Here is an 814,924-nt window from a genome sequence, read left to right on the forward strand (position 1 = left end):
GGGGGGGTTGTGCTGGTGTGTGTGTGGGGGGGTTGTGCAGGTGTGTGTGGGGGGGGTTGTGCAGGTGTGTGTGTGGGGGGGTTGTGCAGGTGTGTGTGGGGGGGTTGTGCAGGTGTGTGTGTGGGGGGGTTGTGCTGGTGTGTGTGTGGGGGGGTGAGCAGGTGTGTGTGCGGGTGGGTTTGTGCAGGTGTGTGTGTGGGGGGGGGTTGTGCAGGTGTGTGTGTGGGGGGTGAGCAGGTGTGTGTGCGGGTGAGTTTGTGCAGGTGTGTGCGGGGGGGTTGTGCAGGTGTGTGTGCGGGTGAGTTTGTGCAGGTGTGTGTGTGGGGGGGTGAGCAAGTGTGTGTGCGGGTGAGTTTGTGCAGGTGTGTGTGGGGGGGGTGAGCAGGTGTGTGTGGGGGGGATCTGCAGGTGTGTGTGGGGGGTGAGCAGGTGTGTGTGGGGGGGTTGTGCAGGTGTGTGTGTGGGGGGGTTGTGCTGGTGTGTGTGTGGGGGGTGAGCAGGTGTGTGTGGGGGGGTTGTGCAGGTGTGTGTGGGGGGTGAGCAGGTGTGTGTGTGTGGGGGGGGTGAGCAGGTGTGTGTGTGTGTGGGGGTGTTGTACAGGTGTGTGTGGGGGGGGTTGTGCAGGTGTGTGTGGGGGGGGTTGTACAGGTGTGTGTGTGGGGGGGTTGTGCAGGTGTGTGTGTGGGGGGGTTGTGCAGGTGTGTGTGTGGGGGGGTTGTGCAGGTGTGTGTGTGGGGGGGGTTGTGCAGGTGTGTGTGGGGGGGGTTGTGCAGGTGTGTGTGTGGGGGGGTTGTGCAGGTGTGTGTGGGGGGGTTGTGCAGGTGTGTGTGTGGGGGGGGTTGTGCAGGTGTGTGTGTGGGGGGGTTGTGCAGGTGTGTGTGGGGGGGTTGTGCAGGTGTGTGTGGGGGGGTTGTGCAGGTGTGTGTGTGGGGGGGTTGTGCAGGTGTGTGGGGGGGGTGAGCAGGTGTGTGTGTGGGGGGTGAGCAGGTGTGTGTGCGGGTGAGTTTGTGCAGGTGTGTGTGTGGGGGGGTTGTGCAGGTGTGTGTGTGGGGGGTGAGCAGGTGTGTGTGGGGGGGTTGTGCAGGTGTGTGTGTGGGGGGGGTTGTGCAGGTGTGTGTGCGGGTGAGTTTGTGCAGGTGTGTGTGGGGGAGGGTTGTGCAGGTGTGTGTGTGGGGGGGGGTTGTGCAGGTGTGTGTGTGGGGGGGGTTGTGCAGGTGTGTGTGTGGGGGGGTGAGCAGGTGTGTGTGCGGGTGAGTTTGTGCAGGTGTGTGTGGGGGGGTTGTGCAGGTGTGTGTGTGGGGGGGTTGTACAGGTGTGTGTGCGGGTGAGTTTGTGCAGGTGTGTGTGGGGAGGGTTGTGCAGGTGTGTGTGTGGGGGGTGAGCAGGTGTGTGTGTGGGGGAGGGTTGTGCAGGTGTGTGTGCGGGTGAGTTTGTGCAGGTGTGTGTGGGGGGTGAGCAGGTGTGTGTGGGGGAGGGTTGTGCAGGTGTGTGTGTGGGGGTGTTGTGCAGGTGTGTGTGTGGGGGGGTTGTGCAGGTGTGTGTGCGGGTGAGTTTGTGCAGGTGTGTGTGGGGGGTGAGCAGGTGTGTGTGGGGGAGGGTTGTGCAGGTGTGTGTGTGGGGGGGTGAGCAGGTATGTGCGGGGGGGTTGTGCAGGTGTGTGTGTGGGGGGGGTGAGCAGGTGTGTGTGCGGGGGGGGTTCTGCAGGTGTGTGTGGGGGGGGTTGTGCAGGTGTGTGTGTGGGGGGGGGGGTTGTGCAGGTGTGTGTGTGGGGGGGGTTGTGCAGGTGTGTGTGTGGGGGGTGAGCAGGTGTGTGTGGGGGGGTTGTGCAGGTGTGTGTGTGGGGGGGGGTTGTGCAGGTGTGTGTGTGGGGGGTGAGCAGGTGTATGTGGGGGGGTTGTGCAGGTGTGTGTGTGGGGGGGGGGTTGTGCAGGTGTGTGTGTGGGGGGTGAGCAGGTGTGTGTGGGGGGGTTGTGCAGGTGTGTGTGTGGGGGGGTTGTGCAGGTGTGTGTGTGGGGGGTGAGCAGGTGTGTGCGGGGGGTGTTGTGCAGGTGTGTGTGTGGGGGGGGTTGTGCAGGTGTGTGGGGGGGTTGTGCAGGTGTGTGTGTGGGTGGTGAGCAGGTGTGTGCGGGGGGGGGTTGTGCAGGTTTGTGTGTGTGGGGGGGGTTGTGCAGGTGTGTGTGGGGGCAGGGTGGGGGGCTTGTGCAGGTGTGTGTGGGGGGGGTTGGGCGATGGGTTGTGTGGCTGAGTCTGGGTGGGGGTTGGGTGGTGGATGGGGGAGCGGGGTAGGGAGGGGGGGGGGGTATGTGTGTCCTGGACAATTTCGATAATCAGCCTCAAATCCCAGACGGAAACTGAATATTGACACAAAACTACTGGAACTGGGAGATTGTGATCAACTTTCCCCTTGGATCCACACCTCATCCACTCACGCCCCCCCCCCCCCCCACACCCCATCCAATCACCCACCCCCACACCTCATCCACTCAATCCCCCCAAACACACACCCACTCACCCCCTCACATACACCCCACCCACTCACCCCCCACCCCAAACACACACCAACCCACTCACCCCCTCACACACACTCACACACTCTCCCCACCACACACAAACCCCACCCACTCACCCCCCATGAACACACACCCACTCACCCCACCCTCACACACTCACACCCACCCACCCCCCTGACACCCACCCACCTCCTCACACCCACCCCCCTGACACCCACCCACCCCCTCACACCCACCCGCCTCACACCCACCCACCCCCTCACACCCACCCCCCTCACACACACCCCACTCACCCCCTCACACCCACCCCCCTCACACCCACTCACCCTACTCACACACACCCCCACACCCACCCACCCACTCACCCCCTCACACCCACCCACCCCCCTCACCCCCTCACACCCACCCACCCACTCACCCCCTCACACCCACCCACCCACTCACCCCCCTCACACACACACACCCACTCACCCCCTCACACCCACCCACTCACCCCCCTCACACCCACTCACCCCCCCTCACACACAGCCCACTCACTCACCCCCATCACACCCACCCACCCCCTCACATCCACCCACCCACTCACCCCCCTCACACCCACCCACCCCCTACACACACACCCACCCACTCACCCCCTCACACCCACCCACCCACTCACCCCCTCACTCCCACCCACCCACTCACCCCCTCACTCCCGCCCCACCCACCCACTCACCCCCCTCACCCCCACGCACCCACTCACCCCCCTTACACCCACTCACCCCCCTTACACCCACTCACCCCCACCCACCTCACACCCACCGACCCACTCAGCCCCCTCACACACACCCCATCCACTCACTCACCCTCCCCCACCGCACACATGCACCACTCCATCTCCCCACCACACAGACACACCACCCACCCACGTACACATACCCGTGCACACACATCCCCCCTCCCCCCCACACACAACCCCCCACACATCCCCAAACCCTCACCCCCATACACACATAAGCAAGACCATTAAGGAGAGTCAGTGTCTATCCATCTGTGTGAGGGAGTCAATGGCTGACAGATTTTCTGTGGGTTGGGGCAATTTCCCCTCCATTGTGTCATATCCTCAGATTGGTTTGCCATATTCTCCTGAAGGAGGCCAATGAAATAAAGGTTACAATCCCTAGTTGTTAATTAAAAAAAAGTTTATTTAAATGTTTCTCTGATGACAATTTCGTTTCGGCAATCCTGGGCAATATGGGCCGGTTAATCATGCCTAAAACTATTAAACGTGTTGAACATTTAGTTGGCACCTTCGACTCGGGGCTTTTCACAGTAACTTCATTGAAGCCTACTTGTGACAATAAGTGATTTTCATTTCATTTTAATTTCACTTGGCGGATCAAAGACATGGATTGTGCAGTCTGAAAAAACTTCACTGAGAACACATCAGACCTCCAATTGTACAGGCGGGACTTCACCGTGACAATCTCTCCCCCCGAGCCGATTAAACAAACCAAACGGGTGAATCAGATTCCCAGGTATAGGAATGAGAACGGATCTGATATTCTTACAAAACCTTTTCATGTTTAATGTGGTTGGCTGGGGAAAGCAGCGAGTTCCTGTCTCTCCACGACCAGGATAAGAAAACTTTGCATGAAAACAGCTGCTGATTTTTGTTTTAAAACTTACCCTGACCAACAGACAGGTCAAACTGATAAATTGCGTGCTTTAAATTATGGACGGTTAGTATTTTGTATCAATATGCTGACGAGAACTTTCTTTTCCTCCAGGTGCTAAATAATCTGGTGTGGATCCACACATCAAGTCACTTTAAGGATTTCCAGTTCTCCTTCACTTCTGTCTACTTATTTGTAGATTTAGGTTTATTGTCACATGTACGGAGGTAAAGTGAAAAGTATTGTTCCCCGTACAATCCAAACAATGCCACAACTGTAGCGAGGATGCGTAGATAGATCAGTTCAGTTCATAAGAGGGCCATTCAGGAGTCTGGTCACAGCGGGGAAGAAGCTGTTTTTGAATCTGTTCGTGCCTGTCCTCAGCCTTTGTATCTCCTGCCCGATGGAAGAGGTTGGAAGAGTGAATAAGGGGGAGGGGGTCTTTGATTGTGCTGCCCGCTTTCCCCAGTTAGCAGGAGGTGCAGACAGAGTTAATGGATGTGAGGTGCAGACAGAGTCAATGGATGGGAGGCAGGTTCACGTGATGGACTGGGTGGTTGCCATACCAGGCTGTGATGCAGCCTGATGGGATGCTTTCTATGGTGCATCTGTAAATATTGGTAAGAGTCAATGTGGACATGCTGAATTTCCTTAGTTTCCTGAGTGTTTTCTTGGTCGTAGCATCAACTTGTGTGGAGCAGGACAGATTTTTGGTGATGTGCACCCCTAGGAATTTGAAGCTGCTAACCATCTCCACCTCGGCTCCATTGATGCTGACAGGGGTGTTGCTTCCTGAAGTCAATGTCCAGCTCTTTAGTTTTGCTGGCATTGAGAGAGAGATTGTTGTCGCTACACCACTCCACTAGGTTCTCTATCTCCCTCCTGTATTCTGACTCATCGGTGTTCGAGATCCGACCCACTACGGTCGTGTCGTCAGCAAACTTGTAGATGGAGTTGGATCCAAATGTTGCCACACAGTCATGTGTGTATAGGGAGTATAATAGGGAGTTCTGGCAAAGCTTCTTTGCCCAGAGAGTGGAGGGCTTATGAAATCTGCTATCACCCATAAGAATTGAGGTGAAAGGTACTGACGCATTCAATTGAAAGGTATAAACTAACAAGGGAGAAAGGAATAAGCCAATGGATGGAAGGGGTTAGATCAGGTAGGGTTTATTTTTTTATTCGTGTAGGGGATATGGGCATCGCTGGCTGCGTCAGCATTTATTGCCCATCCCAGAGGGCATTTAAAAGTCAACCACATTGCTGTGGGTCTGGAGTCACATGTAGGCCAGACCGGGTAAGGACGGCAGATTTCCTTCCCTGAAGGACATTAGTGAAACAGATGGGTTTTTACGACAATCGGCAATGGTTTCACGGTCATCCTTAAACTTTTATTGAATTTAAAATTCACCATTTGTCATGGTGGGATTTGAACCCAGGTCATATCATAGAATTTACAGTGCAGAAGGAGGCCATTCGGCCCATTGAGTCTGCACCGACTCTTGGAAAGAGCACCTTACCCAAGGTCAACATCGCCACCCCATCCCCATAACCCAGTAACCCCACCCAACACTAAGGGCAATTTTGGACACTAAGGGCAATTTAACATGGCCAATCCACCTAACCTGCACATCTTTGGACTGTGGGAGGAAACCGGAGCACCCGGAGGAAACCCACGCACACACGGGGAGGATGTGCAGACTCCGCACAGCCAGTGACCCAAGCCGGAATCGAACCTGGAGCTGTGAAGCTATCCACAATGCTATCGTGCTAGGTCCCTAGAGCATTACCCTGGGTCTCTGGATTACTAGCCCAATGACAATAGCACTGCGAGGACATGTTGCTGGGGTGTGATCAATCACTGGTGGGCTAATCCCAGTGACAATGTGGGATGTAATTTTAACAGGTAGAAATAGGGAAATTATTCAAGCTGCATTTTGGGAACGCTGGTTTATTTATGAAATGCTTTCTCAGCTCTGCGCACGTGGACTAGGAGACAGATTTAGAATCAATCTAACTTCAGCGTCTTCGTCACTGACTGCTGTTAAATTGGAGAGTTGGAACTGCGCACAGTTGAGCGTATATACTTCCAAATTCTGACAATATTCTCCTGAAAAAGGCCAATGAAATAAATGTCATTGGGGCCTGCAAGTCTCTCTGAACGAGGGACTGCCCTTAAAGGTGGGCTGTGGTCTAATCTGTTGTTGAATGGAACTTCCCATCAGCGTTGGGAAGCCTGCAGTTGCTATCCGTGAAATGACACAAATTGCAATAAAGGAGAGCTGGGCTCAACTGTCCACTGGTCCAACTCTCCCGTTTAACAGCAATCAGTGGTGACTGAAGTTAAATTGACTCTTGTCTCCGAGTCCACATGCGCAGAGCTGAGAAAGCATTTCATAAATAAACCAGCCTTCTGAAAATGTATTCACGCAGCTTGAATCGTTTCCGTATTTCCACTTGTTTAATTACATCCCACGTTGTCACTGGGATTAGGCAGCACTTTCTCCAGCGGTCGATCAAACCGCCAGCAACATGTGCTCCAGGCTTGAGAGGCCGTGACCTGCCATCATGAAGTGAGAAATCAGAGGCTCAGGAGGAAATCTCGAGGATAAATAACATGAAATGTGAGCAGCAGTATGTACACAATGGGCCGAGGTCGCATTCCAGTTTATTAGTGCTTCAGCTGATCCACTGCCACACATCTGCAATTCAGTCACATCCTCCCTCCAGTGACCCTTTCTCTGCTCGTTACCTCTCTCTCTTCCCCAAGGTGTTCCTCTCCGCTGCTCAATGTACTTCAGCCCTACTTTCATTAGTAACCAACCATATAAAGCCACAGGCGGCAGAGCTAATGCCTTTAAACAGTAATTGTCTGCAGAATGACTCATTGAAATCCATTACTGCACCAGCCCGCCCGCTTGCTCACAAATGGGCCATTCCTTCATGCCTCAGTTATTTCTGTGTATTTCAGGCAGTTCCCACAATCAGCAGGATTGTCAATGTTGCTAATAATGAAATAAACCAAAGCTGAAGTAGGCTTGTCAAGGCCTTTCAGCGGATAAAACAGCTGTCAGGAGTACAGAGGGGAACACGCGTTGTGTGCTGCCCTGACACCGCGCGTTTGAGCGCGGTCCACAATCAAAATCTTGCTCATGATGTTTTGCAGTGAAGTGTACATGGGAACCTTTGCTGTCACAATCCCGATTCAGCTCGGACCCCATCTGGACGGTGAAGGATGTACACGGTATTGAAGCTTCAGTCATTGAAGATAACAGCCCCACTTGCAGTTCCGATTCAGGCACTGCTTGATTTATCAGTCGGAACTGGGACAGCAATTATCGCTACATTGACTACATCCATCACAGTGGCTGGCATCAACTCGAAGTGTTCAGAATAGCCGGGGTAGAACCAGGTTTTTGAAAGAGAGCTGAAAGGAGATAAATGGGAGTTAGGGCAGGAGAAGGACAATCCTTTCTTAGATTTTACCTGAGAGATACTAGCTTCAAAAAGGGAGTCACTCCCCAACTCTGTCACTATTTACAGGGAAATAATTACATAGTCCTTTCAACATCTATTAGAGAAATTCAGAGAAAGATTCTTCGACATCTCCATTGCAAATGGTTTAATTCTTTAAAAATTTTTTTTAGAATACCCAATTCTTTTTTTTCCCAATTGAGGGGCAATTTAGCCTGGCCAATCCATCTACCCTGCACATCTTTCGGTTGTGGGCGTGAGACCCACGCAGACACAGGGAGAATGTGCAAACTCCACACGGCAGGGATCGAACCCTGGTTCTCGACGCCGTGAGGCAGCAGTGCTAACCACTGTGCCACCCTGCCGCCCACAAATTGTTTAATCCAAATGTGGTTTATGGACTGACTGAGGGAGAGTGAGGAGCACAGGAAAGTTGCACAATGATCATCGGGGTGACAAAATGGGCAGAACAGTGGCACAGTGGTTAGCACTGTTGCCTCACAGCGCCAGGGACCCGGGTTCAGTTCCAGCCTCGGGTGACTGTCTGTGTGGAGTTTGCACTTTCTCCTCGTGTCTGCGTGGGTTTCCTCCGGGTGCTCCGGTTTCCTCCCACAGTCCAAAGATGTGCAGGTTAGGTGGATTGGTCACGCTAAGTTGCCCTTAGTGTCCAAAGGTTGCCTAAATTGTCCAAAGGTTAGATGGGGATACAGTGATAGGGCAGAGGAGTGGGCCTAGGTGGGGTACTCTTTCAGAGGGTCGGTGTGACTCTGCACTGTAGGGATTTTATGATCTATCCTTTATAATGAATCCAATATTTCCAAAGGTGCACAGTGAGGATTATTTGAGTTATAGCCATGTAGTATTTGTTGGTATTGTATATGCAGCCTGTATACAGCTGGCTTATCAAACAGTCTCAGATTGATTCACCGTAACACGCATTTGGAACAAAAGGGGGTGATTTTTGACCGACACTCTCTGTCCGTGAGACAATCGGTGCAGGCTCAAAATCTGGAGAGAATTGAAAAACGCGCGATTCTTTCCGGCGTAATTGGGTTTTGGCCCCTCCGCCCCCCACCCCCAGTGGACTGGCGCAAATTACGCTGCGGGAGCCCAGGCACCTCACATTAATATATTAGCATGTCATTACCATGTCATTAGCAATCCCTCTTTCCAGACCTTCGCTCCTAATGGAATACTCACCAGGCGACAGCGTGATGTCACGCTAGTGTTATTTACCTGGCAGCCTCACCTCTGAGGGGGATATCAGTTGTGAGTGCTCAGGCAGCAATGATTATCCAGGCTCGTCACTACTTAGAATACACCGGAGAGCACGTGCGGAACACAGGTAAGTTCAGTCACTCAATCCCAAGGGAAGGGGTCGTAACAGGCCTTACTTTCCATTCACTTTGGGGTGTCCCTTGCTTTAAGGGGGTTTGGCGGCTGGCATGCAGGAGTCGCTTCCCATTTCCCCTTGCCCGGGCTTGTGACCAAATCACCGCTGAGGGAGGACCAGTCCTTAGTAGGAGCTGGAATGCGGGTGGGGGGGGGGGGGGGGAGGTGAATACTGAGGGGCAGCACGGGGGCCCACTGTGAGATTCCTGGGTGGGGTCCCATGAGAGGCCAGACTGCAAAGGCAGAGTGGGGTTCTCAGGAATGGAATGCATTCCTGCCTCATGAGGAATGAAGATCCTCTCACTTGGGGAAGCAGGACTGAATTGTGAGTAGAACCCTCACTCTCAGGCAAAACTCTGAGGACCAAGGACGTAAGCTCTATTAAAATCAGCTCCAAAGTTTGCTTCTCAGGAAGAAGTATGTAGGGCTGTGAAATGGGAGAGTGAGGGTGCCCTCTCGATATGTGCTTGTCATGCTAATTGCAGGCTTCACTCGGATCTGCTGCCACAAGGGGAATTTAATTCCTTGATATGCAATTTCACCCTTCATTGACAAGTCAATTGTGACAATGAAAGCTGCAGAGCTCAACTCCACTGCCACTGATTTGAGTTCCCAGCAACCACCATGCCCAGTGAGCACCGCATGGTCGGGGATTGCTTTTTCAACCCTATTAATCACATTTTAGTTTGATGTTTTAAGTTTAATTTGCTCTTTGTTTAAGGCAGGATCCATTTAAGGGATGCCACCCCTTTTACTTTGTCCCTCAGTTAATTTAATTGAGTTTAAATAGTTGAATCCCAAGCATTGAGCTCCAATGCTCATACAAGAATTTACGTCACTGTTAAAACACGCGCAAGGATTACGGGGACGGATCAATTAACCTCCCATGAGCATTGTGGAATACGAGCGTCCCCGCTGAGGGTGGGGCCCATCGCGGAGTGAATGGACTCGAGCAATAAGAGACGGCCCAGATGAGAGTCGAGTATGTGTAGACCCGGCCGGGACCTGAAGAATACTCTGTGAATAGATTACTTTACAAATAATCAGTTTTCTTTACGCCTCTCATTTGGACACCTCTGTGGCCACTAAATTGGCAGCGACAGTAAAAGTGGAGCTACAGTCAGCGCTACTAGCTATTGGACAAAAGGTCATCTCCCTCCGCACTTCCAGAATAAGGTTTGCATTGTTTAAAAATGCCGCTCTTTGGGAGACTGAGTGTGTTGGATGCAGGCGTGGAGGGTTGGACGCAATATGCAGAGCATATGCGATACTTTTTCAGAACTAATGCTGTAAGTAATGATGAGCGACAGACAGTAATACAAATTTTTAAAATAAATTGAAGTGTAGCCAGTTCACTTTTTTTTCCAATTAAGTGGCAATTTAGCGTGGCCAATCCACCTACCCTGCACATGGGGTGCAGGCATGCACAGACACAGGGAGAATGTGAAAACGTGATAGTAATACTCTTGACTGCCTGTGGAGCCCCCACCTTCAGCATGATAAAAAACCTCACGTGTCCTGCTGCCCTGGACTCCAAGGCCTTTGAAGAGTTGATACCACTAGTGACAGACCATTACGACTCCATGCCGTAGGTCATCGTTCAATGTTACAGTTTAACATGGCTGAGAGGCAGGGGTGTCTGTTACCGAGTTCTTCACACGTTTTAGGAAACTAACCAAATTTTGTGACTATGACCCTTCCCTTTCTGAGATGTCGTTTGGTTTGTGCCGTCAATAATATGGTGACCCAACGGAAGTTAGTGACTGGGCCATCATTAGACTTTAAGAAGGCCGCCAAAATTTCATTCTCGAGAGAATGCAGAAAAGGGAAGTGCAGGAACTCCAAAGGTTGGAAGTGAACAGTTGGGCGTACTCCCTTCTGGCATTCAGCGTTCCCCAGGTTAGGAACACTCGGATCCCCGCCGAGGGGCGAACACCGCCGAGGCTAGGGCTGCGGAACAAGACTACACTGACTAGGCCAGATGTGCCCCCCAAACCTGTAGAAAGAGATCTCAAACGATGTGAGGCCAGAGAAGTCGCAGGAAGCGAAAGCCGCAGGGTGGCTAGCAAACCCGCCATCCCGCTAGGGAGAGGCGTCCACCCAGAGCCCGCATATTCCATTTGGAACAGGCTGACGGTGAAGCCATGTAGCTGAACTGCATTGCGGCACCCAAAGCTGCCCCCGTTAGGTTGTCCAAGTCAACGGGCCCCCGTTAGGTTGTCCAAGTCAACGGGCCCCCGTTAGGTTGTCCAAGTCAACGGGCACCCGCTCGAAATAGAATTGGACACGGGAGCCGCCGTCTTGGTCGTAGGTAAACTAACGTTTGATGCGACCATCAATTCACACAAGACGGAGAGTTGAAGTGAACAGTGGTTTCAATCACCTAGAACTGTGCCCGCCTGCGACTGTGCTATACTGAGTGCTGCCTACAGGCTGCAGATCTATACACCTCCCCCGAGGGGACGGAGCCAGAGGCGGAGTCCACAACGGCACCAACATAATACAATGTAATGTAATACAATGGTGGGCCATAGGCGGAGTCCACAAGGGCACCAACATAATACAATACAATGTAATGCAATTACAATGGTGAATGGTAGCAGTAATATATTCACCACATTCACTCCCTGTTAAAAATTGAAGTCCAGTGGGGGTGAAGTGGGTTCACAGATTGAGTCTGTCCGACGCCTTGATCGTTCGCTGCGATCGCCTGAGTTCTGGTTTCGCTGCGGGCACGGGTGTTGAACTCATCGCCGCGGGCACGGGTGTTGAACTCGTCGCTGTGGGCATGGGTGTTGACTCCGGGAGCGTGTCTTCTGGAGCTTCATCCCTGTAGGTCAGCGATGGGGGGCTGGGGTGGTGTTCGGTGTAGGGTGGGAGGGTGGTAGGTGATGGTCGCAAGGGAACCGCCGGGTGCCAGGTCCCGGAGGGAGACCGTATCTTGTCGGCTGTCGTGGTGCACCACGTGGGCATACTGGGGGTTGGCGTGAAGGAGCTGGACCCTCTCGACCAGGGGGTCAGACTTATGGCTCCTCACGTGCTTTCGGAGGAGGACAGGCCCCAGTGTTGTCAGCCAAGATGGAAGCGAGACCCCAGAGGTGAATTTCCTGGGGAAGACAAATAGGCGGTCATGAGGGGTCTCGTTCGTGGCTGTGCAAAGGAGTGACCTAATGGAGTGGAGCGCGTCAGGGAGGACCTCCTGCCAGCGGGAAACTAGGAGACTCCTAGACCGTAGGGCCAGAAGGACGGCTTCCATACCGTCGCGTTCTCCCTCTCCACCTGTCCGTTTCCCCAGGTGTTGTAACTGGTAGTCCTGCTCGAGGCGATGCCCTTACTGAGCAGGTACTGACGCAACTCATCGCTCATAAACGAGGAGCCCCGGTCACTGTGGACGTAAGTGGGGAAACCGAACAGGGTGAAGATTCTATGCAGGGCCTTAATGACAGTGGCCGCGGTCATGTCAAAGGGAATAGTATGGCAAAGGGGAACGGGAGTACTCGTCAACGACATTAAGAAAATACGCGTTGCGGTCAGTGGAGGGGAGGGGCCCTTTGAAATCGATGCTGAGGCGCCCAAAGGGCCGGGATGCCTTCACCAGGTGGGCCTTGTCTGGCCGATAGAAGTGCGGCTTACACTCCGCGCAGACTTGGCAGTCCCTGGTCAAGGCCCTGACCTCCTCGGTGGAGTAGGGCAGGTTGCGGGCCTTGATGAAGTAGAGAAGCCAGGTGATCCCCGGGTGACAGAGGTCATTGTGGATGGCCCGGAGTCGGTCATCTTGCGCGCTGGCGCATGTGCCGCGGGGCAGGGCATCTGGGGGCTCGTTGAGCTTCCCTGGATGATACACAATATCGTAATTATAGGTGGAGAGTTCGATCCTCCACCTCAAGATTTTATCATTCTTGATCTTGCCCCGCCTGTTGAACATGAAGGCTACCGACCGTTGGTCGGTGACGAGGGTGAACCTCCTACCAGCGAGGTAGTGCCTCCAATGCCGCACAGCTTCCACAATGGCTTGAGCTTCTTTTTCGACTGAGGAGTGTCGAATCTCGGAGGTGCTGAGGGTGCGGGAAAAAAAGGCTACGGGCCTGCCTGGTTAAGGGTAGCGGCGAGGGCGACATCTGACACGTCGCTCTCCAGCTGGAAGGGGATGGACTCGTCCACCACGCGCATCGCGGCTTTGGTAATATCTGCCTTGATGCGGCTGAAGGCCAGGCGGGCCTCAGTCATCAGGGGGAAGATGGTGGCTTTGATAAGTGGGCGGGCTTTGTCCGCATAGTTGGGGACCCACTGGGCATAATACGAAAAGAACCCAAAGCATCTTTTTGGGGCATTGGGGGAGGGGGAGTTGCAGGAGGGGTCGGGCCCTAGGACTCCATTTTCCACGACATAGCCGAGGATGGCCAGTCAGGTTGTGCGGAAAACGCATTTCTCCTTGTTATAGGTGAGATTGAGGGCTTGGCCGGTTTGGAGAAACTTCTGAAGGTTGGCGTCGTGGTCCTGCAGATCATGGCCGCAGATGGTGACATTGTCCAAGTATGGAAATGTGGCCCACAGCCCGTACTGGCCTACCATTCGGTCCATTGTTCATTGTTGGTGACGCTGAAGGGGACCCGGAGGAAGTGGAAGAGGCGGCCGTCTGCCTCAAAGGCCGTGTAGTGGCGATCTTCCCGGTGGATTAGAAGCTGGTGGTATGCGGACTTCAGATCTACCGTGGAGAACACCCGGTAGTGTGCAATCTGATTTACCATGTCCGCTATCCGGGGAAGGGGGTACGCATCGAGTGGCATGTACCGGTTTATGGTCTGGCTGTAGTCTACAACCATCTGGTTCTTTTCCCCGGTCCTGGCGATCACCACTTGGGCTCTCCAGGGGCTATTACTGGCCTTGATGATCTCCTCCCTCAGGAGCTGCTGGACCTCTGACTTGATAAAAGTCCTGTCCTGGGCACTGTACCGCCTGCTCCTGGTGGCGACGGATTTACAGTCGGCGGTGAGGTTCGCGAAGAGCGGGGGAGGAGCAACCTTACGAGTCGCGAGGCTACATATGGTGAGAGAGGGTAGAGGCCCGCCGAACTTCAGGGTCAGGCTCCTGAGGTTGCACTGGAAGTCCAGTCCTAACAGGAGATGAGCGCAGAGGTCGGGGAGGACATATAGTTTGAAATTGGCGTACTCGGCGCCCTGTATCGCGAGGTTCATGACACAGTACCCCCGGATCTGCACCGAATGTGATCCCGAAGTGAGGGAGATTGTTTGGAATGCGGAGGAAATTTGGAGAGAACAGCGCCTTACCGTGTCTGGATGTACAAATCTCTCCGTGCTCCCAGAGTCAAACAGGCAGGGCGTTTTGTGCCCATTGACCCAGACGGTCATCATCGAGTTCCTGAGGTGCTTGGGCCGTGACTGGTCAAGGGTGACAGCGCTGAGCTGCGGGTAGCCGGTGTGGTCGGAGGTGGTGGGGCGGTCCCAAGATGGCGGCCCCGTCGGTCGCATGTGTCGGGTGGCGTTGGAGATGGCAGCCAAGATGGCGCCCCCCATGAGTTGCACGTGTTGGGTAGGGTTAAAGATGGCTGCCCCCACGGACAGCAAGAGGCTGATGATGCGTCCGAAGGGGGCGGTACCGGCAGGCACGCAGCCAGACTGCGAGGTCTGCGGGCCTGTGAGTCTGAAAGTCGGGCCTGTGATTTAGAAGATTTGGATCTGGCCAGGCAGACTTTGGCAAAGTGTCCTTTATTGCTGCAGTCACTACAGGTCGCGTTCCGAGCCGGGCAACGCTGCCTGAGGTGCTGGTTCTGGCCACAGAAATAGCAGGGCAGGCCCCCGAGTTGGGCAGGCAGCCGCGCGGCACAGGCCTGGGACACCCTCTGGTTGGGTGTCCACGAGGGGATTGCGTGGTCGGAGGGGAAAGCATTGAGGCTCTGAAACGCTACTTCTAAGGAGGTGTATTGTTTTACCGTCTCTTCTAGGTCGAGGGCGCCTTTTTCGAGCAGGCGCCATCTGACGTAGTTGGACCGGACTCCAGCCACATAGGTGCCCCGGATGGCGAGTTCCATATGCTGCGAGGCCGTGACGTCCTTATAATTGCAGTTTCGAGCGAGTACCTTCAGGTATACCTCCAGCGCTTCCCCGGGGCGTTGACGATGAGTGGTGAGGAGATGCTGCGTGAACACTTTGTTCACCGGCCTCACGTAGTGCCTTTTCAGGATCACGACCGCGTCTGCGTACGTGGTCACTTCCTCGATCTGCACGGAGATTCTGTGACTCACCCGGGCATGGAGGAGTCTCAGTTTCCGTTCCTCGGTGACGGTGGGCGAGGAGGAGGCGGCGAGGTAGGCCTCAAAACAGCGGAGACTGTGCGACAAAATTCCTTTGGCTTCTGCTGCCTGAGGGTCGAGTTCCAGTCGATCAGGTTTGAGGGCTGCTTCCATAGCGATATTGTAGTTGTTTAAATTGATGCGGCCATCAATTCACACGAGAGGGAGAGTTGAAGTGGTTTTAATCAGCTAGAACTATGCCTGCCTGCGACTGCTCTGTATTGAGTGCCGCCTACAGGCTGCAGATCTATATACCTCCCCCGAGGGGGCGGAGCCAGAGGCGGAGCCCACAAGGGCACCAACATAATACAATGTAATGTAATACAATGGTGAATGGTTGCAGTAATACATTCACGACAACGATTGAAAAAATTCAGTCAGAAGTACAACAATTGCTTTTGCCTGACACGGGCAAGATTGCCCACTTACACGGCGGAACCGCTTGCCATAGCTGGGACCACGATGACCCCAGTGATTTACAGGCAGTAATCTGTAAGACTGTCATTGATTGGGGTGAAAGGTCAAGTTCCTAATCTGTCATGCCATGATTGGCTGTAACGCCTTTGCCCAGATCGGCAGTATATTTTCCAGATGAATGCTGGGGGCCTTTATAAGGTGTTGGGGAAATACCCCGAAGTTTATCAAACCACGCTGGGGAAAATAAAAGGAGCCATGGCAAAAATGCATGTCGACCCTGAGGCACAGCCTAAATATTTTTGGGCCCGCCCAGTCCCCTATGTGCTATTAGCAAAAGTTGAGAGCTCTGCTGACCTGAGGGCCTCGGGATCATTTGGGCTGGTAAAAGTCGCCAATTGGGCAGCACCAGTAGTCCCAGTCCTCAAACCAGATAAAGCTGTTCAGCTTTGTAGCAATTATAAATTAACGATAAATAGGGCCTCCCAATTGGAGATATCGATGCCACGCATTGAGGACTTGGATGCGAAACTGACTCAGGGTCATCCATTTACAAAGCTTGACATTAGTCATGCCTGTCTTCAGCTGGAGTTAGATCCAGTGTCGAGACAGTACGTGACCATAAACACACAGAGGGTCCTTTATGAGTACACTAGATCTCACAACGCCGAGGTCCCAGGTTCGATCTCGGCTCTGGGTCACTGTCCGTGTGGAGTTTGCACATTCTCCCCGTGTTTGCGTGGGTTTCGCCCTCACAACCTAAAAGATGTGCATGGTAGGTGGATTGGCCTCGCTAAATTGCCCCTTAAAATGAGTACACTAGATTGCCCTTTGGTGTATCATCAGCCTGTGCCAATTTCCAGCGCGTCATGGAAATCATCTTCAGCGGCCCACCACATGTGGCGGTTTATTTGGTTGGCATATTGGCCACGGGACGATGGAGCGAGAACACTTGAACAATCTGGACGAGGCACTCTGCCGCTTTCAGAGTCGGCCGTTTGTCTAAAAAAGGAGGAGCGCATTTTCCTCACCAGGGAGATAATTTACTTTGGCTACTGCTTGCACCGGGATGGATTACACCTGGTGGAAGAGAAGATGAAGCGATCCAACAGGCCCCCATTCCAGAGAACACAACTGCACTGCGCTCGATCCTCGGGCTCGTGAATTACTATGGAAAATTAATCTCTGGACTGGTTCGTGCCATCAGGAAGACCTTCCCTCCAGCTTCATATCAAGGTCAGTGTTTTTAAAAATTGAACCTCCCTCTCTGATGGTGACCTCCAGTACTCCCTATTAGGAAATACTGGCTGAACCACGGGGAGCTAGGTCAAATGTCTACTTTGATCGGTACTAAGAGATTCTGCAGAGGATCCTTGTGCAGGGAGCAAGTTCCTCATTAATAGTACAAGGGACCCAATGCCTGCTTAGGGCAGCAGTCTGTGATTCTGCCAAACCTGGCCCCTAAAGGCAGATCAGGTACAGAACATTGTGACCCGCAATGTGTCCTTTTTTGGCCTCCATTTTCCACCTGAGAAAGGGGTGCATTGAGGACAAATTTCGACCCCTCACCATGTGGGATAAGACCTGACAATTGAACTTTAAGTAAAGACACCGGAAGGCAAACAGTGGCAACAGGAAGTCATGGAATCCCTACAGTGCAGAAGGAGGCCATTCGGCCCATCAAGTCTGTATCGGCCCTCCGAAGGAGCACTCTCCCCATGTCCCCTCCTCCATCCCCACTGCCCTATCCCTGTAACGCAAAGGGGCAATTTATCATGGCTAAGCCACCTAACATGCACATCTTTGGACTGTGGGGAGAAAATTGGAGCATCCGGAGGAAACCGACGCAGACACAAGGAGAATATGCAAACTCCACACAGACAGTCACGCGAGGCAAGAATTGAACCCCGGTCCCTGATGCTGTGAGGCAGCGGTGCTAACCACTGTGCCACCGTGCCGCCCTAGGTTGATCTAGAAAGAGACAGCAAGGAACGAATGCAATGGGCTGAATGGCTGAGTTGTAAATCTGGATGATTCTATAAGGGAATAGTGATGGAAATAAAAGATCTGGCAAGTATTTGGAAGTGAGTTAAAGGCAGTAATTTCATTTTAGGGTCCAGATGAGGTTTGAAAGCACTCGATCTTTATTTCATTGGTACAATGTCACTTCAGCCCCTTAAATAAAATTTACTGCCTTGTAACCCCATTGAGCAGCATGATTTTCTGTCTACAGATTTCTACATTTGAACAATGAGTCCTCACCAGAAAGTCAAAATAACGTATATTCCTATCGAAAGCAAAATTGCTTTAAATTCTTTAAAAACTTTTAAAATAAACCTTAACCCAACTTATGCTGCAATAGCTGTCATCATTGATTGATTAAATTGTTTTAAAATACAGGATGAATTCTGATAAGTGAAGAGAAAGCTGAGAAAATTTGATTTTGCAATGTAAGAGAGAGCCTGTAATAAGCCATTAGAAAGGATTTCTGAGTCTCGCGGCTCAGTGACAGACAGAACTAGGTTGCAAGACTCTGTATGATGTTTTCTTTCCTGAGCGCTCATTATACCAGCTTCTGTTTAGATTCAGAGATAAAGAGCAGGTAGGATTTTATTTTTCACAGCACATTAGGAAATTGGGCGTGTGCACAGTGGGTTATTATTTTACAGAACCACAAAGGCTGGCTGTGTTTTATTCATTAACCAGTAGGCAGTCCAAATATTATCACAAGTGCTCTCACTCTCGAATAATCATCGGCAATATTTTCCTAAAGAGGTGAAATCCAAACTGCCTTCATTTTTTTTTAAGGTAAGGATCCTTTTCAGTGGCTGTCGGGCACGGCCGTGAAATTTCTGCTTGAGCCCCTTGCGACCATGGCGGAGAATTTCGAAGAGATGAATGATCGAATGCCGTCCGTCCAACTCCTTCATCAATACTAACTGAAGGGCGATCTGATTCACAGGTGCAGAATGTTAGGATATGGCGCAGAACATCAATAGGGTGGTATGGGGGTGAGGGGGGGGGGGGGTCTAGAACGAGGGTTCATAATCTTAAAATTAGAACTCAGCCATTCAGGAAGGAAACCCGGAGGTACTTCCTCACCCAGAAGGAAGTGAAAATCTGCAGATCTCACCCCACCAAAGGAACGTGGGTGCTGGGGGAACAATTGGAGCTTCCAAGACTGATATCGATGGATTGAGTCAATAGACAGAAGAGCTAAGGAGGGTGAGTCGAGGTGCAGATCGGTCATGGTCCATTTGAACGATGGATCAGTCACGAGGGGCTGAATGGTCTGTCCCTGTTCTGACTACAACGCCACTTTCACACATCTGCCGTTTGGAATTTGACTGAATCCAGCCTCTCGAGCCTGCTCCACCATTCAGTAGGTTCGCTGAATTGTTTCTGTTGAATTCCACATTCCCCCATCTACCCCCAATAACCTTTCATTCCCTCGCCCAACAGTACAAGTGATCCCGCTTCCACCGCCTTCCCAGGCAGAGGACCAAAGTTGCACAGCCTTCAGAGAGAAAATATCTCTCCTCACCTCTGTCCTGATTTTTAAAAAGTGCCCTCTAATTCTGAGCTCAAGAGGAAACCTCTTTTCGACGTCCATTTGGTCAATACCATTCCGGATCTTATACATTTCAATCAAGTCACCCCTCACTTTTCTAAACTCCAGTGGAAACAAACCCCGTCTGTCCAACTTTTCCTCATACGACAACCTGCTCATTCCAGGTATCAATCTAGAACAAACAAAGAACAAAGAAATGTACAGCACAGGAACAGGCCCTTCGGCCCTCCAAGCCCGTGCCGACCATGCTGCCCGACTAAACTACAATCTTCTACACTTCCTGGGTCCGTATCCCTCTATCCATCCCCGTATCCATCTTCAATGCATTTACATGCTTCCTTAAACAAGGAGACCACAGTTGAACCGTAGCAGTATTAAAGGAACAATGATGTATGTCCAAGTTATGACGGTGTGTGGGACGGAGGGGATTTCGGAGGTGATGGTGTTTCATGTAACTAACGTCTCTAACCTTCTAGCTGTTGGAATTCCTGAGTTTGGGAGCTGGTTCTGAGGAAGCCTTGGCAAGTTGCTGTAATGCTTCCTGTGACAGGGTGGGTGTTTAGGCTAGTGGACGAGCTGGCCTGGCCTACATGTGACCCTTACCTGGCCTGGCCTACATGTGACTCCAGGCCCACACAACAATGCGGTTGTCTCTTAACAGCCCGCCACGGAGCAATCCACTCAGTTAAGGGCAATTAAGGGTGGGCAACAAATGCTGGTCCAACACCCCCTTTAGGTGTAAAGTATGGAGAATAATCTTTATTAGTGTCACAAGTTGGCTTACATTAACACTGCAATGAAATACCCTGCTAGGGTACACTGAGGGAGAGTGCAGAATGTCCAATTCACCTAACAAGCACATCTTCTGGGAATTGTGGGAGGAAACCGGAGCACCCGGAGGTAACCCACGCAGACACGGGGAGAATGTGCGGATTCCGCACAGACAGTTACCCAAGCCGGGAATCGAACCTGTGTCCCTGGTGCTGTGAAGCCACAGTGCTAACCACTGTGCTGCCGTGCCGCCCGCACGGGCAGAGGAATCAGAAAAGTGAGCCTCCCATTGTCTTTGATTCAGGGCATTGTCCTGTACAGTATCGGTATTAAACCCTCATTGTATCTCCTTAGTGTGAGCAGATGTTAATGGAATCAAGCCCGTTGTCCTTTGGTTTATTTCCAGCAGAAACCGTTCAAGACTGTTTGCTCTCGGATGTTGTGTAAACTTCTTGCAGCGAGTTTAGCACAAACAAAGTGTCCTCTACGTTCTTGCGTGTTGATGTGCATTTGGTAAATCTGTGGTTTGTGACGTTTTTCTCTTGTCCAACATAATTGCAAAAGATGAAATTGAAAAAGTGTTTCTTCTGAAAACATCAACCGTTTTGCGTGGGGGTTCCTGCTGTGTGCTGAGAGATTGTGATGGCAAAAATGATGGTTGGATCAGAAAGAACGGTTTCTGATGTTTGTCGAATGCCTTTGTACACTGTGGAGTTGTCACATGACAGTATTCTCAACTGTGTTATCTTAGACGTGTTTTGAAAAGGTAGCAACAATATAGAATGTGTCTTTTGATGGATATAGCTGAATGCCCATTATTTTTGCTCATCATAGAGTATCATAGAATTTACAGTGCAGAAGGAGGCCATTCGGCCCATCGAGTCTGCACCGGCTCTCAAACAAAGAACAAAGAAAAGTACAGCACAGGAACAGGCCCTTCGGCCCTCCAAGCCCGTGCCGACCATGCTGCCCGACTAAACTACAATCTTCTACACTTCCTGGGTCTGTATCCCTCTATTCCCATCCTATTCATGTATTTGTAAAGATGCCCCTTAAATGTCACTATCGTCCCTGCTTCCACCACCTCCTCCGGCAGCGAGTTCCAGGCACCCACTACCCTCTGTGGAAAAAAAACTTGCCTCGTACATCTACTCTGAACCTTGCCCCTCGCACCTTAAACCTATGCCCCCTAATAACTGACCCCTCTACCCTGGGGAAAAGCCTCTGACTATCCACTCTGTCTATGCCCCCCATAATTTTGTAGACCTCTATCAGGTCGCCCCTCAACCTCCATCGTTCCAGTGAGAACAAACCGAGTTCAACTGCTCCTCATAGCTAATGCCCTCCATACCAGGCAACATTCTGGTAAATCTCTTCTGCGCCCTCTCTAAAGCCTCCACATCCTTCTGGTAGTGTGGCAACCAAAATTGAACACTATACTCCAAGTGTGGCCTAACTAAGGTTCTATACAGCTGCAACATGACTTGCCAACTCTTATACTCAATGCCCCGGCCAATGAAGGCAAGCATGGCGTATGCCTTCTTGACTACCTTCTCCACCTGTGTTGCCCCTTTCAGTGACCTGTGGACCTGTACACCTAGATCTCTCTGACTTTCAATACTCTTGAGGGTTCTCCCATTCACTGTATATTCCCTACCTGCATTAGACCATCCAAATGCATTACCTCATGTTTGTCCGGATTAAACTCCATCTGCCATCTCTCCGCCCAAGTCTCCCAACAATCTAAATCCTGCTGTATCCTCTGACAGTCCTCATCACTATCCGCAATTCCACCAACCTTTGTGTCGTCTGCAAACTTACTAATCAGACCAGTTACATTTTCCTCAATCATTTATATAAACAAACAGCAAAGGTCCCAGCACTGATCCCTGCGGAACACCACTAGTCACAGCCCTCCAATTAGAAAAGCATCCCTCCATTGCTACTCTCTGCCTTCTATGACCTAGCCAGTTCTGTATCCACCTTGCCAGCTCACCCCTGATCCCGTGTGACTTCACCTTTTGTACTAGTCTACCATGAGGGACCTTATCAAAGGCCTTACTGAAGTCTATATAGACAACATCCAGTGCCCTACCTGCATCGATCATCTTTGTGACCTCCTCAAAAAACTCTATCAAGTTAGTGAGACACGACCACCCCTTCACAAAACCATGCTGCCTCTCACTAATACATCCATTTATTTTAAATACAAATGGGAGTAGATCCTGTCTCGAAGAATTCTCTCCAGTAATTTCCCTACCACTGACGTAAGGCTCACCGGCCTGTAGTTCCCTGTAGCTCTCTCGTTCTCTCCCTGCAGATTAAAAGTTACAGGCCAGAAGAAAGAGAGAGAACAAAACAGTAGGGAAAAAGCACCTTCTCCCACTCTGCACCGAATTACCTCACTCCACCAAATTACCAAGTTCCAAATTCCCACTCTGGATGTGTCTCACTCCGGCTGAGTCTCTTTGACCTGTGTAATAATTAAGCATTAAGGGAGAAAATAAGCATCTTGGCTTGCTGTGGATCAGCTGTTGGTCGAGCATCTATCCTTGACCCTCTCCATTTTTCTCAACTAAGCGGCTGCGTTGTCATCCCACTATTACTAGGCCAGCAATCCAGAGACCCAGGGTAATACTCTGGGGACCTAGGTTCAAACCCCACCACGTCAGATGGAGGAATTTGAATTGAATTTGAAAAAAATCTGAATCCATTGTTGCAAAACCCTTCTGGTCCATTAATTCCCTTTGGGGGAATGGAATCTGCCATCTTTACCTGGTCCAAATCTACAGCAATCTGGCTGACTCTTAAATGCCCCCTCAAGGGCAATTGGGGGAGGGGGTAATAAATGCTGGCCCAGCCCACATGAAGAAAATGCTGCCCCTCGGCAACATCTCTGAAAAAACAGCATCAATTTCCATGTGTGTGCCGATGACAGCCTCACCACCTCGTTGTCTCTCAATTGCCCAATATCTCGTCCTGAATTAAATATTGGGAAGATATTTTGCCATTACTCTTGGTTCCCATTTGAGGGGAAATCGCAAGAGCTGCCACATGTACAGATGCGACCAGAGTATGATGCATGTGTGTGAATCAATCACCCCACATATATTAGCACAGCTGCCTCACAGCGCCAGGAACCGAGGTTCAGTTGCAGCCTTGGGTGTCTGTCTGTCTGTGCCGAGTTTCTCCCCGTGTCTGCGTGGGTTTCCTCCCGGCGCTCCGGTTTCTTCCCACAGTCCAAAGGTCTGCAGGTTAGGTGGGGTTCTCCCTGTATTTGCGTGGGTCTCACCCCCACAACTTTAAAAGATTTGGACTGCAGGTGGATTGGCCACGCTAAATTGCTTCTTAATTGGAAAAAAAAACAATTGGGTGCTCTAAATTTGCAACAAAAAAAAAATGTTAGGTGGGGCTATGGGTTATGGGGATAGAACGGGAGAGTGGGTCCACGTAGGGCGCTCTTTCGGAGAGTCGGTGCAGCCCCGATGGGCTGAATGGTCCCCCTCTGCACTGTAGGGATTCTAAGGATATCTCCTATCCTCTCGTTCTGAAAATAAGGCGGTTTTGGAAATCTGCAAACAGTCCAAATATTTTCCAGCACATAAATTAATTTGCAAGTTGAAAAGGAGGACATTTAGTTCCTGAATAACGTTGTCAAGGGGGTTTAAGTGCTTTAACTTCTATCTACCCAGTACCTTGAGCTGAGTGTAGCCAAGTCAGTCCTTCCCACGTTGCATAATTGAAACTCAGCAATATATATTGAATGATGATAATAGTCAAATCACAATGCATTTACTTAGCAGCATGAGCAACAACATTAAAAAAAAACATGTTTTAAGGACATGGTGATCTGAAATATATATCTGGGTCTATCAGTCTTCCTCGGGAAGCTTCATTGCTACATTTTGTTAACCTTCCTTTGTTTGGTTAATAACGTTAGGAACACCTCCGCCTTATAAACACTAGTGAGGAGTTAGTTAACGAAGACAATTAGTGGCGTTGGACACCATTTGCACAATTACAGACATGACTCTGATTTGATTCTTGCTCGGGGAGTGGTTCATTGTGCTTTATCATTGAATAAGTCAGGGTGGCACGATGGTTAGCACTGCTGCCTCACGGCGCCGAGGTCCCAGGTTCGATCCCGGCTCCGGGTCACTGTCCGTGGCGAGCGCGCACATTCTCCCCGTGTCTGCGTGGGTCTCACCCCCACAACCCAAAGATGCGCAGGGTAGGTGGATTGGCCACGCTAAATTGCCCCTTAAATTGGGGGAAAAAGTAATTAAAAATCATCGAATACGTCCAGTGCAGAAGGAGACCATTCAGCCTGGGGTGCCTTTGGTATGCTCTGCAAGGCACCAGTATTATCAGGGTCAAAACAGGGATGGTGTTTCAGTGGTGTAGCTGTGATTGACAATGACAAAGTAGATGTCTCTGCTAACAAAGGGGGGGGGGAGCAAAGCGACATAAATAAACCATTTCACTGCGAGCCACACAGGAAGGGGGAGGAATAAAATAGCTGCTCTGAGAATGGAGAGGCAGCAATAATATGAACAGTGTAAGAATGTTTCGATCTTGATAAAACTTGCAATCATCCCCAACAACCTCACCAGAAACGGGCTACAAAGAACAATACCGCACAGGAACAGGCCCTTCGGCCCTCCAAGCCTGTACCGGTCATGATACCATCTTTGGCCAAAACCCTCAGCACTTCCTCGTGCCGTAACCCTCTATACCCACCCTATCCAGGTGTTTGTCTTTTGAACACCGATAATGTATCTGCTTCCACAACCTCCCCTGGCAACGCGTACCAGGCACTCACCACCCTCTGCGTAAAAAACAGACTCGCACATCTGCTCTAAATGTTGCCCCAAGGACTTTAAACCTATGCCCCGCTGGTGACTGACCCCTCCATCCTGGGAAAGAGTATCTGCCCATCCATTCTATCCATGCCCCTCATAATCTTGAAGGCCTCTATCAGGTTACCCCTCAATCTCCGTCTTTCTAATGAAAAACATACCGAGTCTATTCAGCTTCACCACATAGCTAACACCCTCCAGATCTGGCAACATCCTGGTAAATCTCCTCTGCACCCTCTCCGAAGCCTCCACATCCTTCTGATAGTGTGGTGACCAGAATTGTGCGCAATATTCCAAGTGCGGCCTTACCAAGGTTCTATACAACTGCAGCATGACTTGCCAGTTTTTATACTCGATTCAATGAAGGCAAGCATTCCGTATGTTTTCTTGAATTGGAAAGGTTGAGGACAATGCTTGAGAAATAACTGGGAGCTATTACTGCCATTTGCTACCTTTGTGAGGGCCACGAAGAATCCAGCACGAGTTGAAGGATAGAAAGAAATAACATTTCTTTACAATAACATATATATACACAGCAGCAGCAGCAACTCCCTTGCTGCTCACTCCTCTCTAGCTGGTTCCAAACTGGTCAGCTTTATTTATGCAGGGAATCTGCTAATGATTTCTCCCTCCCCCCCTCATTGGGGACGCTCATACTCCCTAAGGATTGTGGGATTGCCATTAGCCCCCAGCCAGTGGTAAGCAGGCAGGTTGTACCAGCTACCAATGTCGATTTTGCAACTTTGGTAAGATTATTTAGGTGTTTTAAAATGCCGAGTAAAGCCAGATGAATTTTTCAGAAAAGAAAAGCCAGGAAAAGGAGCAGAGTTTATAAATAAAATGTAAACGAAACTTGAAAGAAACGCAGTATTTTGTGACAGGAACAAAGTGGGTACCAGAGTCTCCTTGCGAGGGAACATAAACCCTTCTTTAAAATGTATCCTGCTTCAGGACATCCCACCCAAATCTTCAATAACTTGGGTTTGGTCCATCAGTGGCGAGGAGTTTGATCTGAAGGTGGAGCTGGAACTTTATTTTTAAGTCTGAATCACGAGCTGTGAATCATCATATTTATTATGTCGTGAAAGTGCTGCAATATTGGTACAATATTTCCCCATCTTCTTTGGATTTTGTTCAGTTTTTGACACTACACAAGGGGTGATATTTAAAGCTATCTACCGCAGCATGTCCATTAAAGACTGATTAGGAGAAGGCGCTCTGCATAATACTAATATGTTACAGACTCAACTACTTGACATTGTTCTCAAAGAGATCCTAATGGCTCTCCAAAAAATTTCCAAACATAAGAGGCGGGATTTTCCGACCCCCCACCGGGTCGGAGACTCGCCAGGGGCAGCGCGAATCCCGCCCCGCCGCTCCGGCGCCGGCTGCCGTATTCTCCGGTGCCGGTTTGCGGGTGGGGGCGGGGATCACGCCACGCCGGTCGGGGGCCGATGGCAGCGGCCCCCCCTGCAATTCTCCGGGCCCCGATCGGCCGATCGGCCGTCGGTTTCTGGCCAGTCCCGCCGGCGTGAATTGGACATTGTCCCTCACGGCGGGACCTGGCTGGTAGGCTGGATGGTGCGGTCCTCGGGGGGGGGGGGGGGGGGGGGGGGGCGGCGCGGGGGGATCCGGCCCCGGGCGGGGCCCCCACGGTGGCCTAGCCCGCGATCGGGGCCCACCGACCTGCAGGCGAGCCTGTGCCGTGGGGGCACTTCTTCCTTCCGCGCCGGCCCCTGTAGGGTTCCGCCATGGCCAGCGCAGAGAAGACACCCCCCCCTGCGCATGCGCGGGATCACGCCGGCGGTTCTGCGTAAGTGCTAATTCGCGCCGGCCCTTCGGCGCCGGCTGGCGCGGCGCCAACTCCTCCGGCGCCAGCCTAGCCCCCGGAGGATTCCGCAACTTCCGGTCGGCCCGACGCCGGAGTGGTTCGCGCCGTTTTTTACGCTGCCGGCGGGCCATCGCGCGGATTGGGGAGAATCCCACCCAAGACCTCAGTCGGACCCTCTTGTGACGTTAAACAGTTCAGTAAATAATCCGAGATTCACATCAGTTTCTCTACCCTTATCTGTCACATGAAGGTCACTCCGAGATGAACTGTATTCGTGAGTTCACTTTCTCAGCATCAGCCAAATAATCTTAATTCTGACATCACCAAAATAATGGTTGCACCATAAAGGCTCAGCCTCCCAATTTATACCAGTTTTCTTTTTTTTAAATAGAGTTAGTGTACGCAATAATTTTTTTTCAATTAAGGGGCAATTTAGTGTGGTCAAACCACCTACCCTGCACATCTTTCGGGTTGTGGGGGTGAAACCCACGCAGGCACGGGAGAATGTGCAAACTCCACACGGACAGTGACCCAGAGCCGGGATCGAACCTGGGACCTCGGCGCCGTGAGACAGCTGTGCTAATCGCTGCTCCACCGTGCCGCCCATTTACCATGTTTCTAAGTCTACTTGACACACCCTGGGCGGAATTCTCCCACCCCACGCCGGGTGGGAGAATCGCCCGGGCGCTGCCCGAGTCCCGCCACGCCGCCCCGACGCCCGCACGCGAATCTCCCCCCCCCCCCCCAAACCGGCGTGGCGCGAATCACGGCTGGCCACTGGGAGAATCGGCGCTTGCCGTTGGTAATGGGCGGGCGCCGATTCTCCGGCCCGGATGGGCCGAGCGGCCCGCCCAACACGATAGGTTCCCGCCGGCGCCATCCACACCTGGTCGCTGCTGGCGGGAACAGCGCGGGAACGCTGGGGGGGCGAGGGGGGTTCCTGCACCGGGGGGGGGGGGCTCAAAAGGGGTCTGGCCCGCGATCGGTGCCCACCAATCGGCGGTCCAGCCTCTCTGAAGGAGGACCTCCTTTCCTCTGCTGCCCCGCAAGATCCATCGGACATCTTCTTGCGGGGCAGCATCGGGGCTTAACACCTCCTCCTTATGAACCTCAAGCCCTTCTAGTCTAGTAGCCTGAATCTCAGTATTCTCCTCGACATCATTGTCTTTTTCCTGTGTGAATACTGACAAAAAATATTCATTTAGCACCTCTCCTATCTCCTCGGACTCCACGCACAACTTCCCACTACTGTCCTTGACTGGCCCTACTCTTACCCTAGTCATTCTTTTATTCCTGACATACCTATAGATAATTAGGGATGGGCAACAAATGCTGGCCCAGCCGGTGACGCCCTCATCCCAAGCAAGAATTAAAAAAACACAGATACACAAACAGAAACACAAAGGGTTAGGATGTGTAGTGGTTATGTTGAGAAATTGCTATCTGCTGTTTGGGGAGAGCAACATCTATCCACTGATCGTCTCCTGTAGTCAGTCTGGAGCGACAGAGAGTAAAGACCCTTATCCCAGACATACTGACCTCCTCCTTAGGCAGTCCCTCGGGATCAAGAATGATTTGCCTCCACTCTGATTCGCTGGCTTCTGAGATGGCTGAGGAGTCCGGCGTGAAGTCTGTAGAATCTGCCACCTGTGGGACAGGTGACGTTCGAAACGTTGTGTTGATGAATTTTCTGGAAGTTTGTTCACTCCCTCCAATGTTTCAACTTCGGATCTGCATATTCCTGACTATGCCCACGATCTACAGGGTGCATCCCTCCGGAAGGGGGGCATGAAATGGCTGGTAGATGGCGGGAGAGGCCTCCCCCAGCCTTCCCAACAGCCGGTACGCTTAGCAACACCTAACTAGATCTCGTGAGGCATCGCAATCAGGATCCTGTCATGATATTCAGGTAAACATCATGGTGCAAACATACATACACACTGATGGACAGATCAACGGACCAATCAATACACACAAGCCCAACATTGAAAGCTTTAGGGTTATCCTTGATCCTATCTGTCAAAGACTTCTCATGTCCCCTCCTGGCTCTTCTTAGCTCTCCCTTTAGGTCCTTCCTAGCTAACTTGTAACTCTCGAGCGCCCTAACTGAACTTTCACGTTTCATCTTTACATAAGCCTCCTTCTTCCTCTTGACAAGTGATTCAACTACTTTAGTAAACCACGGTTCCCTCGCTCGACCACTTCCTCCCTGCCTGACAGGTACATACTTATCAAGGACACGAAGTAGCTGTTCCTTGAACAAGCGCCACATTTCCATTGTGCCCATCCCCTGCAGTTTTCCTCTCCATCCGATGCATCCTAAGTCTTGCCTCATCGCATCATAATTGCCTTTCCCCCAGCTATAACTCTTGCCCTGTGGTATATACCTATCCCTTTCCATCGCTAAAGTAAACGTAACCGAATTGTGGTCACTATTACCAAAGTGCTCACCTACCTCCAAATCTAACACCTGTCCTGGTTCATTACACAGTACCAAATCCAATGTGGCCTCGCCTTTTGTTGGCCTATCTACATACTGTGTCAGGAAACCCTCCTGCACACATTGGACAAAAACGGACCCATCTAAAGTACTCGAACTATCGCGTTTCCAGTCAATATTTGGAAAGTTAAAGTCCCCCATAACAACTTCCCTGTTACTTTCGCTCCTATCCAGAATCATCTTTGCAATCCTTTCCTCTACATCTCTGGAAATTTTCGGAGGCCTATAGAAAACTCCCAACAGGGTGACCTCTCCTTTCCTGTTTCTAACCTCAGCCCATACTACCTCAGTGGACGAGTCCTCATCAAAGGTCCTTTCTGCCACCGTAATACTGTCCTTGACTAACAATGCCACCCCTCCCCCTCTTTTACCACCTTCCCTGAGCTTACTGAAATATCTTAAACCCCGGAACCTGCAACAACCATTCCTGTCCCTGCTCTATCCATGTCTCCGAAATGGCCACAACATCGAAGTCCCAGGTACCAACACATGCTGCAAGTTCACCCACCCAGGACGGCAGATTTCCTTCCCACAGAGGGCAGTTTTTATCACAATCGACAATGGTTTCATGGTCATCATTAGATTTTGTGTGTGTGTGTGCGCGCGCGCGCGTACACACAGGTGCAGTGTGGGTGTGGAGGGAGGGGATGGTGCTGTTGGAGCTCCAGACACAGGTTTTCAAGGTAAATCTATATTGACAAGTTACCTTCAGCTGGTACTTGTTAATCTATTTCAATTAGGCGGTGATCTCGGACATGGTTCAGCGCAAGCGATGGTCTAATTTCAGGGGGAGGGCGGGGGGGTTCTGTCCAGGGACAGGTGTATTGGGACAGGCACGAGGAAGCTCTAAAGAAAGGCAGTGAACAAATAGCCCTCCCCTGAGGAGAGAAACTGTCTTTTTTTTTGCAGTGCGCAGTATTTCAATCATAATTGGCAGCATTTTGAACCTTTGCCATTCTTGGCCACAGATTTCACCAAACCCATTGTTTCCCCTCATAGCATAAACCCTATCCTGCAGGAAAGAAAAACGCAGTCCCTTATTAATATGTTCAATGGTGGGAATTAATCACAATTCTGGATTATGGACATAAACTGGATTCAGGGTAGATCCTGCAGTGGATTTACTTTCCACTGTTACATATAATGAGATGTCCAATATATTCAAATAAAGTCTGCAAACCACCAGTCTGCATTGCAGCAGTAACCAGGACAAGTAAATCTGTCTGCACTGAACCTAGAGGAATCTGATTTTATGCTATTGTTTGTACGGGTGTGTGTGTGTGTGTGTGTGCGCGTGTGTGTGCACGCGCGTGGGGTGTGCTCTGTCTGTTTATGAGAATGTGTGTGTCTGTATAGGTATGTGTACCTGTGTGATTGAGTCTGTGTGTGTCTGTATGTGTGCCTCTGTCAGTGTGTGAGTTTAAATTTCTGTATCTCTGTGTGAGTTTGAGTATGTGTCTGCGTTCGGGAGTTTGAATTTGTTTGCCTTTGTGTGTGTGTCCATTATATGTGTGTCTGTATATATGTGGGTGTGACAGTTTGACGTGTGTGCGCCTGTGAGCTTGAATTTGTGTGTTTGTGCCTGTCTGTTTGTGCCTATCTATTGCCTATGTGTGTGTCTGTCTTTGTGTGTCTGTCTGTGTGTGTCTGTCTGTGTGCCTTTGTGTATGTCTGTCTAATATACCATCAATTGACTGCGAGACTGTGAGAACGAGTGAACATAAGGCTTTATTATCCAGGAACCTGCCTGCCAGTGTCTGCTGTACAAATGAGTGCCGCCCACAGGTGGCCAGTCTATATATCGCCCCGGGGAGGGCGGAGCCAGAGGCGGAGCCCACCGGGGTTCCAGTACAGTACCTGGAAGTAGATCGTATTATCATTTCCTGGTCATAGGTCACAGTACTATACAGACAGTTCATTTTCAGGTGAATACATTCACCACACTGTCCATGTGCATCTGTGTGTGTGTGTCTCTGTGTCTGTGTGTGTGGCTCTGTGTCTGTGCAATTCTCCCAAAACATTTTGAAGTGTGGTCTCCGGCAGATCACAATCCACCCACATTTGGAAATTCTTTTGGAGGTTGAGGTGATTTTTAAAGTGTATCCCGATCTTAAGACAGTCCTACAAACCCCCACCCCCCTCCCAATCGCCAGCAAAGAACCACACACACACAATTGCTGTCATCATGCTCCCCACCCCCTAAATGAGCGACACCCCATTACAGAGTCGCTTCAGCCCCCCCCTTCAGGCCCATCCCTTCAGCCCCAAACCCCCCCCCCCCCTTTCAGGCCCTGCCCCATGGCAATGCCAACCTGGCATTCCCGGTTGACACTGCCCAGTTGGCACTCCCTGGGGCACAGCCAGGGCACTCTCCAGCCATGTACCCGACCACCGGGGGCTCCAGTAGCCTCCGAGCTCCCCAGCATGGTCATCACGCCTGGCTACCGTTTTTGGAGACCAGCAGTTATTCTCGATGACACAACGTTGCACAGGCAGGTGGGAGAATTACAGGAGCCGGGTGAATTTGGCTCAATGCTGATTATAAGTCCATAAGAAATAGGAACAGGAATAAGCCCTTCGGCCCTTCGAGCCTTCTCCGCCATTCAGTAGAATCATGGCTGATCTCACGTCCACTTTCCTGCCCTTTCCCCGTAACCCTTGATTCCTTCACTAATCAAGAATCTATCTCAGCCTTAAATATCCGCAAGGACTCTGCCCCCCCCCACACAGCTCTCTGTGACAAGGCGTTCCAAAGACTCACAGCCCCCTGAGAGAACAAATTCCTCCTCCTCTCAATCTTAATCGGCACTCCCTTATTCTGAGACTCTGCCCTCTCCCATGAGAGAAACATTCTCTCAGCATGTCCCCTGTCAGGCCTCTTAAGAATCCTATGGGTGCGATTTAACCAAATAATTTCTAAGTGTCATTTGTGTGAGTTTGGTGGGGTGTTTCCTGCCGGCTTGTGGGGTGAGGTCCACTCCAATATTCACCCACAATTAGTTTTTTGGGGCCTTGGGGAGTTTCTCCCTGGTCCAGCCCACATTTAGAAACGTTTTCATCACTGGGGAGCTGAACCTGCCGGCGAGACCGGCTCCTCAGATATCGGCCCATCATTTTGAAAGGGTATCCTGATCTCCAAGTGACCTTGGGGTTCCCCCCACCCACGGGCAATGTCACACCCTGCACACCAGTGAGGATACCCCTCTGTGGGAGCGCTGAGGCCTCCCCACCCTCCCTTTGCCCCCCCCCCCCACTTTTCAGGACCCCCACTTTTTACCCCTCCAACCTTTATGAGGCCCCTTCATACCTGCCTTTCAGCCCCCCCAACCACCATTCATATCCCCCCTTTTATGGGTTTGGCCCCCCCTCAGGTCCCGGCACCTGGCAGTGCCACTCTGGCACCTGGGCACCCTGGTACTGCCACCCTGACAGTGCCCCTGCCAGCCTATCAGTGCCATCCAGACACCTTGGCCCTGCTAGGGTATCACCCTGCCCTGCCCCCGACCACCCAGCGGCCTCCAATGGCCTGGGAAACCCCTCAGGTGGCATTCCACCTGGTTCACGTTAGGTGTGGACCAGCACTAAACGGCGCACTGTCGAGGCCTCGCTGGGGAGCCCGTTAATCCCGGGAGCCCCGAGAATCTGACGCATGCAAAATGAAATGAGCCTAATAGTTGGAGGATAAGAGCTAAGCCTTTTAGGACTGAGATGAGGAGAAATCTGTTCACCCAGAGAGTGGTGAATTTGTGGAATTCACTACCACAAAAAGTAGTTGGGGCCTAAACGTTGCGTAATTTCAAGAAGGAATTAGATTTTGGGAGCGACTCAACAAATTGGGAATGAAGTCCCATAGTGAGTGTGTTTAGCTGGGCGTTTCCCGGTGCTTGCAGTGCCAAGAAACATGTGGCTATGCAACACGACTTGTGTTGTACAAGGGGCCTCAGTGGGGAATGTGCGGCCGAGGCCGCACAGAGCCCCGTTTTGTACTGGCGAGTGGAACTCCCCAGTGTAGCAAGAGATCATGCCACCATTTCTTAATGCCGTCCCAATCTCTGAGGCCCCTGAAGTGACTCTCAACTCCCCCAGCCTGAATGCTGTATGCCCTTTGGGCAGGGTGGTGCCCTGGCACTGCTGGTGCCACCTGGGCACCCTGGCAGTGCCAGCCTGACACCTTAGAGTGCCAGCCTGGCACCCTGTCAGTGCCACAGGTACTGCCAAGGTGCCAGGTTGGCACTGCCAAGGTGCCAGGTTGGCACTGCCAAGGTGCCAGGTTGGCACTGCCCAGGTGCCATGTTGGCACTGCCCAGGTGCCAGGTTGGCACTGCCCAGGTGCCAGGTTGGCACTGCCCAGGTGCCAGGTTGGCACTGCCCAGGTGCCAGGTTGGCACTGCCCAGGTGCCAGGTTGGCACTGCCCAGGTGCCAGGTTGACTTTCTTGCAGGCACGCGATCGGGTCGGGGGTGCCCTGCGTGGGTGCTGGAGAGGGGTGCGGAAGGGCCGGGGACCCTCCCATGGTGTGTGCAGGCTGGGGGATGGGTCGGGGGTCACTTCGGGGCCTCGGAGATCGGGGCGCCATTTATAAATGGCTGCGAGCGCCGGGAAACATGCGGCTAAACATGCTCGCTATGGGACTTTGTTCCCAATTAGTTTAATCCCACCCAAAGTGTGGGATATTCCAGTGAAAAACCCTCCAAACTCAAAGAAAATGACTACGTGTGGGTGAATACCTGTCTGGATCGCGCCCAAACCCCCAATGCAAATCACCCCGCTAAACTTGCACTAAATGACACTAGTCATTTTGGGGAGAATCGCGCCCAATATCTTTCCTTAAATAAGGGAGCCAAAACTGCTCAAATTACTCCAGATATAGTCTCACCCCAGTACCTTGTACAGTTGCAGCTTCCCGACTCTTATACTCCAACCCCCTTGAAATAAGGGTCAACATTTCATTCACCTTCCTGATTACCTGCTGCCCCTGTGCGTCGTGCACAAGTCACCCAAGTCCATCTCTGATGCAGCTTTCTGCAGTTTCTCTCCATTTGAATAATACTCTGTTCTTTTGTTCTCCCTTCCAAAACGAACTACTTCACATTTTCCCACATTGACCTCCATTTGTAAACTTTTTGTCCACTTACTTAACCTCTCAATGTCTCTTGGCGAACTGTTTGCATCCCTCTTGCATCTTGCCTTTCCACCTATTTTTGTATCTGCGAATTTGGCTGCAGTACATTCCCTTCCTTCCTCCAAGTCATTGATATAAATTGTAAACAGTTGCAGTCCCAGCATTGATCCCTGTGGAACGTCAGTGGCTGCAGGTCGCCAACCTGAAAAAGAACCCCTTATCTACACTCGCTTTTTCCTGCCTATTAACCAGTTCTCTATCCATGCCAGTACACTACCTCCAACACCATGGGTTCTTAACTTATGGCTTAACCTTTGCCATAGAACCCCCACAGTGCAGAAGGAGGCCTTTTGGTCGCCCAAGGCTGGAATCGAAGCTGAGTCCTGGTGCTGTGATGCTGCAGTGCTAGCCACTGAGAGATGCCTTGTCGAACGCCTTCTGGAGGTCCAAATGTAACACATCTACTAGTTCCCCTCTATCCATTCTGGGCGAGACTTCCTCTAAACACGCAAATAAATTAGTCAGACACGATTTCCCCTTCATAAAGCCATTGTGGCTCTCTTGATTAGACTCTGATTTTCCAAATGTGCTTCCTTAATAATTGATTCCAACATTTTTCCAACAATAGATGTTAGGCTAATCGGCATATAGTTACCCGCTTTTTGCCTCCTCCCCTTTTAGACTAGGGTTGGCACATTTGGCAGTTTTCCAATCCTTTGGTACTTCTCCAGAATCCAAGGATTTGGGGACAATTACAACCAATGTATCCACTATCCCGGGACAGGTGAGTGGACCTAGGTAGGGTGCTCTTTTGAAGGGTCAGTGCAGACTCGATGGGCCGAATGACCTCCTTCTGCACTTGTAGGGATTCTATGATCTCTGTCGCTGCTTCTTCTAGGATCTTAGGGTGCAAGCCATCAGGGTAAGGAACCGTATCTGCCTTTAACCTTATTTGTTTGTCTGACACTACTTTCTAGTGATGGTGATGGTATTTAATTCCTCCCCATATTATTTAGTATTAATGAGATGTTCAAAGTATCTTCCACAGTAAAGTATCTGTTTAACTCCTCTGCTATTTCCTTGTTCCCCATAATCATCTCCCCACATTCATTTTCCAAAGGGCCTATGTTCACTTTGACTTCCCTCTTCCATTTTATATATTTAAAGTAGCTCTTATTGTCAGTTTTTAGAATTTAAAATTTCTATATGCTAATCTGGTTCACGGCCAGCCGGCGGAACTCGCATTATCTCCCTCTCGCAAGAATCTCCGGCCATGACGTGATAAGAATATAATAATCGCTTATTGTCACATGTAGACTTCAATGAAGTTACTGTGAAAAGCCCCTAGTCGCCACATTCTGGCGCCTGTTCGGGGAGGCCGGTACGATTTGCCCCTGTGCGAGCGGGATGGAGAATTGCCCCCTGTGTTTCTGTGTATTTTGTGTCCATAATTGTGTCTCTGTACCTGTGTCTTTGTGTGTGTGTGGATGCGTGTTTCTCTGTGCCTGTGTGTCTGTGTGTTTTTCTGTGCCTGTGTCTTTGTGTGTGTGTGGATGCATGTTTCTCTGTGCCTGTGTGTCTGTGTGTTTTTCTGTGCCTGTGTGACTGTGTGTGTCTCTGTGCCTGTGTCTTTGTGTGTGTGTGGATGCATGTTTCTCTGTGCCTGTGTGTCTGTGTGTTTTTCTGTGCCTGTGTGACTGTGTGTGTCTCTGTGCCTGTGTCTTTGTGTGTGTGTGGATGCATGTTTCTCTGTGCCTGTGTGTCTGTGTGTTTTTCTGTGACTGTGTGTGTCTCTGTGCTTGTGTCTCTGTGTGTGTGTGTCTGAGTGTTTCTCTGTGCCTGTGTGTCTGTGTGTGTTTTTCTGTGCCTGTGTGACTGTGTGTGTCTCTGTGCTTGTGTGACTGTGTGTCTGTGTGTTTTTCTGTGCCTGTGTGACTGTGTGTGTCTCTGTGCCTGTGTCTTTGTGTGTGTGTGGATGCATGTTTCTCTGTGCCTGTGTGTCTGTGTGTTTTTCTGTGACTGTGTGTGTCTCTGTGCTTGTGTCTCTGTGTGTGTGTGTCTGAGTGTTTCTCTGTGCCTGTGTGTCTGTGTGTGTTTTTCTGTGCCTGTGTGACTGTGTGTGTCTCTGTGCTTGTGTGACTGTGTGTGTCTCTGTGCCTGTGTCTCTGTGTGTGTCTCTGTGCTTGTGTCTCTGTGTGTGTGTCTGCGTGTTTTTTCTGTGTCTGTGTGTTTTTCTGTGCCTGTGTGACTGTGTGTGTCTCTGTGCTTTTGTCTCTGTGTGTGTCTCTGTGCTTGTGTCTCTGCGTGTGTGTGTCTGTGTGTTTCTCTGTGCCTGTGTGTCTCTGTGCTTGTATCTCTGTGTGTGTCTCTGTGCTTGTGTCTCTGTGTCTGTGTCTCTGTGCTTGTGTCTGTGTCTGTCTGTGACTCTGTGTCTCTGCGTCTGTGTCTCTGCGTCTGTGTCTCTGTGCTTGTGTCTGTGTCTGTCTGTGTCCCTGCGTCTGTGTCTCTGTGTCTGTGACTCTGTGTCTCTGTGTCTGTGCCTCTGTTCTTGAGTGTGTGTTTCTGTGTCTGTGTCTGTCTGTGTCTCTGCATCTGTGTGTCTGTGTATGTCTCTGTGTGTGTCTCTGTGTCTGTGTGTGTGTGTCTCTGTGTTTGTGTGTGTCTGTCTGTGTCTCTGCATCTGTGTGTGTCTGTGTGTGTGCCTCTGTGTCTGTGTGTGTGTCTCTGTGTCTGTCTGTGTCTCTGTGCCTGTGTGTTGCAATTCTCTGAGAGATTCAACACAGTCATTTAAATTCGAGTCTGACGCCCCAATGTCAGAGCCTCGGGTAGAAGCTGCTGCTGCAGACTCTCCAGTATTTAATAAAATATGAAGAAATGACTGGCCTAGATAGCTGCTCTCGCCGGGGTGCTACGAAATACACAGGCTGGCACAGGAGAATTGCTCCTGCTGTTTGCAAACCTCCCCCATTACCCCCGGAGACTGCGCTCTGATAACCTGGTCTATATCATCTGTGACAGGTTATTTCCCGTCCCCCACACTTTCTGTAAATCACCCAGAAATTGATCTCCGAAGGATAGAGCCGGAGCTGGCAGCAAAACCTGGGTTTTAATTCTGTTGTCATCACAGCTGCATTTCCTTGTGCTCCCCCCCAGCTGTCACATACACATCGCCAGACCACCAGCCGGGTTGGGGGGGGGGGGCAAATACTGGGGAAAAAGGGGGGGCAAATACTGGGGAGAGAGGGGGGTGGGAGAGAGGGGGGAGAGGGGGAGTGGGGATCTGGGAGAGAGGGGGAGAGGAGTGTGGAGGAGGCGAGGGGTTGCAGGGGAGAGGGGGGAGTGGTGGGGTGGAAGAGAGGGGGAAGAGGGGTGTGGAGGAGGAGGGGGTTGCAGGGGAGAGGGGGGAAGAGAGGGGAGTGTGGTGGAGAGGGGGAGTGTGGGGAGAGGGGGTTGTGGGAGAGGGCGTGCAGGGGTGAGGGGGGTGTGGGGAGGGGGACGCAGGGGAGGGGGGAATGTGGGAGAGGGGGAGTGTGGGGGAGGGGGATGTGGGGTAGAGGGGGAGTGTGGGGAGGGGGGAGTGCGGGGGAGGGTGATGCGGGTAGAGGGTGGAGTGCGGGGGAGGTGGTGCAGAGGAGAGGGGGTGCGGGGAGAACGGGATGTGGGGGAGTGCGGGGGGGGGAAAGGGGGGGTGGGGGAGCGGGGAGTGCGGGGGAAAGGGGGGAGTGGGGGGGGAGAGGCGGGGGATGTGGGGGAGAGGGGGGAGTGCAGGGGGGAGTGCAGTGCGGGGCAGAGGGGGGAGTATGGCGGGTGCAAGGGATGGAGGTGTGGGTGGGGGTAGTGCGGGGAGAGGGAGGAGTGTGGGTGGGGGCTGCTTTGCTCTCCTAACATTTCAGAATTAATTTATGAGCTTTCTGAGCAGCTACCATTACTTTAATAATAAAATAATCTGAGTTTGCCTTTAATCCCCTCAGTGCTCCTGCAGGAACCCACTGCCCGGTGCTTGAGTCATTTATTGGAATTGAAAACCTATGACCGATTTATTCTTCAATTCACCAAAAGCTTCACAAACACTGAACCGACTTGTGATTCAAATCCCACTGTGCCAGGCATGGGCTAACGTCACTGGACGATTAACCAGAGGCCCAGACTAATGTTTTGGGGGCACAGCTTCAAATCCTGAATTTAAATTCAATTAACAAATATAAAGCTAGTCTCAATTGTCAGAGAAACCCCATCTGTTCGGGAAGGAAATCTGCCACCCTGACCTGGTCTGGCCTACATGTGACTCCTGGCCCGCAGCAGTGTGGTCGACTCTTGCCTGTCCTCTGAAATGGTCCAGCTCAAGGACAATTAGGGATGGGTAACAAATACTGGCCCTGTCAGCGATGATAGAATCCCACCAGTGCCGAAGGAGGCTGTTCGGCCCATCGAGTCTGCTTGGAAAGAGAACCTTACCTAGGGCAACGCCCCCATAACCCGGTAACCCCACTGAACCGTTTGGATACCAAGGGGCAATTTAGCGCGGCTAATCCACCTAACTTCGGACTGTGGGAGGAAACCAGAGCACCTGGAGGAAACCGCCGCAGACACGGAGAGAAAGGGCAAACTCCACACAGACCGTGACCTGAGGCCGGAATTGAACCCGCGTCCCTGGCGCTGTGAGGCAGCAGTGCTAACCACTGTGCCGCCCCATGAAAGAATGACAAAAAATGCTCCTGGGCGCAGAGCTCAAATAAAAAATTAAAAAATCACATTCCAAACTTAACAGCGTTGCCAAGCGCCAGGGCTTCCCTGCGGGTAAGTGAGGAGAAGCCCTCCCCACCATCCCCAGGGCAGAAGTGTGGCTTCTGATGGTGCCATAGCCAGTGACTGATGCTGGCTGCCCCACTCTCACCCCAGGCGGATGCGTGCCCCAAGCTCTGCTCGCACTTCCTCCGTGTCCTTTTCCAGTTTCTATTCCCAGTATCGGGCAGGGATGGCGTCCCCTTACCCTGTTGAAGAAGGCCAGCCCTTCCTCCATTGGTAGTGCAGCTGCGCACCACCCATGAAAGCCCAAAGATTTCCAACTCTGCCATCGAGACCCACCGCTTCCAAGTCTGCTTTCCGTCCGGAGGTTGCCCTGCAAAAACCCAGGCATTTGCAACATTTTCATGATGAACAATCAATAGAAATAACACAGCAATAAATCACCAAGAAAGCAGATGACAGGTGGCCAAATGTTTCATAAATCCCCTAAACACAAGGGGATATCATCTTAAAGACCTGTAAAGCAGCCAGGTGCTGAGAGAGCAGCTGTGTTGTTCGATCCGCTCACTCCTTTCAACTGAAGGGGTGGGAACTGGGTAGGCCTCCATCTGTCTGCTGGCTGGAGGCTTCTGGCGCACCTAAAGATTCCATTGTACCGCTCGTCGCCTCGGCAACAGGTCCTCCCTTGGCCAGGCACGGGTCACTAAACATTTATCCCATTGTTCCTTGTGAGATCTTGCTATGTACTGAATGTCTCTGCTCACAGGCCAGCAGTCTTTGTACTTTGAAGTGTTTAATTGGGTGCGATGCGTGACAGCGATTTGATGCGGCAAGACAGGAATTCATATCTTTCTTCTTTCAGAAGGAAACCTGACCCAGATTCTTAAACCAGTTCCTCGTACTGTGAGGATATATTTGATGACTGGCTCCCTTTCCTCTTTCTGCTTTATTCAGTCTTATAAAGGTGGGGGTGCGGGGGTGGGGGGGGGGGGGGGGGGGGGAGTGGATGTTGAGAGATCAGATAATGCTGAGTCCCAATCGGAAAACATTGTCCTTCACAATTTCAAATGCTGTGAAACGCATTGTGCGTTTCCGACCTTTATCCTAATTCCGCTTCTTGACTCCCAAGATGAATAATTGCAGGAAATTAAATAATCCCTTGCATGCCATACCTATTTTAAGGGATTTGTTCCATTATAACTGCCAGGGGAAGGGCTAGGGCCCAGCAATAGCATTACTGCCTGCAAATAAAATTTTATACAGGTGCCACAGAAAGTGGTGAATATTTGATCAAATAACACTGGCAGAGAGCTTGGATGAAAATCTAAATTAATCTTTTATTGTCCAAGTGGGCTTACATTAACACTGCAATGAAGTTACTGTGAAAAGCCCCTAGTCGCCACACTCCGGCGCCCGTTCGGGTACACAGAGGGAGAATTCAGAATGTCCAATTCACCTAACAAGCCGTCTTTCGGGACTTGTGGGAGGAAACCGGAGCACCCGGAGGAAACCCACACAGACACGGGGAGGACGTGCAGACTCCGCACAGACAGTGACCCAAGGCGGGAATCGAACCTGAGACCCTGGAGCTGTGAAGCAACAGATGAATGGTTGAACAGCAGGGCTCAAATTTGCAAGTTGGGTGGAGAGAAAGAGTCAGGGAGGTCCACTCGGGCGTCCCCGGGTCCGGGTCAGAGAATCGCCGGGCCGGGCGCAATTCACGCGACGCTGCCCCGAGGCTGGTCCAACTCTGGGGGGGGGCGGCCTCCACCGTGGCCTGGTCTGCGATCGGGGCCTACCGATCGGCAGGCCGGCTTCTCCTGGTGGGGGCCTCTTTTACTCTGTGCCGGCCCCTGTAGCTCTCCACTATGTTGCGTCGGGGCCGGTGCGGAGAAGGAAGCTAGCGCGCATGCGCGAGTTCGCGCCGGTCGCAGCGTGCATGTGTAAATTCGCGCCGGCCACAGCGCGCATGCGCAGACCCGCGGCCACCGTTTGACGCCGGTATCCACAGCTGTAGCTGCGTGAGTTGCTCCTGTGTTGTGCTGGTCCCCTGTAGGGCGCAGGATCGCTGCTCCTGGGGGCCTGTTGATGCTGTCGTAAAACGCGACAGCCTTTAAGACCGGCGTCAACACTTAGCCTCAGGATCAGAGAATCCCGCCCCTTTTTCCTATGGCATCTGTTCAGTTTCTACCTCAATTCCAAGAGAAAAAAACAGTTTCTTAAATACAAAAGGTCCTGCCTCCTGGTCCTCTTTCTCTCTCCAACTGACCAGTGACCCAAATATGGTTATGGCGAGTGGATACCAAGTGCATGATTTCAACGTGATTAGGTTATGGCTGGATGAATTCCTTCCTCGGCCAGAGACCTTCACCTGATCTAATGGCTCCTTCGCCACCCAGGTGCTGTCTGGAGGTTCTGCAAAGGAATCAGATGATGTGGCTCATTCACATTCGTCTTAACAGATTATCTTTGGGGTCCTGCAGATAGGTTGATTCCAGTTTAATGGCTTTGGAATGTGCATAAAGTATATTGTGAATGTTCTGCCATCTTAGAAATTGCTGTTTCGGTCTTTTTAAAACTTAATCAGTGATGTCCAGCCAGTCATTTTTGATACAATGCATGACTTTTATTACACCGTGAGTGCCCCCAAAGTTCCTTCAATGATATTGTGACATGCACTGCACAGCAGAACTGCCTGTGTACAGCAATACTGTACAAATATTCTGCCCAGAAAGTCCGAACTTATCACCATAAGGGCATAGCGATGCAAAGTCTGGAGGGTTTCAGGAATGATGCATTCACGCTGCAAAGTAACAAGCTGTGTGCAGCACTGCTGAAGACGGGAGGGCTACAGGCTGCATTTGATCATTTCAGGGGACAGTGCCAGCCTCTGTTTACTGGTGAGCGCCGCCTTGGTAATTAGGTTTGCGTGCACACCAAGTAAAATCAAAGTCTGGAACATTCCATCGTTCTTTGCCGTATTGAATTATCACAAAACTGCTGGAAATGATTCTTCAGACAAAAGCAGGAGCTGTTAGAAACACAGAGTGCATCAGCGACAGTTTTGCCCGTCAGCCTCACTGGAATGGATGGCAGCTCGGAATGCAGTCGCTGTTTTTCCTCAGTCTAACACAGTACTGGATGTTTACTCTTCCACTGCTCACTCTGGCTGGCCAGCCTGGCTGTCAATCAATAAGAAAAAAACGAGTGCTTTAAAGACATATCCCAATATTCTGATTGGACGGGCAGTTTCTTTATTTCTCCGCATTGCAGCTTTCGAACAAGGATTCGGGGAAATAAACATTGACAAAACACCTGCCGCTATAATCACTTGCGCTATTAAATAAATGAGCCTCTCTGGGGCCTCTACTGTTTTTGAGGGGCGATGGTTTCAGTTTTAAAAGTCAGGGCAGCACGGTGGGGCAGTGGGTTAGCACTGCTGCCTCACGGCGCTGTGGTCCCAGGTTTGATCCCGGCCCTGGGTCACTGTCCGTGTGGAGTTTGCACATTCTCCCTGTGTTTGTGTGGGTTTCGCCCCCACAACCTCAAGATGTGCAGTGTAGGTGGATTGGTCACGCTAAGTTGCCCCGTAATTGGAAAAAATTGAATTGGGTACTCTAAATTTATATTTTAAAAACGTCCTGCACCAAAGCCCCCGCCGCCTAACTCCCTGCTCTGGTCCCTGGTTCCCTTCCTTTGAGCTCCTGACTGCACCCTGAACTCTTTCCACCCCACTGTGATGTGTTGGGTGTTCTGGATCACAAACAGGTCACCAACACTGGAAGTGGTGCAACTCTATTTTATTATAAGGTTAACTATATTAACATACTTGAACTGTGGGTAAATGCAATACCAGCTTTAACTGTTGACCCTTGCCTAGTCCTAACCAGGTGATGCACTCAGCACATGGTGAATGTCTGTGTTGCAGGCTGTGAGCTCTGTGCTCCGAGCTGGCTGCTACGAGAATGAGCGGGAACTCTCCTTCCCCTGTCTTCATAGTGCGTGTGCTCTCACTGGTGATTGGCTGTGGTGTTGTGTGTGCTGATTGGTCCCACTGCATGCCCATCAGTGTGCGTGTGTGTGTCTGCACCATGATATACTCGTGTATATTATGACATCCCCCTTTTTATATAAAGAATATGTGCCTGCATGACAATAAACATCGTGTAGTGAATGTACCTGACTATGTGTGTGCGTGTTATTTACATGACTATGTACATGAGGCTAATCTATTTACACGGGAAGGTGCCTGGTGCCAAGAAATAGGGTGTCACATCAACAACGAAATGAACACTATATACAAACTACTGGAACAATGCAACAGGATAACCGAACAGATCAAAGAGTCCAACATTGTAAAACTCATAAGTCAAGTCTCTGAGGTGGGTGACGAATTCTGGTTGACTGCCTCAAGGGTGGGTCAGGAGCCACCAGCTGAGGAACGGGCTGGGCCACGGCAGAGTGAGGAGGATGCAGAGTATTCGGAATCTCCACATAGTCCAGGTTGGGGACAACAGGAGGGCGTGGCACCGGTGGAGGATAACGTGGCGAGCGTGGAACGAGACGAAAGGCACGCCGATTGCGGCGGCAAATGGAACCATCTGGCAGACTAACCAGGAACGAGCGGGGAGACACCTGCCGAAGAACCACAGCAGTTGCAGACCAGCCACCCTCCGGAAGATGGATGCGGATGTTGTCATCTGGTGCCAGAGCAGGGAGATCAGTCGCCCGAGCGTCATGCGCCGCCTTCTGTTGTGCACGAGACTGTTGCATCCGCTGAAGGACCGGAATGTGGTCGAGGTCTGGGACGTGAATGAACGGCACAGTGGTCCTGAGGGTGCAACCCATGAGCAGCTGGCCTGGCGACAGGCCCGTGGAGAGTGGGGCCGAACGATATGCCAGCAAGGCGAGGTAGAAGTCGGATCCTGCATCGGCAGCCTTGGAGAGGAGCCGTTTGACGATGTGGACACCCTTTTCCGCTTTGCCATTGGATTGGGGGTGCAGGGGACTGGATGTCACATGCACAAAGTTGTACCTGCTGGCAAAGTTGGACCATTCCTGGCTCACGAAGCAGGGGCCATTGTCCGACATCACAGTGAGTGGGATGCCGTGATGAGCAAAGGTCTCCTTGCAGGCACGGATGACCACCGATGATGTGATGTCGTGCAGGCGTACAACCTCCGGGTAGTTCGAAAAATAGTCTACAATCAGAACATAGTCCCTGCCAAGCGCATGGAACAAGTCAACGCCTATGTTAGACCAAGGGGACGTGACCAACTCATGGGGCTGTAGGGTCTCACGTGGTTGGGCCGGCTGGAACCGTTGACAGGTGGGCCAGTTGAGCTCTGTCTTTTCAGGATCGGCCAGGTCTTCTAGTTTGGCTGCCAGCAGGAAGATTTCAAACATTTGCCGGAATGCCCGCCAGTTTTCGCGGAGATCGCCGTGGCACTGGAGCTGCTGCGGAACCCGGATCTTGAACATCTTGCCTGGGTATCGTTGCTGGTTGTCACTGTACGCTGAGGTGCCGGTGATGCGGAGCGGCGGCGGCGGGTTGATGTTCTCCATACTTCAGGATGCCGGAATGCTGATTTAGTTGCAGGTGGGTCTCAGAAGTGCTAGTATGCAACCACTCCTTGTACCATGATGTGTTGGGTGTTCTGGATCACAAACAGGTCACCAACACTGGAAGTGGTGCAACTCTATTTTATTATAAGGTTAACTATATTAACATACTTGAACTGTGGGTAAATGCAATACCAGCTTTAACTGTTGACCCTTGCCTAGTCCTAACCAGGTGATGCACTCAGCACATGGTGAATGTCTGTCTTGCAGGCTGTGAGCTCTGTGCTCTGAGCTGGCTGATACTAGAAAAAGCGGGAACTCTCCCGTCCCCTGTGTTTATAGTGCGTGTGCTCTCACTGGTGATTGACTGCGGTGTTGTGAATGCTGATTGGTCACACTGCATGTCCATCAGTGTGTGTGTGCCTGCACCATGATATACTGGTTATATTATGACACACTGTACTGCAGTCCTGGCCCTCAGTGCCTCACTTGATTCCCAAGACCATACCCTGCCCACCCTCCAGGCCAGAATGAAACCCGTCTAAGCCGCACCTCTGCCCTTTGGTGCCAGACTGTGAGCTGCTCCAAAAGGTGGAATAGCATGTAGAAACGAAACACGTTGCTATGTGCTGCAAAAACTGTTGCAATTTCCCCCATGTGATTTTTAATACAATGGTTAATATGCTCTTTAAAATAATTCACTGATGAATTTAATTCCCCAGTTTCCATGGGTATTCAGATGCTCTGAACATATTGAGGATGTTCTGCCAACAGTTATGTTAATTGTATATCAATTGGATGTTTAATTGTATTCAGGTGGTGGATATTAACTGGGGATTCACCTGTCCTCACATACACAGGTTCATCAAGTCCCAAGGTGCCTGTGGAACACATTTATGTGAGTTGTAATAGACTGCACTCCCTTTTTAGTTTTCTAACAAACCTTTTGTTGAAGTTTTGTTTGCACTTCAGCCCCACACTCCTGATCTACGGTCACCCGGGGCGGGGAAGGCGGAGGACCTCCTCGTGAACCTGCTCCTAGGTCTGATGAAACTCGCCACTTCCAAGTCCAGGCAGGACCGACCGAGGAGTCGTCTGCCTGGACTGTCTGCACCTCTTCCGGGGCTACATTCACGGCCGGGTGTCCCTGAAAAGGTAGCATGCGGTGTCCATGGGCAGCATCAAGGCCTTCTGTGCCTGGTGGGCACTGCAGGGCTTCATAGACTCTTTCAATCGCACTTTGAATTGATGTTCTTAAGTTTCCATTGATCTGTCTTTTGTTCACTTAGTGCCCCTATCAGGACTGGCCCCTTTTTCTTTGTCCCTAGGTTTGTTGCTTTTCATATATTTGGTTAGCCTAAAAGAGTTGGACTTCAGCCCCATGCTCCTCATCTACAGGTACCCATTGCGGAGACGAGTGGGGAAGGAGGAGAACCGCCAAGTGAACTTGCTCCTGGGCCTGGCGAAACAGGTCTGTGCAGCGGGCAATCGAGAGGGTTGTCCAGCCCAACTTTCTGGCCATCTACTGAAGCTACATTCGTGGCTGGGTGTTCCTGGAGAAGGAGCACGTGGTGTCTGCTGTCACCATCAAGGCCTTCCATGCCCAGTGGGCACCTTGGGCACTGGGGTGTTTCACTGACCTCTTTAACCATATTTTGATTTGATGTTCTAAGTTTCCTTTGCTATTTGTTTTTGTTTCATGCTGCACCCCTTTAAGCGGTTGCCCCTTTAATTTGTCCTTGGGTTTGTTCAATTTAATTTAATTGGTTTAACGCAAAACCGGAGCAGGATGAAAGTGATTGGATGGTTGGATGGATGGAGGCAATGTGTTAATAAAAGTTTATAAATGTTTGCAGACTGGTTTACTCTATTCTGTTTTCGAGTGCTGGCTATTTGAGCTGGAATAGTATTCCGAGACGGAAAGTTTGTGTCGAGGGGCTGTTGAAGGATCTCTAACCACACAGCCCAGATTTAAGGTCACAGAGCCAGATGTGAGATGAGGAATTTTGTAATGCAGTGAATTGTTAAGGTCTCGATGGGAACCGCCTTAAGGCAAATTCAATAATCCCTTTCAAAAGGAGTAAATCATTGAGGGGAATGTTTTAAGAGCTATAGCAAAAGGATGGGGGGGAGAGGAATAGGACTAATTGGATAACTCTTTTGTATCGAGTGGGGCTTGACTTTTCCCTAAAGAAAAAGACAAATTGGTGGGAATAGTTGCCCTGTGTCTTTCTGCTGTGGAGGAAGAGGCTTGAAAGCAACTCCTGTGCCCCTAATAATATTAATAATAATCTTTAGGGGCTGGTTTAGCACAGGGCTAAATAGCTAGCTTGCAATGCAGAACAATGCCAGCAGCGCGGGTTCAATTCCCGTACCGGCCTTCCCGAACAGGCGCCGGAATGTGGCAACTAGGGGTTTTTCACAGTAACTTCATTGAAGTCTACTTGTGGCAATAAGCGATAATTATATTATTATTGTCACAAATAGGCTTACATTAATACTGCAATGAAGTTACTGTGAAAATCCCCCAGTCGCCACACTCCGGTGCGTGTTTGGGTACAGGGAGGGAGAATTCAGAATGTCCAATTCACCCAACAAGCACGTCTTTCGGGACTTGTGGGAGGAAACCGGAGCACCCGGAGGAAACCCACGCAGACACGGGGAGAACGTGCAGACTCCACACAGACAGTGACCCAAGCCGGGAATTGAACCCGGGACCCTGGCGCTGTGAAGCAACAGTGCTAACCACTGTGCTACCCGCGCCGCCCATACTCGCCGTGCCAGGGAAGAGTGTGGAATTTGGGGAATGTAAAGGGAAATCATGAGAATGAGGAACAAATTGAAATTGGCAGCTTGGGGAAGATGAGAGGAATAAAATATAGGAGAGAGAAAATGTAGAAGAGAGGGCAGAAATGTGGTTGTGTTGGGAGGGGAACTATCCTTTTCCCAGTGAGCTGTAGGATTATAAACTGCAATGTCCGTTGTGAAATGATTGTGACTCATTCCCCAGCCCCTCTCACAGGCACACACACTGGGTGGGACACCTGCCCTCCTCTCCCCACCCCGGCGTGTTTTGCAGCCGCAGAGAAGACCCATCATTGGCCGGCAGCAGAATCCATAGAATCCCTACAATGAAGAAGGAGGCCATTCAGCCCATCATGTCTGCACCGACCCTCTGAAAGAGCATCCTAACCCAGGCCTGCTCCCCGCTCTATCTCTGCAACCCCACCTAACCACATCTTTTGGACACCAAGGGGCAATTTAGCATAGCTAATCCACATAGCCTGCACTAGGAGGCACAGTAGCACAGTTGTTAGCACTGTTGCTTCACAGCGCCAGGGACCGCAAGACGTGCTGTTAGCTGAATTGGACATTCTGAATTCTCCCTCTGTGTACCCGAACAGGCGCCGGAATGTGGCGATGAGTGGATTTTCACAGTAACATCATTGCAGTGTTAACGTTAGCCTACTTGTGACACTAATAAAGGTTATTATTATTATTACATCTTTGGACTGTGGGAGGAAACCGGAGCACCCGGAGGAAGCCTACACAGACACGGGGAGAACGTGCAAATGCCATACATCACTCAAGGTCAGAATTGAAGCCAGGTCCATGCTGCTGTGAGGCAGCAGTGCTAACCACCGAGCCGCCCCGTCCTGAAAGACCCTCCAGTCCAGCCGTTGTCGATGGGCTTTCCTGTTGTTCACACCCTCCACTGCCGGGGAGCCTGCCGCAGGGGGCGGGGCGTAGGCTGGATGTCGTCGGCAGGGCCGGAAGATCCTGCTGGCGGGAATGTCTGGAAAACTTTGGCTGCACGGTGAGAATGGGTGGGAGGAGTGGAAATAGACAATGTCACAGGTGTTGTTTTATCAATGCGGGCGGAGAGATGGGTGTTTTACTCTGATGGGGATCAAGCCCCCATTGCAGTGTCCTTCACGTGACCCTAGACATTTAACCCAATCAGGAAATGCCTGGCACTGACAGTCCCGAGGAAGAAAAATGTTGAATTGAAGTTGATGAATTCTGTATGTCAGTACAATGGAGACTGTGCAAAAGGCAGAGCTGTTTTATGGTTGTGTTGTGTGAGCCTAACGTCAGTGTGTGGGTGGAGATGGGGGGGTGGGGTGGAGATGGTGTTTGGGGGGGGGGGGGGGGGGGGGGGGGAGTAGAAACAGTCTGAAAATGAGAGCACATTTCTGCAGCTCAAACCCATTAAATGATTGCTGCAATTCCTCTTATCCCAACAGCAGATGCAACCGTTTTTATTGCCACTGTTTCCACTGCGTTTCAAGCTTCTTGTAAATTAAATATACATGAAATGCGCTGAAATAAATAAAACACTACCAAAGCTGGCTTGGCGGTGATTATTTTCTTTGTACAATAAAAGCTACCACTCACCATGTTGTCATAACTCCTCAACAGGCAGAATGTGTTGCAGGCTTGTTTTGAATAGTGTCAGAGTTTAACATGCGCATTCAATACACCTCCTCGTATATCTTCCCAGTGGATTAGACCACAGTAATCCCTGTCTCCACATGGGAGTAAGTCTACCTTGACTGTTACTAATTTATCAGAGTGCTTAGCATGATCAGAATGCTTAGTCCAATAAAGGGTGAGCAGAAATGACTTCCTATTAAATATTGGGAAGTCTGAAGTCATTGTTTTTGGTCTCTGTGCCAAAATCTGTTTTCCCTCCATCCTGCTCCCCAGCAACAGAGCCTTACCCAGTCCATTCACACCCTTGGTGCCACATTCAACCTAAAATGAGATTCTGACGGTCATCACTAAGACTGCGTATTTCCACTAACACCATCAACTTTGCTCTTGTCTCCGCTCATGGGAGGGAAAATGGTGGCGTGGAGGTCATGTTACTGGACTACTAATCCAGAAGCCCAGGCTGAACTCTGGATATGGGTTCAAATTCCCCCATCGCCTTCCCCCCCGCCCCCCATCTCCACAGCAGCTGGTAGAAATAAAATTCAATTGACACATCTGGAAGATTGATTATCATTAAATTATCTCCTATGGTTGTAAAAGCTTATCACTTTCGCTAATAAAGGAAATCTGCCAACCTTACCTGGTCTGGCCTACATGTGACTCCAAACCCACAACTATGTGGTTGACTGTTAACTTCCCTCTGCAATGACCTAGCAAGGGACATTGGGTTGGGCACAAATGCTGGCCTTGGCAGCAATCCCACATCCTATGAAATAATAAAGGGGAAAAAATATCTGCTGCTTCAACCTTTGTTGCCTCTAGACTTGAAACTGCTCCAACATATTCATGGCTTGTTTCCCACATTCTATCCTCCAGTAGCTTGAAGCAATCCTAAACTGTGCTGTCAGCGTCTTAACTCACGTCGAGTCCCATTCGCCTATGACCCCTACACATGCTGCCTTCCGCTTGTTCACGATCAAGCAACGTCACTCTTGTTTCCAAAACTCTTTGTGGTCTCGCGCACCACCCCCCCCGACCGATTTTGATTGCTTCACCACTGGTGGCTAGGCTGGCCATTGCCAAAGAAAAGGATGTCGGACACTCCGGCGGAGTGCGAGGAATGATGTCAATGCGCACGGCGATCCATCCTGTCTCAAAGTGCAAATGACACGATGGGAAGTTGAAATATTGAACACCAAGTGATTGAGAAAACAACAGGTAGGGGGGGGGTGGGAAGAATATGACAAATCAGTTTGAAGCTCTTACAGACGGAGAAAGTAGCAAGCACATGTCTCTGCTAGTGCTCCACTGTGGTAAGTGTCCTGTGGCAAAAGTCCTGTACCAGACATAAATCCATCCAGTGCTAGACAATTGCCAGGCCAGATAGAAACTGGATTGTCCGGTATAAAACCAGATGAAGGGCTATCATATTGGTTACTGCGTCTCGAGATGTTTATGTCGTAGACACTGGAATCTGCGACCATCACTTCCCCCTCGCTCTCACTTTATTTATCTTTATCTTTATTCTTGTCACAAGCAGGCTTGCATTAACACTGCAAAGAAGTTACTGTGAAAATCCCCCAGTCGCCACACCCCAGCGCCTGTTCGGGTACACTGAGGGAGAATTCAGAATGTCCAATTCACCTAACAAGCACGTCTTTCGGGACTTGTGGGAGGGAACCGGTGCACCCGGAGGAAACCCACGCAGACACGGGAAGAATGTGCAGACTCCACACAGACAGTGACCCAAGCCAGGAATTGAACCCGGGTCCCTGGCGCTGTGAAGCAACAGTGCTACCCACTGTACTGCCGTGCCGCCTGAATGCGTACCAAAATAATCAATTCACCTGGCACCAGAGTGGTCCATCCTGACACCCAGATTGAAGCCATGTGGCGGGGCAGTGACTATAACAGTAATATTAGCTGGGGGAGTAAAATCACTGCAATGTTCCTAAAGGCCGGTCACCACTTCATCACCTTTACAGTGTCCGAAATGGCAGAAATGTCTTTGATTTTTGTCCTCCCTGCTTTAAAACTCAGAAAAGTGCAGGTGTTTGATAAAACAGGTAGACCTCTGTGTTTTACCTTGCGATGACCTGACCTGGGTTCTATGGATGGTGAAGTCTGTTTCTTCACCGAGAGAAGAAAAAAGTGACACATTTCAGCAGGCAGTGATCACATCAGGTGACATTTGTTCTGACAGTAGGGTCTCCATCTGGTAAAATCAAACAGGCGCTCGGCCTCCCACTCTTTTTCTATTTTTGTGTTAACTTTGTGCTCTCTTTCTGAGGTGCCTGTGCCAGGAAAAATTCCCTGAACAGGTTTTGGCCAATGTTTATGCACAGCCCTTGGCCCTGGATGCCGTGTGTGTTTACATGGTCAACCCAAACAGAACGTGAGATCTGTTAAAGTGCTCAGTGGTCAAATGAATGTGCGGCACCCATTGTGTGTGGGGGCTCACAATACAATGGGATAACCTGATCAGTCATCCCTGTGCCATTCATCCAATAAAAGTACCTTTCTCTCGGCTGGTTGTAGCATCCAATATAAAGTGAGAGGCAAACACGGAATATGACTGATCGATTGATTTGATTTATTGTCACGTGTACCAAGGTACAGTGAAAGGTATTGTTCTGCGTACAGTCCAGACAGACCGTTCCATACATGAAAAAACATTGGACATACATAAATGCACAATGTAAATACATAGATACAGGCATCAGGTGAAGCATACAGAGTGTAGTACTATTCAGTAGAGAAGATGTGTAAAGAAATCAGATCAGTCCATAAGAGGGCCATTCAGGAGTGTGATAACAGCGGGGAAGAAGCTGTTTTTGAATCTGTTAGTGCATATTCTCCAACTTTTGTATCTCCTGCCCGATGGAAGAGGTTGGAAGAGAGAATAATCCAGGTAGGAGGGGGTCTTTGATTACGCTTCCCACTTTCCCCAGGCAGCGGGAGGTGTAGACAGAGTCAATGGATGGGAGGCAGGCTTGTGTGATGGACTGGGCGGTGTGTACAACTCTCTGTCATTTCATGCGGTCTTGGGCCGAGCAGTTGCCATACCAGGCTGTGATGCACCCAGATAGGATGCTTCCTATGGCGCACCTGTAAAAGTTGGAGTCAATGTGGACATGCCGAATTTCCTGAGGAAGTATAGGTGCTGTTATTCTTTCTTGGTCGTAGCAAGCACTCAGTCAACGTCTGTGGAGCGGATGAGGTAATGGTTTGGGTGTGGACCCTCTGCTAGAGCAGTTCTGTCTGACCAATTGAGTATGTGATAACTTTCTGTCTGGCTGCATATAGTTACAGCACTATTCCCAGCCCTAATGGAGATGATTGGGGATAAATAAATGCCCAGTCAATGTCACCTTGCAGAAAACACTGCTCTGAGTGACTGGGATTAATTTTGCCCATTGTTTCTCATGTGTAACTAACTCCCATTCACTGCATTTTGCTGGAGAAATGGTTCTGTTGTACTCAGGGGACTGGTTACAGGAGTTTGGTTCATGGGGTTGAAGACTTTATTTGCTACAGTTTCAGTCATAGGTTCGTGGGTTCCGTTTGCTGTATTTTGAGTCATGGGTTCAGAGAGTTTGGCTCAGATTTTCGCTCCCATGTTGAGCTTGCAGAGAATTCCCAGCTCTGCAAACCCAGCCTTTAAAAATGGCCACAAGCAGATCGGATTTTCATTCCGGAGTGGGGCCCACCACCCGGAATGAGTGTGGAGGTTACCGAGTGCGGAGGTGGGCCAGGATGAAGACCTGCCTCTGTGCTCTGGCACTGTGTTCAAATAAATGTTAAATATAATAAAACAGCCCTCAAGCCAGTACACATCACCACCACCACCCCCCACACCCCACACACACACATTCCCCATGTCCTAACAATATCAACTTCTGGGACCTCATGTCCACCAATCCACTACCCACGGCCCCTCATACCCACTCTGCCAGCCCATTCCCTTCTACCCACCCACAGGGCCCCTCATTCCCCTGTGCCATGCTCTAGCCTTCCACCCACATTCCCATTGCCCTTTATAGCCCCTAGACCAACAATGCCAACCCATGCCCCCCCACCCTTTGCATTTACTCCCATCATGTCAACTCACCTCTTATCCTTTGACAGTTCCCTGAAAGTTTTGACAGTCCTTTGACAGCTTGACAGTTCCAAAGAGTTTGCGCATAAAATGTGCACAATCAGGCACACAGTTTTTTTTGTTAAATTTAGAGTACCCAATTAATTTTTTCCAATTAAGGCGCAATTTAGCGTGGCCAATCCATCTAACCTGCACATCTTTGGGTTGCAGGGGCGAAACCCACGCAAACACGGGGAGAATGTGCAAACTCCACGCAGACAGTGACCCAGAGCCGGGATCGAACGTGGGACCTCGGCGCCGTGAGGCAGCAGGTCTAGCCCACTGTGCCCCCGTGCTGCCCAACCAGGCTCACAGTTAACTATCCCAAAGGGTGCCTTACCTCTCCCCTAGGGTGTACCAGGACTATATTCAAATCGGGTACCTTATCTCTCCCTGGCTAGCCAAATGAATCCACTAAGTTTGGACCTGCTTTTACCTCTGTCTGATCTGCACGCACACCAGGTTTCACACTTCGAGCTATCAAAATGGCACTTCATTGGAGGCAACTGGTCATTTAAATCAGAGTCATCTGCGTATGCGTGTACCCTGGGCCCATTCCCCCCCCCCCCCCCCACCCCACCCCGGCTAAAATGGAATGTGTCGCGTTCTGGGGTGGGTTTTAGAATTTTCGGCCATTTCCACGATTTCCACCACGATGGAGAACCCCCATTGTGGTGAAAATGTGGGCCTTTGTTTGGGGCATGAGTTCAGAGACTTTGTCCACTGCAGTTCCTGGGCTGTGTGCAGCCCGGGATGGTTAAAACCGCAGGCCCTGACAGGCCTCTAATGCATCAGCTTGCACGGCGGCATCATTATTCACTGCGAGCGGCCGGCATTACAGCGAGAGACAGTCCCTCAGCATGAGTTTACCATTGAATCCAAAACCATTCCTCAATGGCTTAACGGGCAAACCGGTGATGGTGAAGTTAAAGTGGGGAATGGAATACAAGGGCTACTTGGTGTCAGTTGATGGATATATGAACATGCAGCTAGTGAACACAGAAGAATATATTGATGGTGCTTTAGCGGGACACCTTGGCAAAGTCCTAATAAGGTGTAACCATGTTCTGTACATCAGTGATGTTGAGGAAGAGGAAGAAGATGGAGAAATGAGCGTGTAACTTTCTTTTTATTTTGAAGAATGACCATGTGTACAATTTTTGAGGACTTTTAAAAAATATTCAGCAATTCAAATATGCTGTATTTAGGTTCGCATTGACTAGGTTCAAGGGGGGGGGGAGGGGGTGTTGGCCTGCGCTGCAAAGTGTACGTGACAAACTGTAATTTAATTGTAGACACAACTGTTGCAGTTTGACTCTCTGCACATGTTCAAATGTGAATTCAGGTGTAAATTGAACCAATAATTGTTTTCAATCTGAAAAAAAAAATAAGATGAGCTTGGGGTGGTCTCGGCCTAATGGGTGAGGGTATGTAGCGCAAACTGCTCACAGCTCAGCGCAAATTGGAAATCCCGTTGAAGAGATTGAGATGCAGCTGGTTTTACCAGCAGCGTCACAGAAGCTGCAGGAGGCATCCGGCCTTCTCTATCCAGACAGCTGCTTGCTCAGGGAGAGTATCTCTGCTGCAGTCCCAGTGATGCTCGACCAGGGAGTGTTTGATGCAAACTCGGAATCTGAAACTATACTCAATTCTCCAGCACTTTTATAATAATAACCTTTTATTGTCACAAGTATGAAGTTACTATGAAAAGCTCCTAGTCGCCACATTCCAGAGCCTGTTCAGGTAAGCTGGTACAGGAATTGAACCCGCGCTGCTGGCCTTGTTCTGCATTACAAACCAGCTGTCTAGCCCACTGAGCTAAACCAGCACTTTGTTTCTACACCCCCACCCCGAGGGATTAAGCACTGCATCTCAGCAAGAAAAGGGAGTACCCATTGCAGCACTTCATTTTTCAAAGTATCTGCTTGCATTCTGTATGTTTTGCAGCGCTCAATGACATCAGCCGCCGTTCAACCTCGAACTTGACAATAATAAAGGCCGAGACAGAGCTCTTTCAATCATCCTGGAACTTGGGTAAAATTGGCATCTGGACAGCATTCATGTTTGAGTGTGTCAGACGTTAGATACAGGAGCCCACTCTGCCGTATGTCAGAGGCAGCACGGTAGCACAAGTGGCTTCACAGCGCCAGGGACCCAGGTTCGATTCCCCGCTGGGTCACTGTCTGTGCGGAGTCTGCACGTTCTCCCCGTGTCTGCGTGGGTTTCCTCCGGGTGCTCTGGTTTCCTCCCACAGTCCAAAGACGTGCAGGTTATTAGGTCACAGAAATGGGGTGGAAGTGAGGGCTTAGGTGGGTTGGTGCAGACTCGATGGGCCGAATGGCCTCCTTCTGCACTGTATGTTCTATGTTCTAAATGGCCCAGTCTAGTGGAACTACAACTAGTTATAGGGCCCTTTATATAATGTGTGCATAAATAATATCTCAACTGAACAACCAAGAACACTACAGACAGTTACCCGCAGATCCGACCAAGGAACACATCCGCCAACTTAACAGACTGATCAAGACCTTGGATCCAGATCTTCAGAGCACCCTACGTGCTCTCATCCCACGTACTCCCCGCATTGGAGATCTCTACTGCCTCCCAAAAATACATAAGGCCAACACACCAGGCCGCCCTATCGTTTCAGGCAATGGGACCCTGTGTGAGAACCTCTCTGGCTACATCGAGGGCATCTTGAAACCCATCGTACAAGGTACACTCAGCTTCTGTCGCGACACGACGGACTTCCTACAGAAACTCAGCACCCATGGACCAGTTGAACCAGGAACATTCCTCGTCACAATGGACGTCTCGGCACTCTACACCAGCATCCCCCATGACGACGGCATTGCTGCAACAGCCTCAGTACTCAACACCGACAACTGCCAATCTCCAGACGCAATTCTGCAACTCATCCGCTTCATTCTGGATCACAACGTCTTCACCTTCGACAACAAGTTCTTCATTCAGACGCACGGAACAGCCATGGGGACCAAATTCGCACCCCAATACGCCAACATCTTCATGCACAAGTTTGAACAGGACCTACTCACCGCACAGGACCTTCAACCGATGTTATACACCAGATACATCCATGACATTTTTTTCCTTTGGACCCACGGCGAAGAATCACTGAAACGACTACACAATGACATTAATAAGTTCCATCCAACCATCAGACTCACCATGGACTACTCTCCAAAATCAGTTGCATTCTTGGACACACTCGTCTCCATCAAGGACGGTCACCTCAGCACTTTGCTTTACCGCAAACCCACGGATAACCTCATGATGCTCCACTTCTCCAGCTTCCACCCTAAACACATTAAAGAAGCCATCCCCTATGGACAAGCGCTCCGTATACACAGGATCTGCTCAGACGAGGAGGAGCGTAACAGACATCTACAGACGTTGAAAGATGCCCTCGTATGAACGGGATATGGCACTCGACTCATCGATCGACAGTTCCAACGCGCCACAGCGAAAAACCGGACCGACCTCCTCAGAAGACAAACATGGGACACAACCGACAGAGTACCCTTCGTCGTCCAGTACTTCCCCGGAGCGGAGAAACTACGTCATCTTCTTCACAGCCTTCAACACGTCATTGATGACGATGAACATCTTGCCAAGGTCATCCCCACACCCCCACTACTTGCCTTCAAACAACCGCGCAACCTCAAACGAACCATTGTTTGCAGCAAACTACCCAGTCTTCAGAACAGTGACCATGACACCACACAACCCTGTCATGGTAATCTCTGCAAGACGTGCCAGATCATCGACATGGATACCACTATTACACGAGAGAACACCACCCACCAGGTACGCGGTACATACTCGTGCGACTCGGCCAACGTTGTCTACCTCATACGCTGCAGGAAAGGATGTCCCGAAGCATGGTACATTGGCGAGACCAAGCAGACGCTGCGACAACGAATGAACGGACATCGCGCAACAATCACCAGGCAGGAATGTTCCCTTCCAGTCGGGGAACACTTCAGCAGTCAAGGGCATTCAGCCTCTGATCTCCGGGTAAGCGTTCTCCAAGGCGGCCTTCAGGACCCGCGACAACGCAGAATCGCCGAGCAGAAACTTATAGCCAAGTTCCGCACACATGAGTGCGGCCTCAACCGGGACCTGGGATTCATGTCACATTACATTCATCCCCCACCATCTGGCCTGCGAAATCCTACCAACTGTCCTGGCTTGAGACAATTCACACCTCTTTAACCTGGGGTTACCCCATCTCTGGATCTGTAAAGATTTAATCACCTGCTAATGCTCGCATTCCTAGCATTGTTTGGCATCTTTGAATTTGTCTATATATGTGTTTCTGGAACAGACCCCTTCATTCACCTGAGGAAGGAGCAGCGCTCCGAAAGCTAGTGACATCGAAACAAACCTGTTGGACTTTAACCTGGTGTTGTAAGACTTCGTACTGTGCTCACCCCAGTCCAACGCCGGCATCTCCACATCATAAATAATATCTAAGTGAGGGACCATTTCTTTTAAGGAACACACCGGTGGAAGCACAGTTACCATTAAGCTGAAACAGTGAACATTTTACACTGGCTTTTCACCCGCAAACACTCAGCTTACCAGAATCTAATGCCTTTTGCTGACAGAACGTTTGTAACATGTGAAAGCTCCATGGCGACAGGAAAAGCTGTGAGTTAATTTCATTATGGCGAGACTGAACTCTGACCCGATGGGCTTTACCTGAATTGTCCGACAATTGTTTCTCTCTGTTGGTGGTTGGGGGCGGCAGCCGTGTTTTTGGAGCAAGCCTTCGATTTCAGAGGTGCTTTGCAGCAAAATTGGTGCTTAGCAACGCGGCACTGGCTCGATAATTCAAGGGAAACAAGGGAGTCACACGCTCTCAATTTTAAAAGCAGATTTTGATCATGTCATATAGTACACAATGGGTACAGGAAGCATGAAGTGTTGTAAATGCAGCAAGGGATACAATCAGCTAATGGTTAGAGAAACCAGATTTAAATGTAATTATTGGTCATTGCCTAGACAATGTGAAGTGGTGCCAACATGACCCACTGAAGTGAGGGGAAATGGCCAGGAGCCATACAGTTATAATGAAAGCAGATTAAATTAACCTGCTCCGCTACTTATCACGGCTACATTTTGGAATGATACAGAAGCTTCTGATCACCGTGCCATCAATTGGACATTGATCCATTGAGAGTGTCGGGAGTGACAAGGGTTGTTCCAGAACCTTTTTGTATATATAAATTTAGAGTACCCAATTATTTTTTTCCAACTACGGGGCAATTTAGCGTGGCCAATCCACCGACCCTGCACATCTTTTTGAGTTGCGGGGGAGAAACCCACGCAAACACGAGGAGAATGTGCAAACTCCACATGGACAGTGACCCAGGGCCAGGATCGAACCCAGGTCCTCAACGCCGTGAGGCAGCAGTGCTAACCACTGCGGCAAATACACTTGTATTAACAATGTTATAATTACGAGCTGTATAAGGTTATATTTTGGGACCCTTCTTATTCATTTAGGCTAAATGAAAGGGATCATGTGACCTGTTCTGGGATCTGCCTGACAGTAAGGGCCGTATTTTCCGTTTGGATAGGTCAGGTACCCTTTTGAATTTGGTCCCGGTACCCCCTATGGGGGAGGCACCCTTTGGGATTGTTAGCAGTAAACCTGATTGTGCACTTTTTATGCACAAACTCATTGGAACTGTCAAAGCTGTCAAGGAACTGTCCCACCCACCCTGAGGCCAGAAACCGAGGACTTTGGACATTGGACTTTTCAATGGTCTGTCAAATTTTCCATCTTGCCCACGATGATTCCTGCAGCGAGCAGGAAGATTTATTCCTAAGACTGACTGGTTTGATTGTTAGCGATCAAAGGAGGGTTTAGATTGGGTTTTACTGAGAGGAAGGTGTAAGATATTAACGCAATGGCAGCAGTTGCTGAATTTACAACGAGCAGACTCTGAGTTCCCTCGAGTTGTTGAAGGTACCGGTTGTACACAGATGTTCTGTAAACTGTCCATTTACTTCTGAGATGAAAAAGAATTGGGCTCACAAAGAGCTAATTAACATTTCTACTTTGATACAAGGACACTGTGTTTCACGTTGCCATGGGGAAGAAGCTGAGGAAGACATGTTTGAGGTCATGTTACCGGCCTCCTTAGAAATCAAGGAATATGGCAGACTGCAGTTTTGTGTGGTTAGCAGAGAGAATAGGTTGCTTGGCCTTGCGAGCTACCATAGCTGATGTGGGAGTGAGACTGTCTTTAGTTGAAGAGATGCAGACTGCAGCCGTCTAAATTTCTGGGAGATTTGCCCGGGCATAGCCACAAATAGAAGAATCATTAACAGGCTTTCCTACTGGTGGTGGAGTTAAGAAACTCTCCAAAAACTGGAGAAAGCGACAGTCACTCAAAGTTGCTACTTGAGGTGATGTAACCTACAGGGCTACAGACCAAGTGTTAGAAAGTAGGATCAGTTTAAATAGCTAAACAATTCCACAACAAACACATCACATATAAGCTCTGCAGTCCTGCTACATCCAGCCGTGACAAATGGTGGACAATTGGACAACTCACTGGAGGAAGAGGCTCCACAAATATCCCCATCCTCAATGATGGAGGAGCCCAGCATTCGCAACAATCTTCAGCCAGAAATGCCCAGTGGATGATCCATCTCTGTCTCCTCCAGAGGTCGCTAGCATCACACATGTCAGTCTCCAGCCAATAGGATTCAATCCACATGATATAAAGAAAAGGCTGAAGGCAATGGATAATGCAAAGGGCCTGACAATATTCCAGCAATAATAATAATCTTTATTGTCACAAGTAGGCTTACATTAACACTGCAATGAAGTCACTGTGAAAAGCCACATTCCGGCGCCTGTTCGGGGGTACACAGAGGGAGAATTCAGAATATCCAAATTACGTCTTTTGGGACTTGCGGGGGGAAACCAGAGCACTCGGAGGAAACCCACGCAGACACGGGGAGAACGTGCAGACTCCGCACAGACAGTGACCCAAGCCGGGAATCGAACCTGGGACCCTGGCGCTGTGAAGCCACAGTGTTAACCACTGTGCTACCGTGCTGCCCTAACTTGACAAGAGTGTGCACAGCGCGAGCTCCTACCACTTGCACCTGCAATTGTCCAACAAGCAGCATTGTGGTTCAGTCAGCTGGGCTTCTCTGTCATTTACAGGTCCACCTCGGGATGGAATCCGGTTGGTCTTGGCTCCAATGGAGCGGGTAAGGGTCACCCTTTCCTTCCTCCAATATACAGCTGCTGGCCGCCCATTTTCCAGGCATGAAGCAAGCAGCCAGCAGTTGAAGATTTCTTTCATATTTGAAACAGGTTCAGTAAATGAATGTAATGGTCTCTTTGACCCTGCCTGGAGGGGAGATTCCAAACTATCTGCGCGCGTCACTCAACACTACACCTTCATTTGTTGACTGTGGTTCAGCTGGCTGCATTCTCACCTCTAACTCGCAAGGTACTGGGTTCTAGTCCCACTGCAGGGCCTGAGAACAGGGATCAAGGCGGACACTCTAGTGCAGAGCGAGTGCTGCACTGTTGGAGGCCATGTCTTTCAGGTGAGATAAACCAATGCTCCATATGACTGCACAAGGGGATGTAAAAGATCCAATGGCAATATATTGAAGAAGAGCGTTGCTGGAGTCCAGACCAGTATTTATCCCTCAATGAACCTCACAAAAGGACAGATTATCTCGTTGCATCACTTTCTAATTTGTGGGAGGTTGCTGTGTGCAAATTGGCTGCCGCATTTCCCCACGTTTAAACAACAACTGCTCTTCAAAAATACTGTACAGCACTTTGAGGATAAAAAGCACCATGTAAATGCAAGTCCTTCCTTCAAACAAGCTGCGAATGTTAATTGGCCTCTGTTTGTTTGCCAATCAAACCCTCAGGGTTAATGCCTTTCAAGTAGTAAGTTCCACAGCGATGTCTGTCCTCGCCAGCATGTGAAAAAATAAGTCAGTAATAACCGCAATTTAAATAACCAGCCATACCTCAAAATTAGATGATAATAATGCACAGACTTTCCTGTAGTTTAGATTGTGTTGGACACCTCGCACACAGCGCTGGCAAAAGCAGCTTTCTCCAGAGTGTGGTAAGCCATCGTCAGCAGAAAGGTCAACGCATAAATGATATCTTGATGGAAAATTCCAGAATCCTTTTAAAATAGATGGTAGTGAGTAATATTCCACTCCGACCCATTTGGGGACTAATTACCCTGTCTGGCTCCTTAGAGGGATTAACCTACATTGTCCTGCCACAATGAGGAATGATTACCTGCAGGTATAAACACACTTTCCGACTCTGTTCTGCATATTATTATCAAACTGTCCAACTCAATAGCTGAAGGCTGGAAATGCTGAAAATGTTGCTTGTAATTAAAGGATCGCAATGAAATAAATGAATAGAGTGAACTGGCAATTTAGGTTTAGGTCAATAGAGAAGCAGTGGCAGACATTCAGGGGCTCTTTCAGAATACACAGGGTGGATACAGTCTAACGAGTAAGTCAAAGGTCCAAGGGGAGGACCCACCATCTGTGGTTAACTAAAACATGTTAAAGGCTGTATCAAATGAAAGAAAAGGCATATCATTTGCACAAAGGTAAGATTGCAGATCAGAAGGATGAGCAGAATATTTAAAAAAAATATTCTGACCAAAATATTAATAAGGAGATAAAAATCAGAGCACAAGAGAAAACTAGCTGGAAATATAAAGATAGATAGTAAGAGTTTTGTAGATAGTTGAAAAAGAAAAGATTTTTAAAAAGTAAATTTTTATCCGATGGAAAGTGAGTTTGGTGAAGTAATAATGGAAAATAAGGAGATGGCAGATAGGGACACAGGAATTCGGAGCAGAAATCGGCAATTCAGCCCTTCGAGCCTACTCGGCCGTTCCATCAGATCACGGCTGATCTCTTCCTGGTCTCAAATCCACCTCCCCACCTGTTCCCCATGCCCCATAACCCATTTTAAAATCAGAAATATATCTATCTCCTTCTTGAAACCATTGAATGACTCAGATTCCACCGCAATAAGGGGCAGCGAGTTCTACAAATTCACCACCCTCTGTGAGAAGTAGTTCCTCCTTATTTCAGTTCTAAATCTATCGCCTTTCAACCTATATCCATGACCTCTCATTCTAGATTGCCCCCCCAGGGGGAACATTTGGTCTATGTTTACTTTATCAATCCCAGTTAGTATTTTATACACCTCGGTTAGGTCCCCTCTCATCCTTCTAAAATCCAGCGGATATGAGCCCAAACTGTTTAATCTCTCCTCATACACCAACCCTTTCATCCCCAGAATCAATCTGGTGAATCTCCTCTGAACTGCCTCAAATGCCACCATATCCTTCTTCAAATATGAACTGAACAGGTATTTTGCATCGGTCGTCTTTAAAGTTATTATTATAGAAGCTATTATTAAAGACGTTATAGCAGGGCTCTTCGATAAACTCAATCAGGCAGAGTCAACATGGTTTGGTGAAAGGGAAATCATGCTTAACCGTGATGGGTCAGGACTCTTGCCTTCCCACTGATCCCCGATTTTCTCAGAATGATCGGACTGGGCGAGTTCCTGGTGGGATTCCTACACCAGGAATAGAAGTGGAGGAAGCTCTTTGAGGAGCTGAAGAGACCTGATAAAAGAATCTTGACTGATGTTCCTGTAAGCCTAAGCCCAGTTTGTAGCCTATAAGAGACAAGCAGTCTGGATGGGGAGAAATTCCCTCACTCAGGGAGTTGGGAGTCCCTTTCCAGAAAGCTGTGTACCCTCGGCTGATGAGTATATTCAATACTGAGACTGGTAGATTTTTGAACGCTAAGGAATTTGAGCAATATGGGGATAGACCAGCAAAGTGGGGTTGATGTAGAATATCAACCATGATCATATTGAATGACAGACCATTCTCAAAGGCCGTGATTCTTTTGGGGTAATCAAATAAACCAAATCAACAAATTGAGGGATATATTGAAAGACAGCCTCTTAAGAGAAATACTGTATCAAAGTAAACAGAATCTCAAAAAAAACTTTTTAAAATGTTTTCATTGGTTTTCACATTTTTATGTGACACATTTCATTAAATTACAAGTTTCATAACCTTGCATAATACCAGACAAAAGGAATCAAGGAAAAATTAAAATGACAAAACAGAGATAGACCAAAGAACAAAAAACAACAACACACAAACAAATGTTGATCACTATAAATATTTACATCTACCTGTTTGCCCCCTGCCCCAGAAAGAGTTCTGGCTGATCAGAGACCCCGAAGACCGCCAGTTTTGGGCATGCTTCATCCTTGCCCCCACAACCTTAGACATTGCCTCAAAGAAGGTCGTCCAGGACCCGACAAGTCTGGAGCAGGCCCAGAACATATGGGTGTGATTGGCCGGGCCTCCCTGACAACGTTCGCACTTGTCCTCCACCTCCGGTAAGAACCTACTCATTCTGGTTCTGGTTAGGTACGCTCTGTGCACCACCTTTAGCGACGTTAGGCACAGCCCTGCAGGTGAAGTTCAAAGAAAACTTAAAATATCAAAACAAAATGTGATTAAAGGGGTCGATAAAACACCCCAGACCCCAAGGTGCCCACCAGGCACAGGAGGCTTTTGTTGTGTCAGCGGACATCACATGCTGCCTCTCCAGGGACACACTACAGCAAAGCCATGCAGGAAGGGCAGGCAGTCAGGATGGATTACCCCCTCAACCGTCCACTGCCTGGACCTATTAATGCCCAGATTGGCCAGACCCAGGAGAAGGCCCACAAGGAAGTCTTCCTCCCTCCTTCCCCACATCCCCCCTAACCCCTGCCCACACTGGGTGCCTGAAGATCAGGAGCAGGTGCTGAAGTCCAACCAAAGAGAGAGTAACAAAGTTTTCAGAAAACTCAAAAGGAGATGCAGCTAAGGACAACTTACACAATGGTGGCTCATGGACTACGCAAGACAAAAGGGACAGGCACCTTAGGAGTCCCTCAACCCACACAACTGACGGTTGTACTCAAAGAGCATGCGTGGCCTACTCCTCTGATTGCTTACCTTCTTGAAGATAGGACTTTGAGTTGAATTAAAGGGAAAGTTTTTTTAAAAATTTAGTGTACCCAATTAATTTTTTTCCAATTAAGGGGCAATTTGGCGTGGCCAATCCACCTACCTTGCACATCTTTGGGTTCTGAGGGCGAAACCCATGCAAACACTGGGAGAACGTGCAAACTCCACACGGACAGTGACCCAAAGCCGGGATCGAACTGTAGCCACCTGAGTTGGCCACTTCCTGACTTAAAATGGAGAACGGCAAAGGCTGAAGGGAAATTCAGCCAACACAGGCAAAGACTAGTAAATACAGAAATCATGTATATTGGAACCTGCAAAACAACCAGACAGCACTGAAACCAGCAGCCATCTGCATAGTAATGCAGCAGCCATCTGCATAGTAATGTGCGATTCCCAGGCACAATGGCAACAGTTAAGGTGAATAAAGCCAAGCCAGACTTCTCGGCGCCAGCAGGAGCCAAGACAAAGGAAGGCCAACGGACATTTAGGGACCGCCCAACGATCAGGGAACAACTCCAGTATTGGAGAAATCGATCCAAGTGATCGGGACGCAGGGCGGGAAGCCCCTGGGGACTATAAAGTAAAGCCCCCAAGTTCAAATCGTCCTTCTCTGGCAGGGTCACTCAGCAACTTGAATCAACCCTTGACAGTGACCTGCCTCGCTGCCGCCGACCAAGTAAGTCTCCAGTCAACGCTCACTACGAGATAGGCGCTCGTAGCTACCAGTCCGTACCAGCTTTGAATCCTGCAGACTCAGGACCTGAACAAAAGGCCATTTGTTCCCCTGACCTGGTGGGCCAGTCCCAAGCTAAGTATAGGCCTTTTAGTGATAGGAATAGCCTAGAAAGTAGAGTTTATGCATGAGCAGTGATTTACTGTGTATAAATAAATGTGTTTTGATTTGAATCTTACTAATTGGTGTGTTGAGTTATTGATCATTACTTGAACTTGAACCTCGTGGCGGTATCATAAAGATACCTGGCGACTCTAGAGCAAAGGTTAAACAAACAGAGCAAATTACGAATTAAGAGCCAACCAAAAGTTAGCAACATATTACTGGCGACATCCTGACGGGACCCGACTTAGAAGTGGCTTAACCACTCCGGGAGAACCCAAATTTGAATTAGAAATCCAATTGGGAACAGGAAAACCACAAGTGTTCAAGCAGTTCTGATCAATCCTCATAATTCGGAATTGTGTTAATGTATGCGTAACTAACAGGGCTATAAGGTAAACTGATAGAGTTTTGTTGCGACAAAACTGTCGGGAGTTTGTATTCCGGAAAATAGAGAAAGCCGTACCCGTAATTACAGCACTGCCTTAACACCCCTCGTTCCAAATTTTAGGAGAAGTATTCAGAGAGGAAAGATGGCAATGCAGGCAATGCAACGCCTCATGAACCCCGAGGAATTTGTGGTCGCAGCGACCAGCAGTAGAGTAGGACAGTGTCCCGTTTGGGAAGAGGAAATCAGAAAGTACCTCAAAGGGAAATGATGGCCCCTTTGGAGCGAACTCTGTGAAAATGAGGAAACAGGTCCCGGGAGTATAGGACATACTTGGTGGGAGAACCTGAGCGAAATCCATAAGAAAAGCTTGGCAAAAGCTCGCAAGCCAATGGCAATCGTGTCCTGTTTGGCACAATTGCGAGACACAGATGAGGTCGTTCAGACGCTCCGTAAAGAGATAGAGGAGACACATCGAATGAGTAAGATCGATGTGGGCGAGATAGTGAAAGAGAACCTAGAATTAAGAAGGAAGTTAGCAGCAAAGGACGGAGAGGTGGATGATGCCAAGTGGGCACACCAGTCTTGTCTGGCGCATCTAAGCAGCTTCCAGACACAGTACGAAAAGCCCTATCAGGACACACAACGTGCAGTCCTGGTAAGAAAGGAAACAGAGAAACAGGAAGAGGCATTGCAAAGGCAGTGTAGCGACCTGAGAGCAGCATTACGAGCACTCCATGCTACCACCACGGAGCACAGACAGAGCTCACTAGATCACGCAAAGTGCCGGAAGCAGATTGCAGAACTGCAGTCTTTGCTTTCAGTTCAGAAAGGATTTCAGAGCACCTTTGAATCCCAGTTAGATACAGAAGACGGCCCAGATTGGGAAGAATTAAATGAGACCGCGCATAGATATGTTCAGGGAACATGTGCGCAAGGAAAGCCCCAGAAAAGAAAAGCGCTCCAACCCCCCACAGAGCAGATAGTTCAGGCACCAATGAACCCAGTAACCACCCACCGCACAGTCACATCGGAAGGAGACACGGAATTCCTGTACACGACCCCATTAACCGTGACCCAATTACGGGACGCGTGCGAGAAAATCACACCATTCCTCTCCACCTCAGACCCCCGCCACTTCTTTGCTAGAGTAAAGCAGCAGGTGACCATGTACGGCCTGGATGAGCGTGAGCACGTGAAGCTCACAGTCTTGAGCTTAGACCCTTCGGTCGTAGCAGCCCTTCCCGACCCACAGAATGTAGGAGGAGGCACCCTTGCAGAAATGCACGCAGCGATCCTAGATGCGATCGGCTACAACAGAGGTGACCCTGTAGAAGGCCTGAATAAGTGCAGGCAGAAAAAGACAGAACACCCCACAGCGTTTGCTGGACGCCTGTGGATTCATTTCACAGCAGTTTACGGCAATTTAGACCGCGCTCATTTGTCCCAAGACGGTATGGCCAAATGGACCCACACCCTTATCTCCCATGCCACAGAGGCAGGACAAAAAGCCTGTACGAATTATGACCCCTCAGAGGAAGCCCACAATGAGAAATGGGGTTTAAAAAGATTGTTCAGCGCCTGGGAGCAATCTGTACAAAACAATCCCGCAGTTAGGAAACCCGAGGAACAGCAGGAAGAGCAGGCAGACATGCATCCAGTTAGAACGCACCAGAACCCCGCATGGGTAAATGAGGGAAATAGCCCACAGCAGCCTAAATCCCAGAAATGCTACAATTGTGGACAGTTAGGACATCATGCACGAGAATGTCAAGCCCCCCGAACCAGCAAAGACACCAACAGCCCCGACCCCCCACCCAGGGAACCATACCCAAGGGAACAATGCACCAGAGAGTCTGCTCCACCTTATGTGCCCCAGGGGTCATGTTACAACTGTGGGCAGCCAGGACACTTCGCCCTAGATTGCAGGAGACCCCCACCAGCTAGACTAGCCCCCATATATGAAAGAGAATACCACCCACAGCAGCTACAAAGTCCCAGCTGCCCCATGCAAACTGGGAGCGCTTACCCACCACTTCTCATGGCAGCGTTACCTCAGCAAGGCCACTTCATTTTTGTTTCACTCCTCCTTCCTCTCTTCTTCGGTCACGCTGCACTCCCGCCATATGCAAGTTACAGCCCAGTCCAAATGTGATTTACAATGTCCTGTATTCTGATGGAACCTGCACCATGTTTGTTGCATGTTTGTTCGTTTAATGTACATGTTAAATGTTGTTTGTGAATTTAAAACTTTTCATGGCCCCACGCCACCACTCTTTTAACGCCCCCGGCTGTTAAAGGTACAAGTTTGTCCCAGACAATAGTTCAGACGAACTAGTCTGTCAGCAGACAACAATCATAACTACTCTCCTGATTCGAAGGTAATCACGAGAGGCAGCCCCCACGACGACTATCGGCATTGGTCTCCGCCCTGCCTGAGGACCCCCCCTCTGGTCAGCTACGCTCGGGTAGAGCACACACGGCATTGGTCGTCGTCCTACCCAGGGATTCCATCCAATTCTTACCCGTCGCGGCCCATACGCACCTCATTTCGGCACGCTTGGTTCAAAAAGTTTTGTTTTGTTTTCCGGCAACCCTTCGGTTGCCATCCCTATGCTATTTACATCCTCAAACATTTGGATGGTAAATCGCACAGCCTGCTAGACGGCTCACACTGTTTCAGTATTTTTAAGTGTGTCTTGTCCTTAATATTCAGGTTTTTTTTTTAAATGAGGGAGTCACACATGGTGTCAAATTGTAAAGGGAGAATTGGCACTAAAGGACAGACATACTAACGCACGAGATATTAACCAAGATAGTAACAGAAACCAGGCTTGATCCCACAGAACCCCAGAAGCTCCAGGAAAAGAGACGAAATGGAAAGGAAGAGAAGAGAAAGAAGAACAATGAGGACATTCTCCGTGTTGATCACCACCATCATTATGTGTATTCGGCAGCGCGCAAACGCGGACCCCCTGACCCCAACCCCCCCCCCCCCCCGGGCCGTCAATGATTCACTTCCCCACAACACCCCGAGCCCAGTAACAGGCAACACCACACCATCATGGTGTGATAAGCTCATTACGCGGTACTCCCTTTCCTACATAGTCGAATCCCTATTAGTGTTGGCGATTCTCTGAAGCATTGTGCAGACTATCCGCATGAGGAAATGGAGAAGGAGAGCCTACCGCGCTAGCACCCCGGTATACAGGATAAGATCTCCTATGTTCGGTTATCACCAGGACCCCGAACCCCTCGATCTATAATAAAGGACATTCGTTTGCGTTCTTCTGTAAATAAAGAAATGGAAATATTGTACACCCCTGTGCTTGACTGCCAAGACAGGAAAAATGGAAATGCTGCTTTCATTTTGTATTGTTTAGGAAGTTAGTATGATTGACTGTTTAGTGAGTGTAGTTTATGGAGGACAGTTAGAGGTACTGTTTTTCTTATTTTGTAATGCATTTCCCTGTTTTGACATAGCGGCACTTAGAAATTGTTAGTTAAAATTTTTCTTGCATAGTTATAGTCAGTGTAGAGGCCATAGAAGAGTGCTCGCCGGGTAAGGGAATGAAGACAACGCAGTTATGTGATCCTTCACGCTGCGCGTTAGGGATCACAAGGAGGGAGTGCAGCCACCTGGGTTGGCCACTTCCCAACTTAAAATGGAGAACCGCAAAGACTGAAGAGAAATTCAGCCAACACAGGCAAAGACTAGCAAGTGCAGAAATCATGGGCGCGATTCTCCAATCCCACGCCGGTTGGGAGAATCGCCTGGGCCGCCAAAATTTCCAGGGACGCTGGTCCGACGCCCTCCCGCGATTCTCCCAAGCGGCGGGAATGGCCCGGTCGAGTTTCGCAGGCCGGAGAATCGCCGGAAACACCCAAAATGGAGATTCTCCGGCACCCCCGCTATTCTGAGGCCCGGATGGGCCGAGCGGCCCGGCCAAAACAGCGGGTTCCCCCCGGCGCCGTCCACACCTGGTCGCTGCAGTCGTGGGCGGTGCGTGAACGCTGGGGGGGCGGCCTGTGGGGAGGCGAGGGGGGATCCTGCACCGGGCTTCACCTGGAATGTGGGGTGGCCCGCGATCGGTGCCCACCGATCATCGGGCCGTCCTCTCTGAAGGTGGACCTCCTTCCTTCCGCGGCCCCGCAAGATCCGTCCCCCATCTTCTTGCGGGGTGGATTTAGAGAGGACGACAACCACGCATACGCGGGTTGGCGCCGGCCAACCCGCGCATGCGGGATGATGGCAGGTATGCGGCGCCGGCCGCGTCATCGATGCGGCGCCGCTTTTACGCGGGCGACAAGGCCTGGCGCGTGTAGATGACGCCGCCCCGATCCTGGCCCATTGTCAGGGCCTGAATCGGTCGGGACCGGGGCCATTCCGCGCCGTCGTGAACCTCGACGCCGTTCACGACAGAGCGGCCACTTCGGCGTGGGAGTGGAGAATCCCGCCCCTTGTATTTTGAAACATGCAAAACAACCAGACAGCACTGAAACCAGCAGCCATCTGCATAGTAATGCAGCAGCCATCTGCATAGTAATGAGTGATTCCAAGGCACAATGGCAACAGTTAAGGTGAATAAAGCCAAGCCAGACTCCTCGGCGCCAGCAGGAGCCAAGACAAAGGAAGGCCAACGGACATTTAGGGACCGCCCAACGATCAGGGAACAACTTCAGTATTGGAGAAATCGATCCAAGTGATCGGGACGCAGTCCAATCACTTGGAACCAGGTACGGGGTCCATTCCGAAGGGCGGGAAGCCCCTGGGGACTATAAAGTAAAGCCCCCAAGTTCAAATCGTCCTTCTTTGGCAGGGTCACTCAGCAACCTGAATCAACCCTTGACAGTGACCTGCCTCGCTGCCGCCGACCAAGTAAGTCTCAAGTCAATGCTCACAACGAGATAGGTGCTCGTAGCTACCAGCCCATACCAGCTTTGAATCCCACAGACTCAGGACCTGAACAAAAGGCCATTTGTTCCCTTGACCTGGTGGGCCAGTCCGAAGCTAAGTCTTGGCCTGTTAGTGAAAGGAATAGCCTAGAAAGTAGAGTTTATGCATGAGTAGTGATTTATTGTGTATAATAAATGTGTTTTGATTTGAATCTCACTAATTGGTGTGTTGAGTTATTGATCAGTACTTGAACTTGTACCTCGTGGCGGTATCATAAAGATACCTGGCGACTCCAGAGCAAAGGTTAAACAAACAGCAAATTACGAATTAAGAGCCAACCAAAAGTTAGCAACAGAACCTGGGACCTCGGCAGCGTGAGCCGCAATGCTAACCCACTGCGCCACCGTGCTGCCCAATTAAAGGGAAAGTTGACCATGAATAGGCCCGCTCCCTTCAATCCTGCCTTCCCCTCCCTCCCCAGCTACCCCTGGCACCACTGTCATTTTTCACCAAGCAGCCCTGGGGTGTGATAGGAATAGGAATGCATAGCGGGAATCTGTTCCTCAGCTATCCTCCTGGATTTGCAGGCAGGGAGGAAGCAGTTTGAGTGGGACGAGGAAATTAAGGTTGTAGTGAGTGGGGGATGGGTGGTGGTGCCGAAGACTCCATGTGACATGAAATGATAATGAAAATCGCTTATTGTCACAATTAGGCTTCAAATGAAGTTACTGTGAAAAGCCCAAGTCACCACATTCCGGCGCCTGTTCGGAGAGCCTAGAATGGGAATGTCTAATTTTGCCCCATTTCCTGTGGCTATCCCAAACGATTTTCTGTTGGATCGCAGAGGGAAACCCACTTTGGGCAAACAGCAAAACACAAACTCCTCCAGCTGCTTTGACATTGTTTTTTTCTTAAATTTAGAGTATTCAATTATTTTGTTTTCAATTAAGGGGCAATTTAGCGTGGCCAATCCACCTCCCCTGCACATCTTTTGGGTTGTGGGGGTGAGACCCAAGCAGACATGGGGAGAATGTGCAAACTCCACAGAGACAGTGATCCGGGGTCGGGATTGAACCCGGGTCCTTGGCGCCGTGAGGCTGCAGTGCTAACCAATGCGTCACAGTGCCGCACTAATTGGATATTGTCAACTCGACCTTTGCATCACCTTCAAGTTTTAATATTAAAATCCGAATCAAGATTGAACCCAGGAAGAAGGCATTGATCCGCACTTTGGAAATTTGGTAGAAGGGAGGCAGGTGCTGAAACATCTCACCATTTAACTTATTTTTTAAAAAAATGTAGAGTACCCAATTCATTTTTTCCAATTAAGGGGCAATTTAGCGTGGCCAATCCACCTACCCTGCACATCTTTGGGTTGTGGGGGAGAATGTGCAAACTCCACACGGACAGTGACCCAGAGCCAGGATCGAACCTGGGACCTCGACGCCCTGAGGCAGCAATGCTAACCACTGTGCCACCGTGCTGCCGAACTTATAATAATAATCTTTAGAGTGGGTTGCTCAGATTGCATTGCAGATCGACAAGTAGCTAGATTTGAAATCTGTCTGGAGGTACATTCAGAAACAGGGTTTCCTCAACCTTACCAATGGCACAGGAGGATCCTGCTGAGAGTGGGCACATTTGCGTGTCGCGGTTTTGCGTGCAATGTGTGACAGTGTGCTGTGGCAGTGATATCACAGTGTTTTACTGCATGTGTCAGCGACCTTAAATCCAATTGTTTCCACTCCCAGATTTCCCACAGCTTTATTTAAATTGCACTCAGTGCTTCGTACAAACTGTAACTGCACACCATTTAGAGAGGATTAGAAAGGCTTAAGCACACAAAACGTAATTAAACATTAACGAGCTGTTATTTACTTAATTAATAATTTATGTTTGTTCTTGTATCGCTGCATCTTAACAAGGTGCAAACTAATGAGTTAGCAGTTGACACAGCCAACTCTGTCCAAAGTAAACCGAGCATTTCAGGCATGTTCAGCGACAGCTTTGAAACAACACTTACGCGAATGGTTATTGTTCTTCAGCCGATATAGACTGCCCGACATAAACATGGATATTTCAGGTGGCAAGGGACTGTTGCAATGGTAGCAATGGACATTGCGGGGCTTCCGGTGGTACGCAGGGGGAGGACGTACACGAGGTGGCTCCCGCTAGGGTACTGTACATTTCGCCCAGTTTCTGGGGGTCTTTTTCTTTAAAAACCCACTTGAGTAATGGAATGAGGTGCCCACGTAGGGGAAATGCCTAGAAGGACCAGGGGGAAGAAGCTTGAAAGCAGAAGTTCGCCAATGGAATCGGAGGCTTCTCGGAGCCCGTTGGTGGAGAAAATGACAAGAGGCGACTTCTGTGACTCCAGCCACAACACTAACGGCGAGATGTTTACTGGCACCTTGGCAGTGATATTTGAGCAGCAATGGCGCGTTGTGTGGGGGGGCCTCAGAAAGTCGATGGAGGAGGCCCTGGCTCCCATTCGGTTGGCGTTGGAGAGGACCAACGAGGTGTGGAGGTGACTCTCTCTCTCTGATTCGAGGCAGAGTGACCAGATTGCCCCTCTGGAAGTGGAGATGCCTCTGTTGGCTGATGGGAATGAAGCGCAGAAGGCCAACGTTAATGATTTGGAGAATCATTCCGGGGCAAAACAGTTGCGTTGTGGGGTTACCAGAGGGAATGGAAGGGCCAACTCCCACAGAACATTTTGCAAAGATGTTTGGATAGATGGTGGGGGAGGGTGGATTCACGCCCCTTCCCGAGCTGGATCAAGCCCACCCGACACTCCGACGAAGCCCTGTCCCACTGAACCATTGCGAGCCGTAATAGCGAAGTTCCACAGCTTCCAAGAAAAAGAACAGGTCCTGAGATGGGCAAAGGGGCACCGTGACTACAAAAATTCTCCCACATCAGGATGTGGGAGCTGGCGGCACGTGGCGCAGTGGTTAGCACTGGGACTGCGGCGCCGAGGTCCCAGGTTCGATCCCGGCTCTGGGTCACTGTCCATGTGGGGTTTGCACGTTCTCCCCGTGTCTGCGTGGGTTTCACCCCCAGAACCAAAGATGTGCAGGCTAGGTGGATTGGCCACGCTAAATTGCCCCTTAATTGGAAAAAAAAATAATTGGGTACTCTAAATTTTTTTTTAAAAAGTATGTGGGAGCGGAGCTGACAATGAAAAAGTTGTCAATAAAAATATTTTTTTAAAATAGCAAACAACTCTGCGGCTAGTGAAACCAAATAGTAGCCTTGTCTCATAGATCTGCCTTGAAATGCCAAATACACTATTGCTGAAGGTGACTTGTCAAGTTAATTCTTAAAATGATTGACAAAGTAGTTAATTTTGGAATATTTAGGAGCAACATTCTGAACCAACAATATGATGTAGACCTCAATCTCCTAAGCTTGTACTTAATAAGTAGACACTGAATTTGCTCAGCAAAGCATTCGAAGAATCATTTAATGTAGGCCGTGTTATGGGGAAGGATTAAGGGAACACTGCAATATTCTTCTATCTCTACTCCCACACCGAGTGACATTTCCAATGGCTTTACTGCCAGCCTCAATCCGACACGACACGCCGGATGATTAATCACTGAAATTGGACACAGACCCATAAACTTTTTTTTTGTCCACTTTTATTTAAAACTTTGGCAATAGCTTCACCGTGGCTCAGTGAGAAACTGGGCCCTGGTCCCAGGCTAGAACTGAGGCCTGTTGGGTCCCAGGATCGGGCTCATAGCTGACACCTTTCCATTTGAATGTGCTGCCGACACTGACTCTTTTAAAAAATATTTTCTATTCTCCTCCTTTTTCACATTTTCTCCCAAATTTACACCCAACAATGAAAAATAATCAGTAACAAATGTAATTTCTGCTGCTTTGCCTGCTGCTGTATATTGCTCTAAGTTTATATGTTTTTTTTTGTCCTAAAAATTTAGTGTACCCAAATTTGTTAATTAGTTAATTGGATTAGGCCAGTTTTCAGAGGCTAGATTCACAGTATAAAAGTGATCCCCTACAGTGCAGACTTTGTTTGCACTGAGTGCTGAATTTGGTGCTTTTTGAGTGCTATAGTAAGAGTTTGGTGACCGAGGGAGTATAAGGCTTCATTTTTATCTAAAGTTTAGTCTTTCTTTTATTTAGTTAATTAACTTAAAAGTTGCTGTTTGGTTTAGAAGAAGGTGAATTTTCAATCAGCTTTAAACAGGCTTCTACTTGTAGGCACTTGCAGCTGGAGCTTGTTAATTAGTTAATTGGATTAGGCCAGTTTTTCAGAGGCTAGATTCACAGTATAAAAGTGATCCCCTACAGTGCAGACTTTGTTTGCACTGAGTGCTGAATTTGGTGCTTTTTGAGTGCTATAGTAAGAGTTTGGTGACCGAGGGAGTGCTGAATTTGGTGCTTTTTGAGTGCTATAGTAAGAGTTTGGTGACCGAGGGAGTGCTGAATTTGGTGCATTTTGAGTGCTATAGTAAGAGTTTGGTGACCAAGGGAGTTAGGTGAGGAGGGAGTAAGGTGCTCCTTTCATTTTGTTTCCGACATTTCCACAAAGAGTGCAAAGAGATCCAGGAGTTTACAGAAAGTGTAGCTGACTGGGAGCAGAGTCGGAGGGCGGAGATCTAGTTGGTCCACAGGGCAGCTATATTCTGTCAGGTAAGAGGGGATGGAGGCTAGGCCAGTTACATGCTCCTCCTGTAGGATGTGGGTGGTGAGGGATACCAGTGGCGTCCCCGCTGACTATACCTGTGGGAAGTGCACCCAACTTCAGCTCCTCAAAGACCGTGTTAGGGAACTGGAGCTGAAGCTGGATGAACTTCGGATCATCCGGGAGGCAGAGGGGGTGATTGAGAAGAGTTACAGGGAGGTAACCACACCCAAAGTACAGGACAAGAATAGCTGGGTTACAGTCAGGGGGAAAAAAACAAACAGGCAGATAGTGCAGGGATCCCTCGTGACCGTTCCCCTTCAAAACAAGTATACCGTTTTGGATGCTGTTGGGGGGGATGACCTACCGGGGGAAGGCCCTAGCGGCCAGGTCTCTGGCACTGAGTCTGGCTCTGGGGCTCAGAAGGGAAGGGGGAAGAATAGAAAAGCAATAGTTGTAGGAGATTCAATGGTTAGGGGGATAGATAGGAGATTCTGTGGTCGCGAGCGAGACTCCCGGAAGGTCTGTTGCCTCCCGGGTGCCAGGGCCAGGGATGTCTCGGATCGTGTCTTCAGGATCCTTAAGGGGGAGGGGGAGCAGCCAGAAGTCGTGGTGCACATTGGTACCAACGACATAGGTAGGAAAAGGGGTGTGGAGGTAATAAACAAGTTTAGGGAGTTAGGCTGGAAGTTAAAAGCCAGGACAGACAGAGTTGTCATCTCTGGTTTGTTGCCGGTGCCACGTGATAGCGAGGCTAGGAATAGGGAGAGAGTGCAGCTGAACACGTGGCTGCAGGAATGGTGTAGGAGGGAGGGCTTCAGGTATTTGGATAATTGGAGCGCATTCTGGGGAAGGTGGGACCTGTACAAGCAGGACGGGTTGCATCTGAACCAGAGGGGCACCAATATCCTGGGAGGGAGGTTTTCTAGTACTCTTCGGGAGGGTTTAAACTAATTTGGCAGGGGAATGGGAACCGGATTTGTAGTCCAGCAGCTAAGGTAGCCGATATTCAGGACGCCAAAGCGTGTAGTCAGGCAGTGGGGAAGGGAACACTGACAAAGGAGAGTACTTGCAGGCACGGAGATGGGTTGAAGTGTGTATACTTCAACGCAAGAAGCATCAGGAATAAGGTGGGTGAACTTAAGGCATGGATCGGTACTTGGGACTACGATGTGGTGGCCATCACGGAAACTTGGATAGAAGAGGGGCAGAAATGGTTGTTGGAGGTCCCTGGTTATAGATGTTTCAATAAGATTAGGGAGGGTGGCAAAAGAGGTGGGGGGGGTGGCATTATTAATTAGAGATAGTAGAACAGCTGCAGAAAGGCAGTTCGAGGAGTATCACCCTATTGAGGTAGTATGGGTTGAAGTCAGAAATAGGAAAGGAGCAGTCACCTTGTTAGGAGTTTTCTATAGGCCCCCCAATAGTAGCAGAGATGTGGAGGAACAGATTGGGAAACAGATTTTGGAAAGGTGCAGAAGTCATAGGGTAGTAGTCATGGGCGACTTTAACTTCCCAAATATTGAGTGGAAACTCTTTAGATCAAATAGTTTGGATGGGGTGGTGTTTGTGCAGTGTGTCCAGGAAGCTTTTCTAACATAGTATGTAGATTGTCCGACCAGAGGAGGGGCAATATTGGATTTAGTACTGGGTAATGAACCAGGGCAAGTGATAGATTTGTTAGTGGGGGAGCATTTTGGAGATAGTGACCACAATTCTGTGACTTTCACTTTAGTAATGGAGAGGGATAGGTACGTGCAAAAGGGCAAGGTTTACAAGTGGGGGGAAGGGTAAATACGATGTTGTCAGACAAGAATTGAAGTGCATAAGTTGGGAACATAGGCTGGTAGGGAAGGACACAAGTGAAATATGGAACTTGTTCAAGGAACAGGTGCTACGTGTCCTTGATATGTATGCCCCTGTCAGGCAGGGAAGAGATGGTCGAGTGAGGGAACCATGGTTGACAAGAGAGGTTGAATGTCTTGTTAAGAGGAAAAAGGAGACTTATGTAAGGCTGAGGAAACAAGGTTCAGACAGGGCATTGGAGGGATACAAGATAGCCAGGAGGGAACTGAAGAAAGGGATTAGGAGAGCTAAGAGAGGGCATGAACAATCTTTGGCGGATAGGATCAAGGAAAACCCCAAGGCCTTTTACACATATGTGAGAAATATGAGAATGACTAGAGCGAGGGTAGGTCCGATCAAGGACAGTAGCGGGAGATTGTGTATTGAGTCTGAAGAGATAGGAGAGGTCTTGAATGAGTACTTTTCTTCTGTATTTACAAATGAGAGGGGCGATATTGTTGGAGAGGACAGTGTGAAACAGATTGGTAAGCTCGAGGAAATACTTGTTAGGAAGGAAGATGTGTTGGGCATTTTGAAAAACTTGAGGATAGACAAGTCCCCCGGGCCTGACGGGATATATCCAAGGATTCTATGGGAAGCAAGAGATGAAATTGCAGAGCCGTTGGCAATGATCTTTTCGTCCTCACTGTCAACAGGGGTGGTACCAGGGGATTGGAGAGTGGCGAATGTCGTGCCCCTGTTCAAAAAAGGGACTAGGGATAACCCTGGGAATTACAGGCCAGTTAGTCTTACTTCGGTGGTAGGCAAAGTAATGGAAAGGGTACTGAAGGATGGGATTTCTGAGCATCTGGAAAGACACTGCTTGATTAGGGATCGTCAGCACGGATTTGTGAGGGGTAGGTCTTGCCTTACAAGTCTTATTGAATTCTTTGAGGAGGTGACCAAGCATGTGGATGAAGGTAAAGCAGTGGATGTAGTGTACATGGATTTTAGTAAGGCATTTGATAAAGTTCCCCATGGTAGGCTTATGCAGAAAGTAAGGAGGCATGGGATAGTGGGACATTTGGCCAGTTGGATAACGAACTGGCTAACCGATAGAAGTCAGAGAGTGGTGGTGGATGGCAAATATTCAGCCTGGATCCCAGTTACCAGTAGCGTACCACAGGGATCAGTTCTGGGTCCTCTGCTGTTTGTGATTTTCATTAATGACTTGGGTGAGGGAGTTGAAGGGTGGGTCAGTAAATTTGCAGACGATACGAAGATTGGTGGAGTTGTGGATAGTAAGGAGGGCTGTTGTCGGCTGCAAAGAGACATAGATAGGATGCAGAGCTGGGCTGAGAAGTGGCAGATGGAATTTAACCCTGAAAAGTGTGAGGTTGTCCATTTTGGAAGGACAAATATGAATGCGGAATACAGGGTTAACGGTAGAGTTCTTGGCAATTTGGAGGAGCAGAGAGATCTTGGGGTCTATGTTCATACATCTTTGAAAGTTGCCACTCAAGTGGATAGAGCTGTGAAGAAGGCGTATGGTGTGCTCGCGTTCATTAACAGAGGGATTGAATTTAAGAGCCGTGAGGTGATGATGCAGCTGTACAAAACTTTGGTAGGCCACATTTGGAGTACTGTGTACAGTTCTGGTCGCCTCATTTTAGGAAGGATGTGGAAGCTTTGGAAAAGGTACAAAGATTTACCAGGATGTTGCCTGGAATGGAGAGTAGGCCTTATGAGGAAAGGTTGAGGGTGCTAGGCCTTTTCTCATTAGAACGGAGAAGGATGAGGGGGGACTTGATAGAGGTTTATAAGATGATCAGGGGAATAGATAGAGTAGACAGTCAGAGACTTTTTCCCCGGGTGGAACAAACCATTACAAGGGGACATAAATTTAAGGTGAAAGGTGGAAGATATAGGAGGGATATCAGAGGTAGATTCTTTACCCAGAGAGTAGTGGGGGCATGGAATGCACTGCCTGTGGAAGTAGTTGAGTCGGAAACATTAGGGACCTTCAAGCAGCTATTGGATAGGTACATGGATTACGGTAAAATGATATAGTGTAGATTTATTTGTTCTTAAGGGCAGCACGGTAGCATTGTGGATAGCACAATTGCTTCACAGCTCCAGGGTCCCAGGTTCGATTCCGGCTTGAGTCACTGTCTGTGCGGAGTCTGCATGTCCTCCCCGTTTCTGCGTGTGTTTCCTCCAGGTGCTCCGGTTTCCTCCCACAGTCCAAAAATGTGCGGGTTAGGTGAATTGGCCAATGATAAATTGCCCTTAATGTCCAAAATTGCCCTTGGTGTTGGGTGGAGGTGTTGAGTTTGGGTAGGGTGCTCTTTCCAAGAGCCGGTGCAGACTCAGTGGGCCGAATGGCCTCCTTCTGCACTGTAAATTCAATGATAATCTATGATTAATCTAGGACAAAGGTTCGGCACAACATCGTGGGCCGAAGGGCCTGTTCTGTGCTGTATTTTCTATGTTCTATGTTCAATTCATTTTTTTCCAATTTAAGGGGCAATTTAGCGTGGCCAATCCACCTAACCTGCACATCTTTTGGGTTGTGGTGCTCTACGTTTATATTCAGAAGTTATTCCAAGTACGTTCACTAAATTGGTGAGGAAACATGAATCTTGGGGAGCATTTAATCTTAGCAGGTTATGCTGGAAATCAATGAAATTGAAGGAATCCCTTCCTGCCACTAGATGTCAGTAGTTATCACCTTGCCACTAAACCAGTGATGGACAAACCAGTGTGTAGGCCACATGAGTGGCCCTCCTTCATCTCAGTGGGCTGCAAGATTTAAATCAGGGCTTGTTCACTAACCGTGACACCATGAATAAGATTGAATACATTTAATACATGTTGAATGTTTCATAACAAATTATAGAAAATGCTCAATCATTTATATGTTAATAGAACTACGGTTAAAAACAAAATAAATATTGACACCTTGAGGGAGCGCACGGCTCTCACAGTCAATGTTGCGAGCAATCAGCACGCTCCTCACTTCACTCGCCCTCGCTTTACGTGCGGTAGGAAGTAAATAACTCGGTCGGAAATCAGCGGAATGTGGCAAACCTGAACGTGGGCAATGCTCAAAAAAATGTCTCGTGGGTCGCACTCCGAACGGCAATGAGTGACCGCTGGGCCGCAGGGTGTCCAGCACTGCACTGACCTGTTGAACATCTCGATGAAAGGGCAGAAGACATGTAGTAACTGTTCCGCAGCAGCACCGCATATTGGATTTTCAAATCCCCTTGTGAATGGAATGCTAATGAATCCCTCTGGTATTTAAGGATTAGTAAACCATGGACATCTTTATTAAGTTGATGTTAATGGATTAGATGAATAAAGAGTCAGTGAATTTTTGAAGGTTTTTCCAAGACAAGGGAGCTGATTATATAAGGTTATTCGGAATGGGGATGATCTTAAATGATTGCTGCATTAATGTAATAAACATGCTTTGATCTTCTCAGAATTGTACCTTATTTAAAATTAGTTGAAGAGCAGAGACAAAAGATTTAGGGCCATAACGCTGTTTGATCCCATTGCGTCTATGCCACTTCTCTGCTGAGCAGTCCGATCAGTTCCATTCACTTACTTTATTCAGTCTCATTCCCCTACTCGATCCGTACAATCCTGCAAGTTTATTTCTTTCAAGTGCCCATCCAATTTCCTTTTGAAATCATTGATTGCCTCTGCCTCCTCCAAACTCATAGGCAGGGAATTCCTGGTCATTACCACTCGCTGTGTAAAGAAAAATGTTCTTCCTCACATCCCCCCTGGACCTCTTGCCTAACCTCTTAGATCCATTTCCCCGGGTTCTTGTGCCACCAGCTAAGTGGGACAACTTTTGTTTGTCTACCTTATCGAAACCTGTCCTAAACTCCATCAAATTTATATCCAACATGGACGTTAGGAATAAAAGCAGAAAATGCTGGATAAACCCAGCAGGTCTGGCAGCATCTGTGGAGAGAGAAACAGAACAGAACAGGCATTATCTTGCCACTGTTTGTGTAATGTCCGTTTAGCTCTGTTGGCTGGTCGGCTGGTTCGTGATGTGGGGCGACAACAGCAGCGCAGTTTCAGTTCCCGTAACGGCCGGGGATTTCCATGAAGTCTTCTCAGCTATGCCCCTCGCCTGAGGTGTGATGAAATCACCACCAGGAGCTCTCCCCCTCATAGGGGAAAGCAGCCGATGGTCCTCGGGGACTATAGCGATTTTCACTCAATATTGATAAATTCAGTATCAGCTATTGAAATACCAGGCTGATTCCTGAGATGGCGGGACGTACATAAAAAGCAAGAGGGTAGCCAGGGAAAGGGTTGGCCCACTGAAGGATAGGCAAGGGAATCTATGTGTGGAGCCAGAGGAAATGGGCAAGGTACTAAATGAATACTTTGCATCAGTATTCACCAAAGAGAAGGAATTGGTAGATGTTGAGTCTGGAGAAGGGGGTGTAGATAGCCTGGGTCACATTGTGATCCAAAAAGACGAGGTGTTGGGTGTCTTAAAAAATATTAAGGTAGATAAGTCCCCAGGGCCTGGTGGGATCTACCCCAGAATACTGAAGGAGGCTGGAGAGGAAATTGCTGAGGCCTTGACAGAAATCTTTGGATCCTCGCTGTCTTCAGGGGATGTCCCGGAGGACTGGAGAATAGCCAATGTTGTTCCTCTGTTTAAGAAGGGTAGCAAGGATAATCCCGGGAACTACAGGCCGGTGAGCCTTACTTCAGTGGTAGGGAAATTACTGGAGAGAATTCTTCGAGACAGGATCTACTCCCATTTGGAAGCAAATGGATGTATTAGTGAGAGGCAGCACGGTTTTGTGAAGGGGAGGTCGTGTCTCACTAACTTGATAGAGTTTTTCGAGGAGGTCACTAAGATGATTGATGCAGGTAGGGCAGTAGATGTTGTCTATATGGACTTCAGTAAGGCCTTTGACAAGGTCCCTCATGGTAGACTAGTACAAAAGGTGAAGTCACACGGGATCAGGGGTGAGCTGGCAAGGTGGATACAGAACTGGCTAGGCCATAGAAGGCAGAGAGTAGCAATGGAGGGATGCTTTTCTAATTGGAGGGCTGTGACCAGTGGTGTTCCACAGGGATCAGTGCTGGGACCTTTGCTCTTTGTAGTATATATAAATGATTTGGAGGAAAATGTAACTGGTCTGATTAGTAAGTTTGCAGACGACTCAAAGGTTGGTGGAATTGCGGATAGCGATGAGGACTGTCGGAGGATACAGCAGGGTTTAGATTGTCTGGAGACTTGGGCGGAGAGATGGCAGATGGAGTTTAATCCGGACAAATGTGAGGTAATGCATTTTGGAAGGTCTAATGCAGGTAGGGAATATACAGTGAATGGTAGAACCCTCAAGAGTATTGAAAGTCAAAGAGATCTAGGAGTACAGGTCCACAGGTCATTGAAAGGGGCAACACAGGTGGAGAAGGTAGTCAAGAAGGCATACGGCATGCTTGCCTTCATTGGCCGGGGCATTGAGTATAAGAATTGGCAAGTCATGTTGCAGCTGTATAGAACCTTAGTTAGGCCACACTTGGAGTATAGTGTTCAATTCTGGTCGCCACACAACCAGAAGGATGTGGAGGCTTTAGAGAGGGTGCAGAAGAGATTTACCAGAATGTTGCCTGGTATGGAGGGCATTAGCTATGAGGAGCGGTTGAATAAACTCGGTTTGTTCTCACTGGAACGAAGGAGGTTGAGGGGAGACCTGATAGAGGTAAACAAAATTATGAGGGGCATAGACAGAGTGGATAGTCAGAGGCTTTTCCCCAGGGTAGAGGGGTCAATTACTAGGGGGCATAGGTTTAAGGTGAGAGGGGCAAGGTTTAGAGTAGATGTACGAGGCAAGTTTTTTACGCAGGGGGTAGTGGGTGCCTGGAACTCGCTACCGGAGGAGGTAGTGGAAGCAGGGACGATAGGGACATTTAAGGGGCATCTTGACAAATATATGAATAGGATGGGAATAGAAGGATACGGACCCAGGAAGTGTAGAAGATTGTAGTTTAGTCGGGCAGCATGGTCGTTTCTTTGTTCTTTTTGTTCTTGGGACTGTCATATGAGGAGAGACTAAGTCGGTTAGGATTATATTCATTGGAGTTTAGAAGAGTGAGAGGGGATCTCATAGGAACTGACAAAATTCTAACAGGATTGGACAGTGTAGATTCAGAAAGAATGTTCCCGATGGTGGGGGAGTCCAGATCTGGGGCTCACCTTTTAGGACTGAGGTGAGGAGAAATTTCTTCACCCAGAGAGTGGTGAATCTGTGGAATTCACTACCTCAGAAAGTAGTTGAGGCCAAAATGTTGTGTGATTTTAAGAAGGAATTAGATATAGCTCTTAGGGCTAAAGGGATCAAGGGATATGGGGGGAAGGCGGGGTCAGGGTATTGAACTTGATGATCAGCTAAGATCATAATGAATGGCGGAACAGGCTCGAAGGGCCGAATGGCCTCCTCCTGCTTCTATTTTCTATGCTTCTTCTCTGTTTATTTTATAAATTTAAAGTACCCAATTATTCTTTTTCCAATTAAGGGGCTATTTAGCGTGGCCAATCCACCTACCCTGCACATCATTGGGTTTGAGGGGGTGAGGCCCACGCAGACACGGGGAGAATGTGCAAACTCCACACGGACAGTGACCCGGGGCCGGGATCAAACACGGGTCCTCGGCGCAATGAGGCAGCAGTGCTAACCACTGTGCCAACCTGCAGCCCTGCGCTTCTATGTAATTCTGACTATTTCATGGCGATTTTCAGGTGTGATTTTTAATAATAAGCTTTTCACAATAATGAGCAAGAACTATTTTTAATAAATTCTTTCAAAACATTTTAATGTTCCATTACATTCACCATTTCAGTGTTTGTTGGAAATTTGGGAATAAAATATATAATCACGTCTTCTAAGTGAGAATTCAGATTCAGGCTGATCTTCAGGGTTTAAAGCTCTGGATTATTAATTTCCCTCTCCACATTTCCTTCCAGAATATTAATTCACTCACAAACAAGGCCCTTGCCATCCAGAACTGTTGGAGATGATTTCACTGATGTAATAATCATAATCTTTATTGTCACAAGTAGGCTTACATTAACACTGCAATGACGTAAAAACACTGCAATGATGTGAAACCCCCAGTCGTCACATTCCAGCACCTGTTCGGGTACACTGAGGGAGAATTCAGAATGTCCAAATTACCCAAGGCACGTCTTTCGGGACTTGTGGGTGGAAATCTCCAGGCCATGATTTGACTCAACATCTAGCCCTTACTACAGACTCACCAGCCTGACCCCTAGTCTATACCACCTTCACAGCCCGGAATACCATCGTGGCGGTGCAACCCTCATCAACAAGTCAGGGTAGACTTTCTCCACACTCCTCTGGTACCTGTTCCTCCACTGGGGTCCTCAACTAGCTCCGTTCCTCTTGTCCTCTTTGGTGTCTTGGGCGGAACGGTAGCACAGTGGTTAGCACAATTGCTTCACAGCTCCAAGGTCTCAGGTTCGATTCCTGGCTTGGGTCACTGTCTGTGCGGAGTCTGCACGTTCTGCCCGTGTCTGCGTGGGTTTCCTCCGGGTGCTCCGCTTTCCTCCCACAGTCCAAAGATGTGTAGGTTAGGCAGATTAGCCATGCTAAATTGCCCTTAGTGTCCAAAAAGGTTAGCTGGGGTTACTGGGTTACGGGAATAAGATGGAGGTGTGGGCTTTCCATGGGCTAATGTAGGCTTGATGGGCCGAGTGGCCTCCTTCTGTACTGTAAAATCTATGTTCTATGTCTACCACATTGAGATAATGTCACCCCGCTTTTCTCTCAGTCTCTGCACCACTTGATCCTCATCTGACCTGGGTACAACCAGAAGCCAGTAAACCACAGCCACAAGAATAGGTGAGTTTGCCTGACTAATCAGCGGCTACTGAATGAGGAGTTCATCTGTCAGGCATTACATCCACAATGACGCCAACATTTCACCAACTTACAACCAATTAGACGTTTGTTTATATTTGATTTATAATTTTCCAAGAATTCTTTGGATGAAGTGTAATTGGTAAAAGTGAAGCATGCCAATTTACAATGGAAACATTAATTCAATATTTCAATAAAAGTGAGTGACAGCAAACTTTGCATTAATGACCTGCACATACCATTAAATGCCAGATGTTTCCATGTTTGATGCCTTATTAAAAAATGGCAAGAAAATAAATCTCTTCCATTTTCTGGGCTTAACGCCTTCCAATATTCTATTGAGTGTATGGAAAAGCTCCATAACTCACTCCACATCCATATTAATGCTGATGAAGCACAGGTAATGAGGCTGAAATATGGAACGTCCGAAACATCTGAACAATCAAATGTGCAGAATTGTTTCTGTAACTTGCTGGATACCCCTCCCAGCGAACACCCCCAGCCACTGGAATCAGTGCAAAACTTTCACATCAGTTTTTAGCCAACCTCCGAATGGTTTTTCAAATTAACCTGATAGATGTTACAGAGTGGTCAAACGGCTACCTAAAATGGTGTCCTGCAAAGGACACTGGGAAATTTTTGCCAAGTTTAAGGACAAGCAGGCTGCAGCTGAAATAAACATTGATGAGTAAACTGTAGCCCAGTGTGATGAACGTATTGTACTAACCATTCACCACTGTGCTACATTGTATCACGCTGGTGCCCACGTGGGCTCCACCTATGGACCATCGTACTGTACTACACTGATTGTATCATGTTGGTGCCCTAGTGGGCTCCGCCCCCTTAAACGGGAGGTATAAAGAGCAGCTGCCCTGTAGGCGGCTCTCATTGCAAAGCAGTCGCAGGCAGGCACTGTTCTAGTTGATTAAAGCCACTTCAACTCTCTATCTCGTGTGAATTGATGGTCACATCACCCAGACTCTACAATATAGAGGAAAAAGGCAATCTCCAAGCCATCCAAGGGACAATAGGGCTAGCATGCCAATCGTACCAATCTACCAGACATGACGGCATTCCTCATTTAGAAGGGTCTACATGCCCCAGACACCCACGGACATGGCCGGTGGGTGCATGCCCCGCAATCAAGGTGGCAGGCCCTGATTGGACTTGATCGATCAGGGTGATCAAGCCCTGATCGATTGATTGGTAGCATCCCAGGGACCGCCCAAAAGGGCACAAAATCAGTAAGGATAAAAGGTACTGCGCCACCCTAGAATCGCTCTCTGCACAGCAGCAACAAAACAACAGTGACTTTCACCGGCCAACGTGAGGAAGACCATCAGCCGACTGACAGAAGGAAGCCCAGAGCTACGAACAGACCAGACCAGACCATTGAGGACTGTGGCGCACAAAGACTCCGTGAGACAAATAGAGTGAAGTCGATGAGGCTTTATTAAGCGTGTCTGTTCCCCAGCAGCCCGATAGTAAACTGGCCTGCGGGGGAAGGCACCGGCTTCTTATACTTCGCCTTCAGGGCGGAGTATGAGGTCAACGGCCAACCAGGACCCGGGATCTGTCAGCCAATGACATTAGGGCTTCCAGTCCCACATGACCCCCAATACATACTACCACAAGGACTACAAGAATCAGCGCACAGATAAAGGCCAATATCTGTCTGGTACTTGCTAGTCCCTCTGAAGTTAAGTCAAGGTCTCGTATGAATTTGTAGGTAGTACTCTGCAGTGTAACGTATGGTGATAGTGTGATTGTGTAACAATAACATTGTACGAATGCGAATAAATACTGTTTGATTGAAATAAGTAGACTTACAGTCATTTGTATATGGGTTCAGACACACTGTGTTAGCAACAGGGAGGGAGGGGATTTGCTGACAAAAGACATTGCTGAATGGGATTGCTTTACAACCGTGATGGGCAATGTGGCCAGTGCGTGGGCGGCATGAGTGTCCCTCCTTCACCTCAGTGGGTCACAACTTTGAAATCGGGGCTTGTTCACTAACCGTGATCCGATGAATAAGATTGAATACTTTTAATACATGCTGAATATTTCATAATAAGTTATAGAAAATGCTTAATCATTCATATATTAATAGAACTGTCATCAACTTCAAGTGCTTAAAAACAAAATAAATATTTACATTTGGACACAGAGGCTCTCACAGTCAATGTTGTGCACAATCAGCACACACCGCACTTCACTCACCCTCGCTTTACATGCAAATCACTTCAGTCATAGTGGTGGGAAAAACACATGGAAATCAGCAGAATGTGGCAACCCTGCACAGGGGCAACCATCAATAAAATGTTTTGTGTGTCGCCCCCCGAGCTGCAGGTTGCCCAACATTGCTCTACAGACTGGACCCGATGGACTGAATGGCCTCCTTCTGTGCTGTAACGACTCCACGGGTATGGTGTCATGTGGGGGTACCTTTAAGAAATGGGTGTTTATAAATGGTTATGTATATAAATATCTGTAGTGAGAGTTCCTTTAAGAAATGGGTGTTTTCTACTGCAGTGATGTCAGAGAGTGGGTGGAGCTGGGCTGTCTTTCAGCTTTTTACTTTCGTTTTTGAGCAGGCTGCAGGGTGTGCTTTAGTTTCGTTTTCAGTGTTGGAGCTGAAGCCAGCCCAAGCAGGTGTACTGCTGTTCTCTCTGCCATCAAAAGACTATCTCTTGATCATTTGGTGAATTCAGAATTATAAATGTTTTCAGTGGTGACTTTAACCTGATGTGCTTCTGATAAAGGTTTTGTTTTTAAGTTGTATGGATGTTAAAAAGGAAAGCTTAACGTTTTACTTCGTGTTGTACTCTTTGGGGGTTGTATTTGAATTAATGGTTGCTAAGATATTCACTGTATGTTTCAAAAAGATGAACGTGAGTTCATAGATTAAACACTGTTTTACTTTAAAAAAATACTTTTCCATTTCTGCTCTATCACACCTGTAGAGTGGGCCATGTGCTCCCCATACCACAATCTATAAAAGTTGTGGGTCAGGTGAACTCCATGATACACTTTGAAGAAAGGAAAACAGAAAGAATAGCCCTAGCAGAACAAAAAGAAAGAGAACGGGAGATACAGATCAGGGAAAAAGATAAAGAGAGAGAGTTTGAACTTCAGAAAATGGCCATGAAACATGACAGTCAGTTAAAATTGGCAGGCGTAAAGGGAAACGTACAGTTGGATGATAGTGATGAGGATAGTGATAAAGAGCGTTATAGTCGAAGGCTTGGTGGGGATCTATTTAAATATGTCCAAGCATTGCCAAGGTTTGACGAGAAGGAAGTGGAAGCCTTTTTCATTTCATTTGAGAAGGTAGCTAAACAAATGAAATGGCCACAGGACATGTGGGTATTACTGGTTCAAACAAAGCTGGTAAGTAGGGCTAGTGAAGTGTTTGCATCACCACCGGAGGAAGTATCTGAGACATATGAGGAGGTGAGAAAATCCATCTTAGGTGCATATGAGCTAGTGCCTGAAGCCTACAGACAAATGTTTAGAAATTTAACAAAAGAATTTGATCAAACATACATGGAGTTTGAAAGGCTCAAACAGAGTAATTTTGATAGGTGGATAAGGGCTTTGAAATTAGACCAAACGTATGAAGCTCTCAGAGAAATTATACTTTTGGAGGAGTTTAAAAATTCAATTCCTGATGTAGTGAGAACTCATGTGGAAGAGCAGAGGGTTAAAACTTGTGAGATTAGCAGCAGAAATAGCAGATAATTACGAATTAGTTCATAAATCAAAGCTTGGTTTCCGACATCAGTTTCAGCCTGTGAGGGATAGAAATTGGGGACATGAGAAATACTCAGGTGGTAAAGGTAAAGGTGATCAGATTGGAGATAATAAGGAGAGTGTACCTCAGATTAAAAAAGAAATCCAGGAGGGTCGAAAAGAAATGAAAAGTTTCAAATGTTTTCACTGTAATACACTAGGCCATGTAAAGTCACAGCGTTGGTGGTTGAAGAAAAGCACTGGGAAGGCTGATGTGGTAAAACAGGATAAGACAGTGGGGTTTGTTAAAGTGGTAAAGGAAATCCCAAGTGAAGCGAAGGAGGTGTAAACGATTGTACAGCCTGATCAAGAGGTGATTGATAAGAAGGTGCCAGATCTCTTTAAAGGTTTTACTTGTGTGGATAAAGTTTACTCATGTGTATCAGGAGGAGCAGGTAAAGAAGTCACAATTTTAAGAGATACGGGAGCTAGTCAATCTTTAATGGTAAGAGATGCGGAGTTATATAATTTGGGAAGAATGTTGCCAGAAAAGGTGGTAATATGTGGAATTCAGGGTGAGAGGAGTAGTGTTCCATTATATAAGGTAAGGTTGGAAAGTCCAGTGAAGAGTGGTGACGTGGTAGTAGGAGTAACAGAGAAACTATCTTGTCCAAGAATACAGTTTATCTTGGGTAATGGTATAGCTGGATCACAGGTGGGAGTGATGCCTACTGTGGTTGATAAGCCAGTGGAAAATCAGACAACTGAAGTGTTGAAGGAAGAATATCCTGGGATATTTCCGGATTGTGTAGTAACAAGGTCGCAAAGTCACAGGTTAAGACAAGAGGATAAATCAAAGAGTGAAGATGAAGTTGAAGTGCAATTATCAGAAATGATTTTTGATCAGATGGTTGAAAAAGAGCAAGAACAGGTGGAGGATGAGGCGGATATTTTTAGTTCAGGAAAATTGACAGAGTTACAACAGAAAGATGTAGAAATAAATCGGATGTATCAGAAAGCATATACGGAAGAGGAATCTGACTGTATACCAGAGTGTTCTTACCGTAAAAGTAATGTCTTGATGAGAAAATGGAGACCTTTCCATATGCAGGCAGATGAAAAGTGGGCAGAAATTCATCAAATAGTATTGCCGGTAGGGTATAGAAAGGAGGTGTTGTGAGTTGCACATGAGGTACCAGTGGGAGGTCATTTGGGAATAAGGAAAACTCAAGCGAAAATCCATAAACATTTTTATTGGCCTGGACTACATAAAGAGTTAAATTTTGTCAATCATGTCAAGTGATAGGGAAACCTCAAGCAGTGATAAAACCAGCGCCCTTAATACCCATTCCAGCATTTGAGGAACTTTTACAAGGGCCTAATTGATTGTGTAGGACCGCTTCCTAAAACAAAAAGTGGGAATCAATATCTTTTGACTATAATGGATGTGTCTACTAGGTTTCCAGAGGCCATTCCAGTATGTAATATTACAGCTAAAAAGATTGTGGAGGAATTACTTAAATTCTTTACTAGATATGGACTACCCACAGAAATACAATCGGATCAAGGATCAAATTACCTCAAGGTTATTCAAAGAAGTTATGGATAGCTTAGGAATAAAACAATTTATATCAACTGCGTACCATCCAGAATCTCAGACAGCATTAGAAAGGTGGGATCAGACATTAAAGACAATGTTGAGGGCATATTGTCAAGATTATCCAGAGGATTGGGATAAAGGAATTCCATTCGTACTGTTTGCAATTAGGGATGCACCTAATGAGACAAACAAGTTTAGTCCTTTTGAACTAATTTTTGGTCATGAGGTAAGAGGGCCACTTAAATTGATTGAGGAAAAATTGGTGAGTGATAAATCAGAACTTACATTATTGGATTACGTGTCAAATTTTAGGGAACGATTAAATAGAGCAGGTGAATTGGCTAGACAACATTTATAAGTTGCACAAAATGTGATGAAACAGGTAGCGGACAAGAAATCCAAAGTTCGTAGTTTTGCCAGTGGGGATAAAGTTTTAGTGTTATTACCAGTGTTAGGTGAGCCTTTAAAAGCTGAGTTTTGTGGACCATATCAGATTGAAAGGAAATTAAGTGAGGTGAATTATGTGGTAAAAACACCAGATAGAAGGAAGACTCACCGAGTGTGTCATGTGAATATGCTTAAAAGGTGCTTTGAAAGGGAAGGAGAGAAAAAGGAGGAGGTTTTAATGATTCTAGCTCAAAGTGATGAACCAAATCCAGATGACTGTGAATTTGACATACCTCAAATTAAATTGGAAAACGAGGATGTGCTTAAAAATTGGGATAAATTGTTGAGTTACCTTCCAGAGGAAAAACGAACAGACCTGAAAGAGTTATTGATATCATATGGGCAAGTTTGTAGAAATAAATTGGGAAGTACTAAAATGGCTGTACATGATGTAGATGTGGGAAATGCTGTTCCAATCAGACAACATCCATACAGACTTAACAGGTTAACAAAGAGATTAAGACTATGCTTACAAATGGCATAATTGAAGTGGAGCCAATGAGCAGAGCAGCCAATGGAGCTCACCCATAGTGATGGTGCCTAAACCAGACGGTACCCAATGGTTTTGTGTGGACTATAGAAAGGTTAATGCAGTTACAAGAACGGACTCTTATCCTATCCCACGTTTGGAGGATTGCATTGAGAAAGCGGGACAATCAGCTTTTATTTCCAAATTGGATTTACTTAATGGTTACTGGCAGGTACCTTTATCTGAAAGGGCGAAGGAGATTTCAGCTTTTGTGACTCCAGATGGTATATACCAATTCAAAGTTATGCCATTTGGCATGAAAAACGCCCCACCCACATTTCAACGGTTAACAAACAAAGTTGTTTCAGGATTACCCAATTGTGTGGTATACATCTACGATCTGGTAATTTTCAGCCAGACATGGAAAGAACATTTAAAACATCTGATGGAGTTATTCGATCGACTTCAGGAGGCGGGTTTGGTGATAAACCTAGCCAAAAGTGAATTTGGAAAGGCCCAAGTCACTTTCCTTGGCCATACAATCGGACAGGGTCGAACGGTCACATGGGATGTGAAACCAACAGTTATTGAGGAGTTTCCGATACACTCAGGACAAAGGGAAATAATGCGATTACTTGGCATGAGTGGATTTGATCGAACCTTTATGCAAAAGTTTTGTAGCTCCACTGATGGACTTACTGAAGAAACGTCGAAAATTTCAGTGGACAGCGGAGTGTCGACAGGCATTTGACGGCCTGAAAGCTGTGATAACCAATGCTCCTGTGTTGGAGAATTACACGGGACTCTGCGATCAGATTGAACTAAAGTATCTGACTTTAAAGAGAGATGCCGAGGTGTAGAGAAATGGACGGATCGTGCAGAGACCTTCTTGTTCAAAGAGAATGTCAATCAGGAAGGATTTCAGTTGGAGGAAGAAGAACAGAAATGGACTATATTATTGTACCTGTTTGCGTGTGTCGTTTTTTTTTTAACAAAAAAATATATTTACTGTGTGCATTTCTTAAAGGATAGTGAAAAGGTGAAAAATGAAACCACCTTGAAGTTGATGGTTTATTTATTTTTCTTGGGGGGAGGTGACATGTGGGAGTACCTTTAAGAAATGGGTGTTTATAAATGGTTGTGTATATAAATAACTGTAGTGAGAGTACCTTTAAGAAATGGGTGTTTACTACTGCAGTGATGTCAGAGAGTAGGTGGAGCTGGGATGTCTGTCAGCTTTTTACTTTCGTTTTTGAGCAGGGTGTGTTTTAGTTTTGTTTTCAGTGTTGGAGCTGAAGCCAGACAAAGCAGGTATACTGCTGTTCTCTCTGCCATCAAAAGACTATCTCTTGATCATTTGGTGAATTCAGAATTATAAATGTTTTCAGTGGTGACTTTAACCTGATGTGCTTCTGATAAAGGTTTCGTTTTTAAGTCATATGGATGTTAAAAAGGAAAGCTTAAAGGTTTACTTCATGTTGTATCCTTTGGGGGTTGTATTTGAATTAATGGTTGCTAAGATATTCACTGTATGTTTCAAAAAGGTTAACTTGAGTTCATAGAATAAACACTGTTTTGCTTTAAAAAAAATACTTTTCCGTTTCTGCTCTACCACACCTGTAGAGTGTGCCGTGTGCTCCCCATACCACAATCTATTAAAAGTTGTGGGTCAGGTGAACTCCATGATACACTTTGGGATTCTCTAAACCTTGGCCCATAACAATGGGGGTGGGGTGTACAATAGACAGTTGTTTGCGGAATAATTAAGGGGCAATTTAACGTTGCCAATCCACCAACCCTGCATATCATTGGGTTGTGGGGGCAAAACCTGCGCAAACACGGGGAGAATGTGCAAACTCCACACGGCCAGTGACCCAGAGCCGGGATCGAACCTGGGACCTCGGCGGCGTGAGGCAGCAGTGCTGTCCACTGCGCCACCGTGCTGCCCGTTCTTAAACTGTAATGAACCAGGAAGGACACTCCCCTTTTGCACAGTTGAGAGTGGCAGAGGGCAGATTTGACAAAGCTGGCCACCGCTGGAGTACCGAGTATAGTTCTGGGCGCCACACGGGAGGAAGGATGTGACTGCACTAGAAAGGGTGCAGAGGAGATTCACCAGGATGTTGCCTGGGCTGGAGCGTTTCAGCTATGAAGAGAGACTGGTTCGGCTGGAGTTGTTTTCCCTGGAGCAGAGAAGGCTAAGGGGGACCTGATTAAGGTGTATATTATGAGGGACATATTTAGAGTTGATAGGAAGAACTTTACCCCTTACTAGAGGGCTCAATAACCAGGGGGCATAGATTTAAGGGAAGAGGCAGGAGATTTGGAAGGGATTTGAGGAAAATTCTTTCACCCAGAGAGTGGTGGGATTTGGAACTCGCTGCCTGAAAGGGTGGTAGACGCAGGGAACCCTCACACCATCCAAGAAACATTTAGATGAGCACTTGAAATGCCATAGCTGTCAGCTAGATTGGGTAAGGACGGCAGATTTCCTTCCCTAAAAGAACACAAGTGAACCAGATGGTTTTTTTTTTACGGTTTCATGGTCATCATTTGATTTTTATTGAATTCAAATTTCACCAACTGCCATGGCTGGATTCGAACCCCAGATCCCCAGGGCATTAGTCTGGGTCTCTGGATTCCTCGTCCAGTAACAATACCACTACGCCACTGCCACCCCAATAGATAGGTTTTTGATGGCCGATGTAGACACACTGGGTCAAAGGGCCTCGCCCTGTGCTGTAACACTCTGTGACTCTCCACACACACACATCGTTCGGTTTGATTTCCCCACAAATCATTTTGGGTCCCTCCAGAATGTTCTGGTTTGCGCTCTGACACCTTCCTAAAACCTCTGAGGCTGCGTCCGCTGACTGAGTGAACAAGCTTCATAATGGGAGCTGGGAGAACAGGCTGAGTGTCAGGTTCTCCAACCTTTCTCCAGTTAGTAACATGTTCCCAGGCTCATGGCTGGAACCCATCGAGGACTGACCTACTTTAGAAAGCAGAGCGGGGGAGGAGTAGAGACATGGGAGAGCATCAAGCACAGACTGCTTCTGTCTCTCTCTCTCTCGCTAACCCTTGTTCCTGACCCTGTGAGCAAACATGCTGGGAAGATACAGACCGGTGAACAGTAATGAATCGAGAACAATTCGATGTCAATATTTGATGCACTCATTGCCATTGAGAACTGGAACCACCCTGAGATTCCAAGACCCAGCTTCGACAGGATTAAATGCCTACACCGTGAAGAGTTTCTATTGTATTTAGGAAAACAAATTAATTAAAATTGATTTGATCATTTTAATTAATTACCGTGGGTAGATTGGTTCTCATTTGAACCAAAGAGGCTGCCCTCTCCTCTCTCTCTCTCTCCAAAGGTGACCTTTGACACGGGCTGGCTGGGCGTGCTGCATGGAGCAGGTTGACAACTTGCTCATTGTGTTTCCCAGTACCCACTGCGTAAACCCCGCGGACTCTAACTCAGAGCACCGTCTGGAAACGGTGCCAGTTGTGTAACTTCAACAAAACAAAATGATTTTTATGACGGCCCCTGAATAAACATTGCAAAGCAAGATTTGATAAAATCTCCGGGATGGTGGACGAAAACATGAATGCTGTGAAACTCTGCATGTTCTGTCACTCACTCAGCCACGCGCAAGAAAACAACTTGGGGGAGATTAAAAAGAATCCTGCAACCTTTGGAAATCTGCAGTCTTTAAGCAGAGAAGCCGGTCCTTAAGGGGGAGAAAGAGGCAGAAATGCTCAGCAGGTCCGGCAGCATCTGTGGGCAAAGAACAAAAGAGATGGCAATTCAGGTTGATGACCTGTTCTCGGGACTGGGAAAAGTTTAAAGATGCCGCGGGGATTAAGACAGAGAGGAAAGACGGGGCAAGGGGAGGGGAGGAAAAAGAACCAACGCGATGGTCTGTGAGCGGGTGGAAGGCAGGAGTGATTATCAATGGCTGGCGCATGGCCATGTGTAGCAGTGCGTGGGACTGGTCAAGAAACAAAGATGGAGCAAGAGGAGGTGGGAGTGGCTGGGGTTTGAACTGCTTCCATCCAACAATCAGAGACAAGGGAGAAACACAAAATGGGGGAACAAAATGGGAGCAGTTGTTATTTTGTGGAATTGTTCAGGCCAGTAGGCTGGAAAGTGCCTATTTCCACGAAGGTGTGCTGTTCCACAAGCTTCCATTGAGCTGCACCGCGGAGACCCAGAGACCCAGGACCTGGGGATCAGAGTGGAAGCAAAGTGGAGGATGGAAGTGCCAGGTCAGGGTCATCCTCATGGTCTAAATAGAGGAGGTCAGCAAGGTGGCCACCCAATCTACATTTGGTCTCCCCGTTGTAGGGGAGTCCGCATTGTGAGCACCAAATACAGTATGCTAAATTGAAAGAAGTCTGTCTCTCACCTTAAAACAGCTCTGATATCTTTCTTCCCCAGTTCTGGTGAAGGGGCATCAGCTGAAACATTGGGCGCGATTTAACTGGAATGAAAATCCATGTCCGGTTTAGGGCGAGTTTTGGGGGGGTGTTTCTTGGCACTTGCAGCGACTAGAAGCACCCCGCTATTCAACGGAACTTTGCTGTTTGTTTTGGCCTCGCGGACGCACTTGAGTAATTTCCTGTTGGCGAGACCAGGAGGAAACGCTCCTCGCAGTTCGGGGCGCCATTTTGTCTTGCTGCCTCGATCTCCCCCTCCCCCTCTCCATTTTTGACCCCCTCATCTCTCCCCCCCCAACCACAGCGGGGCCTCGGGAACACCACCTCACCCCCCTTCACCTGGTAAGGCCCCCCCGCCCCCCCCCACCCGATGCCTGGCAGTGCCAACCTAGCACTCAAGCACCTTGGCACTGCCACCCTGGCACTCTGTCAGTTCCGCTGCCAGCCTGGCAGTGCCAAGGTGCCCAGGTGCCAGAGGGAGTGCCGGGTATCACCTTGCTCTGTTCCCGATCACCCAGGGGGTCTCCAGTGGCCTGGGAGACCGCCCTCCCAGGTGCGTTAAGACCGTAAGACAAAGGAGCAGAATTAGACCACTCGGCCCATCGAGTCTGCTCCGCCATTCAATTAAGGCTGATATGTTTCTCATTCCCATTCTCCTGTCTTCTCCACTTAACCCTGATCCCCTTATTAATCAAAAATCTATCTATCTCTGTCTTACAGACACTCAGTGATTTAACCTCCACAGCCTTCTGCGGCAAAGAGTTCCACAGATTCACCACCCTTTTAAAGGATCGTCTCTTCAGTCTGAGGCTGTGCTCCTAGTTCTACTCTATCCAGACCTCGCTGTATCCTGTAGGTTTCAATAAGATCCTCCCTCATCCTTCTAAACTCCAACGAGTCCTCAACACTCCTCATACAACAAGTTCTTCATTCCAGGGATCATTCTTGTGAACCTCCTCTGGACCCATTCCAAGGCCAGCACATCCTTCCTTAGATACGGAGCCCAATACTATTCACAATACCCCAAATGGAGTCTGACCAGAGCCTTATACAGCCTCAGAAGTACAAGCCTGCTCTTGTGTTCTAGTCCTTTACGACTGGTCCACATTTGTGGAAACCAGTACTAAACGACACCCCGGCCAGATCTCCCAGGGACAGCCGTTAGCTCCTGGGCGCCGGGAGAATCACACAAACACATATTTAAGTTAGCCTAATGCCTCATTTAAATATGCTGATCTGGATCAGGCCCAGTGAGGGTGAGATCCAGATCTCAAAATCTCACAAAACTCTGTTAAATCTCACGAGGCAATTTGAGCGTAGCAAATCCCCGGGGAGGCCTCTTGCAAGATTCAACAGCCTCGTCCCGACACCAAGTTTGGCGCGACGAGCCCGTTTCATCACGCCCATGAACCCTGTTTCTCTCGCCACAGATGCTGCCAAACCTACTCCACATTCGCCTTTTACTGCAGATTTTCAGCGTTTGTAGTATTATTGCTCTCTGTGAACACTGAAGATGTTCAGCACTTAAATGAAGGATGGACAAGCTTCTCACCACACAACTAAAACCTGAACATTACTTTTTCACCCTTAGTCACCTCCTCGACTGTGGTGAATGTATTCACCAGATAGGTGATATGCCTTTAAAGTTTGGTGTGATATGCCTTTAAGGCTTGGGTTGGAACCCTGGTGGACTCCGCCTCTGGCTCCGCCTCCCCGGGGCTGTAGATAATGTTGCGTCCAGTGGGTGGCACTCAGTTTGTACTGAAGTCTCCGGCTAGATAAGTGCTTTGCGTTTTAAAGCCTTCATTCACTTGATCTCTCTGTCGTGTCATAATTGATGGTCCATCACCGACGTTCCTCCCTCCTCCTGTCGACTCATTCACGTGGCTATCCAGTATGTGTGATCCTTATCAATGAGGTTAGCCCAGCTGCATGAGCAGTTCGTCACCATTGACACTGATGCCATCCACATCCCAATGTAAATTCACTTGGGAATGGGAATGCTGCCTGATTTCCCTCCCAATTCTCGAGACAGAGGTTAATTGGAATGTCCTATTCCTGCTATGGCTGACATCAGGCAGCTGTGTACAGGTCATCTGGTCTATATAGAACTGGGGCCAAACCTTCATCAGTCAGGTGGTATTTCCAGCATGCTCTACTTTTACAGGAGCTTTGTAGCTATAACGTTCTATTAAAAACATATAGCATATAGTGCATAAAGAGGCCATTCGGCCCATCGAGTCTGCACCGACCCACTTAAGCCCTCACTTCCACCCTATCCCCATAACCCAATAACCCCTCCTAACGTTTTTGGTCACTATGGGCAATTTATCATGGCCAATCCACCTAACTTGCACGTCTTTGGACTGTGGGAGGAAACCGGAGCACCCGGAAGAAACCCAAGCAGACACGGGAGAACGTACAGACTCCGCACAGACAGTGACCCAGCGGGGAATCGAACCTGGGACCCTGGCGCTGTGACATCGAGGCATTTATGTTCTTGCTGTTGGCCACAGGCATGCTCAGAACAGTACTTCATGGAAAAGGGGATCAGGAAGTGAAAGAGCGGCCCCGCCAAACTGAAGCATACTGACAGGGGCAGGCAGAGTGTCTACAGAGGGGAGTGCCTGTGTGTTCATTCCACCTGCCCTGCTATTCAAAAGGGGATTTGTGCAGCCAAGCTGTACAGTACAGCAGAGAGGAAGGAAGGGCTTGCATTTATGGAGTGGCTTCTTTGTGACCTTGGCTCACCCCAAAGCGCTTTTGAAAGCACTGAAATACTTTTAGAAGTGTAGGCAATGTTGCAATTTGGAGAAAAATGACATCAGTGATGGTTGTCTAGCAACGGTTGTTCGGCAACCTTTGAGGAACTCTGTCATTCTGCAACGCGGGAGACCAGTTGCTGCTATTTCAATTTAAGAAAGAAAAATACATTCGGCAAATTAACACTGCCCACGGTCGCGTGGCTGTTTTTCATTTTTTAATTCAATCAAAGGAAATATCTCCTTTCATAATTCTGCTGGGAATTGAGGAACATGAGCCAGGGAGATCTCGGGTACAATTCTTGATTTGTGCCATTATGCTAGCTGGTGGTATGAGGCTGTTTGTACATAATAGACCTCAACACCACTGGGAGGGGAGGGGGGAGTAATGATTAGCTGGAGTTCCTACTTCTTTAAAAAAAAAAAAAATTTAGAATACCCAATTAATTTGTTTCCAATTAAGGGGCAATTTAGTGTGTTCAATCCATGCACATCTTTGGGTTGTGGGGGCGAAACCCACGCAAACACGGGGAGAATGTGCAAACTCCACACAGACAGTGACCCAGAGCCGGGATCGAACCTGGGACCTCGGCGCCGTGAGACTTCAGGGCTAACCCACTGCGCCACCGTGCTGCCCTAGTTCCTACTTCTGATCACTATGCTGCGAACTTTTCCGGAATGCTCCTCAGGAATGTGCCTCGCTGGCTAGGCCAGCATCTATTGCCCACGCCTAAATTCCCCTGAGGTGGTGGTGATGAGCTGCCTTCTTGAACCGCGGTAGCCCCGTAGGTACACCCAGAGTGCTGTTAGGGAGCGAGTTCCAGGATTTTGCCCCAGCGACAGTGAAGGGACGGCTAATATATTTCCAAGTCAGGCTGGTGAGTGACAGTGGAATTGGACCCGGGTCCCTGGCGTTGAGAGGCAGCAGCGCTAACCACTGTGCCGCCGTTTTTCTTTCTTCAAGGTTTTTTTTTTCTCTTCCCATTTTTCCACCTGGATTGGGTTTGAGCCGAAGACCAGTTTTGAGAGATATGCCTCTTTTGAAATTTTGATGGTTAATCACATCTTGAGAGTCTTTGCTCTGCTGAGCAGACACAAGATTGCAGGTTAATACTGACTCTCACACTAACCTACATTCGGCACTTCTACGTCACCTTTGTGCAGCAATGGTTTGAAGTGACGCACCGTAAATCACTTCATTCATAATCAGAATCAAAAATTGGCCACATGGAACAAATATTGAAGGTGTTTTAATTCTGCCCTGTGTTTAAATTTTCAGCAACACCTTGGTTAATACCCAGAACCTCTGCTGAGAAGTCCGTACATTGGTTTAAAAGCAAAACGCTGTGGACTTTGGGAATCAGGAACTGGGCCAGTGCCAAAGGAAGGCCACGTTGGGCTCAAAACGTTGGCCCTGATCCAACGGCTGCGCCCGACTCGGGGATATGACGCGGCTGGTAAATCCCGCGAGAGGCCTCTCGCCCAGCTCGCCACATCCCGTGAGATTTAACAGATCTCGCAAGACACGGTGGGTGGGATCCAGATCTGGCTAATCTGCATATTTAAGTACTGCAGTAAGCAGCACTTTGATATACACTCAAAAGAGTAGGCGCAGATGCTGATCTGAAAGGAAATCTTCTGTAACGAAACCGACCTTTGTGCGTGATGATGGTGTCTAGTGGCTGCGACTTGGCAGCCATATTCATCTGCAGAAACGCCTGTGAAAGATCGATTTTACTGAATTTCTGTCCTCCAGAAAGTCCGGCAAACAAATCTTCAATCAGCGGCAGTGGGTAATGATCTGCGCACAAAACTGGGTCAATAGTTTTACAACCACCACATATTCTCGCAGAGCCATCCCGTTTTAATACACAAACGATTGGTGTCGCCCAATCACTTGTAGCAACGGGGTCAGTGACTTTACTAATCTTTCCCATCCTTCTTCAACTGTAGGCCTGATGGCGCATTGTATGGTTCGAGTTTTGAGACATTTGCGAGTGCTGTCTGGCTTAATTTTTAGGTGTAGCTCCAACTCCAGTCATAGAGCCTAATGAATCTTCGAGCACCTTCTCCTCCTTCTTCAGAAGTTTTTGCAAGTTTCCATTTGAATCCACTGACTGATTGACTGTTTCCCAGTTAAGCCTAATCTTAGCCGGCCATGCTCTGTCAAATAGAGCAGGGAGGTTTCCAGGGACACTGTGAAGAGGCAACTTCGTCACCTGCCCATTTGCTTCTACTTTCACCAGAATGCAATCAATTAATGGTGCGATCTCTTCAGTGTACATCTTAGACTCACATTTGATGGTTTTAAAGGCAGATGCCTCAGCTTTTGATGATAAATTGTCTCGGGAATTAGCAATTCTGCTGCCTCCGTATGCACTTCCATTTTAATTTGATTAACTTCAAGTTCTGGATATGTCCCAAAATGTTGTTGATTTCCCTGAATTGACAAAACACCTAGGTTTAGCAGTTGCGGTAGTTTTGTTTTGCTGTCTTTTAAGTGATCTTGATGCTCATCCACTAATTTGCAGATGTGACTAGATTGTTTACCTGTGTTGTTCTTCTTGCACATTCTTGGTGTTGAAGTTTTGATCCCAACACACCTGGTCAATATGACCCTTCTTGCCACAGTTCTTGCCTGTATTTGATTGACTCCAGCATTCCCTCAGTGAGTGTCCGACTTGTGCATGACGGTGACATGGTTGCACCTTTGCAGCCTTGTTCCTCGAGGTATCCAGGATCTTCGCTCATTGCCTATCTGTGAAGCCTCTCTCGTTGCAAGCTCCATAGATATTCATAGAATTTACAGTGTAGAAGGAGGCCATTCGGCCCATCGAGTCTGCACCGGCTCTTGGAAAGAGCACCCTACCCAAGGTCCACACCTCCACCCTATCCCCATAACCCAGTAACCCCACCCATGGCAACTCCCACAGCAGCTTTTAGAGTTAAGTAGCTTGCAGTAAGTAGCTTCCTCTCAATAGCTTCACTACAAAGACCACAAACCAGTCGGTCTTGAAGAGTATCATCAAGTGTTGCACCAAAGTCACAATATCTAGCTAATCTTCTTAAAGACGTTACAAGCTGTAAAATACTTTCACCTTCTTCCTGACTACGATGGTAGAACAGAAACTTTTCTATAATCAGTAACAGTTTAGGAGAGAAATGTCCCGCTAACATTTTCATTAATTCAATATAGGACTTAACTCTTGGTTTTAAGGGTGAACTAGGTTCTGTAGCAGCATAAACCTTTATACGCCCAAATGAACTGTGAAATGTTGCGATCTTTAAGTCCTCTGGTATCTGGTTAGTTAATAAAAACAATTGGGATCTTCATATGAATTCCATGTTTCATAATCCTCATCAAATACATCCATGGTGGTCATTTTTCCCACCATTTGTGGATCCAGGCTCCTAAGGTCTACACTTCCTCCCTTCCGATTGTGTTGAAGTGTATGGCACTAACAATCCCTTGAACAAGCACCTAAGAATTCTTTCCCTTTTATGCCTGAGTATTTCCCCCCGAGTAGTGGCCCGTGCAGAGTCCCCGCAGCCCGGGAAGTTTTGCCAATTGCGTAGTCCCTGCAGCTCAGACCCTACTCACTTCAACGTAAAAATGTCTTCCCTGACTGTCGGTCTTCTTACTCACAGTTGCTGTCGAAGATTTTGTGACACGTCCACATCGGGGGCAGTGCTTCACCCGACGCCTGTGTGTGTGTTTGTGAGTCTGGTCCCAAGCATCTTGCTGCCAATGCCATCCCACAGTTAGTCGCCGAAAATCTTCTTTCCAGTGAGTGTTCTGCCTTAATCCTCGTCGCCAGTTTTCTATCCAATTATATTACTTTGTTGCCGCAAAGTGGAAAGGTATGGAGGTGCCCACAGTCTGGATTCTTGAGAAGTTTATTAAGAGATGTTGCTCAATACAATCAAGGTGGTGATCTGCCTAAATCCATGCAAACACTGCTGACGTCACTACACATCACATGATGCATAACTAGCAGGAATGTATTCCCAGGTACGTAACAAAACGTAATCCTACAATGATGCCAAGAGAGATTAGTTCTTTCGAGAATTTGGACATTGCTTGTGTTTTAATGTGTTTTCATCATCAGCCACACAATATCAAGACTGAAACCTCAATCCCACTTCCTGTCCCACACCTACTGGACCCTCTGTTGTTTCAGTCCCAAGAACCCTAAATAACAGAATGGAACAGTGCGCTTGCATCACAAAGCTATAACGGGCAGGTTTCCCCCACTGAACTCCCTCTGAAAGAAGGATGGTAACTTGAACAGGCTAAATCTAACTTGCTGTCCTTGCGCACTTCCCCTGAGGTACTGGGACGGGGGGGGGGGGGGGGGGGGGGGGTGCCGGGACAGACTGGGAGTAGGTCACGAGGAAAGAAAGTCGACAAACTTTATGAGCAAAAAGCAGTGTGCTGCATGCATTCTGAAATCAAACAGAGAAATTTGGCACCTGCAGCCAGGGTAGATAGTGCGCTATCATCGAATTGGAATTCATCTCGTCTTACATGATAATTTGGACTTGGCAACCATCCTGTCCATAAATAAAGTCTTGTCGGAGGAAACTGCTGCCAAACTGAATGCTGTATTGTGTTGTAACAGGAAGACAGTGATTCCAAAAAATGGCACTGGGATTTCCTGGTGACATTGATCCAGGTAAACCAGGCAGGTCACAGCATAAATCCCTGGTGTGGGCGAAGTTAACTGCGGCCATCATCGGGATGTTGTCATTGGCATTTGTTCTTTTCATTTGGGCCAAGATTCCTGCTATTGATCACCATTCAATGATTCTGGCTTTAGGATGCCCATTTTGAGGAATAGGACTGGGGTCAGGCATGATGCTCCCTCCCCTCACCACATACGTATCAAATAGCCCATTGACCAACTTTGGGTCAGGAACTTCCATAGAACCAGCCCCGAGCTTGAGACAGTGTCTGCAGGAAAGGCTATAAACGAGGCAGATTTATGAAGTTGTTTTTGCTCCCTGTTACCTTATCGCAGATACATACAGCAAATGGCATCCACGGTACTGCAATCGGCAACCCAATCCTTCAAAATACTTACTTGACAGCTTGATAAGTTGTAACAAATCTATGACTCTGTCACAATCTGAAATACTTCAAGCTGCCAGATATATTGTGGCCCGTGTTGTTTCAATTTGTCTGTATCACAAAGCTCTTTCCCCATTCTTAGATTCGCTGCACAGCAATGGTCGCACCCAATCTGTCTCTCCTGACTCAAGTGGGAAAGTTGAAAGGCATTTCTCCACCTAATCCAGAGTGATTCAACTTTCTCGATCGCTTGTGGAGTGTCACTTCTGAGAGTTTACAACAAATGGCTCATCTCAGCGTTGCACGATCTTGAACTTCAATGTCATTGTCACAGCCATTAATCATCATTTATTTAAGGAAAGCTTATGCCTTCAGGCTGTTTGATGTTTTTTTTTTTTAGTTGAAGTCAATTCGACTTTACTTCGGTGGGTGCCAGTTGGTAGATAAAACGAGCGAAGTCTCTCCGGGTAGGCTGTGCTGCCGTTGGGGTCATTCAACAAACGTCTGGGCGCGTCAATGGTCAGAAGCAGCTTTGTTTGTATCGCAGCTGGAGAGTCATTGGTGTAAAACATTTGGAAGTTACTACAGCACATGGAAAATGGGTACGTGAACAATTCAGCAATAGACTGAGGTGGGGGCGGTGAATTTGCTGATAGGCTCGAAATGAAAAGGGTGGTCCCATCGATGCCGACACAGAGCCGAGGACGACGTGAGGGAGTTGTCAGCAAACATCAGCGCCTGCAAGTACAGTTAGAAGAGTCCAACCGCCTGCAGGGGCAGGAGGCGGCGCCGAACATGCCTGCCACCCAGGCCAACACCGCACGGGTGGCGTCTGCAATGGAGGTCTTGGAGGCAAAGGTATCGGCCATGGGTCAGGGTGTCCAAGGCCTGGGATACTCTGTGCGGATGGTGGCTGAAGCACAGGACAGGGCTGCCCTATCACAGGCAGATGTGTACCAGGGCCACCAGGATATTGCAGTGGCGCTCCAGAGCTTGGCCCAGTCACAACGGTCATGGCTATAGGCGTCGACGGCATTGCCCACACCCCCTGCAGTGAAAGGACGGCCTATATTTTGTGCTTGAATCCCTAGAAGGGGCACGGAATCCACAACTTTCCGACCCAGAGGGGCAGGTTCTACCAAGTGACCAACAGTTCGTTTAACAAGGAACGAAAATGCAATAGAGCGAGGTTGGCATCTAAGGGAGAATGATGGGATGTCTTGTGTACAAATCCCACTGTATTTTTCCACTATGTTCGACTTTTGTTTGAAATTGTCAATTTTTTAAATCAACCCTCACCCCAATTTCAAACAAAAGTCGAAGATAGTGGACGATAGATGCTCTGTCTGCCATGCATCAGACTAGGCCCACCAAGATGCCCGGGCTGCAGGATTTGCTGCCCTCACCTTGATTCCCCAATTCCAGGGGGCAATCGATGGCGCACATGTCACTCAATAAGGAGGAGCAGGAGGAGGCGGAGGGACATGCGGCCTCAACTGAGGAGGAGGCTGAGCCTGAGGAGAAGCAGGAGTATGGAGACAGGCAGCAGCCAGAGTCCAACATGCCAGTAGGACCAGAGGAGCCGTCTTTGTCTCCAGATTCTCCTAGGACGAGGCTGAGTCCATCAGCTCAACCACCTCCTCCTCCCCCCCCACCCCCCCCCCCCCCCCCCGCCCCCCACACACACATTTTCCTTCCCCCACTGTCATAATATACACACAACTATATGATGGTGCACAGACAGACATTGATTGACACAAAGGATGACCAATGAACATACAGAACACAGCAGCCAATCACCAGACAGGACACGGCCACTATAAAACCAGAGGGCACTAGTTTACCCGCTCTCTTGGGATGTAGCCTCTGAGACAGTCAGAGCCTGTGAGTAACAACTAGAACATCCACCATGTGATAGTAAGATAGTCTGATCAGGTTAGCCTCAGGTCTCCAGTCAACTCAGCATAGTGTCAACCCACAGTTAAAGTATGTTTAATAGTTAAGAGTTTAATACAATAGAGTTGCATTTCTTCAAGTGTTGGAAGCCTGTCTCTCTCTCTGCTACAGTAAACACAGTCCTCGCAGACCCAGCTAACCCAACACATCACCCACCAGCTCCCTCCCCATTCCCCTCCCTCCCAATTCCCTCTCCCATTCCCCTCCCCACAAATCCTCCCGGCTTCCCCCGATTACCCTCCTCCATTCCCCGCTCTCCCCCTCACACTGCCCCTTCTCGACCACCCTGTTCCTCTCTCCAAGGGCCTGTGTAACATCACTCCAGGGTGATGGGCCTGTGTTGGCACTGTCAGCAGATCACTATACAAGGCAGGAGAGTGATGATTCCTCACTGTGAAGAAAACTCTGGTACTCCTCCGTTTCTGCTGAAGGTTTTCTGTCTTTCTGCTGCTAGCACGCTCACACTCATCCTCTGAACAGGGTCTGCATTGGGGGCATTTGATCTTGGCCCTCTGTGCCTGGAGGTTAGGGGGAGTGGAGGGCAACAGGAGACGGGAGTGCGGCCAGGCACGCTTTGAAGATTAACATGACAAAGGCTTCATATGTATGAAGTGTGACATGTTTTAACAGTGAACATTTGACTGACAAATTTCCATTCCCCCTGGCTACAAATACCCCCAGGAGGTGGGTATTCAGAAGAAATGGAGACCACTATAGTTGCCTTGGTGGCAGGGCCTGGGTTGGTCTCCAGCACTGCCTCCTCCCTCTCAGTGCCTGTAGAGCTCGGGGCTCTCCATGAGATGTGGACATCATGCTGCAGGTTTTCCATTGTGGTCACCACCCGAGCAGTGTTGGCCTCAGTGCCATGCCCTGTCGGCACCATTGTCTGTGCCTGCAGCCTTTGGGACTCCTCCAAATGGCCTTACAGTCGCTGGAATGTCGCTGACACCCCCTCTTAAATCTCACGGCTGTGCCCTGTCATCTGCTTCAGCTCTGGGACAACCTTGTCCAGAGGCTTGGCATCTGGCTGGTATCCAGCTGTGTGCTGGGATCCAGCAGACCTCCAACTGCAGACTCCCTTGGATATTCCTGCCTCCACCTGATGTGCGTCAGCGACTGTGCGGTGGCCACCAGATTATGACCTGGAAGCCTGTCTACCAATGTCATCTGCCGAGGTGTGTGCCCCTGCGCTGGTGGAAGGAGCGGATGACAGCTATGACTCCTCAACGGTGGTCGCCTTGGACGACTCCGGAGGGCCCGGCCTCATCAGATGGAGATCCTGCGAGAGAATGGACTTGTGGTCAATGAGAGGGAATCATACCAGGGACACCCAGGGATGCCGACCTGGCCAGGCTTCTCGACGCTGTGGATGAGGGGCGGGGAACCCTGTTCCCCCGAGGGGGTGAGAGGACCAGCAGCAGGGACAGCAATGCTGCCTGGGGGGCAGTGGCAGTGCGGGCAGCATGACAAGGAGGCCCACTGTCCAAAGTCAGAAGAAGACCAACGACCTCCAATGAGCTGCAAGGGTAATTACCACCTCTCTCCTGGCATCAGTTCCACCTGCCATCCCTCAAACTCCAAAAACACCCCTCCGTCCCACCAATCGGCTGTTTAACACCTCACACCCTCCCCACATCCAATCTTTGTGCTTGTTCCCCAGAACCCCTGAGGAAGGAGCTGCACTCCGAAAGCTAGTGACATCGAAACAAACCTGTTGGACTTTAACCTGGTGTTGTAAAACTTCTTACTATGCTCCCAGAGTTCAGGCATGCAGTACACTAATCATCCTCTGAGACATGGCACCTGAGCCTTTGAGAAGGCACTTGAGAGTTGAAGAGTGTAAGGTGCTCTCGCAGCTAATTCCTCATTTTACATAGCCTTCAGCTGTGAAGCTAGAGGCTGCTCACGGTCAATGGAAGTGAAATCGAGTTTCAGGAGAGAAACCGCAGCATGGCTCTGGTCTGGGGGAGTCTGGTAGGACAGACAGGCAGAAGCTGTGGTTGCCTCTGTTATGGGTGGCTTGAAGGCCTCACAGATGCAAAGCCCCTCAGCGCACGACACAGGGGCGACCCCCGACCTGGAACACTTCAGCCTCCACCCAATCAGTGCCCTTGAGCTTGCATGCCGGAAAATGGGAATGGCTACTCACCTCCTCACTTCCCCTCAGCTGCCATTACGCCAGGCTCCTGTTTTTGTAGAGGAGTACTAAACGACACTCACGTGACTTCCCGCTGGGGAGTCGGGTAATTCCTGGGAGGCCGCTGCATTCAACTTCAATCCCGTTACTACGATTAAAATTAATGCAAATGACGGTTAAGGGTATTCTCGCCATTTTGGGGCATGATCCGGAATTTGCCATCGAGAGAGAGCGGGTCAGGTGAATCACGAAATGGTTTGTGCCCGGAGCGAATCTCGATTTTGCCCTCCTCCGCTATTCACCCAGCGCACTCAATCTGCGCGGGCCACCACGTGGTTACAGAACCGCGCCCAATACCAATCTATCGGAAAGGTTACCTAGTCACAATGATTACCATAAACAGGTTTATTTAATGTTCAAGTGAGAGTGGCCTTTAATACTCAAGTATCTACTAGTTTTTCTGAAACTAGAATAATTTTGTGAGACAGGTTGACCGTCCCAGTTTAACATGCTATTTCTTTGTGGATGATGCCAGTGGAGGTAGGTTTCTCTGTACTGTTCGTGGTGTCACTTTATGCGATGCTTTATTTCAAAGCCATCTCAAGTATTCACAAGGACACGATTTAGAACTCAAGAGTCTTGGGTCTAATAATTGGGCTGTTAGATTAAAAGAGCTTGTTGACTGCCAAGAATGGCTTTAAAGGGATGAGCCAATAGACTGGGGCATTAAAATGCCAGTTGATTCCTAAACCATTCACCCAAGTGTTAGGTGCGTTGCTTACTTTGATAGAGATGCAGTTGATAATATTGCAATTCTGCTGTTATAGGTCTGCCGCAGTAAGATATATTATATATATATATAAATGATTGGATTTTGAAGTGGAGCAGCACACGCTGCTACTCATGCTGGCTCGGGGAGCTATTGCTACTCATTCAATTCCGTCTGTAGCTTTTATAGCTTGTGAGCCAGGGGTAAACAGGAGGTTCAATAATGTACTTGTATCTACATGCAGAGGGTGGGTGAAACTGACCTGGCTGCTGTACAGACACATACAAAATCAACTCGCAAAAAATTAGTTTCAAACAATTCGCTGGAATGGATTCACCAAATGTGTTACCATATCTCCCGAGCAAGGGTTGAACGTTTCCAGAAAAAAAGATGTTCTTTGCTTAATGAGTAGTTTCGATTTTTAAAAAGAAAATTGACTCTGATTGGCAAACCAACTCAGAAATGCTTCCATTGGCCCATTGCTCGAGATTTGTAGGATTCACATTGGGAATGTAAAGGTCCCAAAACCCGTTCATTGCTACTAATTAGTACTGTGTAATTTGAATGAAAGTAATTGTTATAATTCTATTTATTTTAGTCTAATTGGTCTACTGTGGCATCGCTTGTCGACAAAGGCTATTTTTCAAAATGTGTCTCTTGTGCTGTGACTGTCTCTGCTTCCCTCTCGAATCTTTCAACCTCACCCTGTGTCGATCTGCTTTTTATCCCCCCTGCCCGCCCCGGTGCTGAGACTTTTTACTGTGCCTCTTCCTGTGATGGTTCCATTTGTTTCTCTCTCTCCCTCCCTCTCACTGTTGCATTTTAGGTAACCCTATCTGGCCTTGTTATGATCTAGTTAAAATTGCTAATGTACTGTTTTTGAGCGAGACACTGATCCACAATTTCTATTTTACTTGATTTAATTCCCAGATATTCGCTTGCGTTGACAGTTCGCCACATCGCACTTAATCCTTCTCGTTTGCTTCATTGGGGGGGGTGGGGTGAAATATCTGGAGGGAAATGAAATAACTGTAAACATTAGTCAAACCTCTCTTCCCTCTCAAATCCCATCCTTATTTTTTCAGCCACAAGCTTGATGTATATATGCTGCCAGAGACCGCAGATTTTTTTTAGCTTGTTGCTGGGTCTGGGATATAACGTCCATTGTAACAATCCGCAACAATATCACTCTCTTTGCTATTGTATCCAGAATACCCCACGCCTCCGTGCTGTGATTACAAAATGGGAGCGGGACATTGGAGTTGACAAGAAATCCTGACCAAAAATGACAGCTTCAGGAGTTTTAAAGCTGATTGAGAATAAGGATCTGCCTTGTGAAAATCTAATAAGTGTACTGATATCCTGATGGTTCAATTAATTTTGTACATGACAAAGTGATAATTGCTGAAAAAAAGAGACACCTCGAAGCTTTTTATCCTGCACTCACCAGAACACTTTCCAAGAATACCAATATAAGGGGCAAACAACTACTGAATGAAAAGAAAATGCTGATTGAGTGGCAAGTAGACTCTGATTGATAGAGGTGTTGCCAAGGGGAATGCACCAGGTGACTTAAAGTTAACTTCAAGCATTGTGCGAAACTTAAACCAGGCAGTTTGACCCCGATTGGTCAAGGAGGCATTGTCCTGAGGAATGAGTCAGCAAATAGCTGTCACTGATTTTGGCAGTTGACTGTCAGTCACCTGGTGCATTCTCCATGGCGAGCCTCTACCAATCAGAGTCTATTTGTCAACCAATCAGCACTTTCTTCTCCAACACAATAAATTGTTGTTTTCCCCTAATATCGGTAGACTTGCGAAGTGTCCTGACAACAAAAAGCTTTGACACGCCTCTTTTTTTCAGCAATACTCAAGTTCTGTATTACGAAATGTGTAAAGTGATAATTGTTTAAAAATTGCCTCAAGAAAACAAGCAACATTGGACATTGGTCCTATTTGAAATGAAATGAAATTAAATGAAAATCACTTATTGTCAGAAGTAGGCTTCAAATGAAGTTACTGTGAAAAGCCCTAGTCGCCACATTCCGGCACCTGTTCGGGGAGGCTGGTACAGGAATTGAACCCGTGCTGCTGGCCTGCCTTGGTCTGCTTTCAAAACCAGCGATTTAGCCCTGTGCTAAACCAGCCCCCATGACTCGGCCGTTATTTTTCTAATATCCCACAGATCAATCATCTTGGCCAGTGACACAAGGTTTTACTCAAGAATCATAGAATTACTACAGTGCAGAAGGAGGCCATTCGGCCCATCAAGTCTGTACCGACCCTCTGAAAGAGCACACTATCTTGGCCCCCACACTCTACCAACCCCCATAACCCAGTAACCCCATATAACCTTTTGGACACTAAGGGGCAATTTATCATGGCCAGTCCACCTAACCTGCACATCTTTGGACTGTGGGAGGAAACCGGAGCACCCGGAGGAAACCCACGCAGACACAGGGAGATGGTGCAAACTCCGCACAGTTACTCAAGGCTGAAATTGAACCCCGGTCCCTGAAGCTGTGAGACAGCAGTGCTAACCACTGTGCCACCGTGCCACACCACCACCACCCCACCCCATTTTCAGCTGGTTAATTTTAATGCGGAGAGACAGTGGCAGAGTGTTACTGGACTAGTAACCCACATGCCCAGGCTAATGTTCTGGGGAAATGAGTTCAACTCCCATCACAGCAGCTAGTTAGTGTTAAATTCAATGAATAAATCCTGGAATATGAAGCTAACCTCAGCAATGGTGGCCATGAAACTTATGTCGGTTGTTGTAAGAACCCATCTGGTGCAGTAATGAAGGAAATCTGCCACACTTACCCGGCCTGGCCCACATGTCACTCCAAATCCACAGCAATGTGGTTGACACCTAACTGACCCATGAAATGGCCCAGCAACTCACTCAGTCAAGGGTGATTAGGATGGGCAAGAAATGCTGGCCTTGCCAGTGACGCCCACATTCCACGAGTGAATGAAAAAGATAAGGGGTGTGATTTTCCAGTCCGTTCGTCATTGATGCCAATCCTGTTAGGGCCACAAAATCTCACGAGAGGGCCAGAAAGGGATTTACGCTGATGAGATCTTGGTTTGTGATCTTCCCCGCACCCCCACTAATGGATTAATCAGGTTCACACCCCAATCTCCATAAATTTACATTAATTTAAATATCATTAGATGGTTTTATGGTGTACCTTCCTGCCCCGTGTACTGTTTCCTCCCTAGTCGCACAACATCACAACGACACGAATCACGGCTGGTTTTCCAAAACGAAAAAAACAATTGTGATAACCATGCCAGGGGTGCGGAGGTGCCAGGAGACCCCGGCATTGAGGGTCAAGGCGGGGAATTGCCCCCCGCCACATGCCAGCAGGCATTGAGGTGGGCTATTAGGTGGGCACTGCCAGGGGGCAATGCAAGGGTGGTTACCCTTCTTCAATAGGAGAGGGGGTTACCCTTATATGTGGTGGGGGAGGAGAAGAGCGGTGCACGCTGGTGAACACACAGGGGTGTGAGGGGGGAGTGACCCCCCATTCGTCCATGCTTGGGAGGGTTGCCATGGCTGTGGGGGGTGGGAGGGAGTTCAGTTTTCTCGCTGATCGGGGATCCTGCTTCACAGGGCGCTCCGATCTCTGCGCAGCCGAGCTCGCAGGCTCTACCAGGCCCCACCCCACCAAAGTGACGGTGCAAACCGTGCCCCTCAATTCTTTTCTTACCGACTGTCAGAGGATCTGGATAGAAAACCTGGCTGTGTTCCTGCAGAGAACCATGCCGGTTTTCAGTCAGAACCTGACACTGCGGCTGGAATTCTCCGAACCTCCGCCAGGTCGGTGAATCGCCGGGGGGGGGGGGGGCGGTGTCAATCCCGCCCCGCCGCTCCGACGCCAGCTGCCAAATTGTCCGACGCCGGTTTTCAGGCGGGGGTGGGGATCGCGCTGCGCCGGTCGGGAGCCGATGGCTGCGGCCCCCGCTGGCAAATCTCCGGGCCCCCATGGGCCGAACGGCCACCCGTTTTCGGCCAGTCCCACCGGCGTCAAATAGACATGGTCCATCCCGGCGGGACCTGGCTTGGAGGGCGGCTTGTGGAGTCCTCGGGGGAATACAGCCCTGGGGGGGGGGGGGGCTCTCACGGTGGCCTGGCCCGCGATCAGGGCCCACCGACCTGCAGGCAGGCCTGTGCCGTGGGCGGCACTCTTTCTCTCCGCGCCGGCCTCTGTAAGGCTCCGCCATGGCCGGTACGGAGTAGAAACCCCCTGCGCATGCGCAGGAAACAGGCTGGGGGTTCTGCGCATGCACCAGAACACGGCGGAGTCATGCGCATGCACCAACTCGCGCCGGCCTGCGGCAGCCCTTCGGCGCCGGTTGGCACGGCGCCAACCCCTCCAGCGCAGGGGGGATTCCGGAACTTCCGGGCGGCCCGACGCCGGAGTGGTTCGCGCCGCTCTTGGCACTGGTACGGGCCGCCCCGCCGGTTGCAGGAGAATCCCGCCCTGTTTCTTTTAAATTCTGCCCAAGGATCTTTCTGAATTCAAATATACTTTACCTATGTAAAAACTCGAGTCTAGCTTCTAAAGTGTTGTTGGCTCTGAACAAGAGACAGGTTCTGTTCCCAGGCATTCAGACTGGGGAAGGTTTGATCCACTGTACAGTCTAACACTGAACCTTAAATATAATCACATGGCTTTTGCAGTCTGCAGCAAAGCTCGCTGCTGACCTCAAAGAAAGCTTCGCTGGCAGATCTAACGATCAGTGTCGCAGGAGCTTTAACCCCCCTCGATTGCAGAGTCCTTTCATGTGGAGCTACAATTGTTCCGACACCCTGGGCTAGTGCATGGTCAATTCCAGCCCCACCTGCCCCGGAGTCATAACACAAGTGAATTAACCCATAATTCTGATTAATATTTCCGAGGTCCTTGGCCCTTGGCTGCCCAATAATTGCAGTCACCAGTTTTGTAAGTTTAAACACAATTACTGTTTATTTATAATGAGAGTTATAATAAAGTAAGCAGCAATTACAGTTGGTTAAATATTAATATGTACCTAACTCCTACTTTAACTTGCCTCTGCACCCTCTACACACACACACAAATGACAGACAAACACAGAGGAGTGGAAAAGGAGGGGAAAAGCAACATAAGTGAAAGCAAAGAATTTTTGCTTCAGATGATGGTTCTCAGCATTCTTTCTTCACAGCAAGCTTGTAGGCTACAGTCTTTGTTTTGAAGCCTGAACTCACAATTTTACTGGAGAGACAGAGGGTTGGATTCTCCGTTCTGGAGACTAGCAGCCAGGCAGCCTAGAGCTCCCAGCTCTAGCTGCCGATACGCCCCGGAGAATTGCTTGGCCAGTGCCCACGTATGCGCACGGCGGCGACCTGCAGCAGCCGCGACGTGTTTCATGGCGAATGCTGCTCGCGGACGCGGCCCGCAAAAACAGTGCCCCCCCCTTCGGCTGGCTCACGCGACCCGACCACCCCACCACAGTGCCCCCGGCCCCGAATATGTCCTCCCTTGCCCGCAGATCGGCCCTCCCCCGACCGTAGCTGAGTTCCCGATGGGTAAGACCACACGCGACCCACGCCATCGGAACTCGGTCGGTCGGGAACGGAGCATCATGGGGTGGGCCTCAGCCAACGTAAAGAGAGCGTGGTTACAGTGTTTTCAGAAGGTGGAGCATCACGAAAGCGGCGACGCCCCCGATTTCGGCGTCATCAGGGATTTTCCGCCCCATCGCCGAACGCAATTTCAGCGGCGGGGATCAGAGAATCCAGCCCAGAGTCTCTGATCAAACTTTGCTTTCAGTTCCTGGCCGGCCTTCCGGCCTCTAATTTCAGCAAATACAATTCTCACAGGCAGCAGACCTCCTGGAGAAAAATACTCGATTCACACCAGCTTTTCTGGGGAGAGTTAGCAGATTCAGAACTTTGTCTGTACAGCCTGTAATGGTTCTCCTGTAAACATATTCATTCAGGCTTTCTGCCAGTTCAGAACAGAAGAAAATTGTAGAGGAGAGGCTAGCAGGACCTTCCTCCCAAGGCAGCCAAGATCAAAACTGGAATCAAACTCAACGCCTGAAGATCTGAAAACATTCCAATGAAATCAGATCCAACCACCATCTGTTACCGGGCAGGGCACAGCATTTTGGACCAATTCATGGCCACCAGCCAAATGAATCAAGCCAAGTCCCAGCCAATCGGTACCGGTCAGTTTACACCTCCTATTTAAACCAGTACAGACTAGCACAGTGTTCTCTCCTGCTCCTGAAATCCTTTGCTTGAATCAAAGACACATAACCATCCATGAATCAAAAATGTAACAGCAAAAATAAAAGAAAGGGGAAATAAGAGAATAAACAGGGAATAAACAGGAAGGACCCTTACACATTATGTCATCAAGCTGATGAAACAGCCAATCACATTATAGAAATCTGACAGATAGCCAACTAGGAAATGAAAAGCAACTTTTTACTTTCAAATCACTTTTTTTTTAATTAAAGAGAAGAAAATAAAGATCAAGACATATGCACAGAGTTAAAGTAGAAGCTGAGATATCAAGAAGAAACTTTTACATTTTTCCTAATTTATAAAAAATATAATAATTTATCATAGTGGAGTCATTCAACAACATTCAACAGTTATAATGTTGTTTATTTTCAGGGCCAGATGGAGCTATTAGGCAGATTACCAATAAAAGCCCAGTTAGTTCTCATTTAATAGGCTATTTGTAGGCTTTCTATATAAGCAACATGAAAGACGGGACCAATGGTTCTTACAGTCCCAAGAATAAAAGTCAGTTATCAATGGGTGCATTCTCCAACGGAAATTGGAACTGGTCCACTTGAGCTACCCTCTCCGTTGACCAGTTGAACTGCGATAAACTGGCCTTGCCTCACTAACCCAGTTCATCCCAGTTGAGACCTAACGGTGTGGAACTGGACTTTCAGTGAGTTTGTTTTATTGATCCCAAAGAGTAAAATTAAAAAAACAGGGGATAATAGCAGCCTGGAATTCAAGAACCAGGGGCCCAGGCAGCTGAGCGTATGGCATCAGGCAGATCAATTCACATCAGAAATGCTCCAGAGGCCAGGATTAGGCGAGCACAGCGATGTCAGATCGTTGTGGAGCTGGAGGAGATTGAGGGGTAAAGCCGCAGAGGGATTGGGAAACAAAGATGAGAATTTAAAAATCAAGGCCTTGATTCCCGAGAGCGCATGTAGGTCAGCGAGCACAGGAGAGATAGCTGTACAGCACAGGCAAATGATTGAAGTGAGGGCCTCTGCTCGTGTTATAATGACATTCATTTGCTCTGAGCTGTTCAGGTGTATATCAGATGAGGACAGTCTTGTTCACTCATAGTGGCTCTTTCGCCTACCCTTTATTTCAACCTAATTAGAGCATTCTAAACCCTCCGACTGATTCATAAAAACAGCAAAAAAAAAAGAGTATGGGCATGGCTGAACATGTACCTGTGAGTCTATTTAACACTGCAGCACCCGAGCTGAGGGAGAGATGTTTTATTTTAACTCACATAGCAACACAGACAGCAACCATTTGGTGGGGAGAACAGGCACCTTGAGACCTAATCACTGAGTTGTGAATGCAATGGAAGCCTGGTGCAGCCCCTCTGTAGAATCCATCAAAGTCTCATGCATGGACCAAGGAGGGAGAAAACAAAGGTTAGGTTTATTTATGTTGTACAGGAATCTCCGCTCCCTGAAGAGTCTCCCTCCCCGACCAGCACCCAACTCAGGGATTTTATATTAGTGAGCTTTTCCCTTGTTAAGGGGAAGCCCCTCCCCTCGTTACCGGGGAAGTTCATATTCAGTGGAGGTCACGGGGAATCTGATGGTCCTCATGCAGTGACCCCCACGAGGGTAATAGACCCCCCCCCCCCCCGGCAAGTCCGGATATATGTCCATGGACCGGACCAAGGAACCCCTAATCTTCTTAACCCGGGAATGTGCTTCGGCACCGATCTCATGCTGTCCGGAGGGGTCTACCGAACCGTTTTGGTGCAGAGCGCCTGGGTGGGGTCGGCAGAATGGAGGCGGCTGTGTGCGCCGACAGAACGGGCTCTGGTGGTGGCACTATGTCCATATCGGTCCCGGAATCGCAGCTAGCGGGACCTCGTCCGGCATCTCAGGGTCCTGGACGTCCAAATCCAAATTCTCCACAGCAGGTCCGACTGAGGCCAACGGCAGCAGCTGTGGTGGGGGCGGAAACCCGAACTGGGGGCGTTTTTAGTCGGGAACCTCTGGAGGCGGATCTGGTGTCTCGGGGATACGCCCACAGAGGTGATCCACTTGCCATTTGACTCGTGCCCCTGTGCCCACATTCAATGAGAGACCGGTCATGTCTGGGCTAACACAAGCCCGAGATCCAAGTGGCGCCTTCACCAAAGCTGAGGACGTGCACCTGGTTCCTCCGGCCTGCGTCAGGCTCTGCTCTATCCTGACCCCAGCGGACATTCTCGCCAATGCCCGGGAGAACTAAACCCAAAGGCGTACGAAGGCGGCGACCCATCAACAATTTGGCCAGAGTGACCCCTGTTTTGCCGTGCGGAGGAATCACGCCAGAGAAGTCTCCCAGGAGCTGCTTTTTCATCCCGTTTTTGAATGTCTGGACTGCTCACTCTGCTAATCCATTTGACGCCAGGTGGCACAGGACGGTACGCACGTGCCGTACGCCGTTTGTGGTCATGAACCCCCCAAACCCTGCACTTACGAAAGCCGTTACACTGTCCAAGGCCAGCACCTCCAGTGTGCTAAAAGATTGCCGCATCCTTCGTATTCAGTGGAGGTCACGGGAAATCTGATAGTCCATATGTAGTGACCTCCATGAGGGTTATAACATCCTCATTTCTGGCGGGCATTATAGAAGCGCAAACCTAAATTCTCTCAGTGCCATTTAACTGTATGAGAGGCTCTCCAACTCAATCCAACCCCATATTTGCACACTGCCCATATGCACATCTTCAAGCCTGGTGCTTCACCTCCCTTGTCTATGGCCGGGACAGTGCCACCCAGCGCCAACCCAGATCACACCAGCTAACGCAGAACCATTCAATTCCCTGGCCTGTACCCATGGGAGTTGGTCAACTGTACGACCACTGGGGCAGCACGGTGGCGCAGTGGTTAGCACTGCTGTCTCACAGCGCCGAGATCCCAGGTTCGATCCCGGCTCTGGGTCAGTGTCCGTGTGGAGTTGCACATTCTCCTCGTGTTTGCGTGGGTTTCGCCCCCATAACCCAAAGATGTGCAGGGTAGGTGGATTGGCCACGCTAAATTGCCCCTTAATTGGTAAAAATGAATTGGGTTCACTAAATTTATTTTTTTTAAACTGTGAACACTGAATGTTATTGTTTTTTAAATTTATTCATTCACGGGATATGAGCGTCGACTGGCCGGGCCTGCATTTGTTGCCCATTTCTAATTGCCCTTGAGAAGGTGGAGGTGACCACCACCTTGGGCCGCAGCAGTCCATGAGGTGTAGGTACACCCGCCATGCCGATAGGGAGGGAGTTCATTCCTTTTCGACTTTGTAGCAGCTTGATACAACTGAGTGTCTTACCCGGCCATTTCAGAGGTGCTATAACGTGTAGGCCAGACCAGGTGAGGATGGCGGATGGTATTTTAAAATAATGATCTCAGCTTCTAATTTCAGATTTATTTATTGAATATAAATTTCAGCAGCTGGGGAGCAGTCTTTAGAGCATTATCCTCGGCCTCTAGATTGCTAGTCCAGTGACATTACCACTGTTCCACCACAGAGCATTTAAAAACCAAGTTATGCACAATATTGAAAGATATCTTCTTATATAAAAATGCTGATGAGCTGCATATTTCAGACTGAAATATAAACCTGCATCTCATAGAGCTGCTGTATTTTTGCAATCTCATAGAGATGCAGCAATTTATAGATTTTATGGGTGAATTGAGTTGAATTTGTGAGATCAGTGAAACATTTTGATGCTTTTAGCCCCACAGATTTATCCGGTGTATCCATGGGCACAGGTATAGTTTCAAATTAAATCTTTGGACATTTCGAGCATCACAGCATTACTCGGACACCTTAAATTAAAAAGCTGCAATTCAGTGGCGAGCAACCACTCAAATGTGAGTAAGCCTTTGCGTTTAAGCCTGACACAAAAATGTGATGGTGGCATAAAACTCCATGTAGCGCTGAAACCGACACTACACAAAATGTCTTGTGCTGCTTGGAGTGCGCAGCCTATCCAAACGTAGGAAATTAAATGTCCCAGCGTGGAGAGAGACAAGCTCACCTGTCAATTAATTCCTGTCTTAACACCACTCAATTGACGCGGGTTTTAATAACTGAGCAATGTACTGAAACTTAGATAAATAATAGAAGAGTGCTGGATTATGATGCAGTGCAATCCACAGAGATGTCGGCTGCATCCAATTATTCTCTCTCATGTTAAAGTTCCTCTGCTATAGCCAATATTTAACTAAGTTTATAGAAAGATGGAACTTCCATCAATGCGGCACTTTTCATGACCTCAGGGCGTCCCCAAAGCGCTTTATTGCCACTGGAGCGTTTTATTACAGTGTAGGCACTGCTCTACGGTCAGGAAAACCTTTCAACAAAATGTGTACTTATGCATTGCCTTGATGTAGTGCACAGTCCAAAGTACAGCACAGATACCAAGAACAATTAGGGGAGGCGATGAAGGAATGGGTCAAGGATGCTTTTCAAGTCAATGGGAGAGAAAACAAGGGCGTTAATGGAGCTTAGGGACTGCCGGGCAGCCTCGTTAAGGCAGCTGAAGATTCAGCCACCAATAGTGGCTCAAGATGGTTGCACAGGCAGATCGGCATCGGAAAACCTATAGGACATTTATTGTACCATAGGGAGAGGAGATTGCAGAATTAGGTGAGATGTGGGACTGATTTCTGATGATAGATAATGAATGCACTGGGTTGGAGGTCTGAAAAAGGTTGCCGAGGGTATAGGTAACAATAATAATCTAATAATGATCTTTATTATTGTCACAAGTAGGCTTACGTTAACACTGCAATGAAGTTACTGTGAAAAGCCCCTAGTCGCCACACTCCGGCAACTGTTCGGGTACACCGAGGGAGAATTCAGAATGTCCAATTCACCTAACAAATCTTTCGGGATTTGTGGGAGGAGACCGGAGGAAACCCACGCAGACACGGGGAGAACGTGCAGACTCCACACAGGCAGTGACCCAAGCCGGGAATCAAACCTGGCACCCTGGAGCTGTGAAGCAACAATGCTAACCAAGTAATGAGGCAAAATCAACATGGTTTTGTGAAAGGGAAATCCAACCTATTGGAGCTCTTTGAGGAAGTAATATGTGCTGTGGATAGAGGTGGATGTAGTGTACTTAGATTTCCAGAAGGTATTTGATAAGGTTCCACATCAAAGGTTATTGTGAAAGCTCCTAGTTTAGGGGGTAACATATTGACAGGAATAGAAGATTGACGAAGTAACAGGAAATGGAGAGTTGGCAGAAATCGGTCTTTTTCTGGTCGGAAGGATGGAATGAGTACATAGAACTTACAGTGCAGAAGGAGACCATTCGGCCCATCGAGTCTGCACCGACCCACTTAAGCCCTCACTTCCACCCTATCCCCGTAACCCAATAACCCCTCCTAACCTTTTTGGACACTGAGGGCAATTTATCACGGCCAATCCACCTCACCTGCACGTCTTGAGACTGTGGGAGGAAACCGGAGCACCCGGAGGAAACCCGCGCAGACACGGGGAGCACGTGCAGACTCCGCACAGACAGTGACCCAGCGGGGAATTGAACCTGGGACCTTGGCGCTGTGAAGCCACAGTGCTAGCCACTTGTGCTACCGCGCTGCCCATTTTTAGCAAATGGTAGTGTGGCACAAGGACTGGTCCTGGGACCGCAACTGTTTACAATTGGATGGAGGGACCAAAGGTATGGTTGTGAAATTTGCTGATGGCATAAAGATAGGAAGGATAGTAAATTGTGAAGGGACATAGATATGTTAAGCAAAGATCTGGTAAATTGTCCATTTTGGCAGGAAGAATAAAAAATAAACTTATTATGTGAATGATGACAGTTTGTAGAGCACTGGGGCCACTTTTTAAAATAAGGGATTGCTCATTTAAGACAGAGATGAGGAGAAATGTTTTCTCTCGGGGCTATGAGTCTCTTGAACACTCTAAAGGCTGTAGAAACAGTGGGCGCGGTTCTCCGCTCCCGCGCCGTTTTCGAGAATCGCCTGGGTCTCCAAATTTTCCCGCGACGCCGGTCCGACGCCCTCCCACGATTCACGGAAGCGGCCAGATCGGCACCATCGCGTTTTCGCAGCGCAGTCCAGTGAATCGCCCGAGACAGCCACAATGGCGATTCACCGGTACCCCCACGATTCTCAGTGCCGGAGGGGCCGAGCGGCCTGCCCAAAACGGCGGGTTCCCCCCAGCGCCGTCCACACCGGTTCGCTGCCGGCGGGATCAGAACGCTGGGGGGGGGGGGGGGGACGGCCTGCGGGGTGCCCACCGATCGTCGGGCCGGCCTCTCTGAAGGAGGACCTCCTTTCTTCCACAAGATCCGTCAGACATCTTCTTGCGGGGCGGACTCGGGGAGGACGGCAACCACGCATGCGCCGCCAAGGCCTGGCGCACGTAAATGACGCGCCGCCTCTCCTGGCCCATTTTCGGGCCCTGAATCGGTCGGGATAGGGGCTGTTTCGTGCCGCCATGAAGCTCGACGGCGTTCACGACGGCGCAAACACTCAGTGCCGCCCAGTGTCTTTGAATCATTTTAAGGCAGGGCTCGGTTGATTCTTGATTAACAAGGGGGTGAAAGATTATGCGGGGCAGGCAGCATTGTGGGGCTGATGCTACAAGGTCAGCCACAATCTTATTGAATGGTGGAGCAGGTTCGAAGGGTCAAGAGGCCTACTTCTGCTTCTAATTTGCATGTTTGTATGAGACACTTACATTATAAACTGTGAGGTTGCGTTAGGAGGTGTATGCTTGTGATGTTCCACTCTGTAAATAAATAAAGATTGGCTCCATTAACATCCTTCACCAACAAGGTTTCTGGATCGAAACATATGGGAACACCACTAGCTCTAACTTTCCTTGCGAGCCACACAGCATCCTGACTTGGAATTTTGTCACCGTCCTTCCACTGTTGCTGGATCGAAATCCTGGGACTCCCTCCCTAACAGCACCAAGGGTGTACCTACACCACATGGACTTCAAGGGTTCAAGAATGAGCTCACCACCACCTTCTCAAGGGCATTTAGGGATGGGCATTAATTGCTGGCCTAGCCCAGCCAGAAACACACACATCCCATGAGCAAGTGAAAATTATGTTGATGACACGGGACGTGAAGCTCAGCATAGGGTCAGTGCAGCAAAGAATTGTAACATTGGTCTGGAAGTAATCTCACTCATTTGGTATTTTTGGTGGCAGTGCGTGAAATTTGTACAAAATTCTTACACTGTTTTAAATCATGAATGCACCTTGGTTGGACGGTGTTGTCTGATATAGCTCTCTGGCCTGAAGACTCTGAAAAAATGGTTACTTTGTAGTAACAGACATGTACAGAGATTGGTAGATGTATTTGTGTTGCCATATGCAATGGGGCATCTCTGTTGCTTTTACCGCCCTTAATAATTAGTTTCCACGCTTTGTTTATATGCCACTATGCTGTATTCGAGTGACTATCGGAGACTGTTAAACTCCTGCAACCATTTCAATGCTGCAGTAACACTGGATTTTCTATTTATCCCCATGTCCAGGGGTCTGACAAGCAACTGCAGCCACAAAAAGACTCTCGGAGCCAACCCACGATAGGCGGAGGATTTGGAGAATGGGTCACTTCCAGATATATTCCCAGCAGTAGTCGTGTCTTGAAAGAAAATATAGCCTCCTGGGGGACTTCTAATCCATCGCTGCACTGTCCTAGCAATTGTAACCAATATTGTGTTTCTTTCAAAATCCTTGTCAAGTTTTACTTTGATGAGATTTAACCTAAATCCTCCCGTGGTAAGCTATTCCAGCCGGCTATCAAATTCTCAGTGTTCAAAATGTCAGTACATGAGTTTACTTATTCTCAGCTGAAGGTCATATTGCTTCACACTGCAGACTAGAAAACGCAATAGTGCCAGTGTTTGAGTGTGGAACAATTACTTGTTGCCCGGTTGAGATGGTTCAAGCTGCATTCAATCTTTGTGCTGCCTCATCGTCAGTCTAATAGCAAAGTACAGCCCAGAGGCTAAACCCACTGCTAACTGGCTGCATGTTCCGCAGGGGGCCTGGCTGAGTTGCAGCTAAGCTGCGTTTCTTAAAGGGGAAGTGCATTCTGGCTGCAGCAGCTAGCAGAACAGTTTGGAGAAGGTGTTTCAGGGACGGGTTAAGGTTCTGACGGATCAGTAGGCCAGAGAGCGGGTTCCTTGGTCAAGGAGGTGGGAAGTAAGAGGGAGATCATGGGCAGCATTTAATGCCCTTGTCTCCAAACACCCACCTGCTTGAACATGGCAGAAACAGCTGACTGGTCCAGGTTAAGAGTTCCATGGCAGAGATTATCCGACAAGATGCTCTGTGCTCCGTTACGCACCGACTGCATCCATCCCCTTGACCTTGTACCTTGATGACCTCGCTGCACCTAAGGTCCTGATTATCAACAAGGCCATTTCTGACCAGTTGTATATCTGTCTTCCCCCACAACCCCCACCCAACCCCGAATGACCCCCTTCTTTTAACCCAATCCCATCACCCTCCCCAACTACCTGTGGATTGATGTCTCCCCCAATTCCACTCCGATATCTTCTTGAACCACCCCCGCCCCAGCAATCTCCAAACCCCGGCAATCTTCCCTAATGTCTCATGATCCCTCCTGGATGCATTCCCCAACCGTGCTCCATCCACATAGCCTGCCTGGCAATCTCAACCCGAATAACCACACCAGATCCTCAGCCAAGACCTTTTCTGAAGGACTCCCCTGATCAACAGCCTGTCATGTGTCCAGGCATGGAATCCAATTTAAAAGGCACACGCCTTCAGTAAATACCCACCAGCATTCGGTGAAGCCAGACCTTCTGGTGGGATTCTCCGACCCCCCCCCCCCCCCCGTGGGTCGGAGAATCCCCGGGGGGCAGCGCGAATCCCGCCCCGCTGCCCCGAAGCCAGCTGCCGTATTCTCTGCCGGCGTTTTTCGGGCGGGGATGGGGTTCACGCCACGTCAGTCGGGGGCCCTTGGCAGCGGCCCCCCCGGCAATTCTCTGGGCCCCGATGGGCCGAGCGACCATCGGTTTTTGGCCAGTCCCGCCGGCGTGGATTAGACATGGTCCCACACAGGAGCGGTCCTCGGGGGGGCACGGAGATCCAACCCCGGGGGTTGCCCCCACAGTGGCCTGGCCCGCGATTGGGGCCCACCGATCTGCAGGCAGGCCTGTGCCGTGGGGGCACTCCTTCCTTCCGCGCCAGCCATGGCCGGCGCGGAGAAGATGCCCCCCTGCGCATGCGCCAGAATACGCCGGTTGCGCAGGATCACGCCAGCTCTTTGGTGCATGCGTGGACTCGCGCAGTCCCTTCGGCGCCGGCTGGCATGACGCCAATCCCTCCAGCGTCCACCTAGCCCCCGGAAGTGCGGAGGATTCCGCTACTTTCCAGTCGGCCCGACGCCGGAATGATTCGCGCCATTTCTGACGCCAGCGTCGGGCCATCGCGCCGATTCCGGAGAATCCCGCCTAAGATCTAAAATTCCGCACCTAGGCTCCAAAACCCAACCTCGGTGAATATGGAGGTTAATTATTCTCTCGCCTTCTATGTTGACATCACATCCTTGCCCTCCCAGAAACCCGATTTGCCCACAGCTCAGCCACCCACATTTGGTGAGGCTCCAAATCCCTGACATTGCTGACTTACATCGCCTGCCTCCAGGGTGTTAAATTTAAAACCTTTGTCCTCGTCTCCAATTCCCTCTATCATCCGCTGCACCCTGTGTCTGCAATTTCCTCCACTCCCAGGCACTCTGTTCCTGAGACTCAGATAATGTTTGATTCCTCCCTCCCTCTCGCTGCTGCACTACTGGAAGCAGGATGTGTTGTGTCTTTTAAGCTGGAAACTCTCCAAATGTGTTGCTTCGTTTCACTTTGATGCCATACTCTCATGACCTCGGTGGGAGAGAATTACGCATTCTTGCAAACACAAGTAAAGCTTTACTCCGTTTCAAGAAAATCATTTCTGTAGGGTGGAAATTTGATTGTCAAGATCGGAGCACCTCCAATGTTTTGACAGGTCAGCTTATATATCCTTAAATCAAAACAACGTAATCCAGAATCAAGATGGTTTCATAATGTACCTGGCATAGGATGACAGTGACTTGAATTCATTGATCGCAAACACATTGATATCAATGGCACAGGGATTAGTAAGGCTGGCTGTGTGTATCGGAAATACTGTCGCTAGAGAGCTGCCAATCTGTGCACTGCCAGAGATAGGTTACATAATGTAATGGAACATTTGCCAGACTGCACAAGTGACAATTTCATTCAACGAAATGGCACATTAAGGAGCAGCTTATTCAACTCTTTAGACAAGTGTGGTCCTGATAAAGACAACTTCCGATCCTTTTTAAAACCTCAGTTTGGACCTATGCATGGAGGTTTCCGAAATAGCTTCTCTTTATCCACGATTGTCAATTCTCTCTTTGCCTCATTCTGCCGCAGAACCTCAGAATAGAACCTTGAGCCGACGCAAGGTGGCCAGAGCATTCTCTCGTGAACCCTTGTGTTTGCTCGGGCTGACAGCTAAATAACACATCTGTTCCTCTGCCAGTGCGCCAGAATCCAGGCCCGGCCCTCGGCACAATTAGTGCGAGGGTTGGTCTGCTTCGCTTTCTTGCTTTACAAGATTTTCGACTTCACTGCTCTTAATTGGGGAAACAGCTGGCATGTAAACACATGAGCCGCTACCCGGAAGATCCAGGCGTTCATTAATGAGGAGTCAGAGAAGAAGGATGGGATAGACGACAGCGCATCATGTCAAACTTTAAAATATGGGCCAGTTAGAGAGCTGTACCTTATTCACTTACATTTTAATGAGAGTAATTTGGAGGGAAGGCTGCGCTCTGCCACACCATTTCATTTGAGCTGAATTTATCATTATGCATAGCACGACAATTCTCCCCGTGTTTGCGTGGGTCTCACCCCCACAACCCAAAGATGTGCAGGCTAGGTGGATTGGCCACGCTAAATTGCCCCTTAATTGGGAAAAAAATGAACTGAGTACTCCAAATTTATAAAAAATTAAAATTTAAAATTAAATGGGTCGCACATGGACTATTTTTTCACTCCTCCATAGACCATATGATATTTGCATCAGAACAGCAAAGGAGATAACAAAGTTATTATTAATCACTATGCAATTTGTTCCCATTTACACACCATCTCGACCCATTATTTAATTCTTTACTTACCCATTACCATCGCCTTTAACCTTTTCCTTTACCAGCCCAGCCCAGGGCAAGATCCAGTCTCTCCTTCCATTAAGATCAACAGAGAAACTCTACCGAACACTGAACATTTCCCATACCTGGGGAGCCACCTCTCCTCTAAGGCTGACATCGATGCGGAGATCCAACATCGTATCCAATCCATGAACGCCTCCTTCGGATGTCTAAGTACAAGAGTCTTTGATGACCGTGACATCCGCTCTGACACCAAGATCCCCGTGTACGAGGCAGTTGTCCTCCCAACTCTTCTATACAGCTCAGAAACGTGGACTGCGTACAGGTGCCAGCTCAAGGACCTGGAGAGGTTCCATCAATGATGCTGACATGAATTCTCTGTATCAGCTGGGAGGGCAGGCATACTAACATCAATGTCCTTGAAGGAGCCGAGAGCACTAACATTGAGGCCATGATAATCTGAAACCAAACTCCGCTGGGCCAGCCTTGTGCTTAGGATGCCAGCTCAAGTAAGGCTCCCGAACAAGGTGAGGGCAAAGGGAGCACTTCAATGACACCCTGAAGGCTTACCTCAAGAAATGCAACATAGACATCAATGCCATGCTCAGAAGAGACCTACTTGGAGCAACCTCTTGCTTAAAGGAACACAATTCTTCGAGGACACCCGACGGCAATGGGAGGCCCGGAAAAGGAGCCTGAGAATGGAATATCAGTGATCTAGAGTCCAAGGACCAATCGCACCTCCCAGAAACACCTGTCAAGTGAGCGGTCAAGGATGTGGCCTAGGATCGGGCTCGAGAACCCATGACCGATAAGTAACACAGAGTGTCTTAGGTGGACAATCATACTCGTTAGCAAGTGATCATCAAAGAAGTCCATCCCCTGTGACCTCGTACCATCATCCCTTTGGTCAGTTAATCCTCCTCTTTGTTCCTTCCTGCCCACCTTTGCTGAAATGCTCTTACATCGCAAACTTTTTCCATTTCTCAGGAATGGTCATTGATCTGAAACGTTGGGTGGGATTTTAAGCCCCTGCCCGCTGGTGGGATCTTCCAGCCCCGTCGAAATCGACAGACTTTAAAAAATGTTCTTAGAGCACCCAATTATTTTGTTTTCCAATTAAGGGGCAATTTAGCTTGGTCAATCCACCTACCCTGCACATCTTTGGGTTGTGGGGGTGAAACCCATGTAGACACGGGGAGAGTGTGCAAACTCCACCCGGACAGTGATCCAGGGCCAGGATTTGAACCCGGGTCCTCAGCGCCGTAGGCAGCAGTGCTAACCACTGTGCCACATGCCGTCCTCCCAATCGACAGACTTTTTGAATGGCTCGCCGCATTTCCCAGCCCTGAACACCCCGCCATCGTGGATCTGCGAAAAACTTCCGCCCGTTGACGCTGTTCTCTGACCCGCTGAGGATTTCCACCGTTTTTTCCGCTTTTGTCCGACGGTGCAAACTCCTGCTTTCTACCACTTTGCCACGTTTGTGCCCCTTTCCGCTGAAGGAACTGATTCTCACCGAGGTGGCATTCCACAGGTGCCGGCAAGATTCTGTTGGCGAAGGCAGGTGGCTGTTCCGCAGCAGCAGATAGTCAGCGACGCCCAATTATTCAACCAGGCTGCATGCCAGGCAGGCCTGACTCTGTAATGAAAAGACAAGGTGCTGGAATAATTCAGCAGGTCAGGCAGCTTTAGCAGAATTCAAGTTTCAGGCGATTGACCTTCTGTCAGGAAAGAGCTGTGGCCTTTCATCGGCAGCCTCACTCAGTCCCCACTTGACACCCAAACATTAACATCTGACCCTTTCTGGCAGAGGTCATGGAGAATAAAAGGAAACCTGAGAATAAAAACAGGTGATGGCTGAAACATTAACTCTAGCCTGAATTTTCATGAACACAAAGAGTTTCTCTGTCATTACAAAAATGGCTGCGGAGGCTGGATTTCGGACCCGGGGGACTCACGTCTGCTTGCGATGGGCGGGATTGGGGGCGGGGGGGGTGGGGGGGTGGGATGGAGCATGCTTTCAATTATACATCTGTGTTCATGGAGGCAGCTGCCCGTATATAACAACAGCTGCCTCCAGTCATGTCAGCTTGGAGTGAGGAACACAATGTGTGCATATTAGTTCTGATAGGAACAGATCTAAGCTTTGAAGAGTTGCTTAGATGGGTGAGGGACTCTTTTGGAGAGATAAGTTACACTCTTGGATATGCTCCTGGGGCACATTTGGGATTGTTAAAATCAGAAATGACTGCGAGTAAAAAGTGCATAAACTCATTAGATTTGTCAAACAAATTGGAACGGTCAAGAGGAACTGTCAAAAGGAGCCATATGAAGCTGCCAAGACCTTTAAATAGTTGGGGAAAATGTGGAGTTTTAAAAAAAAATCAGTGCTTGCTATTTCACTTTGGATGTCGGCTTGAGGTTTATCATAACTGGATTAGAGCTAGCATACCTGATTCAACACCCTTCCATTATCACATTTGGGTGCCTCTCGGTTCACTCTTTGATTGGCAGCTCCAAGTGGTTATAGATTCTTTGAAGTGGGACTATGAATTCCAAAGCTTACTTTTATAGGGGATTAAAAGAAGTTATATGTAGTGAATGGGTTTTTTCCGAATGAGAGTTTTTTTAAAACTGTGAATTCTTCCTAGACACTGAATACCTTTATTTTTTCCAAAATTCTTTGTATTCTGGAACGATTCCTACAGATTGGAGGGTAGGTAATATAAGCCCACAAATCAAAAAGGGAGAAAGCAGGGAACTATAGACCAGTGAGCCTAACATCGGTAGTAGAGAAGTTGCTGGAGTCCATTATCAAGGATTATATAGCACAGCATTTGTAAAGCAGTGGTGTAATCAGACAAAGTCAGCATGGATTAAAGAAAGGGGAATCCTGCTGTTTAGGGCAGCTGTTGAACAGGCAGAAATAGTATGCAGCAAGTCAGTGAGGAAGGATAGACAGTTGATAGGGCAAAGTTGCACTCAGTGGAATGGGTTAAAGTGTGCCTGTTTCAATGCAAGGAGTGTCAGGAATAAGGGAGATGAACTTAGAGCATGGATCAGTACTTGGAACTACGATGTTGTGGCTATTACGGAGACATGGATTTCACAGGGGCAGGAATGATTGTTAGGTGTTCTGGGGTTTAGATGTTTTCAGAAGAATAGGGAGGGAGGTAAAAGAGGAGGGGGAGTGGCACTGTTAATTAGGGAGTGCACCACAGCTGCAGAAAAGGAGGTGGTTGAGGAGGGTTAGTCTACTGAGTCAGTATGGGTGGAAATCAGAAACAAGAAATGAGCAATCACTTTATTGGAAATTTTCTATAGATCTCCCCCCAACAGCAGCAGAGAGATAGAGGAACAGATTGGGCGGCAGATCTTGGAAAAGTGCAGAGGTAATGAGTTGTTGTCATGGCTGACTTCAACTTCCCTAATATTGACTGGAACCTCCTTAGTGCAAATGGTTTTGATGGAGCAGATTTTGTCAGGAAGGATTTCTGACACAATATGTAGATAGGCCGACTAGGGGGGAGGCCATATTAAACTTGGAGCTCGGCAACGAAACAGGCCAGGTGTCAGATGTCTCGGGGGGAGAGCATTTCGGTGACAGTGACCACAACTCCTTGACCTTTACCATAGTCATGGAGAGGGATAGAAACACACAGTATGGAAAGGTATTTAATTGGGGCAGGGGACATTATACTGCTATTAGACAGGAGCTGAGGAGCATAAAGTGGGAACAATTGTTCTTGGGGAAATGCACAACAGTAATGTGGGGATTGTTTCAGGAGCACTTGCTGCGAGTGCTGGATAGTTTTGTCCCACTGAGACGAGGAAGGAATGGTAAGGTGAACTGAGCCTTGGATGACAAGAGAAGTGGAGCTTCTCGTCAAGAGGAATTAGGAAGCTTACGTTAGGTTGAGGAAGTGAGGATCTGACCCGGCTCTAGAGAGTTACAAGGTAGCCAGGAAGGAACTCAGAAATGGACTGAGGAGAGCTAGAAGAGGGCATGAAAAAGCCCTGGTGGGAAGGATTAGGGAAAACCCCAAGGCATTCTACACTTATGTGAGAAATAAGAGGATGATCAGAGTGAGAGTAGGGCCGATCAGGGATAGTGGAGGGAACTTGTGCCTAGAGTCTGAGGAGATGGGGGAGGCCCTAAATGAATACTTTGCTTCAGTATTCACTAGAGAGAGGGACCTTGTTGCTCATGAGAACAGTGTGAACCAGGTTAATAGACTCAAACAGGTTGATATTAAGAAGGAGGATGTGCTGGAAATTTTGAAAAGCATCAGAATAGATAAGTCCCCTGGGCCTGACAGGATATACCCAAGGTTACTAAGGGAAGCGAGGGAGGAGATTGCTGCGCCGTTGGCAATTACCTTTGCGTCCTCACTCTCCACTGGAGTAGTACGGATGATTGGAGGGAGGCAAATGTTGTTCCCCTGTTCAAGGAAGGGAATAGGGAAATTCCTGGGAATTACAGACCCATCAATCTTGTGTCTGTGGTGAGCAAAATATTGGAAAGGATTCTGAGAGTGAGGATTTATGATTATTTAGAAAAACATAGTTTGATTAAAGATAGTCAGCATGGCTTTGTGAGGGGCAGGTCATGCCTCACAAGCCTCATTGAATTCTTTGAGGATGTGATGAGACACATTGATAAAGGTCAGGCAATGGATGTGGTGTATATGCATTTCAGTAAGGCATTTGATAAGGTTCGCCATGGTAGGCTCATTCAGAAAGTTAGGGGGCATAGGATACAGGGAAATTTGGCTGTCTGGATACCGAATTGGCTGGCCGAAAGAAGACAGCGAGTGGAGTGGGTGGAAAGTATTCCGCCTGGAGGTCGGTGACCAGTTGTGTCCCGCAGGGATCTGTTCTGGGACCTCTGCTCTTTGTGGTTTTCATAAATGACTTGGATGAGGAAGTGGAAGGATGGGTTAGTAAGTTTGCCGATGACACGAAGGTTGGGGGAGTTGTAGATAGTGTTGAGGGTTGTTGCAGGTTACAGCAGGACATTGACAGGATGCAGAGCTGGGCTGGGACGTGGCAGATGGAGTTCAACCTTGATAAATGTGAAGTGATTCATTTTGGAAGGTCGAATTTGAATGCTGAATGCAGGGTTAAAGGCAGGATTCTTGGAAGTGTGGAGGAATAGAGAGATCTATTGTCCACGCACATAGATCCCTCAAAGTTGCCACCCAGGTTGATAGGGTTGTTATGAAGGTATATGGTGTGTTGGCTTTCATTAACAAGGGGATTGAGTTTAAGAGCCGCGAGGTTTTGCTGCAGCTTTATTAAACCCTGGTTAGACCACACTTGGAATATTGTGTCCAGTTCTGGTCACCTCATTATAGGAAGGATGTGGATGCTTTGGAGAGGGTACAGAGGAGATTTACCAGGATGCTGCCTGGACTGGACGGCATTACTTATGAAGAAAGGTTGAGGGAGCTAGGGCTTTTCTCACTGGAGCGAAGAAGGCAGCGAGGTGACTTGATAGAGGTGTACAAGATGATGAGAGGCATGGATAGAGTGGATAGCCAGAGACCTTTCCCCAAGGTAGAAATGGCTGTCATGAGGGGACATAATTTTAAGGTGATTGGAGGAAGGTATAGGGGAGATGTCAGAGGTAGGTTCTTTACACAGAGAGTGGTGGGTGTGTGGAATGCACTGGCAGCAGAGGTGGAGGAGTCAAGAGTCATTCGGGACATTTAAGCGACTCGTAGACAGGCACATGGACAGCAGTAAATTGAAGGGTTTTAGGTTAGGTTGATCTTAGATTAGGATAAATGGTCGGCACAACATCGTGGGCTGAAGGGCCTGGACTGTGCTGTACTGTTCTATGTTCTACGTTCTACGCTTGACAAATTCGCTGGAATTCTTTGAAAATGTAACTAGTAGAGTTTTCCATTTTTACAACTTAATAATAAAATGTACATTAACTGTTATTTAAATAATATATTAAACTAACAACAAATTAGAAAAAAGTATTACACAAGAAGCAATTATCCACAACTAGCATAAAGAGAGAAAGAAAAAACAAAACACGAAATAACCCCCCCCCCCCCGCTCAGGGGCTTCGCTTCTTTCCACATAAGTAGAATCCTTCGCCGGGCTGCTAGGGACGCAAAGGCCAGAACGTCGGCCTCTTTCGCCTCCTGCACTCCCGGTTCTTCTGCAACCCCAAATATAGCTAACCCCCAGCTTGGTTTGTAACTAGTAGAGTTGACCAGAGAGAATTGGTGGGTGTGGTTTATTTAGACTTTCAGAAGACAAGGGGCGGGACTCTCCGACCCCCCTCCGGGTCGGAGAATCCCCGGGGGGCAGCGCGAATCCCGCCCCGCAGCCCCGACGGCGGCTGTCGTATTCTCTGGTGCAGTTTTTCGACCGGGGGCAGGATTCCCGCCACGCCGGCCGGGGGCCGTGGCGGGACCTGGCAGGTGAGTATATGTGGGCGGTCCTCGGGGGGGGCGCAAGGGGTATCCAACCACGGGGGGGGGGGGGGGGGGGCCACGGTGGCCTGGCCGGCAATCGGGGCCCACCGATCTGCGGGCGGGCTTGTTCCGTGGGGGCGCTTCTTTCTTCCGCGCTGGCCCCTGTAGGGCTTCGCCATGGCCGGCCCACATGCGCCAAAATACGCTGGCTGCATGCATGAACTCGTGCCGCCCCTCTGGCGCCGGCTGGAGCGGCGCCAACCACTCCGCCATCCACCTAGCCAACAAAAGTGCAAAGAACTTTCGGGGGCTGTTGACGCTGGAGTGGTTGGCACCGGTTTTCCCACCGGTGTGGGGGCTTAGTTCCCTGAAGGGAGAATCCTGGTCATGGTCTCACATAGCAGGCTACTATGTAAAGTTAAAGTGCATGGGATTGGGAGCAGTGTCTTGAGATGAATAGAAAGCTGGTAGCAGACAGGAAACAAAGAATAAATGGGTATTTTTCCAATTGGCAGAGAGTAACTAGTGGGGTACCGATGGGATCTGTGCTGGGACCCCAACTGTTCGCATTATATATTAATGATTTGGACAAGGGAACTAAAGGTATTATCTCCAAATTTTCAGATGATGCAAAGTTGGGTGGGAGGGTGAGCTGTGAGGAGGATGCAGAAATGCTCCAGCGGGATTTGGACAGGCTGAGTGAATGGGCATATGAAATGAAAATGAAAATCGCTTATTGTCACAAGTAGGCTTCAAATGAAGTTACTGTGAAAAGCCCCTAGTCACCACATTCCAGCGCCTGTTCGGGGAGGCTGGTACGGGAATTAAACCATGCTGCTGGCCTGCCTTGGTCTGCTTTCAAAGCCACCGATTTAGCCCTGTGCTAAACAGCCTCCGCATGGCATATGCAGTACTATGTGAATAAATGTGAGGTTATCCACTTTGGTAGCAAAAAATAGGAAGGCAGATTATTATTTGAATGGGTGTAAATTGAAAGAGGTGGATACTCAACGAGACCTTGGTATATCAGTTGCTGGAAGTAAATGCGCAGGTACAGCAGGCAGTAAAGAAGGCAAATGGTATGTTGGCCTTCAAAGCGAGAGGATTTGAGCACAGGAATAGAGCATTGGTGAGGCCACACCTGGAGTATTGTGTGCAGTGTTGGTGTCCTTATCTGAGGAAGGATGTTCTTGCTGTGGAGGGAGTACAATGAAGGTTTACCAGACTGATTACTGGGATGGCGGGACTGTCATATGAGGCGAGACTAAATTGGTTAGGATTATATTCATTGGAGTTTAGCAAAGTGAGTGGGGATCTCGTAGAAACTTATATCAAAAAACATTTTAATTTAGAGTACCTAATTCGTTTTTTTCCAACTGTGGGGCAATTTAACGTGGCCAATCCACCTACCCTGCATATCTTTGGGTTGTGGGGGTGAGACCCACGGAGACATAGGGAGAATGCGCAAAACCCCACATGGATCGAACCCGGTCCTCGGCGCCTTGAGGCAACAGTGCTAAACACTGCACCACTGTGTGGCTCCAATTTATAAAATTCTGACAGGATTAGATAAGGTAGATTCAGAACGAATGTTCCCAATGGTGGAGGAGTCCAAAACCAGGGGTCATAGTTTGAGGATAAGGGGTAAACCTTTTAGGACTGAGGTGAGGACACATTTCTTCACCCAGAGAGTCGTGAATCTGTGGAATTCACTATTACAAAAAGTAATTGAGGCCAAAATGTGATTTCAAAATGTGAATTAGATACAGCTCTTGGGGATAAAGGGGTCAAGGGAAATGGGGGGAAGGCGGGATCAGAGTTTTGAAGTTGATGATCAGCCATGAGCATAATGAGTGACAGAACAGGCAGGGTGAATGGCCTCTTCCTGCTTCTATGTTCAATGAATAGTTCTATGAATAGTACTTCTTCTCATCTCAGCATGGGTCCTGAGATCTGCCCATTGCAGATGCTGGATGATTTGGCATGTTAGATGTAAAGGCAAAGTGTGGTGGTTGGGGGGAATGGGTTGGCATGAGTTGGCACTAAGTTGGTATCGAGGCTATGAAGGTATGAGGATAGGTAAGAGAGGCTTGGTTTGCATGGAGGATATGAGGGACCATAAGATGGGGTGCATGAATGACAGGGGTTAGCATGGATGGGGTATGGAGCCTGTGTGGGGGTGAGGGGTGAGGGCTCGAAGGCTGTTTTATGCTTGATTGATTTTTAAAAAATCTCCCACCCAGTGCCAATGCCACAAGGCAAGCCTTCCGCCCAGTCCACCTCCGCAGCTGGCAACCTCTGCCCTCATTCCAGGGTAGCTCACTGCAGTCCCCACATTCACCCTCCCCAACTCCCTGGATGGAAATCTGAACTTCTGGGCATTTTCTCCCTGGTCGTGTTTGTGGGATTGGGAATTGTCCCAACTGCGCATCCAACCTGGGATCAAAAATTCAGGACTCTGTTTCCCTTTCCCCAGATGCTGCCAGAATATTCGGACTGCTTGGGGTTCTTTTCTGTTTTTCTTTCAGATTTCCAGCATCTGTAGTATTTTTATTCTTGAAGAAAAGCAGGAACATTAGGTGATTCCTCCCCATCCCCCACGGGTGTAGCAACATCTTGATTTTAAAATCCCCATCCTTGTTTTCCAATCATATGGCCCAGTCCCTCTCTGTCTCTGTAATCTCCTCCAACTCCACAACCCTCCAAGATATCTGTACTCTTCTAGTTCTGGACCCTTGAGCATTCTTGATTTTCATTGCATCCGCACAGCTTGTCTTCAGTTACCTGGGTCCTAAACTCTGGATTCCCTTCCTAAACCTCTCTGTCTCTTCATCTCACTTTGCTCCTTCAAGACACTTAATAAAACTTGGACCAAGATCTTGGTTATCTGACCTAAATATATTCTTATGGGGCTCAGTCAAATTCTTTGGATTAGAATGGACCTTGAAATATTTTATTTCATTGAAGGTACGGCACACAAATAGGTTACTCTTGTTGTTGAGACCAACTATTGTCACCATTGAAATCAAATAACTCAACACAGACTGAAATCAACCATGAGTACTCTTGGCCTGTATGGTTTAGTGACACACTTGGTTGATGCCTTCAGGAAATCCATAGAACCATATATAGATAAATATATATATAAACCATCTTTACTCAAAAGTAAAACTCTACCAATTCCAGATGTTCTTTGTAATCACATTAGCTTGCTCACACAGACAAAAGGTCAACCCCTTTTCTCAGGGCAGAGCTTTAGTTTGTGCATTTTACGTCAAGACTAATTCTATTGGATAGGAAGTTGACCACCCTCTGCATTGGGTAGCTTCTCCTCCAGTCTCATGCTTCCAATCTGGTGGGTGGCACGCTGGCGCAGTGGTTAGCACTGCTGCCTCACGGCGTCGAGGACCCAGGTTCGACCCCGGCTCTGGGTCACTGTCCGTGTGGAGTTTGCACATTCTCCCCGTGTTTGCATGGGTTTCGCCCCCACAACCCAAAGATGTGCAGGGTAGGTGGATTGACCAGGCTAAATTGCCCCTTAATTGGAAAAAAAAATTGGATACTCTACATTTTGTTTTTAAGTTTCCAATTTGGGCACCCAACATGTATTGCTCTCCACCAAGAGCAGAAAATTATCCGAATGAAACGCCACCCTCTGTGAAATTGGGGTGAACTTACTTTTGAATAGCAGTTCCTTTGGCTGAAGTTCGTCAAGTGACAGATGTCGTGTGGGGACATAAAGATTTACAGATACAAAAACTATCATTATACTACTGACTTGCAAAGCATTGTAAATACACTACACCCAGGCATAGATTAACCAATTACACTACAAAGAAGTACCAAAACTACCAATAATGGCCTATGAGAGATGGAGCTTATTAAAATCCGATGCCCTGTTAGATATTTATTGCTAATGTTTCTGTCTTTTTTTCAGATAACTCATATATCCTCAGATTGGATCAGCTGTTCGGAGGGAATAGCTTAATATTCAGACCACGTACCCATCAAATTTGAAAATATTTGCCTACAGGATGTAAAGTGAATACTTAATGATAGAGAATGACCCATAAAAACTCTTGGAGAGCCAGTATAAAAGATAAGTATAAAATTCAGGTTACACGACCTTGGATGCCCTCAAACCAAGTAAACATGCAACCCAATCCTGCTCTGAAAAAGAGAATGTGCACACAAAGCACTCAAAGGCACAACATTGCACCAAGCGGCTGCACAGTGGTATTGTCACTGGACTGGCAATCCAGAAGCCCAGGCTAATATTCTGGGGGCCTGGGTTCAAATCCCGCCACAGCAGATGATGGAAATTGAATCCAATAAAATTAACATAGAACATAGAACAGTACAGCACAGAACAGGCCCTTCGGCCCTCGATGTTGTGCCGAGCATTGTCCGAAACCAAGATCAAGCTATCCCACTCCCTGTCATTCTGGTGTGCTCCATGTGACTATCCAATAACCGCTTGAAAGTTCCGAAAGTGTCCGACTCCACTATCTCAGCGGGCAGTCCATTCCACACCCTAACCACTCTCTGAGTAAAGAACCTACCTCGGACATCCCTCTTATATCTCCCACCCTGAATCTTATAGTTATGCCCCCTTGTAACAGCTACATCCACCCGAGGAAATAGTCTCTGAAAGTCATTCTATCTATCCCCCTCATTATCTTATAAACATCTATTAAGTCGCCTCTCATCCTCCTCCGCTCCAAAGAGAAAAGCCCTAGCTCCCTCAACCTTTCTTCATAAAACCTATCCTGCAAACCAGGCAGCATCCTGGTAAATCTCATTTGCACCCTTTCCAATGCTTCCACATCCTTCCTATAATGAGGTGACCAGAACTGCACACAATACTCCATATGTGGTCTCACCAGGGTCATGTATAGTTGCAGCATAACCCCACGGCTCTTAAACTGAAGCCCCCTGTTAATAAACGCTAACACACTATAAGCCTTCTTCACGGCTCTATCCACTTGAGTGGCAACCTTCAGAGATCTGTGGACATGAACCCCAAGATCTTTCTGTTCCTCCACATTCCTCAGAACCCTGCCATTGACCCTGTAGTCCACATTCAAATTTTTTCTACCAAAATGAATCACCTCGCACTTATCAGGGTTAAACTCCATCTGCCATGTTTTGGCCCAGCTCTGCATCCTATCAATGTCTCTTTGCAGCCTACAACAGTCCTCCACCTCATCCACCACTCCACCAATCTTGGTGTCATCAGCAAATTTACTGACCCACCCTCCAGCCCCCTCCTCCAAGTCATTGATAAAAATTACAAATAGCAGAGGACCCAGCACTGATCCCTGTGGTACACCGCTGGTAACTGGTCTCCAGTCTGAAAATTTTCCATCCACCACCACCCTCTGTCTTCTATGTGATAGCCAGTTACTTATCCAATTGGCCAAATTTCCCTGTATCCCACACCTCCTCACTTTCTTCATGAGCCGACCATGGGGAATCTTATCAAGCGCCTTACTAAAATCCATTTATACGACATCAACTGCTCTACCTTCATCTACACACTTAGTTTAATTCAATCAAATTTGTGAGGCAAGACCTACCCTTCACAAATCCGTGTTGACTATCCCGGATTAAGCTGCATCTTTCCAAATGGTAATAAATCCTATCTTTCAGGACCTTTTCCATTATCTTACCGAACACCGAAGTAAGACTAACTGGCCTATAATTACCAGGGTCATTCCTATTCCCTTTCTTGAACAGAGGAACAACATTTGCCAATCTCCAGTCCTCTGGCACTATCCCCGTGGACAGCAAGGGCCCAAAGATCAAAGCCAAAGGCTCTGCAATCTCATCCCTTGCCTCCCAAAGAATCCTTGGATATATCCCATCTGGACCAGGGGACTTGTTGACCCTCAGGTTTTTCAAAATTGCGAATACATCCTTCCTCAGAACATCTACCTCCTCCAGCCTACCTGCCTGAATCACACACTCATCCTCAATAACATGGTCCCTCTCCTTTGTGAACACTGAAGAAAAGTATTCATTCAACGCCTCTCCTATTTCTTCTGACTCCATGCACAAGTCCCCACTACTGTCCTTGACCGGCCCTACCCTCACCCTGGTCATTCTTTTATTTCTCACGTAAGAGTAAAAAGCCTTGGGGGTTTTCTTGATCCGACCCTCCAAGGACTTCTCATGCCCCATCCTAGCTCTCCTAAGCCCTTTTTTCATCTCATTCCTTGCTACCTCATAACCCTCAAGCGACCCTACTGAATCTTGTTTTCTCATCCTTACATATTCTTCCTTTTTCCTCTTGACAAGACTTCAACTTCTTTTGTGAACCATGGTTCCCTCACACGGCCATTTCCTCCCTGCCTGACAGGGACATGCCTATCAAGGACACGCAGTATTTGTTCCTTGAACAAGCTCCACTTTTCATTTGTGCCTTTCCCTGACAGTTTCTGTTCCCATCTTATGCTCCCAAATTCTTGCCTAATCACATCATAATTACCCCTCCCCCAATTATAAACCTTGCCCTGCCGTATGGCCCTATTCCTCTCCATTGCAATAGTGAAAGACACCGAATTGTGGTCACCATCTCCAAAGTGCTCTCCCACAAACAAATCTAACACTTGGCCCGGTTCATTACCCAGTACCAAATCCAATGTGGCCCCCCCCTCTTGTCGGCCTATCCACATATTGTGTCAGGAAACCCTCCTGCACACACTGTACAAAAACTGCCTCATCCGAACTGTTCGACCTATAGAGGTTCCAAGCAATATTTAGAAAGTTAAAGTCACCCATGACAACTACCCTGAGACCTCCACACCTATCCATAATCTGTTTTGCAATTTCTTCCTCCACATCTCTATTACTATTTGGGGGCTATAGAAAACTCCTAACAATGTGACCGCTCCTTTCCTGTTTATAACTTCGGTCCATATTACCTCAGTAGGCGGATCCCCTTCAAACTGCCTTTCTGCAGCCGTTAAATTATCCTTGATTAACAATGCAACTCCTCCACCTCTTTTACCACCTTCCCTACTCTTACTGAAACATCTATACCCCGGAACTTCCAACAACCATTCCTGTCCCTGTTCTAATCATGTCTCCGTAATGGCCACAACATCGTAGTCCCAAGTACCAATCCACGCTCCAAGTTCACCTACCTTATTCCGGATGCTCCTTGCATTGAAGTAGACACACTTCAACCCACCTTTCTGTCTGCCGGTACACTCCTGCGACCTTGATACCCCTCCTCAGTACCTCACTACTCTCAACACTGGCTTCTGGACTACAGCTCGTTTTCCCAGCCCCCTGACAAATTAGTTTATACCCCCCCCGAAGAGCCATAGCAAATTTCCCTCCCAGGATATTGGTGCCCCTCTGGTTTAATTCTGGAATTAAAAGCCTGATGAATTCTGAAACCATTGTTGATAGCTGTAAATAATGCCCTTTGGGGAAGGAAGTCTGCCACCCTATCTGGTCTGGCCTACATGTGACTCCAGACCCACATCAATGTGGTTGACTCTTAAATGCCCTCTGGGATGGCCGAGCAAGCCACTCACTTGTATCAAAACCGCTACAAAGTCTAAAAGGAATGAAACTGGATGGACCACCTAGGCAGCGGAAACGACAGCGGCAAACCCAGCCCTATCGACTCTGCAAAGTCCTTCTTACTAACATCTAGGGTCTTGTGCCAAAATTGGGAGAGCTGTCTCACAGACTAGTCAAACAACAACCTGACATAATCATACTCACGGAATCATACCTTACAGATCCCAGACACCACTTTCTCCATTCCTGGATATATTCCGTCCCATTGGCAGTACAGACCCAGCAGAGGAGTTGCCCTGGGAGTCCTCAACAGTGACTCCAGATCCCAGGAAGACCCATAGTTTCAGGTCAAACATGGGCAAGGAAACCTCCTGCTGATTACCATGTACCGTCCATCATCAGCTGATGAATCAGTACCCCTCCACGTTGAACACCACTTGGAGGAATTACTGAGGTTGGCAAGGATACAGAATATGCTCTGGGTGGGGGACTTCACCATGTCCATCACCAAGAGTGGCTCGGGAGCCCCACTACTGACTGAGCTGGCCAGGTCCTCAAAGACAAAGCTGCTAGACTGGGACTGCAGCGGGTGGTGAGGGAACCAGCAAGTGGGAAAAGCAGACTAGACCTCATCCTCGCCAACCTGCCTGCTGCAGATGCATCTGTCCATGGCAGCTTTGGTAGGACTGACCACCGCACAGTCCTTGTGGAGACAAAGTCCCATCTTCACATTGAGTATATCGTCCATCGTGTTGTGTGACACGATCATCGTGCTACATGGGATAGATTTAGAATAGATTCAGCAACTCAAGATTGGGCGTACATGAGGCGCTGTGGGCTATCAGCAGCAGCAGAATTGTACTCAGCCGCAATCTGTAACCTCATGGCCCAGCATATCCCCCACTCTACCATTACCACCAAGCCAGGGGTTCACCCCTGGTTCAGTGAAGAGTGCAGGAGAGCATGACAGGAGCATTACCAGGCAAACCGAGAAATTAGGTGTTGATTTGGTGAAGCAACAACAGAGGACTACTTGTGAGCCAAACAGCATAAGCAGCAAGTGATAGAGCTAAGCGATCCCACAACCAAGGGACAGCTCTCGTGCTGCCCAGGTACCTCTTCCTACTTAGATCCATTCCGATCTACATCCCCAAGGCCTTTTTCAAAGCACTAGACAAACTAATCATGGCATTCGTATGGGGGGAGGTGGGGGGGAGGGGAAGAATGCTAGGATCCCAAAGAAGGTCCTACAAAAAACAAAATCCAGGGGGTGGGCTAGCCCTCCCAAACCTACAATTCTACCACTGGGCGTCGACGGCTGAGCAAGTAAGGGGATGGATCAAGGAGCCAGAAGCCAAGTGGATGCGGGCGGAAGAGGCCTCCTGCATGGGGACCTCCCTCCAGGCCCTCGCCACAGCAGCACTCCCATCCCCACCCAAAAACACTCCAGCAGCCCGGTGGTGATAGCCACCCTCCAGTCCTGGCAGCAATTTGGCCTGACCAAAATGTCGGACAAAGCTCCCATCTGCAACAACCATAGGTTCACACCAATGCTGACTGATGCCACCTTCAAAAAGGACAGGACGGAGGGACACTGACAGTCAGGGACCTATACACCGACGGCAGGATCGCAACACTGGACGAACTGACAGAGAAATTCCAGCTAGCCAGGGGGAACGAGCTAAGGTATCTACAACTCAAAAACTTCCTACGAAAGGAGACAAGGACGTACCCACAACCGCCACGACAGACATTACTGGAAGAGTTACTGGACGCAAGCATACTAGATAAAGGAAACTGTAGCGACATGTATGACCGACTGGTAGAAGGGGCCGACACCGTACTGGAGGCAACAAGAAAGAAATGGGACGAGGACCTGGGGATTGAAATAGGGTGGGGACTCTGGAGCGAAACACTGCATAGGGTCAACTCCACCTCCACGTGCGCAAGGCTCAGCCTGACGCAGCTAAAAGTGGTACATAGAGCCCACTTAACAAGAACCCGTACGAGTAGGTTCTTCCTGGAGGTGGAGGATAGATATGAAAGGTGTGTCATGTGAGAGTACCTTTCAGAGATGGGTGTTTAAGAAATGTACCTTTAAGAAATGGGTATTATCAGTGATGTCAGAGTGTGGGTGGAGCTGGGCTGTCTGTCAGCTTTTTACTTTCGTTTTTGAGCAGGCTGCAGGATGTGTTTTCGTTTTGTTTTCAGTGTTGGAGCTGAAGCCAGACGAAGCAGGTGTACTGCTGTTCTCTCTGCCATGAAAAGACTATCTCTTGATCATTTGGTGAATTCAGAATTATAAATGTTTTCAGTAGTGAATGTAAACCTAATGTGCTTCTGTTGAAAGGTGTTTCTTCTGTCTTCTAGATGTTGTTTCGGAAGTTGTTAAGGATTATTTAGTGTGGTATTCTTTGGGGGTTGCTAAGATGTTCACTGTATGTTTTAAAAAGGTTAACTTGAGTTCATAGAATAAACATTGTTTTGCGTTAAAAAATACTTTTCCATTTCTGCTGTACCACACCTGTAGAGTGGGCCGTGTGTTCCCCATACCATAATCTATTAAAAGTTGTGGGTCTGGTGAACTCCATGCTACACTTTGGGGTTCTCTAAACCCTGGCTCATAACAGATGCCAAGGGGGCCCGGCCAACCATGCCCACATGTTCTGGTTTTGCCCCAGACTTGCGGGGTACTGGACAGCCTTCTTCGAAGCAATGTCCAAAGGGGTGGGGATGAGGGTGGAGCCATGCCCGAAAGTGGCGGTCCTCGGGGCTTCAGACCAGCCAGATCTATTCCTGGGGAGGAGGGCGGACGCCCTTGCCTTTGCCTCCCTGATCACCCGCCGTAGAATCCTGTTCGGCTGGCGGTCAGCAGCACCACCCAAAGCTGCAGACTGGCTGTCCGACCTCTCGGAATCTCTCCAAATGGAGAAAATCAAATTCGCCATCCGAGGGTCAGACGACAGCTTCCACAGAATGTGGGAGCCATTCACCCAATTGTCCCGGGACCTGTTTGTGGCCAACGAACAAGCAGAAGAATAGCCAGGTAGCCAAGAATCAGGGGAAAGTAGCCAAGGCATGAGAGGGAGAGATAGACCGGGAGAGGGGGGGCAGCTAAACCTAAGAGGAAAGAAAGGCGAACCACAGGAGGGGGGGAGGGGGCAGAAGCGGGTGGAGGGAGAAGAGGGAAGAGACAGGGAACAAGAGAGGAGAACCAGGGAGGCGGGGGGGAATCAGGGAAATGACAGCTGGAAGGACGGCATGGGAAAAGATAACAAACTTGGCATCTCCAGGAACAGAGAACAAGGAGAATACAGGCGAAAGACGGGAGGAACGGCTGAAGCGGAGATGAGCGCAAGACGACAACGGCAGCGAGATCCATCCGGGAAAAGCAAGTGACAACACCAACACCAGACCCATTCGAGTATTGACCACTGTAATTGTTTCTCTTGTGTGTGCCCTTCTCTTCTATATATATCTTATTCTGTGTACATAACGGTAAATATACTTTGTTCAAAAACCCAATAAAAAACATTTATTTTTTAAAAACGGGACAGATCTAAGCTTTGCAGTCCTGCCAAATCCAGTCATGAATGGTAGTGGACAATTAAACAACTCACTGGAGGAGGAGGCTCCACAAATATCCCCATCCTCAGTGATGGAGGAGCCCAGCACATCAGTGCAAAGGACAAGGTGGAAGCATTCGCAATAATCTTCAGCCAGAAGTGCCGAGTGGATGATCCATCTCTGTCTCCTCCGGAGGTCCCCGGTTTCACAGATAACTGCCTTCAGCCAATCCGATTTACCCCACATGATATCAAGAAAGGGCAGAAGGGTGGGCGGCATGTGGCGCAGTGCTTAGCACTGGGACTGCGGCGCTGAGGATCCGGGTTCGAATCCCGGCCCCGGGTCACTGTCTGTGTGGAGTTTGCGCATTCTCCCCATGTGTGTGTGGGTTTCACCCCCACAACCTAAAGATGTGCAGGGTAGGTAGATTGGCCATGCTAAATTGCCCCTTAATGGGAGAAAAAATAATTGGGTACGCTAAATTTATTTAAAAAAAAGAAAAGGCAGTATATATATATACAATATTCCTGACAATATTCCAGCAATAGCACTGATGACTTGTGCTTAAGACCCTGGCTAAGCTGTTCCAGTACAGCTACAACACTGGCATCTACCTGGCAATGAGGATTTTGTTTTTACTTTTCCAATTACGGGCCAATTTTACCATGGCCAATCCACCTATCCTGCACATCTTTGGGTTGTGGGGGTGAGACTCACACACACATGGGGAGAATGTACAAACTCCACACGGACAATGACCCGGAGCCGGGATCGCACCTGGGTTCTCAGCACCGTGAGACAGCAGTGCTGACCACTGCCCCACCGTGCCGCCCTTGCAATGTGGAAAATTGCCCAGGTATGTCCTGTACGCAAAATGCAGGACAAATCCAAACCGGCCATTTGCTGGCCTATTAGTCTACCCTGGATTATCAGCAAAGTGATGAAAGTGGTCATCAACTGTGCTATCAAGTGATGCTTACTTTGCAATAACCTGCTCACTGATGCTCAGTTTGAGTTCTGCCAGGGTCACACAGCTCCTGACCTCATTACAGTCTTGATTCAAACATGGACAAATGAGCTGAACTCCAGAGGTGAGGTGAGAGTGACTGCCCTTGACATCAAGTATAGCATCAAGGAGTCCCAGCAAAAATGGAGTCAATGGGAGTCGGGGGAAAACTCGCCACTGGTTGCAGTCATACCTGGCACAAAGAAAGATGATTGTAGCAGCAGAGTGTACCATCTACAAGATGCACTGCGGGAACTCACCAAGGCTCCTTAGACAGCACCTTCCAAACCCACAAAACATACCATCTAGAAGGACAAGGGCAGCTGGTACTTGGAAACATCACCACCTGGAAGTTCCCCTCCAAGCCACACGTCATCCGGACTTGGAAATATATCTCCATTCCTTCACCATTGCTGGGTCAAAGTCCTGGAGCTCCCTGCCTAATAGCACAGTGGGAGTACCTACACCACATGGACTGCAGCGGTTCAAGAAGGCAGCTCACCACCACCTTCTTGAGGTCAATTAGGGATGGGCAACAAATGCTGGCCTCGCCAGGGAAGCCCACATCCCGTAAAAATGAATGAAATAAAGTTTTAAAAATACACACACACATGCAAATCTTAGCAAGCTGGCTTGAAATTTAACATCAGATCAACAACTCAGTACAGTACAAGGCAGGCAATGATATCAATGTTGTCACAAGCAATGAATGCCTTAGTGTGCATATGTCAAGACTGCAGACCACACATTACCTGGGAGAATGTCGGTTCTCAATTACAACTGATATGTGTGGCATGTTTATGATTAAAAAAAGTATTCCACCTGGTAGCATTCCACTCCAGCAAGTAAATAATCATGTTTGACCATCGATGATAGAACTGGAGTACTTCCTGTCCTTGGAGGCCATTCTGGAGACTGTCCTTTAATGCTGTGTCTGTTAGAGTTTGAACACATTGGGAATGGAACAGAAACATTCCAAACCTGCTGAATATATTTTCGTAGCGAGTGTTTTAATTTCAAATAAAGGTGTACACTGGAGACCTGACCCTGGATGGGATTGCAATTTGCAACTTGTTACGTACGACCAGTGAGGAGAGGTGAAATTACTTCCCTAACCCCTCTCTCTGCACATGACTGCAACAGAATCTGTTCTGTTCTGGAAAGCGGACAAGGCAGGTTTGCTTAGGTTAAACAAAGGTTGAGACAAGTTTATTGAAATTATTGCTGAGGGGATTTTTTAAAATGAGAAAAACACAATACAATTCATATGGGCGCGCAATGGCTAGCACTGCTGCCTACGCCGCTGAGGACCCGGGTTCGATCCAGCCCTGGGTCACTGACCGTGTGGAGTTTGCAAGTTCTCCCCATGCCTGCGTGGGTTTCACCCCCACACCCCAAAGATGTGCAGGGTAGGTGGATTGGCCACAATAAACTCCCCCTCAATTGGAAAATAATAATTGGGCACTCTCAATTTATATTTTTTTAAACTTCATACAGTCACACACATTCATTGGGGCCTGTGCACACTCAAGTACAGATAGCAGAATAAGAGGATAGGCTTATGAGGATTTTACAATCCATGAACAAAATGGAGTTGGCTACAGTGAGCTGTTCCTTGATTGGTCTCGATGTGGTGATTCAGTGCTGCGGTTGTTCAGCTTAGCTGTTCTCTTGGCTGCAGTCATATGGAGCAGTTTTCCATATTTCCAGTGATCTCGGTTCACTGTTATTTTCCTCTCGGGGTGGTTACTCAACAAATCTGCACAGTAATTCCGGAGAGATAGAGAAGGCGTATGGCTCCAACAGCCTGCTTCGGTACAGCATTGTCCTTTTCATCTCTTCCTCTCTCCGCACTTTCGGAAGGATGTGAAGGGAGCAGCACGGTGGCACAGTGGTTAGCACTGCTGCCTCACGGAGCCGAGGAATCGGGTTCGATCCCGGCCCCGGGTCATTGTCCATGTGGAGCTTGCACATTCTCCCCGAGTCAGCATGGGTCCCACCCCCACAACCCAAAGATGTGGAGGGTAGACGGATGGGCCATGCTAAATTGCCCCTTAATTGGAAGAAAAGAACTGGGTACTCTAAATGTATTTAAAAAAGGAAGGATGTGAAGGCTTTGGAGAGAGTGTGGAAGAGAATGATTCCAGCGATGAGTAACTTCAGTGGTGAAGATAGTTTGTAGGAGTTGGGACTCTTTCGGAGAAAACAAGGCTGAGAAGAGATTTGATAGAGATGTTCAAAATCATGAGCGGCCTAGACAAGGTCAGTAGGGAGAAGCTGTTCCAATTGGCCAAAGAATCGAAAACCAGAGGGCACGGATTTCAGGCAACTGGTTGAAGGAGCAAAAGCAACTCGAGAAAAACTTCTTCACACAGCGAGTTGTTAAGGTCTGGAGTGCACTGCCCGAGACTGTGGTGGAGACAGGCTCAATCAAGGCATTCAGGAGGGAATTTGATGGTTATTTGCAAATAACACAATGTGCAGGGTTAATGGGAGAAGGCAGGAGAATTGCACAGGGTGAAATGCTCATTCAGAAGCTGGTGCAGACACGATAGGTCAAATGGCCTCCGTCTGAACTGTAACAATTCTGTGATTCCTGCTTGGCACGGATTCCCTTGAAATACCTTGCTGGCTGTATACGCTAGAGGGGCATAATTAGTTCATTTTTGCTGCAGTTACTCTTTCGGAAAAGGTAATTGAATTTTGTTGTCTCATCCCAGAAACATTTGCAAAGTCTCAGTGTGGCGTGACTAGCAGGAGATGGAGTCTTTCACGTTCCACAAGAGGTTGATTATGCTTTTGAAAACTTTTGAATTGGAGGAGAGCAAATTTTAGTAAAATGAGGCAGGATCTGGCCAAGGTAGACTGGGAACAGCCACTTGTGGGGAAATCTACAAAACAGCACTGGGGGGAGACATTCAAAAAACATGTTCCCTCTAGGGTGATAGGAAAGAGTAACAAGCCCAGAGAACCATGGATGACTAGAGATATTCAGGATACGATGAGAAGGAAAAGAGATGCTTTTAGCAAGTAGAAGGGGAGCAATCAGCGGAGGCATTAGTGGAGTACATAAAGTGTAGAGTGGAGCATAAGAAAGCAATTAGGAGAGCAAAGAGGGGATTTGAGAAAGCTCTGACTGGAAGAGGATAACCAGGTAAAGAGTAGGGCCCATTAGGGACCAAGGGAGCAATCAGTGTAGGAGAAGAGGACATTGATCGGATTTTTAACAAATCCTTCACCCCTGTCTCCACCCAAGAGAGTGAGGATGTAGGTATGGAACTTGGGGAGAGAGACTGCGAGGTTCTTGAACAAATTGACATGAGGAGTGACAAGGTATTGGAGATGTTGGCAGGCTTAAAAGTGGACAAATCTCCAGGTCTAGATGAATTGTGTCCCAGGCTGCTGTGGGAGGTGAGGGAGGAGATTACAGGAGCTCTGACCCAAATTTTTAATTCCCCTTTTGCCACAAGGTGCTAGAGGACTGGAGTACAGCTAATGTGGTTCCACAATTTAAGAAAGGTTGTAGAGAGAAGCCAGGAAACTAATAGTGAGTCTCACGTCAATGGTAGGGAAACTATTGAAGAAAATTCTGAAGGCGAGAATCTATCTCCACTTGGAAAGGCAAGGTTTGATCAGGTATAGTAGGCATGGCTTTGTCAGAGGGAGACCATGCCTCACAAATGTGATTCAATTTTTTGACGAGGTGCACTGTATTATTCTGTGATTTCGTTGGGATTAGGTTGGCAGGTCAGGTGTTTTTCATGCGTCATTGCAGACTTGGTGGGCTGAAGGGCCTCTTCTGCCTTGTATTATTCTCTATTCTGTGAGGTGACCAGGTGTGTAGATGAATGCAGTTGATATAGTTTACATGGATTTCAGCAAAGCTTTTGACAAGGAACAGTTCACTCCTGGAACCATGTTTTGTTATGCTCTTGTCGTAGCATAAGCTGCTTCCTTGATGTGCACTCTGACAAAGGAAGGTTCAGATTTGGAGGTAGCTTTAACACATTTATTACTGTTAACAATTCTCCTACTTGGATTCGACGCTACTGTTAATCCTTCTATAGCTACTCAGACTGACGAACCAGTCTGCTACAATCCACGTGGTGGGAGTGATGTTCAATCAACCCTGTGTCTGTACTCACTGAGAGTCTCCCCTCGAAAGAGGAAGATAATGTGTGCAGTGTCCTTATATATGGGTTGGTGTAATGCCCTCTTGTGGTAGTGTCACCACTATGTGTATCGTGACTGCCCATTGGTCGTGTCCTATCTTACTGACCTATTGGTTGACTGTGTGTCATGTCTCTGGTGTTCCCTCTAGTGTCTAGCTAGGTATAGTCTATGTACATTAACCCTTTGTGTACTTACAGTGATGTATATCACCACATAGATGAGTGCAGTTGATATAGTTTATATGGATTTCAGCAAAGCCTTTGACAAGGTTCCACATGGGAGACATATAAAGAAGGCAAATGCAAATGGGATACAGGATAATTTGATAAGGTGGATTCAAAATTGGCTTAGTTGTAGGAGACAGACGGTGATGACAGAAGACTGTTTTAGTGACTGGAAGCCAGTGTCCAATGGTGTACCACAGGGATCCGTGCTGGGTGCCCTATTATACATCATTTATATAAGTGACATAGATGACTATGTGGGGGGTAGGATCAGTAAATTTGCAGATGGCACAAAGATTGGCCGGGTAGTGAACAGCGAGGTTGAGTGTTTTGGGTTACAGGAATATATAGACGGGATGGTCAAATGGACAGATAAGTGATAGATGGAATGTAACCCTGAAAAGTGTGAGGTGATACACTTTGGAAGGAGTAATTTGACAAGGAAGTATTCATTAAATGGCATGACACGAGGACGTTCTGGGGAACAAAGGGACTATTGATTTCTGAAGGCAGAAGGGCAGGTTAATAGGGTGGTGAAAAAGGCAGATGGGACTCTTGCCTTTATCAATCAAGGCATAAAATGCAAAAGCAGCGAGGTCATGTTGGAGTTGTACAGGACTTTGCTGAGGACACAGATAGTTACTGTGTGAGGTTCTGGTTGCCACATTATAGGAAGGATGTGATTGCACTGGAGGGGGTGCAGAGGAGATTCACCAGGATGTTGCCTGGGATGGAACATTTAAATTATGAAAAGGGGTTGGATAGGCTTGGGTTGTTTTCCCTGGAGCAGAGAAGACTGAGGGGGCGACCTGATTGAGGTGTACAAGATTACGAGGAGCATGGACAGGGTAGGTAGAGACCCTTAGTTGAAGAGTCAGTCATGAGGGGATACAGTTCAAGGTAAGGCGAAGGAGATTTAGGGGGGGATGTGACGAAAATCTTTTTTACCCAGAGGGTGGTGACCGTCTGGAATGCACTGCCTGGGAGGGTGGTTGAGGCAGGTTGCCTCACATCCTTTAAAAGGTCCTTGGATAAACCCTTGGCACATCATAACATTCAAGGCTATGGGCCAAGTGCTGGCAAATGGGATCGGGTAGGCAGGTCAGGTATTCGTCACTTATCGGGGCAGACTTGGGGCTGAAGGGATTCTTCTACTCTGTGTGATTCTGTGATTGTCTTCATTCCAGCTTTGCGGAATGTGGAATTGTATTATGTAACAGCTCAGCCTGTCGATTGTTTCTTTTTAAACACAATTGTCTGTATAGGGTTCCAGTTTCAAATCCAACCAGTGAAATAATCAGAAATAACCTTCAAAGGGCAGCATGGTGGGTGGCGCAGTGGTTAGCACTGCTGCCTCACGGTGCTGAGGACCCGGGTTCGATCCCAGCCCCGGGCCACTGGCCAGGTGGAGTTTGCACATTCTTCCCGTGCCTGAGTGGGTCTCACCCCCACAGCCCCAAAGGATACGCAGGGTCGGTGGATTGGCCACGCTAAATTGCCCCTTAATTGGAAAAAGAAAATAATTGGGTGCTCTACATTTTTTTTTAAGTTCTTGGCAAAGGCAATTTTCGAAGGCAATTGAAGAATAGTCAAAATGCCATTTGGGATGTTAATGCGTCGTTATCTGGGTTAGTACTCTCATTAATAAATGATGTTTACAGGATTAAATCCATGCATTCTTTATCTCCATCTCAAGTCCAATACTGTTGGGTCATTACCATTATGAATCATCAAAAGTACAAAGGTTCTTAGCAGTGATTTTAGCAACTACCAACCACCAAATCAAAATCTGACAGGCCTTTGAAATGAGCAACTTTTCAACTCTTCCAACAGAGTGTCCTGAAATAGGCTTGATTGCACGATAAAGTTTGACAAACCAATGCAGTTCTGAGGGAATAATGCACTGTCACAGCTGTTGTCCTTTTTAAAATTAAGATTACGCACCGGCGAGGCGGCACAGTAGCACAGTGGTTAGCACCATGGACCTGGGTTCAATCCCAGCCCCGGGTCACTGTCCGTGTGGAGTTTGCACATTCGCCCCGTGTCTGTGTGGGTCTCACCCCCACAACTCAAAGATGTGCAGGGTAGGTGGATTGTCCACAGTAAATTGCCCCTTAGTTGGAAAAAAGAATTGGGTACTGTAATTATTTTTAAAAGATTGCACACTGGAGGCTTGTCTACCCTCTAACATGGACCTAAAAGATCACACAGCACTGTTCTAAGAATTGAGGTGTTCACCCTGTTTACTGACTAAACGTTAGTGTACCCAAACTGGTGCCGGAGTGTGGCGACTAGGGGATTTTCACAGTAACTTCATTGCAGCGTTAATGTAAGCCTACTTGTGACAATAATAAAGATTTTTATACTAAATAGATGATCTGGTCATTGCCACATTGCTGTTTGTGGGGCCTTACTGTGCACAAATTAGCTGTCAGCATTATCCACATACCAGTAGTGAGTGCACTTCAAAACGTATTTCATTGTTGTGAAGAGCTTTGCGGTGAAAGGTGCTTTATGAATGCAAGTTCTTTCCTTTCTTTTCATCTTAATCAAAGAATCCTGACAGGGCAGACAGAGGACATTCGGCCCATTGAGTTTGCACCAACCCTTCGAAAGACCACCCTACCTAGGCCCAATGCCCCTCTCTGTCTAGCCTAGCGGGAAATTTATCATGGCCAATCCATCTAATGGGCACATCTGGGATCAGTGCTGGGACCTTTGCTGTTTGTTGTATATATAAATGATTTGGAGGAAAATGTAACTGGTCTGATGAGTAAGTTTGCAGACGACACAAAGGTTGGTGGAATTGCGGATAGCGATGAGGACTGTCAGAGGATACAGCAGGATTTAGATTGTTTGGAGACTTGGGCGGAGAGATGGCAGATGGAGTTTAATCCGGACAAATGTGAGGTCATGCATTTTGGAAAGTCTAATGCAGGTAGGGAATATACAGTGAATGGCAAGAGTATTGAAAGTCAGAGAGATCTAGGAGTACAGGTCCACAGGTCACTGAAAGGGGCAACACAGGTGGAGAAGGTAGTCAAGAAGGCATACGGCATGCTTGCCTTCATTGGCCGGGGCATTGAGTATAAGAGTTGGCAAGTCATGTTGCAGCTGTATAGACCTTAGTTAGGCCACACTTGGAGTATAGTGTTCAATTTTGGTCGCCACACTACCAGAAGGATGTGGAGGCTTTAGAGAGGGTGCAGAAGAGATTTACCAGAATGTTGCCTGGTATGGAGGGCATTAGCTATGAGGAGCGGTTGAATAAACTCGGTTTGTTCTCACTGGAACGAAGGAGGTTGAGGGGCGACCTGATAGAGGTCTACAAAATTATGAGGGGCATAGACAGAGTGGATAGTCAGAGGCTTTTCCCCAGGGTAGAGAGGTCAATTACTAGGGGGCATAGGTTTAAGGTGAGAGGGGCAAGGTTGAGAGTAGATGTACGAGGCAAGTTTTTTACACAGAGGGTAGAGGGTGCCTGGAATTCGCTACAGAAGGAGGTGGTGGAAGCAGGGACGATAGTGACATTTAAGGGGCATCTTGACAAATACATGAATAGGATGGGAATAGAGGGATACGGACCCAGGAAGTGTAGAAGATTGTAGTTTAGTCGAGCAGCATGGTCGGCACGGGCTTGGAGGGCCGAAGGGCCTGTTCCTGTGCTGTACATTTCTTTGTTCTTTGTTCTTTGTATCTTTGGACTGTGGGAGGAAACCGGGGCACCCGGAGGAAACGCACGCAGCCACGGGGAGTACGTGCAGACTCCGCACAGTCAACCAACACTGGAATTGAACTGGGTTTCTGGCGCTGTGTGTCAGCAGTGCTAACCACTGTGCCGCCGTGTCACCCATCTATTTAATGATACTTTTCAACACAGCTTTTGCCTATTTTTTAAATTAACAGATGTAAGGTTTTCATTTTCGGTTGCAGTGGGAGTTCATGCAAGGGCTTTGTTAATTTGCGCTTCGTAGCAATTTGATTTGGTTCTGCACTATTAGCTGAGGTTTTCTCCCTCCAGCCCTGCTGTGTAGTGTTGGTCTGTGGGCGGCAGTGAGCAGTCAGATGGAGATCCATCACAGCAGATCTCTGCCCACTTTGGTGGACATCCCAAATCATGCCTTGACTCCCGACGGCAGGCACTTGGGTGCATACAAATAAGGCACCAGAGATACACCATGGGGTCATACACACCAATGCTTTCCTTCTCTCGTTAAAAAGCAATTGAACCAATCTTTACATATGAAAACTAAAGGAGCCTGATATCCCTGCACAAAGCAGTAGGAAGGGCAGTATTACATTATTTATATAAGAAGTCAGTTGCAAAGAAATTCCAGTGTAATTCCTCGCTAACACCTTTACAGTACTGCCTTGTCTACCGCATCAAATATGTATCATCCATCACTCTTTAAGCAAGAACAGTACTCATTCATAATTGATTGCATACTGCCCTCTCAGACCAAAACAACCAGAATACCAAATGACGAGAGTTCAGATTTAGGCTATATGAACCTGTCAGAATTCGAGATGAAGTAAAACGTATTGGTTGTGATTCTGGGGAGCAACAAGAAGCAAAGTTAACTCTTTCTGGCTCAGCGCTAAATCAGTTAGGAGTTCAAAAGACCACATGGTTGTAATACACGAGGGCCCGACCACCGCAGTCTTCAATCAAGGAGCACCAATGAAATGGTGGCTGAGTTGGTTGCCAGGTTTATCTTGACCAGACTAGAGTACATCTGGCCTCAATCTGTCAAGGACTGGCAGGAAATCAGCAGGATTCTTGGTCCTGACGGTGGCGCCCGTTGGAAAATGAGCGTTAGCTTATGTCTGGAAGTCAGGATCTGCCAGATTTTGATACTTCTAGAGCGAAGTATCCTGCGGACACTCGCTGAGGGGGATTCTGTCTCCATGGGGCACTTTGGAACTGTCCACATTGAAGAGTTTTACTAAGATATTCTGCTAATTGAGGGACAGCAGAGAGACTGCCTGCACCAGAACGTTGGGAGATGATGTGTGGAGCTGTGTGTCGAGAACTTTCTTACCTCTTTACTAATTAAAACTCAAATGTTCATAACTCCATGGGGGAGGATTGGATGTGAGCATCTGTTGTTGGACACACATAGCGTTTATTGCAAAAGAATTGGACGCAAATAAATAAATAAAAACAGGACGTGCAGCAAATTATGCAGAGACTCGGGCAGCACCTACCGAGATAAGAAGGTAGAGCTCTTCATTTAGGTCGATGGCCTTGCGTCAAGCTCTTGAGGGAGATCTAACTCTCCACAATCCACACCTCTGCCCTAGGTGTAGTGATCAGATATGCGGAGCAGATAGGCTTCACATTCAATCCATACTGAACTAGCCAACCTCAGCCTGGCGAGAGTACAGATGCTCCAATTGGCTGGGTGAGGGAAAACATCAACCAGGTTTTCCATTCTGATTAGCTATTCGGTGACGCACAGTTGTAGTCTACGTGTGTGGATGCCTGGCGAGTACAGGATTGGCCTCACGCAGTTAATCTAGATGACTAAGATTCACTCTCAAGATTCATCTTGCACCTGGGTGGGCATTTGCAGGATGTGCTGGAAGGCCACTGTCATTCAGCAGACTATCTCACAGCAGGAGTTACCACTTTGAAGAGAAGATAGAAGAAATAAAGTGACAGGCAACATGTGTAATAGTAAGATGTGGGCCTGAATTTCTCGCTCGCCCGCCAGTGTGTTTTTAGTGGTGGGGCTTGCGGGGGGGGGGGCAACATGGAATTTTAAAGGGACAGGATTCCCTCTGCATTCCTGCCCACCCTGACCTTGCAGTGATTTCACACTGAGGCAGGCAAGGCCTCGGTTGCGACATCCACTCTCTCCCCAGTTGAGGCTTATCAGTGGCCACTTAAAGAGCTGCTTCCCACCCAGTACCAATTTTTAGGCTGGCTGGAGGATTTACCTGGCTTAGGTGAAGCCCATAGATCATCTCAGGTAGGAAGGCAAGAAAGGTGCCGCCATCGGATGCCCCCTTCTGACTTCAGGCATCCCCCCCACCTCCCCTTAAGATCTGATGTCCTCTGGACAATCCTCCGCCCCCTGGTCTCTTCCCTGACATCCCCCTTGCCCCTTCACAACCGCCCTCCCCACCTAAGCCATCCCTATCCTTCCTGCCTGGGATCTCTTAACCTTACCTACCCTTCAGTGCCAGGACTTATGCTCAGGTATATGGGTGGCATAGTGGCACAGTGGTTAGCACTGCTGCCTCATACGCTAGGGACCCGGATTCAATTCCAGCCTTGGGTGGCTGTCTGCGTGGAGTTTGAACTTTCTCCCCGTGTCTGCCTGGGTTTCCTCCGGATGCTCCGGTTTCCTCCCACAGTCCAAAGCTGTGCAGGTTAGGTGGATTGGCCATGCTAAGTTGTCCCTTAGTGTCCAAAGGTTAGGTGGGGTTATAGGGATAGGGCGGGGGAATGGGCCTAGGTGCTCTTTCAGACGGTGGGTACAGGCGCTATGATTCTATGTTGGTGCACTTCCTCTTCTGTCCACTGCAGCTCTTGACACTGCAGGGGTTGGAGCGCTGCCAGCCAATCAGATTGGCCAGCAGCCCTCCAAGGCTGTGCTTCCTCCCAAGTGAGGGACAGAGGTCCAAGCTGCTGCCAATTGATGTTCGTTAGAATGTGAAATAGCTGCGGGACATTCAGAGTTGGTGGGGATGCGTTTTCTCACCAGCTCTTCAGATGCCAAGAAGGGATATCCCACCATCCCAAAAAATTGAGGCCATGGGTTCAGTCTGTGCATCCCGGCACAGTGAGTTCCCAGCCTTAATAGCAGAGGGGTGCAAAACAAAAACTGTGACTATTCTGACTTCCCTGAGGAATTAACAACAAAAAGAATTTCAACCGCAGTCATGACTGGGCAGCAGGGCTTGAGAAAGTTAAACGATATTCCAATATATAAAAATAACTAGTCAGGATGGACTGGATGATGGAGTGCTCAGCACCAATTCTGCGATGTTGCACTCAGAGAGCGAGTGCTGTGTATTCTGCCCACATTCAGTGTCGCATTGGGTTAGGGGGTTTGATGGCACATTGCTCTCAAATACACCAACGAAAAAGTCTTGTTGACTTTTGGAGGCTGCACAAGCAGGATGCATTGGCATCATTGTAACCCAAGATTCAATGGAAATGAGGTGAAATATGCCCCACAAGAAACTCCCTGTGTTCTGAATCCTCTTGAACACTATGCAGCCATAGAACACGATTTTCCAGGGCAGCATGTGTTGCAGTGGATAGCACTGGGACTGCGGTGCTGAGGACCTGGGTTCGAATCCCGGCCCTGGGTCACTGTCCGTGTGGAGTTTGCACATTCTCCCCATGTCTGCGTGGGTTTCACCCCACAACCCAAAGATGTGCAGGGTAGGTGGATTGGCCACGCTAAATTGCCCCTTAATTGGAAAAGAAAAATAATTGGGTACCCTAAATTTATTTTTAAAAACGAAAACAGTTTTCCACCTTGCTCACTCCAAGGTCCGCGGGCCAGGGGGATTTTTGGCAATTTGGATTTTGCTGCATTGCTTGACCCTTTTACAATTTTTACATTTTTTTTCAGTAATTTGGTCATAAATTCATGCAACCTAGACTGTCCTGTCTGCATACACCTGCAGGTAAAGCATTATTCCTGCATACCTGAACACTAACCACACAGCTCAGGAGGGGTAACTCTCTGGACCCACCAACAGCTATTATCACCTACTTGAATAAGATGTCCAGGAGAAGAGGAAGTCACACTGGTTCTTCAGGAATCTGACAGCCACCCAAGAAATTGCTATTTATTCAAAGCTGGCTGCACCCAAATGACCACCGAATCCCTACAGTGCAGAAGGAGGCCATTCGATCCATTAGGTCTCCACTGATCCTCTGAAAGATCACCCTACCTAGGCCCAATCCCCTGCCCATCCCAATTACCCCACCAACTTGCACATCCCTGGACAATAAGGGGCAATTTATCATGGCCAATCCACCTAACCCGCACGTCTTTGGACTGTGGGAGACACCGGAGAAACCCACGCAGACACGGGGAGAACGTGCAGATTCCGCACAATGACCCAAGGTCGGAATTGAACACGGGTCCCTGGCACTGTCAGGCAGCAGTGCTAACCACTGTGTCCTCCCCCCCCCCCCCGCCACCTGGGCATGTCTGTAAAATGTGTAACGTGTCTGTGTAATCTGCTAGAAGCACTAGTGGACCAAACGCTAATTAACGATGTAAATAGTGTCCAGTTACATAAAAGCTTGATGCTGTGAAGATGTTTCACAGGACTGTCCCGGTGTGGGGTGAGGTTCCAGGAGCAGAATAATACCCTCATGACTTTGAGATGGTGACGGGAGGTTTTATCAGACATGCCCAGTTGTGAGGGGGGTGGGGGGGCACATATTTAGGAGGGTGGGTAAATTATGTTCCATTTACATTTGGGTCAGAGTCAATTATTTGAGGATGGGTCATTGTGCAATATCATCAGCCCGTTTGCATCGAAAACACTGGGGGCGTTTAACACTTAGACCTTGCACATACCTCTCAATGTTATTACATAACATACACTTCCTACAATACAGCAGTGACATACTTGGATACAATGCGCTTTGGGATTTCCTGATTTCATGAATGGCATTGGATAACTGCAAAGTCTTTTTTTGAACCTGGCCAACAGTGTTGACAAAGCAGATTGGATAGGCCAATCAGCGGCCTCACTAGTCTCCAGAGCTTGCGAGCAGAACCGATAGGGCAGCAATATCTGAAAACGCGAGATAGATTGATTATCAGACGTCACAGTCTTAGCTTTACTGGCGTTTAGAAATTGCCAGGTGTACTGAAATTCAGAATGCCCCATTCACCGGTTGTCAATTTGGCTGTGGACTGACTGCTCTTCAAACGGCTGCTGAGTGGTTAGCACCGTTGCTTCACAGCGCCAGGGTCCTGGGTTCGATTCCCGGCTTGGGTCACTGTCTGTGCGGGGTCTGCACGTTCTCCCCGTGTCTGCGTGGGTTTCCTCCGGGTGCTCCGGTTTCTTCCCACAATTCCTTAAAGACGTGCTGTTAGGTGAATTGGACATTCTGAATTCTCCCGAACAGGCGCCGGAGTGTGGCGACTAGGGGCTTTTCACAGTAACTTCATTGCAGTGTTAATGTAAGCCTACTTGTGACAATAAAGATTTTTTAAACATGACCCGGGTGTGCTTGATGTCTAGAGAAACCGGAGTTCTGCCTCAAAAATAATCTTAATTATGAAGTTGCTGAAATTGGTTTCAGTTAGTAACTTGGCCGGTTTTGCAGTACTTAGAGAATATTTAATTTTAAACTCTAGCATTCTCAAGAAGTTTGAATACTATTGCTGTGAATGTGATGCCCAAGGAGAGATTTTGCCTCTCCAAACGCCCATCCAAGCTGTATATTTTGCACCCATTGCTACGCTTCTTTGTCCAAGTTTCAGCATTAGGGTTCTGTGTCTTCCACCACCAACATCTTAGCTGCCGAATCAAACACAAGATTTGCAGAGCCCCTTGTCACATGGCGGGAAGGTGAGGGTCAGAACCAGGCCGCAGGGTGTGACAAAGAACAATGGACACGGAAAGCAAGTCCAATCTACAGATATTCTGACGTGTACACTCTGCATTGATTGGAAACCGCAGTTAAATATTGCTCAAATTCAGTTTGGCAATGCAGTAAATTGAAACATATTTCAAAAAATATTTCAGTGTAGTAAGCTGCTGGCTGAAATCTTCCCTATGCTTGTTTTAAAATACGAGTGTTAGTTCAATTTGAATGTCTGTTTCTGACAGGAATAAAATAGGCTTCCAGATAGATTATTCACTTAACACAAATTAATGCAATATATGTGTAACGCAGAAAGCTGCAAGATTTGACTGATTTTAGCAATATTCCTCCTATGTAGGTCAACAAAAGAGCTTCCGTGATAACAGCCTTTAGCTGCAGAGCATTCGACACTGAAATGTGCAACAAATCAATTAGGTATTACAATAATAAAATATGTTTGTGTACCATTGGGAAGTGTCTGATTGGACTGTACTTCGCTTTGCAAATTGAAGAGCGATTCAATAAATACCATTCCTTGCTGATTATTATTTTCAGAGGGAAGCACTCGTGTATTGGAGATTAAGAACTAAAATCATTGTCTCCTTTTGATAAGTGTATGTTCAACCATTCTATAATTGTTTTTTTTTGATTTAAGAGTACCCAATTCTTTTTTTTCCAATTAAAGGGCAATTTAACGTGGCCAATTCACCTATCCTGCATGTCTTTTTGGGTCACACGGACAGTGACCCGGGACAGGGACCGAACCCTGGTCCTCGGCTCCATGCGGCAGCAGTGCTAACCACTGCGCCACCATGTTGCCTGCAACATTCTTATGATCAGCTCGATTTCATAGATTATCATAGAATTTACAGTGCAGAAGGAGGCCATTCGGCCCATCGAGTCTGCACCGGCTCTTGGAAAGAGCACCCCACCCAAGGTTCACACCGCTACCCTATCCCCATAACCCAGTAACCCCACCCTACACTAAGGGCAATTTTGGACACTATGGGCAATTTAGCATGGCCAATCTACCTAACCCGCACATCTTTGGACTGTGGGAGGAAACCGGAGCACCCGGAGGAAACCCACGCACACACGGGGAGGATGTCCAGACTCCTCACAGACAGTGACCCAATCCGGAATCGAACCTGGGACCCTGGAGCTGTGAAGCATTTGTGCTATCCACAATGCTACCGTGCTGCCCAGATTTATAATGATATATGTGAAATAATGCGACAGGAAACGGTTCTGGAAACCACCTGTTAATATTTTTATTAGCTTACAATTCCCTTTTAACTAAAAATAGAGCCAAAAATGTTTTCTAACTCTTTAGGTAAGTATGCTCATCACACAAGAATGTCCAACTTAATCTCAGAATTGTAGAAATGCACGGCACAGGATAAGGTCACCTGGCCCATTGAGTTTCGAAGACTAACACAGTTAGTTGCACTCCTTCATTCCCTGTATCCCTTCAATCTCAGTTTCTCTAGTCTATCCACCTAACTGTCATCCCTCATCACTGGAACTATTCAGTAAATTTCCTCTGTATCTTTTTTCAAAGCGTCCAGATCCTTTCCAAAATGTGATGCCCCAGAATTGTACACTACCCCAGCTGCAGTCAAATTGATCTCGTATGTAGGTTTGGCAGGGTAGGTGGATTGGCCATGCTAAATTGCCACTTAATTGGAGAGAAAAAAAACAATTGGGCACTTTAAATTGAAAAAAAGGTTTGGCAAAATTTCCTGACTTTTGCATTCCATTCCTTTACTAATAAAGCCCAGGATCCCACATGCTTCATGTTGAACTGTTTTGTTAATCTGCCTTGCCATATTTAAACATTGATGCAAAACACCCAGTGGTCTCTTTCCTCTTGCACACCTTCACAATTGTACCATTTATTTAGCTCCATTATCTCTCCACATTCATAGAATCATAAACTGCCCAACCCCCCTGGAAGGCCTAAAGATCAAGGGGGAGGGGTCCTCCCCCCCCCCCCCCCTCCCCACCAGGGGAATGAAGGTGACGGGCAAGTGAGGTGAGGAACCCCAACGATGTAAGGACACGGAAGGGGGGAACTGCACACAAGTCCTTTTTTTTTTAACAACAACCTCGGCACAATGTTCATCTTTACCCCTTGGACCCAAAGTCAATTGCAATGCACCCACCTCTTGAGATCCTCCCTGGCCTTCTCCTCCAGCATTGTTAAATTTCACTTGTGCGGGCGGCATGTGGCGCAGTGGTTAGCACTGGGACTGCGACGCTGAGGACCGAGGTTCAATCCCGGCCCCGGGTCACTGTCCGCGTGGAGTTTGCACGTTCTCCCATGTCGGTGTGGGTTTCACCCCCACAACCCAAAGATGTGCAGGGTAGGCGGATTGGCCACGCTAGGTTGCCCCTTAATTGGAAAAAAAAATTTGAATACACTGAAACAAGAGTTTTAATTTAAGTTTCACTTGCAAAGCATCGGCCATTCCCTCCCTACTTGAATCCCTAGGTATCTGAACCTGCTTCTAGCCACCTTAAATGGCATTCCCCCTAATTTGGCTCACAGTCCCAACTCCTCCACTGGGAATACTTTGCTTTTCCCTACATCCAACTTATACACCGAGAACCTCCCAAACCTGTCCAACAGGCCCATGACTGGCCCCATACTCTCCAGCGGGTCCGAAACATACAACAATAGTCATCAGCATAGAGTGACACCCAATGCTCCCTCCGCCCCTCATAATCCCTTGCCACTCTGCCGGCCCTCTAAGAGCCATTGTCAGAGGGACGACAGCCAGTGCAAACAGCAGTGGCGGCAATGGGCACCCCTGCCTTGTTCCCCTGTACAATTCAAAGTTCCGTGAGCCCATGTCAAGGACACTCGTCCTTGGTGCCACATATAACAAGCCACAAACCTTGGTCCAAACCCAAACCTTCCCAGTTCCTCAATCAGGTACCACCACTCCACCCAGTCAAATGCCTTCTCCGCTTTCATGGACACCACTACCTCCAGTACCTGGGCCCCCGACAGGGTCATAATCACGTTCAACAGCCTCATTACATTACTAGAAAGCGGCTACCCTTTATGTTGCCTCCTCCGCAACCATCCCCGGGTCACAACCTTCCACCCTTCCTGCCATTAACTTAGCCAACACTTTCACATCTGTATTGAACAATGCTATGGGCCTTTACGTCCCACATTATAGGGGAGGCGGTGGCGTAGTGGCACTGTCGCTGGACTAGCAATCCAGAGATTCAGGATAATGATCTGGGGACCCGGGTTCGAATCCCACTATGGCAGGTGATGGAATTTAAACTCAATAAAATATCTGGAAATAAAAGTCTAATGAGCACCATCCTGGAACTCTATCCCCGACAGCACAGTGGGTGTACCTACACCGCAGGGACTGCAGTGGTTCAAAAAGGCAGCTCATGACCATCTTCTGAAGGGCAAGTAGGGATGGGCGATAAATGCTGACTTAAGCAGCAACTCCCACATCCTGTGAATGGATAGAAATAAAAGTCCTTGCAAAGTGCAGTACATCACACTTTGGCCTAGTTTCGGGAGCCGTTCGGAGGAGGAGGAGCAGTCTCTGTCAGGGAGAGAACCTGAGAACATCGAAGAAGGTAAGTAAGTGATTTTTACTCATTTTTACTTTTATACCTTTTTTCAAAGTGTGTATGTCGGGGGGAAACTGAAATGACATCACAGAAAAGCTGTGACCTGAGTGGCTGGTTGGGAATCTACACTAAATTTAAAAAATTAAGCATTGGTAACTAATTAAACATAATTACTTAATTATAATTTAGAGGGGTATCTAAGCCAGAGATCGGAGTGTACTATATTTAGCTTTCGCATTTATATTAGAGATCTAGTGCTAGGAAACAGATAGTTAACAGTAACTTTTTTAAAAATTAAAAAATATATTTTTTTAAATTTTAAACTTTTAATTTTAATTAATTGACGCAATGTCAATTAGAGGGGTGCAGTGCTCTGACTGTGAGATGTGGCAGGACCGGGAGGCTTCCAGTGTCCCGGATGTCTTCATCTGCAGAATGTGCACCCAACTGGAGCTCCTCACAGACCGCATGGTTCGGTTGGAGCAGCAATTGGATGCACTTAGGAGCATGCAGGTGGCGGAAAGCGTCATAGATCGCAGTTATATAAATGTGGTCACACCCAAGGTGCAGGCAGAGAAATGGGTGACCACCAGAAAGGGCAGGCAGTCAGTGCAGGAATCCCCTGTGGTTGTCCCCCTCTCGAACAGGTATACCCCTTTGGATACTGTCGGGGGGGATGGCCTATCAGGGGAAAACAACAGCAGCAGCCAGAGCAGTGGCACCACAGCTGGCTCTGATGTTTAGAAGGGAGGGTTAAAGCGCAGAAGAGCAATAGTAATAGGGGACTCTATAGTCAGGGGCACAGATAGACGCTTCTGTGGACGTGAAAGAGACTTCAGGATGGTATGTTGCCTCCCTGGTGCCAGGGTCCAGGATGCCTCCGAACGGGTAGAGGGCATCCTGAAGGGGGAGGGAAAATAGGCAGAGGTCATTGTACATATTGGTACTAACGACATAGGCAGGAAGGGGCATGAGGTCCTGCAGCAGGAGTTCAGGGAGCTAGGCAGAAAGTTAAAAGACAGGACCTCTAGGGTTGTAATCTCGGGATTACTCCCTGTGCCACGTGCCAGTGAGGCTAGAAATAGGAAGATAGAGCAGCTAAACACGTGGCTAAACAGCTGGTGTAGGAGGGAGGGTTTCCGTTATCTGGACCACTGGGAGCTCTTCCGGGGCAGGTGTGACCTATATAAGAAGGACGGGTTGCATCTAAACTGGAGAGGCATAAATATCCTGGCCGCGAGGTTTGCTAGTGTCACACGGGAGGGTTTAAACTAGTATGGCAGGGGGGGTGGGCACGGGAGCAATAGGTCAGAAGGTGAGAGCATTGAGGGAGAACTAGGGAATAGGGACAGTGGGGCTCTGAGGCAGAGCAGACAGGGAGAAGTTGCTGAACACAGCGGGTCTGTGGCCTGAAGTGCATATGTTTTAATGCAAGAAGTATTATGGGTAAGGCAGATGAACTTAGAGCTTGGATTAGTACTTGGAACTATGATGTTGTTGCCATTACAGAGACCTGGTTGAGGGAAGGGCAGGGTTGGCAGCTAAACGTTCCAGGATTTAGATGTTTCAGGCGGGATAAAGGGGGATGTAAAAGGGGTGACGGAGTTGCGCTACTGGTTAGGGATACTATCACAGCTGTACTGCGGGAGGACACCTCAGAGGGCAGTGAGGCTATATGGGTAGAGATCAGGAATAAGAAGGGTGCAGTCACAATGTTGGGGGTTTACTACAGGCCTCCCAACAGCCAGCGGGAGATAGAGGAGCAGATAGGTAGACAGATTTTGGAAAAGAGTAAAAACAACAGGGTTGTGGTAATGGGAGACTTCAACTTCCCCAATATTGACTGGGACTCACTTAGTGCCAGGGGCTTAGACGGGGCGGAGTTTGTAAGGAGCATCCAGGAGGGCTTCTTAAAACAATATGTAGACAGTCCAACTAGGGAAGGGGCGGTACTGGACCTGGTATTGGGGGATGAGCCCGGCCAGGTGGTAGGTGTTTCAGTAGGGGAGCATTTCGGGAACAGTGACCACAATTCAGTAAGTTTTAAAGTGCTGGTGGACAAGGATAAGAATGGTCCTAGGATGAATGTGCGAAATTGGGGGAAGGCTAATTATAACAATATTAGGCGGGAACTGAAGAACGTAGATTGGGGGCGGATGTTTGAGGGCAAATCAACATCTGACATGTGGGAGGCTTTCAAGTGTCAGTTGAAAGGAATTCAGGACCAGCATGTTCCTGTGAGGAAGAAGGATAAATACGGCAATTTTCGGGAACCTTGGATAACGAGAGATATTGTAGGCCTCGTCAAAAAGAAAAAGGAGGCATTTGTCTGGGCTAAAAGGCTGGGAACAGACGAAGCCTGTGTGGAATATAAGGAAAGTAGGAAGGAACTTAAGCAAGGAGTCAGGAGGGCTAGAAGGGGTCACGAAAAGTCATTGGCAAATAGGGTTAAGGATAATCCCAAGGCTTTTTACACGTACATAAAAAGCAAGAGGGTAGCCAGGGAAAGGGTTGGCCCACTGAAGGATAGGCAAGGGAATCTATGTGTGGAGCCAGAGGAAATGGGCAAGGTACTAAATGAATACTTTGCATCAGTATTCACCAAAGAGAAGAAATTGGTAGATGTTGAGTCTGGAGAAGGGTGTGTAGATAGCCTGGGTCACATTGAGATCCAAAAAGACGAGGTGTTGGGTGTCTTAAAAAATATTAAGGTAGATAAGTCCCCAGGGCCTGATGGGATCTACCCCAGAATACTGAAGGAGGCTGGAGAGGAAATTGCTGAGGCCTTGACAGAAATCTTTGGATCCTCACTGTCTTCAGGTGATGTCCCGGAGGACTGGAGAATAGCCAATGTTATTCCTCTGTTTAAGAAGGGTAGCAAGGATAATCCAGGGAACTACAGGCCGGTGAGCCTTACTTCAGTGGTAGGGAAATTACTGGAGAGAATTCTTCGAGACAGGATCTACTCCCATTTGGAAGCAAATGGACGTATTAGTGAGAGGCAGCATGGTTTTGTGAAGGGGAGGTCGTGTCTCACTAACTTGATAGAGTTTTTCAAGGAGGTCACTAAGATGATTGATGCAGGTAGGGCAGTGGATGTTGTCTATATGGACTTTAGTAAGGCCTTTGACAAGGTCCCTCATGGTAGACTAGTACAAAAGGTGAAGTCACACGGGATCAGGGGTGAGCTGGCAAGGTGGATACAGAACTGGCTAGGTCATAGAAGGCAGAGAGTAGCAATGGAAGGATGCTTTTCTAATTGGAGGGCTGTGACCAGTGGTGTTCCACAGGGATCAGTGCTGGGACCTTTGCTGTTTGTTGTATATATAAATGATTTGGAGGAAAATGTAACTGGTCTGATGAGTAAGTTTGCAGACGACACAAAGGTTGGTGGAATTGCGGATAGCGATGAGGACTGTCAGAGGATACAGCAGGATTTAGATTGTTTGGAGACTTGGGCGGAGAGATGGCAGATAGAGTTTAATCCGGACAAATGTGAGGTAATGCTTTTTGGAAGGTCTAATGCAGGTAGGGAATATACAGTGAATGGTAGAACCCTCAAGAGTATTGAAAGTCAAAGAGATCTAGGAGTACAGGTCCACAGGTCACTGAAAGGGGCAACACAGGTAGAGAAGGTAGTCAAGAAGGCATACGGCATGCTTGCCTTCATTGGCCGGGGCATTGAGTATAAGAATTGGCAAGTCATGTTGCAGCTGTATAGAACCTTAGTTAGGCCACACTTGGAGTATAGTGTTCAATTCTGGTCGCCACACTACCAGAAGGATGTGGAGGCTTTAGAGAGGGTGCAGAAGAGATTTACCAGAATGCTGCCTGGTATGGAGGGCATTAGCTATGAGGAGCGGTTGAATAAACTCGGTTTGTTCTCACTGGAACGAAGGAGGTTGAGGGGCGACCTGATAGAGGTCTACAAAATTATGAGGGGCATAGACAGATTGGATAGTCAGAGGCTTTTCCCCAGGGTAGAGGGGTCAATTACTAGGGGGCATAGGTTTAAGGTGAGAGGGGCAAGGTTGAGAGTAGATGTACGAGGCAAGTTTTTTACGCAGAGGGTAGTGGGTGCCTGGAACTCGCTACCGGAGGAGGTGGTGGAAGCAGGGACGATAGTGACATTTAAGGGGCATCTTGACAAATACATGAATAGGATGGGAATAGAGGGATACGGACCCAGGAAGTGTAGAAGATTGTAGTTTAGTCGGGCAGTATGGTCGGCACGGGCTTGGAGGGCCGAAGGGCTTGTTCCTGTGCTGTACATTTCTTTGTTCTTTGTATTCCACTGGGTCCTTCTACCTTTTCAGTATTACCATGCCTGCATCATCATCTCCAGCAGCTCCCCCTTCTCCAACGCCTCATTCAATGCCACCAGGAGAGGTGGTGCCAGGTTCTCCGCAAACTCCTTACAAAATTCTGATAGACATCCATCAAGCCCCGGACCCTTCCCCACCTTCATACCCCTTATACTGTCCAGTATCTCCCTCAGCCTCAGGGCTCCTCTAGCGCCTGCCACTTCTCCTCCTCCTGCTAAGGAAATTCCAGTTCATCTAAAAACCATCCCATGTCCCCCTTTTCAGCCCCCCCCCCCCCCGACTTATCTTCCCCGGTTCCGACACCACATCCCCAGCCCCAGTCCATATCTTCAATATTTCCATGGGCGCAGCCTGCCTCCGTAACTGGTGCGCTAGCATTTGACTCGCCTTCGCCCCGTATTTGTACTGCACCGCTCTTGCCCTACGCAGCTGTCCTACCGCCCTCCCCGTTGTCAGCCTATCAAATTGCCTCTGTAGTTTTTTTCCTCCTTGCCAATCCCTCCGTGGTGGGCACCCTCGGGTACTCCCTATCTACTTCCACTATTTTGCTCCTTAGCTGTTCATATTCCTCTATTCCTCCCTCCTTTCCCTATCCGCATGTGGCTTGAACAAGATAATCTCCCCTCGGTCCAGCGCTTTTAGCGCTTCCCAAAATGTGGCCGCCGACACCTCGCCAGTTTTGGTTCAATTCCACATAATCTTTAATCGCTGCCCGCACTTTGTCACAAAAGCCCGTATCGGCCAACAACCCCGAATCGAGTCTCCATCCCAGCCTCTGCTGAAGTCCCAATTTAAGCCGAATATCCAACCAATGAGGCACATGGTGCGAGATAACTATCCCTGTGTACTCTGTCCCCTCCACCCCAACCAAAACCTCCCGGCTCACCAGAAAAAAGTCAATTCTGGAATACGCCCTATAAACATGCGACAAAAAGGAATACTCCCTTCCCCCGGGTTCTTGAAGCGCCACAGATCCACCATACCTACCCTTTCCATAAACCCACCTAGCTCCTTTGCTATTCGTATCCTACCATCGACCTGGGGCTTGATCTATCCACCCTCGGCTCTAGGACACAGTTAAAATCTCCTCCCGTAATCAACTGGTGCGTGACCAAGTCCGGGATCGCTGCCAGCAACCCCCTCATAAAACCTACATCGTCCCAATTCGGTGCATACACATTCACCAATACCACCGGCGTCCCCTCCAATACTCCATTCACAATCACATATCTCCCACCCAGGTCCCTCACTACCTCCGCGCTCACAAACCCTGTTTACTTACTCATTAAAATTGCCACCCGCTGCATAAACTTTTCACCCCTGCTACACTTTGTCAACCCAGCAGTAAATAACGAACAAGAAAAAAAAAACTCCAGATCGGAGGGAAAGAACCCCCCCCCCCCCCCCTCCCTACCCCCACTCTACCCGTATTCCCAATCGTTTCAACGTGCCAGCACCTCAGTCTCCCAGAATTGTTCAATTCAGTTCTCCCCCAGTTTATGTTCCTTGATGAAGTCATCGGCCGCTTCTGGGGTCTCAAATTAATATTCTCGGCCTTCATATGTCACCCATACTTTCGCTGGGTCGAGCCCCCCAAACCTGATCTGCTGCTGATATAGCACTGCCTTGACCTTGTTGAATCCTGCATGCTGATTCTGACATATTCGGACCTTGCTCCCCTCCCATTCACAGTTGCGCTTCTCCCTGGTCCACCGCAAGATCTTCTCTCTCTCCACAAACTTATGGAGTCTCACGATCACCGCCCATGGCCACTCTCCAGTTCTAGGCTGCTGTGTGCCCTGTCCGCCTGATCCAGCAACCCCTCCGCCACCAGCCCCAGCAGCATCCTTGACACGTACCTTGTGGCACTCGCACCTTCCACGCCTTCAGGCAGGCCCACTATCCGCAGGTTTTGCCTTCTTGAACTGTTTTCCTGCTCCTCCACCTTTGTTCTCAATGGCTTGCAAAGGTCTCCTCAGAACCCTACCTCTGCCTCCAATGCCACCACCCGATCGCTGTGATCCGACATCACCCTCTCCATCTCTCGGATCTGCGACCCCTGCCTGCCGACATCACCCTCTCCATCGAGATCTTCAAGGGTGCCACAGTCCCTTCGATGGCCTTCGAGTGATCCTGTGCATCTCCTTCCTCTGCTGGCAGAACTCTCCTTGATGAAGGCCATCAGCTGTTCCATCCCTTCCCCTTTGCCATCCTCCCACTGGTTGCTGCGCCAACACCTTGGCCAGGTCTTTCGCCTTCTTCTGCTGGGTTTGAAAATCAGTGGACATACCATTCCCGGAGGGAACCACTCTTCCGACCTTCAACTGCACCTATCTGCTGACGTTGCACCCAATTTCGGGTAAAAAGAGCTCTTTTCTATGCCTTCAAGCAGGTGCTGCCCTTGAAATGAAAGCCGCTTATTGTCACAATTAGGCTTCAAATGAAGTTACTGTGAAAAGCCCCTAGTCGCCACATTCCGGCACCTGTTCGGGGAGGCTTAACGGGAATTGAACCGTGCTGCTGGCTTGCCTTGGTCTGCTTTCAAAGCCAGCGATTTAGCCCAGTGTGCTAAACCAGCCCCTTTGTGTGACCACTCACACCATGGCCGCCACAGAAAGTCACAAGAGACAATTCCTACTGCCGAGCAACAGGGACCCCAGCGGAACCCAACAAACTGCTCTGAAAATCAAGCATTGTTGTAAAAATGTAAATATTATCCCGCATTAGAGCCCCAGTCACAGCTTAGGTGACAACGACAGGCCTGAAGCTGGTTGTTTAGACCTATTACAGTTTTATTCTTTGTCGCTGTATAACACGCTACATGTGAACCCCAGCTCTTTCTCTTTTCTTATTTTATTCTATAACTGTTAATTGAAACATCAATAAAAATATTTTCAGAAAAAATAGCATCGTAGGGCTGGATTCTTCGGTCGCACTCGCCGCAAGATCGCCACGGACGGGGCAAGGACCATGCAAAGGTCCATTGACCTCGGGAGGGAATTTCTGATCGCTGGGCAGGCGTGGGCTGAAGAATCCCACCCACAGAGTCATACAGTGCAGAAGAGACACTTTGGTCCATTAAGCCTGCACCGACAAGAACATCTCATCTACACTAATCCCACTTCCCAGCACTTGGCCCATAGCCTTGAATGTTATGACATTTCAAGTGCTCATCAAGTACTTTTTTAAAGATTGTGAGGTTTTCTGCCTCAACTACCCTCCCAGGCAGTGCATCCCAGATTCCCCCCACCTTCTGGGTGAAAATCATTTTCCTCAAATCCCCTCTAAACCTCCTGCATTTCACCTTAAAATTATGTCGCCTTGTTATTGACCCTACAACTAAGGGGAACAGCTGCTTTCTATCCACCCTTTCTATCCACGCCCCTAATAATTTTATAAATCTCAGGGAAGCACGGTGGCGCAGTGGGTTAGCCCTGCAGCCTCACAGCGCTGCGGTCCCAGGTTCGATCCCGGCTCTGAGTCACTGTCCGTGTGGAGTTTGCACATTCACCCTGTGGTTGCGTGGGTCTCGCCCCCACAACCCAAAGATGTGCAAGTTAGGTGGATTGGCCACGCTAAATTGCCCCTTAATTGGAAAAAATGAATTGGGTACTCTACATTTATTTTAATAAATAATTTTATACATCTCAATCAGGTCCCTTCTCAACCTTCTCTGCTCCAAAGAAAACAACCTGAGCTTGTCCAGCCTCTCTTCATACACATCCTGCCTACCAAAACGATTCACCTCACAATTTTCAGCATTCGTTTTCACCTGCCATGTGTCTGCCCATTACACCACCTTTCCTATATTTTCTTCAAGTCTACGTTCATCTTCCTCAATGTTTACACATATCATGTCATCTGCAAATCTCTCCTGCACACCAACTCACCCCCACCCCAAATCCAGATTAATAATGAACATCAGAAAATGGCGGTGGCCCTAGTATTGGACATCATGGAGAATTTTTAACTTAATTTAGTGTAATACACATGTAACAAACACATTGATTGATTGATATTTATTGTCACATGTACCAACGTACAGTGAAAAGTATTGTACTGCGGCCAAGGGAACGTACACAGTACGTACATAGTAGACAAAAGAATAATCGACAGAGTACATTGACAAATGGCACATAAGAGAGTTTTAGTAGATCAGAACGGTGATAAGAGATAAAAGAAAGGGATCTGGTTGCGAGAGTTCACAGAGAGTCACCATGCTGCGGTACCATCTTGGAACTAGGAGCAGGAAACGGCCATTCGGCCTCTCGAACCTGCTCCGCTGTTCCGAATGTGGCCTCAACTCCACTTTCTGCTGACCCCCGATAATCTTTGACTCCCGTGTTGGTCAAGAATCTACCTACCTCTGCCTTTAAATTGTTCAATGACCCTGCCTCAGTCGCTGTCTGGGCAAGAGAGTTCCAGAGATTAACCATCTCCTGAGATTAAAAGAAAATGTTCATCTTCATCTTCAATGGGAGACCCCTTATTTTTAAACCGTGTCCCCTGGTTCTAGACATAAGGGGAAACATCCTTTCAGTGTCCACCCTCTCAAGTCCCCTCGAGGATCTTGTACGTTTCAGTAAAAACAACCAATGGCCCATTGATACTTAGTGGGATCACGTGATTACTTCTCACTCTGGCCACCAGGTGGAGCATCGTGCTGGGCGCGCAGTCGTTCATCGTGGACCAATTAATGGGGCAAAGCTTCCAATCCATAAGCAATTAGTGTTTCTTTTTCTGGGCCTGTTTCGTATACCCCAGCTGCCAAATATTATCTGCAGTTTAGTGATTAAGACAGGTCAGGACAATACTCATTTTGAGAGAGGTGACAAAGCATAATTTAAACCTTGTGCTTTGCATATACACTGAGAAGCTACATCAAAGTAATAACTGTAACCGCAAAGGGAGGCGGTGTGGTTTGAATTACTCTCTGGGAGTCAGCACGGCAGGTCAATGACTATCTCTTTTCCATGGTTAACAGAGAAGACATATCTTTGTATATATACGTATGTGTGTGTGTGTGTGTGTGTGTGCATTGAATGAAGGCCAACTGTTGCTGGTGGATCTGAAGTCATGTGTCACCCCGCACCGTTGACTTTTTTTGTCATTAAAGCCCTTGCTTTGGCCTTTCTTTCCGCCAAGACTCAGCATTTTTACAATCTGCATAAGACCATAAGACGTAGGAGCAGAATTAGGCCACTCGACCCATCGAGTCTGCTCCGCCATTCAATTATGGCTGATATTTTTCTCATCCCCATTCTCCTGCCTTCTCCCCATAACCCCTGATCCCCTTATTGATCAGGAACCTATCTATCTCTGTCTTAAAGACACTCAGTGAATTGGCCTCCGCATACTTCTGCGGCGAAGAGTTCCACAGATTCACCACCCGCTGGCTGCAGAAATTCCTCCTCGTCTCTGTTTTAAAGGATCGTCTCTTCAGTCTGTGATTGTGTCCTGATAATCTGCAATTAATCGACTTGTTCTGCACCGCGGGGTGGTTCTCGCTGCCAAATGACAAATTTGCCCCCGACCCCCCCCCCCCCCCCCAACATTTATTGCGCACCGAACATTATTCCTGGACAATTGCCCACCACGCCAGCTTCCTGTCACAGTGTAAACACTGGGCGGCACAGGTCACCGATAGTCATGCAGGGGACGTTCTCCCTGGTCTAAAGTCAGGACAGTTCCGCCTGATGCATTGGCAGCAGGCCGCCTCCACGCCAAACTTTGCAGATCATGAATTACCTTTGCCGCAATAAAATAAAAACGACCGTGATTGATGCCAGTGATCTATCATTTTCTTTATTGTGTAAAAATAAAATTGACAGTACATGTCACATTTGCATTAAATGAAAAAAGCATTAATGACATAAAAACATAGCGCTTTTTTTTTAAGAAATGGTCGTATAATGTAAGTGTCTAATCGTTACACTCTTCAGAAGTGAGATTGACTGGTAGTATGGGAGAGGGGGGAGCTGGAGTCGGAATATTTACAACTTTGGTTCGAATGTGACAGTCTATGGTACATATAACTTCCTCGTACTGTACACTATATACATTTATAAATACTTTATTTCGCTTGCAATGTCTGACAACCAAAAAAAAAGAAATATTTGAATTGAAGGTCGTCTAAATATTTTTTTTGGGGGGTGGGGGGGGGGGGGAAGTCGTCCTCACTCGGGCATCAAATTCAATAAAAATGTTTCGTTTGCAAAATTTCCTTTGAGAAAAAATAATCCTTTTCACTAGAGGGCGCAAAGTTACTGTTATTCTCCCTCTGTCTCTCAGGCAGCCTCCTGCAGTCTGGTGGACTGCCGTCCAGAATGGATTAGAAAATAAACACACACAATATAAGTCGCCATGCCGTAAGCCTGTGATGTGAGACGATGGACTTTTTTTTTCATCAAAGCACCCACATTATTCTACACCTTCAGTTCGCCAATGTGTCTTCAGTCGTTAGTACTTGTGTGTATTTTTTTTTTGCAGCGGTAGCATACAGCGATCGGATAGCTTTATTTTAATGTTTTTTTTAACAAGACGTGTCCCTACAACGCAATTATCTGGAATAACGTGTTTATCTCCTTTTTTTTCTTCGCTTTTGGATATGCAAAAGGGAAAACCTCGTTGCATTTGTCGGCTGCCACAGGCACTCGGGCTAATTGGCATCAAGTAAACACTCCATCAGAGCACTCGGCTTTCCTAAGGTACTGCTCGGCTTGTCAAGTTGAAGGTGATTGAAGAGGATGCCCTGATGCTCCCTCTATACATTTTTTTATTACGCCTGAGAAGTGTGATCCCGTTGTCGTGACAAAGATATTTTTACGAACACATCAGTAACTTTTTTTTTTTGCACAGAGTTCTTCTAAGTTTTTGTTTGTTCCTTGAAAAGAAAAAGAAATTTGATATTTTGGAGCCGCACAAGATACCGGGAGTCAGTCCGTCCCCCCCTTTTGGGTGGTTTAGTTAACCTGGCGGCACGCTTCGAATGTCCACTTGGTGGCGCCGCCGTAGATGTCGACGTTAGCTTCGGTCCATGCAATGACATTGCCCACCAGGGTCTTGGCGCTGCAGTTGGCCAAGCTGTAGACCTCCCCCGGAGTTAGGACTCTGTCCCACATGTGGAAGTGGGACATCTCGCCCACAAAGGCCTGTGTGGCGTCGAACCCGCCTCCTAATGTATCCTGATTCAGAGGGAGGCAAAATGACAATTTCAGTGACTGGGAAATGCTGCCTCTGCCTGTTTCATAGAATTTACAATGCAGAAGGAGGCCATTCGGCCCATTCGAGTCTGCATCCGCCCTTGGAAAGAGCACCCTACCTAAGCCCATACCTCCAACCTATCCCTGTAGCCCCACCCAACCTTTTTTTTGGATACTAAGGGCAATTTAGCATGGCCAATCCACGTAACCTGCACATCTTTGGACTCTGGGAGGAAATCGGAGCACCCGGAGGAAACCCACGCACACACGGGGAGAAAGTGCAGACTCCACACAGGCAGTGACCCAGCGGGGAATCGAACCTGGGACCCTGGAGCTGTGAAGCAACAGTGCTAACCACTGTGGTACCGTGCTGCCCCCAATGTGTGTGTGTGCCAATCTCTGTCTCTCTGCTGACTGCCCCTGAGAGGGCTAACCCCAGGCAGACAGCACCAGACAGTCCGCTTAATCCCCTTCCCCACTGGGTGGCTGACCCTCCATCCACACCTCACATGGTAACACAGTAGCACGGTAGCACAGTGGTTAGCACTGTTGCTTCACAGCTCCAGGGTCCCAGGTTCGATTCCCCGCTGGGTCACTGTCTGTGCGGAGTCTGCACGTTCTCCCCGTGTCTGCGTGGGTTTCCTCTGGGTGCTCCCATTTCCTCCCACAAGTTCAACAATGTGCAGGGTGGGTGGATTAGCCAAGCTTAGAACATAGAACATACAATGCAGAAGGAGGCCATTCGGCCCATCGAGTCTGCACCGACCCACTTAAGTTCTCACTTCCACCCTATCCCCGTAACCCAATAACCCCTCCTAACCATTTTGGTCACTAAGGGCAATTTATCATGGCCAATCCACCTAACCTGCACGTCTTTGGACTGTGGGAGGAAACCACTAAATTGCCCTTAGTGTCCAAAATGTTTGGGTGGGGTTACTGGGTTACGGGGATAGGGTGGAGGTGTGGGCTTGGGTAAGGTGCTCTTTCCAACGGCCGGTGCAGACTTGATGGGCCAAATGGCCTCCTTCTGCACTGTGAATTCTGTGGTGTAGTACGTATACTGTTGAGATGTTAATCTTCCTATGCCATCCCCAGCCACCATGTACAGTTCAATACTTTACAATGAATGGCAGTCGCCGCAAGCGTTGGGCCTTTCATGTCACAATACTGGGGAGATGGTAACATGGTGCCAATGTCGCTCAATGGTCCTAGGGGCGAGGGTGGCAACGGGTCTAATTTGAATGTGATTGATTAATTAAAAGTAAAACGATCTGAAATTGCAACAAAGTCTCAGTAATGGCGCAATTAAACTATCGCCCCCTGTTGAAGGCAAATGGAATTTTGTCCTTCATTGCTAGAGGGATGGAGTTTAAGACGAGGGAGGTTCTGCTGCAATTGTATAAGGTGTTAGTGAGGCCACACCTGGAGTATTGTGTTCAGTTTTGGTCTCCTTACTTGAGAAAGGACGTACTGGCACTGGAGGGTGTGCAGAGGAGATTCACTAGGTTAATCCCAGAGCTGAAGGGGTTGGATTACGAGGAGAGGTTGAGTAGACTGGGACTGTACTCGTTGGAATTTAGAAGGATGAGGGGGGATCTTATAGAAACATATAAAATTATGAAGGGAATAGATAGGATAGATGCGGGAAGGTTGTTTCCACTGGCGGGTGAAAGCAGAACTAGGGGGCATAGCCTCAAAATAAGGGGAAGTAGATTTAGGACTGAGTTTAGGAGGAACTTCTTCACCCAAAGGGTTGTGAATCTATGGAATTCCTTGCCCAGTGAAGCAGTAGAGGCTTCTTCATTAAATGTTTTTAAGATAAAGATAGATAGTTTTTTGAAGAATAAAGGGATTAAGGGTTATGGTGTTCGGGCTGGAAAGTGGAGCTGAGTCCACAAAAGATCAGCCATGATCTCATTGAATGGTGGAGCAGGCTCGAGGGGCCAGATGGCCTACTCCTGCTCCTAGTTCTTATGTTCTTATGTTCTTATATAGAGAAAAAAATATCCATCTGGTTCACTTTAGGGGAGGACATCTGCCACCTTCAGCTAAACTCTTCACCGCCTTCTGAAATAGTCTAAGGAGCCCACTCAGTTTAAGGGAAAATCGAGGTGGGCAACAAATGCAGCTCTTGCCCAGTGCCAGCCAGGTCCCAGGAAATAATAAATATCCATCAATTTTCCATGCAAACTGATAAAATGATAAATGTTTATCATTTATCTCACGGTGGAATAAGACAATAGAGCAAGTCTTTCTACACTACACAACTGCATTTCCTCAGCTACAGTAACGAAGGGGGGGGGGGGCAGGAGGGGTGGGGAGAGGTACACAGGTACACTGGGCAGGATTTCAAGGTCACTCTCAAAGAAGGAGGGATAGAAGAGCAAAAGGGTGTCTAAATTTTCAAAGCGCTCAAACATGCCTGGGTTTGCAGTGTGATTGGTATTTGATCCTCCACACCTTTCAAACAATGCTTGGGGTGGGGGGAGACGGGTCATCTCCATTAATTAATCTTCTTGAAATATTACATGGGGCAATACCATGAATACAAAAATGTGATCAGGATCAGCATTTACATCGATTTTACTGGCCGACACATAATATGTGGATAGTGTTTACACACACACATCGCATCAGGGGGTGGCTGGGGCTGGGGAGCCATCAGCCCCAACTGTCTGCCCTCTGCTGTGATTATGTTCACTGCTAGGAGCCTTGGCACCGGAGCACACGGTGTCTGCGGCACCATCGAGGCATTTCGTGCCCGGTTGGCACCGCGGGGACTGACGTGCGCTTTAATCACATTTTGTATTTTGATGTTTTAAGTTTCCTTTGAGATTTAGTTCACTTGGATGCGGTACACCTTTAGGGAACTGCATTTTTAATTTATCCAACAGTTCGGTTGATTGAGTTTATTTTGGTTAACGGGAGGAAGGACACAGACATGCCATGTTGTGTGATTCAGACAGCATGGGGCCGCTTGGGGCGCTCTCAGCTCTCTGTGAATTTGCCGTGCTGGGTGAGCAGGTTCACTCAGTGTCGAGTTAACCACTGCTGTTCCTGCTCATCCTCCCCGGCCTTTACCAGTTGGAGCCTATTGCCATTTTCTGGCGCTTTCCATGGTGCTGACCGTCCTCTGCTGTTGGATTAACATTGAGGTCGGAAGGATATTTGCACCAAACGACAGTGCAAAACCCAACACCTTTATGCCAATGCCCGACTGCATTCAGAAGGTATTTTGATGTCTACCTGTTCTTGGCCCAAAACCATGATTCCACCCGGCTTAATGGGATGCCATGGTGCTAGATTTTCACCACTGCCCCTCTTCAGTCCGTCTTGATAAGCCTCCCAAACGCCATCTCTTGTGGACCAGGTGACACAGATGTGGTGCCACTTCCCGTCATTGATGACAAAGGGGAGCTTTGCTACCTGTGAAAAATAAAATGTTAATGTGTTTACCTCCATAATGTATGATCCGCCATATGAAATGAAAAAATGAAATGAAAATTGCTTATTGTCACAAGTAGGCTTCAAATGAAGTTACTGTGAAAATCCCCTAGTCGCCATATTCCGGCGCCTGTTCGGGGAGGCTATTACAGGAATTGAACCGTGCTCTGGCCTGCCTTGGTCTGCTTCCAAAGCCAGCGATTTAGCCCTGTGCTAAACAGCCTATGTAGCTTCAATTGCTGCTGCCATTGCATTGCTCCCCATTGGGGGGGGGAGAGATTAAAATGAAGCCTCGTTAACCTTATAGCCCAGCCCCCTGCCCAAGCATTGCAAATGTAGACCTGCATATCTGTGGGGCTAGCTGTCCCATATTGTTTAGAAAGTGCTGCAAACGTCCAGATAAGAGGTACATAAGAACATGTTTTACATTAAGATGTTCTACATTAGAATTGCGGGTCTGTGTGCATGAAATCACCAGTATTAATTCTACTCCAGTGAGGCTGCACCAAAAATCACAGTCCCAGCATCGGCCCAGTGGGCATTCAGGGCCCACATTTGTCCAACACGGGTCAACCGAGATTCAATGGCAGGACGGGCCAGCCCCTCAGGGCCGAATAGCCCACTTTCTGTGATGTGTTGCCCATGAGCTGAATGCCTCCAGCGAAAGGAAGGTGCTGCATCCTCCTGGGCAGGGAGCCCCGTTACCTTGTCATTGATCAGAATCTCCATTGGGTTGCTGCCCCACTCGATGAGGACCAGCTCGTTCGCCTGGCCCGGCACAGCGTAGGAGAAGGGGGTCCCAACCCCGGGGGAGGCGTTGGATTTGAGCCACATGCACACGGTCATGGCGTACATCTCAGGCAGGCTCTTCTTCACCTTGGCGTACATGTAGTTGGTCCTTAGAGGGAAGGTTATCTGGAATTTATCTGTCGGTCTCGAATTTCTTTGCCCTGTTTAAAAAAAAATGGTAACAGGAGAGGGGGAGAATATCAGAAGCGGCTGTGATGTGAGCCTGTTGGGTTGGGATCACCTTTATGGCGGGTACGCTATTGAAGTGGAATGTATATCTGAAACAGTGCCTATCCCCAGACTCTGGCTGCCTGCTCTGTGAAAGGAATGAGAGTTCTGCTGGCTTCTACTGCACTGTTCCAATGCTGGATAATCCTCGGTTCTTCTATCACCGCCTCTCCACATTCCTTCCCATCCAGGCATCCCGCAGTATAATCCCAGTCATGTGAGCGGCGTCCTGGGACACTTTGAGCTCCCCCCCCCCCCCGTCCCTGTTAGGAGAAGAGGCTCTGCGCAATTCACAATGCAGCAGCTCCGAGGGGGAGGTCTCTAACCCACCATCCTGATGAAGTTTTCTCAAACTGACTGCTTCCGTGTGCCGGAGCGCTGCCGTAATGCGCTATCTATAGACAGTCCTGCTGCTCCGGCTTTCACTCCCCCTAATCCTGCCCCCACAAGAAGCCGGATTGCGGCCAAGGGGCTAAACATAGACTGTGGCATTGTGAGAAAGGTGTTAGTGGGGGGGGGGGGGGGGGGGGGGGGGCAGCATTTCTGCACTGTCATTGCCGGGGGAGGGGGGGGGGGCTGTTTTTACAATTCTGCAATCTCTACCAAACTGCAGAGGAGTGGCAGGTTTGCAGCGACTGTTTGATATTAATGGAGAGCGGGACGGACGGTCCTGTCCCCACACAGCCTGTCCTGTCCCCACACAGCCTGCCCTGTCCCCACACAGCCTGTCCTGTCCCCACAGCATGCCCTGTCCCCACACAGTCTGCCCTGTCCCCACACAGCCTGTCCTGTCCCCACAGCATGCCCTGTCCCCACACAGCCTGCCCTGTCCCCACACAGCCTGTCCTGTCCCCACACAGCCTGCCCTGTCCCCACACAGCCTGTCCTGTCCCCACAGCATGCCCTGTCCCCACACAGCCTGTCCTGTCCCCACACAGCCTGCCCTGTCCCCACACAGCCTGTCCTGTCCCCACAGCATGCCCTGTCCCCACACAGCCTGCCCTGTCCCCACACAGCCTGTCCTGTCCCCACACAGCCTGCCCTGTCCCCACACAGCCTGTCCTGTCCCCACAGCATGCCCTGTCCCCACACAGCCTGTCCTGTCCCCACACAGCCTGCCCTGTCCCCACACAGCCTGTCCTGTCCCCACAGCATGCCCTGTCCCCACACAGCCTGTCCTGTCCCCACACAGCCTGTCCTGTCCCCCACAGCATGCCCTGTCCCCACACAGCCTGTCCTGTCCCCACACAGCCTGTCCTGTCCCCACACAGCCTGTCCTGTCCCCACAGCATGCCCTGTCCCCACACAGCCTGCCCTGTCCCCACACAGCATGCCCTGTCCCCACACAGCCTGCCCTGTCTCCACACAGTCTGTCCTGTCCCCACACAGTCTGCCCTGTCCCCCACAGCATGCCCTGTCCCCACACAGCCTGCCCTGTCCCCACACAGCCTGCCCTGTCCCCACACAGCATGCCCTGTCCCCACACAGTCTGCCCTGTCCCCACACAGCCTGTCCTGTCCCCACACAGTCTGTCCTGTCCCCACGCAGCCTGCCCTGTCTCCACACAGTCTGTCCTGTCCCCACACAGCCTGCCCTGTCCCCCACAGCCTGTCCTGTCCCCACACAGCCTGTCCTGTCCCCACACAGTCTGTCCTGTCCCCACACAGCCTGCCCTGTCCCCCACAGCCTGTCCTGTCCCCACACAGTCTGCCCTGTCCCCACACAGCCTGTCCTGTCCCCCACAGCCTGCTCTGTCCCCACACAGCCTGCCCTGTCCCCCACAGCCTGCCCTGTCCCCACACAGCCTGTCCTGTCCCCCACAGCCTGTCCTGTCCCCACACAGCCTGTCCTGTCCCCACACAGCCTGCCCTGTCCCCCACAGCCTGGCCTGTCCCCACACAGCCTGCCCTGTCCCCACACAGCCTGGCCTGTCCCCACACAGCCTGCCCTGTCCCCACACAGCCTGCCCTGTCCCCACACAGCCTGCCCTGTCCCCCACAGCCTGTCCTGTCCCCACACAGCCTGTCCTGTCCCCACACAGCCTGCCCTGTCCCCACACAATCTCACCTGTCCCCCACAGCCTGCCCTGTCCCCACACAGCCTGCACTGCCCCCACACAGCCTGCCCTGTCCCCACACAGCCTGCCCTGTCCCCACACAGTCTGTCCTGTCCCCACACAGCCTGCCCTGTCCCCACACAGCCTGCCCTGTCCCCACACAGCCTGCCCTGTCCCCACACTGTCTGTCCTGTCCCCCACAGTCTGTCCTGTCCACACACAGCCTGCCCTGTCCCCACACAGTCTGTCCTGTCCCCCCACAGTCTGTCCTGTCCACACACAGCCTGCCCTGTCCCCACACAGCCTGCCCTGTCCCCACACAGTCTGTCCTGTCCCCACACAGCCTGCCCTGTCCCCCACACAGTCTGTCCTGTCCTCACACAGCCTGTCCTGTCCCCCACACAGTCTGTCCTGTCCTCACAGCCTCTCCTGTCCACAGGGAACCCTGCCCTGTCCCCACACAGCCTGTCCTGTCCCCCACACAGCCTGTCCTGTCCCCCACACAGCCTGCCCTGTGCCCCACACAGCCTGTCCTGTCTCCACACAGTCTGTCCTGTCCCCACACAGCCTGCCCTGTCCCCACACAGCCTGCCCAGTCCCCCACAGCCTGCCCTGTCCCCACACAGCCTGCCCTGTCCCCACACAGTCTGTCCAGTCCCCACACAGCATGCCCTGTCCCCACACAGCCTGTCCTGTCCCCCACACAGCCTGCCCTGTGCCCCACACAGCCTGTCCTGTCCCCACACAGCCTGCCCTGTCCCCCACACAGTCTGTCCTGTCCTCACAGCCTCTCCTGTCCACAGGGAACCCTGCCCTGTCCCCACACAGCCTGTCCTGTCCCCCACACAGCCTGCCCTGTGCCCCACACAGCCTGCCCTGTCCCCACACAGCCTGTCCTGTCCCCACACAGCCTGCCCTGTGCCCCACACAGCCTGCCCTGTCTCCAAACAGTCTGTCCTGTCCCCACACAGCCTGCCCTGTCTCCACACAGTCTGTCCTGTCCCCCACAGCCTGCACTGTCCCCACACAGCTTGCCCTGTGCCCCACACAGCCTGTCCTGTCCCCACACAGCCTGCCCTGTGCCCCACACAGCCTGCCCTGTCTCCAAACAGTCTGTCCTGTCCCCACACAGCCTGCCCTGTCCCCACACAGCCTGCCCTGTCCCCCACAGCCTGCCCTGTCCCCACACAGCCTGCCCTGTCCCCACACAGTCTGTCCAGTCCCCACACAGCCTGCCCTGTCCCCCACACAGTCTGTCCTGTCCTCACAGTCTTTCCTGTCCACAGGGAAGCCTGCCCTGTCCCCACACAGCCTGTCCTGTCCCCCACACAGCCTGCCCTGTCCCCCACACAGCCTGCCCTGTCCCCACACAGCCTGTCCTGTCCCCACACAGCCTGCCCTGTCCACACAGTCTGTCCTGTCCCCAGAGCCTGCCCTGTCCCCCACACAGTCTGTCCTGTCCTCACAGCCTCTCCTGTCCACAGGGAAGCCTGCCCTGTCCCCACACAGCCTGTCCTGTCCCCCACACAGCCTGCCCTGTGCCCCACACAGCCTGCCCTGTCCCCACATAGCCTGTCCTGTCCCCACACAGCCTGCCCTGTCTCCACAGCCTGCGCTGTCCCCACAGCCTGCCCTGTCTCCACACAGCCTGCCCTGTCACCCACAGCCTGCCCTGTCCCCACAGCCTGCTCTGTCCTCACAGCCTGTCCTGTCCACAGGGGAGCCTGCCCTCTCTCCACAGACTGTCCTGTCCCCCACAGCCTGTCCTGTCCCCCACACAGCCTGTCCTGTCCCCCACACAGCCTGTCCTGTCCACAGGGGAGCCTGCCCTGTTCCCCCCCCCCCCCCCACAGCCTGCCCTGTCCCCCACAACCTGCACTGTCCACAGGGGTCCTGCCCTGTCCTCTACAGCCTGCCCTGTCCCCCACAATCTGCGCTGTCCTCCACAGCCTGCACTGTCCGCAGGGAAACCTGCCTACCCCGCTCCCCCTTCACCTCCCCGCGTCCCAGTCCCGTCCTACAAATTGGAAAACTGCTAAAATATAACATTTCCAATCTAGACTGGGGAGTTCTATCCGTTTCTTTACAAAGGATGTAACTCGCAGCGCCGGTGTTGGTGAAGTTCAGAGTCTGCTCAGCAGCAGCCTACCTTTTTCCAAATCACTAATCCTCTGATGGAGGGAGTTCAGAGCGTTCTCAATCTTGCCCCTGTTTTCCGTCGAATCGTTCCTCGCCGCGTTTTTGGTCTCCTCCAGACTGTTGACCCTGGACAGGACCTGCTTCTCTAGATCTTCGATTTTGTTCTGCAGGAGATCTTTCAGGCTATTTGTCTGCCCGGAGACATTGCCTCGGTTGTACTGCTGTTGCCATCACCGAGAACACAACAAAAACACACAGACACACACAGAGACACACACACACACAGACACACACAGAGGTATCAGAAGCTTGTTACAGAGTGACGTCCAGCTGCATTGCACTAACAAAACAGTCAAGACAGCCCCAACAGAGCGGCTTTCATCTGAAAAGCAGCTATTTCTGGTATTACTCATGTGCACAAGACCTGTGTCAATAAGGAATGGGAACTTCCACTTTAGATAAACAACTCCAAATTCACTCCCTCTAACCTGGACAAACATTTTGCGGGGATTCGGTTAGTTTTTGTTTCGAAAGTCCTATCTATTTGCTAAGGGGGGGGGGACCTCAAATCGATTCCAATCGGTGATTGTACCAATGCTCGATTGGGTCATCTCCATGGTGAGTTTGGTCCTCATCTAGTTTGACGATGCTTTGGAAGTTCTGTAGCTACTTGCATTTACCTCTAAATTGTCCAGGTGTGTTTTGAGTGACTGTAAAGTGTGTCCACGTTGATTTAATGTGTCCGCTTGGGTTAGAGGGAGATCTCCCCGGAGGATTTCTACAGCCCCCTGACCGCTCGCTGTGCTCACTCACCGAGGGCTCTGACACACTCTGACTCTCGCATCTGCTGAGCTTGGCGGTGAGCTCCCTGATCGTCTCCTTCTGGTTCATGATGGTCTCCCTCTGCTGCAGGATGGTCTCCCGCAGCTGGAGGATGGTCCCCTTGATGTCGTCCACCGGGCCGCTGTTCTGCATCGGGGCCGAGCACATGGGGTCCATGTCGAGCGGGATGGAGGTGCAGATGAACCGCGTCTGGGCGAACTCTTGGGCGGCTGCTTCGCCCAGGATGAAGGAGAGGGCGAGGAATCCGCTCACGGTTCCGCGGGACATGGTGCTGGAAGCGGGGGGGAAGGAAGAGGGGTGGGGGGGGGGGGGGGGGGGGGGTGATACGGTTCTGGCGCCGGAGGGAGGGGGAGAAGGAAGAGGAGGAGGCAGGGCCAGGCTTTTTCACAAGAGCAACTTCAGCACCAGGGCGCTGTCCACGGTAACTGAGGCTGGTGCACAGCGCGCAGGCAGGGTTTATATAGAGCCTCACACCGCCACGTCAGGCAGGGCTGGAATCCCAGTTTAATTGCTCCATGTCAAATCAGATTGACATTAAACATCCCGTGTCTTTACTGGGGGGTCCCAGTGGAGGGAGGGAGAGCCAGGAGGGAAGAGGAGGAGGATAGGGGGGGCATATCCAGGGGGGGGGGGGGGCATATCCAGCGAATAGCAACCCCCCCCCCCCCCCCGTGCTTTGAAGTTTAATTTTAGCAGCCTTATTTGGCGATGGATTTCAGCGCCCCCCCCCCCCCTCCCAACCCATTTCACCGCGTCAGGATTACAGAAATACGTCAAGGCTTCAGATGCTTAAAAAGGAAGTGGATGTATTTTTCAGCAATCCTATTAATATAACAGTTAGGTGGGAGAGACTGCTCCGTTGCCACCAGGTTGAGGGAGTGGCTGCAATCGGTTTCCAGAAAAAGAAAATCCTGGAGCATCAAACTTTGCCCTGGCCGAGACTCCAGGGAGACGCAGGGAAAACTCCCCCATTCTGATTCTGTCGGATAATAACTCTCATCTCCACCCGCCCCCCGGTCACTTCTTCCGCCAAGTATTTGCTCCCTCGAAGGAGCACCTTGGGTTTGATCCACAGTGATGACAAAATAACCCAGAGAGATCAGAATTAAAGGGAAAACAGACACGAGGGTTGATTTTAATAATAATCTTTCTTAGTGTCACAGGCAGGCTTACATTAACACTGCAATGATTTGTTTTAAACTACAGTTTCTTCAATAATAATAAGTGTTCAGATATCTGTGAGCTTTGTTAACTATTCATGGTGGCTGAGTTATAAATCTCTGGGAAAATTGAGTCATGCGGACATCAAACGTCCAGTAGTTTGAATTATTTATACTAAAGTGGTGAAATTGAGTCACTCGGCATGTTAAAATCCCATTCCATTCATGTCCCTCCGCCCCCCCCCCCCTCCCCCCACCCCGCCTTCCCAAATCCTGGGGAGGATTCCGGCTCTATTTCCTAACAACTAAAGCGCCTCGAGGCAAGTTGTGACTAATGGATTTACAGCCCTCTGCTTCCCAGTATTAATGAATATATACGACTTTTGTGTTATCATTTCACATTCTGGCCTCATGAATATTCAGCATGAGGAGTCCCAGGAGAATCTGTGACATGCCTTTTAGCTGACCCTGGTTCTTTCCCGTAATACACAAAGCGCACTTACAAAATATACACACAAAATATGCACACAAAACACACACACAAAATATACACACAAACACACAAAATATACACACAAACACACACACAAAATAAACACATAACACACACACAAACTATACACACAAAATACACACACACACAAAATATACACACAAACACACGCACACAAAACACACACAAAATATACACACACAAAACGCACGCGCACACAAAATATACTCACAAAACACACACAAACTATTCACACAAAATATACACACAAACACACACACACAAAATATACACACAGACGCACACAAAACACACGCAAACTATTCACACAAACACAAAATATACATACAAAGCACACACAAAATATACACACACAAAATATACACACAGACGCACACACAAAACACACGCAAACTATTCACACAAACACACACACACAAAATATACACACACACAAAGCACACAAGCACAAAACACAACACGAAAACAAAACATACAACACACAACACACACACACAAATGCACGAACATACAAAATACACAAGCACAAAACACAATACCCACAAAACACACACAATTTACCCACGAAACACACATAAAACAAACATTACACGCTCAAAAACACAAATCACACGCACACAACACACGCAATACATACAACACACACACACTGACCACTTTTAACACACAGAAAATGCACATACTACACATGCGCGCGCGCACGCAAACACACACACCCGTCCGTAACAAAATCCTTAACACCACAGGCGTTGCCACTTCATGCTCTGGTCACCACTCTTGAAGTGACCAGTCCAATCAGCCTCAGGTTTCCAGATGAGCAGTTGACCCTCTCAGTCCTCCACCCCACCCCCGCCACTTCTCCCTGGACGGGACACCCTGAGTAAACCTGAGAGACCACAGCGCCCCGGTCTAAAATCGAAACGGGAATTTTAATTTTCCAGTCAACCAGGAGTGTTGAACGCTGAGGAAAGTGTTCAGCAGAGTAATTCGCTGGGCGGTAACTCTGTAGAATTCGATCCAGGCCTGTCTAAAATCGAATAAAAACAGTGAAGAGAGTAACCATCCGCAGGGTGGGTGGGGGTCTTCCAGGACTGTGTGCCAACGAGAGGGATTAAAATGTTACTGGATCTGTGTGACCCCTCCCCCATTACCCTCCATTGCCCCAAGCGCTGGTAAGCATGTTGAAGCAACGTCCTGAAGCGCCGGGCTTTGGGCAGACAGTTCTGGGAGAGTGGATTGTGGGTTCTGATAAGGATGAATGGGTGAATGGTGCCCATTCAGCAGGGCCCAGGTTACTGGGTGGTCCTACACTGGGACCTCAGCAGCAACATGTCAGCCGCATTGAACCGGTTGGAGTGCATTCCAGCCCATATCCCAATGACAATCAATCTATATGAAGGCAAACGCGCTTAAAACCCAATTCATAGATTCATAGAATTTACAGTGCAGAAGGAGGCCATTCGGCCCATCGAGTCTGCACCGGCTCTTGGAAAGAGCAACCTACCCAAGGTCCACACCTCCACCCTATCCCCATAACCCAGCAACCACACCCAACACTATGGGCAATTTTGGACACTAAGGGCAATTTAGCATGGTCAATCCACCTAACCTGCACACCTTTGGACTGTGGGAGGAAACCGGAGCACCCGGAGGAAACCCACGCACACACGGGGAGGATGTGCAGACTCCGCACAGACAGTGACCCAAGCCGGAATCGAACCTGGGACCCTGGAGCTGTGAAGCAATTGTGCTATCCACAATGCTATCGTGCTCACTTTTGTTCACTTGATTAACTTATTTACTTAAAATGAGAGGGATGCAGGTTATGACGGGGGTGTTATCTTCTAATCTTATAAAACAAACACACACACATTTCTTCACTAACATCTGGAGAATTGGGATTGTGATCTCTCATTATGCGTCTTTATCAGGATGAATGATTCAGCCGCATGTCTTTTGACGAGGCAATAATGAGATGAATTGAGTAGAAGTTTGTACATTAAAACCCGGGGAACTCTATATCAGCACAATACAATCTTGTTGAGCCTAGCCCTGGCCCAGGACACTCTCGCTTGTCTTGCATTGTCAATGTCCGCTCACTTGACTCATTTACAGCCTCAAGCCAGTAAACAGCTGGTTTAGCACAGGGCTAAATCGTTGGCTTTTAAAGCAGACCAAGGCAGACCGGCAGAACGGTTCAATTCCCATACCAGCCTCCCTGAACAGGCACCGGAATGTGGCGACTAGGGGCTTTTCACAGTAAATTCATTTGAAGCCTACTGGTGACAATAAGCAATTTTATTTTTTTTCCATTTTCAACAGGTCAAAGGAAAGCGCCAATTGTGTGTCCACCTGGTGACCAGCTAGAGTCCCACCCGGCGGTGGGGAGTGTCCTTTATGAACCGGCCTTTCACGGGGAGGGTTCCACAAATTAACTCGCCTTTAACGCCAACTCCACTGGGGTTGATCCAGTTCTTCCATCGTTTTGCCATTCCAAACACACCCTGCCATTTTGGTGTGTAAAAATTTCAGCCTTTGAACAGGGTGGAAAGTGGGACATCCTCCAGTAAGATGCAACAGGAATGTTATCCAACAGCCAGGAACCTTTTTCAAAAGTTTTACTGAATTAACAAATCAGAGACCTATTGATTTGAGGGACGGTTCACTGTTTGCTATTATTATTAAAAGGTTCTCTCTCGCCAGCAAACTTTTCCAATATAGGAGGTGTTGCATAATCCTCTGCAAAATCATTCAAATCCTTGGCTGACCGCAAAAGTGTGCTTGGCAAACCCCTTCCAACAAACCCCTACCTCCACCCCTCTTCGTCCATCTCTCTCCCTTCCCCCACATCCCCAGTCCCTTCAAACCCCTTTCTCCCTCCCCTTCCTCCATTCTTCCCCCTTCCTCCACACCCCTTCTTCCATTGCCCTTCCTCCACACCCCGTCCTCCATTGCCCCTTCCTCCAACCCTTTACACCCTTTCCTCCATTGCCCTTCCTCCACACCCCATCCTCCATTGCCCCTTCTTCCAACCCTCTGCACCCCTTCCTCCATCCTTGCCCCTTCCTCCATCCTTGCCCCTTCCTCCACACCCCTTCCTCCATTGCCCCTTCCTCCAACCCTCCACACCCCTTACTCCATCTCTCTCCCTTCCTCCACACTCCTTCCTCTATCCCCCTTCCTCCATCCCTCCCCTTCCTCCACACCCTCCACCTCTCCAGGCATTCAGTCTGGGCAGCACTCGGCTCCTCAGTGCTGAATTCCCTCTCATGATTCAGTGTTGACAATGTTTTCAGTGTAGAACGTGTGAGTGTGACACCTTGTGTACCTACTGAATGTGGAGCCATTCAGCACTGGGAACAGACCCCCACCTTGGGTATAGGGGGATGCACTGCAGGGATGCCCCAGTCAGCAGCAAGATCTTAGGGTCCCAATGGAGATGCGAATGGCTCCCCCATTCGTTCATTATTCGAAATGTAAAACAAAAATCATCTCTTGTAATATATTCGATTAGGTGCTCACATCAAAAGGACCGTATTAGGGGCGGCTCGCTGGCGCAGTGGTTAGCACTCTTGCCTCACGGCACCGAGGACCTGGGTTCGATCCCAGCCCTGGGTCACTATCTGTGTGGAGTTTGCACATTCCCCCATGTCTGCGTGGGTCTCACCCCACAACCCAATGATGTGCAAGGTAGGTAGATTGGCCACGCTAAAATTGCCCGTTAATTGGAAAATTCTTTTAAAAAGCAACTATGCTAATTTTCTATTAAAATCTATTTATTGTGGGTGACATGTGGCACAGTGGTTAGCACTGGGACTGCGGCGCTGAGAACCTGGGTTCGAATCCCAGCCCTGGGTCACTCTCCATGTGGAGTTTGCACATTCTCCCCGTGTTTGCGTGGGTTTCACCCCCGCAACCCAAAGATGTGCAGGGTAGGTGGATTGGCCACGCTAAATTGGAAAAATTGCCCCTTAATTGGAAAAAAAAATAATTGGGAACTCCCCAATTTATTTTTAAAAAATCTATTTATTGTGAGACTCAAAACCATGTAGCAGGCGTCATGGTGGCACAGTGGTTAGCACTGCTTCCTCACAGCACCAAGGACCCAGGTTCGATTCCGACCTCAGGTGACTGTGTGGAGTTTTCACGTTCTCCCCATGTCTGCGTGTGTTTCCAACGGGTGCTCCGGGTTCCTCCCAGAGTCCAAAGAAGATCAGGTTAGGAGGATTGGCCATGCTAAATTGCCCCTTAGTGAGTCCAAAGGTCATTTGGGTGTATGGGGATCGGGTGGGGGAGTGTGCCTGTGAAGGGCCGGTACAGAATCAATGGGCGAAATGGCCTCCTTCAACACTGTAGTGATTCTATGATTCTGTGATTTGGCGCCACGGTTGCACAAAACAAACTCGAAATTGAGCAGAGCAAATGTAAAAAAGTTTAATAAACGAGTTCAGCTCATGGGAAGCTGAAGTTCAAAGTATTCGGCTATTATTAAAATGAGGTGCCCCAGTGACTGAATGAGTGAAATCTGCACTAGACGTACTCTGGAACAATTCAGGTTTGAACACTCACAGCTTCTCATCCTCCAGACATCTCTGCCACTGCAGTGATGACTCTGTGTGTTAGGGAGGGAGAAAATTAACCAAGATCCTCCAAAGCTAATAAAGAGTTTCCCCTTTCAGTCGTATCCCCGCCTGAGATTAGATTAAAATATACATTTGAAGTGAACATTGACTCGAGGCAATGTACATTAAAAAAAAAAAATTAGAGTACCCAATTCATTTTTTCCATTTAAGGGGCAATTTAGCGTGGCCAATCCACCTACCCTGCGCATCTTTGGGTTGTGGGGGCTAAACCCACGCAGACACGGGGAGAATGTGCAAACTCCGCACGGACAATGGCCCAGGGCCGGGATCGAACCTGGGACCTCGGCGCCGTGAGGCAGCAGTGCTAAGCACTGCACCACTGTGCTGCCCACAACATACATTTAACAGGTGATTAAGAATGTGTTCTAAGGCTGCAGTCCAGCCTTGGAATCCAGATGTTTGGAAAAACCGACCAAAGTTTCACTTGCATACTTTGTGAATTGACGCATTGCTTTTCTTCATTAAGGATCTGAATGGCAGGCTGTACTGCTAAAATGCAGCACTTAGTACTCCACCGGGGTGTCAGCCTACTCAGTCCTGGCATAGAGCATTAGCTCAGATCACTGGGGTATCAGCTGAGTTCATACATTCGGTCCTGGCATAGAGTCTTAGCTCAGATCAGCCAGAAATGAGAGTGTTGAATACTGGGTCACATGGATCTCAATGAAGGATACACACCTGAAATGTTGTAACTATTCCGCTTCTTTCACAGGTAGGTGGTGGCGTAATGGTATTGCGGCTGGTTTAATCACCCAGAGATCCAGGGTAATGTCCTGGGGTTCATGGCAGGACATTATTTGAATTCAATAAAAAGAAAAAAGTCTGGAATTAAAAGTCTAATGATGACCATGAAACCATTTTCGATTGTTGTAAAAACACAAAACACAACCTATTCACTAATGCCCTGTGGGGAAGGAAATCTTTACCTCCCCTGGCCTACATGTGACTCCAGACCCACAGCAATGTGGTTGCATCTTTATAGACCTCAATTCAAGGGCAATTAGGGGCAACAAATGAGGCTCAGCCAGAGGTGTCCACATCCTATCAACTAATTTTTAAAATGCTGACTGACCTGCTATGTATTGTCAGTATTTCATTGCTCTGACCATCAAACGCTCAGTCGCATTCAGCCAACGGAGGGAGAGTCCTCAAAGTCTGTTCTCCAGTCACAGGCTTTTGATATTCTATTTGTGAAACGTGGTTCAACAAAGCACACTGAGTCAGAAGGCCAGGAGGTCAAGCTGCACTCCAGGACATGAGTGGATGATCGAGGCTGGCACATCAATGCAGTACTGCGGGAGAGCTGCATTGCAATGTTAGAGGCCTCCTGATTCATATGAGACATGTCTAGGGTTGCCAACCCCCCAGGCCTGGAGTCTCCAGGAATTGAAGATCAATCTCCAGAACTCTGCTGTGTGCGACCCTGCAGAAAAATCAGCCGGACATTGACAAAGATACATTTTGAAAAACATTCTTTGAACCCCCCCCCTCATTGATGGACAAGGTTGTGTGTGAAGATGAGATAGGGGAGGGAATGATCTCAGATAACTATGGACAGTTGTTGGAGAGGGAGAGGGCCTCACTAGAGGGGATAAAGAAGAAGTGGGAGGAGGAGTTGGGTGGGGCATGAGAAGTGGGGTGTGGAGTGAAGTAGGATAAACTCTACCTCCTTGTGTGTGAGACTGAGCCTGATTCAGTGTAAAGCAATGCACAGAGCACACAGATTACGGGCAGCACGGTAGCATAGTGGTTAACACAGTTGCTGCACAGCTCCAGGCTCCCAGGTTCGATTCCCGGCTTGGGTCACTGTCGGTGCGGAGTCTGCACGTTCCCCCTGTGTCTGCGTGGGTTTCCTCCGGGTGCTCCGGTTTCCTCCCACAAGTCCCGAAAGACGTGCTTATTAGGTGAATTGGACATTCTGAATTCTCCCTCTGTGTACCCGAACAGGCGCCAGAGTGTGGCGACTAGGAGCTTTTCACAGGAAACATGTAAGCCTGCTTGTGACAATAAAGATTATTATTATTATGGCCTCCTCCGACGCTGTAACCAACCATTCTGCAAGACTTTCAAAATGTTTTCCTTCAGTTCAGAGGCCTTGAGAGAAAAAGAGAAAAAATAATGGCACCTCATTGACCTGTTTCTCTGCACAAAACCACGTGGGAATTTATCTAAAAAGATTTGGTGTTTCTTCCGATTTGCTTTGTGAGTGACTCATGTTGGAATATGGCTCCACAGCTGTTGGCAGCTCTCTGCTATGTCTCCATTGTGGAGGTTGGCAGGCTGCTTAACCACAGGAAGAGGACTTAAAGCTGAGTCGCATCTTCATCCCTGGCCAACGCCCACACACAACCTTCCAGCAGTGGTTACTGGATAGAGTTCAGATACTGGTGCGCAGGTGAGTTGTTCCCTCTACACCGAGGCCAAGTGCAGTCCCTGCCTACGTTCAACTAACTCAGTGTAGATCAATGATTAAACTCAAGGGTGTACACAATTCAGCCTACTCTTTTTTGTATTTATTCTTGGGATGTGAACATCACTGGCAAGGTCAACATCCATTGCCCATTAGCTTTGGGGAGTGAAGAGGCGAGTTACTCACCATAAAACCCTGACCTGTCCATGTTGCCGCAGTATTTATATGACTGGTCCGTTTAAATTTCTGCACGATTTCAATGATAAATTTCAATGGTAACTACCCAGGATCTTGTTGATGGGGGAATTCAGTGATGGAAATGATATTGAACATCAAGGGGAGATGGTTAGATTTCTTTTTATTGGAGATAGTCATTACCTGCCAGCTATCTGAGTGTTGGCCAGTCTTGCTACATAGGGAATGGATTGCTTCAGTATCTGATGAGCACGATCTTCAGTCAACATCGCCACTTCTGACTTTATGACGAAAAGAAGGTCATCGATGAAGCAGCTTAAGAACACTCCCCTGAGGAGCCCCTGTTGCAATGTTCAGGGTCTAAGATGATTGGCCTCCATCATTCACATGGCTGGAATCTCTAAATGTTCCTTTTGAAACAAAACGCCAAACCTTTTTCCATGCTGTTTGTTTTTCTGTGCTGATATAGGTCCAAATAATGGGAAAAATCACCTTTAGGTATATTGCCTTTGACAGTTTGACCTGTGAGGCAAGAAAATTCTTATATACATGTTTAGAGGGTAGTTTTACAGACCTCAGTGACAAACCTCCATTTGCAAAGCTCTTGGAACACAAAATGATTACTTTAAACCATCAATGAGAAAAAGAAAAGCTTGTTGATGACAATAATATGAATGTATGGAAACCAAGGTAGCAACACTAACCAGCATATGAATTGAACTGAGGCTTATCGCTCACTGTGAATGTGTCCGCACACGTGTATGATAAGATAGATGGATCGATTGTGTGGGGTGCCCGATAACTTCACACTTAAAGGGGAGCTCAATTGCTCCACAATTCTTCAAGGAACATACCAGTCCTCTGCTCTGCAGCTTCTTACACAGTATACAATCCATCACATTTCTTCCTCTCTTTGACTCTGAAGAAGAGTCACGTGGACTCAAAACGTTAACTCTATTTTCCCTCTCCACAGATGCCGCCAGACCTGCTGAGTTTTGCCAGCATTTTCTGTTCATGGCAGTACACTAACTATGTGGCCTGAAACTGGGGAATGCCACATGGTATGAATAGGAAATTAGTTGAGAAGCAGAAAGGTGTAGTAAAGAAGATATATTTGAATTGATGGGAGGTGGCAAATAATAGAGCCTTGAGCGGTGATGCCACAGCTTTTCATTTCATGTAGAAATATCACTGATTTAGGAATCAAATATTAATGAAATATTTAATCCTCAAAGATAAGGGAGGAATATTTAAGTTTGCAGATGATACTAAATAATGAATAATGGTGAATTTGATGAAGAAAGCAGAAAAATGCAGATTGATTTGGTTTAATTAGTGGGTGGATTTATAAGACCATAAGATAGAGGAGCAGAATTAGGCCACTCGGCCCATCGAGTCAGCTCCGCCAATCAATCATTGCTGAAATTTTTCTCAACCCCATTCTCCTACCTTTTCCCCACAACCTCTAATCCCCTTATTAATCAAGAACCTATCTCGTTCCCTGCAATAAGCTATGAAGTAACTTACTTTGAAAGTATTTGTGGTACATGGAAATATGTATGTGAGAAGTACTATGGAAGGTAGACGAACAAGATAAGTCATGAAGGCAGCTTGAGGTACAGAAAAACAATGAGGAAGGAGAGAAGCGCATAGGTTCTCTTCTCAAGGAATGTAAGAGACGTCTTTCTGAATTCACACTTCCAGTAAGGAGCACTGCCCATCAGGAGCACATGTCGGGACATCACAACCATGCTTCCCACAAATTCCCATCCATTACATTTACTGGAAAACCATAGAATCGTACAGCACAGAAAGAGGCCATTTGGCCTATTCCATTTGTCCTGGCCCTTTGATAGAGCTATCCAATTGGCTCCACTCACCTGCTGTTCCCCCATGGTCCTCAAATCAGTCCGACTGAACATATAAGCTGTAAGGAACAATTTCTGTTTAACCTCCATTTAGAGTATTGCGTTCAGCTTTGAGTACCTTACTCTGCACCAAGAAAGATAATCTGGCCTTGGCATGAGTTCAGTGAAATTATACCGTCGCTGAAATAAATGAATTATCCTGAGAGACCGGGTAAATGTTGTTCATATTTTCTTGCCATGAGGAGTTTAGAGAGTGATCTGATTGTGGTATTTAAACGAGTGAAGGGAATCAATTAGAACGGACAGGAAACAAACACTTCTGTTTCCTGAGACAGTTAAAGGTGAGATTGTTACTTGTTAAGTGAAGCTCTTAAGGAATTCTGGTTGATCTCCCTCGAGACTGCTCGCACACCGGCAGTCAGGGTCAATTTGAATTTTTTGAGTCAATCAGGTTTAGAGAGTCCGTAGATAATGTAGTGATAGAGAAATGAGGAGGAAGTGGAGAAGGCGAGTAAGAGGGGGAGGTAGTGAAGGTAGTGTGGCAAAGGGATGGTGTAAGTGGAGGAGAGGGAAGGACAGAGTAGGGGTTGCAGAAGACAGTAGGCGAGGAGGGAGACAATGATAGAAGGAGGGCAAGGAAGGGAAGAGCTGTGGTGGAAAAGAGGAAAACATTAAACCTTAAACATTCACCCTCTCCACCAGCAATGGATAATGGCAGCAGTGTGTACCATCTACAAGATGCACTGCAGTAACTCACCAAGACTCCTTCAATAGCACCTCCCAAACTCATGACCTCCACCACCTAGAAGGACAAGGGCATCATATGCATGGGAACACCACCATCTGCAAGTTCCCCTCCAAGTCACACACGGTCCGAATTTGGAAATATATTGTTGTTCCTTCACTGTTGCTGGGCCAAAACCCTGGAACTCTGTCCCAAGGAGCACCGTGGGTGTACCTACACCACATGGACTGCAGCAGGTCAAGAAGGCAGCTCACAACCACCTTCTCAAGGACAATTAGGAATGGGCAATAAATGCTGGCCTAGCCAGCAAAGTGCCATGCCCTGAGAAACAATAAGAAGTCTTACAATACCGGGTTAAAGTCCAATAGATTTGTTTCAAATCACTAGCTTTCGGAGCGCTGCTCCTTCCTCAGGTGAATGGGAAACAATAGAATAAAAGAAAAAAACACTGCTGAGGAAATGGATTTCTGGTCAGGAGATGATGAAGCCTTTGGGGAAGAGTAATACAGCAATGAGGGAATGGGTGGGGCTGACAAAAGGCAAATGCAGTTCACTGGGAAGCTTTGAGGCCCAATATCAGCAGAGAGGGGAACAGTTTTTATGTAAGCCACTTATCGTTGTGATTCCTGCATTGTTGGGTTGGGGGCCTTTGCCTAATGTTAGATTCCACCCAACTGCTATCGTTTGGTGGTGGTGGCAAAGTGGTTTCATCACCGGACTAGTAATCCAGGACTCAGGATAACACTCTGTGGGTACTACTGGGCCGCCAATGCGACAATGGTACGCAAGTGGGTGATGGAGGGGGAGGGGGCTGCATGGAAGAGGCTGGAGACGGCGTCCTGTGTGGGTACGAGTCTGGGGGCGTGGCACCGCTGCCGCTCCCTCCAAGGAGGTGTACCACGAGCCCGGTGGTGGTGGCGGCCCTCAAAATTTGGGGGCAGTGGAGGCGACATACGGGGGAAGTTAGGGCCTCGGCGTGGACCCCAATACGGGGGAACCACCGGTTCGCCCCAGGAAGAACAGGTGGAGGGTTTTCGGGGTGGCACAGGGCAGGGATACGAAAGTTGGGAGACCTGTTTGTGGACGGGAAGTTCGCGAGCTTGGGTGAGCTGGAGGAGAAGTACGGGCTCCCCCCCGGGGAACACCTTCAGGTACTTACAGGTAAGGGCGTTTGCCAGGCGGCAGGTAGTGGAATTCCCACGGCTACAGCCACACACAGTACAGGACAGGGTGCTCTCGGGGGGGTGGGTGGGAGTGGGGAAGATCTCGGAAACTTACCAGGTGATGCAGGAGGAGGAGGAGGCCTCGGTGGTGGAGTTGAAAGGTAAGTGGGAGGAGGAGTTGGGAGAGGAGATCGAAGAGGGAACGTGGGCAGATGCCCTAGGGAGGGTAAACTCTTCCTCTTCATGCGCGAGGCTCAGCCTCATACAGTTTAAGGTGCTGCACAGGGCACACATGACCGGGACAAGGATGAGCAGGTTCTTTGGGGGTGAGGGCAGGTGTGTTAGGTGCTCAGGGTCCCAGCAAATCACACCCATAAGTTCTGGGCATGCCCAGCACTGGAGGAATTTTGGAAGGGTGTAGCGAGGACGGTGTCGAGGGTGGTAGGATCCAGGGTTAAACCGGGCTGGGGGCTCGCAATATTTGGGGTGGCAGAGGAGCCGGGAGTGCAGGAGGCGCGAGAGGCCGGAATTCTGGCCTTTGCGTCCCTGGTAGCCCGGCGAAGGATTCTCCTTCGCTGGAAAGATACGAGGTCCCCAAGTGTGGAACCCTGGATCAGCGATATGGCAGGGTTCATTAAATTGGAGAGGGTGAAGTTCGCCTTGAGAGGGTCGGTACAAGGGTTCTTTAGGCGGTGGCAACAGTTCTTAGATTTTCTGGCAGAACGATAGACATTGGTCAATGGCAGCAGCAGCTCGGGGGGTGGGGGGGGGGTTTACTTTATTTTTGTTTATGTTATTTACACTGGAGGGTCTGAGGGGGTGTCTACACCTGTTGTCTTAAGTCGGGGTGTTAATGTTAATTTATTATTTAGGTACAGGGGGGAGGGGTTTGGGGGGTTGCTTTTTTAGATTGTGTTTTGTACTTAACCCTGTTGGGTTCTTTTTTCTTTCTCATTTTGTTATTGACATTTTATGAAAACCTTTAATAAAAATTATATATTTTTTAAAAAGGGAAGGAAATCTCCTGTCCACAGCAGAATAAAACATTCGGCAAAGAAACACTTAGAAAAGCCTAAATTACTTGGATTCAAACCTGCTGGTGTTCAAAGATACTAATAGCATGGTCAGCAAGGTGAATGCAGGGGTATTATACTCACGGATTTGTGAAAAGGTTTTGGCAAGATCATACATTGCCAATTGATCTTAGGAGTTTTGGCATTTTTAGCGATAACCTAAATTGACATGGGTTTAAGCAACATCTCCAAGTTTAGGGATATCAAAATAAAAGGCATCCCAAATAATCAGAAATATTCAACCTGATTCAGAATGATTGAGATAATGTACAGAACTTGGCAATTGGTTAAATGTTAAATAATTTACATGGGCACAAGAAAGTAAGTGTGCGTGAATGTCCTAAGTGGCATATAATAATAACCTTAATTATTGTCACAAGTAGGCTTACATTAACACTGCAATGAAGTTACTGTGAAAATCCCCTAGTCGTCACACTCCAGCATCTGTTCGAGTACACAGGGAAAATTCAGAATATCCAATTCACCTACCAAGCAGGTCCTTCAGGACTTGTGGGAAGAAACCGAAGCACCCGGAGGACACCCACGCAGAAGCGGGGAGAACATGCAGACTCCGCACCGGCAGTGATCCAAGCGGGAATCAAACCTGGGACACTGGTGCTGTGAAGCAACAGTGCTAACAGTGGTACCATGCATACGCTGATCGTGAAAGAGATGGATGATTATGTGTCAAATTGTTCCCTGTGGCAAATAGCTTAAATATTAGATTACACAAGTAAAAGACAATTAACAGAAATGAAGAACATTTAGTTGGAAGCTTGATACGCAAAGGTATGAATTAAGATATTTAAATGCGTACAATGTGAGTGGACTGAAGAATCAAATATAGTGAGAATAGGTCAAGGAACATGGTGAATAGGCAGAACTATTGTGCCTTCTATTGGTCCTAAAAGCTCTTCCATTCAGGCATCCTGTGTAAACGCCTCCCAGAATGATATTGCGATGTGTCTCTGTGATGGTGTTCTGAATGGAGACAGAAGGTTATGGGCAGCACTTACCATGCAGGGGGTCGCTTCATGGTGTGCCAGTATAATTGCAAAGGGGAAATAGAGAGCGATGTCCAGCCAATTCCCCACTGAGAGACAGGAGAAGTCAGAGGACGAGCCACTGGGCACTGCCCTAGCCTTCCGTCAAATAGTTGGCTTTAAAAAGCCATTGGAAGAAACTAGGGAGCAGCTTGCCTGCCCCTATTGATCAGGGAATGGTCCAACAACACCTCAAGAGATCCGAAGCAAATAAAATGGATCTAAAAACAGAAGGGAAACAAAACACCTCAATGTTGGCAGATCTTAATTTAGTGTAAGAGGAGAATACTGAAATCTGAGACGTGAATGCAGCAGAGTATTTTACATAATAGTGCACGATTAAAAGATTGACATCCAAGAATTACATTAACAAACATATGTATAGGTATTAGATATGCAATCCTAGAATTTAGTCTTGGCAATATTAACGAAGAAAGGCTGCGTGGTTTTAGGTGTTATTTCTCTGCTATTTTAATAGTCCGAGGCCCATTTGTTTTAAATTGGTTAATGCTCCAGCTGAAGCAAATGGCAAAGGAACATGTGAAGGATTTTCCCATTAGGACCGTGCACAGTAATTTCTCACCTGCAATCTCAGTTGAATCTCTGAGCGAACGTACAGCAATGGCCAAACGTTAATATTGCAAAAGCGAAGCTGGGGAACAAGGAAAAAGATGAAACAAACCACAGTCAGTTTGAATCAGAACTTTGGCCTGACATTCAAAGGCAGCTGTGCCTTTGGGTATGTTTTACTAATTTTCATCCAGACTGACAGATGGAGCACAATACAGAAGCAGAGTAATCCCTATCATTGTGAAGGGAGGAATGTACAGGAACTGGCAAAAGCCACCCTTGCAAGTGCACCTCCTGTCATCAAATAGCATCAATAGCATCTGTGAAGTAGTCTGTAGCCCAGAGTAGAGCAGACCACCCTCCGAAGTGAAGGCGGAAGTTGAGAGAACAAACATACGCTTTTAAATCCTGCATATAAATATCTCATCACCTGCAAGTGGCATGCTTGGTTTCAGCTTGGTTGTTGCCTGCCGACTCTACAAGTTTGCTTTTTAATATCATTAGCCAACTTTACTCCGAACACTTAGAATCTATGGAATCCTTACAGCGCAGAAGGAGGCCATTTGGCCCATCGCCAGTGTTCTGACCCTCTGAAAGAGCACCCTACCTAGGCCCACCCCCCGGGCTATCCCCGGAACCCCGGCATCCCACCTATCCTGCACATCTTTGGACACTAAGGCACAATTTAGCATGGTTAATCCACCTAACCTGCACATCTTTGAACTGTGGGAGGGAACCGGGGAATCCGGAGGAAACCCACGCAGACACGGGGAGAACGTGCAAATTCCACACAATCACCCAAGGCCGGAAGTGAACCTGGGTCCCTGGCGCTATGAGTGCCAACCACTGTGCCATGTGCCACGTAGAGTTGATTTTCCTTTCCAAGCTTGCAGTATTTAAAAAAAAAACATTTTATTTGGGTATTTGTAATTTTTAGAATAATAATGACAACAGCAACATAAACATGGTACATAAAACATTTCCATCCCTATCACGTTCTTCACCCCCCCACCCCACCCCCCCAATCAATGAAACAATAGCCCAGCTCCCCCGCCTAGATTTCTGCCTCTGCTGTCATTTTAATTTTCTCCGGGAAAGTCGACGTACGGCTCCCACCTCCGGACGAACCCTAACATTGACCCTCTTTGGACAAACTTTATTTTCTTGAGACTAAGAAAACCAGCCATGTCACTAACCCAGGTCTCTAATTTTGGGGGCTTCGAGTCCCTCCACATTAACAGAATCCGTCTCCGAGCTACCAGGGAGACAAAGGCCAAAACATCAGCCTCTCTCGCCCCCTGGACTCCCGGCTCTTCCGACACTCCAAAGATCGCCACCTCTGGACTCGGCACCACCCGTGTTTTAAATATCGTGGACATAGCCTTCGCAAAACCCTGCCCAAACCCTCTAAGCTTCGGGCATGCCCAAAACATATGGACATGGTTTGCTGGACTTCCCGCGCAACTCGCACACCTGTCCTCTACCCCAAAGAACTTGCTCATCCGGGCCACCGTCATTTGTGCCTGGTGGACTACTTTAAATTGTATCAGGATAAGCCTGGCACATGATGAGGATGTGTTAACGCTGCTTAAGGTATCCGCCACAGACCCGCCTCTATCTCTCCGCCTAGCTCATCTTCCCACTTGCCCTTTAATTCCTCTATCTGAGTTTCCTCTGACTCCATAAGTTCTTTGTAGTTATCTGATACCTTCCCCTCTCCCACCCATTCTGGAAACTACCCTGTCCTGTATCCCCTGTGGTGGCAGGAGCGGGAAGGTCGGAAAATCCCATACCTGCAGATATCTAAACCCATTCCCTGCTGGCAGTTCAAATTTCTCCTCCAAATCCTTCAAGCACGGGAAGCTCCCGTCTATAAATAAACCGATGGTTGTTGTAAATCGGGGCCAAGACCGATGTTCTTACACAATGCCGCCTCTACTTGCTCCCATACCAAGCCCCGCCATCCCCTACCCACTTCCTAATCATGACTATATTAGCCGCCCAGTAGTAGTTACAAAGGTTCGGCAGCGCCAACCCACCCTCCCCCCAACTGCGCTCCAACAATGCTTTCTTCACTCGTGGGGTTTTACCTGCCCAAACAAAGCCCAAAACCACCTTACTCACCCGTTTTAAAAAGTACCTTGGGATAAAGATGGGGAGACACTGAAAGACAAACAGAAATCTGGGGCGGACCGTCATTTTCACGGTCTGCACCCTCCCTGCCAGTGACAGCGGGAGCGTGTCCCATCTCCTAAAGCCCTCCTTCATTTGTTCTACAAGCTGGGACAAGTTTAACTTGTGCAGTACCTCCCATTCTCGGGCCACCTTCCTACCATTCTAAACAGCAGCTCTCCCAGTCTCCTCTCCTGCCTGCTTGCCTGGATCACGAACATCTCGCTTTTCTTGCGGTATTTTATGTAAATGTTACTTTGTACTGTTTTGAAACATTTTTTAAAAAGAAAAACATATTGTACAGACCGGACCATCAGATATGGTAGCATAGTGATTAAGTGGGGAAGCTGAATAGCATCTGGAGAAGGGCAGAAGAGGTTATGTTCATAGAGTTAGATGGGAAAGGATGGGAGGAGGCTTCAGTGGAGATAAACGTCAACACAGACTGGCTGGGCCGAATGGCCTGGCTCAGTACTAAATAATCTATGTAATTCTATGTTATTGGACTTGTAATCCAGAGGTGTGAGTTCAAATCCCATCATGGTAGATTGTGAATTGAATCTAGCTCTAGTAAGGGGCTGGTTTAGCACAGTGGGCTAAACAGCTGGCTTGTAATGAAGAACAAGGCCGGCAGCGCGGGTTCAATTCCCGTGCCGGCCTCCCTGAACAGGTGCCGGAATGATGCGACAAGGGGCTTTTCACAGTAACTTCATTGAAGCCTACTTGTGACAATAAGCGATTATTATTTATTATTATTATTTCATTAAGTAAATCTGGAATAAAAATCTGGTCTCAGCAATGTTGAACATGAAAGTACTTGATTGTTATAAAAATCTATCTGGTTCCATAATGTCCACTAGGGGAAGGAATTTGATCATCCTCCCTTAGACTGGGCCGCATGTGGCCCACAGCAATGTGGGTGTGGTAAACCATGTTATTGTGTTTATTGTGTTATACTCACTGTGCTGTATTGTGCATGCCTGGGCTTGTCCAGGCTGGCTCCACCTGTGGCTCCTCCCCTCGGGGCTTCTGTATAAAAGTGGCAAGTCTCTGCCTCCAGACCCAGTTCGGGTCCAGAGGCAGGAGGCTTGCTGTTTAGTGTATTAAAGCCTCAGTTACGTTTATCACTCGTCATCTATTATTGATGGTGTATCAGTGGGTGACTCTTAGCTGCCCTGTGAAATGTCCTAACAAGCCCCTCAGGCAGCCAGCTCACTGCCACCAACCCGAGGGCCATTATGGATGTGCAATAAATAAAGGCCCCTCCAGTGATGCCCTCACCATGGGCATGAATGAATAAATTAAAGAAAGAAGATTTTGAATGGCAGCATGGTGGCGCAGTGGTTAGCACTGCTGCCTCACGGCGCTGAGGTCCCAGGTTCGATCCCGGCTCTGGGTCACTGTCCGTGTGGAGTTTGCACATCCACCCCGTGTTTACGTGGGTTTCGCCCCCACAACCCAAAGATGTGCCGGGTAGGTGGATTGGCCACTCTAAATTGCCCCTTAACTGAAAAAAATGAATTGGGTACTCTAACTTAAAAAAAAAGAAAGCTGATTTTGTGAATTCGAGCTGCAGCATTGGGTCTCCCAGAAAAGAACAGTCGCAATTCAGCCCTGGACGTCCACATGCGATGCAGACATTCCCATCCATTGAAAATTTCTCCACTTCCGGTTGTGCCTATGCGGAGCTAAGCCGCACGATTCGGCAGCTCCCGCGAAAACGGACTTTCGGGCTCGATAGAAGAGCCCCAACGGAACTTTTTTCACAGCCAACCTGTGGGGAAGAGAGGAGAGAGGTCCCCTACTAACGTGTATGGACCGGACCCGCAGCGAAACGGCCAAAAAAGTGGCATTGGAGCAGCGGGAGAAGAGGGGGAAAACAAGCAAAATGGCGGCGGCCAGGGACAAAGAGGAGATGCAGGAATTCATCAAGCGCTGCTTCGAGGAGCTGCGTAAGGAGATGGTGGTGCCTATGTTGGCAATAATTGAAGGACTGGGGGCAACCCAGAAAGCCCACCAGGTGAAGATCCAGGAGATCCAGGACAAAGTGAGTGAGAATGAGGACGAGCTCTTGGGCCTGGTGGTGAGAGTGGAGCGGCACGAGGCGCTACACAAAACGTGGGCGGGAAGACTCAAAGACCTGGAGAACAGGTCGAGGAGGAATAATCTGAGGATCCTGGGTCTCCCAGAAGGAGTGGAGGGGGCTGACGCCGCGGCATATGCGGGCACAATGATCGGGGCGCTGATGGGCGCGGAGGCCCCCCCGGGATTGCTGAAGCTGGATGGGGCGCACCGAGTGCTAGCGAGGAAGCCCAAGGCAAATGAGCCGCCAAGGGTGATGGTGGTGAGATTTCACCGGTTTACGGACAGAGAGAGGTTCCTGAAATGGGCCAAGAAGGAGCGGAGCAGCAAGTGGGACAATGCAGAGATCAGAATATACTCGGACTGGAGCACGGAAGTCGCTAAGCGGAGAGCGGGTTTCAACCGGGCCAAAGCGTGCTGCATCGGAAAGGAGTGAAATTTGGAATGTTGCAGCCAGCGCGACTGTGGGTCACATACAAGGGCCAACACCACTACTTCGAAACACCCGAAGAGGCGTGGACCTTTATACTAACTGAAAAGTTGGACTCTAATTGAGGGTTTGTGAGGGTGGGGGGGGGGGGTGTTTGAGGGTTAAATTACGATGATTGTTGTATATAGGGGGTCAATCACGCGCAGGGAATGTTATATGGGCTGGGGGAGAGAGACAAGGCCGCGTCAGGAGCTGCGGAAGAGGGGGCGGGGCAGGCTTTGGAAAGCGTGGGGTTCTTTTCCCGCGCGTGGGAAGAAAGGCGGGAAGGGGAACGAAGGAACGTATATTGATGGGGAGACTCGTGGTGGGTCAAAGGGATGGCGGGGGAAGCCGGGGTCAGCAGGTGTCAGCTGACTTACGGGAGTGATATGGGGGAGCAGAAAAGCTAGACAGGGGTCTAGCGGGGGGGGGGGGGGGGAGGGAGGGAAGGGGGGGGGGAAGGGGGGGAAAAAGGGTTGCTGCTGCACTGGCCGAAAGAGAACGGGACACAGAAGACGTGGCTGGGACGGAGGTCCCCCGGCTGGGGGACTGGAGGGTGAGGGAGACGGGGACACGGGTCTGGCCCAGAAAAGGAGGTGGCTAGCCAGCCGGGGGGGGGGGGGGGGGGGGGGGAGCCCCTCCAACCGGCTGATAACGTGGAACGTGAGGGGCCTGAATGGACCGGTGAGGAGGGCCCGAGTGTTCGCGCACCTGAAGGCAGACGTGGCTATGCTCCAAGAGACACACCTGAAGGTGGCGGACCAGGTTAGGTTAAGAAGGGGATGGGTAGGACAGGTATTTCACTCGGGACTGGACGCGAAAAATAGAGGGGTGGCAATTCTGGTGGGAAAGCATGTGTCATTTGAGGCCAAGACTATCGTAGTGGATAACGGAGGGAGATATGTGATGGTGAGTGGTAGGTTGCAAGGGACGTGGGTGGTGTTGGTAAATGTATACGCCCTGAACTGGGATGATGCTGGATTCATGAAGCGCATGTTGGGGCGCATTCCGGACCTGGAGGTAGGAGGACTGATAATGGGAGGGGACTTCAATACAGTGCTGGATCCAGCACTGGACCGCTCCAGATCAAGGACGGGAAAGAGGCCGGCGGCGGCCAAGGTGCTCAGGGGGTTTATGGATCAGATGGGGGGAGTGGACCCATGGAGGTTTGTGAGACCGCAGGCCAGGGAATTTTCTTTCTTTTCCCACGTGCACAAGGCCTACTCCCGGATAGATTTCTTTGTTCTGGGCAGGGCGCTCATCCCGAGGGTGGAGGGGACAGAGTATTCGGCCATAGCCGTTTCATACCATGCCCCGCACTGGGTGGAAATGGGGCTGGGAGAGGAGAGGGACCAACGCCCACTGTGGCGGCTGGACGTGGGACTGTTGGCAGATGAGGTGGTGTGTGGGAAGGTGAGGGGGTGTATCGAAAGGTACTTGGAGGCCAACGACAATGGGGAGGTGCGAGTGGGGGTGGTATGGGAGGCGTTGAAGGTAGTGATCAGGGGAGAGCTAATCTCCATCAGGGTTCATAGGGAGAAGACAGAGGGCATGGAAAGGGAGAGGTTAGTGGGGGAGATTTTGCGAGTGGACAGGAGATACGCAGAGGCCCCGGAGGAGAGATTACTTGGGGAAAGACGACGGCTCCAGACGGAGTTTGGCCTGTTGACCACAGGGAAGGCGGAGGCACAGTGGAGGAAGGCGCAGGGGGCGACCTACGAGTACGGGGAAAAGGTCAGTCGGATGCTGGCACACCAGCTCCGCAAGAGGATGGCAGCGAGGGAAATAGGGGGAATCAAAGATGGAGGGGGAGTCACGGTTCGGAGTGCAACGAAAATAAACAAGGTATTCAAGGCCTTCTATGAAGAGCTGTACAGATCCCAGCCCCCAGGAGGGGAAGAGGGGATGAGACGATTCCTAGACCAACTGCGGTTCCCGAGGGTGGAAGAGCAAGAGGCGGCTGGTTTGGGGGCACCAATCAGGTTGGAGGAGCTGAGTAAGGGTCTGAGGAGTATGCAGGCGGGGAAGGCCCCGGGGCCGGACAGGTTCCCGGTGGAGTTCTATAGAAAGTATGTGGACCTATTGGCCCCGCTACTAGTGAGGACCTTTAACGAGGCAAGAGAGGAGGGGACCCAGCCCCCGACAATGTCGGAGGCGACAATTTCCTTGATTCTGAAGCGAGACAAGGACCCACTGCAATGTGGATCGTACAGGCCGATTTCGCTCCTCAATGTGGACGCTAAGTTATTGGCAAACATGCTGGCCACGAGGATTGAGGACTGTGTACCGGGGGTGATACATGAGGACCAGACTGGATTCGTAAAGGGCAGGCAATTAAACACTAACGTGCGCGGCTCTTAAACGTGATAATGATGCCATCGGAGGAGGGAGAGGCGGAGATAGTGGCAGCTATGGACGCGGAAAAGGCCTTTGACCGAGTAGAGTGGGAGTACCTCTGGGAGGTGTTGTGTAGGTTTGGGTTCGGGGGAGGGTTTATTAGCTGGGTTAAGCTCCTTTACAGTGCCCCAGTGGCGAGTGTGGTGATGAACCGGCGGAAGTCGGAGTACTTTCGGCTGTACCGAGGAATGAGGCAGGGGTGCCCCCTGTCCCCCCTGTTGTTTGCATTGGCGATTGAACCCTTGGCCATAGCACTGATGGAGTCTAATAAATGGAAGGGGGTGGTCCGCGGGGGAGAAGAGCATCGGGTGTCGCTATACGCGGATGATCTGCTGTTGTATGTGGCGGACCCAATGGATGGGATGGTGGAGGTCATGCAGACTATGAGGGAGTTTGGGGAGTTCTCGGGTTATAAGCTCAATGTAGGGAAGAGTGAGCTTTTTTGTATTACAGGCAGGGGACCAAGAAAGAGGGATAGGGGACCTACCGCTGAGGAGGGCGACGGGGAGTTTTCGGTATCTGGGGATCCAGATAGCTAGGAGTTGTGGGGCCCTACACAAATTGAATCTGACGAGGTTGGTGGACCAAATGGAGGCGGACTTCAAAAGATGGGACATGTTGCCACTTTCGTTGGCGGGTAGAGTGCAGTCGGTCAAAATGGTGGTCCTTCCGAGGTTTTTGTTTGTGTTTCAGTGCCTTCCCATCGTGATCACCAAGGGCTTTTTTAAGAGAGTAAGTAGGAGTATTATGGGGTTTGTGTGGGCGAATAAGACCCCGAGGGTAAGGAGAGGGTTCCTGGAACACAGTAGGGACCGAGGAGGGTTTGTCGCTGCCAAACGTAGGGAGCTACTACTGGGCAGCAAATGTGGCGATGATCCGCAAGTGGGTTATTGAGGGAGAGGGGGCGGCATGGAAGAGGATGGAGATGGTGTCCTGTAAAGGAACGAGCTTGGGGGCATTGGTGACGGCACCGCTGCCGTTCTCGCCATCAAAGTATACCACGAGCCCGGTGGTGGCGGCAACGTTAAGGATCTGGGGCCAGTGGAGACGGCACAGGGGTGCAGTGGGAGCCTCGTTGTGGTCCCCGATCAGGGGTAACCACTGGTTTGTCCTGGGGAAGATGGACGGGGGGTTCCAGGGCTGGCATCGGGCGGGGATTAGAAGAATGGGGGACCTGTTCATTGACGGGACATTTGTGAGCCTAGGGGCACTGGAGGAGATGTTTGAGCTACCCCCGGGAAATGCATTTAGATATATGCAGGTGAGGGCTTTTGTGAGGCGACAGGTCAGGGAATTCCCGTTGCTCCCGGCACAAGAAATTCAAGACAGGGTGATCTCGGATGTATGGGTCGGGGATGGCAAGGTTTCGGCAATACACCAAGAGATGAAAGAAGAGGGGGAAGCCCTAGCAGAAGAGTTGAAGGGTAAATGGGAGGAGGAACTGGGGGAGGAGATCGAGGAAGATTTGTGGGCTGATGCCCTAGGTAGGGTTAATTCCTACTCCTCGTGTGCCAGGCTCAGCCTGATACAATTTAAGGTGGTTCAGAGCACACTTGACGGGGGCGAGGTTGAGTAGGTTCTTTGGGGTAGAGGACAGATGTGGAAGGTGTTCAGGGAGTCCGGTGAACCATGTCCACATGCTTTGGTCATGCCCGGCACTGGAGGGGTTCTGGAGAGGAGTGGCGGGAGCAATATCTCAGGTGGTGAACGTCCGGGTCAAGCCACGCTGGGGGCTAGCAATATTCGGAGTAGTGGATGAGCCGGGAGTGCAGGAGGCGAAAGAGGCCGGCATTGTGGCCTTTGCGTCCCTAGTAGCCCGGTGAAGGATCTTGTTATTGTGGAAGGAGGCGAAGCCCCCTAGCCTGGAGGCCTGGAGAAACGACATAGCTGGATTCATTAAGTTGGAGAGGGTTAAGTTTGCCTTGAGAGGGTCTGTGCAGGGGTTCTACAGGAGGTGGCAACCGTTCCTAGACTACCTCGCGGAGCGTTAGAGGAAGGCCGGTCAGCAGCAGCAGCAACCCTGGGGGCGGGGGGGGGGGGGACGAGAGACTGTTTGAGGGGATGGAGGAGCAGGAGATAACATGGAGGGTGGGGGAAACTGGCACGTGCGGGCGAGAGCCAGTGTATAAAGCTATGTAAATATACCATTTTGCCATGTATATATCTTGCTCAGTGCGATTTTGTGTTATTTTGTTACGTGGGGGGGGGGGTTATTGTTTGTAAGGGGGAAAAATTGTGTTGTCAAAAAATCTTAATAAATATATTTTTTTTTAAAAGAAAATTTCTCGCCGGAAAACTGTGACCTCCATTCTTTAATTCCCGATATACTATCCTGTCACGTGAAGCCCTGCCTGAGCTGCTCTGACTTGCAAAATCTAACCCAAATGCATCACAGCCACAACCCACTGCTAGATAGGGCCGACATGTGAGGAATTCTCACAGCAGGAACAGTGAGCAGTGAGCAGAAAGTAGGGCAGAGGCCAGGGGGAGCTGACTGAAAACACACTCAAAGATGCTGCAGACTCTGCCAGCAGCCAGCAAAACATGAAACACAAACAGCTGTGGCCATTTGAAAATGATGCATTTTGTTTGGGGCTAAATTTTATTTATTCATTTAGTTCTGGCAAGGTTTGCGCTGCTTGAGTTGAATTCGTAGAAATCTTTGTGTGAGTCGCAATTCTTTACGTGTGAGCCTGCACGGACCCGGTGGGTAATTTGACTGTGGGGGGAATCACAGCAAGCCTGTTTTTTTCTCCCCTCGCATGTGCACTTTCCAAAAGCTGCCAGCCAGTGATCAGGGGTGGAGGCCTCGGCTGGCACTCCCCCCTCCAGCACTTCCCTGATTGGAGCTGAAACCAATTGTCCTGCCCGAAGCATTGCCCTTGCATGAGATCGGTTAAATTAGCCACATTATATTAAGCGGTTTCTGGATTGTGTGCCAACCAACACCTCTGGTTAGATGTTAGCTGTACAGTGCCTGGGTGACACGGTGGCCCAGCGGTTAGCACTCACGGCACTGGGGACCCAGGTTCGATCCCAGTCCCGGTCACTGTCCGTGTGAAGTTTGTACATTCTCCCCGTGGGTTTCACCCCCACAGCCCAAAATGATGTGCAGGCTGGGTGAATTGGCCACGCCAAATTGCCCCTTAATAGGGGAAAAAAAAAATTGGGTACTCAAAATGTATAAAAATAAATCTGTTCAGTGCCTTACTTTAGCAATTGTTCAATCCACTGAGAGATGTGTGGCAACAATATACAGTTTCGCAGAATGAAATGGTCGTTATCAGTTCACTTAAATGTGCTTCTTTGTTCACCTCCTGGAATTAAAGGGATAATCTTGGAGAACGTGATTTTGTGAGCCCAGTTCGAGTGCCCCTTTATTTGTTCGCTAAGGTGTACCGAGGCCTCAAACCCAGAACCAAGCTCGCGGTCTACAGAGCAGCCGTGGTCCCCACCCTCCTGTGTACATCAGAAACATGGACAATGGGGCAGCATGGCGGTGCAGTGGTTAGCACAGCTGCCTCATGCCGCGAGGTCCCACGGACAGTAACCCAGCTCTGGGTCACTGTCCGTGTGGAGTTTGCACATTCTTCCCCGTGTCTGCGTGGGTTTCGCTCCCAAGACCCAAAAGATGTGCAGGGTAGGTGGATTGGCCACGCTAAATTGCCCCTTAATTGGAAAACATTAATTGGGTACTCTAAATTTATAAACAAACATGGAAAATGTACAGCAGACACCTCAAATCCCTGTAGAGATATCATCAACGCGGCCTCAGCAAAATGCTGAAAATCCACTGGCAGGAGAGGCGTACCAACATAAGTGTCCTCTCCCAGGCCAATATCGCCAGTATCGAGGCACAAGTCACGATCGGCCAGCTGCGAATTGTGGACCACATTGCCCGCATGCCCGACACAAGACACCTAAAACAAGTGCTCTACTCCGAGTTCCGCATTGGCACGTGGAAGACAGAGGAAACACTTCAAGGACACTCTGAAAGCCTCCCTACACAAATGCAACATTCCCACCTACACGTGGGAATCGCTTGCCTTAGAATGAACCAGCTGGAGAAAAAGCATCCGCGAAGGTGCCAACCACCTCTAGCGTCACAGAGTGGAGCACACGGAGGCCAAGTGTAAACAGCGGAAGGAGAGCGCAGAATCCAGAGCGGCCCACCTAGCCACCTCATCACGCACCATCTGCCAAAACCTGTGGCAGAGTCTGCGGATCCAGGATCGGACTATTCAGCCTCCGCAGAACCCACCTCCCCGGAGTGAAAGCAAGTTATCCTCAACCCTGAGGGACTGCCCAAGAAGAGAAAGAAGGTGTACAGCTGACATTTTTATCAGCATTGGACCTTTATAATTTTCTGATTCCCAATCATTTGACCACACACTGATATTTTTCCAACTCTTGTGCTCAAGCCCACATTAACTTTCAGAGATCGACAGTGCTCAGAAATGAGTCAGGATGATGTGGCAATGGATGGACAGTGAGAAATGGAAAAGGATAAAAGCACTGCCACCTGGGAGAGCAGCACATGATTTCTGGATTTGGTTTCAATCAGCTCCCTGGTTTATGGAAATGGAACGTTTAATGGCAGGGACAGACTGTCAGTTATTATAATTAGTTTTGGTATTTTGAGAGAATAACAACAAGACATCATTGAATTCATGCAGCAGAATTAATCATTTCAAATTGGTGGTGGAAAAAAATGTAACAGTTCACTTTGACTGTTAAAAATAGAGCTCCTTTAATGCTGAGTGAGTAAGTTCACTTTAGGGTGTGACAGTGATGCATACAAGTGAGGAAATCTTGGATTTGGTACCTGTTTTCCAACCTTAACTGAAGCAATTTTTTAATTCATTTACGGGATGTGGCCGTTGCTGGTTAGGCCAGCATTTATTGCCCATCCCTCGTTGCCCTTCAGAAAGTGGTGGTGAGCTGCCTTCTTGAACCGCTGCAGTCCCTGAGGTGTAGGTACACCCATTGTGCTGTTAGGGAGGAAATTCTGGGATTTTGAATAAACGACAGTGAAGGAACGGCGATATATTTCCAATTCAGTGTGGTGAGTGGCTTGGAGGGGAACCTCCAGGTGGTGGTGTTTTCAGGTACCTGGTGTCCTTGTCCTTCTAAATGGTAGTGGCCATGAGTTTGGAATGTGCTGCCTGAGAAACCTGGGTGAGTTGATGCAGTGCAACTTAGAGATGGCACGCACTGTTTGTCAGTTGGTGAAGGGAGTGAATGTTTGTGGGAGGGAAGCAAGGGGGCTGCTTTTTCCTGTATGGTGTTGAGCTTCTTGAATGTTGTTGGAGCTGCATTCATCCAGGCAAGGGGAGAGATTTCCATCTATGTGGAGTTTTCACGTTCTTCCCTTGTCTGCTTGGGTTTCCTCCGGGTGCTCCGGTTTCCTCCCACAGTCCAAAGATGTGCAGGTTAGGTGGATTAGCCATGCTAAAAATTGCCCCTTGGCGTCCAGAGATGTGCAGGTTAGGTGGGTTTAAGGGGATAGGACAGGGGAGTGGGCCCAGGTAGGGTGCTCTTTCAGAGGGTTGGTACTAACTTGATGGGTTGAATGGCCTCCTTCTGCACTGTAGGAATTCTATGGAATCTATGGATCCCTCATTTCATCGCACTCCTGGCTTGTAGATGGTCGACTGGCTTTGAGGAGTCAGGAGGTGAGCTACTTGCTGCTGGATTCCTAGCTTCTGACCTGCTCTTGTAGCCTCGTATTTATATGGTTTGTCCCATTCAAAACAGTCGGTAAGATTCTCCGTTGCCCACCGCCGATATCGTAATCGGCGATCGGGCGGAGAATCCCTGTTTACGACTGAATCGGGGGTGGCGCCTGTTTTTGGGTGCTCCGCCCCCTCTAAAACAGCATCATCGAGGAGAACGGCGCACGCCATTGGGACGGCCTCAGGACATCACTTGAAGGCCCTCCCCGAGACCCCGCCCCTGAAGGTCCGAGTTCCCAGCCATGCAAGACATGTGTGCTCTCAGTTTGCATGAACCCGGCGTGGCGGCTGTGGGCCGTGTCCAACGCTGCCACAGTCGCCGGGGGGGGGGGGAGAGAGCCAGCGGGGCTTCGGCTAGGGCTGGGGGGACTGGTGGGAGGTGGCCCGGGGATGGCACTATCTGGCAGGTTGGGTCTGCGCGTGTGTTGTACGGCACAACCCTGTGTTGTACGGCAGGCCGCCGCCATGCGCGGACACGGTCACGGCAATTCTCCAGGCGTTTATATCGGGAAGACCCTGCATTTTACATGGCGTGGCATCGAGCCCCTCACTGGTTGGACAATCGGTGCTGGGGCCTCGCTGATTCTGTTGTCGTAAAATCAGACACTTCCTCCGGACATCGCCTCAAAATCGGACAATCCGCCCCATTATCTCTAGTTTGTTCTCGCCACAGACCTACTGAGTTTTGCCAGAATTTTCTGTTTTACTTAAATTTCTGATGGTGCCCTGGCTACGTTTATCCTGGAACCAAAATCACTTTAAATAAAAAAAATCACCGAGACATGATCACGTCGCTGTTTGTAGATCCTTGCTGCATCCAGTTTAGCTGTTATTGTTCAGCAGTGACCACACAAAGTATTTTATCACTGTGAAGTCAGTTAGAATACCCTGAGGTCCAAAAAGGTTGCTACATAAATGCAAGACTTTCTTCTTTTGTCGATCATGATTGGCTCTGATGTTCGCCTTCACAGTCGAATATCTCTCCAAGGCTAAAAGGAAAAACAATCGGAGAGAAAACTGAACTAATGAAAAAATGAACAAGACGATAGTGCAACACTGAGTGCTTTGAACAACAGTGACGGATGAAGTGGATTGAAACAGTAAAAGCATTCACTGCTTTGATAATCCAAGTTGCAATTGAAGACTAGAAAATAAACATTGTCCCAATAAGCGAGAGGTTTTTTTTTTTGAGGGGCAATTTAATGCGGCCAATCCACCTACCCTGCACATCTTTGGGTTTTGGGGTGAGACTCTCGCAGACAAGGGGAGAATGTGCAAACTCCACACGGACAGTGACCCGGGTCCTCGGCGCCGTAGGCAGCAGTGCTAACTACTGCGCCACTGTGCCACCCATAAGTGAGAGGTATGATCTTGGGAAGTGCAGTAATTTTACCTTAATATCGGTCATTGCAATATTATAAAATAATCAATTCAAGTTAATTTGACAAATTTTTTAAAATTTCAAATCCATCTGAAATTAGTTCTCCTCGATGATGCCGTTTTGGAGGGGGGTTGGAGCACCCGAAAACAGGCGTCACCCCCGATTCGGTCGTAAACAGGGATTCTCTGCCCGATCGCCGATTACGATAACGGCGTCGAGCAACGGAGAATCTTACCCACTGTTTTGAACTGGACAAACCATATAAATACTAGGCTACAAGAGCAGGTCAGAATCTAGGAATCCAACAGCAAGTAACTCACCTCCTGACTCCTCAAAGCTAGTCCACCATCTACCATGCGCAAGCCAGGAGTGTGATGAAATAGGGGATCCATGGAATCCATAGAATTCCTACAGAGCAGAAGGAGGCCATTCAGCCCATCAAGTTAGCACCAACCCTCTGAAAGAGCACCCTACCTAGGCCCAGGTCACGTCTTACAAATTTACTGGGATTCTTTGAGGTTGTAATAGGGTTGTTGGATGTCAGTAATGTGCTTAATGATAAAAAAATCTCAGCATTTCGCTGAACAAGGACTTGTGTCTAAAGTGGATACTTCTGGATGAAAGAGAAAGCAATTAATTGGACAAGTAAGGGAATGATGCTTCACGATTAATGGCGGGAATTCGTATTGGGCAGCAGTGGTCAACAAGCTGCTCAGGCATCAGCCCTGGGATCAATGCTGTTAATGATATTTCTAAATGATAAAGTATCCTGTGTGATTAGAAGTTGTGGGAGAGAGCAGGAGCTTTCAGCGAGATCTGCAAAGGCAGAACAAGTGGAATTCAATACTGAGAAATGGCAGCCAATTCAAATTGATGCTAAAAATACAAATTGGATTACAAAGTGAAGGGTACACTGGTAAAAAATAATCGCAAAGGAGATTTAAGTGCTCTAGTTTAAACAAAAATAAATGGTAGTTTAAGCATGGTTGCTTTGAATTTTCTTCTCTACATTGTGTTCGGGCTACAAAGGTTTAGTAGCCAGTAGGATCCACCAGTCCCGGCCAACCTCTTAGCCCTCACCCTATCAAAGTCCCTTCAGAATTTAGTAGTCTCGGCCCGTCGAGCCAACTCCACCATTCAATAGGTCCATGGCTCATCTGATTGTGGCCACAACTTCGCATTCCAGCTACCCCCCGATAATCTTTGACTCCCTTATTTGTCAAGAATCCAACTAACCCTGTCTTAAAAAATATTCATGGCCATGCTTCCAAGAATATATAAACTCACAGTTTCCTGTGTTGCTGTCTGTATTAAGATGAACATCAGGGCGGTTTTCACACAAAGGCAGGGGATGGACTTGAGTGAAGGTGCGCATCCACCTTCACCTGCATCCATCTTGTGATCTGGAGAGGTGCAGCACTGAGCTGTGAGGTAGAGGGCTACACGCTCGCAATGTCTGTCAGGGGTAATTCCTGGTTTGAGGCCTGAGGCGCTGCCATGGAAAGATACCAATCATAGTCCATGTGCTTCCCTGCAGGTGGTGCACACGTTTTTTGGCTTGGGTGCTTCTTGATTGGTATCAAAGTCCAGCATGGATTCGGCTTTAGGTCACCTCCATTGCAGTTCCTTGCTCTTGATCTCGCGGTTTGAATTGCTGCTGAGCCCAAAGAGGATGAGCTTTGCGATGGAGAGCATGGTGCAACCTTTCCTTATTTTGATTAAATGAGGGAGAAGTACTTTATTTTGAAAATACTGCCTCAAAATTACTTTCTTCTTAAAATCAAAAATGTAAAAGCAAGTAAGATTGAAAAAAGATGAAACTAAATAGAATATTACCGAAATTCAGTAGAATATTACCAAGATTATAACAGAAAATCCACATGACAATTTCCACAGTCAATGATTGAAAGACATAATTCACGATTCCAATTTAGGTGATAAGTCTTTGATATATTCTCCAGGTGTACAGACTTGATTAAAGTGCAAATGAATTGCCTTTGTCTGTGAATCAGTAATCACTGCTCAAAAGACAAATTATTTACATTTTATGCACTGTACTTAACAATTTAAATTCAAATGTTCCAGGGTTGTAGCTTTGACTCAAGGAATCTCTGGCAAATGTACTGAGTCTTTCTTCACGAAGCTTGCGGGCAGTGACATATATGTAGATAACTGTTTCTTCTATTAATGAATGACTGCTGTGATAGACTAGTAGGTTATTCGTGGTTTAAGATCAGAAAAAGTAATAGATTTGATTTGCGAAGAGAAAAAGTGACTGTTAATGTTATTGACAAAGGGCAGATCACAAAGCAGAAACCGATGAGGAAGACCATACAGCCCGTACATCCAGAAAAAAAACAGTCCTGTCGATTATAGCAACCAATTATTTCTTCAGATTCGATAGTTTTTGGTGACACTACTCCCACACCTCCCCCCGCCAACCAAAAATACAATTAATCATCCTTGTGTGATGAACTGCAATTGCCACACTGAGCATGCTCCTCCTTGTCCTACTATCAAGGTTTTGCTTTGTAGCGGTGATTCTACAGCATTCGCTGTCTTATACATATCTCCATAGTGTCCCGTCTTAACCGACTCTTTTCGAGGCTGAAAACTCAAATTTGTCCCCACAAACAAACCTTCCGAAAGCAGGTGTCAACCTTTAGATTCTCCTTTGCCACATCCTCAGGACCTAGGGCCAGTTTTTAAAAATTCATTCATAGGATGTGGGCGTTGCTGGCTAGGCCGACATTTGCTGGCCAGCCCCAATTCATCTTTGGGAAGGTGGTGGTGAGTTGCCTTTTCGACCCCCGAAGTCCATGTGGCGTAGGAGGTAGGAGTGCCCACAGTGCTGTTAGGAAGGAAGTTCCAGGATTTTGACTTCAGGTGAAGGAACGCCGATATATTTCGGAGTCAGGATGGTGAGTGGCTTGGAGGGGAACTTGCAGGTGGTGGTGTTCCCATGCCTCTGCTGCCCTTGTTCTTCTAGCTGGTAGTGATCGCTGGATTGGAAGGTGCTGTAGAAGTATTGTCCATTTATGCCTCGGAGACTAAAATTGGACACAGTACACAAAGTGAGAGCTGACTTGAGCACTGTGGAGTGTTAGCATGTACCCGCTCAGATTTGGTCATACAGTGGACCATCTTATTAGATTGTGTCAAACGATTTGGCTTTGGTCTCGTATACATTCTTCAGTAAGTATTCTGATTTTACATACACAAGGGTGTTGGAATCTTTTATATTTAGTTGCCTTTTATGTAATGTTTTATTAATAAATCTCAAATGGACATAAATGGCAGCCATTGGAAGCTGAGTTAAAGGTTCAGGTTCTGACTTTCCTATTTATTCTGTTCATCTAAATAATGCACCTTCATGTCAGCAAGGTCATTGACACTATGGGCAGATTTCAATGAAAGCGGTGGGGGTGGGGAGACTGACATCCACCACCAAAACCTGCATCACCACTGCTTAGTCTCCGCGAGCTCCATAGGTATTGAGTCCCGTATTGGCAGTGAAAATGCTGCCGTCTAGTCTTCCAATTTCAAGGAGGAAGTTAATTGCAAGACTTTCCCTAAGTAGGGTGAAAACCCCACCCCCAAGGGCTTTTTATTTTATTTGTTCATGGGGCTTGGGCATTGGCGGCTGGGCCAGCATTTATTATCCATCCCTAAAAGCCCTTGAGGGGGCAGTTTTTTTTAATTAAAAAAAATAAATAGTTTTTATTCAAATTTTCACAAAATATCAACAACAAAATACAGACAGAACCCCCCCCCCCCCCCCCCCCGCATATACATAAATAATAAATTAACAGCCTTCATCAACACAAAGGCAAAAATACACACCCACTCAAGGAAAACAAACCAACCAAACCCCCTCCCCCCCCCCGCCCCCCGGGCCGGGTTGTCTAGGAACGGTTGCCACCGCCTGAAGAACCCTTGTACCGATCCCCTTAAGGCGAATTTCACCCTCTCCAACTAAATAGACCCCGGCATATCGCTGATCCAGGATTCCACGCTTGGGGGCCTCGCATACTTAACCTTCCACTGAAGAAGAATCCTTCGTCGGGATGCAAAGGCCAGAATACCGGCCTCTTTCGCCTCCTGCACTCCCGGCTCCTCTGCCACCCCAAATATTGCGAGCCCCCAGCCCAGTTTAACCCTGGAACCTACCACCCTCGACACCGTCCTCGCTACACCCTTCCAAAAGTCCTCCAGCGCTGGGCAGGCCCAGAACATGTGGGTGTGATTTGCTGGGCTCCCTGAGCACCTAGCACACCTGTCCTCGCCCCCAAAGAACCGGCTTAGCCTTGCCCCGGTCATGTGAGCCCTATGCAGCACCTTAAACTGTATGAGGCTGAGCCTCGCACAAGAGGAGGAAGAGTTCACCCTCCCCAGGGCATCCGCCCACGTCCCCTCGTCAATCTCCTCACCCAACTCCTCCTCCCACTTACCCTTTAGCTCCTCCACCGAGACCTCCTCCTCCTCCTGCATCACCTGGTATGTTGCCGAAATCCTTCCCTCTCCAACTCACTCCCCCGACAGCACCCTGTCCTGGACCCCGCGTGGTGACAGCAGTGGGAACTCCACCACCTGCCGCCGAACAAACGTCCTTACCTGCATATATCTGAAGGTGTTCCCCGGGGGAGCCCGAACTTCTCCTCCAGCTCACGCAGGCTCGCGAACTTCCCGTCCACAAACAGGTCCCCCATCCTTCTAATACCTGCCCTGTGCCAGCTCAGAAACCCTCCATCCATACTCCGCGGGACAAACCGGTGGTTCCCCCGCCTCCCCCCTGTGACGTCTCCATTGCCCCCAAATTTTGAGGGTAGCCGCCACCACCGGGCTCGTAGTATACCTCGTTGGAGGAAGCGGCAGCGGCGCCGTCACCATGCCTCCAGGCCCGTGCCCATACAGAGCGCCATCTCCAGCCTCTTCCATGCCACCTCATCCCCCTCCATCACCCACTTACGCACCATTGCCACATTGGCGGCCCAATAATACCCACAGAGGTTAGGCAGCGCCAACCCCCCCCCCCCCCATCCCTGCACCGTTCCAGGAACACCCTTCTCACCCTCGGGGTCTTCTGCGCCCATACAAACCCCATATCGCTCCTGTTAACCCGCCTGAAGAAAGCCCTAGGGATCAGGATGGTGAGGCATTGGAACAGGAACAAAAACCTCGGGAGCACCGTCATTTTAACTGACTGCACTCTACCCGCCAGGGAGAGTGGCAGCATGTCCCACCTCTTAAACTCCTCCTCCATCTGCTCCACCAGCCTCGGGAAGTTAAGCTTATGCAGGGCCCCCCAGCTCCTAGCCACCTGGACCCCCAGGTACCTGAAACTCCTCTCCGCCTTTTTATGCGGGAGCTCACCAATTCCCCTCTCCTTGTCCCCCGGGTGCACTACGAACAACTCGCTCTTCCCCATATTAAGCTTGTACCCGGAGAAATCTCCAAACTCCCTAAGGATCCTCATCACCTCCGGCATTCCCCCCATCGGGGCCGCCACATATAGCAACAAATCATCCGCATAGAGCGATACCCAATGCTCCTCCCCACCCCGCACCAGCCCCCTCCAGTTCCTCGACTCCCTCAACGCCATGGCCAGGGGTTCAATCGCCAATGCAAAGAGCAGGGGGGGACAGGGGACATCCCTGCCTCGTCCCCCGGTGTAGCTGGAAATACTTTGACCTCCTGCTGTTTGTGGCCATACTCGCCACCGGGGCCTCATACAGCAGCCTCACCCACCTGAAGAACCCCTCCCCAAACCCAAACCTTTCCAACACCTCCCACAGGTACCCCACTCCACCCTATCAAAGGCCTTCTCCGCATCCATCGCCGCCACTATCTCTGCCTCCCCTTCCATCGTCGGCATCATTATAACATTCAAGAGCCTCCGTACATTAGTATTCAACTGCCTCCCTTTCACGAACCCTGTCTGATCCTCGTGTATGACCTGCGGCACACAGTCCTCTATCCTCATGGCCAAAATCTTTGCCAGCAAATTTGTGTCTCCATTTAAGAGTGAGATCGGCCTGTATGACCCACACTGTAGGGGATCCTTGTCCCGCTTCAGGATCAGGGAAATCAGCGCTACAGACATCGTCGGGGGCAGAGCCCCCCCTTCCCCTGCCTCGTTAAAGGTCCTTACCAACAGCGGGCCCAGCAGGTCCGCATACTTCTTGTAAAATTCAACCGGGAACCCATCCGGCCCCGGTGCCTTCCCCACCTGCATGTTCCCTATCCCTTTGACCAACTCCTCCAACCCAACCAGCGCCCCTAACCCCGCCACCTGCCCCTCCTCCACCCTCGGAAACCCCAGCCGGTCCAGGAAGCGACTCATCCCTCCCTCTTCCACTGGGGGCTCAGACCGGTACAGTTCCTCGTAGAAGTCCCCGAAGACCCCATTGATACTCACCGCACTTCTCACAGTGTTCCCTCCTCCATCCCTAACTCCCCCGATCTCTCTAGCTGCCTCTCGCTTCCGAAGCTGATGCGCCAGCATTCGGCTCGCCTTTTCTCCGTATTCATATACCGCCCCCTGCGCCTTCCTCCACTGCGCCTCCGCCTTCCTGGTGGTCAACAAATTGAACTCAGCCTGGAGGCTACGCTGCTCTCTAAGCAATCCCTCCTCCGGGGCCTCCGCGTACCTCCTATCCACCCTCACCATCTCCACCACCAACCTCTCCCTCTCCCTCTCTCTCCTCTCCCCCCTCTCCTTGTGTGCCCTAATGGAGATCAGCTCTCCTTTGACCACCGCCTTCAGCACCTCCCAGACCATCCCTACTTGCACCTCCCCATTGTCATTAGCCTCCAGGTACGTCTCTATACACTTCCGGATCCGCCTGCTCACCTCGTCCGCCAGCAACCCCACCTCCAGGCGCCACAGCGGGCGCTGGTCCCTCTCCTCCCCCAAATCGAGGTCCACCCAGTGCGGAGCATGATCAGAAATGGCTATCGCCGAGTACTCCGTATCCTCCACCCTCGGAATCAGCGCCCTGCTCATGACAAAAAACTTAATCCGGGAGTAGGCCTTGTGAACATGGGAGAAGAATGAAAACTCCCTGGCCCCCAGCCTCGCAAACCTCCATGGATCCACCCCTCCCATCTGGTCCATGAACCCCCTCAGCACCTTGGCCGCCGCCAGCCTCCTGCCTGTCCTAGACCTAGAGCGATCCAATGTCGGATCCAGCACCGTGTTGAAATCCCCCCCCCATTATCAGGCCCCCTGTCTCCAGGTCCGGAATCCAGCCCAGCATACGCCGCATGAACTCTGCATCATCCCAATTCGGGGCATATACATTGACCAACACCACCCCCTCCCCCTGCAGCTTGCCACTTACCATCCCATACCTACCGCCATTGTCTGCCACAATGCTCGATGCCTCGAACGACACTCTCTTCCCCACTAAGATCGGCACCCCCCGATTTTTTGCATCCAAACCCGAATGAAACACCTGTCCTACCCACCCCTTTCTCAACCTTATCTGATCCGCCACCCTCAGGTGCTTCTCCTGAAGCATGGCCACATCCGCCTTCAGCCCCATCAGGTGCGCGAACACGCGGGCCCGTTTGACCGGCCCATTCAGTCCCCTTACATTCCAGGTCATCAGCCGGACCAGGGGGCTCCCCGCCCCCCTCCCCTGCCGACTAGCCATATCCCTTCCTAGGCCAGCCCCCCCGCACGGCCCGTTCCCCACAGCGGCAGATCCCCGCCCTGACCTCCTCTACCAACTCCAGCTCCCCCTTGGCCATTCCAGCAGCAACCCGGCCCGCCCCCCCCCCCCCCCGCCCCAGCTAGGTCCCCCTCTAGCTGCATTGCTCCCCCCATTGCACTCCTGTAAGTCAGCTGACTCCTGCTGACCCCGGCCACTCTCGCCGTTCCCCCTCAGTGTGGAACTTCCCCTCCCCCATCGTCAACCAGCAGGATCTCGTCCATTCCATTTCCAGCGTGGGAGAAAAAGCCCATGCTTCCCAGTTCTGGCCCCGCCCCTTCAATCCTAAACACGGGGGAAAAAAAAGCCCTTGCTTTCCACTCGCCCGTCCCCGCCTCCCCTGGCGTAGCACCTTTTCCAGGCCCGGTCCCACTAACCCCAACCCAGGCCTCTCCCTCCCCCTCCCCACCCCCCGCAGGGCCCCATCTCTTCCACCGATCATCGACCCACAAGCAGTCTCCCCCGCCTCCCCCACGAGCCTGCCCGGCGGCCTAATTAAAACAATGCCCAACCAACCCCCAAAAAACAAAGAAACAAAGAACCCCCCCTCAAAACACAACCCAACAATCCCCAACCATCCCTCCACCGCGACCCCTCATCCCTGACCCTTAGTCTGAGTCCAGTTTTTCGGCCTGAACAAAGGCCCACGCCTCCTCCGGGGACTCGAAACAGTGGTGTCGATCCTTATAGGTGACCCACAGACGCGCCGGCTGCAGCATACTGAACTTCACCCCCTTCCTGTGCAGGACTGCCTTCGCCCGGTTGTAACCGACCCTCTTCTTTGCCACGTCCGCGCTCCAATCCTGGTAGATCCGAACCTCCATGTTCTCCCACCTGCTGCTCCGCTCTTTCATGGCCAACCTTAACACACACTCTCGATCAGCAAACCGGTGGAACCGCATCAGCACCGCCCACGGCAGCTCGCTGGGCTTGGGCCTCCTCGCCAGCACTCGGTGGGCCCCCTCCAGCTCCAAGGGCCCCTGAAAGGCCCCCGCTCCCATCAGCGAATTCAGCATGGTGACCACATAGGCCCCAACGTCCGATCCATCCAGCCCCTCCGGGAGACCCAGGATCCGCAGGTTTTTCCGCCGCGACCGGTTCTCCATCTCCTCGAACCTCGGATGCCAATTCTTGTGGCGCGCCTCGTGTGCCTCCACCTTCACCGCCAGGCCCAGGATCTCATCCTCATTCTCCGAGACCTTCCGCTGGACCTCCCAGATCGCCGCCCCTTGGGCCGTCCGGGTCTCCAGCAGCTTATCGATTGAAGCCTTCATCGGCTCCAGCAGCTCTGCTTTCAGTTCCTTAAAACAGCGCTGGAGAAGCTCCTGCAGCTCTTACGCCCACTGCCTCCACGCTGCCTGGTCTCTGCCCGCCACCATCTTGGTCCTCCTCCCTCGCACCTTTCTTTGCTTCAATGCCACTTTTTTAACCGCCCCACTCCTGGTCCACTCCATACACTATTGGGAGAATGTTGCTGTCCCCTTCCCACACCGGGAAAAGTCGAACAAGCGCCATTGCGGGCCCTAAAAAGAGCCCAAATGTCGTTTTTTAGCGGGAGCTGCCGAACGTGCGGCTTAGCTCCGCATAGCCGCAACCAGAAGTCCTTGAGGGAGCAGTTAAGAATCACCCACGTTGTTGTGGATCTGGAGTCGCATGTTGCCCAGACCAGGTAAGGACTGAGGTTTATACTTCATAGAATCACAGAATTTACAGTGCAGAAGGAAGCCACCAAGCCCATTAAGTCCGTACTGGCCTCTGGAAAGAGCAGCCCACCCAAGCCCATACCTCCACCCTATCCCCGCAACCCAGTAACCCCACCCAAACAGTTTGGACACTAAGGGCAATTTAGCATGGCCAATCCACCTGACCTGCACATCTTTGGACTGTGGGAGGAAACCGGAGCTCCCGGTGGAAATACACGCAGACATGGGGAGAACGTGCAGACTCCGGACAGACAGTGACCCAAGCCGGGAATCAAACAAGCTGGGAATTGAATTTGGGACCCTGGAGCTGTGAAGCAACTGTGCTAACCACTGTGCTACCATGCCGCCAATTCCTTGCTGCAGTTTTCCTTCCCTAAAGGACATTGGTGACCCAGATGGGTTTTCATGACAATGGTTTCATGGTCATCATTAGACTTTTAATTCCAGATTTTCACTGAAATTCAAATTTCACCAACTGCAGTAGCAGGATTTGATCCTGGGTCCCCAGAGCATTAGCCTGGGTTTCTGGTTTACTAGTCCAGTGACAATACCACTACGTCACCACCTCCCCGTCTGGCTGCTGGCCAATCAGTGGGCAGCTCTTCATTAGTGGCAGTGCCACTGGGAATGGTGGCTGCCGCCGGAACTACACGTGGTATTGCTCAAGGGCGATGGGGGACAGCAAAATACTTTTTAAAGCGGTCAAGACGGTGGAAAGATTTCATAGTCTCATAGAAGAAGGCTATAAAGTGCCCAGTCGGAAGATGAGGTGCTGCTCCTCCACGCTTACGGGCAGTACCAGAGAAGCGGATCACCGACGCCCGGGAAAGGTTGGGTTGGATTCTCCGGCCCGCGTCGACGCGGCGTGTTTCTCGGCGGCACGCTGTCCGCTGGCGCCGGGATTCTCTCCTCCCGCTGCTCATCAGCGGGAATTCCCATTGAAGCCACCCCATGCCGCTGGAATAGAAAATTCTCTTATGGACTGATTTCATTAACACTACACCCTGTTTGCTTCATCCGATGCCAGTGCTTATGTAGTTACATTGTATATGTTGTGTTGCCCTATTATGAATTTTCTTTTATTCCCTTTTCTTCTCATGTACTTAATGATCTGTTGAGCTGCTCGCAGAAAAATACTTTTCACTGTACCTCGGTACACGTGACAATAAACAAATGCAATCCAATCCAATCCCACAGGCCGTTAACCCTGTTTCCTCTCTACGCAGGCACCCCCAAATCTCCCCCCCCCTTTCTGTTTTTATTTCAGATTCCCAGCATCCGCGGTATTTTGCTATTCCCGGTTAAATTAAGGCGGCAGGTGCAGTGAGGGAGATGCCAGGTGTGAAGGTGCCGCGCTTGCGCAGATTGACCCGCCGTGTCCGCGCTTGCGCAGACCGAGCCGCCCGGCCCGCCCGGCCCGCCGTGGCTGCGCTTGCGCGGACTGACCCGCCCGGCCCGCGCGGTGCATTCTGGCCTCGTGCAAGATGGCGTCCTCCGTCAGGGCGGGATGAGCGGCCGCGCACCGGGAGCCCGAGGCGGCGTCCCCGCTCTCATCTGACCTCCGATTCCCCCGCCGCTTCGAGAGAAGGACTTTCCCCCTCCTCCCCATTCCCCCCCGAATTCACCCATCCCCCTCCCCCCCTTGAGTGGGGGGGAGAGGAGGGGGAGGGGAAGGTTGCACTCGGCTGTGGTTGTACCGATCTGAGCCGGGGCCGTGCCGGGCAGCATGGCTGGCGCCAGCCTCCTGGAGGACCTGCTGGAGGAGGAGCAGGGCGACATGACCGACTGGAATCTCCCGGTGGCTTTCGTGAAGAAGCGGCACTCGGAGAAAATCGAGGGCTCCAAGGCGGTCACTCAGAGCTGGCGCATGAAGGACCGGGTAAACTCCCACATTGACTTAATGGACCCCTGTGATCCCCCCTCACCTCTCCCACCAGGTTACATTCAAACACCACACTGAACTCTTTCTCTCTCCCCCCCCCCCAACTTCCCAGCCGCGTGCCACCATCCCCAAAAGTTTTTCTCCAACCGAGTGTCAGAACTTCTATTTCCCCTCCGCATGGGTCTGCTTGTAGTGAGCGAAAGGAAAACACGAGTGCACGTTTCTTTTCTCAATTATTTATTTGCTCCACAGACCATAATTAATTCAATTCGGTCTTAAAAATATCGTCAGGGGTGTTTTTAAAAAACTGGTAGCAAACCTTTTTGTACTTCCAAGGTGGGTTGCAGCATTACGTCTTTCTGTGTTTAATAGGAGTTATGCCTGCTCTATAAAAAAGAGGAACTGTAACTTAATCACAAAGGACATTTGCAAAAGCGCTAGTGCAGTTTTCTGGGGTTCAATTTTGCCACGATTAAAGTGACCCCTTGGTAAGCCTTACAATCCACTATTTAAATTTTTTTTTTTTTTAGAGTATCCAAATAATTTTTTCCAATTGAGGGGCAATTTAGTGTGGCCAATCCACCTAGCCTGCACATCTTTTGGGTTGTGGGAGTGAGACCCACAAAGACACGGCGCGAATGTGCAAATTCCACACGGACAGTGACCGGGGGCCAGGATTGAACCCGGGTCTCCTCGGCGCTGTGAGGCAGCAGTGCTAACCAATTTCCATGCTGCCCCCTGATATATATTAATGGTGGTATTCAGAGCATAACTTCAACATTTTCAGAGGATACAAAGATTGGAAACATTGTCAACTATGATGAGATTAGTCTTGAACTGCAAAAATAGTCTTGAACTTCTTGAACTGGGGCTGGTTTAGTGCACTGGGCTAAATAGCTGGCTTGTAATGCCAAACAAGGTAGCAGCGCGGGTTCAGTTCCCATACCGGCCTCCCCGAACAGGTGCCGGAATATGGTAACTAGGGGCTTTTCACAGTAACTTCATTGAAGCCTACTTGTGACAATAAGCGATTATTATTATTAATAAAAGGATATCGACATGTTAGTAAGTAGATTGAACAGCCAAGTGGCAGATGATGGTTGATCCACAGTGATATCTGTGCTCTCTAGTTCTTGATGCGCTCTCAAGTGGAAACGTTTTCTCACTTTGTCCTTGGGCCATGGTAAATTGCCCCTTAATTGGAAAAAAAGAATTGGGTACTCTAAATTTATTTAAAAAAAGAAGAGCAATGGCCCCAACACGGATTCCTGGACGACTTCACTATCAACCTTCCTCCAATCTGAAAAACAACCATATTCTGGCCAAATGCCTACTTTCCCTTGGTAGAATTATTTTCACATTCTGTTGTGTGGCACTACAACAAATGCTTTTTGAATATCCATATACACCTCATCAATAGTGTTGCCCTTATCAACTCTGTTACCTCTTCAAAAAAACAGCAGCAAGGTAGTTAACCATGATTTTCCCTCAATGAATCCATGCTGGCTTTTCTTAATTATCCTGTACTTGTCTCAGTGACTTGATTTTGCCTCGTACTATATTTCATAGATGTTTTATATTTCATAGAATTTACAGTGCAGAAGGAGGCCATTCAGCCCATCAAGTCTGCACCAGCTCTTGGAAAGAGCACCCTACCCAAGATCCACACCTCCACCCTACCCCCATAACCCAGTAACCCCACCCAACGCTCAGGGCAATTTTGGACACTAAGGGCAATTTAGAATGGCCAATCCACCTAACCTGCACATCTTTGGACTGTGGGAGGAAACCGGAGCACCCGGAGGAAACCCACGCACACACGGGGAGGATGTGCAGACTCCGCACAGACAGTGACCCAAGCCGGAATTGAACCTGGGACCTTGGAGCTGTGAAGCAATTGTGCTATCCACAATGCTACCGTGCTGCCCTATAGTTTCCAGAAGTTGTACACTGAAGTCAAACTGACTGTTCTGTAGTTGGCAGCTTTATCCTTCCGCAGCTTTATGAATAAGTGTGCAACATTCACAATTCTCCAGTCCTGTGTCACCACCCCAGTGTCGAAGGAAGACTGGAAGATTATCACCAGTGCCTGTGCAATTTTCACTCACGTTTCCCTTACTATCCTTGGATGGATCTCATTCAGTCTTGATACTTTATCTCTTTGCTTTCCCTCTGGTCGTTCTATATTCATCCTGATTACCCCATTGTATTTTTTTCCTCACCTCTGTCGTACATGCACTTCCTTTAATCTTCACTTGGGCAGCACGGTAGCACAGTGGTTAGCGCAATTGCTTCACAGCTCCAGGGTCCCAGGTTCAATTCCCGGCTGGGTCAGTGTCTGTGCGGAGTCTGCAAGTTCTCCCTGTGTGTGCGTGGGTTTCCTCCCGGTGCTCCGGTTTCCTCCCACAGTCCAAAGATGTGCAGGTTAGGTGGATTGGCCATGCTGAATTGCCCTCTGTGTCCAAAATTGCCCTTAGTGTTGGTTGAGTGGGGTTACTGGGTTATGGGGATAGGGTGGTGTGGGCTTGGGTAGGGTGCTCTTTCCAAGAGCCGGTGCAGACTCGATGGGCCGAAAGGCCTCCTTCTGCACTGTAAATTCTATGATCTTCACTTCTGTCTCTCTTGTCCCCAGGTGCTCTGGATTTATTTGTCCTACCTTTCCTCCTTGAAGGGAATATATCTTGATAGTGGCAATACTTTTTCTTTGAAGGTGGCCCATTTCAGCCACCATCGTTTCTGCAAAACATTTGATTCCAACTCGCTCGACTCTAATGCGTTCTCATTCTGAACAGACGCCGGAATGTGGCGACTAGGGGCTTTTCACAGTAACTTCATTTGAAGCCTACTTGTGATAATAAGCGATTTTCATTTCATTTCATCAAAGTTTCTTTCCCCAATAAATGATCCTTGTTCTGGATTGTTCCTTGCCCCTTTCCATGGCCAACCTTAAACCTTGTACTATAGTCGCTGTCCCCTAAATGCTCTCAAACTGATATTTGATCCACTCATTCCCCAGACCCAAGTTCAAAAGTGCCTGTCCTCTCTTTGGACTGGAAGCATACAGCTGCAGAAAGTAAAGTTTGAACACGTTCCAGGAACTCTCATCCCTCTTGTCCTTTTGTACTATTCCGATCCCAGTCTATATTTGGATAATTGAAGTCTCCCGTTATAATTACTCTATAATACTTGCAGCTCTCTCTAATTTATTTGAAGCTTTATTTCTCCACATCTCTTCCACGAGTTGGTCTCTACACTACACTGATCAATGTTACTGCACTTCTTCCATTCCTTTCCTGGAGCCGCAGAGATTCTGACTTTGACTACTCTGAAACATTCCCTCTCCCCTGTGCTATAGTGCCATCTTTAATCAAAGTTGCCACTTCCCCCACCCTTTTCTTCCTTTCCTATCTCACCTGAACACCTTGTACCCAGGAATATTTAATGCCCAGTCCTACCTTTCTTTGAGCTAGACTCTGTTATGGAATAATGTCATTATTCAGCTTGTTTACATTTGCCTGTAGTTCAACATTATTATTAAACACACTTTGTGCATTCGCATACATGCACATCAATCCTGGTATAGGCTTTATTACATTTTCCCCCTTAATCTGGCCTCACCTAATGATTTACTCTCTAATTTGACAGAATTCCATTTCCCTTGATACTATCTGTTATATCCCCCTTATCAGTTAATACTTCCTGCTGCCGGTTTTTCTCCTTTCTGAATTTCTCCTCGGGTTCCCATCCCTCTGCCAATCTAGTTTAAACCACCTTCCTCAGCAATAGCAAACCTTTCTATGAGTCATTAGCCCCAGTACTGTTAAAGTGTAACCTGTCCTTTTTGTACAGTTCGTACCTGCCCAGAACCAGTCTCAATGCCTCAGAAATCTAAAGCCCTTCCTCCTACTTAATTTCTCCAGTCACACGTTGAACTGCGCAATCTTCCTATTCTTAGTTCATTAGCACGTGGCACTGGGATATAATCCTGATCTTGAGGTGCTGCTTTTTAATCCTCTTCCAAACTCCCTAAAATCTGTTTTCAGCACCTCGTCCTTTTTTCTACTGATGTCATTGGTCCCACTGTGGACCATGACCATGGCCTGTTCACCCTCCTTCAAAAGAATGTCATGCAGCTGCTCTGTGTTATACATGACCCTGGCACCAGGGAGGCAAAATACCGTCTTAGAGTCACGTCTGTGGCCGCAGAAGTGCCTGTCTGCTCCCCCAACTATGGTATCCCCTACTACTATAGCACTTCCACTCTTCCTCCTCCCCTCCTGTGCAGCTGAGACATCATGATGCCACGAGCATGGCTCTTTGACAGCCCTCTGAGGAATCATCTCGCTCGCTAGTATCCAAAATGGAAAAGTGGTAAGAGCGAGATAGCCTTGTACTCCATAAATCCCTTATTCTCTCGCATACTCTGCTCCTTCTGGTACAGTCTCCGTTCTCGCTCTTAGCCTGAGGGATACAGGCCTGAATGTTGATCTAACCATTCATTGTCAAATCAGTCTCGATCTCAGCAAACGGAATTGAGCCCTGCTCTCCTCTTCCAAAGCAGCTCACTACTCCAGGATCATTCTGGAATGCAATGATGACTCCACTCCCAGTACCATTCTTATACCCTTAACCACCTCCCTAACCCCCAGCCTGACAAGTCAAATGTTCCCCAAGGTATACTCCCTACTCTAGTCCTGAACTCTCACCTTTCTCTAGTTTCTCACCTATCTTCCTTCATACTCTGAGCTCCGTGTCTCCATGAGACATCCAACTCTGGCCTGTTCATCCCCCACTTCCTTTCACCCACTGTTAGCAGATGAGCCTTGAGGTGGCTAGACCCCAAGCTTGTAGTGCCTTCCCTAAAACACTCCACCTGTCTTTCCTCCTTTAGGGTGCTCCTTAAAACCTACCTCTGACCAAACATTTTGTTGTGTTTTAATATCTCCTTGTGTGTCTCTTTCAAATTCTATATGATTGATCACACTGTTGCAAAGTACCTTGAAATATTTTATTATGTTAAAGGCGGCACGGGGTAGCACTGCTGCTTCACAGTGCCAAGGACCCGGGTTCGATTTCGGCCTGGGGTTGACTGTCTTTGTGGAGTTTGCACGTTCTCCCCGTGTCTGTGTGGGCTTGTTCTGGGTGCTCTGGTTTCCTCCATGGTCTAAAGATGTGCAGGCTAAGTGGAGAGAGTAGTAAGGGCATGGAATGCCCTGCCTATAACAGTAGTGGATTCGCCAACATTAAGGGCATTTAAACGGTCATTGGATAAACATATGGATGATAAGGGAATAGTGTAGATGGGCTTTAGTGGTTTCAAAGGTCGGCGCAACATCGAGGGCCGAAGGGCCTGTACTGCGCTGTAATGTTCTATGTTCTAAATTGCCCCTTTAGTGTCCAAAGATGGGCAGGTTAAGTGTGGTCACGGGGATAGAGTGGGGGAGTTGGCCTAGGTCGGGTGCTCCTTCTGAGGGTTGGTGTAGACTTGATGGGCCGAATGGCCTCGTTCTGCATTTAATTCTGCTAAATGAATTCTATGAAAGATGCTATATAAATACAAGTTGTTTTAAGAAAATGTTTTTTTTCATGCATCTGGTGTAATAAAAACAGAAAATGGTAGGGAAACATTGCAGATGTATTGCACCTGAATGAGAAAAGATGAATTAATGTGTCACAGTGATTGACCTACATATGTATATCAACCATTTCCTGTTTTATTTCACATTTTCAAACTTCCTTCCTATCCCCTTTTAAACGCTTTGCATTTATTTGAAACTAATGGAGTGAAAAATGCTCATTGTCTTGGGTGCAGCTGCGATATAACAGTATTATGGATTGCTTCCCTTCCCCATATCCTAGCCCGTGGAAAATTATAGCAGATTAGTCTGAGCACAAGTGGACCATTTGGTCCTTTGAGCCTGCTGCAGCACCCAGTAAGAGTTTTAAGGTTCAATTAGATCATCTCTTTTTTTTCCTTAATGTGAGGGAAAAAAGGCCTTGTCTACTCATTAAACCATGAGCTAGATATAATGGGTGGAATTTATTGTATTTGACCAATGATTGGAGCTCGTCATTTGTTAGACTTTGCCTTGCCGGCTTCATTTCCATGACCTTTTGTGCTTGAAGTTGCTGGAATTGCGAGATCCAAACAACATACGGCCCCCTACAGGCCACCTTGGACCTCTGTGAACAGGGCAAGCAGTTGTTTTTCTGGTTAATAATCTTCCCTCCGGCTCTGGGTCACTGTCTGTGGAGTTTTCACATTCTCCCCGTGTTTGCGTGGGTCTCTTCCCCCCCCCCCCCCCCCACACACACACACAACAACCCAAAGATGTGCAGAGTAGGTGGATTGGCCACGCTAAATTGCCCCTTAATTGGAAAAAACGAATTGGCTACTCTAAATTTATAAAAATAAAATAAATAATCCTCCCTTTATTTAGTATTCTCAAATGTCCAGGGTTGCTCCCATGCACTGTGCTGCCTTCAGTTCTCATCGATGATGGCCTTTCCTTCAGCTCTCGGATCGAAGTATTGTCAACGAGCAGAAGCCTGAAACAAGGAGTGTAAGTTAGAAGAGCAAATTTGATGTCTATGCAAGTACAGGAAGCAAAATAAAGAAGGGAAGGAAGATTGAACAGAGGGTGAGATGAAAGCAGCAAAGAAAAGAGTAAAGATTAAAGTCTGAAGGAACAACACCCCACATTTCGAATAATTTTCAATGTCGGGTAAGGTAAAGTCGCCATAGGCTGCTCTCTCTGAGGGGGAGAGCTGACTGGTGGTGATTTAACCTGAGGATCACCACTGCTCAGGCGAGGGGCAAGGTTGAGAAGACGGGGCCATCATGAATAACTTCAGCTGCTACGGGAATTGAACCTGTGCTGCTGGCCTGGCTCTGTATCACAAAACCAGCTGTCTATCCAACTGAGCTAAACCGGTCCCCAACGCCAGAGACGTGAATTGGTAACTGGGGAATTATTAAGACTTAAGACAATATTGAAAGTGTACTTAGCTAGAAATGGACCAGCACTAGCCACAACGGCACCAATCTAATTTCTTTTGGTACATTTGAATGAGGGAGCCAAATGGTGAGATCCTGCTTTCGTACAGCTCCAGGAGGAATGGTGCATCTCAGCCCTCAACCTCCAAACCGTTGTATTTATCTGCAATGGCCTCAAGTTGTCTTTTAGCATGTAAATCATTGGTGAGCTTTGTTGGCCTTATTGTTTTCACAGGAAATCTGGGCGAACAAATTTAAAATACTGTTGATACATTGAGACCAGCTGCTTTAATGTGGGGGATTGGGGTGGGGCCCAGTCATTTCCGTTCTGCGTGGCACGATGTAGATGGGGGCTGGAAGCAGATGAATCCTGTTTGTAGCTGGTACATTAACCAGATGCAGGTAACAAAAGGGAATCTCACATTATCTGCAGTATGAAAGACGAGCTTTGACAAAGAGTCATCCAGACTCGAAATGTTAGCTCCCTTCTCTCTCCACAGACCTGCTGGGATTGTCCAGTATTTTCTGTTTTTGTTTCAGATCCAAGCATCCGCAGTAATTTGCTTTTATGAAAGACCGAATTTGTTTAAAATTGATCCCTATAGTTAAATGCAGAAAATATAATTGTTTTGGCATCCCGATTGTTTTTCAGAATTTAAAAAGTAATTTTGTGTATTGTAGAATTGTACAGTGTGCTATATATTTTCTGAATTTGTATTAGCAAATTTCAGTTTTTAATTGTTTATTTTGTGATCAAGCCAATTGCCTTGAATAAAATTACAAGAAAAAAGTCTCCCCTTTTCACAATGGGATCATACTGTTATCCATTCTTTGCCTTAAGTTGTTAAACAAGCTAACATGTGCTTGCTTACTTGTACCAACCACAACAACTTGGATTTAATTTGTGCATTTAACATAGCAAAATGTCTGAAGGCATTCGACAGAAGTGTTATCAAAAACATTGTGATGCCAGGCCACATAAGGTGAACAAAAGCCTGGTCTGAGATGTAGGCTTTAAGGAGTGTATTGAGAGAGAGAAAGTAGAGAGGCAGAGAGATTTAGGGAGGAAATGTCAGCGCTGTAGTCCTGGATGCTGATGATAGAGCAATGAAAATTGGAAATGTGAAAGAAACCACAAATGGAGGAGAGCAGAGACCTTGTAGGGCTGATGGAATTTAGAGCACTGGTTCACTGCGCCGTGGATTGTGATCCCCACCTGCTCAACAATGGCTCCCTTCCCCCACTCTTATTCAGGAGTGGCACCGATGTTCAAGCATTAAAATGCGACCACAGTGGGGAAAACGCTTGGGAAGCACTGGTTTTGAGATAAGGAATAGAGGGTGACAATGTGGGAGCTACCATCTAAAATACACTGCAATAATGCTGAATCTACAAATATTAGCTTCTACACAGTCACATTTTGTAATGAACCATCTCACATTGTGCACTATAGTTCTGGTGTACTTGGACTTTAAAAAAAAAAATCATGTCTCTAAATATTTTAAATCCATTGCCCATTGTGTCTGCTACAATCCCTAGACTAAACCTTTAATTCCAAACTACAGAGAAATCTGTGCACGTTGCTGGAATTATACTGCAGTGCTTTCTGATCAGTGACCCAGTGTAGAAAAAGATTTTCTTATAATATCCGATTTTCATCTTCCCGTTTCATTTTCTTTTGATCGTAAAGTTGATGCATCATTGGGGTTGGGCGATTTAAAAAAAAATTTTAAATGGAGATTACATTCTTTTGAGACTTGAGTTTCCGAATCTCATTTAAAAACAGCAATGCCAGTGATCAATCCTGAAAGTTTAAGGTACTTTGGAAGAACAGTGGGTAAAGCGTACAGGATGCATCTTTATCGTTTTAAAATCTTCTTCAGTACTGAATGTCCTTAAGCTTTTCAAAGATGCAAGCACTGGTACTATGCGGTTCTCTAAAGCACTTGAGTAAGGAACTGCAAAATAGGTCGTACCTTTAACTTCATGTATTTGGCTTTGAGTAAAAAGCGATAACTAACTGCATTTGTTAATCTAGCCTTTGTACAGAAAACATTAAGTTTGAATGGAAATATTTCACTGCTTTACTGAAGAGGGAATAGTGTGAGGGTGTGTATGTTGGGTAGCCCGGAAGCACAGTGGTTAACACTGTGGCTTCACAGCACCAGGGATCCAGGTTTGATTCCCGGCTAGGGTCACTGTGCGAAGTCTGCACGTTCTCCGTGTCTGCGTAGGTTTCCTCTGGGTGCTCCGGTTTCCTCCCACAAGTCCCGAAAGACGTGCTGTTAGGTGATTTGGACATTCTGAATTCTCCCTCTTGTGTACCAAACAGGTGCCAGAGTGTGGCGACTAGGGGATTTTCTCGGTGACTTCATTACAATGTTAATTAATGTAAGCCTACTTGTGACCCTATTACATACATCCTCTAAGCTTAACCAAAATCCTGGAACTTTTGAGGTGGAAAATGTTTAATTGTTTTTTTTCGTTGGGGTGAAGTGATGTCTGTAGATTTAAAATAAATAACATTTTCCAAGATTTCAACTACTGTCCTCGAGCTAGTAGGAGAGTAAAACCAGGTTCTCTTTGAAATAGAGATAAGCGAGGAATATGGTAGATGAGGTGGAGACCTTATGATGGTGTTGTAATTGGTAGCATTGAGCCAAAGTACAGCTATGTGATTCTTGGGCTGCTGTACACAGGTCATTTGACTTCTGTGGAACTGAAGAGAGCAGAACCCTGATCTTTTGTAGTCTTCACAGGACTTGAGATGTTCTGTAAGAGGCTATGGCTACTAGTGACTCTGTTAGAAGCCTTTTAGTTTTGGTTTTGCAAGGTCGGCTATCCCTGGCTTAAAAAAAGATGCAGGTGGTGTTTCCCCAAGACAGAATTAGCTTAATGTGTGAGTTAGCTGTCATGTTCCTCCCTGGGATTTATGCTACAGTTCTCTACATCGTATTGCTGCTCCATTTCACTGTTTTAAGTCAGAGCATTGGATACAATAATCCCATTTGGAAAAGACCTTTGCTACCCAAAATTCAAATGAATGAACCAAGGCTTTTAATGTGATTTGGAACAACCATGTTTAAACTTAGCTGGAGGGGGAAAATGTTTGCTGTGATGACAAAAAAAAAGTTAGATTTGTTTTGGACTACATTTTAAGCTTTCATGCTAGTTGTATTTCTGACTGACCCAGTGGGTGTGGCTGTTTAAAATGAAGAGCTATCCATCACCGTTAACTTGTATTTCTCAGGAAAGCATTTCCTGCTGATAGGTTTGCAATAAATGCTGGAAAAGAGCATTTAATTTTTATGCTTAAAGCATTGGTTTGAATATGTATTAGCACCTGTTTCATAAGATGTGGAGAAATGTTTTGCAGTTTTATTCTGCTCCCTGTGTTTCCTGGGCCTTGTCTCTAAATCTGTGTCAATTCTCCTTGAGATAACTCATCTTTGTAAGTAGATTGGATGTATCTAACTCGTATTTCTTTCCCCACTCTCCCTTATCTTCCTGATCTGCGACAACTCCTGTTGAGTTGAGAGTTTATTACTCGTAGCGTGAATTGAAAGCACAAACTATTCATGGCACTCCATATTAATGTTTAACCTTCTGCCTAATTACCTGAACATAAAGAGTTTTTTTTGATATCACTTTAAATTGATCTGTTTACATCTAAAATCTGAAATGATGTTGGGAATTGTGGACATCTAGTCACTTTACTTTGTTCTGGAGCTGGCTGAATGTACGATTAATGGCATATAGCTGTGAAATGATTGAAATAGAACATGATGGGTGAAACGAACCAACTTCTGAATCTGCTAAATATTAAAAATGGCTGACTCGTTTGGCCAATCATACACTTACATGGCTGATCATATGTGATGATTAAATTGTAAATAAACAATGCAAAGCATTATTACTGACCAGAATTGCTTAAAAAGCAGCTTTATTTAGGGGTTTTTGTTTCTAGCTGTGTTTGGCAATATCGAAACTGCCCAAGAACGTGTTGAAAAATAATGACTTATTTCTTCAGTGCAGCTTTGGTATGGAGTTGGTAGTTCCAGCAAATTAGATTTTCAGCGCGTTATAGTCAAATTCTTTTCATCTTATAACAACGTGATTGTAAATAGTCTGCAGTAGGTTGCCACTGTGAAAAGTGCTTAACCAAGCTGTTTCCCACAGCAGGACCATTATTTCTAAGGTAATTTACTGTGATTCTAATGGCATTTGTGTGTTGCAGTATTACAGCTGTTGAAAGCTTGGTACAGTTTTACGTAGCTGCAGAATTGGTAAGGTCGTATGCAAGTAACTTTACTATTAAAATGAACTTATTTACATTATGCTGCACTAACCTGAATCTGTGGGCTACAGTTAGACTGATATATATCTGGAACAGCGCACGTCATAGAGACATTCAGCTTCTAATGTGTATATGTATTTAGCTCGGAGCGTAAAATAATAGAAATAATTTGTAGCGCAACGCAATGCAAGCAATCCTAGTATTTGATGCTCTTTTATAAGTCAAGTTATACTTCTTGATCTAAAAACAGAAAATGCTGGATAAACTCAGCAGCTCTGGCAGCATCTGTGGAGACAAACATATGACACTTTTCCAGAACTGAAGACGGATAGGGATGTAGTGAATTGTGTAGCTGGAAAGGGGGCAGCGGAGGTCGGGCAGAAGAGAAGGTTGGGTAGGCTGGAGCTAAGTAGAGATTGGCAAAGATGTCATGGAGACAAGACAAAGGGAATGTTAATGGTGCCATGGAGGACTGAAGAAGTGCTAATAGTGGCATAAAATTAACATAGCGGAATGTGTGAATAGGAGAAGAAAGGTTCGTGCTCAGTGAAAGCAAAACTGATAAACAAGAGCCAGATGGCTCATGGGACAGCCAAGGAAGCCCCCTAAAAAAGGGGGTCAAGATGGAGGGGTTTAAAGTTTAAATTTTAAAATTAAAAAAAAAGAGTATCCAATTTTTTTTTTTCCCAATTAAGAGGCAATTTAGTGTGACCAATCCACCTAACCTGCACATCGTTGGGCTGTGGGGGGGAGACCCATGCAGACACGAGAATGTGCAAACTCCACATGGACAGTGACCCAGGGCCGAGATTCAATCCTGGGTCCTCAGCACCGTAGGCAGCAGTGCCACGTGACGCCCTTCAGTCTAAAGTTGTTGAGTTCAGAGGCTGCAACATGTCTAATTGGAAGATGCTCTTCCAGTTTTTGTTAGGCTTCACTTTCATTGCAGTCAAGGGTGGGCATGTGGGCATGAGAGCAAGAAGTTAAGTCAGACTACCAAGCGATTGGAAGGTTGGGGCCAAGCTTGTGTACGGAATAAAAGTGTTCCGCAAAGTGGCCACCCAGTCTGCATTTATTCTCCCCAATGTGGAGGAGAATGCTTTGGGAGCAGCAAATACATAATTTAATATTTATTAGTGTCACAAGTAGGCTTACATTTACACTGCAATGACGTTATTGTGAAAATCCGCTAGTCGCCACACTAAGATGCCTGTTCGGGTACACTGAGGGAGAATTCAGTAGACCAAATTGAGGTAGGTGCTATTGAAATGTTGCTTCTGGGCCCTAGGACAGTGAGGAGGGAGGAGGTAAAGGGGTAGGTGTTGCACATCTACAACTGCAAAGCAAGATGCCGTGGGAAAGGGATTAAGGATCGAGGACGACAGAGGTGTGGACCAGGATGCCATGGAGGGAGTGGTCCCTATGGAATTCTGACGGGAGGGTGGGTGAGAGGAAGATGTGCTTAGTGATGGCAAGATGCTAGAGTCGGGTGAAAAGAGGGATCCTGTCATGTTTCTGAGAGGGTGGGGAAGGGGTGAGGGCAGAGGTGTGTGAGTTGGGTTGGATGCTGTCGAGTGCCCTGTTAACCAGAATGTGGGTGAAACTACAGTTGAGGAGCAAGGGCAAAACTATCTGAAGAGCTGTTTACGAAGGTGGCATCATCAGAACAGATGCAGTGGAGGTGGAGAAACTGGGGGAATGGGATGGAGCCCTCCAGGGAGCGGGGTGTGTGGAGCTATAGTCAGATGCTGTGGGAGTTGATGGGCTTATAATGAATACTGGTGGTCAAGTCTATTGCCAGAAACAGGGGCAGAGGGTTCATGGAAAGGAAGTGCCGGAGATGGGCAAGAAGAGCAACAATATAGTCATTGATATAACGGAGAAAGTGCTGTGGGAGACGGCCTGTGCAGAACTGGAACACGGAATTTTCTCCATACCCCACTAAAAGGTAGGTGTAACTGGGCCTATGTGGTATCCATAGCCAAATTTCTTATTTGCAGGAAGTGAGATAAGTTAAAGGAGGAACTGTTGAGTCAGGCAGAGGAGTGTAGTGGTGAATGGGAATTGTTCGGGCCTCTGTTTGAGGAAGAACGAAGAGCTTGGAGATGGAGGTGTCGAGAGAGTGGATGTCCACTGCGAAGAGGAGGTGGTTGTGGCCGGGGAACTGGAGTTGTTGATGTAGCGTAGAGCGTCAGAGAAATCACAGATGTAGGTGGGAAGGGGCTGGACAAGGGGAGTGAGAATGGAGTGAAGATGGGAAGAAGTGAGTTCAGTGGGGCAGGAACAGACAGATACGATGGGTCTACCCAGGGCAGTCCTGTTTGTGGATTTTGGGGAGGAGGTAGAAGTGGGCTGTGTGGGGTTGGGGGACTGAGATTGGAATCTGTGGAGAGAAGATTTCCAGAGGTGATGAGGTCAGTGACAGTCTGGAAGCAATGGCTTGATGTTTTGTTGGTCCAGGGGGAGATGGGAGGAAGTGTCTGAGAGTTGGCGCTCAGCCTCTGAGGTATAGGTCAGTACGCCGGACAACAGCACCACCCTTGTCCGCAGGTCTGACAAAGTCAGGGTTGGACTTGAGCGAATGGAGAGCAGCAATTCAGAAGGAGACAGATTGGAGAGGCTAAGAGGGATACCCGCAGTGTTTTACTTTTATACGATCAACTGTCAGACCTATTTCTCTATATCTCAAGACTTTATCTTTGTAATGGTACTAGGTATGTTTGGAACATGAACTCAGTTGGGCATCTGACATCACAACCTGACCCAACAGCTTGCACTGATTAAAACAAAATGTTGGCAGTACTCAGCAGGTCCAGCAGTATGAGCAGAGTTAATATTTCCGGTCAATGACCTATCATCAAAACTGGAAAAACTTAGAGATATAACTGGTCTTTAGCAGTTAAGGAGATGGGGAAGGATGAATATAATAATCTTTATTGTCACAAGTAGGCTTACATTAACACTACAATTAAGTTACTGCAAAAAGCCCATGTCTCCACATTCCGGCGCCTGCTTGGATACACAGAGGGAAAATTCGGAATGTCCAAATTACCTAACAGCATGTCTTTCGGGACTTGTGGCAGGAAACCGGAGCACCCGGAGGAAACCCACGCAGACACAGGGAGAACGTGCAGACTCTGCAGAGTCAGTGATGTAAGCCGGGAATCGAACCTGGGACCCCGGCGCTGTGAAGCAACAGTGCTACCATAAGGTCTGTAATGGAATGGAAGGCAGGAAAAATTAAATGTTAAAAGGAATGATCTTGCTAGACAAAAGGGAATGGTAATGGGACAGGTAAGGAAATAGATGACGTGTTTAAAGGTAAAAGTGGCAATAGAATCATTACTGCAGCTGCCGTCTCGAAAAAGGAGAGCCGAGGGTGGTTGATTATGATCTGAAATTGTTGAACTCGGTGTTGAGTCTGCAAGGCTGTAAAATGCCTAACTGAAAGATGAGATGATGTTCCTTGAGGTTTAGCAGCCTTCCATGTTATCACAAAGCTTCTATTCTGCCCAATGAATTCCTCTCCACTTCCCTGCCTCCACGCTTGATTTAAACATGTTGCATCTCTAACTTTTACCAGTTCTGATGAAAGGCCATCAATTTGAAACATTAACTTTGTTGCTCTCTTCACAGGTGCTGTGTGACCTGCATATTTCTGACATTTTCTGTTTTTAATTTAGAATTCTAGCATCTGTAATATTTTCTCTTTGAGCTCAAGTTAATGACCTGTTTCTAGGCTTTTGTTAACCTTAAATAGGCTACTTAAAGATGAATGAGAGTGTAACCTGTAGATTTTAATAGAACAAAATAAATAACACTCTCCTGGGAAAGCACTTTGCCATTGCATTTTGGCATGAAAACCTGCCATGCCGAGGCATAGCATATTACAGCATTGAGTGCTTTTGAACTACCTGAAGAAATTTTTAAAACACAATATGTATCCAGAGCAGAGCTTCTGGGTAGTCTTGGGTAGAGGCCATTGAATTAGTTGGCTGGGGAATGAAAGAGGTGAATGGGAGCTTGGTAATAAGCAGGGATAAAATTTAGGGATAACGAAATGGAGCAGTTGCAAGAATCGGGTACAACATTTGAACTGATGCAAGATATCTGTTATCTGTGCAAGTATTCGGAAGCTAAGACATTGCTGAGGTGTTCCACAGACGGAGACTGGGAGTTGAGTGACTGGGTTCTGTAAAAGTAATGTGAAGTCTCCGTAGTCCCAGATGACTATAATAGGCTGCTTTTCCCATTGCGGAGAAGGGCTGACCGGTGGTGGTTTAACCTGAGGATCACCACACCCCAGGAGAGGGGCAAGGTTGAGAAGGTGAATAACCTCAGCCGGTACGGGAATTGAACCCACGCTGTTGGCCTCTCTCTGTATCACAAACCAGCTGTCCAGCCAGCTGAGCTAAACCGACTCTCAGCAGGTTTTGATACTTTGTCACTTGCTGTCCCAGAAAGCTGTGGATGCCATTCATCGAGTACATTCAAGGCTGACAAAGATTTTTGGATACTCGGAATCAAAGGATATGGGGAATGGGTGGGAAAGTGGTGTGAAGATCAAAGATCAGCTATGATCTTATTAAATGGTGGAGCAGGTTCGAAAGGCCATGTGGCCTACTGCGCCTATTATGTGATACTAGACAAGTTTTCATTATAGTTTATGACTCAATAAATGGAACGTGGGCACTGATGTTGTCACCACATTTTTTTCCCCTATAGATTTAGAGTACTCAATATATTCTTTTCAATTAAGGGGCAATTTAGCGTGGCCAATTCACCTAGCCTGCACATCTTTGTGTTGTGGGGGTGTAACCCACGCAAACATGGGGAGAATGTGCAAACTCCACATGGACAATGCCCCAGAGCCGGGATCGAACCTGGGATATCGGTGTCACGAGGCAACAGTGCTAGTTGTCACCACTCTCGGGGATTTCAAGGTGCGGCTTGTCTGAATGGATGAACTAAAGCAAAGTATACCTCAGCTCTGGAACAATAGCAGGAAGGAATGTTTTCTCAATGCCTGCTGTCTGCTCCATGACTGACAAAAGATACAGCTTGTATCTTTCAATTGTCACTAGCTTCAATTTCACCTGCGTCCAAATACATATTTCATAGTCATAGAATTTACAGTGCAGAAGGAGGCCATTCGGCCCATCGAGTCTGTACCGGCTCTTGGAAAGAGCACCCTACCCAAGATCCACACCTCCACCCTATCCCCATAGCCCAGCAACCCCACCCAACACTAAGGGCAATTTTGGACACTAAGGGCAATTTAGCATGGCCGATTCACCTAACCTCCTGCACATCCTTGGACTGTGGGAGGAAACCGGAGCACCCGGAGGAAACCCACGCACACACGGGGAGAATGTGCAGACTCTGCACAGACAATGACCCAAGCTGGGAATCGAACCTGGGACCCTGGAGCTGTGAATCAATTGTGCTAACCACAATGCTACCGTGCTGCCTTCGAGTACGTTTTTTGATTATAAATATCTGAGCCTTGCTGTAAAACTTGGATTCCGTCTTTGAACTCCTTTGTCTTCATCACACATGATACCTTTAAATTAAAAATCAAACTTTGATTTCTTGTAATTCCAGGATCGCAGCTGTTTCTGGAGGAGGTTAACCTCTCGTAATGTTATTATCACAACATTGCCAAGAAATGATTAGTTGTAGATTAAACCCTCCATTGCACGTACTATATTGAACAAGTAAATAGAGTTCTCTTCCCCAAGGGATGAGAATATTTGTTTGCTGTTTTCAAAATTTGTTAGCCTCCTGCCCCAACATCCCGCCTCTGAAATGAAATGAAAATCGCTTATTGTCACAAGTGGCTTCAAATTAAGTTACTGTGAAAAGCCCCTAGTCACCACATTCCGGCGCCTGTTCAGGGAGGCTGGTACGGGAATTGAACCGTACTGCTGGCCTGCCTTGTTCTGCTTTCAAAGCCAGCGATTTAGCCCTGTGCTAAGCCAGCCCCTAACAGCCTCTGCTGTCAGCACAGTGGCCTGGTTTTGCTTGGTTCCAATTCTTGCTTATTTGATTGTAACCAGAACATTAGTGGCAACGTCTTCTATTTCTGCTCCTGCACCAATATCTCTGGAATCCCCACAAAGCTTGGTGCTGGGATCCTTCCTCTTCCCACATCTGCAGCTGCCACATGGCAACATCATCTGTCGACATAGGACAGGCTTGCTGGAAACATCCAGATTTACCCCTTCACTAACGCCGCTATCCTTCCCTGTGCTGACATCTAGCCTTGGGTGAACTGCACTTTCCTCCAGTTAACCGTTTGGAAGATCTCTGCCAACAAACTCAATCTCCTTGTCACAGCTTCCATCATGCATTCTGGTCACTTGGGCGGAACTGAATTTTTTTTTTGCATCTCAGTGACCTGTTTCAGCCAAGAGGTCCCATCTCTTTCAGCCTCTGGTCCCATCTCTATAACACCGTTTGCCTCCATTAACCTCACCCCCTCCTCGCTGAAACCCTTGCCTAGTGTATTTTGTCACCTCCAGATTTGACGATTATAATACTCTCTTGGCTGGCCATCTATCTTCCACTCTCTGTAGGTCTTGGCTCATCCAAAGTCCTGCCTGTACATTCCATATCGAGTCCAGCTCACTCATCGTTTTCTGACAGCTCCCACATTCTCAACGTCTCAAGTTTAAAATTCTCACCCCTGTGTTTTAAGTTCCTTCACAGCCTTGTCCTTGTTCTGTCTCGCTAACTTTCTCCTGCCATAAACCCTGCCTGAACTCTGTTCTTCTGACTGGCTTTTTATGAAACCGCTCCCCTCCCATCACTCTAGCATTACAAAGCTCTGCCTTCAGCCTTCCTCCCCTGAACCTCTCCACCATTCTCTCTTTCTTTCAGGCAGTCCTTAAAACCCGCCTCTGACCAAGCTTTCAGCCACTGTAATATCTCCTGTGCCCATTTTCAACTAATGATGTCTCTGTCAAGAGCTGAACAAAGTTTTCTGTGCTACAGTTGCTACAAAATGCAAATTATTTTAAGTTGCAAAGCAGTGTAGAATTTTATGCATTAATTATTGTGCTCTGTGGGCTTTTTTTCAGCCGAGTTACCTTTTGTTAATTTTCATGGCGCTTATCTGTCTCCCTAAATTGGAGACTCATCGGGTTGAGCTTAAAAACAAATTCTGTCATAGGTTTTGATTAATGTATGCGTATCACAGAATCACACAATGATACAGCGCAGAAGAGGCCCATCGAGTCTGCTAGACGCATGAAACACACCTGACCTACCTACCTTATCCCATTTACCAACACTGGCCCATGGCCTTGAATGTTATGATGTGCCAAATGCACATCCGGGTATTTTTTAAAGTATGTGAGGTATCCCGCCTCTACCACCCTCCCAGACTGCATTCCAGACCGTCACCACCCACTGGGTAAAAAAAGGTTCTCCCTCCCATCCCCCCCTAAACTTCCTGCCCTTGACCGTGAACCTGTGTCCCCTTGTAACTGACCCTTCAACTAAGGAGAACAGCTGCTCCATATCCACCCTGTCCATGTCTCTCATAATCTTGCACACCTCAATCAATCAGGCCGCCCCCTCAGTCTTCTCTGCTCCAGCGAGAAAAAATCAAGCCTAACCAACCTCTCTTCATAACTTAAATGTTCCATCCCAGGCAACATCCTGGTGAAAATCCTCTGCACCCCCTCCAGTGCAAGCATGACCTTCAATGTGGCAACCAGAATTGCACACACTATTCCAGCTGTGGCCTCACCAAAGTTCTGTACAACTCCAACATGACCTCCCTGTGTTTGTAATCTATTCCTCGATTGATCAAGTGTCCCATATGCCTTTTTCACCACCATTATGACCTGCCTTCAGAGATCTATGGACAAATGCGCATTTGTTCCTCGGACCTTGCTATTGTCATGCCGTTCACTGAATACTTCCTTGTCACATTACTAATTTGTTCTCAAATGTGACTTGGAGCTGATTTTCTCCTTTTGTAAACATGAAATGGTCCAGTTCTATCACTGCCTCTTGTGCTATGATACTGTTTGATTCTTGGGTTACCAGGGGTGAATTTGAAGAGGGGTTTTACCTTCTTCATGACTCTATTGCAGTGTTTTTCAAACTTCTTTCCTGGGACCTACTTTTACCAACTGGTCGACCTTCGTGACCCATGCTGGCCGGCCTTCGCGACCCACGCCGGCTGAACTTTGTGACCCACCATTATTTCTTGCCTTTAATGCGACAGGTGCGTCTGCTTGCTCCTCACAATCTCACTTGCTTTCATATTCAATGTTATATTTCTGCTAAGTACTTCAGTGTACTATTTAAATTCTCGCTGCATCCTTTGAAAAGAATCGAGAGGGGGTTGTCCTCGAACTCGCCATGCTTATTAGTCTTCAAAAGCTTTTGAAATTTTGAAGGTTTTAAAATTTCATTTACCAATACTTCCCTGCGTGTAACACACTTGGACGTTGCATTGGCACAATTAACAAAGCCACACCTCAATAAATAATTTTGATACTGCTTTGTTCCTGATTTCAGTTTTTCCTTTGGCTGTTCACCAGAGGTACTGGAGCTCCCTCCTCTGTCCTGCCATGGACTCTCCTGCGAAGCTCTCTCCAGCAGATTCAGTTGTGAGATCCTGGTCTGTCTGTGTCTCTGGCCCTCTTCCTTATTACGAAATGACCCATCTTCAGTTGTTCACACAGTCCTGTTGCTTGCTGGCTGGCAACTATAAAATAGAGGAAGTTCTTCTCCGTGATTTCGTGCTAAAGGATGGCCATACAGGGTGCGTGACATCAATGTACATGTCGGACGCATGACCTACCATCTGCTGCCGCTTGTTGTGGGAAGACTCCATTGATTGTATTTAAAGGCTGGTCACGGCCGTTGGACGCTCTACACGCGATCGGGATTGTCGCTCCGCGACTCTGCCGCGATCTAGCCACGGCTCGCGATCTTGAGTTTGAAAAACCCTGCGCTACGGGATTCGACAAACTTGTCTTTGGAAAACCAGAGTGCTGGTTGAAATGGAAATCGGGCTCTGGTTCCCTATTTGGAATCCAGCAAGCTTTTGTATAAAAATGTCCCAAAGTGTCTAAAGGGTGAGTAGTTTTAGAAATGTCGACATAGCCAGTGAGACTTTTCACACCTGTTGTGTCTGTCATAGACGCCTGGCCAGCCCTCAACAAAGGTTAAGATACTGTACCAGATGTGTAATGTTTGTAAGTTTTAAGATTGTGCAGAAAAGATAGATTTGTTCCAGGAGTGGTAATATAAAAAATTGGGGGCAGCACTGCGGCCTCACGGCGCCGAGGTCCCAGGTTCAATCCCGGCTCTGGATCACTGTCTGTGTGGAGTTTGCACGTTCTCCCCGTGTTTGCGTGGGTTTCACCCCCACAACCCAAAAATGTGCAAGCTAGATGGATTGACCACGCTAAATTGCCCCTTAATTGGAAAAAACAAATTGGGTACTCTAAACTTTAAAAAAAATTGGGCCGTGTTATTTTATAAACAAAACTTTATTAAAATAAAAGAAAACAATATTTAAACTTTCAAATGTCACAGTTCTAACACTAACAGATTATATGCCGTTTCTTAACTTTAACTCTTCATGGTCCCATTAATCAACCCTTGGCATTAAATTATAACTCTCGTTCCACTTACACATCCAGGCAAAGTCAGCGCTTTCATTTAGGACATCTCTATCAGAATCCTTTTTCAAAGCTTTCCATCTCTGTGACAGTTTCCATGACCTGATCCATGGCGGCTTATATCATTAGCTAGCAGACTTTGTGACCTGATTGACTACTCTCCGCAGCCTTCCACTGCCAGGTTTCCTGAAGCATGTGACTCGGCCAGGTATGGGCTTATCCCTTTGAGTTTGGGCTAACAACATTTTCCGTCAATCTGTATAAACCGTTAAATTGTCTGGTCCATTATGGACCCCATTTCTGAACACACATTTCTAATATCTCATTATCATATGTCTGTAAAACCAAATACTGGAGAGAATATTGGTGTTTTGCTGAAAGTTGCAGCAGGTTTGTACTTTGCCGTTTTGGCATTGATCCATTTTGGGCCTTGATATTGGGATTGAAAATGGGAATGATATGAGATATGGAGGCAAAGTTGGCTGAACCATATTGAGTAGCTAGGAAAACGATTTATGGAATTTGTAATGCAGTACTTTAAATCAACTGAAATTGTATGTTATTCTTTTCCTCTTAAATGAATAAGAAACCCATGTACAGCATAGCGAATGCCAAGACTTTAATTTGTTATTTATGCCACTTGTGTGTTTTTCCCATTAAAAAAAAAAAGTGCTGACACAGTTTAGATGAAGCTTCACTTTGAAATGGCAATTGTGTTGGTTTATTGGATGCTCATGCGTCCAACGCCTGGATATAATTAAAAAGATATTTGCATTCTGAAGCAGTTCCGGTTTGAAGGTACACTGCAAGGAATTTATTTTGTGAGGAAAATAATTTCCTGCACAAAAAAACTCCAATGTGAGGTAAATTGATAAAGAGGCTGGTTAAGTAGATTTGAACAGTTTCCGTGTAAAAATGATTGATTGCACTCTTGCTTATTTGGGTACTTCCAAAATTCTGTATTTCTAGAAGGAATTTCCATTTTCTCTGGTAATATACTTGTTTTCTCCATTAAAGGCTGTGGTCTACAAGTGTTGCGGCTCCCTGGCACCTAACTGCCCATAGCTCAAGTGTGAGGCTGCTGCATTGTTGTCAGGATATTTAACTGTGAAAGGAATCGAGCTTTCACTGGGCACGCGCACACCCATGTACTGGCTTTAAAAAAAAAAAAATTTTACCATACAAAAGAAAACCAAGAACAACACCAACAATATATAAAAAGAAAGAATCTACCCCAAACTTGCCTCAACAGTCAATAGTATCCAACTCCCAAAAGTGGAACTCCTCCTTCGCCCCCCCCCTCAGCTTAAACTTCACCACTTCCAGGGTCAGAAACTCCAGCAGGTTCCCCTGCCACGCCGAGGCACGGGGCGGAGAGACTGACCTCCACCCCAGCAGAAACCACCCACAAGCGATCAGCGACACACAGGCAGAAACATCCGCCCCCACTCCCGCCTGCAACTCAGGCCGGTCCGACACCCTGAATATGACTTCTAGGAGACCGAGCTCCACATCCATATGCAAAACCCCCTAAATGACCAAATACCGTCCTCCAAAACCCTTCCAACTTCAGGCAGGAACAAAACATATGGACATGGTTCATGGGGCCCTTCCCACATCACTCAAACATATTCCACCCCCTCAAACAGTCGGCTCATCCTTGATTTTGTGAGGTGTGTCCTATGTACAACATTCAGCTGTATGAGCCCCAACCTTGCACATGAGGTCGAGGCATTCACCCTCTGCAGCACCTCGTACCACAATCCCTCTTCCATCAACCCCCCCCCCCCCCCCACACACACACACCAGCTCCACATCCCACTTTGCCTTAATCCCCTCCATAGATACCCTGTCCTCCTCCAGGACCCCCCCATAGATCACCAAAACAGCCCCTTCTCCAGCCCTCCCGCTCATCCCACCTCGGAAATCTTTCATCCATCCTCCACGGCTCGAAACCATGATTCCCCCTAATCAGCATCACCCATGACCCAGCTCCCAGCCTGAACTGCCTCCAAATCTTCAATGTGGCCACCGTCACTGGACTCACCGAATACTTTCCTGGAGCCATCAGATGTGGCGCCGTTGCCAGTGCACGCAACCCCGACCCCCTACATGAGCCTGCCTCCATCTTAACCAAATGGGTCTCACGCTTGTTGCTTCAGCTGCACCCATGTGCTGGCTTTTTAACAGGGGTTATTTTGGATAGTAGTCAAATGCAGAAAGCCTGATTGATGTTCCCCCTTTTAAGGTAAGCAAGAAAGAAAAATTTGCATTTGTATAGCATCTTTCATGATCTCTGGATATCTTCAGGCACTTTTGAAATGTAGGGACTGTCTCAGTGTGGGAATTGCTGCAGGCAGTTTGCATGCAGCAAGCTCCTGCTAACTGCAAAATGACTGACCAAAGAATCTCTCTTTTTTTCCTGATTGTTGAGGGGTTGAGTATTGGTCAGAGGGGAGAACTCACCTATTCTTCTAAATAGAACCATGGGATCTTTTATGTCTACCCGGGAGGTTAGAGAGGCCTTGGTTTAATGTCTCATCTAACAGATGGCACCTCCAATAGTGCATTCTATCAGCACCGACTAGGGGCTTTTCGCAGTAACTTCATTGCCGTGTTAATGTAAGCCTACTTGTGACAATAAAGATTATTATTATACTGCATAGGAGTATTATCCTGGATTTTTATGCTGAAGTCTCGGGCATGGGATTTAAACCCACAGCTATCCAACCCAGAGGTGAGGCTGCTAGCCACTGTGTCACGACTGAGCTAGGTAGGAACACCCAGGCCAACTGTAGCTACTTTACTGCTGCCAGCTGACACCAGCTAACTTCTCTCACATTGGAGCTGGAAACTAAGGTTTTATGGTTGATGTGATATAGCATGTAATGTATTTGCTTAAAATCATTTATGTTTTAATCAGCTGTTTTTTTATGCCGCTGGTTTTATTTAAGATGAAGCAGTAAGGTGCAAAGTTCAATTTCCGATCCAAGCCAGTTAAGTACAGTGGTATGGATACTGTAGTTGCGTGAAAACGTGCACAGAATTATTCAGCACTGGTCTGCATTGCAGATGTGTGAATTTCCTAATTAGATCTCTTGTGAAGTGCACTGCCACAGGGAGAGAACGAGTTGGACTCGCCAGTTAAAAATACTTTGTGATATTACATCTTGTTTGCAGCATTACTTGGCATCTAATTTATTACTTGCTGCTAATTGCAAATGTAAACCATTATGGTAGTTTCTGTTTTACTTTCTGACCTTGAAATTAATTCAGATGAGGTATTTTATATCCTGTGAACTTATGTGACTTAATTGCGGTATGCCCATCGAAGGGGAAATGCCTGTCCGTGGCAAATGTATATCGAAAGTATTACAGACATAAATTTGATGAGATGCAAGTGATATGTCTACAGAGATGAGTGAATAGGCTGAATGTACACATAAGCTATTGCTTTGTGGATTAACAGCATTAGCAGCTTTAAACAAAAGTCTAGTTAAGAATTGGATTTAAGATGATAAGGATTAGCCGACAGAGATGGTTATATGCTAGGTGCTGCAAAAAAAAAAAAAAAAAAAAAAAAATGTTCCTGAGCTTGTGGGACCATGAGAATGTCATGCCATGGAAGGCAAATGGCCAAGGATGTGGAGTGTAAAGCCGATAAGAATTTAGAATTTTTCTTACATTCCCAGGGAAAGGTGCTCCGGGGAGTGAATGCCTCCACCTCGTGTGCGAGGTTGGGGCTGATACAGCTGAAGGTGGTATACAGAGCACACCTCACGAGGGCGAGGGTGAGCCGATTCTTTGAAGGAGTAGAAGATGTGTGTGAGCCATGCGGGGAGGGCCCCGCTAATCACGTTCATATGTTTTGGTCCTGTCCAAAGCTAGAGGATTACTGGAAGGAGGTTTTTAGGGTAATTTCTAAAGTGGTGCACATGAAACTGGACCCAGGCCCCCGGGAGGCCATATTCGGGGTGTCGGACCAGCCAGGGTTGGAAACGGGTGGGGAGGCAGATGTTGTCGCCTTAGCCTCGTTGATCGCCCGAAGGCGGATCCTGATGGGTTGGAGAGCAACCTCCACCCTGTGCCCTGGCGTGGTGAGGGGACCTGTTAGAATTCTTGACTCTTGAGAAGGTTAAGTTTGAACTGGAGAGGAGGGATGGAGGGGTTCTACAATTCATGAGCATTAGTCATTGTGCACTTTCAAGAACTGGATAACATCGAACATTAGTTGGGGCGTGTGGGTGGGAGGGTTGGGGGGAGGGGGGCTGTGTGTGTTAATGGCGACTATGGGTGATCCCTAATTCCTTTTTGTCATTTGTTGTGTGAACATGCGGGCTAATGTTTGGGGTTTGGTGGGAGGATGGGATCGTTGTTATTGATATGGGGATTAACATATTTGTTACTGATTATTGTTTATTGTTGGTGGGTGTAAATTTGGGAGAAAATGTGAAAAAGGAGAATAAAAAATATTTTATTTAAAAAAAAAAAAAAAAAAAAAAATTCCCAGAGAAATGCAGTGTTCGCTCTTCAAATAAGTTGGGCAAAGCTGATAATGGAGAAGATTGTATATAATTTGTGTAACAAGTTGTGTATTGCCGAAAAAAGGGACAAGCTTTCAAAGTTTTTTTGTCTTGCACTCATCAGGTTAGCACATTTAAAACAAAATCCAGTCTTCAAGGGGGAAACAGCAATTTATACTGCATGAGAAGAGAGTGCTGATTGGTTGGCAAATGGAATCCTGATTGGTGGAGGTGTTTCCATGGAGAATGCAGCATGGAACAGTTAACTGCCCAGCTTTGTTCAAATTCATATTGAGCTGGTTGACTCTGGTCGAGGCATTGCCTTGGGAACGAACCAGTAAATAAAGTTTAGATTTTTCTTGTTTTGTGTACTTTTAATAGTGAAATAGCTGTTGCAGCTTTCTACTTGCTATTCTGGCTGAGTGAAACTTCTAATCTAATCCTAGGATTACTTCTCTCAGACCCTTGCACCCATCATTGCTGTCCTTTCCAAGCTCCACTATTCCCAATCGTCACACTTTCAAGATCCTTGTCTACATTGCCAAAAACCTTCCATGGGTTTCAGATCACCTGTAATATTCTCACACAAGAACTAAAGCAACATCGTACAAGGATATCTTGCAACACTTAATTTGGTGGGGTGGCAGTTATAGCAGACAGAAGGAAAAGGTGAAAAAGTTGGGTAGAAGGAAGAGCATGTTCATAGAGGTACTCGCTTTCTTTCTCTGGCCAGCTTTTTCAACTCCAACTCCACCCACTAAACTATAGGAATTAGTTAAATAGTGCTCTTGGACTTTCCTGAGAAAATCTCCAGAAGTAACGTTGAAACGATGTTGCCCTATTATGTATTTTCTTTTATTCCCTTTTCTTCTCATGTACTTAATGATCTGTGGAGCTGCTCGCAGAAAAATACTTTTCACTGTACCTCGGTACACGTGACAATAAACAAATCCAATCCAATCCAATTGAACAAGAGAAAAGGTTTCTTGGTGGGTCAGTGTCGGGAGGGTGTGAGTTGTGTAGGAAGTCATCAAGAGGAGGATTGAGGATTGGGCCTGCTTTTGGAAGATTATGCAGGCGGATGAAGCGCTTCTTTCTGTCTTGGGACTGATGAGGCTGAGACTGATATTTCACTCTCTGGGGAATTAGGTCAAATCCAGTGCCAGATTTTCATCTTTCTGGTCGGGCCAAAGTAAGAGCCACTGACTTTTTACCCCCTGAAGCCTGGGGTCAAATTCAGACAGTGGGGGATGACTGGCTCCTCTCTGATAATTTGCACTGAGGTTACGATGGTAGTTCTTAGGAAATCCTTGAAATAATTCTCGGTGTGGGGACCTGAGATGGGCACTCCCCAGAAATTGTTTCAAAGAGAAAATAGAATAAAATCCCCACAGTGCAGAAGGAGGCCATTTGACCCATTGAGTCTGCATTGATCCTCTGAAAAGGCACCCGATCTAGGCTACTCCCCATCCCCATAACCACGTAACCCCACCTAACTTGGACATCACTGGACACTGAGGGGCAATTTATGTATGGCCAATCCACCTAACCACATCATTGGACCGTGGGACGAAACCAGAGCACCTGGAGGAAATCCACGCAAACACGGGGAGAATGTGCAAACTCCACACAGTCACTCGAGGTCGGAATCAAACCCGAGGCACTGGAGGAAATGCAAAATAAGATTTTCAAGGATGTTAACAGACCCAAAAGGTTATATCTCTCAGGATAGATTTATTAGGCTGGGGCTCATTTCTCGAGAAAAGAGAAGACTGAAAGGTAAATTAATGGAGACTTTTAAAATTCTGAAAGGGGTCAATGGGGTAAGCATATCATAGAATCCCTAGAGTGCAGAAGGAGGCCATTCGGCCCCTTGAGTTGACACTAACCGTCTGAAATAACGCCCTACTTGCCCCCCCCCCACCCTATCCCCATTACTCCACCTAACTTGCACATATTTAGACTGTGGTAGGAAACTGGAGCACCCGGAAGCAACCCCACGCAGACACGGGGAGGACGTGCAAATTCCACACAGTCACCCAAGGCTGAAATTGAACCTGGGTACATGGCGCTGGGAGACAGCAGTGCTGACCGCTGTGCTGCCCTAAGAGGTAAGGTTTCCAATTTTAGGCAGTGCCAAGCTAGGCGACAAATATGATAGTCGCTAATAAATTCACGGAGGAATTTAGGAGAAACTTCTGCTAAGAATGCTGAACTCGTTACCACGTGGAATAGCTGAGGGAAAATGATGTTGATACATTGAGGAGGAAGCTGGATAAGAACTTGAGGAAAAAAAGAATAGGACAGGCAGAATAGCTGGCAGGGTGGGAGGAGGCTCATGTGGAGAACAAACACTGATATGGAGCAGTTGAGCTGAATAAGCTGTGCTCTGCAACCTATGTTTCTATTTGGAAGGCGAACAATATATTTGTTTAAACTGAAGTTACGGTTTATGAGGAAAGGATTACGTGGATCTCAGCATTGGAACATCAGAAAATCCAGAATGGTACAATGAGGCAGCACAGACAAGAAAGAACACTTCGATAAAAGATGACTGTGTATGTTTCAAGAATGAAAACAGCCAGTATGCCTTCCATGGTCCTGTGTAGTAACAGCAATGATACCCTGGTGACATCGCTGAGCTGATGGACAGGAGTTCAATAATAGGCATAAAATATCTTTTGAGGGCTAAGTAGAGAATATGTTTGTGAGTGACTGGAGGGAAGTGTCGTTGATGTGGAGGTGACTTCTAAATGCAAGAGAGCACTGATCAGCTCATTTATCTGGAATATAATTTTGATTCTTCATTTTGCGGACTTTATAAAGAAAATGCGGCGGAATTTTTTTTGGACGTTGCATGTTTGCCGGGGGGGGGGGGGGGGGGGGAAGTGAAGTATAGAACCGAAAACTTGTCTTCAAAAGCTTAAGTTGTGTATTTACAACAACATTACAAATAGCACCTCCAAACTCACCACCTCCAGTTTAAATTTGCTGCTGAATACAGGAGCACGTGTACCCAGTGCTCGAATGCGATTAAACACCCAGTTACCATGCAGTTATCAATGTGGTGAAATCTGATAATAATAATCTTTATTATAATCTAGGTTTGTGCATAAAGTTCAAACTGACAGATTAAGTGAAGATATCAAATGCAATGCTGCATGACGATTGCATGCAAATTTAATTGCATGTGGGTGTCTGGATGAGCTTTAGTGGACCTGACAACAATCAGGTGGAAGCATGGGGAAGCAATGGCTTGGAAGGAAAGTGCCAAATTGCATGTGTTCATGACATGAGACTCCAGTGCCATAGGAATCATTTGAAGAGCACTAGCGATAGCTAGGAGCTTGGACAAATTGGTTGGGAGGGGGTGATTTAAACTTGTCCTTTCTTGCTCTTGTAAATATGCGATCAGATGCATTTGGCTGCTGATTAATTTGTGCCTGTTTCAAGGAGCTTTCCTCTGAATTCACTCTTGTAATTTAGACATTTTTATCTCCTGTACATTTGTGTACAGTATTCCCGAATATTCTAATTGCTCTGTGTAAGGGTTGAATTTAAGTGCATTGGTTTAAAAGGTTTAAAAAAAAGTATTTTGTAGCTGTGTTAGACTGACTTCAATAATTGAGACCAAAGAAGACTGGATCACTTGGCCTGTAGTTACAGTCAATTCAGTCCCAAAAAAAATTATGCTTTGAGTCCTTAATGCTATTTACAAAGAAAAGTCTGACCATGTCCATTTAGAGAAAATGGTTATCGCTGAGTTTGTGTAATCATTTCCAGAATCGAAACAATAAGAAATTTCCAAGCAAAGTATACAGAAACTGATTGTATCTTTAGTAGTATTTTCTGTGCAGCGCAAATTCCATTATGTCACATTGATGAATAATGTAAATTGGAAGATTAACACGCGCTGGCCTTGTGTTTATGGTGCAAGGAATATATTCAATATCCAAATCAAGACCCATACAATAATTAATGTGCACTTAATTTTACTATTCCTTGGACGTTTGATCCAAGTCACACAGGAAAATATTGGTGTTTGGCTGAATGATGAACAGTGTCTTGTGCAAGACGTTGCCTCACATTGGAGTGATCGATGCTTTATTTCTTGGCATGCCTTGGCAGCCTACCACTTTGTGAGATGATGGTTTATGGTATGATGGTTAAACATCACCTGGTGTGGCTCAGGAACCCCACTCTGCCATGGTGGTATCTGCCACATTTGTTGTGGGAGGAAGATAGTGGGCTAAGAAGGTGCAGAATTTGCTAATCTCTGTTTGCTTAGGGTTCTCTTCTTGGTTAGCTCATTTCGGCTCACACGGGGAGAATGTACAAACTCCACTTGGACAGTGACCCAGAGCCGGGATCGAACCTGGGCACCATGAGGCAGCAATACTAACCACTGCGCCACTGTGCTGTCCTGTGAAAACGGGGTTTCTTTTGAATTTTGGGGAAGTTAGTCTGACAATTTTTTTCGATGGAGTTTCTATTGGTGCCAACAGAACAACAATGTAAAGATGCATATGGTATGCTGAATGAATACATTTTGGATGGTTTAACCTTTTCTCATTGCTTGAATTTTCGCTTGTCCAAAATGCCCAAGCTCTGTATATGAAAGCTGAAGTCTTGTTTGTTGTCGGTCTGCATGGTTATATGCAACAGATACACAAATCTTCATCAGTTTTATAATTACAAACTTATATTATTATTATGTTACAGAAGCAGAGGCGAAATGCTAAATACAGATCATTTGTTAGAATGTTGTCTCGGGCCTCCTACTTTATGGAGGCTGTTAAGGCTAAGGCGAGGGTGAAAACAAAACGAAGGGGATAGCTGGGATGGAAAGCTTTAGTTTTAAGTAGAGACTAGAAAAATTTAGACCCTTTTCATTGAGTAATGTCACTAGAGATCTGATTGAGGCATTCGTAAATTGAGAGGAAAGAAACTATTTCCAATGATTAAGTGGGCAAAAGAAAGGTGCATACATTTAAAATCATTATCAAAAGAATGTGGGAGACGTTAGGAGAAACTTTTTATGTAAATAATTTCTAGGATGTTCATTGCATTCCCAGCAACAACGGTGGAGCAGTAGAGTTTTCATGTACACTACGTGTTCAGTCTGGTGAACTGGTCATTGGGTCACCACCTGATGGGCATTCACACCTCTGCTACAAGGATTCCTACAAGCAAGATATGAAGATAGTGGACATCGATACTGACAACTGGGAGACAATTGTAAACGGCCGTGATCTCTGGAGACTGCTTGATTGGATGGGGAATTGGAAGTGGTGAGCTGAAATGAGCTGGCCAAGAAGAGGACCCAGAGAAAACTGAGTGACTTTAAATGCTGTAAAACATTTTAAAAGACAATCTGAAAGGAGGCTGGGGATGTTTCAAGCTTTTAAAATCGAGGAATTGTTTAACGTGGTGCCAATGTAGATTAGGGGGTGAAGGGTGAAAACAGGGATGGCAGAGTAGCATGACCGTAACTTTCTGGATGGTGGAACACAAGGCTGGCCAGGAGCGTGTTGTGTCATGCGAGAGTGCCTTTAAGAACTGGATGTTTAAGCAATGTACCTTTAAGAAAACAGTGATGTCATAGAGTGGGTGGAGCTCCGCTCAGTTCAGCCATTTTGCCGGTTTTTAGTTTCAGTTTTAAAAACAGTGTCTGTGTGTTTCCAGAGAGCTGCAAGTTTTGCAGTTTGGTTTTGCTGAGAGCAGCTAAAAAGTGCCTGGCTGGTTTTGCTGAGAGCAGTTTAAAAGTAGAAAGCCAGTTTGCGACAGTCTCTGCCATTCTACAGAAAATATATATATCCTTTAACCTGATGTGATACTGTTTAAAGGTGTTAAGTCTCTTGGAAGTTTGAAGGAACATTTTAAGGAATTATTTACTGTTGCAATATTTTCTGAGTTATCTTTGAAGTAAGGGGTGTTAAGAGATCCAATGTTTATTTAAGATGTTAACTTGAGTTCATGGAATAAACAGTGTTTTGTGTTTAAAAACCCACGTGTCCATAATTGTCATCCCACACCTACGGAAAAAGCTGCGTGCTCGGAAAAGCAGCAAATAGATTAAAGGGTGAGGTTGGTTGAACTCCATGATACATTTTGGGGTTCCGAAAAGCCTCACCCATAACAGTTGGAATAGCAAAGGCATGGATGAGGGTTATGGATTCTGACGAATGCGAGAGATGGGAATGGGCGATCTTAGTGATGGCGCGTCTATGCGGCTGGATGTTTGCCTTGAGTCAGCTAAGATATCAAGATTGCAAGCAGTCTAGTTCAGCCTCCGACAGTTGACAGGGAGGGGGCTAGTGTTAATGGCTGGAGAATGACATTTGTGATGGACGATGCAGACAGTGGCTTTGGTCTTACTAAATATTTTGTTGGGAGGAAATTTGTCATCCAGCACAGGATGTTGCCAAGCAGTCGGACTATTTATCATCATAGAATTTGATTATCATAGAATTTACAGTGCAGAAGGAGGCCATTCAGCCCATCGAGTCTGCACCGGCTCTTGGAAAGAGCACCCTACCCAAGGTCAACACCGCCACCCTATCCCCATAACCCAGTAACCCCACCCAACACCAAGGGCAATTTTGGACACTAAGGGCAATTTATCATGGCCAATCCACCTAACCCGCACATCTTTGGACTGTGGGAGGAAACCGGAGCACCCGGAGAAAACCCACGCACACACGGGGAGGATGTGCAGACTCCGCACAGACATTGATTTTAGGCAATAGTACTGAAGACTTCTGCTCCAGAACATGCTGCAACCCTAGTCAAGCTGTTCAGTACAGCTACAATACTGGCATCTATCCGTCAATGTGGAAAATTGCACAGGTATGTCCTGTACACTAGAAACAGAACAAATCTAACACAGCCAAATATTGCCACATCAGTCTACTCTCCATCATCAGCAAAGTGGTGGAAGGAGTCATCAACAGTGCTATCAAGCAGCACTTACTTAGCAATAACCTGCTCATGCACGCTCAGTTTGGGTTCCGCCTGGGTCACTCAGCTCCTGATCTCATTGCAGCCTTGGTTCAAACATGGACCAAAGAGCTGAATACCAGAGGTGAGGTGAGAGTGACTGCCTTTGACATCAAGGCAGCATTTGACCGAGTATGGCATCAAGGAGCCCTAGCAAAACTGGAGTCAGTGGCAATCGGGGAAAACTCTGCTGGTTGGAGTCATATACCTGGTACAAAGGAAGACGGTTGTGGTGGTTGGAGGTCAATCATCTCCGTTCCAGTGTATCACTGCAGGAATTTCTCAGGATTTCCTAGGGCCAACCATCTTCAGCTGCTTCATCAATGACATCCCTTCTATCATAAGGTCAGAAGTGGGATGTCTGGACATGCCAAAGCTCAGGGGATTCTGGCAGGGGTTTGCAGATGTCATGTCCACGGTGTTAAAAACAAGGGTGGCACCGAGTCTGGAAGTGGCGATTTTCGGGGTGTCGTGAGATCCGCGTATCCAGGAGGAGAAAGAGGCAGACGTTCTAGCCTTTGCTTCCCTGGTAGCCCGGAGACGGATATTATTAGCTTGGAGGGACTCAAAGCTCCCAAAGTCGGAGACCTGGCTATCGGACATGGCTAGCTTTCTCTGTTTGGAGAAAATCAAGTTCGCCTTGAGAGGGTCACTGTTTGGGTTCGCCCGGAGGTAGCAACCGTTCGTCGACTTCTTTGCAAAAAATTAATTGTCAGCAGAGGGAGGGGGGGGGGGGGGGTTTAGTTTAGCTTAGAATAGGGGGTCATGGAAGGGAGGAAGCAGGCTTTTTGCACGATGTTTATAGACTCGTGTACATTGTTTATTTTGTCGTTGTTGTAAATTCAAAAATACCTCAATAAAATGTTTATTTAAAAAAAAAAGAAGTGGGATGTCCGCGGATGACTGCACAAATGTCCAGCACCATTCGCGACTTCTCAGATAATGAAGCAGTCCATGTCCAAATGCAGCAAGACCTGGATAATATCCAGGCTTGCGCTGACAAGTGGCAAGTTACATTCGCGCCACTCAAGTGGCTAGCAATGACCATCTCCTACAAGAGTGGATCTGACCATCACCCATTCAATGGCATTACCATTGCTGAATCCCCACAATCAACATCCTGGGTGTTACCATTGATCAGAAACTGAACTGGACTAGCCGTATTAGTACTGTGGCAACCAGAGCAGGTCAAAGGCTAGGAATCCTACAGCAAGTACTTAATCGCCTGCCCACCATCTACAAGGAACACGTCAGGAGTTTAATGTGATGCTCTTCCATTTGCCTGGATGAGTGCAGCTCCAACAACATTCAACCATCCAGGACAAAGCCAGCTTGATTGCTCCCCCTTCCATAAACATTCGGACCTTCTACGCCCGACGAACAGTGGCAGCCATGTGTACCATCTACAAGATCCACTGCAGTAACTCACCAAGGTTTCTTTGACAACACCTTCCAAACCCAGGACCACTTCGATCTAGAAGGACAAGAGCAGCAGATACCTGGGAACCCCACCACCTGGAGGTTCCCCTCCAAATCATTCACCATCCTGACTTGGAAATATATCGCCGCTCCTTCACTGTCGCTGGGGCAACATCCTGGATCTGCCTCCCTAACAGCACTATGGGTGAAAAAAAAAAATGAAATGAAAATTGCTTATTGTCACAAGTAGGCTTCAAATGAAGTTACTGTGAAAAGCCCCTAGTCGCCACATTTCGGCGCCTGTTCGGGGAGGCTGTTACGGGAATTGAACCGTGCTGCTGGCCTGCCTTGGTCTGCTTTCAAAGCCAGCGATATAGCCCTGTGCTAAACAGCCTCTATAGGTGTACCTATACCTCAGCGACTGGAGTAGTTCAAGAAGCCAGTTCACCACCTTCATCTGATGGGCAACTAGGGATGGTCATTAAATACTGGTCTGACCAGCGATACCTACATCCCGTAAATGAATTTTAAAAAAAAAACAAACGAGGTAGAGCTGGATAATGTCGACGGAATGTGTAAACTGATGCTGTGTTTTTGGACGATTTTGCAGAAAATGAATAGTTTAAATAGCGATGTGGCAAAATGATTAGCACTTTGGGAGAGCCTGCGAAACACCACTAGCTGCACTATAAAATGCTGTGATTCCATATGCTAATGGTTTAATGTTAATTTTGATCCTCCACCTACCCCCTCTTCTGAAGGAGATCCACATTAGACCACTGTAAATGGCACTATATCATTTGTCATTCACTACAGGAATTAACAGTGTCCTGATGATGCATTCTCTGCCATAAACTTAATTCATTTTCTGGATTTTAATATAAGTTTCAGGACAGATGACCACAGGACCACTGTTAGAATCATAGAATTTACAATGCAGAAGGAGGCCATTCGGCCCATCGAGTCTGCACTGGCTCTTTGAAAGAGCACCCTACTCAAGCCCACACCTCCACCCTATCCCCATAACCCAGTAACCCCACCCAACACTAAGGGCAATTTTAGACACTAAGGGCAATTTAGCATGGCCAATCCACCTAACCTGCACATCTTTGGACTGTGGGAGGAAACCGGAGCACCCGGAGGAAACCCACGCACACACGGGGAGAACGTGCAGACTCCGCGCAGACAGTGACCCAAGCCGGGAATTGAACCTGGGACCCTGCAGCTGTGAAGCAATTGTGCTAACCACCATGCTACCGTGCTGCCCTCATGTTCTTTGCATGTTGCACACATTTGCAGCCACCTTGAAGGTATCGTGCAGGCCACTCATAAGTTGGGCCCTTTAAGATACCATACGTGTGTGGCTGCGGTGGTGCAAAAAATAAATTAAGGTGCAATGCATTCAAATGAACGAGCTGTGCACAAATAAAAATGTTTATGAGGACATCCATTACATTCTGTCCCATTTTACCTTCATAATCAAGAGCCAATCTTTTTGTAGGCATTGGTTGCATTATTCCAGACTTGGAGTACAACCAAAACTGGACTGTGTTCATTGAAAATTGCAGCCTTATGTCGATGTCAAGTAGGCTTGGCTCTCAATGATATCATTGATTCTAAGTATCAGATCTTTTTTCCCCTGTGGAGTGTTGCCAAGGCAGATAATCTTGTAGAAGCACCTACAGGTGGGTGACAACTGTGTCGCTGAGGGTTACTGCTGAAATCTATGCAGCTGCATGTCCAACTGTAAGGACATGCGCAAGAATCCCAGTTCCCCGTAACTGCCCTTTCAGGTTCCGTTTGTTAACCAAGCTGGAAGGTCAGCCAGCATAATCGACGTGCCTGCTTCATAGCCTGCTGTGAAAGATTGACTTGATTTTGAAGTTCGGCTGGTGGGGGCTCGTGTGGGAGCCCCCAATTTCCTGATTGACGTAGTTCAGGGGCAAGTGCATGCATGAAGCATCAGCCTTTTCTTTATGTTAATGCCATTAATTCTTTTCAATAGCTTTGAAAGGAAAACAGCATAATTTAGTGGTGGTTAACTGGCTGTTTAAGCTTAATAAAAATCAAGATTCAATCCAGTGACAATGAGAGGTAATCAAATTGTTTGCGGAGGGGGGTGTGGAAAGACAAATTAATCCCGTAGTATTGATTTCTTTAATAAAGCTCTATCTGAGTACAGCTGATCAGGAGTATTAACGAGTGCAATATATGTAAGTACTAGCAGATTTATGCAAGATCATAGCAAATCCATGTGCATAATATGACTCTTCATGATCACAACAAACTCCTCTTTCAGACGGAGAAACGTAGCTATGATGTGCAGCCCTGCCATTGAGTTGCTCACCATTTCGATGCACAAAGTTGCAAAGCTGTTGAACTTGTAGTTTTGCACACTCCTACAGTCCCAGTTTACAGTATTCAACGCCTAGGTGTAGAGGCGAAACTGACACATTTAGTGTGAATTACCGATATTTGTGGCGTTGCCCACTGTCCCGGAGCTGTGAAGCCTGTGCCTGAAGAAAGTGAAGGGTAATCACCAGTGTGAAGCGCACAAATGGGCAGAGGGAAATTGGCAATAGTTGGAGGCCCGTGAGTGAGTGAAAAGAGGAGATACTGTTAAATGGTGGGCAGGCATGAGTTGGGAAGAAGCTTGAGTAACAGAAGGAAGCCTGGGACCATGAGAGCGAATAGGATAGTATTTTGCGGCCAACAATAATCTGAAAGGGACGAAAATAGGGTACCAAATTATTTTTCCCAAAGGAAGAACAGTGACGCGATTTGACTGCTTTTCGAACAGTTGAAAGTTGGACGCTGTGAAGGGCTAGTGCATGTGGCTTTAAGTGAACAAATGAGCTAAATGTAACTGAAAGAGTCTTCAAACAATTGAACTGCTCCCTGGCACAACAAATGCTGAGTCAATTGAAATATTTGTGAAACCAGTGCTAAGGTATTGATTCCGCAGCGTGTGAAGGAATATAGATGGTGCCAAAGTTGGCAGAAGATGAAACTGACGCTTGCAGAGGTCATGAAAGAAAGTGAAAGCTCTTTTTCTTTTGCATTCCTTTTTTCTCAACTGTCCCAACTCAAATTGCGAAAGTGAATAAACTGGGCTGCGGAATTAATTCATCCGTTCTGATAACTAATGGGATCACCTTTCTTCATGTTTTGGTATTGACTGTTTCGTGAGGTGAACAGATATTTGAGCATAAAAGAGATTCTGACATCTTAACAAATGTGCAATTTGAAGCAGCATGAAAACAGTAAAGAAAAAGGATTTGACCCCTTCCCCCCCCCCGCCCCCCCGACAAGAAAAAAGAAGCTGTAAAAGATCAAACCTGAATGGGAAAATCGCAGCACTGATGTCCCGTGGTGGAGAAGTTACTGCGTTGCTTTGTTGTTTACAGAATTCTAAACTTTTAATAAGGGATCCATTAAGTGTCAGGATCTGAAAATGTTGCCATTCATCAACATGGCTGGCTTTATGTCAAAGGCTTACATAGAACATAGAACAGTACAGCACAGAACAGGCCCTTCGGCCCTCAATGTTGTGCCGAGCATTGTCCGAAACCAAGATCAAGCTATCCCACTCCCTGTCATTCTGGTGTGCTCCATGTGCCTATCCAATAACCACTTCAAAGTTCCTAAAGTATCCAACTCCACTATCGTTTATGTCTTCTTTCCGAAGTGATGCCACTTTTATCAAGTTTGTCTAGGTTGAGTTAAGATGTTCGAGAGAATGGCAGGGCATTCCCAGGCTAAATTTTAGGAAGCACGGGGGCAATATAAAAAGGTGCATGTAAAGAATTCTACGATAAAATTTCCAAACTGATGTTCTCATCTGCAGCCTTACACGGGCCGCATCTTTTGTGAATTGCCTTTTGCTGCGATTTGTGTTTTTCCACTTAAATATATTTGGATTCTGAGTTGCTCCAGGATGGATCATGCTTCTTCCTTCAGTGCTTCTAATAATCTTTATTACTGTCACAAGAAGGCTTACAGTAACACTGCAACAAAGCCACTGTTAAAATCCCCTAGTCGCCCCACACCTGCGCCTGTTCGGGCACAGAGGGAGAATTCAGAATGTCCAATTCACCTAACAAGCACATCTTTCGGGTCTTGTGGGAGGAAACCGGAGCACCAAGGAAACCCACGCAGACACACGGAGAAATTGTAGACTCTGCACAGACAGTGACCCAAGCTGGGAATTGAACCTGGGACCCTGGTGCTGTGAAGCAACAGTGCTAACCACTGTGTTGCCATGCCACCCATCCCCCATAGGCTTTTGCAGCTATTGTAGAAACACCTACGGCATTGAATACTGTAAACTGGGACTGTAGGAGTGTGCAAAACTACAAGTTCAACAGCTTTGCAACTTTGTGCATTGATACTTAAAATGTCTTCAGATTTCTATATTTCAGGCCAAGTGACACATTGCATTATGGTGTTATTTGATTGCAGCATGGCATCTAATATTTCACCAAGCATGAGCTTGCTTAGTAACAATCCTATGATGGCTGGAACAAAGGGAGACAAAATTCTTACAGAACCATTGTTAAATAGAGTGCGCTAAATTGCTTGGAACATTAACTGCAGTTTATTTACTTCAGTGCACTGTGAAGAGAAAGACTATGCTGTTCACATTCTGCGATGAGTGGTTTCTAAATGACCGGTTGATTTATGTTTACACAAGCTGAAAACATTGTTTTGTTCTGAAGAGTGTTTGAAATTCTGCACTTCTCTGGGTTTTGAGAACAAATGTGTTGACCTCCTTGGTCTTTTTGGTATAGGTCATTTTGCAGACTTAAGCAGGCAGGCGCTACAGTTCTGTTGAAGAACACAAAAATAGGAAATAAGCAGCTTTTGATGAATGTCCTCTTTATAGTGAGGCTGACGCCCTTCTGTATGTTTCCAGCATTTTGTGTTTTTATTTAAGATTTGAAGCATTAACATTTTTTTTTTTACTGTGGAGCAGAGTTACTGTGCTTAGATTGTACTCCCCTGGCATATTGAGAATATTTGGTAATGGGACTATTATTTAGTGGGTTATTGCACTGCTTGCTGTGATTCTTGGGCACCCAGCCAGAAGTGTTCCTCTGATCGAATTTACTGCTGCGTTAGCCAGTTTCGGCAAGAGTTAGCAGTAAGGGCTGTGCAATTGGCTTCAGATTCCCTTAGTGTGGAGAGAGAAAAAACATAAGTCCTGCTCTTGACACTATGACTTCCGTTGCTCCCTTTGCTGAAACAGGCAGGATTGAACTAGACTGTGTTTAACCCTATTTCCTGCCCCCCCCCCCCCCCCCCCCCCAAACAAAAACCCTTGTTATCAAGACGACCCAGTGAAGCGTGATCACTCTTAACGCTGGTGCCATTCAGCTACAGGTGTCTGTAAAATCATATTGCAGCAATAGTGGTCATCTTCAGAAGTAACGAGAAAGTTTCTTCTCATTGCTCCCCACTTCCCTATCATCCTGATTGGGAGAAATTACACTGGGCCATAACCTCCTGGTTCGCCAGCAGTAGATTTGGAGGGTACCGCAAAGATATTCCGGGGAACCCCTCTTGGAAGTTCCAACATAAAGGTTTGACAATTGTCCAGAAGGGTTATTGTCCGCTGGACAATTGCGATAGGAACCATCTGACAAATCGATTTAAATCCTGACTTCGAATGGTTCTGCCAGTTGTAAACTCCGAGATGGAAGGAAACAAAAGCATTTCTAACTTCAGAGAAAGTATTTGCAAACCCAGACCCAGCTGGTTGCCACTTCGAGTTACAGGCCATTGCCTTTTGGTTTGAGAGTATTAGGCTAGTTTAAAAACTGTGCCTCAGTTTCCATGGGACCGGGCAAGGGGGAAGGAGACCCGGGCGGGGGCCTCCACACTGGCTGGTTTAAGCCAGCCAGTGAACGGGAGTGAGGTGGGGGGGGGGGGGGGGGTGGTGGGGTGGTGGGGGGGAGGGGGGTGGGGGGTGGGTGCTGGGACCATCGGAGCCTGGTGGAACAGGTTTCGGCGAGTCTAGCCGGGGGGTGGGGTGGGGGGGAGTTTACAAGAGGAAGTGGAGGGGAGGAATCTGTGTGTGGGGGGGTACGGTCTACAATTCATGGGTTTCATTCACAAGTACACTTTCGGGGATTGGATGGCCTTGAATATTTGGGGGGGGTGGGAGGGGGCGGACTATATATGTCAATGGTGACCATAGGCGATCTCCGATTCCTTTTTTTTCTTTTTCGTTTCTTGGGAGGTTTTTTATTTGATTCCTATATTGTCATGTGGGCTGTTGTTTGGGGGTTGGTGGGAGGATGTCGTTGTTGTTAATAAGGGGATTGACATTGTATTCGTTACCGTTTACTGTTTGTTGGTGGGGTGTAAATTTTGAAGAAAATGGAGAATAAAAATATTTTATTTTAAAAAAAAAACTTCCGCAGATTTTCCTGGGGATTTGTGCGATTGTAATAGCGTAAGATGTGGATAGTGCAGTTGGTGCATTTGGCAAAGTACCACAGAATAGTCTCGTTCGCAAAGCTAAAGACCACAGGATTGAAGAGACACGGGCAGCATGAATATGAATTTGGTTAAGGGGCAGAAAGCCATAGGGTTGAATGGTAATTTTTCAGTCTGGAGGCAGGTATACAGTTCTATTTTTCAGCGTTTATGTTCGGGCCACTGCTTATTTTGATATCTATTAATAACCAGCGTTTGCGGATGATATACAAAACTCAGAGATATAGTAAACAGTTTGGAAGATAATAACAGAATTTGGCTCAGGTAAGGAGGTCAGTTAAGAGTCAACCAATAGAATTGGCCTAGCAAATTACTCCATCGTAGCAACAAAGAATGTGTAGTGAATGTGCTGTCCCATGTCCCAAGAATTGCATAACTAAAAACGTTGTGTGTCAACAAGTGGCAATTTCAGTTCTGATAAATCACTTTCCAAAGGTCTGCACAACTAAGCAAGTAATTTGCTAACTTTTATTTATTAGTGGCATTTGAACTGTATTAGGTTGCTTAATTGGAGTTAGCGGGCATAGATAGTAAGTTAAAGTTTTTCCTTGTGTTTAACAACAGTTTAACTGATAATTGTAAAGTTATTGATTTGATAATGTAGTTAATTCTGTGTTTAAATTAAAGTTTGTTTTAACATAAAAATACCTATTGGGCCGTTATCACTTCTGTGATGAAGTATCCATTTCTCAGTTTTACAAATTCTTGTCCAGTGTCCTAACAAATGTTGGGGTCTGGTCTGTTATCCTAACAACCTGGATCACACTGCAGCTATCATTCTATATTTAGCAAGTCTTTCTTTTCCTTTATAACTTTAGAGTACCAATTTTTTCTAATTAAGGGGTAATTTAGCATGGCCGATCCACCTAACCTGCACATCTTTAGGTTGTGGGGGCGAAACCCTCGCAGACATGGGGAGTATGTGCAAACTGCACACTGCCAGTGACCCAGGGCCAGGATTGAACCCGGGTCCTCAGCGCCGTAGGCAGCAGTGCTAACCAGCTTGCCGCCCTGACTAGCAAGTGTTTCTGTGCATGTCTGAAAGGAATAGATTGGTAATACGGAAGTAGACGGCTAGAACAACAATTCCTTATTGGCCGAGACATGGGTTCACTGAGGAGCAGGGTGTGGGGGCAAATCAGTTAGAATCAGCTGGAGGAAGATGTCATTATAACCATCCTGTAACTGCTGAATGCCAGGGACAGCATGGACCATATACCTGTATGTATTAGCTAATTTAAGTAATTTTCAATGTCAGTTGCTGCATATACTTTTGTAAAGTTTGATCTTGTGCAAAGGTTGAACCCTGAACTTTAGCCAAAAAATCCAATTTTTTTGTGCTTTCCACCCACTCGCTGCTGAAGTCAAACTCGCACTGATGCCAATCTACTTCATAGAATCGTATACCATTGCTGGCAGCTGTTCAGCTCCTCTCGTCTCTGTGCGTCAATATGTGATGTCAAGGCTACCACCTCACTGCTGTGTCCAACTCTCCAACACGGCCAATACACAGTCCAGTTCAAACTTCATCATTGAGCTTGCACGGCAGGCAAATAATTGTGCAAGGTCTAGAGAATTCAAGGAATTGGAGAAAATCTCAACAAGGCTTAGGTAGTTACCCACGAATAAATGTCAGGAAAGTCTAGCATGTGGCCGCAACTGAAAGACACAATTGCAAAATGTGCCTGGAAATCACCATAATAGACTTTGTTTCTCGAGGATCTATCAAACCTTCGCCCTGAAACAAGCAGGGAAAAGAGGTCGTACAGATTGCAAAGCTGGATGGTGTACCAGGTTTATGAAAAGGAACAATTTTTATTTCTCTTGTAAATTTTTTTTAGAGTACCCAATTCATTTTTTCCAATTCGGGGCAATTTAGAGTGACCAGTCCACCTAACCTGCATATCTTTGGGTGGGGGGGGGGGGCGAAGCCCACGCAAACACGGGGAGATTGTGTAAACTCCACACTGACGGTGACCCAGGGCCGGGATCGAACAATTTTGTACTGTAACAGAAGACCAAAGTTTTCACACCGACTCCCAGCAGAATTTGATGACAGGCTTAGTGTATTTCAGCGGTTTATAATCAAGTTTTGGCAAAACAATAGGTTATGGATTTGCCTGTACTGGAAATATGGATGAAATGTCCATGGATTTTGACAAGTAAGAAAAGTTAGAAATGAAATGTTTTCAGTGAAGACAACTGGCCATGAGAACTGTAGATTTGCAGTTCTTTTGTTGTTTATCTCCGAGGAGTCACAGCTTAAGCCAATGGTATCAAGAGAAAACCCTCACGAAACAGCAATTCCCAAAATAAATCGTCTGTGATAAAGGATGGATGGAGGTGGCTTGCAAATATGGCTGAGGAAAGTTTGGAGTTTCTGACCAGGAGGATTACATTCAGAAAAAGGTCTTCTCATCTGGGACAAGTTCAGATTACACCTTTACAGCGATGATGTGGTCTAAGATAGATCGCATATAGCAGTGATTCCCAGTAGTCTAACCAGTCTTTCAAACAAAAATTTTCCATTTTTACAACTTAATAATAATAAAATGTACATTAATGTCTAACCAGTCTTGTTCAACCATTGGATGTCTATCTAAACGGGCCCTGACATTAGGGTTGTAGAGGCAGGGACAAAATCAGAATGGAAATTGTGGTCATATCATTCAAGAAATGTGGATTATCCAATGTATTTGATTGCACAGAAGGGAATTGTGTGGAATGATGTGGCTGATGATGATGTGATTGCTGCTGCTGATGATGCCATTCAAGAAGCAGAATGGGATGTGGTATTTGGTTAAGAGGAGGGTGATTTTGATGGATTTTAATGCACATTCAACCATGTACTGCTGCAAATGAGTATTCTTTTCTATACTGTGGAAAAAGTGGAATTGTGTAAATTTGTGTATATTGTTTTTGATTTTGATAAATTGGATGAATTTAGTGTACAGGAATTGTCTCAAGGGCAGCACGGTGACGCAGTGGTTAGCACTGCTGCATCACGGCGCCTAGGACGCGGTCCCAGGTCACTGTCTGTGCGGAGTTTGCATGTTATCCCCGTGTCTGCGTGGGTCTCACCCCCACAACCCAAAGATGTACAGGGTAGGGGGATTGGCCATGCTCAATTGTCCCATAAATGGAGAAAAATAATTTTAAAAGAAATTGTCTGTCTCCATGGAGGTCATTTGCTTGTAAGGGAAATTTAAAAAATAACGTTGGCTCCTTTTGCGCTACATTTGGGCACAGTGTTAGAGGGACAGTCTCCAACCTGACAATTTAGCGAGATGATGGGAGAGGGTGGATTCCAACCTCAAGTTGTTACTCGCACAGAAATCACCCCCCACTTTTTTAAATAAATATTTTTATTCACCATTTTCACACTTTCTTCAGAATTTATACCCCACCAACAAACAGTAAACGGTAATGAATACAATGTGAATCCCCTTATTAACAACAACGATCCCATCCTCCCACCAACCCAAACAACGGCCCACCTGACAATATAAGCATCAAATAAAACAAACCCTCCCAAGGTGGAAAAAAAGGAAAAAAGAAAAAGGAATCAGGAATCGCCTATGGTCACCATTGACCTATATAGTCCACCCCCTCAAACCCCCCCCCCCCGCCCCCAAATATTCAATCCCCGAAAGAGTACCGTGAATGACGCCCATGAATTGTAGACACCCTCCCCCCACACAGCCCTCCCAGACTCCTCCCCTCCACTTCCTCTTGTAAACTCCTCCCCTGAACCTGGGTTCCTACCCCCAACGTTTCACCCCGGCGAGACTCACCGAAACCTGTTCTACCAGGCTCCGATGGCCGCAGCCCCTTCACACACCTCACTCCCGATCACTGGCCGGCTTAAACCGGCCAGCGTGGAGGCCCCCGCCCGGGTCTCCTTCCCCTTTGCCCGGTCCCAGGAAAACCAAGAAATCCCCTTTAACACACAAACCCTGCATACACACCCAAGCCCCAAAGAACCATAATTGCAAATGAAAGTCCCATCTCTTCCCTTGTCCAAATATATACAGCGTCGACTCATTTAGTACATACACCAACACGCAGTGAAAAAATAAAGTTACATGAAGCTATATCGGTACACGACCATTTCTCAATTCTGCCACAGTCCTTCTGCCTTCGCAAACTCCTCCGCTGCTTCTGCCGTCCCAAAATAAAAGTCCTTTGATTTATAGGTCACCCTCAACTTAGCTGGGTATACTATGCCGCACTGCATCTTGCTGATGTGCAGTGCCTTCTTCACCCGGCTGAAGGCAGCCTGCCTCTTGCCAGTTCCACCGTAAAGTCCTGGTATAAGTGTATACCAGCTCCAGCCCACTGCACCACCCGCTTCTGCTTTGCCCAGCACAGGACTTTCTCCTTCACGCTATACCTATGGAAACACACAGTTACTATTCTTGGCGGCTCACTCGTCTTTGGTATAGGCCTCCATGACCGATGAGCCCGATCGTTTGTATTGAGAGGGATCGTCCCCCTTCCCCAATAGCTTCGCCATCATCGTGGCAAAATACTCCGTCGGCCTCGGGCCTTCCACCTCTTCGGGCAGACCCACAATCCTCAGATTCTGTCGCCTGGATCTGCTTTCGAGGTCTTCCATTTTGGCTCGCAGACCCTTGTTGGTCTCTATCACCCTTCGCAACTCCTTCCCCATCGAGGTGGGTTGATCACCGTGCTGCGATAATGCCTCTTCCACTTCCTTCAGCGTCTCACCTTGCTCCCGCACCTCCACCGCTGCGCTTGATACGGCCGCCCTCACCGGGGCAATCGCCACCTCCACCAGCACTTTCAATACCGCCCCCATCTCCTTCTTCATCGCTTCCATGTGTTTTGTGAACTGTTTTTCAAGTTCCACAGCCATCACCTTGGTCATTTCTTCTGCTGTGAGTGACGCGGCCTCCCCTGGTGCCCCAGCCTCCGCTTTCCTTACAGTTCCTGCGTTGACTTTTTCACTCACCGGCGGACTTTCATTAACCCCCTTTTTCACGGCCATTTTTCTCCCAAACTTGGACATTTCTCCTCCCTGTTCCTTCTTACAGCCTTGTCAGCCTCCGTTGCCCCCAGGACCGGCCGTAAAAACTTAATAATTTCTATTCCTGAGCGGGAGCCCTCCAGTGTGTGGCTGCCTCCCGCCCACCGTCACCGGAAGCCCCCCACCTTTTTGAAGAAAAATTTAGTCTTGGCTCTAATTTTACACGGGTATTTGCGGTACATTTACTAAATGTAAAGTGCAACTGCAGTGCTAGAATTTAACAAACTATTGCTCTTTTTTTTTGAGAATTGCTCATCCACTCCAGTATTGACAGCTGTGCCGTCAGCTGCCAAGGCCCAAGGCTCCAAAATTCCCTCTCTGGGAACCCCGTCCCCCCTGCCCCGGCCTCTTTCCTTCTTTAAAATGCTCCTTAATACCTCTGTCTTTTAATCCAACTTTTTGGTCTTCTGTCCTAATACCCCCATACGTGTCAGATTGTGTTTGATCATGCTCCTGTGAAACCCCGAGATGTTTTCTACATTTGGAGCTGTTAAATGCCATCTGTTGTTGTTGAGTTGTATCCAGTTGTTAAAAGTATGTGTTTTGAACAAAATCGTATTTTGTATCTCTGTTTAAAAGGGACACTTGGTAGATTGGGAAGGCTTCCTTTAAATCTGTTCAATTATCTCTCTCACTGGTGCATTGTATGTACTGATTAAAATACCATGTGATTAGTTCGCACTTTCTCAGTTCTATTTCTGGCATCGCCCGCACCGAAGTCGCAAGAATAAAATAGGAAGTCTAACTGGTTACAAACTAAAACCCTATGCTGAAAATGAATAAAAGTTAATAAACGGACATGACACGACTCAATGCCACTTTGTACACCTTTATTCAGAAAGAGGAATTGCTTATTTGTCTTCGGTCCTTTTTATTGTAAAGGGGAAAGTTTGGGCTAACTTTTATTTTGTTGTCTTTTTAGATGAAAACCGTCAGTGTTGCCTTAGTCCTATGCCTGAACGTTGGCGTGGATCCCCCAGATGTGGTGAAAACTACTCCCTGTGCTCGTTTGGAGTGTTGGATCGGTGGGTAACCTTTTTATATTTGTGTATTTTTTAGTGACTTGGCTCATTTTTTTTTATACAGTCACACTGACTACTAATTATGTCTTGCAATGTATTATTGGACATGATAAATCTTGTAGAGTAAATTTTTCATTTTACCGTAAGCTTTTCCATCCAGGGGGTAGGAAAGCAATCTTCTGCTTCTGCAATATGGTACTGCATGACGTGCATTACCCCAGTGGGAAAACCTCCCCCAGATGACTGTTTTGAGCTTGGAAACTCATCACTTGGGAGAAGTCAAGTCGTGAGTATCCAAGTGCTTGCAGTGCAATACATTGTGCAACAAAGCACTGAAACACAAAGCTATAGGTTTTTGAGAAGTAGCAGGTTTCTGAAATAATCAGATGGGCCGCAGACATTTTTGGTTTCATAACCTGCTGTGTGTAAAGATAAATGTTGTGTGTTTTTGTTCAGAATTTCAGAACGCCGATAAAGTGCAACAAAGGGGGGTTATTGGGGTTACGGGGATAGGGTGGAAGTGAGGGCTTAAGTAGGTCGGTGCAGACGCGATGGGCCGAATGGCCTCCTGCACTATGTTCTATGTAAAGTGCCCTGGACAATGCAACTTTTTGATGAGTATAATTTCATTATTCAGCAATTAACTTCAGAAATTATTTAACCAAATAACCAGCGCAATGTAGTGCAAGAGGTCCCAGTTTCTCAACCTACAGGCCAAGTGTTCCTATTTCAGTTATGGCCGTGAGTAGTGGCCTTCCGCAGAGCACCCAGTTATTTCTTTCCTCCAATTTGGGTGCGGCCAATTCACCTAGACTGCCCATTTTTTGGGGTTGTGGGGGTGCGACTCACGCAGGCACGGGGAGAATGTGCAAACTCCACTCGGACAGTGATCTGGAACCGGGATCGAACCCGGGTCCTCGGCACCGTGAGGCAGCAGTGCTAACCAGCACACCACCATGCCAAACCAAAAAGTTTCTTTTGTAAGTTTTGCTTGTGAAAACACAAGATTTTGCTTGGAGGGTGGAAAGAGGGCAGAGAAGGGGACAATATGTAAAATTAGTTGGAAAAGGACTTGCTATTTGATCGAATGAGTAAATATTTGAATTATTTTGAGTCATAAACTGGCTGTGGTAACACTTGTTTCAGCACAGTTTTAGTTTTTACCTGTTAATGCATAAAACTCATTAGAAGCGATCGAAGCAGGGGCGGCATGGTGGTGCAGTGGTTAGCACTGCTGCCCCTCGGCACTGAGGATCCGGGTTTGACCCCGGGTCACTGTCCGTGTGGAGTTTGCTCTTTCTCCCCGTGTCTGTGTGGATCTCACCCCCACAACAAAAAGAGAAATAATTTTTCACTTAACCCGGTTAAATATGCATGAATATGCCTCCAACCACTATATCTGACTTTGTTCAACCTCTTCAGTACAAGCACAATATATGTTCTGATAGTGGGGACATGTTAGAGACACCTGGAGGCTTTCTTTTAAAAAAGCATGTTTCTTTCTGCCAGTTTTCTCACAGTTTTGAAGGTATTGATTCTTTCCTGGAGCATGGTAACTCACTGAAGTGAATCTGCCTAGTATGTGAGCTGGGATAGTAAGTTCTGGCAGGTTGGTTTAACTACTGCGGGCATCGCAGGTATGTTTGATCTTCCCCTTGCTTGATGTCCACAATCTCGCCTCCAGCAGTAGTCCCCGGACACTTGGTCAGGAGCGGAGTCTTGGCCATTTTAGATGCGTAGTAGTTATTTTCCCTCTTAATGCAAGGCACTGTGATTAATTATTCGAGCAATCAGCCCAGCTAAAATGAATTATCTCAGCAAAAAACAGGAATCCAAGCTGGCATAGTGCTGTTTGTTACAACGCAACTCCACACTGCAACATTGTCTCAGTATGGTCATCGGGTGGTTATTCCTGCTTTATTTTACTGAGAACTGCTTTCTTAATTGTCTGCTTAATTCTTCCATCGTTTTTGCAGCAGTTTGGATCATTGGCATAAGTGTGGGGGAAAAAATGGAAATTCAGAGGAAAAAGATAGTGTTTTTTTCTGTGTAGAATGTAGGTTATTGTAACATTGAAGGGTTTGCGTTGGTTGAAGCAGTGTTTTTAAAAAAATATATATATTTATTAAAGTTTTTTAACACAATTTTTCTCCCTTACAAACAATAACCCCCCCCCCCCCCCCCGTAACACAAAAAACCCGAGAAATCGCGCAGAGCAAGATATATACATGGCAAAATGATATATTTACACAGCTTTGTACACTGGCCCTCACCCGTACGTGCCAGCTTCCCCAACCCTTCATGTTATCTCTTGCTCATCCACCCTCCCAGGCAGTCTCTCTCTCCCCCCCCCCCCCCCCCCAATCCCAGGACCCCCCTCCACCCCCCCCCCCCCCCCAAAGGTTGCTGCTGCTGCTGCTAACCGACCTTCCTCTAACGCTCCGCGAGATAGTCTAGGGACGATTGCCACCGCCTATAGAACCCCTGCGCAGACCCTCTCAAGGCGAACTTAATCCTCTCCAACTTTATGAACCCAGCCATATCATTTATCCAGGCCTCCAGGCTGGAGGGCTTCGCCTCCTTCCAAATTAGCAAGATCCTTCGCCGGGCTACTAGGGACGCAAAGGCCAGAATGCCGGCCTCTTTCGCCTCCTGCACTCCCGGTTCGTCCACTACTCCAAATATTGCTAGCCCCCAGCTTGGCTTGACCCGGACTTTCACCACCTGAGATATTGCTCCCGCCACTCCTCTCCATAACCCCTCCAGTGCCGGGCATGACCGAAACATATGGACATGGTTCGCCGGGCTCCCTGAGCACCTTCCACATCTGTCGTCTACCCCAAAGAACCTACTCAGCCTCACCCTCGTCAAATGCGCTCTGTGGACCACCTTAAATTGTATCAGGCTGAGCCTGGCACACGAGGAGGAGGAATTAACCGTACCTAGGGCATCAGCCCACAGACCTTCCTCGATCTCCTCCCCCAGCTCCTCCTCCCATTTACCCTTCAACTCTTCTACCAGTGCTTCCCCCTCTTCTTTCAACTCCTGGTGTATTTCCGACACCTTGCCCTCCCCGACCCATACACCCGAGATCACCCTATCTTGAACTTCTTGTGCCGGGAGCAACGGGAATTCCCTCACCTGTCGCCTCACAAAAGCCCTCACCTGCATATATCTAAAGGCATTTCCCGGGGGGGTTGAAGCAGTGTTGTTTTTTTTTAATTATTAAATTTTTCCTTTTCTGAGTTACCAAGCCAGGGCTCAGAGTGTGGGTCAGGGGCGAACCCCTAATCCAGCTCCTCGCCTGCTCCAAAAAACTAATTCAAATTGAATCGAATTTATGGTCCCCACAAGAGGGACATACCAGATCTGAACCCAAAGGCTCAATCTGCAGACACTTGATCTTAGCCAAAAGGCCGAGAAGCGATGAAGCAGTGTTGTTGATTGCTACAAAACTCAATTTGTGTGCCGGGATTTTGGATCTAGGTTCTTGGTGACCTGTTGGGTGTTTCCAACAGTAGATGTATGTTAAAATAGTTGTCTCATTGCATCTGGTACAAACATACACATTTTGAAAAACATGTTTGACTGACGCCTTAACAGTAAAAATTGGCCAAAACCAAAGACGGGATGCATCTTCTCAAAAGGGAATCCAGAATCGAACCACACCGAGTTGATAAAAGCCAAATACTGCGGATGTTGGAATCTGAAACAAAAACAGAGAATACTGAAAAAAGGCAATACATTTGATTATGTACTGTGAAAGAAGGGATGAAACAGCTGTCATGGTGATTAGTGGGAGCTGGGAGAGATTGCAACAAAGATGTAGCTAAACTGAAGAACAAGTGACAGATGGCCTGGTGGGAAAGGGAGAGTTTTTATATTGGAACAAAACATGCTTGTGATCTGAAAAAACATTTAAGATGGAAGAGGAAGGTCACAAAGTGGTTGAATTCAATATTGATTCCTGAGGGCTGTAATGTGCCTAATCAGAAGATGAGGTGCTGCTCCTCCAGCTTGCGTTGGGCTTCACTGGAGCATTGCAGCAGGCCAAGGATGGACATGAGTGTGACAGCAAGATGCTGATTTGCAATAGCAAGTGACCGGAAGGTTGGGGCCATTCTAACGGACGGAACAAAGATGTTCCGCAAAGTGATTACCCAGCCTGCATTTAGTCTCCCCAATGTACAAGAGTCTGCATTGGGGGCAGTGAATTCAGAAGACCAGATTGAAGGAGGTGCAAGTGAAATGTTTTTGACCAGTGAGGAGGTAAAGGGGCAAGTGTTGCACCCTCTAAGAGTGCATGAGAAGGGGATGAGGAGTTGGACGTGATGGACGAATGGATCAGGTTGTCATGGAGGGAGCGGTCCCTGCGGAATGTTGGTGGGGACCGTTGAATTTTGGTGCTGTGGGAAGTGAAGACCAGGGGGACACGATCATGGTTCTGGAAGGGAGGGGTAGAGGTGAGGGCAGAGGTGTGAGAAATAGATCGAGCCCAGTTGAGTGCCCTATCAACCTCACTGGGGGGAAAACCTCGGTTAAGCAAAAAGGCAGACATGTCAGAGGTTTCATTTTTGAAGGTGGCATCATCATAACAAATGCAAAAGAGGCGAAAACTGGCAAAATAGAGTGGAGTCTACACACGGAAAGCATGCTGTGAGGAGATGAATATTAGTGGTCAGTCGATCACTGGGAAATGAGACGGAGAGGTCAAGGAAAGGAAGGGAAGTGTCAGAGATGGACCATGTGAAGGTGAGGGAGGGGTGGAAATTGGAAGCAAAACCGATGTATTTTGGATCCAGCCGAGAGCATGATGCAGCACTAATACAGTCGTCAAAGTAATGGAAAAAGAGTTAAAGGAGCCGGCCTGAGTAAGGCAGGAACAATGAGTGTTCCACAAAATGCATAAAAAGACAGTCATAATGGGGCCTATATCGGTACCTGTGGCCACACCTTTTATTTTCAGGAAGTGAGACAAGTCAAAGAATAAATTATTTAGTCACAGAACAAGTTCAGCCAGGCGGAGGAGAGTGATGGTGGACAGGGATTATTCGGGCCTCTGCTCCAGGAGGAAGCAGAGAGACCTCAGACCCTCCTGGTGGGGGATGGAGGTGTAGAGGGATTGATTAGGCATCGATCTTGAGGAGGAGGTGGTGAGGGCCAAGGAACTAGAAATTATTGATAATATGTAGGGCATCAGAGGAATCATGAATGCAGGTGAGAAGAGACAGGACAAGGGGAGAGAGGATGGAGTCAAGACAGGAGGAACTGAGCTCCGCGAGGCAGGAACAGGCTGATACGATGGATCTCCCAGGACAGTCCTGTTGGTGGATTTTGGGGATGAGGTAGAAGTGGGCTGTGTGGGGATGGGAGACTTGAGGTTGGAAGCTGTGGAGGGAAGGTTTTGAGAGGTGACAAAGTCAGTGACAGTCCTGGAAGCAATGGCTTGATGTTTGGTGGTGGGAGCATGGTCCAAGGGAGAGGTAGGAGGAAGTGTCTTCAGAGTTGACGATGAAGCGGCACGGTGGCGCAGTGGTTAGCACTGCTGCCTCACAGCGCCGAGGACCCAGGTTCGGTCCCGGCCCTGGGTCACCGTCGTGCGGAGTTTGCACATTCTCCCCATGTCTGCGTGGATCTCGCCCCCACAGTCCAAAGATATGCAGGGTAGATGGATTGGCCACGCTGAATTGTCCCTTAATTGAAAAAAAAAAAATGAATTGGGTACTCTAAATGTATATTTAAAAAAGAGTTGGCAGTGAGGTAGAGGTCAGTACGCTAGATGATAGAGCCACACCCTTGTCCATTGGTTTGATCATAAGGTCAGCGTTGAATCTAAGAGAACGGAGTGCAGCAAGTTCAGAGGGATACGGGTCAAATTGGGTGAGCAGGGGCAGAGAAATTGAGATGGCGGTGTCACATTACCAGTTTTCAATGAAAAGATAAAGAGCTGTTAAGAGGCCTGTGGTTGAAGTCCAGGTAGAGGAAGAATACTGGAGGCTTAGTTAATGCCTGTTTTGACTCTGAGGATAATAAGATCCTCATTGACCTTACCACCTCAGTTAAAAAGCACTAGTGCATAATGGAGTATGAAAGTAAGCGCACAATTACAGCAGGCAGTAAAGAAGGCAAATGGTATTTTGGCTTCAAAGCGAGAGGATTTGAGTCTAGGAATAAGGATATTGTTTTACTGCAGTTGTATAGGGTGTTGGTGTGGCCACACCTGGAGTATTGTGTGCAGTTTTGATGTCCTTATCTGAAGAAAGGTATTCTTTCTACGGAGGGAGTGCAGTGAAGATTTACCAGGCTGATTCCTGGGATGGCGGGACTGTCAAGTAGAGGAGAGACTAAGTCGGTTAGGATTATATTCATTAGAGTTTAGCAGAGTAAGAGGGTATCTCAGAAACATATAACTTTCTAACAGGATTAGATAGGGTGGATTCAGAAAGAATGTTCCCAATGGTTGGGAAGTCCAGAACTAAGGGTCATAGTTTGACGATAAACCTTTTAAGACTGAGGCGAGGAGATATTGTCACCCAGAAAGTGGTGAACCTGTGGAATTCACGACCACAGAAAGTAGTTGAGGCTAAAATGCTGTGTGATCTCTAGAAGAATTAGATATAGCTCTTGGGGCTAAAGGGATCAAAGGATATGGGATGAAGGTGGGATCAGGGTATTGAATTTGAAGATCAGCCATGGTAATGAATGGCGGAGCAGGCTCGAAGGGCTGAATGGCCTCCTCCTGCTTCTACTTTCCATGTATGTTTCTATGTATTTGAATCTGTCAGCAGTATAAAGAATCTTGCTTGGTGTATTGGCTTACCTGTTATTCCCCTGACCATGGTTTTGGTAGCTGGGAGGGGAAGTGTTGGTACGATTGGCTTTGGCTCACGTCCACTTGAAGCTAATGTGCCAATATCAATAAATAGAGCTGTGCCTTCTCTGAACAACATTGATTTAGCTTAGGCATTTAGGTCCTCTGAGGCTAACCTTGCCATGCACTTTCCCTTTAGGAAAACACAGTGAAGGTTATTGATATATTTACAGAAATATTCTTTCCTTCAAGAGAATTATTTTCCTGAGGCAGCCTGAGTTGTTCCTGAGAAGGTTTTAAGTTTGCATTCTATGGAAAAATTCCACTATAAGCCATAGAGCAAGGGCAGCAAATGAAAGAGTCCACCTGTTGCTGCGCTATCTGCAAAAAAAAAAAAAGTTTTAATCCACATTGATCCTGAAAGGCATTTATTATGTTCATCTGAAATGTTCCAAATGGTTGAGCTGCAGTTCATATAAGAAACATTTTCAGACTGGAAGAGTTTAAAAAGGGGTTTTAGGTTCAATTTGATTGCAGAGTTCAGTGGCTCAGATTTATTCAATTGCTTTGAATATCCGAGCATTTGTGAGATCTCATTGTTCCACCTCCCACACGGTCGTTACCTGTTTCCTTAAATGAGTCCAAAGTTCTGACTCCACTATTTTCACAGTAACATATTCCAGTTGTTGTGAACTTTCAAAAGAAAAACTTTGGAGGAAATTTCTGAGCTTCCTTAATTTGCCCTTCACAGTGCAGATTGCACAGGAGATACAGAAGTCTGAGAACACGCACGAACAGACTCAAAAACAGCTTCTTCCCCACTGCTACCAGACTCCTAAATGACCCTCTTATGGACTGACCTCATTAACACTACACCCTGTACGCTTCATCCGTGCCAGTGCTTATGTAGTTACATTGTATATCTTGTGTTGCCCTATTATGTATTTTCTTTTCTTCCCTTTTCTTCCCATGTACTTAATGATCTGTTGAGCTGCTCGCAGAAAAATACTTTTCACTGTACCTCGGTACACGTGACAATAAACAAATCCAATCCAATCCAAACATGGATGCAAACAGGTTTATCCTCTTGTCTTGTTACCTGGCTATCGTTGGCTGTCAAACACTTTTTGGGACTTTCTGAGATAGTGAAAGGCAGTATGGAAATGTAAACCTGAACCTATTGTTTTCATTTCATCTTTCACATTAACTGTACTTTTAAGGCCCTTTCAGAATCTTCTGGTTTATTTTGAGATTGATTTTCTTTCTTTTCAGTTCTCTCCTCTAATATCAAGGATTAGTTTATTGTTTTAATTTGCACCGCCTGGTGAGCTTGGGTGACTATTTCATGTCAGTGAGCTGAACTTCCAGATGTGGCTTCACCAAGTCGCAACCTTTGGCAGTAAACAGCTGGAGAAATTGTGCTGTGTAGTAGATTGACCTGGAATCATCATATGTGCAACAACACAGACATAGTCCAAACATAAAATGTGCTAAAGTATTAATTGAAGCATTATAAAACAGAATTTGACGCAGCCGCATAAATGAATATTGGGATTGATGATCAAAAGAGACGACGAGGTGGTTAGCATTGCTGCCTCACAGCACCAGGAACCTGGGTTCAATTCCGGCCTCTGTGTGGAGTCTACACTTTCTCCCTGTGTTTGCATGGGTTTCCTCTGGGTGCTCCGGTATCCTCCCACAGTCCAAAGATGTGCAGGTTAGGTGGATTGGCCATGGTAAATTGCCCCGTGGTGTTCAAAAGGTTAGGTGGGGTTGCAGGGATGGGCCGTGGGCCTTGGTAGGGTGCTCTTTCAGAGGGTCGATGCAGATTTGCTGGGCCGAATGGTGAGCTTCTGTACTATGATTCTAAAAGCTTTGTCAAAAAGATAGGTTTTGAGGAATATCTGAAAGAAGGAAAGGGGGGAGGTTTAGGGAGAGATTTCAAGACCGAAAGACCTTGGTAGTTGAAGGAATGGCCACCAATGGTGAGACAATTCAAATTGGGGTGCAAAGAGGCCAGAGTTAGAAGAGTGCAGATATCTTGGTGGTTAGTGCGGCTGGAGGAGATTGCTGAGAAAGGGTAAGGGCCATGGAAGGATTTGAAAACAAGAATGAGAGTTCTGAAATTGAGATATGGTTTAACCAACGTGTACGTCAGTGAGCACAGGGATGATGGGTGAGCAGGCATGAGTTAAAATGAAGGTGGCAGGGATCTGGGCGACCAAGTTCACAGAAGGTAGAATGTGGGAGGCTGGCCAGGAGTGCATTGGAATAGTCCGGTGGACAGGTAATGAAGGCGTGGATTAGCTGAGGTATGGAGGTTGAAATTGGGAAATAGAAAGTAGATGTGGTTGTACTCCAGCAATGGTGACCAATCATTTTTTCATTGACACTTTGTTCAATCTCTAGTAAGGGATGAAATCTGATATATTTTCAATGTGAGGATATGTTTATGATGCGAAACATCTCTAACCTTTTAAAGGAGTGAGTTTTGGTCTGGCATGTTATCCCACAGTTGTCCCACAGCAGCTCCCTGTAGCATGCGGTGACAGAAAGAAGTACACAGCCATGGGTATCCATGTTCTAATTTCTGATCTCTGTAGTGTTGGCACAGAGCAGAGATGAGCTGAGTGGAGGCGGGTGCTTTCCCTTCAACAGTTTCAGGTGTAGGAATAAAGTCTGGGACCTAGTTAGCTGGCCTTCAATCTGGGCTGGTGCATCAAGGTCCAATTTCGTAGAATTATAGAATTTACAATGCAGAAGGAGGCCATTCAGCCCATCGAGTCTGCACCGGCCCTTGGAAAGAGCACCTCACTTAAGCCCATGCCTCCACCCTATCCCCGTAACCCAGTAACCACACCTAACCTTTTGAACACTAAGGGCAATTTATCACGGCCAATCCACCTAACCTGCACATCTTTGGACTGTGGGAGGAAACCGGAGCACCCGGAGGAAACCCACGCAGACTGGGGAGAATGTGCAGACTCTGCACAGACAGTGATCCAAGCCGGGAATCGAACCTGTGACCCTGGAGCTGTGAAGCAACTGTGCTGCCATGCTGCCCTCGTGATCCTTCCACAGAAAGAGAAGTGAGAGACTGACTAAAATGGGAGTAATACTCATGAAGACTTTAAAAATATATATTTTTATTGAAAACCTTTTCATTATAAACAATGGCATTAATATAAAACAGGTGCTTCAAGTTACAATATAAAAAGGGCACAATCAAGAGCACATCCAATCCTATCCCCCTTCCCCATCCAAGCAATAAACTAAAAAAAACCTTAACAGCTGACAGTAACCAACTCTTTAAAAAAAGGAAATGAATGGTTGCCATCTTAGGTAGAACCCCTCTACCAACCCCCTAATGCTGCACTTGATCGTCTCCAAATGTAGGAACTCCATGAGGTCACCCAACCAGGCTGAGGCACTGGGCTGTGTAGGAGACCTCGACCCAAGCAGAACCCGCCTCTGGGCTACTAACGAGGCAAAGACATTCACCCCCATCTGCTGTACCGGTTAGTCTGACACCCTGGAAATGGCCACCAACGGACAAGGCTCCAGTTCGACATCAAATACCTCTGACATAGTGTTGAAGAAGGGGACGCAAAAGTGTAACAACTTGGGACAAGACCAGAACATATAAGTATGGTTGGCCTTCCCCGAGAACACCACTTACACCCATGGTCCACCCCGAAAAACCTTACTCATTCTTGCCTTGGTCAGATGAGCCCTGTGTACCATCTTGAACTGGATCAAACTAAGTTGTGCAAAAGTGGACGTAGAGTTGACCCTGTGAGGAGCTTTGCTCCACACCTCATCCAGAATAGGACCCAATTCACCCTCCCATTTCCCCTTAACCTCATTCAGCAGAGCAGGCAAGATCTGGCCATAAATACCCCAAATACTTCACTCCAGACCCGGCCAAAGATAAAATCTTTTTCACCAGGGAGGAAGGCGGTGGTGCCACGGGAAATTAAGGAAAAGCCTTCTGCAGAAAATCGCAAATCTGGAAATATCTGAAGTTGGTTCCAGGGAGCTGAAACCTTTCCGACAGCTCTTCAAAGATGACGAACCTCCACAAACAATTCCCCAAACCTCTCCAGACCCTTCTCCTCCCATGACCTAAACATTGAGTCTAAGTCCATGGCACAAAGAGATGATTACTTCAGATAGGGGCCAACAACAATGGAGCTAAATTTAAAATGCTGTCTGAAGTGCTTCCAGATTCTCAAGGTGGACACCGCTACCGGATTCAAAGAAAATCTTGCAGGGGTAACAGAAGCGAGGGAGTTACTAAAGCACCTGAACTTGAGCCCTTACAAGAACTCGCCTCCATTTGTCTCCATACAGAACTCTGATCACTAAGCCACTCCGGCACTTTCTCAATATTGGCTGCCCAATAATAAAATAGCAAATTGGGCAAAGCTAAATCAGCTGACAATCTATCCCTCTGGAGGAACGTCCTAGGGATCCTTGGGGGTTTTACCCACCCAAATAAAAGATGATGCTAATTTGTTAACTCTGACAAAGGGGCGGTAGGGTGGCGCAGTGGTTAGCACTGCTGATTCGCGACGCTGAGGACCCAGGTTCGATCCCGACCCCGGGTCACTGTTCGTGTGGAGTTTGCACAATCCCCCTGTTTCTGCCTGGGTCTCAACCCCACAACGCAAAGGTGTACAGGCTTGGATTGACCATGCTAAATTGCCCCTTCATTGGAAATGAAAAAGAATTGGATACTCTAAATTTAAAAGATCTCTGACAAAAAAGAATTCAGGGAGAAAAATAGGGAGACACTGAAAAAGAAATTCAATATCTCGGGAGGACATTTATTTTAATAGTCTGAACCCTGCCCGCCAAGGACAGGGGGAGGCTGTCCCATTTCTGCAAGTCAGACTTGACTCCATGACTCCATTCACCAGACTAGTATCATTTTATGGAGCGAGACCCAATTGTAGGCCACCCGGATTCCCAGATAATGAAAACTAGATCTTAAGGCAAATCTCCAGATAGGCTCCCCTCCCGGGGGGGTTAACTGGTCATCCAGATGCAATTTCTTCCCAGAGAAGGAGCCAAAACTCCTAAGTGGCTTCATCCATAGTGGAAACTGGGTTGGCAATGGAAAGAGGCAGATTTGTGTACAAGGGCACACTATGCTCCCTTCTTCCCCAGTTTATCCCCTTCCACTTTCTGGAAGATATCAACACTGTGGACAGTAGTTCAATTGCTAAAGCAAATAGAAGCGGAGACAATGAACATCCCTGCCTCGTGCCTCTATTTAGTGGAAAATAACCCGAGCTTAAGGCATTAGTACAAACACTAGCAGTGGGGGCCCTGTGCAATAACTGAATCCAGGATATTACATTTGGCCCAAAACCAAGCCTCCCAAGAATCTCGTGAGATCCCCATTCCACCCTATCAAACGCTGTTTCGGTGTCCATAGATACAATCACCACCGGTTCAAGCACAGGAGAGGAGGAACGGGCAATATTTAACAGCTGACGTATATTGGGCGACAATTGTTGACCCATGACAAATCCTGTCTTATCCTCTACGATCACCTCTGGGAGTCGGGGCTCCAACCGCAGCGCCAGTACCGTTGCGAGTATACCAGTTGGCATTCAAAAACAAATGGGTCGAAATGACCGACATTCCACAGGGTCCCTTGTCCTTCCTCAGGATCACAGAAATGGAGGCCGGCATAAGTGTAACAGGCAACGAACCCTGGGACAAGGAGTCATATCCAATATCAACAGGATCAACTGACCCGCAAGCTTCCTGTACAGCTCAATGGGGAATCCATCAGGGCTGGGAGCTTTACCCGTCTGTATTATCCCAATGCATTTCATAATTTCCTCAGATCCCAACGATGATTCCAACTCCTCCTGCCTTTCCATCCCCACCAGCGGAAAGGATAACCCACCTTAAAAACTCTGCCAGGGCCAAACGTTTCTCCATTGCTCCGAAGTTGACAAAGGGTCATCTGGACTCGAAACATTAGCTCTTTTCTCTCCCTACAGATGCTGCCAGACCTGCTGAGATTTTCCAGCGTTTTCTCTTTGGTTTCAGATTCCAGCATCCGCAGTAATTTTCTTTTATCCAATGGGAGATGCAAAGACCTCCTGACTTTCCGTGTGGGTTAGAGAAGTCTCCTTTTATTTTTAAAAATAAAAGTAAAGTACCCATTTTTTCCCCTCCCAATTAAGGGGCAATTTGGCAATCCACCTAACCTGCATATCTTTGGGTTGTGGGGGTGAGACCCATGCAGACATGGGGCAAATGTGCAAACTCCACACGGACAGTGACCCGGGGCCGGGATCGAACCTGGGTCCTTGGCGCTGTGAGGCAGCAGTGCTAATCACCGTGCCGCCCCTGAAATCTCCTTTCATATTGGTCCATGTTATCAGGAAAGGAAATGTAAACCACTTTATCAAATACATTTGATCTTTGTCATAAGCACAGTTTATAAAGAATTCAGCATCTCCAGCGTTCGGCCAATTAAGAGTGTGGCAAACTATAGGGCTGGGTATAGTTGTGAAAACAACTGAGGCCAGCGGAGTGGCACGTTTGTTGGCAGGCTGATGGCCTTTTGCTCTGTCCTGAATATAAATGAGAATTTATTGCACTGTTATAAAAAAAAAAAAAAAACTGAACTCCCATGTTTTAATTGTGGTAGGACATGTGAAGTTGTTTGAGTATTTTTTCATTTCTAAAGATATTAAATAAGCTATTGTTCCTTTTCTGTGTTGAACCGCAGCACCGTTGATTTGTATTAGATGTTGATCACGTGCCTACAATCAGCCACTATGTTTGTTACGAGAATTCTAATTATTTTCTCAGCAAGTTGTGGTGTGAGCATCCTGCTGGGCGATCAGCAGCCTCTCTTCACACCTGGTTGATGTGGTGAGACGTCAGTTTTAATTATTTCACAACTGCGTTCTGTTATGCTACCTGATATTCAAAAGCTGTTTGCAATGTTCTTTTTCTCGAGGGGAGGCAAATAGGGAATTTGATTTTTTTTTTATGCCATACATGTTGTATTTAAATGGCCAGTTAAGAACAATGTTCCTGGAAGCTCTCTTACTTTGTCTTCACCCGTTTCTTACCCCATTGAGTGGTGGATAAGTAATGGCTGGGAAGACAGAAAAAAGAATAGATTAAGAAATACAGAACCAATAAGATCACAGATGTACAGATGATACCTTTCAGCAATTTAGTTTGAAAACGAAAATCTGTGATTTAATTTCTTCCTCCCCCTCCTTCATTACGGTATACAAAAGCCTCTATTTGCGCCTTGTACCGTTATAACTTTGCCATTCTTCTGTTTTAACCATGTCCCTGGGTCTCACGTGGTCAAGATTTAGCTTGAATTGGTGCAAATGTTTATTGTTTTTTGTTCCACCTCGTATTTTGTCTACGTAATCCCCTCTTGTATGCTCCTTTTAAGGCAGAAAAACCTAATCTTTTCTCATAGTTTACAACTCCCGTGGCACTGGGACCGAACTTGGGTGCAATCCGGTTGACACTGATCAGTATTGAACACTCGTGAAGATGTTGTAGTCAATATTTTCCTACTTCTGTAGTAGAAAGATTCAACATCGCTCGTTGAGATAAAATAACAAGGCTTTATTTTGAAAACGACTGCAGGCAGTAATGGCTGAAACTTGAGGTCAGAGAGCAGTTAGTGAAACTTGCTGATTCCTTCTCAAGTCCGCGCTTTTACAGAAAATCAGTTCAGTATTTATACATTATCATTATCAAGATTGCGTGACTACAGCTTAGTCAGGACTTCGATTGGAAGTAGAAACGGAAGCAATGCCTGCTGACCTTATTGGGCTTTTTGTCACATCACTTATACCATTATCTTGTCCTTGGAGGGAACATTGAGAGGTCGGAGGAGACTTATTTCTTCCTGACCTTATCTTGTCTTATTCCTACGGCTCTGGGTTATGACGAGTTAGTCTTATCAGGAGTTGCCGAGGTCCGGTATTTTGGAATGGCTTGACCTTCTCTGATCTTATTCATACTTCAAGTTATGCAGAGTCGGCCTTATTAGTCTTACAGGGGTCTGAAATGGTTAGGGCAGCATTTCTTACATTGTATCAAATATTTTGACCAGTCTTCCCATTGACCAGTTTTCCCATCATGCCATTACTTTATTCGTACCATATCACAAAGATGCAACCTGCCCAGACCACTACGCCGTTTCACCCTGATTGTCTTGGATTGAAATTCTACTGAATTGACAATATAAGTCCGTTTGCTTTGTTAATTGCTGCTCTGCAATGACTGCAAATAGCCAGGTTAAACAATGCTCAGATCTCAGCCCCTCTCCTTACTAGTTATACTCCATTGGTATCAGAATCAATGAACACCGTGGTGGTCCCATTATCTTGAGATTGAGCCAAAATGGCGCCTATTTTCAGGAACAATGTAAAATAAATAAATTCCAAATCCAGTAGTCTTGCTGCAATAACTCTGGCAAAATCATGAAAATAAAATGGAATTAATCACTGGAAACAAACTTGAGGAGTACCGTAGTACTCGAGCTGAAAGTTCAGTGCAATACTGAGGGGTTGCTGTATGGTGCCGTGTTTCGGATGATAAAGTATCTCAGCGCAGTGCCGAGGGCGTGCTGTATTATTGGAGTTGCTGAGTTTTGGAAGGTGGGTTAAATCAAGTCCTTATCTGCCCCTAAAATGGGTGTAAAAGATCTCATGCCACTATTTTGAAGAAGAGCAAGGGAGGTATCTCTGACCAACATTTATCCCTCAAAAACAAATTAACTGGTCATTATTGTCTTGCAGTTTGTGGGAACTTGCTGTACATTAATTAGCTGCCCCATTTCCAATGTTATAAGTGCTTCATTGGCTGGAAATCACTTGGGGATGCCTTATGGTATGAAAGGTACTATGTAAATGTATGTATTTTTAAAAGTAGCAGCAAAGGTTTGAGAACAGGCAGATCGGATCTAACCAACTTTCTAGTTTTTAAACAGAAGGGTCATCCCAAATAGTCAGTAGAAAACCCATGACCTGGACAGGAGTGTAAAAGTGGGAGTGAAATAGATTGTTTCCACGTTACCTACATATATTTCAATGTAGAATTTAATCATGAAAGGCACCTTGGTGGCAGCGATGGCATTCAAAACATTTTCAGCACCCTTGTTGTATAGAGTAAAATGCAAAGCAGCAGAAAAGAAATATTCACTTGCCTGGCAGCCTGCTAAGTTCTTTTAACATAATTGTATCCTGTGGTGCTAATGACATCCTATTAAATAAGGGGTGGATTGAGGTTTGTCCCTGGAGCAATGGTAATTGCCACTTAAATTCTTTCAACACTATTATTTTTTAAATAGATTTACCATGAATTTAAACATGCACTAATGCTGACACCTTGAGCTTTAATTCTATATAATTTTGAAATGTCGACACTGAAGCAGGGGAGAGCTAGTGATCACAAACCACAAAATGAAGAATATTGAATTTTGTGCATTGTTCGCTTTGTTCTTTGTTGAATAAATATTGTTGGCTGTCCCTTTGAATCCAGTCTCATTATTTAAGAGCCAGCTTTGAGGAGAGTCTTGCACCAAGCTGAATTTGTTTTCAAAGTTTTGTTGAAAGTTTATAGACGTTGAGGGGAAAGATAACTCTTATGTGAGTAAATGGACCATGTGATTTACTTGGGATTATCTAAATGGCCATTAATGTTTGAAATGTTGGCTAGCAGCTATTCAAAGTCCTGTATCTATTTTCAGGGATGTTTGCGAGCATGTAGCTGTTCTGATCGTTGGCTCTAAGGAGAGTAGTTAAGCTGCTAACGATTCCCACAGCAGTAAAACAAAATACAGGAAACACCACAACAACAGAACAGTTTGGCATTAGATCTTGAGGTTTTATTGGTTTTCAGACAGGAAGGTAGACACAATGATTTCTACTCTTTGTTTATCACTGATACTTGCCTGTTCATCCTTAGTACAGTAAATATGCGTAATAGCTTGAAAGCAAAGTATGAAGTTGCAATAAAAACAGAAAATGCTGGAAGTTCTCAGCAGGTTAGGCAGCATTTGTGGAGAGAGGAAGTAACAGATAACTTTCACACCACTTAAATGCCAGGCAAAGACCATCTCCAACAAGAAAAAATCAAACCATCTCCCCATAATGCTCGATGACATTACAATCACTGTAATCGACATCTTGGGGGGTACCATTGACCAGAAGTTGAACTACACCAGCTATATAAATATTGTGGCTACAAGCGCAAGTCAGAGGTTGGGAATTCTGCAGCGAGTAACTCAGCTCCTGATTCCCCAAAGCTTGCTGACACCTACAAGGCACAAGTCAGGAGTATGATAGAAGATTCTCCGCTTGACTGGATGAGTGCAGAACAACACTCAAAAGCTTGACGCCATCAAGGCAAAGGAGCCCACTTATCGATACAGCATCTAAAACATTGTCTTCCTCCAACGCATATTGGCAGCAGAAGATGCACTGCAGCAATTCACCAAGGCTCCTCCAATGGCACCTTCCAAATCTGTGACCTCTACCTCCTCGAAGATACATGGGAAAACCGTCACCTGCAGGTTTCCCTCCACACAGCACCATGTGGACTTGGTACCATATCGCCATTCCTTTACTGTTGTTGGGGTGAATTCTTGGAACTGCCTCCTTAACGGTGCTGTGGATGTACTTGAACCACACGGACTGCAGAAGTTCAAGAAGGCAGCGCACCATCAGCTTCTCGAGGGTATTTGCAGCTGAGCAACAAGTGTTGGTCTAATCAGCGATGCCCACACCCCGTGAATGAATGAAAAAGAAATAAAGGTTTTATCTGTTGCTCCTTGCATAAATGCTGCCTGACCTGAGTATTTCCAGCACTTTCTGTTCTTATTTCAGATTTCCAGCATCCACTGGATTGAAGTTATAAATCTTTATTACTTATGAAAGATGGAGATAAATCTTATAGCATAGGATAATTCAATAACTAAAACAGATAATTTGTTCTGTTCGGGCAGTACGGTAGCACAAGTGGGTAGCACTGTGGCTTCACAGCGCCAGGGTCCCACTTTTGATTCCCAGCTTGGGGCACTGTCTGTGTGGAGTCTGCACACCTCCCCCGGTGTTTGTGTGGGTTTCCTCCGGGTGCTCCAGTTTCCTCCCCCGGTCCAAAGACGTGCAGGTTAGGTGGATTGGCCATACTAAATTGCCCTTAGTGTCCAAAAAGGTTCGGAGGGGTTATTGGGTTACGGGGATAGGGTGGAAGTGAGGGCTTTAGTGGGTCGGTGCAGACTCGATGGGCCGAATGGCCTCCTTCTGCACTGTATGTTCTATGTCTATGTTACCTGGTAAAGATACTAGAGCTACTCTTGAGAATAATATGAAATTCTGGAAACAAAAACTCTAGTTTAAGGACCGTATTAAACAAATCCTAAAATGTAACATCGTTATGAAAATGAAAGGACTCATTCCCAAGTCAATTGATCTGAAACTCAAGTTATTTCATGGGATGTGGGTGTCACTGGCAAGGCGAGCAATTGTTACCTATTTCTTTAAAAAAAAATTCCTTCCCCAATTAAGGGGCAATTTAATGTAGCCAATCCACCTACCCTGCACATCTTTGGGTTGTGGGGCGAGGCCCATGCAGACACGGAGAGAATGTGACCTATTCCCAATTGCCCTTGAATCGAGTGACTTGCTAGGCCATTTCAGAGGATAGTTAGGAGTCAACTGCATTGCTATGGATCTGGAGTCACATGTAGGCCAGACCAGGTAAGGGCGGCAGATTTCCTTTCCCAAAGGGCATGTGTGAACTAGTTGGGTTTTTACAACAATGGATGATAATTGCCATGGTCACTATTATATTATAGATTATATTGTAGATTTATTAATTGAACTTCAATATCACCAGCTGCCATGCTGGGATTTGAGACCATATCCCCAGAGAATTAGCCTGGGCCACAAGATTACTAGTCCAGTGACATGGGTTATGGGGATAGGGTGGAGGTGTTGACCTTGGGTAAGGTGCTCTTTCCAGGAGCCGGTGCAAACTCGATGGGCCGAATGGCCTCCTTCACTGTAAATTCTACGATATGGTAATCTATGACATTACCACTACATCGCCATCTTCCCCTAACAAAATGGTGAAACTGGTGGATTTCCAAATATCGAGTAATCATATATTACTGAGGCTGCTTTATCTTGTCTATGTTTAACAGTCTCTAGCTAAATGCTTTAGAAAGTTGGTGAAACATCTTGCCACAAAAACCTTGTTTTTTAAAAAATAAATGTTTTATTAAAGCTTTTCCAACCAACGTTTTTACATAACAAAGATAGAAGTACAAATAATAATAAAAATAAAAATAAAGAAGAATTATTAAACAGAACAAGGGTGGGTGTTGTCTTCATATAAAACTTACATTATATCAAGAGTTTCCCCCCCCCTGCTGCTGACAATTACTGCTCCCCTAGAAAGTCAAGGAAAGGTTGCCACCGCCGGGAGAACCCCATCAAGGACCCTCTCAAGGCGAGCTTTATTCGCTCCAGGCTGAGGAACCCCGCCATATCGCTAACCCAGGTCTCCATTCGAGTCCCTCCACATTAACAAGATCCGTCTCTGGGCTACCAGGGAGGCAAAGGCCAGTACCTCGGCCTCTTTCGCTTCCTGCACTCCCGGATCCTCCGACACCCCAAATATCGCTACTGTTGGACTTGCCTTCACCCAAGTGTCCAAAATCCTAGACATCACCCTCGCAAACCCCTGCCAGAATTCTTTAAGCGCCGGGCATGCCCAAAACATATGGGCATGGTTCGCTGGACTCCCGCACATCTCAGGCACCTGTCCACCACCCCAAAAAACGTACTCATCCTTGCCGCCGTTGTATGCGCCCGATGCACCATCTTAAACTGAATTAAGCTGAGCCTGGCACATGATGAGGAGGAGTTCACCCTGCCCAGGGCATCGGCCCACAGGCCCTCATCCAGTTCCTCACCCAGCTCCTCTTCCCACTTGCCCCTCAACTCCTCCACTGAGGCTTCCTCCACCTCCTGCAGCTCCTGATATACGTTCGACACCTTCCCCATCCCTACCCAGATGCCAGACAGCACACAAAAACCTTGTTAAATATGCTTTGTGTAATAAGTTGCATTCACATTAATACTTCAAACAGCTGAGGGCATTGTGGTGAAAGTGATTGATGTAAAGCGTTGGTACAAATGGTGCAATATGTCATGTAGTCACACAGTTGTCACTGAGAAAAATAGATAACTCTGGTCTGGAGGTAGTCTAAAATTTAAAAATGTGAATTAACAATACAAAAATCGGGGTTTTAGAAAAATATGTAAGTTCTTTGGGGATTAAAAAAAATATGAAATTTTCACCTTCAACTATCATTGGAGGAAGACAAGTAAGTTGCATCATCAAAACCACCCCCACCGCCAGTTTTCAATTGTACAGTTAACTGCTGGAGGTATGAGAGGATAGCCAGTGGTTGATCCTGCTGCAGAAGTGCTTCTTTTCCACATCTCCCTACCTTCCTCTTGCTACCTTCTCAGGTGCCCAACCAAGATAAGTTAGTGCAGGGGATGCACCCATGTCTAAAGTCAGCTTCTGTTTTGGGGCTTTGCTTGGCCGTTCCCCCATTGAAAAAGAAAATAAATCTTTGGTTAGCGCTACAGTTTCCAGTTCTGCTCTGTTTACACCACTCCTAGAAACCCAACGGTGACCTTTAGGCAAGATGCATCTCCGGTTAACGATTATTTCCGAGTGGAGCTATGTGCATGTGTGTGGCTTGGACCTTCTTTATAATTTGGACTAAATTTACTCGATTAAAATTATTTCCAGTGAATGCATTTTGATCTATTTATGGAAGTAAATCCTGCATGGAGCAAACAAGGTTATGATCGTATATTAGATACAATATTTTATCTAAGAGAAGTAGCAAATTACAAAGAATATTTCTATTAAAAAAAACTTGCCTAGTCTTGAAGCTGTTGTTTCAAATTATATATATTTTTTCATAAATGTTTTTTATTGAGTTTTTGAACAAAGTATATTTACCGTTATGTGCACAGAATAAATATATATAATTTATTAAAGTAATAATAAAAAATAAAATAGGATAACTGGTAGGGTATTGTGCATCAGCGCAACAGCAGCAACTCTGTACAACTGGCAAAATTATTTACAACACAAGTAGGTAACTTTGTTGGGGGGGAGGGAGGGGGGTGGAGACTGGTGAGGTAAATATACATTTGGGTGCCGGAGAAGCAATTACAGTGGGCAATACTCGAATGGGTCTGGTGTTGGTGTTGTCACTTGGTTCTCCCGGACGGATCTCGCTGCCGTTGTCGTCTTGTGCTCACCTCCGCTTCAGCCGTTCCTCCCGTCTTTCGCCTGTATTCTCCTTGTTCTCTGTTCCTGGAGATGCCAAGTTGGTTATCGTATCCCGTGCCCTCCTTCCGGCTGTCATTCTCCCCCCCCCCCCCACAAACCACCACAACCTCCCTGGTTCTTCTCTCTTGTTCCCTGTCTCTTCCCTCTTCACCCCCCACCCCTTCCTGTGGTTCGCCTTTCTTTCCTCTTAGGTTTAGCTGTCTCCCGGTCTATCTATCCCTCTCATGCTTTGGCTACTTTCCCCTGATTCTTGGCTACCTGGCTATTCTTCTGCTTGTTCGTTGGCCACAAACAGGTCACGGAACAATTGGGTGAATGGCTCCCACGTTCTGTGGAAGCCGTCGTCTGACCCTCGGATGGCGAATTTGATTTTCTCCATTTGGAGAGATTCCGAGAGATTGGACAGCCAGTCTGCAGCTTTGGGTGGTGCTGCTGACCGCCAGCCGAACAGGATTCTACGGCGGGTGATCAGGGAGGCAAAGTCAAGGGCGTCCGCCGCCCTCCCCAGGAATAGATCTGGCTGGTCTGAAACTCCGAAGACCGCGACTTTCGAGCATGGCTCCACCCTCATCATCACCACTTTGGACATTGCCTCGAAGAAGGCTGTCCAGTACCCCGCAAGTCTGGGGCAAGACCAGAACATGTGGGCGTGGTTGGCCGGGCCTCCTTGGCACCATTCACATCTATCCTCCACCTCCGGGAAGAACCTACTCATACGGGTTCTTGTTAAGTGGGCTCTATGTACCACTTTTTGCTGCGTCAGGCTGAGCCTTGCGCACGTGGAGGTGGTGTTGACTCTGTAGAGTGCATTGTCCCAGAGTCCCCACCCTATTTCAATCCCCAGGTCCTCCTTCCATTTCTTTCTTGTTGCGTCCAATACGGTGTCGGCCCTTTCGGTCATACATGTCGCTACAGTTTCCTTTATCTAGTATGCTTGCGTCCAGTAACTCTTCCAGTAATGTCTGTCGTGGCGGTTGTGGGTACGCCCTTGTCTCCTTTCGTAGGAAGTTTTTGAGTTGTAGATACCTTAGCTCGTTCCCACTGGCTAGCTGGAATTTCTCTGTCAGTTCATCCAATGTTGCGATCCTGCCGTCGGTGTACAGGTCCCTGACTGTCAGTGTCCCTCCGTCCTGTCCCCACCTTTTGAAGGTGGCGCCAGTCAGTGCTGGTGTGAACCTATGGTTGTTGCAGATGGGAGCTTTGTCCGACAAAATTGCTGCCGTAGTTGCTTCCAGGATTGGAGGTTGGCTATCACCACCGGGCAGCTGGAGTGTTTTTTGGGTGGGGATGGGGATGCTGTCGGGCTTGTTTAAACGGCAGTCCCGTTAATGCTGCCCCCCCTACTTGTGGGTGTACTGGGAAGATCTCGCTTTTGCTGATGTTGAGTTTGTAGTCCGAGAAGGCGCCAAACTCTTTCAGGAGCACGCTGATTCCGTCCATGCTGCTCTGTGGATCCGAAATGTAGAGGAGCAGGTCATCTGCATAGAGTGAGACTCTGCTCTCTGCCGCCCCTTTGGATCCCCCTCCAGCTTTTTGCTGCTCTGAGCGTGATTGCTAATGGTTCGATCGCTAGAGCGAACAGCAGTGGGGACAGTGGGCATCCTTGTCTGGTGCCCCTGCGCAGCTGGAAGTATCGGGAGTTGGTGTTGTTGGTCCGTACACTCGCCATGGGAGCGTTGTATAGGAGTTTTACCCAGGAGGTGAATGCTGTTCCAAGCCCCAACTGCTCCAGTACCTCTGAGGTATTTCGATTCGACTCTGTCGAAGGCCTTTTCTGCGTCTAGGGAGATAATCACTTTTGGTATTCTCACCTGGATGAGGTCATTATCACGTTCAGCAGGCGCCTGATGTTCGAGGTAAGCTGTCTACCTTTGACAATGCCCGTCTGGTCCTCTGAGACCACCTCTGGCATGCAGTCTTCTGGCCTTTTGGCTAGGATTTGGCCAATATCTTTGCATCTACGTTCAGCAGTGAGATGGGTCTCTATGACCCACATTCCATTGGGTCTTTGTCTTTCTTAGGTATCAGCGAGATAGAGGCCTGTGCTAGCGTGGGTGGCAGTGTGCCCTTGGCCAGCGAGTCTGTGAACATCTCCCGCAGGTGCGGGGCCAGTGCTGTCGCAAGTGTTTTGTAGAAGTCCGCCAGGAACCCGTCTGGTCCCTGCGCCTTCCCCGCCTGCATGTAGCTGATGCTGCCCATGATCTCTCCCAGTGCTAGTGGTGCTTCCAGGCCCCGTTTTCTGCCCTCCCCCACGACTGGTATGTCCAGTCCATCAAGGAACCGTTTCTTCCTGACTCCCCCACTCTGAGGTGTACAGCCCTTGGTAGAAGACCTTGAAGGTTTTGTTGATCTTTTCTGTTTCTGTTTCTAATATGCCTCTGGTATCCCTGATTTGTGGAATTTCTCTGGTGGCTGCCTGCTTTCTCAGCTGGTGTGCCAACAGGCGGCTGGCTTTGTCTCTGTGTTCGTATAGGGTCCCACGTGCCTGGCGGAGTTGGTGCACTGCTTTCCTGGTGGAGAGCAGATTAAAGTTCCTTTGTAGCTCTTTCCTCTCCGCCAGGAGCTCTACGGTCAGGGCCTCGGAGTATTTACGGTCTACCTCCAGTATGGAGTCGACCAGCTGATGCCAAGCCGCCCTTTCCTCCCTATTTCTTCGCGCTTTGAAAGCGATGATTTCCCCTCTTAGTATGGCCTCCCTGTTCTGATTGTTCTCCGTTTATTCTGCTGTGGCCCACGATACCTTCGTTGAAGGCCTTGTCAGCTAGTAGGGCAATGTCCAACCTCCGTGTGGAGCATTGGGCCCTGTCCGCCTCCAGCCTTACGTCCATGTAATGTGGAGCGTGGTCCACTTTGTCTATCCCCGGAAGCACAGTTTTCCCCACCACAAAGAAGTCAATTCTGGTGTATACGTTGTGTACTGGGGAGAAGAAGGAGAATTCCTTCTCCCCTGGATGGGTAAACCTCCAGGGGTCCACCGCTCCCATCTGCTCCATAAAGTGACTGAGTTCCCTTGCCATGCTTGAGGTTTTCCCCGTTTTGGGGTTTGATCTGTCTGTCGTTGGATCCTGTACACACGACATGGCCGCCTACTGTGTGTCCGGCACGCGGGTAGTCCCCTGCACTCTGGGGTCTCCCTTCGTCCAGAGACCGTACTGGGTGGATGCTTGCAGCGATTCCTTGTTTCGAGCCCTTGGTTTTGGCACTTTGTAGCCCTATTGCTATTCCTTTTCTAGCCTTGTGTGTCCCTCCTTCCCTGCCCCTCCCTGGTCTCTCCCTTTCCCCGTCATTTTCCCCCCTCTCCCGTATACCCCTCCTTTGTCCCTCTTTCCCCTGTTCCTATCCCCATTTGCTCTCCCGCCTGAGTGGTCCCCGCCACCCCCTGCCTGCCGCATTCCCCCTATTAGGGGCGCGCTGTGGCCATGCTTTGTTGCATGTCCCCAATGCTAGCTTTCCTGCTAGTGCAGTGGCCCCCTTTCAGGAGTTACTGTCTCGCTTCTCCCTTGCCCGGCCTTTGCGGTTTTCTGCCCCCTCTCCTACCCGGCACTCCTCTCGCTTGCTCTCCCTTCTCCGTAACTCTTGTTCCCTCGTGCTGGGGCCTGGCCTCCCACCTGAAGCGGTCCCTTAGGCAGTGGTTTGCATTTTGTTCAGGGTGCGCTTGCCGTGGCGGGGATGCGGCAGAGAGGGGGCTGGCGTTGCCTCACACCTGGTGTGCTCTGTCCATTTCTGGTGGGTTGGGGAAAGTTTTCCTCCCTACTAAGTTGCCCAGCATCTCGGCCACGTATGCCGTGGGCTTTCTACCCTCGATCCCCTCTGGTAGGCCCACTATCCTGACATTTTACCTTCTCGAGCGGTTTTCCTGGCTGTCCACTCTGCCCTTCAGGCTCCCCTGTGTTGTGCCCAGTCTCGCCACCTCCTTCTCCAGGGCCATGATCCGGTCGCTCATGTCAGTCGCGGCTTTCACCAGCTCCTTAATGGTCGCCTCTTGGGCTTCCAGTTTCTCCTCTTGGGCTTCCAGTTTCTCCTCTTGGGCTTCCAGTTTCTCCTCTTGGGCTTCCAGTTTCTCCTCTTGGGCTTCCAGTTTCTCCTCTTGGGCTTCCAGTTTCTCCTCTTGGGCTTCCAGTTTCTCCTCTTGGGCTTCCAGTTTCTCCTCTTGGGCTTCCAGTTTCTCCTCTTGGGCTTCCAGTTTCTCCTCTTGGGCTTCCAGTTTCTCCTCGTGGGCTTCCAGTTTCTCCTCGTGGGCTTCCAGTTTCTCCTCTTGGGCTTCCAGTTTCTCCTCTTGGGCTTCCAGTTTCTCCTCTTGGGCTTCCAGTTTCTCCTCTTGGGCTTCCAGTTTCTCCTCTGCTCTGCCCAGGGCGAGCTGCACCTCCGCCAGGACCTTGGCCATTGCTGCCGGCATTGCGGCCTCTATGTCCGCTCTGGCCTCTGCCTTGTTTTCCTGCTGATGTTCCTTCAGCGCCTCGGCAAAGGCTGCCTTCCAGTTCCAGTTCCCCCCTGGCCCAGGGGGAAAATGCTCCTGTCTGCCCAGTTCTTTTTGTTGCGATGAACCTTCCCTTCCGCCACTTTGTGCGCTGATTAGCTCGTCTGAACGGGCTTGCACATTGCCCCGTCTGCTTTTAGTGCCCCTTCTCCCTCTGCTTTGGCTCCCTTCTGGCATTTCCACCCCCCTTTTTTTTCCTCCCTCACTTTTTTTTTTCCTTTCTTTCGCCCCCTCCCCTTTTTCCCCCCTCCCATCTCTCCTTTACCACTTTTTTTTGCTAAAATTCTTTTCATTTTTTAAAAATATATTTTATTCAAAATTTTTGGCCAACCATAACAGTACATTGTGTATCCTTTACACAGTAATATAACAATATAAATAACAGTGGCCAATTTTTTAAACAAGAAATAAATAATATATAAACAACATCAAAATTAAAAAACAAAACTAAATGGCAACTGCCTTGTCCCAGATAAATACTCCAAAAATATAATTCAACAGTCCATTATACAATTACCTATAACAACAACCTATACATATTATACTTATACACTAACATCCCTGAGAGTCCTTCTGGCTCCTCCCCCCCTGGCCCTGGGTTGCTGCTGCTGTCTTCTTCTCTTCCATTCCCTCTATCTTTCTGTGAGGTATTCGACGAACGGTTGCCACCGCCTGGTGAACCCTTGAGCCGATCCCCTTAGGACGAACTTAATCCGTTCCAGCTTTATAAACCCTGCCATGTCATTTATCCAGGTCTCCACACCTGGGGGCTTGGCTTCCTTCCACATCAACAGTATCCTGCGCCGGGCTACTAGGGACGCAAAGGCCAAAACATCAGCCTCTCTCGCCTCCTGCACTCCCGGCTCTTCTGCAACCCCAAATATAGCCAACCCCCAGCTTGGTTCGACCCGGGCCCCCACTACCTTCGAAAGCACCTTTGTCACCCCCACCCAAAACCCCTGTAGTGCCGGACATGACCAGAACATGTGGGTGTGATTCGCTGGGCTTCTCGAGCATCTCACACACCTATCCTCTACTCCAAAAAATTTGCTGAGCCGTGCTCCAGTCATATGCGCCCTGTGTAACACCTTAAATTGTATCAGGCTTAGCCTGGCACACTAGGACGATGAGTTTACCCTACTTAGGGCATCAGCCCACAGCCCCTCCTCAATCTCCTCCCCCAGCTCTTCTTCCCATTTCCCTTTCAACTCATCTACCATAATCTCCCCCTCGTCTCTCATTTCCTTATATATGTCTGATACCTTACCGCCCCCCACCCATGTCTTTGAGATCACTCTGTCCTGCACCTCCTGCGTCGGGAGCTGTGGGAATTCCCTCACCTGTTGCCTCGCAAAAGCCCTCAGTTGCATATACCGGAATGCATTCCCTTGGGGCAACCCATATTTTTCGGTCAGCGCTCCCAGACTTGCAAACGTCCCATCTACAAACAGATCTCTCAATTGTGTTACTCCTGCTCTTTGCCATGTTCCAAATCCCCCATCCATTCTCCCCGGAGCAAACCTATGGTTATTTCTTATCGGGGACCACACCGAGGCTCCCGTCTTTCCCCTATGCCGTCTCCACTGCCCCCAAATTTTCAGAGTAGCCACCACCACCGGGCTTGTGGTGTATTTCTTCGGTGAGAACGGCAATGGCGCCGTCACCATAGCTTGTAGGCTAGTCCCCCTGCAGGACGCCCTCTCCAATCTCTTCCACGCCGCTCCCTCCTCTTCTCCCATCCACTTACATACCATTGAGATATTGGCGGCCCAGTAGTACTCACTTAGGCTCGGTAGTGCCAGCCCTCCCCTATCTCTACTACGCTGCAAATATCCCTTCCTCACTCTCGGGGTCGTCCCGGCCCACACACAACTCATGATACTCTTCTCAATCCTTTTGAAAAAAGCCTTTGTGATCACCACCGGGAGGCACTGAAACACAAAGAGGAATCTCGGGAGGACCACCATTTTAACCGCCTGCACCCTCCCTGCCAGTGACAGGGATACCATGTCCCATCTCTTGAAGTCCTCCTCCATCTGTTCCACCAACCGCGTTAAATTTAACCTATGCAATGTACCCCAATTCTTGGCTATCTGGATCCCCAAGTAGCGGAAGTCCCTTGTTACCTTCCGCAGCGATAAGTCCTCTATTTCTCTGCTCTGCTCCCCTGGATGCACCACAAACAACTCACTTTTCCCCATGTTCAGTTTATATCCTGAGAATTCTCCAAACTCCCGAAGTATCCGCATTATCTCTGGCATCCCCTCCACCGGGTCCGCCACATACAACAACAAATCGTCCGCATACAGAGATACCCGGTGTTCTTCTCCTCCCCTGAGTACTCCCCTCCACTTCCTGGAACCCCTCAATGCTATTGCCAGGGGCTCAATCGCCATTGCAAACAATAATGGGGACAGAGGACATCCCTGCCTCGTCCCTCTATGGAGCCGAAAGTACGCAGACCCCCGTCCATTCGTGACCACGCTCGCCATCGGGGCCCTATACAGCAGCTGTACCCATCTAATATACCCCTCTCCAAAACCAAATCTCCTCAACACCTCCCACAAATAATCCCACTCCACTCTATCAAATGCTTTCTCGGCATCCATCGCCACCACTATCTCCGCTTCCCCCTCTGGTGGGGGCATCATCATTACCCCTAGCAGCCTCCGTATATTCGTATTCAGCTGTCTCCCCTTCACAAACCCAGTTTGGTCCTCATGGACCACCCCCAGGACACAATCCTCTATCCTCATTGCCATTACCTTGGCCAGAATCTTAGCGTCTACGTTTAGGAGGGAAATAGGTCTATAGGACCCGCATTGCAGCAGGTCTTTTTCCTTCTTTAGGAGAAGCGATATCGTTGCCTCTGACATAGTCGGGGGCGGCTGTCCCCTTTCCCTCGCCTCATTAAAGGTTCTCATCAGTAGCGGGGCGAGCAAGTCCACATATTTCCTGTAAAATTCAACTGGGAATCCATCCGGTCCCGGAGCCTTCCCCCCCCCCCCTGCATGCTCCTAATTCCTTTCACTACTTGCTCCATTTCAATCTGTGCTCCCAGTCCCACCCTCTCCTGCTCCTCCACCTTAGGAAATTCTAGCTGGTCCAAAAAAAACATTATTCTCTCCTTCCCATCCGGGGGCTGAGCTTCATATCATCTTTCATAAAATGCCTTGAATACTCCATTCACTCTCTCTGCTCCCCGCTCCATCTCTCCCTCCTCATCCCTCCTCATCCCTCACTCCCCCTATTTCCCTCGCTGCTCCCCTTTTCCTCAATTGGTGGGCCAGCAACCTGCTCGCCTTCTCCCCATATTCATACTGTACACCCTGTGCCTTCCTCCACTGTGCCTCTGCAGTACCCGTTGTCAGCAAATCAAATTCTACGTGTAGCCTTTGCCTTTCCCTGTACAGTCCCTCCTCCGGTGCCTCCGCATATTGCCCGTCCACCCTCAAAAGTTCTTGCAGCAACCTCTCCCGTTCCCTACTCTCCTGCTTTCCTTTATGTGCCCTTATTGATATCAGCTCCCCTCTAACCACTGCCTTCAGCGCCTCCCAGACCACTCCCATCTGGACCTCCCCATTATCATTGAGTTCCAAGTACTTTTCAATGCACCCCCTCACCCTTAGACACACCCCCTCATCCACCATTAGTCCCATGTCCATTCTCCAGGGTGGACGCCGTTCTTTTTCCTCCCCTATCTCCAAGTCCACCCAATGTGGAGCGTGATCCGAAATGGCTATAGCCGTATACTCCGTCCCCCTCACCTTCGGGACCAACGCCCTTCCCAAAACAAAAAAGTCTATTTGCGAATAAACTTTGTGGACATAGGAGAAAAACGAAAACTCCTTACTCCTAGGTCTGCTAACTCTCCATGGGTCTACTCCTCCCATCTGCTCCATAAAATCTTTAAGCACCTTGGCTGCTGCCGGCCTCCTTCCAGTCCTGGACCTCGATCTGTCAAGCTCTGGTTCCAACACCGTGTTAAAATCTTCACCCATTACCAACTTCCCCACCTCTAGGTCCGGGATACGTCCTAACATGCGCCTCATAAAATTGGCATCATCCCAGTTCGGGGCATATACGTTCACCAAGACCACCGCCTCCCCCTGTAATTTGCCACTCACCATCACGTATCTGCCTCCACTATCCGCCACTATGGTCTTTGCCTCAAACATTACCCGCTTCCCCACTAGTATAGCCACCCCCCTGTTTTTCGCATCTAGCCCCGAATGAAACACCTGCCCCACCCATCCTTTGCGTAGTCTAACCTGGTCTATCAGTATCAAATGCGTCTCCTGTAACATAACCACGTCTGCCTTAAGTTTCTTAAGGTGTGCGAGTACCCGTGCCCTCTTTATCGGCCCGTTCAGCCCTCTCACATTCCACATGATCAGCTGGGTTGGGGGGCTCTTTACCCTCCCCCCCCCCTGTCGATTAGCCATCCCCTTTTATCCAGCTCCTCACCCGGTTCCCACGCAGCTGTGTCCCCCCAGGCGGTGCCCCCCCCCGCCCACCCCACCCCATACCAGCTCCCCCCTCTCCCCAGCAGCAGCAACCCAGTAAATCCCCCCCCCCGCTAGATCCCCCACTAGCGTAGTTACACCCCCCATGTTGCTCCCAGAAGTCAGCAAACTCTGGCCGACCTCGGCTTCCCCCCGTGACCTCGGCTCGCACCGTGCGACGCCCCTCCTTCATGCTTCCCTATTCCCGCCATGATTATCATAGCGCGGGAACAAAGCCCGCGCTTCCCTTTTGGCCCCGCCTCCAATGGCCAACGCCCCGTCTCCTCCACCTCCCTCCCTCCCTCCACCACAACCTGTGGAAGAGAGAAAAGTTACCGGGTCGCAGGATTAACAACATAAAACTCATCTTTCCCCCCTTTTTCCCCCCTCTTCGCCCCCCATATTCGCCCCGCCACTTTGTTTCAAACGTTCTTTTTTAATAACCCGCTTATTCCAATTTCTGTTCAACAATAAATGTCCACGCCACATCCGCCGTCTCAAAGTAGTGCTGCCTCCCTCGATATGTGACCCACAGTCTTGCCGGCTGCAGCATTCCAAATTTAATCTTCTTTTTATGAAGCACCGCCTTGGCCCGATTAAAGCTCGCCCTCCTTCTCGCCACCTCCGCACTCCAGTCTTGATATACGCGGATCACCGCGTTCTCCCACCTACTGCTCCGAGTTTTCTTTGCCCATCTGAGGACCATCTCTTTGTCCTTAAAACGGAGGAATCTCACCACTATGGCTCTGGGAATTTCTCCTGCTCTCGGTCCTCGCGCCATCACTCGGTATGCTCCCTCCACCTCCAACGGACCCGTCTGGGCCTCCGATCCCATTAACGAGTGCAGCATCGTGCTCACATATGCCCCGACGTCCGCCCCTTCTGCACCTTCAGGAAGACCAAGAATCCTTAAATTATTCCTCGTCGCATTATTCTCCAGCACCTCCAGCCTTTCCACACATCGTTTATGGTGTGCCTCGTGCATCTCCGTCTTCACCACCAGGCCCTGTATATCGTCCTCATTCTCGGCAGCCTTTGCCTTCACGACCCGAAGCTCCCGCTCCTGGGTCTTTTGCTCATCTTTTAGCCCTTCAATCGCCTGTAATATCGGGGCCAACAGCTCCTTCATCTCCCTTTTTAAGCTCTTCCACGCAGCATTTCAAAAACTCGTGTTGTTCAGGGCCCCATATTAAACTGCCACCTTCCGACGCCATCTTGGTTTTTGCTTGCCTTCCTTGCCGCTGCTCCAAAGGATCCACCGCAATCCGGCCACTTTCCTTTCCTTTTTCCATCCGTATCCAGGGGGGATTCCCTTCTGGTTTACCGCACAGTGCTTTTAGCCGTTAAAATTGCCGTTGGGGCTCTTATTAAGAGCCCAAAAGTCCGTTCCACCGGGAGCTGCCGAAACGCGCGACTTAGCTGGTCATCGCCGCACCCGGAAGTCGCTAAACTTCTTTTCAAGAGAATTTTTAAGTGAAAAAGATTCTTTCTCTTTGAAAGTTTTCTTTTTAAAGTTTTGTTTTTGTAAAAGGGGAAGTTCATTTTTCTTTTCCCTCACTCACCCAGGGCCGGGAGTCCCTCTTTGTTCCTGTCTCGTGGTGGTTGCCGCCGGTGGTGGTGGTGGTGGTGAGGGGGGGGGGGGGGGGGGGGGGGGGGGGTCAGTCCTTGCTGCTGGCTCGGTCCCCGCTTTGGTCCGGGCCGCCGCTCGTCCTGCCCTGCGCTCTGCTGCCGTGCGCGGAGTCCGGGTTTTTCTTCGTCCCCACTCTCTTGTCGTGGGGGGGGGTCCAAACGGGTGAATCGGCACGCTTGGCTGCAAGTTCTCGGCGAGGAGCGGGACGCAATTTTGTTCCCCCCCAGGAGCTCCTCCACCCGCGCCCGCTCTCTTCCCCCGCCGGAAGCCGAATCGATTTCAAATTATATTTGATGTTAAAGTATTGCAAGCATGGTATCGGAGAACAATATATTCCGCATTAAGAAATGCTCTGGAAATACACATCAGAACATCCAGCAGACAGACCTAGAATTTACTGAAAAAACTAGTGCTTGTGAACTGTGCGCAAAATTACTCTGCAAGTTGTGACAATGAAACACTAACCTGTGAATAACAAATTACCACAAGTTCAGGTCAATATATAATGCTCCACTAATTCCATTAGCTTTGTGAAAATGGAGTTTCGTCTTTCGCTCTATGTGATTCTCATGAAGTTGCTGCATTTGCACATTAATTACCAATTAAACTTGCCACAGAGACTAAAACCTAGCAATTAACAACCCAAGTGCACTTTAACAACATAATCGCTAACGACTGCTGAGATGTACTGCATGGTTTCAAAGCATGTATTTTTTGAGACCGACCGTAATTGAAAAGGGGAACTGACACACTCAGTTGCTAAGTAAACTGAGAATTTAAAAAATAAAAATAAATGTAAAGTACCAAATTCTTTTTTTCCCCCAATTAATGTGCAATTTACTGTCTCCAATCCACCTACCCTGCACATCCTTAGGGCTGTGGTGGTGAGACCCAAGCTGACACGGGGCGAATGTGCAGAATCCACACAGACAGTGACCCGGGGCCGGAATCGAACCTGGGTCCTCGGTGCCGTGAGGCAGCAGTGCTAACCACCGCATCACCGTGCCACCCCAAAGTGAACTGAGACTGATCCTGAGATTGGAAACTGACACTCCTGCTTAAAACCATGTAAAAGAACACAGAGCCCGCAGACCTCTGATGAGGGGGCGGCACGGTAGCACAGTGGTTAGCATTGTTGCTTCACAGCGACAGGGACCTGGGTTCGATACCCGGCTTGGGTCGCTGTGTGTACTGAGTCTGCATGATCTCCCCATGTCTGCCTGGGTTGTGTGACTGTGGTTAACGATGTATAGGCTGAGTGTACCCCCAGCCAATTCAGAAGATCTGCCTTATTTGTATCTGACACTTGATGAGCAATTTGAGTGCAATTTGCCTGTTCATTCATGTTGAACCTGTGCTGATTCTGAGTTTTAGAATGTAGGAGGTCAAATAAGGCAGTATTTCGAGTTTGCTTGGCTCTTGTGTGGAATTCTTTTTAGATTGCACATTGCAATGTTGTGGTTTCGTTCTTTCTGTCAAATCTGGGATTTTAGATGTCTTCAAAAATGTTTGTGGTCTTGACTGAGATTGTATTAGTCAACCTCTTCCCGAGAAAGTGAGCATTTTTAATTCATTCATGGGGTGTTCATTATGGGTGTTGCTGTGAAGCCTTTGGGAAGTTAATGGTTCTTTTTGAACCACTAGTCCTTCTAAAGATGCTTCCACAGTGCTTTTGAGTATTATAGGTTTTCGTAGCGAATGAATGGCTTGTGAGCCGATTGCATAGGGCAGTTATGTCATCCACATTGCTGTGGGCCTGGAGTCACCTTTAGGCCTGATCAGAGAAGGAGGACAGGCTTCTTTCCTTAAAGGATGTGAATGGACCAGTTGAGTTTATACCGGCTTTTTATTCTAAATTTACTTAATGAGTTGAATTTAAATGTGTCAGTTGTCATGATGGGATTTGAACTCAAGTGACATAGATCATTGAAGCAAATGGCTGTTTCTACTAAGGCCACAGCCGCTCCTGTGTTAGTTTAAGATTGCCTCATGCATTGAAATCTTTTTTGCTGTTGATGCCTTGCAGATCCACTGTCCATGAGCCCTCAGAAAGCTTTGGAAAGTATTGGTGCTAATTTACAGAAGCAGTATGAGAATTGGCAACCAAGGGTGAGTTTTATTTATTCAACATTGTGAATAAGTTTAAACAAATTGAATTGGAACTGTAGGGCAGTTATGGCCCAAATAAAATGCAGAATTTGTAACTGTAAGTGGAAACTGAACGTAATCTGATTGAGGAGGTCTTTCACCATTGCCTTGTCTGCTGTTGACCTGATCATCTGTCTTCCTCTGTCTCTTTCCCCCCCCCCCCATCCCACTTTAAGTTATAGGAATGTATCATTGTTCAAATTGTCTGAAACTTGTTCCCTGGTGGCAATAACCTGAATTCCTTGCATTTTCTATATATGCATTAAAAAAAAAAATGCAGTGAGTTGAGGGCAGCACGGTGGCACAGTGGTTAGCATTGCTGCCTCACGACGCCGAGCTCCCAGGTTCGAGTCTGGGTCACCGTCCGTGCGGGGTTTGCACATTCTCCCCGTGTTTGCGTGGGTCTCACCCCCACGACCCAAAGATGTGCAGGGTAGGTGGATTGGCCACGCTACAATTTGCCCCGTAATTGGAAAAAATGAATTGGGTACTCTAAATTAAAAAAGAAAAATGCAGTGAGTTTGCAACAATTCGGTATTTTTCCATTATTTCCTCAATCCTCTGATCCAGCAGCCACTTTGCAGCTTTTAGAGTTTGGGAATAATTATTGTAACTTTATTTTTGTGACAGTTGATAAATAGAAAAGTGCAAACTGCATAAATCATTACTGGAACAATTAATGGCTTGTAAAATTTGAGTTTTCTTCTGATTAGTGCCTTGGTTTTGAGATGCTGAGCAGCCTTTGAGCTGCTGATCTGGTTGAAAGCTCCGGCTACAAGTACTGCTCAGTATTGGAGGTAATTGCCACTGACATGCCAAAGGAACTGACCAATTGATTTTTATCTATCCTTGTCTTTGTTGAGAAGGTGTCCTAAATTGAGCTGAAAGGAAAGCTTTCAACCAGAGCCTGAGAAGTTGAATAATAGCCATGGATTGTAAAGCCTGTTGGCTTGTAGTTTGCAAAGGTCGTTCCTGTATCGTGTTTAATGGTGGTCCAGAATAAATGTGGGATTCAGGGTTATTCAAAATGCGTGTATATGGGTGGGCATGATAGACAAAGACATCTGTCTGCCTGAAATGGTCAATATGATATAGGCCACTATTAAAATGATTGGATTGATATAGTTGTTTTAATTGGTTATACATGCATCAAAATTTTGTATATCATCGAGCGGAGGATTTTTCTTCAAGTGAGCGTGGCCTGTTGAGGCAATATAAGTGACATGACTCCCTCCCTTTTGCATAGTTTGCAAATGTTGTTGTCTTCTCAGCCATCAAGATAAATGTCTCTTGTCGCTTTACAGCATCAGAGTCTCCTTATCTTTTGTGTTGAAAATGTGGGCAATGAAACTATTTGTAATAAAACTATGGTCAAGTGTTTTTATAAGTAAATAAGCAACTTTTAGAAATTTGCATTCGGAGATAAGGAGGGACTTCATTTTCTTTCCAAAGGAATAAAAGGCTTTTACAGCTTGTAAATGTTTCAGAAGTAAACAAGGGAAGATCATTACATTTTATTTGATCCCAAAAGTGGAAAGACATATAAGGTTTTTATATTTTGGTTTAAGAAGTGCTGAGAACAATGGAATCATAGGTGGAAGGGAAAAACGGATTTGTAAGGAGAGATGCAGAGCTGATTTGGGGGTTGGCTGAGTGGGAAGACCTGATGGAAACAGCTTTGGCTGGGAGAAGTTGAAATTTGATCAGCTATCCAGTCAAGCCTTGGGCTGCAAAAAACAGTCTTGATCTGAGGTTTTTTGGATCACCATATCGGAGTAGAAATAGAGCTTGAGAGATGTGCGGTATGCCATTTTATAGCGACAGCAGCTTTGCCTTGGGTAATATTACTGGATTTCTATAGTTAAACATTTCTAAGAGAGTATTGGCTAGAAGACCCATGTGTGTCTTGTGGGGGGAATTTATTTTAAGACTAATATTAACAGTGTAATTGTAATCTGTGTGTGCTTAAGTTTTCTTTTCTTCTTGTTAATAAACCTTTAACTTTTAATTTGTGAAATCCCCAGAGGTATTTCTGGACTTCTTACTGCAGTGGTCAATAGGTTTTCCTCTCTTCTTCAGAATACAGAAAAATTGGGTATGGCCCGCAAGCCATGCTTCCCTCTTGGATTTGGTTACTCAGCAATTAACATCTCTGGTCATAACAATATCCACTATTCTAGAACTTGACTGCCACTTTGTCATAAATGTTCAGTGTCGTCTTTTCATTAAAAAGCACAAAATGACTGCTAAAAATCTGTATGCATAGCTTTATATCGCATTTAATTTAATAACACACACCATTAGTTTTCTGAAAGAAGTGAAAAATAATTCAAACTTTGTTCCTGGAGAGGTGGAGCCTGTTTTTGGCACTATTTCTAACTTATATTGCTGACTTCATGAATGAGCTCATTTCTTTTCCCTCAATTTTGTATCTGCCTTTTATGTTTAGATATATTTTCAGTTTTATAGGATGGGCATGGACGGGAAACCTGAGAACTGTTTCAGGCACCGAGTTGTTTTTTCTGTGATTTGAAAGAAAATTAAACAATTTTGATTTGTTATATTAATGTGCTGACTAGTTTCTAATGGTGGAGGTCGCATTCCCTAAATGGTTGGTGAAAATTGGATATTTAAATTTAACAAAGTCCTGAACATATTCACTGATTATTTAAGACAACCATTTAAACATGACCGGCAATATGTGATGATTCTGTGGTTTCAAGTTCATGGGTTGCAAGGTGTAAAGGACATGGTTGAGCCACTCAGCTTCATTGTCCGTTGCCAGATCTTGTTTGATTACCACTGCTCCCTTTCCACAACAGCACCCATTTTTACTATTTCTGCATCATATGAAATCAGCTCCATACTCCTCTTCATAGCAGCTAACAACTTCTTCTCTACCACCAGCTCACTCTATGGCACCCTCCATCCCCATTTTGAACACGCAGGTTTCTCACTCCTTATATGCTGTTCAATTTTTTTGATCTTCCCTCCTGCCATCCTTCTGACCAGGTCCCTACTACCCAGTATTCTGTTTCACATGTTATCACTTGCGTCTCTCGCCACCTTGTTCATGAACGTATTCACTTACCTCATTGATCCTCTACTGCTGGGCGGCACAGTGGCGCAGTGGTTAGCACTGCTGCCTCGCGGCGCCGAGGTCCCAGGTTCCATCTTGGCTCTGGGTCACTGTCCGTGTGGAGTTTGCACATTCTCCCCGTGTCTGCGTGGGTTTCGCCCCCACAACCCAAAGATGTGCAGGCTAGGTGGATTGGTCATGCTAAAATTGCCCCTTAATTCGAAAAAAAAATGAATTGGGTACTCTAAATTATTTTTAAAAAATTGATCCTCCTTGTCTCTGCTCTTGAAATATACAAACAGAAGAGCTAGGAGCAGGGATGTACCACCCCAAGCCTGCACCACCATTCAATACGATAATGGCTACCTATCACCTCTCCTCCTGTATCATTAACCTATATCTCTCCATCAGAAGTGCTGCTTGCCAGCATTCCCCAAAAAACTCCTCTTCAGCGCAACATTCAACAAGGTGTCAGTGCTAGCTCCAGATCTTATCCTCCCAGTATCCTGGAACATATTATTGTCTTACAACTAGATTTCAACATCTGTCTTGAGACCCTCTCATCTTTTTAAAGAAAAGTGTCCTTTTGCCCACAGTACTCCAGTTGTATCGGTCTAAGTCACATGAAATTTCCTTTGCAATATGCTGCAAGGTTTTTTGTTTGTCATCTTTCTTGACCTCTATCGCCTCTGATACTATAAACCATTCTATCCTCCGCCAATGTCTCTTTTTTTACTGCTCATCTCAGAAGTGGACTTTCTTGTGCTCCGTCTTATCATTTCAGAAGATAATTTCTATGGGATTCTTCTGATTTCATGTCATAACTGGAAGATCAATGGCAACTCTGGAGAAATGTAGTAGGCCACTGTTTAATAATTGATGCTGGTTTTCCTGGGATTTCAATGGTCTGTTGAAGTTACAGCAGTAGACGGAGGGAGCACTAATTGCTGTTTGCCTTGTCTTGCTAAGAAGGTGCTCTTCTCTACACATTGGACCTAGAGGAAGGACTGACGATCCAGTTGTGGAATGCTCCTGTCCAATTATTGCATGGTGGTGTTTTTGTTTCAATAAAGGCTGGCCTACTTTGCCCATTTTCATTTTCTGAATTTGATTTTCCAAATAAACTCCTCTTGCCACTTCTGCAGTGTCATCGATTTTAAAGATTTGGATTTCAATTTTATTAAATCCTCAATGTAAGTGCAGGTTGAGTGGCTGCATAGTAGAAAGGGCAAGTTTTGTTCATTGTGTGAAGGTCACCTTTTAAAGCATGGTAGTGTAATAGTTATGTTATTGGAGCGACACCCAGAGGTTTAGAGTTCAAGTCCCACCATAGCAAGTTTTAAAATTAAATTAAATAGATGTGGCAATTTGTAAAATGGCGGCAGAATGGTCATAAAACCCTAACTGGTTTATCAATGATTTGGAGGAAAATGTAACTGGTCTGATTAGTAAGTTTGCGGACGACACAAAGGTTGCTGGAATTGCGGATAGCGATGAGGACTGAGAGGGGAATACAGCAGGATTTAGATCGTTTGGAGAGTTGGGCGGAGAGATGGCAGATGGAGTTTAATCCAGACAAATGTGAGGTAATGCATTTTGGAAGGTCTTATACAGGTAGGGAGTATACAATGAATGGTAGAACCCTCAAGAGTATTGACAGTCAGACAGATCTAGGTGTACAGGTCCACAGGTCACTGAAAGGGGCAACACAGATGGAGAAGGTAGTCAAGAAGGCATACGGCATGCTTGCCTTCATTGGCCGGGGAATTGGGTATAAAAATTGGCAAGTCATGTTGCAGCTGTATAGACCTTAGTTCAGCCACACTTGGAGTATAGTGTTCAATTCTGGTCGCCACACTACCAGGATGTGGAGGCTTTAGAGAGGGTGCAGAAGAGATTTACCAAGATGTTGCCTGTAATGGAGGGTATTGGCTCTGAGGAGGCCAGCAGCACGGTTCAATTCCCGTAACTGCCTCCCCGAACAGGGGCCGAATGTGGCGACTAGGGGCTTTTCACAGTAACTTCATTGAAGCCTACTTGTGACAATAAGCGATTTTCATATCATTTCAGGTTTAAATAAACTTGATTTGTTCTCACTGGAACGACAGAGGTTGAGGGGCGACCTGATAGGGGTCTAAAAAATTATGAGGGGCATAGTCCGAGTGGATAGTCAGAAACTTTTTCCCAGGGTAGAGGGGTCAATTACTAGGGGGCATAGGTTTAAGGTGCGAGGGGCAAGGTTTAGAGGAGATGTATGAGGCAAGTTTTTTTTTTTTTTACCCCTGGAACTCGCTGCCAGAGGAGGTGGTGGAAGCAGGGACGATAGTGACGTTTAAGGGGCATCTTGACAAATACATGAATAGGATGGGAATAGAGGAATACAGACTCTGGAAGTGTAGAAGATTTTAGTTTAGACAGGCAGTATGGTCGGCGCAGGCTTGGAGGGCCGAAGGGCCTGTTCCTGTGTGTGGTGAATATAAATACAGTTAATTCACCAGTTATGTTCTATGTTATTAACCCTGTGGGTTTTATCTGTGGACCATTGTATGGCTTCACCCACGGGGGGAGATGTTGGAGCATGTACGGGCTCAGCCCCTGGCTCCGCCCCTTTGAAGGAGTATAAGAGTAGCTGGCCTGTGGGACTGTCCTCGGTATGTACCAGTCGCAGGCAGGCAAAATTGATAGTTAATTAAAACCACTGTTTTACTCTGACACGAGCCCTTGAGTGAATTGATGGTCGCATCACTGTGCTGTATTTTTCTTTGTTCTTCTAGGAAAGGCACCTGCACTGCTTCTCAGTCTGGCCTGAATGTGACTCCAGTCCCACTTTTAATTCACTGAGTAACGAGGTGTGAGCAATTAATGCTACCTTGCCAGTGTTGCCTGAGTAATGCAATTGGATCAATGGTTCCCCTGTAAAGCATCTTTTTAGTTGAACAATGAGCTGATGGGAGATCGGTGACCAGTTGCTTTAGGTCCTCCAGGAAGGAGGGAAGAGGAACGGGTAAGATAGAAAATGATTGGGAAAACTCAGCGGGCCTGGCAGCGTCGGTGGAGAGAGGGCAGAGTTAACGGTTCAAGTCCCTATGACTCTTCAGAGTGGAGGACACCTGGCCTGGTGAACCTTCAGGAAGGAACTTGTAGCTGAAGTTCAAACATCTGCATTTCTTTACTGGAATTGGAACTGTGGAAATCATAAATAGGAATCTTCATTTAGAATGATATTCCGTTAGCCTCTGCATTATTAAAATATCCCGCAAGTAATCCATATATAGTAAGGGCAAAGTACTCAAATTGTATTAGGGATTCATTCTGTCAAATGATGATGTTTCAACTGTTAGGAGTGATTGTAGGTACTCAAGTCGTTTGTTTTACGTGCCTTGTTGCACATGAGCATATTGAGTAAGAAAATGTTATGTGATCCTTAACCTTGTACTGTCTATTGTCTGACCACCCATTCGTGCGTGCAAAGCAGTGCAACAAATTTTCAGCACTTAACCTCCATTAGATTTCTGCTTCAGTTGTTTTATTTGTAATATGCTACGTGAACATTTGAAGAATATTTGAGGCATGGTATTTCAAGGTAATATAAAATTAATGTTCGGATGGGAATATACACTTTACTATGGACCAGCTCCACACTGCTTCTATTTCTCTGCTTCATGAAATTTTAATAGGCATTTTTTAATAAATAGAAATATGACTTTCAGTAGGTAGGTACAGTCATCTGAATTATGTCCAACTCATTGTATTTTCATATCTTTTGACTTATTAGAATTGTTTTTGCACTCTTAATAGAATTTCTGCAACTATGGCACTGTTTTCCTTTGGTCCCCAGTGGGCAGTATTGTCTTCAAGCCCATTCGAAGAGTTTGCACTGGCAATGCTTCAGTCAATTTTATGCAAGTGCTCGGATCTCATTAAATCTCCCAATAGTGATCTTTGAGTAAGGTAATTGACTAAATCCAAGGTGACTATGCGAGTGATATTTTTAGCTCGTTTTTGTATTGATGGAAAAAAATGAACAGGACCAAAACTGAAACTGACAAAGAAAGAAACAAACCGAACAAACAAATCCATAAATGGGATGCTGCAGTCAAACCAAAAAGACATTCTGCCTCTTTGACATCACTTTGGCTGTTCGCCAATAGGGAAGAGTATGGACTGTACTCAACCAACCCATGCTTTCAAAATCCAGAACATGTCTAATGCAAGAGATGATTCCATGGTTGTGCCGCCAAACAATCCTGAGTGCACTAAGAAATTTCTGCACTGACCAATTTGAGATTATCAGTTGGGCTCACAATGTAGCTCTCTTGCTCGAAGGCACATATATTGGTATTCAGGGACCCGTCCTCTCAGGCAAAAATAAATATTTCCAAGCATTACACCGTTCTTGAATAAACAAATGGATGTGGGACAATAGCTGCCTGATGCATTCACCATGGCAACGTCTGGGCCAATCTGAGCCCACTTGCCCACCAATCAGCACTCCTTTTCTCATGCAGTATCAATTGTTGGTCCTTTTGAAACTTGGCATTCTTGCATTTGTTCCGGGTGCAAGAAGTAAAGCTTTGACACATGTCTCTTTTCAACAATTCTCGCATTCTGTACGACTGAGTGACTCATAGCTTACTTTTCCACACTGGTGACTTGATCTAGATTGCAATTGAGTGTGACTGGTAGGAATTGTATTTCATACTTTTGACTTTCAGGCTGCACAGGGCAAAACACTGTTTTAAGTCGAGGATTTAGCATTTGCTGTTCAGTTTGAAGTTGTGATGTGGGAAATGCAACATTTTCAATTAATGTAGCACTCTATTAGTAATCCGACATACCTATATGAGTCAAAAACATGGACCGCGGAATAGACCTCTTAATCTGTGGAAATAGGATTAATTCTGGAACAACCTGACTATTTTTAGAAGACTACAAATCATTTGTGTCCTGCCCACCTCCAATAACGATGCACCATTTAAAAAAAAGTTACTTAATTTACATTTAGCATATGGTAACTTCACAGCAACAACTACCGTCCCCTTTTGAAGGGTTGAGGACATAAGAATTGGGAGAAGAAGTCGGCAATTCAGCCCTTCAAGCCTCCTCCGCCATTCAATCAGATCGTGGCTGATCTCTGAAGAAGTTAACTAACATGCTGCGAGCTGGATATTGTACTTAGACAGGATGAGTTCGCCAAAGAAAATCACTTCGATTCATCTTCAATCAGCGTTCATTATAATGTTTACCATGCCTAAAGCACAATTGGAAACTATTAGATTTGTATTGGTGCAATATCTGAATACTGACCAGCTTTCATGCTAATTGATCATTAAGAAATGCATTTTGTCTGAACATGGGGAAAAATAAATAATGAAGTATGCTCAATTCCCATCCTTTTAGATCAATTTTAGATCCATTTACAGATGATGAATATAAGAAATTGTTCTTATGACTTTAAATGTGAAAGGAGCATAAGTCGCCAGCATCATGGTCTTGCATATGCAAAACCTATCGGTTAATATTCTATTAGAGTAATTTTTTAAAATGCAGTTTGGAGTGGGCCATACATTTGCTCACCTCCAGTGATGTTTTTTATGGTGACACGTTTCATTGTCTGTAATTAAAGTTAAGGAGGACTGGATCGTGATGTGACGTGCTGTACAAGTATTCCATATAATGGAATTTTAACAACTTTTAATTTCTCATAGTTTCCTAAACTTTGGTAGAGTGCTTGGTTGAAGTGCTGCGTAGGAACACGACGCACTTGCACACATCCCTAGGAAGTATGGACAAATGAGCTTTAACAGAGATTTGTCAATGCCAGTGTGAACTGTTTGAAAATAAGGGGTCGCTCATTTAAGACCGAGATGAGGAGAAATGTTTTCTTTTGTAAAAAAAAGTTTTTATTGGTTTTCACATTTTACATTTCACACTTCAGCTCATAAGTTAAATTACATGTTGCATACCCGTGCAAAACAGAAAAAAAACAAGAGAACGAATTGAAGTTTTAAAAAAAAAAACCAAAAAAAACCAAAGAAAACAAAAGAAAATGAAGGTGAAAGGGAAAACAGACAATCCGAACTCTTCACATGTATATCTAGGTCACTGTTTCTCCTCCTGCTGCGGCCGTGATCCACCTTTTGCTGGTCTGCCTCTGTTATACTCACCAGTGTGGCCTGAGCGCTTGTTTACAGGTGCGTCTTTACCGTTTATGTTGGATTTCAGCTTGCCCTCGGGCTCGCTCCCTGCGGTTTTGTTTCCTGTCTCCCGCCTACTTCGCATGATCGCGCCCCACTTCCGTTTATCCTGTTGCTCGTCTGCGGCTCTCCCCGACTGGCTGCTGGCTACAAACAAATTTTGGAGCAAGTTGGTGAGCAGCTTCCATGTCCTGTCTTCCAACCCCTGGATGGCAAATTTTATTTTCTCCAGCCTGAGAAATTCCTCCAGGCCGGGCAGCCAGTCTGCAGCTTTGGGTGGTGCTGCCGATTGCCAGCCGAGTAGGATTCTCCAGCAGGCGATCAGGGAGGCAAAGGCTAGGGCGTTGCCCCATTCCCCCTTCCCGTAAAAAGTTCGGGCTGACCTGTTGCCCCGAAGACCGTCACCTTTGAGCATGGTCCCAACCTCACTCCCACAACCCTGGACATTGCCTCAAAGAAGGTTGTCTAGAACCTGACAAGTCTGGAGCAGGTCCAGTACATATGGGTGTGGTTGGCCGGGCCTCCCTGGCTATGCTCACATTTGCCCTCCACCTCCGGGAAGAACCTGTTCGTTCGGGTTCTGGTTAGGTGTGCTCTGTGCACCACCTTTAGCAGTGTTAGGTTCAACCCTGCGCATGTGGAGATGGAGTTCACCCTGTGCAGTTCTTCGAGTCGAGTCCTTCCTCTATTTTATGCCTAGTTCTTCCTCCCACTTTTCTCTTGTTCCGTCCAAGGGGGAGCATACCTCCTGCCAGCTGTTACCCATACAGTTTTCACCCCCTATCTAGGTCGCCCGTGTCCCAACAGTTCCTCAGCTAGAGAATGTCATGGTATCTGGGGCTACGTCGTTGTTTCCTTGCGGAGAAAGCTTTTGACCTGTATATGTCTCAGTTTGTTTCCTTTTGGTAGTTGGAACCTCTCCGTGAGTTCCTCCAGGGTCGTTACTCTGTCGTCTGTGTACCTGTCCCTAACCGTGTCTTGTTTCCACCTTTTTGAAGGTGGCGTCCATTATTGGGGGAGTAAACCTGTGGTCGTTGCAGATGGAGGCCATAGTGGACATTTTGGTTCGACCGAAGTACTGTCTCATCTGGTACCACGTTGTCTAAGGTATTAAAGAAGGCCTTGGGGATGTAGATTGGGAGGGGTCTGAACAGGGAGATGAACCTGGGCAGTTCGTTCATTTTGATCGTCTGCACTCTCCCTGCCAGCGAAGGTCTCTTGATTTCCTCCACCAGACTCGTCAGATTCCATTTATGGATCTGTGTCCAGTCATGGGTTATTTGGATCCCCAGGGAGCAGAATCTGGTTTGGGCTTGTTTGAACGGTCGTCCCTCCGTCTCTGTCCCTCCCCTCTGCGGGTTCACTGGGAAGATTTCACTATTGTTCAGGTTGAGTCTGTAGCCCGAGAAGGCTCGGAACTCCTTTAGGAGCTTCATTATCACTTCCATGCTGGCCTGGGATTTCGAGATGTAGAGGGACAGGTCATCAGCTTAGAGTGAGATTCTATGCTCTCTGTCTCCCCTCTGGATACCTCTCTGTCCCTTCGCTGTTCTGAGTGTGATTGCTAGTAGCTCGATTGCCAGACAATGGGCATCCCTGCCTCGTGTCCCTGTGCAGCTGGACGTATTTTGAGCTGGTGGTGTCAGTCCGTACGCTCGCCGTGGGAGCACTGTACAGTCGTTTCACCCAAGGGGTAAATCCTGACCTGAACCCAACCCATTCCAGTACCTCCATGAGGTCCTTCCACTCTACTCTGTCGAAGACCTTTTCTGCGTCCAGGGAGATGATCACTTCTGGTATTCCCTCTCTGGAGGGGGTCATTATCACATTCAGCAGGTGCCTCATGTTTGATGTTAGCTGCCTGCCCTTAACAAAGCCTGTCTGGTCCTCCGTGAGTACCTCCAGCACACAGCTCTCCAGCCGTTTGCCAAGATCTTTGCGTCTGCATTCAGTAGTGATAGTGAGATGGGCCTGTTGGACCCACACTGAGTCGGGTCTTTGTTCTTTCTCGGTATCAGCCAAATTGAGGCTTGCGCTAGTGTTGGCGGCAGGGTGCCCCTTACCAGTGAGACTGAAAATATCTTCTGCAAGCGCAGGACCAGTGCTGTTGCAAATGTTTTGTAGACGTCTGCTGGGAATGCCCGCCTCCTTCCCCGCCTTCATGGAGTTGATACATTCCATGATTTTTCCCAGTTCTATTGGTACTCCCCAGACCTCTTCTCCATCTTCCGGCATGACTAGCCGTCACGCAACTACTTCATCTGGCGTGTTGTCTAGCCTTCCATTGGTGTTCTTAATCTGCACCATTTCCCTCGTGGCGGCCTGCTTTCTCATCTGGTGAGCCAGCAAGCGACTGGCTCGGTCTCCATGTTCGTAAAAGGTCTTCTGTATCTGGCTGGGCTGGTGTGCTACTTTCCGCGTGGCGAGCAGGTCAAAGTCCATTTGTAGCTTCTTCCTCTCCACCAGAAGCCCTATGGTCGGGGCTGTGTAGTATTGCCGATCCGCCTCCAGTATGGATTCGACCAGTTGTTGTCTAACCGCCCTCTCCCTTTCTGTAAGTGTTAATTTCTCCCTTTATCACTGCCTTCAGCGACTCCCAGAATGTAATCTTTATTGTTACAAGTAGACTTACTGTGAAAGTTACTGTGAAAAGCCCCTAGTCGCTACACTCGTTCGCCTGTTCAGGTACACAGAGGGAGAATTCAGAATATCCAATTCACCTAACAGCACGTCTTTCGGGACTTGTGGGAGGAAACTGGGGCACCCGGAGGAAACCCACGCAGACACGGGGAGAACGTGCAGACTCCACACAGACAGTGACCCAAGAATCGAAGCTGGGACCCTGGCACTGTGAAACATCAATGCTAACCACTGTGCTGCCTGTGTGGAGGGTAAGACCTCCCTATTGTGGGTGTTGGTAATGTATCCGTCAATGGCCTATGATAATCCGTTCGCAGAATGCCTTGTTGGCAATGAGGGCCGTGTCCAGCCTATATAAAAAAAATAAGATTACCCAGGAGGGGTAAAGGAAAGGGGGGGGGGGGGGGCCATTGAGCCCGGCCTGTCTCCAACCTCATCTATGGAGTGTGGTTGGAGATTACGATCGCAGAGTTCTCCGCTCCTACTAGCCCTAGAAGCACTGTTGTCCCTACTACAAAGAAGTCGATCCTGGTGTAGACCCTGTGTACCTGCAAGAAGGAGGAGAACTCCTCCCGGGTGCGTGAACAACGAAACCCAGGTCCTGCTGCACAAACCCCCCCCCCCACCCCCCCAAATCTATAGCCATTCAAATAATCTGCCTTCCTGTTTATCCACATTATACTGCATTTACCCACTCACGCAACATGTCCATGTTACAGTGAAGCATCTCTGCTTCCTCCTCACAGCAAACTCTCCCACCCAGCTTTGCCTCTGCAAATTTGGAGATATTGCATTTAGTTCCCTCAGTTAAATCATGGATATAAATATTGTGAATAGTTGGGGTCCCTGCACCACTCCCTGCAGTACCCCACTTGTCACTGCCTGCTTTTTGGAAAAAGACCCGTTTATTCCTCCTCTTTGTTTACTGTCTACTAACCAATTTTCTATCCATCTCAAAACACAAACCCCAATCCCATGCATTTTAATTTTGAACGCTAATATGTGGGACTTTGTCAAAAGCCTTCTGGCGCCTGTTCGGGTACACAGAGGGAGAATTGAGAATGTCCAAATTACCTAACAGCACGTCTTTTGGGACTTGTGGGAGGAAACCGGAGCACCCGGAGGTAACCCACGCAGACACGGGGATAACGTGCAGATTCCACACAGACAGTGACCCAAGCCGGGAATCGAACTTGGGACCCTGGAGCTGTGAAGCAACAGTGCCAGCTACCGTGCGGCATATACTGGTCTAAATCACTGACCGATCATTAATTCACCTGTTGGCTACAAGCAATCAGCATTAAAATAAATTTCACAGTGCGTTTCTGAAAATGCTCTGCTCTGTCAGTGTCCCTGGAGTGAACAGAGGAGTTTTTAGGTGTGGATTCTTTATCTGCATATGTTCTCTTTCTGTATTTTGAGGAGTAGCTAAACCCATGTGACCCACACAGAGTGAAAGACGTATTGGTTACTTATTGGCCTGTAAAATTGTTTCTTGGGCAACATAGAAAAGACACAGTCCTGCTAATTTGGAGGAATGATTTTTTTCACAAATGGGTGGACATTGCATTTGGATTTGCCAAGTCTTGTCATTGAAAGATGATGACTGTGACTTCAATTAAGGTCTCCAAACGCAGACGTATGTACCTCGGCCAGTATATGCAAGATGTATACTAATAGAAGTAGCCACTTTTTTTTTGAAATATATTTTATTGAAATTTTTCAAACAGAAATTTTCCGTTTTTACAACTTAATAAAGGAATATACATTAAACGTTATTTAAATAATATATTAAACTAACAACAAATGAAAAAAGAGATAAACAAAAAGCAAATATTAACAACTGGCAAAAACCAAAAACACGGGATAATACTTCTTCCCCCCCCCCCCCCCCCCCCCCCCCCCCCGGGTTGCTGCTGCTGTCCTGTCTGTTTCTCCATTATCGTTCCGCGAGATAGTCAAGGAACGGTTGCCACCCGCCTGGTGAACCCCTGAGCCGATCCTCTTAACGCATATTTTATTCGTTCCAGTCTTATGAACCCTGCCATGTCGTTTATCCAGGCCTCCATGCCCGGGGGCTTCGCTTCCTTCCACATAAGTAGAATCCTTCGCCTGGCTACTAGGGACGCAAAGGCCAAGACGTCGGCCTCTTTCGCCTCCTGCACTCCCGGTTCTTCTGCAACCGCAAATATAGCTAACTCCCAGCCTGGTTTGACCCGGACCCCCACCACCTTTGAATTCACTCTTGCCACACCTTCCCAGACCTCATGCAGTGTCGGACACGACCAGAACATGAGTGTGGTTCGCCGGGCTTCCTGAGCACCTTCCACATCTATCCTCCACCCCAAAAAACCTGCTCAGTCTTGCTCCGTCATATGCGCTCTGTGTAGAACCTTAAATTGAATCAGGCTAAGCCTGGCACACGAGGACGAAGAATTTACCCTACTTAGGGCATCTGCCCACAGCCCCTCCTCGATCTCTTCTCCCAGCTCCTCTTCTCATTTTCCCTTCAGCTCCTCTACCATCGCCTCCCCCTCGGCTCTCATCTCCCTGTATATTTCGGACACTTTACCTTCTCCAACCCATGCCCCTTAAATCACTCTATCCTGGATCCCTTGCATCGGGAGCTGCGGAAATTCCCTCACCTGTTGCCTCGTAAATGCCCTCACTTGCATGTATCGGAAAGCATTCCCTGGTGGCAACTTATATTTTTCTTCCAATGCTCCCAGACTCGCAAACGTCCCGTCCAAAAACAGGTCCTTCAGCTTCCTAGTCCCTGCTCGCTGCCAACATTGAAATCCCCCATCTATCCTCCCCGGGACGAACCTGTGGTTATTCCTTATCGGGGACCACACCGAGGCACCCGTCGCTCCCCTGTGTCGTCTCCACTGCCCCCAGATCTTCAAGGTCGCCACCACCACTGGGTTTGTGGTGTACCTTTTCGGGGAGAACGGTAGCGGCGCCGTCACCAGTGCTTTTAGACTTGTTCCCTTACAGGACGCCATCTCCAGCTTTTTCCATGCCGCACCTTCTTCTTCCCTCATCCACTTACAAACCATCGACACATTAGCGGCCCAATAGTAGTCACTCAGACTGAAGTAGCCACTTAATCTCATCTAAAAAAATATTATACATAATCTGTAGAATTTCCTGTACGATAAAGGTTTAAAACCTGGTTTTCCTCAGAATCACATTTCATATATTTCAGATTTTCGTGACATGCACAGTATTTTGAGCTGTTGAAAACAATAGAAGGTTCAACATTTAAGCATCATTTAATGAACATAATGGGAGCACTTACTTTAAAACCAGTTTTTTATGGCTCAATTCTGCCCCTGAAAAGAGGAACTTGTTTTGATGCAAAAACCAGGAGCCTATTCTTTGACGCTGGTCGGCAAGAATCTGAACGAAAACTGTGTTGGTATGAAAAGCAGCGTTTGAATGATAGAAAACAGTGCTAATCCTTGGGGTTTCCCCTCCACTTCCTCCTGGTACTCTGAACTCACTTGCCCATGTATCAATACATGGGCACCCAAATCACACTGCTCCTTCCCAGCTGTCAGTCTCTCACCATTTAAACATATTTATCTTCTCGGATCCAAGTTGGATGACCCCATGTTTCCCCACAATTTGTCGAAGTTTGCAGACCGAGTCTATCTCTGTCCTTTTTTAAAACTTTCCACTTCCATCTGCACAGCTTACTGTGCCTCCTAACTTAATGTCACCTGCAAACTAGGACATGCAATTCTACTCTTTCATCCAAGTTATTAGTATATAAGGGAGAAACCTGAGCCCCCCCCCCCCGAGTGCATATCTTTGGGAATTAGCGGATGTCGCATCCTGTCAATCAGAGGATGGTACCGTTTATCTCTACTGATGGCCACGACACAGCCAATATTCCCCCCCCCCTTGTTTCAATCCTGATTTGCTTGATGCAATTTGGCATCATGCTTGTTTAGTTGATGCTTAATAATGGTTGCTATGATTTTATTCTGCAGACTCAACAAGGTGCAATGAACAAAATTGGTGAAATGAAATGAGGTGTAAATGCAGGATATTTATATATATATATATATATATATATATATATATTATATAGCCAGCCGTGACCAAATGTTAACACTTAGGCTGATGTCTCCCTCCTGACCACTTTGTTTCCATCGAGGTCGCTTTCTTTTATGTAAAAGTTATAGTCGTTTGGTATTGAGTATTGCTGAAAAAGGATGCATGCTATTGAAACTTTACATCCAGCAATAATCAGAATAGCTCACAAGAAGCTACTGTGGACTCCATGGCAACGCCTCTACCAATCAGAGTCCACATGCCAACTAATCAACACTCTCCTCATGCAGTATAAATTGCTGTTCCCTCTACAATTGTTATTTCTTGCGAGCTGCCCTGATCAGTGCAAGATGAAAAGGCTTGTTAGCATGACTCTTTTTTCAGCAATATTAAAAGGTAATACTTTGTTGGAGCCAAACGTGGGTGCATCTACAACCCTTGTCATAGGAAAAGTGGGAGATTTGCTACTTGTTTTTTTAAAGCAGTGTACTATATCATCGCCATATGTTCTTTTCTGCCACTGGCTCAGCTCCTTCAGAATTTTGTAGGTTTCAGTGTGATCGCCTCTCGTTCTTCTAAACTCCAGAGACTATGCACCCGATTTACTCAGCCTCTCATCATAGAACAGCCCCCTCATCCCAGGGGCCAATTTAGTGAACCTTCACAGTACCCGCTCCAATACAAGTATATCCTTTCTTAAATGTGGAGACCAAAACAGCACACGGTACTGCATGTGATCTCAGCCAAATCCTGTACAACTGTAGAAAGACGTTTTTATTCATGAACCCAAATCCCCCTTGCAATAAAGCGAGGTGCTATTAACCTTGCAGAAATGTTGAGAACATAGAACATTACAGCACAGTACAGGCCCTTCAGCCCACGATGTTGTGCTGACCATTTATCCTAATCTAAGTTCAACCTAACCTACACCCCTTCAATTTACTGCTGTCCATGTCCCTGTCTAAGAGTCGCTTAAATGTCCCTAATGACTCTGACTCCACCACCTCTGCTGCCAGTGCATTCCACACACCCACCACTCTCTGTGTAAAGAACCTACCTCGGACATCTCCCCGATACCTTCCACCAATCACCGTAAAATTAAGTCTCCTCGTGACAGCCATTTCCACCCTGGGGAAAAGTCTCTGGCTATCCAGAGAAATTGAACTTCTGTCACCATCATATCTGTGTGTCCTTTGCAAAGACCAGAAGCAGCATTACAAGATCAGACAATGCTGAAGTATTTTGAATACAAGGCGGTTGAAAAGTTGAGACTAGTGCCAGTTTAACTTCCAGTTTCCTGTCCTGATTGCAGGCTACGGGTTATTTAAAGAGAAAACTAGTGTGTTGGGAATTGCTGCTTGCGCTTGCATGATTATAAATTTAACTTAATAAACATTTGAGGTCCATGGAATGATTACTTTGAGCTAGACTTCTCTCTGGGCCCAGAAGGAATAAATTAAAGTTTTGAAATTCTGGATCAAAGCCCAAGAGCTAACTAGAATAAATTACTGCAACAAGTAACAATACCTAATATTTGATTAAATTGCCAACATTTTTTCATCTTGCATAAAGCTAGTTCATCTCCTGTGCATTAGTTGAATCATGTGCTGTTTTATAATGGCAGGACTTGTGTACCCATTGTAACACTGTATTAAGTTATGGCATTGGTGACTGTGTTCTGTGGATTAGCTCTTGCCTATTGCATACTGATGTTGGATTGCCAGACCCTTGAAAGAACAGAATATTATTTGTTTTTCTTTTGACGGGATGTGGGTATTGCTAGCGAGGCCACTATTCTTATGCCCATCAGTAATTGCCCTTGAGAAGGTGATGGTGAGCTGACACCTTGAATCACTGAAGTCCATGAGTTGTAGATACTGTTAGGGAGGGAGTCCCAGGAATTTGTCCCAGCGATGGTGAAGGAATGGCGATATGGTTCCAAGTTGGACCCAAAGATGTGCAGGTTCGGTGGATTGGTCATGCTAAATTACCCCTTAATTGAAAAAAATAATAATTGGGTACTGTAAATTTATTTCAAAAAATTGGTTCCTAGTTGGGATGGTGAGTGAGTGGTTTGGAGGGGAGGTTGCAATAGGTAGGTTCACTTTCATCTGAGGTAGACGTCATAATTTGGAAGGTGTCGTTGAAGGAGGTTTGGTGAGTTGCTGCAGTGTATCATATAGATGATGTACACTGCTGCTGTTTTGTGGCAGTGGTGGAGGGAATGGATATTGCAGGTAGTGGATGGGGTGCCAATCAAGTGGACTACTTTGTTCTGGGTGGTGTTGTGCTTCTTGAGTGTTGTTGGAGCTGCACTCATCCAGGTAAATGGAGAGTATTCCATCGCACTCCTGACTTATGCCTTGTAGATGGTGGATAGCCTTTGGTCAGTCAGGAGGCCTGAGTTCTTGTAGTCCCAGTATTTATATGACTGGTCCAGTTCCTCATCTGGTCAATGGTAACTCCCAGGATGCTGATATTGGGGAATTCAGTTAGAACACTACTTAATTCAAGGAAAGATGGCTGGATTCTCTCATTGGAGATGGTCATTGCCTGGCACTTGTGTAATGTGAATGTTACTTGCCACTTATCAACCCAGGCCTAAAGGATGTCTGGGTCTTGCTTCATGTGGGCATGAACTGCTTCATGATCTGAGAAGTTGCAAATGCTATTGATCGTGCTGCAATCATCAGCTAACATCCCCACTTCTGACCTTATAATAGAGGGAAAGTCTTTGCTGTTGCAGCTGAAGATGGTTGGGCCTAGAACACTACTCGGGGGAACTTCTGAAGTGATGTCTTGCAACTGAGATGATTGGCCTCCAACAACCACAACCATCTTCCTTTGTACTAGGTATGATTCCAATCAGTCGAGAGTTTTCTCCTCCGTTTCCATTGATTTCAGTGTTGCTATAGCGCCTTGATGTGGCCCCGGATGTCAAGGGCAGTCACTCTCGCCTCACCTTTGGAAATCAGCACTTAGTCTACATTTGGACAAAGGTTGTAATGAGGTCAGGAGTTGAGTGGCCCTGGCAAAGCCCAACCTGAGTATCCGTGAACAGGCTATTTCTGAATAAGTGCAGCTTGATGACCCCTTTCATTAATTTACTGATAATAAAGAGTAGACTGATGGGGTGGTAATTGGCCAGGTTGGATTTGTCCTTTTTGTTGTGGACAGGGCATACGTGGACCGCACTGGAGCAACTTAGTTATGGGCGCAGCTTGTTCTGGAGCTGAAATGTTGTCGGGACCTATAGCCTTTGCAGCATCCATTGCCATCTGCAGTTTCTTGATAGCTTGTGAATTGAATAGGCTGAAGAAAGGCATTTGTGATGCTGGGGACCTCGGAAGGAGGTCGAGATGAATCACCACTTGGCATTTCTGGAGACAAATTCTTACAAATGCTTCAGCCTTGCCTTTTGCACTGATGTGCTGGCCTTCCCCATCCTTGGGGATGGGGGTATTTGCAGATCCTCCTCCAATATATAAATAGATAGCTGTCTCTTGTGTTGCTTTGGTGAGTCAGAGGATTTGCTCTGGAACATTATATGATGGAACACATAGTGCATTATTCAATGCAATTGATCTGTGGTTTTGCTGATGGAGATAATATCTGTTTAGTTGGTTCACGAGCAAAAGTGCTCCAATCACAGCGCTCAGAAAGTAAATACTTGCATTTCTGTCTTGGAGCACTCAACTTAAAATGGATTACTTAAATTTGCATCTGCTTGTCAAAAATTTTAGATTTTCAGCCCCTGTGACTTCCATTCCATTTTCCATAGATGGTGCGTCTGTCCTTAGCTGTTTAGAAAGTCAAAGGCTTGATGAATGATCTCCTCCAGCCTGCGGGATGGCCAGTGGAGCTACTAATGAAATAAAAGCAGAAAATGTTGGACGTACTCAGCAGGTCTGACAGTATCTATGGAGAGTGAAACAGAGTTAATGTCTCAGGTCGATAACCCTTTGTCGGAACCTAATGAAGCTGTCCTGTGTAGGTATGGGTTCCTGGAAGCTAAAATCTGCTGAACTTGAATGAAGCCATTCTTAACGACCTCTTACTTGAAGCTGATGTGATTTGCACGAGGTACCAATTTGGACAGGCATTTTTGTCTGACTCGAATCCACATTCCTGGAAGCTGTGGTAGATTTAATCTCTCAACCACTGAAGTTAGTTGGGAGAATTTGTTCCTCGGCCAGATAGTCAATGATTCTGAAATGTAAAATTACTGTTAAACAGGTAATCATTTCTAAACAACAATATTATCTATACAGAATGAATGATCAGTTCACCAATTTTCAGTATACTGGTAAAGGAAGAATGTTGACCAAATATGGATAGAAGGTCCTGCTCTCTCTATTGTGCTGTGAGCTCTTAAACAGTGACTTAAACAGAGAGACAGGGCCTTCGTTTAACATATATCTTGAGGATGGCAGAGGTTTTTTAAAAAAATCTAATTTTGGTTGGTGACTGCCTCTTTGAATTTAGTCAGAGTACTCCCGAATGAAATCCAGGTCTGAGGCATTCAAGAAATCTGGGCACGACGTCCGCAAAGCCATCAGGAACGCCAAGAGACAATACCAGACTAAGCTAGAGCCACAGGCGAACAACACGGACTCTTGTCAGTTGTGGCGAGGCTTAAACAAGATAACGGGCTACAAGGCAAAGCAGAGTAGAAACTCCAGCAACCCTCCCCAATGAACAACGATGCATTCTATGCTAGTTGGCAGGAAGCCAACAAACTGTTGTTCACTGCCCCAACAATTTCGGACATACCCATACTTAACGTCACAGCCTCAGACGTCAGATCGGCCTTCTTGAAAGTAAACCCAAAGAAAGCAACGGGCATGATATTGATTTGATCCACTGCAATTCGCATACCACCACAATCAGTCCACAGCAAACTCTATCTCCCTCGCCCTATACTCATCACACCTACGTCAGGCTCCTCTTCATTGACTACAGCTCCGCCTTCAACACCATAATCCCAGCCAAGCTCATATCCAAACTCCAAAACCCTCTGCAACTGGATTCTCGATTTCCTGACCTATAGACCACAATCAGCAAGGATAAACAATGACAGTTCATCCATGATAGTTCTGGCCCCACAAGGCTTGCGTACTTAGCCCCCTAACATACTCTTTATATGCACACGACCACGTGGCAAAATTTGGCTACAACTACAAGTTTGCTAATGACATGACCATAGTAAGTCGGATAGCAAACAACGATGAGCCAGAGTACAGGAGGGAGATAGAGAACCTAATGGCATGGTGAAATGACAACAATCTCTCCTTCAATGTCAGCAAAACTAAAGGGCTGCTCATTGACTTCAGGAAGCAAAGTATCGTACACACCCCTGCCTGCATCAATGGTTCCGAGGTGGAGATGTCAATGTCGGCGCTACGACCAAAAAAGAACAACAGTGCCTACACTTCCTCAGGAAACTAAGGAAAATCGCCATGTCTCATTGACTCTTACCAATTTTTTAGAGATGCACTATAGAAAGCATCCTATCTGGCTGCATCACAGCTTGGTGTGGCAAGCTTGGTCCAAGACCCTAAGAAACTACAGAGAGTTGTGAACATAGTCCAGTCCATCTCGCAAGCTCGCTTCCCATTCATTGACTCTGTCAACACCTCCCACTGCTTTGGGAAAGCCGGCAGCATAATCAAAGATCCCATCCACCCAGGTTATTCTCTCTTCCAACCTCTTCCATCGGGCAGAAGATACAAAAGTCTGAGAACACGCACTAACAGATTCAAAAACAACTTCTTCCGGCTGTTACCAGACTCCGGAATGACCCTCCTACGGACTGAACTGATCACTCTACGCATCTTCTCTACTGTTGTTAGCACTATTCTCCACATGCTTCACCCGATGTCTATGTCTACGCATTTGCATTGTGTATTTATCGTATGTCCCATGTTTTTTCATATGGAACAATCTGCCTTGATTGTACACAGAACAATACTTTTCTCTGTACCTCGCTGAACAAAGAAAAATACAGCACAGGAACAGGCCCTTCGGCCCTCCAAGCCTGCGCCGACCATGCTGCCCGTCTAAACTAAAATCTTCTACACTTCCGAGGTCCGTATCCCTCTATTCCCATCCTATTCATGTATGTGTCAAGATGTTCCTTAAACGTCACTATTGTCCCTGCTTCCACCACCTCTTCCGGCAGCAAGTTGGTGGGTAGAACCCTCGAGTATTGACAGTCAGAGAGATCTAGATGTACAGGTCCACAGGTCACTGAAAGGGGCAACGCAGATGGAGAAGGTAGTCAAGGAGGCATGCGGTATGTCACCTTGAGGGTTCTACCATTCACTGTATATTCCCTACCGTATTAGACCTTCCAAAATGCATTACCTCACATTTGTCCGGATTAAACCCCATCTGCCATCTCTCCGCCCAAGTCTGCAAACAATCTAAATCCTGCTATATCCTCTCACAGTCCTCATCGCTATCCGCAATTCCACCAACCTTTGTGTCGTCCGCAAACTTACTAATCGTGCCAAATCTATTAGCAAATCTACATAATTGTTTTGTGTTTTCCATCAAAGGGGCTTAATCATTTTGTATTGCATTTAAATTTACTGTGTGCTTTATAAAAACAATTGATTCTGTACTCACCAATCTAGAAGAAGAGTGGCCAGAGTCCGAGTTCTCTGTCCATGCGCTGTATTGGCAGGACAATATCTTTCCATCCCACAGTTCTTGCACCAAGCTAGGAAGCAAGCGAGAGTCTGAAGAAGGAAGTCTTATCCAAAGTGAGATTTAAAAATATATTAGAGGTCTTCAGGAAATGCAGAATTTAATTGATGGTTGGAAAAGAATTAGAAAACAAACCTAACATTATCGGTATTTTAACTGTAATCTGTTTTCTGACACTGCACATTCAACAAATGTGGTATCAGTGTGAAGTGAATTAAAAAATACCGTCAGAAATCTTGTAGCCAATGGCTTATGACCTAAAGGTCTTTGATTTGCACAGATGTGATTAAGGATAAGGTCAGTTTTGATGATGGCCAAAAGGACTGATGTTTGCAAGCACAATCGCTGTACCAAAACTAAACAGACCTGACTCTTCCCATTAATTATATCATCTGTATCCCGCAGGACCCATGACCTGCTTAGCTAGGGCTAAACACCGCTCCCTCATAAATGATCTACACCTCGGAATCTCCAGCAATCCGAACAATATCGTATTCGCCATCTATATGTAAACAAGTAAATAGTTAGAAACATTGGTTACCTGACTTTTATGACTTAATTGCCTCAGGAAACAACTGCCGGTATATATTCTCAATGTTCGGACGGCACTTTGTGCACTGCTAGAATCACATGATTTGATGGCAACACCACACTAAGCATCAAGTATGACGGTGCATATTTTCCACCCTTTGTGAAGGTTTACTCTCTGTCAACCATCCCATATGGTGCGAACATGATCCTTGAGTGGCACGTCGAAGCACACCTCCAAAGGTTGAACTACAGAACTTCGACTCCCGGTGCAACTATAATGAAATGAAAATCGCTTATTGTCACAAGTAGGCTTGAAATGAAGTTAGTGAAAAGCCCCTAGTCGCCACATTCCGGCGCCTGTTCGGGGAGGCTGGTACGGGAATTGAACCATGCTGCTGGCCTGTCTTGGTCTGCTTTAAAAGCCAGCTCTTTAGCCCTGTGCTAAACCAGCCCCTGTAATAATCGCTTATTGTCACAAGTAGGCTTCAATGAAGTTACTGTGAAAAGCCCCTAGTCGCCACATTCCGGCGCCTGTTTGGACAGGCCAGTAAAGGAATTGAACCCGCGTTGCTGGCCTTGTACTGCATCACAAGCCAGCTGTTTAGCCTACTGTGCTAAACCAGCCCCTCCATAACATGTGGATGTTATTTCTTCACAGGGGCCACTTGATCTCAGTGGTCATATGGAATTTGACAATGACGTGTAGTTGTGGATCGTCCTAGGCTACCTGTCTGATTCAGTAGTTAATATAATATTTCTGTCTTCAGATTTTTCATGGGTGTAAGGTTTTGCCCTCACTCTTGAGGATTGGATCTGGTACGGTATGGAACATTTGTTTTAGCCTCCTGTGATCGCATCAGACATTTATAGACAGCTATAACTATGGCTAAGGCGGATGTTAAAATTCCTGCATATATTGCTCTAAACCTAATGTCAAACCATCTGCCACTATATGAATATTGTGCTTGTTTACTGTATAATTTATCCTGTTGAGTAAGATGGTTATATTTAGTTGTGAATTATTTGGTACAGATTCATCTTATTTCATTTAGAATTCAGAGTTGTACAGATAGAAGAGACTTCGGCCTTGTCTAACTGCGTTGGGCCCGAACTTGGATGACTTTTAAAGCTAACACTTTGTTCAATAAAAATAGAAAATGCTGGAAAATGCAGAATCTGTGGAGAGGGAAACAAGAGTTAATGTTTCAGGCTGGAGAAAAAGTTGGCTGTAAAAAAGGAATCGTGTGTGTATAAAATGTGGCAGCAGAGGGTTACAATGTAATCAGTTTGCCGCGTGTACCCGCAACAAAGAAATTGTTAGATCGGTAAATCTGGCAGCTTGCTTCCTCTACATTCTGATTTGACTCAGTGAAATTTGAAAATGGGTCAATTACATGCAATCCAGTAACAGGGGCAGGTTTAGGCTGCTGGATACCTGAAAGCGTCTTGGGGGGTGGGGGGGGGGGATTTTATCGGACCTGTTCTGCGGCAATTCAATGAAGTTTACTATTGATGTGTTTGCCAATCTCAGTTAACTTCAGCAAAGTGTTTGGCATATGAGCAGAGCAAATACTACTTGCAGAAGGTTACCCTTTTATGTTTAGTTCGGAATAGGTGAAGTTCAAGAAGACTGACTAAAAAGTGTAAACAAGTCAAGTCGAGCTTTTTTTGTACCAAAAAAAAGCTGTGATCTTCACAGATATGCTCATGCATCTAAAGAGTTAATAGAAGTGTCTGCATATATATTGTAGTGACCTTCAAAAATAGTTTGAATGAGGTAAACACACTGGGGTCAGAGTTACTTTGAAACCATCATAAGCATCCAAGTGTAGATTGACAAATTTGCTTGTTGCATGAAATAAATCCAATGCATCACCATATTGATGCAGTAATTTTGACCTTGATGTGTAGTTTTAAATATAGAACATTATGTGCTTCTGCAGAAGATGGATTGAAAGGCAGCACGGTGGCACAGCGGTTAGCATTGCTGCCTCACGGCGCCGAGGTACCCAGGTTCGATCCCGGCCCTGGGTCACTGTCCGTGTGGACTTTGCACATTCTTCCCGTGTTTGCATGGGTTTCGCCCCCACAACCCAAAGATGTGCAGGGTAGGTGGATTGGCCATGCGGAATTACCCCTTAATTGGAAAAAATGAATTGGGTACTCTAAATTTATAACAAAAAAAAAGATGGATTGAGGCTCAGCAGGTTCCTACCAATCCTAAAAGCGTGTTGTCGAAACATTTTCTTGGCCAGGTAACAGAAGTGGCTTTCATTGCTTTGATTATCGATCCTACAAGTGAGGCAAGATTTTAAACTTGCCCTGATGGGAGGAACAGTTGCAATATTTCTTACCGTTAAGCTATAAGATGTTTTCTGTACAGTCTGCGTGTTCTTGGGGGAAATTAGTACTCATCATTTCCTTGGCCAATGTGCACGAAAAACTAAGTTGTAGTATTTCATGTTGCTTGGTTGAGTAGACTTCAGAGGTTGCTATTCTATCTGTGAATCAAAAGGAGGAAAACCTCATAGTATTTCAACAGTAATCTTTTTAATTGACATTTCTTCCATGATTACTGTTGGGAACATGAATGGTTTGCACAGCCCATAAATCCAAATTGAAGATAGATGAACAAATTCCACAGCTTTGTATGTCGGGGCAGGGTTGTGCTTTGGTTTGTTTGGACTCTCTTTTGTTTTATCTTTGGAATTGAGACTTGATGCTAATGCCCAGAGAATGGGGAGGAGGGGGTGAAGAAAACCGGTTCCATGCCAATAAATACCTCCATCAGTTTAGATCGGACTTTGTTCAGATTTGTGTAATATAACTGAAACCATTCAGCTTTTGATTTTTGCATTCCAGAAAGAATTGGATTGAAATGGAAATGACTCCTCATCTTGAAATGGGTTAGGTGAATTTTAATATTATATTATATGTATTTGAATTAAGCTTACATAACAAGATTTGTCAATGGACCACCATTTATTTAATTGATTCTGTCTCAGGCTTCAGGGTTGATCCGCGCTCAGTGTTGTTACGTAACTCAAATACTTACCTTTAGTTCATAGGTTAGACTCTCAGGCCTCTTGGGCAAAGCCACATGTGCAGTCTGGTTGTATTGTGTTCTTTAGGCCAGTGGCTGACTGCGCATGCACGCGAAGGAGAGAGAAAGGAGAATGGTGTGTAAATACTGGTCAGCTGTGATGAGTCTATCCCTGGGAGTAGAGTAAGAAGTCTGACAACACCAGGTTAAAGTCCAACAGGTTTGTTTTGAATCACTAGCTTTGGGAGCACTGCTGCTTCCTCAGATGAATGAAGAGGTATGTTCCAGAAACACATATTTAGACAGAGTCAAAGATGCCAGACAATGCTTTGAATTTGAGTCTTTGCAGGTAATTAAGTCTTTACAGGCCCAAACGGAGCAATCATAATGGTGTGTTCTTCCGCATGTGATAGAGATATGGACCTGGCTGGGATTTAAACTGCACTGCGGAGCTCTTGGGATAAATAATTGCAGATCAGGTCCATCTAGTGATTCGAAACAAAGCTGTTGGACTTTAACCTGGTGTTGTAAGACTTCTTACTGTGCTCGCCCCAGTCCAACGCCGGCATCTCCACATCCTGGGAATAGGACATGCAAGAGGCCAGGAAGAGGTCCCCAACATAAGTCTTTAATTAGGGGACAAAGCTGGAGGATTAAAATAGGTCTCTTAAGTGAAGGTACGGGGGCAGCACGGTAGCACAGGTGGGTAGCACTGTGTGGGCTTCACAGCTCGCGTGGGTTTCCTCCGGATGCTCCGGTTTCCTTACAAAATCCAAAGATGTGCAGGTTATGTAATTTGGATATTTTGAATTCTCCCTCCATGTACCCGAACAGGTGCTGGAATGTGGCAACTAGGGGCATTTCACAGTAACTTCATTACAGTGTTAATGCAAGCCTACTTGTGACAAAGATTATTATTATATTATTAAAGAAAGGAGGGGAGTAATACCCTCCTTAGCACCTTCCAAACCTGGGCAGCAGAATAATGTGAGCAGCACCACCTGGATATTGCCCTCTAAGCCACTCGCTACCCTGACTTAAAGACATAACTCCACATTCCTTCACTGTCACTGGGTCAAAACCTTAAACTGCCTCCCTAATCGCACTGTGGGTGTGCTTACACCACATCGACTACAGCGGTTCAAGAAGGCAACTCACCACCTTCTCGAGGGCAATTAGGGATGGGCAATAAATACTGGCCTAACTAGCGGTGCCCACCACCAATAAAAGAAAACTGGAAGGGATCAGACTTTTAGCGAAGGAGGCATGCGAGAAGCCCTCAAGACCTGAAAAGGTGACTCTGCTGTGGGTAGTTGGGGCAAAGGTGCCCCTCTGGAGCAGTGGTGCTCTGCTTGACATGGCTGAAGATCTGAAATTGTGCTGCAAAGTGAGGTTCAGGTGTACTCCGACGGCAAGATTGAGGTGGGTCATTGTTGAAGCCATACGAGTAGGAGCAACCGTTGGAGAGAAGTCCAAGGCGAGATCTTCAAATGTGGAGATTGTAAACACTCGTGAGAAAGTTGAACTTTCAGTGAGGCGGGTTAGCTCGCAATGTGATGAGGTCTGGGTGGGTTGTTGAGCAACCCATTGAACCTGTTTTGGTTGCATCTGTCATTTATTGTATAGTGTGGTATGTTCGATCACAGTTCGCCTGATAATTCAGATATACTTCATACTGAGTAAGAATTGCTAAAGTGTAGGATAGATATTTGTATATAAAGTTTATTTTTGTTTGTTCCAGACCTATGGAACAAACATTATTGATCCCTAACTTAATCTCTTTCCACATCCTGTGGTCTTGCCAAAGATCTTAACAATGTCGGATAACAAAGGAAGAATGACATGATGCAAGGAAAATGTGACCCAAGTACCAATATAATAGGAGACCTCCGCCGTTCCTAATTGGAATTTCTGATATTCAGATACGGAAGTAATCCTGACAATGGTAACTAAATTAAAGGCACAGCAAAATATTGAATATTTACAGCCCTCTCGCCTCCCCCCCTCTCTCGCGCCCCCCCCCTCTCTCGCCCCCCCCCCCCTCGCCCCCCCCTCTCGCCCCCCCCCTCTCGCCCCCCCTCTCGTCCCCTTCCCCCCCCCCTTCCCACCACCCGCCGTCCCTCTCGCCCCCTCCGTCCCTCTCGCCCCCCCCCCCCGTCCCTCTCGCCCCCCCCCGTCCCTCTCGCCCCCCCCCCCCGTCCCTCTCGCCGCCCCCCCCCGTCCCTCTCGCCCCCCCCCCGTCCCTCTCGCGCCCCCCCCCCGTCCCTCTCGCCCCCCCCCCCCCCGTCCCTCTCGCCCCCCCCCCCCGTCCCTCTCGCCCCCCCCCCCCGTCCCTCTCGCCCCCCCCCCCCCGTCCCTCTCGCCCCCCCCCCCCCGGCCCTCTCGCCCCCCGCCCCGGCCCTCTCGCCCCCCCCCCCCGGCCCTCTCGCCCCCCCCCGGCCCTCTCGCCCCCCCCGTCCCTCTCGCCCCCCCCCCCGTCCCTCTCGCCCCCCCCCCGTCCCTCTCGCCCCCCCCCCGTCCCTCTCGCCCCCCCGTCCCTCTCGCCCCCCCCCCCGTCCCTCTCGCCCCCCCCCCCCGTCCCTCTCGCCCCCCCCCCCGTCCCTCTCGCCCCCCCCCGTCCCTCTCGCCCCCCCCCCGTCCCTCTCGCCCCCCCTGTCCCTCTCGCCCCCCCCCCCGTCCCTCTCGCCCCCCCTGTCCCTCTAGCCCCCCCTGGCCCTCTCGCCCCCCCCGTCCCTCTCGCCCCCCCTGTCCCTCTCGCCCCCCCCTGTCCCTCTCGCCCCCCCCTGTCCCTCTCGCCCCCCCTGTCCCTCTCGCCCCCCCCCTGTCCCTCTCGCCCCCCCCCTGTCCCTCTCGCCCCCCCCCTGTCCCTCTCGCCCCCCCCTGTCCCTCTCGCCCCCCCCTGTCCCTCTCGCCCCCCCCTGTCCCTCTCGCCCCCCCCTGTCCCTCTCGCCCCCCCCCTGTCCCTCTCGCCCCCCCGTCCCTCTCGCCCCCCCCGTCCCTCTCGCCCCCCCCGTCCCTCTCGCCCCCCCCGTCCCTCTCGCCCCCCCCGTCCCTCTCGCCCCCCCCGTCCCTCTCGCCCCCCCTGTCCCTCTCGCCCCCCCTGTCCCTCTCGCCCCCCCTGTCCCTCTCGCCCCCCCCTGTCCCTCTCGCCCCCCCTGTCCCTCTCGCCCCCCCTGTCCCTCTCGCCCCCCCTGTCCCTCTCGCCCCCCCTGTCCCTCTCGCCCCCCCTGTCCCTCTCGCCCCCCCCTGTCCCTCTCGCCCCCCCCCTGTCCCTCTCGCCCCCCCCCCTGTCCCTCTCGCCCCCCCCCTGTCCCTCTCGCCCCCCCTGTCCCTCTCGCCCCCCCTGTCCCTCTCGCCCCCCCTGTCCCTCTCGCCCCCCCTGTCCCTCTCGCCCCCCCTGTCCCTCTCGCCCCCCCTGTCCCTCTCGCCCCCCCTGTCCCTCTCGCCCCCCCTGTCCCTCTCGCCCCCCCTGTCCCTCTCGCCCCCCCTGTCCCTCACGCCCCCCCTGTCCCTCACGCCCCCCCTGTCCCTCTCGCCCCCCCTGTCCCTCTCGCCCCCCCTGTCCCTCTCGCCCCCCCTGTCCCTCTCGCCCCCCCTGTCCCTCTCGCCCCCCCCTGTCCCTCTCGCCCCCCCTGTCCCTCTCGCCGCCCCCGTCCCTCTCGCCCCCCCCCGTCCCTCTTGCCCCCCTCTCGCCCCCCCCGTCCCTCTCGCCCCCCCCGTCCCTCTCGCCCCCCCCGTCCCTCTCGCCCCCCCCGTCCCTCTCGCCCCCCCCGTCCCTCTCGCCCCCCCCGTCCCTCTCGCCCCCCCCGTCCCTCTCGCCCCCCCCGTCCCTCTCGCCCCCCCCGTCCCTCTCGCCCCCCCCGTCCCTCTCGCCCCCCCCGTCCCTCCCCCCCCCCCCCCGTCCCCCTCGCCCCCCCCCGTCCCCCTCGCCCCCCCCGTCCCCCTCGCCCCCCCGTCCCTCTCGCCCCCCCGTCCCTCTCGCCCCCCCGTCCCTCTCGCCCCCCCGTCCCTCTCGCCCCCCCGTCCCTCTCGCCCCCCCGTCCCTCTCGCCCCCCCGTCCCTCTCGCCCCCCCGTCCCTCTCGCCCCCCCCGTCCCTCTCGCCCCCCCGTCCCTCTCGCCCCCCCGTCCCTCTCGCCCCCCCGTCCCTCTCGCCCCCCCGTCCCTCTCGCCCCCCCGTCCCTCTCGCCCCCCCGTCCCTCTCGCCCCCCCGTCCCTCTCGCCCCCCCGTCCCTCTCGCCCCCCCGTCCCTCTCGCCCCCCCGTCCCTCTCGCCCCCCCGTCCCTCTCGCCCCCCCGTCCCTCTCGCCCCCCCGTCCCTCTCGCCCCCCCGTCCCTCTCGCCCCCCCGTCCCTCTCGCCCCCCCGTCCCTCTCGCCCCCCCGTCCCTCTCGCCCCCCCGTCCCTCTCGCCCCCCCGTCCCTCTCGCCCCCCCCGTCCCTCTCGCCCCCCCCGTCCCTCTCGCCCCCCCCGTCCCTCTCGCCCCCCCCCCGTCCCTCTCGCCCCCCCGTCCCTCTCGCCCCCCCCGTCCCTCTCGCCCCCCCGTCCCTCTCGCCCCCCCGTCCCTCTCGCCCCCCCGTCCCTCTCGCCCCCCCCGTCCCTCTCGCCCCCCCCGTCCCTCTCGCCCCCCCCGTCCCTCTCGCCCCCCCCGTCCCTCTCGCCCCCCCCGTCCCTCTCGCCCCCCCCCCGTCCCTCTCGCCCCCCCCCGTCCCTCTCGCCCCCCCCCGTCCCTCTCGCCCCCCCCCGTCCCTCTCGCCCCCCCCCGTCCATCTCGCCCCCCCCCGTCCCTCTCGCCCCCCCGTCCCTCTCGCCCCCCCGTCCCTCTCGCCCCCCCGTCCCTCTCGCCCGCCCCCCCGCCTCTCGCCGTCCCTCTCGCCCGCCCCCCCGTCCCTCTCGCCGTCCCTCTCGCCCGCCCCCCCGTCCCTCTCGCCGTCCCTCTCGCCCGCCCCCCCCGTCCCTCTCGCCGTCCCTCTCGCCCGCCCCCCGTCCCTCTCGCCGTCCCTCTCGCCCGCCCCCCCGTCCCTCTCGCCGTCCCTCTCGCCCGCCCCCCCGTCCCTCTCGCCGTCCCTCTCGCCCGCCCCCCCGTCCCTCTCGCCGTCCCTCTCGCCCGCCCCCCGTCCCTCTCGCCGTCCCTCTCGCCCGCCCCCCCTCGTCCCTCTCGCCGTCCCTCTCGCCCGCCCCCCCGTCCCTCTCGCCCCCCCGTCCCTCTCGCCCCCCCTTCCCTCTCGCCCCCCCTTCCCTCTCGCCCCCCCTTCCCTCTCGCCCTCCCCCCCCCCCTTCCCTCGCGCACCCCCCATCCCTCTCGCCGCCCCCCCCGGTCCCGTCCCTCTCTCCCCCCCCCCCCCCCGTCCCTTTCGACGCTCCCCCCGTCCCTCTCGCCCCCCCCTCACCCCCCCGTCCCTCTCGCCCCCTCTCACTCTCGCCCAACCCTCTCACTTTCGCCCAACCCTCTCACTCTTGCCCAACCCTCTCACTCTTGCCCAACCCTCTCCCTCTCGCCCCAAGCCCCTCCGTCTCGCCCCAATCCCCTCCCTCTCGCCCCAACCCTCTCCTTCATGTCCCATCCCTCTCCCTCACTCCCTCTCTCGCGCTCTCTTTCGCGTTCCCTGCTCTTGTCCCCCCTCTCTCGCTCCCTTGCTCTCACTCCCTCCGCCTCGCTCCCTCCCTCTCGCCCGTCTCGCTCCCTCTCTTGCTCCCGTTCCCCCTGTCCCTCTCTCTCTCTCTCTCTCTCGTGCCCTTCCTCGTGTTCGCTCTCCTGTCCCATCGTTGCCAATCTATCTGGAGCTTTCAAAGTATTACTCGGACATTTCCTGTACAGATGTGGCCTTAATAGCTCTTGAGGTCAGTTGAATTTTTCTAGATTAGATTGCTCTTGTATTTGGGCCGTGTTTTCTCAAAATTAATGAGTGCTGTTTGATTTTTGCACACAACCTCAGAGGAATGACTCTAATCTGAATTTCCATCGTACCTACTTGTTAAAAATTCTGTATGATTAAAAGAATGAAGGAATTGGCACTTAGAGCGAAAAAGCAGAAAACTGATATGAGTGAAATGGGAATAAAAGTCAGGAAACCACTTTGGAAATTGGTTAAATCTTGAGAATTAAATAAAGACCTTGAAAAATAGTTGATTCAAAACTAACTGTTTTCTCCAGCAGTGGTTATGTTGCCAAATTATTCTAAGCGTGTGCAGGATTATGGAATCATCCATTTATGCTACTGAAATGTGTATTTGATTGCCAATGCTGACTTTGTTTTTGACAGCATCGTACATAAGCATATTCAATGTTCATGGTTGGAATATGTTCTCAAATGTGAATACCATTATGACAAAGCAAGTTTAGCACAGCTTCAGATTGATGCCAACTCTCCCTTATGGTTTTCTCCTCCAACCTTCACTTCTCGCAGATGGGCGGTTACACCAGTCCTGTTTCCCCTTCCATGATCCTGCCCAATTGGCAGCGTTAGATGTATGAGCCTTGATGGATCCGTGTTGACAGACCTAGTCAACTATAGGCCCCACCATGGCTCTCGCCTGAAATCCACATGCACAGGCACTTTCAGGACACCTCCTTCAGGTGCCATGCCCCAAGAGGGCATTGACAACATAGGACCTCCATTGGATTGATCCATGATTATGCCTGGCGAAGTATTGCCGTGGTATGTCTGACCAGGCAGCTCTCTTGCTCATTCCTGTCCGCTGTCTGACGTGTTAAAAGGACTTGCAGGAGACTGATAATCAACCTGTTTGGCCTCGTTACGACCTCGCTTTCCATGGCTATCCTGAGATGGGGCTGGAGCCCAGAGCTTCTGGCCCAGAGGCAGGGACGCTACCACTGTACCGTTAGACAATCTCACTTTCAGGGAAGTTGCTGAAAAGCAATTGGAAGCTACAACTGTGGCCCTGGGTCCAATTTTAGCACTCTGCTGTTGCCATGAGCGAGATCAGATAATTTGATACGTGTCAGGGTTAACATTTGGGACTACCCCAGTTTGTAGAGTCCAGCTGCTACCTGGATAAGCTACCATTCTTTTACAGATTTGAAGTGAGAAGAGTGTCTTTGAAGATTTTTAGTATTTATACGGCCAGATTGAAAGCATTGGAACACATTTGCTGGACTGTTTAATCAAACTAAACACTTTGAGTTAGGGTTCAGTGGGCTCTTTCAACAATCCTTCCGACGTCAATAGAACACACTAGCATTTAATTGAAATTGGAATGTTGAAAACTTTTCAGATCCGAAAAGTGACGAAACACACACTCTTGTGGCATTTAATGATTTTTGTCCTAACTGTAATAGAAGTGATGTTGGAGAATTTGGAAAACACGGACGTAATGGTAACTTTCTGGACTTTTGCAGCCATTTAATACAGTCTTTCAAGTATTTCAAACCGGAATGGTGATAAATTTTGTGATTTTTGTTGTTTGTGTTCTGCAGTTTTGGGTAATTTAGAAGCTTAGAAAATAGGAGCAGTAGGAGCAGGAGGAGACTGTTCAGCCCTTCGAGCCTGCTCTACAATTCATTATGATCATGCTGATCATCCAACTCAACAGCCTACTCCTGCCAAATTTGGTGATATTATATTTTGTTCCCTCATCTAAATCATTAATATATATTGTGAATATCTGAGGTCCCAGCACCGTTGCCTGCGGTACCCCACTAGTCACTGCCTGCCAATTTGAAGAAGACCCCCCACTTTTTAAATAGTGGGGTTACATTAGCTACCCTCCTACCAATAGGAACTGTTCCAGAGTCCACTAAATCCTGGACGATGACCACCAATGTATCCACTATTTCTAGAGACACTTCCTTAGGCACTCTGGGATGTAGATTATCAGACCCTGGGGATTTATCAGCCTTCAAACCCATCAATATTGATCTCCTTCAGTTCCTCCCTCTCACGACACCCTGCGTTCCCCAACATTTCTGGTATTTTATTTGTGTCCTCATTTGTGAAGACAGAACAAAAGTATGTATTTCGTTGCTCAGCCATTTCTTTACCCTCCCATAATGCATTCCCCTGTTTCTGACTGTAAGGGACCTACATTTGTCTTCACCGTTCCTTTTCTCTCCATGTACCTATAGAAACGTTTACAGTCAGTATTTATGTTCCCTGCAAGCTTACTTTTGTACTCTATTTTCCCCATCCTCATCAATTCCTTGGTCCTTCTTTGCTGAATTCTGAACTGCTCCCAATCCTCAGACCTGTTGTTTTTTTCTGGCCAATTTGTATGCTTTTTCCTTGGATCAAATACTATCTCTAATTTCCCTTGTAAGTCATGGATTGGCCACCTTTCCCGTTTTACCTTTGTGCCAGACCCGGAATAAACGATTGTTGCGGTTCCCCCATGCACTCCTTGAACATGTGCCATTGCCTATCCACTGTCATCCCTTTAGATAATGTTTCCTAATTGATCATAGCCAACTCGCGCCTCATATCATCACCTAGAAATGTTCCCACTACCGTCATCAGGCTTACTGGTCTATAATTCCCTGCTTTCTCTTGACCTCCCTTTTTAAATAGTGGGGTTACATTAGCTACCCTCCTACCAGTAGGAACTGTTCCAGAGTCCACTAAATCCTGGACAATGACCACCAATGTATCCATTGTTAAGATTCAGGACCCAGGGTAGGTTTATGATCCACAAGATATGTATGGATCCTAAAATTCATTTTGTTGATAATGAGCAGTGGTATGCAACAGTGTATGAACAGTGACTGCTTTGTTTATTGCCAGAGGTGGCATTTGTAGATTGACATTTTTCCTCATCAGCCAGTTATAATTCAGCATATTTTTGAGTGAAAATTAAGTGCATTTAGTGTCACAGTTCTACACGTACTTTACACTCGAGCAAGTCCTTGGCTTACTTGTGGCTGAGATGGACTGTTTTACATTAAAAAAAAAGTTCAATTCTATAAGGTAGAGTTTTAATATGTAATTTAAAAACTCTTGTGGCGTTTTCCTCAAATTGACGTGAGCTGGGGCATGGTTTTATCTTTATTGCTTGGGTGTTAAGCATCACCTGGCTGAGCACTGAGGAGAAAGTTTGAGTGGGAGGATTGATTTAAATCGATGTAAGGTAAGGAAAATCAGAAATCAAATGGGCTCTTGTCAGCCGTGACTCACTTGGTTTCCCTCTTACCTGTGAATCACACGGGTTTCTGCGTTCAAGTCCCACTCTGGCCTGACGCTCTCAGTGCAGCACTGAGGGAACCCTGCTGTCTTTCTGATGAGGCATTAAAACTGAGGCTGCATATGCCTCCTCGGGTGGATTTAAAGAACCCACAGCACAATTTTGAAGAATAACAGGAAAGTTATCCCTGGTTTCCTGACCAATATTTATCCTTCAATCAACATTGGATATCTGGCCACTGTCACATTTCTGTTTATGGGAGTTTGCTAAGCTCCCTGTTTCCGACAAATGAGCACATTACAAAAAGTGCTTCATTGGCTGTAAAATGTTTTTAACCTCCTGGTGGTCATGAAAAGCGCTCCATAAAACAAGGGTCTGTCTTTTCTGTAATGGTTGTGTGATTCACCCTGGCTTCACCTCTTCAACCAGACAATGAAAAACATTATTTTTAATAAAGTTTTATTGAGGCATGTTTTGGTATTATAACAACAACACAATAAACAATGTACATGAAACTATAAACATAGTGCAAATTCCATCTCCCTCCCTTACAGGTCCCACCTTTGTTAACCCCCTACTCTATGCTAAACTAACCCCCCCCCTTCTGCTGACGATTAATTTTCCGCGAAGCAGTCGACGAACGGTTGCCACCGGCGGGCGAACCCTAACAGTGACCCTTCTCCAAACAGAGACAGCTAGCCATGTCCGAAAGCCAGGTCTCCGACCTCGGGGGTTTTGAGTCCCTCCAAGCTAATAGTATCCCATCTCCGGACTACCAGGGAAGCAAAGGCCAGAACGTCTGCCTCTTCCTGGATTCCCGGGTCTTCCGACACCCCGAAAATCGCCATCTCTGGACTCAGTGCCACCCTTGTTTTTAACACTGTGGACATGACATCTGCAAACCCCTGCCAAAATCCCCTAAGCATCGGACATGCCCAGAACATGTGGACATGGTTCGCTGGTCCTCCCGCACATTTTGCACACCTGTCTTCCACCCCAAAGAATCTGCTCATCCGGGCCACTGTCACGTGAGCCCGATGAACGACCTTGAATTGTATCAGGCTGAGCCTGGAACATGTTGCAAACGCGTTGACTCTACTCAATGTGTCCGCCCATAGACCATCCTCTCTCTCTCCTCCCAGCTCCTCCTCCCACTTCCGCTTCAGCTCCTCAGTCTGCGTCTCCTCTGACCCTATAAGTTCCTTGTAAATGTCAGAAACGCTCCCTTCTCTTACCCACCCTCTGGAAACTACCCAGTCCTGAATCCCCCTCCGCGACAGGAGCGGGAAGGTTGACACCTGTTTACATAGGAAGTCCCACACCTGCAGATACCTGAACTCGTTTCCCCTCGCCAACCCAACCTTCTCCTCCAGCGCCCTCATACTCTGAAAGCTCCGCTCTATAAACATATCCCCCATCCTCTCAATCCCTGCTCTCCGCCATATCCGGAACCCCCCATCCATACTTCCCGGGGCAAACCGGTGATTATTACAGATTGGGGACCAGACCGATGCTCCCACATGTCTCCTCCATTGCCCCCAGACTCTGAGCCGCCACCACCATGGGGCTGGTGGAATACCGTGCCGGCGGGAACGGCAGAGGCGCAGTTACCACCGCCCATAAACTTTTGCCCTTGCATGAAGCCGCCTTCATACGCTCCCATGCCTCCCCCTCCCCCACCACCCACTTCCTGATCATGGCTATATTCGCCGCCCAGTAATAGTTACTAAAATTTGGCAGCGCCAGCACGCCCTCTCTCCGACTCAGCTTAAGCATTACCTTCCTTACTCGCGGGGTCTTGCCCGTCCAAACAAAGCCAGAGATCACTTTGTTGACCCGTTTAAAAAAAGGACTGCGGTATAAAGATGGGGAGATATTAAAACACGAACAGAAATTTCGGGCCATTAGTTTGGCGTCCACATTTAACAGGGATATAGGCCTGTAGGACCCACACAGCTCCAGGTTCTTGTCCCGCTTCAGAATCTGCGAAATCGTGGCCTGTGACATCGTCGGGGGCAGCACCCCTCTTTCCCGTGCCTCATTGAACATCCTCATCAACATCGGCCCCAATATCTCAAAGAACTTGTTATAAAACTCCACTGGGTACCCTTCCGGCCCCGGGGCTTTACCCGCCTGCATGGCCTTCAAACCATCCACTATCTCTTCCAACCGGATCGGGGACCCCAGCCCTTCTACCAACCCCCCGTCCAGCTTTGGGAAATTCAGCCCCCCCAAGAAGTTCCTCATCCCCTCTGGCCCCGTATGGGGTTTCCGACCTATACAGCCTATTGTAGAAATCCCTAAACGCCTTATTCACCCCCTGCTGAATCTCGAACCAGGTTCCAATCTCCGTCATTTACTTTCCCTTTCTCCCTGGCTGCCCCCCTCTTTCTAAGCTGCTGTGCAAGCATTCTGCTGGCCGCCTCTCCATACGCATAGCTCGCCCCCTCGCCTTTCTCAGCTGCTCCACCTCCCTGTGGTTAACAAGCCAAACTCTGCCTGTAGCCTCCGCCGTTCCCCTTAAAAGCCCTGCCTCAGGGGTCTCCGCATACCTCCTATCGACCTGTGGTATCTCCTTTACCAGTCGGTCCGTCTCTGCCCTGTCCACCTTCTCCCTATGGGCCCGTATCGAGATCAGCTCACCTCTAACCACCGCCTTCAGTGCGGGGCACTGGTTGCTGTCTTAACTAACCTGCAGGTCAACCAGTGCGGAGCATGGTCTGAGATTGTGATCGCTCAGTACCCCGTGTCCACCAATAAGGCCCTGCTCACAATGAAGTAATCGATCCGGGAGTACACTTTGTGCACGTGTGAGTAGGAGAACTCCTTCACCCTCGGCTGTCCAAATCTCCATGGATCCTTTTAGTTCCCTTTTGCCATTGCTGGAACCCTGCCCGTTTTCAAGCTTGACCTGTCCAAGCCAGGGTCAATAACTGTGTTGAAGTCCCCTCGCATGACCAACCTGTGCGAGTCCAGGTCTGGTATCTTCCCCAACATCCTCTTTATAAACTCCACAATCATCCCAATTTGGCGCATACACATTTACTAATACCACCTGCACCCCCTCCAGTTGCCCACTGACCATAATGTAACAAACTCCCACATCCGAAACTATTCTACCCGCCTCAAACACCACCCGCTTATTGATCAAGATCGCAAACCCTCTAGTCTTTGAATCCAGTCCCGAGTGACAGACCTGACTGACCCAGCCTTTCCTCAATCTAATCTGGTCAGTTATTCTAAGGTGTGTCTCCTGCAACATTACCACGTCCGCCTTGAGTCCCCTAAGATGCGCGAACACACATGCCCTCTTGACCGGCCCATTTAACCCTCGAACATTCCAGGTGATCAGCCCAGTTGGGGGGCCCCCTCCCCCCCTTTCGCCGATCAGCCATCCCCTTTTTTGGGCCAGCCTCCAGCTCATGCTCCGCACCTCCACCGGCCCGCCCCCCCCCCCCCCACCGGCCCGGCCCGCCCCCCCACCAGCCCGCCTCCAGGCAGCCTCCGCCCCCAACCTCCTCTCTGTCCCTTGGCCCAAATCCCTCCCTTGTCAGCAGAACATTCCCCCCTCCCCCCCCCCCAAGTAACGACACTCTGCCAACCCCTTTGATAGACCGACCCCCACTGCACTTCCGTGAGCTAGCTAGCTTGGTGGCCCCCATCCCTGGCGCCGGATAATCTCCCACCTATTGTTCCCCCCCCGCTCCTACAAACATACTTCCACATCAAACAATCCCCACACAATTGCCCGACAGAAAAACACCAAAATCTAAACAAGCACACCTCCATCCCCCAATCCCCCAACAGTGCAAATGAAAACCTTAACTCACTCAGCTCTGCCACTGGTCCCAAATCAATACAGAAGGCATTACACACAGCTTCCACAAAACCAAAAACGAGAAACTTTAAAAAAAAAAAAATAAAAGAACAGAGAAACAAAAAGAAGAAAAAAAAACGTTGCAGCAAAGTTCAAAAGTTCTCAGTCCACCACCAGTTCTTTCCTTTTCACGAAGTCCAGCGTCCTCAGGTGACTCGAAATAAAAGTGCTGTTCCTCGTACGTGACCCAGAGACGGGCTGGATACAACAGTCCGAACTTCACCTTTTTCTTAAAAAGGATCGACCTAATCTGGTTGAAGCCTGCTTGTCTCCTGGCCACCTCCAAAGTCGGTTCTAAGTTAACCCGTAGGATACTATTGTCCCACTTATAGCTCTGTGTCTGCTTGACCCACTGTAGAATGCGCTCCTTATCCAAGTACCTGGAATCTAACCACCATTGCCCGGGGGGGGTGGGGGGGGTGGGGTGGGGGGTGGGGGGGGGGGGGTGGGGGGGGGGTGGGGGGGGGGGGGGGGTGGGGGGGGGGTGGGGGGGGGGGGGGGGGGGGGTGGGGGTGGGGGGGGGGGGGGGGGGTGGGGGGGGGGGTGGCGGGCGGCGGCGAGTGCTCTGGGAGCCCTGTCCACCTCCAAGGGCCAGGAGAATGTCCCCTCCCCCAGCAGTTTCTCAAACAAACCCGCTATGTATGTCCCAGAGTCCACTCCTTCGGACCCCTCTGGGAGCCCAAAGATTCTCAAGTTCTGCCGGCGGGACCTATTCTCTAGGTCCTCCACCTTCTCCAGAAGCTCTTTTGCTGGTCTCTCAGCAACCCCAACTCCACCTCAGTTTGATGTTCCTCCTGCTCAGCCAGTGCCTTCTCCACCTTCTGGATCGCCCGATCTTGGGTGTCCAATCTAAGCTCCAGCCGCTCAATCGACTCTTTTATCGGGTCCAAGCAGTCCCGTTTCTGCTTAGCAAAGCCTTCCTGAATAACTTGCATCAGCTGTTCATTTGACCGCTGGGTCGACAAACCAGAGGCCCGGTCCTCCGCCATGCTGTCTCCCGCTGCAGCTTCAGCCCAAGCCTTCGCTGCCTTTCTGTTTCTGTCTTTACGAGCACTTCTAGTCCTTCTCTCCATGCACCGATGGGGAATGCATCTGTCTTCAGTTTTACAGTTCAAGTCAGGTAGAAAATCGAGGGAAAAGGTCCAAACGTCCGACCTGAGCGGGAGCCACCAAATGTGTGACTTACTCCTTCATAGCCGCCATCGGAGAATCCATTTTAATTTTTTTCAAAGAGTACCCAATTCTTTTTTTTCCAATTAAGGAGCAATTTAGCACGGCCAATCAGCCTACCCTGCACATCTTTGGGTTGTGGGGGTGAGAATGCAGACACTGGGAGAATGTTTCAGTCAGACCATTCTTGATGCTCGGGTGGTACAGAATAGAATTGCCCCAAATATTTTTGCAACAGTCAAAAAAAGATTCACATACAGCATCTGACTGATCTTTGCGAAACAATGCATTATACAGGATTACAGAATCCAAGGGTTCCAAAAATCGCAATATAGTTTATTTGTCTGAAACATCTGTTGTATTCTAGTTAATTGGACTACCGGTATTTGCATATCCGTATTTGAAAGCAGTGGGGACCATTTGATGAAATGCTAACCTTGTCACTTTAAAACGTCGGCTTAAAATGTTGCGTTTCGGGTAGATGGAACACAGCATGCCTTATTCAGTGATAAATTAAGTTTTAAAAAATTAGAGTCTCCTTTCTACAGTGACATTTTAAAACTCAAAAGCAGTGACAAATTGTTCCCAAACTGGAGGTCTTGCGTTATATTGAATGCTTTCCTGTATTTCTAAATGTCTAATAACTTGGCTATGTATTGAGCTGTGCAAACCTTTATTGGGTGGTGGGGAGGGAGGGAGGGGTGGGGTAAAGGGAGAGATGTACTGTTGTGTTGGTTGATTATTTCAATAAGGCTTGGTTTTACTTTGTTAAGAACATTCCACGAGTTTGAATGCAAGAGTGTCTGACTTGCTCACTTTGATCTTTTGCCACACTAGCATCAAATGAGATGGAGCAGAATTTGAGAATTTTTATTTAAATAACCATAGCATTAACAGCACCACCAATTGTCCAGCAGACGCAGGAAACACAAACTGAATGAAGAAATAACCATTCATTTTAACTCCCTAGTAGCCAGCTTCCCCGCAGCTGGATTAGGGCCAAGTGCTTCACGAGTGGGAATTTGAGCTCTAATGCCTCACTAAATACTTTGCTGTAAAATCACGTAGGCAGGCGCCAAACTGACAAAATTCTGAATGGATAGAATGCTTTAGATGTGGTTCAAGGAAGGAGAGAGTGTATTAACCTGAAACATTTTCACACCTCTAACCTCATCAACTTGTTTTATGCCTCAAATCCCTTCCTACTCTTTCTAAAAGATTTATATTATGTACAAGGATTCTCTTTCCCTATGACGCAGAGGTCTGCTCGATGGCATGATGTTCTACTCACTTTTAAAGTATTTGTGGAAAGAGCTACAATTCTGCGCTGCTTCTGTGTAATGCCCTTTCAAATTACTCGTGGCCATCTTCAAATAGATCTGGTGGTGCGGTGATCCTCGGATTAAACTACCAGCAGTCAGCTTTCCCCCTAAAAGGGGAAAGCAGCCTGTGGTTACCTGGGACTATGGCGACTTTACTGTACCTCATTACTGAAAGGAGACCTTTTTCGTGGAAATTGTTCGACTTACACCCATCAGGATACTTCGCAAAATACAAATCCAAGCGGGACAGCAATTTGTTTACTGGATGGGAAAATTGTTGATTGGTTGGCCAGTAGACTCTGGTTGGTAGAGGGATAAGGTATCTCAAAAAAACGTTGAGCAACAGGTGAGCTAGCTGTTTTACGCTGATACCATGCAGTAACACACAAGTGATATTCACCACTAACAGGATGCTGCCGCCAAGCAAAAGGATGTTCTGCTTATCATACAAATAAGTTGTGTGGTATAAGTATTTCAGTACCAGTGTGATGCCAAGCTTGTGGGCCATATGTCCCCCAAGGACTGGCGAATCATATCAAACAGCATATCTCTTCTGCTGTTTACAACGCTAAAGCTACAGACCGTACCCTAATAATTTGTACTTGCAAAACTCAAAACAATATCCAACATTAGATGTGATTCTGAGATTAGACAGCATTTGATAAATAATCCTATGAGCCAAGAATTATGCTGGCAACAAATTTGAGATTGTCAGTCAGGATCTTGTTGGGGTGAACTGGATGCTACAAGAACAGTTACACACATTGCACCTGTTTCAGCTGAACAAAATAAGTGACAGCGTTTTGCTGGCTTATTCCTCAGGTCATAGCCTTGACTGATCAGAGTCGAGCTGCTTGGTTTGAATTTCAAACTATGCTCGGCAGTTAACTGTCAGTCACCATCAACTGGTGCATTCCACGGCAACACCTCTAAGTTCTTTATATGTATTATATATGTGCAAATAGAACTGTATTGCAATAAACTGACATTTCTCTAGAAAACAATATTTTTAAGAATCAATATCTGTAGCACTAAGTAAATGTTTGATGTCTCTGACTGCATGTCCTCTTGATGCATCCTAGCTTTTAATTCAAGATAATGTAGGAGGGGGTGTGACTTTTTAACTGTAAACATCCATGTCTATATTTTGGCCAAGTCTCAGGTAAAACATTGACTTTCAATTTTATGATTTAAATTTTAAGTAGGCATTTTTATAAATGAATTAATCCCGCCTCCCCATGTCTCTGAATATTCTGCATCCAAAAAGATATTCTGAGTAATGTGTTGAGCACTAACTATGAAATGCAGAAATTCCGTACAAGGATAGGATCAGCCATGTGCCATCTGCTGGCCATGCAAAGATATTCGACTTATAGGGAAATTGAAAAGCTTTTTTATACATGTGCCTTGGCTTCTGTGCAATCTGCATTTATGTGCATAAAAGTTTGAATGTTTCTGGAATGTAGATTATTACACCTTTATAATACCTTAGATTGATCAATTTGTTGAGTTGTATGGATACATTCTTTGCTCGATGGTTATCCAGCTAATCTGCTTCATTAACATGGAGAATTGGAAAGCCTGCGATCGAATGTGCGAATAGTGGATTTTGGGTTTGTGCAGGAAGAGACTGCTTTGCCCAGTACCTTCTTTAGAGCAGTATTGGGCTGAATAGGACATTTGCATTGCTGACTCCTGACACTCGCTTGTTATATGTACAAAGGAACGTTTGAATTAAGAGCAGGAATAGGCAGTTTGACCCCTCGAGCCTGCTCCGCCATTTGGTAAGATCATGACTCACCTGATTGTGGTCTACTTCACTTTCCTGTCTACCCCCTTTACCTTTACCACAAACATTTATCTAACTCAGCCAGAGAAATAATCAATGGCCCTGCCTCCACTGCCATTTCACAGACTAATGACCCTTCCAGAAAACGATTTTCCTCATCTTTGTCTTAAATATGAGACCCCTTATTTTAAAACTGTGTCCCCCTAGTTCTAATCTCTCAGCATCCATTGGGTGAAGTTCCCTCATGATTTAAAATGTTTCAATAAGATCATCTCTGATTCTTCTGGACTCCAATGGATACAGCTCCAACCTTTCCTCCACAAGACATTGCCTTCATTCCAGGAGTCTGTGAGTGAACCTTCTGTCCACTGCTAATGCAGTTATATCCTTCCTTAAATGATGTCCTTCAAGCTGGAATCGAACCAGCGACCTCAGGGTGGCCACGGAACAGCTACAGTCCTCCACTCTACCAGCTGGGCTATCGAAGGCGCTATCCTTCCTTAAATAAGGAGACCAAAACCATACCCAATACCCCAAACGGGGTCTCAACCACTGCAGTGTACAGCTGTACCAAAATATCCCAGCGTTCATATTTCATTCCCCTTGCAGTAAACCACAGATTTTCAGTTGCCTACCTAATCCACTTGCATACTAACATTTTTGACCATGTCCCAGCACATTCATATCCTACTATACAGCAGCGTTCTGCAGTCTTTTCTCCATTTATTCTTCCGACCAAAGTGGACAGGTACACATTTTCCCATATTATGGTCCATCTGTCAAATTTGTGCCCACACAATCTATCTAAATTTCTTTGCAGACTCATTGTGTCCTTTTCACAGCTTATCCTCCTAACTACCTTTGTATCATCAGCACGTTTAGTGACAATACATTTGGTTCCTTCATCCAAGTCATTGATACGGATTGTAAATAGTTGAGACCCCACCACTGATCACTGTGGCACTCCACTTGTTAATCTTGTGGAGTGGAGGCCAAACGTGGGAGCATCTCTTGTTGGTATTTCACCATGGCAATGAGGGCTAATTGACGCAAGCACAGAGTTAGTTAGTGGGACAGACCATGCATCTACAAAAGATGGTGCAAAAAAAAACAATATTCATGGGGACCAGGGTATGGTGCGAAAGTGAGCCCATATGACAGGGAGTTGGATTGGATTGGATTGGATTTGTTTATTGTCACGTGTACCGAGGTACAGTGAAAAGTATTTTTCTGCGAGCAGCTCAACAGATCATTAAGTACATGAGAAGAAAAGGGAATAAAAGAAAATACATAATAGGGCATCACAACATATACAATGTAACTACAAAAGCACTGGCATCGGATGAAGCAGCCAGGGTGTAGTGTTAATGAGGTCAGTCCATAAGAGGGTCATTTAGGAGTCTGGTGACAGTGGGGAAGAAGCTGTTTTTGAGTCTGTTTGTGCGTGTTCTCAGACTTCTGTATCTCCTGCCCGATGGAAGAAGTTGGAAGAGTGAGTAAGCCGGGTGGGAGGGATCTTTGATTATACTGCCCGCTTTCCCCAGGCAGCGGGAGGTGTAGATGGAGTCAATGGATGGGAGGCAGGTTCGTGTGATGGACTGGGCCGTGTTCACGACTCTCTGAAGTTTCTTGCGGTCCTGGGCCGAGCAGTTGCCATACCAGGCTGTGATGCAGCCTGATAGGATGCTTTCTATGGTGCATCTGTAAAAGTTGGTAAGAGTCAATGTGGACATGCCAAATTTCCTTAGTTTCCTGAGGAAGTATAGGCGCTGTTGTGCTTTCTTGGTGGTAGTGTCGACGTGGGTGGACCAGGACAGATTTTTGGAGATGTGCACCCCTAGGAATTTGAAACTGCTAACCATCTCCACCTTGGCCCCGTTGATGCTGACAGGGGTGTGTACAGTACTTTGCTTCCTGAAGTCAATTACCAGCTCTTTAGTTTTGCTGGCATTGAGGGAGAGATTGTTGTCGCTACACCACTCCACTAGATTCTCTAACTCCCTCCTGTATTCGGACTCATCGTTATTCGAGATCCGGCCCACTATGGTCGTATCGTCAGCAAACTTGTAGATGGAGTTGGAACCAAGTTTTGCCACGCAGTCGTGTGTGTACAGGAAGTAGAGTAGGGGGCTAAGTACGCAGCCTTGCGGGGCGCCGGTATTGAGGACTATTGTGGAGGGAGATGTTGTTGTTCATTCTTACTGATTGTGGTCTGTTGGTCAGAAAATCGAGGATCCAGTTGCAGAGTGGGGAGCCAAGTCCTAGGTTTTGGAGCTTTGATGTGAGCTTGGCTGGGATTATGGTGTTGAAGGCGGAGCTGTAGTCAATAAAAAGCAGTCTAATGTAGGAGTCCTTGTTTTCGAGATGCTCTCGGGATGAGTGTAGGGCCAGGGAAATGGTGTCTGATGTGGACCGGTTGCAGCGGTATGTGAATTGCAGTGGATCAAGGCGTTCTGGGAGTATGGAGGTTATGCGCTTCATGATCAACCTCTCGAAGCACTTCATTACGACTGAAGTCAGGGCCACTGGTCGGTAGTCATTGAGGCACGTTGCCTGGTTCTTCTTTGGTACCGGTATGATGGTGGTCTTCTTGAAGCATGTGGGGACCTCGGAATGGAGTAGGGACAGGTTAAAGATGTCCGTGAATACCTCTGCCAGCTGGTCCGCGCAGGCTCTGAGTGCACGACCAGGGATTCCGTCTGGGCCCGTCGCCTTCCGAGGGTTCACTTTCAGGAAGGCCAATCTGACTCTTCGGAAGCTGTGATGGTGGGTATGGGTGAACTATGGGCTGCTGGGGCACTCGCCAGCGGATTGTTGGTTACCTGCTCGAACCGAGCATAGAATGCATTGAGTCATCGGGGAGTGGTGCGCTGCTGCCAGAGGTACTGTTCGGCTTCGCTTTGTAGCCCGTTATGTTGTTTAGTCCTTGCCGCAACTGCCGAGAGTCTGTGACTCTAGCTTGGTTTGATATTCTCTCTTGGCATTCCGGATGGCTTTGCGGAGGTCGTACCTGGATTTCTTGTATAGGTCAGGGTCGTCTGCCTTGAACACCTCAGATCTGTCCTTCAGTAGGGAGTCAATCTCGCAATTGAGCCATGGTTTCCGGTTGGGGAACGCACGTACTGCTTTCTTTGGCACGCAGTCGTCCACACATTTGCTGATGAAGTCTGTGACGGTGGTGGCATACTCATTTAAGTTGGTCGCTGAGTTCTTAAATATGGACCAGTCCACTGTCTCTAAGCAGTCATGTAAGAGCTCTTCTGACTCCTCGGACCAGCACTGCACAACCTTCTTAGCTGGATTCTCCCGCTTCAGTTTCTGCTTGTATGCCGGGAGAAGGAGCACTGTCTTATGGTCTGATTTCCCAAAGTGCGGTCGGGGGATGGAACGGTAGGCTTCCTTGATTTTTGAGTAGCAGTGGTCAAGAGTGTTGTCGCCCCTGGTGGGACAGGAGATGTGCTGGTGGAATTTTGGCAGTACACTCTTGAGGTTGGCCTTGTTGAAGTCTCCGGCCACGATGAACAAGGCCTCCGGGTGTTCTGTTTCGTAGTTGTTTATTACTGTGTATAGTTCGTCCAGCGCCTTCCTCACTGCCTGGGGTGGGATGTAGACCGCTGTGATAATGGCTGAAGTGAACTCACGTGGAAGATAATATGGGTGGCACTTCACGGTCAGGTATTCCAGGTCTGGGAGCAGTAGGTCGCCAGAGTTGCCACATCCAAGCACCAGGAGGAGTTGATGAGGAGGCAAACCCCTCCACCCTTCGCTTTGCCTGATGGGAGCTGATGAAGAGGAGGATTGGCTCTGTGCACTTGACGTGCTGTCGTAATGTCTGCTTTTGAGGGAACTGGGTTGCAGAAGTTCCAGGCGCCATTGTTAACTAGATGCAATTGAGATGTGGGGCTCAGGGAAGCCCAGGAGCAGTGGTGTTCTGTTCAGAGCAGCTAGATGGCTGGGTCCGTGACAGTGATTAGATGTTGCCGTACAGCTTTGTGAATCCAGTGGGATGCAGTCTCTGGAGAAGAGGTTGAGCACATGTGAGGCACGCAGTCATTGGCCAGTCTGAGTTGCAGCAAAATCAGAAGCGATATCACAGTTGTTTGGTAGTAAAGAAGAACTTGTGTGTATTGCTGAAAAAAAGGACATGCTGTGCAAATGCTTAATTTTGCATTCATCAGGACAGATTTCCAAGAACACCAATTGTATTCCAAGAACACCAATTGTAAAGGGAACAACAATTCATGTTGCATGACAAGAGCATGTTAATTGGTTGGCAGGTGGATTCTGATCGAGGCATTGCCATGGGGAGTGCACTAGTGGACAGTTAACTTCCCAACCTTTGTTTCAAGTCAGACCAGGCGTTTCGACTTTGGCCTCAGCATTGCCACGGGGGATGAACCAGAGAATGGCTGTCCTCCCAAGTTTATGTTAGTTGGAAAAGGTACAATGTGTGAACATGCTCCTGCTGTCTGTAAAAGGACAGTAGCTGTGTATAAATATATGTAAGGAACTTCCGGTTGCGGCTATGCCTTGGTAGGTCGCACGTTCGGCAGCTCCTGCCGGGAACGGACTTTTGGGCTTTCTAGACGGGCCCCAACGGCAATTGTTCGACGGCTTCCAGTGTGGGAAGGTGACAGAAAGGTCCCCCCGACATTATATGGATTGGACCAGGACTGGAGCGGTGATAAAAGTGATCTTGGAGCAGCGAAAAGTGAGAGGGAGAAAAAACAAGATGGCGGCAGGTGGAGACCAAGCAGCATAGGCGCAGTGGTCGCAGGAGCAGCAGGGGTTTCTTAGACGCTGCTTTGAGGAGCTGAAAACCGAAATGCTGGCGCCAACGAAGGCGGCGATTGAGAAGCTAGTGGAGACCCAGAAGGCCCAAGGGGCGGCGATCCGAGAGGTGCGGCAAAAAGCCTCGGAGAACGAGGACGAGATCTTGGGCCTGGCGGTGAAGGTGGAGGCGCACGAGGCGCTGCACAAGAGGTGGGCAGAAAGATTTGAGGACCTGGAGAATAGGTCGAGGAGGAAGAATCTTCGGATTCTGTGTCTCCCAGAAGGAGTGGAGGGGCCCGATGCTGGGGCATATATAGGCACGATGCTCAATTCGCTGATGGGCAGGGGAGCCTTCCCGAGGCCTCTGGAGCTAGCTGGGGCTCACCGGGCCCAAGCAAGGAGACCCAAGGCCAACGAGCCACCAAGGGCTGTAGTGGTGAGGTTTCACCGCTTTATGGACAGAGAGTGTGTCCTGAGATGGGCCAAGAAAGAGCGGAGCAGCAGGTGGGAGAACACGGAGATCCGAATCTATCAGGACTGGAGTGCAGAGGTGGCTAAGAAGAGAGCGGGTTTTAATCGGGCTAAGGTGCTGCTCCATCGAAAGGGGGTGAATTTCGGTATGCTGCAGCCAGCGCGATTGTGGGTCACGTTCCAGGATCGGCACCACTATTTCGAAACGCCTGATGAGGCATGGAGTTTTATACGGACTGAAAAGTTGGACTCAAATGGAGGGTTTGTTGTGGGGGGATGTTTACTGTGTACATAGTTTTTATTACGTTTAGGGAATGTTCCTCTGGTTTAGGTGCTGGATGGGGATGGGTGAAGGGATTGGTTGGGGAGACTGTGGGCGTCGGTGTTGGAGGGGCAGGGCCCCATGGAGGAAGAGGGGGGGGTGGAGGCCCGGGGATGGGGAATTGGGGTAAGGCCGCAAAAGGAGTTGCGCCAGAGGAGGCGGGGTCGGAGCAGGAAAGCGCAGGCTTTTTCCCGTGCTAGGGAAGGACGGGGGTACGGACCGGGGGAGGATGGGCGGTGCTGGAGAGGAGCGCACACTGACTGCCAGGAGGGGGAGGGGGGATTCTCACATTGGAGGGGGTCGATGGAATGGCGGGAGAGGCCGGGGTCAGCAGGTGTCAGCTGACTTACGGGAGTGTTATGGGGGGAGCAAAAGGGCTAGATGTGGATCTAGCGGGGGGAGGGGGGGGGGGGCAGGAAGAGGGGGGTATAGGGTTGCTGCTGCATTGGCCAAAGGGGAGCTGGAAGTAGGAGAGGTGGTCGGGGCGGGGGTCCGCCGTCTGGGGGGTGCGGGAGGCGCGGGCATGTGGCTGGCCTAGAAAAGGAGATGGCAAGTCGGCGGGGGGGGGGGGGGGCCTCCCAATCCGGCTGATAACTTGGAATGTGAGGGGCCTGAACGGGCCGGTCAAGAGGGCCCGGGTGTTCGCGCATTTAAAGGGACTGAAGGCAGACGTGGTTATGCTCCAGGAGACACATTTGAAGGTGGCAGATCAGGTTAGGCTGAGAAAGGGATGGGTAGGACAGATGTTCCATTCAGGGTTGGATGCGAAGAACAGAGGGGTGCAATACTGGTGAGGAAGCGGGTGTTGTTTGAGGCAATGAATATTGTAGTAGATAATGGAGGTTGATATGTGATGAGCGGTAGGTTGCAGGGGGTACGGGTGGTACTGGTAAACATATGCCCCGAACTGGGATGATGCCGGATTTATGAAATGCATGCTGGGTCGGATTCCGGACCTGGAGGTAGGAAGCTTGATAATGGGGGGGGGGGGGGGGGGGGGATTTCAACACGGTGCTGGACCCAGCACTGGATCGCTCTAAGTCCAGGACGGGTAAGAGGCCGGCTGCGGCTAAGGTGCTTAGGGGGTTTATGGATCAGATGGGGGGGAGTGGATCCATGGAGGTTTGTCAGGACCCAGGCCAGGGAATTCTCATTCTTTTCCCACATCCACAGAGCCTACTCCCAGATAGATTTCTTTATTTTGAGTAGGGCGCTAATCCCGAAAGTGGAGGGAACGGAGTATTCGGCCATAGCCATCTCCGACCACGCCCTGCACTGGCTGGAGCTGGAGCTGTGGCATCTAGATGTGGGATTATTGGCGGATGAGGAGGTGTGCGGGCGGGTGCGAGGGTGCATTGAAAGATATTTGGAGGCCAATGACAACAGAGAGGTGCAGGTGGGGGTAGTCTGGGAGGCGCTGAAGGCGGTGGTCAGGGGAGAGTTAATCTCCATCAGGGCCCACAGGGAGAAGAGAGAGGGCAGGGAGAGGGAGAGATTGGTGGGGGAGATCTTAAGGGTGGACAGGCGATATGTAGAGGCCCCCGAGGAGGGACTACTCAGGGAGCGGCGGAACCTCCAGACGGAGTTCGACCTGTTGACCACAGGGAAAGCAGAGGCACAGTGGAGGAAAGCGCAGGGGGTGACGTATGAGTATGGGGAGAAGGCAACTCGGGTGCTGGCACACCAGCTTCGTAAGAGGGAGGCAGCGAGGTAGATAAGTGGAGTTAAGGATAGCGGGGGGAATACGGTGCGGAGTGCGGTGAGAATAAATGAGGTATTTAGGGACTTCTATGGGGATCTGTACAGATCTGAGCCCCCAGCGGGGGAAGAGGGGATGCAACGATTTTTGGATCAGCTGAGGTTCCCGAGGGTGGAGGAGCAGGAGGTGGCTGGTTTAGGGGCGCCAAATTGGGCTGGAGGAGCTGGTTAAAGGATTGGGGAGCATGCAGGCGGGGAAGGCCCTGAGGCCAGATGGGTTCCCGGTCGAGTTGTACAGGAAAAACGTGGACCTGCTAGGCCCGTTGCTAGTGAGGACTTTCAATAAGGCAAGGGAGGGGGGGGAGACCTTGCCCCCGACAATGTCCGAGGCGCTGATCTCTCTGACCCTGAAGCGGGGCAAGGACCCACTGCAGTGTGGGTCGTATAGACCGATCTCGCTCCTCAATGTGGATGCTAAGTTGCTGGCAAAAGCGCTGGCTACGAGAATTGAGGACTGTGTCCCGGGGGTGATTCATGAGGACCAGACGGGATTTGTAAGGGGCAGGCAGCTAAACACTAATGTGCGGAGGCTCCTCAATGTGATTATGATGCCCTCGGTGGAGGGAGAAGCGGAGGTAGTGGCAGCTATGGACGGGGAGAAGGCCTTCGACCGGGTGGAGTGGGAGTATCTTTGGGAAGTGTTGCGGAGGTTTGGGTTCGGGGAGGGGTTCATCGGCTGGGTCAGATTGCTATATAGAGCCCCGGTGGCGAGTGTGGCTATGAATTGGCGGAGGTCGGAGTACTTTCGGCTGTACTGAGGGACAAGGCAGGGGTGTCCCCTGTCCCCCTTGCTGTTTGCATTGGCAATTGAGCCTCTGGCCATGGCACTAAGGGAGTCCAGGAAATAGAGGGGACTGGTCCGAGGGGGAGAGGAACACCGGGTGTCGCTGTATGCGGACGACCTGTTGCTGTATGTGGCAGATCCAGTGGAGGGGATGGCGGTGGTCATGCGGATCTTAATGGAGTTTGGGGACTTCTCTGGGTATAAGCTTAATGTAGGGAAAAGTGAGCTCTTTGTGGTGCATCCAGGGGACCAGGGAAGGGGATAGACGACCTGCCGTTGAGTGCGGAAAGGAGCTTTCGGTACTTAGGGATCCAGGTGGCTGGGAGTTGGGGGGCCCTGCATAAACTCAATTTGATGCGATTGGTGGAGCAGATGGAGGAGGATTTCAAAAGATGGGATGTGCTGCCACTCTCGCTAGCGGGCAGGGTGCAGTCGGTTAAAATGATGGTCCTCCTGAGGTTTCTCTGTGTTCCAGTGCCTTTCCATTCTGATTCCCAATGCCTTTTTTAAACGGGTAGGTAGGAGTATCATGGGTTTCGTGTGGGCAAATAAGACCCCGAGGGTAAAGAGGGTGTTTATTGGAGTGTAGTAGGAACGGGGGTGGGGTGGCTGGCTCTGCCGAATTTGTGCGACTATTATTGGGCAGCCAATGTGGCGATGATCCGTAAGTGGGTAATGGAGGGAGAGGAGGCAGCGTGGAAGAGGTTGGAGATGGCGTCCTGTGTGGGCACGAGCCTGAGGGCGCTGGCGACGGCACCGCAGCCGCTCTCGTCGACAAGGTACACCACGGGTCCGGTGTTGGCGGCGACGTTGAAGATCTGGGGGCAGTGGAGGCGACACAAGGGCGAGGTGGGAGCCTCGGTTTGGTCCCCGATTCGGGAGAATCATCTGTTCGTCCCAGGAAGGTTGGATGGGGGATTTTGGAGCTGGCATCGGGCAGGGATTAGAAGAATGGGGGACCTGTTCATAGATGGGACATTTGCGAGCCTGGGGGCGCTGGAGGAGACGTTTGGGTTACCCCCGGGAAATGCTTTCAGGTATATGCAAGTGAGGGCGTTTGTGAGGCGGCAGGTGAGGGAATTCCCGCTGCTCCCGGCACAGGGGACTCAGGACAGGGTGATTTCGGGTGTATGGGTTGGAGAAGGCAGGGTTTCGGCGATCTACCAGGAGCTGAAAGAAGAGGAGGAGGCCTCGGTAGAGGAGTTAAAGGGCAAGTGGGAGGAGGAGCTTGGGGAAGAGATAGATGAGGGTCTGTGGGCTGATGCCCTGAGTAGGGTTCAATCTTCCTCCTCTTGCGCTCCGGTGCTCGGGAAGCCCGACGAATCACACCCACATGTTCTGGTCGTGCCCGGCACTTGATGGGTTCTGGAGGGGTTTCACGAGGACTATATCCAAGGTGGTGAAAGTCCAGGTCAAGCCGAGTTGGGGGTTGGCACTATTTGGGTTAACGGACGAGCCGGGAGTGCAGGAGGCGAAAGAGGCCTGTATCCTGGCCTTTGCGTCCCTGGTAGCCCGGCGGAGGATCTTGCTATTATGGAAGGACGCGAAACCCCCCAGTGTGGAAGCCTGGATAAATGACATGGCAGGGTTCATCAAGCTGGAGAGGATAAAGTTTGCCTTACGAGGGTCTGTGCAAGGTTTCTTCAGGCGGTGGCAACCGTTCCAAGACTATCTCGCGGAGCGTTAGGAGGAGGCCAGCAGCAGCAGCAACTCAAGGGTTGGGGGGGGGGGGGGGGGGTCTCTTTCGGGGGGGGGGGAATGCGGGTGGGTTGGGGGGGGGCTTCCCTACGGGTATCTTTGAATGTCATATGGGGGGGGGTTACCGTATACGGGGAAACTCAATGTAAAAGTTTTGTATAATTTTTGACTGTTGTGTTTGCGTTTCTTTCTTTTTGTTATGGGGGGGGGGGGGGTTTGTTAAAAATTTTGTTGGAAAATTTTAATAAACATTAAAAAAACATGTGTATATATATATATATATATATGTAACGTCTCGTACACTTGAGCCACACTTCGAGCTCAATAGATAATAAATTGGTTATCAGATAATTCTTAATCAGGATTATTTGACAAGTGCTGTCCAATCACGGAATCACATCTCCTGTTGGATACTGTTCTGAGTTTTGCAAGCAAGCATGGGCTGCGTGTATGTGGTCCATACTTTGCCTGTTGCATACAGCTTATTGGGCTTGTGTGTAAGAGTAGCAAGCTGCCAGATGGTACATATTGCACTTCCCGCTTATTTCCTTTGCTCCCATTTTCTTTTCTTTTATTATTTTTGGTCCATGGACCCATATTTGGAATGTGCCTTTAAGCAGCGGATTCGGGCTAAAGCACCCTGCTTGTCAGGACATTGTGTTCCTAGGTTTTGTATTTTGGAGAGGAGAAACAGGCTCATCGGCGTTGAGTGAATCTTGTCAACCAGTTTTGGAGGAAGTCTGTTCAATTGGCTAACTGGCAATTGGTGGATTGACCAGGGACAGTGTTCTGCCTGACAACAATCGGTGATTGGTTCTTGCCTGATGCTTTCTGAGAGGGCTTGGCATAAGTGTTTAGACCTTGGAAGCGGAAGATACAGTCTTCCTCACTGCTGAAGTAAATAACTGCTTTATTGTTCTAAAGTGAGTGCCTGGCTCATCTTTGCTGTAAACTTGAAATAATCATAAATCTACAGAGAAAGTAGACAACCTTGGCAGGGAAAACCATCTCAAGCCTAGAAGGAAAAATTACTGAAACAAAAACTTGAACTTTATAAAGACATTAACTAGAAGCGATCCCAGTGCGTCAAAGATCTTTTATCCTTTTATTTTTATTAATATTTTCTCTACCTCTCAATCACCTTTTTCCTCTTGTTTGTGTGTGTTGTGTGTCTGTGTAGAATGGGGGTAGCTGGGAAAGGGGTATTAGATAGTTAGTTATATTTTTCTGTCAGTTTAATTGTACATAATAAAAGGCCACTTGTGTTAAAGTTACAAATCTGTAGTTTACTGGGCTCAGTTAAGTACCTTGGGTATTTTAAAATAACATCTAATTTCACTTGTGTTGCAACTCTGGGTCAAGTGGGGCTGGAATTGACTGTGTGCAAGCACAGGGTCTGTGACAATATCATAGGATATGTCTCCGTAGCTCACGTGTGTGGTCTGTCTAAGACGCAAACTAGTAATGTCCCTTTATTCACGATCTTCTCTTTGACTGGTTCTGCACAACATGAATTGGCCAAATGGTTGGGGCGAGTTGCTACAAACCGTTTTGAGCATGTTTCCCACATACACAGTGAAGGATTCCTTCACCTTGGTGACGACCATACAGGACTTTCAGATCAGTAGCAAATCCGTGTCCATGTGTTCATGCTTTTCCAATCCTGAATGGTGGAAGATGCGGCAGGACTGCTGAACTTGGATCTGATCCTTGGTTGTGGGATCGCTCAGCTCTGTCTATGGCCTGCTACTTCCGCTGTTTGGCATGCAAGCCGTCCTGTGATGTAGCATCACCAGGTTGCCACCTGATTAGCCTGGTGCTATCCTCTGTACTCTTCATCAAACCAGGGTCGTATTCAAACCTGCATCTCCAGGGTACCAGTCTGAGCCTCTGGATTATTAATCCAGTGACATTACCGCTCCTTCCCTGTCTCTTAGTTGCCCAAGCTTGGATGTTGCCTGAGTTTTGCTGCGAGTGGATGTTGCGTCTTCAGATTACAACCGTGCTGGAATACGCGTAACCTCGATAATTTAGCAAACTGAACTGAAGAAATTCATGTAAAGGCATCATTCATGATTGAGTGGGCAGACAGGTGACCTGTTCCTCGGCCTCTTAGTTTCTGTCTCGCTGCTGAGAAGTGTAAGAGTGTGATGTGGATTGTTACTCTTTAGCTTTTTACCCAGAAGTGTTTTATTTCCAGTGTCTCAGCTGATTATCTGGCTAAGGCCTAGGACCTCGGAAATTGTGATGATGGAAATGACTCCGCAGCACGGTGGAGTCTCACGGTTGCCAAAATTGTAGCTTACTTGATCTAACTGTTTTTGGTTGTTCTAAGAAAATGCTTATGGAAGATGTGATCTGACTGCTGAGCATGTCATCAGCCTTTCAGTACTGCACTGTTTATGGAGTACACTGCTTAGAAATTCCATTTTAAAAGATGTGTGAAGTTTTTGTGCTGTTCAAACTTTAGAAAAAAACATATATTTAAAAATATTACATTGGCCTTTATTTTGAGGGGCTGGAATGTAAAGTGATGGAATTTAAGTTAGTTGTATCAATCTCTGGTTACACCCCCTGTTTTGAGTACTGTATTCAGTTTAGGGCACCGAATCTCAGGAAGGCTATATTGAGCTTCTTGAAGGGGGTGCAGTGAAGTTTCTTCCAAATGATAACCTAGGCTAAGATTCATGAGGACAGGTCATATAGACCAGTCTTGTGTTCACTTCAGTAAATAAGATTTACGGATGATCTATTTCCTCTTTTTGGTGAGTGCAAAACGAGGGGCAGAACTAGGCCATTTTTCCAATTGAAAATGTCAGAACTGAGATTGTTAAGTTTTTGTCGTGCAAATACATTAAGGGTTACCAAGGTGGGTTGATGACATTAAGGTACAGATCAGACAAGATCTTAATGAATGGCTGAACCAGACCGGGGGGTGGGGGGAGGGCGGGGGGGAGGGGGGCGCGCGCGGGGTGAATGGCTACCTCCTGTACAAATGTCCCTAAAACTGATTTTTACTGATCAAAGAACAAAGACAAATACAGCACAGGAACAGGCCCTTAGGCCCTCCAAGCCTGTGCAGACCATGCTGCCCGTCTAAACTAAAATCGTCTACACATCCGGGATCTGTATCCCTCTATTCCCATCCTATTCATGTATTTGTCAAGATGTCCCTTAAACGTCACTATCGTCCCTGCTTCCATCATCACATCCGGCAGCGAGTTCCAGGGGGAAAAAACTCGCCTCGTACATCTCCTCTGAACCTTGCCCCTCGCACCTTAAACCTATGCCCCCTAGTAATTGACCCCTCTACCCTGGGAAAAAGTCTCTGACTATCCACTCGGACTATGCCCCTCATAATTTTGTAGACCTCTATCAGGTCGCCCCTCGACCTCCTTCGTTCCAGTGAGAACAAACCGAATTTATTCAACCTCTCCTCATAGCTAATGCCCTCCATACCAGGCAACATCCTGGTAAATCTCTTCTGAATCCTCTCTAAAGCTTTCACATCCTTCTGGCAGTGTGGCGACCAGAATTGAACACTCCAAGTGTGGCTGAACTAAGGTTCTACACAGCTGCAACATGACTTGCCAATTTTTATACTCAATGTCCCGGACAATGAAGGCAAGCATGCTGTATGCCTTCTTGACTACTGTGTTGCCCCTTTCAGTGACCTGTGGACCTGTACACCTAGATCTCTCTGACTGTCAATACTCTTGAGGGTTCTACCATTCACTGTATATTGAAATAATCAGCATTATGTATATTTGCCAATTTGACATATGTTGGCATGGTACTGGTACCAATTGTGTATTGTGACCACCTCAATAAACTACTGAGTGCACTGCCACTCTTATCTATTGCAACTAAACAAAAATGCAGGCACATTGGTTGTGTATCCGTCGCAGCATTTTATTGATCAGGAAAAGACATCCTGTTGTAACAGTAGGCTCGAGTTATTTTTAAAAGGATCAATTGCCCTTTAAATAGGTGACATGTGACATGAGTGTTAAGTTTCAGACTTGTGCTTACTGTAAGTGTGACCTAAAAAACACAAAGGACACTCTAGCCTGTATTGGAATATGATTTGATTCATAATGGATTGTTTCAAATTATTTTTTTCATGTTGTTTTCCATGACTAGAACGTTAGTTTTCTACTAAATGATATGCACTTCTGTAAGCAAATCCAGTTTTATTTTTGTGCCACTTTCATTATCTTAATAAAATTACCAAGTCAGAAAAGACAAGAAATATGCTGTGGTCTAAAAGAGAAAGATTGAGTAATGTTTTCACATGGAATCTTCCATTATAATTATTGCAGTAAGGTGTTCCTTCTGAAACACAAACCTGTTGTACTGAGATAGTATTGACTTCCTGTACTTTTGCAACACTTTGTTTATTTCAGATTTTCAATGTCCCCTTTCAGCCCCATTCCTCTCTCCCCCCCCCCCCCCCCCCCCCCCCCCCTGCCAATACATCAAAACACCAACTTCTGTCTGCATTCTTCAACCTCTCAGCCTCTCAGTTATTCTCATTATATGGATTCAAGTTATATGAGGAAGGGACTACATTTCAAGGTCCATTACTTTCTCCTGGGTCTACTGTTCTGTTGTCTGGATATGACAATTGGATTTTGCACTGGGGGACAGAGATTCCACATTTGTACGAATTTCCTGCCATCCAATTTAAACGAGCAGTGGTGTGTCAGAGCCTGAAAAGTGTTGCTGTACTGTACCAGAAATCCAATGTGATGTCTATATTGAGCAGTCAGTGTAGGCACTGGCTGCAATATGTTCTTGTCAAAATGTATTCTGTCATGAAACCGTTTTGAATTGAGGCAAGTTAATGAGCAGAATGACAACAGATGGAAATCTAGGATTCTGCGATCACTTGACTGATGACTAAATGGCCCTCTGCTGGGACCAGGTTAACGCTCGGAAATTATTTTGTATTTTACTGTAGTATACAATCTTTCAATTTGTATTCTGTTGGGCTGGAGCTCTTCATGGGACTATGGCCTTGTCAAAGGAAATTCAGATAGGATTTTTATTTTGAATTCTTGCTTTTAATTTTCTTTTAATACATTTTTATGATTTGGTGTACAAGGGTTAACTGTAATTGCATTTACTTAAACTAAGTAGAATGAACTCCCACCAAGTTCCTGACTGAATCCACAGTATCGGGAAGAGAACATAGAACATACAGTGCAGAAGGAGGCCATTCGGCCCATCGAGTCTGCACCAACCCACTTAAGCCCTCACTTCCACCCTATCCGCATAACCCAAGAACTGTAGAAACCAACTATTTTCTAATACACCTGATAGGTAAAAGATGGCTATTTAGCGTAAAATATTAAGCCCCAGTTTTAAATACCCATTTTAAATTCACTCATGACCCAGGTCATCTCAAAACATATAGCTTCAATAGAGACACAAAACAGCATGACACAGCATAATTCACTTTTACTGAGCGCCATTGTTCTAGCAAATAAATACATTCTAGCAAGACAGTGTGACATTAAAACACAAGCCATACAAGATATCAAACCAAGGACAGGGCAGGCACCATAGCAACATTAAGGCGCTATTGTCTACAATATGGCTTACAGCTCTGTCAGCAGAAGTCCAGCTTAAACTGGTCATGATAACAGCACAGAATTGCATTCCATAACATGCACAAGTATGCAGACATGAAACATTTAAAACTAATGTTGTACATTGAAGATTGACAGCTAACCGTCAAATCAAACTCATTTGACTCTAACCTAAACCAATTAGGATTACATAGGGGTGTAGATAGATGGCTAAAGACTGATATGATTTTGTATAACCGCGAGGGTCCGTACGGCCATCTTTATTCATGAATAATCTATACTTTGATCTAAACTATTCGCTGTCTTTATACTTTCACTTTTCCACTCTAACTTTTGAAGTAAATGCAAGCCATTTTGCCGTAAGCAAGAAATCATTTCTGTATTATTTTGAAAGTTAAATTGTGTACAAGTTGCTTCTCTTTAAGTCCTTCTTGCTAGCCGGACTTTTTAGAGAATAAGATTTAAGTGACTCTCAATTGTAATCAAATCGAGGCAATAAACTTTTCTCATTTGCATCCGAGAAATTTTAACTCAAATTACTACTGAGTTTTAGTGTCGCAAGTACCACTAAAACCGCATGGTAGATCCCTCCAACTGAAGTAGTCGGCAGGATGGGAGGAGCCAGCCAGGAAGCAATCAGAAGACCGAAGAAAGACCAGAAGAACAGAAGACCCAAAGAAAAACGGCTATAACCCAATAACCCCTCCTAACCTTTTTGGACACTAAGTGTAACCTTTAAACCTGACCACTTTGCAGCAAAATATAAACTGATGTCCAACCAACAATGCAAGTGGATGTTTGCTTTGCTTTAGAGAGAGTCGCTGTTTCCTTACCCGTGCTTCAGTACATTTGTGACCACCCATCACTACACTAACTTTGCCTATTAATGCAATTTAAAAAAAAAAAAAAAACTTGCCCAGCGAAATATGATTGTTGCTTGGGTTAAGTCTTAAGAAATCGCTGCTCCAAAAATATTAATGGGGAGCTTCTAATTTAAACCAACTATATGCATGAACACCGTGTACTGACCCGTAAAGAGATTTATCTCCAGTACGTTTAGGCGAGGTGGTCTTTCATTTTGATTGAAAATCTGTAAAGTGTCTTTAGGGAAAACACAAGTGCGTGCCAGTCTAGCGTTGGGGCGCAGAATGGTGTTTGCTTCAGTATTTAAAGCCTCATTTGGTGTGTTTTAGCAGTTGTGGTTTAATGTTCCAAAACATCAACCTGTGTTAATCAATATTGCAATTTCGTTTACAGGTTTTGTAAGTGAAGTAGTTTTTGTTCTGAAGTAATTGGGTGGTAGTTGAAGCTTGAGCAAAGAGATTTGTTTGATTTCCTCCCCTGCTCTCTGTCCCCAATCCACTGAGGTGATTTGCTGTAAAGCTGAGCCAGAATCACGGGAAGTAAGATGCATATTGATTAGTGCTGGTTCATTCAAAACTACTTGGGATGTTGTCAGAGTGACCCTTTCAATCCTTATGTTTTACCCCAGTGGTTTTCCCTGAAATACATCTAACTGTCATCCACCTTCTGTGTAATATTGGCACCCTTATTCAGAGGGTTCATTTTACCCGTTTGATATTTCTCAGGCCAGCAGTCGGATAGAATTTAACATTGCAGCTGCAAGAGGTCTAGAAAGCAACAGCATGGAATTTAATGAAGGATATTTTTCAAATGATTTTAGAGACATTTTTAATTAAGAGAACACAAGTTACCAGTAAACATGAATTTTGTTGGCAGATGTTATTTATTAAGTTGCCATCAAAGTTGCATTGTGTTATTGGTCGAGGTATTGTGTACCTGATGGTGATGCATGGCCAGAATGTACCGCAGAGAAGCCATCTGATTAATCACTGGTGGTTTCAGAAAATATGGGAGATGAAGTATTGATTTGAGAGCTTTTGGCCTAGTTTGAATATAGAATCTGCAAAGTGCTGGAACAGAAACCCTGTTGCTAAATTTACCCGTTTGTATCATAAATGCTCTTCTGCCATGTTAAAGTTCCAACTTTGTGATTTGATCAGTTGCTTTTAGTTCAGCTTTTATTTTTCTGCTACTATCTGCTCTGGTCAGTGAATTTGATACTCCCAGTGCTGCCAGGATATGCTGCCTTTGCACTTCTTGTTTCCTGACCATATTACCCGAGTCAGGCTCCGTACAACCCATCTCACATTGGATTTGACACTGCATGCTGTTAAGATGAATTTGAACAATGCTCTGCGGGTCCATTGGGGCTACTTCATAATTTTAAGGGCCATTCAGATTCTAAACCCCATGCTCTCTTGCACGCACACCCTTCCCTATTTCGGGTGAGTCCAATGGATTATCTCTCATTTCATGCAGATACTGTGACCAAGCAATCCACTTGCTTCAGAATGGATTTCTTTAAAAAAAATTTAGATGACCTAATTCTTTTTTTTCAATTAAGGGTCAATTTAGTGTGGCCAATTCACCTACCCTGCACATCTTTAAGGGGTGTGGGGGTGAGATCCACGCAGACATGGGGAGAATGTGCGAACTCCACACAGACAGTGACCCAGAACTGGGATCGAACCTGGGTCCTTGGCACCGTGTGGAAGCAGTGCTAACCACTGTGCTGCTCTCTCCAGTCTGTATTTCAGCTTAAGTTTGGGACTACCTGTTGCAGTGCAGGTCCTTAAGTCTGCCTGTCGTTGTCTTGGGAGCCACGGGGCTCATTTTCAAGATAAACCACTTCATTCGGCATAAAGTAAGTAGCTGCTGTGTTTGCCGGGGAAAATCCGTTATCGGCTTGCCAGTGGAAAGAGCACAGCAAACATGGACAATGTCGAATGCAAGCCTATAGAGCAATTACTTGAGGATGACAATTTAAAAGAATTTGATATAGTGGTGTCATGAGCCATTTGTGACTGCTTCAGTTGTGTGCTGAACAAGAGCTGTGGCTACAGACCAGAACTCAGTTTCCACCCGCCTTCTTTGTTGCATTGTATTATGGCATCTTTGAACCAAGAGGCAATATCATCCTCCTCCTTTAGAATCCTGCCTCTCCTTTCAAACTTCAGCTGCAATATGTCTTTATACTGTACAGCTTTCTTTTGCTTAGAAACTCTCCAGTAGATTATGAATTATAAGTGCGCTGGTGCACATTTGTACTGGGTTTTGGGTTTTTATGTTCTATTGCAAGGGCTTTTGCAACAGCCAATCCATAAACATGTCTTTATTGCTTTCTATCAAACTGTAGCTTCAAAGAGCGTGGAGCATGCTGCCCCCTCATCTTCAGAAGAGCTCGTTGAAAATGAATAAAGTGCTCGAAAGCTTATATCCTTGTAATCTGGAAGCTGTATATCCATCAATGTTAGACCCAAAGGTCGGCACTTGGCTAGTTGAAGTAATCTGCTTATTGAGTTAAATGCAGTTTACATCACAATCACTTTGCATAGTGAAATGTCAAATGTAGACCAAGCTTTTGTAGATCAAAGTAATGATTTAAATTAATTGGAACGAATTAAGTATAAACATGCAACAAATGCTAAAATGTACATTTTTGCAGCAAGGAACAGCTGAGTTTTGATGAAAGATCATTGACCTGTAACGTCAATTCTGTTTCTCTCTGATCAAATGCTGATTGCCCCTGAGTGCTTTTGTCACCTCTCGCTTCATTTTGGGGTTCCACCATCTTCACAATATTGTGCTTTTGTCGAACAGCAGTGCACATTATTCTGTATGTGGTCAGTTACCTTGTTCAAAGGCTTCTCAGGAAAGTGAGCGAAACTATTGTGCGCGACCAAGTTTTTACTCAGAAGAAAATGCTGCAAGTACAACCTGCGCTTGTGCGTAATGTGACAGTGAGTACTTCCGTATTTCTGAGTCTGTGAAATTAACTGTTCCGCAGTGGCAGCAAGTACCTCTTTGATCCACCTGATTCTTTTCAGCCAAACTGTGATAAAAATTTATAGAACACAGCATCGCAACTCGCAGGCATAAAATGTATGTGTTCTGATGTGAAAATTTGGAATTTTGCGGCAAGACTTGAATTTAAAATCAAAAATCAAAATTACGTCTGTACAGCATCTTCTGCCAGCAGCTGAGTGTAATGAGGCATATGTAACGGTCGGCAACCAATTGTATTTAAATCCCAGGAATTTTACGTTTACATCGCAAAGTTGCATACCAGTACTGAAGAGCCATATCGTCAACTCTTCAGAGTTCTGTTGGCACTGGGCCCCTTTTCTTTAGTGAGATACACTTCACCGTTGATAAATGCTGATTTGCACGATATATGTGCAGTTGGATTGTGACTGTATTGAAGATCCACTTTCATTCTAGTCCTGGAGCCCCTTGTGTTGGCCTACAAGGAAAAGGCACCATGCGCCTGTGTATTTGAGTCATGATGCAGGCTTGCCTCATCTGACCCTACGTCAGTTCATATGCCTATTCTAAATCACAATGTCATAACTGTTTAGTTTTCAACTTCACTCTGTGATCCAGAAAATGGGATTCCTTCACCTTGGGGATGGTGACCGCTAATGTTGCAATTGCAATCCCTAATGAAACTACATGAGGACCATAAACTTTTCTCCCTTAGGAATTGGTCTCCAGATTGGGAATAAATGGGGAGGGGGTGATGGATTCATTTTTCGGTCAGTGCCAATTCTGCATTTGAAACATAGCTTACGGTGGAAAATGGGATGTAATTTGTGGTATAGTTCATTGTGGCTTCTGATAGTAAACACACTAATCTGCTTCAAGATATTATTCTGCAAGGAGGTGGACTGAAATGTTTGTTGCAAACTTGGATTGGCGCAGCATCAGAGAGCTGGTGCAAGGCACGAATGCCAGACCAGTTCAGGCAGTGGTGATCAATTTCACTGATCTATTATCTTGAGAAGGCTGCTGAAGATGTGCAAGTCTGTCTGCTTTGGGCTGGTACAATTTATACTGGGCTACAATGCATAAAACGTTATTAAAAGATGATTGTGGGTTTAGGCATAAGATGAGCAAATGTAAATTTACAATCAATTTTTCTTTAGATCCTGCAGCTTTGGATATGCTGCAGAACAGTAAAGTGAAGCATTCATCGAATGTATTCAGTGACACATCGGATTAAGTGAACGTTGTGCTGCAGTTCATTCAGAATCTTGAGTTGCTGTGCTCAAAATGAGTTGCTGTGACCATTCCCCAATACTAGTAAGACCACCTCCCCGGTTGGATGTCAACATTCATTGTCAAAAAGTCCTCCTGGACACATGTAACAAATTGCTCTCCATCCGAGCCCCTGACTAAGGGATTCCCAGTCTTTTTGGGGGAAGTTAAAGGCACCCCTCATAACTACCCTGCACTTTTCCACACCTTTTCAGTATCTGACTACACAGCTGCTCCTCTGCCTCCTGCGGGCTGTTGACATGCACGAGAGCAGTGTTCTTCAAACTTTTTTCCCGGGGACTCGTTTTTACCAACCCGGCCGACCTTCGCAGCCCACGCCGGCCGACCTGCGCGACCCACCATTTTCTCATAGCTTGTATGCAGTTGCCAAAAATGGAGGAAATGGTTTTGGGTCCCTTTGGCCCTCATACACGCTCCTCCAATGGAACCTGATGGATGAAGGTGAAGCCTTCCGGTGTCGGAAAGTATGGAGTCTCCAACTGCCCAAAGTTCAGCATTTTTTCCCTGTAAAATGTTATCAAATAAAACCCCTCCAAACTTGTAAAAAAATAAAATGAATAAATCCCCCCACAAACTTGTAAAACAAAAAGCTTTTACCGTTTAAAAAAAAAAGTGGCATGTGTGCCCGATCATCGGAGCGCATGCGCATAGTTTTGCGCATGCGCGCCGATGATCTGGCACGCATGTACAGTGCGGCCGCATTTTAAAAACATGTTCGCGGTCATTTTGAAGGCCGCTTGCAGCCGGCGTTATTAACAGCCGGCTGCTGCGTGCAGATTTGCGCGATTGGGAGCGCCACGACGGACGGCTCCATGACCCTCCCGATACCCGCCCGCGACCCACCCACTGGTTGTGCCCCCATGTTTGACAATGCCTGTATGAGAGAACAAATAACCTGTTCCTAGGTATCTGCCAATAATTTGTTGTTAGCCAGGGGAATCAAGCCAGTGTATTGCAATCTGGAAGTGCTGGCCCCGATGTAAAAACAAATTGCCCTCTCTCTTTCCCAATATGCCTTGTATGCCGCTCCTGCCTCTTAACTAATGCTGCACTCCTCTGAAAGAGGATTGAACCATGTGTGGTTGAGGGAGTTCCTGAATTATTAGCAATACCTTGACCAGACATGCATCAGAATTTGGCCCCAGGTGCAGCAGCATCAGTGGGTGGTCAAGATGAGAGAGCTGAGATTGTGAACTAGGAAAAGGAATAGCGGGATGGATGGGCAGGAAGGAGAGAAATCATTAAGCGTGAACTCGCCGAGGAAGATGGAAATGACTGAATAAGTGGAAATTAATGAATAATTTAGCATTTCTTTTATCAGAAGAAAATCACAACCAGATTTAGCAAGACAGTGCCAGTATATAGCCTCCTCACCAATGAGGGGAAAATCAGTGTAACGTTTGCGACTATCTCTTCAGTTTCTGTAGAATTGATAGCTAGAAATTGAATGGTGGCGGTTGAGCGTAATATTCTGCTCGCCTTGCACTTCTATGCTCTTTTGAAACAAAACAAAAGCAGCTAATCCGTCGCCGTCATGTCATTTTCAATATTCACTCAGTACGCGATCAGAATTAAACATTTGGGCCCTTTTTCTCTGGAGGCTTTCCCCCTATCTCCTCCATTTCTGATGGCAGTGATTCACAGAGCAACCTCTATTCTGCTTGGGTTGCAGTTTGTAGATTTCTGCTCTCTCCATGTGATGAGGACGATTGCGTTGCATTGTTGCTTTAATGAAGCCATTCCAGAAATAGATATCATGCCAACTCAATGAGATGATGTGACTGTAGTAAGAATTTAGTGACTGCGGGGTAACTGCTAGCAATCATCGGCAAATTAGTTTAATCTCTTTGTTCTTTGTGGCAATCTTTCAGGGAGAATTCTATGCAGTGAATGTTTGGCTGATGCTTGGGTTACACTGCAAAAATCCTCCTATTAGAAGGAAATTGTGCTGTAAACTACAAAGTTAAATTAAAAGATTCATCTAGATTATGCATTTGAGAATTGTTCTAATGTAAATTGTACTGGTGCCATTAGTATTGATTTTTATTTCCAATTAGTTGATTTTTATGTAGCATTCATTTAGTTTTAATCTACCTACTGTGTGTCGGTTTCATAGTTATCATAAGACACAAGATTTTCAAAATGATGGCAATAAATAAAGAAATATGAAGTACTTTGTTATTGAGCAACAATTGCAATAAGTTTTGTTTAGATAAAATACCATTCCATTTTACTACCTCTCTATGGCAAGAAACATGTCGTTTGAACCCTCAAGAGTATTGAAAGTCAAAGAGATCTAGGAGTACAGGTCCACAGATCACTGAAAGGGGCTACACAGGTGGAGAAGGTAGTCAAGAAGGCATACGGCATGCTTGCCTTCATTGGCCGGGTCATTGAGTATAAGAATTGGCAAGTCATGTTGCAGCTGTATAGAACCTTAGTTAGGCCACACTTGGAGTATAGTGTTCAATTCTGGTCGCCACACTACCAGAAGGATGTGGAGGCTTTAGAGAGGGTGCAGAAGAGATTTACCAGAATGTTGCCTGGTATGGAGGGCATAAGCTATGAGGAGCGATTGAATAAACTCGGTTTGTTCTCACTGGAACGAAGGAGGTTGAGGGGCGACCTGATAGAGGTATACAAAATTATGAGGGGCATAGACAGAGTGGATAGTCAGAGGCTTTTCCCCAGGGTAGAGGGGTCAATTACTAGGGGGCATAGGTTTAAGGTGAGAGGGGCAAGGTTTAGAGTAGATGTACGAGGCAAGTTTTTTACGCAGAGGGTAGTGGGTGCCTGGAACTCACTACCGGAGGAGGTAGTGGAGGCAGGGACGATAGGGACATTTAAGGGGCATCTTGACAAATATATGAATAGGATGGGAATAGAAGGATACGGACCCAGGAAGTGTAGAAGATTGTAGTTTAGTCGGGCAGTATGGTCGGCACGGGCTTGGAGGGCCGAAGGGCCTGTTCCTGTGCTGTACATTTCTTTGTTCTTTGTTCTTTGTTCTTTGTTCTTTGATAGTATTCCTTTTTTTAGAACCATTGAGAAGTTTCAAACTTTTATTAATTAAGTAGCACCCACCTAGGCTTTGAACCTGGCTCTTCTTGGCTCAAGTCTGACTTGTTTTGACCCATGGATTGGTGTATTTAAGAATTTAGTTTTGATTTCTCAGTATTGCAAGTGAGCTTTGAACCCTGCCAGATATTTTAATGGGGGACACTTGAAGTTCCATGGGGGCTTCATGGTACACTGAAGTTGGAACAATAGAAGTTGCAAGCGTTGCAGGAGAAAGTTTTAGAATTAGAATGGGGTGAAGCTAAGGATTACTAAATAGGCATGAGGATTTTAAAGTCAATGTGGAGGAGGATAGAGAGATATTGGATGTTAATTTTGAAATTGTGAGGGCAGCACGGTGGCACAGTGGTTAGCATTGCTGCCTCACAGCGCCGAGGTCCCAGGTTCGATCCCGGCCCTGGGTCACTGTCCGTGTGGAGTTTCCACATTCTCCCCGTGTTTGCGTGGGTTTCGCCCCCCACAACCCAAAGATATGCAGGGTAGGTGGATTGGCCACTCTAAATTGCCCCTTAATTAGAAAAAATGAATTGGATACTCTAAATTTTTTTATTTTTTTTAAATTTTGAAATTGTGCTGCAGTAGGACACATGCTTTAAGTTGGCAATTCAGAACAGCTGTCTGTATCCAGTTGGGGAAGGATTTGGGAATCATTGTAAGAATACATGAACCAGTTCAGTGGGTGTCTGGGAGGAACTGGGAGAGGCTGTGACTTTGCTTTACTGGCTTGGAAATGAACCTGTTTTAAGGTACAGGCTGGATTCAGATTCATTCTTCCTCCAAAACCAATTATTGGAATCAGCAAATAGAGACTGGTGAGAAGAGAGGTGATATAGAAGCAAGACAAACAAAGTAAAGCCACCAGTTAGTTATATTTCAATTCGTATCAATTTTGAAGTAAACCTAGTACTGCATTTTTTTTTTGCCTTCTGCTTTTTGCAGTCTCAATCTTCAAGCTCAAGTGGGCATGGTCGTTTGCAGTTCTGTGTTCTAGGCTGACCTCTTACTTGCACCCCACCCCCCCAAGCATCCGAAAATAGAGCACATGTTAATTTTCTGATAGATCTTCCATTAGAATCAAAGTAGGGCTTTCACCAAAAACCTAACTTGTGTATTTTATTACAGATTTCCAGCATTTGCTGCATTTTATATCATCACCTATGATTTGTCGCAATTCATTTGTCGGGGCGGCACCGTGATCAACACTGCTGCCTCACAGCGCCAGGGACCCGGGTTCAATTCCGGCCTTGGGTGACTGTGTGGAGTTTGCACATTCTCCTTGTGTTAGCGTGGGTTCCCTCCAGGTGCTCCGGTTTCCTCCCACAGACCAAAGGTGTGCAGGTTAGGTGAATTGGCCATGATCAGTTGCCCCATGAGTGTCCAAAGATGTGCAGGTTGGGTGGGGTGACAGAGATGAGGTGGGGGAGTGGGGCCTGGGTGGACCAGTGCTTTTTCAGAGGGTCAGTGTGGCTCGATCGGCCGAATGACCACCTCCTGCACTGGGAATTCTATGATTCTCCTGTGAAATGAAGGGATGGAAAATTCTAGCATCACTTTTTTCTTTTTAGTTTATAAATGTAATGTACAATATTATTCAGAATGCATCAGTTACAATTCAGCATCTCTTTAGGGATTTTCTGGACTGCACCTGGCCTGGCCTCCCTAGAAATCTCACCAGTTGTGCAACCTGAGCTTTTGGACTTGTTCCTTCGGACTTTCAGGCATTTTACATGAAGGATGGCTGTGTGTTCCTACAGTCTATGTTAAAGAAGTCCATGTCACTGCTGATTTCATGTGCCAGTGTTATACTCAATGGCATTCTTTAAGACAGGCAGCTTTTTTGGGCTATCAGCCTTTTTGAAGTTCTTGGACCACCTTTGCTAATATTCTAAATTGACATGTATATGAATGAACTCTGATGGGTGCTCAGTGATTACGAATATGAGTTCAGATATAAGACAACTAAAAAAAACAAAACTTTATTGGATTCATCTTTGAAGATCAAATTTGTGCATTTTATCACTTATATTGAAAGCTGGTTCCGTCATAAATATATTTTTAAAGCCATATATCTAGATTTACTGATCAATACATAACATGTTCTCATGCTAAATATTGTAAAGGTTGCAAACATAAGTCACATTGTTATCTATACTCTTAAAGAGACTTGGCCTTGTAAACCACAAAACTTTAGAAATAAATAATCTTTATTGTCACAAGTAGGCTTACATTAACACTGTTAATGAAGTTACTGTGAAAAGCCCCAAGTTGCTACATTCCAGTGCCTGTTCGGGTACACAGAGGGAGAATTCAGAATTCTCAGCTGGTACCGGAATTGAACCCCCGCTGCTGGCCTTGTTCTGCATCACAAACCAGCTGTCTCGCCCACTGAGCTAAGCTAACTCTTTCATAGGAATTTCATGCATAATCTTGCAATGAAAAACTGCATAAATTATGTTTAGGCCCATCATATTGATATTGGAGGGTTAGGGCTACTTAACATGCAATTTTAATGATGCCTTCATTCTAGAATGACGAGAAAAGATCACTCTTGTGGCAATATGACCCAATTATGCCTACATACCACTTTCACCGTGCTACATTCATATGTTTTACATTAAAAGCCCATTAGTTTAGTATTAACATTAAAATTATAAATGCAAGACTGAGGTCTCAGTGGAGATTAGACATATTCAAAAGGCTTTTGGTGATTAAGGAGTGCACTGAAGACCATTTTATTTAAAAATCATTGGGTAATGCAAAAAGAAAATTGTTGCCTTTACACCAACATGCATCTTGATTGTGATAGTTACATAATTGCTATGGACAATGAACATGCGCTGTGCGATATCACCTTGGCACTGCAAATAAGCAGTAGGAGCTGCTTATTTGCCACAACTTGTAAGATGCATTGCTGATGAGTAGGCTGGAGGAAAATTGACATTGTGAAGACCTGTGTAAGCTTTGAGGAGAATAGTTGTGTGCCTTTAGATAGAAGTTAGAATGTATTTATTAATTAGTAACCAAAATCAACAGCTCCATTGATTTTTGTTCCCCATCCTTTTATTTCCTGGCCATCGCTGTCCTCGCGCCGCCCACCCCCTCACTGTTCTCAAGATTTGACTGTTACTCTGCCCTTCTGGGTGGACTCCTATTTCCAGAACTCTAACATGCACCCTGCCTGAGCTCATAGCTTGTGACATTCACAAATGGCGCCGAAGCATGGCGACTCTCTGCGAGCTCCCCCAAACAGATCCTCTTTTTACATCTTTTATAACCGTACTAATCTCTCCGTATTGTATATTTTCTTTTCGTGTACTAAACGATCTGTTTGAGCTGCTCGCAGAAAAATGCTTTTCACTGTACCTCGGTACATGTGACAATAAACAAATCCAATCCAATCCATGGCTCCTGATCTCCATTGTCATCTTATCCACATCGTACTGAATCTAAAATGCTGGTTCACCGTACTCGCCTTATCACTCTAATATTGTCAGTCTTACCTCACCAAGTGCCCATTTTCTGATTCTGGATCTTTCTTCCATCATAAATATCAGGGTGGGGCTACCCCAACTGTTGGTCACTCGTCCCAGTGAGGTTACGGGACGAGCGATTGAAGTTGTGGAGTGGAGACTCAGAATTGAGTGCCCTGTGATAGACTGAGGACAATGCCCAATCAGTGTTGCAAACAGACTGCAAAATGGCAAGTATCTTCAGTTTTATTTGTGCCAGTGTCCCTGCTGTTCGAACTCCCACTCCACTGAACAACCCCGCCCCCACCATACCCCCAATTTCCAATCTGGAGTCTCGCCAATATGTGAATAGGGACACATAGAATCATAGAACTTACAGTGCAGACGGAGGCCATTCAGCCAATAAAGTCTGCCCAGCCCTTAGGAAGAGCACCCTACCCAAGCCCACACCTCCACCCTATCACCGTAACCCAGTAACCCCATCCAACCTTTTTGGACACTAAGGGCAATTTAGCATGGCCAATCCACCTAACCTGCACATCTTTGGACGGTGGGAGGAAACTCACCCGGAGGAAACCCACACACACACGGGGAGAACATGCAGACTCTGCACAGACATTCCCAAGCCGGGAATCGAACCCGGGACCCTGGAGCTGTAAAGCAACAGCTAACCAGTGTGCTACTGTGCTACCGACACAGCAGAAAAAAAATTTGGGAAGCACTGTGGCGGGCATTCACATTGGTCATATTCTCTGCAACCCTCCACTTCAACTTCCTCACTTCTGAACAAAAGATATATTTTTTGCCAAGCTTTCATCACATTCCTAATCTTCCCCCTCTCTATCATTTGTGTCCTTTTGGGCATTTCATTGCACTAAACATGCTATGTGGTCTGACACTCTTATAGTGTGGCACAGTGGTTAGCACTGCTGCCTCAAGGCGCTGAGGACCCGGGTTCGATCCTGGCCCCGGGTCACTGTCCGGTGGAGCTTGCACATTCTCCCTATGTCTGCGTGGGTCTCACCCCCACAACCCAAAGATGTGCAGCGTAATGCTAAATTGCCCCTTAATTGTGAAAAATAATTGGATACTATATATTAAAATTTAAAAAATAAATCATACCCAGCAATCAAAATTAAGCAAATTGAGTGTACAGGAGATATTTCTGTTTTAAGAAAAATTACATAACCAGATCATTTGAATTGTGATTTTGAGTTCAGAGGAGATGATGGGTAAATGGTGGTGATGCTCCAACACACCCACAATCCTCTCTCTAACAGAGTTAGATGGTACCTCTGATTTATTTTCCGCAGTCCAGCCCTTCTGGATCGTTAATGTGCATTTTTTTTTTAAAGATTTAAAAATTGTTTTGTGCATCCGCAACATTTGATGTCGGGAAAGATCAGTGTCTTGCTAGATGAGGCGAAAGATATATACAGTCGCATTTACTTGAAAGGCTCCAGGAACTTGCTGGCACTCGTGCATTGCTGTAAAGATACTATTTTGCTACAAATAAAATTCCTATTAAGTAAATGGAAATCCAAAGCTATTGGAGCTACTGGTTGCAGGAAGGATACCTCTCATGATAATAGCTGAAATAGCTCAGGATGTGTGTAATCCAAATTAATCATGACATTTTAGAAATCTGTGAAGTTATTGAAGGTACGTGAACGATGTTGCAGTTACCTTCCTTGGAAATCTGAGGGCTTGTGATTTCTCTCTAATTTATTCCACTCACTTGACTGATTACTGTTTACTACCAGAAGCTCAATTTGTCCATGCTTAAAGTACATCAATCAATCAATCCGGTGTTAATAGAGCACTAACCAGAAATAGTATCCAGACCTTCGTGGTAACAGATCATTTGACTGGGTTCATGTGCCCATGACTATACTGTGTATTTTTAAAGCAAAAAAGTCTGCAATCCCAGTTTTCCTATTTCATTTACTCCCACAAAAAACAGAATGCAGGGTTTTACAGATTTCACTGCTTTTTTTTTTACACTTGAGTATTATGCTGCTTATCAATAAATGCTCTTCTCCTTTCAACAGGCCAGATATAAGCAGAGCCTGGATCCAACAGTGGATGAAGTTAAAAAGCTCTGCACCTCCCTCAGACGTAATGCCAAGGAAGAGCGTGTGCTTTTCCATTATAATGGACACGGAGTGCCAAGACCAACAGTAAATGGCGAAATCTGGGTATTCAATAAGGTAACCAATATTTGTCTACTTCTCATGCTGATGTTGAATGCTGGTAATATCTGAGATTAAATCCTGATATTACTATTGCATTCCTTCATGAAATCAGCAGCCATGTTGGGAGTATTATAAGTGAGGCTATATCTTGCATGTCAACATAACCAGGAATTAAAGTTACTGCATAAAAATAGGAAGGTGATGGCTGCTTCCAGGTACTTTCCACAAAGCGCTTGTGTATTGAATGAATTTGTGTAAAGTCCCAGAAAGTCCCGGGGGCTGGTTTAGCACAGTGGACTAAATAGCTGGCTTGTAATGTAGAACAAGGCCAGCATCACGGGTTCAATTCCCGTACCGGCCTCCCCGAACAGGCACTGGAATGTGGCTACTAGGGGCTTTTCACAGTAACTTCACTGAAACTTACTTGTGACAATTAGCTATTATTATTATTATTATTATTATTATTATGTTGCAAGTTGGATGAGTATATTTAATCATCAATGGTAACAGTTGTGAAACTTGAATGAGTCAATTATAAAATTAAATGGATTAAAAAAAATTCTTTGACTTGTGGGATTTGAAGTTGGTGCGTGACACATGATACTGCGTGGAGTAAACCACAATTATGTAACAAATTGAAGTGAATTTTCTACGGTGTCCACATTGCGTAAGGATAATTAATTCGCCTTCAGCAGCACAACTATTACATCCTTCAAGTAAGGCTTTGTAAAGCTTAGAAGTTGCAGAGTTCAGGTTTAATTTGTCCTTTGTGTTTTTGACTGTGTATGATTGGGTGATAATGTAGGCAATGCCGATATGCAGATTTTGCCTCCCACTAAAATTTGATTGAATTTTTAATTTTCCGTATTTTTGTTTTCAACCATTGTTTTTTTTTGGACAATTACCATTCCAGTCATCCAATTAGTGTCACTTTCCAATGCTCAATCCGTTCAGATGGTGTAAGAGAAGCTTACTATATAAATCCTGAAGTCATCCACATAAACCATAGTATCTGTACAGCAATATTTTTGACATTTTGCTTGCACCCTTTCTTTACATAACCGGATTTGCCACGCTGGATTGTAAATTTTTAAAGTGTTTTAAAATTGTGCACTTGTGGAGAAAAGGGAATCTGCTTTTTCCTTTTGCAAATTATTAATTATTTTATGGACTTACCGCCTGCAAGTGACCCGATTTCGCAAACAAGTCTCCTGTTATTTTGTTCTGAAAATACATTCAAAATTGATTCCAAATCAAAAATTAAGTTCAAATGTTTCTGCATATATGTTTTGGTCGCAACTCCCAAGTTAAGTCTAATGCGATTAATCGTTCATATAATAATAATCGCTTATTGTCGCAATTAGGCTTCAATGAAGTTACTGTGAAAAGCCCCTAGTCGCCACATTGGGAGGCCGGTACAGGAATTGAACCCGCGCTGCTGGCATTGTTCTGCATTACAAGCCAGCTGTTTAGCCCACTGTGCTAAACAGCCACTCATGCATTATAATATCTGCAAGATTCCAAATGATCCTTTTTAAAAAAAATCTTCCAGAGTAATTCAATTGGTAATTATTTTCTTTAAACCACAATAATGAAACCCTTTCAGCTTGTCAAGGTTTCAGTATAACCAGTATTTGTCAACCTGTGAATTATATTTTCGATGTTGTTTTTATTGGGCAAGTAATCCAGAGGTCTGAACTAATAATCCACAAGGTATGAGGTTAAATCGCACCATTGTTTCTGGATTTAAATTCAATTAAGAGAAACCTAATGTCAGTAAGAGTGTCCATGAAGGTGCCTAATTGCTGTAAAAATTCAGTTGGTTCACTAATACCTTTCGGGGACGAAATCCTGATGTCCTTCTCCAATTTGGACCATAGCATCCCACACAAATTCACTGCTCTTTTAAGTGGCTGTAGCTTGCCACTCAATTGTATCGAAACCACTAGAAAGAATAGTGCCAAATGTTTGCATCACTTCATTGAGGTCCATCACGTCGTCGAGGAACTAGGAATGGGCAATTAACGCTGGTCTTGCCAGTGACACCCACGTTTTGAAAATTAATACAACAAAAGAAATTAACTTTTCAGATGAACCAACGATTAATGAAATGACGTTAAACAAATTTTGAAGTTATATTCATGCAGTTAGCTATATTGCTAACAAATTGTAAAATTGAAAGTCTAGTTTAAAAAGGATTTTAAATTCATGCTGATTTCCTTTGATAAGCGGACTGTGTGGGTGAATTTTACATGTAATTACATTTAACGGGTGTGCTGGTGAACAGTGTGCTGTTTCAGTATAATTAGTTCTGTGTTTATCATGACAGTAATATTTGCAATAAAAGTGAAACAAATGTGCCAAAAAGTTAAATTAGAAGAGTTTATTTCCATCATCTAATTCTGTTTTTCCCCCCCCACTTTTACAACAGAACTATACCCAGTATATTCCTCTCTCCATTTATGACCTTCAAACTTGGATGGGCAGCCCCTCTATTTTTGTGTATGATTGCTCAAATGCTGGTATCATAGTGAAGTCATTTAAGCAATTTGCATTACAGAGGGAACAGGAGTTAGAGGTATGTATGCTCTTCTCTTCTTGTTCATGACCACACGCCCAAAAGTGAAATGTTTTTAGTGCACTGTAAAAATACAATGGTTTTTACTTCAAATGTACAAAAAGAAAAATTACAATGAGTACTCAGGCCTAAATCTCACCCTTGTAATTGGCAATTATGTTTAAATATAGTACCTTTACTGAGAATAAACAATGAACGGTGCGATTCTTTATTGTTGAGTCATAAGCTACTTTTGACATTTTCCATTTCTTTCAAGATCTTCAAATTTGCTTTTAAATTATCATTTTTAGCATCAGAACAAAAAATCTGGAGTTGAATCCAAGGCCAGAAACCTTAATTAGGGTATCACGTGTTCCGAGCACCCTATTATAATTTATGATAGCAATTTAATGCTTCCTATTATAGAGAACAGTACATTTGAGCCATTGTACTCTGCTATTGTGGTGTTTATTTGTGAACTTTGAGTCCGTGATTAAAATGAATTTGCATGCATTAGCTCTCTGGTTTCTTATGCTAATATCCACTTGCTCCGATGCAGGCTCTTGCATTCTATCTTTCAGCGTTGTTTTTTGGTTTATCTTGTCGATACTTCCTACATTTTCTGAGGAAGCTTGAATGCCTCTCTCTTCAAGTAGAATGTGTGTCAAACAAAGGGAAGGTGCACTGCTGAATCTGATATCTGTTCCATGGCGTCGTCTAAATATTGGGCATTGACAATGAAAATAATCTAGTATCCCTGCATTCGTACACATAGATAATTTTTTTCCAACTTTTGTAGTGCGTGAAATATCCAACACGGTTTTGAAGTCTGTATGACAGAAAGTTTTGACAGATTAAATAGTCTGAAATCTAGCATCCCCATAGCTTGTATGGTTTAGGGAGAGGGTGGACAAAGAATAAGAAGCTGACAGTCACACGGGGTTATTTGAATACCGAAAAGGTCCAAATTTGTTTCATTTGTTTGTGGGATGTGAGCATCTCTGACAAGAACAGCATTTATTGTCCATCCCCAATAGCTGTTAAGAGGACAATGGTGAGCTGCCACCTTGAACCTGACCAGTCAAGGTGGTGTAGGCAGACTTCGAACCGTCAGGATGTGGTAAACATTGAATTTCATAAAGGCTTCAATAAAGTTCCACGTGAAAGGTTGTAGGTAAAATGTTAATGAGAAATTTGTTCAAAGCGAGGACGGCATTAGTAGACTTGGAGCCAGTGGGTGTTGGAGGAGTAATGTAGGGTAGGTGGAAACCTGAGTAATTATGTGAATGCAGAAAGTGGGGTTCTAAAGTTGTGAACTTTAAAAAAAAAAAATTTAGAGTACCCAATTATTTTTTTTTCCCAATTAAGGGGCAATTTAGCCTGGCCAATCCACCTACCCTGCACACTTTGGTGAAACCCACGCAGACACGGGGAGAATGTGCAAACTCCACACGGACAGTGACCCGGGGCCGGGATTCGAACCCGGATCCTCAGCCCCGCAGTCCCAGTGCTAACCACTGCGCCACGTGCCGCCCGAAAGTCATGAACTTTGATGTGTACAATTATTTTCCTCATGCTTGACTGTTTTCACAATTCCTTTCCCTTACCTTTCATCCCAAGATAGTGATATTTCTTCCATTTCTGTTATCTTGCATTTTTCAATCGCGTTGGAATGCTTTTGATAGAAAGGAAGTAGTTGGTTAAAAAAGTTCTGAGACATTTCACGGAAGTGTGATAAGATAAAAATTGGATGCGGAGACAAGGAGGACATAGTAGAAAGGAGTATTTGGAAGCGTGGACAGAGATGAACTTCACGTTGGGCCACAAGAGGAATGGGTTAAGAGAAGGAAGTCCACAGTGTTGGTCCACGACAGCTGTAGGCATGTCCACCATGATGTGACATAAATGCAATGTGATGGACGTAGTTTGCAATTATATAATGCTGTTATCATGATGAAATGTCTCAAAGCACTTCATAATTTTATCTGACAAAATTTGAAACCCAGCCACAGAGGTATCATGGGGTAGGTTACCACAAGCTTGGTCAAAAAGGGAGGCTTTAAGGAGTGGTAAAGGTTAGAGAAGTAGATAGATTTAGGGAGGGAATTCTAGAGCTTATGGCCTAACGAGTCAAAGGCACAGTCGCTAATAATGAGGTGATGGAAATTGGAGTTTTGCAAGAAGCCAGTGTTGGTAGAACAGTTATCTCAAAGATAACAGAGTTAAGGTGGGCCAAAATCATGGAAGAATTTGAATATAAGGGTGGAAATTTTAAAACCCCGTGTTGCCAGACCTGGCGCTAGGTCTAAGTGAGCACAGATAATTGCCCAACTAAACTTGGTGCGAGTTAGTATACAGGCAGTAGAGTTTTGGGTGAGTTTTAATTTACGGAAGCTGGAATGTGGGAGGCCAGTCTGGAGAGCATTGGAAAAGTTACGTTGGGTGATAAAGTTGTGGATGAGTGGGAAAAGGTAGGCGATGCTACAGGGGTTATGAAGTCTGCATGTGGAGACTGACCCCATGTATGCAAGTGGAGCTGTAAAAGGTCAACTCGCAGATGAGAAAAGGAAGTGGCCTAGGATACGATCCTTGGGAATAGTCCAGAGACGACGATGCCTGGGCAGGAAGAGAAGTTATAATTTGCCATGTTCTAGCTACGATTGGATTGGTAAGAGTGAAACCGATGAAAGTAGTCCACCAAGTTAGACAATTGGCAGAGAAAGATCTTGGAGGAGAATGGCGTGGTTGACTCCCGAAGGTGGCAGAGGCTTCAAGGAGGCACACTGCCCCATAATGTTTGGCTTTGGTGAGATGTAATTGTGTGTTGTGGCAGGGAAGCACACCTGCCTGGAGAAATCAAAACGGTGTTGCTGGAAAGAAAGATGCACACATGGGGGCAAAAACTAATTCTTGAATTCTGGATGGAAAAGGAACAGATGATGGGTCCTTTCAGCTGAACATGGATGCTGCCTTTCATAACCTCCTTTTTCTTTGGTTTTGATTATAGGCAGTTGTTTGATGTTTTGTTAATGTTTGACACTATGATGATGGCGTGTCCCATGACTAAAAGCTGGTTGTTTACTGTTTTGGAAATGTTTTAGTTATGTATGTGAAGTGTTTCTAGCTGGTGGTAAAGGGGAAGAATCAGCCTGATTTTAATGATGCTTTTACTTTATAAGACCATAAGACATAGGAGCAGAATTCGGCCACTTGGCCCATCGAGTCTGCTCCGCCTTTCAATCATGGCTGATATTTTCTCATCCCCATTCTCCTGCCTTCTCCCCATAACCCCTGATGCCCTTGTTAATCAGGAACCTATCTATCTCTATCTTAAAGACACTCAGTGAATTGCCCTCCACAGCCTTCTGCGGCAAAGAGTTCCACAGATTCACCAACCTCTGGCTGAAGAAATTCCTCCTCATTTCTGTTGTAAAGGATCGTCTCTTCAGTCTGAGATGTTGTCTTTGCAGTACTGACTAACACTGGGAAAAGAAATCAGCGCTTCTGCAACGTCTTGACCATCATAGCTTTATCTAAAACTCTGTTGGAAATATACAGATTATTTTATAGTTATCCAGTGAGTGTTTATGATGTGATTAGGATTGTCCTAAAACTCAAAGGAGCTAATTATTGCAGTCGGTCATTAACCCAGAGCGCTTCAGTGATTTTACAGTTTTATTTTTGTTCATTTAGAGGGGTCACTGTGGATCAGCTGCTCCATTCTTCACGCAAGTTTCTCCTCTTCACCCTCCCATCCCAGCAGGACTGTAATTTTAAGTACTTTTTTGTGCTGATAGATACCCCCTTCTGGCTGCTTTAGTTTAAAAATTATAATGATCTTTATTGTTAGATAATCCGCTTGATTCTCGAAGACACAAAGGTGGAATATTTGGATAGTGGGAGAGAAATCGAAAATTATATAGTTCGAGGGGCGGCACGGTGGCACAGTGGTTAGCACTGCTGCCTCACAGCGCCAGAGACCCGGGTTCAATTTTTGCCATGGGTCACTGTCTGTGTGGAGTTTGCATGTTCTCCCTGGGCCTGCGCGGGTTTCCTCCCAAAGCCCAAAGATGTGCAGGTTCGGTGGGTTGATGGGGTTACGGGGATAGGGCAGGGGACTGGGCCTAGTACTCTTTCAGAGGACCGGTGTAGACTTGATGGGTTGAATGAAATGAAAATCGCTTATTGTCACAAGTATGCTTCAAATGAAGTTACTGTGAAAAGCCTCTAGTCGCCACATTCCGGCGCCTATTCGGTAACGGCCTCCTTGTGCACTGTAGGAATTTTATTCTATTCTATGGAAGTACAGGATACACTAAAGGATTTCGCTATTTCCCCCATTTATTTTCTTTCCTTTAGGTATTAACTATATTACCGACATTGTAAAATATTGAAGATCCAAATTCACATTAGATTTGGAATTGCGCATATTTAATGAATACATTATGGGCTGGACTTTTCAGCCACACCCGCCGCAAGATCTCCACAGATTGGATGGGGACCATGTAAAGGTCCGTTTACCTCGGGAGGTAATTTCTGGTCCCACCCCAAGATTGACTAAACTAATTTTATTAAAATGCTTCTAAAATTCTGGGACTTTTCAGAACAACGCACAGATTTAGGGCAGCACGGTAGCATGGTGGTTAGCACAATTGCTTCACAGCTGCAGGGTCCCAGGTTCGATTCTCGGCTTGGGTCACTGTCTGTGCGGAGTCTGCACGTTCTCCCCGTGTGTGCGTGGGTTTCCTCCGGGTGTTCCGGTTTCCTCCCACAGTCCAAAGATGTGCAGGTTAGGTGGATTGGCCATGATAAATTGCCCTTAGTGTCCAAAATTGCCCTTAATGTTGGGTGGGGTTACTGGGTAATGGGGTTAGGGTGGAGGTGTGGACTTGGGTAGAGTGCTCTTTCCAAGACTCGATGCAGACCTTTGCGACCCACGCCGGCCGACCTTTGCGACCCACGCCGGCCGACCTTTGCGACCCACGCCGGCCGACCTTTGCGACCCACGCCGGCCGACCTTTGCGACCCACGCCGGCCGACCTTTGCGACCCACGCCGGCCGGCCTTTGCGACCCACGCCGGCCGGCCTTTGCGACCCACGCCGGCCGGCCTTTGCGACCCACGCCGGCCGGCCTTTGCGACCCACGCCGGCCGGCCTTTGCGACCCACGCCGGCCGGCCTGCGCGACCCACGCCGGCCGGCCTGCGCGACCCACGCCGGCCGGCCTTCGCGACCCGCGCCGGCCGGCCTTCGCGACCCCCGCCGGCCGGCCTTCGCGACCCACGCGAGTTTCCTGGAGATGGTGTTCCCATGCATCTGTTGACCTTGTCCTTCTAGATGGTGGTTGTTGTGGGTTTGGAAGGTGCTGTCTAAGGGACCTTGGTGAGTTCCTGCAGTGCTAATGATACACTGCTGCTACTGTGCGTCAGTGGTGAAGGGAATGAATGTTTGTGGAATCAGGTGGGCTGGATGGTGTCAAGCTTCTTGAGTGTTGTCCGAGCTGCATTCATCCAGGCAAGTGAAGAGCATTTCCATCACCCCTGAGTTATGCCTTTTAGATTGCAGACAGACTTTGGGGAATCAGAAGGTGAGTTACTCGCCACAGACTTTCTTAGCCTCTGACTTACTCTTGTAGCCACAGTACTTGTATGGCTAGTCCAGCTGAGTTTCTGGTAAATGGTTACCTCCCGGATGTTGATAGTGGGGGATCCAGTGATGGTAATGCCACTGAATGTCAAGGGGGCGATGGTTAGATTCTCTCTCTTTGGGGATGGTCATTGTCCGGCACTTACTAATGCTACTTGCCATTTATCATGCTAAGCCTGGATATTGTTGCATTTGGTCATAGACTGCTTGGGTATCTGAGGAGTCATATTATTACATTGATATATTCAAATCAGCTGGCTTGTTCTGACAATGCAACAGGGACGACATTTCAAATGTTATTCACTGCTGTAGAGGGCTTTGGAACTTCTGAGGTTGTATAAGACATTGTATAAGTGGAAGGCTCCCTTTCTTCTTTCTGTTGTGTTATGTTAACAAAGTTGTAATTAAAATATATTCTGTACAGTGGAAGGAAATAAAGAATTCCTATTTGCCTGCAAACAATAGCTGCAGTGGAAACTGTGACAATCCAATAATTAATATGCTGATCATTGTTTAAACCGTCAGTGCAACGCAGGGATACTGGATTATCCAAAATGCCTTTTGGCCGAGAAGCTGAACTGTCTCCAACACGGTTCAATGTAGCAAATCCATGAAGAAGAGTTGATCCTAATGTTCTGGGCAATGGTTGTCCCTCAAACAGTTCAAAAATAGTAATTTGGTAGTACAGAGCTTGTGTATTGCGGAAAAAAGAGACATTCAATCGAAATCGATGACGATGCGTTGATCAATCAGAGTCGACCTGCCTGGTTTGAATTTTCACAAAGACTTGGCAGTTAACTGTTCTCTGCTCCATTCTTCACGCACGTTTCTCCTCTTCACCCTCCCATCCCAGCAGGACTGTAATTTTAAGTACTTTTTTGTGCTGATAGATACCCCCTTCTGGCTGCTTTAGTTTAAAAATTATAATGATCTTTATTGTTAGATAATCCGCTTGATTCTCGAAGACACAAAGGTGGAATATTTGGATAGTGGGAGAGAAATCGAAAATTATATAGTTCGAGGGGCGGCACGGTGGCACAGTGGTTAGCACTGCTGCCTCACAGCGCCAGAGACCCGGGTTCAATTTTTGCCATGGGTCACTGTCTGTGTGGAGTTTGCATGTTCTCCCTGGGCCTGCGCGGGTTTCCTCCCAAAGCCCAAAGATGTGCAGGTTCGGTGGGTTGATGGGGTTACGGGGATAGGGCAGGGGACTGGGCCTAGTACTCTTTCAGAGGACCGGTGTAGACTTGATGGGTTGAATGAAATGAAAATCGCTTATTGTCACAAGTATGCTTCAAATGAAGTTACTGTGAAAAGCCTCTAGTCGCCACATTCCGGCGCCTATTCGGTAACGGCCTCCTTGTGCACTGTAGGAATTTTATTCTATTCTATGGAAGTACAGGATACACTAAAGGATTTCGCTATTTCCCCCATTTATTTTCTTTCCTTTAGGTATTAACTATATTACCGACATTGTAAAATATTGAAGATCCAAATTCACATTAGATTTGGAATTGCGCATATTTAATGAATACATTATGGGCTGGACTTTTCAGCCACACCCGCCGCAAGATCTCCACAGATTGGATGGGGACCATGTAAAGGTCCGTTTACCTCGGGAGGTAATTTCTGGTCCCACCCCAAGATTGACTAAACTAATTTTATTAAAATGCTTCTAAAATTCTGGGACTTTTCAGAACAACGCACAGATTTAGGGCAGCACGGTAGCATGGTGGTTAGCACAATTGCTTCACAGCTGCAGGGTCCCAGGTTCGATTCTCGGCTTGGGTCACTGTCTGTGCGGAGTCTGCACGTTCTCCCCGTGTGTGCGTGGGTTTCCTCCGGGTGTTCCGGTTTCCTCCCACAGTCCAAAGATGTGCAGGTTAGGTGGATTGGCCATGATAAATTGCCCTTAGTGTCCAAAATTGCCCTTAATGTTGGGTGGGGTTACTGGGTAATGGGGTTAGGGTGGAGGTGTGGACTTGGGTAGAGTGCTCTTTCCAAGAGCCGGTGCAGACTCGATGGGCCGAATGGCCTCCTTCTGCACTGTTAATTCTATGTAATATCTATGTAATTTTGAATCTCAATTTTATTGGCATTCTGCCTAGTTGTTAATTGCACCCAGTGAGCTGTGTAATAGAGTTTTCGTTACTGTATTGTAGAGCAGTGTTTTTCAAACTTTTTTTCCGTGGACTCATTTTTACCAACCAGCCGACCTTTGCGACCCACGCCGGCCGACCTTTGCGACCCACGCCGGCCGACCTTTGCGACCCACGCCGGCCGACCTTTGCGACCCACGCCGGCCGACCTTTGCGACCCACGCCGGCCGACCTTTGCGACCCACGCCGGCCGACCTTTGCGACCCACGCCGGCCGACCTTTGCGACCCACGCCGGCCGACCTTTGCGACCCACGCCGGCCGACCTTTGCGACCCACGCCGGCCGACCTTTGCGACCCACGCCGGCCGACCTTTGCGACCCACGCCGGCCGACCTTTGCGACCCACGCCGGCCGACCTTTGCGACCCACGCCGGCCGACCTTTGCGACCCACGCCGGCCGACCTTTGCGACCCACGCCGGCCGACCTTTGCGACCCACGCCGGCCGACCTTTGCGACCCACGCCGGCCGACCTTTGCGACCCACGCCGGCCGACCTTTGCGACCCACGCCGGCCGACCTTTGCGACCCACGCCGGCCGACCTTTGCGACCCACGCCGGCCGACCTTTGCGACCCACGCCGGCCGACCTTTGCGACCCACGCCGGCCGACCTTTGCGACCCACGCCGGCCGACCTTTGCGACCCACGCCGGCCGACCTTTGCGACCCACGCCGGCCGACCTTTGCGACCCACGCCGGCCGACCTTTGCGACCCACGCCGGCCGACCTTTGCGACCCACGCCGGCCGACCTTTGCGACCCACGCCGGCCGACCTTTGCGACCCACGCCGGCCGACCTTTGCGACCCACGCCGGCCGACCTTTGCGACCCACGCCGGCCGACCTTTGCGACCCACGCCGGCCGACCTTTGCGACCCACGCCGGCCGACCTTTGCGACCCACGCCGGCCGACCTTTGCGACCCACGCCGGCCGACCTTTGCGACCCACGCCGGCCGACCTTTGCGACCCACGCCGGCCGACCTTTGCGACCCACGCCGGCCGACCTTTGCGACCCACGCCGGCCGACCTTTGCGACCCACGCCGGCCGACCTTTGCGACCCACGCCGGCCGGCCTTTGCGACCCACGCCGGCCGGCCTTTGCGACCCACGCCGGCCGGCCTTTGCGACCCACGCCGGCCGGCCTTTGCGACCCACGCCGGCCGGCCTTTGCGACCCACGCCGGCCGGCCTTTGCGACCCACGCCGGCCGGCCTTTGCGACCCACGCCGGCCGGCCTTCGCGACCCGCGCCGGCCGGCCTTCGCGACCCACGCGAGTTTCCTGGCGATGGTGTTCCCATGCATCTGTTGACCTTGTCCTTCTAGATGGTGGTTGTTGTGGGTTTGGAAGGTGCTGTCTAAGGGACCTTGGTGAGTTCCTGCAGTGCTAATGATACACTGCTGCTACTGTGCGTCAGTGGTGAAGGGAATGAATGTTTGTGGAATCAGGTGGGCTGGATGGTGTCAAGCTTCTTGAGTGTTGTCCGAGCTGCATTCATCCAGGCAAGTGAAGAGCATTTCCATCACCCCTGAGTTATGCCTTTTAGATTGCAGACAGACTTTGGGGAATCAGAAGGTGAGTTACTCGCCACAGACTTTCTTAGCCTCTGACTTACTCTTGTAGCCACAGTACTTGTATGGCTAGTCCAGCTGAGTTTCTGGTAAATGGTTACCTCCCGGATGTTGATAGTGGGGGATCCAGTGATGGTAATGCCACTGAATGTCAAGGGGGCGATGGTTAGATTCTCTCTCTTTGGGGATGGTCATTGTCCGGCACTTACTAATGCTACTTGCCATTTATCATGCTAAGCCTGGATATTGTTGCATTTGGTCATAGACTGCTTGGGTATCTGAGGAGTCATATTATTACATTGATATATTCAAATCAGCTGGCTTGTTCTGACAATGCAACAGGGACGACATTTCAAATGTTATTCACTGCTGTAGAGGGCTTTGGAACTTCTGAGGTTGTATAAGACATTGTATAAGTGGAAGGCTCCCTTTCTTCTTTCTGTTGTGTTATGTTAACAAAGTTGTAATTAAAATATATTCTGTACAGTGGAAGGAAATAAAGAATTCCTATTTGCCTGCAAACAATAGCTGCAGTGGAAACTGTGACAATCCAATAATTAATATGCTGATCATTGTTTAAACCGTCAGTGCAACGCAGGGATACTGGATTATCCAAAATGCCTTTTGGCCGAGAAGCTGAACTGTCTCCAACACGGTTCAATGTAGCAAATCCATGAAGAAGAGTTGATCCTAATGTTCTGGGCAATGGTTGTCCCTCAAACAGTTCAAAAATAGTAATTTGGTAGTACAGAGCTTGTGTATTGCGGAAAAAAGAGACATTCAATCGAAATCGATGACGATGCGTTGATCAATCAGAGTCGACCTGCCTGGTTTGAATTTTCACAAAGACTTGGCAGTTAACTGTTCTCTGCTGCATTCTCCACAGCAATGCCTCTACCCTTCAGAGTCTACTTGCCAATCAATCAGCAGTCTTTTCTCATGGAATATAATTTGTTCCCTTGACTGCTGATTTACCTTGTGGGCGGTCCTGATGCGTGCAAAACAAAAAAGCTTTGCTGGCTTTTTCAGCAATAATCCCAATTTGAAAAACACTGCATTGGCTGTAAAGTGCTATCCCATGGGTTGTCAGATCCATTTTGTTGAAAGCTGGATGGTGGTTTAATACATACTGCATTCATTTTGGGGGAAACGTCGAGCACAATTGCTTCGTATCTCCAGGGTCCCAGGTTCGATTCCGGCTTGGGTCACTGTCTGTGCGGAGTCTGCACATCCCCCCCGTGCGTGCGTGGGTTTCCTCCGGGTGCTCCGGTTTCCTCCCACAGTCCAAAGATGTGCAGCTTAGGTGGATTGGCCATGATAAATTGCCCTTAGTGTCCAAAATTGCCCTTAGTGTTGGGTGGGGTTACTGGGTTATGGGGATAGGGTGGAGGTGTTGACCTTGGGTCGGGTGCTCTTTCCAAGAGCCGGTGCAGACTCGATGGGCCGAATGGCGGCCTCCTGCACTGTAAATTCTATGAAAATAAATTATCCATGCTATTTCTTCAAACATATTTACATGACATGAAGCCAACATTCAATTGTGAACCAATTCTGCTACACAACTCTTATCTCTGACCCTGTAGACCAAAACTAGATTCTCCTTTTGACTGATGGATTGGCCCTCAGCCCAGAATGTTAAAAGTTTGATCTGTGGAATGTTCTAAGCTAATGTCAGAGAAAGAGCATGAGAGATGTTCACTTGTAAGTTGATACAAAGATGGAAGAAATTAAGGTACTTTAGGGATCATATTCAGTGGCCAAATGGCTATTTCTTGTCCTTAATCTTTGTTGTATAAGAAAAAAAACTTGATATGATTTTCCATTAGGTTTGAAACCCAATTGATAAAGGATGCTTCCTTTGAAATGTAGGTTTGATCAATCTCATAATGAGCAACGATGCATGAAGCAAACTGTTCCAGTATTAAGCACCTGATCCTCCCTGAAAACATTTGATCGCTATTGCATTGTGTTTGGTTAAACAAACAGTCCTCAATGATTTCCTCGGAGGTCCTCACGATTTCCTCTGGGAAGCAGTATCTAGCTGAAGTAATGCATATTTCGTGGTCTCAGGATATTTTTCTGCAAATAAAATGTATGAACTCTAGATTCTGATACGAAAAATGAAACGTCAGCGAGCTGCCAGAATTGAGCGTGAAGCTGAAGAGCCACAGTTCGGCTGTCATCGGTGCAATTCGGTATGCCCAATTATGCAAATTTAGTGAGTTCTGCTGCAGTGTTTTCCTGTGTATATTACAGAATAATGGCTGGGTTAACTAGTTTGTTAGAGGTTAGGAGACATCAACGCATCAGTAAGCTCAGTGTTGGCATTCTGCCCACTGAATCGGAAGGATTGACGCTCAGTTCCTGTGCTTGAGTGCATAATCTAGCCTAGCACTTTTGTTCAGTTTTGAGGGAGAGCTGCACTGTCGGAGGTGCCATTTTTCAGATGAAAAGTTTATTCAGGGCTGTGATTACCCCCAGAAAAATTCCCCAGCACTATTCAAAGACGAGCAGCTGTGTTCCTCCCCATGTCTTGGCCCTCAACCACCACCAGAAACATCATCTCATTTATTTTGTTGCCGTTCATGGGAGCTTGCTGTGTGCAAAGTTTTCTTTGGCATTTTGTACATTACAGCTGTGGACAAAAAAAAAGTAATTAGCTGGTTTTGAGAGCTTTAAGGCCGTACCACATGAACATCAATGGAGCTGCCTTTCGAGAGGGGGGGGGGGGTTATATTATTAGTGCAAATATGCTGCTTGTTATTGCATTCAAAGTTGCAAAGCCATCTTAATGCCTGTTGTAATAATGAGTAATTCCTATTGTAAGGGTGACTGACAGTTGTTTTCCTTGACATATGCAATGAGGATGTGGAACACTGGAAGAACTGTCCCACTCTAAAGTTACCGGCCTCTTTCAAGACGTTTGTTTTTTGTTGAGTTGGAATTTGAAAAATGTGTTCAGGTTGTGAAGTTGTGCTGAAAGTGTGCTTGATGTCCAGGGACAATGGCAAAGGTATTATGACACCAACTTGTATTTATGTAACGCCTTTAATGTAACAAAGCAAATTGCTTAACAAGGTGCTTGACGGAGCTTTATATAGTACAATATGACACAACTTCATAGATATCAGGGATGATGGCCAAAAGCTTGATCAAAACATTAGGTTTTAAGGAGCATCATAAAACTGAGAAGAATCGGTGGAGAGGTTTAGGGAGGAAATTCCAGAGCTTAGGGCCCAGGCAGCTGAAGACACGGCCCCTAATGGTGGAGCAGTTAAAATTAAGAATGCTCAGGAAACCAGAGGGCAGATATCTGAAGGTTGGGGGCTGGAGGACATTGCAGAGATAAGGAGGTGCGGGCCATGGAGGGATTTGAAAACCAGGGTGAGAATTTTTGAATTGAGACGTTGCTAAACTGGGAGGCAGTGTAGCTCAGTGAGCGCAGGGCTGATGGGTGAATATTTATTACTTTTCAGTATTCGTAAATGTGTGAACAGTCCAAAGGACTGATTAATAGGTTCAATGTGTGAACTGCAAATATGTCAACATTTTATATATAAGTAAATTTATCATATGCACTGGGCATTGTCTCCATTCAAATGTTCAAGCAGCAATTCAAAGTGCCTCATTAGTCTCCTGTAAATATTGCAAGTGTATTTTTTGTCATTGGCAATTTTTCCCCTTTTAAAATTGAGCTGTTTGGTTGCATTCATTTAATTTGTTGTGCAATTTCCATATTTTGTCCTCCAGAAATATGAATGGTTTCACATGTTTTGAATAACAATCATTACAGTGAACCTCCATTTTTCTTTTGCTTTCACTCTCTCCTGTGGTTAGTACAGCCAGTGCTGCCTCTTGCTAAAAGCTCTTTGTCTCATCTCTTCTTGAAATAGCATTCAAACGTATTTTCTAAGTATATACGTAATATTGTCGGGGGATCGGTTCTGATTTGCAGCCAAAACTGGGACTGTGATGCACTGTATTGTTTCAGATCTGTAATGAGTACTGTTTAATTGATAAATAATCCTCAGGATGCTGATTGATCAATAAAAGAATGTGAACATCTGGGCCTTGTGTGTTCTCCGTGCCTGCAGCAGAACAGATTAGAAAGTAGGGCAGAGGGCAACTCTTTACTGAATCATTAATGTGAAAGTCAGAAAACCATTAAAGAGGCAAGCAGCCCGGTCATGCTAAAAATCTCAGATCAAATTGCTCACTTACTTTGTTTTCCACGAACTTGTGGGACTGGCTTTCAACGAATGCCAGTATCACAAAAATTATTGCACGATGACCTCAGCAGCTGCCTGAATCTCGTGCAACTGGCAGGAGTACTGTTTCAAATCTCACCTGAGTGAGACTGAACTGTGCTCATCTTCTGTATGATCAGGCTCTTAAAAATCCCTCACGTCCTTTGTTGTATGTGTGATGAAGCACTTGCATGTGTGCAGTGTTGATTTTTAAATTCTGTTGGTAATGATGCGTTTGATCATCATCTTGTTAAATTTACATATGTAGATTTTGTACCATAAACAGGTGATAAATCTGTTTTGCGTAACCATAACTGAGTTATGTGGTGTTGTTAACCAGGTAGAATTCACAAGTTTTCTTGATTGGCCATGATAAATTGCCCTTAGTGTGGCAGCACGGTAGCAGTGGGCAGCACGGTAGCATAGCGGTTAGCGCAATTGCTTCACAGCTCCAGGGTCCCAGGTTCGATTCCCAGCTGGGTCACTGTCTGTGCGGAGTCTGCACGTTCTCCCCGTGTGTGCGTGGGTTTCCTCCGGGTGCTCCGGTTTCCTCCCACAGTCCAAAGATGTGCAGGTTAGGTGGATTGGCTGTGATAAATTGCCCTTAGTGTCCAAAATTGCCCTTCGCGTTGGTTGAGTGGGGTTACTGGGTTATGGGGATAGGGTGGTGTGGGCTTGGGTGGGGTGCTCTTTCCAAGAGCCGGTGCAGACTCGATGGGCCGAATGGCCTCCTTCTGCACTGTAAATTCTATGATTACCTATGATAGTGTCCAAAATTGCCCTTAGTGCAGGGTGGGGTTACTGGGTTATGGGGATAGGGTGGAGGTGTGGGCTTGGGTAGGGTGCTCTTTCCAAGAGCCGGTGCAGACTCGATGGGCCGAATGGCCTCCTTCTGCACTGTAAATTCTATGATAATCTATGATAATTTTATTTGTTTGCGAGCTCCTGGTATATTGATTTACTTTTTGTGTACTGTCACGTGTCTGGTGCTTTCTTTTCTGTAGCTCTCTTGCAGGCAATGCTTTAGAAGGTGAACTCTTTTGCACATTCTCCCTGTGTCTGCATGGGTCTCACCCCCACAACCAAAAGATGTGCAGGGTAGTGGATTAGCCTCGCCCCTTAATTGGAAATTTAAAAAAAAACTTTAAAAAAGGAAGTGAGCTTGTTATATACTTTGATGCCATTGATACAATTACTGTTATTTAAAGGCAAATTAGTTGTGTAAATGAAATCTCATTTTAAGAGATTAATTTCTTGAGCCAAATCTCAAGTGCATACTCCAAGAAGCAAGATTGCGGCTTTTGATCGCTGCCCAGGTTTACCTATTGGAAAATGCATGTGTGGCTGTTGGGGGAGGGCTGGGTCACCCTTGGCTCTAATATCCCTCCTGCTTGAGGAGCCTTTCAAGACTTTATCCAGGTTTTGACATGAAGTGTGGGCGAATAGGTGAAGCACCTTTTTTAGAACAATACCCTAGAAGCATCTTGAGTAAAAGGAGAAAAGAAAGAAAGAAACTTTTCAGGGGCATACATTTTAAGCAGAAGCTCACTTAGAATGCTAAACGAAGAACGACAATGCTTTAATATTTATCCCAAAGTTTCTGACCAGCTTACATCATGATATAAGCTGAGAACATTAATTAATGTGGGCATATACCGTAGATCACGGCATGTAAGTTGACCGAGTGTATAAGACATTTTTCTCAACCCCAAAAATCATGTTTTTCATAGATTATCATAGAATTTACAGTGCAGAAGGAGGCCATTCGGCCCATCGAGTCTGCACCGGCTCTTGGAAAGAGCACCCTACCCAAGGTCAACACCTCCACCCTATCCCCATAACCCAGTAACCCCACCCAGCACTAAGGGCAATTTTGGACACTTAAGGGCAATTTATCATGGCCAATCCACCTAACCTGCACATCTTTGGATTTTTGCAAGTACCCAGCGTGCAAGTCAGCCTTTTCAACTGCTACTCGTATGAGTAGGCACTCTCAATTTTCCACCCCGCAAATGAGGATGTTTGTTGTTCTAACTGGGTGCAAGGGTGATATGGGCAGTAAGATAAAGATGCATAGGAGTTCAAGACATCCACACAGAGCAGACCCATGTGACCACTCACGACAGCCATTCACTTTTACGCTGGCCACATCAGTCACCCCACATTTTTGGAGGGATCTTTTTATGGGTTCGCAGGTTGCCAACATCGATATATCATCTCACTTGCTTCCTGTTGTATTGCCTGAAAAGTGTGCCACTGTGTAAATGACTCGTTGCCATTGCTGTTTTAATGTTAGTCTGTTACAATGCAGAATGCATTGGTTGAAAATGAAGTTTGTAATTATTATCTTTTGTGATCAGTAAATTGGCATGATCTTTTGATAACTGAAAATGCCTCTCATCCATATAAGATTTTTACCTTACAGTTGATAACATCAATGCAAGTTCTTACGTTGAAGCCAGTGAGTTATAATTAATTCTACGACCTGAAGAGTTTTGAATAACGGCCTTAATCTTTCAGGTTGCAGCTATCAATCCAAATCATCCACTTGCACAGATGCCTTTGCCGCCATCGATGAAGAACTGTATCCAACTGGCTGCCTGCGAGGCCACTGAACTTCTGCCCATGAATCCAGATTTACCAGCAGACCTTTTCACTTCCTGTCTCACTACACCTATCAAAATAGCATTGCGCTGGTGAGTTTTGCTCTCCGTCTTTTCATTGAAGTGTGCACAGTAGCTGGTTAATTAAGTTGTAAACAGTGAAGGGCTGGGTCACTCAAATGGGGATCTAATTATTAAGGATACAGGTATATTGGAAAAATTAAACTAATATTTTTTGTTTTTACAAACGATGATCAAAATCCTGGAATTTTCTCTCTAACGCCATTGAGTTTACCAACACCAGATGGAATTCATTGCTTCAAGAAGGCAGCACACCAACACCGTTTCGAGGACAATTAGGGATGAGCAATAAACGCTGGTCTTGTCAGCGACACTCCCATTCCAAGAACAACATTTAAAAAACATTCTTGCCCATAAATGTTTTCTGCAGGTAAATGTTAACCTCTTCAGATTGCCTCTCTGGAACTGCAGTCCTTCATTCAGCATCTCTCCCATATTAAATTGACCGACTTAAATGGAACTCTTCTCAAACGATTTGTAGATACGTCAGCTACCACTTTCTCTCTCATGCAATTACTTGAACCTATCTCAGATGTTGTCTCACAGAACGACAGTAATTTGCTACTCATGCCATGCCGAATATTCAAAAATGCTTGACGTACTAATATCCTATATGTCACGGCAGAACACCTGAGAATCATTTATTTGCTTACAACCTTGCATCAGACTCTTTTGTGTCCTCTGGTTTTTCTTGTGGTCTGTCTTTCCACGTGTCAATCTTCACCTCTACTATGCATCACTTTGAGGTTTTTTTTCTTTATTCGTTTATGGGATGTAGACGTGGGCCAGCATTTATTGGCCATCCCTGAGGGCATATAAGAGTCAACTGCATTACTGTAGGCCTGGAGTCACATGCAGGCCAGACCAGGTAAGGATGACAGATTTCCTTCCCTAAAGGACATGCGGAATCAGATGGGTTTTTACAACAATCGACAATGGTTTCATTTCATCATTAAACTTTTAATTACAGATTTTTTTATTGAATTGAAATTGCACCATCTTCCCTGGCGGGATTCAAACACAGGTCCCCAGAGCATTACCCTGGGTTTCTGGATTACTAGTCCAGCGACAATACCACTGCACTACTGTCTCCCCTGGGTGTTATTGAGTCGCTTTGTTCAAAGGGGTGAATGATGTGGTGATCAGTATTCAGAAGTCAAGGGAATTGCAGTGTGCTGTTCTTTGTTAATTTCCTATGGTGTCTTGCAGCCCTGGGAGGTAAGAAAAGTACCATCAACTTTGGGTTTGAGCAGCAGTCTATTTTCCTCAGTTATTGTGCGGATCACATAGGTGGTGAGGCGATTAAAAACTAAAATAAGAAAGTGCAAACCCACTGAAGGTGCAGAGACTCCCAAGTGCCTGGTGAGCTTTGAAGTAATTTCTTGTTTCCATTTTGTGTGCCGTTAAATGCCAAATGTTGACATGTCCTCATTTAACGCCATGGAGGAATGCACAGTGGATTTGATCCTTAAGTCTCCAGATCTTGCAGGCACAGTCATTCAAGATTTGCCCAATGAATTGTACTAATGGACCGGAGGAACATACCAACAAGGAACAGGATATGCCATTCGGCCCCTTGAGCCTGCTCCACCATTTAAAAAGATCATAGCTGATTTGACAACAACCTAAAATCTGCATCCTCTCCAGCCCCGATAACCTATCACCCCCTTGCTTACTAGGAAAACTCTGCTTGCACCACCTATTCAGGAAGAGTGTTCCAAACACACTTGACCCCCTGAGAGAAAACATTTAATCTCATCTCCCTTTTGAATGGGCGACCCCTTATTTTTAAACAGTGACAGAATTCCAAGAACCTGGAATATGAGAATGCTCATTTCATTAGCTCATGCGATGTGGGTGGCAGTGGCAAGGCCGGCATCTTTTCCCTAATTGCTTTAGGGAAGGCGGTGGTGAGGTACCTTCTTGGATCACCACATAGCTCTTGTAGTGTAAGAACACCCACAGCATTGTTAAGTCTAATGCCTCTCTATCATGGTTGGGTGAAACGGAGTGCCTTGCTAAGCCATTTCGGAGGGCAGCTAAGAATGCGTCACTTTTGCTGTGGGTCTGGAGTGACACAACTGGCAAGTGCAGCAAATTTCCGCCTCCAAAGGACATTAACAAACCAGATTTTTTTGTCTACGATGATCCTATAGTTTTGATGGCCATAATTATTAACATGCTTTTTGTTCCAAACTTATTAACTGAATGCAAAATTTCCAACTGCCATGGTGGAATTTGCACTGGAATCTCCAGGCCTCAGGATTACTATTGCAGTAACATAATCACTGTGCTGATCTTCCATGTGCAGCTGCGGACTTCTGAGCTGGCAAAGGGCCTTTGACCTGAAATGTCAACTCTACTTCTCTCTCCACAGATGCTACTAATCCCACAGAATACTCCTAGAATTTTCTGCTTTGATTTGGTATTTCCAACATCTAGAGTACTTTACTCTTTTATTAGATATAGGCTTTGCTCTGATAGGGAAAGGGGTGCATAGCAATAAGGGGGCATAAATTTAAAATCGTCAGCGAGAAAGTGAGGAGAGACGTTCAAAAACTTTTCATAGACTTTGCTTGGTGTTGCAACATGGAACGTTTTGCCATCGGGAGTGTTTGAGGCAGGAACCATTTCATCAGCGAGGATAATGGTGCAGAAACATTTGGAGCAAAGGAAAATGAAGAGCTGTTGGGGTAGATATGGTCAGTATGACTAATCTTAGGTTGCTGTAGGAATTTTTAATAATTCATTTCCGGGATGTGAGCGTCGCTGGTTAGGCCGGCATTTATTGCCCATCCCTAGTTGCCCTTCAGAAGGTGGTGGCGAGTTGCCTTCTTGAACTGCTGCAGTCCTTGAGGCACCCACTGCTGTTAGAGGGGGAGTTCCAGGATGTTACCCAGCGACAGTGAAGGAACGGCGATATATTTCCAAGTCAGGGTGACGAGTGACTTGGAGGGGACCCTCCAGGTGGTGGGGCTCCCAGGTATCTGCTGCTGTTGTCCGAGATCACAGTGTTTTTCAAACGTTTTTTCCGGGAACCCATTTTACCATCCGGCCAAACTTCGAGACCCAACCTGGCCGATCTTCGGGACCCACCATCTTGTCTTAGCTTGTTTGCTGCTGACAAAATGGAGAAATCAGAATCGAGCCCAAAGCACGTGATGTCAATGTTTGGAGGGGCGGGGCCTGCTCTCTGCCTCCCTTCAGGCAGGGAGATTACATTGAATTTTAAAAAAAATCTTCTGCGTCTCTGATTGCGCAAATTCACGGGCAATAGCCGCAGCTTTTTTTTTTTTTACAAGTTCGGCGGGGGAGTGGGGGGGGGGTTTATTTGATAAACTTTTACAGGAAAAAAAATGCAGAAACTGAAAATGTTTTCATCCTCTAGAAATTGTAGGTACGCCACATTTCACCGTAACATTACAATTAAAAATGTAAAAAAATAAAAGACACTCAAAAATCAATTAATTGATAAAGTTTCCAAATATGACCTGCAGGCACTTTGCTTTGGAATTTTTAAAAATCAAGATTAAAGAAGTTGACATTTCTTGGTTGAAGTTACAGCTGCGGTGAAACCATCGTTGGATCACTCACCATTGTTGGAGTAAGAGACTTCCACTTTATCAGCTAAAAAGTTCAGGAAGCAACCAATCACATCATTCTCCCCGAACTTTTTGCTGCCGGCTGCGAAAGGCCTTCAAAAAGGCTGCGACCAGATTTCAAAAAATGCGGCGCACTGCGCTTGCATGCCTGCTCATCGGTGCGCTTGTGCAGAGTTTTGCACATGTGCACCAATGAACGGGCACGCATGCGCAGTGCGGCCGCATTTTTTTTGTATGCTCGTAGCCATTTTGAAGGCCGCTCGCAGCTGGCATTATTAAAAGCCGGCTGTTGCGCGCGGATTTGTCCGATCGGGAGCGCTGCAACGGATGGCTCCGCGACCCTCCCGAAACCCGCCCACGACTCACCCGCAGCCCCCCCCCTGATATCAAGGCAGTATTTGATCGAGTGTGGCATCTCGGAGCTCGAGCAAAATTGAAGTAATTGGGAATATGGGAGAACTCTCCAATGATTTAGAGTTAACACAAAAGAAGATGCCTGTGCTTGTTGGAGGCCAATCAGGATATCACTGCAGGAGTTACTCGGTAGTGTCCAAGGCCCAGCCACCTTTCACCTTCCCTGGACCATAAGGTTAAAGTGGGGATGTTCACTGATGATTACAGTGTTTAATACCATTCATGTGTCCTTATTCACGTATCCAAATGCAGGAAACCTGGACAAATTGAGGCTTGGGCTGATGAGTGGCAAGTAACATTTGCACCAGAAATGCCTAGCATGACCTTCTCCAACAAAAGACAATTTAACCATTTCCCCATGACATTCAATGGCATTACCACCACTGAACTCTCCACCACCAAAGTCCTGGGGGTTGCCATGGTCAAAAATGAACTGGGCAAGGGCAGCGTGGTGGCGCAGTGGTTAGCACTGCTGCATCACCGTGCCGAGGTCCCAGGTTCGACCCCGCTAGCTTGCATGAATGCAGCTCCAACAACACTCGAAGGTCAAACCATCCAAGCTAAAGCAACCTGCTTGATTGGCACCCCATTCACTAGCCTAAACATTCACTCCCTGCAGCACGGACAGCAGCAGCAGTGTGTACTATATACAAGATGCATCACAGCAACTCACCAACTCACCACGCCTCCTTTGACAGCCGCTTTCAAACCCGTGACCTCTCCCACCTAGAAGGATAAGGACAGCAGGCGCATGGGAAAATCCATGTTCTTCTTCAAACCACGCACCATCCTGATTCTGCTGGTTCAAAACTTTGGAATTCCCAACCACCACACAGACTGCAGTGATTCAAGAAGACTGCAGTGATTCACCACCACATTCTCAAGGGCAAGTGGGGTTGAGCAGCATCCTATTACGCGCCGACTCCATGAAAGAATTAAAAATATATATTGAGGTTGAATCGCGTCACTTCTGTACTGTGATTTGCTCACTTAATTGCCAAGTGACCTTTTTGGGTTCTAACGTTTGGAGCACTCATTGGACTTTGTAGCTATAGCTATAAGCTGAAATTCCAGTTTCATTATAAGTGAGAAGCAAACAGGAGGAGCAGAATACCAATATAGAAAATGCCAGTTGATAACAGAGTATTTAAATATATGTTCTCTTGGCTTCAATAATTTTTTAAGGGGCAATTTAGCGGGCCAATCCACCTATCCTGCACATCTTTGGGTTCTGGAGGTGAGACCAACGCTGGCACAGGGAAAATGTGCAAACTCCACATGGGCAGTGACCCGGGGCTGGGATTGAACCCGGGTCCTCGGCACCTTGAGGCAGCAGAGCTAATCACTGTGCCACCGAGCTGCCCTCTTGGCTTCAATAACAAGACTCTATCCTGGTCTAAGTTTGATAATATGAGTCAAGCTGCACTAGCATTCATAACTTGGATGTGAGTTTTCATCCGCTCACTGAATCTCCAGCTTCCATTTCAGTGGACTTAGAAGAGCTGCTCTACCATACTTCCACTGACTAAACTCATGAGCCATTTTGGCAGTGGCGGTGAATATTGTGGGAAGAAGTGCAGCTATTCGGCTACAGTCTACCTCTCTCACGAGTGACCAAACGGAGATTCTTGGGAGTTTTGACATGGCCTGAATTTCAAACTATAGCATGGGAGCTAGACATCCACCCTGTGGTCTGCCAGCTCCCTGAACAAAGGAACACAGCAACAATTATACCTTGCAGTTTCAGTTACTAGTAATTTGCATTCACCAATCAAAATTGTACACTTAGATAATCGATATGCAATCACAACTAATATTTTAAGTATCTCCTAATTACGATAGCTGATGGTTAGCAAGGTATGTACACAGCTACACTATTAATAAACATATGTTTATAGTTCTTGAGTGTCTGGCCCCTAAGGAGTGAGTTATTGCCCCCATCCGGACACATTTACAGCCCTGAGCTGTTGTCTGGACAGCAGTGGTATGGGGTGCAGCTCTCCCGTGTGTTATCAAAGAGGCCCTTTGTTCACTGTTATTGCAGCTGTGAGACGGCTCTAGCGTCCTCGCAGGAGTTTAGCTGCAGTCAATGATTTTTAACCACTTCAGGAACTGATGTGGAGGATCAAAGCATAAGACTAGATCTTTGAAAATGATTCAGATAAATTGTCCAAGACTCTGCCCCTTCAGTTAGATAAGTCTTTTTTTTAATAAATATTTTATTGAAAATTTTTGGTCAACCAACACAGTACATTGTGCCTCCTTTACACAATATTATAACAACACAAATAACAATGACCTATTTTATAAACAAAAAATGAATAAATAACAAAAATGAAAACTAACCCTTATTGGCAACTGTCTTATCACAAGTAACACTCTCCAAAAATATAATTTAACAGTCCAGTATATAATTATCTGTCGCAACGACCTATACATATTATACAGTATATATTAACAACCCTGAGAGTCCTTCTGGTTCCTCCTCCTCCCCCCGATCCTGAGCTGCTGCTGCTGCCTTCTTTTTTCCATTCCATCTGTTTCTGCGAGGTATTCGACGAACGGTTGCCACCACCTGGTGAACCCTTGAGCCGACCCCCTTAGAAAGAACTTAATCCGCTCTAGCTTTATAAACCCTGCCATGTCATTTATCCAGGTCTCCACCCCCGGGGGCTTGGCTTCTTTCCACATTAACAATATCCTGCGCCGGGCTACTAGGGACGCAAAGGCCAAAACATCGGCCTCTCTCGCCTCCTGCACTCCCGGCTCTTGTGCAACCCCAAATATAGCCAACCCCCAGCTTGGTTCGACCCGGACCCCCACTACTTTTGAAAGCACCTTTGTCACCCCCATCCAAAACCCCTGTAGTGCCGGGCATGACCAAAACATATGGGTATGATTCGCTGGGCTTCTCGAGCACCTCGCACACCTATCCTCCACCCCAAAAAATTTACTGAGCCGTGCTCCAGTCATATGCGCCCTGTGTAATACCTTAAACTGAATCAGGCTTAGCCTGGCACACGAGAACGACGAGTTTACCCTGCTTAGGGCATCTGCCCACAGCCCCTCCTCGATCTCCTCCCCCAGCTCTTCTTCCCATTTCCCTTTTAGTTCATCTACCATAGTCTCCCCTTCGTCCCTCATTTCCCTATATATATCTGACACCTTACCATCCCCCACCCATGTCTTTGAGATCACTCTGTCCTGCACCTCTTGTGTCGGGAGCTGTGGGAATTCCCTCACCTGTTGCCTCGCAAAAGCCCTCAGTTGCATATACCTGAATGCATTCCCTTGGCGCAACCCATATTTCTCGGTCAGCGCTCCCAGACTCGCGAACTTCCCATCCACAAACAGATCTTTCAGTTGCGTTATTCCTGCTCTTTGCCACATTCCAGATCCCCCATCCATTCCCCCTGGGGCAAACCTATGGTTGTTTCTTATCGGGGACCCCCCCAAGGCTCCAGTCTTGCCCCTATGCCGTCTCCACTGTCCCCAGATCTTCAGTGTAGCCACCACCACCGGGCTTGTGGTGTAGTTCCTCGGTGAGAACGGCAATGGGGCTGTCACCATAGCCTGTAGGCTAGTCCCCCTACAGGACGCCCTCTCTAATCTCTTCCACGCCGCTCCCTCCTCCTCTCCCATCCACTTACTCACCATTGAAATATTAGCGGCCCAATAATACTCACTTAGGCTCGGTAGTGCCAGCCCCCCCCTATCCCTGCTACGCTGTAAGAATCCCTTCCTCACTCTCGGGGTCTTCCCGGCCCACACAAAACCCATGATGCTCTTTTCAATCCTTTTAAAAAAAGCCTTCGTGATCACCACCGGGAGGCACTGAAACACACAGAGGAATCTCGGGAGGACCACCATCTTAACCGCCTGCACCCTCCCTGCCAGTGACAGGGATACCATATCCCATCTCTTGAAATCCTCCTCCATTTGTTCCACCAACCGCGTTAAATTTAACCTATGCAATGTGCCCCAATTCTTGGCTATCTGGATCCCCTTGATCCAGGGAAGGTAACAAAGTCCCTTGTTACCTTCCTCAACGGTAGGTCCTCTGTTTCTCTACTCTGCTGCCCTGGATGCACCACAAACAACTCACTTTTCCCCATGTTCAATTTATACCCTGAAAAATCCCCAAACTCCCCAAGTATCCGCATTATTTCTGGCATCCCCTCCGCCGGGTCTGCCACGTATAGTAGCAAATCGTCCGCATACAAAGATACCCGGTGTTCTTCTCCTCCTCTAAGTACTCCCCTCCACTTCTTGGAACCCCTCAACGCTATCGCCAGGGGCTCAATCGCCAGTGCAAACAATAATGGGGACAGAGGGCATCCCTGCCTTGTCCCTCTATGGAGCCGAAAATATGCAGATCCCCGTCCATTCGTGACCACGCTCGCCATCGGGGCCCTATACAACAGCTGCACCCATCTAACATACCCCTCTCCAAAACCAAATCTCCTCAACACCTCCCACAAATAATCCCACTCCACTCTATCAAATGCTTTCTCGGCATCCATCGCCACTACTATCTCCGTTTCCCCCTCTGGTGGGGCCATCATCATTACCCCTAACAGCCTCCGTATATTCGTGTTCAGCTGTCTCCGCTTCACAAACCCAGTTTGGTCCTCGTGGACCACCCCCGGGACACATTCCTCTATTCTCATTGCCATTACCTTGGCCAGGATCTTGGCATCTACATTTAGGAGGGAAATAGGTCTCTAGGACCCGCATTGTAGCGGGTCCTTTTCCTTCTTTAAGAGAAGCGATATCGTTGCTTCAGACATAGTCGGGGGCAGTTGTCCCCTTTCCTTTGCCTCATTAAAGGTCCTCGTCAATACCGGGGCGAGCACGTCCACATATTTTCTATAGAATTCGACTGGGAATCCATCCGGTCCTGGGGCCTTTCCCGCCTGCATGCTCCTAATTCCTTTCACCACTTCTTCTACCTCGATCTGTGCTCCCAGTCCCATCCTTTCCTGCTCTTCCACCTTGGGAAATTCCAGCCGATCCAAGAAGCCCATCATTCTCTCCCTCCCATCCGGGGGGTTGAGCTTCATATAATTTTTTATAAAATGTCTTGAACACTCCATTCACTCTCTTCGCTCCCCGCTCCATCTCTCCTTCCTCATCCCTCACTCCCCCTATTTCCCTCGCTGCTCCCCTTTTCCTCAATTGGTGTGCCAGCAATCTGCTCGCCTTCTCTCCATATTCATACTGTACACCCTGCGCCTTCCTCCATTGTGCCTCTGCAGTGCCCGTAGTCAGCAAGTCAAATTCTACATGTAGCCTTTGCCTTTCCCTGTACAGTCCCTCCTCCGGTGCTTCCGCATATTGTCTGTCCACCCTCAAAAGTTCTTGCAGCAACCGCTCCCGTTCCTTACTCTCCTGCTTCCCTTTATGTGCCCTTATTGATATCAGCTCCCCTCTAACCACCGCCTTCAACGCCTCCCAGACCACTCCCACCTGGACCTCCCCATTATCATTGAGTTCCAAGTACTTTTCAATGCACCCCCTCAGACACACACCCTCATCTGCCATTAGTCCCATCTCCATTCTCCAGGGTGGGCGCCCTCCTGTTTCCTCCCCTATCTCCAAGTCTACCCAGTGTGGAGCGTGATCCGAAATGGCTATAGCCGTATACTCCGTTCCCCTCACCTTCGGGATCAACGCCCTTCCCAGCACAAAAAAGTCTATTCGCGAGTAGACTTTATGGACATAGGAGAAAAACGAGAACTCCTTACTCCTAGGTCTGCTAAATCTCCACGGGTCTACACCTCCCATCTGCTCCATAAAATCTTTAAGTACCTTGGCTGCTGCCGGCCTCCTTCCAGTCCTGGACTTCGACCTATCCAGCCCTGGTTCCAACACCGGATTAAAATCTCCCCCCATTATTAGCTTTCCCACCTCTAGGTCGGAATGCGTCCTAGCATCCGCCTCATAAAAGTGGCATCATCCCAGTTCGGGGCATATACGTTTACCAAAACCACCGTCTCCCCCTGTAGTTTGCCACTCACCATCACGTATCTGCCCCCGTTATCCGCCACTATAGCCTTTGCCTCGAACATTATCCGCTTCCCCACTAATATAGCCACCCCCCTGTTTTTCGCATCTAGCCCCGAATGAAACACCTGCCCCACCCATCCTTTGCGTAGCCTAACCTGGTCTATCAGTTTCAGGTGCGTTTCCTGTAACATAACCACACCTGCCTTAAGTTTCTTAAGGTGTGCGAGTACCCGTGCCCTCTTTATCGGCCCGTTCAGCCCTCTCACGTTCCACGTGATCAGCCGGGTTGGGGGGCTTCCCCCCCCCCCCCCCCCGTCGATTAGCCATCCCCTTTTTCCAGCTCCTCACCCGGTTCCCACGCAGCTGTATCTCCCCCAGGCGGTGCCCCCCCCGCCCATCCCCTCCCATACCAGCTCCCCCCTCTCCCCAGCAGCAGCAACCCAGTAATTCCCCCCCCCCCCCCCCCCCGCTAGATCCCCCGCTAGCGTAATTACTCCCCCCATGTTGCTCCCAGAAGTCAGCAAACTCTGGCCGACCTCGGCTTCCCCCCGTGACCTCGGCTCGCACCGTGCGACGCCCCCTCCTTCCTGCTTCTCTATTCCCGCCATGATTATCATAGCGCGGGAACCAAGCCCGCGCTTCTCCCTTGGCCCCGCCCCCAATGGCCAACGCCCCATCTCCTCCACCTCCCCTCCTCCCCCCATCACCACCTGTGGAAGAGAGAAAAGTTACCACATCGCAGGATTAGTACATAAAACTCCTCTTTCCCCCCTTTTTAACCCCCCTCTTCGCCCCCCACATTCGCCCCACCACTTTGTTCAAACGTTCTTTTTAATAACCCGCTCATTCCAGTTTTTCTTCCACAATAAAAGTCCACGCTTCATCCGGCTTCTCAAAGTAGTGGTGCCTCCCTCGATATGTGACCCACAGTCTTGCCGGTTGCAGCATTCCAAATTTTATCTTCTTTTTATGAAGCACCGCCTTGGCCCGATTAAAGCTCGCCCTCCTTCTCGCCACCTCCGCACTCCAGTCTTGATAAACGCGGATCACCGCGTTCTCCCATTTACTGCTCCGAGTTTTCTTTGCCCATCTAAGGACCATTTCTCTATCCTTAAAACGGAGGAATCTCACCACTACGGCTCTGGGAATTTCTCCTGCTCTCGGTCCTCGCGCCATCACTCGGTATGCTCCCTCCACCTCCAACGGACCCGCCGGGGCCTCCACTCCCATTAACGAGTGCAGCATCGTGCTCACATATGCCCCGACGTCCGCTCCCTCCGCACCTTCAGGAAGACCAAGAATCCTCAGGTTGTTCCTCCTTGCGTTGTTCTCCAGTGCCTCCAACCTTTCCACACATCGTTTCTGATGTGCCTCATGCGTCTCCGTCTTCACCACCAGGCCCTGTATGTCGTCCTCATTCTCGGCTGCCTTTGCCTTCACGACCCGAAGCTCCCGCTCCTGGGTCTTTTGTTCCTCCTTTAGCCCTTCGATCGCCTGTAGTATCGGGGCCAACAGCTCTTTCTTCATTTCCTTTTTGAGCTCTTCCACACAGCATTTCAAGAACTCTTGTTGTTCAGGGCCCCATGTTAAACTGCCACCTTCCGACGCCATCTTGGTTTTTGCTTGCCTTCCTTGCCGCTGTTCTAAAGGATCCACTTCAATCCGGCCACTTTCTCCTCCTTTTTTCATCCGTATCCAGGGGGGATTCCCTTCTGGTTTACCGCACAGTGTTTTTAGCCGTCAAAATTGCCGTTGGGGCTCCTATCAAGAGCCCAAAAGTCCGTTTCACCGGGAGCTGCCGAAACGTGTGACTCAGCTGGTCATCGCCGCACCCGGAAGCCAGTTAGATAAGTCTTGATTAACAAGGGAGTCAATAGTTTGAAGGTAGGCAGGAAAGTAAAGCTGACTCACAATCAGATCAGCCATCTTCCTACCAAATGGCAGAGCTGTCTAAAGGGACCAAACGGCCTACTCCTGTTCATTCTTATGATCGTCAAAATGTTATTTCTCCCCCCACTGGGCAATTCCAGCCATACGCAATCCGTACTTCAACCTCCGTTCAAGAGCACTAAACACACAGTAAAACAAATTTAAAGTGACGTCTAATAAGTAGTTGTTAAAAAATGATATAGAATTTATGATGTGAAATGTGACAGAATTGCTGATTCATCGTGGTGTCAGTCAAACCAAAAGTTTGTACTTTTCTTATTTAATATTTGTGGATGAAATATTTTATAACACTGTCACTCTAAGGGGACTTCCGGTGACGGCGGGCGGGAGGCGGCTGCACAACAGAGGGCTCCCGTTCGGGAATGGCATTTTCGGGGCTTTAAGCCCGGTCCCAGGGTCCACGGAGGCAGCAAAAGCAGGGAGAAGGCACAGAGGTGGCACAGTGAAGAAAAATGTCGAGGGTGAGCAAGAAAACATCCGTAAAGAAAACAGTTGAAGGTCCGTCGGGGAATGGAAAGGTCACCGCGGGGTCACCAAGGAAAATGGAGGCTGGAGCACCAGGGGAGGCCGCATTGCTTACGGCTGAAGAAATAACTAAGGTGATGGCTGCGGAATTCGAAAGGCAGTTTACAAGATACATGGAGACGGTGAGGAAGGAGATGAGAGAGGTTTTGAGTGCGCTGGTGGAGGAGGCGATTTCCCCAGTGATGACGGCGGTGGCGAGCGCAGTGGCGGAGGTGCGAGAGCAAGGGGAGGCGCTGAAGGAAGTGGAGGAGACATTATTGCAGCACGGCGGTCAACTTGCCTCGATGTGGAGGAAGGAGATGCGGAAGGTGATGGACATTAACAAGGATCTGCGAGGAAAAATGGAAGACCTGGAAAACAGATCCAGGCAACAGAATTTGAGGATTGTGGTGCTGCCCGAAGGAGTTGAAGGACCGAGGCCGACTGAGTATTTTGCCGCGATGCTGCCAAAACTATTGGGGGAGGATCCCTCCCGATATGAACTGGATCGGGCTCATCGGTCGTGGAGGCCTGTACCAATGGCGAGTGAGCCGCCAAGGGCAGTGACTCTGTGCTTCCGTAGGTACAGTGTGAAGGAGAAGGTCCTGAGCTGAGCCAAGCAGAAGTGGGTGGTGCAGTGGGCTGGAGCTGGTATACGTGTATACCAGGACTTTACAGTGGAGCTGGCGAGGAGGCGGGCTGCCTTCAACCGGGTGAAGAGGGCACTGTACATTAGCAAGGTGCAGTGCGGCATTGTATATCCAGCGAAGCTGAGGGTGACTTACAACCTCAGGGACTTTTATTTTGGAACGGCGGAAGCAGCGGAGGAATTTGTGAAGGCAGAAGGACTGTGGCAGAACTGAGAAATTGAGAAATGGCCCTGTGCCGATGTAACCTCATGACTGTATTTTCTTTTTTGTATCACTGCGCGTGGGTGTAGGGGCTAAAGGAGCCAATGTTGTATATATTTGGACAAGGGAAGTGATGGGACTTTCACTCAAAATGAGGGCTCTTTGGGGTGTAGGTGGATATGCGGGGCTTGTGTGTTAAAAGGGGATTTCTGGGCTTTCCTAGGGCCGGGCAAGGGGAAAAGGGACCCGGGCGGGGTCCTCCATGCTGGCCAGTTTAAGCCGGTCAGTGAACGGGAGTGAGGTGGGGGGAGGGGCTGCGGCCGTCGGAGCCTGGCAGAACAGAGTCCGAGTGGTCTAGCCGGGGTGGAAAGTTGGAGGGGAAGGAACCGAGGTTGGGTGGAGGAATTTTACCAGAGGCAGTGGACGGGAGGAGTTGGAGACTGGGGGAGGGGGGGGCAACTCTTGAGTATCATGTACGTTACTCTTTCAGAGGCTGGATGGCGTTGAGTGTAGGGGGGGAGGGGGTGTGGACTCTATAGGTCAATGGTGATGATGGGCGGTCCCGGACTCCTTTTTCTTTTTCTCCTTTGTTTTTTTGTTGCCACCGTGGGAGGGTTTGTTTTATTGGATGCATATACTGACAGGTGGGCCGTTGTTTGGGGTGGTGGGAGGATGGGATCGTTGGTATTGTTAAGGGGATTGATTTTGTATTTGTTACCGTTTACTGTTTGTGGGTGGGGTGTAAATTTTGAAGGAAAATGTGAAAATGGAGAATAAAAGCATTAAAAAAAAAAAAAACACCGTCACTCTAAATCATCGTAATCGGAGGTTGCAATTCTTGCATCATGCCACCAAAGGAATTTCTGTTGCGCAGAATAGAATTCATTATCAGATGATAAATTGTGCTTTCCAGTGCTGCTTAATCTTGTGTTCCTCCTCTGTAGTGCCTGTCCTCTCATTGAAGCTGAATGATCTAGTTTCAGATCATTGTTTTTACCCAAACTGATCTGAACCCTTGAAGATCCATTCAGCTTCAACTCGCTGCTGCATGGGGCTTGCTGTGTTTAAAATGAAGAATGTAATTTAAGGCCGATGGACTTGCACTTGTATCTCACTGAGCGTTAAAATTCCAGGACCACTTTAATTTCACATGGAAATGTTTGGGATATTATGACCAGGAACACAAGGAACAGTCCCGATCTTCAAATAACTAGGCCTTTGGCAGTGCTGTGGAATTTGCCAGGTTTTGGAAATAGGCTGGACTCTGAAGTAGAGGAGTCTAGCATGTTCCGGAAATGCATCCGTTCAAAATAGTTCCATAATACAAGGTGAAGCATGAGTTCAAAATAAATATATTCAAGATGTGCATTAACCTGGAAAGTCCATGGTTACACTTGAAAACCTTGAAGTTGCTAAATTTTGAAAAAACTTTTTGTTAGTAGTAGGTAGGATCTTGCTGCCCATAGATTACTTGCCACTTTTCCCATTGTGATAACAGTAGCTGCACTTGGTGTTTAATTGGGGATATCTTGAGTCGTCTTGAAAAAGGCACTATATAATGGCACACAGCACGCTGATATTTGTGAGAGCATCCCAACTTGGAACACTGGATCGTGGGGGGATATCGTTTTATTTTGTTTTAGTGTGAGGAGACGAGAAACACCCCAGTGGGAATAAATAACCCAGTCATCTTATAACAATTATGAAAGACTGTTTATTAAAGTAAAGACGAATCCACACAAACATGCCTATTCTCATGCAATTAAGATGTACGAATTACTAAGCACCATACCCCTTGTTCTAAAATATATCTACAATACCTGAAATATATCTACAATACCTGAATTCCACAAGACTGCCACGTTTTCCCCAAACAACATCCACATTAAATAACCAGCTTATATTTACCGCACAATACAGGGATGATACTCCAGTCTGGGAAACGTCTTTCCTGGTCCAGCGAAGATATTTAAAACAGCCGTGGCTCTAAGAGTTTGAAGCTTGTTGCATGTAAACTTGATCTCTAGGCTGCTCGCTGAAAAAACTAGCATTCAGGCTTGGTGGCTGCATCTTCAACCACACACTCGGCAGGTGTTTCTGGGAGGTGGGATCGGTCCTTGGACTAGATTGCTGGCATTCCTTTCTCAGGCTCCTTTTCCCGGCCTCCTTTTGCCGTCGGGTACCCTCGATGCGTATTGTGTCCCTTCAATCAGGAGGTTCCTCCAAGTTTGGGCAGCACGGTAGCACAAGTGGATAGCACTGTAGCTTCACAGCGCCAGGGTCCCAGTTTTGATTCCCTGCTGGGTCAATGTCTGTGCGGAGTCTGCACTTTCTCCTTGTGTCTGCGTGGGTTTCCTCCGGGTACTCCGGTTTCCTCCCACAGTCCAAAGACGTGCAGGTTAGGTGGATTGGCCGTGATAAATTGCCCTTAGTGACCAAAAGGTTTAGGAGGGGTTATTGGGTTACGGGGATATGGTGGAAGTGAGAGCTTAAGTGGGACGGTGCAGACGCGATGGGCCGAATGGCCTCCTTCTGCACTGTATGCTCTATGAATCACAGAGAAATTACTATGAAGTAGGTCTCTTCTGAACAAAGGTCTCCCAGTCGGCTTGTCCGCTTTCTTGAGACTGCTAGATGTTAACTGCCCTCCTGGCTTCTCAGGGTCTGGTCAACCATACCTTTGTTCCTCTTTGATTATGCCTTCTGCGTTTTTGGCTGTCTGCCCCTATCAGCTTGACTATGCATAATGTATGTATACCCCATGGATCTTCCCAATAGTCTATCAGCTGTTTCCCCTCATAAACTATTCACATCTAATTATTATCTAGCTGGCCATCTAATCTCGTTTTTGGGAAAGACACACATCAATAGGGCCTTTTCAAATACTGTCTATTGCTGTCCCTAGGCAAATGTCTACCTATTGCTGGACATCCCACATCCTCTTTGTTTTGTTAACTTTGTTTACTGCTGTTGCTAGGCAGATTCGTGACAAATACTAAAAAAGATCCAAAGGGGATCCCAGCTATTCAAAGCTATTTTTCCAGACCTATTTTGAAGATTACTGGCATACTTTTAAAAATGTTGATCTTGCAATCTCTATTTTCCTGCCCTTTTAAAATAAATAAAATCTGTTCTAGTTCGTCACCGGTTATATGTTTAGTCCTTGCTTGTCTGGTTTTCTCCTCTCTTCCTTTTGTCATTTCCCAACGTGTCTTTGCACTCATTTTGAATTGGTAACACCAGTTACATATAGACTACCCATTAAATAGATTGCTCTTCTCGGCCAGCCATGTGCTTAGGACATCAGAGTCCTGACTGCCAAAGCAAATTTTCGCACAGCTCAAAGAAGGCTCCCAAAGGAGAGGACAAAGGACGTGTATCAAAGACGCCCTGAAGGCTTACCTCAAGAAATGCAACATAGGTGTCAACAACTGGGAGACCTTTGCTCAGAAGAGACCTACTTGGAGGAACCTCCTGATTGAAGGGACACAATTCATCAAGGGTACCCGATGGCAAGAGGAGGCCGGGAAAAGGAGCCTGAGAAAGGAATGCCAGCATTCTAGAGTCCAAGGACCGATCCCACCTCCCAGAAATACCTGGCAAGTGTGTGGTTGAAGATGCAGTCTAGGATCGGGCTCATCAGCCATACAAGGTCCCACAGGACCCATGACCAATAGCATGGAGTTTCTTGGGTGGACAATCATACCCGTTAGCGAGGTGATTGCTGAAGACAGCCCATGAAATGTACCAATACATCTCTGAAGCAAGGATGACTATGATTTTATTGCAGACATTTGCAGATCATATTTGTTAAACAATGTAAGAATAAAAAAATTCTTATTACATGTTGCACAGAGCGAACTAGCCGGTAGCTGTGGGCTTTTCGCGAATGCGCATGTGAAGTTAACATTAAAATCGGTGATCCAAGTGGGATGGGATGTGATACACCGATCTACCGAGCAGCAAAACATTTCAATGTCTCTTGCTATAGTTACTAAAGCATGGCAGGGATGCTACTGAAAGTTGCACTAAAGCATTCTTAAGGTCATTATTTGGAGTTGGTACTGCTATGCCAATTTGAGAACGGTATCAGCTGTACTGTCTTTCATAGAAGTGAAAGTTTTCTTTTCAGAAGGACTGACTCTTGGTTATTTTCTGTCTGCTCCAGCAGCCTGTCCCAGTCTTACCCAGTGTCTATTTTCCTGATTCATGTGTGTACTGGAGCTGAAATCTGTATCTCAAATGATGGCTGTGAACCATCACGGTGCTATCTTGCTGCTTTGATTTTCTGCAGTTCTGTCATGAGATAGATGTAACCTATTACGCCGTTTAGTAATTTCTGAACTATTGTTACACTCAGCTGTTGATAATTTAGGGCGGCAGAGTGGTTAGCACTGCTGCCTCACAGCGCCAGTGTCCCAAATTTGATACTGGCCTTGGGTAACTGTCTGTGTGGAGTTTGCACATTCTCCCGTGTCTGCATCGATTTCCTCCAGGTGCTCCGGTTTCCTCCCACAGTCCAAAGATCTGCAGGTTAGGTGTTAAATTGTCCCCTGGTGGCCAGGGATGTGCCGATTAGGGTGGGGGGAGTGGACCTGGGTGGAGTCCTCTTTTGGCGGCGGGTTGGTACAGATGCGATGGGCTGAATGGACTCCTGAACTGTAGGGGTTCTGTGATTTGGAATACTTTATGCAAGGGGGCTCTCTGTGCTGTGTCCGGCATATTTTTATACCGAGACAGATAGAAAGGCAATGACCACTCTGACAGTATGCAAAGTAGATGGATTAATTTAGAAACAACTCTCGGGGATATCTTGCACTGTCTTTACAGCTCTATTGTGGTGATGGATATTGTCATGAGAATGCCGCTTTAAGAAATGTTTGGCTGCTCATGTTACTGCAGTGATGTCAGAGTGTGGGTGGAGCTGAGCTCTGGTTCTGCTTTTTAGTTTCACTTTGAGAAAAGCTTGGGTGTGTCTGTCTTTTTGGTTTCGTTTTTTAGTGTGTTGCAGCTGAAATCAGAAAAAGCAGCTGTACTGTTGATCTCTCTGCCATGAAGGACTATCTCTTGATCATTTGGTGAATTCAGAAATGTAAATGTTTTCAGTATTGAATGTAAACCCGGATGTGCTTCTGTTTAAAGGTTGTTAAGTCTTTTGGATGTTAAAAGGACAGCTTAAAGGATTACTTAGTGTTGTACTGTTTGGGGGGTTATCTTTGAATTAATGGTTGCTAAGATATTCACTGTTTATTTTAAAAAGGTTTACTTGGGTTCATAGAATAAACATTGTTTTGCTTTTAGAAAATACTTTACCAGGCGCAACATCGAGGGGCGAAGGGCCTGTACTGCGCTGTAATGTTCTATGTTCTAGTTCTGTGTACCACACCTGTAGAGTGGGCTGTGTGGTCCCCATACCACAATCTATTAAAAGTTGTGGGTCAGGTGAACTCCATGATACACTTTGGGGTTCTCGAAACCCTGGCCCATAACAATATTGTAAGATTAAAGCTTTGAAAGAGGACCTAGAGTAGAGAAAACATGCTTTACAAGGTTAGAAGTGCATAAAATCAATGCTGATGAAACTTTGTCACAGGAGGACGACTTGTGTATGAAGGCAGCGGTCTTTGACCTGATTTAAATTTTGACAGAAATTGAGCCAAAGGGAATTGGAAAGTAATGACTTCTTTGATATTTGAGTGACTGGGCTTATTATTTGCTTCATGGAGAATAGTGGTGACCTTTGGTTGAAACGGTATTGCAAAAAACAATTCTGACAATTATGGCAGTTGTGTTCCGAACGGAAATAGTTATCTTGTTCTGCATTGCTCTCATCTGCAAAGAAGGCATTGTATTGAGTTGTTTCTATCTTATTGTAATTTGAATGCGCGGAATATGAAAAAATCCTTGTAACAAAATATCTTTTATCTTCGTAGGGTCCTGTATTTATGGCACCTGCGATCTAAAATTTATGTTGTTCCTTTCCTAGATTTAAAATGAAGTACTGTGATGATCAGGCTTCAACAGATTGTAATTTCATAATCAATAATTTATAATAAAGACGTTTAGGTTGGTGAGCAATGCGCTTAAAGTGGAAACTTGTGTTCATTATCAATAGCTTTACAAAATAATGTAGCAAATCTTTGAGATGTGTAAATCCAGCTTCAGGAAACATATATCCGTGATCTGATTTCCTGGGGTTAAGAGGACCACATGGCAACTTGTCATTGCATTGGTCTCTGTCTATTCGCCAAATTACCTGCTAAAACATTACTTCAGAAAAACGCGAGTCGTAAAATGTGACAATTCTTTTTGATCCATGGATCTTTTTTATACTGCTCTTTAAAAAGTACGATATTAAAGATTGGGCTTCCAGGTCTGTAAAATCCCAATACATTTCTTTAAAGCCTAAATAGCTACAGAAGGACATTGTGAACAATTTTAACCGTTATGTGCTGATCTGTTGATTGTAAAGTTATTAGTGAATTCACCACTAGTGGCACTCAATCTAAACAGGGAGACCAGTTAGTTTGAGCTAGTTAAAAATCTGCAATCCATGTATATTTAACAGTTTGTATTTAACACTGCAGTTTGCCACCTCTGGGCCTGCAGTGTTTATAAATGGTAAATGTGGTGAGAATTGTGGTCCAATCTACCTGTTAATCCAAGGCCCATCTTCAAATCGGTTGTAGTTATCAAAATTCAGAATAGTGGCTATCTATTTATTGTGGATGTGAATCTATATTTTAAACCTATACAATTCCAGCAAAGATAGTATCCTGGTGGTTCACCAAATTATCTCTCTGAAAGGCATTTAACCCAGGTTCTGCAGCCATGATGTGGAGATGCTGGCATTGGACTGGGGTGAGCACAGTAAGAAGTCTTACAACACCACCTGAACTTCACCTGAGGAAGCAGCAGTGCTCCGAAAGCTAGTGTTTGAAACAAACCTGTTGGACTTTAACCTGGTGTTGTAAGACTTCTTACTGTATAGGTTCTGCAGGAAAGTTCTGAAAGCAGCTCCACCCCTTCAGGAAATGGCTCAGCACTGTCTTTAATCCCAAAATCTCACTTTTTTGCTGCTTTTGTGAATCATCATTGTTCCGCCTGATATGCAAGTGTCTAGTTTAGTTCTTATCAGTAGGCTTAAGTGTTGTGAGGAGTAATTAAATTCCTACCAATTATTCAGTCGTGTAATTTGTTTGCTGGGATAGCTTTTCCCAGGTTACTTTGTATGGGGAGCAGGAACTCGCCTGTGGAAATTAGATTCTTTTATAATAATCTTTATTGTCACAAGTCGGCTTACATTAACAATGCAATGAAGTTACTGTGAAAATCCGCTAGTTGCCACACTCGGCGCCTGTTCGAATACACTATGAGGGAGAATTCAGAATGTCCAAATTACCTAACAAGCACGTCTTTTGGGACATGTGGGAGGAAACCGGAGCACCCGGAGGAAACCCACGTAGGCACGGGGAGAACGCGCAGACTCCGCACAGTGACCCAAGCCGCAAATCGAACCTGGGACCCTGGTGCTGTGAAGCAACACTGCTAAGCACTGCGCCACCGTGCGTTAAAAATTCCCACCCTTGTGCTCCCACTCCTCCCCAACCTGGTCCCGTTCCTGTCTCTGTAACCGTCTCCAGCCCTACAACCCGCTGGCTGGCCAAGCTCCCCCATTCTAGGCTCTAATGGTCTCACTTATAGCTGCCTGGGCCCCAATTTGTGGAATTTACTCCACAAATTCCTCTTCTCCTTCAAAATGATTGCAAAAATTCAAACAGTAACAATTGAAAATGTCTTGGCAACAGGTAAATCTAAATTATATATATTTTGTTTTGCATATTTCTCGGGTAGACGTCAATGAATGTTGAAAACTCACTCCTAGAAAAGTCCTAGATAGCTGCCTTTGGTGGACTTCAAAGTCGCCTTGAAGGAATTGATACCTTTGCTTATCTATTTAAGCCACCTACCAGTAGGTGATAATTATCTTTGTGCAAAGTAGACAGCACATTGCAATCCACAAAATTGTTCATAAATAGATCCCACGGAGAACAGACCATCAGTTGTGAAATTCCAGAAAATTAGAGAGCCGTTGCCAAATCAATCGGAGTAACTTAATGCAATGTTGAATTGGATTTTTGACACTTAGGAGGAGATGAGCTTAATAAATTGATGTTTCCTATAGCGTCCCTGAACATATTTCGCTTGATACCACCCTCTCCCATTCAATAACCATCTATGATTTTGTGGCTGTTGTGGAAAATAGTTGCAAGATCATTTTTATAAACTGCTTTACACCGCAAGATCAGACAAATATTTAACAATGAAATGAATAGCCATTTAATCTGCTGTTGGCATTAGTTGAGGGACATATTGGCAAGGAAACTGGGAGAAACCTCTCTCCAAATATTTGGGTCTTTAATGTTTACCTGAGCAGGCGGGTGATACTTGGGTGTAACGTTTCCTTTGAAGACTGTCAACACAGCCAAAATATTGGAGTGCCAACTGAGGTTTGATGCTAAAACCAACCAAAGTGTATATCTTGAATCAGTAATCTCCTGACCTAGTTGCAAACGTACTATCAGCCTAGCCAAACTGACACACAAGCTGTTGCCCTCTCAAAAAGAAAGTGTTTATATATACGCGAAAAACAAAATTGAAAGCAAAATACTGTGGATGCTGGAAATCTGAAATAAACATGTAAGTTCATAGAATTTACAGGGCAGAAGAGGTCATTCGGCCCATCGAGTCACCACTGGCCCTTGGAAAGAATACCCTACTTAAGCCCACGCCTCCACCCTATCCCCGTAACCAGTAACCCCACCTAACCTTTTGGACACACTAAGGGGCAATTTAGCATGACCAATCCATCTAACCTGCACGACTGGGAGGAAACCGGAGCACCCAGAGGAAACCCACGCAGACGGGGAGAGCGTGCTGACTCCGCACAGTCACCCAAGCCGGGAATCGAACCTGGCACCCTGAGGCTGTGAAGCAACTGTGCTAACCACCACTACCGTGCTGGAAATTGTTGCGGAATCTGTTTCTCTCTCCATTGATGCTGTTAGACCTACTGAGTATTTCCAGCATTTCTGTTTTTAATCTATATAATGTTGTTCTATGTTTGTATAAGACTCATTCCACATGGTTCGGTTTTTTGAAGTTCTCTCGGTATTGGATCTGATTGTTCTTCAACACATTTTCCAACGCCCCCTTGAAATCCAAAATTCTATACCTTAAATTTCTTGTATAATGAGACTGAATGTCTGGACGCTGCATCAGCTTGAGCATTTTCAGTCTGCATTTTCTAAAGGTGAATCTGCTGAAGCTTATAGTTCCAAGGAAATTTGTGCAAGTACAGCACTTTCTTGTCCAATTTTGCAGTGAAAATGTGTACATTAGATAGTGTCAGAAATCATGAATAATCATGATGGTAAACCTTAATGTAGGAACACAATAAGTTGCTTTATGACCTTGAGAACATTTGCAGTACTGAATTAGCACAATCGCACTTCCCAAAATATTAATGTACACGTTGAACTCTACTTAAAGGAATACTACACACAGAGGACCAGTTAAACATTAGTAAGATAAATTAGGCCAAACTGTGTCATCAGACATTTGTTTCGTAATTTGATTAACCCGTCCATTATTTAGGATTGTTTAAGTGGACTGGGACTGGGGGCGGAGATTTTATACGCCCTGTTCTCCCGTATACTCACGTTTAATGTACAACTATAAATGTTACAGCAATTCATAGACACAAGACGAGTCATCTTTTCTCCGATTTTTCAGATTTGCAATCTTTTTTTTTAACAAACAATTTTATTGAGGTATTTTAGGCATATAGAAAAAGTGACATTGTACAGTACAAAAAAAAGTCAAGACACAAAGTAAACATCTGTTCACGCAAGGACCTGCCTCAATATCCTCTACTCTACACTCTCTCTCTCTCTCCCCCCCCCCCCCCCCCCCCGCTGACGTTTACTCCTCTGCGAAGAAGTCAATAAATGGCTGCCACCTTCGGGCGAACCCTAGTAGCGAACCTCTCAAGGAGAACTTGACTTTCTCTAGGCCAAGAAAGCTCGCCATGTCTGATAGCCATACATCAGCCCTCGGGCTTTGAGTCCCTCCATGCTAACAATATTCGTCGCCGGGCTACCAGGGAAGCAAAGGCCAGAATGTCGGCCTCTCTCTCTTCCTGGACTCCCGGGTCCTCTGAAAGCCCAAAGATTGCCACCTCGGGGCTCATTACCACCCCAGATTTCAATACCCGGGACATGACATCTGCGAATCCCTGCCAATACCCCCTGAGTTTAGGGCACGACCAGAACATGTGTACATGGTTAGCCGGCCCTCCGGCGCATCTTGCACACTTGTCCTCCAGCCCGAAGAATCTGCTCATCCGGGCCACCGTCATGTGGGCCCGGTGCACAACCTTAAACTGGATCAGGCTAAGCCTGGCACATGGTGTGGTCGTGTTTACTCTGCTCAGGGCTTCTGCCCAGATACCATCCTCCATCTCTTCTCCCCTCCCCCTGAACTCCTCTTCCCACTTAAGCCTCAGGTCCTTGGTCTGCGTATCCTCAGCTCCCATTAGTTCCTTGTAGACGTCTGAAACTCTGCCCTCTCCCACCTCTCCCCTAGAAGCTACCCTGTCCTGCCTCCCCTTTGGCGGGAGACGTGGCAAGGACGGCACCAGTCTGCGTACACAATCCCGCACCTGTAAGTATCTAAAGTCGTTGCCTCTCGCCAGCCCAAAATTCTCCTCCAGTGCCCTCATGCTCAGAAAGCTCCCTTCCAGGAACAGATCCCCCATCCTCACAATCTCCGCCCTCCTCCACAGTCAGTATCCCCCGTCCATGTTCCCCGGGGCAAATCGGTGGTTGTCGCAGATTGGGGTCCACACCGATGCTCTTGCATGCCTCCGCCACTGGTCCCAGATCCGAAGAGCCGCCACCACTATCAGGCTGATGGAGTACCGTGCCGGTGGAAGCAGCAGAGGCGCCGTGACTAGGGCTGCTAAGCTAGTGCCCCTGCACGAAGCAGCCTCCATCCGCTCCGAAACCGACCCCGCACCCACTGTCCATTTCCTTATCTTCACTATGTTGGCCGCCCAGTAATAGATCCTGAAGTTCGGCAACATCAGCCCCCCATCTCTGTTCCTTACAAGCATCGCCCTCTTCACCCGCGGGGACTTCCTTGCCCATACAAATCCCAGAATAATTTTATTCAGCCTCTTAAAGAAGGACCGCGGGATAAAGATGGGAAGGCACTGAAAAACAAACCAGAACCGCGGGAGGATCGTCATCTTAACAGTCTGCACTCTCCCTGTCAATGACGGCGGGAGCGCATCCCACCTCCGGACCTCCTCCCTCACTCGTTCCACCAGTCAGGACAGGTTGAGCTTATGCAACTTGATCCAGTCCCGTGCCACCTGAATCCCCAAATATCGGAAACTCTTCCCCACTAGCCTGAACGGCAATCCCTTCGGCCTACTCTCCTGCCCCCTCGCCTGAATTACAAACAACTCGCTCTTAGCCATGTTCAGTTTGTATCCGGAGAACCGGCCAAATTCCCTCAGGGTTGTCATAATACCGTCCATCCCCACCACTGGATCCGATGCACATAACAGCAGATCGCCTGCGTATAACGAGACTCTATGCCCCCCCCCCCCCCCACCCCCCCACACACACAATTACATCTGGTACACAGTCCTCAATTCTAGTCGCCAAGATCTTGGCCAGTAACTTGGCGTCTACGTTGATCAGCCTGTATGACCCACAAGCCTCCGGGTCCTTATCCCATTTCAGAATAAGCGATATGGTGGCCTGCGGCATCGTCGGGGGTAAACTCCCTCTGTCTCTTGCCTCGTTAAAGACCCTGACCAGCACCGGCCCCACTATCCCGGCAAATGTTTTGTTAAACTCCACCGGATACCCGTCCGGCCGGGGGGCTTTAACCGACTGCATGACCTTCAGGCCCCCAATACCTCTTTGATCCTGACCAGGGTCCCCAGTCCGTCCACCAACTCCCTCCCCACTCTTGGGAAGGCCAGTCCGTCCAGGAATCGCCTCTTCCCCCCCGGAGGTTCCGAAGTGCGCAGCTTCCTATAAAAGTCCCTAAAGACCTTGTTCAGCCCTGCCGGGTCACCCACCAGATTACCCTCCCTATTTCCCTAGCCGCTTCCCTCTTCCTTAGTTGTTGCGCAAGCATTCTACTGGCTTTCTTCCCATGCTCATAAATCACGCCTTTTACCTTTCTAAGCTGCTCTACAGCCTTGCCTGTAGTCAGCACCCCGAATTAGGCCTGCAGCCTCTGTTGTTTCCTGAGTAAATCTCGCCTCCGGGATTCCGCGTAACTCCTGTCCGTCCGTAGAATTTCCTTAATCAGTCGGTCCGTCTCTTCCCTGTCTGTCCTGTCCCTGTACGCCCGGATTGAAATCCCCTCTCACCACTGCCTTCCGCGCCTCCCAGAGCACCGCTGCTGAGACTTCTCCAGTATCGTTCACCTGCAGGTAATTCTGCATGCATTTCGTCAGCTTCTCACACACCGCCTCGTCTGCGAGTAATCCAACATCCAGCCTCCATGGTGGGCGCTGAAAGCTGTCCTTACAAAGCTACAGGTCTACCCAGTGCGGAGCATGGTCCGATATGGCAATTGCCGAATATTCTGCCCCCACCATTCCGGCCAGCAGGTCCCTACTCACAACAAAGTAGTCAATTCGGGAATACACCTTGTGAATGTGGGAGTAGTATGAGAACTCCCTCGCCGTCGGCTACTTAAATCTCCACAGATCTGCTGCCCCCGTTTGCTCCATGAACCCTCTCAGTTCCGTTGCCGTTTCTGGCAACCTGCCCGTTCTTGAACATGACCGGTCCAGGCTCGGATCCAGGACAGTATTAAAGTCCCTGCCCATGATCAGCTTACGCGAGTCCAAGTCAGGGATCTTCCCTAGCATCCTCCTAATAAAATCCACATCGTCCCAATTAGGGGCATACACACTGACCAGGACTACTCTCATCCCGTCGAGCTTACCCCTCACCATAATGAACCTGCCACCCCCATCCATGACTGTGCCCTCCGCTTCAAATTGTCAGATTTGCAATCACAAACATTAAACATTTCCAAATATTAAGTGCAGGAGAAATCAAATGGATTTGAATTTGCAACCAAACAGGGGAGGACCCAAAATCCATTTGAGTTCTTTGAAGTGGTGCAATCCAGATATGCCTGAGAAGGTGGGTTAAAGTGATTAGAGGGAGTGGGTGGGGATTGGTGATGCTAGAGAATAGAAAGTAAAACAAGCCTTTACAAAAAGAATGGGTGGGAAAGAGGATTCCCGGAGTCCTCTCCAGGGGTAATCAGAGCATGCGGATAGGTGCAAAAGCTAGCTTTAATTTAACCTTCACCTTTATATGAGGTGTTAAACACTTCATTCCATTTTATACAGCAGTGTCCAAGGGAAAAGGCAGAGAATTAAATGCACATCATAATGATTCAGTTCTATAGTGTTTTGTGATTCGGATATTTTATGTTGTACACAGGCATGAGTCATTGTCAGAATGAATGTTGAACAATGCTTTGTGCATTTTAGAGAGGGTGCCATACTGCATGTTTTGATTTTACTTGTTTGCAATTTTATACCAGTTGAAAGATAACTCCTAATCCCTGTTTTAAAATTGCAGTGTTAATGTAAGCCTACTTGTGACAATAATAAAGATTATTTTAAAAAACTGCTGTGAAATTGGTTTTATGTTCAAAATCACATGTAAACTAGATTTAATTAAGTAGCATGGATTAATGCAGAATATTTCTTGTTCGTGGCAATGGAGAAATCAACTATCTGTTTTAACAGATCGCTCTTTTTCAAATTTTAAAGGGTGAATTTTGGTTTTAGTAGCCAAAAGGTTGTTATTTTCTGTACTAATCCACTTGCGTCTCTTTGCAATCTTTCATTTCGCCTGTCAGACACAATGTGTGCTTGCAAGACAGAATTATTCATCAACTTCGATATTGTATGAAAGTACTAAGGCATCATCAAATCAGGATGTCTAGTGTGTATCAGTGTCCTATTTGTGCTCAGTATGACCAAAGTTTCATATCTCTTCCATAAGAAATAACCCTTTTCAAGGGTACTTCTCTTGTTTATAGGCTCCAAATTGAAACAGGCATGTTTTACATTTTACCTAATGTAAATTAAGCTGTATTTTTAAAATTGAAATCAACGTTTTTTCAATAACCACCATTGGGGCATCTGCTGGAGGCTTGCCCTCTGGTTGTGAATTTGCTTTTGCCAAATCTTTCGACGAATGTTTAACAGTTCACGTATAATAGTTCAGTTGTCAAAATGTACTTGAAGAAGCAAAGCTCTTGCATAAAGTGCTGATAGCAAATAAGAAGCTGCCCAGGGGCAGCATTACCAAGTCAAATTTCAAACTCTTATCTCCACGTAATCCTTTCAACATGGCAAGTGGGGAAATATTGAAATGTTTGATGGCAATCTAGTGATTAGTGAAAGTCGCTATTCTCTAGGCGAGTTTAATTTTGAAGCGTGCAAAAGTAATTTAAACAATTGGAGAAGGTTTTTGGACGAGCATGATTGGTGGAAATGCTCTGTTAAGATTTTGAAGGAAGAATAGTTTTGAGGTGTACCCTATAGTCAAACTTGCCTGTTGTGATGCACAAACCAATCAGCAATTTTTAAAATGTTTTATTTCCACTTGCAAATATTTGGGGGAAAACTATCTATGTTTTTTAAAATAAAGAGTGATTATCGGGTTTGGGTGATTATTGTTTGATTTCAATGAAAGGTTTGATTTTCATTCAGTCATTTGGTGAGGTTAGGTTCAGAAATAATTTTGTGCAAAGTGATGATTATTGTTGCAACCGCATTTTTACCAATTGGTCTCTGCGTGTATTCCAGTTACTCTGAGGAAACTACCTGGAAGAAGCACATTCTGATTTGTTTATTATTAATAAATGGAAAGGTCACTAGCTAGAATTCATTCTCACCTATATGAGTAATCCATAATGGAACGCAAAGCCATTAGGGGCGATCGATGGCATTTAAAAATTTGCGTTTTGTGTCATTTTGCAACAAACCCTTCATTTGAGAGACATTGAAAATTTGCTTTTGATTAAAAATATTTAAATTGATTAGGGAAATGGAAGTTATATTTAAATAACCGCTTGATCGTTGCTTGATAAGATCATAGAATCGATGTAACATTGGAAATGAATGAAAAAAACATTTCATGTTTGACGTTTAGTTTAAGGCAAAAACACTAATATTGATGCAGGAAGTCAAATTGATGTGCTGAAAATCCAACTCAATAGAACAAAGAACAAAGAAAATTACAGCCCTCCCAGCCTGAGCCGATCCAGATCCTTTATCTAAACCTGTCTTCTATTTTCCAAGGATCTACTTCCTTCTGTTCCCCGCCCGTTCATATATCTGTCTAGATGCATCTTAAATGATGCTATCGTGCCCACCTCTACCACCACCGCTGGCAAAGCGTTCCAGGCACCCACCACCCTCTGCGTAAAAAAACTTTCCACCACATCTCCCTTAAACTTAGTTCATGTTTTCTATTGCGTTTTAACGAGAGAGTACTCTCCTGTTTGCATCTTAAAGAATAACATCTAACAACCCCCCCCGGTATTTTTAGACTTGAAAAGTTGCAACTTTTGCTATTATTGCTTTATGGGAAAAGATTCCAAAGTGCAAACTTCAGGAGTTTTAAATGAAGAAAATTTGGTAAAAATGCTGCTGACTAATGACAAATTAAATTTTCATTAAGTTAAAGAATAGGGTTGCAAGAAATTAAAGTAGCATTTTGTACAAGGCAGGCATTAAGGATTTTGTTTGGATATTTGGCCAGATTTCAGCATGTTTTAGATTTTGGAAAAGTATTCGGTTTTTGCAGTCACCAACATGATTGGCGCTCATCATTTATTACCTGCAGACTTGCCCTCAGAATGTTACTGGGGTTTTACACTGATCAGACAGTCAAAGCAGTGTGACACCTGCCACTGATGATCTAAGATCAGTATGAACAGGGCAAACAGGTATCTCTCTTCAACCAAACAGATTGAAGAATCCTTTCTGGGCATGTAGAGCCTCAGTTCGGAAGTTAGAATATTTAATTCATGCACAGAAAACAAAATAGTGCAAAAGAGAGATATTTCAATTCCTTCTTGCATGGGATGTGGGCGTCGCTGGCAGTGCCAGCATTTGCTGCCCATCTCTAATTGCTCTTTGAGGGCAGTTAAGAGTCAACCACATTGCTGTGGGTGTGGAATCACTTGTAGGCCAGACCAGGTAAGGATGGCAGATTTCCTTCCGATTAGTAAAGCAGATGGGGTTTTACAACAGTCGATGATGGTTTAATGGCCACCATTACTGGTAACTGGCTTTTAGCCCAGATTGTTTTTGATTTTAATTAGTTGAATTTCTTTTGTTAATCAAATTTAAATTCCACCAGCTGTCATGTTGGCGTTTGAATTTGTGTCCCCAAACCATTAGCCTCGACCTCTGGGCATATATGCCCAGTGACATTGCCACTGCGCCACTGCCTTCCCCAGTGGAACTGCAGGAGTTAAGAAATGAAGAAAACGGTAAAATTAAATTTTACCGTAAATGTTTCAACAATAATTGAAAGGAATGGATGTCCAGCCTTGTTAATTTTCAGTGCCGGGGGGGGGGTTGTTTGGCATTTTTAAGACCATGACGTTAAAAATTCAATTGCGCGAGAATGAACAGGCTCTTAACTTTTTTCAGAAATGAGGTTTATCAATAACTATGAGGGGACCAAAACTGGACGCAGTATGAGGTTCAATCAAGGTTTTAAAGAAAGGGCAGTACAGATATTTTTGTTTTATTTTGGGCAGCAGTAATGATACAACTTGAGACCTTGTTGCTCGAGCTGTAGCCTCGTGGCACTGTTCGGAAGTGAACATTTGGAAATTTATGCAATATAGCACCGATGCCACGAATGTATAATTATGAAAGCAAGAGATTTTAAGGGCAACTGTTTCAAAAGTACATTTCTGTTTTGAAGCCTTTTTCAAAATGTACATGGACAGACAACATGGCACCTTTTCAGTGTTCAAACCTTGTCTGACCTATATCTTTCGAGCTGGCCACGAACAGTCATTAAAATGCAAAGACTCCTCCAGGATGTCAATTAATCTTCTAAAAGGTGTAAACATCCTTTTTACTTCTGATATTTTGGCCTGATGAAGCAATGACTGAGTGAAAGTTAACGTAGCCTTGCTAGTGTTTTCTGAATTGTGTAAAAGGAGGCTGTAAGGAGCCATCTTCTGTGACAGCGTGCAGAATCCCAGGAAGACCTCCGACACATCATCAGATAGGATCCTTGGCCAGGGGAGAGCAAAGAGGAAGGTATTAGGAAAAAATTGTACTGCCGAACGTGTCCAAGCAATCTGAAAGTGCGGTAATCACAGAATTCATGAGGAATAGCAAACGTCGCTCTTCCAAAAACCTGAAGGCAACCAGGGGAAAGGCTCTTCACCGGTTGGAGCACAAAGGATGAAGGTTGGTGGAGGTCAATCATCTCAGTCCCAGGACATCACTGCAAGAGTTTCTCAGGAGAGTGTCCTTGACTCAACCTTTCAGCTGCTTCATCAGTGACCTTGCTACCATCATAAGATCAGAAGTGGGGATGTTCCCTGATAATTACACAATGACGATTGCACGATTTTCATTACTTGCGATTCCTCAGACACTGAAGCAGTTTGTGCCCATGTGCAACAAGACCTGGGAAACATTCAGCCTTGAGCCTTTAAGTGGCATGTAACATTCTCGCCCCACGCGTGCCAGGCTATGACCATCGCCTACAAGAGAGAATAAAACTATCTCCGCTTGACATTCAATGGCATTAGCTTTGCTGAATCCCTCACTTTTGACATCCAGAGAGTTACCATTGACTAGAAAGTGAACTGGACCAGCTACAAGAGCAGATCAGAGTCTGAATTCTGTGACGAGAAACTCCCCATCTGACTCCTCAGAGCTCACCCATCATTTACAAGGCACAAGTCTGGAGTGTGATGGAATACTCTCCATTTGCCTGGATGAGTGACCCTCCAAACACAAGTCACCAGGACAAAATAACCCACTTGATTGACACACCTATCCACTGCCTTCAATTTCCACTCCTTCCACCACCGAAGCACAGTATAGACACACAGTGGCAACCGTATGCACTGTCTATAAGATGCACTGGAACAACTCGCCTTCGACAGCACCTTCCAAACCAGTGATCTCTACCGCATCGAAGGACAAACACAGCCGATGCATGGAAGCACCACCACCTGTAGGTTTTCCTCCCAAGGCATGCACCATTCTGACTAGGAATTATCTCGTCATTCCTTCACTGTCGCTGGGTCAAAAGCCTGGAGCTCCCACCCTAATTGCACTGTGGGTACACCTACTCCACATGGACGGGAGTGGTTCAAGAAGGTGGCTCACTACCACCGTCTCGAGGGTAATTAGGCATGGGAAATAAATGCTGGTCTAGTTGGCGGCACCCACATCCCATGAAACAACTTATTGCGTTCACCTGAAACAGCAAACGTTTGAACATTCAACCACAGATGTCATTGCAGCTGCCAAGGAGAACCTCCAGTTTCAACCCCTTCACTTTGGAAAGAAGAAATCCAAGCAAAGGGCCTGCACTGATATTACACACGCACTGATTTGAAATCCCATCATAAGTGCCTATTCTTCCTTTATCTGTATTTGAATCTTTGTATCCAAATTTTAGTTAATAACTTTATCACTTTTTCTTAAGTCACTTAACAGCAATGTTTACTATTACCCTGTTTAAGTTATTCCTTTAAGTCGAGCTGAGAAGTACAGAATTCAAAGTTTCAAATAGCTTGACAACTGGAACACTATGTCCTCAAGTTTTTTTATTTGGGAAAGGAAATCCCAGACTTTCTGGCACGCAGTAGATTGGAGTGATTCTGTTCTATTGGTTGGCTAGTGGCCAATGGTTGACCTGTGACAGTGTTCTGCCAGGCAATAGACAGCAATTTGTTCCTGCCAGGTGCGGTTTCCCTGAGGGGAACCCAGCAGAAAACACGAGACCCTCAAAGTAGGAAACTGCGTTTTCTCCCTGTGTCTACAATGAAGCCCATTACAAACTGAAGTGTGTGTGGGTTAGTAGTTAACCAGTTGTATATTTAATACTAATTACTGTTAAATAATAAAAGGTTATTTGTGTTAAAATTTACAAACTTGGTGGCTGGACTTGATCAGGATCAAACCAAAGAGGTTGGATATTTAAGTCACTAATTTCACCTGTGTTGTGCTCCTGGGCCGTGGGGCTGGAATTGACCGTGCACTAGCCCAGGGTGTCGTGACTATGCAGGAACAAATTCTGACAATTGTAGATTTGAATCTTTTGTTTGGTCACTGATGGAAATTGCCTAGTTATCCGATCTAAGCGAATGCGGTTGACGTCAAAATTAATGGAAGAGAAAATAAAATGAAACCTCAGTTATATCACATGGTCAGCATGCTTCAGATAGGAGTGTCAGGGAATCATTCGATAACCAAGGTCTTGGGAATTACCAATCTGTGATATTGTCTTTATAGCTATAACGTGGCGCTCACGTTCTGCATATATATTCAATCGAGTTGAAAGCAAGGACATTTATATTTCACACTTGGGAATTAACTGCACTGTTTGACCTCTCCAATATTACAAATATATTTCTTTGCATGAATCTCAACAAAAAGATTTTTTTTTTTTCAAATGTATAGCTGCGACCTTTGTAAAACAATGTGATATTGACTGTACTGTGAGTGTAACCTTTATTAGGTTGTACATTACTGCATCGGGTGCAGTGAAACTTGCATGGCCCCCTTTCAGGCTACCTGGGGTAATTTCCCAATTGTTTCAAACTGTAGTCCCTAGGAGTAACCAGTATTGGTGAATATCTTTGGATGCATATTGTATTTTATTTGTATGGCATGGTCCATTTTCTCTAGTTCACTCCAACAAAACAAGCTACTTCCTCCAAGGAGTACAAAAATGAAAAGTTATCAAGTTTTGGAGGTGGTGCAATATTAATACGGCTCAATCATTAAGCAATCGTGATTTTAAAATCCTGTCTCCCCCACATACACTTAGTTGTTTGCTGTTTATTATTTGCAGGTTCTGTATGCAAAGGAGTGCCAAACTGGTGCCCGGAGTTACGCTGGACTTGATAGAAAAGTAAGTAAGTTTTCTATTACTTTTATGTTGACCCACAATCTCCTCTTTAGCATACCTCCCCCCCCCTCCTTTCCTCCCCCCTTTCCTCCGCACACTGCAAAAATGATCACTGCAGTGAGTGCTGCATTCTCCAAATTGTTTGGGATGGGTAAGACGGGGAAGAATTGATTTTTGTTTTTAGCCATCAAGTGCAAATTTGAATTGTGGAAGACTTTTATATGTGCCAATTCTTAAGGTACTGAAGCAGTCAAAATCTCTGTGCATCTGGCTTGGGCTGATAAGTCACAAGATTTGTTTGCACCACACAAGTGCCAGACAATGACCATCTCCAACAAGAGAGAATCAAACCATTCAATGGCTTTACTGTCACCGAAACAAGCATTATCAATATCCTGGGGTTACCATTGATTAGAAACTGAACTACATCAGCCATATAAATACTGTGTCTACAAGAGCAGGCCCGAGACGGGGAATTTTGAGGTGAGAATCTTGGCACCAGACTCCCCAAAGCTCAAGTTATTAATTAGTGTGATTGAATGCTCTCCACTTGCCTGGATGAGTGCGGCTCCAGCAACACTGCAGAAGATCGACACCATTCAAGACAAAGTAGCCCATCCACCACCTTAAGTATTCACTCCTTCCAGTGACAGCCGTGTGTACTATATACAAGATGATCTGTAACTCAGCAAAGCTCCTTCAACAAGAGCAGCAGATGCATGGAAACATCACCTGCATGTCACCACCAAATCACACATTATCCAGACTTAGCATGATATCACTGTTTCTTCACTGTTGTTGGATCTTAATCCTGGAATTTAAATAACTAACAGGTGGCAGAGGCTTCACAAACATCCCCATCCCTCATGATCAGGGAGCCCAACGCATCAGTGTAAAAGAGAAGGCTGAGTAGTTGCAGCCATGTCCATTCAGAAGTGCCGAGTGGAAGATGCATTTCTGCTGCTTAGGTTCTCAGCATCACAGATGCCAGCCTTCAGCCAATTCAATTCACTCCATGTCACATCAAGAATCGGCTGCAAGCAATGGATACTGCAAAGGCTATTGACCCTCACATTCTGGCAATAGTACGGAAAGCTTGTGCTCCAAAACTAGCCACACCCCTAGCCAAGCTGTTCCAGTACAGCTGGTATGTAATCTGTCCAGTAATAGGTTAGATGGCTTTTGTTTCGGTGCAACATCGTGGGCCGAAGGGCCTGTACTGCGCTGTATTGTTCTATGTTCTAATGTGGAAAATCACCCAGGGTATGTCCTGTCCAAAGAAAGTAGGACAACTGTAGCCCGAGCAATCAACACTCAATCCCGTCCACTCTTGATCATCAGCAAAGTGATGGCAAGTGTCGTCGTCGTCGGTGCTAAGCAGTGGTTCACAGCTGTAACCTCACAATGCTCAGTTAGGGTTCTGCCTGGTGGTCACTCAGCTCCTGACTCCATTACAGCCTTGGTCCAAACATGGACAAAAATGATGTGAGGAGAGAGTAGCTGCCTTTGACATCAAGGCAGAATTTTATCCAGTGTGATATCAAGGGCCCTTTGCCAAACAAGTCAGTGGGATTAGGGGGGAAATTCTTCATTGGTTGGAGTGATATATATAATAATAATAATCTTGATTGTCACAAGTAGGCGTACATTAACACTGCAATGAAGTTACTGTGAAAAGCCCCTTGTTGCCACACTCCGGCACCTGTTCGGGTACAGAGGAGAATTCAGAATGTCCAAATTACCCAACAGCACATCTTTTGGGACTTGTGGGAGGAAACCGGTGCACATGGACGAAACCCACGCAGACACAGGGAGAAAGTGCAGACTCCGCACGGACACAGTGCTGGGTCAGGGGGGGAGTGGAGTCTCTGCACCTGACAGTATGACATTAAGTTTGGGAGCGCTTGATGATGACTCCGAGTGCCTGAAAGATTTCCCAAGAACCCGAACAGCATAGGCACAAAACGCACTAACAATCGATCACTCGCACCAAATTGTGCTCATTAGCTGTAATAGAATGTACAACAGATATAGCAGCTCGGTTTAGTGAAGCCAAGAGGCAAGTAATTCCTGTTCAAAGGCTTTTGTCATCATCAGTATACAAATTTGATTGACTATGGCACAAAATACAGCATGTTAAATTGTTTTATGGTAATGAGATCTCAGAATTTAAACTTATTGATCTGGTTTGATTGAAAATTTAACAATGTAAAAATTGATATCTTGAACTAATTCTATCCCTTTGCTAATGCAACATCCTGATGCCTTAGTGCAGAAGTATCAAACATGGCCGGAAGCTGTAAGAATAATATACTTCCACTATCCCATATTAGCAGTGTATCAATGTGCAATTATGGAGCTAAATATTATTATTAGTTTTCTATAATGCAGTCATGAAGGTCATTTGGATGCCAAAATAGCCTGAAATTGATTAGTGAAAGGGACCTTTAAGACAACAGAATTGAAGTAACTTTCGCACTTGCGATCTATTGAAAATCAATCCTGAGAAACGTATTGGAATAAAATCTTATATCAAGCACACAAAAAGCTATTATCCCCCATTGTGCGGTCTCAAATTACGAAATTTAAATATAGATGTTTTCATCCCAAATTTCTAGATCATTCTACTAATCTGAAACATCAGGCATTCTGAGTCATCATCAAGCACTCCCAAGCTTAGTGTCATACTGTCAGGTGCAGAGTCTCCACTCCACCCTGACCCAGCACTTTCTATTGTACCAGTGCACACTTCCCATTCCAGCTGTCTTGTGTTATTTCTCGGTGAGGTTGCTAATCAGAGCTAAATTGGGTGCAGTTTGTGCTGTAATCTGTGGCAAAAGGATGGTCATGACTGGGAGTTAAATATCCAAGGGTATCAAACTATTCGGAAGGACAGAGTGGATGGTAAAGGAGGTGGTGTAGCTCTGTTATTTAAGGATGACATCCGGGCAATAGTAAGGGATGACATCGGTGCTATGGAGGATAAGGTTGAATCCATTTGAGTGGAAATCAGGAATAGTAAGGCAGAAAAGTCACTGATCAGAGTAGTCTATAGGCCACCAAATAGTAACATTATGGTGGGACAGGCAATAAACAAAGAAATAACTGATGCATATAGAAATGGTACAGCAGTTATCACGGGGGATTTTAATCATTCCCCAATATTGACTGGGACTCACTTAGTGCCAGGGGCTTAGACGGGGCAGAGTTTGTAAGGAGCATCCAGGAGGGCTTCTTAAAACAACATGTAGACAGTCTAACTAGGGAAGGGGCGGTACTGGACCTGGTATTGGGGAATGAACCCGGCCAGGTGGTAGAAGTTTCAGTAGGGGAGCATTTCGGGAGCAGTGACCACAATTCAGTAAGTTTTAAAGTGCTGGTGGACAAGGATAAGAGTGGTCCTAGGGTGAATGTGCTAAATTAGGGGAACTGAAGAACCTAGATTGGGGGCGGATGTTTGCGGGCAAATCAACATCTGACATGTGGGAGGCTTTCAAGTGTAAGTTGAAAGGAATTCAGGACCGGCATGTTCCTGTGAGGAAGAAGGATAAATACGGCAATTTTCGGGAACCTTGGATAACGAGAGATATTGTCGGCCTCGTCAAAAAGAAAAAGGAGGCATTGGTCAGGGCTAAAAGGCTGGGAACAGACGAAGCCTGTGTGGAATATAAGGAAAGTAGGAAGGAACTTAAGCAAGGAGTCAGGAGGGCTAGAAGGGGTCACGAAAAGTCATTGGCAAATAGGGTTAAGGAAAATCCCAAGGCTTTTTACACGTACATAAAAAGCAAGAGGGTAGCCAGGGAAAGGGTTGGCCCACTGAAGGATAGGCAAGGGAATCTTTGTGTGGAGCCAGAGGAAATGGGCGAGGTACGAAATGAATACTTTGCATCAGTATTCACCAAAGAGAAGGAATTGGTAGATGTTGAGTCTGGAGAAGGGTGTGTAGATAGCCTGGGTCACATTGAGATCCAAAAAGACGAGGTGTTGGCATCTTAAAAAATATTAAGGTAGATAAGTCCCCAGGGCCTGATGGGATCTACCCCAGAATACTGAAGGAGGCAAGAGAGGAAATTGCTGAGGCCTTGACAGAAATCTTTGGATCCTCACTGTCTTCAGGTGATGTCCCGGAGGACTGGAGAATAGCCAATGTTGTTCCTCTGTTTAAGAAGGGTAGCAAGGATAATCCAGGGAACTACAGGCCGGTGAGCCTTACATCAGTGGTAGGGAAATTACTGAAGAGAATTCTTCGAGACAGGATCTACTCCCATTTGGAAGCAAATGGACGTATTAGTGAGAGGCAGCATGGTTTTGTGAAGGGAAGGTCGTGTCTCACTAACTTGATATTTTTTCGAGGAGGTTACCAAGATGATTGATGCAGGTAGGGCAGTGGATGTTGTCTACATGGACTTCAGTAAGGCCTTTGACAAGGTCCCTCATGGTAGACTAGTACAAAAGGTGAAGTCACACGGGATCAGAGGTGAGCTGGCAAGGTGGATACAGAACTGGCTAGGTCATAGAACGCAGAGAGTAGCAATGGAAGGATGCTTTTCTAATTGGAGGGCTGTGACCAGTGGTGTTCCTCAGGGATCAGTGCTGGGACCTTTGCTGTTTGTAGTATATATAAATGATTTGGAGGAAAATGTAACTGGTCTGATTAGTAAGTTTGCAGACGACACAAAGGTTGGTGGAATTGCGGATAGCGATGAGGACTGTCAGAGGCTACAGCAGGATTTAGATTGTTTGGAGACTTGGGCGGAGAGATGGCAGATGGAGTTTAATCCGGACAAATGTGAGGTAATGCATTTTGGAAAGTCTAATGCAGGTAGGGAATATACAGTGAATGGTAGAACCCTCAAGAGTATTGAAAGTCAGAGAGATCTAGGTGTACAGGTCCACAGGTCACTGAAAGGGGCAACACAGATGGAGAAGGTAGTCAAGAAGGCATACAGCATGCTTGCCTTCATTGGCCGGGGCATTGAGTACAAGAATTGGTAAGACATGTTGCAGCTGTATAGAACCTTAGTTAGGCCACACTTGGAGTATAGTGTTCAATTCTGGTCACCACACTAGCAGAAGGATGTGGAGGCTTTAGAGAGGGTGCAGAAGAGATTTACCAGAATGTTGCCTGGTATGGAGGGCATTAGCTATGAGGAGCGGTTGAATAAACTCGGTTTGTTCTCACTGGAACGACGGAGGCTGAGGGGTGACCTGATGGAGGTCTCCAAAAGTATGAGGGGCATAGACACATTGGATCGTCAGAGGCTTTTCCCCAGGGTAGAGGGGTCAATTACTGGGGGGCATAGGTTTAAGGTGAGAGGGGCAAGGTTTAGAGTAGATGTATGAGGCAAGTTTTTTTACAGAGGGTAGTGGGTGCCTGGAACCCGCTACCGGAGGAGGTGGTGGAAGCAGGGACGATAGTGACATTTAAGTGGCATCTTGACAAATACATGAATAGGATGGGAATAGAGGGATACGGACCCAGGAAGTGTAGAAGATTGTAGTTAAGTCGGGCAGCATGGTCGGCACGGGCCTGGAGGGCCGAAAGGCCTGTTCCTGTGCTGTACATTTCTTTGTTCGTTGTTCTTTGTTCTTTGTACATGTCGAATGGTTTAACCAGATCGGTCAAGGCAGCCTTGAGGAGGAGTTTATAGAATGTATCCGCGTTAGTTTCCTAGAACAGTATGTAATGGAACCTATGAGCGAACAAGCAGTCCTAGATCTGGTCCTGTGTAATGAGACAGGATTGATTAATGATCTCATAGTTAGGGATCCTCTCGGAAGGAGCGATCACAATATGGTGGAATTTAAACAGATGAAGGGTGAGAAGGTAAAATCAAACACTAGTGTTTTGTGCTTAAACAAAGGAGATTACAATGGGATGAGAGAAGAACTAGCTACGGTAGACTGGGAGCAAAGACTTAATGGTGAAACAGTTGAGGAACAGTGGAGAACCTTCCAAGTAATTTTTCACAGTCCTCAGCAAAGGTTTATGCCAACAAAAAGGAAGGACGGTAGAAAGAGGGAAAATCAACCGTGAATATCTAAGGAAATAAGGGAGAGTATCAAATTGAAGGAAAAAGGATACAAAGGGCAAAGATTAGTGAAAGACTAGAAGACTGGGAAATCTTTAGGGGGCAACAGAAAGCTACGAAAAAAGCTATAAAGAAGAGTAAGATAGATTATGAGAGTAAACTTGCTCAGAATATAAAAACAGACAGTAAACGTTTCTACAAATATATAAAACAAAAAAGAGTGGCTACGGTAAATATTGGTCCTTTAGAGGATGAGAAGGGAGATTTAATAATGGGAGATGAGGAAATGGCTGAGGAACTGAACAGGTTTTTTGGGTCGGTCTTCACAGTGGAAGACACAAATAACCTGCCAGTGACTGATGGATATGAGGCTATGATAGGTGAGGACCTTGAGATGATTGTTATCACTAAGGAAGTAGTGATGAGCAAGCTAATAGGGCTAAAGGTAGATAAGTCTCCTGGCCCTAATGGAATGCATCCCAGAGTGCTAAAAGTGATGGCTAGGGAAATTGCAAATGCATTAGTGATAATTTACCAAAATTCACTACACTCTGGGGTGGGCCCGGTGGATTGGAAATTAGCAAACGTGACACCACTGTTTAAAAAAGGAGGTAGGCAGAAAGCGGGTAATTATAGACCAGTTAGCTTAACTTCGGTAGTAGTGAAGATGCTGGAATCTATCATCAAGGAAGAAATAGCGAGGCATCTGGATGGAAATTGTCCCATTGGGCAGACGCAGCATGGGTTCATAAAGGGCAGGTCGTGCCTAACTAATTTAGTGGAATTGTTTGAGGGCATTACCAGTGCGGTAGATGATGGGGAGCCAATGGATGTGGTATATCTTGATTTCCAGAAAGCTTTTGACAAGGTGCCACACAAAAGATTGCTCCATAAGATAAAGGTGCATGGCATTAAGGGGAAAGTAGTAGCATGGATAGAGGATTGGTTAATTAATAGAATGCAAAGAGTGGGGATTAATGGGTGTTCCTCTGGTTGGCAATCAGTAGCTAGTGGTGTCCCTCAGGGTTCAGTGTTGGGCCCACAATTGTTCACAATTTACATAGATGATTTGGAGTTGGGGACTAAGTGCAATGTGTCCAAGTTTGCAGACGACACTAAGATGAGTGGTAAAGCAAAAAGTGCAGAGGATACCGGAAGTCTGCAGAGGGATTTGGATAGGTTAAGTGAATGGGCTAGGGTCTGACAGATGGAATACAATGTTGACAAATGTGAGGTTATCCATTTTGGGAGGAATAATAGCAAAAGGGATTATCATGTAAATGATAAAATATTAAAACATGCCGCTGTGCAGAGAGACCTGGGTATGCTAATGCATGAGTCGCAAAAAGTTGGTTTACAGATGCAACAGGTGATTAAGAAGGCAAATGGAGTTTTGTCCTTCATTGCTAGAGGGATGGAGTTTAAGACTAGGGAGGTTCTGCTGCAATTGTATAAGGTGTTAGTGAGGCCACACCTGGAATATTGTGTCCAGTTTTGGTCTCCTTACCTGAGAAAGGACGTACTGGCACTGGAGGGTGTGCAGAGGAGATTTACTAGGTTAATCCCAGAGCTGAAGGGGTTGGATTACGAGGAGAGGTTGAGTAGACTGGGACTGTACTCATTGGAATTTAGAAGGATGCGGGGGGATCTTATAGAAACGTATAAAATTATGAAGGGAGTAGATATGATTGATGCGGGCAAGTTGTTTCCACTGGCGGGTGAAAGCAGAACTAGGGGGCACAGCCTCAGAATAAGGGGAAGTAGATTTAGGACTGACCTTAGGAGGAACTTCTTCACCCAAAGGGTTGTGAATCTATGAAATTCTTCGCCCAGTGAAGCAGTTGAGGCTCCTTCATTCAATGTTTTTAAGATGAAGATAGATAATTTTTTGAAGAATAAAGGGATTAAGGGTTATGGTGTTCGGGCCGGAAAGTGGAGCTGAGTCCAAAAAAGATCAGCCACAATCTCATTGAATGGCGGAGGAATCTCGAGGGGCCAGATGGCCTATTCCTGCTCCTAGTTCTCATGTTCTTAAGAAACTGAATTGGATCTCGACAGACTCATTACATGCAGGCCCATGCATCTAAATAGAAGAATCCCCTCCAACCATTCTGGACTGGATTTGAGCAGAGGTCCACTGCCTGGCCTACTGCACCACATAGTTAATAGTCCTTTAGTACAGTACTGAACAGTACTACAATCTTTAGCACTGAATGCTGATGTTGCCTGGGATGGAACATTTCAGTTATGAAGTGAGGTTGGAAAGGCTTGGGTTATTTTTGCTGGAGCAGAGAAGACCGAGGGGCGACCTGATCGAGCTGTAAAAGATTGAGGGGCATGGACAGGGTGGATAGGGAGCAGCTGTTCCCCTTAGTTGAAGGGTCAGTTATGAGGTGACACAAGAGGGGCAGGAGGTTTAGGGGGATTTGAGGAAAAACCTTTTTACCCAGAGGGTGGTGATGGTCTGGAATGCACTGCCTGGGATGGTGGTAGAGGCAGGTTGCCTCACATCCTTTTAAAAAGTACCTGGAAGTTTGCAGATTCTCCCTGTGTTTGCATTGGTTTTCCCCCTGCAAGAAAAAGATATGCAGGGTAGGTGTATTGGCCACACTAAATTTCCCCTTAATTGGAAATAAGAAATTGGGTACCCAATTTAAAATAAAATACCTGGACGAGCACTTGCCCCATGGCTGTGGGCCAAGTGCTGGCAAATGGGATAAGGTAAGACAGGTCAGGTGTTTTCTGTGCGTCGTGCGGACTCGATGGGCCGAAGGGCCTCTTCACTATTATTCTGTGATTCTGAATGCATGTTAATTTCTGCAGTTCCAATTGGTTAACGATAGCAGAGAGCAGTGGCGAATAGTGGTTTTGTGTACTGGATGAAAGAGTGGAGTAACGTCCCCCAGGGGCCTGTGTAAGGACCATGGTTAGCTGAACTTGGGACAAAAAGGTATAATTTTGAAGTTTTCAGATGACACCAAACTCAAATATGGTAAACAATAAGAAAAATAATAGCAAACCTCTGGAGGAAATAGACTAGTGAAATGGGAAGACATAGCAATTTCATACAGAAGTATGTATTTAGAATGTAGGGAGGTGATATGAACTAAATGATAGTTTTAAAAATGGGATTAGAAAGAAAAAGTCCTTTTGCTTCATATACTTAAATCTTTGAAGGTGGTAGGACAAGTTGAATAGGCTTTCAAAAAAACATGAGATTCTGGGTTCTATAAACGCTAGGGTCTATTATAAAAGATTTAATAGCAGAGCACTTGGAAAACAGTGGCAGGATCGGACCGAGTCAGCATGGATTTATGAAATGGAAATCAGGCTTGACAAATCTACTGGAATTCCTCAAAGATGCAGCTAGTAGAGTTGATGAGGGAGAGCCAGTAGATGTGGTTTATCTGGGCTTTCAGAAAGTTTTCGACTAGGTCCCACGTAAGAAATTAGAGTGTAAAATTAAAGCCAACGGGATTGGGGTAGTGTATTGAGATGGATAGGAAACTGGTTGGCAGGCAGGAAACATGGGTCTTTTTCCAATTGGCAGGCAGTGCCTAGTGTGATTCCGCAGGGTTTCCGTGCTAGGACCCCAACTATTCAACATGCATACTAATGATTTAGATGAAGGAACAAAATATGATATCACCAGATTTGCCAGGTGACACAAAGCTGGGTGGGAGGGTGGACTGAGAGATGTTTTAGTGTGATTTGGACAGGAAAGCAGATTATTATCTGAAATAACTATGGATTGAGAGAGGGATAAAAGCAAATTCCATGCGGATGCTGGAATCTGAAACCAAAGAGAAAATGCTGGAAAATCTCAGCAGGTCTGGCAGCACCTGAAGGGAGACAAAAGAGCCAACGTTTTGAGTCCAGATGACCTTTTGTCAAAGCTGAGAGAGGGAAATGTGCAACAAGGCCTCCTTCTGCACTGTAGATATTTTTTGATTCTATGTGGAGAGACGAGAGACCCTGGGATTTTTCTTGGAGCAGAGCAGGTTATGGGAAGCTTTAATTATGAATGCTTTTAATGAATTGGGTAAGGACGAACTGTTTTCACTGGACAGTCTGACTAGAGGACAAAGAACAAAGAAAAGTACAGCACAGGAACAGGCCCTTCGGCCCTCCAAGCCTGCGCCAACCATGCTACCCGTCTAAACTAAAATCTTCTACACTTCCGGGATCCGTATCCCTCTATTCCCATCCTATTCATGTATTTGTCAAGATGCCCCTAAAACGACACCACCCCTGCTTCCACCACCACCTCCGGCAACGAGTTCCGGGCACCCACTACCCTCTGTGTAAAAAAAACTTGCCTCATACATCTCTAAACCTTTCCCCTCACACCTAAAACCTTTGCCCCCTAGTAATTGACCCCTCTACCCTGGGGAAAAAGTCTCTGACTATCCACCCTGTTTATGCCCCTCATACTTTTGTAGACCTCTATCAGGTCGCCCCTCAACCTCCGTTGTTCCAGTGAGAACAAACCGAGTTTATTCAACCTCTCCTCCTAGCTAATGCACAAACCGAGTTTATTCAACTTGTTCTCATAGCTAATGCACAAACCGAGTTTATTCAACCTCTCCTCATAGCTAATGCACAAACCGAGTTTATTCAACCTTTCCTCATAGCTAAACAAAGAGTTGAGGTAATTGGCAAAAAGCAAATCAGTGGGATGGTGAGTTCGTATGCAGTGTCTTAGGATGTGGAATCTGTCTGAAAGAGTGGCTGAAGCAGATTCAGTGATAACTTTCAAAAGGTTAACTCGTTGAAAAGGGGAAAAGTGATAACTGTGGGGAAATTGCAGGGGAGTGGGACTGATTTGATGATCCTTACACAGCAGGGGCAAAGCAGGATGGACCAGAAAGCTGCCTCCTGCTGTAAAATCCTTTGAAAGGCAGACCTCCGAGCTCAACAGGTGAATGATTACATGCCTTTAAGTTATTTGAGGAAAAAAATGTATTTTAATGATTTTAATTCAAGCTTTGCTTTTGTTAATCTTACTCAACAATAGCAGTAATCCCAAAAGATTGTATCCGTGCACCCGGAAAACCGCATGATTCAGATGATCTGAACCATCTGTTTGTGTGCTTCTTGCTACTTAAAATAAAGCCTATAAAACTCCGCATCAGAATGACTCACGGTAGCTACTACATTTTATTGGCTTATTTATGAATAACCTAAAGACAGTGGGAGGTGAATAATTAACTTGCGTATGAATTAAGCGTCATATAAATTTGAGCAAGTTGCTTGAGTAATTTAAGAGCAAGTACTAATTGTTCTGATGCAATATTTTACTACTGTTTGCATCCACTAAATTTACAGCCCCACGCACTGGAGATATTTGAATTATTTTCCCTTCTCCCTCGATAGCGAGAACTATATACTAAATCCCAGAGTAAAAATGATGGGCAGGAAAAGACCAACGAGGCTGACCCTGATAGTTCTGATGCTCTGTGTATCACGATATATATACTCGTCTCTGGAGCATCAAAACTTCCCGAGTGTGGTTAAAATCCAAGTAAAAAGCTGGATGATTAGTATGTGTCCAGGAGTTTAAATTGACCTTGATTTATCTTACACCACACCTACCTCATACGAAGTAATCTCCACCCAGCAGAAACCGGCCTGGCCCTCTATTGAAGCAGTATCAGTCAGTCTTCACCGTGCAAGCTGGCAATCTGTTCCATAGGTCCACCCTTACCTGGGAAAAGAACAACTGCCCAACACCCAACCTAGTTCTGCCCTTGGCATAACATGCGAGCACGACCCTTGGTCTTCACTGACTTATCCAGTTGAAAAACTTAACGTAGATAAATACAATCTAATCACCTTTTTTAAAAGCGGGATCAAATCTATCTGAGTTCAGTTTTCTTTAAAATTACATGGACCTCGCTCTTTCAGCCTGTTTAGGTAACAAAGGTGTTTTATATGGGGAATTAATCTTCTCTCCCTCCTTTGCACACTCTCCAGAGCTCCTCAGTATCTTCCACCCTACAAGGAGACTAGGTCGCACACATTGTGCAAGAACTTGATTTTTGTTAATTTGAATAAAGAAAAAAATGGCCTGATTTTGTAATGAATTGTCATAGAATCATAGAATTTACATTGCAGAAGGAGACCATTCGGCCCATCGAGTCTGCACGGCCTTTAGAAAGAGCACCCTACCCAAGCCCACACCTCCACCCTATCACCGTAACCCAGTAACCCCTCCTAACCTTTTTGGACACTAAGGGCAATTTAGCATGGCCAATCCACCTAGCCTGCACATCTTTGGACTGTGGCCTGTGAACACAACCGTGAATCCTGTTTGCTAAAGTTCTAGTTTCACGGTGTTGGTAACAAACCTTTAGAGAAGGACAGATTGTGATCCCAGATCTCTCTATCACCACCAGCTTTAACTTTTTTTCCTGTATGGTGTTTGTAAATCTAGTATTTGACCGGCACATGCTCCAGCATTACACTTGGTAAGTTAAAGATCATTTTCCAAACACAAGTCCATTTCCTCAACATATTGCGATATGCCCAGAGTAGTTGAGTGACCTCTTCAGCCCTAACACTCTTGCATATCTTGGTGTCATCTGCAAACTTACAGATCATTTTCCCAGCATCCCCATTTTGTTGCAATCCCTATAGACACCATTGACTTTTAAAAAGAAATGCAAACTTCCAGTGAATGACTGAAAGGATCTCACAACAAAATTTAAGACCTTAACAAAGAAATCACAAGCAACATTGACCAAACATTCAGCTCTGAGGAAGTCATACGGACTTGAAATGTTAACTCTTGTTTCTCTCTCCACAGATGCTGCTAGACTGGCTGAGTTTTTCCAGCTTTTTCTGTTCTTATTTCAGATATCCAGCATCCACAATATTTTGCTTTTATTCTTTAAACACTATGTGAGTCAGCCATAAGCTAGAAAAGATTCCTCATTTGATATTTACAATGACTTGTGAATTTTCCCTCTACAGTTATACATCACAGTCCAAAGTTGTTCTCCGTTCTTTTATTCCTTTACCAGCCGGGTGATTTCCAATTCATGAACTTAGCCTCATGGTGAGGTGATTCCTCCCTCTGGCCAAAGCTAGGCAAATTTTCCAACCTCCGAACTTGGTCTGTTTAATCTGAGTACGAGCTCCCATCCCTATTTTGCTTGGTGAACAATAGAGACTTGCTGCCTGTCTCTTTGCTCTCTATCGGATTCTTACAGACTAACCCTGTCTGCAATGTTCAATGATATTTTTAGGGAAGCCTGCAACTCGATCCTATCCTAGCCCGCTCAATGCCCATCCTCAGTTTCACTTAGTTCTTGGAACCCAGTCTCTTGACTCGAAGTCTTGAAGATTCTACCGTAGCTTAATTCTGATAAACATACAAAGACACCATTGCAGCTTCATGATGTCTAATTCTCAGTATGTCTGTTCCGTAGCCACTTACTGAATGACCTTCCTCTCTCTTTTCCAGTCCATAATTGCTGTTGAGTGTGAAAGCAGCTTTCATTTTATTTTTAAAGAACCAATCCGGAGTCCTAATACTGATCTAAAACTGATACAGAAAATCCCAATCCTGTAGTCATTTTTGGGTTTCTTACACTAAACCCACAATCTATATATTTTAAAGTTTCTTAAAATCCCATCCTTAAAGTTACAAAGCCAATACGCAGATTGGACAGGGCAAACCCTTAATCCATCTCATTGCTCCAAAAACCGATTCAAATGCAAATTGATCCCAATTCATGGTCTCTACAAGCGAGACATACAAGATCCAAGCTGCCAAGAAAAGGCATTGATTCTCATCTAGGGCTTGATCTGACGCTTGATCTTAACCAAAAGGGCGAGAAGCGATCCATAACCTATATTCACCCCTCAGTCTCTTATGGTTAACTCCAAACCCATACAACAATTACCACCTTCACTACTAGGTTTGTTGCGATAAATCCCCAAACCTATATTTGGGTTCCTTATGGTCAATCTCAAACCTTACCTGTTGATTGTCACAGCTACTAACACTTAGCTCCCCTGGCAAGAGCCCTCTTTTAGCAAAAATAAGAACAAAATACTGCGGCTGCTGGATATCTAAAATAAAAACAGTGTTGGAAAAACTCAGCAGGTCTGGCAACATCTGTGCAGAGAGAAACAGAGTTAGTTTAAAGTGCAATATGACTGTTTGGAATCCCTTTTGGCAAGTCTCCTGGAAGAAATGCTATCCCCTGGCAAATGCAAAGAGCCAGTGGTGCTCCCCTATTTTTATATACTTTTTACCAGCAGCGGTTGCAACATTCAGCCCAAGTCTGAGGGCCTGTGTAAATACAACCAATAACGTCTGTCCAAATATTTGTCACGCCTGATCAATGCTCATTCCTTCCTTATAACAGCTTAACTTCATTTGCGCTGTATTTACAGTTCTTTTCCCCCCATAAATTTAGAGTACCCAATTAATTTTTTCCAATTAAGGGGCAATTTAGCGTGGCCAATCCACCTACCCCGCACATCTTTGGGTTTGTGGGGATGATACCCATGCAAACACTGGGAGAATGTGCAAACTCCACACGGACAGTGACCCAGAGCCGGGATCGAACCTGGGACCTCGGCGCAGCAAGACAGCAGTGCTGACCTGTGCCACCCAGTGTTCACAGTTCTTGACCAATGGGAGAAGGACCTGTGGCTTCCCTACAACAAACTGAGCTTGACTTGTTCCCTTTTACAATTCTAGCCCTCAGGACATCCTTTTGGATTCTCTTTTACTGCTAATGCTTCACTTACTGGAGCCCAAATGCAACATCTGTCCTAACTCCAACTTCAGTTCAGTTGTGTTTTTTCGTTCTAAAAACACATTACAACATTTTGCACTTTTGGTTTCTCAGGGAGATTGGGAGTAGGTGGGAAAGTGAGATTGAAGACCAAGATCAGCCATGAATTCCACCGCATTGAATGTCAGAGCTGGCTCGATGGACCATATGGCCCCTCTTCTCTTTCATTTGTCCGTATGTTCTTATCCACTTGAGAAGATAAAGAGGATCTGGATTATATACCTTGTTCTAAAGATATCATCTCCAACAGTGGCAGTCCCTCAGCACAGCAGTCTGTGTAGTGGGTTCTGAACCCTTGACGTTCTGATTCCATGGTAGCCTCAAACAAGCAACAGGAAATATTGATTGTCTAGATTTGAATAAGGAATCATGTCCAAGCAGGTGTCTAATGGCAGGGATGATAGTGCATACATTGCATATATGGTAGAATTAGGAAACATTCTTAAATTGGTTAGCCCAGTAATTAAGGCACTTTATTCCTCCTTTTTTTAAACATTTAGAGCAACCAATTATTTTTTTTTCCAATTAAGGGGCAATTTAGCGTGGCCAATCCACCTGACCTGCACATCTTTGGGTTGTGGGGGTGAAACCCACGCAGACACTGGGAGAATGCGCAAACTTCACACGGACAGTGACCCAGGGCCGGGTTTTGAACCTGGGTCCTCAGTGCCGTAGTCAGCAATGCTAATCATTGTGCCACATGCCGCCTACTTTTATCTTCTTTAAGAAACCTACTGGATACCATTGTTGAAAGATAGTTTGCCTTATAGACCACATCTGAATTTAGACTATTACCTGCAGACAGCACCACGTTTTATTGAACAATTCTGTTGTAACATAATGAAATCAATATAAATACTAAAACCTTAATGATTTCGAAGAACTCTATTACAGATCTCTTCAGGCTACTTTAAATAGTCTGTAATTGCATTAATCAAACAACTTTTGTATTGAACACCTCAACGCCAGCTTGCATTGCTTTTATTTAATCAACTGTTGGTGCATGCTTGGAATGCAGAAAATACAGAACACTTTGAAGGAATGTTATGGCAAGTAAAATATACTGCTTCAGTTCAGTCTTCACTTATAAAATATAACATTGCTGTAATTTCAGGGAGCAATAACTATTTGTGAATGGCTACGTTGGGATTAATTTCAGTAGCTATTGATCTTCATAGATTCAGTCTGTGCGGAAGGAGGCCATTTGGGCCATTGTTTTTGAGCTGGCTCTTTGAAGAATCTGTCCAGTTAGTCCAGCTCCCGTTCTCTTTTCATGTAGCCCTGCGCTAACGTAAAATTTCCAAGGCGCCTCACAGGACTTTTATCAAACAGCTGTGCACTAAGCCACATGAGATGTCAGGGCCACTGGCAAAAGGCCTGGTCAAAAGCAGGGAATTGTGATGGAGTGTTTTGGGGAAGGAATTTGAGAGCTTGTGGTCTTTGGAGCTGAAAGCATAGCACCAGTGGTGAAGTGAACAAAATTGGGGATGCTAAAGAGGCCAGATTTTTATAACCGCTTCTCAAAGTTGGCCAGTATTTGTGCTGTGATAGCTGGTTTGGCTCCACTAATTTTCCACCACGAGCCGCATTTATGAAACTTTAGACAGCTTAAGCCAGTTGCTTTTGTATTGAACTTCCTGCACAGTATGTATTCCACGTGACTGGTTGTACAATTTTTAGTGCCGAGTTAAAATCTTACAATGGATATTGAATATGAATGTTGATGCTATTCCTCCAAATGCAGTGCAGAGAAGTCCTTCTCTTGTTTTGGTTGGAAGAATATTGGGGCTGGTAATCCAATTAACCTCTGAAGGAATAATCGTCAAAGGGCACCAAACAAATCCTAAACCTCTTTGCTATAACTCCTCACCAAAGAATTAACTTGGGATTAATCACCCACTTATAGGAAGGAACAGGATGCTCCAACATGGTGCCCTGGTTGTCTATTTGTGGTGTTCCTCACTTCGCAGCCTTGCAGTGGAACGGGGCACTTTAAGAGACCAATCATATGGTGTCATCTCGTTTGTTTGCACGGCCAAACAGGCAGTCGAACATCGCAGCCTGTACCGCTAAAATCATCCAATAAAGCTTGTTGTGTGTTTGAGCCTCTTTGAGGCCTGAAGACTTAATTTTCAAACCACCACATAAAAACTGGTGACGTCGCAGGCAAACAGCGTTTGTAGACACCTGGAAAAAGTGGTGAACGGCATTTGTAGGCACACCAAAAGAAAACAAAAAATTCAAATCATCGCTACATGAAAGCCAAAACTCTCTAAGATGGTGTGGAAAACCTATACTGGAGACATGGTTCCGTTGTATTGATTTTTTTAAATTGTAAATTTAGAGTACCCAATTAATTTTTTCCAATTAAGGGGCAATTTGGTGTGGCCAATCCACTTAGCCTGCACATCTTTTGGTTGTGGGGGCGAAACCCACGTAAACACGGGGAGAATGTACAAACCACCCGGACAGTGACCCAGAGCCGGGATCGAACCTGGGACCTCAGTGCCGTGAGGCAGCAGTGCTAACCACTGCGCCGCCGTGCTGCCCTGGACTGTATTGATTTAATGGTGCAATTGAATGGACAGACGGCAAATTTGTCTTTGCACGTAGTCAAAGGAAGTCATCTAGCACTGATGGGAAGATTGGCTGGAAAAGATCGGATTAAATTGGGCCGAGGTAAATCTCATGACAGATTCTGAATCTGGTCTTCCCAGAATCTTGAAGAAACATGCCATTGTCTTCAGCAGTGAGCTGGGAAGCATGAAGGCTATTTCAGTAAAGTTGATGATTAGGGAAGAAAGTCAGGTGAGATGCTGCAAGGTCAGTGCCATGTGGAATTAGACCCAAGGTAGAGACAGAATTAGGACGACTGGTCAGAATGGGAATCCTTGAACCCATTAATGTGAGTGATTGGGCCATGCCAATCGTAGTAGTGATGTAAAAAGACGGATCTGTATGCATTTGTGGTGATTTTAAAGTCACTATTAATACCATGCTGTGTGCAGAGTAGTACCTTTTGCCCTTGATTGATAACTTATTCACTGGGCTGGAGGAGGACAACACTTTTTAGTAAAACTGACCTCAAGCATATTTTCAAATGAACATTCACAACAGTTCTAAAGATAGTGAGACACAAAGGGTTATTCCTTTATGAAAGACTTCCATTTGACATTACTTCTGCATCAGCATTGTTCCAACGACCATGGTCGAAATTCTAAGCGGAGTAGACCGAGTCCAGTGTTATTTCGATGACATCTTGGTTACTGGAAGGAATGAAGAAGAATCTCTGCAGTCTAGATGCCACACTCCAGAGATGGGAAGATTATGGATTAAAGACGTATGTAAATTTTTTTCAATCTTCAATCTATTATCTGGGACACGTCTTTGACGCCAAGGAACTGTCTAAGTCGCCTTTGAAAGTCCAAGCCATTACCGAGGCATCCGGCCCTCAATGTGAGCCAACTTCAATCGATCTTGGCGTACTAAATTATTGTGGAAAGTTTGTCCCTCATCTGGCTGCTATTCTAAAACCTTAATACAATTTACTGTTGAAATAAAAAGTGGATGTGGGTGGATCAATGTGAGAGAGCATTCGTGCAAGCCGAAGAGGTGCTACTCAAGTCCTGACACATTTTGATCCAAATTTACCCCTGCAACAGGCATGTGCAGATAGAGAAAGAAATCCTAGGAATCATTTTTGCCATAAAATGGTTCTACAAATTCCCGTGTGGGAGGAAATTCACTTCATTGGCGACCATCGTTCACTGACAACGATTCGTGGACCTCATACCGGGATTCCATCAATGGCAGCGAGCAGGATGCAGAGGTGGGCATTGCTCTTGCCAGCACATACACAATCAAGTGTGGTCAGTCAAAGCTTTATGGGAACTACTGTTGCCACATCGTTCGTCGATAGGCAGTTCGTGTGGAAATGTTTTCTGCTTCAGTAGATAACACTCCTGTGACTGCAAACGTACAGATCTTTCTAGTTGACGCTCACTCGAAATGGCCTGATGTTGCCATCAGGAAGGCACAGTCAGCGGAGAAAATAATTGGAGATTGGGTTAAATTTTCAGGTTTGGTTACCCTGAACAAATCATGAACGATAATGGGCCATAGTTCATTTCGCAAGAGTTGCTACGCTACTTGCAGGAGAGCAGAATTCATCACATTTGATCTGCTCGTCTTCACCCTGCCACAAATTGGCTGGCAGAATTATACAGACGATGCAACATTCATTGAAGGTAACAAGAGAACAAGGTTTATTGTCTAAATGCTTGAGCCAATTTGTGCTCACTTAGAGGAATACTGCACAACCAACAACCCAAGTTTGTCCAGCGTTGCTAATGGTTAAACATCAACTACATTCGATGTGCTAAAACCACCCAAGCCAAGAGAAATTGTTGAGAAAAAGCAGCAGGATCAAGTCCTACGGAGAACAAGGTGAAACATTGTGTTTTTCGCCAGTGTTAAGAAGCTCTGGCAAGGAACTGTACCACAAGTGAAAAGTGACTACCTGCCACCATTTTAGCACCGACAGGACCGGTCTCCTACACTGTACAATCCTGAGACGATGTAAAATGGAGGAAACATGCAGATCAGCTTTTGGCGACAAGAACCAATCTGCCAGAGACAGAACCAACTGCTATACCAAGAGACGACCTGGACCGTTCCAAGAACCTGACACTAATCAAACCAACTGGGGAAAGCAGTAGCTCAGTTGAGAAGCAGCCACTGAGTCAATCTCAGGACATTGCGTTGACTCCGGTTAAGATGACCACAGACAACGTCCAAAACAAGCCGAAAGACACGAGAGGTTGCAGCAAGCACTAAAAGGTGCATGCCTGAGGTTTGCGGACAACCTCACAGAATGACGGCCTCCGAAACGTTTAACATGTTGCCTGTTCTTGATTGATAATGTAATACTATTTATTGTGTTACAGAATTCATCCAGTGCAGGAGTCCATTCGGCCCATCGAGCCTGCACCCGGCCGTCTGAAAGAGTACCGTACCTAGGCCCACACCCCCACCCCATCCTGCAACGCCATAACCCCACCTAACCTGCACATCCCTGGACACTAAGGAACAATTTAGCATGGCCAGTCCACCGAGCAAGCACTTTGGACTGTGTCAGGAACCTTTGATTTAAAGGGGAGGAAAATGTTGTATATTCCTGGTACCTCTAGTGTTTCCTCACTAGCCTTGCAGTGAAACAGGGGCACTAAGAGACTGATTACATGATGTCAATCAGCCGTTTGCATGGTCAAACGGGCAGTCTAACATCACAGCCTGTAGTGTTAACATCTTCTAAGAACATAGAACATTACAGCGCAGTACAGGCCCTTCGGCCCTCGATGTTGCACCGACCTGTGAAACCACTCTAAAGCCCATCTACACTATTCCCTTATCGTCCATATGTCTATCCAATGACCATTTGAATGCCCTGTTGCTAACTTTTGGTTGGCTCTTAAATGTTGCTCGTTGTGTCTTTACTTAATTTGCTCTGTTTCTATAACCTTTGCTCGAGAGTCGCCAGGTATCTTTATGATACCGTCACGAGGTTCAAGTTCAAATGCTGATCAATAACTCAATACACCAGTTAGTAAAATTCAAATCAAAACACATTTATTATACACAGTCAATCACTACTCATGTATAAAACTCTACTTACTAGACTATCTCTAACACTAAAAGGCCTATACTTAGCTTTGGAACTGGCCCACCAGGTCAGGGGAACAAATGGCCTTTTGTTCGATTCTGAGTCTGCAGGATTCAAAGCTGGTATAGACTGGTAGCTAGGAGTGTCTATCTCGTAGCGTGCGTTGACTGGAGATTTACTTGGTTGATGCAGCAGCTAGGCAGGTCACTGTCGAGGGTTGTTTCGAGCTGCTGAGTGACCCTGCCAAGAAGGACGAATTGAACTTGGGGACTCTACTTTATAGTCCCCAGGGGCTTCACGCCATTCGGGGCGGACCCCGTACCTGGTTCCAAGTGATTGGACTACGTTCTGATCACTTGGATCGATTTCTCCAATACTGGAGCTGTTCCCTGATCACTGGGCGGTCCCTAAGTGTCCGTTGGCCTTTCTTTGTCTTGGCTCCTGCTGGCGCCGAGGAGTCTGGCTTGGCCTTGTTTACCTTAAATGCTTCCAATTGTTCCCGGGGATCGCTCATTAATATGCAGATGGTTTTTCGTTTCAGTGCTGTCTGGGTTTCTGCAAAGTCTAATACACAGGAAACTTTGCACCTGCTAGTTTTTCCTGGTTGACTGAATTTCCCTGCATTCTTTGCGGATCTCCATTTTAAGTCGGGAAGTGGCCAACCCAGGTGGCTACAGCATTTAGTGTTGGCGAGTCCACTACTGTTGCAGGCAGGGCATTCCACGCCCTTACTACGCTCTGAGTAAAGAACCTACCTCTGACATCTGTCTTATATCTATCTCCCCTCAATTTAAAGCTATGTCCCCTCGTGCTCGACATCACCATCCAAGGAAAAAGACTCTCACTGTCCACCCTATCCAATCCTCTGATCATCTTGTATGCCTCAATTAAGTCACCTCTTAACCTTCTCTAACGAAAACAGCCTCAGGTCCCTCAGCCTTCCCTCATAAGATCTTCCCACCATACCAGGCAACATTCTGGTAAATCTCCTCTGCACCCTTTCCAATGCTTCCACCTCCTTCCTATAATGCGGCGACCAGAACTGCACGCAATACTCCAAATGCGGTTGCAACATGATCTCATGGCTCGGAAACTCAATTCCTCTACCAATAAAAGCTAGCACACCATACGCCTTCTTAACAACCCTCTCAACATGGGTGGCAACTTTCAGGGATCTATGTACATGGACACAGAGATCTCTCTGCTCATCCACACTACCAAGAATCTTACCATTAGCCCAGTACTCTGTCTTCCTGTTATTCCTTCCAAAATGAATCACCTCACACTTTTCTGCATTAAACTCCATTTGCCACCTCAGCCCAGTGCTGCAGCTTATCTATGTCCTTCTGTAACTTGTAACATCCTTCCGCACTGTCCACAACTCCACCGACTTTAGTGTCACCTGCAAATTTACTCACCCATCCTTCTACGCCCTCCTCCAGGTCATTTATAAAAATGACAAACAGCAGTGGCCCCAAAACAGATCCTTGTGGTACACCACTATTAACTGGACTCCAGTCTGAACATTTCCCATCAACCACCACCCTTTGTCTTCTTCCAGCTAACCAATTTCTGATCCAAACTGCTAAATCACCCTGAATCCCATGCCTCCGTATTTTCTGCAGTAGCCTACCGTGGGAAACCTTATCAAAAGCTTTACTGAAATCCATATACACCACATCAACTGCTTTACCCTCATCCACCTGTTTGGTCACCTTCTCAAAGAATTCAATAAGGTTTGTGAGGCACGACCTACCCTCCACAAAACCGTGTTGACTATCTCTAATCAAATTATTCCTTTCCAGATGATTGTGCATCCTATCTCTTATGAATCTTTCCAAGATTTTGCCCACAACAGAAGTAAGGCTCACTGGTCTATAGTTACCGGGGTTGTCTCTACTCACCTTCTTGAACAAGGGGACAACATTTGCTATCCTCCAGTCTTCTGGCACTATTCCTGTAGACAAAGATGACTTAAAAATCAAAGCCAAAGACTCAGCAATCTCCTCCCTAGCTTCCCAGAGAACCCTCTGATAAATCCCATCCGGCCCTGGGGACTTATCTATTTTCACACTTTCCAGAATTGCTAACACCTCCTCCTTATGAACCTGAAGCCCTTCTAGTCTAGTAGCGTGAATCTCAGTATTCTCCTCGACAACATTGTCTTTTTTCTGTGTGAATACTGATGAAAAATATTCATTTAGCACCTCTCCTATCTCTTCGGACTCCAAGCACAACTTCCCACTGCTGACCTTGACTGGCCCTACTCTTACCCTAGTCATTCGTTTATTCCTGACATATCTATAGAAAGCTTTAGGGTTATCCTTGATCATACCTGCCAAAGACTTCTCATGTCCCCTCCTGGCTCTTCTTAGCTCACTCTTTAGGTCCTTCCTAGCTAACTTGGAACTCTCGAGCTCCCTAACTGACCCTTCATGTCCCATCTTTACATAAGCCTCCTTCTTCCTCTTGACAAGTGTTTCGACTGCTTTAGTAAACCACGGTTCCCTTGCTCGACCACTTCCTCCCTGCCTGACAGGTACATACTTATCAAGGACACACAGTAGCTGTTCCTTGAACAAGCTTCACATTTCCAGTGTGCCCATCCCCTGCAGGTTTCCTCTCCATCCGATGCATTCTAAGTCATGCCTCATCGCATCATAATTGCCTTTCCCCCAGCTATAACTCTTGCCCTGTGGTATATACCTATCCCTTTCCATCACTAAAGTAAACATAATCGAATTGTGGTCACTATCACCAAAGTGCTCACCTACTTCCAAATCTAACACCTGTCCTGGTGCATTACCCAGTACCAAATCCAATATGTACTCGCCTCTCATTGGCCTATCTACATACTGTGTCAGGAAACCCTTCTGCACACATTGGACAAAAACGGACCCATCTAAAGTATTCGAACTATAGAGTTTCCAGTCAATATTTGGAAAGTTAAACTCCCCCATAACAACTACCCTATTGCTTTCGCTCTTATCCAGAATCATCTTTGCAATCCTTTCCTCTACATCTCTGGAACCTTTCGGAGGCCTTTAGAAAACCCTAACAGGGTGACCTCTCCTTTCCTGTTTTTAACCTCAGCCCATACTAGCTCAGTAAACGAGTCCTCATCAAACGTCTTTTCTGCCACCGTTAAAACTGTCCTTGACTAACAATGCCACCCCTCTCATTGTTTGTTTGAATCTCTTGAGACCTGCAGACTTAATTTTAAAACCACCACAGAACTGTCTTGCATCAACCAGCCGACCTAATATTAAATTTATACCCCCAACCTCCTATTAGAATGAAATAAGCGGTGGAGCGAGTTAGCCATTGCTTGCCAAAATCAGCAAAGAAGAACCGAGACTAAAAAAAATCATGAGCTAACATTTCTTTGTAAGCAGTAATGCAATTGGCAGAATCTTAATATGAGTGATATTACTCCCAAGTGCTCAAGTAAATAATTTTAACTGACTGAATTAATATCTGAGGTTACAAAGACGTTCAAGTGTATCAAAGGAACTCTACATTAGCCCGGCTCTAATCAGTACAAGTTGCTTTGCTTTCTCTCTCGGTGGCACAGACACTTTCTTTTGTTCTCAACAACTGAACTCTTGCTTATAAACAGAGCCTTTTGCCTTTCTCTGGCTAGTTGAGTTCTGAGGTGACCCCCCCGCTTCAGGACAGGACATCCCAAAATGCTTCATAATCAGTAAAGCACTTCTGATAACACTGGATTATCCGCTGAGATTTTGTGTTTCGGAGTGGGACTTGAATCCACAGCCCTCTAAAGTGATACCATTGAGCTGCAGCTAACCCTTCCTGTGTTTGCAGCAACCAGTCGAACTGTTGCAAAAACTATATTTAGGATATCTCTGGGCATTTCTCCAACAAGGGTTACCCAGTCGTATCTATTAATCTTCATTCCAAAAGGTGGACAGTTTAACTGTGCTTACCTTGTGCGAATTAGGTTTGTGTTCATCTGTTAAGAGCTGCATGAGCTTCCTGGGTTGACTTTTCGCCAGCTTCTTACCCTCTTGAGAAGTTAGTAGGGATTGGGTTGTTTCTGCTCAGCGTTTTTCTCCAAAAGCCCAACTTGGATCTAAAGGTTATGCGAAGATTTGTAAACCCATCGCACTTTGGTAGAGTTTCCTGTGCCAACCGCCAGAGTATAATGTCTGTCTTTAGAAATTTGATGCATTCTGATCAATTGTCAAATAAATCCTGCCCAGCTTTCTCCCGCCTGTCTCTGAATGGGGAGATGTCGTCGTCTCCACTGCTTTTGTGTCCTGTGGCTCAGTGAGCACAACCGAATCAAGCAATCTAGGTGTTGTCTGCCAGTGAAATGCTGTTTTATTAGGTTTTCCACAGGCTTGCATTCTACTGTTTTGACTTGTATGATTCAACATTCTATTAACTTGATTGATTACAGGGCAGACGCACGGCGCTGATGTCCCAGGTTCGATCCCGCCTCTGGGTCGCTGTCTGTGTGGAGTTTGCACATTCTCCCTCTGTTTGCATGGGTTTCGCCCCCACAACCCAAAGATGTGCAGGCTAGTTGGATTGGCCACGCTAAATTGCCCCTTAATTGGAAAAAATGAATTGGATACTCTAAATTTTTTTTAAAACTTGATTGATTACAGTGTTAAAAACTTTGTACACTGAGCCCTTTAAAACTCATCATTTTAAAATTGAACCTTGCCTGATGTTGCCCATTTTTACTGCCCAATGGTGCAGTACTCATCTTCATGAAAGTTTGCTTAAATGCAAATCCACCTCTATGCACAACATTTTGGAGGCCCTTGAACCAACTGACAATTGTAGAATTTATCTAACTGGATTTAATTATTGACTGAAGTGCATTTAAAGAATCTGCCTCGGCATTTACAGGTTAGCTTTGTGGTTGCCAGGCAAAAGAAGATTTTGTCAAGTGGGCTGAGTTTACATGACTTAATGACTGAATTTTACAGTCAGCAGCAAAGCCATGGAGCTGGTATTATTCTGGTTAACCGTCTCTCAACTGCTAATGTGTTTACATCCTTCCTTAAATAAGGATACTGTACACTACTCCAGATGTGGTGTCTTGTACAAGTGAAGCAGAGCCTCCCTACTTTAAAATCAATTCCCCTCCCAATAATCAATAACATTCTATTAGAATCCTAATTACTTCCTGTACCAGCATACTTGCCTTTTGTGCTTCATGCACTCGGACACCTAAATTTCTCTGAATTTGAGCTCTGTAATCTCTCACCATTCAGATAGTACTGTTTGCTTCTTTATTATTCTTCCTTTTGAAATAGACAGTTTCCCACTTTCCCATCTTAAATTCCATTTGCCAGATATTTGCTGAATCATTTAACCTATCTATATCTTTTGTCGCCGCCTTATGTCCCCTTCACAACTTACTTTCCCACCTATCTTTGTAGCAGCAAATTTAACAATCATATCTTTGATCCCTTCATAGAACATATGGTGCAGAAAGAGGCCATTCGGCCCATCGAATCTGCACCGACCCACTTAAGCCCTCACTTCCACCCTAACCCCGTAACCCAATAACCCCACCTAAACTTTTTTGGCCACTAATGGCAATTTATCATGGCCAATCCACCTAACCTGCACGTCTTTGGACTGTGGGAGGAAACCGGAGCACCCAGAGGGGAAACACGGGGAGAACGTGCAAACTCCGCACAGACAGTGACCCAGCGGGGAATCGAACCTGGGACCCTGGCGCTGTGAAGCCACAGTGCTATCCACTTGTGCTACCGTGCTTCATTCAAGTCATTTCTATAAAATGTAAACCGTTCTGGTCCCAGCACTGATCTCTCGTTACACCCTGCCAACCAGCCAAATACACATTTGTGGCTACCCTCTGTTTCTTTTTAGCTACCTAATCTTCTACCCATGTTGATGTGTTACCTCCCAATACCATGAGCTTTTATTTTCTGCAAGAACCTTTGATGTGGCACCTTATCAAATAACTTCTGGAAATCTAAGTACACTACATCCACAGCACATGTGACCCCTTCAAAGAACTCTACTAAATTGGTTAAACATGGTTTTCCTTTCACAAAACCATGTTGGCTCTGTCTGGTTGCCTTGAATTTTTCTAAATGTCCGGCCATAATATCTATAGTAGGAGTTTACTTACACTGCAACAGATATTAAGCTAACTGGTTGATAGTTTCCTATTTTCTTTCTCCCTCTCTTCTTGAATAAAGGAGTTACATTTGCAAATTACACTTTTCCCAAATCCAGAGAATTTTGGAAAATTAAAACCGATGCATCAACTATCTCACTAGCTATTTCTTTTAAGACCCAAAACTGAAGCCCATCAGGATCAGGGGATTTGATACCCACAGCGCCAACAATTTAAGAAGTATCACTTCCCTGGTGATTACAATTTTCCTGAGTTCCTCCTCATTTCCAATTCCTGGTTTACAGATAATTCTGGGATGTTACTTGTATTCCCTATAATTAAGACCGATGTAAAATACCTGTTCAGTTCATCCGCCATCTCCTTATTTTCCATTATTAACTCCCCAGAACACATTCTTATAGGGCTGATTCTTAGTTTTTTAACTCTTTAAGTATCTATGGAAACTCTTAATATTCATCTTTCTATTTCTAGTTAGCTTTCTCCCCTATTCTAATTTTCCCCTCCTTATAAATCTTTATCATTCTTTGCGTTTTTTAATATTCTGACCTTCCAACACCTTTGCGCAATTGTATGCTTTTTAAAAAAAAGTTTGGCACTGTCTTTAACTACTTTTGGTAACCACGGTGGTGGGTCCTTTCCTTTCTCGTTGGCATGTATCTATTCTGTGCATTCTGAAATATCCCTTTAAGTGTCTGCCATTGCATCTCTCTTGACTTATCCTGTAACCTCACTCGCTAGTTCACTTTAACTAGCTCTACTTTCATTCCCACATAATTGCCCGTATTGAATTTAAAAATATTTATCTTGGACCTACTCGCTTCTCCCTCAAACGGATGCAAAATTCAATCATATTATGATCGCTGTTACCCAAGCATGACTTCATTATGTTTTCCTTTATCCTTTCTCATTGCACAATGCCTGGTCTAACATAGCATACTCTATAGTTGGCTCCAGAAGGTGTTGTTCAAAGAAACTATTCCAAAATCATTCAATGAACTCCTCATCTAGGCTACCGTTGTGTATGTTAATACGACAGGAGACGCTGGTTTTGCTGTCACCACAATTACAGAAACTATGTCGTTAATATGTAAAATTGTATTTGTGGTAGAAAGTGTTTGACGTGTCAATTTATAATTCAGCTGTTTACAATAAACAAGTAGCTTTTCAGTGTTCATTGAAGCTGCTCATTACTGGCCGTAGGTTATGTTTTGTTGATTATTTCCTTGGATAACATAACAGAAAAATTGTTATCATTAAATATCCTCTCTTATTTAAAAAAAAAGCAGCACAGTGAATTTCATGTCTGGGTTTGCAACAGCAGATTGTTGTGATTGGTGTGAATGACGTAACTGTTAACAGTTATTCATAATTCTAGCTAGTCTTTGCATATGTAATCTGTGAAACTTTATATTTATTTATTTTTTTAAAATTTAGAGTACCCAATTAATTTGTTCCAATTCAGGGGCAATTTAGCGTGGCCAATCCACCTAGCCTGCACATCTTTGGGTTGTGGGGGCGAAACCCACGCAGACATGGGGAGAATGTGCAAACTCCACACGGACAGTGACCCAGAGCCGGGATCAAACCTGGGACCTCGGAGCCGTGAGGCTGCACTGCTAACCACTGCGCCACCGTGCTACCCAAACTTTATCTTTATACGCACGGCTTGATCATCTTTGATTTTTCATACACCCAAGCATTCATTCATTCATGCTTTTTTGGTAGAAATATTACATGAATCGACTGCGGTAAGCGACCACTTAGCAAATGATAGAAAATGATTTACAAAGTGGTTAATGAGGGATTGTAGTGAACTTCCAATTGTTCTCATGTTATTTACATTATCTATGAACATTTTAAGAATGACCATGGATAAGTTTTAATTCTTGCAAGGTTAAACAAGGACACGTAGATTGACTCAGAATTGATCATTTATTTTTTAAATACATTTGTCCGTTTCACATTTCAAGAATCTGAATTCCCACTTTTTAAAACCCGCCTCTATAACCAGGTTTTTTGCTCACCTGTCCTAAATACCTCCTGACGTGGCATGGTGTCAAATTCGGTGTGACATTCACGTTCTTGTGAAGTGTCTTGGGATGTTTTGCGAGGTTAAAAGTTATCCCTGTAAGATATGGTTTATATTATAACGTTTCTGACTTTTTGGCGACATACAGGAATGCAGTCCATCTGGTTAACCCAATTAAATGCTTCTGGGACTGATGGTACCCATTTTTATCTCGCAGTTTGCTTTGGGAGCAGTATTTGTAGAATCAGTACTCTTATTTGCTTTAATAGATTTTATGCTGCATGTCGTCTGCAGGATAAGCAATGAAGTTAATCTCTTAACTTGTTGCACTCTTGGTTTTGTTAGCTGATAATTGTAACCATTCGTCTTCTGGTTCCGCAAAACATTTTCCTACGTTGACATTCTTTGTTATTTAAGAAAACTGGGACAATATTCTATCTTTCTTGTAGAACATACCTACATTCTCTTGAGTTTTGAAGAATGCAAGATGAATTTCAGTGAAACGTATAAATTCTTAAAGAGCTTGCCTGGGTAAGTGCTGAGAGGCAGTTTCCCTTGCCTGGCAAGTCAAAAACTACCGGGCCATAGTCTCAGAATAAGGGATCAGCCATTTAGGACTGAGATGAGAAATTCTTTCACTTGGGATTTTAAATCTTTGGAATTCTGCACCCCTGTTTTTGATTATGTGAATGCTGCAAATGTTATGGGTCCTGAAAACACCCTGGCAAAACGCTGCAGACTTGTACTCGAGAACTAGCCAGGCTCTGAGCCAAGCTGTTGCAGCAAGACTACAACACTGGCATCTACCTGGCAATGTGTAAAATTAGCCAGGTATATCCTATCCACAAAAAGGAGGCCAATTACTGCCCAGCAACCACCCCTCAATCCTTAGCAAAGTGATTGAAAGTGTCAACAGTGCTATCATGTGGCACTTACATAGCAGCAAACCTACTGATGCTTGGTTTGGATTTGGCCAGGGACACTCGGTCCCGGACTCCCTTTACAGCCTTCGTCCAAACTTGAGCTGAACTCAAGCTCTGAGAGTGACTGCCCTTGACATCAAAGTAACATAAGGGGCTGGTTTAGCACACTGGGCTAAATAGCTGGCTCTTAAAGCAGACCAAGGCAGGCCAGCAGCACGGTTCAATTCCCCTACCAGCCTCCTTGAACAGGCGCCGGAATGTGGTGACTAGGGGCTTTTCACAGTAACTTCATTTGAAGCCTACTTGTGACAATAAGCGATTTTCATTTCATTTTTCATTTCATAAGTCTCTCTGGGGCACCAAGGAACTCTGGCAAAATCGAATCAAGGGGAAAACACTCCTTTGGTTGGAGTCGTACTGAGCACCAAGGAAGCTGGTTGTGCTTGTCTGAGGCCAATCATCTGAGTCTCAGAACATCACTGTAGGAGTTCCTCAGGGTAGCATCTGAGTCCCAGCCATTTCTAGTCGCTTTATCCATGACCTTCCCTCCATCATAAGGTCAGAAATGGGGATGTTCGCTTTTGACTGCACAATGTTCAAGACCATTTACAGCTCCTCAGATACTGAAGCAGCCCATATCCAAGTATAGCAAGAACTGGACAATATTCAGACCTGGCCTGATAAGTGGCGAGTTGCATTCATGTCACACAAAAGGCAGGCAATGGCCATCTGTAGCAAGACAGAATCTAAGCACCTTCCCCTGACATTTGGTGGCATTACCCTCACTAAATCTCCCCACTATCAGCATCCTGGGGGTTACTGTTGACCAGAAACTGAACTGGACTAAACGCAAATATTGTGGCTACAAGAGCAGGTCAGAGATTAGGAGTTCTGTTGCCAATATCTCACCTGATTCTCTAAAGTCTGTCCACCACCTACATTGCACAAGTCATGGGTGTGATGGAATGCTCTCCACTTGTCTAGATGTTTCGCTTATGTTAATACTGTGTTTCAGAGTATAGGTTGTTATCTAAAATGGCATTTAGTCTTTGCTTTGACTTTCATATAGAAAAATTCTTGTGTTTTAAACCACAAAATCTGAGCCTTAATTATTTCAGTAAATAACTGGGATTTCAGATCCCTTTTAAAAAGAAATGACGTTGTGCTGAATATTTGCACAAAAAAACTGTTGTTGCTCCAGTTAATCCGGTTGTCTCTGTGCAATCTTTAGTTTGTTGCAATGCTTTTCAGAAATGCTTGCCGGCCCTTGGATTAGCATTGGAGAGTCATTGTTTAACCTCAGTACCAATCTTTGGTCCCATTTAAACACTTATTACTAACGGGGTATCAAGCCTAGTTTATGTACGAGAGTATGGATTTTTTGTTGTTGCAATTATCCAGTTGAAGGAGATGCAATTCTCTTTAATGGGCTCATCTGCAATTGGAATGGATTCTTAGATGACCCTATGCTTTGACAGTTACTTTTTAATAAGGTAATATATTTGCTTGTTTACTGCAGGGGCCATTTTCAATTAGCACCATGCGCAGTTTGAGTTGCAGATTCCAGTGGTGAAGGCTGCAACAGTGCAGCCTGCAAAGATGCAGATTTTCATTGATAGAAGCATCTGGATTTCTGCGTTTAACTGCTGATGTGGACAGCAGAGATTATTACAAGCCCGTCACCATTATTAATGCAAACCATTGTGTGACCGTTGTAGAAACCATATTTGACATATCTGAATTTTTATTTGTTGGGATTTTTGTTTTACGTGAAGTGCACTATTCACAGTGAAACTTGCACGAAGACCATCAGCGCACGGTGTGTATCTGTTTGTAGTAATCGCTGAGAGTCACTCCCAGCAATTAATTCAGCTAAATAGTGCCTTGCTGAAGTTATCTGATTTTGAAAGCTAGTAAATATATACCTTCAACAATTGTGAACCTTTCTCTATTTAAATAATGACCGCAAGTGTTTAACGAGTCATTTGGCCCAAATTGCAGTTCCATTATAGAAATGTAAAATACAGCAGATGCTTGAAATCCACGTGAGAAAACATGAAAATGTTGTTAATGCTCAGCTGATATAAGGCAGCATCTGTTGAGAAAGAAATTGAGTTAACATTTCAGATCAATGGCGTTCCATCAGAACTGATGTCTTTGAATTTCGCTAATGAACCGTGGTGACCACTGATGTCCTGGGTTTGATTCGGCTGCGCTGAATTAGCAATCTTAGTGCTGCCATCAAGGGTATGATTTTTTTTGCCGTTCTTGGATTGGGGATGTCAGATGAGTTGAGTGCCACTGCTCCTGATTAATTCAGCGAGGACAGAATACTGGGGCAAAGTACTGCAGTGATCAAATGAAACCTCTCATTGTCCATTTGAAAGAAAAGCCAATTCAAGAAGATTCCTCTACTGAGAACTATATCAAGTATGATGTGGAGATGCCGGCCTTGGACTGGGGTGGGCGCAGTAAGAAGTCTTACAACACTAGGTTAAAGTCCCAACAGGTTTGTTTGGAATCAGCAGCAATTAATGGAGGCTGCCATTCCTTGTGTTAAGAACAAATTTGGGGCTTTCTCTGAAGCATTGTTATCTCCCTTGGATTGCAAGTAATTTTAAAGCAAGTACAATTTTTGACCCAATTTTGTGCTGAGCAAACAGTTGATAACCTGTAACACCTGTCAGTGATACTCTGAAACTGATGGATCACTACAAAAATGGCTGGTGTCATTCTGCTAACTTTATCGCTCCATTTCCATTCCCAGCATTGCCGTATACCCCTCCTGACTGCTTGTGAAGTTCCAAAATCAGGTTTGCTATTACCTAAGGTGCATTAACACAATGACGTGATATGCATCACTAGGCAACACCAAAACTATTGTGTTTTGGGGAAAATAAATGTAATGCTCGTTGGGTTATGGGAACAACATCCTTGTTTTTAATTTGTGAAATTAAGATTTCAAATTCAGTATTTGCACGTAGGCAATTGACATTATATTGTTAAAGTTTCAAATTTTGTGTTAAATCATGTTCAACGGAACATGACGATCCTTATGAATCAAGGTATTGCATTTAGTTTCTAGTTCAAATCATTTTTGGATAATTAATGGGGTTTATTTGCCATTGTAATCCGAGTCTAGTAATTTGAGCTAAGTGTATTTGGCAAGCAGTCCCGAATCTGTTATCTTTATTGTACTTGTACAGTGTCCATTTCCCAGCACTTTACAAGTTGAACTAAAGTCACAAATGGATTCTTTTTACCGTCATAACTAGTGATAATTGAGCAACGCGTATGCTATTTAAAGCCAATCATTCAGGAATTCTTAAGTAGAAAGCTGAGGAATTGCCTTAACCATTGAATTACTGAGATGGAACAAGTGGAGCATTTTACTATTGGAAGGTTTGGACTAAACGGCATGTCTATTTTCTAATATTTTAAATTTCCTGCATTTGCATTCTTTTGGTTTTTTGCCACACTTTGCTGAAATGTTAGTTAGAATTATTATGCATCTACATGCAAGTCGATACCTGGCAGTGGGAGACTGCTGCAATTAAAATAATTTTGAACAGATTCCAGCTTCTGGAATTGCATTGAATCTACAGCACAAAATCGAGCCACTTAGCCCAACAAATCCATGCTGTTTATGCTTCATTTGTGGAGGTGCTATAAAATAGCTTGTACCTTTTTTACGGGGCCAATTTTCATGTTGATGTACCTGGCACAGTAAAGTGTGCCTTCTTCATTGCTGATTTCCCTGCATTTTCTGCGCACAAATAAGAATCCTGATGCTTTATAGCCAAGTTGGGAAGGAGGAATGGGAGAAAAGCTGCCAATTTCTTTTCAGGGTCCAATCTGACTTTTCTCTCCTTTTATTCAATGCGAACTCATGCTTCTGCCCTAAGTCATGAATTGATTCAATTCACTTCTGAATCCTACAGTGAAGTCAATATTTGCTTTATTCTGTGTTAGACTATTCTGTAAGTCAGCAATCCAAATCCTAATACTGAAGAACTCCTTTAGTTCACCTTGCGGTTTTCTCTCTTTCTTTTCTTTCTCCCGATTGCCCTCCCACCTTGTTCCTTTCCCAAAAGTCTGCTTTCTGCTGCAATACTACAAAGACAGCACAACTCTTCTGGTAGTCCATTCTTTGTGTGTGCCAAGACTCAGGGGTTAGCGTTGTATGATTGTGAAGAGCATCACAACCAAGCTCTATTTATTTGCCCAACCAATGACCGCCATACCCGTTTTGAGTGATGGGAGATCTGACTAAACTACCCCCCCGTCCCCGTCCCTGCCCCAATCCCGACACACTGAAGACAAATGTGTCATCCACCATCAGCCTGGCTGAGGTCAATTGACGGCCCGCAAGTTGGAACCCAACTCAGGGCCTTCCAAGATCGTTACACTTTAGTTCATGCCAGATAATGTATGTAGGCCCTGACACATTTGGGGAAATTTACATTTTTTGGTTGTCCTGTTATTGAGAAATATTTGAAGCCTCACAACATACAATACAGCCAGTGCAGTTGGGGTAGCGGGAGATGGTGTGATCCTCATGATGGTGCTTTGCTTTGCGCCTAATACCTGTCTACATTCACCTTTCCATATAATGTTTCCTCTAAATCCATACCACCTGGATGCCCCCAATCTGAACCGAACTAACCGACGCTAATCAATGTAGTTGTTTTGGACCTTCAGGTGGTCTGACAGCCTCATGATTTGGGAGAGGAATAATTGGCCAGGGAAACTCCCCGCTGGCTTGCTGCCAGCCTCCTGTGCTGGAAAGCAAGTTTGTGGATGCTGAATGAGAACAGGATCCTCTGCCTAGAGTTAGATAATTGACCCTATCTCTATCTAACCGTACACAATAATGGCCACTTGACAGTGCAGAAGATTTTGCCAACACCCGAGGAACTGCCTCCGGGTTGACAACATCTGTAAGAGTGCTTTACTTTCGTGGCAACAATTCACTTGATAAAATTTAAATTATTCAGCACTGCTTCTGCAGGATATCCAGGGCTGAATGTTCTCAATGGGACACGAGGGAAATGCACAGACAGGAGGGTGTGGTTCAGTCTGGGTTGCAGTGGGACACTGATAATTACACGGTGTTCCTGCAGTTTGGGGTAAGGTACCCAGGGATGATCCTCAGTATCAATGCCCAGTAACCTTGCTGGGAAGTGAACCTATATGGGTTCAGGGTGGGGACAGGATCTGTTCAGCTGGGATAGATCCCACCGTCCAATAGGCACGAACACCCGCTGCATGGGATGACCCAGGGAGAGTATCCTGTTTGGGCCATTCCAGTGGATTGTGTAACCGGGGAACTGTTTTGTCTTCCATAAGTAAGAAAACAACAGTTGTTGAAACCATGTATTTTATGCAGACTCTGCGCTGTTGATATTGCTGTCATTTACACACTGAAGGATGAGTTTCCAAACAGCTGGAATGACACAGGATTGGAGTGTGTCAAATAAAGAGGTTGACCTGGTGATTTCACTCCGAGTAACAGGCTGTGGAGGTTGAGTGGTCCATTATAAACCACATTGCGGTAAATGGACAGGATCCATGCAGGGATCCACAGAATGAGCCACTGTGGGCCTAATACATGGACTGTGGTCTAAACACGGAGCAAGATAATCAGCATTTGCACAGAGAAGATAGTTTGATGTTCTGGGCCAGGTTCCTTATGATGTAATGCTGTTGTATTGATACTATTCTCCAGATTCTGATGGTCCTGCTGTACATTCTCCATCATTATCTCCTCACTTTGGTATAATAAATGGTAAAGTTTCACTGCATTTATCAAACTTAAAAAATCACTGACTTGGAAACATTAGTTTGTAATCAGCAATGACCAGATTCGAACAATAAGCTCACTGTAAAAAGATGGCCCGGTATAATCAGATATATTCTGGTGCCATTTCTGTGGGAAAAAAAAACTTACATCACAGTTTTAAAAATATGTATCTTTTATATAGTACCGTCTATCCTCTTAAGCTCAAATAGCTTTTAATGGTGAATTATAGCTCTGTAATGTTTTATTGTACTTGTGATGTCAAAACACATCAGAGAGATGGACTGCAAGTTGATATTGTTTTCGGGTGATATTTGGGTGCAATATTAATTAGTTCAGATACTGCTTGCTGTTCAGGCAGTTGGTCACCTCAACCATGGCAAAGGGCAGCCAGAACCCTATCACACCTTCTGACGTTGCACTCCTCCAGTTTCACGCTAAATCACCAGCCTGGCTCAGGGGTCCGAAACCTTGTGTGCTGCAATAAATCCACATCCTTGTAACCCAGAGGTGTGAGTGCTAACAACTGAGCTGTTGTGAGAGTTTGTAAATTATGCATCTGACGGAGGAAGATGTGAACAGACCACCAGTAAGCCAAGAAAATGCTCGTTGAGGCTGAGCCTTCCGTTTGCAAAAGCTGGTGGGAGCGGCACAAGGGGCAGGACTACCTCGTTTTGGTTTATAGTGCGGCCGTGCAACACGAGGACTACCAAAGCTTACGGTGCTGTAAAGTACGTGAGGCACCCAGCCCATGTAAATACTTGCCAATGATTGTTTACATGATAACGGGCCTCCCCAAGGTGTCAAAAACCCCTGCAGCCTTACATGTACACTGCGTGCCAAAAAAAACCTGGAAGAACTCTAGGAATTTTGGTTCATGACAGCTTGAAGCAGGCCAGCACATAAATTAAAATATGGCTTTAGCCTTGTGGTTTGATATGTTATGAAATACTTTCTGGTTATTATGCTTCCTTTCTTGGCTGTTGTGACTTCCTACTAGACTATATTGCACACATTTCAAATCCTTCATTGAAGTTTCTGTGAAAATCCCCTAGTCGCCACACTCCGGCGCCTGTTCGGGCACACTGAGGGAGAATTCAGAATATCCAATTTGCCTAACGAAACCCACACAGACACAGGGCGAACGTGCAGAATCCGCACAGAAAGTGACCCAAGCTGGGAATCGAACCTGGGACCCTGGCGCTGTGAAGCAACAGTGCTAACCACTGTGCTACCGTGTAGGGAGCTGATGCTTTGGCCCTCAACTTCTGTCTTTGAGGCAGAAGTGCTGCTAATGAGGAAGTATCAGTATGTTAGTAGGGAGTTAGTGCACCATCACCCTGGTTTTAAACTTCAGGACTCTAGGCTGTTGCGATCAGAAGTGACGTTAAGCATTAGCTGCTAGGAACAACGAAGAGACCTCAATTTGTGTAAACTTGTGAAACAATATTGAGAGAGATTAGCAACAAAATGGGTTTCTTGTGTCTAATTGGCTTTTGCTGTACCTAAAATTTTGCGTATTTAATTAATGAGCGACAAGTGCATTGGTTCTCGACCTTCATTTATTTAAAAATTGAATGATTTGTCCCATTGTAATCCAAATATGTAAGTGCAGGTCTTTAAAAACAAATTAAAGACCACTGTGAGATCTTTGGTTATTAGCCCCCAGTCCCTGGAAAGACGCAGTCGCTGTCTAACCTTGGCGGCAACATGTCTGCTGGGTCAGTTGACGGAATTTGTTGCTACGAGTTTGCAGGAACTGGCTACCAAGTGCCTGCCATGCAGCATCTACCTGCTTCATCTGTCTTTTTGTGCGATATGTGTGGCCATATACCTGTGCCCAAGATCAGGTTCTTCTCCCATATGCACATCTGTAACAAGAATGGCCAGTAGACTTCCAATATCATTAATACCGATTGTGACCGAACAGCAGAGGTTCAGCGTAAATTCATGTGATCGTCATGCACCGGTAAGAGAGGGTGTGCTCTCGGTTCTGTTGTAAAGGAAACGAATGGATGCTGAATATTTCATCCAACTTTGCTGAATTTTGAGCTTTTGAACTGCTGGTTAGAGGTAACCTGGTAGCTGACGTTTACGTAAAGCCTCTTCACTCCTTCCCCCATTTTTTCCCCATTGCCCTAAATCATGTGAGCTTTTACCCTCATGTTGCTGATACACTGGAATACAGTCATTTTTTTTTGAAAGAGCAACGAGGGTGTTACCTGGAGTTCTTCTCGCTCACTGAGACTTTTATGGTGAGCGATTAAGGTAGGCAGTGCAAATTAACTTTTAAATGTTTTCAGGTTGTCTTTAAAAGTTCGTAGTAAAGAGTTAAATATATAATTATGACATCTTCAGCAGTAAGCATCGTGTGTTTAATTTAATCTAGTTCCCCACTGGTCAGCTTCTGACTATGCAGCATTATGAATTTATTGATCTTGAAGAAGATTCATTTGCACCACACTGGTAACTTTGTATCTCGCTCGCAAAGTTCAAGCTTAAAAATAACCACGTACGGTGTCTTGGGAATTCCAAAAGCGAACAGATTTTTGCAGGATAGGCAGCTGCCACGTTGCTGGTTGGAAGTTTTTTCTCTCTCTCAAGATGCCCCAGGCAATTGAGCTTGCTGTCACGCAGACTGGGTCGCAAATTAAAGCTTGGTTTTTGGTCTGGAATTTGAATATTTTTGTAAATTGAGCAATTTGTAGATGCAAATAACTTTGTCAAAGAATGAGACATGTGCCAGGGAATTAATGCCAAGTTGTTTTGTCTGCAGGAATGCAGTAGTCATCAGTAGTCTGGCAGACGGTTTAAAATTCTACTGTCCATTTGCCATGCTTGAGTAGCTTACTCAAGGGTTTGAGGGCAACAATGAGATTTGACACTCGAGATTTGCTCATGCATTCTTGAGTACTTAAACTAGTGGCCGGATTGGCGTTTTGTGCCCTGCGCAAGGCATTCTGTGCGAAGGTTTAATACATATTACTGCAAGTAGTGGCTTTATTGCTGCCATATATTGATACGCAAGTCCTGGTGGTACTGCTCCCAAGACTTAGCTTTTGGTTTGGAAGGGAAGAAGGCAACGCAGTATTGCTGCAATGCAGGCATTTGATGTAACTGCAGCGATATAGTTGCTGGACAACTAGTCAAAATACTGATCCTGTGATGGGGCAAGAAAGAAACTGTGCACGTTAGTTCCTTCGGTCCGTGCTGAGTTAGCACATTTCAACCAGTGTAATTATCAGTGTGTGACAACAGACCTGAGTGCTCTAGGCCAAAGAAGAGGAGCTGCGGCACTCTCTCTCACGCTATTGCTAATGGAACTCTTTGGACTACAGTTCTGCTGTGATGTTGGCCCTTGGGTACCTTTTCCAAGGAACCAGTCTTTTGTAAATGTAGGATTGGTTTATGACCTGTGGAGAGTCACCTTGAGAAGATGCCCTCACCTGACTGGTGTTTCCCGCAAAGATCACTGGGTACTCATCAGAGCGCCTGCCGAACTATCTTTTTAACCACCTTCGAAACTCACTCACTTGTGCCAGCTGGCTGCGATTGACCAGCAACACACTGACTGGGGATGGAATATTCTGCCTCCTGATCTTGCACGGCTCTATATAAAATCACCCAATACAGGGGGACACTTCTCAGTTTAAGAAAGCAAATGCCAGACTAAAGCTTTGACTACTGCAGAGTACTAGATTTTAATAAATAATCCTCTGTTATCCCTCTCCTTTCAAAAAAACACTTCTGTTTGTACAGAAGTCGGGTAAATCTTCACATTCTTTCCAGTAAACTTGATTTGATTTTTCCTTTCCTTCCTTTGCTATGCAATCTGCATGCCAAAGTAATCAGTTTTTTCATTTCTTCACATAATGGAGGCGTTGGGATTTTTTGAAACATTCTAATAATGTGCTAAACATGTTAGAAGTATAGAAGTAGCATAAATAGTTGTACATGAGCGAAATATCCCTTGTGTTTTTTATTTTGATTTAGGCTTTTGTCCAGATTTTTAACTCTTGGGCCCATGATTAAAGTTACAGGTGGAGTGATGTGACTCACCAGGTTACCTGCTGCACGTCTATTTTCATCTGACGTATAGAGAGGGAAGCATTTCTTAACTTTCCTGTTGTATCTTAATTCCTGTCAATTTCCTTTTTAAATGCAGAATTCCAGGAAGACTTAATGACCGGCGAACTCCCCTCGGAGAACTCAATTGGATTTTTACAGCCATTACAGACACCATAGCGTGGAATGTATTGCCAAGAGGTAAGAAGAAATCTATTGTAATCTGTAGTGGGCCAGATAAATCATCATCTGAATGTTCCTTGCCAATGCCGCTACTATATAAAGAGATTTGACAGAATTTGGGCTTCTTGTACCCTCAGTATGGTTACAGTTTTCCTTCACCTCTCCTCCAATCTCTCATGATGGGATCGCCCAATCTCACAGCAGGGAATACATGAATCACGCATTGATTCAGGTCCACATTGGATTTGCTCAAGTGAGAGCTCTGGCTAATATCTCCTTATTGCTGATATCCATTATGGTTGTTTTGTGAGTTGAGAGTTAATTTCAGTTCACCCTGTCATGTGAGAGTACCTTTACGAAATGGGTGTTTTAAGAAAGGTACCTTTAAGAAATGTTTGGCTGCTCATGTTACTGCAGTGATGTCAGAGTGTGGGTGGAGCTGAGCTCTGGTTCTGCTTTTTAGTTTCACTTTGAGAAAAGCTTGGGTGTGTCTGTCTTTTTGGTTTCGGTTTGCAGTGTGTTGCAGCTGAAGTCAGCCAAAGCAGCTGTACTGTTGAGCTCTCTGCCATGAAGGACTATCTCTTGATCATTTGGGGAATTCAGAAATGTAAATGTTTTCAGTATTGAATGTAAACCCGGATGTGCATCTGTTTAAAGGTTGTTAAGTCTTTTGGATGTTAAAAGGACAGCTTAAAGGATTACTTAGTGTTGTACTCTTTGGGGGGTTATCTTTGAATTAATGGTTGCTAAGATATTCACTGTTTGTTTTAAAAAGGTTTACATGGGTTCATAGAGTAAACATTGTTTTGTTTAAAAAAATACTTTTCCATTTCTACTGTACCACACCCCTGGAGTGAGCTGTGTGCTCCCCATACCACAGTCTATTTAAAGTTGTGGGTCAGGTGAACTCCATGATACACTTCGGGGTTCTCTAAACGCTGGCCCATAACAACCCTCAATCGTATATAATGTTTATTAGTGTCAACAGTAGGCTTACATTAACACTGCAATGATGTTACTGTGAAAATCCCCTAGTTGCCACACTCCGTCGCCTGTTCGGGTACACTGAGAGAGAATTCAGAATGTCTAATTCACCTAACTAGCACACCTTTTGGGACTTGTGGGAGGAAACTGGAGCTCCCGGGGGAAACCACGTAGACACGGGGAGAACGTGCAGACTCCGCACAGACAGTGACCCAAGCCGCGAATTGAACCTGGGACCCTGGCGCTGTGAAGCAAGAGTGCTAACCACTTGGCTACTGTGCCTAAAGGTGAACGTCACAAACAATGCACAGACTAACAGACATATTCTTTGTTTCTTCAGAGATTACATCGCTCTAGGTGTCATCATTTGGTATTTCTCAAATTAAATTGAAGGCTATGCCATTCAAGCTGTACAATTAATTTTCAGAAAGTCAGTGTGCTGCATTCTCTCATGCAATTTAAATTGTTTGATAAACTTTTCCAGGCATCCTAAAAAAAAATGGTGCAGATAAATCTCAAAATTGATCAAGTAGTATCCCTGTGGATTTGTTTGGCCTATGGCCTTTAACCCGTCATATGGATTCTTTATACAATTCAGTTTTTGCAGTTTCACGATAGACAAAGCTCATTGTTGCCTGGTCTAAACATTTAGGTACGCCTATTTTATATTAACATTTGTATAATTATGCAATTGACATTTTTTTCCACAGATCTCTTCCAAAAATTGTTTAGGCAGGACTTGCTGGTTGCCAGTTTATTCCGCAACTTTCTTTTAGCGGAAAGGATCATGAGGTCGTACAACTGCACCCCTGTCAGTAGTCCTCGGTTGCCTCCAACATACATGCACGCTATGTGGTGAGTTAGCGGTAACTCTTCATAAAGCCAAATGTTAGCTAAAGCTTCTGCCCAAGATGAGGTTGACTAATTTGTACACCATTTGTATGGTATAAAATTTAAACAGCTGCAGCAATTAAACAGGTTCAAGATATGTGCTAACGGTGCTGGAGGTGACTCAATGCGATGGCATATCCAGCTCCTAATCGAATACTCGCAACCGGGAGGGAGCTTAGGGAGTCACCCCAATTTGGACGGAGAGTTTCAGCAATAGGCCTGGGACTGTTGAACAGGAGAAGCTGAAGGGGAACGAGGTGGGGTATCGATCTTAAAATGTAACCATTTGGTAGTTTAACTCTGACGCGCGTTAACCCTGTATACTCTCCTCAGCTGCATGCGACCTCAACATTCTGCTTAACCCATAATTGAGCTTCAAACTTAATATCCTGCCCATCACCACAGTGCTTCCTTCCAGCTCTATGAAGCTGCCGGCCCTCTGCCTTTACCCTTACTCCCATTATTGCTGAATCCAGCCCTTTGTAGCCCCTGGAGTTAATTCGTGACCTCGTTGACGATCTTCCCTTATCACTCTCCCCAAATCAATTACTCAAATCCTTTCATCTTATGCCCCAACATCACTTTCTGACCTCTAGTGTTTCCCTTTCCTGTAGCAAATGGAATTTAAATCGCTATCCCAGAACGCAAATACTCTACAGCTTCACATACCACTACGTCTGAAACTGCCTCCAGCCTAACTGATTTTGACCTCCTTTTCTCTCATTTTGCCCACTAGCAGCAGCCAGTGAGAAGGATTTAAATCCAACTATATAAAATTGATTAAAATCCAGGACACAGCTGGTGGCCAGCTTTCTGCCTTTAAATAGTACTTGGTTTCCTCAAATATATCAAGCTTGCTTATACCAAAATTTGTAGGGGTACTTGGCAAACAGCACTGGCGAAGGAGAATCTTTAGATGCATTTAATCCAGATATAGAACATATAACATAGAACATTACAGCGCAGTACAGGTCCTTCGACCCTCAATGTTGCGCCGACCTGTGAAACCACTCTAAAGCCCATCTACACTATTCCCTTATCGTCCATATGTCTATCCAATGACCATTTGAATGCCCTTAGTGTTGTCGAGTCCACTACTGTTGCAGGCAGGGCATTCCATGCCCTTACTAGTCTCTGAGTAAAGAACCTACCTCTGACATCTGTCCTATATCTATCGCCCCTCGATTTAAAGTTATGTCCCCTCGTGCTAGACATCACCATCCGAGGAAAAAGGCTTTCACTGTCCACCCTTCTAATCCTCTGATCATCTTGTATGCCTCAATTAAGTCACCTCTTAACCTTCTTCTCTCTAACGAAAACAGCCTCAAGTCCCTCAGCCTTTCCTCATAAGATCTTCCCTCCATACCAGGCATCATTCTGGTAAATCTCCTCTGCGCCCTTTCCAAAGCACCCTTCCTCATCCTTCCTACAATGCGGCGACCAGAATTGCACGCAATACTCCAAATGCGGCCGCACCAGAGTTTTGTACAGGTGCAACATGACCTCATGGCTCCAAAACTCAAAGTCTCTACCAATAAAAGCTAACACACCGTACGCCTTCTTAACAATCCTCTCCACTTGGGTGGCAATTTTCAGGGATCTATGTACATGGACACCGAGATCTCTCTGCTCATCCACACTGCCAAGAATCTTACCATTAGCCCAGTACTCTGTCTTCCTGTTATTCCTTCCAAAATGAATCACCTCACACTTTTCTGCATTAAACTCCATTTGCCGCCTCTCAGCCCAGCGCTGCAGCTTATCTATGTCCCTCTGTAACTTGTAACATCCTTCTGCACTGTCCACAACTCCACCGACTTTAGTGTCACCTGCAAATTTACTCACCCATCCTTCTACGCCCTCCTCCAGGTCATTTATAAAAATGACAAACAGCAGTGGCCCCAATACAGATCCTTGTGGTACACCACTAGTAACTGGACTCCAGTCTGAACATTTCCCATCAACCACCACCCTTTGTTTTCTTCCAGCTAGCCAATTTCTGATCCAAACTGCTAAATCTCCCTGAATCCCATGCCTCCGTATGTTCTGCAGTAGCCTACCGTGGGGAACCTTATCAAACGCTTTACTGAAATCCATATACACCACATCAACTGCTTTACCCTCATCCACCTGTTTGGTCACCTTCTCAAAGAATTCAATAAGGTTTGTGAGGCACGACATACCCTTCACAAAACCGTGTTGACTCTCTCTAATCAAATTATTCCTTTCCAGATGATTATACATCCTATCTCTTATAAACCTTTCCAAGATTTTGCCCCCAACAGAAGTAAGGCTCACTGGTCCATAGTTACCGGGGTTATCTCTACTCCCCTTCTTGAACAAGGGGACAACATTTGCTATCCTCCAGTCTTCTGGCACTACTCCTGTAGACAAAGATGACTTAAAGATCAAAGGCAAAGGCTCAGCAATCTCCTCCCTAGCTTCCCAGAGAATCCCTGGATAAATCCCATGCGGCCCAGGGGACTTATCTATTTTCACACTTTCCAGAATTGCTAACACCTCCTCATGAACCTCAAGCCCTTCTAGTCTAGTAGCCTGAATCTCAGTATTCTCCTCGACAACATTGTCTTTTTCCTGTGTGAACACTGACGAAAAATATTCATTTAGCACCTCTCCTATCTCCTCGGACTCCACGCACAAATTCCCACTACTGTCTTTGACTGGCCCTACTCTTACCCTAGTCATTCTTTTATTCCTGACATATCTATAGAAAGATTTAGGATTATCCTTGATCCTACCTGCCAAAGACTTCTCATGTCCCCTCCTGGCTCTTCTTAGCTCTCTCTTTAGGTCCTTCCTAGCTAACTTGTAACTCTCGAGCGCCCTAACTGAACCTTCATGTCTCATCTTTACATTAGCCTCCTTCTTTCTCTTGACAAGTGTTTCGACTGCTTTAGTAAACCACTGTTCCCTTGCTCGTCCACTTCCTCCCCGCCTGACAGGTACATACTTATCAAGGACACACAGTAGCTGTTCCTTGAACAAGCTCCACATTCCCATTGTGCCCATTCCCTGCACTTTTTCCTCTCTGTCCGGAAACCCTCCTGCACACATTGGACAAAAACGGACCCATCTAAAGTACTCGAACTATAATGTTTCCAGTCAATATTTGGAAAGTTAAAGTCCCCCATAGCAACTACCCTGTTGCTTTCGCTCCTATCCAGAATCATCTTTGCAATCATTTCCTCTACATCTCTGGAACTTTTCGGAGGCCTATAGAAAACCCCTAACAGGGTGACCTCTCTCTTCCTCCGAAATGGCCACAATATCGAAGTCCCAGGTAGCAACCCATGCCGCAAGTTCCCCACCTTATTCCGGATACTCCTGACATTGAAGAAAACACACTTTAAACCACCTTCCTGCCTGCCGGTACACTCCTGCAACTTTGAAACCTTACTCATGACCTCACTACTCTCAACCTCCTGTATACTGGAGCTACAATTCAGGTTCCCAAGCCCCTGCTGAACTAGTTTAAACCCTCCCGAAGAGCATTAGCAAATTTCCCCCCAGGATATTGGTACCCCTCTGGTCCAGGTGTAGACCATCCCGTTTGTAGAGGTCCCACGACCCCAGAATGAGCCCCAATTATCCAGAAATCTGAAACCTTCCCCCCCTGCACCATCCCTGTAGCCACGTGTTCAACTCCTCTCTCTCCCTATTCCTCGTCTCGCTAGCACGTGGCACGGGTAACAACCCAGAGATAATAACTCTGTTTGTCTTAGATCTAAGTTTCCACCCTAGCTCCCTGAATTCCTGCCTTACATCCCTATCCCTTTTCCTACCTATGTCGTTGGTACCTATGTGGACCACGACTTGGGGCTGCTCCCCCTCCCCCTTAAGAATCCCGAAAACACGATCCGAGATAAGTGCGAGGTTATATGTTTGTGGAGGAAGATGAAAGTATGAACTCAGTTGAAACGTGCTGAAGGGCGCAGAAGTACAGTTTGTTAGAATTTGCTGTGCACCGTGGCACATGAGGCAACCCATTTATTCCACTTCTACCCATCCAGAGCAAGGCGCCATTAAAGTATCATCTTGACTTGGATCCAGCAGATTGTGGTTCTTCAGTGTTTGATATTTACATTTGCAAGTCTGTAACAGTCTTGCCTCTGGATTGTTTCCAATTTATTTTATCACTGGATTGCTACTGTAATGGAAGGTATATTCAAAACAGGTCATTAGCCTGATTCGCAACCTTCTGCCAGGAACATCAGTGACTGTCTTGGTCATGTCACCTCCCTTGCGATTTGTCTCCTTTGGTGGCTCTGCCAAGAGTTGTGCTGCTGTCAGCATAGCTCTTGAGTTCATAGGATCATGCAAGATGAGGTATTAGGGAAGATAGATCGGGACTCAGAGAATCGGATACTTTGAAAATATGAATGCAGGTAGATAAAGCTACAGAAAAAAACAAAAGTATTTAACATTTTTGAAAAGGAGCTGTGGAGTACAACAACAGCAAGATTAAAATTTTGCAAGGGGAATAGTTATGACCCAGTTAGTGCACAAAGCAGTTTTGGACTCCTCATTACAAAAAGGACATTAGAACCATAAAAGACTTAGGGTGCAGATTCACCAGGGCGACCCTAGGGGTGAGACACTATACTTATGAGAAGTTGCACAAGTTGTTTCTCTGGAGCAGCAAGTGCGAAGAGAAAATTTAATGGAAATGCTTAAAGTTTAAACTGATGGGCGTAAATAGAAAATTATCTTTGTCTAATTGAGTCAACAGCAAGGGCTTATTTATCAATTTGAATTGATCTCAGTGAGGAGAGGCAATACAGATTTTGCCCAGCGTCTTTAAGTAAGGAACAATTTGCTGAGGTTAAAATGATGACACCTTTTTGAGGGCTGAGGGCAATGTCGATGAATATTTGAAGGAGGGAAAGATGCAAGCCCTTTGGGAGAGAGCGTGGCAATGATCTTTGTTTTAGATTGCTCTAATGAAGAGCCAGCACACAGACGATAGGCTGGATGGGCACCTCTTTTGCTCGGAATCTCAGCAGTTCTGGTCGTGAGAACATTTTAGCAGTAATAACTGAATATATCAAAGGCTTAGAAAACTGCACTTTGCGAGAAATTTGTTGACAGATTATATGATGCTCTGGATATATTTAAATCACAAATTTAAATAGGATTTTCAGAGCATACCACGCTAAACAAAACTGTTACACCATAATTCCAAATCTATGTGCAGCTGTATGCACCTCATTTAAAAATCATGCACTGAAAAAAATTAATTCCACACCATCGCTTTCTAATCCACACAAAATCCATTTTTCTCCTCCTAAGAATTGACATTAAAATTTCCTTAGAATTGTTAGTAGTCCTTTCATGTTGGAGACTTCTGGTCCTCGTATTTCATTTTGCTTGCATTTGAAGAACTTAATGGAAAAGACCAGATGGATATGTGACATAAATCTGCAAACACAAATCTCAAATTATTTTTTGTCGTTCAGTGTCATATGGCGTCTCCTATTGGCATTCAAGGCACGCATGACCTGTTTGAAGTAACTGCGTTTTGATGCCTGCAACATCAGCAAGCAACAATCATGCACAGAAATCGTTGGTTCTTGAGGGTTTACATGTGTACTTGTCCCACAGTTTAAAACCCTGTACCCAAGTAGTAAACCAAAGGAAGAATGTCCTGCTGTATGGAACACATTTTAAAATGTATTGGCTAACTTTGTGTTTGTAACAATTAATTTACTTCTATTCAATTTTCCTGGGTATAGGTTAATTGGGAATACTAAATGTCACTTGTTAAAAAATATACCTTTTATAGTTTGGATCACCAAATTTAAAGAAAAAAACCCGGCTTTACTGTCTTCTGATTTTAATTGCGATACTTTGGCTGCTGATTTGTTTGTGCGGAGCAAATTTCAATTTCCCTCATTACTTGAATTTGAATTGTGCGTTTAATTTTTCATACAGTATAATCTTCGTTTGATCCCAATCACATTGGCCTCCAAAATGAAAGGCTGACTCCCCACAGGTGGAGGTAATGGGCCATACCAATCAGGAAAACGCAAGGCTTGGGGTTCGGCTCTTCGCTAGTTAGCTGAGCTAGGCCAGAGAAGTAGTAGGGGTACACTGGAGTTAATTTCTGTGCCCTTGGTTTAGACATCGGAAAGTCAGCCAGGTTTTCCTGTTAAATGTTGTTAGTAAGCATTGCTGGAAGTATGGTTGATGCCAGATGAAGTGGAGATCTGATTCATCAATAGCACCAAAGCTGAGGAGCTTTACATAAAAATTTCCCCATGCAGATAAAGTATTGAAAGATAGATAGCACTTACGGAACCACATCCTGACGAATGTTAACGTGAAATAAAATTTTAAATGTGAAATGTTTGTAAATAGCAACCATAACAGCCCGCTCCTTGATAATTTAGCTTTACCTTTCTAATTGTTTTACAAGATAAATTGCTATTGTGATTTTGACTCTTTCGGTTCAGCCGTTTGAAACGTAAGCACTTACCGCATTTACATAATTCCTGGTAATGTAGAAAAGGGACAGTAAGTTTCTTGACCAAGCTTGGTTGCACCAGGCAGTATCTTGGTCAATCTGTCTTGTAACCTCTCTACAGCCTCGACCCTTCCCACTGTGTGGAACCCAATACTGCAAATAGCATTCTAACTTAAACTGTACGGTTTTGCATATAGGTTCAGTAGGCTGATGAGATTGCAAACAGTCTGGTTTAACCCGACACGGAAAAGGATATGGAGATGGTGCCTTTGGTCTCCCCCCAATGTTCAGTTGGAGGGAATTGCAGCTTTTCCAAACAGGATGTGTGATAAGATGGAGACTTGATGAAAGAGTTTCAAACGTGAAGATCTTTTTACACTAAGGGAGGTCAAGCGATACGAGGTCAAAAATCAACTTTTCATTGCATGATGGAACTGTTTCAAGGGATCTTAGCTCTTATTATTTCTGATGTTTTTGTGGAGGTGCAGGAGAGATCGGCATGGATTTGCGGAGCAGCTATATGTTGAAGAACTTTGGAGAGGAAAGGGAACAGAGGGAAGGTAGTGATGGGGCTTTAATGAAGAGTTGATGATGGTCGTTTTGAAAGAGTGCTGGTATTTGAGCTGGAACCCTTTACAGTGTCAGACAGCATGGAGACCAGGAAATGGATTTGGGTGGGAAGGGGTCAACGGAGAAGGAAGTGGGATATCATAGACTAGGTGAGGTTGGAGAGGGCAGGAGCGCAAGTCGCTTGCCATTTCAACTCTCCGCTCTGCCCTCATGTCCACTTGTCTGTCCTTGGCCTGCTGCAATGTTCCAGTGAAGCTGAATGCAAACTGGAGGAACAGTACCTCATCTTCCGATTAGGCTCGTTACAGTCTTCCAGACTTAACATGGAGTTCAACAACTTCAGACTGTGAACTCCTCCACCTTCACCCCATTTTTATTTCTAATAATTTGTTTTCATTTTCCCTCACCACTGTTTCTCTCTCTCTCTCTCTCTCTCTCTCTTTCTCCCCCCACCAGCACCATCTGTTCCTTGTTCAAACTTGTCCTTTGACACACTGCTTACTGTCTTGCCGTTAACACATTCTGATCTCTTAATGTGCCACTATCAGCATCCTTCTTAGCCAAGATCACACCCATTTACGTTACCTTTATCCTTTTGTTCACGACATCACCTATTGCTGGACCTCTACCCAGCCACACCGCTCCACAGTCCCCCCCCACGGCAGTACAAATCTCACCCTATCTCCTGTTCGCACTAGTTTTGGCGAAGAGTGATCAAGATTCGAAACGTTAGTTCCGTTCTGGGAACATAGGAACAGGAGGAGGCCATTCAGCCCCTTGAGCCTGGCCCTCCATTCAATGAGATCATGGCTGATCTGTGGCTTAACTCCATTTACCTGCCTTTGGCACATATCCCTTAATATTTTTATTTAATAAAAATCTATCTATCTCCGATTTAAATTTAACTGTTCTAGCTTCAACTGATGTCTGTGGGAGAGAGTTCCAAACCGCTGCCACCCTTTGCATGAAGAAGTGCTTGCTAACATCTCTCCTGAATGGTCTGGCCCTTAATTTTTAGACTTTGTCTCTCTCCCCAGGTGCTGTCAGACCTGCTGAGATTGTCCATCATTTTCTGATCATGTTCAGGACTGTTAGGAATAGATGCTGGAATGACGATGTCTGTGTTAATAGAGTGGTCAGCAACAAAATGAATACATTTAGTCATTGCAAATTTGTGGATCACTTTGCAGGCAAGCTTGGGACCTCGCAGTGGACATTTGCCTTTCGCAACTTCCCACCATCATAGAAGAGGGAACAGCTTTTAGAGTGAGTTGACCAATTTTTCTTTTCCGAAGCATCTTGTTTGCTATGCCATTTCTAAAATGGGGAATATGATTTGCCACCGGTTATGCTGTTGTTTGTTCCGATTAAGCTAATCAGGAACAACTGAAAAGTTAACCGAACTACATGCACTCGTCAGCCACGGCTCAGTTATCGCACTGCTGCCCCCGAGTTAGAGGTTGGGGAACTCCGAGACCTGCGCACCAAATCAGGGCTGACCTTCCAGTGCAGCACTGGGGGAGCGCTGCACTGTCAGAGGTGCCGCCTTTTGGGTAAGTTGTTAATTTATGTCTGCCCTCCCGAGGTGGATGTGGGAAAAAAAGGAATCCAATGGAATGAATTAAAGGGCAGGAGAGTTCTGCCGGTGTTTTGTAATTTATTTCATTGTTGTTTGTGGGGCCGTATTGTGTGCAAATGAACTGCCATGTTTCCTTACATTACAACCGACTACACCTCTGAAATGTATAAATATATATATCTGCAAATTATTTATTTTTTTGCAATGGAGTTGTGTGTTTAACCTAACATGCAGTTCAGTCAACCTGGCACAATGGATATGGTCCTCCATGTCCTCTGTTGATTGAAAGTGATCAAAAATGACCCCACAAAATCTTATTTTGTGTGAATTAGTTTTATTTGCTTCATTAAAACAACCACATTCTTTTAATTTAAAGTGCCCAATTCTTCTTTTATTTCCAATTCAGGGGCAATTTAGTGTGGCCAATCCACCTATTCTGCACATCTTTGAATTGTGGGGGTGAGACCCACACAGCCACGTGGAGAATGTGCAAACTCCACACAGACAGTGACCCATGGCCGGGATCGAACCTGGGTCCTTGGCGCCTTGAGGAAGCAGTGATAATCACTGGGCCACTGTGCCACCATAATACAACCACTTGAAACTTGAAATGAAAATCGCTTATTGGCACAAGTAGGCTTCAAATGAAGTTACTGTGAAAAGCCCCTAGTCACCACATTCCGGCGCCTGTTCGGGGAGGCTGGTATGGGAATTGAACAGTGCTGCTGGCCTGCTTTAAAAGCCAGCGATTTAGCCTTGTTTTTAGTATTAGATTTGACATCAAATGAATCCACTTTCCAACAGGTTGAGGGATGGCGATGCTAAGGGTTGGTGAAAAGGAATGGCTGTGACTTGCTGATCATGAGAAACATTCAGTACTAATCTGGCCCGGGACGGCATGGTGGTGCAGTGGCTAGCACTGCTGCCTCACGGCCCTGAGGACCCGGGTTCGATTCCGGCCCCGGGTCACTGTCCGTGTGGGGTTTGCACATTCTCCCCGTCTCTGCGTGGGTCTCACTGCTACAACCCAAAGATGTGCAGGCTAAATATACTAAAAAATACTCATCTGGCCCTGCCATGGCAACAGTGTTCTCAAACTACTGTTGTCACTATGCAGCCGCTGACTAAAAGAGTTAGAAATAAACATAACGGAGTGTGTATATTGGTCAAGCTGGCTCAATGTGTAGGGTCGGGGAGAGAAGAGAGAATTTTATTCACCCACCCCACCCCCTCCATAAATCCCAACATTGCTGTGATTTTGCATGCGAGCCCATTCTTTTCCACATTCAGTGAGTATAATCTGCTAATGAGATGGTAAACTGCAGAGCACTGCTTGAAATCAAAGTAGAAACTGCTGGAAGTGTACAAATCAGACCCAGAACGTTGACCTACCGTGTCTTTTTACTGACACTGGCTCCCCTCTTTAAAAAAAAAAAAAAATCTATAGGGCAGCACGGTGGCACAGTGGTTAGCATTGTTGCCTCACGGCGCCGAGGTCCCAGGTTCGATCCCGGCTCTGGGCCACTGTCCGTGTGGACTTTGCACATTCTCCCCGTGTACTGGATTGGCGCTGATCGAGTGGGCTGCTTTGTCCTGAATGGTCAGGCTTCTTGAGAGGTAGAGATGCACTTATCTAGACCTGTCACACTCCTAACTAGTGCCTTGTAGATGGTGGACAGGTTTTGAGCAGTCAGGCGAGTTACTCACAACCGAATTCCCAGCCTCTGGCATGCTTTAGTAGCCACTGTATTTAAATGATGGTCCGGTTATGTTTCTGTCAGTGGTAAACCCCCAGGATGCTGATAGTGGGGAATTCCGTGATGGGAATTCTGTTGTATCCTGAAAGGAGATGGTTAGATTCTCTCTTGCTGGAGATGATCATGCTCTGGCACTTGTGTGGCCTGAATGTTACTTGCCACTTATCAGCCTAAGCCCGAATGTTGCTGTGTCTTGCTGCAGGCAGGGAAGGACTGCTTTAGTTTGAGGAGTTGTGGATGTGCATTGAATGCCGTACAATCATGAGCAAACACTCTTTAGTATCAGCTCATGTAGACAAACTGTACAAGGCCTCGCGAGAGCACTTGTAATTTATGAAACGCTCTCAATACACAAGATTTGATAAATTTTTCCCATCCCTCTCAATGAATGGATCCAACATTTTTATGCTTGTACTGCTACTTTCGCAGCTCTCAATCTTTTTTTAAAGAATTTTTTAGTGGGTTTTATACATGGTATATTTACAGATGTACTCCGAGAAACCAGAAAGAAATAGCAAAAGCACTACATAACTAAAAAGCCAAGAGGTGGGGGTGGGAAAATAAAAACAGAGGAAGTGTATATACAGAGAAGCAATGGAGATAAATTTTATTATACATGCCATTTCTCCCCCTTTTCACTTTAAAAACAAAAATACGTACAGAACAGGCAAAACAAAACTGGGTGGGAAGTGTGTGTGGGTGGGTGGGTGGGTGGGCGGGGGGGGGGGGGGGCCTGATGTTACTTGCTTCTCTCGGTCGGTTTTCTTTTTTGTTTTTGTGCATTTGCCTCTGCTTCGGCCATCTGTTGTTCCTTCCTCCTGTACTTACTTACTCTCTTTTGTCCTGCTGTGTTTGTTGAAGTTGTTGTATCTTTTCCCGTGCTCTTTCCAGTTTGTGTTACCTCCTCTTCCTCCGTTTATTATTCTCCTCCCCTTGTTCTCCCCTTGTTCTCCTTCCTTCCCTGCATCCCCCCCTCCCCTCCCTCTTTGCAGCTCCCCTTTCTTTTCTGCTCTGTTTGGCTACTCCCCCTGGCACTGCGCCATCAATATATTAAAATAAGAACAGGCCTAAAGTTGAACAATGTCATTCCCAAACCTAGAGTGGTTTCTCAGGACTGATCTTGTAAATATTTCTATTTCCGACCTGTCATTCCTGTCTTTGTTCTTTCAGAATCTACCCATCAAAGCGCGAAAGATTATATTGTTCCAAATGTCTCGGTGCAGGATAGAATCTATAATGGAGCATATATTATCGAATCTGCCAAAGGAGTGAGGTTTATTTGGCGAAATTGCTCCTTTACAGCATTTATCGCTGAGATTTCGATAGCTGCCTTGTTTCCCATCAGTTCATTGTGGCCGCCTGATTTTGCAGTGGCATTAAATATATTTGAAAGTTTTTGGATCGCTGGATAATTTTAACAATTCTGACTTCTGAAAGTGCTTCCAAAATTGAGTATTGCGCAGATGTTTCCAACTGTTTACAGTGGTGCTCAGTGCCATATATTGCCTCTTTTACAGCATAGTCCATTCTTTGCCGAGCAGCTGACAGCATTCCAGGTCTGGCTGACGATGGGCGTTGAGAACAGGAATCCACCAGAACAGTTGCCGATTGTCTTGCAGGTGAGTGTGTAATCTGCATTAAGATGAAAATTACTGTGGCTGAGGAAGGAGTTATATAACCATCAGGCGGCACGGTGGCACAGTGGTTAGCACCTCTGCCTCATGGCCCCAGGGACCAGAGTTCAATTCCAGCCTCGGGTCACTGTCTGTGTGGGGTTTGCACTTTCTCCCCGTGGCTGCGTGGGTATCCTCTGGGTTCTCCCCACAGTCCAAAGATGTGCAGGTTAGATGGATTGGCCATGCTAAATTTCCCCTTGGAGTCCAAAGATTAGGTGGGGTTGCTTTGTTAAAGGGATAGGGTGGAGCTGTGGGCTTAAGTTGGGTGCTGTTTCAAGGGCCGGTGCAGACTCGATGGGCCGAATGACGACCTTCTGCACTGTAGATTCTATGATTCTGTGATCTCTACAACATTGTGGATTAATGATGTTTTTAAAGTACATGCGTGCAAAACTTAAAAAAATTAATTCACAGGATGTGGATATCGCTGGCTAGACCAGCATTTATTGCCCTTGAGAAGCTGTTAGTGAGCCATCGCCTTGAACTGCTGCAGTCCATGTGGAGTAAGAACACCCACAGTGCTGTTGGGAAAGGAGTTCCAGGATTTTGACCCAGTGAATGAATAACAATATAGTTTCTGTTCGCAATCTATTCCATTTAGCACCGCTGTTGTGCCACACAACACGCAGGACTGTACAGTGGTTACTCCTACCTATTGTCATAAAAAGATGCATCTGCAACAGGTAGATTTGTGAGGACATGTTCAGTTTCTCTCTCTCGTTTGTTCCCTCACCACCTGTCAAAGACCCAGCCTAGCAGCTATGACCTTTTGGATTCGGTCAGCTTGGCCAGCAATGGTGCTACCGAACCTCTCTTGGTGATGGATATTGAAGTCCCCCACCCAGAGTGCATTGTGCCCTTGCCAAGCGATGTTCAACGTAGGAGAGCACTGATTCATCAATTTTTGTGGGGGTGGGGGGGGGGGGGTAGGTGTAACGAGCAGGGGATTACTTTTCCCATGTTTGACCTGACTCCCTGATACTTCACTAGATCCCGAGTCAATGTTGAGGACTCCTAGAGCAACTCTTTCCCATCTGTTTACCATTGTGATGCCACCTCCAGTGGGTCAGTCCAGTTGGTAGGATAGGACATACCCAGGGATGTATCTGGTGGTGTTTTTTGCATTGTCTGATTCTGTGAATATGTCTGTGTCAGGCTGTTGCTTGACTAGTCCATGGGACATCTCTCTCAATTTTGACACAAGCCCTCAGGTGTTAGTAAGGAGGATCGTGCAGGGTGGGCAGTGCTGGGTGTGCCACTGTCATTTCTGGTGCATAGGGCGATGCCGGTGTTGTGTTATGTACTCTGTGATAACACAAGCTGCAACTGGATGCAGCTTTAACCAAAAGATACTCCAGACCTTGAAGTTAGTTCAATCTGATTTATTGAACCAGTAGCACAGTTTTCTATGAGTTCGACTCTCTGCTAACCTAAGTGTGGTTACTCTGTCTGACTGAACCAGACTAACTCTTAGCCACGTGCTGGAGGTGTGATACTGTACATACACCCTGACTCACTCTGTAGATGTTCATCAGTAGAACGAGACGGAGTGTGAGTGCCTCGTGCCTTTTATAGTGAGATACCACTCCTGAGTGTCCTGCCTGCTCATTGGTCATGTCCTGTTCTCTGTGTTCATTAGGTGCCTGTCTGTATATCATTATCTGCATGTCTGCATATCATGACATCTCCCCTTTTTTTTATGCTTTGTTGGCATATGGGAACGTACTTACATGTGGTGGCATATATTAACATATTTACAAGTGGTGGCATATGTGAACGTATTTACATGTGAAGACAGCTGTCTAATGTGAGAAAACAGAACATAGCAAACAGCCTGTCGAACAACGACAGCTGGAACAGACAGCCACCATCCGGTATCTTGATCCTGACAGTGTCTGCCGGGGATAACACGGGCAGATCGGTGGCATGAGCATCATAGCCCTGCTTTTGCTGGTTTCAGAGCTGCTGCACCTTATGCAGCACCGGGAGGTGATCCAGGTTGGGGAAGTGTATGGCTGGAAGTGTCGTCCGCAGGCCCCTGTTCATCAGGAGTGGAGCCGGCGACATGCCAGTGGACAGTGGGTGGTCGCCCTGTACACAAGCAACGCGAGGTAGATGTCAGAAGCAGAATCCGTGGCCTTGCAGATGAGCTGTTTCACAATGTGCACCCCTTTTTCAACCTTCCCATTGGACTGCGGATAGTGTGGGCTGAAAGTGACATTTTTGAAATGGTATGACTTGGCAAACATAGGCCACTCGTGGCTGTTGAAGCACGAGCCATTGTCACTCATGACAGTGAGTGGGATAATATGCCTGGAGAACGTCTCCTTACAGGCCTTGATGACGGTCTGAGAGCTTCACGACTTCAGGGTAATTGGAGAAATAGTCAATGATCGACACGTCACCACCATTCGCACGAAAGAGGTCGATGCCAACCTAGGACCACGGGGAAGTCTCGATTTCATTCTGCTGGAGCGTCTCCTTGCTCTGCGCTGGCTGGAAGCGTTGACAGGTCGCACAATTCAGGACCGTGTTCGAGATGTGCTGGCTAATACCGGGCCAGTAGACAGCCTGCCTGGCTCTACATCTGCACTTCTCGACGCCCAGGTGTCCCTCATGGATTTGGCAGAGCACCAAGCTCTGGAGACTGAGTGGAATAACAATCCAGTCTAGCTTGAGGAGGTCAGGTTGTCCTTTACATTGTAAAATTGAGGGCACTGTCCTGTCTGCCAGCCATTGACGAGGTGGTGCATGACACGCTGCAAGAGGGTCTTTGGCTGTCTCCTCGCGGATACGAACCACCTTCTCATCAGACGCCGGGAGGGGGCTCGCACACAGCTGCACCTGTGATTCAATCTGCCGGATGATTTCCAACATTTCATTAGGCAATGTGATGGAGTGGGACAATGCATCAGCAATGATGAGCTCCTTGCCAGGCGTGTACACAAAGTCAAAGTCGTACCTTTTGAGTTTGAGGAGGATGCGCTGCAACTGAGGCATCATGTCGTTCAGGTCCTTGTGGATAATGTGGACCAGAGGCCTATGATCCATCTCGACAGTGAATGTCGGCAGGCCGTAGACATAGTCGTGAAACTTGAGAATGCCAGTGAGAAGACCCAGGCATTCCTTCTCTATTTGCGCATACCTTGTTTCAGTGGGCGTCATGGCCCTCGATGCATAGGCTACCGGTGCCCAGGATGAAGTGTCATCGCGTTGAAGCAGCACCGCACCGATGCCATCCTGGCTTCCATCTGTCGAGATCTTCGTCTCCCTCTCTGAGTGAAAAATGCCAAGACGGGTGCAGTGGTGAGCTTGGCTTTCCGCTCCAACCACTCTGCCTGATGTACTGCCTTCCACTCAAAGACAGTGGACTTTTTCACCAGGTTTCGTAGGGCCGTGGTGTGTGAGGCCAGGCTTGTGATGAACTTGCCCAGAAAATTGACCATGCCCAGGAAGCGCAACACTGCCGCCTTGTCTTCAGGGACCTTCATGGTCTTTGACCTTGTCTGTGTCCGGGCGCACGCCCTGCTGAGAGATCTGGTCACCTAGGAACTTGAGTGTCGACATGCCAAAGCAACATTTGGACCTGTTCGGCTTCAGGCCATTGGCATGGATACGGCGGAATACCTGCTGGAGATGGGAAACATGCTCTTCAGGGGTCGTGGACGATATGATGATGTCGTCCACGTACACACAAATCCCTTCAACGCCCTCCATCATCTGCTCCATGATGCGATGGAAGATCTCCGATGCCGAGACAATGCCAAATGGCATGCGATTATGGCAGTATCTGCCAAACGGTGTGTTGAAGGTGCAGAGCCTTCTGCTGGACTCATCCAGCTGGATTTGCCAAAATCCATGTGACTCATCTAACTTGGTGAAAAAACGTGCGTGTGCCATCTCACTGGTGAGTTCCTCCCGCTTCGGGATGGGGTAGTGTTCACGCATTATATTCTTATTGAGATCCTTGGGATCAATGCAGATGCGCAGGTCTCCCGAAGGCTTTCTAACACATACCATCAAGCTGACCCAGTCAGTTGGTTCGGTTACCTTGGAAATGATGCCCTGTTGCTGCAGATCCTTGAGCTGTGCCTTCAGGCGCTCCCTCAGCGGAGCCGGGACCCGGTGTGGTGCGTGTACCTCTGGCTTGGCATCAGGTCGTAGCAGAATCTTGTATCGATATGGCAGCGTGCCCATCCCGTCGAACACATCTGGATACTGAGCGAGGATGTCGTCAATGCCGGCCTGAAGACCCACATTGGAGGATGTCGTTGTGTAACCCCGCTGCACAAGGTTTAGCTGCTGGCAGGCATGCGTGCCAAGTAGGGATGCCCTGTCTGGCTTGACAATTTCAAAACGTAACTGTGCCTGGGTGTTCCGGTTGGAGACGAGTAGATGGCAGGATCCCAGTGCCGTGATGGCATTTCCGTTGTAGTCCGGGAGCCTGCAGGCTGCTGGAAGGACCTGGGGGGGGGGGGCTTCTTGATGCGTTTGAAATCTGCCAGTGAGAGGAGGTTGGCAGAAGCACCTGTGTCCAGCTTAAACTGGATGGAGCAGTGGTTGACCTGCATCACCGCACGCCATTCGTCCGCAGAATCCACAGCGAGGATGGATGGAATTTGTGATGAGTTGGATGTGGCATATTCACATTTGGTAATGCCCACACAGTAGGCGGAATCCAGACATTCTTCCTCTGGATCCGTTGTGCTGCCAGGATCAGAATCCTTTAATCGATGTTGCACACTATGAACGCGCCGTCATCGGAATTGGGAGCGCTGGCCCCTGACTGGTGGTGCAGACCTGCACAAGGCTGCATAGTGTCTAGGCTTCCCGCAGTTTAAACATTGCCTGCCTCTTGCAGGGCAGTGTTTCTTTAAGCGGGCGTTGCCGCAGTTCGAGCACATCATGACGTCGGCATCCTGATGCTCCGCACGTCGTCGCACATGTGCAGTGCGGATGTCGGCCGCTTTGTTATCCCGTTCACATCGCGCATGCGTGGGGCCCCGGGAAAAGCGCACGAAAGGGCTTTTCATCAATGCTGGGGCGCTGCATCCTGGAGATGGCCTGCACACACTCAGCCTCGTGGGAGGCAAGTTTCTCATTTTCAGCCGATTTGTACTGGGCATAGCGATTTTTGGTGTGCTCATGCACTGTGCATGTTTCAATCGCGACTGGCAGGGTCATATGCTTGATTTTCAGTAGCTGCTCTCTGAGGATCAGTGTGAACTCCAAAAACGATTTGTTCTCTGATCATGGAGTCAGCAATATCACCAAAGTTTCAGGGCAACGGTAGCAGGCGGAGTTGAGTTAAGAAGAAGTTGAAAGATTCATCTTTACCTTGTAGACACTGTTTGAATACGTAGCGCTTGAAGATTTCATTGGTGTCCACTTCACAATGACTGTCAAACTTATCCAGGATGGTCTGAAACTTTGTCTTGTCCTGGCCTTCGGTGAAATGAAAAGAGTTGAAGAGTTCGATGGTTTGATCCCCCGCTGTTGAGAGGAGAAGCGAGATCTTCCTTGCATCAGACGCACCCACGAGGTCTGAAGCTTCGATGTACAGCAGAAACCTTTGCTTGAATGTCCGCCAGTTGGCTCGGAGATTGCCAGAGGTCCTGAGCTGGTGAGGAGCTTGAATCTGCTCCATGGTGCAGGGATACATTCGCTGGTCGTCACGAAACGGACTGAGGTAAACCACCCAGATTAAGCAGTATCCTGGTAGCATGTCGTATTATGTACTCTGGGATAACACAGGCTGCAACTGGATGCAGCTTTAACCAAAAGATACTCCAGACCTTGAAGTTGGTTCAATCTGATTTATTGAACCAGGAGCACAGTTAGCTGAGTTCGACTCTCTGCTAACCTAAGTGACTGACTCTGTCTGACTGAACCAGACTAGCTCTTAGCCATGTGCTGGAGGTGTGATACTGTACATACACCCTGACTCACTCTGCAGATGTTCATCAGTGGAAAGAGGTGGAGTGTGAGCGCCTCGTGCCTTTTATAGTGAGATACCACCCCTGAGTGTCCTGCCTGCTCATTGGTCATTTCATAGAACATAGAAAAATACAGCACAGAACAGGCCCTTTGGCCCACGATGTTGTGCCGAACCTTTGTCCTAGATTAATCATAAATTATCATAGAATTTACAGTGCAGAAGGAGGCCATTCGGCCCATCGAGTCTGCACCGGCTCTTGGAAAGAGCACCCTACCCAAGGTCAACACCTCCACCCTATCCCCATAATCCAGTAACCCCGCCGAACACTAAGGGCAATTTTGGACACCTAAGGGCAATTTATCGTGGCCAATCCACCTAACCTGCACATCTTTGGACTGTGGGAGGAAACCGGAGCACCTGGAGGAAACCCACGCACACACGGGGAGGACGTGCAGACTCCGCACAGACAGTGACACAAGCCGGAATCGAACCTGGGACCCTGGAGCTGTGAAGCAATTGTGCTATCCACAATGCTACCGTGCTGCCCTTAAGAACAAATTAATCTACACTATCATTCTACCGTAATCCATGTACCTATCCAATAGCTGCTTGAAGGTCCCTAATGTTTCCAACTCAGCTACTTCCACAGGCAGTGCATTCCATGCCCCCACTACTCTCTGGGTAAAGAACCTACCTCTGACATCCCCCCCATATCTTCCACTATTCACCTTATATTTATGTCCCCTTGTAATGGTTTGTTCCACCCGGGGAAAAAGTCTCTGACGGTCTACTCTATCTATTCCCCGATCATCTTATAAACCTCTATCAAGTCGCCCCTCATCCTTCTCCGTTCTAATGAGAAAAGGCCTAGCACCCTCAACCTTTCCTCGTAAGACGTACTCTCCATTCAAGGCAACATCCTGGTAAATCTCCTTTGCACCTTTTCAAAAGCTTCCACATGCTTCCTAAAATGAGGTGACCAGAACTGTACACAGTACTCCAAATGTGGCCTTACCAAGGTTTTGTACAGCTGCATCATCACCTCACGGCTCTTAAATTCAATCCCTCTATTTTTTTTTTATTAAATATTTTATTGAAAATTTTTGGTCAACCAACACAGTACATTGTGCATCCTTTACACAATATTATAACAACACAAATAACAATGACCTATTTTATAAACAAAAAATGAATAAATAATAAATAACAAAAATGAAAACTAGCCCTAATTGGCAACTGCCTTGTCACAAGTAACACTCTCCAAAAATATAATTTAACAGTCCAATATATAATTATCTGTAGCAACGACCTATACATACTATACAGTATATATTAACAACCCTGAGAGTCCTTCTGGTTCCTCCTCTTCCCCCCCCCCCCCCCCCCCGATCCTGGGCTGCTGCTGCTGCCTTCTTTTTCCCATTCCGTCTATCTTTCTGCGAGGTATTCGACGAACGGTTGCCACCGCCTGGTGAACCCTTGAGCCGACCCCCTTAGGACGAACTTAATCCGCTCTAGCTTTATAAACCCCGCCATGTCATTTATCCAGGTCTCCACCCCCGGGGGCTTGGCTTCTTTCCACATTAGCAATATCCTGCGCCGGGCTACTAGGGACGCAAAGGCCAAAACATCGGCCTCTCTCGCCTCCTGCACTCCCGGCTCTTGTGCAACCCCAAATATAGCCAACTCCCAGCTTGGTTCGACCTGGACTCCTACTACTTTTGAAAGCACCTTTGTCACCCCCATCCAAAACCTCTGTAGTGCCGGGCATGACCAAAACATATGGGTATGATTCGCTGGGCTTCTCGAGCACCTCGCACACCTATCCTCCACCCCAAAAAATTTACTGAGCCGTGCTCCAGTCATATGTGCCCTGTGTAATACCTTAAACTGAATCAGGCTTAGCCTGGCACACGAGGACGACGAGTTTACCCTGCTTAGGGCATCTGCCCACAGCCCCTCCTCGATCTCCTCCCCCAGCTCTTCTTCCCATTTCCCTTTTAGTTCATCTACCATAGTCTCCCCTTCGTCCCTCATTTCCCTATATATATCTGACACCTTACCATCCCCCACCCATGTCTTTGAGATCACTCTGTCCTGCACCTCTTGTGTCGGGAGCTGCGGGAATTCCCTCACCTGTTGCCTCGCAAAAACCCTCAGTTGCATATACCTGAATGCATTCCCTTGGGGCAACCCATATTTCTCGGTCAACGCTCCCAGACTCGCGAACTTCCCATCCACAAACAGATCTTTCAGTTGCGTTATTCCTGCTCTTTGCCACATTCCATATCCCCCATCCATTCCCCCCGGGGCAAACCTATGGTTGTTTCTTATCGGGGACCCCCCCCCAAGGCTCCAGTCTTTCCCCTATGCCGTCTCAACTGTCCCCAAATCTTCAGTGTAGCCACCACCACCGGGCTTGTGGTGTAGTTCCTCGGTGAGAACGGCAATGGGGCTGTCACCATAGCCTGTAGGCTAGTCCCCCTACAGGACGCCCTCTCTAATCTCTTCCACGCCGCTCCCTCCTCCTCTCCCATCCACTTACTCACCATTGAAATATTAGCGGCCCAATAATACTCACTTAGGCTCGGTAATGCCAGCCCCCCCCTATCCCTACTACGCTGTAAGAATCCCTTCCTCACTCTCGGGGTCTTCCCGGCCCACACAAAACCCATGATGCTCTTTTCAATCCTTTTAAAAAAAAAGCCTTCGTGATCACCACCGGGAGACACTGAAACACAAAGAGGAATCTCGGGAGGACCACCATCTTAACCGCCTGCACCCTCCCTGCCATTGACAGGGATACCATATCCCATCTCTTGAAATCCTCCTCCATCTGTTCCACCAACCGCGTTAAATTTAACCTGTGCAATGTGCCCCAATTCTTAGCTATCTGGATCCCCAGGTAACGAAAGTCCCTTGTTACCTTCCTCAGCGGTAGGTCCTCTATTTCTCTACTCTGCTCCCCTGGATGCACCACAAACAACTCACTTTTCCCCATGTTCAATTTATACCCTGAAAACTCCCCAAACTCCCCAAGTATCCGCATTATTTCTGGCATCCCCTCCGCCGGGTCCGCCACGTATAGTAGCAAATCGTCCGCATACAAAGATACCCGGTGCTCTTCTCCTCCCCTAAGTACTCCCCTCCACTTCTTGGAACCCCTCAACGCTATCGCCAGGGGCTCAATCGCCAGTGCAAACAATAATGGGGACAGAGGGCATCCCTGCCTTGTCCCTCTATGGAGCCGAAAATATGCAGATCCCCGTCCATTCGTGACCACGCTCGCCACTGGGGCCCTATACAACAGCTGCACCCATCTAACATACCCCTCTCCAAAACCAAATCTCCTCAACACCTCCCACAAATAATCCCACTCCACTCTATCAAATGCTTTCTCGGCATCCATCGCCACTACTATCTCCGTTTCTCCCTCTGGTGGGGCCATCATCATTACCCCTAACAACCTCCGTATATTCGTGTTCAGCTTTCTCCCCTTCACAAACCCAGTTTGATCTTCGTGGACCACCCCCGGGACACATTCCTCTATTCTCATTGCCATTACCTTGGCCAGGACCTTGGCATCTACATTTAGGAGGGAAATAGGTCGATAGGACCCGCATTGTAGCGGGTCCTTTTCCTTCTTTAAGAGAAGCGATATCGTTGCTTCAGACATAGTCGGGGGCAGTTGTCCCCTTTCCTTTGCCTCATTAAAGGTCCTCGTCAGTACCGGGGCGAGCAAGTCCACATATTTTCTATAGAATTCGACTGGGAATCCATCCGGTCCCGGGGCCTTTCCCGCCTGCATGCTCCTAATTCCTTTCACCACTTCTTCTACCTCGATCTGTGCTCCCAGTCCCACCCTTTCCTGCTCTTCCACCTTGGGAAATTCCAGCCGATCCAAGAAGCCCATCATTCTCTCCCTCCCATCCGGGGGTTGAGCTTCATATAATTTTTTATAAAATGTCTTGAACACTCCATTCACTCTCTCCGCTCCCCGCTCCATCTCTCCTTCCTCATCCCTCACTCCCCCTATTTCCCTCGCTGCTCCCCTTTTCCTCAATTGGTGTGCCAGCAACCTGCTCGCCTTCTCCCCATATTTGTACTGTACACCCTGTGCCTTCCTCCATTGTGCCTCTGCAGTGCCTGTAGTCAGCAAGTCAAATTCTACATGTAGCCTTTGCCTTTCCCTGTACAGTCCCTCCTCCGGTGCTTCCGCATATTGTCTGTCCACCCTCAAAAGTTCTTGCAGCAACCGCTCCCGTTCCTTACTCTCCTGCTTCCCTTTATGTGCCCTTATTGATATCAGCTCCCCTCTAACCACCGCCTTCAACGCCTCCCAGACCACTCCCACCTGGACCTCCCCATTATCATTGAGTTCCAAGTACTTTTCAATGCACCCCCTCACCCTTAGACACACCCCCTCATCTGCCATTAGTCCCATGTCCATTCTCCAGAGTGGGCGCCCTCCTGTTTCCTCCCCTATCTCCAAGTCCACCCAGTGTGGAGCGTGATCCGAAATGGCTATAGCCGTATACTCCGTTCCCCTCACCTTCGGGATCAATGCCCTACCCAGCACAAAAAAGTCTATTCGCGAGTAGACTTTATGGACATAGGAGAAAAACGAGAACTCCTTACTCCTAGGTCTGCTAAATCTCCACGGGTCTACACCTCCCATCTGCTCCATAAAATCTTTAAGCACCTTGGCTGCTGCCGGCCTCCTTCCAGTCCTGGACTTCGACCTATCCAGCCCTGGTTCCAACACCGTATTAAAATCTCCCCCCATTATCAGCTTTCCCATCTCTAGGTCCGGAATGCGTCCTAGCATCCGCCTCATAAAATTGGCATCATCCCAGTTCGGGGCATATACGTTTACCAAAACCACCGTCTCCCCCTGTAGTTTGCCACTCACCATCACGTATCTGCCCCCGTTATCCGCCACTATAGTCTTTGCCTCGAACATTACCCGCTTCCCCACTAATATAGCCACCCCCCTGTTTTTCGCATCTAGCCCCGAATGGAACACCTGCCCCACCCATCCTTTGTGTAGCCTAACCTGGTCTATCAGTTTCAGGTGCGTTTCCTGTAACATAACCACATCTGCCTTAAGTTTCTTAAGGTGTGCGAGTACCCGTGCCCTCTTTATCGGCCCGTTCAGCCCTCTCACGTTCCACGTGATCAGCCGAGTTGGGGGGCTTCCTACCCCCCCCCCCCCCCCGCCCCCCCCCCCCCCCCCCTTGTCGATTAGCCATCACCTTTTTCCAGCTCCTCACCCAGTTCCCACGCAGCTGTATCTCCCCCAGGCGGTGCCCCCCCGCCCATCCTCTCCCATACCAGCTTCCCCCTCTCCCCAGCAGCAGCAACCCAGTAATTCCCCCCTCCCACCCCCCCCGCTAGATCTCCCGCTCGCGTAATTACTCCCCCCATGTTGCTCCCAGAAGTCAGCAAACTCTGGCTGACCTCGGCTTCCCCCCGTGACCTCGGCTCGCACCGTGCGACGCCCCCTCCTTCCTGCTTCTCTATTCCCGCCATGATTATCATAGCGCGGGAACCAAGCCCGCGCTTCTCCCTTTGCCCCGCCCCCAATGGCCAACGCCCCATCTCCTCCACCTCCCCTCCTCCCCCTATCACCACCTGTGGGAGAGAGAAAAGTTACCACATCGCAGGATTAGTACATAAAACCCCTCTTTGCCCCCCACATTCGCCCCACCACTTTGTTCGAACGTTCTTTTTAATAACCCGCTCATTCCAGTTTTTCTTCCACAATAAAAGTCCACGCTTCATCCGCCGTCTCAAAGTAGTGGTGCCTCCCTCGATATGTGACCCACAGTCTTGCCGGTTGCAGCATTCCAAATTTTATCTTCTTTTTATGAAGCACCGCCTTGGCCCGATTAAAGCTCGCCCTCCTTCTCGCCACCTCCGCACTCCAGTCTTGATAAACGCGGATCACCGCGTTCTCCCATTTACTGCTCCGAGTTTTCTTCGCCCATCTAAGGACCATTTCTCTATCCTTAAAACGGAGGAATCTCACCACTATGGCTCTGGGAATTTCTCCTGCTCTCGGTCCTCGCGCCATCACTCGGTATGCTCCCTCCACCTCCAACGGACCCGCCGGGGCCTCCGCTCCCATTAACGAGTGCAGCATCGTGCTCACATATGCCCCGACGTCCGCTCCCTCCACACCTTCAGGAAGACCAAGAATCCTCAGGTTGTTCCTCCTTGCGTTGTTTTCCAGTGCCTCCAACCTTTCCACACATCGTTTCTGATGTGCCTCCTGCGTCTCCGTCTTCACCACCAGGCCCTGTATATCGTCCTCATTCTCGGCTGCCTTTGCCTTCACGACCCGAAGCTCCCGCTCCTGGGTCTTTTGTTCCTCCTTTAGCCCTTCGATCGCCTGTAGTATCGGGGCCAACAGCTCTTTCTTCATTTCCTTTTTTATCTCTTCCACACAGCATTTCAAGAACTCTTGTTGTTCAGGGCCCCATGTTAAACTGCCACCTTCCGACGCCATCTTGGTTTTTGCTTGCCTTCCTTGCCGCTGTTCTAAAGGATCCACTGCAATCTGGCCACTCTCACCTCCTTTTTCCATCCGTATCCAGGGGGGATTCCCTTCTGGTTTACCGCACAGTGTTTTTAGCCGTCAAAATTGCCGTTGGGGCTCCTATCAAGAGCCCAAAAGTCCGTTTCACAGGGAGCTGCCGAAACGTGCGACTCAGCTGGTCATCGCCGCACCCGGAAGTCTTCAATCCCTCTATTAATGAACGCTAGCACACCATAGGCCTTCTTCACAGCTCTATCCACTTGAGTGGCAACTTTCAAAGATGTATGAACATAGACCCCAAGATCTCTCTGCTCCTCCACATTGCCAAGGACCCTACCGTTAATCCTGTATTCCGCATTCATATTTGTCCTTCCAAAATGGACAACCTCACACTTTTCAGGGTTAAACTCCATCTGCCACTTCTCAGCCCAGCTCTGCATCCTATCTATGTCTCTTTGCAGCCGACAACAGCCCTCCTCACTATCCACAACTCCACCAATCTTCGTATCGACTGCAAATTTACTGACCCACCCTTCAACTCCCTCATCCAAGTCATGAATGAAAATCACAAACAGCAGAGGACCCAGAACTGATCCCTGCGGTACGCCACTGGTAACTGGGATCCAGGCTGAATGTTTGCCATCCACCACCACTCTCTGACTTCTATCGGTTAGCCAGTTCGTTATCCAACTGGCCAGATTTCTACTATCCAATGCCTCCTTCCTTTCTGCATAAGCCTACCACTGGGAACCTTATCAAATGCCTTACTAAAATCCATGTACACTACATCCACTGCTTGATCTTCATCCACATGCTTGGTCACCTCCTCAAAGAATTCAATAAGACTTGTAAGGCAAGACCTACCCCTCACAAATCCGTGCTGACTGTCCCTAATCAAGCAGTGTCTTTCCAGATGCTCAGAAATCCTATCCCTCAGTACCCTTTCCATTACTTTGCCTATCACCGAAGTAAGACTAACTAGCCTGTAATTCCCAGGGTTATCCCCATTTCCTTTTTTGAACAGGGGCACAACATTCGCCACTCTCCAATCCCCTGGTACCACCCCTGTTGACAGTGAGGACGAAAAGATCATTGCCAACGGCTCTGCAATTTCATCTCTTGCTTCCCATAGAATCCTTGGATATATCCCGTCAGGCCTGGGGGACTTGTCTATCCTCAAGTTTTTCAAAATGCCCAACACATCTTCCTTCCTAACAAGTATTTCCTCGAGCTTACCAGTCTGTTTCACACTGTCCTCTCCAACAATGTGGCCCCTCTCATTTGTACATACGGAAGAAAAGTACTCATTCAAGACCTCTCCTATCTCTTCAGACTCAATACACAATCTCCCGCTACTGTCCTTGATCGGACCTACCCTCTCTCTAGTCATTCTCATATTTCTCACATATGTGTAAAAGGCCTTGGGGTTTTCCTTGATCCTACCCGCCAAAGATTTTTCATGCCCTCTCTTAGCTCTCCTAATCCCTTTCTTCAGTTCCCTCCTGGCTATCTTGTATCCCTCCAGCGCCCTGTCTGAACCTTGTTTCCTCAGCCTTACATAAGTCTCCTTCTTCCTCTTAACAAGACATTCAACCTCTCTTGTCAACCATGGTTCCCTCACTCGACCATCTCTTCCCTGCCTGACAGGGACATACATATCAAGGACACGTAGTACCTATTCCTTGAACAAGTTCCACATTTCACTTGTGTCCTTCCCTGACAGCCTATGTTCCCAACTTATGCACTTCAGTTCTTGTCTGACAACGTCGTATTTACCCTTCCCCCAATTGTAAGCCTTGCCCTGTTGCACGCACCTATCCCTCTCCATTACTAAAGTGAAGTCACAGAATTGTGGTCACTGACTCCAAAATGCTCCCCCACTAACAAATCTATCACTTGCCCTGGTTCATTACCAAGTACCAAATCCAATATGGCCTCCCCTCTGGTCGGACAATCCACATACTGTGTTAGAAAAGCTTCCTGGACACACTGCACAAACACCACCCCATCCAAACTATCTGATCTAAAGAGTTTCCACTCAATGTTTGGGAAGTTGAAGTCACCCATGACTACTACCCTGTGACTTCTGCACCTTTCCAAAATCTGTTTCCCAATCTGTTCATCCACATCTCTGCTACTATTTGGGGGGCCATTAGAACACTCCCAACAAGGTGACTGCTCCTTTCCTATTTCTGACTTCAACCCATACTACCTCAGTCGGTAGATACTCCTCGAACTGCCTTTCTACAGCTGTTATACTATCTCTAATTAACAATGCCACCCCCAATCCCCCACACCTCTTTTACCACTCTCCCTAATCTTATTGAAACATCTATAACCAGGGACCTCCAACAACCATTTCTACCCCTCTTCTATCCAAGTTTCCGTGATGGCCACCACATCGTAGTCCCAAGTACCGATCCATGCCTTAGGTTCACCCACCTTATTCCTGATGCTAGTTGCATTGAAGTATACACACTTCAACCCATCTCTGTGCCTGCAAGTACTCTCCTTTGTCAGTGTTCCCTCCCCTACTGCCTCACTACACGCTTTGGCGTCCTGAATATCGGCTACCTTAGTTGCTGGACTACAAATCCGGTTCCCATTCCCCTGCCAAATCAGTTTAAACCCTCCCAAAGAGTACTAGAAAACCTCCCTCCCAGGATATTGGTGCCCCTCTGGTTCAGATGCAACCCGCCCTGCTTGTACAGGTCCCGCCTTCCCCAGAATGCGCTCCAATTATCCAAATACCTGAAGCCTTCTCTCCTACACCATTCCTGCAGCCACGTGTTCAACTGCACTCTCTCCCTATTCCTAGCCTCGCTATCACGTGGCACCGGCAACAAACCAGAGATGACAACTCTGTCTGTCCTGGCTTTTAACTTCCAGCCTAACTCCCTAAACTCGTTTATTACCTCCACACCCCTTTTCCTACCTACGTCGTTGGTACCAATGTGCACCACGACTTCTGGCTGCTCCCCGCCCCCCCCTCAAGGATCCTGAAGACACGTTCCGAGACATCCCTGGCCCTGGCACCCGCGACCACAGAATCTCCTACCTATTCCCCTAACCATTGAATCTCCTATTACTTTTCTATTCTCCCCCCTTCCCTTCTGAGCCCCAGAGCCAGACTCAGTGCCAGAGACCTGGCCGCTAGGGTCTTCCCCCGGTAGGTCATCCCCCCCGCAACAGCATCCAAAACGGTATACTTGTTTTGAAGGGGAATGGCCATGAGGGTCCCTGCAAAGTCTGCCTGTTTGTTTTCTTTCCCCTGACTGTAACCCAGCTACTCTTGTCCTTACCTTGGGTGTAACTCTTCTCTATAACCCCCTCTAGTTCCAGCTGGAAATTCATCCAGCCCCAGTTCCCTAACACGGTCTCTGAGGAACTGGAGTTGGGTGCACTTCCCGCAGGTATAGTCAGCGGCGACACCGGTGGTATCCCTCACCACCCACATCCTACAGGAGGAGCATGCAACTGGCCTAGCCTCCATCCCCTCTTACCTTACAGAATATAGCTGCCCTGTGGACCAACTGGACCTCCGACTCTGCTCCCAGTCAGCTGCACTCTCTGTAAACTCCCGGCTCCTTTCTCACTCTTTGCGGAAATGTAGGAAACAAAATGAAAGGAGCACCTTACTCCCTCAGTCACCAAGCTCTCACTATAGCACTCAAATGTACCAAATTCAGCACTCCGTGCAAACAAAGTCTGCACTGTAGGTGGATCACTTTTATACTGTGAATCTAGCCTCTGAAAACTGGCCTAATCCAATTAACTAATTAACAAGCTCCAGCTGCAAGTACCTACAAGTAGAACCTTTGTTTAAAGCTGATTGAAAATTTACCTTCTTCTAAACCAAGCAGCAACTTTTAAGTTAATTAACTAAATAAAAGAAAGACTAGACTTTAGATAAAAATGAACCCTTATACTCCCTCAGTCACCAAACTCTCACTATAGCACTCAAATGCACCAAATTCAGCACTCAGTGCAAAACCTGTTCTCTGGGTTCATTAGCTGCCTGTCTGTATAGCATTATCTGCATGTCTGCATATCATGACAGCCGGATGGTCTGCCACGTTTGTTCCTTTTAAATTTAATAGTGGTTAAATACAACTGAGTGACTTGCTCGCCTATTTCTGAGGACCTTTAAGAATCAACCACTTTGTTGTGGGTCTGAGTCACAGAAAGGCCAGGCCAGAGAAGGGTGGCAGATTTCCTTTCTTAAAGGCCATTCGTGAACCAGATGGGTTTTCTTTTTACAACAAGCGATAATGGTCTTGTGGTCACTATTAGACTAGCTTTGTTTGTGATTATAGATCTATTAATCAAACTTAAATTCCTCCCAGCTGCCAGAGCATTAGCCTGAGCCTCTGAATTACGAATCGTGTGACATTACCTCTGCCCTCTCCCTCGCCTGATCCTGACCATTATGTACATTAAAATACATTGAATGGATTTCACAGGATAAATGTTGATTTTTTAAAAACGCATTGGTCCATAGTTTTTCATAAATATTTCATATCATTATTTATGAGTCTCAATTCTAGAACTTCAGCTTAATGACATTTTGGCTTCATCTGTGAGTAGAGTGCATTGTGTTATTGCCTGCAGGAGCCAAGTGTTCAATGGGTGAGGAAAATGTTGACTTAGCAGTTTGTGTATTTGCAGAACGGAAAATGTATTCATTCTCTGGGAATAGGTGAATGAAAAAGAGGAATGAGACATGGTTTGAAATTCTGTGAGATTTGAGCTTGCAATCCCTTTTATATCCTCATCGTTAGAAGTTGATTCCAGGCGCAGCACAGTGGCGCAGTGGTTAGTACTGCTGCCTCATGACGCCGAGGACCCAGGTTCGATCCCAGCCCCGGGTCACTGCTCGTGTGGAGTTTGCACATTCTCCCCGTGCCTGTGTGGGTCTCAACCCCACAACCCAAAAAGATGTGCTGGGTAGGTGGATTGGCCACGCCAAATTGACCCTTAATTGGAAGAAAAAAAGGAATTGTGTACTCTAAATTTTTTTTAAATAAAGTTCATTCTACAGAATCCTGTCAATGTTGTTTCTGGTCATAGTGATGATATGAAAGAGATCTGTTAGTTGGATATGTTTGGTGCACATTTTTCTCCATCAAAATTCTTTCTTGTAAGAAATCTTTTGGCTGGATTGAAACATGCCTTAATGAAGTATTATATTGTTCTTAAAAAATATTTTTATTATAATTTTTCAATTTATAAAATACAAAATAGGAAAAATAAACAAATTTACATACATCAACCATAAAAAATCAGGAAAATAATAATCATTGTCATAAGTAGGCTTACATTAAGATGGAGATCTCCACCCCAGGAGTACTTGCTTTGAGGCAATCAGCGAGGCAAAGGACAGGACAGCAGCACCCGCACCTCCAGTGAGTCTGATACCCCAAATGTAGCCACTAAGCGACAGGGCTCCAGTTCAATGTTCCCAATCGCCGATATGGTGCTAAAGAAGGAGACCCAAATCCCCACAATCGTGGAACACGACCACATGCGCGTGCTTAGCCTGATCTCCTGAACAGCTCTCGCACCTGTCTTCCACCACTAAAAAGAAATGGCTCATTCTGGACTTGGTCGGATGCGCTCTAAAAACTACCTCAGGTTGGATAAACTAAGCCTCATGCACGAGGACGTGGAGTACACCCCACAAAGGGCCTCACTCCACACCACAGCATCCAATATGGGCCCAACTCCTCCTCCCACCTAGCCTTAAACCCCTCCTCTGACACCGAACCTTCCAACAAAATCTGTCGAGGAATGCCGGAAGTGCTCCTCCCCTGACCCCGCGAGCGAAAGGCCCCTTCTCCATTAGAGATGTTGGAGGCGCCGTGGGAATGTCGGAGAAACGCCGACTCGCAAAATTGCAAATTTGGGGATACCTGAATTAATTAGAAACCGAGAGCCCAAACTTTTCCATCAATTCCTCGCGACTGGCAAAGCGCCCCTCTGGGAATAAATCACCCCCACCCCTCCCCTCCCCCCAAACATGGCATCTAATCTTGCTGGCTGTCACAGATGGGGGCCAGCTTCAACAATGACCCCAATTTAAAATGTCGTTGAAATTGTCTCCATATCTTCAAAGTGGAAACAGCCACTGGAGTTTATGAATACGTTGTCGGTGAGAACGGGAGCGAGACCGTCGCTAATGCCTCCCAGACTGGGGGATCTTAAATCCAATAGCACAGAGGAATACTTGCTTTACAGAGATATTCTTTGCGAAAGAGATCTTTTGACACTGCATTAAAGAAAAGGTCTAACTGCTGTCAGAAATTCTGGCTGTATTTTTTCAAAAGCTGTTTCAACTGGCTTGTTTCAAATACCCCTTGTCCTCAAAAATGTCTGCAGTGCTTTAAATACGTTTAAATCTCTTTTAACTAGCTTACATGGAGGGCAAAACTGTCTCTCTGTGCACAGATTCAGCCAGATAAGAACTGAACTGAAAAATGCCTGCTCAAAATGCCTGATGCGAAAGCTCCACCCAGGAATGACATCATTTCACCAAGCTAAAAACTAATTAACTCCCTGGGGAATCCCTTTAATCAAAACAAAATTGCATTAGCCCAAGCTTTTTACGATGTTTAAATGCACCGCTGGCTCACAAAAGCTTTATTGTCTTTTAAACCAAGATTCTTTTGAAACGTGACTTCAGCAGTCAAACACATTGTAACCCAGGCTTTTAACCCTTACTGCACTTAATACTGATTATACAATATATTTGAAATTCCTACATTCATCACATTGATCCAATTCAGGATTTTACAAGTTGTGTGTTTTGTCCCTGGTTCTATGAATAGAGCTAATAAATCTTGCCATTCAGTGATAAATTGGCCACAGTGTGATACGCAGCGAAGGTCCTTAAATCGCAGGACTGCCCGCCCAGTAATTCATAATTTTGTTTTGCAAATCATTTAAATTAAATATGGTATTTGTTATGCAGCTACATTACTCTTCTTTGAAGCATTTGGTTAATTTTATACTAATTCCTTGTCCGCTCCTGAAGCCACAGTGGAATGCAGTGGAGACTGGGGGAGGAACACTTCACTATTTCAAAATCACAGCAAGAAAAATCTGCAGGCAGGGATTCATTTATTTCTTTATTCTTTCATGGGATGTGGTCATCACTGGCAAGGCCAGCATTTGTTGCCCATCCCTAATTGCCCATGAACTGAGTGGCAGTTAAGAATCATTGCTGTGGGTCTGGAGTCGCATGTAGACCAGGTAAGGACAGCAGATATCCTCCCCTAAAGGACATTAGTGAACCAGATGTTTTTTTGTTCCAACAATGGTTACATGGTCATCATTAGAATTGTAATTCCAGATTTATATTGAGTTCAGATTTCACTGCTTGTGGTGGGATTCGAACCTTGGTCCCCAGAGCATTGCTCTGAGTCTCTGGATTACTCGTCCAGCACAATACCACTGCGCCACCGCCGCCCCCCTACACTGCTATTGGGTCAGTGCATCCAGGATTGGTGGAATCTGTGATTGCATGAATGAAGGTTTCAGCAGCTGATGGCTGAGGCAGGATTTTGGTATGTGTTATCATGGAGATTGAATTAGGCAGTTTTTGTGTTGAAGTATATAATTAGGATCTCAGACAGACCGTTTGGTAACAGTGGAGGAGATGAGGAATGTTGTAGAGGTGGTGGAGAGGCGCATCGATGTGGAAGCTGAAACCGCGCTTCTGGATGCTTAAACGTGTAGTTGAGAGGAAAAAACAAGAGGGGACCAAGAAAAATATCCTTGAGGTACTTCAAAGCTGATGTTGTGGGGAACAGCATTACACTAAATACTATGACTACGTAAGAGGGGCAAAATGTGGTCAATTTAATATTCCTCCTCAACCTGCTTTATTCCATCTTCTTCCTTTGCCTTTTGCTAATTTTTTGATTTGTGGATTGACCTGGTGTTTCTGTCACCTGTTCTCCCTTGTGACTTTCTTTTTGCCCCTTTGTTAAATGACTCCTCACTTCCCAATTATATGGTTTGCCATTAGCTTCTTTCCTGTTGACACGTAGCCTATTTGTGCAGAACAGCAATCATCTTCCCCTAATACTCTCATCCTAATGATATCTCTTTACTGGGATTGAACATCCGAATGTTTCTGGCATGTGGCTGGGGAAGGAATCCCGAGATTACCACCCTTGAATTCCTACCCCCAACATTGCTTCCAAATCTCCTAAATTCATTTTGCATGGATTCAATTATTTCCTATGACATTGAGATTAAACATGGACCACAATAACTGGCAGCTCTTCTTGCATAATATTATCAGTCTTTCAGAAATGTCCTTTATTCTAGAAAAAAAAGCATCTATTGGACGGCAGGATTAGAATGGGCAGCTAGTTTTTTCAGCTGTCGTAGACACGATGGACTGAATGACCTCTGTCTATGCCATAACTTTTCTCTGGTTCTATCTTACGGACATGAGCGTATAAAAGGGAGTGTCCACCCCTCTGTTACGTCTCCCTTATTGCTGCATTCCTAACAGAATTGTTAATCACTCCATTCCTAACAGAATTGTTAATCACTCCATTGCCTTATGTTCTCTCAGTTTTTGGGGTTATTGCAGTCCTTTTGATGGTTTTGTACAGAATCCTCATCCTCCATCAAGGAAACTAGTGATTCAACTTTGTTGGAAATGATAATGTGTGCTGGACATTCCTGCTCTCGCCTGCCCCTTCACACTTTCCCTGACCCATGGATAGTCACCACTCCCTCCTCACTACTGCCAGCACTCAATCCCTGTAACTGTTGCTGCATAATCCTCCCTCATGACATTGTCTGCAATTCTGCCTCAAATGATGAGGTAGAGAGTGTGACTAAACTTTTGCAATATGTTTGTCCAAGTCTGTCCAGCAATCTAACATCTAGTGCCTTATATCACTGCCCCTTCCTTACTGCCATTTTTTACTCTATGTTAGTTACGTTGTAGGTTTTTAAAAATACCCTTTATCTCCTTGGATTTCTACTAAATGGTTCTGCTTCTTCCTTTCTGTTCCTGATTCCCACCTGACTTCCAAAATGGGTATTAAGCAACTATTAGGGGCTGGTTTAGCACAGGGCTAAATCGCTGGCTTTGAAAACAGACTAAGGCAGGCCAGCAGCACGGTTCAATTACCGTACCAGCCTCCCCGAACAGGCACCGGAATGTGGCGACTAGGGGCTTTTCACAGTAACTTCATTTGAAGCCTACTTGTGACAATAAGCGATTTCTTCTATTCTTGCTTTGTTCCCAGCTCATTCCTATGCCAGCTTACTCTGTAGAGGGTGTGAAGATTATTTCTGACCACCTATTGCAATAAATCTTTGTATATTAATATTCAGCATCTATAATTTAATGCAAGAATGCATAGGGTTCGTGGAGCAAATGTAAAACCTTTTTCCTCTGAATTCAGGCTCCTTGTTTCGTGTGTTTGAAGTTTAATTGTTTAAAATTGATTGAAGCGAGCGAAATATTTGGAATTATAATTACATTCTCTTGGTTTTACTGGTTCCATTTACGCTTGGTCCGCAGGGATTTTTAACTCTCTTCCTTGGCCGAGTAGATGGTGCTGCAGCAGACATATAATTTGCTACAATCCTCGACATATATTTAGATTTATAGGGATCTGTATTTGGTAACAGTGACCCATTATTTTTCATTTTTGTATTTTATGTATCTATAGCACCAAACTAGAGAGGATATTTGGGTCCTTTATAGATCCTTCACTTGCACTACTCACGAGTATTCATGCAATAAGCCAACTTGGTGTCATCTATTAATATGTTTCCAACAAGGGTAGTTCTTCCTTTGAGTGAGGGCAAGAAATATTAAATGTTGGCATGTAACATTGCAATGTGCTCTTGTAAAATGCTAGAAATTTTCTGTCTTGAGATGCTAATTACAACCCAGATATGCATCATTAGTGGTATGCTGAACATTTTTGCCAAGTTAGATTAGAAGGTGGAAGAAATAGTAGTCAGGTGACCACCTGTTTGGAAGGCATAATAATAATCTTTATTATTGTCGCAAGTAGGCTTACTGCAATGAAGTTACTGTTGAAAGTCCCCTATTCGCCACACTCTGGCGCCTATTCGAGTACACTGAGGGAGAATTCGGAATGTCCAATTCACCTAACCAGCACATTTTTTAGGACTTGTGGGAGGAAACCGAAGCACCCGGAGGCAACCCACGCAGACACTGGGAGAACGTGCAGACTCTGCACAGACAGTGACCCAAGCCGGGAATCGAACTTGGGACCCTGGCACTGTGAAGCAACATTGCTGACCACTGTGCTACCGCACCGCCCTGACGTATTGGTCTCGGAAGGGTCCATTGCTGAGCCACCAGAATGACGCCAGAGCTTAAAGGATTAAATGACGACCTCAGAGCAAAGTAAATCTGGAACCTGCTTCCGAAATCGGGTGCGGGTCAATTGCAATGTTTAAGACTGAGATCAATGGATTTTTGTTAGGAAAGGGTTTCAAGAGTATCAATGATGTATAACAAGGTAGGAGTTAATTACATCAGCCAGGATGTAATTTGGTTGTAGAACAGGCTTGAGAGAAGGAAATGTCTACCTCTTCCTGTGTTCCTATGTGAGCATAATTATCACAGTGATTTTCCTGAATGAAAGGCTTCATGAGAGAGCTATTTTGACCAATTTTTTTATTACATGTTGAGACTGCTGCTAGCTGTTAATATAACTTGGGCTTAAAATGTGAGCCTAACTAAATTTCATTCATGATTTGAATATCATTCTGTCTGGAATACTGTTTGTTTGCCTTGTATGCCAAATGAAGCCGGATGTTGCTAGTACCTAATTTTAGCTTAAATCTCCCCGGGAATCTGCTGTGTTGAGCTAATTATTTTCTGTCCTTTTCTCTCCAATAGGTGCTGCTTAGCCAAGTCCACCGCCTGCGAGCACTGGATTTGCTGGGAAGGTTTTTAGATTTGGGTCCCTGGGCCGTGAGTCTAGTACGTCTCCAATTCTTATATAAAGATTTGAACAATTCCATTTTATTCTTGAGTTCAGACGTATCAGAATTGCTGTACCACACCAATATTTGAATTTTCAGAACTTGAGATGATTTATTAGATAATTTATGCTGAGCTGTGTTTTATTTTTGCCTGGGGAAAGGTCAATTTTCATAATTTGACACTCGACTCTTAACTTCTCACAGACCACTTTGAGGTTAGTTGTGTAGCCTTTTTTGTTTTCTTGCTAAAGTTTAAATTTTGTTCAATTGTACTGGAATCCATTTCTAGGAAGTGCGCAATCTAAACTTGGAATGTCAAATGGTATTATGCAGTTGCAATTTAATGCAAATTGAGATCCCATTTTCTTTCATTTGTGTTTTTCCTTCACAGGCCTTATCTGTTGGTATTTTCCCATATGTTTTGAAACTGCTTCAGAGTTCAGCTCGGGAACTAAGGCCCCTTCTTGTTTTCATCTGGGCAAAGATCTTGGCTGTGGACAGTGTAAGTAACGTGGTGGCTTGAATCTAAAGGAAATGTGCAAAAAATAAATGTGCATTGTTTTTGTTTGGCAGCAGCTGGGATTTGTTGGTGCGAAATGAAATTTTTTAGGACAGCAGCTGAGCACACCTTTATCAACTTGGAGAAATTGGTCTCTGTTCTCAGAAGAGGAAGTTGAGAGGGCCTTTGATAGCGGTGTTCAAAATCAGGGGACGCCTGGGCAGAGTAGAAAGAGAGAAGCTGTTTCCCGTAGGCGGTTTGTTCGAGAACCAGAAACATTGATTGAAGATGATCAACAAAAGAATCAAAGGCAAAATTGGGGAAAATCTTTTTGAAAAATCTTTTTACACGGCAAGTGGTTATAATCAGGAGGCAAATTCAGTCATGGCTTTCAAAGAGGAATTGGATAAGAAACTGAAAGGAAATATTTTAAGAGGGGTGGCACAGTGGTTAACACTGCTGCATCACGGCACTGAGCATCCGGGTTCGATCCCGGCCCCGGGTTACTGTCCGTGTAGAGTTTGCACATTCTCCACGTGTGGGTCTCACCCTCACAAGCCAAAGATGTGCAGGGTAGGTGGATTGGCCATGCTAAATGCCCCCGGCATCTCTGTTCTAATGGACCAGATCAGCTTACGGTTGCGTCCTCTGCCTGCTTCTCTTCATTGCTTACATCCTACTTTTGGGTAACTCCCATTTGCAGGAATGAGGTCAGCTTCCATGTGTATGTTGGCTGTGTCCACTCTGCATTCTCTTCATCAAACCTACTGCAGGCCAGCAGTGCTAGAGTGACAACTGTTTGGCTGATATTGAATCCAGCACTAGTCCAAGTGTTTGAAACTCAGTGTTGGCAAACTGATGCTATTTTGCTTGACGCTCCTTAATACTCATGGGCCTCCGAGTACCTTGTTCTAACCAGCTGATCAGTAAAAGATCCTTTCTTCTCTAAATGCTTTGTGCATCCTGGTTCTTGATCTTGACGTTTTCCCAGAGTTCTATTTCATTGTGATAGTTTTTGTTTTGTATCTTACTATTATATTCCCTGCATCCATTTTTCCTTTCATAATATCAAAGAAAGATGCAAGAAAGGAGGCCATTCAGTCCAACATGCCTGTGATGTCCCTTTGAAAGAGCGGTCCAATTAGTCCCACTTCATTGCTCTCTCCCCACAGGGCTGCAAATCTTTCTCCTTCAGGTATTTAGCCTTTTAAAATATATATTTCATTTTTCTCTCAGTTGTTTGGTTTGCTTTATCTAAATCACTAGCTAGATCTCCTAGACACCATCATAATAGTTGGTCCATTTAAGATTTTTGATTGCAGTGTTATTGGTGAGGAAGCTTTCCTGTGTAAAACGTGCACCCGCACTAATCCTATTCCAGTGAATTATTCAGATTGGCAAAAAGACCACCGTTGGATATTCATAGCATAATAGAATGATTACAGCACAAAAGGTCATTTAGCCTGTGGTGTCCACGATGGTTCTCTGCAAAACCAACTCAGTTAGTCCCACTATACTCTTCTCTGAGAGCATTGCAATCTTTTGTTTAATCGGATAATTATCCAATAATTCCATTTTGAAAGCCAAGATTTAATCTGGTTCCACCAATGTCTCAGGCAGTGTATTCCTCTTGGTGCTTTAGAAAGTTACTTTCTCAGGATGTCTTTCGTTCTCTGGCTTTCAGTTGGTGTCTTCTGGTTTTTGACCCTTCAGACAGTGGGAACAGTCTCTCCCCCCACCCACCCTCCATTTGCCTCGATCCATCCTAATTATAAACACCTCTTAAATCTGCTCTCAACGTTTTCTTCCTTAGGAGAACAGTCCAAACTTCTCCAACCTATCCACGTAACTGATGTCCCTCATCCCTGGAACCTTCTTGTAAATCTTTTTTTCTTTGCACCCTCTCCTAAAACCTTCCTGTCCTTCTGCGATGCCCTGTTGCAGGATCATGACTAGTTGATATGTAAGTAGGCCATTTCAAAGTTAGCATACTTTTGGGAAACATCTATTAATTATAATAATAACCTTGCAGAAAAGGCAGCTGCATTAGTCAAAAAGAATAGTTCAGTAAAATTTAGATGCAACTGGATGGTTAGGTAAATGAATTATTCAAGTACTTTCTGTATAAATGAGTACCAGGGTTGCTGTTGGAAAATAATGGTCAGTGGGGGACAGGATCTATTAAAAGAGCATTAATAAACAGAGATGTTGTTCAAAGTTTTTAGCGGGAAAGCGATACCACAATAATCTTGGTGACTGAAATAAACTGAAGTCCATGGAAAGGGAGAAATAAGATGATGAAACAAAAGAACATTTCTCTAGTTTGGTGCTTCCTTTATGAGATTTGGCAGCAAAGCCAATATTTTAGGTTGTTTTCCTCCGTGGCGTTCATGATTTAGTGGTTTCAAAGTACAAGTGTCATCGACATGTTTATTCTGCACAATGGGGGATGAGAAACCTGTTCATTTTTTCTTGGCTCACGACTTTCAAGTTTTCTTTTTGAACATTTTGCAAAATGTGTTTGTAGTGAATGCAGTGTAGTGTAGTGTAGAAATCCTCCTCATTTTGTGTATTTTTATAGAAAGATCTTAAGTAAAAGTTTTGAATTGGTTTGAGGATTGTGATCCTAGTTGTGCAACAATATTTCATTAACCAGCCTGATTCATTTCAATCTATCATCATTCCCTGTTTGAATTCCTTTCAGTTTGGCTTCTATCTTTCACACAGTGTCAAGGGCACCCTGACTAAATTCCTGTATAACGTGTCCTGCACCCGTGACCGTGGTTTGTTAATCCTCCTTGCTTTCCTCTTGCAGAATTTGGTCGTCTACCACGCCACCCCTACTCTGTCACCTCTCTTCCATTCTTCAGCTCTCTGGTTCCGCTCGTTTTGCACTTGATTATAACTAGCATTTCTCCACCATTGTTTTTTTTTAATACCACTATCATCTCTGGAACTCCCACAATGATGCGTCCTTGACACCCTCCCCATTGTCCACATAATTCCCCTTGGTGATCTCAGTTGGAGGCATGTTGTCAGCCTTCATATGTGTGCCGATGGTATCTAGCCATTTGTCAGGCAGCCTGCTGACTTTGAGCCCGTTAGATCATGACGTATCTCAAAGAAACATCTAGATGTTAAATGTTTAGAACTTTTGGACCAAAGCCAATGGAAGAAGTGATAGAACTGAAAATGTAACAGTTATCTCACCCAACAGTTGCAGATTTATTTTCATTTTCACTTAATCGTTAAAATGCTTTATCTTTCATGTTATTCAATACACTGGTAAACTTACAAGCATCTTTACTTCTGAGGAGTGATGCATTACTCCACGGTGAGGGCCAACATTTCAGATCATATACTCCAGATTCTGTGAAATACCTGCCATCTTCTGGCAAAATTGCTATCAATTATTTTTGCATGCTATCAACAGTGGCCAGTCATTTTAATAATCTATTGGGGTTGAATGGTGCTCTTCAGTGAGGAAGTAAATTATATTGCAATCACTTGCTGCTTTGATTCACTTCAATCTTCAAGTAATTTGCCTTTTTGGGTGGTTCTGCCATGTTGCTTTCACCATTTAGCTGGCAAAATATTTCTATTACTGTAAAAATGATTTAAAACATTTTAAGAATAGATAGATATTAACCGGACACATTAAAACATTGGAATTTCCCTTTCCTTAAGGTATTATTGTTGTTTTTTTGTGGACTTCCAATATGGAATTGCCTGATCTTGATGCCATTGGGTGTTATGAAGATTGCTGCACAACAAAAAGATCTTACTGGATTTTTTGAAAGTTGTATTATTGCACTGTCATAGTTCACTGACAAAGTAGAATTCGCTTAGCTTAATGTTGAGTACAAGTTGGACTTCTTTCAGGAGCAGTATTTTAACCAAAGTACAAAGCGACTGCGAATAAAACTGATGAATGCCTTTATTTTCTTCGATGTGGAGATGCTGGCGTTGGACTGGGGTGAGCACAGTACGAAGTCTTACAACACCAGGTTAAAGTCCAACAGGTTTGTTTCGATGTCACTAGCTTTCGGAGCGCTGCTCCTTCCTCAGCAACTTATAGCCAAGTTCCGCACACATGAGTGCGGCCTCAACCGGGACCTGGGATTCATGTCGCATTACATTCATCCCCCACCATCTGGCCTGCAAAATCTTACCAACTGTCCTGGCTTGATACAATTCACACCTCTTTAACCTAGGGTTACCCCATCTCTGGATCTGTAAAGATTTAATCACCTGCTAATGCTCACATTCCGAGCATTGTCTGGCATCTTTGAATTTGTCTATATATGTGTTTCTGGAACAGACCTCTGCATTCACCTGAGGAAGGAGCAGCGCTCCGAAAGCTAGTGACATCGAAACAAACCTGTTGTACTTTAACCTGGTGTTGTAAAACTTCGTACTTTATTTTCTTCAGTCATGATTTCATGCCCGAGAGGACTTCCTTTAAGGATAGTTGGCTGGGTCGCTGTATTTAATTTGCATTTAATGTGTTTCGATGCCAGGTTGACATTGGAGAATATTGGCTCTGACAGCTGCTTCATTTTACGCCTGCGTCAAAAGATCAACAGTTTTAAAGTTGTTAACTTTGGTTTTATCCCTAGTAATCTACCTTCTAAATAATATACTCCTAACTAATGAATCAACGTCAGTACCACAAGGTTGCAGTGCTTGTATCAAGCTTTGTTTAAGTCACGAATGCTAATCTGGTAAACAATTACCTACATTTTATGTTTTTTGGTAACGTGCAGTGAAATAAAATTTAATATCACTGCAGTTCATATCGAATGATGCAGTGCCATTTCAGTTTATTGTGTGATTTGACTGCAGAAACCTAGTGTGATTATATCAATCAGGATAAAATTTGATCAAGTAAGATAGTATTGCCATGATTCTTAAATGTGGCATGTTATATAATATTCCAGTCAATTGATTAAAGTTGTTAAAGTTGCGATTCAGTTTAATACCTGTGTATCCATATTGTCTGTTACCACTAATTTTGCTACATTTTGTAGGGAAGTGCCATGTGAGACCAGTGTGGAATAGATCATCAAAATCAATTTAAGTTATTCTAGCTGATTTAGTAGACTTGCTGTAATGCAGAGCTGGTCATCAGATTTTTTTTCTTTTGCACTTATTTTTCTTTCAACGTTTGTTTACATAATTTAATCAAGAACCTAGATTACCGTAACCTGGCAGTAGCTAATTTCTTTGTGTGATATCTTCTTCATTGAATGGCCACTTTGGAAATCGTGCTGAAGCAATTGTCCTCTTCCTATCATCAATCAACGATTTACAGTAAATTGGAGGTCAGGTTGCCATTTACTCTTCACTTGATTCTGGCAGTATCTTAGGCAGGACAATGTGATTCAAATTGCAATAAAAATGCATGATTTATCAAAATATTGCAAGTGTGACATGCATGTGGCTCCAAATCGATAAGAGCCTGACACACTGGATATAAACCAAGATTGCAGACTGCTAACTTTATGCAGTTGCAGTGGAGGTCATTATGCTAAATTAATTACCAAAATTAAGAGTACTTTCTGGCCTAGAAATATCCATTAGAGATACCAAAACGCTACATTTGCGTGTTCATTTGTAATTCGATTGGCCCACATGTCAAAAGATGGCATAAAGTAAGTTCAATATACCTCAATTTGTCATGGAAGGCAGAATCTATGCAAATTGTCACAGCGACCTTTGATGTTGCACTTTCCACTTAGTTTACAAATGAGGGATTTTATTGTAGCCAATTTGAGATGGGAATAGCTTTATAGGACTCATGTAATTCCAGTCACACGGTGAAGAGCTGATGCTCTGAGATATATATTCAGGTTTCCAATTATTAATTTGCAGCCAGAATCACTGACTCGTGCAGTCTGTTACAGTGAAACTAATGTTATCTTTAGGAAATGCTATAAACTATGTGCCATCAAATGAATATTTAACATTGACTGTTAATATCTATACAGAGATCCATTGAGGGAATGAAGAACCTTTCCATTTTGAAGCTTTGTATCTTTATTAAAGTTGCACTGAATAAACTCCATATGCTTTTCCCAACAAGCATGTCGCTGCACTCCCCGAATAGCCTCAGCATGCTGCTGGCAAACTGCCGTTGCTATTCCCTGGAGTGGAAAAGCAGTAGTTCGCATCTACAGTTTTTCCCTCTCACACAATTGCTGGTCTCAACAGTGCTTCAGTGGAGGAGGCAAACTGGTGTAGTGTGACTGTTTACAGAAAGACAAAGAGAACTCTTCACTTTAACAGGAAAAGTTGACTCTTAGCCGGTTCGTCACTGGCATTCCTGGGCACTTGGGGCTGTGTACAGTGCCCTTTCATTGGGATGTGATTAAGAGCAGGAAAGTGGAAAATACTGCGGCAGAATGGCATTAGACTTGAATTTATTTTTCTTCCAGGCTTTTCTGCAATACCTAGCATATGAACACAATTTATTTCAAAGATTGCATATCACCAATGCCCATCAGGGGTTATGAGATTGGAGACTGCAGTGCCAACAACCAATGTTTCTCAAATATATTGTGTGTCAAACAACTAATTTTATGTTAAAAGCCTTTTAAAATGAATTTCAGGGAGTCACGCAATGTGGGCTTGAGAATCGCTGATTTTTCGCGAGCTCTGGCTCTGATTATCTTAGTACGAAGTCTTACAACACCAGGTTGAAGTCCAACAGGTTTGTTTCAATGTCACTAGCTTTCGGAGCGCTGCTCCTTCCTCAGGTGAATGAAGGGGTCTGTTCCAGAAACACATATATAGACAAATTCAAAGATGCCAAACAATGCTTGGATGCGACCATTAGCAGGTGATTAAATCTTTACAGATCCAGAGATGGGGTAACCCCAGGTTAAAGAGGTGTGAATTGTCTCAAGCCAGGACAGTTGGTAGGATTTTGCAGGCCAGATGGTAGGGGATGAATGTAATGCGACATGAATCCCAGGTCCCGGTTGAGGCCGCACTCATTTGTGCGGAACTTGGCTATAAGTTTCTGCTCGGCGATTCTGCGTTGTCGCGGGTCCTGAAAGCCGCCTTGGAGAACGCTTACCCGGAGATCAGAGGCTGAATGCCCTTGACTGCTGAAGTGTTCCCCGACTGGAAGGGAACATTCCTGCCTGGTGATTGTTGCGCGATGTCCGTTCATTCGTTGTCGCAGCGTCTGCATGGTCTCGCCAATGTACCACGCTTCGGGACATCCTTTCCTGCAGCGTATGAGGTAGACAACGTTGGCCGAGTCGCACGAGTATGTACCGCGTACCTGGTGGGTGGTGTTCTCACGTGTAATAGTGGTATCCATGTCGATGATCTGGGACGTATTGCAGAGATTACCATGACAGGGTTGTGTGGTGTCGTGGTCACTGTTCTGAAGACTGGGTAGTTTGCTGCAAACAATGGTTCGTTTGAGGTTGCGCGGTTGTTTGAAGGCAAGTAGTGGGGGTGTGGGGATGACCTTGGCAAGACGTTCATCGTCATCAATGACGTGTTGAAGGCTGTGAAGAAGATGACGTAATTTCTCCGCTCCAGGGAAGTACTGGACGACGAAGGGTATTCTGTCGGTTGTGTCCCATGTTTGTCTTCTGAGGAGGTCGGTCCGGTTTTTCGCTGTGGCACATTGGAACTGTCGATCGATGAGTCGAGTGCCATATCCCGTTCGTACGAGGGCATCTTTCAACGTCTGTAGATGTCTGTTACGCTCCTCCTCGTCTGAGCAGATCCTGTGTATACGGAGCGCTTGTCCATAGGGGATGGCTTCTTTAATGTGTTTAGAGTGGAAGCTGGAGAAGTGGAGCATCATGAGGTTATCTGTGGGTTTGCGGTAAAGCGAAGTGCTGAGGTGACCGTCCTTGATGGAGACGAGTGTGTCCAAGAATGCAACTGATTTTGGAGAGTAGTCCATGGTGAGTCTGATGGTTGGATGGAACTTATTAATGTCATTGTGTAGTCGTTTCAGTGATTCTTCGCCGTGGGTCCAAAGGAAAAAAATGTCATCGATGTATCTGGTGTATAACATCGGTTGAAGGTCCTGTGCGGTGAGTAGGTCCTGTTCAAACTTGTGCATGAAGATGTTGGCGTATTGGGGTGCGAATTTGGTCCCCATGGCTGTTCCGTGCGTCTGAATGAAGAACTTGTTGTCGAAGGTGAAGACGTTGTGATCCAGAATGAAGCGGATGAGTTGCAGAATTGTGTCTGGAGATTGGCAGTTGTCGGTGTTGAGTACTGAGGCTGTTGCAGCAATGCCGTCGTCATGGGGGATGCTGGTGTAGAGTGCCGAGATGTCCATTGTGACAAGGAATGTTCCTGGTTCAACTGGTCCATGGGTGCTGAGTTTCTGTAGGAAGACCGTCGTGTCGCGACAGAAGCTGAGTGTACCTTGTACGATGGGTTTCAAGATGCCCTCGATGTAGCCAGAGAGGTTCTCACACAGGGTCCCATTGCCTGAAACGATAGGGCGGCCTGGTGTGTTGGCCTTATATATTTTTGGGAGGCAGTAGAGATCTCCAATGCGGGGAGTACGTGGGATGAGAGCACGTAGGGTGCTCTGAAGATCTGGATCCAAGGTCTTGATCAGTCTGTTAAGTTGGCGGATGTGTTCCTTGGTCGGATCTGCGGGTAACTGTCTGTAGTGTTCTTGGTTGTTCAGTTGTCGGTATACTTCTTTGCAGTAGTCCGTTCTGTTCAGTACGACAGTGGCCCCCCCTTTGTCTGCTGGTTTGATGACGATGCTGTGGTTGGTCTTGAGAGCGTGGATGGCATTGCGTTGTGCTTGGGTGTCGTTCGGGGTTGTCTTGTGAATGCGACTGATGAATCTGGCATTGACGCGACTCCTGACGGCTTGAGCATACATGTTGAGTCTAAGGCAGCGGCCTTCTGCAGTAGTCCGTACTGAACAGAACAGACTACTGCAAAGAAGTATACCGACAACTGAACAACCAAGAACACTACAGACAGTTACCCGCAGATCTGACCAAGGAACACATCCGCCAACTTAACAGACTGATCAAGACCTTGGATCCAGATCTTCAGAGCACCCTACGTGCTCTCATCCCACGTACTCCCCGCATTGGAGATCTCTACTGCCTCCCAAAAATACATAAGGCCAACACACCAGGCCGCCCTATCATTTCAGGCAATGGGACCCTGTGTGAGAACCTCTCTGGCTACATCGAGGGCATCTTGAAACCCATCGTACAAGGTACACCCAGCTTCTGTCGCGACACGACGGACTTCCTACAGAAACTCAGCACCCATGGACCAGTTGAACCAGGAACATTCCTTGTCACAATGGACGTCTCGGCACTCTACACCAGCATCCCCCATGACGACGGCATTGCTGCAACAGCCTCAGTACTCAACACCGACAACTGCCAATCTCCAGACGCAATTCTGCAACTCATCCGCTTCATTCTGGATCACAACGTCTTCACCTTCGACAACAAGTTCTTCATTCAGACGCACGGAACAGCCATGGGGACCAAGTTCGCACCCCAATACGCCAACATCTTCATGCACAAGTTTGAACAGGACCTACTCACCGCACAGGACCTTCAACCGATGTTATAAACCAGATACATCGATGACATTTTTTTCCTTTGGACCCACGGCGAAGAATCACTGAAACGACTACACAATGACATTAATAAGTTCCATCCAACCATCAGACTCACCATGGACTACTCTCCAAAATCAGTTGCATTCTTGGACACACTCGTCTCCATCAAGGACGGTCACCTCAGCACTTCGCTTTACCGCAAACCCACGGATAACCTCATGATGCTCCACTTCTCCAGCTTCCACCCTAAACACATTAAAGAAGCCATCCCCTATGGACAAGCACTCCGTATACACAGGATCTGCTCAGACGAGGAGGAGCGTAACAGACATCTACTGACGTTGAAAGATGCCCTCGTACGAACGGGATATGGCACTCGACTCATCGATCGACAGTTCCAACGCGCCACAGCGAAAAACCTGACCGACGTCCTCGGAAGACAAACATGGGACACAACCGACAGAATACCCTTCGTCGTCCAGTACTTCCCCGGAGCGGAGAAACTACGTCATCTTCTTCACAGCCTTCAACACATCATTGATGACGATGAACGTCTTGCCAAGGTCATCCCCACACCCCCACTACTTGCCTTCAAACAACCGCGCAACCTCAAACGAACCATTGTTTGCAGCAAACTACCCAGTCTTCAGAACAGTGACCACGACACCACACAACCCTGTCATGGTAATCTCTGCAAGACGTGCCAGATCATCGACATGGATACCACTATTACACGTGAGAACACCACCCACCAGGTACGCGGTACATACTCGTGCGACTCGGCCAACGTTGTCTACCTCATACGCTGCAGGAAAGGATGTCCCGAAGCGTGGTACATTGGCGAGACCATGCAGACGCTGCGACAACGAATGAACGGACATCGCGCAACAATCACCAGGCAGGAATGTTCCCTTCCAGTCGGGGAACACTTCAGCAGTCAAGGGCATTCAGCCTCTGATCTCCGGGTAAGCGTTCTCCAAGGCGGCCTTCAGGACCCGCGACAACGCAGAATCGCCGAGCAGAAACTTATAGCCAAGTTCCGCACAAATGAGTGCGGCCTCAACCGGGACCTGGGATTCATGTCACATTACATTCATCCCCCACCATCTGGCCTGCGAAATCCTACCGACTGTCCTGTCTTGAGACAATTCACACCTCCTTAACCTGGGGTTACCCCAGCTCTGGATCTGTAAAGATTTAATCACCTGCTAATGCTCGCATTCCTAGCAGTGTTTGGCATCTTTGAATTTGTCTATATATGTGTTTCTGGAACAGACCTCTTCATTCACCTGAGGAAGGAGCAGCGCTCCGAAAGCTAGTGACATCAAAACAAACCTGTTGGACTTTAACCTGGTGTTGTAAGACTTCGTACTGTGCCCACCCCAGTCCAACGCCGGCATCTCCACATTCTGATTATCTTGTAATCTTTTATTTTATCCTGGTGCACATTTCATATATGTCCTTTAAGCCCCTGGAGGATCCTTTTGCGAAGAGGAGCCGAGGTAGATGGCAGAAAGTCCACGTTTGACCTCAGCGGTTGGAGTGGGCTAGTGTGGGAACCAGCTTACAGTGGCCTTGTTGCTGGTGAGTGGGCGTTCGTGTCGGCAATGCTGTGTGCATCCAGATGAAAGTGTTGTTCTGGATGAAGATCTCGACTCTGGTGCAGCTCTTGGGAGAATGATGGAGGCTTGTGAGAAAGTCTTTGCATTCGGAATAACACTTCCCTGATAAGCACCCGCCTTCGAGACGTTGAGATCATCTGGCATGGCGTATCGTTTATCCTGACGAGTTCAGGGGGTAAGGGCGAGGCAAGGGGTGCCCGTGAACCTGGTCCCCAGGGAGATGTGGGGGGCAAGTTCCTGATTGGCTGCCATGCTTTAGTAATCTTGACTTGGAGGCTGGGTGCATCAAGTTCGAAGGAGCACAGAGTATCTGATCTTTGAGGCCTGGAGTCTGTTCGGCCTTCTGACCATTGGCCCTATATTATCCTACCCTCGATCGTAAGGGGTTGGAGGTGGCCGGGTGCACCGTCAACCCTGACCGGCCAAAGCCGAGGCTGTGGATTGCTTCGGCGCTGGAGTGGCAGCATGGTGGAAGTGACTATGCTTCTTTCGTTGGAATCCTTGAGAGATCCTGAGAAATGTTCTTTGATCCTATCTTGGCATCGTTCTTCTCAAGCAACATAGAAGCAACATAGATGATTTAATTATCCTGAAACTCTTCTATAATCCTGGACATTACTCCCTTGTGATTATGTCGTTATTTATTGTTGTCTTCTGCAAGGGCGTGCGAGATGTGAGCACGAGGCGAATGTCATCTGTTATGGTCTAGCCAAAATTATATTGCATTAATTATGTGAAAATGTGGTCCGTGAGCAGTTTTACTCCTTTTTGTCATTACGTGTTATAACCTTTGTTGTGGGAAATAATGGGTGAATGGTGGTGGTGGAGTTAAATGCTGAGGTTAATTAAGCCCTCACTGAGATTGAGGATAGCCCCCATTTAGGGCTAACCGTAGAGTTTTTCATTTTTTTGTTATTTTGAATTTAAGAATTTGCCTTTCTCCTTCAACGGCGTGGGTAATTTGTGTATCCTGGGGAGGACTGGGTTCCTTCCGACTCTTCCTTGAGATTGGAGTTTTTCCACTGGGTCCTATTTTGTTAGAGCTATTAGAATGGGAAGTTTGAGTGGTGGCGCACGCGGAGGTGGTTTGGTTAATCCTTGCCTGGGTTGTTAAGAGAGATTATTCTTGGTATCCTTTCCGTGATGACGGGGACAGTGCTGGGTGATGGTTGATATTTTTAGATTAGCCCAGGTGTTCTTCCCTTAAAGGTTTTTTTCCTTTTTTTCCTTTCCTTCCTTCCTTCAGCTGGGTGAGCAGGATGTTGTTACTAATCTTGTCTTGGTCTAGTGATTTAGGGTCCCCTGGTTGTACCGAGGAGGAGGGTGTGTGTGTGTATGCGCGTGCCTGCTTGCGTGTGTGTGTCCCACCCCCCTCCGTCCCCTCAGGACACACAATTGTTGGGTGTCTTGAGGATTTTTCTTCTTCGGTAATGGAGTCTCCCTGGCTAGGACTGGTGGAAGCATTCTTCTTTCTCTTCAGTATAAATGGCGGTGCACTGCCCTGGATGTGGCTGGAGAGGTGCAGTTCCAGTTGGATGTCGGTTTTGGAGTCTGCTAGAGATCTGCACATCTTTGGACTGTGGGAGGAAACCAGAGCACCCGGAGGAAACCCACGCAAACACGGGGAGAACGTACAGACTCCACACAGACAGTGACCCAAGCCGGGAATCGAACCTGGGACCCTGGCGCTGTGAAGCCATTGTGGTAACCACTATGATACCGTGCTGCCCAATTCTTGGTTGAATAAGCAGCTCATTGGTAGATGGTTGGCATTCACCAGGGAAATATGGAACCAGGGTTGGACCCTCACCGTTTGTTATCCTGTAGTTGTGTTTTTCAAACCTTTTTTCCCGGGACCCATTTTTGTCAACCGACTGACACACGTCACGTTCACTTATCCTTAATGCAAAAAGGGAGCCTGTTTGGTCCTCACAATCTCATTCTAATCAGATTCACAGGAGGTGAGGGTAATGCGCATATCGGGTGCAAAGTTCCGCAGGTTCCTTTGTGCCGTCTTCATCTTTGAGAATGAACAATCCAACCTCACACGTGTAGGTCGTTGTGAAGGACAATAGAAACAAAATGCTTTTTTACTGAGCACTGGATACATCTGGGAGATGCTACTGCAGAACGCTAGCAGCCATCCTGGACTTTTGGCGTGTTTTTAATGTGCTGTCACAGGTCAGGTACAGCAGCTTAGTCTTTCCATTTGGAGTCAGCTGTAAGTTAGTAACTGACTCTAGGGGGCTCGCTCTCAAAAGGAATTTTTCACCCATCGCTTCTCTTTCAAAATCTGAAGCATCTCTCATTTGCCAATTCTTCTCTGCACATAACACATGGGTTTTGCCTCCTTATTTGCATTGACACAATTGACAAAACTATACCTCAAGAAATCACCTTTAGACTTTGTTCCTGAGTTAAGTTTCTTCTTTGTATGTGTTCAATAGCGGTCCTAGGACTTAGACCAGTGCTACTGTTAGCTCTGCACAGTCCTGCCATGGACTCTCCTGCGCAGCTCTCTCCAGCAGATTCAGATGTGAGATCCTGGCCAGTAGGTACATGGGCCATCTCTTCCTTGTAACAAAACAATCCATCTTCATCCATCCTCTTGCTTGCTAGCAGCTAGAAAATGGAAGAAGCTCTTGGTGATTTTGCACCAAAGTCAATGGCAGGGCGTGCTGACCTTCTCACTGCTGCCGCTTATGACTGGAAGACGGCACCCGCCTCATTTCTTTCTCATTTTAAACCTGGTGGCACCCACCATTCTTAATTAAAATGCCAGTAGCAGTGGTTGGGCGCTTCTCCCGCAATCGGGACCATCAAGGGAGCACCGCAGCCGATCGCCATTGACCCTCCTGCGGGTTACAACCTGCACTTTGAAAAACCCTGCTGCAGTTTGCTTCTGCTAGCTCTATCTAGCTCGTCTTCCTATCTGTTTTTCTTGGGAGATCCTAAAAGCTTGGTCATAATCCGAATCCGTTGTTTCCAGTCCTCTCTACAAATGTATGGAATGATGTTGGTTCTTTACTGGGCCAAAGACTGGGGTTAAGTTGTGTTGTGTGGGGGCAGCACGTTGGTGCAGTGGTTAGCACTCCTGCCTCACGGCGCCGAGGTCCCAGGTTCGATCCTGGCTCTGGGCCACTGTCGATGTGGTGTTTGCATATTCTCCCCGTGTTTGCGTGGGTTTCGCCCTCACAGTCCAAAGATGAGCAGGGTAGGTAATTGGCCACACTAAATTGCCCCTTAATTGGAAGAAACGAATTGGGTGCTCTAAATTTTTTTTTTTTTTTTATAAAGTTGTGTTGTGTGAGAAATATGTAACTTCCCCTGAACTGGGGCGCTCACATATTTTTCTTGTTTTCTTTTCTTTTGTGTGGGTGGGTATAAAGAAACAGATTGGTTTCTGTAGGATTGCAGACGCGGTCAGTATCTAAGGAAATGAGGCTGTGGCGTCTCATTGGTGCTTTTGGTACTGCTGGAGTAGAGGGAGATGTGATTGGTGCCTGCCCAAACATGGTGCGGAAAATGTATCCTGACCCCTTGTGATAATTGTGAGCAGGTGCGTCATGGGAGGGCGTGCGCCAATTTACCATTTTTTCATGGCTTCATCGTGTTTCTCCCTTGGTCCCTTGTGGGGCTTATAGAGGCATCCAGCTGTGTGTAATGATTGTATCGAGCCAGTTATAATGTTGTTCTTCTGTTTCTCTCTGTATTCTCATGTATGCTGCGTCGTTTTCACCCTTGCTGACTGCGATGTATTTATTATGTTATTTTGTTGTATTTTGTTTGCAAAAATGTGAAATCCTCGTAAGCATGCTTTAAAAAATAATGTATTTGAACTAAGACAGAGTTCTGAGTTTTGATAAAGAAGCTAGAATAGCGAGGGGAGTTTTTTTTTCCTCTACAGACAGCAGAAATTTCTTAGTGCTATTTAAATAATGCATTAGGTCGTGATTTGGATGATGCAGGTACTTTTGATATTTGGTTCAGGCTGGTGTCAATAAGTCATGCCCTTGGTTCACTGCAGCTGCAGTGGCTAATCTGCAGCGGCTAATCTGCAGCTGGTATATCCTGCTGCATTGAATTTTGAGTGGTAGTAGCATTGGAACCGAACCCATAATGCATGCTTCCCACTCCCCAATAATAATATCAAGAGGAGGAGGAGCAACAGTGTCAACTTTCTCATTAAATTTTTTAAAGCATGGAAGTTCCATTATGTATAATCGGTCACTTCGACATGTTTAAAATAATCCTTTGCAACGCATTGACTCAAGTTTAAAATGGGTGCGATACTCTGTCTTGTGTCATTTGGCTTTCGTGCACTTGATAATTGGATTGGGATCACACACCTGAGTTATCCTTTCGCTTTTCTCATTAATCTGCATTTAAAGATACTTTGCATGGAAATAGTATAAATGCAAGAGTTGCTTTCGGTAAAACTACTTGGATGAATATATATGATTCAAATTGATTGAACAAAATAAGTAGCATGTCTCCAAGCTACTTGTAGACTATTTCTAAAGGAGAACTGCAGTCTGCCCTTTTGCTTTTTGAGGTAAGATTCTGTGCCACTGCTGTCTGATAGTATTGCCACTTTTCATTAATACTGATGGACAGCACAAGAATAGACACTGTCCTTGTATATAGCTTTGCAGACCTCAAACTATAGGTTGTGCTCTGCAAGTGGTTCCTTACCTCCCATCTTAATGCCTGTCGTGACTCTCCCTTCTGGATCAAAAAATTGCGGGCTCCAAGTTCTACTCCAGGACTTGAGTACAGAAATCTTGGTTGACCCTCTCGGGCAATACTGAGGAGTACTGGATTGTCGGAGGAGCTGTTTTTCAGATGAAACGTTGAACCAAGGCCCTGCCTGTCCTGTCAGGTGGATGCAAAAGATCCATAGCACTGTTTTGGAGATGTCCTAGCCCATATTTATTATCTGGCCATTGTCACATTACTGTTGGCTGTGCACATATTTCTGACTTTTCAAGTGACTGCACTTCCGAACTAGGTAAGCGGCTGCAAAATGCTTGGGCTATCCTGAGGTTGTGGAAGGCGCCACATAAATACAAGTCTTTTTACTTGGGCCCTTTCACTTTTCTAGTACTTCACAGTACACCCATGGCAAAAATGTGCGATTACCGTCTGTATTAATGTAACCTGCCCTTTCATATATTTTGTGCATTACCTTCGGAACATTACCTTGGTACTTGTACAAATGTTGTTTAGGAAAACATTACTGGTCTTCATTCTCATTCTCCATATAATGTAATTGAGATAAATCTTTAATGTAATAGGTTTTTTAATACCTACACTCCTATGCGCTGCTTGTCCTGTATAAAACCACAGCCCTCCGAAGTTGTCGTTTGTTTTCCTATGTTGTTAATTTAAGAATTCTCTAAACTCGCCAGAGCAGCCAAAAATATGTTGTCACGATTTTGGAAGTTTGGTGTTTGCTTTCTTTGTGCAGGGGTGGGAGACGAACATTTATTCTTTTGAAGGTAGGGCTTGGGTTTTCCATAGCGGTGTAATGAGGCTTATTCATCCCAGCCATTTTCATAAGCAAACCATAGAATGTAAAGTTCTACATAAACTATTGAGGCCAGGCGAAAGTATGAAACTCATGCCATTAATTCTTCCTTTAAATATTAATATTTCAAGTCATTGAGCCACCGCTGGAGCACACTTGGTGGGAGAGTGTGTTAAAAAGATGCAATCATGCAATGATTTACATATTTAAACTGACTCCTACTGATGCCATAAAGATACATCCACAGAAACAAAATACAGTGATGGCCTCTTTTTAAAAAAAATTCACAGTGAAACATCTGAAAAAAGAGGCTGTTTTCTGATGTAATTCAAATTTTAGGTGAGCCAAATGGCCAACTTCTGCTCCTGTGTCTTATGGTCTTGCACCTGTTTTAAATCATTGTAATTGCAGAAAATGTGCATGCATGGCTGCTTTTGCAGACCCAGTATATTGAGCTGAGGTGATTTTACACACGAACAACAGGTGGGTGTCAATTCTGGCATAGCCTAATTATATACGTAACACACAAGATTAGAAGAACCCCATCTCAACCTTCAGGACCAGATTTCACAGCAATCATGCCTTCTATTTGGGACTCTCGGTTCACTACCAGTGGCTACTAAGTATCATTATAAAAGGCTAATTGCCTGCTTCCAACAACAGGACCTTTATTACTGGCCCCCATCTAGTGCGGATGTAGGATGGACTATTGACAACTGACTTTGGGCGAGTTGGAAATCTAGGTGATCCCTGTCATCGGGTGCTCTCCCCCAGTGTTCACATCCAAGTCCATTCTCGCCTTACTTAGGCCCTTTCACTTTTCTAATACTTCACAGTACACCCATGGCGAAAATGTGCGATTACCGTCTGTATTAATGTAACCTGCCCTTTCATATATTTTGTGCATTACTCAGTTTGCACTGAGTGCTGAATTTGGTGCTTTTTGAGTGCGATAGTGAGAGTTTGGTGACCGAGGGAGTATAAGGCTTCATTTTTATCTAAAGTTTAGTCTTTCTTTTATTTAGTTAATTCACTTAAAAGTTGCTCTTTGGTTTAGAAAAAGGTGAATTTTCAATCAGCTTTAAACAGGCTTCTACTTCTAGGCACTTGCAGCTGGAGCTTGTTAATTAGTTAATTGGATTAGGCCAGTTTTCAGAGGCTAGATTCACAGTATAAAAGTGATCCCCTACAGTGCAGACTTTGTTTGCACTGAGTGCTGAATTTGGTGCTTTTTGAGTGCGATAGGGAGAGTTTGGTGACCGAGGGAGTTAGGTGAGGATGGAGTAAGGTGCTCCTTTCATTTTGTTTCCGACATTTCCGCAAAGAGTGCGAAGAGAGCCAGGAGTTTACAGGAAGTGTAGCTGACTGGGAGCAGAGTCGGAGGGCGGAGATCTAGTTAGTCCACACAGCAGCTATATTCTGTAAGGTAAGAGGGGATGGAGGCTAGGCCAGTTACATGCTCCTCCTGTAGGATGTGGGTGGTGAGGGCTACCACCGGTGTCCCCACTGACTATACCTGCGGGAAGTGCACCCAACTTCAGCTCCTCAAAGACCGTGTTAGGGAACTGGAGCTGAAGCTGGATGAACTTCGGATCATCCGGGAGGCAGAGGGGTGATTGAGAAGAGTTACAGGGAGGTAACCACACCCAAGGTACAGGACAAGAATAGCTGGGTTACAGTCAGGGGGAAAAAAACAAACAGGCAGACAGTGCAGGGATCCCTCGTGGCCGTTCCCCTTCAAAACAAGTATACCGTTTTGGATGCTGTTGGGGGGGGATGACCTACCGGGGGAAGGCCCTAGCGGTCAGGTCTCTGGCACGGAGTCTGGCTCTGGGGCTCAGAAGGGAAGGGGGGAGAATAGAAAAGCAATAGTTGTAGGAGATTCAATGGTTAGGGGAATAGATAGGAGATTCTGTGGTCGCGAGCGAGACTCCCGGAAGGTATGTTGCCTCCCGGGTGCCAGGGCCAGGGATGTCTCGGATCGTGTCTTCAGGATCCTTAAGGGGGAGGGTGAGCAGCCAGAAGTCGTGGTGCACATTGGTACCAACGCCATAGGTAGGAAAAGGGGTGTGGAGGTAATAAACAAGTTTAGGGAGTTAGGCTGGAAGTTGAAAGCCAGGACAGACAGAGTTGTCATCTCTGGTTTGTTGCCGGTGCCACGTGATAGCGAGGCTAGGAATAGGGAGAGAGTGCAGCTGAACACGTGGCTGCAGGAATGGTGTAGGAGGGAGGGCTTCAGCTATTTGGATAATTGGAGCGCATTCTGGGGAAGGTGGGACCTGTACAAGCAGGACGGGTTGCATCTGAACCAGAGGGGCACCAATCTCCTGGGAGGGAGGTTTGCTAGTACTCTTCGGGAGGGTTTAAACTAATTTGGCAGGGGAATGGGAACCGGATTTGTAGTCCAGCAACTAAGGTAGCCGATATTCAGGACGCCAAAGCATGTAATGAGGCAGTGGGGAAGGGAACACTGACAAAGGAGAGTATTTGCAGGCACGGAGATGGGTTGAAGTGTGTATACTTCAACGCAAGAAGCATCAGGAATAAGGTGGGTGAACTTAAGGCATGGATCGGTACTTGGGACTACGATGTGGTGGCCATCACGGAAACTTGGATAGAAGAGGGGCAGAAATGGTTGTTGGAGGTCCCTGGTTATAGATGTTTCAATAAGATTAGGGAGGGTGGTAAAAGAGGTGGGGGGTGGCATTATTAATTAGAGATAGTATAACAGCTGCAGAAAGGCAGTTCGAGGAGTATCACCCTATTGAGGTAGTATGGGTTGAAGTCAGAAATAGGAAAGGAGCAGTCACCTTGTTAGGAGTTTTCTGTAGGCCCCCCAATAGTAGCAGAGATGTGGAGGAACAGATTGGGAAACAGATTTTGGAAAGGTGCAGAAGTCACAGGGTAGTAGTCATGGGTGACTTTAACTTCCCAAATATTGAGTGGAAACTCTTTAGATCAAATTGTTTGGATGGGGTGGTGTTTGTGCAGTGTGTCCAGGAAGCTTTTCTAACACAGTATGTAGATTGTCCGACCAGAGGAGGGGCAATATTGGATTTAGTACTTGGTAATGAACCAGGGCAAGTGATAGATTTGTTAGTGGGGGAGCATTTTGGAGATAGTGACCACAATTCTGTGACTTTCACTTTAGTAATGGAGAGGGATAGGTACGTGCAACAGGGCAAGGTTTACAATTGGGGGAAGGGTAAATACGATGTTGTCAGACAAGAATTGAAGTGCATAAGTTGGGAACATAGGCTGGCAGGGAAGGACACAAGTGAAATGTGGAACTTGTTCAAGGAACAGGTGCTACGTGTCCTTGATATGTATGTCCCTGTCAGGCAGGGAAGAGATGGTCGAGTGAGGGAACCATGGTTGACAAGAGAGGTTGAATGTCTTGTTAAGAGGAAAAAGGTGACTTATGTAAGGCTGAGGAAACAAGGTTCAGACAGGGCATTGGAGGGATACAAGATAGCCAGGAGGGAACTGAAGAAAGGGATTAGGAGAGCTAAGAGAGGGCATGAACAATCTTTGGCGGGTAGGATCAAGGAAAACCCCAAGGCCTTTTACACATATGTGAGAAATATGAGAATGACTAGAGCAAGGGTAGGTCCAATCAAGGACAGTAGCGGGAGATTGTGTAGTGAGTCTGAAGAGATAGGAGAGGTCTTGAATGAGTACTTTTCTTCTGTATTTACAAATGAGAGGGGCGATATTGTTGGAGAGGACAGTGTGAAACAGATTGGTAAGCTCGAGGAAATACTTGTTAGGAAGGAAGATGTGTTGGGCATTTTGAAAAACTTGAGGATAGACAAGTCCCCCGGGCCTGACGGGATATATCCAAGGATTCTATGGGAAGCAAGAGATGAAATTGCAGAGCCGTTGGCAATTATCTTTTCATCCTCACTGTCAACAGGGGTGGTATCAGGGGATTGGAGAGTGGCGAATATCGTGCCCCTGTTCAAAAAAGGAACTAGGGATAACCCTGGGAATTACAGGCCAGTTAGTCTTACTTCGGTGGTAGGCAAAGTAATGGAAAGGGTACTGAAGGATAGGATTTCTGAGCATCTGGAAAGACACTGCTTGATTAGGGATAGTCAGCACGGATTTGTGAGGGGTAGGTCTTGCCTAACAAGTCTTATTGAATTCTTTGAGGAGGTGACCAAGCATGTGGATGAAGGTAAAGCAGTGGATGTAGTGTACATGGATTTTAGTAAGGCATTTGATAACGTTCCCCATGGTAGGCTTATGCAGAAAGTAAGGAGGCATGGGATAGTGGGAAATTTGGCCAGTTGGATAACAAACTGGCTAACCAATAGAAGTCAGAGAGTGGTGGTGGATGGCAAATACTCAGCCTGGATCCCAGTTACCAGTGGCGTACCGCAGGGATCAGTTCTGGGTCCTCTGCTGTTTGTGATTTTCACTAATGACTTGGATGAGGGAGTTGAAGGGTGGGTCAGTAAATTTGCAGACGATGCAAAGATTGGTGGAGTTGTGGATAGTAAGGAGGGCTGTTGTCGGCTGCAAAGAGACATAGATAGGATGCAGAGCTGGGCTGAGAAGTGGCAGATGGAGTTTAACCCTGAAAAGTGTGAGGTTGTCCATTTTGGAAGGACAAATATGAATGCGGAATACAGGGTTAACGGTAGAGTTCTTGGCAATGTGGAGGAGCAGAGAGATCTTGGGGTCTATGTTCATACATCTTTGAAAGTTGCCACTCAAGTGGATAGAGCTGTGAAGAAGGCCTATGGTGTGCTCGCGTTCATTAACAGAGGGATTGAATTTAAGAGCCGTGAGGTGATGATGCAGCTGTACAAAACTTTGGTAAGGCCACATTTGGAGTACTGTGTACAGTTCTGGTCGCCTCATTTTAGGAAGGATGTGGAAGCTCTGGAAAAGGTGCAAAGAAGATTTACCAGGATGTTGCCTGGAATGGAGAGTAGGTCTTACGAGGAAAGGTTGAGGGTGCTAGGCCTTTTCTCATTAGAGCGGAGAAGGATGAGGGGCGACTTGATAGAGGTTTATAAGATGATCAGGGGAATAGATAGAGTAGACAGTCAGAGACTTTTTCCCCGGGTGGAACACACCATTGCAAGGGGACATAAATTTAAGGTGAAAGGTGGAAGATATAGGGGGGATGTCAGAGGTAGGTTCTTTACCCAGAGAGTAGTGGGGGCATGGAATGCACTGCCTGTGGAAGTAGTTGAGTCGGAAACATTAGGGACCTTCAAGCAGCTATTGGATAGGTACATGGATTACGGTAAAATGATATAGTGTAGATTTATTTGTTCTTAAGGGCAGCACGGTAGCATTGTGGATAGCACAATTGCTTCACAGCTCCATGGTCCCAGGTTCGATTCCGGCTTGGGTCATTGTCTGTGCGGAGTCTGCACGTCCTCCCCGTGTGTGCGTGGGTTTCCTCCGGGTGCTCCGGTTTCCTCCCACAGTCCAAAGATGTGCGGGTTAGGTGAATTGGCCAATGATAAATTGCCCTTAATGTCCAAATTGCCCTTGATGTTGGGTGGAGGTGTTGAGTTTGGGTAGGGTGCTCTTTCCAAGAGCCGGTGCAGACTCGATGGGCCGAATGGCCTCCTTCTGCACTGTAAATTCAATGATAATCTATGATTAATCTAGGACAAAGGTTCGGCACAACATCGTGGGCCGAAGGGCCTGTTCTGTGCTGTATTTTCTATGTTCTATGTTTACCTTTTAAGACTTCCTCTTTCAAGCCATGTTAAGTTTTTAAACCTAAGTATTTCCATTAGGATATCATGAAACCTACTCTGCCTTTGAAAGTCACTCTTCGACATTCACCTGAAAGAACTAAATCTATCCGAGTCTCAATGTCTCCAGAACATAACTTCGCTTTCTCTAGATTGAGGATTTGTACCAGTAAGAGTCGCTTTCAATTGACAATTGAACTATATCCTGAAGAATTGTGAGAGGAAGTCTTTCTGTAATAACGCATTCACAAAGAATTAAGAAATACAGTCTACAAAATGAAATTAGAAACACATGAGCTGGCATATAAAGGATTATCCAAACTGTCTTGGTTGCATTCTTCCAAGAATTTTTGTTTTTTTGGGAGTTGGAGGACAAGGAGATGAAAAAGAGTTGATGATAGAAAATGTGTCAAAGTACAAAACAAAGTTGCAGCCATAATACATAGATTATTTTGGTTACGAAAGCACTTAGTTGTACGTAAACCCACACTTTCTTTAAGAAAATGTTGTACCTGTGTAAACTAATCCTGCCCTTGTTTTACATGTGCAGCATTTCTCCCCTACAATCACCCTTTCCAAAATTGTGTTTTGAAAATGGAAAGCAAGATTAATATGTGTAGTTTAATTATGTTTGAAATGCATATTATTCCAACTTTGATAAAGGTTTTGAAATGTGGGTCACAGCAGATGGTGAGGACAATTTTTGCATAAGATCTGAATTATTTTCTCCTCAAAAGCACTAACTGATCTGGATCGCTCAGCTGTGATTTTTGCCCCTGTAAGATCGAACAACATTCTCGCCGATAAATCATCTCTGCTTCAGGCAATTTTGCTTTGTACCATTTAGGTAGTGGCAGTTTGTTGAGTTCTATTTTATTTGGTACTTGGAATAAAGGGAAAGATGGCCAATATTTAATGTTCTATTTTTTTTTAAATATTTTTATTGGGATTTTTAACATAACAAGAATTAGAGCAATTGGCAAAAGCACAAAGGAAGAAATCAAGCAACAGCAACTTCATAAACAAGTGTACAAGTTATCACTTTTCCTGTGACCCAGGTTTCCGTGCTCATTATCATTTTTTAATATAAATTTAGGGCATCCAATACTTTTTTTCCCAATTAAGGGCAATTTAGAGTGGCCAATTCACCTACCCTGCACGTTTTAAAATTTTGAGTTGTGGGGGTGGGACCCACGCAGACACTGGGAGAATGTGCAAGTGACACAGGGCCGGGATCGAACCCGGGGCCTCAGTGCCATGAGGCAACATTGCTAACCGCTGTGCCACCATGCCGCCCTCCACATGATCTTATTTACATTTGAATTTACAATCAATGCCTGAACTCGTTACTTTCTTTATATTTACACTTATTTTGATGGGGTGGGGAGGGGTCCTGTTCCCCCATTGAGTTTTTTCGAGGGAGGTTAGGATGGTCTGCCTCCTCGGTTTTCCATGTGTGGGAGGGATCCATGTCCTCTCCAATGAATAGCCGTCCTCCCCGTCTCTCATCTGCTGTACGCGAGAGCACCCCCCTCTCCCCCAAATTGCTGGTTGGAAATCAGGCCTCAGAGGTTTGTGAACTTCTTCCATGTGTCTTGTAATTTCACCTCCGAACACACGATGGAGAATTTTATCTTCTGCAGTTTCAGGAAATCGGCCAGGTCCCAGCGGCACTCCGAGGCCTGGGTGGTGCTGATGACTTCCAACCACCTCTTGATCCTCTTTTCTCCTCTTAAGACACTTCTTAGAACCTTCCTCTTTCACCAAGCTTTTGATCATCTGACCTAATATCTCCTTGTGGCTCGGTGTCACACTTTGTTTTATAATCCTCCTGTAAAGCCACCTAGGATGTATCATTAGGTTATGGGTGCTATATAAATCGAAATTGTTGTTGATGAATTTTTTGCTCACGTGTTAAAAGCATTGGGCAGGCACACAGGTCTATGGTACATTTTATATAACTTTGATCTGTGCTCTTGAACACCTTGTCACTAGCACAGCAGACATAAAGTAAAGCCGTTCACACTTTAAATAAAATTTGTGATGATTTGCAGCCTCTGATGTTTGGACTTGGGCATTTTCTTTCTTCCGACATTTCATAAAGTTTAATTAAGTAGCGAGGACGATCAGAGTCGCTGTGTGAGCTAATCTATCTATAAATGCTAATTAGTGTAGTTATTTCCGTAAATGGCAAGGAAAAATAAATACGTCGTCGGGGGAACATCCTTAACTGTACTTTACATTATTGTTTGTGCCCTCTGGTTTTGTTCGCCTTTTTTGATGTATGAATCGTTGCAAATTTTTTTTTAAGAAATCTCTTGCACCTTCATTCCTCAGCTTCATATTTTAAACATTTTGTGCTACTTTTTGTTAAATAAGTAATGAAGTTCAAGAACATGAAAAATGTTCATCCAGTGATGTGGGGACCCATGGGGAGTTCAAAGTGATTTTTCTGATTCAGCACCTTTAATGACATAAAAATTCAACATTGTAGTTTAAATGAGTCGTGTTATTCATTGTGCCCATTTTGGCTGTGGCTCGAACCTTATTACATTTCAGTGCTCAATAGCTGTAAGTGAATAACCTAAAATTCCGAGGAAATAACTATAATTAGCGTGGAGGTATTGTCAAGATAAATATTGCCCAATGTCCCTTATAACTTCAGAAAACACAACTGTTCTTTCACTGCTTATTTCATTACAGTTAACCAAATAGGTTATTCACAGTCATGGAACTTCTGATGAGCATCCTATGATTTGACTGAGATTCATTGGTATTTAATAAAATAGTAAATCAGGGACTTACGGTGGCTGCATGTAGGAGAAGGTCGCACACAAGGTAGCTCCCGTCAGAGTCCCTTGTTTTTTTGGTTATTTTAGCCTGATTTCCGGCGGGAATTGGGTGACAAACACGATCCATCTAATTGTATTTTATGAGAAGATGTCGAAAGCCACGAAAAAGAATGTTGGAAAGAAGAGCACAAGTGGTAGCCTTTCAGCGGAGATGGCAACGGTGCAAAGCTAGTTGGGAGCAAAGATGGCGGAGGCGGCCTCGTCAGTGGGGCCGCGCTTATCACGGTTGAAATGCTGACAAAGGTAATGCACTCAGGTACGAGGGACAGTTTGGGAAGCACTTTGAGAGGCAAGGAAGGGAGTTGATGGAGACCGTCGAAACGTCTTTTGAGGACACACTGGCCCTGATAAGAGAGAGATTGGTAAGGGCCACGGGGAGGCGTTGAAGGGGGTAGAGGTGACCGTGTCGCGACAGAGCGACCAAATAGCCTCGCTGGAAGCTGAGTTGCTGGTGCAGGAGAGGAATAAGGGCCCGAGGGCGAAGGTTGAGGGCCTGGAGAACAGGCCGAAGAAGCAGAACCTCCGGATTGTGGGATTGCAGGAGTGGGTGGAGGATTCGAAGCCGGTCGAGTACTTTGGCCAGATGTTTGCGAAATTAATGAGGGTGGGATGAACCGATGTCCCCTCCTGAGCTGGATAGGGTCCACTGAACACTCCGGCTGAAGCCACTGACGAATGAACCATCACGGGCAGTGATGGTATGTTTTCGCAGTTACGAGACGAGTAACTGAGATGGGCCAAAGAAAACTGTGATGTGAGGTGGGAAGGCAGCAGCATTTGAATGAGCGAGGATGTCGGGGCAGAGAGAGCTTGCAAGGAGGCGTGCGGCCTTTAGTAGGGCGAAGTCAGCATTATACAAAAGCGGAGTGAATTTTGATTGCTGACGTGACCAGGGTGTCTCACCTTATAGGTGGGGCGGGCGGCCATCTTGGGTGGGTCTCCACTCTAGGAACTTGGAAGAAGGAGGGGATAATCCCTCGTGGTGGAAATGGTTGACTTGAGAGAGAGAGAGAGAGAGAGGGGGGAAGCGAGAGCCCCCCCCCGATCAGACTAGTCACGTGGAACGTTAGGGGTTTGGGAGGCCCGGTGAAATGATCAAGGGTTTTCTCTCATCTGAAGAATTTAACGGCCGATATGGTACTTCTGCAGGAGACACACCTGCGGGTGAGGGGTCAGACCCGGCTTCGAAAGGGCTGGTTGAGCCAGGTGTTTAACTTGGGCTTTGATAGTCGGGCCCAGGAGTGGAACTCTTAATGAGCAGAAGAGTTTGTTTTCTTGCGGGAAGGGTCATGGCGGATCAGGGAGGTTGGTATGTTATAGTCACTGGGATGCTGGAAGGTAAACTAGTGGTGTTGGCAAATGGATTCGCCCCAAACTAGGACAATGTAACATTCATGAGAAGGTTGTTGGCAGCAATACCAGACTTGGTTGATTCTGGGAGGATGACATGAATTGTGTCTTGAATCTGAAATTGGACAGTCTTAAGCTGACGTCGTTGGCCCCTTCAGGGGTGGCAAAGGTGCTTTTGACGTTTACGGAGAAGATATGGGGGTGGAAGGGGCAGATCCGTGAAGGTTTATGCACCTGGGGATGAGGAATTTTCTTTTTCCTCCCCACAACACAAAGTATGTTTTGGTCTTGCTCCAGGTTTGTGGGTTTCTGGGTCTCCTTTCGCACCATGTCGATGATTCTAAAGATTGAGCGGGAACCCTGTCCCTTAGTGGCCATATTTGGGGTGTCTGACTCGCCGGAGCTGCAGACGGGTGCGGGGGCCAATGTGCAGGCCTTCGCCTCGTTGATTGCTCGGAGTTGAGTACTGTGGGGTGGCGGTCTGCTTCACTGGCCAGTGCCTCAAGTGTTTCTGGGAGACCTGATGGCATTCCCATACCTCGGGAAAGTCAAGTACACTGTGAGGGGGAACATTTGAGGAGTTTTAACGAGATGGATGCCGTTCATTATTTACTTTAAGGAGTTGATCACTGTTAGTTGTTGAGGGGGTAGGGGGAGAAGGAGAGGGATTAGGTTGTGGGAGGGGGTAGGCTTTGTTTTGGAGGTTTTATGTTTGTACCGGTGTTTTATCGGCTCTTCACTTTGTTCCCCAGTAACACATTTGTGGGGTACCCCAATGATGCGCTGGGGCATCCCTCTAGGAGGTTCCCACGTAAGGGTTTACCAGGCAATTGCCCGGAAGTGTTAACTTCCTCTGGATAATTGGGCGGGAGCGCACTTCACTCCTCTTGTTTCATCCAGCCTGAGTGAGCAAGTTTGGGCAAAACTGGGCTTGAACATAGAATTTACAGTGCAGAAGGAAGCCATTCGGCCCATCCAGTCTGCACCGGCCCTTGAAAAGAGCACCCCACTTAAGCCCTACACCTCCACCCTATCCCCGTAACCCCACCTAACCTGCACATCTTTGGACTGTGGGAGGAAACCGGAGCTCCCGGAGAAACCCACACAGGCACAGGGAGAACGTGCAGACTCCGCACAGACAGTGACCCAAGCCGGGAATCGAACCTGGGACCCTGGCGCTGTGAAGCAACCGTGCTAACCACTGCTACCGTGCTGCCCCTTCAGGGAGGGTAGGTTCATCCAGATGGAGATTGCCACTCTGAAGATCTTATCGGTCCATTATAATTTTCTCTCTCACTCCACATTTGTGAGAACAGGTTTTTCACTTGGGAGAAGGCTGTTAAATAGCCTGGATTTCCCATAACGTAGGGAAAATCTCGATACCTTTTTACGGATGGAATTAAACAATAGCTTTTATCGAGCGAGAATTGTTCTGTGTCTAGACCTAGTAATGCAACTTGACTATCTTTTTATTTTTCAGTCATGCCAGGCTGACTTGGTGAAAGACAATGGTCACAAGTACTTCCTTTCTGTTCTGGCAGACCCGTACATGCCGGTGAGTTTTTTTTCTGTGCATTTGAAAGCAACCCTTCCCTTTTATTTTCTGAATTGAGCTTTCCAGACATAATTGCAACTTTGAAGTTCTCTACTCAAGTTTGCAGGTGTTGTGTTATGTTACACAATGCACAGCGGACTAAACGAGTGGCCGGAGGCGATGTCCAGACATCCAAGTCCATGGGCAAAGAAATTGTGAATTTTTTAAAAATGTAAATTAGCAGAAAGAAATTGCGATTCTCTCAAAAAAAAAAAACAATTTATGTAAATTAGCACTCAGATATGCATTTGAATAATTATGAATAACTCTGACGTGGTTGTTAACAACAAAGAGTTTGCATTTATATAGAGCCTATGTTTCATTGTCTTCGCATGGTCTTTGAAATGCAGTCAGTTACAGAAAAGCAAGTGGTAGCCAAATGTGCAAAACATGGTCCAATAAATCAATAGTTAAGAGAAATAACCAGGTAACCAAATAATTAGTTAAGAGAAATACCACTTTGATGGTATTGATTGAGGAATAAATGTTAAAAAGGGCAGAGAAACACCTGTTTTTCCAGCTTTGCCTTGGGATCCTCTACATTTGCTTCCAATAGCTGGTCCCTCTGACAGTGCAGCACTCACTCATCACTGCATTGGGATGCGTGGCTGGAATATGTGCTCAAGTTCAAGCAATGGGATTTGGACAAAACTATGATAAAGTGTGAGGTGATTCACTTTGGATCTGGGAATAACAAATTTGAATGTTACCTAAATGATGAGAGATTAGGAGCTGGAGAGAAGCAAAGAGATTTGGGTGTTCATATACATGAATCACAAATACACCAAAACAATGAGTACGTTTGCTTGAAAGATTAAATTCTGAGGACACTCGGTTTGTGTTCTCTTGAATAGAAGGTTGAAGGGAAATCCTATCGAGGTGTTTACAAATGCTAAAGCGATTCAATAGGGTAAGATACAGAGGGCCCAAGGGGGCCCCATCTCCAGATTGGAGCTAGGCCACTTAGGAGCAAAATCAGAAAGTTTTCTTTGCACACAAGGTGGTGGAAATCCAGAAATCCCCAAAAGACACTATGTTGAGACGATAAAAACATTTTGAGACTGAGATTTATAGATTTTTGTTCGGTAAAAATATCGAGGGACGTAGATTGACAAAGGCAGATAAATGGAGTTCAGGTACATATCAGTCATGATTTGATGGAGTGGCGGAACATGTTTGTAGAGCTGGATGGCCTCTCTTGGCGCTAGCTTATATTTCGACATAACCCGAAGTGGCACCGAGATGAGTGTACTATAATGAAGCCGAGATTGATGCTGTAGTATTATTAATAGTTAAACAGCAGAATCTATAGCAATTTAAGAAGCAGAGTTGGTTGAAGCTACTGAGGTGCTATAGTGCTGAATCTTGCAGAATGGTGTAAATTGCAGTATGACTGGTGTGCACAAGCAATCTCCATTATAAATATGGGCACAGGGTTTTAAAATGGGTGACAGAAGTATGATTAAAACCATGAAATATGATTTTGTAGTCCGACGTTGTCCCTGGCTGGGGACTCTAGAACTGGGAGTCTCAGCCTTAAAATATGTAATCAGCCATTTAGGACTGAAGGCAAGAGGCATTTCTTCACTCGAAGGGCTGTGGATCTTTGGTATATTCTACCCCAGAAAGCTGTGGATGTTCAGCCATGGTATTCAAGACCGAGATCAATAGGACGCGAAAAAAAATTAAAGAATGTGGGGTAATTTAGGAAGATGGAACTGAGGTAAGAGTTTGACCATGATCACAATGAATGGCAGAGCAGGTTCGAAGCTCCAAATAACTTGCACCTCCTGTTCCTTCTGTCCTTGCACGAGTTTTGCATTTGCTGTACTGAATTTCACCATTGCTGATTTGCATAGCTGTGCTAATTTGAGGTTTTTGTTTTGTCCAGGCTGAACACAGAACAATGGCAGCTTTTATTTTGGCTGTCATTGTCAATAGCTATAATACAGGACAGGTAAGTAGCATTTATCTGACACATGCAGCATTTTATGTATTCATTAAATGTATATCATAGTAGTGGCTGTTACCCAATGGCAAAATTAGCGCAGTGTTTTCTTTTTCAATTGGTGATATGCGTTTGCCACATTTTAGACAATCGTCAATCAATTTCAGGAGAAAGATTTCTTCCACTTTTGAGCTTCCCCTCTGTGTTACGACACTCTGGTCTAGAGCACAGTCAATTCCAGCCCCCCTCGACATGGAGTCGGAGCACAATTGAAATGAACTATTAATTTTTAGGAGATACCTGAAGTCTTTGGTCTTTGGCTGCCCAATAACTACAGTCACCAGGTTTGTAAATGTAAACACAATTTTTATTAATAATAACTCTAATTAAATGGGCAGCAAATACAACTGGTTAACTATTTTCTAACTTCCTGCGGTAGCGAATTCCACAGATTCATCACTCTCTGGGTGCAGACATTTCTCCTCACCTCAGTCCTAAGAGGTTTACCCCTTATCCTCAAACTGAGCCCTCGATCTGGACACCCCCACCATCGGGAACATTCTTTCTGAATCTACCCTGTCTAATCCTGTTAGAATTTTATAAGTTTCTATGTGATCCCCTCTCACTCTTCTAAATTCCAATTATGTTATCCATCCCTCTATCAGATTTTTATCTGCCTTCATAAAAGACACTCCCAAGAACCATCATGCAGTGATTTAATTTGCTCTTTACTAAAGTACAGGCAGGAATATATTTGTCTGCTTCATCCACATGTACAAGCTGGCCATAGATTGGAAAAACAAATAACAGGAGCACAAGGAAAGGAACCTGCTTCCGGTCCATCTTCATCGGCCAGAGATTTTCTCCAAAGATTTTGCTGCATGTTTCTGGAACTTGTTTTCTTCCCTTTATCTGTACTTGTGTCCTACCTCCCAAGTTACAGAGAGAGGGAGAGACTCCCTGATTGAGGAAGAGATGGAGAGAGATCCCCCTCAAGTGGTCATCACCATCTCGGTTCTTGCGTGTGGACCTCCTCAATTGATTTGTGGAATTCTAGGCACTGAGAACATTTGGACGTCACGCCATGACTCCTGTGGAAACCACACAACCCAAACCTGCTCACTCTAAGAACCATTTTACGGGTCCTGGGTTTTAAAAAAATATAAATTTAGAGTAGCCAATTCATTTTTTCTAATTAAGGGGCAATTTAGTGTGGCCAATCCACCTAGCCTGCACACCTTTGGGTTGTGGAGGTGAAACCCATGCAAACACGGGGAGAATGTGCAAACTCCACACGGACAATGACCCAGAGCCGGGATCGAACCTGGGACCTCGGCGCCGTGAGGCAGCAGTGCTAACCACTGCTGCCCCTCGTTGGGGGGGGGGGGGTTGCTGGGTTTTTAAACATAGTGCTGTGATGTGGCACTGTGCCTAGCAACGATGAAGTTCGGCAGTGTTTTCTGTGGCACAGTGGCACAGCGGTTAGCACTGCTACCTCACGGTGGCAGTGTCAAGTCTCACAGATGTAAGCTGACAACACAAAACCCGAGGGTCAATTGTAGATTTGTTACGTCTCAGTAGTCCTAAATACATTTGTTTGTTGTGTTGGTCTTTGGCCATAGCTTTTCGATTTTCAGGTAGAAACCTCCCATGTGGACAAGCAAAAGCTCTTATGACTGTTAGAAATAAGTCGGCAGTGTTCGTGGGTGTAACCATCTCAGTCTTATCTTTTCCATTTTTTTGGTTGTAGGAAGCCTGTTTACAGGGAAACCTGATCGCAATCTGCTTGGAGCAGCTGAACGATCCCCATCCTTTACTGCGACAGTGGGTGGCAATTTGCTTGGGGCGCATCTGGCAGAACTTTGATGCTGCTCGCTGGTGTGGCGTAAGAGACATTGCGCATGAGAAATTGTACAGTCTTCTCTCTGATCCTATACCTGAGGTAAACTGCCCTAGACCTGTTGCTTCTTGCAATATATGGATTTATAACAAAAAGGGAAATCGGAGCAAGTGAGACACTTTGCCGCTCCCCAATCCTTATAGCTTGTACCTTTTATGTTTTAATTTTGTTGCCAGATCTTATTGTAGTTCATTTCATTATATCCAAATTTGGGATAGGTATGTCTAATCATTTCAACCCAAATTGCATGTCAGGAGATGTGCATATTGTTCCATTTTCTTCCACACCAAAATTTCAAAATACTATTGCATGGCTGGGACCTGTTGCCAATAAATACAACTCGATGGTTATTTGTTACTTATTTGCTCAGAAAGATAACCTTTGCTGAATATTTTGTTAATTCCTTTTTTGTGCGACTGTATTCATGGTAAGCCTGACATGAATCAATGCACGTTTATTCTGATAACCTTTGTACCTATAACTGCAATTTTTCAATGTGCAGTCAGTGAAATGTTGTGACAGTTGTGAAATGAAGCCTCTGTGTAACCAATAACACATACTATTTAACTGTTATCAATCTGCTACACACCGCAATCGAACGAGCTGCAAGCTTTTTTGCCTGCATTAGATTAGATCCAAAGTGGGAAGTCAGTACCTGTGAAATATTGTGTCCTTCAGTGCATTGTGTATTCTGTAGCAACGGAAGCATCTGTTGCTGATTCACAACATAACATAATCCCATAGGAAATCGCTCAAGGATGTACTGAATAAAGATTTACTATACTTTTGACAGTACAACAATTGGGCTTTTCATTAACACTAAAGTATTCTGCAATTCTTGCCCCAAAGCTATATAAATCAGTGATGTCACGGTGAATCGGTGACATCAACCACTGTAATAAAATTGGGTGAGTCCGGCTGTTTGATATGTCACCTATTTTCTAAGACATAATGCAATTTGAAGCATTTCTTTCCCCTGTCTGATCTCGGCTACTAATTCATGATGGGCTATAGTTTCCACAGGTGGCAATTATCCTTTGCCCGAGCTGCTGTTCTGTCTATGTGTGAGCATTTTGAATATTTTCAAGATAATTCGTCTCTTGGTGAGAGCACGGTCAACGCAATCCCATGAACACTAGTTCCCCGTCCAGAAAGAATCATTGAAAGACCAAGAATAAGGATGCGGCTGAAAGTTATTTTTGACCTTTGGAGAAGCTGAGACGAATTGTAGATTCCGTTGGTGGTAGGAAGGAACAACCTTGCATTTATGTGTTATCTTTAATGGCCTTCAGGACTTCACAGGCAACAAGGTACTTTTAAAGTGCATTTACTGTTGTCGAGCAACGCGGCAGTCAGTTGAGCACGGCAAGATCCCATAAGCAGCAACCAAGACAAGTGACTAGTTGATGTGCGTTGATGTTGATTGAGGGATCAGTGTTGGTCGGGATGCCGGCAGAACTTCCTGGCTCCTCTTTGTTCTAAAATCTTGCACAGGACTATGGCACCCATGACAATCTAACATGCTATCCATACTGCGCTGAAAATGTCAGCATTAATTATGTACCCTAATCTCGAGGGAGGCTTGAACATGCAACATCTGACCTGTGGATGGCGGTGGTGCTAATGAGCCAATACTCCCACCTTTAGTCTATAAATATGTGAATATTTTTTCACGCAATCACATGCGGTGAAATTCATTTATTTCAAAATTTTAAAAAAGCTGTATGTACTCGAGTAATGGGCGCCCTCGTGTAAAAGTTGACTCCTGACTTTTAGACAAAATTCAAGCTCTTTGAACTTTCCACCTGCTTGCCACTGAATTCAAACTCTCCCTGGTACAAACCTACTCATTGATAGAGCAGCACAGCATTGAAGGTGGCTCTTCAGCTCCTTGTGTCCGCGCGCATGATATTGTTACCATCCTAGTTGATGTTGCTGGACGGAAAGATCCCGGAATGGAACTCGGGCGCAGAAGACCGTAACTTTTACATTTTGTTTAGACAACGTAGATGCAATACACAAGGGTTTCCAAGCTCCACTCTCAAAAGTCACGGTGTAGAATCTTCTTACAAACAATGCTTTCCCTCTGGTGTTTTCAACAAGAGTCAACCTACAATTTTTCCAACTCTCCTTTCAGTATTTCTTTGTCTTAAATTGCCATGTGCCTTCAGGCTTCCGTGCAAGACCATTCAGGCACTCAGTTCCCAACCGAATACTATTGCTCTAAAGATGGGAATAAATACACCAACCTTAGCTTCAGATATCTGGCTTTTCTCTAGCCAATTTCACCCAGTCTGCCCTTTCCTGTTCTGTCATTAACTGCAGTGAACCATGCTCTGCCCAAATTCTAGTTCCTGTTTTCCTTTTTACTTCAATCTTCCTGGAAACTTATCTTCATTCTCTAGAACTAACTGTCCTTTAGTTTCTAGGACTTACGTACTTGCACATGACACCATTGCTGTGCTTCAGCTTTTTGGCAGAGCTGAGAGAGCTGTTATCTCTAGCTGTTATGCTCCTTCTGCATAACACAGTTAAACTAAACGCAAAAGGTATTTTCCTGGCTGCTAAGCAACAGCTCATTCTTTCTCCAAGCTCTTGTTCACTGTTCATGTCATTAAACTCTCTAAGCAAAATGGAGACAGTCTAACATGAAACCAAAAACCCCCACATATGCAAACACCTTTGTTTAATAGGAATCTGAATGAAATTAAATGAAACGAAAAGAGCTTATTGTCACAAGCAGACTTCAAATGAAGTTACTGTGAAAAGCCCCTAATCGCCACAATCCGGCGCCTGTTCGGGGAGGCTGGTACGGGAATCTAACTTAAGTTTTACCCATTTTTACACAGAAACACTAAATTAAACTCACTTAAATGTGTACCTTGTTTTTAACTTCCAACAATACAAACTTGGATCAAAACATCAAGGCTAACGCTTGCCTGGTACCTGCTGCACTCCCGCCAAACCCACCCTCCAATATAGCAACATGGCATCAAGAACGTACGGCTGATACACAGCTTAGTTCAAGCTGAGTCATTGAGATTGCAGAGCAGTCAAATAATTGTGCAGCATCTAGAGAATTCAAGATATCAGAGAGGCATGTTCCAGATTGGAGGGTATCAGCTGTGACTCAATTGGGATCAATCTCTCATCCATTTCAACATTCCAGTGCTACACTGTCGCTGGTGCCGACTTTCGGATGAGGCAATAGTTTGAGGCCAGATCTGCCTCCCTCGGATGGATGTAATGGATCCCCATAGCACAATGTCAAAGAATCGTATCGGAATTCATCCTGGTGTTATGGTCAGTTTTTACCGCTCATCACATCAAAAGAAAATGTCTGATTATTGTCACGTTGCTGTTTATTGGATCTTGCTCTGTGCCGATTCATTAACTGATGTGTGTACCTCATTTGCAGTAAAGCTCTTTGAGACGTCCTGAGATCATGAAAGGCGCTGTATAAATGCAAGGTGTTTTCTTTATTTACATCTCCAGACTTCAAACCTCAATATGCAAAGTACCACCTGCATTTCAGCCAGCTCACTCATTGACAGGCTAGGCAAAACTTAGGACCCTGACAAAATTAGAGATTTCACTTGTAAGTACATGATTATCGAAGAAAGGGTTCTGCGCCCATTTGAAACATGCAAGAGTAAAGTAATTCCACTGGAGGATTTTAAACTGTAGAAAGACCGCTTTAAAGTTTGTTTAAGTGAGTGAGCAACAAACATACTAGAATGCATTTAAGTAAGCTACATCAGAAACATTCTGATTAAGGTTAACCAGTATCAAACAACTCCATCCGGGCCAATAGTTGAATTTTATTTTATCTCATTGCAATTTTATCAGTGTTTAAATCTGAATGGTTCCAACCATTTTAGTAGCCCACCCTTTTTCTCTAACGTCTTGACCTCATTTGTTTAAACTTGGAAGTTTTTTTATTGTTGGAATTGTAAAGTTATTTATAAACTCTGCTCTTGAGATGCATTGCTAAACCTGATTGCCCCTCTCCTTGATAAAGATTGCTTTTTAAAACTGAGGTCATTAAGAGTCAAACTTGTAGTGAGAGACATGTATACCTGTCTGGGTAGTCAATTGGATTTTTATGACAAATGTAATCTTAGTCATTTTCCTAGCGCTGCATAATTGAATTCAGTTTCACAGTTTGCTGTGGTGGGGTTTGATGGCATCTGAGTTCAGTTCAGTTCTACAAACACTACATTAAACTGAAGTGCTTATATTTGAAGCCTTTTTGTGCTATTGCAATTGAGGCAGCCCGTGTCCATATGCAGCAAGACCTGGATAATATTCAGGCTTGGGCAGGTAACATTTATGCCACCCAAATGCTAGGCAATGACCATCTCCAGCAAGAGAGAATCTAACCATCTGCCCATGACACTTGCCATCACTGAAACCCCCACTATCAATGTCCTGGGAGTTACCATTGACCAGAAACTGAACTGGACCAGCCATAAAAATACTGTGGCAATAAGGCCAGATCAAAGACTCTGCGGAGGGTAAATCCTGACTCCTCAAAGCCTGTCGATCATCCACAAGGCAGACGGGGTGTAATGGAATACTACCGGGGTATAATGGAATACTATCGGGGTATAATGGAATACTACCGGGGTATAATGCAATACTACCGGGGTATAATGCAATACCCACCCTTGTCCTGCCGAGTGCAGGCCCAACAATACTTGAGAAGCTCAACACCAGGACAAAGCCGCCCGCCCGGTTCGCACCATAACCACTACATTAAACGTTCAGTCCCGTCGACGGACATTGGCAGCAGTGTGTTCCATCTCGAAGATGCACTGCAGCAATTCACCAAGGTTCCTTCGACAGCACTTTCCAAACCCGCAACATGCACCGCCTAGAAGGATAAGGGCAGCAGATACATGGGAACACCAGCACTTGCAAGTTCCCCTCCAAGCCCCACACACTCCTGACTTGGAAATATGTTGCCGTTCCTTCACTGTCACTGAGTCAAAATCCTGAAACTCCCTCCCTAACAGCACTGTGGGCGTTCCTATAACACACTGACTGCAGCGGTTCAAGAAGGCAGCTCACCAGTACTTCTCGGGGGCAATTGGGAATGGGCAATCATTGTTGGCTTAGTCCGTGACACCCACGTCTCATGAAGAATTTTTTAAAATTAGCCCATGGATAATTATATATTTTAATAAATTATCTTCTGTTATTAAAGTTTAAATAAGATAAAGTTTTATAAGAACATAGATTTGAAAGCTGATTAGCTTTTGTTTCATTGATTCTTCTGTGTATTTACTGTCTTAATTGTTCCCTGCCCTTGATATTTAAATTCTGGGATATGTTTTGTGTACAGCAATGTTAAATAGTTATTGCTCAGGTCTCCAGCAAAACAAAAACTATCTTTTTAATGGCAAATACGAAATCTAGTATGAAAAGCTGATTCCGAAATTCCAAGTTTATTCCTTCAAGAATTTTAATGAACTATTTTTTACTGCAGGTGCGTTGCTCTGCTGTCTTTGCCTTGGGCACATTCGTTGGTAACTCAGCGGAGAGAACTGACCATTCCACCACTATTGATCACAATGTAGCAATGATGCTGGCCCAGCTAATAAATGATGGAAGCCCTGTTGTTAGGAAGGTGGGTGTCTGTTGCCTTATGGTTTTGCCAGGTTAAAAAGATGTTCCACTAAAAATCATTCCCGCTGCCTTTTTAACTTTGAGACGAGAGTATTGCTTCAGAATCTAGGGGTGTTTTGATATTAGTCGTTGCAGGTGGCTGCACCCTATGAAGGCAAGCTCTTTGGTGTTAGGAGTGTTGAGAACAGAAGTGCGGGCAACAGGTTGTTGGAGCTCAGCAGTATATCAGTAGTAAGGAGAGCGATGCACTCTAAGGTTACAGCTATCTGCTTGACCTGCACATTCCTGGAACCCAATCAGAAATGTGAAAGTGCCTTTTGCATTGGAAATGTCGATCGGCAATGATGTATTGCAATATGTTTTCTTGTATTTAGCCAAGGCGCATTAATTTGGCACACATGTCATTTCTCTCCTTTGCTTCTGTTGTTTTTGCTTAGTATTAAATAGTTCAAAGCAGATTCATTGAAAGTCCGCATTTTGCTATGGATGAGATGTTTGATTTGCAGCCACTGCACCTCACTGGTAATAAGACAGTATATCATCAGGACAAGCTATGGTATGGAAGAACGTTGTCCAAAGTGAATGAAGTTAACAGAGTCTTATGGAACCAACGGAGGCCATTAAGCCCATGCTGGATCTCTGTAGAACAATCCTGGAAGTTCTACTCCACTGAACCTTTCCCACATCTCACCTGTAGATTGAAACCATGTTAAATTGTAATCTGAAATATATGTTTACAGTCCTTATCAATAGCCTGTAGTCTTTGTGTTAACAGGACATAGGTATTGCTTAACTGATCACTTTATCTGACAGAGCAACCTTTAAAGAAGGTGTTTGTTTTGTGAAAGAATTGTGCTTTTTTAAAACTGACTTTTGGATTGTCTTGCTGTGAAATGATCTGGTACACAATGCTTTGCAAGCTCACACATACACAATTTGTGCATAGATTATATTGCTTATTCTTTGAAAGTGCTTCACCTCATGTTCTGCTGGGAGAATTCAAATGGTTTTGGGTTCAACATACTTCTGCAACTAATACTCTTTTGAATAAGCTTTTCTCATAGTTTAAAAGCTAAACTGATGATTAGCAGTGCCTGGTGTGGCTGATATCTGCTTATGGAAGTGTCTGCGGCAGAATGGAATCCTGTATGCTGTGCAGTAATGGATTTACAATAAAAGGAACTGCAGCACATGCGAAACACACTGGCCCACAAAATAATGACAAATTAATGACACCCACGATTATTAGTACATGGATGCTGTAAGAGGCCTTCCTGTCTATTTCCTTTGTTCCCACTTATTTTCTTTTATTGTTTTGGTCCATGGATCATTGATTGCGATGTGCCTTTAAGTAGAGTGAGGAAAGCAAAAGACTCAAAGTTTAAAACCGGCGACTTGCCAGGACACTGTATTCTCTGGGAGAAGCCAGACTCTTCGTCACCAAGTAGATGGGAGGAACCGGCTTTGGACCGAATCAGTTTGATTGGTTAATTGGCAACCAATGGGTTGGCCAGGAATTTTTCTGCCTGACAACCATCATTGATTGGTTCCTGCTGGGTGATGCTTCTGAGAGACCCTTCCAGAAGTGATCAGACCTCAGGAGCGAAGGGATTTTTCTCTCTGCTGCCTGTTGCCAGTAGGTGGAAGCTGAAGATGGGTTGGCCAGGGACAGTGTTGTTCCTGACAACAATCGGTTGGGTGATGTTTATGAGAGGACCTTTCAGAAGTGATGAGGCCTCAAGTGAAGGGAGCAGTTTTTTCTCTCTGCTGCTGGCTGTCTGGAGATGGCAGCTGAAGATCTTTAAGTTATCAAACCAGCAGCTAGTTCCTCTTCAGGGGCTGAAGTAAAAGAACTGACCTATTGTTTTGAAAGCCGTGAGTGTCTTGCATATCCTTTGCTGTCAACCTGAAATGATGCTGAGTCTGCAGGGAAGATGGACAACCTTACCCGAGAAGATTATATCAAGCATAGAAGAAAGGAAGCACCAAACCGGAAGCCGGAACTTCAGAAAGACTTCGATTGGAAATCACCCCTGTGGATTAAAGATCCCTATCCTTCTATTGGCAGCATGGTAGCACAGTGGTTAGCACTGTTTCTTCACAGCACCAGGGATCTGGGTTCGATTCCCGGCTTGGGTCACGGTCTGTGCGCAGACTGCACGTTCTCCCCGTGTCTGCGTGGATTTCCTCCGGGTGCTCCGGTTTCCTCCCACAGTCCAAAGATGTGCGGGTTAGGTGGATTGGTCATGCTAAATTGCCCATAGTGTCCAAAATTGCCCTTAGTGTTGGGTGGGGTTACTGGGTTATGGGGATAGGGTGGAGGTGTGAACCTTGGGTAGGGTGTTCTTTCCAAGAGCCGGTGCAGACTTGATGGGCCGAATGGCCTCCTTCTGCACTGTAAATTCTATGATTCTATGAGTCCCGAAAGACGTGCTTGTTAGGTGAATTGGTCATTCTGAATTCTCCCTCTGTACCCAAACAGGCGCCGGAATGTGGCGACTCGGGGCTTTTCACAGTAACTTCATTGCAGTGTTAATGTAAGCCTATTTGTGTCACTAATAAAGATTATTATTATTCTGTGTGCATGCGTGTTTGTAAAGTGGGGTTGGAATTGACTGCACTAGTCCAGGGTGTCGTAACAATGTACTGCATGTTACTGGAAATTAATTTTGACAAATGCACAAAATTAGTATCGCAGTGTGTGTCGGATCCACAAGATCTTCAATAAATCTGAGGTATTGATAAGAAAATAATCGCACTGCACCAACCTAGAACAGATAATTTGCATCATAAGTGTTCTTTAAAGACGTGATTTATTTTCCTTACTCAACCTTGAAGGCCTAGAAAAAGAGGAGTAAAATTGGAATAATAACATTTCTGTAGGTAGCAAATATTTCCTAACTTCTGTAAATTAGAATTTTTTTTCTTTTGTCTTTATTTCTCTCTCAATCCACTCTCTCCCCTTCTTTATTTTGCTTCCGTTGCTCCTCTGTTTCTTTCTTTATCCTTAAATTTTATTGGATGTGGAGGCCGATCACTGGACCCAACGTTCACAAGGTTTCAGATGGCCCATTGATGTTGCTGCAATGTTATCAATTCATAAACCCAGCAAATTGTGCTGCAAAAATAATATGATCAGAATGAAGTAAAGATCCAATTTGCTACCCGATACACCCTTCCCAACAATCTATGGGCCATTGGATTACATTTCAAAGCATGAGAGCACAGGCCTCGCTTAGAAGCTGCCCCTTGCAGTGACAGCAGGAAAAGAGGTCATGGGGAGAGTGAAAGATTTCAAGCAGTTGAGTGGTTTGAGCTTTTTAAGATTATGGAATCTATAGTCAATGTATACAGATTGTCACATCGCCCTTAGACTTTCCATATGAATCTATTGAGCGGCTAGAAAACTAATGGTAGAATGATTGTAGATTTTTTTTTCTAAAGCGAATTAGCAAGGTGGTAAAGAAGGGACGAACAGATCATTAGGTGAATGAGGTGATGTTGTAACTCCGGTTTATATAGCAGTCTAGTAGCAATATAAGTACATTATCAAATGATAAAAATAGTGAAATGTAAATTACAGAATTTCATTTCTACTCTGCATATACATTTTATGGTAAAGAAGAGCAAATATTTTAGAGCAGAATTTTCATTAAATCACTGGCCTCCACTTGACTTTGAGAAGCAGAAGAGTTTAGTGATGAATATATGGCTGAAGCATTATAAGCTTAAAGGTTGAATTTCCTATAAATTGTGACTGCAACCATATAAATAGTGCATTTGCAGATTTTAAGATTAATATGTCTGACTTGTAGAGTCAGTGTGAGATCTTCTATGTTCTGGTGGGTAAGAAGATAGTGGTGAAGAGATAATTTTGTCGTTGTTGAAATAAAGTAAACGAGCCAGTTGATTTTGAGTAATACAAACCTGAAGAAGCTAGATTTGATTCTAAACCCGATTTGAGTTAACTGACCTCAGTCAAGGTATTGGTCGATGTTTTACTATTTCCCCAATGCTATTAAAGAGGGGAAATTCTTCTCGACCTCTCCTATCCTGATGGATACCTAAAAACCCCAAACTTGGAAAGTACATGTGTGGATGTTGTATTACTGTCAGATTGGCCTAAACCGTGATACCCTCCCCTATTGGCACTTAACCGTAATTACTTACCTCTTGGGAATGGCTAGCAGAATGACGTACCAGAGGGCTAATGGCATATGTGGTATTGTTTTCCAATGCAAATTAGTGTCTTCAGAGGAGTTGAGGGAAGAAATTGTGCAGATCTTTAGGAAACACATTGTACAACACTGACTAAATGACATTTCAAAGGAATGAATGCCAATATATTGATTTGAAATATAATCAGAACCTTTCCACCCACGGAAAAACCACAGGGGACCCACTAATTTTAAGACAAAAGCTGGTTGCCACGATGCTGATGCAATGTCCTCCACCACGAGTCATTTCATTTATTTCTGACTGAAATATAATGTAAATTAGTATCCGCTAGTCTCCTTTACTGTGCCATGTTTTCCTCTCACCTTGTGTTTCTAATTGAAAGTTTTCCTATTAATTTCTACTTGATAAAACAGATTAGGAATAATGTTCATCGACATGCTGGCAAGCAGAGGAACATGGAATTATGTAACTGAGATCAGTTTTCGAAAGGTTAACAAAAATGTACCAACATTGAATTTGCATCATTCAACTGGACTTTAAATCTGTTCTCTTTCCGATGTTTTCCATATTTTATTTCCGCTTTGCAGAATGCCTGTTTTTTTGGTTTTTTTGGAGATTTAATTTTGTAGTGGGCTGCTTAATTCCATTTTCATGCTGTGATGGTTCTTACGGTGGCAGATATTGTCATGTGACTATTGACGTCCTTGGCGCTTAATGATGTTGACGAAAGGGTGGAAATTATTTTTAATCCGGAGCTACAATTCGTTCCATTTGGATTTATGTCACTCGGTGACATTTTTTTGCAGCTGTAACTGTCACTCTCCTTTCGGTCAATGATATAAATCCACGTTAGATTATTGAAATTATTCCAAGGTTAATCTTATTCAACTGACAGATTTATTTTTTAATTGGCAGGAATTGGTTGTGGCGTTCAGTCATCTTGTCATTCAGTATGAAAGCAATTTCTGCACCGTGGCACTGCAGTTCATGGAAGAAGAGAAGAACTACCCACTTCCCTCTCCTGCTAGTGTGATAGGTATACCTATTCAGTATACACTTCTCTGATTTAGAAATCTAAATAATCTGGAAAATCTTTGACTTTATCGAGTGGTTCTTTTTGGAACAATTAAACCGTTTCATGGCCTTGTTACTGTCAGCAGCCTCGATTTCATGTTCAAGCCCTTGAGAGGGACAGACCCATAATCAGCGATTGACGTTAAAAGGAACTTCCCTCTCCACGCGCCTGAATGTTTCCCTTTATTGAGCCAATTGTCTTAAATGTTACATTTAGCAAATTCTTGCAGCAGAAATTGTTCAGACAGTTGAGTGACACCATTGAACCTCTTTTAATTCATCCATCCAGGACTGCCCTGCACAATTCCCATCATAATACTCAAATGTTTCAGCGATGAAAAACATGGGTCTGAGATACCGCTTTAACTTATGGAATCTGGGGCAGCATGGTAGCATTGTGGGTAGCACAATTGCTTCACAGCTCCAGGGTCCCAGGTTCAATTCCCGGCTTGGGTGCTCTTTCCAAGAGCCGGTGCAGACTCGATGGGTCGAATGGCCTCCTTCTGCACTGTAAATTCTATGATAAGAAGGGCAGAGCCTCAAGCTAATAAAAGATTAATTTACAACTCGTACCAAGAATCCCTTAACTCAGTGATAGGCACATACAATGAATTTGCTACGAAGTCTCACTTCTGAACAATATTCATTGATTTCCTGTTCTCTGTGTTGTTCCTGCAACCTTTAGATCCAGGATCCCATGCACGTTCCTCTGGCAGGACGCTCTTTCTCTTTCTGGTTTAGACTTGGCCACAGGGCCTTCAGTTGTTTCAGTCGCAAATACCCCAGTCCCATCCCTCAACATGTAGATTGCTGTCCCTAAATATCTTGGCCGTCTTTTCTTTCTCTCTTCCAACCCCCCCGCCCTCCCAAGCTTAAAAAATATTCTGAAAATGACAACAGTTGCAGTCCCTTAACTTTTTCTCATAATTTTCCAGTCTCCTGATGTTGTTTTGCCTTCAGAGGGCAATTTGGAAGTTTAATGTTCCTTCATATGAGTCACTTTATATGATTAGCATCAAAAAAGACACATCAAGAACTAGTGTTTTTCATGTTTTTCTCCCTGACAGGCCTGGGGAACATTTTCAATTCAAGATGGCAAACACTCCACTTTTTCTTGTAGACCTCTGGCAGAGAAACCTGGAAGACTTGCCGCCGCCTTCACACTTTCCTTTTGAAGTGATCATGCCTAAAATCCACATGACCCTATTTTGAATGGAATGTGGGTGGCGTGTCGCCTGTGGGTGGTGTATCATCTGCTACACCTTCCAATATGCCAAACCGTCAAAATAAACTGTCGCAATGTCCCAGGCAATAGAAATTCTGGAAATTTCCAGTTTAATTCTTCCATTTAAATATTAACATTTTCAAGTCCACAAAAATTGGCTTTTAGAGTTGTCTGTCTTTTGAAACGAACAGCAGACTTGAAGTGTTAATATGCCTGCAACAAAATTTAATAAAATGGTTACATCTTTGACCAAAATAACAATACTGCGATAAGTGTCATTTCTAGGATTAGGGCTGCCAGCTGTTATAACGGGCAATAAAAAATGGGTTCACTAAATTGAAATATATGTCAATCTAGGTTTCACAATTCTCTTGTATACTGGAAAAGTATGTACAAGAATTTCCTGATGTGTTCTTAAATACATTTCTGGGGGCCGGGTGGGGTTGGGGGGGTCAGTAAATTACATTGAAATTTTCATTTGCCACGAGTATATGTTTCAAGTTAAAGAATCTTCATTCTTGAGTTTAGTATCATGTTTCGCAACCCGTATAGAGTGAACTATTGAACCACGCAGTTTTAAAAATCTTAATCACTCCATCATACCAAAAATAATTTTCAATTTGCTTTCCACATTTTAATTTAACCATTTTATACGAAGACACTCTGAACTTTGGACCACCCTCCCCTAACAGCTGTTGTCTTGTTTATTTGTGTTTTTGTTTTAATAAAATGCGCACGATTAACGCAATTTTCCAGTAATCAACCAGGGATTAATAATTTACGCCTACAGTGATTACATCACACATGCGAATGTGTGTATGTATGCTACCGTGCACAGGATATGGATTCCCCAACAAAATAATTGACAAACCTGTCATCATAATTTGGGTGTTTGGTTGGATAACATTTTTCTAATTGTTTTCTCAAACAATTTTATTATCTCCATTTGGCCCCCCCAAAACATTGGCCCTTTGGTCATGGTTCTATCTGCACCTATTCAACTTCCTCATGGTGTCAGCAGGTGTTTGCACCGTGAAGACGTCCATAAGACATAGGAGCAGAATTAGGCCACTCGGTCCATCGAGTCTACTTCGCCATTCAATCATGGCTGATATTTTTCTCATCCCTATTCTCCTGCCACTCTCCATAACCCTGATCCCTTATTAATCAAGAACCTATCTATCTCTGTCTTAAAGACACTCTGTGATTTGGCCTCCACAGCCTTTTGCGGCAAAGAGTTCCACAGATTCACCACCCTCTGGCTGAAGAAATTCCTCCTCATCTCTGTTTTAACGGAGCATCCCTTTAATCTGAGATTGTGTTCTCTGGTTCTAGTTTTTCCTACAAATGGAAACATCCTCTCCACATCCACTCTATCCAGGCCTCGCAGTATCCTGTAAGTTTCAAAAAGATCCCTTCCAAACTCCCAATGAGAACAGACACAGAATCCTCAACTGTTCCTCATACGACAAGCTCTTCATTTCAGGGATCATTCTTGTGAACCTCCTCTGGACCCTTTCCAAGACCAGCACACCCTTCCTTCGATGCGGGGCCCAAAACTGCTCACAATACTCCGAATGGGGTCAGACCAGAGCCTCATACAGCCTCAGAAGTACATCCCGAAGTCCACCTCAAGCCTCCCACACACACGCATGCACGCCCACTCCCACCGCCACAACAAAGAAGTTGTTTATTTCAGAAGGGCGATGTATATTGGACTACTTTTGACCATCCTCTCCCTATGCTACTAATAAAATCTTATTGCAATTCCAGAGCCTGGAAATTTCACTCCCGTGCGTGATGGGCCAGCAACTCCGAGGCTTCGTTCAGTGAGTTCCTACGGGAATATCCGTGCAGCTACTTCGGTGCGGAACTTGAATAAGTCTCTTCAAAATCTAAATTTAAATGAAGAAAGTGAGTACGATGGGAGCTGTGATAAATAGGTGTTAGTATCAATAATAATTGGCTAGCTCAGACTTCCTAAGCCGAAATAATTAGTTTGCTGTGAATTCTAGCAGTGTAGTTTGTTATGCTGACTTTCATTTAAAGAGCTCACCAGATACAATACTGAGGAATTACAAAGTACACTCAATCTGTTCCCCCTTCTTAGACACAGCAATTACCACATCTGGCATAACATCTGGAAGAGAAGAGGAGGCAGGATCAGTGGCCAAATGCAGTAGTTTTTGTGGCTCATTAACTTGTCTCCCAAATGGGTTCAGCAGACTAAACCAGCCAGTGCTGATCTAATTGGCACCCACGTAACTATCATTAAATCATAGAATGGTGCCGAATTTGATTTGAACCTTGTCAACAACTTTGGATGCGACTTGATGCACGTTGAAGAGGTTGGGACCCATAATAGGTTCAACTGAAATTGACAGATGAATCATTCTGTGCAACGTTATTCTATCTGCCGCTGTAAAGTGGATCAGATATTTCTCCACAAAACTCCAATCCCGTGTAAATTGTTTTAGTCAGGACTTTCACCGTAACTCAAAACCGCTTACCCTTGCTTTCTGTTGTAATTTAAAAATCCATTTTCTTTGATAATGAAAATGTTTACAGATGTATCTGCAGTGTGCCATTGGGTATCTGGTCATTGTTTGGAGAATTAATTATGCAAAGTTGAACTGCGTTCACATTATATCTATAGCAAAAATACAATAGTCTGTCCATATTAACAGCTGCTTCCTTGATAAGCTATTTCATATGGCCTGCCTGCTCCATGCCAATCCCAGAAAAAGGTAATATCTGATCGCTGCACTCTTTACCCCCTCCCAACCCCACTTCGTTTTGTGTTTGCTCTTGTAAATAAAGGGCCGGATTCTCTATTGTCGGAATTCTCTGTTGCGTCGGCAGCCCAGGGCTTTCCCGACGCCTTGGAGCTGCCCACAATGGGAAACCCCCATTGGCCGGCTGGCGAGACGGAGAATCCCAGGGGTGCGCGTGTGGCGGGACGAAGACTCCCGCCCAAAAACCTTCCCCAAGTCACTTAGAACAACACTTTCAAATTCCAACTGGTTAGACATCGGCCTTCCATTCGTCACATTTCTATCGTTACCAGCCTGCTCAACCATCCCCTCACCTTTGATGCCCTTATCCCCATTAAAACTTTACTTTCACTCTCATCCTCATCATTGCCCTGCCTCTTCTCTGAGGTCTTAAGCAGACTACAGGATTAGTCGTTCATCGCCTGTTCAGGGTGGCCCACAGAATGCACTATTGGTTCCTCACTTTCTTTGCCATAACTGCTCACTATTCCAGCATCATTCTGGAATGTAAGAACAACCTTCATTGTTTTTTCTTCGCTATAAACTTCTCCCTTCCCCCTTCACCTTCACCTCCAACAATTGTGAGAAGCCTCATTATCACTGAGGCCATCCTTTGAGCATACGCTTCCCTCCCTCCCCCCTAGCCCACCAAGCCTAACTACCCCCAAAGACATTCCCCTACCCCGGCCTTGCACTCAACATCTTTTTCTGGCTGCTCTCCTAGCTCCCCTTATGCCTTCTCTGAGTTCATCTCATCCACCAGTTGATCCTGTTCCCAGAGACTGCTGACAAAGTTCCCTTCCTGGCTCCCGTATTAGCTGATATTGTAAACAGTTCCATCTTCACAATTCGCATTCATTCTCCTTTTAAGTCTGCCATTGTGCTCATTCTCAAGGAACCCGCCTTTTGATGCTTTGCCTTTGCATTTCTTTTATTAAAAAAAACCAAATTGGTTGAAATTATATTTACTCTCCAATAGGCAGTCATCAAGTTTTAAGCCATCATCGTAGTAACTATGATCTAGGATGAATGCCTTTTAAATCTTTCGCATCAGTAATTATCCAAATATTAATGAACCAAAAGCCAACATAACGTTTTATTGATGTTTATGCAAGCGATTAAGACTTCATTGTACAGCCATAAAAATTCTCCGCTCGGAAGCAAATAGATTAAAAACTTTCTGCAGCATAGGAAAAACAGCAATGAATTTGACCTTAAGTTACTCAAAATCCTAACTCTAATTTGATGTATGCCCTACAAGTCTTTTTTCATGATAGGAAATAAAAAGAATTGTGCTCTGACATACGACATGAAATAATTCAGTTGAACCTTTCCAGAATTCAGCCTGTTCTGTGTACCTAGCGGACTTGAGGACGTATGACTTTAATGTGCAAAATTACGATGTAATATCTGATGTTTTAAGTGTTGATTATGAGCTAGTGCTTGATCAATGCAAAAGTAATACCCAGTTATAAAAAACACTTCGGCAAAGCCATAATCTTTGCTAATGATATCTGGTGTGTAAATCTTACACCACCTCACTGAAGTTGTAAATCTACGACCAACTCATGATTATTCAGTCATATTATTCAGTGTGTTCACTTCTAATTGAGGTTCAGAAAGTTTGTGGAATCTGTTGTTAACACGTTTAGTGAAGTTCTAGAGAAAGCTGGCGTCTTCAATCTGGACCATATGTACTTCGCATTTCAACTTTCCATGGCATCATCCAACGGTGATTAAAATCTGTTGTCACTGGATGATTGTAAAGTGGCATCGCTTCATTTTAAAAGGGACATGCTTTTTCAAAAACTAGATTTCTTGTTTCCTCAAATGTTGAAAATTGAATGATTTTCCACCTGGTAGGTAGGTGTGTGCCTGCCTACCCAGTGCAATATCCCTGTGAACATAATTTTGTTAACGTGCCGCAGGCACAGACAGACAGCGTCTTCAGAATGGTCCACAATTGAATACGTTTTCCCTTGGTTCCTAGTAAGAATGTAACTTGTTGCTTTTCCCTTCTCCCGACAAGTCTGTATAGGTCTGAGAGCCGGTGAGTTGCAGGCCAGAGTTCTATAGGACTATGTGCCACGACATGGTCTTGCATTTCCACCATTAACAATTACAAAATTAGAATGATTTCAAAATGATTAAATTTAAAGGATGTTTAATCATTTGAAATACTGTGATTGAAAAGTGAATATCTAAATAACGTACACTGTACGGAGAAGGGGGTATAATTATAGCAGTCAAGCTAGGAAATCATGTATTTTAGCATTGTATTTCTAAGACATTTAGTCCTTCATCTTGATTTTCATTCTCTTTCAGCTGGCGGTTCAAATCCTTTTTCTCCTGGGTACCTAAGCACCAGTAGCAGTGCCAGTAGTACCCTGGGAAGCCCTGACAACGATGAGTACATACTTTCTTTTGAAACCATAGATAAAATGAGGAGAGTCAGTTCCTACAGCTCCTTGAACTCGTTAATAGGTAAGACTTCAGGATATTGATTTCTCACAGGGTGCTCTCTTCAATTTCATGCATTCTGTAATAGGCTGCATGCATTGAGAATCTCCGTCACGTTTTTAAATGCGAACCTTCTTCCCAGGATTAAAATCAGGGGGTGGTTTGTTAAATTTAAATAATGCTTCCCTCTTCACTGAAGTTCTTCCCTGTGCAGGCCCTAGACAATAATAAATTTGATACTCCATTGTGCAGGTGTGATTGAGCCGAACTTTATCCATGAATTAATTCTGATTTCCACGGTGCTGAGTTCTTCTCAGAATAAGCTATTGCAGTATCTGCTTGTTTTTTATCTGCTTGGTTTTTTTCTTGCTGTCTTACGCGCCTTCACCCTGTAGCCTGCTTCACTATTAAATGCTGTTGGTACACAGTATATCTGAATGTTTCAACGACACAAACAATGATGCACTTTCCTGAGCAGGGCCCCCTCGGCAAACTGAGTGCCAGACTAATTGCCTTAAAATTCCCCAAACGAGATGATCGCTCGGCTTCAGGATTGGCATTCTATCTGCATAAGATAAAGATGCATGGCATTAAGGGTAAAGTAGTAGCATGGATAGAGGATTGGTTAATTAATAGAAAGCAAATAGTGGGGATTAATGGGTGTTTCTCTGATTGGCAATCAGTAGCTAGTGGTGTCCCTCAGGGTTCAGTGTTGGGCCCACAATTGTTCACAATTTACATAGATGATTTGGAGTTGGGGACCAAGTGCAATGTGTCCAAGTTTGCAGACGACACTAAGATGAGTGGTAAAGCAAAAAGTGCAGAGGATACCAGAAGTCTGCAGGGGGATTTGGATAGGTTAAGTGAATGGGCTAGGGTCTGGCAGATGGAATACAATGTTGACAAATGTGAGGTTATCCATTTTGGTAGGAATAATAGCAAAAGGGATTATTATTTAAATGATAAAATATTAAAACATGCCGCTGGGCAGAGACCTGGGTGTGCTAGTGCATGAGTCACAAAACGTTGGTCTACAGGTGCAATAGGTGATTAAGAAGGCAAATAGAGTTTTGTCCTTCATTGCTAGAGGGATGGAGTTTAAGACTAGGGAGATTATGCTGCAATTGTATAAGGTGTTAGTGAGGCCACACCTGGAGTATTGTGTTCAGTTTTGGTCTCCTTACCTGAGAAAGGCGCTGGAGGGTGTGCAGAGGAGATTCACTAGGTTAATCCCAGAGCTGAAGGGGTTGGATTACGAGGAGAGGTTGAGTAGACTGGGACTGTACTCGTTGGAATTTAGAAGGATGCTGGGGGGATCTTATAGAAACGTATAAAATTATGAAGGGAATAGATAGGATAGATGCGGGCTGGTTGTTTCCACTGGCGGGTGAAAGCAGAACTAGGGGGCATAGCCTCAAAATAAGGGGAAGTAGATTTAGGACTGAGCTTAGGAGGAACTTCTTCACCCAAAGGGTTGTGAATCTATGGAATTTGTTGCCCAGTGAAGCAGTTGAGGCACCTTCATTAAATGTTTTTAAGATAAAGATAGATAGTTTTTTGAAGAATAAAGGGATTAAGGGTTATGGTGTTCGGGTCGGAAAGTGGAGCTGAGTCCACAAAAGATCAGCCATGATCTCATTGAATGGCGGAGCAGGCTCGAGGCGCCAGATGGCCTACTCCTGCTCCTAGTTCTTATGTTCTTTTAAAAAATAAAAAAAATTTAGAGTACCCAATTAATTTTTTCCAATTAAGGGGCAATTTAGCAGGTTCAATCCACCTACCTTGGACATCTTTGGGTTGTGGGGGCGAAACCCACGCAAACACGGGGCGAATGTGCAAACTCCACATGGACAGTGACCCAGAGCCGGGATCGAACCTGGGACCTCGGCGCCGTGAGACTGCAGTGCTACCACTACTCCACCGTGCTGCCAGTTCTTAGGTTCTTAAGTATACCAAAACGTCCCAAAGGACTTCACCCTAGTGCAATCGGGCAAGAGTTGACCCAGAGATAAAGGAGGAGATAATAGGACAGGTGACCCAAATGTTTGATCAGGGAGGTAGGCTTGAAGCACTGCCTTGGAGGAAAGAAAGATGGGTGAAGATGTTTGAATAAAACATGGTGTCTGGATGGCTGAAACCTCCATAGTGGAATTACTGTTTTCTAGGCTAATAACATGCAAGGTTCTTGAATGCTTGTGAAATAGTACTCCAGCAGGAGGCAATGAGAGGAAAACTGTAGGAGAAAATTAGTTGTTAAAAGACAAAGGGGAATTCATCTTTCCAACCAGGATAATTCCTCGTTTGAGCTAATTTTGTTAGGTGTCTTTGGATCCTCGCTGTCTTCAGGGGATGTCCCGGAGGACTGGAGAATAGCCAATGTTGTTCCTCTGTTTAAGAAGGGTAGCAAGGATAATCCCGGGAACTACAGGCCGGTGAGCCTTACTTCAGTGGTAGGGAAATTACTGGAGAGAATTCTTCGAGACAGGATCTACTCCCATTTGGAAGCAAATGGACGTATTAGTGAGAGGCAGCACGGTTTTGTGAAGGGGAGGTCGTGTCTCACTAACTTGATAGAGTTTTTCGAGGAGGTCACTAAGATGATTGATGCAGGTAGGGCAGTAGATGTTGTCTATATGGACTTCAGTAAGGCCTTTGACAAGGTCCCTCATGGTAGACTAGTACAAAAGGTGAAGTCACACGGGATCACGGGTGAACTGGCAAGGTGGATACAGAACTGGCTAGGCCATAGAAGGCAGAGGGTAGCAATGGAGGGATGCTTTTCTAATTGAAGGGCTGTGACCAGTGGTGTTCCACAGGGATCAGTGCTGGGACCTTTGCTCTTTGTAGTATATATAAATGATTTGGAGGAAAATGTAACTGGTCTGATTAGTAAGTTTGCAGACGACACAAAGGTTGGTGGAATTGCGGATAGCGATGAGGACTGTCTGAGGATACAGCAGGATTTAGATTGTCTGGAGACTTGGGCGGAGAGATGGCAGATGGAGTTTAATCCGGACAAATGTGAGGTAATGCATTTTGGAAGGGCTAATGCAGGTAGGGAATATACAGTGAATGGTAGAACCCTCAAGAGTATTGAAAGTCAAAGAGATCTAGGAGTACAGGTCCACAGGTCATTGAAAGGGGCAACACAGGTGGAGAAGGTAGTCAAGAAGGCATACGGCATGCTTGCCTTCATTGGCCGGGGCATTGAGTATAAGAATTGGCAAGTCATGTTGCAGCTGTATAGAACCTTAGTTAGGCCACACTTGGAGTATAGTGTTCAATTCTGGTCGCCACACTACCAGAAGGATGTGGAGGCTTTAGAGAGGGTGCAGAAGAGATTTACCAGAATGTTGCCTGGTATGGAGGGCATAAGCTATGAGGAGCGATTGAATCAACTCGGTTTGTTCTCTCTGGAACGAAGGAGGTTGAGGGGCGACCTGATAGAGGTATACAAAATTATGAGGGGCATAGACAGAGTGGATAGTCAGAGGCTTTTCCCCAGGGTAGAGGGGTCAATTACTAGGGGGCATAGGTTTAAGGTGAGAGGGGCAAGGTTTAGAGTAGATGTACGAGGCAAGTTTTTTACGCAGAGGGTAGTGGGTGCCTGGAACTCGCTACCGGAGGAGGTAGTGGAAGCAGGGACGATAGGGACATTTAAGGGGCATCTTGACAAATATATGAATAGGATGGGAATAGAAGGATACGGACCCAGGAAGTGTAGAAGATTGTAGTTTAGTCGGGCAGTATGGTCGGCGCGGGCTTGGAGGGCCGAAGGGCCTGTTCCTGTGCTGTACATTTCTTTGTTCTTTGTTCTTTGTTGTCATCCTTCCTGATATCCAGGCCTCACATTAACAAAAGGTACAGCCCCGGTCTTGATCTGGAAGCAGCTTTAAATTGATTGTGTTTAATTAACTTAACCTGCTTCCTGAGGCCGGCTGGGAATTTGGCTTCACTTAATATGGAAGCAGGATTACATACAACAAGTTTGTGTTAGCTGATGCCCCTGTTAATTTGATAGCAAAGTGCACTGGTATTATATTCTAAAGAGTACTTGCCATTTGAATAATTACTGCTGAAGAGGCTGGTTAGATTTAGATCTCACCATATGATATTGCTCAGCCCCGCTTTGCAATGCTGACAGTATCTTCCACCAGCCCACATCCAGAAACATCTTGACTATCTTGTGTATCCTGGGTTTTGAGGAAGACAAGAGCCACAACGTCCAAAGAACACACCATAATCAATGCAGCAATTTACATTTCCTGCAGAAATACACATCATAGAATTGAACTTGAAAGTATTACTCAACGTTTCTACAATACTGAGATTTTAAAACATTGTGTACCTTGATCAACATGAATAACTAGCCCTGATATTTGTACAGCTGAACTTTCAAATGCTACAGGAAATCTGCTGTTATGAATTCATACTCACACCCATGCTTCCTCAAAATAAGTTGTTTTAAGTTTTACTTGTGTGGAACTGTTCACTAAAAGGATCCCAGCCTTTTATCCTTTGGCTGTTTAGGATTGATTTATATTAGAAGCATTGTCACAGAATTTATCTACAATTCAACTATAAATTTTAAAACTACATTATTGTTAAAATCATTGATTGTGCAAATACACTCTTAAAAGAACAGAGCATTACTGAGAATCCTACATTATCTACCTTGTGAAGGGGTTGTCAAAACATTCGGCTGTACTAGCTAGGCACTATGAATGCTATTTTAAAAGTGAAATTCCATTTATATATTCTTCGCAACCTCAGAACATGCCAGTGCACTTTGAACCAATGAAATGTAGTCATTCTTGCAGGCAGCACTCAACAAATTTGTGCATAGCAAGGTCCCATGAACACCGACAAATAATAATCAGTGATAAATGTTGGCCAGGAGACTGAGGAGCACTCTGCTGCCATGGACAGGAAATTCCTTGGTTGTACATCTCATCTGAACAATTGCATGTCTAACAGTGCAACACTCCAGCAATGATGTTTGATGCGGTGATGTTTCAGTGGGAGTTTTGTGCTCAAGTCACTGGCCGGGAATTAGCGCTAACACTGAGTCAAGCCAGCACCTAATGGTCAATCTTGCGTTGTGTTTATACTGGAGTACCAGCTCCCACTCCCACATCAGTAGAAGCAGCATTGGTATTGTGGGGAAAATCCTGTAGGAGCCCACCTGCTTTTTGTTTAAACCCATGCATCTGTAATTGTTTTACAGTCATAAATAGTACCGTCCAGAATTGTTGCGTGAGATCTGCCTAGGGCGGTGGTGGCACGGTGGTTAGCACTGCTGCCTCAGCGCAGCAACCTGGGTTCAATTACAGCCTTCGGTGACTGTGGAGTTTGCACATTCTCCCTGTATCTGTGTGGGTTTCATCCAGATGCTCCACTTTCCCCCCCCATAGTCCAAAGATGTGCAGATTAGGTGGATTGGCCATACTAAATTGTCCCTTAGGGTCCAAAAGGTCAGATAGGGTCACTAGTTTCGGGGATAGGGTGAGGGCGTGAGCCTAGGTAGGGTGCTCTTTCGGAGGGTTCGTGCAGACTCAAAAGGCTGAATGGCCTCCTCCTGTACTGTAGTGATTCTAAGATTCTAGGACTTAAAAAAAAACCTGTTGGGTGGCCATGTATCAACTTGTCAAGGGCTTTAATTAAGACAGCAAGCTGCTTTGCATTTCTCCTGTCGTTGAAAGATGGGAGTTGAGGCTCCTTGTTTTGGCATGCACTGCCTGCGGCTTGGATCGTTTAGAAATGCATCTTTGTTTACAGTTTGTCACTTCTGTTGCCTTCTGTGTAATACTGAAGAGAGTGTTACACTCTCAGAATTCAAGTTGTTTTATTGTTGCGTCTTTTTGCGAAGAGAAAAGTTTTAAAAGCGCAACTAACAGATAACGTGCATAAACCACAAAATTAATTTTAATTTAAAGGCTGCAAACAGCCTTTTTCTTCTCACTTTGTACCTCACAAACTATCTCAATTTGTCTTCATGGATTTTAACATATATTTTCACTATTATAACCGTGTACAGTGATCACGTTATTTAACATCAAACTTACAGGGAATGGCCATTTATTGTCAATTATATTTCTGTAAAATGTTATGGCAATTTGAAGAACTAGCAATGGAAGAGTATGGGAAGGCTTTGTTAAAATAGGTAGCGGACCTATTCCTAGTTTCTGTTTGATTTCAATTCCACACAGTCAAGTTTAGTACCTGATGGAGATGTCGGGTTTTTGCTCAAACAATCCAGGATTGTTCTGGATGGCCCAATATTTTATATCTCTATTGGGTCTACAGAATAATGGTTAATTATTCCAATTATTGTCGTTCTGAATTTTAATTGGACAAAACAACTTTAAAATGTGTGCAAAAGAAATCGCTTTCTGAGAAGTACAGATTATTCCTCAACGAGATGGATGCAAAGTCCTCACAGTCCATTAGAAAGGAAATGGCCAATCGGCTACATGATCTTGACCCAGGTTCTAGAACCACATGGAACTATTTGATAAATTCAGCATTCTGCCCCTTAAAAGGATGGTCAGAGGGGAAAAAGCAGAACTTTGAAATAGAAGTGGAGAAATACTGCAATATAAATCCCTTCTGTATTATAGAAAGACAAATTAGAAGAGATGGAAATCAAAGAGCTCCCAAACAGGCCTCCAGTTGGGATTGAACACAAAATGGTCAATATTGTGAATGACCAATATTCTCAAGTATTCACAAGGGAAAAGACATGAGTAACATTTCCTCAGCGAATAAAACTCAATTAAAAGCAATGACTTTGAAAGCCCGAAATAGACCACAAGGGCTGTAAATAATTAAATCTCCCCGGATTTCACTTTGTACCTCACAAAGTACCTCACTTTGCCTCCATTTGTCTTCATGGATTTTAAAATATATCCATTATTATAACCGTGTACAGTGATCAGAAACGATTTGATAAATTCAGCATCTTGCACTTGCATTTTATTCGAGTGCTGAGGGAGAGAGACTGGGGAGGTGATCTGGGAGGCACTGACTCGATGGTAACACCCTCACCTCTGAGTCAGGCAGTTTGGGGTTCGAGCTCCCCTCAGAGATTTGAGAATATAATCTATATTGACATTTCAGTGCATTACTAAGGGAGTGTGCTGCATTTTCAAATGCAGTCTTTTGGAATAGATGCAAAAGCAAGAGCTCCTCTGTCCCCTCGGATGAATGTAAAAGCTTCCATGGCATTATTCAAGGATGTGCCGGGCAGTTATCCCACTGTCCTCTTCCAACATGTATTCCTCGAGTAATAAAAAAACAGATTACCTGACCATTTATCCCATTCACTGAGGGGCCTTGCTGTACCAAACTGAATATCTCTTTTCCTGCCATTATAACAATGCTCTGCCTGAAATGTACTTCAACTGTTCATTAAATAAAAAGTTCTGAAGTTGTGATGCCTGCTGTATAATGTAAATCTGCTGTTATTTAGGATTCAGTGGACAGTGGGGCAATACCAGGTTGGAAACAGGCTGACAATATAGCCATAAGACATGCAGGCAACCACTGATCCATGATTCCCACTACCAGTCTGAGTGATAGAATGAAATTGATTATCAGGAGTAAACTTTAGAATTATCTCTTTAATAATAACCTATTAAATAAGCAGCTAACATGAACTCAAAAGAGGAGGATCCTACTGACTTGCCACCTCAATTTCTTTGAGAAAGTGACAACGCAAGTGGACTGTGAAAATACCGAAGATCTGGTGTACCTGGTCTTTCAGAATAGCATTTGGGGAAAATCTATTGATCAAGCTCAAAGTTGAGGAGATTCAAAACAACCCCTGGGAATGACCAATAAATTGACTGAAGGGTAATAAACAATGAGTACCCATTATATGGGGAGTTGTGTGGGTGGGAAAGAAAAGTGGAGCAAACCAGTACTCCTACAGTTTCTAATTTACGTAAATGACTTGGGATTCAGAAATCTATTTGCGAAGTGATAAAATGTGCAGCCCAGATTTTATACCAGAGTCTTTGGTGTGGGAGTTGAAGCATGACATCCTGACGCAAAGGCAAGTGTGCTCCAACTGGTCCACAGTTGATCCGCAGCACTGGTGAGGGTACTTGGAAATCTCCCTGGTCTTCAAAGTGTGCAAAATAATCTTTTCTCTCGTCAGTAGCAGCTCTATGGTGGTTTTACACTAGTCCAAATGGGGGAATGATACGGTGCAGAAGGTCATTTGGCCCTCGTGCCTGTAGTCTATTGGCTCTTTTGGCAGAGCTATCTTATTAAATCACTCACAGCCTTGTCATTTCTTTCCTTTTTCAAGACCCGACCCCCCCCCCTTCCAAGTATTCATCCTTTTTGCTTTTGAATGTTACTGTTGAGTCTGCCAGATAGCGTATTCCAAATCACCACAGGGCCCGGTTTAAAAGTTGAAAACCTTTCTCCTGTCACGTCCGGCTGTTTTACCAATCACATTATACCTATGTCCTCTGGTTACTGACCTTCTGCCACTGGAAACATATTTGCTGCTGCAATTTGGCTCCACTCTTGATTACTATCAATTGTTGAGTGACTTTTTGTCTTTGTACATTATTGGTGCTGATAGGTTATAGTCAACCTTTTTCACACCAGTGTATTTTTACAGTGCCTTGCATCAATACTTTGATTTCAAAGTAGTTTAACATCAGCGCCAAATTCTCAGGCAGTTTCAACATTAGTTAATGGCAGTAGCCAGATTCAGAAGTTGTAGTTACCACTTGGCCTTTCCTGAGACAGATCTCCAGCAACATTGAGTTTGTTGTCTTTCCACATTGTGGAGCTTCCAAGCATTCGGAGCAGGATTCTTTCCAATGAATAAAACACTAAAAAAATATGATTTCTCTGACTCCTGCAACCTCCTTCAGCTCTTATCAGGAATCTGCCTTTCCGTGGCAGCACGGTGGCGCAGTGGGTTAGCACTGTGGCCTCACGGCGCCAAGGTCCCAGGTGCGATCCCTGCTCTGGGTCATTGTCCGTGTGGAGTTTGCACATTCTCCCCGTGTTTGTGTGGGTTTCGCACCCACAACCCAAAGATGTGCAGGGTAGGTGAATTGAACACGCTAAATTGCCCCTTAATTGGAAAAAATGAATTGGGTACTCTAAATTTAAAAAAAGAAAGGAATCTGCCTTTCCACTTTGAATTGAACTGTTGTCAGAATTAACTACTCACAGGTTAAAATTCTGTCAATACGCCCACACAACGGAAATTTTACCAGTGTGGTCTCTGAGAGAATGACAAGCTGTCAGATTTTGAATAAGTCTTTGACTGCAGATGGCTTGAAATGCTTTCATTGCTACTTCCACCATTGGCCTCAAAAAGAACCTAATCACAATATCAAGCCTTAGATTCTCAGTTGCAATATCAGTTGAGGTGCCTTCGCTTGAAAATTCTTCTGAAGCAACACTTCTGCTCGGTTGTTGAGGGGGTCTCAAATCCCGCATTACTGTACTAGTGCAACCCATCTGACCCTTGAAGGAGCAATGATACCTGAGAGACTTTATTCTTGGTATGAATTTGCTCGTTCTTTCTCCTCCTCCCTGTTTTCTCCCTCGTTTCCCCCCACCCCCCCTCCCTCCAATACGAAGGTAGCTGTATGGAAAGGTGGTTATTTTTCTATGTAACTCAGCACACTCCTTTTCAAGGTCCACCTGTACTTTAGAGATGAAGAGGCTGTTTCCAACTCCAGCCATTTAAAAGTTTCACAAAGACCACGGAAAACAGTTTTTATTAGTTTAGTGTCCTTAAGAAGATGGAGGTTTGCTGACCCATCCTCATCCTCAGCAATTTGAAGAGTTTAATTTGTAGGAGGTTTGGACAATTGTGTTAGTTCAACTATAATTCTGGCGCAATCTAGGTGCCATCTGTTGACCTCAAACATGTGCTTTCGCATATGAATGTGAATTTCGGTTACAAATTACTTGAAGCTTTATTTGTAAGTAAATTAACTATTGGGAGAAAACCTCTCTATTCCACTCATGACTAACTGGGTAAATACAGAGTAAGTTGTGGTGCTTGGCCATTTAGAATTGATCTGCACATTAATTTCTGCTGTAACAACAGTTCAGATGATACAGTCCCCCTTAGCAGCCTCAGCCTCAGAATGGAGTAAATCGCCAAGGAACCCACTCCTGATCACTAAACCTGACTCCTGATCACTAAACCTGACCTCTGCTCAGACGCTTGGTAACCAGCGTGATGTGTGGCTTGGAGGGGAACTTCCAGACAGTGGTGTTTAGACACATTCCTGGAATGAGGGGCTTATTATCGTATGAAGAAAGGTTGAGCAAGAGTTTAGAAGAATGAGACTACTTTATTCAAATAGAAAATATCCTGAGGAGATTTGAGAGGGTAGATACTGGGAGGATGTACCTCCTTGTGGGAGAGGCCAGAACCAGGGGGACACAATTTAAGAATAAGAGGTCTGTCGTTTAAGGTGGAGATGAGGAGAATTCTTTTCTCTCAAAGGATCATTTGTCTGTGGAATTCCTTTCCCCAGAAAGCTGTGGAGACTGGATCATTGAATTTTTTTCAAGGCAGAGTTAGAACATAGAAAAATACAGCACAGAACAGGCCCTTCGGCCCACGATATTGTGCCGAACTTTAAGAACAAATTAATCTACACCACATCAAGACGGATTTTTGATAGACAAAAGGAGTTGAGGTTATGGGAGGCAGATGGCAAAGTGGAATTGGGACCGTAACCAGATCAGCCAAGACTTTATTGAATGGCGGAGCAGGCTCGAAGGGCTGATTGCCTTCTCCCACTTCTAGGTCCGAGCTCCTTGCACTCAGTTTCTGCAAAGCAACCAACAGTGCAGGTTTTGAGTGGTATCCCATGCCAATCGAGAAGCCAGTGTTGGAAGTGTCCTTCATAGACGATTGGATTTGAACACCATTGAGTGCAGTCTCTTTGTCATGTTGCTTCATAAAAAAATATCAGTAAAAATATGGAAAGCCATGAATCCTTTTGCCAAATATTTTTAATAGTACGGTAAATAAAAGTTTAACTGTTGGGTCTAATTATCATGAATTGTTTTTTTGAAAATTCATTTACGGGATGTCGGCATCGCTGGTTAGGTTAGAACTTATTGCCCCATCCCTAGTTGCCCTTCAGAAGCTTGTGAGTTGCCTTCTTGAACTGCTACAGTCCCCGAGGTGTATGTACACCCACAGTGCTGTTGGGGAGGGAGCTCAGGATTTTACCGCAGCGTCAATGAAGGAGCGGCGATATATTTCCAAGTCAGAATTGTCAGTGACTTGGAGAGGAACCTCCAGGTGGTGGGGTTCCCAGGTATCTATTGCTCTTGTCCTTTTAGATGGTAGTGGTCGTGGGTTTGAAAGGTGCTGTCTAAGGAACCTTGGTGAGTTCCTGCAGTGTGTCTTGTAGATGGTACACACGGCTGCCACTGTTCATCGGTAGTGGAGGGTTTGAATGTTTGTGGAAGGGGGAACAATCAAGTGGGCTTTGTCCTGGATGGTGTTAAGCTTCTTTTTGGAGCTGCACTCATTCCGGCCAGTGAAGAGTATTCCATTACATTCCTGGCTTGTGCCTTGTAGATGGTGGACAGGCTTTGTGTGGGGGGGGGGGGCAGGAGATGTGTTACTCGCTGTAGAGTTCCTAACCTTTGACCTGCTCTGGGAACCACAGTATTAATATGGCTCGTCCAGTTCAGTTTGTGGTCAGTGATGACCAGGATGTTAGTGGGGGATTCAGCGATGATATTGCCATTGAATGTCAAGGGGCGATGGTTAGATCCTTTCTTGTAGGAGATGGTCATTGCCTGGCACTTGTATGGCGCGGATGTAACTTACCACTTGTCAGCCCAAGCCTGGACTTTGTCCAGATCTGGCTGCATTTGGACATTGACTGTGTAATTGACTGGAGTGTTTGTCTTGCTGGTGTTAGAATTGCAATTCGAGCTCTGAAACACGGGGATAAATGGTAGTTCACATCAGCAATGAGTTTTAACTCTGTCTCTCTTTCATTTTCATGCTAAAGTTCTGGTTTAACATAATATTTGATGGCTTAAATCTCAAGTACTTAATGGAAAATCTCGAGATTTGACCCTCAGTCAGTACTGAATTAGCTGATCTCAGCCAAGTGTGGGAGATTTTCTGCTTTTCTTCACTAATGACTCCTACTGGAATGGGCAAAACTACAATATCAGGCATGGATGGCATCCAACCTGGCTCAGATGCTCCATACTGTCAAGTAACCTACCAACGCCCCCTTCTGAGGGCTGGCACATGGAAAATAGCCACTTGGAAGTGGTACCAGAAGTTGACTGTGAGCTGGTCATGTAGACACTTTCAACAATTTGAGTCAACAGATGGCCAGGCTGAATCAGAGTCATATGTTACCCTGGAGGATTTTCTGGGAGTTGGCAGGTTGACAGTGGCCTGGTGGAACAATGGCAGCCCAAGATGTGTGAGAACTATACATGGAGAGCACAAGCCAGCGTTCCTGGAATTCAGGGCCCTTATAACTACTCCATTATTTAGTATATTCTGTATGCACCTTTGTTTTCATTTGTGGAGAATAGCTTTCCTTGCTTCAGGCTGTATTGAACTATGCGTGGTGGCCTTCATAGAATCATAGAATTTACGGTGCAGAAGGAGACCATTCGGCCCATCGAGTCTGCACCGGCTCTTGTAAAGAGCCCCTACTTAAGCCCACACCTCCACCCTATCCTTGTAACCCCACCTAATCTTTTTGGACACCGTATCCCCATAACCCAGTAACCCCACCTAACCTTTGGCATCCGGGCAATAGTAAGGGATGATATTGGTGCTATGGAGGACAAGGTTGAATCAATTTGGGTGGAAATCAGGAATAGTAAGGCGAAAAGGTCACTGATAGGAGTAGTCTATAGGCCACCAAATAGTAACAGGATGGTAGGGCAGGCAATAAGCAAAGAAATAACAGATGCATGTAGAAATGGTACAGCGGTTATCATGGGAGATTTTAATCTGCATGTCGATTGGTTTAACCAGGTTGGTAAAGGCAGCCTTGAGGAGGCGTTTATAGAATGTGTCCGGGATAATTTCCTGGAACAGTATGTAATGGAACCTACAAGGGAACTAGTGGTCCTAGATCTGGTCCTGTGTAATGAGGCAGGATTGATTAATGATCTCATAGTTTGGGATCCTCTTGGAAGGAGCGACCACAATATGGTGGAATTTAAAATACAGTTGGAGGATGACAAGGTAAAATCAAACACTAGTGTTTTGTGCTTAAACAAAGGCGATTACAATGGGATGAGAGAAGAACTGGCTAAGGTAGACTGGGAGCAAAGACTTCATGGTGAAGCAGTTGAGGAACAGTGGAGAACCTTCCGAGCGATCTTTCACAGTGTTCAGAAAAGGTTCATACCGACAAAAATGAAAGACGGTAGAAAGGGGAAAAATCGACCGTGGATACCTAAGGAGGTGAGGGAGAGTATCAAATTGAAGGAAAAAACATGCAAAGTGGCAAAAATTAGTGGGAGACTAGAGGACTGGGAAGTCTTTAGGGGACAACAGAAAGCTACTAAAAAAGCTATAAAGAAGAGTAAGGTAGACTATGAAAGTAAACTGGCTCAGAACATAAAAGCAGATAGTAAAAGCTTCTACAAATATATAAGACAAAAAAGAGTGGCTAAGGTAAATATTGGTCCTTTGGAAGATGAGAAGGGAGATTTAATAATTGGAGACGGGGAAATGGCTGAGGAGCTGAAAAGGTTTTTTGGGTCAGTCTTCACAGTGGAAGGCATCAATCACATGCCAGTGACTGATGGAAATAAAGATATGATAGGTGAGGACCTTGAGATGATTGTAATCACTAAGGAGGCAGTATTGGGCAAGCTAATGGGGCTAAAGGTAGACAAGTCTCTTGGCCCTGATGGGATGCATCCCAGAGTGTTAAAAGAGATGGCTAGGGAAATTGTAAACGCACTAGTGATAATTTATCAAAATTCACTAGATGCTGGGGTGGTCCCAGAGGATTGGAAAGTAGCAAACGTGACGCCACTGTTTAAAAAAAGGAGGTTGGCAGAAAGCGGGTAATTATAGGCCGGTAAGCTTAACTTCGGTTGTAGGGAAAATGCTGGAATCTAGCATTAAGGAGGAAATAGCGGGGCACCTGGAGGGAAATTGTCCCATTGGGCAGACGCAGCATGGGTAGGTCGTATCTGACTAATTTGGTAGAATTCTTTGAGGACGTTACCAGTGCAGTAGATAACGGGGAGCCAATGGATGTGGTATATCTGGATTTCCAGAAAGCTTTTGACAAGGTGCCACACAAAAGGTTGCTGCATAAACTAAAGATGCATGGCATTGAGGGTAAAGTGGTAGCATGGGTAGAGGATTGGTTAACTAACAGAAAGCAGAGAGTGGGGATAAATGGGTGTTTCTCTGATTGGCAACCTGTAACTAGTGGGGTCCCTCAAGGATCAGTGTTGGGCCCGCAGTTGTTCACAATTTACATAGATGATTTGGAGTTGGGGACCAAGTGCAATGTGTCAAAGTTTGCAGGCGACACTAAGATGAGTGGTAAAGCAAAAAGTGCAGAGGATACCGGAAGTCTGCAGAAGGATTTGGATAGGTTAGGTGAATGGGCTAGGGTCTGGCAGATGGAATTCAATGTTGCCAAGTGTGAGGCTATCCATTTTGGGAGGAATAACAGCAGAATGGATTATTATTTAAACGGTAAGATGTTAAAACATGCTGCTGTGCAGAGGGACCTGGGTGTGCTGGTGCACAAGTCGCAAAAAGTTGGTGTGCAGGTGCAACAGGTGATTAAGAAGGCTAATCGAGTTTTGTCTTTCTTTGCTAGAGGGATGGAGTTCAAGACTAGGGAGGTTATGCTGCAATTGTATACGGTGCTGGTGAGGCCACATCTGGAGTATTGTGTTCAGTTTTGGTCTCCTTACCTGAGAAAGGACATATTGGCACTGGAGGGAGTGCAGAGGAGATTCACTAGGTTGATCCCAGAGTTGAGGGGATTAGATTATGACGAGAGGTTGAGTAGACTGGGACTGTACTCATTGGAGTTTAGAAGGATGCGGGGGGGATCTTATTGAAACATATAAAATTATGAAGGGAATAGATAGGATAGATGCGGGCAGGTTGTTTCCACTGGTCGGGGAAAGCAGAACTAGGGGGCATAGCCTCAAAATAAGGGGAAGTAGATTTAGGACCGAGTTTAGGAGGAACTTCTTCACCCAAAGGGTTGTGAATCTCTGGAATTCCTTGCCCTGTGAAGCAGTTGAGGCTCCTTCTTTAAAGGTTTTTAGGAAAAAGATAGATACCTTTCTAAAGAATCAAGGGATTCGGGGATATGGTGTACGGGCCAGAGAGTGGAGCTGAGTCCACAAAGATCAGCCATGATCTCATTAAATGGCGGAGCAGGCTCAAGGGGCCAGATGGCCTACTCCTGTTCCTAGTTCTTATGTTCTTATGTTCACTAAGGGTAATTTGGCATGGCCAATCCACCTAACCTGTATATCTTTAAACTGTGGAAGAAACCGGACCACCCAGAGGAACCCCACGCAGACACTTGGAGAATGTGCAGACTCTACACTGCCAAGCGACCCAAGCCAGGAATCGAACCTTGGACCCTGGAGCTGTGCAGCAATAGTGCTAACCACTGTGCTACCGCGTTGCCCTAAGAATTGAAAAAGCAGAAGTGGGACATAATGGATGCAAATTCATGTTATGTTGAAGTTGATATTTTCTGTGAACACCTACAATCTCTGGCACAAGAATGTAAAGTTTATATGGGCAAAACAAAATAAACGAATGTCCTTTGTGTCTAGATTGTGTAAACATTACACTCAACAGAAACACTTCCATTTGTACATTACAGGAGTGTTCTAAATATTCAGTTGCTACTCCATGGGAACTTTTTTTTAAATTGCATAATTCATCATTGTGACAATCTTTCACATTTAGCAAGCTGAATCAGAGTCATATGTTACCCTGGAGGATTTTCTGGGAGTTGGCAGGTTGACAGTGGCCTGGTGGAACAATGGCAGCCCAAGATGTGTGAGAATTATACATGGAGAGCACAAGCCAGCGTTCCTGGAATTCAATGCACTTATAAATACTCCATTGTTTGGTATATTCTGCAAGGCACCTTTGTTTTCATTTGTGGAGAATAGCTTTCCTTGCTTCAGGCTGTATTAAACTATGTGCGGTGGCCTTCATAGAATTTACAGTGCCGAAGGAGACCATTCGGCCCATCGTGTCTGCACGGGCTCTTTACAGTATTTAAGTATTCATCTGCAGGGCAGTAAACTGTTGTCGCCCTACTCAGTGCAATGATGAATCTAATTGTTTTTCCTTCTGAAGGAAGTTGATATGTTATAGCACACACACACAAATATATATTATATATATATATATGGCACGATATACTGACCGCAATGCGCCCAAAAGCTAGCACAGCGCTGGCAGCAGAGGCCTCTTCTGGGATCTACCTAGCTCGTCACGCCCCGCGAGATCTACAGCGATCTCACAAGAAGCCACAATCTGAATCTGCATATTAGAGTGAGACATCTAAATGCACTAACACGCTGTCCCATGATCTACCCAAGGCATTGGGTTCTAACCCCTTCTCCTTGGAGACCTCTGGTGGGCACCATTCAAACGGGGATGAGTTGGAACAGCACTGGTGGGGATGTTTGGCATCTGGGCAGGTTGGCACCCTGGCTCTGCTGATGTCACCTGGGCACCTTGGTGTTGGCATCCTGGCAGTGCCACCTGGGTGTCCACCTAGCACTGCCAAGGTGCCAAGCTGGCATTTCTCCCGCAATGGGGATCAGGCCTGGGGGTGCCCTGCATGGGAGCAGGGCCCCTCCACCCCCTAGAGCCCTTTATAGGTGAGTTGGGACTTTGGGGGAGTCGCCTCGGGGCGTCGAGAGATCAAGGCACCATTTAAAAATGGCATCCCAAACTCCTCCTGCACTGACAATTCCAGCAAGCGGAGCTCCTCAGTGCAGGAAACGGGAGTAAGTGCGGCCTCAGTGGGGGTATTCCCTACAGAACCAGAGTCCCGGTAGATAGCATGGCGTTTCTCGGGACTGCGAGCACATGGAACCACCCAGCAAAGAAATATATATAATTGATTGAAAGCTGGTTGGAATTTCAGAAATGTTGCAGTGAACAGCATTGTACTGGTCTAATTGATTTATGTGGCATTACAGTTAACTGCTATTGATTTCCCAACCACCATGCAATATGCCAAAAACTAGTGCGATCTGCAGATTAGACTTTGTTCAAAGTTGTAAAATCCAAATTAAAGCTACATGAACAAGTCTGGTCGATTGTGGCTTCAGATCTCTCAATAGAAAGTCAGGCACCACCTGGTGAAACGCTCTTCCAACTTGACCAATCCTGGCATGACAGCATTGCTATTTTCACAGCTATATAGGTACCTGAGCCGTAGGAAGGAACCGAGCAAGTTTCTTGTCCTAAATTGATGCAGGATTGCTCGTTTTTTGAGCTGTTTATATTCCAGCTGAATTTGTACCAGCAAGTACCTGGAATCTGAGATTAAGCCAGTCTGTTCACAACCTTGCTGTCCCATCTGACCCTAAGACGAGCTTCCAATTTCTTATTTGTGCAATAATACTACCTGTCTTGGCTTTTCTCATATCACTGATTTCACCCTGCCTCAGCTCATTTATTGCTGAATCCATCATTCATGCCTTCATCACTCCTGCCTTGACTATTCCAACACCATCCTGGTCGACCTCGCCTATTATGCCCTCCAAGTCCTGACTCGCACCAAGTCCAGTTCCCCCTTCACCCTTGTGCTCATTGACCCACGTCTTAATCATAAAATTCTCAAACTTGTTTTCAAATCTTTCCCCCTCCTTAAAGCTGTAACCTGCTCCGATTACACAATTATCCAAGATATCAGCATTCCTCTCATTTTGGCCAGTTGTACATCCCCAATTTTAACCGTGCAACACGGTAGCACAAGTGATTAGCACTGTGGCTTCACAGCGCCAGGGTCCCAGGTTCGATTCCCCGCTGGGTCACTGTCTATGCGGAGTCTGCACGTTCTCCCCGTGGGTTTCCTCCGGGTGCTCCAAAGACGCGCAGGTTAGGTGACTTGGCCGTGATAAATTGCCCTTAGTGACCATAAAAGGTTAGGTGGGGTTATTGGGTTACGGGGATAGTGTGGTAGTGAGGGCTTAACTGGTTCGGTGCCGACTCGATGGGCCTCCTTCTGCACTGTAAATTCTATGTTCTATGTTGAGTTTCCTAATCCTCAAGCTCTGGAATACCCTCCCTGCACCTCTTCCCTCTCTATCTTGCTTTCCTCCTTCAAGACGCTCCTTAAAATCCACCTTTTTGACCAAGCTTTTGGTTGTATAATAATCTTTATTAGTGTCACAAGTAGGCTTACATTAACACTGCAATGAAGTTACTATGAAAAGCCCCTAGTCGCCACATTCCGGCACCTGTTCAGATACACTGAGGGAGAATTCATAAAGTCCAAATTACCTAACAGCACGTCTTTCGGGACTTGTGGGAGGAAACCGGAGCACCCGGAGGAAACCCACGCAGACACGGGGAGAACGTGCAGACTCCGCACAGACAGGGACCCAAGCCGGGAATCGAACCGAAGTTCCTAGCACTGCGAAGCAACAGTGCTAACACTGCTACTGTCCGGTATCTGACTTAAATATTGCCTTTTGTGGCTCGGTGTTTTCCTGTGTTTTATTATACTCCTGTAAAGCATCTGGGATCTCTTATTACATTAAAAATGCTACATGAATATAAGTTAATGTTGTTCAATGTGACATTTGGAGTACACGTTGAATGCTTGGAGAATTTTCAAGCCTGTTTTCAAGTGTTAGAACTCTGAACTCTTGGTGACTTCACAATTGATTTGCAATAATATTCAGATGCAATGCTTCTCGATTGAAAGCATTAAAATCAATGTTCAGTCAACCAAGCCCACTCTGAGGAACCTTGTACAATATAGCAGTATTGACAAAGGTCAATTGTTGTCTGTTGTTCTGAGCCATTAAATCAGCCTTAGCCTATGCAGCATCATCCAAAACACAAATTGTGCTCTGTTCTTGGACTGAAGGGAAAAATGAGCTGTGAATTATATTCCTTTGTTTTAAAAATGTTTTCATTGGGTTTTTTGTGGTGAATTCCATTCTTGATAGTTATCCAACCACTTCAGAAGATTTTTGATGTTGGTCAGGGTCAGGTCAGATAGCACTGTGATTAGTTTGGCAAGTCTCACATATGAAGCATGATTTTAGTTCAGACCCAAGAGTGCTCTTGCGTTTTTAAAAATTACATTTGATGTATTGGGTATTGTTAGGAAAACAAAAGTAGTTTTAAGGGATTTATATTTGTATTGGTAGACATTAGAAATAAGGTATAGTTTGAAGTGTCTTTAATTGAATGTTTCTGTGCCTGGAAGGGTAAAACCGATAGTTAAAATCATGCTGGATAAAGATGTTTGTATGTGTGGGCATTGGTTAAGTTCAGACTGTGTTAGTGCTGGGCTTAGAGTGGGCTACGGCGTGAAGAATAAATAGGCCAGCAGAGGTATGTGGGTGCTGCTTTGCAACTGGAACCTTGTACGGTGGACAAGTTTTTAAGTTTTAATTTAGCTCATTTGATTACAGTTGGAGACAGGACCTCGGGGCATGAACATCTCTCAACTCAGGCAGAAGTAAGATTGGACAGCATGGAAGCTGTAAAGAGACAGGCTTCTAAAGTACAAGTTACCATCCAGATAACCAGGGAGTTAGGACAAAAAGAATGTTTAAGACACCTGAAGTTAAGTGAACGGAGACCAAGGAAGTGTTCATGAGAATTCAAGGAAGTGTAAACAAAATGAGTTAAAGAGACAATTGCAGTAACCAGAGTTTAAGTGGCACAGCAGCCATCAAAGGTAAATCAAACATTTAATACACTCTGAGAATCGAGAATAAAGTAATTGTGAGCAGTTTGCATAGCAATCAAGACAATCCAAATGGGGTTGGTGTACAATCCTAGACTGGATACGCTGTTAAAAGTGGCACTTCGAAAACCTGGTCTGGATTTCAGAAGGCAAAACGCTAAGGGATAGCTTAATTATGGGAGAAGATTTGAAAGCATATTTTTGGGAGTGGAGTTTGGAAACTGACAATCAACTGGGGGATTTGAGGAGATATCCATTGGGGGTTCAGAGTGGAGAGTATTAGCCGGCAGTCATTTTGTGTGCTTAAAGGGAACTTTGTGCTAATGAGACCATTGTAGATTAAGATGTGCTTTGTAATCCGCATTAATCCTAAAACCTGTGTAATTGTTAACTAAGGGGGGGAATAAAGGTGTATTGTAATATAATTCAGTTTTTTCATGTATTAAATGTTTTACTTGTTTTTAAAACTAATTCACAGTCCTATGTCCCTGTTCCTCCAAGTAAAAGTTAGGATCTTTTGAGCCAGGGTTCCACTCTGAGATCCTCACGTCCAGAGGATAATATCAACTGGGTTCGTAACAAAATCTGGTAGCCATACTTAGAGCACGGATGCCCAGGTTTTAGCGGCTGTGCAAATGAGAATGAACAAACTGTTGTTGTTTTTAAAGATGTGAGCTGAAAGGAGAGTTTGAAGAATCTATTGCGTTTTTCACAAACCAGAGAAGGCTCGGGACAGATATTTTCCAAATATTTAAAATCCTTGCATGAATTGATGTATTGAACCCTGACCACAGGCGTCTTAAGTGGGCTTTTGAGATACTTTTTCCTCAAGAATCTGAGATGGAAATTTTGAGGTTCTTTTGGAACAAAGAGATTTATGTTAGATTAACCAGACAACCGATCTTGAAGGAATGAGTGAGTTTGTCTCCCCATTGATGGTGTTAGCCACAGTATTATCGTTCCTTTTATGCTGATCACTTTATCTCTTTGAGAAGCCCCAGGTTAGATTGGATATGTTGTGTTGTGATTTCTTTGCTCCTTCCTGCCTCTGTCTCTTCCTTTATCTAGCTTTTTTTGAAGCCTCTCCTCCTATCTTGCCTCATTTACCTTATGATGATGTCAACACATCCAAGGTCCAAAGGGTTGTTTCTCATTTCTGGTTCAAGGGCCCAGAGTAATTGTTCTAAAGTACACTTGAGGCAGACTTAATAGAACTAACTGCTCCAGTCAGTATCTTGATTTATTCCAGCTAAGTGTTCTGGAGTAGTTTCAACCTGATCGCACTGACTTTTAATTACTTCTCAGAAGTTTGTCATTTCATACAGATCAACACTATGATCAAATATTTCCTATTACAAAATGTCACTTTGATGTCAGCCGCTTATATACTATCTTCAGAAGCTTTTGCTGTTAGCATAACATTGGTGAACATCCTTCACCAGTGGCAAAAGCTTTGCAGTTGCTTATTAAAGATGAATTACAGTGCCATATCTATAAAGGATCACGCCATAGTCAACCTTGAAGATATGCTAAAGTTGCAGACACACTTATTTTGTCCCTACAATTCTAAATTGTAACAAATCAGAACTCCGAATTTGTCTTTGCTCAACATGTGGAATTATGTGCACATTGAAGTTATTTTGCAAAATCTTATCTTTTGTGAAGAAACTGTAATTATTTATGTTTTGTTATATATTTATATCAGACACTAACTTGGCTGTCTTTCCAGTAGCCTGACATTTGCACAGCCACTGGTTTCCAAAATTCGTTTGCACACCATAGAACTTTAATTGTTGCAATATCTCTGATTTGCACATGCACAGAAAATTCTGACAATGGTACCAGTCAACAAAATTGTGTACCTGTGGAGATGTTGTTTAAAGTGATTTCATTAGATTTGACCATCTCCTGCCTGAACTCCGCTTTTGTTGATGAATTTACTACTTAGACTGGATGTGTTTGATCTTCCTGGAAATGGATGCCGAACAAGTTTGATTCATGATTTAACCTGCTCTTTAAACCGTGGAAACTCTTGCCTTGTTGGCTTCCTAACATGCTGCCTATCTCTTGTATCATTTGTGCCTAAGCAGTTTAGAATTAGTAAAGAAACCATCCAAGCTATCAAAATGTTTGAGGCATTTGATAGAATCTGACTTTACCTCCACTTTCAATTAGGTTGCAATCAGCTTTCTTCATAGAAAAAGGCTGGTATTTTGGTTTAGCTTATGTTATGATCTGGCAGCTGGTAAATGCCAAGCAAACCAAATCCCAAAGGGAAACTTGGAAACCTATGGCAACTATTTTCTATTTTTATTTAGATACAGGAAGATATATGTACTGAAGTCAGAAGCCACAAATCCCAGTAACACTTTTGGGGATTTTAAATGCTTAATTAAAACATTAATTAACAAATGAAAAGAAAGCTTAAGCACACAAGATTACATTTACACAGTTAATGAAATTAGTCTTGGCAATAATGCCCCAAACATTCCTACTTGGTTAGACTCACAAATAAGCACCCCTTTAGGCAACGTTCTCTTACAGATGTTTAATCTATTAATTCATCCAGTAATATTACCACAAGGCACATCCCACTGTTGCTATAGGGAAGAAATATCCCAGAGCTTCTCCCTCTATCCCACTCGCCTATGAGAAAATTCGAAAATCTTGAATACAGAACCCTACTTTCTGAAAATAAAAACACTTTTCTGGGTTGGCTGAAAACTGGTCCACTTTTCATTTCGCGTATCTCTCACAACACATAACACCCCAGGAGATCTTACATGGCCACTCCACCGCACAGCTTCCAACTTCTCTTTACATATGTTTTTTTCTCTTTCACCTTTTCTTCCTTTGAGATGTACATTTCCCAGGATATAAAAATATATTATGTTCTCCTTATGGCCACCACTTTCATATAAAATCTAATTTGATAACTTTGCCTTATTTACTTATGACCTTTTCCAGGTATAGACCTCTTTATACTTTCCTTTGAAGTTTAACAACTGAACACACACCTTCCTTATCTCCTAATGCAAATTTCTACCCATGTCTTATTTTTCTGTCGAGCATCCAACTTGACCCTATTCACTTCAATGCCTGCTTTTCCCATCAAGACACTTTGATGTTCTAAACCTTGCAGCCCAACTTCAGTTTAATTAAATTAGTCTCACACGCGCACACAAGTCTGCTTCACAGAATAACACGATAAACCCTCAAAATATCAAATTAATAAAGTTTTCTTCACACGACATAGAAGTCAGCCATTTGACCGATTGTGTTTGTAGCGGTTCTTTCTATTAGTTTTTGTTTCTCCTGCATGCTTTTCCTGTTTCAAATTTATATCCAGGTCCCTTTGAAAGTCATAATTGAATCTGCTTTCAGACAGTGCAATGCAGGTCATAACATGTTTTTAATTTTATTTTAAAATCTCTTCTTTGGAGCTTTTGCTAATTATCTTAAAATCCTGTTGTCTAGTTACCAACCAACCTGTTAATGGAAACAGTTTCTCCTTATTTCCTCTCTCAAAACTCTTCTAATTTTGAATACCCCTATTAAATCTCCCCTTATCCTTCGTTGCTGTTGGGAAAATCCCAGTGCATCCAGTCTCCACATAGTTGAAATTCTTCATTGCTGGTATCAGTCTGGGAACTTTCAGCGGCTCATCCAAAGCCATGACATTGTTCCTAAATTGTGATACCCAGAATTAGACAACGCCCTGTTATAGCTAAGGCCTGACAAGTGATTTATAAAAGTTAAGCGTAACTTGATTAAATTTATAAAGCCAAGGACCCAAATACTTTTTGAATGACTTGGTGAACATGTCCTGCCACCTTCAAAGATTTGTATACATTCGCTCCCATTAAAATTGTGCCTTCAGTTTATATTCCCTTTCCTTATTCTCTCCCAAAATGTGCCACTTCATACTGCCCTGCATTAAATTCCATCTGCCTGCATATTCCATGCTTTTCTGAAACCTCTTACTATCCTCATTGTTTAACACTGTAAACTAATGAATTGTGTCCCCTGTACCAATGCCCGGATCATTAATATATATCCGAAAGGGCTGTGGTCCGAATGCAGACTCTCTCCGGGACAGCACTCTGTACTACTTTCCATTCTGAAAACCAGCCATTCACCCAGACACACTCTGTTTCGTGTCTGTGCCGCGACTGCCCCTTTAATTCCAATAACTTCAGCCCAGAAAGTAGCGTACACAGTACCTTGTGTGATTTGCTGCTCAAATGCTGCAATTTTGCTTAACATGTCCCAGAGGCAAGTGAAAATCTCTGAGCAATATGCTGCACCAAATTGCTTTTCCTATAAGTGCCGTCTCTCATTGAAGTATTAACTTGTGGTAATTTTCATCCGAAAGAGGCGAATTTTAGTACCAGTTCCAAAACTGTTGTTTATCGATGTGCAATTTTAATCTTTTCTATTCTAATCTGCATTTAGCTGACAAAATTATTTTACTGCACAAGTATTATTGCAGCTTCATTATCAATTGTTTACCTGCTGAATTATTTATGTATATCCTCCAGCTTCACAATAATTATATGCTCCTAATGCTCTGAGTGATGTATCGGGTCAAAATCTACTTTATTACTGGGATAGGAGAGAATTGGCTTCAAGCAATCAACTAATGAGTTCCCTAGAAGTGTGGAATAAAAGTACTGGAGGTCTTTGTAGCAGTGTGGTTCATTAGTTACTTCACTGGTGTACTTTCTTGTGAAGTTCATCTCAGATTTTGACGAAGTTGACAATTTTTCATGTGTGTAGCATTTTTAAAATAATTTGTAGAAATGCCAATGAGCGATACATTTGAGAAAAAACTTCACTGTTAAGTACCAAACCATTGCAAAAACAACTTAAAAATCAGGGATGTGAAGTGAAAGTTGCTAAATATATCCAGTTTAGAACATAGAACAGTACATCACAGTACAGGCCCTACGGCCCACGATGTTGTGCCGACCATTGATCGTATTCTAAGATCAACCTAACCTACACCCCTTCAATTTATTGCTGTCCATGTGTCTGTCCAAGAGTCGCATAAATGTCTGACTTCACCAACGGGTGAATTTCCACTGATGACTGAAGAATGACCTTTTCTCTTTTAAAGGTGTTTCGTTCAACAGCGTCTACACCCAGATTTGGCGCGTTCTGCTTCACCTAGCAGCTGACCCTTTCCCAGAAGTCTCAGACCTGGCTATGAAGGTGCTCAACAACACGGCTTACAAGGTATGGTGGACAGTGGTGGCATTCCGTAGATGCTGAATATTTGGAAATGGCAACTGTAAAAGTGTCCTTTCCAGTTTACCTCCCCAAGTACCTGAACCAGCACGTTAAGGGTTCAAATCCCATTTCAGGGCTTGAGTTCATTAACCAGGCTGACATTTTCATGCAGTCGCGTGGAAATGCTGCAGTGAGTGTTATATAAAGGCTGTATCTCCATTTTCCTTTGATTCAGGTGGAAGTACTTGTAAAATATGATGCATCATTTGTGTGTCTTAATTTATGTACATAATTGTACGTATGAATAACATTTAAAGATGCTCTTGAAATTATTTTTTGCAATATACTGCTTGTTTTTGACTCTAAACAGCCGTGAGGCTATCTGTTTTTAACTTAACAAAGAATGCAATAAAGCACATCACTATTCTTAAAGCTGACTATCCACCCACAGCAGTTCACTAGTTTTCTAGTATCTGTCATTGCATGACTTTTTGAATCCTCCTGAAGATGATCTAATGGTATGGATTTTGAGGCAAGAACATAGAGCTTTGAGCACACATCAAACAAAGCGTTACATCTGCGGGTGGGGGGGGGAGAATGAAGAAGGAGATGGTAGGGTGGTTGTATAGCCCCCCCCCCCCCAACCGGGTGATCTGTGCTGGATATTTGTCGTTCACATGAATGCTTCTTTGATTCCTGCCAGGGCAGGAAGACCAAATACTTGGTGAGGCAAGGTCTCAGCCAGGAAATTGCTTTCTTTTACAGTGTTCTGACATAGAGAGGCAATCGTAATCAAAGCTCCTTGTTCCACTCGGCTTAACCTAGCTTCTTATAAATAGAGAAAATAATGAACTCTCATAGCAGTTTGGCAATGGCGGATTATCATACTCTGATGTTAAGAATTATCTTCCCTCCTGTACAACAACTGGCTATTAAAACTGAATCCCTCAACCTTGGTCTTATGTGCAAGTGCACCCCCCTCACTGCTGCCTGTCGACTCTCCGGCGTTAGTGTTCAGTCCAACTGACAATCCTTCACCTAAGAATGCGCCAGCCTTACTTGACAGTGACCCTGAAGGATTCAGTTGATAGAGTTGTCACGGTAGCACCGAGTGTGAGTGATCATTAGAAGATTAAACTGTCTTCCAATGTACCCCGTGTGGTGGTTCAGCTGCCATGTCTGAGTCCTAATCTGAATCTTTTAGCCCTGACTCTCCTACGTTGTAACCTTTTGAGAACTGAATTTATCTCAAGTGCAGAATTTGAATCATTTATTACGCCAGCACTATCCCCCGAGCCAGCACAATGGGAGCATAATCAGAAATCGTACATTGTGATCAATGTGGGATGTCTCGGAAGGGTCACTGGCTCACCAAGAATTTTGGTCTTCAGCTTAAAGTTGTCTGCTAATATATTAGCAATTATATTATGTGACATTTGAATGTGGCTGTCTCTTACCTTTGAATGAGAGGATGATCAATGAAATGGTGTAGCCTGTACAGTAAAGATACCCAAGTTGAATGCATGTACATGTATATATGGAGCTCTGTCACTTCTTTGAAAATAGAAAGACTGTCTCCAGAGATACTGTGGGGAAGATCAGAGCGATTTTCAAAACTCGGAGCTGTGAGAATCTGAGAGTGGTTTCACTTGTCTGTCTTTCTCTGCTTGTGTGGAAAAAGTTGAAATTCTACAGCTAATGAATCATTAAAATTGAAGCCTGTGTAGGAGGGAACCTTTTGCTTTTGAACATCTTTTTCTTGTAGGTTATTCATTTGAGCTAGAACTATTAAAATTACGGGGCGGCACGGTGGGGGAATGGTTAGAACTGCTGTCTCATGGTGCCGAGGACCCAGGTTCGATCCCGCCCCAGGTCACTGTCCGTGTGGAGTTTGCACATTCTCCCCGTGATGCGTGGGTCTCACCCTCACGACCCAAAGATGTGCAGGGTAGGTGGATTGGCCACGCAAAATTATCCCTTAATTGGAAAAATATATTAAAAATAGCTGCTGCTGATTATTTTCTTTTTTGAGCAATCTATGGAACATATATTTCACTTTGTTGGAATGGCTAGTAATATGACATAATATGTCCTTTAATCTTCTCCGTGATTATTCTTAAAACCTGCAATTTTTCCCAGCAATGCATCATATACATTGTAACGGGAAGGCAAGTATCCCCTCCCCTTTTCCCCCACCCTTGTGCGATGCCTGTTTCTATGTAGTGCTACTCCAGTGGCTGCAGCCTGGCTGGTGGAAGGCTGCTGATTTTAATGATGGGAGATATAGTAGATAGCCTTGCGGAACACCCTAGACTAGCTCTTGGGCCTTGAGGGTCCAGCTTCAGACTACACAATCTCTGCATGGATAGTCGGCAGCCTGGGTCAGCTGGATGAGAGACACCAGACAGGGCATTGCCAGAGTGGCAATAAGCAAGTACGATTGCTGCCATCCTAAGAGAGGACGGGATGCTCTACAGTGCCGTTACCATTAGTGAAAATGACCAGGGAGCTTCAGGGCGGACCATTTATTGCAATGCAAGATAAACTCGGTGTAGCTAAATCAAATCAAGGATGTTTTGATGGAAATCGTGACTATTGAAATAAAATGTTAAATATGACTTCCGAAATTTAAAAAAAACTTTTTTTCAATGATTAAAATTGTACGCATAAACTTCCGGGTGCGGCTATGCAGAGCTAGGTCGCATATTCGGCAGCTCCCGCTTGGAACGGACTTTTGGGCTCTTTTACAGGGCCCCCACGGCATTTGTTTGACATTTCCCGGTGTGGGAAGAAGACTGCAACATTCCCCTGACAGTGTCCCCCAGGAATGGTATGTCTTTTGGTTACCAGACCTGGCAGAAACAGTAAAAGATTTGGCTGAAACTGCAGGGGAGAGAGGGGCCTCTTCCAGCATGCAGGCCGGGGAAGGGCAAGCTTAAAGCTGCAAGCTGACTTGAGGCCTCTAAAGGTGAATTCTAGCAGCAGAGGGAACAACTGTGAAAAAGATCTACCAAGGCCATTGAAGAAGCGGGGACGAGGCTTCCAGTGGCGGCATTGGAGGAGTAGGCCGCGCATTCGGCAGCTCCCGTCTGGAACGGACTCTCAGACCTTTTTCAGGAGTTTCCACAGACTTTTTGGGGCAGATTGGTGAAGCGAACACTGCCAAAAGGATTCCCTCTCGAGACTTCTGGTTGCGGCTATGCGGAGCTAAGTCACACATTCAGTGGCTCCGGCAAAAGCGGACTTTTGGGCTCTTTTCAGGGCCCCCAAGGGCACTTTCTCGACGTTTCCCGGTGTGGGAAGGAGTTAATAATAGCTCCCCGTCAGTATATGGCTTTAACTAGGAGCGGGGCGACAAAAAAGGTGGTGGTGGACCAGAAGAAGGGAGGGAAGAAGGACAAAATGGCGGCGGGCGGAGACCAGGCAGTGTGGAGGCAGTGGGCGGAGGAGCAACAGGAGGGTATCCAGCGCTGCCTCAGAGATTAAAACGGACCTGCTAGAGCCGATCAAGGCTTCTATTGATAAGCTGCTGGAGACACAGACGGCCCAGGGGCTGGCGATCCGAGAGGCTCGACAAAAGATCTCTGGCCATGAGGACGAGATCTTAGGCCTGGCGGTAAAGGTGGAGGTGCACGAGGCGTTCCACAAGAAATGGCAGGAGCGGTTCGAGGAGATGGAGAATCGGTCGAGGCGGAAGAATCTGCGGATTCTGGGCCTCCCGGAGGGGCTGGAGGGGCCGGACGTGGGGGCCTATGTGGTCACCATGTTGAACTCGCTGATGGGAGCGGGGTCCTTCCAGGGGCCCCTGGAGCTGGAAGGGGCCCATAGAGTGTTGGCGAGGAGGCCCAAGGCTAACGAGCCTCCGCGGGCAGTGCTGGTGGGGTTCCATCGGTTCGTCGATCGGGAGTGTGTGCTCAGGTGGGCCAAGAAGGAGAGGAGCAGCAGGTGGGAGAACGTGGAGGTTCGGATTTATCAGGACTGGAGTGCGGAGGTGGCGAAGAGGAGGGCCGGGTACAATCGAGCGAAGGCGGTGCTGCACAGGAAGGGGGTGAAGTTTGGCATGTTGCAGCCGGCGCGACTGTGGGTTACCTACAAGGACCGGCACCATTACTTTGAGTCTCCGGAGGAGGCGTGGGCCTTTGTTCAGGCCGAGAAGCTGGACACAGACTGAGGGTCGGGATGGGCGATTGGGGACTGCGGTGGATATGTTATGCCTATTTTTGGTTCGGTGGGGGGGGGGCCTTTGCATTGTTTTGGGTTTCTTTTTCTCTGTGTTTTTCTCTTTCGGGTTGGGGAGGGTGGATGGGGCGAGTTGGGCCCTGTTTTGGTTGGTGGCGGGGCCTTGTAGGTGGAGAGCGTGGGCTTTTTTCCTGCGCCGAAGACGGGGGAGGGGCGGGGCCGGGGCGGGGAAGTGAGGATTGTTTCCCGCGCTTAGAACGGAGGGGGGAGGGGGAGAGCCTGTGGATGGGGAGCGGGAGAGGAGGGTGTGCCACACAATGGGAGGAGTTGAAGGGGAGGCCGGAGTGGCCGGGGTCAGCAGGAGTCAGCTGACTTGCGGAAGTGCAATGGGGGGAGTAAACCAGCTAGGATGGGTCCTAGCCTTTTGGGGGGGGGGGAGAGAATCGAGTTGCTGCTGCTACGGTCAAGGAGGAGCTGGAGCGAGTGGGGGGGGGGGTCGAGACGGGGTTATGCCGCTGTGGGGAACGGGCCGGGTGTGGGGTGCGGGCGCGTGGCTGGCCGAGGAGGGGGTCATGGCTAGTCGTGGGGGAGGGGGACGGGTAGCCCCCTGATCCGGCTGATAACCTGGAATGTAAGGGGACTGAATGGGCCGGTTAAGCGGGCCCGCGTGTTCGCGCACCTGAAGGGACTCCAGGCAGATGTGGTTATGCTCCAGGAGACACACCTGAAGGTGGCAGACCAGGTAAGATTGAGGAAAGGGTGGGTAGGTCAGGTGTTTCACTCGGGGCTAGATGCCAAAAATCGAGGGGTGGCGATCTTGGTGGGAAAGAAGGTGTCATTCGAGGCGTCGAGCATTGTGGCAGATAATGGCGGTAGGTACATAATGGTAAATGGTAAGTTGCAGGGAGAGAGGGTGGTACTGGTCAATGTGTATGCTCCGAACTGGGACGATGCGGGTTTTATGCGGCGTATGTTGGGTCGTATCCCAGACTTGGAAGTGGGGGGCCTGATAATGGGGGGAGACTTTAACACTGTGTTGGATCCTGCACTGGATCGCTCAAGGTCTAGGACGGGTAGGAAGCCGGCGGCGGCTAGAGTGTTGAGGGGATTTATGGACCAAATGGGAGGGGTGGACCCTTGGAGATTTGCAAGGCCGGGGGCTAGGGAATTTTCATTCTTCTCACATGTCCATAAGGTTTATTCTCAAATCGACTCTTTCATTTTGAGTAGAGCGCTGATAGCGAGAGTAGAGGATACCGAGTATTCGGCAATAGCCATTTTGGACCACGCTCCGCATTGGGTGGACTTGGAGATGGGGGAGGAGAGGGACCAGCGCCCGCTGTGGCGCTTGGAGGTGGGGCTGTTGGCGGACGAGGAGGTGAGCGAGCGAGGTCCGGGGAAGTATAGAGAGGTACTTGGAGACTAACGACAACGGGGAGGCCCGAGTGGCGATGGTATGGGAGGCACTGAAGGCGGTGGTGAGGGGAGAGCTGATTTCCATTAGGGCCCACAAGGAGCAGAGGGAGCGGGGGGGGAGGGGGAGGCTGGTGGGGGTAGACAGGAGGTATGCGGACGAGCCTGAGGAAGGATTGTTGAGGAAGAGGCGCAGCCTCCAGGCCGTATTCGACCTGGTGACCACCAGGAAGGCGGAGGTGCAGTGGAGGAAGGCCCAGGGGGCGGTCTACGAGTATGGGGAAAAGGCAAGCCGGATGCTGGCGCATCAGCTTCGGAAGCGGAACGCAGCTAGGGAGATCGGGGGAGTTAAGGACAGGGGAGGGAGCGTTGTGCGGAGTGGGGTTGGCATCAATGGGGTCTTCAGGGACTTCTACGAGAAATTGTACCCATCCGAGCCCCCACGGGAGGAGGGAGGGATGGGCCGTTTCCTGGACCAATTGAGGTTTCCAAAGGTGGAAGAGGGACTGGTGGCGGGACTGGGGGCCCCGATTGGGCTGGAGGAGCTGATCAAAGGGATAGGAAGCATGCAGGCGGGGAAGGCACTGGGGACGGACGGTTTCCCGGTCGAATTCTATAAAAAATATATGGACCTGTTGGGCCCGCTGTTAGTTAGGACCTTTAATGAGGCAAGGGAGGGGGGGGGGGGGGGGCTTTACCCCTGACGATGTCCCGGGCACTGATCTCCTTGATCCTGAAGCGGGACAAGGATCCCCTGCAATGTGGGCCTTACGGACCGATTTCCTTGCTAAATGTAGATGCCAAGGTGCTGGCGAAGGTCTTAGCCTTGAGGATTGTGTGCCGCAGGTCATCCATGAAGACCAGACGGGGTTTGTGAAGGGGAGACAGTTGAATGCGAATGTGCGGAGGCTTTTGAACGTTATCATGATGCCGGCGAGGGAGGGGGAGGCGGAGATAGTGGTGGCGATGGACGCTGAGAAAGCCTTCGATAGGGTAGAGTGGGGGTACCTGTGGGAGGTGCTGAAGAGGTTCGGATTTGGGGAGAGGTTTGTCAGGTGGGTTAGGCTGTTGTATGAGGTCCCGAATAGGAGGAGCTCAGAGTACTTTCGGTTGCACCGAGGGAGGCCTCGGTGGTGGAGTTGAAAGGTAAGTGGGAGGAGGAGTTGGAGAGGAGAGGAGATCCCAATGGAGAGAGGAGATGGGCTGACTGGCCTCTTTCTGCACTCTATGGATTCTATGTTACCTATTGGCCTGTTCAGGAGACAATCACCAACTTGAAACACAGTTGTTTGCTCTCTCTAGGCTTTTTCGTTGTGCAAGCAGGATTAAATTTTCCTTAAGCAGGCTGATGTTTTATGTAATCCATTGTACAACTTTATTCTCCGACATATTTAGGATAACATATAGAATTCTCAGAGGGCTTCACTGAGATGCCAAGAGGATGTGTCCTCTTGTGGGAGAGTCTAGGACCCAGAGGGCATCATCTGAGAGTATGGGTTGCTGCCCATTGAAGACAGTAAGAAGTCTTACAGCACCGGTCTAAAGTCCAACAGGTTTCTTTCAAATCACTAGCTTTCGGAGCACTGCTCCTTCCTCAGGTGAATGAAGAGGTAGGTTCCAGAAATGTTTATATAGACAAAGTCAAAGATACAAGACAATACTTTGAATGCGAACATTTGCAGGTAATTAAGTCTTTACTGAGCCAGAGAGAGAGGTAACCCCAGGTTAAAGAGGTGTGAATTGTCTCAAACCAGTACAGGTGGGAGGATTTCACAAGCCCAGCCCAGATGGTGAGGGGTGAATATAATGTGACATGAATCCAAGGTCCCGGTTGAGGCCGTACTCATGTGTGCGGAACTTGGCTATCAGTTTCTGCTCGGTGATTCTGCGTTTTCGTGGATCCCGAAGGCCGCCTTGGAGAACGCTTACCCGAAGAACAGAGGCTGAATGCCCACGACTGCTGAAGTGTTACCCGACTGGAAGGGAACATTCCTGCCTGGCGATGGTCGTGCAATGTCCATTCATCCGTTGTCACAGCGTCTGCATGGTCTCGCCAATGTACCACGCTTCGGGACATCCTTTCCTGCAGCGTATGAGATTGACAACGTTGGCCGAGTCGCACGAGTATGTACCGCGTACCTGGTGGGTGGTGTTCTCACGTGTAATGGTGGTACCCATGTCGATGATCTGGCACGTCTTGCAGAGATAGAGGCTAGCATGGTGGTTAGCACAATTGCTTCACAGCTCCAGGGTCCCAGGTTCGATTCCCGGCTTGGGTCACTGCCTGCGGAGTCTGCATGTTCTCCCCGTGTGTGCGTGGGTTTCCTCCGGGTGCTCCGGTTTCCTCCCACAGTCCAAAGATGTGCAGGTTAGGTGGATTGGCCATGCTAAATTGCCCTTAGTGTTGGGTGGAGTTACTGGGTTATGGGGATAGGGTGGAGGTGTGGGCTTGGGTAGGGTGCTCTTTCAAAGAGCCGATGCAGACTCGATGGGCCGAATGGCCTCCTGCACTGTAAATTCTATGAGACTATGAGAGATAGCCATGGCAGGGTTTTGTGGTGTCTTTGTCGCTGTTCTGAAGGCTGGGTAGTTTGCTGCAAACAATGGTTTGTTTGAGGTTGCACGGTTGTTTGAAGGCAAGTAGTGGGGGTGCGGGGATGACGTTGGCAAGATGTTCGTCTTCATTGATGACGTGTTGAAGGCTGTGAAGAAGATGTTGTAGTTTCTCCGCTCCTGGGAAGTACTGGATGACGAAGGGTACTCTGTCGGTTGTGTCCCGTGTTTGTCTTCTGAGGAGGTCGATGCGGTATTTTGCTGTAGCGCGTTGGAACTGTCGATCGACGAGTCGAACGCCATATCCTGTTCGTACGAGGGCATCTTTCAGCGTCTGTAGATGTCTGTTACGCTCCTCCTTGTCTGAGCAGATCGTGTACATGGAAGGTGTGTCCATAGGGGATGGCTTCTTTCATGTGTTTAGGGTGGAAGACCGAGATGAGAGAGAATTTATTTTCTCAGGTTAGTGAATCTGTGCCATTTTTTACAGCAGAGAGCTATTGCGGCTGACTCAATAAGTATGTTCAGGGCTGAGAAAGACAGATTTTTAATCAGTTAGGGAATCGAGGGTTATGGGAATAAGGCAGGAAAGGGGTGCTGAAGATTATATCAGATCAGCCATGATCTCATTGAATGGTGGAGCAGACCCAATGGACCGAATGACCTACTTCTCTTCCTACCTTATGGTCTAGTTCACGTCTAACATTTGTGTGTCTAACCCTGACTGCAATGTTTTGCTTGTTGGAGAGTATTTGATATGTCCACTACAGTTCCAGTCTTCAGTTCTTGTTTGTGGTCTTGTCAACTCCAATATTAAGTTACAAATTCACTGGTCTGAGAATTAAAATCAGCTCGAGGATTAATCTACCCTTTTCACTTTTTTTCCTAGAATGTAAGCTTCTTCAGACAAATGGTCTTCAGCCATTCTTTCCCAAGCACAAAAGTGCAGTATTTCAGAATGAGCATTTTGAGCCATAACTGACCAAGAAGCCTGGATGTGTTGGTCAGAACTGGTGACCACTGAAATGTTTGCAACTTAATGCCCTTGACCTTTGAAAAATCGTGTCAGTCAATTATGACAGAGAATTTCTTTGAATGCAAATAACGCACTGCTTTGTAGCTGTTGTAGAACATAGTTCAATTTATATCCCGCCAAAAGAGCTTTTAGTTCTGATTAATGGATTTGTGTCCTTTTTTAAAAAATATATATTTTATTAAAGTTTTCAAACACAATTTTTCCCCCTTACAAATCAACAAAAACAGTAACGTGATAACTGATATATAACATTGTTTAACTAATATAGTAAACTAACCAAATAACACGAAATAATGCTCCCCCCGCCCCCTCACCCCATCTAGAACACAAACAATTCAACCAATTCACCCCCCCCCCCCCCGGGCTGCTGCTGCTGTCTATCTATTTTCCCCCTAACGCTCCGCTAGGTAGTCGAGGAATGGCTGCCACCGCCTGGTGAACCCTTGAGCCGATCCTCTCAGCGCAACTTCATCCGCTCCAATTTTATGAACCCCGCCATATCGTTTATCCAGGCCTCCAGTCCGGGGGGTTTCGCTTCCTTCCACATGAGTAAAATCCTACGCCGGGCTACTCGGGACGCAAAGGCCACAATATCGGCCTCTTTCGCCTCCTGCACTCCCGGCTCATCCGCTACCCCAAATATAGCCAACCCCCAGCTTGGCTTGACCCGGACCTTCACCACCTTAGAGATCACTCCCGCCACTCCCCTCCAATACCCCTCCAGTGCCGGACACGACCAAAACATGTATGTGTGGCTCGCCGGGCTTTCCCCGCACCTCCCGCATTTGTCCTCCACTCCGAAGAAACTGCTCAACCTCGCTCCCGTTATGTGTGCTCTATGTAGCACCTTAAATTGGACCAGGCTACGCCTGGCACACGAGGAGGAGGAATTTACCCTACTTAGGGCATCAGCCCACAAACCCTCCTCAATCTCCTCCCCGAGCTGCTCTTCCCATTTTCCCTTCAGTTCTTCTACCAGTTCCTCCCCTTCTTCTCTCATCTCCCGGTATATTTCGGACACTTTGCCCTCCCCGACCCACCCCCCCGAAAGCACCCTGTCCTGGATCCCTTGTGTCGGGAGCAGCGGAAATTCCCTCACCAGTTGTCTCGTGAACGCTCTCACCTGCATATACCTAAAGATATTTCCCCGGGGCAGCTCATACTTTTCCTCTAGCGCTCCCAAACTCGCAAACGTCCCATCTATAAATAAGTCTCCCACTCTCCTAATTCCTGCCCGGTGCCAGCTCTGGAACCCTCCGTCCAACCTCCCTGGGGCAAACCTATGGTTGTTCCTGATCGGGGACCACACCGAGGCTCCCAGCACACCCCTCTGTTGCCTCCATTGCCCCCAGATACTTACTGTTGCCGCCACCACTGGGTTTGTGGTAAACTTTTTCGGGGAGAGCGGTAGTGGCGCCATCACCAGCGCTTTTAAGCTCGTTCCTTTGCAGGACGCCATCTCCAGCCTTTTCCACGCCGCCCCCTCTCCCTCTATCATCCACTTACGGATCATCGCCACGTTGGCGGCCCAGTAGTAGTCGCCCAAATTCGGCAACGCCAGTCCCCCTCTGTCTCTGCTACGTTGTAGGAACCCCCTCCTTACCCTCGGGGCCTTGCCTGCCCACACAAAGCTCATGATGCTCCTATCTATTTTTTTGAAAAAGGCCTTCGTGATCAATATGGGGAGACATTGAAACACAAATAGGAACCTCGGGAGGACCATCATCTTAATCGCCTGCGCTCTGCCCGCCAGTGACAGCGGCTGCATATCCCACCTTTTGAAATCCTCTTCCATTTGTTCCACCAGCCGAGTCAGATTGAGTCTGTGTAGGGTTCCCCAGCTCCTGGCTATCTGAATCCCCAGGTATCGGAAGTTTCTTTCCACTCTCCTTAGCGGAAGGCCATCTATCCCTCTACTCTGGTCCCCAGGGTGTATCACGAAAAGCTCACTCTTTCCCATGTTAAGCCTATATCCCGAGAAATCTCCACACTCCCTCAATATCTGCATGACCTCTGTCATCCCCCCCACTGGATCCGCCACATACAGCAGTAGGTCATCCGCGTAGAGTGACACTCCGTGTTCCTCTCCCCCTCTAGCCACCCCTCTCCATTTCCTGGAGTCTCTCAGCGCTATGGCCAGTGGTTCAATTGCAAACGCGAACAGTAATGGGGACAGCGGGCATCCCTGTCTTGTTCCCCTATGTAGTCGAAAATACTCCGACCTTTGCCGATTTGTGACTACACTTGCCAATGGGGCCCCATAGAGGAGTTTAACCCAGCTGACAAACCCCTCCCCAAACCTCCTCAGCACCTCCCATAGATACTCCCACTCTACCCTATCAAATGCCTTCTCTGCATCCATTGCCACCACTATCTCTGCCTCCCCCTCTGCTGGGGGCATCATTATCACCCCTAATAGCCGTCGCACGTTGACATTCAATTGTCTCCCCTTTACGAACCCTGTCTGATCTTCGTGCACCACCCTGGGACACAATCCTCTATCCTTGTTGCCAGCACCTTTGCCAGCAACTTGGCGTCCACATTTAGCAGTGAGATAGGCCTATAGGACCCGCATTGCAGCGGGTCTTTATCTCGCTTCAAGATTAGTGATATCGTCGCCTCCGACATTGTCGGGGGTAGGGTCCCCCCTTCTCTGGTCTCGTTAAAGGTTCTTACCAGCAGCGGGGCCAACAAGTCCACATATTTTCTATAAATTTCCACCGGGAACCCATCAGGTCCCAGGGCCTTCCCTGCCTGCATGTTCCCCAGCCCTTTGGTCACCTCGTCCACCCCATTTGGCGCCCCCAGGCCTTCCACCTCCTGCTCTTCCACCTTCGGGAACCTTAGTTGGTCCAGAAACTGCTGCATCCCCTCTTTTCCCTCCGGTGGTTGGGACCTATATAACCTCTCATAAAAGGTCTTAAACACCTCATTTATCTTCCCTACTCTCCGCACCGTGGCTCCCGTTTCATCCCTAACTCCCCCTATTTCCCTCGCCGCTGTCCTCTTTCGAAGCTGGTGGGCCAGCAGGCGACTCGCCTTTTCCCCATATTCATATCTCATCCCCTGTGCCTTCCTCCACTGTACCTCTGCCTTCCCTGTGGTCAGCAGGTCGAACTCCGTCTGGAGTCGTCGCCTCTCCCTGTATAGTCCTTCATCCAGGGCCTCCGCATATTTTTTATCCACCCTCAGAATCTCCCCCTGTAATCTTTCCCTTTCTTTGGCCTCTGTTTTCCCCTTGTGAGCCCTGATGGAGATCAACTCTCCCCTGACCACCGGCTTCAGCGCTTCCCATACTACCCCCACTCGGACCTCCCCATCATCGTTGGCCTCCAGGTACCTTTCGATACATCCCCGCACTCTTCCGCAGACTCACTCATCCGCCAATAATCCCACATCCAGTTACCAGAGTGGACGCTGCTCCCTCTCCTCTCCTAGTTCCAGATCCACCCAGTGTGGGGCATGGTCTGAAACAGCTATGGCCGAGTACTCAGTTCCTTCCACCCTCGAAATCAGTGACCTTCCCAAAACGAAGAAATCTATCCGGGAGTATACCTTATGGACATGGGAGAAAAAGGAGAACTCTTTGGCCAGCGGCCTAGCAAATCTCCACGGATCTACTCCCCCCATCTGGTCCATAAACCCCCTAAGCACCTTGGCCGCTGCCGGCCTTCTTCCGGTCCTAGATCTAGATCTATCTAACCCTGGGTCCAGCACGGTGTTGAATTTCCCCCCCCCATTACCAAGTTTCCTACCTCCAGGTCCGGGATACGTCCCAGCATCCGCTTCATAAATCCCGCATCATTCCAGTTCGGGGCATATACATTAACCAGCCCCAGCACGACCGCCATTCCCTGCAGTCTGCCACTCACCATCACATATCTGCCACCGCTGTCCGCTACAATGTTCCTAGCCTCGAACGACACCCGTTTCCCCACCAATATGGCCACCCGTCTATTCTTTGCGTCCAGCCCTGAGTGGAACACCTGTCCCACCCATCCTTTCCTTAACCTAACCTGGTTCGCCACCTTCAGGTGCGTCTCTTGAAGCATGGCCACATCTGCCTTCAGTTCTTTTAAGTGCGTGAACACTCGGGCCCTCTTAATCGGCCCATTTAGGCCCCTCACGTTCCACGTGATCAGCCGGACTGGGGGGGCTGCCCGCCCCCCTCCCCTGTCGACTAGCCATCACCCTCTCTGGGCCAGTCCCACGTCCCGGTTCCGCGCACCCACCCGTCCCCCAGGCGGCGCATTCCCGCCCCGACCACCTTTTCTCTTACCAGCTCCCTTTCGATCTCCGCAGCAGCAACCCAGTTGTCTCTCTTCCCCCCCCCCCCCCCCCCCCCCCGCACAAGATCCCCATCTAGCATGGTTACTCCCCCCATATTGCTTCCGAAAGTCAGCTGACTTCAACTGACCCCGGCTTCTCCCGCTCTCTCCTTGACCCCCCCGTGTGAGGAACTCCCATCCTCCTTGCGCCTATCTTCCCGCCATCATCTTTCTGACGCGGGAAAAAGAAAAAAGAAACCCCGCGCTCTCTAGAACCATCCCGCCCCTCGTGGCGCAGCTCCCCCTACCTTCCCATTCCCCATCCCCGCCTGTGTCTCTTCTTAACCCCCCCCCCCCCCCCCCACCGGCGCCCACATTTCTCAGTGTCCCCCCCTCCCCAATTTACATCTCTATATACATCAGCATTGTCATTTCCCCTCCAACATCAGTCCCTCAGTTCTGATCCAGTTTCTCGTTTTGAATGAAGGCCCATGCTTCTTCCGCCGTTTCAAAATAGTAATGTCTATCCTGGTGCGTGACCCACAATCGCGCCGGCTGCAACATCCCGAACTTCACTTTCTTCTTGTGCAGCACCTCCTTGGCTCGATTGAAACTCGCCCTCCTTCTCGCCACATCCGCACTCCAATCCTGATACACTCGTATCACCGCATTCTCCCATCTACTACTTCGTACCTTCTTGGCCCATCTCAGAACCGCCTCTCTATCATTGAAGTGGTGAAATCGCACGATCATCGCCCTAGGTGGTTCTCCAGCCTTTGGTCTCCTCGCAGGGACCCGGTGGGCCCCTTCCACTTCCAAGGGGCCCGAGGGGGCCTCAGCTCCCATTAGCGAGCGTAGCATCGTGCTCGCGTAAGCCCCGCCGTCAGCTCCTTCCACTCCCTCAGGGAGACCCAGGATCCGGAGGTCCTGTTTTCCAGGACTTCAATCCTTTTGATGCACTTCTTATGGAGCGCCTCGTGCGTCTGCGTTTTGACCGCTAGGCCCAGGATCTCGTCCTCGTCCGTTACCTTCTGCTCCACCACACGGAGCTCTATCTCCTGGGCCTTTTGTGTCTCTTTAAGCCCCTCGATTGCCTGTAGCATCGGGGCCAGCACCTCCTTTTTTAACAGCTCCACACACCGTCTTAGAAACTCATCCTGGTCCGGTCCCCATGTCGCCTGGGCTCCCTCCGCCGCCATCTTGCTCCTTTCTTCCTTCTGCCACTGCCCTCGAGGATTCTTCGAGATCTGGCCACCGCCGCCGATATTTTTCTTTTCCGCTGGGGGGGGGGGGGGGGACGGGACTCCCTGTTGCCGCACCCCACACCGGGTTTCGTCCCGAAAAAATTCCCCGTTGGGGCTCTTAAAAGAGCCCGAAGGTCCGTTCGAGCTGGAGCCGCCAAAACGTGCGGCTTAGCTGGTCATCGCCACAACCGGAAGCCGGATTTGTGTCCTTAATGGATGTGCTCTTTCTCGCAGCGCATCCTCCTGCCTTCCATTTTGCATTCAACAAAGACTAGACTCCATTTGGAATCCAAACTCTTTGGTATAAAGCTCAAGGCAAATTTCCTATTTTTAGTGTGATGCACATAAGCAAATAAATACAGGAGAGTGACGCATGCTGATATCTTTGGGCAGAGGCGACGTTTTGCTCTATATCTGACCTGGTGGCATGAAGCGTGGTCGGACTGCCAAGCACACTTCATTCCTCAGGTCATAGAATCATAGAGTTTTACAACACATAAAGTGGCCCTTTGGCCCATCGTGCCTACGACAGCCATCAACCTCCTATCCCGTTTTCCAGCTCTTAGCCCTTAGTCTTATATGCTATGGTGTTTCAAGTGCTCATCTAAGTGCTTAAATGTTGAGGATTCCCGCCTCTACCACCCTATCGGGCAGTGAGTTCCAGATCTACGAAGGACAAAAGTTCCTTCCTCTCCTATGTCCCTCATAATTTTGTGCACCTCAATCAGGTCCCCTTTGCTGCTCCAAAGAAAGGAGCCCCATTTTATGAAAGACAACACTAACTGAAACGTGTCTTAAATTGTAGTTAAGATCAGAAGGCCAGAGAAAGCATTTTAAAAATTTCAGTAATTTTATTTGCAGTTTTGAAAAAATGTCATGAATTAAGAACTAATGAGGAAAAACTGCAAACTAATTAGTGATTTGTGAAATGCTTTTGAGTGTATATAATAAACCTGCAGTTTCAGGAGATAGCTGGAGGGTGACAGTTAGCATGAAAAACTTGGATGTGAGGAACCAAGCTTGGCAGATGAAGCTGACCAGCTGCCTACGCATTTTACCTCGGCATTTAAGTGGAAAAAATAATATAACCTCCTTGACAACCAGGAAAACACTGCAAACCGTGGTAGTTTTGCGGAAGTGTTGTTTGCGTCATTTGCGTGATGGTTACTGATCTGAGGCGTTTTACTGTTATGCGGTTGCAGGATAAACGCCAAGAACAGAAAATAGGCTCTTAAATCACATTTGTTGGCGCGGCCAAAACTAATGGAGAAATTCAGCTGCCCTGAGAAACTCATCGCAATAGTTCCACAGTTCCGTGACTGCATGCTTATGTGTGTCCTTGATGATTGTGAATCTTCTGCTCCATTTGCAGTCACAACTGAAGTTCAGCAGGGCTGTGTGCCAGCACCACTCCTCATCAGCATGTTCTTCTCCACCATGCTCTCTGATGCTTTCCATGATGGCGATCCGAGCCTCAAACACAGATAGTGCACGGCCGGGGAACTGCGCAATCTCGGACAACTCCGGTCAAAGACCAAGGTTTCCAAAGACATAGTGTGCGATTTCCTGTTTGCTGATGACTATCTACTAGCTGCTGTTTCAGAGCTGGACATGCAACATCGTATGGTCTTGTTCTTTAACGCACGCGAAAACTTCAGCCTTATAATCAGAGAATCCCTACAGTACAGAAGGAGGCGATTCGGCCCATCAGTCTGCACGGACCCTCTGAAAGAGCACCCTGGGAGGAAACCGGAGCACCCAGAGGAAACCCACACAGTGAAGTAGAGGTGCAAATATGTAGACAGATTATAGAAAAATATAGGAGCAATAGGGTGGTCGTGATGGGAGATTTTAACTTCCCCAACATTGAATGGGACTCATGTAGTGTTGGAGGCGTAGATGGAGCAGAATTTGTAAAGAGCATCCAGGAGAGCTTTTTAGAGCAGTATGTAAATAGTCCAACTTGGGAAGGGGCCATTCTGGACCTGGTATTGGACCCGGCCAGGTGGTTGAAGTTTCAGTCAGTGATTACTTTGGGAATAGCGATCACAATTCCGTAAGTTTTAGAATACTCGTGGACATAGACGAGAGTGGTCCGAAAGGAAGAGTGCTAAATTGGGGAAAGGCCAAGCATAACAAAATTCAGCAGGGGCTAGGGAATGTGGATTGGGAGCAGCTGTTCAAGGGTAAATCCACATTTGAAATGTGGGAGTCTTTTGAGGAAAGGTTGATTAGAGTGCAGGACAGATATGTCCCTGTGAAAATGAGGGATAGAAATGGCAAAATTAGAGAACCATGGATGACGGGTGGAATTGTGAGACTAGCTAAATTGAAGAAAGAAGCATACATAAGATCTAGGCGACTTAAAACTGATGAAGCTTTGGAGGAATATCGGGAAGTAGGACAAATCTCAAACGCGCAATAAAGAGGGCTAAAAGGGGTCATGAAATATCTTTGGCTAATAGGGTTAAGGAAAATCCCAAAGTCTTTTATTCGTATGTAAGGAGCAAGAGGGTAACTAGAGAAAGGATTGGCCCACTCAAAGACAAAAGAGGGAATTTATGCGTGGAGCCAGAGGAAATGGGTGAGTTTCTTAATGAGTATTTTGCATCGGTATTCACCAAGGAGAGGGACATGACGGATGTTGAGGCTAGGGATGGCCTCCCTAATTACTCTAATTTAAATACTCTAGGTCAAGTCGGCATAAGGAAGGGGGAACTCTAGGTCCGGATGGGATTTATCCCAGGTTACTGAGGGAAGCGAGGGACGAAATAGCTGGGGCCTTAACAGATATCTTTGCAGCTTCCTTGCGCACAGGTGAGGTCCTGGAGGACTGGAGAATTGCTAATGTTGTCCCTTTGTTTAAGAAGGGTAGCAGGTATAATCCAGGGAATTATAGACCTGTGAGCTTGACGTCAGTGGTAGGCAAACTGTTGGAGAAGATACTGAGGGATAGGATCTATTCACATTTGGAAGAAAATAGACTTATCAGTGATAGGCAGCATGGTTTTGTGCAGGGAAGGTCATGTCTTACAAACCCAATAGAATTCTTTGAGGAAGTGACAAAGTTAATTGATGAGGGAAGGGCTGTAGATGTCATATACATGGACTTCAGTAAGGCGTTTGATAAAGATTCCCATGGCAGGTTGATGGAAAAAGTGAAGTCGTATGGGGTTCAGGGTGTACTAGCTAGATGGATAAAGAACTGGCTGGGCAACAGGAGACAGAGTAGTGGTGGAAGGGAGTGTCTCAAAATGGAGAAAGGTGACTAGTGGTGTTCCACAGGGATCCGTGCTCGGCCCATTGTTGTTTGTGATATACATAAATGATCTGGACGAAGGTATAGGTGGTCTGATTACCAAGTTTGCAGATGATACTAAGATTGGTGGAGTTGCAGATAGCGAGGAGGACTGTCAGAGAATACAGCAAAATATAGATAGATTGGTGAGTTGGGCAGAGAAATGGCAGATGGAGTTCAATCCAGGCAAATGCGAGGTGATGCATTTTGGAAGATCTAATTCAAGAGCGGACTATACGGTCAATGGAAGGGTCCTGGGGAAAATTGATGCACAAAGAGATCTGGGAGTTCAGGTCCATTGTACCCTGAAGGTGGCAACGCAGGTCGATAGAGTGGTCAAGAAGGCATGCAGCATGCTTGCCTTCATCGGACGGGGTATTGAGTACAAGAGTCGGCAGGTCATGTTACAGTTGTATAGGACTTTGGTTAGGCCACATTTAGAATACTGCGTGCAGTTCTGGTCGCCACATTACCAGAAGGATGTGGATGCTTTAGAGAGGGTGCAGAGGAGGTTCACCAGGATGTTGCCTGGTATGGAGGGTGCTAGCTATGAAGAAAGGTTGAGTAGATTAGGATTGTTTTCGTTGGAAAGACGGAGGTTGAAGGGGGACCTGATTGAGGTCTACAAAATTATGAGAGGTATGGACACGGTGGATAGCAACAAGCTTTTTCCAAGAGTGGGGGTGTCAATTACAAGGGGTCACGATTTCAAGGTGAGAGGGGGAAAGTTTAAGGGAGATGTGCGTGGAAAGTTTTTTACGCAAAGGGTGGTGGGTGCCTGGAACGCTTTGCCAGCGGAGGTGGTAGAGGCGGGCATGGTAGCATCATTTAAGATGCATCTGGACAGATATATGAACGGGCGGGGAACAGAGGGAAGTAGATCCTTAGATAAAGGATCTGGATCGGCGCCGGCTGAGAGGGCCGAAGGGCCTGTTCCTGTGCTGTAATTTTCTTTGTTCTTTGTTCTTGGAATGGGGAGAAAGTGCAAACTTCACACAGGCAGTCACCCAAAGCCGGAATAGAATCCGGGTCCCTGGCGCCATGAGGCAGCAGTACTAATCACTGCTGCCTGCACGGGGTAGTACAAAGAAAATTGAACTAATATACCAGCCTGCTCGAGGCAAGTCTCATCTCAAACCCAAGCTTTCAGTCCATGACCAAAACATGTTAGCAGTGTTATATTCACTTATTGCAGCAGCACACTCTCTCGTTCTCTTTGTATCGATGACGAGGCACATGCAAGAATTGCCAAAGCAAGGGGAGCATTCAACAGACTTCAGTCTGGGAGGAAGAGAAGTAAGGTCTGCCTATCAAACTGAAATTCTACAGAACAGCCGCCCACTCTGCTCTGAGAATGCGAGTCATGTATGAATGCCACCCAGTTTTAGTTGAGCACAGTTTTACTTGAACTCCCTTCGGAAACCTCCAAAGATCAGATGGCAGGACAATATACCAGGCACTGAGGTGCTCACCCTTGCTGGTATGCCAGGAACCCACACCGTCTTAAGATAATCCCAGCTAAATTTGGGCTGGTCATGTAGCCCGAATGTTTGACACAGCCCACAGTGAATTGCCCATGGAGAGGTTGAGTGTGTGTGGTACGTTGCCGTTGCAATCAAAGGAAGTGCAAGAAGAACATTGTGATGGCTTTGCTGAGGAATATTTGATATCGACCCTGACACCTACGAGAAGCTCACCCAGAATCGCTGCACCTGGTACAACCAACTAACATTGTGGACGCTGCACACACAGAGCGCATGCCGCACGCTGCACACTCACACTGCATGTGCATGCACGCCGTGTGCACGCCACGCATGCACGGACACACGGCACATGCGCTCACAGTGAATGTGTGCACACGTACGCTGCACACACATGCACGCACTCTGTGCTTGCCACATACAGTGCACACACAGTGCACACAAGCTCAGTGATTGCTGCTCAGAAGCTTCTTCATTGGTCCTGATGTTTCAACTTAAAATGTCAGCCGGTTTATTTGGTAGTTCCTCTGGGGACCGTGGTGTTGAGCAGGATTAAAGGTCACTATCGCAGAAGGTATTCTGTTGGTTGGTGTCTATCAGCAAACAGAGCTAGAAGCTTGCCAGGCAGCATAGAGAGAGAGAGCAAGTTTCAACAGCCTCAGCTGCCTCTCCTTAGTTCAGCATCTCAGCATGCACTCTCTGCCAAATATGTCACCTTTATCTCACAAATGGGCTTTGCTGGTCATGTGATTTACTCCACTGTTGGGGGGGAATCCAAATAATCACATTATCCAAAATTAGCTTGATTAGCTCATGCCTGCACAGTTAGTTTAGCCATTGTCTCATGACCCAAGTGATCAGATTTGATGTCATGTCTCCAATAGTTGAATATCAGGCGCTTGTGGTGGTGTTGCAGCCCTGGAGTCTGTATCTGTAATTTCCAGTCACCCTGTTCAGCCTGTTGTTTTAAAACGCCTGTTCTTCAGGTACAAGCACAGGTTTCAAGCCAATTAATTAAAAATCAATATTTGACAGATACATCTCTTTGTTTAGCTGTTAGTGCAATTTGATGCATTATTGTGGACTAACCTTTACCTGCCTTCTATGAATGTATAGCCATCTATGTCCATTTTCAGTCAAGTTTGAAGAGCAAATATTCTCCCTGTGGCTAAATCCTCTGATATTGCGGATTGATTGCATCGCGTTTTTCAGTGACACCTCAATGTTTTGAGTGGTTTCCTTTCATCTCTGAGCAGAAGTGGGCCCAGCATGTGGGATATGATCCGATCTCACTACTGCAACATTTGTTATCTCGAATTTTATTTTGCTGCCAATTGATTAAAACCTGCTTATCTAACGTTTTGAACTATAACTTTCTCGGACATTTTACGAAGTTCAAACTACTCAGCTCGTTTTATTTTTCTTTCCTGTTACGCAGATATTAATTTTGTTGAATATTATACCAGGATAAAATGACATTATTTTGAAAGGAGGGCGGAATGAATATGAATAATTGAAATTCTTGGCTTTCGCTGAAATGTTGTGCATGATGCTGAGCTTTGAGCCGACATAATGTCAAAATCATTTGAGCAGGAAAATGTCGCTGCACAGAATCAAAACACTCCAGGAAAATTGTGAATTACCCATGCGTGCCAATTAATCTTCCAAACAGAAACACTAAAATCATTTCTTGTTTTCATAATACTTGTGAAGCAAAATTACATTCATGCTAAAAACTCATGCTTTTTACTTTTGGAGTAACACAGCATCGATGATGTCCAACATTTGGGGTCTTTGGTCTTTTTCTTTTTCTTTTTTTTTTCCATAAATTTAGAGTACCCAATACATTTTTTTCCAATCAAGGGGCAAGTTAACATGGCCAATCCACCTACCCTGCACATCTTTGGGTTGTGGGGGTGAAACCCACGCAAACACTGGGAGATTGCGCAAACTCCACACGGATAGTGACCCAGAGCCGGGATCGAACCTGGGACTTGGGCGCCGCGAGGCAGCCGTGCTAACCACTGCGCCACCGTGCTGCCCTCTTTGGTCTTTTTCGATACATTTATCCCAATAAAGTGGAATGACTAAATGTAACCCATCATTTCCATATGATATATCAATACTTGCCAGATGAATTCATCATATTACAACATTTTTACCGTTTTGATTAATGTTTCCCTGCAGGCCACAGTTAATGCCCGGCCGCAACGTATCCTGGATTCCACGAATCTCACGCAGTCTGCGCCAGCCAGCCCAACCAGTAAAGGAACACACATTCATCAAGTTGGGTAAGTCAGTGAGGCAGAGGTATAATGACTTCTTGTGGCACGTTATTCTCAACAGGAATTTTCTTCCAAGTTTACAGTAAATTGAATGCAGCTCATGGATGTAAGTGTAAACATTTCAAGGCGCGTTCGAGAACCAACCCCCATTTCTAGCCTTCAAATCTGGCATTCTGTACTGTAGTTTCAGAGCATAGATATATAGTCAAAGTCTTTGCTAATGGCTTGCATGTCCTGTGCTCATTAACTTTTTTCCTGTGGCGCAAACTTTTTCCCCCGCCACCTTCCACAGCAGGGTTTGGAGCCCCTAGGATGCCCATCTACAACTTCATGCCGCAGTCAGGCTGAAGTCTGAGACCTCCCATATGGCCGCTCCCATCTGCCTGTCCTCATAGTCATTGGGACTCCCCGTGGATTCTTTTCAAAACTTAATGATTTTTATACCGTGAAGATCACACTACAGGCAATCCTATCAGATAATGGGCACTTAGGTTCCAATCCTTCCTGCCTTAGCACAATACCCCATGTGCCGATCCCTACCTGGAAGGAAGTAGAAAGTTGAGATAGAAGTGCAAAAGCTGATCAATTGAGAAAAATCAAGACAAGTGAGAGAAACTGCAACACAAATCAGTAGATATTGATAGGTTAGAAACCGTATGCTTCAAATTGCTGCAAACAAGCTCGCAAGGAGATACACTGGTATGAAGTTAAATTTATGGAGCACCATCTTGTGTCCCATTCAATCTGCTTAACAGCCTGAATTCTCAAGATCTGGGTTATGCGGCAAATGCGAACAAGACCATCTAACCTGTTCCATTCAGAGTTCTGGATCTTGCTAGGCCCAGTAGACAGTGGCCATGTATCTATAAAGACATATAAGTAGCTGTTGAATCAGTTCAGCAGTTCATTACATTTTTAGTACCGTTTCCTTTTTTTTTCCCCACAAGATTTCTTTTGCGAATCTGCATAGATGGGAAATTATAATAGTTACGGTAACCTTGTGGCACACAGACTCACAATATGTGAACAATATAAATGATAAAGTAAAGTAAATGACTGATCACAACCCAAGGGTGTGTTCCATTTTAAGAGCATTAAAGCAATGCCCCCCCTCGGGTCTTCATTCATGTGTGCTATGCCTGAAGGCAGATTCCAAGTTTACCTCGGTCAGAATAGGAGTTGAACCCGCACTGTTGACGTTGTTCTGATTCACGTGCATGCTGTCCCCCTCGCTGACCTAACCATCCCCCTTCCTCTGGTCTGGGGATACCATTATTAACCAGTACTATCTTAAACCATTTCTTTATTCTAAACTCTTTTGACATCGGTGAAAAATGTGCCATTATCAGAAATTGGTTATCATATTGTGCTTTGAAAAATGGGTTGTAATCAATGTTCCCGATCATTTTTTCTGGCTGCGCAGATAATTTTGTTCTGTGCTGCCACTTTCCTTTTGTGCAGTCAGGCACTGGTGGTGATTTTAAGGAAGCTTTTGTGTTACTGTGCATCTTCGAGGGAATATTGGTTGTAATACAGAAGTTTGTTAAAGTGCAACCTGTACTATATGACTTCCGTTACCAGGAAACGACAGGTTTGTTTTTATTAAAGGAGTGGAAGTGGCAAGACCAAGAGGAAAGTAGTTTCAAATTACAATGCTGGTGGCACTGAACTGTGCAAAATGCCTGTCCCAGCACATAGATGTGCAGGTTAGGTGGATTGGCCATGCTAAATTGCTCCTTAGTGTTCAAAGATGTGCAGTTAGGTGGGGTTAGGCCGGGGGGGGGCGGGGGGGGGGGGGAGTGGCCCTAGGTAGGGCGTTCTTTCAAAGACTCGATGGGCCGAATGGCCCCCTTCACTGTTCTGGCAAAATAAGTCAATTGTTTCTCATGAGTAGAGTTTTGTTTTCTGATGTCTCGAACTTGTACAGGTGATGATTTGAAAAATAATTTGAGTTGGTTATTACAGGCTGTTTGTCCCAATTCTGTTTCACTCATCTTTACGCAGCCACATTGACCAGGAACAAACCGTCAAAAGTTACCTTTCTGTTGAACATTACACTGCGGCTTTAACTTTCTATATATTTGAAGAAAAAGCAAATGGTGTTGTTCTCCGAAGTGCACATCAAAATTAGTTCATTTTGCTTTAGCTGACGAGAGAAAAACTAATTGACAACAGGTACAGCGTGCTCATTAAATAATTTCAGGCCAAGATTTTAGATTCACACTTAGACATTTAATCCATCATGCCTATGGGAGTTACGGAAGCATGAATTCACAAAATTAATCTTGATACAAGCTGGATCCCTGGACAACAAAGTAATTGTTAGTCATTACTTGGGAACTCTGCCCTTGCTTCATCGTTGATATTTTATGTATATGAGATTCCAAGTGAATCCACTCAGATATGTGCCTATGGCTGTTTTAGGCATGTTTTGTAGTTTATTAAATATATCACTTCCACATTTCTGCCCTCTGGAATTCAGAGATACTGTTTTGTGGCATTCCCATTCCCGTAGTGTTGGGGATAAATTCAAAGCACACCGCCCTGAAACCAAATGCAATAATGTTCTGTTTGCCTGTATCCCATTCACTACACTGCAAATTATTTTAATGAAGGCATAGCTCATTAAAATATTTCTTAAACACAAGATTAAGATGCTGTGAAATGCAACTTTTTTTTCTTTAAAGGAACTTTCTTAAAAGTGTTGCTGACAGCAATCTGAGCCTGGTGTATTTCTCCCCTCTCAATTTATTTTTTTCTCGCATATAATACCTTATTAGCTTTGCTCCCAAGATTTATTTGCATCATTTATATGAAATAAATGACATCAGTTCCTTTGTTCGTTAGCTTGAATATAGTTTGCAAAGTTTAAAACATCTGTTTTGTGTCTTTTCGAGCTTTAATGACACAAATGTCAATTAATATTATGCAGTTTCCTCAATCATGTTCTAGCCTCATGGAATAACCAGTCTGAATTGGCATACGCGCACTTTTCTAGAGGTCTAATCGATGCGATTGGTTAAGAAGCTACACTTTCACTGCTAGCACCTGGCTTCCGATCCAGCTCACACGAAGGATAAAGATCTTTGTTGCTCACTCACTGTAAAGACCTTGCATGTACAGTCGCAGCCCAATTTTCCCTGGCCATAGAATTCACAGTTCTGATTTGACACATGTTGGCTTGCTTACACTGCTGTGGGAAGTGCAAATATCACACTGTGGCAGCAAGTGGAGCTTTCCTGAGATACTGATTAGCTCAAGTTGTGGCACAAAGTGTTATGTTATGTACTCTGGGATAACACAGGCTGCAGCTTGATGCAGCTTTGACCAAAAGATACTCCAGACGTTGAAGTAAGTTCACTGATTTATTGAAACAGTAACACAGTTCCCTGAGTTCGACTCTCCTGCTAATCTTGCTATCGTAACTCAGTCTAACTAACCAGTCTGCTCTAAGCCACGTGGTGGGTGTGATGCATCTGATCTGCCCCTGTCCTACACTCTAAGTGTCGCCTGTGGAAAGAGACAGAGCATGTGTGCCCTGTCCTTATATATGGGTTGTGTAATTTCCCCTTGTGGTAGTGTCACCTCTGGGTGTCTTGACTGCCCATTGTTCGTGTCCTATTCAATGTTCATTAGCTGTATGTCTGCATGTCATGATGTCTCTGTGCTCCCTCTAGTGTTTACTTAGCCGTAGTGTATTTACATTAACCCCTTGTGTATTTACAGTGATGAATATTAGCACGCAAAGTAGAGAGAATAGTGCCCCACTCACTCTCCTTGCCTCTGGAAAAACTTGAACTCCCAACTCTAGCTGAGTTGCTGCCGACATGGTGGGCCAAGCCTCTTTTTAAACCTGAGCAAAGCTAATAGGCTAAACATTTGAGCATTACGGTTTCTTATTTTCATTAAATAGCCGGTCACACTTAATTCCTGGTAGGAAGGTTATTTCTGTGCAGGTAAACTTTACCACTTTGCAGAATATTCTCTCTTAAATCTTTTTCTTTCTGTCACAGAGGCTCACCTCCCATACCCAGTACAAGCAGTTCCAGTCTAACCAATGATGTGAGTAAACAGACCGGACCCAGAGATATATCAACGCCGCCACGGCCAGGATCCAGTGCCACTGGGGGGGTGCAGTATACTCCACATTCCCACCAGTTTTCCCGATCACGAAAGATGTTTGATAAAGGGCCAGACCAGGTAAGGAACCAGCTGTATTACATTGCTTACAAGGCTGAAGTAAGTCGTCGTTTACTGAATTAAATAAACTGGCACACCAAAGAAGGAAACAGCAGCATAAGGATGACTAAAAGATTGGTTAAAAAAGTAGGTTCATTAGTAAGTGCTCAAAGGTGGTAACGGTGCAAAGAGAAAGATTCGGGGAGGGAATTGATGAGCTTAGTGCTTAGACGGCCGAATGTACAACTGTGCCTGGTGGGAGTGAAGGGTGTGTGGGATTCACAGAAGAACGTAAAGCTGTTGGAGGATTGGTAGTGCTGGAGTAGCTTAGAGATGGGGAGGGGTGAAGACGTGGAGGGATTTGAACGCAAGTTTGAGAGTTTTAAATTCAAAGACTGGAAGTCCGTATGGGTCAGCAAGCACCGGCGTTCCTGGTGAGCTGAACTTGATGCGGGTTACAGTACAGGCAGCAGAGTTCTGGATGAACTTCGCGTTACGGAGGCTTGACGATGGGGAGGTTGACCTGGAGGGCGCTGGCATGTAACTCAGTCATCGGGCAGCGAAAGCATATGGGCTAAGTCGGGGGCAAAGGTGGACAATGTTCCAGAGGACGGTTTGCAGTGAAAGGCTGACTCAAGTGGATCCCAGATCTATCTCGGTGACATTTTGAGTGCTGTGATATTTGGCTGTAAACGAGAAGAGTGATTTGAAATCACCCCCAGTAATGTAGACAGCTCTCTTCCATGTGCATACCCTTCTCCTCCTCCCAATGATTGAATTACATTCCTGTTGAGAGCAAGCATCACCTCCGATGAATCATTTATTTTATTCCTTCAGCTGAGGTAATGTTACAATCTTTTACTTTGTGTCAACTGTATTGTTTGTATTTTTTAAATTGACAGCAGTACAGATTATCCTGAAAAGCAAATGGCTTGAGATCTATTTATTGCTCTGTACATAGTTCTGATTAAGCATAAACGTCTGAGGAGATGCTTTGCTGAAAAAGCTTGCTTTCCCTTAGAAATACTGAAATAAAGAAATCTTTGACAGCCTGGTTTTTTTTTCTGGCAAGTGTGTTGATGTATAACTGCATTATTTTGTCTGATGTAACTATATGAAAATAACGTGTGTCTGCCTTGCTTGACTCCCCTCCTCCTCCCCCACCTCTTCCCCAACACTGATAAAAACAGGCACCAGGAGGATCTATTTTGTATTTCAATTATTAAATTTGACTGTTTCAAAAGTTGAAACATAAATGAGAGCTCAAAACTCAATAAAAGAAAATCAGGTTAGAAGTTCAAATAATACGCGAGGTTGGGGCTGATACAGCTGAAGGTGGTATACAGAGCACACCTCACAAGGGCGAGGATGAGCCGATTCTTTGAAGGAGTAGAAGATGTGTGTGAACGTTGCGGGGAGTCCCCCGCTAATCACGTTCGTATGTTTTGGTCCTGTCCAAAGCTAGAGGATTACTGGAAGGAGGATTTTAGGGTAATTTCTAAAGTGGTGCACGTGAAACTGGACCCGGGCCCCCGGAAGGCCATATTCGGGGTGTCGGACCAGCCAGGGTTGGAAACGGGTGCGGAGGCAGATGTTGTAGCCTTCGCCTCGCTGATCGCCCGAAGGCGGATCCTGATGGGTTGGAGAGCAACCTCTCCACCCTGTGCCCTGGCGTGGTGAGGGGACCTGTTAGAATTCTTGACTCTTGAGAAGGTTAAGTTTGAACAGGGCATTATTCATTATGCACTTTCAAGAACTGGATAACATCGAACATTAGTTGGGGGGTGGAGGGGGGTGTTAATGGTGGCTATGGGTAATCCCTGATTCCTTTTTGTCATTTGTTTATGTGAACATGCGGGTGAATGTTTGGGAATCATTGTTATTGATATGGGGATTGACATATTTGTTACTGATTATTGTTTATTGTTGGTGGGTGTAAATTTGGGAGAAAATGTGAAAAAGGAGGAGAATAAATAAATATTTTTTTCAAAGAAGTTCAAATAATCGTTGTAGCTAATTACATTCATTCAGAAAAAAAATCAGTCAAGCGATGGTGGTGCAAAAAGCATTGGCTGCACCAACCACTAATTCCCATGTAACATAATCAGAATGTTGTGTGTTTGTTAAGACAACCAAACTCCTCAATTGAGTTACTGATCTTGCTTATCATTGGATGCTTTCTGAGCGGCGTTGATAAATTAGTTCAACTTGGGTGGCTAAGGGTATTTCTCCATGGACTAATATGAATTAGTCAACCACCGAATGCATATATTTATGTTTTTATAATGTGGACAATCGATATGCATCTTTGTCACTCTCTTCAAATCAGAAAAGCCAATGATAACTTTGGCTGACTGCATAAAGATGAACAAAGGTGACTTCTTTATGATGGCTATGATAAAGGCTGTGCTGAGTTCCATGGCAATTGTAAGAAATCCAAAGAAACTATTTATTTTTTAAAAAATATATTTTATTCAAGTATTTTGGCCAAACATAACAATACGTAGTGTTTCTTTTACACAACAATAAAGCAATATAAATAACCGTGGCCAGTTTTAAACAAATAAATAAGTAATATATAAACAAAAACAAAAAACAAAACTAAATGGCAACTGCCTTGTCTAAAATAAATACTCTCCAAAAATACAATCCAATGTACAATTACATATACCAAATACCTATACATATACAATAACATCCCTGACAGTCCGTCCGATTCCTCCCCCTCCCCCCTGGGTTGCTGCTGTTATCTACTTCTTTTCCATTCCCTCTATCTTTCTGTGAGGTAGTCGACGAACGGTTGCCACCGCCTGGTGAACCCCTGAGCCGAACCCCTTAACACGAACTTAATCCGTTCTAACTTTATGAACCCTGCCATATCGTTTATCCAGGTCTCCACCCCCGGGGATTTGGCTTCCTTCCACATTAACAATATCCTGCGCCGGGCTACAAGGGACGCAAAGGCCAACACGTCAGCCTCTCTCGCCTCCTGCACTCCCGGCTCTTCTGCAACCCCAAATATGGCCAACCCCCAGCTTGGTTCGACCCGGACCCCCACTACTTTCGAAAGCACCTTTGCCACCCCCACCCAGAACCCCTGTAGTGCCGGGCATGACCAGAACATGTGGGTGTGATTCGCTGGGCCTCTCGAGCATCTCACACACCTATCCTCTACCCCAAAAAATTTACTAAGCCGTGCTCCAGTCATGTGCGCCCTGTGTAGCACCTTAAATTGTATCAGGCTTAGCCTGGCACACGAGGACGATGAGTTTACCCTACGTAGGGCATCAGCCCACAGCCCCTCCTCAATCTCCTCCCCCAGTTCTTCTTCCCATTTCCCTTTCAGCTCATCTACCATGATCTCCCCCTCGTCCCTCATCTCCCTGTATATGTCCGCCACCTTACCGTCCCCCACCCATGTCTCTGAGATCACTCTATCCTGCACTTCCTGCGTCGGGAGCTGCGGGAATTCCCTCACCTGTTGCCTCGCAAAAGCCCTCAATTGCATATACCGAAATGCATTCCCTTGGGGCAACCCATATTTCTCCGTCAGTGCTCCCAGACTCGCAAACGTCCCATCTACAAATATATCTCTTAATTGTACTACCCCAGCTCTTTGCCATGCTCCAAATCCCCCATCCATTCTCCCCGGAACGAACCTATGATTGTTTCTTATCGGGGACCGCACCGAAGCTCCCGTCCCTCCCCTATGCCGTCTCCACTGCCCCCAAATTTTCAATGTAGCCACCACCACCGGGCTTGTGGTGTATTTCTTTGGTGAGAACGACAGCGGCGCCGCCACCATTGCTTGCAGGCTAGTCCCCCTGCAGGACGCCCTCTCCAATCTCTTCCACGCTGCTCCCTCCCCTTCTCCCATCCACTTACACACCATTGAAACATTGGCGGCCCAGTAGTACTCACTTAGGCTCGGTAGTGCCAACCCCCCCCCCCCCCCCCCCCCCCCCCCCCCCCCCCCCCCCCCCCCCCGTCCCTACTACGCTGCAAGAATCCCCGCCTCACTCTCGGGGTCTTCCCAGCCCACACAAAACTCATAATGCTCTTCTCAATTCTTTTGAAAAAAAGCCTTCGTGATCACCACCGGGAGGCACTGGAACACAAAAAGGAATCTCGGGAGGACCACCATTTTAACCGCCTGCACCCTACCTGCCAATGACAGGGACACCATGTCCCATCTCTTGAAATCCTCCTCCATCTGTTCCACCAACCGTGTTAAATTAAGCCTATGTAATGTACCCCAATTCTTGGCTATCTGGATCCCCAGGTACCGGAAGTCCCTTGTTACCTTCCTCAACGGTAAATCCTCTATCTCTCTGCTCTGTTCCCCCGGATGCACCACAAATAGCTCACTTTTCCCCATGTTCAGTTTATACCCTGAAAAATCCCCAAACTCCCCAAGTATCCACATTATCTCTGGCATCCCCTCCGCCGGGTCCGCCACATATAGCAACAAATCATCCACATACAGAGATACCCGGTGTTCTTCTCCCCCCCCTAAGTACTCCCCTCCACTTCCTGGAACCCCTCAGTGCCATGGCCAGGGGTTCAATCACCAATGCAAACAATAATGGGGACAGAGGACATCCCTGCGTCGTCCCTCTATGGAGCCGAAAATAGTCAGACCCCCGTCCATTCGTGACCACACTTGCCATCGGGGCCCTATACAGCAACTGTACCCACCTGATATACCCGTCCCCAAAGCCAAATCTCCTCAACACCTCCCACAAATAATCCCACTCCACTCTATCAAATGCTTTCTCGGCATCCATCGCCACCACTATCTCCGCTTCCCCCTCTGGTGGGGGCATCATCATTACCCCTAGCAACCTCTGTATATTTGTATTTAGCTGTCTCCCCATCACAAACCCAGTTTGGTCCTCATGGACCACCCCCAGGACACAATCCTCTATCCTCATTGCCATTACCTTGGCCAGAATCTTAGCATCCACATTCAGGAGGGAAATGGGCCTGTATGACCCGCAGTGCAGCGGGTCTTTTTCCTTCTTTAGGAGGAGCGATATCGTTGCCTCTGACATAGTCGGGGGCAGCTGCCCCCTTTCCCTCGCCTCATTAAAGGTTCTCATCAGTAGCGGGGCCAGCAAGTCCAAATATTTCTTATAGAATTCAACTGAGAGTCTGGTCCCGGGGCCTTCCCTGCCTGCATGCTTCCAATCCCTTTCACTACTTCCTCCGTCTCAATCTGTGCTCCCAGCCCCACTCTCTCCTGTTCCTCCACCTTAGGAAATTCCAGCTGATCCAGAAAGCACATCATTCTCTCCTTCCCGTCCGGGGGCTGCGCTTCATATAATCTTTCATAAAATGCCTTGAACACTCCATTCACTCTCTCCGCTCCCCGCTCCATCTCTCCCTCCTCATCTCTCACCCCCCCCCCATCTCCCTCGCTGCTCCCCTTTTCCTCAGTTGGTGGGCCAACAACCTACTCGCCTTCTCCCCATATTCGTACTGTACACCCTGTGCCTTCCTCCATTGTGCCTCTGCCTTACCCATAGTCAACAAGTCAAATTCTACATGTAGCCTTTGCCTTTCCCTGTATAGTCCCTCCTCCGGTGCCTCCGCGTATTGTCTGTCCACCCTCAGCAGTTCTTTCTACAACCGCTCCCTTTCCCTACCCTCCTGCTTTCCTTTATGTGCCCTAATAGATATCAGCTCCCCTCTAACCACTGCCTTCAGTGCCTCCCAGACCACTCCCACCTGTACCTCCCCATTATCATTCATTTCCAAGTACCTTTCAATACACCCCCTCACCCTTAAACACACCCTCATCTGCCAATAATCCCATGTCCATTCTCCAGGGTGGAAGCTGTTGTTTTTCTTCCCCTATCTCCAGGTCCACCCAGTGTGGAGCATGATCCGAGATGGCTATAGCCGTGTACTCCGTCCCCGTCACCTTTGGGATGAGTGCCTTTCCCAAAACAAAAAAATCTATTCGTGAAAATACTTTATGTACATAGGAGAAAAACGAAAACTCCTTACTCCTAGGTCTACTAAATCTCCAGGGATCTACTCCTCCCATCTGCACCATAAAATCCTTAAGCACCCTAGCTGCAGCCGGCCTCCTTCCGGTCCTGGACCTCGATCTGTCCAGCCCTGGGTCCAGCACCGTGTTAAAATCTCCACCCATTACCAACTTCCCCACTTCTAGGTCCGGGATTCGTCCTAACATACGCCTCATAAAATTGGCATCATCCCAGTTCGGGGCATACACGTTCACCAATACCACCGCCTCCCCTTGCAATTTGCCACTCACCACCACGTATCTGCCCCCACTATCCGCCACTATAGTCTTTGCCTCAAACATTACCCGCTTCCCCACTAGCATGGCCACCCCCTGTTTTTTGCATCGAGCCCTGAATGAAACACCTGCCCCACCCACCCTTTGCGAAGTCTAACCTGGTCTGTCAGCTTCAGATGCGTCTCCTGAAGCATAACCACATCTGCCTTAAGTTTCTTTAGGTGTGTGAGTACCCGTGCCCTCTTAATCGGCCCGTTCAGCCCTCTCACATTCCACGTGATCAACCGGGTTGGGGGGATCTTTACCACCCCCCCCCCCCCCCCCCCCCCCCCACCCCCTTGACGACTAGCCATTTCCTTTTTCAATCCAGCTCCTCACCCGGTTCCCACGTAGCTGTATCCCCCCCCCAGGTGGTGCACCCCCCGCCCCGACCCCCCCCTCCCATACCAGCTCCCCCTTCTCCCCAGCAGCAGCAACCCAGTTAACACCCCCCCCCCCCCCCTCCGCTAGATCCCAAGCTAGCGTAACTGCACCCCCCATGGTGCTCCCAGAAGTCAGCAAACTTGGCCGACCTCGGCTTCCCCCCGTGACCTCGACTCACACTGTGCGAGGCCCCCTCCTTCCTGCTTTCCTGTTCCCGCCATGATTACCACAGCGCGGGAACAAAGCCCGCGCTTCCCTTTTGGCCCCGCCACCAATGGCCGGCACCCTCAGCTCCTCATCCTCCCTCCCCCCCCTCCCCCACGACATGGGGAAGAGAGAGAAGTTACAGGGTCGCAGGTTTAACAATCTGGGAAGTCCTCTCTTCCCCCTTTTCCCCCCTTCATCCCACAAATTCACCCCCCCACTTTTGTCCCAAACGTTCTTTTTCTGGCCCGCTCACTCCAGCTTCTCCTCGACAATAAATGTCCACGCCTCGTCTGCCGTTTCGAAATAGTGGTGTTTCCCTTGATGTGTGACCCACAGTCTTGCCGGTTGCAACATTCCGAATTTGACCTTCCTTTTATGCAACACCGCCTTGGCCCGATTAAAGCTTGCCCTCCTTCTCGCCACCTCCGCACTCCAATCTTGATACACACGGATCACCGCATTCTCCCACCTACTGTTCCGAGTTTTCTTGGCCCATCTGAGGACCATCTCTCTGTCCTTGTATCGGAGAAATCTCACACCTATTGCTCGAGGAATTTCTCCAGCCCTCTGTCTTCGCGCCATAACCCGATAGGCTCCCTCCACCTCCAGCGGACCCGTCAGGGCCTCCGATCCCATTAACGAATGCAGCATCGTGCTCGCATATGCCCCGACGTCCCCCCCTTCTGCACCTTCGGGAAGACCAAGAATCCTTAAGTTCTTCCTCCTCGCATTGTTCTCTAGCACCTCCAGCCTTTCCACACATCTTTTGTGTTGTGCCTCGTGGATCTCCGTTTTCACCACCAGGCCCTGTATGTCGTCCTCATTCTCAGCAGCCTTTGCCTTCACGACCCGAAGCTCCTGTTCCTGGGTCTTTTGCTCCTCCTTTCGCCCCTCAATCGCTTGTAATATCGGGGCCAACAGCTCCTTCTTCATCTCCTTTTTGAGTTCATCTACGCAACGCCGCAGGAACTCTTGTTGGTCAGGGCCCCATATTAAACTGCCTCCTTCCGACGCCATCTTGCTTTGTGCCTGCCTTCCTGGCCGCTGCTCTTGAGGATCCACCGCAATCCGGCTACTTTCCTCTCTTTTTTCCATCCGTGTCCAGGGGGGATTCCCTTCTGGATTACCGCACAGTGTTATTTGCCGTTAAAATTGCCGATGGGGCTCCTATCAAGAGCCCAAAAGTCCGTTCCACCGGGAGCTGCTGAAACGTGCGACTTAGCTGGTCATCGCCGCACCCGGAAGTCTCAAAGAAACTATTTCTTTCAGCATCCCTAGGTAAATGGGTAGATAAATCTTAACATTCTACATATATATATATAATAGATTATCAGTTCAATAATTCAAGATATTGGGGATCCTTGGTATTAGTCAGTAGAAAGTCTAAAAGTCCAACTATGCCATTTATCTAAAAGAATAGTTGCACTTGAATGGAGTTCCTCTTGATATGTACCGAGGTTGTAGGAGCTGGTATTTATATATCATCTTTCCAAACCTCAGGAAGTCTAATAGCACTTCGCAGCCAATGAATATTGTTGTAATGTAGAAGCCGTGGCAGGCAATTTGCACGCATACTACAAACAGCAATAATATTAATGAACAGTTCCTCTGATTGGACTACCATTTGAGGGATAAATGTTGCCCAGGGCATCAGGAGAGCTCAGTTCCTTCTCGTCAAATGGTGGCATGGGATTCTTTTGAGAGGGCGGGAGTGCCTTTTTTTGAAAGCGGTGCTTGCAATTAATGCAGCACCACCTCTCCCTTGGTGCCAGCTTCGAATATGTACACAGGCCTCTAGAGTGCGGCCTGAACCTGTGACTTTCTGTCTGAGGTGAGTGTGCTCCCTCCGAGCCAGGTCTGTGTATTCAATTCCAGCTTTCATTGTTTTAAAGGATCGGATTTTCCTTGAACAATGGTATGGTTTTTAAACATAATTGACACTTATCTAAGTGAACATGTCCAGATGTTTACTGTTAAGTTCCAGGAAACTTTAAGCAAACTTTCATTGCCTATTTAATCAAAGTAAACTACAGTGCAGGATGGTATACACTCAGCATTGTGACTGGCAGTTCACTAACAGAAGGATCCCATAAATTCCAGGAAATCTACATCTTTAAATGGTACAGTATGATGGGTAAAGTGCCTAAAGTATACTGTCGAGGAAAGGGGTATGAATTGCCTTGTGAAGAAAACAATACTGGGTGAAGATACATAGATGGATGTTCGACACCTAAAGGATCTCCTGAAGTGCCCTACCCTGCACATTAACCTTTCTCTGTCCTTCAGAGAATAATTGACCTACTGCTGATTTTTATCTTTCTGGTTTAATTTGCAAATTCCCTGTTTCCTTTTTAAATTGGCACTACCGGTTCTGGTTTTAATCTGACGAGGTTGTTTTGTTCACTCCCAAATCCTGCTGCAAAGCTTGCTTTGACTTCAGTTTAAGTGCAAGTTTGCCTTTTTATTAGACTGTACTCTATCTATATCTTTCAAAGCCAAAGATTATGTATGTTGCAGTTCTTGTGGTCAACTGAAATGACCAGAAATGTTACACATGTTCGGGTCTCCAAAACATGTTAGCAAGAAATCTGAACGTGTGGAATTTATTTTCTTGACATGGAGCATGTATTTACCCTATTTAAATTCAGGAATGTTGGGTTGAGATTCATTGCCTAAGACATATATAGCTCCCCCAATTGTGGTGCAGGAACTATTTATCACCCAGCACTACCAGTTAGGACTTTTGACTCTCCTATAGCTTAACCTAAAATGGGCCGGTGAAAATTTTAATTTGGCAAATGCCGAAGCTCAGAATATTGTGACATGTTTGTCATGTAGTTGAAATTGGTTTTGCTTCCAGACTGCTGAAGATTCCGAGGATGGAGTTGGACACAAAGGTTTTACATCTACAACTATGCAAACTGGTTTCTGTGATTGGAGCGCAAAATATTTTGCACAACCAGTGATGAAGGTACTTGAACCACCTATTAATTTTCTGATTTGCATGCTAGCATAACAAGTTGGGTTATTAACATACTAATAATCGTTTGGTAGTTCGGAGCTTGAGTATTGCTGCAAAAAAAAGATTTTGTTGAAGCTTTTCGTCTTGCACTCATCAGGACAAATGCAAGAATACCAATGTCAGGGGAAATAACAACTTTATACTCTAAGAAGTGAGTGTTGATTGGTTGGCACATGGATTCTGATTGGTAGAGGTGTTGCCAGCAAAATGCGGCAGTCACTGGTGACCGACTGTTGACTGCCAAGCATTGTTTGAAAGTTTATGCCAGGCAGCTTGACTCTGGTCAAGGCATTGCCCTGAGGAATGAACCAACGAATGGCTGTCACTTATACTGTTGATTTGAAACAGATGCAATGTGTGTACATGTTCTTTCTGCCTGCAAAGCGCAGGGCCCTGTGTATTAATATATGTAGATTTTAGTACACACACTGCGAACCCGACCGATGATCTTCAATTGGTTGTCAGCATAATTTTTAGCACACTGAGGATTATTTAGCCAATATTGTCCAATCGCAGTATCACACATGATGTTGAACACTGTTTTGAGTTTCATAAGCATGGTCGAAAGGGGCCGGACTTTGGGACGTACGGCTTACATACCTAGCATCACACTGGCACTGAAGTCCATATCCCACATTACTCATTTGTGTGATAGAATGTTTTTTTGGTTTGACTGCACATCCAGTGGCAGCCAAATACCACTTGTGGTTCTGCTGCATTGTAGCACCGTGAAACAGCTAGCTTCACCTGTTGCTTAAATGTTTGAGAAACCTTGCCCTTCCAGGGTAATCTGAGGTGGACTGGGCACTCCGGGTCAAAAGTGACAGGCTTAGACCCTTTCATAACTTTATGCACGATATAGGGCAAAATAATTGATCAGGATAGCCATTATCCTGTGGCATGCCTTTGATGTGCCTTATCAGCATCAAGCTTGCATGGTAAGCAAATAGTTTAGAACTTATTTACAAGGTTACAGATAAGCTCAATCTTATAGCATGTGGAACGGTAAGAATCCCAATGCATGTATTGATCAATGAAGGTAGGCTTGCGGTACTTCGTGGGAGAGAATCCCTGGCAGATTTCTCAACCAAGGCGTCAAGGAAAGGGAGTTCATTTGACTGCTCCATTTGAAAGGTGGATTTGAGCACAGGATGGAGTCCATTAAGACATGCAAGAAATTATTACATTCTGCTACGGATTTAAATAAAGCAAACGTATCATCTACATATCAGAAGGGTGAGAGGTTAGGTGCCATTCCATCAAAGACACGTTTCTCATGGGACCCAACATAGATGTTTGCAAGAGCTGGGCTGGAGGGGATCCCATGGCAACACCATCCATTTGGGTAACATGATGTCGCTAAAGCTGAACTCAGCTGTGTAAGCTGCCAAGAACATGTGTTCAATGAATACGGATTCATGCAATGGTGGTGGGTCTAGATTGCCATGATATAGTGCTGGAGCACAAATGCCTCCGGAAATGGAACATTGGCGATTAGGCTAGCGGTGTCAAAAGACATGGGTGCGGCATTGTTATTTACATGCAAGTCCTGTGTTTATCTGGATGTTCAAAATTGATTGTAACAATTCGCCCCAACCATTTGGTCAATTCATGCAGGAAAGATCATAGATAAGATGGGCATAAAAGGACATCACTTTTGTGTGTGTTTTGGGCCACCCATGCAGACGCAGCAAGCTGTGATATGAATCCTATCGTATATATCTTGATTATCTAGGGGGTGAAATGTTATCGGGGGTAAGTAGGAATGTGTGTTCGAAGTTGCAATTGGGTCAGCCTTGATCTTATTGAATGGCAAAGCAGTCTCGAGGAGCAGAGTGGCCTACTCCTGCTCCCCATTCGTAGGTTCTTCTCACACTCAGTTCATCGATCTTGCACAAATGTAGCAAACGTTTTTCTTTTAGCTTCCTTCGATCAAGGCTGTCGGTCATGTTGAGCGGCATGTCCATTGGATACAAATTTGAACCAGTCATTAAGAATGGTGTGCCTTTTGTTGATATAGTCACACTTATTAAGGATGACTATTCCCATCCTTTTGTCAGGTTTATGGATGTGTATGCCTGGGTTAGTTTTAAGGCCTTACAACACTTTTGAGACATTGGCGTTGCATGTGAAAAACCGACCGGTTTTTCGGAATCCTGCAATATATGTGTGAGATCAGCTAGGCGCACTTTTAAGGATTCAGCATCTTTGATAGATGCTGGTTTGTGGCAGGAAATTTGTTAGTAGATGTGTTTGACCTCAGCAAATACCCCTTCCCGTTTTGCTGTCTGTAAATTATCAGACACTTGAACCAGTTTATCAATAAAACGTTTTAACAGGTGCCCTTATTTGCAAGATGATCAAAGGACAAGCACAGGTTTTGACTGTGGTTTAAATTTAAAGTGTCCAATTCTGTATCAGGCATAAGATCCAGGCCGTTGGCCATTTTACCACCGTTTGTTTCAGAATGAAGGCACACCAAAACTGAAACCACGCTTAAGAAAAAAGCTCCTCGCTTTCTGAGAGTACATGGTCAGAGAGATTTGTCGCATGTTGAGTGGTGTTGTTAATTGCATTGCCAACCTGCATCCACTTAAGTGAGTTAATGGTGCAGACGTGTTTCAGTAGAGTTCATATGTAGTCATCTACTAAAGCAATGTAGTGGCATAAACGGGTAAAATCAATAAAATTAAATAAATTTGCGCATTTAGACCAAGTACCATGTGGGGCATGGCACGCTGTAACCAATCTGATCAATCTCATCTTGCACAAGCACTTGCTCAATCTTGATACTGTCTCTCACTTCTGCATTTGCATTTTGGAATTGTAAAACTGACGCAACCTTGCATTTAATCCATTTTTGGAGAAGTTTGATCGATAGTTTGCCTGTTCTCAACTTACCTACAAGTTGATCTAAGTTGTTGATATCCCAAGTTTGGTCTTTGTGGTACTTGTGTCTTGAGGTTACAAATGGTAGTTTGATAGTGCAGAACTTGATTATTACTGAAAAAAGACTTTTTGTCAAAGCTTTTCATCTTGCACTCATCAGGGCCATCACAAGAATACCAATGTCAGGGAAAGAATCCACATTCAATCAATCGGTACTCTCTTCTCATACAGTGACATTGATATCCTGCCGATTGTCCTGATGAAAACCTCCGACAAAATTTATTTTTTCAACGTAACCTTTTATTCTCGTCACAAATAGGCTTACATTAACGCAGCAGGTTACTATGAAAAGCCCCTAGTCGCCACATTCCAGCGCCTGTTCGGGTACACTGAGGGAGAATACAGAATGTCCAATTCACGTAACAGCACGTCTTTCCGGACTTGTGGGAGGAAACCGGAGCACCCGGAGGAAACCCACGCAGACACTGAGAACATGCAGACTCCACACAGACGGTGACCCAAGCTGGGAATCAAACCTGGGACCCTGGTGCTGTGAAGCAACAGTGCTAACTAGGGACAGAGGAGGGCTGGCGTTGCCGAATCTGGGTGGCTACTATTGGGCAGCCAGGGAGAGGGGGCAGCATAGAAGAGGTTGGAGATGGGGTCCTGCAAAGGAACGAGCCCTGGGGGCGCTGGTGACTGCACCGCTGCCGCTCTCGCCGACAAGGTACACCACGAGCTCGGTGGTGGCGGCAACGCTAAAGATCTGGGGGCAGTGGAGATGACACAGGGGTGCTATGGGAGCCTCGGTGTGGTCCCCGATCAGAGATAACCATCGGTTTGTCCCAGGAAGGATGGACGGGGGTTTCAGAGCTGGCATCAGGCAGGGATTAGAAGAATGTGGGACCTGTTCATCGATGGGACGTTTGCGAGCCAAGGGGCGCTGGAGGAGAAGTTTGGGCTACCCCCGGGAAACGCTTTCAGGTACATGCAAGTGAGGGCGTTTGTGAGGCGGCAGGTGAGGGAATTCCCGTTGCTCCCGGCACACGGGATTCAGGACAGGGTGATTTCGGGTGTATGGGTCGGAGAGGGCAAGGTGTCGGCGATATATCAGGAGATGAAAGAAGAGGAGGGGGCTTTGGTAGAGGAGCTGAAGGGCAAATGGGAGGAGGAGTTGGGGGAGGAGATTGAAGAGGGTCTGTGGGCTGATGCCCTAAGTAGGGTTAATTCCTCTTCCTCGTGTGCCAGGCTTAGCCTGATACAGTTTAAGGTCATTCACAGAGCGCATATGACAGGGGCGAGGCTGAGTAGGATCTTTGGGGTGGAGGACAGATGTGGGAGGTGCTCAGGAAGCCGGCCAAATCTCGCCCACATGTTCTGGTCGTGCCCGGCACTGGATGGGTTCTGGAGGGGTGTTGCGAGCTCTATGTCCAAGGTGGTGAAAGTCCAGGTCAAGCCAAGTTGGGGGCTAGCACTATTTGGAGTGATGGACGAGCTGGGAGTGCAGGAGGCGAAAGAGGCCGGTATCCTGGCCTTTGCGTCCCTGGTAGCCCGGCGGAGGATCTTGCTATTGTGGAAAGACGCAAAGCCCCCAGTGTGGAAGCCTGGATAAATGACATGGCAGGTTCATCAAGCTGGAGAGGATAAATTTTGCCTTGTGAGGGTCTGCGCAGGGGTTCTTCAGGCGGTTGCAACCGTTCCTAGACTATCTCGCGGAGCGTCAGATGGAGGTCGGTCAGCAGCAGCAGCAACCCAGGGGGGTGGGAGGGGAGGGAGGGGCGTGTCTCTTTCGGGGGGGGGGGGATATATGGGTGGGCGGGGAAGGGGGTTTTCCATGGGGCACTTGAGAAAGGAAAAACATAAACATATGGGAAAGTCAATATGTGCGTGAGGAACCCATTGTACAAGTTCTGTATTATGTTGGATTGATATGTTTATGTCTTGCTATGTGACTTTTTTGTTACGGGGGGGGGGATTTGAATGGTTGAACATTTTTGTTGAAAAATTCTGAATAAACATATTTTTTTAAAAAAGCAACAGTGCTAACAAATAAAATGTAATTTGAAAATGCATATCTGGAAAAATGTAGGAAAACAATGTACTTTTCCAACACTTGCATTCGGATGACCTTTACGTTGGTAATGTGTAGCGGCCTGTGAAGTGGAGCTACTTCAGGGAGTGTCGATCCTGCTTTCACAGGATCCCAGCTCAGCTGGCCCAGGCTGACAGCACCTGGTCGGGGATGCGGGTCCCACTGTCTTGTGGGTGTCTCAGGAGGGACAAAGGCTAAGGGAGGTAAACATAGATACATAGAACATACAGTGCAGAAGGAGGCCATTAGGCCCATCGAGTCTGCACCGACCCACTTAAGCCCTCACTTCCACCTTATCCCCGTAACCCAATAACCCCTCCTAACCGTTTTGGTCACTAAGGGCAATTTATAATGGCCAATCCACCTAACCTGCGCATCTTTGGACTGTGGGAGGAAACCGGAGCACCCGGCGGAAACCCACGCAGATACGGGGAGAACGTGCAGACTCTGCACAGACAGTGACCCAGCGGGGAATCGAATCTGGGACCCTGGTGCTAACAGAAAATCCAGAGTAGAGCCCTGTAAAACAGCCATGCGTTATTTTTGGCACATTCCGGCAGCTCCTGCAGCCAGATTGGTGCCAAACGACGTGCTCGGCACTCCAGACCCCACCAGCGTGGCTGGGACGGGGGTGAGCCCCAATGTATTCCACCCAGGAACGCACCATGGAGAGGTCACTCCATAGTCGCCTCACAGTGACCAATAGAACACGAACCGCTGCAGCCCTGAGGGGTAGGTACACCCACTGTGCTGATAGGGAGGGGAGTGCCAGGATATTGACCCAGCGACAAGTGAAGGAACAGTGATGTATTCCCAAATCAGGATGGCGAGTGATTTGGAGTGGAACCTCCAGGTGGTGGGGGTTTCCCGGTATCTGCTGGTCTTGTCTTTCTAGATGGTAGTGGTCGTGGATTTAGGAGGTGCTGCCTACGGAACCTTGGTGAGTTACTGCAGTGCATCTTGTAGATGGTACACTTGGCTGCCACTGTCCATTGGTGATGGAGGGATTGAATGTTTGTGGAAGGGGGAAACAATCAAGCGGGCTGCTTTGTCCTGGATGGTGTCGCGCTTCCTGAGTGTTGTTGGAAGCTGCACTCATCCAGGCAAGTGGAGAGTATTCCACCACACTCCTGACTTGAGCCTTGTAGGTGACAGTCTTTGGAGAGTCAGGAGGTGAATAACTTGCTGCAGGAATCTGAACCTTTGGCCTGCTCTACTAGCCACAGTATTTATTATTTTCCTCATAAATTTAGAGTACCCAATTATTTTTTTCCAATTAAGGGCCAATTTGGCGTGACAATTCCACCTACCCTAGATATCTTTTTGTGTTGTGGGGGTGAGACCACACAGACACGGGGAGAACGTGCAGACTCCACTCGTAGACAGTGACCCAAGCCGGGAATCGAACCTGGGACCCTGGCGCTGTGAAGCAACAGTGCTAACCACTGTGCTGCCGTGCTGCCCAATGAGGAAGCATCTGAAAATTTGGGTACAAACAAATTAATAGACATGCATAGATATAATCAGAGTTACTTAACAGTTAGAAAATCTTCAGTGGACGATTTACTTGACAAAATAAGAGCAACTATTACACAGGCAATTCTGTGAAACATTGTACACTGTAAATCAGTGCTAATGCATGCTACGTGTTAACGAGAGCAGTGACCAGAGTCTGAGATTATAATTTGGTTAGAATATTTGTACCTTCAGGTAATGTTTCCTGTATTTCTCTTATGGACTTGAATAGCAATTTTACAGAGCTCTATTTCTATATTTTTTTATTAGGCTATTTTCGTGTTGAATACCCTTGCCTTTGTCCCTTATTTGACATAGAACGCAAGTAAGACTAAAGGTTCTCTTCAGTCCCATGAGACACAGCTCAAATTGCCTGTCGCAACTTCCACTTGTTTTATTTCAAGAGCCTCCGTTTTGCTCAGACTAGCTCTGTTTGGGGGAAGGATGCTGCTGCGTATATGTTCTCCTGTGGATACTCAGTGAAGAGCAGGTACCCTACCGGGAAATAAAATGAGGGAACTTGATACATTCGCCAATGCTCCATTTTACCAGCCTATTATTTCGGAAAAGTATGTGTAAAGTGATGTGCTCTGCTTCATCTCCAAATTGTATTTAATGTAAACCTGACTCATACTTGCATTGGAAGACATGAGGCATCAGGTGCTTGGAAACATAAGGTGATTGATTATATGTCACTCCACATATTCAAATTAATACTTTCATACCAATGTATAAACCAGACTTCGCGCTCATGCAAAGAAGTTTTTTTTAAAAATTTAGCGTACCCAATTCATTTTTTCCAATTAAGGAGCAATTTAGCGTGGCCAATCCACCCAGCCTGCACATCGTTGGGTTGTGGGGGTGAAACCCACGCAAACACGGGGAGAATGTGCAAACTCCACACGGACAGTGACCCAGAGCTGGGATCGAACTTGGGACCTCAGCGCCATGAGGTAACCCACTGCGTCGCCGTGTTGCCCTTCATACAAAGAAGTTCAAGCTCATTTCTTTATTTTGATCCAAGATGAAACTAGCCTCCGAAATATTGGACTTCCCAACTTTGTCGCACAGCGTTCCCCTTCCTTGGCAGTCAGGAAGGAGGATTGCTATGTGGAAGCAATGCGAAGCAATGCTGTTCAATGATGGTTTTCTCACTCATTTGGCCATTCACTCAAGTGGTCACAGGTAAAATAAGTTTGGTCCTTGGTAGATGAAAGTATGTAAAGCATCTCCATATTTTGGATTTTGAGTTTTAGTCTGACTGTGTGGAGTAGAAACTTCCAAGTTCTGTTTTTAAAAAAAAAAAATAAGATGGCACATTGAGACTTCAGATGTACTTAATTTATCAGATTGTATTGTTCCAAAAGATTTGAACTGCTCCAAGATGAAACATTGATTTGAGACAATAGTATTTGTCAGAGATTCACTAAATTTTCAGAATTTGTCTTTTCTCCATAAGTTTTATATTGCTTGAAAGATAAAATATAGTAATTGGCATCAATATTTCCAGATCTATATAAAGTTGTACTTTGAAATAATCGGTCCATATTGATCCCTATTGTGTTGTAAGGAACTAATCAATTGTTTTGACATTTGATAGTAAATTATAATCATGGTGGCTATATCAATACCTCTCGCCCTTATACTTCACCATAGTCATTCTTGATGGATCGGAACTAACATCTAGAATTGATTGTAGTGCATAAAAATAGTTTATCAAATGTGGCTGCCGTGCCAGGAGCAACAGACATTCGATACTTGCTCTGTGCTAATCCCTACAGCGCAAGTGGTTGTGATTCCATGGTGGGCCTCAGAAAGGCAGGCCTGGGAGAAGGGAAATGACAAAAGTTGTCTCTATCCAACGATTCCTGCTGCATACAAGGGGGCAGAGACTTAGACGGTAGATTTAGATGTGTCTGTGATAGCTCCCAGTGACACTGCTCCTTTACTGTGATTATCACCATTGTGGAGCCTTGTAACTAATTAAGCTTTTTCTCTATTGGTACTTGTAACTATACTGTCAGAAGCTGAATATCAGGCAGTACTTGTATTAGGTAATAGATTGAGGAGCGTTATGACAAGCGTTATGACAAGCGTTCCATGATTAGCTGCTACTCTTTGATTGCCACCTGACAATCACATATGAAAACCATGTGACCCTGAGAGTTAACAGTTCATTCTTTGTAGCACAGAGCCAATTTGTCTCCCACCTTTAGCAAAATGAGGATTGTTGAATCCCAGCCTTTACAATTAATGCCCAAGCATCGTGGGTACACATCAGATAAAGTAAAATCATAACGTACATTTTATCACAAAAGACCTTGCAACTACCCTGCTGGAAATCTTCCCTTAATCGGCACGCATTTTTCCAACTTTGACACAATCGCACTTTTGATACAATTTTATTGAATAGTCTCACATCTAAGTTAATGGCTAATGTAAAGCCCGTGAGAACAGCTTGATATTTCTCTATAGTGTGGTGTCTCTGCTATACATGTTCATACAAGTTTTGTACTGGCCAGCTTGTTCTAGCATTGCTTTCTCAACTGAATAGTGATTTTCTTTTTCTCAGTTGAAACATAATGATGTATTTTGTAGCATGCAAGGTATTTTGAATGAATTCCTTCAATTTCCTGCGTTTACGTTTAAATGAAAGATAAGATACTGAACCAGCGGAAATGTTGCCGTGTCTGTTCCTGCACTTGATTTGCAAACACTTTGACTTCTGATTTGTTAATGGGCCTTGCAGAGATTATTCACTTCATTGCTGAACATTAATTACTTAATCCAATTTGTGGAGGCAAGGTGGTTAATTTGTACAAACCTATTTTTCCGTTTGACCAGTAAACCTGGAGTTTTTGATTCAGATTTTGGTATCCGTGTGCCTATGTGAAAGGGCATTTAATTTGTGTTCCAAACAAAATTTATAGCAGTTATTAAGATGGTAAACATTTCTTTTAAATTACATTGTAAATACCAGTTGCTAGATTTTTATATTAATGCCCTGTGTCTTCTAAACAGAACACTGTGTTCTGTTTCCATCAGTAAAAATTGTTCAGCGAAGGACATATGAAAAGCTGAGAGAAGAACATCAAGAAAGACCTCATTTATCAGGCCCCTTCCTTGTTTTCAGGCATCCCAAAATGCTTTGCAGCCAGCAAAGGACTTCTGAAGTGTAGTCATTGTTGTCATGGATGAAATGGGACAGCCAATTTACACACAGCAAGCTCCCAGAGACAGAATTGTGATTTTGACCAGATAATGGTCCAGAATTTCCTATCTGGACCGGAATCCTTGTTCCCAGATTAGACAAGTTACCTACTTGCCCTCCTGCGATTGTTCGGGGTCCATCTTCCAATGGGAAATCCTTCCAAACTCGGGCAGCACAGTAATTCCTCATAATCAGCGGCAGAACGATTCATGGTAGAAGCCACACCCCATTTTACCACACTTGCTGCCATATTGTCATAATGGGCCCTAAACTACGGAGAGACGGTACATGCGGCGGGGGGGTAGGGTAGCGGGTGAGGGGTAGGGTAGCGGGTGAGGGATATACTTGGGGGTCAGTAGCACTTATTCACGAGTTAGAACTGGTTTAAATCCTTTTAACTTTCTGTAAATAACTATTCAGGTAAGTGAGTCAGAACCTTCCAAAGTCTCCAAATCTTAATTCTGAGCTGAAAACCATTTTAGAGGTTCAAGAGATGGGAATCGCCCATTGGATGTCCAAAATCCCTGGGCTCTTCCTACATAGCCAGTGTGTTGGGGCTTCCAAGGTCTCCCCGGCGCATCTTGGAGGTATGGCCATCCAGAAGTCCGGAACAACGTAATATGCCCATGGGCCAATGCTAATGTCAGCATTAGGACTAAATACATGTGCTCCAGAACTTGCCGTGCCCCTAACCAACCTGTTCCAGTACAGCAACACGGTAGCACTAGTGGTTAGCACTGTGGCTTCACAGCGCCAGGGTCCCAGGTTCGATTCCCTGCTGGGTCACTGTCTGTGAGGAGTCTGCACGTTCTCCCCGTGTCTGCGTGGGTTTCCTCCGGGTGCTCCGGTTTCCTCCCACAGTCCAAAGACGTGCAGGTCATGCTAAATTGCCCTTAGTCTCCAAAATTGCCCTTAGTGTTTGGTGGGGTTACTGGGTTAAGGGAATAGGGTGGAGGTGTGGGCTTGGGTAGGGTGCTCTATCCGAGAGCCGGTGCAGACTCGATAGGCCGAATGGCCTCCTTCTGCACTGTAAATTCTGTGTAAAAAGCAACACTGGTATCAACCCGGCCATGTGGAATTGAAGCAGGACAAACCTAACTCAGCCAATTACCACCCCATCAGTCTATTCTCGATCAACAGTAAAGTGATGAAAGGGATCAATAAGAGGCTACCTAGCGGCACTTGCTTAGCAATAACTTGTTCATTGCCACTCACATTGGGTTCCGCCAGGGCCACTTAGCTCCTGACCTCATTTCAGCTTTGGTTCAAAATGGACAAAAGAGCTGAATTCCAGACGTGAAGTGAGAATGATTGCCCTTAACGTCAAGGCAGCATTTGACACAGTGGGTCATCAAGGAGCCCTAGCAAAACTGGAGTCCATAGGAATCGTGGGAAACTCTCCACTGGTTGGAGTCATACCTAGCACAATGGAAGATGATAGTTTGAAGTCAATCATCTCAACTCCAGGACATCACTTAGGGAAGTGTCAAAGATATAACCATCTTCAGCTGCTTTATCAATGACCTACCTTCCTTCCATCGTAAGGTCAGAAGTGGGGATATCTGCTGATGATTGCCGTGTTCAGCACCATTTGCAACTTCTCATACTGAAACAGTCCATGTCCAAATTCAGCAAGACCAGGACCATATCTAGACTTAAACTGACAAGTAGCATTCATATCACAAATGCCAGGCAATGACCATCTCCAACAAGAGAGAAACTCACTAGTAGCAACAGTGTGCACCATCTACAAGATGTACTACAGCAACACACCAAGACTCCTTAGACAGCATCTTCCAAACCCATGATCTCTACCATCTAGAAGAACAAAGGCAGCAGATACATGGGAACGCCACCACCTGGAAGTTCCACTCCAAGCCACTTACCATCCTGACTTGGAACTATATCGCCGTTCCTTCACTGCTGCTGGATCAAAATCCTGGAACTCCCACCACAACAGCACAGAGGGTGTACCAAAGCCACATGGACTGCAACTTGCCACCACCATTGCGAGGTCCATTAGGAATGGGCAATAAATGCTGGCTTAGGCAACGACACGCACATCACATGAATGAATTAAAATAAAATATGTTTTAGCATTGTTGATTCAGAGGTAAATATTGGCCGGGGCACTAGGGATATCTCCCTTGCCCTCCTTCGACATAGTGCCACGGCACCTTACATGTCCGCTGGGGAGAGCAGATAGGTCAGTACAGCAGCTGATCTGAAAGTCGAGCCTAACACGTACAGATGAAGAGTTGGGCTATATGCTTTAATTGAGATTTTATTTAAAGGTGTTGCGTGGCACAGTATGTTGTACAAATTGCCAACATATTTTAAGCAAAAATTTTACATTTTATTCCAGGATCAGAATTTTTAAGTGGCAAGATTTTTTTTAAAAACTGGGTTTATTTTGAAGTGTCTGCAGCAATTGTTGTGTCAGGCTTTGGGTATCAAGCTATACTTCCAGTGATTATGATTCATTTTGCCACCCTCCACATGCTTTGTGTGTAATGGGACATGGCCTTTACAATTTTGGAATGCCACCCCCTTGCAATCGTTTCATCCCAGATGGTGTGAAAGCAGTTGCACGGGCTGAAGCAACAATTCTTTTCATCCCAACTCCATTTTGCTGTTCTCTTGCAAGGAAAGTTCATCAGTGAGTTCAGCATGGGATGAATAACTTAGAAGTCATGTTTGACGAGGTCGTGCAGTATGCAGTGGAAGGAATTTACTGGGTGCTAATTCACAACTGCAGCCGTTATGACTTGAGGTTTACTATATTTTAGTGGCCAAGTTCTGTTAACTTTGCAAAATCCAGAAGTTCAATGTTCATGATTTATGTTTTGATCTCAAAACAAAACATGTTCCAGTTATGTACAAACCAAGATCTGTTGAGGGTCACAAATTAAGTTATTGCTGACTTTGCCTTTCACATTTCTTCTCAGAATTTCTTGTGAGCTTTATCTGTTGTTTTATGAGCAATATTGGGAAGCAAATCAAGTCTCCCTCCTTCACTTAAAACTTGTACGCTGTAAACACTCAAACTACAGTCTGTTGGACGATACGGTAGCACAATGGGTAACGCTATTGCTTCGCAGCTCCAGGGTCAACGGTTCGATTCCCCGCTTGGGTCACTTGTCTGTGGGGAGTCTGCACATGCTCCCTGTGTCTGCGTGGGTTTCCTCCGGTGCTCCGGTTTCCTCCCATAAGTCACGAAAGACGTGCTGTTACGTGAATTGGATATTCTGAATTCTCCCTCCGTGTACCCGAACAGGCGCCGGAATGTGGTGACGAGGGGCTTTTCACAGTAACTTCATTGCAGTGTTAATGTAACCTACTTGTGACAATAAAGATGATTATTATATAGGCTCTTTCAGTCTAGCATCTCTTCATCAATGCCTTTTGATTAATTTTTTGTTTTGTGTGAAAGATTTTGTACAGACGGTGTGTTTATATTATGTTAATTGTCCAGAATCTTGCAGCATGTCAGACTTTCTCCCGCCAGCTTTCAGCTCGAGGGGTTTGCGTTAGCTAATGTGTGATGGACGGGAAGTGTGCGAATAGATAATGTTTTTGGAATATTTTATTTTTTGTGCAGTATGCCCTAGATCTCCTGTGGCATTTATTACAGTTTGTTCAGAGTTGCTTTCTTGCTGTGGGGCCCTGGGTTTGAGGGTGAAGAAGCATGTAGTCATTTGAAAAATAGTTGAGCAGTATGTTCTTGCAGACTGTCGAAGTCAATGTTTTTAATTCCTTAGAAAGTGTTTTCTTTACTCTGTTAGCTAGAGAATAATGTAAATCTGGGTGTGCAACTGCCGTGATATTGTAGCTGTAATATTGCAAAATCCAGAAGTTCAGAAGATTTATGTTTGGATCTCAAAATAAAACATGTTCCTGGTATGATTCCCTCGCTATAGGGTATTGGACTGGAGATTACAAATAATAACTAGATACACAAATGTACCCTGAAATCACCTCAGTTTGTGTGTGTAAGTAGTGGCTGCAGTACTCAGCGAGTTAAATAAAACAAGTTCATTGGTTTTCCCAACAAACTGAAGTAGTAAAATACAGATCTTGTAATTGGTTCTGGCTGAGTGGGAGACAGAAGGTGTAAAAAATCTATGGTGTGTCATGATCCTAATCATGTAACACTATTTCAACGCCCACATTGCCTCAGGAGTTAGCAAGCAGCTCTGTTTACTGGAAAGAGGTTCTGAAGGGGAAAAGAAATGACTGCAAATATTATTTTGATGGAGACCATAATGAAATGTTATTTGTATTGTATAGTTGATTTTCATAATTAGCACTTCAGTCAACTTTGAGATCATGATTCTCAGTGAATTGGGGACATTTTTGCATAACTTTTGGTATGGAGTTCATTAAATCACAGCAAGTGGATATTTTCAAAAGTATAAATGTGCATATTTTTCCCATAAATACATGTCGATTTCAGAAACTAGCTTTTGATCAGTTAAAGGCACATTGAAACAAAGTTTGAAATTTAATGTAGGTAAAAAGCTTTAATTTACAAAAGGAGTATTAACAATTTCAGTGCTGTAACATCACTTCAGTAAGATAGATGAAAAAATGTTTTTGCTAATCACTCAATTTGAAGATGAAGCAAAATTGAAACTACATTCTTCCATCTAAATGTCCCACGATTTCATTTCAACGAGAGATTAATTGCGGTGAATTATATTTACCAACTAATGTGCATTTCTGCCAAATATTTATGACATAGAATCATAGAATTTACAGTGCCGAAGGAGGCCATTCAGCCCATCGAGTCTGCACCGGCCCTTACAAAGAGCATCCTACTGAAGCCCACGTATCTACCCTATCCTCGTAACCCAATAACCCCCACTTAACATTTTTTGGACACTAAGGGCAATTTAGCATGGTCAATCCACCTAACCGCACATCTTTGGACTGTGGGAGAAAACCAGAGCCGTAGGCAGAAGTACTATCCACTGTCCCAAGTGTCGCCCATGTCTTTGGTTTATTTACAAGGCCTTCAAAAAGGCAAGCTAATTGAATTGGCAGGTGATTAAAAGTAGAGGTGCCGGTTAAAGCTAAGACGGCAGAGATATATGATGTATTAGTTGAGTACTTGGGTCTGTTCGAAACATAGGAGAGCCCATGAGCAAGTAATCCAGGTAATGTAGCATCAGAATCATTTCTGGGTAGGAAAGCTGAGCTGGAGGGGCTTTTCACAGTAACTGGGCAGCACGGTAGCACAATTGTGGATAGCACAATTGCTTCATAGCTCCAGGGTCCCAGGTTCAATTCCGGCTTGGGTCACTGTCTGTGCGGAGTCTGCACATCCTCCCCGTGTGTGCGTGGGTTTCCTCCGGGTGCTCCGGTTTCCTCCCACAGTCCAAAGATGTGCAGGTTAGGTGGATTAGCCATGATAAATTGCCCTTAGTGTCCAAAATTGCCCTAAATGTTGGGTGGGGTTACTGGGTTATGGGGATAGGGTGGAGGTGTTGACCTTGGGTAGGGTGCTCTTTCCAAGAGCCGGTGCAGACTTGATGGGCCGAATGGCCTCCTTCTGCACTGTAAATTCTATGATAATCTATGAAATTGCCCTTAATTGGGGGGGAAAAAAAATTGGGTACTTTAAATTTATTTTTATAAGTTATAATATCACCAACATTAATTCCAATGTTGAGATCACTGTCAACATCAGTGAGATCAAAATTGTAATTCCAAAGCTGTATGTTATCACTTGTGTTTCAGCTGTGATAGTTGTCATCGTTCCTTCCTATATGTATAGTTTCTATTATCAGGGGTAGGTGGGAATGTAGAGTTGAGGCCACAATAGAAGCAGCCATGATCTTACTGAATGGGGGGGGGGGGCCTCACGGGGCCAAAAAGCCTACTCCTCGTTCGTATCTTCATAAATGATATACTGTATGCTTTAGCCCTGGAACTGCTCTGTTTATCCTTATGGGGGTGGTGAGGAGAAGCCTTGCATTTATATTTTGCCATAGCACATTATCAGGGCGCTCCAGCGCACTTAGATTTTTGAGTTTAGTCTTATTTGAGCACATATAGCAACTATTCAAGAGCAGCTCCCCATAAGCACCAGCAGGATGAATGACAAGTCAATCCGTTTTTGGTGGGCGTATTTGTTATGAAAGGAATGTTGATACGAGCTTTTCTTTTCTTTGAGTAGTACCATGGAGAGCAGGGTTACAATTTAACATTCCGTCTGTGAAATCGTGCCTCCAGCCATGCAGCAGGCTACAGCTTAGTTTAAGTCACTCTTTTCTAATCCTTCAGCCACACTATTGCGTGTACTGCCATAGGCTGGAGAAGGGTGTTACCAAAATTACCAAAAGCAATGGATATAAAGATATATTTTTAAGAAAAAGCAAGAATGACATTGTTGCGCATATCTATTCCGTTGGGTTGTATATTTCATGTAACGAGTTCCTAATGTAAGGGACCAGGATTCTTGAATTATTGAAATTTTCTCCGTCTCCCATTCAAAGTAAACTGTGAGAAGCTGCTAACAGTCAGAATAACGAGGTAGTCGATGAGCAAATGTGGTGTTTTGACCAATTGATTGTCGTATTTAGGGGAAACACATTTGGAGGAATATTGAGTACTGCTGCAAGGAGTGGCCAAAACCCTGCCAGACCGCAGTCCGAAAGATTTAGCGTGGAAGGTTTCAGCACTTGCCAGCAGGAATTGAAGCTGCAATTAGAGAACCGTGACATTGAGTAACCTAGTCCGCCTGTGGAGCTGCAGTGACACAAGGCCTCGGTTTCAGTAATGTGCCACAAATGCTGATCTCAGCATGCTGCGCATTCACTCTAGCTGAGCCCTTGCCAACACTGGAGCTACAGTGGGTTGCACAAGCACAGCTGCATAATTAAAATTGGAATGCCGTAAGAAGGAAGTCCGTACACATCGAGGATCTGTGTTCCTAGAACTGCAATCTTCTATAAATGTCTTGTTCTTCATTTATAATTTACTGCGGAACTGCTTCTGCCTGGACACTCCGATCATCCGATTTTATCATTATGGTGTAACTCTTGACAACTAATGGCTATTTAATAAGACCACTGGCGGCTGAGACCAGTAAATCGATTCTCATTTCTGTGGTTGCAAATCCGTATTCCAGCAGAAGTGACCAACAGTGAGCTTTCTCTGTCAGACAGATTTTCCCTTGTTTCACACTCATTTTTGCTTTCTTTCAACTATTGAGACGGAAATATTCCACCATTAAAATCTGTGTATTTTAAATATGGGTTCTACTTGTTGAAAACAGCCCTGTGGAATTCAGGATTTGAAATGTTGACTTTCTTAGTGAATCAACCAATCTCGCTCCAATTTTTAATTTATTTGTTTTCCTTCTGAGGTTCTTTAACACCATGGATTATTCCCTGCAAGGACAAAGAAATTATACATTCCTAAGTGCCTCTCCATGACTGTCTTAATCTGTTGGAGTGCGTAAATGATAGCTTTAGGTTGAGTCCCTTGATTATTCTACATCAAACAAAATTGAAATCATCGTGGTGGAGGATCCATAGAATTTACAGTGCAGAAGGAGGCCATTCGGCCCATCGAGCCTGCACCGGCTCTTGGAAAGAGCACCCTACCCAAGCCCACACCTGCACCCTATCCCCATAATCCAGCAACCCCACCCAATACTAAGGGCAATTTTGGATACTAAGGGCAATTTAGCATGGCCAATCCACCTAACCTGCACATCTTTGGACATCTTTGGATGCGGTTGCTAAGGGATGGATTATTTCTACAACTTTGGCAACCAGTGTGGAAATGGGCTGAGGTCATGAATAATTCCCACAACATCCATAAAAAAAGTGCAAGAGCGATGAATTGGGGGAAAAAATTACAACAATCTTCCTTTTACCTCCTGAGTACAAGTCCAATTTAGATGAAAATTATGCTGCGTTGCGGTTTCGTGTTGTGGACCCTGGGAACTGGGTCACCTCACTTGTTTTCATCTCACTGATTGAAAGTGGATTAAAATACAGGCCTTGACCCTTGTGCCAATTCATCAGCCAACTCCTTCAGCGTTTTTCAAGCTTCATCCCCTTCCAATGCGAAGCTGACTTTTTATTCGTTCATGGGATGTGAGTGTCACTGGCGAGGCCACACTTATTGCCCATCCCTAATTGCCTTTGAACTGAGTGGCTTGCGAGGCCATTTCAGAGAACGGTTAAGAGTCAACCACAGTGCTGCCTGGAGTCACGTGTAGGCTAGACCAGCTAAGGATGGCACATTTCCTTCCCTAAAGGACTTTAGTGAACCAGGTGGGTTTTTACAACAATCAGCAATGGTTTTATGGTCATCATTGGGGTCAGTTAGCTCAGGTGGCTGGGCGGCTGGTTTGTGATGCAGAGCGAAGCCAACAGCGCGGGTTCAATTCCTGTATTGGCTGAGGTTATTCATGAAGACCCCGCCTTCTCAACCTCTTCCCAAACCTGAAGTGTTAATTCACCACCAGTCAGCTCTCTCTCTCTCTCTCTCTCTCCAAAGGGGAGAGCAGACTATGGTCCTCGGGGACTATGGTCATGATTAGACTTTTAATTCCACGTTTTTATTGTATTTAAATTCCACCATATGCCGTGGTGGGATTTGAACCCGGGTCCCCAGAGCATTATTCTGGATCTCTGGATTACTAGCCCAGTGACCAGTAAACTATTTGCATTTGGCTGTTTGCATGAGCTTGTGAAATCGGCTTGTGATTATGCGTTAGGGATCATAATTGTGAGTACACAGTTTGTACCAACATGCTGAGTAATGGAATACACAAGTAGAGTGTTGATTTGAGTGGAAAGAAACAACTTCTGTATCGTAGTTCTCGACAGCATGGTAGCATTGTGGATAGCACAGTTGCTTCACAGCTCCAGGGTCCCAGGTTCGACTTCGACTTGGGTCACTGTCTGTGCGGAGTCTGCACATCCTCCCCGTGTGCGCGTGGGTTTCCTCCGGGTGCTCCGGTTTCCTCCCACAGTCCAAAGATGTGCAGGTTAGGTGGATTGGCCATAATGAATTGCCCTTAGTGTCCAAAATTGCCCTTAGTGTTGGGTGAGGTTACTGGGTTATGGGGATAGAATGGAGGTGTTGACCTTGGGTAGGGTGCTCTTTCCAAGAGCCGGTGCAGACTTGATGGGCCGAATGGCCTCCTTCTGCACTGTAAATTCTATGATAAATTCTATGATTTACCATAAACTTCAGTAACTAGCTACTCTTCCTGCTGATGTTGAAATATACACACATCGTTTCTACAATTGCTGTGAAACCATGGGAAAATTTTATCCAGGGAAGTCGAACGCGATGAAAGGACTTTTTTAAAAAATCTTTCCCTCATCAACATAATATTTGAATAAGTTGGCATAACCGAGATGTTAGCATAGACCTTTGAGATTTTGTTTGAGGATGCAGCAAGTTTAAAAATTTGATGTCATTAAAATATTCTGGGAAAAATAATTTAAATCCGTTGAAAAAAATACCCATGGCTTTAATCCTGACAGAATCGATAAATTACAACCATTGTAAATTATCGCAGATGGTATTTTGACAACTGGTCTGTGGAGTATCCAGGAAACGGGGAGGACACCACTGCAGTGCTGTCATAGCTGCAAATTTATGTAACTATTGTAAAATATTCATGAAAAGGGATGCTTAAGCACTGAACTGGAGCTGGTTTGGGCATTGCATAAGTCGAGTGAAATGCTTCGTGTGATTTGAAATACATCATGAAAGGGTGCGTCCTTTGCCAGAACAAAGAACAAAGAAAATTACAGCACAGGAACAGGCCCTTCGGCCCTCCCAGCCTGGGCCGATCCAGATCCTTCATCTAAACCTGTCTTCTATTTTCCAAGGATCTACTTCCCTCTGTTCCCCGCCCGTTCATATATCTGTCTAGATGAATCTTAAATGATGCTACCATGCCCGCCTCTACCACCTCTGCTGGCAAAGCGTTCCAGGCACCCACCACCCTCTGCGTAAAAAACTTTCCACGCACATCTCCCTTAAACGTTCCCACTCTCACCTTGAAATCGTGACCCCTTGTAATTGACACCCCCACTCTTGGAAAAAGCTTGTTGTTATCCACCCTGTACATACTGCTCATAATTTTGTAGACCTCAATCAGGTCACCCCTCAACCTTCGTCTTTCCAACGAAAACAATCCTAATCTACTCAACCTTTCTTCATAGCTAGCACCCTCCATACCAGGCAACATCCTGGTGAACCTCCTCTGCACCCTCTCTAAAGCATCCACATCCTTCTGGTAATGTGGCGATCAGAACTGCACGCAGTATTCCAAATGTGGCCTAACCAAAGTCCTATACAACTGTAACATGACCTGCCGACTCTTGTACTCAATACCCCGTCCGATGAAGGCAAGCATGCTGTATGCCTTCTTGACCACTCTATCGACCTGCGTTGCCACCTTCAGGGTACAATGGACCTGAACTCCCAGATCTCTCTATACATCAATTTTCCCCAGGACCCTTCCATTGACCGTATAGTCCGCTCTTGAATTAGATCTTCCAAAATGCATCACCTCGCATTTGCCTGGATTGAACTCCATCTGCCATTTCTCTGCCCAACTCTCCAATCTATCTATATTTTGCTGTATTCTCTGACAGTCCTCCTCACTATCTGCAACTCCACCAATCTTAGTATCATCTGCAAACTTGGTAATCAGACCACCTATACCTTCGTCCAGATCATTTATGTATATCACAAACAACAGTGGTCCGAGCACTGATCCCTGTGGAACACCACTAGTCACCTTTCTCCATTTTGAGACACTCCCTTCCACCACTACTCTCTGTCTCCTGTTGCCCAGCCAGTTCTTTATCCATCTAGCTTGTACACCCTGAACCCCATACGACTTCACTTTTTCCATCAACCTGCCATGGGAAACTTTATCAAGCGCCTTACTGAAGTCCATGTATATGACATCTACAGCCCTTCCCTCATCAATTAACTTTGTCACTTCCTCAAAGAATTCTATTAAGTTTGTAAGACATGACCGTCCCTGCACAAAACCATGCTGCCTATCACTGATAAGTCTATTTTCTTCCAAATGTGAATAGATCCTATCCTTCAGTATCTTCTCCAACAGTGCCTACCACTGATGTCAAGCTCACAGGTCTATAATTCCCTGGATTATCCCTGCTACCCTTCTTAAACAAAGGGACAACATTAGCAATACTCCAGTCCTCCGGGACCTCACCCGTGCTCAAGGATGCTGCAAAGATATCTGTTAAGGCCCCAGCTATTTCGTCCCTCGCTTCCCTCAGAAACCTGGGATGGATCCCATCTGGACCTGGGGACCTGTCCACCTTAATGCCTTTTAGAATACCCAAAACTTCCCCCTTCCTTATGCCGACTTGACCTAGAGTATTTAAACATCCATCCCTAGCCTCAACATCCGTCATGTCCCTCTCCTTGGTGAATACCGATGCAAAGTATTCATTAAGAATCTCACCCATTTCCTCTGACTCCACGCATAAATTCCCTCTTTTGTCTTTGAGTGGGCCAATCCTTTCTCTAGTTACCCTCTTGCTCCTTATATATGAATAAAAGACTTTGGGATTTTCCTTAATCCTGTTAGCCAAAGATATTTCATGACCCCTTTTAGCGCTCTTTATTGCGCGTTTGAGATTTGTCCTCTTTCCCGATATTCCTCCAAAGCTTCATCAGTTTTAAGTCGCCTAGATCTTATGTATGCTTCCTTTTTCATCTTAGCTAGTCTCACAATTCCACCCGTCATCCTTGGTTCCTTAATCTTGCCATTTCTATCCCTCATTTTCACAGGGACATATCTGTCCTGCATTCTAATCAACCTTTCCTTAAAAGACTCCCACATTTCAAATGTGGATTTACCCTTAAACAGCTGCTCCCAATCCACATTCCCTAGCTCCTGCCGAATTTTGTTATACTTGGCCTTTCCCCAATTTAGCACTCTTCCTTTAGGACCACGCTCGTCTTTGCCCATGAGTATTCTAAAAGTTAGGGAATTGTGATCGCTATTCCCAAAGTAATCACTGACTGAAACTTCAACCACCTGGCCGGGATCATTCCCCAATACCAGGTCCAGTATGCCCCTTCCCGAGTTGGACTATTTACATACTGCTCTTAAAAAAAACTCTCCTGGATGCTCCTTACAAATTCTGCTCCATCTACGCCTCCAACACTACATGAGTCCCATTCAATGTTGGGGAAGTTAAAATCTCCCATCACGACCACCCTATTGCTCCTACATTTTTCTATAATCTGTCTACATATTTGTACCTTTACTTCACGCTCGCTTTTGGGAGGCCTGTAGTAAAGTCCCAACAATGTTACTGCACCCTTCCTATTTCTTAGCTCTACCCATATTGCCTCAGGTGCTCGAACCCTCCATTGTGCCCTCCTTAATCACAGCTGTGATCTCATCTCTGACCAGTAATGCAACTCCTCCACCCCTTTTACCTCCCTCTCTATCCCTCCTGAAGCATTTATACCCTGGGATATTTAGTTGCCAGTCTTGCCCTTCCCTCAACCAAGTCTCAGTAATACCAATAACATCATATTCCCAGGTACTAATCCACGCCCTAAGTTCATCTGCCTTACCTGCTACGCTTCTCGCATTGAAACAAATGCACCTCAGACCACCTGTCCCTTTGCGTTCATCATCTCTTCCCTGTCTACTCTTCCCCTTTGTCACATTGAGTTTATTATCTAGTACCTTACTGGCTTTAGTTGCTGCCTCTTTACTGACCTCTAACTTCCTAATTTGGTTCCCATCCCCTGCCACATTAGTTTAAAACCTCCCCAACAGTGTTAGCAGAAGCACCCCCTAGGACATTGGTTCCAGTCCTGCCCAGGTGTAGACCATCCGATTTGTAATGGTCCCACCGCCCCCAGAACCGGTTCCAATGTCCCAATAATCTGAACCCCTCCCTCCTGCACCATCTCTCAAGCCATGTATTTATTCTGACTATTCTTGAATTTCTACTCTGACTGTCTCGTGGTACTGGTAGCAATCCTGAGATTACTACCTTTTGAGGTCCTACTTTTTAACTTATCTCCTAACTCCCTAAATTCTGATTGTAGGACCTCATCCCGTTTTTTACCTATATCGTTGGTGCCGATACGCACCACGACAACTGGCTGTTCACCCTCCCCCCTCAGTATGTCCTGCAGCCGATCTGACACATCCCTGACCCGTGCACCCGGGAGGCAACATACCATTTGGGAGTCTCGTTTTCAACCACAGAAATGCCTGTCTACTTCCCTTACGATTGAATCCCCTATGACTATAGCCCTGCCAGTCTTTTTCCCGCCCTTCTGTGCAGCAGAGCCAGCCACGGTGCCATGAGCCTGGCTACTACTGCCTTCCCCTGGTGAGTCATCTCCCCCAACAGTATCCAAAACGGTATACCTGTTTTGGAGGGAGATGACCGCAGGGGACACCTGCACTGCCTTCCTGCTCTTTCTCTGCCTTTTGGTCACCCATTCCCTTTCTCCCTTACCAATCCTAATCTGCGATGTGACCAACTCACTGAACATGCTATCCACGACCTCCTCAGCATCGCGGATGCTCCAAAGTGAGTACATCCGCAGCTCCAGAGCCGTCATGCGGTCTAACAGGAGCTGCAGCTGGACACACTTCCCGCACATGAAAGAGTCAGGGACATCGACCGCATTCCTGAACTCCCACATTGAGCAAGAGGAGCATAACACGGGTCTGGGATCTCCTGCCATTTTTACACTCCCAACAGCAAGTTTTTAAAAAAACTTACTCCCCTTCTCAGCAAGCAATCACTCAGTAACCACTGCGCCCCGCACGATAACACCTCAGGGTAAAGAAAAGCTACTTACCAGTCACAGCCAATCACTTACCTGCAGGCTGTGACATCACGGTTCAACTTCTTTCTACTTCTACCGGCCCTCGAGTCTCCCTTGTGATCTTTACTCAGCTGGGATCCTTACAGTGATTACAGATGATGCATTCAAACATCATTTCGATTTTTATGTCTAGGACAGCACGGTGACACAGTGGTCAGCACTGCTGCCTCACAGCGCCAGGCCTATTTCGGCCTTAGGTGACTGTGGAGTTTGCATGGGTTTCCTCCGGGTGCTCCGGTTTCCTCCCACAGTCCAAAGATATGCAGGTTAGGTGGATTGGCCATGATAAATTGACCCTCATTGTCCAGGGATGTGCGGGTTAGGTTGTGGGATTGCGGAGGTGGGGTGCTCTTTCAGAGAGTTGGGGGTGTGGACTCCGTGGGCTGAATGGCCTACTTCTGCACTGCAGGGATTCTATGATTAGAAACAGTAAATTACTACTTTCACTCCATATACTATCTTAACAATGCTTCTAAATATTTCATTATTATCTCTGGGATTACAAAATGTTGGAATGTCACCGGTTTTTGTCAATTAGAAGGTGCTTTTGAAGATGATGCACTAGGTACCTCGATGTCTGCCAGTACTGACTTATCGGCTCAACATTTCAAACATTAGAGTTGTCAGAATTGGAAAGCAAGTTCCTGCTGGATTTTTAGAAACTACATTGCTCTGTTCCAACCTTGAGCACCTACCCTTTCCGTGCATCTCACTGATAAATGCTTTGCGCACAAATCTAGCTTGTTGCTGAATTGATCATATTGAATCAACTTCAGTGTTCTGAGACCAGTACCTCCAGCAAGATGGTGGGCAGCCTGAGAATGTCTGATGATGCAAACTACAAGAAAGATGCTCAAGTTGGGAAGAGAGCATCAAAACCTCTGCCATTGGTCCCACCCCACCCCCCGCTGTCATTGGGTGAGAGCACAATCTCGCAGAAAAGAAAGATTTTCAGAAACAAGAAAGAACATAAGAACTAGAAGCAGGAGTAGGCCATCTGGCCCCTCGAGCCTGCTCCACCATTCAATGAGATCATGGCTGATCTTTTGTGGACTCAGCTCCACTTTCCGGCTCGAACACCATAACCCTTAATCCCTTTATTCTTCAAAAAACTATCTATCTTTATCTTAAAAACATTTAATGAAGGAGCCTCTACTGCTTCACTGGGCAAGGAATTCCATAGATTCACAACCCTTTGGGTGAAGAAGTTCCTCCTAAACTCTGTCCTAAATCTACTTCCCCTTATTTTGAGGCTATGCCCCCTAGTTCTGCTGTCACCCGCCAGTGGAAACAATCTACCCGCATCTATCCTATCTATTCCCTTCATAATTTTATATGTTTCTATAAGATCCCCCCCTCATCCTTCTAAATTCCAACGAGTACAGTCCCAGTCTACTCAACCTCTCCTCGTAGTCCAACCCCTTCAGCTCTGGGATCAACCTAGTGAACCTCCTCTGCACACCCTCCAGTGCCAGTACGTCCTTTCTCAAGTAAGGAGACCAAAACTGAACACAATACTCCAGGTGTGGCCTCACTAACACCTTATACAATTGCAGCGTAACCTCCCTAGTCTTAAACTCCATCCCTCCAGCAATGAAGGACAAAATTCCATTTGCCTTCTTAATCACCTGTTGCACTTGTAAACCAACTTTTTGCGACTCATGCACTAGCACACCCAGGTCTCTCTGCACAGCAGCATGTTTTAATATTTTATCATTTAAATAATAATCCCTTTTGCTGTTATTCCTACCAAAATGGATAACCTCACATTTGTCAACATTGTATTCCATCTGCCAGACCCTAGCCCATTCACTTAGCCTATCCAAATCCCTCTGCAGACTTCCAGTATACTTTGCACTTTTTGCTTTCCCACTTATCTTGGCGTCATCTGCAAACTTGGACACATTGCCCTTGGTCCCCAACTCCAAATCATCTATGTAAATTGTGAACTGTTGTGGGCCCAACACTGATCCCTGAGGGATACCACTAGCTACTGATTGCCAACCAGAGAAACACCCATTAATCCCCACTCTTTGCTTTCTATTAATTAACCAATCCTCTATCCATGCTACTACTTTCCCCTTAATGCCATGCATCTTTATCTTATGCAGCAACCTTTTGTGTGGTACCTTGTCAAAGGCTTTCTGGAAATCCAGATATACCACACCCATTGGCTCCCCGTTATCTACCGCACTGGTAATGTCCTCACAAATTTCCACTAAATTAGTTAGGCACGACCTGCCCTTTATGAACCCATGCTGCGTCTGCCCAATGGGACAATTTCCATCCAGATGCCTTGCTATTTCTTCCTTGATGATAGATTCCAGCATCTTCCCTACTATCGAAGTTAAGCTCACTGGCCTATAATTACCCGCTTTCTGCCTACCTCCTTTTTTAAACAGTGGTGTCACGTTTGCTAATTTCCAATCCGCCGGGACCACCCCAGAGTCTAGTGAATTTTGGTAAATTATCACTAGTGCATTTGCAATTTCCCTAGCCATCTCTTTTAGCACTCTGGGATGCATTCCATCAGGGCCAGGAGACTTGTCTACCTTTAGCCCCATTAGCTTGCTCATCACTACCTCCTTGGTGATAACAATCCTCTCAAGGTCCTCACCTGTCATAGCCTCATTGGGCAACGAGTAAATTGGCATTTCACCAATTCTGCATTCCTTCAGAATGAATCCTTTAAACAGCTCTACAAAAACTCAGCAAATGGCAACAAAAATTGGCAACAAATGCCGGCTTTGCCAGCAGCCCCCACATCCCATGAAAGAATAAATTGGGGAAAACTGGTTGCCTCTCGAATCCATTTCTTTTTCTAAAATAAATTTAGAGTACCCAATTCCAATTAAGGGGCAATTTAGCGTGGCCAATCCATCTAGTCTGCACATCTTTGGGTTGTGGGGGCGAAACCCACGCAAACTCGGGGAGAATGTGCAAACTCCACACAGTGACCCAGAGCCGGCATCGAACCTGGGACCTCGGCGCCGTGAGGCAGCAGGGCTAACCCACTGTGCCACCATGCTGCCCTTGAATCCATTTCTAGTTTGAGAATGCAGCAAATGGCCAGAAAGATCCTGACTTCAGCAAGCTACATATGTCTGCTGGTTGAACAGTATAATCTGTTGCAGGTCTTCAACATTCTGAGAATTGAACAAAACAATATATTATTCACAAATCAACTTCAATTTGAATATCATATTCTTAGGACCTTTAGATTGAAAACTTGCCACCATGCCTGAGGATTATCCATTTTCAAGCACGTTTCTTGTTCCCTTTAATGCTATGTTGAATCTGGTTCATATAAACCAATCTAAGAAAACTGAAGCCACCATTAGACTTAACGATAGCATACAACAAATGTCCTTTTCCCTTTCGGACCAAAGTAGACTCTCTCTACCAGCACACCGTGTACTTTAGAGATGTCCTCAATAATTTATTGGAAGGAAGCTAATTGCTTTCCTTACCTTCTGTCTACTCCTGGACTTCCAGCAAAGCTCTCTGAATAGTGATTAGGAACTGGGCCCATTGACTGATTTCCAGAGTACCTGAAGACACTTGTTCCCCTACTGCCATCTTTGTTGCTGTTTGCTAACTCAGAAGAGGCAGGGTTTCAAACCTGGTAATTTGCGGATATGCCTGACTAAGCACCTCATTGCCACAGTCAACTCAAGCATTGCACAGCTTCCTTCTATTAAAGAACAAGAAACTTATTCGTATTCAGCTATCGACACCCTCTTCCTCCCCCCTGCCCCACTTCCAGGGGTCGCTTGCAGAGCACTAATGTTCTAGAAGGCCTTCCTTCGTGAACCTGACCGATCTCCGTACATTTGACCCATGGTCCTCGGACTTCTCCACATTTTAAAATCAGCATATTTGAACACCCTCTGCATAATATTTCACTTGTTCTTTCTACTTTTTTTCAAATAGCTGATCCCATGAGTGCTGGAAATCTGCAAAGGATCCCACTCCAGATGTGAACCTTTGATTAATTTTTCTATGTTGGTTGTTTATGCATCCTTCTACATTTTAAGGTTTTCACTGTTTTTTTTAAATAAATTTAGAGTACCCAATTATTTTTTTCCAATTAAGGGGCAATTTAGCGTGGCCAATCCACCTACCCTGCACATCTTTGGGTTGTGGGGGTGAAACCCACGCAGACACGGGGAGAATGTGCAAACTCCACACGGACAGTGACCCAGAGCCGGGATCGAACCTGGGTCCTCGGCGCCGTGAGGCAGCAGTGCTAACCCACTGCGCCACCGTGCTGCCTTAGGTTTTCACTGTTTTCTAACATTGCTTCAAAGCATTCGAGGCTTTGTGGATATAACTGTTTCTACTTTTTTGACATTTTAATTTAAATGCGCGTTTTATATTTGGCCTGCTACTTCTGAAAATTAACACCATCACCTTTTAGTTATCTTATAATGTTTTATTTCATTTGTACAAAAGTGTCAGTACCCCAGCACTAATTACATCCAGAGAGCCATTATATTTTATTTGCTATGTTTCATGCAAGTGGTGGACTTTAATTGGTTATTAATAGGCATGTCGATAAATCAGTTGAGTTCTGCGATTGACGCTTTAATTTCTTTAATGCTGTTAATCGCTTGAGGTTACACAGAATGCCTCTCGGAGCCGTCAGCTGCTTTCAGTGCGCCTACCTGATCCTCTGGGATTGATGGAATGGTTGTCGACAGGCAGGAAAACAGATTGGTTTCCCGAGCTTTGGTGTCCCTCACCCCTGCTGTGGTTTAAATGCAGACTGGGTGGATGCCCAAGATCCCTCCTGGGAGTGTGAGGGAATCTTAACTCTTGATGGTGGGGCCTCTCTGCCCACACCTTCCCTCCTCCGCCATCTTTATGCTACCAACTGGTAAAGAGCTGGGAAATTCAAAACTTCAGGCTGCAAATAAAATAGTCACCAAGGCTTTCATATGTTCCATTCTTCAAACAGCATAATTGGCTGTAAAGTGCTTTGGGACATGCTGAGGCTGTGAGAGACACTAAACAAATACAAGTTACTTCTTTCTCCTCCACGACAGTATAGTGAGAAGGCAGCAGTATCTTTCAATTATCTTGAACCTGAGGCTTCTGCATCAGCCATGAACCCAAAGCCTGCTGCTCCATTCAGTAACACACTAACCAGCTTTTGTGGCCTGGCGGTTCGAGTATTGTCGCAATTAAAACCAAAGTTAACTGAGATTTCTTTTTAATTTTAGTCGCCTGACAGCCCTATTTACATAATTTAGTGGGAACCAAATTAGTGTATAATTTATCAGTCTGTGGCTGTTGTTGCTGCAAACACAGTTTTGACTTAATTTAATGCGGCTTTTATGCCAATGCTTACCATTATTCTGTACAGATTCCAGAGGAGCACGATGTTGAAAGCCTGGTCCGGAAGGAGCGAGAATGGAGGTTTTTACGTAATGGACGAGTTAGAAAGCGAGCTGGATGGATTATAGAGAAAGGTGAGCCACATACCAGATATAAGTAAACCAGTTATTACTGTTAATAAAGTTAGATTTTTTTTTAATTGAACATGCAACATTGAGAGTTACTAGTGCAAAAGGAAAGTAGTCTGGATGATGGAAATCGGAATAAAATTGGAAGAAAACGCAGGATACAATCAGAAGGTCAGACAGCACCTGTAGAGAGAAACAGAGTTGACGTTTCAGGTTAACAGCCCATCTGATGTGAATTGAAGGGAAAAGCATTAATCTTTTGGAATAGGCAATGGAAGAATCGGGGATGAGAGCGTGTGCATCGTCGGGAAAGGTCACCGAGTTGAAAAAATTATTTTTACGTGAGGTTAGGAATCTGCTTGTTTATTGGTGTTATCGTTCCAGAATAGTTTTTTTTTTTTTTTTTTTTTTTTTTTTTTTTTATTTTTATAAATGTTTTATTGAAAATTTTTTCCCAAACAACAATTTTTCCCCTCTTACAAAGCAAACGCAACAATAACAATACAGAAATTTTAAACAATACACAAGTAACAAAACCCCTTTATCTTTGACCTAAACTAAACCCCCCCCTCCTCCCCCCCCCCCTCCCCCTGGGTTGCTGCTGCTGGTCATCTGTCTTCCCTCTAACGTTCCCCTAGGTAGTCGAGAAATGGCTGCCACCGCCTGGTGAACCCTTGAGCCGATCCTCTCAGGGCAAACTTTATCTGCTCCAGTTTAATGAACCCCGCCATATCATTTACCCAGGCCTCCAGTCCGGGGGGTTTCGCCTCCTTCCACATGAGTAGGATCCTGCGCCGGGCTACTAGGGACGCAAAGGCCACAACGTCGGCCTCTTTCGCCTCCTGCACTCCCGACTCTTCCGCAACTCCAAATAGAGCTAACCCCCAGCCTGGTTTGACCCGGGCCCTCACCACCCGCGAAATCACTCCCGTCACTCCCTTCCAATACCCTTCCAGTGCCGGGCATGCCCAAAACATATGTGCGTGGTTTGCCGGGCTCCCGCCACACCTCCCACATTTGTCCTCCACTCCAAAGAACCTGCTCAATCTTGCTCCCGTTATGTGTGCTCTATGTAGCACCTTAAATTGAATCAGGCTAAGCCTGGCGCATGAGGAAGAGGAATTTACCCTGCTTAGGGCATCAGCCCACATACCCTCCTCTATCTCCTCCCCTAGTTCTTCTTCCCACTTTCCTTTTAGTTCGCCCACCGACTCCTCCCCCTCTTCCCTCATCTCTCGGTAAATCTCTGACACCTTGCCCTCTCCGACCCACACCCCTGAAAGCACCCTGTCCTGTATCCCCTGTGTCGGGAGCAATGGAAATTCCCTCACCTGTTGTCTAGTAAATGCCCTCACCTGCATATATCTCAAGAAATTTCCCCGGGGCAACTTATACTTTTCCTCCAATGCTCCCAAGCTCGCAAAAGTCCCATCTATAAATAAATCTCCCACCCTCCTAATTCCCAACTGGAACCAGCTCTGAAATCCTCCATCCATTCTTCCTGGGGCGAACCTATGGTTGTTCCTGATTGGGGACCCCACCAGGGCTCCCCGCACCCCTCTCTGTCGCCTCCACTGTCCCCAGATATTCAATGTTGCCGCCACCACCGGGTTCGTGGTAAACTTTTTAGGTGAGATCGGTAGCGGCGCCGTCACCAGCGCCTCTAAACTCGTCCCTTTACAGGACTTTCTCTCCAGTCTTTCCCACGCCGCTCCCTCACCCTCCATCATCCATTTACGTATCATTGCCACATTGGCGGCCCAATAGTAATCGCCCAAGTTCGGTAGTGCCAATCCTCCTCTGTCCCTACTACGCTGAAGGAACCCCCTCCTTACTCTCGGAACTTTCCCTGCCCACACGAAGCTCGTGATGCTCCTGTCTATTTTATCCAGAATAGTTTTTAACATTGAGAAGAATGGGGAAATATTTTAAAATAGAATATTTTTAGCGACATTGGGGTTGCGTGGAAGAGAGGCAGAATGACTTTGAATTGGGATGAGGTGTTCATTGATGGTGGCTGGAGGAATTTGGTGGTACAAGTGGGAAATTAAAGTGTGATGCAAGAGAACACTATAATATAACTGTAAAGTCTAGCTTTGAATTCTCTCAAGTCTTCGTTCCGTGTCACCCAATGCCTAGTTGGGCCATGTTCCCCTGAGTCAAAGCATTGAGATGTTGGACTTAGGGAATGGAGATATTTAATTGGCCACATGTATTTTGTTCTTTCGTTACCATATAAGGTGCCCACATCAGCAATACAGCTTCCCAGGACAAGTGCACTTTGCGAGTGAGCACGGATGGAGGGCGGGCTGTAGTCACGGGAGAAATACCAACAGGTGTGTTCACACCTGGTCAATGAGGGGGGGGGGGGGGTCAGAAAGATACATCAGAGAAGAAAATGGAGCTTGATTCCGATGGGAAACATGAAGTAAGAAGTGCAGATTCCAGAAGTATACAGTGTTGAAAGCCTGGTCCGGAAGAAGTGAAAATGGAAATCTTTATGGTCTGGACAAACGAGCAGGCTGGATTATAGAGAGTGAGTAATGAGCACAAAAAAAGAGGCTGTTGGCAGTGTTGAAATAGCTGAAGGAAGTAAGATTGACCAAGGTGTCGGTAAAGCATTTCCTATTTACCTGTGCGAGAACAAAATAAATCAGAAATGCTGCACTTGAGTGGCGGAGAAGAATTGATGGGGCATTGTCACGGTTCGAATGGTGCAAGCTTTGTCGTACTGGATGGCCTAGGTGCAGTGTAGTAAGAAAGCTCAGCAGACAAGATCTGCACATAATGGACCCACCTGAATTTCCATCTCTGCATTCAAGGGCTTGCTTGCAGGTTTGCGATCTCAGTTTTTCCATTCACAGTACAGGCAAGTGATCCGATACGTCCAGTCACAAAGCAGGAAATGTTGTCATTGGTCAATCCAAATGGGTGCCTTTTGAGCTCATGACTGCCCTGTGAAGTAATTTTTCTATTCATGTGTACTGTCACTTTTTATTTTAATTTGTTCATGGGATGTGGGCGTCGCTGGCTGGGCGAGCATTTATTGCCCACCCCGGAGGCCGTTAAAGAGTTTAAGACTGCAAGAACTGTGGCTGTGGATCGCCAGGTAAGGACGACAGATTTCCTTCTCTAAAGGACATCAGGGAACTACATGGGTTTTTACGACAATCGACAATGGTTTCATGGTCACCTTTTAGACTTTTAATTCCAGATTTTTATTGAATTCAATCTTCACCATCAGCCATGACTGGATTCGAACCCAGGTCCCCAGAGCATTGGTCTCTGGATTACTAGTCCAGTGACAATACCACTATGCCACTGTCAGTACATAATGTGCGGCGCAGCCATTGGCCTTTTCCCTTTCGGGCACCTTCACCATCATGTTATTCAGGTCCTCCCCCATCATGTTCCTGACCATCTGCAGGAATTTTCATTAAGGGGAATTGTACAGTATTGTTGTTAAGATGAAACAAGGAAGCATGAGAGGTTTTTCTAAAGGAGGAACATGTTTCATTTTGTAAATGTGATTTTAACCAAATGTTTTCCTCCCTGCGCAGGTATCACAAGATTGGATGACCAGATCTTTATCAACAGAAATCCAGGTGTCCCCTCAGTGGTGAAGTTTCACCCTTTTACTCCCTGCATAGCAGTAGCTGACAAAGACAGTATATGGTAAGGGCAGCTTTGGCGACGGGCAAATTATTTAAAATCTGAAAAGTTATTCCCGATCGCTCAAACAGCATTTTGATTTTGATTCATATTTCATTGTTTCATCGAAGTTTTTGGGATTGGGAGAAAGGAGAAAAGCTTGACTATTTCCACAATGGAAATCCCCGGTACACCCGAATTACTGCCATGGAATATCTGAATGGACAGGATTTCTCTCTGCTCCTCTCTGCCACAGGTAACATAACTCAAATGATTGTAACATAATCAGCTCAAAGCAGTTAACACACAGTGCAAATCACAGATGTTTCATTGCATAGCTGGGTATCGCTGCCAACTGCTCTGATAGTTCAGAAATCTAATATAGGACAATGATGTATATGGTTTTTTGATTGACTACGCCAAGGTTAAGATGGTTAAGAAGTCACAAGAAAAGTAAGATTCTGAAACATGTTTGCTATTAGGTTTACCAGACTGATTCCAGGGATGGTGGGACTGTCATATCAGGAGAGATAGGTTTAACAGACTGATTCCAGGGTTGGCGGGACTGTCATATAAGAAGAGATTGACTAGGTTGGGATTGTTCTCGCTGGAGTTCAGAAGAATGAGGGGGGATCTCATAGAGACTTATAAAATTCTAACAGGACTAGACAGGGTAGGTGCAGGGAAGATGTTACCAATGATGGGCGTGTCCAGAACCAGGGGTCACAATCTGAGGAGACAGGGATAAGGAGACATTTCTTCACCCAAAGAGTGGTGCGCCTGTGGAATTTATTACCACAGGAATGTGTTGATGCTAAAACTTTGAATATATTCAAGAGGCGGTTGGATATAGCACTTGGGGAGAATGGGATCAAAGGCAATGGGGAGAAAGCAGGATTAGGCTATTGAGTTGGATGATCAGCCATGATCGTGATGAGTGACAGAGCTGGCTCGAAGGGCCAAAAGGCCTCCTCCTGCTCCTATCTTCTTTGTATCTTTAGGCTTTGACCAGAACTCCAAGATTCCACCTGACATTTTTCAAATTATTTTTTAAAATAAATTTAGAGTACCCAATTCATTTTTTTTCCAATTAAGGGGCAATTTGGCATGGCCAATCCACCTAGCTTGCACATTTTTGGGTTTTGGGGGGCGAAACCCACGCAAACACGGGAGGAATGTGCAAACTCCACACGGACAGTGACCCAGAGCCGGGATCGAACCTGGGACCTCAGCGCCGTGCGTCCGCAGTGCTAACCCACTGCCCCTTAATTGGGAAAAAAATGAATTGGGTACTTTAAATTTATATTAAAAAAGTAGTAATTGATATTCAGAATTTTTTTTAAGTAACAAAAAAAATGATTCCCAATTGACTGAGATGCCCATGGTAGTCAAAAGGAGATTTTGGCTCTTTCTTGCTTTTGAGAATGAAATAGATAAAATGTGAACATAGACCTTTCTCTCCCCTCCATTGCACAGTACATTTATGCATATTGCGTAAACTGTAACATCATATACTGACATCATTAATTTTATTTATCTCTGTGCGCATCTCAAACTGGCAGGATAGCAGCACTGCGTATTTAAAATTATAATTAGATTAATCATATTTTTCTGAAGTGCACATTATTAATTAAGTTGTATTTGCTCCATTCTAATCAGCCTGTGTGGAAGGAAAGCAAACCCTTCCATATTAGCTGTAGTTTGAAATCTGACTATTTAAGATACTCTGAGTTCAGTGTCATTCACTGAGCCTTGTTGCCATTTGAAATCATCACAGAAATTGCAATGTTAATCATATTTTAAAGTTGTAGAAATGTAATACCTTCCTTTGCTGGGAGGTTCAAAGACCTGGTTTCATTTGAAACTGAGCGTCCAGCTATCTCCGCTCTCGTTACAGCTCAAACTTACAAGCTTCCTCTGCCATACATTTCAACAGAGTGAATTGACTGAGCAAAATGAGAACCCGTGAAATAAAATTTGTGTTAAGTTATTTTGTTTAAATTCTTCTTTGAACTCGCTGCCAAAAGGATGGGTGCCTTCAGGAGGGGGGAGAAAATTAATGTTAAATAGTGTCGTGAATTAGGGCTGGTAGATTGGAGAGTTTTACTTGGTCAATAATAAATTGGGATATGTCAAGATTCTCATGTCACCAGTTGTTGATGGGATGGCTTGTATTTGAGATTATTGGATCAGAGTAAATGTGGAAACATAGAAAATAAGAACAGGAGTAGATTAATCGGCGCTTCGACCTGTTCACCATTCAGTGTGATCATGGCTGATCCTCTATTTTAATGCCTCCCCGAACAGGCGCCGGAATGTGGCGACTAGGGGGTTTTCACAGTAGCTTCATTGAAGCCTACTTGTGGTAATAAGCGATTATTATTCTCCACATTTGCAGTCAAATCTATCCTCAAATGTTCAGTGACTTGGCCTCCACAGCCTTCTGTGGTAGAGAATTCCACAGATTCACCACCCTCTGAGTGAAGATGCTTCTCAGTCCTAAATGGCCTACCCGTATCCTCAGACTGGGCCCTTGATTCTAGGTGCCAGAGGTAACTTTAATCATTGGATGCCATTTTAATCAGAGTCTGGGAGTTGGGAGTTAAAGCAGTCGTGAACAGCAATCAAGACAAAAACAATCATAAAAGGTGTTGGTGTAAAATCTTGGACTGGATTGACTGTTAATAGTGGGGTGGAAGATTTTTTTGAAAGCGTCATTTGGAAAACCTGGACTGGATTTTGGAATTTAAACTGCCAATGGAAAACATTATTGTGAACAAAGATTTTTAAACCTTTTTTTTCGGGAGTGGAACTTGGAAAAACACAATGTGACAATCATCTGGGGGAATCCTGAGAAGAATTGGTTCTGCTGCAGAGGGGAAGGATAAAAAGTGTGAGAATGCAATAGTTACAGGGGATTCAATTGTGAGGTGAATAGATTGGTGTTTCTGTGGCCGCAAACGAGACTCCAGGATGGTATGTTGCTTCCCTGGTGCTTAGGGTCAAGGAGTCTCAGGGCAGTTACAAGACATTCTGGAGGGGGAGGGTGAACAGCCAGTGGTCATGGTACACATTGATACCAACAACATAGGTTAAAAAAAAAAGGGAGGATGTCCTAAAAGCAGAATATAGGGAGTTAGTAAGAAAGTTGAGAAGTCGGACCCCTAAGTGCCATGTGCTAGTCAGAATAGATATATCGGATAAATACGTGGCTTAAGAGATGGTATGCGGGGGAGGGTTTCAGATGCCTCGGGCATTGGAACCAGTTCTGGGGGAGGTGGGACCAGTACAAACTGGATGGGTTACACCTAGGCAGGACCGGGACTGATGTGCTCGGGGGAGTATTTGCTAGAGTGGTTGGGGAGGGTTTAAACTAATATGGTAGGTGGGTGGGAACCTATGCAAGTAGTCAGAAGAGGAGGAAATAAGGACAAAAACAAAAGACAGAAAGCGTAATAAGAAAAGTGATAGGCAGATAAACCAAGAGCCAGATTCAAGCAGGGCCAGAGTGAAAAATATTGGGAGTGGGACTAGTAATGTTAAAAAGACAAGCTTCAAGGCTTTCTGCCACAACCGGCGGAGCATTCGCAATAACGTGGATGAGCTCATTGCACAAATAGATGTGAACAGGTATGCTATAGTCAGGATTACAGAGTCAGGGACAGGAACTGAATATCCAGGGGTACTCCGTATTTAGGAAAGACAGACAAAAGGGTAAAAGACGACGGGGTTACATTGCTGGTTAAGAAGGATATTAACACAATAGTGAGGGAGGATATTAGCTCCGACAACGCGGAATCTGTACGCTGAGAAACAGCATGGGGCAAAAAATGTTCGTGGGTGTCATATATAGACCCTCAAACTGCAGTGATATTGTTGGGAATGACATTAAACAGGAAATTAGAGACGCATGTGATCAAAGAATGATTGTAATTATGGGTGATTTTATCTGCGTATAGTTTGGGAAAATCAAATTTGCCACAATACCATAGAAGAGGAATTCCTGGAGTGTATACGGGATGGTTTTTTGAATCAGCCATCTAGAGAACAGGCCATCCTAGATCGAGTACTGTGTAATGAGAATGGAATCATTGGCAATCCTTGGACATGAGCGACCATAATATGATAGAATTTTTCAACAAAATGGAGAGTGAAGGGTTGATTCGGGCCTGAAACTTGGGTCCTGAATCTTAACAAAGGAACTACGATAAAATATGGCGTGAGTTGGCTATGATCGATTGGGGAATGTTACTTAAAGGGATGACGGTAATGGCAAACATTCGAAGAGTGCATGGAGGAACTGCAACAATTGTTTATTCCTGCCTGGCGCAAAAGTAAAATGGGAAAGGTGGTCAATCCATGGCTTACAACAGAAATTAGGGATAGTATTTGATCCAAGGAAATAGCATATAAATTGGCCAAGAAAAACAACAAGTCTGAGGATTGGGAGCTGTTTAGAATCCAGCAAAGAAGGACCAAGAAATTGATTAAGAAGGAGAAAATAGAGTACGAAAGTAAGCTTGCAGGGAACATAAAAACTAACTAAAAGTTTCTACGGTATGTGAAGAGAAAAAGATTGGTGAAGGCAAATGTAGGTCCCTTACAGTCAAACGGGGATGTATTATGGGGGACAAAGAAACATACATACTTTTGTTCTGTCTTCACAAATGAGAACATAAATAAAACCCCAGAAATGTTGGAGAATGCAAGCTTTAGTGAGAAAGAGGAACTGAAGGTGATCAATATCAGTAGAGAAATGGTGTTGGGGAAATTGATGGGATTGAAGGCTGGTAAATCCCCAGGGCCTGACAATCTACATCGCAGAGTATTTAAGGAAGTGGCTCTAGAAATAGTGGATGCATTGGTGGTCATCTACCAGGATTCTATGGACTCTGGAACAGTTCCTGCAGATTGGTGGGTGGCTAATGTAACGCCACTATTTAAAAAGGGAGGTTGAGAGAAAGCGGAGGATTATAGACCGGTGAGCCTGACATCAGTAATGATTTAGATGAGGGAACAAAGTGCCACATCTCCAGATTGTGATACCAGGTTGGGTGGGAGGGTGAGCTGTGAGGAGGACGCAGAGATCCTTCAGTGTGATTTGCACAAGTTGAGTGAATGAGCAAATGAATGGCAGGTGCAGTGTAATTTGGAGAAATGCGAGGTTATCCACTTTGGTAGCAAAAACAAGAAGGCAGACTATTAACTGAATGGCCATAAATTAGGATTGGGGAACGTGCAACGAGACCTGGGTGTCCTCGTGCACCAGTCACTGACGGTAAGCATGCAGGTGAAGCAGGCTTTAAAGAAGGCAAATGATATGTTGGCCGCCTTTGCGAGAGGATTAGAGTAGAGGAGCAGGGATGTCCTGCTGCAGTTATACAGGGCCTTGGTGAGGCCACACCTGGAACATTGTGTGCAATTCTGGTCTCCTTATCTGAGGAAGGATATTCTTGCACTGGAGGGAGTACAGCAAAGGTTTACCAGACTGATTCCTGGGATGGCAGAATTGACGTATGAGGAGAGATTGAATCGGTTAGGATTGTATTCGCAGGAGTTCGGAAGAATAAAGGGGGATCTCGTAGAAACCTATGAAATTCTAACATGACTATACAGGGTAGATGCAGGAAGGATGTTCCTAATGGTGGGTGTATCCAGAACGAGGGGGCAAAGTTTGAGGATATGGGGTAGACCATTTAGGACAGAGGTGAGAACTTTCTTCACTCGGAGAGTGACGAGCCTATGGAATTCTCTACCACAGGAAGTAGTTGAGTCCAAAACATTGTCTGGTTTCAAGAAGCAGATACAGCACTTGGGGCAAAGTGGATATGGGGACAAAGCGGGATTAGGCTATCGAGTTGGATGATCAACCATGATCATAATGAATGGCGGGGCTGGCGTGAAGGGCCGAATGGCCTCCTGCTCCCATTTTTTCTCTGTTTTCTTCCTAAATCCTCAGACATTCATTTGAGGTTCAGAGTGGAGCGTGTACCTGACCACCTCCATCTGTTGGAGGGTCGGTGTAGACTCGATGAGCCGAATGGCCTCCTCCTGCACTGTAGGGGTTCTATGGTTTAAACAGATATTAGTATTACTGAGACCGTTGTAGCTTAAGATGTACCCCGTGCTCTGTGTTTGTTAAGCTAGGGGGAGGGGGAGTAAAGAAGTATTGTATCACCAATGTTTCCATGTTTAAGGTATTTTTTTTGTTGCTGTTGAGACTAATTAGTGGTCCTGTAATTCTGTTCCTCTGATTTTTTTTTTAAGTATAAGTTAAGGTCTTTTGAGCCAGGATTCCATTCTGGAATCTTTCCATCCAGTTACAACATCAACTGGGATCGTAACAAATGCTGTATTACATGATATCAATTGTCAAGACAGCAGAGTATTGAATGTGCAGGACCCATGATGTTCAAGTCTAAGAAGGTGATACTGACAGACAATGTGCAAAGTATTGATGAGAGTATAGCTTACTGGCAATAAAGAAAAGTGACATTGAGGCAATGAAAAGACCTCGCATATATGGAAGTAGCATGGTGCAGGCTTTCAAATGCAAAGATTGCTAATGCTACAGTCAGGGGGTAGTTGAAAGTGTTGTCATCCGGATAAAGTATCTAAACAGCTGGAGCAAGTTGAGATTGCTTTAATTATTCTGTTTTGTTCATTTTTATTGAGTGCGGTGCATCAGGAACAATGTACTTGTCAGTACCAAAGACCTGGGCATGTTTTGGCTCTTCAGGTGCAAGTTGAATGATAGCACTTTTTCAATACTCTCCAAAATAAATTACAAAAGTCTGGTCTCTACTCTTGCAGCAGAAAATCTGTGTTTGCCAGTTTTAAAATACACTAATAATTTCTGAGGCATTTTGTTAAAACTGATCTAAGTGAAAGCTGTTCGCTATTCGGAGATGCACTTTAGAATATACATCATAGAATGTCTGCTCCCAAGTTACATTCAATTATAGAAAAGAAAAACAGACACAATTCACATTCCGCCACAGTGGCGAGCTTTTATTCCCCTCTCGATTCAGAATTGATTTGGGGGAATGGGTGTAATGATGATATTAGACTAGTAATCCAGAGATTTAGACCTGGGGACATGGGTTCAAATTCCACTTAGTCATGGTGACCGTGACAACTATCATCAGTTGTAAAAACCCATCTGGTTCAGTGATGCTCTTTAGTGACAGAAAATTACCACCCTTATCTGGTCTGGCTGACACGTGACTCCGGACCCGTAGCAGTGGTGATTGATTCTTAACGATCCTCTGAAATGGTAGCGCAGTGGTTAGCACTGCTGCCTCACAGCGCCAAGGAACCCGGGTTTGATTCCTGGCTTAGGTCACTGCCTGTGAGGGGTCTGCACGTTCTCCCCGTGTCTGCGTGGTTTTCCTCCAGGTGCTCCGGTTTCCACCCACAGGTCCCGAAAGACGTGCTTGTCAGGTGAATTGGACATTGTGTACCCGAACAGGCGCCGTAGTGTGGTGATGAGGGGATTTTCACAGTAGCTTAATTGCAGTGTTAATGTAAGCCTACCTGTGACTCTAATAAAGATTATTATTATAATTGAAGCCAAACCCTAGTCTGCGTTCCGCTCCACTATCGAGGAGAAAAAATAATTTTTCCTCCTCGCTAACCTTGACTGGGATTCACGGTTCTAATTAACAGAAAGCTAGTCTGATTAAATTTTGTGCACATATGATGCAAAGAAACGGACTTCCACAGAGGTTCAAAATTACTTGAGGAGAGGGGGGTGAAGAATCAGATTCACTCAAGGCTGATGACAACAACCTTTGTACCTTTTCTGGAGAGCACTGGTACAATCTTTGGACAGTTTGGTACACAGCTTGCCAGAGGAAACATGTTTAGTCTGATAAAGCACTGCAAATACATCTCTTGAGCTTTTTGCTTCAGATTTGTTCAGCTGGATTGCGTTTAACTCTTCTTTTAAAGGAGTCATGGAATCATACAGTACAGAAGGGGCCCTTCGGCCCATTGAGTCTGCACCAACAAAATTACATTAAATCTACATTAATCCCACTTTCCAGCATCTGGCCCATAGCCTTGAATGTTATGACATTTCAAGTGCTGACCCACATACTTTTTAAAGGGTGTGAGGTTTCCCGCCGCTATTACCCTCCCAGGCTCCCACCACCCTCTGGGTGAAAAACATTTTCCTCAAATCCCCTCTAAATCTCCTGCCCCTCACCTTAACGTTGTGTCCCTTTGTTATTGACCTTTCGACTAAGAGGACCAGCTGCTTCCTATCTACCCTGTCCAAACCCCTCATAATGTTATACATTTCAATCAGGCCCCCTCTCAGCCTCCTGAGCCAAGCCTATCCAGCCTCTCTCCATCACTCAAATGCTCCATCCCAGACAACATGCTGGTGAATCTCCTCCAGGCCCTCTCCAGTGCAATTACATCCTTCCAATAGTGAGATGTCCAGAACTGCACACGGTACTCCAGCTGTAGCCTAACCAAAGTCCTGTCCAGCTCCAACATCACCTCCCTGCTGTTATAATCTATACCACGACTGGCTAAGGCAAGTGTCCTGTATGCCTTCAAAACTATCCTATTAATCTGTCCACGGCTTTGTGATCCCTCTGTTCCTCTGAGCTTCGGAATGTCCTGCCATTCATTGAGTACTCCCTTGTGTTCTTACTCCTTCCGAAGTGCATCATCGCGCACTTTTCAGGGTTAAATTCCATCTACCACCGACCTGCCTATCTGACCAACTTGTCTATATCTTCCTGCAACTTAAGATTTTCTTCCTCATTAACCACCCAGTCAATCTTTGTGGCATTCACAAATTTATAATAATCCACACACGTCTCATCTGTATCATGTATTTATATTCCTAACAATAAGAGACCTAACACTGGTCCCTGGTGGTACGCCACTGGACACAGGACTGCAGTCACACAGCCTTCTACCACCACTCTCTGTCTCCTATCACTAAGCCAGTTCACAGCACCAGGGTCCCAGGTTCGATTCCTGGGTCACTGTCTGTGTGGAGTCTGCATGTTCTCCCGATGTCTGCGTGGGTTTCCTCCCACAAGTCCCGAAAGACGTGCTTGTTAGGTGAATTGGACATTCTGAATTCTCCCTCTGTGTACCCGAACAGGCGCCGGAATGTGGCGACTAGGGGATTTTCACAGTAACGTCATTGCAGTGTTAATGTAAGCCTACTTGTGACAATAATAAAGATTACTTTCATAATAATAAAATGAGTTAACTTTGCAAATAGCTTTCATTAATGACATTGAAAACCAAAGTTCTGTTATAACTTAGACCGCGATATACAGTTAAGGTAATGCAGGGATAAGTGAAGCCACATATAGCATTTCAACTTCAACAGATCTGCAGTTGCCTTACTCTGCACAGCTCAGAGAGTGAGCTTGGCCAAAAACATTAGTGCCCCTCCACAATATGCAGTTATTCACTCTGCACTTCAGTAACCGCCACATCTTGGAGTATCAGCTCGGTTGCATTGTTTTAGTGGCGGGAGAATCTTGCACAGTGCTGGTTTTCTATTTAACCAAAGTATTCTTTATAGTAAATTTCATATATTTGGAACTTTCTTTTAGATGACGGAGCCATCCGAGTCTGGAAGAACTTTGCAGATTTGGAAAAGAATCCAGAGATGGTGACAGCGTGGCAAGGATTATCCGACATGCTCCCAACCACTAGAGGTAAGTTGTGCTCTGTATAGTATATAGAAGTAGTTTGTTCACTTTATTTCCTACCACATTGATGAATCAATAGAGCTCTGCATGTTGCACTGCTCCTCGAGTACCACTGCTGGCGTGTAAAAGACCCAACCAGATCCGTTGGATTGCTTGGGCATCTTCATAATGTACAATTTTAAAAGTAACACAACTATACTCTCTAGACTTGAAGATTTACCGTAGTCAATATGTGCCACACCTAAATGTATTGAGATCTCTGGATCCTTCATCTGATAAAGGACCAAATTATTCTTGGGAGTGGTGCAGCGAGATTCAGATGTTCTAATCACACAGCGTTAAGTATGCAAGGGCAGCAAGTAATTAAGCAGGCTAACAGAATGCTGTTCTTTATTACGAGAGGGATTGAGCAGAGATGTGAGGATATTTTGCTTCAGTTTTACAGGGATTGGTGAGATTACTTCTTGAATACCGTGTGTAGTTTTGGTCTCCTTTTTAAGGAAATATGTAACTACGTTGGAGGCATTTCAGAGGAGGTTTACTAGACTGATACCTGGAATGAGCGGGATGTCTTATGAGGATAAGTTGGATCGACTGGGCTTGTTTCCACTGGAGTTTAGAAGAGTGAAGGGTGACTTGATTGAAGTATACAAGATCCTGACGGGTCTTGTCAAGGTGGTTGTGGAGAGGGTGTTTCCACTTGTGGGTGAGTCAAGAACTAGGGAACACTTTTAAAATAATATCCCTTTTAGGATACAGATGAGAAATGTTTCTCTTGAGGGCTCACCGACTTTGGAATTTTCTGTCTCCGAAGGCGGTCATTGAATATCTTTGAGGCATAGGTAGCTAGATCGTTGTTAGCCAAGGGAGTCAAAGGGCATTGGGTGTAGATCGGAATGAGGAATTAGAAACAAAAACACATTAGCTATGATCTTAATAATTGGCAGAGCAGCCTTGAGGGGCCAAATGGCCTACTTGTGGTTCTATTATGTACGCTTGCATTTTACTTTAACCGATTGCCCCAGAAAGGCAGCAAGGCTAGCCTGACTTCTTTGGGATAATTTTCCTGATTGACCAATGCCATTTGCAAAAATAGTAAAGATGTAACATTCTATCTGTGGGTTCCTGTGTGGATGTTCTAGAATTCAGGCAAGAGATGATATGTTCTTTTCACAATTTTATTTAAAAGCTGCAGTGTCATTTTTAGGACCATAAATAAAAGCAGCTACAGATTTCAGATGTATGTCTCACCAGTGATAAATTTAGCTTAAACTGCATCTGTTATGGAAATGCATTTTTATACTTCACAGCAATTGGCCGATAGCACCTCAAAAGGTTTAATGAATCACGTTTGGGAGTTTAATAGAATATTTTTGGTCGATAATATGAAGTGTAACTGCTGAAAAGAAAGAAAGAAAACATTTCATCCACAAAAGGCATGTTTCCGCTGTGTTACAATTCATTCCTCGTAGAAGCACTATACTAGTTCTTGAATTATGCAGTTTTGATTGGAACGATGCTGCATTTGGTTCTTGCAAATCACTGCTGTTTGCTGGAGGCAGGCTTTGTGTGTTTAAGGACTGGAATGCTGCATAATGCTATGATCAGGAGTTGGACAAGAAAGGAACCTTTTGCATTCATATCCACTATGTGTGTATTATATATATTTATGTATGTATATATTATATATATATATAGTTCCATCGTCTCAAAGCATTTAATCCGATTTTACTCTATAACCGCTGTGATACATTCCTTTGGGAAGGAAGGTAGGTTGAAAGTCGTGATAAGCACGCCACCTGTCTGTCGATTTGCAGAGCTTGTAATGCCGGCTCAGAGTGGTGGCATCATCAAAGTGATCATATTCAACCCCTTGACAACGACGTATGTATTAGCTGTAGCCAGGGAACAGGGAGGAGAAAATTCAAGCAAGATTCTACAAAACCAGGTGTAAAACGCATTTGCCGTCCACCTATTTATCGGAGGTCATTTTTAAATTGATTAATCGTGGATTTGAAGATGGTGATGATCCGTTGAGCTTCTCAGAGCTTAGAATTCCTCATTTAACATCAGGTCAAGACCCTGATCTGTAGCAGTCCAATTGTCGCATTAATTTTTTAATTAAAACAAACAATCTTTGTGCATAGGCCAGTGTTTTATTCTATCCTTTAATTTATATTTTAATTGTCTCTAACTATGTCACGATGTTTGATTGCTGGTTTCATTTTGTATTGTCGTTACCATTCGGCACCTGCTGCCATGATGGTATTTCAACAAACCAATGCTGTCTTTCTCTATCTTATCTACCCGTTTCAGTCCCCAGTCCACGGATAGTGATTGGATGTAACTGCCTTCTGGGCACCCTATTTGAAATGAACTATTCTGAATAGCTTACCAACGTGCTGCCTAGATTTTACTTTATCTGGGCGGCGTGGTAGCATGGTGGGTAGCACTGTTGCTTCACAGCGCCAGGGTCCCAGGTTCCATCCCGGCTTGGGTCACTGTCTGTGCGGAGTCTGCACGTTCTCCCCGCTTCTGCGTGGGATTCCTCCCACAAGTCCCAAAAGACGTGCTTGTTAGGTGAATTTGGCATTCTTAATACTCCTTCAGTGTACCCGCACAGGCGCCGGAGTGTGGCGACTAGGGGATTTTCACAGTAACTTCATTGCAGTGTTAATGTAAGCCTACTTGTGACAATAAAGATGATTTCCTTTCCTTTCCATTTCCTTTTAGTCCAAAAATATACAACAACTCCACAACAAGATGACTTTGTGTTTCATTAGGGATAAAGGGGGATAGAGAATTTTGTATTGCCTGCAGTTTCTTATTAAAAGAAGAGACTTTATTGGATTCAAAGGTTACTTTCCTGCTTGACGATTAAACTAAAGCAGTCACATTAGGTATTTTTATTCCAGGAGCACTTGCGTAAGAAGCTGTTGGCGACTAGGTGATGACCACCTCTCCTTTTGCCCCAGCCCGCTCATTCCCATGGTAGGACATTGCGGCTAGAAAGTGAGAGCATCAGACTATCTCTTGTTTGGGAACATGGACTTCAAAGTAAATGAAATCTGGAGTCAAAACGTATTGTTAATATTAACAAAGAACAAAGAAAAGTACAGCACAGGAACAGGCCCTTCGGCCCTCCAAGCTCGTGCCGAACATGCTGCCCGACTAAACTAAAATCTTCTACACTTCCGGGGTCCGTATCCCATCCTATTCATGTATTTGTCAAGATGCCCCTTAAACGTCACTATCGTCCCTGCTTCCACCACCTCCTCCGGCAGCGAGTTCCAGGCACCCACTTCCTTTTCTTTTAATTCACTTCAATTCCTTTAGCAGTTGTACATACTTTGTTATTGTGTAAATGTGCTCTTTCTCATGCCTCTGATTATAACTGATTTGATCACTTTGTCAGTATTGCCAAATGTCTGTATTTCACCTAATTCTGCACTTTATAAAAACAAAGGTCCTCTACCACCAATTTACATTGTAATCATTCAAAATGTGCAGAAAATAAAAGACCTGCCTCCCCAACAGAGGAGAAGGTCGAACACAGCTGGCTAATTTGACCTTGATCCATATGGTGAATATTTCTTTACTTTCCACTGTTTCACGTTACACGGTTGACAACGGTTCGTTGGCTTCCTGCTCAAAACAAGCATCGGATGCATTGTGTTCATTGAGGAGAGGTGCCCTGTTGTCAGCAATTCTACGTGGCTTTGCCTTGTAGCTCGTTATAGTGTTTCAGCCTTGCCACAACCAACGAGCATCCGTGTCATTGGTCAGGGACTAGCTTAGCCTGGTGTTGCCTCTCTGCATCCCTGATGGCTTTGCGGAGTTGTACCTAGATTTCTTGTATAGGTCAGGGTCCCCCATCATGAACGCCTCAGATCTGGACTTCAGTAGGGAGTGGATCTACCCAGTTAAACCATAATTTGGGCTGGGGAACGCATGTACTACCTTCTTTGGCACGCAGTCCTTGACACACTTACTGATGAAGTTTATCATACTCGTCTGAGTTGGATGTTTTGAAAAGGCTTACATTGGCAGTTGAATTTCAACGGCAGTTGTGATTTAGCAACATATAGCAGTAAACTATAGATTGTGCACTGAAACATGGGGAGAAAGATGTTTAGTCAAATATGAACTGCAACCTTCCTTTAGGCAAACGTACAGAAGTAGCTATGCTGAAACTGGTGAATATTAACTTGGTTTCAAGTGGGTTTTTTCTTTCTAAATGCTGGTGTCTAGGGAATTGTGTGATTAGCTTTTAGCCATGTTTGTGTTTTTTTTTGTGGCTTTCCACAGTGGAACATTATTGCTGTCAGCATCCAAGCCACTCATCATTACAAATTGTGTTTGTCATGTAGCTGATGTGCAATGTCTCTTTACAGCAACTAGTAGACAAATTAATTAATTGGAAAACATTTCGTTACTATGTTGAATGGTGTGAACTATTTTATTTTTCCTTAAAATTTTCATGAGCATAGACGCAGTAATCAAATGCAAAAATTCAATATATTGACTCAAATATGAAGCTTTTATGCTGGGTGTTTAACGGCTGCAAAATTATTGACTTATGCCATGAAAGTTTAGAAACAACTCATTTTTTAAAAGATAGTTCCTTTTTGGCACTGTTAGAATCGCAAATATTACAATTCAATTTCCAATAAGCTTTAAAAAGAGGAAAATCGTTTTATGTGTAATTCCAACCGAACGCTTGACTACCCCTCACAAAGGGTGTAGTAGTTGCAAATACAGGAAGTAAACGTGAATGTGTCACATTAGCTGATTTAAAGTAGAAACAGAATTCACACAGTACATGGCCAACTGTTTTATTCATATATGTATAAGCATTTTAAAATCTAATGGGATGAAAGTATGCCGACTAATTTTAATACTTTTACAAGGTGCATCAAATTTTCCCAAATATGTGATGTTTGTAATGTATATTGTCATTGTTGATTTCAGCTCTTAATATCACTTTGTTTAGTTTCGTTCAATTGATCTGTGCCCGAGGATTTGGTTATCAAAACGGTCGTCCACCAGCTGCAGCTACTCCTTTACTGTTATGGTGGAACCTTACACCGAAAATTGTGCTCAAAGCTTCTCTCTCTGGCCGAGTGTAATTTATTTCTGCGTTAGTAAGAGCGCGTGACGCAAATGCTATCGGTCGTTCATCTTCTGAAGGCATAATGTGCGAGACAACTGCACCAACCCCCTAGGGTGAGGCGTCACAAGCAAATTGCACATTCATCTTGGGGATTATAATGAACTAACAGCTCTGACTTTGGTCAAGCTTCTTTCACTTTATTGTAACCATTTTCACATTCTCCTGACCTGTGTCAGGCCTGTTTGACACATGGCAAAGTATGTAAATGCTTCGATCGTGTTGCTAAATGCAACACCAATTTGCCATACCAATTGATCAATCCTAAAGACGCAGTTTAAGGACGTGGTGCTTCTAAAATTGCCGACATTTTCTTCAGTTCTTTGTGTAAACCATCTTTGTCGATGAGGTGACCAAGGGAATTTATAGATGACTTGAAAAAGTCACACTTTTCCTTTTTAACTCTCAGGTTGTGGCTCAGTAACCACTTCAGGGTAGCTTCCAAATTCTCCAAAGTGTTCCTGTTCACTCAAACTGGTGCCCAGTATGTTATCTAAATAACATTGCACTCCACTCAACCCACTTAGAATTTGATCCATGGATCTTTGAAAAAGAGCAGATACTGTTCTGAAAGGAAATCTTCTGTAACGAAGCCGACCTTTGTGCGTGACGATGGTGTGTAGTGGCTGTGTTTGGCAGCCACATTCATCTGCAGATACGCCTGTGAAAGATCAATTTTACTGAATTTCAGCACTCCAGAAAGTCCAGCAAACAAATCTTCAATCAGCGGCAGTGGATAATGATCTGCGCACAAAACTGGATCAGTAGTTTTATAACCTCCACAAATTCTCAATGAGCCATCCCGTCTTAATACACAAACAATTGGTGTTGCCCCATCACTTGTCGCATCAGGTCCAATAACTTTACCAATCCTTCTAGCTCTTCAACTTTAGTCCTAATGGCCTATGGCACTGTTCTGACTTTGAGACATTTGGCAGTGCTGTCTGGTTTGATTTTTAGGGTTTGCTGGGTGAACTAGATTCTGTAGCAGCACAAACGTTTTACGGCCACCTGAGCTGAGAAATGTTACGACCTTTAGGTCCTCCGTGTCTGATTTTCTATTAGGAACCATTAGAATCTGCCCTCGTATGAATTCCATGTATCATAATCCTCCATGGTGCCGTTTCTCCTGACATTTTTGGATCTCAGCCCCTACACTTTCCAGTTTTTTCAATGGAAAGTATAGCCAAAAAAAATCCTTTTAACAAGCAACTAGGAATTCCTTCCCATTTTGTCTGACTGTAGTTCGACTTTACCACCGATTAGTGGCCCATATAGAGCCGGCAGACTTCGAGATGTCCATTTCCCACAGCCGGTGTAGCTTCACCACATGCGCAGTCTCTGCAACCCAGACCCCACTCACTTAAACGCAAGCAAGCCTTCCCCAACTGTCGGTCTCCTTACTCACAGTTACAGTCTAAAAATTGCGTTAAACCTTCACATTGGCGGCAGCGCTTCACCTGACATTTGTGTGTGCATGAGTACGATCCCGAGAATCTTCCATTGCTCCTGGCGGTGTATCGCTGTTCATCAACAAAATCATCTTTTCAGCGATTTCTCTCCTCAGTCCTCGTCGCCAGTTTTCTCTCATCCAAAATCTAATTCCCAGTTTTCCCTTCTGTTATGTTTCTTCATTGCCACAGTGAGAAAAAGTATGGATGTGCACAAACTCTGGATTCTTGTAGAACACTCAGAGATTTATTAGAGATGTCGCTCTTACGAACAAGATGGTGTTCTGCCCAAAGCCCGCACAAACACTCTGCTGATGTCACTACACACCACGTGATGCATAACCAGCAGGAATGTATCCTCTGATACATAACAGTAACTCACCACCTGACTCCCCAAAGCTTGCCCACCATCACTAAGCCTCCTTTAACAAACCCACGCCCTCCATTACCTAGAAGGGCAAGGGCAGCAGACACGTGGAATCACCACCTGCAAGTTCCCTTCCAATCTACTCACCTTTCTAACTTGGAACCATATCAGTCGCTGGGTCAAAAACCTGGAATTCCCTCCATGACAGCACTGTGGATATTACTACACCAGATGGACTGCAACAGTTTGTGATAAATGTAGAAATTGTTATGGTTTATATTGTATATTCTGTTGCAGTAATGTAATTAAAACCCCTGGTTTAATATACATATGTACAGTATGCCTACTAAAGCTGCAGTTAAGATGTCGTAAAAGATGACATCATTATTGTTTCCTACTATTTACTTGTGCATAGAGATGGCTAATGAAACATTGTTTATATTTTGGTGGTTCCCTGGGGTATAAATAATTTGAGGGATTGCATTTAGTCCCAGCTAAACAGGGTCATGGAACTTAGTGGGATACAGATGATGTAATTAATGGGAGGAACCAGGTCTGGCTGTCGTTTTGCAGTCTCTTATAGGATGTTAAGTTGAACAGCTATTAGATTTAGCAGCTTGCCATAGGATTTGAGTCTGACAAGACAGAAGAATTTTCAGGTTGTTCCTGAAAGGGTGTCTCTCTCAAGGTCTGCACAGATAAACCAGTAACCCTGGTTGCTAATTTTTATTTCTAAGTGGCATCCAAACTGTATTGGGGTTGCTTAATTGGTATTAGTGGCAGATACTAAGTTAAAGTTTTTCATTTTATTTAAGAACAGTTTAACTGTTAATTGTGAATCTATCTCTTTGATAATGTGGTTAATTCAGTGTTTAAATTAAAGTTTGTTTTAACATAAAAGATACCTATTGGTCAGCACCATCATTCCTGGGGTGAGGTATCCTTTCCTCACAGTTTTACAAATTGAAAAAGATCGTCCGGTATCCTACCAAACATTGGGGTCTATTAGGTACCCTAACAAGTTCAAGAAAGTAGCTCACCTCCACTCTCCCCAGATCAGTTAGGGATGAGCTACAAATGTTAGCCTTGCCAGCGGTGCTGACATCAGACAAAATAGTTCAAATGAAGCCTCCTTTTTCAGCACTTCAGAACTTTGGATGTCCTTGTCTACCTCCGTCTCCCTTCCTCTTACAGGACATAGCTTTTAAAAACCCAAACCTGGAATTGTCTCACCTTGATCTGTCTCTTTTTGTCCACTTTCAACCGAGATAGTGTCCTGTGATATTGGCCTTGGCCATTCAATTGCACTTGTTAATTAAAACAAAACATCAGTAATGTAGAACAAAGACTATTGGACAATGCTGAAACCCTATACCATGTCCAAAAAAACTGGTACAGTAATTTCAGTAAGATGAAGAATGGTTTTGTATGCTTTTGAAAATGTTGGAAATCTTAAGAGCCTCAAAATGGATGATAATTTAAATATCAACATACTTAGATGTGTACAAACTGTCAAAAGTTCAATATTTGCTCTGCATTTTGCTGATGAGTGATTAGTTCTGCAAAGTAAGGCCTCACAAGGGATTTTAAAGATTATTTGTCTTGCTGGCTGTATCAATTCATGGCTTTATTCTCAAACCTTTTGAAAAATAATTTGCTGCATGCACATTCATACGCACATTGTCTCTTATATTGACAATCTTTGCAAGTCCTGCCAAACCGGTCAGGCTTCCGGGATAGTTGCAGATGTGCTCTCGATCCACACTATGGCCGCTAACAATTGCTCCTGCTCCCTTTCTGGCCACAGGAATTTGGATTGATGTAGTCTCACTACATTGCAATGTAAGCATGTCCCATTGGAATTCCAAAAAGAAAATTCAGTACTTGCATGTGTGTATGTCACCAGTAATAAGTATTAGTCTAATAGAAATTCAACTGTAGGATTTCCCTGTAGCACATAGAAAAACAAAATTTGCTGGCAACAATTCATGCCAGATCAAAATCTGTGATGAAACACAGTCTCATGAGATTTTGTATGAGTGCTGCCTCCTGAGGCTGGGTCTTTAAGTCTTTGTACATGGAGTTTCTGCAGAGCCTGGGTAGCTCAATTGGCAGATAATGAGGCTCTTGATCCCAGTATCATCATTTTGAGTCCCACGTCTGCCATGTGGGACCTGATTAAAAATAGTTTAAAATCCATGTAGACTACATCCAATGCACTACCCTCATTGACCCTCAAAATATTCAAGATCAAAATTTGAAATGTCAGTGAGCTGGCTTGACTAATAGTTTCTCAAAAAGGTGACTGTGATGCTCTTTGAGCTCTAGCTCCCAATTTTATGTTCATGGCAGATAATATCCCAGCATTAATAAGTTTACTTCTATAAATATTAATCTGTATGCATGTGCTTTTATTAGCATTTATGCAAATACCTACACCCGCTACAAAGTTCTAATTGACTGGAGTCATGGCAATAAAGGCCATGTACAGGATAGTGCATGAGTAATTAAAATTGAGCTGAAGTTTTGTTGTAAAATGGATTAGGTTAATTAGGTTCATCAGTGTGTTATTATGAAGGGAAGGAGCAGGAAGGAGTTAATTACAGAATCCCTAATAATGAATTTCTGCTCGATATGCATAACTGGTCAACACAGCCGAGGTCTTTGATATTACTATCAAACTATCAAATCTAACACACTTTCCCATTACAAGTTGAAGTGAATAACATCAAACTCGTGACAGTAAGCCAGCAGCAATAAATCAAGAGATTCAAAGGCTGGCAGGTGCACTCACAAAGTACTGTTAAAGAAGACATCAAAGAAGAAGAAACGGAGAATGGGTGATGATGCCAAGAAAATAGACATTAGCAGTGCGGCTGAAGTCGGTGGTGTTGAACCAGAGGGCAGAGGCATCTCCAGTGATGACGAGCATGTCACTGATCCTCCAGCATGCCAAAGAGAGGTGAAACTGCCAACCTCAGTTCCATTCTCCGTGTCGGCACTGGAAACCGAGGGGCTCCTGCGTGTTGATGAGGTCGCACACGGGGGCGTCGTCACACCGCCCAGAGATAAGGACATGATTAAACCACTACACAAACATCGACACACAATGACGGCCAGGTGCTGCTGCACAGAAGACAACCAAGAGACACACTAGAATACATTCCAGAAAATGAAAAGGAAAAAGAAAAAAAGACGGAGAACTATCGCATCCCACCAACCAACCAGTAACGAAAGCACTTGCAGGTAACAAGCAACAACGTGCCCGAAAACAAAAGCGAAAGTGACTGTTAGCACAAATATGGCGGTCTTGGACACGGGTCTTTCAAAGGCACAGGGCAAAGCATAAGAAAAGCAGGCAGCCGGCAAGTGAGCCAGATTCTGCGGAAGTGGGCACCGACTTGAAACAATGACATCGGCACAGAATGCAAATGGACACTTTTTGTAAAACTTGCTCACCGTCCCAGCTACATGCCATATCTGGATAAAATGTTTTGTGCAATGTTGCCTGTAAAAATAATTCTATGTTAATGTTTTTTGAGGAGGGGGGATGCAGTGGTATGCCTATGGTGGATGGTGTGCAGCCTCCAACCAGCAGGTGGTGGTACAGATACCCCATGCAGTCTCCAGAGCAAGGTCATGTGACCTGGGACCCAGATATAAAGGGAGACGCACCCGGCCATCTTCAGAAGAAGATTGAGACGGTAATAAGACATACATGTACTTGGTCAGTGCTAGGTGTAAGTTCCAGAGGAGTAGCAAGACTCCATGGTAACTTAGTCTGTATCAGATTGCCATCTTGCCACACGAAACACAATAAAAGGATCCTGGGTTGGACAGATCTATGTGTTTGCTGAATTACTTCATAAAGCACAAGGGACCAAACACAACATGTCGGTCGGTCGATCCCCCGGCAGACGAGTTGACCTGAAGGGGAGAAGCGGCCACGTCAGCTGGGAAATGTGCAGGAAACCCCCCATTCGGATTAAATATGAGTCGCCGCAGACGTCCCGTTACCATGGCAACGGGGCGCCGTGTACGGAATCCCAAAGTTCACTGCGGCCTGATGAAAGGTCACGGGGTGGGGTCAGTGGGGCCGGGTGAAAGGTCATGAGGTTGGGTATCCAGGTCTGGGTTGTTGGTTATTTGGAAAACCTTTACTCAGTGGAAAAAAAGATTAACAATGACATATGGCTCCACCTACAGCAAATTCCCAGTTGCCAATGATTTGCTACGTCTGTTTTCTTTTACCTGGGTAATTCTGAGTGACTGCATCCTCTACCTTTTTAAATGTTGCAGTGAACACTGCAGCACACATTTCTCCAAGCAAGTCAAGCTTACTTCATACTGAACCGGATCTTTCTAAGATAAAGGCCACTGACAGACGACATTTTGAAGAAAACATTTAGAAAACTAAGCTGCTATGGTTACAAAGGTTATTTTGACAATTTCTCTTTAATAAGGTGCAATTGTTCTTAATTGGCAGTTTCACAAACAAAATATTTCAATTTGCAAAGCAAAAATTTTGAATAAAACCATGTTTCTTATATGTATTAGAAAAAAAAACTTATGACAGTAAAAGAACAACGTGCAAATGTTCTCCTGGAAATCTTTTCCTGAACCAATTCTAAAATCTGTTTATATTGCGGGGTGGGGGTGTAAACACCAGCATGGACTGTGTGTGACAATTATGGGTTACAATTTCAATCAAATAAGTCAATGTGAAACCAGTTAGGACCTAGATTAAAAAATACAGAGTTGAAACAACCTTAATTACAGTTTCTTGTTAAATAAATCATGGTCAGTCAGAACACACTTTAATGTAAAAATTAAATGATAAATAACCAGAGCATCAATTTCTTGCCTTGGCACACAGAGTACTTGACAAAGTGTAAATTTTTCAAACCCATTATTAGAAAAGCAAATTATTAATTCCCATAAATCTTTTACCTGAGGCGTATGAGTTTTGGGTGGATGAAGAGGAATCCACATAAATCAAACAGTGGCCTGCTGGCTAATGCAGTAGCACAATGAACTCCCACTCTCGAGTTCTGACCTCCAAGAAAACCCAACTAACCCATATGTAAGGCACCTAGTAAGTAAATACTCCCACTTGCAACTGGAGTGATACAACAGCAGAGGAACTCACTGCTTCAATAAGTGGTAGAAGCAAAAACCTTCATCATTAGTACATGGATATGCACTAAAGCACCATAACCTACAGGGCTATGGAGCAGTCCATGTCAAGACCTGGACAATATCCAGGCTTGGGCTGACAAGTGGCAAGAAGCATTCACACCACCGCAGGTACCAGGCACTGACCATCTCCAACAAGAAAGAATCTAACCATCGTCCCTTGACAGTCAGTGGAATAAAATTGCTGAATTCCCCCACTATCAACATTCTGGATGTTGCCATTAACCAGAAACTAACTAGACTAAACATATGAAACGTGTGCCTACGAGAGCAGCTAAGAATCCTGCAGCGAGTCACTTACCTCCTGGCTCCCCAAAGCCATTCCACCATCTACCAAGCACAAGTCAGGAGTGTGATGGAATACTCTCCACTTCCTGGTTGAGTGCAGCTCCAACCACACTCAAGAAGCTCAACACTGTTAAGTATCCTTGCTGGTGAAGTGTCACCTGATCTGTAATGACGCCAGCAGAGTGTCTTTGCGTGGACTTCGGTTTTCCATGTTAGATTATATAAACAACATCTCCTGATAAAACCTCTTGTTGTGTTTGTAAGAATCCAAGAGTGCGGCACCTCCATACCTTTCTATTTGTGGCAAACTCTGAGATATAACCGATGCCATCCAGGACAAAGCTGCCACTTGATTTACATCCCTTCCACAGACGTTTTCTCTCTCCAGCACTGTCGAACAGTGGCAGTGGTGTGTATCTTCTACAAGATGCACTGCAGAAACACACCAAGACTCCTTAGACAGCATCTTCCAAACCCACAATCGCTACCATCAAGAAGGACTAGGGTACAGCAGACACATGGGAACATCATCATCGTGACTTGGAAATATATCGCTGTTCCTGCTGGGTCAAAATCCTGGAACTCCCTCCCTAACAGCACTGTGGGTGTACCTTCACCACAGGGCTGCAGTGGTTCAAGAAGACAGCTCACCGCCACCTCAAGGGAAGTCGGTGATGGGCAATAAATGCTGGCCTAGCCAGCGATGCCCACATCCCGTAAATTAACTTTTAAAAAGTTAGAAAGTGGGATCAGACTGGCACAGACACAATCTGCTGAATGGTTTCGTTCTATGCTGTAACATTTCTGTGTTTCTATGGATTTAAATGGGGACCCATAAATAGTGCAAAACCCTACATTTTGAAGGCGATTAAAATTTTCCTGATGCTGGGGGACAGAAATAACAGCAATTAAAATTATATCCATTGTTCAGACCTCTTTTAAATCTGAAGAACTTTGGGCGGCACGATGGCGCGGTGGTTAGCACTGCTGTCTGCGGTGCTGAGGACCCGGGTTCGATCCCGGCTCTGGGTCACTGTCTGTGTGGAGGTTGCACATTCTCCCCGTGTCTGCGTGGGTCTCACCCCCACAACCCAAAGATGTGCAGGTTAGGTGGATTGGCCACGCTAAATTTCTCAATTTGAAAAAAATAATTGGGTACTCTAAATATATAATTTTTAAAAAATAAATAAATCTGAGTAACGTTGACATTGAGGGGGCGGCACGGCGGCTCAGTGGTTAGCACTGCTGCCTCACGGCACCGGGGACCAGGGTTCAATCCCGGACCCGGGTCACTGTCCATGTGTAGTTTGCACATTCTCCCCGTGCCTGCGCGAGTCTCATCCCTAAAACCTAAAGAGCTGCGGGGTAGGTGGATTGGTCACGCTAAACTGTCCCTTAATTGGGGGAAAAAATAGGGCACTTTAAATTTATTTTTAAAAACTTTGACAACGGGTGATTTGTTTGTGCATCTTTTATGTTGCATCACAATAGTATGATCTGCTCTCATGCCCGCAATTTCTCCATATGTCAAGTTTATGCAAATGCGATGTGCAAAAACCAGGTGCCTCCCATTATGATTATCCAAGATCAAATAATGGCACCCCATCCAGCCTTTTGGAAGAAAATGTTTTCAAAATTCATCCATGATTTCCTATTCACAAGCCACAATCACCGTGTTCATTTTCTATGGACCATGAGAGTTTCTAAACCTCAGACCGCCTGAACATTGTTTAAATCTCCTGTCTGTCCTGCCAGTTGGTAAGCCTTGCCTCATAAATGGATATATCCGAATTGATGCCCTTTCCCAGCCAAACTTTATTCAATGGTGAGTCCAAAGAGATAGGGTGGTAAATAGTGAGAAGGATAGCCGTAGACTGCAGGAGGATATCAATGGACTGGTCAGGTGGGCAGAGCGCTGGCAAATGGAATTCACCCCGGAAAAGTGCGAGGTAATGTAATTCGGGAGGGCTAACGAGGGAAAGGATTACACTATGAATGATAGGACCCTGAAAAGTACTGAAGATCAGAGGGACCTTTGGAGTGCATATCCACAGATCCCTGAAGGTGGCAGGACAGGTAGATGAGGTGGTTAAGACAGATAGGATACATGCCTTTATTAGCCGAGGCATAGAATATAAGAGCAGGGAGGTGATGCTGGAACTGTATAAAACACTGGTTAGGCCACAACTAAATGACTGCGTGCAGTTCTGGTCACCACATTATAGGAAGGATATGATTGCACCGGAGAAGGTGCAGAGGAGATTTACCAGGATGCTGTCTGGGCTGGAGAGGCTGAGGTATGAGGAAAGTGTGGGGATGTTTTCCTTGGAGCAGAGAAGGTTGAGAGGGAACCTGATGGAGGTGTACAAGATTGAGTAGCATAGATGAGGTGGATCGGAAGGCACCCTTTACATTAGTAGAGGGTCAATGACCAGGAGACATAGATTTAAGGCAAGAGATAGAAGGCTAAGAGGGAAGTTGAGGTGAAACCTTTTCACCCAGATGGTGGTGGGGGTGTGGAATAGGGTGGTTGAGTCAGAAACTCTTATAACATTTAAAGAAGCATTTATATATTCACTTGCCCTACTATAACTCCCAGGACTATTGGCCAAGCGCTGGAAAATGGGATCAGTGTGGTCAGATCTTTGTTGACCGGTATGGACACGATGGGCCGAATGGCCTCCTTGAGTGCTGTAAGCATCTATGAATCTATGAGATGGTTTGAAGGCACATGGGTAATGAAACCATTTTGACCTTCAGAAAATCACTTATTTGAAGAGTAATTATAATGCCAAGTAGAAACCGTTTGGTCCATTTTTATGATGTTCCTTGTACATGGCAATATCTTTTGGCACGTGCTGAATCAACGATAAAACCTGCTTCACTTTACCTGTGAGATTTCCAATAATGGAGGAGTGTCTTATGAAGTTACCTGCCTCCCCCTCCCCCACCTTGCTTTTCTGCATCAACTTCTGTACTAGGCCTTCTGAGACCATATCTAAATGATAATACCATTTCTTTTGTCTCCTAATTTGTTCTTGAACAGCAATATTGGCACCATTGTATTGCGAGGACCTTGTTTATTCATGGAGCAAAGTCTTTTGACAGGGTAGCCCGTTCTGCAACATTATCCAACCGAGTATACGCCACTCGGGTGAATGGGTTCTGAGAGGATGACATATCCTCAATCACTGACTCCAGTTGAACTTGGTGTAGCAACACCTTTGAGCTTTTTCACTTGATCTGGTGGTTTAGATTCATAGCTTTGTCCAAGTTAAGAAGAAAGGTTTTGTGGCCTGTGGTGGATAGTTTGTATAATGGGAAGACAGAACTACATAACCATGGCCCAGTTACACGTTTTAAATGTGGAAAATGATGCAATGTTGTCCTGAGAGAACCATGCTTGTTTATTAGTATCTGGAGAGTAACTTAATTTGGAAAAATGGGTTCTGCCACAGCTAAGTAATCTTATTAGTTTATAATTTCTGCTATGGGCCAAAAAATGCCAGCCTGTCCTTGATTGAATTAATGAATTGCCTGCAAGATGTTGCTCACGGAAGGCATAGCTTGCATCTTCATAAATAATTAGACGTAACCTGTTGATTCCTTTTAATTCTTCCAAATCTGAAGGGGGTAAGCTTTCCAATTTGAAATCTGATATCAACGCAGAAAAATTATTTGCTTGTGAATCCTACCCAGCACCTAACTGCAATGGAGTCAACTTAATTAGATATGAGTATTTTACTTATTTATTTGTTCTCCCGTTCTGATAAATTGCTTCCTTCTGTTCTGTATCGTTTTGCAATTCTGCCTGCTTTAGGAAAGTTTGAGGTTTGGTAAACATATTCCGGTAACTTTGGCTTTTTTTTTGAAAATCTTTTTATTGGCTTTTCTCATATTTATAAATAGTTGTGTATATACATTACATTTTTCTTGCCCGCGCTAATTTACTTTACTTTACAGAAAGGTACTTTGGCAAACATGCTGGTGCTTAAATAACTGGAAAAGTTGGTGAAGTCAAACCACTAAGAGGAAAGTACATAAAAGCCTGCCTGGTTGAGAGAAGGGACTCTGAGCATATATTATTGATTTCGCAAGCAGTACATTGTAAAATAAGTTCCTTTTACTCTTCAGCATCTTGTGTATCGGCTGGAAATAATGAAACATGTCTGAATATTTAATGAGCAACTGATACCAAGGGAATTAATGTAGACAGAAAAGTGAGTACTTAAGTTTTTGCTGGCAACTTTAGCTGCTAAAATATGCATGGTTGGTACTGCGCACAGAATGTACGGCTTCATTGAGTTGAAAGAGGAAGACCTTTTATCGCTGTTGCTGCTGAATTTTGTGGGCACAGAGTAGATTGGAGAATGTTTACTCAATGTGCAGTAAACAGAAAGAATTAGAAATCAGTTACATTCTGTTGTGTGTCAGTCTATCAGTTCGTTTGATGACCCCTGATAACTGAACGTTTTGAGAGTAGTCAGTAAGCTAATAGTGTTGAACTTTGACAAATGTTGTGTTGGAATGAAGGGTTTGCTGTTTCACAAATGTGACTTGGTCAAGGAGAGATCAGGGAATGGAATAGCACAGTTGAGAGTTGATTCAGGTGTTAATAGCTTTTAATAGCAGCAAAATAGCCATGGTATTATCCTTGAGAATATGGTATGCATCGTAATCCTTGATTATGCCCAAATTGGAATGTAATAGCTTGTCAACTCTGACCTTGGTCTCTGGGCATGTTTGCCTCCGTAAAGATGACAATCCTGCATCATTTAAATTTGTCAACTAAAACATAGAATTATGGGAATTTTTTGAGGAGTCTGGTTCAACACCCTTACTCCAGAGCATTTCACTCAAAGCACTTTACCTGATCTTTCCCTGAATCCTTTTATATAATTTTTCTGTTTATCTAATTCCTTCTTAAATACCATGATCGATTCCATTGATGGACACTACAGTGCTATTAAAAGCTTTTAACATCTGAGTCAACCTTTTCAATAATTGCATTTAAAAACTCTTCTAACCTCTTTAAACTTTTATTAATAATCATAAATTTATGTCCCAGTTTCATTAATTTTCCAACCAGTGGAAAAACGAACTCCCTTAATCCTTTCAAGACTTGTCATAAATGTATCCTCCTCATCCCTGACACCACACTTCCCATGGCTCTAATATCTATTTTTTTTTTAAAGAGTACCCAATCATTTTTCTTTACAATTAAGGGGCAATTTAGGGTCAAACCACCAACCCAGCACATCTTTGGGTTGTGGGGGTGAAACCCACACGGGGAGAATGTGCAAACTCCACACGGACAGTGACCCGGGGCTGGGATCGAACCCGGGTCCTGGCGCCATGAGGCAACAGTGCTAACCACAGCGCACATGCCGCCCATGGTTCTAATGTCTAATGGGTGATAAAGCTCTGTGCATATACACCACTGACGGCCTAAGCAAAATCCGATACAAAATCTTCATAGATATCTTTTGGGGAGATCGATAAATAAATAGGAAATAAATCAGTGGAAGGGTTTGGTGATAATATGAGTTAAAATTAGATTGGGAAGGAAGTTTTTGTGAAGCATGGACCTGTCAGGTCAAACGGCCAATTTCTGTGTAGTTCATCATCTTTCTTCTAAAGTCAATGTCCTGATATGTAAATACAGAATGCTGTGTCACCTTATTTGGATTTTGCAGCCAGCAGTTCAACTTTCAAAGGTCTTGTTAGGGGCTGGTTCAGCACAGTGGGCTAAACAGCTGACTTGTAATGCAGAACAAGGCAGCAGCGCGGGTTCAATTACGGCTTCCCCGAACAGGTGCCGGAATGTGGCGACTAGGGGCTTTTCACAGTAACTTCATTGAAGCCTACTTGTGACAATAAGTGACTATTATTATTATTTTACACACATTTATATATTTTAGTTTATCTGCTTTATTTGAAAGTTTTACCGATTTTTGGTTATATATGAATTCAATTTCTCCCTTCCCCCAAAACATGCCACTGCGCACTCATACTTCTACTGAGAGTTGTATTTGTCACCTATCTACCCAGCCACTTTCCTAGCCTGTACATATTCCTGTAATTTCCCACAGTTTGTCCTGTCCCTTTGTGTGATGCACCTAATGGCAGATTTTGGTATTAAGCTTTCTGTGCATTGGTCAAATCATTTGTATAAATGGAATCAGAAAGTTCCATCATATGTTGGCATAAAACAGCTTGGTTCAACCAGCTCTGGAACATAAGTCTTCGGTACAACAGCTGGGATGCTATCAATGAACATAACCTTTGCTGTGTCTAGTGTGCTCAGCCTGTTCTTGATATTGTGTGGATTGAATCAAATTGGCCGATGACTGGTTTCTGTGATTATCAGGACCTCTGAGGGGAAACAGAGATGGATCGTCCACTTGGCACTTCCTGCTGAAGCTGGTTGCAAATGCTTCAGCTTTTGTCTTTTTCAGTCATGATGGGCAGTGTCATTGTATGAGATGTGATATCTATGGAACCTTCTCCTCTTGTTAGTTATTTAACTGTCCACCACCATTCATAACTGGGTTTGGCAGAATTGTGACCTGATCTATTGGTTATGGGGTTGCTGAGCTTTGTCTGTAGCATGCTGCTTCTGCTGTTTAGCATGCAGGCAGCAAGTTGTGCAAGTGTTTTTGAACATAATCATGCACTTTGCCTCTTTCATCTATACACTGTCTGTTTGGGAAATTCTATGGTGACCTCAGCCTCCAAATGAGTATTTGTTTCCTAAACAAGAGCTTTCAGTGCAGTTTTATGCACAGTGTATAAATTACATATCTAGGGTTTTTAATCATTAAATCAAACCCTTTTCAAAAGGGATTTCAGCATATTATTGAACTGAAATTAAAGACGGTTGTCTGCACCAAATTCTTCAGTCAGCTCATTAACTTTGAAAATACTTGGGAGTTCTGCCAAGTTAAGCTCGCAAACTTAAATATTCAGGTTTTATCTTTCAAAACTGGATTAATTACCCATAATTAAAAATGCATCCCACCTTTTTCTTTGAACCGCTTCAATTTATATTTTGGCTTCAAACTCAATAAGTAGTGATGCACAAGATTCTGCGGTCTCCCTATTGCCACGCTTACTTGACATGAATGGGGATAGAAATTGCTTTCGTATAACGAAGCAAACATATTCAGCCCCAGATCTTGAATTATTTCACCAAAGTTTATTGGACTTTTAGGCAGGAATTCTCTGGTACCGCCGGCAGTGCATCCCCTGCCGTGGGTGTCCTGGTGGTGTGGGGTGACTTCAATGGGAATTCCCATTTACGGCAGCGGGAGCAGAGAATCCCACCGCCAGCGAACGCGCAACGCTCCCGCGGCTGGGAGATTGGACAATCCCATCCTGAATTGCTGAAACAAATAAATTAAAGGCGGAGGTGTTGATGCCAACACCTTGCATGCGCAATGTGGGTGAGTTACTCTGTGATGTCATTGCAAGTGACAGAGTAGACAGCGGCCAGGACCAAACATGGCGCTGTTGAAATCATCACAGCTCTGTTTTAGTGCAGTATCCTTTTATCCATTCTTAAGGCATCCTTAATGGCTCCATAGAGTTAACACAACAGTTCCTAATCTACCAAATGAAGAAAATACCTAATCCGAACGAAATGAATATGTATTCTACCAATTATTTAAAATTACAGCATCACATTTTTGACTCTCCGTGGGGCAGAAGTGGATTAAATCGACTATTTGGAGAACAGTCACAGATTGTAACCTGTTTCATTAAATGTGTTGCCTCTCCTGGATATGAACTTTCTCCAGTTTCAAAATGCATGTGCACTGTTTATAGAAGAACACTGTTTCACTGTGCCCCTGAGGAGGACAGCACAGGGAGTGATGATGTCACTGTGCATGCGCAGAGGGATACTGGCTGACTGGGCTGGGGGCAGCAGAGTGGCACCATCTGTTTTCCGTGCACTCGCAGACCAGTGCATGCACAGCCGGCTATCCGCAGCCATCTTGCGTTGACTGGTGGCACGATGATATTTGAAATAAGAATTGCATGTCCAATTTTGAAAGAAATGTGTTACAGTTGTGCCCCCAATGTCAATATCAGAATTCCCCAACTTGTTCCATTGCTACACGTTGCACAGTTGTGCTCATCTGCCTAACCTTTCCTTCCCAATCCCAGCCTATAATGCCGTTCAGATCTCTGTAACCGCCTCCTCCAACCTGCATCTCTGGCCGCACCCTGAACCACTTTTGCCAGATCCCTCGTCCAGAAGTAACAGAATTAGACCAGGGAGACAGAAGAGTATGGAGTAAGAACCAGAACAAAACAGAGCAGTAAAGAGAGGCGTACGGAAGAAAAAGAGTTTTAGAGAAAGGGCTGAAAATGAAAAAAGAGATGGCAAGAGGGAAGCCACAACGTAAAGATGAGTTAAGAAAGAATTTGTAGCATGTTTTACACCTTCAGGATGTCCTTAAATAGTTTACAGTCCCAGGGAATGCTTTGCAAGTGTAGCCAGAACAGTAGTGGAGGCGATACTTTGCTGATTCATCATGAACGGCGCCCCATGATGTTTACTGGCATGTATAATATTTGTAAAACAAAAACTACTTTTATATTTGTACTATATCATTTTATGTAGTGTGGTACTAAAAGAGACGTACAAATTTAAAACTCTTGTATCTGAATAGTACTAAAAGAGATAGATATATCCTTTGTAGGAAAACAATACATCGTTCATTTCATAGTGAAGACATCCTTGCATTTGCGAACAGCACATTGTGTGAACATTGCTCCAGACTGCCCATCCCATACTGTCTTCCATGCCATTAGTAATGCCATGGGCATAACTAAGAATGTAACTACTTAAAAACAGCAACAGTATTGGTTCCTGCCTCCCCTCCCCACAATCCAACACACCCAGTTATCCAATGGAAAATAATTGGCTATTTGTATATAATTGCCCCTCTCCTTTTTCCCGCCTACAGGCTGCTCTCAGCAAAATCATCCTGGAACACACCGTTGGCTTATACATGTACGCTGATAACACCCAGATCTACCTCTTCCCCCACCCCTCTCAACTCCTCCGCTGTCTCTACATCATCAAACTGTCTCTCCAATACTCAGTACTGGTTGAGCAGAAATTTCTTCCAATTAAATATCGATAGGATTAGAGTCATTGTTTTCCAGTCCCTAGTGATTAACTTCATCCCTCTCCTTAGCAACGAATCTGAGGCTAAACCAGTCAGTTCACAACCTTAATGTCGTATTTGACCCGAGATGAACTTTCAACCACATAGTCAAGCTATCACTAAGACCACCTATTTCCACTAACATGGCCCGATTTTGCCCCTGTCCCAGCTCATCTATTGAAATCCTCATTCGTGCATTTTTTACCTCTCGTGTTGACCATTCCAGTGCTCCCCTTGCTTGTTCCCACCCTCCGTAAACCCAAAGTTAACCGAAACTTTGCTACCTGTGCCTAAACATGCACCAAGTTCCATCCAGATATCAATCCTATACTGGCTGGTCTACATTGGCTCCTAGTCAAAATTCTCATCCTTACTACCAAATCCCTCCATGGGCTTGCACCTCCATATCTCTATAACTTTGTCTGTTCCACAACCCGCCAAGATATTTGCACACATCAATTCTGCCCACTTGTGCTTCCCCAGTTTTTATCACTTCACTGGTGGCTGGGCCTTCAGTTGCCTAGGGCCTAAGGGCCTCCCTACACTAATGTCATTTCATCCCAATTTTCTCCTTTAAGACACTCCTTTAAAACCTACCTCTTTGACCAAACCTTCAATCATCTGACGTACTGTCCCATTACACGACTCAATATGAGATTTTATTTTCTGATGCTCCTGTGAAGTACCTTAGGATGTTTCATGATGTTAAAGGTGCCAACTAAATATGAGTTTCTCAAAATACACCTGGCCTCTGATGGATCATGCAGCTGTAATAATTTTTTTTTTTAATTGCTTTTTAAACCATCTGGTTTTAACCAATTTCTAAAAATTCAGTCTTTGGGCAAAAAATTAAGTCAATATTTTTCTGGTTGGCTGGGCATTCTTCCCAACCAGCAGCGAAGGGAAACGGCTGCAATATCCTTCTCTGTGCATTCAAATATTAAAGATTTAAAAATAATGTGTTAAAATGAAACGTTTTCAGACCCAGAACGGTGTGTACGGGTAATGTTAGGATTGTACTGATGTCGTCTAAAAGATTTAAAGCCTTTGCACCTGTACAGAATTAAAGGGGAACGTCTCTTTGCAGGAGACTTTTAAGTGTAAAATACCACCCCCAAGAGCACAGTTAATTAAAAGAGCCCTACCCCGCTGGTGCGAAGAAATTGCTCATTTTCTTCTCTCTGCAGTGCCCAGCTGGAGATTTGCTGTGCTGGGCCTGACAGCTGGATGAGAAATACGAAGTAGAAGTTTGCAGCAAGGCTATTGTTGAGTGGCATTTTGTTTTAGGATTGGAAAGCAGCATCCTTTCCACTATGTGATTACGGCAGATCTAAAGGAAGACCACCCTGCAGGCCTGTGATTTTAAAAATAAAACTATGGTTTGATTTATCGCTTCTATAAAGGCCTTCTAAACAGCCAGGGGCTGGTTTAGCACAGTGGGCTAAACAGCAATGCAGAACAAGGTCAGCAGCACGGTTCAATTCTCGTACCAGCCTCCCCGAACAGGCGCCGGAATGTGGCGACTAGCAGCTTTTCACAGCAACTTCATTGAAGCCTACTTGTGACAATAAGCTATTATTATTATTATTAGACTTGGGTTTCTGTTTCACTTTTTTCCCATTTTGCCCGATGATGTACTCTTGGTATGCAGAAAGCTGCTTCTCAGCAAATTTTATGAGGAAGTTTGACAGTTCAATAAAAGACAAAAACTGCTCTGAAGATTATATTGGTTGCATCAAATGTATCTCTTTTAATTCTCTTTTTTTTTTTATAAATGTTTTATTGAAAATTTTTTCCCAAACAACAATTTTTCCCCTCTTACAAAGCAAACGCAACAATAACAATACAGAAATTTTAAACAATACACAAGTAACAAAACCCCTTTATCTTTGACCTAAACTAAACCCCCCCTCCCCCCCCCCCCTCCCCCTGGGTTGCTGCTGCTGGTCATCTGTCTTCCCTCTAACGTTCCCCTAGGTAGTCGAGAAATGGCTGCCACCGCCTGGTGAACCCTTGAGCCGATCCTCTCAGGGCAAACTTTATCTGCTCCAGTTTAATGAACCCCGCCATATCATTTACCCAGGCCTCCAGTCCGGGGGGTTTCGCCTCCTTCCACATGAGTAGGATCCTGCGCCGGGCTACTAGGGACGCAAAGGCCACAACGTCGGCCTCTTTCGCCTCCTGCACTCCCGACTCTTCCGCAACTCCAAATAGAGCTAACCCCCAGCCTGGTTTGACCCGGGCCCTCACCACCCGCGAAATCACTCCCGTCACTCCCTTCCAATACCCTTCCAGTGCCGGGCATGCCCAAAACATATGTGCGTGGTTTGCCGGGCTCCCGCCACACCTCCCACATTTGTCCTCCACTCCAAAGAACCTGCTCAATCTTGCTCCCGTTATGTGTGCTCTATGTAGCACCTTAAATTGAATCAGGCTAAGCCTGGCGCATGAGGAAGAGGAATTTACCCTGCTTAGGGCATCAGCCCACATACCCTCCTCTATCTCCTCCCCTAGTTCTTCTTCCCACTTTCCTTTTAGTTCGCCCACCGACTCCTCCCCCTCTTCCCTCATCTCTCGGTAAATCTCTGACACCTTGCCCTCTCCGACCCACACCCCTGAAAGCACCCTGTCCTGTATCCCCTGTGTCGGGAGCAATGGAAATTCCCTCACCTGTTGTCTAGTAAATGCCCTCACCTGCATATATCTCAAGAAATTTCCCCGGGGCAACTTATACTTTTCCTCCAATGCTCCCAAGCTCGCAAAAGTCCCATCTATAAATAAATCTCCCACCCTCCTAATTCCCAACTGGAACCAGCTCTGAAATCCTCCATCCATTCTTCCTGGGGCGAACCTATGGTTGTTCCTGATTGGGGACCCCACCAGGGCTCCCCGCGCCCCTCTCTGTCGCCTCCACTGTCCCCAGATATTCAATGTTGCCGCCACCACCGGGTTCGTGGTAAACTTTTTAGGTGAGATCGGTAGCGGCGCCGTCACCAGCGCCTCTAAACTCGTCCCTTTACAGGACTTTCTCTCCAGTCTTTCCCACGCCGCTCCCTCACCCTCCATCATCCATTTACGTATCATTGCCACATTGGCGGCCCAATAGTAATCGCCCAAGTTCGGTAGTGCCAATCCTCCTCTGTCCCTACTACGCTGAAGGAACCCCCTCCTTACTCTCGGAACTTTCCCTGCCCACACGAAGCTCGTGATGCTCCTGTCTATTTTATTAAAAAAGGTCTTAGTGATTAGTATAGGGAGACATTGAAATACAAATAAGAACCTCGGGAGGACCATCATCTTAATTGCTTGCACCCTGCCCGCCAGCGATAGAGGCTGCATGTCCCACCTCTTGAAGTCCTCCTCCATTTGTTCTACCAACCGTGTCAGATTAAGTCTGTGCAAGGTTCCCCAGCTCCTAGCGATCTGAATCCCCAGGTATCGGAAGTTTCTTTCCACTTTCCTTAGAGGCAAGCCTTCTATCTCTCTACTCTGGTCCCCTGGATGTATCACAAATAATTCACTCTTCCCCATGTTTAGCCTATACCCCGAGAAATCCCCGAACCCCCTCAAAATTCGCATAACCTCTATCATTCCCCCCGCTGGGTCCGACACGTATAACAATAGGTCATCCGCATATAACGAGACTCGGTGTTCTTCTCCCCCTCTAATCACCCCTCTCCATTTCCTGGAGTCTCTCAACGCCATGGCCAGAGGTTCAATTGCCAACGCGAACAACAATGGAGACAGCGGGCATCCCTGTCTTGTTCCCCTATATAGTCGGAAATACTCCGATCTATGTCGACCTGTAACTACGCTTGCCGTTGGAGCCCCATAAAGAAGTCTAACCCAGCTAATAAACCCGTTCCCAAACCCAAACCTCCTTAACACTTCCCATAAATACTCCCACTCCACCCTATCAAATGCCTTCTCTGCGTCCATTGCCGCCACTATCTCTGCCTCCCCCTCCACTGGGGGCATCATTATCACCCCTAATAGTCGTCGCACGTTAACATTCAGTTGTCTCCCTTTTACGAACCCTGTCTGGTCTTCGTGCACCACCCCCGGGACACAGTCCTCTATCCTCGATGCCAGTACCTTTGCCAACAATTTGGCGTCCACGTTCAACAATGAAATGGGTCTATAGGACCCGCACTGCAACGGATCTTTATCCCTCTTCAAAATTAACGATATCGTCGCCTCCGACATCGTCGGGGGTAGAGTCCCCCCTTTCCTGGCCTCATTGAACGTCCTCACCATCAACGGGGCCAACAAGTCCACATATTTTCTGTAATACTCCACCGGGAACCCGTCTGGTCCTGGGGCCTTCCCTGCTTGCATGCTTCCCAGTCCCTTAATAACCTCGTCCACCCCAATCGGTGCCCCCAGGCCTACCACCCCCCGCTCCTCCACTTTCGGGAACCTCAATTGGTCCAGGAACTGCCGCATCCCCTCCTCTCCCTCTGGGGGTTGAGACCTATACAGTTCCTCATAGAAGGTCTTGAACACCTCATTTATCTTTCCTGCCCTTCGCACCGTGTCTCCCCTTTCGTCTCTAATTCCTCCTATTTCCCTCGCTGCTGCCCTCTTTCGCAATTGATGAGCCAACAGGCGACTCGCCTTTTCCCCATATTCATACCTCCTCCCCTGTGCCTTCCTCCACAGTACCTCCGCCTTTCTGGTGGTCAGAAGGTCAAATTCCGTCTGGAGTCGTCTCCTCTCCCTGTACAATTCCTCCTCCGGGGTCTCTGCAAATTCCCTATCCACCCTTAAAATCTCCCCCAGTAATCTTTCCCTTTCCTTGGCCTCTGTTTTCCTTTTGTGGGCCCCAATGGAGATCAGCTCTCCTCTGACCACCGCTTTTAGTGCTTCCCATACCACTCCCACAGGGACCTCGCCGTCGTCATTGACCTCCAGGTATCTCTCAATACACCCCCGCACTCTTGCACACACTCCCTCATCCGCCATCAGTCCCACATCTAATCGCCAGAGTGTTCTCTGCTCCCTTTCCTCTCCTAATTCCAGGTCCACCCAATGTGGGGCATGATCCGAAACCGCTATGGCTGAGTACTCAGCTTCTTCCACCCTAGAGATCAACGACCTTCCCAAAACAAAAAAATCTATCCGGGAGTACACTTTATGGACATGGGAGAAGAAGGAATACTCCCTAGCCCTAGGTCTAAGAAATCGCCATGGATCCACTCCCCCCATTTGGTCCATAAACCCCTTAAGTACCTTGGCCGCTGCCGGCCTTCTTCCGGTCCTTGAGCTGGATCTATCTAGCCCCGGGTCCAGCACCGTATTAAAGTCCCCTCCTAAAATCAAGTTTCCTACCTCCAGGTCCGGTATACGCCCCAGCATCCGTCTCATAAATCCCGCATCGTCCCAGTTTGGGGCATACACGTTAACCAACACGACCTCCATTCCCTCCAGCCTGCCACTCACCATTACATATCTACCTCCGCTATCTGCTACGATGTTCTTTGCTTCAAATGCGACCTGTTTCCCCACCAAAATGGCCACCCCTCTATTCTTTGCGTCCAGTCCTGAGTGGAACACCTGTCCCACCCATCCTTTCCTTAGCCTAACTTGGTCCGCCACCTTTAGGTGCGTCTCTTGGAGCATAACCACGTCTGCCCTTAGTCCTTTCAAATGCGCGAGCACTCGGGCCCTTTTTATCGGTCCGTTCAGGCCTCTCACGTTCCACGTGATCAGCCTCACTAGGGGGCTACCTGCCCCCCTCCCGTGTCGACTAGCCATTACCTTCTCTAGGCCAGTCCCATATCCCGCCTCCACGCTCCCGCTCGCTCCCCCAGCGTCGCACACCATCCCCGCCCACCCACTCTTTAGCCATTTCCTTTTGGATTTCCGCAGCAGCAACCCAGTTGTCCCCCCCCCCCTTCTCCCTCCCTCCTCCCCTCCCCGCTAGATCTCTTTCTAGCTTGATTGCTCCCCCCATATTACTTCCGTAAGTCAGCTGACTTCAACTGACCCCGGCTACTCCTGCTCACTCCTCGACCCCCCCCATGTGGGGAACTCCCATCCGCCTTGCGCCTGTCTTCCCGCCTTATTCTTTCTGGTGCGGGAACATCCCTTTACCTGACCCGCCTCTTATGGCGCAGCTCCCTTTCCCCTCCCCCTCCCCTTCCCCATTCTCCAACTATGTCCCGTCTTTCCCCCCTCACCGGCGCCCACATTTCCCCAATGTCTCCCCCCTTCCCTGTTTACTTCTCAATTAACTTCCACCGTAACATTAACAATAACATTTCCTGCAGCATCAGTCCCTCAGTTCCGATCCAATTTCTCTTCTTTGATGAAGGTCCATGCTTCCTCCGCCGTCTCGAAATAATGGTGTCTCTCCTGATACGTGACCCATAGTCTTGCCGGCTGCAGCATCCCGAACTTCACCTTCCTTTTATGCAACACCTCTTTGGCTCGGTTGAAGCTCGCCCTCCTTCTCGCCACCTCCGCACTCCAATCCTGGTATACCCGTACCACTGCATTCTCCCATCTGCTACTCCGCACCTTTTTAGCCCATCTCAGGACCTCTTCTCTATCCTTAAGGCGGTAAAATCGCACGATTATCGCCCTGGGTGGTTCTCCCGCTTTTGGTCTTCTCGCCGGAATCCGATTTGCCCACTCCACCTCCAAGGGGCCCGTAGGGGCCTCAGCACCCATCAGTGAGCTCAGCATCGTACTTGCGTACGCTCCACAGTCCACTCCTTCCACACCCTCAGGGAGACCCAGTATCCGAAGGTTCTTCCTTCGCGCTCCATTTTCTAGGGCTTCGATCCTTTCAGTACACTTTTTATGAAGTGCCTCGTGCGTCTGTGTCTTAACCGCCAGGCCCAGGATCTCATCCTCAATATCTGTCACCTTCTGCTCCACCACACGGAGCTCTGTCTCCTGGGTCTTTAATGTCTCCTTGAGCCCCTCAATTGCCTGTAGCAACGGGGTCAGCACCTCCCTCTTCAGCAGCTCCACGCACCGTCTCACAATTTCATGCTCAGGCCCCCATGTCGCCTGCGCTTTCTCCGCCGCCATCTTGTGCTTCTCTCTTTCTGACCCTTTGGTCGACGATTCCTCGCGCTGCAGCCGCCGCCGCCGGTTTTTTCCTCCTTCGTTTGGGGGGGACTCCCTTCTCACACGCCCCACACCGGGTTGCGTCGTCGAAAAATTCCCCGTTGAGGCTCTTAAAAGAGCCCGAAGGTCCGTCGGAGCTGGAGCCGCCGAAGCGTGCGGCTAGCTAGGCATCACCGCAACCGGAAGTCCCTTCAGTGGCCTTGATGAGGTCTTTTCACAGTTGTTCCCTCTGCTGCTAGAATTCACCTTTGATACAGGCCCTCAGGTCAGCTTGCAGCTTTAAGCTTGCCCTTCCCCCGCCTGCATGCTGGAAGAGGCCCTGTTTATCCTGTAGTTGCAGCCAAATCTTTCACTGTTTCTGCGTGTGTCTGGCAACCAAGAGACATACCCTTCCTGGGGGACACTGTCGGGGGAATATTGCCGCCTTCTTCCCACACCGGGAAATGTCAAACAAATGCCGTGGGGGCCCTGTAAAAGAGCCCAAAAGTCCGTTCCAAGCAGGAGCTGCCGAATATGCGACCTAGCTCTGCATAGCCGCACCCGGAAGTCCTCTCTTTTAATTCTCATCCTTACTTTCAAATCCTTCTTGTAGCCACCTCCGTGTAACCTCCTCCAGCCCAGGAGGTCCCTGCATTCCTCTAACTTCGGCCTCGCCCATGTTCCTGAGGTCATTCCACCATTGGCAATCATGTTTTCAGCCAACCAAGGCCCTTGCCCCTGGAATCCTGTCCCTAAACCCCTCTACTTTTCTACCTCCCTCTCTTCCTTCAAATCATTCTTCCACCACCTCTCTCTTTGACTAAGCGATTGGTCACCATTCCAAATATCACCCAAATGGCTGGGTGTCGAATTTCACTTCCTAAGACTCCTGTGAAGTATCTTGGAACATTTGCTGTGTTAGCGGTGATGTATAAATGCAAGTTGTTGTTGAAACCAATCATTTGCCAGTACGGAAGTCTAGTTAGCAACTTGAACAAAATATTGCTACACTTCAGGCTCTCCTGATTGGCTCAGTAACATTGTATTGAGGCTCACATACCAGCATAGTCTCATATTCGGTCCTGGGTCAGTCTTGGGCGAGCTGAACTCAAAACACGACAACATTTAGCACATTGCAACTTGTCCCAATCTCTGGCCCCGTGGAAGTGAAGAATCAGCTGGAATGGTGCTGCCAGTCATTAGACAGTGACCTTCTGCTGGAAAGGGCATCACTGTGACTGTTGTCTGACAGAGGACTACTTACTCTCTGCTCGGATCTACACATGGGAGGATAACTAGCTGATACCGCACGTGAAGGATAACCACGGGGGTAAAGTACTCGAGGAGCCTTAGCGTGAGTCTTATTTCCAGCAACTCAGTGGAAAAGTCGCAAAGTTGAGGAAAATCTTTGCTTTTGCCCTTGGCTTTGAAGGAGTCCCAGCAACAGGTTTGCTCGACTAGAACTGGTTACGTTTACACATCTGCAGCCTTTTAGCAGCAATAAAAGCAGAAGCCTCCAGTGATCGTTGCCATCGACTCTCTGAACAATCAAGACTGGCTGAAATATTCTTGTCGTTGTGATGAAGTGTCAGATCTTGGAACCAGCCAAGTGTATTTCTTTTCGTGATTCGACTGTTTCTGATCACTAAATCAACAAAGAATGGGAACAACCATTAAAAAATTGTGGATACTCATGCTAGCAAGAAAGAACAGCAATGTGCACAGTTATAGAAAATAAAGCATGTGGTAAAATGTTGAATATAAAACAGTTTACAGAGTTAGTGATGTATTTTTTTCTCAAAGTGGATTTGAGGATTGTGAAGGCACTGAGGAGCGATGCATTCTTTGCTAATAAACTCAATATTTTCCCTATTTATTGCATTTTACATGTAATGGTTATTTAGTTGGAGAGCAGAGGTGAATTGTACATGCCGGACATGATCACACTCTTAACAGCCAGCAGCACAAAACTAGCCCATATTTAGCAGGATGGTGATCTGTTCCCCAGAGCAGTCATTTTACCATGTTGATGAGTGCGGTGCAGACATAGGTTGTGAAACCCTGTGGTGCTTGTGAAAGGTATTGCACCCATTCCAGTAAAGAATCAGTATTCCTGATAGAAGACACTGTAACATTAGAATAGAAACAAAGTGCATTGAATAAACAGGCAAATCTATCAGTTGCTGAAAGGACATATTAGCATGTTCATAGAATCTACAGTGCAGAAAGAGGCCATTCGGCCCATCAGATCTGCACCGGCCCTTGGAAAGAGCACCCTACTTAAGCCCACACCCCCACCCTATCCCAGTAACCCCACCTGACCTTTTTTGGACACTAAGGGAAATTAAGCATGGCCAGTCCACCTAACCTGCACATCTCTGGACTGTGGGAGGAAACCCACGCACACACGGGGAGAACGTGCAGACTCCGCACAGACAGTGACCCAAGCCGGGAATCGAACCTGGGACCCTGGAGCTGTGAAGCACATGTGCTGCCCCCCAGAGCGTGTTGGGACTGAAAAATAAAAACACGCAGATTCAAAATCAAGGGAATAAGGTGAGACCGCCGCTCTGTTTTGGTTGATTGGAAATCATGGCAGAGATGGGGGCAGAAGTTCTTGAAAGCTCGCATTCCTGCAAGAAAGACACAGTGAAGCAACCAGTTCATAACACCTTGTTCTGCAACGCTCATTTGTGGAGTTGTATGGAGTCAGAAAATAGACCAAATATCTTGACTGTTGGTGATGATATAAAGCATTTATTTAATATCATTATTTCCAAGCAAGCTAGTTTGATTTAAAATTCTGTAGAGAGGAGCGACATCCCTTTTTCAAGTCTTGATTTGTCATTTTAGAAGTTACTTAGATTGATAGCCACACAGTACTGCTGTGGTGTCATGCTCTGGCTATAACTCAATCGCCTAACTGGAAATAGCATATTGCTTTTTTGTTGAATGGGCATACTTAATTACATGTAGCCTTAACATTGGTACTCTGAGTCAAAAGCAATATGTTAAATGGCTCACTGACTAGATAGATGAACATGCAGAGGCAGTGTATCATGAATAGTGCAGGAGCTATGCTCTGGCATTCAAAATATTTTATTTTGTGTGGGTGTTTGGTAGCGCTCTACGAATTAATCAGTTGCAACAACAGAGCTCGTACTCCTCTCCGGGAGCACAACAGGGATTCCCCAGTCTTCAGTGCACACCGCCTGCACACACACACTGCGTGCATCACAAGTAGGATGCCCTAAGGAATTTTAAACAGCCTGTTTCTTTGGTGCAGTTTTTTCCCAACTTGCCTTTCCTTTAAAGCCAGAGCACCCCAGATGTAGGACATTATTCATATGCTATATGGGCAGCTGAGATACGCATCTACAATTATTCACAGGATGACTTCCTGATTTCATTCAAACTAAATGCCTTTCCTTCAGGAAGACAAATTGCGAGAACCTGGTAAACATTTCAGGAAAAGCCCACACAGATGCTTGGGGATAGATTTCATGTTTACTTTCTCTCTTGGGGGCTGATGAACATTATGTTGAGGTGGGGGATCTTCCAAGGAGATGAGAGAAACTGGCATTGAAGCAAATCAGGGAGAGGAGGAAGAAGAAAATAACTTACTCCCCAAAATCTGCCTCGCGAAAAGCCAACAAAAATAATTACGAAAATGCAGCAGATTAAAATGCATATATCACATTGGCCAATTTCACAAAATATTTTACTTTGATTTGGAATCTAATAGTCATTGGTCCCCAGGAGTTAATTGTGTTCACTATGTTCTTGTTCTGGAACAGAGGGAACTTGTGCTAAAATGGAAAACTTGTCATTTTCAAAGCATTTGAAATTGTACACATGGATTGGACCTTCCATTGAAACTGAGGGAAAAAAATAACAGAATTAATATCCATGTATTCATTTGTCTGCATAGTACACATCATATTTTTAAAGAAAGGAAATGCAATGAACCCAGTAAACGAAATAACAACTTGAATCATGAAGTGCATGTTTCAGTACCGTTGTTTCAATTGTGTAGTAGATCACTTTCCTTGCCATATGTCAGAAACTTTTACACACAATACAGGTGTTCCAGGAGAATGATGTTTTTTTTTAAAGTGAAGAATTGGATTTGTTCTAAAATATATATTTTTATTAAAACATTTTAAGCAGAAATCAAATTTTTAATTAAGCGGCTGTCACATTTTTATTAAAAGATTAAGCGCTTCCAAGTTTCAGATATCAGTCCAAGATTTAAGGAACACCATACTTAAAGAACCTCTGGTTAACACCAGAACTTGACTCTGCTTAGTAGTTGCAAGCCGCAAAATAAAGTATTGTGGTGTTGTCTGAATTTCATAGACTGTTAATGCAGCGATGGACCTGCTTTCTTTTCAGGTGCTGGGATGGTTGTGGACTGGGAGCAGGAGACTGGTCTTTTAATGACTTCAGGAGATGTTCGCATTATTCGCATCTGGGACTCTGACCGAGAGATAAAAGTACAGGTAAAAACCATGCTTAGCCTAATAATATTGAATTCTAAGCTACTGGGTGATGGTACGGTGTGAGGAAGTACCACCCATGCGCTGCTTTTGATGTAGATGTGTAATCACAGCTTACTTTATTATATTCTGCTGCTCCTGAGAAGTCCTTAATTCATGCGCTGTTTGTTAAGAATCCAGGAGATAGATGCTCCGTCCAATCAGTAATGCAGCAGGATGCCCAACAGAGGGATCTTCATAAAGCATTTTATTAGAAACTTGCATTGCTGCTCAAGATGATCAATTTGCAGACCAATTAGGGTATCCTTTGTTGCTGATTGGTATAAATGCTACAAACATACTCTACAAAGGCATCTCTACCAGTTATTGTGAGAACCTCCTACTCCACATCAACAGAATGCATCAGCTTCGATAACCTTGTGGGAAATCCTTCAACTATGAATTCTGTAGCAGAAAAGATGCATTTATCATTAAACTATATAGGATATAGAAAGTCAAAAAATAATACATTTTCAGATAAATGTATTGCAGAACAATAAGGTTTGATGACACAGAAGCTCAACTTCTGAAACTTTAACTTTCTGAGACAGATGCCTTGTCTCAAATTACAAAAACTCGGTAGCAGAGCTACATGTTGGAATGCTTGGAACTGTATATAATATGTGAGGAAGGATGTTTCCTAAACGCAAGTTAATTTGGTACATTCAAGGTTTCTGATTTCCAAAGGAGGATTTCCGGAGATGGGATGCGCTCCCATTGTCTCTGCCGGGTAGGGTGCAGTCGGTAAAAATTACGGCCCTCCCGAGGTTCCTATTTGTTTTCCAGTGCCTCCCTATCTTCATCCCGCGGTCCTTTTTTAAGCGGATCAATAAGATTATCGTGCGCGTTGTGTGGGGGGGGCAAGTGTTAAGTAATGGGTTAAGAGACATTGCAATTAGTTGTCTCATTTATGTTAAATATCCATTAATTGACACTGATATGTAAAGGGGCTTCAGGTGGCCTCTGGGAGGTGGTGTGTTGTTAAAAGCTTTGTGCAGAGGTTGTGGAAGTGAAATAAATGGTGTTTGGTGAAAAGGAACAAGAACTTTAGACTCTTTGTATCACAGTAACTAAAACAGCTAACAATTGGTAGCAGAGGATGGTTGCTGTGTAAATGTGAAGGTTTGAAAGATACAACTTTTCCAGATCAAACCAAGGGGTGAGTGAGAAAAAAAAAAGGGGATTTATGGCTGAACTGAGGATAAAGATGGCTGGATATGACTATCCTCCCTTATTTTCTGAAAGGGAATCGTGCGACCAATGGAGAAGTGCAGTAGTTATGTGGACTAAAGTAACTGCTTTGGGAAATAGAAAACAAGGTATGGCATTGGCTCTTTCTCTACCATATGGCAGTAAAATCTGAAACAAAGTGCTTTCTGAGCTGGAATTGGAAGAGTTCGACTCAGAAGAAGGTCTGGAGACTTTATTACATTATATGGGTAAGATTTATAAGAAAGATGACTTGTTAAGTGCGTATGAAGCATGGTCGGATTTTGATAAGTTCCGGAAAATAGAGGATATCTCCATGGAAGACTATATAATGGAATTTGGCAGACTATATAAAAGGCTGCAGAAACACAATCTGGAATTTCCACAGTCTGCGTTGGCCTTTAAATTACTTGACTGTGCTAGAGTGAGCAACTTGGATAGGCTCCTGGTTTTGACAGGAGTTCAGTTTACTGATAAGGATACCTTATTCGAACAGATGACTAAAGCTTTACAAAGGTTTCTGGGGAAACATTCGATTCCGATGGCTCTGATGACCCAAATAGGTCAGCCTGCAATAAGGCAGAATATGGAAGATACACTAGTAACAGGATGGCAAAATCGTATGACTATGAACAGGGCTCAAGACTATAGACGGAGACCAAGACAAGGAAATTATGAAGACAGAAACCCAGTTAGAACCTACAATAGGCAGATGAACCCCAGAAATGCACGGGGCATGATAAATCAATGTTTTCAATGTGACTCTCAATACCATTATGCTTTCAACTGTCCAACTCGTTATGATGGAGTGTTTGAAACGACACATGACACGGAAGAGTCAGAAGAGGAAAAAGTTAGTGACCAGAAAGAAGCCATTGTCCAATTGACAAGCAGTTTTACGCCGGTAATGAGGGTGTTGGTTGCAGAATCCTTCAACTGTACTGTATTGGACAGTGGCTGCACATCTACTGTGTGTGGAATTGACTGGTTAGAATGTTACCTGGACTCTTTGAATGCTGAAAATCGTAACAAGGTTAAGGAATTTAAAAGTTCCACAAGTTTCAGGTTTGGGGATGATAATACTCTGAAGTCGCTGAAAAGATTGGTGATCCCTTGCAATATTGCCGGAGTGAATCATTTCATTAGCACGGATGTTGTATCAAGTGAGATACCGTTGTTTCTGAGCAGACCGTCGATGAAGAAAACACACATGAAACTGGATATGGAACAGGATAATGCAACAGCTTTTGGAAAGACGGTGGACTTACAATTTAGTCGGGACACTATTGTATTCCATTACTGACAAAAATAATTTCAAGTAGAGTGGTTAAGGATGTGTTAATGGCAGTTGAAAATGGGACGTTAGCTGATAAAAAGCTTGTATTAAAACTGCATAGGCAATTTGCACATCCGTCTCCTCGAAGGCTGAAAATTTTATTAAAGGATGCAGGGGTAAGGGATGACAACTATACTAAACTGATAGAACAGGTTAGTGACTGCTGTGAAGTTTGTAGGAAGTACAGAAGGACACCAGCACGGCCAATAGTAACCCTACCTTTGGCCAGGGATTTTAACAACATTGTGGCCATGGACCTTAATATCTGGGATAAAGCAAATAATATATTTATTTTGTAGATTTAGCAACCAGATTTAGTCAATCAACGATTGTACGAAGTAAAGAAAAGAGAGTAATTCTGGATCAAATCGTGGAAAGATGGATAGGGACAGGAATGGGTCCACCGGCAAAATTCCTTACGGACAATGGGGGAGAATTTGCTAATGATGAGTTTAGGGATATGTGTGAAAATATGTATGTCAGAGTTATGAATACGGCTGCAGAAAGCCCATTTAGTAATGGTGTCTGTGAAATAAATTATGCTGTCATTGATGACATGCTTTGGAAAATTTTGGCAGATCGACCAAATTGCAGGCTAAATTCAGCTTTAGCATGGGCAGTACATGCAAAGAATTCATTGCAGATGGTTGGGGGCTATAGTCCTTATCAATTAGTGTTTGGTAGAAATCCTAAAATTCCATCCATTTTGGATGACCAGCCTCCAGCTTGGGAGGGGACTACAATTAGCTCTGGTTTTGCTGAACATTTAAATGCATTACATAGCAGTATAAAAGCTTTTTTGGAAGTAGAAGTCTCTGAAAGAATTCACAGAGCTTTAAGACATAACGTACGGCCATCAGATGCCGTATTTCAGCAAGGAGGCATGGTATACTATAAGAGAGCCAATTCTAATGAATGGAAAGGCCCAGGGAAGATCATAGGCATAGATGGCAAAACAATTATTTTGCAACATGGTAATCAAACTGTTAGGGTACATTCATCAAGGATAATGGGCACAGATTACAAATTTTCAAATTTAGGCAGACATGACGAGGAACCAGAGTCATCTGGTACGCATGTGTTACAGAACTATGAGGACCAATTAACTGATATAGACTGGGTTTCTGTGGAGGAACACAACACTTCTGGTGAACTAGAACAGGCCATTTTTCTGAAAGGGCAACTGCCAAAAGTTGGTACAAAAGTGACATACTTGCCTGAAGCGTCAAGTCAATGGAAGGATTCAACTGTTATTAGTAGAGCAGGGAAGGCCACTGGAAAGTATAAACATTGGTTGAATGTACAGCATTCAGGGGAAGGAGTCAAGACAATGGATTGGGAAAACCAAGTTCAAAAATGGAGGGCACAGAAACGCAGTGCCAGTTCAAATAGTGCATCAGATAGTGCACAGGTCCGCAGGAAAAGGTCGAGAACTATTGAAAGGACATCCCACAGCAGAAGGGAACGATCAAGCAGTAGCAGTACAGAACGAGATACCAGGCGGGAGAGGGGACGTAGTTTGTCAAGATCTCGGAACATGAGTAAGACTACGAATACTAATAGGAGCAGAAGCCCACATGCACGTGAGATTTTGGTGGCTTCAAATAAATTAGATGAAAAAGTTATTAAAGAAGCAAAACAGCAAGAATTGCATAGTTGGAGTGAATTTGGGGTATACACGGAAGTACCAGACAGGGGACAAAGAGCTCTATCCCACAGATGGATTTGCCCAGAAAAGGTTCTTCCGGATGGAACTTATAAGGCAACGGCCAGGCTTATGGCAAGGGGATTTGAAGAAAACTTAGAAGATCAGGATTTAAGGGTAGATTCACCGACAGCAGGAAAGGTTATTTTAAAGATCTTCATGGCTCTATTAGCCACAAAGGCATGGGAATGCGAATCTATAGATATAAAAGCTGCCTTTTTGCAGGGGCATCAGCTCCAGAGAGACATTTTTCTCCGTCCTCCTAAAGAAGCAGCTAACACAGAAAGGGTACTCTGGAAGTTGAACAAATGTGTATATGGATTAAATGATGCATCTAGAGTCTGGTATTTTTCGGTAAGGTCAGTTTTGTTAAAGTTAGGCTGTTGCCAGTAGAAAGCAGATCCTGCAATGTTTTACTGGCACTATAAAGGAAATCTTTCTGGCATTTTTATGGTGCATGTCGATGATTTTTTGTGGGGTGGAACTAGTGATTTTGAAGCTATTGTAATCTCTGGTTTGAGGAATGAATTCAGGGTTGGAAGTCAGGCTTCCAGTGCATTTAACTATATTGGACTGGAAATTGGACAGACTAAGTTAGGGGCAACTTTATGTCAGCAATCTTATTTGGGAAACATCATCCCAATAGCAATTAGTCGTGGCCGAGTTTCACAAAAAGACGCAATGGTTTCAAAGATAGAAAAAGAGCAACTGCGAAGTTTAATTGGGCAACTGAACTGGTTAGGTAGACAGATTAGACTGGATGTGAGTTTTGATGTCTTGGAGTTGAGTACAAAAATGAATGATGCCAAAGTGGAAGACATAATAAGAGCAAATAAAGTGTTGGCCAAACTAAAAATGCAGGAGTGTGTTTTGAAGTTCCCGGTTTTAGGTGACCTTAAGCACTTGAAACTCATAGTTTATAGTGATGCGTCCTACGCAAATTTATGTGATGGGGTTTCAAGCGCAGGAGGTTTTATAATTTTCCTTTTAGGGAACAATGGTAAATGTTGCCCACTTGTGTGGGAAACAAAGAAAATAAGGAGAGTGGTAAAAAGCACTTTGGCTGCTGAGACATTAAGCCTTGTACAGGCGGTGGATATGGCCTTTTATATAAGTATGATATTGACAGAAATTTTGGGATTAGGGGATTTGGGTAATATACCTATTGACTGTCACATTGACAATAAATCCCTGTGGGAAAATGTGCACTCTACAAAAAGTGTCAATGAAAAGAGGTTACGGATAGACATCGCAAGTTTGAAGCAGATGTTGGACAGAGGGGAAGTAACAAAAGTGTTTTTGAGTTTCTTGAAATTTTGTTTTCACCTAATTATTTTTTTCTCCAAGGAAGGGGAGACTGTTAAGTAATGGGTTAAGAGACATTGCAATTAGTTGTCTCATTTATGTTAAGTATCCATTAATTGACACTGATATGTAAAGGGGCTTCAGGTGGCCTCTGAGAGATGGTGTGTTGTTCAGAGTTTTGTGCAGAGGCTGTGGAAATTAAATAAATGGTGTTTGGTGAAAAGGAACAAGAACTTTAGACTCTTCATATCACAGTAACTAAAACAGCTAATAGCAAGCCCCTGCGGATGAAGAGGGCAATGCTCAAGCGGAGTCGGGGGGGGATGGAGGGCTGGCGCTGCTGAATTTCAGTAATTACTACTGGGCGGCTAATGTAGCCATGGTTAAGAAGTGGCTGGTGGGGAGTGAGCCGGCGTGGGTGAGCATGGAGGCGGCTTCTTGTAATGGCACAAGTTTGGGGGCATTGGTGACGCCGGCCCTGCCGTTCCCGCCGGCGCGGTACTCCACCAGTCCATGGTGGTGGCAGCCCTGAGAGTCTGCGGGCAGTGGAGGAGACATGTGGGAGCAGAGGGGGCATCAGTGTGATCCCCAATCTGCGACAACCATCGGTTTGCCCCGGGGAGAATGGACGGGGGGGTTCCGAATTTGGTGGAGAGCGGGGATTGAAAGGATGGGGGACTTGTTCTTGAAAGGTAGCTTCCCGAGTATGAGGGCGCTGGAGGAGAAGTTTGCATTGGCTGGGGGAAATGAATTCCGATATTTACAGGTACGGGACTTTTTGCGGAAGCAGGTACCAACCTTCCCGCTCCAGCCGCTAAGGAGGATTCAGGATATAGTGGTCTCTAGAGGATGGATAGGAGGGGGGAGCGTCTCGGACATATATAAAAGCTTATGGGATCGGAGGAGACGCAAACCGAGGAGCTGAAGTGAAAGTGGGAGGAGGAGCTGGGGGGAGAGATAGAGGAGGGCCTCTGGGCAGACACGTTTGGAAGGGTCAATGCTACCGCGACATGTGCCAGGCTCCGCCTCATCCAATTTAAGGTTGTTCACCGGGCTCACATGACAGTGGCCCGGATGAGCAGATTCTTTGGGGTGGAGGACTTTTGTGCGAAATGCGCGGGGTGGCCAGTGAATCACGTCCATATGTTCTGGGAATGCCCAAAACTGAGGGGATTTTGACAGGGGTTTGCTGACGCCATGTCCACAGTATTAAGTATGAGGGTGGCAATGAGTCCGGAGGTGGCGATTTTTGGGGTATCGCAGGACCTGGGAATCCAGGAGGACACAGAGACGGATGTTCTGGCCTTTGCTTCCCTGGTAGCCCGGAGTAGTATATAGCTGGCATGGAGGGACTCAAAGCCCCCGAAATCGAAGACCTGGCTTTCAGACATGGCTGGCTTCCTCTGCCTGGAGAAAATTAAGTTCGCCATGAGAGGGTCCCTGCTGGGGTTTGCCCGGAGGTGGCAACCATTCGTCGACTTCCTTGCAGAGAACTATTCGTCAGCAGAAAGGGGGGGGGTTAGGTTAGCGGGTAAATAATGGCAAGACCTGTGGGAGAAGGAGGTGGAATTTGCACTATGTTTATATTTTTCTTGTTATGTATATTGTTGAATTTGTTGCTGTTGAAATGCTGAAGAAATACCTCAATAAAACGTTTATTAAAAAAAAAGGTTTCTGATTTCCTGACTCGCAAAAATATTTAACTTGCTTGCGATTGTCCTGATTTATCAGCTTTGTTATTCCTCCCTTTCGAGCAGTGTTCCCATTGAATATATTGGTTTCACTTCTGGTCTTGAAGCACTTTTGATTCCAAAGATACAGGTTCCTGTTGCTTACCTTGAAGCTTCTGAAAAATATCCTGTGGTCTAGTAGTATATTGATGCATTGCTTTACTCGTAAACCTCTGGCAATAGATCATGTCCGTAGTCTGCACGTCCCTCATTCTAACAGCGAATGCCTTGGCAAGCAGAGAGAAAAATGATTTAAAGCCACAATAGTTTTCAGTTGCTGACCTGTTTGAACGTGATTTAATGTTATAATTGGTGCCCTGTTTGGAGTTGAATTAATCAAAGCAATGGAGCAGTTTGCTGTACTGTCCTATCAGTTCCTGCCAGATGGAAGCACCTTCAGCTCTTTCTATGGTTCTGCAGCTGATGACCTTTATAACACCAGTTTGGCATCAAGTATTGTGTCCAATTCTGAACACCGCACAATGAGGAAGAATGTAAAGGCTTTATAGATGGTGCAGAAAAGATTTGTGATGCAGAAAAGATTTGTGACAATTTGTTCTGGGCTGAGGGGCTTTAGTTACGTGGGTGGAATGAAGAAGATAGGGTTGCTCTCCTTGGAAAAGTGAAGGTTGAGAGGGCATTTGATGGAGGTACTCAAAATCAGGCGGAGTCGAAACAGAGCAGATCGGGGGAAATGTTCCTATTGGCTGAAAGGTCACGAATGAGAGGACACAGATTTAAGATGATTGATTAGAGAACCAACAACACCATGAGGAAGAATGTTTTTAACGCAGCAAGTAGTTAGGATCAGGAATGCACTGCCTGAGATTCCAGTGGTGGCGGTGTCAATTGGGAGAGACATGTATTGAATTGAATAGGCAGCAGCCAAGACAGAACATTTTCAGGAATATGGGGGAAAGACAGGGAAGTGAGACCCACTAAGTTTTTCTTGCAGGGAGAGCCAGCACAGACTCGATGTAGCCATTCTATGATTCTGCCATGGTATGTGAAAACTATTGCTCTCGTTTATACATAATGCAGTGTTATGTAATCCTTTGGACATGCAGGGTTAGAGATTTAAGCAACACAATCCTAAATTTTAGTTGGGCAATGTTTGCCAATTGGTTTTCCGTCACCAAACAACAACGATCACTGGGTCAGGCATGTCTACAACAAGCATCACCTGCTACCACAGCAAAACGGGATAATATACTTAAGGCGACATAATTACCACACAGTAACCGTTTTTGTCAGTTCAACTCTGAAACCCATGTATTCTGTTTCTGGTAATGTGTGTAACATCTTGGTAACTGCTTCGGTCAATGGGTTTGCCTCAGCCTATTTAATTGTTCGTTCATTGCAATCTTTATTTGAACCAGAATTGTAAAATTTTGAATGGCCCACCTTCCTGTAGCCTAAGAAGTAATTTTATCCGAGGTTTTGTTTTCACAGCTAGACTCAACTAATCCAGTCTGCCCACGTTTAGCCCACAGGGAGCAGCTCAAAGATGATATATTTCACAACAGAGTGAAATGTGGTTCACTGTCGATTGATTTATTCTGATGGTAGCAAAGATAAATTCTTCTGTTAGTTCCCATCACTCTCATTCGATGGGAGAAAATCACTATCGGATATATTTCAGCTGAAGTAACTTTTTATATGCGCCACAACAATGTCCGTGCTTTCTGAATTTTATGTTTGCTGCCTGTAAGGTGAGTCTGTAAAAGCTTTGGTTGTGTCCTTAAGCAAATGATTTGATGCCTGTCTGAACAACAGGACCTAGTGCAGGCAAGAAATTGAAGTCTTATTCATGTATCCAAAATCTGAAATGAAAGTACAAACTTTGGGTGATTGTAACTGATAAAAGGATCCATTTCTTTCATAATGCAGCGTAGATCAATATTTTTGACCACGCTTCAAATTCACTTGGATTCAGAAGTATGGTTAATTTGATAACCGCGGACGTTACATAATTACTAAGGCAGGTGTTGAAAGCCTTTCAAGGCTTAATCAGTTGTACCTTCTGCGTATGTGTTCAAACCTTGTCCAGAACAAAAGGAAGTGAGTTCTTGAATTTATATATTGCCTGTCACAACCTGAGCACATGCCAAAGAGGTTCATTGGCTCTGAGGTTCTTCTGAGATGCCGTGTCCCTGTGTATAATTCTTTTTGAACATTCTGGCCACACTCCTCGAACGAGTTCAGTACCATCAGTTCTTTTTAATATAATTTTTTGGTGATTCTCCACAATTAAGGATTCAACTTTCTTCTTATTCCTTCATTAAGTGACTTGTCATCAGTTTTAATCAACTGACAAAAGTCAATTGCCATGATTTCCCTTGGAACAGAAGGGATTTACAAAAACAAAGGAATAGGATTCAACTCTGAATTAACCTGCAGGGTCCGAGCCAACATTCCTCCCTCAACCAGCACTACCATTCTTCAGAGGGAGGGTGAACAGCCAGTGGTCGATGAGACTGATAACCTCCCTTCACCTCCCTCGATCAGCACTACCATTCTGGAGAGGAAGGGTGAACAGCCAGTGGTCGATGACACTGAAAACCTCCCTCCAACAAACCCCTCACATTCCATGTAACTATTCTCACAGGGCGCCCCCCCCCCCCCCCCCCCCAAATGGATTGATCATGTCTGACTTTTTTGATAGCCTAGCCATCCCAACTGTTGAGGTGGAGAGGAGCAGTGAGTTGGAATCTGGCAACGCCCCCAGTCCAGGTGGCATTCAGATTGAATTCTAGAAGACGTTCTCAGAGCAGCTTATGCCTTTAATTCTGGACATGTTCAAAGTCTCCTTATCCCGGGGATCGTTGCCCTCCACCCTCATGCAGCCTTCTATCTCTTTGATTCTTAAGAAGGACAAAGACCCAAAAGTGTGGATCGTACCATCCTGTCATATCTCACTGTTGAACGTGGTAGTCAAGCTACTGGCTAAACTGTTGACACTTGATTTGGAGCCTTGCCTACCAAGTATGATCTCTTGAGGATCAGACGAGCTTCGTGAAAGGTCGACAATCGTCGGCCAATATACATCGTCTGTTAAATGTTGTCCTTTCCCCCTCCTCGGTGCCTGAACTGGAGATTATTTGTTTTCTCTGGATGTCGAAAAGGTGTTTCGATAGAGAGTGGAGTGGCGGTATTTATTTGGGACACTTGGGAGGTTTGGCTTTGGACACAAATTAATTTCTCTGATTCCGCTACTGTTGAAGGCCCCCACTGCAAGTGGTCGTACAAATTCCTGAACTCCGGTTATTTTCATTTTAATGGGGGCACGTGGCAGGGCTGTCCATTGTCCCGGTTCTTGTATGTTTTGGCAATAGAACCGCTCGCTATTGCCCTGAGGTCCTCTGTTAAGTGGAGGCAGAAGGGGTGGAGCCTCGGGTGTCCCTTTACATGGATGACCTACTTCATGGACGACATAATGAAGTTGCTCAGCATTTTTGGCTCCTTTTCCTAGGTACAAGTTGAACTTAGACAACCCCCCCTGGGGGGAGAGCCCAACTGGGGATGTTACCTTTTTGCCATGCAAGACTAACTTTCATTATCTGTGGGTCTATGTGGCCACAACTGGGCCTTTTCGTAAATTAACTACATTGCTCTGGTTGGCAGTATTAAAACAGACTTGCAGATGTGGGACAACCTCTCCCCATCCTTGGCAGGTAGGGTTCAGACTATTAAAATGAAGGTGCTTCCGAGATTTTTATTTCATTTGGTGTCCCCATTTTTCTCCCCAAATTCTTTTTTGTTAAGGTTAATAATTTGATGTCTTCCTTTATTTGGGCGGATAAGTCTCCCTCCCAGAATCCATGAGGTTCTGCTGCAAAGAAACAGATCGTCAGGGCATTTGGCCCTTCCCAATTTTTTGTTTTACTATTGGGCAGCCAATATTCAGAAGATGTTGTTGTGGTTTAACGATCCTGGCTCCATATGGGGACAAATGGAAGAGAGATCCTGCACTACTTATAGTCTTCGTGCAATAGTTACGGCACTGTTGCCTTTTTTCTCTGTCAGATTTTCCTCGAATCCAGTGGCGGTCTCCACACTGAGAATTTGGAGCAGTGTATCAAGCTCCTTTCCCGGTCTTCGCTCACCCCCATTTGCAATAATCACCTCTTCCTGGTTTGGACTCGACCATTTAAGTCTTGAGGGTCAACTCCATCCCTTCGTATACTCGGCTAAGTCTGATTCAATTAAAGGTTTTGCATAGGATGCACTTGACCAGGGCTGGGATGAACGGGATTTTCCCTGGGGTTGAGGGTAAGTGTGAGCGCTGCTCTCGTGGACTGGCCAACCGTAATTCTGGTCCTGCCCCAAGCTGATAGGCTTCTGGGCTTCTTTCTTTAACACCATATCAGAGGTACTCTGAGTCGATTTGGATCCACGTCCATTGGTGGCCATATTTGGCGTGTCCGGTTTGCCGGTGCTTCAGTCGGGGGTGAAGGCGGATGTCCTTGCCTTTGCCTTGTTGATAACCTGGAGGCGAATTCTGCTTGGGTGGAGATATCCTACTCCACCTAGTGACTCTGCTTGGCTGGGTCACCTCATGTCATTTCTGCATTTCGAGAAGGTCAAGTTCACCATCAGGGGGTCGGTGGAGAGGTTCAATCTAAGATGGCAGCCACTGTGTGCTTTTGCTTTTTTGTTTTTCTCTTCTATGTATTTTTGTTTCACTGTTTTCATTAATATAAAAATCTTTAAGAAACATTTTTCTTAAAAACAATGAGGCTTCGTAGGTTAAGCTTACAAATAAAAATAGGGGCCGTCACATTAGTAGGAGTATACTACATAAGCCCAAATAATGAGAGGGAGATAGAAAAATATATAAGCAGACAAATTTCTGCCTGTCGGAATAAGAGGGCAATAATAGTTGGAGACTTTAACTACCCCCATATCTACTGGGTTCCAAACAATATAAGGGTTACAGAGGGTGAAACATTCATATACTGTGTCAAACAATAGGTGGCAAGCCCAATGAGAGGAGATGCAATTCTGCATTTAGTCTTGGGAAATGAAAGTGGATGAAGTGACATTGAGCAACCATATCAGGGATAATGACCACAATTCAGTTAGATTTAGGATTATTATAGAAAGTACAGAGATAAATCAGGAGCAAAGGTTTTAAGTTGGGGGAAGACAAATTTGTTGAGGTAGACTGAACGAGGCTGTTAAAGGGCAAGTTAGTGGTAAACCAGTGGGAAGCACTAATAAGTGAGATCCTTGGGGTAAAAGGCAGACATGTCCTCTCCAAAATTAGCAGCGGTATTGCCAAATCTGGACCCCCACGGTTGACTAGAAAAATACAGCAGAAGATTTAACAGGAAAAGAAAGATGGTCAAAAAAGCTCCAACACTGCAGATAGCCTTGAGGAGTATAGAAAGTACAGGGATTAAGTAATAAAAAAAGAAGGAAATCAAAGAGAGGGCATGAGAAAATATTAGTGAGCAAGATTAAGGAAACCCTAACATGTTTTGCCGGTATATAAAGAGCAAAAGGATGGTTAAGGAAAAGGTGGGACCTGTCAAAGATGAAGACAGGAACTTGTGTGAAGATGAGGCTATGGGAAGAGTTTTAAATAATTTTTTTGTCTCCGTAACACAAGGGAAAGGGATGGTGCCGAGGCCGGATGGATTGTTTTATAGGATGCTGAAGGAGGTCAGGGAGGAAATTGCAGATGCCCTGAGGATTATTTTTCAATTCTCATGAGACACAGGGCAAGTGTTGGAAGACTGGAGGAATGGAAACGTGGTTCCGTTGTTGAAGAAGGATATGAAAGAAATGCCAAACAATTATAGGCCGGTTAGCCTTCGGTGGTGAGGAAATTGTTAGAATCAATCCTGCGAGATCGGATAAACTGTCGCTTAGAAAGGCATGGACTAGTCCGGGATAGTCAGCATGGCTTTGTTAAGGAAAGATCATGCCTTAGAAATGTGATTAAATTCTTTGAGGAAATGACAAAGAGGATCGATGAGGGTACTGCAGTGGATGTTGTCTACATGAATATGGCATTTGACAAGGTTCCCACACGGCAGACTGATCAAAAAAAAGTAAAGCCCATGGGATACTGGATAATGTGGCGAATTGGACCCAAAGCTGGCTTAGTAAATGAAAACAAAAGGGTAATAGTCGATGGCTGCCCATGCAAATGGAAAACTGGTTCAACTGGTGTTCTACAGGACTCGCTTTTGGACCCTCAGCTGTTTGTTTTATATATTAATAATTTGGGCTTGAACGTGGGGGGGCTGATTGAGAATTTTTTTAAATTCTCCTTTTTCACATTTTCTCCCACATTTACATCCATCAACAATAAACAATTATCAGCAAGATATGTCAGTCCCCATAATAACAACGATCCCATCTACCCACCAACCCCCAAACCTCAACCCGCATGTTTACAAAACAAATGACAACTCGGACCCTGTTCTGCCAGGCTCCGATGGCCGCAGCCCCTCCCCCCACCTCACTCCCGTTCACTGGCCGGCTTAAACCGGCCAGCGTGGAGTCCCCCGCCCGGGTCCCTTTCCCACTTGCCCGGCCCTAGGAAAGCCCAAAGATCCCCTTTTAACACACAAACCCCGCATATCCACCTACACCCCAAAGAACCCTCATTTCGAGTGAAAGTCCCGTACCTTCCCTTGTCCAAATATATACCACATTGGCTCCTTTAGTCTCTACACCCGCGCGCAGTGATACAAAAAAGAAGAAAATACAGTCATGAGGTTACATCGGCACATGGCCATTCCTCAGTTTGTCAGTTCTGCCACAGTCCTTCTGCTTTCGCAGACTCCTCCGCTGCTTCCTCCGTTCCAAAATAAAAGTCCCTGAGCTTGTAAGTCACCCTCAGCTTCGCTGGATATACAATGCTGCACCGCACCTTGCTAATGTACAGTGCCCTCTTCACCCGGTTGAAGGCAGCCCGCCACCTTGCCAGCTCCACCGTAAAGTCCTGGTATACACGTATACCAGCTCCAGCCCACTGCACCACCCGCTTCTGCTTGGCCCAGCTCAGGACCTTCTCCTTCACACTGTACCTACGGAAGCACAGAGTCACTGCCCTTGGCGGCTCACTCGCCTTTGGTGCAGGCCTCCACGACCGATGAGCCCGATCCAGTTCATATCGGGAGGGATCCTCCCCCTCCCCCAATAGTTTTGCCAACATCGCGGCAAAATACTCAGTCGGCTTCGGTCCGTCAACTCCTTTGGGCAGCCCCACAATCCTCAAATTCTGTCGCCTTGATCTGTTTTCCAGGTCTTCCATTTTTCCTCGCAGATCCTTGTTAGTATCCATCACCTTCCGCATCTCTTTCCCCATCGAGGCAAGTTGATCACCGTGCTGCAATAACGTCTCCTCCACTTCCTTCAGCGCCTCCCCTTGCTCTCGCACCTCCGCCACTACGCTCGCCACCTCCGTCCTCACCGGGGAAACCGCCTCCTCCACCAGCACACTCAAAACCTCCCTCATCTCCTTCCTCACCGTCTCCATGCATTTCGCAATCTGCGCCAACTGCTTTTCAAATTCCGCAACCATCACCTTAGTTATTTCTTCAGCCGTAAGCAGTGCGGCCTTCCCTGGTGCTGCAGCCTCCATTTTCCTTGGTGACCCCACGGTGACCTTTCCACTCCCCGACGGACCTTCAGCTGTTTTTTTTCCGGCCGTTTCCTTGCTCACCCTCGACATTTTTCTTTGTTTTTTTCCTCCTGTGTCTTCACTGTGCCTCCTCCGTGCCTTCTCCCTGCTTCTGCCGCCTCCGTGGACCCTGGGACCGGGCTTAAAGCCCCGAAAATGCCGTTCCCGAACGGGAGCCCTCCATTGTGCGGCCGCCTCCCGCCCGCCGTCACCGGAAGTCGCCGATTGAGAAATTTGCAGACGACACAAAAATTGACCGTGCAGTGTAGAGAACAGCTGTAAGCTCCAAAATGATACAGATGGGTTGGTGGAATGGACAGGAATGTGGCAGATGGAGTTCAACTCTGAAAAGTGTGAGGGAATGCATTTAGGAGATCAAACAATAAAAGGGAATATGAAATGAAATGAAAATCGCTTATTGTCACAAGTAGGCTTCAAATGAAGTTACTTTGAAAAGCCCCTAGTCGCCACATTCCGGCGTCTGTTCGGGAAGGCTGGTACAATAATCGGGAATGTACTGAAAGAGGTAGATGAAGTGAGAGATTTTGGCGTGCAAGTGCACAGGTCCGTAAAGGTAGCAGTGCAGGTAGATAAGGTTGTAAAGAAGGCATAGGGAATGCTCTCCTTCATTGACCAGAGGTATAGAATACGAAAGTTGGGATCTAATGATGGAATTGTATAAAACACTGGTGAGGCCACAATTGGAGTATTGTGTGCAGTTCTGGTCGTCACATTACAGGAAGGATGTAATTGCTCTGGAGAGAGTGCAGAGATGATTTGCTAGAATGTTGCCACAGCTGGAGAATTGTAGCATCGAGGAGAGATTGGCGAGGTTGGGATTGTTTTCCTTGGAACAGAAAAGGCTGAGGGGTGACATGGGGTATACAAAGGGCACCTGGGTGTCATTGGGTTAGCATGGACAAGATGGACCGAATGGCCTCCTTTGCTGGATCATTTCTATGGCGCTGTGTGTTAGGATTAACTGATCATTTATCTAGGGCTGAAGTGGTTAGCGTTGCTGCCTCACGCCACTGAGGACCCGACTTCCATCCGAGCCCCGGATCCTTGCCTGTGTGGAGTTTTTACATTCTCCTCGTGCCTGTGCAGGTCTCGCCCCCACAACCCAAAAAGATGTGCAGTGCAGGTTGATTGGCCACGCTAAATTGCCCCTTAATTGGGGAAAAAAAAGAATTGGAAAATTATAAAGGAAAAAAATAATTTTTTTAAAACTGATCATTCCTCCCATCCACTATTTGTGGAACCTGGTTGTGCACAAATTGTCAGCCACTTTTAATTTTCGAATAACAGTGACCACACTTAAACGTTCTTCATCACCTGTGGCATTTCCTGGGAATCTGAAAGGGTGCATAGAAATAGAAGTCTTTTTCTATCTTCTATTGGGTGTCAGCATTGTCCATTTCTTTAGGTCAACATTTAAAAAATTTGTTTTGTAGGATATTCCGACTGGGGCAGACAGTTGTGTGACAAGTCTTTCCTGTGATTCTAATCGTTCCCTAATCGTGGGTGGCCTTGGTGATGGCTCGGTTCGTATCTACGATAGGAGAATGGCTCCCAATGAATGGTAGGTTTCAGTTCCTTTGTGTTTTAAATCATCCAGCCGCATTGTGCAGCAAACCTAAGCGTTTGAAATTTGACTGGCAGTATTGCCACTGAAACACTAGCACAGCCATTGTTCCTGGAGGCAACATTGCTTTTGATCACTGCATAGTATTAAAAAGGAGATTAAAGAAGCCACGTTTTCTTGCCATTACTGATTAAGCACCACGGGAGACTGGTATAGACCAGTGGAGAACGTGCAGTGCCAAATAAGCACATCGTTCATAGTAAATGCGTGTCTCTCTCTAACCCTTTCTTTGTATGTTGCTCGCTACTGTGGGGCCCACTCCACTTTATTTGTCTTGTTTTTTAGCGGCCGGCACATGGAATTTAGAAGTTTACATTGCAGTATAAGCATGGCAATAATCAGCTTTATCTCTGTGATATATTACCTCATGATTTCAGAAACTAATATTGTTTTCCTGTTTGTTTAACTTTTATGATAATTTAAAGAACATCGATTCATTCTGTTGCTGATTTGATCTGAGAATTATCAAGTTATATTTGATAAATTGAGCCAATTCTATTAGGGTTTGGCCACACAAGGGAAAGATGGTTGCTGTGGGAGAATTTATTTGATTGGAAGACCTTTATTGTGTTTTAGATTCAGTGTCATTCGAAGTATAGTTTCTATTAACCATTCAGAACTAGATATGAGTTTTCAATCTTCTGTAATTCCGCCTGCGTGCCTTATTTTAACATTATTTTCATACAGCCTGTACATTATTCATGTTGGTTCTGCTGGATAAATCGTATTTAATATAATTTCAGGAGTTTACTTCAAAATGAGAGGGTGGGGGGGGAAACGCAATTAGCTTTACAAGAAGTTACTGAACCCAGCTGTATGGCCAAAATATAATTGAAGGCCCATAGATTGTAATTGAGGCAGTGATTCAACTAATTCGGCTCCATACAGCTCTACACGAACAAGTTGCATCGTAAGATAAGCAACACGTGTTTAAACAAATAGGTAGATCATAGTTCTCGGGATGTCAAAACTTTTTTACATCATCAGGGAGTCACAGAACACTTCATGCCCAACTTATTACCTGAAGAATGATGACTGTCATTGTGCAAACAAACAAGGACAGCCAGGGCGAGATTAGTGAGCGATCAATCTGTTCCGGTGATGTGGGACACTGGCAAAATTCCACTGCTCCTCTTTAAACAGCATCATGGCATCATTTCAAACCATCCACATTGGCAGATGGATCCTCAGTTCAACAACCTACCCAAAAGCCACCAGCAGTGACCATGCACATTCCTTCAGTACTGTACTGGCCAGTCTATATTCTGTGTTGTGTCTGTGGGCTCATAAAGGCCAGAGCGCCAGCACTGAATCGGGGCTGGGGTTATGGCAGTGACACATAGAACATACAGTGCAGAAGGAGGCCACTCGGCCCATCGAGTCTGAACCGGCCCACTTAAACCCTCACTTCCATCCTATCCCAATAACCTCTCCTAACCTTTTTGGATACTAAGGGCAATTTAGCATGGCCAATCCACCTAACCTGCACGTCTTTGGACTGTGGGAGGAAACCGGAGCACCTGGAGGAAACCCACGCAGACACTGGGAGAACGTGCAGACTCCACACAGACAGTGACCCAGCAGGGAATTGAACCTGGGACCCTGGCGCTGTCAAGCCACAGTGCTAGCCACGTGTGCTACCGTGCTGCCCCATGCGTCCTTATTGTCTCAAAAGCCAGCTGTTGCAGATGGCAATCATTTTTAACACTCTAGAAATTGACTGACAGTTATTTGAATTTCTAAATTTTCATATAGCTGATTGGTCTTGTGGGTTGTAGCAACGTCCTCTCGTTCTGATCCAGATTAGAAAACAGCACAGGAACAATGACCCCCTTCTTTGGCGTTTGTAGGAGCTGTAAATTGAATTGATTTACCTGGAATTTAATTCCCATTCCCTTTCGAGACTATTCCACAACGCAGCGTTGAATTCTTAATTTCTCTGGCACGCTACAGGAATGAAGATGGAAGTGGGTCTCATCCCCACAACCCAAAAGATGTGTAGGGTAGGTGGATTAGCCACGCTAAATTGCCATTTAATTGGGGGGAAACATTTTTTTTAAGGAATGAAGATGGAAATATCATCATGGATCTCAAAGTCACATAGTATCATAGAATTTACAGTGCAGAAGGAGGCCATTCGGCCCATCGAGTCTGCACCGGCTCTTGGAGAAGAGCACCCTAGCCAAGGTTAACACCTCCACACCCTATCCCCATAACCCAGCAACCCCACCCAACACTAAGGGCAATTTTGGACATTAAGGGCAATTTATCATGGCCAATCCACCTAACCTGCACATCTTTGGACTGTGGGAGGAAACCGGAGCACCCGGGGGAAACCCACGCACACACGGGGAGGACGTGCAGACTCCGCAAAGACAGTGACCCAAGCCGGAATCGAACCTGGGACCCTGGAGCTGTGAAGCAATTGTGCTATCCACAATGCTACCGTGCTGCCCCTAAATGTGGTTGGTTTAGGTGCATCTTGGGAATATGAGATGAGAGTTTATGATCCTGCATCTAAGTCGTGTGTCACCTGACTTGAGAATAATTGATGTTAACACTGGGTGCTGGAAGTGAAAGGTGTCACAGTCATTAAGGGTGTTTCCACCCTTGTTGAGTACAATATTTTAATGCCATTTTTTAAAAATTCGTTCATGAGATGGGCCTCGCTGGCTGGGCCAGTATTTATTGCCCATCCCTGAGGGCATTTAAGAATCAACCACATTGCTGTGGATCTGAGGGTCACATGTAGGCCAGACCAGGTAAGGACGACAGATTACCTTCCCTAAAGGGCTTCGTGAACCCGGTGGGTTTTTACGACAATCGATAATGGTTGCGTGGCAATCATTAGATTTTTAATTCCAGATTTTTATTGAATTCATAATTCACCACCTGCCTTGGGGCGTTTTGAACCATAGCCCCCGGACCATTAACCTGGGTCTCTGGATTATTAGGCCAGCAACAATACCCCTAAGCCACAGCCTCCTAACGCTCTATTGTTTGCTGTAAGGTGCAGTTCCACTCTAGTTGTTAACGTGGTTTTTATTTTACAGTCGTGTAATGACCTACAGGGAACATGCTGCGTGGGTGGTGAAAACCTACCTTCAGAAAACACCTGAAGGCAATATCATCACTGTGAGGTAATAAAAAATTGGCATTGCTATATTGTTTATTTAGAGTTGAATTAGCTACTTGAACTGTTACGGTACATTTGTGTATAGAATTACATTATAATAGGTTTTGGCCCTGCAACATAGTGTGGATTATTCAGTTTGACACGAGGCTGGTGATTAAAGATATCCTCTGTTTTTCTGTCTAATTGACATATTCGTCAGGAAGGTGAGATCTTTATTTTTTTTAATTTACTTCTGCACAGTTTTTCACAACAATGCCCTATCATAGAAGAAGCTCATTTATAAACCAATTATTGAGTGTTATAATTAGTGAAATCTTGTGTGTTCTAGTTATACTTCATCAACAGTAATGGGCGGCACGGTGACGCAGTGATTAGCACTGCTGCCTCACCGCGCTGAGGACCCGGGTTCAATCCTGGTCCCGGGTCACTGGGCGTGTGGAGTTTGCACATTCTCCCCATGTCTGCGTGGGTCTCACCCCCACAACCGAAAAAATGTGCAAGTTAGGTGGATTGGCCACGCTAAATTGCCCCTTCATTGGAAAAAATAATTGGGTATTCTAAATTTGTCTTTAAATCAACAGTAATATTTACCATTCCTTGCAAGTAGTCTTTTTTAAAAATATATTTTTATTAACTTTTTTCAGTTTATAAAGTACAAAAATAGGAACAACAGTAAAAGAAAACATAAAGCTAAATTACATAATCCGTCCTACCATAAAAAGGACATCCCCCAACAGTTAGCAAAGGCCCCCCCCTCAACACGGCAAGAACAAGCATCCCCCCGCCCAGCAGCTAACGGTGACCAACTCTTGAAAGTAGACGGTAAACGGTCGCCATCTCCGCTAGAACCTTTCAGTTGACCTCCTTGAGGTGTATTTGACCTTCTCCAGGAGTAGAAACTCCATTAAGTCACCTAGCTGAGCTGAAGGCACTGGGCGGAGCTGCCAGTCTACATCCTGGAATCACCTCCGAGCGATCAGCGAGAGGAAAGCAAGAACATTTGCTCCCGTCCGCAGCTCCGATACCCCGAATATGGCTACCAAGGGACAGGGTACAAATCGATGTTCAGAATTGCCGAGGTGGTGATGGAAAAGGAGACCCAAAAACCCACCTATTTGGGACAGGACCAAAACATGCGCGTGTGGTTAGCTGGCCCCCGCAACAGCGCTCGCACCTATCCTCAATCCACTCAAATAAATGATTCATTCTAGCTTCTTGTGTGTAGTCTTACCCCAAGTCATTTCTGCCAACTAAATGTGCTCTTCTCTGTTCAATTATTAAGTGTAAATGGAGACGTGCGATTCTTCGACCCACGGATGCCGGAGTCGGTGAATGTAATTCAGACTGTGAAAGGACTGACAGCGCTGGACTTTCATCCCCAGGCTAATCTGTTTGCTTGGTAAGTGAATTCAGATGGTCAACACCGCAAATATTTTTATGTTTTTACCAGTAGAACAAAAGGATCTTGGAGCTTTAGCTGTTGGCATCCATGGACAATAAATATTCATAGACCATGGTAACGTTAGCTGCACTTCTGACATAACATCAAATTGTCTTGTTTCCTAAATCAGCTCTGTGTTTCTATCATAATCATAGCTCTTACTGCTGACTATTCAAACAGGACAGTATTATGTGAAGAATGAGTGCTGGTTTAGAACATGATCTGTTTACTTTGGAGCTGAGTTTCAATCCTGGTGTAACGATGCATGAATCATACTCAACTAACTGAGTTGTCCATGTCGGGTAATTTCAATCTCTTTCCTTCTGCTCCTCCTGCAGTTTTACTCAAGCCACAAAGGAAATGACCTATTTCGGACATGAGGAAAGTCTCTCAATGTGGCCTTACATTTTCCAAACAAACTAGCCTACAAATAAAGAGCAGGTGTCAGCCATTCCGCCCCTCCAGCTTGCTGCGCTATTTAACAAAATTATGGCTGACCTAATTGTAGCCTCAGCTCCATGTTACTCCTACCCCCGATGAGCTTTCACCCCCTTTTCCATCAAGAATCTTTCTACCTCTGCCTTAAAAATATTCACTGACCCAGCCTCCGCCGCTTTCTGGAAAAGCTCACGACCCCTCTGAGACAGCAAAATTCTTCTCATCCACGTCTTAAATGGGAGATCCCTTATTTTTAAGCTGCGTCCCCTCGTTCTCATGCCCCCACAAGGGGAAATGCCCTCTCAGCACCTACCCTGACGAGTTCCCTCAGGGCCTTTAAGATCACGTCTCGTTCCTCTAAACTCGAATGGATGCAGGATCAGCCTGTCCAACCTTTCCTCAAGATAACCCCCTCCCCATACCACCCCAAGATCAGTCGAGTGACCCTTCTCTGAACTGCTTCCAACTCATTTCAAACCTTTCCTAAAAGCTTGCTGAATGAGATAATAATGGGAGTTTTACTCGCTACCTCCCACATCCATGATATAGCTTTCCTGGAAGTACTTGATGCCGCAGTGACTGTCCAAGCTTGGGGGATTTCTCATTGCGAGTGCAGAATCCAACAGAAATTTAATCAAATGGTCTTTTATCTGGGTGGCTCTCTACTGAAGAAGTGGTTGGATTTGCCGGAGCTCCATCTTGGTGTGGGCTCTTTGCCGTTTTTGAGTTGCACGTGAGCTTTATTTCTGGACGACCGGTGGCATTTTTCAAACCCACTTTGCCTTCACTAATCGCAATAAAGAGCACTATCGGCCTTCCTCGGTTGTTCATGGATTTGCGTTCAGTGAGAAAACCGCTGATTTTCGGTGCTTCCCCGTCATTCTTAATTGAAAATCTGAACATGGAATTGCTGTTCTGCTACATTTTACTGAAGTTGCTGAGATAGTCTGATTTTGTTAGCATGAGCTAACCAACTTAAAACACCCGTTCATTCCATCAAAATACAGCCGTTGCTGGATTGTGAGACCGTTTTATAATGTAAACTGCATTTAAGATTGAATTTACCTTTTAGAAGAAAGCTGTGATTTCCAACATAAATGTTGTCCTTTTTGTACATTTCGGAAATATTTAATTGACAAAATAAAATCCAGTTTAATAAATGTTTGATCCTCCTGCGGAAATGGCTATTTTACATAGAAATTAATGTAAATAATTCTATGTGGCCCATCATGCCTCTTTGAAAGAACTCTCCAATTTGCCCAACTCCCTGGTCTTTCTAAATAGTCCCGCAAAGAACTTCTCCTTCAAGTGTTTATCCAATTCGCTTTTGAAAGTGTTACTGAAACCACTTTGACCACTACGGGCAATGCCTTCCAGATCATGATAACTCACTGCATGCAAAATAATTATCTTTCCTCTCTAGTTCTTCTGCCAGTTACGGGTGGCACGGTAGCAAGGTGGTCAGCACTGTTGCTTCACAGCGCCAGGGTCCCAGGTTCGATTCCCGGCTTGGGTCGGAGTCTGCACGTTCTCCCCGTGTCTGCATGGGTTTCCTCCAGGTGCTCTGGTTTCCTCCCACAAGTCCCAAAAGACCTGTTTGTTAGGTAATTTGGACATTCTGAATTCTCCCTGTGTACCCGAACAGGCGCCAGAATGTGGCGACTAGGGTTTTTCACAGTAATTTCTTTGCAGTGTTAATGTAAGCCTACTTGTGACAATAATAAAGATTATTATTATTAGTTACCTTGTATCTGTTGCCCTCTGTTTATTGACCCTCCCGCACTGAAAACAGTTTTCTTTACTTAATCTCTCAAAACCCTTCATGTTATTAAACAGCTCAGTTAAATCTCCCCTTAATCTTCACTTAAGGAAGACAAGTCTAACTTCCCCAATCTCGCCACAACTCTGAAATCCCACATCCCGTTTTTAAAAATATTTTTATTGCGAAAAATGTTCATTATAACACCGAAACACAGAACAAATACAAACTTATCCTCCATCCAACCCACCCCCCCATAAAGAAATCAAATCGTAACCAGAAACCCCTCCTTCCCCTAACATCTGCCGGTGACCAACTCACTGAAATGGGAAGTGAAAGGCTGACATCTCGAGTAGAACCCTTCTGCCGACCCCCTCATGATGAACTTGACCTTCTCTAAGTACTCAAAAACTCCAAGAGGTCACTCAACCAGGACGAAGCACTTGCGGAACCGGAGTCCTCCACCCAAGCAGAACTCTCCTCCGGGCTATTAATGAGGTGAAGCCAAGAGCATGCAGCTTCACCCCCGTCTGCAGCTCCGACGTGTCCGAGACCCCTCAATGGCCACCAGTCGGCAAGGCGCTCGTTCCCAAGGATCCCTGACATGGTGTTGGAGGGAGAGACCCAAAAGCTTATACGTTTAGGACATGGCCACAACACGTGTATGATTCGCCAGTCCCCGAGAACAGCGCTTGTATTTATCCTCCACACCCAGAAAAAAACCACTCAACCCCGCCCTGGTCAGATGTGCCCAATGCACCACCTTGAACTGAATCAAGCTGAACCTAATACACGAGGAGGTGGAGTTGACCCTGTGAAGAGCCTCATTCCACATCCCACCCCCATCAAAAATTAGACCCAGCTCCCTCTCCCACTTCCTTTTACCTCCTCCAACAGAGCTTGCTTCACTAACAAAATCCAACGATAAATACCCAATATCTTCCCTTCCCCCAATTCAGCCAACGAAAGGACCCTGTCCAACAGAGAGGGCAAGGGTGCCAAGGGGAACGAGGGAATCTCCTTGCACAAAAAGTCATGCACCTGAAAAAAATCTAAATAGATTATACTTCAGAAGTTGGAATTTACCTAACACATCTTCAAAACCAGCGAACTTCCCCTCGATAAACATGTCCCCAATCCCTCCTTCCTCCATAATCAAAACGATGAGTTCAAAACCGCTGAAATAAAGTGATTTCTGCAGATTGGGGATAACACTATACCCCCCCCCCCCCATAGTATGAGCTACAGCTACCTTCACCATTCTGCCCCTGTTAACTAACAGCTAGTAGGATGGCCCCCCACTCAGGGTAAAAACAGAACAAATAACCATAACACCAATCAGCCGCCCCCACCCACCCATATTCAACTTTTAATAGTTAAGAAAAAAACAAAGAGCAATGCCCATCCCACAAACCATCTTTCTCAGTTTCCCCAACGTTGGGCTAACTGGACTGGTCTATACTCAAGTTATCCGTCCTCCCTTTTTGAACAGAGGTATAACATTTTCTATCCTCTGGTACCACTCCCATATCCATGGATGATTGAAAGCTTGTGACCAGAGCCTCCACTGTCCCTCCCTGACTTCCCTCAACAACTCAGGTTGCATCCATTTGGACCTGGTGAATTTGATAGTCAATGCCGCAAACCTTCTGGTTTTCCTTCGTTATTCGCTAATCTCAAAAATGACACAGTGGCAAACACTGCTGCCTCACAGTGCCAGGGACCTGGGTTTGACTCTGACCTCGGGTGACTCTCTGTGTGAGGTTTGCACATTTTAATTTCTAGATCGAGTCATCCAGAGAGCCCGAGTGTGGGATGCTCTTCCTGTCTCCTCCGTCGGAAAGTGTCCAGTCTCTACCTGACCTATCCTAATTAAAAGTCTCCCATTGCTTATTGACTGTTTTGCCTGCCAATCTCTGATTCCAATCCACGTGAGCCAGGTCTCTTTTCAACTCCCTGAAATTAGCATTCCTCCGTTGGGAGTATTTTCGCGTTTGACTATTCCTTGTCCTTTTTCATTTCCATAACGAATTGAAACCAGATATTGTGACGTTGTGAACCTAATCCTTTTTGACTTTGCTCACATCATTCTCACAGTAACTTTGATCTCTTTCTCATCCATGCTGACAGCAGTAATCCCAAAATAGTAAGCAAACCTAAAAGCGTAAAACATGTCCAACATATCTGCACACGCTTCCTAATGCTTGGCTGACCTACCATGACGCACACCAACATGGGAATTCACCTGAAGTGACACTTTGTGGGGAAAGGATGCCGAACTGTTTCCCCGCAATGGTTTATTTCGACTGTCTTTGCACCACACGAACTCTGTCGCAAGCTAGCAGGGGGGTCCGTAAGCAAAACCAAAAAACTCAAAGTTTAAATGCACAATGAAACAACAGCAACAACTTTTAACATCAGGTTTTTCTATGATCCTATTAACGTAAAGGGTTTATGGGGATAGTGGGTGCAAAAGGAATTGAAGTGTCCATTCAGCCCTGACCGTATTGCATGACAGAGCAGGCTCGATGGGCTGAATGGCCTACTCCTGTTCCTATGTTCACAGAGGTAATCGCTCCAAATCTGAAGGAAAACGAATCCAAGTAAAATGCAGAAGTGGCTGCACGAGGGTTGTTTTTCCCTGGGGGTTAACAGTCTAATTGAATCGACATTGATTTAAACAATAATTTTTTTAATGTACAATGCTAAATCCCTCTTTGTTAATTGTCATGCTTCACTTGTTTCACATTTAAATTTCTCGTGTGGCAGTACATACTGTTGAGTACAAGCATACTTTTACTTCGAAATTTATCTTGATTTCAGTATGCTTAAGGCAGCACGGTGGCACAGTGGTTAGCACTGCTGCCTCACAGCACCGAGGTCCCAGGTTCGATCCCAGCTCTAGGTCACTGTCCGTGTGGAGTTTGCACATTCTCCCCGTGTTTGCGTGGGTTTCACCCCCACAACCCAAAGATGTGCAGGATAGGTGGATTGGCCCTTAATTGGAAAAATGAATTGGGTACTCAGAATTCAAAAAAAAGTATGCTTGATTTTATGAAGTACTGCACTGTCATACACCCTACAATAACTCCCATCATGATACCAAATTGTAACTGCTAGCTCCAGTAACCTTTCAAGATGGTGTAGTTGAGATCATTCCTGAGCAGTAGTGAACACTTTTCCAGTCATTGCAAGCGGGCGAGTCCACAAGAATCATCCTACTTCCATTCCCCTTTTTATTGTTTTAAATTTAATCGGTTTATTGCTTGATTAGAGGACATCTCTCCAGATGTGCCTCCCTTCTAGACTGCTCAACATAATACTTCCTCTATCTTGGAGAGCGGCCATCTTCTGGACTACTGCCATTGTTAATGCGCTTCTCTATCAGATAGCAGAATATCTAATGCTTTAGGAGGGGAGTGGGGAAGGATTGGAATCAGATATGAATCAGATAATGTCAAATTTGCAGTTTGAAGTGAGATTCAATCTGACAATTCGGTCAATAAAAAAAAACTCTATGCTTTTAGTAACATTCCCAGGACTTGAATGTAAACCTTTAAGAATATTTGTGCTTGAGGATTAAGTGTTTCAGCTTCTGGGCCAGCTGTTTTACACATTAATAATTTCATGTTAGTACTCTTGCCAGTATGATATTTAACAGCAAGGTTATGTGGGAGTACATGTGCTCAATATTTCACCACCCAAAAATTCTGATTAACAGCGAAAAATAAACCTATTCTTCCTCTTTCAGTGGCTCCATGAACCAGTTCATAGCTGTATATAATGCAAGTGGGGATGTAATAAGCAATATTAAATACTATGACGGATTTATGGGGCAGAGAATCGGAGCCATTAGCTGCTTGGCTTTCCACCCATACTGGGTAAGTCATTTTTCAGAACACTTCAATCTGTGCAGTTCCTGTTCCATTGTCCTTTTAACATCTGTACTGTTTTTCAGTGTGCGCAGCATTGCACGATGCAGACACAATTTGCCACCAGTGCCCACAAGCTGTGGTTCTGTCTATTCTGTCTTGGTGTGATGGATCAGCAGCTGAGCAAAGGGTCATCTCTCTGCACAATTCGCAACTGGTCTTGAGGAGTTTTTAGGTTTTGTTTCTAATTTGTTTTCCCTGACTCAGAAAATACCAAATGATACTCCAGGCAGATGTTGCGAATTGAATGGACCCCTCTCTTGTGAGATAGATTATGTAGTCTGCTCTCTCATAGCAAGAATTCTGGTTAAATAGGACCTCTGAATTGGATTTACCAAAGCTTAATTCAATCTCAATATTGGTATAATCACAGATTGGATTGTGCTGTTGTGGATATGTTAGTGAGCACTAGCTGGTGCATTAGCACATAGGCCTGCTCTTGGACTGACTTGTGTGCTTGAATGAAGAGTCAAGTCGAATTTGAGACATGCCTCGTTCTTATCTGCAAACAGCTTTTAAAAAAGACTGTCCACTACATACAAGGTGACAATATTGCCATAAACCACTCCTAAGACCAGAGTGTACTCCATCTAAACTATGCATTATTTATCAGAAGAATAAATGTTTAGACAAGCAGAGGGAAGCTTGGCATTTTGTTTGCATCGCAAACTTCTCAAGCTGCTACTACATTGGGAAGCTTCCCACGGTATGATGAAATATTAAAGCCTGCAAATCGCATGGATGTTATTCTTCAAACAGTTCATTAACTATCAAAGTAGTCAGTCTGTCAAAGTGGGGGGATTTACACGTGACACATTTGAGATCTGTTTTCCTTGATATCCTCGGCATCCCTAAATTCTTTGCAGAGGGATTGTTCAGCAACGCATTCAGCAGTCGCATGGTAACATTTTGCGGTATCATTTCTAGACTCTAGTCTGATGTCGTGTTAGGACCCTTTGTAGATGCCAAATGATCATTGCCAATTCTACATTTGGCTTCTTCCACAAGCTATCGAGGTAAAGGTTTAAAATCATTGAATACATTACCCAAAAAAGTAACAAATGCTTGGAGGTGAATTTTAAGACAGTTACACCTCTTGCCATTCCGGTAACATTCCAAAACCAGCAAAGCTTTGGCATAGTAACTTCGTGCCAGGGCTGTCGAATGTCACGCAACGTTGAAAAATCTTTGTCTCTATACTGATTTTGTTTATTTAACTCGCTGTGCCTGACCACTCGGAACGCTGCTGAACATTTCAGCTTACCCCATCCCCACTCCACCCCAGGGCCGTTTAGCTCAGTTGGCTGGACAGCTGGCCCGTGATGCTAAAGCAAAGCCAGCAGCGCGGGTTCAATTCCCCGTACCGGCTGAGATTATTCATGAAGGTCTTCTCAACCTTGCCCCTCGCCTGAGGTGTGGTGACCCTCAGGTTAAATCACCACCATCAGCTCTCCCCCTCAAAGGGGAAAGCACCTTATGGTCACCTGGGATTATGACAACTTGAATTAACTTTTATTTCCAAGTGTATTTCATTCCATTTCCCAGGGAATTTCCTGTGTTTAAGCACAAAGCTTCTCAAAGCAGTTGAAAAATATTCAATTTGGGGGAAACAGTCCTCTAACGGCAAGTAAGAACATTGAAAAGTTCAACCTTGTCATGTTGCCTCAGTTTGTACTGTCCATTATGTAGCACATTCACAGGTTAGCCCACCATCCCAGGCTCGCTATGGCCATAGTGTGCCTTAACAATGAACACAGTGGAAGTGGCGATTTTATTTTCTAAAGGATAAGCAATTAATAAATATTATTATTTATCCCCAAAGTCCTGAAGTCCATTAAAAGCAATATTATGATAAACTTCTGTGAGCAGATTTTCACCATTCTTAACTGTGGCATAATTGTTCCCATGTTTAATTTCTGCTCTCCCATCTGTGTGATGGACATGATAAACTGGGGTAGGTCATCTTTCAAGTGTAATTGTTTTCTTGCACTGATAATTACTTCACGCTGGTTGACTAATCTTTTCTAGCATTCTGATTTAACAGAGCTTGATTATTTTGTGTTTCTCTCGACAGCCTCACTTAGCAGTTGGAAGCAACGACTACTACATGTCTATATATTCAGCAGAGAAGCGAATTAGATAACAATGAATCACACAGCCCTGCTTGTCCACTTTACGGAATTTGTGATTAATGCATACGCAGATGCTGTATATTATTTCAAATGTACATATAAAATTATTTACTTGAATGGCTGGTGACAGCTGCTGCAAGTCATGACTTGAACACCTTTTCCATTATATATTTCAGCGACTAGGACAACTCACAGCAATGGTCTTGGCATGTCTTGTTCGAACATGACTGCTGAGCTTTTTTGAAGACTTGTCTAGAACTTAAATTTGGTGTTTTTATTTTATTTTCCTTTTGTGAAATAGATTTTAGCATCCAAATTAATATAATTTACCCCCATAATGACTGCCTGAGAATGCTGTAACAACTGTGCATAAATTACAAATGCTATCAGCTCTCTCCGTGGACAAGTCATTGAAAAGGACTGATAAAAGCTGATGGCTTGCCGGCCGTATTAAAATGCTAGTAGCTGTTCTGAAGGACTATTAAAAAGCTCACATCTTTAATGTGGCGTTACTCCAGTGGGCATTATTTTACCCATAATCTGTAGCAGTTCCACAAAAAAAAAATCATGATATTCCGAAACATTGTACAGGCTGTTCTTTCAGATTTTTTTTTTTCTGATTTAATTTGACAAAATAAGTGCTAATTGTAATAGGAAACGCAAATCAAATCGCACAATTAACCAATGATGGAAAAGGAGACCTGAGCAGAACCTGAGTGATAAACTCGTATCTGTTGAATGTAAATAAAACCATTAAAAGAAGTGGAAACTGGCCTGTGAATGTTATTCTGGTGGTGATTCATGCATCTAGCCTTCAGACTGGTAAACCAGTTCGAAATCTGAACATAGGGTGGCACGGTAGCACAGTGGTTAGCACAGTTGCTTCACAGCTCCAGGGTCCCAGGTTCGATTCCCGGCTTAGGTCACTGTCTGTGCGGAGTCTGCACGTTCTCCCCATGTCTGCGTGGGCTTTTTCCGGGTGCTCTGGTTTCCTCCCACAGTACAAAGATGTGCAGGTTAGGTGGATTGGCCATGATAAATTGCCCCTTAGTGTCCAAAAAAGGTGAGGTTGGCTTACAGGGATGGGGTGGAGGCTTAAGTAGGGTGCTCTTTCCAAGAACCAATGCAGACTCGATAGGCCGAATGGCCTCCTGCACTATAAATTCTATGAAAAAAATTAAGATTGGTGTGATTAACATAGATAGATTAACATAGAATTTACAGTGCAGAAGGAGGCCATTCGGCCCATCGAGACTGCACCGGCTCTTGGAAAGAGCACCCTACCCAAGGTCAACACCTCCACCCGATCCCCATAACCCAGTAACCCCACCCAACACCAAGGGCAATTTTGGACAGTAAGGGCAATTTATCATGGCCAATCCACCTAACCTGCACATCTTTGGACTGTGGGAGGAAACCGGAGCACCCGGAGGAAACCCACGCACACACGGGGAGGATGTGCAGACTCTGCACAGACAGTGACCCAAGCCAGAATCGAACTTGGGACCCTGGAGCTGTGAAGCAATTGTGCTATCCACAATGCTACCGTGCTGCCCCCATGTTTTTGGTTTCGCTGTATATTTTAATGTACAGTTGATTCGGCATGCAGATAATAATCTGACATTTCTAAAGCTATTTAGTGAAGTGCAAGCATTGTTCTGATGCACATTAGTGATTTAAAACAAATATATCACAGACATTTTTTAAACGTAGGCAGTACTGACATTAACAGTAAAAGGTTGCTGAACACAATTAAACTAGGCTCATTTAAAACAAAATATTGATTTTTATGCTTGTAATTGGTTTACAACGCAGAAAAATATATTTGTTTCCAACTTGCTGCCCCTTTTATCTTGGCGTTTGTCTCACAGGCTGAGGGTTTTTTTTGGGGGGGGGAAACATAGAATTCAGTATTTCTCAAGTTGGTAGACTGACGGTTAAGAAGAGTGAAGGATTTTTATTTTCAATCCACATGTATGGTTTCAATTACCTTTTCCTGGAAATATAATGTTGATTCCACATTGCCCCTTGAGCCACATAAGGTGGTGTTTCTCAGCTCGAGTGCTGAATTGACGTTAATCCAATGTGGGCTGATGAGTAGAAACCGAAGCTAGATTTTAGTGACATGCTTTCAGGTTATCCATTTGCATCCAGAAATACTTCTGTATGAGCACCTTGCGAACTAAAATCTGAACAGTTAAAACCAGCAGCTTTTTTTTTTTTTTTTTTTTTTTTTTTGCTTAATCCAAGTTTAAGGGTTCACCCTGATGCTGTGAAGCCAAATATTCTCTGCAGCAACAATTCAGCCATCATGTTCTGACTTAAAAAACAGCTTGAGTGGAATTTCTTAGCGTTGAAAACCAGGTGAGATAAAATAACTAAGGGGTTTTGCAAAACATGACGGAATCCTAAATGCCTCAATCGAATTTAATTCTTTGTTCTGGGGGAAATGTAGAAAGTGGCCACTGGATTGTACTTGATCATCTTTTTACATTTAAGTGAAAATTAGGGGGGGGAAATGAAACCTTCACAGAACATGTAAATGGGAACTTTGTTTTCGAGACGCTCAAAGTGCTGTTAATTTTACTTTCCTCCTCGCCCCTCTCCACCCTCCCCAAAGAATAAAATCAGACCGCTCACACCGAACATTTATTTAACAACCATCATCAGAGTAGTTTAGGTATGTTGCCGGTAGCAGTTTGATCCACTGCCAGTGCTATAAATTTCAACCAAATACTTGGGAACAATCAAGGTTTCTGCGCACCTCAGAGCCTCATTTTTACACTTTTTTGTAACCCATTGATTTTGGATCATCAGTCAATGAAGCAACAGCTTCAAAACAGCCTTTTCCAGTTTTTTGATCTATGGAATTACAAATGAGACAAATTAGTGAGCAAGAAAGATGAGCACAGATAGGAGATGTTTTACATGGCGTCTATAAGGTGGATCATCAGATCTTTAGCCCCACCATTCACAGGCTGTAGCTTGGACATCCCCGGTTTAAAACAAATGCATCTTAATATAATGATATAATAATCGCTTATTGTCACAAGTAGGCTTCAATGAAGTTGCTGTGAAAAGCCCCTAGTCGCCACATTCCGCCGCCTTTTCGGGGAGGCCAGTACGGGAATTGAACCCACGCTGCTGGCATTGTTCTGCATTACAAGCCAGTTATTTAGCCCACTGTGCTAAACCAGCTCCTCAATTGGACATTCTCTACAGCTAATTGGGTTTTATCTTTAAAGACCCCATTTTCAGAACACGATGAAGTAATTTCCTTTCGTTGACGCAGAATGACATATGGCCTGAGTTTCGACAGCAATTCGTGGGCAGTGGGAATCTTACCTGGCGGTGCTTTGCTCTAGCCTGACGTACAACAACAAAATTCGGAGCGAAAATGTGATTAGGTCGTCTTGTGTTCAAGTGAAAATTCAAATTCTACAGAAAACCTCTTCTCCGTTTGGTGTCCTTACATCAAATACCTATTGCAATCCATCACAACCAGAGTGGCTCACTGCGGTTCCAGATGTATTTCAAGGCAAAATCTTTATCCACTGCACATTGTTACAGAAAATAATTTTCCCGAGATTCTGTTTGAAGAAACTGAAATGTAAGAACCCAAATTTTAAAGTCACATTGTTGGGTTGCCATCGGGTTGTTAGCCAATTATTTCTTTTTAAACACGTGCCTACTTTGAATTGTTGTAATAGTCCAAATTCTTCACTCATCGGAGGCACTGACAACCTTTCGATATTACCTGAATTTGGCGCCTCCACATTCAGTTTTTGTCTATAACTTCAGTCAACTTAAGTATCAGGTAAAGAATTTCTCCACATCAAACTTCTGCATAATATAGTTCCTCCAATGTGGATACTATTTTAATTGGCAGTTAAAAGAGGTGCTACTAAGACAACACGGTGTCACAGTGGTTAGCACTGCTGCCTCACGGCGCTGAGGACCCGGGTTCGATCCGGGCCCCAGGTCACTGTCCATGTGGAGTTTGCACATTCTCCCCGTGTCTGCGTAGATCTCACCCCCACAACCCAAAGGTGGGTTGGCCACGCTAAATTGCCCCTTAAATGGAAGAAAAAGTGCTGCCACTATATTATGGCACCAGGCTGCCCTTCAACAAATCTTATCAAGAAAAATAGCTTTTCATCTATATCATGACATAGAATTTACAGTGCAGAAGGAAGCCATTTGGCCCAACGAGTCTGCACCGGCCCTTGGCACACATCTCATCCCAGTAACCCCGCCCAACTATTTTTGGACACTAAGGCAATTTGGAATGTCCAATCCTCCTAACCTGCACATCTTTGGACTGTGGGAGGAAACTCACGCAGACACGGGGGAGGGGAGGGGGGGGGGAGCAGACTCCGCACAGACAGTGACCCAAGCAGGAATTGAACCTGGGACTCTGGTGCTGTGAAACAACAGTGCCAACCCCTGTGCTACTGTGCCGCCCATATGCACATCAAATTGCCCCATTTGTGCCGACTGCTAATTTGGAATTGTAACATTGCCTGTTTTGGGGGTACATGACATGCAGTATCGGACTGCATGCTGTCCTGGCAACAGCTAAATGGGTTATTCAACACTTACCCAACTGTGGTGAAATGTGGAATTCACAGCAAAGTGGGTTTGGTCATTGAACAAGCATAGAAATGCATCAATCCCTTTCCTCTCGAAAACCTCTCTTAAGCCAAGCTGACGTGAATGTGTTAGATATTTTAAATCCACTACCCATGGCTTTGTGTAATCTCTTTGGTTTCTGCTAGAGTGTTCCTCCTGTCCATCTGTTGCCTATTCACTGCATATGGATTTCATGTGCGGGGCATTAAATTATTGAGGGGGGAGTTTATTAATTAATATCTCATGAACCACTTTTTGTATGTCTGCTTTTTAGACAAAAATGCGCAATTAAAATTATATTGGTGTATAAATCAAGACTCTGATTCGTCATCTTTCAAATTGGTAATGTGTTTTTCTGGACCAGTAAGGCAGATTTTTTTTTAATGTGTTTATGAAGTTTGGGTGGTGCTGGTCAGCCCAGCATTTATTGCACGTCCTCCGTTATACTTGTGAAGATGGTGGTGATTCACCACCTTGAACCACTGTGATCTGTTTGGCGGAGGGACTATGCACCTTGCTGTTGGGTGTTCCAAGATATTGATCCAGCAATGATGATGGTATGCCGATGCATTTCCAGGCCAGGGTGGTGAGTAGCTTGGAGACAGCAGTGTTCCCCTGCTCCTTACTACTCTGGTCCTTCTAGACAGTGTAGGTTGCAGGCTTTAGGGGATGTTGCCAAAGCCTTGGCGAGTTACTGCAGTCAGGATGTGCCACAGATGGAGGTTATGAATGTTTAATAATCACAAAATTGTTGCAACAGTAAACAAGGCCATTGGACCGTGAGCCTGTGTTGATTCTCTGCAAGATCAATTTAGCTAGTCCCAAGGAATTGTGATGTTAGCATTCCGATCAATACTGCCATGGGCAAATGCAACTGCACCATCTAGATTCGTGAGAAGAAAGGTAAGTAGGTTTTCTCTTCCTGCTGGTGTTATCATCACCTAATGTAGGCCCAATCCAGCTTGGTCAGTAGTCAGATTACCCAACCAGTCTTGGTGATGGACATTGAAGGTTCCCACCCAGAGTACATTCTGTTCCCTTGCTACCATCAGTGCTCTTCCAAGTAGTGGTCAATATGGAGGAACACTGATTCATCGGTTGAGCAAGAATGGAAAGTGGTGATAAACAGGAAATTTCTTTGGCTATGTTTGACCTTTGACTTTGCCTATGAGCTTATCCGACTTAATGGGCTCAATGTTGAGTAGCCCCAGGGCCATTCCCTCCCGACTGTACACCACTGTGCTGCCATTTCATCTGGGTCTGCCCTGCAGGTGGGACGTTGCTTGGTGCGGGGGGGGGGGGGGGGGGGGGGAGCGATGGAGGAGTTTGCGAAGTTGGCTGGGTGGTATGACTACGTCAGGCTGTTGCTTTGCCCGTTTGTGAGACAGCTCTCCCATTTCTGGCACAAAGCCCCCAAATATTTGTAAGGAAGACTTTGCAGGGCTGACTGGGCTGAATTTGCCTTTTGTCATGTGTGAAGCCTGGGCTGATCCCAGGAAATCCGTCTGGTTTCATTTATTTTTGAGAATGATTTAATGTAACTGAGTGGTATGTAGGCCATTAGTAAAGTTGCTCATGTTTTTCCACAACAATGTGATTCATGATGACAACTTAGTCTAAAATAACATGTCTTTTTGTGCTGTAAGCGATGTTGGATTCTCTCTTCTTTCTACCCCCATCCAAGCTCAGATACAGCCAGCAGGGGGGAATATTGTATCTATCTTTGTTTAATCAGGACACCTGGCCATAAGTTTCAGTCTCTTCAGCTGTGCAAAATGTCTCCGCCAATGTATGATTGTTTCCAGCAAAGGTCCTTGGATAACAGACAAAGATTGCAAGCCTAGCTAACGGTGCTTCTGTTCCTCCGTGTAGGAGCTGTGATGAGAGCTCCCCCTGCGTCTATTGGAACCAACTGTCTCGGGATTAAACCTGAGAACTTGATAGATTGGGTCAGAAAAAGAAATGTCTTCGCTCACTAGTTGGGGACTCTGATTTCAGTTTTAAGAACAAATTGATTTTGTTCTCCATTATATCACTTGATTAAACACATGTTTCAAAGTGGCTTTTATCCACTTACCAGGCAAAAGAAACTAACACGTTTAAAATACATCGTCAGGGCTCTTTTGTAACTGTCCCATTTATCTCTATTACTTGAAATGCATGGAGGGCTTCCGTTCAGCAATGTGTAAGTTGGCAATTAGTGTGAGAAGAGTTTTTGTTTTAAGCAGTAGAGTCACACTAGGATCGTCACTGTACACCCATCCCGCACCCCCACCACCTTGATCACCTAATTCCAGTTTGCTGCCACGTGACACTTTTTACACGGAGGGTGGTGGGTGCCTGGAACGCGCTGCTGGGAGAGGTGGTGGATGGAGATACAATAGTGCCGTTTAAGAGGCATCTTGACGAATACATAAATAGGATGGGAATAGAGGGATACCGACCCTGGAAATGTGGACGGTTTTAGTTTAGACAGGCATCATGATCGGCACAGACGTGGAGGGCTGAAGGGCCTGCTTCTGTGCTTTGTCCTAAATTAAGGCATGTCATTCCTTCATGAAAAGCTGTAGCAGTCAATCTGCCACTTAAAACATTTAGAGAGCAGTGGACCCATTCATTCTCTTAGCTAGGGTTGATGAGGGGCATAGGGTGAAGTAAGGACGTCACAGACTCTAAAACCAAATACTAATCCGATATGGGAACTGGATAAAGTCATATTTGATTAAGGAGTAGGCTTCAGCTGAGATATGCTTTTGAGATAGGGATCTGTCATTTCCTTTTGCTGTCTGTGACTCGGCAATCTTGTTGGATTAATGCATAGCAAAGTGAAAAGTTGTTCCAGTCAGAACTTTCATTCCATTCCTTGCCTTGGGCATAACAAAATGACTAGAACTCAATAATAAAAAACGCTGCTGTCCAAGGAGACATTACCCAGCACCTTAATTAAATATAGTCTTAAACACAGCATTAAGAATGAAGCTGAAACTATCTGGTTTCAGTCTGACAGGGAATTGAGATCTGAGGCTGTGTGATGCATTGTCCCGTCTATTGTTTGATGCTGAAACCCCCAATCATTTGTCAACCTCAATCTGATTAGCCACAGCTCCAAGCTATTTGTTCACTCGAATCATAATTGAATTGGGGGAGGGGAATGGGTGTAATGATGCTGTAATTGGACTAGAAATCCAGAGATTTAGGCTAATGACCTGGGGACATGGGTTCAAATTGACTTGGTCGTTGTGACCATGGCAACCATCATAGGTTGTAAAACCCCATCTGGTTCACTGATGCTCTTCAGTGACAGAAAATTGCCACCCTTATCTGGTGTGGCTGATGTGTTATGCTTCTTCATGTAGCATAAGCTGCTTCCTTGATGTATACTCTGACAAAGGAAGGTTCAGACTTGGAGATAGGTTTAACACATTTATTGAACAGTTAACAATTCTACTTGAGTTCGACTCTCCTGCTAATCTTGCTGTAGTAACACAATCTAGAACCAGTCTGCTCTAAGCCATGCGGTGGGTGTGATGCTTCTGATCTGCCCCTGTGTCGCCTGTGGAAAAGAGAAAGAACATGTGTGCCCTGTCCTTTTATATGGGTTGTCCCCTTGTGGTAGTGTCACCTCTGGGTGTCTTGACTGCCCATTGGTCGTGTCCTATTCTATGTGTTCGTTAGCTGTATGTCTGCACGTCATGATGTCTCTGATGCTCCCTCTAGCGTTTACTCAGTCCCAGTGTATCTACATTAACCCCTTGTGTATTTACAGTGATGCATATCACCACAGCTGACACGTGGCTCTGGACCCACTGCTATGGTGATTGACTCTTTACTGTCCTCTGAAATATCCTAGCAGGCCACTCTGTTCAAGGGCAATTGAGGATGGGAAATCAAAATGCTGGCCGTGCCAACAGCTCCCACAACAGAATAAAGAAAAAAAAAAAAGTTTTTTTTAAAGTTAGAGTTCCTTTTCCAATTAAGGGGCAATTTAGCGTGGCCAATCCACCTACCCTGCACATCTTTTGGTTGTGGGGGTGAAATCCAAGCAAACACAGGTAGAATGCGCAAACTCCATACAGACCGTGACCCGGGGCCGGGATCGAACCTGGATCCTCAGCACCGTAGGCAGCAATGCTAACCACTGCACCACCGTGCTGCCCAAGAAAGTTTTTTTTGATGAATACTTTTATTGTTTTTCACACCAAGTGCATAACTCTGGGCTCACAGAGCCGCATGTAGGACGTTGATCACCTCTGCTGTGAATTGGACAGACTGGCAACTCAGCGTATTGAATGTTCCACAGTGTTTCTGCCATGGTGAACAATGAGGAGGAGATTAACTGAATGTCCTCCTAGGCTGTACTAGTCTTAAGATTCTGTAATGCAATCAGTCTTTATTTCAGTATGGGAAGAGTCAGGCCAGTAGCATGACGATAGTAGAAATATTGGAGCGAAAGAGCGCACATCGATGACATTGAGTCCGTGGTGTGAAAATGATGCTAAACGAATCTCCCAGATGCAGGAACACAAGCTCGAGGCTTGGCGAGATGATCTTTGCAAAGAATTTAAATTTGCAGAAGGAAAATTATATCTGACACACAAGAAACCAAACTGCTTGCAAGCAGCTGTAACAATGGAAGAGATTGATTTAATAATAGAATTGAGGTATTCTACAGGATCCTACATGTCTACAGGAATCCCTCCAGTGCAGAAGGAGGACATTCGGCCCACTGTGTCTGCACCGATCCTTGGAAAGGGCACCCTACCTGGGCCCATGCGCCTACCCTTTCCCCGTTACCCCACCTAACCTATTGGACACTGAGAGGAAATTTAGCACGGCCAATCCACCTAACCTGCACATCTTTGGACTGTGGAGGAAGCCCACACAGACACGGGGAGAACACACAAACTCCACACAGACAGTACCCAAGCCTGGATTGGAGCCCACTGCCACCGTGCTGCCTGTATGATTATGATTTATACCAGTCAACACTGGGGTAACTCTAATTGGACTAGGTGAAGAAAAATATGGTTTAACGGTCATCCTAAAAATAATTGCTGAACGTTGAAGTCAAATTATGAGTGCGATGGAGCTGTGACAACTTGTTATTCAGTGTTGTTTGAAATGGTGTACTGTGAAAGGTATTGAGGAGGTATGATGGCGCAATGGGTAACGTCCCTGCCTCTGTGCCAGACTTTCTGAGTCCCACCCCAGAACTTGATGACCACGGAAAGATGGGTTTACAATGTGGCCAGACAGGTTGGGTGTCGCCCTGCAAAATCCTTCCAATACATGCCAATGGCGAGCAGGAAAGATTCCTGGTCAGTCAGGTAATGGGAAGAACATCTGAGTCCCTATTATCACTATTCATAGTTCCTGGCTACAAAATGCATAGTTAAAACAAATTAGCACCAGAACAATTTGGTCAACAGTTCATGTGACTGCCAGGACAGTAGAAGGTGAACTAAATGGACCGTTATCTCTTTTAGTCTGACAATTCCTATATAGCTAATGACATTTATTATTCTTGAAATTAATGTCTTTCCACGTTACTGTGCTGCTAATTTGTTTTAACCACTTGCGAATGTATTCTAGAATTCCATATACCATTCTGAGTTCATAACTCTCCCATGCAACATCTTGATATTTAGCAACATCTTGATTTTAAAATTCTCATCCTTGTTTCCAAATCCCTCCATGGCCTCTCCCCTCCCTATCTCTGTGATCTCCCCCAGCCCCCAAACCCTCTGAGATATCTGCACTCCTCTAACTTTGGCCTCCTGTACGTCCCCAGTTACTATATGCACCATTGGTGGTTGTGCCTTCAGTTATCTAAGCCCCCAATCTCTGGATTTCCCTCCCTTCTACCTGACCTTCCTCCTTTAAGGCACTTCCTAAAACCGCTTCTTTGACCAAACTTGGTCACCTGACCTAATATCTCCTTATGTGGCTCGATGACATACTTGGTTTATATTGCTCCTGTAACTCCCTTTGGATGTTTTATTAGGTTAAAGGTGCTGTATAAATACAGGTTGTTGGTCATGCGGCCATGGTAACTACAGACTGGCATCTCAAACTAGTCTTGCGATTGGATTCTGTTAAGCTGTCAGCTGTGATTTTAAAGTTTCCGATTGAGACGAGGATTTATTTAAATCCAGAAAGGGCATAATACCATCGTGGTTTTTAAATTAATTTACGGGATATGGGTGCTGTTGGTTAGGCCAGAATTTGTTGACCATCTCTAATTGCCCTTGAGAAGGTGGTGGTGAGCTGCTTCCTGGGGTCACTGCAGTCCATGTGGTGTAGGTACACCCACAGTGCTGTTCGGCAGGGAATTCCAGGATTTTGACCCAGCGACACTGAAGGAACGGCGATATATTTCCAAATCCAGGCGGCGAGTGACTTGGAGGGGAATCTCCAGGTGGTGAGGTTCCCAGGTATCTGTCCTTCTCGATGGCAGAGGTTGTGGGTTTGAAAGGTGCTGCTTAAGGAGTCTTGGTGAGTTCCTGCAGTGCACCTTGTAGATGGTGCACACGGCTGCTACTGTTCATCAGTGGTGAATGTTTGTGGAAGAGGTATCAATCAAAAGTGGGCCTGGATGGTGTCGGTTAAGTGTTATTGCATTAAATAATGTGTTTGTGTATACTGTAATATTTGTATGAAAAGTGATGTTCTTATGTAAAGATAAAGTTGCCATAGTCCCAGCTGACCAGAGGCTGCTTTCCCCTTTGAGGGGGAGAGCTGACTGGTGGTGATTTAACCTGAGGATCAGCACACCTCAGGCGAGGGGCAAGATTGCGAAGGCAGCGCCTTAATGAATAACCTCTTATTATATTGAATTGTGCACAGGCTCCATACAGGGTTAGAAATCCCAGTCTGCCCAGCCCAGTCTATGTGGTTAATAAGAGTCCATTTGTTTTATTTATTTTAGTTTATGAGTGAGAGGGTGTCTGTGAAGTTTTGTATATCTTGAAATGTAAAATCAGAAATGGCAGAAAATTATTACTGAAAAAAAAGCAATACCAAAAATAAGGATTAGAACATTGCGTTCAGCTCGGAGTGAAAACCTGAACCATGCCGAATATATCTTGCGTGTGTCACCATTTCAAGATGTGTCACAGACAGAAATACCGCTTCCTTCACCGCCCTCGCCCCTCAAAACAGCCACAATCCCTGGCATTGATGCTGTGAAGCTATGAGCCAATGCCACAGCACCCACGATAAATGTTGGCAGCTCTGATCCCTGGTGGAGGCTGACATTTATAGGTCACAGCGTCGCTGCACTGCACTCCCAGTTCTGATGCTGAATCTAATCTTGAGCCGGAAAACCGACAGTCGCCTTGGACTGTTTCCCAGTGCAGGAAGGCATCGGTAATATCATCTTGGGAAAGGAGAGAGATCATCTGGAAGGGATTATCCTGGGGATATCTGCTTGAGTGGTTCGAGGGACAGGATCTCAAACCACGGCAGCTGAGCTGCTGGGTCTGTACAGCTTTGCTGCAGCTTTATTTCCACGGCTCTGCCGCACTCTCTCTGCTTTTACCTTCAACGTGCAATGCTTAGCGAGTGCTCGGCACCAAGTGGAAACTGGATACTTTATAAACTGGCAGTAGGGTTAATACTTTCAGAAGGTGGACACTCTTGAACCAGGCTTCTTAAAATCAGGCAGGGCATTTCTCCTGGTATCCTGGCTATTTTTAAATTCCTCAACCAACACCAAAAAACAGATTTTCTAGCCACTGGCACATTGCAGGTGGCAGTGTTGGCTATATGCTTGTTTAATTTATTCATGGGGTGTGGGCGTTGCTGGCTAGGCCAGCATTTATTGTCCCGTCCCCTAGTTTAATGTAGGCAAGTTAGTGCAGAAGGAGGCCATTCGGCCTATCAAGTCTGCACCGGCCCGTACAAAGAGCACCCTACTCAAGCCCACGTCTCTACCCTATCCCTGTAACCCAGTAACCCTCACTTAACCTTTTTTGAACACTAAGGGCAATTTAGCACGGCCAATCCTCCTAACCCGCACATCTTTGGACTGTGGGAGGAAACCGGAGCACTCGGAGGAAACCCACGCACACACGTGGAGGATGTGCAGACTCTGCACAGACAGTGACCCAGTGGGGAATTGAACCTGGGACCCTGGAGCTGTGAAGCAACTTTGCTAACCACTATAAGACATAGGAGCGGAAGTAAGGCCATTCGGCCCATCGGGTCCACTCCACCATTCAATCATGGCTGATTTCAACTCCATTTACCCGCTATAAGACCATAAGACACAGACTATGCTACCTGGTTGCCCTCGAGAAGCTGGTGACGAGTTGCCGCTTTGATTGGCTGTAGTCCCTGTTACAGGGGCTGGTTTAGCACACTGGGCTAAATCGCTGGCTTTTAAAGCAGACCAAGGCAGGCCAGCAGCACGGTTCGATTCCCGTACCAGCCTCCCCGAACAGGCGCCGGAATGTGGCGACTAGGGGCTTTTCACAGTAACTTCATTGAAGCCTACTCGTGACAATAAGCGATTTTCATTTCATTTTTTCATTTGGGTATGCCCACAGTGCTGTTAGGGAGGGAATACCACAATTGTGACACAGTGGAAGGACAGCAACACTTTTCCAAGTGTGTGCCTTGGAGGGGAACCTGGGTATCTGCTACTCTTGACTTCTTAGATGGTAGCCGTTGTGGGTTTGGACGGTGCTGTTAAAGGAGCCTTGGTGAGTTGGTGCAGTGCATCTTGTAGACGGTACGTACGCTGCTACTGTGTGTCGGTGGATGAGGAGGTGAATGTTGAAGGCGGTGGATGGGGTGTCATTCAAAAGCATTCCTTTGTCCTGGATGGTGTTGAGCTTCTTGAGTGTTGTTGGAGCTGCATTCATCCAGGCAAGTGGAGAGTGTCGTGATCTGTATATCTGAGTGTGTGTAAAGGGTTAACATACATAAGCAAATGCTAGATAACCACTAGATGGCAGTACCAGATATGGGTATAAAAGATAAACTCAGAGACAGTTCCCGCCTCTTCGTGTTCAGAGTGACGAGTGAACAGAGTTAAAGAGCTGGCTTAGTGTGCAGGTGCAGTTAATCTCATCTAGTTATCGTTATTGAAGAGTGAACAAACTCGTAGTTAGCTTATTATTGTTACTCTATAAACAGTATTTGCTTTATTTGAAGACTTTTAGAGTGTTACTGAACATCAGGCATATGACCATTCTGGCAGAAAGCAAATGAGGAACAAGATATTACACAAAATATAACGAGTATTCCATTATACTCCTGACTTGTGCCTTGCAGATGGTGGACAGGCTTTGGAGAGTCGGCAGGTGAACTAATCGCTGTAGAATTGCCAGTCCTTCTCTTGTATCCATGGTGTTTATGTGGCTAGTCCAGTTCAGTTTCTGGTCAATAGTAACCCCCAGGGTATTGATAAGAATTCAATGATAATGCTATTGAATGTCAAGGGTTGGATTCTCTCTCTTTGCAGATGATCAAAGCCTGGTACCTGTGTGGTGCGAATGTAACTTGCCACTTCTCAGCAGCCCAAGCCCTGGGTATTGGCCAGGTTTTGCTGCATCTGGATGTGGACTGCTTCAGTGTCTGAGGAGTGGCAAATGGTGCTGAACATTGTGCAGTCATCTGCAAACATCCCCACTTCTGACCTTATGATGCAAGGAAGGTCATTGATGAATCAGCTGAAAATGGTTGGGCCTGGGACACTACCCTGAGGAACTCCTGCAGTGATGTCTGGGACTGAGATGGTTGATCCCCAACTACCACAACCATCTTCCTTTGTGCCGGGTATGACTTCAACCAGCAGAGGTTTTCCCCTGATTCCCATTGAATCCAGTTTAGCTGGGACTCCTTGATGCTGTACCCAGTCAAATGTTGCCTTGATATCAAGGGCAGTCACTCATGATTGGATCAAGGCTGTAATGATGTCAAGAGCTGAGTGACCCTGGCAAAACACCAACTGAGTGTCAGTGATCAAGCTATTTCTGAGTTAGTGCCGTTTGACAGCACTGTCAATTACCCCTCCCATAACTTAGCTGATAATCGAAATAGACTGATGGCCAGGTTGGATTTGTCCTGTTTCTTGAGTACAGGACACACTTGGGCAATTTTCCACATTGCTGGGTAGATGCCAGTGTTGTAGCTGTACTGGAACAGCTTGGCTAAGGGCACAGCACGTTCTGGAGCACAAATCTTCAATACTATTGCTGGAATACTGTGAGGGCCCATAGCCTTTGCAATATCCAGTGCCTTCAGCTGTTTCTCAATATCGCATGGGGTGAATCGTATTGCCTGAAGACTGGCGTCCGTGATGCTGGGGACCTACGGAGGAGACCAAAATAAACCATCCACTCGGCACTTCTGGCTGAAGATGTTTGTTAATAGTTCAGTTTTCCTTTTTGGGATCACTCCAAAAGTCAGCAGGCTCGCTCCAAGACTTGAGGGAATTCTTGGGAGAGCCATCTTTAGGTTGGGATTTTAAACTGAGACCCCGTGGGTGGATGTGAAAGATCCCAGGCACTATATCAACCAGGAGAAGGGGGAGTTCTCCCCGGTGTCCTGGCTAATACTTACCAAACAATATCACAAAACTTTTATTATTTTTCACCCATGAACCCATATTCGGAATGTATCTTTAGCAGAGGATTCAAGCTGAAACAGCCTGCTTGTCAGGACAGTGTGCTCCTAGGTTTTGTATTTTGGAGAGGAGAAACGGACTCGTCGGTGCAGAGTGAATCTTGGGAACCGGTTTTGGAGGAAGTTGGTTCAATAGGCTGACTGGCAACTGGTGGCCAGGGACAGTGTTCTTCCTGGAAACAGTCAGCGATTGGTTCCTGCATGATGCTTTTTTAGAGAACTGGGCAGAAGTGATTAGACCTTGGAAGTGAAAGGAACCCTCTCCCTCTCCCCCTCCCTCTCTCCTGAAATCAAGAACTGCTTTATCATTCTAAAACCAGCGAGTGCCTGGTACATCTTTACTATGAACTTGAAATGATCTGGGATCTACTAATTTTACAAGCCTGGTGACTCCAGTTTACTGGGCTCAGCCAAGGACCTCGGGTATTTTAAAGTAACATCTAATTTCACTTGCGTTGCGACTCTGGGTCAAGTGGGGCTGGAATTGACCACGGTGTTGTGACACATTTATCAACTTGCGGTTTGCGGGATATTGCTGTGCTCAAATTGGCTGCTTCACAAAGTACTTCATTGTCTGTAAAGGGCTTTGAGAAATCCTGTTGTTGCGAAACACATTGGCCCGAATCTAGCAGGGGATGGCAATCACCATGGGATCGTTACTCCATTCCAAATCTCTCCCCACACCTAGTGGTGACCGATGGCAGACTTCCATCTGTTTCCATTGTTAGTAATCCCCAGATCGGGGCTCACGTGACAGTGGCCCGGATGAGCAGATTCTTTGGTGTGGAAGACAGGTGCACAAAATGCGCAGGAGGACCAGCGAACCATGTCCACATGTTTTGGACATGTCCAAAGCTTAGGGGATTTTGGCAGGGGTTTGCGGACGTCATGTCCACGGTGTTTAAAAACAAGGGTGGCCCTGAGTCCAGAGGTGGCGATTTTCGGGGTGGCGGAAGATCCGGGAATCCAGGAAGAGGCAGACGTTCTGGCCTTTGCTTCCCTGGTAGCCCAGAGACGGATACTATTAGCTTGGAGGGACTCAAAGCCCCCGAAGTCGGAGACCTGGCTATCGGACATGGCTAGCTTTCTCTGTCGGGACAAAATTAAGTTCGCCTTGAGAGGGTCACTGTTAGGGTTCGCCCGGAGGTGGCAACCGTTCGTCGACTTCTTTGCGGAAAATTAATCGTCAGCAGATGGGGGGGGGGGGGGGGGGGGGGAGTGGGAATTGCTTAGGTCAGAGTAGGGGGGTAATAAGGGTGGGGCCTGTACGAAAGGTTAATGGCTTTTGCACTATGTTCATGGTTCCATGTATTTGAAAATGAAATGAAAATGAAAATCGCTTATTGTCACAAGTAGGCTTCAAATGAAGTTACTGTGAAAAGCCCCTAGTCGCCACATTCCGGTGCCTGTTCAGGGAGGCTGGTACGGGAATTGAACCGTGCTGCTGGCCTGCCTTGGTCTGCTTTCAAAGCCAGCAATTTAGCCCAGTGTGCTAAACCAGCCCCTGGTCTAAATAAATTTTGTTTATTTTGTTGTTGTTACTGTACCAAAAATACCTCAATAAAATGTTTATTGGAAAAAAAATTAATCCCCAGAACAGGTCACTAGTCTGTCACCAGAGGATTGTCACTCCCCTTCTCCTTAACCCCTGTACACTGTCACTGCTTCTCCAGAAACGTGGAGTGGGGCTGAAATGGAGATATTCCTTCATCGCGCTGGATAGTCAGGCAAAGACCATGACCCCTTTTAACCACGCCCCCTTTTTAGGGCATTAGCTGCCATATTCTGATATATAAGCGTTTAAATGTCTCAAAGTTGCTTTGAAAAGCTATGGAGAGAAAGAAAGTGGGTAACTGGGTGGTGTGGGTAATGTGGTAGGTGGGTCAGGGGGTAGCCAGGTCAGGAGGGGTTGTCGGGTTGAGGACGAGTCAGGTTGGATTGTGGAGTAGCTGGGGAGGGGTGGGGGTGGGGTTAGTTAGGTCATGGGAACTATCCATGAACTGACCATCTGGGGCGCTCGGTGAATGCAGCTTTTTTTATTATAATTGGTCAATATCATGCTCGGAACTGGTTGTGTACAAACTGGCTGCTGTACCTCCATCGTTACAACAGTAAGTGCTACAAGTATTCATTGGCTGTGAAGTGTTGTCTTGAGGATGGGAAAGGTGCTACACAAAGTCAACGTTTTGTTGTCAGGGCAGGGATTCACAGACCAGCAATCGAAAGGAACTCCTGCTTCAGTGCATCAATACGAGATCTGGAACTTTATATATTGACAGCCTTTGAACAAGCTGGCATTCCAATGCTGGGCATGTGGTACCCTCACAGATTCGGGCCAAAACTCTTTGCTTACAGTCGCAAATGGAAGCTGAATCATCGCAAAACAATTGGGAAACTTGGCTACATTTGTGATTATAAAGATTACACATTTAGAATGTTCAGAATGAGCCAGGCCCAACAGGCCTTTGTTAAAAAGACTGAATGTTCCAACTGCGGAGCTTCCAGTGATGCACATGATGACGCACTCAACGACCAAATTTAGCGCTTGAAAAATGGATGGCAAATTCCTCTCCTTCCCACTCAGTCATTTCAGCTGCAATTCAAAGTTGATCTTATTCAGTGTGACAATCCCAATTGTTACTACTGGACGGGAAATCCCAGAATTAAATCCTGACTCAGAAGAGCGTAACTTTTACTTTTTTTTAACACAACATGGATGCAGAGAGTCACAGGGCAGCCAATTAGATTTTAACAACAAGATAAAACATTTATTAAACATGAAGGTTTGACTCCTTCACTCCTACTTGCCTTCACAAATGTTCACAGATTTTAAGGATAACACAGGTTACAAAATATATCATATGCTGAAAGACTGTGGTCAGGCACACTCCACTCTGAAACCAAATGAACGTCTGTGGATTTCTCCTAAATCCCCTCTGATAACTCTTAAATCGGGAGCCAGCTTATCTTATTGGACTCCAAATTCCACACGAGTGATTCCAAACTCCACTCTCAAAAAGGCACGCTTCAGAATCTTCTTTCAATCACTGCTTTCTCTCAACTGTCCCCAACAAGGACCTGCTTCCAGGTTTTGCAACTCTCCTTTCAGTATCCCTTTGTCATGAATGCTTTTAAGCTCTTAGACAAACTCTGAGATCCAGCTACCAATTGCTCCACAATTACTTCAACTATTGCTACACGGGCTGCAGTAAGATATCACAAATCTTAGAATCACTGGCATTCTTAGAATGACTATCTCTGGCTTCTCACGAGCCGACTTCTTCTAGTTCGTTTCCACTTTGTCTTTAACGTCAATGAACTAGTTCCAGCCTCTGTTTATTCCTTTGACTTCAGGTTTCCTGGAAACCTCTCCTCTTCATCTAGTTTATTAACTAGCTGTTCTTTAGATTTCTGACGCTTATTTCCTTGCCCCTTACTCAATTGTACGGTGTTTCTTCCAGAAAAGCTGTGAGAGATGTTTCCACTCTCCCTGCGAAGCTCCTTTTACACTGCCTTCCAGTTAAAACTAAGGCTGATAGAGTGGCAGATGGTGTTGAGGATTGTCAGAGGATACAGCAGGACATAGATAGGTTGGAGACTTGGGCAGAGAAAAGGCAAATGGAGTTTAATCCAGACAAATGTGAGGTAATGCATTTTCATAGGTCTAACCTGGAGGGGAAATATACCGTCAATGACAAAACTCTTAGGAATATAGAAAGTCAGAGAGATCTGGGTGTGCAGGTCCACAGATCTTTGAAAGTGGCAACCCAAGTGGACAAGGTAGTCAAGAAAACGCTGAGGTCCCAGATTCGATCCCGGCCCTGGGTCACTGTCCATGTGGAGTTTGCACATTCTCCCCGTGCCTGCATGGGCCTCACCCCGTCAACCCAAAAGATGTGCGGGGTATGTGGATTGGCCACACTAAATTGCCCCTTAATTGGAAAATTTATTTATAAAAAAAGAAAGCATACGGAATGCTTGCCTTCATTGGATGGGGCATCAAGTATAAATACTGGCAAGTTATGCTGCAGTTGTATAGAACCTTGATAAGGCAGCACTTGGAATATTGCCCACAATTCTGGTCACCACATTGTCAGAAGGATGTGGTGGCTCGGCGAGGGTGCAGAGGAGGTTTGCCAGGATGTTGCCTGGTCTGGAGGGTGTTTGCTAAGACAGCACTGACTATGCCTCTCCATTGGTTGGAAGGTGCTTTCAGACATCCTGTGGTTGTGAAACAGATATTTCTTTATTCATTCAGGGGATGTTGGGTGTCACTGGCAGCATTTATGGCCCATCCTTAAGGTGGTAAAAGGCTGAGCCAGATTGCTGTCGAGTTGGAGTCACGTGTAGGCCAGACTAAAGACAGCAGATTTCCTTCCCAAAAGGGACATTTAGCGAACCAGATGTTTGCGATGTTAGACTTTTTGAATAGAAACTGTAGAATTAGAATTCCGCTGTCCGCTGTGGTGGGTTTCAAACCCAGGTCCCCCCTGGAGCATTATCTGGATTACTAGTCCAGTGACAATACTCTCATGATGTGTATATTGACTGGGATGTAAAGCGTTAACAAGTCAATGATTATGCTTCTTACCACTAGAGGGAACCACTGAACAGTCATATGTATATCATGTGACTTCTGGGATTCTGGGAGAAGATGGTGAGGCATGAGTGTCGTTGTGTATTTGAGAGTTCTGTAGTTAGAGATAGTATAGTCTAATATAGTAACCTTGTACTTTATGAATACATACGAATCTTATTTAGTAGTGTTAATAAATTAGTTTTGTTTGTTAACAAAGCTTGTTGTTCCTTGTTCAACGCTACACAAGCAAGCCACCCAGGTGAAGCAAAGTAGAGAGCAACATGCATACCTCTACACCACAGCCTCCCGTAATACATAATTGCAATTCTTTCTTTCTATTTGAGCCAAACACCAGTGTCAGTGGGCTACTGCTATGACTGAAGTGGTTCCCACGTAAAGCGAGGGCGAGTGAAGTGAGGAGCGTGCTGATTGCTCACAACATTGACTGGGAGCGCCGTGCAAATATTTATTTTCTTTTTAACCATTTGAAGTTGATGACCGTTCTCCTAATACATGAATAGTTGAGCATTTTCTATGACTTATGAAATATTCAGCGTTTATTAAATGTATTTAATCTTATTCATGGGGTCACGGTTAGTGACCCACCGAGATGAAGGAGGATCACTCATGCGATCTACACACTAACCCAGGTAGCGACTGACAAGGTCAAGGAAAGACTTGAGTTTAATTTTCATGACCTTTAGGACATTATTTAAACATTTGCACCTGTGGCCTGGGCATTTCATGGGAGCAAAGGTCACCACAGCCAAGGAAAATTGTGATTTGTGTTTTGAATGTACAGGATTGATGTCTTCCCAATGTCATAAAGCTCCACAAAAATTAACGATGTAATCCTGCTGGAGGAGATCATTGACAGGTCCCGTCCCCGTGCCCCCCCCCAAAGAAATCATTCTGAGCTCTAAAAACAGAATGGACTTTCGGACAAAAATTCATCTTCATGTAGTCATGTCTTGATCTAAATTAGAGTGGATTGTGAGCTGAGATTTGATATAATGTCTTCCAAACACCTCAACCACCGTGATCCAGCAGACGTTGGCAAAGGGACTGAGCAGTCCAGCTGGGTGTTAATCTGGGAGTCGATTAATTCTGACCTTTGACCCAATGAAATGCCCAGTCCACAGGTGCAGATGTTTAAATAATATGGGGGAAGCGACCCCTTTGTATTCTCCTGGGAACGCTGGGAAGGAGGTGGCTGTGCAGACAGCGCAAACAATGGTCCCATTCCAGGGAAAACCAGGATTTCCCAATCCCGACATTCCAGCTCTTTCTGCTGAATTTCGCCATAGGGCAGCATCACCGAGGGCAGTTTCTAACATGACTGCCACCTCTCTGGCCTACAGATGGACACTTATTGCACGCCCTAGTTTCTCGTCCATATGGTCTTACTTACCATTCTGATAAACCTGAACAGAAAATATTGGACAACTCTGGAGCAGGAACCGTGCAGTCGACGTTGGGTATGTTACTCCTACCCAGAGCCAAGGTGGGTGGTGGTGGCCACGGTCTGTGGTGCAGCATTGAATATTTTATCACACTTAGAAAATTGAGGAAGAAACAACAACTCTGACTTGTGCTCCATTGCAAACGTTCAAATGGTACCTGGTGCTGAAGTACGTGGACACAGTCACCGACATAGTCACAACTGCAGAGGTTCCAGATCTCTCACACACCTCCCTCTCACTACAGACAGACTTGTACACAGACATATGCAGACACACACGTCTCCCTCTCTCTCTCTCTCTCACACATACACTTTTCCCCCTCAGACAGGCAAACAAACACACAGGAGACAGACACACGCACACAGTCAGATGTGCACAGACATCCAAATGCACAGACAGATAGATTTGCAGACAGATACGTATACAGACAGACACATGCAGACATGCCCACACATGGGCACTTTAGATGAAAGCATAAATGTTGATGGATTGTATGAGTGGACGGTATCCGTCCTTATCTGTGTTGCAAATATGATGAGGCAATGGAGGTGGCGCAGTGGTTAGCACTGCTGCCTCACGGCACTGAGGACCTGGGTTTGATCCCAGCCTCGGGTCGCTATCTGCGTGGAGCTTGCACATTCTCCCCGTGTCTGCTTGGGTTTTGCCCCCACAACCCAAAGATGTGCAGGTTAGGTGGATTGGCCATGCTAAATTGCCCTTAATTGAAAAAAAAATAATTGGGCACTCTAAATTTAAAAAATAAATGATGGGGCAATGGAGTGATGCTGGGAAAGAAATCTATGAACTCCAATCCAATTAATGAACTGTGTATGGAAAGACCTGAATGCAAGAGTGATAGCAGGCACAGAAAGGTGAGATATAGCAAGGACTTGTGGCTTAGCTATCAGTACTCCATGAGAGGTGAGAGGCAAGGGGGCCAGCGATCGGTGGAGATTGACAAAGTTGTCGTGGACAGAAAGACAAAAGGAATGTAAAGGGGGGTGATTAAGGCTAACAATGGTGCTGATACTGGCACATAAAGAGATCAGAATGTGTTAATGCCAGAACAAAGTTGTGCAGTGTGTCAAAGGACAACTTGGAATGGGCGGCAAGGTGGTGTTAGCACTGCTGCCTCATGGCGCTGAGGACCCGGGTTCGATCCCGGCCCCAGGACACCAAAATAAATTGACAGAAATAAAAATGGGGTGAAGGTGGAGGAGAGAATTCACAGTTGGAGGTTGATGAACTCAATGTTAACTCCAGGCTGTAACGCGAATAATTAGAAGATGAGGTGCTATTCCTCCAGTTTGCGCTGGGCTTCACTGTAACATTGCAGCAGGCCAAGGACGGACATGTGGGCCTGCGAGCAGGACGGTGAGTTAAAATGGCAGCGGCAAGAAGGTCTGGGTCCTGCTTGCGGACGGACCGAAGGTGTTCTGCAAAGCGGCCACCCAGTCTGCATTTAGTCTCTCCAATGTAGAGCAGACTGCATTGGGAGCAGCGAATGCAATAGACCAGCTTGGAGGAGGTGCAGTGAAGCGCTGAAAAGAATGTTTAGGGAGAAGAGGGTGAGGTGTTGGAGGAATGGACCAGGATATTCCGGAGGTAAGGGTCCCTGAGGCATACTGACAGAGGGAATGAGGGAAAGATGTATTTTTTAAAAATGTATTCCTGGGATGTGTGTGATGCAGGCTGGGCCAGCTTTTATTGCCCAACCATAATTGTACTTGGGACAGTTAAGAGTCAACCACATTGCCTTGGATCTGTACATGTAGGCTAGGCCGGGGAAGGATGGCAGATTTCCTTCCCTAAAGGACATTAGTGAATAACATGGGTTTTTACGACAATCGACAATGTTTCATGGTCGTCATTTGACTTTTAATTCCAGATTTTTATTGAATTCAAATTTCACCATCCGCCGTGGCGGCAGTAGAACCTGGGTCACTTGGTGGTGGCATCACGCTGGAGTTGGTGGAACTGGCGGAGGATGATTCTTTGAATGCGGAGGTTGGTGAGGTGAAAAGTGGGGACAAGGGGGACCACATCCTGGTTCTGGGAGGGAGGGGAGGGGGGGGTGAGAGCGGAGGTGCGGGAGATGGGTCAGACACGGTGAGAGCCATGTCAACCACTGGGTGGGAAACCATGGTTACGGAAGAATGAAGACATGTCAGCGGCACCGTTCTGGGAAATGGCATCTTTGGAACTGATGTGACAGGATGGGATGGAGTCCTTACAGGATGTGGGGTGTGAAGAGCGGTAGCTGTGGGAGTCGGTGGGCCTGTAATGGATACCAGTAGACAATCTTCCCCCAGAAATGGAGATAGCGAGGTCAAGGAAGGGAAGGAAGTGTTGGAAATGGACCGTGTGAAGGTGATCGAGGGGTGGGATTAGAAGCAAATTGATCAATTTTTCCAGGTCCAGACATGAACATGAAGTAGCTCTGAAAGTGGTGTCAATGTACCGATAAATATGTTGTGGGAGGAGGCCAGAATAGGACTGGAACAAAGAATGTTCCACATACCCCATAAAGAGACGGGGACCCATGTGGGTGTCCATAGCCACACTTTGGTTTGGATTAAGTTAAAGGAGAAATTGTTCAGTGAGAAGACAAAAGTTCAGCCAGACAGAGGAAAGTGGTGGAGGATGGGGATTGTTCAGGCTCTGTTCTCTCCCACAGATGGTGTCAGACATGCTGAGATTGTTCAGCATTTTCTGTTTCAGATTCCAGCATCCACAGTACTTTGCTTTTATCTATTTCCCCCCCCCCCCCACCCCACAATTAAGGAGCAATTTAGCGTGGCCAAGTCACCTACCCGGCACATCATTGGGTTGGGTGGGGTGAGACCCACGCAGACACGGGGAGAATGTGCAAACTCCACACGGACAGTGACCTGGGCCGGGATCGAACCCAGGTCCTCGGCGCCGTGAGGCAGCGGTGCTAACCCACTGCACCACATTAGTCAATCATCAAAACCAATTAGTGAGATAATTAGCCTTGGGTAATGATGTTTATCCTGTAATGTGGCCAATGACAAAGGCCTCTTGCAACAGTTAGAAAAGAAAACCTTGTTAGACTTTTCATTTAACCGTAGTGAACTGAAATGCTTGCTGAAGAACATCTATCTGGCAATATGTGGGAAGGTTAGGCGTGACTGCAGTGAACAATACTTCACCAATGTGTTAGAGCATAAGAACAGCTGCATTGACAGATCTCACAGCACAGTCAAACGTAAATAACTGAGGGGGGAATGAATGGCAGCTTTGGAAGTTAGTTATAGGCAGGATAGACTAGCCTGGGAATGACGGCGTGTAAGTTTGAGGTAAGAGTGACTGGCAGGAAATTGACATCAAAGACGGATTTTAACCTCGAGACTGGAAAGAAACTCAGTGCCTGATGGGGTATTTTGATATAAAGTAAATCTTTATAGGACCAATAGGCCTTGTCGATAATCCAACCAGACATCCGCCTCTGAATAAGGGTATCAAGTAAGAGGTTATAGGAAAGTCCAGTGCAGTAAGCTAGCGGTAAGAAACGCTCCTGTCAAACCTTCCTCAGGGCCTCTGGAAGCCACGATGAGTTGAGCAACATGAAGAGAAGTGGACGAAAAAGAAAGCTCTTCACGCATGCCAGCCGGCCAGACTGGCCCAGACCACTACTCACTCCTTGTCACGGTCATATGTTTTTGCAGTGTAACCTAAGTGTTATATCCTATCTTAAACTCTGATTAAAACTCAACATCCCACCACATTGGTGGCACTCGAATGCTGATTGACTAATTGGTCAGTTGACTGAATTAGGATAACTCCAAAGTAAATTTCTACGTTTAGAACGGTACAGCACAGAACAGGCCCTTCGGCCCTCGATGTTGTGCCGAGCATTGTCCGAAACCAAGATATAGACAATTAAACCTCTTTCAAAGACTTTTTTTTCAATGTCCAGATCTGTGAAGCAAAAACACAGATTGCTGCTCCTGTTAATGGCAAAAACATTTCCACAGGCGAACTTCATTGGAATGTTTGTAAAGAGCAAACCATGAACAATTGGGAGTGAGATCACAGCTTCAGGCTCTCAGCTTCTGAGGCGTTTTCTGTGCCCGAGTTAAAATAAAGCACCATGTCCTGTGCTTAATTTATGAAACTGTCCATTTGGTCTTTATTTCTGTACAGATCTGTTGGTATTGTGCAGCTCGTTAATGGATCTACTCTAAATAAACCCAAGTACCCATTCACAGATTGTGAATTTGTGATCTTGGTGAGTGGTTTAAAATGACAGCATTACTCATGTTAACACTTTGACATTTCCCCGCTCGGCGGTACATCTGTTATCAGCATGTTGCGAGCTACAATGCTAAATTATCTGGTGTTTTCGAGCATTTTTCTTTCTTTGTGCCTGGTACTGGTTAGTAAATTTTAACATCTAATCGGTACAAGATGGATGAGGATGGTTAATCAGGCTTATAGTACATGTCACTGAATAAATAAACAGGATGTTCAATCTTCCAGCCTTGTGGGAAATACCTAAAAAGTTACCTTTTTGCATTCACCTTGTGCCAACCTGCTGCTGGCCCCCCCCCCCCCCCCCCCCCCCGGATGGGGGGACACCACCTCTAGGTGGCCTCAAGGTCACAGAGCACCAGCACTTCACTTTACCCTCCAGTTGTCCAGTCTGCAGGGGGGCGGGGGGGGGGAATGGCGTTTACCCCAACCAGTCCGGTTTCTGGTTGATTCCCAAACCTCCCTCCCTTGTCTGACTTGCTAATCTTTCTGCAGGGAGGTATCCAGTTGTGTTTTGGGGTCCATTTTAACTGCCCACCACAATGGTTAACACACTCCATAGACTTGCTGATCTTTTTGTGAAAAGCAAAACCACTTCACAATCCTCCTTAACCTTCGTGTCCCCTGGTATTTGAACCATTCAGCAAAGAGGACAATCTATCTGGATAGCTTCCATTGGTGTTATCACTGATAATATTTCCAGTGTAATAAATGACTCCTGGGTAAGTGGAAGTGTTTTGAAAGAAGCTTTTACTGTCTGGATGGAATGATAAAAATGAGTTAGTGCCAGATAATAGCAAAGTGCTCTGTAGATTAAATGTCCTTTCCTTCAACAAATGGAAGAATGTTGTGTAGGCCGACCATAAACTTGTTTAATTGAAATTTAACGTGAGAACTGATGGTGGAACCTTTCTGCTCCTTTATTTGACAGTCCAGCTGTGCCTCCAACTTAAAATTCTCATCCTTATTTTCAAATTACTTCATGATCTCCCTTTTCTCTGTAAATCAGTAATGGGAAACCTGCGCACAGCGCTCACATGTGGCCCATCGGCCATTTGGTTGACTGCTGACCGCTGCCCAGGTACAGGGTCGCCACATTCCACTGATTTCCATCCGCATAGTATTTTTCCTACCGCGATGGTAAAGCGAGGGCGAGTGAAGTGAGGAGTGTGCTGATTGCTCACAACATTGACAGTGGGAGACGTGCCCTCCCTCTGCGTCCAATCAAAATAGAAAGACTTTTTTTGTATTTACCATTTAAAAATGGTGATAGTTCTTTTAATATATAAAGGATCAGGCATTTTCCATAACTCATTATGAAATATGTATTTAATCTTATTCATGAGGTCACAGTTAGTGAACAAGTCCGGTTTCAATCTTACAGCCCACTGGGGTGAAGGAGGCCCAATCGCGCGGCCCAATCACCAGCCTCGGTTGCCCATCACTGCTGTAAATTCTTCTAGGCCTATCAGATGTCCGCACTCCTCTAGTTCTGGCATCCCCCATGCCCTTCAGTTCATAGAATCCCTACAGTGCAGAAGAAGGCATTCGGCCCATCGAGTTTGTACCAGCCCTCCAAAAGAGGACCTTACCTTGGCCCAGTCCTCCGACCTATCACTGTTACCCCATAACTCCACCTACCCTGCACAACTTTGGACACTAAAGGGCAATTGATCATGGCCAATCCACTTAACCTGCACATCTTTGGACCGTGGGAGGAAACCGGAGCACCCGGAGGAAACCCACGCAGGCACAGGGAAAACGTGCAAACTCCACACCCAAGGCCGGAATCGAACCTTGGTTGCTGGGGCTGTGAGGCAGCGTGCTAACTACCGTGCCTTCTCTCCACCTTTCTGATGCCCCTTATGTAGCGCGGTTTTAGATTTTGTTTGATAATGCTCCTCTGAAATATTGTGGGTTTTTTTTCCTAAGTTAAAGGTGCTACATAAAATACAAGTTATTGTTGTTGCATAAATTCATCCTGTCACACAACTTGCTGAGTTCAAGCAGGATTATTAGAACGTGCTGTTCAAGGACTCTTGAAAATACAAAGATATGGATTAGGAGCAGGAAGTAGGCCACTCGGCCCATCGAGTCTGCTCCGCCATTCAATCATGGCTGATATTTTCTCATCCCCATTATCCTGCCTTCTCCCCATAACCTCTGATCCTCTTCTTAATCAAGAACCTACCTATCTCAACCATTTTTTGAGGATGAGAATTCTCAAGTCTCACAGCCCTCTGAGAGAAAAATGTTTTCCTCATCAATAAATTCCTCAAAATAAGGCAACGCCTAATTTTTAAATAGTGGCCCCTAATTTTAGATTCCCCTGCAAGAGGAAACATCCCCTCCACATTCGCCCTGTCAAGTCCCCTCAGGACCTTTGTATGTTTCAACCAAGTTTCTTTTTACTCTTCTAAGCTCCAGCAGATACAAGTGCAGTCTGTCCAGCCTTTCCTCATGAGACAAGGAATGAATCTAGTAAAACGTCTCTGAACTGCTTCTGGTGCATTTACATCTTTCCTTAAATAAGGCGACCGATACTTTGCACAGCACTCCATATGTGGTCTCACCAATGCCCTGTAGAACTGAAGCATAACCTCCCTACTCTTGTATTCAATTCCCCTTGCAATAAACAATATTCTATTATTTTTGCTTATTAACCCCTTGGATAAGAAGCTTGGATGAAATAAAGCTCAAGAAATTGAATGAACGTGAACCGATAAGGGTTCAGTTGCACTGAAGGCTTTTGATATGCAGATTTTCCGGTAATAGGGTGGACAATTTTTTTTAAAAAGTGAAGTGGAGAACAATAGAGTATAAAATTGCAGAAGTGCGAAACTACAGAGGGTAGGGGTTCAAAAAGAGAAATAGGAATGCATGTCATACATACGTGCCAAAAGCATGACTTCTAAGGCTAGATGGGGCAAGGTCAAAAGGGATAAACCATAAATCAGTAGCAAAGTCTTGTACAGGTGGCGAACAGCCGATGAGTAACCAAGATCAAGATATGGGCGCGGTGGTTAGCACTGCTGCCTCACGCCGAGGACTCGTTTTTGATCTCAGCCCCAGGTCACTGTCCATGTGGAGTTTGCACATTCTCCCTGTGTCTGCGTGGGCCTCATCCCCAGAACTCAAAGGTGTGCAGGGAAGGTGGATTGGCCACAATAAATGGCCCGTTAATTGAAAATAATTAATTAGATATTCTAAATTAAAGAAAAACTTTGGCATGGCACGGTAGCACAGTGGTTAGTACTGTTGTTTCACAGCGCCAGGGTCCCAGGTTCAATTCCCAGCCTGGATCACTGTCTGTACGGAGTCTGCACGTTCTCCCCGTGTCTGCGTGAAGTTCCTCCGGGTGTTCCGGTTTCCTCCCACAAGTCCAGAAAGACATGCTTGTTAGGTGAATTAGACATTCTGAATTCTTCCTCAGTGTACCCGAGCAGGTGCCAGAATGTGGTAACTAGGGGGATGTTCACAGTAACTTCATTACAGTGTTAATGTAAGCCTACTTTTTAAAATATAAATTTAGAGTACCCTATTATCTTTTTCTAATTAAGTGGCAATTTAGCATTGCCAATTCACCTACCCTACACATCTTTGGGTTGTTGGGGTGAAACTCAAGCTGACACGGGGAGAATGTGCAAACTCCACACAGTGACCCAGTGCTGGGATCAAATCTGAGTTCTCAGTGCTGTAGGCAGCAGTGCTAACCACTGCACCACCACCGTGCAGCCCAATGTAAGCCTACTTGTGACACTAATTATTATTATCATTAGATCAAAGCCACACCCAGTTGGAGGTCTGCTGAAATGTTACTGTGCTGAAAAGCAGCTGTTCAAACCCCAGAGACTCTACGCTGAACCAGAACGGTTTACCAAAATAAAGATACAAGTCATCTGTGATAATTATTTGTTGGATTTGGCTAGTAGTGTTGAAACCTATGGGATGTTGTTTTGGGAAAGGGATATTCTCAAAGTTTAGGAAAATAGATGGGGTTGGAATGGGTTGATTTAATTGTACTGTGTCTAGCCATTATTGAATTTAATTGTAATTTTTGTTCTGTATTGTGGTCTTTCTTGTGCATGTTTTACAGTTCATTAGTCTGAATTATGACAATATGACTGGACCATTCCTCACCGGTTTTCATATCATACCAAATTGCGAAATAAAAAATTAGGAACTAGCGTTCCAATTTACCCTCTGGGTTTGGGGATAACCTTGTATCAAACATCACACTTGCTGCACCTGTCTAACCATCTGCAATTCATGCACAAGGATACTGAATCCTGCTGCATCTTAGAGCATTGTAATCTCCCACTATTATAATATGCCTCCTTTTTTTATTCATCCTGCCAACACAGATAAATTCATGTTTTTCCACCATATACTTCATTTGCCACATCTTTGCCCACTCACCTAAGCTATCTGTAACCTTTTGTAGCCTGCTTGTGTCCTCTCCACAACTTATTTTCTTACCTATTTTTGTGTCATCAGCAAAATTTGCAGCCAAATCATCAGTCCCTTCATCCAAATAATTTATGTGAATTGTAAAATGTTGAGGCCCCAGCACTGATCCCTGTAGGGCAGCACGATAGCATTGTGGACAGCACAATTGCTTCACAGCTCCAGGGTCCCAGGTTCGATTCCAGCTTGGGTCACTGTCTGTGCGGAGTCTGCACATCCTCCCCGTATGTGTGTGGGTTTTCTCCGGGTGCTCCGGTTTCTTCCCACAGTCCAAAGATGTGCAGGTTAGATGGATTGGCCATGATAAATTGCCCTTAGTGTCCAAAATTGCCCTTAGTGTTGGGTGGGGTTACTGGGTTATGGAGATAGGGTGGGTGTTGACCTTGGGTAGGGTGCTCTTTCCAAGAGCCGGTGCACTCGATGGACCGAATGGCCTCCTTCTGCACTGTAAATTCTATGACAGCACTTGTTACATCTTGCCCACCAGAAAATGACCCATTAATGCCCACTCTCTGGGCAGAATTTTCTGCTGTTCCCATGGCACATTTTATGTAGGCTGTCTGCCATTGGCTGATGTCAGGAACGGGTTTCCTAGCTGTTTGTATCCTCCGCTACTGGGGAACTCACAGTGGGGGAGGGGGGAGGTGTTGCCATTTCCCGGACCAGAGGGTCCCGCTGGTGGGAAGGGTCTGAAAATGTCTACTTTTGTTTCCTGTTAGTTAGCCCATCTTCTATCCATCCTAATATGTCACCCCCTAAGCCATGAACATATACTTCCACATACTAACCTTTAATGAGGCAACTTATGAAATGCCTTCTGAAAATCTAAGTACAGATCAGTGCACCAGTACAACCCCTTTATCCACCGCACCGGTTACTTTGTCAAGTAACTCAAATTGGTTAAACATGATTTCCCTTTCACAACACCATGTTGACTCTGCCTGATTACTTTGAATTCATCTAAGTGTCCTGTTATAACATCTTTAATAATGGTCTCTGTTTTCCTGATGACAGGTGTTAAGCTAACTTGCCTATAGCTTCCTGCTTGCTCTCTCATCCTGAATATAGGAGTTCCATATGGTATTTTCCCATCTAATGGAACCTTTCCCAAATCTAGCGCATTTTGGAAAATTAAAACCAATGCATCAACGACCTCATTAGCCACTTTCTTTTGAAATCCATCAGGATCTGGAGATTAGTCAAACTGCAGTTCCAACAATTTGTTAAATGCCACTTCACCGGTGATTGTGATTTTCTTGAGATCCTCCCACTCTTCCAATTCCTGATTTACAGCTATCCCTAGAGTGGTGATATAGTGAAGACCGATACCTACTCAATTCATTTGCCACCTCCTTATATTCCATTATTAATTCTCCAGACTCACTTTTATAGGACCAACCATCACTTTGTTAACTCTTTTCCTTTTTAATTATCTATAGGAACTCTGACTATCTAGTTATATTTCTAGGTAGCTTTCGCTCGTACTCTAATTTGTCCCTCCATATTAATCTTTTTGTCATTCTTTGCTGTTTATATATTATGTCCAATCTTCTGGTCCTGCCACTCATCTTTGTGCAATTATATGTTTTTTTTCTTTAAGTTTGATACAATCTTTAACGGTTTTAGTTAACCACGGATGTCATGGTTTCTTGGGAATTTTTCTATCTTGCTGAAATGTATCTATTCTATGTATTCTGAAATATCCCTCACATATCTGCCACTGCATCTTTATTGACTTATCCCTTAACTTAAATTGCCAGTTTACTTTAGCTAGCTCTGCTTTCATGCCCTTTTAATTATCCTTATTTAAGTTTAGATCCACTAGTCTTAGATCCACTCTTCCCTCCCTGAAATTGAATGTAAAATTCAATCCTATTTTGATCACTGCTACCTAGGGGCACCTTCAGTATGAGGTCATTAATTAATCCTATCCCTTTGCACAATTCCAGGCCTAGTATACCCTGCTCCCTTGTTGGTTCCTGAATGCATTGATCTAATAAATTCTCCCTAAAACATTCAATGAATTGGTCATCCAAGCTCTCTTTGTCCGTCTGACTGATTGTTCCAGCCTATCTTATAATCCCCATGATAATCACCCTACCTTTCTGACACCTTTCTGACAAGCTCCTACTATTTCTTCTTTGATACTGTCCTACCATGTGATTACTGGTAGGGGGAGTTGTACACCCCTCCCACAAGTGACTTCTTGCCTTTATCATTCCTCATCTCTATAAGATCTCCAAGAACAAAGTCATTCCATTCCGCAGATATCCGTCATGCAACAGGAGTGAACATATTCAGAGTAATCAATCCTTGTGTCCATGACTGATTGGTTCACTAAGTGACCAATCCCTGTGCCAGTACCTAACTAGTTCACTGGCTGACCAATCCCTATGCACGTGCCTGACTGGCTCACTGAGTGGGCAATTCATGTGTCCATACCTGATTGGTTCACTGAATGACCAATCCATGTGTCCTGTGTTGACTGCTTACCTGTAATCTTGAGAAATCCAAATCAGAAGTCTTGGTTTAACGTTTTTTTCCCAATAATTTGCTACATTTGACATCGCTGCAGACAGCTGGTGCACATAATTCCCTGGTCTGTTTTATTTTTCCATCAGTTCTTAACAGCTAGGCATTGGAATCTTTATACTAATATGCTGGCTGAAAGCTCAGAAGTTGATGGGTTGGGGAAATTAATAAATATTAAGTCCAAAGAGATTAAATGAAAGTATGTCTGTTTTGCGTGCCAAATCCCTGACTTGTCTGCAGACCGTGTATTACTCCCAGTGACGCCTTCTGGGTTTGGATGGTGGAAATTATGATGGTGTTGTTGCTCAGAAGTTGACAAGACAGATGGTTATTATTGCTGTGGTTTTATAAGCATATCAAACACGGCAAAACATTGCTGGAGATTGAGAGCAGCTTGCGCTCAGATACATGTCTTAACCTTTGAACCTTGCAAGTTACTAATGCGTTGCAGAGGGTTTAGAGGACTGAATGAAATATCAGCTGTGAATTGTGACGTGTGTTATTCATGTTCCCTCTTCTCTCTCCCATTGTTTCTCTCTGTATTACTGACTCGTTTGTGAAAGCCTTGGAGAGATTTCAGTCTTGGGGCGATGGTTTGACAGCTTGTTCTCAAACCTGTCAGTACCACAGCATAATGAAGATTCTTCGTGATGTGTCAGAAGGACCCTGGGTTAACGTGACCTGCGATGTTATTGTGGAAAGGCTGCACTCAACTTATTGACGCCTATGGCACCTCATCCTCCTGTTATACCAGCTTTGCAATGTTTCCATTGCTAATAACCAATACACTAGCACACGCATGGCTGAATTACACTTAGTTAGAAGCAAGAAGCATAAATAAGTGTTTATTTTAGAATGTCACCTGAGTCATTGATCCCTGTTGGTTGCAGGGGAGCGCACCAGACCCTTGAATCTATCCTCCCACGACTGCTCAGGGACGGTGTCAAGTTTTATTACGAGCACAGACCCTTGCCCTAGAATATGCAATGTGCATCATAATTATCGCAATGCTTTGATGGCGTGATGTTCTAAATTGTCGCCTCTGATTATCGTGCAGGACAATCAGATTTCCCCAACATGAACAGTGCTGATTTCGCGTACACCATTGTGTTATCAACATGAACCCAGACTACGAACATACAAAGACTGACTAACCTGTTTGACAAAGTAAGATCATTGAACGTATAAAAAGCAGGGGACAGCCACCCACTAACCTATCGCTGGTGAGGTTTTTTAACAAGATACTGTGGGAAGCACCCTACAAATTGCTATCAGATCAAATGACTTGTTCTGAGGAGTGGGAAGCTGGAGCGTTGACCAATTATCTGGTTAAACCTCCTCCCGTCTGGCAAATCATTGCAAGCAATAAATTCATTAGCTCCTCAGTGTTATGAAGGAAGCAGAACTGTTCTCCCAAGGATTAATTTGTGTCGTTCGTAAAATTTCCATCTCTCCAAAGCAATGATTATTTATCCATTATGAAACCATCTTATTTTAAGTTGTTAATGCAGCCCATACAGAATATTGGGATATTTTATTCCAGTGAGATACTCTGGGCAGGGCTACCTGAACAGGGTTTACTCCGGATGCTCCGGTTTCCTACAACTGTCCAAAGATGTGCAAGTTAGGTGGATTGGCCATGCTACATTGCCCTTAGTATCCAAAGGTTGGGTATTGTTACTGGGTTACAGGGATAGAGTGGAGGCGGGGGCTTCGGTAGGGGCTCTTTCCAACAGCTGGTGCAGGCTCGATGGGCCGAATGATCTCCTTCTGCACTGTGAATTCTAGGAATCACATATCACCTCCAGCTGGTCTCCAATCTGAAGTCCAATTCCCAATAAAATTGTTTTCAGTGCCTTATCATAAACATGTGTGTGTAGGTGTGTCTTATGTGTATTTGTGTGTGTCTGTATGTGTGTGTGTCTGTATGTGTGTGTGTCTGTGTGTGTGAGTGTCTGGGTGTGAGTGTCTGTGTGTGTGTGTTTGTGTGTGCCTATGTGTGTCTGTGTGTGGGTATCTGTATGTGTCTGTGTGTGCTATGTGTGTGTATCTCTGTGTGACTATGTGTGGGTGACAATGTGTGGGTGTTTGTGTGGGTGTGTCTGTGTGTGCCTGTGTGTGTGCGTCTGTGTGGGTGTCTGTGTATATCTGTGTGTGTGGGGCTGTGTGTGTCTATGTGTGGGTGTCTGTGTGCGCCTATGTCTGTGTGCGCCTATGTCTGTGTGTGTCTATGTGTGGGTGTCTATGTGTGGGTGTCTATGTGTGGGTGTCTGTGTGTGGGTGTCTGTGTGTGGGTGTCTATGTGTGTGTGTCTGTGTGCGCCTATGTCTGTGTATATTTGTGTGTGGGTGTCTGTGTGTGTCTATGTGTGGGTGTCTGTGTGTGACTATGTGGGTGTGTCTGTGTGCGTCTATGTCTGTGTATATCTGTGTGTAGGTGTCTGTGTGTGTCTATGTGTGGGTGTCTGTCTGTATCGGTGGGTGTATGTGTGTGTCTATGTGCCTGTGTGTCTATGAGTCTGTGTGTGCCTGTGTGTTCTGTGTGCCTCTGTGTGTCTATGTGTGGGTGTCTGTGTGTCTATGTACCCGTGCGTGTCTGTGTGTGTGTGCCTGTGCATGTCTATGTCTCTGTGTGTTTATGTGTCTGTGTGAGTGTCTATGTGTGTCCAAGTGTCTGTGTGTTTCTATGTGTGGGTGTCTGTGTGTCTATGTGCCTGTGTGTGTCCATGTGTCTGTGTGTATCTATGTGTCTGTGTGTGTGTCTATGTGTGCCTATATGCCTGTGTGTGTCCTAGTGTCTGTGTGTTTCTATGTGTGGGTGCCTGTGTGTCTATGTGCTTGTGTGTATCTATGTGTCTGTGTGTGTCTATATGTGGGTGTCTGCGTGTGTGTCTGTGTGTCTATGTGTGTGGCTGTTTGTGTGACTGTGTGTGTCTATGTGTCTGTGTGTGTCTATGTGTGTGTGCCTATGTGTCAGTGTGTATCTATGTGTCTGTGTGTCTATGTGTGAGTGTCTATGTGCCAGTGCATGTCTGTGTCTATGTGTGTGTCTATGTGTGTGTGGGTCTGTGTGTGTCTATGTGTCTGCGTGTGTGTCTATGTGTATGTGGCTGTGTACGTGTGTGTGTGTGTGTGTCTGTCTGTGTGTGTCTATGCGTGTCTTTGTGTGTGTGTGTGTCTATGTGTCTGCGTGGGTGTCTATGTGTATGTGGCTGTGTACGTGTGTGTGTCTGTCTGTGTCTGTGTATGTGTCTGTGTGTGTGTGTGTATGTGTCTGTGTGTCTGTGTGTGTATGTATGTGTCTGTGTGTGTGCGTATGTGTCTGTGTGTGTGTGTGTGTGTGTATGTGTCTGTGTGTATGTGTCTGTGTGTGTGTGTCTGTGTGTGTGTGTCTGTGTGTGTGTGTCTGTGTGTGTGTGTCTGTGTGTGTGTGTCTGTGTGTGTGTGTCTGTGTATGTGTGACCAGGGAGATGTGACATTTGCGCTGATCAATGAGCCAACAATAGCTCTGTGAGGTGCTGCTACTGTGAATGAGGTTGTTCTGACCCGCACTCGTATTCCTGGATCAGTCACAGCCAGACACGCGGGTTTAAGCTCATCCCCCCTCTGTCTCTATGACCAACTAGTGGGAATTGGCTCAAAATCAGCAATTCTGTGTTTCAAAATCAAAATAGCACTGAACCATTGTAAAACATTTCCATTCGCAATGCCTATCAGATTTGTGTGGCCTCTCAACGCTGATTTGCAAACTTATTACGAATTAATTTTCAGTCACGAGGAGCTTCACGCTATGACTCAGGCCAGAGGCGGATTTACCATTTGTGGGGCGGCACAGTCATCTTCATTTGTGGGCAACAACCATACCCCATTCAACCTCCCCCCACCCCGACCTCACACCCCTCCCGACGCCTTCCACCCTCGCCCTACAGAACACAAAGGCGGAAGCCACAAAAATACACAAATGGATCGCTGCTTTTCAACTTGTAAAAACAGGCCTGTATGAATAATTCAGTTCAAGCTCTGCAAAAAATTGAATTCACCTTTGAACTAAAAAGCTGCGATTCCGGAGTTAAAACATCACTCACTTTACTCTTGGCCTGCCCACTTCCCCCTCGCAAACTCTTCCTCCCCACGGACCACCAACCCCATCGCATGTTCTCCCTCCCTGCAGGTCTGCAGCCCTCTCGCCCGCTCCCCTCTTCCCTCAAGTTGACCATTCGTGCGGTTTGGACCAGTGTTTTCCCGCTCTTTCGGACTCGCCAAACAGAGCCTGATGTCGCTCCGCGTTGCCGTCTGATAAGCTCAAAGTGAGCCCAGCAGCAAATGCAGAGTAATCAGGCTCCGAATGGATGGCCACCGAGCAGGGGCCGAAACTGGCGGGGGGCCCATTGGTCCCTAAGCACGGCGTGTTTCAATGGAAATCAGCCTCTGACTCAGGCTTAAATTGCCAAACGGAGTTAACTTGGAATCCTCAGGGACAGAGGATGAACAAAGAGAAAGGGGAATTTAATTTAGTGGGTTTTGGGTTGGGTTTAACTGTCAGATGTAAAAGCAACCAATTGGTTTGAGTCGCTTCATCCTTTCAGTGGCTTTGGTTTAATGTATCAGGGGGAGCATTGAGGTCAAAATTGGGAATAAACCAAGTGAATTAATTCAGTGGAAAAAAAACACTTGGTGGCAATGCGAAGAAGATTGCCAATTCACTGTTAACCACTTTAAGCTACAACATGGGGTCAAAATTCATCCCAAGCATCTCGTTCAAATTTTCACGTAGTTATTTTCAATTATTCTGCTATCTGACAATTCTTTGAGTAACATTGTGACTTGTACCTATAGGATTCATATCAGGGCTTCCCTGGCCTGAATACAAGAGCAGGGATGTACTTCTGAGGCTGTATGAGGCTCTGGTTAGGCCCCATTTGGAGTTTTGTGAGCAGGTTTGGGCCCCGTATCTAAGGAAGGATGGGCTGGCCTTGGAAAGGGTCCAGCGGAGGTTCACAAGAATAATCCTTGGAATGAAGAGTTTGTCATGTGAGGAACGGTTGAGGACTCTGGGTTTGTACTCGTTGGAGTTTAGAAGGATGAAGGGGATCTTATTGAAACTTATAGGATACTGCGAGGCCTGGATAGAGTGGACATAGAGGGGATATTTCCACTTGTAGGAAAAACTAGGACCAGAAGGCGCAACCTCAGACTGACGGGATGATCCTTTAAAACAGAGATGAGGAGGAATTTCTTCAGCTAGAGGGTGGTGAATCAATGGAACTCTTTGCCGTAGAAGGCTGTGGTGGTGAAATCACTGAGTGTCTTTAAGACGAAGATAGATAGATTCTTGATTAATAATGGACTCAGGGAGGGCAGCACAGTGGCGCAGTGGTAGCACTGCAGTCTCACGGCGCCGTGGTCCCGGGTTCAATCCCGGCTCTGGGTCACTGTCCGTGTGGAGTTTGCACATTCTCCCCGTGTTTTCATGGGTTTTGCCCCCACAACCCAAAGATGTGCAGGGTAGGTGGATTGGCCACGCTAAATTGCCCTTAATTGGAAAAAATGGATTGGGTACTCTAAATTTATTTATTTTTTAAAAATAATGGGACCAGAGGTTATGGAGAGAAGGCAGGAGAATGGGATGAGAAAAATATCAGCCATGATTGAATGGCGGAGCAGACTCGATGGGTCGAGTGGCCAAATTCTGCTCTTATGGCCTTATGACCTTTCCCCATATCCTTTTATTCTTACATTCATTTGCAAATACTTACCCAGTCCACGATTAAATTAGGAATCTCATTGATCACCTTTATAAAGCACTTCATAACCAGCTGTGCAAACACATTTTTTCTCAATATTAAAATATAATTTAGTATGTTTCTTTTTTAAGTCACTTTCTAATTCCTGCTTCAATCAAGCTTTGAATCTGATATTTTGGTAACTGTTCGCAAGAGAAAAATGTTCTAATCTCTTTTATTGTTTAGTACCAACGCACAATTTCTTCAGGATAATCTACGCATATGTACCTAATACTGTCGAAGTAAGCTTCAACTAGGCTATTGTACATTTTGTTCGATGCAAATTTAAATATTTGCAGAAGTTAATATTCAATTTTAAAAGATTGCAGCCGAGAAATTGGATGGTGCCCAAAACTAAGGGGTAGAAGCCCAAGCTACCCAAGCCTGATTACTCCGCATTTGCTAATAGGCGCAAAGAATACTCCGGTTGGTTATGGCAGCTGGCATCACGTGCAATACTCGGTGGGTATGTTTGCTCTTCAGGGAGAGGTGTAATCTGGCTGAACTCGGGAGAAAGTGGGCTTGGGTAGTGGAGGACTTTCAATGAAACACACTGAGCTACAGTGCAGGATTCTGGCCAATGGCGGGGGGGGGGGGGGAACTATATAGAAAGGTGACTGTTGTGATGGAAACACCATGGGAACACCAATCAGAGCCTTGGTAGCTATAGGTTTGTTGATGAGCTCAAGAGGTTCAAATGAACCTATGAACAGGCAATGAAGAACAGCATCAATTTCTGATTGGTGGACTCCCCTTTAGAACGGGCAAACCGTTTGCCAGACATTGTGAGGTGGTGGAGGCTGAGAGCGGTTCAGACTCGGATCTCCTGGATTGGTGTGAGGTTTCTGAACTTGCATTGAGTAAAGGTGCAAAGCGGCGGCCGGGTTTCTGGCATTCAGTCTGGCGGGCGGCCTGAGGCAAATGTGAGGTCGGTGACCTAACATCAGGGGTGACAGCTTGCTGCTGGCCGATAGCTGCTGAGGGGAGCAGGGAGGTAACTCTTGACTTTGATGCCAGGATTGAGGTGGGCAATCAAGCAAAAAGAACAGAGGCCATCAGGTAGTCAGGAGCACAGGCGGACGTCGAAGCTGGAGGCCCGGCTACCTGAGTGAGAGCTGAGACGAGCAGAGCAGCCGGGAGGTGTGAAGAAGGCCAGGTTTGTGTTTCAGAGAAACGAGGAGCAGCGGGAGCGGGGCGACTCAACCAGAGCCAGACGCTAACCAGGCAGGGATGAGAGCGAGAGGGCTGAACTGGACAGCAACAGATCGAGTGGTGAGGACAGGAGAGAGTAAAGGCCAGGCCAGATAACCAGCAGTTAGCCAGGAGAACACGCAATCATCAAGGGTCGGGGCTCAAGGTCCGGCCACCTGAGCTTTCATTGGGGATGGGGCTCGATGTCATTGGGGATGGGGCTCGATGTCATTGGGGATGGGGCTCGATGTCATTGGGGATGGGGCTCGATGTAATTGGGGATGGGGCTCGATGTCATTGGGGATGGGGCTCGATGTCATTGGGGATGGGGCTCGATGAAATTGGGGATGGGGCTCGATGTCATTGGGGATGGGGCTCGATGTCATTGGGGATGGGGCTCGATGTCATTGGGGATGGGGCTCGATGTCATTGGGGATGGGGCTCGATGTCATTGGGGATGGGGCTCGATGTCATTGGGGATGGGGCTCGATGTCATTGGGTGTGGGGTTCGACGTCATTGGGGATGGGGCTCAATGTCATTGGGGATGGGGCTCGATGTCATTGGGTGTGGGGTTCGACGTCATTGGGGATGGGGCTCGACATCATTGGGGATGGGGCTCAATGTCATTGGGGATGGGGCTCCACGTCATTGGGGATGAGGCTCAATGTCATTGGGGATGGGGCTCCACGTCATTGGGGATGGGGCTCCACGTCATTGGGGATGGGGCTCGATGTCATTGGGGATGGGGCTCGATGTCATTGGGGATGGGGCTCGATGTCATTGGGGATGAGGCTCAATGTCATTGGGGATGGGGCTCGATGTCATTGGGTGTGGGGTTCGACGTCATTGGGGATGGGGCTCGATGTCATTGGGGATGGGGCTCGATGTCATTGGGGATGAGGCTCGATGTCATTGGGGATGGGGCTCGATGTCATTGGGGATGGGGCTCCACGTCATTGGGGATGGGGCTCGATGTCATTGGGGATGGGGCTCCACGTCATTGGGGATGGGGCTCGATGTCATTGTGGATGGGGCTCCACGTCATTGGGGATGGGGCTCCACGTCATTGGGGATGGGGCTCGACGTCATTGGGGATGGGGCTCGATGTCATTGGGGATGGGGCTCGATGTCATTGGGGATGAGGCTCGATGTCATTGGGGATGGGGCTCGATGTCATTGGGGATGGGGCTCAATGTCATTGGGGCGGAGCTCGATGTCATTGGGGATGGGGCTCGATGTCATTGGGGATGGGGCTCGATGTCATTGGGGATGGGGCGGGATGGGGCTCGATGTCATTGGGGATGGGGCAGGCTGGGGCTCGATGTCATTGGGGATGGGGCTCCCCGTCATTGGGGATGGGGCTCGATGTCATTGGGGATGGGGCTCCCCGTCATTGGGGATGGGGCTCCCCGTCATTGGGGATGGGGCTCGATGTCATTGGGGATGGGGATGTCATTGGGGCGGGGCTAGATTACATTTAGGGCAGAGTATGACATCATTGGGGTGGAGCTCAATGCCATTGGGGCAGAGTTCGACGTTGTTGGGGCGGAGCTCATCATCATTGGGTGGAGTTCGACTTCATTGGGGTGGAGCTCGTGCCATTGGGACGGAGTTCGACATTGTTGGGGTGGAGCTCATCATTGGGTGGAGCTCGACTTCATTGGGGGCGGGGCTTGATGTCATTGGGGTTGGGGCTCAGCCATTGGGACAGGGCTCGACATCATTGGGGCGGAGCTCGATGTCATTGGGGCGGAGCTCGATGTCATTGGGGCGCATATTATGTGACTCTCACCTCGCTTTTTTGAATAAAGCTCTCTAGTGTTGAATGAAGCCTTGCAGCACTTGGAAATGGAAAACTGAACTCCAACATACTGGGATTGATGTCAGGGAATGCCCATGACAGTGTGTTCCAGCCGGAAGCATAAGTCCCCATTGTATTGGGGACATAGCAACCCGTTCATAGTGGTGAAAAACAGGAACTAAGTGACCAAATTTCCCAGTGCTCACTGGAAAAGGTCCTGCTGCCACCCAGTGGATCTGTTGGGTACACTTACTCGGACGCATTTGCATTGCTGATTCAATATTTGCGCAAAGCTTTCTCAGCTTGACACTAGTGCTGAACTGCAGTGTGCATACCATGAGGGGTAGAATTTCTGTGTTCATTCTTCAAACCCTTATGGAAGTTCTAGCCCAGGACGTCAAGACCCAAAACCTGGCACAGGAGCAGAGGTGAGAAGGGTCAGCAACCAGAAGATTGGTAAAAGAACCACAGACAACATGTGGAAATATTTTATTATTAATAGCAGGTCGGTGCTTTGCCTGAAAGAGTTGTGTAAGCATATTCAATTGTAACATTCCAAAGGGAGTTGGATAAATGTATGAAGGAAGGGAATAAATTTGGAGGGGGATTAATTGAATAATTCTACCAAAGAGCTGTCACAGGCATGAGAAAGCGGCAGCTTGAAACGCGTAACAGGGAGAGGACAGAACCAGGCACCATCGAGGTGGGGAGGGAGAAGAGTGATGGCATGGGGGAGCGGGAGAGCATGTGGGAAAAGCTGAGGAGTTGGATTGGGTACAGTGAATTGGACCTGAGGGGTTTGGAGTATCTCTGTGAACTGGGAAACTCGTGTTCACCTTTGAGCTGCATTATAATTTTATTAAAGTGGAACATTGATGCACGATCAATTGCACAAAGACTAAAGTTGGGTACAACTGTGGCTTTATTACAGTCAGATGCGTGGCCTCCTGCTGCAGCTGGCGAAATGGCAGGGCACTGGAGGTCATGCATATTTATACAGTTCTCCGTGGGCGGAGCCAGCCGGCAGGGGCTACCGGCGAACCTGTAGTGCAGGTCCTACCTTACATCTCCTATAACACTGGTTCACCACAAACATAAAACTGCTGTGTCATATTCTCGGTACGATGGACATTAGCTGCACAAACGCTGAACGAATTCCTTTCTTGGGCACGGACCAGCTGAAGTGTACAGAATGTGCACAGAGGGAAGCAATGCTGAAGATGCTCCAATCATTCTGCCTTGACCTCGGAAAACTGCAGGATCTTTCCAGAATTCCTGTTTCAGATTTCTCAAAGTTGAACTGAGTTTAAGTGGACCCTTGTGTGTGCTGCAACTTCTTTGTTGCTAATTTGACTTTCCATGATCGAGATTTTAGACAACCTTTGGGGGAAATGTTTTGTTTTATAATGCTTCTTGAAGCACACAGACATGCTTTGTTACATTAAAGGCACTATATAAATATAAGTTGTTGTTGAAGTAATAGTCGGATTGGTTTGAAACCAAAATTAGATTAAGTTTAAAAATAAAAAGTGAGCTATTGTGAAGTGCAGTGGTGCTTAAAATGAGCTGAACTCTGTATGCTGTAAAAATTCTGAACATTTTCCAATGAGGACGTACCATCAATGTATTTTATTCCAAACTTATTCAAAAAGTGCAGGAACATAAATAATCCGAGGAACACACTCCCCAATTTACAGTTTTACAGTCTGTACAAATTTTTCCCCTTTTTCACCGCCCCCACCCCCCTCCCCCCCCCCTTCCCCCGCGACGAACAACTCTTCAAACATGGCCACGAACAGTCTCCAGCCTGCCTCAAAGCCCTCCGCTGAACCCTTCAGTTCAAACTTAATTTTCTCCACCCGGAGGAAGTCATTTCGATCCACTAGCCAGGCCGCGAATTGTGTGGCTCCAACATTTGGATTTCGCTTCGTTTTTGATTTTGATCTTCTATTCGCCAGGACTTTGTGTAGTAATGGTGACAGAACTGTTAACTTTCACCACAATTAGTCCTCTGAAATTGGCAGCAACTCCTGGAGTCTGCAGGTGCGCATTGGGGGGAGGGGGTGGCTCGGTGGTGCAGTGGTTAGCACTGCTGCCTCATGGCGCTGTAGACCAGGGTTCAATCCTGGCCCCCCATCACTGTCCGTGTGGAGTTTGCACGTTCTCCGCATGTCTGTGTGGGTCTCACCCCCACAATCCAAAAAGATGTGCAGTTTAAGTGGATTAGTCACGCTAACTTGATTGGGGAAAAAATAATTGAATACTCTAAATTTATATCTTAAAAAATGACCAACTTAATTATGTATTAATCTTATTGGTTGAGGGATAGATGTTAGCCAGGGCACTGCTTTTTTACATCCACCTGAAATAGTGTTTGGGCCTTCCTTAAGTTCTTGCCTGATAGACAGTGGGCACGATTCTCCGCTCCCGCGACTAAGTTCCCACGCCGTCGTGAACGCCGTCGAGGTTCACGGCGGCACAAAACGGCCCCGATCTCGACCGATTCAGGGCCCGAAAAAGGGCTAGGATCGGGGCCGCGAGAAACTCAGGGGGCGTGTTGCGAAAGCAGCGTCGTCAGCGCACGCCGGGCATTGGCCGTGTCATCCGCCGCCTAACTGGCGTCACCCTCGCATGCGTGGTTGCCGTCCTCCCCGAGGCCGCCCCGCAAGAAGATGTCGGATGGATCTTGCGGGGCGCGGAGGAAAGGAGGTCCTCCTTCAGAGAGGCCGTCCCGCCGATCGGTGGGCACCGATCCGGGGCCAGACCCCATTTGAGTCCTACCCCGGTGAAAGAACCCCCTTCGTCCCCCCACAGGCCGCCCCCCCCAGCGTTCCTGCGCTGTTCCCGCCGGCTGCGACCAGGTCTGGATGGCGCCGGCGGGAAGCCGTCGTTTTGGGCAGGCCGCTCGGCCCATCCGGGCCTGAGAATAGCGGGGGTGGCGGAGAATCGCCATTTTGGGTGTCGCGGGCGATTCTCCGGCCTGCGCCGCGCAGAACTAGATAGAACATAGAACATTACAGCGCAGTACAGGCCCTTCGGCCCTCGATGTTGCACCAACCTGTGAAACCACTCTAAAGCCCATCTACACTATTCCCTTATTGTCCATATGTCTCTCCAATGACCATTTGAATGCCCTTAGTGTTGGCGAGTCCACTACTGTTGCAGGCAGGGCATTCCACACCCTTACTACTCTCTGAGTAAAGAACCTACCTCTGACGTCTGTCCTATATCTATCTCCCCTCAATTTAAAGCTAAGTCCCCTCGTGCTAGACATCACCATCCGAGGAAAAAGGCTCTCACTGTCCACCCGATCCAATCCTCTGATAGTGCTGATCTCGCCGCTTGGGTGAATCGCGGGAGGGCGTCGGACCGGCGTCGCGTGAAAAAATGGCGCCCCAGGCGATTCTCCCAAACGGCGCGGCATCAGAGAATCGCGCCCAGTATTTTTAAGGTAAAGCCTTCGCTATTACAGCCTGTATAATGTGCCCAGATAATAGAGTAGGATTGAACCCATGGGTTTCAGATTCAAAGGTAAGACTGTTCCATTAAATCAGGCTGAAACCAACGACACTGAACCCAAAACATTATACAGGGCAGATTAAAAATTTGTAATCCTTGTATTTTTTGTTCCTCGGTGTGAGTCCTTGTTGACTTTTGGCGACACTCAACACATTCCAATTATTATCCCTGTCCTCTGTTAACCTCAGCCACACTCTACTATCGATCTGTGAAGTTTCAACTCAAATTAAGTGTGACAAATTTTATAGCATTCTCATTGCGTTGCTGTAACGAACTCGGATTTGAGATAATATGGGTGATGCTCGGGTGACCTTGACGGCGTTCAACCAGGATGTTACCAATGTCAGCGAACACCAGTCACAATACTCTGAGACACTGGTGTTTGAGCACCAGTCCCAATACTCTGAGACACTGGTACTCGAGCACCAGTCACAATACTCTGAGACACTGGTACTCGAGCACCAGTCACAATACTCTGAGGCACTGGTGTTTGAGCACCAGTCACAATACTCTGAGACACTGGTGTTTGAGCATCAGTCACAATATTCTGAGACACTGGTACCCGAGCACCAGCCACAATACTCTGAGACACTGATGTTTGAACACCAGCCACAATACTCTGAGGCACTGGTGTTTGAGCACCAGTCCCAATACTCTGAGACACTGGTACTCGAGCACCAATCACAATACTCTGAGACACTGATGTTTGAACACCAGCCACAATACTCTGAGGCACTGGTGTTTGAGCACCAGTCCCAATACTCTGAGACACTGGTACTCGAGCACCAATCACAATACTCTGAGGCACTGATGTTTGAGCACCAGTCCCAATACTCTGAGACACTGGTACTCGAGCACCAATCACAATACTCTGAGACACTGATGTTTGAACACCAGCCACAATACTCTGAGGCACTGGTGTTTGAGCACCAGTCACAATGCTCTGAGACACTGGTGTTTGAGCATCAGTCACAATACTCTGAGGCACTGGTGTTTGAGCACCAGTCACAATACTCTGAGACACTGGTACTCGAGCACCAGTCACAATACGCTGATACACTGGTACTCGATCACTAGTCGCAATGTTCTGAGACAGCAGTACTCGAGCACCAGTCACAATACTCTGAGACACTGGTACTCGAGCACCAGCCACAATACTCTGAGACACTGGTACTCGAGCAGCAGTCACAATACTCTGAGACACTGGTACTCGAGCACCAGTCCCAATACTCTGAGACACTGGTACTCGAGCACCAGTCACAATACTCTGAGACACTGGTGTTTGAGCACCAGTCACAATACTCTGAGACACTGGTGTTTGAGCACCAGTCACAATACTCTGAGACACTGGTGTTTGAGCACCAGTCACAATATTCTGAGACACTGGTGTTTGAGCACCAGTCACAATATTCTGAGACACTGGTGTTTGAGCACCAGTCACAATACTCTGAGACACTGGTACTCGAGCAGCAGTCACAATACTCTGAGACACTGGTGTTTGAGCACCAGTCACAATATTCTGAGACAGTAGTACTCGAGCACCAGTCCCAATACTCTGAGACACTGGTACTCGAGCACCAGTCACAATACGCTGATACACTGGTACTCGATCACTAGTCGCAATGTTCTGAGACAGCAGTAGTCGAGCACCAGTCACAATACTCTGAGGCACTGGTACTCGAGCACCAGCCACAATACTCTGAGACACTGGTGTTTGAGCGCCAGTCACAATATTCTGAGACACTGGTACTCGATCACTAGTCGCAATGTTCTGAGACAGTAGTACTCGAGCACCAGTCACAATACTCTGAGACACTGGCGTTTGAGCACCAGTCACAATACCCTGAGGCACTGGTATTTGAGCACCAGTCACAATACTCTGAGACACTGGTACTCGAGCACCAGCCAGAATACTCTGAGACACTGGTACTCGAGCACCAGTCACAATACTCTGAGACACTGGTACTCGGGCACCAGCCACAATACTCTGAGACGCTGGTGTTTGAGCACCAGTCACAATACTCTGAGACACTGGTGTTTGAGCACCAGTCACAATACTCTGAGACACTGGTACTCGAGCATCAGTCGCAATATTCTGAGACACTGGTGTTTGAGCACCAGTCACAATACTCTGAGACACTGGTTCTCGAGCAGCAGTCACAATATTCTGCGACACTGGTACTCGAGCATCAGTCGCAATATTCTGAGACACTGGTACTCAAGCACCAGTCACAATATTCTGAGACACTTGTGTTTGAGCACCAGTCACAATACTCTGAGACACTGGTACCCGAGCACCAGTCACAATATTCTGAGACACTGGTACTCGAGCATCAGTCGCAATATTCTGAGACATTGGTGTTTGAGCATCAGCCACAATACTCTGAGACACTGGTACTCAAGCACCAGTCACAATATTCTGAGACACTTGTGTTTGAGCACCAGTCACAATACTCTGAGACACTGGTACCCGAGCACCAGTCACAATACTCTGAGACACTGGTGTTTGAGCATCAGTCACAATACTCTGAGACACTGGTACTCGAGCACCAGTCACAATACTCTGAGACACTGGTGTATGAGCACCAGTCACAATACTCTGAGACACTGGTACTCGAGCACCAGTCACAATACTCTGAGACACTGGTGTTTGAGCACCAGCCACAATACTCTGAGACACTGGTGTTTGAGCACCAGTCACAATACTCTGAGGCACTGGTGTTTGAGCACCAGTCACAATACTCTGAGACACTGGTGTTTGAGCCCCAGTCACAATACTCTGAGACACTGGTGTATGAGCACCAGTCACAATACTCTGAGACACTGGTACTCGAGCACCAGTCACAATACTCTGAGACACTGGTGTTTGAGCACCAGCCACAATACTCTGAGACACTGGTGTTTGAGCACCAGTCACAATACTCTGAGGCACTGGTGTTTGAGCACCAGTCACAATACTCTGAGACACTGGTGTTTGAGCACCAGTCACAATACGCTGAGACACTGGTGTTTGAGCACCAGCCACAATACTCTGAGGCACTGGTACTCGAGCACCAGTCACAATACTCTGAGACACTGGTACTTGAGCACCAGTCACAATACTCTGAGACACTGGTACTCGAGCACCAGTCACAATACTCTGAGACACTGGTGTTTGAGCACCAGTCACAATACTCTGAGACACTGGTACTCGAGCACCAGTCACAATACTCTGAGACACTGGTGTTTGAGCACCAGTCACAATACTCTGAGACACTGGTGTTTGAGTACCAGTCACAATACTCTGAGACACTGGTACTCGAGCACCAGTCACAATACTCTGAGACACTGGTACTTGAGCACCAGTCACAATACTCTGAGACACTGGTGTTTGAGCACCAGCCACAATACTCTGAGGCACTGGTGTTTGAGCACCAGTCACAATACTCTGAAACACTGGTGTTTGAGCACCAGTCACAATACTCTGAAACACTGGTGTTTGAGCACCAGTCACAATACTCTGAGACACTGGTGTTTGAGCACCAGTCACAATACTCTGAGACACTGGTACTCGAGCACCAGTCACAATATTCTGAGGCACTGGTGTTTGACCATCAGTCACAATACTCTGAGACACTGGTACTCGAGCACCAGTCACAATACTCTGAGACACTGGTACTCGAGCACCAGTCACAATACTCTGAGGCACTGGTGTTTGAGCACCAGTCACAATACTCTGAGACACTGGTACTCGAGCACCAGTCACAATACTCTGAGACACTGGTACTCGAGCACCAGCCACAATACTCTGAGGCACTGGTGTTTGAGCACCAGCCACAATACTCTGAGGCACTGATGTTTGAGCATCAGCCACAATACTCTGAGGCACTGGTGTTTGAGCACCAGTCACAATACTCTGAGGCACTGGTACTCGAGCACCATTCACAATACTCTGAGACACTGGTGTTTGAGCGCCAGTCACAATATTCTGAGACACTGGTACTCGAGCACCAGTCACAATACTCTGAGACACTGGTACTCGATCACTAGTCGCAATGTTCTGAGACAGTAGTCCTCGAGCACCAGTCACAATACTCTGAGACACTGGTACTCGGGCACCAGCCACAATACTCTGAGACACTGGTGTTTGAGCACCAGTCACAATACTCTGAGACACTGGCGTTTGAGCACCAGTCACAATATTCTGAGACACTGGTACTCGAGCACCAGCCAGAATACTCTGAGACACTGGTACTCGAGCACCAGTCACAATACTCTGAGACGCTGGTGTTTGAGCACCAGTCACAATACTCTGAGACACTGGTACTCGAGCACCAGTCACAATACTCTGAGACACTGGTGTTTAAGCACCAGTCACAATACTCTGATACATTGGCGTTTGAGCACCTGCCACAATACTCTGAGACACTGGTGTTTGAGCACCAGTCACAATACGCTGAGACACTGGTGTTTGAGCACCAGTCACAATACTCTGAGGCACTGGTGTTTGAGCACCAGTCACAATACTCTGAGACACTGGTACTCGGGCACCAGCCACAATACTCTGAGACACTGGTACTCGAGCACCAGTCACAATTCTCTGAGACACTGGTGTTTGAGCACCAGTCACAATACTCTGAGACACTGGTACTCGAGCACCCGTCACAATACTCTGAGGCACTGGTACTCGAGCACCAGTCACAATACTCTGAGACACTGGTGTTTGAGCACCAGTCACAATACTCTGAGACACTGGTACACGAGCACCAGCCAGAATACTCTGAGACACTGGTGTTTGAGCACCAGCCACAATACTCTGAGGCACTGGTACTCGAGCACCAGTCACAATACTCTGAGGCACTGGTACTCGAGCACCAGCCACAATACTCTGAGGCACTGGTACTCGAGCACCAGCCACAATACTCTGAGGCACTGGTACTCGAGCACCAGTCACAATACTCTGAGACACTGGTGTTTGAGCATCAGTCACAATACTCTGAGACACTGGTACTCGAGCACCAGTCACAATACTCTGAGGCACTGGTGTTTGAGCACCAGCCACAATACTCTGAGACACTGGTACTCGAGCAGCAGTCACAATACTCTGAGGCACTGGTCTTTGAACACCAGTCACAATACTCTGAGACACTGGTTCTCGAGCACCAGTCACAATACTCTGAGACACTGGTGTTTGAGCACCAGTCACAATACTCTGAGGCACTGGTGTTTGAGCACCAGCCACAATACTCTGAGACACTGGTACTCGAGCAGCAGTCACAATACTCTGAGGCACTGGTATTCGAGCACCAGTCACAATACTCTGAGGCACTGGTGTTTGAGCACCAGTCACAATACTCTGAGACACTGGTACTCGAGCACCAGTCACAATACTCTGAGACACTGGTGTATGAGCACCTGTCACAATACTCTGAGACACTGGTGTATGAGCACCAGTCACAATACTCTGAGACACTGGTACTCGAGCACCAGTCACAATACTCTGAGACACTGGTACTCGAGCACCAGTCACAATACTCTGAGACACTGGTGTATGAGCACCTGTCACAATACTCTGAGACACTGGTGTATGAGCACCAGTCACAATACTCTGAGACACTGGTACTCGAGCACCAGTCACAATACTCTGAGACACTGGTACTCGAGCACCAGTCACAATACTCTGAGACACTGGTACTTGAGCACCAGTCACAATACTCTGAGGCACTGGTGTTTGAGCACCATCCACAATACTCTGAGACACTGGTGTTTGAGCACCATCCACAATACTCTGAGACACTGGTGTTTGAGCACCAGTCACAATACGCTGAGACACTGGTGTTTGAGCACCAGCCACAATACTCTGAGGCACTGGTTGTGGTGTTGGGTGTTCTGACACACAGATGAGCCAACACGGTTGTATATGGTACAACGCTATTTTATTTAAACTTACTATGTACAGTTTTGTCTTTGCACTCTGCACGTGGGGGTTCCCTGCTTGTGATGTTTTAACAGCTCTTCCTTGTTTCTTTGTCCCCAGACCTACTGACCACCAGGTGTCGTGCTCGTGCTTTTTATGTGGTTGGTGTTCTTGTCTGTGATTGGTTGTGGTGTTGTGTGCTCTGATTTGCCTGTTGGTGTGTCCATCATGATGTGTGTGTTTGAATGTCATGACATCCCCCCCTTTTTACAAAGATATGTGCCTACGTGGTAATAAATATGATCGTGTCGTGAGTGCATCTAAGAGTGTGTGTGTGTCGTGTGCAGCATGTGCATATGACGGAACTATGTACATGGGGCGATGTCGGGTGCGTCACATGAACCAAGTTGTACCATAACATAACATAAATGCGAGCGAGAGAAGAAGGAAAAAAAAAAACTTGAACAGTTGTCCAGTCAGACGACATCTGGAACGATAAACAACAACAGGTTATCATGTAAAATTGTGCAACTTGTTAAACATATGAACGGTATTATAAGTCCAGTCTAATGGGCTTGCGACGAGTTCGGGTTGACCGCCTCAAGGGTGGATCAAGAACCACCGGCTGCTGTGCAGGCATGGCCATGGGTGGCGATGGAAAGGGCGTGATGTGCGGCAGCTCCACAAAGTCATCCTTGGAAGCCTGTTGAGGATCTGGCGTGTTGTGTGGCTGTGAGCGTGGAAGTCGGCGAAGGGCGCGCCGATTGCGGCGACGCACTGAACCATCCGGCATGCGAACCAGGAACGAGCGGGGAGCCACTTGTCTGAGGACTTCGGCCGGTGCTGACCAGCCACCATACGGTTGATGGACGCGTACTTTGTCTCCGGAGGACAGGGGGGGCAGGTCCGTCGCTCGTGTGTCGTACCGACTTTTCTGGCGATCACGCTGCATTTGCATGTTCCGAAGAACCGCCTCATGGTCTGTTGTTGGTGCCAGGATGGAAGGTACCGTCGTCCTGAGGGAGCGACCCATTAGTAGCTGCGCTGGCGAGAGACCCGTGGATAGCGGGGCCGATCGATAGGCCAGCAAGGCAAGGTTAAAGTCCGATCCGGCAGCAGCCGCCTTGCACAGGAGCCGCTTGGCGATGTGGACACCCTTTTCAGCCTTCCCGTTCGATTGTGGATGCAGAGGGCTGGATGTCACATGAGTGAAACCATATGCTGCGGCAAAGGACGACCATTCACGGCTGGCGAAGCAGGGTCCATTGTCTGTCATGACAGTCCTTGGAATGCCATAGCGAGCAAATGTTTCCTTGCAGGCCCCAATGACTGCGGACAACGTCAGATCATGGAGAGGCATGACTTCCGGGTAGTTTGAGAAGTAGTCTATAATAACGATGTAATCTCTGCCGAGCGCGTGAAATAGGTCAACACCCACCTTCGCCCAGGGGGACGTCACCATCTCGTGTGGTAGAAGTGTTTCCGGAGGTTGCGCCGGCTGAAACCTCTGACAGGTTGTGCAGTTGAGCACCATGTTGGCTATGTCTTCATTAATACCCGGCCAATATACCGCCTCCCGGGCCCTTCGTCTGCATTTTTCGACGCCCAAGTGGCCTTCGTGTAGTTGATGAAGAATCATCTGGCGCACGCTGTGCGGAATAACGATCCTGTGTGATTTCATAAGGACCCCGTCTATGTTGGTAAGATCATCTCGCACATTATAAAACTGGGGGCACTGCCCTTTGAGCCACCCTTCCGTCATGTGGCGCATCACTCGCTGCAGAAGGGGGTCAGTCGCCGTCTCTGCGCGTATGTGGGCCAGACTAGGATCATCAGCTGGCAGATTTGCTGCTGTCAGAGTTACGTGTGCCTCAATTTGACGCACGAACCCCTCCGCATCTGGTGGTGTGCTCACTGCTCGGGAAAGAGTGTCCGCCACGATGAGCTCCTTCCCCGGAGTGTAGATCAGTTCAAAATCGTACCTCCTGAGTTTAAGTAAGATGCGCTGGAGGCGAGGAGTCATGTCGTTCAGGTCTTTGTTAATGATGTTGACCAGGGGGCGGTGGTCAGTTTCGACCGTAAATCGTGGCAGGCCATACACATAGTCGTGGAACTTGTCCAGTCCAGTTAACAAGCCCAGGCATTCTTTTTCGATTTGCGCGTAGCGCTGTTCGGTAGGGGTCATGGCTCGTGAGGCAGATGCAACCGGGGCCCATGACGACGTGCTGTCTTTTTGCAGGAGTACCGCTCCAATACCAGATTGGCTGGCGTCTGTTGAGATCTTTGTAGGGCGAGTCGTGTCAAAGAAGGCCAGCACTGGTGCCGTGACCAGTTTGTGCTTGAGCTCCTCCCATTCCCGCTGATGCGATTGGTGCCAGTTGAATTCTGTCGATTTTTTTACGAGATGGCGCATATTTGTTGTATGAGAAGCCAGGTTGGGAATGAACTTCCCAAGGAAGTTGACCATGCCCAGGAATCTTAAGACAGCCTTCTTGTCAGCCGGTCGTGGCATGGCTGTGATGGCGCTAACCTTGTCTGCATCGGGATGGACCCCTGACCTTGAGATGTGGTCCCCGAGGAATTTCAGCTCCGTCTGGCCGAAGGCACACTTCGCACGGTTGAGACGCAGGCCATTTTGTCGTATGCGGGTGAAGACACGTCGTAGACGATGCATGTGTTCCTGCGGAGTGGTGGACCAAATGATGATATCGTCCACATATACACGTACCCCTTCGATGCCTTCCATCATCTGCTCCATAATGCGGTGGAAAACTTCAGATGCTGAAATGATGCCGAATGGCATCCGGTTGTAGCAGAATCTGCCAAAAGGGGTGTTGAATGTGCATAGTCTTCGGCTGGCCGGGTCCAGTTGGATCTGCCAGAATCCTTTGGACGCATCCAATTTGGTGAATATTTTGGCTCGCGCCATCTCACTGGTGAGGTCCTCTCGTTTCGGGATGGGATAGTGTTCCCGCATGATGTTGTTATTCAGATCTTTAGGATCTATACATATACGGAGCTCGCCAGAGGGCTTCTTTACACAGACCATGGAGCTGACCCATGGCGTGGGCTCCGTGACCCTGGATAGGACCCCTTGGTCCTGAAGAATCTGCAGTTGTGCCTTGAGGCGGTCTTTGAGTGGCGCAGGAACCCTGCGAGGTGCGTGAACGACAGGGATGGCGTCCGGTCTGAGTCGAATCTTGTACGTGTATGGCAATGTCCCCATGCCTTCAAAAACCTCCTGGTTGTGAGCAAGGAGGGAATGGAGATTTGCGTGGAACTCAGCATCCGGGAAGTCGGATATCTCATCTGGAGAGAGAGACATAATGCGCTGTACCAGGTGAAGGACCTTGCACGCCTGTGCGCCCAGTAACGAGTCCTTTGATGAGCCGACAACTTCGAAGGGGAGTGTGGCCGTGTACATCTTGTGGGTCACCTGTAGCTGGCAAGATCCTATGGACGGGATGACGTTCCCGTTATAGTCAACCATCTTGAGCCGGGATGGCGTGATGGGTGGTTTGACCTTCATGGCCTGGACTGCAGAATATGCAATCAGGTTGGCGGATGCGCCGGTGTCCAGACGGAAGGCGACGCGCGATTGGTTGACCGTCAGGGTGGCACACCACTCATCGGCTGGATTGATGGCATTGACCTTGTTGACATCGATGACGGAAACGCGGAAGGCATCCTGGTCATCTGCATCACTTAACTGGAAGTCTTGATGCGTGGGCTGGACGGTCCTGACTTGTCTGCGAGATTGTCGAGGATGCGCCGGATCCATGGGTTGAGCCGAACGACAGTGGGCTGCGTAGTGGCCCATCTTGCCACATCTGAGGCACTGTCGGTTTTTTGCAGGACATTGCCCTTTTAAATGTAGAGCTCCACAATTGCCGCACGTCATGACGTCACGGCGTTCGTTGCGCCACTGCGCATGCGCAGTGCGATCTTGCGGTGGGCGCGCCTGCGCAGTGCGTCCCTCGTTGTGGCCGTTATTTTTGGCGCGCACCTGCGCGGGAGACCGCGAAAAGCGCGGGAAGCGGCCGCTGTCGTCCGGGCCGTGGGTCGGGAAGTAATCGACGGCCTGGATGCGTTCGACGTCGTGGGCGGCCTGGCTTGCCGATTCGACGGCTGGGGACCCCCTCCGTGCCAACTCGGACGCCTGAAATTGGGCAAAACGGCAGGTAGCATTTTCGTGGAGGACACAGGCTTCCACAGCAGACGCTAAGGTGAGGCTTTTTATTTTAAGAAGCTGCTGGCGTAGGCCACTAGAGGCAACGCCAAAAACAATCTGGTCCCTGATCATGGACTCTGTGATGGTGCCGTAACCGCAGGACTGCGCTAGAATCCGGAGGTGCGTCAAGAAGGGTTGAAAAAGCTCCTCCTTACCTTGCAGGCGTTGCTGAAAGAGGTATCTTTCAAAACTTTCATTTACTCCAACTTGAAAGTGCTGGTCCAGCTTGAGGATGACCGTGTCATATTTGGACTGGTTTTCGCCCTCTTCGAACACCAGTGAGTTGAAGACGTCGGTGGCGTGCTGACCTGCGTAGAAGAGGAGCATTGCCATCTTCGTTTCATCCGAGGCACTCTGTTTTTCGGTGGCACGGATGTACAGGTCAAATCGCTGCCTGAAGAGCTTCCAATTGGTACCTAGGTTCCCCGCGACCTGCAACGGCTGCGGCCCGTCGGTGTGGTCCATGTCCAGAATGGCAGGTTAGTAGGCAGGTATCGATCCACTCCTGTACCATGTGGTGTTGGGTGTTCTGACACACAGATGAGCCAACACGGTTGTATATGGTACAACGCTATTTTATTTAAACTTACTATGTACAGTTTTGTCTTTGCACTCTGCACGTGGGGGTTCCCTGCTTGTGATGTTTTAACAGCTCTTCCTTGTTTCTTTGCCCCAGACCTACTGACCACCAGGTGTCGTGCTCGTGCTTTTTATGTGGTTGGTGTTCTTGTCTGTGATTGGTTGTGGTGTTGGGTGCTCTGATTTGCCTGTTGGTGTGTCCATCATGATGTGTGTGTTTGAATATCATGACACTGGTGTTTGAGCACCAGTCACAATACTCTGAGACACTGGTACTCGAGCACCAGTCACAATACTCTGAGACACTGGTGTTTGAGCACCAGTCACAATATTCTGAGACAGTAGTACTCGAGCACCAGTCACAATACTCTGAGACACTGGTACTCGAGCACCAGCCACAATACTCTGAGACACTGGTACTCGAGCACCAGTCACAATACTCTGAGACACTGGTACTCGAGCACCAGTCACAATACTCTGAGGCACTGGTGTTTGAGCACCAGTCACAATACTCTGAGACACTGGTACTCGAGCACCAGCCACAATACTCTGAGACACTGGTACTCGAGCACCAGTCACAATACTCTGAGACACTGGTACTCGAGCACCAGTCACAATACTCTGAGGCACTGGTGTTTGAGCACCAGTCACAATACTCTGAGACACTGGTACTCGAGCACCAGCCACAATACTCTGAGACACTGGTACTCGAGCACCAGTCACAATACTCTGAGACACTGGTACTCGAGCACCAGTCACAATACTCTGAGACACTGGTGTTTGAGCACCAGTCACAATACTCTGAGACACTGGTACTCGAGCACCAGTCACAATACTCTGAGGCACTGGTACTCGAGCACCAGTCACAATACTCTGAGACACTGGTGTTTGAGCACCAGCCACAATATTCTGAGACACTGGTACTCGAGCACCAGTCACAATACTCTGAGGCACTGATGTTTGAGCACCAGGCACAATACTCTGAGGCACTGGTGTTTGAGCATCAGTCACAATACTCTGAGACACTGGTACTCGAGCACCAGCCACAATACTCTGAGACACTGGTACTCGAGCACCAGTCACAATACTCTGAGACACTGGTACTCGAGCACCAGCCACAATACTCTGAGACACTGGTACTCAAGCACCAGTCACAATACTCTGAGACACTGGTACTTGAGCACCAGTAACAATACTCTGAGACACTGGTGTTTGAGCACCAGCCACAATACTCTGGAGACACTGGTGTTTGAGCACCAGCCAGAATACTCTGAGACACTGGTACTCGAGCACCAGTCACAATACTCTGAGACACTGGTGTTTGAGCACCAGTCACAATACTCTGAGACACTGGTACTCGAGCATCAGTCACAATACTCTGAGACACTGGTACTCGAGCACCAGCCACACTACTCTGAGACACTGGTGTTTGATCACCAGTCACAATACTCTGAGACACTGGTACTCGAGCACCAGTCACAATACTCTGAGACACTGGTACTCGAGCACCAGCCACAATACTCTGAGACACTGGTACTCGAGCACCAGTCACAATACTCTGAGACACTGGTACTTGAGCACCAGTCACAATACTCTGAGACACTGGTACTCGAGCACCAGTCACAATACTCTGAGACACTGGTACTCGAGCACCAGTCTCAATATTCTGAGACACTGGTACTCGAGCACCAGTCACAATACTCTGAGACACTGGTACTCGAGCACCTGCCACAATACTCTGAGACACTGGTACTCGAGCACCAGTCACAATACTCTGAGACACTGGTACTCGAGCACCAGCCACAATACTCTGAGACACTGGTACTCGAGCACCAGTCACAATACTCTGAGACACTGGTACTTGAGCACCAGTCACAATACTCTGAGACACTGGTGTTTGAGCACCAGCCACAATACTCTGAGGCACTGGTACTCGACCACCTGTCACAATATTCTGAGACACTGTTGTTGCACGGAATTGCAAAGTTCTAGAAATGTACTCCAAGGTATTGGAAATCACTCCAAAGCCGTGAACGCAAACACTCAGAACAAGTCCTGGGCGCAAAAAGCCTTTCACTTAGGCAAGGAGGCAGGTGTGATGTCTGAGTATTTAACAAATTTGTTCAGCCTCCTTAATTCCCACTTGGTGAGCTCCAGGAAGAGTGGACCTGCGCCCTTGAAAATCCGAATTAACTGCAAATTGTCTTTTAACATATTTAAATTGATAGCCCGCCTCTCCCAAGGGGTTTCTCTCTCACAGCCGAATGCACTGTAAAATTAAAGGCCAAAGTCAGTTTCCCCAACGTGCTGACAATTTTAACCCCTTAGCCAGCCGCTTGCTCCCAATCATCCTCTCGGCTTTTCAGGTTAGAATTGGGCTTTTCCTTCTGTGGGGTGTGCACCCATCGTACTGCCGGTAATTTGTCATGTTCTGCTGTGTTGCCCTTAAAGGTTCAATCACCACAGCATCAAATCCCCAGAGGCTCGTTGAATTTAGAAAATAAATGTCCAGAATTCTTTACAAATTCCCTGAGCATTGTCCTTTCCTATGAAGCTGCAAGCTATTGAGCTATCAGAAGCACAGTTATACCAGTGGTTTATTGACACAATACAGGAATGTAAACTAGCAATGATGGGAGGTATGGGAGAAAATCCGATTTCGATAAGTGGAAAAGGATTTGACAGAGGCAGACAAATCCTGGCAGAGATGTGAAATATTGACATGGCACAGAAGTAAATCTGAACAGTATTTCTAAAGTTTAAAGTTTCAAAGTTTATTCTAGTTCACTGAGTTCTGCAGATGAAGCCTTTTTGTTGTTGCAAGTCCAGATCCAAACTCCATTACTTATGATACAAAAGTGGCAAAATCTGGAGGCAGATTATTGAGTGAGTTTTACCCTCCAGCTAATGCAAGACAAACCAATCACCCACTGGGCTTGCTAAACTTGCTAAAGCCGGTCAAGCAACACCGCAATTTAGAAATTCTTATCCTCGTTTTCCAATCCCTTCATGGCCTCACTCCTCTCTATCTCCAACCCTCCAACCAAATACCTTCAAATCTAGTCTTTTGCTCATCCCCAATTTTAATTGCACCACCTGAGACTTCATTTGCCAAGGCTCTAAGCACTGGGATGGCCTAAACCTCTTGTTGTCTCTAAATCTCTCTCTCTTCCTTTAAGACGGAATACAATGTGGAAAAGTGTGAGGTTATGCACTTTGGTCGGCAGAATGGAGGTTTTGTGAGGGCCACGAAGAATCCAGCACGAGTTTTAAGGATACAAAGTAATAACATTTATTTACAATAACATATATATATATATATATGTGTGTGTGTTATTGTAAATATGTAAATAAACTGTGTTATATATATATTATATATATATATATATATATATATATATATATATATATATACAATATATATTATATATAACAGCGGCAGCAACTTCCCTTGCTGCACACTCTCTCCTGCTGGTTCCAAACTGGCCAGCTGTATTTATACTTGGAGTTTACTAATGGTTTCTCCGCCCCCCTCATTGGGGAAGCTCATACTCCCACAGGATTGTGGGATTGTCATTAGTCCCCAGCCAATGGTAAGCAGGCAGGTTATAACAGGAGGCATAGACCATTTTCTAAGTGGGGAAAGGCTTAGGAAATCAGAAGCAAAAAGGGACTTAGGAGTCCTTGTTCAAGATTCTCTTAAGGTTAACGTGCAGGTTCAGTCGGCAGTTAGGAAGGCAAATGCAATGTTAGCATTCATGTCGAGAGGGCTAGAATACAAGACCAGGGATGTACTTCTGAGGCTATCTAAAGCTCTGGTCAGACCCCATTTGGAGTATTGTGAGCAGTTTTGGGCCCCGTATCTAAGGAAGGATGTGCTGGCCTTGGAAAGGGTCCAGAGGAGGATCACAAGAATGATCCCTGGAATGAAGTCCTTGCCATATGAGGAGCAGATGAAGACTCTGGATCTGTATTCATTGGAGTTTAGAAGGATGAGGGGGATCTTAATGAAACTGACAGGATACAGAGAGGCCTAGATAGAGGAAAAATTAGAACCCCAGGACACAGCCTCAGGCTGAAGGGACGATCCTTTAAAACAGCGATGAGGAGGAATTTCTTCAGCCAGAGGGTGGTGAATCTGTGGAACTCTTTGCCGCAGAAGGCTGTGGAGGCCAATTCACTGAGTGTCTTTAAGACAGAGATAGATAGGTTCTTGATTAATAAGGGGATCAGGGATATGTGGTGTTTGCACATTCTCCCCATATCAGCCTGGATTTCACCCCACAATCCAAAGATGTGCAGGGTAGGTGGATTGGCCACGCTAAATTGCCTCTTAATTGTAAAAAAAAAATTGGGTACTCTCAATTTATTTTGAAAAAAAGGAAAAAGAAAATAAATAAGAGGTGAAGGGGAAAAGGCAGGAGAATGGGGATGAGAAACATATCAGCCATAATTCAGTGGTGGAGTAGACTCGATGGGCCGAGTGGCCTAATTCTGCTCCTATGTCTTATGCTCTTAAGACACTCTTCAAAACCTACCTCTTGAACCAATTTTTTCACCATCTGACCGAATATCTCTTTGTGTGGCTTGATGTTAAATTTTGCTTGGTAATGCTCCTGTCCAGCTGATATCGGGATCAGTGACCATGATACGTCCAGATTGTTGCAAAAGCTATTTGGTTCACTGGACAATGAGCAGCTGCAGGACGGATGGTTGACGAACTTGTGTATGAAGAGATTGTTGACAGACTGCACCACATTGACGTGGGAGATGATTTCCTCCATCATAAAGAAAAATGAATTAACCTAATTCCACACTGAACGATTAGGGACTGAACTCTGCCCTCCACACCAAATCGGGCCTACCTGTCACTCCAGACTCACAGAAATGTGGTTGACTCTTGGCAGTCAAGTGGCCATTCAGTTGACTAGCTCAGGGCAATAAATGGTGACCTTGCCAGTATCCCTCAGGACTCTTGAATGAATTTCGAGGAAAGCAGCTAGTACCATCTGCATCAGCAAGAGGACTCGGGCATTAAGGGGATTGAGAGATAAGCATTGAAAAGGAGAGAGAAAAGGAAGGGAGAAGGATGGGAATTTATGGAAGAAAAGGGGTGAAGCAGGCAGCGGGAAGGTCAGGCAGAATCAGGGAGGGGATGAAGAGTACCGACCTGAGCTGGGCTGCAGATTAGCACAAAGAACCAGGTTAAATTGGGGCAGCAGAGAGAGAACAGCGCCTGTTACGTCTTCTTGCTCCTAGAAGTTTGAAATAATCACACACTCAGACTCAAAATACTGGAGCTTCGTTGAGTATATTATTTTACAGTTCTCCATGTGGCTGATGGACTGCAACTAACTGCAGTGTAGCAGTAAATGCGGGACCCTGAATGTACATTCAACAACCGGGTCCCAATTTTTTACAAATAAGGAAGGAATTGGGAAATGGGAGGAAAGGACATACCCAGGGATAATGGTGGTGCTGTCTGGCACATTGGCTGTCAGGTATGTTTTGGTGAGTGTGACTATGGCAGGTTATTGCATGACTAGTCTGTGGGACAACTTACCAATGTCACACCACACAGGACTGGCACAGTCACACGGTGGGTAGCACTGCTGTCTCACAGCGCTCGGGACCCGGGTTCAATTCCAGCCTTGGGTGACTGAGTGGAGTTTGTACATCCTCCCCGTATCGGCGTGGGTTTCCTCCGGGTGCTCCGGTTCCCTCCCACAGTCCAAAGATGTGCAGGTTAGGTGGATTGGCCATGACAAGTTGCCCCTTAGTGTCCAGTGATGTACAGCTTAGGTTATGGAGATAGACAGAGTGGAGGTGATGTGGTAGAGTGCTCTTTCGAGGGTGGGTGCAGATTCTTTCCAAAAAAAATTCCAATTACGGGGCAATTTAGCATGGCAAATCTACCTACCCTGCACGTATTTGGGTTGTGGGGGTGAGACCCATGCAGACAAGGGGGAAAATATGCAAACTCCACACGGACTGTGACCTGAGGCCGGGATTGAACCCGGGTCCTTGGTGCCATGAGTGGGTTGGTGCAAACTCAATGGGCCGAATGGCCTCCTTCTGCACTGTAAGGATTCTATGCCTGATAAACTAAATGTAGGTTCAGCTTATTTTAAGAAGTAGCACAGGATTACTCAGCAGACGGATTTACTGCAAAGATTCAACAGCTATTGTTAACAGGAAAGTGCAGCTTCAACCCCTTCACACCACATGCTGCCATTCAAACTGAAAGCTAATCTGCACAATGTCTGCTGGTCACATGGTTCACATCCTGGTTACTTACTCATTGGTATGTTCTCCTTTAAAGTGATAACACAACAGCCCCCAGATGTTAGTAAGAAGGACTTAGCTGCATTGACAGTCCTGGTCTGCCACTGTCGTTTCTGGTGCCTAGTTGAACGCCAGGTGATCCATTCCTTTTCATGGGCTCTGATACAATTGGGCGGCTTGCTAGGCCATTTCAGAGGGCAGTCAAACACATGTAGGTCTGACCAGGTAAGGACGGCAGATTTCCTTCCCTGAAGGACATTAGTGAACCAGGTGGGTTCCAACAACGTGATCCATTGTCACCATGATACTAGCTTTTAATTCCAGATTTATTAATTGAATTCCACCAGTTGCTATGGTGGTGGGATGTGTCCCCGGACCATTAGTGTGGGCCTCTGGATTACTTTTTCTGTGACATTACCACTGTGCCACCACCTCCCCTTATCTGTTTTCACACGTCATTGGGCTTATGAATGGATAGATACTTCAAGTGGGCAGCATGGTAGCATAGTGGTTAGCACAGTTGCTTCACAGCTCCAGGGTCCCAGGTTCGATTCCCGGTTTGGGTCATTGTGCGGAGCCTGCACGTTCTCCCCGTGTCTGCGTGGGTTTCCTCCGGGTGCTCCGGTTTCCACTCTCAGTCCAAAGCTGTGCAGGTTTGGTGGATTGGACTTGCTAAATTACCCTTAGTGTCCAAAAAGGTTGGGTAGGGTTACTGGGTTACGGGGATAGGGTGGACGTGTGGGCTTGGATAGGGTGCCCGTTCCAAGGGCTGGTGCTGACTCGATGGGCCGAATGGCCTCCTTCTGCACTGTAAATTCTATGATTCTATGAAGGGGAAAGATTTGCTGAGCTATGGGGGAAAGAGCAGGAGAATGAGACTAGTTGCTTTCAAAATTGTTACGCTACCCGGACGTAGACCCCAATTTATATCAGGAAACCGGATCAGATCCCAACAGTTTTTCAATTTGTAAACTGTGAGGAGAAGATACTTCGCCCAGGAGCGATTCCACTGACAACTAGAGATCTTTTATATTAAAACAATCTTTATTGTTAACACAGCACTAACCCTATTAACATTCAAGGGAAAAATAGCTTTTCAATTAACAGTTAAACAGTTCTTTAAAAAAAATAAAGAAAGATCGATGAGCTTACTATCCCATCTACTTCTAAAAATTTCAATTAAGCAAAATCCACACATGGGTCAAATGCCACTACTTAATAAAGTTAACACTAAGTGGCCTACAGATTAATTCCCAAAGTCCTTGAGAGAGAAGCTTTCAGAAGTCAAGTCTGAGAAGCACGGGCCGGCACTTGGCGCAGTGGTTAGCACTGGGACTGCGGGGCCGAGGACCCGGGTTCAAATCCATGCCCTGGGTCACTGTCCGTGTGGAGTTTGCACATTCACCCTGTGTCTGCGTGGGTCTCACCCCCACAACCCAAAGAAGTGCAGGGTAGGCAAATTGGCCACGCTAAATTGCCCCTTAATTGGAAATAAAATAAATAATTGGGTACTCTAAATTTTTTTTCAAAGTCTGAGAAACACACTACATTTCCTCAGAAACCAGAGCACAACTCTCAAAATGAAACTAAAAACAACAGACAGGAGGCAGGGCTGATAAACGAACCTCAGAACTGACACAGCCCCCCCCCCCCCCCCCATGAGTGACATCCCAGCCTGCCTAGCTGTTAACCCCTTAATCACAGCATTAGCAGACATAAAACCTGCATGCTTTAACCTAAATTCTTTTATTTACATTACTGTAACAGACACATAATACAATAGATATAAAAATGTCCTACATTTGTCACAGCTGTCACAGACACTGTGGGCCGAGTGGCCTCCTTCAATGCTGCACGAATCTATCACAACCAAAGTCATCATTGAGATGATAGTTTTCTGGGATCAGTATCGGCTTTTGCGAGCTTTGCCTGTACAACACTATTACTTGTATCCCAAGGCCCACTTGGGAAATAAGTTGACTAGAAGGTAGCTGCCAAACCAATACTGTCGCATGAACCTCTCAAAAACCTGGAAAAATCTAATCACTGCCACAAAATCTATCTTTAAGTGCTGCAATCTATATTGTATCATTTAATCTCAGGGAAAATTTGGTTAACTTTAACTTGTTTTGCAGAGTGCCGTAACTAACTGAGACAAAATCATTTATATTACAACTGCTGTATTAATTTTGTAGGTAGGAACAGCAATTCTACAATACATTTAACTGCTCTGTGCTGCCGATCAATCTTTGGGAGTGTTCTTATTACAAAATAAAGTAACTCTACAATATACATTCATGCATTTCTGGTTATTAATTTATCTCCATAAAGAGAAAGGAGCTTACGGTTATATGGAGCCTTTCAGGGCCACGGGACTGTACTGTCTGTACAGCACTTTGCGATGTCCTGAGATCATTCAAGTCACTATATAAATGCAAATCTTATTTTATCTTTGTTGGTAACTCTGCCAGTTATTTTTCTTGGGTCCCTGGTTGGTCAATATAACTAATTCTGACTGAATGTTTCCTTCACAATCAGGATCTAAAGATAAATATTTTTCATGCCTTTGAAAAGGATGGAGCATTTACATTTTACTTTTTATTTGAACAAATCCTTGTATTTTGATCCCCAAAAGTCGGCTTCCTCACAGCCCCGGGAACCTGGATCCAATTCCAGCCTCGGGTGACTGTCTGTGCGGAGTCTGCACGTTCTCCCCGTGTCTGCGTGAGTTTCCTCCGGGTGCCCCAGTTTCCTCCCACTGTCCAAAGATGTTCCGGTAAGGTGGGGTTGCGGGGATGGGCAGGAAAGTCGGCCTACTTGGGGTGTTCTTTCGGAGGGTCGGTGCAGACTCGATGGGTCGAATAGCCGCCTTCTACACTCTAGAGATTCTATGATCCCTTGATTCTATGAATGAAAATGAAAATGAAAATCGCTTATTGTCACGAGTAGGCTTCAATTAAGTTACTGTGAAAAGCCCCTAGTCGCCACATTCCGGCGCCTGTTCGGGGAGGCTGGTACGGGAAAGGTGTATGCAAAATATTATCTGAAGATAAGATGTAGGGGCAGAAGTAGGCCATTCAGCCCATCGCGTCTGCTCTGCCATTCAGTGAGATTATGACTGATCTGATTTAATCCTCTCAACTCCACATTCCCGGCTCCCCCCACAACCCTTCACTCCGTAACTCACCTCATACATAAATCCTTTGGTGCCATCTGGTGGAATATTTTAGAAATTGAGCTTGCACATCTGCATGTGTACACATTCTGAGGGGCATAGAAACGGGCTGAGGCCATTCGGCCCCTCGAGCCAGTTAGATCATGGCGGATCTGCAGATCGTGCCTTTGCTCCTGTCCCCTTATCATCTCAGCCCTGTAAATTGTAACAATCTCAGCACCCACACCCTCTTTAATGCGAGAGTTACAATGTTTTTAACCACCCTTTGTGTGGAAAGGTGCTTCCTAATTTCCCTCCTGGATAGAGTCATGGGGCAATGTAGAATACCAACTGTTGGACATGTAAAACTCAGATACTTTCCACCAGTTTACTTACTCAAAGGTTTTACCTAGATGTCCTCCAATAGCGAGGAGAATAAAGGACAAACACAAGTGTAAATTCAACAATCTTTATTGAACACACAATTAACCCATAAATTAACCCAAAATATATATTACTAGAAACACCCAAGACTCGGTTATACTACCCACAACAATGGCTTGATTGGACTGTGGGTCCGATTCTTGAGTCCCTCTGGTCCGAGGTCACGAAGCTGGCAGCTTTCTCCGTCCTCCCTTCCTCCTCAGATGTCTCGATTGTCTCTGCCTGGAGTCTTCGCTGCTGATGTGCCTCAGGTGCCTTTTTTTGGTCCCCCGCCTCCCTTTGCATCCTTTTGCCATTTCCCCTGGCTTTCTGCCAATGATGCCTCGGGAGGGGGTCTCAGCAGCCAAGCGTCCGGTTGATGGCCGTTTGGCAGGACACCTGAGCCCACCTCTGATGTGCGGTCGGCGCCTAACCTGTTCCCATATAAGGTAACAGCAGCAACTTTGAGTGCCCGAGAGTCTGGCTCAAACTGGGCTACTGACAATAGACCGGTGCGTTGATCTCCTGATTGGTGATTGACGGCTATGTTCCAGACATCTTTCTGGCAGTTAGTCTGTGGGTTGTGTATTTGACTTTGGTCAAGTCTGAATTCGCCACATGCTGCCTGAGGTGTGACTACAGTTTAATTTAAAGTGCCCAATTGCATTTCCAGTCTGCAAGTCTAATGTTACCCATTTATTGTCCAGTTCTCACCACATATAGTGGCTCACGCTGGTGTGATTTGCCCACTCTATACATGTGGTGAATGGAGGATTTTAGGATGATCAATATTGAGTAATTAAAGGGTTAAATGCCTGGGGAACGAGTGTGTTTGGCCGCAGTGGTCATGTTTAAATGAAAGGACCCTGTCTTGCAGGGTCTGGGAGCTTTTCGCAGCCAGAAGGTGAAAGTGACCAGATTAATGTGTTTTTTCAGTCTGGGCTAATGCACTGCGGTTTGACTGGGGACAGTTCTGGGGAGTTAATGGACTTTCAGTTAAAGCAGAGCAATCTTATCTGAAGACAAGGAAGAGGCTGAAACAGCCCAGTGGTGGCAACTATTTGAAGATATTCAGCCAGAGTCTGAAGGAGTTCTAACCAGAGCCCAAATCTGTTCTGTGAAGCAAGAATTACTCTATGCCATGTTGATTTTAACCATGGATTGAGAGCTGTGTGTGTCTTTTCTTGTTGTTTAATGGGGAATAGAGTAGTAATGTTTGAGGGGTAATTGTAAGCTGTTCTTTGCGGGTGTGAAGTTAAAGAGTTTAATACTGTATTCATAATAACGTTTTTTGTTTAAAAAAAAAACTAAACCCCTATTTCTTTGTGCAATTCTGAAGCAGATCATTCTTTCAGCACAGTCTTACAAAATAAACTAAAATATTGGGGTTTTGGTTCAGTATCCGAGTCACTGTTGAGGTCTGGAATCGTAATACACAGTGGATGCTTAAACCAGAATAAGTTGTAGTAAAAGAAGTAACTTTCCAAAGCTGCTCCAAGGATGGCACGATGGCACAGTGGTTAACACTGCTGCCTGACAGCTGCAGGCTCGGGTGACTGTCTGTGCGGAGTCTACACGTTCTCCCCGTGTGTGCGTGCGTTTCCTCCGGGGGCTCCGGTTTCCTCCCACAGTCCAAAGATGTGCAGGTTAGGTGGATTGGCCATGATAAATTGCCCCTTAGGGTCCAAAAGGTTAGGTGCGGTTATTGGGTTACGAGGATAGGGTGGAGGCGTGGGCTTAGGTGGGGTACTCTCTCCAGGGGGCCAGTGCAGACTCGATGGGCCGAATGGCCTCCTTCTGCACTGTAAATTCTATGATTCTAAGTCTCCACTTACTGACTGCCTTCTGGTGTTGGTAACAGTGAAAATAACAGAAGGAAGTTCCTTGAAAATCTGACTTTGCCTAAGATCAGCAGAGCTTTTCAATCGGTAAGCATTGAACTCGGTAAAAAAGCTGATATTTTCCAGACGCTTTGGGCAATATATTTGGCACTGATAAAACTGACAAAAGGTTAGCAAGCGTTGAAGACTGTATTTAGCTTTGATTGACTTTCTCCACTTCACTATAGAATCCACAGAATCCCTACAGTGTAGAAGGGGGCCATTCGACCCATCGATGCAGCACCGACCCTTCGAAGGAGCACCCTACCCAGGACCACACCCCCTCACTATCCCCATAACCCCTCCTAACCTGCAAATTAGCATAGCTAATCCACCTAACCTGTATATCTTTGGACCATATATATATCATGGATGCACATGTTCTATGTGTTTACCTGTCCTTGGGTTCTTGCAACCTTGCCTCCACTTTTTATGGTGATACTCGCCTGAGGGTCCTACAAGTTGGGCCTTGCACCCCACATTCACCTTAACATCTCTCATATCATAGAATCATAGAATTTACAGTGCAGTAGGAGGCCATTCGGCCCATCGAGTCTGCACCGGCTCTTGGAAAGAGCACCCTTCCCAAGGCCAACACCTCCACCCTATCCCCATAACCCAACCCAACACTAAGGGCAATTTAGGACACTAAGGGCAATTTATCATTGCCAATCCACCTAACCTGCACATCTTTGGACTGTGGGAGGAAACCGGAGCACCCGGAGGAAACCCACGCACACACGGGGAGGATGTGCAGACTCCGCATAGACAGCGACCCAAGCCGGAATCGAACCTGGGACCCTGGAGCTGTGAAGCAATTGTGCTATCCACAAAGCTACCGTGCTGCCTGATTCTCCTACCCGTGAACTCCAAGGCCCACCTTGCCACCTCTTCCTCTGACTCATCCCAGGTGCCTTCCCTTTTCCTCAACAACAGCTCGTTTTTAACACCATAAAATGTCCCAAAGCCTTTCACAGGACCTTTGTGAGGCAAAATTTGACACTGCACCACGTAAGGAGGTATTAGAGAGCAAAGTCTCGGTCACAGAGGAGGGTTTTAAGGAGTGACTCCAAAAAGGAGAGTGTGGTAGAGAGGAGAAACGTGGGAGGGAATTTTGGAGTTTATGGTCCAGGTAACTGAAGGTTGCAACTACCAATTGGTGGTGAAATTAAAATCAGTATTATTCAAGAATCCAGAAATTGATGAGTGCAGATATTTTGGAGGGTTGTGCGGCTAGAGGAGATTACAGAGACAGGGAGGAATGGGGCAACGGAGGAACTGGAAAACAAGGATGTGAATTTTAAAATCGAGGTGTTGCTCAACAAGAGGCCGAAATAGGTCAGGGAGCACAAGACCACATTAAGGGTGGAATTCTCCCAGTGTGGTGCCTTTCCTGCTGGCCAGAATGGCAGGATCTGCGATTGGAACCTCATTAATTATCCTCAGGTGAGTTTTCCTCTGAGTCACCTGGTGGGCCAACAGTTGATTTGTCCGTCCACCCTCAGCTGACCAGTTTGAAGATCCCGTTGCCACGTTTAAACGCCAGCACACCCAGATCACTCTCTCAGCCACCTGTCCTCTCACCAACTGTGCAGGACATCAGCAACCCTGAGGGGAAAGGCTAGCAGCCTTGAACTTTTCATGCAGCCTTGGCGGGGTCCGCCATCTCTCTCCTCGGTCTTCCCGCTGCCTTCCATTGTTGTTTTCATCATCCACCTCCCTGCCCTGTGGCTGCCATTCTGAGTCCTTGCCTTCCGCCTCCCGCTCACTCATTGCACAGCCGCTCTTCCGCATTGCGCTCCCCCCTCCCCCCCCTCCGCCTTCATCAGGCCAACCCCACACCCAATTGCCAGCTCCCGGCCTCAGCTCTTACTCAAACCCCAGTCGAACTTCAGACTTTTGCTGGGGTGTCTGTATGAGCCCCGCAGCACGGTGCTGTCCAGATAGATACTGGCTGGCTTGTGGAACCGGGGGGCGGGGGTTGGGGAGGGGGGGAGGGGGACCCTCTCTCTCTCTCTCTCTCTCAGATCGGTGGTTCGACCCCTCATTCCTGACGGAAGTAACTAAACAGGTGACGGTGCTCAAATCTAAATTGGACTGTTAGTAGAGTACATAGGGTCAGGGACCCCAATTGTGGTTAGCCTTAGGTCAGGGACCTCTTGTTACACAGGCTTAAGTTTGGGTCAGGAACCCTGCAATTTGGTACCAGGGATTTTTTTTTGATAATTTTTTGTTGCCAGGGGCACATTTTACTGACATTATGGGACAGAGTTTAGACAAAACCGGGGGCAATTCCCCTCTCTTTTTTATGCGTTCCGAAACTCCTTCTCAAGAACGTAATTTCCGGAGATTATCTGCTGCGCAGAACAATAAATTGGGTAACGATATTTGGCCACTAGGGGGCACTTGGAACTAAGATAATTGCATTGCTGCGGAGAAAAATATTTGGGAGAGAAACCCCGGCTTCAAATGGAAATTTTAAATTTCAGAGTGGAAAAAACAGTCCACTAAACGCCACGAACAATCACTATTAATGAGTTGGAGAGATAACGCCCGCAGAAAAGGGATTGATGATTGTGTGGATGGTAAAGCAAAAAATTGTGAAACTTTAAAATTGGAATGGGAGCTTTGGGATAGAAAGCATAAACAACAAAGCAAAAATAAAAAATCTCCAACCAATAGGCAGGTAGGGCTAGCCCATCCGATTAGACGAAAGGAGGATCCTCCCAGTCGCTCTGGCATGCCGCTGTTTCCCTTCTCAGGCGACACAGAAGAGGAGGAGGATTTGACCCCTGGACCCCACCGTCATCCTGCACTCCCCGATCCTATGATTCCACCGTCCCAAGTACAGCCTCCCCCTTATGGTCCCACTGCCAATGAAACTCATGCTGACGCATCCCCCGTAGCAACACGCACTCGGTCACATACACAAGCCGTGAATATGGAACAACCCTTCACCTCTGTTAATCAGGCTCTTCTTGATTTATCACTCCAACCTAAGGAGGAGGAAACTTTTCCGCCACCACCTCACCCCGCAAATTATCCCATTAGGAGTGTTATTAACCCCCATGCTGGTGATAATGATGACCCATTCATTGAGGTGTGGCAGGCTTTAAACCCCATGAGCTATGTTTGATCATGGCCCAATGTCCCTCCTGCACAGATGACCCAGAGGGGTTCACTGAGTTTTTGAGGAGAACTGCGACCATGTACGGTGCTACCGCGCGTGACCAATATTCTCCGATTTATTCAACCTTTCCCTCAGAATTAGGGGAAAGATGGAAAAATGAATTAGGACTTCATGGGGACACGTGGACGGCCTTCAGCACCGCACACCAAACGGAGGACGATCAGCGTACTTTAATGTTCCCTGCACTAAAACGGGCTCTCCGTAAATCCGTTGACATCGCCAAACTCCTTGAATGTACCCCCACTTCTAAGGAAGATGGTCCAGAATTTTTTGACCGCTTTTGTGGCGTTTACACTCTTTACTCCGGGGACATTGCTTTCAATGCAGGCACACAGTCTCCCCAATTTATTGCACTACTAATGCAGGTATTGCCTGATCGCGTAGCATCCAGTATTAAAACTAATAACATGGACTGGTCTGACAATTCTAAACCTCAAATGAAACGTGCTGTGTCTTATTATTGGAGCAATGGCCGCAACCGTGAGACCTGTTACAAAGACACTTCGCCCAAACTTAAATCCGAATTCGTCCAACGTCCCTCTCAAAGAAGAGCTCCTGAAGGTCAAAACTCTCAGACAGATTCACGTTACTATCGCCCAGATTGCACGGACCCTCCTGAATTTGGTTACCGCCCACAGGCTCCTTACTCCTTCATTCCACACACGGAGGATTTCGACAGCGTTCCTCCGTGTCGTCCTCCTGCCAAGTATAATGTCACTTGTTTCAACTGTCAACGTACAGGCCACTACGCTAGGGATTGTCCAGCACGCCGACGACAAGGTAGATTTCAACCCCGTCAGCAGACACCCTTCACTACCTCTAACCCCTACTGACTAGCCCGATCGAACTTTCCGGTCCTCTGAACAGACCACTCTGAGGAGCCACCGCTACGATTTACATAAAGGGCGTACCTATCCCCTTCCTGATTGACACCGGCGCGACTCATTCTACGCTAGACTGGACATTAATTCAGAAACATAGCTTTCCCCTCTCTGATAAGCATGTGGAACTTGCTGGTTTCATGGGGGAAGGTGCTGTTTATCCGCTTACGAAGCCGCTCTCTGTTCAGTTTGAGGGCAGGGACCTTTCACGGTGCATCCCTGTCACGGTTACCCGCGTCCTCGGTGTCAACCTGGCCGGACGTGATTTGCTGTGTCCCTTGCAGGTGGAAATTGTTTGCCTTGATAACGGCATTACTATATCAGCTATCCCGCAGGCCCAGCTTCAAAATTTTCCCCTTTTCACTACTCCACAGTGGTGGTCGGTTGTTTTTGATCCCTCACACTTTTCACCTCCCTTAGATATTCCCGATCCATATGTCACTCTTTGCTACGATCATACAGGATGTTCGCCTGATTTGGAGAGCATTTACCAAGACGCCCTCGGTTCTCTCCAATCCGTTTCCTTTGTTGGCCTCGCTAAGGGAAAAGAAGGGTCTACCTTTCTTGTCCATTTACCCCACTGCCTCTGGCGTCAGTCGGGACTTGTGTCACCCCACGTGACCCTTTCTGTCAACAAAAGCTACAGTGCCAAGTCCCTGGGATTTCTGGCAGCTGCACTACGAGGACAAGCTGATCCTTTCTTTAATGGAAGTCAAACCCTACCCGCAGGCACTTTAGAATATTTTCAATGCTCATTTGTCCTCATTGGCCCACTGCACCACCATCGCTCAGTCCAATCTACGACTTCTGAACTACCCACAGATTTATGGGTGGCCTCCAAACACGAAGTTGGTCTCACTAATGTCCCTCCCGTTGTTATTAAAGTTAAACCTGACATGCCCTTGCCCTCAATTTCACAGTACCCTTTGCGCCCCGAGGCTGAAGAAGGAGTCTCGGTCATGATTCAATCGTTCCTTCAACAGGGAATTGTGGTACCATGCCAATCGTCCTGTAACACCCCGATTCTTCCAGTTCCTAAGATAGGAAGACCATCCGAATGGCGTTTGGTCCAAGACCTCCGACGTATTAATCAGATAGTGGAACCCTTACATCCTATTGTCCCAAACCCGGCGACAATCCTTAGTAATATCCCACCGGAAGCGACTGTTTTCACCCTTGTTGATTTACAACAGGCCTTTTTTGCGATACCCCCCTCCCCTGAATCACAGTATTTGTTTGCCTTTACATTTAAGGGCAACCAATGCACTTGGACTAGGCTCCCACAGGGCTTCATTCATTCTCCAACCCTCTTCTCACAAGCATTGCACTCCCAGTTAGCGACATTATCACCTCCTGGTGGCTCCACCATCATCCAATATGTTGATGATTTACTCCTTGCCAGCCCTGACTTCATCGCTAACCAGCGTGACACCATTTACCTGCTCATCCGTCTCCATTCATGGGGATATGTGATCCCGCCCGCTAAAGTTCATAAAGGCCAACGGCAGGTCAAATTTTTGGGTGTCCTAATAAGTGCTACGGATCGCTCCCTTGCTCAGGAATGCATTACTCCTATACTGCAGACCCCATTTCCGACATCGCCCAAGCAGGTGCGAGCCTTTTTAGGATTGGTGAACTTTAGCAGACAATGGATTCCGAATGTTACTGTCCATACTAAAGATTTAACTCCGTACTCCTCTCAAAATGCTCCTCTTAAGTTTGAACTTCCTGATTCAGCAAAACAATCTTTTGTTACTCTCAAAAACGCCCTGGCTACTGCCCCAGCGCTAGGTCGACCTATGTATGACAGACCCTTTCAGTTATAGGTTAATGTTCTTGATGAATGTGCCACTGGTGTTCTAACACAAAAACACAGTGACCGGCGTCGCCCGGTCGCCTACTGTTCTACGAAATTGGATCCTGTAGCTAGTGGTCTACCTCCCTGCTCCCAAATTCTTACGGCTGTCCATTTGTTAGCAGAGGCAGCCTCTAATTTGACCCTTCACCAACCAGTACAAGTGCATACCTCGTACTCTATTGTGGCTCTCCTAACGTCTCAGCAAACCCAGCATCTGACTCAAGCCCGCTTGAGCCACTATGAGATTTCACTATTGCAAAACCTCTACCTCTCTTTTCATTACTGTTCTACCTTAAATCCTGCTGTGTTCCTCGATCAGCCCCCCGATAACCTTGCGGACCCGCCACATGATTGTTTGCTTCAAAATCACTTCCTTACCGCGCCTCGCCCGGATTTAACGGACCGGCCTATTGATAATCCAGATTTAATTTTTTATGTTGATGGCAGTTCCTCCATTTCTCTCACTGGCATCCCACAGTCGGGAGATGCCGTGGTAACCGACACTAACGTGCAGGAAGCAACAGTCTTCCAGATCCCTGTCTCCGCACAAAAAGCCGAGCTATTCGCCGTTACTCGCGCATGTATTTTGGCCACAGATAAAAGTACTAATGTTTACACTGATTCGAGATATGCCTTTGGCGTGACCCACAATTTTGGCCGCCTCTGGCAACAGCGAGGCTTTCTCACCTCTGCGGGGGCTCCCATTCAAAATGCTCTTTGGGTTAAAAATCTCCTCGATGCTATTCAGCTTCCCCATAAATTGGCAATTATTAAATGTGCAGCGCACACAAAGGGGGACACTCCTGTTCAATTAGGAAATGCCCGTGCTGATTCAGCTGCTAAGGCTGCGGCTATATCAGCCTCTCTGATTGTTCCCAGTGAGGCTAATCAGGCTCTAAACCAGGTACCTGCATTAGGAACGAAGGGCATGCCAGATATAACTGAAGTTCAAAATTTACAGAGGGACGCCTCTGATTCCGAGCGCACACTATGGAAGTCAATGGGGTGTTCACACTCCTTGACACGAGACCTCTGGCTTACCCCTGTTGGTCAAGTTTGTATTCCAAATCCTTTATTGCCGGCACTTATTGATTATTTGCATTCTTGTACCCATCTTGGCAAGGAGGGAAAGGTACAGCTACTCCTGAAAACTTGGTGGCACCCAGATTTGAATACAGCAGCGCAAACGCGGCTGGATCGATGCGTTATTTGCATGAAACATAATAAGGGTAACGGCATTAAATGCCCTCCAGGAACCACTCCCTTGCCAGATGGTCCTTTTGCCTGTATACAGCTTGATTTTTTTGGAATTGCAAAAGGACAGTGCTATAAATATTGTTTAGTAATAATCGATGAGTTTAGTAAATGGATTGAAGCCTTCCCCACCACTAATTGTACGGCACATACGGTGGTGAAGTTGTTGTTAACGGAAGTCATTCCTCGTTTTGGGGTACCCAAAATGGTGAGCTCAGACAACGGACCACATTTTGTGGCTCGGATTAATACTGAATTGTGCGACGCACTCGTAATTAAACAGCAACTGCACTGCGCGTATCACCCGCAGGCAGCAGGAATTGTGGAAAGAGCCAACGGGACTTTAAAAGAAAAATTATCTAAATTAACTGAAGCAACTGGGTTAAATTGGCTAAAAGTATTATCCTTGGCACTGTTTCACATGCGAGTGACTCCCCATTCGCGGACCGAACTGTCAGCTGCAGAGATAGTCTATGGTCGGCCAATGAGGACTCCCTGGGATGCCCATGAAAAACCCCTAGAGGGAGTAGACCTCCATGTGATGGGGGAACAAATGCAGAACTATTTAAAGCAATTAACACTTTCTCTGAAGTTTCTCCACTCACAGGTGAAACAGGCACATCTCCCAGTAACGGCAGGGACAGCCGTCCCTCGATATCCAATGATCAAACCCGGAGACCACGTGTTGGTGAAAAACTGGGACAGAAAGAAACGAGGTCAACGCTGGAGCGGACACTTCCTCGTACTACTGACTACATCGATGTCCATCAAGCTTGAAGGACGTTCAAGTTGGATACATCTATCCGATTGCAAGAAGATAGTCTCCAACCCAGACGAGAACACAGGATGAAGATCTTCAGTATAATTTTTGGACTCTTTGGACTATTTAGCCTTAATGGCCACTCAGTAGTAAAAAGACGAAATAAACGAGACCTGCCTTCCAATACCTATTTATATATGTCATATCTTTATGCCGAAAAATTGAATGTAAGCAAGTGTTGGGTTTGTACTTGATCTTTAAGGCCTTCACGCTGTTACTACTTCTGTTAGTAGGGATAGGATTGCTTGGTTGCTTGTGTAAATGCATTTTCAATTGAGTCATGGATATACCTATTTAACTAGTTGTCATGATATGACAAAAGGAGGGAATGTGGTATGGTACGAATAAAGTAGTGGTATGATGGGAAAACTGGTCAATGGGAAGACTGGTCAAAATATTTGATACAATGTAAGAAATGCTGCCCTAACCATTTCAGACCCCTGTAAGACTAATAAGGTCGACTCTGCATAACTTGAAGTATGAATAAGATCAGAGAAGGTCAAGCCATTCCAAAATACCGGACCTCGGCAACTCCTGATAAGACTAACTCGTCATAACCCAGGGCCGTAGGAATAAGACAAGATGAGGTCAGGAAGAAATAAGTCTCCTCCGACCTCTCAATGTTCCCTCCAAGGACAAGATAATGGTATAAGTAATGCGACAAAGAGCCCAATAAGGTCAGCAGGCATTGCTTCCATTTCTACTTCCGATCGAAGTCCTGACTAAGCTGTAGTCACGCAATCTTGATAATGATAATGTATAAATACTGAACTGATTTTCTGTAAAAGCGCGGACTTGAGAAGGAATCAGCAGTTTCACTAACTGCTCTCTGACCTCAAGTTTCAGCCATTACTGCATGCAGTCTCTTCGTAAATAAAGCCTGGTTATATTGTCTCAACAAGCGTTGTTGAATCTTTCTACTACAGAAGCAGGAAAATATTGACTACAACATGGTGGTGGACTGAGAACTTTTGAACTTTGCTGCAACGTTCATGTTTTTTTTTTCTTTTTGTTTCTCTGTTCTTTTTTAAAAAAAGTTTCTCGTTTTTTGTTTTGTGGAAGCTGTTTGTAATGCCTTCTGTATTGGTTTGGGACCAGTGGAGTGAGTTAAGGTATTCATTTGCACTGTTGGGGGATGGAGGTGTGCTTGTTTAGGTTTTGGTGTTTTTCTGTCGGGCAATTGTGTGGGGATTGTTTGATGTTGGAGTATGTTTGTATGAGCGGGGGGACACAATAGGTGGGAGACTATCCGGCGCCAGGGCTGGGGGCCACCAAGCTAGCTGGACGGGCTAGCTCACGGAAGCGCAGTGTGGGGGGGAGGGGGGGGTGCATATGTTTGGTTTATCAGAGGGGTTGGGTTACAGAGTGTTGTTACTGGGGGGGGGGGGGGGGGGAAGGGGAATAATATTCTGCTGACGAGGGAGGGACTTGGGCTAAGGGACAGAGAGGAGGTTGGGGACGGAGGCTGCCTGGGGGTGGGCCAGTGGAGGCACGGAGCATGGGTTGGAGGCGGGCCCAAAAAAGGGGATGGTTGATCGGCGAAGGGTGGGAGGGCAATGAGCCCCCCAATTAGGCTGATCACCTGGAATGTTCGAGGGTTAAATGGGTCGGTCAAGAGGGCACGTGTGTTCATGCATCTTAGGGGACTCAAGGCGGACGATGTAATGTTGCAGGAGACGCACCTCAGAATAATTGAGGAAAGGCTGGGTCAGTCAGATCTTTCACTCGGGACTGGATTCAAAGACTAGAGGGTTCACGATCCTGATCAATGAGCGGGTGGTATTTGAAGCGGGTAGAATAGTCTCAGATGTGGGAGGTCGGTACATTATGGTCAGTGGGAAACTGGAGGCGGTGCAGGTGGTATTAGTAAATGTGTATGCGCCAAATTGGAATGATGTGGAGTTTATAAAGAGGATGTTGGGGAAGATACTGGACCTGGACTCGCACAGGTTGGTCATGCGAGGGGACTTCAACACAGTTATTGACCCGGCTTGGACCGGTCAAGCTCAAAAACGGACAGGGTGCCAGCAATGTCAAAGGAACTAAAAGGGTTCATGAAGCTGATGGGGGGGGGGGTTTGGATCCATGGAGATTTGGGCAGCCGAGGGTGAAGGAGTTCTTCTTCTACTCACACGTGCATAAAGTGTACTCCCGGATCGATTACTTCATTGTGAGCAGGACCTTACTGGCTAGGGTGGTGGACACGGGGTACTGGGCGATCACAATCTCAGACCATGCTCCGCACTGGGTTGACCTGCAGGTTAGTAAAGACAGTAACCTAAATTTCAGTAGCGATGGTCTGGGAAGCACTGAAGGCGGTGGTCAAAGGGGAGCTGATCTCGATATGGGCCCATAGGGAGAAGGTGGACAGAGCAAAGACGGACCGACTGGTAAAGGAGTTACTACAGATCGATAGGAGGTATGCGGAGACCCCAGAGGCAGGGCTTTTAAGAGAACGACGGAGGCTACAGGCGGAGTTCGGCTTGTTAACCACAGGGAGGGCGGTGGGGCAGCTGGGAAAGGCGAGGGGGGCGACCTATGAGTATGGAGAGAAGGTCAGCAGAATGCTTGCACAGCAGCTTAGAAAGAGGGAGGCAGCCAGGGAGATAGGGAAAGTAAATGACAGAGATGGGAAGCTGGTTGGAGATTCAGCAGGGGTGAATAAGGCGTTTAGGGATTTCTACACTAGGCTGTATAGGTCGGAACCCCCTACGGGGACGGAGGGGATGAGGCACTTCTTGGGGGGGCTGAATTTCCCAAAGGTGGACGGGGAGCTGGTAGAAGGGCTGGGGGCCCCGATCGGATTGGAAGAGATAGTGGATGGTTTGAAGGCCATGCAGGCGGGTAAGGCCCCGGGGCCGGACGGGTACCCAGTGGAGTTTTATAAAAAGTTCTCTGGGATATTGGGGCCGGTGTTGATGAGGATGTTCAATGAGGCAAGGGAAAGAGGGATGCTGCCCCCGATTTCGCTGATTCTGAAGCGGGACAAGAACCCGGAGCTGTGTGGGTCCTACAGGCCGCTATCCCTGTTGAATGTGGACGCCAAACTGTTGGCCAAAGTTTTGTCCTCCAGGATTGAGGATTGTGTTCTGGACATTATTGGGGAGGACCAGACGGAGTTTGTTAAGGGTAGACAGTTGGTGGCCAATGTAAGAAGGTTGTTAAATGTGATCATGATGCCCCCGGAAGGTTGGGAGGTGGAGGTAGTGATCGCAATGGATGCAGAAAAGGCTTTTGATCGGGTGTAATGGATTATCTGTGGGAGGTACTGGGACGGTTCGGATTTGGGCGGGGTTTTATTGACCGGGTCAGGTTGCTGTATCAGGCTCCTGTGACAAGTGTACAGATGAATAGGACAACATCGGACTATTTTAGACTGCACCGGGTGACGAGACAGGGATGCCCCCCTCTCCCCACTGTTGTTTGCGCTAGCTATAGAGCCGTTGGCAATTGCTCTGAGAGCTTCAAGGGGCTGGAAGGGAGTGGTCCAGGGAGGGTGGAGCACAGAGTCTCACTCTATGCAGACGACCTGCTTCTGTATGTATTGGACCCATTAGAGGGGATGGAAGAAATCATGAGGATTCTAGTGGAATTTGGCCGGTTTTCGGGATATAAGCTAAATATGGGGAAAAGTGAGATGTTTGCGGTCCAGGCGAGGGGACAGGAGAGGCGATTAGGGAGCTGCTGTTTAGATTAGTAGGGGGAAGCTTTAGGTACCTAGGCATTCAAGTGGCGCGGGAATGGGACCGGCTGCATAAATTAAATCTGGCCTGGCTTGTAGACCAAATGAAGGACGATTTTCGGAGATGGGACGCGCTCCCGTTGTCATTAGCTGGGAGGGTGCAGATGGTGAAGATGACGGTCCTCCCGAGATTCCTATTCGTGTTTCAATGTCTCCCCATCTTTATTCCGCGGTCCTTTTTTAAACGGGTCATCAAAGTGATCACTGGCTTCGTTTGGGCGGGCAAGACCCCGCGAGTAAGGAAGGTAATGCTTGAGCGGAGTCGAGGAGAGGGCGGGCTGGCGCTGCCAAATTTTAGTAACTATTACTGGGCGGCGAATATAGCCATGATCAGGAAGTGGGTGGTGGGGGAGGGGGAGGCATGGGAGCGTATGGAGGCGGCTTCATGCAAGGGCACCAGTCTGGGGGTGTTGGTAACTGCGCCTCTGCCGTTCCCACCGGCATGGTACTCCACCAGCGGTGGTAGCGGCCCTGACAGTCTGGGGGCAATGGCGGAGACATGTGGGAGCAGAGGGAGCATCGGTCTGGTCCCCAATCTGTAATAATCACCGGTTTGCCCCGGGAAGTATGGATGGGGGGTTCCGGATATGGCGGAAAGCAGGGATTGAGAGGATGGGGGATATGTTTATAGAGGGGAGCTTTCCGAGTATGAGGAGGAGATGTTGGGTTGGCGAGGGGAAACAAATTCAGGAATCTGCAGGTGCGGGACTTCCTACATAAACAGGTGTCAACCTTCCCGCTCCTACCGCGAAGGGGGATTCAGGACAGGGTAGTTTCCAGAGGATGGGTAGGAGAAGGGAACATCTCGGACATTAACAAGGAACTTATGGGGTCAGAGGAGATGTAGACCGAGGAGCTGAAGTGCAAGTGGGAGGAGGAGCTGGGAGGAGAGATAGAAGATGGTCTATGGGTGGACGCGTTGAGTAGAGTCAACGCGTCCGCAACATGTGCCAGGCTCAGCCTGATACAATTCAGTGTCGTTCACCGGGCTCACATGACAGTGGCCCGGATGAGCAGATTCTTTGAGGTGGAAGACAGGTGTGCAAAATGTGCGGGAGGACCAGCGAACCATGTCCACATGTTCTGGGCATGACCAAAGCTTAGGGGATTCTGGCAGGGGTTTGCGGACGTCATGTCCACGGTATTAAAAACAAGGGTGGCACTGAGTCCAGAGGTGGCGATTTTCAGGGTGTCGGAAGACCCGGGAACCCAGGAGGAGAAAGAGGCAGATGTTCCGGCCTTTGCTTCCCCGGTAGCCCGGAGACGGATACTATTGGCATGGAGGGACTCAAAGCTCTCGAAGTCGGAGACCTGGCTATCGGACATGACTAGCTTTCTCTGTTTGGAGAAAATCAAGTTCGCCTTGAGAGGGTCACTGTTAGGGTTCACCCGGAGGTGGCAACCGTTCGTCGACTTCTTCGGGAAAATTAATCGTCAGCAGTAGGGGCGGGGGGGGGGGGGGGGTGGGGGGGTGCGGTGTTAGTTAACAAAGGGGGGTTAATAAAGGTGGGACCTGTAAGGGAGGGAGACGGCTTTTGCACTATGTTTATTGTTTCATGTACATTGTTTATTGTGTTGCTGTTATAATACCAAAAAACACCTCAATATAATGTGTATTAAAATAAAAGGGGCAATTTAGCATGGCCAATCCACCTAGCCTGCACATCTTTGGGTTTGTGGGGGTGAGACCCATGCAGACACGGGGAGAATGTGCAAACTCCACACAGACAGTGACCCAGGGCCGGGATTCGAACCCGGGTCCTTGGCGCCGTGAGGCAGCAATGCTAACCACTGAGCCAGCGTGCCGCCCCAGCGTACTTTAAATTTATAAAAGAAAAATCCCCCACCCAATCCAAATTCTCACTACTTCCCTCCTTCTACTGCTTACAACAATTTGGAGGCAGGGTTATGTTTTGGTTGACTATGTCAAAATGCGGCACTGCACCACATAAAGTGACATTCAGCCAATTGATCAATATCTTGGTTGAAGAGGTAGATTTTAAGGAATGAATAAAAGGAGGAGATTAGGGAGTGAATTCCAAAGCTTAGGCCTGAAGCAGCAGAAGACATGGCCGAAATAGGGTTGCCAGCCCTCCAGAACTGGGCTGGAGTCTCCAGGAAGTGAAGATCAATCTCCAGGTATTGCTGTGTGCAAACCTGGAGAAAGGTAATTGGAACATTAAAAACAATGGCTTTCCTTTGTCATTTTCTTGGACCTTTCTCTTTTCCAGATATAAAAATGAAAGTGGGGGGGGGGGGGGGGGGGAGAGGAGGGGAGGGGGGAAGGGGGAGGGGGGAAGGGGGAGGGGGGGGAAGAAAAGCTGTTTGGCCCACAGTCAAGCATTAACCAATTGGATGTGAGTATTTCTGCTTTCCAGTTGGTGTAGGAAGGCGGTACGTCACATGGATAGGTGTGCTAGCCGACTAATGGCTGGAGCACGGGGAAACGTCCGGGAATACAACTTATCACAGTTGGCAACCCAGGTCACAAATGTTGGCGTGATTCATAGAATTTACAGTGCAGAAGGAGGCCATTCGGCCCATCGGGTCTGCACCGGCTCTTGGAAAGAGCGCCCTAACGAAGCACACACCTCCACCCTCTCCCTATAATCCCGTAACCCCTCCCAACCCCACCCAAAGACAATTTTGGACACTAAGGGCAATTTAGCATGGCCAATCCATCTAACCTGCACATCTTTTTTGACTGTGGGAGGAAACCGGAGCACCTGGAGGAAACCCACACACACACACGGGGAGAACGTGCAGACTCCGCACAGACAGTGACCCAAGCCGGGAATCGAACCTGGGACCCTGGAGCAGTGAAGCAATTGTGCTAACCACTGTGCTACCCAGTGATGAAAATCAAGGGAGTGCAAGAGGCAAAACTGTAAGAGTGAGGAGATCACCGAGTGCTGACGGGCTGGAGCAAGTTAAGCTCACATCTGAAGAATTAAGATTATTTTTCATATATGGAACAATCTGCCTGGACTGTACGCAGAACAATACTTTTCACTCTGTACCTTGGTACACGTGACAATAAATCTAAATATAAATAATGAACTGTTAAAAATATATACCTAGAAATTTCAAAATAATGGAGCACCCAGAGGAAACAACAATATTGTTGTCAGGCAGTGGTGTGAGGTCCCTGTGGAATTCCCTGCCCAGTGTTTGTGGCACGATTGCTTTCCAGTTCAATTGGAATTACCAATTTAATTCCAGGTTTCACATTATTACTTATCATTAATTATGTTTTCCGAATTATTTTAATTTTGGCATTGAATTGAGCTGTTTCTCTTGTTGTCACATCTTGACTGATTCCACTCGAGTTTTACGCAGATTTCTTTTCTGCTTTATCTTAATCAAAATTGTGATTTTTATCACACATTAATTTGCACATTTCTCACAGATTTCAGTCAAAATTCAACTGTCCATAGAAGTGCTGGGCGCCCGGTGAACCTAACTATTTTGGTTCTCCAGCCCCATGTCGTGCTCTTGTTTACAGTCCTGTGCAGGAAGGTGAGTGTTTGCTTCAAAATGGGGAGGAATAAAAATGAAAAATAACAAATTTTGCTTCTGCCTGATGGACAAGACATCCATTCTGGGGAAACTTCCCCAATTATTTAAAAGTCTCTGACTTGATTTCAGGAAGAAACGTAAACTTTGGAAATCCAGTATTGAGATTTGAACAGAAAGAGTGAAAAGTGGGTGGACAAAGAGAGAAAGCCAGGGAAATGCCTGCACATTCTGATACTTCTCAGAATTGTTACAACGCACCAGTGGCGTCTCACAGCGCCAGGGACCCGGGTTTAATTCTGGCCTCGGGTGACTGCATGGAGTTTGCACTTTCTCCCCCTGTCTGGGTGGGTTTCCTCCGGGTGCTCCAGTTTGCTCCCAGAATCCAAAGAAGTGCAGGTTGGATGGATTGGCCATGCTAAATTGCTCCTTAACGTCCAGGGACATCCAGGTTCGGTGGGGTTACAAATATAGGGCGGGGATGGGGGGCACTCTTTCAGAGGGCTGGTGTCGGCTCGATGGGCCAAGCGGCCTCCTTCTGCACTGTAGAGATTCTATGATGAGGCCATTTGGCCCATTGCGTCTGCGCCGGCCCTCCGATTGAGCAATTCACCTGGAGCCATTACCCCACCTTCGGAGCCCTGTATCTTCTGCTTTTTCAGATAACCATCTAATTCCCTTTTGAATCCTCTGATAGTGACTCTCAGGCAGCAAGCGAAAGTCACTTTATTTATTTTGTGTCAGTGAGTGGAGTGTATCCTACTCCAAAGTGTGCACTTTCTGGCTGGCTTGCAATTAGTCTCAGCCTCCTGCTTCATGTGCCCTGTTCAGTGCTGCTGCTGAGTCTCCAGGCTGATATTTCGAGCTGCAGTAACGCGCGCTCCGCTCTGTCCCTGGCGGCTCTCCGTCCCGGCCCCGGGTGTGGTTACCCTGGTGACGGTGCGGCCTGGGCCCCGAGGCGCCGGGCCTTCTCCTGCAGCTCGGAAGCCGGTCGGTCGCCGCGGCTCCCTCCAGGCGGGTATGCGGCCGGGCCCGAAGCAGCGCAAATGGGCAACTTATTCGGCCGGAAGAAGCGGTCCCGAGTGACCGACCAGGATCGCGCCGTCCTGGTGAGTGAGGGGGAGAGAGAGCTGCCGGGCCTGGGGAGGGGGAGAGAGAGCTGCCGGGCCTGGGGAGGGGGAGAGAGAGCTGCCGGGCCTGGGGAGGGGGAGAGAGAGCTGCCGGGCCTGGGGAGGGGGAGAGAGAGCTGCCGGGCCTGGGGAGGGGGAGAGAGAGCTGCCGGGCCTGGGGAGGGGGAGAGAGAGCTGCCGGGCCTGGGGAGGGGGAGAGAGAGCTGCCGGGCCTGGGGAGGGGGAGAGAGAGCTGCCGGGCCTGGGGAGGGGGAGAGAGAGCTGCCGGGCCTGGGGAGGGGGAGAGAGAGCTGCCGGGCCTGGGGAGGGGGAGAGAGAGCTGCCGGGCCTGGGGAGGGGGGAGAGAGAGAGAGCGAGCTGCCGGGCCTGGGGAGGGGGAGAGAGAGCTGCCGGGCCTGGGGAGGGGGAGAGAGAGAGAGAGCTGCCGGGCTTTGGGGGGGAGGACCCGGTGGGAGGAATGCCAGAGGTAATGAGGATGCTTAGGGAATTCGGGGACTTTTCGGGGTACAAGCTCAATATGGGGAAGAGCGAGCTGTTCGTAGTTCAGCTAGGGGACCAGGAGAGGGGGATTGATGAGCTCCCACTAAAAAGGGCGGAGAGGAGTTTCAGATATTTGGGGGTCCAGGTGGCCAGGAGCTGGGGGGCCCTGCATGGGCTTAACTTTACAAGGCTGGTGGAGCAAATGGAGGAGGAGTTCAAGAGGTGGGACGCGTTGCCGCTGTCCCTGGCGGGTAGGGTGCAGGCAATCAAAATGACGGTGCTCCCTAGGTTTTTGTTCCTGTCCAGTACCTCCCCGTGTTTATCCCAAAGGCTTTTTTCAGGCGGGTTAACAGGAGTATAATGGGGTTTGTGTGGGCGCGAGGGACTCCCGAGGGTGAGAAGGGTGTTCCTGGAGCGGAGCGGGGTGGGGGGCTGGCGCTGCCCAACCTCTGTGAGTACTACTGGGCCGCCAATGCGACAATGGTGCTGGAGGGGGAGGGGGCTGCATGGAAGAGGATGGAGCTGGTGTCCTGTGTGGGTACGCGTCTGGGGGCGCTGGCACCGCTGCCGCTCCCTTGAAGGAGGTATACCACGAGCCCGGTGATGGTGGTGGCCCTCAAAATTTGGGGGCAGTGGAGGCGGCATAGGGGGGAAGTTGGGGCCTCGGCGTGGACTCCATTACGGGGGAACCACCGGTTCGCCCCAGGAAGAACAGGTGGAGGGTTTTCGGGGTGGCACAGGGCAGGGATACAAAAGTTGGGGACCTGTTTGTGGACGGGAAGTTCGTGAGCTTGGGTGAGCTGGAGGAGAAGTACGGGCTCCCCCCCCGGGGAACACCTTCAGGTACTTACAGGTAAGGGCGTTTGCCAGACGGCAGGTGTGGAATTCCCGCGGCTACTGCCACACACAGTACAGGACAGGGTGCTCGTGGGGGGTGGGGTGGGGTGGAGTGGGGAAGCTCTCGGAAACTTACCAGGTGATGCAGGAGGAGGAGGAGGCCTCGGTGGTGGAGTTGAAAGGTAAGTGGGAGGAGGAGTTGGGAGAGGAGATCGAAGAGGGGACGTGGGCAGATGCCCGAGGGAGGGTGAATTCTTCCTCTTCGTGTGCGAGGCTCAGCCTCATACAGTTTAAAGTGCTGCACCGGGCACACATGATCGGGACAAGGATGAGCCGGTTCTTTGGGGGCGAGACAGGTGTGTTAGGTGCTCAGGGAGCCCAGCGAATCACACCCATGTGTTCTGGGCATGCCCAGCACTGGAGGAATTTTGGAAGGGCGAAGCGAGGATGGTGTCGATGGTGGTAGGATCCAGGGTCAGACCGGGCTGGGGGCTTGCAATATTCGGGGTGGCAGAGGAGCCGGGAGTGCAGGAGGCGAAAGAGGCCAGAATTCTGGCCTTTGTGTCCCCTGGTAGCCCGGCGAAGGATTCTCCTTCAGTGGAAAGATGCAAGGCCCCCAAGCGTGGAATCCTGGATCAGCGATATGGCAGGGTTCATTAAATTGGAGAGGGTGAAATTCGCCTTGAGAGGGTTGGTACAAGGGTTCTTTAGGCGGTGGCAACCGTTCTTAGACTTTCTGGCAGAACGATAGACATTGGTCAATGGCAGCAGCAGCTCGGGGGGGGTTACTTTATTTTTGTTTATGTTATTTACACTGGAGGGTCTGAGGGGGTGTATACACCTGTTGTGTTAAGTCGGGGTGTTAATGTTAATTTATTATTTATGTACATGGGGGGGTGGGGAGGGGTTTGGGGGGTTGCTTTTTTTTAGATTGTGTTTTGTACTTAACCCTGTTGGGTTCTTTTTTCTTATTTTGTTATTGATATTTTTTGAAAACCTTCAATGAAAATTGTTTTTTTTTTAAAAAAGAGGTGCGGAGGGGAGGGGTGCACAGTGTCAGGGGTGCAGAGAGGGGGGCACAGTGTCAGAGGTGCGGAGGGGAGGGGGGCACAGTGTCAGAGGTGTGGAGGGGAGGGGGGCACAGTGTCAGAGGTGCGGAGGGGAGGGGGGCGCAGTGTCAGAGGTGCGGAGGGGAGGGGGGGCACAGTGTCAGAGGTGCGGAGGGGAGGGGGGGGAGGGGGGCACAGTGTCAGGTGCAGAGAGGGGGGCACAGTGTCAGAGGTGCGGAGGGGAGGGGGGTGCAGTGTCAGAGGTGCACGGAGGGGGGCACAGTGTCAGAGGAGGGGAGGGGGAGGCACAGTGTCGGAGGGGAGGAGGGCACAGTGTCAGGTGCACAGAGGGGGGCACAGTGTCAGAGGTGCGGAGGGGAGGGGGGCACAGTGTCAGAGGTGCGGAGGGGAGGGGGCACAGTGTCAGAGGTGCGGAGGTAAGGAGGGCACAGTGTCAGAGGTGTGGAGGGGAGGGGGGCACAGTGTCAGAGGTGCAGAGAGGGGGGCACAGTGTCAGAGGTGCGGAGGGGAGGGGGGCACAGTGTCAGAGGTGCACGGAGGGGGGGCACAGTGTCAGAGGTGCAGAGGGGAGGGGGAGGCACAGTGTCAGAGGTGCGGAGGGGGGTGCAGTGTCAGGTGCGGAGGGGAGGGGGGTGCAGTGTCAGGTGCGGAGGGGCGGGGGGCACAGTGTCAGAGGTGCGGAGGGGTGGGGCGCACAGTGTCAGAGGTGTGGAGGGAGGGGGGCACGGTGTCAGAGGTGCGGAGGGGAGGTGCGCACAGTGTCAGAGGTGCGGAGGGGAGGGGGGCACGGTGTCAGGAGGGGAGGGGGGCACAGTGTCGGAGGGGAGGGGGGCACAGTGTCAGAGGTGCACGGAGGGGGAGGCACAGTGTCAGAGGTGCGGAGAGGGGTGCAGTGTCAGGTGCGGAGGGGAGGGGGGTGCAGTGTCAGGTGCGGAGGGGAGGGGGGTGCAGTGTCAGGTGCGGAGGGGAGGGGGGCACAGTGTCAGAGGTGTGGAGGGGAGGGGGGCACGGTGTCAGAGGTGTGGAGGGGAGGGGGGCACGGTGTCAGAGGTGCGGAGGGGAGGGGGGGCACAGTGTCAGATGTGGAGGGGGGCACAGTGTCAGAGGGGAGGGGGGGCACAGTGTCAGAGGTGCGGAAGGAGGGGGCAACATGGGGGTAGTTAACCTGTATGTTCAAAGCTGAGATGGACAGATTTTTAATCATGCTGTGGAGATGCCGGCGTTGATCTCATTGAATGGTGGAGCAAACGTGAGGAGCTGGATGGCCTACCTCTGCTCCTATGTCTTGTGTGGTGCTGAATGTGGAAGTTTACTGCATGATTTGGCATCTGTTTCTACATCACAGCAGTGACTGCGCTTAATTGGCTGTAAAACACTTTCAGATGGATGTCCAGTGGTCATGGACGGTGCTATATGAATGCAAGTCTTTTTGCCTGAGAGCCAGTCCTCCCACCTCCAATTCACTGACATCACACAATTACTGTAAAAGGAGATAGGGAAAGTGAAACCAGAAGCTACCAGTCCAGAAACCTCCTGCCACATCAACAGCTTAAAGTAGTTTTGCAATGTGTTCAAGAGTGATCGACTCCAAGCAACCTAGGAGAGTGTTTTTCCCAATTCTCTTTTGTTTATTAAAACCATTGGTTGGAGATGAAAGCTCAAATGATGAACCAAACCCATGTCCAGCTAGAGTTTACATCCCTAGGTTTACATACACATTTCTTAGATTAATGTAATTTTTCAATTAAGTTTCTATTTCCTAAATCAGCAGTTTCATTAAGCTGCAGTCACTGACCCTGTATTTGCTAGGTCATTGTGCTGAGTATTCATATTCGTGCAATCACACCACCTCCGATCAAAACTGAATCAAGTTCATTCAAAACACCGTTACGATCTTCAATGACCCATTACCTCTCTGCTTAGGGCTGCACGGTGGCACAGTGGTTAGCACTGCCTCACAGCTCCAGGGTCCCAGATTCAATTCCGGCCTCGGCTGACTGTCTGTATGGAGTTTGTACTCTCCCCCCCCCCCCCCCACCCCGTGTCTGTGTGGGTTTCATCCGGGTGCTCTTGTTTGCCCCCACAGTCCAAAGATGTGCAGGTTAGGTGGATTGGCCATGATAAATTGCCCCTTGTGTCCAAACGGTTAGGTCAGGTTACTGGCATTGGGTAGAGACGTGGGGTTTAACAGGATGCTTTTTTCAGGAGCTGGTGTAGCCTCGATGGGCCGAATGGCCTCCTGCACTGTAAATTCTAAAAATTAGAACAATTAATGTCAGTGCAAGATTGGTTCTACAAGGTATAAACTACCAGGGCTACAAAGAGAAATATGATGTGAATGCGATCAATTTGGAATCCAAACAGAATATATTGGTTATTTTGCCTGAGAAGAATGCATGCTTGTTTCTGGAAGAGTAATTCATGTTGGTGAAGGTAAGCTTTGGGGCTTAACTTAGCACAGTGGATTGGCTAGCGTGCTGTTGTTCGCCCACTTAAAACCAATTCACTGTTGAAGTATTATCTGAATGGGAAGATAAGTCTCCAGATACCACCAGTTGAGTCAGACTAACTATTGAATTTATCATCAATAAATGTACCTGGTTCCATTATCAATTATTGATTCTGTGACAGAGGATTGACTTGGTGACGATCTTGCGTTGCTGCCCCGGGCATATGAAAAAAAATAAAAATAGGTTAACGTTTTGGATACAATAATCCCACTCTTTCTGCACCTGTTGAAAAATTACACCCAAGTCACTTGCAATTGCACTATCAAGCTACCAACTGCAAAGCCGTTGACTTTCGGTTAACCGCATAACTTCTCCATCTGTTAATTTGCTCACCCATTCCCTCACCCTCAGAATTTGTAGCCCTTGTCCTGAGTAAAGTCTTGTCCCTCAGCACTTCTTGCAAGGGTGCAGCTGAATGTACCTAGCATGCAATGGGTGTAGCTATCCATCGCTGGTGGGAATTGCGTCACTTGCTCAAATTGGTCACCAGTCCAGGGTGAGCAATTAGGAAGGCAAATGGTATGTTGACCTTTATGGCAAGAGGATTTGAGTACAGAGGTAAAGATGTTTTGCTGCAATTGTATAGCGCCTTGGTGAGACCACACCTGGAGTATCATGTACAGTGGAGTATCATGTACAGTTTTGGCTGCCATACTTAAAGAAGGTTATACTTTTCATAGAGGGAGTGTAGCTAAATTTCACCATTCCTGGGATGGCAGGATTGTCCCACGAGAAGAGATTGATGAGATTAGACCTGTATTCTGTAAGTTTAGAAGAGTGAGAGGAGATCTCATTCACACCTACAAAATTCTTACAGGATGTGTTGGATGCAAATGGGGGGGCGGGGGGGCATTGAGAAATTTAGAACCAGGGAGCATAGTCTCAGAATAAAAGGTAGGCTATTTAGGACGGAGATGAAAAGGAATTTCTTCATTCAGGGTGTTAAACCTTTAGAATTCTCTATCCTATAGAGCTGTGGAAGCTCAGTAATAAAAGCAAATTACTGCGGATGCCGGAATCTGAAACGAAAGAGAAAATGACAAAGAGTCAACGTTAGCTCTTCTCTCTCCCTACAGATGCTGCCAGACTTGCTGAGATTTTCCAGCATTTTCTCTTTCGTTGTGGAAGCTCAGTCATTGTTCAAGACAGATGGGTAGATTTCTAGATTGTAAAGAGAGCAAGGGATATGGGATAGTGAGGCAAAATGGTATTGTGGTAGAAGATCAGTCATGATCTCGTTGAATGATGGAGTAGGCTCAAGTGGCTGAATGGTCTACTCCTCCTATGTTCCTATATAAATCACCCTGGGAAGGCAAAGAATCTCAAAAATCTGAACAACAGGTCAGGAAAACTATTTCACTTTGCTGCTATTAAGTGACTGTGAATGGTATTTTCCACAAACCGACTTCTGCATACCACACAGTTGAGCAATGTCGCTGACAGCTAGACTACTACCAATTTAAGATAATCAGTCGATCTTGTAACGTGGCTTATTTATACTTGCCCAGGGGAGTTTGAAGGGAAAGAGCGAGGACCAGGAAAACCAGTCCCGACGGCAGAACATACGGATTATGAGCCTGCCGGAGAGGGCAGAGACCCGACAGACTATATCGGCCAAATGCTAAGCAACCTAGTTGGGAGGAATAGTTTCCCCAAACCCCAGAACTCGACAGGGCACAAAGGTGGCTTAGACCGATACCCAAGTTCGGGGAGCAGCCGAGAGCGATCATAGCGATGCTGCACCGATACCAGGATCGGGAAAGGATCCTGCGGTGGGCCAGACCAACAGAGGCGAGCACATGGGAAGAACATAGAATCTGGATATTTCTGAACATTGGGGCAGACCAGGCAAAGATAAGGGACAAATTTAACAAGGCAAAGTCGGCGCTCTACAAATGTGGGGTGTGATTCGGCATGTTATTCGTGGACTGACTCTGGGTCATGTACTAGAGCACAGAATGTTGCTTCGACACCTTGACAGAAGCAAACGACTTTGTACCGACCAACTGTTTGGAGAAAGAACGGGCGCGGCAAAGATGAAGCAGTATCTGAGGAGAATCGCTGAAAGAGATTGAATCAGAGACTTGTAGTCTTGGTTATGTGTTTGCATGGGACTGGACTGCCTCGTTCTGACCAGAAAGACCGGGTACAGGAGAGAGTGAGGGCAGGGAAAATAGGTGAGGGGCAGACAGGGAAAACAGGCAGAGGGCATAAACAAAGGGCTAGGCCAGCCCAGGGAGGGGTGCCACCGTACTAGCAGGGAGGGCTAGCACGAGAAGACGGGCAGTAAGGGGAGCCGTGCTACTCTCTCGGCAGAGAGGGAGCACCTGGCGTTGGGGGGGGGGGGGGGGGGGAGACAACTCAGTGGCAGGGAAGGGGAATGTGGGGAGGCGGGCAGAGGGGGAACAAAGAATACACCGTGAATAAAAAGAGTTGGCAACCCTGGAGTGCACGTTCACCAGGTAAGAATGATTGATTCCGCAGGAACAGGATGATCGAAACCCCCCATCAGGATAGTCATTTAGAATGTAAGGGGACTTAATGGTCTGGTGAAAAGATCCAGAGTTTTCACCCACCTAAGAAGCCTGAAGGCTGACCTAATCTTCCTGCAGGAGACACACCTGGGGGAGAAGGACCAATGCTCGTAAGAATTAGCTGGGCAGGACAGACGTACCATGCTGCTACGGGACGAGGGCAATGGGACTAACCATACTGATTAGCAAGAGGATGAGGTTTACGGAGACGAGGACAGTTACGGTACCAAAGGGGACGGCACGTCATAGCGGTAGTGTTTTATTTTTAAGCAATATTTTGAAGGAGACGGAGAGGTTTAGATAGAGAGTTCTAAAAGTTGGTGCCTGGGCAGCTGGAGGCACGATGTGGAGAGATTAAAATTGGGAATGGGCAAGAGACCAGAACTGAGTGCAAAGATCGGAGGGTTGTCGGGCTGGCGGAAGTTGGAGATGGGGAGGATCGCATTGGAAGCAGTCACTCCTGTGCACCAGAGAGAGAAATTGGATTAGATAACCGCTTTTCTGAATATCTCCCACCTGTTAGTGCAATCTCCCTGTGCTCTTTCCTGTCCCCAACTCTCTGATGTATGGCTGTTTGATCATGCCTCTGCCTAACCATTGACAATAGTGCCTCTCCACCTCCATCTCTTTTATGATACTCTTTAAAATCCACATCTAACCCAAGTGTTTTTTTTCATTATATCTCCCTCTTTAGCTTGCTATCTCTTTATATCAGTTGTAACTTAGTGAAGTGCCTTAGCACAAGGCTCTATGTTAAAGGCACTTTAGAAATGCAAGTTGTAAAACTTGCATTAGATCTGGCCAGTGTGAACTGAGAAAGAGGGGAAAAGAAAACAGGGGGAAGTAGACTGTCAGTTCTGCTGATTATTATATTAACAATAATGGATCTTAATAATCATGAACTTGTATTTTTTTAAAATAGAGGATAGAGGAAAAGTGCTTAGCAACATATGTCTCAGTCAGATGAGGGAATGGTAAAAGAAGAATCTGAATAAAACAGCTCTCAAGTCGGAGATGGATGAGCAAACTGGGCCGGAAAATGGAGAAGGGTGTTAAGGGCCGAGATTGTCAGTTGTTGCTCAGAAGAGCTTCGAAGTCGAGGAATGTTTCCCATTGCTGATAAAATCATAGTTCTTCCCATTTACTGATACCAACTTCAAACCAGTTGAGTCCCACAGCTACCTAAATTATACTTCCTCCCAT

The 814,924-nt window shown here is 46.4% G+C and overlaps 3 protein-coding genes, 1 non-coding gene and 1 pseudogene across 5 annotated transcripts in view; 3 read left to right on the forward strand and 2 right to left on the reverse strand.

The window, feature by feature from the left end:
- The first annotated feature begins 54,120 nt into the window (after window positions 1-54,120).
- LOC140394869 (small nuclear ribonucleoprotein F pseudogene) lies at window positions 54,121-54,427 on the forward strand (annotated as a pseudogene).
- Window positions 54,428-171,950: 117,523 nt separating this feature from the next.
- On the reverse strand, window positions 171,951-183,173 carry nptx1l (neuronal pentraxin 1 like). Of its 2 annotated transcripts, none has more exons than XM_072483618.1 (5): window positions 182,833-183,173; window positions 182,030-182,237; window positions 177,513-177,757; window positions 176,610-176,789; window positions 171,951-173,345 (listed from the first exon to the last, which is right to left on the reverse strand). In XM_072483618.1, the coding sequence occupies exons 1-5, from the start codon at window positions 183,127-183,129 to the stop codon at window positions 173,124-173,126; spliced, it is 1,152 nt and encodes a 383-aa protein (XP_072339719.1). In that variant the 5' UTR covers window positions 183,130-183,173; the 3' UTR covers window positions 171,951-173,123. The 2 variants fall into 2 exon arrangements, with proteins under 2 accessions (XP_072339719.1, XP_072339718.1); XM_072483617.1 differs by having other exon boundaries at window positions 182,030-182,240; window positions 182,833-183,172.
- A 40,199-nt stretch (window positions 183,174-223,372) lies between these two features.
- Window positions 223,373-723,339, forward strand: rptor (regulatory associated protein of MTOR, complex 1). Its single transcript, XM_072483619.1, has 34 exons — window positions 223,373-223,779; window positions 270,138-270,240; window positions 304,078-304,160; window positions 376,893-377,051; window positions 379,468-379,614; window positions 395,730-395,905; window positions 429,410-429,469; window positions 469,039-469,139; window positions 470,816-470,960; window positions 479,241-479,316; window positions 482,904-483,005; window positions 506,451-506,534; window positions 506,928-507,038; window positions 535,176-535,250; window positions 537,181-537,246; window positions 538,988-539,179; window positions 544,629-544,769; window positions 549,863-549,983; window positions 553,020-553,160; window positions 556,346-556,504; window positions 581,546-581,664; window positions 603,318-603,421; window positions 607,429-607,615; window positions 617,356-617,466; window positions 646,483-646,588; window positions 650,143-650,257; window positions 650,365-650,489; window positions 659,824-659,928; window positions 693,028-693,134; window positions 709,549-709,676; window positions 712,793-712,879; window positions 714,158-714,274; window positions 720,265-720,394; window positions 722,520-723,339. The coding sequence occupies exons 1-34, from the start codon at window positions 223,627-223,629 to the stop codon at window positions 722,586-722,588; spliced, it is 4,005 nt and encodes a 1,334-aa protein (XP_072339720.1). The 5' UTR covers window positions 223,373-223,626; the 3' UTR covers window positions 722,589-723,339.
- Window positions 273,471-273,665, reverse strand: LOC140395795 (U2 spliceosomal RNA). The gene has a single exon (XR_011936308.1). It is a non-coding gene; the product is annotated as a U2 spliceosomal RNA (small nuclear RNA).
- An 82,725-nt stretch (window positions 723,340-806,064) lies between the features above and the next one.
- chmp6b (charged multivesicular body protein 6b) overlaps window positions 806,065-814,924 on the forward strand; it is a 59,100-nt gene continuing 50,240 nt past the window's right edge. Inside the window, exon 1 of the mRNA XM_072483620.1 lies at window positions 806,065-806,269. Within this exon, the coding sequence (XP_072339721.1) occupies window positions 806,207-806,269 (63 nt within the window). The 5' untranslated portion in view covers window positions 806,065-806,206. The remainder of the gene's footprint in view (window positions 806,270-814,924) is intronic.

The sequence above is a fragment of the Scyliorhinus torazame genome, chromosome 18 (genome assembly GCF_047496885.1).
Source record: "Scyliorhinus torazame isolate Kashiwa2021f chromosome 18, sScyTor2.1, whole genome shotgun sequence".
In the NCBI taxonomy this organism is placed as follows: Eukaryota; Metazoa; Chordata; class Chondrichthyes; order Carcharhiniformes; family Scyliorhinidae; genus Scyliorhinus; species Scyliorhinus torazame.

Coding starts and splice junctions, on each gene's coding strand:
- nptx1l (XM_072483617.1), bottom strand. CDS start 183,129: ATGTCCCGCGGAACCGTGAGCGGATTCCTCGCCCTCTCCTTCATCCTG. Junction 177,758..182,029: donor GATTAGTGATTTGGAAAAAG/GTAGGCTGCTGC, acceptor TTTTTTAAACAG/GGCAAAGAAATTCGAGACCG. Junction 176,790..177,512: donor AGATTCTGATCAATGACAAG/GTAACGGGGCTC, acceptor TATTTTTCACAG/GTAGCAAAGCTCCCCTTTGT.
- rptor (XM_072483619.1), top strand. CDS start 223,627: ATGGCTGGCGCCAGCCTCCTGGAGGACCTGCTGGAGGAGGAGCAGGGC. Junction 379,615..395,729: donor AGAGGGAACAGGAGTTAGAG/GTATGTATGCTC, acceptor TTAATCTTTCAG/GTTGCAGCTATCAATCCAAA. Junction 553,161..556,345: donor TCTAAATTTAAATGAAGAAA/GTGAGTACGATG, acceptor ATTCTCTTTCAG/CTGGCGGTTCAAATCCTTTT.